General features: G+C 41.7%; 2 protein-coding genes and 3 long non-coding RNA genes across 20 annotated transcripts; 4 read left to right on the top strand and 1 right to left on the bottom strand.

Moving 5' to 3' along the window:
• Positions 1-37,942: 37,942 nt before the first annotated feature.
• arb2a (ARB2 cotranscriptional regulator A) lies at positions 37,943-559,598 on the top strand. 7 transcript variants are annotated; one of them, XR_011889469.1, is made up of 12 exons: positions 37,944-38,121; positions 39,956-40,090; positions 55,205-55,306; positions 61,369-61,469; positions 99,210-99,275; positions 100,127-100,318; positions 230,495-230,713; positions 285,706-285,825; positions 344,937-345,053; positions 384,413-384,497; positions 443,031-443,088; positions 556,862-556,930. XR_011889469.1 is itself a non-coding variant. In XM_072281219.1 (11 exons), the coding sequence occupies exons 2-11, from the start codon at positions 39,982-39,984 to the stop codon at positions 464,278-464,280; spliced, it is 1,188 nt and encodes a 395-aa protein (XP_072137320.1). In that variant the 5' UTR covers positions 37,943-38,121; positions 39,956-39,981; the 3' UTR covers positions 464,281-466,053. The 7 variants fall into 7 exon arrangements, 6 of the variants coding, with proteins under 6 accessions (XP_072137320.1, XP_072137321.1, XP_072137316.1 ...); XM_072281219.1 differs by lacking the exons at positions 443,031-443,088; positions 556,862-556,930 and adding an exon at positions 464,204-466,053 and having other exon boundaries at positions 37,943-38,121; XM_072281215.1 differs by lacking the exon at positions 443,031-443,088 and having other exon boundaries at positions 37,947-38,121; positions 556,862-559,598.
• Positions 559,599-587,727: 28,129 nt separating this feature from the next.
• Positions 587,728-597,868, bottom strand: nr2f1a (nuclear receptor subfamily 2, group F, member 1a). Of its 3 annotated transcripts, none has more exons than XM_072281223.1 (5): positions 597,729-597,868; positions 596,431-596,555; positions 592,156-592,659; positions 590,921-591,448; positions 587,728-589,181 (listed from the first exon to the last, which is right to left on the bottom strand). In XM_072281223.1, exons 3-5 carry the CDS (start codon positions 592,598-592,600, stop codon positions 588,907-588,909), a joined length of 1,248 nt encoding a protein of 415 aa, XP_072137324.1. In that variant the 5' UTR covers positions 592,601-592,659; positions 596,431-596,555; positions 597,729-597,868; the 3' UTR covers positions 587,728-588,906. The 3 variants fall into 3 exon arrangements, with proteins under 3 accessions (XP_072137324.1, XP_072137325.1, XP_072137326.1); XM_072281224.1 differs by lacking the exon at positions 597,729-597,868 and adding an exon at positions 596,792-596,808; XM_072281225.1 differs by lacking the exons at positions 596,431-596,555; positions 597,729-597,868 and adding an exon at positions 593,302-593,688.
• Positions 593,759-602,155, top strand: LOC140211481 (uncharacterized). 6 transcript variants are annotated; one of them, XR_011889472.1, is made up of 3 exons: positions 593,759-594,000; positions 595,201-595,308; positions 601,180-601,412. It is a non-coding gene; the product is annotated as an uncharacterized lncRNA (long non-coding RNA). The 6 variants fall into 6 exon arrangements; XR_011889474.1 differs by having other exon boundaries at positions 593,782-593,864; XR_011889473.1 differs by lacking the exon at positions 593,759-594,000 and adding an exon at positions 594,245-594,344.
• Positions 602,156-619,547: 17,392 nt separating this feature from the next.
• Positions 619,548-655,863, top strand: LOC140211482 (uncharacterized). 2 transcript variants are annotated; one of them, XR_011889477.1, is made up of 3 exons: positions 619,548-619,634; positions 653,684-653,883; positions 654,203-655,863. It is a non-coding gene; the product is annotated as an uncharacterized lncRNA (long non-coding RNA). The 2 variants fall into 2 exon arrangements; XR_011889478.1 differs by lacking the exon at positions 619,548-619,634 and adding an exon at positions 645,921-646,044.
• Positions 655,864-840,026: 184,163 nt separating this feature from the next.
• On the top strand, positions 840,027-911,325 carry LOC140211361 (uncharacterized). 2 transcript variants are annotated; one of them, XR_011889431.1, is made up of 3 exons: positions 840,027-840,149; positions 856,038-856,243; positions 911,254-911,325. It is a non-coding gene; the product is annotated as an uncharacterized lncRNA (long non-coding RNA). The 2 variants fall into 2 exon arrangements; XR_011889432.1 differs by lacking the exon at positions 911,254-911,325 and adding an exon at positions 856,580-857,059.
• Positions 911,326-1,153,433: the final 242,108 nt, after the last annotated feature.

Consider the following 1,153,433-nt stretch of genomic DNA (forward strand, 5'->3'; position numbering starts at 1 on the left):
GACAAGATCTCCTTGAGGTATGTAACACCTCCCTCCAAAAAAAAAATTGTCTCTTAAAGAGCAAAATTTTAACAATTAACAATTTACACAAAAAAAGGTATAAAATTTACAACATACACAATATATACAGTCTTATCTTTCAGCACTTTACAAACTAATATACAGTAGGACTGTTACAAATGTTAAAATACCACTCCATAAAAACAAATCTTCATTGTACATTTAACATCTAGATAGACAATCAGCGATCACATTATCTTTACCCTTAATATGAATGATCAAAATATTGTACTCCTCTAACATTAAACTGTGTTACTAAATTGGAGTTTAATTTCCTTAACCCTTTTCCTTAATGGTCACAGTGGCATGACCAAATTCACTTTTAGCTAAGTTAATAGTTAAGTTAGCTTTTGAAAGTCTCTCAAATAGTTTCTCCACCACAGTAATATATGCTTTCCACGTATTATTTCCTGTAACTAAATCATCAATATAGGCATCTATATCTTTTAATCCCTGAATCATGCTATTAATCATCCTCTGAAAAATACCTGGTGCATTCTTCATCCGGAATGGAAGAACATTATATTCATGTAACCCAGATGGGGTTACAAATGCAGAAATCTCTCTACCTCTATCCGTCAATGGAACACATCAATAACCTTTTAACAAATCAATTTTTGTAAGGAATTTGGCTTGTCCAACTTTATCCATACAATCATTACCCTAGGGATTGGATATGCATTAGTCTTTGTCACAGCATTCACCTTCCTGTAATCTGTACAAAACCTAATACTGTTGTCTGGCTTAACACCATAACACACGGTGAACTCCAATTCGAATTAGAATGTCTAATAATATCATTCTCTAACATATACTTAATTTCTTGTTCAGCAAGTTCATATTTTTCCCTGTTCATTCGATATGGATGTTGTTTTATGGGTTTTGCATCTCCAACATCTACATCATGTATAGCTACGGTGGCTCTTCTAGGAACGTCTGGAAATAAATCTCTATATTTAAAGATTAACTGTTTCATCTGCTCTCTCTGCTCTGGCTGTAAATGAGCTAATATTTCATCAATATTTTCTAGAATTTTTGAATTTGGTAACCTGGCTGAAATAATGTTGGGTTTAAAATGACTTTCAGATGAATCATCCATTAAGTTTTTATAATGATCAGACTCATTATTGATCACAACAGTCATAGTAGCAGCTTCTCTCTCATAATATGGTTTTATCATATTTATATGACACAGCTGTGTTGACTTTCTTCGATCTGGGGTTTTTATCACATAATCCACATCATTTACCTTGGATTTAATCTCATAAGGACCATGAAATTTAGCTTGTAATGGGTTCGTTTGCATTGGAAAAAGAACCAACACCTTATCTCCAGGCTTAAATTACCTCATCCTAGCTTCCTTATCATGCCAAGTCTTCATCTTCTCTTGAGCCAATTTAAAATTTTCCTTGGCCAAGCTACAAGCTTTATATAATCTTTTTCTAAATTTTAAAACATAATCTAGCAATTTAATGTGTACCTCTTTATTAATCCACTGTTCCTTCAACAAAGCTAAAGGTCCTCAAACTCTATGCCCAAACACAAGTTCAAAAGGACTAAAACCTAATGATTCCTGTACTGCCTCCCTTACTGCAAAAAGTAGTAAATGTATACCTTCATCCCAGTCCTTTTCATTTTCCACACAGTATGTCCTAATCATAGTTTTTAATGTAGAATGAAATCTCTCCAAGGCTCCTTGTGATTCTGGATGATAGGCTGATGAAATAATCTGTTTTGCTCCCAGTTTATAAACTATCTGCTGAAACAATCCTGACATAAAATTACTACCTTGATCCGATTGTATTTCCTTAGGCAACTCAAAATAAGTAAAGAATTTTATAAGAGCCTTTTGTCACAGTTTTGGCTGTTATATTCCTCAGAGGTACTGCCTCTGGAAACCTAGATGCTGTGCACATAATAGTTAACAAATATTTATGTCCAGTTTTAGTTTTTGGCAAAGGACCTACATAGTCTACAATGATTTTTGAGAAAGGCTCACCAAATGCTGGAATTGGTTGCAGTGGAGCCACTGGAGTAACCTGATTAGGTTTACCCACAATTTGACACATATGATACGTTCTACAAAATGTGACCACATCCTGTCTTAAACTAGGCCAATAAAAATGTTTAGAAACTTTGTTCATTGTTTTCTTTACACCTAAATGACCACCCAAAGGAATACTATGAGCCATAGTTAAAATCTCATTTTGATAAATTTTAGGAACTACAACCTGATGATTAACCTCCCAATTCCTCACTGCAGGAATTGTAGGGGATCTCCACTTTCTCATTAATACTCCCTTTTCAAAATAATATCCCACTGGTACTTCTTCAATTTCACTATTTGGAAGAGCTTGTTCTTTTAATTTAACTATCTCAAGATCTCTACCTTGCTCTGCTATCATCTCCTTCCATGATAAAGACACATCTTCCTGATCAGACTTACCACCAAAATCCTGATCAAATAATGTAGGTAAGAAAGTTTCTGATAAATCCTCAAAATTCGGATCTTGATTTGAACTGTAATGGGTAACAACCTCATCCTGTACAATAGTCTTTTTAGCCATAGCTCTTGTTACAAAACAGGAGGAAACAAAACAGGAAGAATCTGTGTTAGAATCCCTCTGTGGTTCCTCAGAATTTGAATTTATTGTCAAATGCACTTCAGGAAAACCTTGTCCACCTGCTAAATCATTCCCTAACAAAAAAGAAACATCATTCACAGGTAAACTGGATTGTAGTCCTACTTTAACAACCCCTGTAACTAATCCTGTCCTTAAATTCACTCTATGTAAACGTACTGGCATAAGGGCACTCCCAAGTCCTCTTATTTAATTTACCTCACCAATGTTGGACTCATCACTAAACTTTAGCACACTGTCTAATATTAGTTATTGAGAAGCTCCAGTATCTCTAAGTATTCTTATTGGTACTGATTTGGATCCTTCTTTCAAGGATACAAATCCTTCTGTTATAAAAGTCTCATATCCCTTCTTAAGTTGGTCAGACTTTGACACATTTTCATTAGTATTTTCTAAACCCTGTGAATTTACAGGTGTTTCAATATGCTGCACACAAACATCTGGGATGGCTTATTTCTCTTTTTTTTCAATTGAAAGCAATTAGCTACCACATGTTTAGGTTTCTTACAATAATTACAAATAATACCGAAATGTCTTTCCTTCACATGTCTCCCTTCATTCTTACTTTTTTTTACTAACTTCAGGTTTAATTTCTGGTTTATCTTGACTCTCTGTGCTATTTTTCCTTTTAAAAATTCTACCTGGAGAAAATTTATTCTTATGAATTAAAGCATACTCATCAGCTAATTTAGCAGTCTCCTGCAATGTAGCAGTGTCCCTTTCATTTAAGTATGTTCTCACTTCAACAGGAATGCTTCTTTTAAATTCCTCCAGTAAAATCAACTCTTTTAATTTATTATACTCCCCATTCACATTTTTAGAGGAAACCCATTTCTCAAAACACACAGATTTCTCATAGGCAAATTCCACTTTTTGCCACTGATTTCTTCAAATTTCTTAATCTTTCTCTATACGCTTCCGTAATCAGCTCTCATGCCTTTAATATATGCTGTTTAACAATATCATAATCCAGTGCTTGCTCAGCATTTAAAGCTGTATAAACTTGTTGTGCCTTGCCCTTAATTACACTTTGTAACATCACTGGCCATTGCTCTTTCGGCCACCCTAAATTCAGAGCAATAGCTTCAAAATGCTGGAAATATTTGTCCACTTCAGCTTCATTAAATGGAGGAGCCAAAATAACCTCACGACTAGCGATAAACTGTTTCTTAGAACCAGAAGTCTGATTTCCCATCCTTAATTTCTCCATCTCTAACTCAAATTTCCTCTGGTTTTCAGCTTCTCTTTCTTTAAATTCCCCTATTTTATTTTGCTCTCTTTCTTCAAATTCCCTTTTTTTATGGGCCTCTCTAGCCTCGAATTCCTTCTGTTTATTTTCAGCTTCTAACCGATTTCTTTCCAAATCAGCTTCTAATTGCTTTAACTTTATTTGTTCAAGATGTAACTGCATTTCCAGATTACTCATTGGAAAGCTATCTAACAACTCATCATCAAACATTTTCAAAGTAATATAATGCTCAGCAATTTTTCTTTGTATTAAAGCCTTTGTGGTATTCTTCATAATTCCTTTAATATCCAACCTCCTAGCAATCTCCAATACCTCAGGTTTTCTCGCATTTACTAAAGACACTGGGTAGGAGTGTCCATAAACTCATCAATATTCATCATTGCCGAATACCACCCACACACCAATCAAACTAAAAAAAAACGGGTATTTCCCTTTTCCAAATCAGAATGGCAATTACCAGCACTTAAACTCAAAATCGGAACATATCCTGGCCGAGCCCCCACAAATTATGTAACATAACCGGCAACAATGAATATCAACCAAGGCTGGTTATATAAAAACAACCAAATATTTATTAAACATGGATAAATTAACAAAAAAACAAATGAAAACCTTAACTGGATGTTAACCACTATGCAGCCATTCAACAAATCGTCACTCGGCACTGGTTCTTAAAGCGTTAAATGCGAAAACAGTTCTTAAAGTGGTAAAGTCAAATACAGTTCTTAAAATGGTAAATTCGAAAATCCAGCAGATTTATACGTTCAATTGGGAGAGACTTCTCTGGAGAAGGATTTCTTCATAGGCGTGACTTTCCTGTTGCTTCTGTCCAAAGGATTCACAATGCAGGAAATATACGGCTTAAGACAACTGACCTTAGTTTCTAGAGAGCAAACCCCGCATGAACTTCCTTGCTCTTTTGGCAAGAGTTATCTTCGACGCAGGTTGCTACTTCTTCAACGAAGACTCAATAAGGTCGATCCTTTATTAAATGGCCGAACGATACCAACTTCTCTTAATCCTTCGGGTCCTGTACTTCGATAAAGTCTTCACTCTCCAGTACTGCTGGAAAAAGATACATCAACACATCTAGCAAAAATTGCTGTCCAGCACTATTGTACCTTGCAACAGAACATAACACTCCATTTTAAAAATGAAACTGCATCATAAAAACAAATACGCAACAGAAATGGAGACACAGACACACGTTCTAGCTAGAAAAGTAAAAACTAAAAACTAACTGCGTCATCTGAGGTCATCCCTTAAATACCCGTGGTGAACATATCATCACGTGACCTCACATCGGTGGGAAAATTAAATCAGGTGACCTCCAAAAGACTATTACATCATCCTCACAAGATCTTCTTGAGGTATGTAACAGTAGTTGGCAGCTGATCTAGGAGAAGGAAAACTTATGTCAAACTTCCGCTGCCTTGTAGCCATACCCACTCATGGGAAAGGCTTCAGGAGTAAATCCCGAGGAAAACTCCAGAACTGGAGTCCCTATATTGAATTCAATGCTGACTGACAACTTCCTGCACTGCTGCTGGTGTCAAACTATATCAGTCTCAGCCATTCCTTTGGATTCATCAGCTGAATGGAAGGGGAGCCTGCTGCATGGGCAACAGCTTGTTCCCCAGATTGTACTGGACTGGCTTGCATATCACGTAGACAGCTAGGATGCAATATCCACGGTCGACTGCGTCCAATAGTGGGCCTCCTGCCCTGTGAATGTACTCTCCTTCCTGGAACCCAAATTTTTTCCTCTTTGCTCCACATGTTTATCTCTGATCACGTGGATTTAAGTAAATGTTGTTCTCATCCTTTCTCTGTTGCAGCTTGTACTAACGTTATTGGTCCATAAGATCAGAAGATAAAACGTAGGAGCAGAATCAGGCCATTCAGCCCATCGAGTGCTCTGCCATTCCATCGTGGCTGCTTTATTTTCCCTCTCAACGCTATTCCTCTGCCTACTCTAATCTGCTATTTAATTTAATCACCTGATACTGCCTGTTAAGATCATTTTGAACAAAAAACAAGGACTTACTTCCTTTGATATTCTTCAGACATTAGCAGATTGTCAAATTGTATGATGTTGCAACACTTTCTATTTTTAGAATTTAGTTTTTAATGGATGGCCCCACTGAGCAATTTCCCTGCCCAAAGCACTGATTAATAAAACTTGATAAATGTTGTCTCCTGCAACTGTAAATAGACAGTGGAATACAGTAGTGGGGTTTTTGACACACCAGGGCATGGTCCATGTTTGTAGCTTGGAGTCCATTTTCTTTCCAAGCACTTACTGAAGGTTAATTGCACCCAAATGAGAATGTTTGATTGTTTATCCATCCTAAGGATTATTCTTCAGTAAATATATACAGATCTTTCTGGGATAATTACCAAAGACCCAGTAATGAATTTTAGCTTGGAATACTTATGGCTTAATTAGCTTAGAATTTTTGTGGTTACAATGAAAGCAAAGCTGTTAGTGCACTCTGTCACTTGTGCATAAAAATGACAGTAATTTCCAGTGACTGTGAATACATAATTAAATATGCAAATCTGCATGTTGCTGTTAGTGTTACCCTTTTCCTCCATAGAGTTGCAGTTTTTTTTAGTCGAATCAATGTAATATTTGTGAATTAATATAGATTTCCAAACTTTACACACTGTTTTATCACCCAGTACCACTGATATCTACAAAGAAGAAGTGCTTTCAGAGGTTTAACTTGACTGGAATTAATACCTGCCTGAGCAAGGACCTGGACTTTCTGCACTTTGCCTACCACCACAACAGGTCTACAGTGGACACAATCTCACTGTCTCTCCACGGGGTTTTGGACTTCACAGACAACAGCAATACATTCATCAGACTGCAGTTTATCGATGACAGCTCGACATTCAACACCATCATCCCCACAGTACAACTCAAAGAGCTTCAGAACTTGGGCCTTGGTACCTCCTTCTGCATCTGGATACTTAACTTTCTCATTGGGAGACTACAGACGGAGAAGAAGGATGCTTAAGTGAGAACACTGTTTTTGGACTACAGTTCTGCATTCAACACCATAATTCCCTCCAGGCTTGACAAGAAGCTCAGGGACCTTAGCCTTCACCCTGTCTTGTGTAGCTGGATACTGGACTTCCTGTCAGTTCACTGGCAGGTGGTAAAAGTGGGCTCCCTCATCTCTCACCCTCAGACCCTCAACACAGGAGCCCCTCAGGGTGGTGTCCTAAGCCCCCTCCTTTACTCTCTGTATACCCACGAGGGTGTCACCACCCACAGCTCCAATCTGCTAAATAAATTTGCTGACAACACTACACTGATTGGCCTAATCTCAAATAATAATGAGACAGCCTACAGAGGTCATCACCCTGACACAGTGGTGACAAGGAAACAACCTCTCCCTCAATGTCACAAAAGCAAAGGAGCTGGTTGTGGACTACAGGAGGAATAGAGACAGGTTAACTCCTATAGATATCAATGGATCTGGGGTTGAGTGGGTGAGCAGCTTTAAGTTCCTTGGCATACATATCACCAAGGATCTCACATGGTCTGTACATACTGGCTGTGTAGTGAAAAAAGCACAACAGTGTCTCTTTCACCTCAGACGGTCGAAGAAGTTTGGTATGGGCCCCCAAACCCTTAGAGCTTTCTACAGGGGCACAATTGAGAGCATCCTGACTGGCTGCATCACTGCCTGGTATGTGAACTGTACTTCCCTCAATCGCAGGACTCTGCAGAGAGTGGTGCGGACAGCACAGCGCATCTGTAGATGTGAACTTCCCACTATTCAGGACATTTACAAAGACAGGTGTGTAAAAAGGGCCCTAAGAGTCATTGGAGACCTGAATCGCTCCAAGCACAAACTGTTCCAGCTGCCACCATCTGGGAAATGGTACTGCAGCATAACAGCCAGGACCAACAGGCTCTGTGACAGCTTCTTCCACCAGGCCACCTGACTGATTAATTCATGCTGATACAATTGTATTTCTATGTTATATTGACTGTCCTGTTGTACATACTATTTATTATAAATTATGATAAATTACACATTTAGATAGAGACATAACCAAAAGATTTTTACTCCTCATGTATATGAAGGATGTAAGTAATAATGTCAATTCAATTCAATTCAGATGGTATGGATTGGTGTTAATATTTCCTCCTCACTGACAAACAACACATGCACACTTGAAGAACGTGTACTTCACCCATTGCTCTGCATTCATGGCTGGGTGGCTAGGCACAGCTCAAACACAATCTATGTCATTGGCAGAATTTCAGATGGTGACGAGGAGGTGAAAAGGTCAGCTGATCTAGAGGTGTCACAACAACAACCTTGCACTCAGTGTTAGAAAGACCAAGGAACTGATTGCATATTTCATGAAGGAGAAGTCAAGAGAACATACACTCTCATAGAAAGGATGAGCCTTTTCAAGCGCCTGGGCAACAACATCTCAGAGGATCTCTTCTGGGCTCAGCATATACTGCTGGTTGTACTTCATTAGAAGTTTGGGGAGATTTGGAATGTCACTAAAGATTCCAGCAAATACAGGATATAGAGGTGTACCATGGAGGGCATCCTTGCTTTTGCATCACCATCTGGTTTGGAGGCGGCAAACACAGGACTGTACTGCTAGATCCAGCTCCAACTGAATCCTCAAGTTCGCTGACGACAGAACAGTGGTTTGCCTCATTAGCAACAACTATGAGACAGTGTACAAAGAGGAGGTGCAGTGGCTGTTAAAATGGTGTGAGCACAACTTGAGTCTCAATGTGAACAATGCTGAAGAGATAAGACTATAAAACATAGGAGTTTAATTCGGCCATCTGGCCCATCAAGTCTGCTCCACCATTCATTCATGGCTGACTCTTTTTTTCTATCTCCTCCTCAACCCTAGTTCCCGGCTTTCTCTCTGTAACCTTTGATGCCGTGTCCAATCAAGAACCTGTCAATCTCTGCCTTAAATACACCCAACGACCTGGCCTCCACAGCTGCATGTGGCAACAAATTCACCATCCTTTGGCTAAAGAAATTTCTCCGCATCTCTGTTTTGAAAGGGCACCCCTCTATCCTGAGGCTGTGCCTTCTTGACCTAAATTCTCCCACCATGGGAATCATCCTTTCCACATTTACTTGGTCTAGGCCTTTCAACATTCAAAAGGTTTCAATGAGATCCCCCCTCACCCTTCTGAATTCCAGCAAGTACAGACCCAAAGGAATTGATGATTGTGAACTTCAAGAAAGTACAGGTTGACCACTCCTCACTGTACAGAAATAATTCCCCCATAGAGAGAGTTAGGAGTACCAAGTCTCTGGAAGTGCACATAACAGATGACCTTACCAAGTCCCTCAACACCACTTTTTTAGTCAAGAAATCACAGCATGTCTATTATAAACCAACTGACTCTCACAACTATCTGGATTATACCTTTTCCAACCCTGTTATTTGTAAAAAATGCCATCCCCTTCTCTCAATTCCTTCCTCTCCGCCACATCTGCTCTCAGGATGAGGCTTTTCATTCCAGAATGAAGGAGGTGCCCCCCTTCTTCAAAGAAAGGGGCTTCCCTTCCTCCACCATCAACGCTGCCCTTAACTGCATTTCTTCCATTTCGTGCACATCTGCTCTTACCCCATCCTCTCACTACTCTGCCGAGGATAGGGTTCCTCTTGTCCCCACCTACAACCTCACTAGCCTCCACATCTAATACATAATTCCCCTGTAAGTCTGGTGCTCCCGGTGTGGCCTCCTGTATATCAGTGAGACCCGATGTAGATTGGGAGACTGCTTAGCTGAGCACCTACGCTCCATCCGCCAGCAAAAGCAGGATTTCCCAGTGGCCACCCATTTTAATTCCACTTCCCATTCCTATTCCAACATGTCAATCCACGGCCTCCTCTACTGTTTTGATAAGGCCACACTCAGGTTGTATTCAGTCTGGGTAGCCTCCAACCTGATGGCATGAACATTAATTTCTCAATCTTCTAGTAATGCTTCCCTCTTCACCATTCTCCATACCCATTTCCCTCTCTCACTCTATCTCCTTACTTGCCCATAACCTCCCTCGGGTGCTCCTCCCCCTTTTCTTTCTTCCATGGCCTTCTGCCCTCTTCTATCAGATTCCTATTACATTTTGGTAGGACTAATCAAAATAGAACATGCATAGTAAATGGTAGGGCATTGAAGAATGCTGTTGAACAGAGGGATCTAGGAATAATGGTGTATAGTTCCCTGAAGGTGGAATCTCATGTGGATAGGGTGGTGAAGAAAGCTTTTGGTATGATGGCCTTTATAAATCAGAGCATTAAGTATAGGAGTTGGGATGTAATGTTGAAATTGTACAAGGCATTGGTAAGGCCAAATTTGGAGTATTGTGTACAGTTCTGGTCACCAATTTATAGGAAACATGTCAACAAGATAGAGAGAGTACAGAGAAGATTTACTAGAATGTTACCTAGGTCTCATCACCTAAGTTACAGAGAAAGGTTGAACAAATACCTGGAAATATGATGTTGTAGCTTATTAGTGAAACATGGTTGCATGAGAGGTGTGATTGGCAACTAAATATTCCTGGATTTCATTGCTTCAAGTGTGATAGAATCGGAGGGGCAATAGGGGGAGGTGTTGCATTGCTTGTCAGAGAAAATATAACAGCAGTGCTTCGGCAGGATAGATTAGAGGGCTCGTCTAGGGAGGCTATTTGGGTGGAATTGAGGAATGGGAAAGGTGTAGTGACACTTATAGGGGTGTATTATTAACCACCTAATGGGGAGCGAGAATTAGAGGAGCAGATTTGTAAAGAGATAGCAGATATTTGTAGTAAGCACGAGGTTGTGATTGTGGGAGATTTTAATTTTCCACACATAGACTGGGAAGCCCATTCTGTAAAAGGGCTGGATGGTTTCGAGTTTGTAAAATGGGTGCAAGATACTTTTTTGCAGCAATACATTGAGTTACCAACTAGAGAAGGGGCAGTGTTGGATCTCCTGTTAGGGAATGAGATAGGTCAGGTGATGGAGGTAGGTGTTGGGGAGTACTTCGGGTCCAGTGATCACAATACCATTAGTTTCAATATAATTATGGAGAAGGATAGGACTGGACCCAGGGTTGAGATTTTTGATTGGAGAAAGGCTACCTTTGAGGAGATGCGAAAGGATTTAGAAGGAGTGGATTGGGACAATTTGCTTTATGGGAAGGATGTAATAGAGAAATAAAGGTCATTTAAAGGTGAATTTTTGAGGGTACAGGATCTTTAAGTTCCTGTTAGATTGAAAGGAAAGGTTAAACGTTTGAGAGAGCCATGCTTTTCAGGGGATATTAGAAACTTGGATTGGGAAAAGAGAGGGATCTACAATAAATATAGGCAGCTTGGAGTAAATGAGGTGCTCGAGGAATATAAAGAATGTAAAAAGAATCTTAAGAAAGAAATTAGTAAAGGTAAATGAAGATATGAGGCTGCTTTGGCAAGTGAGGTGAAAATAAATCCAATGGGTTTCTATAGTTATATTAATAGCAAAAGGATAGTGAGGGATAAAATTGGTCCCTTAGAGAATCAGAGTGGACAGCTATGTGCGGAGCCAAAATAGATGGTGGAGATTTTGTACAATTTCTTTTCTTTGGTATTCACTAAGGAGAAGGATATGGAATTGAGTAAGGTAAGGGAAACAAGAAGGGTAGTTATGGAAAGTATGATGATTAAAGAAGAGGAAGTACCGGTGCTTTTAAGGAATATAAAAGTGGATAAGTCTCTGGGTCCGGACAGCATATTCCCTAGGACATTAAGGGAAGTTGGTGTGGAAATAGCAGGGGCTCTAACAGAAATATTTCAAATTTCATTAGAAATGGGGATGGTGCCGGAGGATTGGCGTATTGCTCATGTTGTTCCATTGTTTAAAAAAGCTTCTAAGAGTAAACCTAGCAATTATCGGCCTGTGAGTTTGACGTTAATGGTGGGTAAATTGATGGAAAGTATGCTTAGAGATGGTATATATAATTATCTGGATAGACAGGGTCTGATTAGGAACAGTCAACATGGATTTGTATGTGGAAGGTCATGTTTGACAAATCTTATTGAATTTTTTGATGAGATTACTAGGAACGTTGACGAGAGTAAAGCAGTGGATGTTGTCTATATGGACTTCAGTAAGGCCTTTGACAATATTCCACACGGAAGGTTAGTTAGGAAGGTTCAATCGTTAGGTATTAGTATCGAAGTAGTAAAATGGATTCAGCAGTGGCTAGATGGGAGACACCAGAGTGTAGTGGTGGATAACTGTGTGTCAGATTGGAGGACAGTGTCTTGTGGTGTGCCTCAGGGATCTGTACTGGATCCAATGTTGTTTGTCATATATATTAATGATCTGGATGATGGGGAGGTAAATTGGATGAGTAAGTATGCAGATGATACTAAGATAGCTGGAGTTGTGGATAATGAAGTAGGTTTTCAAAGCTTGCAAAGAGATTTAGACCACGTAGAAGAGTGGGCTGAAAGATGGCAGATGGAGTTTAATGCTGATAAATGTGAGGTGCTACATTTTGGTAGGACTAATCAAAATAGGACATACATGGTAAATGGTAGGGCATTGAGGAATGCAGTAGAACGAAGGGATCTAGGAATAATGGTGCATAGTTCCCTGAAGGTGGAATCTCATGTGGATAGGGTGGTGAAGAAAGCTTTTGGTATGCTGGCCTTTATAAATCAGAGCATTGAGTATAGGAGTTGGGATGTAATGTTAAAATTGTACAAGGCATTGGTGAGGCCGAATTTGGAGTATCGTGTATAGTTCTGGTCACCGAATTATAGGAAAGATGTCAATAACATTGAGAGAGTTGTGATGAGAATACACATAAATTAAGATGTTTGCTGGCCTGGGCTAGCATCAGTGGCATCAGCAGTTGGTCTGCCACCTGTCCTCAGGAGAAAGAGAGATAAGGAACAATGAAGCAGCATCTGAAGATGTGTAATGAAGGGACGGGGGAGAGAGATGTCTAGAGCGGCTCCCCCTTTGAACCCTGAACTGTTTGAAGTGATGGACAGGCGATACCCCAGCAGGGGGATAAAAAGGGACAGGTTCGTTAAGGCAGGACACACACGACACTCGAGATAACGAGACCCTGGAAGCGGTGCGCTTCTCACGAGTTGGTGGGAAGTACCGGGCCACAAACGCACAGGGTGGAAAGGTACGATCAGCGGGAACCCAGTGCGTGTCCACCCTCGCTTGGGTGCCGGGTTCACTGCAGAGGATCGACCGCATCTGGAGGAGGGGTCACAGTCGGTGACCCCAGGTGACATCACGAAGGACCCGCCCGAAAACTGCTTGTGAGCAATATCGCCGGACTGTGAGTGGAAGCCGTTCTGAATGATCAGTCGTTCTAGTTCTCTCTCTCCCTCCCCCTACGTTGTCCATTGCCTAGGCAACGATTACTGCAAACTGAACTAAATTGGACTGAACTTCGTGTCATTTTGAAATTGGTCATTTACCCCTAGACAACGATAGAGCTTGATTGATGCTGTTATCTTAATTCTGTGCACATCTGTGGTTATCATTGCTGAACTGTTGCATTTATTATCCTTTCGATTACTGTGTTGCTTGTTTCTTTAATAAAACTTTCTTAGTTCTAGTAATCCAGACTCCAACTGAGTGATCCATTTCTGCTGGTTTGGCAACTCAGTTACGGGGTACGTAACATAGTACAGAAGAGATTTACTAGAATGTTGCCTGGGTTTCATCTCCTAAGTTACAGAGAAAGGATGAACAAGTTGGGTCTTTATTCTTTGGAGCATAAAAGGTTGAGGGGGGGACTTCATAGAGGTATATAAAATTATGTGGGGGATGGATAGAGTTGATGTGGATAAGCTTTTTCCATTGAGGGTAGGGGAGATTCAAACAAGAGTTGAGAGTTAAAGGGCAAAAGTTTAGGGGTAACATGAGAGGGAACTTCTTTACTCAGAGAGTGGTAACTGTGTTGTCCTCACCGTCATCAAGTTCCTTCTCATTGGTAAATACCGAAGAGTACTATTTATTGAGGACCTCGCTCACTACTTCCACAGCCTCCAGGCACATCTTCCCACCTTTATCTCTAAACGGACCTACCTTCACTCCTGTCATCCTTTTGTTCTTCATATAATTGAAGAATGCCTTGGGGTTTTCCGTTACCCTATTCACCAAGACCTTCTCATGCCCCCTTCTTGCTCTTCTCAGCCCCTTCTTTAGCTCCTTTCTTGCTACCTTATATTCCTCATGTTACATACCTCAAGAGATCTTGTGACTTTCTTGTGAGAATGATGTAATGGTCTTTTGGAGGTCACCCAGTGTAATTTTCCCACCGATGTGAGATCACGTGATGACATGTTCACCACGGGTATAAAAGGGAAGACCCCGGTGATGCAGTTAGTTTTCCAGCTAGAATGTTAGTCAGTGTCTCCGTTCCATTGCGTATTTGTTTTATGACGCAGTTTCATTTTTTAAATGGAGTGTTACATTCTATTGTAAGGTACAATACTGCTGGATTGGCAGTTTACCCATTTCTGCCAGATTTGTCAATGTACCTTTTCAGTAGTATTGGAGAGTGAAGACTTTATCGAAGTACAGGATATGAAGGATTAAGAGAAGTTGGTATCGTTCGGCAGTTTAACAAAGGATCCACCTTATTGAGTCTTCGTTAAAAAAGTAGCAACCTGCATCGAAGATAACTCCTGCCAAAAGAGAAAGGTAGTTCATGCAGGATTGGCTCGCCAGAAGAAAGGTCAGTTGCTTTAAGCTGTTTATTTCCTTCATCATGAACCCTTTTGGACAGAACCAACAGGAAAGTCGCGTCTATGAAGAAGTCCTTCTCCAGAGAAGTCTCTCCCAATTGAATGTATAAATCTGTTGGACTTTCGAATTTACCATTTTAAGAACTGTATTTGACTTTACTGCTTTAAGAACTGTTTTCGCATTTATCGCTTTAAGAACCAGTACCGAGTGGCAATTTGTTGAATGGCCGCATAGCGGTTAACTTTCAGTTAAGGTTTTCGGGTTTTTTTTTATTGATTATCCGTGTTTAATAAATGTTCGGTTGTTTTTATATAACCTGACTCGATTGATATTCATTGTTGCCGGTTACGTAACATAAATTGTGGGGGCTCGTCCAGATTTTGTTCCAAATTTTTGAGCTTACGTGCTTGTTTAATTCCCATTCTGATTTGGAATGAATTCGGCTACAATGAATATTGATGACTTTATGGATTTGCCTGATCTGGAGTTTTTAGCAAATGCGAGAAAACCTGTTCTATCGGAGATCGCTAGGAGGTTGGATATTAAGGGAATTATGAATAGTACCACAAAGACCTTAATTCAAAGAAAGATCGCTGAGCATTATATAAGTTTGAAAACGTTTGAGGATGAGGTGTTAGATAGGTTTCCAATGAGTAATCTGGAAATGCAGTTACATCTTGAACAAATAAAGTTAAAGCAATTAGAAGCTGATTTGGAAAGAAGTCGGTTCGAAGCTGAAAATAAACAGAAGGAATTCGAGGCTAGAGAAGCCCATTAAATAGGGGAATTTAAAGAAAGCAAAGCTGAAAACCAGAGGAAATTTGAGCTAGAGATGGAGAAATTAAAGTCCGGCAATCAGACTTCTGGTTCTAAGAAACAGTTTATTGCTAGTCGTGAGGATATTTTGGCTCCTCCATTTAATGAAGCTGAAGTGGACAAATATTTCCAGCATTTTGAAGCTATTGCTCTGAATTTAGGGTGGCCGAAAGAGCAATGGCCAGTGATGTTACAAAGTGTAATTAAGGGCAAGGCACAACAAGTTTATACAGCTTTAAATGCTGAGCAAGCACTGGATTATGATATTGTTAAACAGCATATATTAAAGGCATATGAGCTGGTTCCGGAAGTGTATAGAGAAAGGTTCAGAAATTTGAAGAAATCTGTGGAAAAAACTTAAGTGGAATTTGCCTATGAGAAATCTGTGTGTTTTGAGAGATGAGTTTCCTCTAAAAATGTGAATGGGGAGTATAATAAATTAAAAGAGTTGATTTTACTGGAGGAATTTAAAAGAAGCATTCCTGTTGAAGTGAGAACATACTTAAATGAAAGGGACACTGCTATGTTGCGGGAGTCTGCTAAATTAGCTGATGAGTATGCTTTAATTCAAAAGAATAAATTTTATCCAGGTAGAACTTTTAAAAGGAAAAATAGCACAGAGAGTCAAAGTAAAGCAGAAATTAAATCTGAAGTTAGTGAGAATAGTAAGGATGAAGGGAGACATGTGAAGGAAAGACATTTTGGTCCTATTTGTAATTATTGTAAGAAACCTGAACATGTAATAGCTACTTGTTTTCGATTGAAGAAAGAGAAGGAAGCAGTCCCAGATGCTTGTGTGCAGCATATTGAAACACCTGTAAATGCACAGAGTTTAATAAACATTAATGAAGATTTGTCACAGTCTGATCAGGTTAAGAGGGGATATGAATCTTTTATAAAGAAGGATTTGTATCCTTGAAAGAAGGATCCAAATCAGTACCAATAAGAATACTTAGAGATACCGGAGCTTCTCAATCACTAACATTAGACAGTGTGCTAAAGTTTAGTGATTAGTCTGACATTGGTGAGGTAAACTATATAAGAGGAGTTGGGAGTGCCCTTATGCCAGTAAATTTGCATAGAGTAAATTTAAGGTCAGGATTAGTTACAGGGGTTGTTAAAGTAGGACTACAATCCAGATTACCTGTGAATGATGTTTCTCTTTTGTTAGGGAATGACTTAGCAGGTGAACAAGTTTTTCCTGAAGTGCATTTAACAATAAATCCTAATTCTGAGGAACCACAGACGGATTCTAACAGAGATTCTTCCTGTGTTGTAACCCGAGCTATAGCTAAGAAGACTAAGGTACAGGATGAGGTTGTTACCCATGACTGTTCAACTCGGGGTGTGAATCTTGAGGATGTGTCAGAAACTTTCTTACCTTCATTATTTGATCAGGATTTTGGTAGTAAGACTGACTATGAAGATTTGTCTTTACCTCGGAAGGAGATGATAGCAGAGCAGGGTAGAAATCCTGAGATAGTTAAATTAAAGGAACAAGCTCTTCCAGATAGTGAAATTAAGAAGGTGGCAGTAGGATATTATTTTGAAAAGGGAGTATTAATGAGAAAGTGGAGATCGTCTATAATTCCTGCTAGTGAGGAATGGGAAGTTAATCATCAGGTAGTAGTTCCTAAAGTTTATCGAAGTGAGCTTTTAACTATGACTCATAGTATACCTTTGGGTGGTTATTTAGGGGTAAAGAAAACTATGAACAAGGTTTTTAAACATTTTTATTGGCCTAGTTTAAGAAAGGATGTGGTGACATTTTGCAGAACGTGTCATATGTGTCAAATTGTGGGTAAACCTAACTGGGTTACTCCAGTTGCCCCACTGCAACCAATTCCAGCATTTGGTGAGCCGTTTTCCAAAATTATTGTAGATTGTGTAGGCCCATTGCCAAAAACTAAAACTGGACATCAATATTTGTTAACTATTATGTGCACAGCATCTAGGTTTCCAGACGTAGTACCTCCATGGAATATAACAGCCAAAACTGTGACAAAGCCTCTTATAAAATTCTTTACTTATTTTGGGTTGCCTAAGGAAATACAATCGGATCAAGGTAGCAATTTTATGTCAGGATTGTTTCAGCAGATACTTTATAAACTGGGAGCAAAACAGATTATCTCACCAGCCTATCATCCAGAATTGCAAGGAGCCTTGGAGAGATTCCATTCTACAGTAAAAACTATGATTGGGACATATTGTGTGAAAAATGAAAAGGACTAGGATGAAGGTATACATTTACTACTTTTTGCAGTAAGTGAGGCAGTACAGGAATCATTAGGTTTTAGTCCTTTTGAACTTGCGTTTGGGCATAGAGTTTGAGAACCTTTGGCCTTGTTGATGGAACAGTGGATTAATAAAGAAGCACACACTAATTTGTTAGATTATGTTTTAAAATTTAAAGAAAGATTATATAAAGCTTGTAGCTTGGCAAAGGAAAATTTAAAATTGGCTCAAGAGAAGAGGAAGACTTGGTTTGATAAGGAAGCTAGAATGAGGTTATTTAAGCCTGGAGATAAGGTGTTGGTTGTTTTCCCAGTGCAAATGAACCCATTACAAGCTAAATTTCATGGTCCTTAAGAGATTAAGTCTAAGGTAAATGATGTGGATTACGTGATAAAAACCCCAGATCGAAGAAAGCCAACACAGCTGTGTCATATAAATATGATAAAACCGTATTATGAGAGAGAAGCTGCTACTATGACTGTTGTGATCAATAATGAGTCTGATCTTTATAAAAACTTAATGGATGATTCATCTGAAACTCATTTTAAACCCAACATTATTTCAGCCAGGTTACCAAATTCAAAAATTCTAGAAAATATTGATGAGAAATTAGCTCATTTACAGCCAGAGCAGAGAGAGCAGATGAAACAGTTCATCTTTAAATATAGAGATTTATTTCCAGACGTTCCTAGAAGAACCACCGTAGCTTCACATGATGTAGAAGTTGGAGATGCAAAACCCATAAAACAACATCCGTATCCAATGAACAGGGAAAAATGTGAACTTGTCGAACAAGAAATTCAGTATATGTTAGAGAATGATATTATTAGACATTCTAATCTAAATTGGAGTTCACCGTGTGTTATGGTGCTAAGCCAGACAATAGTATTAGGTTTTGTACAGATTACAGGAAGGTGAATGCTGTGACAAAAACTGATGCATATCTAACCCCTAGGGTAGATGATTGTGTGGATAAAGTTGGACAAGCCAAATTCCTTACAAAGATTGAGTTGTTAAAAGGTTATTGGTGTGTTCCATTGACAGATAGAGGTAGAGAGATATCTGCATTTGTAACCTCATCTGGGTTATATGAATATAATGTTCTTCCATTCCGGATGAAGAATGCACCAGGTACTTTTCAGAGGATGATTAATAGTGTGATTCAGGGATTAAAAGATACAGATGCCTATATTGATGATTTAGTTACAGGAAATAATATGTGGAAAGCACATATTACTGTGGTGGAGAAACTATTTGAGAGACTTTCAAAAGCTAACTTAACTATTAACTTAGCTAAAAGTGAATTTGGCTATGCCACAGTGACTTACCTTGGTTATGTTGTGGGTCAAGAAAAATTAGCTCCTGTTCAAGCAAAAATTCAGGCAATTTTAGAAGTACCCACTCCAACTCGTAAGAAAACTCTCAGAAGATTCTTGGGTATGGTAGGATATTACCAAAAATTTTGTAAGAATTTTGCGAGTATTGCTCTTCCATTGTCTAATCTCTTGAAGAAAAATGAAAAGTTTGATTGGACAGAGTCTTGTCAGGAAGCATTTGATAAATTGAAAACTATAATATGTAGTAAACCTCTACTCAAATCTCCTGACTTTGAAAAACCATTTTTGTTAGCTGTAGATGCTAGTGATAAAGCTGCAAGAGCAGTGTTACTTCAAATAGATGATGGTGATGAAGTTGATCGTCCGGTAGCTTATTTTTCTAAGAAATTTCATGCCCATCAAAGAAATTATTCAACAATAGAAAAGTAATTACTATCTCTTGTTTTGGCTTTACAACATTTTGAAGTGTATGTTAGTACTACTCATAAACCACTCACAGTTTATACCGATCATAATCCGTTAGTGTTTTTGAGTAAGATGAAAAACAGAAATAGAAGATGATTAAATTGGACCTTAATGTTACAGGACTATAATATTTTGATCACTCATATTAAAGGTAAAGATAATGTGATTGCTGGTTGTCTATCTAGATATTAAATCTACAATGAGAATTTTTTATGGAGTGGTATTTTAACATTTGTAACAGTCCTACTGTATATTAGTTTGTAAGGTGCTGAAAGGTAATACTGTGTATATTGTGTATGTTGTAAATTTTATACCTTTGTTTTATTTGTGTAAATCGTTAATTGTTAAAATTTTGTTCCTTAAGAGACCAATTTTTTTTTTGGCAGGAGGTGTTACATACCTCAAGGAGATCTTGTGACTCTCTTGTGAGAATGATGTAATGGTCTCTTGGAGGTCACCCAATGAATTTTCCCACCGATGTGAGGTCACGTGATGACATGTTCACCACGGGTATAAAAGGGAAGACCCCTGGTGACATAGTTTTCCAGCTAGAATGTTTGTCAGTGTCTCCGTTCCGTTTGCGTATTTGTTTCATGATGCAGTTTCATTTTTAAAACAGAATGTTACATTCAATTGTAAGGGACAATACTGCTGAATTGGCAGTTTACCCATTTCTGCCAGATTCGTTGATGTACCTTTTCAGTAGTATTGGAGAGTGAAGACTTTATCGAAGTACAGGATATGAAGGATTAAGAGAAGTTGGTATCGTTTGGCAGTTTAACAAAGGATCCACCTTATTGAATCTTCATTGAAGAAGTAGTGACCTGCATCGAAGATAACTCCAGCCAAAAGAGCAAGGTAGTTCATGCAGGATTTGTTCACCAGAAGAAAGGTCAGTTGCTTTTAAGCCATTTATTTCCTTTGTCTTGAATCCTTTTGGACAGAACCAGCAGGAAAGTCACGTCTATGAAGAAATCCTTCTCCAGAGAAGTCTCTCCCAATTGAATGTATAAATCTGTTGGACTTTCGATTTTACCATTTTAAGAACTGTATTTGACTGTACCGCTTTAAGAACTGTTTTCGCATTTATCACTTTAAGAACCAGTACTGAGTGGCGATTTGTTGAATGGTCGCATAGCGGTTAACTTCCAGTTAAGGTTTTCGTTTGTCTTTTTTATTGTTTATCCGTGTTTAATAAATGTCTGGTTGTTTTTATATAACCTGACTTGATTGATATTCATTGTTGCCAGTTACGTAACACTCAATAGACCCATTTGATCCTTGCTTCCTAAACCTCATGTATGCTGCTTTCTTCCAACTGACTAGATTTTCCACCTCACTTGTCACCCATGGTTCCTTCACCCTACCATTCTTTATCTTTCTCACCGGGACAAATTTATCCTTAACATCCTGCAAGAGATCTCTAAACATCAACCACATGTCCATAGTACATTACCCTGCAATAACGTCATCCCAATTCACACCCGCAAGTTCTAGCCTTATAGCCTCATAATTTGTCCTTCCCCAATTAAAAATTTTCCTGTCCTCTCTGATTCTATCCTTTTCCATGATAATGCTGAAGGCCAGGGAGTGGTGGTCATTCTCCCCCAGATGCTCACCCACTGAGAGATCTGTGACCTGACCCGGTTCATTACCTAATACTAGATCTAGTATGGCATTCCCCCTAGTCAGCCTGTCAACATACTGTGACAGGAATCCATCCTGGACACACTTAACAAACTCTGCCCCGTCTAAACCATCGGAACTAATCAGGTGCCAATCAATATTAGGGAAGTTAAAGTCAGCCATGATAACAACCCTGCTATTTTTGCACCTTTTCAAAATCTGCCTCCCAATCTGCTCCTCAGTATCTCTGCTGCTACCAGAGGGCCTATAGAATACCCTCAATAGAGTAACTGTTCCCTTCCTGTTCCTGACTGTTTCTGCAATGGCCACTACATCATAATTCCATGTATGTATCCAAGCTCTCAGTTCATCACCTTTGCTCCTGATGCTTCTTGCATTGAAGTACACGCACTTTGGCCCTTCTACCTTCTTACCTTTACACCCTTTATTCTGCTTCTCTTTCCTCAAAGCCTCTCTGTATGTTAGATCTGGCTTTACTCCATGCACTTCTTTCACTGCTCTATCACTCTGGATCCCATCCCCCTTGCAAATTAGTTTAAACCCTCCCGAACCATGCTAGCAAACCTACCTGCAAGGATATTGCTCTCCCTCGAGTTCAGGTGCAACCCATCCAATCTGTACAGGTCCCACCTTCCCCAGAAGAGATCCCAATCATCCAAAAATCTAAAACCCTGCTCCCTGCACCAACCCCTCAGCCACGCATTCAACTGACATCTCCTCCAATTCTTACCATCACTATCATGTAGCACTGGCAGCAATTCTGAGAACGCCACCCTTGAGGTCCTGTTGTTCAGCCTTCTGTCTAGTTCCCGAAACTAACCCTTCAGGACCTCATCCCTCTTCCTGTCTATGTCGTCGGTGCCAACATTTATCACGACTTCTGGTTGCTTTCCCTCTCACACCAAGGTGTCGTGCACCCTTGTACATGAGGGAAAGGGAAAGAGAGTAAGCTTAAACTTGAACTTGAAAATGCACAGGATCGTACGAGGGTTGTAAACTCAGCCAGCTCCATTATGGGCACAACCCTCCCACCACCAAGGGCAACTTCAAGAGTTAGTGCCTGAAGAAGATGACATCTATCGTTAACACGAGAAAGTTTACAGATGCTGGAAATCCAAAGCAACCCACACAAATTGCTGGAAAACTCAACAGGTCAGGCAGCATTTATGTAATTAATAAACAGTCAACATTTCGGACCAAAGTGTCGACCGTTTATTCATTTCCATAGATGCTGCCTGACCTGCTGAGTTCTTCTAGCATTTTGTGTGTGTTCCTTTGCCATCTATCATTAAGTCCTCTTCTGATTACTACCATCAGGAAGGAGGTACAGCAGCCTGAAGTCCCGCACTCAAATTTTAAGAAACAGCTTCTTTCCCACTGCCATGAGGTTTGTGAATGGTTCATGAACACTACCTCACTATTCTTCCTTTGCACTATTTATTTGCCTATTATATGTTGGACCCGGAGGCTGGTGGGGTGGTAGGCGACGACCAGGGGAACCCTGTTCCTAGTGGGGTGGTGGGAGGATGGGGTGAGAGCAGATGCGCGTGAAATGTGAGGAATGCGTTAGAGAGCAGAGTTGATGGTGGAGGAAGGGAAGCCCCTTTCTTTAAAAAAGGAGGACATCTCCTTCATCCTGAAATGAAAAGCCTCATCCTGAGAGCAGATGCAGCAGAGACAGAGGAATTGTGAGAAGGGGATGGCATTTTTGCAGGAGACAGGGTGAGAAGAGGAATAGTCCAGATAGCTGTGAGAGTCCGTAGGCTTATAGTAGACATCAGTAGATAAGCTGTCTCCAGAGATAGAGACAGAAAGATCTAGAAAGGGGAGGGAGGTGTCGGAAATGGACCAGGTAAACTTGAGGGCAGGGTGAAAGTTGGAGGCAAAGCTAATGAAGTCAACGAGCTTGGCATGCAGGAAGCAGCACCAATGCAGTCGTCGATGTAGTGAAGGAAAAGTGGGGGACAGATACCAGTATAGGTTTGGAACATGGATTGTTCCACAAAGCCAACAAAAAGGCAGGCATAGCTGGGACCCATACGGGTGCCCATGGATACACCTTTAGTTTGGAGGAAGTGGGAGGAGCCAAAGGAGAAATTATTAAGAGTAAGGACTAATTCCACTAGACAGAGCAGAGTGGTGGTAGAGGGGAACTGGTTAGGTCTAGAATCCAAAAAAGAAGCGGAGAGCTTTGAGACCTTCCTGGTGGGACATGGAAGTATATGGGGACTGAACATCCATGGTGAAAATCAAGCGGTGGGGGCCAGGGAACTTAAAATCATTGAAAAATTTCAAAGCGTGAGAAGTGTCATGAACGTAGGTAGGAAGGGATTGAACAAGGGGGGATAAAACAGTGTCGAGGTATGCAGAAATGAGTTTGGTGGGGCAGGAGCAAGCTGAGACAATGGGTCTACCTGGACAGGCAGGTTTGTGGATCTTGAGTAGGAGGTAGAAACGGGAAGTGCGGGGTGTGGGAATTATAAGATTGGTAGAAGTGGATGGGAGATCCCCTGAGTGGATAAAGCTGGTGATGGTGTGGGAGACAATGGCCTGCTGCTCCTTGGTGGGGTCATGATCAAGGGGTAAATAAGAGGAGGTATCCGCGAGTTGTTGCTGTGCCTCGGCAAGGTAGAGGTCAGTACGCCAGACAACAATGGCACCCCCCTTACTGGCGGGTTTTATAGTAAGGTTAGGATTGGTGCGGAGGGAGTGGAGAGCAGAGCGTTTGGAAGGAGTGAGGTTGTAATTGGAACAAGGTGTGGTGAAGTTGAGACGGTTGATATCCCGTCGGCAGTTAGCAATAAAGAGATCCAGAGCAAGCAGAAAACCAGAGCGGGGTGTCCGTGAAGAGGAGGAGGGTTGAAGATGGGTGACAGGGTCACCAGTGGGGATGGGAGAGTCCTTGCTGAAGAAGTAGGCTTGAAGACGGAGACGGAGCCGGAGCCTCAGCAGACCACTCACCATTGTTTCGAAAGAAAGTCAAAGCTGGTATACTCCAATGCTGAATGTTGCACTCAAAATTACATGGTATGCATGTTAGAAAGTTCCACTTAGCAATTAAAAGACCATTAGTAAGTGGTTAGAAGTGATATATTGTGTAACCACCTTCTTTTAATGTGGAACTACCATAATGTAAGACTTGTTTTTATAATTTTTGTGTTACCTGAATGGAGAAGGTACTCATCAGCTTGTGTCCCCAAATGCAGTTGATGTTTGTATTATAACCAACATCTAAATGAATGCCAATATTCAAGGTTATTTCATGACATTTCCAGTTCTCAAAGGAGAATGAAATAATTGCTACTCCCGATCTGATGCAGCACAAAAAAACACAATAAGATAAAGAACACACTAATAAAAAAACACTAAATATAAAGCACAATACATCAAATAACTTATATACATCAATTGATTGCATGTTCATAAAGTAACACTAGGCTGCACATAAGGTGACTGACAGGAAATGATAAAGTAGTGGTGGATTTAGTGGGTGGAGGCATTGATCAGTTTACTGCTTGGGAAAAGTACGTGTTTTTGAGCCAGTGGTCCTGGTGTGGATGCTACGTAGCCTGCTCCCTGATGAGAGCAAGACAAACAGTCCATGAATAGGGTGGATGGGATATTTCATGATGTTACTGGCCCTACTGAATAAGAAAGAAAACCCCACTTGTCCATATCTCTACTATTTACTGATCATTGAAGGAAATCAGCTGAGAACACCAGTTGATGAAGATGTCCTAGAAACATAGAAACAATGGAAACCTACAGCACAATACAAGCCCTTCAGCCCACAATGCTGTGCCAAACATGTACTTACTTTAGAAATTACTTCGGGTTACCCAGAGTCCTCTATTTTTCTAAGCTCCATGTACTGATCTAAGAGGCTCTTAAAAGACCCTACCGTAACCACTTCCACCACTATCGCTGGAAGTACATTCCACACACCCACCACCTCTGTGTGAAAAACATACCCCTGACATCCCCTCGGTACCTATTTCCAAACACCTTAAAATGATGGCCCATCATATTAGCCACTTCACCCCTGGGAAAAAGCCTCTGGCTATCCACAAAATCAATGCCTCTCATCATCTTCACCTCTATCAGGTCACCTCTCATCCTCCATCGCTCCAAGCAGAAAAGGCCAAGTTCACTCAACCTGTTCTCATAAGGTACGCTTTCTAATCCAGGCGACGTCCTTGTAAATCTCCTCTGCACCCCTTCTATAGTTTCCACACCTTCCTGTAGCGAGATGACCAGAACTGAGCACACTACTCCAAGTGGGGTCTGACCTGAGTCCTATATAGCTGTAACATTACCTCTCAGCTGTTAACTCAATCCCAAGGTTGATGAAGGCCAATACACTGTATGCCTTCATAACCACACAGTCACAAAGAGAAGGAGTGCCAGAACAGATCCCTGAGGCACCAACCTCCATGCAGAATATGACCTGTCTACAACCACTCTTTGCCTTCTGTGGCCAAGCCAGTTCTGGATCCACAAAGCAAGGTCCCCTTGGATCCCATGTCTCCTTACTTTCTCAATAAGTGTTGCATGGGGTACCTTATCAAATGCCTTGCTGAAATACATATACACTACATCTACAGCTCTAACTTCATTAATGTATTTCGTCACATCCTCAAAAAATTCAATCAGGCTCGTAAGGCACGACCTGCCTTTGACAAAGCCATGCTGACTATTTCTAATCATATTATGCCTCTTCAAATGTTCATAAATCCTGCCTCTCAGGATCCTCTCCATCAACTTACCAACCACTGAAGTAAGACTCACTGGTCTATAATTTCCAGGGCTATCTCTACTGCCTTTCTTGAATAAGGAAACAACATCTGCAACCCTTTAATCCTCCGGAACCTCTCCCATTCCAACTGATGTGGCAAAGATCATTGCCAGAGGCTCAGCAATCTCCCTCACCTCCCACAGTAGCCTGGGGTATATCTTGTCCGGTCCTGGTGACTTATCCAACTTGATGCTTTCCAAAAGCTCCAGCACATCCTCTTTCTTAATATCAACATGCTCAAGCTTTTCAGTCTGCTGTAAGTTATCCCTGCAATCGCTAAGTCCTTTTCCGTAGTGAATACTGAAGCAAAATATTCATGAGGTACTTCCGTTACCTGCTCCGGTTCAATGCACACTTTTCCACTGTCACATTTGATTGGTCCTATTCTCTGATGTCTTATCCTCTTGCTTTTCACATACTTGTAGAATGCCTTAGGATTTTCCCTAATCCTGCTCGCAAGGCCCTCTCATGGCCCCTTCTGGCTCTCCTAATTTCATTCTTAAGCTCCCTCCTGCTAGCCTTGTATTTTTCTAGATCTCTATCATTACTTAGTTTTTTGAGCTTTCATAATCTTTTCTTGTCTTCTTAACTAGCTTTTCAACAGCGGAGGCAAGGTAAGTAGGTAAGTAGTTCATTTCTTATTTCTTATTTTGAATTAACACTAGAGAGAATAGGAGGTATGGCTACAGAGCCAATGTTCTGTTCTGGGTGTCTGACGTGGGATTTCCAGGAGACTTCCTGCCTCTCTGATGATTACATTTGCACCAGGTGCATTGAGATGCTGCTCTTTAGAGACCATGTTAAGGAATTGGAACTGCAGCTTGATGTCCATTGGCTTGCTAGGGAAAGTGAAGAGGTGATAGACAGGAGCTACAGGGAGGTAGTCACCCCAAGGCTGCAGGAGACAGATAAATGGGTAACTGTCAGGAGAGGGAAGGGAGAACATCAGATAGTGAAGAGCACCCCTGAGGCTGCCCCTCTCAACATTAAGTACTCCATTTTGAGTACTGTTAGGGATGGGGGTGGACCTACCTGGGGGAAGCAACAGCAGCTGTGCCTCAGGCACAGAGTCTGGCCCTGAGGCTCCGAAGGCTAGGGAACAGAAGAGGATGGCAGCAGTAATAGGGGACTCCATAGTCAGGGGACAGACAGGCGATTATATGGACACAAAAAGGAAACACGGATGGTAGTTTGCTTCATGGGTGCCAGGGTCCGTGATGTTTCTGAACATGTCCACAATATCCTGAAAAAGGAGGGTGGGCAGCCAGAAGTCATAGTACATATTGGTACCAATGACATAGGTAGAAAAAGAGACGAGGTCCTGAAAAAAAGAATACAGGGAGTTAGGAAGGAAACTGAGAAGTAGGACCTGAAGGCTAGTAATCTCTGGATTGCTGACTGTACCAGTCGACAGGGAGGATAGGAATAGAATGAGATGGCCATTTATGTGTGGGGGGGGAGCTGGGGAGGACTTTGGGGTTCGCATGTTTAACTGTCATTCACTCTTTGGGGCACTTCTCTGTTTTCGTGGATGTTTTGCAAAGAAAAAGCATTTCAGGATGTATATTGTATACACTTCTCTGACATTAAACTTGGCCTTTGAACAGATAAAAGTGTCGCTGAAAAATTGGAGCAGAGGGTTGGAATTCAGATTTCTGAATAATTGAGACCTCTTCTGGGGCAGTTGGGACCTGAACAAAAGGAACAGGCTGCATTTGAATCCAAGAGGGACCAATATTCTTGTGGGCAGGCTTAGAGCCATCGGGAGTGGTTTAAATTAATATGGAAGTGGGCTGGGAACCAGTATGATAGAGCTGAGGATGAGTCAACAGGTTTACAAGTAGATGATGGATATAGCATGAATGTAAGGAAGGACAAGTCAATAACTGGGTACAACTGCAGACAGAGCAAAGTGTTAGATTGTACCACAAAAGCAAAATTCAGAAGGGTGAAGAATGCAGAACTGAAGGTGCTGTATTTAAACGCACATAGCATTCGGAATAAGGTGGATAAACATGTGGCACAATTAGAGATTGGTCGGTATGACATTGTGGGCATCACTGAGTTGTGGCTGAAAGAAAGCCATAGTTGGCTCAGGGAATGTTGAATCCTTGTTGGAGGAGTTAAGAAAATGCAATGGTAAAGAACACATCATCGGGATCAAATATAGCCCTCCAAATAGTAGTCAAGATGTTGGGTTGAGATTGCAAAAGGAGCTTGAAAAGGCATGTAATAAGGATAATGACACAATTGTAATGGGGGACTTCAATATGCAAGGGGATTAGGAAAATCAGGTTGATGTCAGATCGCAAGAGAGGCAATTTGTTGAATGCTACAAGATGGCTTTTTAGAGCAGATTGTGCTTGAACCTACTTGGCAAAAGGCTATCTTAGATTCGGTGTTGTTTAATAACCCTGACCTTATTAGGGAGCTTAATGTAAAGGAATCCTTAGGAGGCAGTAATCATAATATGATTGAATTCATACTGTAATTTGAGAGGGAGAGGCACAAGTCACATGTATCAGTATCACAATAGAATAAAGGGCATTACAGAGGCATGAGAGAGGAGCTTGCCCAGGTGGATTGGAAGAGGATGAGGGATCATGGCGGAGCAGAGATGACTGAAGTTTCTGGGAATAGTTCATAAGGCACAGGATAGATATGTCCAACAGAAGAAGAAGTTCTCAAATTGCAGGGGTAGGCAACCATGGCTGACAGGGGAAATTGAGGACTGCATAAAAGCCAAGGAAATGGCATGTAAGGTAGCAAAAGTGAGTGGAAAATTGGATGATTGGGAAGCTTTTAAAATCCAACAAAAGGCAACTAAAAGAACTGTAGGAAGATAAAGTATGAGGGCAAACTAGCCAATAATATAAAGCAGGATACTGAAAGTTTCTTCAGTTATATGAAGAGTAAAAGAGAGATGAGAGTTGATATTGAAGCAGTGGGAAATGATGCTGGTGAAGTAGTAATGGGAGACTAAGCAATGGCAGATGAACTTAATAGGTACTTTGCATCAGTCTTCACTGTGGAAGACACTAGCAGTGTGCTAGAGGTCCGTGAGTGTCAGGGAGCAGGACTGAAATGCCGTTGCTGTTACAAAGGAAAGAATGCTAAGCAAACCCAAAGGTCTTAAGGTGGATAAGTCACCTGGACCAGATGGACTACATCCCAGAGTCCTGAGAGGTTGCTGAAGAGATAATAGATGCATTATTTGTGATCTTTCAAGAATCACTTGATTCTGGCATGGTCCTGAGCGAATGGAAGATTTCAAATGTCACTCAACTCTTTAAGAAGGGAGTAAGGCAAAAGAAAGGAAATTACAGGCCAGTTAGCCTAACTTCAGTGGTTGGGAAGTGTTTGAGTCTATTATTAAGGATGAGATTTCGGGGTACTTGGAAACTAATGATAAAGTAAGTCAAAGTCAGCATGGCTTCTGTGAAGGGAAATCTTGCCTTACAAATCTGTTGGAGTTCTTCGAGGATATAACAAGGTGTTAACACCCCTGGAGTGTTTGGCAGCTTTGGGCCTGTACTCACTGGAATTTAGAAGAATGTGGGGGGGGGGGATCTCATTGAAATCTACCAAATGTTGAAAGCAACACACACAAAATGCTGGAGGAACTCTGCAGGCCAGGCAGCATCTATGGAAAAGAGTACAGTTGACACTTCTGGCTGAGAACCTTCGGCAGGACTGGGAAAAAAAAGCTGAGGAGTAGATTTAAAAGGTGGGTGGAGGTGAGAGAGAAACACAAGGTGATAAGTGAAACCTGAAGGGGGTGGAATGAAGTAATGAGCTTGGAAGTTGAAGACACTAGATAGGGTGGATGTGGAGATAGTTTCCTATGGTGGCAGTATCCAGAACTAGAGAGCACAGTTTCAAAATTGAGGGGCGACCTTTTAAAACAGAGGTAAAGAGGATGTTTTCTAGCCAGAGAGTAGTGAATCTGTGGAATGCTCTGCCACAGACTGCGGTGGAGGCCAAGCCTGTGGGTATATTTAAGGCAGAAGTTGATCGTTTCCTGATCAGTCAGGATATTAAAGGATATGGCTAGAAGGCAAGTGTCTGGAGTTGAGTGGGATCCAGGATCAGCCACGATGGAATGGCAGGACAGACTCAATGGGCTGAAAGGCCTAATTCTGCTCCTATGTTTCATGGTCTTATGGAATGTAGTAGACAGAGTAGATGTGGAAAGGATGTTTTTCATGGTGGGGGCATCCAGGACAAGAGGCCACACCCTCAGCATGAGGGGCATCCATTTAAAACAGAGATGCAGAGAAATGTCTTTAGCCAGAGGGTGGTTAATTTGTGGAATTTATTACCACAGGCAGCTGTGGGGGCCAGGACGTTGGTGTATTTAAGGCAGAGCTTGATAGGTTCTTGATTGGACATGGCATCCAAGGTTACGGGGAGAAGGCCAGGGAGTGGGGCTGAGGAGGGGAGAAAAAGATCAGCCATGATTGAATGGTGGAGCAGACTCGATGGGCCAAATATCCAAATTTTCCTACTATGTCTTATGGATAGGTCCATGGAGGGGCAGAGATTGGAGGGATAAGGCTGAAAATAAGAAATTGGGATTAGCTGGATTAGACCATAAAATAATAAGATATTGAATACTCCATGTCCATAACATCATAAGATAGAGCGGCAGAATTAGACTCTTTGGCCCTCCCATCAAGTCTGCTGTGCAATTACATGTCTGGTTTATTATCTCTCTCAACCCCATTCTGCTGTCTTCACCCTGTAACCTCTGACGCCTTTAATAATCAAGAATCTATCCACCTCTGCTTTAAATGTACAGAATGACTTGGGCTCCACAGCCAGCTGTTAGCATTGACTACCCTCTGACTCAAGAAATTCCTCATCTCTGTTCTAAATGGATATCACGTTGTTCTGAGGCTATCTCCTCTGGCCCTAGACTCCCCCATTATATGAAACATCCTGTCCACATCCACTCTATCTAAGCCTTTCAATATTCGATAGGTTCTGATGAGATCCCATTATTAAACTTAGCACTGTGGTCGGTATGGAATGGTTGAGCCAAAGGGCCTATAACTGTGTTTTATTGCTTTATGACTCTACATACATATATCAGAGCGAATCTCAGCAGCAATATCCTTCAGGCACTACTGTTGACCAACTTGTCCACATTCTTTAAAGCCCTTTTTGCATTCTTCCTCCCATCATTTCAGCATCAAGCAGCATTACTCTCCAAATGCTGGAAGGGTTATTTAGTGTGCTTCTTTCCCTTTAAGAGTTGACCTTCAAGGTTGCAGCTGTAAAACTCTGTCAGCAGCTACAAGATCTTGCAAAACATGAATAAAATAATGCACACTGAAACTAACACAATGTAGCATGATAGTGCTGATCTGGAAATCCTACAACAGATTTTTGAAAATACTGTCGGTTTGCTTCAGAAGAGAGAGAAATTAAAATACAAAGACTTTGTGTTACTGTCTGAGATGCAGAAATAAACTCTCATTCAGTTTGTGAAATCAGCATGTTGGCTCCTTCACCAATGAAAGAATTGATTGGATAGAAGTTGATTTTATTTATATAAATATATTTATATATATTTATATAATTTGCCACAGAAAGTTAATATTTATTATATTAAGTCCAAAAATCCTATTATTCATGTAGCTAATAACAAATATCCATCAAATTCCCTAACACTGAATGTTAACCATTAAAAGCCCAGAGTCATATTTCATAAAAGTTCAGAAATACCAAATTTAATTTATAAGCTTCAAATAAAGTATTTTCCCCCAATTTCCTATTGCTATCCTATCTTATATTAAATTCATCCAGTTTACCCTTCTTTTCCCTGCTTAGCCAAGAATGTTATGGAAGAGGTTGCTCGGCAATGATGGTGGTGTCGTTGATACACCGGACCAGAACTGCACACAGTAAGTCCTTCACAAACATGAGAAAGTCTGCAGATGCTGGAAATCCAAAGGAATATACACAAAATGCTGGAGGAGCTCAACAGGTCAGGCAGCATCTATGGAAAAGAGTAAACAGCTGACTTTTCAGGCCGAGACCCTTCTTAAGTCCTAGTGTGATAAAGACAGTGAACCTATGGACTGTAATGCATGAGGGATCAGCAGTGGAAAGGGTAAGCAGTTTAAAGTTCATGTGTGCCAACATCGCTAAAGATCTGTTCAGGACTCAACATACAGACGAAATTACGAAGGGAGTATAACTGCGCTTAAACTTCATAAGGAGCTTGAGGAGATCTGGTACGCCACCATAGACACTCGCAAATTTCTATAGACAGCATTCTAACTAGTTGCGTCAACGTCTAGTATGGAGGGGTCACTGCACAGGATCGGAAAAAGCTGCAGAAAGTTATAAACTTAGCTAGCTCCATAATGGACACTAGCCTCCCCGGCATTGAGGAATCCTTCAAAAGGCAACACCTCACCAAGGTAGCATCCATCATTAAGGCCCTATCACCCAGGACATGCCCTCTTCTCATTGCTACCATTAAGGAGGTACGGGAGTCGAAAGACACACACTCAATATTCATTTCTGGACCAGCATTTTTTACCTCCTCATCGGATTTCTGAACGGACAATGAACCCATGAACACTACCTCTCTTTTTACACTATTTAAAGAAATTATTGTAATTTATAGTTCCTCATTATTATGTATTGCAATGTACTGCTACAACAAAACAATAAATTTCATGGCATATGCCAGTGACATTAAACCTGATTCTGATTCTAACTCCATGCGAAGAGTTGATGGATGCCAAGTAACATCAATGTTGACTATCATAAACAATATTGGGATTAATGAGAGGACTTAAGTGAAAAATGTAGATAGTGAATTTATGACACTGATGCTCAGATGGTCACTGAGGTTTCGTCACTAGGACAGCAATCAGTTTACTGTTTACCTTTGTTGCACACTACATACATTTTGAATTGTATTTTATTCATTTATTTATGGTATTATTTTGTTTTATATGCTGTGTGTGATATATGTTGTGTAGGTACACCGTGGTACGGTGGAATGTTGTTCATTTGATTGTCAGACGATAGTAAACTTGAACTAGATGACAACTACTGAAATTAAAACGGATTTGCTGGATGCAGATTGTCTATTAGCAGCCTAAGAGAACCATAGAACATAGAATAGTACAGCACAGTACAAGCCCTTCGGCCCACAATGTTGTGCCGACCCTTAAATCCTGCCTCCCATATAACCCCTCACCTTAAATTCCTCCATATACCTGTATAGTAGTCTCTTAAACTTCACTAGTGTATCTGTCTCTATCACTGACTCAGGCAGTGCATTCCACGCACCAACCACTCTCTGAGTGAAAAACCGTCCTTTAATATCCCCCTTGAACTTCCCACCCCTTACCTTAAAGCCATGTCCTCTTGTATTGAGCAGTGGTGCTCTGGGAAAGAGGCGCTGGCTATCCACTCTATCTATTCCTCTTAATATCTTGTATACCTCTATCATGTCTCCTCTCATCCTCCTTCTCTCCAAAGAGTAAAGCCCTAGCTCCCTTAATCTCTGATCATAATGTATACTCTCTAAACCAGGCAGCATTCTGGTAAATCTCCTCTGTACCCTTTCCAATGCTTCCACATCCTTCCTATAGTGAGGCAACCAAAACTGGACACAATACTCCAAGTGTGGCCTAACCAGAGTTTTACAGAGCTGCATCATTACCTCGGGACTCTTAGACCCTATCCCTGAACTTATGAAAGCTAACACCCCATAAGCTTTCTTAACTACCCTATCTACCTGTGAGGCAACTTTTAGGGATCTGTGGACATGTACCCCCAGATCCCTCTGCTCCTCCACACTACCAAGTATCTTGCCATTTACTTTGTACTCTGCCTTGGAGTTTGTCCTTCCAAACTGTACCACCTCACACTTCTCCGGGTTGAACTCCATCTGCTACATCTCAGCCCACTCCTGCATCCTATCAATGTCCCTCTGCAATCTTCAACAATCCTCTACACTATCCACAACAACACCAACCTTTATGTTGTCTGCAAACTTGTCAACCCACCCATCTACTCCCACATCCAGGTCGTTAATAAAAATCATGAAAAGTAGAGGTCCCAGAACCAATCCTTGTGGGACACCTCTAGTCACAACCCTCCAATCCGAATGTACTCCCTCCACCACGACCCTTTGCTTTCTGCAGGCAAACCAATTCTGAATCCACCTGGCCAAACTTCTCTGGATCCCATGCCTTCTGACTTTCTGAATAAGCCTACCGTGTGGAACCTTGTCAAATACCTTACTAAAATCCATGTAGATCACATCCTATGCACTACCCTCATTTATATGCCTAGTCACCTCCTCAAAGAACTCTATCAGGCTTGTTAGACATGATCTGCCCTTCACAAAGGCCATGCTGACTGTCCCTGATCAGACCATGATTCTCTAAATGCCCATAGATCCTATCTCTAAGAATCTTTTCCAACAGCTCTCTCACCACAGACATAAGGCTCACTGGTCTATAATTACCTGGACTATTCCTACTACCTTTTTTGAACAAGGGGACAACATTCGCCTCCCTCCGATACCATTCCCATGGACAACGAGGACATAAAGATCCTAGCCAGAGGCTCAGCAATCTCTTCCCTTGCCTCGTGGAGCAGCCTGGGGAATATTCCGTCCCATGGACTTATCCATCCTAATGCATTTTAACAACTCCAACACCTCCTCTCCTTAATATCAACATGCTCCAGAACATCAACCTCACTCATATTGTACTCACCGTTATCAAGTTCCCTCTCATTGGTGAATACCAAGGAGAAGTATTCATTGAGGACCTCGCTCACTACTTCCACAGCCTCCAGGCACATCTTCCCACCTTTATCTCTAATCAGTCCTACCTTCACTCCTGTCATCCTTTTGTTCTTCACATAATTGAAGAATGCCTTGGGGTTTTCCTTTACCCTACTCGCCAAGGCCTTCTCATGCCCCCTTCTTGCTCTTCTCAGCCCCTTCTTAAGCTCCTTTCCTGCTACCCAGTTATTCCTCAATAGACCCATCTGATCCTTGCTTCCTAAACCTCATGTATGCTGCCTTCTTCCACCTGACTAGATTTTCCACCTCATTAGTCACCCATGGTTCCTTCACCCTACCATTCTTTATCTTCCTCAATGGGACTAATTTATCCCTAACATCCAGCAAGAGATCTCTAAACATTGACCACATGTCCATAGTACATTTCCCTGTAAAAACATCATCCCGATTCACACCCGCAAGTTCTAGCCTTATAGCCTCATAATTTGCCCTTCTCCAATTAAAAATTGTCCTGTCCTTTTCCATGATAATGCTAAAGGCCAGGGAGCGGTGGTCACTGTCCCCCAGATGCTCACCCACTGAGACATCTGTGACCTGACCTGGTTCGTTACCTAATACTAAATCTAGTATGGCATTCCCCCTAGTCAGCCTGTCAACATACTGCGACAGGAATCCATCCTGGACACACTTAACAAACTCTGCCCCGTCTAAACCATTGGAACTAATCAGGTGCCAATCAATATTAGGGAAGTTAAAGTCACTCATGAAAACAACCCTTTCCAAAATCTGCCTCCCAATATGCCCCTTGGTATCACTGCTGCTATCGGGGGCCTATAGAATACTTCCAATTGAGTAACTGCTCCCTTCCTGTTCCTGACTTCCACCCATGCTGACTCAAAAGAGGATCCTGCTACATTACCCACCCTTTCTGTAACTGTAATAGTATCCCTGACCAGTAATGCCACCCCTCCTCCCCTTTTCCCCCCCTCTCTATCCCTTTTAAAGAACTGAAATCCAGGAATATTGAGAATCCATTCCTGCCCTGGTGCCAGCCAAGTCTCTGTAATGGCCACTACATCATAATTCCATAGAACCATAGAACATTACAGCACAGAAACAGGCCTTTTGGCCCTTCTTGGCTGTGCTGAACCATTTTTCTGCCTAGCCCCACTGAGTTGCACATGGACCATATCCCTCCATACACCTCTCATCCATGTACCTGTCCAAGTTTTTTTAAATGTTAAAAGTGAGCCCGCATTTACCAGTTCACCTGGCAGCTCATTCCACACTCCCACCAATCTCTGTGTGAAGACACCCCCACCAATGTTCCCTTTAAACTCCCCCCACCCTCACCCTTAACCCATGTCCTCTGGTTTTTTTCTCCCCTAGCCTCAGTGGAAAAAGCCTGCTTACATTCACTCTATCTATGCCCATCATAATTTTATATACCTCTATCAAATCTCCCCTCATTCTTCTACACTCCAGGGAATAAAGTCCTAACCTATTCAACCTTTCTCTGTAACTGAGTTTCTCAAGTCCCGGCAACATCCTTGTAAACCTTCTCTGCACTCTTTCTACCTTATTAATATCCTTCCTGTAATTTGGTGACCAAAACTGCACACAATACTCCAAATTCGGCCTCACCAATGCCTTATAGAACCTCACCATAACATTCCAACTCTTATACTCAATATATTGATTTCTAAAGGCCAATGTACCAAAAGTTCTCTTTACGACGCTATCTACCTGTAACTTCTTTCCCTTTCCTGTACACCAATACCCCCTCTCTGTCCCAGCCACCGGCCCATGTATGTATCCAAGCTCTCAGTTCATCACCTTTGTTCCTGACGGTTCTTGCATTGAAGTACACGCACTTTAGCCTTTCTACCTTACTACATTTACACACTTTATTCTGCTTCTCTTTCCTCAAAGCCTCTTTATATGTTAGATCTGGCTTTACTCCATGCACTTCTTCCACTGCTCTATCGCTCTGGGTCGCACCCCCCTTGCAAATTAGTTTAAACCATATAACATTAACGTCTTGGGTCAGTCTCTTTATATTTTAGCTGTCAAAATTCTGTTGAAATCCTGTTCTGAATGCAGTGAAAGATGAGTGGGTAAACAGAAACGGAGAATCCGAGGGGTCTTGACACGGTGAATGCGAAGAGGTTGTTTCCTCTTGTGACAATTTTACGGTCGCTAAATATACTTCCAATTGGTATAACGTTCGTAATCTTTCAAGCAAATTGCAGGCTTCCTTAAAAGTTGATTTCAGATTCTCATTTTCCACTTGCTGTGAAACTATCAGCAAACATTTATTAAAACGGAAACCACTGTTAGAGGACCAACAGTTGTATAACAGGTGCAGAACCGTTCCTGTCTGCAGAAGTGGTTAAAACTCGGACTTGTACATGGAGAGCTTGACCGGAGATCCAAGAGGATATCTGTCCGAGCAAGGTGAGAATGTGGCAGTACAGTCTTAGGAAAGACAACACACATCTTAACAAAGTGCAAGGTGTGTTATATTGTGCGTCCAACCTCAAGCTTCAAGATTGTTTAATGTCATTTCCCGCACACAAGTGTGAAGGATAAGTATTATTCCGGAACCAACGCAGCACAAAAATACAAAAGGTAAAGAACACAATAACAATAAAAACACAACAAATATAAATATATAAAATTACGGGGGCCGGGGGTGAAGAATCAGCGTGTGGGAGGGAGATCGAAAATCTAGCTGAATAACGATCTCTTACTCAATGTCAGCAAAGCCAACAACTGATTCTCGACTACGAGATCCATGAATCTCAAGGTACCATATGGTAGCGTACTGGATACGTACTTCAATATGTTTTTACTTTCACTCTGTTCTCCAACATTTCTCCTGGACCTTCAGGGGTCTTCGGACCGGCTTAGGAGCTTCGCAGGGGTGAAGGAATGTCTTTCTCCGGCCATGTACTGGATTTTTTTTTGGGGGGGTGGAATAGATCGAATCTTCCGTCCGCAGAGAAATTGGGGACGAGTCCTCCCGGCTCCCTGATCACTGACAAGGCCACTTCCGCGTTCCCGGCCCTGCCAACGGTTGCCATGGTGACGCCGCAGTTTCCGGTTCCGCTGTGGGCCGTTCCTGCTGCCTGTCCGTCTCCTGTCAGCTCTCGGCGTGGCCCTCAGTGTTTTCCCCCTCTCTCGTTTGGCTGAGGATCGGGGGAAGGGAAGGGAAGGGAAGGGAGGGGAGCAGAAGTGGGTGGTCGGGATACTCTTGCGTTACGGTCCGAGCGAGCGAGAGAGCGAGAAAGAGAAGCGGCGGCAAGGTGTAGTGTGTCGGCGCGGTACGTGGCTCCTTTCCCCTCCCCGTGGTGGGTGCTGTGCCGGGAGTCCGTGTGCGGCAGGGGGATCGCGGGCGGCGGCAGGTCCGAGCGTGCTCGGGACGCCCGTTCACCGGGCGCTCGGAGCAGTTACACCGCGACCCCGAGGCCTCAGCTCTGAGCTCCCACACCGGCGCAACTTCCTTTCGTCCGTAAAGCATACGACAAAATTGGGAGGGAAGAAAACACACATATTTGAAATACAGGCTCCCGTGCACTCTTCTGTTATATTTCAATGCCCTATTTTGGACAATACAGACTACGTCCCATTTAATTTGTCAATATGAAGAGAGTAATGAAGAATTATTGTAGAGTAACAACTTCCCGTACTAGATGTCATCATTACATGAGAATCTTAGAAGATGGAAGCGAAAATATTTTAAATATGCAACACGGGCAATATTTTCAGTTCCAAATCAAACTTCGAAGTAAATAAACACATATTGCAGTTGAGGAATCCATACAAAGCCACCAAAATTGATAATTATTGTGAGAAATGTAGGAAAAGGATTCAAGAACATTAAATTAAGGATAAAATTGCTTTTAGTGTCAAATGCAATAGAGTTGCCACAGGAATGAATATATGTATGTAAAATTATATAGGAGAGTTCCATTTAGAGACCTAAATCGTCAATAATTAATGGAAATGAAATCCAGTCATCATAATTGGTGATGGCTTTATTAAAAATTCGATAATATTCTGCCACATATAGTTGTAATGATACTTACTATCACGCTTATTCCAAAGTAGTTTTATATTTCAGTTGTCTATAAGACTGCTTCTTTCATGTGATTTAATACTTGATAGAAGTTTAGTAATATGAAATCTTTTTTTTTCCTTTTGGGTGGTATCTGAGCATTGAAGCATTACTGCTCATTCACAGTTCCTTTGAGAAAGTGCTGGGTGGACCACTTAGATTTTCCAGTATAGATACTCAAAGAGTGTTGTTAGTTAAGGAGTTCCAGAATTTAGATAGTGTAGGAACAGAGTATATTTCAGGTTAGGGTGGACTTGAAGGAGAATCTTTAGGTGGAGGTATTCCCATGTACTTGAAAGCCTTGCCTGCAGGGGTAGAAAGGTGCTGTCAAAGTTGCAGATGGCATGTATTGAAGCCACTATGCATTGGTGTTGAAGTCAGTGCATAATTATGGAGGTGGATGGAGTAACTATCAAACAATCTTCTCTGTCCAGCTTATGTATTGATGGAGCTGTACCTCTTTGCATCCACCAAAGGAGGTGGAGAAATTTGATCATACTCTTGTACCGTGTAGATGGTGGAGAGCTTTTGAAGTGTTCTGGGTTTGCCACAGGATTGATTTCCAGTCTCTTAATTGCTCTTGTTTATGTGGCTGGTCCGGTTGATTTCTGAGTGAACAGTTCTTCCCCAGGATGTTGTGTTAGGGATCTTGGGGTCATTAATGTCACAATCAAGAGTATTTCCAACTATAGTTGAATGATTGGATTCTAACATTTATGGACTCAGCCAGCAACATTAACATCTTTTACGTTACCCTAGCTGTGGGCTATATTGTAGAGAAGTGTCTTACTGATGAATTTCAGGCCTGGTCCCTGTGAGGTGCACTTGGTCATCAAAATTGCTTTAACTTGACTCAGAGCTAATTTAATTGTTCCATATTTCAAAAAATTTACAAACGCTACACCTTGTTCATCACAAGTCAGTCCAAGCAACCCCCATCTATTGTTTTTTTAAACAAAGTAACTACATTGTTGAATGTTTTCTAACTACAAATTTTGTCATTCAAAATAGTAATAGTCTTCTGTAACATTTCATTTCAGTACCTTGATCAGACAATACTAATTGGATGCTCGTTTACCAGGTGGTTTTCATCCTTTCACCTGTGTGGATTATCATGGCACAGAACCAACCAGATGGACCAGAAGAAAAGGACAGAACTTCTACTGCATTAAAAGGTAGGCTGCCTGCAGGTTTTGGTTGTTACATTTAAAAGTGATGAATCTGATTTTGAAGTCTCTCCCACTCTTATGACTTGTACTGTAATTGTTGAATTTATTTATTTATCAAGATACAATGCAAAATAGGCCCTTCCGACCCATTGAACCGCACTGTCCAGCAAGCCCTGATTAATTGTTGGCTAATCACTGAACAATTTACATTAATCAATTAACCTACTAATTGGTATGTCTTTGGACTGTGGAAGGAAACCAGAGCACCCAGAGAAAACCCATGCATTCCACAAGGAACATGTATCGACTCCTTATGGATGATGTCGGAATTAAACTCCAAACGCCAACACCCCGAGCTGTGATAGCGTCCAGAATTCAGATGTTTCGGTTCTTGCTTTATACAATGTCTTCAATATTACAAAAGTGTACCAAGATATTCTACTGGAATGTCTTTAAACAAATGAATTCTGAGCCACAAAAGTGTGCTTTCTCATGAATTTTTAAAGTACTGTCCTTGACAACCAAAAGAGCAGGCACCAATGATGCCGTGATTAAATATGGTTGGTGATGATAAAAGTTTCCAGAGTTCATGTGGTAAAGGTTACAGGGATGTGAAATGTAAGGCAATGAAAGCTTTTCAACTTGTTTTCACCTTAAGGAGTTGATGAATTGAATCAGAATCAGGAAAAAGTTTACTATCACTGGCATATGGCATGAAATGTCAGTAGCAGTACATTACAGTACATTATAATAAAAACTAAATTCCATTAGGTATATTAAAAAAAAACTTTAAATTAAATAAGTAGTGCAAAAAGAGAGCAAAAAGTACTGAGGTAGTGTTCATGGGTTCGATGTTTATTCAAAAATCTGATGGCGGAGAGGAAGAAGCAGTCCTGAAGTGTTGACTGTATTAAATTGCTCTTTTCATGTATTGATTGGCATTTGAAAGAGTCTATGAGCAGCTTTGAAGTACCTGGCAAACTTCCTTTACTTAATAGTACCTTTATCATCACTCCAAAATGTTTCTATCTTCTAAGCCAACTCCTTACACAACATCTGTGTTCTGAAAGTTAATTATGTTTCTTGTACAAACTCCCTTGCTCACATCCCCGATCATTTTCACAACTTACCTTTTATTTACTTAATGACCGGATGGTCTTAAGTCATTTTATTGATTGAGATACTGTGCAGAATACACTCTTTTGCCCCTTTGAGCTGCATCCACCAGCATTCCCCAATTTAATCCAAGCCTAATAATGGGAAAATTTATAATAACCAATGAAAATGATACATCTTTGGACTGTGGGAGGAAACCGGAGCACTCAAAGGAAATCCACGCGGTCACATGAAGGACGTACAAACTCCTTAAAGACAGCAGTAGGAATTGAATCAAGGTCGTCTGTATGGTAAAACATTGAGCTAACCACAATGCTACCATGCTGCCAAAGCAAAAATTCTTTTTTTGTTTCTTCTTGCCACCCGTTCTACCTGACCTCTGTTCCCCCTTGCCACTCAGTCTACCTGACCTCTGTTCCCCCTTGCCACCCAGTCTACCTGACCACTGTTCCACCTTGCCACCCAGTCTACCTGACCACTGTTCCACCTTGCCACCCAGTCTGCCTGACCACTGTTCCCCCTTGCCACCCATTCTCCGTAACCACTGTTCCCTCTTGCCACCCAGTCTACCTGACCTCTGTTCCCCCTTGCCACCCAGTCTACCTGACCTCTGTTCCCCCTTGCCACCCAGTCTACCTGACCACTGTTCCACCTTGCCACCCAGTCTACCTGACCACTGTTCCACCTTGCCACCCAGTCTGCCTGACCACTGTTCCCCCTTGCCACTCATTCTCCGTAACCACTGTTCCCTCTTGCCACCCAGTCTACCTGACCACTGTTCCCTCTTGCCACCCAGTCTACCTGACCTCTGTTCCCCCTTGCCACCCAGTCTACCTGACCTCTGTTCCCCCTTGCCACCCATTCTCCGTAACCACTGTTCCCTCTTGCCACCCAGTCTACCTGACCTCTGTTCCACCTTGCCACCCAGTCTACCTGACCACTGTTCCACCTTGCCACCCAGTCTGCCTGACCACTGTTCCCCCTTGCCACCCATTCTCCGTAACCACTGTTCCCTCTTGCCACCCAGTCTACCTGACCACTGTTCCCTCTTGCCACCCAGTCTACCTGACCTCTGTTCCCCCTTGCCACCCAGTCTACCTGACCTCTGTTCCCCCTTGCCACCCATTCTCCGTAACCACTGTTCCCTCTTGCCACCCAGTCTACCTGACCACTGTTCCACCTTGCCACCCAGTCTACCTGACCACTGTTCCACCTTGCCACCCAGTCTGCCTGACCACTGTTCCCCCTTGCCACTCATTCTCCGTAACCGCTGTTCCCTCTTGCCACCCAGTCTACCTGACCACTGTTCCCTCTTGCCACCCAGTCTACCTGACCTCTGTTCCCCCTTGCCACCCAGTCTACCTGACCTCTGTTCCCCCTTGCCACCCATTCTCCGTAACCACTGTTCCCTCTTGCCACCCAGTCTACCTGACCTCTGTTCCACCTTGCCACCCAGTCTACCTGACCACTGTTCCACCTTGCCACCCAGTCTACCTGACCACTGTTCCACCTTGCCACCCAGTCTGCCTGACCACTGTTCCCCCTTGCCACCCATTCTCCGTAACCACTGTTCCCTCTTGCCACCCAGTCTACCTGACCACTGTTCCCTCTTGCCACCCAGTCTACCTGACCTCTGTTCCCCCTTGCCACCCAGTCTACCTGACCTCTGTTCCCCCTTGCCACCCATTCTCCGTAACCACTGTTCCCTCTTGCCACCCAGTCTACCTGACCTCTGTTCCACCTTGCCACCCAGTCTACCTGACCACTGTTCCACCTTGCCACCCAGTCTACCTGACCACTGTTCCACCTTGCCACCCAGTCTACCTGACCACTGTTCCCTCTTGCCACCCAGTCTACCTGACCACTGTTCCCCCTTGCCACCCAGTCTACCTGACCACTGTTCCCTCTTGCCACCCAGTCTCCATAACTACTGTTCCCTCTTGCCACCCATTCTCTGTAACCACTGTTCTTTCTTGTCATCCATTCTACCTGACCATTCTACACTCACCCCAGTTTAGAAACATGACTTAAAGAAAATCTGAGTTGTGCTATTTTCTGAATTATCCATGTGACCCATCAAGGAAGCCCATACTCTGACTTGATGTGACTTTGGTCTGAACCACAGTTTAGGATTCTTAAACTGCATTACAATAAATTTGATTGACATTTTTTTAAACATTTGAACAAATTATATTGCAGATTGCTCCCCAGCTTGTGTTTAAGCATCCTTAATACCTGTGAGATTATCAAGCAGCTTTGATTATGCAAAATTATTTGTTGTCCCATCCCAGTTGTTTCCTATGTTATTAAATACAAGGCTAATTGGAAGGGGCATAAATGTGGTGGGTGTGCGGGCATGCTGCTCGGGGTGGTAGTAGAGGCAGGCAGATACATTTAAGACACTAATATAGGCACACGGATAAAAGAAAAATAGAGGGGTATGGGAGAGGGAAGGGTTAAATTGATCTTGGAGTAGGTTAAAATGCCGGCACAATGTATTGGGCCAAAAGGCCTGTGCTGTGCTGTAGTGTTCGATGTTAATTGCACACTTAGAATTCACATACTTGAAAAATTTACAAGGTTCAAAAGTTTATTTATTATCAAAGTAAGTCCCCATAGACAACTCTGAAATTTGTCTTCTCCAGATAGCCACAAAACAAAAAAAGAGCATGAAAGTGCTTCAGAGAGAAACATCAACCCACCCCCACCATACAAAGAAGAATGACATCCTGATCATCAACCTCCAAACCCTTCCTGCAAAAAACAGAACAAGAACATCAATGCCAAACAACCCCTCTCCAACACAAATAACTAACAAAGCAGAACATCGACCCCCAAACCCCCTCCCTCGCATAACAAAGTGGAAAAATAAAGGGCATTTAAAAAAACACAATATAAAAAACATGAGTCTAAAAATGTCCTCAGTCCACAAACACAATAGTTTTGTACTTAAACATGGAACCGTGATACCATCCTCTGATATCACCAACATTCAACAAAAGGGAGGAACGCCACACGAGTGCAGAGGCCTACCCGTCTGCTACAGCGAGCCAAACTGTGGTAGGCAGCTCACAGAGTCCTCCAATCGCAATCAAAAGGAAGGCAGTTGGTACTGAACTCTCACTCGCCATTCGCATTTGGCTTGATGTCTCAATCTTCCTCGACACTTTAACCAGCGAAATGAACTTGTTATACACATTTATTCCAGTTTTTATTCACTAGGAGGTAGCTTATCACGTTTGAGCACAATCCAGAATAAGTTCACTTAATTTTACTGTGGGAGGGAAAGAGCAAAATAGTTCCCTTTTTAACGACTAAATGCCTGTATAATTTCCCCTTCTGTCTCAATTATTAAATGGGATCTCCTAATTCTGCCTCTTAATTGATTTGATTTCTGCAACCATATTTACTTATTTATTTATAGATACAGTATGGAACAGGTCCTCACGGTCCTATGAGCTGCGCTGCCCAGCAACCCACCTGTTTAACCCTGGCCTAATCCCAGGACAGTTTACAATGTCCAATTAACCTACTAACTGATGCACCTTTGAAATGTGAAAGGAAACTGGAGAGAACCCAGGCAGTTCATGGGGAGAACATACAAACTCTTTACAGATGGCGCCAGGATTGAACTCCGAACTCCGGACACCCTGGGCTGTAATGGCGTCATGCTAACTGCTGCTCTTTCTTATTCACTACAACCAAGCAATCCCAGTTGCCCTTCCACTACCTTTGAAACTCACTTCCACCTTCAAGTTCATCTCACCTACAAAATTCATTTTATGTTTCCTTGTTCCACTGCCTACTCTAATCCATTGTTTATCCAGAAGATTAAATCTGTCACATTTCAAAACAGTTTCAAGAGCAGTGTATGTGAGGATATTTCTGGAAATGTAGCACTTGCTGCAGTTCTGTCTGACCTTTGCAGGGATAATTTAGATTAGTTGTTGTTGATGTTAGCTTGAAACAAAATACAGTGCAACTGGCATGAAAAATATAGTTGGTACTCTGTCTAATTTCAATAGGAAAGAAAATAAGTGATTGATTCATTACTGCCATCTTTCTGATGCCACCCGAAAACAGTTTCCTTACCAGAGTTTTTTTTGGCAGTTTTTATTATTGAGCACAACATATCGTCTTTCTGTATTTAGGGATGCAATTTTATAATCTACATGAATTGCACAACTTAGAAAGAAGTACAGTTGTTGTCCAGCTTTTGGGTTGGATCTGATTATGTAATTGCTAGTCTCATCTCTCCCAAAATTCATTGAGCAGCCCTTAAGTGAAATAGTTCTTCTTAAGCCATTACCACTACTGGGGCATAGGCTGCCTACAGTAGCTCGCCAGAGTCATCTGTCTCGGGCCAGTCTTTCACGTTCTCTCTTCGTGTAGCTCATCTTCTTGGTGTATCTTTCCCCTCCTGGGGACGTGATCTTTGGAGCTTCTGTTGGTGTTTCTTTAACTCTGGGTTTTTACAGGATTGCATTGTTAGCCCCCTGTCCAACCCTCCCTTCACAGCCGGGCTCGGGACTGTCCTTGGTCAAGTTGACTCAGATGTAACAAGCTATTATGTAGTCAACTTCAGTACAGGCTTGTATGCAGGGGAGATCAGAAGGAATAATCTAAGTCTCAAGATGCATTGAATTTGATCCCTTTTATTATCTACAACACATAAAAGATGATTGTCACATTATCATGTATAACTATGGGTAGTTTGATAAAACTAGGTAGCTAAGTAATTATTAATAAATATTAAATATTAATTATTTAATACAAAATTCAAAGTAAAATTTATTATCAGAGTACATGCATGTCACCACATACAACCCTGAGATTCTTTTCCTGTGGGGATACTTAGCAAATCTACAGAACAGTAACTGTAAACAGGATCAACGAACATCAAACTGTACAAATAGAAATATAAATAAATAGCAATAACTAACAAAAGCATGGAATCCAAGATAAAGAGTTCTTAAAGTGAGACCGTCAGTTGTGGGAACACCAGACATAGAATGAGTGTGGTTATCCCCTTTTGTTCAAGATCTTGATAGTTGAGGGGAAGTAACTGCTCTTGAACCTAGTGGTGCGAGTCCTGCGGAACTTGTACCGTCTACCAATGGCAGCAGCAAGAAAAGAGCATACCGGGTTGTGACACAGCCAGTCAATACACTTTCCACCACACACATCTCAAAGTTTGTCAAGGTCTTTGATGACATGCCAAATCTCCACAGATTCCTGAGGAAGCAGAGGCGCTGCCGTGTTTTCTTTGCAATTATATTTATATTAGATTAGATTCAACTTTATTGTCATTGTGCCAAGTATAGATACAAAGCCAATGAAATGCAGTTAGCATCTGACCAGAAATGCAAAGAATAGTGTTATTTACAAATTAACTGCGAATAAAAAGTAAGTGCTACGGCATACAAATATAAAAGTACTGAGACAGTACAATACGGATGCAATACTGCTTAGCGCTGTGATGTGAGGTTCAGCAGGGTCACAGCCTCAGGGAAGAAGCTCTTCCTGTGCCTGCTGGTGCAGGAGTGGAGGCTCCTGTAGTGCCTACTGGATGGGAGGAGAGTAAAAAGTCCATGGTTAGGGTGAGATGCATCCTTGATAATGCTTTTCGCCCTACCCAGGCAGTGTTTCTGGTAGATGTTCTCAATGATGGGCAATTGGGTGCCGATAATCCGCTGGGCAGTTTTCACCACATGCTGGAGTGCTTTGCGGTCCGATACGGGACAATTGCCATACCACACTGAGATGCAGTTGGTGAGTATGCTCTCAGTGGTACAATGGTAAAAGCCCGTCAGTATCTTGGGATAGAAGTGAGCTTTCTTGATGCTTCGCAGGAAATAAAGGTGCTGTTGCGCCTTTTTGATCAGGATGGAGGAGTTCAGGGACCAGGTGAGATCCTTGGAAATGTGGACACCAAGGAATTTGAAGCTTGATACATGCTCCACTACAGCTCAGTTGATGTAGATGGGGACGTGAGTGTGGCTCCTAGCATGCCTGAAGTCCACAATGATCTCCTTGGTCTTCTGGGTGTTAAGGGCCAGGTTGTTGTCGGCACACCATGTGGCCAGGTGCTGGACTTCGTCCCTGTAGGCCGTCTTGTCATCCCCTCTGATCAGGCCAACCACCGTGGTGTCGTCTGTGAACTTGATTATGGAGTTAGAACCATGTACAAGAACGCAGTCATAGGTGAAAAGGGAGTATAGAAGAGGGCTCAGCACATAGCCTTGAGGCACACCGATGTTCAGGGTGAGAGTGGAGGAGGAGAAGTTGTCTAATTTAACTGATTAGAGTCTGTTAGTCTGAAAGTCCAAGGTCCAACTGCAGAGGTATGAGCTGATACCAAGCAGGCGAAGTTTGGCGATCAGCTTGGAGGGGATCACAGTATTGAATGCTGAACTAAAGTCAATGAACAGCATTCTGACGTAATAGTTCGGGCTGTCCAGGTAGGTCAGGGCAGAGTGAAGTGCCATGGAGATGGCGTCCCCTGTTGATCTGTTGGTGATATGTCCAGGACAGGTTCTCTGAGATAGTGACACCCAGGAATTTATTGACCGTCTCCACCTCTGACTCTCCGATAATTACTGGCTCACGGACCTCTAGTTTCACTCTCCTGAAGTCTACAATCTGTTAATCGCAATTTGATTAAAGACTAGCTTTATTTGCCACATGTACTGTACGGTATATTGAAACAGAGTGAAATGCATTGTTTACATCAAATCAAATCAGCAAGTGTTGTGTTGAGGACAGCCTGCAAGTGTTGCCACAGTTCCTGCACCTGAATAGCCTGCCCACGACTCACTAATCCTAACCATATGTCTTTGGAATGTGAAAGGAAACTGGAGCACCTGGAGATATCCTATCTAGTCACGGGGAGAAGTTACAGTCACTGGCATGTAAAACGTTGCACTAATGTTTTCCATGCCAACTGTCTGTAAGGTGATTCTTATGTTCTACCCACTCCACTACTGTGCTGCCCATGAGTTCGAGCTTAGTACGTTAATTCTGAAATATATTGTGACTTGGTCTATTCATTTATTGGCTCTGTTCTATAGATGGTTGCCATCTTTGGAAATACTTGGCAGCTACCAGTAGAAGAGAATGTGGTCTTTGTTTACACTGCATTTAATACCAACTACAGCTTGTAAGTATTAATAAAAGGTACCTGTTTCTACAAGGCAATGCAGACATTCAATGGAAGTAAAAGCATAAATATTGTGAAAAAAAGTTAGTAAGTCAGGCAGCATCTGTGGATAGAGAAACAATTTGATGTTTTGGCTCTGTGGTCCTTGATCAGATAGATAGTCTTGAGTGGGAACACTTGTGTCTGGTTATCCTTGCCTTTCATTGAAGAGATTGTGTATTTTGTCTAAACAACCTTCCAGGTGAGGTGACACTTCACCTGTGAATCTGTTGTGGTTATAAACTGTGTCTGATGCTCCCAGTGTGGCCTCTTGTATATTGATGAGATCCGACATGGATTGGGAGACCACTTTGCTGAGTACCTACTAGTGCTCTGTTGGTGCTGGAAGGAAGTGTCGCCACACTTGCAGCACAATCCTCGCTGATTTGATTTGACGCAAATGACACATTTTACTTCATGTTTTGATGTACATGTGGCGAATAAGGCTATTCTCTCTCTGCTTAAAAGCTAAACTGCCCCAATATTACTCTTACTGAGTATTGTTGGAGCTGTACTCAGCTAAACAAAGAGATTCTTCATATTCTTTGTAGTTTGTGCAAAGGCTGTATGGATTTGGAAGACAGGACACTTGCTATATGATGAAGTATACTTGTAGCAGTGATCTTCATGCGGGTGGTTTGTTTCAGCTTTTGCTCCCCGATGGCCATCCCCAGCCCACGAGGTTGATTTTTTGAATTTGGTAATGACAATGCTATTGGATTTTAAGAAAGGGTGTTTATCTTTTTTGGCACAGTTGGTTTACGTGACTTCTATATGATATAAATGTTACTGAGTTACTGCTATACACAAGAACACACAAGAACACACAAGAACACAAGAAATAGGAGCAGGAATAGCCTAAATATTGTTCAAATCACACCATCTGTATGCAGACTGTGCCTCAGTTTCTGAGTTGAGAATTAGACTTAATACTGCAGACTTCAGGAAACATCCCCACTTCTAAAACTGTGGGGCAGGGATTGATAAAATAGTCAAAAATTAATACCTCTAGAATAGTAAACAACAGGAATTCTGCAGATGCTGGAAATTCAAGCAACACACATCAAAGTTGGTGGTGAACGCAGCAGGCCAGGCAGCATCTCTAGGACGAAGGGTCCTGATAAAGAGTCTCGGCCCGAAACGTCGACTGTACCTCTTCCTAGAGATGCTGCCTGGCCTGCAGCGTTCACCAGCAACTTTGATGTGTGTTACCTCTACAATAGTGCCAGGAGGAATTCCTACAGCAATAACTTAGCCATAATTGACCACCAACCACTGCAAGTTTCTTTTATAGCAGAATGTTTCTTTCTGCAAGGAACAATTCCAGATTTCTACAAATTCCCATATGCCCCACACTTGGTTGAATGTTATGTTAATACCAAGGACTGTCCCTCTTCATTCACACTGGCATTCAGCTATTTTGTTCTTATTTGGATGGAAATGCAAATGACAAATTGCAGGACAACAGGAATTCTGCAGATGCTGGAAATTCAAGCAACACACATAAAAGTTGCTGGTGAACGCAGCAGGCCAGGCAGCATCCGTAGAAAGAGGTGCAGTCGACGTTTCAGGCCGAGACCCTTCGTCAGGACTAGCTGAAGGAAGAGTGAGTAAGGGATTTGAAAGTTGGAGGGGGAGGAGGAGATCCAAAATGATAGGAGAAGACAGGAGGGGGAGGGATAGAGCCAAGAGCTGGACAGGTGATAGGCAAAAGGGGATACGAGAGAATCATGGGACAGGAGGTCCGGGAAGAAAGACGGGGGGGGGGGGGGACCCAGAGGATGGGCAAGAGGTATATTCAGAGGGACAGAGGGAGAAAAAGGAGAGTGAGAGAAAGAATGTGTGCATAAAAATAAATGACAGATGGGGTACGAGGGGGAGGTGGGGCCTTAGCGGAAGTTAGAGAAGTCGATGTTCATGCCATCAGGTTGGAGGCTACCCAGACGGAATATAAGGTGTTGTTCCTCAACCTGAGTGTGGCTTCATCTTTACAGTAGAGGAGGCCGTGGATAGACATGTCAGAATGGGAATGGGATGTGGAATTAAAATGTGTGGCCACTGGGAGATCCTGCTTTCTCCGGTGGACAGAGCGTAGATGTTCAGCAAAGCGGTCTCCCAGTCTGCGTTGGGTCTCGCCAATGTATAAAAGGCCACATCGGGAGCACCGGACGCAGTATATCACCCCAGTCGACTCACAGGTGAAGTGTTGCCTCACCTGGAAGGACTGTTTGGGGCCCTGAATGGTGGTAAGGGAGGAAGTGTAAGGGCATGTGTAGCACTTGTTCTGCTTACACGGATAAGTGCCAGGAGGGAGATCAGTGGGGAGGGATGGGGGGGACGAATGGACAAGGGAGTTGCGTAGGGGGCGATCCCTGCGGAATGCAGGGGGGGGGAGGGAAAGATGTGCTTAGTGGTGGGATCCCGTTGGGGGTGGCGGAAGTTATGGAGAATAATATGTTGGACCCAGAGGCTGGTGGGGTGGTAGGTGAGGACCAGGGGAACCCTATTCCTAGTGGGGTGGCGGGAGGATGGAGTGAGAGCAGATGTACGTGAAATGGGGGAGATGTGTTTAAGAGCAGAGTTGATAGTGGAGGAAGGGAAGCCCCTTTCTTTAAAAAAGGAAGACATCTTCCTTGTCCTAGAATGAAAAGCCTCATCCTGAGAGCAGATGCGGCGGAGACGGAGGAATTGCGAGAAGGGGATGGCGTTTTTGCAAGAGACAGGGTGAGAAGAGGAATAGTCCAGATAGCTGTGAGAGTCAGTAGGCTTATAGTAGACATCAGTGGATAAGCTGTCTCCAGTGACAGAGACAGAAAGATCTAGAAAGGGGAGGGAGGTGTCGGAGATGGACCAGGTAAACGTGAAGGGCAGGGTGAAAGTTGGAGGCAAAGTTAATAAAGTCAACGAGTTCTGCATGCATGCAGGAAGCAGCGCCAATGCAGTCATCGATGTAGCAAAGGAAAAGTGGGGGACAGATACCAGAATAGGCACGGAACATAGATTGTTCCACAAAGCCAACAAAGAGGCAGGCATAGCTAGGACCCATACGGGTGCCCATAGCTTCACCTTTAGTTTGGAGGAAGTGGGAGGAGCCAAAGGAGAAATTATTAAGAGTAAGGACTAATTCCGCTAGACGGAGCAGAGTGGTGGTAGAGGGGAACTGATTAGGTCTGGAATCCAAAAAGAAGCGTAGAGCTTTGAGACCATCCTGATGGGGGATGGAAGTATATAAGGACTGGACATCCATGGTGAAAATAAAGTGGTGGGGGCCAGGGAACTTAAAATCATTGAAAAGTTTAAGAGCGTGAGAAGTGTCACGAACATAGGTCGGAAGGGATTGAACAAGGGGTGATAAAACCGTGTCGAGGTATGCAGAAACGAGTTTGGTGGGGCAGGAGCAAGCTGAGACAATAGGTTGGCCAGGACAGGCAGGTTTGTAGATCTTGGGTAGGAGGTAGAAACGGGAAGTGTGGGGTGTGGGAACTATAAGGTTGGTAGCAGTGGATGGGAGATCCCCTGAGTGGATAAAGTCGGTGATGGTGTGGGAGACAATGGCCTGGTGCTCCTTAGTGGGGTCACGATCGAGGGGTAAATAAGAGGAGGATCTGCGAGTTGTCGCTGTGCCTCGGCAAAGTAGAGGTCAGTACGCCAGGCTACAACAGCACCCCCCTTATGGGCGGGTTTAATAATAAGGTTAGGATTAGTGCAGAGGGAGTGGAGAGCAGAGCGTGCCGAAGGAGTGAGGTTGGAATGGGGACAAGGTGCGGTGAAGTCGAGACGGTTGATGTCCTGTCGGCAATTAGCGATAAAGAGATCCAGAGCAGACAGAAGACCAGAGCAGGGTGTCCATGAAGAAGAGGAGAGTTGAAGACGGGAGAAGGGTCATCGGTGGGGGTGGAAGAGTCCTTGCCGAAGAAGTAGGCTCGGAGACGGAGACGGCTTAAGAAAAGTTCTGCATCACGGCGAACACGGAACTCGCTGAGGTGTGGGCGAAGGGGGACAAACGTGAGGCCCTTACTGAGAACAGAGCGTTCTGCCTCCGACAGTTGAAGGTCAGAGGGGATGGTAAAGACCCGGCATGGATGAGAGCTGGGATCAGAGGGGGGATGGGGGAGGCTGGGGGTGTCAATGGAGAGGGGAGGGTTGGGGTGAGAGGAAGATGGAGCCTCTGGGGGCCCAGGAGTTGATGGTGGGATCTGAGGAAGACGGGGCTGCGGAGTAGTGGTGGGGGAAGGGGAGACGGGAGTCACAACAGCAGCACATAAGGACCCGGCCTGGAGTTCAAGGCTGGAGTTGCAGTTGGTGGTTGCGCAATCGCTGTGAAGGTGTCCATGGTCGTTGCTGGAGTCTGGGTTTTGAATATGCCCTGAGGTGTTGGAGCCGGCGAGATCAATGACAGGGGCCGCAATCTGACGTTCATGCCTGCTAGTTTCAGGGCCAGCAGGCTCTGGAGTCCGTAGATGTAGGATCTTGCGAACTTTGCCTAACATGACAAAGTCAAAAAAACGGCGATTGCAGGCGTGAATCCGACGGAGGATGAAATAACGGGTAGGACCATTACAGACAGCGAAGAAAGTGTCCTGAAGGTGTGGAAGGGTCTGGGATAGGGACACCAAGTACCTCCTCATGGCGGAGAGAGTCGCCTTCAGAGCTTGACGGGAGAAGCGGCGAGAGGCAGAGTCAATAAAATGTGAGTACCTGGGATCCTCAGGAGGTCCAAATTGAGAGGCTTGGAAACGAATGCTGAAGCCAACTGGAGTAAGTTGGTGACGGAGGCACGTTCCAAGAAAGGATATATGGCTGTGATAGCGAGTCTGAGTCAAAGTGTGGTCGAAAAGTTGAAGAGCCGAAGAAATTACAGATGGGGAGCAGTGAGAGATGGTTTCACTGAACTCCCGTCGAAGAGAGGATCTAAACTTCTTCGGTGTAGGCAAATTGCAGGATTTCTTCTCTGGATCCTGAACAAAGCAGTGAGTAGGTTATTGAAAATTAGTATGGTAGTATAGATGGATTCATTGATGACAGTTTCATCAATTTGGTGATTATTGAGGATGATGTATTGATTTCAAACCCATTTAAAATATGGCATTATTTATTATCAGGAGTGATAGACTTCAAACTGGTAGACTTTTTAACTGATAGAGTGACACCTGGTGGGCCTGCAAAACTTACAGCTGCCATGTCTTGATTAAGTTTGCAATCTCTTGTCTTTTTGATCTTTGGGATGGTAAGTGAAATTTCTTATGACCATGGATTTCTGTCAATAAAGAGATTGAAATTCTTGGAGGTGTTTTTATTCTGTAGTTCCAGAAAATAGTACTGGGGTCCACCTCACCTTACATCCCACTATCTACTTTTTTTCCACATTGAGGATGCTGAACCTGTTTTTGCTTTACCCTTTATCACATAGAAAGTTAAAGCTCAGTGTTGGTAATCTTGTAGTCTGTAAAACTGAAAATACAATAAAGATCTTTATCACGAAAAGGGAATCAGAATCGTGTTTATTATCACTGACATACGTCATGAAATTTGTTTTCTGGCAGCAGTACAGTGCAGTACATAAAATATACTATAGATTACAATAAGAAATATATAATAATATAAAAAAGTAAGTAGTGCAACATGAGAGAAAAAATAGTGTGGTAGTGTTCATGGGTCATTCTGAAATCTAATGACCAACGGCAAGCAACTGTTCCTAAAATGTTGAGTGTGCCTTCAGGCTCCTGTAGGTCTTCTCTGATGGTAGCAATGAGAAGAGACCATGTCATAGGTGTTGGCATCCTTAATGATGGATGCCACCTTTTTGAGGCATTGGCTTTTGAAAATGCCCTGGGTAAGTTAAATCTACTGTTTTATTTCTGCATGTAGTTGTTAGACAGTTTAAATAATTCAAAACTTCTTAAATTTTTGATGCAGTTTTTCTACCCCAGTCTTTGGTTTCTCTGTATATAATTGAACTCTAATACATCTTGGATGATTTATCATCTCTTTTTGTTGTTTTTCTGGTTCATTCTCAGTGTTTAAAATAATTCATACTTTAGTGAGGAATCAAGATTTTCTTTTGCAGAAAATCTCTGCAAATTATATTCAAGTTGAATAGTGCTAGACAAATGTGTACATTATAAGATATCTATTTTGTGCGCTTTTGAAACTGCTTTGTATTGAAACTGCATATTCATAGAGTTGTTGGCTGTGTTAATTCATGTTTAATATACAGTACTGTGCAAAAGTCTCAGGCATATATGTACAGCTAGGGTACCTAAAACCTTTGCACGGTACTGTATTTGTCAAGGTGGAGTGGAGAGCGAGTTTGTAAATCTGGCAGCAGCAAAGGATATTGAGAATGTCGAGGGTAGAGCACTATGGGAGAGTTGTAGGACAGGTGGCAGAGAAGTGCTAGGGTCAAGGGGTGGTGCAGGTGCAGAAAAACTCAGTCCTGAGACACCAGGCAAGGTATTTTGATTCTAAGCAATTAGTTTATTGATCATTACAGAATGTCTCTCTGATGCTTCTCAATCCCTCCCCTCTCCAATTCCCTTTTCCCAACCTCTCCCTGTTCTGTTTCCTCTCTCAGTCCACAATAGAGACACATAACAGAATCAGATTTAACATCACTCATGTACAGAATGTCGTGAAATTTTTTTTGCTGCAACGGTATAGTGCAATACATAAAATTACTACAGTACTGTGCAAAAGTCTTAGGCATCCTAGTTATATATACAGATATGTGCCTTAGGCTTTTGTATAGTACTGTATCAGATGGCAAAAGGATGCAAACGTGAGTAAATTCACTGTTTTGTTTTCAGATTTACTATCTAGAATTGACCTAGAAGAACTAATGAAGAAGGATGAACCACCTCTTAAATTTCCCAAAACACTTGAGGAGTTTGAATATTATTTTAATGAAAGTAAGTGTGTGTCTCCAGATTAAAGGACATTATATTTTAAAATTGTTTTTATTATATAATTTGTTTTAAAAATGTACTTCATTATGTGGCTGGAACAGAATGTAGGTGATATTCTGGTAGCAATCTGTTAAAATTGAATCAAGAGTTAGGAGTTTTCCCTATTGACAGAGAAAATACTAAACTACTGATAGGTGTTGCTGTAGCTGGATAAAAGATAGAGTTATTGATTATACCTTGCATGTAAATGTACAACACAGAATCAGGTCTTATAAGCCCACCTTGCCCTTGCTGATATGATGCCTATCCATTTGCATGCATTAGGCCAATATTCGTCAATGCCATTCCTATCTAAAAATCGGTCCAACTGTTTTTAAATGTTGCAGTTAAGTGTGCCTCTCCCACCTCCTCTGGCAGCTTGTTCTGGATATCCACCACTGTGTACCTGAGATCTTTAACTTTTACCCTTCTCCCTTTATATCTTTTGCTTCTAGGTTTGGACTCCCTTGTCCTGACAAAAAGGTTATCCATTCTATCTATGCCCTTTGTAATTCAGGTTCAGATGTACTTATCACATGTACAACGAAATTTACAGTGAAGTGTGTCGTTTGTGTTGACAACCAACACACCTGATGATGTGTTGGGGGCAGACTGCAATGTGGCAGAACAACAGAGAACACAACAAAACAGAACATGCCAAGCAACAACAGTGCAACAAGCTCTTTTCCTCCCTTCCTCCCTCCCGCATATCAACCCACACACATACACAGTCCTCTAATCCCAGGACAGGCTGTCTTCAGCTACAGCTTCCAGCTGACTCATGGAGCATTCAGAAATCTGATGGTGAAGTTGAAGAGCCTATTTCTAAAGTGTTGAGTGTGGGTCTTCAGTGCCCTTTACCTCCTCTGTGATGGTATTAATGAGAAGACGGCCTATCCTGGATGGTGAGTGTCCTTCATGATGGATGCTGCTGTCTTCATGCATCACCTTTTGAAGATGTCCTTGATGGAGACGTTGGTGCCCATGATGGAGCTGGCTACAACCCTCTGCATCTTTTTTTTTAATCCTCTACATTGGAGTCTCTATACCAGATGGTGATACAACCAGTTATAATGATCTCCATGGTACATCTGTAGAAATTTACTAGAGCATTTGCTGGTATACCAAAACTCCTCAAACTCTTAATGAAGTGTTGCCATTGATGTGTTTTCTTCCTAATTGCATCAATATGCCAAGGTTTGATCGGGCAGTTAGAGACGGTATGAAGAATTACTAATGATCTGCTTTGTGAATGTGCTGTTTATACATCTGACATACTACACCCTTTGGCATGACTACTCACACAACAAATCGCTGTTGTCCAACCCCTGCTTCTCCTCTTATTTTTGCTATTTAGTTATAGTCAAAATGTTACCTACTTTGGAATTTTTCCCACTACAGGATTGTTAATTTCCAACACTTAAAGATCTATTCTTGGGTGAAAATAAAAAACAATACAGATGCTGAAACTCTATCCATGTCCCTTTATTTCCCACCATCTTAAAAACATACCAGGGTGGCTGACAACATGAGCCCAACCCCAAGAATGTCTTTGATTCGTCATACTGTTTATTCACTATCCAGCATTGGGTGCAGATGACTGGGCAGTGAGGAAGACTGAAGTCATTGTCTCCGGCCCATGTTGTGGACTTTTCTTCCTTACCCTTTAGCTGATATTTGACTATATCAGATCGGGCCTCTTGGTTCTTCTGTTTATCTGTTAAAGTCCATGTTTCATTTATCATTCTAAATTTAACTAATTTTTCATTGTATATTTTCATGATTATATTGTCTACTGTGAACGCTTGCAATACAGTGAATCTCAGGATAGTATGTGGTGACATATACGTACTTTGATGATAAATTTACGAATTTTGAACTTTCCTTGATGCTTTTAGATTGCCTGTCATCTTTTGCCCTGAGATAATTTAACAGTTGCTGACGAAAGGTAAACTCACACAAAAATTCCATTTCCCACTTATCCCTGTGATCTGCTTTGGCTTCTCCTTATCTTTGTTTTCAATTCTATCAGTGTGTTTATCCTACCTGTATTTGTAGTGTCCTCCAACTCATTAGCACTTAAAGATAACACTCCTCTAAATATGGCTTTTTCGTCATCCCCAATTTCAGTTGGTTTTCTTTTAATGGCCATGCTTTCAACCATTAAGGTAGTAAATTTTGGAATTTCTAACAATCTCATCCTAAACCCGTCCATTTAACTATCTGGCCTCTTTTAAGGACATTCTGTAAAAAACGGCATGTTTGTTGATGCTCTCAGTGGCAAATTTTGTTTGTTAAGATTCCTCAGCTGTTTTATTCTTGTATAAATAAAAGCAATTTATGTTGAACTGTGACTAATTACATGAGAATTTAATGATACTTGCATTAGAACAGAGGTGAACCATCATTTGTTTATTCCCCTGCATAGATGCTACCTGACTTGCTAAGTTCCTCCAGCTTTTACCTGCGTTGCTCAAGATATCCAGCATCTGCTGAATCTTGAGTCCAAAATGTACTTTTGTTGTTACAATACTGAGGGATGCAACTAGCCAGAATATTAAATGACAAAATAGACCTGTCCTGAACTCTGCATTAAGTAGCAAGGATATTCATTTAGCAATATGTTAATACAGGAAATGGCCACTAAGTGTCTTCCCTGATTTCATCCTGAAGTTTTCAATAACCATCAATCAACATTCATATATTGCAGGAGTTTCCAACCTGTTTTATACCATGGACCAATGTAATTGAGCAAAGGATCTGTGGACCCCAGATCTATTGTCTTCTCCTGCATATTTTTTAATGATAGAGAATCAGAATGTACCAAAATCAATATTTGGTTTCTGTGTTGGTTATTAGATTTTAGATTACGAGGACACTCAGTCCTCGTTTATTGTCATTTAGAAATGCATGCATTAAAAAATGATACAATGTTCCTCCGGTATGATATCACTGAAACACAAGACAGACCAAGACTAAAACTGACAAAAGTCACATAATTATAACATATAGTTACAACAGTGCAAAGCAATACCGTAATTTGATAAGAGCAGACCATGGGCACGGTTAAAAAAAAGTCTCAAAGTCCCGATAGCCCATCATCTCACACAGACGGTAGAAGGAAGAAACTCTCCCTGCCATGAACCTCCAAGCGCCACAAACTTGCTGGTGCAGCATCCTGGAAGCACCCGACCACAGTCCGACTCTGAGTCCGTCTGAAAACTTCAAGCCTCCGACCAGCTCTCTGACACCGAGCACCATCTCTGCCGAGCGCTTTGACCCTGACCCCGGCCGCCAAGCAACAGGCAAAGCCGAGGATTCGGGGCCTTCCCCTCTGGAGATTTCGGATCACACAGTAACAGTAGCAGCGAAGCAAGCATTTCAGAAGTTTCACCGGATGTTCCTCTGCGCTGTCACGTATGCCTCCATCAAATCAGAATTGTGCACGGCAGCCTACTTGACAAATAACAGATATTTATCACTGGAGAGGCTGCGCGTGCTGCGTCGCGCTGCCGTCTTTTCCTCCTCCTATTCTCCTATTATTGTGTGATATAGAAAGAAATTTAAAATTTTGGTGGAATGTGACAGCATAGATATAAGCAGTTGGTTTCCAGTGAGGTTTCAAGAATCTGATCCAGATTTTGGAAAGGGAACAAAAGACCCTTCCTGCTGAAGGGTCTTTTGTTCCCTTTCCAAAATCTGGATCAGATTCTTCCTGCTGAAGGGTCTTGGCCGGAAATGTTGACTGTACTCTTTTCCATAGATGCTGCCTGGCCTGCTGAGTTCCTCCAGCATTTTGTATGTGGTTTCGATTTCCAGCCTCTGTAGATTTTCTCGTTTGTGAAACGAATATTGTTGTTTGCAAGAAGAGTTTTTTCCTCAGGAATTGGCCAATGCTGTGAAGGTCAATCGAAATGCAGTCAGCTGAAAGAATTACTTTAATGCGAGAAGTATTAAGAATAAAGGTGGTGAATTTAAAGCATGGCATTACCACGTAGCCATTACAGAGACTCGGCTATTGCAAAGACGGGATTGGTTGCTTGATGTTCTGGGATCTGGATGTTTCAAAAGGGACAGGGAGGGAGGTAAAAAGGCATGGGGCTGGGGAGTGACACAGCTAATCTGGGATAGTATTTCAGATGCAGATAGGGGGCACATCATGGGGGGATGAAGTTAGAAACTGGAGGAAGCAATCATTCTCTTTGGACTATTCGGTAGGTCCCTGGACACAGGACATGGAAAGCAGATTTTGGAAAGGTGCAAAATTAACAGAGTTGTGATTATGGGTGATTTCAACTTAGAAGAGTTGTAGAAAAGTGCATCATAGAACAGGCCCTTCAGCCCATCTAGTTCATGCCAAACCATTTAAACTGCCTCTTCCCATCAACTTCCCTAATATTGATAGGTACCTTTTTGGTACCAAAAGGTTTAGGTGGGGCAGAACTTGTTAGGTGCGTCCAGGAAGGATGCTTGCCACAGTATGTAAACAGGCCAACCAGAGGAAAGGCCATTACGGAATCTAGCATTAGCACAATAAATCTGGTCAGGTGACAGAACTTTCCAGGGGCGAGCATTTTGAAGACAGTGGCTGCAACTCTCTGACCTTTACCATAACCTTGGAAAGGGAAAGGAGCAGACTGTAGAGAAAAATATTTAATTGGGGGAGGGCAAATAACAATGGTCTTGGATAGGAACTTGGAAACAGATATACTTTGAGAAATGCACATTAGAAATGTGGAGGTTGTTTAGGGGCCACTCGCATGGGGTTCTGGAGAGGCTGATACAATAGGAACATTTAAAGGACTATTAAATAGGCATGCACATGATGAAAGAAAAATGGAAGGTTATGGACTGTGGAGGAGAGTTTGATTGTGGAGTGGGTTTATATAATTTGGCATAATATTGTGGGCTGAAGGGCTCATACTGTGCTGTACTGTTCTATGTTATATATTGTCCATCTTGAATTGTGTTTGAGAAGAGGGCAGCTCGCTGCTGCCTTGAACCGGCAAAAGACTCCCATGCTGCGTTGGGAAAAGATCTGCGAAACAATGGTATGTTTCCCAGTCAGGATGTGTGACTTGCAGGGGAACCTGCAGGTAGTATCGAATCCATGTGTCTGCTACCCTTGCCCTTCTGGAGCTGGTGGCGTTTAAGATGCTGTCACAATGGCCACGTAGAGTAACTTTGTGCATTGTAATTGTGCACTGGTGATGAAGGGATTGGTGTTTATTGTGATGGATTTGAAGTCAAGACATGTCATTCACCACAGAATAAAAAGCATCTGAGCATCACCCACAGCCTCAAAGACTTCTACATAATTGATGGTGGGAGATATTGGCGACAGTTATGCTACTGAATTATCAATGGTATGTGTTGCACGGTGCTTTTTCTGTTCAAATGTTACTTACCAAGACAGAGTGTTTCTGAGGCCTTCCTGTATGCTGATGTGCACTAGTGCAGTTGGTTGCTATATTTTGTTATAACCAATACCCAAATGTTGAGTATTGATATTATTGTGATTCTGAGTAGAAGCCTTTTCAAGTCTGTCAATGATACTTTGTTAAGAAAATAAAGGAAACTGTGGGGGCGGTGATCTTTTCTTTATTGATCTATAAACAATACTGTACATTTAAAGGACTATTAAATAGGCAGGCACATGATGAAAGAAAAATGGAAGGTTATGGATTACAGAAGAAAGTTTGATTGTAGAGTAGGTTTATATAATTTGGCATAATATCATGGGCTGAAGGGCTCAAATTGTGCTCTACTGTTCTGTGTTATATATTGTCCTTTTATGCAGTGACTGATATGATGAATTGACTGAGATCTACAACTTTGTGTCTTGGACCTAATGTAACTTTTGAACTTCCTCCATGTGGAGAAAAAGTTCAAAGTATTAAAATGCATGATTATTTCTATTGAATTTTAGAGCATGTTGAATTTTTTCTGTTTATCTATTTGACTTAAAAATGAAATCCTGTGGAGTTACATTATTGGTGAATAAAATGTATTTTCTTTGTGTCTAGAGGGACAGTTAAGACATACGAAAACTGGGGAACCTTATGTATTTAATTACCATGAAGATATGCAAAGATGGAATCAGAAACGTTATGAGGCCCTTGGAGAAGTAAGTTCCTGCATCTTGACGTGGGTTGTGCTTGGATTGTTTGAAATTGTTCTCCTTGTCTTAAGCATGCCTGACCTGGAACAAATATTGGGAGAGTGAGCACACATGTGCTCTTGTTTTTTTCTGTCTATTATTGAGAGTGAATCAAGAATTGTTTTCATTTTCAAACTGATCTCTGCATTCGACCACTGATTTGGAGAATTAGCTCTTCAGAGTAATTTAAAAATATGTCCAGCATGTCCAGTCAGATAAGCTGAGAATTCCAAAGAACTCAAAGTTAGAAATAGCAAAACTTGCAACAGTGAGTGATCTGTTTGAGCGTCATGTGAAATTCTGTGTGTACTGCTTGTTGCATCCTTGTTTGTCTGTGTAAATCCCAGAACAGCCTGCTTTAACTTTGTTGTCAGCGACGATATTACAAAATAACAGCAAACAGTATATTGCAAATATCCTGCACTGTGCAGTTACCAATATTATTTTCATATGTTTGTTTCAATATAAAAATTATGATTTAAAGGCTACTTTTGACAGAAGTAGAGTGAAAAATAATTGCAAATAATGTAAAAAATTCAAAGCAAAGTTCACACACAGGTAAATTTTACCAAGTGTTATTTTGCTATTTAGGTAACTAAATGATTCGGGAATTAAAACCTGTTATTAGTAATGGTGACCACGGAATGGTTTCGAAGGTTTCAAAGGTACATTTAATGTCAGAGAAATGTATACAATATACATCCTGAAATGCTTTTTCTTCACAACCATCCAAGAAAACAGAGAAGTGCCCCAAAGAATGAATGACAGTTAAACGTGAAAACCTCAAATTCCCCTCCAGCTCCCCTCCCTCCTGTGCATAAGTGGCAGCAAGCAACAATCCCCTCCTCCCCCCCCCCCGCACCAGCAAAAAAAAGCATTGGCACCTGCCACCGAGCACTCAAGCGTGAGCAAAGCAACAGCAAGGACACAGACTTACAGTTACCTCAAAGACTACTTGTTCACCTGGTATTCGACATACCACAGGTTCTCTCTCTCCCTAATGAAGGAAAAAGAGGTGTCTGTGTTTCACAGCGAGAGGGGGGACATAACAAACAACTCGCTGGTTTATGATGTTAAGAATCCATTGTGTTGCTTTTTCTGAGCTCTGTGCCCAAAGATCTCAGGTCTCTGGGCACAGAGCCGTAGATCTTGCGACTCCTCCGACAACACAACGATCTCCTGCTGTGACAGCGACCTTCAATCCGTCCGTCTCCAGAGCCACGAGATCTCAGCCCTCCGAAGGGGAGCAAAGCTCTTAGGCTGAGCCCTTGGCGTGCCGAACAATGGCCATTTACGAAACCCCGTTAGTGGGTCCAGTTCCTGCAAAGAACCGTAGTTGGCGTGTAGCTCCTGGTCAGGGTCTTCAAAAGAACCCTGAAAGGGAAAAATAGAGGTATTAAAGATGGAAATAGAGCTGTTTCCGAAGATGCAAGCAAAGGAATCCTCGTAAGCTCCTTAATGGATTATTGTAATATCCCAATATCTTGCAGAGAAGAAGGAATGTACTTGAGCAGGGGTTCCAACCATTTTTATTGCCATGGACCCCTACTATTAACTGAGGGTTCAGTGGACCCCAGGTTGGGAACCTCTGTGCTGGAGGAATAACAAATCTCAAGAGAATCAGGAGCTCCAAGAAATTGTCATCAGTAAGATATTAATGGGACCGAGAGGTGATAAACCTCCAGAACCTGATGATCTATATTAACCTGATTTTGAATTTGTCTTTGGTGATGCCTGATGCACTGGTTGTCATCTTTCAAGAATAATATAAATTTGAAAACCAGTTCCTACAGATTGGAAGTTAGCAAGCTCAAGTCAGTGAAAAACAGAATAGCATCATCACAATGGCATTTTGTCAAATCTGGTCACCTAGGTATTTGTATATTCAAAGAGCTAATCTTCACAATACTGTTGTTAAATAGAGGTTCCTTGGAAATGAGGATCAAAACATAGAAACATAGAAAATAGGTGTAGGAGTAGGCCATTTGGCCCTTCGAGCCTGCACCGCCATTTATTATGATCATGGCTGATCATCCAACTCAGAACCCTGTACCTGCCTTCTCTCCATACCCCCTGATCCCCTTAGCCACAAGGGCCATATCTAACTCCCTCTTAAATATAGCCAATGAACTGGCCTCAACTGTTTCCTGTGGCAGAGAATTCCACAGATTCACCACTCTCTATGTGAAGAAGTTTTTCCTAATCTCGGTCCTAAAAGGCTTCCCCTCTATCCTCAAACTGTGACCCCTCGTTCTGGACTTCCCCAACATCGGGAACAATCTTCACAAAGCATTCACTTGAACTAGCTTGCTTCAGTAAAGATGTTTGAAATGTCAGTGCAATCTCATTTAAAGTATGCTACATTAACGATCTGGAAGAGGGGACTGAGTATAATGTATTTAAATTTGCTGGTGATACTAAATTGAGTGGAAAAGCAAATTGTGCAGAAGATACGGAGAGTCTGCGGAGAGATATAGATCGGTTAAGTGTGTGGGCAAGGGTCTGGCAGATGGAGTACTGTGTTGGTAAATGCCAGATCATCCACTTTGGAAGGAAAAATGAAAGAGCAGATTATTATTTAAATGGTAAAAAATTGCAGCATGCTGCTGTGCAGAGGGATTTGGGAGTGCTTGTGCATGAATTACAAAAGGTTGGTTTGCAGGTGCAGCAAGCTATCAAGAAAGGAAATGGAATGTTGGCCTTCATTGCTAGAGGGATTGAATTTAAGAGCAGGGAGGTTATGCTGCAACTGTACAGGGTACTGGTAAGGCTGTTCCTTGCTTGAGGAAGGATATAATGGCTTTGGAGGTGGTGCAGAGGAGGTTCACCAGGTTGATTCCAAAGATGAGGGGTTTAGACTTTGAGGAGAAATTGAGTCACCTGGGACGATACTTGCTGGAATTCAGAAGAATGAGGTGGGGGGGGGATCTTATAGAAGCATATAAAATTATGAAAAGGATAGATAAGATAGAGGCAGGAAAGTTGCTTCCACTGGTAGGAGAGCCTAGAACTAGAGGGCATAGCTTCAAGATTCAGGAGAGTAGATTTAGGGTGGAGATGAGGAGGAACTGCTTTTCCCAGAGAGTGGGTGAATCTGTGGAATTGTCTGCTCAATGAAGCAGTGGAAGCTACCTCAGTAAATATATTTAAGACAAGGTTGGATAGATTTTTGCATTGTAGGGGAATTAGGGTTATAGGGGAAAGGCAGAAAGGTAGAGATGAGTCCATGGCCAGATAGCCATGATCTTATTGAATGGCGGAGCAGACTCGATGGGCCAGATGGTCTACTGCTTCTATTTATTATGTCCTTATGTTCATTTATAAATGTCCAGTTCTGTGGAACCGTTCTGTCACTCCTAAAGCATTAAGTTTCAGTTTCCTCCCATAGTGCCAAGATGTACTAGTTGGTAGGTTCCTTGTAAATTGTCCCGTGATTAGGCTAGGGTTAAATCAGGAGTTGCTGGGTGGCATGGCTTGAAGGGTTGGTAGGACCTGTTCTGTGATGTACCTCAATAAATAAGTAGATATAAATATTGAAATTGCATAGCTCGATTTGATCACCTGGCATTGTAACATGAAAATTGTAATAACGACTGAAACAGGAAAGGGTGAGAGAAGACTTAAGGGTGTTACCCTTAGCCAACAATACTTTTGTTAGCTAAGGTTAGAGGTTGAGGGATGGTGTGAAAACAGTTCTAGATTAATGGGAAAAGTACACATACTATTGTTTGTGACAGTAGGACCTCTTAACCACCAAACCACTATGGCCAAGGAAAGTCGAAACCATTTCACCCCAAAGGCAGTCGGAGATAAATATCCATTCATAGAAGTAGTTGCTCATGAGATTGCTGGTACCTGGGCAATGACACAGAATGTGCTGCAGATCTTGTGAGTAATACGCGGTTTATCTTGCTGAGCTGTACAGAGTCAGCACAAGTCTTCTAGTCGTCTGTTACTCTTAAATTACTATATATTTTCAACTTCAGATGTATGCATTTCATGACAGAGAATGAAATTATGGGTTTGATTTCTGGAATGGCATGTTTGTTATATAAGACAAGATTTAATTATACTAGGCCTACACTTTCTAGACTTCAGTAGTATAAGAAGCGATCTGGCTGGACTGTACAAACTTCTCACAGGGCTTGGCAGGGTAAATGTATGGTTGATGATTCCCTTGGCGGGGTTGTCAGTTCCCAAAATATTAGGTTGATTTTTCACGATAGATATGAAAAGACATGTTTTAATCCAGGGAATAGTGAATTTTAGAATTTTCTATCCGAGGGCAATGGAGGCTAAGTTGCTGAGTATATTCAAAGGAGATCAATGGATTTATTTTAAACGAAGTGGATTCCGGTTAGAGTCATGGAGTCGTAGAAAAATGCAGCACAGAAAAAAGGCCCTTTGGCTCATCTAGTCTGTGCTGAGCCATTTAACCTGCCTTCTCCCATCAACCTGCACTGAGTCTATAGCCCTCCATATCCCTGCTGTCCATGTACCTATCCATTTGCGCCGGCAGATTGTTCCACACTGTTGTGACTCACCGAGTAAAGAAGTTTCCCCTCATGTTCCCCTTAAACTTTTCAGCTTTCACTTTTAACCCAAGACCTCTAGTTGTAGTCACACCCAACTTCAGTGGAAAAAAGCCTGCTTGTACTTACCTCTCATGATGATATTTCGCCCTACTTCCAGGCAAAATGGTGCCTGTGTACAATGCTCCCATAGTCAACATCTTCTGGATAGACTGTGAAACCATATTTTATTTTATGTCTTTTACATTCGTTTTTTGTTTTAAATGTGATTCTGAAACTGTTGGAGAATGCGATTTGCAGTCTAGGGATCATTTGGGTGTTCCAGTGCTCTGCAGTCTTGAGAGGATTCTAGGAGACAGAGGCAGCATGTGCGAACCTCGTGGTGAGAAGGCTGTGGGATAAGATGCGACCAGATGTTTGACTCCATTTCGCTGGTTAAAGCTTCCATTGTTCACTTATTAAAGTGATGAGAGAGACTGAAACATTGAGACAAATGCAGAAGATGAGCGCCGGTTGCCTACCTTTTGTCTACTGGTGGGATTACTGTACTGCCAGAGAGGGGAGACTGCCTTTTGATCACTAGTGGGATTGCTGTACTGCCAGAGAGGGGAGACTGCCTTTTGATCACTAGTGGGATTGCTCTGCTACCAGAGAGGGGAGATTGCCTTTTGATCCCTGGTGGAACAGCTCTGCTACTCGAGAAGGGAGATTGCCTTTTGATCGCAGCTGCCAGAGAGGGTTATGGATATGGACTTGAACTATGGACTTTTTTTTCCAGTCTTCTAGTTCTTTTATATTCTTTTTATTTTTGCCCAATTTTTTTTTGTGCGTGGGGGAGGGATCAATGTGTCTAATTCTATTTTTGTTCGTTTTTGTGTGGGACGGGAGGATCGGGTGGGGGGTTGATGATAGTGCTGCTATTGTTTTCTTTCTTGGTTTTGTGGCAATCTGGAGAAGAATTTCAGAATTGTTTACTTTGATTATACTTTGATAATAAATTAGCCTTTGAACCGTTGAACCTTTTTTTTCTTAATTTTCTATACCTCTGTCAAATCTCCTCTCAATCTTCTACGTTCCAAGTAGTAAAGTCGGAACCCATTCAGTCTTTCCATATAACTTGGGTACTTCAGACCCAATAACATTCTTGTAAATTTTCTCTGTACTGTTTCAACCTTATTTACATTTTACCTGTAAGAAAGTGAACAAAACTGCACGCCGAGCGACTGAATCTTGTTGACCAATCTCCCATGTGGGACCTTATCAAATGCCTTAATAAAGTCCATGTAGACGACATCCATTGCCTTGCCTTCACCAATGTTATTGGTAACTTCCTTGAAAAACTATAAGATTGGTTAGAGACTACCTACCATGCACGAAGTCATGCTGACTATCCTTAATCCATTTCTATCCAAATACTCATATCCGGTCCCTTAGAATACCTTCCAGTAACATTCCCACTACTGATCTCAGGCTCAGCGACTTATGGTTCCCTGGCTTATTTTCAAAGCCTTTCTTACACAGTGGAACAACAATGGCTATCCTCCAATCCTCTGGCATCTTATCTGTTGCTAAGAATGATTTAAGTATCTCTGCTTGGGCCCCAGCAATTTCTGCACTTGCCTCCTGCGGGGTCCGGAGGGAATACCTTGTCAAGCCCTGTGGATTTATCCATTGTAATTTGTCTCAAGCCAGCAAACACCTCCTCCTCTGTATAGAGTCCATGAAGTTGATGCCATTTTGCTTTATTTCTGTAGACTCTGTATCCATTTCCTGGGTGAACACAAATGCAAAAAATACGTTTAAGATCTCCCCATCTCTTTTGACCTTATCCTTCTGCTCTTAACATATCTGTAGAATCCGTTAGGATTCTCCTTCACCTTGTCTGCTAAATGTTCATCGGGCCATCAGTTAATTGGGGCAGCTGCTGAAGAAGAATAATAATTAATCAAGAAAATAGTTGGGATTCCCTTCGTTTATGTGGGACACAATGCTACTTAATTGAGAAAGGATAATGTTGCTGAACTGTTTCTACTAGTGTCAGACACATGCATTTGTGTGGCTGTTAGACATTACACCGTGCTTAGAATAAACAGTTTTTAAATAGCGCCAGTTGCATGTGTTTGTATTCATAAAGCAGTGATTTTTGTCACTGATAGTTGGTGAGAAATAAGCAGTAAGACAATTCGGAATTGTTTTGCTCACTGTGGTTTCAAGCATTCAAGCTTGGAGATGCCAGAAATGACCAGGAGTGAAAATGATACTATTTCACAACTTCAACAAGTTAGGAACTACATAGAATCAACAATCATCTTGAATGTTACAATTAAGTTGAATATCTGTAGGATGCAATAATTGAAAGCATTGTATGAAGGTAATCCACTATCTACATGAGGTGTCTGCGCTGATTTTGTTCATTTACAGAAATCAAAATAACATGGCAGCTGGTGCTAAATTCCTCCATAGATAACTATGAGGAACTCATACATAATTTTGTAGTACTGTAGTAATATTGACAATGTTCTAATTTGTTCTGTATTTCATTTAAATACACAATTATTATTCAGTTAAAGGGTAGTTTGTCTTTTTTAATACCTTTTTAACTATTCCCATGAAGCTTTGGCTAATTGAGGCAACTGCTTAATTGAGCCAAAATGTATTGGTCCCGATGTGTCCCAATTAACCAGAATCCACTGTATTAAAGAAATGAAGAGATAGGGAGTTAGTGCAGGAATGCGGTCCCCAGGTGTAAGGTTTTATTGAATAATGGAGCAGACCCACAGGACTGAATGACCTATTCATGATCTTACTGATGTGCATTTTGCACTTTCTTCTGCTTCCCTTTTGGTTTTGCATTTTTTTCAAATACAAGATCCACCCTATCCTCATTATATGCGGGGGATACGTTCCTCGAAGTTGACGCATAATGTGAAATTGCATAATGTGAATAATTATTTAAATGGAGAAAATAGGGATGCATTCCAGAGGGCTTCCTAAGTATGTTTTACCTGTAATTTATTCACATTTTCATACCAATACAACACAAAAGCAGTACTACAAGACAACATTTGTATTATATTTCATCAATTTAAGGTAATATTCGATGTAATAAATCATAGAAAGTTAACATCCGAGGGTGTACAGTACTCACCAACAGTGGCAGGTGTGTTCGCTCTGGGAGATGAGTGGTTGTTGTGGTGTCGGGCAGCTTTACACGGATAAGGTGGATGGTTGTGGTCGTCAGGATCATATCAAGCACAGCAAGGGTTGAAGGAAGACTCACAGAACTCTTAGAACTGCCGGCAGCAGTAGGTGTTACCGATTTGAATAAAGTGGTGAGGGTTGTTTGCCTGGCAGCATTTTGTTTTAAATTTGCTTGTGGGGAAGAAGGGTTGACGGCAGGGAGGACTGAAATGCTGACTCCGTTCTAAGCGTGGGTTCACGTCCATCGCCATTTGTGCCAAGTGTTCCGACTTCCACCATTCTCTCACTGTTGGTAAACTCCCGAGATTTTCAAAATCGCCTGTTGCTTTCAGCATCTGAGAGATAGTTCGTGATAAAAAAAATATGTATGCCTTGAATGTGGATTACACCTTGGTCGAGTGGTTGAATCAGCGATGTTTTGTTAAGCGGCAGGAAACGCACTGTTATGTTAGGATGAATGCTGTCCAAATGTTTAGGATGAGGCTGGTGCAACAAAATAACTTTAAAGGCAAGATTCTGTTCCCAGCAATAGCGTCCCAGAGCTGTGTTACCTTCAGCTGATGCCACGCTGTTTATAATTTCCAACTTTTTTCAAGTATTAAAGCGGTTCTCTGCTGCTCGGCTGACGGCCCAGGACATGACATCGGACGCTTAGGAGGCATAGTTAAATATTTCAAGCACAAAATCACTGCACCCTAGGTAAAACCAACAGAAGTTTAAGATCGCGCATCCACACCTTGCCATAACCAATGCGAGAGTGGCGGGAGAGAGATTGTGAGGCGTGCGCACGTGACTTGTATTGGCGGGGAAGCGGTGCTTCTCATCCCAATGGTGAGACCGTGAGGTGTGCGCACGTGTGGAGAGATTAGAACGGTGGGCTAAGCGTATACCCTTGAGGTATGTCAGTGTTGATTGTCAGGAGGAGATATTATCACTGATCCTCACTACCTGTGGTTTCCCAGAGAGGAAATCAGAGATCCAGAGGCCCAGGTGATTAATACTGAGGGGAGGATGATCTTAATCTCTAAGCTGTGATCGATTAATAACAGCTTGACATATGTTTTGATGACAAACTGGCGGATTAGTGTAACTCCAAAATATTTAAAAATTTCAACATCAAATCAAATGCATCAGACTGCTTGACTGATTCCTTACCCTTTACCTTCAGCATTAAGACTTTTAACTACCCACCAATACCCTGGGTAGATGTAGTATGCCATTTACCAGATGCTTAAGATGATCAACTCACAAAAGTCTTCTTTTCTATGCCACATCTCTCAAACCTGAAGCAGGTACAAGGACAAGGACAAGCGCAAGATTGCCAGCATCGCAAACGTGTCATTAAGTCATCCGCTTTGCTGACTTTGAATTACTTCCAGTTCTTCATTACAGTGCAGTTTCTAATACTGTGAGATTGAAATGATTCAAGTTGGCAGCCTACCTTCATCTTCTCAAGGGCATTTGGCAAGATTATGTTGGTTTTACTACTGATGCTCAAATTCCATGAATGAATGTTGTGCAAACTGCTGTAATGGTAATCAAAGAAATCAGAATCAAGTTTATTATCACTGACGTGTGTTGTGATATTTATTCTGCAGTAGCAGTGAAGGTTCAAATGTACAATGCAATACATAAAAATATTGTAAGTTACATTAAGAAATATAAATAGTGCAGGAAGAGAGCGAAATAGTGAGGCAGTGTTAATGGGTTCACTGAGTATTTAAAAATCTAATGGCGGAGGAGTAGAAGCTTCGAAGCTGCCCCTAAAATGTTGAGTGCGTTCTTTCAATGTGTACTTCCACCCTGATGGAAGTAATGAGAAGAGGGTGTATCCTGGGTGGTAGTGATTATATTTGAACATTGTTATTCTACTGCCCTTGCAGTACATCGTGTATAAAGCTAGGCAGAAAGTTAAATGCCTTTTAAAAAATCACGCAAGCTGGAAGCTTTCTTCAGGGTTTTTAATGCGATAACTTTGTGAAACTGCAGAAAGTTAAGAAAACATGTATTAAGTTCAACACAGGATTGTCATATGCTTGAAAATACCAATATTGTTGATTATTCTCACAATCAGCATTAAGCAAAGTAATACACGCAGTATTCTGTAGCTATGCCGTGGACTAGAGCAAACTCTTGGTGTGACGATAGCTTAATAGCGATGAACAATAAACATAATGCTTCCTTCAAAATACATCTGCTAACTACTTACTAAGATTAAGAAAGCTTAAGATTCACAGATATTGCTGTTTCAAGTGTAAACCTGATTCTGATTCTGAAATAAAGAGTGGATGGAAATGGATGTCTTTCTACTGTGTTTGCTCCAAGTCAAAATCCAAATTAATGCATGCAGGAACAGCTTATAAATAGGCAGTAATGTTTGTACATACAAAGCGAACAGCGGCTCTAGAGACAGAACCGTTATTTTCTGGCATAGTTGCTCCTATCATTTAGAAGTAATATGTTAAATACCAGAAGTACTCAGAAGGGTAGATGGTATTTGTGGAGAGAAGCAAAAAACAGCCAATATTTCAGATCAATGATTAGGGAAATACTGGTAGGCATTGGATAAGTTAGAACTGATAAACCAGTGTGAGTGCAGATGTCAGGAAGGCAGATTTTGTTTGACAAGCTGGATTGATTTGTCTGATCAAGTTAGGGAAGAGGTTGATGGAGGGGAGTACAATAGACATCATGTATTTTTAGAATGCATTTCATTCAAGTCCCATGAAGAAGTCTTGTTAGCAAAACTGAGATGCATGAAATTTAAGAGTCACAGCTCCCTGGAATAGAAATTGCCTTAAAAACCAAAAGCAGCAAATATTGTTAAATGTTTGTTTTTCATATTCAAAGGTGTTTGCCAAGGATGCGTGCTGATGTTTAGGCTAATATTGTCAAATTTACAAATTACGAAAGGTTTAGAACTGTAAACACTTGAGGACGAACGTAATTAACTGCAGAAAGAGACACTGAGTAAGTCATTCAGTGGCATATGAAATATTTGATTAACACCAAGTTGAAAGGTGTAGCAAAGAACAAGGTCAGTAATAGAAATAGTCTTCCTAAGCTCAGAAATAGTAATATAGTCTGCCTAAGGTCCGAAATAGTAATAGTCCGCATAAGGTCAGTAATAGTAATAGTCTGACTAAGGTCAGAAATTGTAGTAGTTTGCTTAAGGTTAGAAATAGTAAAAGTCAGCCTAAGGTCAGTAGCAGTAATAGCTTGCCCAAGCTCAGTAATAGTCATCGTCTGACTAAGGCCAGTAATAGTCATAGTCTGACTTTTCTTCTTCTTCGTGTGCCTTGCGCATTACACGCTTGGGCGATCATGGCACTCCACATCGAACGATCCCTCGCAGCGTCAATGATATCTCGCACGCTTAGATCTGTTAGTTCTTTCACAGTGTCCACATATTTTCTTCTTTGCCTTCTTCTTCCACGTTTCCAAGGCATACGGCCTTGTAATGTAAGGCATTCTATTTCTCCCTTTCTGCTGACATGGCCCAGGAATTTGAGTTTCCTCTCATTTAATGTTCTCATTAAAGATCTTTTTGTATGGGCACGTTGGAGTACGGTCTCATTAGTTAAGGCTAATTTATACTTGTGTGTCAAATCGACACCGTAGCTGCATACCCTACACCGTACCCTATACCGTAGCCTGACGTGCACCTCCCCAAAGATGTAACTACGCGTCGCGGCGACGCAGATCGCAACAACTGTGATTCGTCCGCTTGGTAGCATCGCACTTCCTCCTACGCTTCACTAGCTTCCCATTGGGCAACTGAAGGGCAGGGAAGGAAATCTGGCTGCAATGCTTTCCATAAAGCTTTACAGACCTCCTAAGTTATGGAGGACCCTGTGCTTGACGCCAGTTTGTAGCTAGCTGCTACAGCCTGTTGACTTCCACCTGAAGCTAAAACTCGAATGGTGATTGCCACTCTCTGAGTATACTGTGCATACACTGTTGCGAAATAAATGGTTGGAGGCGATGAACCAAATCATCAAATCTACCTGCCGACATCTGAAAATATTTGAAATGCATTTCCTCGTCCATGTCTCTCAGTGGTTGGACAAGCACAGAAAATTCACCTATGATATTTTCAGTGTTCTTCTAAGAAACCACCTTTCTGTTGCTTCTAAGTTTCTTTGGAGTTCTGGTGTTATAGTCCATGTTTCGGAAGCATACAGCAAGATTGACCAGATGTAACATTTTAGTAGCCTAAGCCTTGTTATAGAAATGTGTCTCTTGGTAAAAATGGGTTTCATTTTTTGGAAATTGGTTTTGACAATGGCAATTCTTTTTATTTCTACTTCTAGCATCTTGTGATATAAAACTACCAAGGCAATTAAAACTGGTTTTTAGTTCAATCTCTTGGTTACCGATGTACAATTGGCAGTTAGGAGTATCCTGCTGTTTTGATATTACCATACATTTGGTTTTTTTTTACAGTTGATGGTTAGACCAAAATCTGCACTTGTTTGTACTACCTTGTCTAGGAGGATTTGTAGGTTTTCTGCAGCACTTGCTTTTAGGGTGGTGTCGTCTGCGTATCTTATATTGTTGATGTTAACACTTCCAATTTTTATCCCATCTTGGACTTCTATTTCTCTGGGAATCATTTCACTATAGATATTAAATAATTCCGGTGAATTATGTCAAAAATAAGTTTTGAAGCAGTTGTTGGTCCTTTCCGTCAATGTTTAGTTTAGCGGGAATTTGAAATAATTTTTCATGTTGCACTTTGTTGAATGCTTTAATGAAATCAATAAAACATAAGAAGACATCATTTTGATATTCAATTGCCCTTTCTGAAAGCATTCGTAGTATGAAAATTGCATTCCTAGTTCCTCTATCCTCAATAAACCCATATTGCAGTTTAGAAGTTTTTGGCCTCAACTTGTTTTTATTTGACTCAGAACAATTCTCAACAAAACCTTTATTATGTGACTCATAAGACTGATTGTTCTATAATTTTTGCAGTCAATAGTTCCACGAATTTTTGGCAGAGTTATAAATGCTGATTTCAAGAGATCCTCAGGCAATACGCCAGACTCGTATATGCCATTAAACAGTTCAAAAAGAATATCTATGCCCAGATCTTCTAGGGCTTGTATCACTTCCACTGACATTTCATCAGGTCCAGTGGCTTTACCATGTTTCATGCTTTTCATTGCTTTAGTTATTTCTTCTTTTGTAACAGGTAGGCCAGAATTAGAGTGTTTAATATCTGGGGATTCCCCTCTATTATCTTCAAACAGCTGCTCTATATACTGAATCCACCTCTCACATACTTTGTCTGGATCTGTTAGTATGGATCCGTCTGCTGATCTTATGCATCCTGTAGAGGAGGTTTTCTTAATTCCAGTAATTTCCTTAATTTTCTCGTGCATTTCTTTGCTGCTGTTAATATGGCCTTCTACCTCATTGCGTTTTTGATTCAGTCATTCTTCCTTTGTAATACAGTGTTGCACAATTGTCTGATCTGTCTGTCTAGCCCTCTGTATTGTACTTCATTATTCTTCACTAACCTTCTTTGTTCCATTGATCTACAATTTCTTGGGTTATCCACTCCTTGTTGGTGTGTTGGATTTCTTGTACTGGGATTATCTCCTCTGCTGATTGCTGTATAGCATATTTAAATCTGTCCCAAATAGGTATTGTTTCGTTATTCTTTAGGTGTTCTTCGACAGCTGTTTTGAATTGTTGCTTAAGTATGCTATTATTTTTAAGTTCTCCCAACATATACTTCTTTCTCTTTTTTCCACGTTTCAGTTTCTTTAATTTTGTTTTGATAGTAGCTATTACTGGATGGTGATCTGAACCACAGTCTGCTCCTGGGTAGGCTTTAGAATTTGTGATATTATTTCTAAAGCGTTCATTGATGGTGATAAAATCTATTTGATTCCTTGTTCTATCTCCAGGGCTAATCCAAGTACACAATCTACGTGGATGGTTTTTATACCAAGTGCTGGTGATCACTTGGTTGTTTCTGACACACCAATCAGTAAACCTTTCTCCATTTTCATTTATCTGCCCTGATCCAAAAGGTCCTATGATGTTATCAACCCTTTCCTGTCCAACTTTGGAGTTAAAATCTCCCATGACTAGTTTTATATTCTGAGATTTACATTGCTCATAAGCACTGTCGAGATCTTCATAAAACTTGTTGATATCTTCTTCATCCGCATCATTTGTTGGCGCATAGGCTAGGATTATGCTAATATTAAAAGGGTTACCCCTTAATATAACTAAAAGCAACCGGTTGGGTATCGCCCAGTATCCTATAAGACATTTTGATACTAGTTTGTTTAAAATAATTCCAACTCCATACATATGCTGTTGACCTCCAGAATACATTATCAGAGAACTATTCTTAGTAAATTTGCCACTGTTGGTCCATCTAATTTCTGACAGGCCTAAGAGATCAACTTCCAACCTTTTCATTTCATTTAATGTGTTGTCCAACTTTCTGGTAAAGTGTACAGGTGTTCCATGTTGCTACCCTTAGCCTTTCCCTATTGCTTACAGTCTCTGGATGACGATCTGGTGTCACCTGCAGCACATGACTACCCCTACCGAGCGAGGTGTTGTTCTGTTGATTAGACTCAACCCCATTCATGCTGTTGTCTGGTTTCCTTCTTTTGTTTCTTTCCATGATTGACTAGGCAGAAATTTCAACAGTGGTTTGCCGTTGCCTTCTGTTGCTGCAGTGCTCATCTAACTAGAGCATTTGACCTCCACTGGTGTTCCCAATTGGGAATCATACACTAGACGTCGCCCAACCTTTGCTGTTGTTGTACAAAGGCAATCCTCCACCAAAGCTTGGAATCCATCTCCCTGCTGCCGGAGACTTTAGTGATTTTAGCTGACACCACCACCATTGGTCTGGTTATTTTTCTGGCGCCAAACACTCGCCATAGATAGAGCTCCTTCAGCGAGACAGGGTGCACCCAGACCGAAGTCCTACGTGAAGGCAGAGTTGCTTTGGGTGGGAGAAGTTATATAATCGCTATTGGCATTTCCTGATATTTAGTCTGACTAAGGTCTGTAATAGTAATAGTCTGTCCAAGGTCAGTAATAACTATAGCCTGCCTAAAGTGAGTCATAATAATACTGACTAAGGTTATTAATAGTCTGCCTAAGGTCAGAGAGCAGCAAAAGGAACAGAGACATGCCAAGCCCTATTAACCTTTTGTATTTCCCTGTAGCCCTCAAACCTATTCACTCTCGCATGTCCACCAACACCTCTTTGATTCTTTTTACCACTGATCTGTACTAAGGGATATTACAGTTGTTAGTGTCAGATTCTGATGTCTTAATCCAAGATTCTTTCTTAAGTCAGGAAAGAGGCATAAAACTTGTTGCTTCATGATAGTTTCATTAAGTGTTGATAGAAGGAACAGAAATTCAAAAAGATAGTGATATTGGTCGACTAAGTGAGAGAGAGACAGAAAGCTGAAGTCTAAGGTGGCGCTGACTTTTGATGCAGCTCTTTTATACCCATAGGTAAGAAAAATTCCATTCAAATTTGAAAATAAGAGTTAACCAATGAGAAAACACTTAACAAGATGCACTAACAAGAGAAACTTTCTGAACTTTGTAAAATTGTATTACAAAACACTAGGGGAAGCATTGAACAACTGTATATACCCACTATAACCACTAGTGTGCATATTGAACTCTTACATGCATTTAAGAACTGTATAAACGCTAACTGACAATTGTTAAACTGCGGAGAAAATAACAATTAAATAGTCTAATCTAAGAATTAAACAGTCGGATGCAGTAGTAGTTAACTGTCTTTGTGGAGTGGATGGAAATTAGACCAAACAGTGGAAACCCACGTGGTCACAGGAAGAACATGCATACTCCACACAGACAGCATTGGTCAGTGGATTTAAGCTAGGGCACCTGGAGCTGTGCACTGGCATTGCTAACAGCTGCATTATTGTGCCATCCAGTTGGAGCCTCTTGAGTGGTTTACATAGGATAAATGGCTTTCCTCATTAGTGGATGGTCCCAGAACCAGAGGACACAGATCTAATATTTTTGACAAATAAATGCAAGAATCATAGAGTTGTACAGCACAAAGAAATGTGACTTTTGGCTCACAATATTCCTGCCAACCTTTTTGCCCATCTAAACTAATATCATTCATCCATATTAAGTTGGTGTCCTAGGGCCCAGTGCTAGTGTAACTTCGAGGCTGATGGTCCTGAGTTTGAATCTGGCCAGGTCACAACCTGGGCAGTAGCAGTTCTGCACAGAAGAAAGGCCTGGCAATCTACTTCCATATCTTGCCAAGAAAACCCTATGGACAACTACATGAGTGATGCCACTCAGCAACAACAACCTGACGAAGTGTCTCGGCCTGAAACGTCGACTGTACCTCTTCCTAGAGATGCTGCCTGGCCTGCTGCGTTCACCAGCAACTTTGATGTGTGTTGCTATCTGCTTTATCACTGCCTTTTATAATATTACATACCTCACTTAGGCTAACCCTCAGTCTTCTTTGCTCCTGGGTAAACAGGCCTGTCCAATTTTTTTTTCAGAGAACTAATGTCTTCCAGACCAGGCAATCTCCTCTGCATTCTTCCCAGTGCAGCCACATCCTTCAGTGAGTTCTTTCAATCAAGAGGGATGTGGGGCAACACTTTTTTTCCCACTCAGAGTAATTAGAATCTGAAATTCACTGCATATAAGAATAGTAGAAAGAGAATGCCTTTTAAAGATAATTGGAAGAGAGGATAATTAGCAGCATTGTAGGGAAAGAACAGGAGAATGGGAAGCAAATTAATTCTTCTGGGAGCCCAGCATAGATTCAATTGAGAGTGACCTTCTCTTGTGTCCTAACAACCTTTTTGTTTTTATTTTGTACAATTACCCTGCTCTTTCTTACTATCCCTATAGATGACTTTCTTCAAATATCTATCCAAACTCCTTTTGAAAGCTCTGATTGTCTGTTTCTTGTCACTCTTATAGGCAATATGTTTCAGATCATTACCATTTCTGTGTTTTTCAAAGCATGTTTTACTCAGATTCCCCCCTAGTATTTTTAGCTTAGTGGTGTAATTTTTTGTTGCCTGACCCTCAAACCATCAGATAATAACAACCTTGTCTAAGCCGGTCATGATTTTTTTTTTTTACCTTTATGAAGTATCATCTCAACCTTCTTAATTCAGAGTAGAACTACTCAAGCTTTTTCAATCTAAACCCAAAGGTAAAAATATGTCCTCCAGGGATCTATTCTAATACATCTCTTCATTCTGTCTAGGATCCTCACATGGTTTATAAATTCTGGTGACCACGACTTGAATACAGTACCCTAGTTGTGACTCAGACAAGGTTTTGCTAAGAATCAATATCACTTCCTTGTTTTTTATTTCATTCTCTGTCTTTATAAATCCAATTTTCAGATAAATTTCACTAATCATTCTTTCAATATCGCGTGATGCTTTCCTAAATACTTTGACAGGTACACCTAAAACCCTTGGTTCTTACACATAATTTAGAACCATGCTATTAAACTTGTATTGGCAATAGTTGTTTATTCTTCAAAATGTATCATTTTGCCCTTTCTATTAAATTTCATCTGCCACTTGTCTACTCGGTTTGCTCCCTAATGGCCAGTTATATTTCCAATTCTATTTGCCACATCCTCAATGTTGGTACTAAATTCTCCTACTCCAATTTGACTACTGAAGCAATAAGTCCACAGTAGATGCCATCTCATTGGCTCTTACACAACCCTGGAACGTCTGGACAGCAAAGATGCATACATCAGGATGCTCTTTATTGATTACAGCTCAACATTTAATACATCATCTCAAAACTAATCAGTAAACTCCCAAGACCTGGGAGTTTGGATCCTTGATTTCCTCACTTGTAGACCACAGTCAGTTCAGATTGGCAAAAACATCTCCTCCACAATCTCAATCAGTGCAAGAGTACTACAGGGATGTGTGCTTAGCCACTTGCTCTACTCACTTTACGCCTATGACTGTGTGGCTAAGTACAGCTCCAATACCATATAAAAGTTTGCTGATGACACCACTGTTGTGAGGCGAATCAAAGGTGGTGATGAATCAGCATACAGGAGGGAGATTGAAAATTTGGCTGAGTGATATAATAACAACAATCTCTCACTGAATGTCAGTAAGTCCGATGAACTGATTGCGGACTTAAGAGGAGGGGAACCAGAGGTCCATGAGCCAGTAATCATCGGAGGATCAGAGGTGGACAGAGTCAAAAACTTTAAATTCCTGGGTGTCACTACTTCAGAGGACCTATCCTGGATCCATCATATAAATATAATTGCAAGGTAAGCATAAAAGGGCCTCTGCTTCCTCAGGAGTCTGCGGAGTTTGGCCTGTCATCAAAAACCTTGGAAAACTTCTGTAGATGTGTGGTGGAAAGTGTGCTGACTGGCTGAATTATGGCCTGGTATGGGAACACCAATGCCCTAAAGCAGAAGTTAGTGGAATCAGCACAGTACATCACAGGTAAAACCCTCCCAACTACTGAGCACATCTACATGAAACGTTGCTGTAGAAAAGCAGCATCCATTGGCAAAGATCCTCACCACTCAGGCCATGCTGTTTTCTCACTGCTGCCATCAGGTAGAAGGTTCAGGTGCCTCAGGACTCACACCACCAGGTTCAAGAGCAGTAATACCTCTCAACCATCAGGCTCTTGAACAAAAGGGGATAACTACATTTATTCTATTTCTAGTGTTCCCACAACTGATGTCTCACTTTAAGGACTCTTTATCTTGTTATTTTATGCTCATTATTTATTGCTATTTATTTATATTTGCATTTTCACAGTCTGTTGTCCGTCGATCCTGTCGAAGGGTTTTGGACCGAAATGTCGACAATGCTCTTTTCCATAGATGCTGCCTGGCCTGCTGAGTTCCTCCAGCATTTATACTTTACTTTACACTTTATTGTCGCCAAACAATTGATACTAGAGCGTACAATCATCACAGCGATATTTGATTCTGCTCTATGTGCTCCCTGGAGTACAAATCGATAGTAAATATTAAGAATTTAAATTATAAATCATAAATAGAAAATAGAAAAGGGAAAGTAAGGTAGTGCAAAAAAACTGAGAGACAGGTCCGGATATTTGGAGGGTATGGCCCAGATCTGGGTCAGGATCCGTTCAGCAGTCTTATCACAGTTGGAAAGAAGCTGTTCCCAAATCTGGCCGTACGAGTCTTCAAGCTCCTGAACCTTCTCCCGGAGGGAAGAGGGACGAAAAATGTGTTGGCTGGGTGGGTCGTGTCCTTGATTATCCTGGCAGCACTGCTCCGACAGCATGCGGTATAAAGTGAGTCCAAGGATGGAAGATTGGTTTCTGTGATGTGCTGGGCTGCGCTCACGATCTTCTGCAGCTTCTTCCGGTCTTGGACAGGACAACTTCCATACCAGGTTGTGATGCACCCCAGAAGAATGCTTTCTACAGTGCATCTATAAAAATTAGTGAGGGTTTTAGGGAACAGGCCAAATTTCTTTAGTTTTCTCAGGAAGTAAAGGCGCTGGTGGGCCTTCTTGACAGTGGACTGTGCTTGGTTGGACCAGTTCTGGTCGCCTCACTATAGGAAGGATGTGGAAGCATTGGAAAGGGTACAGAGGAGATTTACCAGGATGCTGCCTGGTTTAGAGAGTATGCATTATGATCAGAGATTAAGGGAGCTAGGGCTTTACTCTTTGGAGAGAAGGAGGATGAGAGGAGACATGATAGAGGTGTACAAGATAATAAGAGGAATAGATAGAGTGGATAGCCAGCACCTCTTCCCCAGGGCACCACTGCTCAATACAAGAGGACATGGCTTTAAGGTAAGGGGTGGGAAGTTCAAGGGGGATATTAGAGGAAGGTTTTTTACTCAGAGAGTGGTTGGTGCGTGGAATGCACTGCCTGAGTAGGTGGTGGAGGCAGATACACTAGTGAAGTTTAAGAGATTACTAGACAGGTATATGGAGGAATTTAAGGTGGGGGATTATATGGCAGGCAGGGTCTGAGGGTCGGCACAACATTATGGGCTGAAGGGCCTGTACTGTGCTGTACTATTCTATGTTCTATGTTTAAGTCAGGTCATTTGTGATATTGACCCTGAGGAACTTAAAGCTTTTGACCTGTTCCACTTGCGCACCACCGATGTAAATGGGGTTGTGCGGTCCGCTACTCCTTCTGAAGTCAACAACCAATTCCTTCGTCTTGCTGACATTGAGGGATAGGTTATTGTCTTTGCACCATGCCACCAGGTTCTTAATTTCCTCTCTGTACTCAAACTCATCATTACCCAAGATACGGCCTACAATTGTGGTGTCATCAGCAAACTTATATATACTGAGTTTGATGGAAACTTGGCTACATAATCATGGGTGTACAGTGAGTACAGCAGGGGGCTGAGTACACAGCCATTTTATGTGTGTTGCCTGTTTACAGTTACTGTTTCATAGATTTGTTAAGTAGGCCCGCAGCAAAGAATCTCAGGGTTGTATATGGTGACATGTAGTATATATACTCTGATAATAAATTTTACTTTGAACTTTGTACTCCTACCTTGTGCATACATAAATAAGTATGAGGATATGCATAGGCACATATCACTGACCCCTGGAAACAACGCTGTTCCATCTTCCAGTCTGAGTAACAGCATTTCATTATGGATGTCTGTCTTTTTCCTTCAGGCCATGTTATTTTTTAATCATCTTTCCATTGATGCTTTTATTCCATGGCCTCACTTTTGTGAAGCAGTGATTTTTAGGGTTTGAGCCACAATGAGCCTTTAACAAATCCACATCGGCTTCTTTTTATTCATACAAATTATCTAGTGATTAGTAATCCCTGATTTTTGTCTCTGTCAATAAAGATGGTGCTGGCGAGACACTGTGACACCTTGCTGGCAGCAAACAAAACTACTAAGTATTCTATTAATTACACCTTTTCTGGACTATGATCACTGCAGTCTGCAAGTGTTATTTCCATTTGAGAGTTGTGCTTTTGAACCGGCTGAATGTTCTGGCATTTTTTGCGGTTTCCTGAAGGATTCGTTAAACTGGACTCTATAGGGGATGGAAGTACCACAGTGGCCGTTGTTGGAATGAATTTGGGGCTGGATCAAAGCTGCAGGGCCCAGACCTGAGAGTGAGAAACGAATTGACGTTTGGCCGATTTAATTGCCGAGCCGGATTTAAAAAGGTCAAGGCCGAGTGTGAAGGACATTACCAATGTTCACTACTCCATGAGGTTTACTCACCTAAGTGTTGAACTAGCTCTGCAGCTGTGGCCTGCAACCATCAGTGCTGAACTGACTTTGGCCCGCACTCATTTTTGAGGACTCTGCGATTGATGTTCTGAGCGTTATTTGTTTACTTTATTATTGTTTGCACAGGAGAAATTCATTCAAGATTGTTTAATGACATTTCCAGTACACAAATGTAAAGGAGAATGAAGTAATTGTTACTCTGGATCATTCGTTCTTTTCTTTCACACATTGGATGCTTGACAGTCTTTGTTGTGTGAAGTTTTTAATGGATTCTTTTGTGTTTCTTTGTTTTGTGGTTGCCTTCAAGAAATTGCATCTCAGCGTTATATATAGTATGCAAATTTTGATAATAAATGTACTTGAACTTAGAACTTTACAAGCTTCTGTCACCAACAAGGTTAAACTGATCAACATGCATTTGCTGGGCATGTCCTTGTATCTCATTTCGGAGAAGGGTACATTTGCCAATCTAGGTCTGTCACACCTCTCCTCTTTATCAATAAAGGATTGGAATATCATGATTAACGCTACTGCAATCTCTACCTGTACTTACACCAACAACCTAGAATGTATTTCATCCTAACCTGGTAATAGTACAAATGTCTGTACCACCTCTGCTTCTCCTGAGATACTGGAGACATTTATTGTCTTCTTTGATGAAGATTGGCAGAAGATGTTCAGAATATTCTAGCTCCATGGTTCACCTCTGCACATAGGTTACTTCTCAGTTCTTAAGGGCCTTTACTTGTCCTGTAACTACCCAGTTGCACTTTATGTTAATTGTTGTTCTGTTCTCATATTTGGACTTTTCTGTCTTATTTTCCTTTTCTTCTCCCCTCTCAATATATTATATTCATCATGTTTCCACGGAAACTCACTTTTAATTGTAAATACTCTCTTACCTTCTAGGAAGCTCTGACTTTGGTTCATCTCTCATGTGAATGTATCTAATATGCATGTAAGGATTGTCTATTATTTCAATTTAGTTTTACTCTGGACAGGTACCCGCTTTCCCATAGAAGTCAGGTGATCTTGCACTGACTTTTGGCCCATTTCATCCCTTCCATTCCCCAGAACCAGATCCAGCAATGCTTCCTATCCTGTTGGCCAAAAGTGTACTTATTAAGAAAGTTCTTTCAAATAAATAAATAGTTCCAGTGATTTCACTTCCTTTGTTCTTTAACACAATCTCAGACAATTTTAGAGTAATTGAGGTTCCCATTATTTTCACTCTACAGTTCTTGACTATGCTTAATATTTTTTCTGCGGATATGTTCTTTCATAACCCTTTCACAGCCTATAGAATAACTCAAATACTGTTGTAGCACCCTTCTTATTTCTTATTTCCAACTAAGTGAATTTTGATATTGTTCTTTTTTCTTCAGCACCATAGTACTTAGCTTAACTAGGTCCTTATTTTCTAAGCACTTTCTATCCCAGTTTGCTGAGTGCTCAGTCTTGCCCCTTTTCTGATCAATGTTGTAACTAGTGTCACTGCGTAATATTCTCACAGAGTTATTCATGCCTCCAGTTTATTAGACCTATTAATTAACCATAGTACATTTATATATACACACTCTATGAATTTATCTGTTTCTTTCTTTTGGTCTTCCTACTCCATTTTTCCATTGTCCTGCTGCGACATGCTAGTATCTATTCCATTGCCTGTTTGGTGTAACCCCAACTCAGACATTGGTCTGAGTCCTGTTGAGATATAATCATTATGTCTTGAATAAGCATCTTACAGTACATAAATCATCTTACTCCAACAATAATATGAATCCCCATATCCTGCACTAAGTATTTACTTAATAATCTGTTTTATCCATTGGGTAAAGGTTTAATATCTACTATTCGCGATAAGTTAGTGACCTTGGTAAAATTAGAACTGCCTGGGAGCATGATTTAAATATTTCTCTGTCCGATGAGGTTTGGGATTCAATTCTTAAGTTAGTTAACTCAACCTCTTTACATGCTCACCGCTACCTTTTGCAGTTCAAGGTTGTACATAGGGCTCATATGTCTAAAACTAAATTATCGCGGTTCTACCCTGATATTAGACCCTTTTGTGACAAGTGTAAAGGGGGCGAGGCTTCTCTTATCCATATGTATTGGGCTTGTCCTAGTTTGGAGAAATTTTGGAGAGAAGTCTTCTTAACTTTATCCCATATTCTTAATTGCCACTTAGAACCTAACCCTTTGATTTCTTTTTTTGGCACCTCGGGTGAAGTTGTCAAGTATTTGAGTCCGACTAAACGTCAAACATTATCTTTTGCCTCACTTTCGGCTAGACGTTTAGTTCTTCGTAGGTGGAGAGATGTTGCCCCACCCACTCATGCTCAATGGCTTAGAGACATTATGTCCTGCTTAGACCTTGAAAAGATTCATTATTCACTTAATTTGGACATAAAGTTCCATAAGGTTTGGGGACCTTTTGAGTATTTTCATAATTCCTCTCTAGATTAAAGGTTTATCCTCCTTTTTTTGTATTCTATTCATTACTTTCAGCTTTTTTTTCTGGTTAAGTTTTATGGTTTTTTTCATATGAAATATATTATGGTTTTGGTAGTAGGCAATATACTTTTTTTATATTTACAGTTCTGTGATGACAAAAGCTCTGTTTAACTTTTCTTTACATCGAAATAATTGGCTTGGAGTTGCGTAGTGGGAGGGTGGGGAGGATGCTAACTATATATGATTTTATTTTGGGTGCTTTTTCTTTACTGTTATGAATTGTATATTAGACATATTTTGCACTGTATAAATCTCTTTTTTGCTGGTGGTATATTTTGTTGTATTGTAGAAACTCAAAAAATTAATAAAAAAATCTGTTTTGTCTTTCTATTTATGCTGTGATTAAAATCATAGAAAATATATGATACAGAGACATAAATTGGTAATTTGGTTTATTTTGGCATATATACCAACATATTTGTTTTGGATGTCATCCGTACATATCATTTCAACGGTTTATCTTCTCAGTACCTTGGTAAAAATGTTGCCCAATCTAATCCGATCCTTTGGGACCAGGCCTGTAACCATTGCACAGTTGGAGTGAACCAGAAGTCATGTTACACATTGGTGCCAGCAGTCCGTGTGGATAGGGCAGGGTTCGTAATCCTACAAGGTAAACTTTCCAAAGCGAGAGATAAATTTGAAATATAGGTCTTTGAAATCAGTGATGCCTATTCTTTCCTGTTTCTCATCATTTTTAAAGAAGAGGAAGGCTGATGAGCATGACAATGAACTGCTTGCTGACCTGCAGAGGTTTGAAATATCTTTGTGCATTGTCATGGAGCGTGAAGGATTATACATGGAGACCCTTGTACATTTACAGAGCTGGTTGCTGCTGTTTGTCAATGGAGAATAATATATCATCATCTCTTTCAGAACAGTGACCATCGTTCATCTGCCATATGCAAAGAGAGAAACAAGCTGCAAGCTCTTGCTCCACTCCTTTTCCTCACCTTTTTTATAAGATATAGGAGCAGAATTAGGCCATTTGGCTCATCGAGTCTTCTCTGCCATTCCGTCACGGCTGATTTATTATCCCTCTCAACCCCATTCTCCTGCTTTCTCCTCACAACCTTTAACGTCCTGACTAGTCAGGAATCTATCACTCAATGACCTGTCTATGGTACACAGCTGTCTATGGTAACAAATTCCACAGATTCATCACCCCGTGGCTAAAGAAATTCCTCCTCATCTCTGTTCTAAAGTGAAGTCCTTCTATTCTGAGACTCTGGTGCTAGACTCTCCCTCTGTAAGGAACATCCTCTGTATAGGCTTTAATCATTTAGCAATCCAAAAGAATCACATCCACTGTTTCCTGATTATCTATTTTACTAGTCGCCTCCTCAAAGAAATGCAGTGTCAGTGCTACTGATTCTGCTTTTAAATTCTTTCTTGCGGTTCTTTACCATTTCATGTCCTTTCTCTGCTCAGTTGCAAACTGTTCCCAGTCTCAGGCCTACTGCTGGCAACTTTGTAGTTCTTTTCCTTCTTTTTTGTGCCTTAGAAGGATAAATTTTTGCAGCATGTGTTATTGTTTTAAATGTTATTTATTGCTTGCCAACTTCTAAAGCTTTCAATGTATTCTCCCAGTCAGTCAGAGCCAGCTCTTCACAATTTCCTTTGTTTAGAGTGGGTGTAGGCATGTGGGTAGTTTACTGGCTTGCTGCATTTACTTTGGAACTATTGCACCACTGAAATCAACTTCAGATTTATTATTTATTTATCACATGTACATAGAAACATACAGTGAAATGCATCAACCTTTCAAAAGGCCTTTGACAAGGTACCACAAATGAGGCTGCTAAACAAGAAAAGAGCCTATGGTATTACAGGAAAGGTACTAGCATGGATAGAAAATCAGCTGACTGGCAGAAGGCAAAGAGTAAGCGGGGCCTTTTCTGTTTGGCTGTTGGTGACTAGTAGTGTTCCACAGGGGACAGTATTGGGGCTACTTCTTTTCGTGTTATATCCCAGTGATTTGGATGGTAGAATTGATAGCTTTGTGGGAAAGTTTGTGAACAATATGAAGATAGGTGGAGAGCAGGTAACGTTGAGGAAGCAGGGACTTGACAGATTAGGAGAATGGATACAGAAATGGCGGATGGAATACAGTGCAGGGAAGTCTATGGTCATGCATTCTGGTAGAAGGAATAAGGTATAGCCTATTTTCTAAATGGGGAGAAAATTCAAAAATTAGAGGTGCAAGGTGGCTTAGGCGTCCTCATAGATTCCCAGAAGGTTAACTTGCAGGTTGTGTTGGTAGTAAGGAAAGCAAATGCAATTTTAGCATTAATTTTGAGAGGGCTAGAAAAGCGAGAATGTGATGTTCATAGTCATAGTCGTACTTTATTGACCCCGGGAGAAATTGGTTTTCATTACAGTTGCACCACAAATAATAAATAGTAATAAAACCATAAATACTTAAATAGTAATATGTAAATTATGCCAGGAAATAAGTCCAGGACCAGCCTATTGGCTCAGGGTGCCTGACCCTCCAAGGGAGGAGTTGTAAAGTTTGATGACCGCAGGCAGAAATGACTTACTATGACGCTCTGTGTTGCATCTCGATGGAATGAGTCTCTGGCTGAATGTACTCCTGTGCCCAACCAGTACATTATGTAGTGGATGGGAGACATTGTCCAAGATGGAATGCAACTTGGACAGCATCCTCTTTTCAGACACCACCGTGAGAGAGTCTAGTTCTATCCCCACAACATCACTGGCCTTACGAATGTTGAGGCTTTGTAACACATTGTTAAGACTGCACTTGAAGTATTGTGAGCAGTTTTAAGCCCCTTATCTAAGAAATGATATGTTGGCATTGGAAAGGGTCCAGGGAAGGTTCATAAGAATAATCCTGGGAATGAAAGTGTTAATGTATGTGGGGTATTTGATTGCTCTGGGCTGTTCTCGCTATTTTTTCTATTATTATGTATTGCACTATACTGCTGCCGTAAAGACAACAGATTTCATGACAAATGCTGGTGATATTGAGCTTGATTCTGATTCTGGAGTTTAGAAGAATGTGGGGGGATCTCAAAGAAACCTGGCGAATATTGAAAGGTCAAGATAGAGTGGATGTGGAGAGGGTGTTTCCTATTGTGTGGAGTATAAGATCAGTGGACATAGTCTCAAAATAGAGAGATATCACTTTAGAACAGAGATGAGGAGGAATTTCTAGAGGATGGTGAATATATGGAACTTATTGCTATTACGGCTGACGAGGCTAAATCATTGAGTACATTTAAAGTGAAGGTTGATAGGTTCTTAAATGGTAAGAGCATCTGTTATGGGGAGAACTGAGGAGAATAGGGTTGAGAGGGATAATGAATCAACCATGATGGAATGATGGAGCAGATTCGATTGGCTAAATGGCCTAATTCTGTTCCTACGTGTATAGTCTTATGGTTTTATTTTCTGTTAACAACCAATGCAACCTTGCATCTTTGCTTAGTACAGAGTGTCTTTAAGGGTTGGATCTTGGTTATTAATCAGCACGGGAGAGTAGTGTGTTGTTGATATCACTGCACCTTGAGCCATTGCCAAGGTGGCACTGGATGAATTGTCTCAGTCATCAATTCTCTTGAGAAAGCAAACCCTTATGCCCTATGTTTTATGGCTTCAGTAAAGCAAACTTTGGGAAGGGATTCCCCAAACATTAGTAACATGCCTCCCGCCCCATATGGGTTGCAATACTCTACCATGAGTGGCTAACCTAAGGTACAAGTAAATATTTTGTTGACACATATTATGCCCTGCTGCACTTTGATTCATTAACCCCACCCAAAATGAAAAGATATGTAATGATTACATTCACTCTCAAATGGACCAGTGAATGAATTTTTTTTTTACAACCTGAGAGCAGCAAGGCGTTTTCACAGGAAATTTTCCTGCTGGCTTGTTGCCAGCTAGACAGTTGCAAGAACATGTAACATTGGATATATTTTGAAATCCTTACAGACCTATTTTTCACTTTAGTATATGGACAGTAAACATTTACAGGAACAATACTTTTTAAAATTGTTATTTTTGAATTGTCTTTTTAAAACTTTAACATGAATAATTTTGAACAAATTTTCTAAATGTCTTCATTTACTTCAATCTTCGTCCACTTGACAATAAGTTAACCTAATCTAATGTACACATTTATGTCCATTTGATCCCTAACAGTATCTTCTTTTACCATTCCAATACCATCACTCCCAAATGCTGCCTGACTTACCGAGTTCCTGTAGCATTTTGTGTGTGTTGCTCAAGCTTTCTAGCACTCAGGATTTCCTGTGTCTTGGTGAAACAGTTTTTTTTAACAATGTAAAATCTATGAGTCGGGAACAAGGCGCAATATTTGAATTATGCCCCCTATCAGATTGATTATTGTTATTTTATTATTCCAATCATTTTTGCAATGCATTTATATGAATTCCACATCACCAAAAATGTTTCATTGTTTTTTCTGTAAAGTTAAATAGTAATTGGTTTGACATGGAAAGAAAAATATAAATTTTGTGTAACTTAAAGATACAATGAATTACATGTGATCAGTGAATATTTGTCCTTTGTTCAGGTGACAACAATGGAATGGAGTAATGTTGTTATCTCCACCCTCTGAAGCTTTCTACAGATCTTTTAGTCCTTGATGTGACAGAATAGTGAGATTCGAATGGTCAATTAGTGAAAAATGAAAAATAAATACTCAAAAGAAATGTGATTGAAAGGTTATGTGGATCTATACTGCATAGTTGGATGAATCTTGAAATTATGCCCATTAAAAAAACCTATTTCTTAAGCAGGGATTTCATATGTTTGCCTACAGTCTAATGTATTATAAATCAAACAATTAAACAGCCTGTTCAGAAATCAATGCGCGAATAACCAAACCAGCGGCAAAACTATGAAGTTGTTAATGGTCTTGAACCACAATATTTTGCCCAGAGGGAAAATTTACATTGTGTCTGCATTTCTAATGGAATGCTTTGGGGCTGAACTTCCCCTGCATAAATACTGCTCGCAGCTATGATTTGCATTCACTTAGCAAAATGTAAACAATTCCCTTGCAGTTAGTTTTGCAGTTATGACCGCAATAAGTGAGTTTTTTTCACCCACAGCTAATAATTGATTGTTTTTGGTAGTTATTAACCACTTTGGAACTTGCAAAAGTTGAAAAAACATGTTGTTTTATATCTTATTGCCTTACTGTGCCAAACTATTCATTATTTAGTTTGGTTCAGTATAATACTATTTTCTCTTGGTTGGATTGAATTCCATTGAGTTTTATCTTGTGTTCATAATTTACAAACCTGTATAACTGTAAACCATACTTCCTTTTCAAAGTGAAACACGCTTTGAAACTGAGGCATGATAAAATAATAAAGATGCAAAAAAGGCTGCAGATGCTGGAATCTGGTGCAAAAAAAATGTTGGAGAAACTCAGCAGATCAAACATCATCTGTGGAGACCAAGGGATAATTGGTGTTTCTTGTCGAGACTTTACACCGGGACTGAGAGTGCAGAGGGAAAGCCAGCATAACTACTGAAGAGTACTGCAAGTCTGATTAACCGGTTCATTGGTGAGACCGACAGCCGAGGAGCTGCATTGCGTCAGTTTTGTGTGGAGAAGACCCTCATGCCTCAGAGTCGCCTGTTTCAGCCGTGAAGGAGACACTGGAGCTGGCAGTGTGCCACTGTATTCCATACTGGGTTGGAGACTGGTCCTTCCCATCGGTGCTGCTCTCCAGTGTTTGCTCAGTGGGAGACAAACTGGATATGTTTGTCTCAACCTGCACTGCACAATATGAGAAACTGTTGCGGGTTGTTCTTGCAGAAATATGACTCAGGGACAACATCCGTGCACCATCAATCTACAGGCCATGACACTCAGGGACCCGGGCTATATTATTTTTAAAATTTTTATTGTTAACTATATGTTTTTCTGCATAGTTGTATCTTGCCATGTGTGCTGTGCATGACTGTTGGTTCTGGATTTTGCGCATTGGCACCAGAGGAATTCTGTTTTGTTTGGCTGTATTCCTCTGTATGGTTGAATGAGTTATACCTGAACTTGAAGTTGATAAGGAGTTGAGAGGGAGACATGAGGCATATGTGGGCAAGCAACAAGTGAAATCAGGTGAGGTGGGAGATGGTGGGAAATTGGAGCTAGGAGGGGTGAGGGTTGGATTTGGGAAACAGCAGCTGGTAGGTAATCAGTAGACAAACTAATACTTCTCCTTTGGCAATTCCTCAAGATCTAGGATGGCCTGCTTGTACTCTGGTTCTGAGTGTTTGAAGATCCTTGCATTCATTTTTAAATCTAAATGATGTGGCTGTTGCACACTCACTATGGCATGGATGTGACAGAGTGAAATATGAGTTCATTGGAAGCCGTAGCAAGATGATTGGAATTCTTTGCACTGTCTTAATGCCCACATAGAGCATGTAGAGATACCTTCCAATTGTACACTCATGCGCATGGAAATAAACGCACCAGCCTGACCCTATCCCAGATGACTCTGATTGTATTCCTCTTCCTTAAGTCTCTTTAGCTTGTTACACTGTAAGACCATAAGACATAGGAGCAGAATTAGGCCATCTGGCCCATCGAGTCTACTCCGCCATTCAATCATGGCTGATCCTTTTTTTCTACCTCCACCTCAACCTCAATTCCTGACCTTCATCCCGTAACCTTTTATGCCATGTCCAATCAAGAACTTATCAATCTCTGCCAAAAATACACCCAGTGACCTGGCCTCCACAGCTGCATGTGGCAACAAATTCCACAACTTCACCGCCCTTTGGCTAAAGAAATTTCTCTGCATCTCTGTTTTGAAAGGGCACCCCTTATTCCTGAGGCTGTGCCCTCTTGTCCTACACTCTCCCACCATGGGAAACATCCTTTCCACATTTACTCTGTCTTGGCCTTTCAACATTCTGAATTCCAGCAACTACAGACCCAGAGCCATCAAACTTTCCTCGTATGATAACTCTTTAATTCCTGGAATCATCCTTGTGAACCTTCTCTAGACCCTCTCCCATACCAGCACATCTTTTCTTATATGAGGGGCCCAAAACTGTTCACAATACTCAAAGTGGGGCATCACCAGTGCCTTATAAAGCCTCAGCATCACATCGTTGCTCTTGTATTCTAGACCTCTTGAAATGAATGCTAACATGGCATTTGCCTTCCCCACCACCGACTCAACCTGCAAGTTAACCTTCAGGGTGTTCTGCACAAAGACTCCCAAGTCCTTCTGCATCTCATATTCCTGTATTTTCTTCCTGTTTAGAAAATAGTCCTCATATTTATTTCTACTACCCAAGTGCATGACCAAGCATTTCCCAACATTGTATTTCATTTGCCATTTTCTTGCCCATTTTCCTAATCTGTCTAAGTCCTTTTGCAGCCTACCTGATTCCTCAACACCACCTGCTCCTCTACCAATCTTTGTATCATCTGAAAATTTGGCAACAAAGCCATACATTCCATCATCTAAATCATTTATATAAAGCATAAAAAGAAATGGTCCCAACACCGACCCCTGTGGAACACCACTAGTCATGGGCAGCCAACCAGAAAAGGATCCTTTTATTCCCACTCTCTGCCTCCTACCAATCAGCCAATGCTCTAACTATGTTAGTAACTTTCCTGTAATACCATGGGCTCTTAACTTGGTAAGCAGCCTCATGTTTGGCACCTTGTCAAAGGCCTTCTGAAAGTCCAAATATGCAACATCCACTGCATCCCTTTTATCTATCCTACTTGTAATCTCCTCAAAAAATTCCAACAGGTTCGTGAGGCAGGATTTTCCCTGAAGGAAACCATGCCGATTTGTACTATCGTATCCTGTGTCACCAAGTACTCCATCACATCATCCTTAACAATTAACTCTAACATCTTCCCAACCACTGAGATCAGGCTAACTGGTGTATAATTTCCTTTCTGCTGCCTTTCTCCTTTCCTAAAGAGTGGAGTAACGTTTGCAATTTTCCAGTCCTCTGGCACCATGCCAGAGTTTAATGATTTTTGAAAGATCATTACTAATGCCTCCACAATCTCTAACACTACCTCTTTCAGAACCCTAGGGTGCAGTTCCTCTGGTCCGGGTGACTTATGTGTGTTTAGGTCTTTCAGCTTTTTGATCACCTTCTCTCTATTAACTGCACTCACTTTTCTTCCTTTACACACTACAAGTTTGTCTTCCACAGTGAAGAATGACGCAAAATACTCATTTAGTTTATCAGCGGGAGGAGAAGATGGCGGCGCGACGCTGCTCGCAGCGGCCACTCTGGTGGTGATGTCTGTTATTTGTCAAGTAGGGTGCCGTGCGCAATCCTGATTTGATGGAGACGGTTTGAGAGGACGGAGGAACATCTGGTGAAACTTCTGAAATGCCTGCTTCGCCGCTGCTGCTACTGTGTGGTCTAGAATCTGCGGAGGAGAAGGCCCTGAGTCCTCGGCTTTGCTTGTTGCTCGGCGGCCGGGGTGGGGTCAAAGCGCTCGGCAGAGGATGGTGCTCGGAGAGGCAGTGTCGGAGGGGCTGGTCGGAGGCTCGAAGTTTTTGGACAGACTCAGAGTTCGCTGTGGTCAGGTGCTTCCAATGGTGCTGCATTGGCAAGTTGGCGGCGCTTGGAGGTTCATGGCAGGGAGAATTTCTCCCTTCTGCCGCCTGCGTGAGATGATGAGTCTATCGAGACTTGAGACTTTTTTTTTACCATGCCCATGATCTGCTCTTTATCAAATTGTGGTACTGCTTTGCACTGTTGTAACTATATGTTATAATTATGTGGTTTTGTCAGTTTTAGTCTTGGTTTGTCCCGTGATTTCTTGTGATATCATTCTGGAGGAACGTTGTATCATTTTTTAATGCATGCATTTCTAAATGACAGTAAACGAGGACTGAGTGTCCTCATAATCTAATCTAATCTAAACATCTCCTTGTGCTTGTTATTATTTCTCCTGCCTCATTTTCGAGTAGTCCTATATCCACTCTTATTTCTCTTTTTTTTTAACATACTTGGTAAAACTTTTACTATCCACTTTGATATTATTTGCTAGCTTGATTTCATATTTCATCTTTTCCCTTCTAATGATTTTTTAGTTGCTTTCTGTAGTTTTTCAAAATCTTCCCAGTCCTCTATCTTCCCACTAATTTTTGCCTTGTTGTATGCCCTTTCTTTTGCTTTTACAATAGCTTTGACTTCCCTTGTCAGCCACGGTTGTACTATTTTACCATATGAGTATTTCTTCATCTTTGGAATACACATGTCCCGCACCTTCCTCATTTTCCCCAGATACGTATGCCATTGCTGCTCTGCTGACATCCCTGCCAGCAGCTCCTTCTAATTTACTTTGGCCAACTCCTCTCTCAACACTAATTTCCCTTACTCCACTGAAGTACTGCTACGTTAGACTTTACTTTCTGCCTATCAAATTTCAAGTTGAATACAATCATACTGTGATCACTGGTTCCTGAGGGTTCTTTTACCTTAAGCTCTCTAATTGCCTTCAGTTCATTACTTAACACCCAATCCAGTATAGCTGATTCCCTAGTAGGCTCAATGACAAACTGCTCTAAAAAGCTTTCTCTTAGGCATTCAACAAACTCACTCTCTTGAGATCCATTACCAACCTGATTTTCCCCAATTGACCTTCATGTCAAAATCTCCCATGACTGCCATAACATTGCTCTTTTGACTCGCCTTTTCTATTTCCTGCTGTAACCTGTGGTCCACTTCCCAGCCACTGTTGGGAGGCCTGTATATAACTGCCATCAGGGTCCTTTTACCCTTACATTTTCTTAACTCAACCCACAAGGATTCAACGTCTTCTGATTCTATGTCACATCTTTCTACTGATTTGATGTTATTCTTTACCAGTAGAGCCACACCACCCTCTCTGCCTACCTTCCTATCCCTCCAATATAATGCATAACCTTGGACATTCAGCTCCCAACTACAACCATCCTTCAGCCACGATTCAGTGATGGCACAGCATCATACCTGGCAGTCTGTAATATTGCAACAAGATCATCCACCTTATCTCTTGTACTATGTGCACTTAGATACAATACCTTGAGTGCCATATTTACTATCCTTTCTGACTCTGCATCCCTGATGATTTGATACTCAGCCTGTTGGCTGCAACTAAGTCCCATTATCTGTCTCAGTCTTTACTGTGCAAGACACCAGCTGTATGCAGAGGTCCGCGATTGTCAGGGAACAGGAGTGAGTGCCATTGCTGTTACAAAAGAAAACGTGTTAGGCAAACTTAAAAGTCTTAAGGTGGATAGGTCAACTGGACCAGATGGACACCATCACAGAGTCCTGAGATGGTTGCTGAAGAGATAATGGATGCATTGGTCATGATCTTTCAAGAGTCACTTGAGTTTGGCATGGTCCTGGAGGACTGGAAAATTTCAAATGTTACTCCGCTCTTTAAGAAGAGAGTAAAACAAAAGAAAATAAATTATAGGCCTGTTAGCCTTATCTTAGTGGTTGAGAAAGTGTTGGAATCCACTATCAAGGATGAGGTTTTGGGATACTTGGAGACAAATGATAAAATAAGTCAAAGTTAGCATGGTTTCCAGAAGGCGAAAACTCTTGCCTGACAAATATGCAGAAATTCTTCGAGGAAGTAACAAGCAGGGCAGACAGAGGAGAAGCAGTGGATGTCATTTACTTGGATTTTCAGAAGGCATTTGATAAGGTGCCACCCATGAGGCTGCTTAACAAGATAAAATCTGATGGTGTTACAGGAAAGATACTGGCATGGATAGAGGAATGGCTGACAGGCAGCAGGCAGCAAGTGGGAATAAAAGGGTTTTTTTCTGGTTCGCTGCAAATATCTAGTGGTGTTCCTCAGGGGTCAGTGTAGGGACCGCTACTTTTCATATTGTTTGTCAATGTTTGTCTTAAATTGCCTGAGTCTGAGAGCAAGGACGATTTAAGTGCTGGGCCAGATTGAAAAGGTCAGGTTGTCAGGTCCGGGGTGGAGGGATGGGCCAGTTCAGCCCACTGTTCCGCAAGGTTTACTTGTCTCTCTGTTGAACTGAGGCTGTGGTCTACAACTAATAGGCTCGTGAGTCGGTTGCAGTGATGACTGGCTTGGTGTCTGTAGGCTCACTGTTGTGAACTTCAGTTCTGAATGCTATTTGCTTACTTCTACTGTTTTGCACCTTTTTTTAATGGGTTTTATTGGGTTTCTTTGTTATATGGCTGCCTGTATGGAGACAAATCTCAATGTATGTAGTATACATACTTGGATAATAAATGTACTTTGAACTCTGAATAAATAAAAAGTAGCAGTAGAATGGATATCGCAAGAAGGATCTCCCCTTGGACTATGGAATTGTGAAATGGATTAGATTGTTAGTCTCGATGTCAGTGATCTTAACATATTTGCAGAAATATGTTAACAAGCCTTTTACAGTCCTTATTACTGCACCAGAATCTGAGATTTTATCCTTTTTAGAAGGATCTTATGTAGTTTTAATGTTCAAAAAGATAATGATAAACTACCAGAGACTAATGCATTGGAAAATAGAAAAAAACCCTCTCATTAGGATTAGGTTATAAAACCCTCTGACATAGGAGCAGATTTAGGGCATTCAGCCCATTGGATTTGCTCCACATTATAGCTTAGACTTTGTAAAGGGGTGGTTGTGGAGCTGGTGGTACTCGAGTAATTATTTTCTGAAATCCTGAAATTCTAAAGATTCTGCAATGGACCTTGCAGATTGTTGGGTAGCATGCATGACACCGCTATTTGAAAAAAGTGGGTAAAAGAAAGCAGGGGATCACAGGCAGTCCTGGTATGATGCAGTACTAAGACACGAGGAGTTTAATTCCACAGCTGGGAGAAATTTTCAGGGGCAATTATTGGTCAACTATATTGTGTTCATAATACATCTGCTAACTGTAACCTAGGCCTGTTAGTGACAGGCTGGGATAGAGCAGATGAAATTATTCTCACTATAACTTCACAGCATACAGTACCTTGAAAAAGTATTCAGCCCTCCCACAACTATTTTCAAATTTTACTGTCTCATTTTGTAACTTTATAATATATTGAAGTAAGATTTTTTGGAGCTAATATACAAAACGTTGTGCATCATGTCAAATTAAATGAAAAATTCCAAAATCTATCAACCATTTACTAAAAATTAAAAACCAAAACTGTGATGCTGAAAAAGTATTCTTCCCCTTTGTAATTACTATGACTACCATTCCTCAGGTGCAATACTGTATATCATCTTACCAATTCAGTCACTTTGTTGATGTTGAAAATTGGAGGATCACCTGTTTTCAATGAATTTAGAAGAATGAATTCATTCTCTCTCCCCCTCCCTCTCTCTATCTCTGTATCTCCCTCTCTCTCTCGTTCAACAGTATGGTAAACTTGCAAAAGACCAAGCCAAAATGAGGGTACAAGAACACCCAAGACAAGTCAGGGAAATGATAACAGAGGAGCACAGATCTGGGGAAGGGTACAAGACCACACAAACGCACTAAACATACATGGGAGGTCAGTGCAGTGCATTGTGTAAAAGTGGACCACAGCCACACTGCCTAGGTCAGGCTGCCCTCTAAATGTAGTCACCGGAGAAGAATGACACTTGTAAGAGAGGCTTCTGTGATGCCAACAGTCACACTGAATGAACTGCAGAAGACAGTGGCTGCAACTGGAGATGAAGTTCGTGGCTCCACAATATCTAAGGTCTTGCACAATAATGGTATTTATGAAAGAGCAGCAAGGAAGAAGCCCTTGCTTAAAAAAAAACATGTCCTTGCCTCTTAAGACTTTGCAAAGCATTATTTAGAAGGTACTGTAAAGATGTGGAAGAAAGTCTTGTGGTTGGTTGAGACTAAAACGGAATTATTTGGCTTCAACACGAAGCGGTACATGTAACATAAATGTAATACTGCCTGTCAGTCAAGTAATACCATCCCAATTATAAAGTACGGTGGAGGTAGCATCATGCTATGGGGATGCTTTTCAGCACCAGAGACTGGATATCTGGCCAGAATGGGAAGATGAATGCTGCTAAATAGAGAGAGGTCATGGATAAAAACCAGTTAGCCTCTGCTAGAAAGCTTAAACTCGGGAGGAAGCTCGTTTTTCAGCAGGGCAATGAGCCAAAGCACACTGCCAGAGCAATCATGAAGTGGCTTCAAATGAAGACATTGATGTCCATGAGTGGCCCATTCAGAGCCTTGATTAAACCAATTGAACATCTCCTGCAAGACCTCAAGATTGCTGTCCACCATAGCTCCCTAACTAACCTGGCACAGTGTGAACAATTTTGCAAGGAGGAATGGGAAAATCTTGCTGCATCACATTGTGTAAAGCTAATAGAGACTCATCCAAAAAGACTATTGGCTGTAACAGCTGCGAGAGGTGGGTCAACTAAGTACTGAACAAAGGAGGATGAATACTTTTGAACTGGTTACATTTCAGTTTTTGAATTTTTAGTTTTTCATGCTTTACTATTCTCCCTTTTTTTGGGGGGGGCTCTACTGTAAAAATGAGTAGTCAGGTGGAGATTCATCTCTACCAAAGGAGGTGTAAGGCACTCCCCTCCACTAGCCTGCAGGTCACCCTTGGGCAAGGTGTAGCACTTGCTTAGCCCCCGATCAGGGTCACATGAAGCCATGGGAGCAGGTGGTGGATGGTCGTATGAGTAGCTGGTGCTTATCACAAGTCCTTGCTATGCGACCATTGACACCAGGCAGACAATCTCTGAAGAGTATTGATAATGGTTAAAGTCATGCATCTTGAAAAGACTTCCCAGAAGAAGGCAATGGTAAACCACCTCTAGAAAAATCTGCCAAGAACAATCATGGTCATGAAAAGAACGAATACACTGTGAAAAAAGTAGTATGTGATTCATAAATAAAAACTCTCAGTTAAATTAATCAAATTCCCTGGTTGTAATACTCAATTATGGGAACAAATGGTTCGGGGCTGAATACTTTTACAAGGCACTGTATGTCAGCGATACTAAATCTAATTCTGATTCTGATCTTTCTAACAGGAGCTAAACACTGAAAATGACCACTAACCTGACAATAAAAATACTGCACATTTTCACAAGTGCCAATGGTGTAGAGACATAGATCATTTAGACTTATTATTAAATAGGATATTTTGAGTACAAACAGTGCTTTTGTAATTTTTGCATTTTTTTCCATTTACAGATTATCACTCACTATGTTTATGACCTTTTAGAACAAGAATGCCATCTAAAGAAGGCTTATCTCCCAGTAAGTTAAACTTGTACATTGCTTATTCATACTTCTGACAAATACAAATATTTTATCATCATGGATGAGGCATTCACACAGAAATGTTATATTTTGAGATATTTATATTATTAAAATTATTTTGTTGGGATGATCAGTCTAGTCATTGCATATGACTTCATTCTGAACAGGGCATTGTGCTTCCCGATGTAAATAATCTTAATTCTTGACTATAAACACAAGAATCTACACCTTGTAAATCAATGCTCTAATGGGGAGCATACTCAGGAATCATATATAAGTAACAGCAAATCTATCAGTCTTGGTCTTGAATATTCCAGTTGAACTTCTAAACATTTCAGTTCATGTTGGTATGAATTCATGATATCCCTACGAAAAATTGTTAGCCGATTTAACTCCTTAATGGCCAAGCATTTATTTTAAGATTACACCCTCTTGCTCTGGATATTTTCCATGAAAAGACCTCCATTGAATTATTAACTCATTTTAAAATTTGGGTTGGAGTCTAATTGATACTTCTAAATTCAAAGGAATACAGAGACAAGTACATGAAGCTTGTCCTCCAATTTAAATCTTTGACTTAATCTAGTCCTTGTGACTCATTATTGCACTATTTCCAAGGCTTGAGATTCCTGCTTGAGATTCAAAAATTCAACATTTGAAATTCATGTTTTGCAATTGGTGTTTTTTTTTGTTACTGACAGACTATGTTAATGATAATGACATTTCCATGGACTTTTTTTGCACCAGAAAGATGTAACAATAATTAGGGTATTTTGTAGTTATCTTACTTTCAAAATTTTTAGAAATTTTCAAAAATACTCCTACTTTGTCACTTATTTTAAACCCAGGTGGATGCTGCAGAAGATGAACCAAAAAGCTTCATCTTTATGAGTGAAGATGCCATGACAAATCCTGACAAGTTGATGGTTCTGATACATGGCAATGGTGTTGTTCGGGTTGGCCAGTGGGCCAGAAGACTTATAATCAATGAAGACCTTGACAGTGGCACTCAAATACCTTTCATTAAAAGGGCTATGGACGTAAGACTAATTTTCAGAAACTTATTTTTGACTTTTATAAACTATTTAATAATTTTTTGCTTTCATTTATTATGATTCTTGGAAACTGTGAAAAGCAATTTAAGATTGAGCATAGGAATTTCTAAAATCAGAAGAGATTATTTTACTGTATGAACAGCAAAGTACATTTTAGTCTATACGTCTAGTTGTAGAGTTCAAAAGCAGTTCAGAATGTGTGACAGTATTGAACATTACCATATAACCATATAACAATTACAGCACAGAAACAGGCCATCTCGGCCCTTCTAGTCCATGCCGAAATCTTACTCTCACCTAGTCTCACTGACCTGCACTCAGCCCATAACCCTCCATTCCTTTCCTGTCCATATATCTATCCAATTTAACTTTAAATGACAACATCGAACCTGCCTCAACCACTTCTGCTGGAAGCTCGTTACACACAGCTACCACTCTCTGAGTAAAGAATTTCCTCTCATGTTACCTCTAAACTTTAATATTACTTACATTGTCTTTCAATTGTTAAAGATTCAAGCATAAATTTCCAAGAAGAGAACTCTGAAGTTTTGATGGATAATGCCACATCCATAACAATAACTGGTTTGGTACGTTCAGTGTAGGTGACTAAATTACATGCAACAGTGAATGGCTGGCTAGATTGTGCCCCAAATGTTACTTTTCACCGCTTTATAGTGGTACTTCACCTGTCCCCCATTTGTTTCCTTACCATAATATTAAATCTTATATCCCACACCATAAGATCAATATCAAACTTCTATCAAATTTTAATGTTCATGTTCAAGTTCAGTTATTGTCATTCATCTGTGCACATGAATACACAGGCACAGTTGAATGACTATAAACAAAAAATGCCAAACAAAACTACATTCCTTCAGACTAACGTACACATTACAGTACATATAACTCACCCACTTAACCCATAAAGTAATATTGTCACAAATAAATTAGCAAATAATACGGAGCATATACAATACAAGTTTTAAAAGTAAACAATATAATGCTACTGGAGCTTCATACATGGTGAGTTCTGGGTAGTGCCAGAGAGTTCAGTAGTTTTATAGCCTGGGGGAATGTGTTTCCCATCCTAACAGTACTTGTCCTAATTCTACAGTACCTCCTGCATAGTAGACTGTCAAAGGAATTTTTGGATGGATGGGAGAGATCATTGACAATACAAAGGGTCCTGAGCACACAGCGCTTCTGATAACTATCTGTAATGGGTAGAAGAGAGACCCTGATGGTCAGCACTCCTTGGAATCCGTTGTAGGAACTTGCAGTCAGATACCTTGCAATTCCCGTACCAGACGGTGACATCCAGCATATTGTTAATTAAATAAATTTTAATATTTCCCCCCATTTTTGATATCTGCATCTCATGCGATATTATCATTTTCAGAATTGTTGGAAACAGCTTTGCTATGGTTAGCATGTCAATATAGCTAAGAATCATGAATACCACATAAAGATCTTGTGCCAGATTGTGCTTCATTCTAGACACTGGTGCTGCAGGAAAATTAGTCCCCTACCCATCTAACTTCCCCCTAACAAGTTAATAGTATTTAAATGTACCATCAACTGTTGCATCTATGCACTGCATCAGAAAATTATGAAAAAATGCTTGTGGTGTATACACAAAACATATTCTGCTGAGAAGTTGGATGTACTTCACATCCAGTTGTCCACATCATCATCATCATCATTGTTATCATCGTTAAGTGCCATGCCATATGGTGTGGGTGATCAAGGTCTTTTGACCATGATTTTTCTTGGCAAACTTTTCTACAGAAATGGTTTGCCATTGCCTTTTTCTGGGCAGTGTCTTTATAAGACAGGTGACCCCAGCCATTATCAATAATCTTCAGAGACTGTCTGCCTGGCGTCAGTGGTCACATTTCCAAGACTTGTGATATGCACCAGCTGCTCATACGACCACCAACCACCTGCTCCCATGGCTTCACATGACCCTGATCGGGGCAGGAGGGGAGAGGGGGGGAAGCGGGTGCTGCACCTTGCCCAAGGTGACCTGCGAGCTAGTCAGGGAAGGAATGCCTTACATCTCTTTTGGTAGAGACATATCTCCACATGTTACTGGTCTTCTTTAAAACATGTTAGCAATTTTTAAATATTTTTCTCTAGTTTTCTATTTATTTGTTTATAATTACTTAACAATTGTATGGTATGTTTTAATTAAATGTATTTTTTGATATTTAGTCAATCTTATCTGTTCTTCTATATCAGATATCAAAGATGTCTTTGGTAGTAGCCAAGTTGTTATGGCATTGCTGGGTTCTGCTATCTGAGGCTTGCTGAATGGGGATGGATCATGAAGTGGTTCTCCCCCTAACCTCCATCAGGACTCATTCCATTAGTGTTCATCTCACCTTATTTTCTAAATGGAAACAAGTTAAAGTGTTTTAGCTTTCTGTAGAACAGACTTGTCATGTGATGGCTTTTAATAATGTGGCTAACAGAATGGTGTATTTTACTCTAGATTAGGACCAGGTCTGGTGACTTTATAAACCACCTGGTTGATCTTGTAAAATAGGTTTCATACACACTATGTGCTATATAACAAGAATGACTGATTTTACTGCCGTATGCTGTGGTCCACCAAAATTCCCGAATACCTTTCATCTACGTGCATTGCTTCTATGTTTAATGTCTTTGTCTTATCTCAGTTTGACACTTACCAACATTAGAATGTGTTCATTATTTCCTAATCTTGAAATATTTAGGTGTTCCCCATCTGCGCCAAGATTTACATGCCTTTAATTGATTACAATTCCTCTCCAGCTTAGAGTCCATTGAACTCCAAAGCTGGCATATACATTATGGATTGCAGTTTCTCTAGTATTTTTTCCAGTAGATAAGTGTAACCTAAAGGATAGGTAAACGGAAAAGAGAGATCCTTTCTTTATACCTTGTTTACATGTTATTTTCAAAAGTGATCATATTTGGCAAATAAGGGTCTGATCACTACTTATGACCTGCCTTGCTTTGTGTAGGGACCAGAGTGTGGAGGCTTTCATGAGTGCTGGACATAAGCTGGCTCCTTTAGCTTGCCGTTATCTTCTAAATGCAAACTAATCAAATTGACTACAATTTCCTTGTTTATCTTTTCATGAAATGTTCTTTGAATATTATGAGTAAATTTGCAAATGCTGGAAATTCAAGCAACCCACACAAAATGCTGGAGGAACTCAGCAGGCCAGGCAGCATTTATGGAAAAAAGTAAACAATTGACGTTTCGGGTTGAGACATCGACTGTTTACTTTTTTCCATAGAAGCTGCCTGGCCTGCTGAGTTCCTCCAGCATTTTTTGTTTGAATATTATGTGTTAATTTCCAAGAATAATAAATCAGTTCTGGGAATCAGTGCTGGGGTGTGCCAGATCAACTCATAATGATGTATGTGTAATTATATACCAGTCTGTACTATCTTAAATCAAAACTTCAAAATGTTAATATTTCTAACCATTTTTCTGGCAGCAAAGCAGTGCTTTATTCTATGTCATGTAAAATTTCACATAGAATTAATTATTTTGAAGGTTAGTCATTATTATGTATTATTGGTACAACAGCCATTCTATGCACAAGATCCCACAAATGTAAGTGGGGATCAATAACTGAACATTTATATTAAATATTATGCACTTCTGAGTGCTTCAGTTTCACATGCAGGTTGTCAACTTTAATTTTTGATGGCATTTACTGAGCTAGGATTGTTGGTCAGGTAAGGTGAGAACAGTTGGCGCGTGGCCAAGTGGTTAAGGCATTGGTCTAGTGATCTGAAGGTCGTGAGTTTGAGCCTTGGCTAAGGTAGCGTGTTGTGTCCTTGAGCAAGGCACTTAACCACACATTGCTCTGCGACGACACCGATGCCAAGCTGTATGAGCCCTAATGCCCTTCCCTTGGACAATGTCGGTGGCGTGGAGAGGAGAGACTTGCAGCATGGGCAACTGCGGGTCTTCCATACAACCTTGCCCAGCCCTGCGCCCTGGAAACCTTCCAAGGCGCAAATCCATGGTCTCATGAGACCAACGGATGCCTATATATAAAGGTATATATCCTTACTTTTCTTTGTTTCAGAAAGACAGATATGGTCTCAGTTTCAAATGTTGTCCTTCAGGATTGGAGAACTAGCTGCAATACTGTGCTGGGTGAAGTTTGCACTTAGAACATCTGGTTCAGACATAAGACCACTTATACAACTTATTTTTTTTTTAGCTTATAAACAGCAAGATTAACCCTGAGGCTGAGATTTTTAATTTCCATAAACTCAACATCTTAATCTGCAGGTTAGTAGCTGGATGCCATTTTGTGGACAGAACGATCGGGGGGGTTTCTCCATTGCTGTGTGTGTACCAGTGTGGTAAATTTTCCAGAACCACTTGACTAGAAACTCAAGAAGCTTTGAAGTCCAAATCTTCAGCATCGTAGCCAGACAGTATTTGGTCCATTACCTTTGCTGTATCCATTTCTTTCAGCTATACAGAGAGGTGGTGCAAACTTGGACAGTTTTCTCTGGAGCATTGTAGGCTGAGGGCCAACCTGACAGACAGAAATAAAATTATGCAAGGCATAAATATTGTTGATAGGTTCTTTTTTTTCAGGATAGAAATGTCAAGTACTAGAGGGCATAGCTTGAATGTGAGAGGGAAAATAAGAGATTTATGAGGCAAGCTTTTTACAAAGAGAATGGTCGACACTTGAAATGTGCTGCCAGAGGAAATGATACAAGTAGATATGACAGCAATGTTTGAAGCATTTAGACAGGGACATGAGCAGGCATGGAATGGAGAGGTGTAAACTATATGCAGGCAGATGCACAGTTTAAATTGGCAGCATGGCCAACACAGATATTGTGGGTTGCAGGGCCTGTTCCATGTTTATTGATGTCACATGGAGTGAATTTGGCTTCTGTGATTATCGGAACCTGAAGCCATACTCAATCCATATTTCAACTCAATCCAGAATGATTTTTAAATCAATATAGCTCCTGGTAGCAACTTTCCTTTCATATATAATATGAACAGAAAATGTTTTTTGTGATTGGAAGCCTGTGGCCAATTTTATATGGTAGGAGTCTTCAATGGTTTCAGTATAGATTAAGTTCACTTCAGTTTATTGTCACTCAACTGTACACATGTATATACCACAGCCCTTTGTTATCTGCACAACTACCCTCCCCACCACCTCTTAAACTGGCTATCTCTCTCCCACAATTTTAGTTCTGATGTAGTCTTCACCTGAAATGTTGCTCTTCCTCCACCTGCTGAATTTCTTCAGCAGTTTCCTTTTTGCTTCAGATTCCAGCATGCTCTGTCTCCTGCTTACTGAGAGCATAATGTCAGTGGGGAGAAGTGGGAGGGAATGTAGTGTTAACATATGAGTGGAGTTTGATGGCACTGAGCCAGTATGTGCTGGAGTTCAGAAGAATAAGAGGGGATCATATTGGATATCTATTAAAGATTGAAAGGCCTAGACAGAGTGGATGTGGAGAGGATGCTTCCAAAAGTGGATTTCCCAGGACACAATATGCATTTAGAAGGATGGTCATGGGAGGTCGATTGGGAAAATCAAGTTGGTAATGGATCTCAAGAAAGTGAGTTTGTCAAATGCCAATGAGATGCCATTTTGTCATTGAGCTTGCTAGGGAATCAACTATTCTGCATTTGGTGTTATGTATTTAACTGGAGGCGATTAGGGAGCTTAAGGTAAAAGACCCCTTGGGAGCCAGTGATCACAATATGATTGAGTTCAACTTGAAATATTATAGGGAGAAAGTAAAGTGTGACATAGCAGTATTTCAGTGCAGTAAAGGAAATTACAGTGGTATGAGAGAGGAGTTGGCCAAAGTAAATTAGAAGGAGCCGCTGGCAGGGATGACAGCAGGGCAGTACTGGCGTGAGTTCCTGGGAAAAATGAGGAAGGTGCAGGACAGATGTATTCCAAAAATGAAGAAATATTCAAATGGCGAAATAGTATACTGTAACCATGGCCGACAAGGGTAGTCAAAGTTAATGTAAAAACAAAAGAGAGGGTGTCCAACAACGCAAAAATTAGCGGAAAGATAGAGGATTGGAAGCTTTTAAAAACCTACAGAGAGCAAGTAAAAGAATCATTAGAAGGGAAAAGATGAAATATGAAATCAAGCTAGCAAACAATATCAAAGTGGGTAGCAAAAGCTTTCTCAAGTATGTAAAAAAAAATAAAAGAAAGATGAAAGTGGATATAGGACTGCTAGAACATGAGGCCAGAGAAAAAGTAACAGGAGACAGGAGATAGGAGGTGAGCTAAATGAGTATTTTGCATAAGTCTTTACTGTAGAGGACACTAGCAGTGTGCCAGATGTTGTAGTGTGTGAAGGAAGAGAAGTGGGTGCAGTTACAATTGCAAGGGAGAACGCGCTCAAAAAGCTGAAAGTCCTAAGGGTACATAAGTCACCCGGACCAGATGTACTGCACCCTAGGGTTCTGGTAGTGGTAGAGATAGTGGAGGCATTAGTAATTATCTTTCAAAAGTCATTGGACTCTGGCATGGTGCCAGAGGACTGGAACATTGCAAATGTTACTCCACTCTTTAAGAAAGGAGGAAGGCAGCAGAAATGACATTATAGACCAGTTAGCCTGACCTCAGTGGTTGGGAAGCTGCTAGAGTCAATTGTTAAGGATGAGGTGATGGAGTACTTGGTGACACAGGACAAGATAGTACAAAGCCAGCATGGTTTCCTTCAGGGAAAATCCTGCCTCACGAAGCAGTTGGAATTCTTTGAGGAGATTACAAGTAGGATAGATAAAGGGGATGCAGTGGATGTTGCATATTTGGACTTTCAGAAGGCCTTTGACAAGGTGCCACACATGAGGCTGCTTACCATGTTAGGAGCCGATGGTGTTACAGGAAAGTTACTAACATGGTTAGAGCATTGGCTGATCAGTGGGAGGCAGTGAGTGGGAATAAAATGTTCCTTTCTGGTTGGCTGCCAGTGACTAGTGGTGTTCAGCAGGGGTGGGTGTTGGCAGCGCTTCTTCATATGCTGTATATCAGTGATTTTGATGATGGAATAGATGGCTTTGTTGCCAAGTTTGTAGATGATACGAAGATTGGTGGAGGAGCAGGTAGTGTTGAGGAAACAGGTAGGCTGTAGAAGGACTTAGACAGATTAGGAGAATGGGCAAGAGAGTAGCAAATGAAATACAATGTTGGAAAATGCATTGTCATGCACTTTGGTAGTAGAAATAAATGTATAGAATATTTTCTAAATGGGGAGAAAATCCAAAAATCTGAGATACAAAGGGACTTGGGAGTCCTTGTGCAGGACACCCTAAAAGTTAACTTGCGGGTTGAGTTGGTGTTGAGGAAAGCAAATACAATGTTGGCATTCATTTCAAGAGGTCTTGAATACAAGAACAGGGATGTGATCCTGAGGCTTTATAAGGCACTGTTGAGGCTGCATCTTAAGAACTGTGAACAGTTTTGGGCGCCTAATCTGACGAAAGATGTGCTGGCATTGGAGAGGGTCCAGAGGCAGTTTGTAAGGATGATTCTGGTAATGAAAGGGTTATCATATGAGGAACGTTTGATAGCTTTGGGTCTGTACTCACTGGAATTTAGAAGGAATAGGGGGGATCTCATTGAAACCTTTCGAATATTAAAAGGCCTAGACAGAGTAGATGTGGAAAGGATGTTTCCCATGGGTGGGGAGTCTAGGACAGGAGTGTACAGCCTCAGGATAGATGGGCACCCATTTAAAACAGAGATGCAGAGAAATTTCTTTAGCCAGAGGGTGCTGAACTTGTAGAATTTGTTACCACATACAGCTGTGGAGGCCAGATTTTTGGGTGTCTTTAAGGCAGAGAGTGATAGGTTCTTCATTGGACACGGCATTAAAGGTTATGGGGAAAAGGCTGGGGAACGTAGTTGAGGAGGGGGAGAAAGGATCAGCCATGATTGAATGGCAGAGCAGACTCGATGGGCTAAATGGCTTAATTCTGCTCCTGTGTCTTATTGGTCTATTGTCTTATAGGACAGAGGTGAGGAAGAATTTCTTTAACCAGAGGATGGTGAATCTGTGGAGGTCACGTCTTTGTCTGTATTTAAAATAGAGTTTACTAGGTGCTTGTTTAATAAGGGCATCAAAGGTTATGAGGAATAGGCAGTAGAATAAGGGTGAGAGGATAATAAGTCAGTCACGATAGAATGGTGAAGACTCGATGAATTGAATGACCTGATTCTGCTCCTATGTCTTATGGTCTCTTATGGTCTTATACCGCCAAATGAAACACTGTTCCTCTGGACCAAGGTGCACAACACAGCATGTATAACTCATACACATAAAACATAAAATAATATTACCACTAGTAAAATAACAAATACAAATTAATTATTTGGATCGGAACATTGTAGGTATAATTAGTCAGTCTGAAGACGACAAGAATATTGGTGGTGCTGTTTAATAGTAAGGAGAACTTTCAGAGGCTACAAGATGATACTACTTAATTGTTAAGACTACTGAAGCAATAGCAACTGGAAGTGATAAGTATGTAGTGATTTTCTTTGAGAGGATGAATAAGTGGAAGACATACAATGAATGGTCAGGCCCTTGGGTGGGTTGAGGAACAAAGGGAATTAGATATACAAATCAAGGAATCCCTGAAGGTGGATGCATAGGTAAATATGGTGGTAAAGAAAATATAGGGATACTTGTTTTCATTAGCAAAGACACCAAGTGTAAGAAGCAGGTCAATCTTAGTATAACTTCATAAAGCATTGCTTAGCCCACATCTGGAGATATAGTAGGCTGAGTGGCCTCTTGGTAAACCATGTCTCTTTGACTCTATGTAACTACAAGTAAATCACATTGGGATTTAAAATTTGGATGCCATTGCCAAAGAAGGGTGAGCCAAAAGACTTAAGTGACTTCAGGGTGAGTGCATGTCCGAAAGGAATGTAAAGGCAAGCAAAAAGCGTGAGCTGCATTGAATAGAATCAGAAGAGACTTGTGGGAAGTACAAACAAACAATGTAGACTCATTGAAAGATTTGTTTGGTTCCATAGCTCCATAAATTATGTCAATCTGGTGCTATATTACATTTGTTATTTTCTGTGACAAGAACAGAGTTCTTTTTACTAGGGTAGCTTAGTAGTGTAGTGATTAGCAACCAGGGTTCAATTCTGCTGCTGTCTGTAAAAAAAAGTTGTGCCTTCTTTCCTGTAACTGTGTGGGGTTCCTCCAGGTGAATTTCCTCCAACATTTCAAGGATGTGCAGGTTAGTAGGTTTATTGGTTACATAAGTGTAATTGGGCAGGGCAGGCTCATTGGAGCCTGTTACTGTACTGGATCTCTAAATAAAAATATAATTTATCTCTAAATAATATTTTAGAGTTCTTCAAAAAAACACAATTACACAACCAATAATCTCTCACCCACTTATCGCTCTGAATCCTTGTTGATAAAAGAGCTTGTCAGGACTAACTGAAAGGGTTTTGGCCCGGAACGTCGACTGTACCTCTTCCTAGAGATGCTGCCTGGCCTGCTGCGTTCACCAGCAACTTTGATGTGTGTTGCTTGAATTTCCAGCATCTGCAGAATTCCTCGTGTTGACATTGGTGATAACAAAGCTTTGCTCCTAGATGAGTGTAATGCCTTTTGTATTTACTTTGACCATCAAAACATGGAGGCACCTTTACAAACTTCCATAACCCTGTGATTTCAGTCTCTGTGAAAGTGAAAGTGAGAGGTCATCATGAAGGTGAACCCACAGAAATCATGTGAACCCACAGAACAAGTGCTACACATGCCCTTACACCTTCTCCCTTACCACCATTCAGGGCCCCAAACAGTCCTTCCAGGTGAGGCAACACTTCACCCGTGAGTCGACTGGGGTGATATACTGCGTCCGGTGCTCCCGATGTGGCCTTTTATATATTGGCGAGACCCGACGCAGACTGGGAGACCGCTTTGCTGAACATCTACGCTCTGTCCGCCAGAGAAAGCAGGATCTCCCAGTGGCCACACATTTTAATTCCACATCCCATTCCCATTCTGACATGTCTATCCACGGCCTCCTCTACTGTAAAGATGAAGCCACACTCAGGTTGGAGGAACAACACCTTATATTCCGTCTGGGTAGCCTCCAACCTGATGGCATGAACATTGACTTCTCTAACTTCCGCTAAGGCCCCACCTCCCCCTCGTACCCCATCTGTTACTTATTTTTATGCACACATTCTTTCTCTCACTCTCCTTTTTCTTCCTCTGTCCCTCTGAATATACCTCTTGCCCATCCTCTGGATCCCCCCCCCTTGTCTTTCTTCCTGGACCTCCTGTCCCATGATCCTCTCGTATCCCCTTTTGCCTATCACCTGTCCAGCTCTTGGCTCTATCCCTCCCCCTCCTGTCTTCTCCTATCATTTTGGATCTCCCCCTCCCCCTCCAACTTTCAAATCCCTTACTCACTCTTCCTTCAGTTAGTCCTGACGAAGGATCTCGGCCTGAAACGTCGACTGTACCTCTTCCTACAGATGCTGCCTGGCCTGCTGCGTTCACCAGCAACTTTGATGTATGTTGCTTGAATTTCCAGCATCTGTAGAATTCCTGTTGTTTCCACAGAAATCATGGGGCCCAGATGGGTTACCTGACTGAGTACTAAAGACCTGTGCTGATGAACTGGCTGGAGTTTTCACCAGTATCTTTAACCTCTCGGTTTGGCAGTCTATTGTACCTGCCTGCTTCAAGCAGGTTTGAATTATACTGGTGCCTAAGAAGAATGTGGTAACTTGCCTCAATACCTATCATCCAGAGGCACTTACATCCACAGTGATGAAGTGCTTTGAGAGTTTGGTGATGAAATATATCAACTTCTGCCTGAGAAGTTACTTGGTTCCTCTCCAATTTGCGAACCTTCACAACAGGTCAACAGCAGGTGCCATTTCATTGGCTATTTTCTCAACCTGGAACATCCCGACAGCAAAAGTGCATACATCAGGATGCTCTACATTAACTACAGCTCAACATTCAATACTATCATCACCTCAAAACTAATCAATAAGCTTCAAGACATTGTGAATCCTCGATTTTCTCACTTGCAGACCCCTGCAGTTTGGATTAACAATATCTGCACAATCTCCATCAGCATAGGTGCACCACAAGGCTCTGTGCTTAGCCCCCTGCTCTACTGTGAGGCTAAGTGCAACACCAATGGCATATTTAAATTTGCTGATGGCGCCGCTTGCCGAACCAAAGGAGGTAACGAATCAGCATAGAGAAGGGAGACTGAGAATCTGTCTGAGTGCTGCCATGACAAGAACCTCTCACTCAATGTCAGAAGACAAGGAGATGATTATTGACTTCAGGAGGAAGAGACCGAAGGTCAATGAGCCAGTTCCTATTGGGGGATCAGAGCTGGAAAGGATCAGCAACTTTAAATTCCTTGATGTTACCATTTCAGTAGAGCTGTCCTGGGTTCAGCACGAAAGTGCCATTACAAAGAAAGGATGCCAGCACCTCTATTTTCTTAGATGTTTGTGAAGATTTGGCATGATATCTAAAACTTTGACAAGCTTCTACAGATGTGGTGGGGAGTATATTGACCGGTTGCATTGTGGCCTGGTGTGGAAACACCAATGCGCCTATGAAAACTAGTGGATACGGCCCATTCCATCACAAGTAATGCCCTCCCCATTTAACACATTGAGCACATCTACATGAGGCACTGTCGCAGGAAAGCAGCATCCCTCATCAAGGACTACCACCATATATCCATACCCTCTTCTCGCTGCTGCCTTCAGGAGCCACACCACTGTGTTCAGGAACAGTTATTACCTTTCAGCCATCAGGCTCTTGAACCTGAGGGGATAACTTCACTTGCCCCATCACTGAACTGTTCCCACTGACTCTAGCCTCACTTTCCAGGACTCTTCATCTCATTTTCTTGATATTTATTGCTTATTTATTTGTTATTATTGTTATTATTTATTTTCTTTTTGTATTTGCCATTTCTTGTCTTTTGCACATTGATTGTCTATCCTGTTGGGGATGATCTTTCACTGATTTTATTGTATTTGTTTTATTTCTTGTGAATGCCTGCAAGAAAATGAATCTCAGGGTTAGGTATAATGACCTATATGTATTTTGATAATGAATTAACTTTCAAATTTGAGCTTTGAATTTGAAGGTATTGACAATCATCTTGAATTTTACTATTAAAATGAAGATTTGGAGGATGCAGTCTTTGAATGCACTGATTGATGGCAGTCCACTACCTACACTCAATGTCCATGTTGATTTTATTCATTTACAGTCAAATGAAAGAAAAATCAGTGAACACTGAATGGATTCCTCTCTCAATAACTATTAGACCATAAGACGTCAGAGCAGAATTAGGCCATTTGGTCTAGAGTCAGGTCCACCATTTTATCATGGCTCATCCTATCCTTTTTTCCTCTCCTTGACCTTTTCCCCGTAATCTTTGACGTCGTGTCCAATCAAGAACCTGTCAAGCTCTACCTTAAATACACCCAATGATCTGGCCTCCACAGCTGCCTGTGTTAATAAATTCCACAAATTCACAACCCTCTGGCTAAAGAAATTTCTCCGCATCTCTGTTTTAAGTGGACATGCCTCTATCCGGAGGCTGTGCCCTCTTGTCCTAGACTCCTCCACCTTTCCACATCTACCCTGTCTAGGCCTTACAACATTCGAAAGGTTTCAATGAGATCTACCCTCATCCTTCCAAATTTCAGTAAGTATGGACCCAGAGCTATCAAAACTGCCCCTTGTATGATAACCCTTTCATTCCCAGAATTATCCTTGTAAACCTCCTCTGAACCCTCTCCAATGCCAGCACATCTATTCCTAGATGAGGAGCCCAAAACTGTTCACAATACTCAAGGTGGGGCTTCACCAATGCTTTATAAAGCTTCAGCATCACATCCCCGCTCTTGTATTCTAGACCTCTTGAAATGAATACTAACATTACATTTGCATTCCTAGCCACCGACTCTACCTGCAAGTTAACCTTGAGGGTGTTCTTACAAGGACTCTCAAGTCCTTTGCATCTCATACTTTTGGATTTTCTCCCCATTTAGAAAATAGTCTGCACATTTATTTCTACTACCAAAGTGCATGACCATGCATTTTCCGACGTTATTTTTCATTTGCCACTCTCTTGCCCATTCTCTCAATCTGCCTAAGTCCTTCTGAAGCCTACCTGTTTCTTCAACACTACCTGCCCCTCCACCAATTTACGTATGATCTGCAAACTTGGCAACAAAGCCATCTATTCCATCATCTAAATCATTGGTATACAGCATCAAAATAAGCAGTCCCAACACTGACCCTTGCGGAACACCACAAGTCACTGGCAGACAACCAGAAAAGGAACCTTTTATTCCCCCTTGCTTCCTCCTACCAATCAGCCAATGCCCTAGGCATGTTAGTAACTTTCCTGTAATACCATGGGCTCTTAACTTGGTAAGTAGCCTCATGTGTGGCCCGTTGTCAAAGGCTTTCTGAAAGTCCAAATATACAACATCCGCTGCATCCTCCTTATCTACCCTATGTGTAATCTCCTCAAAGAATTCCAACAGGTTAATCAGGCAAGATTTTCCCTTCCATGTTGACTTTGTCCTATCTTGTCCTGTGTCACCAAATAACTCCAAAACTTCATACTTAAGCTATTAACTAATACACGGTTGTATAGTACTGTAATAAATTTAGTAGTGTTCTAACTTATTCTGTATTTCATTTAAATTCATAATTTGTTACTCAGTTTTTCTTTTTTATATCTTTTTAACTATTTCAATGAAACTTTAACTAATTGGGGCAGCTGTTTACTTGGGCTAAAGTGTACTGGACCCAGTGTGTCCCAATTAACTGGAATTCACTGTCTTTAAAGCAGAGATTGATTGGTGCTTGATTAATTAGGGTGTCAAAGGTTATCAGAAGAAGGCAGTAGAATGGGGTTGAGAGCAATAATATATCAGCCATGATGGAATGGTGGAGCAGACTCTATGGACTAAATGGCCTAAATCTGCTCCTTTGTCTTATAGTTTTTTAGCTTGTAGATCTGTATTGAACTTGGTGCCATGATGGTCCTTTTAATTGCTCAGTGCGTAAACCTGGTCTACTGTTCTGGAATCCTTGTAACAGAAGCGAGTTATCAGAAGTTGCAAAGTTAGTTGGTGTGTTGACACAAAAAAAATAATCAGGACTGTGCTAGTATACTTTTAGAAATTTCCATTAGTTTTTCGGCCTAATTAAGAGATATTTGTAGAAGTCAGAAATTCTAATTTTAAAGGTGATTATTCCATACTAGCTGAAATCCTGTGTTTTTTTTTTAATTTTGCTTATAACTGAAGTTATTAGATTAGTAATACCCCCTAAGGTGATATTGACAAACTGTTTGATAACATTTAATCACGGAAATTTAGAAATGTGGAGTACGGCATGGTTGACAAGCTGTTTGAGCCCAGACCAACCCCTGTGCTAGTGAAGGGAAGCAATGAGATGACAGCTCTAGTGTTTGGAGAGAGGTTGTTAACGACAGCTTATTCCTTTATGATTTCAACCCTTGACAGAAGACAGGTCTGCTTGTTGCATCATGGCAGCTGTATCATTACCTTCTGGCCCTGTCAGAAATGAATATATATTGAAAAAAATCAAAGTTGCTCTACTGGAAATCCAATTACCTTGAGGAATTTTAGCTATCATTTTATTCTTAGAAGTTTATAATCCATTACCTCATAGTTGATTGTGCTGAAGTGTATCTGTTTCGTAAGAAAAAATTGTGAATCAATAATGAGCTAATTAAGTGCTCACTTAGATTTTTTCCCTTCTTGAATTGATTGCTATCATGCTACATCTTGCTTTAGCTTGCTGCTATTTTGACATTGACCCAACCAAAATATACCAGAGCAGCTGCTGTGTACGTGAGCAGAAAGGATGAGAATTGCAGCATTTTCAGATCTCTTTTTCCCAGTGCTGTCAGGGAAGTATGAGCGAAAATGAGTATTTGTTTGATAGTAGAAAAATTTACAGCAACTCTACTTTTTTGCAATTTTTAGTAACAAAATTTCCCATAACCCATGTAAAATACTGAAGTCAGCATTTAATGCTTAAAAAACCCTTTTTTTAATGTTGATGAAATAATGAATTAAAGATTATAGTTGGAACAGACTCGGTTCAGGTACTACATGCTGGGTAGTTAGCAGCAGCTCTGGAGATTTGGTAGAAAAAAGGAGGGGGTGTGGGTTTCTGAAAGTGTGTCAAAAGCCTTGGGGTTTCTAGCTGACCAGAATTCCAATGCTGGTTAAAACTGGATTAGATGCATACAAGAGAAATAAAGGTTTTTCATTTAATTGTTGTCAGTTTTTTTCAGTCAAGGTGATGGCTCTTTTTAAACCAACATCCCTCCATTGCTTCATGCCATTAGTAGTGATCTTTCCTTTATTATTTGGTTGTTGACTGGTGCTCCTATTCTCGATATGTCACCGTTGTCTTTAAGATTGGCTGAAGTGGTCTGAATCACTGAATCAAAACCAAAAGGGGGATAAAAACACCAGGTTAGAATGTTCAGTGTGAGATGCTCTGAGTAGAAGATAGCACTTTATGCAGTCATAATCAATGCACTTGACACTTTCAAAGGCAAGAGAAGCCATGACTTGCTTAGGGGTTAAACTTTTTAAATGACTTCCCATGGGATTACTGCTGTCAATAAAATACAATAATTAGTGAAGCATTCTGGAGTGTGTATTGCAATAAAAAGAGCATTGTCAGATTTTTCAGAGTTAGTGCTCCATTTTTATATTTCCTCCATTATAATATTTATGAAAATAGAATGTATAGCAGTTTACCAAATGTTGGCTGTAGTATTTTCAGGATTATAAAACACGAAATGATTTAGTTTAATAATTTTTTGGTGATTTCTATCATTTTGCTCATTTTCTTGCCAAAACTGAACAGATATATATTTTAATTAAGGTGTTAGTTTTTATATTATTACATAAAATATAAGAACCCTAATTTCTATAATTATTTCAACAATTGATTATTTTCTTTTAATTTATTCTTTGTAAAAGAAATATTATTGGATGCCTTTGAAGAAAAATGATTTTGAAGTTTTCTTTTCAAATACTTCTGTTTGGTAAAATGTATTTTAATTGTAGAGAAATAAGATATGCTCTCATACAATGCCAAAATGCAAATAAAAACATGACCTATTTAATTATGCATTCTCTGCAATGCAAAATAAGGAAATGGTGTTTGTGCTGTCTTTTACTTAAAAGATTGCACAGAAACAAATAATAAAATGATTTTACTGGGTTTAACAAATTACAACGTCAAAAATAATGACTGAGAGGTTTCTAGTAGGTCATTTGGTGCTTGAGGCAGTTTCTCCTCCTTCGGGAAGCACTTATTTGGTTTCTCTTGTATTCTGCCTGTGGCACTGTGTGGTGAAAGCTAGGCTTGTTCTTCTCTTTGGAGAAATGTCTGAGGCTATGGATAACCTATACAAAATTAATAAACGGTGTTTCTTTTTCATTATTACCCATCTTTTGCAGTTTATTTGAGGTCCCCTTTTGGGAATGTGTAAAGTACTGCATAAAATATTTTACACAATTGTATAATTTGACTACTGTTGTCTTATATGGGATTGTATTCATGTGTTATAGCTTTAATTTATATAATGTTTGTTAATGGATCAAATGTAATGTGGTAGTTTAATTTTTATATCTCATTGAATTTTGTATTTTTGTAGGACTTTTTAAGTGATCTAAATTAGTTTACGGCACTTTTTTTGCAGAATTGCCAATATTTCTCCACAGCTCAGGAATAATTATTCTTCATCACAATGGTCCAGTTTTTCCATTACTTTGTGATAGAATATTATGGAAATCCAGTTACTAAATGTAACTGCTTTTCCATAAATTTCACAAAATTAGCTTAACAACTTTTCCAGGTAAATGATGCACTGAGCCACTAATATGTTCAGAATGTATCAACACTGCACATTTATGTGCCATTTCCAGGGGACCAGTTACACACTTAGTGGCCTCTTTATTAGGTACCTCCTGGCCAGTGAGTGTACTGTATGCTCTGTAGTCTTCTGCTGCTGTGGCCCATCCACTTCAAGATTCCACATGTTCATTCAGAGATGTTTTTCTGCCCACCACTGTGGTAATGTGCAGTTATTCCAGTTACTGTCACCTTCCTGTTAGCTGAACCAGTCTGACCATTCTCCTCTGATTTCTCATATTAACAAAGCATTTTTGATCACAGAAATGTAGCTCACTGGATTTTTTTTTGTTTTCACACCATTCTCTGTAAGCTCTAGATACTGCTATGCATGAAAATCCCAGAAGATCAGTAGATTCTGAGATACTCAAACCATCCATTCCACGGTGAAAGTCACTTAGATCACATTTCTTCCCCATGTGTGATCTGAAGGACAACTGAATTTCTCGACGTTGTCGGCTTACTTTTATGCATTGAGTTTTTGTCATGTGATTGGCTGATTAGATATTTATTAACAAGCAGGTGCACCTAATAATGTGGACACTGAGTGCATGCGCATAATTCTCCACAAGTAGCATGGCACAAGCTGTTTACTGGTAACTAATCCTGCTTTGATGATACTTTGAGGGGATGTCTTTGAACAAGTTTCAGGCTATGGAGTCTAATGCTTGGACAAACAAATATGAACTTTAAGTTATGAACTTACCACCAACTGACACTCTGCCTTGGTCCTGTACCATTACTCTTAAGTCTAACCATGACTCCAGAACCATCTTCCTGCCACTGCAGCGGAAATTCGGCTAACCTAAGCCTGGGCTTTCCAACCTTTTTTATGCAGTGAACCCTTACTGAGGGATCTGTGGACCCAGGTTGGGAACTCCTGGAATTGTGCCCTTGGCAGCTAATCAAGATCCCTTCTCTCCCACCTCCCTCCTACAGCAAGTTCAAATTTAAGTTCATGTTCAGTTTATTGTTATCCAGCCGTACAAATGTATAACGCCAAATGAAACAACATTCCTCCTGACCAAGGTAAACAACACAGTACATATAGCTCTCACACATAACACATCAAATAATATTACCTCAAATAAATAATAAGGTGCACGTTTGACACAAATTAAAAAGTAAACAATATAATGCTACTGCTGCTTCATGCATGATAAGACTATATGATGAGATTCATATGAAGTGGCAGGGAGTTCAATAGTTTCACAGACTAGGAGAAGAAACTACTTTCCATCCTAACACCACCCACTTTCACTAATGCCTCATTTTCTTAGCTCTGCTTCACTCTTTTTGAAGAGGGAATTTACAGAAAAAGAGCTGAGGATTCATCCAGTAAAAAATCCTGTGTGTATTGACAGGTCTATTAGTAAACCAGGGTGCAGTGTTATTGAGCATGGGTCTAGAACCAACTGAGTACAGGGCTAGAATTCATTCTTTCCAGCATAGAAATGGTGAAGAACCCTTCTCAAGTGAAGCACATCTTCCCATAGCCAATGTTTCAGCTTGGTCTTCAGTGGGATCAGCCTTCACCTCATTTCCAGATGTATTGGAAGTCCAGATGACTGTCAGCTTGGTGCTATTATATTGAGCTCAAATAAACTTTCAGGATCTCACAGTTTCCAGCAATCTGCCTACCTTTAGGTTACTGCAGTAGCTGAAACTGCTCCTAATGCTGAGGAGTTAAATCTTCAATCGGTCTTTCCAGGCTTAGAACTGCTCAAGATTGTGTTCTGAGATTACTTGCAGACTCCTTACCATTATTCTTGGTGGAATGTGAGCACGAAGAAGATGTACATAGATGAACAGATGAATTTTCTATAGAATTTGTGTGCTTTAATTTTTAAGCTTGGTTTTGAATGTTGATTTTTGCATTGGGTTTTTACTTTGGTCAAGTAGACTGAATGATAGTCAGAGAAGATAATTGTGGAATTGTTGCTAAATGGGAATCCTGCTGAAAGATTTCGGCCTGAAACATCAACTGTGCTTTTTTTACATAGATGCTGCCTGGTCTGCTGAGTTCCTCCAGCATTTTGTGTATGTTGCTTGGATTTCCAGCAGCTGCAGATTTTCTCTTGTTTGTGATCTGAAGTTAGCATGGTTTCTTTATGGGAAAATCTTGCCTGACAAATCTGTTGGAATTCTTTGAAGAGATAATAAGCAGGACAGACAAAGGAGAATTGGTTGATGTTGTGTACTTGGATTTTCAGAAGGCCTTTGACAAGGTGCCACACATGAGGCTGCTTAACAAGTTAGAAGCCCATTTACAGGAAAGATACTAACATAGATAGAACGTAGGCTGATTGGTAGGAGGCAAAGAGTAGGAATAAAGGGAGCCGTTTTCTGCTTGGCTGGCAGTGACTAGTGCTGTTCCACAGAGGTCTGTGTTGGGTCCGCTTTTTTTAATGTTATATGTCAATGATTTGGATGATAGAATTGATGGCTTTATGGCCAAGTTTTCTCTTGTTTGCTAAATGGGAATATTGGGATGCATGAAGAATTGCATTCAAGTGAATCCATGGAAAGCTTTTCTTCCCCATCCCCCACTATGCTCAGCATTTTGCAGTGACAAGAAAGTGAGTCCTCTTGCTATCAATGTCAGAATCAAAATCAGGTTTAATATCACTGACATATGTTGTAAAATGTGTTGCTTTATGGCAACAGTACATTGTAATTCATAATAATAAAAATTATAAATTACAATAATAAGTATATATTAAAAATAATTAAATAAGTAGGACAAAAGGAGAGAAAAATTATTGAAGTAGTGTTCATGGATTCATTGTCCATTTAGAAATCTGATGCCAGAGGGGAAGAAGCTGTTCCTGAAAAGTTGGGTATGTGTCCTCAGGCTCCGGTACCACCTCCTTGATGGCAGCAATGAGAAGTGGGCACGTCCTGGGTGGTGGGGGTCCTTCATGACGAATGCTGCCTTTTTGAGACATTGACTTTTGAAGGTGTCCTGGATGCTGAGAGGCTAATGCCTCTGATGGAACTGACTGAATTTGCAACTTTCTGTAGCTTTTTCCGATCCTGCCCAATGGCTCCTCCATGCCAGACAGCAACCAAATAGCTGTGCCATGGATGACTGATCATCACAAAACTAGAATTATGCTCTGCCAAGTATTACGTGCTACAGTTAAGGAGGAGGCCATCTGGCAAAATGGCTCCAAAGAGAGGCCACGTGGCACAACTGTTCAGTCTTCTGGTAGTGTAATCTCATCAGTCCCATTCATCCTGTGCTTATATTCCTGGAATCCCACTTAATTCAGTCTCTGATGTGTACCCACCAGAACAGATTATTTTTGCTACTCGTATGCATTAAGAGGTCGTTTACTACCAATGTGACTTCGCAACTGAGGAGGAACAAGAGCGCTGAAAAAACACTGGAGTACCAGGTGGAATTCCTGTTACGGGGGATCCTCAAACACCATACAATCAGGGGGATTCCCTGTGACGGAGAATCTGCAAACCCCACACAATCAGCCTGTGATGTCAGCATCAAACCTAGGCCCTGGGAATAGTGGTACAGACAAACTGTGCACTACTGTGGCACCCACCATAACAGGGCTTTTCCAGACTGCACATATAAAATGCTGGAGGAACTCAGCACGTCAGTCCTGGCAGTGTAATTGTCTGATTGTGTTACTGGTCTGCCACATCATATTTCATCATGTAACATGATGTCTAAGTGTTTTCAGCATTAAGCACCTTGTCATATGTCTTGCATCATTGAAAGCACATGATATAACTGATTGCCACAGACTGCTATGAAGAGCTGAGAATTCATTCAGCTGTAAACATGTATACGACTAATTGAAATGGTTTACTTCCGGATCAAGATGTTCACATGGTGCGGGGGGTGGGGGGGTGGTATTCGACTTGTTTGCTAGCTGAAAGCTGCAAGCACTGTGTCGGTCGTTGATTGACCCTTGGGAGTAAAAGAACAGCACATGCGGGAGTCTTGGCCTTTCTTTCCTCTGTCCCCAGGGCACACTTCACAAAACCGTTGGGAAGGTATGCTCCAGACTTTGGAGGCGCACACGTTCTTAGCTAAGTATCTGCTTGTTGAATATGTAGTTTTGTAGTTTGTGAACTTGGGGGACTTAAATGTTTGGTTGAATCTTTTACTGTTTGTAAATGAATAACTAATATGCTGACTCATAGTCAGTGTTTTCTGTCTCATTCACCAAATCCGTGAACCTCCTTTCACATTATACATGATGTACAACACATACATATAACTCACACACATAATACATAAAGCAGGGGTGACCAACCTTTTACATTCCATGCGTCAATTTTTTCACGCACGAGTTCTATATTAACATATTTTTACAAGAATTATCGGGGTACAAGAATTATATGGCACATCTGAACTCATGCATGAAAAAATTGACACATGGAATGTAAAAGGTTGGCCACCCTGACATAAAGTAATATTCCACTAGTAAATTAACAAATAATAAGGTGCTTATACAAACAAGTTAAAAGGTAATCAATATAATTATGTGATGAATCTTGGATGCTGGCTAGGATTATGGCCTGGGGGAAGAAGCTGTTTCTCACCCTAACACTTCTTGTCCTAATGCTATGGTACCTCTTGCCTGATGGTAGAGAGTCAAAGATTTGTTGGCCGGATGAGAGGGATCACTGACAATGCTAAGGGTACTGCGTATGCTGTGCTTCTGATAAGTATCTCTCATGGGTAGAAGAGAGGTCTTAATGATCCGCTCAGCAGTTTGATGTGCTGTACATGGTCACACAACAGCTGCAGAAATTATGACTACAAGGTAATGGCTATTTTCCCTATTACTGAGAAGCCAACTAGCTTTATGTCACTACCTGCTCAAATCAGAGTGAAAAGTAGACAAAACTCTTGAAATCAAGTGAATCCACCTAACCTGGGTGCGAAGTTGGATCACTTCAAGCGCTGAGCCAATATAGTGAGATTGAGAACTACTTAGACTGGGTGGCCGAAGTGCATCGCTATGCTGGGGTCCAGATTCTAGAGCAAGGAACCACCTGGTGTTTGGACAATTTAAACACCAGTCCAGATAGACTGGAAAGTACGAGTGTCAGGACCAGAGGCAATGGTCAAGCTGATTTCACTCACTGTCCGCAACGTTCGTTCATCTCTCAGCGGTGAACTGCTCTGGCTGCTGTGCTACTGAGACCAATGCTTGGGCTTACTCTGGCTGTGTCAGGGAGTGGATCTAAGGACTTAATCTGGTTTGGAATGCTGTCACTTGCTCCTATTGGTTGTCTAGTGATGTCTTTTTTCTCTTTCTCATTCTCTGTGCTGTGGTTTCCGTCTTTATTTTGTTAAATTGGATTATTCAGGTTTCTTGATTTGTGGCTACCTGTAAGTAAATGAATCTCAACATATATAATTTATACAGTCTTTGATGATAAATATACTTTGAATCTTTGAATCAGCGATATCTCTCAAGCAACAATACAGACAAATATTGAGATAAGACAAATATTTCACCTTGGGAGACCATAACACATTGATGTATTCATGTAAAAGACACAGTAGTGGCCATTATTTGTTAGGCGTTTGAGGAGATTAGGTATGTCACCAAAAACTGTTGCACATTTCTGTAGCTATATGATGGAGAGCATTTTGACTGGTTGCATCTCAGCCTGGCTTGGAGGCTACAATACAAAGGATCACAAAAGGTTGCAGAGAGTTAGAGATTTGCTGTTGTTACTTTGTTGTTCTGCCAAGCATGATGGGCAAGCTATGTTGGTGCTGGAATGTGTGGTGACACCTAGCACAGCCTTGGGTGTGTTGGTTGTTAAAGCATTTGTTAAAACAATGCATTTGACTGTATCACACACAAAATGCTGGAGGAGCTCAGCAGATCAGGCAGCATCTATGGAAATTAACAAAAAATCAACGTCTCTAGCCGAGGCCCTTCCTTCATCAGAACTGGAAAATAAAGGGGAAGATGTCAGAATAAAACAGTGGGGGTATGTGAAGGAAGCTAGCTAGAAAGTGATAGGCGAAGCTGAGTGGGTGGGAAAGGTAAAGAACTGGAGAGGAAGGAATCTGATAGAGGAGACAAATCATGGGAGAAAGGGCACTGTGTGTTTTGGTGTACGCATGATACATAAATCTGAATCTGAGATGTTGCTTTCCTGAGGCAGTGTCTCATATATGTACAGGTGGTGGTGGGGAAAGATGAGCCAACATGTACTGGACTGAGTCCAGTACACATCGTAGCTTCTTATATTCCCGCTGCTTGGAATTGTCATAACAGACTATGATGTGAGCAGTCAGGGCACTTTCGACTGGAGATTGAAGCATCTTAAGGATACTAAATGGTTACAAAAAGAACATTTAAAAAATCACCTTTGACTGACCTTGGGTTGCTGAAGCTGTCAGCATTGCTTACGCACACTGACAATCCTGCACACTGTAATACTTTCCACTTATTTACCTGTTTGTACTATGCTGCAAGTGAAATGTCCGCTAATAGACTCAAGATTGGGAGCTATGGACTTTTACCTTTCAATTTCTGGTCCCCCCCATTGACTCCAGCAAGGTTAAAGAATTCTAGAAAGCTCTGTATACTTTTTGAATCTTTGCTACAGCCATTCCTTTTTCAGGCCGTTCCATGGGGCTGTGAACAACTTGCTTTCACCCCAGTACAAAGAAAAGTAATGGATACGGCCCAGTCCATCACAGGTAAACCCCTCTCCACTATTGAGCACATCTACATAGAGTGTTGTTACCGGAAAGCAGCATCTATCATCAGGGATCCCCACCACCCAGGACATGGTCTCTTCTCCCTGCTGCCATCAGGAAGAAGGTACAAGAGTCTCAGTACTCACACTACGAGATTTGGAAATAGTTATTACCCCTTGACCATCAGGATTTTGAACCAAAGGGTTATCTCAACTTAATTTCCTTTGTGTCAACATTGAAATGTTCCCACAACCCATGGATTCACTTTCAAGGGCTCTTCATCTCATGTTCTCAATATTTATTGCTTATTTATGTATTATTATTATTTCCTTCTTTTTGTACTTGTACAGTTTGTCTTTTGCACACTGGTTGAAGGCCCAAGTTGGTGCAGTCTTTCGTCGATTCTATTTTGATTATTATTCTATTACGGATTTATTGGTGGAATGTATTGGTGGATAGGGGTTTGTCACTAGAGATCTATGACGTGTGAACAACAGTGATTAGTGCTGAGATCTTTGTTGTTTATAATTTGTATTAATAACTTGAATGTGAGTTTAGGGGATATGATCAGTAAGCTTTGTAGATTACATTAACATTGGCAGAATCAACAACTATGATAAAGGATTTTTAAAGATACAGCAAGATGTAGATCAATTGGAAAATTGGGCAGAGTGGTCACAGATGGAACTTAATCCAGGCAAGTGTGAAGTGATGCATTTTGGAAGATCAAATTCTGTTAGAACATGTAGTGTAAGTGGCAGGAGCCATAGGAGCATTGATATACAGAGAGACCTTGGCATGCAAGCCTCTTAGGCTGGAGTACTCCATCCATTTGCTTGGTGCCAGAAATGGATAAAATAATAAAAAATGCTATTTGGTATACTTCCCTTCATTGGCTGTGGTATCGAATATAATAGGTCGTATGCCATGCTGCAGTTGTATGAAACATTGGTTAGACCAGAGTTCCAGGACTAAATACAGTTTTGGTTGTCTTATTAATGGGAAGGGTATGGTAAAGGAGGAGAGAGTGCATGGTAGTGTAGCGATTAGTGCAATCACTTTGCAGTGCCAGTGATCACTGATTGGGGTTTGATTCCAACTGCTGTCTGTAATGTATTTTCTTCCTGTGATCATATAGGTTTCTTCTGGGTGCTCCACTTTTTCTTCCACTTTCCAAAGACATACAGTTCAGGTTAAGGTTAGTAAGTTGTGGGCTTGCTGTGTTGGTACCAGAAGCATGACAAGGCATGCTGCCCCCAGATTTGATTTGACACCAGCAGTGTATTTCACTGTATGTTTCAATATACATGTGACATATAAAGCTAATCTAATCTTTAAGTAAGAGATTCATTGGAGGTTCGCCTGGAATGGTGGTCTGTAAATATAGGGAGATATTGGATAGGCTGGGTTTATTATCACTGGAATGTAGGAGGCTGAGAGGTGATAGTATAGAAATTCATAATATTATGAGAGGCAGAGATAGGAAAGCTCATCAGATTCTTTTTCTCATAGGAAGGGAGTGGCATGGATTGAAGGTGAGAGGGGAGAAATTTAGATAAGGTAGTGGAAGCAGATACAGTTCTAATGTTTAAGTCACATTTTGTGTGCTGTATGAAAAGGAGAGGGACACGGGCCAAATCTGGACAAATGAAATTAGCATTGATGGGCAACACACACAAAATGCTGAGGAAAAAAGTACACTCGATGTTTCGGGTTTGGATTTGCAGCATCTGCAGATTTTCTCTTGTGTAGCATTGATGGGCATTACAATTGGCATAGATGAGGTGTGTGTTAAAGGCTCATTTCTGTGCTGCATGTTTCTATGATTCCAGCATTCTAATTTACGTGACTTATTTTTCCTTCTACCTGGATCTTACACATTATGTGTATTCACTGTCACTTGGTGCTTATCCATCCTGTCCACCCAACTGAAACAGTAGGCCTACTAATATACAGCTTGAGAAAGGAATTTTATATCTTCTTCCATGAATTGCACTTGTTTTCTAAAATTTTTGTTTTTCTTTTCCAATTGATAAATGGATAATTCAAATCTTCACAGGAGATCCTGCGAAAATTTATTTTTGCGTATATGTTACTTGACTACATATTCTTTTTCTTGCTACTTCCACATCCTGTCATCATTTATTTTAAATAGTGAGTTCTAAATGTATTTATTAACTCTTTTAATGCCCTTCATTGTGTAATGTTAACCTTTCTACCAGGTTGTTTCATTGTTCATTGCTACCATCAGGTAGGAGATACAAGAGGCTGAAGACACACTTGACGTTTCAAGAACAGCTTCTTCCCCTCTACTGACAGATTTCAGAATGAACAATGAACCCATGTATACCACCTCACTATTTTGTTTTCCTTGTTTTTGCTCTGTTGTTGCAGTACTTACTTAATTTATTTCGAGTAAATATTTCTTATTGTCATTTATAGTTTTTTTATTATTCTATATTACAATGTACTGCTGCTACAAAACAACAAATTTCACAACATATGGCCAGTGATATTAAGCCTGACTTTGATTCTGATTTGTACTTACATTTCCATTTTAGATAGTCTGCTGTAATACTGTATATAAATGTTTTACTGCAAAATCACCTGCTCTGCATTCAGAGTAACACAGACAAAATGCTGGATTCAGCTTGAATCCCATTGAAAATGCACCCAATTCACTTTAACTTATAGGCAACTTTGAGGCATGTGGTGGCTCTTCAAATACCTTGCAACAGGATATTTCAAAGCCACAATGCAAACTAAACCACCTTGCTGTTGCAAAATGAAGCAAAGTAAGTGTAGAGACACATTAAAGTATTTTTAACCTCGGAAACTAGGAGGGTAGAAAGAAGTCTTGAAGTATCCTTGCCAAGGATATTTCATGTCCCCTTTTTGTCCTCCCATTTTCTTAAACACCCTTTCAGTGGTCAAAGGCCACTTGAACAGTTATACAATGGTATCCCTTCTCATTCATGTATGCAGTACTATTGATGGGTAGTTCTGAGACTGCAACATCAGTTGCATTTTTAATGATCTGAACAAAGGAGAATGCTGCCATATGTAAGGAATTGTGCCCTCTCCACTGATATATGCATTCCATGGGGAAAGGAATCAAGGGACTAGAAAGAATGGTTGATTTGAGCTCATCCTATCTGAGACACTATCAGAAGTTAAAATTATTATCAGTGTTTCCATATTTGTTTTGGAACTGCAAGATGGCTTCTTTGATTTTGTGGCATTGAATCATCCAGTTACGATATTGATGAAGATCCACTACAGATGTAGCAGATATCTCTGCCAAACTAAATGTGGTATAGTTCAAACTCGAGAATATCTGCAGATGCTGGAAATTCAAGCAACACACGCAAAATGCTGGTGGAATGCAGCAGGCCAGGCAGCATCTATAGGAAGAAGTATAGTCGACGTTTCGGGCCGAGATCCTTCGTCAGGATCAGTCCTGACGAAAGGTCTCGGCCTGAAACGTCGACTGCAACTCTTCCTAGAGATGCTGCCTGGCCTGCTGCGTTCACCAGCAACTTTGATGTGTGTCACAAGTAGATAGGGTTGTTATGAAATGTTTTGGCACATTGGCACTTATAAATCAATGTACTGAGTACAGGACTTGGGATGTTATATTGAAATTCTATAAGCATTGGTGAGGTCTAATATGGAGTATTGTGTGCAGTTTTGGTCACCTATCTACAGGAAAGATGTAAGTAAGATTGAGCGTACAGAGAAAATTTACAAGGATGTTGCTGGGACTTGAGGACTTGAGTTATAGGGAAAGGTTAAGACTTTAATTTTTAGAATGTAAGAGATTGAGGGGAGATTTGATAGAGGTATACAAAATTATGAGGGCTGCACACACAACACACACAAAATCTTACCCTCCTCCCCACTTTCTGCTTTTCACAGGGATCGTTCCCTATGCAACTCTTTTGTCCATTTCTCCTTCCCCACTCATCTTCCTCCTGGCACTTATCCTTGCAAGCAGAACAAGTACTGCACCTGCCCCTACACCTCCTTCACTACCATTCAGGGCCCTAAACAGTCCTTCCAGGTGAGGCAACACTTCACCTGTGAGTCTGTTGGGGTCATATACTGTGTCCAGTGCTCCTGGTGTGGCCTCCTGTATATTGGTGAGACCCAACATAGATTGGGAGACCACTTCGCTGAAAAACACAGGATCTCCTAGTGGCCACCCATTTTAATTCCATTTCCCATTCCCATTCTGATACGTCTGTCCTCCTCCACTGTCGTGATGAGGCCACAATTAGGTTGGAGGAACAATACCTTATATTCCGTTTGGGTAGCCTCCAACCTGATGGTATGAACATCAATTTCTCGAATTTCTGATAATGCCTCCCACCCCACTCTCCTTCACCATTGCCCATTCCCTTTTCCCTCCCTCACCTCTTATCTCCTTGCCTGCCCATCGCCTCCTTCTGGTACTCCTACCCCCTTTTCTTTCTTCAATGGCCCTCTGTCTCTTTCACAAATCAACTTACTTCAGCTCCTTACTTCATCCCTTCCCCTTCAGGTTTCACCTGTCAGCTTGTGTGTCTCTCTTCCATCCTCCACCTTTTGAATCTACTCCTCAGCTTTTTTTAAAATCCAGTCCTGCCAAAGGGTTCCAGCCTGAAACATCGACTGTACTCTTTTCCATAGATGCTGACTGACCTGAGTTCCTCCAGCATTTTGTGAGTGTTGCTTGGATTTCCAACATCTACAGATTTTCTCTTGTTTGTGATAAAATTATGAGATGTGTGGATAGGGTAAGTGCAAGCAGACTTTTTCCACTGAGATTAGGTGAGACTAAAGATAGAGGTCATAGGCCAAGGGTGAAAAGCTGAAATGTTTAAGGGGAACATGAAGGGGGTTGAGGGTGTGGAACAAGCTGCCAGCGTAAGTGGTGGATGTGGGGTCAATTTTAACATTTAAAGAAATGTGGAAAGGTACGTGGATGAGAAGGGTATGGAGGGCTAAGGTCCAGGTGCAGGTCAATGGGACTCGGCGGAATAACGGTTCAGCAAGGACTAGGTGGGCCAAAGGACCTGTCTACGTGCTATAGTGTTCTATGATTCTATGACTGTAATTCTATGTATATTTTACAGTAGGATATTGAAACTCAAAATGCTATGCAAAGTCACATATGCATGACTATGATAGCATGGTGGTTAGCGTAATGATTTACTCTAAGTTCAGTGTTCTATTCCTGCCAATGATCGTAAGGAGTTTGTATGTTATCACAATGACTACATGTGCTTCCTCTGGGTGCTCCAATTTCCTCCAGAATCCAAGGTACAGTTTGGATGGGTTGTCGGCATATTATGTTAGTGTTGGAAGCATGGCAACACTTGTGGGCTGCCCAGTACAATACTCAGTTTTGTTTAGATGCAAGCAATGTATTTCACTGCATGTTTCGATTTGCATGTGACAAATAAAGATATCTTCTTCTTCTTTAAGAATAACCCAGAACAAAGGTTGACATTACACAATAAAGGATGTTCAGAGAGTCACATACAAAAAGTGCTGGAGAAACTCAAGAGTCAATACATTTGGAGGTCATTGTTTAAGTCAGTCATGAAACTGAAGCAGATGTGGAAATAGCAAGAAATAAACCTGCAGTTGGGTAACAGATGTATCAAAATAAAATTTCTTAAAGATTAAGAAGAATCCCAACACATTCTATAAGTATACCCAGAGAAAGAGGATGTCCAGGGAGACAGTGTGTCCCTTTACTGGCCAGAAGGGTAATTATATTTGGATGCGAGTGTACTCCCAAATGAAAACCCATCTGTATTCACGATCAATCTACAGTCATGCCACTCAGAGGCTTGGGCTATATTGTTATTTTTTTCCTTTGTGAGTGTATGTTTTTCTGAAATTGGAACTATATATGCTATTTATGCTCTATGGAGTTTGCAGTTGGTAACGTTTTGCACTTTGGCCCTGTTTCATTTGACTATATTCATGTATGGTTGAATAATAATTAAACTTGAACCAGAATTTGAAATTGAAGGAGAAGGATTTGGGAGATAGAGGTAAGGGAGATGTATGTGAATAATATAAAGCAGATTAGATTCAAGATGGAGGAGATGTTAGATACCATCTGATGCTTAAGGGTTGATAAATCCCCAGACTCTCTGTGATCGATCACAGGATGCTATCTCCTCCTTACTATGGAAAGCAAGGGAGGCGATAGCAGGTGTCTTGATAGAGATTTTTGCATCTTTGTTATCCACAGGTGAGGTGTTAGAAAACTGGACGACCAACGTTGTTCCATTATTTAAGAAGGGCAGCGGGGATAAGCCAGACATCTACTGATTGCCTGTTATTTTTAACATTCTCAGTACACACTGCATCTACTTGAAAACCAACTGCCTCACCCTCAGCCCAATCATTCCAGCTCCCATCCCCTGACAAATTAGTTTAAACCCTCCCCGGCATTTTTAGCAAAACTGCCTGTAAGGATATTGGTCTCCTTCGGATTCAGGTGTAACTTGTCCTTTTTGTACAGGTCAAACCAGGAATCCGGAAATATGAAAGCGTGCCCCTGCACCAATTCTTCAGCCACACATTCATCTGCCAAATCATCGTATTCTTACCTCACTAGTGTGAGAGATTATTCTCCTGAAGGTCTTGCTTTTCAGTTTTCAACCTACCTCCTGATATTCGTTGTTTAGGACCTCAACCTTTTTCCTACCTATGTCGTTGGTTCCAATGTGTACCATTACTTCCGCCTGCTCACCCGGCCTCTTCAGAATACTGTGGACCAGATCTGAGACATCCCTGACCCAGGCACCTGGCAGGCAACACTTTATCCAGGTGTCTATTTCACATCCACTGAACTCTTACCTGCTTCTCTAACTGCAGAATTCCTTATCACCAGTAAACTCCTCTTCCGCCTCCTTCATTTCTGAGCCACAGAGCCAAAGGCCTGTTTGCTCCAGTTTTCCCATGGTCAGTCCCCCCCCAACACAACAACATCCAGAACAGAATATTTATTTGTGAGGGGAATGGCTAGAGGGGTGCTCTGCACTGGCTGCCTATTCCCTTTCCCTCCCCTGGTAGTAACCGAGCTATTTAAGGGTGGCTACTGTCCTGTTGCTCTGATCTATCACCTCCTCATTCTCCTGTATGAGTCGAAGGTCATCAAACTGCAGCTCCAGTTCTTTACCAACGTCTCAAAGGAACTGCAACTTGGTGCACTTAGTGCAGATGTAGCTATCAGAGAGACTGGAGGTATCGCAAAGTTCCCTGCCAGAGTTGGAGCCTGACCACTCTAACACTGTCTACTCCAACAATGGCCACTCCTGCAATGGCTGCTCTGCCAACACCTAGATTCTTTTTATTGGCCTTTTCTGAGTGCCTAATAGATTGATATGCTTGAGCTCTTTTTAAATCTTGCGCCACCTCAGCCAAACAAGTGACAACTCGCGATGATTATAGCCCGCTGACTAATAAACAACTTGGTTAGTCGTTACCTTTGAATTCACAACATAATCTCAGTCAGTTAAACTCTTCTTTGCAAATGAAATACAATTAAATTGGCACCATTCTTGTATTGTGCGACAGTACAATGTTAATGTTATGTAGAGTTTTGAGGATGCTAAGTAAAACAGTTACTTACCCATTTCACCCTTTTTATGACACAATAATTGGAGAAACAAACAGCTAAAACATCAGTAAGAGAAATAGATATATAGTTTTGATAACTTATTGAGAGAAATTTCCCTATTATAACTTATTAACATTTCTTTTTTGAGCACGAGTCGTTATCAACAACTAACTAACTTGATTGAAAGGAAGTTCAATAGCTCAAGTAATAAACTAGATTTAGTTCAATCAAGTTAATGTGGATCAAGTCAAATACCAATAAATTTCACTTTTAAATTTTATTTAGTTTTGACTTCACTCTGCTGGTTATCTATAATTTGCATAATTATAAAAACAAAGAAAGAATTAGAAAAACATGTTAATGTGATAAATTGTCTCCATCACATCACTCATAAAATAATTGCTTCAAGTCCCTGGCACATAAACTAACTTTCACAAATGCAGCTTGTCTGATAACAGTTTTTAACAAATTAAGTATTTTAAAGAGTTGTTGCTGTGTTTTGTTGGAAATGTGTCTATCATTTTAATGTATGGGAGGCTAGAACAAACTACATAGTGATGATAATAGACAAATGATTGACTGATAGAATGTAAGATTGTGTCACAAATTGATTTTTTCCTACTTTGAAGAATGGACAATGATCCTGGGAATGAAAGGGTTAACATATGAGGAGTTTTTGGCTCTGGGCCTATGCTCACTGAAGTTTAGAAAAATAATGATAGGTTTCATCGTTGAAACCTATCAAATTTGAAAGGCCAAGATAGAGTGGATGTGAAGAGGATGTTTCTTACAGTGGGAGAGTCTAGCTTGGCACCAGCTCAGAATGCAAAATGCCCTTGAGAACAGAGATGAGGATGGCTTTCTTTTGCCAGAAGATGGTGAATCTGTGTAATTCATTGCCATAGAAAGCTGTGGAGGCCAAGTTATTGGGCATATTTGAAGTGGTGGTTTCCAGCATTTGGACAGAAAGCTTTCTTGGTGCATCGATAAATGTGATGAGAATCAAAGGGTTCATGAAAATGTTTCCAGGATTGAATGGCTTGTGATATGAAGAGCATTTGATGACTCTAGGCCTGTACTCTCCGGAATTTAGAAGAATTAGGGGTGACCAAATTGAAACCTATTGAATGGTTAAAGGCCTTGATAGAGTGGATGTGGGAGAGTCTAAGACCAGAGGACACAGCCTCAGAATAGAGGGATGTCCTTTTAGAACAGAGATGAGGAGAAATTTCTTTAGCCAGAGAGTGGTGAATCTGTGTAATTCTTTACTATAGGCAGCCGTGGAGGCCAAGTCATTATGTATAATTAAGCAAGAGGTTGATAGATTCTTGACTGGTCAGGGCATGAAGGGATATGGGGAGCAGTCAGGAGATTGGGGTTGAGAAGAAATTTGGACCACCTATGATGAAATGGTGGAGGAGACTCGATGGACCAAATATCATAATTCTACTCCTGTGTCTTATGGTCTTATGACATGCCAAATTTCTTTAGCCTCCTAAAGGTGTGGAGGGGCTGATGAGCTTTCTTGACTGGGGTGTCAATGTAATCAGAATCAGATTTATTATCACTGATATATTTTGTGAATTTTTTGCTATATGGCTGCAGTACTGCAATACATAATAATGATAAGGTCCAATAAGAAATATATAAAAAAAAGTTCAAAATTCAAAGTAAATTTATTATTAAAGTACATATATGTCACAATATACAACCCTCAGCAAGGACCTAGACCCATTGCAATTTGCCTCTTGCCACAATAGGTCAACGGCAGATGCAATCTCAATGGCTCTTCACATGGCTTTAGAACACCTAGACGACACACATGTCAGGGTGCTGTTCATTAACTATAGCTCAGTATTTAATACCATCATTCCCACAATCCTGATTGAAAAGTTACAGCACCTGGGCCTCTGTACCTCCCTCTATAATTGGATCCTCGAGTTCCAAACCGGAAGACCACAATCTGTGCGGATTGGTGATAACATCTCCTCCTCCCTGACGATCAGCACTGGTGCACCTCAGGGGTGTGTGCTTAGCCCACTGTTCTACTCTCTCTATAGCCCATTGCTGTACTCTCTTTAATGGTGTTGCAGCAACAACCTGGCACTCAACGTCAGTAAAATGAAGAGTTGATTGCGGACTTCTGGAAGGGTAAGATGAAGGGACATATACCACTCCTCATAGAGGGATCAGAAGTGGAGAGAGTGAGCAGTTTCAGTTTTCTAGATGTCAAGATCTCTCAGGATCTAACCTGATCCCAACATATCAATGCAGTTATAAAGAAGGCAAGACAGTGACAATACTTCATTAGGAGTTTGAAAAGATTTGGTATGTCAACAAATACACTCAAAACCCTCTATAGATGTACCGTGGAGAGCATTCTGACAGGCTGCATCATTGTCTAGTATCGGGGAGAAGGAATCTACTGCACAGCACTGAAAGAAGCTGCAGAGAGTTGTAAATTTAGTCGACTCCGTCTTGGGTACTAGCCTACAAAGTACCCAGGACATCTTCAAGGGACGGTATCTCAGAAAGGCAGCATTCATTATTAAGGACCTCCAGCACCCAGGGCATGCCCTTTTCTCTCTGTTACCATCAGGTAGGAGGTACAGAAGCTTGAAGGCACACAATCGGAGATTCAGGAACAGCTTCTTCCCTTCTGCCATCAGATTCCTAAATGGGCATTGAACCCTTGGACGCTACCTCACTTTTTTAATATATAATTCGGTTCTTGCACGATTTTTAATCTAGTGAATATACGTACTGTATACTGTAATTTATTTATTTATTCTTATTTTATTTTGTTTTTTTTTCCTCAATATTATGTATTGCATTGAACTGCTGCTGCTAAGTTAACAAATTTCACGACACATGCCAGTGATAATAAACTTGATTTTGATTTGGATTCATTTTCTTGTGGGCATAAGTAGTGTAAAAAGAGAACAGATTGGTGAGTTCATGGGTTCATGGATCATTCAGAAGTCTGATGGCAGAGGGGAAGAAGCTGTTCCTAAAATGATGAGTGTGCATCTTCAGGCCCCTTCATTTCCCTGATGGTAGTGATGCAAAGAACACATAGTGATGGTAAGGGTCCTTATGATGGATGGTGAAAGTGAAAGGCCTTGGTAGTGTGGATGTGGAGAGGATATTACCGGAAGACACAGTCTCAAATTAGTGGGGCATTCTTTTAGAACAGAGATGAAGAGGAATTTCTTTAGCCAGAGAGTGGTCAATCTATGGAATTTGTTGCCCCACAACTGTGGAGGCCAAGTCTTTATATACATTTATGGTAGAGGTTGATAGATTTTTGATTGGTTAAGGCTTGAAGCGATACGGGGAGAAGGCAGGGGATTGGGACTGAGAGGAAAAATTGGATCAGCCATGATGAAATGGCAGAGCAGACATGATGGGCCAAATGGCCTAATTCTGTTCTTATATCTTATGATCTTATATCTTAAGGCTTGAAGCGATACGGGGAGAAGGCAGGGGATTGGGACTGAGAGGAAAAATTGGATCAGCCATGATGAAATGGCAGAGCAGACATGATGGGCCAAATGGCCTAATTCTGTTCTTATATCTTATGATCTTATGGCATGTTGTTGAGGCCTTGCCCTTTGAAGATTTCTTCGATGGTGGGGAGGCTAGTGGTCATGATGGAAATGGCTGTGTTTACAACCCTGTGCAGCTTTTTCCAATCCTTTGCATCATTGCCTCCATACCAGGCATTTGTGTAACCAATCATAATGCTCTCCATCTACATCTGTAGGAATTTTGCTGGAATTTGTTGACATGACAAATCTCCTCAAGCTCTTAATGAAGTATAACAAGAGTCCATTAATTACCAGACTCTTAATGAGACGACAAGACAGCTGAGAACTTCATGATTGTGGACAAACTTGAGGTTCCTTTAAGTCTTTCCTACAGGACACAGATATGATGTAGTTCTCAACATTTACCTAGATAATCAATAGTCAAGTTCTAACTTAATTGTACACCAGTCAGAACTGCTGGCTGAATTTTTGGTGATCTGCATATGATTCTGAGCTCTGATACTTCCTCTGTGAATTGCATTTTCCTGCATTTTCTTCTTATAACTTTATGCACTGTTTTCCTCCCACATCCCAAAGACATACTGTTTAGTAGGAGAATTAGCTCCTGTAAATTACCTATGGTGTCAATGGCGGGGTGGGGGGTTGTTAAGGGGCAAAGGTGAGAAAATAGTTTATGAGTGAATCACTGGGGGAATTTGCTGAGGGCCAGATCAGTGACATTCGTGCCTAGTGACAAAGTAAAATGTAAGAGGTCCATTTACGACCTCCGGAAACCTATCTGACATGCGCGCAGGCAATTCCGGACCAAACTAGAATCACAGTATGGTATTTGACAGCTGTAGCAGGGCTTGAAGCTATCATTTCCTACAAAGTAAAACCAACCAACAAGGTTTCCCTCCCAGATGAGCTCAATGTCTTTTATACTTGCTTTGACCAACAAAACATGGAGGCACTTTCACAAAATCTCACAGCTTGTGACAACCCTGTGATTTCAGTGTCTGGAGGCTGATATGTAGGAGGCTGAACCCACAAGAAGCATTTGTCTCAGATGGGTTACTGATAACGTGTGCTGATCAGCTGGTGTTCACTGATATCCTTAACCTCTCACCTTGGCAGTCTGAGGTACCTACCTGCTTCAAGCAGGCTCCAATTATTCGGGTGCTCAAAAAGAACATGGTAACCTGCATGAATGACTATCATCCAATAGCACTTATATTTACTGTGATGAATCTGCTGTGACAAGTTGGCTCCATCTTGGGTATTAGCCTACAAAGTACTCAGGACATCTTCAAGGAGCGGTGTTTCAAAAAGGCAGCATCCATTAGATACCTCCTGTACCTAATAAAGTGGCCACTGAGTCTATGTTTTTTTGGTCTTCTGCTGCTGTAGCACACTTACTTCAAGATTCCACATCTTGTGTGTTCGGAGATGCTCTTCTGCACACCAGTGTTGTAACACACGGATATTTGGGTTACTGTCGCCTTCCTGTCAGCTTAAACCAATCTCACCATTCTCCTGTGACCTTTCTCATTAACGAAGCATTTTGACCCACAGAACAGCCACTCAGTGGATGTCTTTTTTTTTGTTTTTCATACCATTCTCAAATCTAGAGACTGTTGTGCATGAATATCCCAGGAGATCATCAGTTGCTGAGATACTCAATCTACCCCTTGACCATGTCTTCATGCTTTTATGCATTGAGGTGCTGCCACATGATTGGCTGATTAAATATTTGCATTAATGAGCAGATGTACAGGTGTGCCTAATAAAGTGGCCGCTAAGTGTATGTCATTTTCTTCAGGGTATATTAGCATTTATGTAATAAAGAATAATTAAGTGTTTAGTATTTTGTTCCAACCTTCATTACTGAGCTTAAATGTAGCTTGCAAATAGACACTGTCATAACATACACAACTTTTATTTTGGTTTTAGACATTTAATATAATATTTCAACAAATAGATTATGATAAACTATTATGAGTGAAAATTGAGAAGGATACTGTTTGAATTCAGAGAAAATGTTGCGAAGATTGAAGGGATGATATTAGAATTCTTCTCACTCTCTACCTTAGTGCCTATTCCACCTGACTCATCAAATGAAAAATTCATCAATTAATCCTCTGACAATAAAGATATATACACAAAAATCAATTCTGAATTGATTTTCTGAGCCTGTACATGAAATCCTAGCTCTGACTTACATGTAATGTGAATTTTCTCTTCATTTGGACCTTATTACAGAGAATAACAGCTGAAGTATTTATATAATTGTTCTGAGTCAGCCAGAGTAGAGCTGTTTGAGAACAGCATATATGAAGTGGTGAAGCATAGAAATTCTCTCCGAGTGAGCTAATGAAGTTGTCAGATGTATGTAAGAACACAGCTAATGTGAATCCCTGCAAGGCAACCAATAGAAAGACTGTGATTACTGAATCCTGATGGGAGACCACCCAGAATAGTTAGCAGAGAACTGAACGCAGAGGCAGATCGGAGACAATATAGAGTAATGTTCAATTAAATACAGCCATTTCTGAAGATCCATGTGTAAACTAAAACCGTAATTAAATTTAAAATAAATTTGTGAATACTTAATTTTTTTTGATTGCTGACCTAATTTGTGCTTCTGATTTTTGGAACAGTGCTTTATTAAGCTGAATTATTTTTGATGATGTTATAGAGATCCCAGTAGACTTGGGTGCAAATGGTTGCCTTACCGTCTCTGTGGAGCAGAAGCTAATGGCAGCACACTACTTGGTGACTTGCATTAACTGCTTTAATATCATTGCTATAAATGTATCTCTCAGCCTGAGATAACGAGGTAGGGAAAGAAGGCATCCTTTTCAGAAATTATTAATTTCTTCAGATTTCTTTGCTAGTTGTATTTCTTAAAATTGCTGAATAATTTTGCTACTATTATTACTTGTCAGTGAATGACTTATTTCTGAGGAAAATTTAAAAAAATGTTTATGATTTTGACAGTTTATCCAAGATATTACCAACTGGTGTAAGTCGAGATATTGGTTAGTTATTGGGCATATTTAAAGAGGAGGTTGATCAGTTCTTGATTAGTGTTGGCATCAGAGGTTACAGGGAGAAGGTAGGAGAATATGGTTGAGAGGGATAATAAATCAGCCATGATAGAATGGCAGAGCAGACTCGATAGGCTACATGGCCTTATTCTGCTCCTGTGCTTATGGTCTTATGGTCATACAGCTGTAAACCCCTAAAATAGGACTTCCAGCCCAACTCACCCGTGCTCACTGTGATCCTGATCTAGACTAATGCAATTTGCCTGTAATGTGTTTGTATTCCTGTATTCTTTTCCTGTCTAAGTGACTGTCAAAATGCATTTCAAACATTGCAACTGTATCCTGTGTCTACCATCACTTCTGTAACATGTTCCATATAACTCCACTGACAGGGAAAAATCCTACCCCCCCCCCCCCCCCAGATCACCTTTAGATGTCTCTCCTCTGCACTCTAAATCTGTGCCCTCTGGTTTTTGACTTCCTGCCCTAGGAAAAAGAATCTGACTTATCTATGCCTCTCATTATTTAATATATCCTTAGAAATCTATTTTTGAGAATTCTGCAGGAAATTTAGTCAAAAATAGGAATCATGGTAAGATAAAATTCACCAACGATTCATTACAATGGCAATCTGTTTCCAAAGGATCCATAACTAGTTGCAAAATTATTGTTGGTTTCCTCTCCACAGCTATCTTTGACCCAGACATTTTTATTTGAGCCAAGGGATCAGTGGAGAAATTTTAATATAAATGAGATGGCAGTGTGAGCAAGGAGGAGGCTGTAAGGAGGCTAAAGGGGGATATAGACAATCACAGTGAATGGGTGAGGACATGGCAAATAGAATATATTGAAGTAAAATATGAGGGTACTCACTTCAGCACAGAAAAGCAGATAATTTTTTAAACAATTAATATTTGAGAATGTTGATTTTTAAAGGGACATTGTGCCCTTGTACATAAATGATCGAAAGCTAACACACTGGTACAGCAGGCAATTAGGAAGATAAATAGTATGTTAGCCTAAATTGCAAACAGGTTTGAGTCCAATAGTAAAGATGTTATGTGGAACCTTTTTAGACCACACTAGGAGCATTGTATACAATTAACATCTCCATAAATAAAGAAAATGTTGACAGTGCTACAAAGATTTATCAGAGAGTTTCCTGCAACGGTAGATTTGTCAGGTGAGAAGAGAATTAGTTAGTCAGGGTTTTATTGTGTAGAACGTAGAAAAAAAATGTGGGAAGTGTTCTTTGGAGCGTTTGACAGCTCAGGTATGAAGATGTTTTCCCTATTTAAGGAATCTAAAACTGTGGAGTTAGAGATTGGCTAATGTTTGAAATTCTCCTCCTAAGGCGAATTCTTTGTTTGCTTGCTTGCTTGCTTATTTATCTATCTCTCTTATCTATTTAGAGATACAGTGTAGAAGAGGCCATTCTGGTCCTTTGAGCCATGCCATCCAGCAACCCCAAATTTAATCCTAGCCTAATCACAGGACAATTGACAATGACCAGTTGACCTACTAACCAGTATGTCTTTGGTCTGTTGGAGGGAACGGAGCGCCCGGATTAAACCCACACATTCACGGGGAGAATATACAAACTTATTAAAGACAGTGCCAGAACTGAATTTTGAACTCCATAATTCCCTGAGCTGTAATACTGTCACACTAACTGCTAAACTATCGTGGAGCATGGTTTTTCATTAAAAATAAGGAATGGGGATAGGGCAAAAAATCTATGTTTGAGGTAGGTCAGTTATAATCTTGTTGAATGGTACAGCAGGCTTGAGTTGAATGGCCTTCTATTGCAAGTCGTTCTTATGTTCTTGCATCCCTTTGTTAGCTGATGTTATTACAGATTCCTATTTCTTGGTTTATCAACCTTTCCTTTTAACCCATTCTCTTAAGACGTAAAAAAAAATTGTCTTGGTTCCACACAATAAATTGGTTTATGCAGTTTGCATTTCAGTTCCATTGAAGTCAATATAACTGAATTTAGAAATGGAGAAGATTGCAATAGGTTATAACATTTCATGTTTAATGTGATAAATTTATTGGGTATAGTTAAAGCAGAGGTTAATAGGTACTTAATCAGTAAGAGTGTCAACAGTTATTAGGAAAAGGCAGAAGAATGAAGTTGAGAGGGAAAATACGTGGTTGACCATTCCGTTGATGAGTGTTTCAGTAGCAGTGAGGTTAAGATAAGTAATCCACATGAGGGAGTGGATATGGTCTCAGAAGCTCAGTGTAAAATTAAAATAGAAAGCTTTGGTTGGCAATGATTTAGTGACCAGGAAGAGGATGAAATTGGTGGTGAGGGAGCAGTCTGCGGCAAGAGCCAAAGATAGTGGTTCCAGTCTTTGATGTTTAACTAGAGCAAGCAAATAGACAACCAAACATTCCAACATCACGGAGGCAGGAAGTGATTGAAATAAATGTTGAAGTTTCAAACATGATGATAAAAGAAAAGAAAATTAGTGATTATTTAATGACAGTTTCAAAGCTGACAACCTCCTCTTGTACCACCCATTTTAGGTAACTCCAAACACCAATGAAAAGCAACACGCACTCAGTGGCCACATTATTAGTTACCTCCTCTACCTAATAAAGTGGCCAGTCTGTATGTTCGTAGTCTTCTGCTGCGATAGCCTGCTGCTCACTGGATGTTATTTAGTTTGCACACAATTCTCTGTCAACTCTTGAGATTGTTATACATGAAGATCCCAGGAAATCAGCAGTTTCTAAGTTACTTGAATCAACTACTCTATCTGACACTCCATGGCCAAAGTCACTTAGATCACATTTCTTCCCCATTCTGATGTTGGTCTGAACAACAACTGAACCTCTTGACAATATCTGTATGCTTTTATGTGTTGAGTTGCTGCAACATGATTGGCTGATTAGGTATTTGCATTAACGAGCAGGTGTACAAGTGCACCTCATAAAGGGGTTACTAGGTGTATGTTAGAAATTTGAAGTAAAAAGGAAAATGCTGAAAATGATGGTGCTGGCGGGACATGTCGATGCTTTGCAGGCAGCTAACAACATTACTAGCAATTCTATTAAATTAATTTTTTTGGGACTACAGTTACTGCAATACGCAGCTTGTAATTCCTTGCTGGGAAATGTGCTTTTGTATTGTTGGTATGACCTGGCATTATTATGTATCCTGAAATATTCGGTGAACTGGACTCGAGTGCGCAGGTATGGCTGCGGTGGCCATTGCTGCAGCAGACTTGGGGCCAGGCTCAAACTTCATGCCAGACTGAAATAGCAGAGCAGGGGCCAAAGAGGGGACAACAAACTGATATATGTTCAATATAAAGATTAAGGTGTCGAGGCCAAGGGTGGAGGATGAACTGGTGGTCAGCTCATAACTCCGTGACTCTTTACTCGCCTCAGCACTGAACTGATTCTGCAGAAATGGCCTGCAGCCATAGGAACTCATCTCTGCACAAACATCGGGCTGCTTGACTGGCTAAGGTACTGAATTGGGTCTACGGTTGTGGACTTACTTTCGGGGACTCTGTGTTTCATGTTCTATGGACTGTTTGTTTGCTTTCCTATTGTTTGCATGATTTGTTCTTTCGTTTTCGCATATCAGATATATGACTGTCCTTCCAGTGTGAGTTTTTTCATGGAGTCTATTGTGTTTCTTTGTTTTGTGACTGCCTGCAAGCAGATGAATCTCAAGGATGTATATGGTTTACGTACTTTGATAATAAATGTATTTTGAACTTTGAGCTTTAAATTTCTCTCCATGCTTGTTTTGTTCTTCCACCACAGTCAAACTGTCTAACTTGCTGAATATTTTAAATGTTTGTCAAAGCAGGACAAAAATGCCTAATAACACTTGAATTGTCCAATAACACTTGCATTCATGTTCATCATTTTGGTTTAATTACACTGACTGTTGATAGTTGTTGTGTAAAGTCTTATGGCATCCATCCATTTCCACGTAAGTAAGCTTCGCACCTATGCAGATCTACCTTAAGTCCGAAATATGCTAAATGACAAATTCTGTTGCATCTGACAGCTAATTCAACACAGTGTGAACTAGCAGATCCCAGCTGTGATTTCCTTGCAATTTGCTGAGATTTGCACCTCTCTAATCCTACACTAGATGTGGCATAAATTTGGAGAGAAAGTTCAAAGTAAATTTATTATCAATGTAAATATATGTCACCATATACAACCCTGAGATTCATTTTATTGTGGACATTCACAGTAGGTACAGTGATACACAATAGAATCAATGAAAGACCGACCGCCCTCAAGAGTACGAACAATCAATTTGCCAAGACAACCAACTGTGCAAATACGAAAAAGAACTAATAAAAAATAAATAAACAATAAATACATAGACAATAAATATCAAGAACATGAGATAATAAGTCCTTGAAATTAAGTCCATAAGTTGTGGGAATAGTTCTGTGATGGGGCAAGTGAAGTTGCGTGAAGTTATCCCCTTTGGTTCAGGAGCCTGATGCTTGAGCGGTAATACTGTTCCTGAAGCTGGTGGTGTGAGTCCTGAGGCTCCTGCACCTTCTTCCCAATGGCAGCAGCAAGAAGAGAGCATGGCCTGGATGGTGGGGGTCCTTGATGATGGATGCTGCTTTTCTGTGACAGCACATTATGCAGATGCAGTCCTTGGTGGGGAGGGCTTTACCTGTGATGGACTGGGCCATACCTACTACTTTTTGTAGGCCCTTCTGGTCAAGATCATTGGTGTTTACATTCCAGGCCATGATGCAATCAGTCAATGTATTCTCCACCACACATCTATAGAAGTATAGTAGCACAGTAGTATAGTGGTTAGTGCATTCATTTTACAGCGCCTGCAATCACTGATCAGAATTTGATTCCTACCATTGTCTATAGGGAGTTTATACATTCCCCAATGGCTGCATAGGTTTCCTCTGGGTGCTGCAGTTTCCTCACGTATTTCAGAGATATATGTCTTAGAGCTAGTTAGTGGCTTGTGTGCATTCTGTAATGCTACCAGAAGGATGGCAACACTTGCAAACTGCCCAAGCACATTCTCGGACTGTGTTGGCTATTGATACAGACCGACGCATTTCACTGTACAGTACTGTGCAAAAGTCTTAGGCACAAGTAAAACAATTATGTAAAGCAAAGATACTTTCAAAGTAATGAAATGAAACGTTTCTAAATTTCAAAAAAATTACTATAAAGAGCAGTAAAGAGTAAAAAACTAAATCAAATCAATATTTGCTGTGAACATCCTTTGCCTTTAAAACTGCAATGATTCTCTTGGGTACACTGTCATGCAGTTTTATAAGAAAAACAGTTGGTAGGTTGTTCCAAGCATCTTGGAGAACTTGCCGCAGTTCTTCTGCAGACATTGGCTGCTTTACTTGCTTCTGTCTCTCCAGATAATCCAAACAGTTTTGATGATATGCAGATCAGGGCTCTGTGGATACCATTCTACCTGAAACCATGTAAAAAAATCTCGGGTGTCCAGGACTATTGCACGGTTTGAATGTTAACGTGGAACAAATAAAGCTAATCTTTGAGACCCAATTTATTTTAAGTGTCAGCAATTAAGAATGCAAAAGTGTTTTCTCTTGATTATTTGACTTTAGTTTAATATTTTTGATTATTTAACTCCTTTTATTTTTAATGACTTTTTATTGTTTCAGTTAATTCCATAACTGTTAATAAGACTTTAACTGTCTCTCAGCATTGGAGTTATTGGATATCTTACAGGCTGTGACACACACAGAGCTTTGGCTCCAACCTAATCTGTTTAAGAATTGCTGTTAGGACTAAGCCATCTGGGGTTTTACTGTGCTTCGTCAACTAATTACTAGATGCAGTGAGTTAGAGAGATTGCTGTCTGCATTCACGCCTAGTAATTCTGCAGAGGTGAGGACCCATATCTGGTGATTCTGGGAGATGGGTTGGGTTCAATATAACCTTTCTCAAAACCTGCAGTTACACGTCCACAGTTAAAATTCAAGGAAAAAGTGTTGCATATATAAGGGGAATTTCTGAGCATTTGGGACTAGAAGGCTGAAATACAGTGACAATTGAATAAGACCAGAAGACCATAAGGCAGAGGAATAGAACTAAGCCATTTGGCCAATTGAGTCTGCTCCGAATTCCATCATGGCTGATTTATTATTCCTCTCAATCACATTCTCCTGCCTTCTCCCCATAACCTTTGACATCCTTCCTAATCAAGAACCTGTCAACCTCTACTTTAAATATTCCCAATGACTTGGCCTTCATAGCCATCTATGGCAATGAATTCCACAGATTCATTACCCTCTGACTAATTAAATTCCTCCTCATCTCTGTTCTGAATGGACTTCCCACTATTCTGAAGCTGTGCCCCCTGGTCCTAGATTCTCTTACAAGGAGAAGGGTGAATGATACACGAGAACCAGAATACAAATTATGGAGGAGATTTTTAGTCTCTGGAAGTTCAGTTGTTGGTGAGGTGCAGCACCTGTGAGTAGTCTAGTACAGGTGAGATAAAGTCAGGGAGCAGAAATGGAATTGACATCAGGGGAATGGGATTTGTGAGGCCTTGGACTGAGGCTGTTTCTAGCAACAGACTCCCTGCTTTATGTAGAAGTGGAACATTTTTGCAGCTGATAAAAATCAGTTGGCTTCTGTTTTATGTTTGGAATAATGGGTTTCCATTTATACAAAATGAAATGCATTTCTGCTGATTTTCCTTCCAGCACTGAGCATGTTTTTATTTTAATCCAGAATTTTACAATAAGTGGATTGCTGGTTCATTTTAAATGTTTTAGTACATTCAATTATGTATTAAATGAATTGAATTATTGGCATTTTACCAACATATTTGTGTCTCAAGAATTTATATTCATATGTATAATTTATGAAGCCTTTGTACATTTTGATTACATGGTGCCTGTGGGAGGATTACATTGATACATTAAGGTTCCTTAGTGGGATTGGGATACTGCCTACACTAGGAACAATGCAGATTCAAGTGCTGAAGCTATTTATTTGTTCTTGTTCCCTTGAATCGAATTGAGTGAAGGAACATTGGTGCCTTGCCTATTTATGTTCTGATCTTTGACTGTGGCTAGGACACTGTCAGTATTTGCTACTGCCTGGTGGTCAGCTTTCTCCTCAGATGAGGCAGATGTAAGCATTCAGGTGAATGAAGCACCCAAGTATATTTCTGAACTGTACTCAGCTACATTCTGCAACTAAAGAATTCCTCACGTGTTTGAAATTTCCTTTTTATTGCATTTGATTATTGGCTTATTATTTTATTTAAAAAGGAAAGGTTATGATTTTTTTGTATTTAAGGAACAAAATCATAACTTCTAATTTAAAATTTATTTGCTATCAATTTATTTATTTTTATTTATTTGGAGATTCAGCATGCAACAGGCCCTTCTGGCCCTTTGAGCCATGCTGCCAGCAACCCACCGATTTAACCCTAGCCTAATTACAGGACAATTTACAATGCTCAATTAGCCTACTAACCGTTACAGCTTCGAACTGTTGGAGAAAAACAGGAGCACCTGGAGGAAACCCACACATTCCATAGAGAGAACATACAGACTCCTTACAGATGACGCCAGGATTGAACTGCGAACTCTGATTACCTGAGCAGCAATAACATTGTGCTAGCAGCTACGCCACTGTGCCAGTGTTCACCAGAAACTGCTGTAGATTTGCTATTTAGAGGATTTCTCAATTAACATTAGCTGAAAATTCTGCTATCTGGTATTGTATAAAATGCATACGTTCTTTCCTGATACATCCGTATAATTATGATAGTGAAAGTTAGAAACCTGATAACTGTGGAAGTAAGACCATTTAGAGACTATAGCACCATGTCATTTCTCAAAAATGTTTGAGAAAAAAGTAATTACTTTTAGCAAACCTTGTGATTTTTCAATTCACATAGCAAAGGTAAAACACAATTAATAAAATTGGTTTCTTCTAAAGATTTTTCCGAAAGCATTTATAGTGCTTCTTCAGACTGAACTTTGAAATTGTTAACACCACTGATATGGACTAAGCAGTTCTGAGAAGTAAAATACATCTTTTATACATACATGATCAAAAATAACTGCCTCATCGCCTAAAGGGTAGAATAATTATCTTTGGTGGCAGTGCAGATCACAATGTCAGAACTGAAAACCACAGGGCAGCGAAATTAAAGAAGAGAAAAATGGCAAGAGCACAGACAACTGCTTCAGGTTTTGTATCACTGTTTGATATGGTGGCCTTTGTTGAAAATCATGTTTTCTTGGTGAGAGAGGACCTGTGTCTAATCTTAAATTTGCCTTTATCATCAATTCAGTCTCTCTGATTTTGCAAAACTACATGAATTAAGTCAAGATATTGTAGTTGTCCTTTCTGCAGATAGATGGCAGCCCTTGTACAGACTGATGCAGCTGAGCTGCTCCACGTTCACACTATCCCTTTCTGTAAATTAACCTGTCACTTCATCATTTGACAAGATCTTCATTTTTATTCATCAGGACTCAGGCTAGGATGGCGCATCTTACACCCGTTTGCTTTGTATTGCTCTCAGCTCAGTTTGTAGGTATTGTAAGTGAGATCTATTATCCATGTTACAAGTACACACAATGCAGATGCTGATCTGAGTTGATTATGAGAATTCGAAGACTCTAAAGACCACATAAGCCGACCTTGATGAAAAGATAAATGAATGCATAAATAACACTGTGCTCTGCCATGTTTGCCAAGATCAAGGAAAGATTTTGAGGGCTGCAGAGAACACAGAACATACAGAGCCAGTGGAAATATGTCTGTGCCTACTTGGTATTCAATCAGCAGTTCAACCTTAACAGAATAACTGAAAGCATATTGTAATGAAGTCCTTGAAAATGGTGCAGTTCAGTTAGGACTCACATAATGTAATAATTTGACATTGCAAGTGGCATTGTGTGGTTAGGGGAATACCATTTCCCATTTCATGATCACCTGTGATAGCCTTTGTGTAAGTAATACATAAGATCAAATTGTCACTGGCTAATTTATACAATACTCATTAGGATAATATATTGAAATTATGTTTGCATTTAGAGTCATAACAACAAATCCACAATATTTCTCTATTTAGCTGTTTATTAAGCTGAATGTACTATAAACAACTTGTGAATTTTGATTTTAATGTTTTAATTTAAAATTAGGCTACAATAGTAGTACTTAATATACCAAAAATATAGAATAAAACCATAAAAAATGCTTTCAGAATAGCAGTACTTTTTGTGAGCAACTAGGAAGAAAATAGATGGCATGCATTGTTTCCCTTGTAATGTAAAACAAATGGATAATATACAGCATTAATTTAAACATTACTGGACACCTGGTGGTTGGCTGTATTTTCCAACTAAAGACTGTTTGCAGTTAATGTTAGCAAACCCACCAAAGTCTGCCTGTGTAAGCAGATTATCAGTAATTGTATGTGTGTGCTTTCTGGGGGAGGGAAGAGGCAATATTTTCTTCAAGTCTTAATAAGATATAGATTCCTGCTGGCTGTTTTGTATTCCGTCATAAAGCCGATGAGAAGGCCACAACTGACTGAGTGGCTGTGGCCCATGAAGTTGCAGGCATGCTGTGCTGTGTTTTGATCTCAGCAGTGGTGGCTATGTTCTTGATAAATTTGTAACCTCCAGGAACATCTGCAAATCAGTCTGAATTTAAATTAAAATTAGGTTTCTCTGGACTTTTTAATCAGACAGAAGGTGGTGATAAAAAGAAATATGTATATGGGAGGTGAGAGTCAAACCATACTTCAATTTAATCAAAAACATTGTGCCAATAATGGAAACCAGATTGATTTGTGTCAAATGATGCACAGATCAAATCCATGTTTTAACTCTGTGAACTTCATCGAAAGAGCCTGTACAACTTAGGTTAAACCACAGATGGTAGACAAATAGCTCTTATGTGAGAAAGGATGACCATACTTATTATATTCAAGGAATAATTATGTAACTACAATTGATTTAACAGCAGTAGCTATTTTTTGGGAGTGTACGTAGTTATGTAATTTATACATCTGTGTCCATCATGTAACTATCTGTAACTGATACATTAGCACATTTAGTTTTTTTAGGGGAAGAGGGTGAGGGTTAGGGTTGGGAGGGGGTGTAGGCACTGATAGATTGGGCTAATTGGTCCATATTTTCTAGTTGCCAGCTGTCAACTTTGGACCATAATAGTATGTCAGACTTGTACATGAAGTACCAGTTACAAATTATAAATGCAGATAACGAACTGAAAAAATAATCAGGATATTGGCAGTCATTTATTGTGTTGTGATTTTAAGTATTTTTATAATCTGCATTTCAAAATGTATTAAACATATCATTCTAATATACTCTGCTTGATTAGGGAATGTGTTTAAATTTGTGCATATTCATTTAGGAACAATTTCAGAATATTAATTTAGAACTCATTCATGGATAATATGCTTTTGAAGATGTTTTTGCTTTGTTAATATCAAAAGTTAGTCCAGGATTTTATTTGAAATAGTACTGTATCCAGTGGGTTAACTTAGCATTATTTCAAAATAGTAAGAACAATAAAATGTAAAATTTTGTTTAATTACATTTTGGATAAAATGGTTTAAGCTTGTGCTCTTCTGATGGGGTTAGCATTTTAATTAATGAAAATTGGGACCTTTAAACAGTTTTTAATCAGGACAGTGCCTCATCAATATCTTCATTTTGCTGTATTCTCTTTAATATAAATTGTAATTTAGCCATTTCATATTGAAATTCAATTATTATTCCAAACAGAATCCCTATTACTATAGATCTAAAGCATTTCTGTGTTGCGTTTGATTCGAAGCTGTTCGCTGTGTATAATTGCACCATGAGTCTATGCTCGTCTTTGCCTGAAAACCAAGCTTATTGCAGCTCAGAGAATTTCACACAAAAAATCCAAGTTGTCCTTGTGAATAAAAGCAGATTCTGCACTTCAACACCTTTTCAAATTAATATTTGTAATGGGTCTATTCTCTGCCTCTGAGTTTCTGTTCTCTTTCTTTGTTCCTGTGTTTGATGTAATGGAAGCAAGGACAAAAAGGAGAGCTGAGAGAGTGTGTGAAAATGGTAGTTAAGTGGGCTTAAGGGGTGCTTCAGCACTTTCTGAAAGGATTCATGTGTGAATAGGCCTTCAGAGTGCTTAGCTGTAAATAGACAGGTCCAGGACAAAGCTGCAGATGAAATGAGCGCATGCATATCACCCTTTGTGACATCTGGCCATTCCTGTAATATAATTTAACCACTACAGCCACAGTTCCAAAACGCCCCATCAGTTAAAAATCCTTTGTATGATTAATTGCAATGAGTATAACATAAGCCTGTAGAAGGACCAATAAAGACAAATGGACAATTGAAAGATTAATTTTTGCTCATTATTCATATTGTAAAACTGTTTTGCTCGTTGTGCGTGAGCTACAAATGCAAACATTTTTTCTTTCTTTCATGTTAATATCAAACGTTATTGATCTAGAATAAAATATGTATCATAAAATGTAATTTAAATCTGGTATGTAGTGAAAATCAGAAACAACGGCATTGTTTTGAATCCATTAGCTCAAACGAGATTCCTTGCTTTAACTGTGAAAAATACTTATCAAACTTATATCAATTGAATCACTTTTATTGAGTTGATCCATTAAACAAACATTACATTATAAAGTCAAACTTGCTCACAATCAAGCAGAAAGTTATTTTAATTATTATGTGAGCAAGCAATTTCAGTAAGACTATGTTATAAATGTAATCAGCTGCCTTAGTCAAACCTAGTCTAAGCTTTGTAGCTTTATAGTTTAGTTCTTTGTTGTTTGGTGAAAAATATGCATTCTTCCAATCCAATTGATAACGCAGAAGCCTAGAACTATTATTACTGCACGACTGTAGAAAAAAAGAGGAAATGAGTAGGGAACAAGGGTGGCTACAGTTTGACATGGGACAATTAATCTTCCCATATGCGTTGTCAGGCAGAAATGAACACAAATGGATCACACACATTAACTAGAGAAGTGTAGGTTGAGATTCTAACAAGCATTTACAAGAGTCCATTTTCTTACTAATGAAGGGGTGAAAAATGAAACAGCTTAGGCTGGCATTATATACTTAAAGTTGCATCTTTTCTTCTAAAGCTGCCTCTTCAGATTCTTGACATTTCTAGTGGATTTTTTACAATCTATCCTGACATGCTATGAGAGTTGGGAGGTTTCAAGTCCATGTGAGAAGAATGTAACATTTATTTTGGGGCTTTGCTATTGTAAATACTGGTGTAAACTTTGCCTCAATTAGTTTACAGATTGCTTTCTGTGTGATAACAGAGCTGTAATCTGCTAGACAGAACAAATAATATTAAGTATGAAAATGAGAGGGAAGTTTAATCATTCAAGAATTTTTATTCATTATTTGAAATTTTTTACTATTGAAGTACAACAATCACATTGGAACAGTGTACCACATAACTTATGCAGTGTGCTGCATAACTTTGCACCCTTGCTTAATGGTATTGGTCCATGGCATAAAAAAGGCTGGGAACACCTTCTCTCTATAGATGCTGCCTGACCTGCTGAGTTCCTCAAGCATTTTTTTTTGTATTGCTCCAGATTTCCAGCATTTGCTGAATCTTTTGTGTTTCAGGTTATTTTAATACATATTCTGTGTGTGTAAGGTAACTTTAGTCATGGAAACAACTTCCATTTTGTCTGTTACCTGACTGAATTCACTCTCAGTATATACATAGGATTAGGGTTAGCTTCAATTCCTCTTGCTTGTTTAAAGTACTGTTCTGAACTATTTGTACCTGCAACATCCAAAAGGCTAGTAAAATATTAAAACAATTAATGCAAATCTATAGCATGCCATTCCAGGTCCATTATTTTAATTCAGTTCTACCTCTTCATGAGTATTTTATAGATTATGTTATTATCTTAGTGGTTAAAATAACAAAAGAAACGGATAAGTGTGAATGGTCTTACACAATTTGTATTCTCTTGGAGTTATGGCTATACCAAAATATGTTTCATCACTTTTGCTCTGTTATAGTTGATATTTATGCTTAAGTTGAGAATTCACCTCAGCCAGCTATCTTTGAAACTTCAATTGGTCTGAGAGGCATTCGCAGCATCAAAGTTCAGGATTCCAGTGCAGACTATTTTATAGGTTTTAGGGAGCCTTTTAAGGAGAGAGAGATGGTGAGCTGGACATTTTGGGCTGGATTTCAGAGCTTCAGTTTTGAATAATCAAAGCCAGGCTACCTATCCAGAGTGAAAATTAGCAAAAGATTACTTTAACTGGAAAACCTGGATAAAGCAAATTCAGGATCACTGAATTTTAAATTGAAGATGTCAGAAACAGATTCATTCAGATGAGGCAATGCTGGCAGTTGCAAGACGTCATTAGATAGTAAGTATTCTCAGATAAAAAATTCCGTTAGTTTCCTATAAACATTCCATTGCCCTAGATATCACGCCTCACAGCCTTTTCCCTGTTTAGAAGATACCTTCATACCAATAGGGAGAAAAGGGGAAGGAAAGGTTTCTCTGGTTTGTCCCTTTTCACCAAGTGTTTGTTGTTACTATGGTTAATCTTTAGAAAACTGTCAATATATAAGAACAGGAAAGCATTATTTTTTTATTTTGAACACAAGAAAGAAAAGGAATGAAAGCTGATGGCCATGAGATATGTCAAACTACAACCAGGATGATAGTGTAGCTGCTCAGCTCCTAACGTGATGCTGTCAGCTTTGCAGTCTGCACTATACTGCATTGTACTGTACAATGTTTGGCATGAGAATTTCAAGATAGTAATGTCCCTTTTGATGGCTTGCTATTCACAGCATATACAATAATTATTGTATATTAGGCTTTCTGAGGCATTGGTCAGACCGCACTTGGAGTATTGTGAGCAGTTTTGGGCTCCTTATCTAAGAAAGGATGTATGGTATTGGGGAGAATGCAGAGGCGATCGATCCCAGGAATCAAAGGGTTAATGATGAGTGTTTTGAAGGCTCTGAGCCTTTATTCACTGGAGTTTAGAAGAATGAGGGGGAGACCTCTTTGAAACCTTTCAACTGAATATTGAAAAACTTGAATAGAGTGGACATGGAGGCTGTTTCCTAGAGTGTGGGAGTCTAGAACCATATGGCACAGCCTCAGAATACAAGGGTGTACCTTAGAACAGAGATAAGGAGGAACTTCTTTAGCCAGCAACATCCTTGTAAATTTTCTTTATGGTCTTTGACAGCAAATGGCCTAAATCTGCTCCTATGCCTTATGGTTTCATCTGAGTTATTTCTTCAGATGGCAAAGTAAGCAAAATGTCCTTATTGAACAAGAAAACCAAAGTGTGTTGCTTTGGTAACACTGGTTGGCTCTTTGCAGTCATTGCAGCACTATTCCATAGTCTTGAAAAGAATAAGTATTCCAGTCCAAATTCCTCCTGTATTCAATCTCTTTGATTGCTGCTTACTTTTCCATAGTACAAAATTTTGTGTCCTTTTTTTAGATTGAAGCCATGACCTGCTTTCCTGTAGGGAAGCTAGCACTTGAGCAGTCAGAATTTTGTTCAAATAAAATAAAAATAACAAGATGTTCTCACAGTTTTCTTGCTTATATTCCCAGCACTTTAGCTAAAGAGTTGCAAAGAAGTAGTTACAGATTTGACAGCTTGCATCTTCTGTTCATAGTTTAATTGGGATATATATGTTATTGTATAATATGGACCCCCTTACCTAGTTGGGCACCATTATCGCGTAGCTGTTAGCACAACGCTATTATAGTTCAGGGTGTTGGAGTTCAGTGTCAGTCCCAGTGTCTTCTGTAAGGAGTCTGCCTGCCCTTCCCGTGAGCGCATGGGTTTCCCTTGGGTGCTTCGATTTCCTCCCACAGGTTAATTGGTCATTGTAAATTATCCTTTGATTAGGTGAGGGCTAATGTGGTGGTTGCTGGCTGGTGCGGCTTGAAGGGCCTCTCTGAATGAATAGATAAATAAATAAATTTTTCTGGTGTGGTTTAAAAGATATTCTCAAAACGTAATCTTGATTTGGCTGCAATTTTTAATACTGTCCATTTTTTTTCTTGTAGTTTATATCACTTGTGACTGTAACTGCTGTAACTATAACTGCAAAAGAAAAATTATCCAAACTCAATGTAACTCCAGTCCTGGATTTAGCATAAAGATTTATCAATGTATTAATTACAGGAATTGGGATGATATGTTGAAATTGTATAAAATGTTGGCAAGGCCTAATTTGAAGCATTGTGTCCAGATTTGGTCACCTACTTACCCTAAGATGGTAAGGTATAGGAATTCCATTTGGCCCATCGAGTCTGCTCTGCCATTTCATCATATAATATATAACAATTACAGCATGGAAACAGGCCATCTCGGCCCTTCATGGCTGATCCATTTCCCTCTCAGCCCCCAGTCTCCTGCCTTCTCCCCGTATCCCTCATGCCCTGACTAATCAAGAATCTATCAACCTCTGCCTTAAATATACCCAATGACTTGGCCTTTACAGCCACTGTGGTAATGAACTTCACAGATTCACCACTCTCTGTCGAAAGAAATGCCTCCTCATCTCCGTTCTAAATGGACGTCCGTCTATTGTCTATTCTGAGGCTGTGTCCTCAGGTTGCCGACTTCCCACCATAGGGAATATCATCTCCACATTCACTGCATGGAGGCCGTTCAACATTCGATAGCTTTCAATGAGATCCCTCCTCATTCTTCTGAATTCCAGTGAGTATAAGCCCAGACCATCAAGTGCAAAGATGTAATAAGCCTATCAATTGCTGAATCATTTTTGTGAACCTCCTTTGAACTCTCTCCAATATCAGCACATCTTTTCATAGATTAGGGGCCCAAAACTATTCACAATACTCCAAGTGACGCCTCACCAGTGCCTCAACATTACATCCTTGATTTTATATTCTAGTCATCTTAAAATGAATGCTAACATTCTACTTGCCTGACTCAACTTGCAAGCTAATCTTTAGGGAATGCTGCCTGAGGACTCCCAATTCCCTTTGCACCTCAGATTTTTAAATTTTCTCTCCGTTTAGAAAATAGTTAACCTTTTCACATCTGCTACCAAAGTGCATGACCGTACACTTCCTGACACTGTGTTTCTTCTGCCATTTCTTTGCCCATTCTCCGAATTTGTCTGTCCTACTGTAGCCTCTCTACTTCTTCAACACTACCTACCCTTCCACCTATCTTCGTATTGTCCGCAAACTTGACCACAAAGCCATCAATTCCATCATCCAAATCATTGACACATTAACGTAAAAAAAAGCGGACCCAACACAGACCCTTGTGGAACAGCACTAGTCACTGCCAGACAACCAGAAAACGGCTCCCTTTATTCCCCCTCTTTGCCTCCTGCCAATCAGCGAATGCTCTATCTATGTTAGTATCTTTCCTGTAATACCATGGACTTTTAACTAGTTCAGCAGCCTCATGTGTGACACCTTGTCAAAGGCCTTCTGAAAATCCAAGTACGCAACATCCACCGATTCTCTATTGTCTGTCCTGCTTATTATTGTTACACAGAACTCCAACAGATTTGTTAGGCAAAGAATTTCCCTTAAAGAAAACAATGCTGACTTCGTAATACAAATAAGAAAAACTCTGCATTTGCTGGAAATCCGAGCAACACACACAGATTGCTGGAAGAACTCAGCAGGCCAGGCAGCATCTATGGAAAAGAGTACAGTCAACGTTTCGGGCCGAAGCCCTTCGGCAGGACTGGAGGAAAAAAGCTTAGGAGTAGATTTAAAAGATGACAGAGGGGAGAGAGAAACATGAGGTGATAGGTGAACCCTAAAGGGGAGGGATGAAGTAAAGAGTTGGGAAGTTGATTGGTGAAAGAGACAGAAGACCATAGAAGAAAGAAAAGAGTGGAGGAGCACTACAGGGAGGTGATGGATAGGCAAGGACATTAGATGAGAGAGGGAAAGGGGGATGGGAAATGGTGAAGGAGAGAGGGAGGTAGGGGGTATTACCAGAAGTTTGAGAAATTGATGTTCATGCCATCAGGCTGGAGGCTACCCAAACGGAATGTAAGGTGTTGTTCCTCCAACCAAAGTGTGGCCTCATCACAACAGTGGCCATTTCTAATGGGATCACCCACCAACCACATCTTTCCTTTCCCCCACTTTCTGCTTTTCACAGGGGTTGCTCCCCATGGACTCGCTACTCCATTCATCCCTTCCCACTGATCTCCCTCCTGGCACTTATCCTTGCAAGAGGAACAAGTGGCTACATCTCCTCCTCAATACCATTCAGGGTCCTAAACAGTCCTTCTAGGTGGGGTGTCACTTCACCTGTGAGTCCAGTAGCCACCCATTTTAATTCCACTTCCTATTCCCATTCCGATATGTCTCTCTATGGCCTCCTCCACTGTCGTGATGTCATGCTGACTTCATTCTCCAAGTATCCCAAAAAAACATCCTTAACAATCGACTCCAACATCTTCCCTATCGCTGAGGCTAGACTAACTGGCCTATAGTTTCCTTTCTTCTGCCTTTCTCCCCTCCTGGAGTGACATCTGCATTTTTCCAGTCCTCTGGAACCATGCCAGAATCTATTGATTCTCGAAAGATCCTTACTAATGCATCCACAGTCTCTTCAGCCTAGCAAAAATATAAATAAGATTGAAAGACCATAGAGAAAGTTTATAAGGATGTTGCTGGAATTAAGGTTTGATAGAGATATACAAAACTATGGGGAATATAAACAGGGTAAATGCAAGAAGGCCTTTTCCACAGATTGGATGAGACTACAACTAGAGGGTGAAAGCTGAAATATTTAAGGAGAATATGAAGGGGGACTCAGAGTGGGGAGAGTGTGGAACAAGCCGTCAGCACAATTGGTGGGTATGGTGCCAATTTCAACATTTAAGACAAATTGGGATTGATACATGAATGAGGGGTTATAGAGGACTATGCTCTGGGTATAGGTTGATGGAACTATGCAGATTAATGGTTCATCACAGGTTAGATGGACCAAAGGGCCTGTTTCTGTGCTGTAGAGTTTTATATTTATGTCAGATGATCTTGGAAAGCCCTATGGGAGAACTGAGCTGGTAGTATTGATTACAGAGGTCTGCACAATTTTTGTCATGAGGATGAAGCTGTTTCCTCAATCTATCAGAGCAGCTAAACCATTTTGCAGGGTTGTAGTGGTTTTCTGCAATGTCCTTGAACAAGTCTTATTGCTTACAGTATGTATGAGTATGTGCTGCTAATAAATTGTTAAAGTGACCAACTCTATCAGGTTTTCTGCTCCATGGTCATTCCATAGTTCCACTGGAAGCATCTGCAGAAATCTATGGTTAACTTAAAATCTGCAGTTTTAAGTTAACAGATGACTTGACTATGAGTCTAGATGTACTGTGTGCACACAAGAAGGCAGCCAAAATGAAAAGCTGCTCGGATGTTTGCTCTGGCTTGATTGCAGCAAACTGGGAGAGGGTGCTCACAGGACAATCAGAATAACCATCAGACTGACCCTGAGGTATCCATCAATACGAAAGGATTCTATTCCTAAGGCATTGCACGTTGTGGAGTGAGATTGCAAACATAAGGAGATTGTTCTCCAACAATATAATACTTATGCTGCTCCAGACCAGTTCAGAAGCAGGTGAAAACCTGGCCAGCAGGAGCCATCTCTGCTCTCCAAGACTGCTTTGAGCACACTGACTAGCACATGTTCAGGGAGACTGCAACCGATGGCGACTCTACCAACTTAGAGGAGTACACAGCATCAGTGACTAGCTACATCAGCAAGTGCATCGATGACGTCACTGTGGCCAAGACCATCACTACACACGCTAACCAGATGCCATGGATGACCACGGAGGTGCGTGCACTGCTGAGGACCCGTGACTCCACTTTCAGAGCAAGTGACAAGGCAGCCCTAACAACAGCGAGGGCCAAACTGTCCCGGGTCATCAGAGAGGCAAAGCGTGCACACACCCAGCGAATCCACAGCCACTTCCAGGACAGCGGCGACACGCGGCGCATGTGGAAGGGCATTCAAGACATCACCAACTACAGGACATCATCACCTGACTGTGCGGATGATGCCTCCCTCCCAGATGCGCTGAACAACTTCTACGCTTGGTTTGAGGTGGATAATGACGTGCCGGCAAGGAAGACCACCCCTCCTCCAAATGACCAGGTGCTATGTCTTACCGTGGCCAATGTGAGGAGAATCCTGTGCAGGGTCAACCCACGGAAGGCTGCTGGAGCAGACAATACTCCTGGCAGAGTGCTTAGAGGATGTGCAGACCAGCTAACAGATATTCTCACTGACACCTTCAACATCTCCCTGAGCAGCGCCATCATTCCTGCGTCCTTCAAGGCCGCCACCATCGTCCCCGTGCCAAAGAAGTCTTCAGTGTCCTGCCTCAATGATTACCGTCCCGTTGCACTCACATACATCGTCATGAAGTGTTTCGAGAGGCTTGTCATGAGGCACATCAAGTCCCTGCTGCCCCCTCACTGGACTCCCTGCAGTTCGCGTACAGTCCCAATCGTTCAACAGACAATGCCATTGCCATCACCCTCTACCTGGCCTTAATCCACCTGGACAAAAAAGACACGTACGTTCGAATGCTGTTCAGCATTCAACACAATCATTCCTCAGAAACTGATTGGAAAGCTGAGCCTACTGGGTCTGAACACCTCCCCCTGTAACTGGATCCTAGACTTCCTGACTGGAAGACCTCAGTCAGTCTGGATCGGAAGCAGCATCTCCAACACTATCACACTGGGCACAGGGGCCCCCCAGGGCTGTGTGCTCAGTCCACTGTTGTTCACTCTGTCGACCCACGACTGTGCTGCAACACAGAGCTCGAACCACATCATCAAGTTCGCTGATGGCACGACCGTGGTGGGTCTCATCAGCAAGAATGATGAGTCAGCATACAGAGAGGAGGTGCAGCAGCTAACGGACTGGTGCAGAACCAACAACCTGTCTCTGAATGTGAACAAAACAAAAGAGATGGTTGTTGACTTTAGGAGGACACGGAGTGACCGTTATCCACTGAACATCGACAACTCCTCCATAGAGCTCGTGAAGAGCACCAAATTTCTTGGTGTACACCTGGCCGAGAAGAATCTCATCTGGTCCCTCAACACCAGCTCCATAGCAAAGAAAGACCAGCAGCGTCTCTACTTTCTGTGAAGGCTGAGAAAAGTCCATTTCCCACCCCCCATCCTCACCACATTCTACAGAGGTTGTATTGAGAGCATCCTGAGCAGCTGCATCACGGCCCGGTTCGGAAATTGTACCATCTCGGATTGCAAGACCCTGCAGCGGATAGCGAGGTCAGCTGAAAAGATCATCGGGGTCTTTCTCCCCGTCATCACAGACATTTACACCACATGCTGCATCCGCAAAGCAAACAGCATTATGAAGGACCCCACACACCCCTCATATAAACTCTTACAACACGCTTCAACTCTGCTTCCCATTCCCATTCAGATATGTCCGTACATGGCCTCCTCTACTGCCATGGTGAGGCTAAACTCAGGTTGGAGGAGCAACACCTCATATACCGTCTAGGTAGTCTCCAGCCCCTTGGTATGAACATAGAATTCTCCAAGTTCAGGTATTTGATGGTTGAGGAGTAATAACTGTTCCTGAACCTGGTAGTGTGAGTCTTGAGGCTCCTGTACCTCCTCCCTGATGGCAGCAGTGAGAAGAGAGCATGACGTGTGAAGAATGCGGCTTTCCTGCAACAGTGTTCCATGTTAGTTAGTGTGTTTAATTGATAGATATAGGATTTCAATGTGAATGAAAATTTTGTCAGTAAGTACCTGCTCAAAGTAAACCCATAATGAAGCTCAGATCACAGCTTATGCAGGTCTAAGATGGCTTGGGATTCAGGACGGCTGGTGTTTACAGGATTCCCTGTGAATGTGGAGCTGCTTATATTGGCCAGACAGGATACACAGTGCAAACCCACATCAAGGAGCACAGGAGGTGTATCTGTTTGGGTAACCTGGAGTAATTGGCGGTAGGAGAAAAGGGCATTTGCAATGGCCATAGGATTAACTTTTAACGGCACAAAACTACTGTGCCATGCCGCTGGCCTTTGGGACTGTCTGGTAAGGGAAGCCATTGAAGTAAAACTAGAGGAAAATAATTTTAGCAAAGCCGATTGTATTGCTCCAAGTAAGAACAGTAATTCGATTGTAAACAAGGTGGGAGAGTGAAACTGATTTGGATGAGGACTAACCAATTAGAAAGGGCAGATGACGGGGGTATTAATACCACCAGACTAGACATGCCTAGGCATCTTCCCTGATGAAGATGGCAGAGTCTGTCATCGAATCGTTGGTTGTAATTGATACCTATACCCAGCTGGAAACCAGAGAAGAATTTATTTGAGTACCTGTAAGTTTCAAGATAATTGAAATGCCATATTACTGTGTTGGTTATTTCCAAAGGTAACTTGGCTGCCATGTTTATTGGTTTATCTCTGGAGGACCGCCTTCATTTCTGCCTTACCTAATGATCTACGCTCTCTTCCTTCAAGAGAAAAAAAAGAGAAAAATGAGTAATATTTGGGTGCCACAGAAGTGTATCGGTTAACATGATGCTATTACAGCTCAGTACATCAGAGTTTGGAGTTAATTTCTGTTGCCATCTGTAAGAAGTCCGTACATCCCTCCCATTAATGCGTGGGTTTCCTCTCAACTTCCAAAGATGTACCGGTTAGTAGATTAATTGGTCATTGTAAATTGTCGTGTGCTTAGGCTAGTGTTAAATAGGTGGGTACCTGGGCAGTGTTGCTCATTGGGCCGGAAAGTCTGTTCCACATTGCATCTCTAAATCGATTAATTAAATAATTAATGTCATGTGATAATAATGACAGAGAGGTATGACATTCCATAAAGATGAGGTTGAATATCAGAGGTCCCCTGCAAATGTGGTGTGACAGAAACATATGTGCACCTGGAAACTCAGTAAGAAATAGAGTTAAGATGATAATTTGAGTGGGTTGAAGTATTATGTGTACAAAGTGCCACAAAATTCCCAATCTACTGAGCTCATTCAACTGTTTATGGTTTGGTTAACAGGAGTGGAGAACCACATATTTTCCACTGATTCATGCAATCACTTCTAGCTGCACTTCAGAGTTAGAATCAATTTTAGCATTACTGACATACACTAAGTATCTTCCGTACCTGATAAATTGGCCACTGAGTGTATGCAGGTGACGGTCTGCTGCTGTACTCCCTCCACTTCAAGGTTTGACATGTGGTACGCTTAGAGAAGCTTTTCCTACACACCACTGTTAAAATGTGCAGCTATTTGAATTAATGCTGACTTCCTGTCAGCTTGAGCCAGTCTAACCATTCTTCTCTAACTCTGTCATTTTCCCCACAAAATTCCCACTCACTTGATAGCTTTTGTTTTCGCACCATTCTCTGTAAACTCTGGAGAATGTTGTGCATGAAAATCCAAGGAGATCAGCAGCTTCTGAGATATTTAAACCACCTTGTCTGACACCAACAATCAAAGTCACAAAGTCACTCAGATCACATTTCTTCCCCATTCTGATGTTTGGTCTAAACATCAACTAAACGTCTCGACTGTGTCTGCGTGCTTTTATGCATTGAGTTGCTGCCACATGATTGGCTGATTAGATATTGGCATTAATGAGCAGGTATACGGGTGTATATAATATGTCATGAAATTTGTTGTTTTAAGGCAGCAGTACAGTGCAATACATAAAAGTTGCTATCAATTACAAGAAGAAGATAGGGAAATAAATAGAAAGTGCAAAGAAAGCAAAAAAGAATGGTTTTGTTTATGGGTTGATGGATCATTCAGAAATTTGATAGCAGGGGTGAAGAAGCTGCTCCTAAAACGCTGAGTGTATATCTTCTGCCTCCTGATGGTAGCAATGAGAAGATGCCATGTCTTGGATGATGAGCGTCGTTGATGATGGGTGCTGCCTTCTTTTGCAGATAGGCTGGGAAGGCTATTGTACCTGACTCTACAATCCTATGCAGTTCCTTTCTGTTCCTGTGCATTGATGCCTCCATACAGCTGGAGATGCAATTGGTCAGAATACTTCCCATGGTGCACCCGTAAAAATCTGCTAGAGTATTTGGTGACATATCAAAGCTCCTCAAACTCCAAAGGAAATATAGCTGCTGGCACTCGTTCTTTGTAATTGCATCAATATGTTGGGCCCAGGATAGATTTTCATAGATGTTGACACCCAATGCTATTTCTTCTCTTCTACTAAGAATGATGATTCATTTCCACCAAAGAGGGAGTCCTCATTGCCACCAACATTATATCGAGGGAAATACACCCCAATGTAACAATGTTACAATGGCACCCCAAATATAAATTTTCCTCTTCCTCTAACAAGTTGCAGTGGTTCAAGGAAATAAGCAGAGAGTGAATTGGGAATGAGTAACTAACATTTGGAAGTAGAAGCACAGTGTGAACCAAATGGCCTCCTTTTGAAAAATAGTAAAGTAGAGCTCCAGAAGCCCGCAAACGAAAAATATTCCAAAATTCTTTCAGATAAGAATTGATGCACGTTAACATTACAATTGTTGGCTCTTTTTCACATGGAAACCCAGAGTAAATTTGTTTCTGTAACCCCTGAAGTAAGTCTATTCAGGTAAATGTTTGGCAGAAAAAAGGTCTGCAAGGTTGTTGAGCTCCAGTAAGAGCTCAACCCCCATGCGCAGCTCCAACTACATTGTGAAGTTAAAATTTACTTGCAAGAACCTGTATCTCAAGTTTCAAATAAATGTTCTTAAGTAATGTTATATCATTTAAAAGTTAGCATATGAGTAAGCAGGTACAACAAATAATTAGGAAGTTGATTAGGCTTGGATTATCAACACGGGAAAGTCTTATTACTATCGTACAGGGCATTGTGAGCTTGTCAAGGTGGAAGGTCCCACTGGAATACCTGGTCAGGCTCTGAAAACTTTTACCAAACAACTGGCGGGACTATTCAAGGACATTTTTAACCTCTCACTGCTACGGGTGGAAGTTCCTACTTGCTTCAAAAAGGCAACAATTATACCAGTGCCTCAGAAGAATAAAGTGAGCTGCCTTAATGACTATCACCCAGTAGCACTCACATCGACAAAGGTGAAATGCTTTTGAGAGATTGATCATAACTAGACTGAACTCCTGCCTCAGCAATCACCTGGACCCACAGCAATTTGCCGATCGCCAGAACAGGTCAACAGCAGATGCAATCTCAGTGGCTCATCACACGGCCTTAGTCCACCTGGACAATGCAAACACCTGTGTCAGGATACTGTTCATTGACTATAGCTCAGCATTCAATACCATCATTCCCACAATCCTGACTGAGAAGTTATAGAACCTGGGCCTCTGTACCTCCCTCTGCAATTGGATCCTCGACTTCCTAACTGGAGGACAGCAATCTGTGTGGATTGGTTATAATATCTCCTCCTTGCTGACAATCAACACTGGTGCACTTCAGGAGTATGTGCTTAGCCCGCTGTTCTACTCTCCATAAAGCCATGACTGTGTGGCTAGGCAGAGCTCAAATACCATCAATAATAGAGTCTCCACAGCACATTCCTGCTCTTATATTTTATACCTCTAGAAATGAATGCTGGCTCGGCTGCTGGCACAATGATATCAGCGCCGGACCTGGGAGTGGAGGTTCCCGGGTTCGAAACCAGTCGGGTCCGCTCCTGAGTACGCTTTCCATCCGTGCCAGGTTGAGTGTCGAGATCGCAACTCGACCTTGTAAAATAAAGGGAAAATACTGCGAAAATGTCTCTGTGGGGAGTGGCGCGCCACACAGTCTCTCTCTCTTTCTCATTCTGCGCCTTGTAAAAAGCCATGAAAAAGGCATCATCCAACGGATGCACGCATGCACACGCAGACGCACAGGCACGCATGCGCAAGCAGATTCACACACACAGACTCGCATGCACGCACGCATGCAGGCACACACCAAAAAAAAAGAAATGAATGCCAACATTGCATTCACCTTCTTCACAACTGACTCAACCTGGAGGTTAACCTTTAAGGTATCTTGCACAAGGACTCCCAAGTCCCTTTGCATCTCTGCATTTTGAATTCTCCTCCCATCTAAATAATAGTCTGCCTGTTTATTTCTTCCACCAAAGTGCATGACCATATACTTTCCAGCATTGTATTTCATTTGCCACTACGTTGCCCATTCCCCTAAACTATCTAAGTCTCTTTGCAGGCTTTCTGTTTCCTCAACACTACCTGCTTCTCCACCTATCTTTGTATCATTGGCAAATTTAGCCACAAAACCATTAATACCATAGTCCAAATCATTGACATATATTGTAAAAAGCAGCAGTTCCAACACCGATCTCTGGGGAACTCCACCGGTAACCGGCAGTCAGCCAGAGTAGAATCCCTTTATTCCCACTCTCTGTTTTCTGCCGATCAGCCAAAGCTCCACTCATGCTAGTAACTTCCCTGTAATTCCACGGGTTCTTATCATGCTAAGAAGCCTCATGTGCGGCACCTTGTCAAAGGCCTTCTGAAAATCCAAGTACACCACGTCTACTGCATCTCCTTTGTCTACTCTGCTTGTAATTTCCTCAAAGAATTGCAGTAGGTTTGTCAGGCAGGATTTTCCTTTCAGGAAGCCATGCTGGCTTTGGCCTATCTTGTCATGTGCCTCCAGGTTCACCGTAATCTCATTCCTAAAAATCGATTCCAACAACTTCCCAACCACTGATGTCTGGCTAACAGGTCTATAGTTTCTTTTCTGCTGCCTCCTACCCTTCTTAAATAGTGGAGTAACATTTGCAATATTTCAGTCATCCGGTACATTGCCAGAATCTATCGATTCTTGAAAGATCATCGTTAATGCCTCTGCAATCTCTCCAGCTCCTTCCTTCAGAACCTGAGGGTACATTTTATCAGGTCCAGGAGATTTATCCACCCTGAGACCATTAAGCTTCCGGAGCACCTTCTCAGTCGTAATTTTCACTGCACATACTTCACTTGCCTGTCACTTTTGAATGTCCGGTATACTGCAGACGCCTCCCACTCTTCCTCTGCCATCTCTGCATCTCTCATTACAATATCTCCAGCGTCACTTTGTATTGGTCCTTTATCTACCCTGGACTCTCTTTTACCTATTATGTTCTTAAAAAAGCTTTTAGTATCTTTGATATTAGTCGCCAACTCCTCTCATAATTCATCATTTCCTTCCAAGTGACCTTCTTAGTTTCCTTCTGTAAGTTTTTAAAAGCTCCCCAATCCTCTATCTTCCCACTAGCTCTGGCTTCCTTGCATGCCCTCTCTTTTGCTTTTACTTTGGCTCTGACTTCACTTGTCAGCCACAGTAGTGTCCTTCTTCCCTTTGAAAATTTCTTCTTATTTGGATTATATCTGTCTTGTACTTCCCTCATTTTTCGCAGAAACTCCAGCCATTGCTGCTCTGTTGTCTTTCCTGCAATTGTCTTTTTCCAGTCAACTTCAGCCAGTTCCCCTCTCATGCCATTGTAATTTCCTTTATTCCACTGAAATACCGACACATTGGATTTTATTTTTTCCCTCTCAAGTTTCAATGTGAACGCGATCATATTGTGATCACTGTTCCCTAAGGGCCTACTAAGCTATCTTCCTGATATAGCATAGATCCTTGGACGTTCAGCTCCCAATGGCAGCCGTCCTTTAGCCAAGTTTCAGAGATGGCCAGTATCATATTTGCCAATCCATAGCTGATTTTCAAGATTGTCCATTTTATTCCTTATGCTGTGTGCATTCAAATACAACATTCTCAGTCCTGTATTTGTTGCTTTCTGTTTTAACTGCTCCACGCCTCTATTGCCCTGTAACTCATGCCACTGGCTTTGATTTAGCATCATCTTCTGCCTGTTCTTTCTGTAATCTCTGTTGCACGCTATCTTTGATTTATTTCTGTTTCTAACCTGGTCCCAACATATTGATGTAGCCATAAAGAAGGCAAGGCAGCGGCTATGCTTCAGTAGGAGTTTGAAGAAATTTGATATGTCAACAAGTACACTCAAAAACTTCTATAGATGTACCGTGGAGAGCATTCTGACAGGCTACATCACTGTCTGGTATGGGGGGGGGGGGCGGGGTGGCGTCTACTGCACAGGACTGAAAGAAACTGCAGAGGGTTGTAGATTTAGTTGGCTCTATCTTGGGTAGTAGCCTACAAAGTACCCAGGACATCTTCAAGGAGCGGTGTCTCAGAAAGGTAGCGTCCATTATTAAGGACCTTCAGCACCCAGAGCTGACCTTTTCTCACTGTTACCATCAGATAAGAGGTACAGAAGCCTGAAGGCACACACTCAGTGATTCAGGAACAGCTTCTTCCCCTCTGCCATCCGATTCCCAAATGGACATTGAACCCATGAACACTACCTCGCTTTTTAAATATATATTATTTCTGTTTTTTTGCACAATTTTTACTCTATTCAATATGTGTACTGTAATTTATTTATATTATTATTATTATTTCATTTTTTTCTTCTATATTATGTATTGCATTGAACTGCTGCTGCTGAGTTAACAAATTTCACAACACATGCCGGTGATAATAAACCTGATTCTGATTCTGTGAGACCACTGAGGAAGTCCTAATAAAAGGTCTCTGCCCAAAATGTTGACTATTTGCTCATTTCCATAGATGCTGCCTGGCCTGCTAAAATCTTCCAGCATTTGTGTGTTGCATTGTGGGAACACATCTGGAACTCTGTGCATCAGAAAGGAGAAGGATCTCAGGGAGTATTCAAAACTCAGGAGCTGTTGAAATTTGTGATCTTTGATATGTGAAATAAGGAGAGAAGGGTATATGTCAAGCCGCCTAACGTGGCAAAGAATGAAGTGGAAATGTGTCGAGCACAATTTTGAGAATTATTAAGGGTGGTTGGCCAGGAAAGATTAAAAGCAAGTATATGATGATAGATCTCAAAATATGATGAAAGCTAAGACTCTAGAAGCACAATGTAACTTAAACATTCCTGTAATCAAGCTTGGTTCAATTGGAATTCACATGGAATATATTGGAACTGGAGATGCTTATTATGGGGAGAGATAGAACTGTGGAAGTGAGTTTTAATCAGTGCCTTCGCAAAAACCAGAAGGGAAACAGTCTGTTCAGATTAAACAGGGAAAACAGAAATACTCTCACAGAGAGCAGCAAAGTATTTTGAAGGTGGACTCTTCTAGGAGAACTCAACAGCAATCTAAAAGCAAAACACTGCTCATGTTAGAAATCTGAAATTAAAAAATACAGAAAATACTACAAATGTTCAGTGGAGAAAATCAAAGTCTTTACAAATGTAGGATTCACCCTATAGGATTCTATTAGGGGACAGGGTAGATGCTGAAAGGATCTCCCTAAGTGGGGAATATAGAATTAGGCATAGTTTCATTACAAAGGATCGCCGTTTAAGATAACACCAAAGAGAACGTTATTTTGTTTGAAGGCTGTGCAAGATTGTCATTGTCAACCCCAAAATTGTGAAGACGAAGTTAATGAATAAATTCAATACCAGGATAAATATTTCTGGTCTAGTGATGAGTCTAGCACTATGGCGGAATGGGAGTTGAGGTAAAGACTGGATTAAGTGTGATCTCACTGAATGATGGAGCAGGTTTATAGGATCATATGGCCTATTTTTACTCTTATTTATTCTTGAGATATTCTAAAGAAAGAACCTTTTACTTTATAAAATAAACACAAAGACAAGCCAAAAACACCCAGCAGATCAGGCAAAATCCACGGAAACAACTAATTATATATAATCTCTTACAGCTTTTCTCATTTGTGAAAAGTACAAGGTGAAGCACTTGCCACAGTTTTTGTTATGGTGGTGTATGTTTAGGCACAATTATATCAAGGTATTCTGCTAAATTAATTTAATTGAATCTGTTTGATATTGGTAAACTCTTTCGATGACTAATTTTTGTGGAGACATAGTTCAGGGAAACTAATTGATCAACAATTTCGATGACACTTGTATGGTGCAAAATAACATTGGCCATGAAACTTCTTTCATAACTGAGGTTCCCAATTGAGTTTACCAGTTATTGCATACTTTACTCCTCAAAAACACATTGAAGCTGCCAAGCCATATTTTGTTGTTTTAAGTGGCCTTTTACTTGATTCTAAACAACCAGTATCAGCTCATTTTTTTCATTCTCTCCTTTCTTAAATAATGGAATTACATTTCTTCTCCTGACTCCTCCTTTAGGAACCTGGGATATGGGCTATTGGTTTTGGGAGACGTGCCAGAGTTTAATTAATTTAATTTCTATGTTACTGCTCTTCAGGTGAAGTTGTTCACATTATGTTCCATACTGCCTGTGGAACCGAGGTTCCCATTTATTTTCACAATATCTGTTGTCTGTTCTACAATTATGGCAGATATGCAAAGTATCTGTAAAACTTCGATGTTTTAAAAAAAAACCTCCGTTGTCATTGCCCCTCAATGGAGCCTACATTTTTATTTTGTTGTCACTTTTACATTCTATGAAAGCTAACGATCGATGTTTTTCTTGGCAGTTTTTTCTCAGTCTGTCTTCTCTGACTTCACAATTTTTTGTGATAATTTATTAATGCTTTCTGGAACATTCCTGGTCTACATACTTACTATTTTTTAATTTAAAATTATCCTTAGCTCTCTTTGCTATGGTGAGATCTAGTTCATAGTGTTTTAGCTTTCTCTGTGTAGAAAAAATGGTGATTTCATACTTCATTTAATTTTAATGTATCCAAATTCAAAATTGCTAGCTAGATTACAGTAATTATTCTTGTTTTTGTTTCATCTAATTGTGTGTAAACAATATTAACAGAGGCAGCAGTACTTCTTTGTGTGTTCTGAATGGCTGCACTTGCAGTCCATCAGTGAGAGAAAATCAGAGAGTTAGAGGTAGCAGGAGTATAACAAGACATTCCATGTTCAGTCCTGATGGATGGTCTTGGCCTGAAACGTTGTTTCTGTAGATGTTGCCTGACCTGCTGAGTTCCTCCAATATTTTGTGCATGGGTCATGATGAGGTGTCTCAGCCTGAAACGTCGACTGTTTATTCATTTCCATAGATGCTGTCTGACCTGCTGAGTTCCTCAAGTGTTTTGTGTTAGTTGCTTTCCATGCTGATACTCATTTTTTTTCAAACAATTAGATCAGTAACCCCAAAGATTTCACAACTCAAGCTTTTAAGAGTAGCATATTCCTTTAATGGAAAGTACGTGGACCTGTTGACATTGAAAGTCTATCGTGGAAATATTTCATCATTTATTCTTGAATTTCAAGGACATTTCTGGTGAAATGGCCACACTATTATTTCAGTATTCTCACTTGATAGGGAGCTGAGGATGATTTTGGAACTGCAGGTTCATTCACAGAAGTGAGTAAATCATGGAGCAGATAGACTTCGTGCACACCTGCCACTTACACAGGTTACAGTTCAAAGTAAATTTATTAACACAGTAGATGCATGTCACCATATAAAACCCTGAGATTTGTATTCTTGTGGGCATTCACAGTAAATACAAAGAAACACAATAGAATCAACACAAGATCTCATCTATTGTGCAAAAGACAACAAACTGTGTTAATACAAAAGAAAAAAAATGAAATAATAATAATAAATAAATAAGCAGTGTCAAGTACATGAGATGAAGAGTCCTTGAAAGTGAGTCCATAGGTTCTGGGGAACAATTCAGTGATGGGGCAAGTGAACTGATGTTTAATAGGTACTAACTGTTCCCAAACCTGGTGGTGTGAGTTGTGAAGCTCCTGTACCTCTTTTCTGAGGACAGCTGCAAGAAGAGAGTATGGCTTGGATGGTCTTCTGTTTGCTTCTAACAAATGGTATTGAGGTTCCCAATACCATCCCTAATAACAAACCTAATCTCTTCTCCACTTTGAGAATCATGATTTGTAAGTTCCCACGAGTCAGTGGAGATAATGCGTTTCTTCAAAGCAGCTTTGAGCATTCTCGTAAATCTTTCTTTCCCCTGCCTGCCTTAGTAGCCTTACAGTTCAAGGGCTGGAATAAGGTAACTTCAGGCAAGTGAACAATATGGTTGTCCCAAAGGAGTTCACTGAGAGTAACTAGGGCCTCAAATGGCCTTGGGGAGTATGCTGTCTTTGTTCCCATATCTCTCCAGCACTACTGGGATATTTTCAATGTATAAGATGCTTGCTGTAGGCAGTCCAGGTTTCAAAAGTATACAGAGGGCTTGAGTCACTACTAACCAGTATACCTTGTATCAGAAATTTTCCCTGAAGTCTGATGTCTCAATTATCAAATAGCTTTTATTCAATCCATCATAAGCTGTGCTAGTGCATTGAAAGTATTGTTGGACTTTTTTACTGAGCCATGAAGACCTGCGAAGATGTGCCTTGGAGAACATATTGAGCCTTCCCAAACTAGAAGCTGTGCTGAACTAGGAGATTCACAGTCTGCTTAGGGCTGGTGTTCAGTACAAGCAATCCAGAACCCTACAAGAGTTTAAAAGACTGAGGGGAGATCTCAATGAAACCTACTAAATATTGAAAGGCTTAAGTAGAGTGAACATGGAGAGGATGTTTTCCAAAGTGAGTGAATCTAGGACCAGAAGGCACAGACTCAGAATAGAAAGATGTCCATTAGAACAGAGATGAGGAGGAATTTCTTTAGCCAGTGGGAGTTACATCTGTGGAAAGCATAGCCAAGATAATTTTGGAGGTCAACTCATTAGGTATATTTTAAAGCAGAGATTGATCGGTCCTTGATTAATAAATGTGTCAAAGGTTATGGGGAGAAGGCAAGAGAATGGGATTGAGGTGGAAAATAGATGGATCAAATGGCTTAATTCTCTCCTGTGTCTATGGTTTAAGAAGTTCAGGTACACCCTATGGAAGGTCATCGTGAGAGCAACATGCAATTCTGTGTGAGTTAGAGACACAATTGGATGCAGAACAGTTGTGCAGGGATTCTGTGGCAATATTTCCTATAAGGAAACACCTAACAGCTTAAAGCCATAGACAATCCTCTATAACTTTCCACTTTTTTTTGCTGTATTAACAGTCCTCTCTTTGGCTTTTATGTTGGCTTAGACTTTTCTTGTTAGCCATGGTTGTGCCATCTTTCCTTTAGAATACTTCTTCGAAGCTTTTTGGGATGTATATATCCTGTGCTTTCTGAACTGCTTCTAGAAATTCCGGCCGTTGTTGTTCTGCCATCATCCATGACCCATGTTCTTTTCCAATCATTTCTGGCTAACTCCTCTCTCTTGCCTCTGTAATTCCCATTACTCCACTGTAATACTGATACATCTGATAGCTTCTCCTTCACAAATTTCAGGATGAATTTGATCATATCATGATCACTTGCCCCTAGGCTTCTTTTACCTTGAGCTCTCCAATCAAGTCTGGTTCATTGCACAACACCCAATCCACCATGAGCTGCTCTAAAAATTCAGGGAATGTGTGGGCTTTCTTCAGGTCTCCGGTTTCCTCCCACAGTCCAAAGATATATTGGGTAGGTTAACTGGTCATTGTAAATTGTCCCGTGATTAGGGTGGGTTAAATCAGGGTTGCCGGGGTATACTGGGCAGTGCGGCTTGAAGGGCTGGAAAAACCTATTCTGTGCTATATCTTTAAATAAATAAATACTGTCCTACTCCAAAGAGCATTATATGAGGTCATTCTTACCCTCAGCTGTAAGGCTCTATAATGAACCCCTTCTGTTAGACTGTAATATATTTTTTATTTATTCTTCTTACTTCTGTTCTAATATTGTATATGTGTGCACTTGTATTGCTACCGTGACACTGCAATTTCCTTTGGGATCAATAAAGTATCTATCTTCCTATCTATCTGGGCAGATAAAGGACATTCCATTGATAAGAGGAGGTCTATGAAATAGTCAGGTTCAGTGGTGTGATACAGGCTGCGGAGAGTCTGCCAGGAAAATACTGAAGCAGTTCACTGAACAATATAAGACTAAGATAAGACAGAGGTGCAGAATTAAGTCATTCAGCCTATTGAGTCTGCACTGCCATTTGATCATGGGCTGATTTATTATCCCACTCAATGCCTTTCTCCTGGCTTCTTCCTGTAAAATATCACAGATAAGTGACTATATAAAAATTACAAGCAAGCATAGGCACTTTTCTGATTATTTCTTGCCAATAAGAACTTGCAAGATTGTTTTGTCCCATCTCACCTTGACATCAGGGGATCAAGTTTGTCTTCCTTTGGGAACTGAAAAATGATTTTTATCAAGGTCTTGCTTGACCTCATCTGAATTCCATAGTGAAGAAAGACAAATTAGCAATCAAAATTATAGTCAAACCACCCCAAATATTTTTATTGCATAGGACTTCTCTTTATAGACTTTGCTGACTCTCTGACTTTCCATCTGTACTGCGGAGACCTATACTGTACTGTGGGATAGTGGAAAGCTAGAGGCAGGACTCGTGTTTCAGTCATGTGAGTCTGAGTCCACAACTGTGGCTACAGGGAAATTAAAATGTGGTGAATTTAATAAATCTAGAATAAAATGATGAATATTAAACCACTGGACTTTTGTTATTTTAGTAGTGTCTCTCAAGAAAGAAAATCTGCAATCTTGTCCCCGTCTATCACGTATACCTCTAAACCCACAGCAACGTGTTGATTTTAAACAGTCTTTTGAAATGGGGTGGAGATTGCTTGGTAAAAGCATAAGAACAAAAAACTAAGGCAACATGGCCTTTGGACCTTGTTCCAACATTCATCAGAATCATGGATGATCTGCCTTGACTCCATTTACCTGCATTATACCCATGTTGAACAGCACAGTAGTGTAGTAGCTAGTGTAACATTTCACAGCATCAATTACCACTTCTGTTTGTAAGGGGTTAGTGCATTCTCCCCATTACCACATGGGTTTCCTCCCACCTTCCAAACACATATGGGTTAGTAAAGGTTAGTAAGTTGTGGCGTGCTTTGTTGGTGCCAAAGCATGGCGACACTTGCGTTACTGATACGTTACTTGCGTTACGTTGGTCATTGATATAAACAACACATTTCACTGTACGTATCCATGTTTTGATGTTTATGTGATAAATAGAGCTGATCTTTAATATCCCATGATTCCCTTAATGTACAGAATCTATTGATCTTTAATTTAAGCAAACCCAATGATTGAGTCTTCACTGCTCTTTAATGCAGAAGATTCATCTCCTCATCTAATCGAACTGGCCTACCCTTTATTCTGAGACTGTGACTGCTGGTCATAGATGCTTAACCATCCCATCTGCATCATCCAGAAACATCATGAAGGATCCCACCCACCCTGTTCGTGGATTGTCTATCCCCCTCCCATCAGGGCTACATAACGTCCACTCCAGGGCCACCAGACTCAAAAGCAGTTATTTTCCCCAAGCAGTAAGGCAGATCAACATCTCCACAAACTAACTCCATCATGACTTTATTATTTCCCTTCAATCACCTTATGTACATCCTCATGTCACTTTATGGACATACTGTCAATCTATGTATATTAGCTACTGTTATGTAACTGGCAATAATGAATATTAATTGAGACAGGTTTTATGAAAACAACGAAACATTTATTAAACACATATAAACGATAAGGGAAAAAAAAAACAAAGGAAAACTTTAACCGGAGATTAAACAGGTACGCAGCCGTTCATCAACTCCACTCGGCTCTGGTTCTTAAAGCGTTAAATGCGAAAACAGTTCTTAAAGCGATAACTTCGAAAGTCCAGCAGTTTTACACATTCAATTGGGAGAGACTTCTCTGGAGAAAGATTTCTTCACCGACGCACCTTTACTGCTGGTTCCGTCCACAGGATTCCCGATGCCGAAAATAAACAGTTTAAAACAACTGACCTTAAATTCCTTCAGAGAGAGAGAGCCTTTTTGCATGAACTCATTTCGCTATTGCAGGAGTTATCTCAATGCAGGTTCTCTTCAACGAAGACTCAATAAGGTCGATCCTTTATTAAACTGCCAAACGATGCCAACTTCTCTCAATCCTTCACTTCGATGAATTCTTCACTCTCCCTTCAAAACTGTCGGAATTGAGTAAATTGGCACTTCCAGCCACAAATTTCCAGTCCAAATACAATATCTTGTAAGAGAACGCACCTTCCATTTTAAAAATGAAACTGCATCACAAAAACAAACACGCAACAGAAACGGAAGCACAACATGTTCCACCTGGAAACCTACAAACTCAAAAACCTACTGCGTCACCTGAGTTGACCCTTATATAGTCACGGGGCATGTCATCACGTGATCTCACATCGGCGGGAAAATCACATCAGGTGACCTCCAAAAGACCATTACATCATTCTCACAAAAAAAACCAGATCTCTTTGAGCAGGTAACACTACTGAAATCATGCAAACAGTTGAAGCAAACAACTACATTCCAAACCATTTTGAGTCCTCAGACCCAAACCCTGGAGCAGCTCGTAATAGGCCAAAGCCTCACTTGTCAGTTCATCATACTAACGGGCACAGAGCACAGCAGCTAGGGCAGTCTTCATAGCCTCAGTGCCATTAGAGAGTAATGACCATTGCGGAGAACAAGTGAAATCGGCTCTTGCCTTGGATCCTGATACCCTGTCTTTTCAGTCTATCTGGGCCGGCATTTAAGTTGACCAAACAATGGAACAGCGAATGGCTCCATCCCTGGAGAGAGGATTGAACTTCCTGGAGAGTGAGCAAAATCAGCTCTTGCCTTCAATCAGGGCTGATGTTTAAATTGTCTAAACAGTATTTTTGTTGTAGCCTCACTATAGCAAGCATTTACAACTATGCACAATATGTTACTTCTATTTTTATTTATTTGGAGACGCAGTGTGGAACAGGCTTTTCCAGTACAACAAGCCACACTGCCCAGCAACCCACCTATTTATAGGCATCCTTTAGTCTCGTGAGACCATGGATTTGAGCCTTGGAGGTTTTCCAGGACGCAGGCCTGGGCAAGGTTGTATGGAAGACCAGCAGTTGCCCATGCTGCAAATCTCCCCTCTTCATGCCACCGATGTTGTCCAAGGGAAGGGCACTAGGGCCAATACAGCTTGGCACCGGTGTCGTCGCAGAGCATTGTGTGGTTAAGTGCCTTGCTCAAGGACACAACACGCTGCTTCAGCTGAGGATCAAACTAGCGACCTTCAGATCACTAGACCGACGCCTTAACCACGGCCACGCCCAGCAACCCACCTATTGAACCATAACCTAATGACAGGACAATTTATGATGACCAATTAACCTAATAACTGGTACATCTTTGGTCTGTGGGAGGAAACTGGAGCACCTGGAGGGAAACACACGCATTTCCCAGGAAGGACATAGAAACTCCTTCCAGAGAATGCTGCAGCTGAACCCCAAACTCTGACGCCCCAAGTTGTAATAGTGTCGTGCTAACCGAGGTGCCCTGCCTAATGCTGTCTGATCTAGGATTTAGGTAGTCACTGTAGTATTCTTGTACTCAAGTCCTCTTAGAGTTAGGACCAACATACCATTTTCCTTGTCATCATAGAGAGATACCACATGGAAAAGGCCCTTTAGCCCATGAATTTAGCTGCCCATCAAGCACCCATATATACTATTACGTTTGTCTTACCAGTGACCTTCTCCCATCCACCTAGGCAACAGGGATGATTTACACTGGCAAATTAACCTTTCAACCCACACATTTTTGTAATATAAATGAAAGCTAGTCAATGGAAAGCAATACACTCAAAGGGAGAATGTACAAACTCCACAACACCACAGACAAAATGCTGGAGGAACTCAGAAGGTTAGGCAGTATCTGTAGTAAAGAATAACCACTCGATATTTCGGGCGGAGATCCTTCATCAGGACTGGAACCCCTAACTTAACCCTTGCCTAATCACAGGGCAATTTATAATGATCAGTTAACCTACTAACTGGTATGTCTTTAGTCTGTGGGAGGAAACTGGAACACCCTTGCGCACATAGGAAGACCGAACAAACTTTCTTACAGGGGATGCCAGAATTTAACTTTTGAAATCTGCCATCTGGAACTTTAATAGTGCTGCACCTTTTTATGGTGGGTGTTGCTAGTCTTTTGAGTTAGCAGAAACACAATGCCAGCAGAGGTTAGATGCATCAGGGATTGTTGTGTTAGCGTGTGGTGTAGAATGAAGTGGTGGAAATAGGAAACCACAGGTGATATGGGTTGCTGTGGGTGCCTGTATGGGGCTAGTCAGCTACCTAATGGATTCAGGTCTGGAATGGTAGCATTGGACATGCTGCTGGGGCCCTGCATACGTTAGAATAGATTTGAGGCAGGTAATAAATAAACTACAGAAAAGTGCATTTGCTTGCAAGATAGTACAAGTGAGCTATATCTGCTCAAGATAAGTTTGTGGTAAAGCTATCCACAAAATTTTACAAAAATTTTATGCCATGTGACAGAAATTCTTGGTTAAAATCTCATCTTGTCATCTGATTAATGTCAATTTAATGGCAGAATCTCAAACGGTCTGCTATCTAATATGAATATTCTATTTACTGACACCTTGAGACTGAAATAAAGATAGAATATGAAACGAGAGATGTGCACATGCAGAGTACTTCATCCTAATTTGAATTATTTTTTTCCATCAAAATCATTGAAAGCAAGTTGAAATCCTCTATTTTTCACTGTTACCCAGGTTTGCAGAAAAATCCCACAAAACTTCTTATTGATGCCTTCTGAGGAACTGAAAGATATAGACAACGAGTGTTTTATATTGAAATCTCAACATTTTCTGCATTATTTTTGCAGGATCCACACAATGTCTGTCAAAATACCATCTTGCTCATTTGCTATTTCTTTCACATGTGGTAATTTGATCTGCTGTCTTTTCCCAGCAGTTACTTTCATTAAGGAAATTTTCTTCCTTCATTAGGGAAATAAGGAGTTACTCTAATCCACTGCACTCAGTAAGTAGTAGTCCTTATTGAGTGTAACTCTCTACTTAGAATCTCGGATCATGAAACTGCTCTTTTTTGAGAAATGCTGTCTGAATTAATGAGAAATTTGATTGAAAGTAATGCCAACATATATATTGTACATGAAACCAATATTTATTAAGGACTAAAGTTTGCACATTTCAAAAATAATATACAACTATATGTATTGGATCCTCCACAAACTATGATTAAAAAATCTTTGACAAGAAATTGATTTGCCTGTGTTTTGAGTGTTGTGAATGCTGTTAGAGCTACTGTTTATTCTCCTCCATAGATGCAGCCTGACTTGCTGAGTTCCTCCAGCATTTTGTGTGTGCTTCTTAAGATTTTCAGTATCTGGAGACTTGTAAATAAGAGCCGAATCATTTGTGTTAATTATAAACACTTTTGTTTTTACTTGGGACTTTGTTAAATGCTGTCTGAAAACCCTTGTAGACAATAACAATTTTTGTGGTTGCAAGAATAATTCTGTCAGATAGCATGGTCACAGGAAAGGACAGAACTGAAATATCAGCAACAGTTCGATACTGTGGGAAGGAAGCTTTACTCGTCTGTGAATTGAGTCAAAGCAACTCCTTCAAGGTGAATCACTGCTAGAGTGGCAGGGATGGATTCAATAAGAGGATTCAAGGAATTCAAGCTAAAGATACTCCTTCAAAGAAAATTGGTCAGAATACACCTTACATTACACTTAGAGACTGAATAGGAAGTTTTGCTAGCCAGTCACCCAAACTGTGTTTGGTTTTAAATTGGAGAGGGAACCACACTGAGAACACTGAAATGGAAGAGGTCAATGCGAATTGCTGTTTCAACTGGGAGCAGGATTTGGGTCCCTGGATAGTGGGAAGGAAATGATTAAAAGGTCAGGTTTTCCTGTGTTTCCTGTGCCGCTGTCATTAGCGGGATGAGATATAGGGATAATCCTGGGAATCATGGGGGGAACATTTCTTTTTGTGATCTGAAAGGAGAAGGCAGGGAAGATGTGGCTGATGGTCGAATCTCATTGAGTCATAGAAAACTACTGTGCAGAAATAGGTCTTTTGGCCCTTCTAAATGATGCTGAACCACTTAAACTACCTACTTCCATCAACTTGCACCTGGGCCATAGCCCTCCATACCCCTACCATCCACGTCTCATTCAAACGTCTCTTAAACATTGAATTTGAGCTCACATGCATCACTTGTGCTAGCAGCTTGTTCCACATCTCAATGAAGGTGACAGAAATAATGGAGGACATTTTACTGAACATGAAGGGTAGTAGAGAGGAGGGTGAGGACGGGATGAATCCATCTGTAGCTCTAATCAAAAGATGAAGAGTGAAGCTGCTAAACCCAGAAAAGGCATAAGGGAGCTTAACAAAGGTCAAAATGGGAAGCTTATGTCAGACATCAAGAGTTGAATAATGCAGAAAACTAAATGAATAACAAACATTAGTGCAAAATTCAAAGGAAACTAGAAATTCAAAGATATGAAAAATGTTTGTAAGCAAAATTTAATAGCATACAAATATGTTTTATAATTGCATGCAGAGCAAAAAGGTAACTAAGGAAAGAGTAGAAATTGTAAGAATCAGAATCAGTCTTATCGCTTATTATTTCATGTCATGAAATTTTGTTTTATGGCAGTAGTACACAACAATACATAATTCTACAGTTCTAGAAGCTACAATAAGAAATATAAAAAATAAATAATTAATGAGAAGAGGGCATGTACTAGATAGTGAGGGTCCTTATTGATGGATGCTGCATTCTTGAGGCGTTCCCTTTTGAAGATGCCCTCAGTGCCGGTGAGGTGAGTGCCCATGATGGAGACAGTTGAGTTTACAACTTTTTCTAATGCTGTGCAGTGGCACCTCTATCCCAGCCATCATGTAACTAGTCAGAATGCTCACTGTGGTAGAAATATTCTCAATGGTTGAATATTCTCCATATTCTGTAGAAACTTACTGGGGTTTTTGGTGATATACCAAATCTTCTCAGACTCCTAAAGGAATATAGCCACTGGCATAACTAACAAGAGTAGCAATTAATCTATTTTTGGAGTTAAAGTATGTGGTTAAGAATCTTACTGAATGCGCTCCACCTTTCTTCACACAATAAAGGGAGAGTGCTGTTGTTGTTAGGAAGAGTGTGGATTACTGAATGAGCCAAACAAGAGAAGATGCATTTAGCAACTTTGAAAATAGATAAGTTAGCCAGGTGCAATGTAATACGTCCAAGGCAGAGAAAAGAAAAATCGTGCCAGCAATTTAAGTATGCAAATAGCATTCAGAAAGTGAGTACACAGCCAGGCATCACTGCAGAAGCCTGTTAGTTGCAGGCCACAGCCTCAGTTCAGTGCAGAGATGAGAAAACTTCATGGAGCAGTGAGTAGAACTGGCCTATCCCGCACCTCTGGTCCCAACATCCAGACCTTTTTAATCTGCCCAGCACTTAAATTGTCCAAACCTCGGGTCACTCCTCGCCCTGCCGCTTCAGTATGATGAGATATTAAAAATTCTTATAGGGACCAAGGATCATGGTTTCAGATAAGGGTTTAACCATTAGGATTGAAATGAAAAGAAATTTCTTTTGCACAGTGGATGGGGAATTTTTACCCAAGAGTGCATAGAAGGCTTAGTACCTGATTATTTGCAAGACCACTGTTCCCTCTAATCTGTGTGGGTGCATGGCCGCACAGTAACTGAAAAGCTCCCAAACGTGTAGCCTTTGTTGCCATGCAGTTGGATTTTTTTATATAACGTTAATATAACCTTTTTTGAAATTTGTATTAAATGCCCTGTAATTAATTATGTGTTAATGAACAAAATCCATTCATGTTCTAAATAATAAACATATCATCTTTACTTTGAAACATTTTAGAGCTTCAATATATTTTAATTGTCAGTGTTTCAAGTTATAACCCTGATACAAATTGCAACAATAAATACAGAACGGAAGTTGGTAGCTCATTCTTAATAAACAACTGGCACTCTCTAGTCAAACATTATATTTTTGCCATTTTCCCTGTCAGTTCATTTGATGGCCCAACATCATTTACTTGTGAATTGTGGTTTGTGTTTGTTTGATGAGCACATTACAAAAAAAAATCATTTAATGTGCTATGCAGTTTTCAGGCCATGTAAAAATTGCCTGCTCAGAGCAATGATTGGTCCGCGGAGCTGTAAAAAAAAATAAGAAGGCCATTGTTCAAGACAAAGGTAGATCTATAGATATTAAGACAGATGTTATGAAGGGTTGTAGAGCTGAAGTGAAATACAAACAAGTTTTCATTAAATAACAGAGCAGTCACAGATCGACTTGATTATATTTCTTATGTTCTGTGGTTGTATATACTCTTATATCCACCACCATAAGTTTCTATTGCATTTCCACTGTAGACCTTTAGGGCCTTCTGACCTCCTGTGGATCCAGACAGTCCACACTTGTTTCCACCTGTTAACTAAGAGCTATGTTGCTCTATCTTGGAAGAAGAGAAGAGACTGTTCATTAGACAGAAATGCATGACCACATAACCCCACTGTCTGCATTACTCGGAGGGGCACGGTTTAATTATAGAATGTGATTTTTGTGTCTGTTTTTAAGGGGTTCCTGATTTAGCCATCCAATCCTGTCTCCACCTCCTACCCCTGCCAATTTATGTTTGTTCCTTCATTGCCACATCAACATCATGTCACACTCTATGATTTCAATTATAATGAGATAACTTCTGATATGTTGACTGAAGAGAAAATAGAATGACAGACGTGGATTATGTGAAGACAACTGGAGATGGATTGGTTTCAGTGACATTTTATTCCTGTTCTTTGATAATAGCACAAATTCTTTGAGGTCAGAAGCCACACTCTTGAGGGTATAATAGATACAGTAAATGATCTTCTATTGTTCTTTGGTTGTTCTTATGTGAGTACTCAGGGAACCTGATGTGATTTCATCCTGTACTACTATGATTTTGATTTTCCCCCACTTGGCTATATATCAAATTTCAGCTTAACATTTAAGATCTTAAAATAAACTGAATCTTAAAGTAAAATATTGCTAACTTGTGTGTGATGAAATACTTTTGAAGATAGATGTAATTGTAACAGATAGTTTGTAGTTATTTCTTTGAACTGGAAGATAAAATTGAAAGAAACTGAACTAGTATTAAAGAAATTTGAAATCTTAGTTTGGCATTTGATATAATGTTATACATGTAATGTTACTTGGAGCAAGACGGCTGCAGATGAACGGCTAAGGGTTTCCGGAGCGAAGGCATTTTACTACTCGGGGTAAAAGAGAGGCAAGACTGCGCAGGCACGTGATGTCAGCCAGTAGAGCGGGAAAAGTTTAAAAAGAAGACCGCCATATCCAGTAGGCAGCGGAGTGAGAGGGTAGCAGGGTGATAGGGCTTTGGCTCAGCGGGCTTAGGTGGTAATGATGCGAGGTAGGTCTACCTGTGTTAATTCCAGAAAGGAAGTAATATGTCTGTGAGGCCAGTTTTCTGTGCTCGGTGTCAGATGTGGGAGGTCCTGGAGTCTCCCAGCCTCCCGGATCTGCACCCGGTGTGTCGAGCTGCAGCTCTTACTGGACCGAGTTAGGGAACTGGAGATGCAGCTCGATGACCTTCGTCTGGTCAGGGAGAGCGGGGAGGTGATAGAAAGGAGTTATGGGCAGCTGGTCACTCCGGGGCCACAGGAGACAGACAAGTGGGTCACAGTCAGGAGAGAAAAGGGAAAGAGTCAGGTACTAGAGAGTACCCCTGTGGCTGTACCCCTTGACAATAAGTACTCCTGTTTGAGTAATGTTGGGGGGGGGGGGGGACAGCCTACCTGGGGGAAGCAACAGTGGCCGTGCCTTTGGCACAGAGTCCAACCCTGTGGCTCAGAAGGGTAGGGAAAGGAAGAGGAAGGCAGTAGTGAGAGGGGACTCTATAGTTAGGGGGCCAGACAGGCGATTCTGTGGATGCAGGAAAGAAACATGGATGGTAGTTTGTCTTCCAGGTGCCAGGGTCTGGGATGTTTCAGATCGCGTCCTAGATATCCTGCAGTGGGAGGGAGAACAGCCAGAGGTCGTGGTACATATTGGTACCAATTACATAGGTAGGAAAAGGGAAGAGGTCCTGAAAAAAGACTACAGGGAGTTAGGAAAGAAGTTGAGAAGCAGGACCGCAAAGGTAGTAATCTTGGGATTACTGCCTGTGCCACACAACAGTGAGTATAAGAATAGAATGAGGTGGAGGATAAATGCGTGGCTGAGGGATTGGAGCAGGGTGCAGGGATTCAGATTTCTGAATCATTGGGACTTTGGGGCAGGTGTGACCTGTACAAAAAGAACGGGTTGCACTTGAATCCCAGGGGGACCAATATCCTGGCGGGGAGGTTTGCTAAGGCTACTGGGGAGAGTTTAAACTAGAATTGTTGGGGGGGTGGGAACTGAACTGAAGAGACTGGGGAAGAGGTGGTTGGCTCACAAATCGAGAAAGCTTGTAGACAGTGTGAGAGGGAGGATAGGCAGGTGGTAGAGAAGGGACGCGCTCAGACCGACGGTTTGAGATGTCTCTAATTTAACGCAAGGAGTATTGTGAACAAAGCGGATGAGCTTAGAGTGTGGATCAGTACTGGGAGCTATGATGTGGTGGCCATTACAGAGACTTAGATGGCTCAGGGACAGGAATGGTTATTTCAAGTGCCGGGTTTTAGATGTTTTAAAAAGGACAGGGAGAGAGGCAAAAGACATGGGGGCGTGGCACTGTTGATCAGAGATAGTGTTACGGCTGCAGAAAAGGTGGATGCCATGGAGGGATTGTCTACGGAGTCTCTGTGAGTGCAGTTTCGGAACAGGAAGGGGTCAGTAACTTTACTGGGTGTTTTTTATAGGCTGCTCAATCATAACAGAGATTTCGAGGAGCAGCGAGGGAAACAGATCCTGAAAAGGTGTAATAACAGAGTTGTCATGATGGGAGATTTTAATTTCCCAAATATCGATTGGCATCTCCATAGAGCAAGAGGTTTAGATGGGGTAGAGTTTGGTAGGTGTGTTCAGGAAGGTTTCTTGACACAATATGTAGATAAGCCTACAAGAGGAGAGATTGTACTTGATTTGGTATTGGGAAATGAACCTGGTCAGGTGTCAGATCTCTCAGTGGGAGAGCATTTTGGAGATAGTGATCATAATTTTACCTCCTTTACAATAGCATTGGAGAGAGATAGGAACAGACAAGTTAGAAAGGCATTAAATTGGAATAAGGGGAATTATGAGGCTATCAGGCAGGAAATTGGAAGCTTAAATTGGGAACAGATGTTCTCAGGGAAAGGTACGGAAGAAATGTGGCAAATGTTCAGGGGATATTTGTGTGGGGTTCTGCATAGGTACGTTCCAATAAGACAGGGAAGTTATGGTGGAGTACAGGAACGGTGGTGTACAAAGGCTGTAATAAATCTAGTCAAGAAGAAAAGAAAAGCTTACAAAAGGTTCAGAGAGCTAGGTAATGTTAGAGGTCTAGAAGATTATAAAGCTAACAGGAAGGAGCTTAAGAAGGAAATTAGGGGAGCCAGAAGGGGCCATGAGAAGGCATTGGCGGGCAGGATTAAGGAAAACCGCAAGGCATTCTACAACTATATAAAGAGCAAGAGGATAAGACATGAAAGAATAGGACCTATCAATTTTGACAGTGGGAAAGTGTGTATGGAACCGTAGGAAATAGCAGAGGTAATTAATGAATACCTTACTTCAGTATTCACTATGGAAAGGATCTTGGTGATTGTAATGCTGACTTGCAACACACTGAAAAGCGTAAGGGTGTAGATATTAAGAAAGAGGATGTGCTGGAGCTTTTGAAAAGCATCGAGTTGGGTAAGTTGCCGGGACCGGATGAGATGTACCCCAGACTACTGTGGGAGGTGAGGGAGGAGATTGCTGAGCCTCTGACGATGATCTTTGCATCATCAATGGGGACAGGAGATGTTCCGGAGGATTGGAGGGTTGTGGATGTTATTCCTTTATTCAAGAAAGGGAGTCGAGATAGCACATGAAATTATAGACCAATGAGTCTTACTTCAGTGGTTGGTAAGTTGGAGAAGATCCTGAGAGGCAGGATTTATGAACATGTGGAGAGGTATAATATGATAAGGAATAGTCAGCATGGCTTTGTAAAAGGCAGATCGTGCCTTACGAGCCTGTTTGAATTTTTTGAGGATGTGACTAAACATATTGATGAAGAAAGAGCAGTAGATATAGTGTATATGGATTTCAGCAAGGCATTTGATAAGGTACCCCATGCAAGGCTTATTGAGAAAGTAAGGAGGGATGGAATCCAAGGGAATATTGCTTTGTGGATCCAGAACTGGCTTGCCCACAGAAGGCAAAGAGTGGTTGTAGATGGGTCATTTTCTGCATGGAGGTCGGTGACCAGTGATGTGCCTCAGGGATCTGTTCTGAGACCCTTACTCTTCGTGATTTTTATAAATGACCTGGATGAGGAAGTGGAGGGATAGGTTAGTAAGTTTGCTGATGACTCAAAGGTTGGAGGTGTTGTGGATAGTGTGAAGGGCTGTCAGAGTTTACAGCGGGACATCGATAAGATGCAAAACTGGGCTGAGAAGTGGCAGATGGAGTTCGCCCCAGATAAGTTTGAAGTGGTTCATTTTGGTAGGTCAAATTTGATGGCAGAATATAGTATTAATGGTAAGACTCTTGGCAGTGTGGAGGATCAGAGAGATCTTGGGGTCCGAGTCCATAGGATGCTCAAAACAGCTACGCAGGTTGACTCTGTGGTTAAGAAGGCATGCGGTGTATTGGACTTCATTAATCGTGGAATTGAATTTAGGAGCCGAGAGGTAATGTTGCAGCTATATAAGACCCTGGTCAGACCCCACTTGGAGTACTGTGCTCGGTTCTGGTCACCTCACTACAGGAAGGGTTCTGGTCACCTCACTACAGGAAGGATGTGGAAGCCATAGAAAGGGTGCAGAGGAGATTTACAAGGATGCTGCCTGGATTGGGGAGCATGCCTTATGAAAACAGGCTGAGTGATCTCGGCTTTTTCTCCTTGGAGCGACGGAGGATGAGGGGTGACCTGATAGAGGTGTATAAGATGATGAGAGGCACTGATCGTGTGGATAGTCAGAGGCTTTTTCCCAGGGCTGAAATGGTTGCCACAAGAGGACACAGGTTTAAGGTGCTGAGGAGTAGGAACAGAGGAGATGTCAGGGGTAAGTTTTTTACTCAGAGAGTGGTGAGTCCGTGGAACGGGCTGCCAGCAATGGTGGTGGAGGCGGATACAATATGGTCTTTTAAGAGACTTTTGGATAAGTACATGGAGCTTAGAAAAATAGAGGGCTATGGGTAAGCCTAGTATTTTCTCAGGTAAGGACACGTTCAGCACAACTTTTTGGGCTGAAGGGCCTGTATTGTGCTGTAGGTTTTCTGTGTTTCTATGTGAATGGATTTTTCATATTAGAATATTTACTTGAAGGCTAAAGCAAATTTCTACAGATGTACTCTGGAGAGCATTCTACCTGGTTACATTAACATCTGGTATGGAGGAGCCACTGCATATAATCAGAAAAAACTGCAGAAATTTGTAAACTCAGCCAACTCAATCATCAGAATCAGAATCAGGTTTATTATCATTGGCATGTGACGTAAAAATTGTTAACTTAGCAGTAGCAGTTCAATGCAATACATAATCTAGCAGAGAAAAATAATAATAAAAATAAAATAAGAGAAATAATAAATAAACAAGTAAATCAATTACATATATTGAATAGATTTTAAAAAGGTGCAAAAACAAAAATACTGTATATTAATAAAGTGAGGTAGTGTCCAAAGATTCAATGTCCCTTTAGGAATTGGATGGCAGAGGGAAAGAAGCTGTTCCTGAATTGCTGAGTGTGTGTCTTCAGGCTTCTGTACCTCCTACCTGATGGTAACAGTGATAAAAGGGCATGGTGTGGGTGCTGGGGGTCCTTCATAATGGACGCTGCCTTTCTGAGACACTGCTCCCTCAAAATGTCCTGGGTACTTTGTAGGCAAGTACCCAAGATGGAGCTGACTAGATTTACAACCTTCTGCAGCCTCTTTTGGTCCTGTGCAGTAGTCCCTCCATACCAGACAGTGATGCACCCTGTCAGAATGCCCTCCACGGTACAACTAGAGAAGTTTTTGAGTGTATTTCTTCACATACCAAATCTCTTCAAACTCCTAATAAAGTATAGCTGCTGTCTTGCCTTCTTTATAACTACATCGATATGTTGGGACCAGGTTAGATCCTCAGAGATTTTGACACCCAGGAACTTGAAGCTGCTCACTCTCTCCACTTCTGATCCCTCTATGAGGGTCATAGGCACTATCTCCCCAGCATTGAGGCATCTTCAAAAGATGTTGCTCAAAAAGGTGGCATCCACCATTAAGGGCCCCCATCACTCAGGACATGCTCTTTTCTCATTGCCACCTTCAAGGGGGAGGTACAGGAGCCTGAAGACACACCCTCAATGTTTCCAAAGCAGCTACTTCCCCTCTGCCATCATACTTTGAATGGATAATCCACCCATAAATACAACTCACTATTTTTTTCTTCTCTTTTGTGCACTACTTATTTAATTTCTTTTTTATATATGCTTATAGTAATTCATCATAGGCATCCGTTAGTCTCATGAGACCATGGATTTGCGCCTTGGAAGGTTTCCAGGGCACAGGCCTGGGCAGGGTTGAATGGAAGACCAGCAGTTGCCCGTGCTGCAAGTCTCTCCTCTCCACACCACCAATGTTGTCCAAGGGAAGGGCATTAGGACCCATACAGCTTGGCACCGGTGTCGTTGCAGAGCAATGTGTGGTTAAGTGCCTTGCTCAAGGACACACACGCTGCCTCAGCCAAGGCTCGAACTAGCGACCTTCAGATGATCACTAGACGAACGCCTTAACTACTTGGTCACACGCCAACATAATTGTAATTATAGGTATTTTATTATGCTTTGCATTGTACTGCTGTTGCACAACAACAAATTTCGCGGCATATGCCAGTATATTAAACCTGATTCAGATTCATGAATAGGCACAGTGCCTATAAAAAGTATTCAGCCTTCCTTGGAAATATTCGTGTTTTATTGTTTGACAACATTGAATCACAGTGCACTTAATATGACTTTTTCAACACTGATCAACAGAAAAAGACTCTGTTGTGTCAAAGTAAAACATATCTACAAAGTGGTCTAAATTAATTACAAATATAAAACATAAAATAATTTATTACATAAGTATTAACCCCTTTCAAGTCAGTATTTAATAGATGCACCTTTGGCAGCAATTACAGCCTTGAGTCTGTGTGGATAGGTCTCTATATCAGTTTTGCAACTGATACAGACACTGCAATTTTTCCCCATTCTTCTTTGCAGTACTGCCCAAGCTCTGTCAGTTTGCATGGGGATCTTGAGTGAAAAGCCCTTTTCAAGTCTTGCCACAAATTCTCAATTGGATTGAGGTCTGAACTCTGAAGGCCACTCCAGGACACTAACTTTGTTGTTTTTACGCCATTCCTGTGTAGCTTCGGCTTTATGCTTGGGGTTATTGTCTTGCTGGAAAACAAATCTTCTCCCAAGTCGCAGCTTTCTTGCAGACTGCATCAGGTTTTCCTCGAGGATTTCCCAGTATTTTGCTGCATTCATTTTACCCTCGACCTTCACAGGCCTTCCAGGGCCTGCTGCAGTGAAGCATCCCCACAGCATGATGCAGCCAGCACCATGCTTCACGGTAGGGATGGAGTGTTTTTGATGATGTGTAGTGTTCGGCTTACGTCAAACATAGCGTTTAGTCTGATGGCCAAAAAGCTCAATTTTGCTTTCATCAAACCATAGAACCTTCTTTCAGCTGACTTCCACGTTCCCACGTTCCTTCTGGCAAACTCTAGCTGAGACTTCATGTGAGTTTTTTTCAACAGGAGCTTTCTCTTTGCCACTCTCCCATAAAGCTGTGACCGGTAAAGCACCCAGGTAACAGTTGTTATATGCCCAGTCTCTCCCATTCAGCCACTGAAGCTTGTAACTCCTCCAGAGTTGTCATAGGTGTCTTAGTGGCCTCCCTCACTAGTCCCCTTCTTGCACGGTCACTCAGTTTTTGAGGATGGCCTGCTCTGGGCAGATTTACAGCTGTGCCATATTCTTTCCATTTCTTGATGATTGACTTAACTGTACACCAGGGGATATTCAGTGACTTGGGAATGTTCTTGTATCCATCTCCTGACTTGTGCTTTTCAATAACCTGGTCATGGAGTTGCTTGGAGTGTTCTTTAGTCTTCACGGTATGGTTTTTGCCAGGATACCGACTCATCAGCAATTAGACCTTCCAGATACAGCTGTATTTTTACCACAATCAATTGAAACACCTTGACTGCACACTGGTCTTCAAAACAGATCTCCATTTAACTATGTGACTTCTAAAACTAATTGGCTGCAACAGTGGTGATTTGGTGTGTTATATTCGGGGGGCAGGTGAGTATGCAATCACTTATTTTATATTTGTAATTAATTTAGATCACTATCTAAAGATTTTTTAACTTTGACATGAAAGAGCCTTTTTCTGTTGATCAGTTTCAAACAAGCCAAATTAAATTCACTGTGATTCAATGTTGTAAAACAATAAAGCATGAAAACTTCTGAGCCGGTGAATACTCTTTATAGGCAGTATAATATGATGACAGCAATGACTAGCAATTGCTAGCAGTAGTCTACTGTCTTTTAACATGGAATCAGTGATTGGGGAGAGATAATTGATGGCTAAATACTTATGATAGTGGATGGCACAAGGAAAGTGAGAAAATGTTAGAAAGAAAAAGAGAGGATTGCTTACATGCAGCCTTTCTCTATCTCAAACTGTTCTATTCTACTTTACAGTGATTCACTTGAGATTATCTTTATTATACATGGAATATATCGTATTACACATGATAATGTGATGTTAACCATATCATTGAATTTATGCTGTTTGGATAAATGTGTAGATAGTCTGTTTACCAAATAGTGCCAGAAGATCTTTTACATTCTTTTGATAGGAAAGAGGAAATGCTAGATCGCCAGAGAATCTCTTGTGCATAATAAGCATCCACCATATTGGATGTGTTTTGAGTCTGAAAATTTGTTAGCGAACATCGAAGTTCAGTGATTTGCATTATTATCTTGCCAGTTCTTTAAAATTGTTTTGTAAAAACTCCAAGTTTAAGACTCAATCCTACAGTACTGTGCAAAAATCTTGGGCACATATATAGAGCTAGGGTGCCCAAGACTTTTGCACAGGACTGTAGTAGTTTTATGTATTGCACTGTACTGCTGCTGCAAAATAAAAACAAATTGCATGACATATGAGAGTGATGATAAACGTGGTTCTGATCTGTGTCTCTATTGTGGATGTAGAGTGGGAAGGGGGCAGGGAGAGGGGAATCATGGTTGGGAAAGGGGGAAGGAAGAGGGGAGGGAGTGAGAAGTACCAGAGAGACATTCTGTAATGATCAATAAACCAATTGTTTAGAATCAAATGACCTTGCCTGGTGTCGCTGGGCTTCATTTGTCTGCACCCGCAGCACTCCTGCCCCTAGTACTCCTTCTCTGCCACCTGTCCCACACCCCTCCCATGGCACTCCACCCTTGCTATTTCCAATATTTGCTCCTGCCAGATTCACAAACTGGCTGTCTGCTCCATGCTGACAAATACAGAACTGTGCAAAGGTTTTAGGCGCCCAAGCTATACTTTATTTATTTATTGTTTGTGCATGATTAAACTGTACATGCTATGATGCTAGCAATGCCATCAGAGATTTACTTTAGACGTAGTGCCAACCCTGAGGGAGATATGCATTACAGAAGAGAGAATTGCAGATTCTGTATCCCCTTTTACAATTCTTTGCTCATTATCACTTTTAAAAAAGAGAAATAAGTTCAACAGTTTTTCTATTGTTGAATTTGTTCAGAGCAAACAATATAAAACTGGTAGATTGTCATTTTGAGGAGAGTATAATATTAAAGTAGGTATATACTCATTATGTAAGGTGCGTAAGCACAAGAGACAAAGAAGAAGAACTCCAATGGAGAACATTCCAACTTCAAACATTATAAGAGTGAATGATGTAAACAAAAGTCCGATAGGACAATGATTATTATTTTAAAATGCATCGTTGGATATGATTTTAATAAAAAGATGCTCAAAAATGTCTGAAAAAAGCCATCATTATGACTGTGACACAAATTCTTGAATGACTGTTGTGCATTAATTTAGATTAATTTGTAGAAATACATTTAAAGTTTGGGGCATCAGCAGGTGATGGTATAAGTAACTACAAAGTCATTAAATAAAGACCAGTTATCTGAACCAAGATGTCAGGGCTGTAGACAAGGGTTTTGTTTGTCATTACATGGTACATGTTTTACTGAAACCTCAGGGGAACAAGAGGAGACAAAAAAATCACCTTTTCTGTGCCAAAACATTTTAATTATATCTTCTTTCAAGTACAGCAGTTCAGTTACCAAGGAGCTGACATTGATTCATGTGTTGATAAAGCTGCAAACACTGGAAATGAGATTAACAAAGATTTTGAGGAAAGGGTGACAGCTAATTTTGCACAGTAGTCTGCATCTAATTCAGTGTGGTGTAATGATAGAATTTTAGAGTGATCATGTTTGAGTTATGTTTTGTCTGGCACGGGCGATACCATTTCTATTTTTGAACTGAAAACTAGAAAGTTCTTAACTAACATTATAGAAAATGCTGTTTTGTTTTTTATACATTTCTTTTTAAAAATAAATTATTCAAATAGGCCATGTCATTTAAACTTGGATTTGTGATCTAATACCAGTATCAATACACGTCATATGGTGATAGAAATACGATAGATAATTCCTCTGATTTTTGTTAATTTTTGTTATTATGCTTATGTTATACATTGTCTGTTTAGTGTATTGTCTTTCTAAATAGGGGTAAATAAATTATTGGAATTGAACAGAGAGCAAGTTATACTTTATGGTGCCGTGGCAACAGCAACATTCTATTGGTGTAAGAATCCAAACTATTTTCAAAGTTAGTTGTGGATTTAACTGTGACTCAAATCCAAAACCAGTGCTGACATATTTCTGTTGCTAAGGACAGACATTCAACATTTCATTCAATTTGTTCAGGTTTCCTTTGTTTCCTTCATAAGCATCATTTGCAGCAAGGGGTCCTGAATTTTCTCTGGATTTCGTTCCCCATCTTCATTTGCACGCAGCTGACAGTTTCTTTTGCTTTTCTTTGTTAAATTTTCTTTTTATCCTCCCTCGCCTCCATCTGCTTTCTCTTTTGTTTGCTTGAGCCTTCTCTCATCCCAACTTGATAATGAGGAATGCAGTGTGACCCTGACCTCTATCAGCCCAGGCCTGACCCAGTGACCCCACTACATAGCCTTTGACCCTCTGTTTGACAGCTTGATTAATTACCCTATGTTATGATTTATGAGTAACCGGTATGTTAAAATAATGGACAACAGGTGGTCTACTAGAAACTTTTGCAGGCATGTTTTTTTTCTTTTTCTTCCCAACTTGATGAGATAGTCAAAATGAGAATCCTGCAAATATATTGGAGCAATGTGAATTTGACAGCAAGATGCATTTGTACACACTTTGACATAACATTGGTATTTGGATGTCCAGAGCCAGGGTATAGCCTCAGAAATTTCACAATGTGTTGGCAGGGTGCATTTGCCAAAATGCATACTGGGGATAAATACAAAAGGGAGACAACTAACACTGCAGACTTTTCAAGTCTCTGGTCACGTCTTGAGAAAATTGCTGAAATAAAGGAGAGGGAATTCTTCAAGCTGAGCTACATCCCCAACAGCTATGTTTACTTTAATATTGCACCAGTGAGTTTTGATTGGTTTCCATGCTCTCATCCAACTACTGCACCTGGGATGTCACAATGCTTTTATATGGAAGTGGGAGTGTGCACATACTCAGGAGCCTAGCCAGATAACTCTCTGCATCTCTAACATTTGAATGCTCCCTTCCCCAGGGATTCATACTGATTTCATAGGAAGCAATCTAAGTAGAGTGCTGAACTTGAGAAATTGGATTGATAAGGCTCCCAAAATGGTATGTTGCTAATACCTATTCACAGGTCAAAAAAAAGGTAAAAAGGTCAAGGGATTTTACTTTAGCCTTTGACCTTTTGGTCACATGGGGTATTGCATACTGGTAGATTAATACGCGAGGCTAAATGGTTTCTGCTCGTTATTCATTCATATGACCATGAGAGATTTTAAAGGCTAGATTATTGCAGCAAATATTTTAAACCATTAGTGACCTTATGTATACTGACTATATCCAAGATTAACTTACAAATAAAAGTAAGTCACAACATATTTTCAAAATCCTTTCTTACAATTAGAAGTGCTGTGCTATAAAATAATGCACCTATTTTATCTGTCCATGTATTCCATTTTAAATGCAAGTTATACTGATGATGTTTTGTGTGAGACCTATTCCTAATACTTAGTGGAAGTACACTTTAAGTTGCAAGAATTATGAAGTCCTATGTAGGTTGCTATTTCTGCAGCTCTAACTATAGTTTATTAACAAAAAGTAGTGTACCCAAATGTCACAGGAAAAAGCAGAACACATTCTTTTAAATCTGTGTTGTAACAGTAAGTTTTGGAAATAGAATATATTCTATAAAATCTCCATACTTGTATAGTAGTTATGCTGACTACCCAATGATCTTTAATATTATATCACTAGCTTGATGATTTAAAATTGATAAGGTGACTTTTCCTGTAAATCCTTGATTTCTTCTACTTCAAAGGGTTGTTACCACCTGATCATCTTCCTTCTTTGTGAATATGATACACAAATTATACCCAAATCCAAGATTAATAATTGTTGATCCCAAAGCATGGCTATCGTACAATAGCAACAGCAGTCTTGAAGAAGGGTCTCGGCCCGAACCATGGACTGTTTATTCATTTACACACATGCTGCCTGACTTGCTGAGTTCCTTCAGTGTTTTGTGTGTGTTGCTAATGTACAATACGATTTCTTGTCCCAGTCTGCTGTGAGAGCTTGTTTTCTGACCTGTGAAGTCCTTGCTGATTTTCTCGTTTTTATATGTTCATGTTTTGAGCTTACTTTTGGATCAGTTTCAATTCCTTTAATATTTTAGTTTCTATATTCAGATCAATTAGGAAACAGTGCTTCTCAGTTTTATATTTCTTGTTAGATTTAGAATTGAGGCAAAAGCTCTCTAATTCCATCCTCTGGAGCTGTTTGGGAAAGTTAATAGTTACCACTTGCCATATGCTTCTCCGTTGAAGTTCATTTTTAATTATCATTCAACCATACATGAATATGCATGGATCAGACATGATGAAATCGCAGAGCAAATGGCCAAATTCTGTTCCCGTATCTTATGATCTAGTATAGCCAAATGAAATAGTGTTCCTCCGGAAGCCAACGTGCAAAACACATTACCAACAGCACACAACACATAGCACAAATAGACGTATGGTTATGATTTCTGAAAAAAAAACATAGTCATAAAGAGAGAAAAACAATATAACCCAAGTCGCTGAGTTGTCCTAATACAGCTTGTATCTTTTACCAAGCAAACACTGGAGGGCAGCACCAGCTGTCTGTGCGTTCTCCCCATGAACGTGCGGGCTTTGGGTGATCTGGTTTTCCCCCCACATTCCGAAGACATATGGGTTAGGGTTAATAAGTTGAGGGCATTCTATATTGGCACCAGAAGGAATGAGACTCTTGTAGGCTGCTCCCCAGCACATCGCGGAATGTGTTGGCCATGGATACAAACAATGCATTTCACTGTATGACTTGATGTACATGTGACAAATAATTTATTCCAGAATTTTGACTTGTTTGACTTGGACATGCAGGGTTCAGAAGGAGGAGGACAATGGATAAATTGTTGCAACAATTGAGGATCATCCTTTGAGCCTCAACCAAAGAAAACTGAGCATTACCAATGGCAGGAGCTCTCTAAATGTTGGCTCTCATTTCACACTTGTTCTTTCAATGCCAATCAAGCAACAGAATGTATTACTGATGTGTGCTTATATTTTGGTAATGGTACCATTGTTTTGTATCTTCAATGAGTTAAAAACCAGTAAAAACAAAATAGTTTTTTCAATTTCAATTCCATTCCCATTCAACCATTTCAATTCCTGTTCTAACATGTCAGTCCATTGCCTCCTGTTCTGCCACAATAAGGCCACTCTCAGGTTGGAGGCACAACACCACATATTATATCTAGGTAGCCTTCAACCGGATGGCATGAACATTATTTTCTCCAATTTACAGTAGCTTTTAGTCCTCTTCTTCCAACTGGGGCTCTTACTTCTTCTCCTCACTTGCCAATCACCTCCCTGGTCCCCCTCAAGCCCTTTGCCTTTTCCACCTGTCATCTTCCAGTTTCTAACTGAAACCCCCGTCCCACCTGTTTGTCTTCACCTATCACCTTTTAGCTTTTACTTCTTCCCCTCCCCCATTTCGAATTTTGGCATCTTCCCCCTTCATTTCCAGTCCTGATGAATGGTCTCGGCCTGAAACGTTGACTTTTAATTCACTTCTGTAGATGCTTCTGACCTGCCGACTTTCTCCAGCATTTTGTGTGTGTTGCTCTGGACGTCCAGCATCTGCAGGATACCCTGTGTTTAAAAAAATATAGTCCAGTGAACCAGAGGGATGGACATACCATTAAAAAATCTGCCAAATTGTAAAATATCACAATGTGTGCTATTGATCCAAAGCAGCAAATGTAAAGGTATGAAGATTAAGCTTCTGTCAACCAATCAGGACCTGTGACCCACATCAATCCATGATGTCAATTCCTCACAAATACAGTGCACATGATAATATTCCCTGCCAGGCCAGTTCCAAGTTCTTTATGGGAGGGATAAAAGCTATAGCCCAGAATTCAAGAGAATAGGAGTCCGACAATCATATTTATCATTATCCTGGAGCATATCTGTGATCACATTCTGCAGTTTGATGCAGAAATGCTGTAGTTGCAGAATGATGCTCCCCTCTGTAATCAGTGTAATCGGCAAAAAAAACCTGACATCTGATGGAAACTTCAACAGTTTACTCGCAATCTTCATTGAAGAAATATTACACCATGCCAACTGAGATGTAACAGGATTTTAATGCATACTAAGAATTAATTAAAAGACACTTCTATCCTTGACAAACTGAATTTATGTAATTAGAATAATTATTGGAGTATATTAAGTTTCCATTTTACTTTCTATAAGATGATAAGAAAATATTGAAGTAGGAATATTTTACTTCCTAATTTCAGTATATTTGGAATATCAGCCAGTTTATAATATTGCTGTTGATCAATATCCCATATACCCACAAAGAAATCTAATTGCATATCATCCCAGATTAGGAGAAAATCATGCAGCACAGTCTGCAAGTTCATTATGATAGATTTCTTGCGGGTCTGACGCAACAATCTTTCTCTTAAAATAGCTCTGGAAATATTCTGAAACTGTAAAATTCCTGACCATGTGTCTGTGTTCATCGCTGGAATTCAGCGATCAGTCTAATGCACTCCAAATCAAGTGTAAAATAACACCCTACAGAAATTCTGAAAGCAGTTTATATTACTTTCCACACTCATGTCTCAGCATTAATGGACAACATCTGTAGATGCCAATCAGTGGAAATGGATGGGAGCATTTGAGAATTTTGTTCAATGTTTTGGCAAAAATTGATTTATCAAGACCATCAATGTTCGAGGAAGGGAAATATTATGTGCTCTAATACAGGCACCACGTGACGCTATCATTGTGGGTGCCGTGCCATACCATAGTAACATTCAATAACAGGCTTATTTTGAGTGGCCCTGGAATTCAGTCACCAACTTGAATTTACTGTTAACGATTCCTGGATAATCTGATGTGGCATCGGAATATCGGAAAAGGTTGCAAACTTGTAATATATTATTCATGTTCCTGAGAAAAATCACATTCTAATTGTTAGAACCTAAGACATGGGGTACTTGCAATTTTCATGCATAGTAAGATCATGCATTTGTGTGGTTTGAGTGGTTTACTCATTCAGCTGCTTACGCAGGGTTTCTGTATGATTCTGATTTATAATTCCTAGGTTCTCAGAACCATTCCCTGTGCACCTTCTGCAATATGAATGGTCACACACCAGAGATTCCCAAGAGTCTATTGGGATATTTCACTTCTTTAAGAAGGCTTTGTGCACTTCTTTGAATCTTCTTCCTCATCCGCCTTAATATCTCTTCCCAGCTCGAACAGGTTAAACTAGATGGCCTGTTTCAGGGGTCTGGTACCAGGAATGTGAATCCACTCTTCTAAACTCCAACGGGTATGAGCATGGCCCAATTAATCTTTCCTCATCTGACTACCTCTGTTCCTATAATTGCAAGCATTTGTCTCGTAAGCCTTCTTTGAACTTTTTCCAATGTATTAGCATTCATCTCTAAATAACAGTACTCCAAATGGGATCTAATCTCCCTCTCACTGACAATCAACACTGATGCTCCTCAGCAATGTGTGCTTAGCCCACTGCTCTACTGTCTCTACCCCCATGACTGTGTGCCTAGGCAGAGCTCAAATGCTATCTATAAATTTGCTGATGATAAAGCCATTGTTGGCAAAATCTCAGATGGTGATGAGATGTACAGGAGAGAAATATACCAGTTAGTTGAGTGGTGTTACAACAACAACCTTATACTTGACGTCAGCAAGACCAAAGAACCGATTGTGGACTTCAGAAAGGATAAGACGAAGAAATGTATACCAGTCCTCATAGTGGGATCAGAAGTGGAAAGAGTGAGCAGTTTCAAGTTCACGAGTTACAATATCTCTGAGGATCTATCCTGAGCCCAACGTCGATGCGGCTATGAAGAAGGCATGACCGCAGCTACATTTCATTAGGAGCTTGAGGAGATTCGGTGTCACCAATGACACTCACAATTTCTACAGATGTACTGTGGAGAGCATTCTAACTGGTTGATTCACTGTCTGGCATGGGGTTGGGCAACCACACAGGATAGAAATAAGCTGCAGAGAATTATAAAATTAGTCAGCTCCATCTAGGGCACTAGCCTCCGTAGTATACAGGACATCTTCAAGGAGCGATGCCTCAAAAAGATTGCATCCATCATTAAGGACTCCTATCATCCAGGACATGCCCTGTTCTCACTGCTGCCATCAGAAAGGAGGTACTAAAGCTTGAAGGCACATACTCAATGATTCAGGAAAAGCTTCTTTCCCTCTGCCATCCAATTTCTGAATGGATATAGAACTTATGAACACTGCCTCACTACATTTTTATTTTTATTTTTGCACTACATATTTAACTACTTAAGATATATACTTACTATAATTTACGTATTTTTCTCTATTATTACATATTGCATTGTACTGCGTCAAAACAACAAATTTCTTGGTATATGCGGATGATATTAAACCTGATTTTGCAACAGTGCCTTACATCACTGAAGGTAATGCTAAGGCATAATTGAGATGCCATTTGGTAAGAGGCAAGAGGACAGTCAGCTCCCTTTTCCCAGGGTGACAATGGTACATTAGGAACATTTAAGGAACTCATAGATAAACATATGGATGAAAGAAAAATGGAGGTCTATGTGGGAGAGAAGGGTTAGATTGATTTTGGAGTAGGCTTAAAGGTTAGGAAAACATTGTGGGCCAAAGGGCATGTACTGTGCTGTAATGTTCCATGTTCTATGCTTTATGTAAGCTTCTACTTTTGTATTTTAACCTTCTGCTAATGGGAAGTTTCCCTTTTATCAGTTCATTCATACCCTACATAACTTGTATTTTAACTGTTTGTCAATGGGAAAAGTTTCCCATTCTTCAATTCATCTATACCCAACATTATTTTGAACATCTATTAATCACTAATTAGCCTTCACTACTGTAAATCAACTCTTCTAGTATAATCTTGAATCCAAAGTCTTTGGAAACTTTTTAATTTTTTTGCATACTTTCTCAATTCTTCCTCTCCATGTTATGGTGCAGTAACTATTATTCAGTCAATACTTTTTTGGCAGCCAAATCAGTTTTTTTAAAGCCATCTTACTTGTGTACTTCATACTTCTGTTTACAAAGCTGATAAACCTATTTGTTTTTCTTTACTCTTTTATGAATCTACATTATATAGCTACCTCAAAAAATTTGTTTGTCTATTCATACCTCCATAACTCTTTATCCCCGTGTCTCCTGAAGAATTGTCCTCTTTATATTATATTGCCAAAATGCATCTCTTTAAACCTTTATAGACAACATTTTATTTACTGTGTTATCTATTTTACTAGCCTGTCGTACTAAAGTTTGTTCTTCCTTTCATCAGTTATCTAATATTGAAGTTCTGTATCATATATGGATTTTGTAATCGTGCATTGTGCACCCAAATACAATTTTTTATTGTTGAACATTGATGTGTTCAGTTATCATCCAGTAAATTTCATCTTTATATCCATTGGCCAGTGTAGGGAAACATCCTTGACACTGTGCCCTTTTGTTACAAGTGCGAATTACAACTTTAGGAATTCAGTGTGCTTTATTCATATTGCTTCATATTTTCTGAGAATTAAGTCTCAGAATAAGAATCCGGTTTATTTTTACTAGGTATGTTATGAAATGTGTTCTTTCGCGGCAGTAGTACAGGGTTGTACATAAAAATATACTGTAAGTTGCAATAAACAATATTGAAAAAATAAGTAGTGCAAAAGAACCAAATGGTCAGTGTTTATTGTTCATGGATCATCCAGAAATCAGATGACAGAGGAGAAGAAGCGGTTCCTAAAAGACTGAGTGTGTCCTTAGGTTCCTGCACCTCCTCATAAAACTTGGAAAGGTCTTTTTGTACTGACTTTGAATTTAAGTTTTTAATATAAACAATGTGTTTGTGTGTTTCGGGAATGATTTGTCTCATGGTGCCACTTGATCGAGCCATATATCTATCTATCTATCTCTTCTCTCTTCTTTCTCTCTCTCACTCTCTCTCTCTCTCTCTCTCTCTCTCTCTCTCTCTCTCTCTCTCTCTCTCTTGTTTTTCAGGCAACTTTAATGTTGGAATATCTGTTGATTTCTGTTGTACCTTGGGAGCGTCAGTGAAACTGTCCCCACCTATGACTCACAACAGAACCTTGAGCTTAAAGAGAGATTAGATTTGTGTATGATTGATGAGAAGTTAATATTAGGCATGCTGACCTGAATACTGAAACTATGTATTAAATTCCTCTCCATCATGTTAAAGGAAGGTTCAGTGTCTTATTTTAAACTTTAATGCATAAAGTTTGCGGAATAGATAGCCACTTCATCTGTCGGGTCTGTATCAACTAAAAATGAACTAAACCACCTTCAGTGCCTTTCTGATGACCATTCTTCAAATGCATATCCCCTAATATTTTATATCCTGCTCTTTATCCCATTCAATACTTCACACCCCTCCCTTTACAGTGTCTTTTCTGAAAACACAAAGTACAAACTATCACCTTTCCCTGCATGAGCAGACTACGTTTTTGAAATCTAATGCCTCTCACTCTAATGAATTAACCACTTAACTATATAATTACCAAGCATCTTTAGAATGTCATTGATCTCATCTCCCTGAAATGTCTTCATGTCTTTGTATTGGTAATTTAATTTTATATTATGCTCTTCTCCTTAAAGCCTCAGTGTCTCTAAGCTCTCAGCACTTGTTATAATTTTCCCTTTGTTTTATCATCCATTCTGGTGCCACGAAGAGATCTCTGGAAATTGCCCCATCTCCTTTCTGGGAGCGTACTTTTTCGGAACACTTATAATTTCCTCTTGGAATGTCATTACTGCCCAGCCACTTATTGACTCAGCTGCTTTTTTCCGGTCCACTACTACTAAATCCCATCTCAGGTGGTAAAACTGACCTATTCTCAATTGACAGTATCTATGCCTGATCTGTCTTTGTCTTTTTTCATGCCACGCTAAATCCAACAGAGTTACCATCATCAGCACAAAAGAACTCTCTCACTGAGCTTACTGCCAGCTTTCGTTCCTGAAAATTAAGTCCTGATGTATTTCACCCTTCATTGAATTGCTGTATCCTAGTTAAAGAAGTTCTCACATGATTATCACGACACAGGATCTGGTTTAATATCACTGACATGTTGTCAACTTTGTTGTTTTGTGGCAGCGGTGCATTGCAATATAGTACGGGGCCCCTTATTTAAGAAAAGATGTGGTAGCATTGGAGAGGGTCTTATGGCAATTCAGGAGAATGATCCCAGGAATGAAAAGGTTAAGATATGAGGAGGGTTTGCTGACTCTGGACCTTTACTCGTTGGAGTTTAGAAGAATGAGGGGAGATCTCATTGAAACCTATCAAATATTGAGAGGCCTAGATACAGTGGATGTAGACAGGATGTTTCCTATAGTGGGTGAGCCTAGCATGGGAGGGCACAGCTTTGGAATAGAGAGACGTCCATTTAGAATAGAGATTAGGAGTAATTTCTTTAACCAGAGGATGGTGAATCTGTGGAATCCATTGCCACAGAATGCGGTTTATGCTAGGTCATTGGGTATATTTAAAGCAGAGGTTGATACTTCCTGATTAATCAAGGTGTCAAAGGTTACGGGGAGAAAGGAGAATGGGGTTGAGAGGAATACTAAATCAGCCATGATGGAATGGCTGTGTGGACTCGATGGGCCAAATGGCCTAACTCTGCTCCTGTGTCTTATGGTCAATACATAGAAAATGACTATACATTACAATAGGAGAAAGAAAGAATAGAAGGAAAGGAGGAAGAAAGCAAACTGGCAGAACTCACTTTCATTATTCTTCTGATTACAAATATTTACACATTAAGAAAGATGGAAATCATATTTTTTTCAGTTTTCCTTTTGCAACTGAAATGCAATTTCTATTGAAAAATAATTTTTTTACATCAATGCACTAAATATAAAAAAATAGAACTTTAGAGCATTTCAGTTTAATCATTTTTGTCCCTTGTTCAGCTAGTCATGAAGCCAACAAGTTTGTTTGCATATAGCTTTGCCCTTCTTGCTTGCAGTCCCACCTAAAGGTCAACACAGGTACTTGCATAGGTGCAGGTATGTAAGATATTGAATAGAAGTCTTTCTGGCCACTGTGCCTGCCCTGCCCTGCTCTACCATTCAAAACAATTATGGATCAATCCCTTACTATGATATCACTTTGCTGCACTAACCCCTGTGTCCATTGATTCTCATAATATCCCATGCCCATCACTCTGTTCAGTATATGCCCAGCGACTGAACCTCCACCACCCATTTCAATAGAGAAATCCAAACATGTCCTACCCTCCAGTGCAGTGATGGTGATCTTTCTTGAGAGCATGTGCCCAAACTAGTAATATTTCAGGTGCCATGGCAGTGTAGTGGTTAGCGTAACTCTATTACATCCCAGGGTGTCAGAGTTCAGAGTTCAATTCCAGCGTAATCTGTAAGGAATCTGTATGACCCCCTGTGGAATGTGTGTGTTTTCTCTGGGTGCTCCGGTTTCCTCCCTCAAACCAAATATGTACTGGGTAGTTGGTTAATTAATCACTGTAAATTGTCCCGTGATCCTGTGATTAGGCAAGGGTTAATTTGGAGGCTGGGGGGGGGTTGCTTGGCAGCGTGGCTGAAAGGGCCAGAAGGACCTGTTCCCCTTTGTATCTCCAAATAAATAATAGATAAAATAAATAAATAAAGGCTCAAAGGTCAAATTTTATGTCAGAGAAATGTATACAATATACATCCTGAAATGTTTTTTTCTTTGCAAACATCCGCGAAAACGGAGAAGTGCCCCAAAGAATGAACGACAGTTAAACGTGAGAACCCCAAAGTCTGCCTCCCGCGCGTAAGCGGCAGCAAGCAATAATCCCCCCTTCCCCCACTGGCAAAACAAAATCGTGTATTGGTACCATCACCGAGCCCAAGCATGTGCTAAGCAATAGCAAAGATACAGACCAAAGCTACCCCAAAAATTTCACATTTCATCTGAAATTCGACAAACCACAGGTTCTCTCTCTCTCGGCAAGGGAGAGGGAGGTGTCCCCCATTTTCACAGTGAGCGGGAGACATAACAATAACCCACCGGTTTACAATCTTAAAAGTCCGTATCATTGCTTTTTTGGAGCTCTGTGTCAGAAGATCGCAAAGACCTCGGGTCTTCGGACCCACAGCGAAAGATTTTCCGGCCTCCCCAATGACGCGTGAGTCTCTTGCCACGACACCAACCCTCGATCCACCCGTCTCCAGAGTCCCGAGATCTTAGGCTTCCGAACACAATGGAGGTTCTCAGGCCAAACTCTTGGCATGTCGAATAGTGGCCAGTTGTGGAACCCTGAGAACGGGTCCCATTCCCGCAAAGAACTGAAGCCTACGTGTAACTCCAGGTCAGGGACTTCAAAAGAACCCTGAAAGGGAAAATTAAAGATATTAAAGGTAGGAAGGTAGAAAGTCCCCTTTTGAGATTATTATTGACTGTTTAATTACTTATGGGCTTTTTTTGGATCAAGGGTGAGTTATGTTGCTTATTTATGTATATTCATTGTTTTACGATTAATAAGTCTATGGCAGAGACAGACTGAAATAAATGAATCATTTTAGAAAACCTATTCAAAAATTGTTAAAATTTATCATTTAAAAAGTTATTTGAATAAAGTGTCATTTCTAAATATTAGTCTTTTTGTGTCTCATATGTAACATAAGAAATAGGAAAGTGAAATTATAAGCTTCATTAAAGATCAAGGAAAGGAAAATAAACAGTTTACTCACAGTGAGACTCAGTTTGAATCTTTGAAACATCAAAACTAGCGGCAACTAAACTGAGACGACCTGAACTATTAAACGCTCCTCACATGTTAGGCCTTTCATTTCTGAAATCATTCTTGTAAACCTCCTCTGGATCCTCTTCAATGCCAGCACATCCTTTTTTAGATGCGAGGCCCAAAGCTGCTCACAATACTCCAAATGTGGTCTTAACTAATGCCTTATAAAGCCTCAGCATTATATTCTTGGCTTTTAACTTCTAGTCCTCTAAACAGACAAAAACTTTTGGCACCATTCGTGTGAACTTATCCATGCCGAACAGCATGTCTACCTATACTAATCCTATTTACCTGACCTTAAGCACTTCCTCTGACAGCTTGCTCCATAAACCAACACCTTCTCTGTGAAAAGCCTGCTTTATGATCTCCTTTTAAGTTTCTCCCCTTTCACTTTAAACCTGTGCCTGTTAGTTTTAAACTCCCTGAACCTACGGAAAAAATTGTGACTATTTTCCCAATCTATGCCCATCACGATTTTATAAATCTCTATAAGGTCAGCCCCCTTCATTCCCAGAAATCAGACTCAACCTATCCAGTCTCTCTGTATAAATCAATTCTTGGAATATCTTCCCTGCATGCTGTCAGGCTTATCGTATTCTTAATGTTGCACGATGACCAGAAATGAACATGATACTCCAAGTGCAGTGTCAACTATGTCTTGTACAGCTGTAACCTGTCAACTGTACTCCTGTATTCAGTGCCCAGATTGATGAAGGCTTCCAGTATCTCACCCATAGCTAACAAAGACACAAAAATCTCTCTCAGAGCCCTAGTAATGTCTTCCCTTGTGTCCCATCACATCTTAGGATAGATCTGATCAGGGCCCATGAATTTATCATCATTATGTGCCTCAAAAATGCTAGCACCTTTTTTGTAAAGTCAAAATGTTAAATGCTGAAATATTTGAATGTGAATCTCTGTGTTCAAGCCAGTGATTTTAGGGAAGAAATGCTTTCTTCCCTGAATTCACTAGCAAACTTGTCTGCTGCTGATGACTTCAGCTCAATCACTCTGCAAGGTTGTGCCACCTTCATCTTCATCACATGGGTTGATTTTTTGGCTGTGTAATTTTCCCATCAAAATATTGCTTTTAACACTTCTGACAGTATGCTTCACACCTTTTACATCTCATTGAAAGACACTTTTAAGTTCGGAAATATAGGGTTGAGGGCTGTAGCTGCCCTTGGAAATCTCGTATTGCTACCTTAGTTGCACTTCAGTAAACCTGCAGTGAAAGTATTATTTAATTCTTGTAACTTATCATTTGAGGTTTCTATAAAATAATTATATGACAAAATGCACATAAAACCAAGAAGAAGAGGCATACAGCTCTCCCTTCAGAGAGCCCCATCACAAAACTGAGGAGCTTTGGATGTGTTTCTCGCTTTAGTAATCTTTCAAAGTCTTTGCCAGCCGTGAAACAAAATGCTTTTGAAGTGTGAACAATCCTGTGATGGCTGCTAAGAAGGTTCTGAAACAGTCACTGCTGGATTCTGATGTTTTAATCCAAGGCTGTTTCAGAAGTCAGGAAAGAGTCATACAACTTGTTGCTTCACAATTGTTTTATTAAGCTTTCATAGAACAAATGAAACAAGGGCAGAAGCTCGTAGCAGAAGTCACGAAGACAAAGAGACAAAGATGCTAAGATGCTCAGTGTGAAGCAGCTCTTGTATACCCATAGATAAGGGAAATTCCATTGAAATATGTAGATAAGAGTCAACCAAAGAGAAAGTACTCATTTAAATAATAGAAAACAAAAAAGCTAGAATCATACTTTGTATGACCGCTAATGACATACTAAACTGTTACAAGTGTAAAAGAACTACTTACAGTACAAGCAGATAATTAATGATGTCTATATGATGAACTGAATACTGAGGCTTTGGGCCTACTCCAGGTTGCTCCGGGGATTTGGATCTAAGGACTCACTTTGGTTTGGAATCCTGTTGTTGTTGCTTGCTTCTATTGTTTATACAATTTGTTTTGTGTTTTATTTTCTTTTTCTCTGTGGGCACTGGGCCGTCGATCCTATTTTTTAATTGAGTTCTTTTGAGTTCCTTGCTTTGTGGCTGCCTGTAAGCAAATAAATCTCAAGGTTGTATAATATATACATTCTTTGATAATAAGTGCGCTTTGGAACTTTGAATTGTTAAACTGCAAAGAAAATATCAAATAACACTCTAAACTAAGAATTAAACAGTCAGATCAAACATCACCAATATCATTCTTTTATTAACAGAACTGTTCAGAAGGCTTCAAGAAATAAACTTTCTATTCAAAAGACTTAAATTTTTGCTGCCTAAAGTGCATTACCTTTTTTGATGGGAATGTAGTAGATGTGTGTCCATAAGACCATAAGACATCGGAGCAGAATTGGCTCTGACCGATCAGGAAACAATCAACTTCCGCCATAAATATACCCATGGACTTGGCCTCCACCGCAGTCTGTGATGGAGCATTCTACAGATTTATTATCTCTGGCTAAAAAAATTTCTGCTTACCTCTGTTCTAAATGGTCGCCCCTCAATTTTGAGGCTGTGGCCTCTAGTTCTCAATACCCCCAGTATAGGAAACATCCTCTCCACATCCACCCTATCTAGTCCTTTCAACATTTGCTAAACTTCAATGAGATCCCTATGCATGCTTCTAAATTCTAGTGAGTACAGACCCGAAGCTGCCAAATGCTCCTCATTTGTTAACCCTTTCATTCCTGGAATCATCCTCGTGAACCTCCTCTGGACTCTGTCCAATGACAACACATCCTTCCTGAGATTTGGAGTCCAAAACTGTTGAAATACTCCAAGTGCAGTCTGACTAGCATTTTGTAAAGCCTTAGCATTATCTCCTTGCTTTTATATTCTATTCCACTTGAGATAAATGGCAACCTTGCATTTGACTTCTTTACCACAGACTCAACCTGTAAATTAAACTTCTGGGAGTCTTGCACGAGGACTCCTAAGTCCGTCTGCATTTCTGATGTTTGAATCTTCTCCCTACTTAGATACTCATCCACACAATTGTTCCTTTTACCAAAATGCATTATCATACATTTCCCAATACTGTATTCCATCTGCCACTTTTTGTTCATTTTTCCAATTTGTTTAAGTCCTTCTGCAATCGCATTGCTTCCTCAGCACTAGCTATCCCTCCACTTATCTTCCTATCATCTGCAAACTTTGCCACACGGCCATCAATTCCATTATCCAAATCATTGACAAACAATGTGAAAAGTAGTGGTCTCAATACTGACCCTTGAGGAATGCTACTAGTCACTGGCAGCCAACCACAAAAGGCTCCCTTTATTTCCACTCGCTGCGTCCTGCATGTCAGCCATTCCTCTATCCATGCCAGTATCTTTCCAGTAACACTAAAGGATTTAATCTTGTTGAGCAGCCTCATGTATAGCACCTTCGAAAAATCCAAGTAAATATCAACCATTGCCTTACCTTCGTCCACCCTGCTTGTTACTTCCTCGAAGAACTCTTAACCAATTTGTCAGGCAAGGATTTCCCTTTACAGAAACAATGCTGACTTTGACTTATTTAATCATTAGTCTCCAAGTACCCTGAAACCTCATCCTTAATAATAGACTTCAACACTTTCCTAACCACTGAGGTTAGGCTAACTGACCTATAATTTCCTTTCTTTTGCCTTCCTCCCTTCTCAAAGAGTTGCAATCTTCCTGTCATCTGGGACTGTGCCAGAATCAAGTGATTCTTGAAAGATCATGACCAATGCATCTGTAATCTCTTCAGCAATCTTTTGCAGGACTCTGGGATGTAGCCCATCTGGTCCAGGTGACTTATCCACCTGAAGACATTTGAGTTTGCCTCGCACTTTTTCCTTTGTAATGGCAATGGCACTCACTCCTGCTGCTGACACTCACGGACCTCTGGGACACTGATAGTATCTTCCACAGTGAAGACAGATGCAAAGTACCCATTCAGATCATCTGCCCTTTCTTCGTCCCCCATCACAGTCCTACCAGCATCATTTTCCAGTGGTCCTATATCAACTCCTGCTTTCCTTTTACTCTTTATATAACTAAAAAAAGCCTTTGGTGTCCTGTTTTATATTATTGGCTAGTTTGCTCTCATATTTCATCTTTTCCCTTCTGATAGCTTTTTTAGTTGCCTTTTGTTGCATTCTAAAAGCTTCCCAATCATCGAATTTCCCACTTACTTTTGCTACCTTATATGCCCTTTCCTTGGGTTTTATGAAGTCCTTAACTTCCCTTGTCAGCCACAGTTGCCTATCCCTGCCATTTGAGAACAACTTCTTCTGTGGGTCATATCTATCCTGCGTATTGTGAACTATTCCCAGAAACTTCAGCCATCTCTGCTCTGTCGTCATCCCTGCCAGTATCCTCCTCCAATCCACCTGTGCAAACTCCTCTCTCATGCCTCTGTAATTCCCTTTATTCCATTGTGATACTGTTACATGTGACTTATGCTTCTCCCTCTCAAATTGCAGTATGAATTCAATCATATTACGATCACTGCTTCTTAAGGCTTCCTTTACATTAAGCTCCCTCATAAGATCTGGGTTATTACACAACACACAAGCTAAGATAGCCTTTCCCCAAGTAGATTCAAGCACAGGTTGCTCTAAAAAGCCATCTTGTAGGCATTCAACAAATCCTTCTCTAGCGATCCAACACCAACCTGATTTTCTCAATCCCCTTGCATATTGGAGTCCCCCATTACAATTGTGTCATTACCCTTATTACATGCCTTTTCCAGCTCCTTTTGCCATATCAACCCCATACTTTGGCTACTCTTTGGAGGCCTATATATGATCCACTTAATGTTTTTTTTTACCCTTGCAGTTTATTAATTCCACCCACAAAGATTCAACATTCTCTGACCCTATATCGCCTCCTTCAAAAGATGTAATTCCATCTCTTACCAATAGAGCCACACCACCGCCTGTGCCTTCCTGCCTGTCCTTTCACTTCAAAGTATGCCCTTTGATATCAAGCTTCCAACTTTGGCCTTCTTTCAGCCATGACTCAGTGATGCCCAGAATGTCATACCGACCAATCTCCACCTCCGACCAACGTGTTCGTCCACCTTATTTCCAATGCTACGTGCATTTAAATTCAGCACCTTCAGTCCTGAATTCTTCGCCCTTTTGAATTTTGCCTCTGTGGTACAATTTAACACTTGCTCTGTCTGCATTTGTCTTCAATTATTGGCTTGTCCTTCCTTACATTCATATTATCTCCATCATCTACTTGTAAACCTGCTGGCTTATCCTCAGCTCTATCATACTGGTTCCCATCCCCCTGTCATATTAGTTTAAACCATTCCTAACAGCTCTAGTAAACCTGCCCCCTTGGATTCAAGTACAACTTGTCCCTTTTGTACAGGTCCACCTGCCCCAGAATATGTCCTAGTTCTCCAGAAATCTGAGTCCTGCTCTAATTCTTCAGCCACGCTTTTATCTGGCATCTCATTCTATTCCTATCCTCGCTGTCACGTGGCACAGGCAGCATTCCTGAGATTACTACCCTTGAGGTCCTGCTTCTCAGCTTCCTTCCGAACTCCCTTTTTTTTCAGGACCACCCTCCCCCCCCCCCCCCTTTTTCTGCCTATGTTTTTGGTGCCAACATTTACTGCAACTTCTGACTGCTCACCCTCCCTTTTCAGGGTATTGTGGATGCATTCAGAAACATCACAGACCCTTGCACCTAGGAGGCATACTACCATCCATGTTTCCTTTTCGGGTCCACATAATCACTATCTATCCCCCGACTATGGAGTCCCCTATTACTGCTGCTATCCACTTCAGTTCCCTCCCCTTCTGAGCCAGTACTTAAAATGGAGTACGTATTGTTGAGGGGGATGGCCACAGGGTTGCTCACCACTATCTGATGTTCTCCCTTCCCCCTCCTGACAGTCATCCATTTATCTGTCTCCTGTAGCCTTGGGGTGTCTACCTCCCTGTAACTCCTGTCTACCACTGCTTCACTTTTCCTAAAAAGCCAAAGGTCATTGAAGTGCAACTCCAGTTCCCTAATGTGGTCTCTAAGGAACTGTCAATTTCTGGCAACCAATAAAAGTTTATCTTCACAGGACAGGGACGTTGCTAAACAGCCAGGATTCACAGTCCATCTCCAATTGCTGTTGGAATAGTAATGCTTGGGTACCTTCTTAAACTGCTGCTGTCTCTGTGATAATATTCAAAGATGAAAAAACTCAAAGTACATAAGTTACTTTTACACCCCTGAGGTTCTTGCAGGAATTCACGGTCAATATAAGAAACACAAAACAATCAATGAAAGACCATGCCAATATCCGAGAAACCCAACTCGACCTCCTCAGGAGGCACTTAAGAAAGAACCAGATGGGGTGGGTCTATAGGCATAAGAGTGTAGATGATGGAATCTGGAGCACCAAATACTGTGCTGGAGAAACTCAGCAGGTAAAGCATTATCTGTGGGTGAAAGAAATTGCTGACTTCTCAGGTCGAAACTCTCGGTTTATCGTCACACGTAAGCCTAACTGGGTAAGGATGGCAGGTTTCATTCCGCAAAGCACATTTAGATCATACTAAATAAGGATGATGTTTTCCTTCAATGAAGAACATTAGTGAATAAAATACATTTTTTATGACTGTACTTTAATGGTTATTTTTATTGAAGAAGGGCTTGTTTGCAAGGCTGTCCCAGTACGTCCTAAGGTTGTGTTGGCTTTTAATGCAAACAACACATTTCACTGCACGTGTGACAATAAGTGAATCTGAACCTTTTTATACCAGTCAACACACATAAAAGTTGCTGGTGAATGCAGCAGGCCAGGCAGCATCTCTAGGAAAAGGTACAGTCGACTTTTCGGGCTCTGTTCACCAGCAACTTTTATGTGTGTTGCTTGAAATTCCAGCATCTGCAGATTTCCTCGTGTTTGCCTTTTTATACCAATGTTTTGAATTTAAATTTTCCTGCTATTTTCATGAGTCTATGTGATTATCTTAACCCCAGTGCTACCATTTTCATCAGTCATAAAGAGAGAGATTAAGCAGGTTCAGGGTATCTTGAGTTAGAAGAAAGGTAACCTCATTGAAATATTCAAAATTCTTTAAGCAGTTGAAACCATGGACGCTGAGATGATGTTTTCCCTTCTTGGGTCACAGTCTCAAACTACGGAGATGACAATTCAGTACAGATATGGGAAGACATTTCTTTACCCTAACAATATCTTGTCTGGTACTACCTAATTTTTGCTTCTTAAGTTCTGACTAAGGGCTATTGGCCTACAGCAGTTTTAGAAAGTATGTAAACCTTGTAGGATTTTCTCTATTTCTGCATAAATATGACCTAAAATCTGATCAGATCTTCACGTAGGTCCTAAAACTTAATAAAGAATAGCCAATTAAATAAATAACACAAAAACATTATACTTGTTCATTTATTTATTAAGAAAAATGATCCAATATCATGTGTATTTGTTGGAAATGTATGTGAACCTCTGGGGCAATGCCTTCTACAAAAGCTATTTGGAGTCAGGTGTTCCAGTCAATGAGATGAGATTGGAGGTGTGGGTTGTAGAGGTGAGGTGGCCTGCCCTATAAAAAGGACACACAAAATCAGGTTACTGATAGAGCCTGCTCTTCTCAAGAAGGATCTGTTTACGCGCACCATGCCTCGATCAAAATAACTTACAGAAGACGTTAGAGGAAGAATTGTAGAGAGGCGTGAAGCTGGAAAAGGCTACAAAAGCATTGTTTATGACCTAAATGTTCATTAGTCCACAGTAAAAGAAATTGTGTAGAAATGGAGGAAACTCAGTACTGTTGCTACTTTCCCTCGGAATGGGCATCCTGCAAAGATCACACCAAGAGCACAATGTGCAATCCTGACGGAGGTGTAAAGGAACCCAGGGGTAACAGCAAAAGATCTTCAGGAATCTCTAGAAATTGCTAAAGTCTCTGTTCATCTGTCCGTTATAAGAAAAATTCTGAATAAGAATGGTGTTCATGGAAGGACAGCAAGGAGGAAACCACCGCTGTCCAAAAAAAAAAATTGCTGCATGTCTCAAGTTTGCAAAAGACCACCTGGATGTTCTACAATGTTTCTGGGATAATATTCTGTGGACAGATGAGACAAAAGTTGAAATTTTTGGCAGAAATACGCATTGCTGTGTTTGGAGGAAAAAGGGCACTGCACACCAACACCAAAACCTCGTCCCAACTGTGAAGCATGGTGGAAGGAGCATCATGGTTTGGAACTGCTTTGCTGCCTCAGGGCCTGGGCACCTTGCAATCGTTGAGGGAACAATGAATTCAAAACTGCATCAAGAAATTATACAGGAGAAGGTCAAGGTAGCAGTCCATCATTTGAAGTTTAATAGAAGTTGGATAATGCAACAAGAAAATGATCCAAAAGACAAGAGAAAATCAACAACAGAATAGTTTAAATGTTCCTATAGAAGTGTTGTGGAAAGACCTGAAGCAAGTAGTTCATGCAAGGAAGCCCACCAACATCCCAGAGTGAAGCAGTTTTGTAAGGAGGAATGGTCTAAAATTCCTCCAAGCCGATGTGCAGAACTGATCAACAGTTACTGGAAACGTTTGGTTGAAGTTATTGCTGTAGAAGGGGGTCACACCAGTTACTGAAAGCAAAGGTTCACATACTTTTTCCACAAATGCATGTAATATTGAATCATTTTTCTTAATAAATAAAGGAATAAGTATAATATTTTTTGTGTTATTTATTTCATTTTATCTAGGGCTTATGTGAAGATCTGATCTTTACATCACAATCTAACCAATTTCCCCCGGGATCAATAAAGTATGACTATGACTATGACTATCACATTTTAGGTCATATTTATACAGAAATAAAGAAAATTGTATAGGGTTCACAAACTTTCTAGCATCACTGTAAAACATTATCTCCGTTTTTCTGTGCATTGATATGCCTGACCCGCTGTGTTTCCAGCATCTTTTTTAATTATGTTACCATGTCAATCTTGATTTATTTTATCTTTCCGTTAGCTCTGTTGTTCAGTTTTAAACTTTTCCCTTCACTTAGGTGTCTTCTGAATTAGATTTGTTGAGTAAGGATTGAGGGTATAGTTATATTGTTGACAATTTCAGCCATTAAGGCATTTTTTAAAACCTACTGGAGTACTTAAGTGCAGAACATACATTCAGTGGCTACTTTATTAGGTACAGCTGTACATCTGTTCGTTAATGCAAATATCTAATCAGCCAATCACATGGCAGCAGCTCAATGCATTTTGGTCAAAAGGTTCAGATGTTGTTCAGACCAAACATCAAAATGGAATCATTGTTGGTGCCAGATGGGGTGGTTTGAGTATCTCAGAAACTGATGATCTCCTGGGATTTTCACACACTACAATTGCTAGAGTTTACAGAGAATGGTGCAAGAAACAAAAAAAAAATCTAGTAAGTGGCAGTTCTATGGGTGAAAACACTTGTTAATGAGAGAGGTTAAAGGAGAATGACCAGGCTGGTTCAAACTGATATGAAGGCGACACAAACTCAGTAATCACATGTTACAACACCAGTGTACAGAAGAGCATCTCTGAATGCACAACATGTTGAACCTTGAAGTGGATGGGCTACAGCAGCAGAAGACCATGAACATACACTCAGTGGCCACTTTATTACATAAAGGTGCATGCATTTTGAATGAAATTATTGGCTTGTACATTCCATTTCAACAATAAGCAAGTACTTCTATTTTAGTTAATCATTCCTTTTTGCAAAGTGATGATTTCTTTGATTATCTAACTCAAATCACTTGAATGATAAAGCTTCAAGTTTGACATTTATTTCAAGAGGGAAAGTAATTAACTGCAAGTTATGTTACAAAGCTGTCAATTTTCTCTAATGATTCATTGTCTCTTTCTCACTGCATTGCTGGAGTCTAGCTACCTTGAATCAGAGGTACAGTAACAGACTCTAATTTTTAAATGTGTCACTTATTTCTCTGCCACTTTACAGGCCCCTTATTTTGCAAGTGTGAAAGTGGAAATAAATGGCGCATATGATGATGTTAGGACATTAAACACATCACCATGACAAGCAAGATAGAGAAAAATAGTTATTTGGAAGTATCAGGGGTTATATAAACTGACAGAAGTTGTGAGAATGTAACTGTATTTTGGGAGCTGGGGATAAATTTCTTTAAAGCTATAAAATTTCCTTGACTGATGATGTACACTGGCAAATAGATAAACAACTGGTCTGTTTCTCAGTCACTGTCAATATTGCTTTTATGTTGGTCATCAGGTGTTGAGACGTAACTAATTTAACAACTGGGTGAGGAAATGCTTAAGCTAACCTTGTATTAATAGGGTGATCACTTGAGTAGAGTAAGATGTCCTCCTCAGAGGTTTTCTGTTGGTGGGTGCTCGGATGGTTGTACAGGCTGATTTGGGATCCACATATTCTGGCACAGTGTGGGCACAAGAAAGTGTTAGCTATGTTTAGTGGTTGGGTCTTTTGGATGTTCAGTATCTCCTTTGCATAACCTTGCCCTGATAACCAGTTCATTTGGTTTGTCTCATGAGAAGGGATTGCCTTGAATTTAGAGTCATATAGCACTACAGCACAGAAACAGGCCCTTCAGCCCATCTAGCCCATCCCAAACTGTTATTTTGTTTAGTCCCATCAACCCGCTCCTGGACTGCAGCCCTCCATAATGTAGCCCTTTGTGAACTTTAATGCAAACGAATACTTTTGAAATTGGTTGGTCATAATTTTGCAAAATCCTGCCTGTTTACTCTGCAGTAATCTGGAAGCTTTAGGTTTTTTTCGATAAACTTTTACGAGCCAGTAGATAGTTTGCTACAACACAAAAGAGTTTACGGAGACATGAGAGACTGCAGATACTGGTATCTAGAGCAACATACAATGAGCTGGAGGATTTCAGCGACTCAGGCTGATTCCGTGAGCTGGAGGATTTCAGCGACTCAGGCCGATTCGATGGAAAGAAATGGAAACAGATGAAGGGTCTCGACCTGAAATGTTGACTGCTGTCCCAGGCACTCTGCTCAGCAAAGATCAGAAATCAAATCAATATATAAGCATGATTTTTCACGTGTCATTAAAGTTGTTTTCAAGGTGTTGTAACATGATATCTGAGACAGATTTTGTGTGTCATTTGTTGATGTAAGATATCCATTGGTTCGTTTCGATTACTTCTTACCATTGCCATGGAAGCCTTACTAGCTGATTTTGGGTACACTTTGTTGGAAGTTGAAAGATCTCTTATAAAATTGAATATCGTCCAGAATATTGGTGAAAAATACTGGCAGCCTAAATGCAGAAAACACTTGGGATTTCTTTATGAGCGAAGAAGTCTTAAATTCATAGGCAGAGTTCTGCTTCTGGAATCTCAACTGAGTGTATGACAGACCTGGATCTTGCTGTGGTTCTCCAGTGTTGGGGAATCTGCACTTGGAACCAGTATCGGGTTAGGCACGGCTCAGGATCTCTTAGTCTATTGGTTTCAATAGCACATAGAATATAGAACACAACAGCATAGGTACTGGGCCTTTTTTCATAACAATGTTTTTGTGATTGTAGAGCTGCAGGAAGAACTATATGGAAGAGGAGAAATACTGTCTGTTCATAATTTATCTGTTCATCATCAGAGACCCCCACCATCCAGGCCAAGCTTCTCACTGCTGTCATTAGGAAGGAGGTACAGGAGCCTCATGATCAGGTTCAGGAACAGTTGTTAACCCTCAGCCATCAGGCTCCTGAACTGGGGGGATAACTTCACCCACCCCAACACTGAACCCATAACCTATGGACTCACTTCCAAGGACTCTTCAGCTCATGTTCTTGATATTAATTTGTTACATTTATTTATTATTATTATTTTTTCTTTTTGTATTTGCACAGTTCGTTGTCTTTTTCACATTGGTTGTTTGCCCATCTTTGTTGTGTGCAGTTTTTCATTGATTCTTGGGTATTTCTTTCTATTTACTGTCAATGCTCACAAGAAAATGAATCTCAGGATTGTTTATGATGAGATGTATGTAATTCGATTATAAATTTATTTTGAATGCCATAGTTTATGTGATTTATTTTTAATTCTTTATAGGTGTGATTAAATAATTTAGTTGTCTTTTTAATTTTTTTTAGAGAGTGTACAGAGGAGATTTACCTTAATGTTGCCTTGATTAGAGAGCATGTCTCATGTGGATAAGTTGACTGAGCTGGGGCTTTTCTCTTTCGAGCAGGGGTTCCCAACCTTCATTATGCCATAGACAAATACTGTATCATTAAGCAAGGAGTCCATGGAGCCCAGGTTGGGAACCCCTGCTTTGGAGCGAAGGAGGATGTGGGTGACAAGATAAAGGTGTACAAAATGTTAAGAGGGATAGATCAAGTGGACAGCCAGTTACTTTTTTCCAGGGCAGAAATGGGGAATACAAATGGGCATAATTTTAAGGAAAGTATAGGGGTAAGTTTGTAAGATTTTTTTGTAATACACAGAGTGCTAGATGACTGGAACAGCCTGAATGGACTGGTGATAAACGCAGATACTTAAAGGACATTTAAGTAACTCTGGATAGGCACATGGAAGGCAGAAAAATGGACAGTTATTTGGGAGGGAAGAGTTATATTGATCTCAGAGTAGATTAAAAGATACAAGCGCAACATCATGGGTAGAAGGTTCTTTACTGTGCTGTAATATTCTATGTTCTATGTTAAATTGTTCTTTCACTTTCAATAGTTTTAAAATGTTTTTGAATGCCATAAATATTCAAAACATTAAAAGTATCCTGACAATGAATCAATTTAATTGAAGAGGATCGTTCTAGCTTGTGGTGGCTCAGACCACAAGAACAATTAGTGGACATGTGCCAGAGGTACCAAGTCATAATTGCAGATTGATTCATCTGCAAAACAGCTTCCATGTTAATTGATTTCTGTTCAGTCTGTATTGTAGAATAGTAGCAATGTGAATAACTCTGATATTTGGGCACATTTAGGACATTGATAATGGTGAATTAGTATATTTTCTGGACTATTCATTAACATCTCAAAACTTTCTTTATTTCACATTTGTTACTCAGTTATATAATAAATTGTTCAGTGAACTGACTGAATGGAAGTGGTCACGTGAATCAGGGCCAGGGAATGTGGAAGGGCACTGCAGCAACCAGGGCAGGAGTAGAAAAAGAGAGCAGGAAGCAGTACTGTGATATGTGGAAAGCGAGCAAGGGACAGCAATAAGGAGTGAGTGGGAAGTGAGAAGGGAAGGTGGGACTCCCATTGACAAAGGAAAGAACAACAACAGGGGACTGTGTGAACAAGGGATTCAGCTTGTTAGAGGGAGCAGAGGAAATGCGTACCTGGTCAGTTGAAATGGAGTGTGGCAAATACTACCATATGCTAAACCTGCTGGATTTCCAAATATTCATATAGCGGCTTGTCAGAGTTTGGTCAGATGATCAGTTAATACATACCATAAATTCAGTATGCATGCAACAGCTGGGTACATGTTGAAATTAATTTTGCAATTATTTTAGACTTCTTTTCTTTCATCTGCAACCATTGAGATATGTTGGGTAGTATTGGCAGTTCTCTAATAATTTAGGTGACCCCTGATTATTTCTGAGTCCCTACAGTGAGGAGGCTTTTTGACCCATAATTTTTTTTTCCTGATGTCTATATACTTTCGAAGAACAATCATAGTTTAACAAGTTACCTGGCCCCAATCATCTTATTTTCACTATGGATGTCCAGTCTGTATACACCTCTATTCCCACCAGGATGGCCTCAAAGCTCTCCGCTTCTTTCTGGACACCAGACCCAACCAGTTCTGCTGTCTCCTCCATCTGGAGGAACTGGTCCTCACTCTCAATAATATCTCCTTCAGCTCCTCCCACTTCCATCATGGGCACTTGCATGTGTCCCAGCTATGCTTGCTTTTTTGTCAGCGACGTGGAACAGTCCGTGTTTCACTTCCCAACTTCTCTTACGCTACACCAACGACTCCATTGGTGCTGCTTACTGCATTCATACGGAGCTCATCGACTTCATTAAATTTGCCTCCAACTTCCACTCTGCCCTCAAATTTATCTGGTCCATTTCTGACACCTCCCTTGCCTTTCTGGATCTCTCTGTCTCTATCTCTGGAGACAGCTTATCCACTGATATCCTTTATAAACCCACTGACACTCACAGCTAGCTGGACTATATCTCTTCCCACCTTGTTACTTGTGAAAATGCCATCCCCTTCTCTCAATTCCTCCATCTGTACTCCATCTGCTCTCAGAATGAGGCTTTTCATTCCTGAATGAAGGAAATGTCCTCCTTTTTCAAAAAAAGGGGCTTCCCATTCTGCGCCATCAACGCTACCCTCAACCGCATCTCTTCTATTTCACGCATGACTGCTCTTACCCTGTCCACCCGCCACCTGACAAGTGATTGGGTTCCTCTTGTCCTCACCCAGCACTTCACCAGCCTCTGCGTCCAGCATATAATTCTCTGTAACTTCCACCATCTCCAACAGGATCCCACCACCAAGCACATATTTCTCCCCAACCCGCTCCCCCCACTTTCTGCTTTCCACAGGGACCGCTCCCTATGCGACTCCCTTGTCCATTTGTTCCTCCCCACTGATCTCGTTCCTGGCACTTATCCTTGCAAGTGGAACAAATGCTATACCTACCCCTACACCTCCTCCCTTACTACCATTCAGGGCTCAAACAGTCCCTCCAGGTGAGGCAACACTTCACCTGTGAGTCTGCTGGGGTCATCTACTGTATCTGGTGCAGCCTCCTGTATATTGGTGAGACCCGATGTAGATTGGGAAATCTCTTTTGTCTGTCAAAAAAAGTGGGATCTCCCAGTGGCCACCCATTTCAATTCTACTTCCCATTCCCATTCCAACATGTCAGTCCATGTCTTCCTCTACCGTAGCAGTGAGGCCACACTCATGCTGGAAGAGCACAACAAACTTCCGGTAACGCCCTCTTCCCCCCTCTCCTTTCACCATTCCCCATTCCCATTCCCCTCTCTCACCTTAACTGCCCATCACCTCCCTCTGGTGCTCCTCCCCCTTCCCTTTGTTGGAAGGCCTTCTGTCCTGAATGATCAGAATCCCTTTCTCAAGCCCTGTATCTTTTTCACCAATCAACTTCCCAATTCTTTACTTCTTCCCTCCCCTGTCCCGGTTTCACCCATCAGCTACATCCTTGTATTTCTTTCTCCCCTCCCCCCACCTTCGTACTCTGACATCTCAAATTTTTTCTCTCCTGTCCTGATAAGTAGTCTCAGTCTGAAACGTCGACTTTTTACTCTTTTCCAAAGATGCTGCCTGGCCTCCAGCAATTTGTGTGTGTTGCATAGTTTAACCTTTAGCTGATTCTCCTGCCTCCATGATAAAAGTACAGAGTCCTGGTATTGTGGAGGCTAAGATTAATTAATTCAATGCAGAAAGACTGTTGATCCTGCAGACTTCTTGGTAAGTATCATTCAAAACCACAGTAATTAGAATTGCTTTCTAAACAGTTTGGAAAGCCTTTGTACAATCTGATTCTCACTAATTTTCTACATATTAAGAAACTCAAGGTTGTGGTAACCTTAAACTGTAACCTTAGTTTATTTTAGATCTAGTCCCAAATGATGAATTCTAATCTGGTTGTTCTTGGACTACCACCAGGAGATAGCCAGGAGAGCTGGGTTATTGTAAACATTGGGCTTCTGTGGTATTTCCCCAAATTTGGCCCATGTGCTGAAGATAAGCCAATGCTGTCCGCATCCATGGCACTTTATAGCTAACTCATGTTTATATTCACTCCTTTCATTCATTTCTTTTTTCTCTGAAGAATGCAATCTCACTTGACAGCTTTCCTAAAATTAAGATCTCACTATGACAGGAATCAACCTTTCACCCACCACATCAATGTGTCTAAATTCTTGTCTTTAGCCAAGCCTAGAATTGCATGAATAATCGCAGTGTAAGCGGATTGCTTTGTTAAATTTTTCAATTTTAAGCATAAATGCTGAGAATGGTAATTGCCAACTGCGTAATTTTCAATATTATTTTGATCAAGTGATTATGATTTGTTTTTGCCTGAATGTTTTTCTGTTTCCACAAATCGTTTTTGCATAATTTCCATCCTAAAATCCTTGTTCAATCTACTATAGATCCTGAACAAAATTGTCTTTGTTGGGACCCCCCCCCACCAACAGCTCCAATTTACTCTTCTTCTTATTGAGCCCCCACCCCCACCCGGTGGCCAATACCCCAAGCGGTGTTACTAGTGGCTGTAGCACAAACCGATGAATGTCTACGTCAGATATGAATATGCAACAGCATTAAGCTGCAAATACATGATTGCAATACAGGCAGATATATTCTTAAATGATAAATTTAATGTTTTCCAGTAACATATAACGCCGTTTAATAGCCATTGGTTTGAAATATGGTTTGTGTCACGGTGACATCTGAATTATACAGGCAGAAAGGTACTGAATGAAGGAATGAAGGTACTGATAAATGATTGTAGATATTTAGAATTGGATCTGCTATTAAATTATCCTCGCGTGTTTCTCTTGTGCAGGGATGATAGAATGTGCCGGCCACATTTCAGAACACATCGTTAAAACTACTCGGATTTGCTTGCGGGGTGGGTGAATGCAAGACATGCTGACAAAAGAGCACTTACCCATGGCAGAACACTTTGTATCAAGATAATTTTCTTCTTGGCCTGTCGTGACCTTTCTGACCGCTTTCTTATACAAAGAGCAGTGGACTGAAAGCTGCCATTTCAGACCGTGCAATAGACTTCAACTTAGTCTTTTTACTGTGTTTTGGTGGGAGGAGAGGGTATAACGGAATTCTGAAAGCCTTCTTGCAAGATTGTGAAAAGTTGCAAAGGGCCCTGGGGAGAATGTTGGATCATGTTGTAACTAACATTGCTAGTCAATTGGATCCAAAGAGCAGGCAAATCTTTTTTTCATTCTGAAGTGGAATGTTATAGAAGCATTTTGCTGTCTGTGTGAGTAAAAGGGTAGTTTCAAAGTGGAAAATTAGCTAATTAATGAAATTTACTAAAAGATTGTTGGAAATTGAGCTAGTTTTGAATTAAGGTTTTCTGATTATCATTGCAATATAAAGCAGGCAGTAATTCTGTGCAACATTGATGTTTTAATTAGTAATAGAAATAAAATTTAAATTTGTATATGGTTATTAAGTATATAATAGAAATGAAAAATTTAATTCGGAACTAATTGTATCTTAAAGCTGGTTTCCGGAAGTTTCTTTATCTCCTGATACTAGGTGATCTTTTGTAGCCACCAGAAAAAGCAGATGTGCTGCTCTATAATATCTGGAAAACTTGACTTTTTTTAAAGCAGATGTGACGAGTAAATATTTGTCACCACATTTAACTTCTTATTAATTTGGGCTATTATGGATTTATTATGCGAGCCTAGATACAACAAAAAAAAACAAAGATTTAATTGCTAAATTACTATTCTACTGTACACATGGCATTGCAAACCTTACTAGAAAGCCTCTTTCAGATTGAGATACTTTTAGAAATGTTGCTTTGTATAGGTTTGCCGTGTGATATTTATATGTGTCTATAGTATTGCAAAGGTGTAGATCTTAGAATTTTGAAATGTTTGCATTATAATTACAGATATTAGTTATTTGGCTGGACTTCAGTCTTAATCACTGGAATATTGATTTATATCAATGGCAGCTGCATTAAGATTGTTTTTCCCAATGATCTAAATGGAAAAGCTGCCTTAATTTGCATGCCATGATAGTGTAGCAGCTAGCGCAACACTATTACAGCTTGGGCAGTCGAAATTTAGAGTTTAATCCCATGCGAGGAATACATCTTCCCCATTTACTCCTCTTCAGGAGTTGAGTTACAGGGAAAGATTTAACAGGTTAGGACTTTATTCCTTGGAGCATAGAAGAATAAGGAGGGATTTGATATAGGTTTACAAAATTATGAGGGGGATAGACAGAGTAAGTGTGAATAGGCTGTTTCCACTTAGATTAGGAGAGATAAATACGAGAGGACATGGCTTTAGGGTGAAATGGGAAAGGTTTAGGGGGAACTTCTTCACTCAGAGAGTGGTGGGAGTGTGGAACGAGTTGCTATCTGACGTGGTAAATGCGGGCTCACTCTTAAGTTTTAAGAATAAATTGGATAGGTACATGGATGGGAGAGGTCTGGAAGGTTATGGACTGGATACAGGTCAATGGGACTAGTAGAATAATGTTTTGGCGCAGACTAGAAGGGCTAAATGGCCTGTTTCCTGTGCTGTAGTGTTCTATGGCTCTATGTAATGCGTGGGTTTCCTCCGAGTGTTCTGGTTTTCATCTTACTGTCCAAAGATGTACTGAGTAGGTTAATTGGCCATTGTAAATTGTCCCGTTAGGGTTAAATCAGACTGTCAGGGGTTATTGTGTGGCACAGCTTGAAGGGCTGGAAGGTCTATTCTGCGCTGTATCTCTAAACAAAGTAATTTTTTTATAAATCATACAGAAAATTTTCAGAAAATCCAGTTAAGACTGGTCCAGTTGTCTGTGTGACTGGGGTGCAGAGATGAGGGATGATCAGTTTTAAAGGGTCATTGTATGTGGACAGAGCTGAGCAGAAATGGAATCTATATTACTGGAGTGTCGAATCTTTCATTTTTGGGTGCAAATGATTGCAGTTCTGTGATGCAGAGAGATCTATATGCAATAGTGCCTGATTTACAGGGGGAAAATGTGCACACAGTGCCTATAAAAAGCATTCACCCCCCCCCCGAAAGTTTTCATGTTTTATTGTTTTGCAACATTGATTCACAGTGGACTTAATCTGGCTTTTTTGACACTGATCAATAGAAAAAGACTCTTTATTGTCAAAGTGAAAACAGACCTCTAGAAAGTGATCTAAATTAATTACAATTATAAAACACAAAATAATTGATTACATAAGTATTAACCCCCTTCAAGTCAGTATTTAGTAGATGCACCTTTTGCAGCAATTACAGCCTTGTGTCTGTGTGGATAGGTCTCTATCAGCTTTGCACATCTGGACAACTGCAATTTTTCCCCATTCTTTACAAAACTGCTCAAGCTCCGTCAAAATGCATGGAGATCGTGAGTGAAAAGCCCTTTTCAAGACCTGCCACAAGTTCTCAATTGGATTGAGGTTTGAACTCTGACGGCCACTCCAGGACATTAACTTTGTTGTTTTTAAGCCATTCCTGTGTAGCTTTGGCTTTATGCTTGGAGTCATTGTCTTGCTGCAGGGCAAATCTTCTCCCAAGTCACAGCTTTCTTGCAGACTGCATCAGGTTTCCCTCGAGGAGGGGTGGTATTACTGGTCAGGGATACTATTACAGCTGCAGAAAGGGTGAGTAATGTAGTAGGATCCTCTTTTGAGTCAGTATGGGTGGAAGTCAGGAACAGGAAGGGAGCAGTTACTCTATTGGGAGTATTCTATAGGCCCTGTGGTAGCAGCAGAGATACTGAGGAGCAGATTGGGAGACAGATTTTGGAAAGGTGCAAAAATAACAGGGTTGTTATCATGGGTGATTTGAACTTCCCTAATATTGATTGGCACCTGATTAGTTCCAATGGTTTAGATGGGGCAGAGTTTGTTAAGTGTGTCCGGGACGGATTCCTGTCACAGTATGTGGACAGGCCGACTAGGGGGAATGCCATACTATATCTAGTACTAGGTAACGAACTGGGTCAGGTCACAGATCTCTCAGTGGGTGTGTATCTGGGGGACAGTGATCACCACTCCCTGGCCTTTAACATTATCATGGAAAAGGATAGAATCAGAGAGGACAGTAAAATTTTTAATTGGGGAAAGGCAAATCATGAGGCTATAAGGCTAGAACTTGCAGGTGTGAAATGGGATGATGTTTTTGCAGGGAAATGTACTATGGACATATGGTCGATGTTTAGGGATCTCTTGCTGGATGTTAAGGATAAATTTGTCCCGGTGAGGAAGATAAAGAATGGTAGGGTGAAGGAACCATGGGTGACTAATGAGGTGGAAAATCTAGTCAGGTGGAAGAAGGCAGCATACATGAGGTTTAGGAAGCAAAGATCAGATGGGTCTATTGAGGAATATAGGGTAGCAGGAAAGGAGCTTAAGAAGGGGCTGAGGAGATCAAGAAGGGGGCATGAGAAGGCCTTGGCGAGTAGGGTAAAGGAAAACCCCAAGGCATTCTTCAATTATGTGAAGAACAAAAGGATGACAGGAGTGAAGGTAGGACCGATTAGAGATAAAGGCGGTTGAGACGATTGCGTCGTCTGTGATCTGGGCTGACAGTTACGTGCCGGGCGGCACCTAACTAATTAGCTTGTTTATTTCGGCTTTTTTCTTAAAGATGTGCTAGGTGCGCTCGGGCCACCACTGCATTCATCGCGGATCGGTATCTGTCCGCGGCCCGGGAGTTGAGGTGGTGGGACACTGGGGTGTCATCTTGACGTCTGTTTCCATCACGGCAGGCAGGTCATCTTCTCCTATGTCTGCCTACCTCGATGTCGAAGGTCGAGGTTCGTCATCTGCTGTGGCTGATGTGGAAGGCTTGCTTGACTGCTTAGCCTCGCGCATTTTTAGATCATACAGTTCTTTGTAAGCACTCAAACCATCCTGCAAATATGCCCTAAACTGACGTACCCTTTCAAAATTAAAGCCGTACTTTATCATTGCAGCAAAAATCTCATGCAGTTGCTTCACGTTCAGTTCCTGGACGACTTCACTTTCGGTCCGTTCGCTACTACATTCGGTTTCGATTGTTATCCTTTCCTCTTCCAATTGCATCAGCTCTTCATCTATCAGTTATTGGTCATGGGATGCCAAAACCACTTCAACATCATCTTCGTCAACTTCCACAAGCCAAACTCACTTTGTCTTTACTTCGTTCACCACGATCAATACGCTTAATTATGTCTAGCTTTACGCTAAGTGTAACACCCTTACGAACTCTTTCAGGCTTTTCCGTTACCTTAGAATTCATCTTGCTAACAGCTGCTCACAGGCACGTGTTTAAGCAATGCCGGCTAGAATGCCGTTCCGAATCCGGGGGAGAGCGGCTGCTCGGGGCGCAAGCTGTCTTTTATCGCACGCTGTTTTTTTTCTTAACAGTGAAAACACCTTCTGTTAGCGAAAACAGGTAAGTAATGTAGGTCTTTCGTAATAATGAGGTTTCGTGAAGCAAACGTTTGAAAAGCGGGGCACACCTGTACTCAATTTTTGGTTTCGATTGTTGTTCATTTCAATTGTTTGTATGATTTGTGGGTTTTTTTTGCGTATCTGGTGTAGGTCTTTTATTTTTATTTTATTCTTTAAGGGTTCTTTTGGGTTTCTTGCTTTGTGGCTACCTGTGAGCAAACAAATCTCAAGGTTGTATAATTTATATGTTCTTAGATAACAAATGTACTTTGAACTTTGAAATGACATTGAGTAAGAGGTTGGTGTTATGGTACCACTCAGCCAGACTTTCAATCTCCCTCATATGTGCTAATTCGTCACCACCTTTGTTTGGGCCCATGACAGTGGGCAAATTTAAATATTGCTTTGGTACTATGCTTAACCACCAAGTCAGATGTGTAAAGTGCGCAGAGCAGAGGGCTAAGCACACAGTCCTGTGGTGCACCTGTGCTTATAAAGTCCGTGGAGGAGATGTTTTAGTAAATTTGAACTGACTTAGAGTCTGGAAGTGAGGAAAGTGGGGATCCAATTGCACAAGGAGGTATTGAGGCCAAGGTTTTGAAGCTAATTGATTAGTTTTGAGGAGATATAATTAGATTATGAGGACACTCAGTCCTTGTTTATTGTCATTTAGAAATGCATGCATTAAAAAATGATACAACATTCCTCCAGAATGATATCACAAGAAAACACAGTACAAACCAAGACTAAAACTGACAAAACCACATAATTATAACATATAGTTACAACAGTGCAAAGCAATACCATAAATTGATAAAGAGCAGATCATGGGCACGGTAAAAAAAAAGTCTCAAGTCCCTATAGACTCATCATCTCACGCAGGCGGCAGAAGGGAGGAACTTTCCCTGCCATGAACCTCCAAGCGCTGCCAACTGCCGATGCTGCACCATTGGAAGCACCCGACTGCAGCGGACTCTGAGTCCGTCCGAAAACTTCGAGCCTCTGACCAGCCCCTCCGACACAGCCTCTCCGAGCACCATCCTCTGCCGAGCGCTTTGATCCTGCCCCGGCCACCGAGCAACAAGCAAAGCTGAGGACTCGGGGCCTTCTCTTCCGGAGATTCTGGACCACACAGTAGCAGTAGCAGCGAAGCAGGCATTTCAGATGTTTCCCCAGATGTTCCTCCATGCTCTCACATCTGTCTCCATCAAATCAGGATTGTGCACGGCACCCTACTTGACAATTAACAGACATCACCACTGGAGTGGCCGCTGCGAGCTGCCTCGTGCCGCCATCTTCCCTTCTCCTTTATTGAATGGATCAATATTGAATGTTGAGCTGTAATAGATAAAGAGCATCCTGATGTATGCATCCTTGCTGTCCAGATTTTTCAAGCTTTAGTGAACAGCCAGTAAAATGGTGACTGATGTGGACCTGTTGTGCCGGTCGGCAAATTTCAGTGGATCCAAGTTGCTTCTCAGGCAGGAGCTGATATGTTTCATCACCACCAGCCTCTTAAAACACTTCATCACTGTGGATGTAACTGCTACTGGATGACACAGGAGTTAGGATGTCACATTGCAAGTGTAGAAGACTTTGACAAAGCAACTTGTGAAAGTATTTATTGTGTGTAGTTCTGGTTACCCAACTATGGGAAGGATGTCAATGCAGCAACAAGAATATTTACCAAAAAGCTAAAATCTGAGCACATATCACCAGTTATTGCATCATTATGCTGGCTGCCTGTTTTCTTTAGGATCAATTTTAAAGTACTTGTAATTCTGTATAACGCTCTGAACAATCTAGCTCCTCAGTATATTTTGGAGTGTCCATCCTCTTACATCCCTAATTGTAATCTTAGATCTGTGAATACTGTTTCACTTGGTGGTCCCAGAGCCAAGTATATAAGAACTGGTGATGTGGCTTTTTGCTTTTATGCACCAAAAATCTGGAATACTTTACTGACTGAGATACGCCAGGCTCGTACTGTTGAATGTTTCAAATCACCTCTGACAACCTAATTTCTTAATTTGCTCTACTTAGAGGATTACTTAATGCCTGCTAATGATGTTTACATTTTTAAAATTTGGTATATTTGATTACTTTGCATTCAATAAAATATTTGTCTTTATGATTTTTTATTCTGTCTCGAATCTTTATGTCTATATTGATTTATCTTTACAATCTCTGTAGAGCACTTTGAGCCTATGAATGGTGCTTTATAAAAATAATATTACTATTAATGACAATATTTGGACAGATCCGTGGGTTGGAAAGGTTTTGAGGGATATGAACCAAATTCAGGAAAGCAGGACTAGTTTCAGTAGACATCGTTGCATTAATGAGCTGAAAGCCCTGTTTCCTTGCTCCATAACTCTGTTACTCAGTTAGTGTGATCGCATTTCTACTGCAACGTCCAACATTCTGTAATGAAGTGCATATCTCCCGATGATCCTTTGGTCTCAGTATCTGAAGATGGCGTGCGGGCTTCCTTCTAGTGAGTGAATCCAAGGAAAGTATCCGGTCCAGGCGGAGTACTGAAGACCTGTGCGATCAACCTCTCGCTCCGGCAGTGTGTGGTATCCACCTGCTTCAAGCAGGCTTCAATTGTCTAACATAGAAGATAGAAATTTACAGCACATTACAGGCCCTTCAGCCCATAATGTTGTGCCGACCATGTAACCTACTCCAGAAACTGCCTACAATTTCCCTGGCACATAGCCCTCTATTTTTCTAAGCATCATGTACCTATCTAAGAAGCTCTTAAAAGATCCTATTGTATCTGCTTCCTCCACCGCCGCCAGCAATGTATTCCACCACTCTTTGTGTGAAAAACTTACGCCTGATATCCCCTTAGTACCTATTTCCAAGCACCTTAAAACTATGCACCCTCATGTTAGCCATTTCAGCCCTGGGAAAAAAGTCTCTGGCTATCCACAAGCTCAATGTCCCTCATCATCTTATACACCTCTATCAGGTCACCTCTCATCCTCCATCGCTCCAAAGAGAAAAGGCCAAGTACACTCAACCTATTCTCATAAGGTATGCCCTCCAATTCAGGCAACATCCTTGTAAATCTTCTCTGCACTCTCTCTACAGTATCCACATCCTTCCTGTAGTGAGGTGACCAGAACTGAACACAGTACTCCATGGGGTCTGACCAAGGTCTGATATAGCTGTACCATTACCTCACAGCTCTTGAACTCAATCCATGAAAATGAAAGTGAACATAAACAAATTTGCAACGTCTAAACAGCAAAAAATTATGTTACTGGTCTCCCTGTTAAAGAAATTGTGTTACTGTTGAGGCAGAGGCTCAAATACAGCAGACCACTGCAGGTTTAAAGGTGAAACTTGCAGAAAATGCAATAAAGAAGGGCATCTACAGGCATTACAGGCAGACAAAATAAATGGACTGCACAGGGAAGAAAAAAAGTTAAGAAATCATGTTCCAGTTTTAAAAAGAGCACTAATCTGCATGCTGTTGATGAAAAATCTGATACTGATGAGAGGACATAGTACTGGGTAGCCTTGAAATTTACAAAATGAAAACCAGCAATAGACATGCAATATGGTTTACACCAGAGGTGAATGGCAAATTAATTAAAGTAGAATTGAATACTGACTGGGCTGTTTGAGTCAACCCAGAATGAGGTTGAGCGGCACTTGAAAGACACTGAACTGAAGCCTGCAGATATTCAACTAAAAACTTATACCAGAAAAAATCCTGCAGGAATGACATTCATAACAGTGAAATACAACAAACAACAAGTCACATTGGGCTCTTAGTTGTTAGAAACAAGAAGGCCAGCTTTGGGGGGATGTAATAGACTGAAATAACTATGTCTTTATTGGAAATCCATCCAACATGTGCATGTCACATGGCCTGTCATAGAGTCAACTGAAAGTGAATTAAGAAAGGTACTGGATGATGCCACAGCAGTGTTTAAGGATGACATTGAAAAACTCAAATATATCTAGGGTAAAATAATGTTGAATGAAAATGCCACACCCAAGTTTTGCAAAGCCCGTCCAGTTCCTTATACCATCCGTGATAAAGTACCAGTGAGCTAGATCGCATGAAGGAATTCTTTCCAAGGTTGAGTGGAGCCCATGGGCAATGCCAGTGGTTTCCAGTAGCCAAGAAGAATGGGTCTGTCAGGATCTGTGGTGATTTTAAGATCATCATCAACCCAGTACTGTAAGTAGATCAATACCCTCTACCCATGAGAGAGGATATCTTTGCAAACCTTTCTGGAGGGAATCACTTTAACAAAGTGGACTGAACCAAGTCTTATCTACAGATGGAGATGGAAGAAGAGTCCAAAGTGTTTCTGGCTATAAACACTCACAAAGGGCTTTATCACTGTAATAGGCTTATTTTTGGAATATTTCTGCACCTGCACTCTTGCAGAAAGCTATGGATCAGGTGCTGCAAAGCTGTCCAGGCACTCAGTGTTACCAAGATGACATCTTTGTTACCGTTATGGACAAGAAGCATCTCCAAAATCTCAAGACAGTATTAAAAAGATTAGAAGATTACAAGCTCAGAGTTTGCTGCAACAAGTATGAATTCTTTAAACCGAGCATCATTTACTGTGGTCACACCATCCCCTCAATCGCAGGACTCTGCAGAGAGTGATGCAGACAGCCCAATGTATCTTCCCACTGTTCAGGATATTTACAAAGACAGGTGTGTAAAAAGGGCCCAAAGGATCATTGGGGATCCAAGTCACCCCAGCCACAAATTGTTCCAGCTGCTACAATCCAGGAAACGGTATCACAGCATTATAGCTGGGACCAACAGACTCCGGGACAGCTTCTTCCACCAGGCCATCAGACTGATTAATTCACACTGATAGAATTATATTGCTATGCTATATTGACTGTCTTGCTGTACATACTATTTATTACAAATTACTATAAATTGCACATTGCATATTCAGGTGGAGACAGAACATAGTGATTTTTATTCCCCATGTATGTGAATAATGTAAGAAATAAAGTCAAAAAATCAATTCAATTCAATTCAATTTATTTACTACGACCAATTTGAGAACAGGAGTAAAGTGCCTTGACATAATTCTAAGGGGCCTTAATGAAACTACACATGGAAAATAATTTATTTATTTATTTATTTATTTATTTGACAACCCAACGAGGTGCACTGTCCAGCAACCCATCTATTTAGCACTAGCCTAATCACAGGACAATTGGCAATGACCAATTAACTACCAACTGGTATGCCTTTGGACTGTGGGAGGAAACCAGACACCCAGAGGAAACACACATGATTCATGGGGAGAACCATATAAACTCCTTACAGACGGTGCTGGAATTGAACTCCAAAACTCCCTGAGCTGCAAATGCATCACACTAACCACTTTGCTACTGTGGCACTGTGCTACTGTGTAAGGAGATCAAAATTATTCCTACCCAAGAAAGGAAAGGAATAAATGCCACAGAGAGAGTGTAGTAAAGACTCAGTGGATTGTTACAGATGGAGCATTTGCCTTGCATAGATGTCAGTATATTCCACCTGACTCTGTGATCTAAGCATGCAAGGGACTTTCTCAAAAGACTTTCTCTCTAGATTTTAGAAGGGTAAGTCTTTTCAAACAACATCAAAACCTCTTACAGGGCTTCACAGGCTGGTTGTAGGGAGGATATTTTCGCTGGCTGAGGTAGTCAGATCACTCAGAATAAAAAGTCTCAGAATAAAGAGTAGCTTATTTAGCGTTGAGTTGAAAAGAAATTTATTCATGCAGATGTTGGTGAATGTTTGGAATTCCCTCTCCTGGAAGGGCTGTGGAGGTTCAAGAATTGAGTTAATTCTAGATTCAAGATTCAAGTATATTTATCATGAATTTTAACCAATGTTTAAAGACTTCAAAGGGGATTCATTTTTCAACCCTCAATAAAACTAAATATTCAAAAGTCAAGTTTATTGATCACGTCTTCATCGAAATATGCAGTGAAATGTATCTTTTGTGTTAATAACGAACACACCTGCGGGTGCTCTGGGAGCAGCCCATAAGTGTCGCCACACATTCCAGCACCAACATTGCATGCCCACAGTGCTCGGCAGAGCAGCACAGAATACAAGAAGCAACAAAACAACAGCAAAACAAGCCCCATTCCTTCTTGGTAGATTTCTGGATTTTCAGTGATATGGGACCCGTGCAGAACACTAGCATTGAGGTAGAATTTATTTATTTATTTAGTGTTACAGCATGATATCAAGGCCTTCCAGCCCAATTACACACATGTGATCAATTAACTTACTCACCCATTTGTCTTTGGAATGTGGGAGAAAACCCACGTGGTCATGGGGAGAATGTCCGAACTCCTAACAGACAGCAGAGAGAATTGAACCTACGTTGCTGGTGCTGTAGTAACTGCTACAGTACTATGCTTCCTACACTATGTCAGCCATGGTCTTGATAAATTGCAGGTCAGGCTTGAAAGTCCAAGTGTCCAGTGACTATTCCTACAACGCACACAACATGCTGGGAAACTCAGCTGGCCAGACTGCATCCGAAGTTGATGTTCGGACCAAGACCTTTTTATCAGAACTGGAGAAAAGAAGATGTGACGTCAGAGTGAGAAGATGGGGGTGAGGGGAGCCTCTACCCCCACCTTGTTAGTCTGACTCCTTCCCACTTTCTGTCCAGTCCTGATGAAAGGCCTCGACCCAAAGCATTGACTGTTTACTCTTTTCCATAGATGCTGCCTGACCTGCTGAGTTCCTTCAGCATTTTGTGTGTGTTGCTTTGGATTTCCAGCATCTGCAGATTTTCTCTTGTTTGTGGAGTGACTGCTCCTATGTATTCTTTTATAAGCTCTAAATGTTAACACAACTATACTATATGTTTCATTTTGTAACTCCGTCCAGTTTATATAACTAATTGAAAGAAAAACACAGAGCCAGGAGATGTGTGTCTTAGTTTCGTTTGACTTTAAGTGAGACGCGTATTTATGATGTGGTGGCATGAGGATAAATGCCATTTACGTATTTTTACATATAACTAGTAATAAATTATGTAAACAACAAACAATGCTTCGTCAGACAATATATCTACAATATTACTCAAATATTACTGAAATACACAACACTATAAATTTAACCAAAATTTTGACAAATTAAAGGAGTCATAAGCTAAATCAGATTCTAATGACTTTATTATTTCACTTGTAAGCACAATTTTGTAAAGTGTAACAGTTTTTTTTTTCTTTTTTCACTCAGGAAGGATATGGACTAATAGTTCTAAATACCAATGAAAACTACATAGAAGTGGAGGAGCCTCAAAAACCTGAGCAGTCCTCTGCAAATGACACGGATGAGCCAGTGGAAAAGAAAGAAAAGAAAGATGACAGTCAGAAGGAGACGAAGAAGCAGCGAAATATTTATGAGAAGTATCGGAATCCTCAAAAGGAAAAAGAAACAAAGCACATCCCTATCAGGGTTAGTTTTTTTTTTACTTTTCATCAATAATAGATTTTTTCATCAATTTGCTTATGCTAACTTGTACGACAAACAAGAATATTTCATCAAGTCTCTTTACAAATTTAAAAACAAACTTCTCACAAAAGTACTTAAAATATTTTACAAAAAACTTGTGTTTAATTAATGTTTTAAGTACCATAATAACACAATAATCTAACATACTACATTTTTTTTATCTTTCTGGAGGTACACAAAAATCAAAGATCGTTTATAGATTTTTTTATGTAATTGAAAGCTAAGCATTATCTACGAAATGTCATAAATAATCTACTTTATAGGCATGGCTTTGCTAAATCCAAGGAACGTAATGTGCAGCAATTCTAAAAGATGTATGGGAGTGAAGCTGTAACACAACAGAAAAAAATTATTAACATCATGATAAATATTTATGGTTGAATGCTAATGGTGTGTTATAATGAGCAAGTGCTTTCCTTGCTCTACCCTATCACTTATTCAGTGCACCCTTACACTTTGTAATGTTAGCAGCATGAGATCGTTATAACAGTCCTGTCCACAGTTCCCCATTTCTGCAGGGGGCAGAGACAATATTATTCATTCTTTGACATTAGCTGGTGCCTTGCATCTATACTATGCATTATACATTGCTTCCACGTTGATATAACAGCAAAAGGTGGTTAATAGAATCCAGAGTTCACATTGCACTTGAGAAATTTTCCACCTTAAAAGTTGACGGAAGAGTTCATAATAAGTCCATAGTTGTTGCAAGTTATAACTTCAAAATATCAGTCAGTGATATTATATGTTTAGGTAACTCTAGAAATCAAGATTATCTTGCATAGTGAATCAGAAAGTTACTAAGAGTGGAATATGCTTATTTGACAAAAAGCTGTGAGTTATGCTAATTGTTGCACTATTCTCACCATGCACCTTCATTTTGAAAGCTGACATCCAAAAGAGAATCCTGGATATAAAATCAAATGCAATTTTGCATGGCCAAGATACTGTGAACTTCCAAAATGCAAGTACATTACTGATCATGGCACCAACCTGAAGTTTTGTGTAATGGTTCTAACTTGAAATTTCATGCATCATTACAATAATTTTGTATGCTGACTGTAGTATTATGTCTTTGAATACTGTTAGCTTTGTTTGTGCTATTACTTGGCAAAATGGATCCAGCAGATGATATTATCTTTGATTCTGTTTGTGAAGGAACCCCTGCCATGTCTTCTTTGCAGAGGCTTTTGCCAGCGGTTATCAGAAAGATGGGAACTGTGCAGCACTATAGACTCAGTGGCCACTTTAATAAGTACCTGCTGTACCTAATAAAGTGTCCACTGAGTGTATGTTCATGGTCTTCTGTTGATGTAGCCCATCCATTTAAGTGTTTGACGTGTTGTGCATTCAGAGATGGTCTTCTGCACGCCATTGCTGTAACATGTGGTTATTTGAGTTACTGTCGCCCTCCTGTCAGCTTGAACCAGTCTGGCCATTCTCCTCTGACCTCTCTCATTAACAAGGCCTTTTCACCCACAGAACTGCCACTCACTGGATGTTTTTTTGTTTCTAGCAGCATTCACTGTAAACTCTAGAGACTGTTGTGCATGAAAATCCCAGGAGATTAGCAGGTTCCGAGACATTCAAGCCTCATTGTCTGGCACCAACAATCATTCCATAGTCAAAGTCACTTAGATCACATTTCTTCACCTTTAATATGTTTGGTCTGAACAGCTGTATCTCTTGGCTATGTCTGCATGCTTTTATGCATAGAGTTGCTGCCACATGATTGGCTGATTAGATATTTGCATTAGCATAAGGTGTATCCAATAAAGTGGCTAGTTAGTGTATGTACCAGCATTCTTTGCTGAAGGAGGTGCTGATCATGGTTGCTATCAGAAACTAGGCAAACCATACATCATGTCAACATATTCCACCTCTAGTTTGGTCTGTTCTTATTCTCTATGATTGTTGCGGAGGATAAAATGCGGCACTACATAACATTATCTATACCTAATGTTAACTTTCCAAACAGATTGTCAGCTACCCTTTTTTAACTTTCATTCAGACGTAGCAAGCATGAGGTTATTTCCTGACATGTTACATTTTGACTTGGCTTTACTCAATCCTTGGTACTTTCTTTTTCATATGAAGAATTAGAATTATGACCTAAAGGCTGATTGCATTGAAAAGTTCACAGCAGATCGGGGTGCATTTGTTCTCTCCAAAGAGCAAGTTCCTCAGGTTATTTTTCTTGGATGATTGAGACTGATTTCTGTATGTGTTATTTGAACATCAAATAATGAGTAAATATACTGAAGATTACATTTGTTACAGTTTGTTCATTTATAAGTTTCTCTCACTTGGGAAAATGTTTTGACTTCAACAGCATCAACAATGATCTACAAATTGCTTCCTGTTTTAGAAAATAGTTGTAAAGTGTCTTTCTGTTACTGATCCATCAAAGCCTAATCTTCTGAAATCTTTGGCTTCTACTGTGGGAACAAGTACTTGTTTGAAGTGTTCTTCACCAACATAAAAACAGAATCCTCTAAATTTATGGGAAAAAACAATTTCAAGTGAACATCAGAAGTTAATATTTGTGCAGCGATATTTTCTGTTTGTTTCTATTATTGTGGTGAATATAACTTCCTGTGTTGACTAAAAGTAGAAAAATGTATAAACCAAGACTATAATTTAAAATTTACAATCTAAAATAATCTTCTACTAACAAGATACAAACACTGTATTTGATACACCAGTTTAAGTACTCATATATCTGAAACTGGATTTGGTTTATAATTGTCACACATAATGAGATACAGTGGAAAACAAACCATCCATACAGATCCAACATGTCAGTCCATAGGTCTCCTCTTCTGACATGATGAGGCCACTCTCGTTGGAGGAGCAACACCTCATATTCCGTCAAGGCGGACTCCAACCTGACAGCATGAACATCAATTTCTCCTTCCCGTAATTTTTTCCTGTTTTTTTTTTTCATTTCCCTTTTTCTTTTCCCCTCCCCTTTCTTTTTCTTTTATTCCCCAGTCTGACTCTTACCTTTTTACCTCACCTATCTACCACCTCCCCTTGGTGCCCTTTCTTTTTTCCTTTCTCCCATGGTCCACTCTCCTCCCCTTTCCTTCCTTCCCAGTCCTTTACCTTTTCCATCCACCTGGCTTCACCAATAACCTTCTAGTTTCCCCTCTCCCCACCTTCTTATTCTGGGTGTCTTCCTTCTTCCTTTCCAGTCCTGATGAAGGGTCTTGACCCGAAACATCAACTGTTTATTCATTTCCAGAGATGCTGCCTGACCTGCTGAGTTCCTCCGGCATTTTGTGTGTTTCATCCTTGCAGATCATTTTAAAATGTAAGTACACTGAGGTAGTATAAGGGAAAATAAATAAGAGAATGGAGGATATAATGCTACACACAAAAAATGTAGTAGGAACTCAGAAGGTCAGGCAGTATCTATAGTGAGGAATACAAAAGGAATACTGAGGACATCTACACAAAACGTTGTTGTAGAAAAGCAGCATCCATTGTCAGAGATCTCCGCCACCAAAGCCATGCTCTTTTCTTGCTGCTACCATCAGATAGCAGGTACAAGATCCTCAGGACTCGCATCACCAGGTTCAGGAACAGTTACCACCCCACAACCATCAGGCTCCTGAACAAAAGGGGATGACTGCACACACTTACCCATCCATTGAGATGTTCCCACATCCAATGTTCTCATTTTAAGGACTCTTTACCTTGTTATCTCATGTTCTCATTATTTATTGCTATTTATTTATATTTACATAGAACCATAGAACCATAGAAACTACAGCACAGGAACAGGCCTTTTGGCCCTTCTTGGCTGTGCTGAACCATTTTCTGCCTAGTCCTACTGACCTGCACACGAACCATATCCCTCCCATTTGCAGATTTTGTTGTCTTCTGCACTCTGGTTGATCTTTCATTGATCCTGATATAGTTTCTATTCTATAGATTTGCTGAATATGCCTGCAGAAAAATGAATCTTATGGTTGTATATACAGTTATATATATGAACTTTGATCATAAAATTTACTTTGATCTTTGAACTTAAAGAGTTGACATTTCAGGCCGAGACCCTTCATAATGTAGTTGTTTTCCCTTTACAAAGAAAGTGCAATGCAGGCAGACAATAAGGTGCAAAGTCATAGTGAAATAGATTATGAAGTCAAGAGATCATCCTTAACCTACAAGAGGTCTGTTCAAGAGTCTTAAAACAGTGGTATAGAAGCTGTCCTTGGTGCTTAAAGGTGGTCATATACAGTGCTGTTTGAAAAATTCACACATGTATAAATTTTCTTTCTATTTTTGTTTACTTATTTCTTAATTATCAAGGTTGTGATTTTCTCCATGTATTTACAAATACTTCAAATGTACCTTCTATATTCTCTTACTATTCAGATTTATATTATTACATATAAGAAAGCCGTAGGTTTGCCAAAAATTCCAATTATATTGTAGATATAGATGCAGCACAGAGCCCATGCAAAATGATGCAGGAGAACTTTGAAAATATCTATTGAATGATTGATCTTAGATTAGATTAAAGGATTGTCATAACTTCATGGTCATAGGGCCTGTACTGTACTGTAGTGTTCTTTGAGTGATCTTACTGATATGTATGTGATGGGGAGTTGTTTTATTTTGGGGAAACTTGTAATTTATGTTAACTACTCACTTTAACATTCTTTTTTTCTCTTGCTTCTAATTGTGAGCATCCTGTTACTTTTTTTTGCAGTCATCTGAATTTTTTGGTGCGCAGGTGTTATAATTTTCCTCAAAGTCATCCCTTTCCCTGTATTTTATTTAAAAAATATTAACTGTTATATTCAAGATTCAAGATTGTCTAATGTCATTTCCTGTATACAAGTGTAAGGAGAACAAAATAATTGTTACCTCAGATTCGATGCAGCACAAAAAAACACAAGAGATAAAAAACAGAATAATAATACTAAAAAAACTCACAATAAATGTAAATACGTAAGATAGCTTATAAACATTTATGTCCATAAATTGATGTTAGGCGAGCTCTTCCACCTCCTCTCTGTAGGCCGTCTCATCATCGTTAGTGATGAGCCCAGCTAGTCTCATGTCATCAGCGCACTTGACAATGTGATGGCTCAGGTATTTGACTGTCCAGTCATGTGTGCGCAGAGTGTACAGCAATGGGCTCAGCACACAGTCCTGAGAGGCACCCATGTTGAGGATGAAGGAAAAGGAGGAGTGGTTGTGCATCCTGAGCACCTGACGTCTGTTGGTTAGGAAGTCCAGCACCCAGTTGCACAGTGGTTATTTCCACCGCTAACACTTGCAATGAGTTTTCCTAAAGTACTCAAAGTTATTTTAAAACCTTCTTACTTGTATAGCAATGTGCCTTAAAGATTCTGGTCTTTAGGGATATTAATTTCAGCATGAGAAATCATATAAACAAAGTAATCATCTTCAATGTACAAAAATGTAACTAACATTCAAGACTGAAAATTGTTTAATGGCATTTCCTGTCAACAAGTTAAAAATAAAATTCATTTGATTAATACAGTTCTTTTTACACATTAATAAGCTCTTAACTACTTCAACCATTCACTTTTTTTTTCAGAACTGCAGCTTTGATGGGCTTCTGCAGTGTGCCTATTCTCTTATCCTTGCCAAATCTCAATTAAAGTAGTTTTTTTAAATAAATTACAGGCTTTAGTTCAAAGAGTAGCAGAGAGTCCCTTGTCACAGGAATCTGAGAACTGAAATTTTCCTAAAATTTTAACACTAATCCATTTACCTAGGTTCTTTTAACTAAATGACAAAATATAATAAAGACTTTAATGACTGTTGAACCAGAATAAAATGTGCATACATGGTATTAACTGGAATAGTTGAGAGAGTGCTTTAAAGAATGAGGATTAGCAGTCGAGTTTGAAGTTTATGCTCGAAAATTTTACTTCAGCTTTGTTACATATCTTAATATTTATCAAGTTTAAAGCCCAGTGGCAAACAAGTCATTGTAAGCACTTGCTCCTTTATTACAGTTACAGTGCTCTGTGGTTAATTGAGACACATTGGAACCAATGCATTTTGGCCCAATTAAGTGTCTGCTCCGTAGTCATACTTTATTGATCCCGGGGGAAATTGGTTTTCATTACAGTTGCACCATAAATAATAAATAGTAATAAAACCATAAAGAGTTAAACAGTAATATGTAAAATATGCCAGTAAATTATGAAATAAGTCCAGGACCAGCCTATCGGCTCAGGGTGTCTGACCCTCCAAGGGAGGAGTTGGAAAGTTTGATGGCCACATGCAGGAATGACTTCCTATGACGCTCTATACTGCATCTCGGAGGAATGAGTCTCTGGCTGAATGTACTCCTGTGCCCACCCAGTACATTATGTAGTGGATGGGAGAAATTGACCAAGATGGCATGCAACTTAGACAGCACCCTCTTTTCAGACACCACCGTGAGAGAGTCCAGTTCCATCCCTACAACGTCACTGGCCTTATGAATGAGTTTGTTGATTCTGTTGGTGTCTGCTACCCTCAGCCTGCTGCCCCAGCACACAACAGCAAACATGATGGCAGTGGCCACCACAGACTCGTAGAACATCCTCAGCATCGTCCGGCAGATGTTAAAGGACCTCAGTCTCCTCAGAAATAGGGACGGCTCTGACCCTTCTTGTAGACAGCCTCAGTGTTCTTAGACCAGTTCAGTTTATTGTCAATTCGTATCCCCAGGTGTTTGTAATCCTCCACCATGTCCACACTGACCCCCTGGATGGAAACAGAGGTCACCGGTACCTTAGCTCTCCTCAGGTCTACCACCAGCTCCTTAGTCTTTTTCACATTAAGCTGCAGATAATTCTGCTCACACCATGTGACAAAGTTTCCTACCGTAGCCCTGTACTCAACCTCATCTCCCTTGCTGATATATCCAACTAGCTGAAGTTTCATGCAAATAGTTAAAAAGGTATATAAAACAAACTACCTTTTAATTGAGTAAAATATGATATATTTAAATGAAATACAGAACAAGATAGAACATTACCATTACTACTACAGTACTATAAAACTGTGTATTGGTTCCTAATAGTTATTGATAGAAGAATTCATTCAATGTATGGTGCCATGTTGTTTTGATTGATTGTAAATGAACAAAATCAGTGCAGCCACCTATTGCAGATAATAGTCTACCTTCATGCAATGGTGGTGACAATTGCATCCTCTAAATCTTCATTTTCATTCTAATGTTCAAGATTAAGGTTAATACCTTAAAATTCTTCATAGTTTCTAACTTGTTAAAGTAATGAAATTGTTTCATATTCACTCCTGACTATATCTGGCAACTCCAAGCTCGAATGCTTGAAACAACAGTGAGCAAAACAGTTCTGAATTTTCTTATTGCTTATTTCTCACCAACTACCAGTGACAAAAGTCACTGTTTTTGAAAGTAAACACATGCAACTGACGCTATTTGAAAACTTTTTGCTATAAACACTGTGTTTAATGGCCACACAAGTACACACAACTGATGCTAGTTAGAAATTGTTTGGCAACAGTCTGTCCCAATTAAATGGCTTAGTGTCCCAAATATATGTAGGGATTCCCAATTATTTTCTCGATTAGTTTTTGTTCTAAAAGAGTTGTCCAAAATAGGGCCTGTATTGTGCTGTAGGTTTGCTATGTTTCCAATTAACCGGAATCCACTGATGAAGTGGAAATGCTGATGTTTTTAGACTTACGTTATTGGGATATGGAATACCATTTTAACCTCATCCTTTGTGATTACTTACCATGCAATATCTAATGCTCAAAAAGCCTTCTGAGACAAGATCTCTGAAGTTCATGACAGAGGTTTCCTCTTAATCTTCTGATCAGGTCAACCAAAAAAAATAAGATATGAGGTCAGAAGACATTCATATCACAATTTACCACAATGTCATTATGACAACCTTCTGTAACAGTCTTGACTCTGCTTTAACTTCTGTCAATTATTGCTAAAAAGTAATTTAATCTGACAGTGGCACAGTGTTGAAAGGCTTGCGGAGATGTCAAGAAGACGACCTTTCTGCTCCTGTTCAGCCAAAAGCCATTTTTAACAAGGAATCTAAGAACCATTGCAACTTCTATTGTACTTTGTTAATTAGTTATTGATTAGAAATAATGCACTACCAAATTTTCTGAGATTAGCTTAACGCCAGAAGGTTGTGCACTGACAGCTTGTTTCAGATAATCTTTATAATATATACACTTCTTTAATGAGATGTTACTTTTAAAGTTTTTTTATTCTGAAAACCGAATTGCAAGATGGAGTTTTGAATCTCTTTAAAAATAATACTGGTAACTCTTCCTGTTTAAAAGGCTGACTTATTTTGCCGTTTTGGCCATAATACAGGGCCAATAAAAAAAACAATTTCTCAGGGTATCTCAACTTGAATGATATTCCTGATATTCCTTAGATGATTTACCTATGAGCTAACTAACCCCTGGTCCTGGTCATGGTCTTGGGTTTAGTTAAACCTTCAAGCCACCTCAGGATGCACGTTTGATATCTGCACCTTGCTAGATGTAAGCTGATTCAACTCAACGCAAAATGTCATGTGAGTTTTGAGCTTCTAGGTCTTATTTTATTCTCCAAGAATACAGGTGAAACTTGACTTAAACTAATCTTTAGTCCACTGGGCACTAATTTCATTTTAAAATTTTGAAGCTGGTTTTATATGTGAAGGCCATTTGGCATTGGGATAATCCATAATCCTGGTAGTGATCTTTTGGGGTCAGTAGGGCAGAGGTCAATCAGATCTGACCCAAACCAATTGTGGTAAGTTATTAGCGACATTTATCTATAATTGTACAGGTGATGGTCAGCCTCTAATTCTTCACTTGTCTGCAGCAAATAGTGACAGGGATTAGTTCAGGGAGCTCTGTGGCTGGAAGTTTTGGGATTAAAGTAACACTTACTTGTTGGTGGTTCTCTGTGAAAATGAAGGCAATAGATGACAATACATTCTACACATTGCTGAAATTGCCCTTCATTGGAAATGGTGAGAACCTGAGTGTGGGCCAATCTCATAGAGTCATAGATCAATGCAACACAGATTCCAACCCTCCACCCCAATGAGACCAAATGTCCAAATTTCCACCCCTCTGATCCAAATTTCCTGTGTTTGGCTCCACCAGTGCATGTACTTATTCAAGTACATTGTAAATGATTATTGTATCTGCCTCAAGCAAATCTGGCAGCTCACCCCACATACTCGCCACCCCCTGCGTGAAGAAGTTGTCCCTTGAGTCCCTTTTAAGTCTTTCCTTCTCTCTCTAAATCTATGTCCCATAGTTTTGGACTCCCCTACCCTAAGGGAAAGACTGCTACCATCCACCTTACCTATGTCCTTTATAATCTTATGTAAGGTCACCAGTCATTCTCCTGTTCAACAAGGAACGAAGACATAACCTGGCCAGCCTCTCCCCGTAACTCAAGTCCTCTAATCCTGGCAACATTCTCAATATCTTTCTATTTTAACCATTTTTTTCCTATAACAGTGTGACCAAAGCTGTACACAGTACTGCCAAGCGTGGCCTCACCAAACACTCACAGAATTGAAACATAATGTCCCTATTCCTGTACTCAGTGCCCTGATGGTTGAAGACCAGCAAGCTAAGTGCATTTTTCCACCACTGTGTCTACCTCTGAACCGGCTTTCAATGGACCATGCACATGTTCTCGTAGGTCCCTCTGTTCCATTACACTCCCCTGTGCCCTATCATTCAAAGCATGTCCATAAGACATAGGAGCAGATCAGGCCTTTTGGCCCATCGAGTCTGCTCCACCATTTCATCATGGCTGGATCCATTACTCCTTTCAGCCCAGTCTCCTGCCTTCTCCCCTTATCCTTTTGTGCCCTGACCAATCAAGAATCTATCAACCTCTGTCTTAAATATAAATACAGACTTGGCCTCCACAGATTCACCATTCTCTGGCTGAAGAAATCCCTCTTCATCTCCGTTCTGAAAGGACACTGCAGTATTCTGAGGCGGTGTCCTCTGGACTTAGACTCTCCCATCATAGGAAATATCCTCGCCACATCAACTCTATCAGGGCCTTTCACTATTCGATAGGTTTCAATGAAGTCACCACTCATTGTTCAGAATTCAAGTAAATACAGGCCCAGAACCATCAAATGCTCTTCTTATGACAAGCCATTCAATCCTGGAATCATTTCGTGAACCTCCTTTGAACCCTTTCCAGTTTCAGCAAATCCTTTCTAAGATAAGGGGCCCAAAACTGCTCACAATACTCCAAGTGAGACCTCACCAGTGCTTTATAAAGTCTCAACATTATACTGCTCCCTGTTGCTATTGATGGTGAGGACTTACAAGTACCTGGGAGTGCACCTGGATGACAGACTTGAGTGGAGCACCAACACAGAAGCTGTGTCCGAAGGACCAGAGTCGCCTCTACTTCCTGAGGAGACTGAGGTCCTTTGGAGTATGCAGGCCTCTCCTTCACATGTTCTACCTGTCTGTTGTCACCAGTGTAATCTATGCAGTGGTGTGCTGGGGCAATAGCAACATTGCCAATAGGCTGAATAAACTGATTAGAAAGGCTGGCTCTGTTATAGGAGTCAAACTGGACACACTGGAGGCTGAGTTGAACAAAGGAACCTACGGAAAATCCTGGCATTTCTGGAAATTGTTTCTCACTGTCTGCATGCCACCGTAGCTAAACAGAGGGGCACTTTTAGTAGAAGTCTAAGACAACTATGCTGTTCCAAAGAGCACTATTTGAGGTTATTCTTACCCTCAGCCATTAGGCTCTATAATGAGTCAACCTATAGCTGGGGAAGTGATGAGCTCCTCCTGTTAGACTATTTGAGGTAACTTATTTTTTAATTCTTTTTTACTTCTGTTCTAATATTTGTATATCTTTGCACTTGTAATGCTACTGTGACTACAATTTCCTTTGGGATCAATAATGTATCTATCTATCTTTCATTTCTTCTACCAAGTGCATGACCATACACTTCCTGACACTGTATTCCATCTGCCACTTCTTTGCCCAATCTCCTAATCTGTCTAAATCCTTCTGTAGTCTTTACTTCCTTAAAGCTACCTGCCACTCCACCAATCTTCATATCGTCTGCAAGCTTTGCAACATAGCCATCAATTCCATCATCCAAATCATTGACGTATAATGTAAGAAGTCCTATACTGATTTGACTTTCAGAGTGTATCACCTCAAAATTGTCTGTACTGAAATCCATTTGCCTCTCCTGAGCCCAGTTTCATTGATCAAGGTCTTTCTGTAATCTTAAATAATCTTCTTCACTATGAACAACACCTGCTAATTTCATGTCATCTGCAACTTACTCATCAAGCATTGTGTATTTGCATCCATATCATTTGTATAAATAATGAATAACAAGGACTCCAACACCAACAATGCAGTCATTGACCTTTACTTAGAAAAACTAACTTCAGCTGCAGTACCACCTTCTGCTTATGTACGAGCTAATTTTGAATTGGCCTGCAGTAACTAGCTCACTCAGGATTCCATGGAACCTAAGCTTCTAGACCATCCTACCATACAGGATGTTGCTGAAGTCCAAACAAACAACATCCATAGTCTGATCTACTATTTTGGTTACCTCTTCAAAAACTCGAAATCTTTGTCAAGCATGATTTTCCATGCACAAAACCACTCAGACTCCTCCTAATCAGACTTTGTCCAAATGCTGGTAGATCCTGTCCCTCAGAATCCCCCTTCATTACCTTCCCATTACTGATGTCAGGCTGACCAGCCTGCAGTTCCCTGGCTTGTATTTGCTAACCTTCTGAATGAGCAGAATAACATTAGCCATCTTCTATTCTTTGAAACTTCATCAGTGGCTAACAATGAAGAAAAGAACTCTGCAATTGTCTTTGCAATTTCTTCACTACCCTCCCAAAAAACTCTGAGGAGGCACCCAGTCAGGTGCTGAGGATTTATTCACCTTAATGTGTTGAAAGGCTGCAGATACCTCCACTTGATAATATGAACGTTCTCCAAAACATCTCCACTTGTTTCCATAATCATTTGAGCTACCATGATTTTCTCCTCAGTAGCAATGGGGAGGAATGTTTGTTAAAAACCACACCCATCACCTGTAGCCTGAGACACAGGCAGCTGTGATGATCTCTAAGAGGGCCTACTTGCTCCCTGGCCACCCTTTTACTCTTAATATAGTCATAGAGCTTCTTAAGATTTTCCCTAACATTACCTGCCAAATCCATCTCATAACCCCTTTATCTTCCTGATATCCCCCTTGGAAATAGAATTAGAATTGGATTTAGTGTATTATTGGGGCAGCAAGTCACGTGGAATTGGGGTTTGATTCCCACTGCTGTCTGTTAGAAGTTTATACATTCCTCTGTGACTGCGTGGGTTTCCTCTGGGTGTTCTAATTTCCACCCACATTCCAAAAGTGTATGGTTAGGGTTAGTGAGTTGTGCATGCAGTTTTGGGGGTAGAAGCGTGGGACCAACTGCAGGCTGCTCAGCACAATCTTCACTGATTTGATTTGACACGAACTATGCATTTCACTTTTCAAGTTCCAGTGTATATACATGTGACAAATAAAAATAATCTTTTTCTTCTTTTGTCCATGTATCAAGATACAGTGAAAAGATTGTTTTGCATACTGTTACATATAGAAAAAAGGAGCTAGGGCTTTACTCTTTGGAGAGAAGGAGGATGAGAGGAGACATGATAGAGGTATACAAGATAATAAGAGGAATAGGTAGAGTGGATAGCCAGTGCCTCTTCCCCAGGGCACCACTGCGCAATACAAGAGGACATGGCTTTAAGGTAAGGGGTGGGAAGTTCAAGGGGGATATGAGAGGAATGTTTTTTACTCAGAGAGTGGTTGGTGCATGGAATGCACTGCCTGAGTCAGTGGTGGAGGCAGATACACTAGTGAAGTTCAAGAGACTACTAGACAGGTATATGGAGGAATTTAAGGTAGAGGGTTATATGGGAGGCAGGGTTTGAGAGTTGGCACAACATTGTGGGCCGAAGGGCCTGTAATATGCTGTACTATTCTATGTTCTATGTTCTAAAATAATATCACAGTGCATTGACGTAGAACAAGGTAGAAAAAAATAACAATGCAGAATAAAATGTAACAGTTACTGAGAAAGTGCATAGTGCAGGTAAACAATAAGACGCAAAATCATAATGGATTAGATTGTGAGGCGAAAAGTCCATCTTATTGTACTAAGGAATCATTTAATAGTCTGATAACACCAGGGTAGGATCTGCCCTTCAGTCTGTTGGTACTACCCTTAATCTTTCTATAGTAATGCTTCTCCTGTACACTGTGAACCAATACCCAGATCATATTGTTTTTACTGACTAATTGGAAGGGCATATTCATTTTTGCCCTTTCCCTTACCACACATTTATTGGCCAAAATCATGGGAGTCAACTGTTAACCATTTGCTTTGAAGTGGTCTGTTGAAGACACATACAAAACATTTCAGGAACAGCTTCCCCTCCACCAATAGGTTTCTAAATGGACAATGAATCATGAACACTACTTCATGATCGTTTTCTCCTCTCTTTTTGCACTACTTAAAGTTGATTTTTTTATATTTGTAATTTATTGCAATGTACTGCTGCTGCAAAATAGCAAATTTCATGACATACCCCAGTGATCTTGAACCTAATTCTGAAACCATTTAGATAACTAGTGGAGCATTTTAAGAACCACTATCCAAAGGAAAATAATGATGTAATGCTAATAAAGGAATGTGGAATAAAGGTGTTTCGTAGTGAGGGACAGCACTTTCACTACATCTATATCTGAAGTGCATTGGTTAGGAATCGGTAATTGCTAAACTTACTGGCTGCTGAGCCTATATATCCTGGGACAAACACTCCTGAGTTTGCAGCTTTCTGGAGCTTTAATCAAACAAGAAGGTGATCTCACTGGAGCAAGCAGGATTTTTCTGAAATAATTTAAATATTGTTCCAACACAATTTAATCTATTTTTTGGGTGTATTGCCAAAGCATCATATGCTAATTAGATAGCAAAATTGTTTGGGTACCGCTTATCTCCCTAGTATCAAAGTCAAAAATCAAATTTATTATCATATGCATAAGTACATCACTGCACTGGTGCAATGGAAAACTTACTACCAGCAGCAACACAGGTGCATAATGTTCACAGGGAAGGAGAAATTAACCATGTTATACACAATTTTTACAACATTGTTTCAGAAAAGCTGGCAAAGAACTGCCTTCTTAAACCACTGTATTCCTTATGATGAGGGTAACTGCGTAGTTAAAATGAAGCAAAAAATAGGAAGTGAATCAGAATCGAGTTTATTATCACTAACATATGTTGTGGAATATGTTGTTTTGCACAAGTAGGACAGTGCAAGACATAAAAATCATCATAAGTTACAAAAATACATAAATAGTACAAACAGGAATAACAAGGTAATGTTTATGGCTTCATGGACCATTAAGGAATGGGATAGAGGAAAGGAAGAACCTGTTTCTTAGACATTGAGTATGGGTCTTCAGGCTCCTGTACCCCCTCCCCGATGACAGTAATGCAAAGAGGTCATGTCCCAGATAGTGAGGATTTTCAATGACGTATACTTCCTTCTTGACTCTCGAAGATTTCCTCAAAGCCTGATTCTGCAATCTTCTGTAACTTCTTTCAGTTCTGCACTTTGGAGTACCAGTCTTTGATGTAACCAGCCAGAATGCTGTTTACTGGTTATCTGTAGAAATTTAAAAGGGTCTTTGGTGACATACCAAATCTCCTCAAACTCCTATTGAAGTAGACCCTTTGGTGTGCTTCTTCGTAATTGCATCAGTGTGTGGGTCCAAGATATATCATTCAGGATGCTGACACCCAGAAACTTGAAACTACTCACTCTTTCCACCACAGACCCCTCAGAATTAGAAAGGCATGTGGCTTAGAGAAAATTTTAAATAATAATGTCTCTATGTGCCTGCTGTGATAGGAATTTTTCTAATATTTGAGGGAAGATGCTGAAGTGTTTATGATCTGCTGCAGCAGGTATATTGTGCAGCTGTGGTGCTTTGGATGTGGAGTGAGTGAATGATTGCTTGGTGGAATGTTTGCAAGTCAGGCTGCTTCATCCCAATTGGTGCAAAGCATATCAAGTGTTTTTGAAGCAGCAGTCATCCAGACAAATGGAGGGTGTTGCACCACACTCCTGAATCATGCCTTACCGACGCTGAAAAGGCTTGAAGATTCAAAGATGAGTCATTTCCTGTAAGATACTCGGCCTTACATCTTTCCCTACAACCACTGTATTGCACTGGATAATCTAGTTCCCATTCTGGTTACTGGATGTTGATGTTGATGAAGATCAGTAAGAGTAATGTTGACTAAAGTCAAGGCAGTGTGATTAATTGCTTGTTTGGCCACAGAAAGACAGTCACTTTGCTAGATTCATCACTGAACATGCAACTTATGACCTTTTGATAGAGGAGCCAGATGAAGATGACTGGAGGCCTGGCTGGCTGATGCCAATTGGAGCCTGAGAGTGATTGCAAAAATAAACGGATTGGACTGACAGATGAAATTATCTTTTGATTCTGACATTGGGTCAGAGAAAGTTGAATCTTTGTGGGTGGAGTTAAGAAACTGCAAGGGTTAAAATTACCATTATGAGAATAATATATAGGCCTCCAAATAGTAGACAAGATGTGGGGTTGAGATTGCAAAGGGAGCTGGAAAAAGCATGTAATAAGGGTAAAGACACAATTGTAATGGTGGACTTCAATATGCCAGGGGATTAGGAAAATCAGGTTGATGTCAGATCGCAAGAGAGGCAATTTGTTGAATGCCTACGAGATGGCTTTTTAGAGCAGCTTGTGCTTGAACCTACTTGGCAAAAGGCTATCTTAGATTTGGTGTTGTGTAATAACCCAGATCTTATGAGGAAGCTTAATGTAAAGGAAGCCTTAGGAGGCAGTGATCATAATACGATTGAATTCATAATGCAATTTGAGAGGGAGAAGCATAGTCACATGTATCAGTATTGCAATGGGATAAAGGGAATTACAGAGGCATGAGAGAGGAGCTTGCCCAGGTGGATTGGAGGAGGATACTGGCAGGGATGACCACAGAGCAGAAATGACTGAAGTTTCTGGAAATAGTTTACAAGTTCCACAGAACTGATTTCAAAAGACATGAAGTTATGTTGCAGTTTTATAAAACTCTTGTTAGGCTGCATCTGGAGTATTGCATTAATTTCTATTTGCCCTCCTTTATATGAAGGATGTCAAGGCTTTGGAGAGGGTGCAGAAGAGGTTTACCAGGATGCTGCCTGGATTAGAGAATGTGCGCTATAACAAGGGTTTGGACAAACTTGGGTTGTTTTTTCCGGAGCGGGGAAGACTGACATGAGATCTGCGAGAGTTTTATACGATTATGAGAGGCACAGATACATTAGATTGACAGTATATTTTTTCTAGGTTTGAAGTGTTTAATACTAGAAGGCATGTGTGTAAGATGAGAGGGACAAATTCATAGCAGAATTGTGGGGCAAGCATTTACACAAAGAGATGTGGGTGCCTAGGATGCATGCCTGGGGGTCGTTGTGGAGGCAGAAATGATTGAGGCATTCAAGAGGCTCTTAGATAGACACATGACTATGCAGAGAATGGATGGATGTGGACATTGTGGAGCAGAAGGGATTGGACATTTTGTTATGAGTTCAGTTTGGTGTAACATTATGGATTGAAGGGTCTGTTCCTGTGCTGTGTTGTTCTGTATTTTATTATGAAACTGAAATGTTACCACTTTCCAGATGCTGCCTGAGCTGCTGCTAATTTCCTCTTGTTCTAATTCATCCAATTCAAATGAGTTGTTGGTGCTGCAATGCACTGCTTCCTGCTGTGGGCACCAGATGGCTCTATATAGCTACTTTTTCCCCCCTAACTTTGTCACCATTTTGTGAATCTTTGTATATGTGTGTGTGTCAGGTGGTGGTGGTGGGGGGGGGGGTGTATTCATTGACTAATTGTACCAAATGCCTCAACCAATTCACTGACCATGTAGAGAATGCAGGTGGTGTCAGTGAATGATAACAGTTATAGGATTTATTTCTTCCGGTTTCAGATGGTGCTGGTGAAACACAGCAACACCTTACAGGCAGCACACTTTTAATCACACTTTTTCTGCCTGTAACTTCCCTTCCGCAGTTGAGCTGAACCTCCTGTACAACCTGGCTTTTTTGCAATGTGAACCAAAGTCTCGAAGCTGCAGAATGGTTGTGGCGTGGCGTGTACGGGCTGAATGAAGACAGCGAGGCTCAGGCCCAAGAGCGAAGAACGAGCCACTGTTTGGCCATTGCTGGAGCTGATTTGAAGTGGCAGATCTGAGACGAGGCAAGGCAGAGCTGAGGCGATGGGGCCTGGCCTGAACAAGGAACAAGTCGAGGTTTGACTGATTAAAGCACCAAGTCAAATAGGAACGATCGGGTATTGGCCAAATCGAGCTGACGGGGCCCAAATCCGAGAGCATATCGAAGAGGCAGGTCCAGGGACTGAGAGTGAGGAAGGAACCGATGCTTGGCCAGTTTAAATGCTGGGTCAAATTATAAAGGTCAGGGTGTCGAGGCTGGAGGCAAGGGATGGGCCAGAGTTCAGCTTGCTGCTCTGCTGCTGCATGGAGCTGAGGCTGTGGTCTACCAGTCAGCTGCAGCGATGACTGGATTCGTGGCTGTGAACTCACTTTCGTGAACTTTAGTCCTGAATGTTGTTTGCTTACGTTGTACTGTTTGCATCATTTGTTCTTTTTTCACATTGTGTGTTTGACAGTCTTCTTTTTTTAAAGTGTTCTATTGGGTTTCTTTGTTTTATAGCTGCTTGGAAGGTGACGAATCTGAAGGTTGTATATAGTATACTGTACATACTTGGATAATAAATGCTTTTAAAATTTAATTTAAACTGCACTGTATTTTTTTGTGGGGTGAATCTGGAGAAGTGGGCAGTGAAAATTTCTTGAATGTACTGGCATTTCACATTTACCTACTTTTAACCTGCTCAGTAGACTGCGTTAAGGACACGTTCTGTAGGGTTGGATTTTACAGTCAAAGAACTTCAAGTTCAAGTTTACATTTAGTTGTCATTCAACCATATACATGTATACAGTCAAAGGAAGCAGCCTCCTCTGGGGACAAGGTGTAAAACACATTACCAACAACTGCACACGGCACACAGCACAAATAGTTACCATAGCAGTAAAATATGCAGTCACAAAAATGGTCTATCGCAAAAGTCCCTTAGTAGCAGGGCCTGAAGATTGATGTTGCATGAGATGTTGTCTTGGAGCAACGTATCTGCAACAACAAGCTGCAGCAGTCCTCATCACACACCAGTGTAGCTTGTCTTTCCCTGAGCGAACACTGGAGAGCAGCACTGACAGGAAGGGCCAGCATGGATTCCAGCATGCCTCTGCACCTCAACGCTCTCCCCCACCACCTCTGGCATCTCTCCAGGGCGGTTGCAAAAGGCAATATTGGGGCATGAGAGCCTGGGCTGTGCAACAGCTGAGGTCATGCAGCTCCACTGCCGCAGGTCTCGTCTATGAACAAGTCAACTAGATTTGCAGTATTCTACATTACCAATGTCCAACATGGTCTTAATCACAAGAAAAATGTCCAATATAGTCATTTGCACCATTTGTTGGATCGCGTATGACCTTTGACACCTTCTCTGTGTAGCGCCAGCAGGCGATGACATGATGCTCCACCATTATCCAGCATCTCGCTCATGCAGTAGACCTACAGAATTTGCTGTTACTAATATCCAGCAGCAAAGGACAGAGAATTATACATTCGGGTAGACCCGGAACAAGCACACTGCCATCTAACTGTAGTAAGAAATAAATTGTTTTTTATTTGTATTTTCTGTTAGCCCATTGGGAATAAGATGTCCTAAAAGCTAACTCTACACTAACTGAGGAACAAAGTTTCTGTGACTCAGTGAAAAACATTTCAGACAATCTTGCCATACAATGCAACAACAAACCCTTTGAGGATAATAGAACATAGAACATAGAAAACCTACAGCACAATACAGGCCCTTCGGCACACAAAACTGTGCCGAACATGACCTTATCTTAGAAATTACCTAGGGTTACCCATAGCCCTCTATTCTTTTGAACTCCATGTACCTGGCCAGGAGTCTCTTAAAAGACCATGTCATATCTGCCTCCACCACTGTCGCTGGCAGCCCATTCCACGCACTCACCACTCTCTGCGTAAAAAACTTACCCCTGGCATCTCTTCTGTACATATAATGAAGCAGATGGTCACATTTTCTTTCTTTCTTCTGGCTTTGTTGCCAAAATATATGAAAAATTGGCTGGCCAGGTTGAGGTGAGGACTCTAATTTTATTGGGCTCCTCCCTGAAGTTTGTTACTCATAGCAGCCCTCATCTACCCGAAGTTAAAATCATTTGATATTTTTTAGTCTGCCATTCTTTGGGTTAACATTAAATTGTTATTTGAGTACAAAGCAATCTTAGGATTTATTTTTGAGAAGGCTATAAACCTCTTTGGTATCAATTAAGTAGATACTATTGTAATGCTGTAGAGAGAGTAAATTGGGGATTCATTGGGGTCACCACTTAAAGGAAGAGTTCAAGTTCAAGTTTAATTATCATTATGGTATTGGGAAATGGAACAGTATTCCTCCAGGCCCAAGGTGCAAAGCACATTACCAACAGCACACTGCACAGATAGCACATACAGTTACAATTTTAGGAAAACATACAGTCATAAAGAAAAAAAATCTCACTTCTACTGGAGCAAGGAAAACAGGACTGAGTTAACTAACATTTTTGAAGAAAAAGCTTTTATAGAGAAAATAAAGAAATACTGTTTCCATTGGCTGTAGACACAGTAAAGACTCAAAGTACCTTTATTGTCAAAGAATGTATAAATTATACAACCTTGCGATTTGTTTGCTCACAGGTAGCTGCAAAGCAAGAAACATGAAAAAAATTCAATTAAAAAAATACAAAAGAAGACCAATACCCGATACACAAAAGAAAGGGAAAAAAACACAAAAGGTGCAGCCAATTAAAGTCAACAACAACAATCTGAACCAAAAATTAAGTCCTCAGATCCTAACCTCAGAGTAGGCCCAAAGCCTCGCTTATCAGTTCATCATATTAGCGGGCACGGAGCACAACAACCGGGGCAGTCTTCATAGCCTCTGCGCCATGAAGAAAGGAGAGACCATTACAGAGAGTGAGTGAAATTGGTCTTCGCTCCGATCAGGGCTGGTGTTTAAATTGTCTGAACATCAAATTGTACTTCACAGTAGGAACCGGCTGCAGAGAAAGGCTCCGGGCCTGGATCATGCTGCCCAGCAACTCACTCCAGGCCCAGATTTCGCTGCCCAGCCCAAAGCCACTCTGAAGATCTTCATATCAGCTTGGCGCTCAGAGTGATCCAACCTTGCACCCAGGCGAGTTGTATGGGTGTTGGAACTCCATCTGCAACGATTCTACAAAACAGCATGTTGGCTCATACCCCACACTTGACCCTTGCACCATCACCGTTTGCGGTGATAAATTGACACAATTTACCTCAGAAAAAGTATTTTTAGTGATTTTTTAAGGCGGATTTCTTAACTTTTCGACTACCAGAAAGCTATCGCACTTGTTCGGTAGCACCATCTCAACCAGAAGTTAAATTGAAAACAAAAACGTTAGTGTGACACTATTACAACACCCATTCCTCTGTCTGTAAGGAGTTTGTATGTTCTTCTCATGACCACGTGGCTTTCTTCCGGGTGCTCCAGTTTCCTCCCACAGTCCAAAAGCATAGGGTTTTGCAGGTTAATTGGTCACAAGATTGTTATTGGGTAAAGTGGGTTTATTGGGCCAGAAGGGCCTGTTACCGCGCTGAATCTCGAAATAAAATAAATAAATATAAAAACATACTGAAGATCTGCAAATCCTCAATAAAAGTTTCTGGGATAGATCAGGCCAGTCAGTATTTGTGGAGATTGAAACAGAGCTGATGCTTCAATTTAAATTGCCTCTAATTGCAAAAACTCTCTGTGATATAATAAACCTAAGTTGCCAGAAAGTGATAAGCATCGAAAAACAGAAGAGGAAGGTTGTGACAGAATGGAAGATAGGAAGATTACATGACAGAAGAGAACAAGGTACAAGACAGAGTCAGATGTAAAGGGACAATTAGAGGAACGTTTGTATCCTTGCAACTCCTACTTCATTAATGTCAACCTGGAACACTGAGCTCAAGCCTTCAGACAACGATAGCAAGTTGATTATTCAGTGAACCATGGCCATAAAACTTCTGAGCAGTCAATGAACCCGTGGATTCTGCCTTTCTCGTTCTCCCTCCTTTCACTATTTATTTATTTTTTCATTGTATATCCTAAGGCTGTGCCCTCTCGTCCTAGACTGTCCTACCATGGGAAACATCCTTTCCACATCACCTCTGTCTAGGTCTTTCAACATTCAAAAGGTTTTGATGGGATCCTCCCTCATTCCAGCGAGTACAGACCTAGAGCCATCAGATATTCCTCATATGATAACCCTTTCATTCCTGAAATCATTCTTCTGAACTTCCTCTGGACTCTCTCCAATGCCAGCACATCTTTTCTAAGGTGAGGGGCCCAAAACTGTTCACGATACTCAAGGTGAGGCCTCCCCAAGCCTTATAAAGCCTCAGCATAGCTTCCCCTCCCCCCCCCGTACTCGGTTTTTTAAGAATTTGATAAAGCTCGTCTTCTTCCCTCCACAGGTAGAGTTTTCCAACATTACACCTTTATCTTTAGTTAACCTGGGTTACACCAAGGAAAGGGCATATAAAGTAGAAAAAAAACTGAGTGGGAAATTGGATGATTGAGAAGCTTTTAACATCTGACAAAAGCTAACTAAAAGAGTTATGAGAAGGGAAAAAATGAAATATGAGGGAAAACTAGCCAATAATATAAAGCAGGATATCAGAAGTTTTTTTTCAGTTATATAAAGATTAAAAGGGAGGTGAGAGTTGATATTGAACCTCTGGAAAATAATGCTGGTGAGGTAGTAATGGAGGACAAAGGAATGGCATGAAAAACTTAATGAGTACTTTATATCAGTATTTACTGTGGAAGACACTAGCATTGTGCCAGAGATCTGTGAATGTCATTGCTATTACAAGAGAAAATGTGCTGGTAAGCTCAAAGGTCTTAAGGTGGATAAGTCACCTGGAATACTCACAACAAGCTAGAGGAACTCAGCAGGTCGGGCAGCATCCGTGGAAATGATCAGTCAACGTTTCGGGCCGGAACCCTCATTAGCTTGTTGCAATGTTGCTTTGACCCCAGCATCTGCAGAATATTTTGTGCTTACGATAAGTCACTTGGACCAGATGGACTACATCCCAGCGTCCTCAGAGAGGTTGCTGAAGAGATAATAGTTGCATTGGTCATGATCTTTCAAGAATCACTTGATTCTGGCACAGTCCCAGAGGACTCGAAAGTTGCAAATGTCACTCCACTCTTTAAAAAGGAAGGAAGGCAAAAAAAAGGAAATTATAAGCTAGTTAGTCTAACAGTGGTTGGGAAAGTGTTGGAGTTCATTATTAAGGATGAGGTTTTGGGGTACTTGGAGCCGAGTGATAAAATAAGTGAAAGTCAGCATGGTTTCTATGAAGGGAAATCTTGCTTGACAACCTGTTAGAATTCTTTGAGGAAGTAACAAGCTGGGTTGACAAAGGAGAGGCAGTGGATGTCACTTTCTTGGATTTTCAGAGGGCATTTGATAAAGTACCACACATGAGGCTGCATGACAAGATAAAATCCTATGGCATAAAGATATTGGCATGGATAGAGGAATGGCTGACAGGCAGGAGTCAGTGAGTGGGAATAAAAGGGGACTTTTCTTGTTGAATGCCAGTGACTAGTGATGTTCCTCAAGAGGACTGCTACCTTTCACATTGTCAGTGATTTGGATAATGGAATTGATGGCTTTGTGACAAATTTGTGGATAATACGAAGATAGGTGGAGGGGTCGGTAGTGCTGAGGAATCAAAGCGATCGTAGCAGGACTTAGACATATTGGAATACAGTGTTAGGAAATGTATGATAATGCATTTTGGTAAAAGGAACAATAGTGTGGACTATTATCTAAATGGAGAGAAGGTTCAAACATCAGAGGTACAGAGGGACTTAGGAGTCCTCGTGAAAGACTCCCAGAAGGTGAATTTACAGGTTGGTTCTGTGGTAATGAAGGTAAATGCAATGTTGGCATTTATTTCAAGGGGAATAGAATATAAAAGCAAGGAGACAATGCTGAGGCTTTATAAGACACTAGTCATGCCACAGAATGATGGTTCCGTGAATGAAGGGGTTAACATATGAGGAGCAGTGGGCAGTTTTGGGCCTGTATTCACTTGAATTTTTAAAAATATGTGAGGATCTCATTGAAACCTTCTGAAAGTTCAAAAGACCAGATAGGGTGGGTGTGAAGAGGTTATTTCCTATAGTAGGGTATCCAGAACTAGAGGGCACATCCTCAGACTTGAGTTGTGTCCTTTTAGAACAGAGGTAAGGAGGATTTTTTTTAGCCAGAGAGTAGTGAATCTGTGGAATGCTCTGCCACAGACTGTGGTGGAGGTCAAGTCTGTGAGTATATTTAAAGCAGAAGCTGATAGTTTCCTGATCAGTCAGGACATCAGAGTATATGGTGAGAAGATAAGTGTATGGGGTTGAGTGGGATTCGGGATCAGCCATGATGGAATGGCAGAGCAGACTCGATGGGTAAATGGTGTAAATCTGCTCCTATGTCTTATGGTCTTATGGTCTATCAATCTATGTATATGTTATCTTAAGTATTTAAATGTATTGTGGAGTTTTTATTATTATATTCTTTATCTTATTTTGTATATTTTGTGCTGCTCTGAATCTAGAGAAACAATTATTTTGTCTCCATACACTTGTGTACTGGAGATGACATTAAACAATCTGGATTCTTGAATCTTGACTATGGTGGAGCAGAGAGTTATGGGAAGTGGAGTTAGGACCAAGATCAGAAAAGCTATAATTATACTGAATTATAGAGCAGGCTCAAAATTCTATAAGTCGTATTTCTGCAGAGATCTCTTTGTTGCCATTACAAACCTTCCTTCCTTTTCTCTATTCCCCCTCTCCCTTTTCATCTAAAAATTTGATTATATGTGATTTTCTTTCTCTTAAAGTGTTAACTTAATGCACCAGAACCTGCTGAGGAAAGCCATTATTTCCCAATAAGTTACTATATTTACATTGATAAGATGTAGCAATTCCTTTACAAATACTGTAATGCTGAATTTACTGGATGGGCTCTGGCATTTTCCCAGCTGTATTCCCATGCTGAACATCACATAGGTCTGAATATGAACTTTCTGAATTCCCCCAGCATGTACACTGCGAAATTAGTCTCTTCATCCAGCCAGTTGTTGGAACGAGGAATATTTTGCTATTGGGAGCAATCGAGTTAAGGGCGATTAATTTCATCTCCATGGGAATGCAAAGCTTATGGAGAGTACAAGAAAATAAAAAGTTTTGAATTGTTTAAGAAAATACAGTACTTTGAAATCATAAAGTCAGGAGCAAGATTATGATCTCGAGCTTGGTGACTGCACAATAAATCAGTGGTAGATTCCCGTGATTTGAATCCCATTCTGTTCATATTCTGATTCCCTTTCACAGGAATTCAGAAGGAGTACAAACAACAAAGAAATTGCTGGATTAACTCAGTGGGTCTGATATAGGGTTTCAACCTGAAATGTTGACCATCGCTGTTCCCTCACAGTTGCTGCCTGACCTGCTGAGTTCCTCCACTGCTCCACGGATCTGAAATCCCTTGAGTATCCAAAGCAGGAGCAAGAGTAGGCCACTGGGCCCTTCGAGCTTGACCTGCCTTTCAAACATTGTTCTGTTGTTGTTGTTACTTGTATTGTTCTTTTGAAGACTGTTGGCATTCTCTGTTAGTGCTGGAATATTTGGCAACAATTGCGAGCATGCTGCACTGGTGCCGGAAACTTACCTTCAGCCCAGTCCTTGGACTGTGTTGGCCATTGATACAAACACCGCTTTTCACTGCAGGGTTCTATGTTTCAATGTACACGTGATAAATAAAGTTAATCTTTCTTTATCTTTAATCTGACATCTATGAGGCCCCTTCAGGGTCGACCATGGATATTACGTCCTAGAGGTCTACGTGATACATAAGCTGGTATGGAAGCCAGAGCACTATGATATGGAGAGTAAGCTGTTGCCCGTGCAGCAGACTTCCCCTCTTCACACAGTTGATGAATTCAAAGGAATGGCGGAGACCCATACAGTTTAGCACCAGTGGCATCACAGGACTTCAAACTTTGGACTGCCTAATGCAATCCAGTTCAGGATTTTTCCTTGGGTTTTATTCCCGAAGCCTTCCCCATGAGTGGGTGTAGCCAAAAGGCAGTGGAGGTTTAAGATTAGAGTTTTCCTACTTCTAGATGAGCTGCCAACTGTGGCTGACGAGCCCCATCTGCCTAAAGCAGCTGGTTTTAAGGCACCAGTAACCCACCTTTGCCTTTCTCCTGTCAGTAGAAACAGTAGAAATGGTTCCTCTGTGCTTAGTAGTTGACCCACACATGAAGGCCAGGAGCTGGACTTGGTTGTCAGAGGCTAATTGAGACACTCGCTATTGGGAACATTTAGTAGGTCGTGAGAGCTTATCCCCATTACCTCCTCTGGCTATGACAACCTTAATGAATCTGACATCATGAACATTGAATTCTCCAATTTCAGGTAACCTGCTTTCCCTCACTGCCTTTCCTCTGTCTTTCTGATCTACTCAGTTCGTCCTGTACTCACCTCAGCCACCATCACTCTGTTCCTTTTTCCTCCTCCAGCCACTCCATCTGCTCATCACCCACAAACTCCTTCCACATTTCCCATCAACTCCCCCCAGATTACGCCATTCATCTGCATGATATACAGTGGAGCGGCGATTAACATATTCATCTGCATGATATACAGTGGAGCGGCAATTAACATTCATCTGCATGATATACAGTGGAGTGGCGATTAACATATTCATCTGCATGATATACTGGAGTGGCAATTAACATATTCATCTGCATGATATACAGTGGAGCGGCGATTAACATATTCATCTGCATGATATACAGTGGAGCGGCGATTAACATTTATCTACATGATATACAGTGGAGCAGCAATTAACAAATTTATCTACATGATATACAGTGGTGGCAATTAACATATTCATCTGCATGATATACAGTGGAGCGGCAATTAACATATTTATCTACATGATATACAGGGAGTGGCGATTAACATATTCATCTGCATGATTGTAGAATGTGGAAGGAAATTGGAGTGTTTTTTGGATATGTTCAGAGATTATTTACTATTTAACAAGGAAAAATTAAATTTAAAATTAAATTAGATAACATGGCATAAAGTGACCCATACACTTAGTGGCCACTTTATTAGGTACCTCCTGTAATACAGTGGCCAGTGAATATATATTCATGGCCTCCTGCTGCTGTAGCCCATCCACCTCAAGGTTCGACATGTGTGTTCAGAGATGCCCTTCTGTACACCACTGTTTTAATTAGAAACATAGAAAATAGGTGCAGGAGTAGGCCATTCGGCCCTTCGAGCCTGCACCGCCATTCAGTATGATCATGGCTGATCATCCAACTCAGAACCCTGCACCAGCCTTCCCTCCATACCCACTGATCCCCGTAGCCACAAGGGCCATATCTAACTCCCTCTTAAATATAGCCAATGAACTGGCCTCAACTGTTTCCTGTGGCAGAGAATTCCACAGATTCACCACTCTCTGTGTGAAGAAGTTTTTCCTAATCTCGGTCCTAAAAGGCTTCCCCTTTATCCTCAAACTGTGACCCCTCGTTCTGGACTTCCCCAACATCGGGAACAATCTTCCTGCATATAGCCTGTCCAATCCCTTTAGGATTTTATACGTTTCAATCAGATCCCCCCTCAATCTTCTAAATTCCAACGAGTATAAGCCTAGTTGATGCAGTCTTTCATCATATGAAAGTCCTGCCATCCCAGGAATCAATCTGGTGAACCTTCTTTATACTCCCTCTATGGCAAGGATGTCTTTCCTCAGATTAGGGGACCAAAACTGCACACAATACTCCAGGTGTGGTCTCACCAAGGCCTTGTACAACTGTAGTAGTACCTCTCTGCTCCTGTACTCAAATCCTCTTGCTATAAATGCAAGCATACCATTCACCTTTTTCACCACCTGCTGTACTTGCATGCCCACTTTCAATGACTGGTGTATAATGACACCCAGGTTCGTTGCACCTCTTTTCCTAATCGGCCACCATTCAGATAATAATCTGTTTTCCTGTTTTTGCCACTTCACATTTATCCACATTAAATTGCATCTGCCATGAATTTGCCCACTCACCTAACCTATCCAAGTCACCCTGCATCCTCTTAGCATCCTCCTCACAGCTAACACTGCCGCCCAGCTTCGTGTCATCCGCAAACTTGGAGATGCTGCATTTAATTCCCTCATCCAAGTCATTAATATATATTGTAAACAACTGGGGTCCCAGCACTGAGCCTTGCGGTACCCCACTAGTCACTGCCTGCCATTCTGAAAAGGTCCCGTTTATTCCCACTCTTTGCTTCCTGTCTGCCAACCAATTCTCTATCCACATCAATACCTTACCCCCAATACAGTGTGCTTTAAGTTTGCACACTAATCTCCTGTGTGGGACCTTGTCAAAAGCCTTTTGAAAATCCAAATATACCACATCCACTTGTTCTCCCCTATCCACTCTACTAGTTACATCCTCAAAAAATTCTGTGAGATTTGTCAGACATGATTTTCCTTTCACAAATCCATGCTGACTTTGTCCGATGATTTCACCGCTTTCCAAATGTGCTGTTATCACATCTTTGATAACTGACTCTAGCAGTTCCCCACCACCGATGTTAGGCTAACCGGTCTATAATTCCCTGGTTTCTGTCTCCCTCCTTTTTTAAAAAGTGGGGTTACATTAGCCACCCTCCAATCCTCAGGAACTAGTCCAGAATCTAAAGAGTTTTGAAAAGTTATCACTAATGCATCCACTATTTCTTGGGCTACTTCCTTAAGCACTCTGGGATGACCATCTGGCCCTGGGGATTTATCTGCCTTTAATCCCTTCAATTTACCTAACACCATTTCCCTACTAACATGTATTTCCCTCAGTTCCTCCATCTTACTGGACCCTCTGTCCCCTACTATTTCCGGAAGATTATTTGTGTCCTCCTTAGTGAAGACAGAAGCAAAGTAATTATTCAATTGGTCTGCCATGTCCTTGCTCCCCATAATCAATTCACCTGTTTCTGTCTGTAGGGAACCTACGTTTGTCTTAACCGATCTTTTTCTTTTCACATATCTATAAAAGCATGGCTATTTCAGTTACTGTCGCCTTCCTGTCAGCTGGAACCGTTCTGCTGGAACCGTTCTGCTCTGACCTCTCTCATTAACAAGGCATTTTCACTGGATTTTTTATTCTGTTTTTCACACTATTCTCTGTTAACTCCAGAGACTGTTGTATGTCAAAATCAGCAGTTTCTGAGATACTCAAACCACCCCCTCTGACACCAACAATCATTCCACAGTCAAACTCAATTAGATCACATTTCTGAACAACAACTGAACCGCTCGACCTTGTTTTTATGCACTAAGTTGTTACCACGTGATTGGCTGATTAGATATTTGCATTAATAAGGAAGTATACAAGTGTACCAAATAAACTGGCCCCTGTGTGTAAGTAAATCAGTTAGTTCACTAGATTTATTCCAATCATGGATTTAAGTGATAGTAATACCTTCAATTTTATATAGAGAAGGGTCCAATGTACAAGTCATTATGAACCTGAATCAGGGAGCAATTGTAAACACGAGGAATTCTGCAGATGTTGGAAGTTCAAGCAACACACATCAAAGTTGCTGGTGAACGCAGCAGGCCAGGCAGCATCTCTAGAAAGAGGTACGGTTGACGTTTCAGGCCGAGACCCTTTGTCAGGACTAACTGAAGAAAGAGCTAGTAAGAGATTTAAAAGTGGGAGGGGGAGGGGGAGATCCAAAATGATAGGAGAAGACAGGAAGGGGAGGGATAGAGCCAAGAGTTGGACAGGTGATTGGCAAAAGGCGTATGAGAGGATCATGGGACAGGAGGCCCAGGGAGAAGGAAAAGGGGGGGGAGCCCAGAGGATGGGCAAGGGGTATAGTCAGAAGGACAGAGGGAGAAAAAGGAGAGAGAGAGAGAGAAAGAATGTGTGTATATAAATAACGGATGGGGTACGAGGGGGAGTTGGGGCATTAGCGGAAGTTAGAGAAGTCAATGTTCATGCCATCAGGTTGGAGGCTACCCAGACAGAATATAAGGTGTTGTTCCTCCAATCTGAGTGTGGCTTCATCTTTACAGTAGAGGAAGCCATGGATAGACATGTCAGAATGGAAATGGTATGTGGAATTAAAATGTGTGGCCACTGGGAGATCCTGCTTTCTCTGGCGGACAGAAATTAGGTGTTCAGCAAAACGATCTCCCAGTCTGCGTCGGGTCTCGCTAATATATAGAAGGCAATTGGTTTGTTCACGTGTGGTGGTTCATAATTAATTTTATATCAACTAGTTTAATCACTTGATAGTACTTATTCAAAGTGAAAGTTTAAAGGGAAACCATCACAGTTTGCTTTGTTAACTGAAGAATTATTACATAAATCTTGATATGATTTTCCTTCTGTTTTCATGTTTTCTGAATTTTCTTTTGTATCTGGTGTGCAACAGAAAGGTATGCTTTATTGTGAAAACTGTGAAGGGTTAACAGTCGGGGGTCTATCAGAGTTGGCATCAATACAAGAAATATGCAAACTTGCCACTCGAAGCATTCTCAAAGGATTAGTTGCTTGGCAGGAGCTAATTAACCCAAAGGAAATAATTATACAAGTATGCAAATTTTATTTAGATGTTTTCATTTATAGTCAAAAATAGTCAATCACAGAAGTAAACACCACATTTGCTGAGGTGCTAATCAATGCACAATTTAAAAGGTTTTTATACCAGACAGTCATCTATTTTTGGCTATTAGCAAATGCCTCCAAGTTTAGGAAAATTAAAGCTGGACCTCCTATTGAAATATAGCATTTAACATCATAATGAACATTTCATTGGCTGAGAATTCTTAGTTCAACTTCAGTTTATTGTCATTCAGCTGCATGCACACCACCAAATGAAATAACATTCCTCCAGACCAAGGTGTACAACACAGAACATATAACTCATACACATAACATATTGAGTAATATTACCACAAATAAATTAACAAATAATAAGGTGCATTTATGATACAAGTTTAAAAAGTAAATAGTAAAATGCTACTGACTTCATCTGGGGAAAGACACTGGTTTCCACCCTAACTGTTCTCTTCCTAATGCTGCGGTACCTCTCCCTGAGATTGTTGGGTGGGTGGGAGAGATCATTGACAATGCTGAGAACTTCTATCTGAGTATTATCGGGTGACTTCAACCAGGTTACCATGGCTAGAACACTGCCCAACTTCACGCAGTATGTGAGCTGTACAACCAAAGGGGAGAGGGCTCTGGATTTGATGTACGCTAACGTTAAGGATGCATACAGCTCCTCTCCTCTCCCCCCACTGGGAATGTCAGATCACAACCTGGTGCATCTAAAACCCTGCTACGTGCCTCTGGTGAAGAGTAAACCTGCAACCTCGAGGACAGTGAGAAAATGGTCGGAGGAGGCTTATGAGGTGCTCCAGGGTTGTTTTGAGGTGACAGACTGGCAGGCACTCTGTGAGCCACATGGAGAGGATATTGATGGGTTCACAGAGTGCATCACTGATTACACCAACTTCTGTGTGGACTGCAATGTTCCAACAAGAACTGTCCTTTGTTATTCAAATAACAAGCCATGGGTAACAAAGGACATTAAGGACATCCTGAACGCTAAAAAGAGGGCGTTTAGAGATGGAAATAGGGAGGAGCTGAGGGCAATACAGAGGGACCTGAAAGCCAGGATCAGGGAGGCTAAAGACAGGTACAGGAGGAAGCTTGAGTGGAAACTCCAGCAGAACAACATGAGACAGGTCTGGAGGGGGATGTGGACCATCACTGAGTTCCGGCAAACTAGCAACAGAGGAGCTGAAGGCAGTGTGGACAGGGCCAATGAACTTAACCTGTTCTTTAACAGATTTGACATTGTGGCCCCTGCCCATCCCCCACATGAGCCATCTGTTGTCGGCCCCCAACCAGCACATATTCCACTCTCCCCTCCTACCCCTCCTCACAGTCCCTCACCCTGCTCTCATGACTATACCCCTTCCCCACACGAAACCACCACGGTGGGCTTCACAGCTGAACAGGTGAGAAGACAGCTGAAACGTCTCAACCCAAGCAAGGCTGCAGGACCAGATGGTGTCAGTACCAGGGTGCACAAAGTCTGTGCCCCTCAGCTATGTGGAGTACTTCGCCATGTATTCAACCTGAGCCTGAGGCTCCGGAGTGTTCCTGTACTGCGAAAGACGTCCTGCCTCGTCCCTGTGCCGAAGACGCCGCGCTCCAGCAGCCTCAATGACTACAGACTGGTGGCATTGACCTCCCACATCATGAAGACCCTGGAGAGACTTGTTCTGGAGCTGCTCCAGCCTATGGTGAGGTCACGCTTAGATTCCCTCCAGTTCGCCTACCAGCCACAACTAGGAGTTGAGGATGCCATCGTCTACCTGCTGAACCGTGTCTACGCTCACCTGGACTTCTCCAGTACATTCAACACCATCCACCCTGCTCTGCTGGGGGAGAAGCTGACAGCGATGCAGGTGGATGCTTCCCTGGTATCCTGGATTCTTGATTACCTGACTGGCAGACCATAGTACGTGTGCTTGCAACACTGTGTGTCCAACAGAGTGATCAGCAGCACTGGGGCTCCACAGGGGACTGTCTTGTCTCCCTTTCTCTTCACCATTTACACCTCGGACTTCAACTACTGCACAGAGTCTTGTCATCTTCAGAAGTTTTCTGATGACCCTGCCATAGTTGGATGCATCAGCAAGGGAGATGAGGCTGAGTACAGGGCTACGGTAGGAAACTTTGTCACATGGTGTGAGCAGAATTATCTGCAGCTTAATGTGAAAAAGACTAAGGAGCTGGTGGTAGACCTGAGGAGAGCTAAGGTACTGGTGACCCCTGTTTCCATCCAGGGGGTCAGTGCGGACATGGTGGAGGATTACAAATACCTGAGGATATGAATTGACAATAAACTGGACTGGTCAAAGAACACTGGGGCTGTCTACGAGAAGGGTCAGAGCCGTCTCTTATTTCCTGAGGAGACTGAGGTCCTTTAACATCTGCCGGACGATGCTGAGGATGTTCTACGAGTCTGTGGTGGCCAGTGCTATCATGTTTGCTGTTGTGTGCTGGGGCAGCAGGCTGAGGGTAGCAGACATCAACAGAATCAACAAACTCATTCGTAAGGCCAGTGATGTTGTGGGGATGGAACTGGACTCTCTCACGGTGGTGTCTGAAAAGAGGAATCTGTCTAAGTTGCATGCCATCTTGGTCAATGTCTCCTATCCACTACATAGTGTACTGGGTGGGCACAGGAGTACATTCAGCCAGAGGCTCATTCCACCGAGATGCAACACAGAGCGTCATACAAAGTCATTCCTGCCTGTGGCCATCAAACTTTACAACTCCTCCCTTGGAAGGTCAGACACCCTGAACCAATAGGCTGGTCCTGGACTTATTTCATAATTTACTGGCATAATTTACATATTAACTATTTATGGTTCTATTACTATTTATTATCTATAGTGCAACTGTAACGAAAACCAATTTCCCCTGGGATCAATAAAGTATGACTATGACTATTAGACAGTGTTATTTTCAAGCTAGGTGATATTAGGTGTACAGTACCATTTCTACTGTTGCAAAGAGAGCTTTGCATAGTTTTACACCACAAATTTAACTTTTCATTAAGTCCCCACAATTCGTCATTTCCGTAAAGAATCAAGAAGATAGGTTAGACTAGATCTTCTCTTTCAGGATTAGAATCAGGGTGAAGATCACTGACATACTGTATATCATAATATTTGTTGTTTTGTGGCAGCAGTACAGTGCAATATATAAAATACTACTGTAAATGATAATTTTAGGCATCCGTTAGTCTCGTGAGACCATGGATTTGCGCCTTGGGAGGTTTCCAGGGTGCAGGCCTGGGCAAGGTTGTATGGAAGACCGGCAGTTGGCCATGCTACAAGTCTCCCCTCTCCACGCCACCGATGTTGTCCAAGGGAAGGGCACTAGGGCCGATACAGCTTGGCACCTGTGTCGTCGCAGAGCAATGTGTGGTTAAGTGCCTTGCTCAAGGACACAACACGCTGCCTCAGCTGAGGCTCGAACTAGCAACCTTCAGATCACTAGACCAGTGCTTTAACCATTTGGCCATGCGCCAACACAAATAATAATAGAAAAATATATATAAAAATAAATAAGTAGTGCAAAAAGAGTACAAAAATAGTGAGGTAGTATTCATGGGTTGGTTCATTGTCCATTCAGAAATTTGATGGCAGAGAGGAAGAAGCTGGTCCTGAAACGTTAAGTGTGCCTTCAAGCACTTCATCTGGTCTATAACCCAGGTTTTAAACAGGCCCTACGTACCATCTGAAGAAGTCTGTTTGTTCATTTCCATGATGCTGCCTGCAGCATTTTGTGTGTGTCCCTACAGACCACTGCTAACCATCTTGCCTGTTTACACTAATCACACTTGCCTGCATCAATTCCTCCATGCCCTGCTTATTCAAGAACCATTGCCTCTTAAATGTAAGCACTGTTACTGTCTCCATCACCTCCTTTGGTAGCTTGTTCCGGATACCAACTCCTCTTTGTATGGAAAATGTATCCCCTGTCTCCTCCCTCTAACCCTTGATCTGTGCCCTCTAGTTTTAGACACCCCAGCCATGGGAAATAGACTGTAGTTATCTACCTCATCTATTTGTTTATTTTATTTTGCAATGCATCACGGACCAAAACCCCTTTCAGCCCAACGAGCCCACACTGCCTAATTTTATTCGTGTAACCAAATAACCTCCTAACCCATATGTCTTTGGAACGTGAGAGGAAGCTGGAGAACCTGAATGAAACCCACATGTAAAGGGAAGAACACACAAATTCCTGACAGTCAGCAGTGTTAATTGAACTCAGATCGCTGTGCCTTTCATAACTTTTCATAACAGACCATCCTATCCAATCTCCATTCAAGTATGAACAAGAGAAAGTCTGCAGATGCTGGAAATCCAAGCAACACACACAGAATGCTGGAGGAACACAGCAGGTCAGGCAGCATCTATGGAAAAGAGTAAACAGTTGATGCTTCAGGCCAAGGTCCTTCAGCAGACTGGAGAGAAAAAAAGAAGAGGAATAGATTTGAAAGGTGGGGAGGGAAGGGAGAAACACAGGGGACAGGTGAAACCGAGAGGGGGAGGGGTGAAGTAAAGAGCTGGAAAGTTGATTGTTGAAAGAGAAACAGGACTGGAGAAGGGGGAATCTAATAAGAGAGGACAGAAGGCTAAGGAGGGAAAAAAGCAGGGAGGAGCACCAGAGGGAGCTGGTGGGCAGGCAAGGAGATAAGGTGAAAGAGGGAAAAGGAGATGGGGAATGTTGAAGGAGAAGGCGGGGGGGTGGAATTACCGGTCAATTACTGGAAGTTTTAAAAATCGATGTTCATGCCATCTGGTTGGAGGCTACCCAGGCGGAATATAAGGTGTTGTCATGCCATCAGGTTGGAGGCCAATGGTCTCCTCCACTGTCGCGATGAGGCCACACTCAGGTTGGAGGAACAACAGTTTTTTTCTGTCGGGGTGGCCTCCAACTTGATGGCATGAACATCGATTTCTCGAACTTCTGGTAATGCCCCCCCCCCACTTCCTTCACTGCTCTCCATCCCCTTTTCCCTCTCTCACCTTATCTCCTTACCTAACCACAGATATCCCATCTCTCCCGGAAGATCCAGGAGTCTCCCGCATATCGATAGTGGCTCCCTAACGCCCGGAAATTATATACAATATCCCGGAAATAGATTTTTTTGAGAGGGAGAGGGAGAGCGAGCATCCTGATTGGTCTCTCTTCGTGCTAAGAGTGGTCCCCAACCACCGGGCCGTGAGGAAACAATATGATTTGGCGATATGAAATGATATGAGTCATTTGCACCTTTCCTCATTCCCTGTCACGCACTGTTGAACTTGAACGCACTCGAGGTCATTACCCGCGCGTCATCCGTGTCAGCGCGGGAAGGAGATCAACTCCCCGAGCTTGTAAATGACGGCGGGCTGAAAAGTTTGTTTGAATAACATCTCTGCCGGATCAAAGTCAAGGCTAAATATCCTGAGGTAGCCACGAAAGCACTAAAAACATTGCTTCCATTTCCAACATCATATCGCTGCGAAGCGGAGTTTTCTGCAATGAATGCAACAAAAACTAAGTTGCGGGATAGACCGGACATAAGGAACCCCCTTTGAGTATCGCTGTCTCCAGTCACCCCTCGATGGGACTGTCTTGTTGCAGGGAAACAAGCCCAGGGCTCCCACTGATTCAGCGATATTGGTGTGTTGCAATGATTTTATATGTTCATACGGGGAAAATATGCGCTGTGTGTTTAATATCCGAACGTTACTTAAAATGTTATGATGCTATTGACTTATCATCTATATTCTGGTTGTGATTAACCCCCCCCCCCCCCCCCCCCCCAGTCGGCCAGTCCGCAAGAATATTGTCAATATTAAACTGGTCTGCGGTGCAAAAAATGTTGGGGACCCCGCTAAGTAGACCTATCAGTTTTCTCTATGGGTGGGCTTTACAGTCGACCTCAAAAATAATGACAGTGTTGCTCACTGCACTGTTTGCAACAGTGACCTTTCTATTGCCCATGGTGGGTTAAAATGTAAAAGATATGTTGAGGTGAGTTTAACAGGTGTCATTACAGCATAGCTAACGTTATTTAAACTAGCTGGCTAGCTGCTAAGGAGCTACGCTATTGATGTCCTACATGATGAGGCCAAAGTCTCTGTAGACTTGCTTAAAGTTGTAATAGAATAAACATGTTAATATAATATAATATAAGCACGTATTTTAATGTCACATTTGCTGCATATACCCAACTTGGTTTACAGATTAGACAAAATCACTAAACAAAGTATTACATACACCCTTGGAGGTCGACGGGTGGGGGGTGCTACCTCCCTGAAATGAGTTTTTTCAGGGTGGGATGTCTGTAACCATCACCTCCCTCTGGTTCTCCTCCCCCCTTTTCTTTCTTCCATGGCTTTCTGTCCTCTCCTATTAGATTCCCCCTTCTCCAGCCCTGGATCTCTTTCACTAATCAAATTCCAAGCTGGTTTCAGCACCCCTCCCCTTCTTGGTTTCACCTATCACCTTGTGTTTCTCCTTCATCTTCCCTCCACCCCCATCTTTAAAAATCTACATGTCATCTTTTTTTCTCTAGTCCTGCTTGAAGGGTCTCATCGCAAAACTTCGACTGTACTCTTTTGCTTTGATGCTGCCTGGCCTGCTGAGTTCCTCCAGCATTCTGTGTGTGTGGCTTCCATTCAAGTATGGATAACTCAAGCCCTCCAATACAAGCAATATCCTTGTTAAGGTTTTTCTACACCCATTCCATCTTAATTATGTCTTCCTAAGGTGTGGTAATCATAAATGCACACAGTACTCCAGGTACGACCTAACATGACATCCCAACTTTTACACTCTGTGCCTCAGAAAATGAAGGCAAGCATGCCACAACACCCCACAGATGGGCAGCAGAACAATGCAATACATAATAATAAAACAATAAATTCCAATAAGAAATAGATATAAATAAAGAAAATTAAATTAAATAATTATTGCCAATGAGAGAAGAAAAGATAGTGTTCATGGATTCATTATCCAATCAGAAATTTGATGGTGGAGGGGAAGAAGCTTATCCTGAAAGGATGAGTGCGTGCCTTCAGGCTCCTGTGCCTCCTCCCTGATGGTAGCAATGTCCTGGGTGATAAGGGTCCTTAATGCTGATTTTTTGAGGCATCGCCTTTTGAAATTGTCATTGATGCTGGGGAGGCTAGGCTAATGGAGTTGGTTGAGTTTACAATTTACTACAGCTTTTTGCGATCCTGTGCAGTGGCCCCTCCGTACCAGACCATGTTGCAACCAGTTACAGTGCTCTCCATGGTACATCTGTAGAAATTTGAGTGTCTTTGGTGACATACCAATTCTCCTCAAACTCCTAATGAAGTATAGTTGCTGACATACACACACAAAATGCTGAAGGAACTCAGCAGGCCAGGCAGCATCTAGGAAAAGAGTACAGTCGACGTTTCAGGCCAAAATGTCAACTGTACTCTTTTCCATAGATTCTGCTTGGCCTGCTGAGTTCCTCCAGCATTTTGTGTGTGTTGCTCGGATTAAAAGCATCTGCAGACTTTCTCTTGTTTGGAGCTGCTGACGTGCCTTTTTTGTAATTGCTTCAATATGTTGGGCCCAGGATAGATCCTCAGAGATGTTAACACCCAGGAGCTTAGAACTGCTCACCCCTTCCACTTCTGATCCCTCCATGAGGACTGGTATGTGTTCCCCTGAGTTCCCCTTCCTGAAATCCACAATCAAAGGTCTCGAGGGACTTTTCATTTGGCGGTATGGTTGAATGACAATAATCTTGAACTTCAACTAAATGTTCGGTAGCGCCATCTTAACTGGAAATTAAGTTGAAAACAAAGTCAATGAAAACTAAAACATTAGCGTAACACTATTACAACCCCCATGCTGCTGTCTGTGAGGAGTCTGTATGTCCTTTTTGTGACCACGTGGCTTTCTTCTGGCTGCTGCAGTTTCCTGCCACAGTCCAAAAGCGTAGGGGTTTGCGGGTTAGCTGGTCACAAGGGTGGAATTGAGCCGCACGGGCTCATTGGGCCGGCAGGGCCTGTTACAGTGCTGAATCTCAAAATAAAATAACCTGTCAGTTTCGAGCATATCAAATGCACTCAGCTCCAAGGTATAAAAGGATTTCTCTGCCAGGAACCCTTCTACTGTTATTGCTGGAACACCACTCAACCAGTTCATCTATTTCACTCTGTACGCCTCCTCGTCACCATCTGAAATTCTGGCAACAACACTTACATGTTGCAATTTTCAGGAAACTGCACTTATGCCCAAAGATGTCTCACTCAGAAACAATACCCAGGGGCCTGCCATTCAGTAAAGAATTGCCGGCCTAGCCCAACATTATGAATAACATTACACTTGTAAGATTTAAGCTCACCTGTCATTTACTTGCTCTCTTACCCAATTGATCTATATTTAGTTGTAACCATAGACAACATTCTTCACTGTCCACTATATCACCAATTTTAATGTCACATGCAAACTAATTATGCTACGCACATTCTCATCTAAATCATGAGTATGTGTTCCAGTTCCAATTCCAGCAGCAGACACTGACCACATGCCTCCAAACTGAAAAGCAGCTTTCCACTTCAATCACAAAGTCAATTTCCTATACAGTTGCATAATAGCATGAACATTGATTCTCCTGGTAATTTCCCCCCCCCCCACCCTTTCTCTTCTCCTCCCCACTCTGGCCTCTTGCCTCTTCTCATCACTTGCCTAACACCTTCCTTGGTGTCCCTCCTTCTTCCCTTTCAATCATGGTCCACTCTACTGTCAGATTCCTTCTCCAGCCTTCTAGCTTGTACTCCTTCTTCTTCCCTCACCTTCTTATTCTGTTGTCTTCCCCTTTCCTTTCCAGCCTTGATTCAGGGTCTCAGCCCAAAACATCGACTGTTTATTCATTTTCATAGATGCTGCTGTCCTGCTGAGTCCTTCCAGCATTTTATGTACACTCCCATACAATTTCCTAATTCAACCTGGACCCCATATATTTGAATGTTTTTACCCTACTCTTGAGATTAACCTAGCACGTTCCTCCCACATAGCCCTCCATTTTTCTAGCTTAGAATGTTCCTAATGTATCTGCCTCTACCACCACACCTGGTAGGGCATTTCATGCACCTCCCATTCGCAGAGTGAAAATTTACCTCTGACATTCCCCCCCTCCCCCATACTTTTTTCCAGTCAGCTTAAAATTATACCTCTCGTTTTAGCCATTTCCACCCTGGGGAAAAGTCTCTGGGTATCCATCCCTGGCAGCACGGTCCATATAGCCACTGCTCCCAATGTAAAAAAACTTGTTCCTTGTACAATATCTCATATTCACTTCCTTCTACCTCTTTCACAGTCTTGTGTATACCTATTAGACCATCGCTCAGGTTCTTTATTTCAAAGCAGAAACATAGACTGCTCCAGTCTCTCCTCATTACTCACATCAGTGACACTGCAGATCAACATCATGACTTTTCCATGTTGCCCCCACTACTGAAATGTTCATTCACAATCAGAAGTGGAAGCAATCTTCAAGAATCTGTCTAGCCGAAGTGCAATAATGTTTGATAACTGTTAACTTTACTGATTTATATTCCACTGGTATGGCGATGTTGTTCAACATTCTGCTGTTTTATTGATTGCGGCTGTAAATTGGTTGGACTTGTTTAGTGTTGATCCTCTTAATACTCTTAGATTTCTTTCAGCAGCCTGCTTAGTTATTTCAAAATCATATATAAAGTATACGTAACATTAATGTGTGCTTCCAGTATTAGAAACAGAGGCACTTTGTTTGGGATATTGTTTCTAATTTAGATAAATTGTAAGAGTTAACACACTGAACAGGACAAATTATATGAGTCAGCAAACAATGGCAAAAGTAGTCTACCTTGATATGCTTTACCTAATGCATGGTTATCAATTCCTACTGTCTCATCTTTTTCTTCTTTAGTCACAGGGTTATTTTTCTACACTTCATCATTGTATTGAATTATATTAATAGTCTATTGTGTTAACCTCGACTAAAAGCTTCATAGAAGCCATGATCTTAATATTCTAAGGCTGACTTCAGTCTCCCGAACCTGTCACTTCCTTAATGGAATCACGGAGGTCAGTTAGACAAGGATAAACAAGACTCTTATTGTTTATAAAATATACTAGTTTACTTGTAGATACAATGTGCTGTGGTTCAGAGTTTAATTTTTTTTACTTTTTAGCTACTTGCCTATCTACTATTATCTCTATATAATTTCTTATATTATTGTCTATGTTATTCTACATTATTATCACTATATTATATCCTACCCTTGTGAATACTTGTCAAAATAGTTGTTTGGAATATTTTGTACACTTTTGGACTCATCCTAACTTTCAATTTTGTTGCATACTTTATGTATTTTTTTTGTTGCCTCAAATTGGAGTCTTACAAATTTGATACTGAAAGACTAGTATTGTTTTTGCCTCTCAAGTCCCCCCAAAATGTACCATACTCTTCTGTTTCTGATAACTTACTTACTTACTTAAGCCCACCACCTCTAGTGACAGTAGCTCACCAGAGTCCTCGATCCTGGGACAATTTTTCAAGTTGTCCCTAGGTGTAACCCATCTTCAAAGACCCAAAAATCACTCTAACAAACATTATACAAAATTCATGATGTCAGATCCCACATGAACATTGACAATATCTCACTCATCACCATCTTTCCAATTTCAATTGACTTTATTACTTACCTCCTTCATATACGTGAGGAGTAAAAATCTTTACGCTACGTCTCCTTCTAAATGTGCAATGTGCAATTTATAGTAATTTGTAATAAATAGTAAGTACAACAAGACAGTCAATATAACATAAAAATACAATTGTATCAGCGTGAATTTATCAATCTGATGGCCCCGTGGAAGAAGCTGTCCCAGACCCTGTTGATCCTGGCTTTTATTCTATGGTACCGTTTCCCAGATGGCAGCAACTGGAACAGTTGTGGTTGGTGTGACTCAGGTCCCCAATGATCCGTCAGGCCCCTTTAGTACACCGTGTCATTGTAAATGTCTTGAATAGTGGGAAGTTCATATCTACACATGAGCTGGGCTGTCCGCACCACTCTTGCAGAGTCCTGTGATTGAGGTAAGTATAGTTCCCAGGCCAGGCAGTGATGCAGCCAGTCAGGATGCTCTCAGTTGTGCCCCTGTTGAAAGTTCTTAGGATTTGGGGATCCATACCAAACTTCTTCAACCGTCTGAGGTGAAAGAGGTGCTGTTGTGCTTTTTTCACCACACAGCCAATATGTACTGTGAGATCCTCAGTGATGTGTATGCCGAAGAACTCAAAGCTGCTCACCCACTCAACCCCAGATCCATTGACGTATATAGGGGTTAGCCTGTCTCCATTCCTCCTGTAGTCCACAACTAGCTCCTTTGTTTTTGTGACATTGAGGGGGAGGTTGTTTTCTTGACACCACTGTGTCAGGGTGATGACTCCTTTCCTGTAGGCTGCCTCATTATTATTTGAGATAAGGCCAATCAATGTAGTTTCGTCAGTAAATTTAATTACTGGGTGGTGACACAGCCATGGGTATACAGAGAGTAAAGGAGGGGGCTTAGGACACAGCTCTGAGAGACACCTTTGTTGAAGGTCAGAAGGGCAAAGGTGAGGGAGCCTACTCTTACCACCTGCCGGTGATCTGACAGGAAGTCCAGGATCCAGCTGCACAAGGCAGGGTGAAGGCCGAGGTCTCTGAGCTTCTTGTCGAGCCTGGAGGGAATTATGGTGTTGAATGCTGAATTGTAGTCCAAGAATAGCATTCTGACATAAGCATCCTTCTTCTCAGATGTGTAAGGTCATTGTACAGAGCTGTGGCTATTGTGTTATTTGTGGATTGGTTATATCAATAGGCGAATTGTAGGGGTCCAGTTTGGGTGATTGCAGATGTAGTCCTTGACCAGCCTCTCAGAGCATTTGCTTATTATTGTGGTGAGTGCAACAAAATGCCAGTTGTTCAGACATGTTACCTTGGTCTTTTTAGCTACAGAGACAATGATGGATGTTTTGAAGCAGGAGGGCACTCCACACTGGGAGAGGGAGAGATTAAAACTATCTGTAAACACAACTGCCAGTTGTGCCGTGCATATCCTGATTTCCCGCCCTGGGATGCCGTACTGTCCCGCAGCCTTGTGACTGTCCACTTATTGGAAACCCCTGTGTACTTCAGCCACAGAGATGACTAAGGTGCAGGTCACTTCAGCGGCTCTCCTCAGGGGCTCAGTGTTGGCAATATCGAACCGAGCGTAGGAACGATTTAGCTCATCTGGGAGAGAGGCACCGATGTTGGAAACAACACTGTGTTTAGCTTTGAGGTCTACTGTCTCTGAGTTGTTCATCCAATATCCAACACCTGTGGGGAGAAATTTATTCCGGATAAAAACTGGAAAGACTAAGTCATTATCTTCGTTATCGCCAATCCTATCATAACATCGACTCTGACAAGTGTCTGAGGCTGAATCAGACTATTCAGAACGTGGATAAAATCAAAAATGCTTGAAATACTCAGCAGGTCAGACCATGTCTCAGGGAAATGTTACAGAGTCAAAGACCTTTTCAGGTCAAAGAACATGTCAGGACAAAGACCTTTTATCACTGTTATGACACGTACCCATCTGTGCCAGCTTCCAAGGTTTAGGTGCTCTAACTCCCCGGAGTATGGATTGCTAGCGCAGCTCCTTTAAAGATTCAGGACCGTCCCGCTAATTGACAATCATGTTTTGAGCACCAAGGATTGAGCATTTAAGGAGCACCGGAACTGAAGTTCAGTGCTCAATTGTAAGTCTACTGATGATTTTGTCTAGTGTTTGTTTTGTGGTCAGATTCTCGATCCAGTTTGAAACCGATTCAATCCTTGCCATAGGTACTCCGGCATTTGGGTCCAAGTCATTCTCATCAAGGACGCTTGTCACAGTCAGCACTAGAAAAGAGAGAAAAGAAGCTGTTAATCTTCAAGGAGGGTGGGGGAGATATAGATAAGGTAAAACTGGGCTGACAACAGGGATAAGCTGAACACAGGGTTATGGGGTCAATGTGACTGTGAAGAGTTAGAGTGTGAAAACATACACAAAAGAACATAAATGAGAAGTGCTGGAAAAATAATTTTAAAGACTATTTACAGATGGACTACAGTAATTCAAAAAGGCAACTCATTACTAACATTTTAACCTCATTAGTCAAGGAAGCATAGCTGCGCCTCCGCTTCCTGAGGAGATTGGCAAGTCTTGCTGACCCCACTCTAACCACATTCTACCAGAGCACATCGAGAGTGTCCTGACCAGCTGCACCACCGCCTGGTATGGGAATTACAAGGTACCTCACCATATGACTGTGCAAAATATTGTGATAGATGCTGAAAGAATCATCTGGTTCCCTCTCGCCCCCATCCAGGCCCTGTAGCAGAAGCACTATGTTCACAGAGCCGTCAGCATTGTCAAGGACCCCTCCTATCCATCCCACAATCTAAATAATCTCCTACCATCAGGCAGAAATTACTATAGTATAAGAACAAGGACTATCAGGCTGGGTAACAGCTTTTTCCTCCAAGTTGTGACACTTAGAGTGAAACACAGAAAACCTACAGCACAATACAGGCCCTTTGGCCCACAATGCTGTGCTGAACATATACTTACTTTAGAAATTACCTAGGGTTACCCATAGCCCACTATCTTTCTAAGCTCCATGTACCTTTCCAGAAGCCTCTTAAAAGACCCTATTGTATCCGCCTCCACCACTGTCACTGGCAGCCCATTCCACGCACACACCACTCTCTGCGTAAAAAACCTACCCCTGACATCTCCTCTGTACCTACTTTCAAGTACTTTAAAACTGTGACCTCTCGTGTTAGCCATATCAGCCCTGGGGAAAAAGCCTCTGACTATCCACATGATCAATGCCTCTCGTCATCTTATACACTTCTATCAGGTCGCCTCTCATCCTCTGTCACTCCAAGGAGAAAATGCCGAGTTCACTCAACCTATTCTCATAAGGCATGCTCGCCAATCCAGGCAACATTCTTCTACCTCTTCCTAGAGATGCTGCCTGGCATGCTGCGTTCACCAGCAACTTTGATGTGTGTTGCTTGAATTTCCAGCATCTGCAGAATTCCTCGTGTTTACATTTTTAAAAACATCCTTGTAAATCTCCTCTGCACTCTTTCCATAGTTTCCACATCATTCCTGTACTAAAGTGACCAGAACTGAGCTCAGTACTCCAAGAACACATTATTTATAAACAGCACCAGAAGCAGTATTGCTGTTGTACATTTAACTATATGTCATCTATGCAATTTATGCCAATTTGTACATCCACAGAAAGCATTTTTTATCTGCTAATATTATTGTGTTAATATTATTTTATGTGCAGTGTGTGATATATGTACTGTTTTGCACCTTGGTCGCTGAGGAACATTGCTTCATTTAGCTGTTTTCATGTGTATGGTTGAATGACAATAAACTTGAACTTAACTTTTGTGGAGTCCAGAAATGGAAGAAATGCCAATTTTAATTGTTATGGACACGTTTCAAGATTTTTAAAAAAATGCTCAATGGATCTCATTTGGAAACCAAATCACTTGAGAACTGGCTTGTTAGCATCAGAGTATGTGGTGACACTTGTGGGCAGCCCCATCACATCCTTAGGTTGTGTTGGTTGTCAGTGCAAACAACAGATGTGATAAATAAATGAATCAGAATCTGAATCTGTCCCTTTGAGCCTTTCTTAAGTTCCCCACCTTTTACTGGAGTTTGATAAGTGATTGCAGTAGATGGTTCCAGGGTGAACTCAGTTTTTATTCTGATCCTATGTATTGTTCCGATGTAATTTGTTAACATCCTCCACCAGTTCCACGGTGGGATGACTGCTCGGGTAACCATAGGAGGACAAGAGTCCGAGCCCTTCCTTGTATGCACAGGGGTGAGGCAGGGGTGTGTACTAGCACCAGTGCTCTTTAACATCTTCCTCTTGTGTGTTACCAAGCTTCTCCACAACGAGATTGAAGACAGCAGCTGTGTGGCAGTGGACGCCAGATTAGATGGCAACCTCTTTGACATCAGGAGGCTCCACGCAACCACCAAACTCTGTAGAGAGCGTGTCCTGGAGCTGCAGTATGCAGACGACTGTGCTCTTGTGGCCCATCCTCCGGAGGATCTTCAGACTGTCCTTGCTGTGGCGGTGAGAGCGTACAGCAGGATGGGGCTGACTGTCATTACCACCAAGATAGAGGTGTTTTGCCAATGGAGTACCAGTGTCCCACCCACTCTACCTGCCTTTACTGTTGGTGATGAAAAGCTGGCAGTAGTGCCATCTTTCAAATATCTGGGGAGCATTCTCTCTGAGGATAGCGGCATTGACAACGACATCCAGAGCCGCATTAAACAGGCATCAGCTGCCTTTGGGAGAATATACCAAGCAGTCTGTGTCACCACCCTCCTTTGTATCTGTGAAGCTTGGGTAACCTATAGCTGTCACATCAAGTCCTTGGAGCGTTTCCACATAAGCTGCCTCCAGCGCATCCTGGGAATTACCTGGCGTGAGCAGGTGCCTCACACTGAAATACTTGTAAAGACCAACTGCACAAGTATTGAGGCCATGATCACCCAGCGTCAGCTGCAGTGGCTGGGGCATGTGATAAAGATGCCCCCATGTCGGCTACCCTGCAGATTGTTGTACGGCCAGCTACATAATGGTCGACGCTCAGCTGGAAGGCTGAAGAAGCGCTATGAGGATCAGATGAAGAATGTTTTAAGGAAGTGCAAGATCAGGCCCGAGGACCTGGAGAAGGTTGCTGCTGACCGTACCACCTGGTGACAGCTGTGTAGGGCCGGGGTTCATATTCTGGAGATGGAAAGAACAACCAGAAGACAGCAGAAGAGAGCCAGGAGAAATGCAGCCATGATTGTCACCACTACTACATATACATGTCCCACCTGCAGTAGAGCTTATGGGTCCAGGATAGGACTGTATAGCCATCAAAGATCTCACCATTAAAGGAGTGGACGTCATCATCGGATTTCGATGGGCAACTGAAGATGAAGAAGATGTAAAACTCTAGCGGTCTTTAGTATTTAATGCTGATTTGATTTGATGCCAGAGCATAAAGTTTTGGACCTCAGCACTCCAGCCAACTCTTTTCCTCAACTTCTTACAACGAAGCTCACGACCATTGGCAAAAAGGACTCAACACTAATGCCATGAACAATGTACAGCATGTTGGTCCATGGCCTCCTCTTGTGCCATGGTGAGGCTTCTCTCAGGGCAGATAGCCTCCAACCTGATGACATGAGCATTCATTTCTCATTCTGATATTTATTATTCATTTTTCTTTTCCTCTTCCCCCTTTCTTCTTTTTCTGTTACACACTATGGCCTCTTACCTCTTTTCTTCACCTGCCTATCATCTCTTCCTAGTGTCCCTACTCCTTCCCTTTTTCCTATGGTCCACTCTCCTCTCTTACCAGATTCCTTCTTCTCCAGCCCTTTACCTTTCCCACCCACCTGGCTTCATCTATCACCTTCTAGCGAGTCTTCCTTCCCCCGCGCCACCTTTTTATTCTGGCATCTTCCCCCTTCCTTTCCAGTCCTGATGAAGGATCTCGGCCCGAAGAGTCAACTGTTTATTCATTTTTACTGATACCGCCTGACCTGCTGAGATCCTCCAGCATTTTGTGTGCATTGTCTGCAGAATATCTTGTGTTTATAACACCTTACACTTCAGTTATTGGTTGATTTCTTGTGGCTATTAAATGACATAAATGCTGTGACTTCAATTTGCACATGCCTACCAGAGGCAGTGTGGCAGGTGTTGAAGGAACTTTTAGCACCTTGGAGGTTTCAGAAAAAAGCAATTGCTTCCAGTATGTTACATTTTTCGGTGTGCCTCTCTACAATGGGACTGAGGAATGAAGATGGTTAGGTAACCAGCAGAAGAGGGGAAGGAGTAACATCTCTAGGGAAGACAGAGAGAAATTCTCCAACCTGAAACTTAGCTGGGATCAATGTGAAATTTTAAAAAAAACAACCTGCAGACACTGTAAATCTAAAACAGGAGCAGAAAATGCTGGAAACACTCAGTAGATCAGTCCTCATCTGTGCTCTCAACTCATTAATCCTAACTGTATCTAGAGGAAACCCATGCAGTCACTGGGGGAAACGTACAAACTATTTACAGGCAGCGGTGGCAATTGAATTCCAGTGGGTGATTGCTGGCACCGTAAAGCACTAACTACAATGCTACTATGCTACCCTTTACAGTAAAAACATCTTTATTGTGATCTGCAGCTAGAACTGCAAACTGCTGTCAAAGCAAGAAAATGATATATTGCTCTTGGTTGACATTTATAATGACAGTAAAAATTGGGTCCATCAGGGCTGGAACAGGAGGTATTTATAAATCCTGCAGCTAGTCACCCATTGTTTCAAAAAAGAAGCTACTGGGGTCTTTCAAAAGACCATCAAACAGAAAGCCGATGGTTACTCCAGTGTTTTGGGGTTTCTTTAAACAGTAGTATCATTGGTTGCAAACATGTCAGAAGCTCCATTGAGAGTGTCCTGTTAAGCTGCATCACCGTCCGGTACAGGAACTGCACGGCACCTGACCACAAGTTCCTACAAAGGATTGCGAGGATTGTTGAAAGTGTTATCAGGGTCTCTCTTCCACCCATTACAGCAAGGGTTCCCAACCTGGGGTCCATAGATCCCTTGCTTAATAGTATTGGTCTATGGCATAAAAAAGTTGGGAACCCCTGCTTTCGGGATAGTTATCAGGAGTGCTGTGCATGCAAGGTCCTCTGCATTATCACTGATCCCTTCCATCCACCAATCAATCCCTTTGACCCCACCCCCCACCATCAGGCAGGAGGTGCCATAGCATTAGGACCAGAACTGTTAGGATGGGAAACAGCTTCTTCCCCCAAGCCACGAGGCTGCTGAACTCCCTATCACCATCACGTATGAAATGCCAGAAGTGTTTCACTGTTTACTTTTTAATTTGTATTGTATGTGCACCTTATTATTTGTTAATTTATTTGTGGTGAGATTACATTATGTGTTATGTGTGTGGGTTATATGTACTGTGTTGGTACCGTGGTCTGGAGGAACTTTGCTTCATTTGGCAGTATGGTTGAATGACAATAATCTTGAATTTCAACTAGATGTTCGGTAGCGCCACCTTAACTGGAAGTTAAGTTGAAAACAAAGTCAATGAAAGCAAAAACGTTAGCGTAACACTGTTACAACACCCATGCCACTGTCTGTAAGGAGTTTGTTTGTTCTTCTTGTGACCATATGGGTTTCTTCTGGCTGTTCCAGTCTCCTCCCACAGTCCAAAAGCGTAGGGGTTTGCGGGTTAGTTGGTCACAAGGGTGGAATTGAGCCGCACGGGCTCATTGGGCCGGCAGGGCCTGTTACCGTGCTGAATCTCAAAATTAAATAACCTGTCAGTTTCGAGCATATCAAATGCACTCAGCTCCAAGGTATAAAAGGATTTCTCTGCCATGAACCCATCTGCTGTGAGACCATCGACAGTAAACATGCAGACCAATGCCTGATTTCCAGGCAGAAGTAATGCGGGCTTTATTTACACCAGAAGATCAACTGAATGAATAGCCACTGAGCAGCCGAAGCTCCACAATCAGAGAAGAGCAGGGCTTTTGTGGTAAGATGGCGGCGCCCTTGGATGCAGTGGCCACTCCAGGTCCAATCAAAGGTATAATTCTTCACCCTTTATGTCTTTTGTACTATCGCAAGCCACTGCACATACTAAGAACATCAGGTACTGCAGGTCTGCCCTATCAAAGTGTTGTTCAGTAGTGATGGAGCTGGATTTATTGTGTACTGCTGTTTTTTTGTTTCCTGTTTCGTTCTGCTAAGGTGGTGCATGATGTGAGTGATTGCCTTAGAAGTTCTTATTGTAATTGTGAGACCCTGTGGGGCATTGGTAGTGTAGAGTAGTGCATTTGGTTGTCTGTTTGTTGGTGAGACGGTAGGTGAGCTGCATTGCATCAGTTGTGGTGAGGAATAGAGGCTCTTGCATGAGGTCAGTTGTTGCAGATGCCCAAAGGAGATGCTAGAGGTGGTGTGGAAGAGAGGGGAGGCCTTTGTGGACATGCTGGAATCTATACTGGGTTGAGGGCTGGCCACTCCTGTCAGTGCTGCTCTCCAGTGTTTGCTCGGTGCTGCTCTCCACTGTTTACTCTGTGGAAGAACAAGCTAGACCAGGCCAACTTACTGTTCAACTACTGGCCATGCCTCGCAGGGACTTGGGCTATATTATTTTCTTTTCTTTGCAATTGTATGTTTTCCGGCTATCATAACTATATGTGCTATGTGCAGTCTGTTGTGTACTGTTGGTAATGCCATTTGCAATTTGATCCCAGAGGAACACTTTTGTTTGGTTATATTCATATATGATTGAATGATAATTAAACTTAAAACTTGAACTTGACTCCAGTGTGCCAACATGCATGCAAAGGAAGTTATGCTGGCAAAAGAAAATGTATTGAAATCATTGTGTGGATCTCTTTGGATAAACTTACAGGACAAATTTCAGCGTTTTGTGGCAGTTGGATGCATGAATCACTGTCCTACCATCAATGTTATATAGTGTTTATGCCACTGGAATTGTAGCTCAGTGTTCTGGCTGAATTTTGGAAACATCAGTCAAAATCTCAGAGCGACAACTGGAGAATTAAATTCAGATCATTCTAGCTCCCATTGGATTTACTTCAGTGCTCTTTGTGGAACCCTGTTGCACACAAATTACTTACTTAATCCTCAAACATACATCCTGAGATCATGGACAAATACAACCATTTCTTGACTCCTTCCTGACAGTTATTAGCCACCTTTTACCCATCTTATCAACTTCTACTTAATTACTATGCCTGTTGGTACTCTCTATAAATTAATGCTCTATCTAACCCTCTCTATTCACAGTCTTTCACAATTCAACATAAACTTATTATCAAAGTAGTTTGTGGTACCATATACTATCGTGAGATTCATTTTCTTGCAGGCAATTACAGGAAAAATATTTACAACAGAATCTAGAAAATACATACAAGAACAAAAACTGACAGGCACAGAAGACAAACTGTGCAAATAAAAAAATATACTTATACCAAAAACATGAGTTGTAAAGAGTCCCTGAAAGTGAGTTTGTAGGCCATGATTGTGGTCAGAGAAGTTATCCACACTGGTTCATGAACCGGATATGCAGTGAACAAAAGTGGTTGCAGAACAGAACCTTATGAAAAACTGCCAGGCAAATAAAGTTAAGTATACAGTAAATTACTTACAGTATCTAATATACTTGATTAGAGACACGGCTGCGCCCTCCACCAAATACTTATTGTCATAGCTTTTGTCTAATCAAAAATTGCTGAAAGGAACAATATATGAAAAAGAATTGCCAAGGCATATTTGAATGCTGGTTTCAATATACATTCAGTGGCCACTTTATTAGGTACACCTGTGCACCTGCATATTAATGCAAATTTCTAATCATCCAATCATGTGGCAGTAACTCAATGCATTAAAACATGTAGAAAGATCAAGAGGCTCAGTTGTTGTTCAGACCAAACATTAGAATAGGAAAAAAATGTGATCAAAATAACTTTGAGAGTGGAATGATTGTTGGTGCCAGATGGGGTAGTTTGAATATCTCAGAAACAGCTGATCTCCTGGGATTTTCATTTACACAGTCTCTAGAGTTTACAAAGAATGGCGTGAAAAACAAAAACAAAAAAAGCATACAGGGAGCAGCAGTTCTGAGGATGAAAATGGCTTGTTAATGATACTGGTCAATGGAGAACGGCCGGGCTGGTTCAAGCTGACAGGAAGGTGACAGTAACTCCAGATTATCACGTTACACCAGTGGTGTGCAGAATAGCATATCTGAAGGTACAACACGGTGAAGCTTCAAGTTGATGGGCTACAGCAGCAGAAGACCACAAACATACACTCGTTGGCCACTTAATTAGGTATAGAAGATACCTAATAAAATGGCCACTGTGTAGTTTTTGATTAAGGATACGTTCTGAACTTGTAGCCAAAATACATTAACAAACTTTATATTGATCAATTGTGCTGAAATCAAGGAATTCACCATTGGCTCCAGCAGGATAAATAAATGAAGTTCATCATTTTTTGTATATCTTTATTGCCATCAACAATTGATTGGAAATCATCTCGATATGTGTGGTGGACTTCTCCCAGAATAGCAGTGGAGATCATTCCTGAACTAGGGGTATATCTGGAAGTGTCACTTTGATTTATGCAACAAATTTGCTCTTTGATTAATCAAAGGAGATTTTTCTCACAGGCATTATATGGGCATGCAATATTGATGTTTCACCCTCCTTTAACAATTAATATCTGGTCTTCTTTATAGATCTAACTTAGTGAACCTATACTCCAACAAACCACAAAATTGACTTGGTGGGTGGAGAATGAATGGCTAATACTGGATTTTCTATATATTATGTAGAAATGTCCTGCTGTGAAAAATGCTTTCTTCGGTGTTCATGCATTGTATGTGAACTTCAGTTTTCTTCTAGGTAGTGGAAGTTAATGTCAGCAAAGTTTTGAACTAAACACAGGTTATCTGAAGTTCATAACTTATCAATCTATTAATTGATTTAAAGAAAATAAAAGTAAGAGTGACCGACTGCAAAAATCAGAAATTTGAGGAACTTACCAGGAATGCTAGAAGGAAGTAAGGTCCAAAATAATAAATAGATCTGTATTTTGAATTGTTAAATATAATATGAAAAGATGATGAATTAAAAAATATAAAAATTGACATGTAATTTAATACATACTTTGCCACAAGGAGGTGAATTCTAAATGGTTAAGCATAATGACCAAGGAACTGATTGTGGATATCAGAAAGGGAAGTCAAGGGAACACTTAGCAGTCCTCAATGAGGGATCAATAGTGGAAAGCGGTGAACAGCTTCAAGTTCCTAGATGTCAACATCTCTGAGGATCTCTCCTGGGGACAACATATTGATGCAATTACAAGGAAGGCATGACAGCAGCTATATTACATTAGGAATTTGAGGAGATTTGGTATGTCACCAAAGATTCCACAAATTCCAACAGATGTACTGTAGAGAGCTGGTTGCATCACCTTCTGTTATGGAGGGGCTATTGCACAGGATTGGAAAATGTGGTAAGGGGTTGCAAACTCAGCCCACTCCATGATTGCGCTAGCCACCCCATCATCAAGGTCATCTGCAATGTTGCTTTTCAAGATGGTGGCATCCATCGTTAAAGACACTCACCATCTCATCATATTACTACCATTGGTTAGAAGGTACAGGAATCTGAAGATTCAGACTCCTTTTTTTCAGGACCAGCTTCCTCCCCTCCTCTATCATCACATTTCTGAATCCAAGAAGAGTAACTCACTATTCTACTTTTGCACTATCTATCTATCTATCTATCTATTTATTTATTTATTTATACATACATACATACATACTGTTACTTATAATAGTTTGCTATGCCTGCACTGTATTGCTCATGTCAGTGATGATAAGACTGATTCTGATTCTGACTCTGACTCTATGAGCAAGTCAGATCCCTTGAGAGATGGCGTAGTGATGTACACTTGGGAGGGAGGATTTCTTGCAACCTCCAGTGCTGAAACTGAAGAGGGTTCAAAGAAAGTTCACAAAAATGATTCCAGGATTGAATAGCTGTCATATGAAGAGCATTTGATGGCTCTTGGCCTGTATTCACTAGATTTCAATAGATTTAGGGGTGACCTAATTGAAACCTATCGAATGGTGAAAATCCTTGATGGAGTGAGTGTGGAGAGGATGTTTCCTGTGGTGGGAGAGTCTCAGACCAGAGGACACAGCCTCCAAATTGAGGGGTGTCCTTTTAGAATGGAGAAGAGGGGGGATTTCTTCAGCCAGAGAGTTCATTGCCACAGGCAGCTATGGAGGCCAAGTTTGTATTTATATTTAAGGCAGAGGTTGATAGATTCTTGATTGGTCAGGGCATGAAGGGATACAGGGTGAAAGCAGGAGACTGGGACTGAGAGGAAAAAAAATGGATCGGCCATGATGAAATGGAGGAGCAGACTCGATGGGCAAAATTACCTAATTCTACCCTTATGTCTTATGGTCTTGATGTCAGTGCCACAGCATCAGATTGGTATATCTTCCACCGATTGAACATATTTATCAGGAATGCTGCATACATAGGGCCCTTAGCATTGTCAGTGAATCCTTCCATTCGTCCAGCAATTTCTTTGACCCCCTAACATCAGACGGGAGGTTTGATAGCATTAGGACAATAGCGGTTAGGATGGGAAGCAGCTTTTTCCACCACACCATAAGCCTGACACCACCTAGGTCTCATCACGTATGATACCTTAGTAGCATTATACTGTTTACTTTTTAACTTGTGTAGTATATGCTCCTTACTATTTGTTAATTTATTTGTAGTAGTATTACTTTATATGTTATATATGTGAATTATATATACTGTGTTGTGCACCTTCGTGCAGAGGAACATTGTCTTATTTGGTGGTATACGTGTGTATGGTTAAATAACAATAAACTGAACTTGAGATTGAGATTGAGCAGTAGTAACAAAACTGCTTGCTGATTATTTTTGCTGCCTTGGCTGCTGAGTCAGAACTGCTGCTGTCCTGTTGAACCTGTACTAAGGATGTTCTTCAGAAGAATTTCTAGTAATAAGTTGCTGTAATGTTGAAGGACTGTTATTTCTTTCCAAGACAAGGATGTGGGCAAGAATGGAACTTTTTGAAGCATTTGTTAAGTTCTGTTACATACTTCCAGTCTGTGTTGGTTGTTAATGCAAGCGACACATTTCACTGTATATTTTGATAAATAAATGAATCTGGCCACATCAAGTTTCAAAACCAATTTCAACAGGATAGATCCTAGCTGACAAGAGCTACTCTGTACTTCCCTGGATCCTCACGCCAGTTCACCACAGCAGCTTGGGCCTGATAAAATGAGAGTCGTGCAAGTACCAGAAATGATATGGAGTATTCAAACCAAGTGACCTTCTATGCTTTGCAATCCAAATACCAACAGAAGACATCAATATTGGGTCTGAGATCCCAGATGACACATAAAATTCATTTTTGTCCTGTAGTGCAAGTCCACATGCACTGAATATCCCACACTTCTTTCTATTATGCTTCAAAGTTCTGACGAGAGATGGTATGTGAGCTGTTCTATTTGAAGTAGTGGTGAAAATAAAACAGTAAATTGAAAGACTTCTTAAAGAATTGGAATTTTTTTTTGTTATTGTAACATGTACCAAGATACAGTGAAGAGCTTGTCTTGCAAATTCTTCATACAGATCAGATCATTACACGGTGCATTGAGGTAGAACAAGGTAAAACAATAACCATGCAGAATAAAAAGTAACAGCTACAGAGAAATTGCAATGCTGGTAAACAATAAGGTGCAAGATCAAAGGTAGATTGTGTCAAGAGTTCAATTTATCATATTCAGGAACTGTAATGGTGGAATAGAAGGTGTCCTTGAACCTGCTGGTATGTGCTTTCAGACTTTTGCATCTTCTATCCAATGAAAGAGGGGAGAAGAAGGAACGTTCAGGGCGGGTAGTTGGGGTCTTCAATTATGCTGGCAGCTTTACAGAGTCAGCGAGAAGAATTGATAGAATTTGCTGTCAGGATGCCATGATACTAAACAGTGTAAAAATGGGAGAATGGACCTGAATATTTTAAACAATTGGAACACTGGCAGAATTGCTTTAATATGAATAACTACAGTTAACTAGGTTCTGTCTCAATTACTTTGCATTCAATGTTTTGTTTTCCTGAATCATACTCTCACCAGTTCCTCATATTGTTCATTTTCATTCCTGAGCTTTCCTCTTTGTAATCTTGCTCTTTGTAGGATAACAGTACACCAGAGGAGCATGCATTCTATGTCTGGGATCACTTCATTTCTCGATCTTCTGCCAAGAATGTGGTATTTGTGGCCCACAGTTACGGTGGCCTGGTGTTTTTGGAATTAGTAAGTACATTTTTTCAAATTCCAAGATTAATTTTGTTCATTTCGTATTTCAGATATCATATGCAAAATTACCTTCTAGTAGATTTAAACTGTGTAAAGCTGACCTAAGTTTTCATGATATCCATGTACTGCTACCTCTTTCTAAATCTTTATTCATTTTTGTTCTTAATCACCAAAATACTCCAAGTGGAAAATAGGTATTTATTTGAATTCATTGGTGGTTGTCTATTGTGTCCAACAATAACAGGAAACCTGTGCGGGAGAGTTTTTAAAATGGAAAAGCCTTTGCACTGGGACAGTTCCATTTCTCACTCAGAAGTCCGGGTCCAGTGGCACGAAAAGTGTCACAAACTGGGGTCTTCCTTGGTTGCAGTGGATTGCCATGACCATGACATCTTCTGTGCCTTGTCATGCCCTTTGTGCTCCATGTGACGTTGCAGAACCGCCTTCCTGGCCATTGGATCTCATTGTAGATCTTATCTCAATTTGAATTCATTACAGTGATAGTAAATGTCGTAATTTCATGCATCGTATGAAATCAGGTTTAGTGAGTAAACATGACTTCAGCATTCCTTACCTTATGTTTTCAGTCCGTTTAGGAAACACATTTCAAGTACTTAATTGAAATCGTGACTCCTTTGAACAATTACTGACAGTTTAATATAAATTTTCAAACATTTGTTCTTCTGACATGGATGATAAACTATTATAATGATTGCTGTCTCAGCGTAACGTGAAAAATGTGACAGGAATAAAACCAATAAGAAAAATGCCATATACCTTTCCTCAATGAAAAATATTGTCATTTTGAAGATGGTATGTTCATAGAAAACTCTTTATTTGCCACATGCCACATGTGCATGGTTTCAGGAAAAAAAAGATTCCTTTATAATTTGGAGAAGTATTCTTGGTTGTCCTTGTTTGTTTCTTAATCCTGCCAAGCTTTTTGTCAGCAGGTTGCATAATCATCAAATATATTGCAGTACAGATAGGGGCGAGATGTTGCATTTTGGTAGTAAGAACAGAGAGGTTACACTTTGCTTGCATAAAGAAGAGTCTTATTATCTGACTTTGAGAAGCAATGGAGCCAGGGCAGTATCAAACAAATCACTAAAAGTAATGCACTTTGTTAATAGTCTTAAGAAACTAATCAAAGCATTGTGGATAATTTCTTGTGGAAGTTTGTTTAGACGGTATCACATCTTAGAATACTTTGGCATGTTGTGCACAGCTCTGTTTAAATATAGAAACAATAGAGAAGATACAGAAAGCATTTACAGGAATAACGCCAGAATAGTGAAGATGTATGTGTCAGAATAGAGTGAACAGGAATTGTACTCTAGAAAAAGGGAAGATGACATTTGATCAGATATTTGCAGTTTGTCTTTTGTATGTTGATTGTTTGTCATTTTTGTGTGTAGTTTTTCATGGTATTTCTTTGTTCTACTGTGAATGCCTGCAAGATAATTAATCTCAGGGTAGCATATGGTGACATATTCTGCATCTACTTTGATAATTAATTTACTTTGAACTTTGAGATAGTGATTTTAAGATTATGAACACACAGATAGCAAATATATATACTTACGGAATGGTCCAATATGAGGGGTCTTACTTAGGGGAAGAATCTGTTCTTGAATCGTTGAGTGTGTGCCTTCAGGCTTCTGTACCTCCTACCTGATGGTAACAGTAAACAAAGAGCATGCCCTGGGTGCTGGAGATCCTTAATAATGGACACTGCCTTTCTGAGACACCGCTCTCTAAAGATGTCCTGCGTACTTTGTAGGCTAGTACCCAAGATAGAGCTGACTAGATTTACAACCTTCTGCAGCTTCTTTCAATCCTGTGCAGTAGCCCCCCCACCCCCGCCCCATACCAGACAGTGATGCAGCCCGTCAGAATGCTCTCCATGGTACATCTGTAGAAGTTTTTGAGTGTATTTGTTGACATGCCAAATCTCTTCAAACTCCTAATAAAGTATAGCCATTGTCTTGCCTTCTTTATAACTACATTGATATGTTGGGACCAGTTTAGATCCTCAGAGATCTTGACACCCAGGAACTTGAAGCTGCTCACTCTCTCTACTTCTGATCCCTCTATGAGGATTGGTCTGTGTTCCTTCGTTTTACCCTTCCTGAAGTCCACAATCAGCTCTTTCGTCTTACTGACGTTGAATGCCAGGTTCTTGTTGCAGCACCACTCCACTAGTTGGCATATCTCACTCCTGTACGCCCTCTTGTCTCTACCTAAGGTTCTACCAACAATGGTTGTATCATCAGCAAATATATAGATGTTATTTGAGCTATACCTAGCCACACAGTCGTGTATACAGAGAGTAGAGCAGTGGGCTAAGCACACACCCCTGAGGTGCACCAGTGTTGAACGTCAGCGAGCAAGAGGTGTTATCACCAATCCGCACAGACTGTGGTCTTCCGGTTAGGAAGTCGAGGATCCAATTGCAGAGGGAGGTACAGAGGCCCAGGTTCTGCACCTTCTCAATCAGGATTGTGGGAATGATGGTATTAAATGCTGAGTTATAGTCAATGAACAGCATCCTGACATAGGTGTTTGTGTTGTCCACGTGGTTTAAAGCCGTGTGGAGAGCCATTGAGATTGCGTCTGCTGTTGACCTATTGTGGCGATAGGCAAATTGCATCAACTCCAAGTCCTTGCTGAGACAGGAGTTCAGTCTAGTCATGAGGTTGAAAATGTCCTTGAATACTCCCGCTAGTTGGTTGGTGCAAGTTTACAGAGCCTTACCAGGTACTCCATCGGGACCTTCTGCCTTGCGATGGTTCACTCTCTTTAAAGACAGCCTAACATCGGCCTCTGAGACAGAGATCACAGGGTCATCAGGTGCAGCAGGGATCTTCACAGCTGTAGTTGTGTTCTCGCTTTCAAAGCGTGCATAGAAGGCATTGAGTTCATCTGGTAGTGAAGCATCGCTGCCATTCATGCTATTGGGTTTCACTTTGTAGGAAGTAATGTCTTGCAGACCCTGTCAGAGTTGCTGTGCATCCGATGTCGCTTCCAACCTCATTCGAAATTGTTTCTTCGCTCTTGAAATAGCCCTCTGCAAATCATACCTGGTTTTCTGGTACAGGCCTGGGTTGCCAGACTTGAATGCCACAGATCTCGCCTTCAGCAGACAGTGTACCTCCTGGTTCATCCATGACTTTTGGCGTGGGAATGTACAGTAAGTCTTTGTAGGCACACACTCATCCACACAGGTTTTAATGAAGTCAGCAACAACTGCAGCATACTCATCCAGGTTCGAAGATGAATCCCTGAAGAGAGTCCAGTCCACCGATTCAAAGCAGTCCTGTAGGCGCTCCTGTGCTTCCCTTGTCCATACCTTCTTGGTCCTCACTACTGGTGCTGCAGTCTTCAGTCTCTGCCTATACTCAGGTAGTAGTTAAGTACAGCCAGGTGACCAGACTTCCCGAAGTGAGGGCGTGGAATAGCCCGGTAGGCATTCTTGATGATGGTGCAGCATTGGTCCAGTGTGTTGTTTCCTCTGGTATTGCAAGTGATCTGTTGATGGTAACTGCTTAGTAATTTTTTCAGACTGGCCTGGTTAAAATCTCCCAAAATGATGGTGAAAGCGTTAGGGTGCGCTGTTTCGTGCATGTTGATCCCATTACTCTGATCATCTGAATCCATTACTCAGATCATCTGAAGCCTGCTTGACGTTGGCCTGAGATGGAATGTAAACTGCTCACCAAAATGACCCCAGAGAACCTCCGTGGTAGATAAGAAGGACAGCACTTTATTGCTAGATATTCCAGGTCTGGTGAGAAGAATTGGGATAGCAAATATGTAACAGACTAAGAAAAATTAATTAAGATTCTCTTTTTTTTGTTCAACAAGTGACTAGAACAAGTTTGCTTCCAAAAGGATTAGCTGGATTTCCCAAATATGTTGAAAATGTCCGTTTGGATCATTCAGTGCCTACAGTTCCCCTGTGATACCAACAGCTTTTGAACTTCAGCAGTTATGAATTGTTCATAAATAATTGCACCAGAGGGCAGAAAGAATCTTATATTAGCCAAGTAATTGGGTTCTTTATTACCACTTTGCATAACATTCTGAAAACAATTAGCTGTCACTAAATTGCAGTACTCATTTTTAGGAGACTCACTGTGTCACCAGTTTTGATCATTAGATCCATACAGCACAAAGAGGGGTCCTTATGGAACACCTTGTCCACATTGAGAGAGAGTTCATCAACAACGAGCAACGGCGCGGCACGGCAGCTGCGACCTTTCGGATCTGGTGCTACTTTCATTTAGTTTTTTAATTTAATTTTAAGGCATAATTAGGGTTTAAGGCAATGGATAACAGAACAACTATCTACCATTGCCAGATACTGCTACAATACAGAGATTGCCCAAAAACAAACCTTCATGAAGATCTGCTGGTTAAATTGCGCGACCTTGGCTTGCTGAGAGAATCAGGCCTGCAGTCCTCAGAGTTGCCTGATGCTGGTGGCCGGAGATGGGGACATCGTAAGCAGTGTGCGAGGTAGCGGAAGCGAGGCAAGCGGGCAGGAGTCCATGCCAGGAAAAAAGCAAGCCCTAGCCGGCCGGCTCTCCCGTCCATTCTGCTCTTCAATGGACATTAAATTGGACAACATCCAACTCCAACGAAATACTCGGCAGGAGTACAGAAACGTACGTGATTCCGGATGCCACAATTCAGCTGTTTATTTATGTAATAGTTTCTCCCCCAAGCCATCGGACTACCAACCTACTGCCCTCCACTGTGCCTATTGTCATGTTAATTATTTATTGTAATGCCTGCACTGTTCGGTGTACTGTATGCAGTCCTGGGTAGGTCTGTAGTCTAGTGTAGTTTTTGTGTTGTTTTACGTAGTTCAGTGTGGTTTTTGTATTGTTTCATGTACCACCATGGTCCTGAAAAACGTTGTCTCGTTTTTACTGTGTACTGTACCAGCAGTTATGGTCAAAATGACAATAAAAAGTAACTTGACTTGACTTGAGACCTTATGGAGCACCGTGTTCACACTGAGAGAGGAGACCTTATGGAACACCGTGTCCACACTGAGAGAGGAGACCTTATGAGACACCTTGTCTACACTGAGAGAGGAGCCTTAATGGAACAACTTGTCCACATTGAGAGAAGAGACCTTATGGGACACCTTGTCCATCCTGAGAGATGAGCCCTTATGGAACGCCTTGTCCATCCTGAGAGAGGAGACCTTAAGGCACAACTTGTCCATGCTGAGTGTGTTGGCTATCTGTGCTAATCTTTGCTCCTTCTGTATGTACATCAATGTTCCCAATATTCCTGTCATTTATTCCTGCCAATCATGTCCCACCAAACTTTGACTTCCCAAAGTTTATTACTACACTGATAGTGCGTTAGTATGCAGGGAGCAATATTGTGTGCATTTGCAAAGATGATATCAAGGCTCATTGAATTGGGCTCTGTCCAAATCATAGATAGGCTTCTCATGCAATAATCAAGATTCAAGATTCAAGATCAGGATTGTTTAATGTCATTTGCTGTACACAAGTGTAAGGAAAACTAAGTAATTGATCTCATTGAAACCTATTGAATGATAAAAGGCTTTGATAGAGTGGATTTGGAGAGGATGTTTCCTTTGGTGGGAGAGTTTAAGACCAGAGTTCACAGCCTCAGAATAGAGGGGTGTCCTTTTAGAATGGAGGTGAGGAGGAATTTCTTTAGCCAGAGAGTGGTGAATCTGTAGGATTCTTTGCCACAGGCAGCTGTGGAGACACATCTCTTAGAGGAAGGGGTCTGTATCTTTAAGGAAGGGGTTGATAAATACTTGATTGGAGAGGGAATAAAGGCGAGGGTGGGTGTAGGAAGGCAGGAGGTTTGGTCTGAGAAAAATATTGAATTAGCCATGATGAAATGGTGGTGCAGACTTCTGCTCCTATATCTTATGTATTACAGTCTCTAAATGCCTTTTAAACTTTGTAATTATATCTGCCTCTATCAGTTCCTCTGGCACGTTGTTCAATATAGTCACCACCCTCTCGGTAAAAAAACTTGCCCCCTGGTTTCCTTTCAATTTCTCTCCTCTCATCTCATCGTAAACCTGTGCCCTCTAGTTTTAAGCTCCCCCACCCTAGAAAAATAAATTCTGACAGGTTTATTCTGTCTGTGCCTCTCATAATTTTATGAAATTCAATAAGGTAACTCCTCCCAGTACTCCAGGCGAGGACTGACCAATGTTTTGGGGTCAGCACAGTAATGGTAATGATTTGCATAATTCTATTACAGCATCAGCTGTGAAGTTGAGATTCAATTCCTGCTGCTGTCTGTAAGAAGTTTGTGCATTTTCCCAATGGTCTCCTGGGTTTCCTCTGGCACTCCAGTTTCCTCCTGCTTTCCAAAGGCATGATGTTAGGAGTTCATGAGTTGTGGATATACTACATTGGCACCAGAGGTGTAGCAACACTTGCAAGCTGCCCAGCACAATTTTCACTGTATTTCACTGTATGTTTCTATGTACATGTGACCAATTAAGGTAATCTGCATTTATTTGCTTATTTAGTTACAGCACAGAATAGGCCCTTACAGCCCTTTAAGCAATCCCCTGGTTTAATCCTAGCCTAATGACAGGACAATTTATAATGACCAATCAACCTACCAACTGGTACATCTTTAGACTGTGGGAGGAAACTGTAGCACCCGGAAGAAACCCACGTGGCCACAGGGAGAACATAGAAAGACTTTACAGGCAGTGGCAGGAATTGATCTTTATTTACAATATGATATCCCAATTCTTATATGTCTTACACTCCCATTTATACTCATTGCCTCAGCATATGAAGGCAAGCATGTTGAATGCCTTCTTTGTTATCCCATCCACCTGTGGCACCAGTTTTTGGACGCATTGAACTTTCAGTCAAAGTCCTTATGTACATCAACACTCCTGAGTTCCCTTTACGTTCCTTGGGTTCGTAAGGATGTTTAAGTGGATAATGCAAAGTGTTAGGGGTCAGGTTAGAGCTTAGATACAGGGATGAGGGAGAATGAAGAGCCAGGTTGGAACACTCCGCGAACAAATGTAAGTGATCCTGAGGTCAGGTCCAACTTGTAGAGGCAGATATGATGTACATGTGATAAATAAATCTTAATCTACCTTTTATGAATAAGGGAACAACTGTAGGTTTCCTGCTGTCTGCTGGTAGCTCACCCGTGGCTAATGAAGATGGAGACATCTCTGTTAGAACCCCAGCAATATTCTCCCTTGCTCCAGGTACACTTAGGATAGATCCTGACAAGCCTTGGAGATTTATCCATTCTTGCTCATGATAAAATTTTAAAAAATCCAGAAATTAGTGTACCTCATCAATCTGTAAACTTTGTGAAACACATTCTAAAGATAGTAATATCAATATAGCAGGCAGATGAAATAAAGTTTTATTTTATGCTAAACATACCGCATCTCAGTACTGCACTGTCAACTACAAGGAAAGAAATTCAAAGGGAAAATCATGAAAATTTGTTAACGTGGTTGTCCCTTGTACACACAGAAGACAGGAAAGAAAGACAGATTTGACATGTGTTTATATTTAATTTTAATGCCAAGCTGTGTTTCATAAAGTTTCAAATTAAATATTTATTCACTGGTGTGTATGTATATATATATATATATATATATATATATATATATATTACTTCATATGATAAGGAACAAATTGGATGTTTAACAAGAAGCTAAATTTATATTGTTTGGAATTAACAATATTTTTAAAAAGCATTACCAGGAGGTGAATTGGAAAAGCATATTGTGGTTTTGATACGGAGGCGAGGATGATTGACCTTTAGTCAGTGAAGTATTGGTGTTGCCTATGGATATGGTAAATGATGTTAGTCCTGAAACTAAACAATTACCATGACTTGCCATGTAAAGACTGAACTGAAGGGCAGTGGATGACCAGTATGACATCCCTTGTGTCCGTGTTTCTTGTCACACTGGTGGATATTTTCCTCACCTTTGTTCTTCACTATAATGCATCCAGATGTCTGAAAGCAAAGCTTGACATCTGACCTTGGGGCTATAAGGTGAAAATCCCCTGAGCTTGTGAATTTATCCCAAAGTAGAGCTAAAGTCTTCCACACCACATCTTGGTGTTGGGTTAAAAAGTAGCCAGTAAATACAAAGTTATAAGATTTTTTTGAGGAAAGGAGGATGGTAGGAGGAATGAGTTCTCAAGACTTCTATCACTGCAGGAACTGAATGCATGAATGGCATGATATAATGCATCCACAGGCACATCTAATATCTGTCACAAAGCAACTTAAAAAACAACTGACATTGATGTATTATTATGACTTCACATCAATGGGCTCCACAATTAATCATTTTAGAATAGTATATCTCTTTCTCTTCAATACATGCTCTGTAAATTAGAGGGATTCTTTCAGTATACTTTTGTTTTCCATCTGTTACATCAGTTACAAGTTTTCCATACCTTCAGAATAAACTTTTTGTATTCCATATTTAGCTAAAAAACAAATAATTTAAAATATATTGTCAAATGTTGGAAATAATTATACGTATTTGTATTTTCTTTTAATTGCCTGTAACATTTTAATCTTTGATTTGATGCATACTTACATTTGCACTGTATAGATCTGCAGAACTCTGCAATTTGTATCATGTAATCTGGAGCATAAATCAATGACATTGTAGTGAGGAATATCTTCTGATCTATTTGAGGTGTAAACTTGGAGTTTATTCTGGAAAATTGCCTTCCTGTCCTGTTTGCAATAACACACTGATAATTCATTTCGAGAGGAATAGAATATAAGCGCAGTGAGTGTTTATAAGGCATTGCTCAGACAACTCTTGGAGTATTGTGAGCAGTTTTGGGCCATATGGCTAAGAAAAGATGTGCTGGCATTGGAGAGGCTCCAGAGGAGTTTCATGAGAAGGATCCCAGGAATGAGGAACATACCTTCTACTCAATGGTAGTAGTGAGAAGAGGACATAGCCTGAATAGTAGGGGTGTTGCTGTGCACCATTCAGCCAGATTTTCAATCTTGAAAGTTGTCAGAACTTAAGAAATAATATTTTATAGTTAAACATACTGTATAAGAAATGTGGAAAAACTTGAAACATTTTGAATAAGCAGCATTACTGCTGTTTTCCATTATGGCTAATGGCAAACTGACAGTTAATCAGAACCAGTCACAATCGTTGATATTTTGAAGTCTTTAGCAAAGAGTGGAATTTAATGTTCATCACGCTTATGTTTGTTCCTGAGCTCTTGAGTAGCAATTTGTGATGATTAGAAATGGTTCCTCAAAGAGGCGATAATATTGCTGAACAAGTCTGTTCATCCAGTAGGATTTAAGAGTCACCACTAAGGCAATCAGTTGGTTGGAAGGGGGGAGGATGTAGGTTTGATGTTAAAAGTAAATGTGTGTGGTGTACTATGCACTTGTAGTGTCCAGCCTTTCTTTGCCTGAATACATCATCATAGAACATTGCGTAAAAAACTTACCTTTGACATCACCCCCCCATAACTTCCTCCTATCATCTTAAAATTATGACCCCCTCAGAAAGACCAATATTTTAAATGGTTTGTTCAACTTACATTTAGTAAACAATAATGAAAATCAGCTCGTTGGTGGTGGATGCTAAGTGGAAATAATGGCATAGTTTACCAATAAAACAGAATTAACCTAATGAAACAAAGGTAAAATGTTCCAAATATTTTAAAAGCTTTAAAAATTTAAATTTGCTTCCATGCAAGAAATTTCACTTATTTCATTGGTTTGCTACATTCAACAATGTCAGACAGGCTCAAGTGTCTAGCTGGAGGTCCTAGAAACATTAAACGATTTATTTCCAAGTCAGGCTGTTGTATAAATAAAAAGAATGATTACAAGAATGTTAAGCTGAGGCTTTATAAAGCATTGGTCAGACCACATACCACGTTTGGAGTTTTGTGACCCACAGTTTTGGATCCCGTATCTAAGAAAGAATGTACCGACATTGGAGTGGGTCCAGAGGAGATCCACTAGGCAGACAAAAGTAGAAATGAGAAAAGTAGGAGGACTGACCTATAGTCATAGAGAAGTACAGCACAGAAACAGGCTCTTTAAACTGCCTACTCCTATCGACCTGCACTGGCACCAGAGCCCTCCATACCCCTACTATCCATGTACCTATCTTAAACATTGAAATCAAGCGCACGTGCACCAGTTGTGCTAGCAGCTCTTTCCAGACTCTCACAACTCTGTGACTGAAGAAGTTTCCCTTCATATTCCCCTGAAGTTTCTCACCTTTCACCCTTAACCTATGACCTCTGGTTGTAGTGGGGAAAGCCTGCTTGCCATTGTCCTTATCTATATCCCTCAAAATTTTGTAAACCTCTATCAAATCTCTTCTGAATCTTCTATATCATAAAGAATACAGTCCTAACCTATTCAGTCTTTCTTCATAACTCAGGTCCTCCAGACCCAGCAACATCCTTGTAAATTTTCTTAGTACTTTTTCAACCTTCTTTACATCTTTCCTCTAAGTAGGTGACCAAAGCTGCACACAGTGCTCCAAATTAGACCTCACTGTCATCTTATACAATTTCAACATAGCATCCCATCTCCTGTACTGAGTACATTGATTTTTGAAGGCCAATGTGCCAAAAGCTTTCTTCACACCCCTATCTATTATTGATGCCACCTTCAACGATTTATGGACCTGTATTCCCAGATCCCTTTGCCCTACCACACTCCTCAGTGCCCTACTGTTCACTGTGTAAGACCTACCCTGGTTGGTCCTATCGAAGTGCAAAGTCTCTCATTTGTCTGCATTAAATTTCATCTGTCATTTTCATCTGTCATTTTCAGCTCAGTTTTTCAACTGATGCAGATCTTAATAACCTTTCTCGCTGTTCACTACACCCCAACCTTGGTGTCATCTACAAATTTGTTGATCCTGTTAATCGTTTATCATTCAGATCATTGATATAGTTGATAAACAACAAAGGACCCAGCACCGATCCCTGCAGCACCCCACTAGTCACAGGCCTCCAGTCAGAGAGGCAACCATCTACTTCCACTCTCAGACTTCTCCCACATAGCCAATGTCTAATCCAATTTACTGCCTCATCCTGAATGCCTCCTATGCAGAACCATGTCAAATGCCTTACAGAAGTCCATGTAGACAACATCGACTGCCTCGTCTTCATCCACTGTCTTGGTAATTTCCTCAAAAAACTCTATGAGATTGGTTAGACATAAATTACCACGCATGAAGCCACGCTGACTATCTTTAATCAGTCCATATCTATCCAAATACTTATATTTCCACTCCCTTAGAATATAGAAACATAGAAAATAGGTGCAAGAGTAGGCCATTCAGCCCTTCGAGCCTGCACCGCCATTCAGTATGATCATGGCTGATCATCCAACTCAGAACCCTGTACCAGCCTTCCCTCCATACCCCCTGATCCCTTTAGCCACAAGGGCCATATCTAAATCTCTATCATCCAATAAGTTTCCTGCAACTAATGTCAGATTCGCTGGCCTATACGTAATTTCCTAGTTTATGTTGGGGTTTATTCTGGGGTTAAGTGGGTTCCCAGATCAGCCATGATGGAATGGCGGAGCAAACTCGATGGTATGCTTCTTGATCGGATGGCCTAATGCTTCTCCTATGTCTTATGGTCTTATGTTTAAAGCCTTTTTTAAACAGTGGAACAACATTGGCTATTCTCCATGCCTCTGGTACCTGTCCTAAGGATGAATTAAATATCTCTGCTAGGGCCACAACAGTTTCTGCACTTTACTTCTGCTGTGTCTGGGGGGGATGCTTGTTAGGCCCTGGGGATTTATCCACCTCAGGATAGCAAACACCTCTTTCTCAGTAATCTGTACCGGATCCATGAAGTTAATGCTGTTTAGCCTCACTTCTAATGACTGTGTGTCTATCTCCTGAGTAAATACAGATGCAAAGAATTCGTTTAAGCCCTCCTGATTTCTTTCTATGCGTTCTCTTGCAATTCTTATGCTCCATTAACACCTCATTTGTTCCTACTTGTCTATACCTGCAATGCACCTCTATTTTTCGCTTAACCAGGGTCTCAATATCTCTTGAAAACCAAAGTTCCGTATATTTGTTATTTTCACCTTTTATTCTGACAGGTACATGGCAAGCTTTCAAAATTTTGAAATACTCTCAAAATTTTGTTTTCTGAGGCCTCCCACTTACCAAGTGCACCTTTGCCAGAAAACAGCCTGTCCCAACAGCCTTGCCAGCTCATTTCCCATACCACCAAAACTGGCCTTTCTCCAATTTAGAATCTCAACCCACAGACCAGACCTATGTTTTTGCAGATTTACTTTGAAATTAATGGCACTATGGTCACTGGATGCAAGATGTTCCTACACAAACTTCTGTTGCCAGCCATGTCTCATTCCCTAATAGCAGGTTAAGTATTGCACGCCCTCTCGGAACGTCTACATACTGATGAAGGAGATTCTCCTGAACACATTTGACAAACTATCCCTTCTAATGCTTTTATAGTATGGGATTCCCATTCAATATGTGGGAAGTTAAAATCACCTACTATAACAACCTTATGTTTCTTGCAACAATCTGCAATCTTTTCAAATTTGTTTCTCTAAACCCCTAGCACTGTTAGGTGGTCTGTAATATAGCCCCGTTAATGTGGACATACCTTTCTTATTTCTCAGTTCCACCCATAACACCTCACTAGTCAAGTTCTCCAGTCTATCCTGATGGAGCACTGCTGTGATATTTTCCCTGACTGGTAATGCCACCCCTCCTCCTTTAACCTTCCCACTCTGTCACATTTAAAACACCCGGACCCCAGACTATTGGTCAGGACTAACTGAAAGAAGAGATAGTAAGAGATTTGAAAGTGGGAGGGGGAGGGGGGAGATCCGAAATGATAGGAGAAGACAGGAAGGGGAGGGATGAAGCTAAGAGCTGGAAAGTTGATTGGCAAAAGGGATACAAGGCTGGAGAAGGGAGGGGATCATGGGATGGGAGGCCTAGGGAGAAAGAAAGGGGGAGGGGAGCCCAGAGGAAGATATAGTGAGAGGGACAGAAGGAGAAAAAGAGAAAGAAAGGGAAAAAAATATAAACTAATAAATAAGTAAATAAGGGATGAGGTAAGAAGGGGAGGAGGGGCATTAACGGAAATTAGAGAAGTCAATGTTCATGCCATCAGGTTGGAGGCTACCCAGATGGAATATAAGGTGTTGTTCCTCCAACCTGAGTGTGGCTTCATCTTGACAGTAGAGGAGGCTGTGGATAGACATATCAGAATGGGAATGGGACGTGGAATTAAAATGTGTGGGCACTGGGAGATCCTGCTTTCTCTGGCAGACAGAGCATAGGTGTTCAGCGAAACAGTCTCCCAGTTTGCATCGGGTCTCGCCAATGTATAGAAGGTCACACCGGGAGCACCAGACGCAGTATATCACCCCAGCCAACTCACAGGTGAAGTGTCACCTCAGCTGGAAGGACTGTCTGGGGCCCTGAATGGTGGTAAGGGAGGAAGTGGAAGGGCATGTGTAGCACTTGTTCTGCTTGCAAGGATAAGTGCCAGGAGGGAGATCCATAGGAAGGGATGGAGGAGATGAATGGACAAAGGAGTTGCGTAGGGAGCGATCCCTGCAGAAGGCAGAAAGGGGGGGAGGGAAAGATGTGCTTGGTGCTGGGATCCCGTTGGAGGTGGCGGAAGTTATGGAGAATTATATGTTGGACCCAGAGGCTGGTGTGGTGGTAGGTGAGGACAAGGGCTCTTAGCTTCATCCCTCCCACTCCTGTCTTCTATCATTTTGGATCTCCCCTCCCCCTTTCAAATTTCGTACTATCTCTTCTTTCAGTTAGTCCTGACGAAGGGTCTCGGCCCGAAACATCGACTGTACTTCTTCCTATAGATGCTGCCTGCCCTGCTGCGTTCCACCAGCATTTTGTGTGTGTTGCTTGAATTTCCAGCATCTGCAGATTTCCTCGTGTGTGCCCCAGACTATTGAGCTGCTAGTCCTGCCCCTCCTGCAACCAAGTCTCACTGCTGCTATAACGTCATAATTCCAGGTGTTGATCCACGCCCTGAGCTCATCTGCAATATTTCTTGCATTGAAATATATGCAGCTCTGGAGACTAGTCGCACCAAACTCAACCTTTTGATTCCTGACTGTTGCTGAATTCTTACCAACAAATGTCTCTACAACTTCTGCACTAACTGTTTTGGCACTCTGATTCCCATCCCCCTGCAAGTCTAGTTTAAACCCCAACGTGCAGGAATAATGATCCTTCATGCTAGGATATTAGTCCCCCTCCAGTTCAGGTGCAAATTGTCTCTTCTGTACAGGTCTCACCCTCCCTGGAAGAGAGCCCAATGATCCAAAAATCTTACGCCCTCTCTCCTACACCAACTGCTTAGCCACTGTTAAACTGTATAATTTTCCCAGTTCCAGCCTCAGTAGCATGCGAGCATGTGGCATGGTTAGCAATCCTGAGACCACAACCCTGGAGGCCCTGCCCTTTAACTTAGCACCCAACTCCCTGAACTCCCTTTGCAGAACCTCATCACTCGTCCTACCCATGTCATTGGTACCTACATGGACCACGGCCTCTGGCTGTTCTCCCTCCCACTTAAGAATACTGAGGACTCAATCCAAGATGTCCTGGACCCTGGCACCTGGGAGGCAACATAACATCCAGGAGTCTCGTTCTCACCCACAGAACCTCCTGTCTGTTCCCTAACTAATGAATCGCCGATCACCTATTACATTTTTCCCTCCCCCTACCTTCTTATTTGTCTTCTTCACCCTTCTTTTCCAGTCCTGATGAAAGGTTTCAACCTGAAAGATCAGTTTATCTGTAGATGCTGCCTGACCTGTGGAGTTCCTCCAGCATTTTGTGTATGTTGCTCTGGATTTCCAGCAACTGCAAAATCTCAAATGTTTTTGTATTTTCTCTATAGGCAGTCAGGTTTCGTTCAAAGCTCTGTTGTAAAAAGTTGAATGATGGGAACAGAAAAACTGAAAGGGAAAATGTACTTGCAATTGGAAATAGAAAGTTAATATCTTGGTAGCAAGGGGATAGTACAGTTTATTCACTATAGCTTGTGGATTGGGGATGTAGGAAATATTATAGAGAGCATTTCCTTTGCCAAGTCTTGCATCTTATTATCTGCCTCCACTGCACTTCCTCTGTAAATATAACACTTTATTCTGCACTCTGTCATTATTTTTGCTCGTGGTACCTCTATGCACTGTTGAACACCCAAGTTGGTGCAGACTTCCATTGATTCTATTCTGGTTACTATTCTATTTTGGATTTATTAATTAGGCCCACAAGAAAATGAATCTCAGGGTTGTATATAGTGATGTATATGCACTTTGATAATAAATTTACTTTGAACTTTAATCGTCATCATAGCTTGTCACACCAGACGGCCAGCCACTCTAGTGTTGTTTGGTTGATGTTGAGCAGGTCACTGTCAACTAAGTCAGGTGAGAGTGGGCAGTTGCGCAGAATGTGTTCAATGTTCTACACCCTTTCGCCACACTCACAGGATTCGCTGGTCTTTAAACCCCACTTCACCATATTGTCTCCCGTCCTACAAACTCCCGCTCTCGCTCTGTTAAGAGTGCACCACTTCCGTCTGTCAAGCAGTGCCCCGTCTGGTAACATTTCTGTGGGGTCTTGCACTGTATTGTTTGGTGGGATTTGGTGGGATTTTGGCTTCTGTTTGTTGCCAGAGGTCAATCCTGAATGTTTGGTGGGGGGGATGTTCCGTGCAGTAGTTCCTCCACTGTAGTAAAGCTTTTCCTCGATTTTAGGCGGTTGGAAATTGGCACATGATGATGTAGTGGGTGCCGTGGATCCGAGTTCTGTTTACCTTTTTCAATTTTTGTTGTAGTGTGTCTTTGGATCTCTTGGGGAGCAATGCCTGCAAGTCTGTAAATGATGTTAGTGGGTGTGGGACACAGTGTGCCCGTGATTATTCGGCGGGCTTCGTTAAGCAACGGGTCTATTTTCTTCACATGGACTGATCTGCCCCACACAGGGGCAAAGTATTCTGCAGGTGCATAGCAGAGTGCTAGAGCAGTTGATCTAAGTGTGTGAGCATTAGCTCCCCATTTCATGCCTGCTAATTTTTTCAAGAGAGAATTGCGAGAGCCAACTTTCCCTCGGAGTTTTTGGATTGGGTGGCAAATGAGAGCGTCCTATCCAGTGTCACGCCCAGGTAAAGTGGAGTCGGATGGTGTTTGAGCTCCTTCCCACACCAGAAGATCTTGAGTTTTCAAGCTGCTTCTCGATTCCTCAGGTGGAATGCACACACTTGAGTTTTTGATGGATTTGGGTTCAGAGACCATTTTTCATAATACTGCTTCATTGCTTCGAGGGCTGCTGTAAGTCGTACTTCAACTTCTTGGAAGGAGTTAGCTTGTGTTGCTATGCATAGCTCGTCTGCATAGATAAACCTGCATGTGTTAGGAAAGGTTGGTTGGTCATTGGTGTAGACGTTAAATAGTAGAGGTGCTAGGACTGATCCCTGTGGTAGTCCGCTCTTTTGTAGATGCCACCTGCTCTTAATTCTATTCATTTCTACTTAAAACCTACGATTTTCTAGGAGGCTTCTTATTACTTTGACTGTTGTTTCATTCTTTAATATTTTAGATAATTTCACTAGAAGGCCTCTGTGATTCACAGTGTCGTATGCTGCTGTTAAGTCAATGAATACTGCCCCTGTAATTTGTCGCATTTCAAAGCCATCCTCAATATACTGGGTTAAGTTCAGGACTTGACCGCAGCAAGAGCGGCCTGGCCTGAACCCAGCTTGGTCTGGTGTTAGAAGATCTTCGACTAAGGGGGATATTCTTTTTAGTATGAGTCTCTTGTGGAGTTTATAGAGGGTGCAGAGCAAGGAAATCGGTCTGTAGTTTTTAGGAATGTTGGGGTCTTTATTGGGTTTTAGGAGAGCAACAACTTTGGCTCTTCTCTACTTTTTAGGTATCTTTAATGATCTTAGGCAACAGTTAAAAAGGGACATTCACAACACGCTGGAGGAACTCAGCAGGTCAGGCAGCATCCGTGGAAACGATCAGTCGACGTTTCGGGCCGGAACCCTTCGTCGGGGGTTCCAGCCCAAAACGTCGACTGATCGTTTCCACGGATGCTGCCCGACCTGCTGAGTTCCTCCAGCATGTTGTGAGTGTTGCTTTGATGCCAGCATCTGCAGATTATTTTGTGTTTAGTTAAAAAGGGACAGAAGCCAGTGGAGTGCTTTAGGTCCAAGATGTTTAAGGAATTCATTCAGAATCAGATCTATGCCAGCAGCTTTGTTGGATTTTAGCTGGATACTTCATCCTTTAATTCTTCTAGGGTGAGAGGTGGGAAGTTGTTACTCCTGTTTGAGAGAGCTGACTCTATCTCCTGAGGTTGTTTTTTCTTTTTCCTCCTTTCCTTTTTATTTGGTTGACCACCTAGTATCAGTTGGTGGTGTTGCACGGGGCGACTGAGGAGAACCCAAGTGCAGGACACTGGCACGTCGACTAAGTTGGGGATGCTGGTGTATACGTGAATGTAGAACAGCAAACCGGAGGAATCTTGACAAGGAGACAGGATCTACAGGGACTATCTTGAAACTAGAGCAACCTGATTGGGTGTTACGGCAACAATTCTCTGTGGTGGTCTATTGTCTGAGTTGAGTTTCCGAACAGTTGCCCATGCCTTCTTACTGTTCTTGGTCATGTTCTATCAGTTCCTGCCAATGTTGTTGTCTCTCTTGGCTCAGTAGGGACAGAACTGACTTTCCCATTTCAATTGTGTCTTGACCAAATGGGTCTTGGTTGTATAAATTGACATACTCATCATAACTTTGCTTGATATCAGTAATCATCCCTGAATAAATTTGGTTCTGCAGCCTCTAGGTATGTTCTTCTGCGCTACTTTCCAGATTAGTGGGACAAATTCATCATAATGATCAGGTTCTGGTGGTATGGTATCGATAAGCTGATCAAGGGATTCTGCGAAAGATGTCCAATTCGCTTTTCTCGGGTTAAATCTTGGTAGCTACTTTGATAGTACAGGTTTCAGAACCGGAAGGGATTCTACCTGGACTGGACAATGTTGGGATTTGGGTATAATGTTGGAGGACTGTTCATGTGAAAAGGTTGGAGCTTGCCGAGGTAACAAAGGCAAGGTCTGCGTTGTATCCTTTTCTCCATCTGGCACTTGTGAAGGTAGGGGTGTCCTTTGATTCGTGTAGCCCTCGTATGAACTTTAATGAAATAATCTGTATGGATGGTATGCAATGCAAGTTTTTCACTGTACGTTGGTACACTTGATAATAATAAATCAAATTAGCAACAAGAGAAAATCTGCAGATTCTGGAAATCCAAGCAACCCACACAAAATGCTGGGGGGAACTCAGCAGGCCAGGCAGCATCTATAGAAAAGAGTACAGTCGATGTTTCAGGCTGAGACCTTTCATCAGGACTGGAGAAAAAAAAGATGAGGAGTCAGAGTTAGAAGGTGAGAGTTGATTGGTGAAAGAGATACAGGGCTGGAGAAGGGGGAATCTGTTTGGAGAGGACAGAAATCCATGAAAGAAAAAAAAGGGGGAGGAGCACCAGAGGGAAGTGATGTTTAGGTAAGGAGATAAGGTGAGAGAAGGAAAAGAGAATGGGGAATGTTGAAGTGGGGGGGGGGCATTAACTGAAGTTTGAGGAACCGATGTTCATGCCATCAGGTTGGATGCTACCCAGACGGAATATAAGGTGTTGCTCCTCCAAACTGAGTGTGGCCTCATCACAATGGTTGAGGAGGCCATGGACTGACACATCGGAATGTCATTGGGAAGTGGAATTAAAATCGGTGGCCACTGGGAGATCTGACTTTTCTGGCAGGCAGAGCATTGATGCTTGCTTAAGCAGTCTCCCGATCTGTGTTGGGTCTCACCGATATATAGGAGGCCACACCGGAGCAACAGTACTGTAGATGACCCCAACAAACTCACAGGTGAAGTGTCGCCTCACCTGGAAGGACTGCAGCCCTGAATGGTAGTGAGGGAGGAGGAGTCGGGATAGGCATAGCATTTGTTCTGCTTGCAAAGATAAGTGCCAGGAGGGAGATAGTGGGGAGAGACGAATGGACAAGGAAGTTGCTTAGGGAGCGATCCCTGCGGAAAACAGAAAGTAGGGGGGAGTGAAAGATGTGCTTGGTGGTGCGATCCCGTTGGAGATGGCGGAAGTTTCAGAGAATTATGTGCTGGACGCAGAGGCTGGTGTGGTGGTAGGTGAGGACAAATGGAACTCTATCCCTGGTAGGCTGGTGGGATGTTGAGGTGAGAGCAGACTTGCATGAAACGGAAGAGATGCTGTTGAGGGCAGCATTGTTCGTGAAGAAAGAGGACACCTCCTTCGTTCTGGAATGAAAAGCTTCCAAAAAAAATGAGAGCAGATGCCAATTTATCGAGTAAAAGGAAGGGTTAACAATGTGAATACAAGAAGGTAACAGATTTAAAACTTTCTTGAAGTCTTTTAATTTAATTTTTTGTGTCCTTCTTTCCTAAGTTCACAATTTTCAGTACACTTAGGTTCTTTAACTCTAGTCTCTCACATATACCCTGAATTTAATTGCTTTGTCAGTTGTGTCCTGATTATCAACTGTCACTTTTGAATATTTGTATTCTTCTCCCGAATCCCTCAACTCCTCTTTCTTCACCCAGGAAGCTCCATTTTCCACAAGTTCCATTCTTGAAAGCACCACAGGGCTAGTAAAACAAAATCTTCCTGCCATCATAAATGTTTCCTCCCCCAGGCAGTTAATCTGATCTGCCACTCTAGTTAACCCCCACTCATCTCTATCCATTACCTCAGTCACTGCACTGCACTGTAAACACTATAAATGCTGTTCCCATTGTAAATACATACTGGTATTTATGTGTTTATGCACATTGTGTTCCATATCCGTACTTTAACCTTGAACATTACTTTTATATAATTCATTATTCTTTTTATTTGTTGAATATTGTTTTTGTTGTATGTTGCACCCTGATCAACACACTATAACAAATTCCTAATTCATGTAATTGTACAGTATATGGTGAGTAAAGTTGATCCTTCATTTAGAACACTCATTAAAATCTATTTCTTTGATCAAGCATTGGCCACTGGACCTGATACCTCCTTAAGCGATTCAAAATTAACTTTATGATCTCAGATGAGTGAAGAATGTCAGGAGGATTTTGCTTCATTAATGTTGTTAGTAAATGAAAATTCCTCCTTTTTTCTGATGCTGTTGTCACTCTCCACCATGGGCAGCTTATTACATGATCTTGGAGCAGGATTTCATCCTGGGCACAGATGGATATCTGTAGAATATCAGTAGAACAGAATTAACAGACTCATTCGTAAGGCCAGTGATGTTGTGGGGATGGAACTGGACTCTCTTACGGTGGTGTCTGAAAAGAGGATGCTGTCCAAGTTGCATGCCATCTTGGACAATGTCTCCCATCCACTACATAATGTACTGATTGGGCACAGGAGTACATTCAGCCAGAGACTCATTCCACTGAGATGCAACACAGAGCGTCATAGGAAGTCATTCCTGCCTGTGGCTGTCAAACTTTACAACTCCTCCCTTGGAGGGTCAGACACCCTGAGCCAATAGGCTGGTCCTGGACTTATTTCCTGGTATAATTTACATATTACTATTTAATTATTTATGGTTTTATTACTATTTAATTATTTATGGTGCAACTGTAACGAAAACCAATTTCCCCCAGGATCAATAAAGTATGACTATGGCTATGAATTTAGACAGGCCATTTATATATTTATTTTATTCAAAGAATTTAAAAAAACTAGACGATTTGGCCCGTCCAGTCTGCTCTGCCATTTCATCATAGCTGATCCATTTCCCTCTGAACCCATTCTCCTGCTTTCTCCCCAGAACTTTTGAAGCTCTGACTAATTGAGAGCCTATGAACTTCCACTTTCACACTCAATGACTTGGCCTCCACAGCCATCCATTTTGAATAAAAACAAAAAAGTTCCAAATTCCCAATAGATCAAGCTGTGTCTGTGGAGAATAAAACGGAGTCAACATTTGAAGTGGATGACATTTCATCAGATTTTACAAAACTTTGATGTCGATCATGATTTAAGTTGCAGTGAAGGAAGAAAAGGTGAAGAGAACTCTTCTGTGTAGTGTGACCATTTTCTCTCCACAGACATTCTGTGAATATCTCCAGCATTCTCTTTTGTTACTGATTTTCATCAACTACTCTTCCCCTCAGTTCCAGCACTGTCAATATTTTCCGTCTTTCTGTTTCCCTCATTTATCTCTTTCAATTTAGATCTTCCAGACCAGCGGATCTCAACCTGTGGTCCATGACCTTTCGCTTAATAGCATTGGTCCATGGCATAATTCAGGAACAGTTTCTTCCCTTCTGCCATACAATTCCTAAATGGACATTGAATCCATGAACACTACCTCACATTTTTTAATATACATTATTTCTGTTTTTGCACAATTTTAATCTATTCAATATACATACATGTAATTTATTTTTTTCTTCTTGTATATTATATATTTCATTGAACTGCTTCTACTAAGTTTACAAATTTCACGACACATGCTGGTGATAATAAAATTGGTTCTGATTCTGAGGTTGGGAACCCCTGATGCAAGGAGATCTGCTACAGCACAGCGGCACGGTAGCATCTGGAACATTTGGACAGCAAAGATAAATACAGCATGGCATTCATTATTATCATCCCCTTAAAACTAATCAATAAGCTTCAAGACCTTGGCCTCAATTCCTCCTGGTGCAATTGGATTCTCAATTTCCTCAACTGCAGATCCCAGTCAGTTCGGATTGGCAACGGTATTGCCTCCATGGTCTCTTATCAGCACAGGTGCATAACAAGGCTATGTTGCTTAACCACCTGCTCTACTCGCTTTACACTTAATAATGTGTGGCTAAGCACAGTTCCCATGACATATTCAAGTTGCTAATGACACCTCTGTCACAGGCTGACTCAAAGGTGGTGATGAATCAGCTTATAGGAGGGAGATTGAGAATCTGGCTGAGTGGTGCCACAACAACAACCTCTCACTCAATGTCAGCAAGACCAAGGAGCTGATTATTAAGTTTAGGAGGAGAGAACCAGAGGTCCATGAGCCATCCTCATCAGGGAATCAGAGGTGCTGACCTCTGAATCAGACTATGCTGCCCTAAGTTGATACAGCATGTCCTCCTGTGCACCTCCAGGTTGGTTTAAGTACTGGAAGCAGTAGTATTATGGTCTAACCAGTGGTAAGGCCACAAGACATAGGAGGAAACTTAGGCCATTTGGCCCCTCGAGTCTAATCCTTTTTCTGCACACTTATTTCTACTACTAAAGTACATGACCATGCAATTTCCAACATTGTGTTTCATTTGCCACTTTCTTGCCCATTCTCCTAATCCGTCCCAGTACTTCTGCAGCCTACCCGTTTCCTCAGCAGTACCTGCCCCTCCACCAGTCTTTGTATCATTTGCAAACTTGGCAACAAAGCCATCTATTCCATCATCTACATCATTGGTATACAGCATAAAAAGAAGCGCCGCCAACACTGACCCCCTGTGGAACACCACTAGTCACTGGCAGCCAACCAGAAAAGAATCCTTTTATTCCCACTCGCTGCCTCCTACCAATCAGCCAATGCTCTTACCATGTTTGTAACTTTCCTGTAATACCATGGGCTCTTAATTTGATAAGCAGCCTCATGTATGGCATCTTGTCAAACGCCTTCTGAAAGTCCAAATATACAACATCCACTGCATCACCTTTATCTATCCTACTCGTAATCTCCTCAAAGAATTCCAACAGGTTTGTCAGGCAAAATTTTTGCTAAGGAAATTGTGCTGACTTTGTCCTATCTTGTCCTTTGTTCTTCAGCAACACACACAAAATGTCAGAGGAACTGACATGTCAGGCAGCATCTATGAAAAGAGTAAACAGTTGATGATTCAGGCCAAGACCCATCACTGATGTAGTTTCTCCAGCATTTCTTGTGTGTTGCTTGGATTTCCAGCATCTGCAGATTTTCTCTTGTTTGTGATATTCTTTAGAATCTCCAGGTGACTTTGTACCTCTTATTATCCCAACTGTTTATCTATAGTTGATAAAACCCTGACGGAAGCAAGGAGCCAAAAATTCAGGTGTTGTCTTAAAAAATTCGAAGTTCAAAATAGCCTGTTGGAAATTACTTGAGACCAAGTTTTCAATTTCTGAGTAGCACAATTTGCACTACAAATCAGCAGCTTTGATTTACAATGAATATTGTAAACAAATTTGTACTTATGCAACATGTAGAGGATGCACCTCTCAGCCATAATGTAGTTACAGAGTCCTTGGATTCCCAGATTGTAATATTCCAGTTGACAGTAAGAAAACCCAAGTGATTGTTGTAAGCATTATCCCATAAAAGTTTAAAGTGGTCCTCAGCTTTATACCCTGAAGAGATCAATGATGCGGTTCATGCTTTGAATGTTCTGAAGTAGATTTTTGTACCATTGGTGACAGTCACCTCATTTTACCTTTGGTGAAGTGTACAATCTCCAAAATGTTGAATTGTTTGTCAGTAAAAATCTCCTTGTGATTTCTCACTAAAGAGCATAGTTTTGTGAAATCTAAACATGAGATTCTGCAGACGCTGGAAATTCAGAGCAACACACACAAAGTACTGGAAGAACTCAACAGATAAGCTGACTCAAAAAATCATAGAAGAAAGAACTTTTCATGAACCCAAAAATACCAGCTGCCTATCCTTGCTTATTTATTTCAAGACCCCAGCTTTGTATTCCAGCAGGAGACTGGCTGTCAGCATTTCAATATGGCTCAGCCAAGCACAGGTGGTTTGAGCTCCCACAGCTAGCTGGATTCTTCTGATGAGACTTCTATTTGCATTGTCACCCCTTCTATTAGTTAATAATCTGTAATCTAAGGAAATCAGTGAAAAACAGCTAGTCCTATTTAAAATGACAATGATGTTTCTGGATTGACGTAAGAATCCATCTGGTTTGTTAACGTCCCTCAGGGAAAACTTCTGTTAAAATATGTCAGGATTTCCTTCCTCAATGTGAGACAATCTTGCTTATATCTTTTGTTACAATTGATACTGAAGTTGCTAAGAAAACCACTGAGTTTGAGGCATGAGACTGCAGATTCCAGAATCTGGAGTAATAGCCAAATGCTGAAGGAACTCTGTGGGTCAGGCAGATGAAGAGTCTCGACCCGAAACGTCAATTATCCATTTCCCTCCCTTGAGGCTGTCTGCCATGCTGAGTTCCTCCTGTGATTTCAAAGTTCAAAATAAATATATTACTTAAAGTATATATACAGTATGTCACCATATACAACCCCAAGATTTGTTTTCATGTGGGTATCATCATCATCAGTTGCCATGCCCAGTTTGAGTTTTACTGCCATTGCCCACACACTCCTGTTTTGGGTCAAGTGGATCAATTCATTGGTATTCATTTCCAGTTCTCTGGCTGCTGTCTCCATCATCATTTGTCTTTGCCTTCCTTTTGCTTTCTCCCCTTCAATCTTTCCCATAATTACCGTGCATTCGAACTCCTCTTTCCTAATAAGATGTCCAAGGAAGTTATGTTGCCTTTTCATGATCTCATACATTATTTCTCTTTTGTGCTTGCTCTGTTCATGACATCCTCATTAGTATTCATTTCATCCATGATATTCTTTGCATCCTCCTCAAAAACCACATCTCTGCTGCTTCAATTCGTTTCCACATGTTACTAGATATTGTCCCAACATTCTGATCCATATAACATAACTGGATAAACGTAACATTTCAGTACTCTGAGGCAGGTTGTCATGCCTAGTTTAGTGTTGGTCAGTATACTCTTCATTCTTGTATAGGTGTTTTTATCATCCCTATTCTTCTTTTGATGTCCATGTCGCACCTGCCATTAGATGTCACCCAGCTTCCTAAGTAGCAAAAGTTCAGTACTTGTTTTATGTCTTCCCCATTTATTTTCAGCCTGCAGATAGGATTTTCCTTCTTTTTGGATAGTACCATATATTCTGTCTTTTTGCAATTAATAGATAGACCCATTTTTGCACTTTCTTCAGCAACTATATCAATAAAGTTTTGTAGCTCTTCCTCTGTACTTGCAATTAACACAGTGTCATCCGCATATCTGAAATTATTGATGTTTTCACCGCCAACTTTGATTCCCAAGATGTCTCTTATTTTTTGTAATATTGTTTCACTGTACACATTAAACAAATCAAGGGAGAAAACACACCCTTGTCTAATGCCTCTATTGATTTCTGTAAACTGACTCACTTTTCCATCTATTCTTACAGTGGCAGTTTGTTCCCAGTACAGATTTCTGATTCGGCGGAGGTCTTTCAAATCTAGATCTAGAGTTTCCTGTAATATTTCAAATAACTTATTGTGATTCACTTTATCAAATGCTTTTGTGTAGTCGGTAAAACAAACAAACATATCTTTTTGCACTTAAATAGCTTGTTCTGATAGTATGCTGAACATCAATATCGCGTTTCTTGTACCTTTGTCTTTCACAAAACCACATTGTTCTTTACCTATTACAGCTCATATCTTACTTTTAGCTCTTGTCATTAAAATTCTTAGAAGTATCTTGGTGATATGACTCATTAAACTTATGGTCCTAAGTAATTCACGTTGTATTGCTCCAGATTTCTTAGGAAGAGTGATAAATACTGATTTTTTCATCTCTTCTGGTATTATTCCAGTCTCATAAATGTCATTGATTAAATCAGTAGGTTTTTCAATTCCGTAATCTTCAAGGGCAATAATTTGTTCTATTACTAATTCATCAGGACCTGCTGCCTTTCCTTTCTTCATCTTATTTATTGCATTACGAACTTCAGATTTTACAATACTTGGACCTTCAATGTTCTTCTTAATTTCTGGTTTTTCGTCTCGATCATCTTCAAACAATTCCTGAATATTCTCATTCCATTTGTTCATAATCTCATCTTTTTCCAAGATAATGGTACCGTCCTTTGCTTTCAAACATCCACCTGAAGAACAGGGGGGCTTTTTACCAGTGATATTCTTGATTTGTTGATGTAACCTTTCTGGTTCAATAATAGGGATTCTTTCTAGTTGTTCACTTATATTCCATAGGATTTGCTTTCTTCAGTCTCCTTTCTTCCATTAGATTTTTGATTTCATCTGTCATCCATTTATTCTTTGTGATTTTTTCTTTTTTAGGAATCACTGACTTTACTGATTCTACCAAGGCATCCTTGAGAGAGTTAAACTTCATTTCTACAAGATTGCTATCATCTTCAACAGATTCTATTTCTAGACTTTGAAATCTATTCCTTACCTCAATTGTGAATTATTGTCTTAAGTTTTCTTCTTTAATTAATTGCGAGTAGTGAAGGGATTATTCAGGTTTTTGCTTTAGTTTTTTTAGTTCTACTTTTACATGACATTTTACTGGGTTATGGTCACTATTACAGTCTGCACCTGGATATGTTTTGCATTGAGTCACTGAGTTTCTAAATCTTTGGTTTATAGTAATAAAGTCAATTTGATTTCTAGTGTTGTCAACTGGACTTTTCCAGGTCCACAAGTGTCTTGGATGGTTTTTAAAGTAGGTGTTCATAATGACCTGATTATTCATCTTGACCCATTCTACCCATTTTTCACCTCTTTCATTTCTTTCCCCTAGTCCAAATTTTCCTATGGCATTTCCATCAGCACCTTGACCTACTTTAGCATTTAGATGTCCCATGACAATAACAACATCTTGAGATTTTCATCCATTCTTTGCTTGTTCAAGCTCTTCATAGAATTTATCTATATCCTCATTTGTTCCATCTGTTGGTGCATATACCTATATAATTGCTAAATCAAATGGTTGTCCTCTGCATCAATGGCGAGGAATAAACTTAGCCCTTCATCAGAAGCAGCATTTTGTATGCATTACTCTGAATTTCCAGCAACTACAGAATCTCTTATGTTCATAGCCAAAGATTTATACCGCTGCATTGTGACTTCCCAACTTTCAAAGCAAGATTGCCTCGTTATAATCAAATTGATTCTGATTTATTTCCTCAAACATAAAGCTAAGTGATTTAGAATGTTACTTTATGGGCATATTACAATCATCTTTCATGTTTTCTTGCACTAATTCAATGGAACTAATAATGTGGTGATTTTTTGTCATAATAGATTTCAATGGATATATTTCAAAAACATTTCAATTGCTTTGTTAATATCCATGACATAGGAAGAATTACCATTTGTAAGTGATGAAAACATTGAACCCTACCTTTCAAAGGTTTCAAAGGTACAATTTAATGTCAGAGAAATGTATACAATATACATACTGAAAATGCTTTTTCTTCGCAACCATAATAAAAATTTGGTACACATAATAAAAATTTATATTGCCTATTAATATTATTATATAGGAAATCACTTTTATAGCATCGAGGTGCTGGAAAAGGACCAGTAACATCATGAAGGATGCCACCTACCCTGCTCATGGACTATTTGTCCTGCTCATAGACCATGGAGGACAGTACACAACACAGGACCACCAGATTCAAAAAACAGTTACTTTCCCCAAGCAGTAAGGCTGATCAACACCTCCACCCACTAACTCCACCACTACTTTATTATTTCCTGTCAATCACCTCATCAACGGTCTAGCGTCACTTTATGGACATACAATAAATTTGCCTATATAAGCTACCTTGTGTATTTATAAGGTTTTGTACAAAAATCTTAGGCATATACTTTATACTTTATTGTCGCCAAACAATTGATACTAGAACATATAATCATCACAGCGATATTTGATTCTGCGCTTCCCACTCCCTGGATTACAAATATTAAATATTAAAAATAGTAAAAATGAGTAAATATTAAAAATTTAAATTATGAATCATAAATAGAAAATAGAAAAACAGAAAGTAAGGTAGTGCAAAAAAACCGAGAGGCAGGTCCGGATATTTGGAGGGTACGGCCCGGATCCGGGTCAGGATCTGTTCAGCAGTCTTATCACAGTTGGAAAGAAGCTGTTCCCAAATCTGGCCGTACGAGTCTTCAAGCTCCTGAGCCTTCTCCCGGAGGGAAGAGGGACGAAAAGTGTGTTGGCTGGGTGGGTTGTGTCCTTAATCATCCTGGCAGCACTGCTCCGACAGTGTGCAGTGTAAAGTGAGTCCACGGACGGAAGATTGGTTTGTGTGATGTGCTGCACTGTGTTCACGATCTTCTGCAGCTTCTTTCGGTCTTGGACAGGACAACTTCCATACCAGGTTGTGATGCACCCTAGAAGAATGCTTTCTACAGTGCATCTATAAAAATTAGTGAGAGTTTTAGGGGACAGGCCAAATTTCTTTAGTTTTCTCAGGAAGTAAAGGCGCTGGTGGGCCTTCTTGGCAGTGAACTCTGCTTGGTTGGACCAAGTCAGGTCATTTGTGATATTGACCCCAAGGAACTTAAAGCTTTTGACCTGTTCCACTTGCGCATCATGGATGTAACTTGGGTCATGCCATCCGCTACTCCTTCTGAAGTGAACAACCAATTCCTTCGTCTTGCTGACGTTGAGGGATAGGTTATTGTCTTTGCACCATGCCACCAGATTCTTAATTTCCTCTCTGTACTCAAGCTCATCATTACCCGAGATACAGCCTACAATTGTGGTGTCATCAGCAAACTTATATATTGTGTTCGATGGAAGCTTGGCTACACGATCATGGGTGTACAGTGAGTACAGCAGGGGACTGAGTACACAGCCTTGTGGGGCACCGGTGCTCAGAGTGATATAGCGTATAGTGAATGTACCGCAGACTTTTGCGCAGTACAGTACTGTATCCATCAACATGAAGTTTGTAAATCTGGCGGGAGCAAAGGATGTTGGGAATGGTGAGGGTGGAACGCTGCTGGAAAGGTGGTGCAGGTGCAGGCAGGTGAAGCCACGAGACACTAGGCAAGATCATTTGACTCCAAACAATTGATGTATGGATCATTACAGAATATCTCTCTGGTGCTTCCCCATTCCCTTCCCCTTTTCCCAACCATGACTCGTCTCTCCCTGCCTCCTTCCCACACTCAGTCCACAATAGAGACCCAGATCAGCAGCAGTAGAATGCAATACATAAAATTACTGCAGTACTCTGCAAAAGTCTTGTGGTTTTTTACAGTACTGTATTTATGTTTTTTTTGTTATCGTGTTCTTTATCTCAGTGTGTGTTTTTTTACATGCTGCATTGGATCTGGAGTACCAATTATTTTGTTCTCCCTGCACTTGTGTACTGGAAATGACATTAAACAATCTTGAATCTTGCATCTTGAGGAGCAGCATGTCTCCCATGGTCATTTCGAGCTTGACCACCAGGTCTGCATTTATTTGTGACCCAACTCAAGTTAAGACATTTTTAAGAACTTCAAACTTGAAAGCACTGAAAGACCCTTAATCAGCCCGCTTATGTGTTGAGTTTATTTTAATTCAGATCATTAAAGATCGAAATTATTCATAACCTACATGTTACCTACATAATCGATCCACGCTCTTGAAGTGAATACACATTTTGTGCATTGGTTGGTTGTTAGTCTTTGTGTGTCATTGATTCAGTTGTATTTCTTTGTTCTACTGTAAGTGTCCACAAGAAAATGAATCTCAGGGTAATATATGGTGACATATACAGTACGTACTTTGATAATAAATTCACTTTGAACTTTGAATGGAGTTTTCAAATTTCTGCAATGCCTAACTTGCATAGGTTAAGCAGGCCGATTTCTGTGGATGACTATTATAAACTGCAGGGGTTTACCATACCTCCACCAATAAATCTAACATTATTGTGCAGGCAGATTGACAGCACTGAGACCTCGTGAGAAGACAGCTGTGCATTTGTCTGTCTGTACGTTTACATAGAATTCCTGACCTTACAGATGGTCAGATGAGGAGTTATCTATTGTTTCAGGTCAACTGTCACAATGGCAAGGAAAATCCGGGGCCATTAATGTCTAAAGTTTATAAAGTTCAGTAATCTTTGGAAATCTGTTTTTTACACTTCTAGTTTGGTCCTTCTCATTACACCACATCCTTCTTCACAAAATAAAAGCTTCTAAACATTAGAACTGGATACTTTAAGAGAATGTTATTGAAATTGTGATACGCATTTTAAGAATAACCCATAGTATTGTGGATGGAGGACTGTATATGTGTGTGGGTAGGAGGGAGGAATCGGACTTGTTTTGTTCCTTGTGGTCTTTGTTGTGTTCTGTGGTGTTCTCCTGAGTATTGTGGACATGGTATGTTGATGCTGGAATGTGTGATGACGCTTCAGGATACCCCCAGTCCATCCTTTGGTGTGTTGGTTGTTAACACAAATAATGCATTTGACTGTATATTTCAATGTACACATGATAATCAAACTTGAATCTTTAATATCTAGTTTCACTGAATGTGGAAAAATGAATCCCTGTTGAAATCTTAAAATTTTAGTTAAAATTCTAAAGCTACACCTGAATAAGTTCATAAATATATTTCTCATCAGCAGGTTGACCCTGCTACCGCCATGAATTAGTACAGTAACAGAATTCACATGAAAAAGTTGAAGTGATTGTCTAGTGCTGTAACACTGCTCCCACCAGCAATGCTGGCATTTTAAGTCTTGGCAAACTGAGCAAGCTGGATCTACCGGAATAACACTATGTTACAATGGGCATGGATGGCTGCCATAGAATCACTATTTGTCCTACCATCCTGGAGTTAGGTGGAATTAGCTATGTTTGAAATTTGCCAGTTAGCTGTGTAAAGTGTCTTTTTTTTTAAATGTCCTGAGGAGGATTGATGACACAATTAAACTAAAGGCTTGTTGCCTTTTAAAAGACAATGAAGTTCATCTATATATCTTAGTTGTGATCGGCTTCTTTCCCCCAGTAAAAGCTAATTAAACCGGTCTGATATCTCTTGCTCCAGAATAAACTTCTTCCATTATTAGTCATTAGTATTAGTAACAGCTGTAATTACCACACTCTGGAGAATAAACTGTTCCTTTTCCTGTGTTAAACTAGTATTTGAGGAAATTTTATCTGCTGTTATTAATAATACTTATGAGTTAAAATTATTTGAAATATTTTAATATTCTGATTGCATATTATTGATGAGCAACACATTTTCTATGTTTATCGTTGAGTTAATTTACAGTTGTTTAGAAAATCTTCCAAGCTGGGCCGTGATTAGCAACTGTTGATATGGTGATGCATGTTACATTCTTCTGCTCCACCCCACCCCCACCATCACTGAGGCAACATTGCGCACAGTGTATATTTAGTTCAAACCTATCAAGGACGTGAGCAGATCAATTGCACACTCACAATTTCTTAACCAACAGCAAAGAATGTTGATTTAAAGTATCTGCAAAATCTGAAATCTGCCGCTAAAGTGAGCAATTAATTTGAAGTAATGAAAAGTTCTAACAGTGAAGAATGGGGTATGGGGTCAGTCTCGATTTCCTGTGGCAGTTTCAGCCATCAGTAAGAAAATTAATGCTTCACAGATGACTTTTGGGGCCCCAAGGGTTTAGGAAATGTGTGATGGTACATCCGTGAGTTAGAAACCAGGACCAACTTTAAAAGAAATTGTAGTAACAGTTTACCATCTGTCACATGGATCTATAAAAGAAAGAGCACATTTGTAATGGAATTGTGCAATTTTTATCTACTAAGGATCTTGGAATGTTTTATTTATACGCACTCTAGAAATCAAATTTATAGGTATCATCATTTTCTTAATATTGAATAGCATTTATATTGTTTTTGATGTGATTGTTTTAGGTTTGGGCTATATATGTATTTATATATTTATGCTTTGTGCCGTGTATGACTGTTGTTACTCTGTTTTGCACCTTGGCCCCAAAGAAACTCTGTTTCATGTAGCTGTATTCATGGTTATTCATATGTGATTGAATGACAAATAAATATGAACTTGAACTATTATTGTATTATGAAAGACTTTTGTCTATATAGGGATCCATTCTAAAGAACTTAATGAAGAATTATTATCATTTATTATTTGAAATTGTTTTGCAGTAGGATTAAAGGCGCCACAGTAGCATCACAGTTAACATGATACAGTTGCAGCTCAGGGCATTCTGGAGTTTGAAGTTCAGTTGCAACACCATCTGTAAGGTTCTCCTCATGAACCACGTGGGTTTCCTCCAGGTGCTTCGGTGTCCCCCCACCGTCCAAAGACTTATTGGTTAGGATATTAATTGCTAATTGTAAATTGTCCTGTGAGTTAAATTGGCGGGTTGCCAGGCAGTGTGTCCCAAAGGGCTGGAAGGTCCTGTTTCACACCGTATCTTAAATAAATAAAAAATAAAATAAAGTAATTCCATTAAGTTGCAACACAGTTTTTCTTGCAGTTTTAAATTTTACATGGGACCATTAGGGGACAGCAGTGAGCAAAGATAGGAATTTTCCATAGTGAAAATTGAGTGTGCTAACCTTGGCATTTCTCCTGTAAGTTCCAAATAGATGATTACATAAAAATTGTATAAATTTTGCATGTAAATCAAACAAGCTCTAGCGGGAGTTAGAGAATAAAATATAAACATGGATAATGAAAATAAGAAAGGAAGGATAAGTAAGTCACATTATTAGAATTGCCATCCCACTTCTGAAAAAGCCTTTTTTTTTGTTCAAATTAATAGATAAAAACAATGTAATTAAAAATACAACAACATATATTTGGACATATTTGCCATGGCACCTTTAATCCCACTGCAAAACAATTTCAAATAATAAATGAAGATGATGCTTGATGAAACTCTTTAGAGTGTATTCCTATATAGTCAAAAGTCTTTTCTGATACCACAATAGTGCACTTGCAAAAAGAAAAGTAGCTGTATGGAATATTAAGCCTCTTGTAAAGACGTTGTGAGGAAATTAGCACCAGCCTTACGTAACAGACAATCAGGATGATAATCAGAATCAGGTTAAATATCGCTGGCATATGTCGTGAAACTTTTTGTTCTGCAGAAATAGTACTTTGCAATACATAACAAAAAAAAGCTATAAGAAATATATACAATGCCTGTAAAAAATATTCACTCTCTTGGAAGTTTTCATTTTTATTTACAAAATTGAGTAACAGTAGATTAAATTTGGCTTTTTTTTGACACTGATCAACAGAAAAAGACTCTTTCGTGTTAAAGTGAAAACAGATCTCTATAAGTCTTGCCAAAAGTAAAAACAAAGTGTGCAAAACATAACATTACAGACTGTGGCATGTGTTCCTTCGGCTTACCCTTACTGAAATCCATAGTCATTTCCTTGATCTTACTGATGTTGAGTGCAAGGTTGTTGCTCCAATAGGTTAACCAGCTGGTATATCTCACTCTTGTACACCACCTCATTATCATCTAAAATCTATCAACAATAGAGGTGCCTTCGGCAAATTTATAGATGACGTTTGAGCTGTGCCAAATCACACATTTGTGGGTGTAGAGACAGTAGAGTAGTGGGCTAAACACGCATCCTTGAGGTGCGCCAGTGTTGATTGTCAGTGAGGGGGAGATATTATTTCTGAGCAGAATCACTAGACTAGTTATTTGTCTATTGAAATTGAACATGAGATAATAAATGTAAACTTTCATGACATATTTGTACTGTATACATAAAAACTCCAGTGTATTTTCAAACTATCGTAAGACATATGCTGCGGTGTATTAGTGATAAAAGGTAGTACTCAGTACCACTACTGAGAAAGTAGCTGATCTACTGAAATAAACAACCAACGTTTCAGGCGAAGACCCTTCATCAGTCCTGATGGAAGGGTCTCGGCTAAAACGTCAAATGTTTATTCTTTTCTTTTCATGCTGCCTGACCTTCTGAGTTCCTCTGGCATTTTATGTGTGTTGATCTGGATTTTTAGCATCTGTAGAATCTCTTGTCTTTATGATCTACTGAAATACTCTACCTGGCATATTGGAATTAGGAGATTGGTAAAGGATTGCTAACTCATGATTTGCTGACCTTTTGTTGATCATGCACACAACTAATGATTTTTAGTCAGGTACATATGTCAATGGAAAAGATTGTCACAAAACCTTAGAGTTATATTACTAATTGAAATACTTATTAAGTGGTGGCATTCTTCAGAACTGAGCCCTGAGAAAGGGCCTTGGCCTGAACCATTGACTGTTTATTTCTTTCCATTGTTGCTGCCTGGTCTGCTGAATTCCTCCAGCATTTTGTGTGTGTCATTCTTACGAATTTATTCACACTTCAATACAAACTGAACTTTTTGTATGACACTTCTGGTATCGGAAAAAGCTGCATAAAATTATAAAGTCACCCAAGTCCTTCATGGCACTAGCCTCCCCAGCCTTGAGGCCATCATCAAAAGGCGATGCTTCAAGAAGGTGGCATCCATCATTAAGGACCTATATAATCTTAGACATGCTTAAGGAGGAGGTACAGGAGCCTTCAGAAAAGCACTCAACATTTCAGGAACAACTTCTTCCCCTCTACCAACAAATTTCTGAATGGCAATGAACCAACTCACATCCAAACTTTAAACAAGAGAAAATCTGCAGATGCTGGAAATCCAAGTAGCACGCACAAAATGCTGGAGGAACTCAGCAGGCCAGGCAGTATCTATTGAAAAAAGTACAATTGATATTTTGAGCCACCACCCTTCATCAGGACTGGAACCTTACTCTTTTTGCACTAACTTAATTTATTTTTATTATATATTTCTTATTGCAATTTTAAGTAGTCTGTTGCCACTAACCAATAAACTACATGATACAAACACGAGGAAATATGCAGACGCTGGGAATTCAAGCAACACACATAAAAAATACCGGTGAACACAGCAGGCTAGACAGCATCTATAGGAAGAAGTACAGTCGGCATTTCGGGCTGAGACCCTTCTATATGACATATGTCTGATATTCTGGTTCTGATCCGGATCCTCTAACTGCACTGAAGAGAGAGTGTGGACTGATAAGTCAAGTGTATAAATTATTTAAAAAATTAGCTGCTACTAAAACTAAGCTTGTAGATTTCAATGAGTATGATTGAAGTCACCAGATTAAAAATTACATTCCCAGAACTTATATAGAAACATAGAAAACCTACAGCACAATACAACCCCTTCAGCCCACAATGCTGTGCCGAACATGTACTTTAGAAATTACCTAGGGTTACCCATAGCCCCCTATTTTTCTAAGCTCCATGTACCTGTCCAGGAGCCTCTTAAAAGACCCTATCGTATTTGCCAATATTATATCTTATAACACAACCAAGTTTAAAGCATAGTTGGATTACTTTCTCTATTCAGAATTTTTTTTTTGCTCAGTGCAGAATTGTTCACCACTCTTGTGTGGTGTAAAACAGTAGATTTTTGCACAAAATAATTATTGGATCTTTTCAGTGCTGTTATTAAACAGAATTCTTGAAGACATTTGGTTGCTAGTATATTTAAGTCTATGTGAGCCGACATCAAGTTATTTTAAATGATCAGCAGAGAATCACATAAAATGTGGAGAAACCTTTTCTTATTCTCTGTAATCCCCATCTACTCTTCTACCTTCAAATTATCTCGTTTGATTGATTCCCAGGCTGGGTCAGTTCACTTCAACCAACATTAATATTAGCATTAAGTTATTTTTAACAAAAGTACATTTTATTTAATTTTAACTAATTGCCTTTTCCAATATGTATAATTCAGCCATAATTTGCTAGAAAAACTATGAAATTTTGAGTGATCAGCTATTAATTCAGAAAAAGCATGTGACAGTGCCTCTCACTCATTGTATGGGTAAGAATTCCCACTATTAGTTCACATTATAAACCATTAACAGTGAAATCATGGAGAATTTTAAATGAAACAAAAGCAAAATGAAGATTATTTTCCTTGTACTTCTATCTGAGACTTTTCTATTGAATCAAGTTCCTGCAGTTTGGCAGCCATTCATCATATATAATTATCCACTTCGCTAGCAATTTAAATGACAAGCCTACAAGACCATAAAAACCTGAATGACATCCTGTTCAAATAGAATGATATTCTTGCATGTTTCCAATGTATTTGTACTTTGGTCTTGATTAAGAAAAAGTTCTTTTTGATTTTTTAATGCTGTTGGCTTTTATGACATACATCAGGATTACCCTCAGTGACCACTTGATTAGATATCTCCTGATGAAGGGTCTCGGCCGAAACATCGACTATTTACTCTTGTCAATAGATGCTGCCTGATCTGCTGAGTTCTTCTCACATTTTGTGTGTATTGCTTTGGATTTCCAGCATCTGCAGAATTTCTCATGAACATACTGTCAGGAGTAGATCTTTTTGGTGTTCGCACCACTCTCTGTTCTCTTTTGAGACTATTATGCATAAAAATCCCAGGAGATCAGCAGTTTCTGAGGTGCACTAACCACCCCATCTAGCATCAACTATCATTCTAATGGTCAAAGTCACTTAGGGTGCATTCCTTCCGCATTCTGATGTTTGGTCTGAACAACAACTGAACCTCTAAAGCATGTCTGCGTACTTTAATGCATTGAGTTGCTGCCACATGATTGACTGGTTAGATATTTGCATTAACAAGCAGACATACAGGCGTACCTAATAAAGTATCCACAAAGTGTAAAAGACCACCTTTGCGGTCTTGCTCTTAGGCTGTGTATTAGGGGACGTGGCAGGTCTGGGAAATAGCAGACTTGCCAGGTGGGAGAAGAGGTGGATGCATAGTAAGGAAAGGGTGATTAGTAGAACACATCAGCAGTGGCTGGATCTTTTTTTTTGCTGAGTTTGTGTCAGGATGAACAGTTATGAAGAGTCTCAACCTGAAACCGCAACCTTTAACTTCTCTCCACAGATACCAATAGACCTGCTGTATTCCTGCAGCATCTTGTTTTTGCTCCAGATTCCAGCATCTGCAGTACCTTATGTCTCTCTATTTTCATACGGAGGTCTTAAGTAGATGAGGTATTAAGTCCATTAGATCACATCATGGACTGCAGACACCCATGCCATTTCTAGGTGCTTGTGAGCTGAATTGCTGCTCTGTTGCTTATTTTTAATGAGGTATTAATTTTAGTGATGGTGTTGCAGCTCTGGTGGGAATCATCAAATATTCCTGTTTAGTACTGCTATAGCTGAAATCCACAGTTACTGCCACAGATGCTTCAGTAAGTAGTATTTTTTTTAGGGCACTACTTATTTAATTAAATTTTTGATATTTAATTCTTACTGTAATTTATAGCTTTTTATTATTATGCATTGCAATTGAATTGCTGCTGCAAAACAACAGATTTCACAAGATATGACAGTGATATTAAACTTGATCTGATTCTGATTCTAATTCTAAATTATTCAATTGCATCAGTTTCTCATTATTCATTTCGCGTTTTCTATTAGAAGACTTACTGCTTACTGCTTGTTACTCCTTGCAGGCATTTTGGGCAGCAGTGAAGGTCCTCCATCTCTGAGGTCCTTCATCATGTCAGTAGCTTCATCTTAGTTTTCACTATTGTCAGCGGAGACTCGGGAATACCAATGCATATAGATGTAGAAGGATTCTTCATTGCTATTTCCATAAGAGTTTTTATTCAGCAATAAGCATTGTTTCCCTGAGCTGAACCTCCGAACCTGGAGGACCAGTGCACCACTCTTAGACAGGTCTCTATCCTTTGACCTGTTTGGCATGGGTGACCCTAACAAGAGCCAAAGCGTAAAGCCCTGACTCCCTCCAGCATAACTCTGGGTCACTGAAGCACATAAACCGCCAAACCACACACAAAATGCTGGAGGATCTCAGCAGGCCAGGCAGCATCTATGGAAAAAAGTACTCAAACGGAATATAAGGTGTTGTTCGCCCAACCTAATTGTGACCTTGTCCTGGGAGATCCCTCTTGTTCTGGTAGATGGAGCAAAGCGGTCTCCCAGTCTACATCAGGTCTCACCAATATGCAAGAGGCCACACTGGCTGCACTAGACACAGTAAATGACCCCAACAGACTCACAGGTGAAGGACTGTTTGGGGCCCTGAATGGTAGTGAGGGAGGAGGTGTAGGGGCAGGTGAAAGACTTGTTCCGCTTGCAAGGATAAGTGCCAGGAGGGCGATCAGTGCGGAGAGACGAATGGACAAGAGAGTTGGGTTGGGAGTGATCCCTGCGGAAAGTAGAAAATGGGGGTGGGAGGGAAAGATGTTTTTGGTGGTGAGATCCAGTTGGAGGTGGTGGAAGTTTCGGATTTCCTGGTGGCCACCCATTTTAATTCCTTTTCCCATTCCCATACGTCCATCCATGGCCTTCTCTACTGTCGGCATAAACCACACTTAGGTTAGACGAACAATACCTTATATTCCTCTAACCTGATGGTATGAACATTGATTTCTCAAATTTCCAGTAATGACTCCACCCACCCTCCCCCTTCACCATTTCCTATCCCCTTGTCCATCTCTCTTGTTCTCTCCTTGCCCGCCCATTGCCTCCCTCTGGTGCTCCTTCCCCCTTTTTCTTTCTTCCATGCCCTCTGTCTCTTGCACGAATCAACTTCCTAGATCTTTGCTTCAACCTTCCCCCTCTATGATTCACCTATCCCCTGGCGTTTCTCTCTCCCCTTCCCCCTGCACCTTTTTTCTCCAGTCCTGCTGAAGGGTTTTGGCCCGAAATGTCAACTGTACTTTTTCCATAGATGCAGCCTGGCCTGCTGAACTCCTCCAGCATTTTGTGTGTGTTGGTTAGATTTCCAGCATCTGCAGATTTTCTCTAGTTTGTGAGCCTGCAAACCACGGCAAGGTTATGGTCCTCTTGGATCACTTGAAGACTTAAAAGTGAATAATTTTCCTGCACACTATGACATACTCTGTCATTCATTGCCTTTAATTCCAATCTGAATTTATTTAAAGTTGCCTGAAACATTAAAATCATTGTCGAAATACTTTTCTGCTTTCCTGTACAAGGCCTAAATGTGCTTTTGATTCTTGTGTTTTGGGGAAACTACAACTGATTTCTTTAACTCTGATCTCATTAATAATAGAATTCCTACTAAGAATGCCAATTAAAGCACTTGTTATTTTGTTTGTGACCCAATGTCAACATTCAGTACCTATCTAATGAAAGGAGCCATTTACACTGTGACGATCAAATGCAAACACGACACTGTTTTGCTGCGTTGGCTGGTATTGTTATTATTCTAGCTGTTCCTGGCAGAGATGACTAGGCTTAGGGCAACCTATCAGGAGGTTCAGTTTCCTTGCCAGTGATGCTTTTAGTCAGAGAACATGAAGCACCATGGGACTGCAAAGTCCTTTTGAACATAGGTAAAAAGTACATGATGAAAAATGAGAAGTATAATAAAATCTAATTGAAAAATGTTTACATTTCTGCAATAATTGTCAAAACATTATATTGCTATGATGAATTTAATACTACATTGCTCTTAATTTATGGCTTAAGGTTCAAATGTAATGAAGAAATTATAAATGTGAGAAGAAACATTTGAAGTTTGTAAGCATTACTAAAATCAGATGAGCCTAGACTAATTTATCCTAAATGTGATCTGTTAATAATGAAAAATTAAAACACAGCTGTTTTTTTTCTATTTTAAACTCAAGAGATTTTGTAGATGCTGGAAATCCAAGCAACACACACAAAATGCTGGAAAAACTCAGCAGGTCAGGCAGCATCAATGGAGGGGAATAAAGGTCTTGTTCTCAAACAGCAACTGTTTATACATTTCTGTAGATGTTGCCTGACCTGCTGAGTTCCTCCAGCATTTAGTGTGTTACTCTGGATTTCCAGTATGATTTCCAAGTCCTGAAGAAGGGTGCATATTTTAAATATTTCAATCTATTCTTATTGTATCCTTTTTTTTCCAAACATGAGAAATTCTGCAGGTGCTGGAAATCCAAAGCAAAACCATTTTTGTTTATTAATTATAAAAAAGCTCCTTTTCTTCATTTCTTTTGGCAATGCAGTATCCTTGTTTGAGACAGCTGAACATGCAAGTGGTAGATGCTGCTTTGGTGTCTTCACTTACAGTAATATATCCAGAAATCAAGAAGCTTGTGTGAAGGCTAACCTTCAGTCCCAACATCATGTCATATTTTCCAGAGGGATAAGTCAGTGTCTCTCTGTGTGTGTCTGTCTCTCTCGCTCTCTCTCAACTTAACTGAATCGTTTGAGCTGTACAGGCATATTAATACAGTTTTTTTTAAATCACACTTCATCTTGATCAGATTTTAAATATTTGTGAAGAGTATGCAGAAAGTAAGCAAAATGGAAGAGGTACTGGGGAAATTCATAAAATTGAGAGAGAATCAGAAAAATAATATACAAATTAAGGGTTTACATTCGTGAAAATATCGGTCTGTCTGTGGGTTCCCTTTTCATTTTACAGACTCAGAATCCGGTTTATTATCACCGGCATGTGACGTGAAATTTGTTAACTAGCAGCAGCAGTTCAATGCAATACATAATATAGAAGAGAAATAATAATAATAAATAAACAACTGAATCAATTAAAGTATATGTATATTGAATAGATTAAAAACATACAAAAAACAGAAATACTGTATATTAAAAAAAGTGAGGTATTGTCCAAGGGTTCAATGTCCATTCAGGAATCAGATGGCAGAGGGGAAGATGCTGCTCCTGAATCACTGAGTGTGTGCCTTCAGGCTTCTGTACCTCCTGCCTGATGGTAACAGTGAGAAAAGGGCATGTCCTGGGTGCTGGAGGTCCTTAATAATGGATGCTGCGTTTCTGAGACACCGCTCCCTGAAGATGTCCTGGGTACTTTGTAGGCTAGTACCCAAGATGGAGCTGACTAGATTTACAACCCTCTGCAGCTTCCTTCGGTCCTGTGCAGCAGCCCCTCCATACCAGAGAGTGATGCAGCCTATCAAAATGCTCTCCACGGTACAACTATAGAAATTTTTGAGTGTATTTTTTGACATGACAAATCTCTTCAAACTCCTAATGAAGTGAAGCTGCTGTCTTGTCTTCTTTATGACTACATCAATATGTTGGGACCAGGTTAGATCCTCAGAGGTCTAGACACCCAAGAACTTGAAACTGCTCACTCTCTCCACTTCTGATCCCTCTATGAGGATTGGTATGTGTTCCTTCGTCTTACCCTTCCTGAAATCCACAATCAGCTCTTTTGTCTTACTGATGCTGAGTGCCAGGTTGTGGCTGCGACACCATTCCACTAGTTGGCATATCTCCCTCCTGTACGCCCTCTCGTCACCACCTGAGATTCTACCAACAACGGTTGTATCATCAGCAAATTTGTAGATGGTATTTGAGCTATGCCTAGCCACACAGTCATGGGTATATAGAGAGTTGAGCAGTGGGCTAAGCACACACCCCTGAGTTGCGCCAGTGATGAGCGTCTGCGAGGAGGAGATGTTATCACCAATCCACACAGATTGTGGTCTTCTGGTTAGGAAGTCAAGGATCCAATTACAAAGGGAGGTACAGAGGCCCAGGTTCTGCAACTTCTCAATCAGGATTGTGGGAATGATGGTATTAAATGCTGAGCTGTAGTCGATCAACAGCATCCTGACGTAGGTGTTTGTGTTGTCCAGGTGGTCTGAAGCTGTGTGGAGAGCCATTGAGATTGCATCTGCTGTTGACCTATTGTGGCGATAGGCCAGTTGCAATGGGTCCAGGTCCTTGCTGAGGCAGGAGTTCAGTCTAGTCATGACCAAACTCTCAAAGCATTTTATCACTGTAGATGTGAGTGCTACCGGGCGATAGTCATTAAGGCGTCTCATATTAATTTTCTTAGGCACCAGTATAATAGTTGCCTTTTTGAAGCAAGTGGGGACTTCCACCCGTAGCAGTGAGAGGTTGAAAATGATTATGAAAATACATGAAAATGATTTATGAAAATACACACACACACCCCCCCCCAAGTTTTAAGCTTGTCTCAATTTTCTACTCAACTTTCAGATTTTCCATGTTTTCTAGCTTTAGAGGCTTTAGAGTCAATGAAAACTATAGCACAGAAACAAGCTCATCAGACCATTCAGTCTGATTTGAACTCTCTCTCTCTGGCTAACCATCCCATAGGATGATGATGGTACCTTTCAGTCAGTTAGTGGGGTTTGATATGTGCATCCTGGAGTGGTTGTACTGGCCGATCCTTGACAGGCACTGCTTGCCACATACTTGGCAGGTGAGGCCTGGAGGGGCAGCAGGGGCAGAAGCTCTATTGTGGCGCGCTTCCTGTGCCTTTCCTCTGTTGCCTTGTTGAGCTTGTTCTCAGCAGCGTCCACACCGTTTCTGATGGCGTCCCTCCACTGTGAACGATCTTGAGCCAGATCCTCCCATGTTAATGGGGCAATGTCAGCTTTCTTAAGGCTCCTGTGCAGAACATCCTTGTACCGTAGTTGCTGGCCTCCTCGTTTTCGGGTACCACGGGACAGTTGGCCGTACAAGATGTCCTTGGGCAGTCTTCCATCAGGCATTCTGACAACATGTCCTGCCCAGCGCAGTTGGGCTGACATCACCAAGGTTGAAACTGCTGGCATTCCAGCTCAAGAGAGGACCTTGGTATTGGAGATGTTGTCTCGCCAGGTGATGTTCATCAGAGAATGTAGGTGACGCTGCTGCAGTTGGTCAAGCTGGCGTAAGTGTCTCTGATATGGGCACCATGTCTCACATCCGTATAACAAGGTTGGTATGACAATGCCCTGTATACCTTGCACTTGGTAGCCTACCTGATGTTCTGTAACCAAACTCGATCTTTCAGCTGGCCAAAGACAAAGCAGGCTTTTCTGGTTTTTGATTCAATCTCTACATCCAGAGAAGCTGAGGATGTTATTATGCTTCCCAGGTAGTAAAACATGTTGACAGTATTGAGACGAGTGTCATCAAAGAGGACAGCTGGTTCTTCGTAGCTTGAGCCAGGAGCCGGTTGGTACAAAACTTCTGTCTTTTTCAGGCTGATTGTCAGTCCGAAGCTTTTGGCTGCACTGGCAAAGCAACTGGTGATCTCCTCTAAGTCTTCAAGAGAGTGGGCAACCAGTGCACAGTCATCAGCAAACTGTAGCTTATGCACCACAATGTCCCTGACTTTTGTTTTTGCTCTCAATCTTGAGAGGTTGAGGAGCCCGCCATCAGCCCTCGTTTGTAGGAAGACCCCTAACTTCAGATCTGATGTGGCACCCTGAAGAACAGCAGCGAAGAATAGTCCAAACAGAGTAGGAGCCAGAACACAATCCTGTTTTACGCCGTTGCTGATGGGAAATGGGTCTGACAACTCACCACACATGTTGATACGGCCTTCCATGCCTTCGTGGAACTGACAGATGATGTTGGTCAGTCATGGAGGGGCAACCGAATTTTGGTCGGAGCTTCCACAGGCCATCTCTACCAACAGTGTCAAACGCTTTGGTTAGATCAGCAAATGTGACATAGAGACTTCTCTGCTGCTCAACACATTTCTCTTGGAGCTGCCTCAGTGAAAAGATCATATCCACTGTACTACGGCCTGTTGGAAAACCACTCCGGCTTTCTGGAAGGATATTGTCACTGATGTTTAACACCAAGCGTCTAAGGATGATCTTTCCCGCAACTGACAGAGGAGAGGTGCCACGGTAACTATTGCAGTCTCTCTTGTCTCCCTTGTTCCTGTAGATGGTCACTATTGATGTGTCTTTGAAGTCTTGTGGTAGTTCTGCAGCTCCCCACAACTTTCTGAACAGCTGGTGCAGGCATGGTCAGTGTGTGACCACCATACTGGTAGATCTCAGCTGCGATACCGTCAGGCCCTGGTGCTTAGAAACATAGAAAACATAGAAAATAGGTGCAGGAGTAGGCCATTCGGCCCGTCGAGCCTGCACCGCCATTCAGCATGATCATGGCTGATCATCCAACTCAGAACCCTGTACCAGCCTTCCCTCCATACCCCCGATCCCTTTAACCACAAGGGCCATATCTAACTTAAATATAGCTAATGAACTGGCTTCAACTGTTTCCTGTGGCAGAGAATTCCGCAGATTCACCACTCTCTGTGTGAAGAAGTTTTTCCTAATCTCGGTCCTAAAAGGCTTCCCCTTTATCCTCAAATTGTGACCCCTCGTTCTGGACTTCTCCAACATCGGGAACAATCTTCCTGCATCTAGCCTGTCCAATCCCTTTAGGATTTTGTATGTTTCAATAAGATCCCCCCTCAATCTTCTAAATTCCAACGAGTATACGCCTAGTTGATCCAGTCTTTCATCATATGAAAGTCCTGCCATCCCGGGAATCAATCTGGTGAACCTTCTTTGTACTCCTTCTATGGCAAGGATGTCTTTCCTCAGATTAGGGGACCAAAACTGCATACAATACTCCAGGTGTAGTCTCACCAAGGTTTGTACAACTGCAGTAGTACCTCCCTGCTCCTGTACTCGAATCCTCTTGCTATGAATGCCAGCATACCATTCGCCTTTTTCACCGCCTGCTGTACCTGCATGCCCAGGTTGGGTTTTAGCTGTTTGATGGCTTTGATGACCTTATGAAGAGTAAGGGGAGCATCTAGCTCAAACAGTATGGGTCGAGGGTGTACTCTGCCCAGTGCTTCATCGGTGGTGGTTCCTGGTCTGTTCAGCAGCTCGTGGAAGTGTTCTTGCCATCTTTTCATGTGCTCTGACTTCTCAGTGAAGATGGATGTACTGTCCTTGCTCAGGAGTTGTGAGGTGCCTTGTTTTGATGGACCATACACAAACTTGATGCTTCATAGAAGCTTCTTGAGTCATTACAGTCAGAGAAGGCTTGTAACTCCTTGGCCCTGTTCGCCCACCACTGAACTACGTAGCTGCCTAATCCCATCATCTTGCACCGGGACCATAGCCATGTATACCCCTACTATCCATGTACCTATCCAAACTTCTGTTGTACGTTGAAATCAAAATAAATTACAAAAAAAGAAATCGAAATCACATCCACCAGTTGCACTGACAGCTCATTCCTTAGTTCTCACCACTCTGAGTGAAGAAGTTGGTTCATGTTCCCATTAAACATTTCACCTTTCACAATTAACACATGACCTCTAGTTGTAGTCCCACCCAAGCTCAGTGGAAAAAGCCTGCTTGCATTTACCCTATCTATGCCCCTCATAATTATTTTTACCTCTCTCAAATCAACCCCTAGTCATCTACATACTAGGGAATAATGTTCTAACATATTCAATCTTTACTTATAACTCGGGTTCTCCATTCCCAGCAACATCGTTATAAATTTTCTCTAATCTTTCAATCTTGGCTACATCTTTCCTCTCATCTTGATCTTCCTCATGTTCCCTACTCTATTTATCTGGCATCTAGTTCAAAATTCCTCTTGGTTTTCTGTTTCTCAACTCTTTTTTTTATTCTAATGAAGGACATGAGACCATTAAGATACAGGAGCAGAATAAGGCCATTCGGACCATCGAGTCTGCTCCACCATTTCATCATAGCTGATTTATTATCCCTCTCAACTCCATTCTCCTGCCTTCTCCCCATAACCTTTGATGCACTATGAATCAAGAACCTATCAATGTCTGCTTTAAGTATACCCAATGATTTGGCTTCCGCAGCCATCTGTGGCAATGAATTCCACAGATGCACTACACTCTAGCAAAAGAAATTCCTTCTCATCTCTGTTATAAAGGGATGTCCCAATCTGAAACGGTGCCCTTTGGTCCTAGACTCCCCCACTGTAGGAAACATCTTCTCCACATCTACTCTTTCCCAGTCTTTCAATATTCAATAGGTTTCCATGAGATCCCCTCCCCCCATTCTTCTAAACTCTCCTGATACGTTAACCCTTTCATTCCCTGAATCGTTTTCATTAACCTCCTCTGGGCCCTCTCCAATGTCAGCATATCTTCTCTTAGATAAGGGGCCTAAAACTTCTCATAATACTCCAGGTGAGACCTTACAAAGCCTCACATTACAACCTTGCTTTTATATTCTAGTCCTCTCGAAATGAACGTTAACATTGCACTTGCCTTCCTCACCAACAACTTACGCTGCAAATTAGCTTTTAGGGAATCCTGCATGACGAGTCCCAAGTCCCTTTGCACCTCATATTTTTGAATTTTCTCTCCATTTAGAAAATAATCTCCAAGATTATTTTAAGCAAGGAGGAAACATTATTAATGTAAATATCCCTATGCACCATTGTGACTAGTAAAATCTCCCTGAAGGTTTGGAAATAAAGAGGTTAAGAGCTTCCTTTGTTTCAGTTCCAATGAACCCTGACAGATAAATTTCACCAAATGGAGAAGTAATTCTGTAATAATACAGTTTGAGAAGCATCATTCAATACTAAAATAGTTACTACATGCCCTTGTACTAAGCAGTAGTTTTAAATTAAATAACTTGTTCAAGAGTACCTTTGAAGTTAAAAAACGATGGTCATTTCCTTTCTATGTAACCAGTTTCCTGGACCATAACTTTAACTAAGCTAGTGGTGGAGTTGCTACTAAAATATAATAAAATATCTTTTGAATCACCAAACCCCTTACATTAAATACATAGCATATCAGAAGGATAACAGAATATTTTCTGAGCCTATCCAGGAGCCAGGAAAATGCTGAAATGGACATCCGTCTAGTACTCATTGTAACCATGTACTGTTGCTGCAGTCACTCATCTAAGCATCTCCTTCTTGGCACCTCAACCTGTAACATTAGTTCAGCTTCTCTCTACGTTGATGCTGCTCAACCTGCTGAGTATTGCTATTATTATCTGATTTATTTCAGATCTCAGCATATTGCAAGAGGTGACTAATGGAGGAAATGTGTTCATCTTTCCCAAACAAGCAATAACATTGAATATTTTAGACCATAAGACATAGGAAGAGAATTAGGCCACTTGGCCCATCAAGTCTGTTCCGCCATTAAATCATGGCTGATTTATTATTCCTCACAACTTCACTTTTCTGTATTCTCCCCATAACCTTTGATGCCCTGAGTAACCAAGAACCTATCACCGTCCATGTTAAATACACACAATGACTTGGCCTCCACAACCGTCTGTAGCAATGAATTCTACAGAGTCACCACCCACTGGCTAAAGAAATTGCTCCCCGTTTCTGTTCTAAATGGACGATCTTCTATCCTGAGGCTGTGCCCTCTGGTTTCTCCCCCGCCCCCACGAATGGAAACATCATCTCCATGCTTACTCTATCTGGTCTCTCAGTATTCGATAGGTTTCAGTCAGATCCCCTCTCATTATTCTAAACTCGAGCGCAGTTTGGATTAGACTGATGTTTGTGTTTGTAAAAATTGGTTCAGAATCAGAATCAGGTTTATTATCACCGGCATGTGACGTGAAATTTGTTAACTTAGCAGCAGCAGATCAATGCAATACATAATCTAGCAGAGAGAAAAAAATAATAATGTGGCCAAGATAGAATAACTAAGTAAAGTGGATTTCAGTTAACTGGGCCATCAGTTAATCGGTCAGCCACTTGTTTGGGACAACTTTTAAAGAACAAAAACATTGAGAAAATAGCCAGGATTCCTTTTGTTTATTTGGGACACTATGCCACTTAAGTAGGGCAGGAGACTTTTGCTGAACAGTTTCTAACTAATGTCAATCGTGTGCACTTGTGTGGCCGTTAGACAGTATTTAAAATGAACAATTTTTAAATATCATCAGTTATGTGTGTCTGTGTTCAAAGCGCAGTGATATTTGTCTTTGATAGTTAGCGAGAAATAAGCAGTAAGACAATTCAGAATTCTTTTGGTCACCACTGTTTCAAGCATTCAGGCTTGGAGATGCCTGAAAAGGCTGAGAGTTAAAATGAAATGATTTCACTACTTCAACAAGTTAGGAATGATGAAGAATTTGAAGATATTGCAGTAATCTTGTATGTTACGATGAAAATAAAGATTTAGAAGATACAAGATGGCATTGTATGGCGACAGTTCATTATCTGCACTAGGTGTCTATGCTGATTGTGTTTATTTGCAGCCAATCAAACGAACACAACAGCAACAAGATTAATTCTTCTGTCGATAGCAATTAAGAACTAATATATAGTTTTATAGTGTTGTAGAGGTATTGGTAGTGTTCTAATTTATTCTGTATTTCATTTAAATAAATTGTTACTCATATAAATGGTACACCTTTGTAACTATTTCCATGAAATTTTGTTTAATTAGGGCAAATATTTAATTGGATGAAAAGCTACTGATCCTAATTTGTCCCAATTAACCAGAATATGTGTTTCAATTGCATGTACTTTATGAAACCACACACAATATCCATAGTCGCATTCATCTGTTGTACACTATAATGATTGTTTAAGATATTGTTGTTTATATTTTAATCATCATATCTATCTCTTTGTGTTTGTAGGTATGTTAAGTGCCTGCATATTAATATGTCACCTTCGCATGGATGTTCAGATATGTAGAACAACAGACTGTTAGGGTTTACCCATAATTTTCAATGTGGTGATTTTCTTAGTTTGACCATGCTGTCAGTGAAAAATGTTGATCAAGGCCAAACAATACTCTTTAATGAGACTGATATGCAGAACTGCATGTGTGCACCTGCCCCGTCAGGCAGAGCAGAGTCTGCTTAAGTAATTGTCCTTAGCCAATGTCATTAATCAAATTGAAATATAAATGCAATAACATCAGGACTATCATCTATAGATGCTTCTTATAGCAGGGTGCCGAATGTATTGTAATTTCCAGCAGAGTGCTTTTCATCTGCTTAAAATTAAAATTTCAATTCTCAAAATATCTATATTGAAAAATGTTTAAATTTTCTGGTGAAGGCTTTAAACTGAAGGATTATTTTTATGGATGTCTTCCCTAAAATGGAGTTATCCCAATGGGAGTACAGAACGAGAGAACAGGTATGCTTCCCATGACTTTTTCCTTCTGTTAAGTGAATAATAGAAAAATACGTGGGGAGTGTGCCAAACTTTTCCAAATGTGCCCTTTAGTTGACTAAGGTATTGCATCGGCAGCAGTATTTGTAAAATTTACCTTTCCAAATGTCTTTTCCTCGAGTAGCTGGTCTTTTACTTCTGGTAATTTTCTGATATTATCCCCAGATAAATCTTTTTCCTGTAATTTATTCCTTTTGCACCGCATCATGTGTCATCAATTAGATGAGTTAGACCATCAAACATAAGAGCAGAATAAGACCATTGTCTGCTCCACCATAGCTGATTTATTATACTGCTCAACCCTATCCTCCTACCTTCCACCCATAAACTTTTGCACCTGACTAATCAGCAACCTATCAACCTCCACCTAAATATACCCAATGACTTGCCCTCCACAGCTGTCCATAGCAGTGAATTCCACGGATTTACCACTCTCTGGCTAAAGAAATTCATTATCTCTTTTCTAAAGGGATGCCCCTCTATTCTGAGGCCTTTTGTCCTTGATTCCCCAATAATATGAAATGTCTCCATGTTCGCTCTATCTCAGCCTTTCAATATTCAGTATGTTTCAGTGAGAATCTCCCACCCCACTCCATTTTTCTAACTTCTGTGAGTACAGGCCCAGAGCCATCAGATGCTCCTAATATATTAACCCTTTCATTCCTGGAATCATTCTTGTGAACATCTTCTAACCCTCTCCAATGCCAGCACATGCTTATGCAGGGGGGTGGGAACCAGTATGATAGAGCTGAGGATGAGCCAGCAGAATTACAAATACACAAATGCGTGTAATATGAATGTAAGGAAGGACAAGCCAATGATTGGATACAAATGCAGACAGTGCAAAGAATTAAATTGTACCACAGAAGCAAAATTCAAAAGGGTGAAGAATGCAGGACTGAAGGTGCTGTATTTAAAAACACGTAGCATTCGGAATAAGCTGGATGAACTCGGGGCGCAATTGGAAACTGGTTGATATGATGTTGTGAGCATCTCTGAAAGTGGCTGAAAGAAGGTCATAGTTGGAGGTTAATATCAAAGGATATCCAAGGTTACACATTGTATCAGAGGGATAGGAAGGTAGGCAGAGGGGCTGGCATGGCTCTGCTGGTAAAGAATGCCATCAAATCAGTAGAAAGATGTGACATAGAATCAGAAGATGTTGAATCCTTGTGGGTTCAGTTAAGAACCCTGATGGCAGTTATATGCAGGGCTCCCAACAGTAGCTGGGATATGGACCACAGATTACACAGGAAATAGAAAAGGTATGTCAAAGGGGCAATGTTATAATAGTCAGGAGGGATTTCAATATGCAGGTGGAATGGGAAAATCAGGTTGGGAGTGGCTCTCAAGAAACTGAGTTTGTTGTATGCCTATGAGATGGCTTTTTAGAGTAATTTGTCATTGAGCTGACTGGAGGATCAGCTATACTGGATTAGGTGTTACGTAATGAACTAGAGGTGATTAGGGAGCTTAAGGTAAAAGAACTCTTAGGAGACAGTGATCACAATATGATTGGGTTCAACTTGAAACTTGAGAGGGAGAAGGTAAAGTCTGATGTAGCAGTATTACAGTAGAGTAAAGGAAATTATAGTGGTATGAAAGAGGATTTGGCCAAAGTAAATTGGAAGGAGATGCTGGCAGAGATGACAGCAAAGCATAAATGGTGTGAGTTTTTGAGAAAAATGAGGAAGGTGGAGGATAGCTGTATTCCAAAAACAAAGAAAAACTCAAATGGCAAAATAGTACAACTGTGGCTGACAAGGGAAGTCAAAGCTAATGTAAAAGCAAAAGAGAGGACGTACAACAAAGCAAAAGTTTGTGGTAAGATTGGGAAGATTTTAAAAACCTAGAGAGCAACTAAAAGACTCATTAGGAAGGAAAAGAGGAAATATGAAAGCAAGCTAGCAAACAATATCAAAGTGGTAGTAAAAATTTTTACAAGAATGTAAAGAATAAAAGAGAGGTGAGAGTGGATATAGTACTGCTAAAAAATGATGCCAGAGAAATAATAACAGGGATAAGAGATGGCGGATAAACTAAATGAGTATTTTGCATCAGTCTTCACTTTGGAAGACACTAGCAATGTGCGTGATGTTGGATGGTGTGAGGGAAGAGAAATGAGTGCAGTTACTATTACAAGGGAGAAGCTGCTTAAAAAGCTGAAAGACTTAAGAGAACATAAGTCAACTGGAGTCAAATGCACACGTCTCTGAAAGAGGTATGGTTTGAGATTGTGGAGGCATTAATAATTATCTTTCAAAAATCATTGGACTCTAGCATGGTGCCAGAGGACTAGAAAATTGCAAATGTCACTCCACTCTTTAAGAAAGGAGGAAGGCAGCAGAAAGGAAATTATAGACAGTTAGCCTGACCTCAGTGGTTAGGAAGATGTTGGAGACAATTAGTAAGGATGAGGTTATTGAGAACTTGGTGACACAGGACAATATAGGACAAAGTCAGCATGGTTTCCTAAGGGAAAATTTTGTCTGATGAACCTGTTGAAATTCTTTGAGGAGATTGCAAGTAGGATAGATAAAGAGGATGCAGTAGATGTTGTATATTGGGACTTTCAAAAGACCTTTGACAAGATACCACACATGAGGCTTCTTTCCAAGTTAAGAGCCCATGGTTTTACAGCAAAGTTACTGGCATGGTTTGAGCACTCGCTGATTAGTAGGAGGTAGTGAGTGGGAATATAAGGATCCTTTTCTGGTTGGCTGCCAGTGACTAGTGGTGTTCTGCAGGGGTCGGTGTTGGGACCGCTTCTTTTTATATTGTATATCAATGAATTAGATGATGGAATAGATGGCTTTCCTGCCATGTTTGCAGATGATACGAAGATTGGTGGAGAAGCAGGTAGTGTTGACGAAACAAGTAGGCTGTAGAAGGACTAAGGCAGATTAGGAGAATGGGCAAGAAAGTGACAAATTAAATAAAATGTTGGAAAATACATGGTCATGCACTTTGGTAGTAGAAATAAATGTGCAAATTATTTTCTAAATGGAGAGAAAGTCTAAAAATCTGAGATGCAAAGGGACTTGAGAGTACTTGTGCAGAACACCCTGCAGGCAGAATTAGTGGTGAGGAAGGCAAATGCAATGTTAGCATTAATTTCAAGAGGTCGAGAATACAAGAGCAAGGATGTGATGATGAGGCTTTATAAGGCACTGGTGAGGCCTCATCTTGGGTATTGTGAACAGTTTTCAGTTCCTTGTCTGAGAAAGGACATGCTGGCATTGGGGAGGGTTCTGAGGATGTTCAGTAATGAAAGGGTTATCATACAAGGAACATTTGATAGCTCTGGGTCTATACTCACTGAAATTTAGAATGATGAGGGGAGATCTCATTGAAACATTTCAAATGTTGAAAGGCATGGACAGAATAGATGTGGAAGGATGGGTCCCATGGTGGGCGAGTCTAGGACAAGAGAGCACAGTCTCAGGATAGAGGGGCATCCATTTAAAACATGTGGAAAAATGTTTTTAGCCAGAGGGTAGTGAATTTGTGGAATTTATTACCACAGGCAGCTGTGGAGGCCAGGTTGTTGGGTGCAGGTAAGGCAGAGCTTGATAGGATCTTGATTGGACATGGCATCAAAGGGTACGGGGAGAAGATCAATGAATGGGGTTGAGGAGGGAGAGAAAAGGATGAGCCATAATTGAATGGCGGAGCAGTCTCGATGGGCCAAATGGCCGAATTCTCGTATGTGTTATGGTCTTATGATATACCTTGTATCAAAATGACAGGCAGGAAGGTATAGGTGGTGGGGTATCTCTGTTGGTAAGAGATGATTACATCTTTAGAAAGAGGTGACATAGGGTCAGAGAATGTCTAATCTTTGTGGGTGGAATTTAGATTAGATTAGATTAGATTATGAGGACACGCGGTCCTCTTTTATTGTCATTTGTAATGCATGCATTAAGGAATGATACAATGTTCCTCCAGTGTGGTATCACAGAAACACAAGACAGACCAAGACTGAAAAACTGACAAAAACCACATAATTATAACATTTAGTTACAACAGTGCAAGCAATACTGTAATTTGATAGAAGAACAGACCATGGGCATGGTAAAAAAAAAAAGTCTCAAAGTCTCTCGAAAGTCCCAACATCTCACGCAGATGGTAGAAGGAAGAAAACTCTCCCTGCCATGAGCTTCCAGTGCCGCAAACTTGCTGATGCAGCATCCTGGAACCACCCGACCACAGCCGACTCTCAGTCCGTCCGAAAACTTCGAGCCTCCGACCAGCCCTCCAACACCAAGCACCATCTCTGCCGAGCACTTCGACCCCAGCCCCGGCCGCCAGCAACAGGCAAAGCTGAGGATTTGGGGCCTTCCCTCTGGAGATTCTCGATCGCACAGTAGCAGTGGCAGCAAACCGGACATTTCAGAAGTTTCTCCAGATGTTCCTCCGTGCTTCTCACATCCATCTCCATCAAATCAGGATTGTGCACGGCCCCTATTTAACAAATACGATATTATTTCACTGGAGAGGCCATGCGCGCTGCATCGCGCCGCCATCTTCTCCTCTCTCATTACAAAGAAACAGCAAGGGTAAAAAAAAACATTATGGGAATCATATATAGGCCTCCAAATAGTAGCCAAGATGTGGGGCTGTGAATGCATTGGGAGCTGGAGAAATCATGTAATAAGGATGATGTCACAATTGTAATGGTGGAATTGGGAAAATCAGATCGGTGTTGGATAGCAAAAGAGGGAATTTGTTGAATGCCTTTGAGGTGGCTTTTTAGAGCTGCTTGTGCTTGAGCCTACTTGGAGAAAGGCTATCTTAGATTGGGTGTTGTGTAATAATCCAGATTTTATTAGGGAGCTTAAGGTAAAGGAACCCGTAGGAGTTAGTGATCATAATATGACAGAATTCATACTGCATTCTGGGGGGGAGAAGCATAAGTCAGGTATATAGTCATAGTCATAGTCATACTTTATTGATCCCAGGGGGAAATTGGTTTTCATTACAGTAGCACCATAAATAATAAATAGTAATAGAACCATAAATAGTTAAATAGTAATATGTAAATTATGCCAGTAAATTATGAAATAAGTCCAGGACCAGCCTATCGGCACAGGGTGTCTGATCCTCCAAGGGAGGAGTTGTAAAGTTTGATGGCCACAGGCAGGAATGACTTCCTATGACGCTCTGTGCTGCATCTTAGAGGATAGAGTCTCTGGCTGAATGTACTCCTGTGCCCACCCAGTACATTATGTAGTGGATGGGAGACATTGACCAAGATAGCATGCAACTTAGACAGCATCCTCTTTTCAGACACCACCATCAGAGAGTCCAGTTCCATCCCCACAACATCACTGGCCTTACGAATGAGTTTATTGATTCTGTTGGTGTCTGCTACCCTCAGCCTGCTGCCCCAGCACACAACAGCAAACATGATCGCACTGGCCACCACAGACTTGTAGAACATCCTCAGCATCATCCGGCAGATGTTAAAGGACCTCAGTCTCCTCAGGAAATAGAGACGGCTCTGACCCTTCTTGTAGACAGCCTCAGTGTTCTTTGATCAGTCCAGTTTATTGTCAATACGTATCCCTAGGTATTTGTAATCCTCCACCATGTCCACACTGACCCCCTAGATGGAAATGGGTCACCGGTACCTTAGCTCTCCTCAGGTCTACCACCAGCTGCTTAGTCTTTTTCACGTTAAGCTGCAGATAATTCTGCTCACACCATGTGACAAAGTTTCCTACAGTAGCCCTGTACTCAATCTCATCTCCCTTGCTGATGCATCCAACTATGGCAGAGTCATCAGAAAACTTCTGAAGATGACAAGACTCTGTGCAGTAGTTGAAGTCCGAGGTGTAAGTGGTGAAGAGAAAGGGAGACAAGATGGTGCCCTGTGGAGCCCCAGTGCTGCTGATCACTCTGTCGGACACACAGTGTTGCAAGCACACGTACTGTGGTCTGCCAGTCAGGTAATCAAGAATCCAGTATTGTAATGGCATAACGGGAATTACAGAGGAATAAAAACCAAGGAAATTATATAATGTAATAATAAGTCAAAGTCTGCATGTTTTCAGGAAAGAAAAAGTCTTACTGGACAAATCTGTTAGAGTTTCTGAGGAGTAACAAGCAGGGTGGACAAAGAAGAGGCAGTGAATGTCATTTACTTGGATTTTCAGATGGTATTTGATAAGGTGCCACACATGAGGCTGCATAACAAGATAAAATCCCATGACATTATAGGAAAGATACTGGCATAGACAGAGGAATGGCTGATAGGCAGGAAGCAGCGAATGGGAAGAAAAGGGCTCTTTTCTGGTTGGCTGACAGTGACTAGTGGTGTCCTGTCATTGATTCTACTGTGTTTTTTGTATTTACTGTGAATGTCTGCACGAAAATGAATCTCCGGGTTGTATATGGTGAAATATGTGTACTTTGTAAATAAATTTACTTTGAACTTTAATCTCTGAAATGTTGCTGACACTCAGTAGAATGCTGACCTTTAGTTCAAAGCTTGAGAACATTGTCTTATCCTGTTGCTGTGCTGTACGAATGGCCCTAGTAGAATAATTGAAGAAGCCTTCTAACTCTAATGGGCAATGAAGATCAATTTCCATTTAGCTTCCAAATGCAGATGTTAGATATATAAAATAGAATAATGGAAAAATGAGGTTTATTCTGTGTACCATAGATTTTCATAAAATAATATTTACTCTGTCTCCATAAAAAAAGTATTCAGCTACAGGAATTTATATCCTAATGCATTATTTTCTTGTAGCAGTAATAGAAAATAAATATTCAACCATTTATAATACTTATATCTTTATGTTCAAAGTTCAAAGCAAACTTATTATTGAAGTATGTATACGTCACAATCTACAACCTTGAGATTCCATTTCTTGTAGGATTTCACATTAGAACAAAAATACAATAGGATCAATGAAAAACAATGCACAAAGACTAACAGCCACTGTGCAGAAGACAACCTGTGCTAACACATATAGACATAAGTAAATAAATACATGCACACATACATAAATAAATAAAGCAAACTGAGAACATGAGTTGTAGAATCCTTGAAAGTGATTCCATCGGTTGTGTTCAGTGAGGAGTTCAGAGTTGAGATGAGTGAAATTATCCACTCTTGTTCAGGACCCTGATGGTTGAAGGTGATAACTGTTCTTGAACCTGATGGTGTGGGACCTAAAGCTCCTATACCTTCTTCCTGATGGTAGCAGTGAGAAGAGAACATGGCCAGGATGATGGGGGTCCTCCATGATGGAGGCTGCTTTCTTGTGGCGGTGCTCCTTGTACGTGTACTCACTATGTTGGGGGTTGGGGGAGAGATGGACTGTAATGGACTGGGCCATATCCACAAGTCATTAGCAATCAAATTCCAGTAAATGTTTTAGAGTATGGTTTATAAATGTTGAGAATAACAGGTAATTAAGTTTATAACCTAATCGGAGTTTTAGAATACAACAAAGAGAACAGTTTATGCCCATCAACCAAAATAGGAGGTTAAATTATAAGGTTGAACTCACAGCAGTATATTCATAACTTTTGTAATACCACAAAATGCTGGAGGAACTCAGCAGGCCAGGCAGCATCAATGGAAATGAATAGTCAGTGTTTCAGGCCGAGACCCTTCATCAGGACTGGAAAAAAAAGATTAGAAGTCAGAGTAAGAAGGTGGAGAGAGGAGAGAAAGAAGTACAAGGTGTTAGGTAATAGGTGAAACCAGGAGAGAGGGAGGTGTGAAGTAAAGAGTTGGGAAGTCATAAAGAGATAAAGGGCTGGAGAAGGAGGAGAAGCACTAGAGGGAAGTGATGGGCAGCTAAGGAGATAAGGTGAGAGAGAGAGAGATGGGTATGGGGAATGTCAAGATGCCATCCCTTTCTCTCAATTCCTCTGTCTCTGCTGCATCTGCTCTCAGGATGAGGCTTTTCATTCCAGAACTAATGAGGTGTCCTACTTCTTCAAAGAAAGTGGCTTTCCTTCCTCCACCATCAATGCTGCCCTCACCTGCATCTCTTCCATTTCATGCATATCTGCCCTCACACCATCGTCCTGCCACCCTAACAGGGATACGGTTCCTCTTGTCCTCACCTACCACCTCATCAGCCTCCAGGTCCAGCACAAAATTCTCTGTAACTTCCTCCATCTTCAAGGGGATCCTACCACCAAGCATATCTTTTCCTCCCCCCAATTTCTGCTTTCCACAGGGATTATTCCCTATGCATCTCCCTTGTCCATTTGTCCATCCCCATTGCTCTACTCCCTGACACTTATCCTTGCAAGCAGAACAAGAGCTACACCTGCCCCTATGCCTGCACCCTCACTACCATTCAGGGCCCCAAACAGCCCTTCTAGGTGAAGCGACACTTCAGCTGTGAGACTGTTGGAGTCATCTACTGTATCCAGTGCACCCGGAGTGCCCTCCTGTATATTGGTTAGACCCAACGTAGATTGGGAGACAGCTTCGCCGAGTTCCTCTGTCCACCAGAAAAAGCGGGATCTCCTGGTGGCCACCCATTTCAATTCTAGTTCCCATTCCCATTCCGACATGTCAGTCCATGGAATCCTCTCATGCCGTGATGAGGCCACACTCAAGTTGATAAATTGATCAGCAGTATATCATGAAGTAAAATAGAAATAAGTTAAAATCTATGGAAGCTCTAATGCTGCTTTGACACAACCAGATACGATGTTACAGAGGCCTTACTATCACCCAGAATTGTTCAAAGTTCAAAGGACATATATGTCTCCATAAACAACCTTGAGATTCATTTTTTTCACGTATTCACAGTAAATACAAGAAACACAATAGAATTAAAAAATTACGCCCAACAGGATGAACAAACAACCAATGTGCAAAAGACAACACACTGCAAATACAAAAGAAAATAAATAATAATTTTAATAAATAAGTAAGCAATAAGTATCGAGAATTTGAGATGAAGAGTCCTTCAAAGGGAGTCCATAGATTGTGGGAACAGTTCAGTTATGGGGCAAGGGAACTTGAATGGAATTATCCCCTCTGGTTCAAGAGCCCGAGAGCTGATGCTGTTCCTGAACCTGGTGGTGTGAGTCCTGAGGCTCTTGTTCCTCCTTCCTGAAGGCAGCAGCAAGAAGAGAGCTTGTCCTGGATGGTGTGGGTCCTTGATGATTGTTAACTATTTTATATTGTTTCTTGAGTTATTTACAATATAACTGTAAATAAAATTGAATTCACTCTTTAAAGAGATTATTTTCAATGTTGCGTAAGTTTTAAATTTTGATTTTAATACCATCCTTCATCTGAAATTTCAGCTTATAACAGCATTCTTAGACAATGCAAGACCATGTTAATTCTGAGGGAAGCATCCCATTAGCTTAATGATAATTTTGTTTTAAAAATTTATTTATTGAGATATAGCACAGAATAGGTCCTTTTGGCTTTTCAAGCCACGCAACATAGCAATACCTCAACTTAACCCTAGCCTCATCACAGGACAATTTACAATGACCAATTAACCTAGTAACTGTTACGCCTTTGTACTGTGAGAGGAAACTGGAGCACCCGGAGAAAATCAATGCATTCCACGGGGAGAACGTGCGAACTCCTTACAGACAATCAATGCCTGAACTTATTTTCGTTCACACATCAACTTCCCTTTCATACACAAAGGATTAATTTACAGTGGCTAATTAAACTATAATCAAATTTTGTAATATAGAAGGACACTGGGACAACCAAAAGAAAGACATGGGATTGATGGGGGAGGAAGGGGAAGCCCATTAATTCTGCACAGACTGATTCAGAATCAGGATCAAAGCTGGGACCCTATAACTGAGAGACAGCACTGCAGCACTGTGCTGTCACCAGTCAACTCACGTGTCTTTAGAAAAAGGGGAAAAGACCTGAACCTCTGGAGGAAACCCATGAAGTCACACAGAGAGCATCTACAATACATCAGACACTAACAACAAGCACTTAAAAAGCAATAATTTGATCAGAAATTCACTAGATTGTGAATATTTTAAGTTGCTATTTTTGGGTATTCAACAGTACTTTGTTCAATTGCTTATCTTTGCATAGTAGGTGTTCTTTCAAACTAAAAGAGGTTTTCCAGGCTGCGTAGCTGTTCAACCAATACTGAGGGTGAGAAGTCATTGCTGGTGCACTCAGAATAATTTAAATAACTTTATTTACTCTAGATGATTCAGCGAGAAGCAGAAGTGAAGAGCAAAGTGATTTCGGTGGCATTGACAGATTCTGTCCACAATGTATGGCACCAAGAAGCTGGGAAGTCTGTACTGGATTGGATGCAGGAGGTAAGACGCAACCATGGCAGACTTGAATGAGAAGTTAATGGAGAGGAAACTGTAAAAGAGATGCTCTGGTCAAGAAATCTATTTCTATAATGTAGTATAATCTATTTTCATAAAAGAAGTATTTATGAGACAATTCCATGAACATGATAAATGACCTATGGTGTTGTTGGTAATCAGGGTACCACAGTAGTATCACAGCTAGCGCAATGCTATATCAGTTCGGGGCATTGGAGCTCATTTCCAATCTCATCTGTAAGGAGTCTGTACATTCTCCCCATGGAATGCATAAGTTTCCTCCGGGTACTCTGGTTTCCTCCCACAATTCAAAGTCATACTGGTTAGTAGGTTTATTGGTCATTGTAAATTGTTCTGAGATTAGGTGGGTTGCTGGGTGGCGCAGTTCGCTGGGCCGAAAGGACCTACTCTGCACAGTATCTCAATAAAATAAACAAATCATCAATTTCTTCATCTAAGAATTGCCTTTTTGGTAGTCAGCAATTATGGAGTCAAGGTAACTGCAAATCAGCCACGAATGACAGCAAAGTCTGTACAAATGTGCAGTGTAGAAATGGAGACAGATTCATTCCCAAAAGATTTGCATTTTAATAGATATAAGTTGCATAATGAAATCATGGATAATTCAAAATATAAATGATAGGCAAATTTAAGGGCATCAATTTAATTTACATCTTAAAGCGTGGGGCAGGTGGGCATGTAGGACATGGTGCCAGATGGGAAAAGAAAGACATGTTTTATGGAATAAGGTTATCTTTACCCAGTATCCAAAGTGCCAGTGAATTATTTCATGGCTGTGATCCAGGGATAGATCTCCCTCTTTGTTACACAAGATGCTTAACTAAAAAAAAAAATCCCATCTCAAGTATTGCACTGGCCATTGGGTGCCCAGCTTTCTTGGATTGACTAGATATGAGTCTGTAGGGACAGCCTCAAGCGGCCCAATGATTCTTTATACATTTGGTGTGTTCTTATTTAAAGAGTGAAAATAGTAATCAAAAAACTACAGATCTTTAGCATTAATCAAAATTAGCAGGGTTGCAAATGCTCAACAGGTTAGCTAGCATCTGTGGAGAGAGCAGCACTGTGCTTCAGGTTGACAACCTTTTATCAATTCCGTTAAAACTGATCATTTGTTCTGTTCAATCCAGTTCTTACCCATCTCCTTTCCTCATGTCACCCAGAATCTACGGTACCTACCTCCCAGTCTACTGAAAGGCCTGGACAGAGTGGACATGGAAAGCATGTTTCCTAGGGGGAGTCTCAACCAGAGGACACAGTCTCAGAAGGGAAAGATGTCCCTTTAGAACAGGGATGATGAGGAATTTCTTTAGGTAGAGGGTGGTGAATCTGGAATTTATTGCCAGGGATGGCTGTGGAGGGCAGCTCATTGAGTATATTTAAAGTAGAGGTTGGTAGGTTCTTGATTTGTAAGGGCAAGAAAGGTTACAGGGGGAATGGGATTGACAGGGATTACAGATCAGCCATGATTGAAGGCAATGTAGACTTAGTGGGCTGTATAGTCTAATTCTGCTCCAATGTTTTGTGATCTTATGTCCTTCTGGTGTGTCCATTATATCATTTCACCCATTGAAACAGATTGAGCAATGTCAGGCGAGTCAGTGTTAACATTCATGAGATGTTGTGAGGCAGGTTAAGGGCATTTCCCAGAAGTAGACGTTGGCTCTGATAAAGCTATTCCTTAACTGATACCTCTTGGCATTAGTTATGCTATGAAAGTGGATCTCAGCTTTTTCCTGAGGGTGTAGTATCTTTGAAAATTGAAAATAAAAGTTTTAACCAGAGAACTTGGAGCAAGATGGAGCTTGGGAAATAGTGTCTGAAGAGACCAAGAAAAGAGAAGAGCTCAACAGAGAGCAGAAGTTACTGAGAGTCAGCAGATTGGTACTCAAAGATAATGAGTTCGATCAATGATAAGTCTGCCATCATTATTTGCAGAGTTGAGATTGGTATTCATTGTGGTGGATCAGTGATAAGGCTACCATCGTTATTTGCAGTGTTAAGAACAGCATCAGCAAAATGGAATGAAAACAGTACTAATGCAGGAGAAATACACACAACATGCTGAAAAAACACTACCGGTCAGGCAGTATATTTGGAGGGAAATAAAGTCTCGAATCTTGGGGCCAAGACACTTCATCAGGGAACATCGACTATTTATTTCCCTCCATAGATGCTGCCTGATCTGACAAGTTCCTCCAGTATATTGTATGTGCTGCTCAAGATTTCCAGCAACTGCAAGATATCTTCTGTTGAAAGGAGGAGTAGCCAGTAAAACAGAGGAGTCAAAGGAGAAAGAAGATGAAAGATTCATCATTGTACATGACCATTGACTTGAAGAAATATATAATATGAAGGGGAAAGGAATAAATATCTGAATGGGAGGAATGTAAAAAGATTTAAGGATTGCTGAAGAGACTTGTGGAGTTAGGGGTTTTTCACTGTATGCTTCCCAAAGAGCGCTGGTCTTCTGGCTATTGGGACTTTATACAGAGCAGTTCCTGGTGAAAAAATAGAAACACGGATGAAATTTTAGGGGATCTAACTCTTTAAAAGCAAAGTGTTAACTTTCTTTTTGATTAGATTAAATTTTACATGATTGCAAATTGGATTTTCAGAAAGCCTTTGACAAGGTGCCACACAAGGCTGCTTAACAAGCTATGAACCAATAGTATTAAAGGAAAAATTCTAGCGGGGATAAAGCAGTGGCTGATTGGCAGGAAGCAAAAAGTGGGAATAAAAGGAACCTTTTCTGACTGGTTGCCAGTGACTAGTGGTATTTCCACAGGGGTCTATGTTAGGACCGATTCTTTTTATGTTATATGTCAATGGTTTGAATGATAGAATTGATGGCTTTGTTGCTAAGTTTGCAGATGATATGAAGATAGATGGAGGGGCAGGTAGTTCTGAGGAAATAGAGGACTTCGACAGATTAGAAGAATGGGCAAAGAAGTGGCAGATCAAATACAATGTATGGTTATGCACTTTGGTAGAAGAAATGAAACCATTGATGAAGGTAGAGCAGTAGATGTAGTGTATATGGATTTCAGTAAGGCATTTGATAAGGTACCCCATGCAAGGCTCCTTCAGAAAGTAAGGAGGCATGGGATCCAGGAGACCTTGCTTTGTGGATCCAGAATTGGCTTGCCAACAGAAGGCAAAGGGTAGTTGTAGATGGTTCGTATGTAGATGATGCATGGAGATTGGTGAACAGTGGTTTTCCACAGGGATCTGTTCTGGGACCCCTCCTCTTTGTGATTATTATAAATGACCTTGATGAAGAAGTAGAAGGGTGGGTTAGTAAATTTGCTGATGACACAAAGGTTGAGGATGTTGTGGATAGTCTGGAGGGTTGTCAGAGGTTACAATGGGACATCATTAGGACGCAGAACTGGTCTCAGAAGTGGCAGATGGATTTTAACCCAGATAAGTGTGAAGTAGTTCATTTTGGTAGGTCCAATTTGAAGACAGAATATAATATAAATGGTAAGACCCTAGGCAGTGTGGAAGATCTGAGATATCTTGGAATCCATGTCAATAGGGCACTCAAAGCTGCTGTGCAGGTTGACAGTGTTGTTAAGAAAGTGTATGGTCTGTTGGCATTTATCAACCATAGGATTGAGTTCAAGAGCCGTGAGATAATGTTACAGCTATATAAGACCTTGGTCAGACCCCACTTGGAGTACTGTGTTCAGTTCTGGTCACCTCACTAGAGGAAGGATGTGGAAACTATAGAAAGGGTGCAGAGGAGATTTACAAGGATGTTGTTTGGATTAGAAGGAGTACCTTATGAGAATAGGTTGAGTGTACTTGGCCTTTTCTCCTTGGAGTGATGGAGGATGAGAGATGACCTGATAGAGGTGTCTAAGATGATGAGAAGCATTGATCGTGTGGATAGTCAGGGCTGGAATGGCTAACACGAGGGAGCATTGTCTTAAGGTGCTTGGAAATAAGTACCGAGGGGATATCAGGGGTAAGTTTTTCACACAGAGGGAGGTAGGTGCGTGGAATGGGCTGCTGGTGACGGTGGTGGAAACAGATACAATAGGGTCTTTTAAGAGCCTCTTAGATAGGTTCATGGAGCTTAGAAAAATACAGGGCTATGCACTAGGGAAATTCTAGGCAGTCTCTAGAGTAGGCTTTATGGTTGGCACAACATTGTGGGCCAAAGGGCCTGTGAAGTGCTGTAACTTTCTACGTTCTATGTAAATGGAGAGAAAATACGAAAAACTAAGGTGCAAGGGGACTTGGGAGTCCTTCTGCAGGATTCCCTAAAGGTTAATTTGCAGGTTGAGTCTGTGGTGAGGAAGGCAAATGCAATGTTAGCATTCATTTCAAGAGGACCAGAATATAAAAGCAAGAATGTGATGTTGAGACTTTATAAAGCACTGGTGAAGCTTCACTTGGAGTATTGTGTGTGGTTTTGAGCCTCTTATCTTAAAAAGGATTTGCTGCAACTGGAGAAAGTTCAAAGGAGATTCACAGAAATGATTCCAGGATTGAATAGCTTGTCATATGAAGAGCATTTGATTACACTGGGCCTGTGTTCACTAGAATTCAGAAGAATGAGGGGTGACCTTTCAAATGTGAAAGGCCTTGGTAGAATGAATGTGGGGAGGATGGTACCTATGGTGGGAGATTCTCAGGCTAGAGGGCACAGCCTCAGAGTAGGAGTGTTCCTTTAGAATGGAGATGAAGAGGGATTTCTTTAGCCAGAGAGTGATGAATCTGTGGAATTCTTTGCCACAGGTGGCTGTGGAGGCCAAGTCTATGTATATTTAAGGTAAAGGTTGATAGATTCTTGCTTGGTCAGAGCATGAAGAAATACGGGAAGAAGGCAGGAGATTGGGCTGGAAGGAAAATTGGATCAGCCATGATGAAATGGCGGAACCAGATGGCCTAAATTCTGCTCCTATATCTTATGGTCTTACAGTCTTGTTGCATGGTCAGATGCCATGAATGTAAAATGTCATCGGATCAAAAATCCAACAGTGCCTACAAACAAAACTAACTGAGCAGTCTTTCAAACCAAGGTCAGACTATTGCACAACACCAATTCAACATCTGATATGAAACCCATTCTTTGTTTGCACATGCATTTATAAACAAGTGTAGGACTTCCAGGTGTAAGAAATCATCGAAGAAAAGATGTGCTGGTACTGGAGACGGTCCGGAGGGGGTTTACGAGAATGGTTCTGGGAATGAAAGAGTTAAAACATGAGGAGTGTTACATGGCTGCTGGACTGTACGCACTGGTGTTTAGAAGAATGGCGAGGTGGAAATTGGGGGGGGCGGTGGGAGAGGGATCTAATTGAAATCGATTGGAAACTGAAGGGCCTGGGTAGAGTGGTGGTGAATCTGTGGAATTTATTCCCACTGACAGCTGTGGGGTCAATTCATTAAGTATATTTAAGGCAGAGGTTGATAGTTTCTTGATTAGTCAGGGTGTCAAAGGTTATGGGGAGAAAACAGAAGAATGGGATTGAGAGGGATAATAAATCAGCCATGATGGAATAGTGGAGCAGCTTTGACAGGCCAAATGGCCTAATTCTACTCTTATGTCTTATGCTTTTATGTATGTAGAGAATGAAAGACATAGATGAGAAAAGCATCAGTTAACTGAGGCCATAATTGTGACTCTCTTGAACAGGAGAACAGAAGCAACCTTTGGCAGAACACATATCTCCCCACAAGCAAGTAGTCCACTGACACCTGGTTAATATCAGTGCCAGCGACCCAGGTTCAATTCCAGACATTGTCTGTAAGGAGTTCGTACATTCTCCCAATGACCATGTAGGTTTTCTCCCAATGACCATGTAGGTTTTCTCCCAATGACCGTGTAGGTTTTCTCCTGCCGTTCCGGTTTCCTCCCACAGTCGAAAGATGTTAATTGGTCATTATAAATTGTCCCATGATTAGGGTACAGTTGTTGCGTGGCGTGGCTCAAAAGGCCAGAAGGGCCTACTCCATGCTGTATCTTAATAAATTAATAAAGAACACTAGGATTCAAGATTGTTTAATGTAATTTCCTGTACAAAAGTGTAAGGGAAAACGAAATAATTGTTAGTCTGGATTTGATTCAGCACAAGAATAACACAAAAGTTAAAGAACACAATAATAATTGAAAAACACAATAAATATAAATAAATGAGATAGCTTATACATATAGATTGATTGTATGCCCATAATGTTTCCCGAGGCTGTACATAGGGTGACTGACAGGAAATAGTACAGTAATGGTGTATTACTGGGTGGAGGTGTTGATCAGTATTACTGCTTGGGGAAAGTCACTGTTTTTGAGTCTGGTCATCCTGGCATGGATGCTACATAGTGAATGGGATGACAATAAACTAAGAACCCCAAGAAATCAAGATAGGACCAATATCATATCCTGCCAGCTTACTGAAACAGGATATGCAATTCTCCTAAATATGAAATATCTTATTAATTGTATCAGTAAATCCCTTTCACATTATACGTGATCAATTGCTTTTAATATGTTGTATTCATTTATCCGAGGTGGTGATTGTTAACTGATTAGATCAGTCTGCAACACCACCTACTGGCCGGGGTGTATAAATCCATAATTACAGGGATCTGTTTACATACAGAATTTTCATTCTAAATGCTTGTTTCTGTGTTAAACATCAAGATAAAATGTGCCCCGATATTGCGCTAACAGAAAGTCTCAGCACACACAAGAATTTTAATACTATTTATTCAGGTTTACTTTTATACATATTTTGTTTACTGAATTACAGTAACATCGATTTTTTAATCATTTTTGCATAAAGGATGAACTTAGTCTTGGCATACATATTGAGAATGCTTTTTGATTACAGCCAAATTGTGTCTTATGCAGAGAAAGAACAGTTGTAAACCTATGACATATTCCAACAAAGCTAGTGTTTGGACTGTGCAGAATTTGTAAGAGAATTTCCACCATGGATTGTATAGTGTGGTTACTTGGAACACTAATTTTACCTCTGGGATCTGATCTCAAATCCATTCCAAAGAAAAGAAATTAAAGTCTATCCCCTCTTATAGCTTTTAAGGTTTCCAAGCAAAATATACTTGAACAGTCTCAATTTAGTTCCCAGTTGATGCAAGTACATGGCATAAGAGAGTGCACATAATTCATATTGGCATCAAGAATACATATTGAATATTCTGCTGGAATTATGAGAAACCAGATCTCTCTCAAGAATGGGAAGCATCCATTAAGGTCTGCAATGAATTTTATGAACACAATAAACCAAAGAATGTTTTGCTGGCAATATGGCATTGTTTTCATTATCCATCTTTAACTGTTTAAATATGTTAAAGTTGGAAAAATACTTTGATGTGAAATCATATAAAATCTTATTAAACATTTTGTGTTCAAAGTTGCTTTGATGATTAAGTGCAAGAATTTATATTTTATTAGTTAATAAGTTTGTATAATGTCAGACTGCTGAAAGTCTATTCCAAATTGTATGTAGATTTCAACTAGAATCATAAATCACTGCAGCCCTTCAGCCCATCTTGTCTGTGTCAAACTATTATACTCTCTGGTCCCATAGCCCTCCATTCCCCTCCCATCCCCCTCCCATCCATGTAACTTGTTTCAACTGCATATCAACAGTTAATCATAAGACCATAAGACATACGAGAACAATTAGGCCACTCACCCATCGAGTCTGCTCTGCCATTCCATCACGGCTGATTTATTATCCCTCTCGTACCTTCTCATAAAAATGTTCTCTTGTATAGTGGCTCTTTCCATAAGGACATCTTACTCTGCACCTGTGTTGATTCTGGCTCACTGTGCTTCATACTTTTGAAATATTTATTTCCTGCTAAAAGTAAAGTCGATTTCATTAACCTTTTACCATATGTATATTTCTCAAACCAAAGGACCAGGCTGGTTAACCCAAGTACTGTAGAAGCCATTCTGTTTGGTATAATGATTCAAGACCCTTACACTATTGTAAATGTCCCAAGCTGTTGCAGAAATTGCTTACCAAGTCTTGTTACCAACAATATACTGTTGCTTTGATTTTTCTGTTGTATGTTTCTGTGTTATGGTAATAATAACATTAGTGCCTGTGGTTTCATGTCTGCTCATGCAGCTGTGCACCCATCTGTTTACAAATGAATTTGTATCTCCAGATGTTCATTTCCAGTGCTAACTGAATACTCCACACTTCAACATCTACGATCCAGCAAATTTCAAATATATTTTCCATCCACTCCTTGCTTCGTGCCCCCCCCCCCGTTTTTTCCTCCTAACCCTTTCTGTTGTTACTGAACACCCTTTCCAGTTAAGAACTTCACAGATCCTTGTCTTTCCTGTTCTCTTGCTGGGGTTCCAGATGTGACATATATATGATGACAGTTTTCCTCTGTGCTTCTGCTGGGTGCATTGTTATACAGAACAATCCCAATTTGCCCATGCTGTTCACTTGATGACCAGAGGGAAATCTTACTAATCCACACCACTCCCATACTGACTCTGAATCACCAACTAACCCATCTTCCACAATTTCTTCCTCTGCAGTGCTGTTACAGCTGTGATCACCAGTCGACATCTTGTTCCATCCCTTATTCCTCTGGCACCTTCTTGGTAGCCTGCCTATGCCTTCAACTGTTTACTGTCCATTCTATCCCTGTCAGTAGAAAGTTTAGCAACCAGATCTTAGATGCCTTTGTCCAGTCAGTTTCATAAATGGTTAAAAGTTAAAGCCCCAGCAACACACACACAATGCTGGTGGAACGCAGCAGGCCAGGTAGCATCTGTAGAAAGAGGTACAGTCGACGTTTCAGGCCGAGACCCTTCGTTAAAGTCCTTCATGTTAAGTGTTTCTTAATATGTAATAAAGTTTAATCAAATATTCTAAGTGCCAAGAAATGCAATGCTTGATGTTTGTAAATTTTTATCACAATTTAAATCTTGGGAGTCCTGATAAAATTGGATATTTTATCTGTAATTGGATATTTAATCAACTCGTGTTAATCTGATTAACACGATTTGATTGCACAATGTGATCACTAGGTGGCAACTTGGAGTACATCTGGAACTTCCTCTTTCAGAACTCTTCTTCCATCTTGATTTTTTTCTTTTGGATAGTTATTATTTCCAAATCTCCAGCAAGTGAGAGGATGTTTTACACACTGTGTTACACTAAATCTTGTCAAGTATAATAAAGTGAATTAATTTCTCTTTCAATATCTCTGTGGCAAGTTCTACGCGACATTTATTGAGGATTCCCTTCCTTCACCTTTGTCACTTTGCACACCATACTGATGGCTTTTATATGTTAATCAGTAAGTTGGCTTTTACCCCAGACATCTGATTACTTTATGGATGAAGCTTGTCTTTGCAGATTTTCCAACTATTTGAAGGATTCCTTGTGTTCTTCATTAGTTTTACGCCTTGCCAGGTTTCTCTTCTAAGCTAAGAGAGCTGTGGCAAATTGCAGATCAACCTTGCATTTAATATCCCATTCAGCAGCTGCCATTTTTTCAAGATCTTGCCACTCAGTTATTCAAGATCTCCATAGTCCTCGGGGTTTTGGAATGCACCCAACCATCGATTGCAACCGTGTTTTTTCTTTGTCTTCTTATAAGATGAGGGCTATTTTCTTATTTCAATATGCACTGAAAGTCAAGCAACATGTCAGCTTTAATACTTATATCCAGTGCAACAAAATTGCACCATGCACTTGTTTCAACCCCACTCTCATTGTTGAAATAATTAATCATTTTCTCAGGTTGGAGGAATAACAGCTCATATTCTGTTTGATAATCTCCAACCCAACGGCATGAACATCAATTTCTCCAACTTACGGTAATTTCTCCCCACCCCTTTCTTTTTCCATTTCCCATCTTGTTCCCCTCTTCTGTTTTCATCACCTATCCCTGGTGACGCTCCTCCTTCCCTTTCTCATCTGGAACACTCTGCTATCCTATCAGAATTCTTTTTCTCCAGCCCTTCACCTCTTCCACCTATCATCTTCTTCACTTCATCCCCCCTTCCCCCATCCCTCAATCCACTCATCCACCTCCATCACCTCCCTCTCCTCCTCCTTATTCTGGCTTCTTCCTTCTTTTCCTGATGAAGGGTCTCAGCCTGAAATGTCAATTGTTTGTTCCTATCCATAGATGCAGCCTGACCTCCTATCTTCTAAGAGCATTTTCAGTGTGTTACTTAACTTAGCCTTTAGTTTTCATTACTTTTTTGCTCTCGTTGCTGGTGCCTCATTTTATAGATTGCAACTCCTCCAAACAATTTTCCGATCCCTGTCCCAGAATCATCTTCAAACAATCTCCTGACCCCTTGTCCCAGAACCGTCCCAATCTCCCAGCACCCTGTCCCAGAACCATCCCAATCTCCCAGCACCCTGTCCCAGAGCCATCCCCAAACAATCTCCCAGCACCCTGTCCCAGAACCATCCCCAAACAATCTCCTGGCACCCTGTCCCAGAGCCATCCCCAAACAATCTCCTGTCACCCTGTCCCAGAACCATCCCCAATCTCCCAGCACCCTGCCCCAGAACCATCCCCAATCTCCCAGCACCCTGTGCCAGAATCATCCCCAACCGGCTCTCTATTCCTCTCTGTGGATGCTGCCTGACTTGCTGAGTTCCAGCAGCATTTTGTCTGTATTATGTGTTTTGTATACAGTTCAATTCAATAGAGCTTTGATCAAACTTTGTATTCAGTTGTGACCCAAAGGTTTGACAAGGATAAACAAGTTCTGGGAAAGAGGATGCACAAATGCACTAGAATAATCTCAAATCTTGAGAAATAAGATACCTATACTCAGTGACTACTTCATTAGGTAAATCTGTACTCAGGTTCGTTAAAGCATTTATCTAATCAGCCAATCATGTGGCAGTGACTCAATGCATAAAAGCATGCAGATATGGCCAAGAGGTCAGTTGTTGTTCAGATCAGACATCAGAATGGGGAAGAAATGTGATCTCAGTGACCTTGATCATGGAATGATTGTTGGTGGCAGAATGAGTGGTTTGAATATCTCAGAAACTGCTGACCTCCTGGGGTTTTCACACGTAACAGTCTCTAGTGTTTGCAGAGAGTGGTGTGAAAAATAAACGATATCCAGTGAGTGGCAGTGCTGTGGGCGAAAATGGTGAGAGGTCAGAGGAGAATGACCTGACTGGTTCAAGCTGAAAGAAAGGTGACATAACTCAAATTGCCATGAGCTATATGCATTGGTGTGCAGAAGAGCATCTCTGAACGCACAATATGTCGAACCTTGGAGTGGATGGGCTACAGCAACAGAAGATCACTGCGGGTTCCACTCCTGTACCTAATAAAGTAGCCACTGAGGAGGTATTCAACGTGTATTCCCTTTGGGTTTCGAAATTTGAAGGAGACCTAAGGAAGGTCCTTCAAATACAAATAGATTTATTTGGACCGGAAACTATATCTTGATAACATGGCAGCACCATCTTCACCAAATATCCTTGCAGCAGTGTTTGAAAACAACTTATCAGCTGCTTCCTTAAGCTCAGTTTTACCGGTAAAAATACCAGCCTTGCATATATATTGGGAATTTAATTTTAAAAATTCATTTGTTGTTAAGGCAAATAAGGTCCTTGGGTACAAATCAAAATAATTGGATCATAAATGTAAACCAATTATTTTAGTTCATTATAGTAAACTTATTAAACAGAAGTTGGAATATTAGATAACCTTGCTTATATTGAGGAATATTCTTTGCAAAATATGTGACATATTTATGAGAAGTATTGCATCTAAAAGCCATGCTGAGGGAAAAACAGAACCATGTCAACAATCATTCTACAATAGATTCACACCTCGTGAAGTGATTAAAGACAAACTATTGAAGAGTTTCTGTGTTCTTGCCTAATGAATGTGAGGAATCAATTAAAGAGAATATACTCAAGAAATTAAGCAGAATACAACAAATCCCCAAGAGTTCTGATGGAGGGTCTGTGACCTGAAACATTACCACTAATTATTTTTGTAATTTTCTGTTTTTATTTTCTATTTTCAGTCACTGTGGTTTTGTGATTTTCAAATCTCTGGAGCTAATTCCCAGTGTCCTGGGGCTCAAAAAGAAGCGACTGCAGAAAAAGTGAATGCACAAAATTCCCTAGAGACTTGAACTATTTTAGTTGATTGGGAAGTAACAAATATAACACAGCTATCAAAATAGGAGAGGGAGCAGAAAGGAGAACAAGGAACCACAGACCAGTATGTTTCATGACTGTCATCCGAAAAGCACAGGAATCATTTACAAGGGCACCTCGGGAATAACAGTTTTATTGGGCAGAAAATATCGTGTATGATATATCAACTGGCATTTTAGGATGGCTAAGCATGATCTAATAGATGTTGTACATCCATATTTTTAAAAGGTATGAGACTGTGATCTCCTACATGGCACATAATTAACATGGTGTGAATAATATATTAATGTAGATACAAGGCCAGAAAAGGAATAGGAATAAAGAAGTTAGTTTCATTTTGGCAGACAGCAACTGTAGACAGTGAGATGCCACAAGGGTCATTTATGCCCCTCTATTGATGACCTGCTTTAATAACATGGCGTGAGTGCAGAATATTTAACTTTGTTGATGATGTAAAGATAGGAAGATGTGTATCAAACAACAAGCAGAGTCTGCAAAAGAATATGGAAAAGACGTTTTGGGTTGAGACCTTTCATTAGGACTATCCTGTCTGCCCATATTGTCCTCTTGAAGGGTCACAGCCCGAAATGTCAACTGTTCTCCTCCATAGATGGTACCTTACCTGATGAGTTTCACCAGCATTTTGTGTGTGTTACTCTGCAACTGTACAAAGCTATGAAGACTCCATATGCGGAGTGGTGTGGTTCTCTGTCCCTAACAAAATATACTTACCTTAGATTAGCCACAGTGCAGATCCACCAGATTGATTCCTTGTGTGATGGAGTTGTCCAATGGGAAGAGAAAGGTTTCTGTTGATAATATTGCCAATTAAAGCGGCAAGATAACCTGTTATTCAAAGCATGCAGCACCATTTTATAAAGAATTAAAAATTGACAATCTTATTTCCTATACTGATTTTAAGTTGGCTGTATTTCTTGTTATGTTTTTCACAATGTTATTAAAATATATTTTTTTCTGAAACAAGCCAAAGGAGCTACTCTTTACTTTAGGACAACTGGTTGGTCATTGTTCAGCACCAGGTTCTATATCCTGCTCGAAATCAGCTCCTCTGCATTCTGTGTGAAGTAGTCATATCCTTCTAATCTGTGACAAAGTTCTGAAGAGTACAAATGAAAGACTAATTAATCTGCATCTTTAATGTTGCAAATCATTTTATTTTGCAATGCAGTCAAAACTTTGTTTACCTGTAGATTTGGAATTAAGTGTTAGTCTATCATCCACCCATCTTTCAATCAATCAGTATGGGAAAATTGGATGGGAAAGTGTACAAGTCTGTAACGAGCTCACTTGATCATCTGTCCTTTTGAATTACTGAGAGGAAAATCAAGTGTCCTCCCTTAAAGGTTAGCAGTTCCTCCTGCCTGATTTCCCTTCTTTCACCACACTGGGCAATGCAGTTTATCCAGACATGGGATCAGAGCTGTCCACCCCGATGCTTCTTATTGTACAATTATTGATCAGTTTACAATATTAATTACTGTCACTTTTTAAAATTTAAAATTTGATTTTTAAAAGTTGTCAAATTGATGGCATACATTCATGATTATTTTCACTGTTTATTAAATATCAGTCCATAAGCGTAATCATTTAATTTCACATTTTAAAATAATTTTAAAAATCATTGTGTTTGATGATAAAGCAATAAGGGGAAATATTTGTTGTGGTTGGAAAATATGATCAGTAGAAGAGGTGAATTAAATGTCTATTAAAGTTGTAATAGGATTGTATGCAAAAGATTTTGCATATTTCATGTCTAAAAAATCTAGGCATAAATTGCTGTTGGTGCTCGTTACTGCTGCTATTGTCCTGGGACCTGTTCATTTAATATATATTGTTATATCTTGGTTGAATAATACATTTCATTTACAAAAAGCAGCTTATTCTTAGAAGCATAAGAAGGCATCCTTTTATTTTTGCATATGCCAGCTATAATGAAGGACAAGACATTAAGTCACCCATTTCCAAGCCTTGACACCATCTTCATGAATGTATATAACTTGTAGACAATTAAGCTGTTTTAAGGGGAGAGACTTTCTAAATGTAAAGTAATCTTAACAAAACCTTTTAGCATCTGTGATAGCATGTTCAATGACTTCTGAAAATAATTACTGCTTTTATTTCAAAAGGAAGCTATATCTAATAACGTTTTAAGCATTCATTCCAAGCGTTGCTATCTTCATTTAAAGCACTTCACTTTTCTAAATCCATCTGTCAATAAAGCTTTGCATTGGTAATTCCTGAATATAAGGGAGGGATAAAAGCCCAGCATTGAAGATAACATATCATTTGTAAATGTCTCTAAATGACGTGAAGGTTGTAAAATATGCAGAAATAAGTATTAACCTTCTAATTATTATACAAAAATTACTGACATTCAGAACACTGCAGGGTAGCCTGTTTGTTTTCACATTATTGCACACAGTTGAATAGTTTCGTTGATCTACTGTTTCAGACTAAAATCTGCCTTGCTTTGTGAACTTCACTTTCTAATCCCATACAGCCACCCTGGCTTTGTGTTCTATTGCTCGTCTTAGTCCCAGAACAGTAGGGTTGCCTTGACAAATCTATTCAAAAGCCTTTCCCCAGCCTTTATTGGTGGGGACTGGAGCCTTTGAAATTTTTGTACTTACTGCACCACAACTGACATCTTCTTCTAGACAGAATGAATTAAGGAAATACAATAAGACACTTGATCTACCAGTAAAAGATCTTTCCACAGTGCGGATGGACTCCAAGGTGTATAGCGAAGGCAATATGGATCTACAAACAAAAACATGAGCTTTTCATGAAAAGGACAGGAATTAAATTTCCCAAAATGCCCAGATACATTCTTTTACTTAAAAGATGAAGGCACAAGTAAAATATAACAATTGTAATTCTATTCCAAAATATTGACTTAATGCTATCACTATTAGTTGAAGAGTAACAGATTACATGTCATTTTAACATTGAAAAGCATGGAGAGATTCAGCTGATGTGCAACATGGGGATTAGGAATGCAGATTATACTGAATATGACTGGAATTTGTAAAACAACACATTAGCTTGCAGGGTATCCTTTAATGTGTCAATCCTTGAATACCCAAACAACCATGTACAATATGAAATATACGTTCTTAAAGCACTGGGATGCAGTATGTTTTAAACAGATGTGAAGACTTGAATTAATAACTAGTTTCCCTAAAATGCAGGCATAGAGCTTGAATTTCCTGGATTGTATTCATGCCAAAACTCAGTCCTGATTTATGTATCAATCCTGCCAGTCAAAATTAAACTCAAGCCTTCAAAAGGGCTCATTTTTCTACACTTGAATCGAAAATGAAGCCAAAATCAGCCATAAATTTGTTGATATTAAATAGCAATCTAATGATTAAGAGATTTAAATTGTTGTTTCAGTTATGACACAATTAAAATGACATTTTTGTGTATTTTTTTAAAATAGTCAACTATATTAATAAATGAAACTTTTCTCTTCAGTGTACTTAGGGCATGATGTGAGTAATTAATGCAGGTAGCTTAACTGTGAACCCACAATTTTAGAAAAACATTTTTTTAACAAAGCCACAATTGGATCACATTTCATTCATGCAGTTTTATAATTGTGTCACTGAATTACACCAGTGCTTATTTGTTGTGAAACGTAATTTTGAATCTCTCCTTCCCAGTGAGTACATTGGTCTCAATTTCAGAAAGTCATATAATAATAATGAATTAAGTTCTAAGAAACTTGCATTGTGATAAGTTATTTGTGAAACTTAAGTAGGTGGTATGAAACTTGATGACCATAATTCTTTGAAAATTACACATATGCACTAATACCATTCTGTGGTGAATGCTCTCGATCTTGTAATTTATGTATCCAGGTTAAATGTTCATTTAAATAAATTGATGGTGCACTGGAGCGGAACTTAGAAAAGTATTTGAATCTCTTGGGCAGACATCAATTTCTATAACTGTTAAAATTATTTCTATAGCATGAAATAAAAATAGTACTTAAATATGTCAATTATTATAAAAGTTTCCCATTTCCTCACCTCAACAAAAAAATTGATCATTTCCAATCTGAGAAAGGCAAATTTATAAAAATAAAAGAAAAGAAAATAATCTGTAGGTTCATTTTAGCTGCAGTTGCGTGACCTTTGTTCATGAAAATAGGAGCCTATTTGGTAACATGTTATCTCCCCAGCAGTTGAAAAAACAATAAGAGCACAGGTTAATTTGAGAAAATAGAAGTGAAGTATTCCTCTCTGAATTCAGTAAGTCATACAAGAACACTATGACCTCTATTTACATTTTAGATTATTTTACATGGTGATATCTGTCCCAGTATGAAATTGGTCCAACTCTCAGCTGAAAAAAAACAGTTAAGTAAAAAGTTCAAAAGTAAATCTATAGTCAAAATACTGTACGTACATACATGTCACCATATACATTATCTTGTAGGCATTCACAGAAAATACAACGAAATACAATAGAATCAATGAAAAACTACACAAAAAGACTGACAGCCAATGTGCAAAAGAAGACAAACTGCAAATAAAAAAGCAAATAATAATAATAAATAAGTAGAGTTGTAGAGTCCTTGAAGGTGAGTCCTTAGGTTGCGGGACCAGCTCAGTGTCCAGGTGTGGGGTCTAAGCTCCTGTACCGATGGGAATCGCGAGAAGAGAGCATGGCCTAGATAGTGGGAGCCCTTGATAATGGAGTGTATCAGCACCCATGGAATAAGCTGGCAAGCTATTCCACAGGTCCACTGTTCTCTGAAAAAAGAAGAAACATTTAATATTCAATCTAAGTAACCCACATAAAATGCTGGAGCAACTCAGCAGGCCAGGCAGCACCTATGGAAAAGAGTACAGTCGACGTTTCAGGCTGAGACCTGAAGGTCTGGTCTGCTGAGTTCCTCCAGCATTTTGTGCGTGTTGCTTAGATTTCCAGCATATGCAGATTTTCTCATGTTTAATATCCAATCTAATTCTCACTTTACATATTTTATGAGCTGAGGCTGTCTGGGTAACCAAGGTGTTACCCAGATTGGGAATTTCCTCAACTAGAAGGAGGTGAATCTGTGGAATTCATTGCCACAGGTGGCTGTGGAGGCCAGGTCTTTGAGTATATTTAAAGTGGATGTTGATAGGTTGTTGATTAGTCAGGGCATCAGAGGTTACAGGGAGAAGGTGAGAGAATGGAGCTGAGAGAGTTAATAAATCAGCCATGATAGGATGGCAGAGCATACTCAATGGGCTGAATGGCCTAATTCTGCTCCTATGTTTTACTTTCTTATGGAATTTATTATTTTAGCATCCCTTTGCACCATTTTTAAAGGTTCACTATCTTTCACCATATGAAAAGGCCAACTAAGGTTCTCTAGTCCAGTCTTTGACTTTTTAAGGTATTCCTACAGGCACTTTCCAGTGCTTGGACTCCTTTGAAGTTAACATTCACTTTTCCAGGATCAGGAGCATTTCAGGTGATCACATTTTTGTGCTAACTGTAGAAATCAAAAAAGTGAGCTCTTTATGGGCAGTGATCTCATTAAAAATGTCTCCTTGCAATGACTATATAGTATAGTCATAGTCATACTTTATTGATCCCAGGGGAAATTGGTTTTCGTTACAGTTGCACCATAAATAATAAATAGTAATAAAACCATAAATAGTTTAATAGTAATATGTAAATTATGCCAGGAAATATCCCCTTTGATTTGATCTGCATTAAATACCCTCATTTCCTTCCATTCTGGCACAGTCTACATGAACAAGTAACTTCTGTTTTGTCCTTGCCTGACAGGAAGAATCAGAAAACCAGCCCTCTGGAGGCTGTGTTCCCTTCCCAGTGATCATCCTGTCACTCATTTCCCACTGGTAATAGTGTCATTTGGTGCGTAGGCATAGATAGAAGCCTCACCAAGTCTGTTTGCTTGCATGCAGCCAGCCTTAACTTTTTTCACATAGAGTTCCATTTTCTGCCACATTGAGAGTGTTTGAAACTCATTGAGAAAAATTACACGTCAGCAGGAAATAGCCTGATGTCCTTATAAACTAAGGTGCCACTTAAAATACAGATTTCTGACATCATTCAACTGAGAAATATGACAATTGGTCTTAGGGTGGAGCTTGAAGTGACATCGTTTGGTGTGTACTAGACCTCAGAAAAAGAAATCAGTCACATGCCAAATGTGGCTCCTGTGTGTAGTACACCAAAAGGCGTGGAAAAGTCCTGATATTTTCATTGGCAACTATCTACATCCTGATCTGGGTAAAAATAATATTCGATAAAAAGTAAAGATAAAGATTAGGGACACTCACAAAATGCTGGAGGAACTCAGCAGGCCAGGCAGCATATATGGAAAAGAGTACAGTCGACATTTCAGGCTGAGATGTTGACTGTACTCTTTTCCATAGGTGCTGCCTGACCTGCTGAGTTCCTCCAACATTTTGTGTGTGTTAGTTGGATTTCCAGCATCAGCAGATTTTCTCTTGTTTGTGGAAAGATTAAGATTAGCTTTATTTGTCACATGTACACCAAAACATACAGCAAAATGTGTTGTTTGTATCAATGACTAACACAGTCTGAGGATGTGCTGGGGGCAGCCCGCAAGTGTCACTATGCTTTGGCATCACCACAGCATGCCCACAATTTACTCATCCTAACCTGTAAATCTTTGGAATGTGGGAAGAAACCAGAGCACCCAGAGGAAACATACATAGCCAGGAAGAGAATGTACGATTTCCTTACAGACAGTGGTTGCTGGTGGTATGATGTATTATCATAAGACACAGGAGCAGAATTATGCCTCTCAGACCATCACGTCTGCTCCACCATTCCATCATGGCTGATTTACATGCTATCTCTCTCAACTACATTCTCCTGCCTTTTCCCCACAACTTTTGATGTCCAGTATAATCCTGAACCTGTCAACCTCTGCTTTAAATGTACCCAATGACTTGGCCTCCACCTCCACAACCATCTGTGGCAATGAATTCAACAGATTCACCACCCTCTGACTAAAGAAATTCCTTGTCATCTCTGTTCTAAAGAGACATCCTCTATTCTGACGCTGTGCCCTCTAGTCCTAGACACTCCCATTATAGGAAACATCCTCCCCGCACCCACTGTATCGAGGCCTTTCGGTTTTCAATAGGTTTCAATGAGATTGCCCCTCACTCTTCTAAACTCCAGTGAATATAGGCCCAGAGGCATCAAAGACTCCTCATACATTAACCCTTTCATTCTTGGGATCATTCTTGTGAACTCCTCTGGACCCTTTCCAATGCCAGCAGATTTTTTTTTTAGATAAGGGGCTTAAAACTGCTCACAATACTCCAAATGCAGTTTGACCAATGCCTTATAAAGCCTCAGCATTACATGCTTGCTTTTATATTGAAGTACTTTCGAAGTGAATGCTAACATTGTATCTGCCTTCCTCACCACTGACTCAACCTGTAAGTTAACCTTTAGGGAACCTTTACACTAACAGCTACGCTACGGTGCCTCCCACACTGATCACAGTGCACATAAAAGACATGATCCAATTCAAGTCTAATGTCTCTGCATGTGGTCCTAACTGCACAAAGGCATTGCCTGTGATTTGCATATCATGGCTTTGTCACATTACCAAATATGCTGGATGAATTGACAGTGATATCATAACATAATGAGGTGCAATTATCATTACTCTGGGAAAAAACTACTAGATAGTGATTTGTCCCATGTTTAGATTTAACTTTTTATTCATCCATGGTTGTTTCAGCTGTAGTAACTTTTTAAAGTTGAGGTACCTTTTCCTTCTGTAAATAACCGGATAATGACTGTTCACTTCTTCGTTTACCACCCAGCCCCTCCTTACCAGTCTGTGTTTCAGGGTCAGCTTGAAGTTTAATCACTGTTCACCTTCTTACAAAATTTCATGAGGCTCTTAATGGTAATTTTCAAGGTTATGTTTTAGTTTTTTTTAACAAAGTTATGACAATAGATTCAAAATGCCTGCAGAAATTAAGGCCATAGTGGTTAGTGTAACAGTTTAGAGTGTTGGAGTTAGGAGCTCAGTTCCAACATCCTCTGTAAGGAGTTTGTACATTCTTCCTGTGACCATGTGGGTTTGCTCTGGGTGCGCTGGTTTCCTGCCACAGTCCAAAAAAGATGTACTGTTTGGTAGGTTAATTGGTCATTCTAAATTGTCCCATGATTAGGCTAGGGCTAGATCAGGGGTTGCTGTGTGGTGTGGAACAAAGGGGTGGAAGGGCCTATTCGGCGCTGAATCTTAATAAATAAATGATACACTTCGACTGGTTTGATAGCAAGTAAAAGTATGATGTTACTTTGCATATTGGAAAAGAAAATCCTGAACCAGGAATGATTGATTGTGCAATAGTGGTCATAAAAATATCATATTTAATGTTGCAGTCCTTGCTACAAATGAGTACAAATTCTTCAAGTAATTGGTACAAATTAGTGCTAATCCTAAACGGTAGAGGCATTTTTCAAGTTTCTTAGGTGCTATTTTACATTTGTTTTTGTTATCAGAAATCCTAAAATACGCTAATTTCTTAGTCTCTATCCAAAAATTAGATTTTAACTTTTTTGATTTGCTTAAGTATTGAGCATAGTGTTTCCATCAAATGTAGTCCTCAGTAAGGATTATGAAATTCGCTATAAAAAAGTTTCACCAAAAGAAGATCGATTAAATTGTGATCTGGAAAGGCCCAACAGTTCGTTTTAACACAGCTACCACCACTTTGCTGCTTAGCAATCAGAGAAAGGCTTTAGACCTTAAAGGCATGTTCTCTTTCTAGCAGCAGTCTGTCTCCCACCGAGGAGAAATAGACTGGAGAGGGCCCGGAGTGAGAATCAACGTTCTCGGCGAGAGGCATTGAAGTGCTGCTGAATGAGAAACATGCTGTGGGAGGGGGAGGGGGGAGGAATTTGTGTACAATGGAGCAGTGCTAGAAAATAGATGGTAGCACTAGCTATTATAAACACACACACACACATACACAATTCTTCCACAACACTATCACCCACCCCCACCCATTGCACAATTTCCTATGCATAAATCAAAGTACTTTCTGCATATCTATTATTAAGACAGAAGCTAGCCGAAATAGGAAGAGTCCACTTGGGTTTGTTCAAAGTTCAAAAGTAAATTTATTATCAAAGTACACACATCACCATATACAACCCTGAGATTCATTTTCTTGTAGGCATACTCAATAAATTCATAGAATAATAACCATAACAGAATCAATGAAAGATCTCACCAACTTGGGCATTCAACCAGAGACAACAAAAGACAACAAACTACAAGTACAAAAATAAAATAACAATAATAATAAATAAACAATAAATAATGAGAACATGAGATGAGAAGTCCTTGAAAGTGAGTTCATTGGTTGTGGGAACGTTTCAGTGATGGGGCAGTGAAGTTGAATGAAGTTATCCTCTCTGGTTCATAAGCCCGATGGCTGAGGAGTAATAACTGCACCTGAACCTCGTTGTGAAGTCTTGAGTTGTCGGTATCTTCTTCCCAGTGGGAGCAGCAAGAAGAGGACATGGTTAGCTGGGTCTTTGTGGCCTAAGGAATGTCAAGTGGGGTTTCGTTCACATTAATGCAGAGCGTATGTATTTCAGGAAGACAAATCAGGACAGGACACAATGAATGGTCGAACCTTGGGGTGTGTTGTAGAACAGGGAGACTGAGAGGAGTAGCTACATGGTTCCTTGAAAGTAGTGTTACAGAGTGACGAAGAATGCAATTGACATACTTGCCTTCAGGAGTACTGCATACGGTTCTGGTTGCCTTGCTATAGGACGGACATCATTAAACCGGTAGAGATGCTAACGTGATTTATGAGGATCTTGCCAGTACTGGATGAGTTGAGTTGTAAGGAGACGCTTAATGGGCTCAGATGTTCCTGAAGCTTCAGAGGCTGAATGGTGACCTTATAGAGGTTTACAATATCATGAGTGGAGTAGATAAGGTGAATAGTCACAATCTTTTCCCCAGGGAGGTGGAGTCCAAAAATAGAGAGTATAGGTTTAAAGTGAGAGAAAGAAGATTTAAAAGAGACAGGACAACTTTGTCACACAAAGTGGTAGAGATGATATAATTATGCCATTTGAACAGGTACATGGATAGGAATTTTTTTAGAAGGATAAGGGTCATTTACACGTCATCATGAAACAAACACAAGATGGAGACAAATATCTGGGGCTGGTCAGATTTAAGAACTTCCAAAGTTCCTTCTGAGACTGTTGACAAAGATCATATGTTTATGGACCTGCATGCTCCAATTTATGTTCCAAATCCTTCAAATGTGACTTGTACAACTCTCCAAATCAGAAGGTGCTTATCTTCTGGAAATGGTAGAATAAATTGGAAACACCTGTGTATTCATTATTAACACAATTTTTCCAGCAAATGTTTACTAACACAGTTCATTCTAGAACTCCTTGATTACAAGTCACATTGCACAGATTAAAAAAAATACTTTGTCATCCAATTTCTAAACCTCTTAATTACCAATCACTATCCTTTCCATTTACATCCACTTAGCTTTTCTCCTGACACACACAGTACAACATAGTACAAATGGAGCTTCAACTTTGATCCACTCACTGCAGGATATCCAGACTCTGACCTGGTCTTGTAGTCACAGTGTTTACCTGGTTCGTCCAGCTGAGTCTTTGTTCAGTGTTAACCACCAAAATGGGTGTTTGTCATGCTGTTGAATATTAAGAGTAAGTAGTTAAACTCTGCTTTGTTGGAGTTGGTCAGTGCCTGGCCCTTGTGTATTTTAAGTGTTACGTACTACCCATCAAGCCAAGCCTGTCAACAGGTTTCATTTACTGAGGAGTTATCAAAGTATTCAAATATTGTTTATCCATAAGACCATAAGCTATAGGAGCAGAATTAGGCTTTGGCCCATTGAGTCTGCTCCTTGATTTCATCATGGCTGATCCATTTTCCTCTCAGAAGTAATTTCCTGCCTTCTCCTCATATCCACTCATGCCCTGAACAATCAAGAATCTAACAACCTCTGTGTTAAATATACACAAAGACTTGGCCTCCACAGGTGCCTGTGGCAAAGAATTCCACAGATTCACCAACACTCTGGTGAAAGAAATTCCTCCTAATCTCCGTTCTAAAAGGACTCCCCTTTATTCTGAGGCTATGTTCTCTGGTCCTAGACTTCCCCACCATAGGAAACATCTCTCCTCTATCGAGGCCTTTCACCATTCAATAGATTTCAAATAGGTCACCCCTTATTCTTCTGAATTCAAGTGAATACAGGCCCTCTCCAGTTTCAGCACATCCTTTCTGAGTTAAAGGGCTCAAAACTGCTCACAATACTCCAAGTGAGGCCTCACCAGTGCTTTATAAAGTCTCAACATTACATCCTTGGTTTTATATTCCAGTCCTCTTGAAACAATTGTCAACATTGCATTTGCCTACCTCACCACAAACTCAACCTGCAAATTAATGCAAACACGAGGAAATCTGTAGATGCTGGAATTTCAAGCAACACACATAAAAATTGCTGGTTAACGCAGCAGGCCAGGCAGCATCTATAGGAAGAGGTACAGTTGACTGTACCTCTTCCTATAGATGCTGCCTGGCCTGCTGCATTCACCAGCAATTTTTATGTGTGTTGCTGCAAATTAACCTTTAGGGGATCCTACGCAAGGACTACCAAATCCCTTTGCACCTCAGGTTTTTGTATTTTCTCTCGATTTAGAAAAAAGTTGGCCCTTTCATTTCTTCTACCAAAGTGTATCACCCGACACTATATTCAATCTGCTACTTCTTTGCCGTTCTCCTAATTTGTCTTAAGTCCTTCTGTAGCCACTATTTCCTCAGAACTACCTCCCCCTCCATCTATCTTCATGTCATCTGAAAACTTTGCAACAAAGTCATCAATTCTATCATCCAAATCATTGACATACAATATAAAAAGAATTGGTCCCAACCCTGTGGAACATCACTAATCACTGGCAGCCAACCAGGAAAGGCTCCCTTTATTCCCACTCTGCCTCCTGCCAATCAGCCACTGCTTTATCCATGCTAGAATCTTTCCTGTAATGCCATGGGCTCATATCTTGATAAGCAGTCTCATGTGTGGCAACTTATCAAAGGTCTTTTGAAAATCCTTTTACAACATCAACCAATTCTCCTTTATCTGTCCTGCTTATTATTTCATCCAAGAATTCCAACAGATTTGTCAGGCAAGATTTTCCTTTGAGGAAACCATGCTGACTGCAGCCTATTTCATCATGTGCTTCCAAGTATCCCAAAACCATATTCTTAATAATCGACTCCAACACCTTCCCAGCCACTGAGGTCAGACTATCTGTCCTATAATTTCCTTTCTTCTGCCCCTCTCCCTTCTCGGAGTAGATTGACATTTGCAATTTTCTGGTCTTCTGGAACTATTCCAGAATCTAGTGATTCTTGAAAGATCATTATTAATGCCTTCATAATCTCTTCATTCACCTCCTTCAGAACCCTGGGGTGTAGACAATATAGTCCAAGTGAACTTGCAGTTTTCCAAGAACCTTCTCCAGAGTAACGGTAACTTCACATACTTTATGACCCCTGAAAACTGAAGACTAATGAAAATGCTTATTCAGTTTGTTCACTATTCCTTGTGCCCTATTACTACCTCTCCAGAATTATTTTCCAGCAGTTGAATATCCACTCTCTTCTCTCTTGTACACTTTATGTATCTGAAAAAATTTTTGGTATCCTCTTTAATATTATTGGCTAGTTTACTTTCATTATATAGATGAACTGAACACACTGATGAGGGAGAGGGAGAAGTGGAGAGTCCGTCATCGTGCCCGACGCCAGCCCCATAGGCCTGAGTCGACGTAGCAGTATTAGTAGTAGTAGATACTTTTGCATTCCATTTTTGCCTTCTTAATGACTTCTTTTGTTTTCTTCTGTTGGTAGTTAAAAGCTTTCCAATCCTCTAACTGCCTACTATTACTTAGCTCTATTTTATGCCATCACCTTGGCTTTTATGTTGGCTTTGCGTTCTCTTGTTAGCCACAGTTGTGTCTATCATCATCCTCTCTGTGCTAGGAGTCTCACTACACATTGCCTCTGTTGGTAAACCAACTACTTCACTTTCTGCACTATCATTCATGTTCCCATCCTCCTGCCAAATTAGTTTAAACCCATCCTAACAACTCTAGCCAACCTGCCTGCAAGGATATTGGGTCCCCTTGGGTTCAGGTGTAACCTGTCCCTTTTGTACAGGTCATATTTTCCCCAGAAGAGATCCCAATGATCCATAAATCTGAACCCCTGCCCCCTGCACCAGTTCCTCCGTCACACATTCACCTGTCAAGTCACCCTACTCTTACCCTCACTGGCATGTGACACAGGCAGCAATCAAGAGATTACTACCCTGGACATCCAGCTTCTCAGCTTTCCACCCAGCTTCCTAAAATCTCTCTTCAGGACCTCTTCATTTTGTCCACCTGTATCATTGGTACCAATATGCACCAAGACTACTGGCTGCTTCCCCTCACCCTTGAGAATGCCATGGATAAGGTCCGAGACATCCCTGATCCCGGCACTACGGAGGCAACATACCATCCAGGTGTCTCTACCTTGCGCACAGAACCTCATTGCTGTTCCTCTGACTGAAGAATCTCCTATCAACACTGCAGTCCTCTTCACCTCTCTGCTCTTCTGAGCCACCGCACCAGACTCAGTGACCGAGACACGGTCACTGTTGCTCCCTCCGGTAGGCCATTCCCCTCAATTGCATCTAAAATTTTATACTTATTATAGAGGGGAATGGCCACAGGTGTACTCTGCACTGGCTGTGTGTTTCCCTGCCTTCTCTTGACAGTCACCCTGTTACCTGTCTCCTGCAGCCTAGGTGTGATAGCTTTTGTCTATCACCTCCTTATTCTCCCTATGAGTTGAAGGTCATCGAGCTGCAGCTCCGGTTCCTTAATACGCTCTCTCAGTAGCTGCACCTCGGTACAGCTGACGCAGATGTGTTTATCTGGGAGACTAGAGGTCTCCCAACTTCCCACATCCCACACACAGTACAAGACAATGCTCCTGGAGTCATTCTCACTAATCTACTATGTCCTAATAGATGAGGAAAGAACAAATAAGAACAGTAGCCCGGACATCAAAGGGTATGGGGAGAAGGCAGGGGAGTGGGGATGACTGGAAGAATTGGATCAACCCATGATTGAATGGCAGAACACACTGGATGGGCCAAATTGCCTACTTCTGATCCTTATGGTCTATAGAAAGAGAGTAACTTACAAAATACTTTACCTCACCCAAGCCTGATGAGCCAAAGCCACTCTAAAGTCTGGCACACTGCAAGTACCTGAATTACTTGTGTTCCCCCTTTCTAATGAATCCTTCTTGGTGACTGGTTACTCCTCAACTTCGAGAAATTGCCACGAAACTGTGCCTTTAAAATCTCGATCGCTGTCCTGATTTAAAGGTAGCTCTTTTTACGCAGCCCAGACATGGATTGGCCAACTTAGAGAAAACTGGCTCAAAGCTCTGCTGACCTGACTGAAAGGTAACTCTTTTTACACGCTGCCTCTTGCCCCTCAACTCCTGTCATCAGCAAATATTCCAAACTTTGACCTTGTGATAAAAAGGTCAGCAGTGAAGCAGCTGGAGATGATTGAGCTCAGAACATGGCCCTGAGGAATTCCTGCATTGATGTCCTATAGTCTCAATGGTTGGCCTCCAACAACTACAACCATTTTCCTTTGTGCTACATATGATTGTAACCGTCTGTTTTCCCTCACTAACTTCTGCCCAAGCTCGTTAAGACCACACTCATTCAAAATTGTTTATCAAAACTATTGTTTCCAATAGTAGAGGAGTCTAGGACCAGAGGGCATGGCCTCAGGATAATGGGACATCCCTTTAGAACAGAGATGCGGAGGAATTTCTTGGCCAGATGTGGTGAATCTGTGGAATTCATTGCCATAGACGGTTGTGGAGGCCACTGGTTTTTATTTAACGTGGAGGTTAATAGGTTCTTGATTGGTCAGGGAGTCAAAGGTTACAGGGACAAGGCAGGAGAATGGGGCTGAGAGGAATAATAAATCAGCCACGATGGAATGGCAGAGCAGACTCAATAGGCCTAATGGTCTAATTCTGCTCCTTTCTCATCTTGTCTAATACCACAGCTCTTTGTCCAATAAGTGGGATATGGCTGTATGATATCTAGAACCAAGTGGTCCTGTCACAGCCTAAATTGAGTATCAGAGATCAGGCTGTCAGAGAGTAGGTGCCACTTTGTAGCCTCATAAGGCAACAGTGAGACTTTCTGAGTTGTCTTGCTTTTTGTGGATAATACAAGGAGTGGCATGATAGCAAGCAGTTAGCGTAACACTATTACAGCACCAGCGACTTGGGTTCAATTCCACAGCTCACGCTAAGGAGGTTGTACGTTCTCTCTGTGACTGCATGGGTTTGTTCGGGTGCTCCAGTTTCCTTCCACATTCCAAAGGTATGCAGGTTCAAAGTTCAAAGTAAATTTTATTGTCAGAGTACATACATGTCACCCTGAGATTCTTTTTCTCTTTTTCTGCGAGGATACTTGGCAAATCTATAGAACAGTATATATATATATAGGCATCCGTTAGTCTCATGAGACCATGGATTTGCGCCTTGGAAGGTTTCCAGGGTGCAGGCCTGGGCAAAATTGTATGGAAAACCAGCAGTTGCCCATGCTGCTAGTCTCCCCTCTCCACACCACCAATGTTGTCCAAGGGAAGGGCACTAGGACCCATATAGCTTTGCACCGGTGTTGTCGCAATGCAATGTGTGGTTAAGTGCCTTGCTCAAGGACACACATGCTACCTCAGCCAAGGCTCGAACTAGCGACCTTCAAATCACTAGACGAAGGCCTTAGCCACTTGGCCACATGCCAACATAGAACAGTAACTGTAAACTATAAACATCAGGAACAGTAAACTGTAAACAAACTGCAAATGCAGATATAAATAAATAGCAATAAATAACAAGCATGAAATAACAATATAACAGCCATCAATATAACAGAGCCCTTAAATGAGTGTGACAATCCTTTTTTGTTCAAGAGCCTGATGGTTAAGGGGTAGTAACTGTTCTTGAATCTGGTGGTGTGAATCCTGAGGCACCTGGACCTTCTACCTGATGGCAGCAGTGAGAAAAGAGCATGGCCTGGGTGGTGAGAATCTTTGATAATGGATGTTGCTTTTCTATGGCAATGATTCATGTCGATGTGCTGAATAGTTGGGAGGGTTTTACCTGTGATGTACTGGGCCAAATCCACTACCTTTTGTAGGATTTTCTGTTCAAAGACATTGGTGTTCCCATACCACGCCGTAATGCAGTCACATCTATAGAAGTTTGCCAAGGATTTCAATGACTTGCCAAACCACCGCAAAGTCCTGAGGAAGTAAAGGCACTGCTGTGCTTTCTTCGCAAAAAAAATTATATGATGCGACCAGTTAGTGGGTTAATTGGTCACATGGGTGTAAATGAGCAGTGTGGACATGTTGGACTGGAAGGGCTTGTTACCGTGCTATATTCGAAATAAGATAAATACAAGTAAACTTACCTGGATAACTTTGCATGTTATTGGGTAGATGCCAGTATTGTAGCTGTACTGGGACAAATTGGCTAGAAATGCAGCTGATTTCAGAGCACATGTCCTCAGTATTACACTTAGGATGTTTTTTGCTCCTTTCATCTTTGCTGCACGTGATGCTTTCAGTCTGCGCAGAATACTACATGAAGTGAATTAAGTGAATTGAGTACCACAGCAGCGTAGCAGTTAGCACAACGCTATTACTACTCGGGGATCGGGGATCGGAGTTCGGAGTTCAATTCTCATGTTCTCTGTAAGGACTTTGTACATCCTCCCTGTAGAATGCATGGGTTTTCTCTGGGGGCTTTGTTTTCATCCCATGGTCCAAAGATATACCGGTTAATAGGATAATTGATCATTGTAAATTGTCCCATGATTAGGCTAGGGATAAATCAAAGGATTCTGGCAACACAGCTTGATGGGCCTATTACGGGGTGTATCGCAATAAAGTATAAATAAATAAGTTGACTGAAGATTATCCTATGCAGAAGCTGAGATGAAGCTTATCCTATGCAGAAGCATGTTCAACTGAAAGAGACTGCCAAAACAGTTAGGAGAAAACTTACAAAGATCAGTAATAATCTGCAACGTTCAACATTGTAGTGGCACCAAAATGGAATTGGACTGTGCATTGTGGAAAGGAAGCACAATGGGACACTGAATGGGCTGCTCCACAGGGAGATGACTTGGACTAAATGGCCACTTTCTGTGTTGCAATCAATCCTGTGACTTTTTGATCACCATTATATTGTAGCATGAGCTGAGACTATTTCATCCAATTCTATCCCATGTGGAGGGCCAGTTCTGCTTGTAAATTATCCCACTTCATTTATTTTATGTCATACGCTGAATGTAGTCGTTACCAGGAAAAAAAGAAGATAATGATAATATCCCACTAGAATGTTAACCCTTGCACTACCATACTCCTACAACGTAATTAATGCCTTTCATATCGCCAGAATATTCCAAAGCACTTCATAGTCAATGGCATATATTTCATGTATAATGTAAAAAAGTTCAAATGTTTTCAGAATCACAATCAGAATTCATCAATTTATATGGCGTGAATTTGTTGTTTTGCGCCAGCAGTAAGTGCAAAGACATAAAATTACTATAAATTGCAAAAATAAATAAATACTGTAAAAAATGAATAATGAGGTAGTGTTCGAAGGTTTATGAGCTCTTCAGAAATCTAATGGGAGAGGAGAAAGTGTTTCTGAATTATTGTGAGTCTTCAAGCTCCTGTACTTCATCCTCAATGGGAGTAACAGAAGAGGGCATGTCCCAGATAGTGAACTTTGATGACTCTGATTTTTGTATTTTCACATGCCACAGAAATTTTTAAATATTGCTTATCAGAATATACACTGCTAGTATCAATTTTTCTGCTCTGTAGATATAAACCCTATCTAACTTGTTCAATGAGTTACTATTCAAAGAGGAATAAGTGACTTAATGCTTTCAATCACTATGTTAACTGTTGCCAAAGAACAAATGTCACGACATATGCCAGTGATATTAAACCTGATCAAATTCTGTTAAAATATTAGAAAGTGTGTTCAAAAGCTTTGGAGAACCTGGAGTAACTCCAGAAATCCAGTAAGGTGGACAACCAAGTGCTTTAGAACGAAGCACGCTGTAATGTGTTTTTAGTCACCAGTTATTTATATAGAGAGATAGAATTGTTGAGCATGCAAATAGGCCATTCAATATAATGAGTCCATACAGACTATCAAGAGTTTTGAAACCATTTACTCTCTGAATGAGAAAATTGTTTTGTCAAGTTCCACTCCAGCAACACAGCACTTGAACGGAAGCACTGCCGAAGTGTCATCTTTTGGATGAGATGTTGATACAAGACCCTATCTTACTCGTTCTAAGAGGTACTATACAAAGAGGAATAAATAATTTCTTGCATTCAATCAGCATCAGTGTTAAAGAAATGTAACCTGATTATTGTTTGTTCAGTGAAGCTGGCTAACGGTACAGTAGTAGCTGTGTTTCAAAGGTATTTCATTGACTGTTAAACATTTTGAGTGATCCTGAATATACACTCAGTGGCCACTTTGTTAGGTACACCTGTACACCTGCTCATTAATGCAAATATCTAATCAGCCGATCATGTAGCAGCAACTCAATACATAAAAGCGTGCAGTCATGGTCAACAGGTTCAGATGTTGTTCAAACCAAGCATCAGAATGGGGAAGAAATATGATCAAAGTGACTTGGACTGTGAAATGATTGTTTGTGCCAGGTGGCATTGTTTGAATATCTCAGAAACTGCTGGTCTCCTGGGATTTTCATGCACAACAATATGTAGAGTTTACAAGTATTGATGTGAAAATCAGAAAGCAGCCGGTGAGCATCAGGTCTATAAGTTCTTGATTGGTAAGGGAGTTAGCGTTATGGGGAGAGGCAAGAGAATGGGGTTGAAAAGGAAACAGCCATGTGTGAACAATGAAGCAGACAATGGGCCAATTGTCCAAATTCTGCAATTATGTACATGGTTTTGTAATGTAGAGATCAGTGGTCCCCAACCACCAGGCCGCGGACCTGTACTGGGCCGCAAATATGTGCGACCGGGTGGCGAGGAAATGATATGATTTGGCGATATGAAACGATATGAGTCAGCGGCACCTTTCCTCATTCCCTGTCATGCACTGTTGAACTTGAACAAACCCCCCTCTCCGCCCGTCTGCCAGTCCGCAAGAATATCATCAATATTAAACCGGTCCATGGTGTGCAAAAGGTTGGGGACCCCTGGTAAAGATCTCAGGGACTGCTGTGTACTTTGTTTCATGGAAACATGGCAAACCTCTGCCATTTTGGACACAACTCTGCAGGCTGATGGCTTCATCATTCTCCACAAAGACAGGACAGCTCAATCTTTTATAGGTAGACGAGATGGAGTATGCCTTATGATTAACTCATCATGGTGCATGGATGTGGTAGTTCTGTCTCAATCCTGCACAACCATCCTGGAACATCTAGTGGTCAAACCTCATCCATCTTATCTGCAGAGAGAGTTTTCCACCATCATACTGGTAGCAATGTTCATTCAACCTCCGGCCAACATCACGCAGGCACTGGAGGAGCTGAACACCGTCATCAGCAGTCACCAAACAGCACACCCAATGCCTTCTGTATCATTAAGGGCGATATCAACCAGGCCAACTTGAACAAGTTTCTGAACAGCTACCACCAACATATCACCCGTGGAACCTATGGAGCTAACGCACTTGACCACTGAATATCATCATCAGGAAAGCTTACCATGCCATCCCACGTCCACACTTTAGAAAGTCCAATCACCTGGCTGTACTTCTACTCCTGGTACACAGACAGAGATGAAAGACAGCACACCATTGGTGAGGAACAAGAAAGTATGGTCAAGGGAGGATGGGGGGCCCTTACATGACTACTTTGAGCCAGCAGACTGGACTAGATTCAGGGATTCATCTTCAAATCCGAATCAATACACCACCGTTGTCACCAGCTTCATCAGGACCTGTGTGGATGAGGGTGTGCCTTTGAGAACATACCGGAAATATCCAAACCAAAAGCTGTGGATGAACCAGGAAATGCTGTGGCATTCAAGACCAGTGATGCAGAACTATACAAGAAGTTCAGATACAAGCTCAGAAGGTTGTTTTAAGAGCAAAAAAATTAATTCTTATTGAGTTAGAAACTGAATCAGATGCATGTCAGCTGTGGCAGGGTTTGCCAGGCTATCACTTCCTACAAAGCAAAACCTAATGTAAGGGAGTTTCATCTTTTATGTTACTGCATAGGCTAATTAAAATGGCTTCTTTGTATGTTATACTTGGGAATGCTTCTTTGTTATGTTAAACGCTGAGAAAGTTCTTGCACTAGCAGCTTGTTTTGGGTTAGAGTGTGATAAAAAGATGTTACAAACCAATTGGGATAGTTGTTATGTTTTTGATGTATTTGAAGATACTGTATGCGCGGGGTTTGGGGGGAGAAGGCGGGAGAGAGAGACAGAGGATGGACCAGGTGCTGTGATGTCCGCTAACGGGGTCGGACCCCGAGCAGGACGTTCGGCGAGGAGAGGAGATGGAGACGGATCCGTGTGGAGCATCTGGTCGACCACCGTTGTTGGTCCCAGGCGGCCGGTCGAGGTGGTCCGAGGGGTTGCAGGGTGAAGAAGAAGGGTCCTGAGCTCCAACTGTTTGTGCACGAAGAGATTGAACTTTGATAAGTGTGGCGCCTTTTATTTTCCTTTTATATTTTATAGTTTTATAATTTAGAACTTTATAATTATATAGTTCCAGTAATATCTATAAACTGTAAGTCATTTAATCGTATCTGGAGTATTGTCTGTTATTTGGGCGGGGTGGGGTACATCACACAGCATCCACACAAACTAATTACCCAGTTTGGCGGGGCCGAGGGCTGTTTCCCTTGACGACAGCAAACCGAGTGACCCTGAGGCTGGCCAGGGGGGCTACACTAACATCTTGAATGGCTGTGATGCTTCGCTCCCAGATGAGCTTAATGCCTTTTATGCACACTTTGGTGCCATTTATCACAACGTCTGGTGACCCTGTGATCTCTGTCTCTGAGGCTGATGTTAGAACCTCTTTCAAGAGGGTGAACACTTGCAAGGCATCAGACACTGATGGTATATCTGTAGGGCACTGAAAGCCATTGCCAACCAACTGGCAGGTGTGTTCAAGGGCATCTTCAATCTCTCACTGCTGTAGCTAAAGATTCTCATCTGCTTCAAAAGGGTGACAATCAAACCAATGCCCAAGAAGAACAGGTGGAGTGGAGGTGCTCAGTAAAGCAGTCCCCCTATTTATAGTGGGTCTCACCAATGTAGAAAAGTCCACATCAGGAGCACCAGCAAAGTCACAGGTGAAGTGTTTCCTCACCTGGAAGAACTGTTTGGGGCCCTGAATGGAGATGAGGGAGGAGGTGCAAGGACAGATGTAGTCTTTTGTCAACTTGCAGGGTTCAGTGATTAGTGGGGAGGCCAAATGGACAAGAGAATCAGAGAGGGAGCGATCCTTGTGGAAACAGAGGGAGGAAGGGAAAAAAATATTTGATGGTAGGATCCCTTTGGAGCTGGCGGAAGTAGTGGAGAATAATGTGTTGAATGCAGAGGCTCATAGAGTGGTAAAGAAGAACAAGATGAACTCTATCATTGTTAAAGTGGCAGGGGTTTGGTTCACATAGTTTACTGGACTGCATTCACAACTTGCTACAACTTATTGAAGTCCAGTGCAGAGTATTTGGCTAAGTTGAATGTGATGACAGTTGAATGAAGTTGTCCAGCTGTCATTCATCGGCTGATGATTATACTCCACAATATATGAGGATTTAACAAACATCATGGCAGTTCACTAAGTTCATTTGCAAGAATGAATTGTAATAAATCAAATATCTGAATCTGTTGTTAATTTGAGAGTAAAATACTGAAGGTCAAATGTTTCACATTTAATTCTTTGGAATGTGATACATTTATTAATCTTGTAAGATTTTTAAAATATAAAACTTCTAAGTTTTTTGAGTGTGAGAATTAACACACTGTACAGAACTTTTATTTGAATGACATTTTCCATTTTCTAGTCTCTTTTTCCACAATCAATAACATGGATGTAATTGGCAGTTGTCATCTCCCAAGCACTTAACAGTTATTGCCTAGCACAGTCATTCCTTTGGGATCAGCAATTCATAAATAAATACAGATTTCCATTGTATCCAGCTCAGTTTTAGCAATTACCAAGAAAAATAATCCTTACATGTGGTTATGTTAAAAAATGATCAAGTCTGTATTTCAGGGGATTATTTCTGTGAACTTAACAGGTTTCAAAGTGATATGAAACCCATTTCTTTAGCCATGCTACATAAATAGCTGTTTTCTTCAACTGAACCAACCAACAAAAATGTGGTTCAATATTTCATTTTGAAGTGATGCAGTATATTAGGCACACCTCCGAAAATCACTTATCCTGGTCCTGAGCAATGTTCATATCATAATACTTCTGTATTCATATGAGGTATATTAAAATATTTTTGTTCTACATCCACAAGATATTTCTCCATTTCTGTAGCATTTTAATCTGCAATAGTCATTTCATAACAATGACTACTTTGTGCATAATCACTAACTTTGTTGTTTATCAAGATCAAAATGTTTGAATGTAGGTTCACAAACTGGAGCAAAATTATTTATCATTAATTGCTTTTATTGATAAGTAAATAGTCTCAATTGTAATATTTTTATCAGCATTAACGTTGAGAAATCATTCAAAATGATGAACCTTCCTCAGATATTTTTAGATATTAGGTATAATGAGAAGAGGTCATGATGTCTTCTCATTATTAACAACAATGAGAAGGTACAGAAGCCTAAAACACACACTCAGCAGATTAGGAACAGCTTCTTCCCCTCTGCCATCAGATTTCTGAACAATCCCTGGACCCACGAATACTAGCTCGCTATTTTGCTTTCTTTTTGCTCTGTTTATGTTTTAAACATTCTTATTGTATTTCATCGTAATTTTTATATATTGCACTGTACTGCAGCCATGAAATGACAAAACAAATTTCATGACATCTATCAATGATAATAAGTCTGATTCTGATAGTCTTTCAATACATTGTTCACATTACATAACTGAGATTTGCCACTCTATTTGTAGTTTGTTGTGAATGTGTTGTGTTATCAGATGAAGATGCTTACAAATAAGTTGAATGAACAACTAGTTTATCAGATGCTGATTGCAAAAAAGCAAGTCCTGTGTAAATTGTGCTGTGTCTATTATTTCCCTTCCATGATCTCAAGACATCTGACATACTAAAGCACAGAGAAGCCTAGGGGCACACATTATGTCTAATGGTATGCAGCACAAGCTTGGATGGGACATACAGGATTTATTTCTTTTATTCTACTTAGAGATACAGCACAGAACAGACCCTTCCTGCCCAATCAGCTGCACCACCTAGCAACCCACCTATTTAACCTTAGCCTAATCTCGGGACAATCTACAATGACCAATTAACCTACTAACCAGTACCTCTTTGGACTGTGAGAGGAAACCAGAGCACTTGAGGGAAACCCATACGGTCACAGGGGTGAGGGGCTGGTGAGGGAAGCATATATCCATGAGTTGTAGAGCATGATCCTTTGGCCGATCAAGTTTGTGCTAAATAAGTGAAACTGAATCTGATGATTCAGATTCAGATTAATGGTTCGTTGGCCATGATGGAACTGACTCTCCCATTTCAATTGTGTCTTGACCAAACGGGTCTTGGTCGTATAAGTTGACATACTCATCATAACTTTGCTTGATATCACTGTCAATCCATGAATATATTTGGTTCTGCAGCCTCTAGGTATGTCCTGCTGTGCTACTTTCCAGATTAGTCGGACAAATTCATCATAATGATCAGGCTCTGGTGGTATGGTATTGATAAGTTGATCAAGGGATTCTGTGAAAGGTAGCCAGTTCGCTTTTCTCAGGTTAAATCTTGGTAGGTACTTTGATGGTACAGGTCTTAGAACTGGAAGGGATTCTGCCTGGACTGGACGGTGTTGGAATTTGGGTATATGTTGGAGGACTGTTTGTGTGAAGAGGTTGGAGCTTGCCAAGGTAACAAAGGCAAGGTCTGTGTTGTATCATTTTCTCCATCAGGCACTTGTGAAGGTAGGGGTGTCTTTTGACTCGTATAGTAGCTCAAGGCTGTTATTTCGAGCCCATGATACAACTTCTTCTTCATTTGCATCGTCATTTTCGTATCCCCAGTTGGTGCTGTGGCTACTAAAATCACCAATAATGAGGTATATTTTGTCCTGAAGATCTAGGTTAGGTGGACCCATGAATGGTTCATTAGGGGGTTTGTAGACCAAGATGATATTTATGTGTTCTGTTTCAACTTTCAGAAGTTCCTTTGAGCCAGCTTGGATGTTTGCTATGCTCATTACTATAGATTTACCTTTAACAAAGATTGCACTTCCATAAGTTTGGCTAGGGATGTCAATAGCCAAATGCATTCCTGGCACATAGGGTTGGTTGTTCAGCCTATGAGTTTTTTGTATGCACAAGATGTCCGGTTTTAAGTTTGCCAGGATTTCTGCTTTGCTGTGGCTGAAGCCTTCGTTGTTGTGGCTAACGATTTTCATGATTTCCAGTGGGCCGAGGGTTTATCCTTTTTACACCCACTAGATCACTTGGTCTGGCGCCTAATGTCAGGATTGGTCTCCTTTCGGATTAACAGGGTCACGGTGTGAACGTTGCTGACTCGACCACTACTGAGCCAAGAGAGTCAACGGCGTTGGCAGGACCTGATAGAAAACACAGACATGACCAAGAACAGTAAGAAGGCATGGGCAACTATTCGGAAACTCAACTCAGACAATAGACCACCACAGAGAATTGCTGCCATAACACCCAATCAGGTTGCCCACCAACTGATACTAAATGGTTGACCAAATAACAAGGAATGGAGGCAAAAGAAAAAGCAACATCAGGAGATGGAGTCAGCTCTCTCAAACGGGAATAACAACTTCCCACCTCTCACCCTAGAAGAATTAAAGGATGAAGTATCATAGCTACAATCCAACAAAGCTGCTGGCATAGATGGGATTGTGAATGAATTCCTTAAACATCTTGGACCTAAAGCACTCCACTGACTTCTGTCCCTTTTTAACTGTTGCCTAAGATCATTAAAAATACCTAAAAAGTGGAGAACAGTCAAAGTTGTTGCTCTCCTAAAACCCAATAAAGACCCCAACATTCCTAAAAATTACAGACCCATTTCCTTGCTCTGCACCCTCTATAAACTCCACAAGAGACTCATACTGAAAAGAATATCTCCCTTAGTCAAAGATTTTCTAACACCAGACCAAGCTGGGTTCAGGCCAGGCCGTTTTTGCTGCGGTCAAGTCCTGAACTTAACCCAGTATGTTGAGGATGGCTTTGAAATGCGACAAATTACAGGGGCAGTATTCATTGACTTAACAGCAGCATACGACACTATGAATCACAGAGGCCTTCTACTGAAATTATCTAAAATGTTAAAGAACGAAACCACAGTCAAAGTAATAAGAAGCCTCCTAGAAAATCATAGATTTTATGTAGAAATGAATGGAATTAAGAGTAGGTGACGTCCACAAAAGAATGGAATACCACAGAATTCAGTCCTGGCACCTCTACTATTTAATGTCTACACAAATGACCAACCAACCTTTCCTAACACATGCAGGTTTATCTATGCAGACGAGCTATGCATAGCAACACAAGCTAACTCCTTCCAAGAAGTTGAAGTACGACTTACAGCAGCCCTCGAAGCAATGAAGCAGTATTATGAAAAATGGTCTCTGAACCCAAATCCATCAAAAACTCAAGTGTGTGCACTCCACCTGAGGAATCGAGAAGCAGCTTGGAAACTTAAGATCTTCTGGTGTGGGAAGGAGCTCGAACATCATCCGACTCCAATTTACCTGGGCGTGACACTGGATAGGATGCTCTCATTTGCCACCCACATCCAAAAACTCCGAGGGAAAGTTGGCTCTCGCAATTCTCTCTTGAAAAAATTAGCAGGCACGAAATGGGGAGCTAATGCTCACGCACTTAGATCAACTGCTCTAGCACTCTGCTATGCACCTGCAGAATACTTTGCCCCTGTGTGGGGCAGATCAGTCCATGTGAAGAAAATAGACCCATTGCTTAATGAAGCCTGCCGAATAATCACGGGCACACTGCGTCCCACACCCACTAACATCATTTACAGACTTGCAGGCATTGCTCCCCCAGAGATCCAAAGACACACTATAACAAAAATTGAAAAAGGTAAACAGAACTCGGATCTTCGACACCCACTACATCATCATGTGCCAGTTTCCAACCGCCTAAAATCGAGGAAAAGCTTTACTACAGTGGAGGAACTATCACACGGAACATCCCCCCCCAAACGTACGGGATTGACCTCTGGCAACAAACAGAAGCCAAAACCCCACCAAACAATACAGTGCAAGACCCCACAGAAATGTTGCCAAATGGGGCACTGCTTGACAGACGGGAGTGGTGCACTCGCAACAGAGCCAGAACGGGAGTTTGTGGGACGGGAGACAATATGGTGAAGTAGGGTTTAAAGACCAGCGAATCCTGTGAGTGTGGCAAAAGGGTACAGAACATTGAACACGTTCTGCGCAACTGCCCACTCTCACCTGATTTAGCTGACACTGACCTGCTCAACATCAACCAAACAACACTAGAGTGTCTGGTGTGACAAGCTATGATGATGAGTTAATGTTAAATGTGCATTGTGGTGTGACAAGCTATGATGATAGCCAATGGACCATTGGCCTTGGGTGGCTATTGGATCGTGGTCATTGGACCAGTGGCTGACCAAGTCCTTGCTAAGTATATGAATCTGATTCTGATGTTATCCAAAATAATGTTGAAAACGAGATGGAAAGTAACAGTTCGTACATGATATTGGAATTCAAGCACTGAATATTTCCCCATATTTTGTGTTTCAGCATTGCCGTAACTGGGTATCAAGTTCTGAACCATTGGACACACCAGTGGAGTTTATGCTTCCAGACTGCCCACGAGTCTCTGCAGGTATTTCAGTTAGCCTTTTCCAAAAGACTGGACATATTTAAGGTTTCCCTGAGAGAAGATGCATGTAAGGTTGTATAAGGAATTAACTTCAAATGTTTGAAGAGGGATGTTTCAGTCGTTGTTCCTACAGGGATTTTTTTATGAACTGAAACTACTCATTTTATGCCGATGCTGTGGTTAGTTACTAGGTGTTGTTCAGAGTCCTGGACAGGCAATTAAGAGACAAGAGCTCAAATCCCACCACTGCAGGTAGGGATTTTAAACTCAGTTAATTAAAAAAGATAGTGTCAGTAAAGGTTGTTATGAAACTGCTGTGTATTCTAATAAAAAAAACATCAGGTTTACCATGTACGGTGGAAAAATATGTGGCACCCTCACCCTCCTGAACAACGAATATTGAAAATCTGGCATGGCCACCTACCGACAGTATATTGAGTCCATGCTCAGACCAGTTGTTGACCCTGTACCATTCTAGGAAATTGTTTAGACATATCACAACATACTGTAACATGATAACAATAAAAATTGATGTGCTTTTCTGCTGTACCCCCAGTCCTAGATTCACACATGGAAAAGCTGATTTATAAGGCACCCCTCACAGACATCTAAAAATGAGAATTCCTGCAGATTAGCCATATACTCGGAATTGGACATTGAGATTCACATCCCAAAATATTTCATCAAAATCCTTGTGTTCATCTCATCCTTAAGGCTGGAAAATCACATCAATTCCAGTGGAGGTTGGAGGCTGGAGGTGGTCTGTGCTTGGTTGGAGGCCTGTCTGTGTTTGTGAGTGGGTATTAGGGAGGAAACACCCACTGTTTTGCTGCTGTTGTCTCATTGCTGTTCTTGTTTTGCTGTTGTCTCATTGCTGTTCTTGTTTTGCTGTTGTTATTTTGCTCTTGTTCTGCTAGACATTGTCGACATGCTATGTTGGTGCCAGAACGTGTGGTGACACTTGTGGGCTGCTCCTAGTATATTCTTAGGTTGTGTTGGTTGTTAATGCAAATGACACATTTCACTGTATATTTCGATGTACATGCGATAAAATAAAATAAATCTGAATCAAATAGGGTGACACACATGAGGGAACACTATGTCTATTCCTTCATTGTTGAATGCTGTGGAAATGCTTTCTGAAATAGGACTGCAGTAATTGTTGCTTTTGGCTCACTTCCTGTGTGCTCGAACAATAAATGTATGTTAGGGTGGATTCCCTTAATGGAGAATGTCTGTGCATGACTTTGTTTAACATGGGGAAGCTGATGTACAGGCAGCCACCACAGGGTCCATGGCAGATCGAGGTCAGGGTCCAGTGGCATTGAGTGCAAGACAACTGGTGACCGTTCATTCACTGCTGCAGCCTTCCTCCATCTTCACTGCCATTGTGATGTGTCACCATCTTGATATCTTGGTTGAATTGCCTTTATCTGGAACCGCCCCCTTGACCTTAGCACCATGGATGGCCCTAGCAGGAGCAAAACTGCAGACAGAATCACTCTCAGGTCTCAGTAACTCACAAGCCCCTGCACAATGACAAGGTGACAATCCTTAGAGAGCAGTAAATACGTACCGCAAATTTACACATTAGAAAAATTATGTACTAGAAAGTAGCACATTAGGAAAAAGAGTTACTGTGTGACTACATTCTAGATATCCTTCAGTCTGTAACAACGGTGCCAGTTAAGGCCCACCATTATTCATGAAATAGACAAGAAAATGCAGAGTCAGGAAATGAGTTGTTTGCTACAGAATACCCTATCCCTGAACGGCTTTTATAAAATTTGAATTTCTGTGGCTGGTTCAGTGAAGATTCTGGTCAAAGGTAGTGATGATATGCAGTGAACATGGCATATATGTCAGTGAGCTGGAATTGTATGTGAGAGTGTATCCATTTGTTATATAAATGACAAGGATGAAAAAGTGGCACTACAAAGGATCCCATACAAAATGGTGGAGGAACTCAGCAGGCCAGGCAGCATCTACGGAAAAGTATACAGCTGACATTTTGGGCCAAGTCCCTTTATCAGGACTGGAGAAAAAAAGATGACGAGTAGGAGTTGGAAGGTGGGAGGGAGGGGAGGAAAAAGCACAAGGTGATAGATAAAACCTAGAGGGAAGGGAGGGCTGAAATAAAGAGCTAGGAAAAGATTGGTGAAAGAGATACAGGGCTGGAGAACGAGGAATATGATAGGAGAGGACAGAAGGCCATGGAAGAAAGAAAAGGAGAAGGAGCATTAGAGGGAGGTGATGGGCAGGTAAGGAGATAAGCTGAGAGAGGGAAAAGGGGATGGGGAATGGTGAATTGGAGGGGGGCATACCAGAAGTTTGAGAAAATGATGTTCATGCCATCAGGTTGGTGGCAGGATCCTTCCGCCAAGCACAGATTCCCCTCCCCTCACTTTCTGCTTTCCGCAGGGATTGCTCCCTATGTGGCTCCTTTGTCCATTTGTCCCTCCCCACTGATCTCTGTCCTAGCACTTACCCTTACAAGCAGAACAAGTGTTACACCTCCTCCCTCACTACCATTCAGGGCCCCAAACAGACTTCAGGTGAGGTGACACTTCACCTGTGAGTTTGTTGGGGTCATCTACTTGTACCCGGTGCTCCCAGTGTGACCTCCTGTGTATCGGTGAGACTCAGCATAGATTGGGAGACCACTACTCTGAGCACCTATGCTGTCTCTGCCTGAAAAAGTGGGATCTCCCTGTGACCACCCATTTTCATTCCACTTCCCATTCCCATTCTGACATGACAATCCATGGCCTCCTCTACTGCTGCTATGAGGCCACACTCAGGTTGGAGGAACAACATCTTGTATTCCTCCTGGGTAGCCTCCAACCTGATGGCATGAACGTACATTTCTCAAATACCCCCAGTAATAGCCCCCCTTCACCATTCCCCATCCCCTTTTCCCTCTCTTACCTTATCTCCTTACCTGCATATCACCTTCCTCTAGTGTTCCCTCCTTTTCTTTTTTCTTTCTTCCATGGCCTTCTGTCCTTCTCCAGCCCTGTATCTCTTTCACCAATCTACTTCCCACCTCTTTACTTCACCCCTCCTCTCCCTTCCTTCCAGTTTCGCCTATCACCTTGGGTTTCTTCTTCTTTCCCCCCACCTTCTAACTCAGCCTCCTCATCTTTTTTTTTTCCTCCAGCCCTGATGAAGGGTCTCCAACTGAAACATTGACTATACTGTTTTCCATAGATGCTGCCTGGCCTGATGAGTTCCTCCAGCATTTTGTGTGTGTTGCTTGGATTTCCAACATCTGCAGATTTTCTCTTGACTGTAAAGGATCCTTGTGAGGAAAAGTTGAACAAGTCCTTTCTGGAGATCAAAAGAATGTGAGGCAATCTTATTAATGTGCTTAAGGTTCTTAAGGTGTTTCACAGAATGGCTGCTCGGAGCGCGTTCCCTTCATGAGCTAGTCCAGAACAAGAACACATGGTCTCGGAGTCAGAGGACTGTTCTCAAAGTCAGAGGCAGCCATTTATGACTGAGATGAGGAGGAATTATGCGTTTTTGGAACTCCTTGATCCAGAATTCACTTTCAACGACTCTACAATGCATGTTCTTAGTGTTACTTATTTATGTTTTTACACTTTCTTTGTGTGTAACTTTTCATTGAATCTGTTGTATTTCTTTGTTCTACTGTGAACGCCTGGAAGAAAGGAATCTCATTTTAGTAGATGGTGACATGTATGTACTTTGATAATAAATTGACTTTCAACTTTGAAATCTGATTTGGATAGGCTGGTAATCAATATGGAATCAAGAGTTCTGGGGTCAGGAAATGGATGAATAAATTTGAATCAGCCAAGATCTTAATGAATAGAAGAGAATTCAAGATCCCAGACGGCCAAATTGGGGCAGCACAGTTTTCCACCTGCCTGACAGCTCCAGCAGTGTGGCTTCATTCCTGAGCTACTACTGTCTCTCTGTCTCTCTGTGTTTGTTTCCTTTTATTTCCTCCCATGTCTGACAGATATGCAGTAGATTTGTTGATTGGTTCCTGTAAATTGTCCCTTGTGGATGGAGGCGAGTAGTAGAATATGAGGTGTTGGCTGAATCTTAGGCTGAAGAAGAAAGCTCCATCAATACCTTCTGATATTCAAGTTCTATATGAGAGAAATCATGTTATTTTCAAATAATTGGGTCATTGGTGCAACCACTTATTTGGGACAACTCTTAAAGAACAAAAACCAGTCAAGAAAAGAGCCGTGATTCCCTTTGTTTATTTGCTGCTTAATTGGGACCGGAGACTGGCTTTGAACAGTTTCTACAAGTGTTAGTTGCGTGCACTTGTATGGTCTTTAGACACTACACCATGCTTAGAGCGAACAATTTTTAAATAGCATCAGTGGTGTGTGTTTGTTGTCAAAAAGCAGTGATTTTTGTCACTGGTAGTTGGTGAGATTCCCAGAGTGCTTAAGGAAATAGCCCAAGAAATAGTGGATGCATTAGTGATAATTTTTCAAAACTCGTTAGATTCTGGACTAGTTCCTGAGGATTAGAGGGTGGCTAATGTAACCCCACTTTTTAAAAAAGGAGGGAGAGAGAAACCGGGGAATTATAGACCGGTTAGCCTAACATTGCTGGTGGGGAAACTGCTAGAGTCAGTTATCAAAGATGTGATAACAGCACATTTGGAAAGCGGTGAAATCATCAGACAAAGTCAGCATGGATTTGTGAAAGGAAAATCATGTCTGACGAATCTCATAGAATTTTTTGAGGATGTAACTGGTAGAGTGGATAGGGGAGAACCAGTGGATGTGGTATATTTGGATTTTCAAAAGGCTTTTGACAAGGTCCCACACAGGAGATTAGTGTGCAAACTTAAAGCACACGGTATTGGGGGTAAGGTGTTGATGTGGATAGAGAATTGGTTAGCAGACAGGAAGCAAAGAGTGGGAATAAACGGGACCTTTTCAGAATGGCAGGCAGTGACTAGTGGGGTACCGCAAGGCTCAGTGCTGGGACCCCAGTTGTTTACAATATATATTAATGACTTGGATGAGGGAATTAAATGCAGCACCTCCAAGTTGCGGATGACACGAAGCTGGGCGGCAGTGTTAGCTGTGAGGAGGATGCTAAGAGGATGCAGGGTGACTTGGATAGGTTAGGTGAGTGGGCAAATTCATGGCAGATGCAATTTAATGTGGATAAATGTGAAGTGGCAAAAACAGGAAAACAGATTATTATCTGAATGGTGGCCGATTAGGAAAAGGGGAGGTGCAACGAGACCTGGGTGTCATTATACACCAGTCATTGAAAGTGGGCATGCAGGTACAGCAGGCGGTGAAAAAGGCGAATGGTATGCTGGCATTTATAGCAAGAGGATTCGAGTCCAGGAGCAGGGAGGTACTACTGCAGTTGTACAAAGCCTTGGTGAGACTACACCTGGAGTATTGTGTGCAGTTTTGGTCCCCTAATCTGAGGAAAGATATCCTTGCCATAGAGGGAGTACAAAGAAGGTTCACCAGATTGATTCCTGGGATGGCAGGACTTTCATATGATAAAAGACTGGATGAACTAGGCTTATACTCGTTGGAATTTAGAAGATTGAGGGGGGATCTGATTGAAATGTATAAAATCCTAAAGGGATTGGACAGGCTAAATGCAGGAAGATTGTTCCCGATGTTGGGGAAGTCCAGAATGAGGGGTCACAGTTTGAGGATAAAGGGAAAGCCTTTTAGGACCGAGATTAGGAAAAACTTCTTCACACAGAGAGTGGTGAATCTGTGGAATTCTCTGCCACAGAAAACAGTTGAGGCCAGTTCATTGGCTATATTTAAGAAGAAGTTAGATATGGCCCTTGTGGCTAAAGGGATCAGGGGGTATGGAGGGAAAGCTGGTGCAGGGTTCTGAGTTGGATGATCATCCATGATCATACTGAATGGCGGTGCAGGCTTGAAGGGCCGAATGCCCTACTCCTGCACCTATTTTCTATGTTTCGATGAGATATAAGCAGTAAGTCAATTCAGAACTGTTTTGCTCACTGAGGTTTGAAACATTTGGGCTTGGAGATGCTAGAAACAGCCAGGAGTAAAAGTGAAATGATTTCACTATTTCAGCACGTTAAGAACTACAAAGAATTTAAAGGTATTGACAATCAACTTGAATGTTACAATGAAGATAAAGATTTTGAGAATGCAATCATTGATACCATTGTATGGAGGCAGTTCATTATCTGCACTGGGTGTCTGTGCTGATTTGGTTCATTGCATACACTATATGAATTCCTCTGTCAAAAATTATTAGGAACTAATACAGTTTTATAATACTGCAGTAATATTGGTAGTGTTCTAATTAGTTCTGTATTTCACTTAAGTACAGTTTCTTACTCAGATTTTCTCTTTTTATACCCTTTTAACTATTTCCATGAAACTTGGGTTGATTGGAGCGGCTGCTTAATTGGGTCAAAATATAAAGTCCTGATGTGTCTCAATTAATCAGAATCCAATGTATAGTAAGTAGGTTTGGATTGTAGTTTTAAACTGAAGGCGAGAGTTTGTTGTGTTTTGCAGTTCAACAATTATATAGCTGTATTTCTGAAAGCCTTTCTGTTATTTTTCCCCATTGCAGTTTGTACCAGGTGCATAGAATACTTAGCTTTATTTTCCCGTGTTTAAATATGAAAGCACATAGCAAAGAAGTCCTCATTCATGTCTTTATATTTCAAATCTAGTGTGGCCATCTGATAATGAAGATACAACTTACCATGTCATTAAATTTCCCTACAACTAATTAGCTGATCGTCAAAATATCTGTGAGATGTTGACAGATGCACACAAGTTCATATTTCAATTATGTGCACAATTCTATTATGTCAGCTAATGCAGAATGAAATACCTAGAGAGCTAAAAGTACCAGATTGGAAACGCATTAAAGATGTTGTGCACTTCATCCATTGGTGAAATGTAGTAGACTTTTATTTGGTAAAAATAGCTGGATTATTTTGAAATTCGTTTTTTTTTAATCATGTTTGCCAAGCTGTAAAAATAGTTTATAATTATCTGACATCATGAGCATATCAAACCAATTACTTTGTTTTATTTCTTTGAATTTCCAATGCCAACGCCATGCATCCCAATCAATGGTCTCACCCCAAAACTCAGCTAGGAATTCCCTATCAGACAAATGAATGACCCAGCTCCAATGAAAAACATTTCTCTCCAACTACCCTATTCATTCGTTGCAAAATCTTTAATGCCTCAACCGAATCACAACTTAAGCTTAAATAAATTTCTACTGATGTAATCCCTCCATATAACTCTTGGATGATCTGTGGCTTCACTCTTTCCAGGGACCAAGGTATCCTTAATAATACACAGTACCCAGAGATTTCCAAAGAAGCTCTGGTGTGGTTTAATTGCCTGTTATGATTCAGCTTACTGATGTACTTCACTGAATTGTGTCTGTAGAGTCCAGAATCATAGAGCCCATCCACTGCTTTTTTTTGCTTTGTAGCATTTATGATAGGATTTTGTTTTTAAAAGAGTTACTGTTCCACAATTATTTCTACTGGCTAGTTTATTGTCCTGGTCAGCTTTGAATATAGAACCTAGACCAGTAAAGCACAGGAACAGGCCTTCGGCCGAACCAGTTAAAAAATAAATTAAAAACCCCCAAAACTAATCCCTCCTATCTACATAATGTCCATACCCTTCCTTCTTCCCCATATTCATGTGCCTATCTAAACGTCTCTGAAAAGCCTCTAATGTATTCCCTTTGAAATACCCCTTCTCACCTTCAATGCATGCCCTCTGGTATTAGACATTTCTACCCTGGGAAGGCAGAGATTCTAACCTTTAAACAATTACTATGCTTTAAACATAATGTTTATTGAAGACAGAAAATTGGATTTGCAACATACTGCATATATGTGCAATCAAAAATACGTATTTGTTTAAACAATATAGCTAAAAAAACTATGATAGTCTTATATTTAATTTGTCACATTATGCAACTGTAGGATGGTTTAGTGCAGTAATAATTATTGCACTGAAGAATTAGCATGCTATCGTTCTGTTCCTTGAAATCCCCATCTTGTCTCTTTGACGCAATCTAATTTACTGAATGCTGTGTCTTGTGAGATTGCTGCTTTATTTACTACCGTCCCAGATGCTACTTCATTGGTGTCATATTCACAGGATTTCTACTGCTGGTTACAGTAATTAATATTCTGTACTCCACTTGCTACTGTGCCAGTGACTAACGCAGTTGGAACTGCTTTCTTGGATGTAATTTTGCACTCTATGGTTAAAAGTTAATTTTCAATCACATGTTGCCTATTCCATTAATAGAGCCAGATTCTGTGCCCCAGAGGCTCAGTGCAACACGAATAGTGAGTTTTGTACGAGGTCTGAGTTTCTACCCAGCTGTCTTCTCCAGATCTCAGGTCCTGCAGCTTCATAAGCAGAATAGACTGAAAACACAAGAGATTCAGCAGATGCTGGAAATCCAGCTCAACGCACACTAAATGCTGAAGGAACTCAGCAGGTCAGGCAGCATCTATGAAGGGGACTGATGACTGTTTATTCCCCTACATAGATGCTGCCTCACCTGCTGAGTTCCTCCAGCATTTTTGTGTGTGTTACTCTTCATAAGCAGAAATAATCTCCAGGTGTTTGACATGAATACGGTTCTGTTGGTGAGTAAATTTTATGCACCAATGTTACAGCATTTTGAAGGCCATGTGCATTCTTTATTGATGAATTGTGTGGTGTCTGTATTTCTTCTTCCTAACTTTAAATACACAACTTTTCATGCATCATGCAAGCAGGATTACTATAATTGTTGTTTTATCTGAATATGCATGAAAGCTGTCTGGTCCTATTTCAGCATGGCACAATAATTAATGTCGCTACCATCGCATATGAAACAGTACTTTGTACAGCTCAGTTATTGTGAGATTTCAGGGTATTAATAGATTGAGATTGGAGGGCACTCTCTCTCCTGGTTTAATCTGATGCAGTGTCTGCGGAGATTTGCCAAAATCTTCAGTAATGTTTAACTTTAAGGTGTTATCCCCTATATGTTTATTCCATCTATGGGTATGAGTCTGTGTGTACAACAGCTTTATTGTAGAGTTCATGTAAAACTTTGTACAGCTGAACAACTTTTTATTACAGATGGTAGATTACAAGTTAAACCACTTTAACATTCTTGTCTTGCATCAGGAAACTAACATTATGTCAAGCAGCCATTGCATTTGGTCCTGTTTATACATTGGGCATGTTGGTGTCAGTTTAACCAAAATTATCTTCTTTCATGCAAAAATACTGAAATAAAATATCCATAGTTTTTGACATGATTACGGTTCTATTGGCAAATAGATTTTATACACAATTGTAGCAGCATTTTGAAGTTCAAGGTTTATTCATTATTAACAAATTCTGTGATCCTTAGTAAACTGCTGGATTCGATGCCATGGTATTAGATTAGATTAGATTGGGTACCACAGTAGCGTCATGGTTAGTACGATGCTTGGGCTGTCAGAGTTCACAGTGCAGTCCCAAAGTCCTCTGTAAGAAGTTTTTTCATCCTCCCCATGAAATGCATGTGTTTCCTCTGGGTGCTCCTGTTTCCTTCCACAGTCCAGTACTGTCCTGGTTAGTAGGTTAATTGGCCATTGTAAATAGTTCTGTGGTTAGTCTAGGATTAAGTTGGGGTTGTCTTGGGTTGATGGGTGACGTAGAAAACATAGAAACATAGAAAACCTACAGCACAATATGGGCCCTTCGGCGCACAATGCTGTGCCAAGCATGTACGTACTTTAGAAATTACCTGTGGTTACCCATAGCCCTCTATTTTTCTCAGCTCTAAGCTTCATGTTCGCAGCTCAAAGGGCAGGAGGACTTACTCTGCGCTGTACTTCTAGAAAATAGATAGATAAATAAATCAATACTTTCACGAGCTATAATATCAAACAAATTTAACATTTTGAATTTGTTTTTCTTTTCTTTATTAATGTCTTTATAAGTTACAGTTTCTTTGGTATCAATACAAATGAAAGATCTTTATAAAGTTCTGGCTTTCAATTTTATGAAGTAGAGCACTTTTTAATTTACCATGTTCTGTAGGTAGGTCAGTGAAGGCACCATTGATATTACATGTTCAATACACTTATTTCCCAATGCTCAGCTGCTAATTCTGCTACATTAAATTTGGGTAGTCTTGCTGTGATTACATCATATTACTTAATCCTTTTTGAATCTCAAGGAAATGCAAATCAAGTTTGTGCAACCTGTTTGTATAACCTAATTCTTTAACCTCTGATAGCATTCAGGTATGTCTGCACTTTACCCTTAAAAACCCCATGTATCTTTCTTGATAGAAAAGGTAATGTGGTACTATATATCATACAATCATAGCTCATGGCAACTGCAGCATTGTCTGCCCTCAGTGGTCACTTTATTAGGTACCTCTTGCATCTAATAAAGTCGGCTCCTGCGTGTATGTTTGTGGTTTTCTGCTGCCATAGCCCATCTCCTTCAAGGCTCAATATGCTGTGTGTTGGAGGTGGGCTTCTGCACACCACTGTTGTTATGGTGGCTATTTCAGTTACTGTCACCTTCCTGTGTCAGCTTGAACCAGTCTGATCTTTCTCCTTGACAAGACATTTCCACCCACAGAATGTTCACACCATTCTCTGTAAACTCTAGAAACTATTGTTCGTGAAAATCCCAGTGTATCTGCATTCTCTGAGATACTCAATCCACCCCATATGGCACCAACAATCCCTCCATGGTCAAAGTCACTTAGATCACGTTTCTGATTAATTCTGATGTTTGGTCTGAATAACAACTGAATCTCTTGACCATGTCTGCATGCTTTTATGCATTGAGTTGCTGCCACATGATTGGCTGATTAGATATTTGCATTAATAAACAGGTGTACCTAATAAAGTGGTCACTGTGTGTATTTACTTTCATATTCCAGACTTTTTGAGATAAGGATGAATGCTCCTTTCAACTTCCTGAACAGATTTTATGCTGTGCACCTGTTTTATTGGTATACATATCTATATGTGTGCTTCAGCCCCATGCCACTCCATTAGGCCTGTACTTGCAACAACAATTTGTTCCTGTAGTTTATTTCTTTCCAGACTGGACAATGACCAGAATAAATTTTCCCATTTTCTTAAATGCAAAAGAATTTGCAGATGCTGAAGATCCAGAGCAGTACACAGAAAAGTGCAGGAGGAACTCAGCAGGTCAGGCAGCATCTGTGAAAAGGCATAAATGTGTTTCAGCTGAGGCACAAGAGGAAGGAGGAAGAAACCAGAATAAGAAGGTGAGGGGAGGGGGAAGGAGTACATCGGGCAAGTGTTCAGTGAAACCAGGTAAGGGGGAAGGTCAGTGGATGGGGGAAGAAAGGAATGGAGTGAGAAGCTGGGAGGTGATAGATGGAAGGGGTAAAGGGCTGAAAAAGAAGGAATCTGATAGGAGAGGAGAGAGGACCATGAGGGAAAGAGAGAGGTGATGGCAGGTAAGGAGGTGATGGCTGGTGAGGAGAAGAGAAAGGGTAAGAGCGACTGCCTTTTTGAGCAGACTCATTCAGCTCCACTATCACAGGATCGATACAGAAAATCTTTCCTACCAAATGCAACAAGCACATATAATAGTTCATCTCTGTGTGACAGGAAAATACACATCATAGTAATATAGTCTCCGTTTTATTTTTTTGTTCATCATTATTACATGTTACTGCACATTGGTGAATAATTATTGTGTATATTATTATTCTGTATCTTATTATTAGTTAAGTCTGCACACTGCTAAGTGTGCTTTTAAATGTTGCTGCTGTAACGAAAAAATTTCCCACTCAGGATCAGTAAAGTACTTATTATTATTGTTGTTGTTATTATTATTATTATGTCCTCCCTATGGGTTTCCCACAATCCAAAGATGTACTGGTTAATAGGCTAATTAGTCATTGTAAGATGTCCTCTGATTAGTGTTAAATCAGAGGTTTTGGGGTTGCTGGGTGGTGCGGTGTGAAGGGCTGGAAAGGCCTATTCTGGACTGTATCATGAAATCAGATTTTAAAAAATAAAATGGCTCTTAGCCCATCAACTACCCCCAAGTTCCGTTACTCATCTGAACAGTAAGGGTAATTTAGAATGGCTGGTTAACCCTTGATATTCTGTTACTCCTCTGAACAGTAAGGGTATTTTAGAGTGGCCAAATAACCCACAATATCCTTCTTGCCTTAGTTTCACTGATAGAGCTGCAGGAAAAGAACACAAGGTTAATATTGTTAGATTGGCATCTAAAGGGATTGTCAAACAGTGAAAGGTCAAGGTTTTTTTTTGCCAGTGTAATGGTTTAAAGTGCTGTAGCAAGTAAATATCAAGGTTTGCACCAGCTAACCTGAACCTTCCACAGACTCATTGATTTCACCAACTCCCACAGCGAGAGCTAAGTGTCTCACCGGGTGTTTGATTGCCTGCTTCTTGTATGGGATTAGCTCTTTTATATCTGCCATGCCACTCTAGGTCACCTGACCTGCACAGACATTACGAATCAGTTTCCTGAAACAAGCCTGCTTTCATTAAGTGGAGACTAACGGATATGCTCTATTTTAAGTAAGAAAATATGCAAGTCAATTTCATAAGGGATGAGAGTCACACAAGTTGCAAACTGAAGTGTAAAAAGCCAAGGGTTGATCAGATTCTGAATGGACAATGAACTAACCCATGAACACTACCTGATTACTACAAACGTTTGTAGTATTTTTCTTGTATTGCAACGTACTGCTGTCACCAAACAACAAATTTCGCAACCTATGCCAGTGATATTAAACCTGATTCTGATTCAATGTGGCCAGGAAAGCAAAGGTACGGGAACAGGTCTCTTTATTATGTCATTGATTATGGTTTTCTTTACACTAGCATGAGTCTTTAAAGTGAGGCCATCAGTTGTGGAACACCACAAATAGAATAAATGTAGTTATCCTCTTTTGTTCAAGGGCCTGATGGCTGAGGGGTAATAACTGTTCTTGAAGCTGATGGTGTGAGTCCTGAGGCACCTGAATCTTCTACCTGATGGCAGCATCGAGAAAAGAGCATGGCCTGGGTGATGAGGATCTTTGATGATGGATGCTGCTTTTCTATGGCAACATACGTATCATGTAGATGTGCTCAATGGCTGGGAGGGCTTAACCTGTGATGTACTGGCTGAATCCACTACCTTTAGTAGGATTTTCTGCTCAAAGACATTGGTGTTCCCATACCAGGCCATAAAACAGTCAGTCATCACACTTTCCACAATACATCTACAGAAGTTTCCCAAGGTTTTTGATGACATGCTGAATTTCTGCAGTCTCCCGAAGAAGTAGAGGTGCTGTTGTGCTTTCTTTTCAATTGTATTTATATGATGGGTCCAGGTCAGGTCCTCTGAGATAGTGACTCTCAGGAATTTAAAGTTACTGACCTTCTCCACCTCTGATCCTCTGATGAGGACTGACTCATGGACCTCTGGTTTCCCTCTCCTGAAGTCCACAGTCAGTCTTACTGACACTGAATGAGAGGTTGTTGTTATTACACCACAGGGCCAAGTTTTCAATCTCCCTCTTGTATGCTGATTCATCACCACCTTTGATACAGCCCACAACAGTGGTGTCATCAGCAAACTAGTGTATGGTGTTGGAGATGTACTTAGCCGCACAGTCATAGGTGTAAAGCGAGAAGAGCAAGGGGTAAGTACACATCCCTGCTGTGCTGATGGAGATTGTGGAGGAGATGTTTTTGCAGATCCGAACTGACTGTGGTCTACAAGTGAGGAAATCCAGGATCCACTTGCACAAGGGGGTATTGAAGCCCAGGTCTTGGAGTTCACTGATCAGTTTTGAGTAGATTAATTGGTCACTGAGGTGTAATTGTACAGTGCAGCCTTTTTGGGCCAGAAGGACCTGGTATCATGATATATCTCTAACTAAAAAAAAGTTAGATTTCTACCCTGATGTGCAAGTGAAAATACTCCCTGCCCTTCCATTTCGCACTTAGAATATTTCCAGTTGGCTAACTGTATGTTTATATTTCCCAAATTAAGGGTACTAATTCATCTTATGAAATGGAGAGAATTGAGGCAAAAACAGAATAAGTAAATACAAAAAGTAACAAATCAGTTCTTTCAATCAATGCAGATGAGTTTTTTACAGTATGCTGTTGTTATGGTGACAGTATGGTAATACACAAAGATGGACAAAGATTGTTGAAACGCACAAAAAATGCAATCACAAAGGGTATTTTCATGAAATGGGGAATTCATTGTGTTGGATTACAGACCTGTCAGCAATACATGCGATCTTCCAGAGATCCTTTTGATTATAATATGCTAATGAAGGAAATGATACTTTGTACTGCTGTCCATCCACTGAGGATGTCCCTTTGCTTTCTCACTGAAATGGATATAAAAGGAAGCTTTGATGTGAGAAGAAGCATTTCAATCATAATAATAAACTTATTGTCTTTTCTGAGTGTATAAAAAGTGTTCATGTTGAAACAAGTACAACTAAATGTTGTTTGCATTAATGACCAAATTATGGAAAAGCTAGCCATAAGTGAATCATTTACCTGAGTGCAATAGAACATCACACAGAGAGGAGAATTGTGAAGGAAGTTGTGGAAGTCTGTAGGCTAATAGTTGAAATTATAAAATCTAAACAATAATTGTATGCACCATTATGGCGCCAATGATATTTGTGTTATTCTCACCTAACAATGGGGCAATTGAAGAGTTTTTCCGTCTTCTATAACCTGTCCTTAAGATGTCAAAAACAATTAAATTTTACTAATCTCTTTCTACAATCTTACTCCTAAGAGTCCTCCTAGCATTAGGCTCGCCTGCAGAATCAACCAAGTGGTATACAAAATTATGAAGGGTACAGATAGGGAAAAGGGTGTTTCTACTGAAGTTGAGTGAGACTACAACCAGAGGTCATGGGTTAAAGGTGAAAGGTAAAATAATTAAGGGGAACATGAGGGCAGACTTTTTAACTCAGAGGCTAGTGAGAATGTGGAGTGAGCTGCCAGCACAAGTGGTGGATACAGGGTTGATTTCAACACTTAAGAAAAGTTTGGATAGGAACATGGATGGTAGAGGTATGGAGGGCTACGGTCTGTGTGCAGGTCAATGAGACTAGGCAGATTAATGGTTCAGCATGGACTAGGTGGGTAGAAGGGTCTGTTTCTGTGCTGTAGTACTCTATAACTCTAAGTGCAGCTCGTAAGTGAATCAAGGAACTAACCACGTCACTGAATGATAATGTTTGTTTTTTTATCCCCTCTAAATCATGCACGCAATGTTACTGGTTCACTGCATTTTACATTCTACGTTAGTTGTAGTCATCTGTGCAACCATTCAGGTGTTGAATACCTTCACTCTGTCCACTGCAGTGGGTTGGGATTTCCCGGTGCTCACACATTTCGTTTCAACTTCTCATTCCCATTCTAACCTATCTAGGACCTCTATTGTCGTGATGAGGTCACACACACGTTGAATGAGCATCACTTCATATTTTGCATGGGTACCCTTCAACCTGATGGCATGAACATCAATTTCTTCCCCCTCCTCCATCTCTTTTCCCATTTCTCCTGGTTTCTGTCTCACAACTTTTCTTCTCACCCGTCAATCACGTCCCACCGGTACACCTCTTCCTTCCCTTTCGCGCCTGTTTCACCCACCTCTCTTATCAGGTTCTTCCTTCTTCATTTCTTTACTGCTTCCACCTGTCACCTCCCAGCATCTCACTTCTCCCCCACCCCCCACCACCCATCTATCATGTCTCTCACCTGGTTTCACCCATCACTTGCCAGCTTGTGTTGATTCTCCTCCTCCCACCTTCTTATTCTGGCTTCTTCCCCCTTCCTTTCCAGTCCTGGTGAGGGGTCTTGGCCCAAATCATCAACCGTTCATTCCTCTCTGTAGGTGCTGCCTAACTTGCTGAGTTTCTCCATCACTTTGTGTGTGTGTTGATTCAGTTGATATACTTTTATTCATTCTGATCTCTACACTACGTCTCATTCCTCTTTCCTTGAAGAAGTGGGTGGTTTTGCAGGTGTTTGCAAAGAGTGAAGTGAAGGTTTTGGGAGTCTCGGTCACCTTACGTGCCACTGGCAGTGCTTTCAGACCAATCATGTTTCAGGGATCTAGATACAGTTGCACAGTCTACTATCCATCCTGTGTTTTAGTAATTGGTCATAGATCACATAATTAATTGTGTTATACGGAGTATGGGCATTCAGCCGAAAATCAGTAGGCATACAAAATATCTCTTTCATTACCAAAAAGGCTCGGCAGAGGATGTGTAGTACTGTGCAAAAGTCTTCATCAGACATATAAGACCATAAGACAAAGGAGCAGAAGTCAGCCAATCGGCCCATCGAGTCTGCCCCGCCACTTTATCATGAGCTGATCCATTGTCCCATTTAGTCCCACTCCTCTGCCTTCTCACCATAACCTCAGATACCTATCGATCGCTGCCTTAAATACACCCAATGACTTGACCTCCACCACCACCCATGGCAACAAATTCCACAGATTCACCACCCTCTGGCTAAAAAAATTTCTTCGCATCTCTGTTCTGAATGGGTGCCCTTCAGTCCTTAAGTCATGCCCTCTCGTACTAGACTCCCCCACCATGGGAAACAACTTTGTCACATCCACTCTGTCCATGCCTTTCAACATTTGAAATGTTTCTATGAGGTCCCCCCTTATTCTTCTAAATTCCAAGGAGTACAGTCCAGGAGCGGTCAAACGTTCCTCATATGTTAACCCTCTCATTCCCGGAATCATTCTAGTGAACCTTCTCTACGGACCGGTACTGGGCCGCAAAGCATGTGCTACCGGGCCGCAAGGAAACGATATGAATTGGTGATATGAAATGATACGAGTCAGCTGCACCTTTCCTCATTCCCTGTCATGCACTGTTGAACTTGAACACACGCGAGGTCATTACGCACGCGTCATCCATGTCAGTGCGGGAAGATCAACTCTTCGAGCTTGCAAATGACAGTGGGCTGAAAAGTATGTTTGACATAACATCTCTGCCGGCATTCTGTATTAAATTCAAGGCTGAATATCCTGAGATAGCCACGAAAGCACTGAAAACGTTGCTTACATTTCCAACATATCTCTGCGAAGTGGGGTTTTCTGCAATGAATGCAACAGCCCCTTCGAGTATTGCTGTCTCCCATCACCCCTCGATGGGACCATCTTGTTGCAGGGAAACAAGCCCAGGGCTCCCACTGATTCAGCGATATTAGTGTGTTGCAATGATTTTATATGTTCATACGAGGAAAATATGTGTTGTGTGTTTAATATCCAAACGTTACTTAAAATGTTATGATGCTATTGACTTATAATTGACTTATCACTATATTCATGTGAGGAAAATATGCACTGTGTGTTTAATATTAAATTCATTAGCTAAACCCTTTTAGAAACGAAATTGAGTGTATTAGCCACTTATAAGTGACTTATAGTTGACTTATCACCTATATTCCGGTCGTGATTAACATTCCCCCCCACCCCACTAGGGTTGCCGTATTTGCCGGGACATCCCATATATTGGGCTAATTTGGTTTGTCCCATACAGGACCGCCCTTGTCCCGTATTTCCCCCGCTAAGGTAGAGCATTGCTATGAAACCATTTGTGCCGAAATGGCATAAAGCGAAGAAGCAATTACCATTAATTTATATGGGAAAAATTTTTGAATGTTCTCAGACCCAAAAAATAACCTACCAAATAACACATAAAACCTAAAGTAACACTAACATATAGTAAAAGCAGGAATGATATGATAAATACACAGCCTATATAAAGTAGAAATAATGTATGTACAGTGTAGTTTCACTGAACAGAATCGCCAAAACCAATTTGTAGAAAAAAATCGGCACATACACGCATGTGCACACAGGTGCCCACGCAAGGCTTCATGGTCATGGTAGTCTTTCTCGGGGTAAACACAAGTGTCCCAAATTTGACTGCTACTCTTGTCCATTGGCAACCCTACCACCCCCCCCCCCATCCTGGTCAGCCGGTCCAGAAGAATATTGTCAATATTAAACTGGTCCGCGGTACAAAAAAGGTTGGGGACCCCTGATTTAAATAATAGTCTGCCCGTTTATTTCTTCTACCAAAGTGCATAACCATACACTTTCCAACATTGTATTTCATTTGCCACTTCTTTGCCCATTCTCCCAATCTGTACAAATCTCTCTGCAGATTCTCTTGTTTCCTCAGCAGTACCAGCCTCTCCACCTATCTTTGTATCATCAGCAAACTTAGCCACAAAGCCATGTATTCCATAATCCAAATCGTTGATGTACAACGTAAAAAGGAGCGGCCCCAACACGGACCGCTGTGGAACACCACTGGTAACTGGCAGCCAACCAGAATGGGGTCCCTGTTTCCTGCCAATCAGCCAACGCTCTATCCACGTATGTATATAGCTAAGTCGCCTAAGGCTTTTGCACAGTGCTGTATTGGTCAATGTGGAGCAGAGAGCAAACTTTAAAATCTGGAAGGAACAAAGGATGTTGGGAATGGTGAAGGTAGAGTGCCACAGGAGGGATGTGGGACAGCTGGCAGTGAAGGAGTGCTAGGGGCAGGGGGTGACGTGAGTTCAGACGCACCCAGCTGCAAGGCACCAGGCAAGTCATTTGATTCCAAACAACTGACATAGTGATCACTACAGAATGTTTCTCTGGTGCTTCCTGCTCTCTCCCCTCTACCATCCCCTTTTCCCAACCATGATTATGCCATCTCCCTGTCCCCTTCCCACTCTCAGTCCACAATAGAAACCGGTATCAAAATCAGTTTTATCATCACTCACATATGTCTTGAAATTTGTTTGTTTTTGCAGTAGCAATACATAAAATTACGATGGGACTGTGCAAAAATCTTAGGCACCTGAACTATACATATGTACATGAGACCTTTGCACGATACTGTACCTCTTGCGGTAGTTAGTCAAATTCCATCTCCCCCAGAACATACAGTGCAATTCTACACTGCCATCATAGTGAGCATCCTCACATCAACCATTACTGCCTGGTCTGGTGCAGCATCCTCTCACAATATATAAACAAATACAACAAACTGTCAAGTTAGCAGAAAAGGTCTTTGACTGCATCACTGTAGGACTTGTATGTGTTCAAGACAAAGAAGTAAATGGGAAAATCATTGTGGACACTACCCACCAGCAACCTGCCTTTTCAAAAAATGCCCTTCTGGAAAGTGGTATAAGGCTATTAGAACCAGAATTTCACACCATCTTAAAAGTTTCTTCCCCCATGCAATTAATGTGATCAACCATTCTAGTTATCTCCTATCCCTCACTATTTTTTACCTCAGTCGTTGCAGTGTGAACACTTTAAATCACTTTTTATAATGTTGTTTACATTGTAAGTACATGCTAGTATTTACAGTATGTAGTTTTGCACATTTTATTTCATATCTGTACTTTAACCTCCAACTTTAATTTTATTCTTTAGAATTGATGAGTGTTGTTTTTGGTTGCTTGTTGCACCAACACACCACAGCAAATTCCTAATCCGTGTAACTATATATTGGTGAATAAATTTGATCGTTGTTCCTTGATCATTGAAATACTTATCTAAAATCAAGATCCTGCCTCCTGAGGACCATAACTGCTGTTCTCTTTGTGAATAATCGCTTTCCTTAATATGTTAGTGCCAGGACAATGCCATCGCACCTGCATGCTGCTGTCAGGGTCAGAACTTAAAGTCAGTCGTTTGGTCAGTTCCTTTCAAACTTCAGCATAAAAGCTGGCTTTACACTTGTTGTGGTTAAACTGTAGCTAATGCTGAAAAATTATCCAAGGATCCTTAAACGTACTGCCACATCCCGAGAATATTTCAAATTGCAGTGTATCGTATAGTTTATGCATCTATTGCATATAGCTTAGAAACATACACAAAATGCTGGAGAAATTCAGCAGGTCAGGCAGCATCTGTAGAAATGAATATACAGTCAACATTTTGGGCCAAGGCCCTTCATCAGGATTGGAAAGGAACAGGTAGATGCCAGAATGAAAAGATTAAGGGGAGGGGAAGGAGGACAATCTAGAAGGTGATAAGTGAAGCCAAGTGGGTGGGAAAGGTAAAGGGTTGGAGAGGAGAGTGGACCACAGGAGAGAGGAAGGAAGGAGGTTAACCAGGGGAAGGTCATAGGCAGGTGTGGAGAAGGGGTAAGAGGCCAGAAATTTTAGAGCTTTGAAATTTTGTTTCCCAACTTAAAAATATTCCCATGCATTGCTGACCTAGTAATTGGCTCTTCCTCTCCCCTCCCCAACCCCCAGCCTCTCTGTAAGTTATTCAATTTACTCATTTCCATTCAAAAGTCACATCATATCCATACCCTTCTAAACGTATAATTGTTATAGATGGGAAGTGCCTAGTTAATGACATGTATGGTAGTGCTTAATTCATGGCATGAAACTGGATTTCCCAGAGTAAAACCCAATTACAATGTCACTGAGTTGTTTCATGTCACTATAGAAGTTCAACTGGAGACATACCGTTGTGAATCGCTTTTGCGTGCCTGACATACTTTCTGCTTCAGATGCACACATAACTATGACAATCCTCATGCAAGGTGAAGGGGCAAAGGTGGGTTACTGGCATCTTAAAACTAGTCGCTTTGGGTAGATAGTGCTCATCAGCCATGGTTGGCAGCTCATTTAGGAGAAGAAAACCTCTGATCTCAAACCCCCGCTGCATTGCATCTATACCCACTCATCAGGAAACCTTGATGGAAAATACAGAGCTGGAGTCCCTATGGCAGTCCTATGTTGAGTTCAGCACTGACTGGCAACCTCGTGACACTGCTGCTGCCAAACTGTATCAGTCTCTGTCATTCCTTTGGATTCATCAGCTGCGTGGAGAGGGGCAACCTGCTGCGTGGGCTACAACTTGCTCTCTATTCTGTACGGCCCTGGCTTGCATATCACACAGCCAGCTAGGAGCTAACATCCATGATCAACCCCAACCAACACATTATTAATTGATTTTTTTTTTGTATTGCATAGTTTGTCTTCTTTTGCACGTTGGTTGTTTGTCAGTCTTTGGTTTTTCATTGATTCTACTGTATTACTTTATTCTACTGTGAGCACCTGCAATAAAATAAATCTCAGGATATGGTGACAGATACACCACTGTGCAAAAGTCTTGGGCGCCCGAGCTATATATATGTGCCTAACACTTTAAACTTATTGAACTGTCGAACTGAAGCTATCCAAACAGCTGCTAAGGGGTGTGTTTCCTTCCCACCACCACCACTCTAAATGCCACAGTACTGTGTTCCGTGTCCCTTTAAGGGTTGGATGCTGAATACTAGTTATGCACTGTATACCAGTTATAGTGCAAACCTGATTGGTAAAAATCACACTTTTGTTGTGGTTTTGGTGTAGGACTAACAGCGAGTGTTCAGGACTTCTAATACGGATGCATGAGTTTAAATCACACCATGGCAGATGGAGAACTTAAATTCAAATAATTGAATAAAATCTGAAATTGCTTTAAAAAAAAGTAGTCTCAGAGTATAGTGATACTGATTTTACTGGTTTCTTCTGAAAACTTAACCGGTATGCTAAGTCAAGCAAATATGTGATTCCAAGCCACCAAATTCTTTTTCTCCTCATCTTTCCCTCGTCTTCTATTCCCCACCCTGGTCTCTTACCTCTTCTCCTCACCAGCCTTTCACTTTCCCCCTAGTGTCCCTCCTCCTCCCCTTTCTCCTGTTGTCCACTTTTCCTCCTTTCAGATTCCTTCTTCTCCAGCCCTTTTACCTTTTCCGCCTATCACCCCCCAACTTCTTATTTCAATCCCCTCCCCCACCTACCTGTCTTTACCTATCACTTAGCTTGTACTCCTTCCACTCCCCCACGTTCTTATTCTGGCATTTTCCTACTTCCTTTCCAGTCTTGATGAAGGGTTTCTGCCGAAAACATCGACTTTGTATGAATTTCCATAGATGCTGCCTGATCTGTTGAGTTCCTCCAGTATTTTGTATGTGTCACCAATATCATTGACATCTATCTGGAGGAAATTAGAGTTGGGCTGTAAATACTACTTTTAATAGCAGTGTCCACATATCATTAACAAGTACTTTATAGTACTTGTGGCATTCATTCCACTTATTGTACTTATGGCATTCATTTACTGGGCAGCATGGTAGTGTTAGTGCAATCACTTTACAGTGCTAACAATCACTGATTGGGGTTTGATTCCCACCATTGTTTGTAAGGAGTTTGTATGTCCTCTCCTTGACCGCATGGTTTTTCACCAGGTGCTCTGGTTTCCTCCCACATCCCAAAGCTGTGCCAGTTGGGGCTAGGAGGGTGTGGGCATGCTATGTTGGTGCTAACACTTGTGGGCTACCCACAGCACAATACCTAGACTGTGTTGGTCGTTGATGCAAACAATGCACTTCACTGAATCTTTTGATGTATGTGACAAATAAAGCTGGTCTTTCAATTTTAAAAGGTGTTGCTTCCCTTAGGAGAAAGCAATTCCAATCAGATGATGCTTGGCTTGTTACATTGTGAATGGTGTGGAAAACTGCACATCTAACGGTACTGCGTGAATTGGAGTATATGAACTACATGGTGCTGTTTTCATGCTTGCAGTCAGTGAAGGAAGGAATTTCTGAGCAAAATTCATGTTACTTAATTCCAGTCAATAAACAAGTAACACAGATGCTTATCCATGCAAACATAATCTAGATGTAATTTTCTCTGGGTAATGCTATGTTGGATGAACTTCACTCTGAAAACAAAATTGGCATTAAGCATATGGCCTTTGACTACTTTTGGAAAATGAATTCAAGCTTTAACGCAAAGTCATATTTTAAAGCGTTTTACTCATTTGAGAGTTCAAAATTAGATGAATGAAGAGAGAATAGTTGTTCAGATGATTTCTTTATATGGATGTACTTTTCAAATGTAGTTAGCTATAAGGTTAGTATGGTAGTGTAATGGTTAGCAGATTGCTTTACAGTGTCATTGATCACCAATCAGGGTTCAATTCCCACCGCTTGTCTGTAAGGAGTTTGAATGTTCTCCTTGTGACTACATGGGTCTTCTCTGGGTGCTGTGGTTTGCTCCCACGTTCTTAGGATTAGTAAATTGCGGGTATGCTTTGGTGGCACTGAAAACATAGGGACACTTTGCAGGCTGCCCCCAACATAATCTTCAGACAGTGTTGGTCATTGGCACAAAACAGTGCATTTCTCTGTTTTGATGTACTTATGACAAATAAAGTTAATCTAATTTAGTTTTATATGAACATAGTTTTATATGGACTGGGACCATTTCTCTACTCTTCATTTATTAACTAAGTTTTAAGTTTGAAGTCAGTTGGTGTAGAAGCCATTAAAAAATAAAATGACAAATCTTTGAAACTTTTGATACTTGGTTACATTCAGTCTGTTTTTAGTCTATAGTATTGCAAAAGTAATTTCCTGCCTCAGGCACTGAAACTAAAATTATTATAAACTGAAGTAGAAAAGTTTAAAAGATAAAATCATGCTGTCATGTTTAACACAATATTAATAACATCTTGATTCCTTGAATTAGAATGCAGAAGTCTTCACTTAAAAGGCAATTGGTATTATTTTAGATCACATTAAAATCTTTACATCTTCTGGTCTTGGCAAGATAATTATCTGTGAAACGGAAATTAATTATACTTTATTGTCAAGGATATTTTGCTTTTTGTTCTGTCTTAGAGATAAATACAGTGTCTTTGAGTACCAGTCATACCTGTTCTGATGTGGTTGATATTAGTGTCACTCTGCAGAAAGTCGTGATAAAATTAGTATTAAGAATCAAACTGTTAAAAAGTATTTGTTGCAATACACAGAACAAATAAGTTTTTATGTGAATTTACAGTAATTTACTTCTATAAAATGTAATTATTTTGTATAATTATAATAACTAAATTCTAAAATCATATTAATTTTAACATACCTGAGGGAATGAAGCAGAGCAGGCTTCAGCAGCCGCAAAATGAAGGTGCATATCTTTCCAATGCTAGGTCTCTGGTGAAAGCTTTGCATATGGCTGTATTCATGATTATAACATTCACAACTCACATCCATCATCAGCTAAGCAGGTTTCAGGAACGCAAGTCATAATTTTTGTAAACTGGTATTGGCTTGTGAAAATGTAGTTTTTAATTTAATCATTACATGGTATGATGGTTAATGCAACGCTCTTACAGCATGGGTGTGTTAGAGTTCGGAGTTCAATCCAGGCATCCTCTGTTAGGAGTCTGTACATCCTCCCCATGGAACGTGTGGGTTTTCCCTGGGTGCTCTGGTTTCCTCCCACTGTCCAAAGACATACTGGTAAGTTAATTGGTCATTCTAAATTGTCCCATAAATTTGGTTATTGTTAAATATCAGGGTTGTTAGGGATTGCTGGGTGGTGTGCCTCAAAGGGCTGGAAGCTGTATCTCTAAAATAAATAAAATATAAAGAAAGAAATAAAGAAAGAACTTTTATATTGTAATTCAAATTTTTACCGTTGGCTTTGCCAATGCATGTCATTCATTACTGTGGAAAAGTCTTAGGCATGTATATTTGGCTAGAGGGCCTAAGACTTTTGCACTGTAATGTATATCGGTTAAAATAGGAAGGTGGTTGGTAACAAAAATAAGAGTATTTAGCTTTGTATTAGCTCAGTCGTAGTAAGTGTCCTTTGTTAACCGGAAATACATAATATACAGTACTGTGCAAAAGTCTTAGGCACATATATATAGCTAGGGTGCCTAGAACCTTTGCACAGTACTGTAAATCCACCCAGTTGATGGTCAACAGTTAAAATTGTCTCAACCATTTCTCACCTCCCTTCCTCAAATTCTTTGCATGACCCTGCACTTCTGAGCAGACAGTGAGGACATCATTCAGCATCTGATGGGCTCCTCAGTTAACTATACAAATACAAATATTATTTTGAACCTTTCACCCTGACTTATATTTTCAATTTGTGCATAAATGAGGTGAAGCAACAGAAAAAGGTGCAAAAGTAATAAATATTAACTTTTGACTTTGCCTGAGAGAGCTAAGAGATGCTAAATTATTCTGCACCTTTGCTAACAGAAAACTGGCTCTGAAACCCACAGATCCAGACCAACAGGAATGGCAGACATCACCTTTCTGTCATGGCAGGCTGTTTCTTGCTGCTTAATATTCCATAACGGTATATGTCAGGCTGTCAAAGCAAAGATAGTTTGGCATTTAGTTCAGCCTTTCCACCTAATTCCCAGCCTGAGCTAAAATCGAAAATCTGATTCCAGGCTCACAGTCACACACAAAATGCTGGAGGAGCTCAGCAAGTGAGGCAGCATCTATGGAAATAAATTCACAGGCGATGTTTTGGGTTGAGACCATTCATCAGAACTACAAAGAATGAGGGGAAAAGCCAAAATATGAAGGTGGGGGCAATGGAAAGGAGTACAAGCTGGCAGGTTATAGGTGAAACCAGATGAGGGGGAAGGTGGATGGGTAGGGAAGGGGGAGTGAAGAAGTTGTGAGGTGATAGGTGGAAGAGATAAAGAAGAAGAGAAAGAAATCTGATAGGAGATGACAGTGTATTATGGAAGAAAGGGAAGGTGGAGGGGAATCAGAGGGAGTTGATGAGGAGAAGAGAAGGGTTATCCAGAATGAGGAAGGGAAAAAGAGAGCAGTAGAGAGGAAGAAAAATTGATCAGAGGTTAGAAAAACATCAGTGTTCATGCTATTAGTTTGGACCCTACCCCAACTGGAATATGAGGTGTTGCTCCTTCAACATGAGTTTGGCCTCATCATGGAAGTGGAGGAGGCCATGGACAGGCATGGAAGTCAAAATGTGTGATACCGGTAGATCACACCTTTTATGGTAGACAATGCAGAGGTGCTCATCGACTGGTTCTTCCTCTCCATGGATACTGTCTGACTACAGCATTCCCCCAGTATTTTGTGTGTTGTTTAAGATTTGGGCACCACAGCGCTTTACAGTGCAAGTGAACTGGCTTCAATTCCCAATGTTGCCTGTAAGTTCTCCCTGTGCCTGTGTGTGTTTGCTCCAGGTGCTCCAAATTCCTCCCACAGTCCAAAACAGATATACTAGTTTGGAGGTTAATTGGTCATTGTAAATTGTCCCGTGATTAGGCTGGGGCTAAATTGAGTGATTGCTGGGAGGTGCAGCTCGAAGGGCCAGAAGGGCCTGTTCAGCACTGTATCTGAAGAAATATAAATCAGAAAAAGATTTCCAGCATCTCAAGTTCAAGTTTGTCATTCAACCAAAACAAAGCAGCATACCTCTGGGGATGAGGCACAAGACACAGTACCAACACTCATACACAACGCAAGGCACATACAACAGTTATAAGATAACAGTAAGCATACAATCACAGAAACATGGACATGGTTGGCACAAACAAGCCCACAGCAGTCCACAGATGAACACAATCCAGTTTGCAGATTCTACAGAATCTCTTGTGTCTAGACTCTCAAATCAGCCACAAAAAATGCGGTTGATTCCATGTGCACAAGGGCCCTTTGGTCACACTTTCTTCTTCCTTCCTTTGTAGTGCACCTTTTTCATCCTCATCAGAATGAAAATTTTGCTTTGAAATTTGTTCCTGCTCTATTAAAGATAGAATTATAAAGATAAAATTAGCTTTATTACTCATACGTACAATGAAGCATGCAGTGAAGTATGTCATTTGTGTCAAATCAAATCAGCAAGGATTGTGCTGGGCAGCCCACCAGTGTGGTCGCACTTCCAGTGTCCATGTAATGTGGCCACGAACAGCCATACCGTAAGTAGAGTCCTGGACGATTAGAGCTCACCTTCCCAGTGGTTGAAAGCTGAGTAATGAGGCAACGTTAGCGTGTTCAGCAATACTGGCACTTAGATAATAATCAGCAAGAGCTCTGTTGGACCAGACTCTCTATATAATGACCGGACTTCAACCGTGCAACAGATTTATGTTCCTAGCCCAGTCACAGCAACGCAGCTCATGGCATCCACATGCAGCACCTTAAAAGCATAAAAAAGATCTGGATCAAGAAAACAATAGACAACGAGGTGCCAATAGCTGACCACACCCAATCGCAACGTTTTGGTGTGCCACTATAATTCAGATTTCAAAGTAAATTTATTATCACAGTATATATACGTCACCATATTCAACCCTCAGATACATTTTCTATCAGGAATTCATAATAGACACAAAGAAACACAATAGAATCAGTGAAAAACAGCACTCAAGATGGACAAACAACCCATTTGCAAAAGACAATGAACTGTGCAAATGGAAAAAACAATAGCAATAAATAGATATGCAATAAATATCAAGAGTATGAGATGGAGAGTCCTTTGAAGTGAGTCCATAGGTTGTGTGAACAACTCAGTGAAAGGGCAAGTGAAGTTGAGTGAAGTTATCAGTGGTTCACTCATTCAAGGGCCTAGTGGTGTGAGTCCTGAGGCTCCTGTACCTTTTTCCTGATGCAGCAGTGAGAAGAGAGCATGACCTAGAAGATGTGGGTCCTTGATGATAGATACTGCTTTCTTACAACAGTGCTCCTTGTAGATGTGCTCAATGGTGGGGAGGGCTTTGGCCTTTAAATATAGATGAAAAGTCTTTATTGTTTTGTAGCCAATCTGAAATAAAGGGAAGTGAGATTGATAGTTGGTCGTGGCCTGTCGTAGTATTACACATACTGATATTGTCCATTTCTTTGGAAAAACAACTTCATAATGCTAAATGTAAATTACAGATGGTAGATCCTGGAATCTGGAACAACACATAAGGCATTGGAGGAGCATATTAGGTGAAGCAGCATTAATGGAGGGAGCTACATAGGGTGAGAGCTTTCTCAAACATCAACTGTCCATTTCCCCCTTATAAACGCTGCCAGACCTGCTGAGCTCATCCAGAGCAACAAACACAAAATGCTGGAGTAACAGAGCAGGTCTGGCTGCATCTATGAAAATGTATAGACATTTGATGTTTTTGGACCGGACCATTCTCCAGGACTGGAAAGGAAAGGAGGAAGATGCCAGAATAAAAAGGTGGAGGGAGGGGAAGGAGGATAGCTATAAGGTGATAGGTGAAGTCAGATGGGTAGGAAAGCTAAAGGGCTGGAGAGGAAGGAATTTGCCAGAAGAAGAAAGTGAACCATAGCAGAAACGTAAGGATCAGGGGCACCAGGGGAGGTGATAGGCAGGTGAGCTGAGGTAAGAGGCCAGAGTGGGGAATCAAAGAAGAGGGGGCGAGGAGGGAAAATTTCTTCCAATGCCTTGTGTGTTGTTTCATAAAGCCGGATTTGATCCTATATCTTAAAGTGTGTGTGCCCCCTTCTAATTTAGTTGAATTTCATTAGCAACGTGTTACTATAATAATAAATAATACAACAAAGCAGTTTCCCATTATATCAGATTTTTTTAAAGTAAAGATTTAGTGGCAATTCAAGAGACTGCAGATGCTAGAATCTACAGTAATCAATCATTACAGTGAGGCGTCATGACCCTGAACATCAATTGCCCATTTCCCCTCCACAAATGCTACCTGGCGTGCTGAGTTCCTCCAGCAGCTTGCTTGTCAGTAACGTTTTAATATTGCTTATGCTATTGTATGTCTCATGAAAAAAATAAATTATATGCTGGTACTTATTCATGGAAATAGTATATTGGTATTGTTTAGGTTTTTGGGTTAACAAGGTTGGTAATCTGTGTAACTATCATAAATTGGTAAACCCTAAATCATATTTCTGAGATAATCCATTTGAAAAAGCATTCACTTCATAGATCTTACCAATACTAAATTAACTGTGCAAAACATGCCTTCAAACTAAGCCTGCTGAATAAATATTTTTCCTACATACAACAAAGATTTGATTTTTGCATCACGGTTGTACTAATCACTGTTCATAATTTTGCAATGTATATTTGATGTTTTCGAAGGACACTCCCTCTACATGCAAGAGCATACATGGGCTTTTCTGAATGCTGTCAATCTCCCTCAGTAACCCAAGACAAATCATCGATCACGAAGTGAACCATGTTCAATGATGGTGGATAAATACCATTAATCTATATCAATAAAAAAAGGCCACAGTACCACACCAAAGAGTCGTCTACAGCTGGATGACAACCTGTGCCTTTGTCTTATTTGGGGATAACTAAAATCCATTGAGGGGATGAAGTCAAAACTGACATCAGATTGTCCACGAAAAATTCCAAATTGCAAATAGAATAGTAGTATAAACTGAATCTTTGAAGAGAGTATAGTTACATTAATAACAACTTTTAAGGCATTGAAGTTACGTGAATGGACTTCAGGGATTAATAAAAAGCCTTCTTAAATAAATAATCCATTTGTCTCTGTGTCAGGTGGCATTCTGGCCTGCTTGACTAATATGATTAGGATATAACCCACCACAGCCCTAGGCAGATCTAATTTTAGCTTTAATCTACTTCTTAACCTTCAGAGAACTAATGTAAACAGTGCCTACCAGTGGTTAATTACATTAGAGTTTCTATTTTACTGAAGTGCAAGAGCAGTGGTACTGAATTAGCATGTAGAAGAAAAAGTTAACATGATTACTGTGAATAATCAAGCCATCTACTTCTTCATTTGGGCCTCCTTCACACATCACTCCCAGTTTCTAACTGTGCAGTCAAACTGTTAATTACTTAACAGGAAAATATAGCATGAAAACATATCTGATGTGTATCCTAAATGGGCATCACCATAACATAGCGGTTAGCGCGACGTAATTACAGCTCAGGGCATCAATGTTCAGAGTTCATTCCCAGAGTCAACTAATAGGATTTTGTATATCCTCCCCATGAATGCATGGGTTTTCTTTGGGTGCTTCGCTTTTCTCCCACAATCCAAGGATATTCTACCGGTTAGTATGTTATCCTGTGATTATGCTAAAGTTATATCGAGAGTTGCTAGCAGCCTGCTTGAAGGGCCAGAAGGGCCTTTTCCATGTTGTATCGCTAAATAAATAAATAAATAAATAAAGGTACTTTTTATTATTGGGGTATGAGTGTTATGGGCAGCTAGCATTTATTGTCTATGCTATTATGCCCTTGTGAAGGGGTGATGAATTGACTTGAATATTTCTGGTCCTGAAATATTCTGGTCCTTCAGCACCTACAATGCTGAAGAGGAGGGAGATCCAAGATTTAGATTTGGTGATAATTAAAAAATAGTGACATTTTTTTAAACCAGGATGATATGAAGTGAATCTGCAGGACCTGGTTTTTTCTGAGACCTTCCTAATCTTGACCTTTGTGCTGGTAGAAATGATGGGTTAGCTTTCAATAACTGCAGCACATTTTGTAGAAGCCACATACTGTAGCCATAATGCAAATGTGCACAAAGATCCCCCTTGATTGTTGGGATGTTTCTCATCAGTACTGCTATAGATCTATTACAATGTCCTGTTCCGTCCTGTCCATACTGGACCAACTGCCGCTGCTGGACTATAAACATGCAGGAGCAATGTGTGGTTAAGTGCCTTGCTCATGGACACAAGATGCTGCCTCGGCTGAGGCTCGAACTCACGACCTTCAGATCACTTGTCCAACGCCTTAACCACTTGGCCATGCGCCAATGTACTCACTAGTGTTTCCAGATCTCCTCTGTGCTGCATTCATGGATTGGAATCTTCTAACCTACACAATATCAATACAATATTGTAATAAAAACAATAACTTTCAAAAATTGTTGCATAAATCTAAGCATTTAAATTATTGATTTAAGTGATAGTTTCTAATTACTATACTCAGTGTCTATTTTATTAGGTACACCTGTACACCTGCTCATTAATGCAAATATCTAATCAGCCAATCATGTGGCAGCTAGTCAATACATAAAAGCATGCAAACATGGTCATGAGGTTCAGTAGTTATTCAGATCAAACATCAGAATGGGGAAGAAATGTAATCTAAGTGACTTTGACGGTGGAACGATTATTGGTGCCCAATGGGGTGATTTGAGCTGAGAAACTACTGATTCGGAGGAATGGAGGAATTTAAAGTGGGAGGTTATATGGGAGGCAGGGTTTGAGGGTCGGCACAACATTGTGGGCCGAAGGGCCTGAAATGTGCTGTACTATTCTATGTTCTATGTTCTGTCTGGAATTTTCATGCACAACAGTCTCTAGATTTTACAGAGAACAAAAAGAACATCCAGTGAGTTGCAGTTCTGAGGGCAAAATGCCTTGTTAACGAGAGTGATCAGAAGAGAATGGCTAGACTGGTTCCAGCTGACAGGAAGGCAACAGTAACTCAATAACCACATGTTACAACAGTGATGTGTAAAAGAGCATCTCTGGATGCACCAAATGTCAAACCTTGAAGTGGATGGCCTGCAGCAGCAGAAGACCATAAAGGTTCACTTATTGGCCACTTTATTAGGTACAGAAGATCGCCACTGAATTTATATTTATGATACTGTATGGAGGAAAAGAATTAAATAGGATAGATGGGCAACATTTTCACTCAGAGGGTGGTTGGTATATGCAACAAGCTGCAGAGCTGGGTACAATTACTATGCTTCAGAGACATTCGGACAGGTACAAAAATAGAAAAAGCTTAGAGGGATATGGCCAAATGTAAGCAAATGGGAGTTGTTCATTTGGATGTTGTTTGGCGTAGATGAGTTGGGTCAAATGGCCTGTTTTCCATGCCATAGAACTCTATGACCTTTGCTTATACTTCTTCGAATATTATGTTTTATATTCACCTTTATAGTATATTCAGCAGGAAGCAGATGGACAATTATGAAAACAATTTGCAGGAGTGTACAAAAACAATTTGTTTTTCTACTAGCAGGAGATATTAACTTGACTGTGATTGCCTTAGTACAAGGTTAGATGGGGCTGAATTCGTTAAATGCATTCAAGATATCCCTGATGAAGATGGCGGAAATGGAGTTTATCATCGAAATGTCAGTTATAATCAACACTTGTACCCAGCTGGAAGCCTGAGTAGAGTTTATTTGTCATATATGCTGGGAAAGCACTAGATCCTTTTTGCATTCAAGATAGTCTATTGAGGCAAATGTAAAAAATCTACCAGAGAGACAAGGCTCTGACTTGACCTTAGCAAATAAAACCTTACAGGTGGTGGACATGTCATTTGGGAGCACTTTTTGAATAGTAACCATATTACTTTAGAATTCAAGGTAGTGATAGAAAGGGATAGAGCTGGCTCTTAAATTGTATGAATGCTGATTTTAATAGCACAAGAGAAGACCTAGCAAAAGTAGGTTGTGTGTCTCTCTGGCTATCCACCCTATAGGATGATGATGGTTCCTTTCAGCAGAAAGGAACAGCATGTGCGTGAATAGATTTTAGATGAGTAGGGGGTTGCACAGGTCCAGACCCACCCTCTCCACATCCCCTCCCAGATCCAGCGGCATGGTGGGATCCAAGATGGCTGGGGGAAGGTCTGTTGCAGTGAATGGCCAGACCAAGCTTCGATGCAAGGGATGCCCTTTCTGCGTTTCGCGGCACGTGTTTGCTAGGTGGCTGTTCATCCTACGAGAGGGTTCATCAGCCCTTTGACAGGTCTTGTTTTTTGTCCTGCAGGGTGTCTAGCCGCCCTCCTCACCAGGCAAGCCTGGTGGGGGAGCCAGTTTAGTCGGTGACCATCCGACCATGCGGCAAGTAGTACTGGGTTACGTGGTACCAGTAGCACTTAGACGAGTGACCTGAGGTTGTGTGTAGTTACCAATAGATAAAATTACATTGAACAAGTAGGAATCCTTTAAAAGAGAGTTAGCAAGAGTTCAAGGCCAGCATATCCTGGTAATGGTGAAAGGCTAATATACCAAGATTAGGGAAACTTGGATGAGAAAGTTCATCGAACGTTTGATTCATAAAAAGAAACATGATAGCTATCAGCAACTTCATTTAGGGTAGTCTTTTGAGGAATATGGAGGGCCTTGGATGTTATATAGGAAAGAAATTAGGAGGACATAATGAGGCCATGAAATATCCTTGGCAGGCAAGATTAAGGAGAATTCAAGGTCATTTTATATGCATATTAGGAATTAGTGTCAAGGCAAAGTGGGTCCCCTTTGGTTTATCGTCACTGTATCAAAAAACTCTCCTGGACATCCAGAAAAGTTCCACCTCCTCCATGTCTTTTAACAACAAGTCTAATGCTAATACACTTGTGCCATATAAATCAGCTCTCTTCCAATTGAAGATATTAAACTTGAGAACCATTTATTTAAGGACAGCATGGATAATCCATCTTGAATATCCACCTCTTCAACAAAGGTTTCCAGTGCATCATTGAAAACTTGGATGGCCACACTGTCCCATGGTCAGGATTTGCACAACACAGTATTTTCAATACTGTCAGCACCGAGAACTCTTCACCATTGTGCTCTGTGAGCTGTAACCACTGATTAGCTATCATGATATTCAACGTTTACTAATGCATTGTACAGTGTGCTGCATGCACAAAGAAAACACTGCAATCCTTAAGCAGCATGAAGTTGTCATCCACTTCAAACGTCCGTTAAAGGTTTCTGTTTATGACTAATTATTAGATGCTGATGAATATAAACAAGATGCTATATTGTGAAATTTTTAAAGATTTTTAAACATTTTAAAAGGCCACTTTAATTTGTCACATGTACATGAAAACATGCAGTGAAGTACTTCACTTTACATCAAATCAAATCAGCGAGGATTGTGTAGTCTTGCAACACTGCCAGTGCCCACACAGCATGCCCACAATTCATTAACCCTAACCCATACATCTTTGGACTGTGGGAGGAAACCAAAGAACCTGGAAGAAACCCAGGTGGTTATAGGGTGAGCGTACAAACTCCTTACAGACAGCAGCGGTCATTGAACCCCAATCTTATAGCTGGAGCTAACCGCTATGCTGCCGTGCTACCCCAGTCATTATGGAATTTAATAATTCATCAAACAGTAAAAATTGGAAAAACCTTTTTCAAATCCATGTATGTAATTCCATCAATGCATTGAAGAATTCGGAAGAAATACCAAGTAGGTTTAATTTCTTTGGCTTGATAAACAAATAGGAGAAATAAGACAAAGACAACCTTCTCACATACTGTTGGAGTATATCCTTATATCAATTTTGGAACATATAATACATATGAAAGCAAGGAGCATTTTACCCAAAAGTAAAATTTTATCATTTCTAATGATATTTATTGTGGTCTGTTTATGACTGGATTGGGAAGTAATGTCTGCTATCTGTGGGAGGATTGCCAAGAAATACTTGCAAAATAGGAATTTTGGGCAATGGAATGTGTTTATAGTCCATTGTTTTAATTGATTTCATTTACATAACTAGATTACATTCAATTAGCATAATTTATACATGGAAATTTAAGAACATCAGAACAGAAGTAGGCCATTTCGCCCCCTCGAGCCTGTTGCACTATTCAATGAGATTGTGATTGATCTGTGACCTGACTCCACATTCCTATTATTTTCCCACATTTGTTAAGATCTTTTCTATTATCAAATTTATATTGCTCTTGCATTTAAAATTGATAATATACAGCTGCATATGTCATTTTTGTAAACGACTTTCAAATACCTTCTGTACAATGCATGTAGAACTGCTTCCTAAGTTCAAGATTGTTTAATGTGATTTCCTGTACACAAGTGTAAAGGAGAATAAAATAATTGTTACTCCAGATCCAATGCAGCACAAAAAAAACCACAAAAGATGACACAATAGTTGTTTTTACATCACAATAAATATGAATACATACTATAGCTTATAGACATAGATTGATTATATGTCCATGAAATGATGCTAGGATGTACATAAGATGATTGACAGGAAATTATAAAGTATCAGATCAGAATCAGGTTTATTATTACTGGCCATGTGTCGTGAAATTTGTTAATCTTGCAACAACAGTCCAATGCAATACATGAAAAATACAGAAAACTAAAAATATAAATCAATTATAGTAAGTACATATATGTATATTAAATAGTTAACAATAGTGCAGAAACAGAAATACTATGTATTTAAAAAAGTGAGGTAGTGTTCATGGGTTCAATGTCCATTTAGGAATCGTACAGCAGTGGAGAAAAAGCTGTTCCTGAATCACTGAGTGTATGCCTTCAGGCTTCTGTATCTCCTACCTGATGGTAACAGTGAGAAGAGGGCATGCCCTGGGTGCTGGGCATCCGTAATGATGGACACCACCTTTCTGAGGCACCACTCCTTGAGGATGTCTTGGATACTACAGAGGCTAGTACCCGTGATGGAGTCGACTAATCTTACAACTTTCTTTTGGTCCTGTGCAGTATTCCCCCCCCCCCCCAGAATGCTCTCCACAATACATCTACAGCAGGTTTTGAGTGTTTTAGTTGATAAACCAAATCCCTTCAAACTCCTAATGAAATATAGCCAGTATCTTGCATTCTTTATAGATGCATTGATATGTTAGGTATCAGGTTAGATCCTCGGAAAACTTGACAGCCAGGAGCTTGAAACTGATCACCCTCTCCACTTCTGATCCCTCTATGAATATTGGTTCGTGTTCCCTCATCTTACCCTTCCTGAAGTCCACAACCAGCTCTTTTGTCTTACTGACGTTGAGTGCCGGATTGTTGCTGTGACACCACTCAACTATCTGGTTCAATCTCACCCCTGTACACCATCTCATCTCCATCTGAGATTCTACCAACAATGGTTGTATCATCAGCAAATTTATAGATGGTATTTGAGCTATGTCTAGCCACACAGTCATGGGTATAGAGGGAGTAGAACAGTGGGCTAAGCACACACCCTGAGATGCACCAGTGTTGATTGTCAGCAAGGAGAAAATATTATCACCAATCTGCACATATTGTGGTCTTCCAGTTAGGAGGTTGGGGATCTGTTGCAAAGGGAGGTACAGAGGCCTAGGTTCTGCAACTTCTCAATCAGGATTGTGGGAACGATGGTATTAAATGCTGAGCTATAGTCAATGAACAGCGTCCTGACGTAGGTGTTTGTGTTGTCCAGGTGGTCTAGAGCCATTGAGATTGCGTCTGCCGTTGACCTATTGCGACGATTGGCAAATTGTAGTGGGTCTAGATCCTTGCTGGGGCAGGAATTCATTCTAGCTGTGACCAACCTCTCAAAGCATTTCATTACTGTAGATGTGAGTGCTACTGGGCGATAGTCATTAAAGCAGCTCACACTGCTCTTCTTAGTCACTGGTATAATTGTTGCCTTTTTAAAGCAGGTGGGAACTTCCAACCATACTGGTGGAATTAGTGGGTGCAAGGTGTTGAACAGCCTTACTGTTTGGGGAAAGTAACTGTTTTTGTGTCTGGTGATCCTGGTGTGGATGCTACGTAGCCTGCTCCCTGATGGGATTGAAAGAAACAGTCCATGAGCAGGGTGGGTGGGATCCTTCATGATGTTACTGCCCTTTTCCAGCACCTTTCTGTGAAAATGCCCTTGATTGTCAGTGATACACTGGGCAGTTTTGACTACCCATTGTAGAGCCTCCCTGTCTGCTGCAGTGCAGTTTCAGTACAAATCAGTGATGCAGCTTGTCAGTACACTCTGTACTGTAGAATGAGTATGAATGTCGTGAGTGTGAATTCACTTCTAAAGTGGGAACCCATTGCTTACAGTCTTCTAGAGACCAAAATTTCCATTGACTTTAACCTTATTTTCCACGACAAAGCTACTTTTTAATCCAATCTGGTTAAGTGTCTTGATCACAGCCAATGTTAAATGCAAAGTAGTTACTTTGGATTTGATACCACAAGTGAAGAGGAGTCCAGGACCCAAAGAGAGGAATGTCTTGTTTTATGATTTTACCACATTCACACTCTCCACTTGCTCCAGGTGTCACTGACATTGCCAGGTTAAGGTAACCCAGTTATTATCAGGGAATGTGACTGAAGTGAGTTAACACTGAATCAAATGTTGAAAAAAACACACACCAAAATGCAAGCAGTTTCCTTAAATCCGGATACTGAAAGAGTTGTCCTCCATGTGAAGCTGCTCCAAGCCATTGTCAAATGTATCAACTCCACAGTTGAATCTTGGCATTGTGCACAGAAGAAGATAGGGTTTCACTGGAGTTTTCCTCTGAGGTCTTTCACCTTCCTTCTCTGTTTCTTCCCATTCCCATTTCTATTGCTATCTACCACGTTTTCTGTCCCATCTCTTGAATCCCTCTCCCTCTCATTCTGTTCATTATTTGTCCACTTCTTGACCCTCATCCCCCTCCTATCCCTTTCCCATTCACCCAAGTCATCAATGTTTTCATCAACCTCTCTTTGTCTGCTCAACTGATGTTTTCCCTATCTCCTTCCCCCACACCTTTCTTTACCTTTCTCCTCACTAGTGTCTCCCAAAGGTTACATGCCATTCCACTCTTGCCATTCCTCTCCCAATTGTCCCCTTGCACTTTTTGTTCCCATGCCCATCTCCTCCTCTCTCCCATTTCTCTCAAGCACCTTCTTAATTTCATATCCTTTCCAACTCACATCCATCTATCACTTTCCCATTTCTGTCTTCCCCTCATTCCTACCCTAACCTTTCTCTTCCCCTCCTCTCTATCTTTCCTCTTCTTTCTCCATTCTCCATTCTCTCTCTTTCTCCTTTTCTCCCTCTCTCAGGGGTTCTTGAACCTGGAGGATGGAAAGTGTGTAAAGATTCCCAATTTGGTGATGGGGACGCTGTGATAAGATACAAAGAGATATAGATAGATTGAATGAATGAGCAAAAGACTATGAATACAATTAAAGTTTAAAGTGGGGAGGTATGAAGTAAGAGAAATCAAAATGAGCTTATTATCTAAAGGGAGAGGGTCAGAAAGTGACTGACATAAGACATGTTACTCAAAATTGAAGAATCCAATGCAGTACTTTCCCCGCTAATTTGAAATTCCATTCTTTAGGCACTTTCGAAGCAGCTGAATTAACAGTGCTAGTTTCCGTATCTAAAGCATTCATTCATTATGTGCCGTGTTGTATGATGTGGACAATCAAGGTCTTTGACCATGATTGTTCCACAGAAGTTTTGTACAGATGTGGTTTGCCATTGTCTTCTTCTGAGCAGTGTCTTTACAACTTTGTGACCCCAGCCATTATTAATAACCTTCAGAGATTGTCTGCTTGATGTCAGTGGTCACATAACCAGGACTTGTAATAAGCACCAGCTGCTCATACAACCGTCCACCACCTGCTCCCATAACTTCATGTAACCCTGATCGGTGGCTAAACAGGTGTTACACCTTGTCCACATGTGACCTGCAGGCTAATGCAGAGAAGGAGCACTTTACGCCTCCTTTGTTAGAGATGTACCTTCACTCTGCCACCATATCTAAAGCATTAATTCTCTTAATATTCAGAGAAATTCCAGAGAATACACTTATAGACTATGCAATCTGTACATAATTTAAACCTTAGCGGGCTAATGTCATTCTGGTAAATCTTCCTATGGTAGGGTGCACATCATTCTCGGTGTTCTCAGGACTCCAAATGAGAATCCAATATTTTTATGTTTTGTTTCATTTTTAAGTTTGGCACCTCATCAGTGCTGTCGTGTTTAAGAATTACATATTCAGTATTCTCAGTAAAGTTGTACAAATTATGACAAAGTTAGCATTTCTACTATATTAGTTATATTCAGCAGTTTATATCATATTATATTCTGTCACTATCATTGTATATTATAAGTTTTACATTTGGAATGTTTTATATACTTATTATCAAAAGCTGTTTGAATTCTACTGCTCTTGCTTATAAACAGAGAAGTCAGTGAATATGCTAGTGGTGGAACCAATCAATATTTTTAATAAATTTGTGGAGTGAAGCTGCATTGTTTTGGTTAATAGATCACACATGTATTGATTTCAATGGAAATGCTTGCAAGATATTGTAATAATTAAAAAGTCATAGAACATTGGTTTAGACTTTGGAGGGGTGTAGAAAAATTGGTTATTGACTGAAATTTTGGGGGTGAGTGAACCTGGAGGCTTTGCAATAAACGTCTTGCACATAGTCATTATAAAATAATGCCGTAAAACATGGACTTGATAGCCTGTCAATAACCCATTAAAGCAATGCAAATTTTGTCCAAAAAGAGTGTATGTGGATTTTTTGCAAATGTATTATGGCAAGAACCAGATGTTACTGACTTAATACATTGAAATTGTGTTTCAGTGAGATTCAGATGATTTGCCTTTTGTCAAAGGTTCTTTCATCTGCTGAGTTCATATTATTTTCTCCCCTTTCTAAATCCTTAACCTATAAGATCGTAAGACTTAAGAGCAGAAATAGGCCACTGAACCCATCAGATCTACTCAGCTATTCCATCATGGCTGATTTATTAACCCTTCAACCCTATTCCACGGGTAGGCCATTCAAACTCCTTACAGAAGATACCAGGATTGAACCCCAAACTCCAACTCCCCAAGCTGTAATAACATCACACTAACCACTGTGCTACCGTGGTGCCCAATTTATGTAAATATATTCAAGGAAAAATTGGATATATTTTTGCATAGTGGGGGAATCAAGAGTTATAGGGAAAAGACAGGTAGGTGGAGGTGAGTTCAGATCAGTCATGATCTTATTGAATGGTGGAGCAGGCTCAATGGCCTACTTCTACTCCTATTTCTTATGTAATGGGCTTCTATTCCATGTACACCTATGCAGATTAGCCTCTGTCAACCTGATCATATTGGAAAGTGGGTAGGGAGCTCTCTATACATTCCCAGGTCATTGTTCCTTTTATCCCTAATAGCTTGAGCTTAACCTGATATAATTAGACAGTATAAATCATGTTCCTCCTTTTTGTTTAAGGATTAAATATTTTGTAGCAAAGTCAGGCTTTGTCAAACTATTTCCTTTTTCCACTTTTGGGCGGCATGGTAGCTTAGTGGTTAGCATAATGCCTTACAGCGCCAGCGACCTGGGTTCAATGCCTATAAGGAGTTCGTATGTTCTCCTCGAGACTGAGCCAGGTGCTCTGTTTTCTGCCGCATCCAAAGATGTACAGGTGAAGTTCAAGTTAAGTTTATTTTCATTCAACCGTACACATGTATACCACCAAATGAAACAATGATCCTCCAGACCAAGGGGCACAGCACAGCACAGTACATATAACTCACTCACATCCGCAAAAAGTAATACTGTATTGTGCATTTTGGTCTGACGTACGACAGTATACATGTACAGCTGAATGACAATAAACAATTTGAACTTGAATTCCTCTGCAATTGCAAGTGCTACACTTACAATATAGTAGCTGATATCTGTTGCATTTTGCCCTAAATCCAAAGCTGGCTTCCATTAATTTAATATTAGAAGAAATTTTCAGAATCAAAAATTACACACCTATTCAGCTCAAGAACAAGTTTCTATCCTTGCTCCTCTTGGGTAAATATGTAGCATAGGCACCATGCTTTTCCAAAGGCCAATGGGCCAATGGGCTATTTGTACTGTATGTGCACATGGGGTTGGATTATGGTATCTCAAGGCTACCTCCCTACAGAAAATGTACAGATTAAGACTGATAGATCTGGATAGAGACAACTATCAAGAGGCAATTGTTCTCAGTAGTGTTCTTGAAGCTTACCCACCCTTACTACTTGACAGGTGCTCATGTGAAAAAATGATCTTTAATTAAAGATGTAACAAGACTTTAACTTCTGGGGGAAGCCATCTTGTAGATTCCTGGCTCTCTCCAGGTGTGCTGAAGCCTATGTACAGAAACATGAGAAACCATGCTCTAATTTTCCAAAGCATAAGTCTGCCAGTGCTCAAGTTTCAGATTAAGGGCATTCAACACAACATAGTTATGGTTTTGATCTTTCCCATGTTGAACTAAAGGAATCAACAGCTCATCCAACATTGGATGTCAGACAAGTAGCTTGGTCAAACCTCTGCAGCAGAGATGTGAAGAAAGTTATTTAAGGGATAGAACTGGGTTCAACTACTATATCACTAAAAGCTGATACCATGATCCAGGAATGAATGACAAAGTGAGGAAATAAGAAGGTACTCTAAAAGTTGTCATGTCCTGATTTAGAGGGAACTTAGATGATTTTTTTTCTCCTATCTTGGTTGACATCTGGAATATGCTTAAATGAGAAAGTGGTGGAGGCAAGAATTTTTACCACTTTTCAGAATTGCTTAAATAAATATTTGAAATGCCTTGGTGATGAAAAGTGCTGGAAAATGTGATTAGTATTGTTAAGCAGTTGATAGCTGGTACAGACAAAGTGACCTGAAGAGGCTATTTTCATGCTCTGTCTACTCTATGAGTGGAAAGTGGACCCATGTTTTGATTCTGATAGGACGTAACAGAACAAAGAAAGGTTGGTCTCATCACTGAACAATGGAGACAGACCATTGGAGATGATAAAATAATCAACTATATAACAGAGAGTTCAAGAAGTAATAATGAGCCTGTACATTCTCCTAGTGACCAAGTGAGTTTCCTTTAGGTGCTTTGATATCCTCCCACTTTTCAAAGATGTACAAGTTAGGGCAAGTAATTTGTGGGCATACTGTGTTGGCGACGAAAGCATGGCAACATTTGCGGGTTGTTGGTGGTAAATGCATATAACGCGTTTCATTCTATGTTTCAATGTAACATCAATTCAATTCAATTCAACGGCAAATTAAAGTAGCTTAATGCCATTTCCAGTATACAAATGTAAAGGAGATAATTGTTAGTACAGTTCCATGCAGCACAAAAAACACAATACAATAAAGAACATGATAATAAAAAAACACAATAAATATAAATACATAAGATAGGTTATTTACAAAGATTGATTGTATGTCCATAAAGTTTCACTAGGTATAGCAGTGTCTGTACATTAGGCAGCCGACAGGAAATAATAAAGTAGTGGTGGTTGGGGTATGGAAGGCTGGATTAGTGGGTGGAGGTATTGATTAGCCTTACTGCTTCGGGAAAGTAACTGTTTTTGAGTCTGGTGGTCCTGACATAGATGCTGCATAACCTCCTCCTTGGTGGGAGTGGGTGGCATCTTTCATGATGTTACTGGCCCTTTTCCAACACCTTTCTGTATATATATACTTGATGGCGGGTAGGATTGTGATGGTTATACATCAGGATGCTTTATACATGGGACAAATAAAGTTAATTGTTTTTAATCTAATCTTTTAAAGTTAATCTTTAAAAATCTTTAATCTGTTTAGCAAGGTAGTGAATTTAATTAAGGCCTTTAGGGACTCTTGAAGCATAAACCTGATGGGAATTTTACAGAAATGGTAGCAGAAGTTTCAAAGAAAGACTATAAGTCATGCAGAAGGAAAAAGGCAAGAGGCATTCCACTGATGCTTTATGAAACACCAGCTCAGAAGACAGCCTGATAATTTAAAACAAAGTATATTATACAGGGTGCAAGCCTCTGAAGTAAGTAGCTACAGTCAGAGATAGTAGTCCTTCTTTGTGTCAGATGCAAACGATGTAAGGCTTACAGCAGTTCTGTTGGGTAGTCATCCTTGCTGAGGGCGAACAGGAAGTAGTAGATTTCAGAAATAGACTGGAAGATTCGATTTACTACACATTAACAATTGAGAATGTTGGGTGAATTTTTGTTGTTGCACATCAGTCTGGTAATGGCCAGATGAGCATTGGAAACACCTAATTCTTTCAATAAAGCACTTAAGCAGGAGGGGACTGTCTACATCATGAAGGAGATGAACTGTTGAGTCAACTGTGGAGGTACATAGGACCAGCTGCCCATTGTGTTAGGAAACTGAAGCTGTTGTTATGTGACACTGGGCAGAGACTTGCAGGTTTGGGCGGTGAGGAGATCAAGCAGCCACCTAGGTTGTGGAGTGCACTAACTGCACCCGGGTAGACCACAAGTGATGTCAATCAGACAGAGGGTGATGGTAGGAAGTGAGGAATGAGTGGCTCCTGTTGCTTAGGAGAGAGCGGAGAAGCCAGCCGGTTCTGCCCATGGAATCAACTATGAGTGGATAGTCCGTGATTAGGTACAGAGGAGATGTCAGGGGTAAGTTTTTTACACAGAGAGTGGTGAGTGCGTGGAATGGGTTGCCGGTAGCGGTGGTGGAGGTGGAAACGATAGGGTCTTTTAAGCAACTCCTGGATGGAAAAATAGAGGGCTGTGTGTAAGCCTAGGTAATTCTAAGGTAGGGACATGTTCGGCATTGCTTTGTGGGCCGAAGGACCTGTATTATGCTGTAGGTTTTCTATGTTTCTATGTCCGCTTAAAGAGAAATTTGACGCCTGGCCTTCGCAGCCAAGTGCATGACCTCTCAAAATTAAGTAAATCCTGAGCCAATGCATTCAATATTTTCAGGTCAAAGAGACTCAATGTTTCAGGAGCAGTTTCTTCCCCTCCACCATCAGATGTCCGAATGGTTAATGAATCCACTACCTCACTATTTTTCCCTTTTTCTGCACAACTTACTTACTCTATCTATCTACATTCCCCTGGACCAAGGTGCATAACCTCTACGTATGACTCACATAACATATAAATTTATTAACAGTTTTTGTTATTATGTATCACAGTGTCTGCTGCTGCAAAACAAGAAATAGATAGCTGATATCCCCAGAACTGATACTGTAATAGGAATTGCAAAAAGCAATGAAGAACACATCTTTCAGAGCATAATGTTTTTCCCAGTTCCAAGAATTTACAATGTTGACTGTTCAGGTGTCAGCAGGGAAGAACTGTACATCTGCTCCTTCTCCATGGGGCAGGAAATCAAGCAAACACTGAAACACAATGGAAGTGAAATAATTGGGCAGGATGTATCCATGAGAGAAACGTGTGCAGAACCAACATGGAGTAGACTATTAGGTAAGCAACAGAGTTGGATAAGGGTATGGTGCCCTGGACTGACGGTTGTAGTTGGAGTCAGTGATCTTTCTTTACCTGAGCAATGGAAATATTCCCTGTCCGCAAAAAAACAGTTTGGAAGAAGAACTGGTAATTTCTTTATATGATAAGAGAAAACAAGTTTACTTCAAGTTCAAATTCAAGTTTATTGTCATTAAACTGTACACATGTATACTGCCAAACAAGACAACATTCCCCCGGACCAAGGTACAAAACACAGTACGTATGACTCACACATAACACATAAAGTCCAATTACCACAAATAAATTTACAAATAATAAGATGCATTTACGATAAAACTTATGAACAGTAAACAGTATAATGCTACTGGCACTCTATACATGATGAGACCTGGGTGATGGCAGGGAGTTCAGTAGTCATATGGCCTGGGGGGAAAAGCTGTTTCCTATCCTAACAGATCTTGTCTTAATGCTACAGTACCTCCTGCCTGATGGTAACGGATCAGAGGGATCATTGACAATGCTAAGGGCACTGTGTATGCAGCACTCTTGATAAAGATGATATTTGAGTGTTATGATTATGGCTATACCAATGCAAATATGTACTGATACACTGGGAGATAGATGATAGGTTCATCTCTGGGTGATGTATGTTCATTTCAGTCATGTTGAATGATATTGTTCAAAGTTCAACTTAAATTTATTATCACCAAATACAACCCTGAGATTCATTTTCTTGTGGACGTACTGAATACATCCATAACAGAATCAGTGAAAGACCACGCTAACTGGGCATACAACGAAAGTGCAAAATGTGCAAATACAAAAAGAAAGAAATAATCAATCAATCAATCAATACGCAGTAAGTACTGAGAACATGAGATGAAGAGCCCTTGAAAGTGAGTCTATAAGTTGTAGGAACAGTTCAGCGTTGGGGTGAGTGAAGTTATCCACTCTGGTTCAAGAGCCTGATGGTTGAGGGGTAATAACCATTCCTGAGCCTGGTGGTGTGAATCCTGAGGCTCCTATACTTTCTTCCTGATGGCAGCAGCAAGAAGAAAGCATGATCTGGGTAGTGGGGGTCCCTGATGATGGTTGCTGCTTTCCTGCAACAGCATTCAGAATCAGAATCAAGTTTATTATCACCGGCCTGTGTCGTGAAATTTGTTACCTTAGCAGCAGCAGTTCAATGAATATATAATATAGAAGAAAAAAAACAAAATATAATAATAATAATAAATAAACAAATCAATTACAATATACATATATTGAATAGATTAAAAATTGTGCAAAAAACAGAAATAATACAGATTTTAAAAGTGAGGGTTCAAGGTTTCAATGTCCATTTAGTAATCGGATGGCAGAGGGGAAGAAGCTGTTCCTGAATCGCTGAGTGTGTGCCTTCAGGCTTCTGTATCTCCTACCTGATGGTAACAGTGAGAAAAGTGCATGCCCCGGGTGATGCAGGTCCTTAATAATGGACGCTGCCTTCCTGAGACAACACTCATTGAAGATGTCCTGGGTACCTTGTAGGCTGGTACCCAAGATGGAGCTGACTAAATTTACAACCCTCTGCACCTTCTTTTGGTCCTGTGCAGTAGCCCCTCCATACTAGAGAGTGATTCAGCCTGTCAGAATGCTCTCCATGGTACATCTATAGAAGTTTTTGAGTGTATTTGTTGACATACTAAATCTCTTCAAACTCGTAATGAAGTATAGCCGCTGTCATGCCTTCTTTATAACTGCATTGATATGTTGAGACCAGGTTAGATCCTCAGTGATCTTGATACCCGGGAACTTGAAATTGCTCACTCTCTCCACTTCTGATCCCTCTATGAGGATTGGTATGTGTTCCTTTGTCTTATCCTTCCTGAAGTCCACAATCAGCTCTTTTAACTTACTGACGTTGAGTGCCAGGTTGTTGCTGCGACACCACTCCACTAGTTGGCATACCTCACTCCTGTACACTCTCTTGTCACCATCTGAGTTTCTACCAACAATGGTTGTATCGTCAGCAAATTTATTTGAGCATTCTTTGTAGATATACTCAATGGTAGGGAAGGCTTTACCCATAATGGTGGCCATATCCACTGCTTTTTGTAGGATTTTCTATTCAAGGGCATTGGTGTTTCCAGACCAGGTTGTGATGCAGGTAGTCAGTATACTCTCCACTATACATCTATAGAAGTTGTCAGAGTTTTAGAAGAATGCCAAGTCTTCACAAACTCGTACGGAAGTAGAGGTGCTACAGTCCTTTCTTCATAATTGCACTTATGTGCTGGGCTCACGACAGGTCCTCTGAAATGATAACACCGAGGAATTTAAAGTTGCTGACCCTCTCCCCATCTGATGCTCCGACAAGGACTGACTCATGGACTTCCGGTTTCCTCCTCCTCAAGTCAATAATCAGCTCCTTGGTCTTGCTGACATCGAGTAAGAGGTTGTAGTTATGGCACTGAATACCATTGTGGTAGTCTTGAGAAAGAGCGTACCATTTATCAAGCATCCGATGGTCACTGAATCAGAACTGGGTTTATTATCGGCGTCTTAGATGATGTGAAGTTTGTAGTTTTGTGACAGTGGCAGAATGCAAAGTCATATAATTACAATAAGGTTCTAGATTCCAGATTGTTTAATGTCATCTGCTGTACACAATTGTAAAGGAGAACAAAATAATTGTTACTCCAAGTAAAAAGCAGCACAAAATAACAAAGATAAGGAACACAATAATAATAAGAAAACACAGAATAAATATAAAGGCTTGACAGTTAAAATATATTGACTGAGTGTATGTCTATAAAGTGATGCTAGATTTTAGAAAAGGTGACTGACGGGAAATATACAGTTGTGGTAGAGTTAGTGAGTGGAGGTGTTGATCAGCCTTACTGCTTGGGGAAAGAACTGTTTATGAATCTGGTGGTCCTGGTGTGGATGCCACGTAGGCTTCTCCTGATGGGAGAAGGATCAGATTCTTCATGATGGTACTGGTCCTTTCCTGGCACCTTTCTGTATGTATGTCCTTGATAGCAGGTATACTATCATGTGTTGGGCAATATTGACAAACCATTTTCGGGCCTCCCTGACCACCGTAGTGCAGTTTCCGTACCAATCAATTATATAGCTCGTCAGGATGTTCTCTACTGCACATCCATAGAATGACCTGAGTATAGATGTGCAAAGTCCAGCTTTCTTCAGTATATTACAAAATAAGTAATGCAAGTTGTTCATGGATTCAAGAACCACTCAGAATTCTATTAATGGAGGGTAAGAAGTTGTTCCTGAATCGTTGAGTGTGGATCTTCAGGCTCCTGTACTTCCTAGCTGATGGGGGGGAGGCACTGGAGCTATCTGTCTATCTGGAACTTCGTTGCTACTTCTGTGGAGGCAATGTGCCAGTTTTCTTTTGACCTCATGTATCCCATCGTGATTATATTTATTTATTCCAGATGCAGATCTGGATCTGTACTACTTCTGATTTTAAGTCTGACTTACTGCTTACCACAATGAAATGCAATCATAACTTTCTCGATTCTTTGGGTTCATGCTTCCGGAGAACATCCACAGCTGATTTCAATCTGCTCTTGTGGCTTATCCTTAGCACATGACTCTTTGGTTTTAATTGAACCACCTCAATTTTACTGGTTTTCCTTGCACCAATGTGCTGGTGTTGATATGTCCACTAGGTGTTCCTTCATGGTTTTCATCTGAGAGCTGAATATGAGCTTGTCTTATCTGCTCCATGGAGTTTCGGGTCAAGATGGTCTCCAAATTTGAGGAAGGACATTCTTGCTATTGAGGGAGTGCAGCGTAGGTTCACAAGGTTAATTCCCAGGATGGCGGGACTGTCATATGTTGAAAGATTGGAGCGACTGGGCTTGTATACTCTGGAATTTAGGAGGCTGAGAGGGGATCTTATTGAAACATATAAGATTATTAAGGGATTGGACACTCTGCAGGCAGGAAGCATGTTTCCACTGATGGGTGAGTCCAGAACCAGAGGCCACAGTTTAAGAATTAGGGGTAGGCCATTTAGAACGGAGTTGAGGAAAAACTTTTTCACCCAGAGAGTGGTGGATATATGGAATGCTCTGCCCCAGAAGGCTGCGGAGGCCAAGTCTCTGGATGCTTTCAAAAGAGAGATGGATAGAGCTCTTAAAGATAGTGGAATCAAAGGATATGGGGATAAGGCAGGAACTGGATACTGATAGTGGATGATCAGCCATGATCACAGTGAATGGCGGTGCTGGCTCAAAGGGCCGAATGGCCTACTCCTGCACCTATTGTCTGTTGTCTAGAGCTGCAGTCTCTGGCAAGGTCATGGCATAGACTTGGTTTTTTTTTTGGGTTTGAGGTCAGTGAGAGAAGTTAGGGATCAGATTAGGGTTTAGGGGCAGGTCACTGTATGTTTCAATGTACATGTGATAAATAAATGAATCTGAATATGATGTCCATTTTTCTGTGCACTATTTGTAGAAATGATTCTCCAGTCCACGTGTTTTCCACACATGGAGCATCACAGCTTCAGCTGCATATCTGCAGCCCTCTGTTTGCCACAAATGCAATAGTCACTTGTTTGGTAGTGCTAGCCTGGCTACTTGATGGAGAATTTCTGAAGTTCAAAGTAATTTACTATCAAAGTACATAGATATCACCATATACAATCCTGAGATTAATTTTCTTGTGGGCATTCTCTGTAAATACAACAAACACAATAGAATCAGTGAAAGACCATACCCAATAGGATGGACAAGCAACCAATGTGCAAAAGACAACAAATTGTACAAATACAAATAGAAAAAAAATGAAAGAAAGAAATATCAAGAACATGAGATGAAACGTCCTTGAAAGTGAGCCCACAGGTTGTGGGAACAGTTCAGTAATCATTTGACTGAAGTTGAGGGAAGTTATCCCCTCTGGTTCAAAAGCTTGATGGTTGAGGGGTAGTAACTTTCCTGAACCTGGTGTTATGAGTCCTGAGGCTCCTGAACCTTCATCCTGACTGCAGTAGGGGAAAGAGAGCTTGGCCTAGATGGTGGCGGATTGGTGAGAACATGGAATTCAGTGTCACATGGAGTGGTAATGTCTTTCACCACTATCCCACATGGAGTGGTAATGTCTTTCACCACTATCCCAAACTTTTCCTTCACCATTCTAGTGTATATTCTGCAGCAGTCAAAAGAGAGCTTTGAACCTAGGGCTGATAAAGTCATAGAGGGACGCAGAGAAAACAAGCCATTCAGCCCACCGAGTTGAGCTGGTAATTAAGCAATTATTTTTACATTAACTCTACCCTGACCTATTTTATACTTCCCACATTACCATCATGCCTCCTCATTTCTATCAGCAACCACTCATTTACATTGGGAGCAAGTTAAAGTCATCAATTCACCTCCCAACACACATATCTTTGAGATGAGTACACTGGGTCAACAAAAGCAGTATTCCAGTTCAACTCTGAAGACATATGCTCTACGATCATAAATACAAGTGATTCTGCAGATGCTGGAAAACCAGAGTAGGACATGCAAAGTGCTGGAGGAGCTCAGCATATCAGGCAGCATCTGTGGAGAGGAATAAAGAGCCAATGTTTGCGCCAAGGTTCTTCATCAGGCCTGGGAAGGAAGGAGGTAGAAGCCAGAAGAAGAAGAAGAAGGGTGGGGGGAGGACAAGGAGTACAAGGTGGCAGGTGATAGGTGAGGCCAGGTGAGGGGGAAGGTAGCTGGGTGCCAGGAGGGGGGATGAAAAGAAAAGCTGAGGTGACAAATATGAAGAGGTAAAGAGTTGATGAAGAAGGAATCTTTTAGGGGAGGAGAGTGGACCTTGGGAGAAAAGGAGAAGGAGGGGTACCAGTACGAGGTGATAGGCAGGCGAGGTGAAGAGAATGGGGTCAGAGGGAAGCTAGAAAAGGAAATGGGAAAAGAGAGGAGGGGTAGGGTGGAGAAATTGCAAGAAGTTAGAGGAAGCGATGTTTGTCAAATAACTGTGTCTTTAAACAGTTTTCCTTAGTACAGCTACATTAATTCTGTTTACCTGACAGAGTGGAAAATCCATCCCCCCCCACCACCACCACCACCACCTCTAAATATGTCATGCCAACTAAAAGCAGTATAGATGTCAACGTTGCTTTCAAGCAACACTTAGTCTCCAATAATCTGCTCACTGATCCATTGTTTGAGTTCTTCCTGAACCTCCAGGCTCCAGACTTCATTACAGCCTTGCCAAACAGTGACAAACGAACAAAAGTGAGAGTAACTGTCCTTAACATCAGGACCCCATGAGACCAAAAGCATTAAGGAGCTTGAGAAAAATGAAAGTCTTTGGGAATCAGCAGGAATACCTTTCAGGGACCGGAGTCATACTTAGCAAAAAGGAAATTGCTTGTTAGAAACTAATCATCTAGGCTTTAGAATCTCCCAGGAGGAGCTGCTCACAATCATGTCCTACGCTGGTCGTCAGTATTAATGACATTTTTTATACCAGCAGACCAAAAGTTCTGATGTTCTTGTTCACTTCCATTAGCACTGTTCAAAAAATAAAACAGCCAGCCTACAGAAAAACCAGGACAAGGGTTGGGCTGTTAAACATTACGGTAGCATAGCTGTTAGTGCAATGCTTTAAAGAACCAGATTCGGGTTCAGTTCCCACCGCTGTGTGTAAAGAGTTTGTACATTCACCCCGTGACCATGTGGGTTCGTCCCACATTCCAAAGATGTATGGGTGAGGGTTTGTTCGTGTGGACGTGCTATGTTGGTGCCAGAAGCGTAAGAGCCTGGTGGCACTGGTGGGTTACCCTCTCCCACAGTATGTCTCAGACTGTGTTGGTTGTTAATACAAACAATGCATTTCAATGTATGTTTTGATATTTCGATGTACTGTACAGGTGACAAATAAAGCTAATCTTTATCTTTAATCTTTAAAATAATACTCATTGCCGCAAAAGTGCTAGAAAATGAACTTATTCAATAACAGGGTATGTAACCATTCCCACAGGCATTCAGTTACAGTACCTTTGTTGATATCCTGAGGTGTCATTGACCAGACACAAAGACAAGGCAGCTGTGTGAGCAAATTGGAGCAAACTTGATGGGCTGAATGGCCCATTTCTGCTCCTACGTCTCACGGTCTTCGCAATCAGAATCAGAAGCAGATTTAATATCACTGGCATACGCTGTGATATTTGTTGTTTTGCAGCAGCAGCGCATTCTTTCGTTCATTATGTGTCATGTCGTATGACATGGGCAATCATGATATTTGACCATGACTGTTATTGGCAAGTTTTTCTACAGAACTAGTTTGCCATTACCTTCCTCTGGGCTGTGACTTTACAAGATGGGTGACCCCAGCCATTATCAATACTTTTCAGAGATTGCCTGCCTGCAATCAGAGGTCACATAACCAGGACTTATGATATGCACCAGCTGCTCATATGACCATCCACCACCTGCTCTCATGGCTTCACGTGACCCTGATCGGGGCAGTGGGGGGTGGGGGGGGAGGTTGCTAAGCAGATCCTACACCTTGCCCAAAGGTGACCACAGGTAGCGGAGGGCAGAAGCGCCTTACACCACCTTTGGCAAAGACGTATCTCCACCCCACCACCCTAGCAGTATATAAAAAATAATAAATTAAGCAGTGCAAAAAGAGTCAGGAAAGAATCCTGAGGTCGTGCTCATGGGTTCAGTGTCCATTCAGAAATCTGATAGCAAAGGGGAAGAAGCTGTTCCTGAAACATTAGTATGTGTCTTCAGGCTCCTTACCTCCTCCCTGATGGTAGCAATGAGAAGAGGGCATGCCCTGAGTGATGGGGTTGATGTTCTGGTCTTACAGTCTAAGTCAGGATATTTTGCATCCAATGATAGTGAAAGCTTGACAACATCCAAGAGAAAGCAGTCTCTTGATACAAGCCAGCACAGTAGTATATGGGTGAGGCAGCACTTTACAGCGCCAGCAATCAGTGATCAGGCTTCCAATTCTTGCACTGTCTGAAAAGAGGCACTGTATTCTCCCTATGACCTATGTCAGAGATAAGTTCTTGGCACAGAGAGGGGTCGACATGTGGAACACATTCCCCGGGTGGTGGTAGAGGCAGATTCATTAGGAACTTTCAAAAGACTCTTAAATAGGCAAATGGATGAAAGAAAAATGGAGGACTATGTAGGTGGGAAGGGTTAGATTGATCGTGGAGTAGGTTAAAGGATCAGAACAACATTGTGGGCCGAAGGGCCTGTACTGTTCTATGTTCTAACTAAAGGTTTTGGAACAACTTCACTACTTGGTTCAACATCTACCTGCCACCTTTTCACGATCGCTCGAGGAAATACAACAGATGTCATCCTTGGCAGTAACAACTGTGAATGTAATTATGTAGGTGGCACTGATGTGTCTTAGGCAAGTCTTAATGCATATATGCGGGTGTAGAGAATCGATGGAGATCGAGGCCTGCTAGAGAAGAAACAATTAGAGATGAAAAACATTGAAACAAAACCTGCAGATGCTGAAAACCTAAAACTGAAACAAAAACAAAGAAATGTTTCGGAGATCAGTGACTTTTTATCAGAACAGTTTGGTGAAGGGCCATTCACCTGAAATAGTGACTCTGACTCTCTCTCCACAGAGGCTACCTGATCTGATGGATGTTTTTGATATTTTCAGTTTTTGTGTTGCAGGTGAAACTCTTTTCAGTTTATGTGAAGTACAGTATAAACACCAGTCTGAAAGAAATGGGCCATATAGCTTGTTTCAGAATATTACATTTAATTCTCTGAACATTGGGGAAAGTAATCAAAATGAAAAAGGAAGGCAGGAAGGAATGTTGTGCCAGTACATGTAGCAAGGAGAGTGTCCTGGAGCTCTATGGTAATAAACTAATTCTAAGGAAGAGCAGCTAATCCCACCAGTGTGCTGTTGTAGTCTGGCGTACTGACCTCTACCTTGCCGAGGCACAGCGACAACTCGCGGATACCTCTTCTTATTTACCCCTCGATCGTGACCCCACTAAGGAGCACCAGGCCATTGTCTCCCACACCATCACCGACTTTATCCGCTCAGGGGATCTCCCATCCACTGCTACCAACCTTATAGTTCCCACACCCCGCACTTCCCGTTTCTACCTCCTACTCAAGATCCACAAACCTGCCTGTCCTGGCCGACCTATTGTCTCAGCTTGCTCCTGCCCCACCGAACTCGTTTCTGCATACCTCGACACGGTTTTATCCCCCCTTGTTCAATCCCTTCCGACCTATGTTCATAACACTTCTCACGCTCTTAAACTTTTCGGTGATTTTAAATTCCCTGGCCCCCACCGCTTTATTTTCACCATGGATGTCCAGTCCCTATATACTTCCATCCCCCATCAGGAAGGTCTCAAAGCTCTACGCTTCTTTTTGGATTCCAGACCTAATCAGTTCCCCTCTACCACCACTCTGCTCCGTCTAGCGGAATTAGTCCTTACTCTTAATAATTTCTCCTTCGGCTCCTCCCACTTCCTCCAAACTAAAGGTGTAGCTATGGGCACCCGTATGGGTCCTAGCTATGCCTGCCTTTTTGTTGGCTTTGTGGAACAATCTATGTTCCGTGCCTATTCTGGTATCTGTCCCCCACTTTTCCTTCGCTACATCGACAACTACATTGGCGCTGCTTCCTGCACGCATGCAGAACTCGTTGACTTTATTAACTTTGCCTCCAACTTTCACCCTGCCCTCAAGTTTACCTGGTCCATTTCCGACACCTCCCTCCCCTTTCTAGATCTTTCTGTCTCTGTCTCTGGAGACAGCTTATCCAATGATGTCTACTATAAGCCTACTGACTCTCACAGCTATCTGGACTATTCCTCTTCTCACCCTGTCTCTTGCAAAAACGACATCCCCTTCTCGCAATTCCTCTCAGGATGAGGCTTTTCATTCTAGGACGAAGGAGATGTCTTCCTTTTTTAAAGAAAGGGGCTTCCCTTCCTCCACTATCAACTCTGCTCTTAAACACATCTCCCCCATTTCACGTACATCTGCTCTCACTCCATCCTCCTGCCACCCCACTAGGAATAGGGTTCCCCTGGTCCTCACCTACCACCCCACCAGCCTCCGGGTCCAACATATTATTCTCTGTAACTTCCGCCACCTCCAACGGGATCCCACCACTAAGCACATCTTTCCCTCCCCCCCTCTCTCTGCATTCCGCAGGGATCGCTCCCTACGCAACTCTCTTGTCCATTCGTCCCCCCCATCCCTCCCCACTGATCTCCCTCCTGGCACTTATCCATGTAAGCGGAACAAGTGCTACACATGCCCTTACACTTCCTCCCTTACCACCATTCAGGGCCCCAAACAGTCCTTCCAGGTGAGGCAACACTTCACCTGTGAGTCGACTGGGGTGATATACTGCGTCCAGTGCTCCCGATGTGGCCTTTTATATATTGGCGAGACCCGATGCAGACTGGGAGACCGCTTTGCTGAACATCTACGCTCTGTCCGCCAGAGAAAGCAGAATCTCCCAGTGGCCACACATTTTAATTCCACATCCCATTCCCATTCTGACATGTCTATCCACGGCCTCCTCTGCTGTAAAGATGAAGCCACACTCAGGTTAGAGGAGCAACACCTTATATTCCATCTGGGTAGCCTCCAACCTGATGGTATGAACATAGACTTCTCTAACTTCCGCTAAGGCCCCACCTCCCCCTCGTACCCCATCTGTTACTTATTTTTATGCACACATTCTTTCTCTCACTCTCCTTTTTCTCCCTCTGTCCCTCTGAATATACCCCTTGCCCATCCTCTGGGTTCCCCCCCACCTCCTTGTCATTCTTCCCGGACCTGCTGTCCCATGATCCTCTCGTATCCCTTTTGCCTATCACCTGTCCAGCTCTTGGCTCCATCCCTCCCCCTCCTGTCTTCTCCTATCATTTTGGATCTCCCCCTCCCCCTCCCCCTCCAACTTTCAAATCCCTTACTCACTCTTCCTTCAGTTAGTCCTGACGAAGGGTCTCGGCCTGAAACGTCGACTGTACCTCTTCCTAGAGATGCTGCCTGGCCTGCTGCGTTCACCAGCAACTTTTATGTGTGTTGCTTGAATTTCCAGCATCTGCAGAATTCCTGTTGTTTGAGTCATCCTTCATTGCCACATTATCTTCCATGTAGTGGAGACCCCACAGATTTCATTTTACGTTTACACATTTTGACCTGTCTGATTGCCAAGGATAGCCACTACTCATTGCATTTTCACCTTCCTCCAAATAAGTTAAATCACGAAGAACACTGAAAATTTAATAACGTGTTCATGTGACTCTTCCATATCCACTTCCTGTAATTATTACACCAGGAGCTCTCCCCAGGGCGATTGCACGATGTTCTGAAATACCAAAATGCTGGGGAGAAAACGCCATGTCAACAGCAGTGGCCAAAGTAACATGTTAAAGATAAAAGTGCCAAGATTTAAAACAGTACAGCGCATAAATAAAGTAGAATTATCAAACCTGAGCAGTCTAATAATGATCCATATAATTTAATGAACACAACAGCCAGTATCACTGTATAAATATGAAATTGTACTTTTGGATGTGCTGATTTTTGTTATTCATTATGATTAATTGAATTATATAAATAGTTTATGATGCAATCATATTAATAATCAATAAAATATTAAAAACGATGTCAGCTGTAGTATTGCAGCACCATGGAGCCACTAGATGGCATTGAGAGTCTCGTGTAATGTGACCCATTAAGTATAGTTGGGCTGGCCTAATAAAACATGACATCTCCCTGTACTCTTGTGGTCTCCCCATTAGCTGGTAGTTAGGCTCAGATTCTAATCCGCAAAGACACTTGATTTGAAGTGCACTGATACATTGCAACATACAAACTGACAAGAAAGTGTCAAAATAATAAGCGTTTTCATATCCACGCGGGCAGGCAGGTTAGGGAACAGGGGTGGATCTTCACCTACCTGAAGGGTCTATAATTTAGCAAAGCATTATTAATGCTGCCTGATTTTTGTTCTGGGATGGAATGGAAGTCAAATGTTTCCATGACAGGTGATGCTGGATTCTACCTGATTACCCTTTATGTGATTAAGCTGAAAAGTTTCCCTGTGAAACTTTGTTACTTTGTAACCTATGTTGCTTTCAATTTTGAACTGTGAAAGCTTGATACAGGCCTACACACACAGAAAAAAACAGAGGAACTCAGCAGGTCAAGCAGCATCTATCTAGAAGAATAATCAGTCAACTTTTCAGTGTTCTTTTTCAGCCTTTACCTCTTCTATTTATCCCCTCCCAGCTTCTTGTTGTATCCCCCTCTGCCATCTTGCATTTCTTCCCCTCTCCCCACCTCCACTTTCTTATTCTGCCTTCTGCCCTCTTCCTTTCCATTCCTGATGAAGGGCCTCAGCCCAAAATGTCATATGTTTATTCATTTCCATAGATGCTGCCTGACCTGCTGAGTTCCTCCAGCATTTTGGGTGTGTTACTTCAGATTTCCAGCATCTACAGAATCCCTTGTGTTACTGATACAGACCTAACTGTTTGAATTCAAAGTTTGCTTCCCTTGATGTAGCCCAGTTTTAACCTTCAAGTGAACATCAACCTTCAGGCATTCATGTACAGGTATTTCATCTTTTGGCGAAGTATGAATCTGTGATAATACTCTTCTGTACTTGCCCTGAAACAAATCCCTCACAGCCTACGGGTTGTTCTGTCTCTGTTCAAGAACAGTTTCTCCTTCACCAAGTAAAATCTCATTAGCATCTTCTACTTACATGCTAACGCAACTACTACACTCAGAAGCAGTACAGGCACTCTCTGAGCAACATGAAGAAATAACTCCTCTTCCAGATTTCACCCCTCCTCACCACTAGAAGCCTATTTGATTCACACTCCACTTGGAAGAGTCTTGCATATCCTTAACTGCCGCTATCCCAGTCAAAATTCCCCACCAGCACAAGGAAAATTTCTGGGAGAGGCTCTTTGCCCTCTTTCCATGTTGAGAAGAAAGCTGGGTCATAATCTCATCTCTGTCAAACTCCTGAGAAATAGGTGTGTACTGTCCTTTGCACAAAGAAGTATTATGGAACCCCGTTATACACCGAGCACCATGGTAACGGTTAGTGCAACACTATTACAGCTCTGGGTACTGGAGTTCAGAGTTCAGTCTCAGCATCCTCTGTAAGGAGTTTCTACATCCTCCTCGTGGAACGCATGGGTTTTCTCTGGGTGCTCTGGTTTCCTCCCACATTCCAGAGACATACTAGTCATTAGGTTAATTGGTCATTGTAAATTGTCCTGTGATTAAGCTAGAGTTAAAATTGGCGGTTTCTGGGCGGTTTGGCTCGAAGGGCCAGAGGGGCCAATTCCGCTCTGTATCTCTAAAGAAATAAATAAAATGCAATCCACTAGACTGACTTGTATTAGTAAATATAGTCAAACCCATTTGGAGAAGATTTCTTTCTTGCATTAGTAAGAAGCATTAGCTTCTGATGGGGTGGAGACTGGCAGGTATATTATTCAAATACTAGCAAGGCCATATGGAGATATGTGTTAAACAATGATTTGCTACATTTTTATCACATATACATCGAAACATATGGTGAAATACTGTATGTCATTTGCATCAACGACCAACACAGTCCGAAGATATGGGCAGAGAGATGACAGATGGAAATCATATTACAGCTATATAAGACTTTGAGATAGTACTTGGCATATTGCATTCATTTCTGGTCACCCAGTAACAAGAAGAATGTGAATGTTTTGGAAAAGTTGTAGAAGAGCTTTATCAGGTTTCTGCCTGGATTAGAGCTGGAAGGACGGGTTGGAAACACTTGGGTTGTTTACTCCAGGCTATTGGAGGCTGGGGGTACACCTGATAAAAGTTTATAAAATTATGAGAATCATAGGTACGGTAAGTGGTCAAAATCATTTTCCCAGGATAGAAATAGCATTACTTTTTTCCCCAGTGCCGATGAAGGGTCTCAGTCCGAAACATCAACTGTTCAATTTTTTTCATAGATGCTGCCTGACCTGCAGCATTTCTCCAGCATTTTGTATGTGTTACTTTGGATTTCTAGCAATTGCATATTTTCTCATGTTTGTCCTTCATTGATTCTATTGTGTTTCTTGTACTTACTGTTATTGTCTGCAAGAAAATGAATCTCAGGATAGTATATGGTGACATAAATGTACTTTGAACTTTGTATAAGAGGACATGCATTTAAGGTGAGAGGGTCACCTCAGTGTGCGCCTTAATATTTAAAGGAGGTATACATAGCAAGTTGTTATTACCACAGAGTGGTAGGGGCCTGCAATGGACTACTAGGTATAGCAGTGGAAAACACACAATAGTAGTGTTTCAACATGGAGGGAATGGATAGGGATCAATTTAGCATCATGTTCGGCACAAACATGGTGGGGTAAAGGGCCGGTACCAGTGTTATACTGTTCTGCGTTCTATGTTTAATGTTCTACAGACAAGTATCTAGCAACTGATATCAGAATCAGAATCAAGATTACTATCACTGATATATGTCACAAAATTTGTTGTTTTGCAGCAGCAGTACAGTCAATACATTAAAATGTACTATAAATTACAGTACAAAACACAGATATAAATTAAATAAGTAGTGCAAAAAGAGAGCAAAATATAATGAAATAGTGTTCATGTGTTCATTGTCCAATCAGAAACCTGATGGCGAAGGGGAAGAAGCAGTTCCTAAATTGTTTGAAGATGCATTGGCTGGTAGGTATGTTCCATGTTGCTGGAATCACTTAGTTGATAGAAGTAAAACTACCTCTCAGAGAATTCCAGAATTCAAAAAAAAGCGATTTAATCCTTGGCTTTAATTTTACAGTTCATTTTTTTTGCTATGGACTTTACTTTCTTTCAATATTATTGATGCTTGGAACAAAATTCAATTGTAAATTATAAACAGCACACACAAAATGCTGGAGGAACTCAGCAGGTTAGGCAGCATCCATGAAAATTAATGAACAGTAGACGTTTTGGGCTGAGACGCTTCATCAGGATTTATGCAAATCCTCAAGAAATTTGACATTTCTACCCTGGGAAAATGATTCTGACCATCACCCTATCTATGACTCTCGTAATGTTATAAACTTTCTATAAGATCGCCCCTCAGACTTCAGGACTTCACGATAAATTATAATGTCTTTTTCTCTTTACTTCTTGTATTGTCGAAACCATCGCATTGCAGTTAATGGCTCTAAATAACTTAGATCTATGAATAAAAATGCCTAACAGATCACGAAACAAGTTTTTATATGAATAATGTCAAAAAGGATTTGAGTGTTAGATCCATTTCTTCGAGAGGTGCTTTCAGACTGCAGGATTTTGCTTGAATAATGACAAAAGATCTTTACAGTAACGTTATTTCTGTATCATTAACACAAGAGTGGAGCAGACAAAGTGTAAATAGGATTGGCACAGCACATAGCAAACCAGGTTTGATTTGCTAAGCTTACATTCTAAAGTACACAAATTTGTTCCACCAAGCTTTTTGACGGTTTGCAGATGGGCAATGATTAATCAGAAAGCTAACTGTGAAGTAGTTTGCTATTAAATTGGAAAGCTCTGGAGCATATTAATTGAATAAGAAAATTAGAGACTCTGAATGGTAATTGGCTATTTTTCATGAAGCAGGTGCCAAGCTACTCATATGTGGAACAAAGTATTTTAAGCATATTAGTAATAGTGAAGATACTCGTGATATGAAATGAGAAGGTTTTAGGGATTGCTAATCGCTGCTTAAGAAAACGAAACAAAAATTCAATTCAATGTGCATAAATTTTATAAATAGGACCACACACCCATCAAGAGGTGTGGAAACAGGCTCAAGTAAGAATTCGTTCATTAATGATGTCATTAAAATAATTTAATAATTCAGGTATTCTTAGAACTTTATCTTGCAGACAAGGAAGAAGGCTATGTTAGAAATAAAAGTATGTAGGAAACATAAGTAATAAGAAAAATTAGTTGTTCATCGTCGGAGTGGTCTTACTAGAATAAACATTAATAACACGATCACAACTGAGAGAAGGAACATAGAAATAAGCAATTATTTTTTGTTGTGGATGGAAAATCAAAGTCAGATTTTTTTAATGTGGGGAATACTGTCTCTCTGGGTCCAGCTCCTGACTAGCCCAGCTCTGATGAAAGCCTGACTATACTCCTGAAGTCCAGAGGCACATTTCTATATATTACCAGTCAATAAAGGAGAAGGTACAAAGTGGCGATAAATAATACCTTTTAGAATTATCTTGGCCTTAACTTAATCATGGGTAACATTATTTACCATACACAAACTTACCTGACTTTTGTTCTGTTACCCTTGTAAGTCATTTTATTCCTGTCTCTGTAATCATAGAGCTTTTGTAGTTGACTTCTGTAATGTAATGGACTATCGATGAATTCTTCTGAAAAGTCAACATTAACTGAAGCTAATAACTAGAGTAAAGATTTTCATCCGATAGAGTATTTATTTTGCTTGGCTAGATAAAGAAAAGATACATATTTATATACTTAGGAAGTTCCAAAGTGTTTGACAGCTGATGAAAGGTATTTGAAGTGCAGAAATGTCATAACATAGAAAGACACACAATCTCTCGTAAATATCAGTGTGATAAGACCAGATAGTCACATCCTTCAAATGATGTTTGAGTGATGACTATTTTCCAGGACGCTTTAGTTTGCTTCCTTACTGCTCCAACATAGGACCCTGGGATCTTTTACTCCCATCTGAAAGAGAAGATGGATTCTCAATTTAACATTACACCCGGTAGAAAACCCTTAAAAATGTAGTGTACACCCAGTGGCCACTTTATTAGGTGCACCTATACACCTGCTCATTAATGCGAACATCTAATCAACCAGTCTTGTGGTAGCAACTCAGTGCATGAAAGCAGACAGGCTTGGTCAAGAGTTTCAGTTGTTGTTCAGACCAAACATCAGAATGGGGAAAGAATGTGATCTAAGTGACTTTGACCGTAGAATGATTGTTGGTGCCAGACAGGGCAGTTTGAGCATCTCAGAAACTGCTGCACTCCCGGGATTTTCACATACAGTAGTCTCTAGAGTTTACAGAGAATGGTGCGAGAAACAAAAATCAAAAACATAATGAGCAGCAGTTCTGCGGGAGAAAATGCTTTGTTAATGAGAGAAGTGAGAGGAAAATGGTCAGACTGGTTCAAGCTGACAGGAAGGTGACAGTAACTGAAGTAACTACACATTATAACAGTGCTGTGCAGAAGAGCATCTCTGAATGCAATGGGAACATCTGAGCACCATGTTAAACCTTGAAGTGGATGGGCTACAACAGCAGAAGACCGCACCAGGCTCCATTCCTGTACCTAATAAAGTGGCCACTAAGTATATTCAGTAATACATCGGAATCATATCCTAGATATCCAATTCAAACTCATTGCTCCTTTACTGAGAGGTGTGAGTGCTACTCTCTGAACCACAGCTGACATCGCTAACTTTTTTATGCTGACAATATTATTAATTAAACAACATGAACAGGAAGATAGGAAGAATAGCTTGGCAGTGTGTTTGTTTATATGAGGGGAAGAAAGATTTTTTAAAGATTGACTGAGAAACATACAGTGAAATGCATCTTCGCACCAAATCAAATCAGTGAGGACTGTGCTGGATAGCTTGCAACTGTTGGCATGGTTCTGAGGCTAACAGCATGCCCACAATGTATTGACCCTAATCCACGGGTCTGTGGAACACAGGAGGAAACCCACGTGGTCACAAGAAGAATGTATAGATCCCTTACAGACAACAATGGCAATTAAACCCAAAGCTTACAGCTGGCACTGTAAAGTGTTGTGCTAACCACTACTCTACCGATCATTACACCCTGATCTGGGTGTCCTAGTAAATAAAGTAACAAAGCCGAATTAAAACTTTACTTTGATTACAAGGGGAGTGGTGGTGGTAGAAGCAGATGCCTTTGGAAACTTTTCGATGACAGAAAGATGGAGGGGTATGTAGGAGGGAAGTGAAAGATCGAGTTGGCATGAAGTTACATACTCAAAATTCTGGAAGAACTCAGCAGGTCAGGTAGCATCTGTAGAAATGGATAAGCAGTTGCATTTTGGGCCAAGACCCTTCTTCAGGTCTGGAAAGGAAGGGGGAAGATGCCTGAAAGAGAAGTTAGAGGGAGTGGGAGGAGGATAGCTGGAAGGTGATAGGTGAAGCCAAGTGGGTAGGAAAGGTAAAGGGCTGAAGAGGAAGGAATTTTATAGGAGAGGAGAGTGGACCTTTTTATAAGAGAAAGGGAAGGAGGAGGGGACCAAGGGGGGAGGTGATAGGCAGGTGAGAAGAGATAAGAGACCAGAGTGGGGATAGAAGAATAGGGGAGGGAGAGAGAAAATTTTTGTTACTGGAAGGAGAAATCAATATTCATGCCATCAGGTTGGAGGCTACCTACATGGAATATATGATGTTGTTCCTCCACCCTGGGGTGGCCTCATCGTAGCACAAGAGGAGGCCATGGACCAACATATCAGAACAGGAATGGGAATCAGAATGAAAATGTTTGGTGGATTGTGCGGAAGTGCTCTACAAAGCTGTCCCCCAATGTACAACAGGTCTCACTAATGTAGAGGAGACCGCATTGGGAACACTGGACACAATAGATGTTCCTAGCAGGTTAAGCGTTGCCTCACCTGGAAGGACTGTTTGGGGCCCTGAGTGGAGGTGAGGGAAGAAGTGTATGGCTAGTGCAGCACTTTGGCAGCTTACAGAGACAAGCGGCAAGAGGGAGATTAGTGGGGAGGGATGAATGGACAAGGAATCACGGAGGGAGCGATCCCTGAAGAAAGCAAAGAGAGGGGAGAGGTAAGGATATGTTTAGTGGTAAGATCCCTTTGGAGATGGCGGAAGTTGTGGCGGCTGGTGTGTTGGATGCGAACACTCATGGGGTGGTAGGTAAGGACAAGAGGAACTCTATCACTTTTAAGATGGGAATTTGGGGTGAGTGCAGATGTTCTTGAAATTGAGGAGCTGTGGGTGAGAGCGATATCGATGGTGGAGGAAGGGAAACCCCATTCTTTGAAGGAGGACATTGCTGATGTCCTGGAAACGAAAGCTGCATCCTGAGAACACATGCAGTAGAGGTGAAGGAACTGAGAAAAGGGATTGGCATTCTTACAGACGATATAACCATGTGAATCAGTAGGTTTATAAAAATGTCACTTGACAGTTTATCTCCAGAGGTGGAGACAGAGAGATTCAGAAAGAGAAGGGTGGTGTCTGAAATGGGCCAAGTGAATTTGAGGGCAGGGTGGAAGTTGGAGGTAAGGTTGACAAAATTGACATGGGTACATAAAGCAGCATTAGGGTTGAGAGGAAGAGCATTAGCAGAGGAAGAGTTGGGGAGAATTAAGAACATTGGGAAGGCTTGGAACATGGACTGTTCCACAGAGCCATTGAAGATGCAGCCACAGCTGAGGCACTTGACAGGAAGTTGCTGACAGTAATTTTTCCCCTCACACAGGAGTCTAGAAATTGGGGAGGGTATATAGTTTCAGAGAAAGAGTTTCCCCATTTGAAATGGAGAAGAGGAGGAACTCCCAACAGTAGGTCATGATTCTTTGAAGTAGTCACCTTCAGGAAAGATGTAAATAAGATTGAAAGAGTACAGAAAAAGTTTACAGGGATGTTGCCAGGACTTGAGAACCAGAGTTATTGGGAAAAGTTGAATAAGGTTAGGACTTCATTTGCTGGAGCGGAGGAGAATGAGGGAAAATTTGATAGAGGTATACAAAATTATGAGGGGTTTCGACAGGGTAAATACAAGCAAGCTTTTTCCTCTGAGGTTAGGTGAGACTACAACTGGAGGTCATGAGTTGAGGGTGAAAGCTGAAATGTTTAAGGGGAACATGAGGTGGAACTTCTTTACTCAGAGGTTGGTGAGAGTGTGGAACAAGCTGCCAGCGCATGTAGTAGATTCAAAGTTGATTTCAACATTTAAGAGAAATTTGGATAGGTACATGGATGGGAAGGGTATGGAGGGCTATGTTCTGGTTGCAAGTTGATGGGACAGACTAGGTGGGCTGAAGGGCCTGTTTCTGTGCTGTGGTGTTCTATGACTCTGACTCTAATGCACAGTGCAGATTAAGGCATTGAAAATATCCAGGGTTGAGATGGACAGATTTTTGGTTCAAGGCAGAAAGTGTTTTTGAAATCAAGGTCAATCAAGACTCAGCTTAAAGAATTGTGGACTAAATTCTGGGAACTGTAGTCTACTGCTGCTCCTATTTTGTGTGTTATTACATAACACAATATTAATGATGACACACATAAAAAATGCTGGTGAACACACAACTTTTATCTAAATTTACTGTAACTTTTGAAAATAATGTGCCATTTCAGATGCTTTAAATGCATATAATTTCTGCCATGCACTGTATCTTATGCAGTTTTCAACCACAGTGCATATCTATTTGTATATATAGCTTTAGGTGACGTATAGCAATGTGCACTGGAGTGCATACCTGCAGTACTTCTATTCATTGTTCTTGCTGCCACTCAAGCCCTTTCATGTCTGATACAGTGTCTCACTCAGAGCCACCAGCTGCCTGTTCTGCACAGAAGGAAACTAGAAAATGAACAGGGACAAGAAGGCCCTGAAGATATTCTACACAAGATGCCAAAGATAGATAAGTTCCCTATTGGAAATACATTAGGGCTTTAACAGCTCAATTTTGAGAAAAAAAAGGATTCTGAACCGTTTCCAAAGGCTGAATATCTACCTGTATCTTGCAGACTTAAAAGATTGACATGGGAATTTTTTTTATCTATTAGATACACCTTTGAAGTTTAGTGAAAACTTTTACCTGTGTTTATAAGGCTCTTTAAAAAGAATCCCCATAGAAAAACTCGGCTTAGTTGATATTGAGAGAAATAAAGTCTTATCGAAGATACAACTGCAATATAGATTTTTAGCATAAGAGAAAAATGTTCTTCTTCATAAATGAAATAAAAATCTATGTAAGAGTCTTTCATCCATGATTATATTTACTATTGTGAAGGCATTTGCTTTAAAGATGGAAGTTTCTTTTTATCATATATCTCATTTGGCAAAGCAGTTACCACCTACTTGTTAATATTTTGTCCAAGAAAAGAATATTTAAGATATTTTCAAGTATATACCTGTATATCACATCAATGGCATCGCAGTTATAAACCGCTATTTCAGTTGTCTATGGCCCATTACAGCAAGAATTGCCAGGTATTTTTAGTTATAATGTGTTCATTCATGAATGAATGGAAGACACTGGGTTAATGAAATATTCTATACCTGGCATGGCTGTTAACTTTTAAATCCTCTCAGATCGGATCATTAACTCATAATTCAATGTAATAATCTGTCATGTTTAATTTTACTGTGGTGAAATATGCTTATGTTCAAAAACATAAATATTAAAAATAAACAATATAAATGTCCCTTGCAATAACAGTACCATTTACTGACAAAGGTACAATATTGACATCCCAATTTATAGTGCTCTTTTTTATGCATCGTGCATATAAGGAATATGACCTAGAAATTCAATCATGCAGGTTATCTTCTTTAAGTACTATGCAATTAAATTTGAATGTAAAATAGATGGAAGCGCAACGTGTAGCTTAGAGCATCATAGCACAAAAAATTATCTTTGATCAATCTCCTCTGTGAAGGTGACTTGCCTACACACAGATCTCATCCAATGGCCAGTTTGTGGCTCCCCTGTGATGTTGAACCATGATTATGTGATTAGCACTCATGTGGTGTGCTCATAGGGAAACAACTCTCAATAACAGGGGCATGCACCCTGTGTTACATGAGAAATCAAATCTTCTGATCAATAATGAAACTTGCAAATTTACAAGGATGTTGCTGGGAGTCAAGGACCTGATATGTTAGGAAAGGTTGAATAGGCTAGGACTTTATTCTTTGGAGTGTAGGAGAATGAGGGGAGATTTGATAAAGGTATACAAAGTTATGATGAGTATCACTAGGGTTAATGCAAGCAGGCTTTTTTCACTGTGGTTGTATGAAACTACAACTAGAGGTCATGGTTAAGGCTGAAAGGTGAAATATTTAAGGGGAACAATTGCACTCAAAGAGAAGTTTTTTCCATTGAGAGTGGGGGAGATTCAAACAAGAGGACATAAGTTGAGAGTTAAAGGGCAAAAGTTTAGGGGTAACATGAGGGGGAACTTCTTTACTCAGACTGCTAGCTGTGTGGAATGAGCTTCCAGCAGAAGTGGTAGAGGCAGGTTCGATGTTGTCGTTTAAAGTTAAATTGGATAGCTATATGGACAGGAAAGGAATGGAGGGTTATCGGCTGAGTGCAGGTCGGTGGGACTACGTGAGAATAAGAGTTCGGCACGGACTAGAAGGGCCGAGATGGCCTGTTTCCGTGCTGTAATTGTTATATGGTTATGAGTGGAATGATATGCCAGCTCAAGTAGTGGATGTGGATTTGATTTCAACATTTGAGAAATTTGGATAGGTACATGGCTCGGAGGCTATGATCGAGGTGTGAGTCAATGGGACTAGACAGAATAACAGTTTGGCATGGACCAGATGGGCTAAAGGGCCCATTTGTGTACTGTGTGTTCCAGGTCTCTAGGAGTCTAATTGCAGGAGGACATAGGACAGTTACAGGTTGTATGTGGCAGCTGACCTCAAAGCTGTTTATCATCTCTTCATGTGCGATTTTGTAACTTGACAACTAGTGAAAAGTACCTTACCCATTAAAAGGAGAAAAATGACCTACAGTATTTCATTTGGAAAGATGCAGGCTGCTGGTGTTCAGGTATGTATCAAGTTAAGCAACATCGACAAATGGTAGTATATCTCCCCTTTGCAGGTTGCTTGGACATTGAACCTGCTCCTGTTTTGACAATGTTGGAATCTCTCAGAATATGAGTTGCCATGGATCAGGAAGACGGTCGCTCAGTGTTTTCAATCCCAGTTAGGAATGAGTAAAAAGTTCTGATGGCTCAGCAATACCCAGATAATGGTAGCAATGTGAAAAATTATGGCGCAGTTCAAGATCACTTGATACATCAGCTAATCCCATAGGAAATAGTTTTCAATAGTTTTTAATCTTTTTGGTATCCACATGGAACAAATAATGAAAGAAGTAGCCAAACTATTCAAATTGTAAACTCAAGAGATTCAAAGGTTCATTTTATCATGGAGTATGTATGCAGAATACAACTCTGAGATTTCTCTTCTCCAGCTAGCCATAAGATACTGAAAACCATAGAAGTAGTTGAAAGAAAACAGCCATCAATTCCCCACACGAAAAGAAAAAGAAGCAAAAACTCGTAAACCCCAGCCCCTCCCTTGCACAAAAACTAACAGATCACCCACATGGAGAAACAACAACAACAACAACATCAAACTCCCAACCCCCAGCCTGCCAATCGGTAATTTAAAAAAAACATAGAACTGAAAGAGGCTGGTGTGAACTGTTTGAACTGCATTCCAATCCATAAATCTCAGAATAATAACTCCAAGAGCACTGGGACTCAGAGGCCCCTCCAAGGGCAGCAACTCAAACCAGCCGCCCCTCCAAGGCCAGCAACTTGAACTAGCAACCCCTCTGAGAGCAGCGATGTGAACCAGCAGCCCATCCAATGGCGGTGACTTTGAACCAGCAGCCCTTCCAAGGGAAGCAACTCGAACAGGCAGCCTCTCCGAGGGAAGCAACTCGAACCAGCAGCCCCTCCGAGGGAAGCGACATGAACCAGCAGCCTCTCCGAGGGAAGCAACTCAAACCAGCAGCCCCTCCGAGGGAAGTGAATCGAACCAGCAGCCCCTCCGAGGGAAGCGACATGAACCAGCAGCCTCTCCGAGGGAAGCAACTCGAACCAGCAGCCTCTCCAAGGGAAGTGAATCGAACCAGCAGCCTCTCTGAGGGAAGTGACATGAACCAGCAGCCTCTCCAAGGGAAGTGAATCGAACCAGCAGCCTCTCCGAGGGAAGTGACATGAACCAGCAGCCTCTCCAAGGGAAGCAACTCAAACCAGTAGCCTCTCCGAGGGAAGCAACTCAAACCAGCAGCCTCTCCGAGGGAAGCAACTCGAACCAGCAGCCTCTCCGGGGGAAGTGAATCGAACCAGCAGCCTCTCCGAGGGAAGCAACTCGAACCAGCAGCCTCTCCGGGGGAAGTGAATCGAACCAGCAGCCTCTCTGGGGGAAGCGACATGAACCAGCAGCCTTTCCAAGGGAAGCAACTCGAACCAGCAGCCTCTCCGGGGGAAGTAAATCGAACCAGCAGCCTCTCCGAGGGAAGCGACATGAACCAGCAGCCTCTCCGAGGGAAGCAACTCAAACCAGCAGCCTCTCTGAGGGAAGTGACATGAACCAGCAGCCTCTCTGGGGAAGTGAATCGAACCAGCAGCCTCTCTGAGGGAAGTGACATGAACCAGCAGCCTCTCTGGGGGAAGCGACATGAACCAGCAGCCTCTCCAAGGGAAGTGACATGAACCAGCAGCCTCTCCAGGGGAAGTGAATCGAACCAGCAACCTCTCCAAGGGAAGCCACTCGAACCAGCAGCCTCTCCGGGGGAAGTGAATTGAACCAGCAGCCTCTCTGAGGGAAGCGACATGAACCAGCAGCCTCTCTGAGGGAAGCAACTCAAATCAGCAGCGTCTCCGGGGGAAGCGACATGAACCAGCAGCCTCTCCGAGGGAAGCAACTCAGACCAGCAGCCTCTCCGAGGGAAGCAACTCAAACCAGCAGCCTCTGAGGGAAGTGACATGAACCAGCAGCCTCTCTGGGGGAAGCGACATGAACCAGCAGACTCTCTGAGGGAAGCAACTCAAACCAGCAGTCTCCGGGGGAAGCGACATGAACCAGCAGCCTCTCTGGGGGAAGTGAATCGAACCAGCAGCCTCTCCAAGGGAAGCGACGTGAACCAGCAGCCTCTCCAAGAGAAGCAACTCAAACCAGCAGCCTCTCCGAGGGAAGCAACTCAAACCAGCAGCCTCTCTGAGGGAAGCGTCATGAACCAGCAGCCTCACCGAGGGAAGCAACTCGAACCAGCAGCCCCTCCGAGGGAAGCGACATGAACCAGCAGCCTCTCCGAGGGAAGCAACTCGAACCAGCAGCCTCTCCAAGGGAAGTGTATCGAACCAGCAGCCTCTCTGAGGGAAGTGACATGAACCAGCAGCCTCTCCAAGGGAAGTGAATCGAACCAGCAGCCTCTCCGAGGGAAGTGACATGAACCAGCAGCCTCTCCAAGGGAAGCAACTCAAACCAGTAGCCTCTCCGAGGGAAGCAACTCAAACCAGCAGCCTCTCCGAGGGAAGCAACTCGAACCAGCAGCCTCTCCGGGGGAAGTGAATCGAACCAGCAGCCTCTCCGAGGGAAGCAACTCGAACCAGCAGCCTCTCCGGGGGAAGTGAATCGAACCAGCAGCCTCTCTGGGGGAAGCGACATGAACCAGCATCCTTTCCAAGGGAAGCAACTCGAACCAGCAGCCTCTCCAGGGGAAGTAAATCGAACCAGCAGCCTCTCCGAGGGAAGCGACATGAACCAGCAGCCTCTCCGAGGGAAGCAACTCAAACCAGCAGCCTCTCTGAGGGAAGTGACATGAACCAGCAGCCTCTCTGGGGAAGTGAATCGAACCAGCAGCCTCTCTGAGGGAAGTGACATGAACCAGCAGCCTCTCTGAGGGAAGCAACTCGAACCAGCAGCCTCTCCGAGGGAAGTGACATGAACCAGCAGCCTCTCTGGGGGAAGCGACATGAACCAGCAGCCTCTCCAAGGGAAGTGACATGAACCAGCAGCCTCTCCAGGGGAAGTGAATCGAACCAGCAACCTCTCCAAGGGAAGCCACTCGAACCAGCAGCCTCTCCGGGGGAAGTGAATCGAACCAGCAGCCTCTCTGAGGGAAGCGACATGAACCAGCAGCCTCTCTGAGGGAAGCAACTCAAATCAGCAGCCTCTCCGGGGGAAGCGACATGAACCAGCAGCCTCTCCAAGGGAAGTGAATCGAACCAGCAGCCTCTCTGAGGGAAGTGACATGAACCAGCAGCCTCTCCAAGGGAAGTGAATCGAACCAGCAGCCTCTCCGAGGGAAGTGACATGAACCAGCAGCCTCTCCAAGGGAAGCAACTCAAACCAGTAGCCTCTCCGAGGGAAGCAACTCAAACCAGCAGCCTCTCCGAGGGAAGCAACTCGAACCAGCAGCCTCTCCGGGGGAAGTGAATCGAACCAGCAGCCTCTCCGAGGGAAGCAACTCGAACCAGCAGCCTCTCCGGGGGAAGTGAATCGAACCAGCAGCCTCTCTGGGGGAAGCGACATGAACCAGCAGCCTTTCCAAGGGAAGCAACTCGAACCAGCAGCCTCTCCGGGGGAAGTAAATCGAACCAGCAGCCTCTCCGAGGGAAGCGACATGAACCAGCAGCCTCTCCGAGGGAAGCAACTCAAACCAGCAGCCTCTCTGAGGGAAGTGACATGAACCAGCAGCCTCTCTGGGCAAGTGAATCGAACCAGCAACCTCTCTGAGGGAAGTGACATGAACCAGCAGCCTCTCTGAGGGAAGCAACTCGAACCAGCAGCCTCTCCGAGGGAAGTGACATGAACCAGCAGCCTCTCTGGGGGAAGCGACATGAACCAGCAGCCTCTCCAAGGGAAGTGACATGAACCAGCAGCCTCTCCGGGGGAAGTGAATCGAACCAGCAGCCTCTCTGAGGGAAGCGACATGAACCAGCAGCCTCTCTGAGGGAAGCAACTCAAATCAGCAGCCTCTCCGGGGGAAGCGACATGAACCAGCAGCCTCTCCGAGGGAAGCAACTCAAACCAGCAGCCTCTGAGGGAAGTGACATGAACCAGCAGCCTCTCTGGGGGAAGCGACATGAACCAGCAGCCTCTCTGAGGGAAGCAACTCAAACCAGCAGTCTCCGGGGGAAGCGACATGAACCAGCAGCCTCTCTGGGGGAAGTGAATCGAACCAGCAGCCTCTCCAAAGGAAGCGACATGAACCAGCAGCCTCTCCAAGAGAAGCAACTCAAACCAGCAGCCTCTCCGAGGGAAGCAACTCAAACCAGCAGCCTCTCTGAGGGAAGTGACATGAACCAGTAGCCTCTCTGGGGGAAGTGAATCGAACCAGCAGCCTCTCTGGGGGAAGTGAATCGAACCAGCAGCCTCTCTGAGGAAAGCAACTTGAACCAGCAGCCTCTCCGAGGGTAGTGACATGAACCAGCAGCCTCTCTGGGGGAAGCGACATGAACAAGCAGCCTCTCCAAGGGAAGTGACATGAACCAGCAGCCTCTCCAGGGGAAGTGAATCGAACCAGCAGCCTCTCCAAGGGAAGCAACTCGAACCAGCAGCCTCTCCGGGGGAAGTGAATCGAACCAGCAGCCTCTCTGAGGGAAGCGACATGAACCAGCAGCCTCTCTGGGGGAAGTGACATGAACCAGCAGCCTCTCTGAGGGAAGCAACTCAAACCAGCAGCCTCTCCGGGGGAAGTGACATGAACCAGCAGCCTCTCTGGGGGAAGTGAATCGAACCAGCAGCCTCTCTGGGGGAAGTGACATGAACCAGCAGCCTCTCCGAGGGAAGCAACTCAAACCAGCAGCCTCTCTGGGGGAATTGAATCGAACCAGCAGCCTCTCCGAGGGAAGCGACATGAACCAGCAGCCTCTCCGAGGGAAGCAACTTGAACCAGCAGCCTCTCCGGGGGAAGCAACTCAAACCAGCAGCCTTTCTGAGGGAAGTGAATCGAACCAGCAGCCTCTCTGGGGGAAGTGAGTCGAACCAGCAGCCTCTCCGAGGGAAGCAATCTGAACCAGCAGCCTCTCCGGGGAAGTGAATCGAACCAGCAGCCTCTCTGAGGGAAGCGACATGAACTAGCAGCCTCTCTGGGGGAAGTGAATCAAACCAGCAGCCTCTCTGGGGGAAGTGAATCGAACCAGCAGCCTCTCTGAGGGAAGCGACATGAACCAGCAGCCTCTCCGAGGGAAGCGACATGAACCAGCAGCCTCTCCAGGGGAAGCAACTCAAACCAGCAGCCTTTCTGAGGGAAGTGAGTCGAACCAGCAGCCTCTCCTGGGGAAGTGAATCGAACCAGCAGCCTCTCCGGGGGAAGCAACTCAAACCAGCAGCCTCTCCAGGGGAAGTGAGTCGAACCAGCAGCCTCTCTGAGGGAAGCAACATGAACCAGCATCCTCTCTGGGGAAAGTGAATTGAACCAGCAGCCTCTCTGAGGGAAGCAACATGAACCAGCAGCCTCTCTGGGGGAAGTGAATCGAACCAGCAGCCTCTCTGAGGGAAGCAACATGAACCAGCAGCCTCCCTGGGGGAAGTGAATCGAACCAGCAGCCTCTCCAGGGGAAGTGAATCGAACCAGCAGCCTCTCCGAGGGAAGCAACTCAAACCAACAGCCTCTCCAAGCTCCTCCTTGTGGTAGCTCGTGCCTGCATTTCTCTCCTGGAGTTTTCTTGGAGACAGCAGAGTGCTAGCCCACTCGATCAAATTATGGACTGTAAGTCACAGGCTCCAACAGTATCAAAGTCAAAATTAAGATAGAAAGAATAGGTAGAAGACGTAGAAAAACGGAAATGATTGACTATCTGGAAGACGTCGCCCGAGGAATCGTTGCTTGCTGGCATCATCTTAACTGCAAATATGCTTCTGCAGATGCTAGACTTCTTGAGCAAAACACACAAAAGTGCTGGAGAAAGAAGGCATCTAATAGGAGAGGATAGAGGACCATGGAAGAAAGAGAAGGAGGAGGGGATGGACAGGGTAGGAAAAAGAAGATCTGAGAGCATAATCAAAATGGAGAATGGAAAAAGAGAGAAGGAGGCATGGACGATAAATTACCGGATGTTAGACAAAATTGAAGTTCATGCCATTAAGCTAGAGACTACTAAGACAGAATATGAGATGTTGCTCCTCCAAACTGAGTTTGACCTCATCAAGGCAGTAGAGGAGGGTATGGACAGACAAGTCAGAATTGCTCTGTATAATAATTTGAACTGCATGATCACTATGCAGGTAAAGCTTTTCATTATATCTCGGTATATGTGATAATTATAAGCAAACTTCAATTCCAATTCCAAACACTGACAGCCATTAAATAATCATCTCTTAAGTATGGCACACACACCCCTCTACATCAGCAGCACCGCAGTGGGAATTGCAAGCAGTTTCAAACTTTTGGGACTGACATCACACACAACCTCTCATGGTCTCAGCACTCATCCTATACAAACAGGAAAGCTCAACAAAGTCTCTACTTTCTGAGGAGGCCGCAGAGAGCTGGACTTTGCATGTCTATACTCACGTCATTCTACAGATGCACAGTAGCGAGCATTCCGACAAGTGGCATCGATGCTTGGTCTGGAACTTGCACTGCAGTGGACAGAAAGGCCCTCCAATGGGTCATCAAAACCAACACATACAGCACCGGCATCAGCCTATCTGCCATCAAGGACATAAATATAGAAAGGTGCCAGGAAAGGGCCAGTAACAGCATGAAGGATCCCACCCACCCTGCTCATGGATTGTTGTCCCACTCCCATCAGGGAGGAGGCTACGTAGCATCCACGCCAGGATCACCAGACTCAAAAGCAGTTACGTTCCCCTAGCACAAAATCCACCACTACTTTATTATTTCCTGTTGAAGGAAGATTTGATAGAGGTATACAAAATCATGAGGGCTATAAATAGGGTAAATGCAAATAGGCTTTTTCCACTGAGGTTGGGTGGGACTACAACTAGACATCATGGGTTAAGGGTGAAAGGTGAAAGGTTTAAGGGGAACATGAGGGGAAGCTTCTTTACTCAGAGGGTCTTGAGAGTATGGAACAAGCTGCCAGCGCAAATGGTGCTTACAAGCTTGATTTCAACCTTCAAGAGAACTTTAGATAGGTGCATAGATGGTACGCTTATGGAGGGCTATGGTCTGGGTGCAGATCGATGGGAGTAGGCAGTTTAAATGGTCCGGCACTAGATAGGCCAAGGAGCCTGTTCCTGTCTGTATTTTGCATGTCTGTATTCAAAAAGCTGTGATTTTTGTCACTGATTGTTAGTAAGTAATAAACAAGACAATTCTGAACTGTTTTGCTCGCTGTGGTTTCAAGCAATTCGGGCTTGGAAATGCTAGGAAATGAATCAATATCAGTACTTCACCAAGACAGGAACTATGAAGAATTTGAAGGTATCGACATTTGTTTTGAATGATACAGTGAAAGTGAAGATTTGGAGGATGCAATCATCGGAAGGATTCTTTGAAGGCAGTCCTGCACTGGGTTCTGCATTGATTTTGGTCATTTACAGTCAATCCAAAGAACACTCCAGCGTACACTGAATGAATTGCTCCATCAATAACTATTAGGAACGGAAACAGTTTTATGGTACTGTAGTTGTTTTGGTAGTGTTCTAATTTGATCTGTATTTCATTTAAATACATAATTTGTACTCAGTTAAATGGTAGTTTGGCATTTTTCTACCTTTTTAACTATTTCCATGAAACTTTGGCTAATTGGGGCGGCATTTAATTGGGCCAAGATGTACTGATCCCGATGTGCCCCAATTAACTGGGATCCACTGTACATGAAACCAAGTTCAGCGATCTCAGAGAATCTGATATAGTTAAATTGAACACAGACACCACTAACCTCTTTCATTAGGCATTGTTTATAAATTCTAACATTATCTTGAACAGTTTTGAGTTCTCTTCACTCAATCCGCACTCCTTCCCTCAATCAGAATCAACTGTATTATCATTGAAATATGCTGTGAAATTGTTCTTTTAAAGCAGCAGTTGTGCAAGCCGTAAAAATTTTCTATATGAAATAAATAGTGTGTAAGAGGAAGAATACAATAGTGTTGATAGATTCATGGGTAGTTCAGAAATCTGATGGGGGAGGGGAAGGAGCTGTTCCTAAGATATTGAGTATGGGTCTCTAGGCTCCGTACCTCCTCCCCGATGGTAGTAATGAGAAGAGGGCACGTGAGGTTCTTTAATAATGATCAACCTTATTAAATCAGAAATTTTCTGTAGTTGTACAGCATTGCTATTTCTCATTTACTTATTACTTCTTAAGATTTTAGCTCGTGTTTGCAATCAATGGAGAAGTTGTATTAGTATGGGTTTGTCCAACTAATACTAATTCAAACTTTACAAAAAGCATCAATGAGGTGTTATTTTTGCAAGGAATTTTACTGTTAATCAAAAGTTAAATGATTTGTGCTTTGTATGGTCCTCTCTACATATCAAAACCACAGACAATGAATGAAATACTCCAGAAGGAAGACAATGAAGCTTGAAGTAATATTTAGTTTCCTGAAGCTCAATATAATCGTAATGGGAAAGCTGAAGGATTTTAGCATTTCTGTGGAGAATGACCTGCTTGTCACCCTGAGCTGTCAGGCTGTCAGTTGTTGGTCACTCACAATGTCAGTCATTTGCACTTTGATAACACGTTCATCAAATCATTCGAAATGTGGTAGGCTGATGTTTTAATCCTTATGTCACGGTTTCAGAAGCATACAACAAATGGTCAGTTGATGACACAAGAATCAAGTATAGAATGTTCTATACTGTACATCTGTGACAGCACACTTAGTAATCATTCTCACTGTCAGCTGAATGCCTGAGAGTGCACAAATCATTCTTTCAACTCAGGCAGTATGTTACTTACACACCAGTGGCAGCATGGTGTTATACTTCCCGTTTAGCTAATACTGAATGTTGAGGCATAAGGAGAAACACAAGCGATTCTACAAATGCTGGAAATCCTGAGTAACACAGAGAAAATGCTGGAGAAACTCAGCAGGTCAGGCAGCATCCATGGACATGAATAAACAGTCGATATTTCAGGCCGAGATCCTTCATCACGATGAGGCCACTAACTTATAAACTGGCCAGTCATTCAGGATAAATCTAGTACAAGATGCGTTCAAGGTTCAAAGTAAATTTATCATCAAGATACTTACTGTATATGTCAGCATACATTTCTTTGAGATTCATTTTCTTGCGGGCATTCTCAGTAAGAAAAAGAATTAGGGTAGAATCAATGAGAAGTACACATAAAGAAAGACTGACAAGCAATCAATGTGCAAAAGAAGACAATCTGAAAATCCAAAAAATAATAAATAGTGAATGACTGAATGCTGAGAACATGAGTAGTAGAGTCTTTGAAAGTGAGGCCATAGCTGAGGTGACTACAGTTCGCCCCACTGGTTTGGGGGCCTGGTGGTTGAAGAGTAATGAGTGATAAAACTAATCTCATAATTAACAGGGTTATTGTAGAAAACAGCTAAATACTTTACTTCTAGCTTGTAAACTGGCCAGTCTTTCAGGATAAATTCAGTGCCAACCGTGAGGTGGCAGATAAAACAGACTTACTACAACCATTTCAAAGGTAAACGTAATGATTATCTGAAGTGACTTGAAAGGCAGTAATCAAATATAAACTAAAAGAGTGAGACTCGGTTTAATGCTATCGTTTGAGCTCTTAGATAGCAACCAAAGTTAAATTGTTGAAAGTGTGTTTTATTATTAATAATGTTGGTCATGGAGTTCCTGTGTCATTCCTGAATCAGCTTGGGTCTGAAGCACATCTGTTGCTGCTGCCACCAGGCAGGGTGTAATAAGCTCTTCGGCCTTGTGTGGGGAGCTGGTGAGCATTGGACTCTGAGGTTTTAGAGCACCTGAATTGGTTAATTGTTGCTTAACAAGAGTTTTTAATCATTGAGGGTTCCTTGTGTTTTTCTTTTCAAGTGACTCGCTCCTTGTAACGAAGTCTCCTGGTGTTTTCTGTTTAAGTTTATTCTGTTAGGTTCAGGCATTCTGTGTTACTTGTATTATTTAAGCAGATGCCCGATTAGTGCTAGTTGTGAGGTCCTACTTTTGAGAATGTTACGTTTGGCAGTGTCATTGGCCGAGCTACCAATGTTCTGTTGGAATTCTGAATAAACTCTGTCACTCTATTGGAAGCTTTCTTTCCTCCGCTCTTGAGTTCCAACATTGCCAGTGCACAATGTGCTACAGGAACTACAAGAGCCTCAGCACTCACACCACCAGGTTTTGGAATAGTTATTACCCCTGGTTGTGTTTGTGCACGACTACATGTCAATTAAATAAAAGCACACACATGGGTGGTGGCTTTAAATCGTGTATTCACATTGCAGTGAGAGAGAGAGAGCAATGCACATGCATAGACAAACAGCGTATGCGCAGACAACAGATCAGTACATAGTGCTAAAGGGGAAGTGGTCATTGCTCTAAAAGAAATAGATCTATACATTATACTTCCCTCCCCTTTAGATTAATGCAGCATAAAACTGTATATGTACAAAATATTAAATTTCCCTTTCATAAACCCATATTCCAAATAAACGTGCTTTCACAATAATCGCTAACTTCACAGTTCTAAAGATTCAGCCTTTTGGGTGGTGCTCGATTTCTTTCAGTATAGTGCCTCTGGACCTGTGCAGTGGCATCAGGTTTGGCAGGTGTCTTGTCAACAATAACATTCTCGTTGCAATTTGTTCTGGTAAGCCATTTCTAGCGAAGATAGTCCTCAGAGCAGAGACAGTCTTGGCTGAGGCAGTTGACTTCATTGGTATAACCTCCTGCCACTTCAAATGAGCATCCACAGCAATCAGAAATATGGTGTCTATTAATGGCCCCGCACAGTCAATATGTACTCTTTGCCATGGTGATGATGGTGACTCCTATGGTTTTAATGGTGCCTGTGGGGGGTACATTTTGAACTCTTTGGTATCCTGAATAGCTTTTGGCCGAGTCTTCAATCTGCTTATCTTTTCTCAGCCACCACACATAGCGTCGGGTGAGACTCTTCATCTTGACTGTACCCAGATGTCTTTTCTGCAGATTCTTTGTGCAGTTTAGAGGGAACCACAACAGGAGATCCACACATCAGCATTCTTTGACATATCGACAGTTGGTCTCATCTTGCTGAGAACTCTGAAAACATAGGATTACGACGAGCTGGCCATCCTTGCATGGTGATAACATCCCCTACCCGCTGATGATCAACACTGGTGCACCTCAGGAGTGTGTGCTTAGCCTACTGCTCTACTCTCTATATACCCATGACTGTGTGGCTAGGCACTGCTCAAATACCATCTATAAATTTGCTGATGATACAACCATTGTTGGTAGACTCTCAGATGGTGATGAGAGGGTTTACAGGAGTGAGATATGCCAACTAGTGGAGTGGTGCCACAGCAACAACCTGGCACTCAACATCGGAAAGATTAAAGAGCTGATTGTGAATTTCAAGAAGGGTAAGATGAAGGAACACATACCAATCCTCATAGAGGGTTCAGAAGTAGAGAAAGTGAGCAGTTTTAAGTTCTTGGGTTTCAAGATCTCTGAGGATATAACCTGGTCCCAACATACTGATGCAGTTATAAAAAAAGCAAGACAGCGACTATACTTCATTAGGAGTTTGAAGAGATTTGGAATGTCAAGAAATACACTCAAGGACTGTTATAGATGTACCATGGAGAGCATTCTGACAGGCTATATCACTGTCTGGTATGGGGGACTACTGCACAGGACCGAAAGAAGATGCAGAGGGTTGTAATTTTAGTCAGCTCCATCTTGAATACTAGCCTACAAAGTACCCAGGACATCTTCAAGGAGCATTATCTTAGAAAGGCAGCAGCATTATTGAGGACCTCCAGCACCCAGGGCATGCCCTTTTCTCGCTGTTACCATCAGGTAGGAGATACAGAAGCCTGAAGGCACATACTCAGCAATTCAGGAACATCTTCTTCCCCTCTACCATCCAATTCCTAAATGGACATTGAACCTTTGGACGCTACCTCACTTTTTAAATATATATTATTTCTGTTTTTTGCACAATTTTTAATCTATTCAATATATGTATACTGTAATTGATTTACTTATTTTTTTATTATGATATTTTGGGTTTTTTTCTTCTATATTATATATTGCGTTGAACTGCTGCTGCTAAGATAACAAATTTCATGACACATGCTGGTGATAATAAACAGGATTCTGATTCTGATTTGATAAACTTCTGACAATGTTGGGTCATTCCTTGTTTCCCTTTGTAGCTGGCCCACCGGTGTGGAACACTTCTGCTAGGCCACAGTATGAAGACTTTTCTTCTTCAGTTGACAATAGTGGAAGACATGACAAGCCATGGGCATTGCTGTGTTGTTTGGTACCCTTGGACTCTATGTCATAAGAGTGGGCTTCCAGGAATAGTGCCCAACATAGCAATCATCACTGGCACTTCCTTCCTGGAATTGAAAATGGACAGGAGAAGCTGGTGATCTGTCACTAGCGTAAGCTTTTGTCCGTAGAGGTAGTGGTGGAACTTCTTTATTCCCCATACTAGATTAAACATCTCTCAGCCAACCTTTGCATAGTTGCATTCTGAGCTTATCAGTGATCTTGAAGCAAAAGCAGTTGGGCATTGAAATCCATCTTTCATAATGTGTGACAAAGCAGCTCCAATTCCATAAGGGGATGCATCACATGCCAGTCTGATGGGCAGTGATGGGTCATAATGGGTGAGCAGTTCATCAGATGTTATGAGTCTCTTTGTTTCCTTGAATGCTTTTTCACATCTTTCTAACCATTCCCACTTTACTCCTGTCTGTAACAGTATGATCAATGGTGCAGCACTGTAGCAATGTTTGGGAGAAACCAGTGGTAGGAGTTTACAAGGCCCAAGTATGACCTGAGTTGTGACACATTTTCCAGTTTGGGTGCCTGTAGCACTGCTTCAGTCTTCTCTTGTCAATGACATGTCCACAATATGCGATTTCACTCTTGAAAAACTCATATTTCTCTCTCTTTCCACACAGACCATACTCACTCAGCCTGGTCAGCACTTTACCAAGGCTGTGGAGGTGCTCGTCATCATTCTTGCCAGTCTCAATGATGTCATCAAATTAATATTGTACTTCTGGGATATCTTCGAGTACTTGGTCCATTGCTCTTTACCAAATTGCTGAAGCTGATGTGACGCCAAAGACAAGACAATTATACTGAAACGGTCCCTTGTGAGTAATGATTGTGAGGAGGTTCCTGCATGACTCCTCAATCTTCATTTGCAGATGGGCTTGTGACAAGTCAATCATTGAAATCCTCTCCCCGCCTGCCAAAGATGCAAAAATGTCTTCTATTTGTGCCGGGAGATACTGCATAGTACGCAGCGCAGGATTCATGCTCACTTTGAAATCCCTACATATGCGAACAGCTCCGGCCGTCCTGTTCTTGATCATCAGGACAATGAGTATGGCCAAATTGTTGTACTCAACTTTGGAGAGAATTCCAGACGCCTCTAAGCTCTGCAGTTCAGCATCCACTTTAGAATGTTGTGCGAAAGGCACTGGGTGAGCTGTATGGAATCTTGGTGTTGCTGTTTCATCCGGTTCAATTCTGGCCTTTGACAATGAGGATGGGATGGCTTTAACTGGAGTATTCACGTTGCAGCGAGAGAGAGGGAGAGAGAGTAATGCGCATGAGGAGGCATCAGCACATGTACAGGCAGCAGATCACTACATAGGTATGGGGAGAGGTCATTGCTCGAAAAGAAATAGGTCTATACATTACACCCCTCAACCATCAGGCTCTTAAACCAGAGGGGATAGCTTCACTAAACTTTTCGTATTTTCAAGGACTCGACCTCATGTTCTTGATGTTGTCGCAGGAAAATAGCATCCATCATCAGGGACCCATACTACTCAGGTCATGCTTCCTTCTCTCTTCCGCCATCAGGCAAGAGGCATTGGAGCCTTAGGATCCACACCACCAAGTTCAGGAACAGTTATTACCCCTCAACCATCAGGCTATTGAACCCAAGCAGATAACTTCGCTCAACTTCACTTGCCCCATCACTGAATTGTTCCTACCATCTGTGGACATGCTTTCAAGGACTCTTCATCTCATGTTCTCCATATTTATTGCTTATTTATTTGTTAGTATTTCTGTTTTTCTTTTTATATTTGCACAGTTTGTTGTTTTTTGCACATTGGTTGTTTGTCCATCCTGTTGTGTGAGGTCTTTCATTGATTGTATTGTGTTTCTTGTATTTACTGTAAATGCCTGCAAGACAATGAATCTCAGGGTTGGATGTGGTGACATATATGTAATTTGATAATAAGTTTACTTTGAACTTTTAACTTTGAGTTCAGTGCTCCTAAAAAAAGGCTGAAGTGTTGCTTCAGTTATCACTTTGTTTATTCAACTATTATCACCCGCGTTCATTTATCAAAAGTCTTAATTCTGAATTTAAAAATTCCACTATGCTCTATGTGAAATGAAAATAATATTCAAATGCAGTATACAAGTATATAATAAGAAAAACAAAGTCAATGTTTCAGGTCTTTGACATAAATATTCCCAGGACTTTACATTTTATTTGTGATTTTTCAACCGTCTGCAAATTTATTTCATTTTAAGTGAATATATAATGTAGGCTGCCAGTCAAGTTCCAGATTGAGTTTGTTGGAAGTACTATCATCTGAAAGAGGCAATAAATGAAGAACACATTCACCCATCCTGGTCATTCAAAGAGATGTTAAAGAATTCATAGTACTATTGAAATAGAGGAGATAGTTTCTGAGATTGTGTATGTTAACTGGCTGTTGTGTTTCCAAGTATAACAATAATGACTGCACCACTATAATTCACCTTCCATGAAGTGCTTTGATATGGTTTTGAAATATCTGGTAAGTCTCTATATAAATGCAAACTCTCTGTTTGAATGACTTATCTGTCATTTTGATTATTGAAAAGGGTGAAATTTTTCTTAAGTTAATGAAATATTTGTCACTGATTTGTCACATTCTGACATGAAGAAATTCATTAATACAACTACAGGCCAGATGTCCTCATGACATGTTGTCAGCTATGTTGTCACAGTACATTTATAGAGCAGTTATGAGTTCTCTTTGTTCCTAACAAGGTACAAAGCAGAAATATGGTATTATCCTATCAATTACCCTAAGCATTCATTCTCTGCACAACCAGTGTTTGACAATGAAGGGAAACCTATGCTTGACCCTACTAGGAGAAAGGCTATCTTAGATTGGGTGTTGTGTTATAACCAGATCTTATTAGGGACCTAAACGTAAAGGAACCTTGAGGAGGCAGTGATCATAATATGTTTGAACTCATACTACAATTTGAGAGGGAGAAACATAAGTCACATGTATCATTATTGCAGTGGAACAAAGGGAATTACAGAGGCATGATAGAGGAGCTTGCCCAGGTGGATTGGAGGAAGATACTGGCAGGGATGAAGCCAGAGCAGAGATAGCTGAAGTTTCTGGAGGTAGTTCACATGGCGCTGGATAAATATGTCCCACAGAAGAAGTCTTCAAATGGCAGTGGTAGGCAACCGCAACTGACAAGTGAAGTTGAGGACTATGTAAGAACTAAGGAAAGGCCATAAAAGGTAGCAAAAGTGAGTGGGAAGTTTGATGATTAGGAAGATTTTAAAATCCAACAAAAGGCAAATAAAAAAAGCTATAAGAAGGGAAAAACTGAAATATTAGGATAAACCAGCCAATGATATAACACAAGATACTGAAAGATTTTTCAGTTATATAAAGAGTAAAAGTGGGTTGAGTTGATATGGGACCACTGAAAATGATGCTGGTTAGGTAGTAATGGGGAACAAAGAAATGGCAGGTGAATTTATGAGTACTTTCAATCAGACTTCACTGTGAATTGAATTGATTTTATTATTTACATCCTTCACATACATAAGGAGTAAAAATCTTTACGTTACGTCTCCGTCTAAATGTGCAAAGTACAATTTATAGTAATTTGTAATAAATAGTATATACAACAGAACAGTCAATATAGCATAGAAATACGATTGTATCAGTGTGAATTAATCGGTCAGATGGCCTGGTGGAAGAAGCTGTCCCAGGGCATGTTGGTCCTGCCTGGCTTTTATTCTGCAGTAACGTTTTCCGGGTGGTAACAGCTGGAACAGTTTGTGGCTGGGGTGACTTGGGTCCCCAATGATCCTTTGGGCCCGATTTACACACATGTCTCTGTCAATGTCCTGAATAGTAAGGTTCACATCTACAGATGCGCTGGGCTGTACGCACCACTCTCTGCAGATCCTGTGATTGAGCGAAGTACCATCCCCATGCCAAGCAATGATGCAGCCAGTCAGGATGCTCTCAATTGTGCCCCTGTAGAAAGTTCTTAGGATTTGGGGACCCATACCAAACTACTTCAACGGTCTGAGGTGAAAGAGGCACTATTGTGCTTTTTTTCACCACACAGTCAGTATGCACAGACCATATAGGATCCTCGGTGATGTGTATGCCAAAGAACTTAAAGCTGTTTACCTTCTTGACCCCAGATCCATTGATGTCAATAGGGGTTAGCCTGTCTCCATTCCTCCTGTAGTCCACAACCAGCTCCTTTGTTTTTGTGACATTGAGGGAGAGGTTGTTTTCTTGACACCACTGTGTCAGAGTGATTGCTTCTTCTTTTTAGGTTGCCTCATTATTATTTGACCTAAGGCCAATCAATGTAGTATCATCAGCAAATTTAGTTAGCAGATTGGAGATGTTGGTGGCAACACAGTGATGGGTATACAGGGAGTAACGGAGGGAGCTTAGGACACAGCTCTGAGGGACACCTGTGTTGAAGGGCAGAGGGGCAGAGGTGAGGGAGCCCACTCTTACCACCTGCTGGCGATCTGACAGGAAGTCCAGGATCCAGCTGCATAAGGCAGGTTGAAGGCCGAGGTCTCTGAGCTTTTCGAGTCTGGATGGAACTATGGTGTTGAATGCTGAACTGTAGTCCAAGAACAGCATTCTCACATAAACATTCTTCTCCTCCAGATGTGCAAGGACGGTGTGTAGGGCTATGGTGGTTGCGTCATCTGTTGATCGGTTGTGTCGGTAAGTGAATTGTAGGGGTGCAGTGTGGGTGTTAGCATGCTGCAGATGTAATCCTTGACCAGCCTTTCAAAGCATTTGCTTATTATTGAGGTGAGTGTGACAGGATGCCAGTCATTCAGACATGTTACCTTGGTCTTTTTAGATACAGGGACAATGGTGGATGTTTTGAAGAAAGAGGGCATTCTATGCTGGGAGAGGGGAAAGATTAAAAATGTCTATAAGCACACCTGCCAGTTGTGCTGAGCACACCCTGAGTACTTGCCCTGGGATGACTTCTGGTCCTGCAGCCTTGCGACTGTCCACTCGTTGGAAACCCCTATGTACTTCAGCCTCTGAGATGACTAAGGTGCAGGTCACTTCAGCAGCTCTCCTTGGAGGCTCAGTGTTCGTGATATTGAACCGAGTGTAAGAAAGATTTAACTCATCTGGGAGAGAGGGAGTGATGTTGGCAATACCACTACGCTTAGCTTTGCAGTCTGCGATGGTGTGCAGACCTTGTCATAAGCTGCATGGGTTGTTGTGGAAGACACTAGCAGCATGCCAGAAGTCCATGAGGGTCAGGGAGCAGGAGTGAGTGCCATTGATGTTACAAAGGAAAAATTGTGAGGCAAACTGAAAGATCTTAAGATGGTAATGTCACCTGGGCCAGATGGATGACATCCCAGAGTCCTGAGAGAGATTGCTGAAGACATATGGTTGCATTGGTCATGATCTTTCAAGAATCACTTGATTCTGGGATGGTCCTGGAAGACTATAAATTTCAAATTTCACTCCACTCTTTAAGAAGGGAGGAGGGCAAAAGAAAGGAAATTATAAGCCAGTTAGCCTAACCTCTGGTTGGGAAAGTGTTGGAGTCCATTATTAAGAATGAGGTAAACATGAGGAAATCTGCAGATGCTGGAAATTCAAGCAACACACACAAAAAACGCTGGTGAACGCAGCAGGCCAGGCAGCATCTATAGGAAGAAGTACATTCGACGTTTCGGGCCGAGACCCTTCGTCCTGCGGGAAGTGCATCAACTTCAGCTCCTGAAAGACCGCATTAAGGAGCTGGAGCTGGAGTTGGTTGAACTAAGGATCATTGGGAAGGCAGAGCAGTTGATAGACAAGACTTTTGAGCAGGTGTTTACACCCAGAGTGCAGGATTCAGGGAGGAGATGGGTGAAGACCGAGAGAGGAAAAGGGAGAAAGAAGTCAATGCAGGGCCCCCCTGTAGCTATTCCCTTTGGGTACTGCTGAAGGGAATGATCTACTGGGCAAGGAAGCAGCAGCTGGACCAATAGTACCGTGGTCGGCTCTGAGCCTCAGGGTGAAGTCAGGCAGAGCAATAGTCATGGGGGACTCGATAGTTCAGGGGACAGATAGGAGATTCTGTGGCAGCAAAAGAGATGCCATGATAGTCTATTGCATCCCGGGTGCTAGGGTCCAGGATGTCTCTGAGCAGTTGCAGAATATTGTTGAAGGGGAGGATGAGCAGCCAGAGGTCGTGGTACATGTTGGTAGCAATGACAAGGCAGGAGAGGGGTAGAGGTCCAATGCAGTAAGCTTAGGGAGTTCAGAATGAGGCTGAAAGGCAGATCCTCCAAGGTGGTAGTCTCCGGATTACTCCCGGTGCCACGAGCTGGGGAAGATCAGAACAGGAAGATAGCACAGATGAATGAGTGGCTGAGGAGGTGGCAGGGGGCAAGGTTTTAAGTTCTTGGATCATTGGAATCTTTTCTGGGGAAGTTGTGACTTGTACAAGTGGGACAGGTTGCACCTGAATTGGAGGGGAACCAATATCCTGGGATGAAGGTTTGTTAATGCTATTGGGGAGGGTTTAAACTTGATTTGCAGGTGGGTGGGAACCAAAATGAAGAGGCAGAGGATGGGGAAGTTGGCGCATAAGTAGAGACAGCATGTAGGGAGCTTGTGAGGAAGGATTGGCAGATGATAGAACAAAGATGCACTCAGTCAGATGGTTTGAGATGTGTCTATTTTAATGCAAAGAGTATCATAAACAAGGTGGATAAAACAATTGTGGGCATGACTTACAGTGGACTGAAACGCTTGAGCATATACATTAAGAAAGAGGATGTGCTGGAGCTTATGAAAAGCATTGTTACAAAAGTCACTGGGTCTGGTCGAGAAACACCCCAGGCAAGGGAGGAGACTGCTGAGCTTCTGGCAGTGATCTTTGCATCATCAATAGGGACGGGAGAAGTATCAAAGGATTGGAGTGTTGCAAATGTTGTTCCCTTGTTCACGAAAAGGAGTAGAGATGGCCCAGGAAATTATCGACCAGTGAGTCTTCTTCAGTGGTGGGCAAGTTGTTGGAGAAGATCCTGAGAGGCAGAATGTACGAGCATTTGGATAGACAGAATCATTTTGGTAAATCAACTTTGAAGACAGAATAGAATATTAATAGTAAGACTCTTGACAGTGTGGAGAATCAGAGAGATCTTGGGGTCTGTGTCCAGAGGACACCCAAAGCTGCTGCAATGTTGTTAAGAAGGCATACGGTGTGTTGGCCTTCATCAACCATGGGATTGGTTTCAAGACCTTAGTTAGATCCCACTTGGAGAACTGTGTTCAATTCTGGTCACCTCACTACAGGAAAGATGTGGATACAATAGAGAGAGTACAGAAGAGGTTTACAAGGATGTTGCCTGGATTGGAGATCGTGCCTTATGAGAATAGGTTGAGTGAAGTTGGTCTTTTCTCCTTGGAGTGACAGAGGATGGGAAGTGACATGACAGAGGTGTATAAGGTGATAAGAGACATTAATCATGTGGATAGGCAGAGGCATTTTCCCAGGGCTGAAATGGCAATCATGAGGGGGCATAGTTTTAAGGTGCTTGGAAGTAAGTACAGGAGGATGTCAGATGTACGTTCTTCACACAGAGAGTGGTAGGTGCTTGGAATGCACTGCCAGCAATGGTGGTGGAGGTGGATACAATAGGGTCTTTGAAGAAACTCTTAGATAGATACATGGAGCTTAGAAAAGTAGAGGACTATGCACTAGGGAAATTCTTGGCAGTTTCTAAAGTAGGTTACATGGCCGGTCCAACATTGTGGGCCAAAGGGGCTGTAATGTGCTGTAGATTTCTATGTTATGTGTTCTATATTATCTTAACGCAGAGAAAATTCAAATATCAGAGGTGCAGAGGGACTTAGGTGTCTTCATGCAAGACTCCCAGAAGATTAATTCACAGGTTGAGTCTGCAGTAAAGAAGGCAAAAGCAGTGTTGGTTTTTGTTTCAAGGGGAATAGAAAATAAAAGTAAGGAGATAATTCTGAGGCTTTATATGAAACTAGTCTGGCTGCACTTGGAGTATTGTCAACAATTTTGGGCCCTTTATCTTTGTCAAATCTTTACTCCTTGTTTGATTTGTAAAGCCAGATGGTCAATTTTATGTCTAAGATTCACACTTTCAATACAGTTGTGTGTCGCCTGCATAGCTGTGGTAAAGGTCGTGTGTTTTGAAGTAATCTGTCATAATGGGAGCATGTAGAGTGAGAATAACGGGCCAAGAATTGATCCTTGCAGCACACTAATCACAATTATCATGGATTTTGGATGCACCATCACCACCTCTAACAAAGAATTTTCTTCCTATTATATGTTTGAAACCAGCTTAAGACGGTATCAGAAAGACCTACCCATTGACTTTGGCAGTTTATGGGAATGCTGTGATCTCTGGTATCAAATGCTGCGCTCAAATGTAAGAGAACGAGAACTGATTATGTTACCTGCATCGGCATTAAGCCGTAAGTCATTATCTACTGAAAGCAATGCCATTTCTGTACTATGATTTAATCTAAAACCTGATTAATACTTGTCAAGAATAGAATTTTTATTCAAGTAATCATTTAATTACTTTTTTACAAAAAACTACTTTTTCTAAAATTTTACTTAGAAAGGGTAGGTTGGAAATAGATCTAAAATTGTCCAAAAGAGAGCAGTCTAGATTGTTTTTTTCAGCAGGAGTTTAACTCCTGCAGTTTCTAAGGAATCTGGAAAAATGCCAGAAACTAGTAAGCGATTAACTATGTCGAATACACTGTCGATTAGCGCATCAGAGATTTCTTTTAAAAAGCCTGTGGGAATAAGATCAAAGACGCAAGTGGGCGGTTTTAGCTGAGTAATTATTTCTCAAAGTTCAGGTAAACTTATTTAAATTTAAAAGATCTCTCTACCAGCCTAAATGTCTACCCCCACCACTCCCCCCCCCCCGCCTCTATCAGTTGCATTTCATGATATTTGCCTTGCAGAAATTCCCAAGGTAATACATGCAAAGTGCTGGAGAAATTCAGCAGGTTAGGCAGCATCTAGGGAGAGGAATGAACAGCTGAAGTTTCAGGCGGAGATCTTTCATCAGAAATTGTCAAGGTGTCTTTTACAGCTCCTTGTAACGCATATCTCCACTATGTATGGGAGGCGGAATGCCATCACTACCAAAACTAAATTCGTTCCAGAGTGCAGCTAAATTGCCTGTCCTTTCTTATCTCTTAGTCAGGTTTCTGAAATCGCTGCATGGTAAATTTTTAGATTACGGGGGATTTGAGGGTTTTGAAGTCAGACAGGAAAGGAGATCAGATGAAATATTAATTTAGTAAATGACAAAGCAAGCTCAAATGACCATTCTTATGTCACTGATGATAGTAGAAAACAAAAGCCACAAGCTAATGTGATTACACTCCATAGTAAGCAGAAAATGAGACGTGACTTCCAGATTTATTGCGATATTTCTCAAGGTGATTCTTTTATTGAATTATTCACTGTGTAAAGTGGCAGAATATAATTTCTTGGTTGCATCAAGATCTAAATCTTTATTTACGTTAAAGAAGGGCAGCATGATAGCATAATGCTTTACAGTGTCGGCGATCAGCAATCAGGGGTTCAATTCCCACTGCTGTCTGGAAGAAATTTGTGCATTCTTTCTGTACCTGCGTGGGTTTCCTTCTACATTCCAAAGATATATGGTTTGGGTTAATGAGTTGTGGGGATACCAGAAGCATGGTAGTACTTGCAGGCTGCTTCCAGTACATTTTCCGATTACTTTGGTTGTTGACGCAAATGACAAATTTTTACTGTAAGTTTTGATGTATAGCACATATGGCAAATAAAGTTCATCCTTAGTCTTTATCTTTAAAAAGAAATTAGGTTTACAGTTACATTACAAAAAAGTATCATGAGTTGAAATTTTAGTGTATTCCTTTTGTTATCCTCCTATAAATCACTGGGGACCACTGGGGACCCGAGTCATCCCAGCCACAATCTATTCCAGCTGCTACTATCCGGGAAATGGTACTGCAGCAAAAAAGCCAGGACCAACAGGCTCCAGAACAGCTTCTTCCACCAGGCCATCAGACTGATGAACTCATGCTGATTTGAGTATGGTCTATATTACGTTGACTGTTCTATTTATTATAAATTACTATGATTGCACATTGCACATTTAGATGGAGACAGAACGTAAAGATTTTCACTCTCATGTATGTGAAGGATGTAAGAAATAAAATCAATTAAATTCAATTCAATTCATAACGTGGTAGCACATCGAGAGACCGGCCATGAACTTTCTGACCTCTGTTACTTAACACTGTGCTCATGACTAAGTTGCACTGATTTTATATACCTTTGAGACATACCAGAAAAAAAAGATAGTTCCAAATTTTTAAATATATTCTGAAATGTAGGGAAAATTACACTGGTTCTCAGTTTGCATTTGGATATCTACTCTTGTTAACTCACCTGTATTACACTGATTACACTGGTTCTCAGTTTGCGTTTGGATATCTACTCCTGGCGTGTGGGCACGTGGCCAAGTGGTTAAGGCATTGGACAGCGACCTGAAGGTTGTGAGTTCGAGCCCCAGCCGAGGCAACGTGTTGTGTCCTTGAGCAAGGCACTTAATCACACATTGTTCTGCGACGACACTGGTGCCAAGCTGTATGGGTCCTAATGCCCTTCCCTTGGACAACATTGGTGTCGTGGAGAAGGGAGACTTGCAGCATAGGCAACTGCTGGTCTTCCATTCAACCTTGCCCAGGCCTGCGCCCTGGAGAGTGAAGACTTTCCAGGCGCAGATCCATGGTCTCGCGAGACTAACAGATGCCTTTAAATCTACTCATGTTAACTCACCTGCATTACACTGGTTCTCAGTTTGCGTTTGGATATCTACTCATGTTAACTCACCTGCATTAGCTTTTCAAAGTCCTTGATTATGCACACCCTCATTATAATCACATTTCATTGAATTAGAAACATAGAAAACCTACAGCACAATACAGGCTCTTCGGCCCACAGAGTTGTGTCGAACATGTCCTTACCTTAGAAATTACTAGGCTTACCCATAGCCCTCTATTTTTCTAAGCTCCATGTACCTATCCAAAAGTCTCTTAAAAGACCCTATCGTATCCACCTCCACCACCGTTGCTGGCAGCCCATTCCACACACTTACCACTCTCTGAGTAAAACACTTACCCCTGACATCTCCTCTGTACCTACTCCTCAGCACCTTAAACCTGTGTCCTCCTGTGGCAGCCATTTCAGCCCTGGGAAAAAGCCTCTGACTATCCACACGTCAATGCCTCTCATCATCTTATACACCTCTATCAGGTCACCTCTCATCCTCCGTCGCTCCAAGGAGAAAAGGCCGAGTTCATTCAGCCTATTCTCATAAGGCATGCTCCCCAATCCAGACAACATCCTTGTAAATCTCCTCTGCACCCTTTTTATGGCTCCCACATCCTTCCTGTAGTAAGGCGACCAGAACTAAGCACAGTACTCCAAGTGGGGTCTGACCAGGGTCCTATATAGCTGCAACATTACCTCTCAGCTCCGAAATTCAGTTCCATGGTTAATGAAGGCCAATACACCATATGCCTTCTTAACCACAGAGTCAACCTGCGCAGCTGCTTTGAGTGTCCTATGGACTCGGACCCAAAGATCCCTCTGATCCTCCACACTGCCAAGAGTCTTAACATTAATACAATGTTCTGCCATCATGTTTGACGTACCAAAATGAACCACTTCACACTTACCTAGGTTGAATCCCATCTGCCACTTCTCAGCCCAGTTTTGCATCCTATCAATGTCCTGCTGTAACCTCTGACAGCCCTCCACACTATCCACAACACCTCCAACCTTTATGTCATCAGCAAACTTACCAACCCACTTCGTCATCCAGGTCATTTATAAAAATCACGAAGAGTAAGGATTCCCAGAACAGATCTCTGAGGCACACCACTGGTGACCGACCTCCATGCAGAATATGACCCGTCTACAACCAGTCTTTCCCTTCTGTGGGCAAGCCAGTTCTGGATCCATAAAGCAAGGTCCCCTTGGATCAAATGCCTCCGTACTTTCTCAATAAGCCTTGCATAGGGTACCTTATCAAATGCCTTGCTGAAATCCATATACACTACATCTACTGCTCTTCCTTCATCAATGTGTTTAGTCACATCCTCAAAAAATTCAATCAGGCTCGTAAGGCCCTTGACAAAGCCATGCTGACTGTTCCTAATCATATTATGCCTCTCCAAATGTTCATAAATCCAGCCTCTCAGGATCATCTCCATCAACTTACCAACCACTGAAGTAAGACTCACTGGTCTATAATTTCCTGAAGTAAGACTCACTATGTTTATATAATTGTTATATACATGCCACTTTAAAACAAAGGTATTTTGAAGCACATCAATATTACTCTCTTTTTACAGGACTTACCTAATTTTATTTTTATATATGTTTCCTGTTGTAATTTATGGTGTCTTTTACGTATTGTACTGTATTGTACTTCTGCTGCAGAACAGTAAATTTTGTGACATACACTCTGTGGCCACTTTATTAGGTACATCTGTGCACCTGCTCGTTAATACAGACATATAATCAGCCAATCGTGTGGTAGCAGTCAATGCATAAAAGGGTAAGAGGTTCAGTTGTTGTTCAGACCAGACATCAGTGTGAGGAAGAAATGCAATCTTAATGATTTTGACCATGGAATGATGGTGCCATAGGGGGTAGTTTGAGTATCTCAGAAACTGCTGGGATTTTAACACACAACACAACAGAATCGATTCTAGAGTTTACAGAGAATAGTATGAAAATGACTTGTAAATGAGAGAGGTCAGAGGAGAATAGGCAGACTGATTGAAGCTGACAGGAGGGCAACAGTATCTCATATAATCATGTGTTACCACAGTGGTGTGCAGAAAAGCATCTCTGAACGCACAGAATGTTGAACCTTGAAGTGGATGGGCTACCGCAGCAGAAGTCTACGATGGGTTCCACTCACCTACCTAATAAAGTGGTCACTGAGTGCAGATTTCTTATTGTAATTTATAATATAGTATATTTTATGTATTGCTGCAGCAAAACAACAAATTTCACAGCATGTGTCAGTGATATTAAATCTGATTTTGATTGTGATTTGGAGTATTTAGGTCAGGGAGCAATTCAGACATAGAAATTGGAGAGATCTCCTTTGCAGAATTATACAAATACATTTTCTCAGCACCAAGGCTTCACTCTTTCACTTTTATCACAGTTCTTATAGTGAAACAGCACCCCTCTACTGATGTTATGCTTATAAACAGAAGATAACACTAAAATGTTACCTAATCAATGTGAGTTGCTTTGGGGTTAAAGTTTGCATTTTCCCACTGACAAGTGAAAACATATTGATCGTTTTATTCTATTTGCAATGTGTGTTAGTTCAATACACCTTGCCAGTCAATGAGCAAGTTCCAGAATGTAACCCTTTTTGTCTGCCTGCTGTATTTCATCCTCCAGATCCAAGATACTATTTTTGATTAATCACAAATGCTGCAGGGTCACAACTAGTGAATCTGTTTGTAGAGTGTCAGCTGATGTTGTCAGATAAATGTCTTAAGCTTAGCCAGGGATCATGCCCTTCCTTTAGGCTGTGCCAAATGTCTCCCTTTGTTGAAGAAGATAACAGCTACACCAGAAGCGACTGTAGTGTTTATCCACAGGAAGGGCTGACCCTTCCAGATGGAGGCTTGCCTTAGTGAAAGAATTACTGCGCATCTCTTTTTTGAAACCTTAGAAATAAACTGCGGGATGTTTTTTCCATAATTGAGCACTTCTTTTAATCTCTTGGAGGCCTTTACCATTATCTATATGCTGGTGCCATTTAATATGAACAAATTAAGTTAATTATAGTCAGAAATAATATCTTTAAAATCCATTCCACTGATATTATATTCAATGTTAAAGATCTTTCTTTTATCATCACTAAAATAGGAATGTGTATTTGAAGGACTAATGCTGTATCACTGTCCTTTCCAGCTTTAAAGACAATAAGTCTTACGAGCAGAATTAGGCCATTTGGCCCATCGAGTCTACTCTGCCATTTCATCATGGCTGATCCATTTCCCTGTCAACCCTATTCTCCTGCCTTTTCCCCATAACCTTTCATATCCTGACAAATCAGGAACTTCTCAAACCCTACCTTAACTGCACCCAGTGACTTGGCCTCCACAGCCACCCCTGGTAACAAACTCCACAGATTCACCACCTTGTGACTAAAGAAATTCCTCTTCATCTCCATTCTAAATGGATGTCCCTTTAAAGCTACCTAAGCTTTTAAAGCTATTTGTTCTGATGCTGATGGCTCAACAAAGAAAATGCTATGAAGAATTTCACCTGGGAAATAAATGAAACAAAATGCAGGAGGAACTGGGCAGGTCTGGACCTGATGAAGGGTCTCAGCTTGAAACGTCATCTGTTTATTCCTTTCCATAAATGCTTCCAGACCTGCTGAGTTACTCCAGCATTTCGTTGTATTGCTCTGGATTTCCAGCATCTTCAGAATCTCAAGTTTAAAATCAATAAAAGTGGCTCTTTAATAGGTCAGTTTGTTGGTAAAAACCCAACCTAAAGTCCATTAAGAATGGAAATTACCCTAATCCTATATCAACATGAATGAAAACAGAATGCTGGCAGAACACAGCAGGCTAAGCACTAGAGGCAGTAGGTGTAAATTAATCCTGTACTGAGAAAGAAGAGGAAAGATTTGCTAGGCCTAGCAATATGAGAGGATGGGTGAATATGGGTCAGTAGGAGAGAGACAGAACCGGGGGAGAGCTTGGGAAAGGTAAGTAGTGGGAGGAGAAAACCAGGGGATATGGGTTCCCTGAGACTGGAAACTTCAATGTTCAATAACCATTGCAGATAAGAGTATAGGTGCTTTGCCAAGCAGCCACTGACTCTGTGATTGGTTTCACCAGTGTCGCAATGCAGGTCAGTCTTTGCCTCGTTTAGAGGGGTTGTTTAGGTTTCTGGATGGTGGTGAGCGAGGGAGTGCTGTTACGTCTCCCACCACAATGTGCCAACCCGTTAACCTACTCAAAGATCAATCCAACCTTTCCTTCCCACACAGCCCTACAGTTTTTATTTCATCCATCTGCCTATCTTAGAGTTCCTGACATACCTGCTTCAAAACATACATCAAGATATTGAAACATAGGAGGGGTGATTGATAAATTCGTGGCCTAAGGCAGAAGGAGTCAATTTTAGAAAACCTAGCACATGTATTTTTACAACATTTACACACTTAGTCCAGCAGTCGTAGAGCATACGGATCCCTTCCTCGTAGAAGTCGGCATCTTGGACCTCCAGAAAGTGATCCACACCAGGGGTGATTGATAAGTTCATGACCTAAAGTAGAAGGAGATGTTGAACTGCACGTTCATGTAATGAGAGCTGTATAACTCATCTCCTTCTACCTTAGGCCACGAACTTATCAATCACCCCTGCTGTGGACCACCTGGAGGTCCAAGACGCTCTTGTTACATGCACGTGCCGTTCAACTCTTTGAGTGATAATGCAGAAAGTTTGAAGTTAATAATTCATCTCCTTCTACCTTAGGCCACAAACTTATTAATCATCCCTGCTGTGGACCACTTCTACAAAGAAGGGATCCGTATGCTCCACGACCACTGGACTAAGTGTGTACATGTAGGAGGGGACTATATTGAAAAATAAATGTGCTAGGTTTTCTAAAATTGACTCCTTCTACCTTAGGCCACAAATTTATCAATCACCCCTTGTACAATGAAATGGATTGTTGCCATTAATAATGTGATGGAGGCAGCCCACAAGTGCCGTCATGCTTTGACACTAACATAGCATACCCACAACTTACTAACTTTAACTCGTATGTACATCTAACTGTGGGAGGTAACCAATACGTTACCATGCTGCCTAGACTCTAATATTCCAGTACCCTTTACACAGAATGTCGCCAACTGCTAAAGGCAGCGCAGTATCATTGCTGATAGCGTGCAATCACTTTACCGTGCCAACAATCACTGATCGGAGTTCAATTCCTGCCACTGTCTGTAAGGAGTTTGTATGTTTTTCCATGGCCGTGTGGGTTTCCTCCCACATTCCAAGATGTATGGGTCAGGGTTAGTGAGTCGTGGGCATGCTATATCATGCCGGGAGCATGGTGCCACTTAAACGCTCTGCCCAGCATATCCTCGCTGATTTGATTTGATGCAAATGATGCATTTCACTGCATGTTTTGATGTTTTAATGTACATGTGACAGGTAAGGCTAATTTCTCTAATAATGACACAGGGGTCTTCATAATACAATTGAAACATTCGCGCTTATTTACTATATGAACTGAAGCCAAAGAGCTGCAAATTGTCTATTGATCATTATTCTTTGAACTCTTCCTTTGCAGCAAAGTTAACAAAATGGAAATTAGTTAAAAATTGTATAAATTAAAGTCAAAGGATAGTATTGATTCTATAAATGTCAATACATAGGCTCCAAACTAACAGATCTATTGAGCTGAAAATAATTCAGCCAAGTTTCAAAGGAACTGTGCAAGTCTTAGGCACATACTATATATTTATAGCTAGAGTATAGCTACCGTGCTGTAGTAATTTTATGTATTGCACTGTACTGCTGCAAAGAGAAACACATTTCACAATATGTGTGAGTGATGATAAACCTTATTCTGATCTGGGTCACTATTGTGGACTGAGAGCGGGAAGGGGGCAGGGAGTAGAGAATCATGGTTGGGAAAAGGGGAAGTGAGTGGGCAGGGAGTGGGAAACCTGAGAGAGATATTCTGTAATGATCAATAAACCAATTGTTTGGAATGAAATGACCTTACCATGTGTCTCATGCCAGGTGTGTCTACACCTGCACCACTCCCACCCATGGCACTCCTTCTCTGCCACCTGCCCCACACCCCTCCCGTGGTGCTCCTCTCTCACTATTCCCAACATGCTTTGCTCCCGCCAGATTTACAAACTCACTTTCCACTCCATGTTGACAAATACAATACTGCTTAAAAGTCTTAGGACCCTAATACATATATGCCTAAGACTTTTGCACAACACTGTAAATGAGTTTTTTTCAACTTCATACCATTACTTACAGTGTTTGAGTTAATGTTAGTAAGAGTACAATAGTTCAGTTAATCATGCTGATTATTTGCAATGGAAGTGTTTGGGTATGCTGCACAGTTTTAGTTATTGTAGATTGGTTTTTATTGAAACCAAGGATGTACAGAATTGATTCAGTATTGCGAAGTAAGGAAATTCCGGGCAACCTGGCATCCTTTTTGTATCAGATTATTCTAACGATATTGTCAGAAAATTGATATATTTCACACCACCAGAATCATTTAACCTTGATATAACCCAGTACCAGAACCCCACTGTGTAAAATGGATAAATATTGTGCAAACAGTTTGCTCTACCTCAAGCTTTGTTCCTCCAACAATGACACAGATTTGGAAAATAATAGAAGAAATAGAACCAAATCTCTGAAGGTCTTCATGTCAAACTTTTTCTGCTATGCACACAGACATTCACCACAAATCCTTTTTTCATTAATAAAAAGCAAGGGGCAAAATGCCGTGTAGTCAGTCCAGTGAAACTGCAAGGCACAAAGTTTGCTTTCCTGTCTCTTTTACGGTTCTTAGTTGATATATAATTTAAGAACTATATTAATGTACTTATTTATTTTATTTATTGAGATACAGCACAGAATTGGCCCTTCGAGCTGCACAGATCAGCATCCTCTGATTTAACAATAACGGGGCAATTCACAATGACCAATTAACCCACTTACCAGTACGTCTTTGAACTGTGGGAGGTAACCGGAGCACCTGGAGAGAACCCACACATTCCACAGGGAGCACGTGCAGACTCATTGCAGATGATGTTGGAATTGAATTCTGAACTCTGATTCCCCCCCCCACACCCCTCTCCAGAGGGGGCCGAGCTGTAATAGTATTGCACTAATCAGTACACTACAGTACTCTATGCTGATTTAATTAATTTCTCATGGAGTCAATGAAGGAAGTTACTCCATGTTGGTCATTTGTTAAACCACTGAATTACAAACTGTAATCTTTATTGTTGGCCCCTATTTCAGTACAGTTAAGCCTGATTTTTGTGGGTGACACAGTAACTTACTGGTTACTACAATGTTTTACAGCACCAGCAATCAGCAATCGGGGTTCAATTCCTGGTGCTGCCTGTAAGGAGTTTGTACGTTTTTCCCGTGACTGTGTAAGTTTCATTCAGGTGCTCCAGTTTTCTCCTAAATCCCAAAAGGAGTGAAACAAAAGGTTTGCATTGAGTCCTGATGAAGGGTCTCAGTCTGAATCATTGACTGCTAATTCCCCTCCATAGATGCTGTCTGACCTACTGAGTTCGTCCAGCGTTTTGTGTTTGTTGGTTTGCATAGAGTACTTGTCTTATCTGAAAAGCTGACATTTTTTGCAAGGCATGAGATGTAGATCTAAGGCTCAGAGATCTAACAGCTGTGCAAAAGCATAGTGGTGCAGAGGAAGAGTGGCCTCAGATCTAACTGATTAAATTGATGATGGTTGAGTAATGGCATTGTGATTCAATGACTTCTATTCATGGGGATCTTGACAGGAAATAACAGTTGGAGATGATTTTGCCGAATGTGGCTTGCACTTTCTGGCTAATTTCATTCTGAATTAGAATCAGGTTTATTATCACTGACGTGTGCCATGAAATTTGTTGTTTTACAGCAGCAGTATAGTGCAATACACAAAAGAATTATGTTCCAATGAGAACTATAAAGAAAAATAAGTTGTGCAAAAAGAGAGCAATACGTGAGGTATTGTTCTTGGGTTCATGGAGCTCCTTTCCAGTTAAGATGGTGCTACCAAATGTATGCGGCAGCTTCCTGGTAGTCAAAAATTGAAGAAGTCTGACTAAAACTATCACTAAAAATAACTTTGCTAAGGTAAATTCTGTTAAATTATTGCCACAAATAGTGAAGAGGCGAGAAATGGTGAGGTGAATTCAGGGAATGAATTAATACAGATGGAATTCCGATGCTCATACAGCAGGCCCGGCAGTGAGGTTTAGATTGCTCTGGGAGCCATTAGGAGAAGTTGGCATCCAGGCAGAAGAGATTCAATTTTAATGCTCTTATAACTGGTCTATGTGCGAGGTTGGATCACTCTGGAGCCAAGCTGATTTGAAAAGCTTGAGAGCAGCTTCAGGCTGAGTGATGAAATCTGGGCTCAGAGCGAGTTGCTGGGCAGTGTGACCTAGGCCTGGGCCCTTTCGCAGCAGCGGTGGTACTTGACAGTTTAAACAATGGCCGGAGTCAGAGGCTAGAGCCCATTTCACTCGCTGACCGCAATGTTCTCTCCTCTCTCTAGGGCACCAGGCCTTTTGTTGTTCCATCGTTGGGTTAATTTAACTGCCAGCAAGACTGAGCTAACAGACAGGGTGTCAGGCAGGATGAGAGCCGATTTCACTCATCCTCCACGATGGTCATCTGAGGCTATGAAAAGTGCCTCAGCTGTGGTGCCCTGTGTCTGCAAATATCATGAGCTTTGGGTTTGCTCCGTGTTGCTGTGAGGTTCGGAGCTGATCCTCAGTTTGGTTCAGAATGCTGTTGTTCGCTTCAATTGTTTGCATGACTTGCATTTTTTTTCTTTCTCTTGCGCATCAAGTGTTGGTCTTTTTTTAATTTACATTGGGTTCTTTTTGGGTTTCCTGCCTTTGTGACTACCTGTGAGCAAGCAAACCTCAAGGTTATATAATTTATGCATTCTTTGATAATAAATGTACTTGAATTCAAAAATCTGATGGCAGAGGGGAAGAAGCTGTTCCTAAAACATTGAGTGTGTGTCTACAAGCTCCTGCACCTCCTCCCTGATGGTAGCAATAAGAAGAGTAGGCATGTCCTGAATGATGAGGGTCCTTTATGATGGATGCCGTCTTCTGGATGCATTGTCTATTGAAGGTGTGCTGGATGCTGGGGAGGCTAGTGCCCGTGATGGAGCTGGCTGAGTTTACAACTTTCGGCAGCTTTTTACGATCATGTGTATTGGCCCCTCCATACCAATTAGTCAAAATACTATCAACATCATTCAAACACTCTTTTATTCAATTGATCAAAGGATGTAGTGGGAGATTGAAAATTATGGTGTATTTCATTGCCAAAGTCTATTTTTGCAGAGGGATGCACCCTAAGATGTGGGAGATGGTTCATGTTTGCCAGGGCTTGTGTTGCGGTGGGGAGGATTTTTAGAGAAAGGCCTTTGTCTTGAAGATTTTGAAGGTAAGGCCTGCCTTTCTGTGCATTGTAATAAACAAGTCAGCAAAGTTAGTCTCCAAAGCACACAGGCAAAATGCTGGAGGAACTCCGCAGGTCAGGCAGCATCCTTATCAGGACAGGGAAGAAAGGGGGAAGGTACCAGAATAAAAGGACAGGGGGAGGGGAAAGAGGATAACTAGAGGGTAATAGGTGAAGCTAGGTAGCTGGGAAGGTAAAAGAGTGGAGAGGAAGGAATCTGATAGAAGAGGAGAGTGGGCCATAGGAGAAAGGGAAAAAGGAGGGGATAGGCAGGCGAGAAGAGGTAAGAGGCAAGAGTGGGGAATAGAAGAAAAGGGGAAGGGGAGGATTTTTTTTGTCGGAAGGAGAAATCGATATTCATGCCATCAGTTTGGAGGCAGCCCAGACAGAATGTAAGGTGTTGTCCCTCCATCCTGAGAGTGGCCTTGTCGCAGCACAAAAATAAAGTTAAATAATGAGTAAAAGGGAGGCAAGAATTGATATTGAACTACTGGAAAATGATGCTGGTGAGGTAGTAATGGGGGACAAAGAAAGGGCAGGTGAACATAATGGATACTATACATCTGTCTTCACTGTGGAAGACACTAGCAGTGTGCCAGAGGTCTGTGAGTGTCAGGGAGCTATTACAAGAGAAAAAGTGCAAGGCAAACTCAAAGGTCTTAGGGTAGATAAGTCACCTGGACCAGATGGACTACATCCCAGAGTCCTGAGACAGGTTACTGAAGAGATAACGGATGCATTGGTCATGATCTTTCAAGAACCACTTGATTCTGGCATGGTCCAGGAGGACTGGAAGATTGCACATATCACTCCACTCTTTAAGAAGGGAGGAAGGAAAAAGAAAGGAAATTATAGGCCTGTTAGCCTAACCTCAGTGGTTGGGACAGTGTTGGAGTCTATTATTAAGATTTCAGGGTACTTGGAGACTGATGATAAAATAAGTCAAAGTCAACATGGTTTCTGTAAAGGGAAATCTTGCCTGACGAATCTGTTAGAGTTCTTTGAGGAAGTAACAAGCAGGGTGGACAAAGGAGAGGCAGTGGATGTCATTTACTTGGATTTTCAGCAGGCATTTGATACGGTGCCACACGAGGCTGCGTAACAAGATAAAATCCTATGGTGTTACAGGAAAGATACTGGCATGGATAGAGGAATGACTGACAGGCAGGAGCGATTGGGAATAAAAGGGGTCTTTTCTGATTGGCTACCAGTGACAAGTGGTGTTCCTCAGCTGTCAGTATTGGGACTGCTACTTTTCACATTGTTTGTCAATGATTTGGATGACGGAATTGATGGCTTTCTGGCAAAGTTTGTGGATGATATGAAGATAGGTGCAGGGGTAGGTAGTGCTGAGGAAGCAATGTGATTGCAGCAGGACTTAGACAAATTGGAAGAATGGGCAAAAAAGTGGCAGATGGAATACAGTCTTGGGAAATATATGATAATGGATTTTTGTAAAAGGAACAATCGTGCAGACTATTGTCTAAATGGGGAGAAGTTTCAAACATCAGAGGTGCAGAAGGACTTAGGAGTCCTCGTGCAAGATCTCCAGAAGGTTAATTTACAAGTTGAGTCTGTGGCATTCATTTCAAGGGGAATAGAATGTAAAAGCAAGGAGATAATGCTGAGGCTTTATAAGACACTGATCAGGCCACACTTGGAGTATTGTCAATAGTTTTGGGCCCCATATCTCAGAAAGGACATATTGTCATCGGAGACAGTCCAGAGGAGGTTCATGAGGACGATTCCGGGAATGATGGGGTTAACATATGAGGAGCGTTTGGCAGCTTTGGGCCTGTACTTACTGGAATTTAGAAGAACGTGGGAGGATCTCATTGAAACCTACTGAATGTTGAAAGGACTAGATAGGGTGGATGTGGAAAGGATGTTTCCAATGGTGGAGGTATCCAGAACTTGAGGGTGCAGCCTCAAAATTGAGGGGCAACCTTTTAGAACAGAGGTAAGGAGAATATTTTTAGGCAGAGAGTAGTGAATCTGGAATGCTCTGCCACAGGCTACGGCGGAGTTCAAGTCCATGGGTATACTTAAGGCAGAAGTTGATCATTTCCTGATCGGTCAAGGCATAAAAGGATATGGCGAGATGGTCAGTGTATTGGGTTGAGCGGTATCTAGGATCAGCCATGGTGGAATGGTGGAGCAGACTTGATGGGCTGAATAGCCTAATTCTGCTCCTACGTCTTATGGTCTTATTGTCTTAGAGGAGGGCACGGACTGGCATGTCAGAATGGAAATAAGAAAGTGAATTAAAATGTTTGGCCATCCGTAAGTTCCACCTTAGGTAGATGGAGGAGAATTGCTCGACAAAGTGGTCCCTCAATTTATAATGGGTCTCATCAATGTCGAGGAGGCTGCATCAGGAGCACCAGATACAATCGATGATCACTGCAGATTTGTAGGTGAAGTGTTGCCTCACATGGGAGGATTGTTTGGGGCTTTGAATGAAGGTGAATGAGGAAGTGGGTGGGCAGGAGTAGCAATTTGGCCACTTGTGGAGATTAGTGGGGATGAATGGACAAGGAAATCACAGAGGGTGAGATTCCTGCAGAAAGTGGGGGCAGGAGGGAAGGTAAGAAATATATTTGGTGTTAGGATCTCTTTGGAGATGACGGATGTTGCGGAGTATGGCATGTTGAATGTGAAGGCTCACAGAGTGGTAGGGAAGGACAAGAGGAACTCTATCACTGTTAAGTCGGTGGGAAGATGGGGTGAGTGCGGATGTCTGGGAAATGATGGAGAGGCTGATGAGGCCAGCATCAATGGTGGAAGAAGGGAAACTGTTCTGTAAAGAAGAAGGACATCTCTGAAGTCCTGGGAAGGATTGGCTCATTCCAGGAACAGCTGTGGCGGAGACAAAGGAACTGAGAAAAGGGAGTAACATTTTTACAGGAGACAGGATGGGAAGATATCCATGGGAATCAGTAGATTTATAAATGATGCCAATCGACAATTTGTCTCCAGTGATGGAGACAGAGAGATCAAGAAAATGGGAGCAGCCAAAGGAGAAATTATTGAGGGTGAGGACCAGTTCTGCCAGATAGAGGAGGGTGGTGGTAGAGGGGAACTGGTTTTATTGAGAAAGAAGCAGAGAGCTTTAAGGCCTTCTTAATGGGAAATAGAAGTGTATAGGGACTGGATATCCATGGTAAAAATGAGGCAGTCAGAGCCACAGATCTGAAAGTTAGTGAGGAGTTCGGAAGTATGAGAAGTGGCGTGGATGTAGGTGGGAAGGGCTGAACCAAGAGGGATAGAATGGAGTCCAGGTATGAGGACATGAGTTCAGTGGGGCAGGAGCAAGCAGAGAATCTCCATATACACACAAATACAGACATCATCTGTGTACTCCCACTGCTCTGCTGAGGTTTGGTTGTAGCCCTGGACTGTGTCACCACATGCTGACAATTTCTCATCAGTTCTCATGATTTCTGGGAAAGTTTATCAGCGGCGAGATGCAGCACTGAAGAGAGGAAGATTATCTCAAATTGCTATTCACATCTTGCATTAATACTGTACCGAGAACAATATTTTATTTTGTTTTAACTATCCAATTGTGCAACAAAGTTACTTTGAAAACTATTTTCATCATGCACTTGTGCAGACCAATTAGGCAAAAGAAAAATAATGGAGAAAGGAAGCTGCATTTTAGAAAGGGGGCAGACATCAGAGGGTGAATCAAACTTCAGGAAGCAGGCAACATCAAAAGGATGGAAATGAAAAAAAAAAGCTACTGATGCAGTAACTCTTAAATAAAACTGAAAATGCTTGAAACACTCAGGAGGTAAGACCACCTGAGGAGAAAAACAAGTGTTAACAATTAATATCTAAGGCCTTTTGTCAGAACTGATGAGTTGAGATGAAAGAACTTCCAACTGAAGCATTAACTCTGTTTCTCTTGCCACAGATACTGTCTGGCCCACTGAGTGTTTCCAGCATTTTCTGTTTTTTTTTTACCTCAGGAAAGGGTAAACAACAGAGGTTAATTTTTGGGTGTATTATGGACATTAATGAAGTCCAGTCGCGGGAGTTTTGGAGGATAGTCAACCTATTAGCCTTCCAGGCGACTTTTCAAAGTTCAAAGTACATTTATTGTTGAAGTATGATTCATTTTTGTGGGCGTTCACAGTAGATTCAAAGAAATACAATAGAATCAATTCCAATTCTATTCTATTTCTTTGGAAATAAAGAATTTCTCTTATTTCCTGGCTACAAATCTGAGCATGTTTGAGAAAAGCATGCTAGCCTGTGCAAAATTTATAGCAAAAGTTAAAATTAATTCAAATAATTTTACTGAAATATTTGGAGAATAGTCCCAACTCAAAAGAGTAGTATACTCTGCCATCCCTTATTGTGCTTTCATTAAAGCCAGATGGTGCAGCAGTGGCAATTTTCCAACTTTTTCACTTAATCTCCCATCTATTTTATTTATTTAGTGATGCAGAGCAGAGTAGACTCTCCCAGCCCTTCAAGCCACACCACCTGACAAACCCAATTAACCCTAACCTAATCACGGAACAATTTACAACGGGCAGCTACTCTATCCGGTCTATGAGCGGAAGCTGGAGCACCCGGGGAAAACCCATGCATTCCACGGGGAGGACGTAGGAACTCCTTATGGCTGGCACCAGAACTGAACCTTGAACTTTGACACCCGAGCTGTTGAAGCATTGTACTAAACACTGTGCTGCACTTTACTTGTTGCTTTTCATCCACCCCGCCAAATATTTGTGCTTAAAAAATTCTGTTTGTTTTATCCCTTAAGACTGATTTTATGGCACCATCTTCTGCGTTAATAAAAGTTATTCCACAATTTAAATCAATCAATGCAGTCTTGGAAAATAAATCTATCCTTTCCTGGCAGCATTTCATGAAATGCTCCTTTCATATTGTCCTATAATATATACTTCCTATTGCATGTAGAGGGAGTAGTTCAATACATGATGGTTATAAATCTTGTAAGATTTTCTAAAGGCTAAGTGAAAAACTAATCTTACATTAAACATGGGTAATTTATACTCACAGGAATACAGAGAATGAAAGATTTTGAAGATTCTATTATGGTTTTTAAGTCATTGAATCAAATACATTTTGTAGACAATCTCTTCACGTTGCTGTCAATTTTATTTTTCAAGCCCATATAATTATCCCTTTTCTTTTCCAAATCTTCATTAATGTACAGATAGAAGACAGGCAACAATTGTTAAAATATCTTTTTAATAAAGTGGATGATTGTACTTAATACAGCACTATTGCCATGTGCTTTGGATTGGAGAGAGCTCATCAAATTAACATCATTAATTTCCACATAGCTGCTTTCAGAGTCCAGAGTACATAAAAGAAGATAATGTTCCAATGACTTTATTATTATCTTTTAATCTTGGGTAACTGGTTACATCTTAATGAAGAAATGTTACCAACAAGATATTTTAATTATATATTCTATTCCTTATTTATTCAGAGAACAAGCCTTCTCATATGAGAACAATTCATTGTAGGCGGTTTAGCAGGATCTATAAATGACCAACAGAGATGGTTTCACTGCGATTGATAGAAAAATGGGAAGGGCCAGTAATTTCAAATCAAACATGAAAGAAAACAATTATTAAAAAATGCTCTGTTCAATCAATGCCTCCCAAAGAGATTTTGCAATTGAAGGTCACATCCTTGCATGGTTAACATTTATATCCCGATGTTGAAATGCTACTTGGCTACAACTTCATGTCAACAGAAAGAAGCCTTTCTGGCTTCTTCCCCTTTTCTTTCCAGTCTTGATGAAGCATTTTAGCACAAAATATTTACTGTTTATTCCACTCCATAGATGCTGCCTAAATTACTGAGTTCCCCCAGCATTTTATGTGTGTTGCTTGGGACTTCCAGCATCTGCAGAATCTCGCGTATTTAACTTTATATCGCATCAGCTTTGGCAGGTGTTTTTTTTGATGGCATGATTTGCAGTCATTTTCTGGAAATATAACAAAATGGAGTCAGAAACAAGCTTTTTCAAATTTCAATTTCAATTCTGGGCACTAATTCTGGTAGCGTATTGAGTGCGATGCTATACAGCTTGGGGCATTCAGGAGTTTAGAATTCAATTCTGACACACCTGTAAAGAGTTTGTACATTTCCCCCCTGAACTTCTTGGGTTTCCTGTGGGTGCTGCAGTTACCTCCCACAATCCAATGACTGTTAACATGTTAATTGTTAATTGTAAATTGTCCTGTGATTTGGCTAGTGTTAAACTGGTGGGTGACTGGGTGGTGCGGCTTTTTGGGCCGGAAGGGCCTGTTCCACACCGTATCTCTAACTAACTAACTTAATTAATTAATTAAGAAGAATAAAGCAAGATTAAACATCTGTACTGCTTCCTTAGCAGATAATACATTTCCCTCCTCCTGCCCGTATTTCATCTCTTTAAGATGAGGGTTTACCTAAAATTAAATTCTTAATAATAGTACTATTCAATGTCACACAAACCCACATTTATGAGACTTATGCCAGATTACCAATATTTCGAAAGGATGCCATGTTTAAATTGTCCGAAATGCTCTTATGATAGTAAGGAAGATTTAGAAAATTAGCTTTATTTGTCCTTGCATATCAAAATATTCAGTGAAATGCATCCTTTGCATTCACTGGTTTGATATTCTGCTGGTTTGATGTTCCTGTTATTTTATTAGAGGACCATTTTACCAGGTTCATCTCAAAGTTCAAAGTACATGTATTATCAAAGTATGTATATAGTATATAGCCTTGAGATTCATAATCAGAATCAGGTTTAATATATCTGTCATATGTCATGAAATTTGTTCTTATGCACAACAGTACATCGTAATACATAATAATAAAAGATTGTAAATAAATAAATAAATGGTGCAAAAAGGAGAAACAAAAAGAAGTGAAGTAGTGTTCGTGGATCCATCTTCTTGCAGGTAGACACAAAACAAAGAAACACAATAAAACCGACTTTAAAAAACCAACATAACAAAGAACGCCAATCACCCAATGTGCAAAAAATCATAGAATAACTAAATTTAAAAAGATGTAGAATTATACTGAATGCAGAAGTGGCTTTTTCATAGTTTTTGTCTGCCAGTCAAATTCATTGTTAAAATATTAATATTTCAATAACAAATTCCATTGGCAGATGAAAACTACAATTTAATGCATTATTGAGAATGAATGTATTTCCTGTTTTCAAATTTCCTGTCAAATAATATGCTGCAAGGTGTCTTTGTGTGTTGCAAAGCATCTGCAGCATTCATTGTATTAAGCATACAGCCAGTGGCCATTTTATTAGGTACACCAGTACACCTGCTCGATAATGCAACTATCTAATCAGCCAATCATGTTGCAGCAACTCAATGCACAAAAGGATGCAGATGTGGTCAAGAGGTTCAGTTGTTATTCAGACCAAACATCAGAATGGTGAAGAAATGTCATCTAAGTGACTTTGAATGTGGAATAATTGTTAGTGTCAGACGGGATGGTTTGAGTATCTCTGAAACTGCTGATCTCGTGGAATTTTCACAGACTACATGCTCTAGCGTTTACAGAGAATGGTGCAGAAGACAAAAACAAAAAAAAAACAATGAGTGGCAGTTCTGTGGGTGAAAGTGTCTTGTTAATGAGAGAAGTTAGAGGAGAATGGCCTGACTGGTTCAAGCTGCCAGGAAGGCAACAGTAACTCAAGTATCACATGTTACCACAGTGGTGTGCAGAAGAGCATCTCTGAATGCACAACATGTCAAACCTTGAAGTAGATGGGCTACAGCAGCAGAAGGCGAAAAGTGAAGACTCAGTGGCCACTTTATTAGGTACAGAAGGTACTCACCTTATTATAAGTATAGACCTAGACTCATATAGCGCAGAATCAAATATCGCTGTGATGATTGTACGCTCTAGTATCAATTGTTTGGCGACAATAAAGTATAAGGTATATAGATGTCTATGTAGACATCTATATGAGTCTATATCTGTACTCACATTGATACTGACTATACTCATATAGTCAACATCTATATGAGTATTCAGCAGTCAACAGAAGATTTTACAGTTGTCCTGTTTTCCATGAGAGGAATAAGCAGTACATTTATGTAAAGAGAAGAATGAAGCAAATTTTATGAGTTTCAAATAATGAATAAATACCATTTTTTAAATTTGAAGCTCATGCCACCTCACATAAAATCAGAGATTTCGACGTTAAATAGGATGCATATGTTAATTAGCTGAAGAATTGTGGTAATGACTTAAATTTTTGAACTGATCCTGAAATGGAATTTTATTAACTATGATACATTTGGGGAATCCTATAATTAGACTGCTTCAAAAAAAAGCTTGCTTTTTAGGTACCAGTATCAGAATTCATAAGCATTAGAACTTTAATATATTTTACTCACAGAATGAATATATATTAACAAAGAATCAACTAAGTAAAGATAAGAGTAGAAAATCGGTTCTACGATTATTTATGTAGAGATACAGCTGGTAGCAGGCCCTTCTTGACCAATGAGCCTGTGTTGCCCAATTACACCATGTGACCAGTTAACCTACTAACCTGTACGTCTTTGGAATGTGGGAGGTAACTGGAGATTGGAGGAAACCCATGCAGTAACAGGAATAACATGCAAACTCCTGATTGACAGTGGCAGGATTTGAATCCCTGTCATTGGCACTGTAATACAATGTACTAACCACAGCAACCACGATAAACATTATCCAGATTATTTGTAATGACCTCTTCAGGCCTGTGCAGGGAGTCGGAGACTGTGGGGCTCTGAGGTTTTTAAGAGCCCCTGCTTGTTTAACAAGAGCCGTTAATTGTTTAGAGTTCCCCATGTTTTTTTTCTCAAGTGACTCACTCTTTGCAATGAAGTCTCCTGGTGCTTTCTGTTTAAACTTGCTTAGTTTATTTTGATAAGTTCAGAGATTGCGGGTTACTTGTATTATATAAGCGGACACCCGATTAGCGCTAATCGCAGGGTCCGAATTTTAAGAATATTACATTTCATGTTGTCATCTCTACATCGGAGTCCGTCTTTCCTCTGGTCTTGGGTTCTGACATTACCAGCATGTATCCTGCCATTTTTCCTTCTCAGGATTACTGTAAACAGCAAGAAAGTGTACTAAAATGTGATAAGAAATTGTCTAAGGTAAAGCGTTCATGTTTATATTTTCTAATTTGGTAAAACTGGATGCATGTTTAACATGTGAGGATATAAAAGAATACATATATTAGGGGGCCTTATAATGTCATAATTTATCGTTCCGTTAGTATTGGGTAGATGGTAAGATTCAAGTTCTCCCTCTCAGCTCCTATTTGTGTGTTCTTGCTCTCAGTCAGGCCATCTGGAGAGAGAAGGATCAGAAGAGGCTGTTTTTGCGCAGTATGTAGCTGTCATGATGGATTAGGCAAGGTCATCTTGTTTTAGTCTTTTACTGGTGCTCTAGGCATGTCACTTGCAACGTGCTTGGAGCAGGACCACAGTGTCAGATGCCAGCAGAATTTTTAGATGGGGCTGGAGGATTATAGGACAAAAATGGCAAGGGGCAGTTGAGCCAGATGGAAGAAGAGATGGCAAAGGTGGCTGGGGTATCAAGCAGAGTTTTTCTTTTAATTTGCATTGTGGCCATTGTGGCTTCAACACCAATTCTAAACGGGAATTTTGGCTACTCTGCTGTTCAGGTACTCTCACTTGGTCTTATTGGGGCTTCGATGAACATTACGTTCAGTGTCCCTGGACTCCTTTGGCTGGCTACAGTGAGAAATCAAAGCTCAAATTTAGTCACCATATACATTTACATTTACATGTATTAGAATTTGCTGTGCTGTGTTGGTTCTACATGTAAACAAAATCAACAACATTCAACAATTATACTGAGAAAATAATTACTGTATACAGAAATAAAGTTAGAAGTACTGATATCGAGTAAAATGTGCAAAAATATTTAAATACCAGCTTTGTTTTGTGACTGCTGCCTGCAAAAAGACAAATCACAAGGTTGAATAGTTTTCATACCTTGATAAATGTACTTTGAACTTTGACAAAGATAATAGATAGAAGGGGTTGGGGAGCTAATTGGAATGGTTGATCAGATTAACTGCCTGGATGAAGGAACTTTTAAGACAGCATAAAGATTTTTTTCTCTGTGTACATACATCTACTGATGCCTCTGGACACATCTTCAGTGATGTTCCTGGAATCAACTTCATACAACCTCCTCCAGGTGACCCAGCCGGGGCTGATCAGACCCCAACTTCTGTCCAGATGGCTAGCTACTTAAGACTCCATGGCTCCCCTCTTTTGAGCCAAGCCATCTTGAGGCCCTCTCTGCTGCATCGGTGGTACTGCAGATGGCTCTCCTCTTCCTCTCTCCGTCGATGCCCAAATTGCTGAAGGTTCTAGCTAAGGAACAGGCTGCAAATCCCCTACAACCAACCTCCACTGGGAGACACCTTGCTCTCCATGCAGATATTGGCTGCTCCCCAGCTCTGACAATGGTCTGCTTGGAGGGTCGGGACCGCTTCGCCCACTCAACTCCTGCGCTGATGGCTTCAGTGATGGTCTTCAGGACCTGATTCTTAATAGTTGTGTAGCACGTTCCAGAAGGGAGCTTTTGGAGAAGTTTGTTTTGTGGGTGGGTAGTGTCCGCAATGATTTTTCTTGCCCACTTCCTTGTCCTGGACACATACAAGTCCTGCAGTGATGGCAAACTGCAGCCAGTGACCTTTTCTGCTGACCTGACTGTTTGCTGTAGATTTCATTTACTATAGGAGGATGTTGCACTGAACCAGATTATAATGGCTGATGTGATGATATGTAATGGCAGTATAGAATCATATCAGTATGTTCTGGGGAAGTTGATACAGCCCAGTCCATCACAGGTAAAGCTCTGCATACCACAGAGCACATCTACATGAAAGGCTGTCGCAGGAAAGCAGCATCCATCATCAAGAACCATCCAGGCCATGCTCTCTTCTCACTGCTGCCATCGGTAAGAAGGTACAGGAGCCTCAGGACTCACAACACCAGGTTCAGGAACAGTTATTGCCCCTCAGTATTCAGTCTCTTGAACCAAACTTCACTCAACTTCACTTGCCCCATCCTTAAAATGTTCCTATAAACAATGGACTCACTTTCAAGGATTCTTCATCTCTTGCTCTTGATATATTTTGCTTACTTACTTACTTATTTATTATTTGTCTTACACTGTTTGTTGAACACTGGTTGAATGCCAGTTGATAATAAATTTACTTAGAACTTTGAGTTTTGGACTGAAGCAAAGTTACTAACAAAAGAGGGAGCCAGCCTTGAGATTATTGAATTATTCTGAGAGAAGCACACAAATATTTCAGCATAATCCAAACTTTCCTCAGTGTCTGATTAATTACTTGAAAGGGAATCGCTAAATTAATTAGTGGAACACTGTAACCATCCTGCTTTTTGAAACAACTGAGTTTAACTGTGAGGAAATAAAACAAAATATTTTAAATACCTTAATCTTGAAATATAATATCCAAGAATTAAATATAATGAAATAGGCTGTATAGATGGGTTAGGTGAGTGAGACAGAAAACACTGACTGCGAATAAGCATATCAATTGTTTATTTACAGACAGTAAAATCTAAGTCCCCCCAAGTTACACAACTACAAAACTAAATATTCAACAAATAGATATTTAGCTAACAGTGTGTGTCTGGAGCATATTTCCACTATGGTTTGTGAAGCATGTCCAGTGGACAAAGGAAAGAGAGAGAGAGAGCCTCCCCCACATGCTATTCTTATACCCGGGGTGTTTGAAACTGGACATCAGAGCTGACGTACATAAGACAACCACTTTGAAAAAGTTGCTACAGATTTCAATCAGGCCAATCAACGACCAATACGGTAGAAGCAGCTTTCGGCTGGCAAATAAGCCAAACTTCCACCCCAACCTTCCCCCCACCCCCCCGCTGCACCAATAATGTCCTTGATGTCTCCATGAACTAAAATTGTAAAATTCATAAGCCATATTTGCCAAAGATTAGCTTTATTTGTAACATGTATATCAAAACATCAAAACATGCAGTGAAATGCCTTCTTTCCATCAATGGCCAACATGGTCCGAGATGTGCGGGAGGCAGCCTGCAAGTGTCAGCATGCTTCCTGTGCCACCATAAAATCCCTTCAGCTTACTAACTCTAACCCTAACCTGGAGGAAACCGGAGCATCCAAAGGAAATATTTGTGATCGTGGGGAGAACATACAAAATCCTTACGGACAGTGATGACTTATATATTCAGCTATATAAATAGTAAAAGGAGATGAGAATTGATGTTAGACCACTGGAAAATGATGCTGGTGAGGTAGTAATAGGGGAGAAAGAAATGGCAGATTAATTTAATGAGTAATTTGCATTCACCGTGGAAGATACCAACAGTGTGCCAGAGGTCCGTGAATGTCAGGAAGCAGGAGTGAGTGCCATTACCAAAGGAAAAGTGCTAGGCAAACTGAAAGGTCTTAAGGTGGATAAGTCACCTGGACCAGGTAGGCTACAGCCTAGAGTTCTGAGAGGGATTGCTGAAGAGATAAGGGATGCATTGTTTATGATCTTTGAAGAATCACTTTATTCTGGCATGGTCACAGAGGATTGGAAGATTGCAAATGTCACTCCACTTTTTAAGAAGGGAGGAAGGCAAAAGAAAGGAAATTATAGGCCGTTTAAGTGTTTGGGAAAGTGTTGGAGTCTATTATTAAGGCTGAAGTTTTGAGGTACTTTGACACTAATGATAAAATAAGACCATAAGACATAGGAGCAGAATTAGGTCATTCAGCCCATTGAGTCTGCTCCACCTTATCCACCTTAAGACCTTCGAGTTTGCCTAGCACTTTTTCCTTTTTAATAGCAATGGCACACACTCCTTCTCCAGAATTATCCTTGTGAACCTCCGACCCTGATCTATCAAATATTCCTCCTATGATAACCCTTTCATTCCCAGAATCATCCATGTGAACCTCCTCTGAACCTTGTTCAATGCCAACACATCTTTTCTAAGATGAGGAACCCAAAACTGTTCACAATACTCAAGATGAGGCCTCACCAGTGCCTTATAAAGCCTCAGCATCACATCCTTGCTCTTGTATTCTAGATCTCTTGAAATAAATGCTAACATTGCATTTGCCTTCCTCATTACCAACTCAATCTGCAAAGTAACCTTTAGGGCGTTCTGCACGACGACTCCCAAGTGCCTTTGCATCTCAGATTTTTCAATTTTCTCCCTGTTTAGAAAATAGTCCGCACATTTATTTCTACTACCAAAGTGCATGACCATGCATTTTCCAACATTGTATTTCTTCTATTACTTTCTTGCCCATTCTCCTAATCTGTCAAACTCCTTCTGCATCCTATCTGTTTCGTCAACACTAACTGCCCCTCCACCAGTCTTCGTATCATCTGCAAACTTGGCAACAAAGCCATCTATTCTATTATCTAAATCATTGATATACAGCATAAAAAGAAGTGGTCCCAACACCGACCCCTATGGAACACCACTAGTCACTGACAGCCAACCAGAATTGGATCCTTTTATTCCCACTCACTGCCACCTACCGATCAACCAATGTTCAACCAATGCCAGTAACTTTCCTGTAATACCATGTGCTCTTAACTTTGTAAACTGCCTCATGTGTGGCACCTTGTCAAAAGCCTTCTGAAAGTCCAAATATACAACATCCACTACATCCCCTTCAACCATCCTATTTGTATTCTCCTCAAAGAATTCCAACAGGTTCAACAGGCAAGATTTTTCCCTAAGGAAACCATGCTGACTTTGCTCGATCATGTCCTGTGTCACCAAGTACTCATGCTTAGCAATTGTCTCCAACATCTCCCCAACCACTGCGGTCAGGCTAACTGGTCTATAATCTCCTTTCTGCTGCCTTTCTCCTTTCTTAAAGAGTGGAGTGACATTTGCAATTGTCCAGTCCTCTGGCACCATGCCTGAGTCCAATGATTTTTGAAAGATCATTACTAATCCCTCCACAAACTCTACCGCTACCTCTTTCAGAACCCTATTGTGCAGTTCAGCTGGTCTGGGTGACCTATGTACTCTTAGGTCTTTCAGGTTTTTGAGCCCCTTCTCCCTTGTCATAGAAACTGCACTCACTTCTCTTCCCTCACACTCTTTGTCATCTGGCACACTACTAGTGTCTTCCACAGTGAAAACTGATAAGAAATACTCATTTAGTTCATCTGAAATCCTCGCTATTATTTCTCTGCCCTCAATTTTTCACGGTCCTATATCCACTTTCAACTCTCTTTTATTTTTTACATTCTTGAAAAAGATTTTACCATCCACTTTGATATTGTTTGCTAACTTGCTTTCATATTTCATCTCTTCCCTCCTAATGATTCTTTTATTTGCTCTCTTTAGGTTTTTAAAAGCTTCCCAATCCTCGATCTTTCCACTAATTTTTGCTTTGCTGTACTCCCTCTCTTTTGCTTTTATATTAACGTTGACTTCCCTTGTCAGCCACGATTTGTACTATTTTTGCCATTTGAGTATTTCTTTGGTTTTGAAAGACATCTATCCTGCAGCTTTCACATTTTTCCCAGAAACTCACAACATTGTTGCTCTGCTGTCATCCCTGCCAGCTTCTCCTTCCAATTTACTGTGGCCAACTCCTCTGTCATACCACTGTAATTTCCTTTACTTCACTGAAGTATGGCTGCATCAGACTTTACGTTCTTCCTATCAAATTTCAAGTTGAACTCGATCATATTGTGATTACTGACTCCTAAGAGTTCTTTTACCTTAAGCACCCTAAGCACCTCTGGTTCATTACATAACACTCAATCCAATATAGCTGATCCTCTAGTAGGGTCGACAACAAACTGGCTCAAGCCATCTCGCAGGCATTCAGGAAACTCACTCTCTTAAGATCCATTACCAACCTGATTTTCCCAATCAAAGTGCATGTTGAAATCTCCCATGACTATCATAACATTGCCCTTTTGACTCGCCTTTTCTATTTCCCATTGTAATCTGTGGTTCACATCCCAGCTACTGTTGGGAGGCCTGTATATAACTGCCATCAGAGTCCTTTTACCCTTGCATTTTCTTAACTCAACCCACAGGGATTCAACATCTTCTGATCCTATGTCACATCTTTCTGCTGATTTGATACCATTCTTTACCAGTAGAGTCACACCACCCTCTCTGCCTACCTTCCTATTCCTCTGTTACAATGTGTAACCTTGTACATTCAGCTCCCAACTACAACCATCCTTCAGCCACAATTCAGTGATGGTCACAACATCATATCTGACAATCTGTAATTGGTGCAACAAGATCATCCACCTTATTTCTTACACTCCATGCATTGAGATATAACACTTTGAGTTTTGTATTTCCTATCCTTTTTGATTCTGCATCCCTAATGCATTGATACTCACCCTGCTGGCTGCAGCTATGTCTTATCATCTGCCTGCCCTTCTTGACAAACCGACTGCATCTAGCTTTGCTTTTTTTTTTACCATCTGTCCTATCCTCAGTCACTCCGGTTCCCACCCCACTGCCAAATTAGTTTAAACCCTCCCCAACAGCTCTAACAAACCTGCCTGTGAGAGTACTGGTTCTCCCTCGGATCAGGTGCAACCCGTCCCTTCTGTACAGGTTATACCTTCCCCCAGAAGAGATCCCAATGATCCAAGAACCTGAAGCCCTGCCCCCTGCACCAGCTTCTCAGCCACGCATTTATCTGCCAAATCACAGACAAGAGAACATCTGTAGATGCTGGAAATTCAAGCAACTCACACAAAAATGTTGAAGGAACTCAGCAGGCCAGGAGTCCTGCTGAAGGGTTTCGAACAGAAATGTCAACTGTACTCTTTTCCATAGATGCTGGCTGGCCTCCTGAGTTCCTCCAGCATTTTGTGTGTGTTAATGTGTCAGATCATCCTGTCTCTACACTCTCTGGCAGCAATCCAGAAATTACTACCCTGGAGGTCCTGCTTCTCAGCTTCCTGCCTAGCTCTCTAAATTCTCTTTTCAGGATCTCTTTGCTTTTCCTTCCTCAGTCTTTGGTACTAATATGTACTAAGATATCTGGCTGCTCTCCCTCCCCTTCCAAAATGCTAACGTACCTGCCTCTACATCCACCCCCAGTAATGCGGTCCATGCACCCACCACTCTCTGTGTAAAAAACCTACATCTAACATTCTCCCTATTTTTCCTGTAATACCTTAAACTTATATCTTCATTTATTAGCCAATTACACCCTGGGTTCAAAAGCACTGGCTACCCACATTGAGGGAATCTATGAATGTGAACCCCAAGATCCATCTGTTCCTCCATACTGCTAAAAATCTTACCACTAACCTTGTGTTGTGCCTTCAACTTCAATCTTACAAAGTGAATCACTTTACATTTTTCCAGATTGAACTCCATCTGCCACTTGTCAGCCCAGCTCTGCATCCTGTTGATGTCCCTTTGTATTCGGCAACAATAGCAGATAAATCCAGATGTAAAACACGTGTGTCAGTACCAAGGTTGTAGTATTAAGATGCCTTTGGAGCCCTGAATATGAAACTTCGTTGACTACGTCAGAACATGAATGTCTTAAGGTACAAACTGGGAATAGTGGAAAGTTTATTGCTATATACTGCTTTCTACACCAATTTGAGAGGCAGGCTGAAGCAGGTGAGGGCAGTCGGAGGGTCTCATACCCAGTGAAATGGGGACCTGCCTGTACCAGCATGCACAGCCAGCTCCAGTGAACTGGGCAGCTGAGGCCCAACAGACAGAATCACATTTCAGCAATGCTCTGTGGAGAGTGAAGGGCATGATGAAACACAGGAGTCACGGTCATCTACTGCAACCAAGGAAGACTTCAATTTGTGACAACTTCTCCCACCACTGGACCCAGACTTCTAAGGTTGAGCAAGTGGAACTGCCCCAATGCAACAGCTTTTCCAGTTTAAAAACTCTTTTGCACAGGTCTCCTGTCATTGTCGAACATGACACACAACCAACACTCAAACATATCAATCAAAGGAGTACGAGGATCAGATGCCCTGAAGGCCATGAGACTGTGTCAGAGAATTGGTTACTAATGGGTAAATAGCATTAGCAGAGCAACAGGCAGAACTAGAAATGATGTCCGTACTCAGAATCGATTGTCTCATCTCTTAGTTAAACATAGAAGGTGGACACTGGTCATATAGGCTATCAGTCAGGTCAAGTCAAGTCACTTTTTATTGTCATTTCGGCCATAACTGCTGGGACAGTACACAGTAAAAATGAGACAACGTTTTTCAGGACCATGGTGCTACATGAACAATACAAAAACTACACTGAACTATGTAAAACAACACAAAAACTACACTAGACTACAGACCTACCCAGGACTGCATAAAGTGCACAAAACAGGCAGGCATTACAATAAATAATAAACAAGACAATATGTACAGTAGAGGGCAGTAGGTTGGTGTCAGTCCAGGCTCTGGCTATCGAGGAGTCTGATAGCTTGGGGGAAGAAACTGTTACATAGTCTGGTTGTGAGAGCCCAAATACTTCGGTGCCTTTTGCCAGATGGCAGGAGGGAGAAGAGTTTGTATGAGGGGTGCGTGGGGTCCTTCATAATGGTGTTTGCTTTACGGATGCAGCATGTGGTGTAAATGTCTGTAATGGCAGGAAGAGAGATCCTGATGATCTTCTCAGCTATCCACTATCCACTGCAGGGTTTTGCGATCCGAGATGGTGCAATTTCCGAACAAGGCAGTGATGCAGCTGCTCAGGATGCTCTCAATACAACCTCTGTAAAATGTGGTGAGGATGGGGGTGGGAGACAGACTTTTCTCAGCCTTCGCAGAAAGTAGAGACGCTGCTGGGCTTTCTTTGCTATGGAGCTGGTGGTGAGGGACCAGGTGAGATTCTCCGCCAGGTGAACACCAAGAAATTTGGTGCTCTTAATGATCTCTATGGGGAGTCGTCGAATTCAGCGGAGAGTGGTTATTCCGTGTCCTCCTGAAGTCAACAACCATCCCTTTTGTTTTGTTCACATTCAGAGACAGGTTGTTGGCTCTGCACCAGTCCGTTAGCCGCTGCACCTCCTCTCTGTATGCTGACTCGTCGTTCTTCCTGATGAGACCCACCACAGTCGTGTCGTCAGCAAACTTGATAATGTGGTTCGAGCTATCAGGGTTTCCTGGATAGAAAGCTGATTTTTTTTCAGGGATACAGCACGGTACCAGGCCCTTCCCGTCCTACAAGCCGGGGCAACTCAATTACAGCAAGTGTTCAATTAACCTACTTACCCATACATCTTTGGAAGGTGGGAGGAAATCAGAGCACCAGGAAGAAACCTATGCAGTCGAAGGGTGAACATACAAACTCCAGAATTTAATCTTGGTTACTGACACTGTAATAGTGTTACACTAACAACTATTCCTAAGCCACCAAAATAAAATACCCCAATGCATACCAAGTAATTCTCTCTATATCACATTTCTTAATATGGGACTAGAGGGCACAGCCTCAGAATATAGGGACGTCCATTTGTAACAGAGATTAGGGGGAATTTCTTCAGCCAGAGGGTGGTGAATCTGTGGAATTCAGTGCCACAGATAGCTGTGCAAGAAAGTCATTGAGAATATTTAAAGCGGAGCTTGATAGGTTCTTAATTAGTCAAGGCAGCAAAGGTCATGGAGAGAAGACAAGAGAATTGAGTTGAGAGGGATAGTAAATCAGCCGTGATTGAATGGCAGTGCAGACTCAATGGGCTGAATAGCCTAATTTTACACCCATGTCTTTGGATCTTAGGGTCTTAGTACCAATATATAACCATAATCTCCCCTCACTTCCTGTTGCAGAGGTCCACCAGCTCATACAAAAGACATGAAAAATGAATCACTGATCCACTTACTTTAATGGCTTGCTACAACATTCCTGATGAGTGGCAGCTCACTTAGAGAACTCAGATCTCCACATAAACTACATTTTCTGTGAAGATCTCTGCTCTGCAGGTGGAAGCGATACTGTGCAGATCATGTTGACATATCCTGAGTGATTGTGAAATTTCTTTCAGCAGTACTCCATTGTGTGAGAATTCTCAGCCACGGGGGAAACCACTGGAGCCTGCTCCTGCCAAATGTTTATGATAGACCCGCAAATTCCTGGTGCCCTTTTGGATGAACCACATTGTCCAAGTTGTGCAATTCAGTTTAAGTAAATATCTGAGCCTCCTCCTCTCCTGCAACGTGCCTTCTCCAGAACTCCAGTAATGTGTTGTAGCATGGGAAGTATGCTTTAAAACATTATGCCTTTCTTTGAATGCTGCAGAGCAAATTGGAGGAAGAGACACAAAAATAGATGAAAGAATAATTCAGACCCCATTTTAGCTGTTTATTTCTGGATTTGTTCATTCATTAACTGCTGTGTCATATGATATATGTGATCATGGTCTTTCCATGACCATGATATTTCTTGGCAAATTTTCCTCCAGAAGTGGTTTGCCATTGCCTTCTTCTGTGCAGTGTCTTTACAAGACCAGTGACCACTGCCATTATCAATACTCTTCAGAGATTATCTGCATAATCTCAGAGTGGTCGCATAACTAGGGCTTGTGATATGCACCAGCTGCTCATATGACCATCCACCACCTGCTCCCATGGCTTCACATGATCCTGATCAGGGGAGCTAAAGAGATGCTACACCTTGCCCAAGGGTGACCTGCAAGCTGGTGAAGGAACACAGTGCGTTCCACCTCCTTTGGTAGAATCGTAGAATCAGTTCAGGATTGTGCTGAGCAAACTTTTTCATGCTGGTTCATAACTGAACCTGATGACGTGGGACCTTGGGCTTTTGTACCTTTGCAATCTATGTACGAGGCAAATGCACTTAACTTTGTACATACTCCCAAAGGGAAAGTGGGAAGTAGCATCACACACAAGATGCTGGAGGAATTCAGCAGGCCAGACAGCATCTGTGGAAAAGAGTAAACAGTTAACATTTTGGGCCAAGACCCTTCATTAGGAATAGACCCTTCCAGCCCTTGGAGCCCAGTCACGAGTCAATTTACAACAGCAATTAACGTACTAATTGATGCATTTTTGGACTGTGGCAGGTAACTGGACTACCCACATTCCATGGGAAGAAAGTACAAACCCCTTATAGAACGGTGCCACAATTGAACTAAAGAAGGGTCTCGGCCCGAAACGTCAAATGTTTGTTCTTTTCCATATACACTGCTGACCTGCTGAGTTCCTCCAACATTTTGTGTGTGTTGCTTGGATTTTCAACAATTTGCAGATTTTCTCTTGTTTGTGGTGGGAAGTAGCATTTTCACTTTCAGCCAGGAACAAGACCTTCAGATTCATGATTCAAGGCTGTTTAATATCATTTCCTGTACACCACTGTAAAGAAGAATGAAATAAATATTACTCTGGATCCGAAGCAGCACAAAAGATAAAGAACACAACCATAATAATAATAAACACACAATAAATATAAATACATAAGATAGCTTATATACATAGACATGTTCATAAAGTGACTCTAGGCTACACATAGTTGACCAACAGGAAATAATAAAGTAGCGGCGGAGTTAATGGGTGGAGATGTTGGACTGTCTTGCTGATTGGCGAAAACAACTGTTTTTGAGTCTGGTGGTCCTGGAGTGGGTGCTATGTAGCCTCCTCCCTGATGGGAGTGGAACAAACAGTCCATGAGCAGATTGGGTGGGATCTTTCATGATTTTACTCATTGTTTTTGAGCATCTTTCTGTATATAGGTCTTTGATTGTGGATAGGCTGGTGCCAGAGCTGCGTTAGGCAGTTTTTGACTTGCGTCGAGCCTACCTGTCCGCCGCAGTGCAGTTTCCGTACCAAGCAGTGATACAGCTTATTAGGGTGCTCTCTACTGTGCATCTGTAGAATGGCGTGAGTATGGATGTGCAAATCCCAGCTCTCTTCAGCCTTGGTCTCAGTTCAGAATAGGCCATGTGCATAATAGCACTGCAAGATGCTTTAAAACTCTTGAGATTTGTTTTCTTGCGGACATACTCATTAAATCCAAGAAACACAATAGAATCAATGAAAGACTACACCCAACAGGACAGACAGATAACAAATTGTGCAAATACAAAAGAAAAAAAATAATAATAATAATTAATAAATATGCACTAAGTGTCGAGAACATGAGATGAAGAGTCCTTGAAAGTGAGTCCATAGATTGTGGGAACAGTTCAGTGATGGGGCGAGTGAAGCTGAGTAAAGTTCTCCCGACTACTTCAAGAACCTGATGGTCGAGGGGCTAAAATAACTGTTCCTGATCCTGGTGGTGTGAGTCCTGAGGCTCCTGTACCTTCTTCCTGATGGTAGCAGCGAGAAGAGAGCATGGCCTGGGTGGTGGGGTCCTTGATGATGGATGCTTCTCTCCTGCGACGGTGCTCCATGTAGGTGTGCTCAGTAGTGAGGAGATACCCACCATAATATCCAAGGATAGATGGGAAAGCAAATTATGAGGAACAGACCGAATCTGCAGAAAGGTAAATTGTATTTAGTGATGTATATTGTGTGGGCACAATATATGTAATTGATTTACTTGTTTATTTATTATTTTTAAAAAATTTTTTCTCTGCTAGATTATGTATTGCATTGAACTGTTGCTGCTAAGTTAACAAATTTCACGTCACATGCCAGTGATAATAAACCTGATTCTGATCACCTATATCATACGACACAGCACTTGGTGATGATGATGATGTATGATACAAGTTAAAAATTAAACAATATAAGACTGCTAGTACTTCATACATAATGAGACCTGTGTGGTGGTGATTTATCCAGTAAAGATACTGTATACATCATGGCAAATGTATTTGTCTATATCACAGTGCTTCATTAAGCTGTCCTTTCTGCACTTAGATGTGGCATATAAACTCAACAGTTGTTATTGAGGTGTCCCAATGTAAGAAGTAAAAGCATATGTTGGCTCCTTTTGTCTACTTTTTCATTCAGTCAGGTCATAATTGTTATGTTTACCTCATTACTCTCCTACACTAACACCTCGTCCCTCAACATCAAAAAATCTACAGTCTGATGGTCTTGTTGACACATACTGTACATATTTTGCAGACAAGTTTATTGCCATTAAATGATGACAAATTGTGTGGCCCAGTTGTATTTGAATAACTTTTTGTGCTGTGTTTTCAGTTATATAATACTGTAATTATCTTGAATGTATGTGCTAAATGTGGGAATACATGGGTATGAAGGTTTGTGTGAGGGATTGGCAGGAAAAAGCAGTTACTGTAAGTTATATTCACTGGCAACACTTTGTGGCATGTAGTCTTGAAGCTTCCAATCAATACATAGTGCTCCAGGGTTTTCTACCTTGTCAGACTTCTGAAAGTGTGCTATCACTTAATGCACCTGGTTCAAGGTCCTGAAATTATAATTGAGTCTGTTCATCGTTTGCTGACAAGAATTATTCAGTGCTGTATTCCAGGGCATATACCCTGTATTACCAAAGGTAATAACCTTCTACACACTTCCTTCATGTAGCAGCACATCCATTTTGCTAAGTAACAAATTGAGCGGAGAGATGCCTACATCCTGTCCACAGGATCAATTGTGCATCATGTTCTTCACTGTTAACTGGTTATTCCTTTTCTTTTCATTGACCATAAACTCCAGAGACATAGAACACCGCAGCACAGAAACAGGCCCTTTGCCCATCTAGTCTGTGCCAAACTATTAATCTGCCTAGTTCCATCGACCTGCACCTGAACCATAGTCCAACATATCTATCCCATCCATATACCTATCCTGATGTCTTAAATGTTGAAATCAACCCTACATCTACCACTTGCACTGGCAGCTCGTTCTACACTCTCACCGCCATCTGAGTGAAGAAGCTCCCCCTCATGTGCCCCTTAAACATTTCACCTTTCACTGTTAACCTGTGACCTCAAGTTAGCATAAATTAGCATAATTAGCAGAGGCAGCTACATCTTAACCTTTGCAGGTTTGTCTTGAGTTGAGAAACCCACAACTGGCAGGCTGGGTGATAATTGTAGAGTCTAAAATACAGGGCAGTTTGCCATGATTTTATTTGCACTTTGGATTAAATGTCTCTGGGCAGCATTTTCAATGGTTCAGGAAACCTAGCAGGTGAAAGGACATGCAATATTTAGGTCTTGCAGGCTTGAGGCCTGCGCCCCCGCCCCCCCCCCCCCCGACAAGAGCATTCTAACTGGTTGCATCACGTTTTGAAATGGAGGGGCCAAAGTACAGGATCAAAACAAGCTGCAGAACGTTTAAAACTCAGCCAGCTCCATCATGGGGACTAACCTTCCCAGCATCGAGGACTTCTTCAAATGGCGATACCTCAAAAAAGGTGGTATCCATCATTGAGGACATGTTCCCGTTTCACTGCTACCATCAGATACACACTCAACGATTCAGGAACAGCTTCTTCCCCTCTGCCATCAGATTTATAAATGGGCAATGAACCCATGAACACTACCTCACTATTTATTTTCTCTTTTCGCACTACTTAATTTTTTCACTGTGTATATTTATTGTAATGTATGGATTTTTGTTATTATGTACTGCTGCCACGTAACAACAAATTTCATGGCATATGCCAGTGATATTAAAACTGATTCTGCTTCTGATCTGAAGCAAACATGCTGTGATCTTTCTTTTCCCCCGTGATTGTCAGAACACATTGCCAAATTCCAGTTTGGTGATCCTTGATGATCTCCACACACTCTTACTCTCTATAATCATTTAGATCTCTAGCAATTAAGAGAATCCATGGAGATATGGTTGTATCACTGCCTGTTATGGAGGCTCCAATACACGGGATCAAATTAGAGTGTACGCTTAGCCATCTTCACCAGGAGCACAGCCATCCCCATCACTGAGGACATCTTCAAGAGGAAGTACCTCAAGAGGGCAGTATTCATCATCAAGGGCACTGACCATCTGCGACATGCCCCCTTCGCACTACTGCTACAGGAGCCTGACGACACACACTCAATGATTCAGGAATAGACCCTTCCCCTCCACCATCAGACATCTGAATGGTCTATGAACCCATTGACCCTATTTCATTATTCCTTTTTTTGCATGATTTATTTATTTATTGTAGTAATTTTATCTCCTTGTACCGTACTGCTGATGCAAAACAACAAATTTCACATTATTAAGTCAAAGACAGTAAATTTGAATAATTCTGAGCCGTCTTTCTGCTTAATAACCTCTAACCTTGTTAATCAGATGTGATTCCTTATTAAAGGCCCTCTGAAAATGTAACTGCAGCACATCTGCTGTTTTCTATCCATTGAAGAACTCCAGAAAACCTGCTCCTTCGTGCTTTCCATATTTCATAAAGATCGACAAAATGCAATTAATTACTCTGCCATTTCCTTACTCCCCTTTATAAATGCATCTATTTCTGTAAGGGAGTCATATTTGTCATAAGACAATAAGGCATTGGATCAGAATTAGTTTACTTGGCCCATTGAGTCTGCTCCGCCTTTCAATCATGGCTGACCTACTTACCCTCTCAACCTCATTCTCCTGTCTTCTCCCCATAGCCTTTGAAGCCCTGTCTAATCAAGAACCTACCAACCTCTGCTTTACCTAGCCTCCACAGCCTTCTATAGCAATGAATCCCACAGACTTACCATCCTCTTGTTTAAGAAATTCCTCCTCATCTCTGTTCTGTTCTGAGGCTGTACCCTCTGGTCCTAGACTCTCCTACTGCCATTAAGTTCTATGTGTTGTCAGCGAGTCAGGGCTTTTTACCACTGTCAACCTTGATCCTCCCAAGATGCAGATAACGTACCCCCTACCACTCTCAGGCACCCCTCACTCTCACTTCCTCCCCCCACCCAGTAAATATCTGGGCTATTGTGCTCCTTTTACTAAAGTAAACAAGGAGAAATGGGATTTTTTTATATCCTTGCTTGTGTTAACACGTCCAGAACTTACAACTAGCTATCAAAGATGAAAGCAAAGGTAGTGAACTCAAAATGATAGTTACTAAGCACCCTTCATTGTTGAAAGGAGATTTTACATAAAAAGAATGTTGTATATTAGCTGAGCCAACTCCACTTACTGGTTGCTAGGAAATGCTTTACAAAGGGTGATGGTCTTAGTTTAGTATGCTGTCATGTTCTGTGATTACTGATACCTCAAAAAAACCTTGCATGCTGAAAGAAAAATCAAATCACAAGGATTTTTCTCCCAATATAAATACACACAATAAACGAAGTACGAGAAAGGGAGTAATAACCATCTGTGATATATTTTTGAAGCTGAGATGATTCTTTATGTTTCTGTGTGAAGGCTTCACTGTAGAGTGGAAATATAAAGGCTCAGTGTAAATCCATCAGTGCCACATGCAATGATTCTCTAGAAAGAGAGAGAAGCACCAGAACTTGGACACACAAAGATCACAAACAGATCCTTCTTATGCTGGCTTCTTCCCCCCTCCTTTCCAGTCCTGAGGAAGGGTCTCAACCTAAAACATCTGTTATTTTTCCCTCTCCATAGATGCTGCCTGATCTGCTGAGTGTCAGGAAATGTAGAGGAGTGGAGACGATTTAGCGGTCAGAGATCATTTTAATATTAAACTATAAAATAACAAGCCATTGGGGGGGCCCACAAAAAAAGAGAGAACAGATATTTAACGTGACAAGGCAGCAAGGTAACTGAAGGCTAGGAGCAACTGGTTAAGGCTGGCTGGTTCAATGAGTGACCAAGTTCTGTGGCTGAGAGCTGGGTTTAAATGTGTTGCAGGTAATCAAATCAAGTCGTTTAATTACCATTCAAACTATAGATACAGCTGAATGAGACACCGTTCCTCTGGGACCAGAGTGCAAAACATTCAAAATAGCAAGCAAACATTCAAAAATAGTGAGTGACATAATTCAAAATATTGAGCAAAGAAGCACATTCACTTAAAAAAAACATATATCGTCCAAAACCCTGAGCGATAATGTCCAGTAACCAATGGTACAGTCTACCAACAGTGTACAGATGCATGCAATCTAGCCTGTCATTCCACCACCCAATCACAGGAGGGTAGCACCAACAGGCAAGGCCAGGCCCCAGCCAAGCTCAACCACGCTGTAGCACTTCCATGTCTCACACCTGGTCTACGATGGCAGGCAAGCCCAAGGCTTGAGGCCTAGTTCTTGCTACAACTGAGGCTACACAGCTCCCATGTCGACTGTCCCTCCATCAGACAAGGGTAACAGGCCCGCAGCAACTTATGTTATCACTGTCCAACAGAGTCTTGCGATCGCAAGTGAAATGTCTGAGATAACCTTCCACAGTTATACAGCACCAATTCTGATGCTTCCAAGTAGCGGGCAGCAACATGGTCTGGAGCCTGTTCAGAACTTCCGAACTTAAACTGGCTCCTCCGACTCATCATCGGACTCCTCTGACATTCCAATGGATCCTCCGATGTCCCAACAGACTACTCTGATATTCCAATGTACTCCTTTGACACTTCAGCCAACTCCTTCAACACTTTGACCAGCTCCACCATTGACACCAATCCAGCTACTACGATCAACAAGCAGTTCACTGATGGAGTCGCCCTGCATTACTCAATGTTCATGGAGTAGAATTGTCTTTGGATCATTAAAAAAAACAAATTTTACAAAGAAAAAAGCAACTTTGTTTGGCCCTTGAGAGGCCAATGTGTTCACACCTGCCACCATCTTACGGGAAGGTGATAAGTTGGAAATGAATGGCAGGTGATTCCTGTTAGCTGGGTGGAGGTTGAGAGGTGCCTGACTGTGCAGGCCTGACATTGAGTTCCTATTTATTTATTTATTGTGATTCAGCACAGAACAGGCCTTTCCAGCCCAACAAGCCATGGCACCCAGCAACCCCGATTTAGCCCTAGCCTAATCGCAGGACAATTTACAATGACCAATTAACTAGTATGCCTTTGGAATATGGGAGGAAACCCATGCTTTCCACGGGGAGGATGGATAGTGACTCCTTACAGAGGATGCCAAGATTGAACCCCAAACTCTGACCTTTGTTTTGTGCTAACCACTAATGTAACATGCCACCCCATGTTCTTGTGTTTGTTCCTACTGTATGGTTTCTTTAGTTCAAAAACACATGTTTCTACATATTTATAAAATGATCTTATGCCTTGGAATAAATTTGCAGAGGTTAACCCGCTCCCCCATATTCGCAAAGTAGATTTAGTTATTACCAAACAACAGAGCTCCCAATATGGTGAAGAGACACACAACAATCAAATAATAAGATGGATTTCCCCCGGGATCGATAAAGTATGACTATGACTATGAGAGTTGTAAGGGATGGGTTTGGTCATGTGGAAATCAAAAATGCTTGTACACTTTTGAAAATACAATCCAACTTGCCTAGACTCCAGTCAGTTCCGATATGGAGTGCAAATTGAGTGACTAATTCACTCTGGGGTATGACTCTTCACAGCCTGAGTGTGAGTTTATTTTAGAAAAAGCCAAATCTCGTTCTCAGGTTGGAGGAGCAACACCTCATATTCCTTCTGGGTAATCTTCAACTTGACAACAAGAATATCAATTTCTCCAGTTTCCAGTAATTTCTCTCCCACCCGAACTCCCACTCCTATTCCCCATTCTGGTCCTTCTTACCCCTTGTCTTCGCCTCACTTGCCCATTACCTCCCCGGTTCTCCTCCTCCTTCCCTTTCTCCCATAGACCACTGTGTTTTCCAGTCATATTCCTTCTTCAGTCCATTATCTCTTTCACCTATCACCTCCCAGCTTCTCACTCCATCCGCTCCCCTACACACCAACCTTTGCCCTCACCTATCACCTCCCAGCTTCTCACTTCATCCCCTCCCCCCCACCGACCTTCCCCCTCACCTATCACCTCCCAGTGTCTCGCTTCATCCCCTCCCCTACCCACCAACCTTTGCCCTCACCTATCACCTCCCAGCTTCTCACTCCATCCCCTCCCCTACCCCCTGACCTTGCCCCTCACCTATCACCTCATAGCTTCTCACTCCACCCCCTCCCCTACCCACCGACCTTCCCCCGCACCTATCACCTCCCAGTGTCTCACTTCATCCCCTCCCCTACCCACCGACCTTCCCCCTCACCTATCACCTCCCAGTGTCTCGCTTCATCCCCTCCCCTACCCACCAACCTTTGCCCTCACCTATCACCTCCCAGCTTCTCACTCCATCCCCTCCCCTACCCTCTGACCTTCCCCCTCACCTATCACCTCATAGCTTCTCACTCCACCCCCTCCCCTACCCACCGACCTTCGCCCTCACCTATCACCTCCCAGTGTCTCTCTTTATCCCCTCCTCTACCCACCGACCTTCCCCCTCACCTATCACCTCCCAGTGTCTCACTTTATCCCCTCCCCCACCCACTGACCTTCCCGCTCACCTATCACCTCATAGCTTCTCACTTCATCACCTCCCCCACCTTCTTATTTTGGCTTCTTCCCCTTCCTTTCCAGCCCTGATGAAGGCTCTCAGCCCAAAACCTCGACTGTTTTCCCTCTCCATAGATGTTGCCTGACCTGCTAAGTTCCTCCAGCATTTGTGTGTGTTACAAAAAAATACCAAGTGGTCTTTGAGGTCTTTCTAGGTAAAATAATTGTTTATCAACTGTGTTCTGCATAGCAGCTCTTTTGTTTTAAGACTGCTATCTCTTGTTCTAGACACGTTAATCAATGCAAGTATCAAGTCTACATCTATTCTGTCAAACCTCAGTTTTGTATGCTTCAATGAGATCACCTCTCATTCCTCTAGACCTAATTTGCTTATTCTCTGCTCATAATACAGTTTCTTCCATCACAGGATCAAACTTCCTTGCACTATCTCTATTGTGAATATATCTGGCCTTAAGTAGACACATACATTATTTTAGGTACCAATAAATGGAGCCAGATCTAGCCAATAAGGCCTTACTCAAGCCACACCCTTCCATTTTCATATAGCCACAGAAATTTACACTGTTCATTTTGATCTTACATGCAAGATTTTCCTTAAAATCATTTCTGTCTTCTGCCCACTTTCTTTCCAGTCCTGATGAAGGGTCTTTCAACTGTGTATTCATTTCCATAGATGCTGCCTGACCTGCTGAGTTCCTCAAGCATAAGCATTTGGTGTGTGTTGCTCTGGATTTCTAGCATCTGCAGAATCTTGTGTGTTTACCTATCACCTGCCAGTTTGTATTCCTTCCCCTCCCCCACCTTTTTCTGGCTTCTTCCCCCTTCCTTTCTAGTCCTGATGAAGGGTCTCAGCCCAAAATGTTGACTATTTATTTCTCTCCATAGATGCTAGCTGACCTGCTGAGTTCCTCCAGCATTTTGTGTGTGTTACTCCAGGATTTCCAGTATCTGCACAATCTCTTCTGTCTCCTTCACTGTTGCTTCCTGAAAAATTTCCAGTCCTCTGGTCGACCACTAGTTCCTTTACCACTTTGTATGCCCTAGTTTTCATAAAAATCTTAAAGGAAAAAATAAGCTTTTCTTGATTTGTCACTATTTTTAAGACTTTGACACATAATTGGTTGAAGTTGAAATTTGCTAAGTTCCATATGATCTTTCTTTCAAATGAATCTTTCTATAGTATTTAACAATGATTAGTTGGATCAGCTTCGCTAATGAACTAAAAGTCCTGGAGAATTGTAAGAGATGGAAATGTGAATAGAGTTTAAAAGGGGAAAGAAAGGGTAGTGTGGATGTTGAGGAAGGAGTGCACGTATGAGCAATTTGCTAACAATGCTCTGTTGACTGAAATGGAAAACTCAAGATGATTGCATGGCAGAAGTGGTGCCAATAACTGCTTTTTTTAGAAAGGTCTATGTCACACATGCTAGCTGCATCAGCTGTATTCTGAGTCCCTTTACCCTGACAGGTGTTCAAGGGGCACAAAAAGTTATTTATTTTGATATGAGTCTGACAAACCAAAAGTTATGATGCTGAAGTTGAGGGATGCATAAATGACATTGAAAAGTGCTGAATTGTTTTTATAAATACCCCAGAAGGTTCACTCGTGTCCTTCAAAATGTTTGACACCCTTATCAAGTCTATTCTTGAGTTGCTCTGTGTTACTCTTGGGTTGATTTGTCAATGCCACCCAGATCCCAGGAACAAATGAATGACTGTTCAGTAGCCGTGCTAGATTAGTGATCCTTCATTTTCAGCTGCCAGCTAAAACAACTGTAATTTACCGTGCCAGCTGTATCATTTTAACTAGGTAACTATACCGTAAGCAGCTCTTTCAATTAGCTTGTGTCAATGCCAGAATATTCTGTAGATTGAATTAAATCATAAAATTGAAAACTGCACTATTATAAATATTAATACAATAGATTCTGTAGATGCAGGAAATCCAAAACAAATACACGAAATGCTGGAGGAGCTCAGCGAGTTAGGCAACATTTATGTAAATCAATAAACAATCATTTCAGGACATTTTGGGCCAAATCCTGAGTTGTCCCAAGTCTTTATTCCTCTTCATAGATGTTGCCTGACCTATGGAATTTCTCCAGCGTTTTGTGTGTGTTACTCTATTATAAACACTGTTGTCCAAGGACCAGGGCTTTCACTTTGCTTTCCATATTAGAACACTTCAGAAGGAGGTTCGGCAAAAGCATCATGTGGGATATACTGTTCGGTCCCTTGTAAAGTGAACAGGCCAACAGAACTGAGTTGAATTTGTTAAATGAAGGAATCAAAATGCCCTTCTCAGTCCTGAAGAAGCATCTCGGCCCAAAACATCAGCTGGTTACTCTTTTTAATAGATGTTGCTTGACCTGCTGAGTTCCTCCAGAATTTTGTGTGTATTGCTTTGGATTTCCTGCATCTGCAGATTTTCTCTTGTTTGTGAATCAAAATAGCAATTTGACTTAGACCTACTGTAGGTATCAGAATTGAATACCACTGACTTAAAATTAACCTTTCTCCAATGAGGGTGGAGACTAGAAGAAATTTCCACAGCAAATAATGGATTTATAAAGATTGTAAGTTAGTATCCTACAACCATCAGGCTCCTACTCTGGGCACCACAGTAGCATAGCAGTTTGTGCAACGCTATTACAGCTTGGGACATTCCAGGCTTTGGAGTTCAGTGTAAGGAGTTTGTACATTCTTTATGTGAACCACATGGGTTTCCTCCGGGTGCTCCAATTTTCTTCCACAGTCCAAAGACATACCAGTTGGTAGGTTAATTACTCATTGTAAATTACCCTGTGATTAAGCTAGGGTTAAGTAGGTGGGTTGCTGGGTGGTGCCGCTTGTTGGTCTGGAAGGGCCTGTTCTGCACTGCATCTCCAAACAAACAAACAAACAAATAAATAAATAAGTAGGACAGGTGTGGATAACTACACTTACCACAACTCGGTTCTACAACCTACAGACTTACTTTAAAAGACTACAACTTATATTCTCAGTATTATTTTTTTATTAGTCTTCTTTTGGGAGTTGGAGCTCCTTGAAAGTGAGTCCATAGGTTGTGGGAACAGTTCAGTCTTGGTCTGAGTGAAGTCACAGTTTCCCCTCTGGTTGAAGAGCCTGATGGCTGAGGAGTAATAACTGTCCCTGAACCTGGTGGTGTGGCTCCTGAGGCTCCTGTACCTCCTTCCTGATGGTATCAGCGAAAAACGGAGCATGGTCTAGATGGTGTCTTTTCCAACACATTGATTAGCTCGGGTGGAATAAGTGTGTGTTTGTGTGTTGTTTGCTTGTGTATATGTGATTGTGAAGGGATGGATAGGCATCAAACAACGTTGAACTCAGCAGCTCAGGCAATATTTATGGAAATAAATTGGGCCTTCATCAAGACTGGACAGGAAGGGAGAACGTGACAGAATAAAAAGGTGGGCCGAAGGGAAGGAAGAACAAGCCGATGTCCCTAACCAAAATGTGTTGTGTCAGTGTGCTTTCTTATCACATTATGCTAGGTGACACTAACTCTTGTAATGTCAAATTTAGGATGCTGATGTAGAAGCCACTCTAAAGAAATTCACTTCTAGATATCTATAAATATATACTAAAGAAATTTATCAAAAAGTTGTGCCTTCGTTTGCTGAAGATATTTTCATCTAAATAATTGAAATTTATGTAACAGAAGAAAAGCAGTTTGCTATTATAACTTTGTAGCTTATCCACTTCGGTTTTGATGAAAGATTACATAATTAAAAGGTACATTTCCAACTCTTCACAAGTAGCATTTTGGTGTTAGAGGAAACATCTGATAATCTTGGCCAATACAACGAGCATTTTCTGACATCCACCAATTGCAAGTATTCTCCCTTTAGTTTGCTTTGTCTGTCGCAATATATGAGCACTACATGATTTTTTATTTATTTATTGAGACACAGCACAGAGTAATCCTTTCACCTATTTTCAAGCCCACCACCTAATTTAACCCTTGCCTAATCACGGGACAATTTAACCTATTAACCAATATATGTTTGGACTGTGGAAGGAAACTGGAGCACCCAGGGGAAACCTACACATTCCACAGGGATGATGTACAAACTTCCTACAAATGACCATTCGAATTGAACTCCAAATTGAACGACTGGGGCTGTAATAACATCACGTTAACCAGTATGTTACCGTAGATCCAAGATTCAAGATTGTTTATTGTCATTCTTCAGTACATGAGTGTAAAGGAGAATGAAATGATTTACTGCAGATCCAGTGCAACATTAACAAAATACAATAAAGATAAAGAGCACATTAACAAAAGAAAAAAAACAGTGAGCATAAAAAGGCAGTGGGGGCCAGGCCCCAGAGCGTACTGAAGCAACTCAATCCAATGCTTGGAGGACAATTTAGGCACTGGGCCAGAATGAAAAGGTCAGTGTGTTGGGGCCAAAGGCGAGGGATGGGCTGGTTCTGTTCCCTGCTTGACTCTGCACTGAACTAAGGTTATATGGATGAACTCTCTTTGTGGATTTCAGTTCAGAATGCTATTTACTTGTGTTTATTGTTTGCATGATTTGTTTTTTTCTCTCTCTGCACATTGGGTGCTTGACGGTCTTTTTTCAATTAGTTCATTTGGGTTTCTTTGTTTAATGGCTACCTGTTAGGAGATAAATCTCGAGGTTGTATAATGTATACGTACACAGATAATAAATGTATTTTGCAATTTTGAACTTTATATACATAAAATGACTGTAGGTACAGGAGTAATTGGGCATAAGGTGACTCTGATAGGAAATGATAAAGTGACAAAGTGACTCCTGACAAGAGGAACTCTTCCAGGTAGCAGCAGGGCAGATGGAAACACAGTAGGACAGTGACTGTGTCCGTTTCTGCTCATTTATTTGTTGTTTGTTTTATATTAAATGACTGAGTCCCCTAGCTTTTCTTTGCCCTTAAGTTCAGAGGATCTCATTGTTATAAATCTAACTCTCCATGTGGTCGGCATTCATCTGATCCTTTGATACTGTCATTTTTATCTTTCTCACCACACTGCCTCCCTTAGCTGATCTGCCATTTTCTAATGTATTCCTGTTCTACTTGTATGATTGCTGCTGAGACAATCTTAGACCTGGCTGCCATTCTTTCACTTACAGAGAAAAGGACTGTCTCTGGTGCCTGCTCTTCAGAAAAACTTGATTCATGTGTAAATTATCAGTTAGTCTTTATTTGTTCGGCCTGTGGAGAGTACACACACAGATAAAAGGCTCAGAGGGTCAGAGCTTAGTAGATGCATGTTTCTCTCGTGGCCAGAATGACAGTGTTAGCATTGTTGTCAAAGATTATCACAGAGACTGGAAGGCCCTATCATTATGTATTTGCAGTTAGATTGTTTTTCCTAGACAATATCTTTGCAGAAAAAATGGAACAAATGACACCACATATTTGATACCCTAACAATAAAGAGGAATTTTATTATTAATTTGAACTGTTTTACACATTTTTCCCTTTGGCATATAAACAGAGTACTACATAGGAGTTTCCATTCCATTCATTACTTCCCTTATTTAAAGAAGTTTCACTGGTTCTTCCTCCCACAATGCCATGGCCTTCGTTTAGCATACCAGGAGAATACTTTTGCTGTCTGGTTATTGACCATTAGAGGTGAAACCCCAAATTACAGGAGTAGTCTATCAGTTTTTCTATATCTAATATCTCCAAATTGCATAGAGTTCTTTAGTTAAAAACAAGAAAGCTGCCTGTATGATAAGTCAAAATTTCCCTCTTTATCCTAAGAATGCATCAACAAATAAAAATGTGCTTAATTAAGGCTATAAAACATCTAGTGTAGATCTCAGGTACAGAACAGTAGCGAGTAAAATCGCTGCGTGGATATTTTAGCAATCCACCAGCACCAGGACAATTTGAAGGAAGTATGATTCTCCCTTAAAAACACGAGATTCTGCAGATACTGGAAATCCAGAGCATTGTGTATTTGATATTTCACTAATATTTGAGTAATCTGGTTTGTTTGATTTCTTGCTAGGTTAAATAATTAATTATGGGTTATATGTAAAAATATGTTAAGTGCTTATGTCATCATGCAAGGTGTGCATGATCCGTGCACACCTTGCTAAAAAGTCAAACTGCATCTATATTTTCAGAGCACTTGAAATGAATGTAATGTTTTGAAGTTATGAAACATAACACAGAGCAACACACATAAAATGCTGGAGGAACTCAGTAGTTCAGGCAGCATCTATGGAAAGGAATTAACTGTTGCCGTTTCAGGCCGAGACACTTCATTGCTAATCTATATTGCTATAAACATACTGTCCACTGCTTTTTGCTTTATTTTACAAATGCTTCCTGTCTCCTGTTGAACATTGCCAGAACATTATACTGAAAATCGTTTTCCTGTTCTGAAATATCAGCTCATGGCCGCCTCTTCTGCCACAATGGGGCCACTCTTAGGATGGAGGAGCAACACCTCATATTCCTCCAACCTCATCGCATAAACATCGATTTCTCCAACTTCCAGTAATTTTACCCCATCTCCCTCCACTCTCCTTCATTTCACCATTCTGGCCTCTTACCTCTTCTCTTCACCTGCCTATCACCTCCCCCTTGTGACCCTTTTCCTTCACTTTCTCCTATGATCCACTGTCCTCACCTATCAGATTCCTTCTTCTCAAGCACTCTGCCTTTTCCACTTATCACCTCCCAGCTTCTTACTTCATCCCCCTTCCCCACCCTCCTGGCTTCACTTATCACCTTCTAGTTAGTCCCCCGCCTCCCCCAGCCTTTTTATTCTGGCTTCTTTCCCCTTCTTTTCCAGTCCCGAACATCGATGGTTTATTCATTTCCATAGATGTCTCCTGACCTGCTGAGTTTCACTAATATTTTGTGTGAATTACTACAACAGTAGTATTCACTGATATTCAGACCATAAGACATAGGAGTGGAATTAGGCCATTCAGCCCATTGAGTCTCTCTGCCATTCCATCATGGCTGATCCGGATCGCACTCAACCCCATACACCTGCCTTCTCGCTGTATCCTTTGATGCCCTGACCAATCAGGAAACTATGAATTTTTGCTTTAAATGTACCTAAGGACTGCAGTCTGTGGCAGAGCATTCCACCAGATTGTCTACTCTTTGGCTAAAAAGAATGTTCTAAGGGGTCACCCCTCAAGTTTGAAGCTGTGCCCTCTAGTTCTGGATACCCTGCCAGAGGAAACATCCTCTCCTCGTCCACCTTATCCAGTCCTTTCAACATTCGGTAGGTTTCAATGAGATCCCCCCCCCCTCCCACATTCTTCTAAATGCCAGTGAGTACAGGCCTAAAGCTGCCAAATGCTGCCAATATGTTAACCCCTTCATTCCTGTAATCATCCTCATGAACCTTCTCTAGATTCTGTCCAATGACAACACATGCTTTCTGAGATATGGAGCCCAAAACTGTTGGCAATACTCTAAGTGTGGCCTGACTAGTGTCTTATAAAGCCTCCGCATTATCTCCTTGTTTTTATATTCTATTTCCCTTGAAATAAATATCAACATTGAATTTGCCTTCTTTACCACAAACTCAATCTTCTAGGAGCTTTCCACAAGGCCTCTTTCATTCCTTTGCAGTGTAATGCTCATCACTGTTTAGAGAAGTCCGCACTATTGTTCCTTTTACCAAGATGCATTTCCCAACACTGTATTCCATCTGCCACTTGTTTGCCCATTCTTCCGACTTGTCTAAATCCTGCTGCAATCACATTGCTTCCTCAACACTAGCTACCCCTCCACCTATCTTCCTGTCATCTACAAACTTTGCCACAAAGCCATCAATTCCATTATCTAACTCATTGGCAAACAATGTGAAAATTAATGGTTCCAATACTGACCCCTGAGGAACACCACTGGTCACCAGCAGCCAACCAGAAAAGGCCTCCTTTATTCCCAGTCGCTGCCTCCTGCCTGTCAGGCATTCCTCTATCCATGCTGGTATTTTTCCTGTAACACCGTGGGATTTTATCTTGTTAAACAGCCTCATGTGTAGCACCTTATCAAATGCCTGCTGAAAATCCAAGTAAATGTCATCCACTGCCTCTCCTTTGTCCACACTGCTTGTTACTTCCTTGAAGAACTTTAACAAATTTGTCAGGCAAGATTTCCCATTACACAAGCCATGCTGACTTATTGTATCATTACTCTCCGAGTACCCTGAAACCTCATCCTTAATAATAGACTCCAACAGTTTCCCAACCACTGAGGTTAGGCTAACTGGCCTAAAACTTCCTTTCTTTTGCCATCCTCCCTTCTTAAAGAGTGGAGTGACATTTTGCAATCTTCTATTCGTCCAGGATCATGAGAGAATCAAGTGATTCTTGAAAGAGCATGACCAATGCATCTGTTATCTCATCAGCAACCTCTCTTAGGATTCAGGGATGTAGTCCATCTGGTCCAGGTGACTTATCCACCTTAAGACTTTTGTGTTTGCCTTGCACTTTTTCCTTTGTAATAGCAATGGCACACTCACTTCTGCTTCCTGACATTCATGGACCTCTGGCACGCTGCTAGTGTCTTTCAAAGTGAAGACTGATGCAAAATACTTATTAAGTTCATCCATCATTTCTTTGTCCCCCATACTACCTCACCAGCATCATTTTCCAGTGGTCCAATATCAACCCTCACGTCCCTTTCAACACACACAAAATGCTCGAAGGACTCAGCAGGGCAGGCAACATCTATGGAAAAAAAGTACAGTCTATGTTTCAGGCCGAAACCCTTTGGCAGGACTGGCTTTCAACTCCCTTTTGCTCTTTATATAACTGAAAAACTTTAGTATCCTGCTTTATATTATTGGCTAGTTTGCCCTCATGTTTCATATTTTCCCTTCCTTTGGCTTTTTTAGATACCTTTGGTTGGATTTTAAAAACTTCCCAATCATCTAATTTCCCACTCACTTTTGCTCCATTATATGCCCTTTACTTGGCTTTTATGCAGTCTTTAACTTCCCTTGTCAGCCATGGTTGTCTACCCCTGCCATTTGAGAATGTCTTAGTGGGACATATCTATCCTGCGCCTTATGAACTAGTCCTTGAAACTTAGCCATCTCTGCTCTGCCATCATCTCTGCCAGTATGCCCCTCCAATCTAGCTGGGCAAGCTCCTCTCCCATGCCTCTGTAATTCCCTTTATTCCATTGTGATACTGATACATTTGATTTGTGCTTCTCCCTCTCAAATTGCAATATGAATTCAATTATTTTATGATCACTGCCTCCTAAGGGTTCCTTTACCTTAAGCTCCCTAATAAAATCTGGATTATTACACAACACCCAATCTAAGATAGTCTTTCCCCGAATAGGCTCAAGCACAAGCTCCTCTAAAAACCCATCTCATAGGCATTCAACAAATTCCTTTTCTTGCAATCCAGCACCAACCTGATTTTCCCAATCCCAAACATATTGAAGTCCCTCATTACAATTGTGACATTACCCTTATTACATGCCCTTTCCAGTTCCCTTTGCAATCTCAACCCCCCACATCTTGGCAACTATTTGGAGGCCTATATACAATTCCCATAATGTTTTTTTCACCCTTGCAGTTTTTTATCTCCACCCACAAATAATCGGCATTCTTTAACCCTATGTCGCCTCTTTCTGAAGGTGTATTCCATCTCTTACCAACAAAGTCACACCTCCTCCCATACCTTCCTGTCTGGATCTTTCAATACAAAGTACTGTAGGCAGCAGTCCCGAGATTACTACCCTTGAGACCCTGCTTTTCAACTTCCTTCCTAACTCCCTGAATTCTGTTTTCAGGACCTCCTCCCTTTTTCTACCTATGTTGTTGGTACCAATATGTTCCACGACTTCTGGCAGCTCACCCTCCCTTTTCAGGATATTGTGGACATGTTCAGAAACATTGTGGACCCTGGAACCTGGGAGGCAGACTAGCATCCATGTTTCTTTTCTGCGTCCACAGAATCACCTATCTATCCCCCTGACTATAGAGTCACCTGTTACTGGTGCCATTCTCTTCAGTTCCCTACACTTCTGAGCCACAGGGCCAGAGGCACAGTCACAGTTGCTTCCCACAGGTAGGTTATTCCACACCCAACAGTACTCAAGATGGAGTACTTCTTGTTGACGGGGGTGGCCACAGGAGTTCTCTCCACCAGCTGATGTTTTCCCTTTCCTCTCCTGACAGTCACCCATTTTTTCTGTCTCCTGTAACCTTGGGGTGACTACTGACATGTAGCTGTTGTCTCTCACTGCTTCACTTTCCCTAACAAGCCAAAGGTCATCGAGCTGCAGCTCCAGTTTGCTAGCGGGGTCTCTAAGGAGCTACATCTCAATGCACCTGGTGCAGATGTAGCCACTGGAGACTGCAATCCTCCTGGAAGTCCAGACACAACAACATGGGCAGCTTACAGCAAAGTCTGCATACCATCGCAGACATCAAAGCTAAACGCAATGGTACTGCCAACATCGCTACCTCCCTCCCAGAAGAGCTAAATCTTTTTTACCTTGGGTTGATGTCACCATCACTGAGCCGCCGATGCGACCTACACATCGGTCATCCCTGAGGCTGCAGTACGCAGGTGTTTCCAACGAGTCTGCAGGACTGGATGGCATCCCAGAGCGGGTACTCAGAGTGTGCGTGGCACAACTGGCTGGTCTGTTTGCAGACATTTTTAATCTCTCCCTCTCCCAGTGTAGAGTGCCCTCCTGCTTCAAAACATCCACCATTGTCCCTGTACCTAAAAAGACCAAGGTAACATGTCTGAATAACTGGATTCCTGTCACACTCACTTAAATAATAAGCAAATGCTTTGAGAAGCTGGTCAAGGACTACATCTAAAGCATACGACCATCCAAACTGGACCCCCTACAATTCACCTACCAACACAACCAATCGACAGATGACGCAATAGCCACAGCTCTTCACACCATCCTTAAACACCTAGAGAAGACAGGTGCTTATGTGAGAATTCTGTTCTAGACTACAGTTCAGCATTCAACACCATAATTCCCTCCAAGCTTGACAAGAAGCTCGGAGACCTCGGCCTTCACCCTGCCTTGTGCAACCGGATCCTGGACTTCCTGGACTTCCGATCGCCAGCAGGTGGTAAGAGTGGGCTCCCTCATCTCTGACCCTTAACACAGGAGCTCCCCAGGGCTGAGTTCTAAGCCCCCTCCTTTACTCTCTATACAGGCATCACTGTGTTGCTACCCACAGCTCCAATCTGCTAATTAAATTTGCAGATGATTGGCCTTATCTCAAATAATAACGAAGCAGCCTATGGAGAAGAAGTCATCAGGCTGACACAGTGGTGTCAAGGAAATGACCTCTCCTTCAATGTCACAAAAACAAAGGAGCTGGTTGTGGACTACAGGAGGAACGGAAACAGGTTCACCCCTATTGACATCAATGGAGCTGGGGTTGAGAGGGTAAACAGCTTTAAGTTCCTCAGTATACACATTACCAAGGATCTCATTTAGTCTGTATGGTGAAAAAAGCACAACGGCGCCTCAGATGTTTGAAGAAGTTCAGCATAGGACTTTCTACAGCAGCAGAATTGAGAGCATCCTGATTGGCAGTATCACCACCTGGTATGAGAACCTCCCTCAATCTACCTCCCTCAATCACAGGACTCTGCAGAGAATGGTGCAGAAGTCCAACTATTCAGGACTTTTACAGCAACAGGTGCTTAAAAAGGGCCCGAAGGATCACTGGGGACCTGAGTCACCCCAACCACAAACTGTTCCAACTGCTACCATCCGAGAAATGATACCACTGCATAACAGCCAGGACCAACAAGCTGCGGGACAGCTTCTTCCACCAGGCCTTCAGACAGATTAATTTATGCTGATAGAATTGTATTTCTATGCTATATTGACTGTTCTGTTGTATAGCTTACTGTACATACTTCTTACTACAAATTACTATAATTTGCACATTGCACATTCAGATGGAATCATAATATAAAGATTTTTTCACCTCATGTATGTTAAGGATGTAAGAAATAAAATCAATTCAATACCTCTTTGGAACTGATAATTAAATTTTACATCTTCGGGGCGATATTTCTGGGGGCAGCACATTGCAATTGCAGTTAGCATAACAGCAGCTCTATTTGATTAGGAGCGTGAGGGACGATTAGGTTTGCCACGTAAAACACTCGAAAACTTCTACAGGTGTACCGTGGTGAGCATTCTGACAGGCTGCATCATCGTCTGGTATGGGGGGGCTGAGGAGGACTACTGTACTGGACTGAAAGAAGCTATGCAATGTTGTAAAATTAGTCAATTCCATCAAGGCTACTAGCCTCTGTAGTACCCAAGACATCTCCAAGGAGCAGTGCCTCAGAAAGGTAACGTCCATTATTAAGGAGCCCCAACTCCCAGAACATGCTGTCTTCTCATTGTTACAGTCAGGAAGGAGGTACAGATGCCTTAAGGCACACACTCAATGATTCTTCCATTCTGCCGTCCAATTTCTAAATGGACATTGAACCCATGAACACTACCTCACTTTTTTAATTATTTCTGTTTTCGCACTCCTATTTTAAATTTAACTATTTACTTATTGTAATTCTTTTTTTCTATATTTATCATGTATTGCATTGTACTGCTGCTGCTAAATTAATAAATTTCACGACATATGCCGGCGATATTAAACTTCATTCTGATTCTGAGTACTACAGCGCCAGTGACCCTGAATTCAATTCCATCACTGTCTGTAATGAGTTCGTACGTTCTCCCTTTGACGACACGTGTTTTCTCCATGTACTCTGGTTTCCTCCTACACTCTAAGGACACGCAGGTTAGCAGGTTAATTGATCACATGGGTGTACTAGGCCAGCACAGGCTCATGGGCCAAAAGGGCCTGCCCCCATGCTGTATCTCGAAATAGATTGATAGATAGATAACATGCTTTGAAAAGGAGAATAAAACTACACCTGTGTGAATCTGTGCAGCATCCGGTGACCCTGTGATCTCTGCCTCAGAACATCTTCGAAGAGGGCAGACCCTCATAAGCCATCAGACCCTGATGGTGTAACTGGTGAGGCTCTGAAAACCTGTGTCAACCAACTGGTGGGAGTATTTAAGAACATCTTCAATCTGTCACTGCTGCAGTCAGAGGTTCCCACCTGCTTCAAAAGGGCAACAATCATAGGACCTAAAGACCATAAGACAAAGGAGCAGAGTTAGGCCATTCGGAACACTGACAAATTTCACGACATATACCAGTGCCATTAAACCTGATTCTGATTCTAATTCAATTGATTAATAGATAGAGAGATAGATATAAGAATAAATGTTTCCTTGTGTTGGCGCGTGGCCAAGTGGTTAAGGTGTTGGTCTAGTTCGAACCTCAGCTGAGGCAGTGTGTTGTTTCCTTGAGCAAGGCACTTAACCACACATTTCTCTGCGACGACACTGATGCCAAGCTGTATCGGCCCTAGTGCCCTTCCCTTGGACAACATCGGTAGCGTGGAGAGGGGAGACTTGTAGCATGGGCAACTGCCAGCCTTCCATACAACCTTGCCCAGGCTTGCGCCCTGGAAACCTTCCAAGGCGCAAGTCCATGGTCTCACGAGACTTGATGTTTCAATCCCTATGGTAAGTTGGCAGTCTCGATGTTGGCAGTGGGTTTGGAGTGGTGACAAGGAGGGAGGGTAGGTAGATCATCGGGGTCATCAGGTGGGCACCCTCCTTTGACGTTTCGTTGATAAGCCCACAACGTTTCCGAAGGGCTCAATGGTGCTACCTGGCGTCCCAGATACACCCCCCTCAGTTCCATACCCTCCTGTCTTCATCTTGCAGCCCAGTTGTTGTCTTCCCTTTTAATCCAAATCCAATTGCTGCTTTCTTCTGCTACATTTGACAAGGATTTGATTGCTTGTTGGAGGGAGTGACCCCTCACCCCCATCTTCTTCAATAGATTGGTCATAGATATAGCAACGAATCCCCTGCATCCCACTTCTACAGGGAAAATCTTGGTCTTCCAGCCATTCTGGGCAGCTTCAGTTGCCAGTTCAGAGTACTTGGTCCTTTTCCTCTCATAGGCTTCTTCGACACCATCTTCCCATGGTACTGTCAATTCCATAAAAAATGTTTCCTTATTGTTCAACATTTACAAAAAATTTTATTTAACTTTATTTTCCCCCTTTCTTTTTTACCTTTTCTCTCATAGTTCCATCTTACTTTCGCATTAAATTTATTGTTTCATATCAAATTAAATATTCTGCAATTCTGGTTCAGAGTGTGCAAAACTAAATAGCAAGCCTTCAAGCTAATTGGCTAAGGAAGCACACAGTTTTTTGCCCTGTTCACACAAGTCCCAGATCCAGTGTAGAGAATACTGGGTTAAATGACTTTCTAATTCAATAAATTTCAGTGCTGAATCCTATAAAGTTGTCATGAACAGGTGCAAACATCGATCATCATTGAGACTAAAATGTGGTTCAATGTGATGTGAAATCGTTTCTTTGAATGCTTTCAGATGGAGAATATGTACAAGAAATTTATACATTTTAAAGATTATCCTAGCAACCCTGTTGAAATATTTTATTTTATAAAAAGATACAACATAAAATAGGCCCTTCCTGCACTTCAGTCACGCTGCCCAGCAACCCCCGATTTAACTGTAGCCTAATCACAGGACAATGTACAACGACCAATTAACCTACTAACCGGCATGTTACCGAAGGGAGGAAACCGAAGCACCTGAAGAAAACCCCCACACACACAAGAAGGAACGTGCGAACTTCCTTACAGAGGATGCTGGAATTGAACTCCGAACTCTGACGCCCCAAGCTGTACTAACCACTATGCTACTGTGGTGCCCATGTATAATGTGCCACTGTAATGTGTATCGCAAGGTCATTGACCAAAACTTGCCAAGAAAAATGCTTTATATTTTGAATGTGAATTTGAAATGTTTTTAACGATAGAACAATTCTTAGGAATTATTAACACACTAGCATAGCTGTTAGTGCAACGCCATTACAGCTCAGGTGTCAGAGTTCGGCATTCAATTCCAGCATCCTCTGTAAACAGGTTTGTACATTCCTTCCCATGACCGCGTGGGTTTCCTCCCACAGTCCAACGCTGTACCGGTTAGTAGGTTAGTTGGTCATCGTAAATTGTCCCCAGATTAAGCTAGGGGTAAATTGGTGGGTTGCTGGGTGGAGCATTTCTTTTGGTCGGAAGAGCCTTTGTGATTCTCTAAATGAAAAATAAAATAAGGTTTTGTTTGAAAACTATTTTAGAAATAATAGCTTGATAAAAATCATCATAAAAATAAACTGCATCAAGATGTTTTTTCAAGGATCACAAGTGCTGACAGTCTGATATCTGCAAATGATTAATAGTTAATCCAATGAAGAGCATGCACTTCATTAAACATTATGCAAATTTGACATACTGATCCAGTAGTTTTGTCTTTGCAACAGTACTTGCTAATGAACTTGAATTATTTATCCACTTTGGTGTTTGCCAACATTGCGGTTTGACTTATCAGATTCCTAATTGAATTTTAACATGAAAATTCTATTTCACATACTGTGAGTGACCAGCCACTGACCAACCAGTAAATTGAGTTTTGATCAGTTTCATCTTGAGAGCTGTGATATTTCCTCAGCAACTCAAAGCTATTGTTAACATAATGAGTTGACAGTCCTTGACGGATCAGCTGACCTTCCTAACCAAAAATGTGAACGACTTATTCTTAACATGACAAGACGACAAAATAAAGCCAGATTTATTTATTTATTGATACAGCGTGGAATAGGCCCTAACTGTTCAGCAACCCTGGACAACCCCAATTTGACCCTAATCTAATCACAGGACTACTTACAATGACCAATTAACTACTAACTGGTACATCTTTGAATCTTTGACTGTGGGAAGAAAGTGGAACGCCTGGGGAAACCCCATGTATTCCACAAGGAGGACGTACAGACTCCTTACAGTGAATCGAACTGAATTGACTTTATTACTTACATCCTTCATATACATGAGGAGTAAAAATCTTTACGTTACGTCTCCATCTAAATGTGCAATGTGCAATTTATAATGATTTGTAATAAATAGTATGTACCACAGGACAGTCAATATAACATAGAAATACTGTTGTATCAGCACGAATTAATCAGTCTGATGGTCTGGTGGAAGAAGCTGTCCCAGAGCCTGTTGGTCCTGGCTTTTATGCTGTAGTACCGTTTCCCAGATGGTAGCAGCCGGAATAGTTTGGGTTGGGGTGACTCGGGTCCCCGGTGATCCTCTGGGGCCAGAATTGAACTCCAAACTCCAACGCCTCAAGCTGTCATAGTGCTGTGCTACCTGCTACGCTACTAAGGCACCCAAGTTTAAGCATAGCCACAGTCTTCCATTTATTAAATCGACCTTCAATTGGGACCCATTAAATCTTGAAATGTTTAGTTACTTCTAAAATGGCTATACTTACATAGTTCAATTTTTCCTGACCTAGATCTTGTCAAAAAGAGTTATGATTCTGTTTAATAATCATGCTCTCTGCGCATTTGGGATTCCTAGGTTTTACGCAGGCACTTGGGGAATTTGCTTAAAAATGAAATATTTTGATACCTTGACATCCATTGCCTCTTCCTATGGAAGATAAGTCCAACAGATGAATCTTTTTCTTCCCCTTTCTATAAAAGCACAAGTTAACTCATTCACTTTTATGGAGTATTCAATGTTGTTAAAGTGAACACTGTTCTCTCTAACACAAACACGAGGAAATCTGCAGATGCTAGAATTTCAAGCAACACACATAAAAATTGCTGGTGAACGCAGCAGGCCAGGCAGCATCTATAGGACGAGGTACAGTCGACGTTTCGGGCCGAGACCCTTCATCAGGACTAAGTCAGAAGTCAGGACTTCGTCAGTTAGTCCTGACGAAGGGTCTCGGCCCGAAACATCATCTGTACCTCTTCCTATAGATGCTGGCAATTTTTATAACTGTTCTCTCTAGTCTGCTTTAGAGACCAATTCAATGCAATAAATAAAGTGATACATGTTATCTCAACTAAAGAGATGGTTTTAATCTTTTGCAGTTTCCATTCGCAGTAATCAAAATTGCAAGTAGAATCTTTGATGGAAATAGATGATCTTTGTGTAGACAATTTACGCAAGGTTCATCAACAACTTTCATGGTTATACTAATCCCATGAGTTAAGATGAAAAGATTTCTCATACAGATATCTTCAAAAAAAGGTCTCTTTATGCAGCATCCTTATCAAAGCAAAGATATTACAGTGTTCTTGATAGAAGTATTATCAAACAAATTAAACTATTTCCAAGCCACACAGTGGATATTAGGGCAGATGGCCACTGACTTAGTAAAAAAGATAGACAATATCAGAACTTAAAATCTTGGAAACTGAAACTATGACCACCAGTGGTCTAAAATCCTCTCTGCGAAGAGTAAAGGAGGTGGGGAATGCTTCATGGTCAATAATGCTTGGTGCGACTCCCAGAATGTGCATGCCTTCAAATCCTTTTGTTCCCCGGATGTGGAGTACCTTGTGCTGCTGTGTAGACCTTTCTGGCTGCCTAGGAAGTTCACGGCTGTTATTATCTCAGTTGTGTATATTCCACCGTAGGCTGATACTGATCTGGCTCTCAAGGAACTGTACAAGACCATCAGCACCTTGGAGACTGCACACTCGGAGGCTGCTTTCATTGTCAGCAAGACTTTAATCTAGTATCGCTGACTAAAGTCTCTCCGAAGTTTTGTCAACACATCCAGGTGAGCACATGGGGAGATAGCATACTCGACCACTGCTACTCTCCCTTCCACAACCCTTACAAAGCACTTCTCCATCTACCGCTTGGGAAGACTGATCACTCCTCCATCCTTCTTCTGCCTGTCTACAGGCAGAGGCTGAAACAAGAAATAGCCATAGTTAAAGCCGTCCACTGTTGGTCCAACCAATCGGTCTCCATGCTACTGGACTGCTTTGATGATATCAACTGGAATGTCTTTTATATGAGGATGCCTCCGAGTTCATGGAAGGGGTCATGAGTTTCATCCGGAAGCGCATCAAGGACGTTGTCCCCGAAAAATCGGTCAGGATCTATCCAAACCAGAAGTCCTGGATCAACAGTTCCGTGCATGCTGCATTTGCCGTGCGAGTCAGAGCTTTCGCCACCGGTAACCACCAGGAACTCAAGAAATGCAGCTATGATCCACGCAAAGTCATCAAGGCAGCGAAACGACAATACAGACACAACTCTCCGTCAACAACACATGCAGCTGGTGGCAAGGTCTGCCATAAGACTTCAAAACTAAATGCAGTGTTGCTGACAACATCACTGCCTCTCTCCCAGAAGAGCGAAATCTTTTTTATACTCGGTTCAATGTCGTCAAAACTGAGCCCCCGAGGAGAGCCACCAATGTGACCTGCACCTAGGTCATCGCTGAGGCTGAGGTATGCAGGTGTTTCCAACGAGGCTGCAGCACCAGACAGTATCCCAGGGCAGGTACTCAGAGTGTGCGTGGCACAACTGGCCGGTGTGTTTGCAAATATTTTTAATCTCTCCCTTTCCAAGTGTAGAGTAGCGTTCTGCTTCAAAACATCCACCATTATCCCTGTATCTAAAAAGACCAAGGTAACATGTCTGAACGACTGGCGTCCTGTCTCACTCACCTCAATAATAAGCAAATGCTATGAGAGGCTGGTCAAGGACTGCATCTGCAGCTTGCTACCACCCACACTGGACCCCTTACAGTTCGCCTATTGACACAACCAATCAACTGATGGGCGCAATAACCACAGCTGTACACACCATCCTTACACACCTGGAGAGGATGGATGTTTATGTGAGAATGCTGTTCTTGGCCTACAGTTCAGCATTCAACACCACAAGAAGCTCAGAGACCTGACCTGAGCCTTCATCCTTCCTTGTGTAGCTGGAACCTGGAGTACCGCCATCAGGTGGTAAGATTGGGCTCCCTCACCTTTGCCCCTCTGACCCTCAACACAGGAGCCTCCCCAGGGCTGTGTCCTAAGCCACCTCCTTTACTCACTGTACACCCATGACTGTGTCGCCACCCACAGCTCCGATTTGCTAATTAAGTTTGCATATGATACTATATTGATTGGCGTTTTGTTGTTCAGTTGTTTAGTCGAGTCCAACTCTTCATGACCTCATGGACCATAGGGTCCATAGGGTTTTCATGGCAAGGTACGGAAGCAGCCTACAGGGAAGAAGTCATCACTCTGACACAGTGGCGTCAAGAAAACAACCTCTCCCTCAATGTCACAAGAACAAAGGAGCTGGTTGTGGACTACAGGAGGAATGGAGACAGGCTCACCCCTATTGATATCAATGGATCTGCAGTTGAGAGAGTGGACAGACTCAACTGATCTGTACATACCAGCTGTGTGGTGAAAAAAGCACAACAGCGCCTCTTTCACCTCAGATGGTTGAAGAAGTTTGATGTGGGTCCCCAAATCCTAAGGACTTCTACAAGGGCACAACTGAGGGTATGACTGGCTGCATCACTGCCTGGTATGGGAACTGTACTTCCCTCAATCGCAGGACTCTGCAGAGAGTGGTGTGGACAGCCCAGTGCATCTGTAGATGTGAACTTCCCACTATTCAGGACATTTACAGTGACAAATACTTAAAAAGGGCCCAAAGGATCGTTGGGGACCTGAGCCACCCCAACCACAAACTGTTCCAGTTGTTACCATTCAGGAAACTGTACGACAGCATTAAAGCCAGGACTAACAGGTTCCAGGACAGCTTCTTCCACCAGACCATCAGATTGATTAATTCACGCTGACACCATTATATTTCTAAGCTATATTGACTATTCTGTTGTATATCTTACTGTGCATACTATTTATTACAAATTACTATAATTTGTACATTGTACATTCAGACGGAGGCGTAATGTAAAGATTTTTACTCCTCAAATGTGTGAATGATGTAAGTAAGAAAGTCAATTCAATTCAATTCAATGGTGATGCAATTCAAATTCAGAATCAGATTAAATATTAGTAAGTCATGAAATCTGTTGTTTTTACAGAAGCAGGACATTGCAATACATAATAAAAACAGTGAATTACAATAATGTATATGTAGCCTGGGGAAAAGTACTGTCTCCCTTAAAGGCACAGAAAACTATTCTAGCATTACCCGGATGGCTGCCTAAGTACACATTTAACGATGCTGAATAAGATCTGACGGTCACCTGGTTACATATATATACATTATACTTAATTAAATAGGTAATGCAAAAAAAAATAGTGAGGTAGTCCTGAATCACTGAGAATGTCCCTTTGGGCACCTGTACCTCCTTCCTGATGGTAGCAATGAGAAGAGGGCATGACCTGGATGATGGGGGTCCTTAATGATGGATGCTGCCTTTTTTGATGCATCACTCCTTGAAGATATCCTAGATGCTATAAATGCTAGTGCCTATGAGGGAGCTGACTGAGTTCACAACTTTCTGCAGCTTCTTTTAATCTTGTGTAGAAGCTCCCCCCACCCCCAACCTCGTATCAGATGATGATACAGCCAGTTAGAATGCTTTCGATGGTACATCTGTAGAAATTTGTGAGGGTCTTTGGTGACATACCAAATCTCCTCAAACTCCTAATGAGAAATAGGCACTGTCGCGCATCAGTATGTTGGGTCCAGGTTAGATGCTTAGAGGTGTTGACACCTACTTGAACTTGAAATAAGACCGTAAGACATAGGAGCAGTATTAGGCCATTTGGCCCATCAAGATTGCTCAGCCATTTCATCATATCTGATCCATTTTCCCCTCAGCTCCAATCTCCTCCCTTCACCACATATTCCTTCATGCAATGACCAGTCAAGAATCTATCAACCTCTACCTTAAAGATGGCCTCCACAGCTGCCTGTGGTAACAAATTCCACAGCTTCAGCACTCCGGCTAAAGCAATTCCTTCTCATTTCAGTTCTAAAAAGATGCTCCTATCTGAGATTGTGTCCTCTGGTCTTAGATTCTCCCACCATAGGAAATATCCCCTCCACTCTATCTAGGCCTTCCACCATTCAATAGGTTTCAATGAGGTCACCCCTGGTTCTTCTGAATTCTAGTGAATACAGGCCCAGAGCCATCAAATGCTCTTCATATGACAAGCCATGCAATCTGAGAATCATTTTTGTGAACCTCCTTTGAACCCTCTCCAATTTCAGGACATCCTTTCTAAGATAAGGGCCCAAAACTGCTCACAATACTCCAAGTGAGGCCTTACCAGTGCTTTATGAAGTCTCAACATTACATCTTTGCTTTTATGTTCCAGTCCTCTTGAAATGAATATTAGCGTTGCATTTGCCTTCCTCACCACAGACTCAACCTGCAAACTAACCTTCAGGGAATCCTGCACAGAACTCCCAAGTCCCTTTGTCCCTCAGGTTTTTGTGCTTTCTCTCCATTTAGAAAATAGTTAATCCTTTCATTTCTTCTACCAAAGTAAATGACAGTACACTTCCTGACACTGTATTCCATCTGCAGTTTCTTTGCCTATTCACCTAATCTGTCTAAGTCTTCTGTAGACTCTCTACTTCCTCAAAACTACCTGCCCCTCCACCCATCTTCATATCATCTGCATATTTTACAACAAAGCCATCAATTCTATCATCCAAGTAATTAACATATAACTTAAAAAGAATTGATCCCAACACTCAGCCCTGTGGAACACCACTAGTCATTGGTAGCCAACCAGAAAAGGCTCCCTTTATTCCTACGCTTTGCCTCCTTCCAGTTAGCCTGTCTATGCTAGAATCTTTCCTGTAATACCATGGGCTCATACTTGTTAAGCAGCCTCATTTGTGGCACCTTGTCAAAAACCTTTGTGAAAACCCAAATACACAGCTTCAACTGATTCTCTTTTGTCTAACCTGCTTGTTACTTCTTCAAAGAATTCCAACAGATTTGTCAGGCAATATTTTCCCTTGAAGAAACCATGCTGACTATGGCCTCCAAGTACCCTGAAACCATATCCTTATTAGAATCAGAATCAGGTTTATTATCACCAGCAAGTTACGTAAAATTTATTAACTTAGCAGTTCAATGCAATACATAATATAGAAGAGGATAGATAAATAAATAAATAAATAGATCGATAGGTAGATAGCTATATACGTATGTTGAATAGATTTTAAAATGTGCAAAAAACAGAAATACTATATATTAAAAAAGGTGAGGTGGTGTCCAAGGGTTCAATGCCCATTTAGGAATCGGATGGCAGAGGGGAAGAAGCTGTTCCTGAATCACTGAGTGTGTGCCTTCAGGCTTCTGTATCTCCTTCCTGATGGTAACAGTGAGAAAAGGGCATGCCCTGGGTGCTGGGGGTCCTTAATAATGGACGCTGCCTTTTTGAGATACCGCTCCCTGAAGATGTCCTGGGTACTTTGTAGGCTGGTACCCAAGATGGAGCTGACTAGATTTACAACCTTCTGCAGCTTCCTTCGGTCCTGTGCAGTAGCCCCTCCGTACCAGACAGTGATGCAGCCTGTCAGAATGCTCTCCACGGTACATCCATAGAAGTTTTGAGTGTATTTGTTGACATGCCAAATCTCTCCAAACTCCTAATAAAGTATCGCCATTGTCTTTATAACTTTATAGATGGTATTTGAGCTGTGCCTAGCCACACAGTCATGTGTATACAGAGAGTAGAGCAGTGGGCAAAGAACACACCCCTGAGGTGCTCCAGTGTTGATCGTCAGCGAGGAGGATATGTTATCACCAATCTGCACAGATTGTGGTCTTCTGGTTTGGAAGTCGAGGATCCTATTGCAGAGGGCCAGGTTCTGCAACTTCTCAATCAGGATTGTGGGAATGATGGTATTAAATGCTGAGCTATAGTCAATGAACAGCATCCTGACATAGGTGTTTGTGTTGTCCAGGTGGTCTAAAGCCGTGTAGAGAGCCATTGGGATTGCAGCTGCCATTGACCTATTGTGGCGATAGGCAAATTGCAATGGGTCCAGGTCCTTGCTAAGGCAGGAGTTCAGTCTAGTCATGACCAACCTCTCAAAGCATTTCATTACTGTAGATGTGAGTGCTACCGGGTGATAGTCATTAAGGCAGCTCATGTTATTCTTCTTATTGCCTCCATCTTCCTAACCACTAAGGTCAGACTAACTGGCCTATAATTTCATTTCTTCTGCAACTCTCCCTTCTTGAAGTGGCATTTGCAATTTTCTAGTCTTCTAGAACCATTCCAGAATCAAGTGATTCTTGAAATATCATTACTAATGCCTCCACAATCTCTTCAGCCACCTCTTTCAGAATCCTAGAGTATGTACCATCTAGTCCCGGTGACCTATCTACCCTAGACCTTTCAGTTTCCCAAGACTTCATGACCCCTGACCCTTGGAACTTTCATCATACTGCTAGTGTCTTCCACAGTGAAGACTGATGTGAAATACTAATTCAGTTCATTCATCATTTCCTTGTCCCCCATTACAGCCTCTCCAGCATCGTTTTCCAGTGGTCTGACATCCACTTTTGGCTCCCTTTACACTATATGTATCTGAAGAAACTTATGATATCTTCTTTAATATTTTTGGCTGCTTACTTTTATATTCCATCTTTACCTTCTTAATGACTTTTTAGTTGCTTTCTGTTGGTATTTGAAAGCTCCCCAATCCTCTAACTTCCCACTAATTTTTGTTCTATTATATGCCCTCTCTTTGGCTTTTATGTTGGCTTTAACTTCTCTTGTTTATTCTGGTTGTGGCATCTTGCCTTTAGAATATTCCTTAGTATATATCATTGCTCACCCTTTCCACTTATGGTCCCTCTATGTCAGTTCTTTGTTCCAACTCTGGATTTTGAACAACCAGTCAGACAATTTAGAGACCAAGGAGGGTTTGGGGTACTAGTGGGAAGCTAAAACTGGCTGTCAATAGCATAGGTGTAAAAATCTAATACTAATAGAAACCAGTGTTTGCCAGAGGGGAATGAATCAGTGAGAAACAGGACGATACATTGAGGAATACTGGAGGCAAAAGTGCACGTGTATCAAGAGAAGCCATTGCGCTGCACAAACAGAAGAGATAGGACCAGAGTTGGACATTCATTCTGATGGGTGCCCTGGTAGCTTAATGGTTAGTGTGACACTATTGCAGCTAGGGCTGTTGGAGTTTGGAGTTCAATCCCCATGTCCTCTGTAAGGATTCTGTATGTTCATCCAGGGTTTTCTCCAAGTGCTCTAGTTCTGTCCCACAGTCCAAAGGTGTACCAGTTAGTAGGTAATTTGTCATTGTAAATTGTCCTCTGATTAGGCGAAGGTTAAATTGGGTACTGCTGGGTGGTGCAACGCAAAGGACTGGAGGGGCCTGTTCCGCACTGTATCTATAAATAAATAGATAGATGGATAGATAGATATTGAGAGAGTTGAGGGAGAGTTGGTGGAAGGAGAAAATACGATTAATATAGGATTAACGCAATTCTGTAGTTGATGATTGGCGGGATGGATGGCCTGTTTCCATGCAGTATGACTCACTGATACAGTAAAATCTGATTGGAGGGATTTGAGCAAGAAGTTCAACATAAGCAGGATGTAAATTTGGAAAGCTGCAATAAATTCAGAAGTGGAGAGGGTCCAGAGGAGTTTCATGAGAATAATCAGGGGATGAAAAGGTTAATGTATGAGGAATGTTTAATGGCTCTGGGTCTGTTCTGGCTGGAGATTAGAAGAATGAGTGGGAATCTCATTGAAACCAATGGAATATTCAAAGGCCTAGATAGAGTTGGATGTTGAGAAGATGTCTCCTATAGTAGGTGAGTCTAGGACTGGAGGGCACAGCCTCAGAATAGAACAAAGATGAGGAGGGATTTCTTTAGCCAATGGGTGGTGAATCTGTGGAATTCGTTGCCACAGCTGGAGACCAAGTCATTTAGGTATATTTAAATTGGAGGTTGATAGGTTCTGATTAGTAAGTATGTTAAAGATTACAGAAAGAAGACAGGAGAATGGGGTTAAGAGGGATACTAAATCGGCCATGATGGAATGGCGAAGCAGACTAGATGGGCCGAATGGCCTAATACTGCTCGCATGTCTAATGGAATAATTTTTACATTTAATTTAGCATATTGTTTCTAAAATATTTAATATACTAGAGTTTCTCTAATTGTTTAGTGATTGAGTTATGCCATTCAGTCCAATAAGGCTTTCAGCTTGATCTCAAGTCTGAACTGAGGTACTTAATTTGAGTTAGGTGGGCCCAGTGCCACCGTTGATCTAAATGCCCTTTGTAGATGGGTGAAGTCAATTAGGATTCTCACTTTTAATCATCGAGCAGCAACCATTGCTGGAAGAGCATATGTGAATAGGTCAGGCTTGACAAGACAGTCTCTTGTAATCAAATAGTAGGTCAATTTTCATTATAAAACCTTTCATGTGAAGAATAAGGAAATGAGTACACCACTGAAGGAGTATCTTTTCTTATAAAAGTGAACCTCTGTAAAGGTTCAGCAATTTTAACTGAGATAAAGAGAGGAGAAAGTTAATGACAAGTAATATATTTACTGAAAGTACAGTGGATTCTGGTTAACTGGTCCACACTTTAATCAAAGCAGCCGCTTATTTGACACAACTCTGAAAGTATAAACAATAATCAAAAACAATCCAGGATTCCCTTCATTTATTTGGGACACTACACCCCTTAATTCAGTTATGGGACTGTTGCCAAATAGTTTCTAACTAATGTTTGTGCATTAAAAAGACAGTGGTTTTTGTGACTGATAGTTAGCAAGAGTAATAAACAGAAAGACAATTTAGAATTATTATGCTCACTGCAGTTTCAAGCATTCAGGCTTGGAGATGCCAGAGATGCTGGGAGTGAAAATAAAACGATTTCACTACTTCAAGAAGTCAGGTACTACAAAGAACGTGAAGATGTTGGCAGTCATCTTAGATGTTGCAATAAAAATGAATACTTGGATGACAGCATTGTATGAAGGCAGTCCATTATCTGCACTCGGTGATTGCGCTGATTTTGTTCATTTGCAGTCAATAAAAAGAACAGGGCAGTGTACACTGAATAAATTCCTCCATCAATAACTACTAGAAACTAATACACAGATAAAAGATCTAGTGCTTTCCCAGTGTATATGATGAATATACTGTGTCCATCATTCCTGGTTGGTTCCTCCTCATCCAATCAGCTTTCTGTTTTCCTACCTTGCATACAATCAAATACCAGTTCTTACTTGGAGCGAGACCTTGTTAAAATTCTTTTCCCAACACACATCAAAGTTGCTGGTGTTCGCAACAGGCCAGGCAGCATCTCTAGGAAGAGGTACAGTCGACGTTTCAGGCCGAGACCCTTCGTCAGGACTCCTTTGATGTGTGTTGCTTGAATTTCCAGCATCTGCAGAATTCCTGTTGTTTGCGTTTTTAAAATTCTTTTCCTCTAGTTTTATTTCAATGGCTTCCTTTACCAGACAGTCCCAATAGCCATTGGCATGGCCAACCTTGTTTTGGTGGCTTCTAACAAACCAAAACTCTGTCTTTGGGGTTCAGCTGCCAAATCCAAGGGCTTTTACACGTAGCTACAATTTGCCTGATGTTTCAAAGAAGGATCACATGTATTAACAAACACATTTTGTTCACTATTATTGACTTTCCTCTGGAACAGCGAAGGCTTAGGGGACATCTGAGAGAGGTTTATAAGATTATGAGAGGTACAGATAGAGTTAACAGACAGTATCTTTTTCCCAGGGTTGAAATGTCTAATACCAGGGGACATGTATTTAAGGTGAGGGGGTAATTTTAAAATAGATGTTAGAGGTAGTAGATGGCAGGGTGGAGATATATCTCTACCAAAGGAGGTGTAAAGTGCACCTTTCCTCTGCTAACCTGCAGTTCACCCTTGGGCTTAGGGTGCTAAGCACCGTATCAGGGTCATGTGAAGCCATGGGAGCAGGTGGCGGATAGTTGTATCAGCAGCTGGTGTATGTCACAATTCCTCATTATGCAACCATGGAACCCAGGTGGGTGGGTGGTCTCTGGTGAGTATTGATAATGGCTGGGGTCATCCATCTTCTAAAGACGCTGCCCGGAAGAAGGCACTGGCAAACCACTTCTGTAGAAAAAATTTCCAGGAACAATCATGGTCATTGAAAGACCACGGTCGTCCACATCATATGACACGGCACGAAATGAACAAACACGAAACACCTCCATGGAAGTTTAACGCTGTTGTTTATAAGCTAGTCCTATTTTTGGCACTGTAAAAGTAAACTGTCATTTCTCTTAAAGTAATACGACAGGCACTATATAGTTACAGTAAAACACATCAAAGTTGCTGGTGAACGCAGCAGGCCAGGCAGCATCTCTAGGAAGAGGTACAGTTGGCGTTTCAGGCCGAGACCCTTCGTCAGGACTAACTGAAGGAAGAGTTAGTAAGAGATTTGAAAGTGGGAGGGGGAGGGGGAGATCCAAAATGATAGGAGAAGACAGGAGGGGGAGGGATGGAGCCAAGAGCTGGACAGGTGATTGGCAAAGGGGATATGAGAGGATCATGGGACAGGAGGCCCGGGGAGAAAGACAAGGGGGGGGAGGGAACCCAGAGGATGGGCAAGGGGTATAGTCAGAGGGACAGAGGGAGAAAAAGGAGAGAGAGAAAAAGAATGTGTGTATATAAATAAATAACGGATGGGGTACGAGGGGGAGGTGGGCCATTAGCGGACGTTAGAGAAGTCAATGTTCATGCCATCAGGTTGGAGGCTACCCAGACGGAATATAAGGTGTTGTTCCTCCAGCCTGAGTGTGGCTTCATCTTTACAGTAGAGGAGGCCGTGGATATAATTGCTTAATTATTGTTTGTATTAGTTTTGTAGATTTGGATAGAATTACAGCATTTAAAAGAAATTTGGATCAATACATGGCAGTTTTGGGCCCTAAATCTAGGAAAAGATCTGCTTGTATTGGAGAGGTTCCAGAGAGGTTTGCAAGAATTATCATGGGCATGAAAGGGTTAATGTATAGGAGTGTTTGATAGCTGTGGGCCTTTACACACTGTAGTTTATAAGAATGAGAGGAGATCTCATTGAAACCTACTGAGTATTAAAAGGCCAAGATCTGGTGGCTGTGGACACTAGATTTGCAATAGTGGGAGAGTTTAGAACCCTTTGGCACAGCCTCAGAATAGAAGGCAGTCACCAGGAAGAAGGCAGGACAATTGGGATAAGAGGGAAAATAAATCAGCCATGATTGAATGGTGGAGCCAATTCGATAGGCCAAATGGCCTAATTTTGCTTCTATGTCTTATGGTCTTATAGGGAGGTATAGTGGAGGGCTCTGATTGGGGTGCAGGTAAATGGGACTAGGCAGAAGATCAGGTCAGCACAGACTAGATGGGCTGAAGAGCCTAAAATAAACAAGAGAAAATCTGTAGATGCTGGAAATCCAAGCAACACACACAAAATGTTGGAGGAATTCAGCATGCCAGGCAGCATCAATGCAGAAGAGTACTTGGCATTTTGTGTGGGCCAAAGAACCTGTTTCTGTGCCGTACTGCAGTATGACTCTGAAAAGTCCTTCTAAATAAGTATTTCCAGAGAATCAGCTTTTAGATTCTTATTTTCAATATTATTCACTACAGGGTATATGTACAGAATGAGGGGAAAAATGTCAGTAAGGACCTGGATGTATGTCTTTGGGCTGCTTCTCACAGCCAAGGGAAGCACCTGAGTTCACAGATATACAGTATACATTCTCTTCGACCAACAGATTGTAAACTATCTGCCTTTGCTAAGCTGTTTGATAAATTCAAAACTCCCTGAGGAACTGAATGACATTTTTTACCTTTGGTAATGTCTTCCCTCAATCACCAACGTTACCTTCTGTTGATATATACTGATGTCAGTTTTTGAGAAAAGTTTTGCAATTTCAGACACCCAGCAGCAACTCTGTTAAAAAATGTTTAAAAAGCAAACTGAAATCCAAAGGATGTATAAAGCATTTCAAAGTATAAATAAGAATTGCATCGAGCTAACCCACTACATTACACAGTATCGTAGCGGTTAGCTCAATGTTATTACAGCTCGGAGCATTGGAGTTCGGAGTTCGGAGTTCAATTCCAGCGTCCTCCTTCCTTCCCGTGTGTGAATGGGTTTCCTTGGCGTGCTCCAGTCTCCTCCCACAGTCCGGAAACACACCGGTTAGTAGGTTAATTGGTGATTGTAAATTGTCCTGTGATTAGGCCAGTGTTAAGTCGGTGGGTTGCTGGACGGTGCGCTCGAGGGGCCAGTAGGGCCTGTTCCACACTGTATCTCTAAATAAATAACGAGCTTCAGTTCCACCTGGCATGACTTCCTCACAAAGACTAAATCAAGGTTGTTTTACATAATTCTTTCTTATAAAAGAGCAGTGTAATTTACTTGGAATGGAAATTGTACCAGAGCAATGACTTTATTATTATCTGGAACTAGCAGGAAGCCTCACCCTGCAGCTCTGCATATCAAGCGCATTATATCAGCATTGAAATCAAACAATGCAAATTGATGGATACCAGACCACCCTCACTGTTCTGGTGTCTAGCCACCAAGTAAAACTCCCCATAACATTATTCAAATTTGCAAAATTGTCCCGGAGGAGATTTACCTTCCTGTCTTATTAATTCCTCACTGATTTGCTAAGTTGTAATTCCATGCAAGTTGGCTTCCAACATCAAAGGTGGTGTAAATACTGCGTGTATCTGCTGTCCAAGTACTTAAATATGCACTCAGTAGCCTCTTTATTTGGCACCTCCTACACCCAATAAAGTGGCCACTGTATGTGTGTTTGAGGCCTTCTGCTGCTGTAGCCCACCCACCTCACGGTCTGATGTGTTGTGCGTTCAGAGATGCTGCTGCACTCCACTGTTGTAACGTGTGCTTATCTGAGTTACTGTCCGCTTCTTGTCAGCTTGAACCAGCCTGTCCTTTCTCCTCTGACATCTCTCATTAGCAAGGCATTTTCACCCACAGAACTGCACTCATTGGATGTTTTTGTTTTTCATAACATTATCTGTAAATTCTAGAGACTGTTGTGTGTAGAAATCCCAAGAGATCAGCAGTTTCTGAGATACTCAAACCATCCCATCTGGCACCAACAATCTTTCCACTGTTAAAGTCATTTAGATCACATTTCTTCCCCTTTCTGATATTTGGTCTGAACAACAACTGACCATATCTGCATGTATTTATGCTTTGAGATGCTGCCACATGGTTGGCTGTTGAGATATTTGCATTGATGAGCAGGTGTATCGGTGTACCTAATAAAGTGCCCACTGAGAGTATATCCAGTTTTAGCATCCCGATGAAGGGTCTGAGCCTGAAATGTCAACTGCTTATCGCTCTCCATAGATGTTTCTGGCTGCTGAGTTCCTCCAGCATTTTGTGTTGATCTTAGTGAGTTTACCTACGTCTGACAATATTATAAATACATTATTAATTATCCCATCAATAGGACAATATTGTATGTCTCTGTCATACCTGTAGTATTTTGATGTTCAGATATTTTGAGTATATAACTATAAGCCTCTGAATTTAAAAGTCTACAAGTAGTTTCTTAGATGAGCCAAATGTTAAAGCAATCATGAAATTATATACAGTTAAATTGGAAGAAGCTGTTGAAATGGTCACATGATAGTTGTGATATTTAGTGCTTTTCTTTGATTTCTCAGTATTTTTGTACAAATCAATATTACTTACTAAATTGGAGAGTCTAGACTACCTTAGTAAATTATTAATCGTTTGGAAATTCTTGCAGCACTACTGCTGTGATAACAGACAAATATAGTCAGAAATTATTTTGGTTAGTGGACAAGAGTAAATGCGTTTCTATGGTATTTCTCTGCACATCATTAGAATACCCACGTTAATAATTTATGCCATTGAAGTACAGGGCTAAATAAAATACAAATACATTAACTGTTTACCAGAAAAACATCAGTGACTGTAATTTCTGCACGTGTTTACTGTGAATAAATTATTTTCAATCAACTGTAATGATTAGAATAATACAGTAAGTTATTTTGCACACAATGTTTATTACATTCTGTGTACGCTGTAATCCTTAAGATAATCATTACTTGTATGTAAGTAAACGAAGTTTAACTTCAAGTCAAGTTCAGATTATTTTCACTCAATCCTATACATGTATACCGCCAAACAAAACAACGTTCCTCTGGACTAAGTGCACAACACAGTGCATATAACTGATACATAACACATAAAGTAATATTGCCACAAACAAATTAGCAAATGATAAGATACCTATACGATACATGTTAAAAAGTAAACAGTATAATGCTACTGGCAGTTCATGCATGATGACACCCGGATGGTGGCAGTGAGTTGAGTAGTCTTACAGCCTGGGGGAAGAAGCTGTTTCCATCCTAAAAGTCTTTGTCCTAATGCTACGGTACCTCCTGCCTGACAGTAGAAGGTCAAAGAGATTGTTGGACAGATGGGGGGGGGGTGGAAATCATGGACATGCTAAGGGCCCTGTATATGCAGCACACCCGATAAATATCTCCATTGGATCAGAAGAAGGAGAGTTAATTCATGTCTGTTTCCCACAAGATTACAGTGTATAAACTTTAAAGAATCATATTCGTTATGCTTCTGATAATTGGAATCAGAAGACATTTGTGCACATGTGGCCGGATCATTAAATATAAATATGTTAATAAATGATATGAATCAAACAGGATAGTAGACATTGTCTATATGGACTTTAGTAAAACATTTGACATGGTTCCACATGACTTATGGCACAGGGAATCCAATGCAGCCTGGTTAATTGGAGTCAACACTAGCATGGTGATACAAGGCTGAGGCTAGTGCTAGAAGTGTTTGTAACCCTCCAGTTCCCTCGGCTGCGTCAGTCCAGGGAAGACAATCTCTGGCCCTGCCAAACGGGTAAAATTGAGGTGTAAAATCTCCAGTTTGTGTGGATGCTGTGTGATTTGTTACCGTTTCAAATCAATACCGCGAAATAACAGACAGTACACCACATGCAATTAGACGACGTAGCTTTATCATTCTTAATTTGACCAAAGGGTTAGTAAAGAAAAACAAAAAGGAAGGGCCCATTTTAATGAAACGGTCTAATATGCACAAGCTGGAGCTCACGGTTTCCCCTTTCGCCGATCCTCCATCGATTTCCCCAGGCTTCGTCGACTCCCGGCGCCACTCCAAATCCATTCCTTTCTGTGTCTACAACTTCTCCTTTCTGGCGCCATCTCTCGCCGAACAAAGGACACAGCTGACCCCGGTGTCAGGCACACAGCATGAAAACACACTTCCCTCGTCGGACGGCTCACATTCCAAAGTACCCGTTATCTCTAACCATAACCCAAACATTGCTTCTAAGGAAAGACCATCACATTAGCAATGAAACTTTTCCCAGGGTATGTATGTTCATGGTCTTCTGCTGCTGCAGCCTGTTCACTTCAAGGTTGCATGTTTTGTGCATTCAAAGGTGCTCTGCTGCAAACTACCGCTGTAACAAGTGTTCATTTGATTTACTCTCGCATTCCTGTCAGCTTCAACCAAGCTGCCATTCTTCTCTGACCTCTCCCATTAGGAAGGCGTTTTCACCAACGCTCACTGGATGTTTTTTGTACTAATGTAATCTCTCAAGTCTGTCGTGCGTGAAAATCCCAGAAGATCAGCAGTTTCTGAGACACTCAAACTAAGTCCGCTGGCACCAACAATAATTCCACAGTTAAAGTTGCTTAGACATTCCTGACAGGGACAATGGAGATGGAACAGGACAGCAGAGGGCAAGTCCTTCCCACTATGTTCTCTAAACTAATTGACCCAGTGACTCATAACCTTTCCAGTCGCTCTTCCCTGCTCACTGACCACGTCCCTCCCTTTTTTTCATATTCATATGCCTATTTGAGTCTCCTAAGCACTCCTATCCTATCAGCTTCTACTACCACCCCGGTATTGCATTTCAGACACCAACTACTCCCTTTGTAAAAAAAAACTTGCCTTGCACATCTCCTTTGCATTTCCCGAGCTCACCTTAAATATATGCCCCTCTGCATTCCAGTCCTGAGAAAAAGATATTGGCTGTCTATCGATGGCTTGCATAATTTTATAAACTTCTAATAAACCTTCCCTCATCCTCCACTGCTCTAGGGAAAACATACCTGCTTATCTCTTCATAGAGTATGTCCTCCAGACCAGGCAGCATCCTGGTCAACCTTTTCTGCACCCACTCCACAGCCTTCCTATAATGAGGTGACCAGAATTGAACACAATACTATAAATGTGGCCAACCAGAGTTTTATAAAGCTGTAATATAACTTACTAGCTCTTGAACTCAGCGCCTGTGACCAGTTGTGGTCTCTATTAACAACTTGAATGTGAAGGTAGGAGGTGTGATTAGTAAGATTGCAGTTGACAGAATTTGGATGGCATTGTGGCAGCTTAACACTACAGTAAGGTATAGATCAGAGAAAATGTTGGTGTTGCAATATAATTCCAATACAGGTCAACTAAGTGTTAGACATTGGTATTAAATGGCGAAGCAATGAATAACGTTGATGGACAGAGGGATCTTGGAGTTCAAGTCCACAGATTCAGTCTCTTCTCACAATCTCTCATGATCCCAGAACACGTCTGACACGATCAAGAAAACTGACCAACACATCTCTCTTCTGAGAAAGCTGAAGGGAACTGGACTCTGCACATCAATACTCACAACCTTCTACAGACGTGCAGTAGAGAGCATCCTAACAAGCTGCATCACTGCTTGGTATGGAAGTCAGCACTGTGGCTGACAGGAAGGCTCCACAATGGGTAGTCAAAATTGCCCGTGGCATCTCTGGCACCAGCTTACCCACCATCAACGATATATATACAGAAAGGTACCGGAAAAAGGCCAGCAATAACAGGAAAGATCCCACCCACCCTGCTCATGAACTGTTTGTCCCCCTCCTATCAAAGAGGAGGCTACGTCGCATCCACACCAAGATCACCAAACTCCAAACAGTCACTTTCCCCAAACAATAAGACTGATCAACACCTCCACATGCTAACTCCACCACAATTTTATTGTTTCTTGTGTAGCCCAGTGTATCTTTATGAACAGACAATTGATCTATGTATTATGTATTTATAGAAACACAGAAAACCTACAGCACAATACAGGCCCTTAGGCCAACAATGCTGTGCCGAACATGTATTTACTTTAGAAATTACCTAGGGTACCCATAGCCCTCTATTTTTCTAAGCTCCATGTACCTATCTACGAGTCTCTTAAAAGACCCTATTGTATTAGGTTTATTGCATTTTTATTAGTGATCTTTATCATTCTTTTGTGCTTCATCGGATCTGGGGTACCAATTATTTCATTCTCCCTTACCCTTGTGTACAGGGAATGACATTAAACGATCTTGAATCTTAAATCTCGAATCTCTGAAACAGCAACCTAGATAAATAGGATGGTGAAGAATGCATATGGTATGCTGGCCATCATGAATCAGGGTATGGAATATAACAGTTCAAAGTTCTAAGTAAATTTATTATCAAAGTACATATTTGTCACCATATGTCACCCTGAAATTCAGTTTCTTGCAGGTAATCACAGATAATACAAGAAACACAATAGAATCAATGAAAGACCACACAACAGGGTGGACAGTCAACCAATGTGCAAAAAAACAACAAACTGTCCAACTACAAAAATAAAAAACAGAAATAATATTAATAATAAATAAATAAGCACTAAATATCGAGAACATGAAATGAAGAGTCCTTGAAATTGAGTTCATAGGTTGTGGGAACAGTTCAGTCTTGAGCTGAGTGAAGTTACAGTTTCCCCTCTGGTTGAAGAGCCTGATGGCTGAGGATTAATAACTGTTCTTGAACCTGGTGTTGGGACATTATATTGAATCTTTACTATATGTGCATTTCTGCATAGGAAAGATATATCAGTGCTGGACTTCACTTATGAGGAGAGAATGGATAGGCTGGGCTTGTTTTCCCTTGAATGAAGGAGACAGAGAGGTGACCAGATAGAGGTGTATTAATTAGAAGAGGTATAGATAGGCGAGATAGAAAGGATCTTTTTCCCCAAAGAAAGCTTATCAAAATTAAGAGGACATAGGTTTAAGATGGGAGATTGGATATGAAAGAAACGTTTATAAGTAGAATGTAATTTATATGTGGTCCTCACTGCCAGAGGAGGCCATGGAATCAGATGCAGTCACTACATTAAAAAGATATTTAGAGAATTGAGTAGGCTAGGCAAAGAAGGACATGGACCTTACACAGACAGATAGGATTAGTATAGATGGACAGAAAGGTCCCCATGGACATAGTGTCCATGAGTCAAATTCTATAGTGTACAACTCTATGATGCCGTGGTAGCGTACCAGTTAGCACAACACTATTACAGCTTGGAGCATCAGAGTTTGGTGTTCAATCCCAGCATCTTCTGTAAGGAACACACATCAAAGTCGCTGGTGAATGCAGCAGGCCAGGCAGCATCTGTAGGAAGAGGTGCAGTCGACATTTCAGGCCGAGACCCTTCGTCAGGACTAACTGAAGGAAGAGTGAGTAAGGGATTTGAAAGTTGGAGGGGGAGGGGGAGATCCAAAATGATAGGAGAAGACAGGAGGGGGAGGGATAGAGCCAAGAGCTGGACAGGTGATAGGCAAAAGGGATACGAGAGGATCATGGGACAGGAGGTCTGGGAAGAAAGACAAGGGGGGGGGACCCAGAGGATCTCCCAGTGGCCACACATTTTATTTCCGCATCACATTGAAAGCAGGATCTCCCAGTAGCCACACATTTTAATTCCACATCCCATTCCCATTCTGACATGTCTATCCACGGCCTCCTCTACTGTAAAGATGAAGCCACACTCAGGTTGGAGGAACAACACCTTATATTCCGTCTGGGTAGCCTCCAACCTGATGGTATGAACATCGACTTCTCTAACTTCCGCTAAGGCCCCACCTCCCCCTCGTACCCCATCTGTTACTTATTTTTATGCACACATTCTTTCTCTCACTCTCCTTTTTCTCCCTCTGTCCCTCTGAATATACCTCTTGCCCATCCTCTGGGTCCCCCCCCCCTTGTCTTTCTTCCCGGACCTCCTGTCCCATGATCCTCTGGTATCCCTTTTGCCTATCACCTGTCCAGCTCTTGGCTCTATCCCTCCCCCTCCTGTCTTCTCCTATCATTTTGGATCTCCCCCTCCCCCTCCAACTTTCAAATCCCTTACTCACTCTTCCTTCAGTTAGTCCTGACGAAGGGTCTCGGCCTGAAATGTCGACTGCACCTCTTCCTACAGATGCTGCCTGGCCTGCTGCGTTCACCAGCAACTTTGATGTGTGTTGCTTGAATTTCCAGCATCTGCAGAATTCCTGTTGTTTGCGTTTAAAATCTTCTGTAAGGAGTTGGTATGTCCTCTCATGGACCGTGTGGGTTTCCTCCAGATACTGGAGTTTCCTTCCACAGTTCAAAGATGTACCGGTTAGTAGGTTAATTGGTCACTGTAAGTTGTCCCATGTTTATGCTAGGGTTTTATCAGGGATTGCTGGGTGGCGTGGTTTGAAGGGCCTATTCCACACTTTATCTCTAAAGAAGTAAATAGCTCTCTAAACCATCTTTTTCATTAAAGTGTAAATTTGGTCAAAGAAATATACTGCTAGCTTTTTAATAGTTATTGACATAATATGGATAAACCCATCAACAAAATAAATTCATATAGTTTCCTTAAATCATAAACAGAAAGTACACTTTTCCTGAGAACATTTTAAATTCTTTAAAGTAGTGCATAATGACGAGTCAAAAGTGACCATCTTCAATTTAGTGACCATTCTGTCTCCGTGACTGCACTTCCTGCACCCCAAACTTGTGGAAATTCAACTGGAGTGTTCATGACTGGTTCCATTAGAAACCGTCAGTATGATGCTTTACAATGTCAACTCACCTCAGAGCTGTGAAGACTAGAGATGTTTAAATGTTCTTCCCTGCAGAGAGGAAGCTAAGGAATTTCAAATTGGATATAAATTATAAGTGATTTGAATTAACTATATAAGTTAAAGAATGATCACACTTGTAAAACTAGCAGAAATTAAATATGTAACCCTGGGTTGATCAACTAAGATAATCAGATACTCAGATAAATCACGTAGGGGCAGCCTGGTAGAATAGCAGTTAATGCAATCACTTTACAGCACCAGTGATTACCAATCAGGGTTCAATTCCCATCACTGTCAGTAAGGAGTTTGTACATTCTCCCCATGACTGTGTGGACATGCTGTGCTGGCACTGATTTGATTTGATGCAAAACGATGCATCAATGTTTTGGTGTATATGTGACAAGCAAAGCTAACCTGTAAATCTTTAATCTCTATAGTATCAAGATTGACCAAAGACAGTGTCCAATAGTCTCCACAAAATCCTAAGTGTTTGGACTAATCCTCCTCTTTCCCTTTTTCAGTATGGCCCATTAATTGGCAAGAGTCAATTTAATAAACAAAAAGTCAAGACATGCGCCATCGATGTATGGATGTTTGTAGAACAGTAAAGTAGTAAAATAATGTTACCCTGAATGGTTAACATATAGCATGCAAAGGTTTCTTTCTGAACCTGATTGCACACAAAGTGCTTAACTTAAAATCCATCTTTATGCAAATAACCATATAACAATTACAGCACGGAAACAGGCTATCTCGGCCCTTCTAGAACTGATGAAGTTCCTGCAACATGATGCCTCAGTGTTAGATTTTAGAGTGAAAGTCCACCTGATATAAATAACTCACACAAAATGCTGGAGAAACAGGCCCTGAAGAAGAGTCTCACCCAAAACGTCGACTGTTTACTCATTTCCATAGATGCTGCCTGGCCTGCTGAGTTTCTCCAGCATTTTGTGTGTGTTGCTTGGATTTCCAGTATCTGTAGATTTTCTCTCTGGCATTTAGGGCACCAGTGAAGGTCCTCCCATGCCATTTGTCCATACCATCGCCCACAGATATAGGAGGACTCTGTATCACTATTTCCATAACTATTTTTTTGACCAGTCAGAGTTGTTTGCCCTGAGCTGAACCCTTGAACCTGGAGGACCACTCTTAGTCTGCCCTCTGCCCTCTACCCTTTGACCTGTTTGGCATGTGTGGCCCTACCACTGAGGCCCTGACTGAGCCAACATAGTTCTCTGGGTCATTGAGGCATGCAAACCTCCAAACCCTATGATAAGATTGTGGTCCTATTGGAGGATAATTTGTTTTTTACAGTCAGATAATTTCTGTACCACAGAAATCTTCAAACGCAGTGAGTGCGTAATGGCTAAAAAGTACAAAAGTCCTGTTGCAATAATAAAAACAAGAGATCCTGCAGATGCGTAGAGTGGAATTTTGCAATCAACCATTTTAATTCCATTCCCCATTCCCATTGCAACCATTTTAATTCTTATCCCAATTCCCGTTCCAGTATGTCAGTCTATGGCGTCTTCTTCTGCCATGATGAGGCCACTCTCAGGCTGGAAGAACAACACCTCATATTCCATCTAGGTAACCTCCAACCTGATGGCGTGAACATTAATTTCTCCAACTTCTGGTAATTTCTTCCCAACTCCTTCTCCCTTCTTCGTTTCACCACTCTGGCCTCTTACCGCTTCTCCTCACCTGCCCCTGGTGCCCCTTCTCCTCCTCCTTCCCAACTCAGGTGGGTTGGGGGGGATGAAGTAAGAAGCTAGGAGGTGATAGGTGGAAAAAGCAAAGAGCTGGAGATGAAGGAATCTCCAGGAGGATAGGAGAGGAGAATGGACCATGTCTCCCCATTACCCAGCCCACCGAGCTTCCCCTATCACATTCTATCTTGTCCTCCTTCCCCTTCCCCCCAGCTTCTTCCTCTAGCTTCTTCCCCCTTCTGTTCCAGACCTGAAAAAGTGTCTCAGCCTGAAACGTTGACTGTTTATTCATTTCCATAGATGCTGCCTGACCCACTGTGTTCCTCCAGCATTTTGTGTGTATTGCTCTGGGTTTCCAGCATCAGCAGAATCTCTTGAGTTTATTGTTCATCTTATGCAATGGTTTTGTTCCATTTTAGATTTTGACCAGAAATTGTCAATAACTTTCATCCAGCTCTTCTATATTCTGTATTTTCTCTGAATAGTTATTGTGTTATTGTTACTGTTAGCCAATTGCGTGAGAAAACGCATTTTTTAAAAAAGATGTCTTATTTGTACCCAATGTATTACAAATATCTGCTAGAGTAAACCAACACTTTGAAACGAATGAGACTCTGGTATTGTACTTACCACTCTACACATAATAATGTTGTGTGTAACTTTAACACTGGTATGTTAAATGTTTCTTTCTTGCAGCTTAATTAGCAAGTAATTATCACCACCCTTTAGTTTGACACTACATATATTCTATTTTAATATCTGAATAATTCTCAGGCCAATATTTTGATCTGACCACACGTGTTGAAGGTCAGTATGTGTTTCTACAATCTTTTTGTCTGATTGTAAAATTAAATTGAGGTTTTTTAATAGCTCTTTTACTAGTTTCTGGAGTCAAAAATCAGCAGCAGGAAAGAGGACATCAACCTGTCACAAGATCAATTGTCCACATATTCAATTAGTGTGTGGGAATGGCTCTTCTGATTTTCTGAACACAAGAGATTCTGCAGATGCTGGAAATCTAGACTTACACACAAAATCCTGGAGGAACTCAGCAGGTCGGCCAGCGTCTATAGAGGGAAATACGCAGTGGATGTTTCACGCTGACACCCTGCATCAGAACTGGAAAGGAAGGGGGATGAAACCAGAATAAGAAGGTGGGGAGGGGATATTTTCAAATAATTACTGTAACTTTGGTAACAAATGTGATCAGGGAAATAACTAACACATGAAGTGCTACCTGAGAGATGGACTGATGAGGAAGGTTCAAAAAAACTTCCATCAGGGTCAGCTCCAACATTTAATTCTCTAGTTTTTGATAATATATCCCCCCTTCTCCTTCTCTCTTTTTTGATTTCCCATTGTGGATGCCGTCTTATCCCTTCTCTTCTTCTCACCTGCCCATCACCTCCCTCTAGTTCCCCTCCTTCTTACCTATCTCTCATGGTCCACTCTCCTCTCTATCAGATTCCTTCTTCTTCAGCCCTTTACTTTTTCCACCTATCACCTCCCAGCTTTTTACTTCATCCCCCTTCCTCACCCACCCACCTTCCCCATCACCTAGCTTCATCTATCACCTTCCAGCTCGTACTCTTCCCCTTCGCTGACTCCTTATTCTGGCTTCTTCCCCCTTGCTTTCCAGTCCTGATGAAGGGTCTCTGCCCGAAATGTTGGCCGCTTATTGTTGTACTTTCCACAGATGCTGCCTGACATGCTGAGTTCCTCCAGAACTCTGTGTGTTATTCTGCCATTCTATAGTCCACCCTTTTCCAGTCCTGAGTGGGAATTATATAACCTTGTGATTCTTTCTGTTAGTAATTTTGTCTGTTAAAATTACTACTTGACAACATTTGATAACATTTAAGAGCTATACAGATTCACAGCAATTTGTTTTGCTGGCTTATTGACTTGTTTTTTCTTTCAATCCATTACTTCTGCCCTAGTAACTTCATTCACTCATTGTGCAAATTCTTTTTGATTCATATTTCTGTAATTCAGTATCAATAGATTTATAAAGTGTTATGTACCTGTCAGTTTTATTCAACACCTTTACTGATGTGCCGAGCAGTTTTTTTGTTTCATAATTACCAGTGACATGTGGTGTGTGTTTGGTTCAACAAACTATTGAATAGACGTTGGTCTGATTAGTGAATTGATCATGCAGATGAATCACTGGGAAAAGCTGCCTTGATTTTCCGAGCACTGAGTCCCTGACATGTATGTCCTGTATCACACCTGTAAGTGATAGACAGAACCACTTGACTAGCATTTTGCCAAGCCAGACCTCCTTTAGTCCAGCATCTGTTCACAGGAACTGACTGACCCACATCACATCGCCTTGCTTTCGTTTTTATCACAACTTTAATTGATTGGGCAACTTGATTTGTCACTCACCAAAGCTAGCATGACAGACATTATTTCAGCCTACTTTCAGCTCGAGGACTGTGTTTTAACCAGAATGGACAATCTGAGCAGTATTAACAATGAGAAATGTTCCAATGAAACTGGATGTTATCATAGAACATAGAATTTAGGAATCTACAGCACATTACAGGCCCTTCGGCCATCAATGCTGTGCTGACCATTTAACCTGCTCTAGAAACTGCCTAGGATTACCCTACTGCATAACCCTTTATTTTTGTAAGCTCCATGTACCTATCTAAAAATCTCTTAAAAGACCCTATTGTATCCGCCTCCACCACCATTGCCAGCAGTGCATTCCACGCACTCACCACCCTCTGTGTGAAAAACGTACCCCTGGAAGTATCTGCTTCCAAGCACCTTAAAAATTTGCCCCCTCATGTTAGCCATATCAGCCCTGGAGAAAAGCCTCTGCCCATCCACACAATCAGAATCCGAAGCCATAAGACCATAAGACATGGGTGCAGAATTGGGCCATTCAGCCCATTCAGTCTGCTGCATCATTCTGTCATGGCTGATTTATTATCCCTCTCCATCTCTTTCTCCTACCTTATCTCCATAGCCTTTGACGCCCTGGCTAATCAGGAACGGATCAACCTCCACTTTAAGTATACCCAATGACTTGGCCTCCACAGCTGTCAGTGGTAATGAAGTCTACAGATTCACCCTCTGGTTAAGGAAATTCCCCCTCATCTCTGTTCTCAAGGGGTGTCCTGCTATTCTGAGGGACATTGATACATGGTCCTTTAGTGTGTGAATTGTTTTACACTTGACTTCACATACATTATCTAAGCAAAAGTGCAGACCAAATACAGAACTAAAATAGAACAAACCATTTCCTTTTCATCCTCATATTCATTGTCCATGAATAACCGTGAAATACAAAATCCTGATCCAAGCATAAAATGCCTTGTAATTATAAGCTTTTAATGTTTATACATGATATTTGGCCATTACACAGCCTAGTTTCATCTAGAGACAGAAGCGTATTCACAAAGTGTAATTACTTTTGTGTAAAACAAAGGATTTTCATAACTGTTTTCTATTTTGTTTATTACAAATTGCCAAATGAATGATTAAATGGGCTGTGACACAAAGATTAGCAAATTGACTATTTTTATCTGTAGTTTACAGAAATCCTGGTCCAAGTGTAATCCTGATGAAACATCAACATTTGTAGGAAAGATCCTGCTGCATGTATTAGCATTTCAATATTTTTAAATAATAATGTCACTTGTTTATTTATTTATTTTATTATTGAGATACAGGGCAGAACGGGCTGTTCCAGCCCTTCAAGCCACACAACCAACCAACCCATTGATTTAACCCTAGTCTAATAATAGGACAATTTACAATGATCAGTTAACCTACCAACCAGTAAGTGTATGGACTGTGGGACAAAATCAACATGTCCATGGGATAGGGGGATGTACAGACTCCTTTCAGATGGTGCCAGAACTGAACTCCACACTCCGATGCCCCATGCTGCAATAGGGTTGTGCTAACTGCTACACAACCATGGCTCCTCTCAGTGCCTTATTTCTTTGATGACCCGGGCCACATGTATTAATTCATTATGGCACCACAGTAGCGTAGCAGTTAATGTGACACTATTAACCAATTTCCCCCGGGATCAATAAAGTATGACTATGATTATTACAACTTGGGGTGTTCAGAGTTCAACACTGGTGCCACTGTGTACAACCACCCTGTGGAATGTGTGGGTTTTCCCTGAGTGCTCTGCTTTCCTCCCACAGTCCAAAGATGTACCAATTAGTAGGCTTATTAGCCATTGTATATTGTCCAGCGATTAGGTTAATTGGGGTTGTGGGATTGCTGGGACAGCGAGCTTGAAGAGCCAGAAGGGTCTGCTGTATCACTAAATAAATCATAACGTAAAAGTTGATATTTAAAGGAAAAAAGTTTTGATTTTAGAGATCATAAGAGACAGCCAAAGGTTAAGAGTCATAGGTGAGACCAGAAAGTGCTTTCTCCTCTGATAATAGGTGAGCACTGATTCTTTTATGAAATAAAATTGGCATCTATGCTGCTATAGACAGGAACTGTCATCAACTCTACGCATCCTTTAGTATTGTTTGAAAGATGGAGGGTTTTGGTACTTTTTATGCATTTGGAAATACTATCAGTGGCCACTTTACTAGGTACAGGAGTGGAACCCAGTGTGGTCTTCTGCTGCTGTAGACTGGAGGGGTAGAGTAGAGTCAATGGGCCATATGGCCTAACTCTCCTCCTGTGTCTTATGGTCTAATGGAGCTATGTGGTCTTGTGAAATAGGCAGGCTCCTCTGATACCTCCCTCCAGCATTGACTCGGTAAGTCATTTCAAATCCAAGAATTCATCAAGGTCACATGGTAATATTCATTCATAAAGCACGTTGATTTGGAATCTCGTGTTGAGTACTGGTACAAAATATGGCTCCCTTTTGAGTTTCAAAGTTGGCTTCATGCGCTAATATCTTTCACTGCCCTTTAAATTTTCAGACTAGGCTAGCATACTGCTAAATTAGGAATAGAATATTCACATCAGATATGTTCTGTAGTGTAAGATACAACATCTAGTTGTCTGTGAAGGATGCTCTAAGTCAGGGGTTCCCAACCAGGAAACTAAATCAAGGGTCCAGGGACCCATCGGTTAATAGTAAGGCTCTATGGTATAAAAAAGTTTAGGAACCCCTGCTCTAAATGGAACTGCAAACTTTTAGATTGCATGTACGTATTTTATGCAGAATAGTTATTTCTAGATGGATCCCAATTAATCGACCACTTTTGTAAAACCTGAAACTCTGCTAGTACATCATTTAATTCTGTTTTTTGAATATCAGATCCTTATATACTCAGTGGCCAGATTATTACATACCTCCATTACTACTGAGCATATATCTGCTGCTGTAGCCCATCCACTTCAAGGTTTGACGTGTTGTGCGTTCAGAGGGTCTCTTCTGCACACCACTGTTGTAAACATGGTTATTTGGGTCACTGTCACTTTTATGTCAGCTTGAACCAGTCTGGCCATTTTCCTGTGACCTCTGTCATTATTAAGCCACTTTCAGCCACAGGGCTGCAGCTCACTGATTATTTTTTGTTTTTTTGCACTACTCTCTGTAAATTCTAGAGACTGTTGTGGGTGAATATCCCAGGAGATACTCAAACCACCTACAATCAGTCAATGGTCAAAATCACTTAGATCACATTTCTTCCCCATTCTAATGTTTGATCTGAACAGCAGCTGAACCTCTTGACCACGTCTGCATGTTTTTATGCATTGAGTTGCTGCCACATGATTGATTGATTAGATATTTGTGGTATCAAGCAGGTGTACAGGTGTACCTAATAAAGTGGCCACTGAGTGTTTGATTCTTACCCATAATATAACAGGATTACCTGCATGTAACCATATTGCATAAACCATGGGTATGGATATTAATTGTATTCCTTTTTCACTCATTTCTAGGTACAGAACGGCATGAACTAACCTCCTGGAAGAGTTTTAATTCTATTTTCAAGTATTTTTCTCAAGCTTTAGAGGCACAGAACACTGAAACAAAACCTAAGTCAACAGTGATAACGAGGAGCTACAACCGAAAGAAAAGTGAAGAATTATGAAGCAATGTACTATTTCCCGCATTTATTTTTGCTCTAGCAACCCCTCAATCTCTCATTAGATTGTTTTCTTTTTGGAGCAAAGGGTCATGGTGTACACATCTAAATAGCATTTTGCATTATTTCTAGATGAGCGCAACTGTCAAAGCAATATGGGTCTGCTGGTCGTGTTTCCTGTGGTCCCCATCTCAGATTTGGTGCCACCAATCGGTGCACAGATTAAGAGTGACAGCAGTTCTGCTCAGCGCAGCACAGAGCAGCTCTAATTGCCCTGACACAGGCCTGCACTGAGCTAATGCCATGGGGCTATTGGCTTCCCCCACGTCCTAATGCCTGCCAACTATTCTTCATTAAGGAGACAGCTTCTCTTTTGTCAGCCTATGTACAGCAGCCTTTAAAATAGCCAGAAATCACAGCTCCTCAACATTTTCCTTTCACGTACTCAAGCCTTGTCATAATTTTCAAGGGATTTCAAATGCATTTAAGTTGCTAAAGATGACAGTTGTTTTTGGTGATGCCAGCTGTCACTTTCTGCGTCCGCTTAAAAGTAACTTGATATTACTGAAGCTGCATGTTTGCTTTCCAGAATAAATCCAATGTACTTCTTAAAGTGCAAAGATGTTTAAGGATATGTTGGGTAAAGTGAAATCACTGTGAATTTTTGTCACTCGGCCAACAGAAGCCAAAGCTATTTTTCTCATGCAAAACACAGTAATTAGATCAAATCTAAATCCAGAGGTCTGTACCCACCGTGTGATCTGATTAATATCTACTTATACATTATGTTATACCTTTTAAGTGACCAGTTGAATTTTTAAAGCTACGGTGAAGACTGGACAGTAGAAACAAAGCAGCGACAATAGCCTATTTTCTCAAAGCATACAAATAAATGATGATTGAATAATGATATATGATTCAAATGCTTTTGCTCTCTGCTTGTTATAACATTTATAGTTATTTGCTTTTAACTAGCTGTGTACTTTGTTTTAAAATTAAACTTTTAAACCCTTTACTGCAAAAAAATATATTCATACTTTGTCAAATGAAATGTGCACTCTCATTCTTGCTTTACATAATATTTAATTGTCCTTTTCAATTAACTGCAGCTTATAACAGAATTAAAAACGATACGGTAACAACCCAAATGGTTCAGCAAAACTGGAATTGCTTCCTAAGGAAGTAATGTTACAAGTTGCAAGAACACAATAAATAGCACATTGATGCAAGTTTAGCTCCTGCTCCATCATCTGGAACTGAAGTTCATTTCTCAGTTTTACACTTTGCTAGTTTTGCTTGCAGAGCGGGGATTCATTGGCTGCAGAGTAGCTTGGGGATTCTGCGAAAATCTAGGACACACCAAATAGTAAAATTTGAGTAATGTAAAGTGTGTTTTAGGACCAGCTTATGAAAATCCTTGGAGTAATTACTCATTACCTTATTTGATCGTTTGAAAATTGGAGCTTTTTACAGCTCTTTAGAACATGATCTAATACAAAAGAGGGAATAGATTATTTAGAATATTCAAATTCCTGTTATGGATGCAAGGCAGAAGTCAGCACAAAATGCTGGATGAAAATTAATATGCATTCTTTTCATTAAATATTTAGCAATACAAAGATTGGGAAATATGGAATAGGTGCAAAGTCATTAATTCAAGTGATTTGTTCAGGTTTATAATGTTACCAGTGTTCTGAATGGCTGAAGAGCTTCATCAGGCTATGTGAATAGGAAAGAGGGCCCAGGGGAAGCCTTTGGGAGCTGCCTTGGTGCATGCGTAACTCACTCCCATAGGGACAGGTTAGGAGGCTTGCTGCTGGAGCTTTGATTGAAGTTTACAGTCATTTGACATTTCCAGCTCTCTCTGCCAATTGACACTAGTCCCTACAGAATGCATGGGCCTATTACCTGACCACCCACCCCCACAACTGACTAGGTATACTTGGATTTCAAACGTGGAAATTGGAAAATGAACTACATTAACCTCAAACTCAAGCATTTTAATTGATGATGTTTACTCTATCGTCATCAAAATCAAAATTGTTTCTACAATCAATAAAATGGGGAAATGGATAATGAAGTATTAGTGACTTCAATTTCATAGTTGTCAAGACAAGCATAACGGAAAAATTGGAATCTATAAGAATCCTTCAGTTACCGATTTACACAATTTTCTACATTACAATAGTCCTTTACATTTTGAGCTTAGATTCTCATATTGGTAATTAGAAATGTAACTACTTGGATTTTAAAATATTTCAGGTTTACTTTTGAAAACTATCATAAAGGAAAGAGATCACCTCGACAAGATGAAAGCTCGGGTATGAGTGACAGCTTGAAGTGAATAGGAGCCTTCCATGCGATTGTGAATGGGGGCGGTAGGGGGAAAATCTAAAGGAAAATGGATTTTCAAACTAGAAACCTTTAATGCAGAACTGTGATTTTTATTTTCGATAGTTTTCAAATCCACTTATGAAACTGGAGCACTGAAATGAGAAGTTCCATTCTGCAGTACATAAATCAACTCATCCTTTTTATCTATGTGATTACTCTGATTTTAAGTGTTTTAAATGGCAATATTACAATAAACATCTGAATCAAATAAGCATTTTTGTTACCGTTAGTTTCAGTATCCTGTTGTCAGTGATGTTCATTAATTAAAAATTTTCAAATTGAAAGCATTTTGCTGACAAGAGATGTAACAATCTTTGAATAGATCAGATTATTATAATTGGAATGTGGAGGATACATGTGAATAGTATCACTTCAGAATGACCATTTACCTCCATTTCTAAACTAGAAATGTCTTGGGGTTGATCTTGCTCTTGAAATTGCAGTTTGTTCCATAAAACTCTATATATTTTTACTTAATTTCCCAGTTGAATTAACTGCAAAGTTGATTTTTGAAGTGGAATACATGAAAGAAAGTTACAAGCTGCCAAATTTGCCAGGTTTTGCTGTTGCAAGTCAGTTGGTGGAATTCATATCATCAGATTTATCCTTGCATTTGAAACAAGTTGCTCATGTTCATTAGGAAGTATGCAGGTGGGACACTATGTATTCAGCACCAGATTTCAAAACAGCTATTTCTTAATTATACTTTCAACATCAGTTCAAGTATTTAAAGTATCCAAAAGAAAAATGCCTTTCTACTTCTTGTTTAATCCAAGTTCACTATCTCTGGGTGCAGTGAAATGTAGTGTGGGAGATGCAGGCCCTGAGAGTGAGGTCACCTGATGATTCAAATATCTGGATTGAAAATGAAAATGCGTTGGTACTTGCAGACAGTGTTATCAGTTGGGATTATTGAAATGAAAGTTCATTTAACTCAATTATTTCTTAACCTCAGCGCTAGGATTGCTTTCAAACCCAGTAATCCCTCTCGGTTGTGTGGTGCAGTGGGAAACAAAGCCTTTGAGTTCTTTCTTCCTTTTATCCTAGTAAGGTATCTGGAAAAGAGGGAGAATACAGTTTAAATTCAGAGGATGATTTACTGGGAAAGATATACTTCCATCACATAAATGCTAAAATCCCTAATATGTGAAAATGAATAAACATACTTCCAAAAGGATTTGTCATTGCATTTGATGCAATTGAAAGTTGCAATCTATCACTTTGGATATCTATATATTTCTTTGAAGAAATATAATGTGATTAAAGAAATGTAATGTGGTCTAAAGTGCTATATTTATACCACATAAAAATGATGAAAATACTATCCCACATTCAATTGAAAGTGAATTGCGTTTATAAATTTTCATTTTAATCATAATTCCTGACTGAATTAAAACACAGAGGGCATTCTAATTCTGTTTGATTTTCTTTACGTGCAAGACTAAGCCCAGGTAGTTTTGATTTGGAAATACAACATTATATGTATGCAGGTATATTATTCATCTCTCACCTGTCTGCAAGGATCAGATCAGCCTTCTGCTCTCCCTTCCCTTACCAGTGGAAAACTAATGAATTCCGTTATGAAATCTGTACTGGCAATAATAGGCAGTCTTCCAGATTTAATAAAGCCGGCTTGTTTCTTAACGGTTTTTTTTGTGTAAATAAAATTTTGGTAAAAGTAGAAGGGCAAAAAGAGCATCGGAACGTTAAATAGTTTGAGGTTTAAGTTGGAAAAAGAATTGCGCCTGGAAAAGGCGATTACACCCACGTAAACTTAAGTTTCTACATTATAACGCCCGTTGTTTACTGCAATTGTTCGTATTGCTGGGAGAATAAAAATAAGAATGTATTCTATCGTCCAAAAATTCCAAACAGTTCGATATACCAAAAGTAGGAGAAACTTGCAACTCAAAACAGTAGGGCCTAGCGCAAAAAGCCACAACGCAATCATTTCACCAGTATGAATATCCATGCCCAGCTAAATGGTACATATAACGCAGCGTATATAATGTAGAAATGTTCAGGCCTGCAAAACTACTTTTTTCTCCGAACAATATATCTCCGATCAGTATCATTATTACATTCTGCCAAAGTGCAATAATTTTAACTCGTCCTATAATACGCAAGACGGTTAACCCAAGTCGGGTCACCGCGTTAATAGTAAATTTGGTGTCAATAACTGAAGATATGGATTTATTAAAAGAAGAATATGATTGCACATTACAATGAAAGAAAACAATCTCCGAGCCTACAAAGATGCGTCACGGGCATTTTTAATGTTTTCTTACAGCTTTTTAAAAACTCATTCAGGTGTTTGATAATTAGAGAAAAAAGGACGGGATGGAAACCAGATAATCGGAAACACTAACACAAATTAAGCAAAGGTGCTCACTTCCTACGAAAATTTACCCAGAAATTCGTAAAATGGGGAGAATTATTTTGCGCGTACGTAATTTATACTTTGTATTATGATGTACCGCTGCCGCAAAACTGCAAATTTCACGACATATGCCTGTGATATTTAACCTGATTCTGATTCAACAAAATAAAATGCACAACTATCTCCTATTTAACCGGTCTTCTTGTATAATTGCAGATTAGATTGAGAGGTAACGCCGAAGTCTAGTGATATTCATACTTAACGGTGTGACTTTCTGACTGTTTCGATGGAACGGTTATGACAGTATGATCACGATTCACCACATAGAGGTGTCACGTTTATCACTTGTTGGAAATGGTCAGATACATTCACAAGAATCGGTATTTTATAGGTGATACTTAAAGACCATTTAAAACGTATAAAAACGTGACACCGCCATTAAGAATGTAAAAGATAATGGACACTGCCATTCATCCGTTATGCAAAAAAACACACTCCTCGGCCTGCGAATGATTGAGATGACGAATTCCATAGGTGGAAATAAGTGTCCGACTGCAACGAACTGTTCTTTGTAGCGATCGATAATGAAATCTCTTGGATTAGAGAAAAATCTAAACAATTTAAAATGCGAAATTAAAAAAAAAGTTGAAGGTACCTCTGATTGATTGACAGATATTACTGAGGAACACGATAAATGTCCCAGAAGATATTCCAGTAGCAATTATCCAAAATCCATATAAGCTGTCAACATTAAAGTTGGTGTTTTAACATATATTTTTATAGGAGATAGATTCACCTTTTAGAATCAACCTTTTTAGTGCGAGCACTCTTCGTGTTTGAGTTTATTCACCAGATCAGTGACAGCTCTTTATTTGCATAATTATATGCTATAGTCTGTACTGAAAACTAACCTCCAAATTTCACGGGTCACCAACCTGCAACAATGAATGTTTTATCACGTATGCTAAGGAAAATCTAAGAATCTATATAAAGTTTCTTAGGGATCTGTTTTTCTGTCTCTCGGAGAGAGAGGAAAAAAAGAATATTTGTGTCTCTTCAAGAGATGTAGAAATCTTTACATCGCTTCTTAGTAACTGAAATCTATTAGTCAGTAATAATAGAGATTAAAATGTACGTGGGGATTTCAGTCTTTCTAGTTTCACTTCAAAGTAGTTCCATAAAATACCATCCATGTACAACAGCTAACGCTTTAAACTGGATCCACTCGGGTTATGCAAATTTCTTCGTTAAATCTTAATTTGATTAATGATTTTAACAACAGATATGCTCTGTTACAAATACTTTTATTTTCTATATGTTGCACGCGGTTCCAATTTATTTTCAATAAAAATTATATATGTTAACTTAATACAGCTAAACTCCGCCCTTTTGTCACTATTATTTAGATGTTGGGGAAATGGCAAAATATTAATTCATATTGACCAACTATGCCTTCATATTATATTCAATAAATAGTTCATCGGAAAGTTTCGTTTAACTGTTTCTATCAGCCCACAAAGGTTGAATTCAGGAACTGTGATTTTAGATTTTGGACCCGTTTTATTTTTTTAGAGAAACGTTTAATACATCGTTTCCTCCTCACGGAAAAGCGCGCAGGGTTTGCCTTTGTAACAAAAGAAAACATTAATATTACAACCGATAAACAGCAAAGTGTAATATCAAACACTGGAGTAAGCGTGACTTTTACTTCCTACCATTAACTATTATTACTATTGTCTGCAGAAAATAAAACATTTATTAATACACTTTAACTTCAGAAGAGATCATAACGATTACATTTCGCGCACGTTAGTGTATTTTCATATTCTAGTTTTCAATGTCATTTTAATAGCACCGCTTTCTTTTTCATGTCCATGCAGCGCGCTCTCGCTCTCTCTCACTCACTCACTCTCTTTCTCTCTCTTCCCCCCTCTCTGTCTCTGTCTGTATGTCTGTCTGTCTCTATCACTCTCTCTCACACACCCACACAGACACACACTGAAACTCCACTACTCCACATACACTGAACCCCACTACCCCACATACACTGAAACACACTACTCCCCCAGACACTGAACCCCACTACTCCCATACACACACACACTGAACCCCACTACTCCCCAGACACTGAACCCACTAGTCCCCCACGTACACTGAACCCCATTAGTCCCGCACACACACTGAACCCCACTACTCCCCAGACACTGAACCCCACCACTCCCCAGACACTGCACCCCACTACTCCCCAGACACTGAACCCCACTACTCCCCACACACACACTGAACCCCACTACTCCCCCACACACACACTGAACCCCACTACTCCCACACACACTGAACCCCACTACTCCCCCACACACACTGAACCCTACTACTCCCCCCACACACTGAACCCACTAGTCCCCCACGTACACTGAACCCCATTTGTCCCCCCACACACTGAACCCCACTACTCCCCCCACACACTGAACCCCACTACTCCCCAGACACTGAACCCCACTAGTCCCCCAGACACTGAACCCCACCACTCCCACACACACACTGAACCCCACTACTCCCCCACACACACTGAACCCCACCACTCCCCAGACACTCAACCCCACTAGTCCCCCACGTGCACTGAACCCCACTACTCCCACACACACTGAACCCCACTACTCCCCCAGACACTGAAACCCACTACTCCCCCACGCACTGTACCCCACTACTCCCACACACACACTGAACCCCACTACTCCCCAGACACTGAACCCCACTAGTCCCCCAGACACTGAACCCCACTACTCCCCCACACACACTGAACCCCACCACTCCCCCACACACACTGAAACCCACCACTCCCCAGACACTGAACCCCACTAGTCCCCAACACACACTGAACCCCACTACTCACCCACACACACTGAACCCCACTACTCCCCAGACACTGAACCCCACCACTCCCCAGACACTGAACCCTACTAGTCCCCCAGACACTGCACCCCACTACTCCCCAGACACTGAACCCTACTACTCCCCACACACACACTGAACCCCACTACTCCCACACACACTGAACCCCACTACTCCCCCACACACTGAACCCCACCACTCCCCAGACACTCAACCCCACTAGTCCCCCACGTACACTGAACCCCACTACTCCCACACACACTGAACCCCACTACTCCCCCAGACACTGAAACCCACTACTCCCCCACGCACTGTACCTCACTACTCCCACACACACACTGAACCCCACTACTCCCCCACACCCACTGAACCCCACTACTCCCCAGACACTGAACCCCACTAGTCCCCCAGACACTGAACCCCACTACTCCCCCACACACACTGAACCCCACCACTCCCCCACACACACTGAACCCCACCACTCCCCAGACACTGAACCCCACTAGTCCCCCACGCATACTGAACCCCACTACTCACCCACACACACTGAACCCCACTACTCCCCAGACACTGAACCCCACTACTCTCCCACGCACACTGAACCCCACTACTCATCCACACACACTGAACCCCACTACTCCTCCACACACAATGAACCCCACTACTCTCCCACACACACTGAACCCCGCTACTCACCCACACATATTTAACCCCACTACTCCCTCCCACACACACACTGAACCCCACTACTACCCCTATACACACTGAACCCCAGTAGTCCCCCACACACACTGAACCCCACCACTCTCCGACACTGAACCCCACCACTCCCCCACACACACTGAAGCCCACCACTCACCCACACACACTGAACCCCACTACTCACCCACGCACACTGAACCCCACTACTTCCCACACACACTGAACCCCACTACTTTCCAGACACTGGACCCCACTACTACACCCCCACACACACACACTGAACCCCACTACTCCCCACACATGCTGAACCCCACCACTCCCCCACACAAACTGAACCCCACTACTCCCCCACACATACTGAACCCCACTACTCCCCCCACACACTGAACCTCACTACTCCCCCACACACACTGAACCCCACTACTTTCCAGACACTGGACCCCACTACTACACCCCCACACACACACACACTGAACCCCACTACTCCCCACACATACTGAACCCCACCACTCCCCCACTCAAACTGAACCCCACTACTCCCCCACACATACTGAACCCCACTACTCCCCCCACACACTGAACCCCACTACTCCCCCACACACACTAAACCCCACTACTCACCCACACACACTGAACCCCACTACTCCCCCCACACACACTGAACCCCACTACTCCCCCCACACACACTGAACCCCACTACTCCCCCCACACACTGAACCTCACTACTCCCCCACAAACACTGAACCCCACTACTCCCCCACACACACTGAACCCCACTACTCCCCCCACACACTGAACCCCACTACTCCCCCCACACACTGAGCCCCTCTACTCCCCCACACACACTGAACCTCACTACTCCCCCCACACACTGAACCCCACTACTCCCCCCACACACTGAACCCCACTACTGCCCCACACACTAACACTCAACCCCACTACTCCCCCACACACACTTAACCCCACTACTCTCCCCACACACACTGAAACCCACTAGTCCCCCAGACACTGAACCGCACTAGTCCTCCACACACAGACTGAACCCCACTACTCCCCCACACAGACTGAACCCCACTACTCCCCCCACACACATTGAACCCCACTACTCCCCCGACACACACTGAACCCCACTACTCACCACACACACATTTAACCCCACTACTCCCCATACACACACTTAACCCCACTACTCCTCCACACACACACTGAACCCCACTACTCCCCCACACAGACTGAACCCCACTACTACCCCCCAACGCACACACTGAACCCCACTACTCCTCCCCACACACTGAACCCCACTACTCCCCACACAGACCGAACCCCACTACTCCCCCACACAGACTGAACCCCACTACTACCCCCAACGCACACACTGAACCCCACTACTCTCCACACACACTGAACCCCACTACTCACCCCCACACTCTGAATCCCAGTACTCCCTTCCACACACTGAACCCCACTACTCACCCCCACACACTGAACCCCACTACTCCTCCCCACACACACTGAACCCCACTACTCCCCCCCCCACACACACACACACTGAACCCCACTACTCCCACACACACACGGTTCTCGGTTGTCGCTTAACTTCGTATTTTTTCATCGATGTCAATTTTAATTGGGATAGGTGTGCGAACTTTAACGCCTTGGTGATTACAAAAAAACAGCTCTGGATAGTAACTTGTGTCAAGTTTCCTTTCTGAACAGCTTTATTCCAGTTCATTAGTGGATCTTCTTACCAGAAAGATTTATCCACACGAGCTCAGTTTAGGGAATTTTTAAAAGTGCCATTCGGGTTCCGTCTGTGGCACCATTTAATCAGTGTGTAGATTCATAGGAAAAACAAAATTCCCGAACTGTAAAACATTTTATAAAGTTTGTACATGACCAACTTAATAGAATACTTTTTTCCATTTAATATCTGGATTGTGTTATGATCTCAAATGAGTGAAAGGTAACTTTAACAGAATTAAATGCAGAGGACATGGACAGTGCTGGCCCTTTTACTGGTTGGTTATAGTACTGATTTTGAGAAACATGAATTGAGAATGTGACAACATCTTTGACCTAAGGGCATTTGTTGTTTACAAGATGTTTCTGTACAGATACACTAATAATGCGCTGGAAGGTTATTTGTTTTTCAAACATCTGGGATGGTTATTCCTGTCGCTCTTACCTCCTCTCCAAACAGCACCCTTCCCCTCCATCTCACCCATTTTCCGCCCCACTCAGCTCTTGATGAAACTCGGGTGTTTGGGCTTCATCACGCAGCCCCGCTTCAGCGTTATCACTCTCTTCCATCTCCCGTAGATCTGCTCTCACCTGAGAGGCAAAGTTTTCGGCTCAGTACCTGTACTATGATCTGTCCACACAGCTTCTATCTCGTTGCTGTTCGTTAATAGTATTTCAGGTCGGTTTTATCTCATGCTGAATACAAAGAAAAAAGTCATCAATATTTTGATGCTTGCTGAAGAAACTTTCTTTTCACTCAACAGAACTGAAACATCAACTACGTACTATTAAAACCTTACTTCAAGTATCAAATATAAAAGATAATTTGGTGATTAATAACCAAACCTAATAACCTCACTAAATAAATTCCATTCAATCATATCTGTACAGAATTTCAAATGGAGCGTTTGGTTAATATTAAAATAATTTCATCGCGTCCTGTTCAGAGTTTGTGATATTAACACAACAAATGTGACCCAAATAGTTTTTTTCTGTTATCTACGAATCTATTTTCTCGGACCTGAACTTTCGAAACGGAATTTAAGAAATTGGCATATTGTTTAACTGACATAGTTGTCCGAATAAAACATAAGCTGAATTGTCCATCAGTCTATCACATTTGATGACTAGGTGCTCTTGTCTTCCGAGTACTCAATTTAAAACTAAAGTTTAGCCGCCATCGGACTCTTTTATTTTAGAAACAAGCAGTATATACAGAAATATTACTCAGCTTTCTTTTGTGCTCGTGTCAGGGAAGGAAATTTCACGAGAAAACATAGAAGTCAAAGGAGATGGGAGCTGGACTGCTCAGCAAGCTTCATTTCCCGACCTCGTTCCACCTGCCATATTATCAATAAATTCAATACATCGAACTCCAACCAAAGTGTAGCGGCTACCATTTATACTAAATAACTAAGCATTATTATTCAACCCCAACTTCCTTTGGTTCTCTCTTCTATTCATCAATGTGTATTTGCCAAGTATTTTAAACCCATAGTTTACTGCCAGAAAATGTGATAAGTTTCGTCACATCCAGTGGGCTTGTTGTAATACCTGGATTGATTACTCATTAACTCCTATTGATAGTTTTCTAATTTACTCATATGTCACACCGTACTCTTTGCAAAAGATGTTGATGGTAAACTTGAATTCTAGGCATCTTTCTCTCCCCCCGCCACCCCCCCCCCCTCTCTCTCTCTCTCTCTCTCTCTCTCTCTCTATATATATATATATATAAACACACATATATATGTATGTATGTATGTGTGTATATATATAGTAAGCTCTATAAAAGAGAAGTTTTAAGCGTGCTCATTTTCCAGAATAAGCGATGAACACATTAAATGTACATTTTATAATTCATTCCATATATGAAATATTATTCACTATTATATAGTTTGGATATTTTGCACGGAAAATACATTAAAACATTTTTTCAAAGATGTCTAATATTGAATTGCCAGTTTTAGATAGAGTCACTGCCTCGAGCTTAACTATACTCTATAACTTAATGCGATAATAAAGAGTACTCAGTGAAAATTGAAGGCAGAGTTTTCTCAGAAAGGAGTATTAAATATAAGATTATAAAACATATAGGAGGACACCGTTTTCGCATGGTAGAGGAGAATAAAATGCGTTACGTCGTAACCGGATAGCTTTCAGGCAAAAAATATATATCTATTCCACGGGAAAAAATATTGACTGTGCTATCAGCTTTCGGAAAGAGAAAACTTCAGGGGTATTTGCAAGTAGAACCAATAAGAAGTGAAGATGTGTGTGCTATTCACTGAAGTATAATGGGGTGGTAGTCCCTTAAACCCGACTTAAAAGTGAGAAAAATGAGTCAGACATAAAATTTCCAGCCATGTTAACGGCCACAAAGACGCAGTGATTAGCACCATGGACAGCGCATTGCAACATAGTCATAAATTAGTCAAGTTTCCACAAAGATAGGTAAGATGTAATTATAAAATATACTTAAAGAGTAAACATACTCTTGTAGTACTCTTGTGAAATATTTTTGTTTGATTTATTTTATTTCAGCGGTTTAATTCCAATTTTAAAAAATCTTAACATGAAATTTTCCCCACTATTCTCTATCTATTAGTGTTTTGCAGCCTATTATATTTTAAAATTTAAGGCTTTGTTGATAATAACATCGATGTGACGTAAATTATCCCCTTTTCCTGATATTACTGGTCTTTGTGGGATATCTAATCTTCCCTACATTTTCCAAAAACATTTATGCTGATTGTAATTTAATGCTGTTCAAATGTGAGCAGTCTTTAATAAGAATTTTAATTCTAAAAAATTATTAGAGTTTATTAGTAGATTTTTAATAGTTTCAGAAGAAAACTTAAACGTCAGTAAGTTTCTTTGGTCCAGTAATGGAATATCTTTTGAATTACAGCTGGAATTTGTGAGAGTATTTGCTTTTGGGAAGGAGCTGTTTGATGGGAGTTGCGGCTTTCCGACAGCTTGTTAATTAAAGTCCCCTGGAGATGAGGCTCTGGAGCCACCGTCCGTATCAAGACAGTGCTAAATATCTCGATTCTGACAGTAACTCAGCAAGATTCAATATTAAAACAAGCATAAACTTTAAGGGGAAAAAAGGCTTTATCTATTTCTCCTTTTACCCTTCTCTTCCTGAATCACAATTCCGCCCAACTGAACTGCTGGAAATTTGTTTAACGCTTGTTCAAAATGACAACAGCAAATTTTAGATTTTTCACGTCTTGCCTTTTCAAGTAAAACATACATAAGCATGCTTTATTCAGAGTTTTCGTTCAACTTGTGAATGCATATTACTTCCCTGAAATTCAAAATATTCATCAATATCCGTTTGATAATGTTCAAACAATAGAAAATTAAGTTTTTGATACATTGAACAACACTATATTTACACAATATTTAACTATATATCGACCTGTTGAATTTCATGAGTTAGTCATTTCAAACAAATCTTCAGCTAGGTTTATTACTTATTTTGGAGAATGTCCGCCCAGTCTTCCGAAATTCTGTAACTTCTACATTTCTCGGACCAGTTTGTTTTTTTACTGCCGCCCCATAGAAAACAATATGTGGTAGAAAAACCATTGGTTTTAGTAATGTGAACATCTGTTTATTTATCTTTTTGTTATTTATCTTTTCACAATCAATTTCTTTAATTTCGCGATGAATAAAAACATTTTCTCTGTTATCTCAGCGATAGCCAGCCATTTTCAAATGACAATCTTTCCTCATTTTATTAGCTTCGTATCTTCCTTCAGAAGCTCAAGCTGGAGACAACCTTGTCATGTGCCCAGTGAACCTGGTTAAGCCCTTTTCACCTGGGCCCGTTTTGCTTTGCAAACCCTCAAAGTCATCCGTAAATGGTTTTTGTTCTGTGTAGATAATTTGTCAACGTGAAAGATGGACTTACTTCTATTTATTGGAAGCAAACTGTGATTTTTTTTAATGGGGCAAAAACCTTCCGTGACGCTTTCACGGAACTCAATATCATATCCAAAATATTTACCAAGTATATGATCCGCTTTCAGAAGTACTGAAAGTATGGAAGCAATACGACTTTCATCGATTGCACTTGGAAGGACTGAAAGTTTCACCACACCATCTATGTCAGAATAACCTCCAAATAAACTAGTCGATTCGAATTGTTCTTTAAAAAGTAGAAGAAAGATACATGTTCTTCATGTGTCAAAAGTATCCGTTCGGTTAAATGCACATCAAATAGGACAAGATAGGTTGAAACAGGGACGGCATGTTATCGCCTGATAATCCCGTTGCGTAACATTTACTTCCATTCTTTGACGCGAGTAATGACAACGGAACAAGCTCAGGTCTAATAATTGATAACATCAATCTTAAGACGTTAGCATCTGATCTCAGACGGAAAATTCACGCACAAATTCGAAATAAAATTACCCTCATTTAAAAAAAAGAAACACTGATATTAGAGCTCTGAAACGTTTAATTTTACTCTAAACATTATAAACTTCAAAACCGATAAATAATGTTATAACTAGAAATGAATATAAATAGCGTTTTGCGGACGATTGTATAGAATGGAACGATAAACATTCGTTAACAGAATATTTTTTCTACAATTTAATTTCGTACTTCGATTTTGTGACTATAACATCAATTAAAAATAAGTTCTTCAACTTTATCTCAAAACCATTTCAGATCAAATTCTTTCTAAACCCTCTGATATGTGCACATAATCGATATGTTTCTCTTTGAACTGATCATGCCACTAAGTCATACCTCTAAATTCGCTGTTGATTACGCACTGCAGCTGATAAAATTTCAAATAAACTTGGTCAAGGTAACCACTGTTACACTTTCTATGTTGCGTTTCTTAAAAAAAAAATAATGTGGATAATAACAGGGCTGACGCCGTTAGAACTCTGGCAAGATAAATAACGAAAAACGTCATTCAGTCTCACATTGGATTAAACACCTATATTGAATTAATAAACCTCAAATATTTTATGCTAATATTGATTAAACTATTTGAAATATAACTTTTTATAGCTGATAATAATTTTTAACCCTTGACGTTTTAACGTAATATTTAATTATCCGATAAATCGAATTAACATTGTCTATACTTTCCTGCCCTACTGTTGATAGGAAGGAGGCCCCGTGTGCAGGTGCAGAGGCGGCCGTACTCCAGCCTAACGCCCCGGCGCGACTACATTACTAATACCGCCCTGTCTGCAATCAGCTGTGGCTTTCAACGCAGTTGCCGCCGGTTTCTCTTCCATTTCCCTTTTCAAGCCAACTAACACAATCTAAATATAAGATTTGGAATGACATATAAAATGGCGATTAAAGAAGATTAAAACCGAAGTACCTGAATATGTTTCGGCCCATTGAAAGGGAGTTGGACACGAATTGCTAAAATAACTAGCCATGCCTTTTGGATTTAAACAACATTTGACAAATTGATGCACAAAATGCTTATCTCTGTTATCAAGCTCATTGGAACAAACTGAGTAAATAGTTTGAAACTTAGACTGATTGTAAATTCCTTGAAAAAGTTTAAAATACGTTTTATATCGCGGCCAATTTGTTTAAAGTGTATGAAATTGTAGTTGATTTATAACTAATATTCATATAAAATGTGTTATTAGTTTTTATTAATTTCGAATTATGATTACATTCTGCGTAAGAACTGTGATCAGATAGTTGTTCGTTAGTTAAATCACTCGACACTAGTGTGAATGAACGTTACTTGCCCGCCATGGAAATGCTTTGCATTTACTTCGAACCGAAACTCATTGCTGTTAATTCGCTTGTTCTTCTTATACAGGGTTCAAAGGGACATCTGACATGGAAAGACTAATTCTGCGATCTTTAGTCAAAGCTTCATTTGATATTGCAAATCGAATTTTTCTGTCTGATCGATAAATACAATTAGTTCTTTCACCCCCCCCCCCGGCATTTTTGTATCAAAATCTGATGCATTTCTGCATGAAAACAACTCCCATGTTTATTAAATGCAAGGGAGGGGGAGTATTTCGCACTTACTCGGGGAAGTTCCAGTATTAATCAAAAATTATACAAAGCTCGCCACTAAACTCAATAATTGACCTTCTCGGTTTCAAACGGGACATAGCTGCAGAGCTTTGGTTGAATAAGTCGCAAGTTGTTTGAGATTTTAAGTGTAAAATTGCAAGACAAATATTTTGGGCGATTAATACAATTTATTTGAAGCACTTACAAATTTCCATTCCTATTGCATTTTATGTTCATGGATATAAAATTTACCATAAACAAGTACATTTATTGTTCAGGATATTTTGGCTGTGGTAAATCTGATATGCCAATAAAGTCTGTAGTGCCTACAGCTACAGCTTCTTTTTTTTAGTGTGAAATCTAATATAACGTAATAATTATTGAGCAATATTGGCTGCGATCTGTGTATTTGGTAGTGACTGCGGTAAAAAGGGGCGGAGGGTAATCAAACGGAATATAGCGGACCGGGATGTGTGATTGCATCAAAGTCAAAAACACCTGGACGGCTGTGTATGTGTGTGAATGTGTTTAAAATAAATCTTACAGTGAAACAGTATAAAACAATGTTTACACCTTCTCCTGCCGTTGATACTCGGTTCTCGAAATCTAGCGCCACCTAGCCCACAAAATATGCAATGACAGATCAGCGCCGGGCAGGATGTCTTCAAACTGTTGAGAATTAAGACCTCGAAGATTACAGTACAGCAGAGTTGGACAGTGGGCTAACTATGTAAAAGATGCATGAAAATTAATTAATACGATGAGTATGTAAAAATATCAAACTGCTGAAAATTATTTAAAATAAATTATTTGGAAAAGTCGATCTGACATTTGAAGTCGATCTTCAAGCTGCGTACGAAATACGCATTTATGCAAGGTGCTGAGCTTATGTTAAAATCTATCCTTCTCTCTACAGGGTTACCTTGTATCATGGATATATTTAGTAAATGCCAAACTATTCACAACTATCCAAATTACTGTGCGGTCATTTCTCCGATTTCATTTCGAACCTTCGATTCTAAAACACAAGATGACCTTATTTGAAATTAATACATATAATAACAAAACCCGCAACAAAAAAGCTGAAAGCTGAACTACCGTTTAATCAACCTTCGTGAATTCACTTTATAAAAATATAGATCGTGCAAATATAATATTACATAGACGACATGTCGATTTTAACGTCTGTACCACGGAAATTGCCTGGTGACTAATTCATCAGGCAAAAGAATAACATTTGTCATATTACAATATTAATTCAGTTAGCTTGTTCACTTTGCTCACAACAGTGGTGGAAGAAAAGATAAGATGCAGCGGAGGTAACAGCAAAGCGATTCGATGCTGATTTCATTGAAACCACTTAAAGAAAGACTAAAATTGCTCCATTGTTGACCATTTCGGTAAAAAGGGACTCACGGTCTCAATAAAAACAACACTTAAGTATTCATTTGTTATCTAAAACACTTAAATTAAGTAGATTGTTTTTAAGAGTCATAATTATTAGTCAATTCTATAAAGTACAACGCATGTTCCATAACTTATTATATTACTTGGTGGGATAAGTTAGAACCTCGGGAGTTTCGGTTTTGTGACACGAAAAAAATACTTTATTGAAAGCAAAGAAAAAATATAAAATTATAGACCTCCCATTTGTCGTTAATGTAATAGAACTCTTCTACGCATAAACCCTTCTAATATTAAAATAATGCCAGACGCTTAGATTTCCATAATTACCATACAAGAAAGAGTCACCTAACACACAACGATTGCAGAGAACAACAAATAGCTCATCCCTTTCTAAAGCATTGGTAAACGAGATTTGGACATTCTCTCCAAATAGTTATGGTGATTTCATCTTGAAGTTGCCGGTAGCAAAGTGTTATAACTCCTGTAAAATATTTGCTCTCAACAGGGGAAGTATCTATTCTGTTTTTGTACTGGCCTGCGATGGAATGGTTTAATATAATTACTTTGTTGTTTTTTTTAAAGTAGTTATAATATTACGCCACCGGAACGACGAAGTTTCATGTGAGCTTATTGGGTAGCTCTTCTATTTAACCTAGTAGAAATAATATTCCCATGAACATTAAACAGAAAAAAATATGATATGTTGTTTATTAGTTTATATGAAATAAATTGATTACCAGGCAACGCAAGAAAAGCCAACGCCGACTAGCAGATATGAAAGAGAATTGGAGCGACAGGACAAAGGAACGAAAAGGAAAATATAAGTTCACAAAAGCAAACTTCAAAAAAGCTCCCAAGAAAACTAATAGTCACAGTTGCTATATTGCAACTGCGGTTATTCTTATTTAACCAAGGGAAAGACACGTTCATTTTGTGTTATTATTTGGCTGGATACCGACATCAAATCCCATGTGTGAATCCAATGCATGTAAACGCTATCTTTTTTTTCTGAATTTTTAGAGTGAGTCATTACATTCTCCCTATTTCAAAAGTCAGAAGGCAGAGGGGAAGATAGCCAAGGTTTATACCAGACAGAATATTGATCAAATTGCTCTATTTTTGTGGCGTCACTGACGGTATCTTTCATCACGAGGAATAGCTCACTAAATTAAAATGTCTTGCTTTAAAATTGTGAAGAATCAGATTTCAAAATCGGTTAACGGTTTACGTGAGATACGATATCGATGTCGCTGTACCCTCGATGTCTTTTTTTAAGACAACGGTGAATGCATTTTTTTTATATACAACGGTGAATGCAGGGTGAGGATTATCATCGATTTACAGCATTAAGAAGTGAGGAGCATAAATGCCAGCGGCGTTCAGCTCCGGTTCATGAGGACGTCAGCAAATATTCTTCTAATGATTAGTTGGTAGTACAGCTCCCATTATTTTTCCACAACTGAGCATAAATTGTTCGATTCTCCCCTTAGTTTATTGGTGTTTGGAATATTGTTGGTAAGTGAGCGAAGAATGACACCGAAAAAAAGGCGAAACAAAAAGTGAGATCAATTACAAACAATATAAAGAGACTGCTTAACGCCTGTCGGAATGTTTCTTTTTAGTAAGTGGCGATAATTCCACGCTGCCGGCGCTCTAATATTTGCAGTTCCATATTAGGCAATCTGTAAATTAAATATTCAGCAGGAGATGAATAAAAATATTGTTTAAATTGAGGGTACAAGCATCAACTGTACAGTCTTGCGGTGTATAATTGCAGACGGCTAGGGAGAATGCATTGTGACACTACGTCTTACCTTAATACTGTCTATACATCAAACATCCCCACTTACCACATCTACGTGGTGCTGAACGCAGGGGATTTCAAACTTACTTTCATGTGCTTCGTAAAACTGAACTTCACCTGAGTGATTAAATCCCCCTCCTCCTCGTGTTTCTTATTAAAGCCACCTCATCCCCTCTGTTCAGTGATAGCTTATTAAACTGTCCTTTGTACCGTGTGCTGTCTTTATAATGTTATGGAAAGCGTGAGTTAAATTTTCACACAGAAATCACGTGCAGCGTTCGAGGGACGTTAATGTATAATCCGAAGAGCAACAATTTGTAAGCCGAGTTCAACCGCCTGGGTGAATAGAAAAGAATAATCACCGAAACGTCAGATTTTTTTCCTTTTTTATCTTTTTCCGCGGAAAGGGTATTTGAGATATGTGAACCGTAATCAAACCAAAGTAGGCTACGCGGAAGTATAGCTCTGAAGTTAAATAACCGCGATAACATAAAGGCTGGTTAAACTGTGAAAGAAACTTTCCTATAAACTTTAGTTTGAGAGAATTTTGGTAGCTCCCTTTGCCTTTGTACTTAGGCTTCCCTTTTCAGAAAGTGAGTATTCACAAAGACTTGTCCAAATAGTGCCTTGAAAGGTGTTCACATAAGGACAGTGTCTCATGAAGATCTGACAGGTTTTGTTGTCAGTACTATAGTGGCAGCTTTGTAAGATATTCGTTTTTCTTTCTTTAAATGCTCCAACTTAATAAAGACCCCCTGTCTTAAAGCGTGCATACCCCTGCTGTCTCTGTCCACCCTGTGTCCAGCCTATCTGCTCAAACCCCACGTGATGTCTGCTAACATAATTTTAATGATTTTGTCAACGTACACAGAATTAATTTTCATAAAAATGCAAAACGAACTGACGTCCATGTTCCTAATCCTCCTCCCCAAATGCCCCGATGTTGAGTAAGAAAGATCGCTTTTTGACTCGAAATTTATCCTATTTCAAAAGAAAGGATTTCAAACCTGCGAAAAAAATGCCCCATTCAGATTAGGAGCGTTTATTTCTTGCTTGGCCTTTGAACAGAGAGGTCGTGTCACTCAGGAAAGGGCTAGTCCTACTCTCTCTCTCTCTCTCTCTCTCTCTCTCTCTCTCTCTCTCTCTCTGTGTCTCTGTCTGTCTGTTTCTCTCTGTCTGTCTCTCCTCTGTCTGTCTGTCTGTCTGTCTTTCCTCACTCTCCTCTATCTGTCTCAACCTCTCTCCCCCTCTTCCCCCTCTCTCTTCCTCTCTCTCTCTCTCTGTTTCTCTCTGTCTGTCTCTGTCTGTCTGTCTGTCTGTCTTTCCTCACTCTCTTCTATCTGTCTCAACCTCTCTCCCCCTCTTCCCCCTCTCGCTTCCCTCTCTCTCTGTTTCTCTCTGTCTGTCTCTCCTCTGTCTGTCTGTCTGTCTGTCTGTCTCTCTGTCTTTCCTCACTCTCCTCTATCTGTCTCAACCTCTCTCCCCCCCTCTCTCTCTCTCTCTTTCTCTCTCACTCCGTTTGTCTGTCTATCTCTCCCCCCCCCCCCCACCCCGCGCCACAACGACAGCATTCGCTCGCACTTACTCCAAACACACCTCGGCCGGGGCTGGTTTTAAGGCAACATGCCACAAAGATTAAAGATTTGGCATTTTACAAGAGGACGAGGTGATCCTGTATTCATAGCAACGGTATGTAGGCCACAAAGTGCTAGCAAACAGCCAGTGATGTCCTCCCCGGAGCGCTCGAGTCTCGGGCGTGTAGGATTTTTATCGACTGTTGCTGCTACGGTCCATACCAAGTCTTTCCATGAATTAAAATTAAATATGGCTGACGCAATTTCAGCAATCAGCCAAATCTATTAAAAACAGCAATGTGGCCGGTAACGAGTCGTTACCTGGCGCATCTATATTAAAAAGCGCTTCGCTTACACTATGCTATTGAAGTCATTATCTGTTAGTTTCTCGATGTTTTTTTTACGGACTTGCTTGGTTATACAGGAAAATGTATGTTGACGGGAACGTTTAGTAGCGGATTATTTACGAGGGAATCAAGGGGTCAAGTTCTGGTCTAAGTGTCACATCTGCGAAACATTGAAGCTACTAATTCACCAAAGGCTGCATGCCTTTTATTGTAGACATATTGGGGAATTAGTAAGAGTCCGCGTCTCCCCTTCACAAGGGGGAGGGAGCCTGATTATATCATGATGTATTGCTGGCTCCACGTTCAATCTGTAACACCGCAGCTAAAACGTGAAGACGGGAAAAAAATCCAACAAAACACTCCAGCCATCCATTATGAAGAAAAATAGGAGTCGTGCTGAGAAATTAGGTAAATAAATTCTAAATTAGAAGAATATTAACCACAACATCATTCACACAGCTCCACGCCTGTCTGTCCTGATGTGCAATTAAATTAAAGTAAATTCACATTAGAACGTTTCCAGGTTGTGGTGCAGTTTATACTTTAAACAAATCTCTCTTTATCTCTGTTGTGGATCCAATGCTGGTGTTTATTTGGGGGGTGGGGGGCTGAGGCGCCGTGTTTATGCTATATTAATTCTTTAAAAAGGACCATATGAATGGTTTCAGCTTTATCTCATAAAACTGTCCCGAATATTCAAAGCAAATGCGTACCAGTTCATCAATTTCTCCTTCTCTTTACAGCGATTCAGCATTTACAACAGACCTACCTCGCACATGTCACCGCAAGAAGGCAGATGCGATGCTTTTTCATACATTTCATTCAGTGACTTAGATACATGAATTACGCTGAAAATGTTCCAGTCCGCTCATGTTGTTTGCTAAATGATTGTTACTTAGATTTATTAAACCGAAGAGAAAAAGGAGTGTCATTGAGACGAGTCAAAGAAGCGTGTATGAATTTTATATTTACCTCTGGGAAAAGGATTAAAAGGTTCAGAAGTTTATTTTTTAAAAAGTCCTTTCGCCCTAATCAAAAACGTACGTGGAAAATTATTTCTAAACGCAATCCTCTACTGGTTAGCTTAGGTATATAATGCAATCTAAGATTATGTACGCAGTTAAACATGTTGTATTTTAATTCGATTGCTGTAGTGACAGGCTAGTGTTCGGGTTACTTGTGTGTATATAATAATCTATAGAGGGAGCGAGAGACCGTTATTAGATGCGAGCGCCAGCGACTTCTCAATACGTCTGCGTTAAAACAAGCCACTGATAAAATTGGTCTCAGCATGGTGTATAATTGCGACAGAATGTTTCAAAATAACATTTAAAGACATAGTTGATCATATCGTCAAAATCGCGGACTTGCTGCTGTGTACTCAAATCGTCCCGACACTTCTGAAACAAGACCAGGTGTTAGCAGAACCTGCAACCTTCCGCACTCATTTCACATGTGAGTGCAGTAAAAGGAAGGGAATGTGCCCCATCGTTGTATCATGGAACAATGCCAACCTTCTCCGAGGAAAATCTCCTGCGCTCACGGGTGTTGTGGCCTACATGGGTTGGAGGGCTTTTTACACATTTAGCGAAGAAAGTATGTCCATATATACGGTTTGTGCACTGCAGAGGATGTCTTTAAAATGTATTGACGTCACTGAGATCAGAGTGTGTATCAGAAGGAATCTCCTGACGTCCCTACTCACTGTTGAAGGTTTCACTGCTTCACCACACTACTGAGGCTGCAGTGACATTGCAACCGAAAGCATCTCATGTGTCTGTTTGAACTTCAAGTCAAGACTCTCCACTCTTCCTTCGCCTATCATCTCTATGTTTCTACTTGCTGCGCCAATTCCGTCAACCCTAGGACCACAACGAGTCATTTTGCCCCCACTAATCACCCCCTCCCTCTCCCTCTCTCTCTGCCACCTACCCGACCTCACATCTTCTTCTCTTCTCATCTTAATTTCCATTTTTAATTGGCACCCTTCTCGAACTCTTACTTGTAGCGACTCACGCTGTTCAAAAAATGTTTCCTGTTGTTTTCGAGAGCCTTATTCCACAACCGTGCCTGTTGTAAATTCTTGCTCACTTTGCTTCCAACTTCGTCTGTGTTTCTTTGCCGCGCGTACACACAAACACACAAACACACACACACACACACACACACACACACACACACACACACACACACACCCGCAAGCGCGCGCGCGCGCGCACACACACACACATGCACGCACATAAATATTACTGTACTGAGATGTACGCGCCACGTGTTGATAAACTTACACTTAATGACAACCTAAGTCCAATCTCAATAGAAATGAAGGTCTTACTTTTTGTTGTCATCCCCCTCTGGCCGCTGCCTTCTTTAATTAAGTGTGCTAGATTTCTTCCCTGTGGAAAAGAAAGCCTGGTGTTTTGGATGGAATCTCGGTGCAGTGTTTTTTTTTGAGAAGGGACTTAGGGCTCCAAACCCAAAGGCTCCGAGTTAAGTGCAGATTGAGACATATCGAGATCCTTATAAAAGGATCATTTCATGTGGGAGGTTGGACACGAAGTTTGGGACTCGTGACTTGCATTCCTGAGCGACATGCATATTTTAATAGAACAAAGCAAGCGAGGAACAAGGCTTAGAGCAAAAACCAAAACTTGGGAGGCTGAGAGATGAGAGGCACTGTTTTAAACGTATTATCCAATAATAGCCGCCTTTTCACAACACGCTGCAAAATGTGTATTGGAAAGCTACAAGAATCTTGCTTCAATTATTTGTTGATTGGTTTATCGCTCCAAGTTTATTTTGAAAGGACATGCAACAGTTAAAATGGATTAGGGCATTACAAAGCATGCGGTGATACCGATTGTGCGCAACAGTAAAATATGGAATGCTTTCCCAGACTCGGCACATCGCTGCTGACTTGGCGAGTAATGACTTCGTTCTTATGTAATGAGTGCGGTTATTAATAGGAAATCAAATGCGGGGAAACTCAGACGAAATGATGACAGCTGAAGAAGTGGACAGCGTCACACGGCGTGTGAAACCACAATTTAATGCTTGATGCCAAAGAAAAGTGTCTGATTGCTTTATCCATTTCTATTCACTTAACGTGTGATCATTAAGGTAGAAACTGCAAAAGGACAAATCCGGGTGAAATATCATGTAAGGCTCACGGAACGTGTGCCCTGAGCGGCTCAACGACGCCGCTGCGCTCTTCGCCAAACCGGATCGATTGCTGTTTCTACCATAAAACGCTGTTTGCAACACGTGTGGAAATCTGAGCTGCAGCACAGAGAGAGAGAGAGAATGAGAGAGGGAGAGAGAGGGGGAGAGGGAGAGGGGGGAGAGAGAGTTAGAGAGAGTTAGAAAGAGGATGGAGAGAGAGAGTAAGAGAGAGGAAGGAGAGAGAGGGGAGAGAGAGTGAGTGAGTGAGAGCTAGAGGGAGGAGAGATAGAGTGAGGGGGAGAGAGAGTAAGAGAGATAAAAGAAGAGAGAGGGATAGAGGTAGATAGATAGATAGATGGAGAGAGAGAGGAGAGAGAGAGAGAGAGAGAGAGAGAGGGAGGGAGAAAGAAGATAATAAAGACAAACTGCGAGAGCAAATAGCCAGGACGTAGATATATAACTCTGTTAGTTGTCAATGAACGTTAACGTGGCTTTGCCATGTAAACTGAGTGTATGTGTATGTTGGGGGAGGCTGGGGGGGGGGGGGAATCGATACCTGACTCAATGGTTTGGGCAATGTTTTATCCCGCCAAGCAATGATATTATCACCCTTGAACGTTATACGCTGCAGAAGTCTTCCTAAATCAAAACAAACAGCTCCCTTACAGAACGTACTTCTCTATTTTAAAAAATCACTCCTTTGCGAATGGGCTGCTTAATAGCGGCATAACATCCCGATTTTTAATCCACCGCCGCGGCTCGATCTGAGATTCGAGGCATGTACATTGACAATTATGCAGCCGTCATCTCGCCGGGTAACTATCTTGAGCTTGATACCTGACCTGTATTTGGTCTTTTGAGGGAACAGAGTGGATATGTGCGGGTGGAGGGGCCGTGAAGTGTCTTGATCGTGGCGGCTGGGCTAGGAGAGCTGGGGCAGACGAGTGTATGTGTGTGTGTGAGTGTGTGTGTGTGTGTGTGTGTGTGTGTGTGTGTGTGTGTGTGTGTGTGTGTGTGTGTGTGTGTGTGTGTGTGTGTGTGTGTGTGTGTGAGAGAGAGAGAGAGAGAAAGTCACAATATTTTGTTTTATTTTACTCCAAACCCTTTCTTTTAAAAATTAGACCCACTCGTCACGTACAGAACGATTATATGAACCTGTTTTATGAATCGATAAATGAAGAAAATATGTCTGTAATCCAGCAATATTGTTGACAAAGCAAATTAACAAGTGTTACTCCAACTTTATCGTATCCTACCCTTTACATCACCCTCCTCAACAGGCAAACAGACACACAGACTTTTATTTGCAAGATAAACGTTTCTAGAGTGTAACCTTTAGTCTTATTAGAACATAGAACAAGAACAGGCCCTTCGGCCCACAATGTGATGCCAGTTAAAGTAAATCAGTAATCAAGCAGGCAACCTAATTAATCTCCTCTGCCTACAGAATACCCATATCCTTCCATTTACCTCACATTCATTCTAAGAGTCTCGTAAATATACAAAAGGTTCAACTCCTCCACCACCCTGGGGAGAGTACCCGCCACTCTCTCTTTGTAAAATCTTTGCCCCTCACATGTCCTTTGAAATTACCCTCTTCTCGCCTGAGATGCATGCCCTATTGGTATGATGCCATGCCATATGTGTGTACTTCTGAAGAATGTGATCAAATGGATTAATGATTATTAACGCAGAAGTATTGAGGGTTATTAATCTAACACGAGTCGTCGGCTATTAATAATCCACAATTTCACTGTTTTTTTGTACTGAGTACTAACTTTTCACTATTTGCAAAGTAAGCGGCCTTCCTTCCCACGGACAACAATTTTGTTATTTTTTTCAGTTAAATAAGTAGCTATTCTCTCTCCCTTTATTGAGAGAACAGGCCGCTAATGGTGTAATAGAGTTCCTCATGGTTGACACGGCAGGAATCTGGGTTGTGCTCTCCCTTATGAAGATAGTGAAGTGCGTGATGTGAACTTTTTGAGGGTGATTTTTTTTTCTTCGTTTATAGAGAGGGTGAACACTGGAGCTCGGATTCCTCGATGTGGAGTTTGAAACGTTTTCCTGACAAGTGGCTGTAATAAATGAGAGTCGCTTTCAGATGGATATCTCAGACGTGAAATTGCGCCCAGCTGGTTATATACGCAAACAAATAGTTTCATGTAAGACTCTCGACTTGCCGGTTGATGAATAGAACACGACATCGGTAAATGGGTCTTTAACTCATTTAGGAATAAAACTATTGGCTCTCTAAGTGGAAGACACGGAGACGCCATGTATCCAGAACAAGCCGCTATTTAAAAAAAAAAGCAGGTTTATTAGTTTCCACACCCTCGCCCACATTTTTGCCATTAATTCCAAATGTCACTCAATTACAATGGACACCAGATAATCAGTGCAAGAACTGAACGAGCTCTAGCTTCGTGTGTGGAGGTAACTAGATTTGCTTTAGGGAAATACTTGGTTCGAAAGTGCGAGAACTTGGAAGGTAAACGTAGTTTTCCAATTTGCCTGTAAAATTAAACCACATTCTTTTCGACAACCACGATGGAGGCGGGGGACGCCCAATTGAGTGTTTTAAAAACAAACTACTTTTCAGGATTAGTCCCATACCCTTGTTTTCTCTAAAATCATATTGAATATAACACCATGGGATTCGCTCTATAGATTAAAATCAGGCCGATCAAATATCGTTTTAATTTGTTATTTCTTAAAAGCGTGCTGGGACGGCATAAGAGAAGTGGAAAAGTTAGGCAGTGAAAGTGGGCAGGTGGACTGGAAATAAATTAATTTCGCTCATCTGGAAGTATAATAAAGATATATTTAAGAGAAATGGGCCACACAACAGGCAATCTCTACATAGTTAACTCCCTTGGGGACATAAGTTTTTTTTTGTTTTTTTAAACAAACTCCAACTAAGAGTACACCTGAAAACACTGGATAATCCATTTGAGAGACCGAAATCAGTCCAAAATAAAAATGCGGTTGTGGAATGGAGGGGAAGCGACGGATGATGTACTGATATTAATTTTAAAGTTTCAAAGCAAAACCTCGGAAAAAATCAAAAACGTAAGTGGTTAAAGGACGCTTAAATAGTGGAGAAGAGAAGACAATTGAGTCTTCAAGATAAATTCGGTGTGAAAGTCCAGGCAAAGTGGGGAAAGAGGGGAAAGAGATGTTTTCGGAATGCTTCAGGAGCCTATGCTTAAGAATTCGGAGACGATGGGCTCTTTTGGAAAGTATTGTCCTAATAGTGGGAAAGATAAGACGAGGTATTTAAAAAGAGAATTCGGATAAACTGAGATTAGGAATTAATAGTTATGATAATTAAGTGGGAAAGGATGGGATGGGATAACGATAGAAACCCAGTGACTACTTCGTCCAACAGCTCTATAATTTGACAGAATGTACTTTCCGAATTTTAAATAATAACAAGTGAAACGTTTCTTCTGAAAGAATAAACCGTATTTGCAAAATGAACATCATTTATTATAAGAACAATACACGGCTGGTTTAATATTTTATTAAAAGTACACTAACATAGTTGAATACATAAGCTCATCCTGTATTTAATAGTTATACTCATTTCCAGGTTACTTTATGCATTGATAGTGAAATCACCTCCTTCGTCTACCACCAGATTCCCTCCCCCAACACAGTTACACCCCCACCCAAATAAAAATAAAGACCAGCTTTTCAATTTCACTTGCTGTGCTCGGGATATCTTATTGCTCCAGCCGCTGCCCCATCCCACTTCCAAACCACCCTTTAAAATGAGTAGACTTTTGGATTAATTTGTGAAACATCCCTCCTTCATTCAGGCCTTAGAATTCATTCCTAACGCATGATACCAACCCATTCTCTCATGTTAACCGTGCTGCGGAGGCAATGGTTAAAAGTCACGATGTCACAGCATGTTAAATCCTTCTCAGTGAAATGATTTGAAATTAAAAATTAAATCACTTGCAAAAAAAGGATATATTTCAATAGGAAAGGACCAAGGGGGTATTTAAATATGGAAATTGTAGTGTGTGGGAAAAGTGTTTACGTCCAAAATTTTCAGAATTTTGATAGAAAGGAGACGTCGTGGTACTTAAGGTCAGCTAACTATCACCAAGATAAGTAGTTAAAGGACAACTTCCAAGATATGAGAGTACAATCTAGGTACCAGGCCATATTCCGTAAAAATCACAGTTTTTAAAAAAATCTTGACTACAGAAATTAAAGTACGGATTTGTCTCCAAGATGATTCAATTTTGTTTTTTTTTGCTTCACGTATAAATACCGAAATTGGTCAGAAGAAAATATTGTTTTCAGATGCATCTAAAATCCTTTCAAGGCCGCCATGTTTGCTATCCTCTGGTACAGAGCCTGGCTTCACGTGGTGTTAAAATATTTGATTGGACTACGACTTTTTCCAAGAAATGGACTATCTTTAAAGTAAATATGTTCGTCAATCTTCCCCCCCCCCCCGCCCACTCCCCCCCAATACAGCTGGTGTTTGACTCAGCCTGAATCAGAAATACATCGTCAAACGCATCAAGTAAATGTCGGATGTAGATATCTAGAGTTTGAAATTAACCTTCCGTACCAGTTTAAATGTTGATATTTTGTAATTATGATCTGGACTTTGCTTTTGAAAGGACTATTAATATTTGAATATTCAAATTCAATTGCAATGGTGGGAAAATCTATCAAAGCGATTCAGCCGCATTTCTTAAATAGAAAATGCAATTAAACTAACAAGGGAACATTTTGAGAATAGAACCGGTTTGGGTTTAGATTCTGACATCTTCTTAGTTTCGCAAAATGTCTGCACAGATTTAAAGTGGTCGGTGGTGAAATTAAACACTGTCAGTTATTAAACGGTAATATGCTGAATGTACAAATATGATTTAAGTATAAAGATAGATGGACTGGCGTATTTACATAGTGACAGATCGGCTAGCTCAATGGTCAACAGCAAGCCTGTGAGTGTCTGTAGGATGGAAAAGCGCGGTATGAAAAGGATGGCTTTACCACACATACTGGGATCAACTCTTACACCTCACAATCAGAGCCATGAATTAGAAGAGAATTGTTTATAAACGTGAACTCAAACAAATAATTAGAAACAGATTAAAAATAGAATTAAAATATATTTTGGAACACAACTACTACTCCACGGTTCCTGACAAGAATTACCACGGGACGCCCTGCCTACTCTGTACTAACAAGTTTTAAAAGTGTCTTAATTGGATTTAACGGTGAAACAATGAAAAATCATTTTCTATTAGGGCTTTGATGTCGATAGGCGGCCGTACAAGGGTTATGTAAAAGTCGGGTTTGGAGGAACTAGGGGCCTTAAGAGCGACGCTCGCAGCGATGACAGACAATAAAAAAGGTGTAGTCAGGACACTGAAACTACCCTGCATAATGTTAAGTGTAACAAGGTTGCGTGGTGTTTCAGTGTCTTTTTTATATAGTACCTCATCTTGATTGCGAAGGCATGTATATAAAGTGTTATTGCATACGTTGTCTTTTACTGCCGATAAACAAGGGCAGGGAAATGTACAGAGACAATCCATTTATACGTTAATTATTCCATCTAAAAGAGTCTATGGCCATCGCCTTGTGCATCACGCGGCTTTGCGACTAGAATGTTAAAAACCCCAAGCGGCCAGAGAGCAGGTTCTCGTTAAATGTAAATAGAAATAGAGAGCTTGGAGAGGAAGCAGAAAGTGAACACACACACACACACACACACACACAGACACACGCACGCACACACACACACACGCACGCACACACACGTATACATGTATATATACTTTCACTTCCACTAGCACACAGTCACTCTCTCTCTCGGCTTCTCCATGCGCCCAGTGCAGCTTCACCCTGACTTGGCTGTTACGTTTAATTTCGATGCAGAGTTGTTAAAAGAAAGCTCTCCCATGACAGTGTGTGCGAGAGCTCTGACCCGGGTTATAAAACATTAATGCGTGCAGCTACTGGATTCTACAACAGCCTTCTCTAAGCAAAGCACAACAGTCTTTACATCTACACTGTTTGGAAGTGATAGTGTTTTCTAACCTTCTTCCGAATATTATTTTATCCTGATATTACCAGCATATGACTTTAATGGTCTTATTGAGAGCATGAGGAGGCGAACAAGAAATTTATATGATCATTAAGGCCCTGCGTATTATTTTCCATTATCCTCTGGGGTGGGGGGTCTTCTACAATATATACTGTCGATCGTCGAACTGAGAACGACACCGCCAGTGAACAGATAAATAACACAGACACATCTACAATAGATCTCTTTTATATCACTTTTGTAACTGTTCCAACATAACAACCATGTTTTTACAAGAATATTCCGTCATACCCATGGAACAACGCCACAGTACAGCATTTGCAAGATTATAGCGCCTGTACCTTTTTGCTAGACGTTGTTTTTTTTTTCTTTTAAAGTCTACAGGTAAACAGCCTTGGTGGTAATGATAGGAAGATTTGGTTACATGATTAGAAAGCAGGGGAGGAAATGGTGATTTAAACACTTCGGGGGTTTCAAAGGGGAAATATAGTTTTTATTTCACGTGGAATGTCGGATACAATGCGGAGGTGGGATGGGGCAGTTCTGATAAGCAAACTTAAACTTTAATCAATGTATATCAGCAACTTCAGCCAAACTAATTCCAGAGCTCATGGAGACTTTTGTGAAATCAAAGACAGAAGTGCCTTGGACACTCGGAACAAACCACAGGGACAATAGCAATCCGCATAGAATGCAAATACTCTTTAGAGGGCCCACTGGTGAGAGTTTAAAAACACGTTTCTCTATTAGCATTTTGGAGTGCTCTCTTTAATACCCGATCACTTTTTTAAAACGTCAGCTTCGCCAATACTGCAGGCTAATTGGTACGCTTAAAGCGACAAAGTTTCTCTTTTAAAAAAATGTTGTACTAATTTTATATTTACTTGTTTAATTCTGATTTCAATTTTAATTCTTGGAGAACATAGTTTTGACGACATGAATCGCAATCGTTATATGAAGCAAAAGGTCATATAAAAATTAGTATAGAATCACAGAAAACCTGGTTTGGAACCAGAAAAAAAATACAAAACAGATATAGATACACAGACACAGGACAAATTTTATAATTATTTGGAAAATGTTATTTTCCCCTAATTTCTGATTTGTTTTAAAATGCGCATACGATGTCTTTTTAATTTTACAAAAAGAAAATAAAGACTAATATCTTACAAAATGATAAACAATGCTTGCGGTAAGTGTGGTTCTACATATGATGCAGTCCAGTTTCTTTTCACAGAGTAAATCCCACAGTCAACAGCTTGGCCTCTTGGAAGGTCCGTTTATTTTCACAGATAACATCCTATAGGAACTTTCAAGTCCTTGAATAGAGAGGGAGTCTCGCCTAAAATGCTTTTGTTTTTTTTTGTTTGGGGAGGGATATCCTTCCCTCATCATTGGATGGACATATAAGGCCAGTTGAAGCTGCTGCCCGACAGTAACATATCTCTGATGAGGGTTTCAATCGGTGTTTTACCTACCAAGCGAACGAAGAAGAGCTGTTCGATGACCGAGGAGGAGACGGTACGAAGAGAAGGCAGTCGCAGTAAGAGCTTGCCGAAGCGGCTCGGCTGGTTGGGGTACTGGCTCCTCACGTACTCCTCTAAAGCACACTGAGATTTCTCCTGTAGGCTCTCTATGTGGGCAGCATCCGACAGGCCACAGGCATCTTGACAGCCGAAGAAAAACAGAATTAGTGCCGCTATCAGCTCATCTTTTGTTTTATTTTAATCCTAGTTTATTGTTTTGATATCAATCCACACACTCACCTCCCTCTCTCGCTCTCTCTCTCTCTCTCTCGCTCTCTCTCTCTCTCTCTCTCACACACACACACACACACACACACACACACATTAGGCTGCTGCTGATGGACTAGATATATGATAACACGGATCTTTTTGTTGTAAATATTTCGGTCTGATGGCAAAAAAAAGGCAGCAGAAACATTGGATTAAACGTAACAAAGGCACTCTTAAATAATAAGTACAGATGCACGCCATTTCCCGCAGAGAACCGAGACAGGGACACCAGTGTCCGGAAACATGGTGTGATAGATACTAATGTGTGTTATTGTTTACACCACACGTTAACACATACTTTCTGTGCATTCCACTGCATTGCAGTGTTTTTCCTTAATTGTATAGAATGCACTGTATAATCGAGTACCGAAATATGTTTAAAAACTGAAATAAACAAGACGTGGTGTCCATAAAGGCAGCCCTCACGTAAAAAGAACAATCAGAATATGCTTTGAAAGCTCTCCTTTATATCGGCACTTTGGTGCGGCTGCTGTGCTAACGCAAGAGGTTATATTCTCTTCAGCACTTTCCAATGAATATAGAAATACAGCTAACGAAGACCAGGCCAGTCCCAGTGACAGTAGGCCGGGATTGTGCGTGAATGTTCTGCAAAATGACATTTGGTGGATGAAAATAATCCAGTGTAGTAGAGCCTGATATTTGCTGGAGCCTGCATTATTTGAAATATTTTGTGGAATAAAAGGGGCAATCATACTTGATTTCAAGATAAGGTACAGGGCCATTTGAAAACATTTTAATTTATCTGCTGGGAAACCATATTTTAGCATATAAATTAGTGCCAAAGCAAAAAAAAATAGGAAGTTTAGGTCACGACCCAGCACTTGGAGAGCATCCAGTTGGAGAGGTTGAAAAATACTATCCAGAAAGCTAAGACAACCCCATAGCAGTCCTCCCGTAGGCTTCAGTAACTTCAAGCGGCCCTCCCTAGCAGGCCAACGAGTGTAGAGGAGAGAGAGAGAGGGAGAGAGAGAGAGAGAAAGAGACAGAGAGACAGTGTGTGTGTGTGTGTGTGTGTGTGTGTGTGTGTGTGTGTGAGAGAGAGAGAGAGAGAGACAGAGAGAGAAACGCACCCTCTCGATTGTCTGAAAGCTCTTCGCTTTGGAGAACTTGGACAGCTTTGAGAAAGGCTTCCCATGAATTCCCCTCTGGCTAAAAATCAAAACAAGTTCGGTCAAAACTAGTCGCAGTGGTGGGGAGGCGAATGGAAGTAATGGTGGTATTGCAGATCTAAAGCATTGGAACAGATCTATGTCATTAATTTTAAGTCATATTCAATCAGTTCCCTCTTGTTTTACACTTCAGTTACTAAGTTTTGATTTACCAACAGATCAGGAGGGAATAATATGTGAACATGTTGGGACTGTGAAAAGACGACTAATTTGTGATATTTACTAATCACTTTCCTGTTTATATTAGATTAAGTTATTTAATAAAATATGCTTGATAATATACATTATTGGTATAATGCTCAACTTTAGCATTCTATACATAAAACTGTAACCTATACTGTGAAAAGCATTATTGATTTAGATCCAATTTATTGAACTTTCTGTCCCCTTCACCCTGTCTTTCATTTCGGACTACTTACCTGATGTGAACAGCACAATAGCTTTAAGACAGCTGTATTCTGCCGAGTCGACGTGGAGCGCTTTCAGTTTTTCCACTTGTTCCTGAAAGATCCTTATGTGATCCATAAACGCAACGACTCTATCCGCGGACATCGGCGACGCATGGAGGCCGGCAGCGGCCAGCAGAGGAGCCACATGCAGTGGCATCGAGCACTGGGCAGCGTTCAGCACAAACAGTTCACTCCAAGTCAGCCTTAGCAGTGCCACCTGATCTGTGATCTGCAGATCTGGGAAGAAAGGGATATTCCTGGCCCATTCTACAGCGCTGAACAGCAACCGTGCAGCTAGCTCGCAAATGTTCTCGATGCCCATGATGTTGTTGGGTTGCATACACTGACTTCCATACCGAGAGGTTGGGTAAGGCTCGGCCCGCAGTAGTAAGGAGATGTATCCAGATAGATAGCAATGGCCGTTCAAAGGATCCCCATTCGTCAACGCGTACTGGCCCGGGTTTGGCTGAGTTGGGGGCATTCTTCCTCGCTGAACCGCTGACAGAAAGGAAAAAAGGAGAGGAAATGTACATCCACAGAGCGCAGTGCAACACACCCGAAGCTTCCGAAACGCAGTTTTAATTACATTTATAAATTACATTTTTAAAACTCCGCAAATAATCAGTGTAATTTCTCCATGCAAAATTTCAGTACGCAACATGATACAAATTAAACGTATAAAAATCAGTAAATACTAAATATAGCTTTACCCGTTGAAGCAGACCACATTATGTCTGTTAAACTAATCCGAAGCACAGAACATTGCCTAAAGAATCGCTGGATTGCAAAAAAAAAACTCCCCCAAACTGTACCACCCACCCACGGTTACAATTGGAAAATTCTCCAAACATCTAATGCATGAATGCAAACGATTAACTTACAATTACAGGGGGGGAAAAGACCGATATATTAACCATTTGAATCCACAAAAATCTGCAGCCATGCTTGCAATTGTTAAACTCTGTCAACTTTGAAGCTGGGAGTTGTAGAATATTTTTTAACTGAAGCTGCAATATACGTTTTAAGGATCTCCACTGGCCACCAGCATCTTTTTCAGAATTAATTGTATTTTGCAATAAACTGGTTAGATTACTCTGCTATAGAACATGTAAACGCCAAAGCATTTGATAAGACTGAACCATAACCACGCAGTAAGAGATTTCTGAATTCACATTTACAGCAATGATTAGCAAATAAATATTCACCTTCCCGTCTCATTCCAACTTTCAGGCATTTCTTCAGGCGACAGTATTGACACTGATTACGGTGGTGCTGGTCTATAGGACAATTCCGGTTGGCACGACAAGTGTACGTTAAGTTTCGCCGAACACTTCTCTTAAAGAAACTTTTACAGCCCTCGCATGTGAACTGGCCGTAATGTTTGCCGCTGGATTTATCCCCGCACACCACACACTCAATGTGCTGCTGCTGTTGGCTCGGCTGCTGTTTCTCTCCGCCTGGCTGGACGCTCTGACTGCTGCCTCCGAGCGGGGTGGATGGCGGACCCGGCTGGCCCGGGGTCTGCGGCGTGTGAGGGGCTCCCGACGTCGCCTGCTGCTGCTGGCCTGGCTGCGCTTGTGCAGACTGGCCGCTCTGAGCTCCGGCCACGTCGTCCTGAGGATCTCGCCAAGTACTAACTACCATTGCCATATCTCGGCCCCAAAAAGTGCGGGAAAACAAGTTGATCGCACGGGGTTTTTTTTTGTGTCCTGTTGGTAGGGAGCAGAATTGGACGGTGGTAACAGAAACGAAGAGAGAGAGAGAGGGAGGGAGGGAAAGAGAGAGAAAGAGAGAGAGGAAGAGAGAAAAAAGGAATACAACTGCGATCAAAGCAACTCACCCAGACACACACACTCGCACACACACACATACACACAGACAGACACACACACACACACTCACACACACACACACATACACACACACACACACACACACTCACACACACACACACACACACACACACACACACTCACACACACACACACACACACACACACACACAAGGAACAGTGAATGAATGGGTGAGTGTTGATCAACAGTAGCTTAAACAAATGAGCACCAAAAATAAAGAATAAAAAAAGATCCCGATCAGGGTGCGCAAGTGTCGGGAGGCCAGATCCAGGGCAACACGCAGTCAGCCATTCAGGAAAGCAATATAGGAGGGAACGAGGGGTTAAAGATTATGGGAGTTGGGGGTGGGTGGTGGGGGGGGGGGAGAAAAGAGACGGTCACAATTCGAAGGGACACACACAGCAAAAAAAAATAACCACGCGATCCGAAGTAAAGTATGGCGAGTGTTAAATCCCTTCTTCTCCGAAGATCTGAATTGTCAGAGAAAAAAAACTCACCAAGACAAAAAAAAGGACGGCCGACGCTAAAACGCCCTATTTTCACCTCTCATGCGGAGTGGAGAGAGAAAGGGAGGAAAGAAAAAACAACTAATAGAATATGCAAGGGGGAGAGAAAATGAATGCGTTTAAACGGGAAGACTAGCGGAGCAATTTTTCCGAAAGGGGGATCTGCGCGAATGTCTGTATATAGTGAACTTTGACACTACTATTGAAACTGACACGTTTCTATGGAGATCGCTGCCTTATATGGAGTTCATGTCAAGGAGCCAAGAGAGGGGCTGTTGGCAACTGATAATCAAAGGCGACTGGTCATAGCCCTGAATTGGGGCTGGGGAGGCTAAGGTTAGCCAGCCTCCTGCTCACTATTGGTTAGCAGTCTTATTTATTACCTACGACGCTCTGACAAGCAAAATTTACATTAGATCTCCTGCGCTGGTATTTACTTTAAGACCTTATTAGTATGGGTCGCTTGTGGTCACCACAAAAAAGCAACACGAGGACCCGGTGCTCGTAATAAAACAAGGCGGCTAGCGGCCTCGAAATTTCAAATGATCAGAAAAGTTAGTTAACAATCAAACTTTCTCTCTGTATTTTAGAGGACCATTGTTTGAAATAAATAAATAAAACGGGCACCTCCTGGCTTTTGTGTCAAAGGGAGAAAAATCACTCTTTTCTCTCTCTTGCAATATTAATTCGGTGAGCAACATTTTTATATGCTTCATTTTTATTCTGCTTTGGATTATGCTTTGAGGCCTCGCTCCAATGCCGGTGAGATTTCAGTTATGATTTGCAGAAGACGAAAAGTTACCATTGTCTTACAGACTGGGGTGCTGTGCTTCTAACTGTAGGATAAGTCCAGCGGAAAGTGTTAACGTGCCTTGTATTTGACGTAAATTAAATCTCGGAACAGCTGTATCCGGCTGCCATCTAGCGTACAGTAGACAATTATCAAATATAATACACACACCCAGCCGGATAATCCACCAGATGGGCTTTTATTGAGGGATTTGTTTAATGCGAATAATTTATTGAATTTTAAAGTAAGTATTTTAAACTTTTAATCCAAATGTTATTAACCCTAAAATTTCAGAATTAATCATTATATGAGCGGGAAAAGCGAACCCTCTATTCAAATAGCACATATTATTATTTCTTATTGTTCCACTTGTTCTGCATAAAAGAAACTGCGAATTATTTCAAGATGCATCATCACCATCTATTTTCTACAACTTTGACATAACAATACATCTTTTCCCTACGAGAAGCAATCAGACCATCAGTGACAAACAGCGATCAGACGCACAATCCTTATGTTTGATAAATGTGCCCCTTCCTTACTCGTAATATTTAGTTTGTGCACAGGGCACAATATCCTAAAATCCAAGCATTTAGAGACCTTAAAAGATATTTTAGCAAGGTTTTTTTTGCATAGCTTAACGTGGACACACGCAAACGAATTTGCCAATTGGTTTAATTTGAATGAAATAAGTTCAGTTCTTGCATATTGCCCTGATTAAATACTATATACAGTCGTATTGCATCCCCAGCCGCCGCTTTTGTATATGCATTGATGAAACGCTATTATTGACTATGCAACAGTGAACTTCGTCTTGTTCCCTCCCTTCCTCTCATTCTCTCTCCCCCTCTCTCTTTCCCTTTCCCTCCCGCTCTCTCACTCTATCTCTCTTTCCTTCTCCCTCTCCCTTTCCCACTCTCTCCCTCTCTCTCTCAATCTCTCTCTCTCTCTCTCTCGCTCTTCCCTCCCCCTCCCCTCTCTCTTTCTCTAAATAAATTCTTAGCCATGGCTTATGTTTAGTGAAAAGGTGAAACGAATAAGATTAGAGAGGACAAAGGGGAAAATCTGTAAGTGTATCATCGGGGTTTCTCCCTCCTCAGAGTGGGACGGAGCGGACACTGGAAGGGAGGCGGCCTCTCTTCTTGCAACTTGCTTGAAGTAGGCACCTGTAACCGGCACGATCGAGAATCGTCAAAGAACGCCAGCAGGCAAGTTACAATTTCACTTTCATTGTCCTCTCTCCCACTTTGATTTTTGGCAATGCCGTTTAAAAGTAGCGCGTGGCTGACAAATCTTTCCAAATGAATCTTAAAAAAGGCTACTTATGTATTGTTTTGCTTATTGATCCGGACAAATTATTATTACTGTGTATCGCACAAGACGTTAAGCGTGAAAGCGACGGAATAGTCCCTCGCGATCGCAACATCGTTCTTCAAGGCCATTCTGGTGCGTATTTGCAAAATGAAGAGAAGTGAGGCGAATTAACGTTGAACATGTGTTCGGACTTTTACCGGTGTTGGTTTTAATGTGTAGACATTCGAGCTATGTACTTCTAGCGTAACGAAGCTGAATTCAGTCTCCCTGTGTCAGTTAGTGTGAACTTGCAAGGATAAACTCGAGGGCGGCATGAAAAGCAAGTTGCGAGCCTCAGAAAGTAGCTCCTCACCTGCTCTAGTTGCCGTGTGATCACCTAATGAAAAGATCGATCGGCCAATGTTTGGCTAAGTGATAGTGTCAACAGATAAAGGAATACCAAGATGATCGACTGGCCCCGGTATACAGAGACACAATACATACACTGCTACCAACAGCCCGAGACCGCAGTCGTCTCTCAGTGCTCTCTCTCTCTCTCTCTCCCTCTCTCTCTCTCTCTCTCTCTCTCTCTCTCTCTCTCTCTCTCTCTCTCTCACTCTCACTCTCTCTCTCTCTCACTCACTCTCTCTCTCTCTCTTTCTTTCTCTCTCCCTCTCTTTCCGCACTGTTCCACCTTAATTAACACAGCAGCGTGCTGTCAGAGGGCAGTGCAAAAGTACTCAGAAGAAAATGAAAATCCAGCGCCGTAAGTTAAAGAGAAATACCGGGTTCATTTCTCGGTTCGTATCGGAGAAAGAGTGGGGTTGCTGAGGCGTGGGGGGGGGGGGGGGTTGCAGGTTCTGGAGGGTGTGTTGGGGGGGTGCAGGGGAAACTCTTCATCGGGACATGGAATCACTTCAGGCTGGGGAAGAGGTGGGATGAGCCGGTAACTGAGCGCCGTGCAGTCGGTACCTTTCAGGCGTTCTAACTGCAGATATTTCGGTATTCGTGGCCGTACCTAGACTGTTAATCTGTACCTGTCAGCGGACGTTCAGTTGTGTGACTTTCTTATTCTTGTACTTTTTAAAGATTCTGAGGTTAAGAGCCGCTTTTCAAGGTGCAATCAGAACCATAAAGATTCTATCCATATTCGGTTCCCGTCCTGAAAAACAGAAACAAGCACATTTCTTGTTATATTTCACATTCGTAAATTGTATATTTTTTGTGATTACAAATATTTTAAACCACAGGCCATTGCGTCGTCCTACAAATTCATTCCCTTAGCTAAAATAATTGGTATCGTCTCCTGCAGGTTTCAGATGTTACTTGAATAACCTTGAATTCAGCTCACTGAGATATTTCCAAACGCAATCTTCGAAATGTCAAATAAACACTAACTGTGATAGTAATGGATATACTGCATCCAGGGAGAAGAATTTTCAATGCAAAATTAATGCTTTTTTCCCTTCTTTTTCACCATACCCACCCACCAAGCATCTGGTTTGTAGACGTTTGTAAATCTTAAGAGAAAAAAAAAGGCTGGTCTTTTAGTTAGATCTCCTCCCCCCAGTTCGGGCCGCTGACCTGTCGCATTACCCAAGGTTTTTTTTTGCCGAGCTCCCGAGGGCAAAAAAAAGGAAAGAAAGAGAATTTTAACTTTTCCAGCTGTATCGAGTCAGCTACGGTGCAAAACTTTTTTCAAATGTCAACATTTCTCCTGTTTACTCATTCAAATACAAGCACGAAATGTGCGTTATTTCAAAGAAATCTGTGAATTCAGCATCTGATTTTTCACTTGCGTTGCACAGTCTAAAGGCAGCTAAAAAGCAATGGCATCAAAAACAGTCATGATATACACAGGGAGACAACTCGTAACGTCTTTCTAATTTGTGCTGTATTTTATCTGTGTCGTTCTCAGAGTATTTCGGCTTCAAAGTTGTTCGCATGAACGATGGCCCAGTTATACCGAGACTGATTTTGCCTCCAATATGCGTTGGGGCGGTTACTTTAGGCAAAATCTAAGTACAAATACGTTATGGTTCCTTGACTGTTCACTTAATATGTTTTGTTTTGGGGTCCTGCAGCTGAACGCCACTGAATTTACTCTGCATTAGGCATGGTGAACCAGTGATTAAAATCATCCCATTCTGAGGTTAATTTCATTGGCGAGCTGAATCCTACATAATTCGCTGTTTCTTTCTTGCGCCCCGTTCTTGCCTAGAAAGTTTTTTTTTAAAAAACCACAGCACCGGAATTGAAGTTTAGCGGCGACAGATTCCGAAAGGTTTAGATGTTTATAGAGGTAATGCTGAGTTTCTGGATATTTTTACTTAACTGTAAACAGGCACGGAGAACTTTTGGGTCACATCGTACGTGCGATAATAACAGCCAGATGTTTAAAACACATAAAATATACACGAAGCTTCTTTTTTGCTTTTAAAAAAGCTAACTCTCCTTCTTTACGTCTCTTGAAGCGTCAAAGAGAAGAGGAGGGTCCTTTGTCCACATTCATCTCTGGCCATTCTAGGGGTGAATTTGGTGTGAAAGGGACGAGAAGGTCACTTGACATCGCCTTTTATCTACTGGCGTTTTCTCTGTGGATCATCGGATCTGAATAGACACATCTAATCGCACTTAATGGAAACTTGGCGAGAGAGCGAAAACCCGCCTTCACCTGCATTCACCGTTAGAATCAGCACAGCTAATTGCCTCACCCTCTGCTTTAATATAATCTCAAAACAAATCGAAAGCCTTAGGAATTGGAGGGTTTCTAATTGGCTCGTAATAAACCCAAATTTTAACTCAATCCTCATTCATTGACATGTCTGGTGCTCCAAGTGAGCAAGTTTTTTTTTAATGAATGCGTTAGATTTATAGGATAATACCGGTCCGGATGACAAAACAGTTCAGTGTTCCAAACTTTCTGCAAATACTTTGCCACCACGAACTTCTTCGTTGGTGTCATATATACCGGTTTCTATCGGTAACCGATTTAATTCAATTAATCTTTAAAATCTGAATGAATAAAGCTTTCAGTCTTCTATTTTGCTTTCATCTTGAAGCGAGTTTATGAGAATATTTATGCGAATAAAATAGTAACATATTGCAAAACAAAAAGAGACATATTGTAGGCGGGAATGTTTACAGACATTATTATCTGTACTTTGCAGGAACAACGTTAACACACTATATTTCAGTCTCTAGGTGTGTAAGTTGATCAGCACATTTAATGGCTCATTCTTATACTGAAGAAGTCGAAAACATCCAGTTCGCTACAATTTAATGCCAACATAAAGGCAAAAACCAAAACTGCTTTTAGCAAAGCAACGCCTTTTAAATTTGGGGTACGTGTGATGCAACTGAAACACTAAATAGATGTTAGTTGTTTTAAGAACATAAACACACAAAAATCCAGCTCAACCTCGAACAGCAGCAGAAGACGCTTGTACATTAAAGTGATGCCGTTCTGCATTCGCAATATAGCTCCTGGAGATGAATTTAAGGTCCACACCAGAAGAAATAAAATAGATTAACTTGGCTCGGTACAATAATAAGGCTTTAAACTTCCACGAATTACCGGCGTGAAAGTTTTTTTTTCGGATGCTTGGGTATTGAAAATGCCTTCAGAACAGAAGTAGTTTGGGAGTATGACATACAAATTGCTGGAGGAACTCAGCAGATCAGGCAGCATCTATGGAAATGAATACACAGTCGACGTTTCGGACCGAGACTGGAAAGGAAGGGGGAAGGTAGTCTGGAAGCTGATTACTAATTGCAAACAATGATGCTTGGACTACTTTTACAATTAGACGGTGGTTGGGTTTTGTTGGTAGGACTGTCAGATACAGCAACGGGTAATTGCTTTATTGCTCACAAAACCGCCACCTATGTGCTAATTACGGTGGATGGGCGTATAAATAGACACCATAAATCTATTAGGGCCAAAAAAACGCTATTGACTGTTTAAGTTAAACCCTCTATTGTATTGCACATACTATTCGTAAACAATGCTCTATCATCCCACACCACGAGGTAAATCTATGCTCCGTGGAAGTGTGATCGCTTCCCAGATGGGGAAAAAACTTCAAGAAATACACATATTCAAACTTTCTCTCCATTCTTTACCCGCAAATATTCACTGAACTCCGAGAGTGAGCGAAACTGTTTTCAGTTAAGTGAGTTCTGATGATAGATAATGTCAATTGTTCAAGTGAAAGTTTACAAACGTTCACCTTAACACATTAATGGTAATCTCAGCCCTTCAATCGACATTCTTCTCAGGTGTTATTTACTTTGGAGGAAGTAGTCTGTATTTCTGGTAGTGACCAGGACTTGGTTCTATAGTCGGATACAATAACAACTCAATTCCCTTTTCTGAACGTTCATTATATTAGACGTTATTCTATATAATCTGCATTTTTACAGGATCTTAGTTTACTTTACCAATCTTAGGGAGTTAAAGAAAATACCGTATTGTTAAAGCCATCTTTGCGCGGAGAGTCAGCCTGTTTGATTCAATTGTTTAGTGAGGATTAAATTGTTTATTAATGCAGGGGCACGTGTAAGAAGTTGCTTAAAATTGTTTAGATTGTATACCCAAAAAGCATCGTGTACAAATGGAACTTCTAGACATGGAGCTGACGAGCGTGATTTGTGGGAATCAAACGCCGAACAGACTCCTATTACATAGGAATGTCCGGAGGGGAGCTTGTGGAACCAGAACTTAAGTGCTTCGTTTTTAAGCGTGGCTCGGTTTGTTAGGAGAAGGTTTTTCTGTTTAAGCCGCACTTCAGTTGTTTCACACTGACGTACCCGCTCAGTGCCCAGAAAGTGCTGCATTTTGGAGGCGTTGTTTCGGAATGGACTTTGAACTGAAGTCGTGCGTGCTCTCTCAGGTAGACTTGAACATTCCAATGTTCCACTTCGGCGAAGAAGAGCCGGGAAGTATACCTGCCACCTGTTTACTCTTAATTCCTTAGCCCCCTGTCAAAACCTGATCATAATCCCACCGTTGTTGGTGGGAGCTTGCAATACGTATATTGGCCTTTTCCGTCGTGGCAATAGTAATCAGGCTTCATAAACTATTTCACTGGCGGGAAAACACTTCCGGACGTCCTGAAACAAGTGAAATGCAAGCCCTTTTAAAAATTAACTTCCCCATCTAATGGGGTGATGATCGGTCATAGCGCAGCGTATCTGTCCGAGGAGGTGACAGTTCTCCCCAGTTCAGCAGAAAGCGAACGCATTCCCAAAGTGTACAACAAAGTGAGACCCAGGTACTAAATGCTCCCTCTCCAACCCAGCCTCTTTGCCCTCCCAATGCACTGTTAGAAATCACAAAGGGCAAAATCCTTTTCTAAACTGCAAGTTATTAGGATAACAGGAGATTTATTGACATAGTATTAATTCTTTTCTTTCCCAACTTAAATAATGGAAAAATATCTTGTAAAACGGGAGCCGAAGTTAATCATAAAACCTAATAATTCTTTACAAGTTACATTTTGGCCATTTCTTCATTTTTAAAGTCCAATTTATTGGTGAATAAATACAATTAAACCAATTCCCTTAAAATGTAAGCAGGCATATAATAATCAGTATTAAATCTATTCTAGTCTGCTTCTCAAAAATATATTGAACTTTACGTGCATGGACTTGTAGCTACTGTCATTAGTAAAGTTCCTAATGCCCAGTTTAGACAGAGCTGAAAGAGTGAGCAAAAAGAAACAAGACTGAACGTAATATTTAATCTATAATTCTATTACTGTAATTTTGTTTTATTCCAATAGATACGTCGCTGCAGAATTTTATCACGTGACCTGTAACATGCTGAAGAATGGGCAACATTTGAATCAATATCAATCCCCCCCCCCAAGAAACCATCGAATCTCATATAACATTTTTAATATGATAGGTACAGATTGTTGACGAATAGTGACTAGATCTGTTACTTAAAGAGATTATAAAACCAAGGTGGTCATGTGATATTGCTGATCAAATGAATGGACAGATTGTTCAATAATTTAAAATGTTTGTTTTTGTATGAAAGGCGCCAAACACATACGGCCTCCTCTGTGTGTGCATGGGATGGGGGAAGGGAAAATGTGGGAGATAGATAGCACTATCTCTAGAACAGTTAGAAATCAGAAACTAATAGTTCTATGTGTGTCATTGCAGCAGAGCTAAATGATTCCTTGTTTTGAGCCCAATGCGAAAAGTCAGATCTTTTCGTGGCAACGATAGAATGGAAAAAATTCACCAGGATTCGATTTAAACATCGCCGCCCCTGTTTGAAAAATTGCTGGTTATAGCAAAGAGCCACAGTTGTTGCATAACTATCCAAATAAAGAAAACAACCTCACTGAATATTAACGACGTCAATAATATTCCTTATTAATTTGTCTCAACGTAATACATTAAGAAAGGAGACGGGCAGAAGTTAAAACATCGAAAACTTGTACACCTTGCGTGGAGGATGAGCGTTGTAGGGAGGGATGGACGGTGGTCTCAGTATATTTTGAGCTCCCTCTGGAAGCAGGGAGTAAAATTATTCCATTAGCAGGTCTTCATTGCCTTCCCACCTCATATCTCAGGTGTTTGTACAGTTCCTCCTCTGAGGTTCTCCCACACAAATGACAGGAGAGAGAGTGAGTGAGACAGAGAGAGAGAGAGAGAGAGAGAGAGAGAGAGAGAGAGAGAGAGAAGAGAGAGGGAGAGAGAGAAGAGAAAATGTGCTTTCATGCTTTAGGTGAAACTGTAGGAATGTCGACAATGTCTTATTGAATTATGAAGGTGGCGGGGGAGTGTGAGGAGGTGGGCTTGGCTGGTGGGGCGGGGGTGGTGATGCCAGAAGTGGGTGGGTTGAAAAATCTCATTATTATAGGCAGAAAATTCACAATGAGAAGAAAGACGTTGCGCGCCGCCAGCAACTCACGTTTGCATTTTAGTTTTCAGAGCTTCACATTGCATTTTCACATACCTCACGATCGGGACTAATAACCTGCAATAAAGCAAAGTTTTTAAAAATAACTCGACTAAATATTGTTTAGAAATATTTTTCATTTAAGAATTTTGCACTTTCTACAGAAGGAAAAACAGTATTTATGGAAACACGGCGGTAATTTGAGTTATATTTGATTGAACTATTTTATTTTGCTAACTATTACAATGGTTTAAAATTTAAACTTTTTTTCTGTCACAATATGTCTGAGAACACATAATTCACATGAGATCCTCTGACAACTTTACTATAATATTATTTTACAATCCATCCTTTTGCAAATTTAGTTGAGCGAAGAATGCAAAATGTTAAAACCTTTAAATCCCACTAGACACAATAAGGGGCAGGAGTGATGTGCAGTCTCTAGCATCCAATCGCGGCAACTTCGACATTCACGAAGAAATGAGCAGTATGCAGTCTCCTAATACTAGTCTGTCAGCATACCTGGTGAAAACAGAAGTGGCCACACAGTTTCTTTTAGTAATATAGATGGTAAATAATTTGTCCGTTTTATTTCGAAGTCAGAGATAAAACGAGACAATGCGAATATCGTTTAGAAACCTAACATGTATGAATTTATTAACACATCTCCATCAATATCCAATTTCCCGACTGAAATGGCATTTATGTCGCTAGCTATACCTTCAATGATTTCAGTCGTCGGCTTCCACCAGGATTCCGTGATACGCAACCGGCGCCATCATATCCAATAATGTATAGTGCATAATACTGATTTTTATATTATAAGCAGCAAATTCTTACTTTACATACATAATTATTATGCCCACTTTGAGCGAAGCGTCTTCCACTGTTATATACTACCAGGACAAAATACACGTACACGTTCAAAACCAAATGTCACTGATTATGCAGCGGGGCTCTGTTATTAATGGTAATTGGCCATTTATGAATTATCTGCATTTCTGTCTTTACAAAGTAACTACGGTGTGACACAGACCCCTCACGAGCGCGTACTTTTCCTTGCATTGAGATTATTGTTTCATTACGGAACTTATTTTAACGTGAGACTTCTGTACTGATTTGTGACGATCTCATACAGCGTCCATGGTTTTTACATTCCTAATGGCTTGTGGTAAACTGACCAGATGCAGCTACAGGGAATATGCATAGAACGGTTCATTTCATTCAGATTATTGTTCCACTTCCAGTATCTTATTAAAACAGAATTACCTATCTATCCATCTTTCTGATTGATAAGCAATATATGGCAAAAAGCTGAAATTAGGCTGCAGGGAGACAGACCACGTATAAGATCGATATTTAATCCGTATCTACAACAGAATATGATTCCTTTTCACCCCGTGACACATTTTCATAAGTTAAATCCAAAGTCATAAAGATAGCTTGCACGTTTTATACGCTCGTTCCAAAGTATCTGCATTTGTAGAACGAGGATGGACGAGTCTTTGGGGAGTCCCGGAAGGGCACTCTGGCGCATGCGCACCTACAACTACCATATTAAAAATAATCAATATTTTACAGTGTAAATCTGCCTGACGGTTGGGTCACATTAAACTTCTATAGACCCGGCGTTATAATCGTTAGCTCACGTTTAGTATTTTTTTTGGCTCAGTTGTATTTATGAAGGCAAATGGTTGCTCAAACTATTCTTAATTATTTACCTTGTGAAGTGGCCCATATTCGTTAGATCACGCCAGGGTCAAGTTCTACTCACGTGTCCATCTAATTAAGTGAAATACTCAGTCATTTCGGACCGAGTAATAAAAGTCCATTTTAGCCTTGGGTGCCTACTTTTGGGATTAGTGTTTAACCCAATAAAATTATTAGCACTTGGGCAAGCAACTCGGAAGGTAACCCAGCCAAATGAAATGATTCCCGGGTATATTCTTTTCTGTTATATTGTGAGTGCCTATGGTATCCCCCAGGGCTGCTTCTCCCTGCCTGCACTCTGATTTCATGTAGAAAAGCAGCCCTGAATGATGGATTACTGTGTCATTGCGGCCTGCGAAGGATTAATTTGTTTTATTGATTTCTCTTTAGGCAGAATGCCAGGATTCGCTGCTTCCCACCTTTACAGGATACTTCCAACAGTAATAGATGGTAATAGTCTAAGACAAATCAGCCCATTCTTGTAAAAATAGAACCACAAAGTCCAAATCCCCCAGTTGGCTGCAAGGATGCACCTATTCCATTGCATTCCAAGGACATTAATAAATAAGCTCCCCTTTTTTTAACGTTATTACACGTCTTTTGTTTCTCCAAAGTTAATGAAATGAGAAGCTTGCAAGGTGCAATCTCTGCAGGCATTCTTAGTTCTGTAAGAAAATTGGAAAGTTAGAATCTTTGAAACAAGTTAATAGTTTTGAATAAACACAAGAGATTTTGCAGATGCTGGAAATCCAGAGTAACACAAACACACACAAAATGCTGGAGGAACTCAGCAGATCAGGCAGCATCTTTGAAGAGGAATAAAGAGTAGATGTTTTGAGGGGAGGGCCGAGATGAAGGTCTTTATTCCTCTCCATTGATGCTGCCAGACCTGTTGAGTTCCTCCAGCATTTTGAATGTGTTACTAACCTTGAAAAGTTTTGCCCAGATTTTCCACACAAGAAAAACATTGGCTAGGAATACATCAATAAGGAATGGCACTTGAATATTAAAGTAAATACACATCCAGAAAAGTACTTTGTGAAAACCATTACAGCTAAAAACAAAACAATATATGCAAAATGACAATTAATGTAATCGTTTTGTTGCACTGTGCGTGTAAAAATAGAAAGCTTTGCAATACCTGTTCTCTTTTTCTGTACATAATTACTGCAAAGGCATCAACTTTGATAACTCAACATTAAAATAGTTTAAGAACATTTTATATAACTTACAAAATCATATTTGTTTTTATTTAAAGTACCCTCTTAACTATTTAATAAAATAATTTGTGAAGAAATTAGTTTTAAACATACTTTATTAATGAAGTGAATCCCCGGTGTGAATTTTCACTTGAAATGTATTGTAAAAGTTAAAAGTGAAGAACAATAGCTTATAAAATCTGAATTAGTCAGTGCACAATATTCGTTGATGTAACCATGTATGAAGCAGTTAAGGCACTAAGACCATAAGGCCATTCAGCCCATTGAGCCTCCTCCACCATTCCATCATGGCTGATTTATTTTCCCTCTCAACTCCATTCTCCTGTCTTCTCCCCGTAACCTTTGACATCCTGACCAATCAAGAACCTATCAACCTCTGCTTTAAATATACCCAATAACTTGGCCTCCACAAGGTTCTGTGGTAATGAATTTCACAGATCTGCCACTTTGTGGCTAAAGAAATTCCTCCTCATCTCTGTTCTAAATGGACATCACCCTATTCCAAGACTGTGTCCTCTGGTCCCAGACCCTCCCACTATAGGAACCTTCCTCTCCACATCCACTCTATCTCGGCCATTGAATATTCAATGGGTTTCAATGAGATCTCCCCTCATTCTTCTAAACTTCAATGAGTGCAGGGTCAGAACCATCATCGTGCATTAACCCTTTCATTCCATAATCATTCTCATGAATCTCCTCTGGACCCTTTCCAATGCCAGTACATTTTTTTTAGATAAGGGGCCAAAACTGTCCACAATATTCCAAGTGTGACCTGACCAATGCCTCTTAAAACTTCAGCATTATATAAGACCATAAGACCATACGGTATAGGAGCAGAATTGGGTCATTTGGCCCATCGAGTCTGCACCGCCATTTCAACATGTCTGATCTATTTTTCCTCTCAGCCCCAATCTCCTGCCTTCTCCCCGTATCCCTTTGTGCCCTGACCAATTAAGAATCTATCAACCTCTGCCTTAAATATACATAAAGACTTGGTCTCCACAGCTGCCTATGGTAATGAATTCCACAGATTAACCACTCTCCCACTAAAGAAATTCCTCCTCATTTCCATTCCAAAAGGATGCCCCTCTATTCTGCGGCTGTGTCCTCTGGTCTTAGATTCTCCCACCGTAGGAGACATCCTTTCCACATAAAGTCTATCAAGGCATTTCACCATTTGATAGGTTTCAATTAGGTCACCTCTCATTCTTCTGAATTCTAGTGAATACAGGCCCACAGCCATTAAACACTCTTCATATGAAAAAGCTGTTCAATCCTGGAATCATTTTTGTGAACCTCCTTTCAACCCTCTCCAGTTTCAGCACATCCTTTCTAAGACAAGGCGTCCAAAACAGCTCACAGTACTCCAAGTGAGGCCTCATCAGTGCTTTATAAATCTCAACATTACATCTTTGCTTTATATTCAAAATGAATGCTAAAATTGCATTTCCCTTCTTTACCACTGACTCAATCTGCAAGTTATCCTCAGGCACACATTCATCCGCCAAACCATCCTACACGTAACCTTGCTGGCAAGTGGCACAGGCAGCAGTCCAGAGATTGCTACACTGGAGGGCCAGCTTTTCAGCTTTCTGTCTAACTCCATTTATTCCCTCTTCAGGACCTCTTTCCTTTTCCTACCTATGTTGTTGGTACTGATATGTACCACAACTTCTGGCTGTTCACCTTTCCCTTTTAGAATGCTATAGATCTGATCTGAGACATCTATGACCCTGGAACCTGGGAGGCAACATAACATCCAGGTGACTCTTATCACATCCACAGAATCTCGTGTCTACTCCTCTGTGGAATCCCCTATCACTACTGCAGTCTTCTTCTCCCCACTTCCCTTCTGAGCCACAGAGCCATACTCAGTCCCAGAGGCTCAACTGCTGTGGCTTTCCCCTGGTAGCTTGTCCTCCTCAACAGTGTTCATAGCAGTATGCTTATCACTGACAGTAACAGACACAGGAGTAATCTGCACTGATTGCCTATTCCCTTTCCCTCTCCTGACAACCACCCAACTGCCTGCCTCCTGCAATTTAGGAGTGACTGCCTCCCTGTAGCTCCTATTTATCACCTCCTCATTCTCTCGTATGAGCCAGAGATCATGTAGCTGCAGCCCCAGTTCCTTAAAGTGGTCTCTAATGAGCTGCAGCTCAAAGCACTTTGTGCGTGTGTAGCTATCAGTCAGTCTGGAGGTCTCCCAAGTTTCCCTCATTGCACACAAAGTACATACCACTAACTCTGGACCCACTCTCACTGCAAAGGCATTGCATGTACGGGGCACTATGGTCATATTGAAATTAACACATCGCTATTACAACTCAGGCTGCTGGAATTGGAAAGTCCTCTGTAAGGAGTTTGTATGTCCTCCCTGTGAAAGCATGGATTTTCTCCGTGTGCTCCAGTTCCTCCCTCAGTCCAAAGATACACCAGTTAGTCGGTTAATTAGTCACTGTAAATTGTCCTGTGGATTAGGCCAATGTTAAGTAGATGGGGTGCTGGGCGATGAGGCATGTTGGGCCGGTAGGGCTGTTCCACACTCTATCTCTAAATAAACGAAAATATATTAAAATACTGATATGTCAAAGTGCTTTCTTCAGAATTCTGCTAATGCAAAAATAAAGCTGGAATACTGTACATATATTTTGGCAGCAAATCAAAGCAAACTGCCAAGTTCCCCAAGAATTTTTAGTTTAAATATTTCAGCTCCTGACAGTTTTTAGTATAGTAAGTATATTAAGTTTAAAGACGGAATACAAAACATTAATTACACAAGAATATATTTATATTGTACTGGTTCAGTCATATTTTAAAGTTAATGGGATTATTAATAGTTAATAATAATGGTGGTGTGGTGGTTAGCACAACGCTTTACATTACCAGCAAGCTGGCTTCAATTCCTGCTGCTGCCTGCAGAGAGTTTGTACGTTTTCCTCAGGATCACGAGGATTTCCTCCGGGTGCTCCGGTTTCCTCCCCCAGTCCAAAGATGTACGAGTTGGTAGGTTAATTGGTAAGTTGTCCTGTGATTAAACTAGGGCTAAATCTGGATTTGCTGGCTGTTGTGGCTCAATTGCTGAGCTGAAGGGTCTATTCTGTGCTGTATCTCTATATATAAATAAAATAATTAATTACATGTCAAACTTCACAGATATTAGTTGGTCCATCTGTTTTGACTAAACTAATCTTTTAAAATGCTCTAAAAAAGTTCAACTGCCAACAGGGAACCTAAATAAACAATCACAAATTTTCAGTTACTTTGATCTAAAAGAAGATTCAGCGCTTTCTCAGTATAGACAGATGAAAACAGATGCCATAAGACATCTTATTTTCATTTGGTCACCTACCTACAGGAAAGATGTAAATGAGATTGAAAGAGTGCAGAGAAAATTTACAAGGATGTTTCCGGGACTTGAGGACCTGAGTTATAAGGAAGGTTGAATAGGTTAGGGCTCATTCCCTGGAGCAGGGGTTCCTAACTTGGGAACAACAGACCCCTTGCTTCATGTCCACGTACATAAAAAAGGTTGGGAACCCTGCACTGGAGCGTAGAAGACTGTATGAGAATGAGTGGAGATCTGATAGAGGTATACAAAATTATGAGTGGTATAGACAGGGTAAATACAAGCAGGCTTTTTCCATGGAGGTTGGGGGGGACAACAACTGGAGGTCATGGGTTATGGGTGAAAGGTGAAATGTCAAAGGGGAACGTGAGGGGGAACTACTTCACTCAGAGGGCAGCAAGAGAGTCGAATGAGCTGCCAGTGCAAGTAGGTGCAGGGTGAGTTTCAAAATTTACTACAAATTTGGATGGGTACATGGTTGGTGTTTTGTGGAGGATTATAGTCTGGGTGCAGGTCATTGGAAGTAGGCAGATTAAATGGTTTGGCACAGATTAGATGGGCTGAAGAGCCTGTTTCTGTACTGAAGTGTTCTATCGCTCAATGATTCTAAGGTCACTAATAGCTTGCAAAGAAATCGGACAAATCTATTATACATTCTCTCTCTCTCTCTGGCTATCCATCCCATAGGATGATGATGGTTCCTTTCAGTCTGTTAGTGGGGTGATACCTCACTCCTCAGAAAGGAGCAATGTGTGTGTGAGTGGATTTTAGGTGAATAGGGGGTTGCGCAGGTCCAGACCCGCCCTCTCGACATCCCCTCCCGGATCCAGCGGCACGGTGGGGTCCAAGATGGCTGGAGGAAGTTCTGTTGCAGTGAATGGCCAGACCAAACTTTGATGCAGGGGATGCTCTTTCTGCGCTTCACGGCACGTGTTTGCTAGACCCTACGAGAGGGTTCATCCGCCCTTTGACAGGTCTTGTTTTTCATCCTGCAGGGTGTCTAGCCACCCTCCTCACCAGGCAAGCCAGTAGCAGTACCAGTAGCACTCAGATGAGTGACCTGACCAGAATTACACATTATATTATCTACAAAACATCAGTTCCTAAAATCTTAAAACCAATTGTTTTGTTTCAAGTTTGCCACATTTCTGAGTTACTGTAAGCAGTACAACTAAATGCGCTAAATAAATTTTGAGTTCTGTTCGGGGTGAGGCCCTCCGCTGGATGGGGTTGATCATGGATGTTGTGCCTCAGCAGTCTATATGATGCACAAATGGGTACACAAGACAGGGCAGTATGATATGGAGAGCAAGCTGTTGCCCATATAACAGGCTCCCCCTCTCCATGCTGCCAATGAATCCAAAGGAATAGCAGAGCTTCATATAGTTTGGCACCAGTGGCGTTGCAGGAGTTGCCTGTTAGTGCTGAATTCAATGTAGGTCCACCTCAGGTACTCAAGTTCCAGATTTTTCCTGAGGATTCATTCCCAATCCTCATGAATACTCACTCATGAGGATTCAAGCCTTCCTCATGAGTGAGTATAGCCTCAAGGCAGGGAAGGCTTAAGATCAGAGATTTTCTTCTTCTGGATGAGCTGCCAACCATGGACGGTGAGCCCTACCTGCCTAAAGCGACTGGTTTTCAGACGCCAGTAACCTACCTTTGCCCCTTCTTCTGACAGTAGAAACAGTTCAGTTGGGTTTAGTAGCTAAGCCACACATGAAGGTCAGGAGCTGAATTTGTTTGTCAGAGGCTGTTCAAGACACACACACACAATTGAGAGCATTTAGTAGGTAGTGGGAGTTTATCCCTATTAACTCCCCTGGCTGCGACAACCTTAAGGAACTGCTGTTTTATGATTTGTGGGCAATATACAATACAGAGCCAAAACCAAGTGTAATATTAAAAAAATTACTGTATTTGTAATACTTTTTACTTTATAGTCGCCAAACAATTGGTACTAGAACGTACAATCACCACAGCAATATTTGATTCTGCGCTTCACAGTCCCTGGATTACAAATATTAAATATTAAAAATATTAAAAATAGTTAAAATTAGTAAATATTAAAAATTTAAATTATAAATCATAAATAGAAAATAGAAAAATGGGAAGCAAGATAGTGCAAAAAAACTGAGAGGCAGGTCCAGATATTTGGAGGGTACGGCCCAAATCCGGGTCAGGATCCGTTCAGCAGTCTTATCACTGTTGGAAAGAAGCTGTTCCCAAATCTGGCTGTACAAGTCTTCAAGCTCCTGAGCCTTCTCCCGGAGGGAAGAGGGACGAAAAGTGTGTTGGCTGGGTGGGTCGTGTCCTTGATTATCCCGGCAGCACTGGTCCGACAGCGTGCGGTGTAAAGTGAGTCCAAGGACGGAAGATTGGTTTGTGTGATGTGCTGCACCGTGTTCACGATCTTCTGCAGCTTCTTCCGGTCTTGCATAGGACAACTTCCATACCAGGTTGTGATGCACCCTAGGAGAACGCTTTCTACGGTGCATCTATAAAAATTAGTGAGGGTTTTAGGGGACAGGCCAAATTTCTTTAGTTTTCTCAAGAAGTAAAGGCGCTGGTGGGCCTTCTTGGCAGTGAACTCTGCTTGGTTGGACCAAGTCAGGTCATTTGTGATATTGACAGGTCTTTCAATTTGTTCAATGGTTTCCTTCGACCTTCCTCCTTTTTGGCATCAAGTGAAAAGGCAGAGTCTCAGAGGCTCTATTTGTCTATGCTGTGAAGTGGCCACTTTATTAGGTACACCTGTACACCTCCTCATTGATGCAAATATCTATTGAACCAACATATGGAAGCAACTCAATGCATGCAGACATGGTGTGTTTTTGTTCACACCAAACATCAGAATGAGAAGAAATGTGATCTAAGTGACTTTGACCATGGAATGATTGTTGATGCCAGACAGGGTGGTTTGAGTATCTCAGAAACTGCTGATCTCCCGGATTTTCAAGCTTATCAGTCTCTAGTGTTTACAGTAAATGGTGAGAAAAGCAAAAAAAAAACATCCAGTGGGTAGCAGTTCTGTGGGCAAAAATGCCTTGTTAATAGGAGAGGTCAGAGGAGAATGGCCTGACTGGTTCAAGCTGACAGGAAGGCAACAGTAACTCGAATAACCTCACGCTACAACAATGGTGTGCAGAACAGCATCTTTGAATGCGCAGCCTTGAAGTGGACGGGCTACAGCAGCAGAAGACCATGAACATACACAGTGACCACTTTATTAGGTACAATGAGGCAACTAATAAAACGCTACTGCATGTAGATATATATTATTTCATCAATATATTGATCATTACTGTAGGTTTAATCATGCATTAAAAATAAATATTATATTAACTCATATCAACAAACCTGATATAGAGTAAAATCAGAAACTATAAAACTCTTAGAATTTTGAGAAGAAACTGTTGTTTACATCAAACAGAGAATAATAAAAGAGAATTGGAAATGAAGTTGGACATAATTATTGATTTTGATTAGTATTTGATTGCCAATACTTGTATTGTGTTTTAATTCCAGTAATCACATCTAAACCACAAATTATTGTATAGATAATTAGAGTCATAGTTATAGCATGGTCCAGCACAGAAACAGGCCCTTGTGTATAGATAATTACTTAAATTAGGAGCCTGGAATCTGATTGAACAGTAATATTAAAATTGATTGGTTTGCAGTTGGTCAAACTGGATTTCAATTGTATCTTCTTATAACTTCACTTGACCCATCACTGAACTGTTCCCACAACCTATGGACTCAATTTCAAAGACTCTTCATCACAAGCTCTTGATATTTTTGCTTATTTATTCATTATTATTATTAGTATTTCTTTCTTTCATTCTTTCTTTTCCTTGTATTTGCAGAGTTTGTTGAATTTTGCACATTGGTTGTTTGTCTGTCCTGTGGGGTGTGGTCATACACTGATTTTTTATTGATTGGGATTGAACATGGAATAGGCCCTTCCAAACCCACATTCCATGATTTAACCCTGGTCTAATCACAGGACAATCTACAACGATCAATTAGCCTACTAACTGATTCTATTGTGTCTCTTGTATTTACTGTGAATGCCCACAAGAAGATGAATCTCAGGGTTGTATATGGTGACATATATGTACTTTGAACTTTTCTATTCTTTCTTTCTTATGATTAAGTGATGATTAGTTTTTCATAGTACTAAGTACTAATTCTTCGTCATGGGGTATTGTACAAAACACCCAAAATACTGGTCTGCGACATTCAGATATATTTGTTAGATACTTGCTGTTGGTCTATTGAAGAGTTAGTTTACTGTACCAAACCATTTTCTCTTTCCACTTAAATAGCTTGTAAGCTTGAGTCATTGCTGGACATGAAGAGTGCAATATTCAGATTTATGAAAGTGTAAGGACATTGATCCAAGAATATGCTGACCGATCTTAGACCATAAGACATAGGAGCAGAATGAGGCCATTCAGCCCATTGAGTCTGCTCCACCATTCTATCATGGCTAATCCCGGATCCCACCCAACCCTATAACATCTGCCTTCTTGCCATATCCTTTGATGGCCTGACCATCAGGAAACAATCAACCTCTGCCTTAAATATACGCACCGACTTCGCCTCCACCACAGTCTGTGGCAGAGCATTCCACAGATTCACTACTCTTTAGCAAAAAAAATTTCTCCTTACCTCTGTTCTAAAGTGTCACCTCTCATTTTTGAGGCTGTGCCCTCTAGTTCTGGATACCTCCACTACAGGAAACATCTTCTCCGCATCCACCTTATTTAGTCCTTTCAACATTCGGTAGGTTTCAACGAGATTCCGCCCCACACGCCCAGCCCCCCCCCCCCCGTTTTTCTAAATTCCAGTGAGTACAGACCCAAAGCTGCCAAAACACTCCTCATATGTTAACCCCTTCATTCTCGGAATCATCATCTTGATTTAATGTCAATGGAAATACGTTTTGTTATCTTTGGAAGATGATTTGGCATCAAAATTTTTATTTTTCTATTTTACTTATGAAGTTTTCTATGGACACTTGACAGGTATTTTATCTGTTTCATTTCTAAGAATGTTAGTGATTAATGACTCGGCAGTGGACAGTTCTAAGCCTGACTGTGAGGGGAGGAGAGTTGGCGTGGGGCTCACAACCTCATCCTGTAAAATCCCAGAGCTACAGAAATGCCAACAAAGGCTCCAAAGTCCTCGTCCCTGGGAGAGGAAAGACACCACCAACAAGAGGGAACACAACTGGAGACAGTGTAAAAGAGTGGCCGGGACAGAGCACTCTGGTGAGCTGCTGTTGGAGACCTATGCCCCTGTAGGGGTGACGGGTTTAAGAAGAAGAAGATGGGATTAAAAACAGCTGTGACTGGATAATACTTTCCCTACTATATTTTACTTCATATCGTACTTACTTTCCTAACAGAGAAGTTCTAACCTTTATGATCACCTTGCAGTATTTCATATTTGATCAGTAAAAGGGCAAGCACTCAACCTGTTTCGAAGACCCTTGTAATGATTAAACCCTGGGAGATTGGCATCAGGTTCCAAGGTCACTTGTTCTCAGAATCTCCCTCTCTCTCTCACTATGAATGGACACTGCAGCAGGGTACTGCCTTACCTGCACAGATACATTTTCAAATCACAAACAAGGGAGAATCTGCAGGCGCTGGAAATCCAAGCAACACACACAAAATGCTGGAGGAACTCAGCAGGACAGGCAGCATCTCTGGGAAAAAAAGTACAGATGATGTTTCAGGCTGAGACCCTTTGGCTTTAATTTTCAAATCATCTTCTTTATTGCATTTACCAAGGGCATTGTAATATTTTGGTTCCTTGAGGTTGTTATGGCCATGGGAGGTAGTGGGGGGATAAGCTCCCACTACCGATTAAATGCTCCCAATGGCGTGCATCTCAAATAACCTCTGACGACCAAGACTAGCTCTTGGCCTTCACGTGTGGCTTAGCTACTAAGCCCGGTGGAACTAGTTCTACTGTCAGGAGAAGGGGCAAGGGCAGGTTACTGGTACCTTAACACCAGTCACTTCGAGCAGATGGAGGTTGTCAGCCATGGTTGGCAGCTCATCTATGAGAAGGCAAAACTTTGATTTCACCTTCTGCTGTCTTGTGGCTAATAACTGCTCATGGGGAAGGTTTCAGGAGTAAATCCCAAGGAAAAGTAAGGAGCTGGAGTCCGTAAAGCAGTCCTACATTGAGTGAATGATGACCGGCAACTCCTGCGATTCCACTGGTGCCAAACTATATCAGTCTCTGCCGTTCCTTTGGATTCATCAGCTGCGTGGAGAGGGGGTGCTTGCTACATGGGCAACAGCTTGCTCTGCATATCAGCATGCCCTGGCTTGCATGCAACGTAGACAGTCAGGGTGCAATACCCATGGTCAACCCCGATCGGCGGAGGGCCCTCCTAATATTTCTCAGATTGACACTGAATTTGAGAAATTATAAGTATTAACTTCATTTACGAGACTACATTCTACTAGGAGGTATTTTAGAACAGTTATATCCACGCATTAGTAATCATGATGGCACTCAGACCAAATGTTCTGCAGGAAGCAGCAGCGATCGCATCCCTTGCTGGTGAAAAAAAGTGTTATAAACCGAGTTGCTTAACAGCATAAGATTCAGGAAACTTGACAGAATATTTTGCTTCTGAATAAAGAATGAGATGTGTATCTTGGCTGTAAAATGGGGGCAGTTCCTATAATACGTACAGTACTGTGCAATGGTCTTAGGCACATATATATAACTAGGGAGCCTTAGACCTTTGCACTGTACTGTAGTAATCCTCTGCACTGCACTGTACTGCTGCCGTGAAAATAACAAATTGTATGACGTGTGAGTGACGATAAACCTGATTCTCATATGGGTCTCTACTGTGGACTGAGAGTGGCAAGGGGGAAGGGAGAGGGGAATCATGGTTGGCAATAGGGGTAAGGGACAGAGGAGGGAGCGGGAAGCACCAGAGAGATATGCTGTAATAATTAATAACCAATTGTTTGGAATCAAACGACCTTGTCTGGTGTCTCAGAGCTGGTTGTGTCTGCACCCGTGCCATGCCCCCACCCCAGCATGCCTTCTCTGCCACCTGTCCCACACCCCCCTCCCGCAGCGCTCTGCCCTTGCCATTCCCATCATCCTTTACTCTCGCCAGATTTACAAACTTGTTCTCTGATCCACGTCGACAAGTACTCTGCAAAGGTCTTGGGTACTCTCACTATATATATGACCCTAAGAATTTTGCACAGTACTGTATGTTATACACCAGGCTGGTTTACTCATAAGCAGAATATTTTAATTCATTGAATACTAGCTTTCACCACTAACTCTTTTATGAATTTAAAATAATTGACCACCTTTGTTCAGAAATATCAACTTAACTCAGATTACATGTATTTACAGGGCATGACTATGCTTTAGTCTTTACTGAACAATTGACAAAAAACAACTCCTTTCTCATAACAATCAAGAACAAATCACTCAGAGATGCACAATGACAACATCTTTAACGTGACAAGGTTCTTCTTCACAACATTTTTATGCTCCCATTTTCCAGTAGTGCTTTTCCCACCATTACTATGATGACAGCTGCTAAAGATTCCTTAAGCAGTGTGGCATTCTCCCATCATCTATTGTTTCTCACTTTAGTTTATTTAGATATACAACATGGCAACAGGATCATTGAGTCCACGCTGCCCAATCACACCCATGTGACCAATTAACCTAATAACTCGTATGTCTTTTAGAATATGGGAGGAAACCAGAGGACCCAAAGGAAACCCACGTGGTCACAGGGAAAATGTGCAAACCCTGTACAGACAGTGGTGGGAACTGAACTCACATCACTGGTGCTGTAGTAGCAGTACACTAACTGTTGCGATAACATGCTGTCCCGATTTTTTTCCATTTTTTATCGTCCCTTTTATTAGTCTCTCTTCTTGTAATGGATTGTATAAATCTCAAGTTCTTAACTGCTATACAGAGTGCAGCGTAGGTTCACGAGGTTAATTTCCGGGATGGCGGGACTGTCATATGTTGAAAGATTGGAGTGACTGGGCTTGTATACACTGGAATTTAGAAGGATGAGAGGGGATCTGATTGAAATATGTAAGATTATTAAGGGATTGGCCACGCTAGAGGCAGGAAACATGTTCCTGATGTTGGTGGAGTCCAGAACCAGAGGTCACAGTTTAAGAATAAGGGGTAGACCATTTAGAATGGAGTTGAGGAAAAACTTTTTCACACAGAGGGTTGTGGTTCTGTGGAATGCTCTGTCTCAGAAGGCAGTGGAGGCCAATTCGCTAGATTCTTTCAAGAAAGAGTTAGATAGAGCTCTTAAAGATAGTGGAGTCAAGGGATATGGGGGGAAGGCAGGAACAGGGTACTGATTGTGGATGATCAGCCATGATCACAGTGAATGGCGGTGCTGGCTCGAAGGGCTGAATGGCCTACTCCTGCACCTATTGTCTATTGTCTACATCTCATTATTTTTACATTTTTCTGTTTAATACTTTACTTATTTTTTTCCTTTCTGTAGGTCTCTAAGACCACTGGATTTCCACTTTTACACATTCATGCAAGTTTTTTGTTTTAGTCTTAATTGTTGACCATGGTTCTTTGTTTTACAGTCACGTGGCTGCCTCTGTCCTTTACTTGTAATTCTGTATAAGGCTCTGAATGATCTAGCTCCTCTGTATAGCTTGGAGTGCCAATCCCCTTACATCCCTAAACGTAATCTTAGATTCCTGAATACTGGTTTGCTTGGTGTTCCGAGACCCAAGCATGTAAGCACTGATGATACAGCCTCTTGCTCTAAAGCACCAAAAATCTGGAATATTCTCCCGACTGTGGAACATTTCAAAACATTTCTAGAAGCCTACTTTTTAATTTTGTCTAATTATAGGATTACTGTTGATTATGTTTATATAATTAGCTAATGTTACTTATTGATTGATTTATTGAGAAACAGTGCAGAGTAGGCCCTTCCAACCTTTGAAACCGCGCCACCCAGCAACCCCTGATGTAACCCCCGCTTAATCACGGGACAATTTACAGTGACCAATTAACCTGATAACCGGTATGTCTTTGGACTGTGGGAGGAAACCGGAGCACCCAGAGGAAACCCACATGGTGACAGGGAGGACGTGCGAGCTCCTTACAGACGGCAGAGGGAATTGAACCCTGATTGTCCGTAATATAAAGCATTGTGCTAACCACTACACTACTGTACCACCCTAAATATTTGATTATATTTTATTCTATATAATGTTTGTCTTTACTTATGATTTTAAAGTTTGTTTAATCATTTTATGACTATATTAATTTATATTTACAATCTATGTAAAGCACTTTGATGCTACAACTTAATGTATGACAGGTGCTATATAAATAAAGTTATTATTATTATTATTATTATTATTATTATCCAGCAACACAACAGTGATATGAGTTCTTCAGGGTATGCTGTGCCTGTTCCAGCTTGTGCCAATTTCCTACATTTGGCCCAGATCTCCTTAAGCTCCACCCCCACCCCCCCATGTATCTATCCAAGCTCTTCTTAATGACCCACCTCAACCACTTCCACTGGCATCTCATTCCATGCACTCACCACTGTCTGTGCAAAAAAACAAAACTTCCCCTAAGGTCCCTTTTAAATCTCTTCCCCTCTCACCTTAAATTTATGACCCTTAGATTTGGACCAAGTGAGCATGTGGCCAAGTGGTTAAGGCATTGGACTAGCTACCCGAAGGTCGCGAGTTCGAACCCCAGCCGAGGGAATGTGTTGTGTCCTTGAGCAAGGCACTTAATCACACATTGCTCTGCGACGACACTGGTGCCAAGCTGTATGCCCTTCCCTTGGACAACATTAGTGTCATGGAGAGGGGAGACTTGCAGCATGGGCAACTGCTGGTCTTCCATACAACCTTGCCCAGGTTGTGAGTGAAGAATTTCCAGGTGCAGATCCATGGTCTCGCAAGACTAACGGATGCCTTTTAGATTTGGACCCCTTGTCTTTGGGGAAAAGACTGTTAGCATCCACCTTATCACAACTTTAAATACTTAATAAGGTCACCCTGCATTCTCCTACATCCCATGAAATAAAGGCCTAGCCTATGATAAAGTGAATGGTAACAGTCTTCTCACCAATGTTTAAAATTGACTCTCTATAACTTGGGCCCTCTTGTCATGGCAACATCCTCATAAATCTTACCTGCGCTTTTCCCAGTTTAATCACCTCTTCCCTGTAACAGAGCAATCAAAATTATCACAGTAGTTAAAAAGGCAACAGCCTCTCCTCACTTATCAGTACCTCCGGCATGCCTGTAGCATGCCATATCGTGAAATTTTGAACTTTTACCAGTTTACTGTTGTACAAGTGATTCATTAACCTGTTTAAAAAGTAAGGAAGTGAAATTGCTGCACTTTAACCACTCTCCTTAATTAATTTATCATCCCTTGATTGGACATGGCATCAAAGGCCGGGAACTGGGGTTGACGAGGAGAAAAAAAAGAACCAGCCATGATTGAATGGTGGAGCACACTTGATGGGCTAAATAGCCTAATTCTGCTCCTACGACTTCTGGTCTTAACAATTTGCCCCAAATCAAAAACAACACACGCTCACAATGCTGGAGGAATTCACCAGGCCACCCATTATTTATGGAAATGCAGAAACAGTTGGTGTTTTGGGCCAAGACCCTTCATCAGGACCTGATGAAAGCCTTGAAACATCGACCATTTATTTGTGTAGATGCTACTGGACCTGCTGAGTTCTTGCAGCAGTTTGTGTATATTACTCTGGATTACCAGCATCTCTTGTGTTCCAAATCAAAAATGTTTTTAGGTATTTACTGAGATACAGTGTGGAACAAGTCCTTCTGGCCCTTTGAGCCATGCTGCCCAGCAATCCCCTGATCTAATCCTATTTGTCCCTAATCACAGGACAATTCAGAATGACCAATTAACCTCCAAACCAGCATGTCTATGGAATGTTGGAGGAAACTGGAGCACCCAGAGGAAACCTACATAGTCACGGTGAGACTGTACTAATTCTTTACAGGCAGCAGCAAGAATTGAAACCGGGTCGCTGTGCCAACCTCTACACTACCATGCCGCCCTAAATTTTGAGGCCAGTGACAAGAATTAGTGAGTGATAAGAATTTTGTTATATGTAAATTTGGTCATGGACTTTCTTTCATTTTTCTATTCATCAACTACTTTAAATGTCTTCCACAGGAGCTTGGGACCTATTTGAACAGGGAAATCAATTACTTCCTGCCTTAACCAATCAAATTCATAAATTGTTAATTGGCAGTGAATAATTAATAAAGCATATGAAACAGGAAGAGTGAACAAAAGTGTTAAATTTAATGTTGCATGAAGTACAGAGATCAGAATCAAGCTTATTATCACTGGCATGTGTCGTGAAATTTGTTAACTTAGCAGCAGCAGTTCAATGCAATACATAATCTAGAAGAAAAAAATAGTAACAATAAATAAATATGTAAATCAATTATAGTATACATATATTGAATAGATTAAAAATCATGCAAAAACAGAAATAATATATAATAAAGTGAGGTAGTGTTCAAGGGTTCAAACAGAGTAAAGAAGTGACTGAAACAAATTTAATGAAGGATATTAATTTTTTCCATATTTTCAAGAATTAATATGTGACAAAATAAGATTCCATTGCAATTTAAAGAGGTAGAAAGATATTTTAGCATTAACCAGGTCATGTCAACCTATACTAAAATGATAATACAAGTTGAATGGCCAGGCAGTAAAACTTCCCTGCCAAGTTTTGGTCTCTTCCGTAATTGAAGTACTGTACCAATGCTTCACACCACTTTAATGTTCCTGATTGAGAATTTAACAAATTCAGTCTCTGGAAGTTACCGGCCAGTTTACACTGTAATAGCACTGAGCGACATCAGTCTCCCAACACCCTAGTGTTTAATTAAGCACAGAATAAACATGGCATCTTGCAATTCACTTCCTTTATCTTGTATAAACTGGCAGCTTATTTGTTTTAATAGATAATAGAAGTACTCAACAGATCAAGCAGCATCTGTGATGAAAACAGATTCAGATGTAGATTTCTTTTTCCCGTGTAATTCAACCAGGGTCAATGATCAGGACAGCAACCTCCCATCAGAACTCTCCTGAAGTTTAATTATTTTAAAGGCACCAAATAATTTGTGAAATATATTGTGGGTATTTCTTAACAGAGACTGGTATCTCGGTACTTTGGAGCTTCAGGTAGTTTACTGGTAAAGTCACATGTGGAATGGCTATCACCTTTCAGTCAAATTGATTTGTTTTATTTCACTTTTTCATGCTGTTCCACTGATGATCATCGACTTTCATTTGGTCTTTCTGTGAGATCACTGAACTACTGATGCTTTATTTATTCATTTAGAGATACCACATGGAATGGGCCCTTCTGGCCCTTTGACCAGGAGCCCCCCGACTCAACTCTAGCAATTTACAATGACCAATTAACCCAATAACTGGTCTATGGGCTGTGGGAAGAAACCAGAGCACTCGGAAGAAACCCACGTGTTCCACAGGGAGGACATACGGACTCCTTACAGACAATGCTAGGATTGAACTCCATACCCCAAAAACCCGAATGGTAATTGCACCACACTAACCACTACACTACCATGGTGCCACGCTCACTTTGTTCGAAAGGACTGAACTCTGAATGCAAAGTGCACAGAATACAAAACAGTAATTGTTTCCTTGAATTAGAACTCTTTGTGGATGTTGCTTTGTTTGTGACTGTTCCTTTGAAGTGATAAGTTCTTGGCAGCTTTTTAATTTTCCTGTTGAAAGTTATAGACATGCAAAAGTATCTTTCTTCCCTGCTTTGTTTTTTCTCACCTAATCCGCGACACTGCACAACTCCTCTGCCATACCGATTGTTTCCAATTTCCTGGCACTAACTGACTCACCTTCTCCAAGTATGTCTAATCCCTCTGTACAAAGAATATTTATGTTACAGTCTACTCAGGTTTTCTTCCAACACTTTTCCTTGTATATATTATGGTAGTGTAACGGTTAGTGTAATGCTATTCCAGCTCTGGGTGTTAGAGTTTGGAGTTCAATTCCAGCGTCCTCTGTAAAGAGCCTGTAGTCCTCTCCATGAAATACTTCGGTTTCCTCTGGGTGCTCTGGTTTCCTCCCACAGTCCAAAGTCATACCGGTTAGTAAATAAATTGATCATTGTAAATTGCTCTATGATTAGATTACAGTTAATCAGGGTTGTGGGATTGCTGAAGGGGTGTGGCTCAAAAGACTTTCTTCACACTGTATTACTAAATAAAATAGACAATAGACAGTAGACAATAGAAAATAGACAATAGGAGCAGGAGTAGGCCATTCAGCCCTTCGAGCCAGCCTGCCATTCACTGTGATCATGGCTGATCATCCACTATCAGTATCCAGTTCCTGCCTTATCCCCGTAACCTTTGATTCCGCTAACTTTAAGAGCTCTATACACCTCTTTCTTGAAAGCATCCAGAGACTTGGCCTCCACAGCCTTCTGGGGCAGAGCATTCCATATATCCACCACTCTCTGGGTGAAAAAGTTTTTCCTCAACTTCATTCTAAATGGCCTACCCCTTATTCTTAAACTGTGGCCTCTGGTTCTGGAATCACCCATCAGCGGGAACATGCTTCCTGCCTCCAGCGTGTCCAATCCCTTAATAATCTTATGTGTTTCAATAAGATCCCCTCTCAGCCTTCTAAATTCCAGAGTATACAAGCCCAATTGCTCCAATCTTTCGACATATGACAGTCCTGCCATCCCGGGAATTAACCTTGTGAACCTACGCTGCACTCCCTCAATAGCAAGAATGTCCTTCCTCAAACTTGGAGACCAAAACTGCACACAGTACTCCAGGTGTGGTCTCACCAGGGCCCTGTACAGCTGCAGAAGGACCTCTTTGCTCTTGTACTCAATTGCCCTTGTTATGAAGGCCAGCATGCCATTAGCTTTCTTCATTGCCTGCTGTACTTGCATGCTTGCTTTCAGTGACTGATGTACAAGAACACCTAGATCTCGTTGTACTTCCCCTTGTCCTAACTTGACTCTATTTAGATAATAATCTGCCTTCTTGTTCGATAAATCGATAAATATTCAAATGAATTGCTGCTGCTCCCTTGATCTTTATAGAACTTGACAAAACTATTTAATTTTGCTGCCAATTGGAACTTGCTGTCACTTTCATATGGGTCATCTTTAACTCACCCCTTTCTTTTCCTGTTTATCTCCATCTCAGAGGAAAAGTCTGTGACCAATATCCGTACAAAGCCTACAGATTTTTTCCAGCTATCCTGATTGTACCTTCATCCAGATAACCCTACTTCCTGTAAAGACTCCAATCATTTCTTCTAATTACCCTATCTTTGCTCTGATGTTAGAGTGAATGATCTCAGGAATGCAAGAGTTAATGTATGAGGAGCTTTTCATGGCTCTGGGCCTGTACTCGCTGGAATTTAGAAGAATGAGAGGGAATCTCATTGAAACTTTTGCACTTTGAATTTTGAAACCTATCGAATATTCAAAGGTCTGGATAGATTTGAACATAGAAAGGAGGTTTCCTATAGTGGATGAGTCTAGGACCAGAGGTCACAGCCTCAGAATAGAGGAATGTCCATTTATAACAGAGATGACAAGGAATTTATTTAGCTACAAGGGGTTCCATCTGTGGAATTCAATGCCACAGACGGCTGTGGAGGCCAAGTTATTGGGTATATTTAAAGCAGAGGTTGATACGTTCTTGATTAGTCAGGGCATCAAAGGTTATGGGGAGAAGGCAGGAGAAAGGGGTTGAGAGGGGTTCTATGGTCTTTTCACACCAGTATCTATGGGACGTCTCACTGGGATTCCCTGGTTTGCTCTTCATCCACCATTCACACCTCTCTTCATGGCTTTCAGCCATGCAACCCCAGCAGATGCAATATGCCGTCTTTCACATAGCCACTTCTGCAACCATTGCCCTTCATCATCGTTATATGCCGTGTCTTTTAACATGGGCGACGATCGTCTTTGACCATGATTATTCTTGGCAAATTTTTCTACAGAAGTGATTTGCCATTGCCTTCTTCAGTACAGTATCTTTACAGAACAAGTGGTCCCATCCATTATCAATACTCTTCAGAGATTGTCTGCCTGGCGTAAATGGTCACGTAACCGGGACTTGTGATATGTACCAGCTGCTCATACGACTATCCACTACCTGCTCTCATGGCTTCATGTGACCCTGCTCGGGGGGAGGGGGGAGAGCAATGCAGGTGCTACACCTTGCTCATGGGTGACCTGCAGGCTAGTGGAGAGAAGAAGCACCTTACACCTCCTTTGGTAGAGATGAGTCTCCACCCTGCCACCCTCTTTGTCCTTATCCAACTTTATCCAGTACCTTACTCAAGATCTCACTGAGATTTATTTGATCTGAATTGGCTACTGCTGCTATTTTCCTGTATATATTGATGTTTTGATTTACTTTGAACTCTAACACATTGGAAAAAATGTCCCCACTGACACACTTAAATTTCCCTCCTTTTGGTGACCGACCCAAAGAGTTTCTCTAGCAGTTTGTTTCTCCTTGCTCCAGGTACCAGTATCTGTCGTCTCTCATGTCCCCTATCTCCATTTCAAATTCAGATTTATCACATGTACATTGAAACATACCAAGAGATGTGTCAACAACCAAAAATAAAAACTGCGAGGGTGTGCTGGGGGAAGCACGCAAATATCACCACACATTCCAGTGTCAACATCGCATGCCCACAATGCTTGGCAGAACAACACAGAACACAACATGCAACAAAACAACAACAGCAAAACAAGTCCCGTTCCTCCCTCCCATTCACCCACACTTAAGGAAATTCCTCCAACTCCAGAACAGGGCACTGGGCATCTAATCTCTAGTCTACAGGTCTACATTTATTGCCTTCCAGTCTAACTGATGATAGGAGCCTGAATTCCAGGCTTGAACACTGACTGGCTTGTGTACCTCTTTGTGCTTTCTGCTTACCGAACATCTGATCTCAGGAATGGACTGACATCCACAGATGTCCTTCATCACGTGTCCACATCGCTGATCTTCGAGGGCCAAGCAGAGGCCTCATCTGCAGATATCTCCTGTCTCCATGTCCATATCACTAGCCTTGCCTCTGGATGTCCTTAGTCACTTGTCCACATTGCTGGCCTTCGAAGGCCAATCAGAGAGCTTGTCTCTGGATGTCCACATTGCTGGCCTTCAAGGGCCAATCAGAGGGCTCATCTTCACCTGTCCACATCTCTATCCGTATTATTTTAGATTATCTCATTGTTCTCTCATGTCCAACTCTAACTGTAAGAACTAATAATGACTGCAAGAAATAGGAAAGGAGGTAGGTCATATGGCTCAATGAATCTGCTTTCCACTCAGTGAGAACATGAAGACTACTTCTAGATAAACAGTTTCCTTGCCTGCTGATTTATACCATAATAATTCATTTCCTGGCTTGCTTTCGTGGCAAGAAATCTAATAATCAAAACCTTGAAAATAACCCCGAGACTACTTAAGACCATAAACCCATGAGACCATAAGACTTAAGAGCAGAATGAGGTCATTCAGTCCATTGAATGTACTCTGCCTTTCCAATATGGCTGATTTATTGTTCCTTGCTACCTTATTTAGGTAGAAACAGATTGCTTAATATTTAGCCTGTCCTTCCTTCAAAAATAAAAAATAAATATGATTGATGAAATAATCTCTCATTCTTCTCAGTGCAGATAATATAACCTTTTCTACTGGATACCCACACATAAGACAATACCCTGAGCCCCGGAATCAACCTAATGAATCTTTACTGCACTCACTATCAGAAATGTACACTCAGTTGTCACTTCAGTAGTTACCCCCTGTATCTAATCAAATGGCTTCTTTAGCATGTTTGTGATCTTCTGCTGCTGTAGCCCATCCACTTCAAGGTTCAACGTGTTGTGCATTCAGAGATGCTCTTCTGCACACACTGTTGTAACGCTTGGTTATTTGAGTTACTGTTGCCTTCCTGTCAGCTTGAACCATTCTGGCCATTCTCCTCTGTCCTCTCTCATTAACAAGGTGTTTTCATCCATAGAAGTCCTGCTCACTGAATGTTTTCTATTTTGTTTTTCTCACCATTCTCTGTAAACTCTTGAGACTGTTGTGCGTGGAAGTCCCAGGAGATCTGCAGTTCCTGAGATACTCAAACCACCCTGTTTGACACCAACAATCATTCCATGGTCAAAGTCACTTAGAGCACATTTCTTTCCCATTCTGATGTTTGGTTTGAGCAACAACTGAACCTCTTGACCATGTCTGCATGCTTTTATACCTTGAGACATTGCCACATGATTGATTGATTAGATATTTGCATGAACGAGCTGGAGCACTGGTGTACCTAATAAAGTGGGCACTGAGTGTATATCTTTTGGGTAAGGAGACTAAAGTTGCATGCAGTATCCAGGCATGCCCTCACTTAGCCAAATATAATTGCAATAAGATTTCATTTTGCTGACAGTACTTATTCTCAGGTATCTCATTTCACAGCTTCTCCCCAATTGACCAAGTCCTCATGATCAGGTTCCTCTAACCAGCTCTATCATTGCCCTCACAATCAATTTCTTAACCATAACTTTCCTTGGTCTAGATCCTCTGAAACTTTTATTGGCAATCTTCCTTTTCCATTGGCATGCCTCCTCTTTCATAGGCACTCTTCCTCTTCCATGACCGAAAGGAAAGTCGTCTGAAGTCACAAACTTTGCCCTGATATGTCTAGTTGGTGCCCTCTATTTGCACAGGAGTTTAGAAGGAACTCTGTCTTCAAAAACCGAAATCACTATTTTGACATTTCTCAGTGAAATTTATGACTTTAGATAATCTTCCTTTCTAAACTATAACTGTAACATCTGTGCATAATTTGACATATGCATCCAAAAGTGCATGGAAATTATTTTGGTAGCAGTGAATTATAAGACCTCTGTGAGGATTCCCTGTGGAATTGTGGGTTTCCTTCAGGTTCTCTGGTTTCCACAAAGACGTACTGGTTGGTAGATTAATTGGTCATTGTAAGTTGTCCCATGATTAGGGCTAGGGTTAAATCGGGGTTTGCTGGGAAGGGCATATTCTGTGCTGTATCCCAATAAATAAATAAATAAATACATACATACAAACTTCAGTGTGCCTAGGTAAAAAAGCAAACACAGATTTTCATTATTTTGTGCCAAACATCATCTCCACATCAACTCTATCTAGGCCTTTCAATATTTGATATGTTTCGGTGAGAACCCCCTAATACTTCTAAGTTCCAGCAAGTACATGCACAGAGCCATCAAAACACTGCTCATATGTTAACCCTTTCATTCCTGGAACCATTCTTGTGAACTCCCGCTGGCCTGCAAAATCTAAAGGGGCACAAAACTGCTCACAATAGTCCAAATGTAGTCTGACCAATGCCTTTTCAAATCTCAGCATTACATTCTTGCTTTTATGTGCTACTTGTCTGGCTGGGCGGTTTGATTTTTGTTGCTGCCATAAGCATGTTCTCCCAGCAAGATGATGAGACATAGCGGGCCTGTGTTGTTCACCTCAACAGTACTTTGTTTGTGAAGAAGACACTGGCTTAGACAGGACCAATGTAATTTGGATGCTATCACTGACCCCTTGCCTTGAGACAGGTGATTTAAATAAGGCCTCATTTTCAGAAAGGGGAAGAAAAGCATCTGGAGCATGTCACCCAGTTGGTATATACCAGAGAGAAGTTGTCATTGTTTCTGTCAGTTTGTTATAGATTGAAATAGTATTTCCACATTAACTCTTCGAGAACTACAGTAGCATTGGCATCGCATCTTAAATATTACAAGATAGTATTTCTTCACTTTCTTCTTCTGTTCCTTACTCTGGCCTCTTACCTCTTCTCATCACCTGCCCATCACCTTTCTTTGTGCCCCTTGGATTTCCCTTTCTCCCATGGTCCAGTCTCTCTCCTATCACATCTCTTCCTCTCCAGCCCTTTACTTCTCACACCCACCTGGTCTCACTTATCACCTACTTCCCCTCCTCCTACTCCTAACTTCTTATTCTGGTGTCTTCCCCCTTCCTTTCCAGTCCCGAAGAAGGGTCTCAGCCCAAAGTGTTGACTGTTTATTCATTTCCATAGATGCTACCTGACCTGCTGTGTTACCCCAGCATCTTGTGTGTGTTGCTTTGGATTTCCAGCTCCGCAGAATCTCTTGTGTCTATAGTATTTTAGGCAATATCCGGTGATATCATGGTAGTTCCAGGAAAAAGAAATGTTGGGATATTATCAGGTGGTGTGAGGTGGGACCATAAAGTGTGTGACCATTGCACAGAAATGAGGTTTAGAACTCTTTGAATTGCTAAATTGATAAACTATTTTGTTATTGTCACAGGTATCAAGGGACTTTGGTAACGGGGTGGAGACATGTTCCTACCAAAGGAGTTAAAAGGCATTCCTTCCATTTGCTAGCCTGAAAGTCACCCTTAGGCAAGGTGTAACACCTGCTTAGCCCCACCACCCCCGCCCCAATCAGGGCCACGTGAATCCATGGGAGCAGGTGGTGGATGGACGTACGAACTGTCAGTGCATAGCACAAGTCCTGGTTATGTGACCACTAACGCCAGACAGACAGTCTCTGAAGAGTATTGATAATGGAGTCACTCTTCTTGTAAAAACACTGCCCGGAAGAAGGCAATGGCAAACCACTTCTGTAGAAAAATTTGCCAAGAGCAATCATGGTCAAAGACCATGATCGCCCATGTCATATGACATGGCATATAACAAATAATCAAACCAAGGTACAGTGAAAAACTATTTTGTATGCCATCCACAGAGATCGTTTCATCACATTATTGCATTGCAGTACTAAGACCAGAAGTAGAATTAGGCCATTTGGCCCATCAGGTCTGCTCCACCATTTTATCATGTCTAATCCATTTTCCCTCTCACACCCAATTTCCTGCCTTCTCCCTTCCTACCCTGACTAATCAAGAATCTAGTCATACTTTATTGATCCCGAGGGAAACCTCTGTCTTAAACCTATCAACCTCTGTCTTAAAATTCCCAGTGACTTGGCCTCCATAGTTGCCTGTGGCAATGAATTCCACAGATTCACAAGTCTCTGGCTAAAGAAATTCCTCCTCTTCTCCATTCTGAAAGGATATCCCTCTATTCTGAGGCTGTGTCCTCTGGTCTTAGACTCCCTCACCACAGGAAACATCCTCTCCACATCCACTCTACTGAGGCCTTTCAACATTCAATAGATTTCAATGAGGTCATCCCTCATTCTTCTGAATTCCAGTGAGCAGAGGCCCAGAACGCTCATATGACCAGCCTTTCAAACCCAGAATTATTTTTGTGAACCCCCTTTGAACCCTCTCCAGCTTGAACACATCACAATACTCCAAGTTAGGCCTTAACGTTCCCTCATAAAGTCTCAACATTACAACTTTGCTTTTATATTCTAGTCCCCTTGAAGAACTTTAGGAGGCATGGGATCCAAGGGGACATTGCTTTGTGTATCCAGAACTGGCTTGCCCACAGAAGGCAAAGAGTGGTTGTAGACGGGTCATATTCTGCATGGAGGTTGGTGACCAGTGGTGTGCTTCAGGGATCTGTTCTGGGACCCCTACTTTAAGGATTGCATGGATGAACTACAACAATTGTTCATCCCAGTTTGGCAAAAGAATAAATCAAGGAAGGTAGTGCACCCGTGGCTGACAAGAGAAATTAGGGATAGTATCAATTCCAAAGAAGAAGCATACAAATTAGCCAGAAAATGTGGCTCACCTGAAGACTGGGAGAAATTCAAAGTTCAGCAGAGGAGGGCAAAGGGCTTAATTAGGAAGGGGAAAAAAGATTATGAGAGAAAACTGGCAGGGAACATAAAAACTGACTGTAAAAGCTTTTATAGATATGTAAAAAGGAAAAGACTGGTAAAGACAAATGTAGGTCCCCTACAGACAGAAACAGGTGAATTGATTATGGGGAGCAAGGACATGGCAGACCAATTGAATAATTACTTTGGTTCTGTCTTCACTAAGGAGGACATAAATAATCTTCCAGAAATAGTAGGGGACAGAGGGTCCAGTGAGATGGAGGAACTGAGCGAAATACATGTTAGTAGGGAAGTGGTGTTGGGTAAATTGAAGGGATTAAAGGCAGGTAAATCCCCAGGGCCAGATGGTCTGCCTCCCAGAGTGCTTAAGGAAGTAGCCCAAGAAATAGTGGATGCATTAGTGATAATTTTTCAAAATTCGTTAGATTCTAGACTAGTTCCTGAGGATTGGAGGGTGACTAATGTAATCTCACTTTTTAAAAAAGGAGGGAGAGAGAAACCGGGGAATTATAGACCGGTTAGCCTAACTTTGGTGGTGGGGAAACTGCTGGAGTCAGTTATCAAAGATGTGATAATAGCACATTTGGAAAGTGGTGAAATGATCGGACAAAGTCAGCATGGATTTGTGAAAGGAAAATCATGTCTGACGAATCTCATAGAATTTTTTGAGGATGTAACTAGTAGAGTGGATAGGGGAGAACCAGTGGATGTGGTATATTTGGATTTTCAAAAGGCTTTTGACAAGGTCCCACACAGGAGATTAGTGTGCAAACTTAAAGCACACGGTATTGGGGGTAAGGTATTGATGTGGATAGAGAATTGGTTAGCAGACAGGAAGCAAAGAGTGGGAATAAACGGGACCTTTTCAGAATGGCAGGCAATGACTAGTGGGGTACTGCAAGGCTCAGTGCTGGGACCCCAGTTGTTTACAATATATATTAATGACTTGGATGAGGGAATTAAATGCAGCATCTCCAAGTTTGCGGATGACACGAAGCTGGGCGGCAGTGTTAGCTGTGAGGAGGATGCTAAGAGGATGCAGGGTGACTTGGATAGGTTGGGTGAGTGGGCAAATTCATGGCAGATGCAATTTAATGTGGATAAATGTGAAGTTATCCACTTTGGTGGCAAAAATAGGAAAACAGATTATTATCTGAATGGTGGCCGATTAGGAAAAGGGGAGGTGCAACGAGACCTGGGTGTCATTATACACCAGTCATTGAAAGTGGGCATGCAGGTACAGCAGGCAGTGAAAAAGGCGAATGGTATGCTGGCATTTATAGCGAGAGGATTCGAGTACAGGAGCAGGGAGGTACTACTGCAGTTGTACAAGGCCTTGGTGAGACCACACCTGGAGTATTGTGTGCAGTTTTGGTCCCCTAATCTGAGGAAAGACATCCTTGCCATAGAGGGAGTACAAAGAAGGTTCGCCAGATTGATTCCTGGGATGGCAGGACTTTCATATGAAGAAAGACTGGATCAACTGGGCTTGTACTCATTGGAATTTAGAAGATTGAGGGGGGATCTGATTGAAACATATAAAATCCTAAAGGGATTGGACAGGCTAGATGCAGGAAGATTGTTCCCGATGTTGGAGAAGTCCAGAACGAGGGGTCACAGTTTGAGGATAAAGGGGAAGACTTTTAGGACCGAGATTAGGAAAAACTTCTTCACACAGAGAGTGATGAATCTGTGGAATTCTCTGCCACAGGAAACAGTTGAGGCCAGTTCATTGGCTATATTTAAGAGGGAGTTAGATATGGCCCTTGTGGCTACGGGGATCAGGGGGTATGGAGGGAAGGCTGGTGCAGGGTTCTGAGTTGGATGATCAGCCATGATCATAATAAATGGTGGTGCAGGCTCGAAGGGCCGAATGGCCTACTCCTGTACCTATTTTCTATGTTTCTATGTTTCTATGTTACTGTTTGTGATTTTTATAAATGACCTGGATGAAGAAGTGGAGGATGGGTTAGTAAATTTTCTGGTGACACAAAGGTTGGGGGTGTTGTGGATAGTGTGGAGGGCTGTCAGAGGTTACAACTGGACATTGATAGGATGCAAAACTGGGCTGAGAAGTGGCAGATGGAGTTCAACCCAGATAAGTGTGAGGTGGTTAATTCTGGTAGGTCAAATATGATGGCAGAATATAGCATTAATAGTAAGACTCTTCGCAGTGTGGAGGATCAGAGGGATCTTGGGGTCCTAGTCCATAGGACATTCAAAGCTGCTACGCAGGTTGACTCTGTGGTTAAGAAGGAATATGGTGCATTGGCCTTCATCAATCGTGGGATTGAGTTTAAGAGCCAAGAGGTAATGTTGCAGCTATAGGACCCAGGTCAGACCCCACTTGTCCAATTCTGGTCGCCTCACTACAGGAAGGATGTGGAAACCATAGAAAGAGTGCAGAGGAGATTTGCAAGGATGTTGTCTGGATTGGGGAGCCTGCCTTATGAAAACAGGTTGAGTGAACTTGGCCTTTTCTCCTTGGAGCGACGGAGGATGAGAGGTGTACAAGGTAATGAGAGACATTGATCGTGTGGATAGTTAGAGGCTTTTTCCCAGGGCTGAAATGGCTAGCATGAGAAGGCATAGTCTGAAGGTGCTTGGAAGTAGGTACAGAGGGGATGTCAGGGGTATGTTTTTTACGTAGAGAGTGGTGAGTGCGTGGAATGGGCTGCCAGTGGTGGTGGTGGAGGCGGAAATGATAGGGCCTTTTAAGAGACTGCTGGATGGCTATATGGAGCTTAGCCAAATAGCAGGCTATGGGTAAACCTAGGTAGTTCTAAGGTAGAGACATGTCCGGCACAGCTTTGTGGGCTGTATGTTTTCTACGTTCTATGTTCTAAGAATTCACAAAAGGTATGAATGGCTGGTTAAGAGAAGAGAAAATATGTCATGATCATGATTGCTGAAAATAGCTCAAATTCTATCTCAATAATTTGTTGTGCACCACATTGCAGCCTGCTTCCGCCAGCCAGGTGGTGCATGAGCCAACAAATGGTGGAACTGTTTGGCTTGGACATTTTCCTCGTGATCACAAGACCCTGTTGGACATTGGTAATGTCGAATACTGCGAGTTCAGTTCACTGGTTCATTGGTGAGACTGATAGCGTGACCATGGTTGTTGTATGGACAAGACCACCATGCCTCGGAGATGCCTGTTGTGGTTGCCGTTGAAGAAAACTCCGAAGCTAGCTGTGTGCCGCTGGATTCCGTACTGGGTTGGGGGCTGCCCCTCCTGTTGGTGCTGCTCTTCAGTGTTCGCTCAGTGGGTTATGTTTGTTTGTTCTTATTGTTGCCGAAGCGTGTCTCTAGGGCTACAGGGGAATTTGGAATGGTGGGGAGGAAGGGGGGTCTTATTGAAACCTATCGAATATTGAAAGGCCTAGATAGAGAGGATGTTTCCTATAGTGGGAGAGTCGAGGTCCAGAGCACACAGCCTTAGAATATAAAGGTGTCTCTTTAGAACAGAGGTGAGGAGGAATTTCTTTAGCCAGAGGATGGTGAATTTGTGGAATTCCTTGCCACAGATGGCAGTGAAGGTCAATTCATTGGGTGCATTCAGGGTAGAGGTTGATAGGTTCTTGATTAGTAAGGGCGTCAAAGGTTATGAGAAAGCGGCAGTAGAATGGGGTTAAGAGGAAAAGTAGATCAGTCATGATGGAATGGTGGAGCAGACTTGATGAGCTGAATGGCCAGATTTTGCTCCTACGCCTAGGAATAGTTATGAAGGTCTTTTGCAGCATGACTGTTTTGCAGCAGGATGGTCTGTGACAGGGCTTTAGACGCTGTAGCCTGTGTGCTGTCACCAGTCCATCTTTATGGGAATTGACATGATAGTAAGACCCAGAGCATGAGTAGATCTGTGAGGCCACGACTGCTTAGCGTGGAGATCATGTACAGTGTGACATGAGGTTAACGCTGTTCGAGCAATTACTCACCTTAAATAATACTGCAAATTAGCATTAATAGTTGCTTGCATATATTAATTGTAGTTTGAATTTTCTCCAGTCCCAGATGTTATAAAAGAGGACCTTGTTGACCAGGCCACACCTACACTACTATATCTGTAAAAATGACCAGTTAACACATCAATTTTAAAAACAGTGTAAGTGCAGTGTCTTAGACATCCATTCTGTCATTATTCATTGTATGACACGTATACACACACACTCATACATGTGTGCACACACTCACACACATGCATGTACACACACATACACACACACACCACACACACACACACACACACAGACACAGACACACACACACACACAGACACACACACAGACACACACACGCAGACACACACAGACACACACAGAGAGACACACACACACACAGACACACACACACAGACACACACAGACACACACAGGGAGACACACACACACACACACACACACAGACACAGACACACACACACACACACACACACACACACACACACAGACACACACAGACACACACAGGGAGACACACACACACACACACACACAGCATTTCTATGAAAGCTCAGTTAAAACTAACATTAGTTTGAGCACAGCAAGTAGAGAGAACAGAATGAGGAATATTGTGGGTGCTACGGAAGGGTAGCAGTTAGCCTGACGCTAGTATAGCTTGGGACAGTGGAACTCAGAGTTCAATCCCGACATCCTCTGTAAGGCAACACGCACAAAATGCTGGAGAAACTCAGCAGGTCAGGCAGCATCTATGAAAGTGAATGAACAGTTGCTGTAGAAGGCCGAGACCTTTCATCAGCACTAGAAAGGAAGGGCGAAGCTGCCAGAAGAAATAGGTGGAGGGGAGGGGAAGGAGGACGTTAGAAGATAATAGGTGAAGCCAGGTGGGTGGAAAAGGTGGGGGGTTGGAGAAGAAGGAATCTGATAGGAGAAGAGAGTGGACTATAGGAGAAAGGGAGAGAGGAGGGGACCCAGGGCGAGGTGAGAGGCAGGCAAGGAGAGGTAAAAGAGCAGCATGGGGAACAGAGGAAGAGGAAAGGGGGAGGGAACACTTTTTTAACCAAAGGGAGAATTTGATATTTATGCCATCAGGTTGGGGCTAACCAGACTGAATAGAAGGTGTTGCTCCTCCACCCTGAAGGTAGCGTCATCTTGGCACAACTCCTCTGTAAAGAGTTTGTATGCCTTCCCCGTGGAATGCTTGGGTTTTCTCAGTTTCCTCCCACAGTCCAGAAATGCACTGGCTAATGGGTAACAGGTAATTGTGAATTGCCCAGTGATGAGGCTAGGATTACATCAAGGGTTGCTGTGCTGCACGGTTTGAAGGGATAGAAGGGTCCATTCCATGCTGTATCTTAAATAAATAAAAAAATAAACTCTCAGCTACCACTCTGCCAATTGTGACAGATTTGCTGTTCTTGCACAAAACATTTAGCGATAATTTTCTACTCTCTGGCCACTGATAATTTTATTGGGATTGTTGGGAATAACCAGTAACACTGCCTTAAGCTCTTTTTAAATCCTGTTTCACGCTGCCCTAGATTTCTCTTTCACATGATGCTAAGCCCAAGTGCAGTGAGGCAGTAGCCCCAGGGGAATCTCAGATCATCCTCAGCCACAACAGGACCCTGTTCTGAAGCTATGCTGCTACGTTGTCACAAATACAAACTAAAACTGCTGCAAAATCTATACGCCAGCATATCCTGAATAAACATATCATCCATTTGGTGACCTCTGTCAGCAAAGCACACACAAAATGCTCGGGAACTCAGCAGACCAGGCAGCATCTATGGAAATGAATAGACAGTTGATGTTTCGGGCTGAGACACTTCATCGGACTGGAAAGGAAGTGGGAAGATGCCAGAATAAGAAGATGGGGGGGGGAGGGGGAGGAGGACAAGTTAGTTTCCAACCTGGGGTCCACGGACTCTTTGCTTAATCACACTGGCCCCTGGCACAAAACCGGCTGGGAGCCCCTGAGCTAGAAGGCCAGTTGTGTGGGGGGGGGGGTGGTGGAGGATGAAGTAAGAAGCTGGGAGGTGATAGGTGGAAAAGAGAAAGAGCTGAAGAAGAAGGCATTTGATAGGAGAGCTGGACAATGTGTGAAAAGGGAAGGAAGACAGGCACCAGAGGGAGGAGATAGCAGATGAGGAGGAGAGGTAGAGAACAGCATGGGGAATTGAAGATTCATCGTCACCGAGGAGGACGTTAGAAGGGCCTTCCTGAAGATAAATCCAAGGAAGGCGACGGGCCCAGATGGCGTCCCAGGGCGGGTTCTCTGGGCTTGTGCAAGCAAGCTAGCTGGAGTGTTTGCTAACATCTTCAACTGCTCCTTGCTTCAGTCTAAGATCCCCTCGTGTTTTAAGAAGGCAACGATAACCCCAGTGCCGAAGAAGAGCAAAGTGGCATGCCTGAATGACTATCGGCTGTGGCTCTGACATCAATTGCTATGAAGTGCTTTGAGCGATTGGTTATGGCACACATCAACCACAGCCTACTGGTCAACCTCGACGCTTTGCAATTCGCCTACCAGAGCAACAGGTCAACAGCAGATGCCATCTCTCTGGCCCTACATTCCTCCTTAGAACACCTGGAGAATAAAGACGCATACGTAAGGCTTCTTTTCATTGACTACAGCTTTGTCTTTAATACCATTGTTCCAAATAAACTGATTCCTAAGCCAAGGAACCTGGGCCTTAGCACTCAGATCTGCAGCTGGATCTTCAGCTTCCTCACAGACAGGACCCAGGCTGTAAAAATAGGGGACAAACTCTCGTCTACAATCACTCTGAGCACTGGTGCCCCACAAGGCTGTGTACTCAGCCCCCTGCTGTACTCACTGTACACCCATGACTGTGTAGCCAAGTTTCCATCGAACTCAATGTATAAGTTTGCTGATGACACAACAATTGTAGGCCGTATCTCGGGTAATGATGAGTTTGAGTACAGAGAGGAAATTAAGAACCTGGTGGCATGGTGCGAAGACAATAATCTATCGCTCAACGTCAGCAAGATGAAGGAATTGGTTGTTGACTTCAGAAGGAGTAGTGGACCGCACGAACCCATTTACATCGGTGGCGCGCAAGTGGAACAGGTCAAAAGATTTAAGTTCCTCGGGGTCAATATCACAAATGATCTGACTTGGTCCAACCAAGCAGAGTTCACTGCCAAGAAGGCCCACCAGTGCCTTTACTTCCTGAGAAAACTAAAGAAATTTGGCCTGTCCCCTAAAACCCTCAGTAATTTTTATAGATGCACCGTAGAAAGCATTCTTCTAGGATGCATCACAACCTGGTATGGAAGTTGTCCTGTCCAAGACCAAAAGAAGCTGCAGAAGATCATGAACACAGCGCAGCACATCACACAAACCAATCTTCCGTCTGTGGACTCACTTTACACCGCACGCTGTCGGAGCAGTGCTGCCAGGATAGTCAAGGACATGACCCACCCAGCCAACACACTTTTCGTCCCTCTTCCCTCCGGGAGAAGGCTCAGGAGCTTGAAGACTCGTACGGCCAGATTTGGGAACAGCTTCTTTCCAACTGTGATAAGACTGCTGAACGGATCCTGACCCAGATCTGGGCCGTACCCTCCAAATATCCGGACCAGCCTCTTGGTTTTTTTGCACTACCTTACTTCCCACTTTTTTCTATTTTCTATTTATGATTTATAATTTACATTTTTAATGTTTACCAATTTTAACTACTTTTAATATTTTTAATATTTAATATTTGTAATCCAGGGAGTGTGAAGCGCAGAATCAAATATCGCTGTGATGATTGTACGTTCTAGTACCAATTGTTTGGCGACTATAAAGTAAAAAGTAAAAGAAGAGGGATGGGAGGAGGGAAAAGTTACTGGTTGGTGAAATTGATATTCATGCTAGTGCTGCTTTGTGTCTCAACAGATTTATAATATTGATAATTTACTATTGACATCATCTGAACTATATAATTTAATCATTATTAACTTCCATCATCTGCAATATTATATCTCTGCATTTTCAATTGTGTACTTCTAAACATTCAAATCTATGAAATAGTTTCACAGCGTATTTCCAAATATTCCTCATCCTTTAGGTCTTAAAAGCCTGCCTCAATGATATACTACTCTGAATATGAACACGTTTGCAAGGGCAATCAATTAGCTTAACCGTTACCAAAATGTTTGACCCGTTTTGATAGGATTCACTATGTTTAAAGCAAACACCTCTTATTCTATGATTTTAGGATCGCTTGTATCAAACGGTTTAGGTTTGATGTTTCATAGAATGACAATGCTACTGAAGATGCAGTATTTTCTTCACTACAAAAAAATCAGCTTAGAATTTTATGTTCAAATATTCCGAATGATGAACTCAGAACTTTCTGATAGTGTGGCAACCTTTTTTATATTTAATTCACTCCAGTGTGGTGTCTCTTCCCCCCACTTCCCCAACATCTCTATCATTCTATCGAAAGTGTTATATAAGTTTATTTGTAGCTGTATTTTTTTTCCCAGGGTTGAAATGTCTAATACTAGACGGCATGCATTTAAGGTGAGAGGGAGTAATTTCAAATGACATGTGAGAGGCAAGTTTTTTTTTACACTGAGAGTCGTGGATACCTGGAATGCTCTGCCTGTGTGGTGGTAGAAACAGATACATTAGAGAATTTTAAGAGATATTTAGATAGACACATAAATGTGAGTAAATGAAAGGATATAGACATTGACTAAGGTCAAAATCAAAGTACAATGTATTATCAAAGTAAGTAGATGTTATCATATTCATTCTCTTGCAGGCATTTACAGGAAAATAAAGAAATTACAACACATAAACGAAGACTGACAAATAATCAATATTCAAAAGAAGACAATTTAGATACTAATACTGAAAGCTGAGTTGTAAAGGGAATCCAGCAGGTCAAGCAGTATCTGAGGAGGGAATGAAAGCTGACATGACCCGGATGGTGGGGATATTTGATGATGAATATTGCCTTCTTGAGGTAGATAATGCTAATGGTGGGGAGGGATATGGACAAAGTCCACTGCCCTCTGCAGCTTCTTACATTCCTATGCAATTAAATTACCGTACTAGACCACCTCTTAGTGGCGATACTCAATAAGTCTATAGAATAATGACCATAAGAAAATCAATGAAAGATCACACTAACGAGGGTGTTCAAGCAAAATGCTGAAGACAACAAACTGTGCAAATACAAAAGAAAGGAATATTAATAATAAATAAATAAACAATAAATGTTGAGAATATGAGATGAAGAGTCCTTGAAAGTGATCAAAAGTGAGAAGGTTAGGCAGAAGGGATGAGTTTAGCTGGCCATTTAACTATTAATTCAGTTGGTTTGGCACAAAGAGCCTGTTCTATTCCATATGCTATGTTCTATTCCACAATTGTTTAGCATGTTGCGTACTGGATGAAATTTTTATCTTGGTTGCTGCTACTGCAAGTTTTTATTTTGCTGTTGGAAAACAGTTTAACATTTTAACCAAAGCAACCCCACTGCAGTTTATTTAATTGCATTCAACATGATCTAATCCACCTTTCAAGTCACACAGACACACACACACACACACACACACACACACACACACACACACACAATAAACTGTCGATGTTTTGGACTGAGAATCTTCATCAGGACTTCATCACTTTCAAGTGAGAGTTTGATTTTGCAGATATATTTGGTAAGTAACTACAGTCTCCAATTTTGGATCCCATATCTAGGGCAAGATATACTGCAGAGGGTCCAAAGGAAATTCACAAGAATGATCCCAGGAATGAAAGGTTTAACCTGTAGGAGCAGTTGAAGCCTGTGGGTCTGTTCTCAGTGGAACTCAGAATGATGACGTGAGATCTCAGTAAGATACGGAAAGGCCTGTTTGAATGGATACGGAGGATGTTCCCAGTAGTTGCAAATTATGATCTGAAGGCACTTCCTCCGAATCAAGGGACACCCCTTTAAAACCAAAATGAGATGGAACTTCGTCATCCAGAGTGTGGTAAATTTGTGGAATTGAAAGCTGAGGAGGCCAAGCCGTTTGGTATACTTAAGGCAAAATTAAAAGTTTAAAGTTTAATTGAATAAGTATACCTATTTAATTTACTGTTTATATATAAATACTATTTATATTAGGTATTGCAATGTATTGTTGTCACATAACAACAAATTTCATGACATATGCCAGCGATATTAAACCTGATTCTGACTCTGACTCAGATTCAGAGATGGCTGACTCATGGGTTCTTGGCTGATAAAGGGGTGAAGGGTCACAGGGACAATGGAGTTGAAAAAAGGCAGCCATGACTTTTGACGGGCTAAATGGTTTAATTCAGCTCCCATCTCTCATGGTCTTTAGGCCTTCCAAGTAACATGACTTTAGCCCTATACAGTTTCAATAGCCACATCCTCCTGGAGGGTTGCAAAATCTCTTACAGATCTTTCTAAAAATTGGTATCAATTCCGTTTGAGAGACCAAACAAAACAAAGCTGAAACTAAGCTCCTGACTCAGTTTAAGGTAAAGTTGCTCTAATTTGTGCGGCACTGCTATGCCATGGTGGCATAGCGGTTGCTGTGACGCTATTAATCCTTGGAGCATTGGAGTTTGAGGTTCAATTCCAACGTTATCTGTAAGGAGTCTCTACATCCTCCCCATGGAAAACGTGAGTTTTTCTGGGTGCTCTGGTTTCCTCCCACAGTCCAAAGACGTACTGGTTAGTAGGTTAATTGGTCATTGAAAATTGTCCTGTGATTAGGTTAGGGTTAAATCGAAGGCTGCTGAGTGGCGTGGCTCAAAGAGCTGGAAGAATCAGAATCAGGTTTATTATCACCGGCATGTGACCTGAAATTTGTTCACTTAATAGCAGCAGTTCAATGCAATCCATAATCTAGCAGAGAAAAAAAATAAATAAAATTTAAAAAAATAATAATAAATAAACAAGTAAATCAATTATGTATATTGAATAGATTAAAACAATGTGCAAAAAGAGAAATACTGCATATTAAAAAAAAAGTGAGGTAGTGTCCAAGGGTTCAAAGTCCATTCAGCAATCAGATGGCAGAGGGGAAGAAGCTGTTCCTGAATCACTGAGTGTGTGCCTTCAGGCTTCTGTATCTCCTACCTGATGGTAACAGTGAGAAAAGGGCATGCCCTGGGTGCTGGAGGTCCTTAATAATGGACTCTGCCTTTCTGAGACATTGCTCCCTAAAGATGTCCTGGGTACTTTGTCGGCTAGTACCCAAGATGGAGCTGACTAGATTTACAACCCTCTGCAGCTTCTTTTGGTCCTGTGCAGTAGCCCCTCCATACCAGTCAGTGATGCAGCCTGTCAGAATGTTCTCCACGGTACAACAATAGAAATTTTTCAGTGTATTTTTTGACATGACTAATCTCTTCAAACTCCTAATAAAGTGTAGCTGCTGTCTTGTCTTCTTTATAACTACATCAATATGTTGGGACCAGGTTAGATCCTCAGAGGTCTAGACACCCAGGAACTTGAAACTGCTCACTCTCTCCACTTCTGATCCCTCTATGAGGATTGGTATGTGTTCCTTCGTCTTACCCTTCCTGAAGTTCACAATCAGCTCTTTTGTCTTACTGATGTTGAGTGCCAGGTTGTTGCTGCAACAAAACTCCACTAGTTGGCATATCTCACTCCTGTACGCCCTCTCGTCACCACCTGAGATTCTACCAACAACGGTTGTATCATCAGCAAATTTATAGATGGCATTTTAGCTATGCCTAGCCACACAGCCATGGGTATATAGAGAGTAGAGCAGTGGGCTAAGCACACACCCCTGAGGTGCGCCAGTGTTGATCATCAGCAAGGAGGATATGTTATCACCAATCCACACAGATTGTGGTCAACTGGTTAGGAAGTCGAGGATCCAATTGCAGAGGGAGGTACAGAGGCCCAGGTTCTGTAACTTCTCAATCAGGATTGTGGGAATGATGGTATTAAATGCTGAGCTATAGTCTATCAACAGCATCCTGACGTGGGTGTTTGTGTTGTCCAGTTGTACTAAAGCCGTGTGAAGAGCCATTGAGATTGAGTCTGCCGTTGACCTATTCTGGTGATAGGCAAATTGCAGTGGGACCAGGTCCTTGCTGAGGCAGGAGTTCAGTCTAGTCATGACCAACCTCTCAAAGCATTTCATCACTGCAATCTGAGTGCTACTAGGCGAGTCATTAAGACAGCCCACATTATTCTTCTTAGGCTTATTCCGCACTGTAACTAAATACATAAGTAAGTAAGTAAGTTAGTGAGTAAATAAATAACTAAGTCGATTTTCACTCCACACACCAAATGGGTAATAAACACTTACACTAAATTGTCAGGTGAGTGTGCACCATTCCTAATCAAAAGGATATTAGGTATTGTAGATTCTGATCAATATATTCAATTTCACTTCCTGACATTCAAGTTGTCACTTATACATTTTTACTGACAATAGGTGAAATAATGATCTAGACCTGTGACAGCCAATGGTGAAAGGATGCATTTTCCTCGGCAACAAACTGAAAACTATGTAAGAAATGTAAGAAATTATCTGCTGGCATTGGAGAGGATTCAGAGGAGGTTCACAAGAATGATACCGAGATGAAAAGGTTAATGCATGAGGAGTGTTTGATGGCCCTGGGCCTGTACTTGTAGGAGTTTAGAAAAATGAGGTGGGGTTTCATTTAATTCTATCAAATATTGAAAGGTCTAGATGGAGTGGATATGTAAAGAATGTTTCTGGCATTGGAAGGCATTTAGGACCAGCTTCAGAATGCAAGGATATCCCCTTAGTACAAAGGTTGCCAGCCTAGGGTCCACAGACCCATTGGTTAATGATAGGGTTCCTTGGCATAAAATAGGTAGGAACCCCTGCTTTAGCACAAAGAGAAGGAATTTCTTTAGCCAAAGAGTGGCCCATCCGTGGAATTCATGCCATGGATGCATAGAGGCGGAGTCATTGGGTATACCTAAAGTGGAGTTTGATGGGTGCTTTATTAGTCAGGGCGTCAAAGGTTACGGGGAGAAGGCAGGAGGATGGGGCCGAGAGGGATTATAAATCAGCCATGATGGAATGGCAGAACAGAAACGATGGGCTGAGTAGTCTGGTTCTGCTCCTAAGTCTTATGGTTTTATGCTCAAGTTATAAGACTGAAGGGGAATTTATGGCCACAAGGAGCATTAATTTGCTCTGATTTATACTTTCAATTGAGTTACTAACAGCTTGTCTTCCATCAGTTCTCTGAGAACCTTCCAGGTAGAAGAAAGCATAATAAAAATATATTTAACTGCTAAAGTGCTTACTCTCTGGCTGGGAGAAACAAGGTGATCAGTCCCATTTGGAATCAATTACCTCTGTCTGAAGAGCCATTTCAGCTGGTGGGAGTTTGTAAGGACATTCGGACCTGGTGAAAGATCCCAGTAACATTGAAATCCTCTCTCTTTGCTGTTCTCACTTTGGGACCTGCCACATTTTCACCTTGGCCACAATTAGAACTTGGGTACTTTGTTATTGTGCATTTTCTGTTTATGCCCCTTGTTTTGACCGAGAGGGATACCAAGTGAATTGTCTTGGTTTTATAGAATAAATATCACAAATATCGTTGTCTTTAGCAGTGTATTGAAAATGTTATGAGATGACTTACAAAAGGAAAATATTAATGGAAAGTAGCAGAATCATACTTTCTAACTAAAATAAGGAAAATACTTCATTTTACCCCAGGAAGACCTTAAGACAGAGGTTCCCAACCTTTTTTATGCCGTGGAACCCTACCATTAACTGAAGGGTCCTTGGTCCCCAGGTTGGGAACCTGTCATAAGACCAAAGACACAGAAGCAAAATTAGGCCATTCAGCCCACCTAGTCTGCTCCACCATTTATTATCCCTCTCAACTACAATTCCCTGCCTTCTATAATATTTAGAGATACAGTATGGTAGCAGTCCATTCTGGCCCAACTAGCCGGCGTAACCTGATTACACCCATGTGACTGAATAACCTTCTAATCCGTATGTCTTTGGAATGTGGGAGGAAACTGGAGCCCCCAGAGGAAACCCACATGGCCATTATGAGAACGTACAACCTCTTTACAGAGAGTTGGGGCGGGGGTTGAAATTGAACCTGCGCTGTTGGTGTTGTAATAGTGTTGCACAAACCACTACACTACCGTGCCATCCCTTAACCAATATAACTTCCCTTTTTAAAAGTTATTTTTTATCTGCATTGTAGGAATCAGCCTGAGTGATTCATGTGATTTTATCTGAAGAGCAGCTAAACTATGCCAAAAAAAATTTATAATGTCTGTCTGAAAAAAGGCTACACCTGATGTGCAAATTGTGATTTTATGAGAAAAACCGTAACAAGTCTGCCATGGCATTTGAGTTTCCTTTTTTTACTTTTTCTTCAACCCATCACCCCTACTGGGACATAGGCCACCAACAGCAACTCACCGGAGTCCCCTGTCCTGGGTCAGTCTTTCAAATTGTCCCCAAATGTAGCCTATCTTCAATGAGTCTTCCTCTCCCAGGGATGAGGTCTTTGGAGCTTCTGTTGGCATTTCCCCAGCTCTGGTTTGTCCCATGCCCAACCCTACTCCTTGGGCAACCAGGCTTGGTGGAGTTGAGTTTCCTGCTTTGACATTTGTAAAATCACATCCCTTTCCATCACTGACAAAAGTGAATGGTGGAGACCGAAGAGCAGAACGAAGGATTGTGAAGAGAAGATTCCTTTCAAAATTCTGAACTTAGAGTGGAAGGAAGATGAGTCCGGTGATGGAAATTTATAGTAGGTGGAAATTGAGATGATCTGTTGAACGTGGAGTAGTGGGTGTTAATATGTGAGACTATAGAGTGAAACAAAAAAATCCAGGAGGAGATTAGCAGGTCGGGCAGTATCTATAGAAATGAATAAACAGTTGATGTTTTGGGTTGAGACCCTTCATCAGGACTGGAAAGGAAGGGGGAAGATGTCACATAAAAAAATGGGGGCTGGGAAGCTAGAAGGTGATAGGTGAAGCCAGGTGGGTAGGGAAGGTAAAGGGCTGGAGAAGAAAAAATCTGATAGGAGAGGAGAGTGAACCATGGGAGAAAGGGAAGAGGGAGGGGCACCAGGGGGAGTTGCCAAGCAGGAGGGAAGTAAGAGGCCAGATTGGGGAATAGAAGAAGAGGGAAGGTGGGGGGGGGAAATTACAGAAGGAGGAATTAATGTTCATGCCATCAGATTGGAGGCTACCTGATGGAATATGACGTGTTGCTCATCCACTCTGAGAGTGGCCTCATCGTGGCAAAAAAGGAGGCCATGACTGTGCTATGAGACTCCACCCTTGCTACTCTTTGTAATTGGTGCAATTACGAAGAAGGCACGGCAGCAGTTATACTTCATTAGGAGTTTGAGGAGACCTGGTATGTATGTCATCAAAGTCTCCTGCAAATTTCTAAAGTTGTACTGTGGAGAGTATTCTAACCGGACACATCAGCATCTGGTATAGAGCGGCCATTCACAGGATCAGGAAGAGCTGCAGCAAGTTGCAAACTCGGCCGGCTCCATCGTGGGCGCGAGCCTCACTAGCCTCCAGGACACCTTCACAAGGTGATGTCTCAAAATGGCAGCATCCATCATTAAGGACCCCCATCACCCTGAACTTGCCTTCTTCTCGTTGCTGCCATCAAGGAGGAGGTACAGGAGCCTGAAGATGCACACTCAATGATTCAGGAACAGCCCTTCCTGCCATCAGGTTTCTGAATGGACAATGAACTCACAATACTAGCTCACTATTTCTTTTGCTTTTTTCTTGCACGAGATTATTAAAAATATAATTTAATTTTATATATTTCTTCTTCTATTATTATGTAATGCAATGTACAACAAAATCAAAACAACAAATTTCACAGCATATACCAATGATTCTAAACCTGCTTCTGATTCAGCTCAGTCCGGGACGAGTGTGGATGAGAGCAGGAGTGTGGGATGTAGACAAAGGCTCTCTGACTACAGTGGACAAGAACCCACAGTTCAAAACGAAGGAAGAAACATCAGAGCCAACTATGTAGAAGGTTTTGCCATTGTATAAAAACAGAGATGTGGAAATCTGGCAAGTGAAGTCCTTGCAGGAGGTGGGACATGATGAAGTGTTGTTGAGTCAGCTGTGGGACTGTGTAGGCTTGTAATGGATGCTTGCTATCATTTGAAAATGTACTTAGCCACTTCATTGGGCTGCTGTGTTTGGTGAGATGTTTAGATATTAAGTGTTTGGTTTGTTTCACAGTAATGACACAGTAGTGTAATGGTTAGCACAGTGCAGGTGACCCGGATTCAATCCCCATCGCTGAATTTGCTCCTTTTCTCTGGAAGCATTTATTGGATAGGAAAATGTTGGCCAGCTACTTGATTATCATTCTCTATGCTTATATCTGAGGTGTTGGTATCTTTCTCCCATTGTATGGACTGGATAGCTATATGATGAACGACAGCAGGTTTTGTGAAGTTCCGGCAGGCTGCCCTTCATCAGTTACCCATCTTGTTTTGGAGATCAGCTATCAATGAGGATGATGGCTTTCCTCGTGCCAGCTCAATCTGCTGATGAAGTCAATGGTGAGGTCAAAGTCCAAGTCAAAGTAAATTTACTATCAAAGTACAGATATGTCACCATATGCTACCTTGAAGTTTGTTTCCTTGCAGGTATCTACAGGAAAATAAAGAAATATAATAGAATTTTTGAAGAACTATAAATAAACAAAGACCGACAAATAATCAATACACAAAAAAAGACAAATTATGCAAGTAAAGATATATTAATAATTCTGAGACCATGAGTTGTAAAGAGTCCTTGAAAGTGAGACCGCAGGTTGTGGAATCAGTTCAGTGATGAGTGAAGTTATCCAGTCAGGTTCAAGAGCCTGATGGTTGAAGGGTAATAACTGTTCCTGAACCTGGTGATGTCGGACCTCCTTCCTGATGGCCTGGATGGTGGGGGTCTCTGATGATGGATGCTGCTTTCCTGCAACAGTAAACGTGCTCAATGATGGAAAGGCTTTGCCTGTGATGGACAGGTCTGTGTCCACCACTGCTTGTAGATTGCTCTGGGGTGGGAAAGGTTTAATCTAATAACAAAGAGAATTAATTTGGGAGACAAAGTGGCTTCACTTTCAAAAATTGCAAACTACAGATTGAACAGTTGCACACATAAAATGCTGGAGGAACTCAACAGGTTAGGTAGCATCTATGGAAATTAATAAATGGTTGACATTTTGGGCCAACACCTGGACTGGAAATGAAGGGGAAAGATGCCAAAATGAAAAGGTGGGGAGAGGGGAAGGAGGACAAGCCTGAAGCTGATGGGTGAAGCCAGGTGGGTAGGAAAGGTAAAGGGCTGGAGAGGAAGGAATCTGATAGGAGAGGAGAGTAGACCATGACAGAAAAGGAAGAAAGAGGGGACCTAGTTGGAGGTGATAGGCAAATGAGAAGAGGTAAAAGGCCAGAGTGGGGAATAGAAGAAGAGGGCAGGGGGAGGGAAAATAATTTTTACTGTAAGGAGAAATCAATATTCATTGAAAAGTTGATTCTGTCTGTAACTGTAGGAACATGGTGACAGTCATACTCTGATTGTAATATCTCCAGCGATAGTTAATAACACCTAGTATTACTTCTTAGTATAGATTCATCTCTACAACTGGGGTAGAGATGGGCTGTATCATTATACAATAAATGTCATATTAGATTTTGAAATCATATGGAGTCAATAGGGCATAATGAAATGAACTGAAGGATTACCATCCCAGAATTCTCCAGGCTGGGCCTACATTATATTTATTTAAAGATGCAATATAGAAAAAGACCCCCCCGGACCCTTCAAGCCATGCTACCCAGCAACCTCTGACTTAACCCTAGCCTAATCACAGGACAGTGTTGGTGCGTGGTCAAGTGGTTAAGGCATCGGTCTAGAGATCCGAAGGTCGCTAGTTTGAGCCTCAGCTGAGGCAACGTGTTGTATCCTTGAGCAAGGCACTTAACCACACATTGCTCTGCGACGACACCGGTGCCAAGCTGTATCAGCCCTAGTGCCCCTCCCTTGGACAACATCGGTGGTGTGGAGAGGGGAGACTTGCAGCATGGGCAACTGCCAGTCTTCCATACAACCTTGCCCAGGCCTGCGCCCTGGAAACCTTCCAAGGTGCAAATCCATGGTCTCACGAGACTAACGGATGCCTATTAATCACAGGACAATTCATAATGACCAATTAACCTATTCTAACCAATATAGCCTTGGACTGTGGGAGGACACGAGATCACAAGGAGAAAACCCACACATTCCATGGGAAGGATGTACAGACTCCTTACAGAGGACGCTGGGATTGAACTCTGAACTTTGCCTCCCTGAGCTGTAAAACATTGTGCTAACCACTAAGCTGATGTGGCGCCTTATAGATTGTACATTGATCAAAGTGCTTAGGAGAGAAATTTATGAAGTGACATATTATAAACTTTGCCATTGAAGATTCATTCAGAATGACAGAAACTTGGAAGGCTTAGGATTCAAGAAAGAACTATGGTCTTAAAAATAAACAAACTTGGCCCCTCAATCACGAGCTGGTAAAATAATAAAAAGGAAGTGTAGAAGTTGAATGGCAGAGAGTTTAGAGCAAATCCAAATAAAACAGCAAGAGCTGTTTCTCGTGCAAGCTCCTGTTTAAAAAACCTTCTCAACTTCTCTGAAGAAGTGACAAGCAAAGTAGAGAAGGAGCTCACGATGATGTGATTTATTTGTGTCAGTAAGGTTCTATCGGAGTCCCATGTAAAAGATGAGTAATAAAACTCAAAAACGTTGGCATCATCAACATGGATTGGATTTGTTGCCAGTCCTTTGACTGCAGTCAGTCTGGTGTATATATCAGATTGGAAAAAGCTGCAGCTCCGTAAAGACAGTGCCCATTATTAAAGACTCCACCCAACCCCCATCACCCAGGACATGACCTCTTTTCATTGCTACCATCAAGGAGGAGGTAAATGAGCCTGAAGATAGACACTCAGGATTTTGGGAAAACTTCTTCCCCTCTGCCATCAGATTTCTGAATAGGCAATGAACACATGAGCACTACCTAAGTATTTTTACTTTCTTTTTATATTACTCATTTAGTTTATATATACATCATTTTGTAAGTTAAAATATATTTTATGTTTTGCACTGTACAACAAATTTCATGATGTTTTAGAATCAGAATAAACTAGATTCTGATATAGAACATAAAATTACATCACAGGAATAGGCCATTCAGCTCATCATGACTGTGTGATGTCATGGGGCCTAACTACACATAAGCCTGAGTATCTTGCCTTCCGTTTATTTTCTTTCTGACTGAAGAGAGATCTTCACTGCTTAGCATGCCTGAGATTCAGAACTCGCTGAAACACTGATGTGTTTTTTTTTGGGCAGAATAAATAATTAAATAACAATGTTTATGATACTCGAGAGACCAGAGACCAAATAAAATCAATTAAGAGTGAAAAATCATTCCTCTGTTTTATTCCAGGGATGTATGCTATAAAAAGTACATAAAAGTAATTGATGCCTGATGCATATTTCATTTTTAAAGAGAGATTAAAGGGAAGCTAACTTTACTGTCACATGTACATCAAACCATCGGAACATACAGTGAACTGCATTGTCTGCGTTGACGACCAACAGTTCTGAGAATGTGATGGGGGCTGCCGGCAAGAGTTGCCATGCCACTGGTGCCAACATAGCATGCCCGCAGCTTATAAATCCTAACCCGTCTGCTTTGGGACTGCGTGAGGAAACTGCGTACTCAGAGGAAGACCCATGTGTTCATGGGGAGAGTGTACACCCTCCTTTCAGACAGATTGCAACATTGCTGTTTAATATCAGTTCATGAAGTTGCTATATCTTCATGCCCTACATGACGAATTGCATGGACATCCATTTGTGTCCAGAGCCCCACATGTAAGCCCTCAAGTATACTTAAAGTGGAGGTTCAGAGGCTCTTGATTAGTAAGGGTGTCAAAGGTTATGGGGAGAAGGCAGGAGAAGGGGGTTGGGAGGAGTGGTAAATCAGCCATGATCAAATAGCAGAACAGACTTGATGGGCCAAATAACTTAATTCTGCTTCTGTGTACAGTATTATGGTCTTAGCTGAACCACTGAAAGATTAGCCCGCTACAGAGGACTTTGGTGAACTGCTGTCAGCAGTTTACGCCTATTAGGGGTGATGGGTTTACGAAGAAGGAGAAATCATGCTTAACTGGAGAGAATAACTTTTCATGGTTAAAAAAAGGATCTAGTGCTTTCCTGGCATATATGAGGAACAAACCCTTCTCTGGCTTCTAGCCGGGTACAGATTTCGATTATAACTGACATTTCAATGACAAACTCTGCCATCTTCATCAGGATGATGCCTGAGCATGTCTAGTCGGTGGTACTTATACCACCCTGGTATGAAGACGGTGGAACTTGTCATCAAAACATCAGTTATTATCGATACCTGTACCTGGCTGGAAGCCCAAGAAGAGTTTATTCAACTTTTCATCGTGTTCATTTTTAAAGAATTTTCAAATGGAATTGCATATATGAGAAATATTTTGGAAAGTAAACTCAGAACATTAGACGTGAAATATATGTTATCTGAGTAAGTCATAATTTCATATCAACCTTTCCTTTTAAATGTCAAGGCAAATAAAAATATGTCTTTAACATTTTTGGATAGATGTCTTTATTAGTTTCATATGAAAACTTTTGGAGAGTGCATACAGTATAAGAATTTATTGCACATCTGTTCTGTATTTTACTTTTTTTATTAGGAAAGGGGTGAAACAAATCAATTGCCCCTCCCCGACAGCACAGCCAGCAACCACCCCCACTCCTCTCTGCCTATCATTCCTATCATTCCTTTTCTTTGTACAGATCCATCAAGGATTACGAGAGGTGGGGCTTACCTGCAAAGGATTTATTGATTATTCCATAAGTCATACTTGAATGACTTGGACTGAGGAAATGAGTTAAGCTAAAGGTCCAAAGGTGTAAGGGAAAGTATGAAAAGTCACTGCCGGTATTGAAGTAATGCTTGGCAATTTGCAATAAGCAAAGGACAGAGCACGCATCTTTAATTCAGTGCTGTTGAGTAAATAAGAGGAAGGAAAATCGGACTGCTGTAGTTTATTGGTATATATGTGAGGAATTGTAGATCAGCTGGATTTTATCTACCAAGTTTGGGTTAGCTTCCCGACTGGAAATGTCTTTCTAACTCTGCTCTCTCCTCCCTGGAAAATTGTATTTATTTATTTGTTTTATCTATTGGGATAGAGTATGGAATAGTCCCTTCTGGCCCTCCAAGCCACTCTGCCCAGCAATCCCCCAATTCAATCCTAGCCTAATCATGGGACAAGTTATAATGACCAATTACCCTCCCAACTAGTACGTCTTTAGACTGTGCAGCACCTCAACTGCAGCACCTAGAGAATACCCACACATCCCACTGGGAGAACATAGAAACTCCTTACAGAGGAGACCAGGACTGAACTGTGAACTCCATCACCTTGAGCTGTAATAGCATTGTCCTAAGGGCTAGGCAACTGTGGCACCCTCATATATGAACATTATTACCAGACCTGGAGTCAGCCTATAGTGTCTAGATCAGAGATCCTTTTTCTCCCATGGATGAGGTCTTTGGAGCCTCTGCTGGGGTGTTTGTAGCTCTGGATTTTTACGGGATGGGGTTGGTAACCCTCTGCCCACCCTTCTCCTTCTGCAGCCAGGCTTGGAACCGTCCATGATGGAGTTTTAAACATGACTGTCACACGTTAACAGTGATGAACAAATTAAAACAACAATTATATTAATTTAGCAGGCAACACATCAATATTTTTATTAAAACACCTAATGACAAATGCATTGGTAATATTACAAATCAAGACTGCATCCTCTCTGCTTTTCTCTGTTGTGCATTTCTATACCTCAATATAATATAACATTCTTGTATGTAAATGATTAATCAGGGAACCAATTGTTATGGAGAGAAGACAGGAGAATGGGGATGAGAGGGATAATAAATCAGCCATGATGGAATGACAGGGCAGACTTGATGGGCCGAATGGTTTAATACTGCTTCTATGTCTTTTGGCCTTATCAAATACTGAAAAGCCTAGATAGGGTGAATGTGGAGAGGATGTTTCCTATAGTGTGGGATTCTAGGACCGGTAGGCACAGCCTCAGAATAGAAGGATGTCCATTTAGACCAGAGATGAGGAGGAATTTCTTCAGCTGGAAGGTGGTGAATCTGTGGAATTTATTCCCACAGATGGCTGTGGTGGCCAAATCATTAGGTATATTTAAAGAGGAGGTTGATGTATTGTTAATAAGTCAGGGTGTCAAAAGTTACAGTGAAAAGGCAGGAGAATAGAGTTGAGAGAGTTAATAAATCAGTCATGCTGCTATGGCAGAGCAGACTTGATGGGCCGAATGGCTTTATTCTGCTCCTATGGTCTTATGGCCTCATTTATCACATAGCCTGTGGAAGTGTTCAATTCTGTCACTTGCAGGAGGATAAGGTTGTGAGATCGATGGCAGATACATAGGATGCACTTCTGGTATTTTAAAATTATTATTATTTTGTTTTTCATTGTTTTCTGTTGTACTTGACCTGGTAATGGACTAGCATACTATGACACCCTTTGCTATGGGTCCGTATGTTCATGGAGGTTACTGCTCTCCTCTGATCCACTGTTAGTCAGGGAAAATCAAATCTGCATCAGACTGCAGAATCTTGCAGTCTCTCGTGCCTTCCTTCTCTTGCAGCATTTCTGGAATGGTGAGTAGTTTACACATCGTTTCTAAATTTGTGAAAACTGAAGTTGACAAAAATATACTCTAGACTCATTTTAAAATCGACCTCAAATGTTTAGAAGCAAAGGCTCCATATGTTTGATCTTCAGACTTAACTGCAGAATGCTTGGAATATATGGAGGTCAGGAAAGATAAAAATAGAATTCATGCTGAATCAGGATAGAAATGTATTAGTTTCTAAACAGAATATTTTAATGTGAATTAATTCATATTTCAATTGATAAAAAGTTAGCATATTATGTTTATGACGGCAAGCCCTTTGGAAGCTGCCATATATGGCATTAACATACACAAATGTTGTCAACGGTTTGGTAGAGGCGTACATAAACCATTGTCTACAAGTAAGAGGAGGATTTGATTAGCCACTCGGTAACATCAAGCATGTTCTGTTAAATCTTGGGCAAGCAGATAAGCGGTGAAGGTCGATGATGGGCAGATCTCAGCACTCACGCCACATTCCTTCCATGCATCATGGATGTCTTTGGGTGAAGTATGTTTGTGTACTGCTCATCATCTAAGCAGTCGCAAGCCAGCGAAACTTGCCCAGTGGAGTGCAGTCAATGCTAGTGATTAACGACTCTGTGGTTTAAAATCACAACATTTTTTTTGCATTGCTTTTTGAAGAACCTGAACTGTAGGACAATTACGCAGAGTGCACTCCAGTAACATTTTCGTGAAATTCGGTCTTGCTTCATTGAAACTTTTGGAGTTGGTTTTTGCTTTTGCCACATGGGTAACAATGTGGTAGGGCAGATCATAGCACTGTCATATTGCACATTGTGTTTTTATTCCAGTACTTTTTCAGCTTAATGTCCGTGTGGCAAAAAGTAGAATTTATCCCTTTGTATTGTTTCAAAAGCATCAGGCTCCTGAACCAGGTTGAATACGTTTCCTCAACACTGAACTGATCTCAGAACTTATGGACTCACTTTCAGGGATAATGTAACTTATGTTCTCAGTATTAGCCATCTATATATAATTTATTTATTATTTGTTTTTGACAATATTTAATTATTTATCTGTCTATCAATCAGTCTATTTATCTTTCTATTTATCTATCTATATTTATTTATCAATTGATCTATCTGTTATTTATTTATACATTTGTTCATTTGTTTATTTATTTATTATTTTTACTTTTTTGTATTTGCAGTTTGTCTTCTTTTGCACATTGGTTGTTCGTCTTTTTGTGTGGTTTTTCAATGGTTCTGTTGTATTTTTCTGTTCTATTGTCAATGCCTGCAAGTAAATGAATGTCAGGGTAGTATGTGGTATACTTTGAAAATAAATTTAACTTTTGAAAAGCTATAATTTTTGTGTTGGCTTCATTTAGTTGAGTCAATCCTCATTTATAAGATCTCCTGTCCTTGTGTGCAGATTCGCTGGATGAGGAGACAAGGACGTGGTTTAACTTCCCTGCTCGAATAAAGAGCAAAGCCAACAGGAGCTGACAATTACAGATGGCAATCACCACATGGAAGAAGCACACCAGGAAATGCCACCATTTTATCACAGCCCATTATTCACTCATTTTCTGACAGGGCTTGGCTTGTGATTGACAACCAGACATCTGCAGAGTGAGTTACACAACACGTTTCATTCATCTCACAATTACGTTGTAATTCTTCACAATACTCGTTTGCTAAAACCCTATTTATAGTGGAACAAAATATAATTAAGGTCCTAGTTTTTGCAAAATACATTCTTAAAACATTATTTACTCTACTACGGAGGATTTCTTCTTTGAAATGTAAGTAACCTCAGTTGCATTATTTCTAGAATTCCACTTTATCTGCCTTAGTTTGTGTCAGTTTGGATTCTTGCACTAATACGTTTTGAACCATGCATGATGGGTAATGGTGAACTAATACGCTGCCCACTTATTTACTTTTTTAGCGATACAACGGCCCTTTGAGCCGCGCCACCCAGCAAATCACTTATTTAACACTACCCCAATCACAGGACAACTTACAATGACTAGTCAACCTACTAAGTGGTACGTCTTTGGATTGTGGGAGGAAACCAGAGCACCCAGAGGAAACCCACGTGGCCATGGGGAGAATGTGCGAACTCCTTACAGACTGTGCCAGAATTGAAATCCAAACTTTGATGTTCTGAGCTGTAATAGCGTTGTGCTATCTGCTACGCCTCCGTGATGCCCTTTTACAAGATAAAGAGCCGTATTCCTACCAGTCATTGCCACAGGCAGCTGTGGAGGCCAAGTCATTGGGTATACTTAAAGTGGAGATTGATAGGTTCTTGATTAGTCAGGGCATGAGAGTTTATGGGGAGAAAGCAGAGAATGGCATTTGAGAGGGATAATAAAGGCCATGATGAAACTGGCCTAGTTCTGCTTCTATATCTTAGGGTCTAATGATGATGACTTACCTGGATTACCGTGATTTGCATAATATTAGCTTAAATGGTTAACTTTGTCTCATAAGATGAAATTTGGTGTCACTAATGGGTTCTGAAGGAACTGTGCAGATTGCCAAGATTATTGTGTATTCAAATTCAAATATAAATTGAGAAATTAATGAAACATGAAAGTTTTATTTTACCTCCATAACTCATGAGAAATCCAAACATCTCCATTGTTTTTTACTGCTACTGCTCCTTCTCTGCAAAGGTACAAAGCTCAGTTGCTTGACCCTCTGCAGTTCAGGCACCTGATTATAAAGCCATTGCAAGTAAAACCCAGTTTTGAAGTTCTGTTGAAATTCTCCCCTTGAAGCCTCCTCCTTCTACTTGGGATTTTCCAAAATGAGATTACAGATGGCATTTTGTACTTATAAACACATATGGATGTTTTTACCAATTACATCCATGGTACTGTAATTATTTGAATGCCTGTGTGCTCTACTAGTTAACTAAGAGCAATCCACCTTGAAAGCAACAAGGCCAAATATTCAAAGAACATGTTACATTTCTATGGGCATTAATATGAAATACCAATTTATTTGAGAAAGGTGCTACTGTGAATAATTAAAGGTAATTGTATTATGAATCTTAAGTTTTTTGCATATTAAACTTAAAGCTGCATAAGACTTGATATTTGTTATTAAAACGCTAAAAGAAAATGGTTATTTATTCTCTAGAAGTATTGCAAAACTTATAAGAAATGATAGTTGCAACCTGTTTTGGAAAGAACGCAGACACTGATATCAGACGTACAAAATCGAAGGTAATATATGGTCTGTTACTGGCATTAAGATGAGTTTGTGTTCTGATGTTTCTCAGACAATGAAGGATCAGGTGAACTCTATACATCTTTTCTCACCGTTCCTGAGGAATAAATTGGCTGTTTGTGTACAGAATGCCTGGCTATCCCTTCTGCTGATTTCCATCCCTAAAACAAATTGGGTGACAGAGTCATAGATCAGAGGTTAGAGGTGAGGGGTTATCCTGAGCATTCCTGAGGCACACTTACAAGCTCTACTCCGTACGTGGACTGTGAATTGCCAAGAAAATTACAAGGAAAAACGGAGTTGTTTGAAGTTGTTTTGAAACAATGCTTTTCTTTATTATATCTTTCGGAAAAGAAAATTAAAATAATGTTGACAATATGTCAGTTTACTGTTTTGTTTTAAATGTGAACATGTTGCGACCTAAACAGAAACACTTGTTTGCTTTGCAGTTAAAAGAAAGCTGGTCATGAAATTCCAGTCTGTGTTGCTGGCAGGCAAGACTTCCTGCTGGCAGTGCGCACTTGTAAAACTACCCCTACAGAGTAATGGACACCATACAGTGATGTTGCAATGATATAATCAAGACCACTAGTTTACAGTACATGATAAAGCTTTATCACATGGGAGTTGGGGATTTTTTTAAATTAATGGTTTGGGGATTACATACTGTGAATCTCCATTATTAATTAGGACCATTGGCTTATGATGACTGAACAAGTTAATTTTCACTTTACTACAAGGTTTTCAAGATTTTGTTTTGCCGGAAAACATATCTCATGATTGTAGCCATAGTTGTGATCTTAGCTATGATCTAATTGAGCCATTTTACTGACACCATAAATCACTGCAACTGATTCACACAGTAAATGATTGGAGTTAATTCATTCCTCATGGACCATGAGATTTTGTCCCCATTGATTGTAAATGTGTTTACTTTTTGTTGCAAATTAAAATGGAATTATTTTATGATATTTCAGAATTTATTATTTAGAGATACAGCGTGGAACAGGCCATTCCAGCCCTTCGAACCACGCCGCCCAGTAACCCCCAATTTAACCCTAGCATAACCACAGGGCAATTTACAATGACCAATTAATCTACTAACCAGTAAGTCTTTGGACTGTAGGAGGAAACCAGATCATCTAGAAGAATGCCACACATTTCACAGGGAGGATGTACAGACTCCTTACAGAGGATGCCAGGACCGAACACCAAACTCCGACACCCCAAACTTTAATAGTGTTGCACTAACTACTAACGAATTTCAGACTCTTATGCACAGAAAATGGATTAGATAAAAAATGCAGCTTTTTAATACATAAATTAGGCAACATTGAGGTTAGTGGATATTTTGAAATGTCTGCATTTATTTCCAGTTGAAGTTTTGCTCATTTGGAAATTAGATTGGCAAATCATTGTCATGCATCATGTCCTTATCTAACTTACCGTTGGAAAGTGAACAAAATATTCAGGACGTACAACTTTTATTGTTGACTACACAGTTAAACAAGAAGTTTATCATATAGAAAGTTTGGAACCATATTTGAAGTAAAGGTACAATATTACGGCATCTCAAACTCCAAAGTTCAAAGTACGGTTATTATTGAAGTATGTATATGTCATCATACTCAACCCTGAGATTCATTTTCTTGCAGGCATTCACAGTGGAACAAAGAAGTACAACAGAATCAATGAGAAGCCACACATGAAGACTGACAAATGACCAACGACTCCAATCCCGATGCTATGATTTGTGTGATCGATATGGAATGATTTCATCATAGTACAGGATCATTAAATGGTGCTCGAAACCACACCCCCCTGCCACATTTTTCTTCTCCAACATTTCCTTTGCCTCCACTTCCCCCTTCCCTCACAATTCTTTCTCTCTTTTCCATTCTCAAACTGAACTGTCGCTTCACTCTCTATTTCATTCCATAGCACTTAGTGTGGGTGTGACAGAGAGACCACTTTCAGAATCAGAGTCAGCTTTAATATCACTGGTATACATTGCGAAATTTGTTGTTTTGTGTCAGCGGTACATTGTAATACATAATAATAACATTAATTCATGATAAGAAGTATATATACAAATACAGTACTGAACAATAGTTTTAGGTACATATTTATATATATACTGCTGCCACAAAACCCCACAAATTTCATGACATATGTGAGTGATGATAAACCTGATTCAGATATGGGTCTCTATACGGACTGAGAGTGGGAAAGGGACAAGGAGAGGGGAATCATGGTTTGGAAAAGGGGAAGGGAGAGGGCAGAGAGTGGGAAGGGGACAAGGAGAGGGGAATCATGGTTTGGAAAAGGGGAAGGGAGAGGGCGGAGAGTGGGAAGGGGACAAGGAGAGGGGAATCATGGTTTGGAAAAGGGGAAGGGAGAGGGCTGAGAGTGGGAAGCACCACAAAGACAATCTGTGATGATCAATAAACCAGTTGTTTGGAATCAAATGACCTTTCCTGGTGTCTCAGGACTGGATGTGTCTCCACCCACACCAGCTCCCATCCCTTGTCATTCCTCCTCTACCACCTGTCCTGCACCCCTCCCATGGCACTCCACCCTCACCATTTCCAGCAACCTTTGCTCCCGCCACATTTACAAATTCGCTTGCTGCTCCACATTGACAAATACAGTACTGTGCAAAAGTCTTAAGCACGCTAGCTGTATGTGTGGAAATTTGCCAGGCATCTATGAGAGAGCTAGTTGGCTCCTATTGCTCTTGGGGGCGGGTGGGGGGGGGGGGTGGAGGCAGGGAGAATCACAACAACAATTTCTAAAAAAGACAAGATCCCAATTCATTGAATTTTTTTTCAGGTGACATCCAATATGGCTATGGGGCAAGTTATGTGTCAACCAAAAGTAATCATCAACATTAGACAGGCAATTACAGTGAAATGACTGACAAACATGCCTCAGGGTAAGATTTCAAACAATTATTTTGTATTAATATTGAAGATTTGTATTAATATAGAAATTTCCATTTTACAGCAACAGATATTTCAATGGCATGTACATACACGAACGATCGTTGTTCTTTATGACAGAATTAAAGCTACTTTCATGGGGACAGTTTATTCTCAGCTGGTAATATTTTGTGAGGGTGGCAGGATGGAGATACAGTACGTTTCTACCAAAGAAGGTGTAAGATGCTCCTTCCCTCCACTGGCCTGCTGGTCACCTTTGGGCAAGATGTAACACCTGCTTAGCTCCTGATCAGGGTCACGTGAAGCCATAGGAGCAGGTGGTGGATGGTTGTATGAGCAGCTGGTGCATATCACAAGTCCTGGTTATGCGACCACTGACGCCAAGCAGACAATCTCTGAAGAGTATTGATAATGGTTAGAATCACCCATCATGTAAAGACACTGCCCAGAAGAAGACAATGGGCAAACTACTTCTGCAGAAAACTTTGCCAAGAACAATCACGGTCATGGAAAAACTATGATCGCCCATGTCCTGTGACATGGCATATAATAAACAAACAAATTATTTTGGGAAAGGTGCCACAACCGTGGCTATCATGAGAAGTCAAAGCCAACATAATAGCCAAAGTGAGGGCATATAATAGAGCAAAAATTAGTGGGAAGTTAGAGGATTGGAAAACTTTTAAAAACCAAAAGAAGGCAACTGGAAAACTCATAAAGAAAGTAAAGATGGAATATGGTTGTAAGCTAGCCAATAATACTGAAGAGGATGCCATAAGTTTCTTTAGATACATAAAGTGTAAAAGAGAAGCATGAGTGGATATCAGATGGCTGGAAAATGATGCTCAAAGGTAGTAATGGGGGAAATTGAAATAGCAGACGAACTGAATAAATACATTGCATCAGTCTTCACTGTGGAAGAGACTAGCGATACGGTGGAATTTCCAAGCGTCAGAGGCCATGAAGTGTGTGAAGTTACCATTATTAGAGCGAAGGTTCTTGGGAAAATGAAAGGTCTGAAGGTAGATAAGTCACCTGGACCAGATAGTGTACTCCCCAGAGTTCTGGAAGAGATGGCTGAAGAGATCATGGAGACAGTAGAAATGATCTTTCAAGAATCACTGGATTCTGGGATGGTTTTGGAAGACTGGAAGATTGTGAATGTCACTCCACTCTTCAAGAAGGGAGAGAGGTAGAAGAAAGAAAACTCTAGGCCTGTTAGTCTGACCTCAGTGGTTGAGAAGATGTTGGATTCGATTATTAAGAATGAGGTCTCAGGGAGGCACATGATAAAATAGGCTGTAGTTGTAATGTATGGCTTTGTTTCTTTTAGAACAATGTCTCTCCATAACACTACGTATGATCTGTTGGCTACATATGCATTTTGATCTGTTATCTGTGCATGCACATTGCTCTCTCCCTTTCCATCTCTCTGCAATGTGAGTACATCAGTTAAAGCCATCTCCCGCATGCATGCTTTATTTAATTGATATATAGTTGTGCACAGACACAACAATAGTCAGCATGGTTTCCTCAAGGGAAAGTCTTGCCTCACAAATCTGTTAGAATTCTTTGAAGAAGTAACAAACAGAAAAAATAAAGGAGAATCAGTAAATGTTGTATACTTGGATTTTCAGAAGGCCTTTGACAAGGTGCCACACATCATGCTGCTTAACAATCTATAAGCCCATGGTATTCCAGGAAAGATTCTAGCATGGATAAAACAGAGGCAAAGAGTGGGAGTAAAGGGAGCCTTTTTTGAGTGGCTGCTGGTGATGAGTGATATTACACAGGGGCCTGGGTTGGGACTGATTCTTTTTACATCATATGTCAAAAATTTGAATGATGGAATTGATGGCTTTGTTGCAAAGTTTGCAGATGATATGAAGATAGGTGGTGGGGCAGGTAGTTTTGAGGAAGTAGAGAGGCTGTAGAAGGACAGACAGATTAGGAGAATGGGTAAAGAAATGGCAGATGGAATATAGTGTAGGGAAGTGTATGGCCATGCACATTGGTAGAAGAAATGAAAGGGTTGACTATTTTCTAAATGGAGAGAAAATATAAAAAACTGAGATGCAAAGGGACTTGGGAGTCCTTGTGCAGGATTCCCTGAAGGTTAATTTGCTGGTTGAGTCTGTGGTGAGGAAGGCAAATGCAATGTTAGCATTCATTTCAAGAGGACTAGAATACAAAAACAAAGATGTAATGTCGAGACTTTATAAAGCACTACTGAGGCCTCATTTGGAGCATTGTGAGCAGGTTAAGAACTTGTTGCAATTCTTTGAGGAGATTACAAGTAAAGAAGATAAAGGGGATGCAGTGGATGTTGTGTATATGGACTTTCAGAAGGCCTTTGACAAGGTGCCACACATGAGGCTGCTTACCAAGTTAAGAGCCTATGATATTACTGGAAAGTTACTAAGATGGTTAGAGCAATGGCTGATTGGAAGAAGGCAATGAGTAGAAATAAAAGGATCCTTGTCTGGTTGGCTGCCAGTAACTAGTGGTGTTCAGCAGGGGTTGGTGATGGGACTACTTTTTATGCTGTATATAAATGATTTAGATGATGGAAGAGATGGTTTTGTTGCCAAGTTTGCAGATGATACAAAGATTGCTGGAGGGGGAGATGGTGTTGAGGAAACAGGTAGGATGCAGAAGAACCTAGACAGATTAGGAGAATGGGCAAGAAAGTGGAAAATGAAATATAATGTTAGAAATGCATGGCCATGCACTTTGGTAGTAGAAATAAATGTGCAGACTATTTTCTAAATGGGGAGAAAATCCAAAAATCTGAGATGCAAAAGGACTTGAGATCCCTTGTGTAGAACACTCTGAAGGTTAACTTGCAGGTTGAGTCAGTGGTGAGGAAGGCAAATGCCATGTTAGCATTCATTTCAAGAGGTCTAGAATACAAGAGCAAGGATGTGATGCTGAGGCTTTATAAGGCACTGGTGAGGCCTCACCTTGAGAATTGTGAACAGTTTTGGGCTCCTCATCTTAGAAGACGTGCTGGCATTGGAGAGGGTCCAGAGCAGGTTCACAAGAATGATCCTGGGAATTCAGGGTTATCATATGAGGAACGTTTGATGGCTCTGGGTCTATAGCTGCTGGAATTCAGAAGGATGAGGGGGGATCTCATTGAAACCTTTCGAATGTTGAAAGGCCTAGACAGAGTAGATGTGGAAAGGATGTTTCCCATGGTGGGAGAGCCTAGGACAAGAGGGCACAGCCTCAGGATAGAGGGGTGCCTTTCAAAACAGAGATGCAGAGAAATTTCTTTGGCCAGAGGGTGGTGAATTTGTGGGATTTGTTGCCACATGCAGCAGTGGAGGGCATGTCGGGTGATTTTAAGGCAGAGATTGATAGGTTCTTGATTGGACAGTACATCAAAGGTTATGGGGAGAAGGCCGGGAAATGGGGTTGAGGAGGAGTGAAGAAAGGATCAGCCGTGACTGACTGGTGGAGCAGACATGCTAGGCCAAATGCCCTAATTCTGCTCCTATGTCCTATGGTCTAATGGTCTTATTTTAGAAAGGATGTGCTGAAACTGGAGGGGGTTCAAAGGACTTTCATGAAACTTATTCCTGAATTGAATGGCTTTCATATGAAGAGCGTTTGATGGTTCTGGGCTAGAATTCAGAAGAATGAGGGGTGACCTAATTGAAACCTATCGAATGGTGAAAGGTCCTGATAGAGTGGATGTGGAGAGAATGTTTCCTATGGTGGGAGAGTCTAAGACCAGAGGACACATCCTCAGAATAGAGTGACATCCTTTTAGAATGGAGATGAGGAAGAATTTCTTTAGCCAGGGAGTGGTGAATCTGTGGAATTCTTTGCCAAAGGCAGGTGTGGAGGTAAAGCCTTTATGTATATTTAAGGCAGAGGTTGATAAATTCCTGATTGATCAGGTCACGAAGGGATTTGGGCCAGGTGGGTTGGGGGGGGGCGCGGAAAGCAGTAGAATGGGACTGAGAGGAAAATTGGATCAGCCAGGATGAAATGGCGGAGCAGACTCGATGGGCCAAATGGACTAATTCTGCTCCTATACCTTATGGCATCAAGCAAGTTGCATGCACCAAAACGCCTGTTACCGCACCATGAGATACAGGAGCAGGGTTAGGCCATTTCATATACACTTCATCTTTGAAAGTCCTAGATAGACTGGATGTGGAGTAGATGTTTCCTGTAGTGGAGGAGTCTAGGACCAGAGGGTACAGCCTCAGAATAGAGGGATCATCATTTAAAATAGACAATAGACAGTAGACAATAGACAATAGACAATAGGAGCAGGAGTAGGCCATTTGGCCCTTCGAGCCAGCACCGCCATTCACTGTGATCATGGCTGATCATCCACTATCAGTATCCAGTTCCTGCCTTATCCCCATAACCTTTGATTCCACTATCTTTAAGAGCTCTATCCATCTCTTTTTTGAAAGCATCCAGAGACTTGGCCTCCACAGCCTTCTGGGGCAGAGCATTCTGTATATCCACCACTCTCTGGGTGAAAAAGTTTTTCCTTAACTCCGTTCTAAATGGCCTACTCCTAATTCTTAAACTGTGGCCTCTGGTTCTGGACTCACCCAACAGCGGGAACATGCTTCCTGCCTCCAGTGTGTCCAATCCCTTAATAATCTTATATAAGATCCCCTCTCAGCCTTCTAAGTTCCAGAGTATACAAGCCCAGTTGCTCCAATCTTTCAACATATGTCAGTCCCGCCATCCTGGGAAATAACTTTGTGAACCTATGCTGTACTCCCTCAATAGCAAGAATGTCCTTCCTCAAATTTGGAGACCAAAACTGCACACAGTACTCCAGATGTGGTCCCACCAGGGCCCTGTACAGCTGCAGAAGGACCTCTTTGCTCTTATACTCAATTCCCCTTGTTATGAAGGCCAGCATGCCATTAGCTTTCATCACTGCCTGCTGTACTTGCATGCTTGCTTTCAGTGACTGATGTACAAGAACACCTAGATCTCGTTGTGCTTCCCCTTTTCCTAACTTGACTCCATTTAGATAATAATCTGCCTTCCCATTCTTACCACGAAAGTGGATGACCTCACATTTATCCACATTAAACTGCATCTGCCATGCATCTGCCTTCTCACCCAGCCTGTCCAAGTCACCCTGCATTCTCATAACATCCTCCTCACATTTCACACTGCCACCCAGCTTTGTGTCATCGGCAAATTTGCTAATGTTACTTTCAATTCCCTCATCTAAATCATTAATATATATTGTAAACAGCTGCGGTCCCAGCACTGAACCCTACGGAACCCCACTGGTCACCGGCTGCCATTTGGAAAGGGAATAGAGATGAGGAGGAATATTTTTAGCCAGAGGGTGGTGAATCTGTGAAATTTGTTGTCTCAAATGGCTATGGAGACCAAGTCATTGAGTATGTTTAAGGCAGAAGGTAGTAGGTTCTTGATTTACTTATTTAGCTATACAGCTCGGAATAAGCTCTTCCAGCCCGGAGAGCCAGGCTGCTCCAGGATCTCCCAACAAATGTGATTAACCCCAACATGATCATGGGACAGTTTACAATGACCAATTAACCTACCACGTACGTCTTTGGACTGTGGGAGGAAACTGGCCCACACAGGAAGTCGCATCCCAAGAAAATTGGCATGCCATCTTGGTCAATGTCTCCCATCCAGAATGGCAGGCAGTGACTAGTGGGGTACCGCAAGGCTCAGTGCTGGGACCCCAGTTGTTTACAATATATATTAATGACTTGGATGAGGGAATTAAATGCAGCATCTCCAAGTTTGCAGATGACACGAAGCTGGGTGGCAGTGTTAGCTGTGAGGAGGATGCTAAGAGGGCAGAGTGACTTGGATAGGTTGGGTGAGTGGGCAAATTCATGGCAGATGCAATTTAATGTGGATAAATGTGAAGTTATCCACTTTGGTGGCAAAAATAGGTAAAGAGATTATTATCTGAATGGTGGCTGATTAGGGAAAGGGGAGGTGAAATGAGACCTGGGTGTCATTATACACCAGTCATTGAAAGTGGGCATGCAGGTACAGCAGGCAGTGAAAAAGGCGAATGGTATGCTGGCATTTATAGTGAGAGGATTCGAGTACAGGAGCAGGGAGGTACTACTGCAGTTGTACAAGGCCTTGGTGAGACCACACCTGGAGTATTGTGTGCAGTTTTGGTCCCCTAATCTGAGGAAAGACATCCTTGCCATAGAGGGAGTACAAAGAAGGTTCACCAGATTGATTCCTGGGATGGCAGGACTTTCATATGAAGAAAGACTGGATGAACTGGGCTTGTACTCGTTGGAATTTAGAAGATTGAGGGGGGATCTGATTGAAACGTATAAAATCCTAAAGGGATTGGACAGGTTAGATGCAGGAAGATTGTTCCCGATGTTGGGGAAGTCCAGAACGAGGGGTCACAGTTTGAGGATAAAGGGGAAGCCTTTTAGGACCGAGATTAGGAAAAACTTCTTCACACAGAGAGTGGTGAATCTGTGGAATTCTCTGCCACAGGAAACAGTTGAGGCCAGTTCATTGGCTATATTTAAGAGGGAGTTAGATATGGCCCTTGTGGCTACGGGGATCAGGGGGTATGGAGGGAAGGCTGGTGCAGGGTTCTGAGTTGGATGATCAGCCATGATCATAATAAATGGCGGTGCAGGCTCGAAGGGCCGAATGGTCTACTCCTGCACCTATTTTCTATGTTTCTATGTTTCTATCCACTACATAATGTACGGGGTGGGCACAGGAGTACATTCAGCCAGAGACTCATTCCTCCGAGATGCAGCACAGAGCGTCATAGGAAGTCATTCCTGCCTGTGGCCATCAAACTTTACAACTCCTCCCTTGGAGGGTCAGACACCCTGAGCCAATAGGCTGGTCCTGGATTTATTTCATAATTTACTGGCGTAATTTACATATTACTATTTAACTATTTATGGTTCTATTACTATTTATTATTTATGGTGCAACTGTAACGAAAACAAATTTCCCCCGGGATCAATAAAGTATGACTATGACTAAAACTCACGTGTTGCACAGAAAGAGTGTAGAGCCTCCTCACCGAATGGTGGTGGAATCAAACTCTGAACTCTGGAATGCCTCAAGCTGCAATTGCATCATGCTAACCACTACCCTTAATTAGGGCATCAAAGGTTATGGAGAGAAAGGCAGGAGACTGGGGTTGTGAGAGAAAATACATCAGCCATGATGGAATGTCGGAAGAGACTTGATGGGCCGAATGGCCCAATTCTGCTCCTATGTCTTATGGTCTTATGGAGTTTGCATTTAGCATTTGGAGCTAAAGCCAAATGAGGTGAATCTCCATTTCAGCAAAGTGTGGGAAGCAAATGAATGAATACACACTCTAAGCTTTGAGAACAATATTTGCTCAAGTGTCGCTTCCCAGATCCACTCGTAGAGTAAGTGTTGCCTCTGAAACCAAAACTTTCTTTACAGGTTTACAAAACTTTAGACTAGGATTATATTGTACGAAACAAAATTGTGCGCCACGGTAGTGCAGTGGTTAGCACGACACTGTTACATCTCGGGGTGCCGGAGTTTACAGTTCATTTTCTGTGTCCTCTGAAAGGAGTCTGTACGTCCTCCCCATGGAATGCTTGGGTTTTCCCCGAGTGCTCTGGTTTCCTCCCACAGTCCAAAGACGGACAGGTTAGTATGTTACTTGGTCATTTGTGCTTTGGCTAGAGTTAAATTGGGGCAGGGGCGTGGTGGCTTGAAGAGTCGGAAGGACTGATTCCGCACTGTCTGTAAATAAATAAATACATAAATAAAATATTTGAAACAACTCAGGAAGAATTGCTAAAACTGAAAGTAATAATTCAAAACAATTTATTGTTCTTTTATTTGTTTGTAGCATAGAGAAAATGCACTCACTTCAGAACACAAAATTTTACTAAAAATAATCATTGTTACATGATGTGACTTGTTGGAGTGGCAATTGGATTGCAAGATCAGAGTCGCATCAGATTAGTTTCTGACATCAACTCTACTGCCTGGGATAGGAAGTGATGGCGAGGGGATTCCTCACAGGGAGAAAGGAATCTCAGCCCAGATCCTATTGGGACAGAAATGGGAGTCTTTCACTCTCTTTTGTTCACATCAAGGCCGTCTGAGGAAAGCCCAATAGTATTGGGAGGAAACAAAAATAAATTTAAAAAAAATATTGGCAAGATTCAAGCTTTGTTGAAAGATTTTATCGACCTTTGAAATACCATTCGAACTCTAGCTAAGCAGTTCCAAGCGCTTACATGTGCACAGTTGTGATTTTCAGGGTATTGACAGTATTTAGCTCTCCCGAGATGCTCCAGGCTCTTATTTAAATTTAATGCTGGGGGGATTAAAGTTTCCTGGAATGATCAAGAGAAAATTTATGATTGAAACTCAGCTGCAGAAGTATATTAATGAGCGAATCAAGATTCACTTCTTTATCATATGTACATCAAAACATACAGTGAAATGCGTCATCAGTGTTAACAACTAACAAAACCAAAAGATGTGCTGGAAGGCTGCCCGCAAGTGTCACCACACGTTCGATGCCAACATCGCATGCCCGCGATGTTCAGCAGAACAACACAAGCAACAGCAACATAACAACAACCACGAGCCAATTAAACTGAGTTGTTAACCCCCTTCTGGATTGATGGGTATTGATATAGTGGGTTTTCTGCCTTCCTGACCATTGAAAATTGCGTATGTTCATTTGTTTGTTCATTACGTGTATGTCTTTTGATGTCAGGGGGCTAAGCAGGTGCTACACATTGCCCAAGGGTGATCTGCAGGCGAGCAGAGGCAAGGAGTGCTTTACGTCTTCTTTCATAGAGATGCATCTTCACCCCACATATGAGTGAGGAGATGAAATAGTAGAGAGTAAAATTTGTCGCATTACCAGAATGTAGCAGATTTAATGTGAATGGACTGCATGTTTTATGCAAGATATGAATTTAAAACTTGGAACATTGTTGTAAACCAATTTCATATCCAAGGTTCATAAATTTTAAAGAAAATTAAGGCTAATGTGCTTTTCTGGATAATAAAAGTTAAACATTTTAAATAATTAACTAATACTTTGAAGGTTGCTGCTTCAAGATTGAAGATTCGTTTATCATGTGTACATTTCAACATACAGAGAAATGTGTCATTTGCATTAATAACCAAAACACCCGACATGTGTTGGGAGGCAGCCCGCAAGTGTCGCCATATCATATGTACCAACATAGTGCCAACATAGCATGCCCACAGTGTTCAGCAGAGCACAGAGCACAACACAACTGCAAGGAGGGGATATTTTCCAGAATATAAGACTTAATCTGAAACTCAGATACAGTAGATTCTGGATTATTGGGAAACACTAGGACCAGTGCATTTTGACCCAATTAAGCGGCTGTCCCAATTAACTGAAGTTACAAGGAAAGCAATTATGGACAATCAGGCACATCCTCTCCATGACCTACTGAATAAGCAGCGGAGCACCCTTTCAAACAGACTCATTCAGCTCCACTGTCACAAGGATTGTTACAGAAAATCTTTCCTACCAAATGCAATAAGCATATACAACAGTTCATCTCTGTGCGACAGGAGAACACACATCATAGTACAATAGTCTCATTTTATACATTATAATTGCACAGTATTGCACATTGGCAAATTATTATTGTGTCAGACATCCCAACTCTCCCGGAAATTCTGGGAGCCTCCCGCATATGAATAGTGGCTCCCTGATGCCCGCAAATTATATACAATATCACAGAAATCAATTTTTTTGAGAGCGAGCGAGAGAAAGCAAGCGAGAGAGCACGTGAACAAGCAAGCGAGAGCGCGAGAGAGAAAGCAAGCCAAAGAGCGCGAGAGCAAACAAGCGAGAGAGCGCGAGAGCAAGCAAGCGAGGGAGCGAGAGAGCGCGAGAGCAAGCAAGCGAGAGAGCGAGAGAGAAAGCAAGCGAGAGTGCGAGAGACCATGAGACAGAGAGCGTGAGAAAGAGAGCAAGAGTGCGCCATGGCAGAGTGTTCCAAAAAAAGAGGAAAATATAAAATGTATGTCACCCCAGACTATACTAAAGTGTACCCCTACCTAATAGGGGTCAAAATAATGACAGCGTTGCTCGCTGCACTGTTTGCAACAGTGACTTTTCTATTGCCCATGGTGGGTTAAGACTGTAAAAGACATGTTGAGGTGAGTTTAACAGATGTCATTCGTTCATTAGCATAGCTAACGTTATTTAAAGTAGCTGGCTAGCTGCTAAGGAGCTACTCTATTGCAGACATCCCACCTCTCCTGGAAATCTCCCGCAAATTGATGGTGCTACCTCCCTGAAATCAGTTTTTGCAGGGTGGGATGTCTGTTGTGTATATTATTATTCTGTACTTTATTATTAGTTAATATCATTATGTATTATTATTGCTAAGTGTGTTTTAAAATGATGCTGCTGTAACCAAATAATTTCCCACTTGGGATCAATAACTTATTATAATTATTATCAAATAGGTAAAAATGTATAAAAAAGACAAACTATGGTTTAACTGAGTAACAAATTTGAATATGGCACTGGATCTGTGCTTATCCACACAGTCATAAGGGTAAAACGAGTAGAGCAGAGGGCAAAGCACACAGCTTTGTGGTGCACCTGTGCTGATGGAGGTTGTGGAGGAGATGCTGTTGCCAATCTGAACTGACTGGAGTCTGTAAGTGAAGAAATTGAGAATCCAATTGCACAAGGAGGTATTGAGGCCAAGGTCTAGAAGCTTATTGATTAGCTTTGAGGGGATGTTGGTATTGATTCCCAAACTTTAGTCAATGAAGAGCACTCTGATATATGCATCTTTACTGTCCAGATTTTCCGAGGTTGAGTGAAGAGACAATGAGTTGGCATCTGCTGTGGACCTGGTGCTCAGGTAGGCAAATTGGAGTGGATGTAAGTTGCTTCTCAGGTGATTGTTGATATGTTTCATCACCAACTTCTCAAAGCACTTCATCACTGTAGATGTAAATGCTACTGGGTGATAGTCATTGTGGCAAGTTCCACATTCATCTTAGGCATCTGTACTAGTGATACTTGCTTGAAGCAGGTGGGTATCTCAAACTGCTGAAGTGAGAGGTTAAAGATATTAGTGAACACTCCAACCAGTTGATCAGTGCAGTTCCTTAGTAGTTGGCCAGACACCCATCTGGCTGGATGCTTTTCGTGGCTTTACTCCATAAGACCATAAGAGATAGGAGTGGAATTAGACCATTAGGCCTTTCAGTTAAGGCTGATCCTTTTTCTCCCCTCCTCAGCCCCACTCCCTGGCCTTCTCCCCATAACCTTTGATGTTGTGGCCAATCAAGAACCTATCAACCTCCGTTTAAATACACCCACTGACAGCTGCCCTTTGGTAACAAATTCCACAAAGTCACCATTCACAGGGTAAAGAAATCTTTCCACAACTCTGTTTTAAGTGGATGCCCCTCTATACTGCAGCTGTGGCCTCTTGTTCTAGACCCCACCCCACCATGGGAAACATCCTTTCCACATCTACTCTGTCTAGGCTATTCAACATTCGAAAGGTTTCAATGAGATCTCCCCTCATCCTTCTGAATTCCAGTGAGTATAGGGCCAGAGCCATCAAACATTCCTCATATGATCACCCTTTCATTCCCGGAATCATCCATGTGAACTTCCTCTGAACCTGCTCCAATGCCAACACATCTTTTCTTTGATGAGTAGCCCAACATTCTACACAGTACTCAAGGTGAGGCCTCACCAGTGCTTAATAGAGCCTCAGCATCACATCCCTGCTCTTGTATTCTAGACATCTTGAAATGAATGTTAACATTGCATTTACCTTCCTCACCACCAACCCAACCTGCAAGTTAATCTTCAGGGTGTTCTGCACAAGGACTCCCAAGTCCCTTTGCATTTCAGATTTTTGGATTTTCTCCCTGTTTAGAAAATAGTCTGCACATTTGTTTCTTCTACCAAAGTGCAACCATGCATTTTCCAACATTGTATTTCATTTGCCACTCTCTTGCCCATTCTCCTAATCCATCTAAGTCCTTCTGTAGCCTCCCTGTTTCCTCAACACTACCTTCCCCTCCACTAATTTTCACATCATCTTCAAACTTGGCAACAAAGCCATCTATTCCATCATCTAAATCATTGATGTATAGCATAAAAAGGTGGTCCCAGCACCAACCCCTGCAGAACACCACTACTCACTGGCAGCCAACCAGACAAAGGTCCTTTCATTTTTACTCGTTGCCTTCTTCCAATCAGCCAATGTTCTAACCATTTTAGTAACTTTCCTGTAATACCACAGGCTCTTAACTTGCTAAGCAGCCTCATGTGTGGCACTTTGTCAAAGGCCTTCTGAAACTCCAAATATACAACATCCACTGCATCCCCTTTATCTGTCCTGCATGTAATCTCCTCAAACAATTCCAGCAAGTTTGTCAGGCAAGGTTTTCCCTGGAGGAAACCATGCTGACTTTGTCCTATCTTGTCCTGTATCACAAAGTACTCCAAACCTCATCCTTAACAATTGACTCCAACCTCTTCCCGACCACTCATGGGCGAACTGGTCTGTAATTTCCTTTCTGCTACCTCCCTCTCCTAAAGGCTGCTCACACGTCGGCTTCAAGGGACTAAAATCACAGGGTGAAGGAGCTGTGGGAGTTTATGATAGCTGCTCCATGTTTTGACAGTCAAATTGAGTACAGAAAGCATTGAGTTCATCTGGAAGCAATGCCCTGTTGTTGCCAGTGTTGCTTGATTTTTAACTTTATAAGAGGTGATAGTATTCAAGCCCTGCCACAACTGTCTAGCATCCCTCATTGATTCAAGTTTAGTCCAGAATTGCCAATTCACCCATGAGATGGCTCTGCGGAGATCATACCTGAACCTCTTGAACTTTCTCAGTCAAGAATGTGTCTGTGAGTTGGGGACTTGTGGTGGCGTGTGGCAGGATACTCAGACAGTATGCACATGTGTGCCGGGTGGCTGCAGGCTGCTAAGCAGATTTCCAAAGATTTCCAACACCTGCAGAAACTTCTGTGTTTATAATTGTTCAACTTGTTCTGATTTCTTTGAGGAGTCACACGGCTTTGGGCAATGTTTATAAAATAGCAAATGTAACTGAAGAGGGAAATTTATGGGAAACATTTCAAGGCAGAATTTTCTCAAAATCTCTCATGTGTGCTGGCAATATCCACAGAACAGAGTCCTGATAAGACTCGGCTTCATGTATTCTCAAAGTTCCACTGCAACACACACAAAATGCTGGAGGAACTCAATAGGTCACACAACATCTACAGAGAGGAATTTTGGGCTGAGACCCTTCAATTGGCCTGGAAAGGAATGGGGAAGATGCCAGAATAAAATTGTGGAGGGAGGACAAGGAGAGCAAGATGGCAAGTGACGGGTGAGGCCACCGATTCCCCTCTCCTTTTGGCCTTTTTCAGTTCTGATGAAGGGTCTTGGTTCAAAACGTCGACTCTTTATTCTTCTCCATGAATCATGTTTGACTTGCTGAGTTCTTCCAGCATTGTGTGCATGTTGCTCTAGATTTTCTGCATCTGCAGACTATCTTGTGTTTAATATTCACAGAAGTGTTTATCCATTACTATTCTGATTGTAGGCAAAGAAGTCCCAAGAAATTTTACACTTATTTTCACTTCTGGTGATTTACCCATTTCAGAAGTATTTTGTAACCGTAAGAGGGAAGAGTCCTCCATCAGGGATATATATAAAGGTACCAGAAAAAGGCCAGTAACATCATGAAGGATCCCACCTGCCTTGCTCATGGACTGTTTGTCCCATTCCCATTGGGGAGGAGGCTACATAACATCTACGCCAGGACCAGCAGACTCAAAAACAGTTACTTTCCCCAAGCAGTAAGGCTGATCAACACCTCCACCCACTAACTCCACCACTACGTTATTATTTCCTGTCAGTCACCTTACATACAGCCTAGCCTCACTTTATCGACATGCAATTAATCTATAGTTATAAACTATCTTATATATTTATATTTATTGTGTTTTTATTATCATTATTATGTTCTTTATCTTTGTGATTTTTATTTGGTGCTGCATTGGATCGGGGGTGACAATTATTTCATTCTATACTTGTGTGCAGGAAATGACATTAGATCATCAATTTAATGTGATTTAGATAAAAAAGCATTGCCCAATTTTATTTCAGATTTCTAATATCCATATTTTTTATTGCTTGCTCACCGAATTATCTACGTCCATCTGTTAGGATTTACAGACTTTGCTTATATTGACCACTGTTCATTAACATTAAATAGCAAGACATGAAACAATCTTAAATTTTTGGGAGAGTGCATTGAATGCTAAACAAGTTGAGGTGTCCAATCACAGGTAGGGTTCCCTCTTGTCATGTCCTGTCCCATTTCGTGGCTGTAATAGACTGGATCAAGATGACCCTCAGACACGTTTGGACTGCTTTCTGCAAGTCCAGGAAATACCTCTAGAATGGTACTGTATGGGGTTTAAGGGCTGCTTCTCTTTTTGTTTTTTCTTACTCTTCATGCAGAGCACCAACAGATGGCTGGTATTTCTCAGTGACTCTCAAATGATGTGAAGATTGAATGCTGACGTTCACATACATGTCATTCTTTTCAGTTCCTTCCATGCAATTGGAACACTTCAACAGGATTGCATACTGACGTGAACCTTCTTGCCCAGGCTGAAAGGCTAATTACAAAAAATGGTGACCTTTCCAGGTTTTCTTTGTTTTTTTTTGTTCTGTTCTTTTAATCTGAAAATTTCTACATACATTGAAAGATAAGATATGAGCTTCCAGTAGAAGTGGTAGAGGCAGGTTCGATTTTGTCATTTAAAAAAAATTGGATAGGTATATGGACAGGAAAGGAATGGAGGGTTATGGACTGAGTGCAGGTAGATGGGACTAGGTGAGAGTAAGCGTTCGACACGTACTAGAAGGGCCGAGATGGCCTGTTTCCGTGCTATAATTGTTATATGGTAATATGGTTATAAATTGTATTTGTTAAAAAAAATGAATGGTCCTTTATTGACCTTCTTCTCAATCAGGGAGATTATTCTGAGCTTTGTAGCAAGTAACAAGCACCACTTCCTTCAAATTTTAATACAATTTAATTAGAATGTTTTACTTGACTTCTAAGGTCCAGACTGGAAACAGAAGTATATAATGTACAATACAATACAGGTAGTGTATTGGCATCTGCACCCGACTTCAAGGTGAGTGGTCCTGGGTTTGAATCCAGCCGGCTCCTTGCACGCTTTCCATCTGTGCTGGTTTGAGCATCGAGCTAGCAACTCGGCCTCGTAAAAAACAGACACACGTTAAAGAAACGGCAAGATTGTTGCCTGATGCAATACAAGGTGCTAAAGGTATAACAACCATGTACAATTCAACACAAATATAAAATACATGTATATGACAAGCACATATTTAAAAAATTATGGTTACATATCAAGGTAAATGCAAAAAAAATCCACCTGTAAGTTAATGTGTTCTATTATCAATTTCTAGATCATTATTTAAAACGTAAATTGGCTATGTAAACTTATCACATTGCAGTTACACCCACCTATTGCTGGGGGCACTGTGGCAGTTTGGCAGATCCCAATTTTTCTCCTGAACAAATTATCAATGAATATGTTAACTCAGATTTAATTTCATTATTTATTTTACTTAGAGATGCAGTGTGGAATAGGTCCTTTTGACTTTTTGAGCTACATTGCTCAGCCACACCTGACAACCCCAATTTAGCCCTAACGTAATCATGGGACAATTTACAATAACCAATTAACCTACCTGATATGAACTTGAACTGTGGGAGATAACTGGAGCACCTGGAGAAAATGGGGAGGATATACAGTGAGTCCTTACTGAGAACATTTGAATTGAACTCTGAACTCTAATGCACTGAGCTGTAATAATGTTGTGTAACCCACTCAGCTTCTGTGGTGACCTAATTTCTTCCACTTGAATATTTGCTGTTTCTCCTAGAAAATTTGGTATAGAAACATAGAAACATAGAAAATAGGTGCAGGAGTAGGCCATTTGGCCCTTCGAGCCTGCACCGCCATTTATTATGATCATAGCTGATCATCCAACTCAGAACACCGCCCCAGCCTTCCCTCCATACCCCCTGACCCCCGTAGCCACAAGGGCCATATCTAACTCCCTCTTAAATATAGCCAATGAACTGGCCTCAACTGTTTCCTGTGGCAGAGAATTCCACAGATTCACCACTCTCTGTGTGAAGAAGTTTTTCCTAATCTCGGTCCTAAAAGGCTTCCCCTCTATCCTCAAACTGTGACCCCTCGTTCTGGACTTCCCCAACATCGGGAACAATCTTCCTGCATCTAGCCTGTCCAATCTCTTTAGGATCTTATACGTTTCAATCAGATCCCCCCTCAATCTTCTAAATTCCAATGAGTACAAGCCCAGTTCATCCAGTCTTTCTTCATATGAAAGTCCTGCCATCCCAGGAATCAATCTGGTGAACCTTCTTTGTACTCCCTCTATGGCAAGGATGTCTTTCCTCAGATTAGGGGACCAAAACTGCACACAATACTCCAGGTGTGGTCTCACCAAGGCCTTGTACAACTGCAGTAGTACCTCCCTGCTCCTGTACTCAAATCCTCTCGCTATAAATGCCAGCATACCATTCGCCTTTTTCACCGCCTGCTGTATCTGCATGCCCACTTTCAATGACTGGTGTATAATGACACCCAGGTCACGTTGCACCTCCCCTTTTCCTAATCGGCCACCATTCAGATAATAATCTGTTTTCCTATTTTTGCCACCAAAGTGGATAACTTCACATTTATCCACATTAAATTGCATCTGCCATGAATTTGCCCACTCACCCAACCTATCCAAGTCACCCTGCATCCTCTTAGCATCCTCCTCACAGCTAACACTGCCACCCAGCTTCGTGTCATCCGCAAACTTGGAGATGCTGCATTTAATTCCCTCATCCAAGTCATTAATATATATTGTAAACAACTGGGGTCCCAGCACTGAGCCTTGCGGTACCCCACTAATCACCGCCTGCCATTCTGAAAAGGTTCCGTTTATTCCCACTCTTTGCTTCCTGTCTGCTAACCAACTCTCCACCCACACCAATACCTTACCCCCAATACCGTGTGCTTTAAGTTTGCACACTAATCTCCTGTGTGGGACCTTGTCAAAAGCCTTCTGAAAATCCAAATATACCACATCCACTGGTTCTCCCCTATCCACTCTACTAGTTACATCCTCAAAAAATTCTATGAGATTCATCAGACATGATTTTCCTTTCACAAATCCATGCTGACTTTGTCCGATCATTTCACCGCTTTCCAAATGTGCTGTTATCACATCCTTGATAACTGACTCCAGCAGTTTCCCCACCACCGACGTTAGGCTAACCGGTCTATAATTCCCCGGTTTCTCTCTCCCTCCTTTTTTAAAAAGTGGAGTTACATTAGCCACCCTCCAATCCTCAGGAACTAGTCCAGAATCTAATGAGTTTTGAAAAATTATCACTAATGCATCCATTATTTCTTGGGCTACTTCCTTAAGCACCCTGGGATGCAGACCATCTGGCCCTGGGGATTTATCTGCCTTCAATCCCTTCAATTTACCTAACACCACTTCCCTACTAACATGTATTTCGCTCAGTTCCTCCATCTCACTGGACCCTCTGTCCCCTACTATTTCTGGAAGATTATTTATGTCCTCCTTAGTGAAGACAGAACCAAAGTAATTATTCAATTGGTCTGCCATGTCCTTGCTCCCCATAATCTGAAATGATATCCAGCAAGTTTCTTAATGACAACAGTAAGAAAATGAGGTTAAAATGTATTTTGTTTACCTAACTTAAAAAAAATCTTAAAACTCCCATGGCCCATTCTCCACTCCTATCAGAGGGAAGAGTTAACACTTAAAAAATGTGAAGACCAGTTCATTTTGCTAATGTTCCAGCAACCATTGCAGGCTAACAGTGGAGACAATATTATAAGACTGACATTAGATTAATATCTATTGTCTAAGCAGAAACTTGGTTGATTGGATCATGATGTACCGTTTGTGACGATTGCTGTGCTCGAAGATGGGAGCAGGAAAAACATTTTTCGGGGGTTTGCGGGAAAGAAGAAAGAAATCTGAGAAGAATGGAATGGATAAATTTGAAGGCTTGACAGCTTTCTGTGAGATAATCCTCCATTTCAGACAGTAGGAATGTTAGAATAGATTATACAGTGAATTAAAAATATTGATAGTGAGACAGAGCTGTTAGCACAGAAGAATCAGGCTCATCCCCAGAAATGAAGATGCGAAAGCTGAAGAAAGAAAGGTAAGGTTTGGAGATGGGCTGTTTGGTCAAGTTTGGGATCAGCTGATACAAGAGTCAATGGATATTCTGGTTCACGAAGAGAGCAGGAAAAATCACTGACGCATTAATCTATGTTCTGGAAAACAAAGCAGTTGAGTGGATCTGAGTTAAAATGGAAGAAAGAATCTTCCACGTAGAGTGCAAGGAGATAGGCATAGCCTGGCCTGGCCTCATCTGCATTCCCATAGCAACACCCTCCATCCAGAGGAAGTAAGCAGACAGAAGAAATTTGGCCAATGTGAAACCATGTTCAGCCAGCAGGAAAAGGGGAGTGGACAAGAACATAAGGCCATCGGACATAGGAGCAGAGTTGGGCCATTCAGCCCATTGAGTCTGATCTGTCTTTCCATCATGGCTGATTTACTATCCCTCTCAACCCCATTCTTCTGCCTTCTCCCCATGACATTTGACACCTGACCAATCAAGACCTTATAAACCTCAGCTTTAAATATACCCAAATGATGGCCTCCACAAGCATCGGTGGCAATGAATTCCACAGATTCAGCACCTTCTGGATGAAGAAATTCCTCCTCATCTCTGTTCTAAAGGGGCATACCTCTATTCTGAGGCTGTGCCCTCTGGTCCTAGGCTCATCTACACAAAACATCTTCTCCACATCTACTCTATCTTCCGTCTGGGGCCACTCTCAGGGTGGAGGAACAACACCTTATATATTATCTGGAGCCATGCTCAAAGTCGAGGAGCAACACTTGTATTCCATCTGGGTAGTCTCCAACCTGATGGCATGAATCACTTACCTGATGGCAAGTGGAGGGCATCCACTTCCCCTCTTCTTTTATTCCCCACTCAGGCCTCCTACCCCCTCTCACGTCTCTATCACCTCCCCCTGGTGCCCTCCTCCTACCTTTTCTCCCATGGCCCATTCTCCACTCCTATCAGAGGGAAGAGTTAGATTGATCTTAGAGTAGGTTAAAAGTTTGATGCAGCATCTTGAGCTGAAGGACCTGCACGGTGCTGGAATGTTCTATGTTCCACGTAAGTTGCAGCTAAAAGAAGTAAGAAATGAAGAAAATCAGTTTTAGGGGCAACAAGTAGCAGGTTTGGAAGATTATCAGTTCAGGAACCATGAAGGGAAGGTGCAGGGGCATCGTGGGTTATTGAGATGAGGTTTTAGCGGCATGGTGTTCCACCTTCATAGGATGAAAATTTTCATGAAAGAAGAACAGGCTGGCAGGTTTAAGGATAATGTTACAGTTTAAAGATTAATTTTACAGAAGCCAACAGATTAATTTTTCAAAACTCAGTCAAGTACAAACTAATGATGAAGACATTTTAAAGTCTCATTAAAGTCATGACATTAAATAAATTGTAGTTATAATTTTAAAAGGATTAATTCAAGATGAATCTTAGCAGAAGCATTTTATGCTGAGTCAGACAATTGTGGATTTCTGTGTTTCATGCCAAACTAGAATGAAACTTCACCCAACAGTACAACTTTTTATTTAGAGCAGGTTAAAAGGTCGGCACAACACTATGGGCCAAAGGGCCTGTATTTTGTTGTGCTCTATGTTCTATGACAAAATATTTTTTCTGGTTACAGCCTCCTGTATTAGCAAAGTTTTCATCATACATTCAGTTTTTAACTGTTATTTTAATGAGTGGGTTTTATCCATTGCCCAATATTGACTCAGTCACATAAGGTTTTTATCCTTTCTAGAATCCACTTCATTTCGGCTCAAACAATAGTCAGCGATCTCTAGTGGCTGTGTGAACCAGTTCTTCTGTAAAATGCATGTATACAGTGTATGTATGTATAATATGTCTAATGTATGTATGTGTAATGAGGAACCTCACATTCACTTCAAGTTGCTATAAAAATATTAGTCAGCATTGAATAAACATTCTCATGGTCACACCTCTGAGGACTGTTTCCTTGCTGTGGCCTGAAAAGCAGTCAGAAAGGACCACAACAGTGAGGTCAATCTCTTCCTTTCAACTTTTAACTGGCTGATACAGCAGCATAATAGCAACCCAGGTTCAATTTTGCTGCTAAATATAAGGAGCTTATAAGTTCTCCCCTTGACCCATGTGTTTCCTTCGGATGCCTGATTTACCTCGCACATTCCAAAGATGTACCGGTTGATAGGTTAATTGGTCACGTGGGTGTGATTGGACAGTGGGGGCTCATTGGGCTGGAAGGGCCTATTACCATGCTGTATCTCTAAACTAAAAAAATTAATTAATATAGGATCTGAAAAAAAAGCATTTCTTTCTATTTAGCTCACTCACATTGACAATCCAGATGTAGCTGCCCTAGAGATCTTTGTGCTTGGAAGACAATTTTCAGTCTGGAGCAGACAACAATTATTTCTGCAGTATTCATCGCAAAAGATCCACAGTGCTGTTTATAGAGAGTTTTGGGGCTTTGGTTCTGAATGAGAATTCATGCTAAGTTCCTTATCTTCTTCTGACCTTTGCAAAAAATTCTCCAGTCTGTCACTGGTTAAATGCCATAAAGTGCCTGAGCCCCAAGTCCCAATTACAGAGGAGTCTCTGGTTACTAATTCAGTTCCAGTCCCTTTAGTGATCTACTGAACTGAGGTTTTCCTCCACTATTTCATGTTCCTAGTCTAAGGGACATCAGCAATATCTGACAATTTCCAGCAGGATGTTGGTGGCTGGCATAAATTGAATTTACACCCTTTGAGTATATTGATAAGGAATCTAACACTTATTTCAGGGGAATTCGTGAGACACCAAGGGCAGAATTCATCTTATTCTCCCCATGTGAAGTTGTTAGGAAGGCGGACTTCCCTAAAGTTTAGGGACACCGCACAGCATCCCGTACAGATGACTGCTGGACTTCTCAATAGCTCTGAGATGGCAGGAGATGTCATGCTTGTGAGCCTTCTCGTCCTGGGGAGGTGCTTGTCGAGACCTAAAGTCTGAGAAATTGCGTCCAAGTTCAAATCCACTGGAGGCAGGATGCCGAGCATGGCAGTCTTGCCTGGGGTTGGATGACTGTGTATGCATGTAGGTGGGAAGGAGGAATGGGGCTGCCTTTGCTAGTTGTATGCTATGTTGTTCAGTCAGGCATGGTGGACATGCTCTGTTACTGCTGGAATATCTGGTGATAATTGCAGGCGGCTGCCAATATGCCCTCGGGTGTGTTGGTTGTTAACACAAATGACACATTTCACTGTGTTTCGATGCACACATGATAAATAAACTTGAATCTTGAACTTCCTCTTCTGTCTTGTGTACAGATTGCACACAGAAACCAAGTGTTGAGAGAATAGCACATGTTCCCGACTTCTAATGAAAAGCTACTGATCTGAAATGTTAATTCAATTTTTTTCCACAGATGCTTCCTGTCCAGGTGGGAATTCTTCATATACTCTGTCGTTTGATTTTGTAAAATGTTGTGTGCTGTCGTCTCTTTTCCACAGGCACCAGTGTGGAGCAATTTATATCCCTTTCCATTAGGGATACTCAGACTTTTGCGCTTGCAGGGGCGGTCCCTGTATGCAGTGAAAGATAACGGGACAAAATTGCTGCCATCGCGATTGGTGGTTAGATGCCACAGAGTATATGCAGTAATGTCAAAGGTTGTATAAGGCCCATTCCTCAACATGTTCCAGCAAGACCTACGAACAGCCTGGGCCTTGATCATTTTAACAGGTCTTAATCACCTCCGTCACTGATTCTAAGGAATGATATTAACCTACCTGAGCTGAGTGGTTTGAGAAACCTGAAGTACCTTGCGGAACCTCAGTCACTGGGAGAATGTACAAACTCCCCACAAACAGAATCAAACTGCTGTACATGCAGCTCTCCATTCTTCTATAAAAAGGTAAAAGCTCTTCAATTTGATGAGATGATATATATTCACCGCCATTTCTAGGCAGCAACTACTCTCCATGTAAAACTAAAATAAATCCTCAAAATTTAGTTGGAATCCATGTCCTAATTTTTGCCCTCTTTGCATGGTGAATACTCACAAGTTATTTCACCCTTCCCATTTTGTGGTGAGCTGAACAACATGACGTCTGAGCTCTTTTATTCCTAGACTCTATAGCAGAGAATCCTTTCGGCCCATCTAGTCCATGCAGAACTACTAATGTGCCTAGTCCCATGGACCACATGCCTCTCTCATCAATGTACCTATGCAAATTTCTCTAAGTGTTGAAATTGAACCTACATCCACCACTCCCACCGGCAGCTCATTCCACACTTGCACCACCATCAGAGTGAATGGTATCAACTCCAGACTCTGGAGCGAAGGCTCCCGAGTTTGAATCCCAGTCGGGCCAACCCCCGAGCACACTTTCCATCTGTGCCGTGTTGAGCGTTGAGCTAGCCACTCGGCCTCATAAAAAATAATGGTCGAGTCAGGAACATTCATATCGTGACCCAGTTAATCTGAAAGGAGACCAATCTTGACACCACGCTCCAGACAAGCATGGCTCACTGTCTGGTGCGACACGCTAAAAAAAATCAGAGTGAAGATGTCCCTCCTCAGGTTTCCCTTAAATCTTTTACCCTTCACCCTTAACTTAATTCAGTGCTCTGTCACAAATCTTATCACAGCAGGAGACCTTGCCTTCACAGCCTCCTACCTGATAGCGTCCCGACCTCATATTTGTCACTCCTCTTACAGTCCAATCCGCCAAAAGATACTGCTTGACCCTCTGAGTTCCACTGTGAAGTGGAGGCATGAGATATTTGTTGTATTTATCTATTTATTCTTTATTGATATACAGTGTGGAACAGACCCTTTTGGCCTTCTGACCCACACCGCCCAGCAACCCCCTACTTAACCCCAGCCTAATCATAGAACAGTTTACAATGACCAGTTAACAAAGAACTGGAATGTCTTTGGACTGTGGGAGGAAACCAGAACTCCCAGAGTAAACCAACACATTCTGCTGGGAGGACATTGGAATTGAAATCCAATCTCCGATGCCCTGAGTTGTAATATCATTGTGCAGGCCGCTGTGTTACTGTGGCATTGTTTTTAATGCCTCTGCAGGTAAAGACAAATTGCCTCAAGTATCCTCTTAATTTAGCTCCATGTCCAGCTAACTTCAGAGATCTGTGAAAATGCACTTACAGATCTCTCTGTCCCTCTGTGCCTTCACACTGCTTTCCAGGGTCTTGGCCTGAAATGTCAGAATTGGAATCAGAATCAGGTTTAATGTCACTCGCATATGTCATGAATTTTGTTTTGTGGCAACAGTAGATTGCAATGCATAATTACAGAAAAACTATAAATTACAATAAGAATATATACAAACATTAAATTAAGTAAGTAGTGCAAAAAGAGAGGGAAAAAAGTGAGAGATTGAGTCCATTCAGATGCAGAGGGTATGAAGCTGTCCCTGAAACGTTGAGTCTTCAGGCTCCAATTTGATATTAATGAGACCAATGACCGTATTTCCCTCCACAGATGCTGCCTGACTTGCTGAGTTTCTGCATCATTTTGTGGGACTGGCTCATACACTTGTGCCTGTCTGAAGTTTAACGTGAAACGCATAGATCTGCCTTGTGGGAACTGACTGTACATCGTCCTCCTATGATTATCCTTTTGGTTTCGGCCATAGATCTAATTTTTAATTGAACTTTCTATTTTTCCCTTTGACCTCATGAACTTTTCAAGTTCAAGTTCAGTTTATTTGTCATTCAACCATATGCATGTTTACCACCAGGTGAAACTGTGTTTCTCCGGACCAAGGTGCACAACACAGTACATAGAACTCACATGCATAACACAAAGTAATATTATCACAAATAAATTAACAAATAATAAGGTGCATTTACAACACAAATTAAAAAATGAACAGTATAACATTACTGCTGCTTCATAAATGGTGAGACCTGGGTGGAGGCTGGGTGTTTGGTAGTCTTATGGCCTGGGAGAAGAAGCTGTTTCGCACCCTAACAGTTCTTATCCTAATGCTACGAAGGCTCCTGCTTGATGGAAGGGGGTGAAGGACATTGTTGGACGGATAGGAGGGATCATTGACGATACTAATAGTCCTGCATATGCAGTGCTCCTGAGATATATCTCTGATTGGTGGATTTGATTTCTAGATCAATGTTTAGTTTTGATCTTTGTCACACTTTGTTGAAATCATTGTTTTACATCCTATGAACCACTGTCATTAACAATTGAGAGTTAATAAAGAAACCATGATTATTGACCCACTATAATTTATGTCAGATTTCTGCATGATAAGACATAAGAGCAGAATCAGGTCATTTGGCCCATTAAGTCTGCTTTGCCATTCCATCATGGCTGATCCTTTTTTCCCTCCTCAGCCTCACTGCGTGGCCTTCTCTCCATAACCTTTGATGCTGTGTCCAATCAAGAACCTATCAATCTCCACCTTAAATACGCCCAATGACCTGGCCTATAAGGCAAAGCAAATTTCCTTTCTTCAGCTGGTCGAGAATCTTTGATTCCCTTTCTCCGATCGTGGTGGGTGCCCAATGATTGAATGTTTTTCGGAGGTTCGCAAGGACTGTCCCAGGAGTGAACGGCTTAACGTATGAGGAGCGTTTGATGTCTCTGTGCCTGTACTTGATGGAGCTCAGAAGTGTGAAAGAAGATTTCTGTGAAACTAAATATATACTGAAAAGCCTGAGTAGAGTGGATGTGGAGAGGATGCTTCCATAAGTATGAGAATCTAGGTTCCCAGGGTATAGCCTCGGAATAAAGAAATGTTCCTTTAAAACTGAGATGAGATGCAATTTCTTCAGTCAAAGGGTGGTAAATCTGTGGAATTTGTGCCACAAAAAGCAGTGCAGGCTAAGTCATTCTTGATGGTTAAGGGGTTAAGGGTTACAGGGAATGAAGCTGAAAAAAAATTATTTACAGATACAGCACGGAATAGGCCCTTCCTGAACAATGAGCTACACCACTCAGCAAACAACCTTTTTAACACCGGACTAAACACAGGACAATTTACGATGACCAAATAACCTACTGACCATCGCGTCTTTCGACTGTGGAAGGAAACTGGAGCATCTGAAGGAAAGCCATGCACTCACGGGGAGAATGTAGAAACTCCTTCCAGATGGCACTGGAAGTCAGCTCCTAATTCCAGAATGCCCGAGCAGTTATAATGTCATGCTGACCACTACGCTACCATCATGGTCAGCAATGGTGGTGCAGACTTGTTGGGCTGAATGGCCAAATTCTGCTCCTATATCTTATTATGGTACTATTATAGTCTTATACTATTGTAGACTTCAGGCTGAAATCATAGCTCTCCTGCCTGCTGGAGGCGACCCAACCCTACTGGTGTCACAATGACAACTGTTGTAGAAGGTGTTCAATGTGGGAGATGAAGATGAACAGTTTGTTTATGTATTTAAAGCATACTTACACGTCTCATTAGCGGGACAGAAGCATGGTCGCATTGTTTATGCCAGGGACCAGCTGTTTGCGCTAATGCCAGCCAATTTAGCGAGCAGAGCGGTGGACACCCCTGCTGAAATCTGGAGGAAAACACACAGAGGATGCAGAGGGGGATCACAAAGGCGAGGAAAGAGGACCGGGTAGAGACAACAGAGACTTATGGAGAAGAGGAGTTCATGGGTAATAAAATGGACGAGTTCACGGCGCTAGCCAGGCGTCAGAGAACATTTCGGGAGTGCAGTGTTATGTGTTTCACTGGAACGGGGCTGCACGAGGACATATCCAATCAAAACTTCTCCATGGACGGCTTCCAGACCATTCTGGCTGACTGGAAGTGCACTGAGAGCAGTAGGTGTAAAGGAGTTGGGTGCTTACTGTTCTGGTTAACAACAGATGGTGCAATCCGGGTCATATTACGATCGAGGAACGGGTTTGTAGACCAGATATTGAACTTTTTACTGTTGGACTTTGGTCATATTCCACCGAGATACAACACTGGACGGCACAGGAAGTTGTTCCTGCCTGTGGCCATCGAACTTGCAGCTACTCCTGTGGAGGGTCAGACACCCTGAGCCAATAGGCTGGTCCTGGACTTATTTTCCATCTGGCATAGTTTGCATATTGTTGTTTGATTGTTTGTGGTTTTCGTATTGCTATATTTATGCTCTATTCTTGGTTGGTGCGGCTGTAACGAAACCCAATTTCCCTTGGGATCAATAAAGTATATCTATCTATCTATCTAAGTTGTTTGGTATAAACGAGAGTAGGGCATGTGTAACACCATAAGACATAGGACCAGAATCAGGCCATCATTCAGAGGTGATTTATTACCCCTCTCAACCCCATTCTCCTCTTTTCTCCCCATAACCTTTGACCTTCTTACTAATCAAGAACCTGTCATCCTCTACTTTAAACATATTCAATGACTTGACCTCCACAGCCATCCTTGGCAGTGAATTCCACAGATTCACCACCCTCTGGCTAAAGAAATTCCTCCTCATCTCTGTTCTAAATGGACGTCCCTCTATCCTGAGCTTGTGACCTTTGGTCCTGGACTCCACCACTGTACGAAGCCTCCTCTTCACATTCTGTCGGTATCAACCTGAGTTCACTCTTTATAATTATGCTAATAGTGTGTGTGGACAGGGAGAGGTGACTTCAGTTCAAATGGCTTACGATTCAAAATCTAACTTGATTTGATCAAATTATCCCAATGTCAACATCTCAAACTGCATGCAAAATGTTGGACTATTCAAAAAATAACAGCAATTATGCACTCTGATGTTCCTGTGTAATGTTTTCTGGTGAAAATAATTAGAAAAATTATTTTCATATATTTACTTTGAGTGCCAATTTCATTACCTCGATGCTGCAGCAAGATGTTGACACTCAGCAATTTGCTCTCTATTGGTTAAAATGCAAAACGGGGACTCTGTATGAGACCAATTAAAAATATTTAGTCAGTAGCAGACTGAATGATAATACTGCCAGCACGCTATAAAGTGCTTTTCCTCATCTGAGCTCTGGCAAGCCAGTCTAAAATGGATTCGGATTGTATGGGGGTGGACGCCCAGCTTGCAGTAAATAAGCTCTTGAGCTTCAACACAAGTAGTCACATGGTTTCTTGATATACTGGTAACCTCTCAGACCTGACATAAACAAGGGGAGGGATGGATAGTTATTATACATCGCGTGGGGGTGTCAATGATACAACAGTGGGTTTTTTTTACAGCAATGGATGCACTTGAGCATTCAAAGGCAGATTCCATCTAATTATTATTAGTTCTTTCTTTGTGAATTTGCGCAGTTTGTTGTCTTTCGCACACTGGTTGTTTGTCTATCTTGTTGGTGTAGTCTTTCATTGATTCTATTGTGGTTCTTGTATTTACTGTGAATTTCCGTGTTATATATGGTGACATACATGTACTTTGATAATAAATTTTCTTTGAACTTCGATTAGAATTAAGCAGAATGGACGGGCTTTATTTGGGGGAGTTTATTGTACTGGCCACCAAACAGACCCGCTGGCAAGATGATAGTAGACTGACTATTGTAAACAAGAGAAATTCCGCAGATGCTGGAAATCCAAAGCAAAACATACACAAAATGCTGGAGGAGCTCAGCAGGTCAGGCAGCATCTATGGAAATGAATAAACAGTCGATGTTTCAGGCCGAGACTATTAGACCACAAGTCCATAAGACATAGGAACAGAATTAGGTCAGTTGGTCCATCGAGTCTGCTCCACCATTTCATCATGGCTGATCCATTTTCCAACTCAGCCCCAATCTATAAGAACACAAGATAATAGACAATAGACAATAGGTGCAGGAGTAGGCCATTCGGCCCCTTGAGCCAGCACCGCCATTCATTGTGATCATGGCTGATCATCCACAATCAATATCCAGTTCCTGCCTTATCCCCATAACCTTTGATTCCACTATCTCTTCCATCTCTTTTTTGAAAGCATCCAGAGACTTGGCCTCCACAGCCTTCTGGGGCAGAGTATTCCATATATCCACCACTCTCTGGGTGAAAAAGTTTTTCCTCAAGATATAGGAGCAAGATCAATATAGAGACCCTTCTTCAGGACTGGAAAGGAAGAAGGAAGCGATTAGAATAAAAAGGTGTGGGGAGGTGAAGGAGGACTAGCTAGAAGGTGATAGGTGAAGCCAGGTGGTGGAAAAGGTCAAGGGCTGGAGAAGAAGGAATCTGATAGGAGAGGTGAGTGGACCATAAGAGAAAGGGAAGGAGGAGGGGACCCAGGGGGAGGTGATAGATCAGGAAATAAGAGAATCCAAAATTAGAGCTTGCCAAATAATTAAAGATACAGGGAATAAAATTTAACAAAGGAAATTTAACAGAGGATCAACAAGGTCAAAAGTACAGCCAGTTTGAACAAAGGAAACTGTAAAAGTGAACAACAAGAAGAATGTCTAATAGATTAGCTGGTAACATAAATATCAGACCTGCACAGGCAGGCATCTCCCAGTCTCATCCCAGCTAACAGAATTCACATTCCACAAACAAGCACACACAAAGTGCTGGAGGAACTCAGCAGCATCTATGGAAAAAGTACAGTTGACGCTTCGAGAAAAAAAGGTGAGGAATAGATCTAAAAGCCGGGGTAGGGAAAGAGAAACACAAGGTGATAGGTGAAACCTGGAGGGGGAGAGGTGAAGTAAAGAGCTGGGGAGTTGATTGGTGAAAGAAATACAGAGCTGGAGAAGGGGTGTCCGAAAGGAGAGAACAGAAGGCCAATGAAGAAAGAAAAGGGGGGAGCTCAACCACTTGTTTCCAACTAATTACCTGCAGCCTATTTAAACCCAGGTCTCACCCACAGCCTTTTGTTCACCCATCAAACCAGCCAGCCTCAACCAGTTGCTCCTAGCATCCAGTTATCGAGTTGCCTTGTCGTGTTTAGTATCTGTTCTTTCTTGTTCTAATGCCTCTTGTGGCTTTTTACTTTGCAGTTTATTAGTAAATATCGTTTACTGCTAAATCGACTGTGCTGCACTGCTTTGGGTCAACCCTCCTCACAATAAAAGCACTTTAACAGTCTGGTAAAATCTATAAATAATAAAAGAGCTGCGTGCTGGTAAAATATATAAATAATAAGAGCTGCGTGCTGGTGATGGAAGGGTGATATCAGAAGACAGAACACTGTTCAAGAACATGAGCAGTTAGAGAACTTCTGTGCAAGTTCTGAAGTCAATCACTGTGCTTTAGAATGGAGAAAAAATATGGTGAGATACCAAAAATGAAAACCTTCAATTCTGTGGAGAGACTGGAAGAACTGGACTGTTCTCATGCAAGCAGAGCAGGTTGAGGGGAAATGAGATTGAAGTGTCCAGTCAAATAAGATGGAATTACTTCCTGTGGTGGATGGGTCAGAAGTGGAATGAAGTAACTTTTAAAATTTAAGGAAAAATTACTTAGTATATTGCTGAAATCCTTCTCCAACAACGCACAAAATGCTAGAGGAACTCAATAGGTCAGCCAGCATCTATGGTAATGAATAAACAGTTGATATTTTGGGCAGAGATCCTTCAGCAGGACTGGAAAAGAGTGAAGATGCTAGAATAAGAAACTGGGGGAGGGGAAGGAGAAGAACAACAGCAAGCTAAAAGGTGAAGCCAGATGGGTAGGGGAAAGGGGATAAAGTAAGATGGTGGGGATAAAATGAGAAGTTGGAGAAGGAAACGAGCTGGATAAGAAGAAATCTGAAAGGAGAGGAGAGTGGACCATGAGAGAAAGGGAAGCAGGAGGGTCACCAGGGGTTGGTGATAGGCAGGGGAGGAGAAGTGGTAAAAGGCCAGATTGGGGGAACAGAAGAAGAGGGAAGGGGAAGGAGAAAAATTACTGGAAGTAGAAGAAATCAACGCTCATGCCATCAGGTTGGAGGCCTTCTATGGTTCACATTCCACCCACCATCCCGGGCCTCTGTGCACTACTAGTCACCAGCCTCCTGGTATTGTGGCATGCTACGCACGTGAAAGGCCATTTCTGATCAAACACACTCCACCAATCAGTTGCCAGCCTATCATGTTAAGACAGTTCATCCAGTCCTTGCTGGTACTAATACATTCCAGGCCCGTATATGTCAGGAAATGTAGTGGAGGCTTGACCCTAACACAGAGCAGTGGAGGCGATTTAATGGTGGGAGATCACTTTACTAATAAACTGCAAAGTAACAAACCACGAGGGGCCACAAAACAAGAGAGAACAGAAGCTAAACGCACAAAGTAACAAGGGAACAGCAACTGGCTGATGATGGCTGGTTTCAATGGGCAAACAAGGACTGTGCTTGAGAGCTGTGTCTAAATAGGCTGCAGGTGATGCGTTGGAAACGAGTGGCAGGTGATCTTGGTTAGCTGGGTGGAGACTGAGAGGTGTGCAGGCCTGAAAATATACTTAACCCTGCCTTTTATCTGTGTATTAATACTAAAAAGTTAGACTATTTCTATCCACCTAAAATTAACTCTCTAAGTTGAATCATGAAGTGAACTGAAACTAGATTAAAAGTGCTTATTTTGAAACTCTGTGTCTAAAATACCTCTTGAATGAAGATTTAAATTGGAAAGGGTTACTTAGGCAGAGAGTGAGACAGTGCTGTGCACATCTTTACTGCATCCCTTTTTCCTTCCTGTGGAGGGTCCATCAGTTTGGAATAGCTCTTGTCCTCTTTGAAGATCTCTCCAATTTCACTGAAATCAGATTCCTTATTCCCATGGCGCTGTTCTGCAATGCCAGCATAAACAACTATCAACAGCTGTAGAGAACTTTGAAGAGTTTGGGAAAACAATGCCGAACTGTGTGTGTATGAATCAACTTCCTCTTAAAGTAGCATTTCAGCACCTCAGTGCTAAATATGTCATTTAGATATTGTTTAGTAAAATAGGTCAACCATGACACTCCCAAATTCCAAAGGCAGATGTTTATGTTCTCTTAACACACAATCATGATGATAAATAACCGGTCTAATTGCTGACAGCAGAACCAAAGAAAATGAATAATAAACATAACTATCCACACTTGCAATGCTCACTCCTCTAATTTAAGTGCAGCGGAATCTTGGAACAAAATGTGAAAGTTCATTAAAGTTTTTGCTTCACTAGAACACAGTTGTTCCCAAATCAGTTTTTCAGCGTGACATCCTGAATACTTTCAACTAGCTTTGCGGAAAGCATTATACATTGCAGACGATGATCTGTCCACATCGTTTAATCGATATATTTTGGAGACCAAAATCTCTCTGTATTCCCGGTTACTCACCAGAATTTTGCTTGTAAAATATCAACTCTTTCCCACAGTGCACTAAAACTAATTTATCTGAGAGTTACATAGCTAAGACCACAAGACACAGGAGCAGAATCAGGCCTTCCAGCCAACTGAGTTGCTCCACCGTTCCATCAAGGCTGATTTATTTTTATTCTTACCCCTCATTCTCCTGCTTTCTCCCTGTAACCTTTGACATCCTAACTAATCAACCTCTTGCTTTAAATATAACCAGTGACTTGGCTTCCACAGCTGCCTGTGGCAACAAATTCCACAGATTCACCACCCTCTGGATAAAGAAATTCCTGCTCATCTCTGTTCTAAAGGGGCACCCTTGTATTCTGAGGCTGTGCCCTCTGGTCATAGACTTTCCTCTGCACGTCCACTCTATCTAGCCCTTTCAATCTACCATAGAGCAGTTAAAAATAAGGGCTAATATCTTGTTATCAAATATTTTATCAGTCAAAAAATTAAAAAAATCTTATATTTGTATTATTCATGTTTTTGTTCAGTGTCTGCATTTTAAGCCAAAATCTTGGAGGCTAGTATTTCACCTTCACTTGCCAATGATTGATATTCTGTTCCGTTTTTATCAATGGAATTTTGGAAATCAGTACAATGCACAGAATCACGTTTATTGTCACTGGCATATGTAAGACCATAAGACATAGGAGTAGAACTTGGACATCTGGTCCATTGAATCTCTTCAGCCATTCAATCATGGCTGGTCCTTTTTTTGTATCTCCTCCTCAACCCCAGTTCCCGGCCTTCTCCTTGTAATCTTTGATGCCAAGTCTAATCAAGAACCTGTCAATCTCTGCCTTAAATACACCCAACAACCTGGCCTCCACAACTGCATGTGGCAAAAATTTCCACAAATTCACCACCCTTTGGCTAAAGAAATTTTTCCACATCTCTGTTTTGAAAGGGCCCTCCTCTGTCCTGAGGCTGTACCCTCTTGTTCTAGACTCCCTCACCATAGGAAACATCCTTTCCACATCTACTCTGTCTAGGCCTTTCAACATTCGAAAGGTTTCAATCAGATCCCCCCTCATCCTTCTGAATTCCAGCAGGTATAGACCCAGAGCCATCAAACGTTCCTGTATAATAACCCTTTCATTCCTGGAATCATCCTTGTGAACCACCTCTGGACCCTCTCCAATGCCAGCACATCTTTTCTAAGATGAGGGGCCCAACACTGTTCACAGTACTCAAGGTGAGGTCTCAGCACAGCCTTATAAAGCCTCAGCATCACATCCCTGCTCTTGTATTCTTGACCTCTTGAAATGAAAGCTAACATAGTTTTTGCCTTCCTCACCACCAACTCAACCTGCAAGTTAATCTTCAGGGTGTTCTGCACAAGGACTCCCAAGTCTCTTTGCATCTCAGATTTTTGGATTTTCTCCCTGTTTAGGAAATAGTCTGCACATTTATTTCTACTACCAAAGTGAATGACCATGCATTTCCAAAGTTGTATTTCATTTACCACTTCCTTGCCCATTCTCCTAATCTGTCTAAGTCCTTCTGCAGCCTACCTGTTTCCTCAACACTACCTGCCCCTCCACCAACCTTTGTATCATCTGCATCATATGTTATGAAATTTGTTGTTTTGCAGCAGCAGTACAGTGCAATACATAAAAATCCTATAAATTACAATAAGTATACACATATATATAAAATACACAAATTAAATAATTTGTGCAAAAAGAGAAGAAAAATAGTGAGATAATGTTCATGATTCATTATCCTTTCAGAAATCTGATGGCAAAGGGGAAGAAGCTGATCCTGAAACATTGAGTGTGTGTCCTCATGCTCCTGTTCCTCATCCCTGATGGTAACAATGAGAAGAGGACATGTCCTGGGTGATGGGGGTCCTCAATGATGGATGTATCTTTTTAAGGTGGATGCTGGAGAAGCCAGTGCACAACTTTCTGCAGCTTTCTCTGATTCTGTGCAGTGGACAGCCACTGCTGTACTGTGCAATTATTGCAAATAGCTGTGGAGGGATTTACACCTTTGTGGGATCTCCTATCTAACAATATCATTTATCATGAAGCACTTTGACACAGGTAACTTTCTCAGGTTAATATTATTTTAATGGATGCAGCACTGTAGGTCATCTCCCGTTGTGATACAGTGTGACTGGGAACAACAGTAGAAGGCATGGATTACAGGGTAAACTGTTAAAATAATGACATTCTTTTATATATTTATTCTTTGTTTGTTTGCCTGCTTGTTTATTTATTTACTTATTTAGAAATACAACGGAACCTTCTAGCCCAATGACCTGCACCGCCCAGCAAAGCACGTACTTAACAGCCTAATCACAGGATAATTTACAATGACTAATTAACCTACTAGATAGAGGAAGGTCCTTCGTTATTTTCTGGTCAGGAGAGATCTTCAACCATGTCCTATTCCTTCAATGTCATCAAGAGGACATGGCCACAATCACCATGAGGAAACATTGGAGATGGATTGGGCACATGATGAGAAGAGAAACCAACTCTATCATTAAGACAGCATCTTATTGGTACACATTTTTGTACCTCATAGCCCCCTACTTTTCTAAGCTCCATGTACGTATCTAAGAGTCTCCTAAAAGAACTCTATTGTATCCGCCACCCGCAGAGCATTCCACGCACCCACCACTCTCTATGTGAAAAGAGTACCCCTGACATCCCCGCTGTACCTACTTCCAAGCACCTTATAATTATGCCCCCTTGTGTTAGCCATTTCGACCCTGGGAAAAAGCCTCTGACTATCCACATGATCAGTGCCTCTCATCATCTTATACACCTCTATTACATCACCTCTCATCCTCTGTCGCTCCAAGGAGAAAAGGCCAAATTCACTCAACCTATTCTCATAAGGCACACTCTACAATCCAGGAAACATCCTTGTAAATCTCCTCTGCACTCTTTCTATAGTATCCACATCCTTCCTGTAGTGAGATGACCAGAACCAAAGACAGTACTCCAAGTGTGGTCTAACTAAGGCTTTATATTGCTGTAACATTACCTCACGGCTCTTGAACTCAAACCCACAGTTGATGAAGGCCAACACACCATACACCTTCTTAACAACACTGTCAACCTGAGCAGCACTTTGAGTGTCCTATGGACAGGGACATCAAGATCTCTCTGATCCTCCACACTGCTAAGAGTCTTACCATTAATATTATATTCGCTCTTCAAATTGAACTGACTAAAATTAACCACTTCACACATCTGGGTTGAACTCCAACTGCCACTACTCAGCCCAGATCTACATCTAATTAATGTCCTGCTGTAACCTCTGACAACCCTCCAGACATTCCAAAACACAACCAACTTTTTTGTCATTAACAAAACTTACTAACATACCCTTCTACTTCCTCATCCAGGTCATTTATAAAAATCACAAAGAAGAGGGGGTACCAGAACAGATCGCTGTGGAACACCACTGGTCACCGTCTTCCATGCAGAATACGACCCGTCTACAACCACTCTTTGCCTTCTGTGGGAAGTCAATTCTGGATCCACAAAGCAAGGTCTCCTTGGATCTCATGCCTCCTTACTTTCTGAATGAGCCTTGCATGGGGATCCTTATCTGAAATCCATATACATGACATCTACTGCTCTACCTTCATCAATGTGTTATGTTACATTCTCAAAGAATTCAATCAGGCTCATAAGACATGACCAGCTCTTGACAAATCTATACTGAGTATCCTTAATCAGATTATGTTTCTCCAAATGCTCATAAATCCTGCCTCTCAGGATCTTTTCCAACAACCTGCCCACTACTGTAGTAAGACTTACTGGTCTATAATTTCCTGGGTTATCTCGACTCACTTTCTTGAACAAGGGAACAACATTTGCAACCCTCCAATCTTCTGGTACTCTTCCTGTCCCTACTGATGATGCAAAGATCATTGCCAGAGGCTCAGCAATCTCCTTCCTCACTCCCCACAGTATCTTGGGGTACATCTTGTTCTGTTCCAATGACTTATCCAACTTGATCCTTTCCAAAAGCTCCAGCACATCCTCTTTCTTAATGTCTATATGCTCAAGTGTTTTAGTCTGCTGTAGGTCATCCCACAATTGCCAAGGTCCTTTTCCCTGGTGAATACTGAAGCAAAGTATTTATTAAGTACCTCCGCTACCTCCTCCAATACCATGCACATGTCTCTACTCTCACTCCTGATTGGTCCTATTCTCACACGGCTCATCCTCTTGCTCTTCACATATTTGTAGAATGCCTTAATGGAATTTTCCTTCATCCTACTCGCCAAGGTCTTCTCATGGCCTCTTCTAGCTCTCCTAATTTCATTCTTACGCTCCTTCCTGGCAACCTTGTAATTTTCTAGAGTTCTAACAGTACCTAGTTTGTTGAACCTTTTGTAAGCTTTTCTTTTCTTCTTAACTAGATTTTCTACATCCTGTGTACACCATGGTTCTTTAACCCTACCATCCTTTCCCTGCCTCAAAGGAACATACCTTTGCAGAACTCCATGCAAATGTTCCCTGAAGATTTGACATATCTCTGCCATGCATTTCCCTGAGAATAATCAGCTCCCAATTTATGCTCCCAAGTTCCTGCTTAATAGCATAATATTTCCCCGTACCCCAATTAAATGTTTTCCCAAATTGTCTGTTCCTATCCCTCTCCAGTGCTATGATGAAGGAGATAGAGTTGTGATTACTATCTCCAAAATGCTCTCCCACCGAGAGACCTGACACCTGACCAGGTTCATTTCCAAATACCAGATCAAGTACAGCCTCTCTTCTAGTTGGCTTATCTACATATTGTGTCAGGAAACCTTCCTGAACTCACTTAACAAACTCCACCCCATCCAAACCCCTTGCTCTAAGGAGATGCCAATTAATATTAGGAAAGTTAATATCACCTATCACAACTACCCTATTATTACTGCACCATTCCAGAATCTGCCTCCCTATCTGCTCCTTGATGTCCCTGTTACTATTGGGGGACGGGTGGGGGATGTCTATAAAAACACCAAGAAGAATTATTGCTCCCTTCCTGTTTCTGACTTCCACCCACAGTGACTCAGTAGACAGTCCCTCCATGACTTTCTCCTTCTCTGCAACTGTGATACTATCCCTGATTAGCAGTGTCATGCCCCTCCTCTTTTGCCTCCCTCCCTGTCTTTTTTGAAACATCTGAAGCCCAGCATACTCAGGAGCCATTCATGCCTCTGAGACTTCCAAGTCTCTTAAACCATCTGGTTGATTACAACTTTACTCTATCATCTGCCTATCCTTCCTCACAATCTCCCTACAAACTGTCTCCACTTGTGCACAAACCACCCCATCCTCTGTCTCTTCACTTCGGTTCCCAACCCCCTGCAAATCTAGTTTAAACTCTCCCCAATAGCATTAGTAAACCTCCCTCCCAGGATATTGGCTCCCCTCCATTTCAGGTACGACCTGTCCCACTTGTACAGGTCACCCCTTCCCTAGAAAAGTTTCCAATGATCCAAGAACTTAAAACCCTGCCCCCTGCACCATCTCCTCAGCCACTCATTCGTCTGTGCTATCTTCCTGTTCTGACTATCTTTAGCTCGTGGCACCGGGAGTAAACCGGAGAGTACCACTTTGGAGGTCTTGCTTTTCAGCCTCCTTGGACCTCAGAATGGTGGTGAAAACATGAGAAATCAAAGACAACTTGGTGCTGTATCACAGAGGCAGAAATATGGACCCTGAACCACAATAGGAAATATGGCCAAGGACAGACAGAGACGGAAAACCTTCATTGCTCCCCTCCATGTAAGTCACTAACCTTCTAACTGGTTCGAGTGTGGGAGGGAATCGGAGTTCCCGCAGGAATCCCAGCACCGGAATTAAATTCCAAACTCCAGAATGCCCCGATTTGTAACAGCACCATACTAACTGTTACACTACTGTAACACGACTGTAACAGCACCGTACTAACTGTTACACTACTGTAGCACAACTGTAACAGCACCGTACTAACTGTTACACTACTGTAACATGACTGTAACAGCATCATACTGTTACACTACTGTGACACGACTGTAACAGCACCGTACTAACTGTTACACTACTGGCAGACTGTGGTTCTTACCTTGGAACCAATACACTGACACTGAAATTGTTTGATATTAATCACAAACTTACCTTGAAGAAAATGAACTTGAGCCAAAATGTACTTATTTTTGTAAAGATTTAAAAATAAACAGCAGCTTTGTTTCAGTGACAATTCTGTTGATGTCAGAAGTGTAATAATAGGTTCAAGATTCAAGTATCACGTTTACATCGAAACAAACAGAGAAATGCGTCATTTGCATTAACAAGCAACACACCTGAAGATGTACTAGAGGTAGCCCTCATGTGGTGCCACACATTCCAGTGTCAACGTCATACTGCCAACCATGGATAGAAAATTACCTTCTTCATTGGGCAAGCCTTTTATGAGGCGCGACAGTATGTTGTTGAACAGACTTTGGGTGTGATTGGTTACTGTTTTCCAATAGAGCTTGATGTGCCTTTGGAACCATCAAAATGGTTTCCATGATGTGTTATTACTGTAGGGTGGACATCATATTTGTGAATGCAAAGTGAAAGTTTGCATCCAGGTGAGATCATAAATTCAAAGAATATGTCGTATTGATTGGATGCTACTGGTGCATCCAATTTTTATTTTATTGATTTATTTTTTGTTTAGAGATACAGCATAGAATAAACCCTTCTGGCCCTTCAAGCTGTGCTGCCCAGCAACCCGTGACAACCCCGATTTAACCCTAACATAATCACGGGATAATTTACAATGACCAAGTAACCCACAAATTGCTACTCAGCACTCAGAGGAAATCCATGCATTCCACAGGGAGGACATAAAGACTCCTTGAACAGGACACCGGGACTGAACTCTGAACTTCGATGCCCAAAGCTGTAATGGCTTTAGAGTTGAATATTGGCTTTTCCTTTTATTTATCGAATATTGAGAACATAAGAAATGGGAGCAGGAGGAGGACAGCTGGCTGGTCAAGCCTGCTCCGCTATTCTGGCCATGGACTCATCTCCACCCATCTGCCTTTTCCCCAAACCCTTAATTCCCCTACTATGCAAAAGTTTATCCTACCTTGTTTTAACTTTATTTACTGAGGTTGCCTCCACTGCTTCATTGGGCAGAGAATTCCACAGATTCACCACTGTTAGGGAAAAGCAGTTACTCATCTCCGTCCTAAGTCTACTCCCCTGAATCTTGAGGCTATGTCCTCTAGTTCCAGTCTCACCTACCAGTAGAAGCAACTTTCCTGCCTCTATCTTATCGATCAGTTTCATAATTCTATATGTAGCCCCCTGGTAAGCCTCAGGCTCACTCAGCTCGCTTTCATTTAGGGGGAGCAGCCTTCGGCCCTGCCAAACTGGGTAATTAGTTTGTGTGGATGCTGTGTGATGTACCCCACCCCACCAAATAACAGACAATACACCAGATTCAATTAAATGATTACACTTTATCGATCTTACTGGAACTATGTAATTAATAGAGATAAACTGTAAAGGGAAAATAAAAGGCACCAAACTTATCAAAGTCCAACCACTTCGTGCACAACAGTTGGAGCTCAATTAACAGAGCCTTCTTTCCACCATTCGATCCCGTCCGACCCCCTCGACCCGCCGCCTGGGACTAACCCAGGTGGCCGACCAGATGCTCCACACGAGTCTGTCTTCGTCTCCTCTCCTCGCTGAAGACTCTGTGCCTCGGACTCCCGCTCAGGGTCTGTCCTGCCGCCCAGGATCACAGCATCGCATCTCCTCTCTCTGTGCCCATCGCGCCTTCTCCTTCAAAGCCTGCGAACAATAGCTTACAGACACACAAGAAAGAATAACATCTATCCCAATTCATCCCAAATGAATACAATTCTCTTTATAACCCAAACAAGCTGCTAGAGAGAGAATTTTCTCAGCAGTTATCATTACAGAAAAGCCATCTTAATTATAACATAACAAAGAAGCCATTCTGTTAGCCTTCGCAGTAACATAAAAGAAGAAACCCCTTACTTGTAAGTTTCTATAAGATCTCTCATTCTTCTGAATTCCAGTGAGTATAGTCCCAGGAAACTCAATCCCTCCTCATAGTCTAATCCCCTCATCCCTGGAATTGACCTGGTGAACCCATTGAAAGGCCTAGATAGAGTAAATATGGAGAGGATGTTTCCAATAGTGCGGGAGTCTAGGACCGTGGGCACAGCTTCAGAATAGAGGGATGCCCATTTGAAACAGAGATGAAGAGAAATTTCTTTAGCCAAATGGTGGTGGTTCTGTTGACTTCATTACCATTGATAGCTGTGGAGGCCAAGTCATTGACTAAATTAAAAGTGGAACCTGAAAGGTTCTTGATTAATAAGGGCTTCAGTGGTCTTATGGTTTTAATCTTGCATAGGTTCAGGGGTTACAATTATCCCTCCCTTCTACTGCCTTCATGACCTGCTAACAAGAATAATCAACTGCTTACAGATGGTTTCTTTTGGATACACTTCCACAGGTGCTGGGTACTTTCTATAGATGCTTCTCTTGCTGGTCTGGCAGATGTTGAGGACTTTTTATTTATTTCAAGGTATCTGCACCAAGCAGTTGGTCTCAGATATGCTTACGTTTTCAGCCAAAACATCTTTGAATGAAGTAACAAACACAAGAGGGACTCAGCAGGTCAGGCAACATCCATAGAAATAAAGAGTTTACGTTTCAGGCCAAGGTCTCCTTCCCTTTCTCCCAGGTCCACTTCCCTCTTCTTTCTGATTCCTTTTACTTCAGCCCGTTATCTTTTCCACCTACTACCTCTCAGTTTCTTATTTCATCCTCTTCCCCCCACCCACCTGGCTTGACCTATTACCTCTAGCTCATCCCCCCTCTCCCACCCTGCACCTTCTTGTTCTGCATCTTCCCCCTTCATTTTGAGTCTTGATGAAGGATCTCAGCCCAAAAAGTCAACTCTTTCCATAGATGCTGTCCAGCCTGTGGAGTTCCTCCAGCATTTGTGTGTCTTGCTTTGGATTTCCAGCATCTGTAGAATCTCTTGTTTTTGAATAAGGACGGACAGACTGTGAGAAGTGGGGGCCATGGGGGGGGGGGTGAAAGGACGTTCTCATTGGAAGAACAAATCCACAGAGCATGTTCATCTCATATTTCTCCCATCTGAATAACAATGAGGAACAATGCTTAAGATACCAGTTCCTAGAACTGTAAAGTTTCATATTTTATCATTCACGTTGTCTGAAGGGAGACTAAGCTGCAGTAAGTGGGTGGTTGGCTTATAGGATTACAAATGCACCATGGTGCAGGATGCCACTCTTAAAGTTAATCATGTTTAGTTTTTAACCATTTTCAAAAAAGCCTTCCACCTACTTATCACTCAGCTGATGCAGCCAAGTATCAACAGTCAGGATGCCTGCTTTCTGCTGGCATGTGCTGCCAGCTGCACGCCATGAATCAAATCAAATCAAAGTATGATCATAAAGTCATCTTCTGGGGTGCACCACAACCTGGTATGGAAGTTGTCCTGTCCAAGACCAGAAGAAGCCGCAGAGGATCGTGAACACAGCACAGAACATCACACAAACCAATCTTCTGTCCTTGGACTCACTTTACACCGCACGCTGTCGGAGCAGTGCTGCCAGGATAATCAAGGACACGACCCACCCAGCCAACACACTTTTCATCCCTCTTCCCTCCAGGAGAAGGCTCGGGAGCTTGAAGACTCGTACGGCCAGATTTAGGAACAGCTTCTTTCCAACTGTGATAAGACTGCTGAACAGAACCTGACCTGTATCTGGGCCATACCCTCCAAATATCCGGACCTGCCTCTCGTTTTTTCACACTACCTTACTTTCCCTTTTCTATTTCTATTTATGATTTATAATTTAAATTTTTAACATTTACTATCAATTTGTAATCCAGGAAGTGCGAAGTGCATAATCAAATATCGCTGTGATGATTGTACGCTCTAGTATCAATTGTTTGGCGACAATAAAGTAAAGTAAAGTAAAGTATAAAGTGTGATGGATTATCTTCTGATGAACTAGCTGATGATTTATGACCAGAGGACACAGCATCAGAATAGAATGGCAATGAGGAGGAATTTCTTTAGCCAGAGACTGGTGAATCAATGGAATTTGTTGCCACAGGTGGTTGTGGGAGTCGAGTCATTGGGTATATTCAAGGCAGAGGCTGATAGATTCTTGATTGGTCAGGTCATGAAGGGATACGGGGAGAAGGGAGGAGATTGGAGCTGAGACGGAAAATGAATGCAGCTCCCCGTATGCTTTCCATCGGTGCTGGGTTGAGCATCGAGCTAACAACTCTGTTCCATAAATCAGATAAGTGCAAGGTTGTCGTCCAACGTGCCAAACAGGTGTAGGGAAGAACATGATGAAATGGCAGAACAGACTTGATGGGCCAGATGGATATAATTCTGCTCCTGTATCCTTTGGTCTTATGATCTAATTCTACTCCTATGTCTTATGTCTTATGGTCTTATGACACAAGGCACTCTTGAATAGCAATAAGCATAATATAAAATCCATTCTGTCAAAGAAAATCTGATAGATTAGACCATGGCATAGTGCATAAAGTTTCTAGGCTAGCACTGGTATTGGTATCGGTTTATTAGTGTTTGTATCATGTATCAAGATACAGTGAAATGTCTGTCTTGCATAACCTTCCAACCTGATGTCTATGGACCCCACGGTAAATGGTAAGGTCCATGTCATAAAAAAGGTTGGCGACCCCTGATATAGATCAAAACATTACACAGTGTATTGAGTTGGAATAAGCTAAAACAAAATCAATACAGAATAAAGTGTCATAATGAGGTCAATTGTGAGGTCAAGAGTATACTATACCATACAAGAGGTTCATCAGGTGTCTGATAACAGTGAGATAGAAGGTGAAAAGTTCAAGTCAAGTTTGAGTTTACTCATCATTCAACCATTGATGAATGTAGCCAAATGAAACAGCATTCCTCTGGGGCCAGGGTGCAAAGCACATTACCAACAGCACACAGCACAAATAGCAGATATGGTCCGTGATATGGTGGTATGTGTTTTCAAGCTTTTGTATCTTCTACCTGATGGGAGAGGGGATAGAAGAGATTGTCCAGTTGCCTGGAGTGGGTGGCTGGGCTTTTTGAGTAGCAGGCTGCTTAGCTGAGGCAGTGAGATACTTCTTTCTGGGTTCTAAAACACTGAGCATAATGATCCTCTAATGTGTTTCATGTTGAGTAGAACACTCTGATTAAGTATTCTATATCTATATAGAAAGGACTGACATAAATTGATCAAATTGTTGTCACCTAAAGCTTCTTTTTTATAGGTTCTTCTTCAAAACCTGCAGATGATATGGAGAAGCAAGAAGGATGAGGAGCTCAAAGTTCAAGGTTTCAAGTAAGCTTATTATCAAAGTACATATATGTCACCATATACAACCCTGAGATTCAATTTCTTGGAGGCATACTTATAATGACAAGAAGCACAATAGAATCAGTGAAAGACCACACTCGACAGGATGGCCAATGTGCAAAAGGCAACAAACTGTGCAAATATAAAAAAAGAAATAATAATAGTAATAATAAATAAATAAATAAATAAGCAATAAATATTGAGAACATGAGTCATAGAGCCTTGAAAGTGAGTACATAGGTGTGGGAATAGTTCAATGATGGGGTGGATGAAGTTATCTCCTTTGGTTCAAGAGCTTGGTGGTTGAAGGGTGGTGTGGGAACTGAGGCTCCTGTACCTTCTTCCCAATGCAGCAGCAGGAAGAGAGCATGGCCTGGATGGTGGGGTCCTGAGGCTCCTGTACCTTCTTCCTGATGGTAGTAGTGAAAAAACAGCATTCCGAGGATGGTGAAGTCCTGAGGCTCCTGGGCCTTCTTCCCGGTGGCAGCTGAGTGAGGATCAGAACGAGGAACAAGAGCAAAACGGAAGTCAACATTAAAACAACCCCTGGAACAACACAGAACAGTACAACACAGGAACAGGCCACTCGGCCTACAGTGTTGTGCTGAACCAAATGAATTAGTAATCAAGTTACTAATTTACCATGCTACTATGGGTGTCACAGTAGCATAGCAACAGTATGATGCTATCACAGCTCAGAGCATCGGAGTTCAGAGTTCAATCCCAGAGTCTTCTGTAAGAAGTTTGTACGCTTTCCCCGTGTCATGTTCCAATCTCCCCCCCACTGTCCAAAAACATATCGGATAGGTTAATTGGTCATTGTAAATTGTCCTGTGATTCGGTTAGGGTTAAATTGGGGTTATCAGAGGTTGCTGGGGTGGTGTAACTTGAAGGGACAGAGGTGCCTACGCTGCACTATAGCACTAAATAAATAAGCAGCCAATGAAACTAACCTCTTCTGCCAACACACTGTGTGTAACCTTCCATTTTCTTTACATTCATATGGCTCCTATTTGCCAGGCTTGTTGTCAACAATGTATTGATTGTGTCCCTTGCAAACACCGGCAAATTCCCCCTTCACCAGTAAATATTGCCTCCCTCTAACATTCATTTTTACACAGCCATACACACCAAATGCTGGAGGAACTCAGCAGGTCAGGCAGCACCCATGGAAGTAAATAAACAGTTGATGTTTTGGGCTGAGACCCTTCATTGGGACCTCTACTTGTTTAATTTGCTTACAAATGGAAAGATACAAACCTCTGCAATTGCTGCTGGAAGACCAATTATTTTCAATGAGGTATTGTAGAAGATGGGTGAGAGCTGAAGGTGTGGTGTTGGAAGTTGTGGCATCTGTCATCTGTTAATGGTGCGTGGTTTGGTTCAGAAATGTGTTAATGTAGATAATGTCCACTTTCATGTTAGAAGATATGGGTTACAGGTCCAATTATGGGCCAGATTGGTGCTGGATTTTGTAATATGTATCAACAAGATTGAATTTTAAAATTTTATCTATTTATTTAGAGATGCAACATGGAGCAGGTCCTTCTGGTCCAACGAGTCACACCGCCCAGCAACCCACCTATTTAACACTCGCCTAATCACAGACCAATTAACCTACTAACTGATATGTCTCCGTACTGTGGGAGGAAATCCTGGCACCTGGAGGAAACCCATGCAGTCACAGGGAGAACGTAAAATCATTTTAAAGACAGTGCGGGAATTGAACTCTGGTCGTCGATTCCCCGAGCTGTAACAAATACGTTACCAAGTCGTTAGCAGTGAGTAATATGAAGGATTGATAAGACAATGACTGTCTGTGATGAGTAATGCACTTTCTAGGATATAGTGATCATGTTGCATCTATTGGCAGCCATCATTCTTGCATGGTTACATAAACATATAGGTGGCATAGCAGCCCAGTGGTTGGCACAACGCTTTACAGTACCAGTGACCCTGGTTTGTACGTTCTCCCTGTGACCTCATGAGTTTTCTCTGAGTGCTCCAGTTTCTTTCCACAGTCCAAAGACATATCGGTTGGTAAGTTAATTCATCATTGTAAATTGTCCTGTGATTAGGCTGTGATTAAATTGGGGGAATTGCTGGGCAGCGTGGCTTGGAGAGCCATACTGTGTCTCAATAAATAAATTTAAAAAACCGGCAAACAAACAAACATAGAATATTACAGCATACTATCACCTCCACATCAAAACGTACAGTGAAATGCGTCATTTGCATTAATAACCTAAGTATGTGCTGGGGGCAGCCCACAAGCGTCACCACATATTTTGCGCCAACATAGCATTCCCACAATGCTCGGCAGAACAACACGGAACACAAAAGCAACAAAACAACTACAGCAAAACACACACACACACACACACACACTCCTCTAACTCGAGGATAGCCTGTTTTACCACTCTCTGTGTAAAACCTACCTCTGACATCCCTCCTATACTTACCTACAATCACCTTCAAATGATGGCCCCTTGCTTTAACCATTACCACCTTGGGAAAAAGGCATTTCTGCCCATTCTGTCTTATCTTATACACCTCTATCAATCCCCTTCACTCCAAAGTGAAAAGCTCTAGCTCTCTGAACCTTTCCTTACAAAACCCATTTAATTTGGGCTATTCACAATGCTGTCCCCGTGTTGACACAAGTATAAACCATAAACAGGTTATTTGGCCAGTCTCAGAAGCCTACCCAGGAACAGGCTACTTTAGATCTGACCACGTGTAGTGAGATAGGATTAATAAGTAATCTTAATAAGAATTCTCCAGGGATTAATGATTACAACATGGCAGCATTCCAGATACAATTTCTATGACTCTATGGCAGTTTTAATGGTTTAGCATGTTCCAGTTGGGCCGAAGGGCCTGTTTCTGTGCTGTACTTTTCTATTTCTAATTTGACGATGATTACTGTGGATCCAAAGCCCACTGGCCTCAACTTAAAGAAAGGCCATTACACAGGAATGAGTAAACAGTTTGGATGGACTGGTGAAAAGAGTCTAAAGGAAAGGGAATTAAATGGGCAGTGACATAAATATTAAGCAGGCATTTCTTATTTCTGAGCAGAAATTAATCCTAATCATGAAAGAGGGAAAATTAGAAATATGAGCCATTTGCAGTTAACAAAGGAGGTCGAGGAAAGTAATAAAATCAAAACAAAAGCACTCAAGTTGCCAAAAACTCGTGGTAGACTAATTCTGGCATCTTCCCCCTTTCTTTTCAGTCCTGAAAAAGGATCTCAGCTCGAAACAGTGACTGTTTATTCATTTCTGTGGATGCTGCCTACCTGCTGAATTCTTCCAGCATTTTGTGTGTGTTGCCGTGGTAGATTCGAGGACTTAAAAAAATATATCAGAAGTTAGCAGTAGCAAACCTTCATGCTGACAAGGAGAGGAAAACAGACTATGAGAATAATGGAACATTAGAACAGTATAGCACACTATAGGCCCTTCAGCAAAGGATATTGTGCCAACCTACAGGATATAAACATACTCCAAAATCAATCTAACCCTTCCCTCCTTCAGAGCCCATAACTCTCCAAAATGAGAATCAACTTTAATATCAGTTATGAAATTTGTTGCTTTGTGGCAACAGTGTATTCCAAGATATAAAAATGCTATAAATTACAAAAAGAATAAAATATATATAAATGAAGCAAGCAGAGCAAGAAGAGAACAAAATAGTGTGGTAGTGTTCATCGGTTGGTTCATTCTACTCCCGTCCATGTGCCTGTCCAAGAGTTTCAAAGTTCAATGTTCAAAGTAAATTTATTATCAAAGTACATACAGTACAGTGTTGCCAGAAAGTTTGTGAATCCTGCAAAATTTTCTCTATTTCTGCATAAATATGACTTAAAATGTGATCAGATCTTCACGTAATCCTAAAACTAGATGAAGAAAGCCCAATTAAATAAATAACACCAAAACATTATATTTGTTCATTTATTTATTGAGAAAAATGATTCAATATTACATGTATATATTGAAAAAAGTATGTGAACCTTTGGGCAATACCTTCTACAAAAGCTATTTGAGTCATTGAGATGAGGTTGGAGGTGTGGGTTGTAGAAGTGGCCTGCCCTATAAAAAAGACACACAAAGTCAGGTTACTGTCAGAGCCTGCTCTTCTCTAGAAAGATCTGTTTATGTGCATCATGCCTTGATCAAAACAACTTTCAGAGGACCTTAGAAGAAGAATTGTAACATAGAAAATCTACAGCTAGAGATTCATGAAGCTGGAAAAGGCTACAAAAGCATTTCTAAAGATCTGAGTGTTCATCTGTCCACAGTAAGAGAAATTGTCTATAAATGGGGGAAATTCAGTACTGTTGCTACTCTCATTAGGAACGGGCATCCTTCAAAGATCACACCAAGAGCACATCATTCAATGCTGAAGGAGGTGAAAAAGAAATCAAGGGTATCAGCAAAAGATCTTCAGAAATCTCTAGAATTTGCTAAGTTTCACACTTTTGCACACTTTTCATCCCTCTTCCCTCTGGGAGAGGGCTCAGGAGCTTGAAGACTCATTCAGCCAGATTTGGGAACAGCTTCTTTCCAACTGTGATAAGACTGCTGGACGGATCCTGACCCGGATCTGGGCTGTACCTTCCAAATATCCAGACCTGCCTCTCGGTTTTTTTGCACTACTTTACTTTCCATTTTTTAAATTTTCTATTTATGATTTATGATTTAAATTTTTAATATTTACTAATATTTACTATTTTTAATATTTAATATTTGTAATCCAGGGAGTGGGAAGTGCAGAATCAAATATTGCTGTGATGATTGTATGCTCCAGTATCAATCGTTTGGTGACAATAAAGTATGAAGTATATATTTCTAACCCAGATGACCTGCAGAGATCTCTAGAACTTGCTAAGTTCTCTGTTCATGTGTTCACCATAAGAAAAACACTGAACTAGAAAGGTGCTCATAGAAGGACACCACAGAGGAAACCTCTGTTCTCCCAAAAAAAACATTGCTCCATGTCTCAAATTTGTAAAAGACCACCTGGGTGTTCTATAATGCTTCTGGGACAATGTTCTGTGGACAGAAAAGCCAAAAGTTGAATTTTTTGGAAGAAATGCACACTGCTAATTTTGAAGAAAAAAGAGCATTGCACACCAACACCAAAACCTCATCCCAACTGTGAAACATGGTGGAAGGAGTATCGGGTTTAGGGCTGCTTTGCTGCCTCAGGGCTTGGGCACCTTGCACTTGTTGAGGGAACAATGAATTCAAAGTTGTATCAAGACATTTTACAGGAGAATGTCAGGGTAGCAGTCCATCACCTGAAGTTTAATAGCTGGATAATGCAACAAGACAAAAATCCAAGAGACAAGAGTAAATCAACAACAGAATGGCTTAAAGGGAAGAAAATTGTGTTTTGGAATGGCCGAGCCAAAGTCTTCACCTCATTTTTATCGAAGTATTATGGAAGGACCTGAAACAACAGTTCATGCAAGGAAGCCGACCAACATCTCAGAGTTGAAGCAGTTCTGTAAGGAGGGATGGCCTAAAATTCCTCCAAACTGATGTGCAGGACTGAGCCACAGTTCCCAGAAACATGTGGTTGAAGTTATTGCTGTACAAGGGGGGGGGGGTCACACTAGTTACTGAAAGCAAAGGTTCACATACTTTTTTCAACAAATACATATAACATTGAATCATTTTTCTCAATAAATAAATGAACAAGTACAATGTATTTGTGTTATTTATTTAATTGGGTTTTTGTTACCTAGTTTTAGGACAAGTGAAGATCTGATCACATTTTGGGTCATATTTATGCAGAAATAGAGAAGATTGTACAGGGTTCACAAACTTTCTAGCACCACTGTACACCTCACCATATACAGCCCTGAGATTCATTTTCTTATGGGCATACGCAATAAATCCAGAATAGATTACTAACCCTAATAGAACCAATGAGAGGCCTTACCAACTTGGGTATTCTACAACAATCTGTGCCAATACAAAAAGAAAGAAGTAATAATAATATATAAATAAGCAATAATTATCAAGAACATGAGATGAGGAGTCCTTGAAAGTGAGTCCATAGGTTGTAGGAATATTTCAATGACAGGGCAAGTGAAGTTGAGTGAAATTATGGCTGAGAACATAGAAATCTACAGCACATTACAGGCCCTTCAGCCCACAATGTTGTGCCCACAATGTAACCTACTCTAGAATTACTCTACATTGCCCTCTATTTTTTTAAGCTCCAGGTAGCTATCGATGAGTATCTTAAAAAACCCTATTGTATCCGCCTCCATCACTGTTGCCAGCAGTGCATTCCATGCACCCACCACTCTATGTGTGAAAAACTTACCCCTGACAGCCCCTTTGTACATACTTTCAAGCACCTTAAAACTGTGCCCCCTCATGTTAGCCATTTCAGCCCTCAGGCTATCCCCACGATCAATGCCTCACGTGATCTTACACCCCCTCATCGGGTCACCACTGTCGCTCCAAGGAGAAAAGGCCAAGTTCGCTCAATCTATTCTCATAAGGCACGCTCTCCAATCCAGGCAACATCCTTGTAAATATTTTCTGCACTCTTTCTTGAGGGGTAGTAACTGCTCCTGAACCTTCCCATACCTTCTTCCTGAAGGCAGTAGAGACAAGGGAGCATTGTGTGGGTAGTGGTGGTGGAGTGGGGGGAGGCTCTGATAATGGATGCTGCTTTCCTGTGACAATACTCCATGTAGATATGCTGAATAGAGGGATGTCAGACCATTGTAAATATTTAATCTATATGTTATATTACAGGAAGGGTGTGGAAGCTTTAGAGAGGGTGAAGAGATTTACCAGGATGCTGCTAGGATTTGACAGCATGTCTTATGAGGATAGGGCGGGCGAGTAAAGAACGATAAGAGGTGATTTGACAGAGTTGTACAAGATCACAAACACGAGAAAATTTGTTGATGTTGGAAATCCGAATCAACACACACAAAATGCTTGAAGACCTCAGCAGGCTAGGCAGCATCTAGGGAAAAGAGTAAATAGTCGACATTTTGGCCCGAGACCCCTCATCAGGACTGGAAAAAAAGAAGTCAGAGTAAGAAGGTGGGGGGAGGAGAGGAAGAAGTACAATGACTGGTGATAGGTGAAACTGGGAGGGGTTGATGTAAAGAGCTGGGAAGTTGACTGGTGAAAGATATAAAGGGCTGGAGAAGGGGAATCAGATAGGAGAGGGTGAAAGACCGTGGAAGAAAGGGAAGGAGGAGGAGGAGCAGAGGGAGGTGTTGGGCACCTAAGGAGATAAGGTAAGCGAAGGAAACAGGAATGGGAAATGGTGAAGGCGGGGCAATTACCAGAAGTTTGAGAAATCAATGTTCATGCCATCAGGTTGGAGGCTACCTGGGTAGAATATAAGGTGTTGCTCCTCCAACCTGAGTGTGAGCTCATCATGGTAGTAGAGGAGGCCTTGGACTGACATGTCGGAATAGAAATGGGAATGGGAAGTAGAACTGCAGTGGGTGATTACCAAGAGAACCCGGTTTTTCTAGCGGGCAGAGCATTAGGTTTTCACTGGAGGGAGTTCTTAACAAGAGGACATGCTTGCTGGTTAAGGGGACAGTCATGTACAACTGAAGTGTGTTGGAATTCCTTCTCACAGAGGGTGATGAGAAACTGTTTAAAATTCTCCATGCCAGATATATTGGATGCTAGATCAGTGAAGGTTGTTAAGGAGGAGGAAGACACACTTTTTTTAGGAAGACAGGGTAATTGAGGGCCACGGGAAACCTACGCAGAAGAAATTGATGCCTGGGGCAGACCAGCCATGATCATGTTGGGTCGGGGCAGGCTTGAGGGGTCAACAAAAGCACTCCAGCTCTTATCTTTGTGTGTACATCAACACAAAACAGGGGCCGAGGCTGCACTCTAATCAACCCATGTGGGACTTTCACTGACTATCTCTCCAGTTTGAGTATGTTACTTCCCATACTCTGTAGAGGGACCCTTGGGGTGACTCTGAGGGAAAGGAAAATCTAAAGGCACTGTAATGTCATTTTCACTCTGTGGCCACTTTATTAGGTACATCTGTGCACCTGCTCATTAATGCAAATATCTAATCAGCCAGTCAGGTGGTGCCAAGTCAGTAAATGCAGACATGGTCAAGAGGTTCAGTTGTTGTTCAGACCAAACATCAGAATGGGGAAGAAATGTGATCTCATTGACTTTGACGGTAGAATGAGTGCTGGTGCCAAATAGGGTGCATTGAGTATCTCCGAAACTGCTGACTTCCTAGGATTTTCATGCACAACAGCTTCTAGAGTTTACAGAGAATTTGTACTGAAAAACAAAGGACATTCAGTCAGCAGCGGTTCTGTGGGTGAAAATGTCGTGTTAATGAGAGAGGTCAGAGGAGAATGGCCAGACTGGTTCAAGCTGACAGGAAGGCGACAGTAACTCAAATACCCACACGTTACAACAGTGTGTGCAGAAGAGCATCTCTGAATGCACAACACATTGAACCTTGAAGTGGATGGGCTACAGCAGCAGAAGACCACGGACATACACTCTGTGGCCACTTCATTCTGTACCTCCCATATCTAATAAAGTGGCCACTGAGTGTATGAGCCCAAGATCAAAGTTCAAAATTCAAAGTAAATTTATTGTCGAAGTACATATATGTCACCCTAGAGATTTATTTTCTTCTGGGCAATTCACAGTAAATTCAAAGAGACACAATAGAATCAATTAAAACCACAAACAAGATGGACAAACAACTACGATGCAAGAGACAACAAACTGTGCAAATACAAAAAGGTAATAAATAACTAATCAATAAATATCACAGATGTGAGATGAAGAGTCATAGAGTGACAGAGAAATACAGCACAGAAACAGGCCCTTTGGCCCATCTAGTCCATGCCAAAACTATTTAAACTGCCTACTCCCAATGCCCTGCACTGGGACCATAGCCCTCCATATCGCTATTATCCATGTACCTGTCCAAACTTCTCTTAAACATTGAAATTGAGCTCACATAGACCACTTGTGCTGACAGCTCACTCCACACTCTCATGACCCTCTGAGTGAAGAAGTTTTCCCTAATGTTCCCTCTAAAATTTTCGCCTTTCACCCTTAAGCCATGACCTCTGGTTGTAATCCCACCCAACCTCAGTGGAAAAAGCCTGCTTGCATTTACCCTATCTACACCCCTCATTGAGTCATTGAAAGCGAGTCAGTAGGTTGTGGGGGGCAGTTCAGTGTTGGGGTGAGTGAAGTTGAGTGAAGTTATGCCCTTTTGTTCTGGACAAAAATCATTTTCAGGATGCTATGATCTGTACTAAAGTCTACCCCTGTGATTGGAGAATGAAACAACCTTTCAGGTGGTGTTGGAAATAGAACAAACTGAAAGACAGAGGAAAAATCTAAGTGCTTCTGAAGCTTTTGAACTCCAGCATTAAAAATGCAACAAGAAGCCTAATGCGAACTGGCACAGGGTGCAGAGTCATTTTTAATTATAGCCTGACTGTTTAGACTGCTTCAATAGTTCAGAAAGAGATTGTGAAGTGGTTCTGAAGCCTCCATTTAGGACTGTGTTGAAACCAATATCCCCCAAGGAACAGAGTGGAGAGAGATATCACTGCTCTCCAACAGCTTATTTACAAAATAACCCAAACAGTGTACCAGTTCCCAAGATCTATAACTATCAGTGGATTCTCACAACCCACATTCAATCAATAGCCATTATTGTGAGAAATGTCCTGTTTGGGGAGTCTGGATTTCAAGATTGAAGATTCAAGATTGTTTATTGTCTTTCCTCAGCACACAAATATAAAGGAGAACAAAATGATTGTAACTCTGGATCTGATGTGGCATAAAAAACACAATATGTATAAAGAATCCAATAAAGAAAAATACAATAGAAATACAAATGCAAATTCCTGCGAGGGGTGATTGATAAGTTCGTGGCCTGAGGTAGAAGGAGTCAATTTCAAAAAACCTAGCACATTTTTTTTTCAACCTAGTCCCCTCCTACATGTACACACTTAGTCCAGCGCTCGTGGAGCATACGGATGTTGAACCTCCAGAAAGTGTCCACAGCAGGGGTGATTGATAGGTTCGTGGCCTGAGGTAGAAGGAGATGAGTTATTAACTTCAAACTTTCTGAATAATCACTCAAAGAGTTGAACTGCATGTACATTTAATGAGAGCTGTATAGCTCATCTCCTTCTACCTTAGGCCACGAACTTATCAATCACCCCTGCTGCGGACACTTTCTGGAGGTCCAAGATCCGTATGGTCCACGACTGCTGGACTAAGTGTGTAAATGTAGGAGGGGACTATGTTGAAAAATAAAAGTGCTAGGTTTTCTAAAATTGTCTCCTACTATCTTAGGCCACGAACTTATCAATCACCCCTCGTATGAAACACAACGTATAGGTAATTGTTATATACAGAGACTGATTGTATGTACATAAAGTGATGCTGGGGGTGTAGTGGTGGTTGGTGGTGAGGTGGGTTGGGTTAACAGGTGGAGTTGTTGATCAGCCTTACTGCTTGAGGAAAGTAACTGTTTTTGAGTCTGGTGGTCCTGGCGTGGATGCCATGTTGTCTCCTCCCTGATGCGAGTGGGACACACAGTCCTTGAGCAGGGTGGGTGGGATCCTTCATGAGATTGCTAGCCTGTTTTTGACATCTTTCTGAAAAAAAATATTTTTTTGCAGGCACCCACAAAACAAAGAAGCACAATAGAATCAACGAAAAACCTTACACATCAAAGACCTACATGCATCCAATGTGCGAAAAAAAGGACAGATCATGAAAATAAACTCTAGAGACTGTTGTGTGTGAAGGTTCCAGGAGATTAGCAGTTTCTAATTATTCAGATCAACCCGTCTGGCATCAACAATCAATCTACAGTCAAAGTCACTTGGGTCATATTTCTGCCTCATTCTGATATTTGGTCTGAGCAACAAATGAACCTCTTATGATTTGACAAGCAATATGCAGATGCTGGAAATCTGAGCAACACACACAAAATGCTGGAGAGAGAGGGATGAAATAAAGAGCTGGGAAGTGGATTGGTGAAAGTGACAGAAGGCCATGGAAGAAAGGAAAAGGGGGAAGGAGCACCCGAGGGTGGGCAAGGAGACGAGGTGAGAGAGGGAAAAGGAGTTGGGAAATGGAGAGGATGGGGGGGGTAGAGGGCATTACCAGAAGCTTGAGAAATCAATGTTCATGCCATCAGGGAAGTGCCATCAACCGTACCTCCCATTTCTACCCAAGATCCACAAGCCCACTTGTCCAGGCCGACCCATTGTTTCAGCTTGTTCCTGCACAACTGAATTCCTATCGGCATACTGCGACTCTATTATATCCCTGCTAGTCCATTCCCTTCCTACCTACATCCATGGCCCCTCACACGCTCTGGATCTTTTCAAGGATTTCAAATTCCCTGGCCCCCACCATCTCATTTTTACTATGAATGTCCAGTCCCTATACACCTCCATCCCTCACCAGGAAGGCCTCAGAGCTCTCCGTCTTTTTCTGGACACCAGACCCAACCAGTTCCCCTCCACCACCACTCTCTTTCACCTGGTGGAACTATGTTCTCACTCTTAATCATTTCTTCTTTGGCTCCTCCCACTTCCTTCAAACAAAAGGGGTAGCCATATTGACAACTGCATTGGTGCTGCTTCTTGCAGCCATGCTGAACTCATCGACTTCTTCCACTTTGCCTCCAACTTTCACCCCGCCCCTAAATTTACCTGGTCCATTTCCGACACTTCCCTGCCCTTTCTTGATCTCACTGTCTCTATTGCCGGAGACAGTTCATTCACCGATGTCTATTACAAACCCACGGACTCCCACAGCTACCCAGATTACATCTCACCCCACCCTGCTACCTGTAAAAAACGCCATCCCCTTCCCTCAGTTCCTCTGTCTCCACTGCATCTGCTCTCTGGATGAGGCTTTTCATTCTAGAATGAAGGAGATGTCCTCCTTTTTCAAAGAAAGGGGCTTCCCTTCCTCCACCATCAACGCTGCCCTTAACCGCATCTCTTCCATTTCACGCACGTCTGCTCTTACCCCACCTTCCTGCCACCCTAGCAGGAATAGGGTTCCTCTTGTCCTCACCTATCACCCAACCAGCCTTTGCATCCAGCACATGATTCTCCAACACTTCCGCTACCTCCAATGGAATCCCTCCACCAAGCACATCTTTCCTCCCCCCCACTTTCTGCTTTCCGCAGGGATCGTTCTCTACGTGACTCCCCTGTCCCGACTGACCTTGCTTCTGGCACTTATCCTTGCAAGCGGAACTAGTACGACACCTGCCCCTGCACCCCCTCCCTCACTACAATCCAGGGTCCTAAACATTTCTTCCAGGTGAGGCGACACTTCACCTGTGAGTCTGTCGGGGTCATTTACTGTACTCGGTGCTCCCAGTGTGGCCTATTGTACATTAGTGAGACCCGATGTAGATTGGGAGACTGCTTCACTGAGCATCTTCGCTCCGTCCGCCAGAACAAATGGGATCTCCCAGTGGCCCCCCATTTTAATTCCACTTCACATTCTGATATGTCCATTCATGGCATCCTCTGCTGTTGTAATGAAGCCACACCTAGGTTGGAGGAACGACACCTTATATTCTATTTGGATAGCCTCCAACCTGATGGCATGAACATTGATTTCTCAAACTTTTGGTAACGCCCCCAACACTCCCACCGCCTTCTCCATTTCTCATCCCCTTTTCCCTCTCTCACCTCATCTCCTTGCCCACCCATCGCCTCCCTCTGATGCTCCTCCCTCCTTTCACTTTCTTCCATGGCCTTCTGTTTCTTTCACCAATCACCTTCCCAGCTCTTTGCTTCATCCCTCCCCCTCCAGGTTTCACCTCTCACCTGGTGTTCTCTCTCCCCTCCCCCACACCTTTTAAATCTACTCCTCAGCCTTTTTTCCCCAGTCCTGCTGAACGGTTTCGGCCCGAAACATCGACTGTACTTTTTTCCATAGACGCTGCCTGGCCTGCTGAGTTCTTCCAGCATTTTGTGTGTGTTGCACTTATGAATTGAGTTGCTGCCTCATGATTGACTGATTAGATATTTGCATGAACGAGCTGGTGTGCAGATGTACCTACTATATACAACCCTGAGATTCAGTTTCTTGTGGATATTCACAGTAAATCCAAGAAACAGAATAGAATCAATGAAAGATCAAACCAGGATGGACAAACAGCCAATGTGCAAAAGACAATTTGCAAAATAATAATAATAAATAAATAAATAGCAATAAATATTGAGAACATGAGATGAAGAGTCCTTGAAAGTGAGTCTGTAGGTTGTGGGAACAGTTCTGTGATGGAATGAGTGAAGGTGAGTGATATGATCCTCTCTGTTCAGGAGCCTGATGGTTGAGGGGTAATAACAGTTCCTGAACCTGCTGGTGTGAGTACTGAGGCTTCTGTACTGTCTTCCTGATGGCAGCAGTGAGAAGAGAGCATGTTCTGGGTGGTTGGGGTCCCTGCTAATGAATGTTGCTTTCCTGTGATATTGTTCCTTGTAGATATGCTCAGTGGAGGGGTGGGGGGAGGACTTTACCTGTGATGGACCAGACTGTTCACCTATTTATGGGCTACACATACACACACACACACACACACCCATACATATGAAACCATGAATAGAAATAACTATGCCTGGCACCATTCAGCTGAAAGACAGTATTTCGTGAGCAGTTCCACAATACTAATTTGCAACTTGTTGAACATTGACCTCTTTTATCTAAAGTAGGAAGGCTGGGTTTGATTTTCCATTAAAATCTTATTTACTGAGCCGTGTTGCTTTTGCCGCGTCCACCTTATCACTGGGCCGAACTAAATAGTTCATGTTTCCTCTTCCATCCTTGAACGGCCAGGGTGCTGAGGGATTGACAGATAAGTGGAGTGTGTACATCTCACACACAGGGACTTCAAGTACCGGACCTGCAAGGGTTTTAATCACTCGAGTGCTGATGTTAGGCCTGGGAAGGCTCACCTTTCACATACTTATTCAAACAAACAGTAAACATTGCCTCCAGTGCTATCCGAGACATTTCCTGCTCTCTTTTCCATTACTGAAGGCATTTGCTGTGTGATACTGGGTTTCTCTTTTTACAAAAGTCAAGATGGATAATTAACTGTAACCAAAAATAGCTGGCAATAGGGAATAGGGTGCCACAGTAGTGTAATGGTTAGCACAATGGTATTGCAGCTTGGGGCATCAAAGTTCCAACGCCGTCTCTGAGTAGTTTGTACTTGCTTCCCATGAATGTGTGTTTCCTGCGCGTGCTCCCGTTTCCTCCCATAGTCTTAAGATGTACCGGTTAGTAAGTTAATTGGTCATTCAAAGATTCAAATATTTCAAATAGATTTATTATCAAAATATGTCTGCAGTGTACAACCTGAGATTCATCTTTCTGCAGATAGTCATGTAACAAAGAAACACTATGGAACCTGTTCAAAGAAAATATTAAATCCCCATCGCAAAAAAAAGAACAAATTGTGCAAACGGCAAAATATGAGTGAATAACACACAGCTTAAATTTACAAAAGGCAAATTGTCCTGTGATTAAGCTGGGGATAAATCGGGGGTTGCTGGGCTGGAAGGCCTGGTTCCACACTGTATCTCTAAATAAGAAAGCAAGCCAAGCATGTCCCATGGAAGCAACATGTAGAGTGCACGATAACTAACAGAATTCGCTGATTCAACTTTTTATTCAACTTTATATTTAATTCATAATGTGTGGAACTTTTATTTATCAAAAGGCAATAAATGATGATAAACTCTGTCAATCAATGTGCACTATCACTCAGTTCCTTGGCATTTGCTTAGCTACATGACTATAAGCACTGCTGTTTCATTACAGCTGTCACATCTCTACACTTCCCTGCTGCTTTAAGATTGTTCAATTTCCTTTCAGACCTCTAAATATTTAGTTGAGGTTATGTCACTGTGAAAACATCTGGAGCATCTTGGATTTTTTTTTCATTAGGATATGAGACTCGATGAAACGCCATTGGTAAAACCAATAATGTTTTTATATTAACACACACAAAATGCTGGAGGAACTCTGCAGGTCAGTCAACATGTATGGTGAAGGGCTGAGACCCTTCATCAGGACAAGAAAGGAAGGAGGAAGAAGCCACTATAAGAAGGTGTGGAGTATGGAAGGAGTACAAGCTGGCAGGTGACAGGTGAACAGATGATTCTGCAGACACCGAAAATCCAGAGCAACACACACCAGATGCTGGAGGAACTCAGCAGGCCAGGCAGCATCTATGGAAATGAATAAACAGTCGATGTTTCTGGCCTAGACCCTTCATCAGGACTAGAAAGGAAGGGATATGACATATGAAGGCGGGGGTGGGTAGGGAATGAGGGCAATCTAGAAGGTGGTAGGTGAAGCCAGGTGGACGGAGGAGGTGGGGATGAAGGAAGAAGCTGGGAGGTGACAGGTAGGAAAAGCAAAGGTCTAGAGAAGAAGGAATAGGATAGTAGAGAGAGTGGACTATGGGAGATAGGGTAGGAGGAGGGGCAAAAGGTGAGGAGGAGGTAAGTAACCAGGGTGGGGAAATGAAGAAGAGGAAGAAGGAAGGAAGGATGACTGGAAATTGGAGAAGCCAGGTGAAGGGGAAGGCAGGTGGAATAATAGATAAGCGCAACTCCAATTTCATATTTAAGTTTGCTGAAGACACCACTGTCATTGGCAGAATCAAAGGTCGCGAAAAATCAGCATATAGAAGGGAGAATGAAAATATGACTAGTGGTGCCACGATAATAACCTCTCACTCAATCTCAGCGAGGTCAGAGAGCTGATTATTGATTACAGGAAGAGGAAACTGGAGGTCCATCAGCTAGTACTCATTGGGAAATCAATGGTGGAGAGAGAAGGCAACTTTAAATTCCTCGGTCTTATTATATCAGATTATCTGTCCTGGGCCCAGCGTGTAAGTGCAGTTATGAAGAAAGCATGGCAATGCTTCTACTTCCTTAGAAACTTGTGAAGATTCGGCATGACATCCAAACCTTTGACAAACTTCTATAGTGTAGTGGAGAGCATATTGACTGGCTACATCACAGCCTGGTATGGAAACACCAATGCCCTTGAATGGAAAATCCTACAAAATGTAGTGCATACAGCCCAGCCCATCACGGGTAAAGCCCTCCCCACTATTGAGCACATCTACACAAAGCTCTGTTGCAGGAAAGCAACACCCATCATCAGGGACCCCCACCACCCAGGATACGCTCTCTTCTCACTACAGCCATCAGGGAAGAGGTAAAGGAGCTTCAGGACTCACAGCATTTGGACCAGGAACAGTTATTATCCCTCAACCTTCAGGCTCTTGACCAGAGGAGATAACTTCACTCGCCTACCACTGAACTGTTCCCACAACCTATGGACTCTCTTTCAATGATTCTTCATCTCATGTTCTTAATATTTATTGCTTTCTTATTGTTTCTTTCTATTATTGTTAATGCCTGCAAGAAATCAATCTCAGGGTTGTATATGATGACATATATGTACTTTGATAATAAATTTACTTTGAGATTTGAACTTTGAACTTTGAGTGGGGGGAATGAAATGAGAAGCATGGAGGTTATAGGTGGAAAAGGAGAAGGGCAGAAGATGAAGGAAACTGATAGGAGAGGAGAAATTGGAGACCATGGGAGAAAGGGAAGGAGAAGGGGCACCAGCGAGGGTTGATGGGCAGGTGAGGAGAAGAGGAGCAAGAGGTTAGCCAGAATGGGGAATGGAAAAAGAGAAATGGGGGAATGGGGGAGAACCTACCAGAAGTTGGAGAAAATGATGTTCATGCCATCAGGTTGGACATTACCCAAATGGAACTTGAGATATTGGTCCTCGAACCTAAGAGTGGCCTCATCATGGCAGTACAAGAGGCCATGGACCGGTATGTTGGAATGGGAATGGGGATTGGAATTAAAATACATGGTCACCGGGAAATCCTCCCTGTTGTGGATGGAGCAAAGGTATTTCACAAAGAAGTCCCCCGAGTTATGTCGAGTCTGTATAATTATTTTTATACTATCTATATTTCATCACCGATGTTGTAATCAGATTTACCTATTAGTATTATGGCCACTCACAGATGTTGCACATTTCTGATGTCATAATTCAGATTTAGCTATTAGTATTGTGGTCATGCAGATTTGAAATATGAAAGTATATTTATTTACTTTATTGTCTATTTAAAGTCTGAAACAATGACCATTGTCAATTTAGCAAAAACAAAAATTGCTTTGTGATCTGGAGATGAGATATGAGCAATATTCAACCAGTTGAATTCTGGTATCCTCTCTAGAATCTTATTTGAATCATCATGAATATTCATAAATACCATAACTGGTCACATTATACTTGAATGTGTAATTTCTTGGACTGAAATGAAATGTTCAACTTTTGAAATGGATGGAACTTCAGTAATCTTATTGTTCTTTTCCATTAATGGTAAGTTGATCAAAAGTTTCAGAACTATCTTCGCCAGAAACAAGTTTTCAGTTTTCCAAGATAAGTTGCTTGGCACATGCCTGGTGAGAGGTGATCATTACGGGAGGAGAGAAATACTGAACCACCATTTAGACACCATGGAAGGTTGATCACCCATTATGCTGGAACATGTTGACATTCTGAAAGGGGATAGTTTATTTATTTATTTATTTATTTATTGAGACACAGGATGGAACAGATCCATCAGGTTGTTTGAACTGCAACAAATCAGCTTGACTCTAACCTAATCATGAGACAATTTAGAATGACCAATTAACCAATTACCCAAAAGATGTACTGGTTAGTCAGTTAATTAGTCATTGTAAACTGTCCATGATTAGGTTAGGGTTAAGTTGTTTTGTTGCTGGTGGTATAGCTCAAACAACCTGAGTGGCTTGTTCCTTACTGTATCTTTAAATAAAATACATTACCTACTAACTGATAGCAACCTGACGGCATGAACATTGACTTCTTGAGCTTTTGGTAATGCACCCCTTGACTCCTTCGGCATCCGCATTCGCATTTTCCTCTCTCACTTTATCTCCTTACCTGCCCATCACCTCCCCCAGGTGCTCCTCCCTCTTTTCTCCCTTCCAAGGGCTTCTGTCCTCTTCTATCAGACTCCCCCTTCTTCAGCTCTGTATCTCTTTCACCAATTAACTTCCCAGGTCTTTACTTCACCCCTCCCGGTTTCACTTGTCACCTTGTGTTTCTCCCTCCCCTGCCCCCACTCCTCACTTATTTTTCTCCAGTCCCGCTGAAGGGTCTTGGCCCGAAATGTTGACTGTACTCTTTTCCATAGGTAATGCCTGGCCTGCTGAGTTCTTCCAGTATTTTGTGAGTGTTGCTCGGATTTCCAGCATCTGCAGATTTTCTCTTGTTTGAGATTTACCTCTTAACTGGTATGTCTTTAGACTGTGTGAGAAAACACATGTATTCCACAGGGAGGATGTACAAACTCCTTATAGGGGAGGCCCTGGGATTTAACTTGGAACTGCTATGCTACTGTGGCGTGATGTGCTGGAACTGTTTGAAAAACATTGGGATAGGTAAGTCCCTGGGGCCAGATGGGATATACCCCAGGTTACTACAGGAAGTGAGGGAAGAAATTGCTGTGCCTTTGGCAATGAACTTTGCATCTGCACAGGCCATAGAAGTTTGGGCAGAGCTTTGGAGCTAGCAAATGTTATTCCTTCGTTTAAGTGTTAGATAGATCTTGGAGTAGTTTGAAATGTCAGTACAACATCGTGGACCAAAAGGTTTGTACTGTTCTGTGCTCGATGTTCTATATCCATGCCATTAGTAAAAGAGCTCTCCAGTCTAGTCATGCATTCCTACACAAGATCCCTTCAGCTGAAGACCAGATAAAGTACTGTTTAAATTGATTTAAAGTGCAAGGGGAAGTAGATCTGAGGGGAATCCTTTACAAACGGAGAGTCGTAGGTGAAACCAGCTGCCAGAGGAAGCTCTAGAGACAGGTATAATGATGCTTAAAAGACATTTGGACAAGTATTAGTATTGTTACAAGAATCACCCCTTTTAATAATGATCAGAGAGGCACAGAGAGATCTGTATTTACCGACAAGTACCTTTATTGCTCGAACTATCATATGTGAATTCATACACTAAATACATTGTGTGCACACCCACTAGGTTTTCCTGACTCTCTTGAATAGTTAAAGAATAGCAAAGCTATTACCCAGGCAAAGGAGTCTACGCTGGCCAGGCGTTCCAATTCACTCACTGCGTGTTCCACACAGGGTCACTCACACTTGTATCTGCAATGGTTATTCTTCAAAGTTACCACTGCCAGCATACACGTAGCATCCACTTTTATAACCATGTTATCAATTCAAATGTTGCATTCCAGTCTCATTGGCCACAGGTCACGTGTCTGAATTTTAACACCTTGTTATTGGTTCTGCTCTGAGCCAGTATTCATTTATTGCCCTTTTTCCAGCAAGTGATATTCAATAATTTATACAATACACATAAAATGCTGGAAGAACTCAGCAGGCCAGACAGCATCTAGAAAAAGAGTATAGTTGACGTTTCAGCCCGAAACATCGACTGTACTCTTCTCCTAGATGCTGCCTGGCCTGCTGAGTTCCTCCAGCATTTTGTGTGTGTTGCTTAGATTTCCAGCATCTGGAGATTTTCTCTTGTTTTTGATAATTTATGGCTCTTTGTTCTCAATCAGCAACCAGCTTCAATCAGTCCACGCAGCCACTTATCTTAACATTCATAACCCTCATGTTATATCCAACCAAAGAACATTTCACAGATAACTTCTTATTTGGAAATGATCTCTAGTCCAGCAGATTACTTCGAGTATCATTGTGGCTTCTTTAAAACATTGATCAAATCAGGCACTTCAAGCTCACAAAATGGAGAACAGAGTGTTTTCACAAAATGGCAGCCTCCATCCCCAAGCACACATCAAGAACCAAGACAATTAATCTGTCTGGTTCCACTGTCCTTGATTCATTCAAATTTACTGATTTTTTCTCACAAATTTCTACAGAATCACTAAGTGAGCAATAAAGAAAGAGAAGATAGATTCTGAAAATAAACTAGCACAAAATGTAAAAATGGATCGTAAAAGTTTTTATAATTATACAAAGCAGAAAAGGGTGGCCAAATTGAATGTAGGTCCCTTGGAGGACAAAAAGGGGGAACTGATATTGGGTAATGAGGAAATACCCGAGGGTTTGAATGACTACTCTGTGTCGGTCTTCATGGTGGAGGACACATCTAACATGACAAAGAGAGATGTTATGGATGCAATGGGGGGTGAGGACCTCAATACAATGTGCTGGTGGAACGCGCTCCACCAGCATTTTGTGTGTGTTGCTTGAGTTTCCAGCATCTGCAGATTTTCTCGTGTTTACCTCGATACAATAGCTATCAGTAAACAGGTAGTGCTGAGCAAACTTGTGGGCCCAAAGATAGACAAGTTCCCTGGTCTGATGGAATGCATCCCAGCATACTGAAATAAATGATAGAAGTTATAGTAGAGGCTTTGGTGAAAATTTACCAAAATTCTCAGGACTTTGGGCAGGTCCCAGTAGATTGGAAGAAGGTGAATGTCCCACCACTGTTCAAAAAAGGATGTAGGCAAAAGGCAGGTAACTATAGGCCAGTTAGTTTAACATCTGCAGCTGGGAAATGCTTGAAGCTATCATTAAAGAAGAAATTGCGAGGAATGTGGAAAGAAGTGGACCCATCAGACAGATGCAGCATGGGTTCAGCAAAGGCAGGTCCTGTTTGACAAACTTACTGGAGCTCTTTGAGGATATAACAAGCACAGTGGATAGAGGGGAACAGATGGACATATTTACTTAGATTTCCAGAAGGCGATCGATAAGGTGCCACATAAAAGACTTATCCATAAGATAAGGATGCATAGAGTTGGGGGTGATGTATTAGCATGGATAGAGAAATGGTTAACCAATAGAAGGCAGAGAGTTGGGATACATCTGTATCTCTCTGGTTGTCAATCTGTGGTGCCACAGGGGTTGGTGTTGGTTCTACAATTGTTCACAATATACATTAAAGATCTGGAAGAGGAGCCGAGTGTAGTCTATCTAAGTTTGCTGATGATACTAAATGGAGTGGAAAAGCAAATTGTGCAGAAGATACGGAGAGTCTGCAGAGAGATATAGATGGGTTAAGTGAGGGAGCAAGGGCCTCGCAGATGGAGTACAATGTTGGTAAATGAAAGGTTATCCACTTTGGAAGGAAAAATGGAAGATCAGATTATTATTTAAATGGTAAAAGATTACAGCATGCTGCTGTACAGAAGGACTTGGGAGTGCTCATGCATGAGTCACAAAAGTTTGGTTTGCAGGAGCAGCAGGTTATCAAGGAGGCAAATGGAATGTTGGCTTTCATTGCCAGAGGGAGTGAATTTAAGAGCAGAGAGGTTATGCTGCAACTGTACAGGGTACTGGCGAGACCACACCTGGAGTACTGCGTGCAGTTCTGGTCTCCTTACTTGAGGAATCATATACTGGCTTTGGAGGCGGTGCAAAGGAGGTTCACCAGGCTGATTCCAGACTATGAGGAGAGATTGATTCACCTGGCACAGCATTTGCTAGAATTCAGAAGGATGAGATGAGATCATATAGAAACTTATAAGATTATGAAAGGGATAGATAAGATAGAGGCAGGAAAATTGGTTCCACTCGTAGGTGAGACTAGAACTAGGGGATATAGCCTCAAGATTTGGGGGAGTAAATTCAGGATGGAAATGAGGAGGAACTGTTTTTCCCAAAGAGTGGTGAATCTATGAAATTCTCTGCCCAATGAAGCAGTGGAGGCTACCTCAGTCAATATATTTAAGACAAGGTTGGATAGAATTTTGCATAGTAAGGAAATTAAGGATTATGGGGAAAAGGCAGATGGGCGGAGATGAGTCCATGATCAGATTAGCCATGAACTCATTGAATAGCAGAACAGGCTCGATGGGCCAAGTGACCTACTCCAGCTCCTATTTCTTATGTTCTTGTGTACCATTGATAGCATTCTAACTGGTGGCATCACCATCTGGTGTGGAGGGCCCAATACGTAGGATCAGAAAATGCTGCAGAATGAGTCAGCTCCATCATGGGCAGCACCCCCACCTCCCCAGTACCCAGGACACCTTCAAAAGGCAATGCCTCAGAATGGTGGCATCCATCAGTAAGGACCCCCATCATCCAGTGCATGCCCTCTTTTCATTGCTACCATCAAGGAGGAGGTAGAGGAGCCTGAAGACACACACTCAGAGGTGATAGGGGTATGGAGGGCTATGGTCCCAGAGCGAGCAGATGGGAGTAGGCAATTCAAATGGCTCAGCATGGACTAGATGGACCAAAGGGCTGCTTCTCTCCTGTACTTAGCTGTGGCTCTATGATTCAATGTGTCAGGAACAGCTTCTTCCCCTCTGCCATCTGATTTCTGAATGGTCTATAAAACTATAAATTACAGTAAGAAATGTGTGTATATATACACTCCTTACTGTAATTTATAGCTTTTTATTATTATGTATTGCAATGTACTGCTGTTGCAAAACAACCTATGCCAGCAATATTAAACCCGATTCGGATCCTCACTCTGAAGCACAGGATTAGAAAAGGCTTGGAGCAGGCAGGGGTTCCTCACCTTTTTTATGCTAAGGACCCCAGGTTGGGAACCCCTGGTTTAGAGAGAGATGGCCAAACACAGGCAATTGGGACTAATTTGGCATGGATTTGTTGGGCCCGAGGGACTGTTTCTAGAACTCTATGACTCTAAATGTGATAGAGTTTTTACTTCTATGATCCTTTCAGGAAGTAAATGACAGATCCTCAATGCCCTCTGTGTGGAAAACCTTTCCCTGAGCTCTCCTCTAATCATTCTACCTGTGGTTTGGAAGCCATTTCCCCTTATTTATGACTCCTCTGCTCCAGAGGACTACAATATAAAAGCAAGAATGTGATGCTGAAACTTTTGTAAGGCATTTGTTAGATTTCACTTAGAGTATTGTGAACAGTTTTGGGCCCCATATTTACAAAAGGATGTGCTGGCACTAGAGTGGGTCCAGAGGAGGTTAACAAAAATCATCCCAGGAATGAAAGGGTTAACATGTGAGGAGCATTTGATGGAGTTTAGAAGAATGAGGGGGGATTTCATTGAAACCCTTTGAATATTGAAAGATCTATGATGGAATGGATGTGGAGAGGGTGTTTCTTATAGTGGGGGAGTCCAGCATCAGAGGGCACAGCTTCAGAATAGAAGGACCTCCATTTAGAACAGAGATGAGGAGGGATTTCTTCATCTAGAGGATGGTGTGGAATTCATTGCCTCAGAAGGCTGTGGAGTTCAAGTCATTGAGTATATTTAAAGCAGAGGTTGGTAGGATCTTGATTAGTCAGGGCACAAAGGTTATGGGGAGAAAGCGGGAGGATCGAATTGAGAGCGATAATAAATCAGCCATGATGGAATAGTGGAGCAGACTCGATGGGCTGAATGGCCTAATTCTGCTCCTAGTCTTATGGTCAAAACTTTGCAAGTATTCAAGCTAGATTTGGCTTCGTAAAAGGTGAACCTAAGGAATAGGGTTTCAAACTTTTTTTGTTTGAATCTGTGTTGAGACGTGAATTACCGAACAGATTCTTGGCAAGACAAAGGGATATCCTAGAGAATGTTCACTCTGCCTAGTTATTGTCAAGGGGTTCCAGCTCATCGCTGATCAACAGAGCTCTGTTCTTAATTTTAGTCAATTATTATTCAGTATTGTAATTTTTTTAAAAATGCGGCCTAAAAACAAAGCTGGGAGAAGTAGCTAATGATTAAATTAGTCTGTCCAGTCATGTGGAAATAGTCCACTAACTTTCTCAATTTATAATGCTATTACTATTCAGTACCTGAATTAGACAGTTGCTATAAGACCAGAATAGGGGCAGAATTAGGCCACTTGGCCCATTGAGTCTGCTCCAACATTCCATCATGGCTGATTTATTATCCCTCTCAACTCCATTCTCCTGTCTTCTCTCTGTAAACTTTGACATCCTTAATAATCAAAAACCCATCGACCTAAGTGTTAGACATACCCAATGACTTGGCCTCCACAGCCATCTGTGGTAATGAGTTCTAAAGATTCACCACCCTCTAGCCGAAGAATTTCATCCTCATCTCTGTTCTAAATGGACTTCTGTCTAAATGGAGGCTGTGCCCTCTGGTCCTAGACTTACTCAATACGGGATATGGGACTCTTTTGAAGAAGATTGTAATATTAATAATTTATGAAAATGTTTAGGAGTAAAGGAACTCTTAAGTTACAATGCAAAGCAGTCAGGGCACACACATTAGTATTAAAGTGTCTCTTTAAGTAGAATCAGTGATAGAACCATAGTGATAATGCGAACATTATGTTTCCGAAAGCTAGTTTTTGAGATCACGCATTACAAATTGACTAAAAGTATAAAAGACAATTGTACAACTACAGACAAGAGAAAATCTGCCGATGCTGGAAATCTGAAGGGCTTCAACCCGAATCGCGGACTGTGCTTTTTCCTGGATGCTGCCTGGCCTGCTGAGTTCCTCCAGCATTTTGTGTGTGTTGTCCAACTACAGATATCATTATATATTAGCTAAACATATTTACAAATGAACTCTGCAGGGTTGGTAAGAATTGTTTATTTAGAAATTGCCCAACAAGAGTTAGTAGTGCAGCATAGGAGTTAAGGGCGTAGGAGTTCAGAGTTCAATTCTGACGTCATCTATAAGGAGTCTGTACGTCTTCTCTGTGGCACACATGGGTTTTCTCCGGGTGCTTCAGTTTCCTCCCACAGTCCCAAGACATACTAGTTGGTAGGTTAATTGGTCATTGTAGATTTTCCCATGATTCGGCCAGGGTTAAATCGAGGGTTGCTGGGCAGTGTGGCTTGAAGGGTCAGAGGAGCCTATTCTGCACTGTATCTCCAAATAACTAAATAAAATAAAATAAGTAAATCTTAGATTTCTAAATATCATATAAGTCTGGCGGTAAAGGAAATGAAATAGCTCTTTATTCCTTCAGCCCTGCTGTGAAAAGGAATTTCTGGGTCCTGAAAGATTTGTCCTACATTCCTAAAGGTACAATGGCATGACTGCATCTGGAATCTGAATAACTTGTCAACAGCATTTGTTTACATTAAGGGCAAGTGCGGACTATAATAAATTCACTCAGTAACCAGCACAAGATTCCCTGGAAGGCCAAGAGGTGGGATTGCACAACAGATAGTTTTTTGGAATGGGTTTGGAGTTTCTTCGGAGAACAAATTACTTCCCATTTCTTTTGGTTAAATTATAAAGCTGGGAGGGCAAACATGAGCAAAAGCTGAAAGTTTTCAAAAATAATCTGGAAGTGATTGTCCAGGACACATTTGCTTCATTACTTCCTGCAGACCATGTAACTTCCACAGGAAACAGATGAAATATATTTTATTTTCTGTGTTTTCATTTAAATCGTGAAGTCTTTGCTAGCTGAAAAAAATTACTGACAAACACAGGTGCCACAGTAGCATAGCAGTTAATGCGACACGGATACAGCTCGGGGCACTGGAGTTTGGAGTTCAATCCTGCTGACCTCTGTAAGGAATCTGTACATCCTCGTCGTGGAATGTACGGGTATCTCTGGGCGCTCCAGTTTCCTCTCACAGTCCAAAGGTGTACCCATTGGCAGGTTAATTAGTCATTGTAATTTGTCTTCTGATTACGCTAGGGTTAAATTGGGGGGGGGGTGTTACTAGACAGTGCAGTCTGGAAGGGCCTGTTCCATACTGTATTTCTAAATAAATACAAAAGAATAAAAGATTGGTGATGTTTCCATGAGACTCAGGACCACATCAAACACTATGAAGAGAACATGAACGGCTTAATCTCATTTCTGGGCTCCAATAGTCATAAATCAACCAATAACTTCTTCATTTGAGCCAATAAATTTACAAGGATGTTGCCAGGACTTGAGGATCTGAGGTATCGGGAAAGGTTGAATAGGTTAGGATTTTACTCCCTGGAGTGTAGGAGAATGAGTACAGATTTGATAGAGGAATACAAAATGCAAGCAGGCTTTTTCCACTGAGGTTGAGTGGGACAACAACTAGAGGTCATGGGCTAAGGGTGAAAGGTGAAATGTTTAAGAGGACCATGAAGAGGCAACCCTCCACTCAGACAGTGGTAAGCATATGGAACGAGCTGCCAGTGGAAGTGCTGGATGTGGGGTCAATTTTAACATTTAAGAGAAATTTGGATACAAATTTGGATGAATGGGGTATTGAGGGCTGTGGTCTGGGTGCAGGTCGATGGGACTAGGCAGATCAATAGTTTGGCATGGTCCAGATAGTTGAAGCGTCTGTTTCTGTACTGTCGTGTTCAATGACTCTTTGACTCTGTAATACCGGGCCATCCTCTTTCAGAAAGGATGTATTTTTAAGTTGTAAATTACTGTTGAGAAAATAAAAATATTCTCTGATGTTTCTTCTGTTGTCTATAATATCTCATCAAGAATTAGGTTTCTGTGCATAAACAGGGAGCAGTATAGCCAGGTTTATGTTTTTCTTTAGAGATACAGCATGTAACAGACCCTTCTGGCTCACCGTGCCCAAGCCACCCAACTACACCCCTGTGACTAAGGAATGTGCTGACCCGTACATTTTAGGATGACACAAGGAAACGCATGCGGTCACAGGGAGAATGTAGAAAGTCCTTACAGACAGCAGTGGAAATGGACCTGGGTCTCTGGTGGTGTATTAACGTTACGCCAATCGCTACACTAGCATGCTGCCCCTTGTTCTATCTGTTACAATGTGGATACTTTGCTGGGTTGTAATGAATAATTCTGCTTATATTTTCCTAATATCTAAATATGGACCTCATTCAGCCTGGTTGGAAGCAGAAAGAATCAGGTTTTGTATTCTATTAACATAACAAAAAAGTCAATTAAGGAACAGAAACACAGAAATATAGAAAACCTTCAGCACAGTACAGGTCCTTCGGCCCACAATGCTGTGCTGAACAAGTACTTAGTTTAGAAATTACCTCGGGTTACTCATAGCTCTTTATTTTTTTAAGCTCCATGTACCTATCCAGGAGTCTCTTAAAAGACCCTATCGTATCTGCCTCCACCATTGTTGCTGGCAGCCCATTCCACACACTCACTACTCTCTGCATAAAAAATTTACCCCTGACATCTCCTCTGTACCTACTTCCAAGCACCTTAAAAGTATGCCCTCTCGTGCTAGCCATTTCACCCCTGGGAAAAAAGCCTCTGACTATCCACACTATCGATGCCTCTCATAACCTTATACACCTCTATCAGGTCACCTCTCATTCTTCGTCGCTCCAAGGAGAAAAGGACGAGTTCACTCAACGTATTCTCATAAGGCATGCTCCTCAATCCAGGCAACATCCTTGTAAATCTCCTTTGCACCCTTTCTATAGTTTCCACATCCTTCCTGTACTTAGGTGACCAAAATTGAGCACAGTACTCCAAATGGTGTCTGACCAGGGTCCTATAAAGCTGTAACATTACCTCTTGGCTCTTGAACTCAACACCACGGTTGATGAAGGCCAATGCACCGTATGCCTTCTTAACCACAGAGTCAACCTGTGCAGCAGCTTTGAGTGTCTTATGGGCTCAGATCCCAAAATCCCTCTGATCCTCCACACTGCCAAGAGTCTTACCATTAATACTATATTCCATCATCATATTTGACCTACCAAAATGAACCACCTCACACTTTTCTGGTTGAACTCCATCTGCCACTTCTCAGCCCAGTTTTGCATCAATGTCCCACTGTAAACTCTGACAGCCCTCCACACTATCCACAATACCTCCAACCTTTGTGTCATCAGCAAACTTACTAACCCATCCCTCACTTCCTCATCCAGGTCATTTATAAAAATCACGAAGAGTAAGGGTCTCAGCACAGATTCCTGAGGCACATCACTGGTCACCGACCTCCATGCAGAAAATGACCCATCTACAACCACTCTTTGCCTTCTGTGGGCAAGCCAGTTCTGGATTCACAAAGCAATGTTCCCTTGGATTCCATCCCTCCTTACTTTCTCAATAAGCCTTGCATAGCGAACCTTATCAAATGCCTTGCTGAAAACCATAAACACTACATCTACTGCTCTTCCTTCATCAATGTGTTTAATCACATCCTCAAAAAATTCAATCAGGCTCATAAGGCACGACCTGCCCTTGCCAAAGCCATGCTGACTATTCCTAATCATATTATACCTCTCCAAATGTTCACAAATCCTGCCTCTCAGGATCTTCTCCAACTTACCAACTACTGAAGTAAGACTCACTGGTCTACAATTTCCATGGCTATCTCTACTCCCTTTCTTGAATTAAAGGAAAAACAACCGCAACCCTGCAATCCTCCGGAACTCTCCCGTCCCCATTGATGATGCAAAGATCATTGCCAGAGGCTCAGTAATCTCCTCCCTCACCTTCCATAGTAGTCTGGGGTACATCTCATACAGTCCCGGAGACTTATCCAACTTGATGCTTTCCAAAAGCTTCAGCACATCCTCTTTCTTAATGTCTATATGCTCAAGCTTTTCAATCCGCTGCAAGTCATCCCTACAATCGCCAAGATCCTTTTCTGTAGTGAATACTGAAGTAAAGTATTCATTAACTATCTCTGCTATCTCCTCCGGTTCCATACACACTTTTCCACTGTCGCACTTGATTGGATCTATTCTCTCACGTCTTATCCTCACGTCTTACCTGTCGAATGCCTTGGGGTTTTCCTTAATCCTGCTCACCAAGGCTTTCTCATGGCCCCTTCTGACTCTCCTAATTTCATTCTTAAACTCCTTCCTGCGAGCCTTATAATCTTCTAGATCTCTATCATTACCTAGTTTTTTGAACCCTTTGTAAGCTTTTCTTTTCTTCTTGACTAGATTTTCAACAGTCTTTGTACACCACGGTTCCTGACCCATACCATCCTTTCCCTGTCTCATTGGAATGTATCTATGAAGAACGTCACGCAAATATCCCCTGAACATTTGCCACATTTCTGCTGTTCATTTCCCTGAGAATATCTGTTCTCAATTTATGCTTCCAAGTTCCTGCCTGATTGCTTCATATTTCACCGTACTCCAATTAAAAGCTTTCCTAACTTGTCTGTTCCTATCACTCTCCAATGCTATGGTAAAGGAGATAGAATTGTGATCACTATCTCCAAAATGCTCTCCCACTGAGAGATCAGACACCTGTCTAGGTTCATTTCCAAATACCAGATCAAGTACAGCCTCTCTTCTTGTAGGCTTATCTACATATTGTGTCAGGAAACCTTCCTGAGCACACCTAACAAACTCAACCCCATCTAAACCCCTTGCTCAAGGGGGATGCCAATCAATATTTGGGAAATTAAAATCTCCCACCATGACAACCCTATTATTATTACTGCTTTCCAGAATCTGTCTCCCTATCTGCTCCGCTATGTCCCTGTTACTATTGGGTGGTCTATAAAAAACACCCAGTGGAGTTATTGACCCCTTCCTGTTCCTAACTTCCACCCACAGAGACTCAGTAGACAGTCCCTCCATGAATTCTTCCCATTCTGCAGCCGTGACACTATCTCTGATCAGCAGTGCCACGTCCCTTCCTCTTTTGCCTCCCTCCCTGTCTTTTCTGAAACATCTGAAGTCTGGCACTCTAAGTAACCATTCCTGCCCCTGAGCCATCTAAGTCTCAGTAATGGCCTCAACATCATAACTCCAAGTACTGATTCACGCTCTAAGCTCATCCGCTTTGTTCATGATGCTTCTTGCATTAAAATAGACACATCTTAAACCATCAGTCTGAGCGTATCCCTTCTCTATCACCTGCCTATCCTCTCTCTCGCACTGTCTACAAGCTTTCTCTATTTGTGAGCCAACTGCTCCTTCCTCCGTCTCTTCAGTTCGGTTCCCACCCCCCAGCAATTCTAGTTTAAACTCTCCCCAATAGCCTTAGCAAACCTCCCTGCCAGGATATTGGTCCCCCTGGGATTCAAGTGCAACCCATCCTTATTGTACAGGTCACGCCTGTTCCAAAAGAGGTCCCAATGACCCAGAAATCTGAATCCCTGCCCCCTGCTCCAATCCCTCAGACACGCATTTATCCTCCACCTCATTCTACTTCTATACTCACTGTCACGTGGCACGGGCAGTAATCTCGTGATTACCACCTTTGAGGTCCTGCTTCTCAACTTCCTTCCTAACTCCCTGTAGTCTGTTTTCAGGACCTCCTCCCTTTTCCTACCTATGTCATTGGTACCAATATGTACCATGACCTCCGGCTGTTCTCCTTCCCACTTCAGTATATGGTGGATGCTATCAGAAACATCCCGGATCCTGGCACCTACCTGGGAGGCAAACTACCATCTAAGTTTCTTTCCTGCGTCCACAGAATCGCCTGTCTGACCCCCTAACTATAGAGACCCCTATCACTGCTGCCTTCTTCCTTTCCCCACCCTTCTGAGCCACGGGGCCAGACTCTGTGCCAGAGGTGCGGCCACTGTTGCTTCCCCCAGGTAGGCTGTCCCCCCAACAGTACTCAAACAGGAGTACTTAGTGTTAAGGGGTACAGCCACAGGGGTACTCTCTAGTATCTGACTCTTGCCCTTCCCTCTCCTGACTGTTATTCACTTACCTGTCTCCCGAGGCCTGAATAAATAAAAGGAATAAAATAATAAGATATGATTGAATAATATACTGTCTTTGTTTGCCTAACTTTCTTTCCTTTCCCTCATGTGACTTAATATTTGGATAGTTGTTTCCCTTTTGCTACTATCTGCTGTCAAATCTGATGTCAACAACAAATACCGCATAAAAGGACTTCCTAGCACATTCAATCTGTTGCCCATTTCTTGTCCCCTTTGTCTCCAAACACACATAGATATGTATCCACTTTTGTCATTTGCATGTTTCACGTCAGATACCTGTCCCTGCCACAGTATTATAATATTTATAGAAATTAATACTGACCTATGTGAGCGTGACAAAGAAAATCCTCCCTTACCCCCACTTGTTGATGTGTTGTAATCATAAACTAGCTGACTGTACCATCTTCTTCCAAATGCACCTCACCATCACCTTATGGTGGGCCACACTCAGCTGGTCCCTTTACTGATTCAGTTATAACTGAAGAATTGCTTGCATTTCCAGGTCGTTGCCTTTGGTGTTTCCCAGAGATCTATTCCACATTTCCTTTTATTTCTCATCCACAGACAGTTCCTTTTCCTTGTAGCATTATCTGAAATAATGGTATGAGAACTCAGAGATAAAAACCCAGATTTACCCAATATCAATTTCTCATTACTACTCCATCATTTCTAACTTGTCAGATTACTTGGTTGATATCTAATATTGGATATGGAAAAAAAATTGGAGAAATAAATTCTATTCCCTAGCCACAGTCTCTGACCCTCTCCCTAGCAACTATCTAAAATTGAACTGTACTGCTCAAAACTTTCATTTCACATTTGAACCTGCAATGAGTTTGGATCAGATACATATCTAACAATGCTGGAAAGGGAATTGTTGGAATTTACAGTGAAGTGTATAATGACAAGGGTGGTGGGGGTGGGGGGGATTAGTTTGCCAAATGGGACAATGGAAATTCTCTAATGATATGAAGCTAGGATGCCCAGGGGAGGGGGGAGCGTGATGAGACGTGAAGGAGGTCACTAGGTTATTGGGCTCAGACAGGGCCTGCACTTGAGGTATCATGTCATGTTTAATCTCCTCACCTTAAAGAAAGACACATGCAGGTTCCTTACCTGTTTTCATAAAATTGATTGCATTTATGCACTACTTCTCAATTTCTTTATTTTCCTGTAGGTGCCTGCAAGAAAATGAATTCAATGCAGTATATTGTGACAGAACCATAAGCCCATAAAGTACAGAAGCCATTTGGCCCATCAAGTCTGCTGCACCATTTCATCATGGCTGATCCATTTTCCCTCGCAGGCCCAATCTCCTGCCTTCTTTCCGTATTCCTTCCAGCTCTGACAAATCAAGAATCTACCAACCTCTGCCTTAAGTATTCCCGATGACTTGGCCTCCACAGCTACCTTTTTTCAACGAATTCCACAGACTCACAGACTCACCACTCTCTGGCTAAAGAAATTTCTCCTTATTTCCATTCCAGTCCCTCTCTTCTGAGACTGTTCTCTGGTCTTAGACTGCTCCACTATAGGAAACACACTCTTCATATCCACTCGAAATCGAGGCCTTTCAACATTCTTCTGAATTCCCATGAATACATGCCCAGAGCCATCAAATGCTCTTCATATGAGAAGCCTGGACGTATATGTACTTTGACAATAAATTTACTTTGACTTTGACTTACCTTGAAAAGGTCCTGATGTGGGGACTTGACTAAAGTGGTCAACTACCCTTTTGCCTTAACAGATACCCCTTGAACCTTTGAGTTCTTTTAGCTCTAGGTTTCAACATCTGCAGTCTCTTGTCTCTCTGAAGGGTTGCGGTTGCCGTGCCTACTTCAGTATTCAATAAAGTCCTGGTGGATCTGACAGCAATCTCATCTCTGCATTCCCAACAACACGCAGGAGCCTTGCCCTCCATTTTATCACCAAGAATCTATCTAATTGAGTCTTAAAAATAGGCAAAGAATGCTTACAACAGGAATTCTGCAGATGCTGGAAATTCAAGCAACACACATCAAAGTTGCTGGTGAACGCAACAGGCCAGGCAGCATCTCTAGGAAGAGGTACAGTCCACGTTTCGGGCCGAGACCCTTCGTCAGGACTAACTGAAGGAAGAGTGAGTAAGAGATTTGAAAGTGGGAGGGGGAGGGGGAGATCCAAAATGATAGGAGAAGACAGGAGGGGGAGGGATGGAGCCAGGTGCTGGACGGGTGATTGGCAAAGGGGATATGAGAGGATCATGGGACAGGAGGTCCGGGAAGAAAGACAAGGTGGAGGGGGAACCCAGAGGATGGGCAAGGGGTATAGTCAGAGGGACAGAGGGTGAAAAAGGAGACAGAGAGAAAGAATGTGTATATATAAATAAATAACGGATGGGGTACGAGGGGGAGGTGGGGCATTAGCGGAAGTTAGAGAAGTCAATGTTCATGCCATCAGGTTGGAGGCTGCCCAGACAGAATATAAGGTGTTGTTCCTTCAACCTGAGTGTGGCTTCATCTTTACAGTAGAGGAGGCTGTGGATGGACATGTCAGAATGGGAATGGGACGTGGAATTAAAACGTATGGCCACTGGGAGATCCTGCTTTCTCTGGCGGACAGAGCGTAGGTGTTCAGCAAAGCGGTCTCCCAGTCTGCGTCGGGTCTCGCCAATGTATAGAAGGTCACACTGGGAGCACCAGACGCAGTATATCGCTCCAGCCGACTCAGGTGTGAAGTGTCGCCTCACCTGGAAGGACTGTCTGGGGCCCTGAATGGTGGTGAGGGAGGAAGTGTAAGGGCATGTGTAGCACTTGTTCCGCTTACAAGGATAAGTGCCAGGAGGGAGATCAGTGGGGAGGGATGGGAGGGACGAATGGACAAGGGAGTTGAGTAGGGAGTGATCCCTGCGGAAAGCAGAGAGAGCGGGGGAGGGAAAGATATGCTTAGTGGTGGAATCCCATTGGAGGTGGCGGAAATTACAGAGAATAATATGTTGGACCTCGTGTGGTGGTAGGTGAGGACCAGGGGAACCCTATTCCTAGTGGGGTGGCGGGAGGATGGAGTGAGAGCAGATGTGCGTGAAATGGGGGAGATGCGTTTGAGAGCAGAGTTGATGGTGGAGGAAGAGAAGCCCCTTTCTTTAAAAAAGGAGGACATCTCCCTCATCCTGGAATGAAAAGCCTCATCCTGAGAGCAGATGCGGCAGAGATGGAGGAATTGCGAGAAGGGGATGGCATTTTTGCAAGAGACAGGGTGAGAAGAGGAATAGTCCAGATAGCTGTGAGAGTCAGTAGGCTTATAGCAGACATCAGTGGATAAGCTGTCTCCAGAGATAGAGACAGAAAGATCTAGAAAGGGGAGGGAGGTGTCGGAAATGGACCAGGTAAACTTGAGGGCAGGGTGAAAGTTGGAGGCAAAGTTAATAAAGTCAACGAGCTCAGCATGCGTGCAGGAAGCAGTGCCAATGCAGTCGTCGATGTAGCAAAGAAAAAGTGGGGGACAGATACCAGAATAGGTTTGGAACGTAGATTGTTCCACAAAGCCAACAAAAAGGCAGGCATAGCTAGGACCCATATGGGTGCCCATAGCTACACCTTTAGTTTGGAGGAAGTGGGAGGAGCCAAAGGAGAAATTATTAAGAGTAAGGACTAATTCTGCTGGACGGAGCAGAGTGGTGGTAGAGGGGAACTGAATGCTTCCTCCTCTCTTTAAGAAAGAATGTTCCAGGGACTCTTGATTATTTGAGAAATATAAACACCCAATATCAGTCTAAATCAGGGGTTCCCAACCTAGGGTTCACGGACCCCTTGCTTAATGGTATTGGTCCATGGCATTAAGAAGGTTGGAAATCCCTGGTCTGAATGGATAATCCCTTATTTTTAAACTATCAACTAGAATCTTCCATAGGAGGAAACATACCCTCGATATCTAGCCTGGTAGGACCCCTCAGAATCCCATGTTTCAAATAAGCTGCCAGCCACTCTAAATGCGATCAATAAATTGAAATCAAGTTTGTGCACTCTTTTCAATTCCTCTGGACCTACGCCTTTCGTGACCCACCTTTCCTCAAGGGACAGTCCATTCTGAGGTATTTATCTGGTGAACCTTCCCTGAACTCTGCCCCCAAGCATTTATATCCCATTTTCTTTACATATAATACATCACCAGCATTCCAGATGACATTTTATGTTAACGGTTAAAAACATTTTAAGTTTTAGGCATTCATATCAGTATTCTTAACCCAGAAGGGAAATAAATTAACAAGTTACAAGGGGGGGGGGGGTGACAGATTATCACAAGTTTTTCCATCCTTTTGGGATTGCTTCTGGTCAGGAAAGTAGCATTTCCAAATGGTTCATTGGATCATTTCGCCAGAGCTGTGTAATCTCCACCGTTGGTTAAATATTATATTTGAGTAGTTTGAGGGGATTTGGTTTGTCACCAAAAATAGTTGCAAATTTCTACAGATGTACCGTGGAGAGCATTCTAACTGGTTGTATCACCATCTGGTATGGGGGGAGGGGGCACTGCATAGGAACAAAATAAGCTGCAGAGAGTTATAAATTTGGTCAGCTCCATCATGGGCACGAGCCACTGCAGTATCAAGGACATCTTCAAGGAGTGATGCCTCGAAAAACCGGCATCCATCATTAAGGACCCCATTACCCAGGGCATGCCTTGTTCTCATTATTACCACACAAAGGAGGTATAGAAGCCTGAAGACGCACACTCTGTGATTCAGGAACAGCTTCTTCGCCTCTGCCAACAGATTTCTGAACAGGCATTGAACCCATGAACACTACCTCACTATATTATTATTTCAATTTTTGCACTATTTATTTAATTTAACTATTTAATGTATATACTCACTGTAATTCACAGTTTTCTACATTTTGCATTGTACTGTTGCCGCAGACAACATAGTTCATGGCATATGCTAGTGATATTAAACTTGATTATGATTTTATATTTACTATTTAAGTTTGACGTATGCCAAATTAACATCAAAGACCTACAAAATCAGTAATGCTGTAAAAATGCCGTGATTATCAGTTTTGAATAAAACTTGGCCAAACATAAAACTTGTGAACAATTGGTGTTTTGATTAACAAGAACTAACATGACCAAGAAAGAATGAATTACACTGGACAACAATATTTTTCAAAAGTGTTGCTTCCTCAGAATTTTTTTTTGCTTATGATACACTACTTGAAGCTGAACACAAATATAATTTCAGATTACTGGCATCACGTAGGAATTTGGAGAAACAAGAAATTAACTTCTATTGACTATAATGCATTTAATTCCATAACAGTGTTGACACTTTAAAACCATATGAACGTAAGACATAGAAGTGGAATTAGGCCATTCAACCCAGCGAGTCTGCTCCGCCATTCTACCCTAGCTGATCCAGATCCCACTCAACCACATACATCTGTCTTCTCACCATAACCTTTGATGCCCTGACTGATCAGGAAACTATCAATTTTCGCTGTAAATATACCCACAGACTTGGCCTTCTCAGCTGTCTGTGGCAGAGCATTTCACAGATTCATTACTTTTTGGCTAAAAAAAATCCTCCTTACCTCTGTTCTAAAGAGTCACCCCTCAATTTTGAAGCTGTGCCCTCCGGATTTGGATACCCCCACAATAGAGAATATCCTTTATAACAGTTCAACTAAGCTAAAAATGTTTTGTCGATGACTTTCATATGTACTCAGTGTCTGAAACTTCTCACTTAAGTCCAACGATAATCACCCAGCATTGATGGATTTCAGTTGCCTTGGTACTGCTTCTCCATGACTACAATGTCCTGCTGAAATCTCACCACGCTCATCATTGGCAGCACCCAAGATTTGCAGGGAAGAAGTCTAAATGGGAAATCAGAAAATGAATTTTTAGCGACATGCGGCACTTCATGATTTTGTATGCCTGAAGCATATTGTCAACCAACTGCATGTAATTTGGTGCTCTGTAATTGCCGAGAAAATTTTCAACAACATCCTTGACTACCTTCTATGCAATTTTCTCCAGTCCCACTAGAAGTCCTTTGAATTGCCTGTCACTGATACCTGTTTGATCTGTGGACCAATAAAAAATGCCTTCCTTAATCTTGGTGTAAGTTATTCTGACTTGAATTATGATTTGAAATACCAAATATAGGCAATTTCAAAAAATGATGTGTGATGGGGAAATTTCATGGTGATTTTTCTGATCAGCAGCCCAAATCTATAAGATACACCCAAAAGTACTCAGGAAGCAAGATCTTTGTGGTCCAGTGTTATAAGGAGACGATTCCCAAGGATTGGATAAGAGTGACTAAATGCTGCAATACGGTCTATAAAGCTATAACTAAGCTGTTGAATGTTGAAAGACAGACTGGATGTGGAAAGGATGTTTCCCATGGTGGGGGAGTCTAGGACAAGAGGACACAGCCTCTGGATAGAGGGACATCCATTTAAAACAGAAATGTGGGGAAATTTCTTTAGCCAGGGGATGGTGAATTTGTGGAATTTATTACCCCAGGGCAGCTGTGGAGGCCAGATCATTGGGTGTATTTAAGGCAGAGCTTGATATGTTCTTGATAGGCCATGGTATCAAAGGTTATGGAGAGAAGGCTGGGAAGGATTGGTGAGAGGAAGGGAAAAAGAAAGCATTAGCCATGATTGAATGGCGGAGCAGACTCGATGGGCCAAATGGCCTAATTCTGCTTCTATGTCTTATGGTGTTATGGTCTAAACTAAATAAAATCTTGGCCCAAGATTTATTTGCAGATAGCTACTTATTTACTGTACACATGCTGTCTCCATTCAGAGCAGCAGTATAAATGTTCCATCTCTGTCTGTCCTTGGCCGCACACAGATGTAGCCAATTCCTCATTGCTGTTTTCCTCACAGTTTTGTTTCACCAGTCAGGGTTGTAAGTCTTGAGATGAACACCCGAAACTGGACCACTCTAAGTTTGGCCTCTACCCTTTGACCTGTTTGGCATGAATGACCCTACCAAGAGCCAAAGTGTAAATCCCTGACTCTAGCCGTTTAGGACTCAAAGATTTGAAAAAGTGCTACTTAATAAGGTACACAGTCTTGAATGAATATGGTTCCTCATGTAGTCAAATTGCCACCAACCGAGACGTATGAATAAAGCAGAGCTTTAGAGGTAAGCTGCATTCATGAAATAGGTCTAGGTGAGGGAGTTAAAATTTCTTCAGGAAAATATGGAAAAGAGAAAATGATTGTGCAAAACATTATAAATTTATTATCGAAAATCAAAGTAAATTTATTATCAGAGTGCATATATGTAATCATATACAACTCTGACATTAATTTTTATGCAGGCATACCCAATAAAATAAAATTCCCTCAGCTGTCTGCAAGGAGTTTGTACGTTCTCCCCACGGATACGTGGGTTTCCTCCAGGTGCAATGATTTCCTCCCATATTCCAAAGATATACTGGTTGGTATGTTAATCAGTCATTGTAAATTGTCCTGTGATTAGTCTAGGGTTCCTCCATCCTGGTCAAAAAGGCGCAACAGAGCAGTAAGAAAGCTCACCTTTGTCCCAGGATACTGACAGACTTTTACCGCTGTACCATTGAGAGCATACTCACCAACTGCATCTCAGTGTGGTATGGCAATTGTCCCATATCGGACCACAAGGCACTCCAGCTTGTGGTGAAAATTGCCCAGCAGATTATCGGCACCCAATTGCCCACCATTGAGAACATCTACCATAAACGCTGCCTGGGCAGGTCGAAAAGCATTATCAAGGATGCATCTCACCCTAACCATGGACTTTTTACTCTCCTCTCTCCCATCCGGTAGGCGCTACAGGAGCCTCCGCTCCCGCACCAGCAGGCACAGGAAGAGCTTCTTCCCTGAGGCTGTGACCCTGCTGAACCTCACATCACAGTGCTAAGCAGTATTGCACCCATATTGTTCTGTCTCAGTACTTTTATATTCGTGTGCTGTAGCACTTTGTTTTTATTCGCAGTTATTTTGTACATAACACTATTCTCTGCATTTCTAGTCAGATGCTAACTGCATTTCATTGGCTTTGTATCTGTACTCGGCACAATGACAATAAAGTTGAATCTAATCTAAATTGGGCGGTGCGGGTCAAAGGATCAGAAGTGCCTATTCCATGCTGTATCTCAATGAACAAACAAATAAATAAATCCACAATAGAATAATAGCCATAATAGAAACAATGAAAGACTGCACTAACAGGGGGTTCAACCAGTGTGAAAAAAGAAACAATAATAATAATAAATAACTAAGCAATAAATATTGAGAACATGGTGCGAAGGATTTTTAATGTAAGCGAATAGCATAAAAAACATAAACGCAGGAGATGCAGAGGAATTTACACAAAACGCTGGTGGAACTGACTGGTTCAGGCAGCATCTGTGGCGAGGAATAAACAGTCGACGTTCGGGCTGAGACCCTTTGTCAGCACTGGAAAGGAAGGGAGAAGATGCCAGTAGAAGAAAGTAGGTGAAGGGGAGGGAGCACAGACTGTTTGGTTACAGGTGTGACCAGATGAGGAGGATGTGGGTCGGGGAGGGGGGTGACGTAAGAAGCTGGGAAATGGTAGGTAGATAGGTAGGTAGGTAAATGAGCTAAAGGGCTGAAGAAGAAGGAATCTGATAGGAATTCTTATCTTTATTCCCACCTTCTTATTTGGGCTTTTGCCCCCTTCCTTTCCAGTCCTGATGAAGGGTCTTGGCTCAGTTCTTCCAACACTTTGCGTGTGTTCCTCAGGATTTCCAGCACCTGCAGAATCTCTTGTGTTGGACGGACTTTGAATAGTTCCTCTGGAGTGTTAGAGGCTGAGGGGCAACTCCACAGAAGTATGTAAAAGTATGAAAGTCATAAACAAAGTAGACAGAGCCCTTTTCCTAGGGTGAAAACATGAAATTCTTGAGGACAGTTTCAAGGTGAGAGGTGGAATATATAAAGGAAACTTATAAAGCAAGTGTTTTGTTACAGAGAGTGTTAAGCGCCTGGAACCCAGGAGGGGTGCTGGACGTCAATACAATATACCACATGTTGGTACCACACTTGGAATATTGTGTCAGTTTGTCTCTTTAAAGGAAGGACGTGGAAGCTTTAGAGAGGATGCAGAAGAAATTCAGAAGGATGCCATCTAGATTTACAAACAGGTCGCATGATTGCAAGAGCTAGTGCACTTCTGTTTGGAGTGATGACTTGATAGAATTGTGTAAAAGATTATGAGAGGCATTGATAGTGTGGATAGCCTGCACCTTTCTCCCAGGGCAATACTGTACCAGAAGACATCTCTTTGGGGCGAGAGCTAGAAATTTTAGGAGTGATGTCAAAGATAGCTTTTCTATGCGGAGTGGTTGTTGAACTTCTGGGAGCTGATACAATAGGAACATTTAAAAGACTCTCAAATAGATGGGCATGTGAATGTCAGAAAAATGGAGGGTCATGGGCTGTGGGTTACAGGATGGCGGGGTGGAGATACGTCTCTACCATGGTGCTCCTTCCCTCCACTAGCCTGCAGGTCACCCTTGGGCAAGGTGTAGCACCTGCTTATCCGCCACCCCTCCAGTCAGTGTCACGTGAAGCCATGGAAGCAGCTGGTGCATATCAAAAGTCCTGGTTATGTGACCACTGACACCAGGCAGACAGTGTCTAAAATGTATTGATAATGGATGGGGTCACACTCTCCAGAAGAAGGCAGTGGCAAACCACTTCTGTAGAAAAGTTTGCCCAAAACAATCATGGCCATGAGACCATGCTGAAACATGTTGTATGACATGGCACGTAATGATGATGAGAATGAGCTGTGTAGGAGGGAAGGGTGGGATTGATTGTGAAGCAGGTTTTTATAGGTTGGCCGCAGGGTCTGTACTGTTCTATGTGCCATGTTCCCAACAGCAACATTTATGAGGCGGTTAGACAAGCATATGAAAAGACAGGGAATGGAGAGATAGAGATCATGTGCTATGGCAATTGTCCCATATTGGACCGCAAAGCACTCCATCATTTGGTGAAAACTGCCCAGCAGATTATTGGCACCCAATTGCCCACCATTGAGAATATCTACCATAAACGCTGCCTGGGCAGGGTGAAAAGCATTATCAGGGATGCATCTCACCCCAACCATGGACTTTTTACTCTCCTCCCATCTGGTAGGCGCTACAGGAGCCTCTGCTCCCGCACCAGCAGGCACAGGAAGAGCTTCTTCTCTGAGGCTGTGACACTGCTGAACCTCACATCACAGCGCTAAGCAGTATTGCATCTGTATTGTACTGTCTCAGTACTTTTATATTTGTGTGCTGTAGCACTTTTTTATGCGCAGTTATTTTGTAAATAACACTATTCTTTGCATTTCTGGTCGGATACTTTATACTTTATACTTTATTGTTGCCAAACTATTGATACTAGAGCGTACAATCATCACAGCGATATTTGATTCTGCTCTTCGTGCTCCTTGGAGTACAAATCGATAGTAAATATTAAAAATTTAAATTATAAATCATAAATAGAAAATAGAAAAGGGAAAGTAAGGTAGTGCAAAAAAAAACCTAAAGGCAGGTCCGGATATTTGGAGGGTACGGCTCAGATCCGGGTCAGGATCCGTTCAGCAGTCTTATCACAGTTGGAAAGAAGCTGTTCCCAAATCTGGCCATAGGAGTCTTCAAGCTCCTGAGCCTTCTCCCGGAGGGAAGAGGGACGAAAAGTGGTTGGCTGGGTGGGTTGTGCCCTTGATGCTAAATGCATTTCACTGGCTTTGTATCTGTACTTGGCACAATGACAATAAAGTTGAATCTAATCTATCTAGTCTAATGTGCAGGCAGATAGGATTAGCTGAAATTGGTGAAGGGTCAATACAGTTGTGACGGGCTGAAAGGCTTATTCTGTACTCTACTGCTCTATATTTTATTTCTCACAATCAAGATGCAGGGTCAGCAGAATCGCAGAGACCAGCTGGTGAAAAATTGCAGTGTGCTAACGCCTTGCCCTTTCACCCCAGAACAAACGCAAAATCAGCCCCGAGATAAATGAAAAGTCTCTTTTCTCTATTAGATGCAGATGTTTCAAGTGGAAGCTGTTTCAAATGAATTCCTAATACATGCAAGTCCAGAAAACAAATCTAGACACACTCTCAGGGGCCACTTTATTAGGTACCTCCTGTATCTAACAAAGTGGCCACTGAGTGTGTTTCTGTATGTCTGTGGACTTCTGCTGCTGTAGCCCGTCCACTTCAAGGTTCGCCATGCTGTGCATTCAGACATACTCTTCTGAACACCACTGTTGTAATGCATGGTTATTTGAGTTACTGTCACCTTCCTGTCAGCTTGAACCAGTCTGACCATTCCCCCCTGACCTTTCTCATTAACAAAGTGTTTTCACCCACAGAACTGCCACTCACTGGATTTTTTTTTGTTTTTCACACCATTCTCTGTAAAATCTAGAGACTATTGTGTGTGAAAGTCCCAGGAGATCAGCAGTTTCTGAGATACTCAAACCACCCTGTCTGACACCAACAATCATCAGATCTCTAATTAGATATTTGCATTAACAAGCAGGTGAAAAGAGGCCACTGAGTGTAAATCTGAATGATTTTAAGATTGAATGATGTTAAAATCTGAATGAAATTAAGACTCATGCTAAATGAGTTTGTGTGTGCTGCAGTGGAATAGTGGGAATAGAATGGAATCTTCACAGGTAGCAGGATGGAAGGAAAAATAATCTATGTACTTGTGGGAGTCCTTGGGCCTGTTGGTGGCTTGCTTATCCCTGCAGTGATGATGAAGAGATCCAGGGAGTGACAGAAAGAGTCAGAGATGGGCCATGTGAAGATGAGAGCTTTGTGGAAATTGGCAGTAAAAGTGACGTCATTTTCATGTTCTTTACTAGCTCTCCAATATAGTCATCAGTCGAGGCCGCTGTTGATTAGAGCTGACCAAGGATATTGCATCCTAGCTGTCTAGTTATGCAGTATGATACTGTTAAGGATCCACCCTGAACACTGGGTCGAAGGGCCTCTGCAGGTAGCTCTGGATCACGACAGTCTTTAATTTCTGTTTTCTTTCACCTGGCCATGTGGGTTCTGGCCCAGCCCCTCTCCCTTTTTGGATTCCCTCCAATTACCTGCTAGTCTCCTCATTTACACCCACTGGTTTCTAATTTTCACTCATTACCCTGTCTATTTAAACCCTGCCTTGACTAGCATTCTCTGCCAGTTTGTCCCAGTTCTGACCTGTGCCGTTCTAGCCTGTCATTGTGACTTCTGCCAACCGATTTTGCCTGTTCCTGGACCTGATTTTTGCCTGTGTGCTCTGGATTGTCTGCCCTCGCCTGACTGCCTTTCCTGGTAAGACCTCTGCCTGCCATTTTGGATTCATGCCTGCCTTCTGTTTTTGAAAGACTGTTGCCGTTGTGCTCCCTAATAAACTGTGGTGAAAAAGTATTTGTTGGTCTGCACTTGAGTCCCACCGAAACCCGACAGCCCGACAGATACAGAGAGCAATCTCCCCATCTCCAGGTATCTAATGAATCCAAAGGAGCGGCAGAGACCAATACAGTTTGGTACCTGCAGTCAGTCAGCATTGAGCTCATCATAGGACTGCCTTAGAGACTCCAGCTCTAGATTTTCCTTTGGGATTTACACCAAAGTCTTCCCCAAGAGAGGGTATAGCTGCAAGGCAGCAGAGGTTTGAGATCAGAGTTTTTCTTCTCCAAGATGAGCTGCCAGCCATGGCTGACAAGCTCCACTGGCCCAAATATATAGTCGTCAATGTTCAGCAGAAAGAATGGGCGGGTGGCGGGAATCAGAGTGAGACACAGATTCTTCCAAAGTACAAAATTCAAAGTAAATTTATTGTCAAAGTACTTATTAAAATACTTCAGAAGTTGCAGCTGGATTGTCCCTTTGAAATGATATGACATTATAAACCAGCGACATCATAAAAATAAAATTTTGCTCATTTATTAGTTCTGAGTATAGAAATGTCACACTTTGTATTTAGCACTTCCACATATGTCTGCATTGCAATGAAACACCAGCCGTCGTGAAAAGGCTGAGGCAATTTTGATGACTGCACGGGTTTTATTGCATGGCATAGATATTGCTGCAGTGAAAATCACAATAGCAATCAAAAGGAATATTCAATATAAAAGTTTGCACATTACAGAGTTGGTTCTCAAATCCAACTTCAGTTTAACTTTTGTTCCATTTAACAACTGTTATATTTCCCTGGAGTAGTTTTTTTTGTTTAAAACTCCATATATAAAATTTTGAAACTATATTTGTGGCAAACTGTAACTCTAGTTATTTCAAAGAAAAAAAAACCTAGAATTTCAATCACTAAGTACAATTTTTGTGTGTAGTGAAAATAAGTTGTTGTATAAAATAGGTTGTGAATGCTACCTTGGCCTAACTGCATCCATCACACACAATGTGCCTTTGATCACAGCCTCCCCTATAACAGTGACTCACCCCAGTGCAATTGGGACTCAGTGTGGGCCAAGCAAAGGAAAAGAGATCTGAAAAGCAGTTACCAGCACTATTTGAAACTTGAACCTTGATATCAAAAGAAAAGGTTCATTTCAGGCTTTCTGCTGCTGCATTTTTGCTTTCGCGGAGTAATACTCAGAATTTGTTTAAGATTCAAGATAGTCTAATGCCATTTCTCGTACACAAGTGTAAGGGAGAGTGAAATAATTGTGATTCTGGATCTGATGCAGTACAAGAAAACATACAATAGTTAAGAGCACAATAATAATAAAAACACAATAAATATAAATACTTTAGATAGCTTATCTACATAGATTGATTGTACTGTCTGTCCACAAAGGGACTTAAGCTGACTGACGGGAAATAATAAAGTAGTGGTGGAGTGAGTGGGTGGAGGTGTTGATCAGACTTACTGCTTGGGGAAAATAACTGTATTTGAGCAACACATACACTTTGGTGGTGATGTCTGTTATCTGTCAAGTAGGGGACCTTGCACAATTCTGATTTGATGGAGGCGGACGTGAGAATACGGAGGAACATCTGGAAAAACTTCTGAAATGCCCGCTTCGCTGCCGCTGCTACTGTGTGGTAACCGGAATCTCCAGAGCAGAAGGCCCCGAAATCCTCGGCTTTGCGTGTTTCAGCGGCCGGGGAGAGGTTGAAGGTGCTCGGCAGAGGATGGTGCTCGGGAGGCTGTATCGGAGGGGCTGGTCGGAGGCTCGAAGTTTTCGGACGGACGGACTCAGTGTCGGCTGGGGTCGGCTGCTTCCAAGGCATCGGCAAGTTGACGGTGCCTGGAGGTTTATGGCAGGGAGTTTCTCCCTTTTGCTGCCTGCTATTGAGGAGTTGATCGACTCAGGGACTTTTGAGACTTTATTTACCGTGCCCATGGTTTGTTCGTCATCAAATTAACTATTTTTTATAATTATGTGATTCTGTCAGTGTTAGTTTTTGGTTTGTCCTGTTTTCCGTGATACCACTCCGGAGAAACATTGTATCATTTCTTAATGCATGTATGCATTTCTAAATGACAATAAAAGAGGACTGAGTGTTCTTATCTAATCTAAATGCTGGAGGAGCTTAGCAGGCCCGGCAGCATCTATGGAAAAAAGTACAGTTGACCATTTAAAAAAAAAAAAAAAATTATTATTTGTATTTATTTATTTATATATGTTTGAGTCTGGTGGATGCTATGTAGCTCCTTCACTGATGGCAGTGGGACAGGCAGACCGTGCGCAGGGTGGGTGGGAACCTTTATCACGTGACTGGCCCTTCTCTGGTACCTTTCTGTATCTACTATGTTTTTAATGGCGCGTGGTCTGGTGCTGGTGATGGGCTGGGCAGCTTTGGAGAGCTTCCTTTCTGCTACAGGCAGTGATGCAGCTTGGCAGGATGCTGTCTGCTGCACGTCGATAGAACGACATGAGTAATTACATAACCATATAGTAGTAACTGTAACAGTCTCCAGCACCTACTACTGAACACACCTGTGGAATTGATGACTAGACACACAGCCCAGAATACAGGTTAATGGAGGGATTTTTAGCAGAGTGGAAGAGACAGGGATCCTTGTGTTCACGTCCATAGATCTCAGACTTGTCACTCAGTCTCATAGGGTGGTTTAAAAAGGCCTGTGGAGTGTTGGCCTTCATTAGTCAGGGGACTGAATTCAAAGCCACAAGGTTATGTTACAGCTCCATCAAACCCTGGTTAGACCACGTTCAGAACATTGCCCTGCTGGCTGCCCTCACCTGGTTTAGCCTGCCTGTCAAAGTAGTGTATGGGGCTGTGGCCGCTGTCCAGTGCAGACAGTTACTTGGAGCCACAGGTGAGAACTGAGTGTCCAGTGGGAACCAAAGGTGAGTGACCTTCCCTGGAATGGAATGGACATAACAAGTCCCTTCATCTTCCTACCTCTCCCTGGATCTCCATACATCCATCAACTGCTATAGCAGCTGCTCAATAAAATAGAGATGAGTTCAAGTTCGTCACTGAATATCTGAAGGCAAATCATAATCATCTGGTTTATACTGATGTGCAGATTTATGTGAATGAGTTTGCAGTGATGCATTTTATAGCCAGCATAGAAGTAGAAATAATATTGTTATTGCACAAACTGTTTCAGTGTTGAACAATTAAAGCTATTGAACATTGCACCTACACAGACATGGGTAGGAGTTAAGTTTGTTGCTGGTTAAATCAAAACCATTGGCAAATTGCCTGACTTCCACTGAAATGATTGTCAGGCAGGGAGAAATAAATTTCACTAACCACCAAACCGTCATTGTTTTCAACCTTTCTACTTCAATAAAGCTGATGTAGCTGAAAATATAATGTCACAACAGTTAATAATCTACCAGAAATTGAAGTAACCATAATAAATAATCCGAATATATAGGATTCCTACTTCAACCTACTTAGACTTCCCATAATATCTGGAAACATTTCGAATGTGAATAGGTGTAATGTCACAGGCATACTGTATGTTGTGACATTTGTTGTTCCATATACTGCAATACATTATAATGAAGAGAGTAAAAAGTATATATAAGCGAGAAAAGAGCATCGCCTGGGTGGCAGGTTTCCCTGATGAAGCATATCGCAGGGAAAGCAGCATCCATCATCAGGGACGCCAACAACCCAGGACATGTCTCTTCTCGCTGCTGCCATCAAGAAGAAAGTACAGGAGCCTTGGGACTTACACCACTAGGTTCAGGAACAGTTACTACCCCTCAAACATTAGCCTCTTGAACCAAAGGGGATAACTTCATTCAACTTCACCTGCCCCATTATTGAAATGTTTCCACAACCAACGGACTCATTTTCAAGTACTCTTCATCTCATGTTGACTTTTGCACACTGATAGAACGCTCAAGTTGGTGTGGTCTTTCATTTATTCTCTTATGTTTCTTGGATTTACTGAGAATGCAGACAAGAAAAAAACTTATTTTTCTATTATAGATTTATTCAGTATGCCTGCAATAAAATAAATCTCAGAGCTGTATATGGTGACATACACAGTATTTTCATAATAAATTTACTTAGAATTTTGAACGTTGAATATAAAGAAAATTAATTTAAAAAGTAGCATAGAAAGAGAAAAATATTGAAGTAGTATTCATGGGTCCATTCAGAAATCTGATGATGGAGGGGAAGAAGCTGTTCCTGAAACTCTGAGTGTGGCTTCAGGTTCCTGTACTTATATTAAAAAGTACAGTCAACATTTCGGGCCAAAATCCTTTCCTGCCGAAGGGCTTTGACCTGAAATACCGACTGTACTCTTTTCCTAGATGCTGCCTGGCCTGCTGCGTTCCTCCAGCATTTTGTGTGTGCAGATAGAAGGGATGTGGAAGGTTAAAGTCAGAGTAATCCCGGTGGTGATAGGAGCACTTGGAGCTGTGATACCTGGACTGGGCGAGTAGCTCCAATAAATCCTGGGAACAACATCAGAGATCTCGGTCGACAAGACAGAACTACTAGGAATAACAAGGATACTGCACTGCACTGCACCCCCAAGTCCCAGGCCTCTAGTAGAGCACCTGAGATTGAGGGAAAAATACACATGCATCAGCCACCTATAAGAGGAGAGGAAAAAAATGTGCACAGACTTTTGCACAGTACCGTACAGCCCTGATATTTGCTTTCTTGTGGGCATACTCAGTTAATCCAAGAAACATAATAGAATCAATGAATAATCACACCCAACAGGACAGAGAAACGACTAATGTGCAAAAGACAGCAAACTGCAAACACAAAAGAGAAGTAAGTAAGTAAATGAATGAATAAATAGATAAGCAATAAATATTGAGAACATGAGATGAAGAGTCCTTGAAAGTGAGTCCATAGGTTGTGGGAACAGTTCAATGATGGGGTAAGTGAAGTTGAGTGAGGTTTTCCCCTCTGGTTCAAGACCCTGATGGTTGAGAGGTAATAACTGTTCCGGAGTGTGAGTCCTGAGACTCCTGTACCTTCTCCTCTCCTGATATGACCAAGGAAAAAAATATATAAAATTCTCTTAAAAACGCAAACTTGAGGAATTCTGCAGATGCTGGAAATTCAAGCAACACACATCAAAGTTGCTGGTGAACGCAGCAGGCCAGGCAGCATCTCTAGGAAGAGGTACAGTCGATGTTTCAGGCCGAGATTCTTAGTCCTGACAAAGGGTCTCGGCCTGAAACGTCGACTGTACCGCTTCCTAGAGATGCTGCCTGGCCTGCTGCGTTCACCAGCAACTTTGATGTGTGTTGTATAAAATTCTCTTCCTGTGTTTTTACCTCCCTTTGCCTACCTACCTTCTTTCTTTTCTTGTGAGATTCTCTTAACCATTTCAGGACTACAAGTTTCAAGATTAGTGTTGCAGTTAGTTTGACATTATTGCAGCTTGGGGCGTTGGAGTTTGGAGTTCAGTCCCAGCGTTCTCTACAAGGAGTTTGTACGTTCTCTCCATGGAACGTGTGTGGGTTTTCCCCCATGTGCTCCAGTTTACTCCCACAGGCCTGAAGGTGTACCGGTTAGTAGATTAACTGGTCATTGTAAATTGTTGTGTGATGAGGATAGGGTTAAATTGGGATTATTGGGGGTTGCCATGGCAGCACTGCTTGAAGGGCTGGAAGGGCTGTATTGTTAAATAAATAAGATTCAAGATTGTTTAATGTCATCTCCTGTACACACGTGTAAAGGAGAATGAAATCCAGACCCGATACAGAACAAAAAAAATCGCAATAAGATAAAGAACACAGTAATAATAAAAACCCACAATAAATACAAATACGTAAGATAGCTTATCTGCATAGATTGACTGTATATCCATCGAGTGATGCTGGGCTGCACATAAAGTGACTGATGGGAAATAATAAAGTAGTGATGGAGTTAGTGGGTGGAGGTGTTGATCAGCCTTACTGCTTGGGGAAAGTCACTGATTTTGAGTCTGGTGGTGCTGGTGTGGATGCTATGCAGCCTCCTCCCTGCTGTTAATGGGTCAAACAGTCCATGAGCAGGGATCCTTCATGATGATACTGGCCCTTTTCAGGCACCTTTCCGTATATGGTGGATAGGCTGATGCGCAGGGCAGTTTTGACTACCCGTTGTAGAACCTTCCTGTCCATCGCAGTGCAGTTTCCATAGCGTGTAGTGATGCAGATCGATATGTCACTGGAGACAATATATAAAATTGTGTTGGCGCGTGGCCAAGGCATAGGTCTAGTGATCTGAAGATCGCTAGTTCGAGCCTCAGCTGAGGCAGCATATTGTGTCCTTGAGCAAGGCACTTAACCACACATTGCTCTGCGACGACACTGGTGCCAAGCTGTATCGGCCCTAGTGCCCTTCCCTTGGACAATGTTGGTGGCATGGAGAGGGGGGACTTGCAACATGGGCAACTGCTGATCTTCCATACAACCTTGCCCAGGCCTGTCCCCTGGAAACCTTCCAAGGCACAAATCCATGGTCTCACAAGACTAACAGATGCCTCTATAAAAACAAAAAATATAAAATTAAGCATGCATTTGTCTAATCCAGCACTTGATGGGTTAACTTAAATTTGCTATTTAAGTGTCTGTGTAGTTTCTCTTCTGTATTTTTAAACCATTCAGTCAAGCCTGCAAGAGGAGAACAGCCCTGTGCTACAAATTCTATTAGCCATTGGGAATGCATCGATGTGATGGCCAATTGTAATCCACACTGTGCTAATCTGAGTCAGTGAGTATTGATCTACATTAACTTATACATCAAGAGCATGTGTTCACATGCTGAGGAAGACGGCCATAAACTCCGATTCCTTGTCGAGGCTCATTAACCCTATTTCGGAAGAAATGCTAAAACCATTATAAATGTCAGGCCAGCCAGTCTCTGTGACGAGAACAGACAAGAACTGTCAACATTTATTAGTAAGACCTTCCAGACTTAACTAAGAGTCCACACACCTGAAATGTTGAATTGTAACTTCTCCCCAAAGCCTCTAAGAGATCTTTCTAAATGTTCTCTAGCATCTGCTGAGTTTGCTTCTGGCTCCTGGCATCAGCTGCAGTTTCACAGTCAAAGTCAAAATAAATTAATTATCAAAGTACCTATATGTCACCATATACAACCTTGAAATTCATCTTCTTGCAGGCATTCACAGTACATGAAAGAAATACAATAGAGTCAATGAAAAACTACGCACAAAGACTAGCAAACTATCACAGAATGTAGAGGGGTCTTGACTCAAGCTCAGAGCAGCAGAGATTATAGAGTGATGAACAATAACTTTAATAATAAACTCCAAAATAACAAGCCATGAGGGGCCACAAAACAATAGAATACAGATACTAAACATTCAGTCAACAAGGTAACTGAAGGCTATGAGCTACTGATTCAGGTTGGCTGGTTGACAGGTGAGCAAGGACTGTGTGTGAATGCTGGGTTTAAAAAGGCTGCAGGTGATGAGTTGAAAATAAGTGGCAGGTGATTCGTGTTAGCTGGGTGGAGACTGGGAGGTGGTTGCCTTTGGAGACCCAACACAGATAACCAATATGCAGAAGAAGATAATCTGTGCAAATGAAAAGTAGTAATAGTCATACTTTATTGATCCCGGGGGAAATTGATTTTTGTTATAGTTGCACCATAAATAATTAAATAGTAATAAAACCATAAATAGTTAGATAGTAATATGTAAATTATGCCAGGAAATAAGTCCAGGACCAGCCTATTGGCTCAGGGTGTCTGACTCTTCAAGGGAGGAGTTGTAAAGTTTGATAGCCACAGGCAGGAATGACTTCCTATGACGCTCTGTGCTGCATCTCGGTGGAATGAGTCTCTGGCTGAATGTACTCCTGTGCCCACCCAGTACATTATGTAGTGGATGGGAGACATTGTCCAAGATGGCATGCAAGTTGGACAGCATTAATAATTGATAGTATTAATAATAATAAATAAATAAATAATTAAGTAAATAATCCTAAGAACAAGATTTGTAGAGTCCAGCGGTTGTGGAATCAATTCAGAGTTGAGGTGAGTGAGGTATCCACATTGTTTCAGAGGTAGTAACTGTTCCTTAACCTACGGTTCTTGTGCCTAATTCTAGTGTTGGAAGAAGATACAGTTTAATATTTTTAGTGTGAGACTTTCTCATTATCCTGGTTATTTTTTTCTTTGCCGTGTAGAGTTATTTTTAAGGAAAAGGAAAATGATTTTGGAGCATAATTCATTGAACAACCCTCTGCTAAAATGATATTGAAGGAGTAGAAGACACTGATAATTTAAAACAGGCTGAATAGCTCCTAATGCTGTTTCCCACCCCATATGGTGGAACTGTGCCAAACCACAACCACTGTGAAAGGAGGAATACTACATTCTGACATTGTTAACGGAAGTTATGTATCTTAGGGCATTGTTTTTTTTACTCAGAACCAAGTTGTAATGAATAGAATTATGTCTAAGTCTCAACAGTTTAGCTACCTTTGAATTTGTGATTTTTGGTTTCTAGTTGTTTTAGATTAGTACAAATAAAATATAGCCTCAGTGTAGTACCATAGTCTTACAGGCCAACTCCTGCAGTTACAAACACATTACCTTCTCTGGATGTGGAGGGCTGAATGAGCTGACCCTTTGCCCCCAAGGGACATCCTATGAGGTAGGTCAGGCCCTAAGAGATGAGTAAACCTTAGGCAGTGCTTCTTTCAGGCCCCACCCTATGTGTACTTGAAGACTTTGACAGTGTTTCTTGAACTGTAATTAACATCTCAAAATTTAAAGTAAGTTTATTATTGGACCGTGTACTGTATATGTCACCATATACTACCTAGAGATTTAGTTTCTTGTGGGCACTTACAGGAAAATAAAGAAATTTAATGGAGTTTATGAAGAACTTTACATAGGCTGTGGAGCCAGTACAGCATTGAGGTAAGTGAAGATATCCTTGATTGTTCAGGAACCTAATGATTATTGTGGGGTAATAACTGTTACTGAAGCTGGTCGGGACAGGAAAAGAAGGAGGAAGAACCCAGGGGAAGGAGGACAAGCTAGAAGGTGATTGGTGAATAAAAGAGATTCTATAGATGCTGGAAACCTAGAGCAAAACACAGCACCGCAGATCCTGACTGACCCATTCCACTTGGCTACTGGGACCACTGGCATTGTTCATGTGCTCCATTCAACCCTGGAAAGAATTCCTTCAGCTTCCATGTAATCTAGCTCACTGGCTACTTTGTCATGGATGGTATAAAGTACTGGTCAGGCTTTGTAAAACTAAGGTGTGGCATTTTCATTTCATACTATTTTTGTCCCTGATATGTTTGAGTTTTCCAGTTCCATCCTTGAACGCTGCTGTGGCATCATCCAGTAACTTCCTTAGTTCATTTTCAGTGAACTCTGTTGCAGGGGATGTGGCAATGGATCTCCAATCAAGTTGTAGTTGTCTCAGATGATCACGTCCCATAACGCTGGCCATCACATACAAACTCAATAGTGCTTGTGAGTTGTTGTATTTCACTGTTACAAATGTCATTCCCACAGGAATTATCTTTTCTCCAGTATGAGCTCTTAGTTGGATATCTTCCTGCTTCAGTTTAGTATCTTTGAAATGCTGCTCTAACTCATTTTGTGGAATGACTGAAACAGTGGAGCCAGTGTCCAATTCCATTTTAATTCATTTGCTGTTCACTCTGGTGTAAGCCATATTGCTTGTCTATTGTAATACACACAAAATGCTGGAGGAACTCAGCAGGTCAGGTAGCCTCTATGGAAGGGTAATAGCAGTCCATATTTTAGGTTGAGATGAAGTGTCTTGGCCCAAAATATTGACTGTTTATTCCCCTCAATAGATGCTGCTTGACTCACAGAGTTCCTCCAGCATTTTGTGTGATCTACTGTTTTAACACATCAGGACCATGGTAAGGTGGGGGAAATGAGAAATTGAATTCCTACATCTCCGGTAAATTTTCTCCTGAAAGCACTAAATTTGCCTGAGTAATGCCAACGTAACATGAGTAGTGCCAATGTAGCATGCCTGCAACTGGATGTAAGGGGTACATCTTTGGGATGTGGGAGGGAACTATAGTACTTGGAGGAAATGCACGTGGTCACAGGGAGAATTTATAAATTCCTTACATTCGTTAAAGTGGTGAGAACTGAATCCAGATCACCAGCACTGTCGTATGCTAACCACTACACTACCATGCTGCCACCAATACTTAGTAATATTCTTCCTTTTTTTTAAACCACAAACAAGCAGGAAGGGAATGTCAAACCATCACTGCAATTGGAAGGTTCTGGGTGAAACGCCGGTTGTTATGAATGTGAGCCTGGGTGAGATTCTACTGGGCCTTGCTGGCTCTGAAAATGTATCCAATCTTCACTATCCATCTTCCAGGTCAAGAGCTGGCTAAGTCATCAGGAAAGTCTGTGACTGTGCTTGACAACAGCTCTGGCCTTCATGCTGGAGCAGGACTGAAGTCCCTCATTGAACTGAACTCTGGTGGGTGGGACGGCTCTACAGCAGGTGGTCAAAACTGCTCAACACATTGCCGGTGCTAGCTCACCCACCATAACGAACATGCAGAAAGGTGCTGGAAAAGAGAGCCAGGATCATCATGAAGGCTCCCACATACCCTGGGCATCACACACAAAACTGCTGGAGGAACTCAACAGGTTCGGTAGCATCTACAGAAAAGAGTAAACAGTCAACATTTCAGGCCGACTCAAAAATGGTTGCTTTCACCAAGCAGTAAGGCTAATCAACACCTCCACCCACTAACCCACCCCTCCACATCTCCAACTACCACTACTTTATCATTTCCTGTCAGTCACCTTATGTACAGACACTCCTGTGCATAGCGTCATTTTATGGACATGCTGTACACTCAATCTGTGTATATAGCTATCTTACGTATTTATAATTTTTGTGTGTTATTTTTATTATGATTGTTTTCTTTACCTTTGTATTTTTTTTGTGCTGCATCAGATCCAGAGTAACAATTATTTTGTTCTCCTTTATACCCGTGCGCAGGAAATGTCATTAAACAGACTTGAATCTTGAATCTTGAACCAGACGATCCAAAGGTGCAGAATTTCTGCCTGTGGCAATAGCCGAGGCATAAGCAAATCCATTGGTGAGTGAGCTCAGTGATAAGGGACAAGTACAAGCCTGAGGGAGGATCGCATCCGTATGCATTCTCTATCAAGGGATTTGCGGTTTTGGTAAATCCAGGCCAGAACAGTGGAGAAGAGCGATACCTTAGCTTTCCTACGCATATTGCATGTTGAAAAAAAACAGTGAGTCTTCCCACTGTGCACTGCAGGCATGTAAAATCACACCATCCCGTTATTTAAAATTGCAGGATTCTAATTTAATGGAGATTTTATAGACGTATATTCTCCAAGTGCCATACGTGATACTTTTTATTGGACCAAATTTAATGGGTATGTAGTACAAATGCTTCAGAGAGCACATGATATCATTCATCTAGTGAGAGACAGCAAAGCCAAGAGCAAATGAATGGATTTTAGGTGTCCACTGAAATCTGCAAGCAGCCACTTTCGTTACTGAGCTTTCAGTTATGTTGGTGATATTATTCAAACATTTTGCCTCGCTGCTTTAATTATTAACAAGGTTGTTTTGTTGCCAAATCCATTGGAGAAAAAAAGACTGTTATCCTGCACGCAGGCCATCCGTTGGGCAGTGGGGTGGGGGTGGGGTGGGGTGGTGGAATTACGCAGCTTTATATCCTGTTGTTTTGTACACTGTTGCCCCTAATCTTTCGCTGCTTGGATGCACAGCTGCTTAAGGGATGAGGTGGATTCACATTTAAAACCGCCCTGTACCTTCTTTCTTCACCTAATCGTACTGAGAACTCCACCTCATGGGATGACACAGGAGTTCTGTGAGGCTGCTGGAAGAATCAAAGTCTCAGCCAGTCCACAAAGCTGAAGAGTGGATGTGGAGAGGATGTTTCCTATGGTCGGGGAGTTTAAGACCAGAGCAGGAGGGGCATCCATAGGCGGGGCTTCCATTTAGAATGGAGATGGGGAGGAATTTCTTTAGCCAGAGAGAGGTGAATCTGAGGAATTCATTGCCACAGGAGGGCATGTCATTGGGTATATTTAAGGCAGCGGTTGATGGATTCTTGATTAGTCAGCAGATGAAGGGCTATGGGGAGGACAGGAGAATGGGGTTGAGAGGGAAATGGATCAGCCATGATGAAATGGCAGAGCAGACTCGATGGGCCAAATGGCCTAATTCTGCTCCTATATCTTAGGTGAACCCCCGTCTTTTTTACTGGGTGTCTCTAGAGATGCGGCTCATTAGCCCCTTGCTATAAGCTGCCAGACTCAGCGGTGAGAAAACCACCTTTCGTAGACTCTGCACGCCTCGGGTCCCACCAAACCCGGGAAGTTGGATGTGTTGCCCAAGCGAACCCCGGCCTGTGTGAACACTGTGTAACTACTGCCCCATGCAATTGCCCATCGGCAAGAAATAAAAGATCATACACTGCATACAGTTATAAAGAAAGTATATTTACAAATGGCAGCTTTATCGACCAGTTAGTAGGAAAAAGAAAAGGAAAAAAAAATAAAAAGGGCTGATTTCAGTTAACCCAGTCCAAGTGTGCACGTAAGTTGGAGCTCATCTTGAAGTTGCCTTTAACTCGTTCCCTGGACCCACGGTTTGTGTAAGAGCCACTCACCACTTTCCAAATGTCACTTGAAATTCACCTCAAATAAATGGATTTCCCCCGTAGGGAGTATTGGTCCTTCCTCCTTGAACCCATTCATCTGCACCAAGCGCCTTGTGCAACAGGGGCGGTATCCTCAGCCATCTTCCCACCTGTCTTCTTCCATCTCCTGCCAAAAAGAGCTCGACCCACACCAGTGTCCATTAACAAAACTTCTCCGCCCAGCATTCTCTGGAACCTTCTCCCAATTCCACCATCCTGATGGGCTGACACAACATTCTAAATTTGAACAACATAGTCTTCAGCTCAAACCCAAACATGCTGAAAGCAGAACAGACTGCTCTCACAGAGCTGCTAAAATGCAATACCTACAGTACAGCAGTAAAAATTTTAACCAGGGTGTTCCACCTTACGGTTTTATGGTCTGCCATGGGGTTGGAGGATGGTGTGTGTATGTGTGGGTAGGTGGGTAGGAAGGAGGAATGGGGTTTGTTTTGCTGTTGTTGTTTTGACGTTTGGTATGGTCTGTGGTCTACCGAGCATTGTGGGCATGCTAAGTCGTCACCAGAATGTATGACGAGATTTGCAGGCTGCTCTCAGCACATCTTGGGTTGTGTTGGTTGTTAACGCATCAACACATTTCACCGTATGTTTTGGTGCGCAGGTTATAAGTAAATCTGAATCCCTCGGCTCTCCATCAGCACCACAATCAAGTGATAGGGCAACTCTTGGTTTGGCTTTCCATCAATATTAGGGCTGCCTATTTCATCACCCACTCTGCCAAGGATGTTCCCAAGCCTGACTGCGAAAGGAGAAGGGCTGGGCATGGTGCTAGCAACCCCATCTCATAAAAACTCAGAGTACAGAAACTCCAAAGACCTCATCCCTGGGAGGGGAATGATCTCCATCTAGAAGGTGTACTATATGAAGATGTGTGGTGAAAGTGGAAGCCACAGAGCCGATCAGTCTTTGGCCCAGGACAGAGAACTCTGCTGAGCTGCTGTTGGTGGGCTATGATCTAGTAAGTTGATGTGCTTAAGTAGAGGAGAAAGAATTTCATCGTCGTGGCAGGATTATTAAAAAGAGCTCAGTCCAAAATGAGGCAATGTTGCACAGAAATATTTGGAGTTATTTTGTCTAATTCTAGTTGCATTTTCTATCTTTATTTATTAGAATCTAGTAATACTGTGGGAGTAAGCCCTTTCAGCCCTTTGAGCTGTGCCTCCTAGCAACCTCCAACAACCCTGATTTAACTCTAACCCAATCATGGGGCAACTAACGGTGACCAATTAACCTACCCGGTACGTCTTGGGACTGTGGGAGGAAGCTGGAGCACTCTGGGAAAGATCAGACATTCCATGGGGAGGATGTACAGACTCCTTATGGAGGACATCATGATTGAACTCCATATTCGAATGCCCTGAGCTGTAACAGTGTTATACCGTGGTGACCCTTGGAACAGGTTTCTTTAATATTGACATATTGCCTAGCTTTTGCTGAAACATTATGATTGGTTAGTTTTAGTAGTTTATTGCAAGAATACTTTGTTTTCCTCGGTTTGAAAACCTCACACATCTCATCATTTATTTAATTATTTGGAGAGATAGCATGGAATAGGCCGTTCTAGCACTTCGAGCCAAGTTGCCCAGGAGTCCCCAATTTAACACGAGCCTAATCACAGGACAATTTATATTGACCGGTTAACCTACCAACTGGTACAGCTTTGGACCGTAGAAGGAAACCAGAGCACCTGGATAAAAGCCACGCATTCCATGGGGAGTACATGAAGACACCTTACAGAGGATGCTGGGATTGAACTCCAAGCTCTGACACTCCGAGCTGTAATAGTGTTGTGTTAAGTGCTACGCTGCTGTGGCACTCCTCAGAGGAAAACAAAACTTCATATCTCCAATACAAAATTGGAAAAGGATGGTTGAGGGATTGGTGAAAGACATAGGGAGAGGGTTAGAGCTGAACGTTCCAAAGAGGCAGTCTGGTGAGGAAAGGCCAGACAGAACCTGGGCAAGAATCCAGATTCCACTTTGAGAAATGGACAGAGGCTGTGAAAACTCTATTCTATTCCACCATTACGTAACAACAGAAACATCAACTCTTTGGCAACCCTTTTGAAAAGAGATGAGGAAGAATTTCTTCAGACAGTGGTGAATTTGTGGAATTCATTGCCACAGACAGCTGTGGAGGCCGAATCTTTGGGTATACTTAAAATAGAGGTAGATAGTTTCTTGAATAGTCAGGGCATCACATGTAAGGGGGAAGAAGGCAGGAGAATGGTGTTAAAAGGGATAATAAATCAACCAAGATGGAATGATGGAGCATATTCGATGGGCTGAATGGCCTAATCCTGTTATATCTTAAGATCTTATGATCACTACTGTGCATAAGTGGGATGTTGATTATATTATGGGACGTCTTTTGGAATGTGAGAGGAAACCTGGGCGCTCGGAGAAAATCCACACTGTCATGGGGAAAGTGTGCAGGCAGAGATGGGATTTGAACTGGAGTCGCTGGTGCTGGAAATTGTTATGCTAACCTCTATGCTAACATGCTGCCTTTAGGCTGAAGAAGATGAGCCTATGGCAGTCTATGTTCTGGGGCACAGGAATAAAATGAAGATTAGAAAGGACAGGGTGATTGCTTTCTGAGGGTGCTGGGGTGGAGATGTAGTACATTTCTACCAAAGGAGGTGTAAAGTGCTCCTTCCCTCCGCTAGCCTGCAGGTCACCCTTGGACAAGCTGTAGCACCAGTTTAGTGCCCCCCCCCCCCGCCACCGATCAGGGTCACGTGAAACCATGTGAGCAGGTGGTGGATGGTCGTATGAGCAGCTGGTGCATATCACAAGACTTTGTTATGTGTCCATTGACGCCAGTCAGATAATCTCCAAAGAGTATTGATAATGGCTGGGGTCACCTGTCATGTAAAGACACTGCCCAGGAGAAGGCAATGGTAATCCACTTCTGTGGAAAAATTTGCCAAGAACAATCATAGTCATGTAAGGACACCTTACACCTCCCTTGATATAGACATACCTCCACCCCATCACACCAACAATGGATGAAAAACCCCTTTACTGCATTGTTCAGTATGAATTGTATAGAAATAAACTTCACAGGAGTAGTACTGTATTTATCTGTGGGAAAATTTCCAGCTAGCATCACATAATCCAGTTTGATTGTAGAGAGGGCACCATGGTAGCATAGCACTGAGCATAATGCTATTACAGCTCAATGTGTCGGAGTTCAGAGTTCAATCCCAAGGTCCTCTCTATGTCCTCCTCATGGAATGCATGGGTTTCCTCCAGGTGCTCCTGTTTTCTCCCACAATCCAAAGATGTACCCATTAGTAGATTAATTGGTCATTGTAAATTATCTCATGAGTATTGACTTCAGGACAAGGAAAGCAGGGGTCCATGAACTTGTCCTCATTGTGGGATTAGAGGTAGAGAAGGTCATCAACTTTAAATTCCTCAGTGTTATCATTTCAGGGGACCTGTTCTGGGTCTGGCGTACAAGTCCAATTATGAAGAAAGCACAGCAGCACCTCTACTTCCTTAGAAGTTTTTGAAAATTTGGCAAGACATCTAAAACTTTGACAAGCTTCTAAACATGTGTAGTGGAGAATATATTGACTGGCTGCCTGACAGCCTGGTATGGAAACACCAAGGCCCTTGAACAGAAAATCCTACAAAAAGTAGTGGCTATGACCTAGTCCATCATGGGTAAACCCTCTCCACCATTGAGAGCATCTACACAGAGTGTTGTCACAGGAAAACATCATCTGTCATCAAAGCTAACCACTACCCAGTTCCTGCTGTCTTCTTGCTGCTGCCATCAGGAAGAAGGACAGGATCCTCAGGCTATACGCCACAATGTTCAGAACAGAATCAGACTCAGGTTTAATATCACTGGCATATGTTATGACATTTATTTTATGTTAAATTTAATAAGTAGTGCAAAAATGTAGTGAGGTAGTGTTCATGGATTCAATGTCTATTCACAAATCTGATAGCAGAAGGGAAGAAGCTGTTCCTGGATCACTGAGTGAGCACCTTCAGGCTCCTGTACCTCCCCCCCGATGGTAGAAATGAGAAGAGGGCATGTCCTGAATGACGAGTTCCTTCATTATGGATGCAGCCTTTTTTTTTTTTTGAGGCATCACCTTTTGAAGATGTCTTGGATGTTGGGGAGGCTAGTGACCATGATGGAGCTGGCTGAGATTAAAACTTTCTGCAGTCTATTTCGATCCTGTGCAACGTCTCTCTCCCCCTGCGCCCCCCCCCGTCCATACCAAATGGTGATGCAGCCAGTTGGAATGCTCTGGAGGGGATGCACTCACTCACCTTCACTTGCACCATCACTGAAATGTTCCCACAGCCTATGAAGTCACTTTCAAAGACTCTGCATCTCATGTTCTCAATTTAGTCTTCTTATTTATTTATTTATTTATTTGTTCTTCTTTTGCATTTGCACAGTTTGCGTCTTTTGCACATTGGTTGTGTGCCCTGCTGGTGTGGTCTTTCATTGTTTCGATTATGGTTATTGGATTTATTGAGTATGCCTGCAGGAAAGTGAATCTCAGGTTTAATATGTGTACTTTGATAATAAGTTCACTTTGAATTTGGAATTGGACTAGGGTTAAATTGGTGGGTTACTGGCAGCATGACTAGTTGGACCAGAAGGGCTTATTCCACTCTGTATCACTAAGTAAATAGATAACTAATCAACATATGATAAAGTACTCAACCAAGGATGGATGTAAATGAAATAATAGTACTGTAATACATACAAAATGCTAGAGGAACTCAGCAGGCTGGCAGCATCTGTGGAAATGAATAAAGAGCCAACATTTTGGGCAGAGACCCTTCATAGCGTCATAGGAAGTCATTCCTGCCTGTGGCCATCAAACTTTACAACTCCTCCCTTGGAGGGTCAGACACCCTGAGCCAATAGGCTGGTCCTGGACTTATTTCTTGGCATAATTTACATATTATAATTTAATTATTTATGGTTTTATATTGCTATATTTATACTCTATTCTTGGTTAGGGCAACTGTAACAAAAATCAATTTCCCTCGGGATCAACGAAGTATGACTATGACTATCAGGACTGGGGAAAAAAGATGAGGAGTCAGAGTAAGAAGGTAGGGGAGGAAAGGTAGGTGAATCCGGGAGACGGGGAGGGGTGATGGAAAGAGCCGGGAAGTTGATTGGTGAAAGAGATAAAATGCTGGAGAAGGAGATATCTGACAGCAGAGGTTAGAAGACCATGGAAGAAAGGGAAGGGGCAGGAATACCAGAGGGAGGTGATGGGCAGGTCAGGAGATATAGAGAGGGAGGGAAACAGGAATGGAAAATGGTGAAGGTGGGGGCAGTTACTGGAAGTTCAAGAAATCATTGTTCTTGCCACCAGGTTGGAGTCTACCCAAATGGAATATAAGGTGTTGCTCCTCCAACCTGAGTGTGGCCTCATCGCGACAGTAGAGGAGGAGGTAATGGATTGACATATCGGAATGGGAATGGGAAATAGAATTGAAATGGATGGCCACCAGGAGATCCCACTTTTTCTGGTGGACAGAGCATACAGGAAGCCATACCAGGAGCACAGAATACAGTAGGCAACCCCAACAGACTCATAGGTGAAGTGTCACCTCACCTGGAAGGACTGTTTGAGGCCCTGAATAGAAGTGAGGGAGGAGGTGTAAGCACGAGGGATGAAGGCTCTTGTCCTGAAATGTCGACTGGTTGCTCTTTTCCATCGATGCTGCCTGACCTGCTGAGTTTCTTCAGTATGTTTGTGTGTTGCTTTGGATTTCCAACAACTGCAGATTGTCTTGTGTTTGTAAACAGTAATGCTTCATGTGTGACAAAACCTGGGTGGTGGCAGCCCAGTCTCATGGCCTGGGGAAGAAGCTGTTTCCCATCCTAACAGTCGTTGTCTAATGCTATGGCACCTCCTGCCTGTTGGTAGGAGGTCAAAGAGATCGTTGGACAAATAGGAGGGATCATTGACAGTGCTGAGGGTCCTGTGTATGCAGTGCTCCTGAAGATAGAGTATAGAATGAATAGAACTGTGACATACAGTTGGGTTATTTGGAGGAAGGGGACACACGCAAATTCTGTTCTGGAGAAAACAGATGAGAAGCTCTTGGGGACAGTCACTGAATAAGACAGATGCACAGTCACAACCATGCAGATTGGTATCTTCAGAAAAACTATATTCAAATTTAAGGAAGTGAGACTAGTCAGGTATCAGCTTGTCACAAGGCTCTGGGTCCATCTACTAAAGTGGAAGTAATTATCACCACCAAATAGGCAGATGCATCAGCTTTCAAGTTGAGCTTTACTTGCCACACACACATCGAAACATCAAAATGTATAATGAAATATGTCCTTTTGTGTGAATGACCATAACAGTCTGAATGATCAACACAGCCGGAGGTCCAGGTATGACTTACGGAAAGCTATTTTAAGAATAGAAAAACAATACTGAATTAAGTTAGAAACGGAATTGGATGCATGTTATTCCTGCAAGAGGAAACCTAACTCAACATCATGAATGGCTGTGGTGCATCACTCCCAGATGAGCTCAACGCCTTTTATGCACACCTTGAAAGGGAGAATAAAACTACACCTGTGCAGATCTCTGCAGCGTCCTGTGACCTTGTGTCCCCTGTCTTAGAGGCTGGCATCAGAACACCTTTCAAGAGGGTGAACCCTCGCATGGCTTCAGGACCTGACAGTGTACCTGGTAGGACACTGAAACCCCGGGAAGGAGTGTTGAAGGATATCTTCAATCCCTCATTGTTGCAGTCAAAGGTTCCCACCTGTTTCAAAAGGGTGACAATCACACCAGTGTTCAAGAAGAGCAGGGTGGGATGCCTCAATGACTATCGCCCAGTTGCACTCATACCTACTGTGATGAAGTGCTCTGAGAGGTTGGTCGTAGCCAGAATCAGCATCTGCCTGAGCAAGAACATGGATCTGCTGCCATTTACCTGTCACTACAGTGGCTCTCCACTCAACCCTGGATCACCGGGGAAATAGGAATACCTAAACTAGACTGCTGTTTATTGATTACAGCTCAGCGTTCAACACAATCATGCCCTCAGTTTTAATCAACTAGCATCAAAACCTGGGCCTCTGTACCTCCCTCTGCAAATGGATTCTCCACTTCCTCACTGGGAGACCACAGACAGTGCAGGTTAGAAATAACACCACCTTCCCACTGACAATTAACACTGGTTTACTACAAGGATGTGTGCTTAGCCCACTGCTCTACTCTTCCTGTACCCACGAATATGTGGTCAGGCACAGCTCAGACGCCATCTATAAATCTGCTGATGACACAACTATTGTTGGCAGAATCTCAGACAGTAATGAGGAGGTGTAGAGGAGCAAGATAAATCAGCTGGTTGAGCGGTGCAACAATGACAACCTTGCACTCAATGTCAGTAAGACCAAGCAATTGATTGCGGACTTCAGGAAGGGGAAGTTGAGGGAACACACACCAGTCCTCACTGAGGGATCAGAAAGGGTGAGCAGTTTCAAGTTCCTGGATGTCAATATCTCTGAGGATTTATCCTGGGCTCAACGTATTAATGCAATTACAAGGAAAGCATGACAGTGGCTATATTTCATTAGAAGTTTAAGGAGAATATGTGTATCACCAAAGACACATGCAAGTTTCTACAGATGTACAGTGGAGTGCACTCTGACTGGCTGCATCACCGTCTGATGTGGGGAGACCACAGGATCGGGAAAAGCTACAGAAATTTGTAAACTCAGCCAGCTCGATCATGGGCACTAGCATCCCCAGTATCGAGGATAACTTCAAAAGGGGATGCCTCAAAAAGGCGGCATGCATCATTAAAGACCCCATCACCCAGGACATGCCCTCTTCTCATTGCTACCATCAATGAGGAGGTATAGGAGCTTGAAGACACACACTCAATATTTCAGGAACAGCTTCTTTCCCTCCACAGTCAGATTTCTGAATGCACAATGAACCCACTTCACTTTTTTCCCTTCTTCTTTCGCTCTTTCTGCACTACTTACGTAACTTAAATATATTTTGTATTTTATTTTCTAGTTTTTTACTGTTAAGTATTGCATTGTATTCCTGCCGCGAAACAACAAATTTGATGACATGTGCCAGTAACATTAAACCTGCTTCTGGTTTAACATAGTGGGCACAGCCTGCGAGTGTCACTCACACATTCTGCAGCAGCATACCTGTCCTAACTGTACATCCTCGGAATGTGGGAGGAAACCGGAGCATCCGCACAAACCCCACATGGTCGAGAGTGACCATACAAAGTTCTTAAAGGCAGTGGCAGGAATTGAACCCTGATTGCTGATTGCTTGTGCTGTGAAGCGCAACACTAACCATTATGCTATGGTGCTGCCTCAAGTATAGCCCGAGTAGCAACAGCCGAAAAATCTGGCTGCAGCACCACTGGTAAATGCATGTGTGGACAAATCTTGAAGGTCCCTGGGCGCACATTCTAGGAATCCGTTCATAAATACAGGAGACTCTGCAGATGCTGAAAATGCACAATAACAGAAAACAGATTGTTGGGCGAACTCTACAGGCCAGGCAGTGTCTGTGGAGAGGAATAAAGAGTAGATGTTTTGGGCCAAAACCCCTCATCAGGGTTCAAAAAAGGCAGCATCCATCATTAAGGACCCCCATCACCCAGGACACGTCCTCTACTCACTGCTACCATCAGGGAGGAGGTACAGGAGCCTGAAGGCACACACTCAATGGTTCAGAAACAGCTTCTTCCTCTCTACCATCAGATTTCTGAATAGACATTGAAACCTTGAACACTACCTTTTTCCTTTTTTATTTTCTTTTTGCACTACTTATTTAATTTAACTTTTAAAAATATATACTTTAATTTACAGTTTTTATTGTTATGTATTGCAATATACTGCTGCTACATAACAACAAATTTCACAACTCGTGCCAGTGATATTAAACCTGATTCTGATTTGGATTCCACTGCAAAAGCTCTTTCTCATCATGGGTAGTGATAATTAAGACCTCTAGAATATCTTTATCTATTTAATAGTAATAATATTAGCAAATTTTCTGTCAAAATACTCAAAGGTCTGCAAGTTAATACCCAGTGAAATCCATTGGTAAAAGAGACACATCTTCCTTCTTGAAGGTACGATTAGCCAAGCTAGCTTGACAATAAAGTTTGCAGTACTGCTCGAACCTAATAACCCTTGGCATTGTGTGAAGAAGTCTCACCTTATTTTTTAGGCATTGTTTTACCTTATCAAAGAGATATATTTCTTTTCTTTTTTTTTGTCTCTCTCTTTTTGATTATATGGCGACTCTTAATCAAACTAAGCCCGGCTTCCGTATCCCTGGGGCGGCATCTCTTAGTTCCCTGTCAAACTGCGCTGAAACACAATCAATCTTGCTCTGGTGCTTGGATGGCGGAAGTGCCAGAACACGAACAGTGTGCTGCTATGCTCACGCCGTGAAGCTTGGGTGACAAAAGTTTTTACAAGAAGCTGACTGTACTTAGGGTCATGAATATGCAATGATTCTCATTAGCATTGAGGCGCTGGAGCGGGGGCTGACACCCTGAGCCACTTTTGGTTGCTGCTGAATTGTATAATGAATTGTCTCTCTTTCAATCAAAATCTTTTCTGTCATGACTCCCCTTCCAAAGGAGGTAGCCGGTCCAAGAATGCCAGTCTGCGGCAGAAATTAATTGCAAGTGCCCCAGTTGTTTTTGTTAAACAACATTGCGATAGTGCTCCAAATGTCAAAATAAAAAGATATATTAACATTTTTGTAAGCCGGGGTGGAGGCAAATAAAACCACATGAAGGCGGTTAATGTGACGAGAGACACAAAGCATCCACCGGCTCAGCTGTCCGCTTATTGTTGTTTTGTTGAATAGGAGTGATTCCAGCAAGGTTACTCAAAACTAACTCTCAATATCTCCTTGTTTGTTCTATTCTCCTCCGACAAAACACCCTCCTTTCCATCTCCCCAACTCAAACGAGGGCTAATTTGCAGTGATTTCATGCATACATTATAAACCTATTCTGTAACATAAAAGATAACATTCTTTTCCTTTCAGAAAACTGTGGCTGATTCTCTTTCCTCAAATGTGCTAGCTACTGAGCTCTGCTTACCTCTCGACCTGCACCCCAACAGTACAGATTTCCAAAGGGCTGAAGAAGAAAGATAATAAAAACAGAAACAACATATACAAGTTGAAGTTAAATATCAAACGCGGGTCTGGTGTAAAATAAATGCAGTTCTGACAAAAGTATCTCAAGTATCATACATCAAACACTTGTTACCTCGACTGGCCTTTGTGATTCCACATGACTCGGAACAAGTCAGTGATAAAATGTGAAGAGAGATGAAACCAATCCAGCCCTTTTTAAAGATCATCAATCACTCGACGCAACCATGATATTATTAGTTCAAGTAAAGCCCTGCTCTTCCATTTTATGGACATCATAAAAAGCCCAGCTCTTCAGCTACCATGGGAATTCATTTTTATGAGAAACATCTTAGAAAGAACCAATCAGGTCTGGGGCATAACAAGCTACTGAATAATTCAGAATCCTTCACCATCCTGTATTTTCAGCACATCCAGTGAGGCAACATTTAATTAGTATACGTTTGTGTTTTTGAAACAGATTACCACAGAACTACCAAGAAAGCATAACAAATTAATGTTCTGTTATTCACCCTGTAATCTGTGTTATACTTACATTAAAACAGGTAACACAATAAAACTGTCCAGGAATTGATTTGCATGATGCAGTTTCATTCACCATTGAGACTTAAAAAAATTTTTTTTGGGAATGAAACACAAATGTGATTATTTCCAGATTGTTTCGTGGCATTTTGGAAAACTGACCAAGTCCTTACGGGTGTGACTCACTCTTTGATGAGAAGAAAAAATAGAACGTATTAATTTAATGCGGGTAAAATGAGTATTTTTAAATAAGTAGCATCAAGGAAGTTAGAAATTGGATTGGATACAAAGTTATAAAAGGGGAAGCTCATTTTTGAGAAAACTGAGCAAGATTTTTGAAGTTGTTATTTGCATAATAGGTAAGGGCAAACCAATAAATGTGGTGTATTTGTGCTTTTAGAGGGCCTTTGAAAAGCGTCACACAGAAGGTGTTAGATGAAATTTTCAATTGGGGGAAAGTTATTTATTTATTTATTTATTCATTCATTCATTTATCTATTTAGAGATAGGCCCTTCCAGCGTTTAGAGCCATGCCTCCCAGCAACCCTGGGCTTAACCCTAGCCTAATTACAGGACACAGACAGCAGTGGACATCAAACTTGGGTCACTGGTACTGTTAAGCATTGTGCTAACCACTACACTACTGTGCTGCCCAAATAATATTTGGTGTGTACCAGGAACTGGTGAATGAAAAAAAAAGAGAGAAAGAAATGGGTCATTTTTAGGTTATGAAAAAGTGACTAATTAGGTGATCATAGATTGATTTTACCTCACAGCCCATTTGGATGAAGGAATCAAGATTCATATATCCAAGTTTTCCATGGCTATAATGTTGGGTTGCTATGAGGGCAGTCAGAGAGATGCCAAGAAACTGCTAGAGAACTTATATAGATTAAGTGAAAGGGTAAGGATATAGCAATGTAGAATGTATGAAATCATTCCCATCAATGGAAAAAAATAGATCAGGAAGCAGAGCAATTTTTAAATGGTAAGATATTAAAAGGTGTTGAGCTTTAAAGGGGATTGGATGCACATGATTCACTCAAAGTTAACATACAGCACAGCAGAATTAGGAAAATAATTCACAGTTTGCAATGGGTTTATAAATGAGAGTTAAAATGTCCCTGCTTCAAATATATATAGGCATCTGGTGACCAATGTACACAGGTCTGGTCTCCATACCCAAACAAAGATTTTAATGCGAAGGGGGAATGCTGCCATTTTGACTGTAGGGATGTAGGTTTTTCATATGAAGAGAGATTGTGGAGTTTGTGCTGATAGTCACATGTTTAGAATAATGAGAAGAGATCCCCATTGAAACATATAACATTCCAAAGGGCTAGAGGGAGGGTAGACGGAGGTGTGGTGTTTCTCTCACTTGAGATGTTTAGTACTGTATGTCTGGTTCATGGGTTTATGGTGAGACTGATTGGCAGGGCAGCTGTGTGTCCTTGGTTGTAGCGCAGACGAGGACTGATGCCGTGAGGTTACCTGATGCAGCTGCCCAGGAGAGGAGATGTCGGAGGCAGTGTGGCACAGCGTCCATGCTGAGTTGGAGGCTGGCCCCTCCCATCAGTGATACCCCCCCAGCTTTTGCTTAGTGGAAGACAAGCTGCACTGCATTCTTCTGCAGACTTTTGTTGGCTTGTTCTTGTAGAAAACATTCATGCACCATCAATCTGCAGGACACGACACTCAGGAATGGGCCATATTATATTTTTTGTGTGACTGTATGTTTACTGCTAATATATGTGCTACGTATGCCTTGTGCTGTATGACTGTTGGTACTCTGTTTTGTACCTTGGCCCTGGAGTAACACAATTTTGTTTGGGTGTTCATGTATGGTTGAATGACACTTAAACTTAAACTTGAACTACTTGAGAGTCACATAAGGGATTCAAATAAGGGACTTTCTGTTTTGTACAGAAATGAGAGGTCAATTTTTCACTCCAGTGATAAAAAATCTTTGAATATTCTACTGAAGAGGGCTGCAGAGTCAGAATGAAGGAGTATATGTAAGACAGAGATCTTTGCACATCCATACTCATTTCATTCTACGGATGTGCAGTAGGGATTTATCCTGACAAACTGTATCACTGTTTGATACTGTGGTGGACGGGAAAGCTCTACAATGGGTAGTCAAAACTATTCAATACATCCCTGGCATGTCTACCTGCCATCAAAGGCATATAGATAGAAAGGTGCTGGATGAGGCCAGCAATATCATGAAGGATCTCACCTATCCTGCTAATGGACTGTTTGTCTCACTCCCACCAGGGAGGAAGCTACGTAGCATCCAGGACCACCAGACTCTAAAACAGTAACTTTCCCCAAGCATTAAGGCTGATCAATGCCTCCACCCACTAACCCCACCACGACTTTATTATTTCCCATCGGTCATCTTATGTACAGCTTAATGTGACTTTATGGACATACTACTACTACTACGTTGACTCAGGCCTAGGGAGCTGGTGTCAGGCATGATGACGGACTCTCCACTTCTCCCTCTCCCTCATCAGTGTGTTCAGTTCATTTACATTAGCCGCGCCGCTGTCTTCTAGGAGCGTGTTGACCATAGTCTTGGGAGGGCGCCCAGGGTTCATCCTCCCGTGCTTGGGCTCCCATAGGATGACTAGGCTGGCAGGTAGCTCGGGGTGGCATAGACAGTGCCCTGCTAGTTGCAGTCTTCTCGCCTCGATTTTAGTGGTGACCATCGGTAGGTTGTTATAGAGCTCAACATTCGTCATGTGCTGTTGCCAACTCATGTCAAGAGCCATCCGGAGCATTTGTGTATAGCAACCATCTAGAGACTTTTGCATCATCCTGGTGAGTGTCCACGTCTTGCTTCCATACGTGAGAATGGACTCTATGACTGCTATGAAAATCCTCTTTTTAAGCCGTCTGGTCAGCTTTGACTTCCAGATTTCCTTCATGTTGTTCATAACCCTCCACGCCAGCGCCTTCCGTATCTTTATGTCCTTCTCCGAACTCATCATTCTTGACCCAAGGTACTTGTAGTCAAAGACTTTCTTAATGGTATCATTCTTTACGTTCTTGAGAGTACCTTTGGCACAGTTAAACGCCATGTACTCTGTCCTTTTAGCGTTTAGGTGAAGTCCAACTTTATTGCACTCAATTTCCACTTTTGTCAGTAGCTGCTGTGCTTCCTCCATCTGGTCAGAGAGCAGGACGATGTCATCTGCAAAATCGAGATCTGTGAGCGTAACTGGTCTGACCCTTTTGGTTTGCCATGGTTTTATGGTAAAACCAAGCTTGTCATGATCTTTGGTAGCTTGACGTAGAGTGTAATTAAGGATGATTATAAAGATGTAGGGTGCCAGAGTGTCTTCTTGTATTATGGACATACAATCAATCTACTATGTATATAAAGAAACACAATTAAATATAAATACAGAAGGTATTATCTATTTGTATTGAATCATGTTTTTTTATTATTGTGTTCTGATCTTTTGTGTTTTTTTTATGCTGCATTGGATCTGGAGTAACAATTATTTTCCTCACCTTTACACCTGTGTACAAAATATGACATTAAAGAGTCTTGAAGAGAATTTTTTGTTAATAAATGAATCAAGGGATTTGGTGCAGCAGAGTGAAGCTGGAATTGGAATTGGTGTATTATTGTCACATATACAGTGAAAAGCTTGTCTTGCATACTCTTCATACTGATCAAATGATCACACATTGAGGAAAGAGGTCAGCCACGATTTTATTGACCAGCGGAGTTGAAACGGCCGTCGGGGGGGTTGGGGGGTGGGAAGGGGTGCTAAATGATCTGCACTTATTGGTTGCCTCATGCTTTTATGCTCCTGCAACTAGACAATTTCTTTTTGCAGCATAATGGCTGAACTTGACCGTGCTGTCCAAATTCCAACTGTCAGTGAACGCTTTTGGAACAATAAACATGAGAAATTCTGCAGATTCTGAAAATCCAAAGCAAAACACACAAAATGCTGGAGGAACTTTGCAGGTCAGGCAGCATCTGCTTATCTGTCAACTGCATCTATTGACTGATTATTTATTTCCATAGATGCTGCCCGACCTGCTGAGTTCCTCCAGCATTTTGTGTGTATTGCATTAGAAAAGTAATATGGCTTACACCAGAGTGAACAGCAAATGAATTAAAATGGAATTGGACACTGGTTCTGCTGTTTCAGTCATTCCACAAAATGAGTTAGAGCAGCATTTCAAAGATACTAAACTGAAGCAGGAAGATATCCAACTAAGAGCTTATACTGGAGAAAAGATAATTCCTGTGGGAATGACATTTGTAACAGTGAAATACAACAACTCACAAGCACCATTGAGTTTGTATGTGATGGCCAGCGTTATGGGACATGATCATCTGAGACAACTACAACTTGATTGGAGATCCATTGCCACATCTCCTGCAACAGAGTTCACTGAAAATGAACTAAGGAAGTTACTGGATGATGCCACAGCAGCGTTCAAGGATGGAACTGGAAAACTCAAACATATCAGGGACAAAAATAGTATGAAATTGAAATGCCACACCCTAGTTTTACAAAGCCTGACCAGTACCTTATACCATCCATGACAAAGTAGCCAGTGAGCTAGATTACATGGAAGCTGAAGGAACTCTTTCCAGGGTTGAATGGAGCACATGAACAATGCCAGTGGTCCCAGTAGCCAAGTGGAATGGGTCAATCAGGATCTGTGGCGATTTTAAGCTTACCATCAACCCAGTACTGCAAGTAGATCAATACCTTCTGCTCAGGATAGAGAATATCTTTGCAAACTTTTTTGGAGGGAAACACTTCAGCAAATTAGACTTAGCAGAGGACTACCTACAGATGGAGATGGATGAAGAGGCCTAAGCGTTTCTCACCGTAAATACTCACAAGTGGCTTTATCACTATAATAGGCTTGCTTTTGGAGCAGCATCTTCACTTGCATTCTGGTTAAAAAGCTATGGACCAGGTGTACAAGACTGACCAGGCACTCAGTGTAACCTGGATGACAAGGACATCTCCAAAATCTCAAGACTGTTAAAAAGATTAGAAGATTATGGGCTCAGAGCAAGATGTGACAAGTGTGAATTCTTTAACCTTCGCTGTGTTTACACCATTGACACACAGGTATTACACAAGTATGCTGAGAAAATTCAAGCAGTGGCGGATGCCCCAAGGCTAAAGGCTGTGTCTCAGTTGTGGTCCTTTTTAGGATTTGTCAATTACTATAACAGATTCCTGCCAAACCTGAACTCATTACTACCGATCTCAAAGAAAGGCAATGGACAGAATAGAGGCTTTCAAAACGGTGGAAGAGATGATGATGTCAGACACTGTATTCACACGTTACCATCTACACCATCCAGTGAGGCTTGCCTGTGACAAACACCTCGCTTTATTTGTAGGTGCAGTCATGTCACATGTTATGAGTGATGGAAGAGAATTCCCCATAGACTTTGCATCACATTCCCTTACACTACAAAGACAAATTGCACACAGATTGACAGAGAGGCCTTGAGACCGGTTTGGGGTGTAATATGTTTCAACCAGTACTCATTTGGGAGAGAGTTTACTCCCATTACTGATCATCAACCACTCGTGTTCATTTTCAGTCCACAGCAGAGTGTTCCACTAAGAGCAGCAGGGTGAATGCAGAGATGGGCTGTTTCTTGGAGGACACAGTTACAAGATCAAATTCACGAGAACAGCTTAACATGGAGATGCTGATGGATTGTCCTGTTTACTCTTGGGAAAGGAAATATCTGAAAAATTGCCAAAAGAGGACATTTCTCTTGACATATTCTCCCTATTACAAATCGAAATTCCCTCTGTAACAGCAGAGATGACCCAAAGGGAAACCAGAAAAGACCCCACACTGTCTCAGGTCTACATGGCAACTCAAAATGGCTGGAATGTGCAGCAGAATTTCCAGCTGCCCCATTTTTACCAGAGCTGAGGTGAACTTGCCCTTGTCAGGGGTTGCCTTATATGGGGATTGAGCGTTAATGCACCACCCAAGCTGAGAGCTAAAGTGCTTGAGGAGTTACATGCCAGTCACCTAGGCATGGTCAACATGAAAGCATGGATTGAACCTGGGATAGATCAGCACATCAAGCTCCTTGCCATGCACTATTCAGATCCGTCATGTCCGAAAGATGCCAAGAGCAACGCCTCGCCATCCCTGGGAATGACCTGCATTACTCTGGCAGAATGATCCCTGTTTTCAGGAAGTATGTTATCCCAGAAGAGTAAGGAATTCCCAATGGGACAATTTATAACTTACTATGCTGCAGATGTCTATATAGTAGTTGTATAATATAGTATACTGTGTACATAAGAGCAATATGTTACATATTTCAGTTGAGATGCATTCTATATTGAGTTGAAGTTTAGCTAAGCAGGGAGAGGTGTTATGTAGTTAATATTTGAGTAATATTGTAAATATATTGTTTGATTAAGCATTTTTTGTTGTCTCCATAATCCATTACGGGTTATATGTACGAAGTACGTCAATGACCCACATCATTACACCCACCATGTCATTATTGAGTGCCTGACTGAAAGTAAAAACCAAGTACACACGTTTGTCCCCGGGATCCCGGGTTTTTCTATTAATTAGTTTTATGTTTTGGAGTTACAAAGTATAACAGGCATGTGCTATAGCAAGAAGTTGGACAAACTTGGGTCTTTTTTCTCTGGCGTGGTGGTGGCTGAGGGGAGATCTGATAGAGGTTTACAAGATTATGAGAGGCTGAGATAGAGCAGGCAGACAGGATCTTTTTCCCAGGGCTGAAATGTCTAATACCAGACGGCAAGCATTTAAGGTGTGAGAGGGTAATTTCAAAGGAGGTGTGAGGATCAAATATTTTTACACAGAGTGCAGTGGATGCATGGAATGTGCTGACTAGGGTGCTGGTAAAGGTAGAACCATGAGAGACTTTTAAGAGTTATTTAGATAGGCACATGAATGTGAGGAAAATGGACGTTGAGTAGGAAGAAGAGATTAGTTTAGGTAGCCATTTGATTACTAATTTAATTGGTTTGGCATAGTATTGTTGCTGAGGGGCCGGTTCCTGTGCTGTATTGTTCTGTGTTCTTCGTTCTAATTCACTGACTTCATTACAAAGTTGGAAAAAGTCTTCAAAACATTGCTTCTATTTCATTCTTTCTATGGAGATTTTCAGCTAACAGGATTTACCTGGGGATATGCAGCCTGGTGTCAGATTTCACTTAATGACACTGCTTTGAGTTGCCATGGGCTACTTGATTGGGGCAAATCTCCTGCTTGGGAGAGAGCGCTTTTATCAACTTTTGTCTACTTTCCTCTGTGGAGCAGCAAATCATAAACACAAAAGATCCAGAAGATGCTGGGAATCCAGATCATCTCACACAACATGCTGGAAAAACTCAGTGGGTCAGACAGCATCTATGGAAATGAATAAACTGTCGATGTTTTAGGCCAAGGCCTTTCATCTGGACTGGAAAGGAAGTTGAAGATGCTATAATAAGAAGGTGGGAAGAGGAGAAGGAGGACAAGCTAGAAGGTGATAGATGAAGCCAGATGGGTGGGAAAAGTAAAGGGCTAGAGAGGAAGGAATCTGATAGGAGAGGAGAGTAGACCATTGGAGGAAGGGAGGAAGGAGGGGCTGCAAAGGGAAAGACACCCTGCAGGGCCAGATGGATTAAGAAGGCAGGGTGCAGGGCATTGGACCAAGAGGTGAGGGTCTGGTCAGTCCTGTTCACTTCTCCACACTTATTCGGCTCTGCACTGAACTGAGGCTGAGGCTGTGACCTGCTCCGGGATTTGTATCGATGGACTCACTTTTGTTCTGAACGCTGTGCTTGCTTTTATTGTTTGCACAATTTGTTTTTTTTCTCTGTCCACATTGGGTATTTGACAGTATATATGGGTTCTTTCGGTTTTCTTTGTTTTGTGACTGCCTGTAAGGAGATGAATCTCGACGTTCCTCTCTGTGCCTTGTGGCACAATGGACAGCAACCTTGCCGTTTCATTAGCATTTTTTTTTCATGAGGCCAAGTTTCTCGCTCAACACTCAACCCATCATGGATGGAAAGCATGCAAGGATTCTACAGATGCTGGAAATCCAGTGCAACACATACAAAATACTAGAGCAACTCAGCAAGTCAGGCAGCATCCATGGAGGGGAGTAAACATTCAATGCTTCATATTGAGACCTTTCATCAGGACTAGAAAGGAAGTGGGAAGATGCCAGAATAAGTAGGTGTGGATATAGGAAGGAGGACAAGCTAGAAGGTGATAGGTGAAGCCAGGTGGGTGAGGGAGGGGGATGAACTAAGAAGCTGGGATGTGAGAAGAGAAAAAGGCGAAGGGCTGAAGAAGAAGGAATCTGATAGGAGAAGAGAGTAGATCATGGGAGAAAGAGAAGGACGAGGGACACTAGGGTGAGATGATAGGCAGGTGAGTAGAAGAGGTATGAGGCTAGAGTGGGGAAATGATGAAGAGGGAAATGGAGGAGAAAATAATTACTGGAAGTTGGGGAAATCAATGTTCATACTGTCAGGTTGCAGGCTACCTGAATGGAATATGAGATGTTGCTCCTCCAAAAAGTGATTATAGAAGTAATCAACTACATTTACTGACAGTAATCTCTGTTGTACATTGGCTGTTGGTTGTTTTTTTTTAAAATGGGTCTCAAAGTTGTATAATGCATACATTCTTTTTTGAACTTTTGAACTTCGAACAAATTACAAATGTATATGCAAGTTCAAGTTCAGTTTGTCATTCAACTGTATAGATACACACTGTCAAACAAAACAATGTTCCTCTGGACCAAGGAGCAAAATACAGTACATATATCTCACACACATAACACGTAAAGTAATATTACCACAAATAAATTAACAAAGAATAAGGTGCATTTATGACACAAGTTAAAAAGTAAACAGTATAAAGCTACTGGCACTTCATCGTGATGAAACCTGGGTGATGGCAGGAAGTTCAGTAGTCTTACGATCTGAGGGAAGAATTATAATCCTGAAAGATATTTTAAAGATATTGTTGGTTTTGATATTTTACTTTCCCTCTTAATCATCTAGTTGTTTTCCAACTTCTATTTAGCTTCCAGTAAAGTGTCTTAAGTGTTGATTAAAAATGGTGCTGTTTTTTCTGGTTAAGGCTTCAGTGCTATGGTTTGCTCAAACGTCTTGTTGACCTCACTGTCACTGATGAGGGATCCCATTGGCTTGACTCCTGAGTGCAAATAACATGAAAAACGTTTCCACTGGGTTTACTGGCAAACCTCACTGAATCTGACGGAAAAATCTGGGCCACTCATTTATTCCAAGATGCTTAAATGCAGATTTTGGTTTAGAATCAGAATCAGGTTGATTATCCCTGACATATGTTGTGAAATTTGTTGTTTTGCGGTAGCAGTACATTGCAATCAAAGTTAGCTCTGGCAGACTGGGGAAGTGAGATCTACAGTGAGACTCAATGGCCAAGAAGATGGCTCTGCAACATTCTGTGGAGAGTGAAGGGCACGATGAGCACAGAAGACATCATGGTCATCCACTAAAACCAAGGAAGACCCCAGTGTGACACTTGTTTTGTATCACTGGACCCAAATCTTCGAGGCTGAGGGAATGGAACTGCCCAGGGCAATGGCTTTTCTGCTTTGAGAGCTCTCCTGTACAGGTTTGCTGTCATTGTCAGACATGCTGGACAACTAACACAGTGCAACACATAAAGTATACCATAAATTACAATGAATTTATAAATCTTTATGTGAAGACTAAACATTGTATTTGTGTCATGATCCTTTGCATGCTGTGAAATGTATCATTGCTCTGAATCATTTTCTTCAGAAATCAGACTCAACCCCCATGTGGTGTATTATTATTAATTTCTGCAAAAACTGTAAAGAACAGAGTGGGGCAGGGAATGTGGTTTCAAGTGCAGTATATAATGTATAACCATGTGCCTGCTTCCGGCTCTGTGATGCACCAGATGGTATTTCAACAGTGAAACTGATGCACAACACTGCAAGGCAAAGATTCGCTCCCATTCAGCAATGAGATACCGAGAGCCAGCGTCAGCACTTCCAGTAGTGCAGCTATTTCGCAATCCTCCTCCACAAAACCAACATTCCAGAGACTCGAAAACAGAATCCAGGCTCATCGGTACTGAATAACTTCTCTAGACATGTAAACAGAAATCAGAGAGTGGATTTAAAGCAACCATCAGGTTTCAGTATAAAATTCATTCTATGTGGACAATTTAATTATTCAACAGATTTTTACTGATATGGAACATAGAACTTTACAGCGCAGTATACAAAGTTGTTCTGACTCTTTAAACTACTCAATGATCAATCTAATCCTCCGCTCCAAGATAGTCTTCCAGTTTTCTTTCATCTATATGCCTATTTAAAAACCTCTTAAATGCCCATAGTGTACCTGCCTCTATCATCTCCTCTGGCAGCATGTTTCACACACCCACAAAATACCTACCTCTGGCATTCCCCTGAAACCTTCCTCCAATCTCCTTAAAGCTACATCCCCATTTCTGTCCTGGGACAAGACTCTGGCTGTCTACTCTATCTATGCCTGTATACCTCTATCGAGTTACCTTTCAATCTCCTTCACTCCAAAGAGAAAAGCCCGAGCTCACTCAACCTATCCTCAGAAAGCATATTCTGTAATCTAGGCAACATCCTGGTAAATCTCCTCTCCTTCCTCGTTAAAGCTTCCACAAACATATAAACACAAGAGGTTCTACAGATGCTGGAAATCCAGAGCAACACACACACAAAATGCTGGAGGAACTCAGCAGGTCAGGCGTCATCGATAGAAATGAATAAACGGTCAACATTTTGGGCTGAGACTCCTCTTCAGGACTTGCTGACTTCCTCCAGAATTTTGTGTGTGTTCCACAAACATATGTTTGTAAGTGAAGGGAAACAGTAATCATGCAGCACACACAAAATGCTGGAGGAGCTTTGCAGGTCAGGCAGCATCTACGGAAAAGAGTAAAGAGTCAGCGTTTCAGGCCGAGACCCTTCATCAGGACTGGAAAGGCTTTTCCCCTCCCTTTCCCGTCCTGAAGGAGGGTCTCGGCCCAAAACATTGACTGTTCACACTTTTCTATAGATGTTGCCTGACCTGTTGAGCTCTTCCAGCGTTTTGTGTGTGCTGCTTTGGATTTCCAGCATCCACAGATTTTCTCGTGTCAGTAATCATTCATTCTCTTTAAACGTTACAAAATTCATAATAATTATAATGCTGTCTGTGATTAATTTGAATCAATATTATATTTTTAGATGTGGGTTCAGAAGGAGCTTTCAGACAAGTAGCAATTTTTGAGTATTCTGCAAACAAGGCAGTTAATGAAAGAATTCTTCATGGGTGATGGACTGGATGTTTTATTGTCTGACACCTGTCATGATATGATAGAGCAGAGGAATGAGAAAACCCTAAAATACTAAAATCAATAATTTACTAGCAAGAATGCAGGCTATTTGGTACTCCTTGTATGATGTCTTTATACCGAGACTTATTTAACCCTGGCCTGACTTAGAAAGAGCGTTATAAATTGAGTGTGAGTTCAATACTTAAGCAAGTAGATGGAGTCTGTCCTAGTTTATCTTCTCTTAATGATCTCTTACTTTAAAATGATTGGAGGAAAGTGTCCAGCGGGGCGGAGGTAGTGAGGGAGGTTTTTTTTACCCAGAGTGGTGGGTGCATGGAACATGCTGCCAGAGGTGGTGGCAGAGACAGATACACCAGTGGCACTTAGGCACATCATTATCAGCACCACCACTGTGTGCCATGTCATATGACATAAGCGATCATGGTCTTGGCCAAGATCATGATTGTTCTCGGCAAATTATTCTACAGAAGTGGTTTGCTATTGCCTTTTTCTGGGCAGTGTCTTTACAAGACAAGTGATCCCAGCCATTATCAATGCTCTTCAGAGATTGTCTGCCTGGCGTCAGTGGTCGCATAACCAGGACTTGTGATAGACATTAGTCGCTCATACGACCACCCACCACCAGCTCCCATGGTTTCAGGTGACCCTGATCAAGAAGCTAATCAGCTGCTACACCTTGCCCAAGGATGCCCTGCAGGCTAGTGGAGGTAATGGAATGAATGCCTTACATCTCCTTCACCACCCTGACACCCGAGATAGGCAAATGGATGATAGAAAAATGGAGGGCTATGTGGGACGGAAATGTGCTAACTTGTCAGCTTCTGCGTTTTTGTTAGACTCAGAACATTACACAATGTATTCTAAATGCAATCTCATGCCTTTCCTGCTCTTTAAATAGTGCTTGGGGTGTCTATTATGAAGCGAAAGGAATGGATTTTAAAATAGAAATGAAGATCATAAACATGAGAGATTCTGCAGATGCTGGAAATCCAGAGCAACACACACAGAAGATCAGGCAGCGTCTATGGAATGAACATACAGTCGACAAGGCCAAGACCCTTCTTCAGGACTGAAAGGACAATTGTACTTTGTGAACATCTGTGCAACCTTTGCTCAGCACATCACTGGGTCTCAGCTACCGGACCTGCAGACAATCTACATCTCTAGATGCCTACAGTATGTTCGTAACATCATTAAAGTCTCAGCCCAACCCAGGCACTGTCTCTGGTCGGAGATACAGAAACGTTTTAGCCAAGACAATAAGACTGAAAAACAGCTTTTTCCCGAGGGCTGTTGTGCAGTTGAATAATGCTACACCCCGGGCTTGCCAATGGCCTTTGAGTGTTATTGATTATCAAAGTCACTCGTTGCATGTAATTACATGATTTTAAACAATTAAGCTGCACCACATGCATTGTAAATATCTGTTTTGCACGGACTGGAGTAGCACCACAATCTCGTTGTTTTGAGCAATGACAATAAAGCACTAATCTGTTTTTGTCCTTACATTGGAAGTTAATGCTTTTTTAATAAAAGTTAGGTAAAATAATGTGTTATTCTGAACCTCAGTGAGATTTTGACATCAATTACTTTGAATAGTAGTTCTGATAGAATGGCCATCTTGTTGTGGTGGAGAGGATTCTGAGTGACTGAGATCCCAAGAGTGATGCTGTCTGGATCTTAGCACCTGGTTGGGTTATCCATGGTGTTAAGGTCAAGGGGGAGGTTCCGTGCAATGGGCAATCCAACCAAGACCTCGACGATGGAGCTGGCAGAAGATGATGGCGTATTACAATGGCAGTGAAGATGGAGGAAGATTGCGGCATCCCCAGACAGCTTGCATCCCATGCGACTGAACCCTGACCCTGATCTGGCAAGGACTGCATGGCGGATACCTCTGCATCAGTGTCCTTACATTAAACTGAATCACACACAGGCATTCCCCATTGGGGAAACCACCCGTTTGTACTCATAATGGACTATTGAGTGTTATAGATTTCAAAGTCACTTGATGCATGTAAATATGGGGAAAAAACCCTTATGAAATAAAACCTTAAGTCTGCTTCTCTTCAGGTGCTGCCTGACTTTCAGAATATATTCAATAATTTCTTATTTTTAATTTTTATTTATTGAGAGATACAGTACATTAACAGGCCTTTCCAGCCCAATGAATCCACACCGCTGAATTACACGCCACTAACCAGTACACCTTTGGACTGTGGGAGGAAACTGTGGCACCTGGAGGAAACCCACGTGGTTATAGAGAGAACCTACACACTCCTCATAGACAGTGGCAGGAATTCAACCCGGGTCACTGGCAATGTAGAGTGTTACATCAGCCTTTACGCTATTGTGCCACCCAACTTCTGTTTTCATATTACTTTTGAAAAGTATTGAATTTTTTTCAGCAAAGCAGATGGATGCTCACACTCTCAAATAGAACAGCCACTAATTCATGTATTAAGCTATCCATTCAGAAATAGAATCTGACCCCACAGCAGATGTTGAACGATACTTTGAAATGAAGTGCTCAGATATTTAAAGAAGTATCAAGGATGGTCTTTCAAAAAATTGTCTTTGCCAAACAAGCACACCGTTCCCAAAGCTACCCCCCTCCCAATCCTTACGCCTATCAAATTCTGGCATTCTGACAAATTGCTTGCTTCTGATGAGTATATGCAGACTTTTTAAAAATCTAGTGTTGCTTTACCAGACCAATCAGCACAGCCTTGAAAATTACTTAACATCTGGCATAATCAAATCACATGAAAGTTAATGGCAGATCCTGCCCCTAACATCAATAACATTCAAAATTAGCCTCCCTGCAGGTGAAAAGGTCAGCTTGCCTGTTCCACAAAAGTACACTTCTTTGTCATTATTTTACATTGAACAGATTTTCTCCACAATGCACAGAGTAAGTTGAGAATGACAAAAATAACTTGCAGCAAAGTAACAATTTCCACACTTTGGGAGAATAATCCCATTGCTCGGTTTGCAGATGACTCCTCACTGAAACAGAGAACAGACATGCAAAGTTTACCAGAGCTGGTGAGCATTTTTACATGCTTAAACATGCAGACGTCATCTACGATGTCTTGAAAATTCTATGGATACAGTCTCCTGTGAAAAAAATACTGTGAATTATTTGCATAGATAAAAAAAATTGCAGTGTCTCAGCACAAGGGTTGGTTTTAATGTGCTTTGTCACAAGCTATCATCGAGAGAGTACAGATTAAATTACTGCAATAACTAGCCACGTTAAACTGCTTGTGCCCTACACTAAAAGTAGCCAGGTGTGTTTGTTGGCAACTGCTTTCTAATGAAAACCTGATGTTTAGCTGTAAGCTGTAATACATGGTTCTCTGAGGATTAAACTGCCTGGAAAGGCAATCTAGAGCAACTAAAAGCCGAGACCTAAGACACAGCTTAAATGTATAAAAACAAAGTAAAAATCTGCTCCAGCTCTTAAATGAACACGTAGTTTCAAATGCCTCAGGGAAAGGAATATGAACAGCACTTCATGAACAAGATCTCCGAGATTATGGCCCTGTTAAATTCACAAAGCTGTCACAGAGCTAATTTCTAAAATGATACTTCATGTAAATTAGTTTTTCCACCCTTAAATGCTATTTTCTTCTTTAAATTATATTAAATAGGAGTTTGCAATTGATACAGTGGAAAGTTAGGTTGTATATTTGCTCACACACACAAACACACACACATACACACACACGCTCACACACACACACACGCACACACAAGCGTGCGTGTGCTCATAAACATGCATGCACGTGTGTGTGCACGCACTCATGCACACACAAGTGTGCGTGTGCTCATACACATGCATGCGTGCACACACGCACATGTGTGCAGTCACATAAACACACATGCACGCACACATGCACATGTGAACACAAAGACACACACACCTGTGCAGTTACATAAACACACATGCACGCGCGCACACAAAGACTCACACACACGTGTGCAGTCACATAAACACACATGCATGTGCACACACATACACACTCTGTACATCAGTACAAAGGAAACAGCGAGCAGTTTCAAACACGCGAAAGTGCACATCTTGCACAACCTCTCATGGTCCCAGAACACACCTTACACAATCAGGAAAACTCACCCATGCCTCTGCTTTCTGAGGAGGCTGAAGAGAGCTGCACATTGTGTATTTATACTCAGGTCTTTCCACAGATACACAACAGAGAGCATCACTGCAAGGTATGGAAACTGCGCTGCGGTGGACAGGAAAACTCCACAAAGGGGAGTCAAAACTGCCAAAGCATCACCAGTGCCAGCAAACCCCCCCATCGAGGACATATGTATATATAGAAAGGTGCCAGAAAAGGGTCAGTAACTTCAGAAACTATCCCACCCACCCTGCTCATGGACTGTTTGTCCCACTCCCATCAGGGAGCAGGCTACGTAGAATCCGTACCAGGATCACCAGACTCGAAAACAGTTACTTTCTCCAAGCAGTAAGGTTGATCAACATCTCCACCCATGAACCCACCCCTTCACACCCCCAACCACCACCAATGTTTTATTTCCTGTCTGTCACCTGATGTACAGACACTCCTGTGACTGGCATCACTTTATGGACATACAACCAGTCTATGAAAATAAGCTATCTTATGTATTTACTGTACATTTATGGTATTATTTATTGTTGTGTTCTTTGTCTTATTGTGCTTTTTTGTGCTGCATCAGATTCAGAGTAACAATTGTTTCATTCTCATTTACACTTGTATACAGGAATTGACATTAAACAATCTTGAACCTTGAATAACTTTCCCTCTATTTTTTTCACAGCTGTATGGACCAACCATTGCTCTGAGCAGGAAATTTTTACATGGCCTGAAAACTGCATGACACTTAAAGTGTTTTTTTTTGTAATATGCATACTATGAAAATTTAGAATGAAAACTAAAAAATCATATTTTTTCAACAAACACAAATCACAACTCACAACACAAGTAAACAATGACAGGCAGTCAAAATGATTGACAGACACAATGGCAAAAGTAAAATGTTTTGGCTAGACAGTGTCAGCATTCAGTGGGCTAACAGTTTATTAACAATGAGCTTCAGATTTCCATTCTGTGTTTATTGTTACAATTTGTAAGTGCTGTAAATTGAAACACTGACAATGTAAATACATTGAAGCTTTAAAATGTTTCAAAGTAAAGGCTGAGGTATGTTTATATTTAGAAAACATATGGATTATGTTTATTAACATATAATTAATTAAGGTTATTTCACAATTATATTAACATAGATTGCCAAATTATATTTGCATAATTTCAAACATATTAACATTATAGAAAAGAAAATTCCAGCTACGCAGCCACAAAGGCCATGTGCACAGGGGCATTTCAGTTACTGCATGGCTGCACACCCTCACAGCTTAGAGGGAACAGTGATCTTGAATATACAGTAAATATACTATATAGTCATTGAAAGTGAGCCTGTAGGTTGTGGAATCAGTTCAGTGTTGAGCAAAGTTAAGTTATCCACGTTTGTCCAGGAGCCTGATGGTTGAGGGGTAAGAACTTTTCCTGAACCTGGTGGTGAGGGACCTAAAGTTTCTGTATCTGTTACATTATAGCAGACACCAAGAGAACTTTAGCCTATTGAGTACGTTAATAAGGACATACGTAAAGAACTTAGCACTGGAAAATAATGAATAGAAATGGATCTTTCAGACAATATCTGTCAGGTTTAATGCCTGTGAATCCATGCTATGGGCGAGGGCACCTCTTGATGACAGGGCATGAAGCACTGGTGTTTAGTTTGGACATCAATCCTGGCATATATCTATTACCCAAGATGAGGTTTGCATTTCAAATTGGCAGTTACCAAATTTTACAACCACTTTCATCAAGAGAAATTATTTGACATAAGTGACTGTCCAGGAGATAAAATCCATTGGAAGAACATTATTCAAGCAGAATAGGAAAATGGTTCACTACACTTGAAGAGGAAGACAAAAGGCCAATCAGACCCTGTTCAGTAATCCTTGGCTGAAAGGACTCTTGAGAGCACTTGTAGGAATTATCAGAATAATAATTATAGAAAATAAATGTATTACAAATTGTTCAAAATCATCCAGTGTAGAACTAAATTACAGTAATGCTTTTATCACCCTGAATTAACAAGGAATATGTTCCAATCATCAATGCCACGGTAACGTATTATTTGACTATTAGTTTATAAATTCTTGTGAAAATAGACTGTTTTCTGCACGGCAAAGCTAAGAAATAACATCCATTTTGTGAAGAGGCTGTGATTATGGCTTTGTTGCTAGTCCTTTCAGCTTCCATTGCTACATTTGCATGCAGATTTGGCATGGCCATTCAATTTCTCCCCTTTACATTTCACTCACAGGTTTTACGTCCGACATATTGAATGTATTCAAATTTTGTTTTGTTCATAACATTTCTGGTTCCATATCGGGAAAGTGGTTTGGAGTACTTAGGTTGAAACAAATTAGATTAGCTTTACGCTCAGCGGTCACTTTATTAGATACACCTGCACACTTTCTTGGTAATGCAAGTATCTAATCAGCCAATTGCGTGGCAGCAACTCAAAGCATAAAAGCATTCTGATGCGGTCATGAAGTTCAGTTGTTGTTCAGATCAGAATGGGGAAGAAATGTGACCTAAGTGCCTTACACCATGGAATGATTGTTGGTGTCAGATGGGGTGGCTTGAGTATCTCAGAAAATGCTAATCTGCTGGTATTTTCATGCACTGCAGTCTCTAGAATTTACAGAGAATGATGCAAAAAACAAAAAAAAATCCAGTGAATGGCAGTTCTGTGGATAAAAACACTTTGTTAATGATAGAGAAGAATGGCCAGACTGGTTTATACTGACAAGAATGTAACGGTAACTAAAATAACAATGCCTTATAGCATTGGTGTGCAGAAGAGCATCTCTGAATACCCAACATGTCGAACTTTGAAGCAGATGGCTACAGCAGAAGAAAACCACGAACATACAATCAGTGGATACTTTATTAGTTGCCATTGAGTGTATTTGTCGCAAGTATATTGAAACTTGCAGTGAGATGTGTATTTTGCATCAACAACCAACACAGTCCAAAGATGTGCAGGGGCAGCCCGTAAGTTCAAAGGTTCAATTTAATGTCAGAGAAATGTATATAATATACATCCTGAAAGAGTGTTGCCATTCTTCTGGTGCCAACATAGCATGCCCACAACTCACTAACCTTAACCCTGACTTGTATTCCTTTGGAGTGGAGCAGGAAACCAGAGTACCTGGAGGAAACCCACACGGTCACGGGGCGAACGTACAAACTCCTTTAATACAGTGTCAGGAATTGAACCCCATTTGGTGATCACTGGGGCTGCAAAGAGTTTCACTAACTGCTACTTGACAGTGCTGCCCTTGACTTGAACGCTAAGTTAAACTGACCGGATTGACACCTAATATTGGAGGAACTTCAAGAATGACTTTAATGTTTTGGTACACTCCAACAGGTAGGTGATGTAGTTTCCCAGTAGCTTATATTTTTCAAATGCTTCTGATTGAATTGCATGATCACTCTGGCTGGTATGGCTGTTCCAGACAGTCATGTCAGCTGAGGACAAGGAAAGTTCACATACGTCACATCCACGATGAACTCTGAAATTACTCAAATTGATAAGGTGAGAAGTAAAATGTACTTTGGATGCCCTTGGTGTCTCACTGACATCTCACAAGATGTCATATTGGGAGTTGAAATGACAACAACTTCTCTGCTGTCACCCACATTCCCATAAACGTGCCCCAGATTAAACCATTCTTAGAACATAGAATAGAACAGCAAGTACAGGGCCTTCACTCCGACTCCTTAGCCTACTCTAAAATCCGTCTAATCCTTCCATCCTACATAACCATCCATCTTTTGAAGAAATAACAAGCCAGACAGGCAAAGGAGAACCAGTGGATGCTGTGCACTTGGATTTTCAGAAAGCCTCTGCCAGGCTGCTTAACAAGTTAAGAGCCGATGGTATTTCAGGAAAGAACCTAGTATGGATAAAGCATTGGCTGCTTGGCAGGAGGTAAAGTTTGGGAATAAAGGGAGCCCTTTCTGGTTGGCTGCTAGTGGCGAGTGGTGTTCCACAGGAGCCTGTGTTGGGATCGCTTTTTGTTACGTTATATGTCAATGATTAGAATGCTGTAATTGATGGCTTTGTAGCCAGGTTTGCAGACAATATAAAGATAGATAGAGGGGCAGGTAGTTCTGAGGAGGTAGAGACACTACAGAAGGCCATAGACAGATTAAGAGAATGGGCAAAGAAGTGGCAGATGGAGTACATCTGAGTTGTAAAGGGGCTTGGGAATCCTTGTGCAGGATTCCCTAATGATTAATTTACAGATTGAGTCTGTGGTGAGGAAGGCAGATGTGATGTTAGCATTCATTTCAAGAGGACTGGAATAGAAAAGCAAGGATGAGATGTTGAGGTTTTATGAAGCACTGGTGAGACCTCACTTGGACCATTGTGAGCAGTTTTGGGCCCCTTATTGAAAAAAGAATATGCTAACATTGTAGAAGGTTCAAAGGAGGTTTACAAAAATGATTCTAGGATTGAAAGGTTTCTCATATGGGGAGTGTTTTCTGGCTCTGGGCCAGTACTCACTGGAATTCAGAAGAATGAGGGGTGACGTCATTGAAACCTATTGATTGTTGAAAGACCTCAATAGAGTTTATGTGGAGAGGATGTTTCCTATGGTGGGAGAGTCTATGACCAGAGGACACAACCTCAGAATAGAGAGGCGTCCTTTTAGAACGGGGATGAGGAGGAATTTCTTTGCCCAGAGAGTGGTGAGCCTGTGGAATTCTTTGCCACAAGCAAGTGTAGTAGCTAAGTTATTGGGTATATTTAAAGCAGAAGATAGATTCTTGATTGGTCAGGGATACGTGGAGAAGGCAGGAGATTGGGCCTGAGAGGGAAAATGGATCAACCATGATGAAATGACGGAGCAGTCTAGATGGGCCAAGTGGCCATATTCACCTCCTATATCTTATAGTCTTGTGGTCTTATTTTTCTATCATCCATATGGCTATCTAAGAGTCTCTAATATATCTGACTCCGCTATCACACCTGGCAGTGTGTTTCACACATGCTACACTCTCTGTGTACAGAACTGACCTCTGACATCCCCCTTATACTTTCCTCCAATCACCATAAAATTATGCCCCCTGTATTAGCCATTTCTGCCCCTGGGGAAAAGACTTTGGGTGTCCACCCTATCTATGTCTCTTATCATCTTGTACAGCTCTATCAATTCACCTCTTAGCCTCCTTCAATTCAAAGAGAAAAGCCCTAGCTCTCTCAACCTACCCCTCATAAGATATGCTGTCTAACCCAGGTAGCATCCTGTTAAATGTCCTCTGCACCTTCTCTAATGCTTCCACATCCTTCCTATCGTGAGGTGACCAGAACACTCATTTATGGATGAGGGGCAATTTTTAGAGGCCAATTAGTATACCAACCTCTACATCTTGGGACATAAGGGGAAAGCAAAATACCTAGGGACATCCAATCTGTCAGAGGCAGAATGTGAAAGCTCTACACAGAGGGCATTGGACATCAGAATTGAACTGAGGTGGTGCATTGTGAGTCAGTGCCTGAATGAGCTGCCTCACCTATGTCCCCAGTTTGTTCACAAGATCAGAAGTGGGAATGTTTACTGATAAGTGTACATTGCCCAATTCCATTTGCAACTATTCAACAAGCTGATTAGTTTAGGCCTGCCTTCAAGTAGATAGCCAGCTGACATGGCTTGATAAGTGACAAGTTAAACTGGCGCTATAAAGATGCCAGGCAAAGACTAACTCAGAGAAAACAGAGCCTAACCATTTACATTTAATAATCAGTGGCAGGCTTAATAACATTGGTATATGTTGTGAAATTTGTTGCAATACATAGCAAAAACAACTATAAATTACAATAAGAAGAATATAAGGGGATCACAAAGGCGAGGAAAGAGGACTGGGTCAAGACAACAGAGACTTATGGAGAAGAGGAGTTCGGTGGGTAATAAAATGGATGAGTTCACGGTGCTAGCCAGGCGTCAGAGAACATTTCGGGAGTGCAGTGTTATGTGTTTCACTGGAACAGGGCTGCACGAGGACATATCCAATCAAATCTTTTCCATGGACGGCTTCCAGACCATTCTGGCTGACCGGAAGTGCACTGAGAGCGATAAGCATAAAGGAGTTGGGGGCTTACTGTTCTGGTTAACAACGGATGATGCAATCCAGGTCATATTACCATCGAGGAACGTGTTTGTAGACCGGTATTGAACTTTTTGCTGTTGGACTCCGGCCATATTCCACCAAGATACAAAACTGGGCGTCACGGGAGGTTGTTCCTGCCTGTGGCCATCAAACTTTGCAGCTCCTCCCGTGGAGGGTCAGACACTCTGAGCCAATAGGGTGGTCCTGGACTTATTTTCCATCTGGCATAGTTTGCATATTGTTGTTTGATTGTTTGTGGTTTTTGTATTGCTATATTTATGCTCTATTCTTGGTTGGTGCTTCTGTAACGAAACCCAATTTCCCTCGGGATCAATAAAGTATATCTATCTATCTATATATAAAAATAAATTAAATAAGTAGTGCAAAGAGAGAGGGAAAAATACTGAGGAAGTTTTTATGTGTTCATTGTCCATTCAGAAATCTGATGGCAGAGGGGAAGAAGCTGTTCCTGAAACACTGAGTGCGTGTCTTCAGGCTCCTGTACCTCCTCCTTGATGGCAGCAAGGAGAACAAGGCATGTCCTGGGTGATAGGGTCCTAAAAGATGGATGCAGCCTTTTTTGAGGACATTAACATCATTGTCACTGAATGCCTCAGCATCAAAATTCTAAAGATCACACTGAACAGAAACTAACTGGGCAAGCCATGTGGGTGGTAACGTAGCGTAGTGGTGAGAATAACGCTATTACAGTGCCAGCGACTGGCTTCAACTCCTCTTTTGTCTGTCAGGAGTTTGTATGTTCTCCCTATGACCACGTGGGTTTCATCCGGGTGCTCCGCTTTCCCCCACATTCCAAAGACGTGTGGATCTTTGGAATGTGGGTTAGTTGGTCACATGGATGTAATGGGGCACCATTGAGTCAGAAGGGCTTGTTACCGTGTTGTATCTCTACATAAAATGTTAGAGAAATAAACAAAAGTGTAAATATCTGTAAAATTAAAAAAACTACTGCAGCCAGAAGATTGAGTTAGAGATTGAGTGATTGTCTCACATGCTGACACCCAAGGATGTTCTATCATCAGGAATGTGATGGACGTTTTTCCCTCTAAGCTGCACGGTGCGTGGCTGCGCAGCAACTGAAATGCTCTGGTGCACATAGCCTTTGGTGCTACGCAGCTGGAACTGAACATAACTAGAAAAGGTTTAAGAAATGTGGAAGGTTTCCTTTGCTGTACTATATTTCATTATACCCTTCAGTCAATAAGTAAAATCAAAACTATATGATTTTAAAATTTTCGTTATAAATGTTCATGGAATGCATATTACAAAAAAAGAACATTTAAAGAGCCATGCAGTTTTCAGGCCATGTGAAGGTTTCCTGCTCAAGCATGCCTGGTTTGCGCAGCTGTAAAATAAATGAGAGGGAACATTGGTGATGGAATGCTCTCCAAATACCTGGCTGAGTGTAGCACTAAGAAATTTCAGAAATATCACCCATCTAGGACAATTGGTAGCCCACCAGCAATGCCCAGTGGGTGCAGTGCATACTGTCCATGAAGAACCCTACAGTTACTTGCTCAAGCTACACCTAGAGCATTCCTAAACTTGAGTCCTTTATCACCAAGGCTAGCAAGACATGGTAACACCACTAACTGCCGATTCCTCATTAGGTCACACATGAAGTCATGGAGTAATACAGTGCAGAAACAGGCAACTATTGTGCCCATCAAGCTAGTCCCATTTACCTGTTTTTGACCCATTACTCAAGCTCCATCATTCAGGACATGCTTTTTTCTCATTACTACCATCAAATTGTAAACTCAGCCAGCTCCATCATGGGCACTAGCCTCTCCAGTATCCAGGTCAACTTCAAAAGGCAATACCTCATAAAGACAGCATCCATCATCAGTCAGGACATGCCCTCTTCTCATTGTTACCATCAGGGAGGAGCTATAGGAGCCTGAAGCCACACACTCAACATTTCAGAAACAGCTTTTCACCCTCTGCTATCAGATTTCTGATTAGACAGTGAACCATGAGTGCTACTTCACTGTCTTTTCTCTTGCTCTCTTATTGCACATACTGTATACTTTATTGTCGCCAAACAATTGGTACTAGAACGTACAATCATCACAGCGATATTTGATTCTGTGCTTCCCACTCCCTATTTAATATTAAATATTAAAAATATTAAAAATTAGTAAATATTAAAAATTTAAATTATAAATCACAATAGAAAATAGAAAAATGGGAGGTAAGGTAGTGCAAAAAAAACCGAGAGGCAGGTCCGGATATTTGGAGGGTGCGGCCCAGATCCGGGTCAGGATCCGTTCAGCAGTCTTATCACAGTTGGAAAGAAGCTGTTCCCAAATCTGGCCACACTAGTCTTCAAGCTCCTGAGCCTTCTCCCGGAGGGAAGAGGGACGAAAAGTGTGTTGACTGGGTGGGTCGTGTCCTTGATTATCCTGGCAGCACTGCTCCGACAGTGTGCGGTGTAAAGTGAGTCCAAGGACGGAAGATTGGTTTGTGTGATGTGCTGCACCGTGTTCACGATCTTCTGCAGCTTCTTCTGGTCTTGCACAGGACAATTTCCATACCAGGTTGTGATGCACCCTAGAAGAATGCTTTCTACGGTGCATCTATAAAAATTAATAAAGGTTATTTAATTTAAATTTTTATACATAATATTATTATTTATAATTTATTATTATTATTATGTATTGCACTGTATTGCTGCCATAGAACAACAAATTTCATGACAAGTTCTATGCCAGTGATACTAAACCTGATTCTGATTCTGAAAGAAAAGATATCCAGGTTTGGTAAGGAAAGAATCAGCACAACTAATGCGAAGGAAAGACTTGACTCAGAGAGCAGATATTTATTGTGGACTCTAACCAGTGCCAGCCTGCTCTGCCAGTCTCATTCTTAAGTTTCAGAGTCCACGGAAGCCCATACTCCCTGAGCCGTCATACACTGCAATAAGTTCAAAAGTTCAAATTTCAGAGTACATTTATTATCAAAGTATGTGTACATTATTCAATCTTGAGATTCGTCTCCTTACAGGCAGCCACAAAATGTGTACGTGGCCTACCAGCGGCGGCAACAGAGGCTACCCAGACGGATTATAAGGTGTTGTTCCTCCAATGCCATCAGGTTGGAGGCTACCCAGATGGAATATAAGGTGTTGTTCCTCCATCTACCATCTGGGTAGCCTCCAACCTGATGGCATGAACATCGACTTCTCCAACTTCCGCTAAGGCCCCACCTCCCCCTCGTACCCCATCTGTTACTTATTTTTATACACGCATTCTTTCTCTCACTCTCCTTTTTCTCCCTCTGTCCCTCTGAATATACCCCTTGCCCATCCTCTGAGTCCCCGCCCCCCCTTATCTTTCTTCCCGGACCTCCTGTCCCATGATCCTCTCGTATCCCCTTTTGCCTATCACCTGTCCAGCTCTTGGCTCCATCCCTCCCCCTCCTGTCTTCTCCTATCATTTTGGATCTCCCCCTCCCTCTCCAACTTTCAAATCCCTTACTCACTCTTCCTTCAGTTAGTCCTGACGAAGGGTCTCGGGCTGAAACATCGGCTGCACCTCTTCCTAGAGATGCTGCCTGGCCTGCTGCATTCACCAGCAACTTTGACGTGTGTTGCTTTACCGAGAGGGATGTCTCGCAGGTCAGTGGCGGTTATTTAAAAACGGAGCTTTGAAAGCATTTGTCCATTGTACGTAGCCTATCAGCTGCAAGGTAAGTTACCTGCGAGGAATAGAAACAGGAAGTATGTCAGTGAGGCTGGCATTCTGTGCTGGGTGCCAGATGTGGGAAGTACAGGAGACTCCCAGCCTCCCGTATGGCCACATCCACACCAGGTGCGTCGAGCTGCAGTTCCTTAGGGACTGCGTTAGGGAACTGGAGATTCAGCTCGATGACTTTGTCTGGTCAGGGAAAATGAGGAGGTGATAGAGAGGAGCTATAGGCAAGCAGTCACACCGGGTCCTTGAGAGACAGGTAAGTGGGTAACAGCCAGGAGAGGGAAAGGTAAAGGTCGGATACTAGAGAGTACCCCTGTGGCTGTACCCCTTAACAATAAGTACTCACTCCTGTTTGAGTACTGCTGGGGGGGGGCGAATGGCCTACCTGGGGGAAGCACCAGTGCCCGTACCTCTGGCACAGGGTCTGGCCCTGTGGCTCAGAAGGGTAGGGAAAGGAAGAAGGCAGCAGTAATAGGGGACCCTATAATTAGGGGGTCAGACAGGTGATTCTGTGGATGCAGGAAAGAAACACGGATTGCCTCCCAGGTGCCAGGGTCCAGGATGTTTCTGATCACGTCCACAATATCTTGAAGTGGGAAGGGGAACAGCCAGAGGTCGTGGTACATATTGGTATCAATGACATAGGTAGGAAAAGGGAGGAGGTCCTGAAAACAGACTACAGGGAGTTAGGAAGGAAGTTGAGAAGCAGGACCTCAAAGGTAGTAATCTCGAGATTATTGCCTGTGCCGCACGACAGTGAGTATAAGAATAGAATGAGGTGGAGGATAAATGCGTGGCTGAGGGATTGGAGCAGGGGGCAGGGATTCAGATTTCAAGATCATTGGGGCATGTGTGATCTGTACAAAAAGGATGGGTTGCACTTGAATCTGAGGGGGACCAATATCCTGGCAGGGAGGTTTGCTAAGGCTATTGGGGAGAATTGCTGGGGGTTGGGAACTGAACTGAAGAGACAGAGAAAAGATTGGTTGGCTCACAAATAGAGAAAGCTTGAAGACAGTGCGAGAGGGAGGATAAGCAGGTGACAGAGAAGGGACGCGCTCAGACTGATGGTTTGAGATGTGTCTATTTTAATGCAAGAAGCATCATGAACAAAGTGGATGAGCTTAGAGAGTGGATCAGTACCTGGAGTTATGATGTTGTGGCCATTACTGAGACTTAGATGGCTCAGGGGCAGGCATGGTTACTTAGAGTGCCAGGCTTCAGATGTTTCAAAAAGGACAGGGATGGAGGCAAAAGAGGTGGGGCCGTGGGACTGCTGAGCAGAGATAGTGTCACGGCTGCAGAAAAGGAGGAACTCATGGAGGGATCGTCTACTGAGTCTCTGTGGATGGAAGTTAGGAACAGCAAAGGGTCAATAACACTACTGGGTGTTTTTTATAGACCACCAGTAGTAACAGGGACATCGAGGAACAGATAGGGAGACAGATTCTGGAAAGGTGTAATAATAACAGGGTTCACACATCAAAGTTGCTGGTGAACGCAGCAGGCCAGGCAGCATCTGTAGGAAGAGGTGCAGTCGACGTTTCAGGCCGAGACCCTTCGTCAGGACTAACTGAAGGAAGAGTGAGTAAGGGATTTGAAAGTTGGAGGGGGAGGGTCTCGGCCTGAAACGTCGACTGCACCTCTTCCTAGAGATGCTGCCTGGCCTGCTGCGTTCACCAGCAACTTTGATGTGTGTTGCTTGAATTTCCAGCATCTGCAGAATTCCTGTTGTTTGCGTTGATAATAACAGGGTTGTCGTGTTGGGAGATTTTAATTTCCCAAATATTGATTGCCATCTCCCTGATCAAAGGGTTTAGATGGGGTAGAGTTTGTTAGGTGTGTTCAGGAAGGTTTCCTGACACAATATGTAGATAAGCCTATAAGAGGAGAGGCTGTACTTAGATTATGAGAACACTCAGTCCTCTTTTATTGTCATTTAGAAATGCATACATGCAGTAAGAAATGATACAATGTTTCTCCGGCGTGATATCACAGAAAACAAGAGAGACCAAAGACTAACACTGACAAAACCACATAATTATAACATATAGTTACAGCAGTGCAAAGCAATATCATAATTTGATGAAGAACACTCCATAGGCACAGTAAAAAAAAAGTGTCGAAGTCCTCGAGTCCCTGATAGCAGGCGGCAAAAGGGAGAAACTCCCTGCCACAAACCTCCAGACACCGTCAACTTGCTGATGCCTTGGAAGCAGCCGACCACAGCCGACCCTGAGTCCATCCGTCCGAAAACTCTGAGCTTCCGAACAGCCTTTCTGATACAGCCTCCCGAGTGCCATACTCTGCCGAGCGCCTTCGACCTCTCCCCGGCTGCTGAAACACGCAAAGCCGAGGATCTCGAGGCCTTCAGCTCCAGAGATTCCGGTTACCACACAGTAGCAGCGGTAACAAAGCAGTCATTTCAGAAGTTTTCCAGATGTTCTGCTATGCTCTCACACCTGTCTCCATCAAATCAGGATTTTGCACAGTCCCCTACTTGACAGATAACAGACATTCATCACCGGAGAGGCCATGCGCGCTGTCATCGTGCCGCCATCCTCTCCCGTACTTGAACTGGTATTGGGAAATGAACCTGGTCCGGTGCCAGGTCTCTCAGTGGGAGAGCATTTTGGCGATAGTGATCACAATTCTATTTCTTTTCCCATGGCATTGGAGAGAGAAAGGAACAGACAAGTTAGAAAAGCGTTTAATTGGAGTAAGGGCAAGTATGAAGCTATCAGGTAGGAACTTGGAAGCATAAATTGGGAACAGATGTTCTCAGGGAAATGTACGGCAGAAATGTGGCAAATGTTCAGGGAATATTTGAGTGACGTTCTGAGTAGGTACGTTCCAATGAGACAGGGAAAGGATGGTAGGGTACAAGATCCATGGTGTACAAAGGCTGTTGAAAATCTAGTCAAGAAGAAAAGAATAGCTTATAAAAAAGGTTCAGAAAACCAGGTAATGATAGGGATCTAGAAGATTATAAGGCTAGGAGGAAGGAATTTAAGAATGAAATTAGGAGAGCCAGAAAGTGCCATGAGGGCTTTGTTGAGCAGGATTAAAAAAAACCCCAAGGCATTCTACAAGTATGTGAAGAGCAAAAGGATAAGATGTGAGAGAATAGGACCATTCAAGTATGACAGTGGTAAAGTGTGTATGGAACCGGAGGAGATAGCAGAGGTACTTAATGAATACTTTGCTTCAATATTCACAACAGAAAAGGACCTTGGTGATTGTAGGGATGACTTACAGTGGATTGAAAAGCTTGAGCATATAGACATTAAGAAAGAGGATGTTCTGGAGCTTTTGGAAAGCATCAAGTTGGATAGGTCTCTGGGACCGGATGACCAGGCTACTGTGGGAGGTAAGGGAGGAGATTGCTGAGCCTCTGGCAATGATCTTTGCATCATCAATGGGGACAGCAGAGGTTCCAGTGGATTGGCGGGTTGCAGATGTTGTTTCCTTATTCAGGAAAGGGAGTATAGATAGCTCAGGAAATTATGGACCAGTGAGTCTTACTTCAGTGGTTGGTAAGTTGATGGAAAAGATCTTGAGAGCCAGGATTTATGAGCGTTTGGAGAGGCATAATATGATTAGGAATAGTCAGTATGGCTTTGTCAAATGCAGGTTGTGCCTTACAAGCCTGATTAAATGTTTTGAGGATGTGACTAAGCATGTTGCTGAAGGTAGAGCAATAGATGTAGTGTATATGGATTTCAGCAAGACATTTGATAAAGTACTCCATGCAAGGCTTATTGAGAAAGTAAGGAGGCATGGGATCCAAGGGGACATTGCTTTGTGGATCCAGAACTGGCTTACCCACAGAAGGCAAAGAGTGGTTGTAGACGTGTCATATTCTGCATGGAAGTCGGTGACCAGTGGTGTGCCTCAGGGATCTGTTCTGGGACCCTTACTCTATGTGATTTTTATAAATGACCTGGATGAGGAAGTAGAGGGATGGGTTAGTAAGTTTGCTGATGACACAAAGATTGGGGGTGTTGTGGATAGTGTGGAGAGCTGTCAAAGGTTACAGCGGGACATTGATAGGATACAAAACTGGGCTGTGAAGTGGCGGATGGAGTTCAACCCAGATAAGTGTGAAGTGATTCATTTTGGTATGTTAAATATGATGGCAGAATATAGTATTAATGATAAGACTCTTGGCAGTGTGGAGGATCAGAGGGATCTTGGGGTCCAAGTCTATAGGACACTCAAAGCTGCTGTGCAGGTTGACTGTGTGGTTAAGAAGGCATACGATGCATTGGCCTTCATCAACTGTGGGATTGAGTTAAAGAGCCGAGAGGTAATGTTATAGCTATATAGGACCCCGGTCAGACCCCACTTGGAGTACTGTGCTCACTTCTGGTCACCTCACTACAGGGAGGATGTGGAAACTATAGAAAGGGTGCAGAGGAGATTTACAAGGATGTTGCCTGGATTGGGGAGGATGGCTTAAATGAGAATAGGTTGAGTGAACTTGGCCTTTTCTCCTCGGAGCGATGTAGGATGAGAGGTGACCTGATAGAGATGTGTAAGATGATGAGAGGCATTGATCATGTGGATAATCAGAGGCTTTTTCCCAGGGTTGAAATGGCTTGCACGAGAGGGCACACGTTTTAAGGTAGTTGGAAATAGGTACAGAAGTGATGTCAGGGGTAAGTTTTTTACGCAGAGAGAGGTGAGTGCGTGAAATAGGCTGCCAGCAACGGTGGTGGAGGTGGATACGATAGGGCCTTTTAAGAGACTCTTGTGTAGGTACATGGAGCTTAGAAAAATAGAGGGATATGGGTAACCCTAGGTAATTTCTGAAGTAAGTACATGTTCGGCACAGCATTATGGGCCGAAGGGCCTGTATTGTGCTGTAGGTTTTCTCTGTTTCTATATTTCGAAAACAAGAAACCCAAAAGAACCCATTGGAAAAAAAAATCAAACAGCCAATATGCAATAGAGATTACTCTATTGCACATTGGAGGGGAGGAGAAGATGGCGACGCGACACAGCGCGCACGGCCGCTCCAAAATGATATCGTACTTGTTAACTAGGGGCCGTGCACAATCCTGATTTGATGGAGACAGACGTGAGAAGCACGGAGGAACATCTGGAGAAACTTCTGAAATGCTAGCTTCACTGCCGCTGCTACTGTGCGATCGAGAATCTCCAGGGGGAAGACCCCAAATCCTTGGCTTTGCCTGTTGCCTGTTGCCAGGGCCGGGGTCGAAGCGCTCGACAGAGATGGTGCTCGGTTCTCGGTGCTCGGTGTCGGAGGGCTGATCGGAGGCTTGAAGTTTTTGGACGGACTGAAGAGACGGCTGTGGTCGGGTGCTTCCAGGGTGCTGCATCGGCAAGTTAGCGGCGCTGGAGGTTCATGGCAGAGAGAGTTTCTCCCCTCTACCGTCTGTGTGAGATGATGGGACTTTCAAGAGACTTAGAGACTTTTTTTTTACCGTGCCCATGGTCTGTTCTTCATCAAATTACAGTATTGCTTTGCACTGTTGTAACTATATGTTATAATTATGTGGTTTTTGTCAGTTTTTCAGTCTTGGTTTGTCTTGTGTTTCTGTGATATCATTCTGGAGGAACATTGTATCATTTCTTAATGCATGCATTACTAAATGACAATAAAAGAGGACTGCGTGTCCTCATAATCTAAACATAATCTAAATCTAAACTCTCAGTAAATGTAGTTGATCACTTCTTATAATCACTTTTTGAAGGAGCAACACCTCATATTCCATTCAGGTAGCCTGCAACCTGACAGCATGAACATTGATTTCCCCAACTTCCAGTAATTATTTTCTCCTCCACTTCCCTCTTCTTCATTTCCCCACTCTAGCCTCATACCTCTTCTACTCACCTGCCTATCACCTCTCATCATAAGAATCTTCAGAATTAAGTTTTACGTGTCCTCTTTTTTGAGTGAAGGTGTGATGTGGTGAACAGGATTGATAGGGCTAGTCCATATGCTACCATTAACTCAATGGACTCAGTGGCCTCCTTCTATGTCACAACCACAGACCCTGACACAAGTTCTGTGCACCCTGCGGCTGGGTTTGGTGGTCATGCATATTCCAGCCAATTGTTGTTTCACTGGGGTGGTACTTACTCCTTTTCTCTCGTTTCAGTCTTGTCAAGACAGTGATCTCAATGGTCCTTGCCTATCGTTGTCCTAGTTCCAGGAAAGGACACTACTATTTAGACTTACACTGTCAAGGAGTGGTATTTATTTAGTACTAACTAACTATTGCTGATCTGCTGTATCAGCGTTGGCATTTCGGCCAAAACCACACAAATTATGTTATTCTACATTTCAAGGGAATACGTAATTATGTCCTGCTGAAGGGTCTGGACCTGAAACGTGACTCTACTCTTTTCCATAGATGCTGCCTGGCCTGCTGAATTCCTCCAGCATTTTGTGTGTGCTGCATGTAACAATGTAATATTATTTTTATTGTGTGTTGTGTCGTATGACATGGGCGATCATACTCTTTCCACGAACATGATTGTTCTTGGCAAACTTTTCTACAGAAGTGGCTTAGAATTGCCACATTCTGGGCAGTGTCTATACAAGATGGATGACACCAGCCATCATCAATACTCTTCAGAGATCATCTGCCTGACATCAGTGGGGTCGCATAACCAGGACTTGTGATATGCACCAACAGCTCACACGACCTTCAACCACCTACTCCCATGGCTTCACGTGTCCCTGATCGGTTGGGGGGGGGGGGTTTCTAAGCAGGTGCTACATCCTGCCCAAGGGTGATCTGCAGGCTAGTGGAGGCAAGGAGCACCTCACACCTCCTTTGGTAGAGATGTATCTCCATCTATCGACTTGAACATGCTTTCTCTACATTCCCATTCCGATTTCAATTTATTTATTTTGTTACTTAGTAGGTTAGAACAGGATGCCACACAAATTAGGATGTAGAATCAATATCACTAATAGATTGTTGAGACACATCAAGAATAGTGCAGTGGGGAACCTAGAAGGACATAATGAAATGAATCAAAGAATTTGAGCTTGAAAGAGTAAAAATCCAAGTATCAGTATTACTGAGAATGTATGAAGGAACTGTCTGGAAAATTGACCAATTTGATGATCGGGTTTAAAGTTGAATTGAAGGATAGAGAGAAAACTGGATTGGGAACTTTTGGATGACACATGATTTAGGTAGTGTAAGTGACTTCAATGTTTCTCTAAACAGAGGAATCTGAAATACAATCTCCGTATCTCTTTTCAATGCCTCCCACTGGAAAGTTGCTGTCCATGTCTTGAAGATATATTTGTGCTCAGTTTCCATGTTGCCTCTCCTGAACCCCACCACACCAGTTACTAATGATCAGTACGGGGATGTGGCTAAGTTATCCCTCTCGGATTGCTCTCTGAGAAGTAAGTACAGCAGAATTTCAGACTCCCTTTGCTTTTCCAGAATTTAGAAGCTCAATGCATTTAAATATAGCTGTCATTTTCAAATTTGTCCAATCATGATAGCTACTTTAAAACCAGACTTCATAATTAAAACAATACATTGTCCAGTTTAGTTGGTCCATTAAATATTTGATGTACTGATTTGAAAAGCTTGTGCAAATTCACAATTACTACAATAATTACATAAGTAAACAGTTTCGATTTCTACAGCCTGCTCAAAGGCAGGATGGATGATTTATACGTCTAACAGAAATGACATTATCTTTCTATGCTGTGCGTAATCTCAACTTTTTAATGACTGCCACAATTCAAGTCACTTAATTACTTAACTGCCTTATGAGCACAAATAATTATACTGTGCAATGATTACCAGATGTGCTATGATTATTCAATATTTAACATATTTTTCAATTAGAAGCTCCTTTGCTCGTGCATTGTTAAGTTCACAGTATGATATGTGTGAACATCAGAAGCCTGTGATGCTAGTGCTGGGAGTAAGAGGAGAAGCAGAAATCTGAGGATATACTCTGTATCGCTTCTGGATTTAACAGCTGCCAACATACCAATAACTAATAAAATAACAATTTGCTTGTTGCCATAAGTTGTCCGGGATATCTTCAAAAACAATACCTCAAAAAGGCAGTATCCAACATTAAGGACCCTCATCACCCAGGACATGCCCTCTTCTCATTGCTACCACAGGTATACTGGTCTATTACACATTTATTAATAATCAGTTATCCTGAAACCAATAATGCACCAATTTAGCTTAGGTACTTACTGCCCATTATGCTACTGGCATTTAGGGCAGCAACGAAAGTCCTCCATCAGGACTTCCTTCACCACGTTAGTAGCCTTCTCTTGGTTTTCCTACGGTCAGCCTTGCAAGTCCTGGGTGGAGACTCAGGAACACTGTTGCACTCAGGTGTAGAAGGATTCTTCATTGGTCTTTGTGTAACAGCTTTGTTTTACCAGTCAGGGTGGTTAACCCTGAGCTGCACCCCCAAACCTGGAGGACTAGTGGACCACTCTTAGTCTGGCCTCTACCCTTTGACCTGAAGCCATGGGTGACCCTACCAAATGCCAAAGGATAATGCCCTGACTCCAGTCAGCAGAGCTCTCCAGATCACTGAGGCACACAGGACTCCAAACCCAACGACAAGGTTGTGGTCCTCTTGGAGACTAGCTTCAAGTGCAGTAACTCTAAGCAGGTATTGCTAATCTTGAAGTCTCTGAAGTGTACCTGCACTTACAGGTGTGGTAACAGCATACACATAGGTAAGAGTGAGGTATTAAATATTCGCACTGATAACATTTCAATAATCCATACCGAGTTATGGTTAAGGTTAGAATTAAGGGTAAAACTCCTTACTTGATGGATGACAAGAATATTGAACTCATTCACAACCAGTAGTTGTTAGGCTAAGATGCATTTAAGAAGAAGGAAAACACCTGGAGCATCTTGGAACAGAAAAAAGACTAAAACCATATGCTGATGGAAGAACAGATAGTGAAGTAGAAGAGGGGCTTACCCACACAAAATGCTGGAGAACTCAACAGGTCAGGCAGTATCTATGAAGAAGAATATGCAGTTGACATTTCTATTGCCTGAAACATTGACTGTTATTCTGCTGGCCAGAAAGAACTACAATCTATAAATCAGTGAACAGTAATGAGGCAAGGGCAGTGGAAACAGATGAAGCAAAGTCTTTGTTCATGCCATGTGATGGCAGGGGTAGCAGTGGCCATCTAGTGAGACTGGCCTTATAGCTACCATTTTGTGAACTATGTGATGAATTGATTCCCGCTCTCAGATAACTTAATCAGAGCAGCTGAATGTGAACACAAGGAGTTTCTGCTAATAATCTGCTAAAAATAAACCTGAAAGCATTCTCAGATAAGAAACTGGTGATTCTGGAAAATGGTAGGTTTGCAGAAGGAACAGCCTGTGATCTGGTCGTCTCTGCCCAGTGTTCAGGTGACCAGATTAGATTGGTTTGAGCCAGTCTGAGTTGGACAGAACAACAAAAAAATCACCTCAGGGACAAGGCTGAAGGGAGAGCCATAAAACAATATGGCTTGTAGCCCTGGTTACACCCAATGAGAAGCTGACACAGGCAGTCAGAGGACCTTGAGCCAAAGAAACTGAAACATCAGAGATTGATTTGATAAGTTAAGGCATAAGGATGGAAGATTGTTGGAGATCAGTCAGCGACAACTCTCTGGAGATCAACCATCGTGGATGTTGGGAACCCCATGTCAGGCATGTGAAGATTGCACTGAGACCATGAGGAATACCTGGTCAGTGAAGACTTTTCCCCAGGTATTACCTTTGCTAATCTTTGACTGTTCATAGACAGCCAGGGAGACTCAAGAAGTGTGTACACAGGTACTCCATTGTGTAAATTCACATACTTCTGAACTGAGCCGATAAGCGTACCTATCAGCAAAAACAGATTCTCTCTGTGTCTAACTCATCATTCTTGTGGGTTAATTCTTGAAGAGCAATCATAGTAAGAATTCCTCTCCATAGGTGCTGCCTAACCTGCTGAGTTCCTCCAGCAATTTGTGTGAATCTTCTGTGTTTAGAAGGGGCTAATGTGGAACATATATTTTGGCATAGATGCATTAATTTGAATGATCTCTTTCATTCAAAGTTCAAAGTAAATTTATTATCAGAGTACATATATGTCACCATGTACAATCCTGAGATTCAAATTCATGTGGGCATACTCAATAAATCTAGAGAGAAATAACCATAACAGAATCAATGAAAGACTGCATGAACTTGGGCCTTCAGCCAATGTGCAAAAGACAACAAACTATGCAAACACAAAATTAAAAAAAATAGCAGATAAATGGGCAATAAATATCAAAAACATTAGATGAAGGGTCCTTGAAAGTGAGTCCATTGATTGTGGGAGCATTTTAATGGTGAGGAAGTTGAGTGAAGATATCCCCATTGGTTCAAAAGCCTGATGGCTGAGGGGTAATAACTGTTCTTGAACCTGGTGGTGCCAGTCGTCAGGCTCCTATACCTTCTTCCTAATTGCAGTGGCGAGAAGAGAGCTTGTCCTGGGTGGTGGGGATCCTGGATGATGGATGCTGCTTCCCTGCAACAGCGTTTTGTGTAGAAGTGCTCAATGGTGGGGAAGGCTGCAGGCATTTCATTCTCTTGTTTCAAAGGAAAGGCCATTGCCAAAAGAGGGTAAGAGGGGAACTCTGCAACTTTGAAACATTCAAGTCTTCATGAAAGAATCAGAAAGTACAGACCGGAAGAGCTTGTGGTGGACTGTCAAGATAATGGTATGATGAGAGGCAGTGGCAGATATGTGGGGAACAGGGGGTGGGGGAGTAGGGATGGACTTGGGGCATTTTCAGAGCTGTGAGAATGACCAATTATAGCAAAAGGCATGACTTTTTGAACAGTCATTCAGCAGCTAAACCTTTAGAAAATTTAGTGGATAACTTGAAATTAGTGGAAGAACAAAACAAGATTCATTGGGACTCACAATCATCAAAAGGTAATGTGCCTGACCTCATGAATACACAACTTCATTACTTTTTGAATGTTATATTTTCAAACATGGCCTGGTACCAATTTCACTTCCACAGTAGTGTTGTGGAAGCACCTTTGAAAATGAAAGGCTATGAATAGAAAGTAAAAATGTCATCTCTGTGTAGACACTGGGAGGCGATAGGTGGAAGAGGTAAGGGGCTGATGAAGAAGGAATCTGATAGAAGACTAACAATGGAGTATAGGAAAGGAGCTGGGAAGCCAGACGTAGGCAACGGGCAGCTCATGGGAGGAGAAGATAATGTTTGACATCATTAGCACATGCAGGGCCAAACAACCTGTTCCTGTGTTGTACCATTCTACTTTCTACGCTCCTTCAAGCTGAATGATGATTGAAATATATTAGTCATTTTTGCAGAGCAGCGCCTGTCCCGAAGCAACAATTACCTTCATTTGTCAACTTGAATGGATGAGGATGTAAATGTTAAATCAGGGACAAAGTGGACAAACCAGTGTGTGTGAAGCCAATTCCACACAAGGGAAGGCAAGCCCTGGGATAAAGCTTGCAGTCTGGATTTACTGAGAAATAACTGGCACAGCTTTGGGGCAATAAACCATAAGACATAGGAGCAGAATTGGGCCATTTGGCCCATAATCTGCTCCACCATTCTATCATGGCAGATTTATTTTCGCTCTCAACCCCATTCTCCTGCTTTCTCCCTGTAACCTTTGACACCCTGATGAACCAAGAGCCTATCATCCTCTTGCTGTAAGTATACTCAATAACTTGGCCTTCACAGCAGCACATGGTAATTCAATCTCCAGTTGAGAAATTCCTCATCATTCTAAGTAGATGTCCCTCTACTCGGAAGCTGTGTCTTCTGGTTTTAGACTCCTCTACTATAGGAAACATCCTCTCCACATCCACTCTATCTAGGCCTTTCAATATTCGATAGGTTCAATGTAATCCTCCTTGCTCTTCAGAACTCCAGCGTGTACAGGTCCAGAGGAAGTGAATGCTCCTCATATTGCGATGTTGGCGATAATGTGACACTTGTTTTTTAACCAATTTTTGGCAATAAGAATATTTTTGTTTCCTTGTACATGAATTGTTTATGTCACTGCCAAGGGAAACTTTCTTTTTGTCGTTGTTGCTTCTCCCTAATTGTAATGAGAAGGCGATGAACAAATTTCCTGAAACGTTTCACTTCAAGTAGTGAAGGCGGCATGCGGTGTGACCCAGCGATGACATAAGAGCACAATGAATATTCAAGACAGGATGGTATGTGACTTTGCAGAGAAACAAGCTTGTGGGTCTAGGAGGTCTTGTGAGCATAGTCCTGGCAGCAGCTAGTGTATTTGGTGACTAAGTAGACACAGCGTGTCGGTTGTAAGGAGGTAAATATCTAATAACAAAGTGGAGGGAGGGGGACACTGCCAATCAGCAGGCTGCTCTGTTCAGAATGCCGCTAACCTTCTTGTGTGTTGCTCGAGCTCTATTTATCCTGGCAAGAGGAGAGAAAGGTCAGGTGATGTTAAACTAAAATTAATTTTGAACTCTTTCCACCTGCAGAGATTTGTTCTCCAGAACCAAATCTAGAATTGGAAACCCTCTTAGAATAAATCATGGTTAGCCTTATTTATTCTAAGAGCAGACGTGTCACAAGGACAATGTTATGATAGTCATGGGAGATTTTAACGTGCAGATCGATCGGGAAAATCAGGTTGGTAATGGATCTCAAGAGAGTGAGTTCGTTGAAAGCCTACGAGATGGCTTTTTAGAGCAGTTCAGCCTTCTTGGGGATCAACTATACTGGTTTGGGTGTTATATAATGAACCGGAGGTGATTAGGGAGCTTAAGGTAAAAGAGCCCTTAGGAGGCAGTGATCACAATATGATTGAGTTCAACTTGAAATTTGATAAGAAGCAAGTAAAGTCCGACGTAGCAGTATTTCAGTGGATTAAGAGGAACTGCAGTGGCATGAGAGGGGAGTTGGTCAAAGTAAACTGGAAGGAGATGCTGATAGGGGTGACAGCAGAGCAGTAATGGGGGAGTTTAGGACAAGGGGGCGCAGCCTCAGGATAGAGGGGCATCCATTTAAAACAGAGATTTGTTAACGAAAAGAAGCTGTGGAGGTTAGGTCACTGGGTGTATTTAAGGCAGAGATTGGACATGGCATGAAATGTTATGGGGAGAAGGCCGGAGAATGGAGTTGAGGGGGGGGGGAAATAAGGATCAGCCTGATTAAATATCAGAGCAGATTTGATGGGCCAAATGGCCTAATTCTGCTCCTAGGTCTTAAGGACTTACTTATCACATGTACATTGAAAAATCCCAATGGAGAAGTGGAGATATGTCTTTACCAAAGGACATGTGAGGTGCTCCTTCTCTCCACTAGCCTGAAGGTCACCCTTGGGCAAGGTGTAGCACCTACTTAGCCCCTCAGCACCCCCTCCCCACAATCAGGATCATGTGAAGCCATGGGAGCAGGTGGTGGATGGTCGTATGAGCAGCTGGTGCAGATCACAAGTCCAGGTTATGCGACCATTGATGCCAGGCAGACAATCTCTGAGAGTATTGATAATGGCTGGTGTCACCTGTCTTGTAGAGACAATGCCCAGAAGAAGGAAATTGTAAACAACTTCTGAAGAAAAATTTGCTAGGACCAATCAGGGTCAAAGACCATGATCGCTTATGTCATTGACACGGCAGATAATGATGATGACATTGAAACATACGGTGAAATGTGTCGTTTTGAGTCAATGACCAATACAGTCTGAGGATGTGCTGGGCGCAGTCCGCAAGTGGCGCCAATATAGCGTGCTCTCATCTTACTGACTCTTAGTAACCCATATGTCTTTGGAATGTGGGACAAAACCCATGCGGTCATGGGGCAAATGTACAAACTCTTTACCAGCAGTTGTGCTGGAATTGAACCCAGGTTGCTGGCTCTCTAATAGTGTAATGCTAACCCTTGTGCTATCCTAGCACCCCTTTCAAATGAAAGCAGCTCCGTTAATAGAATTAAACACAGGCCAGAGAGGAGGATGCTTGAGGGGTTCCTGGATTACATGCCTTTTCGTCTGTCTGGACGTCACCGACTACCCACCCTGCAGCTGTGTACAGCTCCTGAATCACCCTGTCCATGAAATACTCAGCCTGCTCGGTGGGTTGAGGTAATGCCGGCTGCTGATCGAACTCCAAAACCTAGCAGTTAAAGCTCCTCTCCCTGATAACTCTTCCTATACCTGTAGCTGCCTGGGATATAGGAAACATCCTACACTTCATCGGTGCCTCAGGAGATGCATTCCACCCACCTGAGCTGACTTGTAATCTTATTAAATTAACTCATTCAAGGTTCAAGATTGTTTAATGTCATTTCCTATATACAAGTGTCAGGAAAATGAACTAATTGCTACTCTATATGCAGCAGAAAAAACCCCACAAAAGATGAAAAACATGATGATAATAATATACACACAATAAATATAAATGCAAAAGATAGCTTCTATACATTGATTGTAAGATGACTGATGGGAAATAATAAAGTAGTGGTGGAGTTAGTGGGTGGAGGTGTTGATCAGCCTCACTGCTTGGGGAAAGTAACTGTTTTGAGTCTGGTGGTCCTGGAGTGGATACTACATAGCCTCCTCCTTGATGGGAGTGGGACATACAGTCTACATGAGCAGGGTGGGTGGGATCCTTCCTGATCTTACTGGCCTTTTTCTGGATATAGGCCCTTGATGGCTGTTCAGGCTGACACATAATGATTAAAAGATTAAGAAATGATTAAGTGATGGTTAATAGATGAGAGTAGATTTTGGTAATTTGGGAATGAAGAGTCCCTCTGCATCTTGTTTCCCAATTTACCAGTATCTGGAGATTTGTACCTCATGTAGTTGAGCTCTAATGCAATTAGACTGCAGGCCACTTGTCCAAAAACACCACGTAAACTCTGATGACAACATCAAAATGGGCTGAAGAAAGGCAGATGACATTTAATGGAATTAAATTTTAATTCTGTATGGTAGTTAATGACTTATTCAGCTCTGAGTTAACAATTCTTTCACAGATCAGGTGAAATATTATCCCAATATCAGTATGCCAGCCTCCAAGAGGACCACAGCCTTATCGTGGTTTGGAGGCTTGTGAGCCTCACTGACCGGAGAGCTGTGCTGGCTGGAGTCTGGGCTTTGTGCTTTGCCTCTTGGTAGGGTTACCCATGCCAAACAGACTAAAGAGTAAAGGCCAGATTAAGAGTGGTCCACCGGTCCTCCAAGTTCAGGGGTTTGACTGGTTAAACAAAACTGTTATGGAAATAGCAATGAAGAATCTTTCTACATTCAAGTATGATGATATTCCTGAGTCTCCACCTGGGACTTGTATGACTGACAGTAGTGAAAACCAATGGAATGCATGGGATTCCTCTGGGTGCCCTGGTTTCCTCCCATGATCCAAAGACATAGCAGTTAGTAGGTTAATTGGTCATTGTAAATTGTCCCGCGATTATGCCAGGGCTAAATGGGGAGGAGGTGTTGCTGGCGGCATGGGTTGAAGTGACTATCCGCGCTGTACCTCTAAATAAATAAAGCATAGAGGAACGGAACATTCAGGGAAAAAACACTTGTGGGTTAGTATTCTCTATTTATCTTCACCTCCATAAAGATAGTATGTGTTTAAATAGAAAGTGCTGTAGAACATATTCAGAGCAAATGGAATGTAGTTCTGACCCTTGTGCATCCACTGTGAACTGTGAACCAAATGAAAATAAAGGTATCCTTGGTAAAAATCTTAAAAACCGGGGTTTTGTAGTTTTGGAAGTGAAGAACTACAGTGAACTGAACACTCTTTCTTCCTCTTAAGACCATCGCCTCTAATGAGGCATAGGTTGCCGACAGCAACTCACCGAAGTCCTCTGTCCTGGGACAGTCTTTCAAATTGTCTCCAGGTGTAGCCCATCTTCAAAGATCCTTCCTCTCCCAGGGATGAGGTCTTTGGAGCTTCTGTTAGAGTTTCTTTAGGTCTGTTGTTTTACAGGATGGGGTTACCAGCTGTATGCCCAACCTGCCTCCTTTCACAGCCAGGCTAGGAACTGTCCACGGCGAAGTTAACAATTCTAATTTAAAGCAATCATTTCTTCTGCAGATTCTGCAGATATTCATAAATCAGTCAAGATTTTTATGACATCATCCAATCATTTGATTGATTTATGGTCTTATAACTTACTATAAGTCATTGGTTATTCTGCATTAATTTAATTGCAGTGGCAAATCAAGTCACTTGCTGGGGAAATGAGGAGATACACTTATAAAGTAATTAAATCTTTCAGAATTGTAGTTGTTTCCATGATGGTTTTCCAGATATGGTTAATGATATGAGGATACGAGGACGGAAGGAAAGAGAAAAAAAGGTGAAATGCCAAATAGCTGCCTTATTAATGAATCAATCCTCACCAGTAAGTGAGTAATATATAAAAACAGCTGTGAACACCTGTATAATCAACCCACATTTGAACAACTAGTGTAGTTGATAACTACAGTAATGATGATCTCAAATAATACAAATAAAATGAAAATTGATTCACAGTGGTAACAAATTTGATCAGTTTTCTCCAAATTTTGACTTTGATTCTTGGAATATATTCTGTAAAAGTGCTTCAATTGCTTTTAATGTTTCATATTAAGACTAAAATTGAATTACTACATTATATTTTTCTAATAAATAAATTATGATTTGAAACCAAATGAAATACTATTTAGGTTTGTTGTTGGGATTTGAGCACCTGAGTTCCAGGGGAAGGTCGATGAGGTTAGAACTTTATTCCCTGCACCGTAGGAGAATGAGGGCAGATTTGATACAGACATGAAGGGTATAGACAGGGTAAATGTAAGCAGGGTTTATCTACTAAGGTAGGGTGAGACTAGAGCTAGAGGTCATGAGTTACGAGTGAAAGATGAAATGTTCATTGGGACATGAGGGTGAATATCTTCACTCAAAGGCTGGTGTGGGTGGGGAACGAACTGCCAGTGGGAGTGATGGATGTAGGACTGATTTCAACATTTAAGAGAAATTTAACTATGTATATGAATGTGAGAGATATGGAGAGCTATGGTCTGGGTGCAGGTTGATGGGACTAGGAAAATTAATAGCTTGGCACAGACTAGCTAAGCCAAAGGGCCTATTTCTGTTCTTTAGTGCTCTATGACTCTATATGGTTAAATGTTATTTTTGTGCTCAAAGAGTAATTTTATTTGATTTATTTTGAGATTCAGAGCAAAATAGTCCTTTCTGTCCCTTCGAGTTAATCGGACAATCTGGATTAACACCAAATTAACCACAGGACAGTTTACAATGGCTAATTAACCTACGCCTTTGGACTGTGGGAAGAAACAAAGCATCTGGAGAAAACCAACGCATCCCACGGGAGGACATACGGGATCTCCCTACAGAGGATGCAGAGACTGAACACTGAACTCTGAACTCCCATACCCTGAACTCCCATACCCTGAACTGTAATAGCATCACGCAAACTACGACACTACCACGGTGCCAAAATAATGTTCCCTATTAAACACAAAATAATCTGCAGGTGCTGGGGTCAAAGCAATACTCACAACACGCTGGAGGAGCTCAGCAGGTCGGGCAGCATCCGTGGAAAAGATCGGTCGACGTTTCGGGCTGGAACCCTTTGTCAGGACTGTAGGGGGAAGGGGCAGAGACCCTACAAAGAAGGTGGGGGGAGGGTGGGAAGGAGAGGGCTGGTAGGGTCCAGGTGAAAAACCAGTAAGGGGAAAGATAAAGGGGTGGGGGAAGGGAGGCAGGGAGGTGATAGGCAGGAAAGGTGAAGAAGGAATAGGGGAAAACACAATGGGTAGTAGAAGGAGGCGGAACCAAGAGGGAGGTGATAGGCAGCTGGAGGAGGGGGCAGAGTGACATAGGGATAGGGGAAGGGTCTATAAGCGCAAGTGCTACACCTGTCCCTACATCTCCTCTCTTGCCACCATTCAGGGCCCCAAACAGTACTTCCAAGTAAGGCAACACTTCACTTGTGAGTCTGTTGGGGTCACCTATTGCATCCGGTGCTCCCAGTGTGGCCTCCTCTACATCGGTGAAACCCGATACAGATTGGGGGACCGCTTCATCGAGCACCTCCGCTCCGTCTGCCACAACAGACAGGATCTCCCAGTAACACACATCAAAGTTCCTGGTGAACGCAGCAGGCCAGGCAGCATCTGCAGGAAGAGGTGCAATCGATGTTTCAGGCCGAGACCCTTCGTCAGGACTAACTGAAGGAAGAGTGAGTAAGGGATTTGAAAGTTGGAGGGGGAGGGGGAGATCCAAAATGATAGGAGAAGACAGGAGGGGGAGGGATAGAGCCAAGAGCTGGACAGGTGATTGGCAAAAGGGGATACGAGAGGATCATGGGACAGGAGGTCTGGGAAGAAAGACAAGGGGGGGGGACCCAGAGGATGGGCAAGAGGTATATTCAGAGGGACAGAGGGAGAAAAAGGAGAGTGAGAGAAAGAATGTGTGCATAAAAATAAGTAACAGATGGGGTACGAGGGGGAGGTGGGGCCTTAGCGGAAGTTAGAGAAGTCGATGTTCATACCATCAGGTTGGAGGCTACCCAGACGGAATATAAGGTGTTGCTCCTCCAACCTGAGTGTGGCTTCATCTTTACAGTAGAGGAGGCCGTGGATAGACATGTCAGAATGGGAATGGGATGTGGAATTAAAATGTGTGGCCACTGGGAGATCCTGCTTTCTCTGGCGGACAGAGCGTAGATGTTCAGCAAAGCGGTCTCCCAGTCTGCGTCGGGTCTCGCCAATATATAAAAGGCCACATTGGGAGCACTGGACGCAGTATATCACCCCAGTCGACTCACAGGTGAAGTGTTGCCTCACCTGGAAGGACTGTTTGGAGCCCTGAATAGTGGTAAGGGAGGAAGTGTAAGGGCATGTGTAGCACTTGTTCCGCTTACACGGATAAGTGCCAGGAGGGAGATCAGTGGGGAGGGATGGGGAGGACGAATGGACAAGGGAGTTGCGTAGGGAGCGATCCCTGCAGAATGCAGAGGGGGGGGAGGGAAAGATGTGCTTAGTGGTGGGATCCCGTTGGAGGTGGCGGAAGTTACAGAGAATAATATGTTGGACCCGGAGGCTGGTGGGGTGGTAGGTGAGGACCAGGGGAACCCTATTCCAAGTGGGGTGGTGGGAGGATGGAGTGAGAGCAGATGTACGTGAAATGGGGGAGATGTGTTTAAGAGCAGAGTTGATAGCGGAGGAAGGGAAGCCCCTTTCTTTAAAAAAGGAAGACATCTCCCTCGTCCTAGAATGAAAAGCCTCATCCTGAGAGCAGATGCGGCGGCGACGGAGGAATTGCGAGAAGGGGATGGCGTTTTTGCAAGAAACAGGGTGAGAAGAGGAATAGTCCAGATAGCTGTGAGAGTCAGTAGGCTTATAGTAGACATCAGTGGATAAACTGTCTCCAGAGACAGAGACAGAAAGATCTAGAAAGGGGAGGGAGGTGTCGGAAATGGACCAGGTAAACTTGAGGGCAGGGTGAAAGTTGGAGGCAAAGTTAATAAAGTCAACGAGTTCTGCATGCGTGCAGGAAGCAGCGTCAATGCAGTCGTCGATGTAGCAAAGGAAAAGTGGGGGACAGATACCAGAATAGGCACGGAACATAGATTGTTCCACAAACCCAACAAAAAGGCAGGCATAGCTAGGACCCATATGGGTGCCCATAGCTACACCTTTAGTTTGGAGGAAGTGGGAGGAGCCGAAGGAGAAATTATTAAGAGTAAGGACTAATTCCGCTAGACGGAGCAGAGTGGTGGTAGAGGGGAACTGATTAGGTCTGGAATCCAAAAAGAAGCGTAGAGCTTTGAGACCTTCCTGATAGGGGATGGAAGTATATAAGGACTGGACATCCATGGTGAAAATAAAGCGGTGGGGGCCAGGGAACTTTAAATCATCGAAAAGTTTAAGAGCATGAGAAGTGTCACGAACATAGGTCGGAAAGGATTGAACAAGGGGTGATAAAACCGTGTCGAGGTATGCAGAAACGAGTTCGGTGGGGCAGGAGCAAGCTGAGACAATAGGTCGGCCAGGACAGGCAGGTTTGTGGATCTTGGGTAGGAGGTAGAAACGGGAAGTGCGGGGTGTGGGAACTATAAGGTTGGTAGCAGTGGATGGGAGATCCCCTGAGCAGATAAAGTCGGTGATGGTGTGGGAGACAATGGCCTGGTGCTCCTTAGTGGGGTCACGATCGAGGGGTAAATAAGAGGAGGTATCCGCGAGTTGTCGCTGTGCCTCGGCAAGGTAGAGGTCAGTACGCCAGACTACAACAGCACCCCCCTTATCGGCGGGTTTAATAGTAAGGTTAGGATTAGTGCAGAGGGAGTGGAGAGCAGAGCATTCCGAAGGAGTGAGGTTGGAATGGGGACAAGGTGCGGTGAAGTCGAGACGGTTGATGTCCCGTCGGCAGTTAGCGATAAAGAGATCCAGAGCAGGCATAAGACCAGAGTGGGGTGTCCATGAAGAAGAGGAGGGTTGAAGATGGGAGAAGGGGTCATCGGTGGGGGTGGAAGAGTCCTTGCCGAAGAAGTAGGCTCAGAGACGGAGACGGCGGAAGAAGAGTTCCGCATTATGGCGAACACGGAACTCGCTGAGGTGTGGGCGAACGGGGACAAAGGTGAGGCCCTTACTGAGAACAGAGCGTTCTGCCTCCGACAGTTGAAGGTCGGAGGGGATGGTAAAGACCCGGCACGGATGAGAGCTGGGATCAAAGGGGGGAGGGGGGAGGCTGGGGTTGTCAGTGGAGAGGGGAGTCTCCCAGTAGCCATCCACATCAATTCTGCTTCACATTCCCATTTGGATATGTCCATACATGGCCTCCTCTACTGCCATGATGAGGCTAAACTCAGGTTGGAGGAGCAACACCTCATTTACCGTCTGGGTAGTCTCCAGCCCCTTGGTATGAACATAGAATTCTCCAACTTCCGGTAATTCCCTCCCCCTCCCTTCCCCAATCCCTATGTCACTCTGCCCCCTCCCCCAGCTGCCTATCACCTCCCTCATGGTTCCACCTCCTTCTACTAACCATTGTGTTTTCCCCTATTCCTTCTTCACCTTTCCTGCCTATCCCCTCCCTGTTTCCCCTCCCCTACCCCTTTATCTTTCCCCTTACTGGTTTTTCACCTGGAACCTACCAGCCTTCTCCTTCCCACCCTCCCCCCACCTTCTTTATAGGGCCTCTGCCCCTTCCCCCTACAGTCCTGACGAAGGGTTCCGGCCCGAAACGTCGACAGATCTTTTCCACAGATACTGCCCAACCTGCTGAGCTCCTCCAGCGTGTTGTGAGTATTGCGATGTTCCCTATTAAGTGTTGTATGTCACAGATATACTGAACCTGACGCAAATTCATGTTCAGCTGAGTTAAAATTGTCTATCCCATAATTGAATAAAACACATGTTTAAGACGTGCAACACTTCCCCGGGTCTGAGTTGTAAATATGACTGAAGCAGCCTGGGCCTTTGAAATAGCTCATTTACATGTTGTTGATTAAGCTGAGGCTGAGCATTTGGTTCAACAGCTCAATTCAAACTGTTTTAAATGCCAGTGTTGTCAGCACATTAACAGAATTTGACATTCAAAAATTAACCAGTAATAGGAGGCAATGTGACTGTGCTGGGTTTCTCAAGTGGGAGAACGTTGCGTGTGCGGATGGAGTGTCAGAATGAAACAGTGACCCATGTTGTGCATGTTCATTACAGTAAGCTAATTGGAGGGCCAAGTGATGGGAGCAGCTTTCAAAATTGTCCTATTAGAAATAGAGTCTCAGAGCCGGAATGATGATGAAGATAGCATATCAACACAGCAGAATTCTTACATGATTTCCAACCTGTAATTTTGCACATTTGAATACTTGTTCACAGCTAAGATATCATAGAGAGGCGATAAATGGAACTAAGAACTACTCCAGCAACTCACAGGGATTTCTGTTTTAGCTTGCTGATCTTAATGATTTCCAGAACCTCTGCTATGAATTTGAAGGCGCCTACAAGGAGACCCATACAATAGAAGCCGATGCCATAAATGGATGTCAAAGTACTGTAATAGCAGCAAAGTGTAGCATAGATATTTACAGATACCTGGGCGCCACAGTAGCATGATGTTACTACAGCTTGGGATGCAAAGTTCACAGTTAAATTCCAGTGCTGCCTGTAAGAACTGTGCATGTCCTTCCTGTGAATATGTGGGTTTCCTCCGGGTGCTCCGGATCCCTCCTACAGTCCAAAGTTGTACTGGTTACTAGGTTAAATGGTCATTGTAATTTCAGAATGAATTTATTATCGAAGTACATATATGTCACTATATACAACCTTAAGATTCATTTTCTTGCAGGCATTCACAGTAACTACAAGAAACACAATAGAATCAACGAAAAATCATATCCAACAGGATGGACAAACAACTGACTTGCAGAAAATAACAAACTGCAAGTACAAAAAGACAGAAAAAACAGAAATAATAAAATGAATAAATAAGCAATAAATATCGAGAACATGAGGTGAAGAGTCCTTGAAAGTGAGTCCATCGGTAAATTGACTGTGATCAGGCGAGGGTTAAATAAGTGGGTTGCTGGAAAGTGCGTTTCATTGGACTGGAAGGGCCTGTTCTGCGCAGTATCTCTAAATAAAATAAAATAAAGGGAAAAGGGAAGGAGAATTGCTGACTGGATATAAATTTTTGTGTAACCATGGTTTATGAGATATTGCATGAGCTTCTTACTCCAGCAATCAACAATAAAGCAATGTAGGTCTCCAATTAGCAATTTAAATTCTTTATTTTAAAGCAATATTTTAAATAATTACAGGAAGTTCCAGAGAAGGTTGGCAAAATTGGGGAACTTTGCTACATTCTACACAAAACTGCTATAGTTAAAGACAGCACCATAGATCTGAGGAATATGGATGGATTGAGGACACAGAAGAGAAGGAAATGTAATCAAAAAGACAGGTGATTTCGCTTAATTTTCTGATGAGATCTGCAGTGGCACACAGCTAGCTTGGTCAATGCAGACCTATTCCCAAAGGTGTTTATGTGATCTCCCCGTGACTGTGCGGGTTTCCTCAGGGTACTCTGGTTTTCTCCCACATTCCAAAGAGGGTTAGAAGGTTAATCGTGTGTAATTGGGTGGCGCAGGCTTGTTGGGCCAAAAAGGCCTGTTACCATACTGTATATCTAAATAAATATATGAATAAATGACCAAGAAACTTCTATTTACTTTAGTTCTCATCTTAGGTGACTATATTTAATTTGCTATACTTTAGTAAAATTGATTGTTTTGCTTCTGTGCAGTTATTAAAAGGAATATATTCAAAGTAATATCTCTTTTTCCCTTTAATTTGGGTGTTTATGGCCTTTGCATTCAATATACTTGTTCTTTTTTTGAGCTTCTGTTTGCAATCCACGATACTTTGCACATGCTCTGTGTACGTGTCCTGTTTCTAAGAATCCTTTATGCTGAATGAATAACAATAGTAGAGGGCTGTTCAGCCAATTAGTGAAATGCACAGAACTGATCAACTGTGTCCCTAATGAACCTTAATATACAGGATTCCATAACACATTTTACTTTCCTGGGGCCATTATAATCTTCTTATCTTTAAAATCAGAGTTTCTTGCAAAGTTTTCACCAAGTCTTCTTGATAGGAAAGAATTGAGTCTGGCATAGACGGTAACCTCTGCTTCTCAATATCTGTCACTGCTGATGAGCTTGTCCTCGCAAGGCCACTGATCTGTGTGAGCACAGAATGTTGCCGTCAATCCTTCCTTCATGGTTGTCATTCTCCGTGGAAATTGAAGCCAACCAAGACTTTGTGGTCATGGACATTGCCATAGCTTAACCTGCCAGAGCAGAGGTCAGCCCTTCTCTAAAGGCATTCTAGATGGCTGTCCACAGTGTGGTCACTAGAGAGAGAAAAAAACAGTGCATCTACTCAGTCTTTTTGAATTTGTCTCCAGGGCTTAACTGAAAAGTTTTGCAGACTCCGCAGTTGGAAGAATGAATATTTTGATGCCTAAGCCACTTAAGTATTCCGTTAGCTATTAAGAAGTATGAAAAGAATATTTTTCCAAGCATGCCAAGATTTGTGGGATTTCAGTTGTGTGACAAAACCATTCTAACCCATTGTTATGATTGGCAGTTGTTAAAATGACAAAGAATAGCATTATGAAATTGCTGTTCATATGGAGGAAATATTGTCCCGAGAGAGGAAACAAAGGGGAGCCCAGTAGTAGTCCCTCTGCACACCTCATAACGTCGGGATAGAAAGAACCATTGACAAAGCCAAAGGGGTTTTGAGGGATGCTGTGAACTGAGATGTGGAACTGAGAGGGACATCCTAATGAAAGAAAAATAAAACGTAGTTCTAAAATCAAACATCACCCTGTTTGGCACTGCACCTTTCCCCGTGAATGAGCATGCAAAGTTACTGTGATTCTACCTTCTCGTAGAACATAATTAAATATTTAGCATAATGTTGTATTCAATTGCATATGCAATGAATTTTGGAAAAAAATCAGGATTAATCTGAATTAGAATCAGGTTTAATATCACTGACATAAGTCATGAAATTTGCTGTTTTGTGGCAGCATTACAGAGCAAGATATAAAAATATAATTACAATAAGAAATATAAATGAGAAAAATATTTAAATAAGTAGTGAGCAATAATAGTACTTTTTACAGCAAATCACAGGGCTGATATGAACCTTGCATGAAAAAAATAGAAAAATCTAAAGAATATATTTTGCCTGATTGGGGGGGGGGGGGAAGGAACAACATTTGCATCTCATATAATTAGCAGCATGAAAACCAAATTGCTTCCAAGGGCTTCTGAAGACAACTACATTGCTTGCTATTACTGGTTAATTGTTGAACGTCAAAGACTGCACATCTTAATTTCAGGAGAATAAGCTGAATTGAACCTGCTCCACAGTTATGCAAAACTGCTCGGAAAACGAATGGACACTACAGTAATGAATGCAGTTATTAAATTGTTTCAATTGAAAGAACTCTATTCTTACAGCACTATAATGGGAACAATTTATCCCCACTGATCGGCCTGTCTCTTTTTTCAGTGCAGACTTTGATCTTGCAGCGTATTGCAGTGATGTGTTCTATTGAATAGTGAATCTGGGGCAATTCTAATGCTTTTGTACCTCACCAGTGCTCCATTTTTCGCTGTTTAAAAATAGCTGTTAATTATATCTGCAGTTTAAATGTCTCCAGTGACCCAGAAATGCAGGTTGGAATGAAACAGATTGTGCAATCTCATAGAAAACCAAGCCACGTTTCTTTACAATAAGAAAGGAGAAACATATATTCATTCAACCAATTGAAATAAGGCATATCTGATAATTTAAAAATATTAATTCTTGAAATGTGCATTATAAAAAAAACTCTTTTTCATAAACTTAATGCAATTAATGCAGCTTTCAAGATATCGGCCAAAATTTTAAACCAAATATAATAACGACATTAATTATTTTGCTGTAATGCTTCATTTGAAAAATATTTTAGGAGAATAATATTAAAGCTCTTTATTCGTACTTTTTTCTGCCTTCTAAATGTTATGGAAATAGCTCATAGCTTTTATGCAACATTGTTATTAGCGACATAACAATCACTGAGAACTTCATTGGTTCTTAGCCAATGAATTGCTTGTCAACTTCACGTTAGTTTCAGTAATCCAAAACTGAAATTATTAGTGCACCGTAGAGTGGGGCTCTTATATATTTCTTGGCTATCTACAGTCTACAGGAGAACAAGGCATTTTTGATTAATTTGGTAGGAAGGGTAGAAGGAAGAACTGAAACAAAAGATTTGGACCATTACACACCTAATGAAATGTTGTTCAAATGAGCATCCATCTGGCTACACCCCAAACGTCAGTAAGACAGTTGATGTCTTTAGCTTAACGCTCCAAATATTAATAACTGATTCAGAGGTGACTTCAAATTTACATAAATGTCTAGAGCAGGGATCCATGGGCCCCTTGGTTAATGGTAGGAACCCATAGTATGAAAAAGGTTGGAAACCCCTGGTCTGGAGACTGTTATGCAAATATTGACACATTGAGGATAGGTGGATTTGTTTTTTTCAGCAAACTACATCTGAATTAGATACGTTGTTTAATATCAACATTATAGAAATAGCATTAATATTTTAGTTCCCTTATAGAACTGCGAAGCAAAACAAGTTTGTTCAAGTTTATTGTCATCCAACCATACACATGTAAACTGCCAAACGAAACTGCCTCCAGACCAAGGTGCACTACACAGTACATATAACTCACACACATAACTCATGAAGTAATATTACCACAAATAAGTGAACAAATAATAAGGTGAATATATGACACAAGTTAAAAAGTAAACAGTATAACGCTACTGGCACTTCATACGTGATGAGACCTGGGTGGTGGCAGTGTGTTCAGCATTCTTACGGTCTGGAGGAAGAAGCTGTTCCCCATCCTAACAGTTCTTGTCCTAATGCTATGGAACCTCCTGCCTGACGGTAAACGATCAAAGAGATTGTTGAACAGATTGTTGGGCCAAACAGAAAAAATATTTTACCCATAAATTGTTAATCAAAGGCAGATTTATTTTTTGAAAAAAACATCGTTAGGCTCAGAACTATGAATTATTTGATGAAGATATATTGGGTAAGAAATAGTTTACAAATCCGCTCCCTAAACTGCCATAATGTGAAAGGCAGTTTTGTGTGAGGCTCTGATTTTCTCCAAGAAGCCCAAGGTATTAAGCACAGAAGGAAGGGCCTTCCGTGTTTGGATGGATGTCCATAACTATCAGCCATTTTGGAGACTGGGTCTACAGAAGTGTGTAGGAAAAGGAATGATATGAGGAGGTAGGTAGTGGAGTGCATGGGCAAGACCGACCTACAGCAAGGATGTCAATAAGATTGAAAGAGTACAGAGAAACTTTACACGGATGTTGCTGGTACCTGAGGGACTGAGTTATAAGGAAGGGTTGAGTAGGCTTGGACTTCATTCCCTGGAGTGCAGGAGAATGAGGAATTATCTTAAAGAGATACACACTAGCATGAGGGGTATAGATAGGGTGCATCCATGCAGGCTTCCCCCCCTGCCCCTTAGGTTGGGGGAGACTAGAACTAAATGTCAAAGGTTAAGGGTGAAAGGTGAAATATTGAAAGGGAAGCTGAGGGGAAACTTCTTCACTCAGAAGGTGCCAGCAGAAGTGGGTTCAATTGTAACACTTAGGAGAAGTCTGGATAGGTACATGGATGTAGAGGTATGGAGAGCTATGTTTTGAGTGTAGGTCGATGGGATGAGACAGAAAACCAGGCCAGCAGGGACTAGATGGGTCAAAGGTCTTCTTTCTGTACTATCATCATCATTATGTGTGTTGTCATATGATATGGGCGATCATAGTATTTCCATACCGTGATTGCTTTTGGCAAATTTTTCTACAGAGATAGTTTTCTCCTGGGCAGTCTCTTTATAAGACATGTGGCCCCAGCCATTATCAATACTCTTCAGAGATTGTCTGCTTGGCGTCAGTGGTCACATAACAAGGTCTTGTGATATGCGCTGCTGCTAATATGACCATCCACCACCTGCTCCCACAGTTCCATGTGATCGAGGGGGCGGGGTGCGCGGGGAGGGCTAAGCAGGTGCTAGACCTTGCCCAAGGGTGACCTACAGGCTATGGAGGGAAGGAGTACCTTACACCTCCTTTGGTAGAGATGTCCCCCCCCCCCCCCCCCCCACTCCACCCAGTTTTGTGCTATTGTGCACCAGGAGGCTATGATTCTTGGCCAGAGGGTTGGAGAAAGGCTGACATGGACATATGGGACCATAGACTCAAAAAACTATAAAGCATAGAAACAAGACTCTTTGACCAAACTCACCCTTGCTAACCAAGTTGCAATGATCTAGTCCTAGTTGCTTATGTTATGTGGAATGTGGGGAGGGAACATAGACCCTAACAGAAGGGATAATCAGAAGATGGTGTTGCTATGAAAATCACCAGTACAGGGGTGAGGTCAGCTAGTTAAGGAGATAACTTGGGAAAAGAAATCCTTTGGGGAATGATGGAGGAGGTGGGCTTGGGAGTATGATTGGGGTGGTATGGTTTGGAAAACATCACAGGAGTTGGCGCTGAACTATTGACAAAGATAAAGGTGTATGGGAGCTTGTCACAATCAATGAAAAGTTTCAGAACTAATTTTCCTAAAAAAACATTCATGTTTCAAACAGTTCAGCAAAAACCCAAAGAGGGATGGCACTAAAACTACTGTGGAAGCAGGTCTCATCCCTCCATTTCAGAATTGTTTGAGTTCTGCACCCGTCACAATTTTCACAAGTATAGTAAAATTTCGAAGTTCAGGTTCAAAGTAAATTTATTATCGAAGTATATCTGTCACCATATACAACCCTGAGATTTGTTTTCTTACACAACAAATGCAAGAAAAACAATAGAATCAATAAAAGACTGCACCCAACATGGCAGACAAAAAAAATGTGCAAAAGACAACAAACTGCGCAAATACAAAAGAAAAATAAATAAATATCAATAACATGAGATGAAGTGCCCTCGAAAGTACATCCATAGGTTGTGGAACATTTTAATGATGGGGCAAGTGAAGTTGAGTGAAGTTATCCACCCTGGTTCAAGAGCCTGGTGGTTGACGGTAGTAACTGTTCCTGAATCTGGTGGTGTGGGTACCTTTTGCACACGTCAAGTCTTAAGGATCAACTCTTCACTATGCACTGCCAAGACTAATCACATTCAATAACTTAGATTTTCTTTTAACTTGATCATATGATTTGTTACAACATTGATGGGTTTTTAAGCCACTGGACAGTGACTATCTGTTTGTTAAGCTAACTGTTCTAGGGTTTAAACTTTTGAAGTATTAATTAACTTATCATAATGATAAAACCAGACAAAACCTATTGCTAGTGTTAGCAAACCACAGCAACAATGTTTAAGTAGCTTTAAACAGAATAAAGTGACCCCCTGTGTTTTACACAAGGTACACCTTCACAAAATTGATAGTGTGGAACATCAAGAAGGCTATAATCTTATCTGATCTTGTGGTTTAGATAACAGTTATAAATTACTGTAGATTCTGTTCCCTTGCCATGGACCCCATCTTTTCTTGGAAAATGTCTCACACTTTGCAAGACAATTCAACACTTTGAAATGGGCTTCACATCACACGTACATCAACATAAAGGTTGAAGCAACACTCACAACACGCTGGAAGAACTCAGCAGGTCGGGAAGCATCCGTGGAAACGATCAGTCAACGTTTCGGGCCGGAACCCTTCATCAGGACTGAAGAGGGAAGGGGCAGAGGCCCTATAAAGAAGGTGGGGGGAGGGTGGGAAGGAGAACGCTGGTAGGGTCCAGGTTGCTTAGTCTCACCTGCGTTGCAGTCTCTGTCTCCAGCTTTGCTGTAAAACTTTACTAAATCCAAACTTTACTCGTTCAACACATTCCAGTCCATCTTCCTGCAAGCTGGAGCCATAGAACACTACAACAGAAAAACAGGCCGTTCAACACAGTCCGTTGATTCCATACTGAACTACTTTTTTGCTTACTCCCATCCACCTTCACCTGGACCATAGCCCTTGATACCTCTCTCATCCATATGCCTATCCAAATTTCTCTTAAATGTTGAAATCAAGCCTATGCCCACCACTTCCAGTGGCAAAAACATGAGAAAATCTTCAGATGTTGGAAATTCAAAGTAACACATACAAAATGCTGGAGGAACTCAACAGGTCAGGCAGTATCTATGGAAAAGAGTAAACAGTTGACGTTTTGGGCCGAGACCCTTCATCAGGATTCCACTTGTAGCTCATTCCACACTCTCACCACCTTGTGAGAAATTCCCCCTCATGTTCCCCTTAAACATTTAACCTTTCACCTTTAATCCTTGACATCTATTTCTAGTCTCACCCAACCTCAGTAGAAAAAACCTGCTTGCAATTACCCCATCTATACCCCTCATAATTTTGTATACCTCTATAAATCTCCACTTACTCTCCTACACTCCAGGGAATAAAATCTTAACCTTTTCAACCTTCCCCTATAATTCAGGTCCTCAAATCCTGACAATATCCTTGTAAATTGAGAATCTAGCCTGGACCTAACTTATTGATGCATCTACAAAGAAGGCAAGGCAGCAACTACATTTCTTTAGGAGTTTGAGGAGGTTTGGTTTGTCACCCAAAACAGTCAAAACCTCTACAGATGCTTTCCGCCATGGAAAGCATTCTGACAGGCTGTCAGGTATGGTGAGGGGGGGTGGGGTGGGGGTGCGCTACTGCACAAGATCGAAAGAAGCTACAAAATGTTGTAAATCTGTCAGCTCCATCATGGGAACTAGCTTCCATAGTATCCAAGACATCTTCAAAGAGCAGTGTCTCAGAAAGTTGGCTTCCACTATTAAGGACGCCCACCGCCGATTCAGAACATGCCTTCTTCTAATTCTTACCATCTGAAAGGAGGTACGGAAGCCTGCAGGCACACACTCAATGATACAGGAACAGCTTCCTCCCCTCTGCGATCTGAATTCTAAATGGACATTGAACCCATGAAACAACACACACAAAATGCTGGAGGAACTCAGAAGGCCAGGCAGCATTCATGGAAAAAAGTACGCTTGATGTTTCGGGCCGAGACCCTTTGGCAGGACCATTCTGGTCTCGGCCTGAAATGTTAATTGTACTTTTTTCCATTGATGCTGCCTGGGCTGCTGTGTCCCTTCAGCATTTTGTGTGTGTGGCTTGGATTTCTAGCATCTGCAGATCCGCTCTTGTTTGTGATTGAACGCGTGAGCACCACCTCACTAATTTTTGCACTATTTTAAATTTAACAGTTTAATATACATATAAATACTCACTGTGATCAATTTACTTAGTTACTTACCATGTATTGCAACATACTGTTGCTGCTAAGTTAACAAATTTCACAACATATGCCAATGATGTTAAACCTGATACTGATTCTGAAATTTTCTCTCTACTCTTTCAATCTTATTAATATCTTTCCTGTAGGTACGTGATCAGATCTGCACAGAATACTCCAAATTGGGCATCACAAATGCCTCTTACAACAACTGTACGTACACTTGAGGTAATTAAATACTCTGCTGGCTGTGTACTAATTCACACTATCCAAATTTGCACTGATGATGAGATATTAAACCAAGACTCTTTCTGTTGTCTTAGCCACAAATGATTCTATGATGCTATTTTATCACATACCAGAGGGTTTTGACTATTATCTAAAACTCGGTCTTTGCAAAAAACTTTGACAAACCTCTATGGTTGCACAATGGAGAGCATCTTAACTGGTTGCGTCATGGCCTGATATGGAAACATCAAAGCCCAAGAATGAAAAAGTCCACAGAAAGTGGTGGATACAGCTTTGTCCGTCACAAGCAAAGCCCCCATCATTGAGCACACTTACATGGAGCGCTAACACAAGAATGTAGTATCCGTCATCAAGGACACCCACCATCTAGGCCATGTTCTCTTCTTGCTGTTACAAACAGGAGCCTAGGTACCATATCACCAAGTTTAGGAAAAGTTATTAGCCTTCAACCATCAGGTTCCTGAATCAGCGTAGATAACTTCACTCACAACTCCGAACTGTTTCAATAATCTACTTTTAAGGACTCTACAACTCACGTTCTCAGTATTATTTTATTTGCACAATTTTTCTTCATTTGCAATTTGTTGCTTGTTAGTATTTGTTTATGTATATATTTTCACAAGTTCTGCTGTATTTCTTTATTTCCCTGTAAATGTTTGCAAGAAAATGAATGATAGGTGATATATGGTAACGTATGTGCACTTTGACGTTATCTCTTGACCATTATTTATCCCTTACCTAACATCACAAAAACAGTTTAACTGGCTCTGGTTGTCTATTTGCGGAGCGGACTAGATGGGCCAAACAGCCTAATTCTGCACCTATGTCTATGATTTTGTTGCAGCTTGCAGTAAACACATTTCCTTAACTATAATACCTCCATTTTTGAAAGGCATGTCACTGGCTCTAAAGAGCTTTACGTTATCCTGAGGTTCTGAAAAGGCAAAAACGTATCTTATACATCATCAATTGAAGTGGTATTGAAGACATGGGAAATACACCCCCCCCCCCACTGCTTTTCAATCATGTGACGTTTTATGCCAATTGGGAAAGCTGACAGCACCAGAGAGACGGCAGATGCTGTAAATCTGGATCAAATTCTGGAGGAACTCAGCAGGACAGGTGGCATCTATGAAGTGAAATGAGCAGCCAATGTTACATCAGGATTAATTGACGTTTCATCAGAAAGACAGCACTTTTAACTTTAGATTAAACTCCAAAATTAAAATAAAAATTGTGGCGTCATGAAATCTTGTAAATATTATTAACTCAAGTTGACAAGTCCATGTATTTTGAAGTTATTTCTTGTGATCAACTATGCTGCAACAGTATCACACCTTTAACGAATTGCTCTCTGCAAGTCTAGTGTTTGCGGTTATGTTCCTGAGGAAATGGCGGTTTATTGTTGCAAAGCATCCGATGAATGAGACTGGAAGAAGGCATGGTCCACTAAATAGTACACAGGAGATTCTACAGATGCTGGAAATCCAAAGCAACACACACAAAATACTGGAAGAATTCAGCAAGTCAGGCAGCATCTATGGAGGGGGACAAATGGTCAATGTTTCAGGCTGCGACCCTTCATCAGGACTGGAAAGGATGGGTAAGAAATCGGAACGAGAAGGAAGGGGGAGAGGAAGGAATATAAGATGGAAGGTGATAGGTGAAACCAGGTGGCTGGGGGAATGGGGAAATGAGAAGCTGGGAGATGACTGTGGATAAGGTAAAGGGCTCAAGAAGAAGGAATCCGACAATGCATGAGTGATTACAATCTTAAGACTGAAACATTATAAATATGTAAAAGACTTATTCAAGCGGCAACATTTTGGTTTACTGATGCATTTAGAGTTTTGGCACCTGCAATCCTTTTCAAAAGGATCATGTGGCGCAGCAGTAATTGTTTCATCTCTGGAATTTCTATGATTAATTTGTCAAACAATTGTTTTGGCACATGCTGTTGAGCATTGTAGTATTTCACCTAAAGAAATGTTTTCATTTGCCAAAGTGTGTCTGAATTTTAAATAAACAATTAAATTATTGGTTGTAAAAGCAATAAATGCAGAAATCAGATATGTACCCATAAATGTGATTTATTTTCAACATTCTAAAGCATCTTAAAAGGTTTTCCATCAACATAAAAGCATAGCAATGTGAGAACATCACATAAATAATTAGAGAATTAAAAGATTTGGAAATAATTATGTGTGCTATAATTATTTACTTTCCAAAGGTTTGAAAGCTACTGTGCTGTCTTTGTTGGTAGTGTGATGCTATTCAAAGTACAAAGTAAATTTATTTACTCCAGTGGTGGAGGCAGATACACTAGTGAAGTTTAAGAGACTACTAGACAGGTATATGGAGGAATTTAAGGCGGGGGGGTTATATGGGAGGCAGGGTTTGAGGGTCAGCACAACATTGTGGGCCGAAGGGCCTGTAATGTGCTGTACTATTCTATGATTCTATGATTCTATTATCAAAGTACAAATACCTCACCATGTACAACCTGAGATTCATTTTCTCGCATGCAATCACAGTAAATACAAGAAACACAACAGGACGGACAATCAACCAATGTGCAACAAAAAAACATATCAAACTGCAAATACAAAAAGAAATAGAAAAAAGAAACAACAACAATAATAATAATAATAAATAAATAAGCACTAAATATTGAGAACATGAGATGAAGAGTCCTTGAAGGTGAGTCCAGTTCAGTGATGTGCCGAGTGAGGTAGTGTGAAGTTAAATTCTCCCCTCTGGTTGAAGAGCCTGATGGTTGAGGGATAGTAACTGTTCCTGAGCCTGGTGGTGCAGATTCTGAGGCTCCTGTACCTTCTTCCTGATGGCAGAGAGTATGGCCAGGATGGTGGGGGTCCTTGACGGTGGATGCTGCTTTCCTGCGACAGTGCTCCAGGTAGATGTGCTTAATGGTGGGGAGGGTTTTACCCTTGATGGACTGGGCTGTATTCACTACTTTTCAAGGCCTAATTATTATTACTAATTATGAGATCCCAAGGCTCGCCTTTGTTTGCATTGACCATGGACATTGTGACCTAGTTACTTATGTGGTATGTACGCGAGGGCATTACGATATGGAGAACAAGCTCTTGCTCATACAGGAGGTACTCCCTCTCCACGCTGTTGATGAATCCAATGGACTGGCAGTGACGGATGCAGTTTGGCACCAGTGGCATCGTCAGAGCTGCCAGTCGGCATTGGACTCAACAGAGAATTGCCTTAATGATTCCAGCTCTGGATTTTTTCCTGGGGTCTACACCTGAGGCCTTCCCCATGAGTGGGTATAGCCACAAGGCAACTGTGGTTTGAGATCAGAGTTTTCCTAATAAATTTATCTTACTTCCTGTTAGAAGTTAAACACAATTTGAAATGTTACTGCAACAAATGAGTGTATTATGATTCAGGACTACATCAGATTCTGACAGTATGTTGTAATAATGACCATTTCTACAGGATTCAAAATTCAAGATTGTTTAATGTCATTTCCTGTACACAAGTGGAAAGGAGAACAAAATAATTGTTTCTCCGGATCTGATACAGCACAAAAAACACAAAAGATAAAGAACACAATAATCATAAAAAACACAATAAATATAAATACATAAGATAGCTTATAAACATTGATTGATTATATGGCCAAATAGTGAGTCTAGGCTGTGCATAAGGAGACTGACAAGAAGTAATAAAATAGTGGGGGGTTAGTGGGTGGAGGTGTTGATCAGCCTTACTGCTTGGGGAAAGTGACTGTTTTTGAGTCTGGTGGTCCGGGGTGGATGCCACGTAGCCTCCTCCCTGATGGGAGTGAGACAAACAGCCCATGAGCAGGGTGGGTGGGATCCTTCATATTACTACTGACCCTTTCTGTATATATGCCCTTGATGGTGGGTAACAAGCCAATTTATCACATGGGTGAACTGTCATGTAATCTAACACACATTGGAACCATTTGAACAACTGATATATAAATGTAAACACTAATTCCATTTAATTATTGTACCTGTACTGAACACCAGGTTCAGATTCATTTATCACATGTACATCAAAACATATGATGAATTGTGCCAATTACATTAACAAACAAAACTGCTAAGGGTGTGCTGAGACTAGCCTGCAATTGTTGCCACACATTCAGATGCCAAGATATCATGCCCATAATGCTCAGCAGAAAAACACAGAACATTTCAAGTATCAAAATAAGACCAACCAGCTTCCTTCCTCTCTGAAGGAGTGCTGATGAAAGGCCTCAACCTGAAACATTGACTATTCATTTCCATAGCTGCTGCTTGATCCGCTAAGTTCCTCCAGCATTTTGTGTGTTTCTCCTTTCTTGCTCCCACCTTCCACCTCATACACACACACGGACAGTCCCCCACCTCCAGGACAGGCCTCTGGGCGTCCAGGCTTTGGCTGTCAGACTATGACCTCCGGTCTTCCAATGACCCTCTGGACTTTAAGCTTCAGGATCAACCTTCAGACCAGCTGACGACAAGATCTCGTGGTTCAAACTCTAAGCATGCTGACTGACCTCTGCCTCGCATGGACGTGCACCAACCTGAGACAGCCGACAAGCAACTCCAAACCTTTCTATTGACGGACAAAGCATCAGAGAATGAATCTTGGGATTACAGATCACAAATCCAGTTTATTAAAAACTAAACCAAACGTGAAAGCAACAAAGAAATACCCCCTAATTTTCTCTTTTTGTCTTAGACCGGGGTTTTCATCCTGGGGTCCACGCATCCCTCAATTAATGCTAGGCGTCCTTGGTATAAAAATGGTTGGGAACCCCTGATTTAGATAAATGACAATATATAAAAATGCTAGATTGGAGGATGTTTGGCGGATGGTATGAGGGAAGTAAGAGATGAGTGTATAGTGTAAGGGAGAAATGAGCAGTTGAGGGTAGAGGTTGATGTAGATAATTGTGTTGACCAGAAGCAGCCATGCTCAGAATGCAGTCAAGAGAGGCACTTGCTATGTTCCTGGCTTTATGTTAAGGCAAATATTCTTTGTTGGCTCTGACCTATCAGATGTCCCTTTGATAGATAACAAAGCCTTGTTTTCTTGAATTTTCAGGGCAAACAAATACTTCACTGTGGACCTCAGACCAATGTCAGACCTGTGATTGATGAATCAGGGGGCTCAAAACTGTTTCAGTGTGAGAGCTGGAAGCCATTTTTTGGGCCTTCTCTCACAGAGGTGGGCAGTGCACTCGCAGCTCCTAGAGCTGTTTGGTTTCTGCCTGCCTGGTTGGAGGCTGTTTAATGGCCAAAAAATGACTGCTCGACAGCCAATTTTGTGGCCAGTAACTCTCAAACAGGTTAACACTCTGAAGGTGTTGAGCAGACTAAGATTAAGATAAAGATCAGCTTTATTTGTCACACGTACATCAAAAGATCGAAACATAGCATGAAGTGCACCATTTACATCATTGTTTGCATGTCATCAATGCTGTCTGCCTTGCTGAATTCCTCCACAATTTTGTGGGATTAACTGAAAGAGCTCATTCTTGGCGGCATGGACTCAGTGGCCATATGCGATATTATTGATGATAAAGTTAGCACGTGGCCAAGTGGTTAAGGTGTCAGTCTAGTGATCTGAAGGTCGCTAGTTTGAGCCTCAGCTGAGGCAGCGTGTGTGTCCTTGAGCAAGGCACTTAACCACACATTGCTCTGCGACGACACAGGTGCCAAGCTGTATCGACCCTAGTGCCCTTCCCTTGGACAACATCAGTGGCGTGGAGAAGGGAGACTTGCAGCATGGGCAACTGCTGGTCTTCCATAAACCTTGCCCAGGCCTGCGCCCTGGAAACCTTCTTAGGCACAAATCCGTGGTCTCATGAGACTAACGGGTGTCACAAGACTAATGGATGCCTATAAACAACGTTCCATAACGTAAGTTTTGATCTAGGTACTAGATGGAGATCTAGGTACAGAGCCTGGAGATTGGAGGTCTGGCCTGGAGCTGGGACGCTGTGTATGTGTGTGGTTGAGAGGGAGGAAGGATAGTCTGCTGTTGTTGTTTAGTTGCTTATTGGTTTCTGTGTTGTTCTGCCGAACATTGAGAGCATGGTTCAGTATGTTGGCGCTGAAATGTGGGGTGCCACTTCAAGATTCAAAGTTTTTCAAAGCCATTTCCTGTGCTCAAGTGTAAAGGAGAATGAAATAATTGTTACTCTGGATTTGACGAAGCACAAAAGAACACAATAATAAAAATATTGATAATAAAACACACAATAAATATGAATACATAAGATAGTTATCTACACAGATTGATTGTATGTCCCTAAAGTGACGCTAGGCTGTAGATAAGGTGACTGACAGGAAATAATAAAATATCGGTGGAATTGGTGGGTAGAGGTGTTGATTGGCCTTACTGCTTGGGGAAAGTAGCAGTTTTTGAGTCTGGTAGTCCTGGCATGGATGCTATGTAGCCTCCTCTTTTGTGGGTGCCTCCAACACATCCCTAGGTATGTTAGTTTTTAATGCAAATGGTGCATTTCACTATATATTTTCATGCACATGTGATAAATGATTCTGAACTTGAAGATAAGTCTGGTGTGGGACATGACAATTTCAGTCTGTTTACAAAAATCCTCTCCTACTAACACTAAGGGACATCATATCATCCTGGATGAAGCAGCCTGCTTACTTGGCACCCTTCCAATGCCCATGACATCCACACCCTCTGGCAGCAGAGTACTGCAGCTGCAGCGTGCGCTGCCTGAGTTTGCAGTCTTGCCTGGCAGCACCTCCTGAACCTGCAACCTCTATTGTCCAGAAGAATAAGGACGCCAGCTGCAAATTCTCCCTGGAGTCACACTGCATTCTGGCTTGCACATACATCACCGATTCCTCTCGTCACCGGGTCAGAACCCGGAAGCTCTCCATTGAATAATGCCGCAGGAATACCTTCACCACCACACTCTCAAGGGCAGGCAGTGATATGCACTCAGCCTCACTTAGGAAGATTAGATGATGCAAAGTTATTAGCAAATGCTTGTTATTAGCATTCTACAGATGTACTGTGGAGAGCATTCTAACTGGCTGCATCACTGTCTGGTATGGAGGGGCCACTGCACAGGATTGGAAAAAACTGCAGAGAGTTGTAAACTTAGCCAGCTCCATCATGGGCACTAGCCTCCCCGGCATCGAGGACACTTGCAAAAGGCGATGCTTCGAAAAGGCAGCATCCATCATTAAGTACCCCCATCACTCAGAACATGTCCTCTTCTCAGAATCAGGTTTAATATCACCGGCATATGTTGTGAAATTTGTTAACTTTATGGCAGCAGTATAGTATAATACATGATAATATAGAAAGTTGATTACAGTAAGTATGTATATGTGTGCAAAAACAGAAATAATAAAATTAAGGCAGTGTTTATGGGTTCAATGTCCATTTAGGAATTGGATGGCAGAGTGGAAGAAGCTGTTCCTGAATCACTGAGTGTGTACCTTCAGGCTTCTATCCCTTCTTCCTGATGCTAACAAAGAGAAGAGGGCGTATCTTGGGTGGAGGGGGTCCTTAACGATGGACGCCACCTTTCTGAGGCACCGCTTCTTGAAGATGTCTTGGATACTACGGAGGCTAGTGCCCATGATGGAACTGACTTATTTTACAACTTTCTGTAGCTACCATTGCGATTATCAAGGAGAAGGTACGGAAGCATGAAGACATTCACTCAACAATTTAGGAACAGCTTCTACCTCTCTGCCAAGAGATTTCTGAATACACACTGGAACCATGAACACTACGTCATTATATTTTCACTCTTTTTGCACTGGTTACTTAATTTAATTTTTATAAATACTTCATATTGTAATTTACAGATTTTACTTTTAGGTATTGCAATTTACTGTTGCCATAAAACAACAGATTTCATGACATATGCCAGTGATATTAAACCTGATTCTGATTCTAAATGATAATAATTTTATAGATGATTCTCACGCTAAAGTGCAAACAGGAAAACTTGTGAGGCATCCAAGTCAGAGAAGGAACAGGTTAGAATGCCGTGACCAGATTCAAATTCAGGTTCAGGTCCAGATACGGATTTATTTATTTGTCACATGTACATCAAAACATACCGTGTAATGCACCATTTGTGTTAACAACCAGCACAGCCTAAGGATGTGCTAGGGCAGGCCGCAAGTTTCGCTGCATTTCTGGCATGAGCATAGCATGCCCGCAGTGTTCACCAGAACAACAAACAGAAAGGCGGGAGGAGAAGATGGCAGCACGACGCAGCGCCCGCAGCTCTCCGGTGAAATGATATCGTCTCTGTTAAATAGGGGCCGTGGACAATTCTGATTTGATGGAGACAGATATGAAAGCACAGAGGGACATCTGGAGAAATTTTTGAAATGCCAGTTCGCTGCTGCTGCTACTATGCAATCGAGAATCTCAGAGGGAAGGCCCCAAAATCCCCAGCTTTGCCTGCTGCTGGCGACCGAGGTTGAGATTGAAGTGTTCGGATAGAGATGGTGCTTGGTACTTGGTGCCGGAGGGCTGATCGGAGCTCGAAGTTTTCGGACGTATGTGGTTTTTGTTAGTTTTTCAGTCTTGATCTGTCCTGTGTTTCTGTGATATCACACCAGAGGAATATTGCATCATCTTAATGCATGCATTACTAAGTGACAATAAAAGAGGACTGCGTGTCCTCATAATCTAATACATCAACAACTCAGACTCCGCACTCACTAAACTGGGGTGTGTGGTGAGTGCCTCCTGTCTCTAGGGAACTCTGATCCCAAGATCCCCTGATCTGGGGAGGCATGCGGAGTTCAGGGTCACGCTGGTCTTCATTCACAGCATTTGCTGAATTGACATCCGTTGAGGGATGTCCATCATTGCCGGCCTGCGAATGCGGAATGTGGAACAGAGGCCTAGATTACAGCCTGACATTTAACACCTCTACATCTCTGTCCCTAAACAATAACCTGTCCCCTAACTCCCCTCCCAGACCCCAAAACTATCCTTATGAACCCAAGAAACAGGTTAGTCTGGGCCACAACCTGGACAAGGCCGCCTGAACTGAAAATGCTATCAGCATTCAGAATGCAAATGACTAGGTAATTCTCCTGGCAAGTGCAGCTTACACCAGACATCCCACCTCTCCTGGAAGTTCCAGGAGTCTCCCGCATATTGACAGTGGCTCCCTGATGCCCGGAAATTATATACAATATCCCAGAAATCCATTTTTTTGAGAAAGAGGGGGAGAGGGAGAGCGAGCATCCTGATTGGTCCCTCTTTGTGCTAAGAGTGGTCCCCAACCATGATAATATAATATAATATAAGTACATATTTTATTGTCACATTTCCTACATATACCCAACTTGGTTTACAGATTAGACAAAATCACTAAACAAAGTATTACATACATCCTTGGAAGTCATCGAGGGGTAGGATATGGGGTTGCGGGAGGCAGGGGTGCTACCTTCCTGAAATGAGTTTTTGCAGGGTGGGATGTCTGGCTTAGACCTATAGATAGCTATGAGTAACCTCATTTTACAATGAGCACAAGAGATTCTCTAGATGCCAGAAATCCAGAGTAGCACACACAACATGTTAGAGAAACTCAGCAAGTCAAGCAGCATCTATGGAGGGAAATAAACAGCTGAAGTTTTGGTGCCAGATTTTTGAAACATTGATTGTTTATTCCACTTCCGTAGATGCTGAACGGCCTGCTGTTCCTTCAGTTTTAGAATGAACTTTGACATTGCTGAAAGAACACTCTCCTGAATCTAAATGCAATCATTCTAATCCAAAATGAGAGCTTCACCAACTTTAAGAGGACCATTGTATTTTAGTTACTTGCTAATTATCACGCATATAATAAGCACATGAAGTCTGATTCCTTTAATTAGAATCCATAATGAATATTCTCAGTTTACTTCTGGGAAATGAAAACAGAAAATGCTGTAAACATTTGGAGGGCCAATAGCAATTTGAGAGGGAGAAGCATAGTCACATGTATCAGTATCACAATGGAATAAAGGAACTACAGAGGCATGAGAGAGGAACTTGTCCAAGTGGATTGGAAAGCGATACTGGTGGAGATGAGGGCAAAGCAGAGGTAGCTGAGGTTTCTGGGAATTGTTCATAAGATGCAGGATAGGTATGAACCACAGAAGCAGAAGTTCTCAAATGGCAGAGGTAGGCAACTGTGGCTGACAAGGGAAGTTAAAGACGGCATAAAAACCAAAGAAATGGCGTATAAGATAACAAAAGTCAATGGGACGTTGGATGATTGGGAAGCTTCTAAAATCAAATAAAAGGCAACTAAAAAGCTATAAGAAGGGAAAATATGAACTATGATGTAAACTAGCCAATAATATAAAGCAGGATATCAAATGCTTTTTCAGTTATATAAAGAGTAAAAGGAAGTTGACAGTTGATATTGGACCACTGGAAAATGATGCTGGTGAGGTAGTAATGAGGGACAAAGAAATAGCCAATGAACTTAATGGGTACTTTGCATCTGTCTTCACTGTGTCAGAGGTCTGCGAGTGTCAGGGAACAGGAGTGAGTGCCATTGCTATTACAAAGGAAAAAGTGCTTGGCAAACTGAAAGGTCTTAAAATGGATAAGTCACCTGGACCAGATAGACTACATCCCAGAGCCCTGAGAGAATTTACTGGAGAGATAATGGGTGCATTGGTCATGATCTTTCAAGAATCATTTGATTCAGATGACTGGAAGATTGCACATGTCACTCCACTCTTTAAGAAGGGAAGAAGAAAAAAGTAAGGAAATTATAGGCCAGTTAACTTAACCTCAGTGGTTGGGAAAGTGTTGGAGTCTGCCTTTGGTGTGCGTCAGGGATTTGTTCTGGGACCCCTTCTCTTCGTGATTTTTATAAATGACCTGGATGAGGAAGTGGAGGGATGGGTTAGTAAATTTGCTGATGACACAAAGGTTGGGGGTGTTGTGAATAGTGTGGCAGGCTGTCAAAGGTCACAGCGGGACACTGATAGGATGAAAAACTGGGCTGAGAAGTGGCAGATGGAGTTCAACTCAGATAAGTGTGAAGTGGTTCATTTTGGTAGGTCAAATATGATTGCAGAATATAGTATTAATGGTAAGACTCTTGGCAGTGTGGAGGATCAGAGGGATCTTGGGGTCCCAGTCCATAGGACGCTCAAAGCTGCTGCGCAGGTTGACTCTGTGGTTAAGAAGGCATACGGTGCATTGGCCTTCATCAATCATGGAATTGAATTTAGGAGCTGAGAGGTAATGTTGCAGCTGTATAGGACCCAGGTCAGACCCCACTTGGAGTACTGTGCTCAGTTCTGGTCGCCTCACTACAGGAAGGATGTGGAAGCCATAGAAAGGGTGCAGAGGAGATTTACAAGGATGTTGCCTGGATTGGGGAGCATGCTTTATGAAAACAGATTGAGTGAGCTCGGCCTTTTCTCCTTGGAGTGACGGAGGATGAGAGGTGACCTGATAGAGGTGTATAAGATGATGAGAGGCATTGATCATGTGGATAGTCAGAGGCTTTTTCCCAGGGCTGAAATGGCTGCCATAAGAGGACACAGGTTTAAGGTGCTTGGGAGTAGGTACAGAGGAGATGTCAGGAGTAAGTTTTTTACGCAGAAAGTGGTGAGTGCGTGGAATGGGCTGCCGGCAATGGTGGTGGAGGCGGATAAGACAGGGTCTTTTACGAGACTTTTGGATAGGGACATGGAGCTTAGAAAAATAGAGGGCTATGGGTAAGCCTAGTAATTTCTAAGGTAGGGACATGTTCAGCACAACTTTGTGGGACGAAGGGCCTGTATTGTGCTGTAGATTTTCTATGTTTCTATGTTTCTATTACTAAGGATGACGTTTTGAGGTACTTGGAGACTAATGATGAAATGACTCAAATTTAGCATGGCTTCTGTAAAGGGAAGTCTTGCCTGACAAATCTGTTAGATTAGAGTTCTTCGAGGAAGTATCAAGCAAAGTGGACAAAGGAGAGGCAGTGGAAGTCATTTACTTGGATTTTCTGAAGGCATTTGATAAGGTGCCACAGATGAGATTGCCTAACAAGATGAAATCCTTTAGCATTACAGGAAAGATACTGGCATGGATAGCGGAATGGCTGACAGACAGGAGGCAGCGAGTGGGAATAAAAGGGGCCTTTTCTAGTTGGCTGCTGGTTACTATTGGTGTTTCTCAGGGGTTAGTATTGGGACTACTGCTTTTCACATTGTTTGCCATTTCACCCCTGGGAAAAAGCCTCTGGCTATCCACACGATCAATGCCTCTCATCATCTTATACACCTCTGTCAGGTCTATTCTCACCCTCCTTTGTTCCAAGGAGAAAGGGCCAAGTTCATATATTCTCACAAAGCTTGCTCTCCAATCCAGGCAACATCCTTGTAAATTTCCTCTGCACACTGGAACTTAGAAGAGCGTGGGGGTTCTCATTGAAACCTACTGGATGTTGAAAGGACTAGATAAGGTGCCTATGATGGGGGAAATCCAGAACTAGGGGGCATAGCCTCAGAACTGAGGGGCGACTCTTTAGAACAGAAATAAGGAAGAATTTTTTTTTAGCCAGAGTGTGGGAAATCCGTGGAATACTCTGCCGCAGACTGTGGTGGAGGCCATGTCCATGGGTATATTTAAGGCAGAAATTGATTGTTTCCTAATCAGTCAGGACATCAAAGGATATGGCGAGAAGGCAGGTGTATGGGGTTGATGGAATGGCGGAGCAGACTCAATGGGCTGAATGGCCTAATTCTGCTCCAATGATTTATGGTCTTATAGTGGAGAGGACAATAGAGTTAAATTTTCATCAAGAGAGAACCTAGATATTTTCTCTTCTGTAGGTTTTTCCTATAAATCATATAAAGTTGATTCTGGTTAATTGGGATGCATTGGGACCAGTATATTTTGGGCCAATTAGCCGATGTTTCATGGAAGTTGTTATAAATGTTTAAAAAAGACAAATTACCATTTAATTGAGTAACAAATAATGTATTTAAATGAAATACAGAACAATTTAGAACAACATCAATACCTGAGGTGCTTAAGGAGATCAGCCTCAAAAATTGCTGGCCAACGTTTATCGATGTGTGATGAAGAGCATATACAGAATGACAGTGTGGTACTCTAGCTGCAGTAAGATAGATCACAAAGCACTCCAACAGGTGATTAGGATGACTCAGCACATCACTGGGACTCAACTACTGGTCTTGGAATCTACAACTCTCAATGTCCTCAGCACACTTGTTTTATCATTAAAGACCTATCCCAGCCTGGACACTGTCTGTTCAATGTCCTGCCATCTGGTAGGAGATACAGAAGCATCTTAGCCAAGACAATAAGACTGAAAAACAGCTTCTTCCCGAGGGCTGATGTGCAGCTGAATAATGCTACACCCTGGCTAGCCAGTGGCCTTTGAGTGTGTGGACCATCGAAGTCATTTGATGAACATAAATATGGGATAGTAAGCCAGACCACATGCATTTTTAAAAAGCTGTTTTGCATGGACCAGAGCAGCACCGCAAGCTTGTTGCTTTGAGCAATGAGAATAAAGTTCTGTTCTAATTCTACAATACTACAACCTGTGTATTAGTTCCTAATAGTTTTTGACAGAGGAATTAATCTAGTGTAGGCTGCCATATTCTTTTGAAATTTGTCCCAATAGATGAGAATCCACTGTATATATTTCTATCATCCGACAGAAAGCCAGAATAGAAGTGTGGAGTTGGGGATCTGAGAATACAAAGTGTGGAGCATAGAGAAGTGAGATGTCTGATAGAATGGAGAGCAGTAGTGATTAAATGGTATCTGTGAGTGTGAGGGAGACAGAGAGAGGAAGGGAGAGAGAAAAAGATATTGATTATTCAGTGTTAGATCAGTATTTGATCTGATATGAGATAATTGAATGGATGCATTAAATGTGTCTCTACATTCAGTGTACAGTGCTTTCAGGACTTTTTATCTTTAGCTCACGTTTCTCCAGACTCTTGTGTATTCATGTATGTTCATTTTGTTCAGCCATAAGATATTGTCAGATTCAGAATTACTAACAGCTTGATAAAGTATTGCGGCCATTTTTGGGAAAAATTTCACAAACTGTATAAGAGAATGGGGCAGTTTATTTCATTCACGTTTATTGAATCATTCTCCGACTCAGTGCCAAGGTCACGTTAGGCTGACTGCTTACTGTAACTGGACTTGAACTCTTTGTTTTCATTATTTCATCCAAGTGCCAGTAAGACAAATGCACTGAGCTATTCCGGTCACAATAAAATCTCTCACATCCTGCTGCTGACTGTAAGGAATTTGTATGTTCTCTAATTTCATGTCACAGGCCGGTGATAATAAACCTGATTCCGATTCTGACTGTGTTGATTTCCTCCAGCTACTTGTAATTCCTCCCCCACTTCTAAGACATATGGATTACTACAGGGGTTCCCAACCCTTTTTATGCTATGAAGCAGTACCACTAATTAAACGATCCATGGACTATAGGTTAATTGAGTGCGATTGGGTGGCACGGGCTCATGGGACAGTGTTGTGAGCTCCTGAGATCCCAAGAGCTGAGCTCCTGGTAGAGTCACCCATGACGGGAAGGGCAAGGGGGAGCTTCCAGACAAAGATCTCAACAGTGGAGCTGGAGGAAGATGAAGACACAGCACAATGGCATTGAAGGTGGAGGAAGGCTGCAGCAGTGAAGTGTCCCCAGTCGTCCTGCATTCCATGCTACTGTACCCTGACCCCGATCTGTCAAGGACCACGCGGTGGCGGTCCGTGTTAAATAAAGTCAGGTGTTCTCCATTAATGAATAACTCCTTAGGACAGGGGTTCCCAATCTGGGGTCCACGGAATCCTCAGGTAATGGTAGGGGTCCATGATGTAAAAAACGTTGGGAACCCCTGCCTTAGGAGAATATCACATCCAACCGATTTCCTCCCACGGTGCAAAGATGCGCTGGTTGGTAGGTTAATTGGTCATTGTAAATTGTCCTGTGATTAGGCTAGGGTTAATTCAGGGGATTGCTGGGTAGCAAGGCTTGAAGGCCCAGAAGGGCCCGCTGTGTACTGTATCTCTAAACAAAAAAATAAATAAGCTCGCGATCACACTATCTCTAAATAAAAATAAAAACAATGCTGTCAGCTGCAGCAAGTAATATTGCAATAACTTGTTTTCTGAGGACTGACAGCATCATGATACTAAAGTGTTTACAATTACAGTTTTAACAATAGTTTGATCAAAATCTGCAAAATATTATATTTGTTTTCTATTTAAAATAAAAAAGGTAGTGAATCCAACAGGACTTCCTCAGCTGCCAAATCAGAAGAGATGAAAGAAAACCTTGCTGAGAGCAGCAGCAATGGTAACAGGGTGAGCATTACTTTAGTAACAAAATTCAGTGCCTCAAAAGGGCTGGAAAGTGTGACCTTGCTGGGAAAATGCCTGCTGAGTCAGCAGCGCATTCCTCCCAACACCGCAGCTCTTCCATTTGTAATCTACGGGAAGTCCAGAGCTTCAGATCAGAGTGCTGTGGCCTACCACAACATGTTTGAAAACATGAAGCACAGAACTGTCGCCACAGGAGACAAGCACCACCAACTATGTCACAACTGGCTTGGCCCGCAATGAATGTTACGTGAGTAATGAACATAATTTACAAAGCTAACCTTACTCCTCCAGTGCAGGCAGAAAGGCCCGATTGATGAAACGCAGATGGCCCCATGCCCAGTAGGAACTCAGTGCAAGCAGAATTTAACGCTAGAACTGTTTCAGGACATTGTCCAAAAATGTCTCTTGAGAAGAGAAAGAGCGAGAAAATAGCTTGCTGCTGTGAAAGGAAAGACTAGTAGCGAGCTATGAAGGTGAGGATATTGCTAACGGGACAGAGTGCACAGAATCATTGAAGGATAGAGGGTATTGAACTGGAAATGCCAACAATCCAGCAAAGTGAAGTGGGAAGCAAAGACCGCTTGAAACATAAACACATCTTAATGGGAAACAAGACCACAGCCAAGGAAAATAATGTACAAATAATTAAAGGATAAAGCTGCGGAAATGGGAGAAAGTGGAGTTGAACTTAAGTATTGCAGAGGGATTTAAAATGATTTAAATTGAAAAATAAATATGTTCTGTTGGCACAGTAAGGAGGAAAAAGAAAAAAATAATAATTAAAATTGCAGCACTGAGGACTCTGTCACACTGGAGTAACTATAAAATATTTACATTATTCAGACTATTACTATGAAAGTTCATTGGGATCTGTGCATTTTTGAATTATGAGATATGAAATCACAAGCTAGGAGAAAATTTCGTATTGCGTATCTTCCTGGGGCTGTGTGTGGTACATACTCTTTACATCCTCCCTCCATTAGATAGAACTGGAAACAATTTCCCAATTATAAGCACAAGAGATTCTCAGATGCTGGAAATCCAGAGTTACACATGCAAAATGCTGGGCAAACCCAGCAGATTGGGCAGCGTTGATGGAGAGGAATAAACAGTCAACATTTCAGGCCGAGGCCCTTCCTCAAGACTGAAAGGTAATTTACCAATCATTTTTTCCATAGCATCCATCCAGGATTCTGTTTTCAGAATTAAATGCAGTGGAGTATAATTAAAATCCTTCTGGCCACCAGTGCAATTGGTGAAAACTTGGGTTTGAGGAACAATTTATAATCCAGTTTGATTGATAATTATTAACTAATTGATAGCAAATGAACAGTTTATGATTTATAGGGATAACCTACAGGACAGAGCAATACAAAGTTTAAGCTGTGTGTTCCAAATATAATTCTGAACTGCACTTAACCCCTCAGTAAAGGCTGACAATACATTTAACCATTTTCTCTTGAACTGATCTATTTTTCCTTCACAACTGAGGCCAGGGTGCCTTTGTGGAATCGATTATTTTCCCATCCTTTTTTTGTTATTAACTTATAGAACTTATGATTTGCCAAAAACGCAACAAACCAACCTGCTTGAACTACTGTGTAAACTAAATTTTGTTTAACCAAGAGAGCAAAAGCAAAATCAGTTTATTCAGCAGAAACAGATTCCTGATAAAGATACATTAACTCACTGCAAACATGAACTAAGGAGTTGATTTCACACACTGTTGAAGGTCAAAAAGTACATCAACAAAGGAGAAAAAAATTCTGGCCTCATATCTTTTGCTCTTTTACCACACGCAATAGTGGATGACACACAATAGTGGACGACACACAATAGTGGATGACATGCAACAGTGGACGACAGACACCTGCTGCTTCTTGACTCTGGGTCAACACAAGAACAAAAACTCTGCCTATATTTTCATGTAAAATTTCTCCAAAGGATGACAAACCTAATTTATGGGACATAATGTATTTCTATGAGAGATGAATGTTTATTTAAACTCAAACCAATTGTCAAATAAATATTTTCGGATAAAGTGTATGATACAGAATCAAAATGAAAATCCGAATCAGAATCCGGTTTAATATCACTGGCATATGCTGTGAAATGTGTTGTTTTGTGGCAGCAGTACATTGTAATACATAATAATAAAAAACTGTAAATTACAGTAAATAAACATATATACACACACATATACATATATATATACACGCTTATACATATACATATACACACATACAGTATGTATATGTAAGTGTGGAGATATAACTAGATGTCAAGCTGCTGAGTATAGCAGTTTAAGATACTATGTTGCAGTTATTTAACTCTTTGCTGAGGGCATACTTGAAGTACTGTGTGAGTTTTGGTCACCTTGTTATAGGAAAGATGTAGTTAATCTGAAGTGTGCAGTGATGATTTATGACAACGTTGCCAAGATTAAAAAGCTTGAGTTGAACCAACATCGATAACTTCACTCATCTCAACTCTGAACTGATTCAACCATTTATGGGCTCACTTTCAAAGACTCCACAACTCCTGTTTTCAGTATGTATGTATGTATGTATGTATGAATGAATGTAATTATTTATTTATTTATTTATCTATCTATCTATTTATGTATTTATTATTAATTTATTTATTCAGTTTGTCTGCTTTTGCACATTGTTAGATTATCAGTCTTTGTGTGTAATTTTTCATTGATTCGATTGTTTATCTTTGTTCTACCGCGAATGCCTGCAAGAAAATGAATCTCAAGGTAGTATATGGTGAGAGATACATAATAAATTTACTTTGAACTTTGAGTTACAGGGAGAGGTTGGTCAGAGTAGATCTTAATTCCTGAAATGTGGGAGAATGAGTGGTGATCCCAGAGGTGTTTAAAATTGAGACACATAGATAAGGTGGACAGTAAAAGTCTTTTCTCCAGGGTCGAGTAGTCCAAACCTTGTGGGCACTGGTTTTGGGTGAAAGGATCCTGAGGGGCAACATTTTAACACAGATGGTGGTGAATATGTAGAATGAGCTGCCAGAAGTAGTGGTTGAGGCAGCTATTACTGTACTTTTTATGAAGCACTTGTTGAGGCAAGTGGAGGGGCAGAGCTCAGAGGAATATGGGTGAAATGCATGAAATTGTGACGAGCTGGGCGGGTACCATAATTGGGATAAACTGGTTGGTAGGAAGGGCTTATGCTCCATCTCCATGATCCTATAACCCTCAGCTCTGCTTCCAAGTTCAAGATTCAAACTTCAAACCATTCCAGAATCAATGAAAGACCACCCAACTAAGGCATTCAACTGGAGAGCAGAAGACAACAAACTGCAAATAGAAAAAGAACTAATAATAATAATAATAATACTGTAATAATAATAATAAATAAATAAGCAATACATATCAAGAACATGAAATGAAATATACTTGAAAGTGAGTCCATAGATTATTGCAACATTTCACTGATGGGGCAAGTGAAGTTGGGTGAAGTTATCTCCTGTGGTTCAGGAACCTGATGGCTGAGGGGTAATAACTGTTCCTGAACCTGGTGTTGTAAGTCCTGAAGCTCCTGTACCTTCTTTCTGATGGCAGCAGTGAGGAGAGAGCGTGGCCTGGGTGGTGGGGGTCCCTGATGAAGGATGTGCTCAATGGGAGGGCTTTACCCTTGATGGGCTGGGCTGTATCCACTTCTTGTAGGATTTTCCATTCAAGGACATGAGTGTTTCCATACCAGGCTGTGATGTAGCCAGTCAATATACTCTCCACTCCACATCTATAGAAGTTTGTCAATGTTTACACTGGTTATAGGCTTCCTACCTGAATATCTCTTTGATCCAACTCACTGCTTCTTGCTAGTTGGTCATTGTTTTGTCCATAGTAATATAATGCTTCCTATGTCATGAGCACCAAACTTGTGAGTAATGTCTTGCATGTCACATAGACAAAGTTCAAGTTCAGTTTATTGTCATTCATCCGTATACATGTATACTGCCCAACGAAACAACGTTCTCTCAGACCAAGGTGCACAACGCAGTACACATAACTCACACACATAACACATCAAGTAATATTACCACAAATAAATTAACAAATAAAAAGGTGCATTTACAATACAAGTTGCAAGCAAACAGAATCACTCTACTGGTGCCTCATACTTGATGAGACCTGGGTGGTGGCAGGGAGTTCAGTAGTTTTATGGTCTGGGGAAGAAGCTGTTTCCCATCCTAACAGTTCTCCTCCTAATGCTAGGATACCTCCTTCCTGGGGACAAAGAGGTTGTTGGGCAGATGGGAGGGATCATTGATAATGCTCAGGTGCTATGTATGCAGCGCTCCTGATAAATACCTCTGATGGGTGGAAGAAATGACGGAAAAGAACATTCAAATAAAATTTGAATATTCTTTTGAATATTTGCATTTTATGCGTCATACACTCTTCTCTGCCTGCTCAGGCTGATACTCAGAGAGCTCGATGAACTTTGACAAACATAATGGTTTTTCCTTCGTGAAGCTACAGAGATTAGAATCAGAATCATGTTTAATATCACTGGTATTACTGTGGGCACGTGGCCAAGTGGTTAAAGTGTTCGACTAGCGACCTGAAGGTCGTGAGTTCGAGCCCCAGCCGAGGGAACGTGTTGTGTCCTTGAGCAAGGCACTTAACCACACATTGCTCTGCGACGACACTGGTGCCAAGCTGTATTGGTCCTAATGCCCTTCCCTTGGACAACATTGGTGGCGTGGAGAGGGGAGACTTGCAGCACGGGCAACTGCCAGTCTTCCATACAACCTTGCGCAGGCCTGCACCCTGGAAACCTTCTAAGGCGCAAATCCATGGTCTCGCAAGTCTAACGAATGCTTTTATCTTATCACTGGTATATGTTGTGAAATTTGTTGCTTTGTAGCAGCAGTGCATTAAGATTCAGATTCATTTGCTTATTACATATACTTCAAAACACACAGTTTGTGTTAACAACCAACACAACTTAAGGATGTACTGGGGGCAGCCCACAAATGCCATCATATATTCAGACGCCAACATAGCATATCCATAATGCTCGGCAAAACAACACAGAACACAACAAATAACGAAACAAAACTGCAAAAAACATCCCTTTTCTTCCCTCCCACTCATCCACATGCACAAATAGCCCTCCAACCCCAGGACTGACTGCTGGGTCTCCAGCCTCCAGTCTTGCTTCTTCAGCCATTTGCCTTTGATTTCCAGAATTCTGATCGTCCTTTGGGCTTTGATCTTTGGCATTGACCCCTGGTCTAGGTGTTAGCAGTACTCCAAAATCCAGGTGACTCTCATTGACGAGATTAAACTTATTTGCCTCCAAATAGACCAAGACGAGATTAGCTTTAAGAGAGGCCAAAAATAACAACTAGAAAATAAATCCAGTGGCAGGAATGAAATGGCATTGATTTAAAATAATTGCCAAAAGTGCCCAAAGTAAGATGTGGAGAAATATTCTGCAGTGTCAATTGTTATGATCTGGACTGCATAGCCCAGAAGGTAGTGGATAGATTCCAAAGCAATTTTCAAAAGGGAATTGGGTTCGGGCTGTCGAGCAATTAAAAAAATTAATTGCAAGTTAATCACAATTTTAATTGCACTTTTAAACAAAAATAGAATAAAAATAATACACAGATTTTTTGAATGAATTTAGCTTAGCTAAATATATTTGTTGTTAAGTGTTTGGTGCCTTGATTACTTTCGGAAAAGAAAATTAAATTGTTTTGTTAATTTTTTTTACAGTTTTGGAGTATTTTTGAAAGTTTGAGTTTTTTTTTAATGTCATTCAGCAAATCCAAGATGTAAGGCATGGTCACCTGTCAAATTCTTTATTCAGCAGTGTGTCCTCAGGGCTGTTTCTTGTTTCCTGCTTCCCGCACCATGCTCGGATGATCAAAACAAATTATGGCAATGATGCCAAGTGGAGCTCGATGCTAAGCACTTGGGATGCCTTCAGGGAGGAAATTCCCATTGGAGTATCCCACAATATAAGCAAGGACAGTGCCTAGGTGGCTTAATACAGACCAGGAAATTTAGTTCAATTTTCTTTTCGCTTTTGTGCTGGTGTTTCCTTTTGTCCCATCAACCGTCGCTTTTGTTTTACACCTTAGGCCAGTTTTAATTTAATTTCTCGAACCATTTTCTCTTTTACAGATGTTTCCCTTTGTTTTTTCTTCCCTAGACTTGTTCCCTGCCTCCTTAAAATGTGTTTAACTTCTAACATTTTCATTTTCTGATGAAAAACAAAAAAAAACACTCTTTATTGGGTACCCTTGTACACCTGCTCATTAATGCAAATATCTAATCAGCAAATCATGTGGCAGCAACTCAGTGCATAAAAATATGCAGACATGGTCAAGAAGTTCAGTTGTTGTTCAGATCAAGCATCAGAATAGGGAAGAAATGTGATCTGAGTGACATTTACCATGGAATAATTGTTGGTGCCAGATGGGATGGTTTGAGTATCTCAGAAACTGCTGATCTCCCGGGATTTTCACACACAACAGTCTCTAGAGGTTTCAGAGAATGGTGCGAGAAAACGTAAAACATCCAGTGGGTGACAGTTCTGTGGGTGAAAATGCCTTGTTAATGAGAGAAGTCAGAGGAGAATGGCCAGACTGGTTCAATGTGACAGAAAGGTGTCAATAACTCAAATAACCACATGCACAACAGTGGTGTGCAGTAGAGCATCTGTGAACACACAACACATCAAACCCTGAGGTGAATGGGCTAATATTCCAACAAGTTAGGAACCACGAAGAATTTGAAGTTATTGGCAATCATCTTGAATGAAAATGAAGATTTGGAGGAGGCCATCATCGAAAGGATGTTTGAAGGTAGTCCATTAACTGCTCTAGGTGTCTGCGCTGATTGTATTCCTTTAGTGTTGTAAGGGGGTTTCGACTTTTATGTTACTGCAGAGGCTAATTAAAATGACGTTTTTGTTATGTTAATCTGGGGAATGCGGCTTTGTTGTGCTTTAACGCTGAGAAAGTTTGCGCTAGCAGCTTATTGTGGTTTAGAGGGTGATAAGAGAGTGCTATAAACCAATTGGGATAGTTGTTATGGTTTTGGTGTATTTGAAGATACTGTTTGCGAGGGGGTTTGGGAGCAGAAGGCGGGAGAGCGAGACAGAGGATGGACCAGGTGCTCTGAGTCCGCTAACGGGGTCGGACCCCAAGCGGGACGTTCGGCAAGGAGACAGAGACGGACTCGTATGGAGCGCCTGGTCGACCACCGTTGTTGGTCGAGGTGGTCCGAGGGGGTCGCAGGGTGAAGAAGAAGGTCCTTGAGCTCCAACGGTTTTTGTGCACGAAGAGATTGAACTTTGATAAGTGTTGGCGCCTTTTTTTCCCCATTACTCTCCTCTCTGTATCAAATGCATATTAACGTCATAGAATTAGTAATATCTATAAACTGTAAATCATTTAATTGCATCTGGTGTATTGTCTGTTATTTGGGCGGGGTGGGGTACCTCACACAGCATCCACACAAACGAATTACCCAGTTTGGCGGGGCCGAGGCTGTTTCCCCAGACGACAGCGAGCCGAGCGACCCTGAGGGTGGCCAGGGGGGCTACAGTGTCAATCAAAAGAACACGCCAGCGCACACTGAATTAATTTCTTTGTTGATAACTATTAGGAATGAATACACATTTTTTTAGTACTGTAGTAGGTATTGATAGTGTTCTAACTTGTTATGTTTTTCATCTAAATACATCATTTGCTGCTTGATTAAAGCCTTTTTATATATTGTTTTAACTATTTCCATGAAACCGGCTAATTGAGGCAACTGCTTAATCAGGACAAAATGTACTGGTCTCTGTCGTGACCCAATTAACCGGAATCCACTGTACTTTGATAATATATTTACTTTGGACTTTGAACTTTGACAATACAACAACAAGTTGACCAATCAGACAAATGGGAAGCTGTTGTGTTATACAATGGTGTCAGCTAATGGATTATGTTGGCTTGAACATCAGGAAGAGCGTCTGCTTGGGAGTAATCTCCACATTTCTGAAAGGGGCCTTGTTTTAACATCCATCTGAATAATTGTTCTAAAACCACAACACCTCCGTGCTCCAACTGATCAGGCTAAATTCCTGTAACCAGGTGACCGTCGAATCTTATTCAGTATTGTTAAAAGTGTACCTTGGCATCCATCAGGGTAATGCTAGAATAGTTGTCTGTGCCTTTATGTGGAGATGGTGATGTCATGACGCACGCACTAGATAGTGGGGAAACCATTTTGTTTTCTGCTGAAGACGCTGGTGGGCCGTTGGAATTGAGTTCCTCCCAGAGATACTGGGCATGGTGAGGAAAGATGAGAATTAATTTACAATATCGATATGAATTCATTTATGCTTGTTGGTGAATCAAGAATATCGGTGACTTGACATGTTCTACATGTGGATGCTTTAGATTTTCACGAGTGAAAGCATCGATGCTGGATAGCGTGGCTTGTGCAAAGTTCCTTACCAGCCAAGTAGGTCAGTCTTCCTGTAATTTAATTACCAGGCAATATCTTGTAAAAGTTGTGCCAAAGTGTACCTTTTGTCTAACTTTATTGTATCATGACTGATTGTGCATGTAACAGCGTAACGTGAATGGTTAGTCTCTGTTCGGAAGTTCAGCACGTGTGTACTAAAAAGTAGTAGACGTCTTAGACGAGATGTAGTCACTTACACTTTTCGCTGCTATGTATAAGATACAGGGTTGGGGGGATTCTAATGTTGTTTGTATTATGTTCCTTCAGGATTGCCATTACTGTATTAGTTCTGTATTAGTTTTGTGCAGTTTGCTTTATGTATTTTTATACTGTATACGCAATTTGCCACTACATAGGGGTGTGGATCAAAAATTAAGCTGAGATTGTAATGGCAAGAACTGGTTGTAATTTTGTTCGTTTTGTTTTGCGACCCTCTTCTGGCACTTAAACATCTAAAACAGATAAAGGAATTAAAACCCGAAAAAATATTTGTTGTCCTGAGTGTGTACCTTTCCCCAGGCTACATTCCTTATATTTCGTTTGGGTAGCTGCCAACCTGTTGGCATGAATGTTGGTTTCTCCACCTGGTAAAAATAAACTTTTCTTTCCCCTGCCCTCCCCTCTTCTATTCCCCACTCTGGTTTCTTACTTATTCTCACCTGTCTATCACCTCTTCCCCCGGATCCCCTTCTCCTTCCCTGTCTTCTATGGTCCCCTTTTCTCTCCAATCAGATTTATTCTTCTCCAGCCCGTTAACTTCTTACCCACTTGGCTTTATCTATCACTTTTTAGCTTGTCCTCTTTCCCCTCCCCCCCACTCTTTTAATCCAGCGATTTCCCCCTTCCTTTTCAGTCCTGAAGACGGGTCTCGGCCCCAAACATTGACTGCTTATTCATTTCCATAGATGCTGCCTGACCTGCTGAATTAGTTCCTCCTGTACTTTGTGTGTTAATTAACCTATTTGTTTAAATCACCAGAATGGGGTTCAAACCCAAATATGGAAAAGCTGGTTTGACACTGAAAGCTGACAAAGCTGGACCTGCCAGGAGGAAATATAACCTTGAGCTGTTTTAAAGTGTTTCACAAAATTAATTAGCTTAGCAATTCGATGACTAATGTGCTGTCATCCATGGCCTATAAACAATATTTTATATATATATATTTTCAAGGTCCTTTATTTGTGTGATTTCCATCCATAAGCTCCTAATTCTACTTCTATCAAGTAATCATAAGTAAATTTAAAAACATTGAGTCTAAAAGCGTACCATATTCATTATTATTGGATCCTATGTTAAATGCAGAGAGAGGCCATTTCCTCCAAGTATGATCTATGCTTGATTTTCACAGTATTAAACACATAATTCCCTTTCCCTGCCCTCCCCTCCTCCCTATTTTCCCATCTGCTTTTATACAGTATATTCTTTCAGATTTTGCTTCATATTATGCTTTATGCCAACTCTCATGAAGGGTTTTGGACTTGAAGCATTGACCTGTTGAGAGTTTCTTGTCAGGAAATATAGAGGAGTCTTGACAGAAGTAAAGCAGCAGAGACGATTTAGCAGTAAATGATATCTTATTATTAATTTGCAAAATAACAAGCCATGAGGGGCCACAAAGCAAGAGAGAACAGATACTAAACACAACAAGGCAACTGAAGGCTAGGAGCAACTGGTTGAAGCTGGCTGGTTCGACGGGTGAACAAAGGACTGTGGATGAGGGTTGGGTTTAAATAGGCTGCAGGTGCTGAGTTAGCAATGGGTGTAAGGTGACTCCTGTTAGCTTGGTGGGGACTGGGAGGTGCCTGTGTGTGTAGGCTTGACATTTCCAGCATCTTTGTTTTTTCATGTAACATCCTGGGGAAGGTTTCTCTGCTAACGTAATGGTCTTTCTATTGAAGTAGTGTTTGGGTTATGGTTAGAGATAATGGGTTCTTTGAAATGTGAGCTAGATATTTTGTTTGGCGGGAGATGAAGAGTGAAGATGTTGGAGAGAACTGGTCGTAGGATTCGACATGGTGGGGACCAAGCATGATTCAGTAGAGCAAGGTGCTGCAGTCGATTGTGGATCGGTGAGTATGACTTTGGAAGAGTTGAGCTCCAACTTGTGCACATTTGACTGTTTAATTATAATAGACTCTCTTTGTTTCTTTCTTTATTTTCTTTACCAACCCTTTAGTTATGTTAAGAGTCATAAATATAATTACTTTAGTCGTATGTAGTGTGCTGTCTGTTATTTCTTGGCACTGAGTTGTAACAGGGTAGCAAATTACACAGCATCCACACTAGGGCTAGGGCTTTGCTGTCTGGAGACAAGGAGGATGAGAGGAGACATGATAGAGGTGTACAAGATAATAAGAGGAATAGATAGAGTGGATAGCCAGTGCCTCTTCCCCAGTGCACCGCTGCTCAATACAAGAGGACATGGCTTTAAGGTAAAGGGTGGGAAGTTCAAGGGGGATATTAGAGGAAGGTTTTTTTACTCAGAGAGTGGTTGGTGCGTGGAATGCACTGCCTGAGTCAGTGGTGGAGACAGATACACTAGTGAAATTTAAAAGACTACTAGACAGGTATATGGAGGAATTTAAGGTGGGGGTTTATATGGGAGGCAGGGTTTGAGGGTCGGCACAACATTGTGGGCCGAAGGGCCTGTACTGTGCTGTACTATTCCATGTTCTATGTTCTACGTTCACACAAATCGGGGTTTGGAGTGGGCGGGCCGGCTCAACCTCACGGGTTTGGCGGGACCAGAGTGTGTCTTCCCGAGACTTACGCAGCCAAGGAAACCAGGCAGGGTTTCACTTAAATTAAACTTAATCTATTAATTCTAAATGTCAGAGTAACTATTAAAGGAATGGAACCAGAAACTTCATCATAACTGGCTGGTGACTGGAAGTTGGAGGCCCCATGTCTGTGAGTTTGAGATACTGGGGCTGAAGGCTGGAGGCCTGGAGGTGGCCTTTCATTGACGTTGGAGGTCCATGTGTGTGAGGAGGAGGTGGGAGGGTGGGGTGGGAAAGGGGCTTGTTTTGCTGTTGTTGTCTTGTTTTGTTCTGTATTGTTGATGCTGGTGTTCTCTGTTGTATATTATGTTGAACATTGTAGAACATGCTATGTTGTTGCAGGCCACACCTGCGGGTTTCCCCCAGCACACTCTTGCATACTTTTTTTGTTAATACAAATGAATCATTTCACAGTGTTTGGATCTACTGTACCTGTGATAAATTAATCTGAATTTGAATCTAATCAGATACAATGTTCTGAGTATTCATTTCAGATAAATATTAGAAGACATAATTATAAGACGCTGCTGTTCACTTTCAGAAGCAAGTCTTAAACTATTCCTGCTTATTTATTTATTTATAGATAGATAGATAGATACAGCACGGAATTGGCCATTCCAGCCCTTCGAGCTGCATCATCAAGCAAACCGCCAATTTAACCCCTACTTGATTATGGGGCAGTTTGCAATGACCAATTAACCAAATCTTGGAATGTTGAGGTTAACTCAGGTACTTAGAGGAAACCCATGCATTCCACAGGAAAGGCTTACAAGATCCTTAAAGAGTTCACCAGGATTGAACTCCGAACCCTGACATCGCAGGCTTTATTAGCGTTGTGCTAACTACTACACTACTGTGGTGCCCTCTTCAGAATCAGAATCAGAATCGGGTCTATTATCACCGTATGTGTTGTGAAATTTGTTAACTTAGCAGCAGCAGTCCAATGCAATACATAATATAGAAGAAAAAAACAAAATAAAATAATAATAAATAAAAAAGTAAATCAATTACGGTATACGTATATTGAATAGTTTAAAAATCATGCAAAAAACAGAATTAATATATACTAAAAAGTGAGGTAGTGTTCAAGGGTTCAATGTTCATTTAGGAATCAGATGGCAGAAGGGAAGAAGCTGTTCCTGAATCACTGAGTGTGTGTCTTCAGGCTTCTGTACCCCCTCCCTGATGGTAAGAGTGAGAAAAGGGTATACCCTGGGTGTTGGAGGTTCTTAATAATGGACGCTGCCTTTCTGAGACACCGCTCCCTGAAGACGTCCTGGGTACTTTGTAGGCTAGTACCCAAGATGGAGCTGACTAGATTTACAACCTCCCGCAGCTTCTTTCAGTCCTGTGCAGTAGCACCCCCCATATCAGACAGTGATGCAGCCTGTCAGAATGCTCTCCATGGTACAACTATAGAAGTTTTTAAGTGTATTTGTTGACCTGCCAAATCTCTTCAAACTCCTAATGAAGTATAGCTGCTGTCTTGCCTTTTTAATAACTGTATTGATATGTTGGGATCAGGTTAGATCCTCAGAGATCTTGACACCCAGGAATTTAAAACTGCTCACTTTCTCCACTTCTGATCCCTCTATGAGGATTGGTATGTGTTCCTTCATCCTACCCTTCCTGAAGTCCACAATCAGCTCTTTCGTTTTAACGACATTGAGTGCCAGGTTGTTGCTGTGGTACCACTCCACTAGTTGGATTCACACCTGGATTCGAAATTGGCGGTGTGGGAGAAGACAGAGAGTGATAGTGGATGATTGTTTATCAGACTAGAGGCCTGTGACTAGTGGTGTGCCTCAAGGATCTGTGCTGGGACCATTGCTTTTTGTTGTCTACATCAATGATCTAGATAATAATGTGGTAAATTGGATCAGCAAGTTTGCTGATGACACTAAGATTGGAGGTGTTGTGGACAGCGAGGAAGGCTTTCAAAGCTTGTAGAGGGATCTGGACCAACTGGAAAAATGGGCCTGAAAATGGCAGATGGAATTCAATGCAGACAAGTATGAGGTGTTGTATTTTGGAAGGACATATCAAGGTAGGACATACACAGTAAATGGTAGGGCATAGAGGAGTGCGGAGGAACAAAGGGATCTGGGAGTTCAGATACATAATTCCCTGAAAGTGGCGTCACAGGTAGACAGGGTTGTAAAGAAGGCTTTTGGCATCCTGACATTCATAAATCAAAGTATTGAGTATAGGAGTTGGGATGTTATGGGGAGGTTGTATAAGGCTTTGGTGAGGCCAGATTTGGAGCATTGTGTACAGTTTTGGTCATGTAACTATAGGAAGGATGTCAGTAAAGTTGAAAGAGTGTAGAGAAGATTTACTAGGATGTTGCTGGGTCTTCAGGAGTTGAGTTACAGGGAAAGATTGAACAGGTTAGGATTTTATTCTTTGGAGCGTGGAAGAATGAGGGGAGATTTGATAGAGGTTTACAAAATTATGTGGGGTCTAGACAGAGTAAATGCAAGTGGGCTCTTTTCACTTAGATTAGGAGAGATAAATAAGAGAGGACATGGCTTTAGGGTGAAAGGGGAAAGGTTTAGGGGGAATATTAGGGGAACTTCTTCACTCAGAGAGTGGTGGGAGTGTGGAACAAGCTGCCATCTGATGTGGTAAATGTGGGCTCACTCTTAAGTTTTAAGAATAAATTGGATATGTACATGGATGGGGGATATCTGGAAGGTTATGGACTGGATGCAGGTCAATAGGACTAGCGGAATAATGTTTCGGCACAGACTAGAAGAGCTGAATGGCCTGTTTTCTGTGCTGTAGTGTTCTATGGTTCTGTACGCCCTCCCATCACCACCTGAGATTCTACCAACAATCGTTGTATCATCAGCAAATTTGTAGATGGTATTTGAGCAATGTCTAGCCACACAGTCATGGGTATATAGTGAGTAGAGCAGTGGGCTAAACACTCACCCCTGAGATGCACTCACCCTCACCTCATGGTGGACCACACTCAGCTGGTCTCTCACTCTTAGCCATTTATGGAAATACAGCATGGACTAGGCCCTCCTGGTCTTTCTAGGTACGCTGCCAGCAATCTCCCAGTTTTTAATCCTAGCCTAATCTCTGGTCAATTTATAATGAACAATTAACCTACAGTACAAACCAATACAGAGCACCCGGAGAAAACCTGCACAGTCACGAAGAGAACATACAAACTCCTTACTGGCTGTGTCGGAATTGAACCCAGGTCACTTGTAGTGTAAGGCAATGTGTGAACCACTACACTACCGTCACCATGTACCGAGACCTGGTGATTATATTTATTTATTGAGACACAGCAAGGAACTGGTGCTTCCAGCCCTTCCAGCCACTCCGGCCAACACTCCTGATTTAACACGAGCCTAATACTGGGATAATTTACAATCCCCATCCTTTAAAACAACTTGGAACATTTTCGCAATAGAGTGATACATTAGACAACCTCACAGAAGAAAATGATCCATTTATCAATATATACCAGGAAAGAGATTTTATGACCACACAGGATATTAGCGAATGCTGAGAGTGGAGATCTTCTGGACGTTTTGGTGAATAGTTAATTTTCACAATAGTTTATTATAAACTCTGAATACAGGATCCAGCATTGATTGGTAAGCTACATGCTTGTTACATTGAGATAACTGGAGCAAAGTATTCATGAAAATAAATATTTCTGTTTCTCATGTTCTCATTCATTGACTTCGAAATTGATTCAGGATTCAAGATTCAAGATCGTTTAATGTCATTTCCAGTACACAAGTGTGAAGGGGAACAAAATAGTTGTTACCCCAGATCTGATGCAGTGCAAAAAAACAGAATAAATAGCAATACATAAGACAGTTTATATACAAAGATATATTGTACGTCCATAAAGTGACACTAGAATGTACATAAGGTGACTGACAGGAAATAATAAAGTAGAGCTGAAGTTAACGGGTGGAGGTGTTGATCAGCCTTACTGCTTGGAGAAAGTGACTGTTTTTGAGTCTGGTGCTCCTGGTGTGGATGCTACATAGCCTCCGCTCTGATGGGAGTGGGATAAACAGTCCATGAGCAGGGTAGGTGCAGTATTCTTCATGAAGTTACTGCCCCTTTTCTGGCACCCTTCTTTATATATATCCTTGATGGCAGGTTGGCTGGTGCCGGTGATCTATAGGGCAGTTTTGGCTACCCGTGCAATTTCAAGTAGTGATGCAGCTTGTTAGGATGCTCTCTACTGCACGTCTGTGATTGTACAAATATATTGTACATATTTGTGTGTGTCTATTTTAACAATAATGAAAGTGTAATTCTATTAATATCCATAATTAGAGCACACACACACACACATATATAAAGACAAAAATATTTTGAATCTGAATTTATTAACAACTCATAGTGATGCATTAGAGAATGATACCATTCTCCTGACGTGGAAACTTCCAAGACAAATTTACTGACACAGGAGATTCTCCAGATGTTGGAAATCCAGAGCCTCACACACAAAATGCTGGAGAAACTCTGCAGGTCAGGCAGCATCTGTGGAGAGGAATAAAGAGCCAATATTTCAGGCCATGACCCTTCATCATGTCTGGAAAGGAAGGGGGAAGAAGCTAGAATATAAAGGTAAGAAGCTGGGGGGAGGGGAAGGAGTACAAACTCGTATGGGAGGGGTCATTGGTGGGAGAAGGGGAATACAGTAAGAAACTGGAGATTATAGTTGGGAAAAGTAAAGGGCTGAAGAAGAAGGAATCTGATAGGAATTCTTCTTATTCCAATTCCCATTTTCTTCTTCTGATTTATTCTCCCCCTTCTTTTCCAGTCCTGATCTCAACCCAAAATGTTGACAGTTTATTTCTCTCCACAGGTGCTGCCTGACTTGCTAAGTTCCTCCAGAATTTTGTGTGTATTCCTCAAGATTTTCAACATCTGCAGCATCTCTTAGATTGGACAAAGTCGGAATATTTTCTCTGGAGTTTCGGATACTGAGGCTTGAGCATGAAACGCCCACTCTTTCTTCCTTTCCATAGATGTTGCCTGGCAGAATAACTCTACGTGTTTGGCAAAATGAGTGTAAGTGGCAATTGATCTTTTATAAGATTTCATGATTCGTTTCAACTTTTATCTCACTTTTCTTGACCGTTGCTGCATTGGAATAAAGTTTAAATTGATTGAATATATTTCTCATAGATCCAATAAGTTCAGAACTTGTATTTTATTTCCAATTGTTTTCAATGTTTGGTTTTGAAGTTGGGTTGTCTAAAGTTATTGGCATTAAATATGAGTGCTCAAGTCGATTTGCCATTAAAGTTATACGTTTTGAATGATAAAACATTCACACGTTCAATGGTTCCTTTTAATATCAGAAAATGTGTACAGTGCACGACCTGAAATTCTTACTCTCTGCAGAAATCTACAAAACAGAAGAAAAACTCCAAAGAATGAATGACAGAAAAAAACGTTAGAACCCCCAAGCTCCCCTCGCATGCACAAGCAACAACGCATCCAACCTCCCTTCGCCTCCCCTCCCCTCAAATGCCTCAGCGAGAGGGGAGGCCAACAGCTGGCTGTTTCGATGTTACAGTCTGCCGTGTCCTTTATTTCGACAGCAGCGTACATCGCTGGTTCGATGTTCTGAACTCCCGCGATGCTTCAGTCCGTGATACTGCAGAGGAATCGGGTCATCTACAGGGTCACAGGGTCACAGGGTCACACCCTGAAGGTGCACGTCTTCCAGGTTGCTTGTGCAGATATCAAAAACATTGTTTAATATTTGATTAATCTTATTATTCCTGGCTTCACTTTACCTGGATTATTGGTGTTAATTTGACACTCATCCCCTTTGTTATTTTGCTCACTGGCTCCTTGCAAAATTATTCAATGCACTGAAACCCTTTATTGTTAAACCACAGCATCAATTTCTTTGGAAATCTTGCTTGTGCCATTATTAGATAACTGTGGACCACTTAAACTTCTATTTTCCATAAATATGTATGTCAATTAATGTCCACAAGCCTCCAAAATAGGCTCCTCTTCATTATGCGCCATGTCGTATATAACGTGGGTGATCATGGTCTCCCATCTGTCTTTAATTTACTTATTCTTTTTTCCATCTATGATCATGATTGCTCTTGGCAAATTTTTCTCCAGAAGTGGTTTGCCATTGTCCTTTTCTGGGCAGGTGACCCCAACCATTATCAATATTCTTCAAAGATTGTCTGCCTGACGTCAATGGTCACATAACCACTTGTGATTTGCACCAACTGCTCATACACCCATCCACCACCTGCTCCCATGGCTCCATGTGACCCTGATCAAGAGATGGGGCTAAGCAGCTGTCACACCTTGCCCAAGGTTGACCTATAGGCCAGCAGAGGGAAAGAGCACCTTACACATTCACTGGTAGGGACATATCTCCACTCTGCCACACATCTAAATAGTGTAGCACTATGTAAATCAGCAGAGGATAAGTATCACTTGGAAGATGTACTGTGTGGTAGGAGACCTACAGAGAATGGAGGATAATTGTGTGTTGCAATGTATCAGTATGGCACATGATAGTTCAGAAATAGTACGATAATACTTGTGTGTTGCAGCTGCAAAAATATTCAAGAGAATTTTTGCCCAGCAAAGTTTAGAAGTTGCACCACATGACATGCTAAACAATGTTTCTCTTAGCAGAATTCAAATGTTTTGAAATATTGACAAATATAAAACCATAAGATAGAGGAGCAGAATTAGGTCATTCGGCCCATCGAGTCTGCTCCGCCATATCATCATGGCTGATCCATTTCCCTTTCATCCCCAGTCTCCTGCCTTCTCCCTGACTCATCTAGAACCTATCAACCACTGCCTTAAATATACCCAATGACTTGGCATGCATAGCTGCCTTGGCAATGAATTTCACAGATTCATCACTTGCTGGCTAAAGAAATTCCACCTCATTTCCATTCTAAATGGATGTCCCTCTATTTTGAGGCTGGCCCTAGACTCCTCTACCATAGGAAACTTCCTCTCCACATCCACTCTATCGAGGCCTTTCACCATTCGATAGCTTTTCCCGTCATTCTGTTGAACTCTGGTGAGTATAGGCCCAAAGCCATCAAACACTCCTGATATGATAAGCCTTTCAATTCTGGAATCATTTTTGTAAATCTCATCTGATCCTTCATTATGATATGAACTTGCTTTTGTGGACATATAATCCTGTAACTCCTTGATCATTGATGGTGGATATATTACACTGGAAACTTAGAGGGAGGATAGAATAATAAATCCTGTATATCTCTGATGTTTAAATGGAAAGATCAATGGAATAGTATGGATATCATTGTTAGTCAGGACCACAAACAATTCCAGATGGTAATTAGTGAGCCAATGAGCTTGAAGACAGATAATAATAATGATTGAAGGGAAGAAACAAGACATCATTTAAAGATCCCACAGTTGGAGGGAGTCCTGGAATTTCACCAGAGGTGCTCCCACTCCCTGGATAGGAGGGGAAGGATTTACAAAGAGTAAAGTGGGAGATAGGTCACCCTGGAAGAGTTTATACCATTGCAGGAGGTTATTGACAGCAATATAGGAAGTGGTAATATCAATTAGGAACTAATATTAGGACAAGAGCTTTAATTTAGAGAAATTGGGTGTGTTAATGGTGGAAGAAATGAATGGTAAATGAGAAGCAGGATTGAACACGATGCTATTACAGCTCAGGGCATTGCAGCTGGAGATTCCAGTGGCCTCATTAGGGATTTGTCTGTCCTCCCCATGGAATGCGCGTGTTTTCTCTGGGTTCCCCAGTTTCCTCCCACAGTGTGAAGACTTACTGGGTATTTGGTTAATTGGTCATTGTGAATAGCCCTGTGGTTAGGTTGGTGTTGAATTGAGGGTTGCTGGGTGGTGGGGCTCGAAAGGCCGGAAGGGCCTATTCCTTGCTGTAAATAAATCAATAGAATATACACAAGACAAGATATACAGGACCAGAAGATGTACAAAGTGAGATATTCAATAAGTGTAAGTTTGAAAAGAGCAGGAAGCTAACCTCCTCATTAGATTTTTAACTTCATCCAATCTAATCGATAGGTAAGGGCTTAAGTAGCAGGCAGTAAGGTTGAGTAGATTGAAACAGGCTTTACCACTGCTGAACAGAATATGTGCTTGGGACATTAATTGCAAATCAGAAGTGCCAAAGTTGTGAGCAGCCTGGTTTGATCTGAAGGATGGTTTGGAGGCCGATAGAAACTTCGTCGATGATCCAGATTTGTGCTGGAGGTTGGGGATAATTGCATTGGTTTTATCATCACTTAAACTGTGTGCCTGAGCTGCATGTTGGAAAAACAATGAGACAATTAACCCAGTAAGTGAGACTATGGGGAGAAGAATTGTTTTGTCACCACATGGAAGTTGACTGCGTACAACCAGCTATTGCCATTCTGGGAAAGCCAGTGGATGTGCGTACAAGAGGAGAGGGTTAGGAATAGATTATTAATAGTGTTCTGCACTTGTGGGGGTAGGAAAAGGAGCTGTTGTTGATGTCTGGCTACAAAGTGACTAGATGGCAATAGGATGAAGTGAGGTCAAATTATCTGAGATGGACTATGAAGTAGATACATTGGAATTAGTTGTGATTGGTCACATCAAGTGCCCAAAAAGATTAAGAAAGTAGAGTAACACACACAAAGTGCTGGAGGAACTCAGCAGTCCAGCAGCATTTATGGAAAGTGTCAACATTTCAGGCTGAGACCCTTCATCGTGACTCATCGGGAGTCCTGATGGTGTGTCTCAGCCCGAAATACCTACTCTTTATTCTTCTCCATAGACGATGCCTAACCTGCTGAATTCCTCCAGCATTTTGTAAGTGTAAATCTGGACTTCCAGCATCTACAGAATCTCTCGTGTTTAAGAAAGGTACAGGAGCCTTGGGACTCATACCAGCAAGTTCAGGAACGGCTATTACCCCTGAACCATCAGGCTTTTGAACCAAAAAGAATAGCTTCACTCAACTTCACTTGCCTCATCATTGAAATGTTCCCACAACCTATGGACTCTATTTTGAGGATTTTCATCTCATATTCTTAATATTTATTGTTTATTTATTATTATTATTTCTTTCTTTTTGTATTTGCACAGTGTTGTCTTCTACACTCTGGTTGAACACCTAAGTTGAGCAGTCTTTCATTGATTCTGTTATAGTTATTGTTCTATAGATTTATTGTATGCCTATAGGAAAATAAATCACAGGGTTATATGTGGTGACATATATGTACTTCGACAATAAATTCATTTTGAACTTTGAACTTTGAAAGTGGACTGCCATTTTGATGCTGTAAGTAAGGATAAGAATCAAAGCATCTTTTAAACTGATAGTGTGATTTGGAAAACAAAGCTTTTTCTGCTTCCTAATAGATTGTCAGGCCACAGTAGGGTTGATATTAATTTCCTACATGCACTGGGTGACTGACAATCATGGCAAATGCCAGTGATAAAGCAGCCAAACTCGATATATTTTATGGTTAGTTCTCATTTCAACTCAAACTCACATTGTTAATCCTAATAGGCATCACATCATTTGAAGTGAGTGGGGGTGAAATTAAGTTTATGCATGGTCTGTAGACTCACTTCAACAAGTTAACAATGTCGGATTGATAATATTTGTGCGGAGGAGTTTACTGATGTGGGAATGAAGGATCAGATGCAAAAAAATTGAGGACCTCCATTGGGTGGGATGGACCCATGGATGTTATGTCCTAGCTAATATGCAAACCAGGGCAGTACGATATGGAGAGCAAGCTGTTGCCCATGCAGCAGGGTCCCCCTCTCCACACAGCTGATGAATCCAAAGGAATGGCAGAGACTGATACAGTTTGGCACCAGTGGCGTCACAGGAGTTGCCAGTCAGGATTCAGCCCAATATAGAACTGTCTCAGGGGCTCCAGCTCTGGATTTTTCCTCCAGGGTTTACTCCTGAAGCCTTCCACATAAAAGGGTATAGCCTCAATGCAGAAGAGGTTTGAGTTCAGAGATTACAGTCTCCGAGAGGAGCTGCTATCTATGGCTAACGAGCCCTACCTGCTTGAACACACTGATTTTAAGGCATCAACCTGTCTTTGCCCCTTCTGCCATTAGTAGAAATGGTTCGGCTAGGCTTAGGAGCTAAGACACACGTGATGGCCAGGAGCTGGACTTGGTTGTCAGAGGCTATTTGAGACGCACACCATTGGGAGCATTTAATAGGTAGCGGGAGCTTCTCCCCACTACTACCCCTGGCTGCGACAACCTTATGGATTCTTCAATTAGCAAGGAGTTTAACCCAACAAACTTCATAAGGTTCAAAAATCAAAGGAAAAACAAAAAAAAATCTGTATTTATGTGGCACCTTCATGACTTCAAAGACCACCCAGAGTGTGCAGAGCTACTGAACTATAGTAACTGCAATTTAATGGGATATGGAGCAGCCAATCTTTGCACAGCAAGCAGCCTAAAATGACAACAGGATGAAAATGATCACGTGGTTGGAGAACACCTCTAGTTCTCTTTGAATCATACTTTACAATATTTTACATCCACTTAAGAGGTCAAGTACATGCAATGTTTCATCTGAATGGCAGCATTCTGAGTAGGAAGTTCCCCGTAAACTTCACCACAGTACCAGCCAAGATTATGCACTCCAGCCTCTGGCATTTGAACCCTTGCCCTTTTTACTTCGAGGCAAAAAGATTATTGCCGATTCAAAGTTAAAATTGTACACCAAACAAAATGAAAATATAATTTCCAACCTCACATCACTTTCCTGACTCCAGCTCCTTCCCCAGAATTGATCACATCTACATGAAACACTGTTGCAGGAAAGCAGCTTCCATTGTCAGGGACCCCCACCACACAGGCCATGCTCTCTTCTCACCACTGCCACAGGAAGCAGGTACAGGGCCTCAGGACTCACACCACCAGGTTCAAGAACAATTATTACCCCTCAGCCAGAGGGGACAACTTCACTCAAATTTGTTATTGTCATTATTCTATAGTATGCCCACAAGAAAATGAATCTCAAGGTTATATATGGTGACATACATGGACTTTTATAATAAAGTTACTTTAATCCAGAGTAAAAATGGCTGCCCATAATTCACAGGTAAATTAAAGTAATTCTGATTGATATGAAAATGCCTGAATAATGTCATGTGACACTTAATAGACATATAACTTATTCACACATTTGATTCAGGCAGTTTCTGAACATCGAAGTTGAAAGATCCAAAGCCATAAATAGTGAGGTTGATAGTACTTCAACATATTTTTGTGATTGGCAGTTTGCTGCATCCCTATTTACCCTGGAAACTCAAGCATGAGGAACATGAAAATTGTCAAATTATTCTCCTGTCATCATCAAGTTATATCCCTGACTTTATTTCTTTTGTTTTTTTTACTTAGAGGTACAGTGTGGAATAGGCCCTTCTGGCCCTTTGAGACATGCTGCCCAGCAACCCCAATTTAATCCTAGCCGAATCACAGGACAGTTTACAGTGACCAATTATCTACCAACTGGTATATCTTTGTAATGTGGGAGGAAACCACAGCACCCAGAGAAAACCCAAACAACAGAAATTCTGCAGATGCTGGAAATTTAAGCAACACACATCAAAGTTGCTGGTGAACGCAGCAGGCCAGGCAGCATCTCTAGGAAGAGGTGCAGTCGACGTTTCAGGCCGAGACCCTTCGTCAGCACTAACTGAAGGAAGAGTGAGTAAGAGATTTGAAAGTGCGAGGGGGAGGGGGAGATCCAAAATGTTAGGAGAAGACAGGAGGGGGAGGGATGGAGCCAAGAGCTGGACAGGTGATAGGCAAAAGGGGATATGAGAGGATCATGGGACAGGAGGTCCGGGAAGAAAGACAAGGGGGGGGGGACCCAGAGGATGGGCAAGAGGTATATTCAGAGGGACAGAGGGAGAAAAAGGAGAGTGAGAGAAAGAATGTGTGTATAAAAATAAGTAACAGATGGGGTACAAGGGGGAGGTGGGCCTTAGCGGAAGTTTGAGAAGTCAATGTTCATGCCATCAGCTTGGACGCTACCCAGACAGTATATAAGGTGTTGTTCCTCCAACCTGAGTGTGGCTTCACCTTTACAGTAGAGGAGGCCGTGGATAGACATGTCAGAATGGGAATGGGATGTGGAACTAAAATGTGTGGCCACTGGGAGATCCTGCTTTCTCTGGCGTACAGAGCGTAGGTGTTCAGCAAAGCGGTCTCCCAGTCTGCGTCGGGTCTCGCCAATATATAAAAGGCCACATCGGGAGCGCCGGACGCAGTATATCACCCCAGCCGGCTCACAGGTGAAGTGTTGCCTCACCTGGAAGGACTGTTTGGGCCCTGAATGGTGGTAAGGGAGGAAGTGTAAGGGCATGTGTAGCACTTGTTCCGCTTACACGGATAAGTGCCAGGAGGGAGATCAGTGGGGAGGGATGGGGGGGATGAATGGACAAGGCAGTCGCATAGGGAGTGATCCCTGCGGAATGCAGAGGGGGAGGGAGGGAAAGATGTGCTTAGTGGTGGGATCCCGATGGAGGTGGCGGAAGTTACTGAGAATAATATGTTGGATCCGGAGGCTGGTGGGGTGGTAGGTGAGGACCAGGGGAACCCTATTCCTAGTGGGGTGGCGGGAGGATGGAGTGAGAGCTGATGTACGTGAAATGAGGGAGATGCGTTTAAGAGCAGAGTTGATAGTGGAGGAAGGGTAGCCCCTTTCTTTAAAAAAGGAAGACATCTCCCTCGTCCTAGAATGAAAAGCCTCATCCTGAGAGCAGATGCGGCGGAGACGGAGGAATTGCGAGAAGGGGATGGTGTTTTTGCAAGAGACAGGGTGAGAAGAGGAATAGTCCAGATAGCTGTGAGAGTCAGTAGGTTTATAGTAGACATCAGTGGATAAGCTGTCTCCAGAGACAGAGACAGAAAGATCTAGAAAGGGGAGGGAGGTGTCGGAAATGGACCAGGTAAACTTGAGGGTAGGGTGAAAGTTGGAGGCAAAGTTAATAAAGTCAACGAGCTCTGCGTGCGTGCAGGAAGCAGCGCCAATGCAGTCGTCGATGTAGTGAAGGAAAAGTAGGGGACAGATACCAGAATAGGCACGGAACATAGATTGTTCCACAAAGCCAACAAAAAGGCAGGCATAGCTAGGACCCATACAGGTGCCCATAGCTACACCTTTAGTTTGGAGGAAGTGGGAGGAGCCAAAGGAGAAATTATTAAGAGTAAGGACTAATTCCGCTAGACGGAGCAGAGTGGTGGTAGAGGGGAACTGATTAGATCTGGAATCCGAAAAGAAGCGCAGAGCTTTGAGACCTTCCTGATGGGGGATGGAAGTATATAGGGACTGGACATCCATGGTGAAAATAAAGTGGTGGGGGCCAGGGAACTTAAAAACATCGAAAAGTTTAAGAACGTGAGAAGTGTCACGAACATAGGTAGGAAGGGATTGAACAAGGGGGGATAAAACTGTGTCGAGGTATGCAGAAACGAGTTCGGTGGGGCAGGAGCAAGCTGAGACAATAGGTCGGCCAGGACAGGCAGGTTTGTGGATCTTGGGTAGGAGGTAGAAACGGGAAGTGAGAGGTGTGGGAACTATAAGGTTGGTAGCAGTGGATGGGAGATCCCCTGAGCAGATAAAGTCGGTGATGGTGTGGGAGACAATGGCCTGGTGCTCCTTAGTGGGGTCACGATCGAGGGGTAAATAAGAGGAGGTATCTGCAAGTCCCATGCATTTCATGGAGAGGACGTACAAACTCCTTACAGAGGACGTCGGGATTAAATTCCATACTCCGACTTCCTGAGCTATTGTGATAACTGGTACGCTACTAATCTTGATGATTATCCCTTTGTGTTTCCTGTGGCAGAACTATGAGTGACTAGTGGGCAGAGAGAGGATGCTCGTACATTGGAACTAAATGTAATTTAATTTGGGGAATAAAATTTAATTTGGGAAAGTTGTTATTTAAAATAAAATCTAACATCTTTATGATTCTGAAACAAATACTGAGTTACATTTCAATCTTTTGGAAGATATTGCTGCAGATCTTTTGTAGTTCAGTATACTCCACAGAGTGCTTTGGTTAGCTACCTGTTAGCCAAGTAATAATTGATATTGTAGAAGTGGTGACGTATCAGTAAATAAGAGGGAGATGAATGGTGCCACAAGAACAGTCTCTCATTAACGTCAGCAAAACCAAAGAGCTGGTGATTAACTACAGCAGGAAGACTGGAGGTCCATGAGCCAGCCCTCATTTGGGGATCGGAGGTGGGCAAGGTTAGCAACTTTAAATTCCCTGATGTTATCATTTCATAGGATCTCCCTGGGACTTGGATATAAATTCCATTACAAAGTAAACGAGGCGATGCCTCTGCTTTCTTGGAAGCATGCCCAATATTTCATGTCATCCAACACGGTGACAAAATTCAGCAGAAGCGTAATGGAGAGCATCCTGACCGGCTGCACCACAGCCTGGTGTGGAAACACCAATGCCCAAGAATGGAAATATCTGCAAAAAGTGCTGAAAACAGCTAAGTCCATCAGAGGAAAATCTCACCCACCACTGAGCACATCCGTAAGGAGTGCTGTCACAGGAAAGCAGCATCCATCGTCGAGGACCCTGTGCAGTCCGTGCTCTCTTCTGATTGCTGCTATCAGGAAAAAGATCCCAGGCCACCAGGTTCAGGGACAGTTATTACCCTTCAACTATTAGGCTCTTAAAGCATGTGGTCGATGTTTAGGGATCTCTTGCAGGGTATTAGGGATAAATTTGTCCCGGTGAGGAAGATAAAGAACGGTAGGGTGAAGGAACCATGGATGACAAGTGAGGTGGAAAATCTAGTCAGGTGGAAGAAGGCAGCATACATGAGATTTAGGAAGCAAGGATCAGATGAGTCTATTGAGGAATATAGAGAAGCAAGAAAGGAGCTGAAGAAGGGGCTGAGAAGAGCAAGAAGGGGGCATGAGAAGGCCTTGGTGAGTAGGGTAAAGGAAAATCCCAAGGCATTCTTCAATTATGTGAAGAAAAAAAGGATGGCAGGAGTCAATGTAGGACCGATTAGAGATAAAGGAGGGAAGATGTGCCTAGAGGCTGTGAAAGTGAGCGAGGCACTCAATGAATACTTCTCTTCGGTATTCACCAATGAGAAGGAACTTGATGATGGTGAGGACAATATGAGTGAGGTTGAATTTCTGGAGCATGTTGATATTAAGGGAGAGGAGGTGTTGGAATTGTTAAAATACATTAGGACAGATAAGTCCCCGGGGCCTGACGGAATATTCCCCAGGCTGCTCCACGAGGCGAGAGAAGAGATTGCTGAGCATCTGGCTAGAATCTTTATGTCCTCGTTGTCCATGGGAATGGTACTGGAGGATTGGAGGGAGGCGAATGTTGTCCCTTTGTTCAAAAAAGGTAGTAGGGATAGTCCAGGCAATTATAGACCAGTGAGCCTTACATCTGTGGTGGGAAAACTGTTGGAAAAGATTCTTAGAGATAGGATCTATAGGCATTTAGAGAATCATGGTCTGATCAGGGACAGTCAGCATGGCTTTGTGAAGGGCAGATCGTGTCTAACAAGTCTGATAGAGTTCTTTGAGGAGGTGACTAGGCATATAGATGAGGGCAGTGCAGTGGATGTGATCTACATGGATTTTAGTAAGACATTTGACAAGTTTCCACACAGTAGGCTTATTCAGAAAGTCAGAAGGCATGGGATCCAGGGAAGTTTGGCCAGGTGGATTCAGAATTGGCTTGCCTGCAGAAGGCAGAGGGTGGTGGTGGAGGGAGTACATTCAGATTGGAGGATTGTGACTAGTGGTGTCCCACAAGGATCTGTTCTGGGACCTCTACTTTTCGTGATTTTTATTAACGACCTGAATGTGGGGGTAGAAAGATGGGTTGGCAAGTTTGCAGACTACACAAAGGTTGGTGGTGTTGTAGATAGTGTAGAGGATTGTCAAAGATTGCAGAGAGACATTGATAGGATGCAGGAGTGGGCTGAGAAGTGGCAGATGGAGTTCAACCCTGAGAAGTGTGAGGTGGTACACTTTGGAAGGACAAACTCCAAGGCAGAGTACAAAGTAAATGGCAGGATACTTGGTAGTGTGGAGGAGCAGAGGGATCTGGGGGTACATGTCCACAGATCCCTGAAAGTTGCCTCACAGGTAGATATGGTAGTTAAGAAAGCTTATGGAGTGTTAGCTTTCATAAGTCAAGGGATAGAGTTTAAGAGTCGCGAGGTAATGTTGCAGCTCTATAAAACTCTGGCTAGGCCACACATGGAGTACCGTGTCCAGTTCTAGTCACCTCACTATAAGAAGGATGTGGAAGCATTGGAAAGGGTACAGAGGAGATTTACCAGGATGCTGCCTGGTTTAGAGAGTATGGATTATGATCAGAGATTAAGGGAGCTAGGGCTTTACTCTTTGGAGAGAAGGAGGATGAGAGGAGACATGATAGAGATATACAAGATATTAAGAGGAATAGATAGAGTGGATAGCCAGCGCCTCTTCCTCAGGGCACCACTGCTCAAAACAAGAGGACATGGCTTTAAGGTAAGGATTGGGAAGTTCAAGGGGGATATTAGAGGAAAGTTTTTTACTCAGAGCGTGGTTGGTGCATGGAATGCACTGCCTGAGTCATTGGTGGAGGCAGATACACTAGTGAAGTTTAAGAGACTACTAGACAGGTATATGGAGGAATTTAAGGTGGGGGGTTATATGGGAGGCAGAGTTTGAGGGTCGGCACAACATTGTGGGCCGAAGGGCCTGTACTGTGCTGTACTATTCTATGTTCTATGTTCTATAACTTCATTCACCTCAGTACTGACCTGATTCCATAACCTTTGTTTGTGTGAGTTTTGTTTTTATCAATTTTATTATATTTCCTTGTCCTACTGTGAATGCCTGCAAGAAAGTGAATCTCTGGGTAGTGTATGGTGATATATTTGTACATTGATAATAATTGACTTTGAATTTTGAACTTTGAGAAGTATATAAGATATAAATTTTCATGCCAACATGTGATATTGGACAAAAATGTGCTCCAGATTTGAACAGCTTTTGTTCATTGCTGTTCTCTGATCCAGATCGTCAGTATCTCTGAACAGAGAGTAAGGCTGAAGTAACTCTGATGTTAAACTGACTTAAAGCAAAAGGCCTCAAATGAAGTAATAACCTTGGATCAGCTATGACAAAAACAGGCATGCAACTTACAATGGATTCTGGGAATTCAAATCAACAGTGGGTGCCATTCATAATCCCTTCCCTCATCAAGTCAGTGAGGGCAAATAAAGGAAAAATTAAGCCCATAAGATGTAGGAGCAGAATTAGGCCATTTGGCCCATTAAGTCTGCTCTGCCATTCCACCATGGCTGATCTATCCCTCTCAATCCCTATTGCTCTCAACTCCATTTGACTCCCTGTAACCTTTGACACTCTTACTAATCATTATCCTATCAACCTCCACTTTAAATATACCCAATGACTTGGCCTCCACAGCCACTTGTAGCAATGAATTCCACAGATTCATCATCTGATAGAAACTCCTCTTTATCTCTGTTCTAAAGAAATGTCCTTGTATTCTGAGACTGTGCCATCTGGTCATAGACTCCCCCACTATTGCAAAATCCTCTCCCTGTCCACTCTGTCCGGGTTTTTCAATATTTGATAGGATTCAATGAGATCTGTTGAATGTTGTAGAATCATGTAGCTCTTTACAGGCCGTTTGACCATCATGCCCAGCCATTTTAATAGACAAAGATGAGAAAAAGATTGATAATCATGCATCAGCGTTTCGAAATGGAACTCTTCCAAGAGACCATAAGGTTCTCATTAAAAATCATCTCACGTTCTTCAACGAATTGCACACTATGTCAACCCTTTTTATGTTGAAATAGTTAAATAACACAATTATATTTAAAAAAAACTTGAGAGCTAACAAAAAATAACCCCTTTCAATAAGAACCAATAAACAGGTCCAAACTCCTTGCTAAACAACAACCAACCCCCGATTAAGCTGATAAAATATATAACATCTATTTAAATTTGAATTCTTTCCTGATTTAAAGCTGAGCAGCTGGGAGACATCAATATGAATAAGTTGTCATGTCTTTAAATGTGGATGTAAATCTCAAATTCAGTTTGCTGGAGGCACTTCTCTTTCTCTTTCTGTCTTTGGTAAAGTGGCTTGCTTAGGTATTGAGGATAAAATGCACTGAAGAAATATCTTTGCATCTGCAAGGAAGACATATGTATCTTTTTTAACTTAATGAAGACCCCAAGTGTTGCTGAGTATGTAATCTACCTTTAACCTTTTCCTCAAGAGCATTGTTTAACCTGGTTAAATTCTCTGAAGAAATGCAATTGTTGAGGAGGAAGATACGGAAGGAAATAAGGCAGTATTTCATAGTCGGGGGATTTTTCTCCTTGCTTCATTTTAAGAAATAAAAACAGTGCATCATTAAACCATGGGTATTTCAGCAAAATTATGAGCTGATGAAATACTAGATGTTGACCCAGAGGCCAAAGGTGAACCGTTATGTTTTGTAACTCCAAAGCATAAAACTAATTGAAAGAAAAAGACAGGGCCCAGGAGAAAATGTACATTTCATTTTTATTTTTAGTGAGGAGCGTGCATTTATAATGTGGTTGTGTAATGACGTAAACCACTCACATACTTTTCCATATAACCCACGACGCATTACGTAAACAACAAAGAATGCTTAATCAAACAATTATATTTACAATATTACTCAATTATTACTGAAATATTAAATACATGAATTTCTCTCTGCTTAGCTATAAGCTCCAACTGAATATAGAATGCATCTCAGTTTATATACACATACACATACACATATACATTATGTATATATTTATTTACAATTTAATAATGCCCAGGGAGAGGTAGCACCTCTGGTAAAGAGGGTTGTCGTGTCCATTCTGGGGAAGTTCACTCACCTTTTGTCCCCACCAGACACTCGTCTCTCACCTGTGTCGCCAATTAGCTGTTTGCACGTGACAGTGGCCACAGCCGGTACACCGCTTCGACAGGTGAGAGTAGCCAGTGGGTCTGATACCCCGGTGAGGCAGAGACAGGCATATTCTAGCATGCGTGGTCAGCTCTGGCCGACTGGGTGGATGAGGTCAACAGTGAGATCCAATGGCCAGGAAGGTAGCTGTAGAGAGCGAATGGCATGACAAGGCACAGAGGAAGTCATGGTTATACACTGCAACCGAGGAAGAGTCCAGTTTTGATGACTACTTGTACCACGAGACACGGGTCTCCGAGGACCTGAGTGTGGAACTGCTGCAGTGCAGTGGCGTTCCCACTTTAAAAACTCCCCTGCACAGGTCTCCTGTCATTGTTGGGTTTGACGGACAATCACCACTTTCCTCCAATTCAGAATGAGTAATTTAATTCTGTATCTTGTTTTACCTTTCCGATAACCTGAGAAATGCAGGTCTTGTCGACATATTTGGAGACTGTGACTTATTTAGTGTAGAAATTGATTTCCATTTCTATGACTTGTACACACACATCTCTCTTGTTTCAACATTATGCCCAGAGATATTGTATGAAAACATAGCCCATAAATACTTTGGATGTCAGACTGATTGGTAGGTTGACAAAACAATCAATATATCACATTTAGCATAATTTCAGTCCTACAAAAGGTAGTGGATTCAGCCCAGTACGTCATGGGTGAAATCCTCCTGATCATTGAGCACGTCTACATGAAATGCTGCTGTAGAAAAGGAGCATCCATCATCAAAGGTCCTCACCACCCAGGCCATGCTCTTTTCTGACTGCTGCCAGGTCCAGACGCCTCAGGACTCGCACCACCAGGTTCAGGAACAGTTGCTACCCCTCAACCATCAGGCCCTTGAACAAAAGGAGATAGCCACACTCATTCTACTTCTGGCATTCACACAACAGATGGCCTCACCTTAAGGACTCATTATCTTGTTATTTCATGCTCATTATTTATTGCTATTTATTTATATTAGCATTTTCACAGTTTGTTGTCCATTGATCCTGTTCACAGTTCTATAGACTTAAGTATCCCCACAGAAGAAGAATCTCAGGGTTGTATGTAGATACATGTATATACTCTGATAATAAATTTTACTTTGAACTTTAAAAATAAAACACAGTATGTTTTAAAAAATTCAAACTTCAAACTAAATTTATTATCAAATTAGATATACGTAGCCATATATAACCGGAGATTCATTTTCTCATGGGTATACTAAATGAATCCATAAGCCCATAAGACATAGGAGCCAAGTTAGGCCATTTGACCCATTGAGTCTGCTTCACCATTTCATCGTGTCTGATCCATTTTCCCTCTCAGTCCCAATCTCCTGCCTTCTCCCGGTATCCCTTCATCCCCGATCAATTAAAAATCGTTGAATCTCTACTTTAAATATACATAAGGACTTGGCTTCCACAGCAAACAGTGGCAATGAATTCCACAGATTCATCACTCTCTGGCTAAAGAAATTCCTGCTTAACTCCATTCTAAAAGGATGCCGCTGTATTCCGAGGCTGTCTCCTCAGTTCGTAGATTCACCCACCAGAGGAAGCATCCTCTCCATATCCACTCTATCAAGTCCTTCTGCCATTCGATAGGTTTCAATGAAGTCACCCTTCATTCTTCTGAATTCCAGTGAATACAAGCCCTGAGGCGTCAAGCACTCTTCACATGACAAACTGTTCAATCTTGCAATTATTTTCGTGAAACTCCTTTGAATCATCCCCAGCTTCAATATGTCCTTTCTCAGATACGGGCCCAAAAACTGCTCACAATACTCCAGGTGAGGCCTCACCAGTGCTTTATAAAGTCTCAATATTGCATCCTTACTTTTATAGACTAGTCCTCTTGAAATTAATGCTAACATCTCTAAGGTAGAGATTCTATCATCTAAATCATTGGCATATAATGTAAAAAGAATCAGTCCCATCACAGAGCTATGTGGAACACTATTAGAAACAGGCAGCCAACCAGAAAAGGCTTCCTTTATTCTCACTCATTGCCTCCTGCCAATCAGCCACTGCTTTATCCATGCTAGAATCTTGCCTGTAATAACATGGTCTTGTAACTTGTTAAGGAGCCCCATGTATAATACCTTGTCAAAGGCCTTCTGAAAATCCAAGTACACAACATCAACTGATTCTCCTTTGTCTGTCCTGCTTGTTATTTCTTTATAATAACCCAATACCCATGATAGAATCAATGAAAGACCGCACCAACAGGGTGGACAACAATTGTGTGAAAGACAACAAGCTGTGCAAATTCAAAAAGAAAGAAAGTAACAATAATAATAAATAAATAAGCAATAAATATTGAGAACATGAGATGAATAGTTCGTGAAAGTGAGCCCGTGGGTTGTGCAAATAGTTCAGTGATAGGGCAAGTGAAAATGGATGAAGTTATCTCCACTGGTTCAAGAGCCTAATGCTTGACAGGTAATGACTGTTCCTGAACTTGGTGGTGTGAGATCTGAGGCTCCTTTATCTTCTTCCTGATGGCGACAGTGAGAAGAGAGCATGACCTCTCTTTCACAGTTTGCAGAATAAAAGTAACAATTACCTTCAACATATTGTTTTTAATCAATTATTGATTATAATTCCGTTAGTCTGCAGTGAATTTGTGTAAAACAATAAATACTGTATGGGTGTTTATTATTTCACACATAGATCATAGATTGTCTCTGGCGTGGATGGTCCCAAGCCCACTGTGAAAGGAGGCGGTTTGGACAGGGGGCTAACAATGCCAACCCATAAAAATCCAGAGCCACAGAAATGCCAACAGAAGCTCTAAAGATCTCATCCTTGTGAAAGGAAGGATCTTCAACATCAAGGAGATGGGCTACACCTGGAAAAAACCAGAAAGACTGTCCCAGCGCAGCGGACCCTGGCGAGCTGCTGTTGGCAGCCTCTGCCCCAGAAGGCATGATGGGTTTATCTAAATGTCAATCTATAACACCATAAGACCATAAGATATAGGAACAGAAATAGGCCATTCAGCCCATCGAGTCTGCTCCACCATTCAATCATGGGCTGATCCAATTCTTCCTGTCGTCCCCACTCCCCTGCCTTCTCCCCAGACCCTTTGGTGCCCAGGCTAATCAAGAACCTGTCTATCTCTGCCTTAAATGCACCCAATGACTTGGCCTCCACAGCCACTTGTGGCAACAAATTCCATAGATTTACCATCCTCTGACTAAAGTAATTTCTCTGCATCAATTCTAAACGGACATCCTTCAATCCTGAGGTCGTGCCCTCTCATCCTAGACTCCCCTATCATAGGAGATAACTTTGTCATATCAAATCTGTTCAGCCCTTTTAACATTCAGAATGTTTCAATGCGATCCCCCCTCATTCTCCTGAACTCTAGGGAATTCAGCCCAAGAAGTGCCAGATGTTCCTCATATGGTAACCCTTTCATTCCTGGAATCATTCTCGTGAATCTTCTCTGAACCCTCTCCAATGTCAGTATATCCTTTCTAAAATAAGGAGCCCGAAACTGCACACAATACTCCAAGTGTAGTCTCATGAATGCCTTATGGAGCCTCAACATCACATCCCTGCTCTTATATTCTATTCTTCTAGAAATGAATGTCAACATTACATTCGCCTTCTTCACCACCGACTCAACGTGGAGGTTAACCTTTAGGGTATCCTGCACAAGGACTCCCAAGTCCCTTTGCATCTCTGCATTTTGAAACCTCTCCTCATCTAAACAACAGTCTGTCTGTTTATTTCTTCCATCAAAGTGCATGACCATATACTTTCCAACATTGTATTTCATTTGCCACTTCTTTGCTCATTCCCCTAAACTATCTAAGTCTCTCTGCAGGCTCTCTTTTTCCTGAACACTACCCGCTCCTCCACCTATCTTTGTATCATCAGCAAATTTAGCCACAAATCCATTAATCCCATAGTCCAAACCATTGACATACATTGTAAAAAGCAACGGTCCCAACACCGGCCCCTGTGGAATTCCACTGGTAACCGGAGGCCAGCCAGCCAGAATAGGATCCTTTTATTCCCACTCTCTGTTTTCTGCCAACCAGCCAATGCTCCACCCATGCTAGTACAATCTATGTAAGGAAAATCATGTCTGACGAATCTCATAGAATTTTTTGAGGATGTAACCAGTAGAGTGGATAGGGGAGAACCAGTGGATGTGGTATATTTGGATTTTCAGAAGGCGTTTGACAAGGTCCCACACAGGAGATTAGTGTGCAAACTTAAAGCACATGGTATTGCGGGTAAGGTATTGGTGTGGGTGGAGAGTTGGTTAGCAGACAGGAAGCAAAGAGTGGGAATAAACGGGACCTTTTCAGAATGGCAGGCGGTGACTAGTGGGGTACCGCAAGGCTCAGTGCTGGGACCTCAGTTGTTTACAATATATATTAATGACTTGGATGAGGGAATTAAATGCAGCATCTCCAAGTTTGCGGATGACACGAAACTGGGTGGCAGTGTTAGCTGTGAGGAGGATGCTAAGAGGATGCAGGGTGACTTGGATAGGTTGGGTGAGTGGGCAAATTCATGGCAGATGCAATTTAATGTGGATAAATGTGAAGTTATCCACTTTGGTGGCAAAAATAGGAAAACAGATTATTATCTGAATGGTGGCCGATTAGGAAAAGGGGAGGTGCAACGAGACCTGGGTGTCATTATACACCAGTCATTGAAAGTGGGCATGCAGGTACAGCAGGCGGTGAAAAAGGCGAATGGTATGCTGGCATTTATAACGAGAGGATTCGAGTACAGAAGCAGGGAGGTACTACTGCAGTTGTACAAGGCCTTGGTGAGACCACACCTGGAGTATTGTGTGCAGTTTTGGTCCCCTAATCTGAGGAAAGACATCCTTGCCATAGAGGGAGTACAAAGAAGGTTCACCAGATTGATTCCTGGGATGGCAGGACTTTCATATGAAGAAAGACTGGATGAACTGGGCTTGTACTCGTTGGAATTTAGAAGATTGAGGGGGGATCTGATTGAAACGTATAAGATCCTAAAGGGATTGGACAGGCTAGATGCAGAAAGATTGTTCCCGATGTTGGGGAAGTCCAGAATGAGGGGCCACAGTTCGAGGATAGAGGGGAAGCCTTTTAGGACCGAGATTAGGAAAAACTTCTTCACACAGAGAGTGGTGAATCTGTGGAATTCTCTGCCACAGGAAACAGTTGAGGCCAGTTCATTGGCTATATTTAAGAGGGAGTTAGATATGACCCTTGTGGCTACGGGGGTCAGGGGGTATGGAGGGAAGGCTGGGGCGGGGTTCTGAGTTGGATGATCAGCCATGATCATAATAAATGGTGGTGCAGGCTCGAAGGGCCGAATGGCCTACTCCTGCACCTATTTTCTATGTATGTTTCTATGTATTTTTACAGTACAGTACAGACCCCCTAGGCCTGAGCTGACGTAGTAGTACTGTAATGGTAATTTTGTACTTCTTTTGATGTTGACCATGCACATGACAGAAAAGCATGCAGACATGGTCAAGAGGTTCAGTTATTGTACAGACCAAAGATCAGAATGGGGAAGAAATGTGATCTTAGTGACTTGGACTGTGGAATGCCACATGGTGGCAGACAGGGTGGTTTGAGTATCTCAGAAATTGCTGATCTCCTAGGATTTTCACACACAACAGAGTTTACCCAGAATGAAGCAAACATCAAAAAAGAAATCCAGAAAGTGGAAGTTCTGTTGGCGAAAATGCCTTTATAATGAGAGAGGTCAGAGGGGAATGGCCAGACTGGTTTAAGCTAACAGGAAGGTGATAATAACTCAAATAATCAGAGTTACAACATTGGTATGTAGAAAAGCATCTCTGAAAGCAGAACATGTGAACCTTGAAGTGGATGGATTACAGCAGCAGAAGACCACAAACATACACTCAGTGGCCACTTTACTCTGTACAGGAGGTATTAATAAAGTGGCCCCTGAGGGCAGAGGTGAAAAGTCAGTTCTCTGTGTTACATTGGCTGAAATAGTTTTCTCTTGGTGCCATGATTTCTTAATACTTTGACAAAATTCTAATCATGCTTTATCAATCGGCGGCCAGATGATTGTACTTTCTGTATGCACTGTTTTAGAGTGTGTTGAATGGAACTCCTGTTTGTCACATCATCTCCTTGTGCCACCTTCCAGTTCATCTAGGTGTTTACTACCTTCAGAAAAGAGGTAGTGTGCTTAACACTAAACCCCAACGCAGAGGACACCTCCAAAAGTCAATGTCTCAAAAAGGCGGCATCCGTCATTAAGGACCCCCATCACCCAGGACATGCCCTCTTCTCATTGCTACGTCAGGGAGGAGATACAGGAGCCTGAAGGCACATACTCAATGTTCCAGGAACAGCTTCTTCCCCTCTGCCAGCAGATTTCTGAATGGACAATGAGCCCATGTACACTACCTCACTATTGTTTGCTCTCTTTTTGCATTACTTAATTTAATTTTTATATGTATTTCTTAATGTAATTCATAATTTTTATTATTATGTATTGCAATATACTGTGTATGCAAAACAACAATTTTCATGATATATGGCAATGATATTAAACCTGATTCTGATTCTGAAATCTTCAATTTATGGTTTCAATCAACATTCTTCCATATTCTGTCTCCTAGATCTGTTTCTTCCAGTCAAAATTTACCCGAGTCTCTTAATATTACCTTATTTATCTTTTTTCTAGCTTTTCTTACTTTTAATTTTTGCTACTGCTAAATAACTTTGAAATGAAATTTGAACATAGCACTGCATTCCACAGGAACAGGCCTTTCAGCCCACAATATTGCGCTGAATGAATTAAATTAGTGATCAAATCACCAACTAACATCCAGATCTTTCCATTTCCTGAACACTCACGTTTCTGCCTAACTCTTGAACACTCTTATTGTATCTGGCTCCAGACAGCTCATTCCAGGGATTTGGTACTCTCTCTGTGGGGAAAAGATAACAGCTGTCTCTACCTCTCAATTCTTATACACTTCGATCAAGTTTCCTCTCAGTCTTCGCCATTCCAGAGAAAACAACACGTTTGTCTGAATTCTCCTTTAACTCGTGCCCTCTAATCTAGGTGGCATCCTTGTAAAGGGTTCTGGACACTCTCAATATCCTCCCTGTAATGGGGCGACCAGGAGGGAGGAAAGAGGCTTGTTATGCTGTTGTTATTTTGTTGCTTGCATCCTGTGTTGTTCCGCTGAACATTGTGGGCATGCTATGTTGGTGCCGGAATGTGTGGTGACATTTGCGGCTGCCCCCAGCACATTGTTAGTTTGTGTCAGCTGTTAATGTAAACACCACATTTCACTGTATGTTTCAATGTACATGTGATTAATAAATCTAAATCTGAATCTGAATCTCATATGGATGTGAGAAAAATTCACAATTAGAGCAATATAGTGCTAAATACAAAGTGTAATAATGCTTTAGCATTTATACGCACACAGTATGGTGCAAAAGTCTTAGATACACACACTTGGCTACGGAGCTTAAGCCCTTTTGCACAGCACTGTATTTGTCAACATAAAGCAGAGAGTGAGGTTGTAAATCTGGCGGGAGAGAGGGTTGTTGGGAATGGCAAGGGTGGAGTGCCATGGGAGGGGTGTGGGACAGGTGGCAGAGAAGGAATGACGGGGCGGGGGGTGGTGTGGGTGCAGACACACCCAGCCCTGAGACACCGGGCAAGGTAATTTGATTCTAAGCAATTGGATTATTGATTATCACAGCAAATCTTTCTGGTGCTTCTCATTCCCTCCCCTCTCCCTTCCCCTTTTCCCAACCATGATCCCCTTCTCCCTGCTCCCTTCCCACTCTCAGTCCACCATAGAGACTCAGATCAGAATCGGGTTTATCATCACTCACATGAAATTTATTTTTTTTTGTGGCAGCAGTACAGTGCAATACATAAAATTACTACAGTACTGTGCAAAAGTCTTAGGCTCCCAAGATATATGTATATATGTACATATATGAGCCTAAGGCTTTTGCATAGTACTTTAGATTCATTCTAATCTAGATATTTTATGGCTTTAGGGAGGTGTAGTTAGCATGATGCTATTACAACTCGGGGTGTTGGAGTTCGGAGTTCAATTCTGATGCTGCCTGTAAGAAGTTTGTACGTTTCGTCCTGGGAGCAGGTGGGTTTTCTCTGGGAGCTCCGGTTTCCTTCCACGGCCCAAAGGCAAACTGGTTAATAGGTTAATTGGTCAATGTAACATGGTCCTGTAATTGAGCTGGAGTTAAATATGTGGGTTGCTGCATGGTGGGCTCGTTAGGCTGGAAGGGCCTGTTCCACCTTGCATATCTAAATAAATACAAATGAATTAACTAGCCCTTCTCTGATACCTTTCATAAATAGGAGGAAGCTGGCTTCCTACTCTCTGCAATTGCTTCCTGCGGAATCCGACAATCACGACTCACTTCATCATACCTTTCAATCCCGAGCTCTGTTTTGATTCTAATTACACACACCTTACCTACATTGAACAGACTGCAAAATGTCCACCATTTGAATCTACCCTCCTGGAGGGCTGCAGTTTAAATTAGTATCTTATAGACAACACACATGCCTCTCTTGTAGCAGGCTTGTTTAAAAGGAATGCAGAGTATGAAATCCAACAGGTTCAACCAATTTAATGTCAGAGGAATGTATACAATATACACCTTGAAATTCTTTTTCTTCGCAAACACCCACAAAACAGAGGAGCACCCCAAAGAATAAATGACAGCTAAAACGTTAGAACTTCAAAGGCACCCCAATGCCACCCCACCCCCAGCAGCAAGGCAACAAATTCCATCATTTCCTGAAAAAGAGTCCCACTTTAATGACAACTCACTCTTTCACAGATGGTCGAGAAACTCTTTCTGACAATTACCACAGTTCATTGATAAGCAGCATTGTGAGCAACACAATTCATCTAGTCTTTGGTTCGGACAGAGAATCACGATTAGGTTTAATATCACTGACGTATGTCATAAAATTTGTTTTTTGATTGCAACAGTACAGTGCATCACATAAAAAACTATAGATTACAATATGAAATATGTATTAAAAATTAACTCAAACAGGCAGTGCAAAATGAGAGCAAAAATAGTGAGGTTGTGTTCATTGTCCATTCAGAAAGTCCTGAAAGCAATTCCAGGTACGTGGTGAGGATCTTGTCAAAATTTAAGATGTATTTGTAATTTTTATCTTAACTATTTAGTTTTAAGTGAGTACTTGGGATTGTTGTAAGAATATCATCCAAATAAAGAAATCCTTAGGAAGTACGAGATAGACCAAACTGCTTGTAATTTTACTCCCTGGTTGCCCCAGGCAGTTCACAGCTCTCCTCAAAAGCCAAGCAGGATATTATTCACCAGGTTCGTTCACAAAGCTATTTGTCTTGCTGCAAGGACACCAATAGGCCTTCTCACACTTTAGCTAGTATAGAATTAGAAACATAGAAACATAGAGAACCTACAGCAGAATACAGGCCCTTCAGCCCACAAAGCTGTGCTGAACATGTCCTTACCATAGAAATTACCGAGGTTACCCATAGCCCTCTATTTTTCTGAGCTCCATGTACCTATCCAGAAGTCTCTTAAAAGACCCTATCGTATCCACCTCCACCACCATCGCTGGCAGCTCATTCCACGCACTCACCACCCTCTGCATAAAAACTTACCCCTGACATCTCCTCTGTACCTACTTCCAAGCACCTTAAACCTGTGCCCTCTTGTGGCAGCCATTTCAGCCCTGGAAAAAAGCCTCTGACTATCCACACGATCAAAGCCTCTCATCATCTTATACACCTCTATCAGGTCACCTCTCATCCTCCATTGCTCCAAGGAAAAAAGGCTGAGTTCACTCAACCATTTATAATCAGAATCGGGTTTAATATCACTGGCATATGTTGCATAATTTGTTGTTTTGCTGCAGCAGGACATTAATTAGAAACTTTAAATTACAGTAGGTATGTATAGAATTTAAATTAGTTAAATGAAATAAGTCCTGCAAAAAAGTGAAAGAAAAAATAGTGAGTTTGTGTCCATAAGTTCAAAGTCCTTTCAGAAATCTGACGGCAGAGGGGACGGAGCTGTTGTGAATGTTGAGTGTGTGTCTTCAGGCTTCTGTACTTCTTTCCCTGATGGTAGCAATGAAAAGAGGGCATGTCCTGGGTGACGAGGATCCTTAATGATGGATGCTGCCTTTTTTGAGACATTGCTCACTGAAGGTGCCCGTGAGGAGCCGGCTGAGTTTACAGCTTTCTGAAGCTTTTTCAGATCCTCCGTACCAGATGGCGAGGTAACCAGTTAGAATGCTCTCCACGGTACACCGGTAGAAATATGCCATTGAGTTTATGTCTCAACCTTAAAATCTTGGCAAGAAGTTTAACTCTATTTATGCCAGAATCCTCCAAAATCTGATGACCTTGAAAAGAAATACAATAGAAATCTCCAAAAAAGCTGTTCATAAACATATGAAGAATGACAAATAGTCCATGTGTAAAAGAGGACAAACTGTGTAAGTAAAAATAACATTGAGAACAGGAGTTGTAGAGGAGTCTTTGTAAGGACTCTGTAGGTTGTAGAATCAGTTCAGAGTTGAGGTGACTGAAGTTATCCACACTGTTTCAGGAGCCTGATGCTTATAGTGTAATAACTGTTCCTGAACCTGGTGGTGTGGAACCAAAGGCTTCTGTACCTTCTGCACCCTTGTGGGTGGGGGGGGGGGGTGGTTTGGAGACATGTGTCTACCAAAGGGGGTGTAAGGTGCTTCTTCCCTCCACTAGCCCGCAGGTCACCCTTGGGCAAGGTGTAGCACCAGCTCAGACTACCAATCAAGGTTAAATGAAGCTATGGGAGCAAGTGGTGGATATCCTTATGAGCAGCCGGTGCATATCACAAATGCTGGTGATGCGACCACTGACGCCAGGCAGACAATCTCTGAAGAGTATTGATAGTGGCTGGGGTCACCTGTCATGTAAAGACACTGCCCAGAAGAAGGCAATGGCAAATCACTTGTGTAGAAAAATTTGCCATGATCACCTACGTCATGCGACATGGCACAAAACGATCAAACCCCTGCCCAATGGCTGTAGCGAGAAAAGGGAATTGCCAAAATGGTCAGGGGGGTGGGGTGGCGTGGGGTGGTTCCTTGATGATGGACGCTACTGTCTTGTGGCAGTGCTCAATGTAGATGTGCCCAATGATGGGGAGGGCTTTTCCTGTGATGGACTGGGCTGTATCCATCACTTTCTGTAGCCTTTTCCATACCAGGCTGTAGGGCAATCAGTTGATCATGAGCTCATGACAATGAACTTTAGGTCTCTATTCCAATTTTCTTTAAACAATGCATGGTAACAAATTTCATGAGATATGCCGGTGACACTAAATCTGATTCTGATTCTAAGGCTGACATTGCGAAGGTTGCCTATAGTTGTGTATAAACCCATTGAGAAATCTTCATTAACTCGGTGCTTGCTTTCTACTGTAAAGTAGCAATGATTATCCTCATTTGGCCAATTTCATTTGCAAAATTCCAGGAGTTTGACTGACTTTTTATCCCACTCAATGAACAGGACAGTGTACCAGAAGGTAATAGCTTTGCCTTTGGGTGCCATTGGATTTTCGTCAAACAACTTAAGCTGCCAAGCTGAGTGTTAAACACCCCGTACCCTTTCCTAGTAGCCCTCATTGTATGCATTGGCCACCCATTACTCGTGCTGGTTGTCAGCACCAAGCATTAATTATTATGTAGAGAGTACCTCTTCAGAGAGTAAAGAAATCAAGGAATATATTCAGAAGACCAAATGAAACACAAAAAACAATGAAAGAATATCGAAAATAGATTGCAAGGATATAAGGTATGAAGAAGCTTGGGCACGTATTTTGCCGAGATATAATCATGTTGTCAAGGCTACCCTGATCCTGATGACTAATATCCCTCAAAAGTAACTCCACTTTTTAAAAAAGAAGGGAGAGAGAAACCGGGGAATTATAGACCGGTACAGGAGCAGGGAGGTACTACTGCAGTTGTACAAGGCCTTGGTGAGACCACACCTGGAGTATTGTGTGCAGTTTTGGTCCCCTAATCTGAGGAAAGACATCCTTGCCATAGAGGGAGTACAAAGAAGGTTCATCAGATTGATTCCTGGGATGGCAGGACTTTCATATGTAAAAAGACTGGATGAACTGGGCTTGTACTCGTTAGAATTCAGAAGATTGAGGGGGGATCTGATTGAAACGTATAAGATCCTAAAGGGATTGGACAGGCTAGATGCAGGAAGATTGTTCCCGATGTTGGGGAAGTGCAGAATGAAGGGCCACAGTTTGAGGATAGAGGACCGAGATTAGGAAAAACTTCTTCACACAGAGAGTGGTGAATCTGTGGAATTCTCTGCCACAGGAAACAGTTGAGGCCAGTTCATTGGCTATATTTAAAAGGGAGTTAGATATGGCCCTTGTGGCTACGGGGGTCAGGGGGTATGGAGGGAAGGCGGGGACGGGGTTCTGAGTTGGATGATCAGCCATGATCATAATGAATGGCGGTGCAGGCTCGAAGGGCCGAATGGCCTACTCCTGCACCTATTTTCTATGTTTCTATGTTTCTATGTTTCATTAAGAAGCAGAGGTGAAAGGCCAAGGTGTATGGTGTAGTATCATTGAGACTAAAGAGAGAAGAGGGGAATTGGAGAGAAACCTGGAAGATGAGATTAAGTGATGGTGATCTGGGTGTTTATTGCCTGGAGAGTGTGAAACACTGGCAGAGATAAGACTTTTCATAGTTTACATTCTCCAAGAAATAAGAAATTAAGGCAGGGGAACAGATTTTGACTGTCTGGAAGCAAGGGAGGAAGAGGAATGCAGAAAGAAATTATAACCTAAAAGCAGTAAGAACAGAAAACATAGATTAATAAATACCATTTTGAACCAATATAGTAAAGGAAAGAATCATCAACTTTAGAAAAACTGGTGTTCTCTCATATATAAACACAAGAGATTCAGCAGGTGCTAGAAATCCAGAGCAACACACATAAAATGCTGGAGGAACTCAACAGGTCAGGCAGCATCTGTAGAGAGGAATAAGCAGTTAACGATTCGGGCTGAGATCCTTCATTAAGGCTAGAAAGGAAGGGGGAAGAGGCCAAGATAAAAGGGTGTGGGGAGGGGAAAGAGGACACCAGCCTGGTCTCACTAATCACCTTCTGGCTTGTCCTCCTTCCTCTCCCCCCATCTTTTTGTTCTGGCTTCTTCTCCCTTCATTTTCAGTCCTGAAGAAGGGTCTTGGCTGAAACATCGACTGTTTTCTCTTTTCCATAGATGCTGCCTGACCTGTTGAATATTTTGTGTATGATTCTCTCATACATGGAAGTTTTTTCGTGGTTGTAAGTCAATTGTCATGAAAATTCCAGAACCTCTTACACCATCATCTTCTCAAGTTCATACTTCAATTTCAGGGCATTTTTTAGATTGATAGCTGATTAGAAAATCAGTCAGATGTTGAATGGGACTATGGAATGTGAGAGGGAACATGAAGTATGGGTCCAGGAGGCACCATTTGAGGTACCGTTACTTGTGTTAGTCTCACTTAGATAAACAAACTATGCTGTGTATGTTTCTGCAGTTTAATGCAAATCAAATTTCAAAGTTCAAAACTTTGAATTTCAGAGTAACTTTATCATCAGAGTACATATACTTTATGTTACCATATGCTACCTTGACATTTTCACCCACAGAACTGCCACTCACTGGATGTTTGTATTGTTTTTTGCATCATTCTTTGTAAACTCTAGAGACTACTGCGCATGAATATCCCAGGAGATCAGCAAATTCGGAGAAGCTCAAACCAACCCATCTGGCACCAACAATCATTCCAGGGTCAAAGTCTCTTAGATCACATTTCTTCCGCATTCTGATGTTTGGTTTGAACAACTACTGAACCTCTTGACCATGTCTGCATGCTTTTATACAATGAGTTGCTGCCACATGATTGGCTGATTAGATATTTGCATTAATGAGTAGACGTACAGGTGTACCTAAAACTTAATTGATATAATTGTTGAAGAAAGTGCAAAAATGGGTTTATCTATCATTTGCAAAAAGGCAGAATGTATGGTGATATCCAAAAAGAAGGAGAATCCTATCTGCAGGCTGAGAATAAATGGGGAAGACATAAAACAAGTACAAAACTTTTGCTACTTAGGAAGCTGGGTGACATCAGATGGCAGGTGCGACATGGACATTGAAAGAAGAATAGGGATGGCGAAAGACACCTTTACGAGAATGAAGAGTATACTGACCAATACTAAACTAGGCATGACAACCCGCCTCAAAGTACTGAAATGTTACGTTTATCCAGTTATGTTATATGGCTCAGAATGTTGGACAATATCTAGTAACATGAGGGAACGAATTGAAGAAGCAGAGATGTGGTTTTTGAGGAGGATGCAAAGAATATCATAAACAAAACGAATATCTAATGCGGATGTCATGAACAGAGCAAACACAAAAAGAGAAATAATGTATGAGATCATGAAAAGGCAACATAACTTCATTGGACATGTGATTAGGAAAGTGGAGTTGGAATGCATGGTAATTATGGGAAAGATTGAAGGGGAGAAAGCAAGAGGAAGACAAAGACAAATGATGATGGAGACAGCAACCAGAGAACTGGAAATGAATACCAATGAATTGATCCACTTGACCCAAAACAGGAGTGTGTGGGCCATGGCAGTCAAAGCTCAAACTGGGCACGGCACCCGATGATGATGATGTCAGGTGTACCTAATAAAGTGGCCACTGAGTGTATGAAGGGAGATTAGGTGTGAACACTCTAGTGTAATAATTCATTTCTAAATGGTCAATGAATGGTTGAGGCAACAGCTTGTCAAGCCACATGAAGAAATCAGGGTAAAGTGTCATCTTTCCATGGGGATGTTTTCATTCACTCTGAATGAATTATTCAACAAAATTCACGATGTTAAACAATTTAGAACTATACATTAAAAAGTTGTTCAGCATAAAATATTGATAAATATTAAAGATTCACTTTAGTGATATAACATTTTCAAACCCCACTTTGACAGGATTTTAAGATCTGCTTTTGCAATATTAATGGGCGCCACAATAGTGTGACACTATTACAGCTCAAGGTATTGGTGTGTGGAGTTCAATCCCAGTATCCTTTGTAAGGAACTTGTACATCTTCCCTGTGGAGTATGTGGGTTTCCTCCAGGCGTTCTGGTTTTCTTCCATAGTCCAAAGACATACCAGGTAGTAGGTTATTTGGTCATTGTAAATTTTCCTGGGATTAGGCTAGGGTTAAATTGGAAGTTACCGGTGTGAAGGGCTGGAAGACCATAAGACTATAAGATAGAGGAGCAGAATTAAGCCTTTTGAGTCTGCTCCCCTGTTTCATCATGGCTGATCCATTTTTCCTCTCAGCCCCAATCTCCTGCCTTCTTCCCAAATCTCAACATGAATCTATCAACCTCTGCCTTAAATATACATAAAGACTTGACCCCCACCACTGCCTGTGGAAACTAAGTCCACCGATTGGCTAAAGAAATTCCTCTTCAACTCCGTTCTGGAAGGATGCCCCTCTATTCTGAGGCTGTCTCCTCAGGACTTAGACTCTCACACCAGCAGAAACATCCTCTCCACATCCACTCTATCAAGTTCTTTTTTCCAGTGAATAAAGTCCCAGAGCCACCAAACACTCTTCATATGACAAGCCGTACAGTCCTCGAATCATTTTCGTGGAACCTCTTTTGAACCCTTTCTAAGATAGGGGGCTCAAAACTGCTCACAATGTTCCAAGTGAGGCCTCATCAATGCTTTATAAAGCTTTAACATTACATCCTTATTCCTTACATCCATATTCTAGTCCTCTTGAAATGAATACTGATGTTGTATTTGCCTTCCCCACCACTGACTCAACCTGCATATTAACTTTAGTGACAAGGTTGCTCCCAAGGCTGCACAAGGACTCCCAAGTCCCTTAGCAGCACAGTTTTTTGTATTTTCTCTCCATTTACAAAATATTCAATCCTTTCATTTCTTCTATTAAAGTGCATGCCATACACTTCCCGGCACTGTATTCTAATCTGTCTAAGTTCCTCTGTAGCCTCTCTACTTCCTCAAAACTACCTGCCCCTATCTTTGTATCATCTGTCAACTTTGCTACAAAGCCATAAGTTCTGTTATCCAAGTCATTGACATATAACGTAAAAAGAATTGGCCCTAACACAAACCCCTGTGGAACGCCACTTGCCACGGGCAGCCAACTAGAAGAGGCTCCCTTTATTCCCACTCTTTGCCTCCTGCCAATCAGCTACTGCTTTATCCGTGCTAGAATCTTTCCTGTAATACCATTGGCTCATAGGTTGTTAAGCAACGGCATGTGTGGAACCTTGTTAAAGGCCTTCTGAAGATCCAAGAACACAAGATCAACCCATTCTTGCCTATCCTGCTTGGTATTTCTTTAAAGAATTCCAATAGATTTGTCAGGCAATATTTTCCCTTGAGGAAACCATGCTGACTATGACCTATTTTATCATGTGCCTCCAAGTACCCTGAGAGCTCATCCTTGATAATCAACTTCAACATCTTCCCAACCACTGAGGTCAGACTAACTGGCCTATAACTTTCTCTCTTCTGCCTCTCTCCCTTCTTGAAGAGTGGAGTGACATTTGCAATTTTCCAGTCTTCTGGAACCATTCCAGAACCAAGTGATTCTTGAAAGATCATTACAAATGTCTCCACAGTCTTTTGAGCTACCTCTTTCAGAACTTTGAGGAGTACACCATCTGGTCCAGGTGTCTTATCTACCTTCAGATCCTTCAATTTCCCAAGAACCTTATCCCTAGTACTGGTAACTTCACACACTTCATGGCTCCTGATGTCTGTAACTTCCACCATACTGCTAGTGTCTTCCACAATGAAAACGCTTTAATATTATTGGCTAATTTACTTTCATATTCCATCTTTACCTTCTTAATGACTCTTCTAGTAGTCTGTTCTAAAAGCTTCACAATCCTCTAACTTCCCACTAATTTGTTCTTTATTAAATGCCCTCTCTTTGGCTTTTATATTGGCTTTGACTTCGCTGGCTATGCTTGTGTTATCTTTCCTTTCGAATACTTCTTCCTCTTTGGGATGTGTATATCTTGTGCTTTCTGAATTGCTTCCAGAAATTCCAGTCATTGCTGCTCTGCTGTCATCCCTGCCAGAGATCTTTTCCAATCAACTCTGGCCAACTCCTGTCTCATACCTGTATAATTCACTATAATGCTGATACATTTGACTTTAGCTTCTCCTACTCAATTTTCAGTGTGAATTTGATCGTATTATGATTACTTGCCCCTCAGGGTTCTTTTACCTTAAGCTTTCTAATCAATTCTGGTTCAGTGCACAACACTCCATCCAAAATAGCTGATCTCCTAGTGGGCTCAATCATGAGCTGCTCTAAAAAGCCATCTCGCAGGCATTCTAGGAAAAGCATTCTCCGGTTGCTGTGTGTCAACATCTCTGAAGATCTATCCTGGCTCAACATATTAAGGAAACTACAAAGAAGGCAAGACAACAGCTGTATTTTTGTTAGCGTTTTGAGTAGATTTGCTATGACACCAAAGACACTTGCAAATTTCTACAGATGTAACATGGAGAGCATTCTAACTGTGCACATTACTGTCTGGTATGGAGGGGGAACTACATAAGTTCGGAAAAAGCTACAGGAAGTTGCAGAATATTTTTGGTCACTTTATGCATTATTTATTTGAAGTTAAATTTAAAAAAATTCTTCTTGTAATCTATAGTTTCTTTCTTATTATGTATTAAAATGTACTGCTGCTGCAAAACATCAAATTTCATGACATATGACAGTGATATTAAGCCGGATCCTGAGTCAGATTCTTCTGAGGCCTCACTCTTTGAATATCAGATCTGTCACTTCCTGTCACCGTTCACATGACTCTGGATGTCATTTCCTGTCAGATTTACATGTTCGATAACTCCATCAATATGTGATATTCTCATTAATTACTGACTGACAGGAATTGGACAAGGAGGTTGCAACCTGACCTTTGTTTTAACTCTCAATAAAACAAGCGCAGTACATCACTCTGAGAGCAGTGAATCAAATGTGTGATTTAAAGTGTTGCTGCTGGGACATCATTTATAAATTTTATAAATCCCCTCCAGTCAGTCTCCTGGATTAAAAAGCTCATGCCAGCAATGCTGCTTTCAGATCAAAGGATCTGTATAATGATATCTTCAGCTCACGCATGTCCCAGTCTGTGGTCTCCACAGATTTTGCTGCCTGTGGTAGCTGGGGACCACCCTGGATAGAGGGAGCAGTTGCTCTGGTCTATATGCATGAACTTGTTCACTTGGAGGTGTGGACAGCATTAATTTTTTGTCTTCTGTTTCTCCTCCCACCCATGCCCCTTGATTCCTCTCATCCCGCCACAGTGGCTAAAATCCATCCCCCCTCTCCTGGTTTCCCTCATCTCTATGCACACAGACAGTGGATGATTATAGTGCTGACTTGTTTCTCGTGATGAGATAGCTCCCTGCATAATCAGGCAGGTCCACTTTTAATCCTCTGAGAACATCAAATAAGTTTTTTAAAACAAGGAAATCCCTATTTCATGATTCTTTTGGTGAAAATCATTTTGACATATGAGTAGAATGTAGATGACATTTGCTCAGGTTGTTACGAAGGAATATGGTGGTTGGCCTTCATTAGAACCATAGATCCATAGAACACTACAGCACAGAAAACAGGCCATTCGGCCCTCCTAGTCTGTGCTGAAACTTTATTCCGCTAGTCCCATTGACCTGCACCCAGTCTGTAACCTCCAGACCTCTCCCATCCATGTATCTATCCAATTTATTCTTAAAACTTAAGAGTGAGCCCACATTTACCACGTCAGATGGCAGCTCGTTCCACACTCCCACCACTCTCTGAGTGAAGAAGTTCCCCCAATGTTCCCCCTAAACCTTTCTCCTTTCACCCTAAAGCCATGTCCTCTCGTATTTATCTCTCCTTATCAAAGTGGCAAGAGCCTACTCGCATTTACACTGTATATACCCCTCATAATTTTGTAAACCTCTATCAAATCCCCCCTCATTCTTCTACGCTCCAAAGAATAAAGTCCTAACCTGTTCAATCTTTCCCTGTAACTCAACTTCTGAAGACCCAGCAACATCCTAGTAAATCTTCTCTACACTCTTTCAATCTTACTGATATCCTTCCTATAGTTAGGTGACCAGAACTGCACACAATACTCCAAATTTGGCCTCACCAATGTCTTGTACAACCTCTCCATAACATCCCAACTCCTGTACTCAATACTTTGATTTATGAATGCCAGGATGCCAAAAGCCCTCTTTACAACCCTGTCTACCTGTGACACCACTTTCAGGGAATTATGTATCTGAACTCCCAGATCCCTTTGTTCCTCCGCACTCCTCAGTGCCCTACCATTTACTGTGTATGTCCTACCTTGATTTGTCCTTCCAAAATGCAACACCTCACACTTGTCTGCATTAAATTCCATCTGCCATTTCCTGGCCCATTTTTCCAGTTGGTCTAGATCCCTCTGCAAGCTTTGAAAGCCTTCCTCGCTGTCCACAATGCCTCCAATCTTAGTGTCATCAGCAAACCTGCTGATCCAAATTATCACATTATCATCTAGATGACAACAAACAGTAATGGTCCCAGCACAGATCCCTGAGGCACACCACTAGTCACAGGCCTCCAGTCTGAGAAACAATTATCCACTGCCACTCTCTATCTTCTCCCACACAGCCAATTTCGAATCCATTTAGTCAGGGGATTGAACTGAAGAGCCGTGAGGTAATGTTGCAGCTCTATAAAACCCTGGTTAGGCCACACTTAGGATATTGTGTTCATTTCTGGTCACCTCATTATAGGAAGTATGTGGAAGCTGTAGAGAAGGTGCAGAGCAGATGTACCAGGATACAGCCTGGATTAGAGAGCATGTCTTAGGAAGGTAGGTTGAGCAAGCTGGAGCTTTTCTCTTTGGAGGATAGGAGGATGAGAGGTGACTTAGTACAGATTTCATTTTTATTTTTATGGAGATACAAGGCAGAATAGGTCCTTCCAGCCCTTAGGGCCACGTGCCTCCAGCAATCCCTGACAACCTTGATTTCATCATCATCATTATGTGCCCTGTTGTATGATAAGACCATAAGACATACGAGCAGAATTGGGCCATTCAGCCCATCAAGTCTGCTCTGCCATTCCATCATGGGCGATCCCGGATCCCACTCAACCCCATACACCTGCCCTCTCGCCATATACTTTGGTTCCCTGACTGATCAGGAAACGATCAGTTTCCACCTTAAATATACCCAGTCTTGGCCTCCACTGGAGTCTGTGGCAGAGATTCCATATATTCACTACTCTTTGGTTAAAAACATTCCTCCTTACCCCTATTCTAAGGGGTCACCTCTCAATTTTGAGGCTGTGCCCTCTAGTTGTGGATACCCCCACCACAGGAAGCATCCTCTCCACATCCACCTTATCTAGTCCTTTCAGCTGTTGGTGGGTATGATATGGGTGATCATGGTCTATGTGAACATGATTGTTCCCTTGGCAAATTTTTCTGCAAAAGTGGTTTGCCATTGCCTTCTTCTGAGCACTGTCTTTACAAGATGGGTGACCCCTGACATTATCAATACTCTTCTGAGATTGGCTTCCTGCCATCAGTGCTTGCATAACCAGGTCTTGTGATATTTATCGGCTGCTCATACAATCATCCACCAACTGCTCCCATGGTTTCATGTGACCCTGATCAGGGGGCTAAGCAGGTGCTACACCTTACCCAAGGGTGACATGCAGGCTAGTGGAGGGAAGGAGCATCTTTAGTAGGGACATATCTCCACCCCGCCACCTATCTCGATATCACACCTAACCTAATCACGGGACAATTTACAATGACCAGTTAGCCTTCTCGGTACACCTTTGGACTGTGGGAGGAAACCAGAGCACCAGGAGTAAACCCATGAGTTCCATGGAGAGGGCATAAACAAACTCCTTACAGAAGATGTTGGAATTGAACTCTGAACTCTGATGGCCTGAGCTGTAAACGCTATGTTACCGTGACGACCTGATGATAAGATGTTAGGAGGACTGAATAGACTGCCTGAGACTTTTCTCCAGGAAATGGCTAATACAAGGGGGCATAATTCTGAGATGACTGGAGCAAATTATAGGGAGATGTCAGTGGTAATTTTTTTTTACTCTGAGATTGATGGATGCATGGAATGCTCTGCCAGGATTAGTAACCTGGGCACATATATTTTGGAAAGGTAGGAACGTCTTCGATGGGCAAATGGATGATAGAAAAGTGGAGGGCTATGTATGAGGAAAGAGTTAGATTGATCTGAGAGTAGGTTAAAAGTCAGCACTTCATCCTGGGCTGAAGGGATTGTACTGTGCTGGAGTTTTGTATGTTGTATCTAATATGCTCCATGTTCATTTTGCTTAATAAATATGGGTGAAATACAGTTTCTAGAAATAAAATTTTCACTGTTAAGAAATCCATTATTAGATTCTAGTACTGTATATTCTAAGCTGAAATAAATAGTCAGAATAATTGTTGAATATAGTCATGATGGTTTTTAATCCTTGTTAGATATATTTGCCATTGAACGATACTGCCACTAGGAATGGGGAGTGTTAAAATATTAAAATCAAAGCTGAAGGATTCAATTAATTTCCATGCACTTTTTCAACAGCATTCAAGCGCACATGATTGTTTATTGGATGTAATACCCATTCAGATTGCAGACTAGTTTACTTAAATTGAAACAACACTGCAAAATGAAGATCACTGTTCAAGTCTTTTCCAGAGTGTCTTTATTGTGTTGGAATGTAGGATTTCAAGGGCTTTGCAGCTGCTCTGCTGGCTTTGTCCTATCTGTTCATATTGAAGAGACCGTATCCATAAGACATAGGAGCAGAATTAGGCCATTTGGATAAATGAATGCGGGCCTTTTCCACTCAGGTTGGGTGGGACTACAACTAGAGGTGAAAGTAGAAATCCTTCAGGGGAATCTCCTCACTCTGAGAGTAGTGTAAGTGTGGAATGAGGAACTGGTGGATACAGGTTTGATTGCAACATCTTAGAGAAGTTTGGGTAGGCACATGGATGGGAGTGGCATGGAACGTTATGGTCCTGGTGCAGATCGATGCGACGAGGCAGAATAACAGTTCCCAATGGACTCACTTTCACGGTCTCTTCATCACATGTTCTCAATATTTATTTCTTATTTATTTCTATTATTGTTTCTTCTTTTTGCATTTGCACAGTCTGTTGTCTTCTGCACTCTAGTTGAACACCCTAGCTGGGTGGGATTTCATTGATTCTGTTATAGTTACTGTTCTATAGATTTGTTAAGTATGCCCACAAGAAAATGAATCTCATTGTTGTGTACAGTGACATATAAAATTTACTTTGAACTTTGATTTCAGTATGGACAAGATGGGCCGAAGAGCCTGTTTCTCAGCTGTAGGCTTGTATGACTCTATGACTCTATGTTTGCTATGGCGGTGCATTGGTGCCTGTGATGGTTCTATAGAAACACAGAAAACCTACAGCACAATACAGGCGCTTCAGCCCACAATGCTGTGCCGAACATGTACTTACTTTAGAAATTACCTAGGGTTGCCCATAGCCCTCTATTTTTCTAAGCTCCATGCACCTATCCAGGAGTCTCTTAAAAGACCATATCATATCCGCATCCACCACCATCGTCGGCAGCCCATTCCATGCACTCACCACCCTCTGCGTGAAAAACTTGCCTCTGACAACTGTTTGCAAACCCGGGTCAGTGGCACTGTAATAACGTTACACTACCGTGTTGCCCCAGTGTTTGCTTAGAGACATCAGTATTATTTAAAGCTGGTTCAGTGAGCAACGGGTGCCAATCGCAGATAAAAAAAAATCTGGTTGAAAATCCCAGTAGAGATGAACCCTAAGCATTTCATAACACTGTAAGATATGGGAGTAGAATTAGGCCACTCAGCCCATCGAGACTGCTCCACCATTCCATCATGGCTGTTTTATTTTCCTTCTCAACTCCGTTCTCCCGTCTTCTCCCCGCAACCTTTAATGCCCTGTCTAATCAAGAACCTCTGCTTTAAATATCCCCGCTGCCATCCATGGCAATGAATTCCACAGACTCACCATTCTCTTGCTAAAGAAATTCCTCCTCATTTGTGTGACGTTCTTCTATTCTGAGGATGTGTCCTCTGGTACATCCTCTCTGCATACACTCTAACCTTGGCCTTTCGATATTGGATATGTTTCAAACACGGAGCTAAGGTAGTGCAGCAGTTAGAATGACACTATTATATCTCTGGGTGTTCTGGAGTTTGGAGTTCAATTGCAGTGTGCTCCGTGAGGAATTCGCACTTCCTGCCTGTGACCGCAGGAGTTTGCTCCGGTATTCCTGCTTCTTTCCACAGTCCCAGTCATTATTCGGGTAATTGGTCATTATAAATTGTCCTGTGATTAGAGGAGTGTTAAATAGGTGGTTTGTTGGGCAGTGTGGTTTGTGGGGCCAGATGGGACTGATCCATGCTGCATCTCTAAGTATTAAAGTAACTGAGAAGCCCCACCCCCACCTCACTTTTCTAAACTGCAGTGAGTACAGACCCACAGCTCCTCAAACGTTAACCCTGTCACAATTGTAGATGTTCTTCGGGTAAACTGGAGGCTGGATAAACAGCACCAAGCTAATAAGATTTAAGAACCACATAGTACCACCCATTTAACAATTTGCTCAGAAATATGTGTGAAATTGATGATTGCTACTTTAATATTTTCATTATGGCAATCTTGGTTTCCAGCAGGATGGGCACCATAGACACAATCTTGGTCTCTGGGGTATGGACACCACAGACACAATCTTGGTCCCTGGGAGAATGGGCACCACAGACACAATCTTGGTCTCTGGGGGATGGACACCACAGACACAATCTTGGTCTCTGGGAGGATGGTCATCATAGACACAATCTTGCTCTCTGGAGGGATGGGCACCACAGACAAAATCTTGGTCTCTGGGGGATGGACACCATAGACACAATCTTGGTCTCTGGGGGATGGGCACCACAGACACAATCTTGGTCTCTGGGGGATGGGCACCAAAGACACAATCTTGGTCTCTGGGAGGATGGGCACCATAGACACAATCCTTGTTTCCAGGGGGATGGACGCCCCAGACACAATCTTGGTTTCCAGCAAATTGGGCACCACAGACACCATCTTGGTCTCTGGGTGGGATGGAGACCACAAACACAATCTTGGTCCCTGGGAGAATGGGCACCACAGACACAATCTTGGTTTCTGGGGGGATGGGCACCACAGACACAATCTTGGTTTCTGGGAGATATGCGGCAAATTACCAATTCATAGCCTGTTGAACTTCATTAAAATAACACATTTTCTTTGTCAATATTTGTTTGAGGTATAACTTCACAAGTTAGCTGACTGAAATGCATCTTGGTCATAGGTAATACATAACTCTCCCTGTAGATGTGTGGAAGAACATATAATTGACACTTCCGAAAGAATAGGTTACAGGGATACACCCATGAGGCGGGAATGTGATTGATAGGATTGCCCTGAATGCTTGCATTGAATTGATGGGCCAAATGGCCTCTTACATTGGAGCTCGTTGACTAGTAATTTTAAAGTACATATACAGTAAACAACCCTGTGATTTGTCCTCCTGAAATAAAGAAAAACTATGAAACCCATTTAACAAAGCATCAAACATTCAGCGTGTGAAAAAAGAACAAATCGCACAAATAACAAAAAGTGAGCAAATTACACACAGAATATAAAACAACAAACAGTAGTGTCCATGAAACGGTCCATTGACTCAATCTGAAACATTTATTCAACTGGTTAACAGCACGTTAGCGTAACTTTTATTTCCCTCTGTTTCGAGTTAGGGCCATAAGACCGTAAGAAAGAGGAGCAGAATTAGACCCTTTGGCCCATTCCATCAAGGCTGATTTATTATTCCTCTCAACCCTATTCTCCTGCCTGCTCCCAATAACCTTTGATGCACCTATCAGTCTCCGCTTGACTATGAAACTCTTGAAGAAAAGATTTGTGCAGGGAAATAATTGGGCAGAATCAATCAAAATGGGTAGCGGCAGAAAATGAGTGACAAAGCATTGACGACCCATTTTGCACTTTGTCTAATTGTATTTCCATTGTAAATAAGGAATGACATTGTGAGGCAGAAGGGAAAACAGGCTGCCAATATTGTATTGGCTGTTCACATTACTCTCCAAGTCAGTATCCAGGACAGTGAAAAGTTGCCATTTACAAATTGTTACTCCCTGCACTAAGAATTCCAAACTCTGGTGCGAGTTTAGTAAGGGACAAAGTAAGTTTTAAAAATGCAAAGTAAGGAGCTAAAGAACAATCTTCCTTTTATTTTCTATCTAACATAAGAATAATTGTCAGAGGGACACCTATAATTTGTCTTGATAGAAAGATGACACATTGGCGCATGTGAGAGGAAGGTAGAGTATAAATAGATTGAAGGCATTTAGATTAAAAGGAAAATAAACACAGATGTGGCTTTGCTGTGGCAGAATCTCTTTTACTGTTCATTTGGTTCCCAACTCAACAGTACAGGCTAAGGCTAACTTTTGGAAATAATATCACTTCCATTTCCAAAGTGTGAAAGCTGCAATGAGCCCGTCATGTACAACAGCAGGGCACAAGGAAAGATATATAAAAAGGCCTGAAAAGAATGTAGTAACCACACATTCACTTTTAAATGCTCTCCACACTTCAATGCACAGACCTAATTACTTGCTGCATTCCTAAATCCACTTTGCCTAGTGCAATCAGAAACCTGGCGTTAAAATATTTTCGACTCCAAGGATCAAGGCTAATTATGGACCTAAGCTGCACCTTTTGGTTTTCTTTTCTGGTTGCTTTTAAACACGCTCTGCTGGAAGAATGGCTGCTTCGACCACTCAGGGGTGAAGGGAAGACAAAAAAAAAACAAAAAGCGATTGGACTCAATTCAGTAAACGTTAAAAAAAGGAGAACGAGAGTGGGAGAAGAGAAAGCCAATGCAGTAAGTGAGCTTGGCTTACACTACTGAATTGTGGCAGAATACAATATTCACAAGACAAAGACGTGTTTAATGTTGGTAAGGCCCCTTAATGCTGTTGTTGGTGTTTAAGTACTGCAGTGAGGTATTTAACAGAGATGGTTTCTAAACATTCAAGCTGAGAATGAAGCCAGGCCTTAGGCTACTTGAGAGTTGGGGAGGATTCCATACAGCTGGCCTTCCCTCATCTAACAATTCCACAGGAGAAGCACTGTGCCCTCTCTTAACAACTGACTCCAGTGATATGATGTCATTCAAATAATTATTGCATACTTATGATGGAGATAAGTCCTATAAAAGTAAGTTTCACAATAATGATCTGCCCACCCAGGCAGATAAGCTTTCCGTAATTGAGCCACCTGTCTTTCTGGTGGGTAGGAGCTGCCGTAAAAGGCTTATAACCTGAACACTGTGCACTGAACACACAAGGTGAGAAGCTGCAGAATGCATGTATGAAGTACACAGAAAGTTTATTAGTGTTTTTGCTTCATGGTTAGTGCTCTCTAGACTTTAAGCTCCAGACCTCAGAAAAACAGACTCAAACTGTTAATTTAAATTTTACTTTGTTGCAGCCTCCACAAAATCCAAAGGAGAAAGTTCACACTTGAAGGGCTTTTGGCTTCAATAAAGTAAAGCACAGTCTTTTTCTCTGATTTGTAAATTTACATGATGTGAATCAGACCAACGTGCACCATCATTTCATTTCAACGTGATGGGAATGATGCACAACTTTCCTCAATGATCAGATAAAAATAGTTTACCAAGCATATTTTGATGTAGAAGGTGCATTTTTCTGTTTGGAAACAATCTGGTGCACAAGAAATTAGCTTTCCACTCGACCAGGCAGACTGCCTGACTGTCGTTGATATTTGCCAGGAGTGGACTGACATCCATTTTATGTTTTTTTAACAGAATGCTCAGAGCAAAAGAAAAGTTGACTTTAGATTTGTTTTTGAACTATGCTTTCAACATACTGCAAGAAAGAATGTGATGAAATTTCCTGAGATTACTGGCTTGGATTGTACTATGAATTTTGTGTTGTCTATTTTGATGGCCAGTTCTTGGTGAGACATCAGTGGAAAGAATAGGGAGTTTTCGCACCTCTGCCCTCAGATATTACCCTTTGACCTCACCCCCTCTGTTGTACCTCTGGGAATCAAATCTTCAGCCCTCGCATCTTGCTGTCTAGAATATCCCCTATAAAACATTCGGTATAATTTTTTTGTTAAAAACTGTGCTTTGCTGCTCACCAAACTGTTCCATTATCTTCACCTCGCCTGTCTTTTATCCAAAGGAAATTTCTGAAAGATATTTTTTCATTTCAGCTAGGATCAGTTCGCGTTTTGTTCACTTATCCAACAGAACAAAATATGTTAAAGATGGAGAAGAGAACAAATGGTGCTTTAGTTTGGCCACTGCCCATTTGCTGTTCAATTTGAAACCAGACCAGACCTACTGTGAATCATGCTTGATCAGTTCTCAACCCACTTCTTAATGAGGAAAGCCCATAACACAAATTTATTAACAACTCCACAATCTTATTTATTTAGTTATTTAGAGATACAGTGTAGATTAAACCCTTTGGCCCTTTGAGCCAGCTTAAGCCTAGCCTAATCACGGTACAATTTACAGTAAGTAGTTAACCTACTAACCAGTATGTCTTTGGACTGTGGGAGGCAACTGGAGCACCTGGAGGAAACCTACACATTCCCCAGGGAGGATGTACTAACCCCTTATAGAGGTCGTCAGAACTGAACTCTGAACTCCAACACCCTGAGCTGCAATAGCATTGAACTAACTGATATGCTCCTCCAAGAGAGCCACAACCTTGTCATGGCTTGGTGGGTTGTGTACCTCAATGACCTGGACTGCTATGTTGGCTGGAGTCAGAGCTTCAGACTTTGGCTTTTGGGAGGGTCACCTGTCCCAAAATTTGCTTGTTCTAGATTTTTCTTGGAGAATAATGGAATACAAAGGTATATTTTCATATAACGCTGCTTTACAAGTTCAGCATTTGTGACATGCATCATATTGAACAAGTTGTGGAACTGAGCATATCAAATACTGGGATATTTCCTCACAGGTTATTGAAGTTCAAGTTCAGTTGAATTTTCATTCAACAAAAAGATGAATACAGCCAAATGAAACAGCTTCCCACCAGGGTCAATGTGCAAACCACCTCACCAACAGTCATACACAACACACAGCGCATAGAATTACCATAGAAGAACAATATACAGTTACAAAAAAAACTAGAAAGAGGCTTCCGTCGGTTAGGATTGACCATGGATGTAGTATCTCAGCTGACTCGATATGTAAGCCTGGGCAGTATGATATGGAGAGCAAGCTGTTGCCCACGTAGCAAGCTCCCCCAGTCCTTGCAGCCTATTAGCCCTAAGGAACGGCGGAGACCAGTACACTTTGGCACCAACAGCATTGCAGGAGTTGCCAGTCTGCATTGAACTCAATATTGGACTGCCTTGGGGACTCCATCTCTGTACTTTTCCTTGGGGTTTACTTCTGAAGCCTTCCCCATGACTGGGTATAGCCGTAAGACAGCGGAGGTTTGAGATCAGAGTTTTCCTTCTCCTAGATGAGCTGCTAACCACAGCTGATGAGCCTCATGAGCCTGAAGTGACTGGTTTTAAGGTGCCTGTAAATGCATCTTTGTCCCTTCTCCTGTCAGTAGAAACGGTTCCATTGGATTTAGTTGCCAAGCCACACGTGAAGGCCAGGAGCTAGACTTGGTTATCAGAGGCTATTTGAGGTGAGCACCATTGGGAACATTTAATAGGTAATGGGAGTTTATCCCCACTACCCACCGCCTATGCCAACCTTAGGGAACCACACAAAAAAAAAATAATATAACCCAAGTCCCTGAGTGTCACGGCTTGTAAATTGATAGTGCATGTTGAACTGGAGCCATTTTTGAGCAAGAACAGCATAGAGCAGTTTCTGATCCCGTGCAGGTGCAGTCCAATACAATTCATTGGATAGAAGCCATTGCCAGCTGAGAAAGATGAAAGCTTATGCAGGGAGATTGGCAAAAAATGAATAGCTTTCTATCAGATCTGTTCCTCAATAGGTAAAGCTAGTTGCAATGAAACGTTTCTCTTCAAGACAGACAGAGGAACCACAGGACTTTCAGATTTGCGGAGTGATGAGTATTTGGGCGTAGCAACAAGAGTGCGGTTTAATCGTAGGAAGTTCTCCGGTGACTTTTCCAGTTAAAATCTAGCAGGGGGCAAGACACATTTGCCACATTTCTTCATGCTTTGGAAAATGAAAGTTAAAAATATCTAACTTTATGATTGGTTTATATGGAAAGCAAATGCTGAACAATTGGAAAGGGGTTGTGTTGCCACATCTTTAAACTTACAAAGGTTAACATGCAGAGAACTTAGCATCTCTAGAGAGGATCAGAATCAGGTTTAATATCACTGAATATATCAAGAAATTTTTTCTTATGGCAGCAGTACATAATAACAAAAACCATAAATTACAAGTATACATAAAAACAATAAATTAAATAAGTCGTGCAAAAAGAGAGCAAAAATAGTGAGGTTGTGTTGATGGGTTCATTGTCCGTTCTGATATCTGACGGAGGGATAAAGTGTCGACGTCTTGGGCAAGACCCTTCATCAGGACTCAATATAGTTTTAACCTATGAAGGTTTCTCTATGAATTTCATCATAGCAAACAGATAAGATACCACTTTGTAGTCAGCGTTCTCAAACTCTGGTTCTTTCATGTTTGGATGGCATATCAACAGTTGAAATTAGGCATTTTCGATACTGAACTTTGATAACCAGAAGATGTCACAATCAGCATCAGAATCAAGTTTAATATCATGGGAATATATCATGAAATTTGTTGTTTTGTGGCAGCAGTACATTGCAATATATAATAATAAAACTATAAATTACAATATGAAGTATACATAAAAAAGTAATTTTTAAAAATTTATTTATTTACAGGATGTGGGTGTCACCAGCATTTATTGTCCATCCCTAGCTGCCCTTGAGAAGGTGGTGATGAGCTGCCTTCTTGAACCGCTGCAGTCCCTGAGATGTAGGTATACCCACAGTGCTGTTAGGGAGGGAATTCCATGATTTTGATCCAGTGACAATGAAGGAACGGTGATATGTTTCCAAGTCAGGATGGTGAGTGACTTGGAGGGGGATTTCCTAGTGGTGGTATTCCCAGATATCTGCTATTCTCGTCCTTCTAGATGGTAGTGGTTGTGGGTCTGGAAGGTGCTGCCTTAGGAACTTTGGTGTGCTGTTGCAGTGCATCTTGTAGATAATACACACTGCTGCAACTGTTCATCGATGGTGGAGGGATTGGATGCTTGCGGAAGGGATACCAATCAAGTGGGCTGCTTTGTACTGGATGGTGTCAAGCATCTTGAGTGTTGATGGAGCTGCACTCTTTCAGGTGAGTGGTGAGTATTCCAATACACTCCTGACCTGAGCCTTGTAGATGATGGACAGGCTTTGGGGAGTCAGGAGGTGAGTTACACGCCACAGGATTACTAGCCTTTGACCTGCTGTGGTAGCCACAGTGTTTGTATGGCTGGACCAGTTCAGTTTCATGTCAATGGTAACCTCCTGGATGTTGATACTAGGGGATTCAGTGATGGTGATGCCACTGAATGTCGAGGGACAATGGTTAGAGCCTCTCTTGTCAGAGTTGTGATGGTCATTGCCTGGCACTGGCGTGGCTCAGATGTTATTTGCCACTTGTTGGTACACGCCTGGATATTGTCCAGGTTCTGCTGCATTTGGGTATGAACTGCTTCACTATCTGAGGAGTCACGAATGGTGCAGACATTGTACAGTTATCTGCAAACATTCCCACTTCTGACCTTATGAAGGGAGGAAGGTCATTGATGAAGCAGCTGAAGATGGTTGGTCCTAGGACACTTCCCTGAAGAACTCCTGCAGTGATGTCCTGAGGATGAGATGATTGACCTTCAACCACCACAACCATCTTCTTTTGAGTCAGCTATGATTCCAACCAGTGGAGGGTTTTCCCCTTAATTTCCAATTTTAGCTAGAGCATCTTGGTGCCATACTCTGTCAAATGCTGCCTTGACATTGAAGGCGATCACTCACTTCACCTCTGGTATTTAGCTCTACGTTCCATGTTTGGACCAAGGAGGTGATGAGGTCAGGAACTGAGTGGCCTTGACGGAACCCAAACTGGGCATCCGTAAGCAGGTAATTGCCAAGTAGGTGCTGCATGATAGCACTGTAGATCCCCTTCCATTACCTTGCTGATGATTGAGAGTAGGCTGATAGGGCAGTAATTGGCCTTGTCTCTTCTGTACAGAACGTACCCGGGCAATTTTCCACGTTGCCGGGTAGATGTCGGTGTTGTATCTGTACTGGAACAGTTTGGCTAGTGGCGTGGCAATTTCTGGAGCACAAGTCTTCAGGACTATTGCCGGGATTTTGTCTGGGCCCATAGCCTGTACAGTATCCAGTGCTTTCGGCCATTTCTTGATATCATGTGGAGTGGATCAGATTGATGCGTACTGACATCTGGGACACTGGGGACTTCTGGAGGAGGTTGAGCTGGATCATCTACTTGGTGTTTCTGACTGAAGATTGTTGCAAAATGCCTCAGCCTTATCTTTGGCACAGGAGTGCTGGGTTCCTCTGTCATTGAGGGTGGGGATAGTTGTGGAGCCTCCTCTTCCAGTGAGTTGTTTGATTGTCCACCACTATTCACGGCTGGATGTTGCAGGACTACAGAGCTGAGATCTGCTCCTTTGGTTGTGGGACCACTTAACTCTGAGTATTACTTGCTGCTTATGGTGTTTGGTATGTACGTAGTCCTGCATTGTGGCTTCACCAGGGTATGCCTGGTGTTGTTCTCGGCATGCCCTCCTGCACACTTCATTGAACCAGGGTTGATCCCCCGGCCTGGCGGTAACGTTAGAGTGAGGTTACAGATTATAGTTGAGTACAATTTTGTTGCTGCTGATGGCCCACAGCACCTCATAGATGCCCAGTCTTGGGCTGCGAGATCTGTTCAAAGTCTATCCCATTTAGCAAGGTGGTAGAGCCAAACAACATTGTGGAATGTTTCTTCAATGTGGAAATGGGATTTAGTCTCCACAAAGACTGTGCGGCAGTCACTTCTACCAAGGCTGTCATGGACAGATGCTTCCGCGGCAGGTAGGTTAGTGAGAATGAGGTCAAGTGTGTTTTTCCCTCTTCAGAATCAGAATCAGAATCAGGTTCATTATCACCAGCACGTGACGTGAAATTTGTTAACTTAGCAACAGCAGTTCAATGCAATACATAATCTAGCAGAGAGAAAAAAACCCCCATAATAATAAATAAATAAATAAACAAGTAAATCAATTACATATATTGAATAGATTTAAAAGAATGTGCAAAAACAGAAATATTGTATATTAAAAAAAGTGACGTAGTGTCCAAAGCTTCAATGTCCATTTAGGAATCAGGTGGTAGAGGGGAAGAAGCTGTTCCTGAATCGCTGAGTGTGAGCCTTCAGGCTTCTGTACCTCCTACCTGATGGTAACAGTGAGAAAAGGGCATGCCCTGGGTGCTGGAGGTCCTTAATAATGGACACTGCCTTTCTGAGACACCGCTCCCTATAGGTGTCCTGGGTACTTTGTAGGCTAGTACCAAGATGGTGCTGACTAGATTTACAACCTTCTGCAGCTTCTTTTGGTCCTGTGCAGTAGCCCCTCCATACCAGACAGTGATGCAGCCTGTCAGAATGCTCTCCACAGTGTAACTTTAGAGGTTTTTGAGTGCATTTTTTGACATAATAAATCTCTTCAAACTCCTAATAAAGTATAGCTGCTGTCTTGTATTCTTAATAACTACATCGATATGTTAGGACCAGGTTAGATTCTCAGAGGTCTAGACACCCAGGAACTTGAAATTTCTCACTCTCTCCACTTCTGATCCCTCTATGAGGATTGGTATGAGTTTCTTCGTCTTACCCTTCCTGAAGTCCACAATCAGCTCTTTTGTCTTACTGACATTGAGTGCCAGGTTGTTGCTGTGACACCATTCCACCAATTGGCATATCTCACTCCTGTACACTTTCTCGTCACCACCTGAGATTCTACCAACAATGGTTGTATCGTCAGCAAATTTATAGATGGTATTTGAGCTATGCCTAGTCACACAGTCATGGGTATGTAGAGAGTAGAACAGTGGGCTAAGCACACACCCCTGAGGTGTGCCAATGTTGATCATCAGCGAAGAGGATATGTTATCACCAATCCACACAGACTCTGGTCTTTCAGTTAGGAAGTTGAGGATCCAATTACAAAGGGAGGTACAGAGGCCCAGGTTCTGCAACTTCTCAATCAGGATTGTGGGAATGATGGTATTAAATGCTGAGCTATAGTCGATGAACAGCATCCTGATGTAGGTGTTTGTGTTGTCCAGGTCTAAAGCCGTGTGGAGAGCCAATGAGATCTTGTTGGTTCCCTCACCACCTGCTGTAGTTCCAGTCTAGTAGCTATGTCCAGTAGGATCCGACCAGGTCAAATCAAGTCAAGTCGCTTTTATTGTCATTTCAACCGTAACTGCTGGAACAGCACACAGTAAAAACGAAACAATGTTCCTCCAGGACCATGGTCTATATGATCCTGCCAGCTCTGTCTGTGGTGGTACTACCGAACTACCGACATCGAAGTCCTCCCATCCGGAGTATATTCTGTGCCCTTGTCACCCTCAATACCTCCCCCAAGTGCTGCTCAACATGGAGAAGTGCTGATTCATCAGCTGAGGGAGGATGGGACGTGGTAATCAGCAGGAGGTTTAAACTGTAGTGCAAAAAGCGAGGAGGAAATAGTGTGGCGTTCATGGGTCCATTGTCCATTTAGAAATCTGATGGCAGAAGGGAGAAAGCTGTTCCTAAAATCATTGAGTGTGCATCTTCAGGCTCCTGTACCTCCTCCTTGATGTTAGCAATGAGACAGGGCATGTCCTGGGTGATGGGGGTTGTCAATGTTGATTACTGAGTTGATAGTTTTTTGGGACATTATATATAGCGTTTGAATAGTATATTCAAATATATTGTACCTAAACTTGACTGAATCAATTAGATTTCTTCACTTTAAAATAATGTGAGGGGGAACTCATTAAAACCTATCAAATATTGAAAGGTCTTGAAACAGTGGACATGGGAGAAGATGCTTCCTGCAGTCGGGGAGTCTAGGGCCAGAAAACACAGCCTCAGAATAGAAGAATGTCTCTTCAAAACAGAGATAAGGAGAAATTTCTTTAACTAGAGGGTGGTGAATCTGTGGAATCCATTTCCATGGATGGTGGTGATGGACAAGTCATTGAGTAAATTTAAAACAGAAATTGATAGGCTCTTGATTAGTCGGGGTGTCAGAGGTTATGGAGAGAAGTTCAGAGAATGGAGTTGAATTAGAATCAGAATCAGATTTAATATTACAGGCATATGCCGTGAAATTTGTTAACTTTAGGGCAGCAGTACAATGAAATATGTGATAAATAAATAACAAAAGAACTGAGTTACATTAAGTGTATATATATATATCTACTAAATAGTTAAAATAGTGCAAAAATAACAGCAATAACTCAATAGTGAGGTAGTATTCACTGGCTCAATGACCATTCAGAAATTGGATGGCAGAGAGGAAGAAGCTGTTCCTGAATCACTGAATGTGTGTCTTCAGGCTTCTGTACCTCCTTCCTGATGGTGATAGTGTGAAGAGGGCTTGTCCTGGGTGGTGGGGATCCTTAATGATGGAGGGGGAAAATAAATCAGCTATGATGGAACAGACTTGATGGGCTGAATAGCCTAATTATGCAACATCTCAAATTATCGAAAGTGACAATATCCTGTTAAGGAATAGTATTTCTCGTAGTAATTCATCTCATTCTATTTGTTGCTTTAGTGCGTTGTCCTTGCCATTTGGGGATGAATTTCTCTTTTTGAGTATTGTTGCTCATTCTTTTGTGTATCCTTTTTGACAGCTTGCCATCATTATTTCATACCTAATTCAAACTGAAAATATATCAAGATGTTTGTTTATTATTTATACATTAACCTCATCCATGTCTGGACCACCAGGCTCAAAACAATCATTTTCCCCAACAGTAAGGTTGATCAACACCTCCACCTACTAACCTACCCCTCCTCACCCTCCCTCCAGCACTACTTTATCATTTCCTTCCAGAGTCACCTTATGTACAGACACTCCTGTACCTAGTGTCACTTAATGTGCATACAATCAATCTATGTATATAAGCTGTCTTATGTATTTATATTCATTGTGTTTTTTAAAAATTATTATTATTGTGTTCTTTATCTTTTGTGTTTTTTGTGCTGCATTGGATCTGGAGTGGCAATTATTTTGTTCTTCTTTATACTGGTATATAGGAAATGAGATTAAATAACCTTGAAATTATTGTTACTGTACCTCCCTCATTCACTTCCTCTGGTAGCTCATTCCAGATATGGACTATTGTGTATTTAATATAAGTAATATTTGAGTAATATTGTAAATATATTGTTTGATTAAGCATTCTTTGTTGTTTACATAATACATTGAGGGTTATACGTAAAATTATGTAAATGACATCCATCATCATGGCACCATGTCACAGCTGCGTGCCTTGCTCAAAGTAAAATCTAAGTTAGACTCACATTTCAGAATCTCTGTCTTTCCTTAAAATTAGTTTTATGTTTTGGAGTTACAAAACATAACAGTGGCAATGAGGAAGATATGTGTTTTTTTATTATTTTGCTCTTTATCTTTTGTGTTTTTTAGTGTCACATCGGATGTGGAGTAACAATTAATTAATTCTCTTTTACTCTTGTGTACAAGAAATGACATTAAACAATCTTGAATCTTGAACCTTCAGTTCCTTTGTGCAGACTACATTGTTTGAATGCCTAAAATCAGACTTCTCAAACAGACACTCTATTCCATGTCTGTCATGCTTTCATGACCTGACTTTTTAACTATATTTTCTTTTGTCACTCGCTGTCAAAATTTGCTCGATAAAGTTGCAAAATACATTGAAGCATCAGACCGGAATAAAGGTTCTACATACAATAAGACCGTAAGATACAGGAGCAGAACTCGGCTATTTGGCCCATCGAGTCTGCTCCACCATTTCATCATGGCTGATCCATTTCTCTTTCAGCCCCAAACTCCTGTCTTCTTCCCATATCCCTTCATGCCTCGACTAATCAAGAATCTATCAACCTCTGCCTTAAATATACTCAATAACTTGGCTTCCACAGCTGCCTGTGGCAACAAATCCCACAGATTCGCCACTGTCTGGCTAAAATTTTTTTTCCTCATCTCCGTTCTAAATGGACGTCCCTCTATTCTGAGGCTGTGTCCTCTGGTCCAGGACTCCCCCAGCAGAAGAAGCATCCTCTCCACATCCACTGCATCGCGGCCTTTCAACATTTGATAGATTTCAATGAGATCCATCCCCTCATACATCTGAATTCCCAGAGCCATCAAATCCTCCTCATATGAAAGGCCTTTCAATCCAAAGATCATGCAAGATGTTGTTAGAACAACTATTCAAACCCCAAGGTTTGACAGTTCAGGTGAATAAGAACTTTTTTTTCACCAGATGGATATTCCTACATCCAGACTGTAATAAGATCTGGGACTTGTCTTCAATCCTTAGACTTCAAAGTGAAAAAGTGTGAACAAATAGCAATTGCAATAATCAAGGGTTTAAATTTTCTGCACAAAAAGCACACAGAAAGCAGGGCAGAGATCAAACAGTCAGGCTTTACTCTGTGACAAAAGCCCTGAGCCATGCTAGTAATGAATAGTCTTACTGACAAAGGGCAGGATAAATCTTATAGTCCTCACCACAATAATGTCACACCTGAAGTGTCCTTGTTCACTGATGAGAGGAACATTCCTACAATAATTACTCTACAAACTATTATTTGGTGAAAAATGAAGTGAGAAATCTTAGAGCCATTGGGATAATGATTTTGGCTTTTGCTGCTAATACACAAGGTATTTTGATATTGAATATTATAGTAAGGTGACTTTGAATTTCTCACCAATCTAATGAGGCTGACAGTGAAGCAATAAGGTCAGGTGCTCTTTGTCAGTCCAGTCTAGGAGAGAAAGTAAAGATGATATGACCCAAATAGCAGTATGTTCAGGCCTACAGATTAGGTCTTACTGGCTGTCAGTTGATGGATTTCATCAGTTTCTGTGTAATTGTAAGGTTAACTCAAGTATTCATGGAGATAGAAAAAAAAGAAATTGATAATGCACTTTCAACATAGTTTTTAGTCAATTTATAATGTTTTTCCAAGGCTTAAATCCTATTTTTGCAATCACTGGTGGATTCAATGGAGAAACCACCGCTCATATCTTCAGAGTAACACACACAAATGTTGGAGGATCTCAGCAGTATCGATGGGAATGAATAAAAGGTCAATGTTTTGGGCTGAGGTTCTGCATCAGGACTGGAAAAGAAGGGGCCAGAAGCCAGAACAAGGAGGTGGAGGGAGGGGAAGTAGTACAAGCCTTGGTGACGGGTAGACCAGACGAGGGGGAAGCTGGGTTAGTGGGAGAGGGGGAAATGAAGTAAGAAGCTGGGAGATGACACATGGAAAAGGTAGAGGGCTGAGAAAGATAGAATCTGAGAGGAGAGGAGAGTGAGCCATGGGAAGAAGGGAAGGAGGAGGAGAAACAGAGGGAGATGATGGATGGGTGAGAAGAAGACATTGTGTAAGAGGGGAGCCAGAATAAGAAATTAAAAATAGAGAGGGAGTTATTTTCACTACAGCAATGGTATATATTTGCATCTGCAGAAATGATTCCATAGTGATTGTGCATTTTACAAGCATTGTAACACATTGGTTTGGAATGGTTATATTGCTAAACTAAGCAACCTGACCCTGACACCAAAATAGTGGCACTTTGAAGATGGAAAATATCAGATACTCTCATCACAATAAGAACATTAAAATAATGTGAACACATCATTAGTTCAGCAACAGTAAGTCTTCGCACATGGTCACATGTTACTGTTTTTTTATTACAGCTATGCCTCCCTGACCACAACAAGAATATTGCATTGGTTATGTCGAAATGGTATTAAAAGAAAATTATTTTTGCTGAATCTAACAGTTTTATTAAGGCATTTTTATTTAAAAAATATTTGGTAAGCTTTTCTCAGAGCCAGCTGAAATACGGTGCACAATGACAAAATTTGTATCACAATATGCTGGTCAGAATGTACTGGCTGTACATTCTGACCAGCATATTGTGATACAAATATGGGGTGCCATGGTACGCTGTGGTGTGCGAGACACCACTACAGATCGGTGCGCTGTGGTCAGCGTAACGCTATTACAGATCGAGGCATACTGGTTAATGTGATGCCATTACAAATCGAGGCACAGTGGCTAGAGTGATGCCATTACAAATCGAGGCACAGTGGCTAACGTGATGCTATTACAAATCGAGGCACAGTGGCTAGCGTGATGCTATTACAAATCGAGGCACAGTGGCTAGCGTGATGCTATTACAAATCGAGGCACAGTGGCTAGCGTGATGCTATTACAAATCGAGGCACAGTGGCTAGCGTGATGCTATTACAAATGGAGGCACAGTGGCTAGCGTGATGCTATTACAAATGGAGGCACAGTGGCTAGCGTGATGCTATTACAAATCGAGGCACAGTGGCTAGCGTGATTCTATTACAAATCGAGGCACAGTGGCTAGCGTGATGCTATTACAAATCGAGGCATACTATTTAGTGTGACGCTATTACAGATCGGGACGCTGTGGTTAGCATGACACCATTACAGATTGAGGCACAGTGGTTAGCGAGACGATATTACAGATTGAGGTGCTGTAATTAGCATGATGCTATTACAGATCGGTAACAGTGGATAGCGTGATGCTATTACAGATTGGGGCGTCAGAGTTCAGAGTTCAATTTTGGTGCCATTTGTAAGGTGATTGTATGTTCTCTCCAAGTCTCTAGGTATACTTAAAGCAGAGTTCGATAGGTTCTTGATTAGTCAAGGCATCTAATGTTACGGGGCGAAGGCGGGAGACTGGGGCTGAGACTGTAAGTAAGCAGGTGTGATCGAATAGCAGACCAAATTTCACGGTCTAAGTGGCCAAATTCTTCTCCTTTGACAGTCCTGAACTTTCCTAGTTTGTGTAGATTCAGTATATCACCTAAAACTTTGACCATCTTCTACTGGTGCCAGTGGAGAATATCCTGATTGGATGCATCGTGGTCTGGTACGGAAACACAAGTTCCAGTAAAGGAAAAACTTACAAAATTAGTGAAAATGCCCAATCTATCATAGGTAAATTCCTCCCCATCACTGAGCACATCTACACGGAGTGCCGTCATAGGAAAGCAGCATCCATCAGCAGGGACCCATCACCCAGGCCATGCTCTTTTCTTGCTGATGCCATCAAGAAGCAGATACAAGAGCCTCAGGACTCACATCACCAAGTTCAGGAACCATTATTACTCCTCAACCACTTAAACATCAAATTCCTGAACCGGTGTGGATAACATCATTCACCTCAACACTGAACTGATTCCACAACCTGTGGACTCACTCACTCTACAACTCATGTTCTCAGTATTATTTACTTACTTACTTGTTTGTTCGTTCTCTTGCCTATTTATCTATTCTTTTATTCTTTAACGATTGCTTGATTGATCACACAGTGTGTCTTCTTTTGCACACTGATTATTTGTCAGTCTTTGTTTCTGTATAGTTCTTTAATTCTATTGTATTTCTTTGTTTTACTATGAATGCCTGCAAGAAAATGAATAATTCTCAATGTGGAATATGGTGAACATTCTGAGTAAGTACTTCAATAAGAAACTTTCTTTCAACTTGGATCTTTTTATGGTCTTATGATCTAGGACGAACGAAGAGAATATCTTTGGCCAGAAGGTACTGAATCAGTGGGGTTCATTGCCATAGATACCTTTGGAGATCAAGTCTTTGAGAATATTTAAAGCAGATGTTTATAGGTTCTTGATTAGTCAGGGAATCAAAGGTTATGGGTAGAAGGCAGGAGAATGAGATTGAGAGGGAAATTAAATCAGCCATGATGGAATGGCAGAACAGACTTGCTGGGCTGAATGGCTTAATTATGCTCCTATATTTTATGGTCTTATGATCTAAAATTTTTACTGATCCTGTGATTGGGTGTTAACTGAGACAATTATCATCAGAATCCATCCTACTGTCTTGTTCACCCATGGGTCAGTATACAATATTGCAATTTAATTTAATAAAAACAATTAAATCCAAGGGGTTTAGAGGGATATGGTCCTAACACTGACACAAGGACTATCTTGTTGGGCACCAAGGTCAGCATGGATGAATTGAGCTGAAGGGCCTGTATTCTGACCTTAACCCAACTGAGTATCTCTGTCAGGACCTCAAGATTGCTGTCCACCACTGGCACTACTGCTCCCCAACTAACCTGGCACAGCTCGAGCAGTTTTGCAAGGAGTAATGGGCAAATCTTGCTCCTTCATACTGTGCAAAGCTAACAGAGGCTCATCCAAAAAGACTACTGGCTGTAATAACTGCAAGAGGTGGTTCAACTAACTACTGAACAAAGAGGAATGAGTAGCTTTGAACCACTGATATTTCACTTCCTGAACTTTTAGTTTTTCATGCTTCACAATTTTCCCTGTTTTTTTGGGCTCTACTGTGAGAAAAGGAGATTTGATTCACAAATAAATATTCTCAGTTAAATTGATCCCAGATGTAATACTCATATGTGAACAAAGAGTTGGGGACTGAATAGAACACATAATGCAAAAAGAGTAGGGAAAATCACTGAGGTAGTGTTTATGTGTCATTTCAGAAATCTGATGGTAGAGGGGAAGAAGATGTTCCTGAAATGTTGAGTGTGTGTCTTCAGGCACCTGTTCCTCCTTCTTGATGTGAGCAATCAGAAGACAGCATATCCAAGGTAATGGGGGTTCTTAATGATGGATGCCGCCTTTTTGAGGCAGCACCTTTCGAATGTGTCCTCGGTGCTGGGGAGGCCAGTGCCCATGATGGAGCTGGCTGAGTTTACAACTTTGTGATGCTCTTTCCAATTTTGTGCAGTGATCTCTTTATACTAGACAGTGATGCAACCAGTTAGAATGCTCTCCATGGTACATCTGTAGAGACTTACAAGAGTCTTTGGTGACATCCCAAGTCTCTTCAAGCTCCTAATAAAATATAGCTGCTGTCATGTCTTCTTTGCAATTGCATCAGTATGTTGGGCCCAGGATAGATCAGCAGAGATGTTGACACCCAGGATCTTGAAGCTGCCTGCCCTTTCCACTTCTGATCTTTCAATGAGGATTGGTGTTTTTCCTTGACTTCCCCTTCCCGAAGTCCACCATCAATTCCTTGGTCTTACTGACATGGAGTGCAAGGTTGTTGCAGCGACACCACTCAACCAGCTGATCAACTCACTCCTGTGCACTGGAATTTATAAAGGTATTTCACGCTGTATTTTGCATTTTCTGAATTGTTAATGCCCGTTTCTGTTGTAGCACTCTGACCATTGAGCGTCACGGAAAACTGGTCTCTTCAACTTCAGTCTATTGGCGAGCAATTTGGTTATTTCATTCTCAGGGCTTTAAGTAATCACCTCTTGTCAATTAGAATCCATAACCACCTCTTTCAGTGTAGACTGAGACTTTCTTTTCTCCTGGTATTTTTAAAAATTCATCATTCCCTCTTCTTCTATTCCCCACTCTGGCCTCTTACCCCTTATCACCTCCCCCTGGTGCCCTCCTCCTTCTCTTTCTCTTATGGTCCACTCTCCTCTCTTATTATATTTTTTCTTCTGCAGCTTATTACCTTTTTCACCCACCTGGCTTCACCTATCACCTTCCAGCTATCTTCCTTCTCCTCCCCCCTTAACTTTTTATTTTGGTTTCTTCCTCCTTCCTTCCCAGTCCAGAAGAAGAGTCTTGGCCCAAAAACACTGACTACTTTTTTCATTTCTATAGATGCTGCCTGATCTGTTGAGTTTCTGAAGCATTTTGTGTGTGTGTTGCTCTAGAATTTCCAACATCTGCAGAATCTCTTGCGTTTATGACTTTCTTCCCTAGCAGTAAATCAAATTACACATCGATGCAGTATTCTGTAGCTGAAACGTGCAATTTGGAGTTGCAATGTGTCATCTCAGTATTATAGTGGAACTGAATGGCATAACTTCAGAATGAGTGTGACACCTATTGGAATGTTGACTCAATCATTTGTCCCTCAAATCCCTTATGTTTATTTATCTATTCAGAAGTGAGTGTTGGTGTAAAGCACAATAATCTCATTTGCACATTGCCTGGTTTCAAGTTTCCAAAATATTCTGTTCAGCAAGAAATTCTGTCTTTGATTTACAGAATTCTATAGCAGTTCTCGGTTATGAACTGAGTGCATCACGGAACAAGACTGAATGCGAACCGATTCAGTGAGTGACTCTCTAAACTGAATGGGAAACTATTTTAGGTTTGTTGGAGAGCAGTACGTTGTAAGCAATACACACAAAATGCATCAGTTCTGCTGAAGGGTCTTGCCCCAAAACGTTAACTGTAGACTCTTTTCCATAGGTGCTGCCTGGCCTTCTGAGTTCCTCCAGCATTTTGTGTGTATTACTTTGATTTCCAGTTTCTGCAGATTTTCTCTTCTTGTTTGGAATTCACCGTAAGCTCATTTTGGTTGTCTGTATTTGCTTATACATGCTCAGTAGTATATAAAGAAAATGAAAAAAGAAAGATTAGTTTTATTTGTCACGTGTATATCAAAACATACAGTGAATTGCATGGGCAGCCCACAAGGGTCAGTGGCCTTCCAGCGTCAACATAACGTGCCCATAACTTGCAAACTCTAACCCGTATGTCTTTAGACTGTGGGAGGAAACTGGAGCACCTGGAGGAAACCCACATGGTCACAGGGAGAACGTACAAACTCCTTACAGATACAATAGGAATTGAACTCTGATGTTACAGCTGGTACTGGAAAGCACTGTACTAACCTTTACACTGCTGTGTTGCTCCCAAGGGGAGAAGAATTTCAACAAGATAGTAACCACAGAAATAGCTAAACTAACCTTACTTAGATGTTTACTTCAGACCAGAACTATTGTTCCCTTTTCTTTCCGGTCCTGATGAAGGGTCTTGGCTGAAACATTGATTATTTATTTCCCTCCATAGATGCTGCCTGACTTGCTGAGTTCCTCCAGCATTCTGTGTGTACGTACATATAATTGGGTTTTTCAAGAAGTCAGTATAAGTTGCTGCTGACCGTGCCACCTGGCGACAGCTGTGTAGGGCCGGGGTTCGTATTCTGGAGATGGAAAGAACAACCAGAAGACAGCAGAAGAGAGCCAGGAGAAATGCAGCCAGGGTTGTCACCACTACCACATATACATGTCCCACCTGCAGTAGAGCTTGTGGGTCCAGGATAGGACTGTATAGTCATCAAAGATCTCACTGTTAAAGGAGTGGACGTTGTCATCAGATTTCGATGGACAAACGAAGAAGAAGACAATGAAGTATAGGGGAATTCCCTAATTGCCTGAGCCTTCATGTGATGGCTTGCATGATGGAATGTAGAATTAATTGGTACTGAATGCAGCGCATTCAGGATATGTGAATGGAAGCTGGAAACTGTGAAGAGAAGTAAACAGATTTGCAAGAAAAAGAGAAAATCTGCAGATGCTGGAATTCCAAGCAACACACACAGAATGCTGTAGGAACTCAGCAGGCCAGGCAGCATCAATGGAAAAGAGTACAGTTGATGTTTCGGGCTGAGCCCCTTCATCAGGTTGGCAGAGATCTCAGAGGGGGAGCAGTGAGAAAGGGTTTCACTGAACTCCTGGCGAGGGGAAGATAGAAACTTCTTCAGGGTAGGCATCCCTGGAAGAGACTTTGCGGAGCAGTAATCCAATCACAAACAAGAGAAAATCTGCAGATGCTGCAATTCCAAGCAACATAGAAAAAATGCTGGAGGAACTCAGCAGTCCAGGCAGCATCTATGGAAAAAAGCACAGTTGATGTTTTTGGAAAAGAGTACGGTCAATGTTATGGGCTGAGACCCTTCATCAGGACTTATGCTAGAAAAATTTTTAAATTATTATTTATTATTTAGAGGTACAGTGCAGAATAAGCTCTTCTGACCCTTCAAGCCGTGCTACCCACCAACTCACGATTTAACCCTAATCTAATGATGGGATGATTTACAATGACCAATTAACCTACTAACCATTACATCTTTGGACTGTGGGAACGCCTGGCGAAAACCCATGCATTCCATGGGGACGACATACAAACACCTTATAGAGGGCATCAGGATTGATCGCTGAACTCCGACGGCCCAAGCTGTAATAGCATTGTGCAAACTGCTACGCTCCCATGGCACCCCAAATTTCAAATTACCATTGCTTAATGCGGCTTCTAATGGTCATTACAACTTTCCATGGATGCAGTAATGACCATTTCTGTATCAGTCGGCATCACTCAGGACAATTGACTGGATACTTCAGTAAATAACTAATGATCGAAAGTCATTATGTCCACTGTGGCTCCTACGTATCGCTCCACTTACGGTCCACTAGGACCTCAAGGAAACTAAGTGAGAAGTCAAGGTCAGCACAGATGGAAGATATAAAATTAATGGCAACCAATCTTACAACAAACGCTGAGCCACTTGGAAAGAAAGAAAGAAAGATTCACTTTATTTGTCACAAGTAGATGAAGACATCAAAACACACAGTGAAATACGTCTTTCGTATCAAATTAAATCAACAAAGATTTTACAGGGAGCAGTCTAGGGCAAGTATCGTCACACTTCTGGTGCTAACACTGCATAAACACAAAATAATATTCCTAACCATACATGTTTTTGGAGTGTGGGAGGAAATCGGTGTACCAGGAGGAAAACCACGCCATCACCGAGACAGCGTACAAACTCCTCACAGAGAGCGCCAGGAAATGACCCCGATCAAAAGCAATTGTGCTAACTGCTTCACTACTCTGCCACTGTCAAGAAAAATATCAATTAAGTATTTTTCACATTAAGCAAAAGAAAATATGTAATTCTTTCCCCCCCCAAAAAAGAAAGGAATATTGGGTGAATTTAAAATTTCAAAATTGAAATTGATGGATTCTTCTGAATAAGTCTATCATATGATATGGAATAAAGGCAAGAAAAATGGAAGTGAGGTGTTTCTCTGTTAAGATCCAGTTGTAGGTCAGGCAATATTCGGCTTCACAGCTGCACAATGCTCTTGCAGTTCAGAGTTCAATAGTCATAGTCATAGTCATACTTTATTGATCCCAGGGGAAATTGGTTTTTGTTACAGTTGCACCATAAATAATAAATAGTAATAGAATCATAAATAGTTAAATAGTAATATGTAAATTATGCCAGTAAATGATGAAATAAGTCCAGGAGCAGCCTATTGGCTCAGGGTGTCTGACCCTCCAAGGGAAGAGATGTAAAGTTTGATGGCCACAGGCAGGAATGACTTCCTATGACGCTCTGTGTTGCATCTCGGTGGAATGAGTCTCTGGTTGAATGTACTCCTGTGCCCAACCAGTACATTATGTAGTGGATGGGAGACATTGTCCAAGATGGCATGCAACTTAGACAGCATCCTCTTTTCAGACACCACCGTCAGAGAGTCCAGTTCCATCCCCACAACATCACTGGCCTTATGAATGAGTTTGTTGATTCTGTTGGTATCTGCTACCCTCAGCCTGCTGCCCCAGCACACAACAGCAAACATGATAGCACTGGCCATCACAGACTCATAGAACATTGTCAGCATTGTCCGGCAGATGTTAAAGGACCTCAGTCTCCTCAGGAAATAGAGACGGCTCTGTCCCTTCTTGTAGACAGCCTCAGTATTCTTTGACCAGTCCAGTTTATTGTCAATTCGTATCCCCAGGTATTTGTAATCCTCCACCATGTCCACACTGACCCCCTGGATGGAAACAGGGGTCACCGGTGCCTTAGCTCTCCTCAAGTCCACCACCAGCTCCTTAGTCTTTTTCACATTCTGCAGATAATTCTGCTCACACCATGTGACAAAGTTTCTTACCGTAGCCCTGTACTCAGCCTCATCTCCCTTGCTGATGCATCCAACTATGGCAGAGTCATCCGAAAACTTCTGAAGATGACAAGACTTTGTGCAGTAGTTGAAGTCCGAGGTGTAAATGGTGAAGAGAAAGGGAGACAAGACAGTCCCCTGTGGAGCCCCAGTGCTGCTGATCACTCTGACGGACACACAGTGTAGCAAGCACACGTACTGTGGTCTGCCAGTCAGGTAATCAAGAATCCATGATACCAGGAAAGCATCCACCTGCATCGCTGTCAGCTTCTCCCCCAGCAGAGCAGGGCGGATGGTGTTGAATGCACTGGAGAAGTCAAAAAACATGACCCTCACAGTGCTCGCTGGCTTGTCCAGGTGAGCGTAGACACGGTTCAGCAGGTAGACGATGGCATCCTCAACTTCTAGTCGGGGCTGGTAGGCGAACTGGAGGGGATCTAAGTGTGGCTTGACCATAGGCCGGAGCAGCTCCAGAACAAGTCTCTCCAGGGTCTTCATGATGTGGGAGGTCAATTCCACTGGTCTGTAGTCATTGAGGCCGCTGGGGCGCGGCGTCTTCGGCACAGGGACGAGGCAGGACGTCTTCTTTCTTTCTTTTTAAATCTTTTTATTGAATTAGTACACAAAAGGTAAACCATGTAGACACTAATACACTGTTGCAATATAAATTTATAAAACTACCTTCAGCGTGTATATATATAAGCTGTACATGTAATATAAATGAATTTCATGTTTAGACTTGGGTCCCATCCCCAAGCTATCTCATTATATAGATGCAAATATTGCAAACTCTGAAAAAATTCCAAAATCTAAAACACTTCAGGCACCAAGCATTTCAGATAAGGGGTGCTCAAACTTTAATACACAGTTTTATAGTACTGCAGTAGTGTTATTAGTGTTCTAATTTATTCTGTATTTCATTAGGATACATAATATTTTACTGTTAAACTGTAGTTTGCTTTTGATACTTTTTTAATTTTTTCCATGAAACCTCAGTTAAATGGGACAGCCAAAACGTACTGATCTGGATGTGCCCCAATTAACCGGAATCCATTGTATTTGTGATCAGTCTTTAAAGTTTAATAACTTTATCTAAATATGATATGAAGCATGCACATCAAAGTTGTTGGTAAACGCAGCAGGCCAGGCAGCATCTCTTGGAAGAGGTGCAGTCAACGTTTCAGGCCGAGATCCTTCGTCAGGACTAACTGAAGTAAGAGATTTGAAAGTTGGAGGGGGAGGGGGAGATCCAAAATGATAGGAGAAGACAGGAGGGGGAGGGATGGAGCCAAGAGCTGGACAGGTGATAGGCAAAAGGGGATACGAGAGGATCATGGGACAGGAGGCTGAGGGAGAAAGACAAGGGGGGCGGGGAACCCAGAGGATAGGCAAGGGGTATAGTCAGAGGGACAGAGAGAGAAAAAGGAGAGTGAGAGAAAGAATGTGTGTATATAAATAAATAACGGATGGGGTACGAGGGGGATGTGGGGCATTAGCGGAAGTTTGAGAAGTCAATGTTCATGCCATCAGGTTGGAGGCTACTCAAACAGAATATAAAGTGTTGTTCCTCCAACCTGAGTGTGGCTTCATCTTGACAGTAGAGGAGGCTGTGGATAGACATATCAGAATGGAAATGGGATGTGGAATTAAAACGTGTGGCCACTGGGAGATCCTGCTTTCTCTGGCGGACAGAAAGTAGGTGTTCAGCGAAATGGTCTCCCAGCCTGCGTCGGGTCTCGCCAATATATAGAAGGCCGCACTGGGAGAACCGGACACAGTATATCACACCAGCCAACTCACAGGTGAAATGTCGCCTCACCTGGAAGGACTGTTTGGGGCCCTGAATGGTGGTAAGGGAAGAAGTGTAAGGGCATGTGTAGCACTTGTTCCGCTTACAAGGATAAATGCCAGGAGGGAGATCGGTGGGAAGGGATGAGGGGGACGAATGGACAAGGGAGTTGCGTAGGGAGCGATCCCTGCGGAAGGCAGAAGGGGGGCGGAGGGAAAGATGTGCTTGGTGGTGGGATCCTGTTGGAGGTGGCGAAAGTTACAGAGAATTATATTTTGGACCCGGAGGCTAGTGGGGTGGTAGGTGAGGACCAGGGGAACCATATTCCTAGTGGGGTGGCGGGAGGATGGAGTGAGAGCAGATGTGCGTGAAATGGGGGAGATGCGTTTGAGAGCAGAGTTGATGGTGGAGGAAGGGAAGCCCCTTTCTTTAAAAAAGGAGGACATCTTCCTCGTCCTGGAGTGAAAAGTCTCATCCTGAGAGCAGATGCGGCAGAGACGGAGGAATTGCGAGAAGGGGATGGCGTTTTTGCAAGAGACAGGGTGAGAAGAGGAATAGTCCAGATAGCTGTGAGAGTCAGTAGGCTTATAGAGACAGCGACAGAAAGATCAAGAAAGGGGAGGGAGATGTCGGAAATGGACCAGGTAAATTTGAGGGCAGGGTGAAAGTTGGAGGCAAAGTTAATGAAGTCAATGAAATCAGCGTGCGTGCAGGAAGCAGCGCCAATGCCACCTCCAAAGGGATCCCACCACCAAGCACATCTTTCCCTCCCCCCCACCGCTTTCCGCAGGGATCACTCCCTACATGACTCCCTTGTCCATTCGTTCCCCCCCACCATCCCTTCCCACCGATCTCTCTCTCGATACTTATCCTTGTAAGTGGAACAAGTGCTACACCTGCCCTTACACTTCCTCCCTCACCACCATTCAGGGCCCCAGACAGTCCTTCCAGGTGAGACGACATTTCACCTGTGAGTCGGCTGGGGTGATATACTGCGTCCGGTGCTCCCAGTGCGGCCTTCTATATATTGGCAAGATCTGACACAGGCTGGGAGACCATTTCGCTGAACACCTATGCTCTATCCGCCAGAGAAAGCAGGATCTCCCAGTGGCCACACATTTTAATTCCACATCCCATTCCCATTCTGACATGTCTATTCATGGCCTCCTCTACTGTAAAGATGAAGCCACACTCAGGATGGAGGAACAACACCTTATATTCCATCTGGGTAGTCTCCAACCTGATGGCATGAACATTGACTTCTTTAACTTCCGTTAATGCCCTTCCTCCCCTTCTTACCCCATCCCTTATTTATTTATTTATTTATTTATTTGTTTGTTTGTTTGCTTATTGTTTTTTTTCCTTCTGTTTTCTTTCTCTGTCCTTCTCACAATAACTCTTTGCCTGCTCTCCATCTTCCTCTGGCGCTCCCCTTCCCCTTTCTTTCTCCCTCGGCCTCCCGTCCCATGATCCTCTCCCTTCTCCAGCCTTGTATCCCTTTTGCCAATCAACTTTCCAGCTCTTAGCTCCATCCCTCCCCCTCCTGTCTTCTCCTATCATTTCAGATCTCCCCCTCCTCCTCACATTTTCAAATCTCTTACTATCTTTTCTTTCAGTTAGTCCTGACAAAGGGTCTTAGCCCGAAACGTCGACTGTACCTCTTCCTATGGATGCTGTCTGGCCTGCTGCGTTCACCAGCATTTTGTGTGTATTGACTGTGAGTCTTCAGGCTCCTGTACCACTTTCCTGATGGTAGCAATGAGAGGAGGGCTTGTCCTGGGTGATTAGATCCTTAATGATGGATCCTTTTTAAAGTGTCCTTGATGCTTGGGAGGCTAGTGTCCATGATGGAACTGGCAGAGTTTACAACTTTCTGCAACCTTTTTCTGATCCTGTGCAGTGGTCATAGATTGTGCAGACTATGTTGTATGTTCTGTGGAAAATAATTAATCAATCAAAGTGCATTTATTATCATAGAATGTATTAATTAAACAGCTTGAGATTTGTTTGCTTAAAGGCAGCCACAAAGCAAGAAACCCGAAAAACCCAATTAAAAAAAAGAAAGACCACATCCACTGTGCAGAGAAAGAGAAAAGACACAACTGCATTCCAAACCAGATTGAGTCCGTAGATCCGTTACCTGGAGCAGCGAAAGTAGTAGGCCCACACCCTCGGTCTCAAGTTCATCGTATTAGATTTTATCATCGATTAGCTTTTCCGGTCAGTGGACCTATCAGGTTAACAGTAAAGGGCATATAAAAGGACATTTCTGTGTTCAAGTGGATTGTTTACGGCTCCCTAAAATGTCACTTCACTTGCACATGGCGTTGCTATTGACCCTATTCGCTCATTCATTTTGTGCCGTGTCATATGATGTAGGCAATCATGGTCTTTCCATGACCATTATTGTTCTCGGCAAATTTTTCTACAGAAGTTGTTTGCCATTGTCTTCTTCTGGGCACTGTTTTCACAAGATGGGTGACCCCAACCATTATCAACACTCTTCAGCGATTGCCTGCCTGACGTCAGTGGCTACATAACCAATACTTGACATATGCACCATCTGTTCATATGACCATCCACCGCCCATCTTTACGGCTTCACGTGACCCTGACCAGGGGGCTAAGCAGGTGCTGCATCTTGCCCAAGGGTGACCTGCCTTAAACCTCCTTTGGTTGAGATGTATTTCCACCCTGTCACCCAATTGACTTATACTAAAGCTGTCAAGCAGTTTTCTTCCTTTCTGCCGGTAATAACGAATAATGAGAGAAGAGCAGGTGAATACTTGTTATCACAGCCGTCAAATTCCTCCTGACCAACCCTCCCCTTCACTAACATACCCCACCCCACTAACATACCATATACACACACACACAAATTAGACCACATACTAGTTCGACTTTTTCATTATGACTTATGCTCCTTGACTTTTACCAAATGGTGACGTTAATTTAACTTTCAAAAAAAGCAATATATGGGGTGTCCAGGGAGGGGTTGCACCTCTGGTGAAGGGGCTTGTTGTGTCCATTCTGGGCAGCTCACTCATGTTTGGTTCCCACCAGACACTCAGCTCTCACCTCTGGCTCCAAATAGACGTTTGTACAGAAGAGTGCCCGCATCTCGGTACACTGCTTCGACAGGTAGGCTAAACCGGGTGAGGGCAGCCAGCAGCCTCATACCCTGGTGAGATCGGGACATGCTTTTCGTAGCGCATGAAGGCAGCTCCGCTGTGAGATCCAATGGCCAGGAAGGCGGTACTGCAACGCTCCGTGGAGAGTGAAGTGCATACAGGGCATAGAAGACGTTATGGTCGTCCACTGCAACCGAGTGAAACCCCAGTTTATGATTCATGTTGGTACCACTGGACATGGACTTCTGATGTTGAGCGTGGAAATGACCTAGTGCAACAGATTTTCTCTTTGAAAACTCTTCTTCACAGGTTTCCTGTCATTGTTGGACATGACGGACACCACCACATGGACAAAAATGCCAGATCTTAATTTGTAGCCATAATATTATTCACAAAGCTAGGATAAGAATACAGGCCATTGTCAGAATTAACTTTCCTTACGGTTTTGAACACTTCAGTACTTTTAACAGTTGACCACTAAATTGCATGAGTTGATCTGCTCATTATCTACAGTTAGATGTTAACTACTTATTGACTAACTCATGCATAAAGATGTTTGCACGTTGGGTCTGAAAAAGCGGCAGGATTTTCAATGGGAGTTGTTGATCGGAGTACTGCACAGACACAAAAGAGGCATTCCTGCGCAGATCTGATAAAGATTTTCTACAGGAAACCCAGTCTCTATAAGAGAGCTGACTGGAGCGGTCATCATGGGAGTGGTCGCCGTTGGAGTAGTCTGCGGCTATGTCCGCACTAGACCAGAAAAATCTGTAACCGAAGCTTTTTCTCTTCGTTTTGACCCTCTGTCCACACTGAAACGGCGTTTTCCTCCCCCGAAAACAGAGCTTTTCTGAAACACTCTCCAGAGTGCTTAAATCTGAAAAAACCATTTGGCAGTTGTAATGTGTACAGGGTAACCGGCTAATTTTAAAAACGCTGTCATGACGTGCCGGAACAATTGGTGGCGGCAGCGCGGCATTTCATTGTTTTCTTGAACGCGGCCTCCACAACAACAATATCTGACAATAGATGTGTAACAGCCTAATGAAACATTGTATGGAAGTACAAGATGACATTGATGCAGACATGTTTCATACATTCAACAAGGTGCTTTATTAATGTATTGCTTGTGCAAACATTCAATAGATGCAATTATCACTTTTGCCCAGTAACTGGTTTTATTGCACACGTTAAATACAGCAAAGTAATACACAAAGACATGGCAAAATAAAGACAAACAAATGAGGTAACAGCAAATTTCACTTTTGCCCAGTAACGAGCCTCATTTAGCTGTAGCTGTTGTACCTTTCATCCGTGAAGAGACTACGGTTGTAGGAAATGTTTCTGGACAAACGCACACCAAGTCTTTTGTTTGGCAATTTCCTTTTAAGTTTCTCTAGTCTGTAAACACAAGGAATTCTGCAGATGCTGGAAATTCAAGCAACAACAAGTGTGTTGCTTCTCTAGTCTGTAACTGGCCAAACGTACATCAAATCTTTCGTTTGGCAATTTCCTTTTAAGTTTTTCTAGTCTGTAACTGGACAAATGCACACCAAGTATACCGTTTCCTCTTTGCTTGTTTTCTGTGTGCCCTGCGTGTGCCCAGCAGGAGGAGATTCACCCAAATATCCAATCTAATGTGGACAGAGGTATTTTCAAAAACGCCTGGTGTGGATGCCTATCGTTTTCACGTGAAACCGGCGTTTTCAAAATTATCCAGTCTAGTGTGGACGTAGCCTGAGGCAGAGTAGTAAGGCTTTGCCTCAAAGACGGCTTCGAAGAGAACAGGCAGAGGCAAGGTAAGTAGGTAAGTTCATTCCTTATTTCTTATTTAAATCTTGAGAGAATAGGGGTATGTCTTCAGGGCAGTATTCTGTTCTGGGTGTCAGATGTGGGATTTTCAGTAGACTCCCAGCCTTTCCATTGGCAACATCTGCACCAGGTGCATCGAGATGCAGCTCCTTAGTTACCATGTTAGGGAACTGGAGCTGCAGCTTGATGATCTTTGGCTTGTTAGGGAAAGTGAAACAATGATAGACAGGAGCAACAGGGAGGTAGTACCCCAAGGCTACAGGGGACAGATAAATGAGTGACTGTCAGGAGAGGGAAGGGGAACGTCAGATAATGGAGAGCACAACTGTGACCATCCTTCTCAACAATAAGTACTCCAATTTGAGCACTGTTGGGGGGGATGACCTACCTGGGAGAGACAACAGAGGCTGTGCCTCTGGCACTGAGTCTGGCCCTGTGGCTCAGAAGGGTAGGGAAAGGAAGAGGATTGCAGCAGTAATAGGGGACTCCATAGTCAGGAGCACAGATGGGCAATCCTGTGGATGAAAAAGGAAACACAGATGATAGTTTGCCTCCCAGGTGCCAAGATCCGTGATGTTTCTGAACACATCCACAATATTCTGAAAAGGGAGGATGAGCAGCCAGAAGTCATGGTCCATACTGGTATCAACAACATATGAAGAAAAATGAGGAGGTCCTGAAAAAAAAAGAATTCAGGGAGTTAGGAAGGAAACTGAGAACCAGATCCTCAAGGATAGTAATTTCGGGATTGCTGTCTGTGCCATGCACAGGGAGGAGAGGAATAGAATGAGGAGGCAGATAGATGTGTGGCTGAAGAATTAGAGCAGGGGACAGGGATTCAGATTTTTGAATAATTGAGATCTCTTTTGGGGCAGGTGGGACCTGTACAAAAGGGGTGGGTCGCACTTGAATCCGAGAGGAACATATATTCTTGCGAGCAGATTTACTAAAGCTGCTGGGAGTGTTTTAAACTAATATAGCAGGGGAATGGGAACCAGTATGATAGAGCTGAGGGTGAGCCAGCACGTTCACAAGAAGATGATGGGTATAACAAGTCTATGATTAGGTACAAGTGCAGACAGAGCAAAGAGTTAAATTATACCACAGAGGCAAAATTCAAAAGGGCGAAGAATAGAGGACTGAAGGTGCTGTATTTAAGTGCACGTAGCATTCAGAATAAGGTGGACGAATTTGTGGTGCAATTAGAGATTGGTCAGTATGATGTTGTGGGCATCACTGAGTCGTGGCTGAAAGAGAGCCATAGTTGGAAGCTTAACATCAAAAGATATCCTTTATATCGAAAGTTCAGGCAAGAAGGCATAGATGGTGGTGAGGCTCTGTTGTTAAGAGAAAGAATTACTTCTTTAGGAAGAGGTGACATAGGGTCAGAGAATGTTGAACTTTTGTGGATGGAGTTAAGGAACTGCAAGAGTGAAAAAACCATCATGGGGCTCATATATAGGCCTCCAAATAGTAACCAAGATGTGGGCTTGGGATTGCAAAGGGAGGTGGAAAAGGCATGTATGAAGGGTAATGACACAATTGTAATGGGGGACTTCAATATGCAAGGGGATTGAGAATATTAGGTTGGCGTTGGATCGTAAGAGAGGGAATTTGTTGAATGTCTACGAGATGGCTTTTTAGAGCAGCTTGTTCCTCAGCCTATTCTGGGAAAGTTTATCTTAGATTGGGTGTTATGTAATAACCCAGATCTTATTAGGGAGCTTAAAGGAAGCCTAAGGAAACAGTGATCATAATATGATTGAATTCATACGGCAATTTGAGAGGGAGAAGTGTAAGTCACATGTATCAGTATCACAGTGGAATAAAGGGAATTACAGAGGCATGAGAGAGGAGCTTGCCCAGGTGGATTGGAGGAGGATACTGGTGAGGATGATGGCAGAACAGAGGTGGCTGAAGTTTCTGTGAATTGTTCACAAGACACAGGATAGGCATGTCCCAAAGAGGAAGAAGTTCTCAAACTGCAGGAGTAGGCAACCATGGCTGACAAGGGAAGTTAATAACTGCAGAGAAACCAAAGAAAGGACATATAAGATAGCAAAAGTGAGTGGGAAGTTGGATGATCGGGGAGCTTTTAAAATCGACAAAAGGTAACTAAAAAAGCTATAAGAAGGGAAAAGATGAAATATGAGGGCAAACTAGCTGATTATATAAAGCAGGATACCGAAAGTTTTTTCAGTTATATAAAGAGTAAAAGGGAGGTGAGAGTTGATCTTGGACCACTGGAAAATGATGCTGGTGAGTTAGTAATGGGGGACAAAGAAATCGCAGATGAACTTAATGGGTACTTTGCATCAGTCTTCACTGTGGAAGAAACTAGCAGTGTCCCAGAGGTCCGTGAGTATCAGGGAGCAGGTGTGAGTGCCATTGCTATTACAAAGAGGGAAAAGTGCTGGGCAAACTGAAAAGTCTTCAGGTGGATAAGTCACACACACAAAACGCTGGAGGAATTCAGCAGGCCAGGCAGCATCTATGGAAAAGAGTAAAGTCAGTGTCATGGCCTAAAACATCGATTGTACTCTTTTCCACGGATGTTTCCTGGCCTGCTGAATTCCTCCAGCATTTTGTGTGTGTTGCTTGGATTTCTAGCATCTGCAGATTTTCTTGTGTTATTGAAGATAGATAAGTCACCTGGACCAGATGGACTACATCTCAGAGACCTGAGAGAGGTTGCTAAAGAGATAATGGATGCATTAATCATGATCTTTCAAGAATCACTTGATTTTGGCATGGTCCTTGAGGAATGGAAGATTACAAATGTCACTTCACTCTTTAAGAAGTAAGGAAGGCAAAATAAAAGAAATTATAGGCCAGTTAGCCTAAACTCAGTGGAAGTTAGCAAAGTGTTGGAGTCCATTATTAAGGATGAGGTTTCGAGGTACTTGGAGACTAATGATAAAATACAGGCCGGTAAGTTTAACATCGGTAGTAGGTAAGTTATTGGAGGGAGTTCTAAGAGACAGAATCTACAAGCATTTGGATAGACAGGGACTTATTAGGGAGAGTCAACATGGCTTTGTGCGTGGTAGGTCATGTTTGCCCAATCTATTGGAGTTTTTTGAGGAGGTTACCAGGAAAGTGGATGAAGGGAAGGCAGTGGATATTGTCTACATGGATTTCAGTAAGGCCTTTGACAAGGTCCCGCATGGGAGGTTAGTTAGGAAAATTCAGTCGCTAGGTATACATGGAGAGGTGGTAAATTGGATTAGACATTGGCTCGATGGAAGAAGCCAGAGAGTGGTAGTAGAGAATTGCTTCTCTGAGTGGAGGCCTGTGACTAGTGATGTGCTACAGGGATCAGTGCTAGGTCCATTGTTATTTGTCATCTATATCAATGATCTGGATGATAATGTGGTAAATTGGATCAGCAAATTTGCTGATGATACAAAGATTGGAGGTGTAGTAGACAGTGAGGAAGGTTTTCAGAACTTGTAGAGGGACTTGTACCAGCTGGAAAAATGGGCTGAAAAGTGGCAGATGGAGTTTAATACAGACAAGTGTGAGGTATTGCACGTTGGAAGGACAAACCAAGGTAGAACATACAGAGTTAATAGTAAGGCACTGAGGAGTGCAGTAGAACAGAGGGATCTGGGAATACAGATACAAAATTCTCTAAAAGTGGCGTCACAAGTAGATAGGGTCGTAAAGAGAGCTTTTGGTACATTGGCCTTTATTAATCAAGGTATTGAGTATAAGAGCTGGAATGTTATGATGAGGTTGTATAAGGCATTGGTGAGGCTGAATCTGGAGTATTGTGTTCAGTTTTGGTCACCAAATTACAGGAAGGATATAAATAAGGTTGAAAGAGTGCAGAGAAGGTTTACAAGGATGTTGCCGGGACTTGAGAAACTCAGTTACAGAGAAAGGTTGAATAGGTTAGGACTTTATTCCCTGGAGCATAGAAGAATGACGGGAGATTTGATAGAGGTATATAAAATTATGATGGGTATAGATAGAATGAATGCAAGCAGGCTTTTTCCACTGAGGCAAGGGGAGAAAAAAACCAGAGGACATGGGTTAAGGGTGAGGGGGGAAAAGTTTAAAGGGAACATTAGGGGGAGCTTCTTCACACAGAGAGTGGTGGGAGTATGGAATGAGCTGCCAGATGAGGTGGTAAATGCGGGTTCTTTTTTAACATTTAAGAATAAATTGGACAGATACATGGATGGGAGGTGTATGGAGGGATATGGTCTGCGTGCAGGTCAGTGGAACTAGGCAGAAAATGGTTCGGCACAGCCAAGAAGGGCCAAAAGGCCAGTTTCTGTGCTGTAGTTTGTATGGTTCTATGGTTCTATATATCAAAGTCAGCTTGGGTTCCGTTAAGGGAAATCTTGCCTGACAAATCTGTTAGAGTTCTTCAAGGAAATAACAAGCAGGGTGGACAAAGGAGAGGCAGTGGATGTAACTTACTTATATTTTCAGAAGGCATTTGATAAGGTGCCACACATGAGGCTGCTTAACAAGATAAAATTGAATGGTGTTACAGGAGAGATACTGGCGTGGATAGCAGAATGGTTGACAGGCAGGAGGTAGTGAGTGGGAATAAAAGGGGCTTTTCCTGTTTGACTGCCGGTGGTTAGTGGTTTTCCTCAGGGGTCAGTACTGGGACAGCTATTTTTCACATTGTTTGTCAATGATTTAGATAATAGAATTGATGGCTTTGTGACAAAGTTTGTGGATGATACAAAGACAGGTAAGGGGTAGGTAGTGCTGAGGAAGCAATGCAATTGCGGTGGGACTTAGACAAATTGGAAGAATGGGCAGAAAGTAGCAGATGGATACAATGTTGTGAAATGTATGATGATACATTTTGGTAAAAAGAACAATAGTGCGGACTATTATCTAAATAGGGGGAAGGTTCAAACATCAGAATGCAGAGGGATTAGGGGTCCTCATGCAAGACTTTCAGAAGGTTAATTTACAGGCTGAGTCTGTAGTAAAGGCAGCAAAAACAATGTTGGCATTTATTTCAAGGGGAATAGAATATATAAGCAAAGAGATAATGCTGAGCCTTTATAAGATGCTAGTCAGGCTGCACTTGGAGTATTGTCAACAGCTTTGGGCCCCATGTCTCATAAGGATGTGTTGTCATTGGACAGAGTCGAGAGGAGCTTCACAAGGAAGATTCTGGTAATGAAGGGGTTAACATATGAGGAGCGTTTGGCAACTTTGGGCCCGTACTCACCGGAATTTAGAAGAGTCCGGTGGGGGTGGGGGGGATCTCATTGAAACCTACTCAAAGTCGAAAGGATTAGATAGGGTGGATATAGAGACAATGCTTCCTACGGAGGGGGTATCCAGAACTAGAGGGCCCAGCCCCTTTATAACAGAGGTAAGGAGAATTTTTTTTAGCCAGAGAGTAGTGTATCTATGGAATACTCTGCCACAGACTGTGATGGTGGCTGTCCATGCATATATTTCAGGCAGACGTTGATAGTTTCCTGATCAGTCAGGGCATCAAAGGATATGGTGAGAAGGCAATTATATGGGGCTGAATGGGATCTGGGATCAGCATGATAGAATGGTGGAGCAGACACGATGGGCTGAATGGCTTAATTCTTCTCCTATGTCTTATGGGTCAGACTTTACTATGCATTGGGGGGTATTGTAACTGCACAAAACACCATACGCAGTGCTGTGTCTTCCAAGGGCAAAATTCCAGATGATGATGATGCAATCAAGTCATGTGATCTTGTACATGTTACAAACTGAGGCCACCTGATTAAAATACAGAACCCGTTACAGCGTGCTCTCACAGCCTGTTTTTTTAAAGGGGTCCACAAATCTTTGGATAGACAGCTGAAAAAAGTGATATTTAAACAACATTGGCAAAACGTAGTTTTGTCCAAACTGATTGAAGTGGTCAAACTCAGGATGCATTGTCTTCTGGCCCGTATCCATGTTACCACTTGAAGAGAAAGCAGCTTGTTTATTCCGCAACTGGCAATGCATATCACAGAATGCATGGATTTTGACAGCGCTCTCTCCAAACTACTCTGCATTGGCTTTCTGTGTCTCTTAGAATTGCTTTTAAAGTTCTTTTCCTTGTTTTTAAGGATCTCAATTGTCTGGGACCCGAGTACATCACAGAATCCCTCTTGTTTATATAAAACTGCACAAACTCTCAAGTCTTCTTCTGCTGGTCTTTTCAATTTAAACAATCTCTCTCAAAAGATAATTGGTAGGTCAACTTCTTTGAACTACTCTCCTAAACTGTGGAATTCAATATCTAAAACTATAAAGCATGCAGACTCAGTTGATACTTATAAACACCAGCTCAAAACCTACTTATATAACCTTGCTTTTAACTGATTTCATTGTGTTTTTTTTATTTTTATATTTCCACTTTATTTCACTGTACTTTGAACTAATCATCTACGGGAAAAGTGCTCTATAAATGAGTTATTTTTATTAATGCAATAATTTCTGATCTTTTGAAGTAACATAATCTTTGAACTGATTCTTTGGAATACAACACTGGAGGAAGAAGATGCATTCTTTTGACCTACATGAACTCGGGTGCCATGGTTGCCTAGCGATGGTATTACAGCTTGAGGAATTCCAGAGCTTGGAGTTCAGTTCTGGTGCCATCTGTTAGGAGTTTGCACATCTTCCCCATGGAATATGTCAGTTTTCTCCAGGTGCTCTGGTTTCCTCTCACAGTTCAAAGGTGTACTGGGTAGTAGGTTGATTGGTCATTGTGATTAGGTTGGCGTTAATGGGGTTTGTCGGGGTTTGGGGGACCAGCGTGGCTTAAAGGGCCAGAAGGGTCAACTCTGCACTATATTGTGAAACAAATAAATAAACAAACAATTATGCAATACAAATGAGTGATAATTGCATTGTTCTAAATTAATCCATAAGCTCTACTAATTGTAACATGACCTAAAGTGAGAGCTGCAAAGGGACACATGTCTTTCATCAGATTTAATACACGCAAAACATAATGCAACCTACTCACAACTAATTCTCTCCAAACTCTCTTTGGAGAAACAGTAATAGAGCATGAATAGTAGATTTAAGACTTAACTCTTTGCATGGTCCAAACATTTCAACAGAATAGGGTATCATTTGCTAATTTGCTAAAAAAAATTAAATACCCATGTGTTTTCAAATGTTGTAATGTTTTCCTTTTTCATATTTTACATTATAATTTTGTTTGGAATATAATTTTCCTTAAGTGTTCACTTGATGGAAGACAAGCTGTATTGTGTTTGACTGCAGACTGCTGCAACGTTCATAAACTCAGTGACCTGGACTGTATATTTTTTTATGTGCTGCTGTCTTCCATGTGCCTTGTGCTGTGTATAACTGTCGGTACTGTGTTTGCACTTGGCCCGAGAGGAACACTCTTTCGTTTGGCTGTATTTGTAGGCATTTACGTATGGTTGGATGACAATTAAACTTATACTTGAAACTTGAACTACAATTAAAATCTAACTGAAACCAAAGGCTTCAAGAGTTGTTTCCCCATTTCTTGTGTGCCATGTGGGTGGGGTAGGGTAACGCTTGCTGAAAACATGTGGTAAAGGCAAAAGGGAGATATTTAAATAGTTAACACTTATGAAATTGTTTGATATTGAGAAGTGATATTTGGCATTGAAACAACATCTATTTCACACTCATGATCAAAGCTTGACCAAATATTATAGTTACCTGTAATTCTGCTGCCATCTATGGACTTGAAAATTTTGTCCATATCACTTAAACTATCAAAGGACAAGTTGTGCTCTCAGGAGACTTAACTTGTTTGAAGACAGCAGCCACACAAGCCGCAGTGTCTGCATTGCGTTGAGTCTTTATTTGTATTAAATAGAATGTGGCTGTTTAAAATAATGCAAGTAAAGAAATAATCTGTATTCAAAACACAATGTTGTAACTAATTCACGCAATTTAATAATCACATAATTTCTCAAGTGCTTGATAGAAATCAGTAACAACAGGCAATATTGAGTGAGGGACCTTTATTAACCAGGGGCAGGCAGTACTTCTTACTGACCTCAAAAAGGTTCTAAAGCAGATGGAAAAAAGGAAACTTCGGACAAAGGTGTAATATGCTCCATCCAACAGTGCTGAACTTCAACACCCCAAAACTAGATTTATTTTTAATCTTATAAGATTAATTGAACTTGATGTTTCATATCAATACTGACATCAGATATTTGTTTGTACTTCAATATTGTAAAGAAGCTGGTAAATAAATATATACACTATATAATTTTACACATTTTCAAGATTCTGCACAACAAAAATTGTAATGTAAGTTGTGAAATTAATTGAATTCAAATGTTTAGATTGATATAAAATATACAGTAATTGAAACAAAACCATCATAATGGCAACTGTTTTCATGTTGTAATAAATTTGAATTGTTTACAAGTTTCTATTCTTTGGAATGTGGTTAAAAAACAATTCACGAATTACTGTAGATGATGATCTGTGGCTAATGTGTTTGTTTGACTTTTCTTTGCTTACCCTCTTAGCAAACGCATGTCAACTCATTTAAATTAAATGGCCTAACACTTGTATTAAAATAATAATCAGGGAAATTAATAACATGAAGTGTTAATTCACAGATTTTATCATGAGTAATTTATAGATCGATTTATGAAGCTTTCATGGCTATTGCAGCACTGCAGAATAAAATGTACCTCATTTGTTAAAAAGAATGATGCAATGTATAAATTCTGTTAAAACAAAAGACTCATTTCTGGCTCTGGTAATTTTTAATTTGGCTTGAAATGATCAAAATGAAAAAAAGCGGATCATTTTCATATACTCTACAGAAAGGAAGTACGGTTAGGAATCCTAAAATCATGAAATTAGGGGAGTACATTTAGGGGAAAGACAAATCCAATCAATTGTGTGGTAAAATAGGAATAAAAATTAATTAAATGTTGGTGTATTGGACAGTTCCTAAACTGAAAGAGGAGATCTCGTCACTCACAGTAAAAAGCTGCTGAGATATATTCTGGCTTTGGTCCCTGAACTTCAATAATTCTGCCAGATATTTGAACAAAGAAGCCAAATTTGTTATACAGAAAACATTTTGCTGTGAGAACCAACATCAGTTGAAGCCAAATATATAGAACAAAACAGTTTTAGTTGTAAAAATGCACAAATTATAATAATTACTGATAAACTAATGAAATAGATAAATACTATATTTAAGCCTAAACTAAAGTTCTTTAAATTTATTGGTACTTCATGTAGAATTCTTGAGATTGTGCTGGTCATAATTTGAAAATAATCTGACGAGTTAATTGTCTTTGCACTTACTGCCTCAATAAGTGCCAGAAGTTAATTTTTATTTAAATGTTTAAGGCTGATAAACTTTGTAACACTCAGCAAAGAGACAGTGAAAATAATATTAAAAACAGATTTTTTTGATGTGGTGCAAATCGTCTCAGGTAATCCCTTGAGGATTAATGTGCCAGGGCACTTAAGTATTTCTTTCGTAAAACCTGCATAAGATGGCTGGAATGGCAGCTTCCCTCCGCAGTTTGACAGAACATTATATTTTTGTTGTAATAAAATGGACCATTTAGATTTCATCTACATATTTTAAAAAATTACTAAGGGGTTTAAAAAAAACCATAAGAATCCTACTTCAAAGATAGCATAAATTTCAGCATTAATGATGGAATTGTTTCATTAAAGTAATATGGAAAATAATTCTCATACCTTATAATATGAATTATTCCCCTGAATCTTAGTTAAAATGATGCAGAACGCAGATGAGAAAAGATAAAGATTTCTCTCACATCTACAGTTTCCCTGTCTGTTTTTAAAAAAATCACAGAAGAATTGCTGTTAACATGGCATTAGCAGCCCAAATCAGAACACTGATTATTTCTAGGGGTACTTTGTCAGTTTTGAGTTGGAAAATATGATTATATTACAGACTCCATTTTCAGGAATGGGTTGCCTGGTTCAGCGGGATTGGTGCTATCTGATATGTAACCTTCAGGCCTTCCTGTAAGGTAATTATCATGCTGAGATGAGCTAATCTCACGCTGAATACTACACCTGCCTCATTCAACTAATAAATAGGCCTTCACCATCCGTAGACCGCCTGACCTGACTTATTATACTTTACCCATCAGCAAAGAGACTCATATCATCTGTAGGCCAAAGGTGAATTGCCTGCAGACAAAGTTGAAATGAATTTTTTGCAGTCCCATTTCACAAGGCAGTCAAACCACATAATTCTGAAGAGCACGGCTCCTTAAAGACTTTGCACTTTTAGCTCTGTCACAGTTATATATGTTTATAAGTACTGTTGGTGGCTCCTTCTGAGGGTTTGGAGTGGCTGACTCAAAGATTGGCGTGGCGTGATTCTTTAAATGCCAATCTTTGATAGACCAATAAAATTCAGAGACTAGCCACTGACAGTACTTATGTATTATAAATCTTAGCTCAACAATTTCCTTACTAAATTCGAAAGCCAAAGCAATTTTCTCAAACTGATAAAGAATTTGTCTGTTATGTTTACAGTCACAACTACCCATATTCAATCTGCCAAATGGTGGAATTTGTTTCAGAAGCAAACATGCTGTGAATGGTGCCTAATATTTATCTGTTCTGATCTCTCCAATGTAAAAAGAAATTATTTTTCTCTTTGGACAAAGTACAATCTTTTTCATTCCTTGTCCAAATATCAATTTTGGAGATAAATATAAGTTAATTAATATGTAAAAACTGTTAATAGAAACTTCCAAAAATTTTAAGTGCAGAGTAGCATAGTACTTGGGATGTTCTGGAATTTGGAGTTCAATTCCAGCGCTGTCTGTAAGGAGTTTGTACGTTTTCTCTGTGACCCAAAAGGGTTTCTTCCAGGTGCTCCAGTTTCTACTGAAAGTCCAAAATGTACAGGTTAGTAGGTTAATTGGTCATTGTAAATTGTTCTGTGATTAGGCGAGTGATAAATAGATGGGTTGCTTGCATGTTGCGGCTCGTTGGGGCGGAAGGGTCTGTTCTACGCTCTGTCTCTAATATAGAATGACATCTGGCTGCAGATGTAAATATCACAAATTCTCAGACTGAGGGTTTTCTCAATGAAATAGAAAAAAACAGGTATTTATTTTTGTAATTTCAAAACACAAATGCTTTCATTGACAAAATGTTGTTCATAAATGTAGTCCAATCACAGGAAAAGAAGAAATATAGAGATATAATTATACAAAATTATTTTGTGTCTTGAGCCTTTACTAAACAGATCCTACATGTTACAGACAGATATTTGTAGAAAGAGTTGGAAATGATGTGAGAGATTGTGGTATTTTGAAACATTCTCACTTCCTTGCAGTTAATTGTAAAATTTCTCATTGACCTATACTCACAGGGATTGTAACTTACCTGCAGGACTTATTAAAACATGTCGGTGTAAGTGTCCTCTAATATGCAGGCTGGAACAAGAGCATGTATTATCTGGTTGCCAGTTCACTGTCAGCACTGCCATTAGCAAAAACACAGACTGCAGCAAGCTAAGCCATTTAATTTCTAAATTCTCTCACTGCTTCATACAGGCTTGGAATGTCACCTCTTGCTGATTATCATCTAGTTGCAGCTATTCACAAAATAACAAAGTGAACTATTTGAAAAGTGGACAAAGTGCACAACATTCCTCAGTGGCAGTCTATTTGTGAAACTATTGGCTCTGGTGCTAAAATACTAACACAAATCACAGACAGATTGACATTAGCCCGTAACCCAACACCTTCAACTCATTATCAACCATGGTATCTAATTGATGAATGCTAACAAAGTCACAATAGTCTTAAAAATCAAGGTACAGCCAATTACATATAATTGCTGTTTTGTAAAGCACCTCAGAACAAAGCTAAGATTTGAGTTTGCCTTTAATTTTAGGGCTAAGGCCCAATGATGCAACTGTTTTCAAAATGGTTGAAGGATTGAACCTGATGACTTTAGACTATTCAGTTTGACCACAGTAATGAGTTCTAGAAGGAATAATCAGGGACAGCATTATAAACACCAGGACATCTGCAGATGCTGGAAATCCAAAGCAAGACACACAAAATGTTGGAGAAACTCAGCAGGTCAGGTAGTATCTATGGAAATGAATAAACAGTTGACTTTTTGGGCTGAGACCCTTCTTCAGTGCAGGAAGGGAAGGGAAAAGTTGCCTGAATAAAAAGGAGGGGAGAGGGGAAGGGGGACAAGTTAGAAGGTGATAGGTGAAGCCAGGAGAGTAGGAAAGAGAGGAAGGAATTTGATAGGAGAGGAGAATGGACCATAGGAGAAAAGGAAGGAGAAGGGGATCCAGGGGGAGGTGAGAAGAGGTAAGAGGCCAGGGTGGGGAATAGAAGAAAAGGGAAAGGGGAGGGAACAATTTTTTTACTGAACGGAGAAATCGATGCACATGCCATCGAGTTGGAGGCTACCCAGTTGGAATATAAGGTATTGCTCCTCTACCCTGAGGGTGGCCTTATCTTGGCAGAAGAGGAGTTATTTGCGACTCAGAGAAGCATGGCTTAATTAGTAAAAGCCAAAATAGATTTTTAAATTTAAATAGTGTCCAAAGGTAGAGTACTTTGATGAAGTGTCTAAAATAGTCAACAAAAGAAAAGCAGTTGATGTAGTATAAATGGATTTCCTAAAATCTAACTATAAAATTAGTTTATCATTGAAACTGAAAATTACATAATAATGGGGAGTCACACACCTTGGAGAGATAATCAGCATTGCAAGAGAAACACGGCAGCGGTAAAGGAGTATTTCTCAGACCAAAATCAGAATCAGGTTTATTGCGAAATTTCAGGTTTAGAAGCAGTACAATGTAATAGATAAAAAAATTTTAAAAAATTTAAAAAATTGTGCAAAGAAACAAGAAACGAGTTAGTTTTTAAGGGACCATGGACAACTTCAGAAATATAATGCAGAGGGACTGTTTTTAAAACATTGAGTGCAGGTCTTCAGGCTCCCGTACCTTCTCGCTAATGGCAATATTTAATCATATCCATTGAGCTGTGCTGCTTTGAGCTTACTCTTAAAGACACCTCAGAGATATGGGACATACCCAGGACATACCCTCTTGTCACTGTTACCATCAGGAGGGAGGCACAGAATCATAAAGACACGCACACAGTGATTTAGGAATAGCTTCTTCCCCTCTCCCAGGGAAAAGTTTTCTGAAACACCTCAACACTTCATACTTGGACTTTTTTTTCTACTATAATGTGTATTTAATGACTTTATTTGGGAATCATAGGGAAACACAGCACAAAAACAGACCCTTCGGCCCATCTAGTTCATGCCAAAACCATTTTTAAACTGCCTACTCCCTACGACCTGCACCAGGACCGCAGCCCTTCATATCCACACTCTCTATGTACCTATTCGAACTTCTCTTAAATGTTGAAATCGATCTTGCATGCACTACTTGTGCTGGCAGCACATTCCACACTCTCACAACCTTCTGAGTGAAGAAGTTCCCCCTCATGTTCCCCTTAAACTTCTCACCTTTCACTTTTAACCCATGACCTCTGGTTGTAGTGCCACCCAAACTCTATGGAAAAACCCTTCTTGCATTTACCCTTTCTATACCCCTCATAATTTTGTATACCTCGATCAAATTTCCTCTCCATCTTCTACGTTCTAATGAATACAGTCCTAACTTATTCATCCTTTTCTTATAACTCAGCTCCTCCAGACCCAGAAACATTCTTGTAAATTTTTTCTGCACTCTTTCCACCTTGTTTACATTTTCTTGTAGGTAGCTGACCAAAACTGCACCCAACAAAATGTGGGTTTGTACCCACAGTTTCCAAACTTGCAAATGCACAAAACCTGGAGGTGTAGTGAAGTGTGTGAAAGATTGCAGAAGATTTTAAGGTGAAATCTGGACAAAGGGCAAATAGGGAGGAGGCAGATGAAGGTTAATGCTGAGAAATGGCAGGTATTTCTATTTAGTTATTTAGAGATACAGTGGTGCCAAGCAACCTTCCATTTCACCCCAGCCTAATTACAGGACAATTTACAATCACAAACGGAAGAAAATCTGCCAATGCTGGAAATCCAAGCAACACACACAAGATGCCGGAGGAACTCAGCAGGCCAGGCAGCATCTATGGAAAAGAACATAGAACATAGAAAATAGAAATTTACAGCACATTACAGGCCCTTCGGCCCACAAAGTTGTGCTGACCATGTAACCTACTCTAGAAACTGCCTAGAATTTCCCTAATGCATAGTACTCTATTTTTCTAAGAGTACAATTTACAATGATCAATTAACCTACTAACCAGTATGCCCTTGGAACGTGTGAGGAAACCGAAGCACCCAGAGAAAGCCACTCATTCACGGGGAGGAACATACTAACTCCTAACGGATGATGTCAGAACTGAACTCTGATGCCCTGAGCTGTAATAGCATCACGCTAACTGCAACACTAGTGTGGTGCCCACAATGGGGGACATTTGGGGAGGAATAAAGTTAGAGAAGGAAATATAGACTATAAGGACAATTCTAACAGAGTTGCAAGACAGAAAGATTGGGTGGGGGGGTAATCTGTTCATGGTTTGCTGAAAGTTGTGAAGTAAGTCCCATTAATAGAGACAGAATATAAATACAAGAAAGAACTCCTAGTGCCAGTCCTGAGGAGAGCTCCCAGCCTGAAACGTTGATTCTTTATTCCTTTCCATAGATGCTTCCTGACCTGCTGAGTTTCTCCAGCATTTTGAGTATGTTACTGCAAAAGCAGTATACACTGTTTTAAAGTGGGTGGCACGGCAACATGATGGTTAGCACAACGCTTCACAGTACAGACAACCCGGGTTCAACTCCCGGCACTGCCAGTAAAGAGTTTGTACATTCTCCCCGTTCTCCAGGTGCTCCTGTTTCTTCCCATAGTCCAAAGATGTACCAGTTGGTAGGTTTATTGTCTTTGTAAATTGTCCCGTGATTAGACTAGGTTTAAATTGGAGGATTGCTGGGCGGAGTGGCTCAAAGGGCTAGAAGGACCTATTTAATGCTGTATCTCAATAAATAAAAAAGCCATTATATATTGCTCTTCTATTGCCTTATATGTCCAGAAGCTTTGACAGAGTAGGATATTGTTCAGAGATTCACTGTTGAAAAGTGCCTATAGTTAGGGTTATTACTTATTGTTGCATTAATGTGATAGGTATCAGAGAACACAGAACAGTACAGGCCCTTTGCAGACATCCCACCTCTCCCGGAAGTTCTGGGAGTCTTCCGCATATTAATAGTGGCTCCCTGATGCCCGCAAGTTATATACAATGTCCCGGAAATGAAAGAGAGAAAGAGCGAGAGAGAGAAAGAGCGAGAGAGAGAAAGAGCGAGAGAGAGACCACGAGAGCGAGCGAGCATGCGCGCGAGAGAGAGAGAGAGCACCATGGGAGAGTGTTCCAAAAAAAGAAAATATAAAACGTACGTTACCCCAGACTACACTAAAGTGTACCCCTGCCTAATAGGGGACAAAAATAATGACAGTGTTGCTCGCTGCACTGTTTGCAACAGTGACTTTTCTATTGCCCATGGTGGGTTAAGACTGTAAAAGACATGTTGAGGTGAGTTTAACAGGTGTCATTCGTTCATTAGCATAGCTAATGTTATTTAAACTAGCTGGCTAGCTGCTAAGGAGTTATCTATTGCAGACATCCCACCTCTCCTGGAAGTTCCAGGAGTCACCCACAAATTGATGGTGCTACCTCCCTGAAATGAGTTTTTGCAGGATGGGATGTCTGCCTTTGGCCCACGATGTTGTGCCGACCTTTTAACCTACTCTCAAATCTTCCAAACTGATGAAAGGTCTCAGCCTGAACTGTTGACTGTTTGTTACTCTCAATAGATGCTGCCCGACCTGCTGATTTCCTCTGGCAGTTTGTGTGTTACTCTGAATTTCCAACCTCTGCGGAATCTCTTGTGTTGCTAATTCTAAGCAACTCATGATAAATGTGCATTAAGCAGTTGTTTGGCTACAGCTGGGGCATTTGGTTTTATTTTGTGTGCCATACTTTAAGAATGGAGGGAAATGTTTTCGAGGGTGTGCAGAAGAGATTTCCAAAGTATAAGCCTTCAGCTTTGCAGAGATTGCCGATGCTGGAATCTGTAGTACAATGCACATTGCTGGAGGTACACAGCAGGTCAAGCAGCATCTATGGATGACTAATGTTTCAGTCAACACTTTACATCACAACACACACAAAACGTTGGAGGAACTCAGCGGGCCACCTGGCATTTATGGAGAGGAATAAACAGTTGATGTTTCAGGCCGAGACACTTCATCGGGGAAGAAGCCAGAATAGGAAGTTGTTGGAAGGGCAATTGATAGGTGTGACCAGGTGAGCGGGAAGGTAGGTGGATGGTGGAGTGGTGTGAAGTAAGAAACTGAGAGGTGATAAGTGGAAAAGTTAAAGGCCTGAAGAAGACGGAATCTGAAAGGAGAGGAGAGCGGACTATGGGAGAAAGGGAAGGAGCAACACCAGACAGAGGTGGTAAGCAGGTGAAGAAAAGAGAGAGGGTAAGAGGGGAGACAGAATAGGGAACTGAAGAGAGAAAGGGAGAAAATTACCCGAAGTTAGAAAAGTTAATGTTCATGCTGTCAGGCTGGAGGTTACCCAGACAGAATATGCAATGTTGCTCCTCCAACCGGAGATTGGCTTCATCGTGGCAGTCGAGGAGGCCATGGATCGACATGTTGGAATGAGAATATCAAGTAAAATTCCAAGGAGCAGCTGGATACAGGTTGTTCTTCCTGGAACAAAGGAGACTGCAAGAAGATCTTATTATTTAAAATAATGAGGAGTACAGACAGAGGAAACAGAGAGAAACTCTTCCTGTTGGCAGAAAGTCAAGAAATAAAGAACAGAAAATGAAAGGGAGTTCAACAAAGCCAAAAGAATTTTCTTTATACAACTTATGGTTCTGGAAATGCAAAATTAGATTTAAATAGTAGGTTTATTTGTCACATGCTCATTGAAACATCAAAACATACAGTGAAATCTGTCATTTGTGTCAACAACCAACACAATCCGAAGATATGCTGGGAGGAGCCGCAAGTGTCGCCATGCTGCCAAGGTCAACATAGTATGCCTATAATTTACTAACCCTAACCTGTATGCGAGAGGAAGCTCCTTACTGACAGTTGTGGGAATTGACCTCCTGATCACCAGTGCTGCTATGCATTACACTAATTGCTATGCTACTGTGTCCTGCCATTTAATTATCATCTGAAAGAAATAATTCACCAGGCATAGGAGAGAATACAGGAGAGTAGGTCTAGTGAGATTTAAGTTCTTTGTTTTGCTATTTCTACATTAAATTTGTAGCCACACAAAAATATTATGGGTTAGAGCCTTTATATTTTGGGAATATTAAGGCAACATTAAGTATTTCTTTTATAGATCAGCCATGATGAAATGGTGGTGTAGACTCAGTGGGCCAAATGCCCCAATGTCTTATGGTGTTGTGGTCTTAATGGAAATACAGCTTGTGATTTTTTTTGGTTCAATAAAAATTAAGAATTTCCCTTAAGGAACTACTGACTGTATTTAACTTCTGTTGTTTCACACAAGCAGTAATAATCTGTATAAGAATTTAGCTTGCTTTTTGAGCTGCTTCCTCCCACTACTTGTCCACTAACATTCACCCCTGGATATAACAGGTCAGGGTGTCAGAGATGAGATCTGATCTATTACTAATCTCTGCCTACTGCACACAATGCTTAGCTTGCTTGAGCCTGTGTTTTTGCTCGTCTGTATTAGAATGAAAATTTAGAATATCAATAATAGATTTTGCTTTATGAAAGTATCATTCAAAATGTGGATATTGTGCATGGTTATTGATCAATCACTCAAATTTGAATGCTGGGAAACCCCAGGTTGGGTGCTGGGAAGCCCAATGAAGTAAGTCTGACAATGAATATAGCTAATGTTTAATGTCAACTGCAGTTTATTGCAGTAACTGGAAGTTCAAAGTAAATTTACTAACAAAGTATGTATACCATATAAACCTAGAGATTCATTTTCTTGTATGACACACACAGGGAAACAAAAACATACAATAGAATCTATGTCAAACCACACACCACAAAGACCAACAAACATCCAAAGGGCAAAAAGAGGAAATCATACAAATAATAAAAAAATAAATAAATAATACCAGGACGGTTAGATCCAGGTCTATTAACATAGTCATCTAAAGTTTTCTCCCAGGTAACCACAGATAATAATAAGAGGAATAGATAGAGTGGATAGCCAGCGCCTCTTCCCCAGGGCACCACTGCTCAATACAAGAGGACATGGCTTTAAGGTAAGGGGTGGGAAGTTCAAGGGGGATATTAGAGGAAGGTTTTTTACTCAGAGAGTGGTTGGTGCGTGGAATGCACTGCCTGAGTCAGTGGTGGAGGTAGATACACTAGTGAAGAGACTACCAGACAGGTATATGGAGGAATCTAAGGTGGGGGCTTATATGGGAGGCAGGGTTTGAGGGTCGGCACAACATTGTGGGCCGAAGGGCCTGTACTGTGCTGTACTATTCTATGTTCTATAACAAATTAAGGATGGTAAGTGTGGAGGGGAAAATCCAAAGAGAAGAAGAAATGAAAGAAGAAATGGTACAGGAGACTGAAGACCCACACTGAATGAATTCACTTCTTCCTCTCCACCATCAGAATTTTCCACCGAGATGCAACACTGAGCATCATAGGAAGTCATTCCTGCCTGTGGCCATCAAACTTTGCAACTCCTCCCTTGGAGGGTCAGACACCCTGAGCCAATAGGCTGGTACTGGACTTATTTCCTGGCATAATTTACATATTACTATTTAACTATTTATGGTTTTATTACTATTTATTATATATGGTGCAACTGTAATGAAAACCAATTTCCCCCGGGATCAATAAAGTATGACTATGACTATTCTGAATGGACAATGAACCAATGGACACTAGGTCACTATTCTTTTTTCTTTTTCCACTACTTATTTAATTTAACATATTAAAAAATATATATATGTACACTCTTACTGTAATTCAGTTTTATTATTATGGATTGCAATGTACCACTGCTGCATAACAACAAACTTCATGACAAACTTCACCTGTGCCGGTGATATTAAACCTGACTCTAATTCTCATTCTGAAAAATGACAGACTGAGAAACTATATTGGAGCAAAGAGACGAAGACATAGTCTTAAAAACAATTAGGCTATTTACAAGAACCTGACAGCAAAAATGGCAGGTTAATTCTGAAGTAACATCATGACCCGAAAAGTTAACTGTACTTAAGTTGCCCAGGATGATGAAGGTTACTCTGATGCATTAACTGCAGTAATCAGACCTTCATTTCATTCTTCCTCATGATAAGAGCTGAACAAAGTGCCCCACCAGCTTTTCATGAGTTATCACTTTGAACAAATTTAAATCTAGTATTTAAATCTAGACTTTTAAAGTTCAAAGTAGATTTATTATCATAAAGGCATCAGTTAGTTTTGCGAGACCATGGATCTGCACCTGGAAAGTCTTCACTCTCCAGGGCAAAGGCCTGGGCAAGGTTGTATGGAAGATCAGCAGTTGCCCATGCTGCAAGTCTCCCCTCTCCACGACACCAATGTTGTCCAAGGGAAGGGCATTAGGACCCACACAGCTTGGCACCAATGTCGTTGCAGAGCACTGTGTGATTAAGTGCACAACACGTTGCCTTGGCTGGGGCTCGAACTCACGACCTTCAGGTCGCTAGTCCAATGCCTTAAACACTTGGCCACTTGCCCACAGATTTATTATCCAAGTACATATATACAACCCTGACATACATTTTCTTGTGGGCATGCTCAATATATTTTATGGTCTTACACCATCAGACCATAAGACATAGGAGCAGAATTAAGCCACTCCATCCATTAAGTCTGCTCTTGCCATTCCATCATGGCTGATTTATTATCCCTCTCAGCCCCAGTTTCCTGCCTTCTCCCTGTATCTTTTGACACCCTAAATAATCAAGAACCTAACATCCTCCACTTCAAACATACTCAATGACTAGGCCTCCATAGCTTTCATGGCAATGAATTCCACAGATTCATCACAGTCAGGATAAAGTAATCCCTCCTCATCTCTGTTCTAAAGGGACAGCCTTGTAATCTGAGGCTGTGTGCTTTGGTCTTAAACGTCCTCTCCATATCCACTCTATCTAGAAAATAATTAGTAGATTATTTCTCAGAAGTCTAAAATAACATTTTAATTATTAATATTTTGACTGTTAAGGAGTAACTTTGAAGCATGTTTTCAATCTTAAGTAGAATTATGTGATTTGCATAATATTAAGGAATAATTAGATTATTCTAAACAGTTCCCAGCTCTCGCATAAAAGCACTGGAAAAGCCTGAAGATGCTGGGAATGTGAAAAAAAATCTAAAAATACGGATTTTCCCTGAATCTGAACAAGAATAGGTTTGCAGGGTGTAGAAGTGACATATCACACACTCAGTACACCATTTATAATGCATTTTCAACTGCAAAATCCTATATTTTATAAAATATAACAAATCTCCAGCCCACAGTGGGAAATAATACGTTATTACTAAATTGTGAAATCACATTTAAATATAATAACCATAACAGTATTTTTCAAAATAATGCCAACCTCAGTGGCTTGCTAAATAACAAATAGCTGTTTTACATGACAGAAACATAATTTTATTATCACAGGCAATAAACAAATCATTAAAAATTGCACTGCAATGGACTGTAGTTAATGTCTGAAGTTCCAGATATTGGGAGCAATCTATGGAGGTAATTATATGCAGTGGAGTGATATCTATTACCTGTATAATTTGGATAAATTATGGTTGGTCTATATATATGCCTATTTCAACTACAGTAAATTGGACACGATTCATACTTGGATAAGAACGTTTCAGATATACACTGAAAAGCCCCAGACCTGAAGTAAATTATTTTCTTCCAATATAACCACTCCTGTCATAAAGAATTACATTTCAGATTTAGTGATGTTAGATGTCAATTGTAATTTGGTGACGGGCAGTTTATTGGTGGCATGTAACGCTCTGCTTGGGACCTACTACTTAGGTCGGAGGCTGCCATATCATTAAAAACCAGTGATCCTTCACTGATGACATAATTTGACTGGCAGAAAAAAAGAGTAGAAGGCTGCTTGCTTCCACCTGCACATCGGCTCCTGCGTGTCAGAGATGAATTTGGCTTAAAATTAGAACTGCTTAGTGGAGTGTCAGCAATGATTTCACCGTTTTCCACTTCAAATCTGAGAAGAAATTTCTCTCTCGTAATTTCACCTCATTTCACACCTATTTGACATTTTTCATGGGCTGCACTGCTTGACTTGCAAACTCTTAACATTTTCGTTTGTCCAACATAAGTGGCCTTACTCCATGTTGCTGCATTTTTGGTGGAGCTGTTTCTGTTGTTATGCATTCAGTATTACATTTTGATCTTGATAGAGATGCCCAAAGTGACTTAGAAGGCAGGAAAATGCAAACACTATGCTGTTTCTCCCTAAGCACAAGAGATTCTGCAGATCAAAGTTCAAAGTATATTTATTACCCAGTATGTATACTTCATACAATCTTGGGATTTGTTTCCTTACAGTTAGCTATGAAACAAAGAAACCCAATAGAACCCATTTAAAACAAAAGACTATCATATACCCAGTGTGCGGAGAGAGGAGAAAAAAATCAGATAATGCAAACAAGAAAAGCGAGAAAACAGCATTCAGAATTGAAGTTCACAGAGCCAGACTTGACTGCAGCCGATCCAGAAGTCCACCAGTTGCAGATGCTGGAAATCCAAAGCAACATACACAAAATACTCAGCAGGTCAGGTAGCATCTATGGAAATGAATAAGCAATCAATGATTCAGGCTGAGACCCTTCTTCAGGACAGAATCTTTCACCAGGAAGGGGACAGAAGTCAGAATAAGAAGATGGAGAGGGGGTTAGGAGTGATAGATGAGACCAGGTGAGGGGAGGGGTGATGAAGTAAGAAGCTGGGAGATAATGGTTGGAAGAGGTAAAGGACAGGAGAAGGAGGAATCTCATCAGAGACGATAGTGGAGTGTGGAAGAAGGGGCAGGAGGTGGGACACCAGAGGGAGGTGATTGGCAGGCAAGGTGACTTACCTTCACCTGTCACTTGCTAGCTTTTATCCCTTCCCTTCTCCCCATATTCCTATTCTGGCTTCTTCTTCCTGCCTTTCCAGACCTGATGAAGGGTCTCAGCCTGAAACATTGATTGCTCATTCCCTTCATAGTTGTTGACTTAATTACTGAATCCCTGCAGCATTGAGTGTGTTTTGCATTAGTTGTAAATTCCAGTCTGGGTTATCGTTGGAGTTTGGATTACAATCAGGTGCCAGCTCTCAGTAACATCTGTACAACGACATCTCGTTCCTCTGCTTTTCCATGCCTTTTCTTTAATTACTATAAGGAAATCATTTTTAAACACAAACAAGGAATAATTTCTAAACACAGACAAGACAGACCACAAAGAAGAAGAAACAAAGTAAGTATTCCTCCTTCTGAGTATATTATTTTGAATTGTTTTTCTCTGAACTGGAGAGGTTAACTTCACAAATTTCCACGCGGAAGCCCATCTGTCAGGCATTGATTATGATCTGTTGTACCATTATCTTTACCAGACTCTGAAATGGGCTCCTCATCTTCAGCTGGTTCCTACGCAAATTGCACAAAACAACAACATGCTCATACTGCAGATTGTTCAGCTCAGGATGACCTTTCCAACTCCTTGTAAAGCCATCATTCAGTCCACGTCTATTAGATATAGGAGCAGAGTTCGGCCCATTAGCCCATTGAGTCTAGCTGATTCATTTTCCCTCTTGGGCCCAATCTTCTGCCTTCTCCCCGTAACTCTTCATACCCTGACTAATCAGGAATCTATCAGACTCTGCCTTTGCCTCATGAGGGTGTGCTCAGGACTGCAGACCTTCACCAGTTCACCAGCCTCTGATGGTGAGTGCCATACTTACGAGGCAGAATGTAAAAAACATGAATACTTTCCATGTTTCCTGAGCCTGAAATCTTTCTGGCTGCTGCATGAGCACTTACTGGAGCAGATAACTCAACAAGTGCTCGTTTAACTCTGCATGTTATCATGACTCCAGATGGTTACAGTACTGGAGCAGCAGCCAGAGATCAGTGCCACTGATGCAGATTCATGCCAAATGCTGTTAGGAGTAAAGCCCGCCCTATCATTATGCAGTGCTGCAGAAATGCAGAATTCAACATCAGCAATTCCACCAGCCAGGACATGCTCTCGTCTCGCTGCTACCACCAGGAAGAGGGTACGGGAGCCTCAGGACTCACACCACCAGGTTCAGGAAGTTATAACCACTGAACCATCAGGCTCCTGAACTGGAGGGCATAACTTCACTCAGCTTCACTCATCCCATCACTGAAATGTTCTCCCAACCTATGGATTCACTTTCAAGGACTCTTCATCTCATGTTCTTGATATTTATTGCTTATCTACTTATTATTATTATTTCTTTTTTTTCTATTTGCACAGTTTGTTGAATTTTGCACTCTAATTGAACGCCCTAGTTGGATGGTCTTTCGTTGATTATGTTATGGTTATTATTCTACAGATTTAGATTAGATTAGATTTAGATTAGATTATGAGGACACGCAGTCCTCTTTTATTGTCATTTAATAATGCATGCATTAAGAAATGATACAATTTGTTCCTCCAGAATGATATCACAGAAACACAAGACAAACCAAGACTAAAAAAACTGACAAAAGCCGCATAATTATAACATTTAGTTACAACAGTGCAAGCAATACCGAAATTTGATAGAAGAACAGACCATAGGCACGGTAAAAATATCTCAAAGTCTCTCGAAAGTCTCATCATCTCACGCAGACGGTTGAAGGAAGAAAACTCTTCCTGCCATGAGCTTCCAGTGCCTCAAACTTGCCGATGTAGCATCCTGGAAGCACCTGACCACAGTCCGACTCTCAGTCCGTCCGAAAACTTCGAACCTCTGACCAGCTCTCCGACACCGAGCACCGAGCACTACCTCTGCCGAGCGCTTCAACCCTGGCCCCGGCAACAGGCAATAGGCAAAGCCGAGCATTTGGGACCTTCCCCTCCAGAGATTCTCAATTGCACAGTAGCAGCAGCAGCGAAGCAGGCATTTCAGAAGTTTCTTCAGATGTTCCTCCGTGCTTCTCACTGCTGTCTCCATCAAATCAGGATTGTACATGGCATCCTACTTCACTAATATGATATAAATTCGGAGCGGCCGCGCGTGCTGCGTCGCGCTGCCATCTTCTCCTCCCTCCTTTTGCATGCCTACAAGAAAATAAATCTCAGGGTTGTATATGGTGATATATTTGTACTTTGATAATAAAATTTACTTTGAACTTTGGTAAACAGGTTTATTGTAATAAATGCAAATCAGTAACACAGTAAATATCGCAACATAATTTTTGTTATTGATTAAAGATAAGCTGGATGTATGGGACGTCTGGTGAAGGGGCTTGTCGTGTATTCCAGCGCAGCTCACTCATCTTTGGGCCCCTCCAGACACTCAGCCCTCACCTGAATCAGAACAAAGTCAGAAACAGGTTTAATATCACTAGCATATGTTGGGAAATTTGTTGTTTTCTGGCAATAGTACATTAATAGTTATAAAAATTATAAATTACAATAAGTAGCATATATAAAAAATTAAATTAAATTAAATAAGTAGTTCAAGAAGACTGCTGAGGTGGTGTTCATGTGTTCATTGTCCATTCAGAAATCTGATGGGGAAGGAGGGGAAAAAGTTGTTGCTGAAACATTGAATGTTGTGTCTTTAGGCTCCTGTACCTCTTCCTTGATGGTAGCAATAAAAAGAGGTCATATCCTGGGTGATGGTGGTACTTAATGGTGGATGCCATTCTTTTTGAGGCTTATCTAGCCCGTGGATCCAACCAGCACACTCTGGTACACTGCTTCAACAGATGGGCTAAACCAGGAGCAAATAGCCGGCACGCCTCATATCCCAGTGAAATTGAATTGACTTTATTACTTACATACTTCATGTACATGAGGAGTAAGAATCTTTACATTATGTTCAAATGGTGACTTGCCTGCCCCAGCATGTGAAGTCAACTCCGGCAGACTGGGCGGATGAGATCAACAGTGAGATCCAATGTTCGGGAAGTCAGTTCTGCTATGCTTCGTAGAGAGCAAAGAGCATGATAAAGCACTGACAAAGCCATGGTCATCCATTGAAACTAAGGACGTCTCCAGTTTGGGATGACTATTTGTACCACTGGACCCAGACCTCCAAGGTGGACTGCCTAGTGGAATGGCTTTTCCACTTTCAAACCTCCCTCACACAGGTCTCCTGTCACCATTGGAGACGATGGACCACCAAGACAAATACTTTATACTTTATTGTCACCAAACAATTGATACTAGAACGTAAATCATCACAGCGATATTTGATTCTGTGCTTCTCACTCCCTGGATTACAAATATTAAATATTAATAACATTAAAAATAGTAAAAATTAGTAAATATTAAACATTTACATTATAAATCATAAATAGAAAACAGAAAAATGGGAAGGAAGGTAGTGCAAAAAAATCCGAGAGGCAGGTCCGGATATTTGGAGGGTACGGCCCAGATCCGGTTCAGGATCCGTTCAGCAGTTTTATCACAGTTGGAAAGAAGCTGTTCCCAAATCTGGCCATACGAGTCTTCAAGCTCCTGAGCCTTCTCCCGGAGGGAAGAGGGATGAAAAGTGTGTTGGCTGGGTGGGTCGTATCCTTGATTATCCTGGCAGCACTGCTCCGACAGTGTGCGGTGTAAATTGAGTCCACGGATGGAAGATTGGTTTGTGTGACGTGCTGGGCTGTGCTCATAATCTTCTGCAGCTACTTTTGGTCTTGGACAGGACAGCTTCCATACCAGGTTGTGATGCACCCTAGAAGAATGCTTTCTACGGTGCATCTATAAAAATCAGTGAGGGTTTTAGGGGACAGGGCAAATTTCTTTAGCTTTCTCAGGAAGTAAAGGCGCTGGTGGGCCTTCTTGGAAGTGAACTCTGCTTGGTTGGACCAAGTCAGATCATTTGTGATACTGATCCTGAGGAACTTAAAGCTTTTGACCTGTTCCACTTGTGCACCACCGATGTAAATGGGGCCGTGCGGTCCGCTACTCCTTCTGAAGTCAACAACCAATTACCTTCATCTTGCTGACGTTGAGGGATAGGTTATTGTCTTCGCACCATGCCACCAGGTTCTTAATTTCCTCTCTGTACTCAATCTCATCATTACACTCTTCAGTTAATAAACTGATGGGTAACAATTGGCTAGACTGGGGTCAACCTGAAGACTTTGTGGATAGGGTATACCTGGAGAAATTGGGACATTGAAGAAAGATGCCAGTGCTGTAAACACACAGGAACAACTTGGCTCAAGGGTCATCCGATCCTGGAGCATAGCTCATCAGCATCAGAATCAGAATGTAGTCAGGATCTATTGCCTCTCCATAAAGACTCAATACAGAATACAACTCTCAGAGACAGCCATGAAACAAAGAAACACCATGGAACCGGCTCAAGAAAGCATCAAGCACCCAACATGTGAAAACAGAACAAATTGTGCAAACGGCAAAAAGCAAGTGACAACACATAGAATATTAGACATCAAAAAGGAGCCCAGTAGTACACCGTTTAGTTCAGTTCAGCAGCACGCCACTAGCAGAGGGTTAAGAAGTCAGGATGTTAGGCTGAATTAGTGAGAGCTCTTCAGCCATTCCTTGGGTAAGGTCTGGAAATTGTAGGGCATGGTGATGTTCAAAGTATATTGTCCCTACTTCTTCTAGTTGTTCCGTTGCCCACCATGACCCCCAAGTGGGTATGGGTATGACTGCTCTACACTGATCTGACCCGGTTGTTGTATATTTCCCCTCCCATTCCTTCTTCATTTCCCCACCCTGGCACCTCCCTGACCTCTTCTTTACCTCTTCTCTTTACTTGCTTATTACCTCTCCCATTGCCTCTCCACCTTCCCTTTCTCCCATGGTTCACTTTTCTCTCCGATTTGATTCCTTCTACTCCAGCACATTGTCTTTTCCCACCGATCACCCCCTAGCTTCTTACTTCTTCCCCATCCCCTACTCACCTGGCTTCACCTATCACCTTCTAACTTGACCTCCTCCCCTCCCCCCCCCACCCCCCGGTCTTCTCATTCTGGCATCTTCTCAATTCCTTTCCAGTCCTGATGAAGGGTCTCAGCCTGAACTGTCGACTATTTATTCACTTCCATCGTCGTTGGCTGATCCAGTGAGCTCCCCCAGCATTGGATGAGTGTTGCTCTGGATTTCCAGCATCTGTAGAATCTCTTGTGTTTATGTGTACAATCACTTACCTCCATTTCTCCTCTCAATTAGAGTGCATTCAATGTTGTGCTGTAGCTATGTCTGAACGGACCAAGTGTCTCACCTGGAAATGTCAACTGTCCATCTCTCTTGACAGATTCTGACTGACTCTTAGGGTTCTCCAGCATCTTGTGCATTTCTCCTGTACAGTCCTCATCACATCAGTATTAGTCCCTCTTTTAGTGATAATGACACTGAAAATACATATCTAGACACAAAGTTACAGGCTGTGACGACTGTTTGTCCTTTGTGAACACCCAGACCAGAGGTGGTACAGACTAGGTGACCCTTTGTGCTTTGTGAACACCCATCAGAGATGGTAAATCTGTTCAGAATTTATTCCCTTGGCTATCTCCAGAAAGTTGGATTCTTCTGTGTGAAGTTAGATCATAATTTCTCTGGTCAGTAGAAAGGAGAAAGTGATCTGTGGCAAAATGAAGAATGAGAACAAGCTCAAGGGGCTTCTTTACTTATGTTTGTTCACTATATCTACAAAAGAACTGTTCTAGATTAGAATTTAAAACATTGATAACGTTTCTATTTTCCCATGGCTGCACTCTGATTTTCTGCTGTTCTTCATATCATTATCCCTTCTTGAATGTGTTGCTCCTTTAATTCTGGGAGCCACAGTAACATACCAGTTAACACGACACCATTATGGCTTGGCCGTTATAGTTCAGATTTCAATTCTAGCGTACTCTCTAAGCAAGCTTGATCATTCCTTCTCGAGTGTGCGTGTTTCCTCCAGGTGCCCCAGTTTCCTCCCACAGTCCAAAGACGTTCCGGTTAGTAGGTTAATTGGTCATTGTAAATTGTCCCGTGATTAGGCTAGGGGCATTTTTCAATCTTCTGTAGTCGTTTGTCTTAACATTTCTATTCTGATTTGGTGTTAATATTTGTTCTGGTAAATTTGCAAGAAGCATTTTTACATACTTTGTCTTTTTAAATGGGTGGCAGGGTGGAGACACATCTCTACCAAAAGAGGTATAAGGTGCTTCTTCCCTCCACGTGCCCACAACCCATCCTTGGGAAGGTGTAGCGCCTGCTTAGCCCCTGATCAGTGTCATGTGAAGCCATGGGATCAGGTGATGGATGGTCGTGTGAGCAGCTGGTGCTTATCACAAGTTCTGGTTATGCGACCACTGACGCCAGGCGGACAATCTCTGAAGAGTATTGATAATGGCCGGGGTAACCAGTCTTGTAAGGACGCTGTCCAGAAAAAGGCAATGGCAAACCACTTCTGTAGAAAGATCTGCCAAGAACAATCATGGTCCTAGAAAGACCATGATTGCGCATGTCTCACAAAATGGCACATAACGAATGAGCGGACTTTTTTTAAAAGCACCATCACAGTAAGTTATAAACTCAAGAGATTCTACAGGTGCTGGAAATTCAGAGCAACACACACAGAATGGTAGAGGAACTCAGCAAGTCAGGCAGCATCTATGGAGAAGATTCCTGAAGAAGGGTTTTGGCCCAAACCATTGATTATTTATTCCCCTCCATAGATGCTGACTGACCTGCTGAGTTCCTCCAGTATTTTATGTGTGTGATAATCAAAGAAAATTGCTGTTGTTGAAATGCTGCACCAGAGGCATGAACACATAATCGATACAGACACTTCAGTGGCAATTTTGTATAATTTGTTAAACGATTCCCTTTTAGATCAATGTAAAGGATTTCCTGGTGCTGAAAAATTGACCAGATCTATTCCAGGCTCCAGTGCCTTGGTCATTAATCGAAATAGATAATCTTATTAGATCTCAGATTATGCACGTTGGAAACCATGTTTACCTACATACAACATTTTAAAATATAAACACAAGAGATTCAGCAGATGCTGAAAATCCAGAGCAACACACACAAAATGCTGGAGGAACTCTGTAGGCCAGGCAGCGTCTATGGAGAGGAATACACGGTTAACTGTTTGGGCCAAGACTCTTCAACCGGACACATGAATTCTCAGCCTGGAGCATCAACCGCTCCATAGATGCTGCATGACCTGTTAAGTTTCTCTAGCATTTTCTGTGTGTAATTTTAAAATAAATATCTGATTGTCTGCAAAGCCCTTAGAGTCTACCAGGGGTCAGGTATTGCGTTGAATAAGTGTGAGTCCTTTCCCAGTGTCTCATTTGCAAAGTTGTTAATATAAATCCCTATTACTTGGCGGAAAATTTGAGGAAGGACATTCTTGCTATAGAGGGAGTGCAGCGTAGGTTCACAAGGTTAATTCCCGGAATGGCGGGACTGTCATATGTCGAAAGATTGGAGCGACTGGGCTTGTATACTCTGGAATTTAGAAGGCTGAGAGGGGATCTTATTGAAACATATAAGATTATTAAGGGATTGGACACGCTGCAGGCAGGAAGCATGTGCCCGCTGATGGGTGAGTCCAGAACCAGAGGCCACAGTTTAAGAATTAGGGGTAGGCCATTTAGAACAGAGTTGAGGAAAAACTTTTTCACCCAGAGAGTGGAGGATATATGGAATGCTCTGCCCCAGAAGACTGTGGAGGCCAAGTCTCTGGACGCTTTCAAGAAAGAGATGGATAGAGCTCTTAAAGATAGTGGAATCAAAGGATATGGGGATAAGGCAGGAACTGGATACTGATAGTGGATGATTAGCCATGATCACAGTGAATGGCGGTGCTGGCTCGAAGGGCCGAATAGCCTACTCCTGCACCTATTGTCTATTGTCTATAACTCTAGTTCCATATGTTGAAAATGTAAGGCCACAGATTAGGTCCCTCGTGAATAGAGGATAGTGTAACATCATTACAGCCCAATGACCAGGGTTCTATTCTCACCACTGTCTGTAAGGAGTTTGTACATTTTCCCCATGAACATGTGGGTTTCCTCCGGTGCTGCGGTTTCCTCTCACATTCCAAACATGTACAAATTAGGGTTAGTGAGTTGTTGTTACGATGTGTGATGGAAGTATCAAAACTAAAATGTGGAGGAAAGACAGACTCCAATGTAGAGATGGCGACCAGAGCTTGTTCATAATAATTCCAACAGAACTTCGGTGACTCAGCTGAGTGACACCGCGAGACATAACATTCTTAAAGCTAGGACCCCGTGATTGGTGCTAATCAGGTACCCACTTAAATAAGAGAAGTGACAGAATCCCTGAGCCTATCAAGATAACCTTATCAAGTTTAAACAGAAAGCACCAGGAGAACGCATTCCAAAGAGTGAGTCGCTTAAAAAAAACACAAAGAACTCTAAATGATTAATGACTCTTTTTAAACAACAGTGAACCAATTCAGGAGCTCTAAAAACTCTGGAGACCAATGCTTTCCTGTGCCTCACTCTACCCCGAAGCGCGTGGGGTGGACGGTTGCATAGTAGTTAGCACAACACTTTACCGATGCAGTGACCTGGGTTCAAATCACGCCGCTGCTCGTAAGGAGTTTGTACGCTTTCCCTGTGACCGTATGGGTTTCCTCCAGGTGCTTCAGTTTCCTCTCACGCACCAGTTAGTAGGTTAATTGGTCTGTAAATTGTCCTGTGATTAGGCTAGGATTAGATTGAGGGTTATTAGGCGGTGTGGCTCGAAGGGCTGGAAGGGGCTGTTCCATGCCGTATGTCAATAAACAAATTACAGTCATGGGCATGTTATATTGGCACTGGAAACATGGCAACACTTGCGGGCAGCCCCTCGTACACTTGGTCCATGTTGGACATTGACATAAATGATGCATTTCACTGCATGTTCCAATGTACATGTGACAAATAAAACTAATTTTAATCTTTAAAATCAAGAGGAAAGGGCAAGCTACTTTCAGACTTAACTCACACAGAATTATAGGTATGAATTAGTTAAACAAGGTATTTTGTGTTAACTGTGGCCAAGTGAAAAGTCAGTACTGAATAGCAACTTACCAACAATGAGTTTTATTCTTGAGTCTGTGTGGAAATGCAGAAATTGCTGTTCCTTGTACAGGATGATTCTTGAAACAGAGGTGAATGTTTACCTTTCTCCCCACCCCTTTTTTGACCCCCCCCCCCATTCTGGTGACCCTCTTAGCCTTTCTCTTCTCCTCCTCTACCCTCATGACCTGTCCATCACCTCCCTGTGATTCCACTTCTCCTTCCCTTTCTTGCATGGTCCACTGTCCTATCAGATTCCTTCTTGTTCAACCCTTTTCCTCATCCTCCTATCACCTCCCAGCTTCTCACATTACTAATCTGGGGTGTGGGGTGTGATGTGTGGTGCAGACACACCCAGCCCTGAGACACCAGGCAAGGTCATTTGATTCCAAACAATTGGTTTACTGATAATTACAGAATGCCTATCCAGTGCTTCCAGTCCTCCCCTCTCATAGAACATAGAACATAGAACATAGAATACTACAGCACAATACAGGCCCCTCGGCCCACAATGTTGTGCCGACCCTCAAACCATGCCTCCCATATGAGCCCCCACCTTAGATTCCTCCATATACTTGTCTAGTAGTCTCTTAAACTTCACTAGTGTATCTGCCTCCACCACTGACTCAGGCAGTGCATTCCACGCACCAACCACTCTCTGAGTGAAAAACCTTCCTCTAATATCCCCCTTGAACTTCCCACCCCTTACCTTAAAGCCATGTCCTCTTGTATTAAGCAGTGGTGCCCTGGGGAAGAGGCGCTGGCTATCCAGTCTATCTATTCCTCTTATTATCTTGTACACCTCTATCATGTCTCCTCTCATCCTCCTTCTCTCCAAAGAGTAAAACCCTAGCTCCCTTAATCTCTGATCGTAATGCATACTTTTTAAACCAAGCAGCATCCTGGTAAATCTCCTCTGTACCCTTTCCAATGCTTCCACATCCTTCCTATAGTGAGGTGACCAGAACTGGACACGGTATTCCAAGTGTGGCCTAACCAGAGTTTTATAGAGCTGCATCATTACATCGCGACTGTTAAACTCTATCCCTCGACTTATGAAAGCTAACACCCCATAAGCTTTCTTAACTACCCTATCCAACTGTGAGGCAACTTTCAGGGATCTGTGGACATGTATCCCAAGATCCCTCTGCTCCTCCACACTACCAACTATCCTCCCATTTACTTTGTACTCTGCCTTGGAGTTTGTCCTTCCAAAGTGTACCACCTCACACTTCTCAGGGTTGAACTCCATCTGCCACTTCTCAGCCCACTTCTGCATCCTATCAATGTCTCTCTGCAATCTTTGACAATCCCCTACACTATCTACAACACCACCAACCTTTGTGTCGTCTGCATACTTGCCAACCCACCCTTCTACCCCCACAACCAGGTCGTTAATAAAAATCCCGAAAAGTAGAGGTCCCAGAACAGATCCTTGTGGGACACCACTAATCACAATCCTCCAATCTGAATGTATTCCCTCCACCACCACCCTCTGCCTTCTGCAGACAAGCCAATTCTGAATCCACCTGGCCAAACTTCCCTGGATCCCATGCCTTCTAACTTTCTGAATAAGCCTACCGTGTGGAACCTTGTCAAATACCTTACTAAAATCCATATAGATCACATCCACTGCACTACCCTCATCTATATGCCTGGTCACCTCCTCAAGGAACTCTATCAGGCTTGTTAGACACGATCTGCCCTTCACAAAGCCATGCTGACTGTCCCTGATCAGACCATGATTCTCTAAATGCCTATAGATCCTATCTCTAAGAATCTTTTCCAATAGCTTTCCCACCACAGACGTAAGGCTCACTGGTCTATAATTACCCGAACTATCTCTACTACCTTTTTTGAACAAGGGAACAACATTTGCCTCCCTCCAATCCTCCGGTACCATTCCCGTCCGGTACCATTCCCGTGGACAACGAGGACATAAAGATCCTAGCCAGAGGCTCAGCAATCTCTTCCCTCGCCTAATGGAGCAGCCTGGGGAATATTCTGTCAGGCCCCGGGGACTTATCTGTCCTAATGTATTTTAACAACTCCAACACCTCTTCTCCCTTAATATCAACATGCTCCAGAACATCAATCTCACTCATATTGTCCTCACCATCATCAAGTTCCCTCTCATTGGTGAATACCGAAGAGAAGTATTCATTGAGGACCTCGCTCACTTCCACAGCCTCCAGGCACATCTTTCCACCTTTATCTCTCATCAGTCCTACCTTCACTCCTGTCATCCTTTTTTTCTTCACATAATTGAAGAATGCCTTGGGGTTTTCCTTTACCCTGCTCGCCAAGGCCTTCTCATGCCCCCTTCTTGCTCTTCTCAGCTCCTTCATAAGCTTCTTTCTTGCTTCCCTATATTCCTCAATAGACCCATCTGATCCTTGCTTCCTAAACCTCATGTATGCTGCCTTCTTCCACCTGACTAGATTTTCCACCTCACTTGTCACCCATGGTTCCTTCGCACTACCATTCTTTATCTTCCTCACTGGGACAAATTTATCCCTTACATCCCGCAAGAGATCTCTAAACATCGACCACATGTCCATAGTACATTTCCCTGCAAAAACATCATCCCAATTCACACCTGCAAGTTCTAGCCTTATAGCCTCATAATTTGCCTTTCCCCAATTAAAAATTTTCCTGTCCTCTTTGATTCTATCCTTTTCCATGATAATTATAAAGGCCAGGGAGCGGTGGTCACTGTCCCCCAAATGCTCCCTTCCCCTTTTCCCAACCGTGATTCCCCTCTCCCTGCCCCCTTCCCACTCTCAGTCCACAATAGAGACCCATATCAGAATCAGGTTTATCATCACTCACATATGTCATAAAATTTGTTTTTTTTTGGCAGTACAGTGCAATATATAAAATTACTACAGTACTGTGCAAAACTCTAGCCATATATATGTGCCTAGTACTATAACCTGAGTCAAATTTTAAAGTTCAAAGTAAATTTATTTTCAAAGTTCACATATGTCACCACGAACAACCCTAGGATTCATTTTCTTGTGGGCAGTCAAAGAAATACAAGAAACACAATAGAATCAATGAATAGATAGATAGATATATTTTATTAATCCCGAGGGAAATTTGGTTTCGTTACAGCCGCACCAACCAAGAATAGAGCATAAATATAGCAATACAAAAAAACCCCAACAATCAAACAACAAAATGCAAACTATGCCAGATGGAAAATAAGTCCAGGACCAGTCTATTGGCTCAGGGTGTCTGACCCTCCACGGGAGGAGCTGCACGTTCGATGGCCACAGGCAGGAATGACCTCCCGTGCCGCCAAGTGTTGTATCTTGGTGGAATGTGGCCGAAGTCCAACAGTAAAAAGTTCAATATCCGGTCTATAAACACGTTCCTCAATCGTAATATACCCCGGATTGCACCATCTGTTGTTAACCAGAACAGTAAGCACCCAACTCCTTTACGCTTACCGCTCTCAGTGCACTTCCTGAAAGACTGCACACAATGGGGTGAACAGCAACCAATGTGCAAAATAAAAGAACTGTGCTAATACAAAAAGAAAGAGGAAACAGGAAATAATAATAAACAAATAAGCAATAAATGCTGAGGACATGAGGTGGAGAGGCCTTGAAAGTGAGCCCTGTAGGTTGTGGGGACAGTTCGGTAATGCAGTGAGTGAAACTGGGTGAAGTTATTGCCTCTGGTTCAGAGGTCTGATGGTTGAGGGGTAATAACTTTTTCTAACCATGGTAATATGGGTCCTGAGGCTCCTGTATCTTCTTCCTGATGGTAGCAAAGAGAAGACAGCATGAGCTGGATGGTGGGAATCCTTGATGCTTAATGCTGCTTTCCTGTGATACTGCTCTGTGTAGATGTGCTCAGTGGAGGGGAAGGGCCTTCCCCGTGATAGATTGGGCAGTATACACTACTTTCTATAGGATTTTTCCGTTAGATGGCATTGATGTTTCCATACCAGGCTGCCATGCAAACAGTAATATGCTCAGTAGAAATTTCCATTTTTATTCCATTTTTTCAGAATCCCTTCCAGTTCTGAGTTTGAGTACTTGACGTGCTTGCCGGAAGCAATAAAGCTTTCATTAATATGCACAAGTGTTTGCACCTAAGGTCTGTTTTTAGCCTCAGATATATACCACCAATGAAACGTGGTAGCCAGGGTACAAGGAGTGAAGGAGGTGGAAGCCTTTCAGGGGAAAGTTCTTGTGTAATTTGGTTTACAGCTGGCACTTCAGTTACCTCGAGATTTACAGCCAGTCATAATTATTTATTAGTTTGACCCAAGTTCCACTCATTGTCACATTTTTAGCCAGGAATTGTCTGAACTTGCAAATACAGAGGCTAAAGAGACAAGCTGAAAGAGGCTGGACATCTTCGACTGGACATGCATTGCTTTGGGCTTCCTCATCTACACCTCAACATCTGTACAGAACTGTGGCAGATCTCTGTTGTTGGCCAATGCTCTTTCTCCCAGTGACAGCTGTGTCAGTAGACCTCAAGTGGAATGCCACAAATGTTAAAAGTTTACATAACTCTCAAGCTGAATGTTCTTTAGAAGCTTCCCAGATACATCATATGACATGATATTGAATGAATAAGGGCCAATATATCAATAAGATTGAAAGAGTACAGAGACAATTTACAATGATTGTGTTGGGACTTGAGGGCCTACGTTATAGGGAAAGGTTGAATAAGTTAGGATTTTATTCGCTGGAGCATAGGAGAATGAAGGGAGACTTGATAGAGATATGCAAAATTATGAGGATAATAGATAGGGTAAATTCAAGCAGCTTTTTCCACTGAGGATGGGTGAGACTTGAGCTACAAGTCATAGGTTAAAGGTGAAAGGAGAACTGTTTAAGGGGAGCATGAGAGGGTAATTCTTTTCTCTGAGGGTGGTGAGCATGTGGAGTGAGCTGCCAGCAGAATTGGTGGATTTGCAACGCATGGATGGAAGTGGTATGGAGGGCTATCGTCTGGGTGTAGGTCAATGGGACAAGGCAGGGTAATAGTTTGGCGTGGACTATTTGGACCAAAGGGCCTGTTTCTGTCTGGTAGTGCTCAATAACTCTATGACTCTATCAAGAATTAACTTTATTCACCATATACATTTACTGTATATGTATCAGGAATTTGCTGTGATGTGTTGATCAAGGAACAACATGCAACAGAAAAAACAACATTCACAATTATGAAGTATAAAGAGTTCTATAAGAAATAAAGTTAAAGGTTAAGGTATGGATATGGAAGAAAATGTGCATAAATATGTAAATACCAGCATGTATTTGCAATGTAAGCAGGGCGTGGCCAAGTGGTTAAGGTGTCGGTCTAGTGATCTGAAGGTCGCTAGTTTGAGCCTCAGCTGAAGCAGCGTATTGTGTCCTTGAGCAAGGCACTTAATCACACATTGCTCTGCGACGACACAGGTGCCAAGCTGTATCGGCCCTAGTGCCCTTCCCTTGGACAACATCGGTGTCGTGGAAAGGGGAGACTTGCAGCATGGGCAACTGCTGGTCTTCCATACAACCTTGTCCAGGCCTGCGCCCTGAAAACCTTCTAAGGCGCAAGTCTATGGTCTCTCGAGACTGACGGATGCCTGTAAAACAGCATTATAACCAGTGGTTTAAAGCATTTACAGTATAATGTAATGATGGGGTTAATACATACAGGGACAGAAGAAATAAAGGCAAAGCAGAACTGTCTGTATGACATATTATTTTGCATCATTTACTCTTCTCATTGTCCTGTAAAGTAAGGAGAGAAAAAGTCAGAATTCTATTGTGCTGGGGATTTGCATTATTGAACAGGAGCAAGCCCTGTGGCCCACAATGTTGTGCCAAACCAATTAAGTTAGTAATCAAACGGCCAATGCAACTAATCTTCTCTGCCTACACGATGTCTATATCCTTCCATTTTCCTCACATTATGAGTTTCTACAGAAACTGTATAAAGTGTTTTTCCACGTTATTACTCGAGCTGCTTCTATCTTTCATTTGGGCATTGGAGTCCATTGTAACAAAGCTTCCAAGAGGATCTGGAGGCATTCTTATTTCTTCATAGCTCACTACTTGTGCAACATTAATAATGTCATATATTTGCAAATAACTAGCATCAATTAGTGGAATTAAAAGATGGCAGACAGATTGTCATCCAGGTTTCGGGGGGGGGGGTGGTGTCAGTTGTTTACTTTAGTCTTTACATCTTCACAAATACCTTTATGAAAAAAACTGCTCCTCACCTTATTTACTATACCAGTAGACATATCAGTAATGTGCAGATGCCAATAACAGGAGAACTTTATTTCATTAATGTTTGCAGGAAATGGATGTGACGAACAACAGCAGAATTTACTGTTCATTTCCAAGTGGTCTGAATGGAAAGACTATTTCACATCAGCTCTGCAGAGTCACTTTCCCAAGATGACCACAACCTTGTCATAGATTGGAGACTTGTGTCCTCAATGACCTGGACAGCTAGGTTGGCTGAAATCTGGGCTTTATGCTTTGGCTCTTGGTAGGGTCACCCATGCCAAACAGATCAAAGTGTAGAGGCCAGACTAAGTGTGGTCCACCGGTCCTTGAGGTTTGGAGTTCAGCTCAGGGCCAACAACCTTGACTTGAAAACAAAACTGCTACTGAAACTGCAATGAAGAATTCTTCTATATCTGAGTGCAATGGTATTTGAGTCTCCACCTGGGACTTGCATGACCGACAGTAGTGAAAACCGAGAGGAAGCTACTGACACAATGAAGGAAGCCCTGAACTCCGCCAAGACCAAGCACGTGATGAGAAGAGAGGCTAATTCAGTCATCAAGACAGCAGTTCACTGGACCCCTGAAGGGCAGAGGAAACATGCCAAACCATAGAGACAAAAGCGAGGTCCTGAGCCACACTCGGACACAATAGAGAAGATGGCCAAGGATAGACAGAGATCAAGGATCGTCATTGCAGCCCTGAATATCAGCAGCGTAATGATCAGTAAGTAAGTAAGCAAAAGATTTAAAGATGGCTGACAGTTTGCTATCCAGGGCCATGTAATAATTGTTAGTCATGGCAAGTCCACCGGCCAATCAGAATCACAGATATTGATCTGAGTTCGAGTCAGAAGCCAAATCAGCATCAGAATTTGGTTTCATATCACTGGCATGTCTTGTGAAATTTGTTATTTTGCGGCAGCAGTGCATTGTAACACGTAATAATAAAGAAGCTATCAATTATGGTAAGAAGTACTATATAAAAAATTAAATTAAGTAAGTAGTGCAAAAAGAAAGGAAATCAATAGTGAGGTAGTGTTCATGAGTTCATTGTACATTGAGAAGTTTGATGGCGGAGGGGAAGAAGCTGTTCCTGAAATATTGAGTATGTCTTCAGGCTCCTGTATCTCCTCCTTGAGAAGAGGGGATGTCCTGCATGATGGGGCTCCTTAATGATAGATACCACCTTTTTCAGGCATCAGCATTTGAAGGTGTCCTCAGCGCTGGGGAGGCTAGTGCCCATGACGAAGATAGCTGAGCTCACAGCTTTCTGTAGCTTTTTCCGATCCTGTGCAATTTCCCCTCCATACCAGACGGTGATGCAACCAGTCAGAATGCTCTCCGTGGTACATCTGTAGAAATTTCAGTCTTCGGTGATGTACCAAGTCTCCTCAAAGACTCTTGCAGATGTCTATTTTATAGAGCCATAGAGTTATAGAGAAAGACAGCACAGACAAAGGCTCTAGTCCATGCCAAAATCATTTAAACTGCCTCCTTCCATCGACCTGCTCTGGGACCATTGCCCTCTATATCTCTACAATCCATGTACCTATCCAAACGTCTCTTAAATGTTGAAATCGAGCTCACATGCACCACTTGTGTTGGTGGCTCATTCCACACTCTCATAACCCTCTGAGTGAAGAAGTTTCCCCTCATGTTCCCCTTAAACTTCTCACCTTTCACTCTTAACCTATTACTTCAAGTTGTAGTCCCACACAACCTCAGTGGAAAAAGCCTGCTTGCTTTTACCCCTCATGATTTTGTATACCTCTATTAAATCTCATCTCAATATTATACATTCTGAAGAATGAAGTCCTAACCTATTCAATATTTCCTTATAACTCAAGTCCTCCAGACATGGGAACATCCTTGTACATTTTCTCTGTACTCTTTCAACCTTGCTTACATCTCTCCTGTAGGTAGGTGACGAAACTGCACACAGCACTCCAGATTAGGCCTCACCGACGTTTTATACAACTTCGACGTAACATCCCATCTCCTGTACTTAATATATTGATTTATGAAGGCCAATGTGCCAAAAACTTTCTTTGCGACCCTATCTACTGCGACACTACTTCCAATGAACTATGGACCTGTATTCCCGGATCCCTTTGTTCTACCACACTCCTCAGTGCCCTATCATTCACTGTGTAAGATCTACCCTGGTTGGTCCCACTAAAGTGCAAAACCTCGCACCTGTCTGCATTAAATTCCATCTGCAATTAATTAATATTTAGTCAGTGCATAACAGCCTGTTTAATGTATTCTCAGCAAGAGACTGCTTGGTTCTGGTGACAAATTTCAATTCCTTGCAGAATATTTTTCTGGAATGGTTCCCAGAAGTAATGTCTGTGTATCGTTAGACTAAGTTGTAATAATATATATTTTAAGTTGTAAGAAGTACTGTCACAATTATTTAGACTGAAGTATTTAATATAGAATATATTATTAATGTAAGAGGTTCTGCAGACGCTGGAAATCCAGAACAACACTCACAAAATGCTGGAAGAACTCAGCAGGTCAGGCAATCTGCATACAAGAGTAAACAGTTGACCTTTTGGGCTGAGACCCCTCATCAGGAATGGAAAGGAGGGAGTGAAGGGAAGAAGGGTGGCTAGAAGGTGATAGACGAATGCAGGTGGGTAGAAAAGGCAAAGTGCTGGAGAGGAAGGAATCTGACAGGAGAAGAGAGTGGACTATGGGAGAATGGGAAGGAGAAGAGGCACCGGTGGGAGGTGATAGGGAAGTGAGGAGAAGAGGAAAGAGGTCAGAGTGGGGAATAGATTGTTACATACCTCATAGATATCTTGTGGCTGTCTTATGAGGATGATGTAATGGTCTTGCGGAGGTCACATGATGTAAATTTTCCCGCCGATGTGAGGTCACGTGATGACCTGTTCTCAACAGGTATATATAAGGGTAGACCCCTGGTGACGCAAACACGAGGAAGTCTGCAGATGCTGGAATTTCAAGCAACACACATAAAAGTTGCTGGTGAACGCAGCAGGCCAGGCAGCCTGACGAAGGGTCTCGACCCGAAACACCGATTGTACCTCTTCCTAGAGAGGCTGGCTGGCCTGCTGCGTTCACCAGCAACTTTTATATGTGTTCCCTGGTGACGCAGTTAGTTTTTCCAGTTGAGTTTTAAGTTTAGTTTGTCAGTTACTCCGTTTTGCTGTGTATATTTTTTATGATGCAGTTTCGTTTTAAAACTGAGTTTTACTTTCTATTGTGAGGTACAGAAGTGTTGGGCCGGTAGTTTCACCAACAGCTGCCAGGTTTGTTGATGTATCTTTTCAGTAGTATTGGAGAGTGAAGATGGGAACCTGAAGGAGTCGTTCGGCGGTTTTGGAGAGGATCGACCATTATTGAATTCGTTCAAGTAAGAATGATCTGCATGAGATAACCTCTGCTAAAAGAAGCAGAAAAGGTTGTGCAGTACCTAGTCTACGGAGGAAAAAGGTCAGTGCCTTTAAACCGTTTTATTTCCGTTGTCGTGAGTCCTGCGGACAAGGCAGGTTCCAGTGGGATTGGCAGTAACATCGAGTCTTCGAGGAATTCTTTACTTCAGGAAAGTCTATCCTAATTGACCGTATAAATCTCTTGGACTTTCAAATTTACCATTCTAAGAACTGTGTTCCAATTTATCACTTTAATACTGTGTTTGAGTTTACTGCTTTAAGAACTAGTACTGAGTTGGGTGGTTTGTTAACTGGCCTCATAGCAGTTTACTTCCGGTTAAGGTTTTCGTTTGTTTATCTTTTTACGAATTTTGAGCAGAGTTTAATAAATGTTTATTTGTTTATAAAACCTGACTCATTTCTATATTCATTGTTGCTGGTCACATGACAAGATAAAGAAGGAAGGGGAAGGGGGAAAAAAAAGGAAAACAAAAGGAGAGAAAAATATATTACCAGAAGGAAAAATCGATGTTCATGCAATCAGTTTGGAGCTACATAGACAGAATATGAGGTGTTAACATATTATTAATGGCTCATTTAAAAATCAAAGCTTCAGGTTTCTTTCTTCAGATAAACAATGAACAAATCATAGACGTGTGGAGCTGTTAAATAAAATACTGTTTGGTGTTGAGTTATCCTTAGCACACAAGGGTCAGGTGAATCACAGTGATTATACTGGTTATCAAAATCTGCAGATGTCAGAAAACTGAACTAAAAACAAAAAAGGTGCTGAAAATACTTTGCATATCAGGCAGCCTCCGTGAAAACAGAAACATGGTTAATGACTCAGTTTGAAGACCCTTTGATAAAATTGTGAAGAAGAGAGAACAGATAGTTTCAAGTTGCAGAGGACATGGAGGAGGGATGGGACTCTCTCCAATAGGGTTGCCATGGGAATAAATAGTAGTGGACTTGCAGTTAATGGGAACGGTTAGAAGAGGAATAAAAGTTATGAAATACCATATGGTCTATTTTTGATATATGCTATGTGCAGTGTGCTGTGTGCTGTGGGAAATGTGTTTTACGTCTTGGCCCTGGAGAAACAGATTCTCATTTGGCTATGTTCAGGTATGGTTGAATGATAATTAAACTTGAACTGAGGCCAGTTAGAGAGTGAACACTTAAATAAAGGATCATATATTTGCAAACTGGAGGAGTTCAGAACAATCTCAGCCAGTTGCCCTGTGCAAATGCAGATAGATGACTTACAACAGAAATGACCAAAGAAATTGAAGTCCCTGAAATTGTTGAAGTCAATACTGAGTCTGGACATTGTACCATGCCCAGAAAGAAGATGAAGATTCCTCAAGCCTCATTATATCAGTGTAGGAGGCCTTGGGTAGAAGGCCAAAGTGGAATATTGAAAGGCTGAGGTAGAGTGAATGTGGAGAGAATGTTTCCTCTAGTGGGGGAGTCTCAAACCAGACGGCACAGATAGAGTGGATGTGGAGAGAATGTTTCCTGTAGTGGGGGATCTAGGACCAGAGGGCACAGCCTCGGAATAGAGGGATGTCCTTTTAGAACAGAGATGAGGAATTTCTTTAGCCAGAGGGTGATGAATCTATGAAATTGATTGTCATAGGAGACTGTGGAGTCCAAGTCATTGGGTATATTTAAATCAGAGGTTGACAGGTTCTTTAATAATCAGGGCATCAAAGTTTACAAGGAGAAGACAGGAGAATGGGGTTGAAAGGGATAATAAGTCGACTATGACGGAATGACAGAGCAGACTTGATGGGCCGAGTGGCCTGATTCTGATCCTATGTCTTATGGTCTTGATTCAAGTGCTATTTATGTGTCTATGATAACTGAGCATGGGGACGATTTTTATTTAAATCATATATTCCAAATCAGGTGACGGGATGGAGATATGCCTCTACCAAAGGAAGTGTATGTTCCTCCTTCCCTCCACCAGCCCGCAAGTCATGCTCGGGCAAGGTGTAACATCTACTTAGCCCCCGAGCAGGGTCATATGAAACCATGGGAGCAGGTGGCGAGTGGTCATATGAGCAGCTGGTACATATCACAAGTCTTGTTATGCCAGGCAGACCAGAAGAAGTCAACGTAAACCACTTCTATAGAAAGGAATTGCCAAGAACAATCATGATTGTGGAAAGACCTTGATCACCTAGATCATACGATATAGCACGTAGTGATGATGTTCCAAATATATTTGCAAATATCAAAAGGCATTGTGGAGCGTAAATTGTGGATCTATATATTATCTTGGACACATGAGGATCTGTACTAAGGGCGTGATATTGTTAAACTGCTTCCAAAATTTCAGACTTACAACAAGTCTGCATTTTTATCCAGATGGATTGTCAAGGTTGGGAGGTCATCAGGAACCATTTTCTGCTGCTTGAGTTCCAAGACTCAGCCCTGCTGTAAGATGGATGATGTGGAACCAAGCACATAGCAAAAATGCACCAAAACCTGTCAATAAGGGAAATAAGGACAAAGGGAGGCCTGACATATCCTGTCATCCATATTTGCTGAAACACTGAGTAATAATCTATGTAAATTTAGGGTTGCTTTTTTCCGTTGGAACACGGCGGAATGAAAGAAACTCAATGGATCAGCTTGTTTTCATGTATCTGCTTTTTCCGGATGTTTGAAAAAGCTGAAAACAGCTGCGCAAAAAAATTGGGAATATCTCAAGACGTTCCAGTAACATGTTGGCCCAGATTTTTCAGTGGCAATGACAGTGAAACTACAGGCATTTGTCATCATTACTTTATGAAACTGACAGGAACCTCACAGTTTCTGTGCAAAATGGAAAAGGAAAATCCCAGAGTCGCTCTCAGTGACTGGGTGCTTCTCCACGCACTGTGTACTTTACCACTTTCGCTTTCGCAATAAAATGAAGTCACTTGAACTGACACAAGTTTATTTATTTACTTGGAGATACCGTGTCGAACAGGCCCTTCAAGCCTTTCTGGCCACACTGCACAGTAAACCCCAATTTAACCCTAACTTAATCATGGGACAATTTTCAATGACAGTTAACCTACTAACTGTGCATTAGGGTTAGGGTTAGGGTTCAAGTGGAGGTTGCTGTGCAGTACGACTAACCCTAACACTAATGCTTTTGGACTGTGGGAGGAAACTGAAGCACTTGGAGAAAACCAACACATTCCATGGAGAGGACACACAAATTCCTTACAGAAGATGCTCACCACGATACTACTGAGGCACAATTTATGTAGTTGTCCTGCTTTAAACCCCTGTAAATCTCATGCTGAAAACGGCTCAGCCCTAAAATTGCATATTGTGTTGGAACATGGTCTTGTTTCTATTTTTAGTTACTCCTATGATTTGTTTCCATTTTAACAGGTCTGAGAGAAATACAGTCTCAGATTCAGATTTATTTATCACACACACGTTGAAACGTGCAGCGAAATGTATCATTTGCGTTAACAACCAACACAATTCAAGGATGTGCTGGGGGCAGCCCGCAAGTTTCACCACACATTCTGGCACCCCATGTTCAGCAGAACAACACAAGCAACAACAACAGCAATGATCCAACAACGCAAGACAACAGCAGCAAAATGAGCCACTCTGACTCGCAGACATTGGGCTTGCAACCTCCAGTTCCTGATCTGGTCTTGCACGTCTCAGCTTTAGGCCTCTACCTCCAGACTTGCCAACTCTGGGATTTCTACTTCCGGACTCACAGCGTTCAGGTAAAATCAGCCTTGATCTGAAGGTAAGGAGGCACAGAGGGTCAAATGGCTGATCTTCTCTTCAGCAATGACATTAAAATTCTATTCTGTTCTTTTCTAAATGGCCCACTCCTGCATTGATTTAAGTTCAATTAAATCATCCAATAATATCCAAGTTTTAAGGATGCAAACTTGTCCTCGTATTTTAACCGCAAACAAGAGAAAATCTGCAGTTGTTGGAAATCCAAGCAACATCACATAAAATGCTGGAGGAACTCAGTAGGCCAGGCAGCATCTATGGAAAAAAGCACAGTTGACATTTCGGCCCAAAACCTTGACTGTGCTTTTTTTCCATAGATGCTGCCTGACCTGCTGAGTTCCTCTAGCATTTTGTACGTGTTGCTTGGATTTCCAGCATCTGCAGATTTTCTCTTGTTTGTCTTTTCCATAGATGCTGCCTGGCCTGCTGAGTTTCTCCAACATTTTGTGTGTTAGTATTTTAACTCCGCATCGTCCTGATGAATCTTCGGTGAACTCCTCTACAGCCCACCAACTTTTCCAAAGGCACACCACCCAGAAAAAGAATGAGCAGATCAAGGAGCAATTATGAAGAGGAATAACAGTTGATATTTCAGGCCAAGACCTTTCCAAAAGACATTAGCACATGTGAAATGGAAATTTAGCAACCCTTCATCACATGACAATGAACTTGATGAAGTGAGAAATGAAGAAAACCCCTCATCACTGCTTGGGACCATGACCCTTGACCAAGTAACTGCTCTAAACCTTATCCTAAATATATGAATGAGCTGTAGTGTCATTCTGCTTACTGGGGGTTTGGGGTTTGAAGTCCTTGTTGCTGTTTAGTGTGATTTGTTAGTTTTTTTGTGCAAGAGAGAGGGTTGGAGTTTGGGGTTTGATGGTCTTGTTACTGTTTGGCATGATTTGTTAGCATTTTTGTGCAAGGGAGGGGGCTGAGGGTTTGCGGTTTGATGTCCTTGTTGCCATTTGGTGCAATTTTTTTTCATGGGCTGGGATTTTGCAGAACGTGTTGCCATTTGCAAGATTTGTTTTTTTGTGCAGGGGGGTTTTGATGTTTTTCTTTCAACGGAATCTAAGGTTTTCTTTGTTTCATGGCTATCTGGAAAAGACAAATCTCAGAGATGTATACTGTATATATACTTTGATGATAAATGAACCTTTGAAACTTTTGCTTTGAGCCTTTGAGTACCTTTGCAATTTGACAATTCCGACTTTTAGCACTACAGGGCACCCACCACATATTATGGACACTTCCTTGTTAGGTTTAGAAGTATAATTCATTGTAACTTGATAAATGAACCATCGGCAAGTAACACCTAAGCAATTTCAGCTACTTCTACAGCAAAGCCAGATGAATAGTATGCTGGCAACAGATTCCACAGCAAATCCAAGGGCAGGCATTAACCTTGGAAGGTCTAGTGGAGCATTTATGCACCACATTGATACAATGACAAGCCAAGCATATTTTAAAGGTATTTAGAGAGTGCCATCAATCCAAAGGAGTCCATTGTAACCCATTCTTCTTTAACGTCTTTCTAACACTTTCACATCAAATTCGTTATATCATTTTTGGAAAGCACAATTTATGTTAGCAAGTGGAAATATATCTTGCTGCCATTCAAAGAGGCGATATTGAGCATAATAGCAACATTAAACGAGCTAAAACCAAAGTCAATTTAAAATAAAACTGCCTAATTTTATTTTTGCTCTGAAGCTGATTTACACAAAGACCATTTTGGTTCCAGCAAATCTGTACAGCTGAATTAAATCTGTATTTATATTTATATCCTTGGTAAATAATCTCAACATAATTGTCAAAAATGTAGCCATCTGACACCATATGCACTTACTCTGCAAAGAAAAAAGCAGCTTGATTTATGATCATCCGTGACCTGAATTTCCAGTGCGATGAGCTAAAACACAGCTGCAAGTTGGCTGGAGGGTTGCATTATGTTCAAAACACCAGTTTCACAATCAGAAGGCATCCACCCCTTCGCAAGAAAATCTTTGGAGTTATTTCTGCATTGCTTGGTCATTATCTGATAACTTGTGTCACAAATGTTAAATATCAATTGCCACACCATGTTTACATGTTGTCCAAGTTTTGCTGAAGACCGCTACGGACATCTTCATTATCAGATATAGAAATATTGTAGACGTTTTTATCTGAGAAATAAATTCCTAGGGTTGCAATAACAGGCCATGGAAAGTTCTGGTCATATTCTAGAGCATCAAATTTGAATTTAGTGATTTAAATAACTTCCTTTTGAACCAGATTTATTAATAAAATACAGTATTGTGCAAAAGTCTTAGGCACCCTAGCTATATACATATATGTGTGTGTGTGTGTGTGTATATATATGTGTGTGTGTGTGTGTATGTATATATATATATATATATATATATATATATGTGTGTGTGTGTGTGTCTAAGACTTTTGCACAGCACTGTAGATAGTCAAAAATCTTATTCAGGCACTTTTATGGTATTTCTTCTTCTTAAGCCCATCATTTCTACTGGGGCATAGGCTGCTGACAGTGGATCGCCAGACTCCTCTACCTGGGCTGAAGGTTGATCAGCCCTGTGGCTACAGTTTCACCACACAACTTCAACTTCATACATCATAGGTGAATGTCCTTCCTCTCCCAGGGATGAGGTCTTCAGAGCTTCTGCTGGCATTTCTGTACTCTGGGTTTTTGCAGGATGGGGTTGCTATCACCATGCCCAACCCTCCTCCATTCACATACAACCCTGAGATTTATTTTCTTGCGGGCATTCATAGTAAATACAATGAGACAGACAAACGACCAGTGAGCAAAAGGCAACAAAATGTGCAAATACAAAAAGAAAAAAAAATAATAATCATAAACAGATAAGCAATAAATATGGAGAACATGGGATGAAAAGTCTTTGAAAGTGAGACTATAGGTTGTGGGAACTTTTCAACAATGGGGCAAGTGAAGTGAGTGAAGTTATCCCCTCTAGTTCAGGAGTCTGTTGATTGAGTAGTAACTCTTCCTGAACATACTGGTGTGAGTCCTGAGGCTCCTGTACCTCTTCCTGACGGCAGCAGTGAGAAGAGAGCATGGTCTGGATGGTGGGGGTCCTTGATGATGGATGCTGCTTTCCAGCAACAACGCTCCTTGTAGGTGTGCTCAGCGGTGGAAGGGCTTTACCCGTGATGGACTGGACTGTATCCATTACTTTTTGTAGGCTTTTCACTTTAACTCAGTAAACTCTCCACTGCACTTCTGTAGAAGTTTGTCGAAGTTTTAGATGACAAGCTGAATCTTTGCAAATTCTAAGAAAGCAGAGGTATTGCCATGCTTTCTTTCGTTCTGTGCTGGTCCCAGGACAGATCCTCTGAAACATCGAGGAATTTAAAGTTGCTGACCCTCTCCACCTCTGATTCCCTGATGAAGACTGGCTCATGGACTTCTGCTTTCCTCCTCCTCAAGTCAATAATCAGCTCCTTGGTCTTGCTGACATTGAGTGAGAGGTTGTTGTTATGGCACCACTCAGCCAGATTTTCAGTCTCCCTTCTAAATGCTGATTTGGCCAAAGATACTGGTACCAACAGCAAACTTAAATATGACATTGGAGCTATGTTTCCACCGAGTCGTAAGTGTAAAGCGAGTAGAGTGGGGTGTAAGCACACAGCCTTGTGGTGCATCTGTGCTGACGGAGATCATGGAGGCAACGTTGCCAATCTGAACTGACAAGAGTTCTGTAAGTGAGGAAATTGATAATGCGGTTACACGAGGACTTTTTGAGGTTTAGGACTTGGAGCTTATTGATTAGTTTTGAGGGAAAATAGTATTGAATGCCAAGCTGTAGTCAATGAAGAGCATCCTGATGTAGGCATCTTCACTGTCCAGGTGTTTCAGGGTTGAGTGCAGGGCCAATGAAATGGCTTCTACTTTTGACCTTCATGGTGGAAGGCAAATTGGAGGGCATGCTTTCAGGCAGGAATTGATATGTTTCATCACCAAACTCTCAAAGTACTTCATTACAGCTGATTTAATGCTCCTTGATGATAGTCATTGAGGCAGGTTACACGTAGAACATAGAACAGTACAGAAAAATACAGACTCTTTGGCCTACAATGTTGTGTTGACTTTTTAACCTTCTCTATGCTCAATCTAATGCTTCTCTCCCACATAGTCCTCCATTTTTCTATCATCCATGTGCCTATCTAAGAGTTTCTCAAATGCCTCATTTATCTGCCAATCCAGGAAGTGTGCTCAAGTAAGACCATAAGATATAGACTGATGGGGACCCCCAAATTTCCCGGAGTGCCTGAGGGCGAAGTCCTCTTAGCGGATGCTCCAGACGACCACGAGGGGGAGTGGGGGTTTCCTGCTGGGGTACTGGTGAGGCCCGAATTGTAGAAGCCCTGGGTTGTACAGGTGATTTATTTTCATTATTAACCCTATATTAAAATTAAGATTCATAAAGTTCAATCATATAATTGCATATGGTGCACTGTCTGATATTTTGCGTTATGGGTTTGTAACTGGGGATAAATTACACAGCATCCACACAAACACAATTTCCCAGTTGGGCGGGGCCGAAGGCTGCTTCCCTGAGGTGAACGCTAGCTGGGCAAGCCTGGGGGTCACATATGGACTTGACGTTCACTGCAGTCTGTGGTAGGCAGAGCATTCCACAGATGCACCACTCTTCAGCCAAAAACTATTCCTCCTTCTGTTCTAAAGGATCACCCCTCAAATCTGAGGCTGTGTCCTCTTGTTCTGGATACTCCTACCAAAGGTAACATCCTCTCCACATTAGCCTTATCTAGTCCTCTCAACATTCAGTAGGTTTCAATGAGATTCAGAATCAGACTTATTATCACCGGCATGTGACGTGTTAACTTAGCAGCAGCAGTTCAATGCAATACATAATCTAGCAGAGAGAGAAAAAAAAAAATAAAACCTAATAATAATAAAAAAAACAAGTAAATCAATTATGTAAATTGAATAGATTTAAAAAAAATGCAAAACCAGAAATAAAAAGTGAGGTAGTGTCCGAAGCTTCAGTGTCCATTTAGGAAGTGGATGGTAGAGGGAGAGAAGCTCTTCCTGAATCGCTGAGTGTGTGTCTTAAGACTTCTGTACCTCCTACCTGATGGTAACAGTGAGAAAAGGGCATGCCCTGGGCGCTGGAGATTCTTAATAATGGATGCTGCCTTTCTGAGACACCACTCCCTAAACATGTTCTGGGTACTTTGTAGGCTAGAGCTCAAGACAGAGCTGACTAGATTTACAACATTCTGCAGCTTCTTTCGGTCCTGTGCAGTAGCCCCTCCATACCAGACAGTGATGCAGCCTGTCAGAATGCTCTCCACAGTACAACTATAGAAGTTTTTGAGTGCATTTGTTGACATGCCAAATCTCTCCAAACTCCGAATAAAGTATAGCCATTGTCTTGCCTTCTTTATAACTACATTGATATGTTGGGACCAGGTTAGATCCTCAGAGATCTTGACACCCAGGAACTTGAAGCTGCTCACTCTCTCCACTTATGATCCCCCTATGAGAATTGGTTTGTGTTCCTTCCTCTTACCCTTCCTGATGTCCACAATCAGCTCTTTTGTCTTACTGGCGTTGAGTGTCAGTTTGTTGCTGTGGCACCATTTCACTAGTTGGTATATCTCACTCCTGTACACCCTCTCATCACCACCTGAGATTCTCCCAACAGTGGTTGTATCATCAGCAAATTTATAGATGGTATTCCCATGAATTTTTCTAAATTCCAGTAAGTGCAGGCCCAAAGCTGCCAAATGCTCCTCATATGTTAACTCTTTCATTCCTGGAATCATCCTCCTGAAGTACTCCTTTGACCCCGTAGTACCCTTACTCCACAGTTTCCATTTCTTCCTCCTACTCAAGATCCATTTGCTTGCCTGTCCAGGTAGACCCATTGTTTCTCTTTGTTCCTGCCCCACCTAACATATATCTGCATACATTAATTCTGTTTTATCCCCTCGGTTCAGCCCCTTTGTACCTGCATCCATAAGACCATAAGATATAGGAGCAGAATTAGGCCATTTGGCCCATCGAGTCTGCTCCACCATTTCATCATGGCTGATTCAATTTTCCTCTCATCTCCATATCTTCTGCCTTCTCTCCATATCCCTTTATGACTTGACCCATGAAGAATCTATCAACCTCTGCCTTAAATATACAGAAAGAGTTGGCGTCTACAGCTGCCTGTAGCAAAGAATTCCACAGATTCACCACTCTATGGCTGGAGAAATTCCTCCTAATTTCCGTTCTGAAACGATGCCCCTCCGTTCTGAGGCTTTGTCGTCTGTTGTTAGACTCTCTTGCCATAGACGCTGTCTTCTCCACATCCACTCTATGAAGACATTTCACCATTTGATAGGTTTCAATTAGGTTACGCCTTTTTCTTCTGAATTTTAGTGAATACAGGGCCAGATCCATCAAACACTTTTCCTATGACAAGCCATTCAATCGTGAAATAATTTTTGTGAACCTCCTTTGAACCCTCCCCACTTTCAGCACATCCTTTTCAAGGGGTCCAAACTGCTCACAATGCTCCAAGTGAAGCCTCACCAGTGCTTTATAAAGTCTCAACATTACATCCTTGCTTTCATATTCTCGTCCTCTTTAAATGAATGCTAAAATCACATTTACCTTCTTCACCACAGACTCAACCTGCAAATCAACCTTTAAAGAATCCTGCATGAGGATTCCCAAGTCCCTTAGCATCTCAGACTTTTGTATTTTCTCTTCCTTTAAAAAATAGTCAACCCTTTCATTTCTTCTACCAAAGTGCATGACCATACATTTCCTGACACTGTATGCTATCTGTCACTTCTTTGCCCATTCTCCTAATTTATCTAAATCCTTCTGTAGCCTTTCTAATTCCTCACAACTATCTGACCCTCCACATATCTTTGTATTATCTACAAACTTTCAATAAAGACAATTCCATCATCCAAATCATTGACATATTGCATAAAAAAGAATTGGTCCCAACACAGAGCCCTGTGAAACATTACTAGTCACTGGCAGCCAACCAGAAAAGGCTCACTTTATTCCCACTCTTTGTCTCCTGCCAGTCATCCGCTGCTTTATCCATGCTAGAATCTTTTCTGTAATACCATGGGTTCGTAGCTTGTTAAGCAGCCTCATATGTGGCACCTTGACAAAAGCCTTCTGAAAATTCAAGTACACAACATCAACCAATTCTCCTTTGTCTAATCTTTCAAATCTCTTACTAACTCTTCCTTCAGTTAGTCCTGACGAAGGGTCTCGGCCTGAAACGTCAACTGTACCTCTTCCTAGAGATGCTGCCTGGCCTGTTGCGTTCACCAGCAACTTTGATGTGTGTTGCTTGAATTTCCAGCTTCTGCAGAATTCCTGTTGTTTTCTCCTTTGTCTATCATGCTTAGTTTTTCTTCAAAAAATTCCAACAGATTTGTCATGCAAGAGGAAACCATATTGAGTACAGCCTATTGTATCATGTGTCTCCAAGTACCCTGAGACCACATTCTTAATAATTTTCCCAACCACTGAGGTAAGATTAACTGACCTATAGTTTCCTTTCTTCTGCCTCTTTCCTTTCTTGAAGAGTGGAGTGACACTTCCAATTTTGCAGTCTTCCAGAACCATTCAAGAATCTAGTGATTCTTGAAAGATCATTACTAATGCCTCCACAATCTCTTCAGCCACCTCTTTCAGAACTCTGGGGTGTACACCACCTGATCCAGGTGACTTATCTACCTTCAGACCTTTCAGTTTCCCAAGAACCTTCTCCCTAGAAATAATAACTTCACACATGTCATGACCACTGAGGCTTGGAACTTCCACCATGTTAGTGGTGTCTTCCATAGTGAAAACTGATGTAAAATATTTATTCAGTTTGTCTGCCTTTTCCTTGTTCCCATTTACTACCTTTCCAGCATCATTTTCCAGCTGTCCAATATCCACTCTCGCCTCTCTTTTAACTTCATGTATCTGAAGAAACTTCCCTGACACTTCACACTCTCCTGACCTTTTCAATGTCTTCAGTTCCCTGGCCCGATACCTCCATCCTCATTGGGAAAGCCTAAAAATTCTCTGCTTCTTTCTGGATAACAGACCCAACCAGTTTCCCCCCACCACTATTTTCCTCCATCTGTAGGAACTGGTCCTCACTCTCAATCAATTCTCCTTTGGCTCCTCCCACTTCCTTCGAACAAAAACTGTAGCCACGTGCACTTACGTGGGTCCCAGCTATGTCTGCCTTTTTGTCAAATGTATAGAATACTCCATACTCCAAGCCAATACTGGTGTTGCTTCCCAACTCTTCTTACACTATGTTGATAACTGCATTGGTACTGCTTCCTTCACCATGCTGAGCTGGTCAACTTAATCAACATTGCCTCCAACTTCCACTCTGCCCTCAAATTTACTAGGTTCATTTCTGACACCTATCCCCTATCTCATTTTCTCTGTCTCTAGCTCTGGAGATAGAGAAATCTACTGATTTCCACTAACACCTGGACTATACCTCTTCCCACTCTGTCTCTTGTAAAGGTGCCATCTCCTTCTCTCAGTTGCTCTGTCTCTGTCACATTTGCTCTCAGGATGAGGCTTTTCATTCCAGACCTAATGAAATGTCTTCCTTCTTCAAAGAAAGGGGCTTCCCTTCTTCAGCCATCAATGCTGCCCTCATCCATTTTGCGCATGTCTGCCATCACCCTATCCTCCTGATTGGGATAGGGTTCCTCTTTCCTCACATAACACCCCACTAGACTCCACATTCAGCACATAATTCTCTGGAATATCCGCCATTTTGAATGGAATCCCGCCACCTAGCACACCTTTCCCTCCCCCTTTCTGCTCCCTTGTCCACTCATCCCTCCGCACTGATCTCCCTCCTGGCACTTACCTTTGCAAGCAGAACAAGTGTCAAACCTGCCCCTACATCTTCTCCATTCATGGCCGCAAAGAGTTCTTCCAGGTGAGGTGACACTTTACCTGTGAGTCTGTTGGGATCACTTACTGTGTTTGGTGCTCCCAGTGCGGCCTCCTGTATATCAGTGAGACCTGACGTAGACTGGGAGACTGCTTCATTGCGCACCTACATTTCACCCGCCAGAACAAGCGGGATCTCTCAGCAGCACCCATTTTAATTGCACTTTTATTCCCATTCTGATATGTCAGTCAATGGCCTCCTCCTCTGCCATGATGAGGCCACACTCAGGTTGGAGGAACAACACCTTATATTCTGTCTGGTTAGCCTCCAACCTGATGGCATGAACATCAATTTCTCGAACTTCTGGTAGTTGCCCCCCTTCACCATTCGGCATTCCTTTGTCCTCTCTCTTCTATTTCCTTATCTACCTATCGCCTCCTGCAAATGCTCCTCCCCCTTCATTTCTTCCATGAACTTCTATCCTTGCCCATCAGATTCCCTCTCCTCCAACCCTCTACTCTTTCACCAATCAACTTCCCAGCTCTTGACTTCACCCCTTCTGCTGATTTCACCACTCGCCTAGCACCTTGTACGTCTTCCTCTACTCTCCCTGCCCTCTTGCTCTGAGTTCTCATCTTTTTTTTTGCAGACCTGATGTGCGGTCTCAGTCCAAAATGTTAACTGTTTATTCATTTCCATAGTTGCTGCCTGACCTGCTGAGTTCCTCCAGCATTTTGTGTGTGGTATACTGGATTGTAGTTTAATTGGCCATTGTAAATTGTCCCGTGAATAGGCTAGAGTTAAATTGGGGCTTGAAGGCTGCACACACACATATACACACACATACGTATACATATATATCTTTATATCTATTTATATCTATATGTAAGTGACAATGAATGTCATTTACTTGTATTTTCAGAAGGCTTTGATAAGGTGCCACTCATGGGACTGCTTAAGATAAGATGCTGTGGCATTTCAGGAAAGATACTGGCATGGATAGAGGAATGGCTAACAGGCAGGAGGCAGCAAGTGGGAATAAAGGGGGACTTCTTCTGGTTGGCTGCCAGGGACTAGTGGAGTTCCTCAGGGGTCAATATTGGGACAGCTATTTTTCACATTGTTTGTCAATGATTTGGATAATGGAGTTGATGGTTTTGAGGCAAAGTTTACAGATGATACAAAGGTAGGTAAAGGGGTAGGTAGTGCTGAGGAAGCAATGCAATTGCAGTAGGACTTTAACAAATTGGCAGAATGGGCAAAGGTGGCAGGTGGAATACAGTGTTGTGAAATGTGTGATAATGCATTTTGGTAAAAGGAACAATAGTGCGGACTATTATTTAAATTGGGAGAAGGTTCAAACATCAGAATGCAGAGGGACTTAGGACTCCTTGTGCAAGACTCCCAGAAGGTTAATTTACAGGCTGAGTCTGTGGTAAAGAAGGTAAATGCAATGCTGGGATTGATTTCAAGGGAAATAGAATATAAAAGCAAAGAGATAATGCTGAGCCTTTATAAGACTCTAGTCAGGCCGCACTTGGAGTATTGTCAACAGTTCTGGGCCCCATTTCTCAGAAAAGGTGTGCTGTCATTGGACAGAGTCCAGAGGAGGTTCATGAGGACAATTCCATTCATGAAGGGGTTAACATATGAGGAGCGTTTGGCAGCTTGGGGCCTGTACTCACTGGAATTTAGAAGAATGCGGGGGGATATCATTGAATGGATGTGGGGAGGATAGTTCCTATGGTGGGGGTATCCAGAACTAGAGGGCACAGCTTCAAAATTGAGGAGGGCGACCCTTTAGAACAGAGGTAAGGAGGAATTTTTTTAGCCAGAGTGTAGTAAATCTTTGGAATGCTCTGCCACAGACTATGATGGATGTGAAGTCCGTGAGTATATTGGGTATATTTAAGGCGGAATTTGATTGTTTCCTGATTGGTCACGGCATCAAAGGATGTGGTGAGAAGGCAGGTATATGGGGTGAGTGGGATCCAGGATCAGCCATGGTGGAAAGGCGGAGCGGACTCGATGGGCTGAATGGCCTATTTCTGCTCCTGAGTCTTATGGTCTATCTGTATTTTTTACATATTGTTTTGTACTGCTGCTGGAAAACACCCGATTTATTTATTTATTAACACAACACAGTGTAGGTCCATCTGGTCCTTTGAGCTATATTGCCCCAGAAAACCATAACAATCCCAATTTAACATTAACGTAATCCCAAGACAATTGATAATAACCAATTAACCTACTTACCAGTATGTCTTCAGACGTTGGGAAGATACCAGAGTACCCGGGGAAAACCAACCCATTCCACGTGGAGGACACAGACACCTTACAGAATGGTGTGGATTTGAACTCCCAACTCCAGAGCACCCAAGCTGTAAATATGCTTTGCTAACCGCTACGCTACCACGGTACCCAAATTTCATGAGAAAATTTGTGATAATAAACTTGATTCTGATTGTTAATTGGTTCAGTTAATGATCCTTGGGTGCTCCCATGCTTTGTAATCTAGTGCAGAATATGTCTTCAGTCTGGGATAAAATGGAAAAACATTCATTGTCAGTCAGCTTAAGTAAAAAGCGTACTGTTTTTTTTTTCACATTGACGGTAAAATCATGCATTATTACTGAAACCTCAAAGAAAAATCAGAGTTGATGACTTTAATAAGAAAACAATAACAAAAGAAAACCACTAAACATGGTAATGGCCAGGACGAAATCCTTTGTTTGAACGCTGGAGGAGTATTCTACAGGTGAGACAGATGAGGCAGCCTCTGTCACATTTCACTGTGGCTCAGTTCAAACCTACCATTAATAATAGTTTACCAAGACTTACATGAGACACAACAGTAAGTATTTATCTTTCTGTAGCTTAATACCCGATTCTAATGCATCCACTATTATAGTGGTTGCCTGAATAAACATTAAGATCATCGGCTCGTAATTAGCCATGTAATTTAATGTCACTTTAAACCTTAATGTATTCACAGGCATGATATTTATTTAGATCTTGAGGGTCTGTTACTTGCAACATGCAGCTTGCAAAGATGAAAATTTAGGACTTAATTCAAAAAATTCCTCATATGCCACTGGATTTTGTCCCAAAATATATCTATAAGTTTTCATTTTAATTTGTTTCTGGTAATTGATTTTGTTCTCAGGAAAAGCACAATCTGAGAAAGATAGGTTACAGGATAAAGAAAAATAATGTCTCTTTGGCATCGCTGCTTGTCCTGGTTAAAATGATTTGCAGTGAAGATGAGGTGAACCCAAAGAAATTGTGTGAAATAGCTGAAGAAAAGAAACCTTTACTTTAAGAAAACCATCAATGGGTCTACTTACAAGAATGGACCTGTACCCTGCAAAGGATGTTTTCATCCCCTGATGGCCATTATTAACGGTTACGTTCTTTTTTACACATTGCAGTAAACATTTCCGTAAAACAAACGTTTACAGATTTTCTAGTACAGTAAAAAATCATTTAATAATGAACTTAATCAACATATGTAAATTCCCATTAGGGTGTCCTAATTTACAGGCATCAATTGTATACAAAATTTAATTTGGAATATTTAATTCATTATTCTTCCTTTTATCTGAATAAATATAGCATCTATATTTCATAAAAATAAAAGACAAGTTCTTTGACTTCAGGGGAAAAGCTATTCAAGGACTAACCTACTTTACATACATAAATGAGATTTAATTGTCCTAATTTGCTTCTTATGTTATCCATATTAACACAAAGAACCACCTATATTCCATAAGTTAAGGGAGCCATTTAGCGAGCTAATAATCCCAAGCAGAAATATTTATATCAATGTTACTGATATCAATTATATGCCTTCTTCATATTAGCCTTTCAACAAGCCAAGCCTATAAGAACATTTTTTCTTAACCCAAACAATTTATTTTTCAATATATATCTGCCCTTTTTGGGTAAATCGTTGCAAAATGAAATTATTTTGACAACATTTCTAATTTAATCCTCACAGCTCAGTATTGCAGGTCGGGCAGTGTCTATGGAGGAGAATAAAGAGTCAACGTTTTGGGCCAAGACCATTTTCAGGACTGGAAAGGATAGGAGAATAAGCCAGAATAAGAGTGTGGGGGTGAGAAATGAGTACCACTGAGAGAGGGGAAAGGTAGGTGGGAGAGGAAGAGGGGAATAAACTCAGAAGCTGGGAAGTGATAGGTGGAAAAGGTAAAGGGGTGGAGAAGGAGGAATCTGATAGGAGAGGAAAGTGGATGATGGGAGGAAGGGAAGAAGGAGCAGAACCATGGGGTTATGATTGGCAAGTGAGAAGAAATGAAGGTGTAAGACAGAAGCAAGAATGGGGAATGGAAAATGAGAGGAGGAGGAGGCGGGAGAAATTGTTGGAAGTATAATGAATGGATCTGTTCCCTGGATGCGTTTTCCTTTCCAGGAGATCACAGATGTCATCCTTCTTCAAAGAGTGGGGTTTTCTTTCCAGCATCATTGATGCTGCCCTCACCTGCATCTCCTCCACTTCCCGGATATCTGTGTTCGCCCCATTGTCCGACCGCCTTAGAGTTCCTTGTGTCCTTAACTATCACCCCAAGAGCATTCTCTACAACTTCCACCATCTCCAAAAGGATCCTACCACCAAACATACCTTTATCTCCTCTCTTATCCACTTCCACAGGGATTGCTTTTCCATAACTCCCTTGTCCATTCATTTCTCTCCACTAATCTCATCCCTGCAAGTGACCATTCACTTCCTCCCTCACCTCTATTCAGGGCCCTAAACACTCCTTCCAGGTGAGGCAATAACTTACCTACAAATCTGCTGGGGTCATCTATTGTGTCAATGTAGATGCAGCCTCCTCTATATTGGTGTCCCATCATAAACTGGAGGACCACTTCGTCGAGTACCTCCTCTCCTTCTGCCTAAAGTGAAACTTCCCGGTGCCCAAATATTTAAATTCTGATTCTCATTCACATTCCAACTTATTGATCCATGGCCTCCTTTTGTGCCACGATGAGGCCGCACTCAGAGTAGAGGAGCAACACCTTATATTCTGTCTGGGTAGGCTCCAACCTGATGGCATGAATATCGATTTCTCCAATTTATGGTAAAAAAAATTCCCTCCCCCCCCCCCCACCCCTCTTCTTCTTCTGTTCTCTATTCAGACCTCTTACCTCTTCTCATCTGCCTATCACCTACCCCTGGGTCCCCTCCTCCTTCCCTTTCTCCTATGGTCTACTCTCCTCTCCTATCAGATTCTTTCTTCTCCAGCCCTTTACCTTTCTAACCCACCTGTCCTCACTTATCACCTTCTAGCGATCCTTCTCCCTAGCACCCCAAGCTTTTTATTCTGGCCTCTTCCCCCTTCTTCTCCAGTCCTGAAGAAGATTCTCAACCCGAAACATTGATTATTTATTTATTTCCATAGATGCTGCCTGACCTGCTGAGTTTCTCTAGTCTAACATTTTGTGTTTGTCTTACTGTTGATGTTCATGCTGTCAGGTTGGAGGTCACCCAGGTGGAATATGAGGTGTTGCTCCTCCAACCTGAGAGTGGCCTCATCGATTTCCAGCAGCTGCAGAATTATATACAGCTAAACTAAACATTGTCCCTCTGGGGCAGGGAACAAAACACAGTGCATACAGTCACACACAGCACATGTAGCTACGTTGTTCCTCTGGGGCCAGAGTACAAAACACAGTACATACAGTCACACACAGCACATGTAGCTACATTGTCCCTCTGGGGCAGGGAACAAAACACAGTGCATACAGTCACACACAGCACATGTAGCTACATTGTTCCTCTGGGGCCAGAGTACAAAACACAGTACATACAGTCACAGACAACACACATAGCTACATTGTTCCTCTGGGGCCAGAGTACAAAACATAGTACATACAGTCACAGACAACACACATAGCTACATTGTCCCTCTGGGGCCAGAGTTCAAAACAGAGTACATACAGTCACACACAGCACATGTAGCTACAATCCTGTTTATGCAGTCACAAAAATGATATTAGCACAAGTCCCTGGGTGGCTGATTATTATTATTTTTTCTCAGTTCAAGCTGGTAAAGCCTCAGGTACGGGCATAGCTAAGCACACTCATTTCTCAATTGCTTGGAACTTGCAGACAATTCTAGTGATGTTAGAATTGTGGCTTTCTGGAGATTTACATAAATATTGCTGTGTAGACCTAATTGTTTAATGCTATTGTGTAGTGACTTTGGGATGATACCAGTTGTAGATATTACTATTGGGACAATGTATACCTTTTCATGTTCCATAGTCTTTCAATTTCATCTATTAATTCAGCCTATTTCTGGTGTTTTTTCAATTTTTGATTTCTGTATGTTGTGTGTGTTTGGAATGCCATGATGAAATAGCAGAGTAGACTCAATGGGCCAGATGACCTATTTCTACTCCTAAGTCTTATGGCCTTATCTTATTTATTAAGTAAGTTGTTCTTACTTATCATTATTATTATTATTATTAATGTTGATAAAATCTTAAACTATTAATATAGTCTTCCATCTATGTTTCTTAATTTGATAATTGGGCCAGAAAAGATATATGTTCACTCTGTAAGTTTAATACAGAAATGAATGTAATTCTGGAAGAAAAATAAATCTGATTAGTATTTCAGGAGCTAATTGGTTAAAGGATTGAGACAAAATGCTAACAAGGCATTTCAAGTGGAAGGTAGATAGGGCCAGAAGTTTTTGGCTATTAATTAGCCTATCATGCTCTCAAATTCATGAATATAATTATTTTTGTGCATATTAAATTCTATTAGATTTATTATGAACACTAATGAGTGTGAATGCTAGTTTTCCTTGATGCAGATAAACATTAGAACTTCAAAAGTAATTTGATTTGTTATTCATGAACAATAATTAATTGACATAATTGCAACATTTCCCAAAAGTACTATGCTACCACAATTCATCTAACTTATACTGGTTTTCTTTGTGTCAGTTCTATAAAACTAGCAGATGGAATAACAAGCAATAATTTATTGAACAAGGTAATGAAGATACTGCATTGATTATATTATAAATTGTAGCATTTTGAAATACCTTACTTATTTTGGCCTTGAATGTCCTGAGTGGAGTTCCGTGATCACAATTGCATATGTGTTCCACAATCCAGTACAGTAATACATTGGACTGATGAGCAAGACCAACGCTCTTGTTGACAACAGGGACTACACCAATCACCATGTGACGCTGCTCAGATTACAAAGTGGCATTCTGATTGGTTACATCACCATCTGGTGCAGAGGCATCAGTGCAGAGCATCCTAGTGACTTTAGAGGATTGTAGATTCAGCTGGCTCCATCGCGGGCACAAGCCTCCTCACCATTGGAGATATCTTTGAGAGGATGTGTCCATCATTAAGGACCCTCATTATCCAGGTCATGCCCTCTTTTCATTACTACCCTCAGGGAGGAAATACAGAAGCCTGTAGATCCACACTCAAAATTTTAGAAATAGCTTCTTCACCTCTGCCAAAAGATGTCTGAACGATCCATGAAACCATGAACACCGTCTCACTATTTCTCTTTTGTACTATTAATTTTTATTATTAGTCATAGTCATAGTCATACTTTATTGATCCTGGGGGAAATCGGTTTTTGTTACAGTTGCACCATAAATAATAAATAGTAATAGAGCCATAAATAGTTAAATAGTAATATGTAATTATGCCAGTAAATTAGGAAATAAGTCCAGGACCAGCCTATTGGCTCAGGGTGCCTGACCCTCCAAGGGAGGAGTTGTAAAGTTTGATGGCCACAGGCAGGAATGACTTCCTATGACGCTCTGTGCTGCATCTCGGTGGAATGAGTCTCTGGCTGAATGTACTCCTGTGCCCACCCAGTACATTATGTAGTGGATGGGAGACATTGACCAAGATGGCATGCAACTTAGACAGCATCCTCTTTTCAGACACCACCGTGAGAGAGTCCAGTTCCATCCATACATTATTATTGTAACATTTTGTAATTTGCCATGCCTGCACTGTACTGCCACCACAAAACAACAAATTCTACGACTAATATGACCATAAGACGATCACACAGAAGAGCAGTATTAGGCCATTCAGCTCTTTGAGTCTGTTCCCTCATTCCATCATAGCTGATTTATTATCCATTTCAACCCTGTTCTCCTGTCTTCTCCCTGTAACCTCTGACACCCTGGTTGATCATGAACCTATCAAACTCCACTTTAAAGATACCCAATAACTTGGTGTCCACAGCAGCCTGTGGCAATGAATTCCATGGATTCATCACTCTCTGACTAAAGATATTCCTCCTCATCTCTGTTCTAAAGTGATGTCCTTCTATTCTGAGGATGTGCCCTCTGGTCCTAGACTCTCCCACTATAGGAAGCATCTTCTCCACCTTCACTCAATCTATACCTTTCAATATTCAATAGGTTTCAGTGAGATCCCCTTCATTCTTCTAAAGTCCAGCAAGAACAGCCTAGAGATATCAAACACTCCTCCTATGTTAACCCTTTCATTGCCTGTCAGTGACAATAAACCATATAGAGATTCTGTTATAAGAACTTACAGCGAACTGTCCTTTTCACTTCAGCCCACCAAACTTCTAGTCTTATCAAAATGTTATCTTGTGGAACATGTTTGAGTTCTATCAGGGTTCCACGTAGTGTGGTGGTTAGAGCAATGGTTTTACATCTTGGCGTGTCAGACTTCAGAGTTAACTGTGATGCTGTCTATAAGGGGTCTGTATGTTCCCCCTGTGACTGCATAGGGAATTTCTCTGGGTGCTCTGGTTTCCATTACAGTCCACAGACATACCAGTTGGTCGGTTAATTGGTCATTGTAAATTGTCCTCAATCAGGATAGGGTTGTATCAGAGGTTGATGTTTCAGGGTAAGACCCTTCCTCAGGACTGGAGAGGAAGGGTCAGAAACTAGAATGAGAAGGTAGAGGGAGGGAAAGGTGTGCTAGCTAGCAGGTGACAGGTGAGACCAGGTGAGGGGAAAGGTAGCTGGGTGCTGGGAAGGGAGATGAAGTAAGAAGTGGGTGGTGATGAATGGAAGAGGTAAAGAGTGTAAAAAAGAAGGTATCTGGGCTCAATAGTAGTACCCACATCTCTTAAACAGAGAGTAAGACCATAAGACATAGGAGCAGAATTAGGCCATTCAGCCCATTGAGTCTGCTCCACCAGTCCATCATGGCTGATCTCAGATCCCACTCAGCCCCATACACCTGCTTTCTCACTATATCCTTCGATGACCTGAACAATCAGGAAACTAACAACTTCCGCTTTAAATATATCCACGGACTTGGCCTCCACCGCAGTCCACAGATTCATTATCTGTGGAGGGGAGGACTATAGCTGGAATTTAGAAGGATGAGGGGGGATCTCATTAAAATTTTCTGATAGTTGAAAGGTCTAGACAGAGTAGATGTGGCAAGGATGTTTCCCATGGTGGGGGAGTCTAGGATAAAAGGTCACAGTCTCGGGATAGAGGGCATCTATTTAAAACAGAGATACAGAGAAATTTCTTTAGCCAGAAGACGATGAATTTGTGGAATTCGTTACCACAGGCAGCAGTGGAGTGTGGGTTGTTGGGTGTATTTAAGGCAGAGATTGATAGGTTCTTGATTGGACGTGTCATACAAGGTTATGGGAAGAAGGCCGGGGAATGGTAAACACAAAATACTCTGCAGATGCTGGGGTCAAAGCAACAATCACAACACGCTGGAGGAACTCAGAGGATCGGGATGCTGCCTGACCTGGTAATTCCTCCAGTGTGTTGTGAGTGTGGCCGGGAAATGGGGTTGAGGAGTGGAAAAAGGATCAGACATGACTGAATGGCAGAGCAGGCTCAATGGTCCAAATGGCCTAATTCTACTCCTGTGTCTTATGGTCTTATGGTAACAAATGAACAAACATCTCATTGTACCCCTGCCACCCCCACTATAACTTGCAGACCTCTGGTACACCGGATAAACTTTGACAACACCTGCAAAGAGAAATATTTGGCTGGCAGATGGCAAAAGGAAATAAAAAATAAAACTGATAAAGGTTAAATGATTGAAAAATGCTTTGTTCTGCACAAATGTGAATAAATAATTTACTGAAATTAATTACAAGACGGATGGATTATCCCCTGATTGTAGACTTTGATGAAATGTAAATTTACTAAACAGCACTCACTGATAATAATATTATATGGAATATTAGTTCATTGATATCCTGCTAACTCTTGAGCAAATAACGGGGTTACTTTTCACCAAGGGGATGGGGAAACGTGACTGATTAATCACAGAATAGTTGCAGTGTGGAAAGAGTCCAGCTGGTCCACAGCAGCTCTCTGTAAATGTGTCTCAGCTGCAACCAATCCCCCCTCCCTCCACCTTACCTGTAAATTCTTTCCTTTCAGAAAGTATTCAATTTCCTTTCAGAATGCCGCAGTTGAATCTGCCTTTCCTACTACCCTAATAGTACTTAACAGATTAGCTTTATTTGTCAGATAGACATCGAAACAGAGTGAAGTGTGAATTTGTGTCAAGTCAAATCAGCAAGGTTTGCTCTGGGCAGCTGACAAGTGTCGCTACTCTTCTGGCACCTACACCACGGACCCAGGTCATGCCTTATTCCCATTGCTACCATCAGGGAGTGGGTAAAGTAGCCTGAAACCACTCACTCAACGATTCAGGAACAGATTTATCAGCTGATTTCTGAATGGAGATTGAAGTCATGAACACTACAATTTTTCTTTTTCTTTTTGTATAACTTATTTAATTTATCCATTTTATATATATATCAATTTATTGTAATTCATGTTTTTTTCTTTTATTATGTATTTCAAAGTACTGCTGCCACAAAGACAGCAAACTTCATGACATTTTTGCCAATGACATTGACCTGATTCTAATTTTGATTTACGGCTCACTAATGTTAACCACACATCTTTGGAATGTGGGAGGAAACCAGAGCACCCGGAGGAAACCCATTTACTTTAAACTTTGGATGACTCCACTTATAGAACCCAAGATCCAGTCTACTTTTTATAACCATGTGTTCAACATGCCCGCTAATTTCAACAGCAATGCATACACACCTTCTGGTCCTGAACCCCTTTTTATATTTCCTTTTGTTCAAAGCAAATTTATTATCAAAGTACGTATAATATATGTGACCATATGCAATCCTGAGATTCACTATCTTGTAGGCATTCATAGTAGAACAAAGAAATATAATAGAATTAATGAAAAACTACACACAAGACAGACAAACCATAAGACCACAAGACATAGGAGCAGAATTAAGCTATTCAGTCCATCGAGTCTGTTCTGCCATTCCATAATGGCTGATCCCGGATCCCACTCAACACCATACACCTGCCTTCTTGCCATATCCTTTGATGCCCTGACCAATCAGAAAAATATCAACTTCCGTGTTAAGTATACCCAAGGATTTGGCCTCCACTGCAGTCTGTGGCAGAGTATTCCACAGATTCATTATTCTCTGGCTAAAAAAAATTCCTCCTTACCTCTGTTCTAAAAGGTCACCCTTCAATTCTGAGGCTGTGCCCTCTAGTTCAGGATAACCCCACCATAGGAAACATCCTCTCCACATCCACCCTAACTTGCCCTTTCAACATTTGGTAGGTTTCAATGAGATCCTCCTGCCTTCTTCTAAATTCCAGTGAGTACAGGCCCAAAGCTGCCGAAGGCTCTTCATATGTTAACCTCTTCATTCCCGGAATCATCCTCTTGAACCTCCTCTGGACTCTCTGCAATGACAACACATCTTTTGAGGTATGGGGCCCAAAACTGTTGACAATACTCTAAGTGATGCCTGACTAGTGTCCTATAAAGCCTCAGCATCATCTCCTTGATTTTATATTCGATTCTCCTTGAAATGAATGCCAACATAGCATTTGCCTTCTTCTGCACTCCAACATTCTTCTGCATCTCTAATGTTTGAACCTTCTCTCCATTTAGATAATAGTCTGCACTATTGTCTGCCACTTTTTTGCCCATTTTTCCAATTTGTTGAGTCCTGCTGCTAATTGCATTGCTTGCTCAGCATTACCTACTCCACCACTTACCTTTGTGTCATCCACAAACTTTGTGTCATCCACAAACTTTGCCACAAAGCCATCAATTCCACTATCTAAATCATTGACAACAATGTGAAAAGTAGCAGTCCCAATACTGACCTCTGAGGAACACCACTAGTCACGGGCAGCAAACCAGAAAATAATATGTAAATTATGCCAGGAAATAAGTCTGGACCAGCGTATTGGCTCAGGGTGTCTGACCCTCCAAGGGAGGAGTTGTAAAGTTTGATGGCCACAGGCAGGAATGACTTCCTATGACGCTCTGTGTTGCATCTCGGTGGAATGAGTCTCTGGCTGAATGTACTCCTGTGCCCAACCAGTCCATTATGTAGTGGATGGGAGACATTGTCCAAGATGGCATGCAACTTGGACAGCATCTTCTTTTCAGACACTGCCGTGAGAGAGTCCAGTTCCATCCCCACAACATCACTGGCCTTATGAATGAGTTTGTTGATCCTGCTGGTGTCTGCTACCCTCAGAATCAACAAATTCATTCGTATAAATAAATAGATATGTAGATACATAAATAAATAAATAAACAAACAATACTGAGAGTGTGAATTGTAGAGTTCTTTAAAGTGAGTCCATAGGTTAAGGATTTATGCAGTCAGACGAGAGTGAATGAAGTTATCCATGCTGGTTCGGGAGCCTAACAGTTGAAGGGTAATAACTGTTCCTGTACCTTGTGTTATTCTTTCAAAACAAAAATTGATGTTTTACATTTTTCAGAATTAAGTTTAATTTTTCTATTTTTCACCTATTTCACTAGCTTGTCTGTACCTCCTTGAAGCGTGTTACTCTCCTCCTCGCTCTTCACTATGCTTGCAGGAAAATATAATATTCATAACGCACCTGAATAATTCCGTGACAAATTTCAAAACAAAGAGGCACCTACGTACCTGGAATGCACCTATCTACTTGGAGTGCATAGAAACATAGAAAATAGGTGCAGGAGCAGGCCTTTCAGCCCTTCGAGCCTGCATTGCCATTCATTACGATCATGGCTGACCATCCAACTCAGAACCCTATACCTGCCTTCCTTGCATACCCCCTGATCCCTTTAACCACTAACTCCCTCTTAAATATAGCCAATGAACTGGCCTCAACTGTTTCCTGTGGCAGAGAATTCCACAGATTCACCACTCTCTGTGTGAAGAAGTTTTTCCTAATCTCGGTCCTAAAAGGCTTCCCCTTTATCCTCAAACTGTGACCCCTCATTCTGGACTTCCCCAACATCGGGAACAATCTTCCTGTATCTAGCCTGTCCAATCCCTTTAGGATTTTATACGTTTCAATCAGATCCCCCCTCAATCTTCTAAATTCCAGACACTATAAGCCTAGTCGATCCAGTCTTTCATCATATGAAAGTCCTGCCATCCCAGGAATCAATCTGGTGAACCTTCTTGGAGTGCACCTACCTACCTGGAGTGTGTCTACCTACCTGGAGTGCATTTACTTACCTACCTACCTGGAGTGTACCTACCTACCTACCTGGAGTGCATGAACATGCACTAATGTCAGATTTGACTCATCTTTGTGAGGCTCTAGCCTTTGTAAGATGATATCAATAAATACAACAGATTCTGCTGTTGACGGAAATCCAGAGCAATACACACACGATGCTGAAGGAACTTATCAGGTCACACAGCATCTATGGAAAAGAATAAAGAGTTGATGTTTACAATCAGAATCAGGTTTAATATTACTGGCAGATATTGTAACATTTGTTGTTTTGTGGCAGCAGTACATTGTAATACATAATAATAGAACACTATAAATTAGAAATTACAAACAGTGAGCTGTTGATGATGGGGAGACTAGTGCCCACGATGGAGCTGGCTGAGTTTACAATTTTCCATGGTTTTTTCCGATCCTGTGCAGAGTCCGCTCTTTACCAGACAACGATGGAACCATTAGAATGGTCTCCATGGTACATCTGCAGAAAGATGCAAAAGTCTTTGGTGACATACCAATTCTCTTCAAGTTCCTAATGAAATATAGCCACTGTTGTGACTTCTTTGTATTTGTATTAGTATGTTCAGCCCAGGATAGATACTCAGAGCCAAGATCCTTCATCAGGACCAGAAAGGAAGGGGGGAAGAAGCCAGAACTAAAAGGTGCTGGGAGAGGCAGGTGTACAAGCTTGCAGGTGATAGGTGAAGACAGGTGAGGGGGAAGGTAGGTGGGTGGGGGATGGGAGATGAAGTAAGAAGCTGGGAGCAGATAGGAGGAAAATGTAAAGATGTGAAGAAGAAGGAATCTGATAGGAGAGGAGAGTGCATGATGGGAGAAAGGGATAGAGTGGTGGTATCAGGGGAAGGTGATGGGTAGCCAGGTATTAAATGACATTCAACAATTTATTTCAGCGGAATCATGGGAAACTCTTTCAAGCAGAAGCAGTGATGTATAGGAACATTAAAGTATTTTATTTCTTTTTTCTCAGTTTCTTTTTTGAATCATCACCAGAATTGTTTGCATCATTTTTCATTGTTAAATTGGAAAATAAATCAACGTTGTCAATATTTGTATGAGTGAAACACACAACGGATTCTCTGGTGCAACACACACAAAATGCTGGAGGAATTTAGCAGGTCAGGCAGTATCTATGGAGGGGAATAAACAGTCAATGTTTTGGGCCAAAACTCACCCTCTGTGCAAAACGTCAACTCTTTCTTCAGTTCCTCAGATGCTGCCTGCCTGACCTTCTAAGTTCCTCCAGCATTTTGTGTGTGTTGCACAAGATTTCCAGCATCTGCAGAATCTCTCGTGTTTAGCAGGCGTCTTCTGGTGGTTCATTTCAACAAGAAATTGAATTTCAAAGTGAGTAAAAGGTGCAGGGTGGAACTAGTGAGCTGTTCTGCCAGAGAACATAGGTATTTTCCAATGAGACAGGGAAAGGATGGTAGGGTACAGGAATCATGGTCTACAAAGGCTGTAGAAAATCTTGTCAAGAACAAGAGAAAAGCTTATGAAAGGTTCAAAAACTAGGTAATGATAGAGATCTAGAAAATTATAAGGCTAGCAGGAAGGAGCTTAAGAATGAAATTAGGAGAGCCAGAAGGGGCCATGAGAAGGCCTTGGCAAGCAGGATTAAGGAAAACCCCAAGGCATTCTACAAGAGTGTAAAGACCAAGAGGATAAGATGGGAGAGAATAGGACCAATCAAGTGTGACAGTGGAAAATTGTGTATGGAACTGGAGGAGGTAGTGAAGGTACTTAATGAGTACTTTGCTTCAGTATTCACTACGGGAAAGGACCTTGGTGATTGTAGGGATGACTTACAGCGGACTGAAAAGCTGGAGCATATGGACATTAAGAAAGAGGATGTGCTGGAGCTTTTGGAAAGCATCAAGTTGGATAAGTCACCGGGACCAGATGAGACATACCCCAGGATACTGTGGGAGATGAGGGAGGAGATTTCTGAGCCTCTGGTAATGATCTTTGCATCATCAAAGGGGATAGAAGAGGTTCCAGAGAATGTTCCATTATTCAAGAAAGGGTATAGAGATAGCCCAGGAAATTATAGACTAGTGAATCTTACTTCAGTGGTTGGTAATTTGACAGAAAAGATACTGAGAGGCAGGATTTATGAACATTTTGAGAGGAATAATATGATTAGGAATAGTCAGCATGGTTTTGTCAAGGGCAGGTTGTGCCTTATGGGCCTGATTGAATTTTCAGAGGATGTGACTAAACATATTGATGAAGGTAGAGCAGTAGATGTAGTGTATATGGATTTCAGCAAGGCATTTGATAAGGTACCCTATTCAACACTTACTGAGAAAGTAAAGAGGTATGGGATCCAAGGGGAGCTTGCTTTGTGTATCCAGAACTGGCTTGCTCACAGAAGGCAAAGAGTGGTTGTAGACGGGTCATATTCTGCATGGAGTTCGGTGACCAGTGGTGTGCCTCAGGGATCTGTCCTGGGACCCCTTCTCTTCGTGATTTTTATAAATGTCCTGGATGAGTAAGGGGAGGGATGGGTTTGTAGATTTTCTGATGACACAAATGTTGGGGATGTTGTGAATAGTGTGGAGGGCTGTCAGAGGTTACAGTGGGAAATTAATAGGATACAAAACTGGGCTGAGAAGTGGCAGATGAAGTTCAACCCAGATAAGTGTGAGGTGGTTCATTTTGGTAGGTAAAATATGATGACAGAATATTGTATTAATGGTAAGACTCTTGGCAGTGTGGAGGATCAGAGGGATCTTGGGGTCCGAGTCCATAGAACACTCAAAGCAGCTGCGCAGTTTGACTTTGTGGTTAAGAAGCAATGCGATGTATTGGCCTTCATCAACTGTGGGATTGAATTCAAGAGCCGAAAGGTAATGTTACAGATATATAGGACCCTGGTCAGACCCCACTTGGAGTACTGTGCTCAGTTCTGGTCACTTCACCTCGGGATGCATGTGAACACTATAGGAAGGGTGCAGAGGAGATTTACAAGGATATTGCCTGGATTGGGGAGCATGCCTTATGAGAATAGGTGAGTGAACTTGGCCTTTTCTCCTTAGAGTGGTGGAGGATGAGAGGTGACCTGATAGCAGTGTACAAGATGATGAGAGGCATTGATCGTGTGGATAGCTAGAGGCTTTTCCCCAGGGCTGAAATGGCTAACATGCGAGGGCACAGTTTTAAGGTGCTTGGAAGTAGGTACAGAGGAGATGTCAGGGGTAAGTTTTTTTTTACGCAGAGAGTGGTGAGTGCGTGGACGGGCTACGGCGATGGTGGTGGAGGCGGATACAATAGGGTCTTTTAAGAGACTCCTGGACAGGTATATAGAGCTTAGAAAAATAGAGGGTCATGGGTAAGCCCAGGTAATTTCTGAAGTACGTACATGTTTGGCACAACATTGTGGGCCAAAGGGCCTGTATTGTGCTGTAGGTTTTCTATGTTTCTAGAACTGGTGTGAACATGCAGGGCACAATAGCCTCTTTATGATGAGATAAATGAGAGGGAATTTCTTTATACAAAGGATGATGAATCTGTGGAATTTATTGCCACAGACATCTGTGATGGCCAAGTCATTGGGCATATTTACAGCAGAGGGTGATAGGTCTTGATTAGTCATGGTACAAAAGGTTATGGGGAGAAAACGGGAGAATGGAGTTGAGAAGGATAATAAATCAACTTATGGAATGGCGTAGAAGACCCATAGGGCCAAGTGGACTATTTTGTTCCTGTGTCTTATTCTCTTACTTGCTGTAATTATGATACAAATTATAAAATATGTCTTAGTCCAGAAATACATTCCTAGAATCCAGAGTGAAAGTCATTGTACCCTGCTGTAGGAAGATAGGAAGAACATCCGCTCTTGAGCCGGAGGAGATAACTTCACTCACCCCATCACTGAACTGTTCCCACACCCAGTGGTCTCACTTTCAAGGACTTGATCTCATGTTCTCGATATTTATTGCTTATTTATTTATTCTTACTTATTTTTTCATTTTGTGTTTGCAGTCTGTTGTTTTTTGCACATTTGTTGTCTTTCATTAATTCTATATGTTTCTTGGATCCTGGAAATGTACTGAGTATGTGTGCAAGGAAATGAATCTCAGGGTGGTGGATGGTGACTTTTGGTATGCTGGCCTTTATAAATCAGAGCATTGAGTATAGGAGTTGGGATGTAATGTTAAAATTGTACAAGGCCAAATTTGGAGTATTGTGTACAGTTCTGGTCACCGAAATATAGGAAAGATGTCAACAAAATACAGAGAAGATTTACTAGAATGTTACCTGGGTTTCAGCACCTAAGTTACAGAGAAAGGTTGAACAAGTTTATTCTTTGGAGTATAGAAGGTTGAGGGGGGACTTGATAGAGGTATTTAAAATTATGAGGGGGATAGATAGAGTTGACGTGGATAGGCTTTTTCCATTGAGAGTGGGGGAGATTCAAACAAGAGGACATGAGTTGAGAGTTGGGGGCAAAAGTTTAGGGGTAACACGAGGGGGAACTTCTTTACTCAGAGAGTGGTAGCTGTGTGGAATGAGCTTCCAGCAGAAGTGGTTGAGGCAGGTTCGATGTTGTCGTTTAAAGTTAAATTGGATAGGTATATGGACAGGAAAGGAATGGAGGGTTATGGGCTGAGTGCAGGTCGGTGGGACTAGGTGAGAGTAAGCATTCGGCATGGACTAGAAGGGCCGAGATGGCCTGTTTCCGTGTTGTAATTGTTATATGGTTATATGGTTACATGCACTTTGATAATAAATTTACTTTGAACTTTGAGCTTCATACCTGATTTTCTCTTCCTATGTCTGGACTAGTCATTCTTTTGGCTTGCTTATTGTTACCAACGTGCATGCACCTTGGTGCTGGGGACCATGCCTGCTAGGAATAGTCATTTGCTCAAACTAATATCATACAGGTTACCTACTTCCCACAGACAGTACCTTCTGCAGTTCAATGCTTCACACAAATCCAACTTCCAGGAGGGTAGCGATTGCGCAGGATGCAAAGAATTTTTTTCCCAATTCTGATCTCTTCAGTTTGACCCGTCACTTTTAATAAAACAATGGCCTCCATGCACGATAAATTCCTCACTGTCATAGTAGACTGTGACCAATCAGAGACTGTCTACTGATGGAACCACAGCAACAAAGGTGTTCTCTGCACTCGATTTTTTAATTTAATTCAATTAACTTCTTTTAATTAGCTCCTGGTCTAATGAGAAATCTAATCCCCGCAGTGTAACGCTAGGATATAAATCTATTTTTCACGTGGTGCACAGAAAATCTGTAAATCCTCTGTGCCTCTGCTAACAGTTGTTTGGGTTATGATTGGAAGTTTTTATTTTGGAAATATCCAGATTCGTTTGAGTCAAATAATAAGGTAGAGGGAAACTGAAGTAAAGAAAAATCCTGGTGCACTCTACATGTCCCTGTGAATTATGCTAAAAATATACGTTGTAGCTGAATACAGCAAATTTTCTGTATGACACATAATCTGTGAATGATTTTTAAACCAGTGTTTAAGCATCTGAAAATACGAACACTGGAAATGTACTTTAGGACCAAGCAGAACAATCTGACAAACCTCAGAGTCCTAAATGAAGATTAAAACCCAAATATCAACCTAGATACATCTTTTAGATGCTGATTAATCTGCTGTGCATTTTCAATATTTTCTGTTTTATTTTACACTTTCAACTTTCAAAGTCTTTCTTTTCATCTCCAACTCATGAGCTTCCCCTTTCTGACTTCAAGGGCATATGTTTGATTCAACTGCACTGACAAGCTCTGTCGAGCAGCCTTTTGACTTAATAATGATTCTTTGAAGTTTTCAAATTATTGAAGATAATTACAGTGAGATATTTAAGCCGGCTGGCATCTCTGTAATGTACCATTCAGACCTTGAGGTAACACCTCTGCACCCTCCTCTAAACATTTTTTACAACCATAATTCCAAACCCTACTGTGGCTGATTTATTTTCTTGTAAGCTTCAGAATAAATAAAGAATAAGGTAATGGATATGGCCCAGTAATGTCACAGGAAAGCAGCATCAACAACCAGGAACCTGCACCAACCAGGCCACGCTCTCTTCTCGCTGCTGCCATCAGGAAGGAGGTACAGGAGCCTCAGGACTCACACCACCAGGTTCAGGAACAGTTATTACCCCTCAACCTTCAGGCTCTTGAACCAGGGGGATAGTTTATGCAACATCATTTGCTCCATCACTGAACTGTTCCCACAACCTATGACCTCTTTTTCAGTCTACATGGTGACTGCAAACAAGGTGGAATCATTACTTCATCACCTCACTCTAGTTTCAAAGTAAGTTTATTATCGAAGTATGTATACAGTATATCATATACAGTGGATTCCATTAATTAGGCCATCAGTTAATCGGGGCAGCTTACTTGGGACAACTCTTAAAGAGCAAAACAGCAGTCTAGAGAAAAGCTGGGACTCCCTTCATATATTTAAGACACTATGCCACTTAAATTGGGACTGGAGGCTGTTGACAAACAGTTTCTAACTAGCACCAGTCACGTGCACATGTGTGGCTGATAGTCACTACACTGATAAATAAGTAGTAATATAATACAGAACTGTTTTATTACTCACTGCCATTTCAAGCATTTAGGTTTGGAGATGCCAAAAACGGCCAGCAGTGAAGAATTTGAAGGTATCTAAAATTATCTTGAATGTTATAATGCAAATCAAGATTTGGAGAATGCAATCATCATTAGCATTGTTTGAAGGCTTTCCTTATTTCACTGGTCACCTACACAAATTTTGTTTGTCTACAGTCAATTAAAAGAACCCAGTAGCATTGATTAAATGTATCCTCTGTCGATATGTATCAGGAACTAATAGACAGTTTTTGGTATTGTACTGGTCCGGAAATGGCCCAATTAACTGGAATCCATTGTACTACCCTTACCTATCACTTGAACAGGACCCCACAAAGGAGCACCAGGCCATTGTCACCCCCACCATCACTGACTTATTAGCTCTGGGGATCTCCCATCTACTGCCACCAAACTTATTGTTCCTGTATCCCACATATCCCATTTCTACCTTCTACCCATGATCTATAAACCTGTCTGTCCAGATATTCTCATCACTTCTGCTTGTTCCTGCTCCACGGAACTCATATCTGCATACCTTAACTCTGTTTTCTCCCCCTCCCCCTTGCTCAGTTCCTTCCTACCTACGTCTGTAACACTTCACGTTCTCTGGATATTTTCAATGACTTCTAGTTCCCTGGCTCCAAATGACACATTTTAACCTCGGACATCCAGTCCCTATATATCTGCATCATCCATCAGAAGGGCATTAAAGCTCTCCAGAATTTCTGGACACCAGATACAACCACTTTCCTTCCACCATCAATCTCCTCCATCTAGCAGACATGGTCCTCACTCTCAATAATTTCTCCTTTGGTTCTTCCCACTTCCTTCAAAGGAAAGTTGTAGCCATGGGCATTCACAATGGTCCCAGCTATGCCTGTCTTTTTGCTGGCCACATGAAACAGCCCATGTTCCAAGCCTAGACTGGTATCGCTCCCCAACTTTTCCTCTGCTACATCGATGACTGCATTGGTGCTGCTTCCTGCACCCACACTGATCTGGCTGACTTCATCAACTTTGCCTCCAACTTCCACCTTGCCCTCAAATTTACCTGGTCCACTTCTGACACCTCTCTCCCTTTTCTCAATCTCTCTCTCTCTCTCTCTGGAGTCAGACTATCTGCTCATCTCTTTTATATACCCACTGATTCTCTCACTTTCTGCTTCCCTTATCCATTCATGTACTGATCTCTGTCCTGGCACTTATCCTTGCAAGTGGAACAAATGCCACACCTGCCCCTACACTTCCTCCCTCACTACCACTCAGGGCCCCAAACAGTCCTTCCAGGAGAGGTGACACCACCTGTGAGTGTGTTAGGATCATATACTTTATTCCATGCTCCAGTGTGAGATCGATGTAGATTGCGAGACCGCTTCGCTGAGCATCTACACTCTGTCCAACAGAAAAAGCGGGATCTCCTGGTAGCCACCCATTTCAATTCTACTTCCCATTCTCATTCCGCTATGTCAGTCCATGGCCTCCTCTACTGCCACAATGGAGGAGCAACCCTTTATATTCCATCTGGGTAGCCTCCAACCTGATGACATGAGCATCAATTTCTTGAACTTCTGGTTATTGCCCCCCTCTTCACCATTCCCCATTCCTGTTTCCCTATCTCTCCTTACCTGCCCATCCTTCTTCCTTTTCTTCCAGAGTTTTCTAACTTCTCCTGTCAGATTCCACCTGCTCCAGCTCATTGTCTCTTTCACCATATCAACTTCGCAGCTCTTTACTTCCCCTCCCAGTTTCACCTATCACCTGCCACCTTGTACTTCTTTCTCCACTCCCCCATGTTCTTACTTAGACTTCTCTTTCTTTCCAGTCCTCATGAAGGTTCTCAGGCTAAAACATCAACTGTCTATACATTTCCATAGATACTGCCTGGCCTGCTGAGCATTTTGTGTGTGTTGCTTTGTATTTCCAGCATCTGCAGATTTTCTCAGGTTTATAAGTCTTTTCAGCACCAATAATCTAAGTTCAATTCCTACTGTATTCTCCAAGGAGTCTGCAAGTTCTTCTGCTGACTGCTTGAGTTTCCTCTGGGTGCTTTGGTTTCCTCCCACATTCCAAAGACATACGAGTTAGGATTATTGTGTTGTGTACGTTATATTGGTGCTGGATGAATGGTGACAATTGCAGGCTGCCCCAGCACATATCAGACTGTGTTGTTCATTGACACATTCACTGTATGTTACGATGTTTCAATGTACATTTGACAAGTAAAGCTTATCCTTAGATCTTTAAGTTCCTGTGCAATCTTTGCAGCAGCAGGTGATAATCTATCAGCCAGTAATGTGCAATTGTTGATGATATCTTCAAGGAGTGCTGGTGGGTGTCCTGCCCCACTAAACACCAATTCATCAGGAGGGTTCTTGTAATGATGCAAATGGGTCTGAGCACAATTGCAAAGAGAAACAGCAACAGTGTTGATCAAGTGACTTCAAACTTTACTTCAACAGTCAGAAGCACCCAGTACAACTGTCTTTCTACATTCACTTGTTCAGATTTCAAACTAAAATACACAGAGCAACTTAAGGGTTCACAGAGAATATTACAAGAAGGCTTCAGATAAGCTGTCTCACAAGATCCAAGACTTCAGGAGAAAAATCAGGCAGTCAGTCCACAAAACAAAGGGGGTGATCCTACAGGGCTAGATCCCAGCAAGTCTTTTCTCAGTACCAACACAGGTAAGTAATTCCACAGAGAATGACTAACCTTAGCAGTTGATTTTAATGAGCAAAAATCAAGTCTGAGTAACTGATAGATGCAGCCACCAGCCTCAAATACCTCCCAGTCAGTCTCAGGTGTGTCTTGTAATCCAATTGAGGTTCCTTCCAGTGATTAGGGATGAGGATCTCCACCCAGACAGCTGCCACCATTGCTCTTGGCGGTGTCACTGCCACCTGCTGGGCTCCTCAGGTGTTACAGCACTCACTGCCTCTTCAACTGACTCCAGGGGCTGAGGTCGGTCTGGGTGTCCCCAGTGGAAATCTCTCATGAGGGACAGGTCTCTGGTGTGATGAGACAGTACCCAGGAGCTTTCCTCAGGACTGTAGCCTTCCCAATCCACAAGATATTTCATACTCCCACCTACCTGGCATGAGTTAAGCAGCCTCCGAACTGTATAAATTGAACCATCTGCAACAAAACAGGAGTGAGAGGAGAGGTAAAAACCGGTTTAAATAGGGAGACATGAAAAACGGAGCTGGTCTGGAGGGACCTGAGCAGGGCCAGCTGATGAGCCACTGGGTTAATCCATCTCACTATCTTTAAAGGTTGAACATCACGGGCTGAGAACTTCTGAGAGTCTATGTGGAGAGGCAGATGCCACGTAGACAACCACACCCACTGACCAAGTTGGAAGGAGGGAGCCGGTCTGTGCTTACGGTTAGCCTGGTGTTAGCCTGACTGAGTGCTGTGTGGGCCTTTCACCAGGCCCTTCTGCACCTTGACACTGCTGCCCCAGCAGAGTGAACAGCAACCTCTGGCTGTCATCTCAGGATAATAGCATCGAGCTCTGAGACCCCAGATTGTCTGAGGCAAAGAAACGCAGGCACTTCTCCAGCTCCTGACTGGCCCTCTCAGTATTCCCATTGGACTGAGGATGGATACGTGAGGACAAACTCACAGAGGTGTTAAACAAAACCTGCAGGCAAACTGGTTTGACGTGATGTCCTCCGGAATGCCATGACTCCACACCACCTCTGTCACCCCAAGCTTGCCTCTGCTTGCTGAGCGGAGCTGGGAGAGCAGAACAAAATGTGCACATTTGGGAAAACAGTCCTGATGGCAGATATATACAGGCCTCCAAAAAATAGCTGGGAAGTACAGGTTACAACAGGAGATAGAAATGGCATGTCAAAAGGACAAAATGTAATGATAATAATGGGAGATTTTAACATGTAGGTAGTTTGGAAAAGTCAGGTTGGTAGTGGATTTCAGGAGAGTGAATTGTTGAATGCCCATGAGGTGGCTTTATAGAACATTGTCATTGAGCCTACTAGGGTATCAGTTATACTGGGCTGGGTGTTATGTAATGCACCGGAGGTGATTGGGGAGCTTAAGGTAAAAGAGCACTCAGGAGCAGTGATCACAATATGACTGAGTTCAACTTGAAGTTTGATAGCGAGAAAGTGAAGTCTGATGTAACAGTATTTCAGTGGAGTAAATGAAATTACAGTGATATCAGAGAGGAGTTGGCCACAGTAAATTGGAAGGAGATGCCGGCAGGCATGACAACAGAGCAGTAAATTCTTGAGTTTCTAGGAAAAATGAGGAAGGTGAAGGTGAAGATTCCAAAAACAAAGAAATACTCAAATAGCAAAATAGTAGAATTGTGGCTGACAAGGGAAGCCAAAGCTAATGTAAAAGCAAAAGAAAAGGCATAAAACAAAACAAAAATTAGTGGGAAGGTAGAGGATTGGGAAGATTTTAAAACCCTACAGAGAACAACTAAAAGAATCATTAGGAGGGAAAAGATGAAACATGAGAGCAAGCTAGCAAACAATATCAAAGTGGATAGTAAAAGCTTTTTCAAGTTATGTAAGAAAAATAAAAGAGAGACGAGAGTGGGTATTGAACCGCTAGAAAATGTGGCTGGAGTAATAATAATGGGGGACAAGGAGATGGCAGATTAACTAAATGAGTATTTTGCATCAGTCTTCACTGTGCAAGACACTAGCAGTGTGCCAGATGTTGTAGTGTGTGAAGGAAAAGAAGTGGGTGCAGTTACTATTACAAGGGAGAAGGTTCTCAAAAAGCTGAAAGACCCAAGGGTACATAAGTCACCCAGGCCAGATGAACTGCACCTTAGGGTTCTGAAAGAAGTAGCATTAGAGATTGTGATGGCATTAGAAATGATCTTTCAAAAATCATTGGACTCTGGCATGGTGCCAGAGGACTGGAAAATTGCAAATGTCACTCCACTCTTTAAGAAAGGAAGGAGGCAGCAGAAAGGAAATTATAGACTAGTTAGCCTGACCTCAGTGGTTGGAAAGACATTGGAGTCAATTGTTAAGGATGAGGTTGTGGAGTACTTGGTGACACAGGACAAGACAATAGAAAGATGGCATAGTTTCCTTAAGGGAAAAATTTTGCCTGATGAACCTATTGGAATTACTTGAGGAGATTATAAGTAGGATAGGTAAGGAGAATGCAGTGGATGTTGTGTATTTGGACTTTCAGAAGGCCTTTAACAAGGTGCCACACATGAGGCTGCTTACCAAATTAAGAGCCCATGGCATTACAGGAGAGTTACTAACATGGTTAGAGCATTGGCTGATTGGTAGGAGACAGTGAGTGGGAATAAAAGAATAAAAGGCAGCCAGTGACTTGTGGTGTTCTGCAGGGGTTGGTGTTGGTGCTGCTTTTTTATGCTGTATATCAATGATTTAGATAATGGAGTAGATGGCTTTGTTGCCAAGTTTGAAGATGATATAGAGGTTTGTGGAGGGGAAGGTAGTGTTGATGAAATAGGAAGGCTTCAAAACGACTGGGCAAGAAAGTGGCAAATGAAATACAATGTTGGAAATGCATGATCATGCCCTTTAGTAGAAGAAATAAATGTGCAAACTATTTTCTGAATGGGGAGAAAGTCCAAAAATCTGAGATGCAAAGGGACTTGGGAGTCCTTGTGCAGGACATCCTAAAGTTTAACTTGCAGGAAAAAGAAGGAAAATGCAATGTTAGTACTCTTTTCAATAGGTCTAGAGTACAAGAGCAGAGATATGATGCTGAGGCTTTTTAAGGCACTGGTGAGAGTGCATCCACCTTCATATTCTTAGATCCTGGACAATAGGTAAGGACAAACACAAATCTGTTTAAAAAACAGCCCACCTGAAATGGTGTGGATTTCATCACTTGGCCTCCCTCAGGCAGTAGGTTCTTATGTTCTGTCAGGACCTGGAAGGGATGGGCTGCTCCTTCCAGACTGTGCCTCCACTCCTCCAGGGCAGGTTTTTGGGCCAACAGCTCTGCCATTAATACTGAAATTTTTTCTGTGGGTGAAAGCTTATGGGAGATAGGGACACAAGGGTGGGTCTTACTGTCTACTGCAGATCTTGGTGACAAATCTGCTCCCACTCCCACATCAGAGGCATCTACTTCCATGGTGAATGGTCGAGTGGAGTCCTTCTGTAGCCTCCCTCTAAACTACCTGCCCCTCCACCTATCTTCATTTAATCTGCAAACTTTGCAACAAAGCCATTAATTCCATCATCCGAATCAGTCATGTATAACCTAAAAGGAATCGACCCAAAGCCGACCCCTGCGGAACACCACTAGTCACTGGCAGCCAACCAGAAAAGGCTCCTTTTATTCCAACACTTTGCCTCCTGCTAATCAGCCACTCCTCATCCATGCTAGAAACTTTCCTGTAATACCATGGGTTCCTAGCCTCATGTGTGGCACCTTGTCAAAGGCCTTCTGAAAATCCAAGTACACAACATCAACTGATTCTCCTTTGTCTATCCTGCTTGTTATTTCCAGAAGATTTGTCAGGCAAGATTTGCAATGGAGGAAACCATGCTGACTATGGCCTATATTATCTTGTGCCTCCAAGTACCCTGAGACCTCATGCTTAATAATTGACTCCAACATCTTCCCAACCACTGAAGTCAGACTAACAGGCCTATAGTTTCCTTTCTTCTGCCTCTCTCCCATCTTGAAGAGTAGAGTGACATTTGTAAAAAGGGGGATGTCAGGTAGTTTTTTTACACAGAGAGTGTTGGGTGCAGGGACTGCCCCACCAGTGGTGGTAGAGAAGATACATTAGGAATATTTAAGAAGCTCTTAGATATGCGCATGGATGATAGAAAAGTGGAGGGCTAAATGGAAAGGAAGAGTTAGATTGATCTTAGATTAAAAGGTCGGCAAATGTCGTGGGCTGAAGAGTCTGTATTGTGCTATAGTGTTCTATGTTCAATGTTCTATGCCATCATGGGTTAGTATAGCAGTTGGCGTGATGTTATTACAGTTCAGGGTTTGGAGTTCAATTTCAATGTCACCGGTAAGGAGTCTGTAGGTCCTTCCCATGGAATGTGTGGGTTTTCTCCGGGTGCTTCGGTTTCCTCCCACAGTTCAAAGATGTAACAGTTTGTAGGTTCATTGGTCAGTATAAATTGCCCTGCAGTTAGGTTAGGGTTAAATCAGGGGTTGCTAGGTGACCCGGCTCGAAGGGCCAGAAGAACCTGTTCTGCACTGTATCTCAATAAATAAACGTAAACTACTTTCTGATAATTGTGCTGAAAGTGCTTTATAAGCGTGGGCTTGAGAACGTAGACATTTCTCTTGTAGAACACTGTAAAATAATGTCCTGAGAAATTTTCTAGGCTTTAAAAACTTTTGGCTGTTTCTCTGACTTTTAAACAATAGTGAGTGAATCTGGAAGCCTTTCTGATGACAATCTTTAGTTTGCCGTACACTCCTGGTGGGCAGGTGTCAGAGAACATGAGCTTGCAGATGCAATCATTATCTTTAACAGCTCAAGCGTGAATAAATAAGCTATGAAGGACACAAGCCAGGTAGTTTGATTCAGAATGCAGTCAGGTGCAGAATACTCTTTCTGGAACTAATCCCATTATGTCTCATCAAGGTACTAATTGGACATAGGAAGCCTAGACAATGTGCAAACCACAAATCAATCAAAGGCTGCCATATTCGATATGCAGCTGTACTTCTCAGTTAGATTGTAGTCTGCTATGCGTACCTCATGTCCTCTGCAGAACATACAGAGCTGGTGCTCAGTTCTTGGACCAGCTACTGCAGTTCTCTATAGCAAGACCACGAACATGAAGGTGCCTACTTGCATGAAAAGCTCTGTTGAGAACCTCAAAAGAAAATAAAAGGGGCTCTATTCAAAATGTTGATTGTTTATTCACTTCTATAGATGCTGCCTGACGTGCTGAATTCCTCCAACATTTTGTGTGTGACTCCTGACGAAGGGTCTTGGTCAGACATGTTGGTTCTTTATTCTTCTCCATAGATGCTACCTGACTTCCTGAGCTCCTCCAGCATTTTGTATGTGTTACTCTGCATTTCCAGCATCTGCAGAATCTCTTGTGCTTCTGATGTGCTGGGGGCAGCCTGAAAGTGTGCAAATCTGGCACCAGTACAGCATGCCCACAATGATCCTCAGAGCAACAGAAGCAACAGCTAAAACATAAGGAGCAGGTTCATGAGAATGATTCTGGAAGTGAAAGGGTCAACTTACGAGAAGCACTTAGTATCATAGAGTCATAAAAAAAAGCTCAGAAACAAGCCCTTCAGCCCATCTAGACTGTGCCAAACTTCTAATCTGCATAGTCAAATCGAGCTGCACCCGGACAATAGTCCTCAATACCCTTCCCACCTTATTCAAATTTTTCTTAAATGTTGAAATTGAAACTGCATCCACCTCTTCTGCAGGCATCTCATTCCACACTCTCACTACCCTCTGAATGAGGAAGTTTCCTCTCATATTCTCCCCTTAAATATATCACCTTTCACCCCAGCCCATTACCTGTAGTTGTAGCCCCATCTAACCTCAGCCCACTTGCATTTACTATGTATATCCTCATGATTTTGTGAACCTCTATCAAATCTCCCCTCATTCTCCTACATTCTGTGGAATGAAGTCATAGCCTATTCAACTTTTCCCCATAACTCAGGTCCTCAAGTCCTGGCAACATCTTTGTAAAATTTCTCTGTATACTCTCAATCTTATTTGCATCTTTCCCGTAGGTAGGTGACCAAAATTGCATACAATACTTCAAATTATGCTTCACCAATGCCTTAACAATTTCATCATAACATTCCATCTTCATTAGTACATTGATTAATGAGGGCCAATGTGTTAAAAGCTTTCTTTATGAGCCTATCTACCTGTGACATCACTTTCAAGGAATTATAGATCTCTATTCCCAGGTCTCTCTGTTCCACAGCACTCCTCAGTGCCCTTCTGCTCACTGCGTATGGCTAGCTCTGGTTGCCTCTTCTAAAATACAAAACCTCACCCTTGTCTGCATTAAAGTCCATCTGCCATTTTTCAGCCCTGTTTTCTAGCTGGTCCAGATCTTGCTGCAAGCTTTGCTAGTTGCTGTCCACTACAACGCCAATCTTAGAGTCATCTGCAAATTTGCTGATTCAGTTTACCACACTATCATCCAGATGAGAAACAATGGCCCCAGCACTGATCCGTGATGCATTCCTCTAGTCACAGGTCTCCAGTCAGTGAGACAACCATCTACTACTATTCTTTGGTTTCTCCCACAAAGGAAATGTCCAATCCAATTTACAACCTCACCTTGAATGCCAAGTAACCAAATCTTCTTGACCAAATTCCCATGCAGGATCTTGTCAAATGCCTTGCATGTAGACAACATCCACTGCCTTGCCTTCATTAACTTTCCAGGTAACTTTCTTGTGCAAGGCCACGGTGACTATCCCTAAACAGCCCCTCTCTATCCAAATATTTATATATCCAGTCCCTCAGAATGCCTTCCAATAACTTTCCCACCACTGATTACAGCCTCACCAGTCTCTAGTTTCCTAGCTTATTCTTAGAGACTTTCTTAAACAACAGAACAACGTTAATTATCCTCCAATACTCTGGTACTTCACCTATTGCTAAGGATGTTTTAAATATCTCTGCTAGGGCCCCTGCAATTTCTTCACTTGCCGACACAGTGTCAAAGAGAACACATTGTCAGGCCCTGGGGATTTATTCACCCTAATTTACATCAAGATAGCAAACACTTCCTCCTCTGTAATCTGTATAGGGTCTATGACCTCAATGCTGTCTTGCCTCACATCTATACACTCTGTGTTCATCTCCCAAGAAAATACAGATGCAAAAAAAAAATCCATTTAAGATCTCCCCTTTGATTGCCCTGGGCACGTACTCTGGGAATGAGAGAGGATCTCCTTGAATCTTATCAAATAATGAAAGGGCTAAATGGTGGCACCATCAAGTAGTAGCCAGAGTGATGCTCTTACAGTTCACAGTGTCAGAGTTCAGAGTTCAATTCTGGCATCATCTCCAAGCAGACTTTCCATTCTCCTTGTGACCACTTGGGTTTTCCACAGGTGCTCCAGATTCCTCCCAGTTAAAAGACATACTGGTTCGTCAGTTAATAAGTCCTTGTAAATTGGCCCATGATTAGGCTAGGGTTAGTGCTGGCACGTGGCCAAGTGGTTAAGGCATTGGTCTAGTGATCTGAAGGTCGCTAGTTTGAGTCGCAGCTGAGGCAGCGTGTTGTGTCCTTCAGCAAGGCACTTAACCACACATTGCTCTGCGACCACACCGGTGCCAAGCTCTATCAGCCCTAGTGCTCTTCCCTTGGACAACGCTGGTGGTGTGGAGAGGGGAGACTTGCAGCATGGGCAACTGCTGGTCTTCCATACAACCCTGCCCAGGCCTAAATAAAATGTCTTATCGTCAAAGTCGAAGTTCAAAGTACATATATGTCACCATTTACAAACCTGAGCTTCATTTTCTTGTGGGTATACTCAGTAAATCAAATAACTGTAATAGAATCAATGAAACACCACACCATCTGGGCATATAATCATTGTGCAAAAGATAACAAACGGCAAATACAAGAAAGAAGAAATAATAATAATTCACACAACAGTCAGATAAAACTTCTAAGGATATATTTTCATCAACGAAAACAGGAATCAGAACCCCACACAAGCATATGCATTTCAGATAAGAAGTATATACTACTAAACTTAAATGAGACCACAACCCAAAAAAATGGAGAAATTATCACTATTGAAGAAAAAGGTAACCAAATGGAAGAACCTGACCCTCCATGGAAGACATCCCCATGATCTGAGCAGACTAGATGTTGACAAGCATCGAACGTCTGGCTCAGAGTTGGAGACCTCTTCCCAGAAACAAAGGGGTTCCTTGTGGCGATATAGGACCAGGTGGTTAACAAAAAAAAAATGATCAAAAATACATAAAAAAAGACCAACAAATTGAAGATGATAAAATGCTGAGAAAAACAAAACAGAAACAATCCAACACATTGCAAAATCCTACAGCAGTTTAACTTAATCTGATCACTTGTACAGGCACACTCAAGTGACAAACATCATTCATCAAAGCTTGCTTTAAAATGTACCTCGTAAATGAAATCACACCTTACTATAAATACAAGTCTGATCCAGTTTTAGAGTCAGAACACCACAAAGTGTATTATGACTGATCGGTTATAACAGATAGGACAATCCATAATAACCGTCTGGATATACTATTACAGGATAAACAAACAAGAACAACTTATTTCATAGATATAGCCATTCCAAACACACATAACATACAGAAATCAATAAGTGAAAAACACCAGAAATATGCTGAATTTAAAGAGGAAATTGAAAAACCTTGGAACACGAACAGGGCATACGTTGTCCCAATAGTAATATCTACAACTGGTATCATCCCGAGGTCTATATACAGTGGCATTAAACCTTTAGGGCTATACAGTAATATTCATGTAAATCTCCAGAAAGTCAGAAAACCGAACACCAGTAGAACAGTCCGAAAGTTCCTAGTATTGACAAATGAGTGAGCTTGGCTATGCCCATGCCTCAGGCTTTACCAGCTTGAGCTGAGGAAAACATAAAGAAAATATTAATAATAAATAATTAAGCAATAAATATCAAGAATATGTGATGAGGAGTACCTGAAAGTGAGCCCATAGGTTGTTGGAAAAGTTAAGTGTTAGGGTGAGTGAAGTTATCTCCTCTGCTTCAAGAGCCTGATGGATGAGGAACAGGGGTGCAGAGCTAACCGGAGCGTGTCTGGCACATCTTTAAGAAAAAAGCCGAAATAAACAAGCTAATTGGCTAAAGGTGCCACCCAGGGTGATTGAGTATCTCAGAAACTGCTGATTTCCTGAGATTTTTACGCACAACAGACTCTGGCGTTTACAAAGAATGGTGACATAAACAAAAATACATCCAGCGAGTGGCTGTTCTGTGAGTGAAAACATCTTATTAAATCCACTCGCTGGATTTTTTTTTGTTTTTGGCACCATTCTTTGTAAACTCTAGACTCCGTTGTGCATAAAAATCTCGGGAGATCAGCAGTTTTTGAAAGACTCAAATCACCCTGGGCGGCACCTGATTAATTAGCTTGTTTATTTCGCCTTTTTTCTTAAAGATGTGCTGGATGCACTCTGGCTAGCACTGCACCCCTGATGAAGAGTAATAATTGCTTCTGAACCTGGTGGTGTGGGTCCTGAGGCTCCCATACCTTCTTTCCAATGAAGGTACAACAAAACAGCAACCACAAAAAAACAACAGCAAAACAAGCCTTATTCCTCCCATCCACTCACCAACCCACAGACAAGCTCCCCATCCCACAACAGGCTGCCTCCAGGCCTCCAACCTACAGTCCCTGGCCTGGACTAGCCGACTTTCAGGCATCAGGCCTCCAATTTCTGGATATGCCATCAGACCTAACATTCTTAAGACAATTGTATTTGTACTGGAGCCTGAAGAGCTAAATCATTTATTTCTACCTAATCTACTGAATTCCTCTTGCTTTTGTTTAAATTAATTTAGTAAAGATAAAATGAAAATCACAAGAGATTCTCCAGATGCTTGAAATCCAGAGCAACACACACAAAATGCTGAGGAACTCAGCAGGTCAGGCAACATTTATGGAATTGGATAAACAGTCATCGTTTTGGGCCAAGACCTTTCTTCAGGACTTAGAAAATGTAAACTTATATATTAAATTCACATTGTCATGTTATATAAATTTCTGTTTATTAAATAAAATGTAGATCTATATGATGTGACAACATGAATCACTGTTAATCAGAAAGCAGTTCTTTTGGAAGGTGTTCTATTGATATGTAGCTAAACATAACCATCTGCATGTGGCAGGGCAGGAGGAAACTGAATGTTGGACTGAGGACATGATAGAAAAGTAAAGGGGTGGGCTGCAGACACCCGAGAAACCAAGGCTCACAACGACAGATAACCTGGGACACAGGCCAGCGGAAATCACTTGGTTGGGACCCTGCGGAAGCTAGCGGCCAGCGCAACAACCAACCAATCAGAGCAATGAATTGGACCAATATGAATGTGATCACTTGAGAGAAACAATAGTCCATTGGGCAGTGATGATGTCACCTCGACCGGTGATGAAATGTTTGAGACCTAATCTCCAGGCTTGGTGAACAACCCACAACAAGCAGCCAAGCCGAGCTACCAGCCTTCTCTTTCACTTCACAACAATCTCTTCTGCACATCACAAGTCCCATAAATGGCATGATAATGTAATGGTTAGCGTAACAGTACTACATCAAAGAGATCTGAGGTTTGATTCCTGCCTCGTGACTGTGTGGGTTTCCTCCAGGTGCTCTGGTTTCCTCCCACATTCCAGAGGTATATGAGTTAGTAGGTGAATGATTACATGGATGTAATTAACTGGTGAGGGCTTTTTGGACCTGTTATTGTGCTGTATCTCCAAAATAAAACAGCAGTGAGTATTAAACTCATTTTACCAGTGTTGGTTGAGGCAATTATATTTAGCCACTTCTCCAAGAAAGAAGCTCTTGACCTTTTGAATCCTGAAGAAATGGGACAGTTTCTGTTTAACTTATTGTCTGCAAAGCAGACACTTTCCATATTGCAGTCATCCATCAGTGAAATATGTATTTAGAGATAGAGTGTGGAACAGGCCCTTCCAGCCGCACCACTCAGCAATCCATCAATTTAACCTCCAGCTTTTTACAATGCCCAATAAACCTACTAACTGGTACATCTCTGGACTGTGGGAGGAAACCAGAGCACCCAGAGGAAACACACACGCTCAGAGGAAGAATGTACAAACTTTCTCAGAGAGGACGCTGGAATTGTACTCTGAACTCCAAAAAAAAAGAATTACTGGAAGGAGAAATGGATGGATGTTCATGCTGACTAGATGGAGAAATCGATGGATATTCATGCTTACTAGATGGAGAAATCGATGGATGTTCATACTTAGCAGAAGGAGAAATCGATGGATGTTCATGCTTACTGGATGAAGAAATCGATGGATGTTCATGCTTACCAGAAGGAGAAATCGATGGATGTTCATACTTACCAGAAGGAGAAATCGATGGATGTTCATACTTACCAGAAGGAGAAATCGATGGATGTTCATGCTTACCAGAAGGAGAAATCGATGGATGTTCATACTTACCAGAAGGAGAAATCGATGGATGTTCATACTTACCAGAAGGAGAAATCGATGGATGTTCATACTTAACAGAAGGAGAAATCGATGGATGTTTATGCTTACCAGAAGGAGAAATCAATGTTCTTGTTGATGTTTTCCTGCTGGCATCTTTCCCTTCCTTTCTAGTCCTGATGAAGAGTCTCAGACCAAGATGTTGACTGTTTATTCATTTCTATAAATGCGTGTGTTGCTAACTTTACTGCCAGATGGGCAGCACAGTAGCATAATGATTAGCACAACACTTTACAGTATCAGTTCCCACCACTGTCTGTAAGGAGATTATACATTCTCCCTGTGACCACATTGGTTTCCTCCGGATGCTCTGGTTTTCTCCCACTGTCCAAAGACGGGTTAATTGGTAATTGTAAATTGTCCCATGATTAGATTAGGAATAAATCTGGGTTTGTTGGGCAGCACAGGTCGAAGGGCCAGAAGTACATGTTCTGCACTGTACCAGGAGCGTGTTCCATGTTCGATCGGCAGATTCAATTGCAGTTGTATGAACATAATCACCATGAATATCCGGGCATATACATTAGGGGCATTTACAAAACTCTTAGATAGGTGCATGGGTATAAGAAAATGGAGGGTGACGTGGGAGGGAAGGGTTAGATTAATCTTAGAGTAGACTTAAAGGCTAGTACAAAATTGTGGGCTGAAGGGCCTGTACTGTGCTGGAGTATTCTATGTTCACAGTATGTTCACATTCTATCCTAAGAAATAAGATGAAAATTGATTAATGAATAACCTTTGCTGGAAATACTTGTATCCAGAGAGTAGGAAACTCTAAGACTGGCCTCAAGTAATAACTTGCCCAGTGACATAGGCTTCTTGGCAAATTGCCAGGGCGCCCCTGCATCTGGTAGTACTGATTATTAACGCAAGTCATCTCAGCAGAGAGCCATTAAATAAAGAAAACTAAAAGAGAAGCTATAAATTTCATGCTACTCCAACAATCACTTATCCTAAATAATTGCAGGAAGTGTTATTGGGATTGCAGACATAGCATTTTACCTATGTTTCTGTGGAATCAGAAACTGGTTCACCAGAGTAAGGGCTAATTCACAGACATATTCATACTGCTCATTTTCATCTACCTTGAATCAAAGTGTGCTCTTGGTACAACATAGAGAGGAGACAGGAAACTCAGTTTGGAGAAATACAGCATCTACAATATTGTGCTTTTGGTTTATTCTCTGTGCAGAGTCACTTCTCAGACCATAAGACATAGGAGAAGAATTAGGCTATTTGGCCCATCAAGTCTGTTCCACCATCCCATCATGGCTGATTTATCTTGCCTTTCAACCCCATTCCCCTGCCTTCTCCCCGTAATCTTTGACACCTTGACTAATCAAGAATCTATCAACCTCCACTTTATATACACTCAAAGAATCAGCCTCCTCAGCCAAATGTGGCAAAAAAATTCCACAAATTCACCACCCTGTGGCTAAAGAAATTTCTCCTCATAATATCTAACAGGAATGTTCACCCTGAAGAATCTTTGCTCCACTCCCCACAGTTCCCAACAGGATTCCTGTTTCCCTCAGTGGTTCATCAAGGCAGGTAGGACACATTTCCAATTTATTTTGTCCTTTGAAACCTCTGCGTTTACAACTTTGGACGTGCTTGTATTTTCAGTCATCCCTGCTGGAAAATAAACTATGGACTCACTTTTAATGCCTCCATCTCATGTTCTTGATATTTATTGCTTATTTATTTATTATTATTTTTTATTTCTTTATGAATTTGTACAATTCTTTATGTATTTGTACAATGATAATGAGGCAGTCTACAGAGAAGTCATCACCCTGACATAGTGATGTCAAGAAAACAACCTCCCCCTCAATGTCACAAAAACAAAGGATCTGGTTGTGGACTACAGGAAGAATAGAGACAGGTTCACCCCTGTTGACAGCAGTGGATCTGGGGCTGAGAGGGTGAACAGCTTTAAGTTCTTTGGCATAAACATCAATGAGGATCTCACGTGCTCTGTACGTACCAGCTGTGTGGTGAAAAAGGCACAACAGCGCCTCTTTCACCTCAGACAGTTGAAAAAGTTTGGTATGGGCCCCGGATCCTAAAAACTTTCTACAGGGGCACAATTGAGAGCATCCTGACAGGCTGCATCACTGCCTGAATATGGGAACTGTACTTCCCTCAATCGTAGGACTCTGCAGAGAGTGGTGCGGACAGCCCAGCACATCTGTAGAAATGAATTTACCACTATTCAGGGTGTTTACAAAGACGGATGTGTACAAAGGGCCAGAAAGATCACTGGGGACCCGAATCACCCCAACCACAAACTGTTCTATCTGCTACCATCCGGGAAACGGTACCGCAGCATAAAAGCCAGGACCAACAGGCTCCAGGACAGCTTCTTCCACCAGGCCATCAGACTGATTAATTCATGCTGACACAACTGTAATTCTATGTTATATTGACTGTTCATATTTACTGTCTTACTATTTATTATGTAAATTACTATAAATTGCACATGGCACATTTAGATGGAGACGTAATGTAAAGATTTTTACTCCTCGTGTATGTGAAGGATGTAAGAAATAACGTTAATTCAATTCAATTCAGTTTGTTGTCTTTTGCACAGTGGTTGAACACCCAAGTTGAGCAGACTTTCATTGATTCTACTGTCGATTTATTGAGTATGCCCGCAAAAATGGATGTCAGGGTTGTATATGGTGACATATATGTACTTTGATAATAAATTTATGTTGAACTTTGAGCCTTGAAAATAGCAATTGCACAATAATCCTTCCATTTGCCACAAGTAGGACTAGAGTCTCTTTGCTAAATTGGTTCTTTTACTTGGGTTCTGACATTTTGGAAGCCGGTCAAAGCATTCTCTGGTTTGTAGCTTCTCTCGTATACTCCTCTTCTTGCCAACTGGTTGCGTCACCGTCTGGTATGGAGGGGCCATTGCACAGGACTGGAGAATGCTGCAGAAAGTTGTAAACTCAGCCATCTCCTTCATGAGCATTAGCCTCGCCAGCATCGATGACATCTTCAATAGACGATGCCTCAAAAAGGCAGTATTCCCCCCTCCCCACCCCTGCCATCACCCAGGACATGATCTCTTTTCATTGCTCTCAAGGAGGAGGCACAGGAGCTTGAAGACACACACTCAATGTTTTTAGGAACAACTTTTTCCTCTCTGTCATTAGGTTTCTGAATGGACATAGAACCCATGAACACTACCTCACTTTTTCACGACATATGCCAGTGATATTAAACCTGATTTTGATTCTTCCAAGGTTGCTGTTAGTGGATGTTTAGTACCGACACAGTTCAAAGGAAATAAGCCAGGTGCAGGCTAAGTTATCTCAGAAACATTTAGCTGTTTGCTTTACTGTGTAGATATTCCTCAGGCAACAAAAAGAACACATTGACCATCACTGATCATCACATTGGCACTGTTGTCATGTACGACTTTTAGTTTTTACCTTCACTTTTAATTTATTATCATTTAGAAGTAGCGCATGCATTATGAAATGCGGAGCTAAGAAGAACCTTTAATTTCATACTTCCCAAAATGAGGAAGCTTGCCAGACCTCTTCACATGAAGTATTCATCGCTGTTGCTTCCACAGGGTCCGTTTAGCCCAACCCTGGTCTCATTTGCATGGTTGGGGAAATAGAAGTTTAGAATATAGTCACGGCCTTCATTTTTAATCGAGTTATTCTGCCACTGTTGTGCAAGGAAATAGCAAAGACACCAAACACATTGCACACTGCAGAAGATCCTGTTTAAATATTTAAGACCATGGCTGCTACCTTTTGCCAATTCCAAAACTAAACATATGGCAGGGGATAGGATCAGAGTTTGATGTATTCTTCACTGTTAATTAAAATAAATAAATAATGCCTTCCCCATCGTAAGAGAGAAGAATGGAGAAAGCACTCGAATTTTTAAATTGAAATCAAGCTTGCATTGTAAAAAAAATTCAGGTACTAAAATTAGAAGATCTAATCCACATGCCCTTGAAAGCGAACAGAAACCTAGTCAAGTTCTAATCCTAAACACAGGAGATTCTGCAGATGCTGAAATTCTGGAGCAACACACATAAATGCTGGGGGAACTCAGCAGGCCAGGCAGCATCTATAGAGAGAAATAGACAGGTAACATTTTGGACTGAGACTCTTCACCAGGACTCCACAAAGTCTGATCCTATAGTGTTAAATAGAGTATATGGACTTCATGGAGCCTGTACAGCTTATAAATGTAATCTACTGTTAAGTCTCAAAATTATCGCTGCAGACCAGGCCAGACTGTATCAGTGCAAAACTGGATTATATCTGATTGGATATAATGCACAATATAAAAGTAAATGTCTTTTTACCTTCAGAATCAAAACTTTGTGGTCCAACAGGCCAGACATGTGTTTCGTGTTTCAGTTAATACAGGAACTCCTCCAATTCCACCATGGCATCCGACGTGCAGAAACATACATGAGGTGTTCGGGAGGGGGCATGGTGACCGAGCCATTAGCACGCACTATTACAGCTTGGACCTTGCAGTTCAATTCTGGCACCATCTGTATTTTCTCCCCATGACTGCGTGTGCTTCCTCTGGGTGCTCCGATTTCCTCCCACAGTCCAAAGACTCACTGGTTAGTAGGATAAGTAGTCTTTGTAAATTATTCTGTTATTAGGCCCGGTGGCTCGGCAGTGTGGCTCATTGGGCTGGAAGGGCCTGTTCAGTGCTTCATCTCTAAATAAGTAAACAAATAGGTTGTGTAAATGAGTTTTATTATTGGTGAGGATATTAGTGCATGTATGAGGAATCCAGAGAGGGGTAGCACCTCTGGTGAAGGGACTTATTGTGTCCATTCTGAGGCAGCTCACTCGAAGGGCTGGAAGGGTCTATTCTGAGCTATATCTCTAACTATGTAAATAAATAGATAGATAAATAGATAAGTAGATAGATAGATAGATAAATAGGTAGTGCTAGAGCAACTTAACAGGTCAGACGGCATCCAATGGAGAGGAATAAAGAGTCAATATTTTGAGCCAAGGCCCTTCATCAGGACTGGAAAAGAAGGTGGAAGAAGCCAGAATAAGAGGGGGAGTATTACAACTGCCCCCCGCCAAGCTTATGTTCAGTGACTATTCGATTGAACCTCTAGTGACACAAAACTTTGGTTTTGCATGTACGTTTCTCATTCTGCCGGATCTGTCTAAAATAACTGGTTCTAACAGCTGTGAATGAAAGCTTGCTCGCCACACCAGTGATTATGATTACTCCTGTTCCCGGTGTAAGCAGTAAGCCCTGAAGCATTCCCAAAGAGAAAGAAATATACCATTATCGTCCTAGCACATGATAACAGGTTGAGTTTTAATTTCTGTGACAGGGAAACCTAACGCCATAATTGGTTGAAATCTCAAACTTATTGAAAACTAAAATTTTTAGGTAACATCCTGCATTTAGTACAAACTGTTTTTGAATTGACATCTGCATGAATATTAATATTTTTGCAAGGACTAAATTCAATGACAGATCATTCATATAAATGATGTAATAAGCTTGGGGGAAAATAACAGGAGGAGTAGGTGAATTACAACTAATTAGAAAAAAAATCCCCCATTCTTGTTGAAGTAAAACACAGGTGATTTCAAAACAAATTCCATATTAGGTGCATCACAGAATTGACAAGAGCCATTGATAACAATGGTTCATGCCTCGTAATATGCATTGACATATGACTCCCGACAGAACATTGATCAATCAGGTAGGACTCTGGACGCTTGTCCACACAACATCCAGGGTAAGACATTTGTAGAACATTGTTATACCCATGACAGCCAGAGAGCAGGAAGAGACTCCTTCATGGGGAAGGAGTTTCTCCGTTTTCCCAGCGAGCAGGGAGACATAGCAAACAACTTGCTGGTTTACGATGTTAAAAGTCCGTTACATCACTTCTTTTGAGCTTTGTGCCCAAAGATTGCAAAGATCTCAGGTCTTCGGGCCCATAGCTGTAGACTTACCAACTCCCCCAAAGACACACGGGTTTCCTGCCATGACACCAACCCTTGAACCACCCACCTCCAGAGCCCTGAGATCTTAGGCTTCCAAATACGAGCCGGACCCTCAGGCCGAACCCTTGGCGCGCTGAACATCGGCCAGTCCTGAAACCCCGAGAACGGGTCCCGTTCCTGCAAGATCTGAGGTCAGCGTGTAAATCCAGGTCAGGGTCTTCAAAAGAACCCTGAAAGGGGAAAATAAATGTAAGGGGTTTCTTTTTTTATATGTCACTGCGTAGTGTAATTAAAATGGCTTCTTTGTTATGTTATAATTGAAAGGGCTTCTTTGTTATGTTAACTGCTGAGAAAGTCCTCTCGCTAGCAGTTTACTTGGATCATGCTACTGATAAGAAGGTGTTACGAACCAATTGGGATAGTTGTTATATTTTTGGTGTGTCTGTAAGATATTGTATGCATGGGGTTTTGGGCAGAAGGTGGGAGAGAGCGACAGAGGATGGACCAGGTGCTGTGAGTCCGCTAACGGGGTCGGACCCTGAACACAAGTCCAAGGTCCAGGGTATTCAGTGAGGAGAGGAGATGGAGACGGACCCATATGGAGTGTCTGGTTGACAACCGTTGTTGGTCCCAGGCGGCCAGTCGAGGTGGTCTGAGGGGTCGCAGGGTGAAGAAGAAGGGTCCTGAGCTCTGACTGTTTGTGCATGAAGAGATTGAACTTTGATAAGTGTGGTGCCTTTTATTTTCCTTTCATATTTTATTCTCTATTAATTATATAGTTCCAGTAATATCTATAAACTGTAAATCATTTAATCGTATCTGGTGTATTGTCTGTTATTTGGCTGGGGTGGGGTACATCACACAGCATCCACACAAACTAATTATCCAGTTTGGCGGGGCTGAGGGCTGTTTCCCTAGACGACAGCGAGCCGAGCGACCCTAAGGCTGGCCGGGGGCTACATAACGATATTAAAGATGGAAATAGAGCTGTTTCCGAAGATGCAAGCAAAGGAGTTGTCGTTTAGCGCCATCTTAACTCCGCCTCCGTCTCTGTTAATTTGATAGAAGCTGATAGATTCTTGATTGGTCAGGGCATGAAGGGATACGGGGAGAAGGCAGGAGACTGGGGCTGAGGGGAAAACTAGATCAGCCATGAAAAAATGGTGGAGCAGACTGGATAGGCCAATGGCCTGATCCTGCTCCTATATCTTATGGTCTTTTCAAGTTGTATGAGTCAATATATAGAGTATATCATCGTGAGAAGCAAACCTGACACTGAGAACAGGTCAGGTATAATCACATGATTCATGCACAAAAGGGCTTGATCCACTGTGTTGACAGAAACACATGCTGGCATGAGCTAATATTGCATTTTGTCCAACCAGTGCCTAAAAAAAACTACAGGCACCACGTGATACAATTTCTCATCAGAAGTGTTTACAGCAGAAAATAGGTCAACAGGCCCATTGGTCCCAGTGCTTATACATCACACTCATTTCCTATTCTCCTTCATTTCAAACCATCAGTACGGTCATTAGACCACCAGAACAGATATAGTCCACTCAGCCCAGACAGTCTGCTCCTCCACTCCATTATGGCTGATTCATTATCCCTCTCAACCCTGTTCTCCTGTCTTCTCCCCATAACCTCTGACACCCTTCCTAATCAGAAACCTATCAACCTCCGCTTTAAATATACTGACGGCCTCCACATCTGTCTGTGGCAATGAATTCTGAAGATTCAGCACATTCTGGCTGCAGAAATTGCTCCCCTTCTCTTTTCTAAAGGGATGTCTTTGTATTCTGAGATGTGCCCTCTGGTCCGAAACTCCCCTGCTATTGGAAACGTCCTCTCCACATCCATTCTATCCAGGCCTTTCAATATCTGATAGGTTTCAACGAGATCCCCTCTCATTCTTCTAAACTCCAGCAAGTTTAAGCATGAACCATGAAATGCTCCTCATATGTTAACCTTTTCCTTCCATCACAATCTATTCCTTCCTTGTGCCTGTCTAGACGCACGCTAAATGAGCACATGCTTTTTACCTCAATTGAACTTTGGAGAAATGAGTTATACCTTATAACCATTCTTTCCAAAGTGAGATTTTTCAGAATGTTCTACCAGAATCTTTATGTTTCTAATCTTAATTTTTGATCTTGCTTCTATACAGTAACCTCTATTTATTCCAACCAAATCCTTTCATGATTTTCAAGATCCATATGCAGATGTCATCATTCTTTACTATTCCAAGGAAAGGAATCCTAACCTATTTAATCAGGCTTGTTTGATCACAGGAGCCTAGAAGAATGAGGGACATCTCATTGAAATCTATTGAATATTGAATATTGAATAATAGATTCCTGTGGGGGTGGGGTGTCTAGAACCAGGGAGGACAGCCTCAGAATACAAGCCCAATAGTAACAGTGATATTGAGGAGCAGATAGGGACACAGATCCTGGAAAGGTGTAATAATAACAGCAGAGTTGTCGTGGTGGGAAATTTTAATTTCCCAAATATTGATAGGCATCTTCCTAGAGCAAGGGGTTTAGATGGGGTGGATTTTGTTAGGTGTGTTCAAGAAGGTTTCTTGACACAATATGTAGATACATCTACAAGAGGAGAAGCTGTACTTGATTTGGTATTGGGAAATGAACCTGGTCAGGTGTCAGATCTCTCAGTGGGATAGCATTTTGGAGATAGTGATCATAATTCTATCTCATTTACAATAGCGTTAGAGAGAGATAGGAACAGACAGGATAGAAATGCGTTTAATTGGAGTAAGGGGAATTATGAGGCTATCAGGAAGGAACTTGGAAGCCTAAATTGGGAACTGATGTTCTCAGGGAAAGGTATGGAAGAAATGTGGCAAATGTTCAGGGGATATTTGTGTGGAGTTCTGCATAGGTATGTTCCAATGAGACAGGGAAGTTATGGTAAGGTACAGGAACCTTGGTATACAAAGGCTATAGTAAATCTAGTCAAGAAGAAAAGAAAAGCTTACGAAAGGTTCAAAGAGCTAGGTAATGTTAGAGATCCAGAAGATTACAAGGCTAGCAGGAAGGAGTTTAAGAATGAAATTAGGAGAGCCAGAAGGGGCAATGGGAAGGCCTTGGTGGGCAGGATTAAGGAAAACTCCAAGGCATTCTACAAGTATGTGAAGAGCAAGAGCATAAGACGTGAAAGAATAGGACCAATCAATGTGACAGTGGGAAAGTGTGTATAGAACCGGAGGAAATAGCAGAGGCACTTAATGAATACTTTACTTCAGTATTCACCATGGAAAAGGATCTTGGTGATTGTTGTGATGACTTGCAGCGGACTGAAAAGCTTGAGCATGTAGATATTAAGAAAGAGGATGAGCTGGAGCTTTTGGAAAGTATCAAGTTGGATAAGTCACCGGGACTGGATGAGGCTACCGTGAGAAGAGAGGAAGGAGATTGCTGAGCCTTTGGCGATGATCTTTGCATCATCACTGGGGATGGGAGAGGTTCTAGAGGACTGGAGGGTTGCAGATGTTGTTTCCTTATTTAAGAAAGGGAGTAGAGATAGCCCAGGAAACTATGGACCAGTGAGTCTTACTTCAGTGGTTGGTAAGTTGATGGAGAAGATCCTGAGAGGCAGGATTTATGAACATTTGGAGAGGTATAATATGATTAGGAATAGTCAGCATGGTTTTGTCAAGGGCAGATCATGCCTTATGAGCCTGATTGAATTTTTTGAGGATGTGACCAAACACATTGATGAAGGAAGAGCAGTAGATGTAGTGTATATGGATTTCAGCAAGACATTTGATAAGGTACCCCATGCAAGGTTTATTGAGAAAGTAAGGAGGCATGGGATCCAAGGGGACATTGCTTTGTGGATCCAGAACTGGTTTGCCCACAGAAGGCAAAGAGTGGTTGTAGATGGGTCATATTCTGCATGGAGGTCAGTGACCAGTGGTGTACCTCAGGGATCTGTTCTGGGATCCTCACTCTTCGTGATTTTTATAAATGACCTGGATGAGGAAGTAGAGGGATGGGTTAGTAAGTTTGCTGATGACACAAAGGTTGGGGGTGTTGTGGATAGTGTGGAGGGCTGTTAGAGGTTACAGTGGGACATTGATAGGATGAAAAACTGGGCTGAGAAGTGGCAGATGGAGTTCAACCCAGATAGGTGTGAAGTGGTTCATTTTGGTAGGTCAAATATGATGGCAGAATATAGTATTAATGGTAAGACTCTTGGCAGTGTGGAGGATCAGAGGGATCTTGGGGTCCAAGTCCATAGGATGCTCAAAGCAGCTGCACAGGTTGACTCTGTGGTTAAGAAGGCATGCGGTGTATTGGCCTTCATCAATCGTGGAATTGAATTTAGGAGCCGAGAGGTTATGTTGCAGCTATATAGGACCCTGGTCAGACCCCACTTGGAGTACTGTGCTCGGTTCTGGTCACCTCACTACAGGATGGATGTGGAAGCCATAGAAAGGATGCAGAGGAGATTTACAAGGATGTTGCCTGGATTGGGGAGCATGCCTTATGAGAAAAGGTTGAGTGAACTCGGCCTTTTCTCCTTGGAGCGACGGAGGATGAGAGGTGACCTGACAGAGGTGTAAAAGGTGATGAGAGGCATTGATCGTGTGGATAGCCAGAAGCATTTTCCCAGGGCTGAAATGGTTGCCACAAGTGGACACAGGTTTAAGGTGCTTGGGAGTAGGTACAGACGAGATGTCAGGGGTAAGTTTTTTTTATGCAGAGTGGTGAGTGCGTGGAATGGGCTGCCGGCAACGGTGGTGGAGGTGGATACGATAGGGTCTTTTAAGAGACTTCTGCATAGGTACATGGAACTCAGAAGAATAGAGGGCTTGGGCAAGCCTAGTAATTTCTAAGGTAGGGACATATTCTGCGCAACTTTGTGGGCCAAAGGGCCTGTATTGTGCTGTAGGTTTTCTATGTTCATTTTCTATGTCCTTTTGGACTGAAATGAGGAGAGGTTTGTTTAGCCAGAGGGTGATGAATCTAAGCTACAGACAACTGTGGAGGCCAAAATCGTTGGGTTATTTAAAGTGGAGGATGATAAGTTCTTTATTAGTGAGGGCATCAATGGTTACGGGAACAAGGCAGGAGAATGGGATTAAGAGGGATAACAAATCAGCCATGATCAAGTGCCAGAATAGACTTGATGGGTCGAATGGCCTAATTCTTCTCCTATATCTTATAGCCATATGGTCTAATCTTAAATTTTGATCTTGCCTTCAAACAGTAACCTCCTTTTCCAACCAAATACTTCCATAATCATCAAGACCCTTACCCAGTTGCCGGTGTTCTTTTCTTTTCCAGAGAAAGAGGCCCTAACCTGATCTTTTTGAAATTCACTTTATGCTCCCTCCAAAATTCTTCACCCCACTTCCTGCAAAGGAGCTAGAAAACCACGGGGTACATTTGGCCATTGCTTTTATTTCAGTACCTCACAAGTGTTCATCAGAATGAACTTTGGCAGGCGTTTTGACCACAAGAGAATTACAGGCAAGCCCAATCCTGTTCTCCACTGACATCCGCATGCACGTAATTCCAGTAAGAGGAGTGCTGCCTGATTAGTTTTTATGTCGTTAGCCTGGGGCACTGAGACCAATTGTGGTTCCCTGACTGAGATTGCCTAACTTGAGACAGAGTACAACATGGAACTTTCCAGATTGGGCATTACTTCACTTCATGAACTCAAGCCGTTCAGCTGAAATGTCTCTTTAACACCACCACAATTATAAGATTATCGTTTCAGGGCTGTTTGTGACCTTTTATGTATAAAGGCCACAGCAGACAGCAGCTGTGACCTGGATTTTGTTTAGTTGTAGCCAGGAATTCTTCATCATTTGTCTTGTTCCTCCTGTAGAATGATGAAAAATTAAAATGTCATCAAAACAGTTTCCAGGCCACCATCTGCAGCAAACAGCAAATGTCAACTTAAGAAGTATCAAGTCACCTGTAATTACCATGACAGTGTGATCCTAGCACACACTTGCTCAGCCTCTAACACTAAGCTTCAATCCTTTGCTTATAAAGATCCTTCAAAAGGAATCAGATAATTACGAGCCCCTTCTTTTTCACCCTGATTAATGACCTGAACTCTCAGAGAGAGAGAAAAAAATCTTGTAAAAGAACAACTTGACCTTTCTATGCCCCTGGCAGGGACCCAATCAGTATTCTCAAATCCAAACACAGATGCTTGTAGCTAAACACACCACATACTACAGATCAAGAATTCACTTTACTGTCAAAATATGGTGCACTTTCTCAGTGACAGGGAAGCATAGGATTGCTGTAAAAATAACAACATGGCTGACCACCTACAGGTCATTTCAACAACAATTGAAAAGACGACAGAAGTTGCTGGAATAAGCCAGGGGGAGTTTGAAAATAATAAATGCATTTGCTCCTTTCGGGCTTTAACTTTTCTGCCGGTTATATTCGTTGAACACGGGCTGACACAACAATGCATTAATCTCTGAAGAACAGAATTTTCATCATTAAATTTTGAACATTCTTTTCTCTCTGCCTCCAAATATTCTTTGGAGACAAACTTGGACAATCCCCATAACAGAAGCGAGGATTGCAAAGCACAATTTCAGAGTTGGGCCTGTGCTAATTGGGACATCAACTGACTTATCAACATCCAGTCCAGTGCAGGGTGTGGCACTTAAAGCTAGGCTGCCACTCTTAAAGAAAGGCAGCATGAAGTTCATGAAGGGAGAATACATTCTAGGGGCCTCAATGTGCTTTCTGGAACTCACTAAGGGTTATGTCGGCTCTCTGAGATGTTTAAGATATCAGTTAGACTACAGTTAGATTATCATCATCCAGTGGAGGTCTTGGGAAAGGAGATGGAGTGGAAAAGAAGAATAGTTTTCTACTGGCAAGGAAGCTATTTAGGAGCATTCTCAAAGTTCAAAGTAAATTTATTATTGAAGTATGTACTGTATATGTCACCATATGCTACCCTGAGATTCAATATCTTGTGGACATTTACGGGAAAATAAAGAAATACAATAGAATTTATGAAAAACTACCCATAAACAAAAACTGAGAAACAATATGCAAAAGAAGGTGGTTGTGGTTGGCATCCGTCTGTCTCGAAGGACAATAGGTGATGCTGAGGATTATCACAAGCCTATGGAAGGTATGGAGATCCTGAGATGCCCAGTCATCAAGATCCCCCTCTCGGCCTCTCCAGTGTTGTCCAAAGGAAAGCTTATGAAGCAATACGTTTGGCACCAGCTTGGCTGCAGGAGCTGCTGGAAGGAAGTTCAATGATGTCCAGCTGCCTTGGGGGCTCCGCTCCGGATTTTCTGTCTGGATTTACTCCCGTAGCCTTCGTTTCTCCTGAGGCTGTCCACAAGGCAGAGGGACTATTTACCCCTAGCTGGGGATCTCGTTCACAAGTACCAGGGCGAGTCCACACACCGGTGGGTCTGTGTGCTACGTGTGCAGGGGCCAGACCTTCTCCCCGTCCTCTGTATTTCACCTCGAGTCTGATAGCAGTTCAGTTTCCACATGTCACCAGTGAGGAGGCACTACATGAGGCCTGCTGTTGGAGAGGCTGTGTACGGACAGAGAGAGCATTACGCATTCAGCTCTCCTTTTCGTGAGACCGCTAGCCAGCCGTGGAAACTGAAAGTGAGAGTGACAAACACTACCCACTACACTACCACACTAAATGTATCACAAAAGAAGGGAAATTGAGCAAATAATAACAAAAAAGTAAAGAAATACTACTGAGAACATGAGTTGTAGTCTTTGAAAGTGAGTCCATAGTTTCTGGAAAACATTCAGAGTTGAGGTTATCCAGGCTGGTTCACAAGCCTGATGTCTGAGGGTAATAACTGTTCCTGAATCTGATAGTATGGGACCTAAGGCTCCTGTACTTCCTGCCTGATTATAGTAGTGGGAAGGGAGCATGGTCTGGATGGTTAGTATCTTTGATGATGGGTGTTGCTTTCTTTGTGGTAGCCCTCTGTGTAAATCAGGAGTTGGTTGTAACAGATAAAACCTGACAACACCTGAAGACCTGAGTTCAGTGCTGTGACAACATCTTAAATCTCATGAGTTTATTAAATCCCGTATCCCATGCGCATGACTGGCTCCATGCTATACACCTCCAATGTTAATCTACCAACAGTTTTACATCATAGAACGTAGATGTGCAGCACAGTACAGGCCCTTTGGCCTACAGGGTTGTGCTAAACTTTTAACCTACTCCAAGATCAATAACCTACTCCCTTCCATCCCACAACGCTCTCTGTTTCTCTGTCATCCATTTTTAAGACTCTCAAAAATGTTCCTAATGCAGATTAGATTAGTTTCTTTGTGTCATGTATGCTTAAGAGCATACAGTGAAATATGTCACTTGCGTCAGTGACCAAAACAGTTCGAGGATGTGCTGGGGGCAGCCCACAAGCTTCGCCATGTTCCGGCACCAACAAAACATGCAAACAGATCACTACCCCTAACTCGCATGTCTTCTGAATGTGGGAGGAAACTGGAGCACCCGGAGGAAACCCACACAGTTACGGGGAAATGTACGAACTCCATACAGACAGGAGCAGGAAATGTACCTGGACTGCTGGCACTGTAAAGCTCTACGCTGGACACCATGATACAATGACACCGTATCTGTCCCTACCACCACCTCTGGCAGTGTGTTCCTCTTACCCCACTCTGTGTAGAAAACCTACCTCTGACTTCACCCCTCTACTTTCTTCCAGTCTGTTTAAAGTTATGCTCCCTTGTATTAGTCATTTCCACCCCGGGAGAAAGTCTCTGGCTGTCCACTCGATCCATACCTCTTATCATCTTGTACATTTCTATCAAGTCACCTCTCAACCTCCTTCGCTCCAAAGATAAAACTTTACTTCATAAATTAAAGGCATCCGTTGGTCTTGCGAGACCATGGATCTGCGCCTGGAAAGTCTTCACTCTCCAGGGTGCAGGCCTGGGCAAGGTTGTGTGGAAGACCAGCAGTTGCCCATGCTGCAAGTCTCCCCTCTCCATGACACCAATGTTGTCCAAGGGAAGTGCACCAGGACCCATACACCTTGGCACCGGTGTCGTCGCAGAGCAATGTGTGATTAAGTGCCTTGCTCAAGGACACAACACGTTGCCTCGGCTGGGGCTCGAACGCACGACCTTCAGGTAACTAGTCCAATGCCTTAACCACTTGGCCATGTGCCCACACTAAAATATGCTCTCTAATCCATCCAGCGTTCTGGTAAATCTCCTCTGCACCCTCTCTAAAGCTTCCACATCTGTTCCATAATGAGATAATCAGAACTGAGCAGTCTTTAGCAATCAGATCGAAGGTTGTGCATAGGCTTTACTGGACCATCAAAGATGCCAGCTGACGTCATTCCAAAGCTGTCACTCGTTCCACAGCTTTCACCGACTGCTAACTATTCACCATGGCTGGCTCACTTCCCAAAGACACAGTGAAACACTTCCCACACTCAGAATCAGGTTTCATATCACTAGCACATGTTGTGAAATTTGTCGTTATGCAGCAACAGTACCTTGCAATATATAGAAATAAAAATTGTTTCTACAGTGGACAGCGAGGAAGAATATCAGAGCTTGCAGCAGGCTCTGGACCAGCTGGAAAAAAGTGGGCTGAAAAATGGCAGATGGAATTTAATGCAGACAAGTGTGAGGTGTTGCACTTTGGTTGGACCAACCAGGGTAGGAATTACACAGTGAACGGTAGTGCACTGAGGGGTGTTGTGGAATAAAGGGATCTGGGAATACTGGTCCATAATTCATTAATAGTGGTGTCACAGGTAGATATGATTATAATGAAAACTTTTAGCACATTGGCCTTCATAAATCAAAGTAGTCAGTATAAAAGATGGAATGTTATGCTGAAGTATTATAAGACTTTTGGCAGGCCTAATTTGGAGTATTGTGTGCAGTCATCTACCTACAGGAAAGGTGTAAATAAGGTTGAAAGAGAACTGAGAAAATTTACAGGGATGTTGCCGGGGCTGGAGTTACAAGGAAAGATTGAATAGGTTAAGGCTTTATTACTTGTAACATAGAATATTAGGTGGAGATTTGACAGAATACAAAATTATGAGTGGTATAGATAGTGTAAATGCAAGTGGGCTTTTTCCACTTAAGTTGAGTGGGACTACAACTAGCAGTACACATCAAAGTTGCTGGTGAACGCAGCAGGCCAGGCAGCATCTCTAGGAAGAGGTGCAGTCGACGTTTCAGGCCGAGACCCTTCGTCAGGACTAACTGAAGGAAGAGTGAGTAAGGAATTTGAAAGTTGGAGGGGGAGGGGGAGATCCAAAATGATAGGAGAAGACAGGAGGGGGAGGGATGGAGCCAAGAGCTGGACAGGTGATTGGCAAAAGGGATACGAGAGGATCATGGGATAGGAGGTCCAGGAAGAAAGACAAGGAGAGGGGGACCCAGAGGATGGGCAAGAGGTATATTCAGAGGGACAGAGGAAGAAAAAGGAGAGTGAGAGAAAGAATGTGTGCATAAAAATAAGTAACAGATGGGGTACAAGGTCGATGTGGGGCCTTAGCAGAAGTTAGAGAAGTCGATGTTCATGCCATCAGGTTGGAGGCTACCCAGACGGAATATAAGGTGTTGTTCCTCCAACCTGAGTGTGGCTTCATCTTTACAGTAGAGGAGGCCGTGAATAGACATGTCAGAATGGGAATGGGATGTGGAATTAAAACAACTAGGAGTCATAGGTTAAGGGTGGAAGGTGAGAAGTTTAATGGGAACATGGGGGAAACTTCTTCACTCCGAGGTTATGAGAGTGAGGAAGGAACTGCCAGCACAAGTGGTGCATGCGAGCTTGATTTAAACATTTAAGGAAAATTCAACAGGTACATGGATTGTGGTGGTATGGAGGACTAGGATCCTGGTGCATGTAAATAGAGTATGTGGTTTAAATGGCTCAGCACGGTTTAGTTGGACTGAAGGGCTGGTTTCTGTGCTATACTTTTTTATAACTCTGACTCTACAGTGAGCAGAATACACAATATTAAAGAATTAAATTGGATAAGTAGTACAAAAAAACTAAGGTAGTGTTCATAGATTCGTTATCCATTCAGAAATCTGACGGCAGAGGGGAAAAAGCAACATTGAGTCTGTGTCTTAAGACTCCTATACCTTGTCCTTGTTGGGAAGAAGGCTTGAGAAGTGGGCATGTCATGGGTGATGGGGTCCTAAATGATGGATGCTACCTTTTTAAGGCATCATCTTTTAAAGCTGTCCTGAATGGTGGGGAGGCTCGTGCCCATGATGGAGCTGGCTGAGTTTACAACCTTCTGCAGCTTTTTCCAATCTTTTGCAGTGGCCACTCCATACTAGGTGGTGATGCAACCAGTTAGAATAGTCCCAGCAGTACATCTGTAGAAATTTGCGAGAATCTTTGGTGATGTACCAAGTCTCCTCAAACTCCCCATGAAATTTAGCTGCAGTTGTGCCTCATAAATTTTGCAATGCAGAGAACAATTTAGTAAAGGATTGGAAGCAGCAACTTCAGTAATTGTCAGAGGGCAACATGTTAACCCTGTAGAGAAGCCATAACAGGAGAAACTATCAATGTCATTGTACATGTCTCCGGGTTCCTAAGCCTTCGTACATCAGATACACAGCTATCCCAGAAGGAAATGAGAAAAAATCTGCAATTTTTATTTGATAAATTTAGGAAGGAATTTTGTATCAAAATCGTACAACATGATACAAAAAGACTCAAGATTATGCTGCCCAAGTCTCAGTATGGGGTATCAAGGGAGGGGTAGGATCTCTGGTGAAGGGATTGTTGTATCCATTCAGAGAAAGCTCACTCACCTTTGGTCTCCACTGGACACTCAGCTCTGAACTGTTTACCACTTTGACAGGCGGGCTAAGCCAAGTGAGAGTTTCTGGCAGCCTCACGCCCTGATGAGATTGGGGCATGCCTATACTAACATGTGAAGTTAGCTGCGGTGGACTCTGTGGATGAGATCCATTGGCCAGGAAGGTGGTTGTGCAATGCTCAATGGAAGGTGAAGGGCATGACGAGGCACAGAGGATGTCATGGTCATCCACTGCAATAAGGAAGTCCCCAGTTTGTGATGCTTGTTCGTACCACTGGAGCCAGACTTTTGAGCTCGAGAGAGTGGAAATTCCCCAGTGCAACGGCTTTTGTGTTTAATGAACTCTCCTGCACAGGTTTCCTGTCATCATCGAACATGTTGGATGACCACCAAACATTCACCAAATGTAATCCTCAAATCGTTGACAACAAAATCTGTTAAGATGCTACAGAATAACAAATGTCTAACACAATCAACATGAATATCAACAGCAAGTTTCTCCTTTAAAGAAAGTAACACCATATAGGCATTTCCTGTTAGTGTTGTTAAAACTTTAATATAGCAGATTAGTTGAGGACCCACTTTGTGACCATGGGCACTTCAGTACTGTAATGGTTAGTGCAACACTATTATAGCTTGGCCCGGATTCCAGGGTTCCATTCCAATGCCTTTTGAATGGAATCTGTACAGTATCCCCATAGAATGCTTGAGTTTTCTCCAGGTGCTGCAGTTCCTTCCTACAGTCTAAAGACATGCCATTTGGTTAGTTAATTGGTTGTTGTAAGTTGTCCTGTGATTACACTAGGGTTTAATAACCATATAACCATATAACAATTACAGCACGGAAACAGGCCATCTCGGCCCTTCTAGTCAGTGCCGAACTCTTACTCTCACCTAGTCCCACCGACCTGCACTCAGCCCATAACCCTCCATTCCTTTCCTGTCCATATAGCTATCCAATTTAACTTTAAACGACAACATCGAACCTGCCTCTACCACTTCTGCTGGAAGCTCATTCCACACAGCTACCACCCTCTGAGTAAAGAAGTTCCCCCTGATGTTACCCTTAAACCTTTGCCCTTTAACTCTCAACTCATGTGCTCTTGTTTGAATCTCCCCCACTCTCAATGGAAAAAACCTATCCATGTCAACTCTATCTATCCCCCTCATAATTTTAAAAAACTCTATCAAGTCCCCCCTCAACCTTCTACGCTCCAAAGAATAAAGACCTAACTTGTTCAACCTTTCTCTGTAACTTAGGAGATGAAACCCAGGCAACATTTTAGTAAACCTCCTCTGCACTCTCTCAATTTTATTGACATCTTTCCTGTAATTCGGTGACCAGAGGTTTGAAGAGCTGGAAGGACCTATTCAGCATTACATCTCTAAATAAATACAAAAAAAAAGAAAGCATTGAGGATTTGGATTCTTGTTCATGAAATATAGAGGCAATAAAGACATTAAAGGTGTATAAGAGAATAAAATATTGACATTGTGATGAGAGAAAGATAATTTGGTAATTTTTTACAAGCTAGCTTGGCTACACTGAGGATGTGCATGTACTTTCTGGGTTCACAAACACATAAACATGCTTTGGCTACAGAGACTGCAATGCAGATTCACCAGTGTGATGTGAGGGTAGACAAATATAATTAGAATATTGAAGTGTTTGGGGAAAAGGGTTTGTTGTCACCAGAACCAAGAAGACCAAGAAGCCTAGCTTTTGAGCCTCTGTTTCCAAAAGACCATCGGATTTTGGAGCAGAATTAGGCCATTCAGCTCACTGTCTGTTCTGCCATTCGATCAAAGCTGATCCCCCTCCCACTCAACTCCACATACCTACCTTCTCACCAGAACATTTGATACCCCGATCAATAGGGAAACTGTCAACTTTTGCTTGGTCTTGGCCTCCACAGCTGTATTTGGCAGAACATTCCACAGATTCACGACTCTCTGGCTAAAAAAAGTTCCTCCTTACCTCTGTTATAAAAGGTCATCCCTCAAGTTTGTGTCTGGGCCCTCTAGTTCTGGACAGTCCTACCATAGGAAAGATTCTCTCCACATCCACCGTATCTAGTCCTTTCAACATTGATAGGTTTCAATGACATCCCCACACATTCTTCTAAATTCCAGTGAGTGCAGGCCAAAGCAGTCAAATGCTGTTAACCCCTTCATTCCCAGAATCATCTTTGTGAACCTCCTCTGGCTCTCTCTAATGACAACACATCCTTTCTAAGATATGGAGCCCAAAACTGTTGATAATACTCTATGTGCTGCCTGACTAGAGCCTCAGCATTATCTCCTTGTATTTATTTCTATTCCCCTTGAAATAAATGCCAACATTGCATTTGCCTTCTTTACCACAGACTTGGCCTGTAAATTTATCTTTGGGAATTTTGCATAAAGGCTCCTAAGTCCCTCTGCATCTCTAATGTTTGAATTTTCCCCATTTAGATAATAGTCTGCACTTTTTGTTCCTTTTACCAAAATATATTATCATACATTATTATCCCATCTGCCATTGTTTTGCCCATACATCCAATTTGTCTAAGTCCTGCGGCAATCACATTGCTTCCTCAACACTATTAACCCCTCCACTTATATTCGTATCCTCTGCAAATTTTACCCAGACCCATCAATCTCATTATCTAAATCATTGACAAACAATGTGAAAAGTAGCGGTCCCAATACTGACCCCTGAGGAACACCACTTGTCAATGGCAGCCAACCAGAAAAGGCCCCCTTTATTCCCACTCGCTGCCTCCTGCCTGTCAGCCATTTCTCTATCCATGCCAGTGTCTTTCCTGTAAGGCCATGGGATTTTATCTTGTTAAACAGTCTCATGTGAGGCACCTAATCAAATACCTTCTGAAATCCAACAGATTGGCCAGGCAAGATTTCCCTTGACAAAAACCATGCTGACTTGGACTTATTTTATCATTAGCCTCCAAATACCCTGAAACCCCATTCTCAATAATAGACTCCAACACTTCTCAACCACTGAAGTTAGGCTAACTGGCCTAGAATTTCCTTTCTTTTGCCTTCCTCCTTTCTAAAAGAGTGGAGTGATATTTATAATTTCCCAGTACTCTGGAACAATGTGATTCTTGAAAGACCATAACTAATGCATCCGTTATTTCTTCAACAAGTTGAGAACTTCTTCCTTTGTGGGGCATATCTAACCCGTGCCTTGTGAACTATTCCCCAGAGACTTCAGCCACCTCTGCTCTGCCATCATCCCTGCCAGCATCCTCCTCCAATCCACCTGGGCAGGTTACACTTCCATGCCTCTGTAATTCCCCTCATTCCATTGCGATACTGATACATGTGACTTTTGCTTCTCCCTCTCAAACTGCAGTATGAATTCAATCATATTATGATCACTGTCTCCTAAGGATCCCTTTATCTCAAGCTCATTACCTAAGCTTGCCTTTCCCTGAGTAGGCTCAAGCACAAGCTGCTCTAAAGAGCCATCTCTTAAGCATTCAACAAATTCCCTCTCTTGTGATCTGACACCAAACTGATTTTCCCAATCCCCTTGCATATTGAAGTCCCCCATTACAATTGTCTCATTACCCTTATTACATGCCTTTTCCACCTCCCTTTCCACCTCAACCCCACATCTTGGCTACTATTTGGGGGCCTATATATGATCCTATAATGGTTTTTTACCCTTGCAGTTTCTTAACTCTATCCACAAGGATTCAACATTCCCTGACCCTATGCCACCTCTTTCTAAAGATGCAATTCCATCTCTTATCAATCATTGGCTTGTCCTTCCCAACATTCATATTACACCATCATCTACATTTAAACTTGCTGTCTCACCCTCAGCTCTATCATACTGGTTCCCATCCCCTGCCATATTAGTTTAAACCACTCCCAACAGCTCTAGTAAACCTACCCGCAAGAATATTGGTCCCCCTCAGATTCAAGTGCCACCCGTCCCTTTTAAACAAGTCATACCTGCCCCAGCAGAGGTCCCAATGATCCAGAAATCTGAATCCCTTTCCCCTACTCCAATTCTTCAACTATGTACAGTATTTATCTGCCACCTCATTCTATTCCTATCCTCACTATCACGTGGCACAGGCAGTAATCCTGAGATTACTACCCTTGAAGTTCTGCTTCCCAACTCCCTTCCTAACTCCCTGTGTTCTGTTTTCAGAACCTCCTCCCTTTTTCTACCTATGTACCTCAACTTTTGTCTGCTCATCCTCCCTTCTCAGGATATTGTGGATGCATTCAGAAACATCTCGGACCCTGGCACCTAGGAGGCAAACCGCCTTCTATGTTTCTTTTTCATGTCCACAGAATCCTCTATCTGTCCCCCTAACTATGGAGTCCTCTGTTATTGCTGCCATCCTCTTCAGTTTCCTGCCCTTCTGAGCCATAGGGCCAGACTCAGTGCCAGAGGCATGGTCACTTCCCTCAGTTAGCTTGTCCCTCACAACAGTACTCATGATGAAGTACTTATTGCTGAGGAGGGTTACCACAGGGTGCTCTCCATTATCTGACGTTCCCTCCTTCCCTCTCCTGACAGTCACCCATTTATTTGTCTCCTGTAGCCTTGGGGTGTCTACCTCCCTATAGTTCCTGTCTATCACTGCTTCACTTTCCCTAACAAGCCAAAGGTCATCGAGTTGCTGCTCCAGTTCCTTCATATGGTCTCTAAAGATCCGTTGCAGATGTGGCTACTGGGGAGGCTGGAAGTCTCCTCAAAATCCCACATCTGACACCCAGAACAGAACACTGGCCCTGCAGACATACCCCCTATTCTCTCAAGAGTTTAAAAAGAAAAAGAAATGAGACACAAACTTACCTACTTACCTCATCTCCGCCTATTCTTGCTGAAGCCTGTTGAGCCAAAGCCTTACCACTCTGACTCAGACCACTGTGGTCTTGACAGCTCTGCTAGATGGTACCTCTCTTTTATGGAGACTGGGTTATTCAAGCTCCGCTCCGGACCTGCGTGGGAACGTTTCTACTACGTCTGCATCGCTGTGACTCCCACTGAAACCTGGCTGCTTTTTCAAGCTCCACTCCAGACCTGCTTCTGTTTTAGTCCAGTGATGCAGAAATTAAAAAATAAAAATAATCAGGTCAAAATAGAGAGGAGGTGGAAATCAGGGCTGAAATTGTTTGTAGAAAACACATTTATCAATGAAAGCACTTAGGTCGTATTTGCAGACCCAACAAACTCACCTGCAGGAAAATGGCCAGTATTGATGGTTGACTCTACTTGCAGAAGCTGACGGTGACTTCTTCTGTGCCTCATCATGTCCTTTGCTCTCCTCGGAGTGCTGCAGATCCACCTTCCTGGCAATTGGATCTCACTGGTGATCGCATCCATCCAGTCCCCTGGAACTGACTGTGCAAGCAAGGACAAACATGTCCCCATCTCACTGGCTACCTTCACCTGGTTTTGCTCACTCTCTACCTTGTTGGCATGTAAAGTATATTTCATGAATGTAGATAATTACATTTTCTTTTCCGGTTTCTGATGTGGATGGTGTTGACAATGTGGAGTTTGTGATGATTTGTCTGAAGATTTTAGAACTGGCTTGTTTATAAGTTTTTTATTGAAGAAATTATTGATTTACTATATTGAATTCCAAAGAAGCAAAGGGTGTGAAATGTAAAAGAACTGCTAGTTCATTTAAATCGAATGGCTTAATGAAACAGCTCATGCGGTCAGGAACGTGCAGCTACAACAAATATTTATGTATAATACAGAAATTGGTGTTACCTGTGTGTATTGTTGCGTTGCAAAAGTTGTTGGAGACTGCAAGTGGAAAGAAGTGGAGTGATATTTGGCAACTTGAATTTTTAAAGCATCATTCGGTAAGCAAATCACATGTTGGATGGTGAGCAAAAACTCTGGCAAGAAAAATCTTCATTACCCGTTGCAGGCCAGCTACATATGTTTTGTAAGAATGCAGATGAATGAGAGTGAAATCGATCAAACCCCAAGGAGACCAAAGTTCTATTGACAGTGTTTTGCTGTCTGTTAAAATGAATACCTCTATATGCAAATTTTAGTGCATACATGTTGTTGTCACTGGGCAAAAAAATTGCACAGTACAAGATCCTTGTGAACACTGGTCATTACAAATTAGAGGGAACATTTGGTAGAAACTGTTTGGCAACAGTTTCCTGCCCCAGTTAAGTGACATAGTGTCCCAAATAGACCCGGCTATTTTTTCAACAAGATTTTATTCTTTAAGAGTTGTTGCAAATAAACGGCTGTTTCAATTAACCGATGGCCCAATTAGCGGAATTCACTGTAGTTGTGAATATGTAATCAAAATTCTTATTATGTCCCAATACTAACGATGCATGAAAAATTAAATACTTTAAATCTATTCATAGAATTTTGAAAACAACCCACACAAAATGCTGGAGGAGATCTGCAGGTTCAGCATGTTGTGTATGTTGCTTTGGATTTCCAGCATCTGCAGAGTTTCTTGTGTATAGGTTTTTAAAGGCTTGTAAAATTACCAGAAGTTCACAGTGACCCTTGATTCAAACCTACTTCATGTAGCAAAGGGAACCAATCCACAAAATCAGTCCTCCTTCAGTCAGTTTAACATGAGTGCCAAGCTGCTTCATACCATGGTCTAAAATTAGTATAAAATTGCATAATTTTATATAACATTTTAATTCCCATTCCCATTCCCATTTTGACGTGTAGACCATGGTCTCCTCTTGTGCCACAATGAGCCCACCCTCAAGGTGGAAGAGCAACACATTATAATCCATCCAACCTGATGGCATAAATATCAATTTCTGCTTCTGGTAAAAAAAATAATTCCCTCTTCCTCCCCTCTTCTTTTATTCCCCACTCTGGCCTCTTTCCCCTTCTCTCTCTGGCCTCTTTCCCCTTCTCACCTATCACTTCCCTCTGGGACCTCTCCTCCTTCCCTTTCTCCTATCTCCTCTCCTATCGGATTCCTTCCTCTCCAGCCCTTTACCTTTCTACTCCTCCTTCCCCTCCCCCCACCCTTTTATTTTGGCACCTTCCCCCTCCTTTCCACTCCTGAAGAAGGGTCTTGGCCTGAAACATCAACTGATGGTCAATTTCCACAGATACTGCCTGACTGACTGAGTTCGTGTCGTATAAAATTGCTTATTGCCCATTATGCCACTGGCATTTAGGGCAGCAATGACGGTCCTCCATTTCTGTCTGTCCTTGCCCATCTTCTCTAGTCTGCTCCAGATGTCGTTGAGGGACTTCATTTCTGCCTCTCTGATATGGCGCCAAGTTGTATTTAGTCTCCCACGTTTCTTCCACCCTTCACGTCTTATGATGAGAGTGAAGTATAAAATTAGTTTGTTGTTTTATTTTGAAGGGTATGAAATTCAGATTTTCTTCCCTTTTATAATGTGCTATGTTGCTTCCAGATTATTTCACTTGTGAAAGATATTGGAAAACATTTTTAATAACTGAAACTGTAATTCATAGAAACATAGAAAACCTACAGCAAAATACAGGCCCTTCGGCCCACAAAGCCATGCTGAACTGGTCCTTACTTTAGAACTACCTAGGCTTATCCATAGCCCTCTATTTTTCTAAGCTCCATGTAGCCATCCAGGAGTCTTTTAAAAGACCCTATCGTTTCCGCCTCCACCACCACCGCTGGCAGCCCATTCCACACACTCACCACTCTCTGCATAAAAAACTTACCTCTGACATCTCCTCTGTACCTGTATCATTTATCAGCTGGGTTTCTATATGTGGCACAAAATTTACTAATAAAATTATGACGGTCGTAGTCATAGAGCACTACAGTACAGAGACAGACCCTTCAGCCCATCCAGTCTGTGCTAATTATTAATCTGCTCAGTCCCATTGACCTGTACCCGGATCCTATCCTCCTATCCATGTACCCATCCAAATTCCTTTTAAGTGTTAAAATCAAACCCACATCCACCACTTCCACTGGTGGCTTGTCCACACTCGCATCATCTTCTGAGTGAAGATTCCCCTCAGTTTTTCCTCAAGTATTTCACCTTTGACCCTTGATACATGATCTCCAGTTGAAGATCTCTCCTCGTTCTCCTATAGGAATAAGATCCTACCCTGTTCATCCTCTCCCTATATCTCAGGTCCTCAAGTCCCAGCAACATCCTTGTGAATGTTCTCTGTGCTCTTCCAATCTTACTAATATCTTTCCTGTAGGTGGTGACCAGAACTGCACATCTGACTTTTATCTTCTGCTGCTGCGGTCCACCCACTTCACCGTTTAATGTATTGTGTGGTCAGAGATGTTCTTCTGCACACCACTGTTGTAATGTGTGGTTACTTGAGTTTCTGTTGCCTTCCTGTCTGCTTGAACCAGTCTGGCTATCCTCCTCTGACCTCTCTCATTAACAAGGTGTTTTCGCCCACAGAACTGCCACTCACGGGACATTTTTGTTTCTCACACCATTCTCTGTACACTCTAGAGACCGTTGTGCCTGTAAATCCTGGGAAATCAATTGAGTTTCTAAGATACTCAAACCAGCCCGTCTGGTTCAACATTCGTTCTGTGGTCAAAGTCACTTAGATCACATTTCTTCCCCAAGCAGATGTTTGATCTGAGCAACAACTGAACCTCTTGACCATGTCTACTTTACGGCATTGAGTTGCTGCCACACAACTGGCTGATTGGATATTTGCATGAATGATCCGCTGAACAGAGGTAGCTAATAATGGTCTGTACAGTGTGATAATATAACATAACATAGACCAAATAATAAGCATCAGAATATTCAGTTTCCTTTTGTCACAGACCGGACAGCTGATGAACAGTTTACATATGACTGTCCAATTTCCTTTTGTCACAGACCGGACAGCTGATGAACAATTTACTTATGACTGTTGTTAGGTTAGGGTAGCAATAATTGCTGGTGTGGTTGCAGACTGACAGGAAATTGCTCTGGACAGTTGTGGGTGGAAACCCCTGAGCAATGTTGACGTTTTCCTGAAAACAGATTCACATCTATTGCTGTTAACACAGCTGAGTTCCGCACTTACTGTCGGAAATTAGCTGTGAAAGTTGTTGGCATGCTGTGGGTTTTCCATGCACAGGGGCAAGCACTGCAACTTCAGAAAATAAACATGAATTAAAGGGTGGCCTCCTCATCTGCCCACGATGAGGCCACTCCCAGTGTGGAGGAGCAACACCTCATATTCTGTCTAGGAAGCAATCAACCTGACAGGATGAACATCGGTTTCTCCAACTTCCAGTAATTCTTTTCCCCTCCCCTTCTCTTTCTGTTCTGCACTCTGGTCTCTTACCTCTTCTCCACACCTGTCTCTCCTTGTTCCCTTTCTCCCATGGTCCACTCTCCTCTCCTATCAGATTCTTTCTTCTCCAGCCCCTTTCCTTTTCCACCTATCACCTCCCAGCTTCTTACTCATCCTCCCTCCCCCACTCACACGGCTTCAACTATCACCTTTTAGCTTGTCCTCCATCTCCTTCACCTACCTCCTTACTCTGGCATCTTTCCCCTTCCTTTCTAGTCCTGATGAAGTGTCTCAGCCCAAAACATCTACCATTTATTCATATCCATAGATGCTACCTGACTTGCTGAGTTCCTCCAGCATTTTGTGTGTGTTGCTCTGGATTTCTAGCATCTGTAGAATCTCTTGTGTTGAAGGATTGATGTTTTTCCAAAAACTTCCACCAGAATCACTTGTCTTTGCGCCAGTTTATACAGAAGAATGGTGGCATCTGTATTGTATATGGCTTAATGCAAGATGCAGCAATTGTTATATATATGCTGAGCAAGAACGGCAATGGAGAGTAGGATTCAACTGCCACATTCTTGCAATTGATCCAATATGGTTCAGTCAATGATCACCAGTCTTTCTGTGAGCTTAAATGACAGAGACTTTAGACCAGTCAGAGTCCTTGATCAGTACTTTATACATAGGACCCTACTCAAAGCAGTGCCAACCTCTCTTCTGGTTGGATTGAGTTGATCTCCGATCTTGGCAACAGCACAGTGATGATAGATGTCTCCTTGCATGGTGATGAAATGTTAGCAAGTAAATTGCCAAGATCAACTCAACCCAACCATCCATCAATCACCCGAGCTATACATGAACCAAATTATTCCCATTATCTCCTCTCTTTCCTTCACCTCCATGGCAGAATTAAATGCCACTGCACAGTAGTATGGAGGGAAACCTTCTTCAGTCCAACCAAGTTCCCAGCAGTTATCACATCAATAATACAGCAGCCATGCACTCTTCGAGCATGTGGGCATAGCTATTGTGCATGAATTAGGGTGAAAGTGGGCTTTATGTAATCACCTACCAGGAGTAATGGAAGAGGCACGTACGTTAGGGGCATTTAAGAAACTCTTAGATTGGCACACGGACGAAAGAAAAATGGAGGGCTATGAGGGAGAAAAGGGTTAGACTGACTTTCGTGTAGGTTACGAGGTTGGCACGACATTGTGAGCTGAAGGTCCTGTACTGTGCACCTATCTTTTCCCATTTAATCTTCTATTTGGAGATTCAGTGTGGAATAGGTCCTCCTGATCTTGGAGCCGCTCCACTAGCAACCCACTTATTTAACACTAACACAGTCATTAGGTTATTTAACACTAACCTAATCATGGGACAATTTACAATCAACAATTCACCTACTACCCAGTACGCCTTTGGAATATGGGGGGAAACTGGAGCACCCGGAAGAAACTCATGGATTCCACAGGAAGGATGTACAGACTCCTCAAAGTGCATGCCAGGGTAGAACTGTGATGACCCGAGCTGTAATAGCGTTTCACTAACCACTACGCTACCATGGTAATCCACAGGACCATAAGACATAAGAGTAGAATTAGGCCATTTGGACTGTCGAGTCTGCTCTGCCATTCAATCATGGCTGACCCTTTTTTTACCCTCCTCAGTCCACTCCACAGCCTTCTCCCTATGATCTTTGATGCCATGTCAAATAAAAAACCTGTCAAGCTCTGCTTTAAATACACTCAACAACCTACCCTCCAAAGCTGCCTGTGGTAATAAATTCCACAAATTCACCACCCACTGCCTAGAGAAATTTCTCCGCATCTCTGTTTTAAATGGATGCCCCTCTTATCTGTGGCTGTGCCCTCTTATCTTAGACTCTCCCATCATGGGAAACATCCTTTCCACATCTACTCTGGTAAGGTCTTTCAACATTCAATAGGTTTCAATGAAATCCCCCCACATCCTTCTGAATTCCAGCGAGTATAGACCCAGAGCCATCAAATGTGCCTCATATGATAACCCTTTCATTCCTGAGATCATCCTTGTGAACCTCCTCAGCACATTTTTTTTAACTAAGAGGCCCAAAACGTTTCACAATACTCAAGGTGAGGCCTCCCTAGTGCCTTATAAAGCCTCAGCATCACATCCCTGCTCTTGTATTCTAGACTTCTTGAAATGAATGCTAACATGGCATTTGCCTTCCTCACCACCAACTCAGCCTGCAAGTTAACCTTTAGGGTGTTCTGCACAAGGATTCCCAAGTCCCTTTGCATCTCAGGTTTTTGGATTTTCTCCCCATTTAGAAAATAGTTTGCACATTTATTCTACTACCAAAGTGCATGGCCATGCATTTTCCAAAATTGTATTTCATTTGCCACTCTCTTGCCCATTCTCCTAATTTTCTAAGTCCTTCTGCAGCCTTCCTGTTTCCTCAATCAGGCAATGCTCTAACATGCCAGTAACTTTCCTGTAATACCATGGGTTCTTAACTTAGTAAGCAGCCTCATGTGTGGCACCTTGTCAAAAGCCTTCTGAAAGTCCAAATATATACCATCCACCCCATCCCCTTTATCTAACCTACATGAAATCTCCTCAGAGAATTCCAACAGGTTCATTGGGCAAAATTTTCCCTTAAGGAAGCCATGCTGACATTGTCCTATCTTGTCCTGTATCACCAACTACTCCATAACCTCATTCCTAACAACTGATTCCAACATCTTCCCAACCACTGAGGTCAGGCTAACTGGTCTATATTTTATTTTCTGCTACCTTCCTCCTTTCTTAAAGAGTGGAGTGACATTTACAATTTTCTAGTCCTCTGGCACCATGCCAGAGTCCAATGATTTTTGAAAGATCATTACTAATGCCTCCACAATCTCTAACACTACCTCCTTCAGAACCCTAAGGTGCAGTTCATCTGGCCCGGCTGACTTATGTACCCTTGGGTCTTTCAGCTTTTTGAGCACCTTCTCCCTTGTAATAGTAACTGCACCCACTTCTCTTCCTTCACACACTACAACATCTGGCACGCTGCTAGTGTCTTTCACAGTGAGGACTGATGCAAAATACTCATTTAGTTCATCTACCATCTGCTTGGCCCCCATTATTATTACTCCAGCCTCATTTTCTAGCAGTCCTATATCCACTCTCATCTCTCTTTTATTTTTTACATATTTGAAAAAGCTTTTACCATCCACTTTGATATTGTTTGCTAGCTTGCTTTCATATTTCATCTTTTCCCTCCTAATGATTCTTTTAGTTACTCTCTGTAGGGTTTTAAAAGCTTCCCAATCCTTTGTTTTCCCACTAATTTTTACTTTTACATTTGCTTTGAACTCCCTTGTCAGCCACAGTTCTACTATTTTGCCATTTGAGTATTTCTTCATTTTTGGAATACATCTATCCTTCACCTTCTTCATTTTTCCCTGAAACTCAAGACTTTACGTCTCTGCTGTCATCTCCGCTAGCATCTCCTTCCAATTTACTTTGACAAACTCCTCTCTCATACCACTGTAATTTCTTTACTCCACTGAAATATTGCTACATCAGACTTTACTTTCTCTCTATCAAATTTCAAGTTGAACTCAATCATTTTGTGATCACTGCCTCCTAAGGGTTCTCTTACCTTAAGCTCCCTAATCATCTGCAGTTCATTACATGACACCCAATCCAGTATAGCTGATCCCCTAGTAGACTTAATGACAAACTGCTCTAAAATGCCATGTCGTAGGCATTCAACAAACTCACTCTCTTGATATCCATTTCCTACCTGATTTTCCCAATTGATCTTCATGTTGAAATCTCCCATGGCTATCATGACGTTGCCCTTTTAACATTCCTTTTCTATTTCCCATTGTAATTTGTGGTCTATGTCCAAGCCACTGTTGGGAGGCCTGTATATAACTGTCATCAGGGTCCATTTGCCCTTACGGTTTTTTAACACAACCCACAAGGATTCAACAACTTCTGATCCTAAGTCACATCTTTCTATTGATTTGATGCCATTATTTACCCAAGTCATCCCCTAGTCATCCATGGTCACTGTCTCCTTTCCCTGGTCACCCGTATGGATGACTGTGTAACACATCCCACCCCATTATCAACACCGAAAAATGCTCAAGTCCAGTGGGCTTGTGATAGTTATGATATTAATGTAATAGTTAATCTATCAGCTGTTTGAAGTTAAGGGGAAAGAATAAACCATTGTATTTGACCTGACACAGTAAACGTTCAGAGCCATAATGCTTAACACAGTATTTCTCTTCACTCTTACCCATGTTTCGTAGTGGTTGTCCATCATATCCAATGATAGCGGGAAACATGTGCAGGAGAGTTTTTAAAGTGGAAAATCTGTTGTAGTGGGGCAGTTTCACTCTCTCACCCTCTGCAGTACAAGTGGTTATCACATCTGGGGTCTTTCTTAGTTGTAGTGGCTGACCATGTCTTTGTCTATGCTTCATCATGCCCTTCGCACTCCACGAAGTGTTGCAGAGCTGCCTTCCTGGACGTCGGATTTTACTGTTGATGTCATTCAGTCAGTCCACCAGAGTAAACTTCTGATGCGAGGACAGGCATGTTCCTATCTCAGCAGATATGAGGCCTGTCAGTTACCCTCACCTGGTTTAGCCACAGGTGAGAGCTCAGTGTACAGTTGGGTCCAAACAAGAGCGAGCTGCCCCGGAATGGACAGGGCATACCCGTTCACCAGAGGTGCTACACCTCAATGGACTTCCCATAGACCCCACCTATACTTCCAGTAATTATTAATGACATTGGAATGTGCCAAGTGTAGCATCAGTTGACAACCACAATGACCACTACACAACCAAAAAGAAAACTGCCCAATTGTGCAACATATTGTGATTCCATTTGCCTCATTAATGACCGCACATGCATGAAGATGGTATGATTTTGTATAGAAACATTACTGATAGCTTAGTAGAATATTAAATATGATTAATGGTAGCATTCATTTTGAGAGGACTAGAATACACTCAGTGACCACATTATTCTCACTTGTACACCTGCTCATTAATACAATATCTCACCAACCAATCATGTGACAGCAATTCAAAGCATAAAAGCATGCAGGCATGGTCAAGAGGTTCAGTTGTCGTTCAGACCAAAGATCAGAATGTGGAAGAAATCTGATTGAAGTGACTTTGACCATGAAATGATTGTTGGTGCCAGATGGGTTGTTTTGAGTTTTGCAGAAACTGCTTATCTGCTGGGATTTTCACACACAACAGTCTCTAGAGTTTACAGAGAATGGTGTAAAACAAAAAAAATCCAGTGAGCAGCAGTTCTGTTCTTGAAAATTGTCTTGTTATTGCGAGAGGTAAGAGGAAAATTGTCAAGCAGCACACATCAAAGTTGCTGGTGAACACAGCAGGCCAGGCAGCATCTCTAGGAAGAGGTACAGTCGATGTTTCGGGCTGAGACCCTTCGTCAGGACTAACTGAAAGAAGAGCTAGTAAGAGATTTGAAAGTGGGAGGGGGAGGGGGAGATCTGAAATGATAGGAGAAGACAGGAGGGGGAGGGATGGAGCCAAGAGTTGGACAGTTGATTGGCAAGAGGGATATGAGAGGATCATGGGACAGGAGGCCCAGGGAGAAAGAAAAGGGAGAGGGGGGGAAACCCAGAGGATGGGCAAGGGATATAGTGAGAGGGACAGAGGGAGAAAAAGGAGAGAGAGGAAAAGAATGTGTGTATATAAATAAATAACAGATGGGGTATGAGGGGGAGGTGGGGCATTAGTGGAAGTTTGAGAAGTCAACGTTTATGCCATCAGGTTGGAGGCTACCCAGACGGAATATAAGGTGTTGTTCCTCCAACCTGAGTGTGGTTTCATCTTTACAGTAGAGGAGGCCGTGGATAGACATGTCAGAATGGGAATGGGATGTGGAATTAAAATGTGTGGCCACTGGGAGATCCTGCTTTCTCTGGCGGACAGAGCGTAGGTGTTCAGCGAAATGATCTCCCAGTCTGCGTCGGGTCTCGCCAATATATGGAAGGCTGCATAGGGAGCAACGGACGCAGTATCGCCAATAAATTGTCAGACTGGTTCAAGGTGACCGTAACCACATGTTACTACGGTGGTGCGCAGAAGAGCATCACCGAGTGCACAACACATTGAACCTTGAAGTGAACAGCAGCAGAAGACTGCGAACATACAGAAATACACTCTGTGGCCACTTTGTAAGGTACCTCCTGTATATAATAACGTGGCTACTCTGTGTATAAAAGTGAGGCTGCAATCCTGAGGCTTTATAAGGCATTGGTCAGACTGCATTTGGAGGATTGTGAGCAGTTCCGGGCCTCTTGTCTGAGAAAGGATGTGCTGGCACTAGAACAGATCCAGAGGAGGTTCACGAAAATGCACGTTCTTCCTTTGAACGTGTGGGTTTCCTCCAGGTGCTTCAGTTTTGTCCTGCATTCCAAAAAATCAGTAATCGTTTTGGTCAATTGCTGAGATTAGTGTAATTGGGCAACATGGTCTCATTGGGCTGGAAGGACTTTTTATCATGCTGTATCTCCAAATAAATAAAATAACCTTTGGCCCTCAGCAAAAATAAGTGAGAAACCTTAGACACTGAATTCAAAAGAAAATCGTTTTTCATCAACAAAACATATTTAGCTTAGTTGAACTATTGCAAAGTGTTAGAACCATTATGTAATTAAATGCATTATACCCAATAAAAGTTAATTTATTGTTTCTCCAAATTTCTATGTGATAGAAGTAGTATGAATTTACACTTGTATTCAGCTTCAAGCACTCTATCATAACCACAGACAATTTCTGAGGTACCAATACCTCCAAAAAAATTTGCTGTCCAGTGTAATTACTTCTAAAAATCTGCCTTTGTGATGAAAAGTAAGTCTCTTTGACGTTAAGGATTTACATATAACCAAGTTCTACAGATTTTACTTCAAATTGCAGATCTTTATTAAAGTGACAGCTGAACTGCATAATCGATGGCAACTTTCCACAATAAGATTGAGGTTACTTTGGAGAAATTTCTGATCTAGAATGAACAATTATGAATAGCAGCAGTACTAATTATATGTAAGTCACAATCAGCCCAGTGAACGTATGGTAAACAACAGAGTGTTTACAAAATCACTTGACTACTTGATTAGAAAATGCACCAAACAGAGTCCTCAGCAGAGCATGCATTATTTAAGTGGTTAGTGTCTAACGACAATCTGCAGCAGCAATGGTTGTTATTGCCTGCAGGAAAATTCACACTTTCAGAGTAAGATTCTTTCACCTTTCTTTGCCCACAGCGCATATCTCTCTTCATGCCAGCTGTACGATGAATAGGAACCCCATGACCTGGAAAATGTGGGACAACTGACACAAGGTGACCCTGAATGCTGGGGTAGACCCAATTAATTTAAAATTTTGCTTGGACTTGTCTCTTCCAATTTTCAAAATCCACTGGACATATGATTAATGTGTGCACTACCAATGTGGAAATATTTTGACCCTTTTAAACTAAACCAAGGGTAGGCTTGGTGCATTCTGGCATGCATTCAAAATTAGATTTATTAAATTCTGTATGAGAGTTTTAGGCTGACAACTGAAGACAGATAAAGGCATTATTCATTGTATGCTTTTTTTCTCTGTTGTTTCTGACACAGAAAATTTCTCTGCTTAAGTTTCAAGAATATTATCAATAAGGTTTTTATACATGGTCTGGTGAAGGAAGAACTTCTAATTACTTTCCAGTTTACTTAACACTGCATTTGGAGGGTTTTGAAGTACAAAGAATCATATCATAAAATGAATTGTGCATCTGTCATCTTATGCTGATCGCTCAAAATTAATATGGTGCATTTGTAGTGCGTGGAATACATTTAACCCTCAAGGATCTGCTGAAAGGAATATTTTCAAGGTTATAACTTCTACCCCGCTTTTTGTAAATTGTCTTCCTCATTTATTTAGGTCACTCCCTGCCACATAGCAACAGAGCAAGCAACTGGTTTTCAGGCCACTGCCCTTGCTTCTGCCATTCTTGAATGAACTGACTAAAAGTGGCAAGGCATTAGTCAGCTTGCTCCGTTTCCGTGGCCTCCATCTCCTTCCATTGCGGTCTCCGGCAGGACACTGCACCCTTTCTATGACCTCCTTCAATGGCCCAATAGAGATTGTCAACTCAGCATGTGGTTAATCACGGTGGGGGTGGGGGGGGTTACAATGTGTGTGATCACTCTCCACTGTAGTGGATCAGCGCACCAGCAGTTTATGCCAAGGGGTACCCTTTCAAGGTTACAGTTTTGTCAATTGTCCTCTGCAGATCTTGTTTCTTCCTGAAAGTGAATAGATAATAATTAATGTTTGTAGTTTTCTTTGCAACACTTCCTTCTTGAATTGAACAACATCGAAATATTTATCCTGTATTCGAGTAATCCTCCATTTGAAGGAAATATTCAATTCCTTGGAAACCAAGTCAAATTAAAAATAAGGGAAGTATCTGAATGTCCGTTATCAAACACCCCATTTCACATTTGCTTTTTTTGGTTTTGTTTGTAATTTCTCATTGATTCCATTGAATTTCTTCATTCTACTGTGAATGCCTGCAAGAAAATGACTCTGACGGTAATATATGATGACACACACACACACACACACACACACACACAGTATGTACAGTACCGTAACGTCTTCAGCATATGTGTATATATAGCTAGGATGCCTAAGACTTTTGCACAGTGCTGTATTTGTCAATGTGGAGTGGAGAGTGAGTTTGTAAATCTGGCAGGAGTAAAGGGCGTTGGGAGTGACAAGGGTGGACCGCTACGGGAGAAGTGGCAGAGAAGGAGTGCCAGGCTCAGGGAGTGGTGCAGGTGCAGACACACCCAATCCTGAGACACCAGGCAAGGTCATTTGATTGCAAACAATTGGTTTATTGATCATTACAGAATGTCTCTCCAGTGCTTCCCTGGTCCCTCTCTTCTCCCTTCCCCTTTTCCCAACTATGATTCCCCTCTCCCTGCCCCCTTCCCACTCTCAGTCCACAATAGCGACCCAGATCAGAATCATATTTATCATCACTTAAATATGTTATGAAATTTGTTTTGTGGCATTGCAATACATAAAATTGTACTGTGCAATATTTGTATGTGCCTAAAAATTTTGCATAGTACTGTACTTTGATAATAAATTTACATTGAAATTTGAAAAGGTGAAATATTGAAATATAATCTTATAATTTTAATGTAAAAATAATGTTTCCCCTTCAAGCACCAATATATTCCCTGACAAATTTTTCCATGCTTCTTTGAAGTATTTTTAGTCAACTCATACCAAAGAGAAAGACTACAAATAGAAGGCGTCATCGACCTATAATCTGTAGTGTATAACCTTGCACTGTGGCATGAATTTCACATCTCTGAGAACGCACTTAGAGCAGTGACTATGGCAATCGACCTTCAGAATCAGGTTTAATGTCACTGGCATACCTTATGAAATTTGTTGTTTTGCAGCAGTAGAACATTGCAATACATAATAATAAAATCTATTAGTTGCAATAAGAAATATAAATAAAAAATTAATTAGGTGGAGCAAAAAGAGAAAAAAAAATGGGTTCATTATCCATTAAGAAATCTGATAGCAGAGGAGAAAAAGCTGTTCTTGAAACGCTGAGTGTGTGTCTTCATGCTCCTGTATCTCCTCCCTGATGGTCGCAATGAGAAGGGGGCACGTTCTGTCCTGTATCTCCTCTTTGATGGTCGCAGTGAGAAGAGGGCACATTCTGTCCTGTATCTCCTCCTTGATGGTCGCAGTGAGAAGAGGGCACGTTCTGTCCTGTATCTCCTCTTTGATGGTCGCAGTGAGAAGAGGGCATGTTCTGTCCTGTATCTCCTCCTTGATGGTCGCAGTGAGAAGAGGGCACGTTCTGTCCTGTATCTCCTCCTTGATGGTCGCAGTGAGAAGAGGGCACGTTCTGGGTGAAGGCTGTCCTCAATGATGGATATGGCCATTTGGAGGCAACACCTTTTGAAGTGTCCTGGATACTGGGAAGGCTAGTGCTGGGATGGAGCTAGCCGACATTACAATTTTCTGCATTTTTTGTTCTGATTCTGTGCATTGGTCTCTCTACACCAGATCGTGATGCAACCAGTTAGAATGCTCCTCATGGTACATTTATAGAGATTTGTGAGCCCTTGCCTGGTCTGCTTACTGTCTGGCAATGTGTAAACTCATTTCTACTTTGTTAGGGAAGACAACATGCCTTGAATGCCTGTAAACAAAACAGATGGAATGAAGGACTCCCAACTACATTTTCTCCAGACATACTCTGACAAGGCTAGCTTGGAGAGAGAGAGAAAAAAAATCCTGAAGTAATCCAGAGGAGGCTCACAAAAGTGATTCCAGAAGTGAATGGGTTAGCGCATGAGCAGCATTTGTTGGCTGTGGGCTGTTCTTGTTGGAGTTTAGAAGAATGAGGGGGGATCTCATTGAAACCTATTGAATATTACAAAGGCCTAGATAGTGTGGATGTGGAGAGGATGTTTCCTATAGTGGGATAGTCTAGGATTAGAGAGCCCACTCTCAAAATAGAGGCATGTCCCTTTAGAACAATGATAAGGAGGAAGTTCTTCAGCTATAGAATGGCGAATCAATGGAATTCATTGCCATAGATGGCTGTGAAGGTCGCGCCATTGGGTATATTTAAAGCAGAGGTAGATAGCTTCTTGATTAGGGGTGTCAAAGGTTGTGAGGTGAAGGCATGAAAGTGGTGTTGAGAAGGTTAATAAATCAGCCATGATGGTCTCTATGGGCTGAAAGGCCTAATTGTGCTCCTATATCTTATGGTCTGATGGTACTCCTTAGTTGAGAAAGTGATGTTGGTTCAGCTGGACTTGAGTAGATATGAGGTTGCCACAAGCAGTAGTACTTCAGTGTTTTTGAATGAAGTGTCTGCAGCTGGTGTTTTGCATTTCATCAGTGCAACACAGACGCAGGCTGAATTATTTAAGCTGTGGTTCATTATCGTGGATTTCGTTCTTGAATAGCTAGCAAGCTGTAAAGTGCCACGAGCCCACTTTCAAAATGATAGGAATTTGACATTATCACGGAAACTAAAGCATTGAATCTTGAAGTACAGTTTCATGATTATTAAACAGTAATGTGTTTAATTTTTCTCTTGGTCAGCAAATATCCTGAGGACATTTACATGTCTTAAGAAGTGGACGCCAGTGGCGAGAAGTATTTATTTGTCTATTTTGTGGTATGATAAGATAATCAAAGTTTACATGTATGATATAGAACTGAGTCTTACTTTGCTCAGAATGGGTGGTAGGTTCAGGCTTTCTTTGCTGACCCTTTAGTCCACAAAAGGGTTTGGATAGCCAGTTTTTCTTTCATGCTCCACTTTACTTACTGGTTTTATTCAAATACAGCTTGATAACAGGACCTTCCAGCCCAACGAGCATGTGCCACCCAATTACACCAATTCCACCACTTAACCTGCTAACCCATATGTTTTTGGAATGTGGTGGGAAACGGGAGCACGCAGTGGAAACCCATGCAGTCACAGGGGGAACATACAAGCTGCGTAGCCATTGGCAAGAATTGAACCCGGGTTGCCTGCACTTTGATAGCATACAGGCTGATTTATACTTCTGCGTCAAATCGACGCCGTAGCGGCAAACCCTACGCAGAGCCTATGCGGATCCCTACGCCGTAGCCTGATGCACACCTCTCCCAAAATGTAACTACGCATCGCGGCAACGCAGACCAGAACAACTGTGATTGGTCCGCTCGGTAGCATTGTATTTCCTCCTACGCTGCAGTAGCTTCCCATTGGGCGACTGAAGGGCAGGGAAGGAACTCTGGCTGCAATGCTTTCCGTAAAGCTTGACAGACCTCTGAAATTATGGAGGACACATCTCGCTTTTACAAAAAAAGACGCTCGCTTTATACTTGTTTATCCCGAGAAAGACTACCACGACCATGAAGCCTTGCATGGGCAGGTGTGTGCACATGCGTGATGTGCCCAAATTGCAGAGCGACGTAGACAAACCAACGCATAGGTAAAAATGCTCACAATGCGCGTAGGCCACTTGTGTAGGTTATGGTGTCTATTTGACGCAGAAGTATAAACCAGCCTTTACTCTAACCACTAAGCTTGGCATAGTGGTTTGCACAATGGTATTACAGCTTGGGACATCTGACGTCTGGCATGATCTGTACATTTTCCCCATGGAATGCGTGAGTTTTCTCTGGGTGCTCTGGTTTCCTCCCACAGTCAAAAGATGTACCAATTGGCCGGTTAATTGGTCATTATAAATTGTCTCGTGATTAGGATAGAGTTAAATTGGGTGATGTCATGGGCTACGAAGCAGCGTGGCTTGAAGAGCCGAAAGGGCTTGTCCTATGGTGTATCTGTAAATTAAACAAAGTCAATTTGTATTGACACTTTCCAAATGTAAAGATTCATAGGACACACTGTTATATCATGTCATGGTGGGAGAAGGCCTGGTACACCATATCATAGTGGGAGAAGGCCTGGTACACCACGTCATGGCGGGAGAAGGCCTGGCACACCACGTCTGGGCGGGAGAAGACCTGGCACACCACGTCATGGCGGGAGAAGGCCTGGCACACCATGTCTGGGCGGGAGAAGACCTGGCACACCACGTCTGGGCGGGAGAAGGCCTGGTACAACATGTCATGGCGGGAGAAGACCTGGTACACCACGTCATGGCGGGAGAAGGCCTGGTACACCATGTCTGGGCGGGAGAAGACCTGGCACACCATGTCATGGCGGGAGAAGACCTGGTACACCATGTCATGGTGGGAGAAGACATGTTACACCATGTGAAGGTGGGAGAAGACCTGGTACACCATGTCATGGTGGGAGAAGACGTGTTACACCATGTCATGGCGGGAGAAGACCTGGTACACCACGTCATGGTGGGAGAAGACCTGGTACACCATGTCATGGTGGGAGAAGACGTGTTACACCATGTCATGGTGGGAGAAGACCTGGTACACCATGTCATGGTGGGAAAAGACCTAGTACACCATGTCATGGTGGGAGAAGACCATAATGATACAACTTCAACTTTAGAAAGACACATGTATGTATACGTGCAACAAAATTTGCAGAAAGCTGATTCATATTCTGCAGAAAATGCAATCTATGAATGAGTACAATCAAGACTTTGGCAGTGGTTACGTTATCAGACAAAGTTTGTTCTGTTCTAGCTTGGCCTGCATTAACATGGACAGCATTCCTGTGATAAATGCGGGCAGTGCAGGAGGTCTGTTAGCCCAGAGATCTGACAATGCCAAGTCCTTCCCTTATGACATGAGATGTTTCACTCCGACAGACGAGAGCTGCAGAATCTCATCTGAGCAGTGGCGGGCGATTGAAGTGACAGGCTGCCCTGTGGTTCAACCCTTCAACCTTCTGCTTGGAAAACAAATACTTTACCTCTTGTGCTACCAGGTCACCATTGATAACTGTTTATTATTCCTAACCAAGCTGATTAAATTGGATTGTCTTCATTATTTTATTACAAGACTTACAGTAGATAACATAAAATACTTCAATAATAAGAATGTTTTCCATAAAGAGAGGAGGCTATGTAGCATCCACAGCAGGACCACTAGAATCAGAAACATTTACTTCTCCCGAGCAGTAAGGCAGATTAACACCTCCACCCACTAGCCCACCCCATCACACTCCACAACCACCACTACTTTATCATTTCCTGTCAGTCACCTTATGTACAGACGCTACTGTACCTGTGTCACTTTATGGATGTACAACTACAGAGTCATAGAAAAGTACCCTTCAGCACACCTAGTCCAGGGTGAACTGCCTACTCCCATCGACCTGCACCCGACCATAGCTCTCCATAGCCCTGCCATCCATGTTCCTATCCAAACTTCTCTTAGATGTTGAAATTGAACTTGCATGTACCACTCGTGTTGGCAGCTCGTTCCACACTCTCACGACTCTCTGAGTGAAGAAGTTTTCCCCTCATGTTTCCCTTAAACTTTTCACCTTTCACCTTATCCTATAAACTCTAGTTATAGACCCACCTAACCTCAGTGGAAAAAGCCTGCTTGCACTTACACTATCTGTACCCCTCATAATTTTGTCTACTTTCATCAAATCTCCCCACAATCTTTTACGTTCCAAGGTATAAAGTCCTAATCTTTCCTTACAACTCAGGTCTTTCAGACCCAGCAACATCCTTGTAAGTTTTCTCTGCACTCTTTCCAATCAATGTATCATCTGTACTCTAATCAATCCATGTATATAAGCTATCTTATGTATTTCTACTTACTGCGCTTTTTTATTATTATTGTGTTCTTCACCTTATCGTGTGCTGCATTGGATCTGGAGTAACAATCATTTTGTTCTACTTTACACTCGTGTACTGGAAATGATGTTAAACAATCCTGAATCCGAATATTCTTCATTCTCATTGCAGAGATCCAGCAAGGAACAGGCCTTTCAGCCCTTCAAGCTGTACTGCCCAGTAATCCCTGGATTTAACCCTAGCCTAATCACGGGACAATTTACAATGACCAATTAATCTACTAACTGGTACATCTTTAGGCTCCAGGAGGAAACCTGAGCACCTGGAGGAAACCCACACGGTTATGGGGACAATGTACAAATTTCCTACGGACAGTGCTGGGAATTGAACCTGGGTCACTGGTACTGTAAAGTATTTTGCTAATCACTACAATACAGTGCCGCTTGCTGATGAAGATATTTTCACATTAAAATTGTTCTTCTGTTATGTTTATTGATCATATTACGATATTTCACTTTAGCAATGTATAATATCGATTATAATATGTCCGAAGGAGTTATCTTGTTTAAGCAAGGAAACAGAAATTAGCAATAAAATTTGGTTCGCATGAATTAATAGGGACAGAATTTCCCACTGATGTATCATAATTCCTTGGAGTAATAAAGAAAAATGTGAGCAGTCGTCAACAAAATAGGACAGGATAGAAGCATCTGAGTTTCTCAGGAGAACAGCAGGAATTAGAAGCCGTCTAACACATTATCATCTCCACTTGATATGTAACAATAAGCAGCCTGTATAAACGTCAAGAGACAGAAGACTATTTAAAAACTGAGTTTTTAAAATGTTCCATTTTTAATCACGATAGAACAATTTCTTGATTTCAAACCTTAACATAAGGAAAGGATTGAATTCTCATATCATAATCATACAAATGTATAGACAAGTAAAAAATGGTTTAAATTAGGCCCCAACTTACAAGAGGCATTATATGGAACTTAGCCAGATGTCATCTTGTTACATCTTGAGATATTTAGCTTTAGCAATTTATAAGACTGGTGGTAATATGTTAGACCTTGTTACTTTTAGATAAGTCAGTGAACTTCCAAATGCTAATAACTGTCCATTCCTCTGAATGTTGCAGCTTTGGTTATTCTCCATAATGTGTCAGTCATTACACAAACTTACTTTTTGATGTGTGCAGATCGTGTTTAACTGAGGTTCTCAAATAACCTATAATGTTCTCTGAGTATTTTGCTTGAGCGAAGTATTCTGTGTTCTGAATTGCCCATCGAGTCTGCCAACAAAAATAATCACTCATCGCACATTTGTCGGAGGTGGTAACTAATCCTTTAGGAGACAGTACGTAAGCAAACTCCTCTACATAATGTTTTCACTGAAAAAGTGTGAAAGTTTATAATGGTTGTAAACTTATTCAACTCTATACCTATCTTTCAGTAAAATATTTTGTTACTGCTTTAAAACTGATTTATAACTAATTTTAGTCAAGGATATTTTAATGTTTTTAAAGTTGTTTATTCTGCTTAACCAAAAAGGGTTTCTTGTCTTTAAAACAGACTTGAATGAAAACGGCACCTCATTGTAACCCCCTTCCCAATCATGCAATTAAAAGATTTGATTAAGAAACACATCCATTCCTGACAAAGTAAATTATTTGAAAGCAATGTTACAAAGTACAACTGAACGTTACGGCTCGTGAGCTTTTGACCTTACTGCTCCCCTACTGGGAGGGAAGTTCTGTACACACTATGAATTGTGTTTTATTAGTTTGTTATTACTTCACAATTTATATTTCAGCATTACAGCACAGCTTTATATTGGATTGAGTTCTATTAAAATTCTAAATGTGACTGAATCAAGTTAGAACTTTAACATGAATAGAGGTTTAAATAAAAACCATATTTGATTGACGGGACATTCCATTTCAGTGTTTCATACTAAAATTCCTTGAATAGTTTGAGAAGTCAAAGGGTAAATCATGAACAAACGAAAATAGGTCCCTCCTTTCCCTGCATTCCGCATTCAACATTCAGGACACAAAGGGCAAGTCATAGAGTTATCACACAGAAACAAGGTTTTGATCAAGGCACGAGTGCGCAGGCTCGTGGTTGTCAGCCGGTTAGAACAGCAAGAAGAGTTTAAAATGAGACAGTTATTTCTTCAGTGGATTGATCGAGGCATGACTGCGCAAGCGGTTAGAACAGCGAGAAGAGTCTAAAGAAAACAGCTTTATAGAGCGGCTATCTAAGGAGCGGGCAATGGAGTAGAGGGAGACAGAGTAGGATGGCTTTGGCGGTAATGGGTCGGGCGAGGTCAGTTATTTGTGAAGACTAGAACCAGGAAGTATATGTGCGAGGCCGGTGTTCTGTGTTGGGTGTCAGATGTGGGAAGTCCTGGAGACTCTCAGCCTCCCGGACAGCCACATCTGCGGAAGGTGAGTCGAGCTGCAGCTCCCCGGGGACCGGGTTAGGGAACTGGAGATGCAGCTTGATGACCTTCGTCTGGTCAGGGAGAGTGAGGAGGTGACAGAGAGGAGCTACAGGCAAGTAGTCACAACGGTGACTTGGGAGGCATATAAGTGGGTAACTGTCAGGCGAGGGAAGGGCAAGAGTCAGATACTAGAGAGTACTCCTGTGGCTGTCCCCCTTAACAATAAGTACCCCTGTTTGAGTACTATTGGGAGGGACGGCCTACCTGGGGGAAGCAACAGTGGCTGCACCTCTGGCACAGAATCTGGCCCTGTGGCTCAGAAGGGTGGGGAAAGGAAGAAGGCAGCAGTAATAGGGGACCCTATAGTTAGGGGGTCAGACAGGCAATTCTGTGGATGCAGGAAAGAAACGTGGATGGTAGTTTGCCTCCCAGCTGCCAGGGTCCGGGATGTTTCTGATTGCATCCACAATCTCTTAAAGTGGGAAGGAGAACAGCCGGAGGTCATGGTACGTATTGGTACCAATGACATAGGTAGGAAAAAGGAGGAGGTCCTGAAAACAGACTACAGGGAGTTAGGAAGGAAGTTGAGAAGCAGGACCGCAAAGGTTGTAATCTCGGGATTACTGCCTGTGCCACGTAACAGTGAGTATAGGAATAGAATGAGGTGGAGGATAAATGCATGGCTGAGGGATTAGAGTGGGGGCAGGGATTCAGATTTCTAGATCACTGGGACTTCTTTTGGGGCAGGCGTGACCTGTACAAAAAGGACAGGTTGCACTTGAATCCCAGAGGGACCAATATCCTGGCAGGGAGGTTTGCTAAGGCTGTTGGGGAGAGTTTAAACTAGAATTGCTGGGGGGTGGGAACCAAACTGAAGAGACGGAGGAAGGGGCGGTTGGCTCACAAAATAGAGAAAGCTTGGAGACAGTGTGAGATGGAGGATAGGCAGGTGATAGAGAAGGGATACGCTCAGACCGATGGGTTGAGATGTGTCTATTTTAATGCAAGGAGTATTATGATCAAAGCAGATGAGCTTAGAGCGTGGATCATTATGTGGAGCTATGATGTTGTGGCCATTACAGAGACTTGGATGGTTAAAGGGCAGGAATGGTTACTTAGAGCGACAGGCATTAGATGTTTCAGAAAGGATAGGGAGGGAGGCAAAAGAGGTGGGGTGTGGCACTGCTGATGATAGATAGTGTCACGGCTGCAGAAATGGAGAAGGTCATGGAGGGACTGTCTACTGAGTCTCTGTGGGTGGAAGTTAGGAATAAGAAGGGATCAATAACTCTACTGGGTGTTTTTTATAGACCACCCAATAATAACAGGGACAGATTCTGGAAAGGTGTAATAATAACAGGGTTGCCATGGTGGGAGATTTTAATTTCCCCAATATTGATTGGCATCTCCCTAGAGCAAAGGGTTTAGATAGGGTAGAGTTTGTTAGGAGGGTTCAGGAAGGTTTCCTGAAACAATATGTAGATACGCCTACAAGAGGAGAGGCTGTATTTGATCTGGTATTAGGAAATGAACCTGGTCAGGTGTCAGATCTCTCAGTGAGAGAGCATTTTGGAGATAGTGATCACAATTCTATCTCCTCTACCATAGCATTGGAGAGGGATAGGAACAGACAAGTTAGGAAAGCATTTGATTGGAGTAAGGGGAAATATGAGGCTATCAGGCAGGAACTTGGAAACATAAATTGGTAACAGATGTTCTCAGGGAAATGTATGGCAGAAATGTGGCAAATGTTCAGGGGATATTTGTGTGACGTTCTGCATAGGTACTTTCCAATGAGACAGGGAAAGGATGGTAGGGTACAGGAACTGTGCTGTACAAAGGCTGTTGTAAATCTAGTTAAGAAGAAAAGAAAGCTTATGAAAGGTTCAAAAAACTAGGTAATGATAGAGATCTAGAAGATTATAAGGCTAGCAGGAAGGAGTTTAAGAATGAAATTAGGAGAGCCAGAAGGGGCCATGAGAGGGCCTTGGCAAGCAGAATTAAAGAAAAGCCCAAGGCATTCTACAAGTATGTGAAAAGCAAGAGGATAAGACGTGAGAGAATAGGACCAATCAAATGTGATAGTGGAAAAGTTTGTATGGAACCAGAGGATATAGTAGAGGTACTTCATTAATACTTTGCTTCAGTATTCACTACAGAAAAGGATCTTCGTGATTGTAGGAATGACTTACAGATGACTGAAAAGCTTGAGCATATAGATATTAAGACACTGTGCTGGAGCTTTTGGAAAGCATCAAGTTGGATAAGTCACTAGGACTGGATGAGATGTACCCCAGGCTACTGTTGGAGATGAGGGAGGAGATTGCTGAGCCTCTGGCAATGATCTTTGAAACATCAGTGGGGACAGGAGATATTTGGGAACATTGGAGGGTTGCAGATATTGTTCCCTCATTCAAGAAATGGAGTAGAGATAGCCCAGGAAACTATAGACCAATGAGCTTACTTCAGTGGTTGCTAAGTTGATGGAGAAGATCCTGAGAGGCAGGACTTATAAACATTTGGAGAGGCATAATATGATTAGGAATAGTCAGCATGGCTTTGGCAAGGGCAGGTCGTGCCGTACGAGCCTGATTGAATTTTTTGAGGATGTGATTAAACACATTGATGAAGGTAGAGCAGTAGATGTAGTGTATATGGATTTCAGTAAGACCATTTGATAAGGTACCCCATGCAAGGCTTATTGAGAAAGCAAGGAGGCATGGGATCCAAGGGGACCTTGCTTTGTTGATCCAGAATTGGCTTGCCCACGGAAGGCAAAGAGTGGTTCTAGACAGGTCACATTTTGCATGGAAGTCGGTGACCTGTGGTGCACCTAAGGGATCTGTTCTGGGACCTCATTTTGGTAGGTCAAATATGATGGCAGAATATAGTATTAATAGTCAGGCTCTTGGCAGTGTGGAGGATCAGAGTGATCTTGGTGTCTGAGTCCATAGGACACTCAAAGCTGCTGTGCAGGTTGACTCTGTGGTTAAGAATGCATATGGTGTATTGGCCTTAATCAACCATGGGATTGAGTTCAAGAGCCAAGAGGTAATGTTACAGATATATAGGAGCCTGGTCAGACCCCACTTGGAGTACCGTGCTCAGTTCTGGTCGCCTCACTACAGGAAGGATGTGGAAACTATAGAAAGGGAGCAGAGGATATTTACAAGGATGTTGCCTGGATTGGGGAGCATGCCTTATGAGAATAGGTTGAGTGAACTCAGCCTTTTTTCCTTGGAGCGAAGGAGGATGAGAGGTGACCTGATAGAGGTGTACAAGATGATGAGAGGCATTGATCGTGTGGATAGCCAGAGGCTTTTTTCCAAGGCTGAAATGGCTAACACGAGGGGGCACAGTTTTAAGGTGCGTGGAAGTAGGTACAGAGGAGAAGTCAGGGATAAGTCTTTTACACAGAGAGTGAGTGCATGGAATGGGCTGCCAGCGACAGTGGTGGCGGCAGCTAAGATAGGGTCTTTTAAAAGTCTCCTGGATAGGTACATGGAGCTTTGAAAAATAGAGGGCTGTGGGTAACCCTAGGTAATTTCTAAAGTAAGTACATGTTCGGCACAGCATTGTGGGTTGAGGGGCCTGTATTGTGCTGTAGGTTTTCTATATTTCTATGTTTCTAAGCCCTTCAGTTCATCTCATCCATGACAAACTGTTACTCTGCATAGACCCATCGACCTGCATCTCTATATCCATGTAATTATCGAAACTTCCCTTAGATCAAACCCACATTCACCACTCTCGTTCCACACCCTCACCATCATCTGAGTGAAGAGGTTCCCCTCAGGTTTACCTTTATTTTGATAAGTGTTTGTCCTCAGCATTCCAACCACATGGGATTATGTTTTACATCATTCTCTGCTCCATCAAATGGTTTTCCATCCAGCTGGTTAACTGTGCAATGTTAATAGGATCAGATTAAATCCTGATGAATGGTCTCCACCCTAAGTGGTAACTTTTTATTGATTTGCACATATGCAGCCTGACATGCTGAGTTCCACCAGCATTTTGAGGGCCAACTTCTCTTTTGGCTCTTCCCACTTTCTTCAGACCAAGGGTGTAGCTATGGGCATTCGCATGGGCCACAGCTATGCCTGCCTCTGCCTTGGTTATGTGGAACAGTCTGTGCTCCAAACCTATACTGGTGCTGCTCCCCAACTTTTCCTTCGCTACATTGACGACTACATTGGTGCTGCTTCCTGCACCCATGCTGAGCTCGTCAATTTCATCGACTTTACTTCAAACTTCCAACCAGCCCTCAAGTTCACTTGGTCTATCTCGGACACTTCTCTTCCCTTTCTCGATCTCTCGGTCTCCATCTCTGGAGACAGACTGTCCACTGACATCTTTTATAAGCCCACTGACTCTCACAACTACCTCAACTATACCTCTTCCCAACCGGCCACATGCAAAAATGCCATTCCCTATTCCCAGTTCCTCCGTCTCCGCCGCATCTGCTCCCAGGATGAGGCTTTCCGTTCCAGGACATCCCTTCTGCTGTCATCAATGATGCCCTCGCCTGCATCTCTTTTATTTCCTGCACTCCGGCCCTCACCCCATCCTCCCGCCACCACAACAGGGACAGAGTTCCCCTTGTCTCACCTACCACCCCACCAGCTTCCGGATCCAGCACATTATCCTCCGCAACTTCCGCCACCTTCAACAGGACCCCACCACTAAGCACATCTTTCCCTCTCCACCCCTCTCCGCTTTCCGCAGGGATCGGTCCCTCTGCGACTCCCTGGTCCACACGTCCCTCCCCATGGATCTCCCATCCAGCACTTATCCCTGTAAGCACAAGTGCTACACCTGTCCCTACACCTTCTCTCTTGCCACCATTCAGGGCCCAAACAGTCCTTCCAGGTGAGGCAACACTTCACTTGTGAGTCTGTTGGGGTCATCTATTGCATCCGGTGCTCCTGGTGCGGCCTCCTCTACATCAGTGAAACCCAACGCAGATTGGGGGACCGCTTCATCGAGCACCTCCACTCCGTCCGCCACAACAGACAGGATCTCCCAGTAGCCACCCACTTCAACTCTGCTTCCCACTCCCATTCAGATATGGCCATACATGGCCTCCTCTAATGCCATGATGGGGCTAAACTCAGGTTGGAGGAGCAGCACCTCGTATACCGTCTGGGTAGTCTCCAGCCCCTTGGTATGAACATAGAATTCTCCAACTTCCGGTAATTCCCTCCCCCTCCCTTCCCTAATCCCCATGTCACTCTGCCCCCTCCCCCAGCTGCCTATCACCTCCCCCATGGTTCCGCCTCCTTCTACTACCCATTGTGTTTTCCCTTATTCCTTCTTCACCTTTCCTGCCTATCTCCTCCCTGCTTCCCCTCCCCCACCCCTTTATCTTTCCCCTTACTGGTTTTTCACCTGGACCCTACCAGCCTTCTTCTTCCCACCCTCCCCCCACCTTCTTTATAGGGCCTCTGCCCCTTCCCCCTACAGTCCTGACGAAGGGTTCCCGCCCGATACGTTGACCGATCGTTTCCACGGATGCTGCCTGACCTGCTGAGTTCCTCCAGCGTGTTGTGAGTGTTGCTATGACCCCAGCATCTGCAGAGTATTTTGTGTTTAGCATTTTGAGGGTGTTGCTTTGGATTTCCAGCATCTACCGAATTTCTTGGGCTTACCGGATATCTGCCAGCTTCTACTCCTTTTTCTCCCTGCACCTTCTTATTCTGGTAGCTTCCCCTTCCCTTTCCTGCTCTGAAGAAGGGTCTTGGGCTGAAACAACGACTGTTGCTTCTTTTCTTCACCTGCCGAGTTCCTCCAGTACTTTGTGTGTGTTCCTCTGGATTTCCAGCAGCTGCAGAATTTGTCTGTTTGAGTATTCTGTTCTTTCCTAGAAACAAATGAAATATTTACAAGATTTGGATAGGTCAATCATGAAATTGTCCTTACCGGCAAGGGGTGTGGAGAGGTTGATGGGTTTTCTCAGCGCCTGAATATTTTTACAAATAGACTGCAATCTATTCTGGCAGAAGTCAATATTAGTACTTCATTGAAGGCATCAATTCTGAGCGATACTTCCTATATGGACAGTACGTGGGTGCCCTGGTAGTATAGTGGCTAGTGAGGCATTATTACAGCTTGGGGCATCGGAGTTCTCAGATCAATCCCAGTGTAGGAGTCTCTGTACATCCTTCCCGTGGAATGTGTGGGTTTTGTCCTGATGCTCCAGTTTCCTCCCACAGTCTAAGGACATATCATGTTGATTAATTGGTCATTGTAAATTGCCCCATGATTAGGTTAGGGGTAATCGGTGTTGTTGGGATCGCTGGGCTGCACAGTTTGAAGGGTCAGAAAGGCCTACTTTGTGCTGTATCTTTAAATAAAAGGCCTGTTAGAGAAATGCTAAATGTGGTAAGTGCATGGATAACATATTATTGAAAGCTCCATTTTCACTCTACATTCCTAGAGGACACCAGCCAGAACGCACTCTGCACGTTCAGGAACATCAGCAGTGTTAAGTTTCACTAAAGGTAACCCGGTACCACACGAGTAATCTCAAAGCAAGGGGAAAACATTTCTAAACTAAATAAAATTGCCATACCAAGTTACTAAACCTAATTTAATAATTCCTGTAATTTTTGAGAGACTACGTGAAAAGAACCAGGGAGTGGGACTACTTGGATCACACTTGAAAGAGTCAGGAAAATAGACTCCATGTGTGGAGTCAGATTCTATTCAATTTGTGAATTGGTAACCACGGAACACATCTGGTTCAGTGATATCCTACAGAGAGAAAAATTGTCAACAGCATGCCTGTGATTAGAGTCTAAACCTTCTGCGGTTTCAGCTTACCATCTTCAAGACTAGAGAGCCAGATACCCAGTGGTAAACCTGAATGGACCAGCTGGATGAGTTGAGCAATTTAAGCATAATCAGCCTACAAATCCCTGTGCAATAAAGTACAAGGTATGAAGATTCAAGTAGACAGTCACAGAAAAAGCATATTTTATTTAGAGACACAGTGCGAACAGGCCCTTCTGGCACAACACAGCAATCCAACTGTTTAACCCTTGCCTAATTTCAGGACAAATTACAATGACCTATTGACCTACTAACTGCTATGCCTTTGGAATGTGGGAGGGAACTGGAGCACCCGGAAGAAGCCTATGGGTTCACGGGGCTCACGTGCAAACTCCTTACAGATGACGTTGGAACTGAACTCTGAACTCCGACATCCTGAGCTGTAAGGACATTGTGCTAATTGCTACGCGACCATAGCAACCCAATGTTGTTGACCAGCAAATATATGAATCACCACTTCGGGAAATGCCAATGATAAATCATTACGAATAAGCTAATTAACATTCCCTCGCGGAGCCAGAAGATTGGAGCTTTGGGCGGCTTTTCCCTTTCACACTGAGGATGTTTGGCTACCTGTCCTGATCTCATCACCACCACACAGTTGCAGTTATCACTCTTGTAACTTGACTTAGTTTTGGGCAGTGTTCTGCTTGAAATCATGCATGAGCAGCTGATCAATAACAGTTCGATATGCCTAGCATAGAGTCATTGAGAACATGGCGTAGAAACAGGTCCTTCGGCTAGAGCCAATTATTATTCCGCCTGGTCCCATTGACCTGCACTAGCACCTGGACCATAGCCCTGCATATGGCTCCCATCCACGTGCTTATCCCCCTCCTGTTTCTATTGCTACGTTGTGCGATTTTGACCGGGGCAGACTAGCTCTGTGGCCTGTAGTCAACAAATGACACGGTGTTCTAAATTGAACTGAACTGAACTGAACTGAATGTTCCTCGACATTTTGAATGACCTTGTGGTTTGGTATTTAATTTTCTGTGTTTTTTTTGCTTGTTTTTTGCCATTTGCATGATCTGTTCTTTTTCTTGTGCTGTTGTGTGCTTGATGTTTTTCTTTGAACGAGTTCCAAGGTATTTCTTTGTTTTGTGCCTGTCTGTGGAAATACGAATCTCAGGGTTGTGCATTGCATACATGCTTCAATAACAAATCTACTCCGAATCTTTGAAACTGCCATCTGCATCCACTACTTCCACTAGCAGGTCGTTCCACACTCTCGCCAGCTTCTGAGTGAAGAAGTTCCCCTTAATGTTCCCCTTAAACACTTTACTTTTAAACTAGGACCTTTAGTTCTAGTCTCACATAACCTCAGTAGTAATTATAATTTGCCTAAGCTATGAGTTGGAATACCATCTGCTCCCCCCAAATACCTACAATCAGGCTTTTCAGCTCTACACAGCAAGATGTAGTTTCCTCATGCCTTACGATAATTGAAATTCGTATTGCAGTTTTAAGATAATTTGATGAAAAAATAAATTAGGCTGACAATCACCATAATGTTCAAAGTGTTGTGTGACCTAACTGCCACCACCCGAGCCTTATGTATGATGCACCAATAGTGTTATACTTTTTACTTCCGTGTCGTGGGTGCACCTTATTATTTGTTAATATTACTTCATGTGTTACGTGTGTGAGTTATATGCACCATGTTGTACACCTTAGTCTGGAGGAATGCTGTTTCATTTGGTGGTGGACATAAGTTTGGGTTGTATAGGGTGTCCATGGAGGGGTAGCGCCTCTGGTGAAGGGGCTTGTCGTGTCCATTCCGGGGCAGTTCACTCAACTTTGGTCCCCACCAGGCACTCAGCTCTCACCTGTGGCTCCAAGTAGCTGTTTGAATGTGACCGCGGCCACACCCCGGTATACCCCTTCGACAGGCGGGCCAAACCAGGTGAGGGTAGCCGGTGAGATAGGGACATACCTATCTTCTCCGTAGAATGTCACCTTGACATGGTAGAGAAGCTTATGTGGTCCTGAGATCCCGAGAGCGATGCCGACTGGAGCTATGCTCCTGGTAGTGTCACCCATGGCGGTAAGGTCGAGGGTGAGGTCCCTGACAAAGAATAATCCAGCCAAGACCTCAACGGTGGAACAGGCGGACGAAGTTACTTCGAACTCAATGGCTGTGAAGGCGGATGAAGGCTACAACAAAACCATCAGCTCCAATCGTTGTGGTTTCCATGCCACTGGAATCAGTTGGTTGATTTGTGAAGTATCGTGTGCTTCTCGGACTGCAACATCAAGTACACGTTAAACAAATACACGCACAGGCGTCTTCGCTCTGTGGGTGTCTTCTTCAGAACGAAGACCATTCTCGACCTGGAGGGATAGCCACGACGACAACTGCAAAGTCAGCTCCGGCAGACTGGGCAGATGAAATCTACAGTGAGATCCAATGGACTACAATGCCCGGTGGAGTGAAAAGGGCAGACGAGGCACAGAAGGCAACATGGTCATTCACTGCAACCCAGTAAGGCCCAGTTTGTGACACTTGTGTGTACCACTGGACCCGAACGACTGAGGTCGACAGAATGGAAATGCCCCAGTGCAACGGCTTTGCCTCTTTATAAACTCCCCCGCGCACGTGTTATCATTGGACACGATGGACAAACACCACCATACATGTATATGGTTGAATAACAATAAACTTGAACTTCCATACTACATCATTCGGTTCCTGCTATAAACCAAAGAAGTAAATGATAATTCAAATCAGCAGGGTGGTGGGGTAGAGATACGTCTCTACCAATGAAGGTGTAAGATGCTCCTTCCTTCTGCTAGCCTGCAGGTCACCCTTGGACAAGCTGTAGCACCTGCTTATCCCCCCGATCAGGGTCACATGAAACCATGGGATCAGGTGGTGGATGGTCGTATGTGCAGCCGGTGCAGATCACAAGTCCTGGTTATGTGACCACTGACGCCAGGCAGACAATCTCTGAAGAGTATTGAAAGTGGCTGGGGCCACATGTCTTGTAAAGACACACCCAGAAGAAGGCAATAGCAAACCACTTGTATGAAAAAATTTGCCACCAACAGTCATGGCCATGGGACCACGATCACCACGTCATAATGATGATACACTCATTCGTTCCCCCCTATGCCTAATAAAGTGGCCACTAAGTTCATGATTTTCTGCTACTCTAGCCCGTCCACTTCAAGGTTCAACAACGTGTGCATTCAGAGATGCTCTTCTGCAAGCCACTGTTGTAACGTGTGGTTATTTGAGTTACTGTCGCCTTCCTGTCAGCTTGAACCAGTCTGGCCATTCTCCTCTGACTTCTCTCATTATCAAAGTGTTTTCACCCACAAAACTGCTGCTCACTGGATGTTCTTTGTTTTCTGCACCATTCTCTGTAAACTCCAGAGACTGTTGTGCATTATTTTCAAATTCTGTAACAACCATTACGTAATTGTTCAATTCCACATTTGTTTATGTTATATTCTTCTATTTTTGATGGGCATTAATTTTATTGCAGAAAACCCAAGCAATTGCAGAATTGCTGATTCTACAACCTTTTAATTAGATAAAGTACCAACTTCAGATGTTATCGCCAGCATGAATGTTGATTGCATTCTTTTCAACAGCCTAGTGCTTCTTCCTTCAAGCAACCTTTACTCAGCATTAACAGACGCCACACTATAATGGCAGAAGAGAGTAACAAACCTTCCCACACTGGGACTACTTCCACAATCAGAATCAGAATGAGGCTTATTGTCACTGACATACGTCATGAAATTTGCTGTTTTGTGGCAGCAGTGCATAAATGAACACTATTAATTACAATAAGAAATATTCTGTGTACATAAAGAATAAATAGTAGTGAAAAATAGTGAGGTAGTATTCATGGGTTCAGTGTCCATTCAGAAATCTGACGCTGGGTAGGAAGAAGCTGTTCTGAAATGTGTGTCTTCAGGCTCCTTGATGGTAGCAATGAGAAGAGGGCATGTCCTGGGTGGTGGGGTCCTTAATGATAGATGCCACCTTTCTCAGGCATCAGCTTTTGAAGATGTCCTGGATGCTGGGGAGGCCAGTGCCCATGATGGAGCTGGCTGAGTTTATGACTTTCTGCAGCTTTTTCCGATCTTGTGCAGTGGCCTCTCCATAACAGATGGTGGTGCAGCCAGTCAGAATGCTCTCCATGGTACATCTGTAGAAATTTGCTAGACCTGACCTGCTGAGCTCCTCCAGCATTTTGTATGCCTTAACTCGCAGTAGTCTTCTGTGACATACCAAATCTCCTCAAGTTCCTAATGAAATATAATTTTATGAACCTCTGTAAGTCACCTCTCATTAAGCTATACAATTTTTGTGATTGTTTGATTCCTTGAAAATTAAACATGGATATCCTAACCCATATCTTAGTTTGATTTTAACTCATTCTTTATCGAGGGTGTATGAGTTTATGGGGTGTCCAGGGAGAGTAACAACTTTGGTGAGGGGGCTTGTCGTGTTCACTCACCTTTGTTCCCCACCAGACACTCAGCTCTCAACTGTGGCTCGTAGTTGTTTTGCACACATCAGTGGCCACATCCTGGTAGACCACTTTGACAGGTGGGCTAAACCAGGTAAGAGTAGTCGGCGAGCCTCATACCCCAGTGAGGTAGGGACATGTCTGTCCTAGAATGTGAAGTCAGCTCCAGCTTCATGGAGATCGAAGGGCACGACATCATGGTCATCCTCTGCCACCAAGGAAGACTCCAGTTGTGCTGACCACTCATACTGTAGGTTTTCACAAACAAAACGGTGGAGGCATTTTATGCTTCAGAAAAGCCCTGGTGACTAACTTATTGAACAACCACCAAAAAAACTGAACACAAAACACGCTAAAAACCGTTTACGCGATTACGTCATCACGTCAGACCAGCCTTGTAAGTGAAAACGCAACTCTATGTCGGAGGTTATGAATTATGTACATTTCCATCAATTACGTTACCCTGCACAGGCTTCCCCAGGATTCACTAAAACCCGTACTGTGAGCTTGTCCAGAGCTCGGAGAAGCCACCAGGCTCGGGTCCCGTGTCCCATGGGTGGAGGAACATCAGGTGCCTCTGGCTTGTCCAGAAGTGCGTTGACAATCTCATGGTCATGTCGTGATGCCAAGGGCATGGGAGCGGAATCCTCCAAATCTTGGTGGGCTGGTTCAAGGTGATCTACCAAAGTACGTTCAGGTCTACCTCTCTTATCTATGATAAAAGTCTCTTCTCCCATTCCAAAACACAGAACAGGCCATTGTAAGGGGACCTAAGGGGATGTTTGTGTGCATCATGGTGGACGAAAACAAACGAAGCGGTGTGTAGGTCAACAGGAACCCAAGAGTGCTGTACACTGTGATGAGAGGAAGGAATAGATACGAAGGAATTGAATTTACTAAGGAGGGTGGAAAGCTCTTGAGAGGTTGTGGCACCAGAAATGAAATCGCGTGGCACTCATAATGGCTGTCTGTACACCAACTCAGCCGTGTATGACTGCAGGCCCTCTTTTGGAGCTGTTCTGAGCCCCAGCAGGACCCACGGGAGACGATCATGCCACAGTCAAGGAAGCCCTCAGAGCAGCCTTGAAGGAGTGGTGAAACTGCCCTCGTAGGCCATTGAACATACCGTGTGTGATGTAACACTGAGGTTCTGGGCCTTCACAGCCCAGAGGTTTGATACGAATTGGGGACCGCAGTCAGAGGAAATATCAGACAGCATGCCAAACAGAGCAACCCAGGTGCTGATGAATGCCTGAACCACATCTGCCGCCATCATCGATGCTAGAGGGATGACCGCTGGCCACATGGTGCTACAGTCCACCATGGTAAGAAGGTGGGTGAAACCATGAGGGGAGGAAAGAGGACCAAAATGTCCACATTGATATGGTCAAACTGTCGCTCAGGGACCTCAAAGGATGCCAACGGCACCTGGACATGACGGTTAATTTTTGTCTGCTGGCACTCCACACAGGCTGCAGTCGAATCATGGACATCCTTTCCATGGCCGTGCCACACTCACTTTAGTGCAACTAGTTTCTGTGAGGCCTTCCAGCCCAGATGCAAGAGGCCATGTATAGAGTCAAAAACAGTCTGCCTCCAGTTTGAGGGCACAATGGGGCAAGGGTATCCAGTTGAGATGTTGCACAGAAGAGAAATACTAACTTCCCCGAACCTAACGTCAGTCAACTGTAGGACTGTGACTGCAGTTTGGTAAGCCTGGACCTCTGGGTCAGTAGCTTGGTCTGCTACCATGCCAGCATTATCAACCCCGATGTGCTGGCCGTGAGAGGCAGTCAGCCACGGCATTATTTTTCCCCTTGATATGTTGTATATCAGTTGCGAACTCAGATACGTAGGCCAGGTGGTGTTGCTGCCATGCAGACCAAGGGTCTGATGTTTCGGCCATCGTGTGCAATGAGAAATTTGTGATTAATGAATGCTGTGAAATAGTGACCCTCTGGAAGAAAACGAAAATAGAGGACAGCTGGATAGAGATCGAGAAGCTCATGGTCAAATGCACTGTACTTTCTTTCAGGGGTGTGGGGGGAAACGGTGCCGGAAGCTTTATAAAGTGAGTGGCCACCATACCTCTCCAACCGAGTGTGGTAAAAACACAGGCCTGGCTGTTTTGTAGCTCAGGCATCCTTATGTTGGGGGCTTTGCTGACCGGGCTTATTGAGGTAGAGAAAGGAGGAGGAATGATGCACTGCTGCCTGGCTGAGTGTAGACTATCAGACATTTTAGCAAGCTTCTTGTAGTCCTTCATGGGTGCATTAGTGAGGGCTATGTGGACTTGATCAGGCATTTATTTTCTACATGAAGAATTCTTTAAAAACAAAACAAGGATGGTGATTTCCCAAGAGAGAGAACATGTGGTCCATTAGCTCCAATGGCTTAGCATCACTGAGACTGGGTAAGAAAAACAGTTGTTTGGCACGCTCAGACACCGAAAGCCCAAAAGACTGTAAAGAATGAGTTTGCAGCGACCAGTATCTGTTGTGTTCGGGAGGGTTTTCAAGCGGACTCACCACTCTCAATGTCGTGGAGTTGCTGAGTGACGCTACCACATAGAAATATTTCGTGTTGTTGGCAGAGATTCCTAAAAGCACAAATTGAGCCTCAACTCGTACGAACCATGCATTTTTCTCTCAAGACTCTGGCAGTTTCAAAGTGACTGTGTTGGCCGACATGTTCAATAACTCTGCAATTGTCCTAGAGTATCGGGGTCACCGATGTAGACTTTTGCAAATAAAACGGTGGAGGTGTTTTATGTTTCAGAAAACTATAGTGACTCATATAACACCAAAAAACTGAATGCAAAGCGCACTAAAAACCATTTACACAATTATGCCATCAAGTCAAACCAGCCTCTTAAAGTGAAACCCCAACTCAATGTTGGACGTTGTGGATTATGTACATTTCCACCAATTATACACAGTATCACTGGACCCGGACTTCCGAGGGTGATAGAGTGGAACTGTCCCGGGAACAGCTTTTCCACTTTAAACGCTCTACCACACAGGGCTCCTGTCATTGTTGAATGTGACAGACATCCACCATATCTAGGGTTTGCCTAGATCTCTTCAAATTAGGCTGTAATCTAGGCTGCATTCTATCTACTGTGACATATCTACATACAAATGGAGCCTATGTTAGTCATTATGTACCAATTAGCAATGATTACTTACTGATAGCTCTGTACCAGTTGGTTTCAGTCAGTTTTGACAGTCCTGCTCCTTTGTTTAACCTTTCAATTACTCTGGCCAATTGCACCAGTGACAGAATCGTGGAAGTAATCGGGAAAAGTTTTGCAGGAGTAATTTGCTTTAACTAAAATCACAGAAGCCATCTCTCAGAAGTCAACGCCAACTGTGCACGCAAAGAAATGTCAGACAAATATTTATTAATAACAATATCAAAAACAGCGCATTCAGAATCAGAATCAAGTTTATTATCTCCGGCATGTGACGTGAAATTTGTTAACTTAGCAGCAGCAGTTCAATACAATGCATAATATAGAAGACAAAAAAGAAGAGAAGATAATAATAAATAAATAAATAAATAAATCAATTACAGTATATGTATATTGGATAGATTAAAAATCGTGCACAAAACAGAAATAATATATATAAAAAAAGTGAGGTAGTGTCCAAGGGTTCATTGTCCATTCAGGAATTGGATGGCAGAAGGGAAGAAGCTGTTCCTGAATCACTGAGTGTGTGTCTTCAGGCTTCTGTATCTCCTACCTGATGATAACAGTGAGAAAAGGGCATGCCCTGGGTGCTGGAGGTTCTTAATAATGGACACTGCCTTTCTGAGACACCGCTCCCTGAAGATGTCCTGGGTACTTTGTAGGCTGGTACCCAAGATGGAGCTGACTAAATTTACAACCCTCTGCAGCTTCTCTCGGTCCTGTGCAGTAGCCCCTCTATACCAAACAATGATGCAGCCTGTCAGAATGCTCTCCACAGTACATCGATAGAAGTTTTTGAGTATTTTTGCTGACATACAAAACCTCTTCAAACTCCAAATGAAGTATAGCCGTTGTCTTGCCTTCTTTATAACTGCATTGATACATTGGGACCAGGTTAGATCCTCAGAGATCTAGACACCCAGAAACTTGAAACTGCTCACTCTCTCCACTTCTGACCCCTCTATGAGGATTGGTGTGTGTTCTTTCGTCTTACCCTTCCTGAAGTCCACAGTCAGCTCTTTCGTCTTTCTGACACTGAGTGCCAGGTTGTTGCTGTGACACCACTCCACTAGTTAACATATCTTGCTCCTGTACGCCCTCTCGTCACCATCTGCAATTCTACCAACAATGGTTGTATCATCAGCAAATTTATAGATGGCATTTGAGCTATACCTAGCCACACAGTCATGGGTATAGTGAGAGTAGAGCAGTGGGCTAAGCTCACACCCCTGAGGTGCGCCAGTGTTGATCGTCAGCGAGGAGGATATGTTATCACTAATCTGCACAGATTGTGGTGTTCTGGTTAGGAAGTTGGAGGGAGGTACAGAGGCCCACATTCTGCAACTTCTCAATCAGGATTGTGGGAATGATGGTATTAAATGTTGAGCTATAGTCGATGAACAGCATCCTGACGTAGGTGCTTGTGTTGTCCAGGTGGTCTAAAGCCGTGCGGAGCCATTGAGATTGCATCTGCTGTTGACCTATTGTGGCAATATGAAATTGCAATGGGTCCAGGTCCTTGCTGAGGCAGGAGTTCAGTCTAGTCATGACCAACCTCTCAAAGCATTTCATCACTGTAGATGTGAGTGCTACCGGGCGATAGTCATCAAAGCAGCTCACATTATTCTTCTTAGGCACTGGAATAACTGTTGCCTTTTTGAAGCAGTGAGAGGTTGAAAATGTCCTTGAATACTCCTGCCAGTTGGTTGGCGCAGGTTTTCAGAGCCTTACCAGGCACTCCATTGGGACCTTCCGCCTTGCGAGGGTTCACTCTCTTTAAAGACAGCCTAACATCGGCCTCTGAGACGGAGATCACAGGGTCATCAGGTGCAGCAGGGATCTTCACAGCTGTAGTTGTGTTCTCCCTTTCAAAGCGGGCATCGAAAACTCTCATTCTCTTTCCCTTCTTAATCTTTCCTTTGCAAGTGTTTGATTGTTTGAATCAGAATCAGAATTAATTTTAATAGCTCTGGCATATGTCATGAAATTTGTTGTTTTGCAGCAGCAGTACATTGCAATACATAGTAATAAAAACTATAAATTACAAAAAGCATATATACAGAAAGAAAATTAAATAAATAGTGCTAAAAAAGAAGGAAAATAGTGAAGTAGTGTTCATGGGTTCAATGTCTATTGAGAAATCTGATGGTAGAGGGGAAGAGGCTGTTCCTGAAACATTGAGTGTGTGCCTTCAGGCTCCTGTACCTCCTCCTTGATGGTGGCAATGAGAAGAGGGTATGCCCTAGGTGACTGGAGAGGTCTGAATGAAAAAAAGCCACTTGGGTAAAATACAGAATTGGAATTTTGTTACTAACAATCCATGGTTCGATTGCACTTGACAGTTTTGCTTTAATTGATTATTTTGTAAGTATGTTGTCAAAGTTCACTCACTGGCCACTTTATTAGGTACATCTTCTCATTAATGCAAATATCTAATCAGCCAGTCATGTGATGGTAACTCAATGCATAAAAGCATGCAAACATGGTCAAGAGATTCCATTGTTACTCAAACCAAACATCAGAATGGGGGAAGAAATGTAATCTAAATAATTTTGACCATGATGCCAGATGGGGTGGTTTGAGTATCTCAGAAACTTCTGATCTCGTGGGATTTTCACACCGAACAGTCTCTAGTGTTTCCAGAGAATGGTGCGAGAAACAGAAAAAAGCATCTAGTGAGCAGCAGTTCTGTTGGTGAAACCACCTTGTTAATGAGAGAGGTCAGAGGAGAATGACCAGACTAGTGCAAGCTGACAGGAAAGCAACAGTAACTCAAATAACCACGTTTCAGAAGAGCATCTCTGAATGCACAACATGCCGAAAGTTGAAGTGGACGGGCCACAGCAGCTGAAGACAAGGCACATATACTCAGCACAACACACACAAAATGGTGGAGGAACTCAGCAGACCAGGTAGCGTTAATGGAAAATAGTGCAGTCGACGTTTCGGGCCGAAACCCTTCAGCAGGACTGGAGAGAAAAAAACTGTGGAGTAGATTTAAAAGGTTGGGGAGGGGAGGCAACCACCAGGTGATGGGTGAAACCCTGAGAGGGAGGGATGAAGTACAGAGCTGGGAAGTTGATTGGTGAAAAAGACAGAAAGCCATGGAAGAAGGAAAAGGGGGAAGGAGCACCGGAGGGAGGTGATAGGTGAGAAAGGAGATGAGGTGAGAGTGGGAAAAGAAGAAGGGGGTGTTGGGGCATTACAAAAAAATCGATGTTCATGCCACCACGTTGGAAGCCACCCAAACGGAATATAAGGTGTTGTTCTCCAGTTCTAGTCTCACCCAACCTCAGTGGAAAAAGCCTGCTTGCATTTACCCTTTCTATACCCCTCATAATGTTGTATACCTCTATCAAATCTCCTCTCAATCTTCTACATTACAAGTAAAGAAGTCCTAATCTATTCAACCTTTCCCTATGACTTAGGTTCTCAAGCCCTTTCAACATTGTTGTAAATTTTCTTTGCACTCTTTCAATTGTATTTGCATCTTTCCTATAGGTTCCTTAAGGTTCTAATAGCTGGGGGTGGTAATGGGGTCAAACTCCCACTATCTATTAAATGCTCCCAAGTGCACCTCAAATAGCCTCTGACAACAAAGTCGAACTCCTGGACTTCACGTGTGGCTTAGCTACTAAGCCCAGTGGAACCACTTCTACTGACAAGAGGAGGGCAAAGGCGGGTTACTGGGGTCTTATAACCAGTCACTTTGGGCAGATGGGGCTCATATTTCGTGGTTGGCAGCTCATCTAGGAGAAAGAAAACTCTGATCTCAAATCTCTGCTGTCCTGTGGCTATACTTGTCTTGGGTAAGGTTTCAGGAGTAAACCCCAAGGGAAAAATCCGGAGCTGGAGTCCCTACGGCAGTCCTACATTGAGTTCAATGCTGTCTGGCAGCTCCTGCTATGCTGCTGGTACCAAACTGTTTTGGTCTCTGCCGTTCCTTTGGGTTCAGCAAATGCTTGGAGAGGGGGAGCCTGCTACATGAGCAGCCGCTTGCTCTCCATATTGTACTGCCCATGCTTGCGTGCCTAGGCAGCTGGGACACAACGTCCATGGTCGACTCTGACCGACGGAGGCCCTCACCTCACATAGGTGGGTGATCAACACTGCACTGATGCTCCAAATTCATTTCTGTCAGCGAGAGTGAAACTGAGATTCCAAATGGTTTCCGTGATGTGCTGAGTTGTGTCCGCAACTCGCTGCAATTTCTTGCGGAGATTTGCGGACACAGCTCATCATAGGAGCCAGATTTCCCTCTATGGAATCAGTATATACTTTTCACTGTCTCAGTAAAGCAGCCTCAATCAAAGATGCCAACGGCCCCAGGCATCCTCTCTTCTCCCCTCTTCCCTGCAGCAAAAGATACAGGAGTCCGAAAACCAGGCTCAGTGATAGCTTCTATCCCACTACCAGCAGACTTTTCAACAGACCTTTTGTATGTACGATGAACCCTTGACCTTCATCTACCTCGTTATGATCTTGCACTTTAATATTTACCTGCTCTGCAATTGCTCTGTAGCTGTTACACTTTATTCTGCATTGTTATTGTTTTACCAGATTTTAGCTCAAAGTGCCGTGAATTGATCTGATCAGTATGAACTGTATGCAGGACAAACTTTCACTGTAATTTGGTACATGTGACAATAATAAACAATATCAAGACTGCTGTAATGAGATTAATTACAGTTTATCTGTCAAACTGGCAACAGTTTCCAATAAGCAACAAACTTGTGAGGTTCACTTAACACTTCACAGGTCCTGGGATTCAGAAGTATGAGGGGAATCTCATTGAAACCTATCGAATGTTGAAAGCCCTCCATAGAGTGGATATGGAGAAGATGCTTACTATGGTGGGAGAGTCTAGGACCAGAGAACACAGCCTCATAATAGAGAGACATCATTTTACAGCAGAGACAAGGAGGAAATTCCTTAGCCAGAGGGTGGTGAATCTGTGGAATTCGTTGCCACAGACAGCTGTGGAGGCCAAGTCATTGGGTATATTTCAGACAGAGGTTAATAGATTCAGGGCATGAAGGGATACGGGTAGAAGCCAGGAGTTTGAAGCTGAGAGGAACGTGGATCGGTCATGATGAAATGGAGGACGGGCCAAGTGGCCTTATGGTCATGAATTTATAATGAATGAAACTAATGAATAATAATTATGTAGATTATGGAATGATACAGCACAGAAGAAATCTATTCAATCCATGACTTTCTGGTACAACTATCTAATTTACTTAACCACATTTCATTTGCTTTTGCAATTCTCTTTCAAATTACTATTATTATTGCATTTGTTTCTATCACCCTTACAGACAGTAACTTCATGATTACAGTTTTCAGTGCCTTTTCCCCCTGAAGTTGCAAGGGAACCATGGTAGCTTCGTTGTTAGCATGACGCTCTTACAGCTCAGGGTACTGGAGTCCCAGCATCATCTGTAAGGAGTCTGTATGTCCTTCTCACGCAGTGTACGCTATCTCCGGGCACCCGGGTTTCATTTCAGAGCCCAAAGACATACCTGGTAGCTTAACTGGTCATTGTAAATTGTATCATGGTTAGACGAGGGTTAAGTTGGCCCTTGGGCAGAGCAGCTTGAAGGGCTGGAATGTTCTGTCTAATTTGTAATGACCAGTGTGTGCAAAAATCTTGCGCTATGCAGTATTTTGCCCAGTGACTACAAAATGTGTGCACTGAATTTTATGCAGCATATAGAGGTATTCATTTTAACGGCTAGCAAAATGTTATCAATAAGAACTTTGATCTCCTCTGGAATTGATCATTTTCGCTCTCATTCATCAAAACACACGTGACAGGCTTTTGCACACTGTCCATACGTGATTTGCTTGCTACAGTAAATGATGCTTTAAAAGGTCAAGTTTCCAAATATCACTCCACTTCTTCCCACTTGCAAATACTCCAGCAATTTTTGCATTACGACGATGCGCACAGGTAACACCAGTTTCTGCACTGTACATAAATGCAGTATTTCACATAGCTGCACATTCCTGACCTCATGAACTTTCAGTGTGGCAGTTTCTACTGTTTCATTGAGCCATTCTGTTTTAAATTAACTAGCTGTTCTTTTACACTTCACACCTTTTGCTTCATTGGAATTCAACACAGTGTATTAATAATTTCTTCAATAAAAACAGTATAAGTAAGCCAATTCCAAAATCTGCAGACAAATCATTGCAAACACCACGCTGTCATCACCGTCCGCATCAGAAATCAGAAAAGGAAATGTGATTGTGTACGATCGTGAAATATATTTAACACACCAACGAGGTAGAGTGTGACAACATTCTGTGACCAGTTTAAATTCCTTTGTGCACTTGTAGCAAAAAAAGTGTGTGTGTGCACAGGCACACACCTTAGAGGGAACGTTGCTGGAGGAATCGGCTCCACACTGTATCTCTAAATAAATTAATAATTCCTAAACTAGAGAAATTTAAAAGAAGACAAAAAGGGAACATTTTAAGGTTTCTCATCTTACCCTTTCTTCGTTTAATCTTTTCTATAGATCTACATTCTAATCAGCCATTTTTAATTTTTTTTCTTTAATCAAAACTTTCCACCTTTTTGTCTTTGTGAAACAGACATTTCAAACTTTTTGCACTTTAATTTCTGGTGTCACTTGCCTCTCATTATACAACGTTCAGAGCAAATTTACTATCAAAGTACATTTATGTTACCATATACAACCCTGCAATTCATGTTCGTCAAAGTCAAAGTCAAAGTAGAATTTATTGTCAGAGTACATACATGTCACAACATACAACTCTGAGATTCTTTTCCTGCGTCATACTTAGCAGATCTATAGAGCAGTAACTGTAATCTGTAAATATCAGGAACTGTTAACTGTAAACAAACTGTGCAAGTACAGGAAAAAATAAACAGCAAAAAATAATGAGCATGAAATAACAATATACGGAGTCCTTCAATAAGTTCTTAAATGAGTGTAGCTATCACCTTTTGTTCAAGAGCCTGATGGTTGAGGGGTGGTAACTGTTCTTGAACCTGGTGGTGTGAGTCCTGAGGCTCTTGTGCCTCCTACCTGATGGCAGCCGTTAGAAAAGATCATGGCCTGGGTAGTGAGGATCTCTGATGATTGATGCTACTTTTCTGCAGTAACGTTTCATGTAGATGTGCTCAATGGTTGGGAGGGCTTTACCTGTGATGTACTGGACTGAACTCAATACCTTTTGTGGGACTTTCCGCTCAAAGGCATTGGTGTTTCCATACCAGGCTATGATGCAGCCAGTCAGCACACTTTCCACCACACAGCTATGGAAGTTTGCCAGGGTTTTCGATGACATGCTGAACCTCTGCAGACTCCTGAGGAAGTAGAGCTGCTGTCATGTACATAGAATCAATAAAGGCCACACGCAACAGGACAGACAAGCAACCAGTGTGCAAAAGATAGCAAACTGTGCAAATACAAAAAGAGAATAATAATAATAATAATAAATAACTATCGAGGACATGAGATAAAGTGAGTCCATAGGTTGCGGGAACAGTTCAGTGATGAGGCGAGTGAAGTTACTCCTCTGGTTCAAGAGCTTGATAGTTGAGGGGTAATAACTGCTCCTGAATTTGGTGGTGTGGGTCCTGAGACTCCTGTACCTTCTTCCTGCTGGCAGCAATGAGAACAGAGCGCGGCCTGGGTGGTGAGAGTCCTGATGTTGGATGCTGCTGTCCTGTGACAACACTCTGTGAGTATGTGCTCAATGGTGGGGAGGGCTTTACCTGTGATGGACTGGGCTGTGTCCACTGCATTTTGTAGAAATTTCCGTTCAAGGGCAGTGCTGTTCCCATACCAGGCCGTGATGTCTCTCACTATTCTTGCAAAGTAAAATACTTCTGATTGTTTACAGATCATCTCCAGGCTGGGGTCTTGATCAGATCATTCTGTGACATGTCATAACACAGGTCATTGCTGACTGTCAGCTGAAGGAACAGCTGATAAGAGTTCTCTGTTCAACAGTTAAACAGCAGTGCAAGCCAATGCTGGTATATTTTCTTCTTATTTAAAATGGCAAAAAGCCTTGTGTAACTGCTTGTTCCATGATGAAGACCCTGTAGGAAGTTTAATTTCAGTAATTTGGTGTTGTGACTGGTTTTGCATAGGAGATAAGAACAGATTTAAAACAGATATAAGGAACAGATCTTGCTTTGGGAACCAATGACGTTGTGATTTCTTGTGACCCTGGCATTTTTTTCCGGTTAAAAAAGGCAAGGTCTATAGCTTAGTGACAGCCTGTCAAATTATTCAAAGACAATATTTAAAAAATATTGTCAGAAAAAGTGGATAAAAATAAATTTAAGAGATTTGTCAGAAGCCAGCAATCTTGAACAACACACATACAAAATGCTGGAGGAATTCAATAGGTCAGGGTAGAGTAAACAGACAATGTTTCGGGCTGAGATCCGTCATCAGGACTGGAAAGCCAGAATAAGGAGGTGGGAGGAGGGGAAGGAGGACAGACTGGCAGGTGATAGGAGAGACCAGGTCTGGGGGAAGATATAGCAGGCGGGTGGGGGAATGGGGATAACTGAGAGGATGGGAGGTGATAGATGAGATCAGGTGAGTGTGTGGGGAAGGGGGTTTGAAGTGAGAAGCTGGGGGTGATAGGTGAGACCAGGTGAATGTGGGGGGAAGGCGGTTTGAAGTGAGAATCTGGGGGGGGGAGGTGATAGGTGAGACCAGGTGAGTGTGTGGGAAAGGGGGTTTGAAGTGAGAAACTGGGGCTGATAGGTGAGACCAGGTGAGTGTGTGGGGAAGGGGGTTTGAAGTGAGAAACTGGGGGTGATAGGTGAGACCAGGTGAGTGTGGGGGGAAGGCGGTTTGAAGTGAGAAACTGGGGGTGATAGGTGAGACCAGGTGAGTGTGGGGGGAAGGCGGTTTGAAGTGAGAAGCTGGGGGTGGGGGAGGTGATAGGTGAGACCAGGTGAGTGTCTGGGGAAGGGGGTTTGAAGTGAGAAACTGGGGGTGATAGGTGAGACCAGGTGAGTGTGTGGGGAAGGGGGTTTGAAGTGAGAAACTGGGGCTGATAGGTGAGACCAGGTGAGTGTGTGGGGAAGGGGGTTTGAAGTGAGAAGCTGGGGGGGGGTGGTGATAGGTGGAAGAGGTTGAGGGCTGAAGAAGTAAACTGCTCAGAGAGGAGAGTGAACCATGGGAGAAAGGGAAGAAGGGGAATCAGAGGGAGGTGGTGGTCAGGTGAGGAGAAGAGATGGGGTAAGAGGGGAGCCAGAATGGAGAACAGAAAAAGAGAGAAGGAGGAGGGTGGAGAAATTACCGGAAGTTAGCGAGATCAATGTTCATGCTGTAAGATTGTGCATGGATAGAAATGGATAAATTTACAGTTTAGTTCTCTGTAAAAGCTTAGTTTCTCAATGAGTGAACTAATCCCTCAGAGTTACAAATCCATCTAATAGCTGATAAAAATTTAAAATGGATTAGTTTCAGTGTTGTTCTTAGCACTTAAGCATTGATTAGAGAAGATGTATTAGGGTATATTTTACTTTTTACAGTCTGGGAACATGTATTTGTTTCATTAGCAATGTGATCAATGCTATCAAGTGGTATCTACTGAACAATAAACTACTTGCCAAGGATCAGTATGAGTTTCACCAGGGCCATTTGTCTCCAGACCTCAATATATACTCCAGAAGTAAGGGCAAGTTAACTAACATCAAGGCAGAATTTGACCAAGTGAGGTATCAAAAAGCTCTTGAAAGTCTAAATGGCACCAACAAGAAATTACTCCAGTGGTTGGTGAAGGAAGTCAGTGGTTTCTGGAGATCGATGATCTCAGAAATTGCCCAGGTCAGCGTCCCAATCATAAACCACTTCAGCTACTTCAATAATCACCCTCGCGCATTATTAAAGTCAGAAACGGAGATGTTCGCTGATGGATGCACAATACTCAGTTCACTTACAACTCATCTGCATATGAAACAGTCCAGCACATCTGAGAGATGTAATCATCTCAGCAGTAATCATCCTGGAACTCCTGTGAACTTGTTTCTGTCCAATGATATAAACAAGTTTTAGATTCTTCCTCCGAACTGCTTGCTAGATCACAGTTGTAGAGATTTAAAGAGGTTATAACTAGATGAGTACATGGAATTAGCTTGAGGAAGTGGTTAGCATGAACTGGTTGGGCCGAAGGGCCTGGATTCTTGCTGAATACACAAATACACAAATGGAATTTAAAAAGCTGAAAGGTTTTGTGGATGAAGACCATTACTGGTAGAGTCATATAGTCATAGAAAAGTACAGCAAATCAACTAGCCTCTCCGTCCATCTAGCCCATGCTGAGCCATTTAAATTGCGTACTCCCATCGACCTGCAGTGGGATCATAGCCCTTCATACCCCTACCGTCTTTGTGCCTATCCAAACTTCCCTTAGATGTTGAAATTGAGCTTGCATGCATCACTTGTGCTGGCAAGTTATTCCACACTCTCACCACTCTCAGAGTGAAGAAGCTTGCCCTCATGCTCCCCCCTAAACTTCTCACCTTTCACCCTTAACCCATCACCTCTGCTTGTCGTCCCACCCAATCGCAGTAGGAAAAGCCTGCTTGCATTTACCCTGTCTATACTCCTCACAATTTTATACACCTCTATTAAACCTTCTCTCAATCTTCTATGTTCCAAGGAATACAATTCTAATCTTTTCAATCTTTCCATATAACGCAGATCTTCCAGACCTGGGAACATCCTTGTAAATTTTCTCTGTATGCTTTCAACATCATTTTCATCTTTCCTGTAGGTAGGGGACCAAAACTGCAGACAAATGAAATGGACATAATATTGATCATGCATAGATATACAGTATAATATGGTCATATATGGAGTACATAAGACCATAAGACCATAAGACAAAGGAGCAGAAGTAGGCCATTCGGCCCATCGAGTCTGCTCCGCCATTTTATCATGAGCTGATCCATTTTCTCCTATTTAGTCCCACTCCCCTGCCTTCTCACCATAACCTTTGATGCCCTGGCTACTCAGATACCTATCAATCTCTGCCTTAAATACACCCAATGACTTGGCCTCCACTGCTGCCCGTGGCAACAAATTCCATAGATTCACCACCCTCTGACTAAAAAAATTTCTTCGCATTTCTGTTCTGAAAGGGCGCCCTTCAATCCTTAAGTCATCTCCTCTTGTACTAGACTCCCCCATCATGGGAAAAAACTTTGCCACATCCACTCTGTCCATGCCTTTTAACATTCAAAATGTTTCTATGAGGTCTCCCCTCATTCTTCTAAACATCATGCTGACGAAACAACCAAAAGACTGGACTAGTAGCCACTGCCACCACTTACACTGGCCCACCTTGCACCACGTTATATGGATTCAGATCAGCTTCCACAGCCACCACAATCATACTCGATTCGAGTAGTCATACTTTGGGGCCCACGGTAGCACAGTGGTTAGCACAACGGTATTACAACTCAGGGCGTCAGAGTTCAGTGTTCATTCCTGGTGTCCTCTGTAAGGAGCCTATACACCCTTCCTGTGGGATATATGGGCTTTCTCCGAGTGCTCCAGTTTCCTCCCACACTCCAAAGACATACTGGTTAGCAGGTTAATTGGTCATTGTAAATTGTCCTATGATTAGGCAAGGGTTAAATTGGGGGTTGCTGGGCAGTTTGGCTTGAAGGGCCAAATGTTACAAGGGCGTTGCGGGCGGACCCAAGTGCAGGACACAGGCACGGAGAGTGGGTTAGGATTCTTACGCAGACGAACGTTGATTTGGACTTGGACTTGACTTAGACACTGAACGACAAAACCAAACAATGATAGACAATTCATATCGCGGCTCGGAGTAGCGGCAAACGGCCAGCACTAGTCAGCCAGACACAAGACAACAAAACAAACAACGACAGACAATTCGTATCACAGCTTGGAGTAGCGACAAACGGCCTGCAGTACTCAGCTGGACACGAGACGTCAAAAACCAACAACAACAGTCCATTCATATCTCAACTCTGGGTAGCACGTGAAGTGGCAAACGCCCGGCAAAACACAGCTGGACGACAGGCTCTCAACTCGACCCAGAAACTGCGGACAGCAGGCACTCGACGGCCCGGAACATGCATAGCCACACTGCTGAGGTGACGAACCAGCCGAGAGTAGATGTAAGCTGGAGTTTTTATGCTGCCGGTTCGAATGACGATCTGGTGCCCTAATCAAGGAGCCCAGTAGAACACAGAGAAAAGGAAATTAACTGAAATCACGATTCAATGGACCGGACCGTGACACCAAAAGGGTCTTTTCCACACTATATCTCTAGATAAAATTAATAAAAGTAAAATATATGACGTAGTTACATATAATTTACATCATGTTGACTGAACAATCAAAAGGCCTAACTGCCAACCACAGCCGCCACTTACTTTTGCCCACACTGCACTAGAATATGTGAATCTTACATCTGCCTCTACAACCACCAATAGACGACCCCTTAGGAGAACATCTTACTCAACTCGAGTGATTGTACTACTATGACTATGTCACACTACACTACATGTATCTTCCATTGTCTTTCCTTATTTCTAAAATGAGGAGAAGTTCCCCTAACTTGTTCACCAATTTAGTTCTGTACATCATATTCCCTTCATTATTTCAATACTTCTTTCTTCAAAAATCAGCATACAAGTATATAGGACTGATTTTAATTTTTGTAACGATTTGTCACTGTTTACAATGCATTTCAAGGTGGATAATCCTTTAGTAGGTCTGCCTGGCCAGGTGTCCCACTGCAGGAGCACAACACACACAAACCGCTCTATTCCCCACTCTAACCTTTTATTTCTTCTCACCTATCTGTTACTTCCCCCACTTTCTCTTTATCCTATGATCCACTCTCCTCTCCTATCAGATTCCTTCTTCTGCTGTCCTTTGCCTTTTCCACCTATCACCTCCCAGCTTCTTACTTCTCCCCACTCCCCCACTTTTCTTCTCACCTGGCTTCACCTCTCACCTTTTAGCAAGCCTCTTTTCCCTTCCCCTGCTTTTTCATTCTGGTGCCTTCCCCCTTCCTCCTCAGTCCTGAAGAAGGGTCTCGGCGCAAAACGTCGACTGTTTATTCTTTTCCATAGATGCTGCCTGAGCTGCTGAGCTCCTCCAACATTTTGTGTGTGTTGTGAAGTAACTCAGCAGGTCAGGTACTGTCGAGCGAGGGGAATGGTCAGTTGATGTTTCAGGCTAAGAACCTCCATCAGGATTGGAAAGGATGGGGCAGCAGACAAAATAAAAAGGTGGGAGGAGGGGGAGGAGGGGGAGGAGGCAGAGCTGGCAGATGATAGATGCATCCAGGTGGGAAGGGAGGGACAGAAGTGGGAATGATGTGGGGAGCTGGGAGGTGACAGGTGGATAGGTGTGCTGGCATTGCAGGGGTTCCACAGGAGGTTCTCAGGAATAATCCCTGGATTAACATGTGAGGAGCATTTGATGGCTCTGGGCCTGTACTCGCTGGAGTTTAGAAGAATGGGGGGGTGGTGCGGGGTCTCATTAAAACCTATTGAATACTGAAAGACCTAGATAGAGTGGTTGTGGAGAGCCTAGTTTCTGTAGTGGAGCAGTCTAGAACCATAGGGCCACAGCTTCAGAATAACCGATTGTCCATTTAGAATGGAGATGAGGATTTCCTTTAGTCAGTGGGTAGTAAATTCATCGAAATTTGCGCAGATGGCTGTGGAGGCAAAGCCATTGAGTATATTTAAAGTGGAGGTTGATAGATTCTTGATGAATCAGTGTGTCAAAAGTTACAGGGAGAAGGCAGGAGAATAGGATTGAGAGGGATAATATATCAGGCATGCTGGAATGACAGAGCAGACTCGATGGGCAAAATGGACTAATTCTGCTCCTATGTCTTATGGTCTTATTGAGGAGGCAAAGGCTGAACAAGATGGAATCTGATAGAGGCCATGGAAGAACAGGAAAGAGGTGGAGAATCAGGGGGTAGCGGGGCAGGGGGAGTTGTGGGTGATGGCAGGTCACGATAACGGTGGAGGGCAAAGATAGGGTGAGGGAGTCAGAAAGATAAAAGATAATGGAAAGCAAGTGGGGGGGGGAAGGGGTGGAATACTGGGGAGTCATACCAGAAGTTAGGGAAATCAATGCCGATCAATTTCAATTTCAAGTTCAGTTTGTTGCCATTCCGCCATACACATGTGTTCCGTCAAATGAAGCAACGTCCCTCCAGACCACGGTACCAACACAGTACATATAACTCACACACATAACACGTGATGTAATATTACCACAAATAATTAGCAAACAATAAGTTACACTTACGACAGTTTAAAAAGTGAACTGTATAACGGTACTGGTTCTTTATGCCCTTTGTGGCATTTTGGGTGGTGGCGGTGAGTTCAGGATTCCTACAGCCTGGGAGGAGAAGCTGTTTCCCATTCTAACAGTTCCTGTCCTAATGCTACAGTACCTCCTGCCTGATGGTGGGGGGGTGGGGTCAAAGAGATTGTTAGGTGGATGTGAGGGGTACCGTCAGGTTGGAGACCACCAAAACAGAATATGACATGCTGTTCCTCCAATCCCACTAATAAATTAATTGTAATTTGAACATTTTCAAACTCTCTCTCTCTTAATCCAATCTGTTGCCCTCACTTCATTTTACTTTATGGACTTGATTTGGTTTGTACATGACATGGTTATGTTGTACTCATACACAGTTACACTGTTATCTCGAAATAATACTTCAGTTTGATTGATTAAGGAGATATGTAGTTGCCTGTCTCATTCCCACTGATGCCGGGGGCTGTGTGGATGAGAATGAATCACCGTGAGTTCTTTACAGCAAATTCCATTGTAACTAGTTATAGAACAAGGATGTTAATAATTTGCTCAGTCCTCAATAAACTCTGCTCTTGTGCTTCTTGCTTATGTAACTTTAAATTCTTTGACGTTACCATATCAGAGGATCTGTTCTGGGACCAGCATGCAAGTGCCGTCACAGGGGGTTACTCCCCACAATCCTTGCAATGAACATATCGTTTACATTACAATTTAAAAATGTATGATGCAGCTTTCGCCATTTTCCACTAAAAGGACTAGGAATTCTTTAAATATTATTCTGTTTATTAGAAAGAGAAAATTTAGTGGAACGTCTCAGTATGTGGGCACATTCACTTTATTAGGTGCACCTGTACACCTGCTCGTTATGCAAATATCCAATCAATCAATCACGTGACAGCAACTGAATGCATTAAAGCATGCAGACATGGTCAAGAGGTTCCGTTATTATTCAGACCAACCATCGGAATGGGGAAGAAGTGACTTTGGATGTGGAATGCTTGTTGGTCCCAGACAGGGTGATTTAATTCTCTCAGAAACTGGTGATCTGGGCTTTTCATGCACAACAGTCTCTACTTTACACTTTATACTTTATTGTCGCCAAACAATTGATACTAGAACATACAATCATCACAGCGATATTTGATTCTGCGCTTCCCACTCCCTGGATTACAAATATTAAATATTAAAAATAGTAAAAATTAGTAAATATTAAAAATTTAAGTTATAAATCATAAATAGAAAATAGAAAAATGGAAAGTAAGGTAGTGCAAAAAGATCGAGAGGCAGGTCTGGATACTTGGAGGGTACAGCCCAGATCCGGGTCAGGATCTGAGGGTTTACAGAGACTGGTGTGAGAAACAAAAATCATCCAGTGAGTGGCAGTTCTGTGGCTGAAAACACTTTGTTAATGAGAACGGTCAGAGGAGAATGGCCAGATTGGTTCAAGCTGACTGTGACTCAAATAACCATGTGTTACAACAGTGTGTGCAGAAGAGCATCTCCGAATGCACAACATGTCAAACAATGAAGGGGACGGGCTACAGCATCAGAAGACCACAGACATACAGAAACACACTCAGTGGTCAAATTATGAGGTACCTTCCGTTCCTAATAAAGTGTCCGCTGAGTTAATATGTCGAGGGAATGGATGACAGAAATATTTGGGCCCTTTTAGACAGCCCTTTTGTGTTGGGCACGTGGCCAAGTGGTTAAGGCGTTCGTCTAGTTACCTCAAGGTCACTAGTTCGAGCCTCAGCTGTGGCAGCGTGTTTGTGCCCTTGAGCAAGGCACTTAATCACACATTGCTCTGGTCTGTGCGAGGAGTGGTGCCCCACACAGACTTCCAATCTGCGCCTTGTAAGGCATGAAAATGCCCGACGCAGGCCTCTCATGGTCTGAGTCGATATCCCCCCTCCCCTTTAGACAGCAGATATTAAGAATGGAAAATCCAAGTCACGGGCTGCAGGTTCTTTATTTTTCAGTTGCCATGATAAAAAATCAAAGTCCTCAGCAAGGTTATTGTTGAAGTAAATGTATGTCACCATATACAATCCTGAGTTTCATTCTCTTACGAACATACTCAATAACTTCATAATAGATTAATAACCATAGCGGAATTAATGAAAGGCTGCACCAACAAGGGCATTCGGCTAATTAGCAAAAGACAACAATCTATTCAAATACAAAAAGAAATAAATAATAATATTAAATAATTATGTAATAGATATCGAGAACATGAGATGAAGAGTCCTTGAAAGTGAGTTGAGACAGGAACATGACAAAGTCAAAAAAACGGCGATTGCAGGCGTGAATCCGATGGAGGATGAAATAACGGGTAGGACCATTACAGACGGCGAAGAAAGTGTCCCGAAGGTGTGGACCTGACGAAGGATCTCGGCCCAAAACGTCGACTATGCCCCTTCCTGGAGATGCTGCCTGGCCTGCTGCATTCACCAGCAACTTTGATGTGTGTTGCTTGAAAGTGAGTCTTTTGGTTGTGGGAACATTCCAATGATGCGGCAAGTGAAGTTTTGTGATGTTATCCCTTTTTGTTGATGGTCCGGTGGTAATAATTGTTCCTGAACCTGGATATGTCAGTCCTGAGGCTTCTGTGCCTTCGTCGTGATGGCAGCAGTGAAAAAACAGAAATGTCCTGAGCATTAAAGATACCCGATGATGGTTGCTGCTTTCATGCGAGAATACTCTGTGTGGATGTGCTGAATGGTGAATGACCATAAGACCATAAAACATGAGTAGAATTGGGCAATTCTACCCGTTGAGTCTTTTCCACCATTCAATTATGGCAAACAACAGGAATTCTGCAGATGCTGGAAATTCCAGTAACACACATCAAAGTTGCTGGTGAACGCAGAAGGCCAGGCAGCATCTGTAGAAAGAGGTACAGTTGACGTTTCAGGCTGAGACCCTTCGTCAGGACTAACTGAAGGAAGAGTAAGTAAGGGATTTGAAAGTTGGAGGGGGAGGGGGAGATCCAAAATGATAGGAGAAGACAGGAGGGGGAGGGATGGAGCCAAGAGCTGGACAGGTGATTGGCAAAAGGGGATACGAGAGGATCATGGGACAGCAGGTCCGGGAAGAAAGACAAGGGGGGGGGGACCCAGAGGATGGGCAAGAGGTATATTCAGAGGGACAGAGGGAGAAAAAGGAGAGTGAGAGAAAGAATGTGTGCATAAAAATGAGTAACAGATGGGGTACGAGGGGGAGGTGGGACCTTAGCGGAAGTTAGAGAAGTCGATGTTCATGCCATCAGGTTGGAGGCTACCCAGACGGAATATAAGGTGTTGTTCCTCCAACCTGAGTGTGGCTTCATCTTTACAGTAGAGGAGGCCATGGATAGACATGTCAGAATGGGAATGGGATGCGGAATTAAAATGTGTGGCCACTGGGAGATCCTGCTTTCTCTGGCGGACAGAGCGTAGATGTTCAGTAAAGCGGTCTCCCAGTCTGCGTCGGGTCTCGCCAATATATAAAAGGCCACATCGGGAGCACTGGACGCAGTATATCGCCCCAGTCGACTCACAGGTGAAGTGTTGCCTCACCTGGAAGGACTGTTTGGGACCCTGAATGGTGGTAAGGGAGGAAGTGTAAGGGCATGTGTAGCACTTGTTCCGCTTACACGGATAAGTGCCAGGAGGGAGATCAGTGGGGAGGGATGGGGGGGGACGAATGGACAAGGGAGTTGTGTAGGGAGCGATCCCTGCGGAATGCAGAGAGAGGCGGGGAGGGAACGATGTGCTTAGTGGTGGAATCCCGTTGGAGGTGGCGGAAGTTACAGAGAATAATATGTTGGACCCAGAGGCTGGTGGGGTGGTAGGTGAGGACCAGGGGAACCCTATTCCTAGTGGGGTGGCAGGAGGATGGAGTGAGAGCAGATGTACGTGAAATGGGGGAGATGCGTTTAAGAGCAGAGTTGATAGTGGAGGAAGGGAAGCCCCTTTCTTTAAAAAAGAAAGGCATCTCCCTCATCCTAGAATGAAAAGCCTCATCCTGAGAGCAGATGCGGCGAAGACGGAGGAATTGCAAGAAGGGGATGGCGTTTTTGCAAGAGACAGGGTGAGAAGAGGAATAGTCCAGATAGCTGTGAGAGTCAGTAGGCTTATAGTAGACATCAGTGGATAAGCTGTCTCCAGAGATAGAGACAGAAAGATCTGGAAAGGGGAGGGAGGTGTCGGAAATGGACCAGGTAAATTTGAGGGCAGGGTGAAAGTTGGAGGCAAAGTTAATAAACTTTTATATTCTAGCCTGCTCGAAATAAATGCCTCTGGGTCCCCCCCCCCTTGTCTTTCTTCCCGGACCTCCTGTCCCATGATCCTCTCGTATCCCCTTTTGCCTATCACCTGTCCAGCTCTTGGCTCCATCCCTCCCCCTCCTGTCTTCTCCTATCATTTTGGATCTCCCCCTCCCCCTCCAACTTTCAAATCCCTTACTCACTCTTCCTTCAGTTAGTCCTGACGAAGGGTCTCGGCCTGAAACATCGACTGCACTTCTTCCTACAGATGCTGCTTGGCCTGCTGCGTTCACCAGCAACTTTGATGTGTGTTGCTTCAATTATGGCTGTTGGATTAATGCTCTCATGCCTTCTCCCTGTAATCTTTGATACCCTTACTAATAACAAAACTACCTACCTCTGCCATAAAACAAGATTGGGAAAGAAAACTGGACCTGCTGATTTGCTATTACTGCTTTTGCATTGCTGCTGACATTGTTTTCTACCCAATAAACTCATGTCCTCTATTTCTGAAGGGTTTGCTAATGTGAAGCCATAGTCCCTGCAATATCTGTGCTTGTTGAAATATTTAGTGACGAGCATCATTATGCAGCTTGTGCAATAGATCCCAGGCAAAGTGAAGTTTTGCAGGATAACCCGTAGGTTGAGTTGGTGCTGAGGAATGCAAATGCATTGTTAGCATTTATTTCGAGCAGGCTAGAATATAAAAGCAAGCATATAATGCTGAGACTTTGTAATCCATTGTTCAGACCGCACTTGGAGTATTGTGATCAGTTTTGGGGCTCTCATCAAAGAAAGGATGTTCTGGCAATGGAGAGGGTCCAGAGGAGCTTCATGAGAATGAAAGGTCTAACATATGGGGAGTGTTTGATGTCTCTGGGCCTGTTCACGCTAGAGTTTAGAAGAATAAAAGGGTATATTATTGAAATCTATTGAATATTGAAAGGCCTAGACAGAGTGGATGTGGAAAGGATGTTTCTTAATGAGGAGGAATCTAGCACTAGATTGCACAGTCTCAGAATTGACAGACATCCATATAGAACAAAGATGAGAAGGAATTTCTTCAGCCAAAGAATGGTGAATCTGTGGAATTCATTGCCATGGATGCTGTGGAGGTCAAGTCATTGAGTATATTTGAAGCGGTTGTCGATTCATCAGGGCATCAGGGCATGGGAGAAGGCAGGAGAATGGGTTGAGAGGGATAATAAATCAGCCATGATGGAATAGTGGAGCAGACTCAATGGGCCGAATGGACTAATTCTGCTCCTATGTCTGATGGTCTTATGGTCTTGTTATGGTTAGCCTACAAACACAAACCTCCTAACCTGTACATCGATGGAAGTAGTTTGAGCATATTGTAGCAATACTTATTTTTGGGCCGCTAACACTAATACTGCTACTAGAGACGTATGTATTAAGGGGTCTCACACATTGCAAGTGAAAAAGAGAGCAAATTGAAGAAAATGTGTTTGATTCTTTGGTCATTGAAGTAAAATTTGTTCTCCCAGAGGGACCTTGATATCTGATTGATATTTCAGATTGCTGACACCACATAGGTTTGTACAGGATTTATAGAAATAATACAGTTTCAAATGTAATAGCTACTGTAGAGGCAGTTTTTAATTTTATTTATTTATAGAAACAGCAGGAGAAACAGGCTCCTCTGGCCCAACAAGCTGCACTGCCCAGCGACTCACCTAGACTAATCACGGGACAATTTGCAATGACTAATTCGCCTACTAACTAGTACATTTTTGGACTGTGGGAGGAAGCCACAGCACCTGGGGAAATCCACACACTCATAGGAGCAATGTACAAACTTCTTACAGTCATTGTTGGGACTGGGCTCGGAACTCCAGCACCTCGAGCTGTTCTGCTAACTGTGATGGCACCTTGGCATCCCATTCTTAATATAAATAATTCTGTTCTCTCCCCTTTCCTTCTGAGTGAGTTTGACAAACAACCTGAACGTCCAAACTGTGAAAACCCTCACTGGTATAACACCAGTGCTGTCATCAGCTTCAAATGCATTTACTTGTCACACTATAAAATTGCTCTCTTTACCATCTAATAGTGATCTCAATGCTGCAGAAAAAAAGGAATGCAACTCTCAGACAAGGTAAGATAGATTGCACTTACAGATAATACTCATCTCTCTCTTGGAGTACTATTTTTCTCTCCCACAGGTAAAACATCTCTGCAGGCAGTCAAACAAATGGAACAAACACCAAATCATTCTGATATTGTCTACATCATTCAGTAGTTCCTAAGTGCACAATCACTGAGCCCCTCAGCTCTGGCTTCAACACTTTCATCCACAGCTTTACACAATTAACAGCAACTCCAGTATTGATAGATAGTTCAAGATTCAAGATTCAAGTCTGTTTAATATCCTTTCCTGTTACACAAGTGTAAGGAGAATAAAATAATTGTTACTCTAGATCTGATGCAGCACAAAAAAACACAAAAGATAAAGAACACAATAATATTAATAGTAAAAATGCATAGTGAATATGAGTATTTAAGATAGCTTATTTAGAGAGACTGTTTTTATTCCACAAGGCTGAATATTAGGTGACTGTTCAAAGTTCAAAGTAAAGTTATTATCAGAGTACACGTATTGCATCATATTCAACCCTGCCAACTAGGGCGTTCAACCAGAGTACAGAAGACAACAAACTGTGCAAATACAAAATGAAGAAATAATAATAGTAAGCAATAAATATCGAGAACATAGGATGAAAGTGGGTCTATTTTTTGGGTGAGGAAAGTGAAGCTGAGTGAAGTTATCCCCTTTTGGTTTATTATTTGGGAAATAATAAAGTCATGGTGGAGCTAGTGGGTGGAGATGCTCATCAGCCTTATTGCCTCGGGAAATTAATTCTTTTTGAGTCTGGTTGCCCTTGTATGGATGCTACGTAGCCCCCTCCCTGATGGGAGTGGGACAAACAGGGTGGGTAGGATCCTTCATGATGTTACTGGCCCTTTTCCGATACCTTTATATATATATATATATATATATATATATATATATATGCCCTTGATGGCGGTAGGCAGGGTAGTTACCCTCTCATGGGAAGAGTGGTCTGGGTGGTGCACTAGGCATCAAACTCTGATTGGAATAAGCCACAATGATAAGAGACTGTGAGTGAAGAGTTCCTTTTTTTTAGCCATTATTACCTTCCACAACAATAAATAGACTTTCAGTTATGCTATGATTTGCAAACCAGCCCTACACAGATTGCAGTTCATTTTATTAAAACTGTCAACCCTAATTGCTCTTTCATTTGCCATTTCATTTGATGCATTATTACAGCATTTTAATGTTTGCATTTCAAGTACCAGTATTTGTAAATCTTGTAATTATATTTCTGTTTTGGTTATTTAGATTTAGTGATTATATGAATAGTCTGAACTTAAATAAATTCAAAGGCTGTTAAATAAATAAATTGCAAAGGGTGCATAGTAGCGTAGTGGTCAGCACAACGCTTTATAGTATCAGCAATCCGGGTGCAATTCCTGGCATGGCAGCACAGGTTTTATTTATTTATTTATTCATTTACAGGATGTGGGCATCGTCAGCTAAGCCAGCATTTATTGCCCATCCCTAGTTGCCTTTGAGAAGGTGATGATGAGCTGCCTTCCTGAACTACTGCAATACCAAGATGTGGGTACACCCACAGTGCTGTTAGAGAGGAAATTCCATGATCTTGACCCAGTGACAATGAAGGAGCACTGATATGTTTCCAAGTCAAGGTGGTGAGTGACTTGGAGGGGGTTTCCCTAGTGGTGGGGGGGAAGGGAACGTCGACTCAGACCATGAGAGGCCTGCTTCGGGCATTTTCATGCCTTACAAGGTGCAGATTGGAAGTCTGTGTGGGGCGCCACTCCTCGCACAGACACTAGAGCAATGTGTGATTAAGTGCCTTGCTCAAGGGCACAAACATGCTGCCACAGCTGAGGCTCGAACCAGTGACCTTGAGATAACTAGACGAGCGCCTTAACCACTTGACCACGTGCCCAACACATGGTGGTGTTCCCAGGTATCTGCTGTTCTCGTCCTTCTACATGGTAGTGGTTGTGGGTCTGGAAGGTGCTGACTTTGGAGTTTCGGTGTGTTGTTGCAGAGCCTCTTGTAGATAGTACACACTGCTGCAACTGTTTGTCAAACTGTTCGGTTAGCACAATGCTTTACAGTGTCAGTAATCTAGGCTCAATTTTTGCCACACTCTGTGAGGAGTTTGTATGTTCTCCCTGTGACCGCATGGGTTTCCTCTGGGTGCTCCAGTTTCCTCCACATTCCAAAGCCATACTGGCTGGTAGCTTGCCTGGTCATTGTAAATTGTTCCGTGATTAGGCTCGGATTAAACTGGGGGTTGCTGGGCGGTGTGGCTGCAAGTACTGGAACAATCTATTCCATGCTGTAACTCAATAAATCGTTCAAAGTAAATTTATTATCAAAGTATGTATATACTGTCGTATACTACCTCAAAAATCATTTTCTTGAAGGTAGTTACAGGAAAAATAAAGAAATACTTTAGAATTTTATGGAAGACTACGTAAATAAAGACTGATGAGCAATCAATGTGTAAACAAAGACAAACTGTGCAAATTACAACAAATAATGCTGTAAATAGTGTTTGAAGGTGAGTCGTAGAATCGGTTCAGAGCTGAGGTGAGTGAAGCTATCTACACGGGCTCAGGTCAATAACTGTTCCTGGACTTGGTGGTTCAGGAGCTATGGCTTCAGTACCTCCTGCCCGATGACTGTAGCGACTTATGCTTGGGTGAATGGGGTTTTTGATCATGGAGGCTGCTCTCCTGTGGCTGTGCTCCATGTAAATATGCTCATTAGTGGGTAGGCTTTTGCCTGTGAAGGCCTGGGCTGTCTCCACCACCTTTTGAATTCTTCTCCATTCCTGGGCATTAATGTTCCCATGCCAGGCCATGATGCAACACATAGGAGAATTCTCCATTGAGCATCTATGGAAGTTTGAGGAAGTTTTTGGCGACAAGCCAGATCTACACAAGCTCCTAAGAGAGTAGTGCTGCTGTCAGGCTTTCTTGCTGTTGTCCAACTTTGCACAACTGAGTCAGAAAGAACAAGGAAAACAGACCAACAATCAAATTCCAAAACATCAAGCAAGTAAACAAGAGCTGGAAGTCCAGAGCAGCACTCACAAAATGCTGGAGGAACTTGGCAAGTCAGGAAGGGAATAAACAGATGACATTTCAGGCTGAGATCCTTTATCAGGACCAGAAAAGAAAGGGGCAACGTCACCATTTGGGTTTCAATTCCTGCCACTGTCTGTAAGGAATTTGTATGTTCTTTCCATGACTATATGGGGGATTATGAATTATGAGGGGGATTGATAGAGTTGACGTGGATAGGCTTTTTCCATTGAGAGTGGGGGAGATACAAACAAGAGGACATGAGTTGAGAGTTAAAGGGCAAAAGTTTACGGGTAACATGAGGGGGAACTTCTTTACTCAGAGAGTGGTGGCTGTGTGGAACGAGCTTCCAGCAGAAATGGTTGAAGCAGGTTCGATGTTGTCATTTAAAGTTAAATTGGATAGATATATGGACAGGAAAGGAATGGAGGGTTATGGGCTGAGGGCAGGTCGGTGGGACTAGGTGAGAGTAAGAGTTCGGCACGGACTAGAAGAGCCGCGATGGCCTGTTTCTGTGCTGTAATTGTTATATGGTTATATGGGTTTCAGAATCAGAAACTGAATTGGAATCAGAATCAGCTTTATTATCATCGGCATATATCGTGAAATTTGTTAACTTAGCAGCAGCAGTTCAATGCAATACTTAATATAGAAGAAAAAATAGTAAAATAATAAATATAAATAAATAAGTAAATCAATTACGGTATATGTATATTGAACAGATTAAAAATTGTGCAACATACAGAAATAATATATATTAAAAGAGTGAGGTAGTGTTCAAGGGTTCACTGTCCATTTAGGAATCGGATGGCAGAGGGGAAGAAGCTGTTCCTGAATCACTGAGTGTGTGCCTTCAGGCTTCTGTACCTCCTTCCTGATGGTAACAGTGAGAAAAGGGCATGCCCTGGGTGCTGGAGGTCCTTAATAATTTCTGAGACTCTGCTCCCTGAAGACGTCATGGGCACTTCGTAGGCTAGTATCCAAGATGGAGCCGACTAAATTCTTCCAGTTACCCGGGTTTCCTCCTGCATTTCAAAGGTGTATGGTTAGGGTTATGTTTAGTGAGCTGTGGGCATGCTATGGCAGTGCCAGTGACATGGCAACACTTGCAAGAATCCCCCAGCACAATCGTCAGACTGTGTTGGCTGCTGACACAAATGACACATTTTACTGTTGTATATTTTGATGTAAAGTGCATGTGACAGATAAAGCTAGAGGTTAGAGGAAGGGAAGGGGTGAAAGGAAGCATTATGTTCACTGCGGTTGTTTCACTTGTTTATTTTTCTCTCTCTTTGGGAGTGGGGGACGTTCCCGGACTCACAGAATTCTGAAGGAACTTAACTGGTCAGGCATCACCTGTGGAGGGGAATAAAGAGTCGTCGTTTCATGCTGAGACCCTGCATCAGGACTAAAAAAGAGTGGGGAAGATGCCAGAATAAGGAGGTGAGGGAAGGGTAGAAGGTCAAGTTAGAAGGTAATAGTTGAAGCCTGGTGGGTGATTTTTTTTGTTGTTTCAATAAAATCACTTGAGTGTAGGGCCAACTGAATCAACCATTCATCAATAGAATTAGGGAGTCACAGAGCTTTACAGCACAGAAACAGACCTTCGGCCCATCTAGTCCATGTCAAATTGATAACCTCCCTAGTTCCATTGACCTGCACCTGAAACATAGCCCTCCAAACTCCTCCTATCCATGTATCTACCCAAACTTCTCTTAAATGTTGAAGTAAGTCCTGAATCCTGGCAGCTTGATCCACACTCTCACTCCCTCTGAATGAAAAAGATCCCCTCAGGTTACACAAAATACTCTGCAGATGCTGGGGTCAAAGCAACACTCACAACATGCTGGAGGACTCCTGACGAAGGTTTCTGGCCCAAAACATTGACTGATCATTGACTGAAACGTTGACTGATCGTTTCCATGGATGCTGCCTGGCCTGCTGAGTTCCTCCAGCGTGTTGTGAGTGTTTCCTCTCAGATTATCTGCAAACATTTCACTTTTCACCCTTAACCTTTAGCTCTAGTCTCACTCAATCTCGGTGGAGAAAGTTTGCCTGCATTTACGTTATCTAAACCCTTCATAATCATGTTAACTTCTATCAAATCTCCCCTTTTTCTCCGATGGTCCATGGAATTCAGCCCTAACCTACTCAACCTTTAGATTAGATTAGATTAGATTATGAGGACACGTAGTCCTCTTTTATTGTCATTTAGTAATGCATGCATTAAGAAATGATACAATGTTTTTCCAGAATGATATCACAGAAACACAAGACAAACCGACTTAAAAACTGACAAAAACCACATAATTATAACATATAGTTACAACAGTGCAAAGCAATACTGCAATTTGATAAGAACAGACCATGGGCACAGTAAAAGTCTCAAAGTCTCAAAGTCTCTTGAAAGTCCCATCATCTCACGCAGACGGTGAAACCTCCAGCGCCGCAAACTTGCCAATGCAGCATCCCGATGCACGGTCCGACTCCGAGTCCGTCCGAAAACTCTGAGCCTCCGACCAGCTCTCCAACACCGAGCACTGAGCGCCATGTCTGCCGAGCGCTTTGACCCCGGCCCTGGCAACAGGCAATAGGCAAAGCCGAAGATTTGGAGCCTTCCCCTCTGGAGATTCTCAATCGCACAGTAGCAGCGGCAGCGAAGCAGGCATTTCAGAAGTTTCTCCAGATGTTCCTCCATGCTTCTTCACATCTGGTGCCATCAAATCAGGATTGTGCATGGCATCCTACTTCACAAATACGATATCATACGGAACAGCCGCGTGCACTGTGTCGCGCCGCCATCTTCTCCTACCTTTCCTTATAACTCAGCATCCTGGGTGAGGGATGTTGCTTTCCTGCGATAACACTGTGTATAGATGTAGTCGATAATGGGAGGTGCTTTACCCATTATGGACTAGGCTGTAGGCACTACGTTTTGTAGGATTTTCTGCTCAAGGGCATTAGTGTCCGATGAACACAGACTGCTGAATTATGTTGAGAACGTGCTGAATTGTGGAAAATCCACGTTCAAATGGATGTTAAAATGTTGATGATAAAGACCTGACACAATTATGTGAAGAAGGTTAGGAAGTTCCCTTAATCTTCTCACCAACATTCCCAACTTGTGGAAGAAACTAGCAACTGTGTTGTGTAGTCAGCAACTATCAATTTACTTAATTTTAATTTATTGCGTTTGAAGTAATTTAGCATGTTTGTTTATTTATTTAGTGATAGGGGCTAATCAGGTGTGACACCTTGCCCAATGGTGACCTGCAGGCTAGCAGAGGGAAGGAGCACCTTACACTGTTTTTGGTAGAGACTGTCTCCACCCCACCACCCAAGGGTTTAATATTAGAATAGAATAAACAGGTGGTTGATAATCAGCGCAGACTCAGTGGAAGGAGAAGCCTGTTTCTGTACTCCGTGAATCTTTGGAAATCTAATGATATGCATGAACATCATCACCAAAACCAAATATTGAAGAACCTGGATAGAGTGGACGTGGAGAGGATGTTTCCTATAGAGGGTGACTTTAGAACCACAGGAAATGGCAGAGGGATGTCAGGAGGGCAGGAGGGCAGAGGGATGTCCATTTAGAACAGAGATGAGGAAGAATTTATTTAGCCAGAGGGTGGTGGATCTGTGGAATTTATTGTGATGGATGGCTGTGGAGGCCAAGCGACTGAGTATATTTAAAGGTGAGGTTGATTTGGTATTCTCATAACAACTTGGAGCTAAATGCTATCAAGACAGTGAAAACAAGGATTGACTTACTGCGATAACTGTCTACTTGCACGCCCCCCCCCCCCCCCCCGGACACTAATGGTCAGGGTCTGTCTGTGGTCGTGTCATTCAAATTCCAGGGGATTATGGGTTACCATTACCAAAACATTGAGGTGGGACAAGCATGTTACACTCATCACTAGAAAAGATGAGAAGATATTGTTCTTCTATGCTAGCTTGGGAAGTATAACATCTCAGGGCATGTCCTGATGAATTTTTACTCAACTATAATTAAGAGTGTCATAAACACCTATATCACTGTTTGGTTTCCTGCTGCCTCCTCCCTTTCCAAGTCCAGGTTCCAGTGAATGGTCCACTCCGTGGAGAAGATCATTGGCTGTCATCCACCAACATTAAAAGACCTGTTCATCTCCAGAGCAAAGAAAAGAGATGGGAAAATGACTGCTGACTCCACCCACCCTAGTAGTCACCTATTCACCAAATTGCCATCAGGAAGACACTACATGTCTATCACCACCAGGACCTCACGTCATTTTCAAAGTTTCTTTCCTGTAGCTATCCAGTTTCTCAACAAAACTCACTCAGATGTAATACCCTAACAGTCCCTGCACAAAAGCCATTAAATGGTCTTTCCTGCGCTCCTTGTCTTTTGATAATTATTGAGTCTGTTCATATAATTACATTTATTTAAGTTTGATTATACACATATCCCGTTGACCCTTACTAATTTTATACAATGTATCATAGAGAGCATCAGATCCAGATCCACAATGGCTTGGTACAGCAGCTGGTCTGCATGTGACTATGAGAAACTGCAAAGAGTTGTGGACAGAGCTCAGCGAATCACAGAAGCAAAGCATCTCCCAGTGGACTCAGTCTATACTTAACTGCCTCAGTAAAGCAGCTAGCGTAATCAAATATCCGACCCAACCAGACATTCTCTCTTCTGCCCCTTCCAGCGGGCAGGAGATACTGAAGTCTGAAAGCACATACCACCAGGATCAAGGGCAGCTTCTAGCCTCGTTATAAGACTATTAAATGGTTCCCTGGTACCACAAGATGGGCTCTTGACCTCACAAACTGCCTTGTTATGATCTTGCAATTTACTGTTTGCCTGCCCTGCACTTTCTTGGTAGGTGTTGCTCTCTGCCTTGTTCTTGTTCTACCTCAATGCATTGTGTAGTGACTTCATCTGTATAAAAACTATATTAGACAAGCCTTTTACTGTATCTCAGTACATGTGACAGTAATAAACCAATTCCAATTAAAATTCCATTTCCAAAGATACTTGCTCAAGTATCATTGAAGTGAAAGAAATCCCTTTGTGTCCGGTGTACTGGGTCCGCTGACTGCACTAACAGCTTCCGCACATGGCAGAAACATGCAATGTTCCAAACAAATGCACTAGACAATGATGTAGTATCATTGGATTTATGGGATGTTCATTCCACAGTTAGGCAACAGAATTGGGCTGGAGCCAAACATTCATGCTGAGGTGCAGATGGCAAGGAATTGAAATTGTTATACTCCATACTTATGAAGAGAGATTTGTGCAAATTGGGAGACTAACTGTTTCCAGAAGTGCTGCAAATCCAAATGAATCTAAATGCTTATCTACAGTAACTATCTACACCTCAAAACAACTACTACTTGCATGGTTTTAACTTATTTTTCATAATTTCAGAGTTGAAGATAACTTGTTTTGCTAATTTCCAAAAACAATGCAAAGTTACATATTTTATTCTATACTTACTGCCCAGTACACCACTGGTGTTTAGGGCAGCAATGAAGTTTCTCTATCTCAGTCTGTCCTTGGTCACTTAGATATAGAAGGATTCTTCATAGCTGTTTCCGTAACAGTTTTGTTTGACCAGTCTGGTTTGTTAACCCTAAACTAAACCCTCAAACCTGGAGGACTAGTGGACCACTCTTAGTCTGGCCTCTATACTTTGACCTGTTTGGTGACCCTACCAAGAGCTAAAGCTTAAAGCCCTGACTCCAGCCAGCATAGATATCTGTGTCATTGAGGCACGCAAGCCTCCAAACCTTACAACAAGGTTGTGGTATTCCTGGAGGATTTTATTCCATTTCTGTACTTTCATATTTAATAATATTTTATGTAATTTGGTTCAGCATGAGAATCAAAATTTAGAGATTGTCTTGGACGATGAGATGAATATTTTGACTCTGTGTATGAGGAGGGGTATTCAGTCTGGAAAAGCAGCATGAATATAGTTATTGGGCTTGAGTAGGGAGGGTGGACGTGGAGGGCTGAGTCAGAGTACAGTTGTATTACTGCAGCATGGAGAGCCATAGAATGGAGATAAGTATCGAGAAGGTCCCCCAATTCAGTGGTATGGCTCTAAGTCCAGCTAGAACAGGTTTTTCTGGCAATACCCTTGACAAACATCCCGGAGCCAATATGATCACAGGTCACTGATGACAAATTACAGTAAAACAACGCAAAAATAGAAAGAGGCAATACGGTGGATTCTGGTTAATTGGGTCAGTCGCTTATTTGGGGCAAATCTTAAAGAACAAAACCTAATCAAAAAATTACTGGGATTCTCTTTATTTATTTGAGATGAAAATTGGGGCAAAAGACTTGCTGAACAGTTTTGTACTAGTGTCAGATGCTTGCCCTTGTGTAGCTGTTAGAGATTACACTGTGCTCAGAGAGAACCGTTTTTAAATAGTGTTAGTTGATATATTTGTGTTCACAAAACAGTGATTTTTCTCACATAGTTGGCAAGAGGTAAGAGGTAAACCATAAGGCAATTTAGAACTATTTTACTCACTGCCATTTTAAGCATTCAGACTTGGAAGATGCCGGAAATGGCTGGGAATGAAAATGAATCAATTTCACTGCTTCAACAAGTTAGGAACTATTAAGAATTGGAAGGTATTGACAATCATCTTGAATTCATCCCTGATGAAGATGGTGGAGTTTGTCATCGGAATGTTGTTTATAATTGATACCTGTACCTGGCTCGAAGCCCGAGAAGAGTTTATTAATTATCTTGAATGTTAGAATGAAAATGAAGATTTGGAGGATGCAATCTTTGATAGGATTGTTTGAGGGTCATCCATTATCTGCACTGATTTTGTTCATTTGTACTCAATCAAAAGAACATAGCAGTGTACACTGAACAAATTCCTCCATCAATAACTATTAGGAACTAATAGTTGTGTAGTATAATGGAGTTATAATTGTAGATATAGTATAATTAATAGTTATATGGTTTTATATTACTGTAGTAGTATTGATGGTGTTTTAATTTATTCTGCATTTCATTTACATGTAAATACATAATTTGTTACTCAATTAAATGGTAGTTTGTCATTTTTACACCTTTTTAACAATGTCTACGAAACTTCCGCTAATTGGAGCAGCCGCTTCATTGGGCCAAAATATGCTGGTCCTGATGTGTCCCAGTTAACTGCTGTCCACTGAATTATAATTTTAGAGTAAACTTTTTTTTTATTATCTCCAGCCACATATTGTGCCTCTTGCATAAGTTACCATAGGTCTCGGAGAAAAATATATAGATTAATCTAACAATTTATTCTGTTGACTTGTGCCTTGGGCATAATTAGATTTTCATCTAATATTTTCTTCCAAAATAGAAGGAACGCATATTTAAATTATATCTTATTGTTTTCTCAATTTAAAACACTTTATATCCAGAAAAGGAAATTGCTGTGTTGAGTCGCCTATAACTACTGATGAGACCTGAAGCCAGGAGAAAGGATAAAACCAAAAATCAAAATAATCCTTTATTCAGCAAAACCCCACAACGAAAAAAATCTCAAACTCAACAGTACATCCCAAAGCATGACTACTTAAACGGTTTATCGAAGAATATTGGAGCTGTCGATAGGACCAATGTTGAATCAGTGAAATTCAGCCTGGGATTGTTTGTCAACTGACCAACAGCAGTTGGCTGTTCCGGCTCGGCTTGCCATAACAGAAATTGTTATTATCTAAGCACAGTAGAGATACAATTTGCTTTCAACTGGTTACCGTGATTTGTTTTTTTGTAGTATTGTTAAGGGAAGTATACTGACCGGAATATCAGACAAACTTGTTACATGTTTTGAGTGAGACACAAGGGAGTCTGCAAATCTTGAGCAACACACACAAAATGGTGGAGGAACTCAGCAGATCCAGCAGCATCTATGGAGAGGAATTGACAGTCAACGTTTCAGGCTGAGACCCTTCATCAGGACTGGAAAGGAAGGAGGCAGAAGCCAGAATGATTTGACTGATGTCATCATGGAAAAAGAGGACCATGTTACTCAGAAATCACAGATTCTACTGACAAATGACGTCCTGTGGTAGAATTTTATAAAATGGAGTCATAGTACTGAAAACATAAATATTTTAGCTTTAGTAACACAATCATATCTAACTATGTAAAACATTTACCTCCATTTGCTTTAGAAGTTCAGAATCAGGTTTAATATCATACGCTGTGAAATTTGTTAATTCCATTGGTTAGCATTCAGAAAGTGAAAGAGCGAATTAACACAACCTAACCTTAGGCTCTCCATTGGTCAGGGTGCACCATGGATGTTATGTCCCAGCTTTCTATATGATACGCAAGCAGTATGCTTTCTATATGATACAAGTGGTATGCTTTCTATATGATACACAAGCGGTATGCTTTCTATATGATGCGCTAGCCAGGGCAGTACGATTTGGAGAGCAAGCTATTGCCCATGTAGTTGGCTCCTCCTCTCCAATCAGCTGATGAATCCAAGGAAACGACAGAAATCAGTACAAATCAATACACACGTGACATCAACGCAGGACTGCAGCTCTGGACTTTTCCTTGGGGTTTACTTCTGAAGCTTTCCCCATGAGTGGGTATAGCGGCAAGGTTTGAGATCAATGATGACCATCTCCTAGACGAGCTGCCAGCCATCGCTGACAATCCCCACCACTTTTGGCCCTTCTCCCGTCAGTAGAAATGGTTCTGTCAGGCTTAGCAGCTAAGCCACTAATGAAGGCCGGGTGCTGGACTTGGCTGTCAGAGGCAATTTGAGACGCATGCCACTGGGAGCACTTAATAGGTAGTGGGAGCTTGTCCCCACTACTCCCTCCCCCCCACCCCAATGACTTTGACAACCCCAGGAACCATGCAGTCTAATTAGATGCTCAAAACCTCCATTTTGCCCTAGAGCTAAGTGTGGCTGTGGACTGAAAGGCCCCTGCATTATGTCAAGCACTTTTAAGATGATCCACATCAAAAGGATGATAAGCAGATTAGGATCTGATTAAAATCCTATCAGTAGTATTCAAATGGGGAACAGAGAAGACAAGTGCACTCCTCTGTCATGCTTTCTCTACTTGTGTGTCTCTGGCACACAGCCAGAGACCATGGTGCCATCATTTCATCAGATACTTAACATGCCTTTGGATGCTTCTCCCTGTTCACAATTTAATTGCCATGCACTTGATCAATTAAATTTTGTTTATTTAGTCACCACACTTTCGGCATGTTAGTACTGTAAGATTAATTAAGTGGAACTTTAAGAGAAGAGTCTACAGGTGCTCAAAAAAGGGACTGCGCTTCCTTAACAATTAGTATTTGTGGACTGGGACATGGTCAATGATAATATGTGTCTGATACAATGTACTATATGTGTCTGATAGAACACAATAAACTAATTACTGGCACATTAACGAGTTCTGCTGTCTTGTTGCTGAGGAGGGAGTGAGGCCCACAGCTCTATGGTCTATAAATTAAATCCTGATTCTCAGGCAATCACCTATCTTGTGGGAATATGGAACACACAGTGAAAGACCTTGGGAAGGTTTACATTTAAATTGAGATCCCAGGACAGACAACAGACCCAGCAGGATATGGTTGACTGCTGTGAAACAATCTGTTGCATTTATTTTTTGGCCTTTATACAGTATAGATTTTGTATTAGTAAGTCTTTGCACTGACAATGTAACTGGTAGGTAAATTGCGAACAGGGCCAGGGAAGAAAACACCACAGGAGGAGATGGCTTCCACCCTTCAGAGGTCAGGCTACACAGACTATACACCAGAAGTTAAAAAAATATGAGTTAGAGTCCTTTGCTAGATGTTGTTTAATCCATCTTGCATTGTGACATTGACAGTGATGATGCTTATGTTGCAGGCTTTCAGGCTAAACACAAGAGATTGTGCAGATACTGGAAATGCAGGGTAACACACTCAAAATGCTGGAGGAACTCAGCAAATCAGGCAGCATCTATAGAAATGAATAGCTAGTTGAGGTTTTGGGCTGAGGCACGCCCTGAAGACAGGGAAGGAAGGGGGAAGATAACATAAAAGGCTAAGGGGGGAGGGGAAAGAGGAGAGATAGAAGATAGGTGAAGCCAGGTGGGTGGCTAAGGTAAAGGACTGGAGGAGAAGGGATGTGATAGGAGAGGAGAGGAGACCACAGGAGAAAGAGAAAGAGGAGGGGAACGAGGGGGAAGTAATAGGCAGGTGAGGAGAAGGGATGTGATAAGAGGGGAGAGTAGACCACAGGAGGAAAAGAAAGAGGAGGAGAACCGGGGGAAGTGATAGGCAGGTGAGGAGAAGTGGTAAGGGGTCTCAACAGTTTTTCCATTTGTCTTCAGGTTACCTGCTGCTTCAAATCATGGGTGGATCATGTCTTTTAAACATAGACTTGAGTTTTGATATCTTTGGAGCATTTTGTATTTGAACGGGCATACGGAATCTTGCTCCCTGTCCTGGGCCTGGAGGACAGTCCCTGGTGAGGGTGGGAAGGTGGAAGGGTGTGAAAAGGGCTTGTTTTGATGTTGTTGTTGCTGCCTGTATTGTTCCACTGAACATTGTGGACATAAGACCATAAGCAGTAGAAGCAGAATTAGGCCATTCAGCCCATCAAGTATGTTCCACCATTCTATCATTGCTGTGCTATTATCCCTCTCAACCCCATTCTTCTGATTCTCCCCATAATCTTTGATACCCTAATCAAGAACTTATCAAGGCCTGTTTTAAATATACCCGATGACTTGGTCTCTACAACGGTTTGTGGCAATGAATTCCACAGATTCATCACCGTTTGGCTAAAGAAATTCCTCCTCATTCCTGTTCTAAATGGACAGCCCTCTATTCTGAGGATGTGCCCTCTGGTCCTAGACTCCCTGACTAGAGGAAACATCCTCTCCACATCCAGTCCATCTCGGCCTTTCAACGTTCAATAGGTTTCAATGAGATTCCCTTTCATTCTTCTCAGCTCCAGCAAGTGTAGGACCAGAGCCATCAATCGCTCCTCATACGTCATCATTCTCATGAACCCCCTCTGGACCCTCTCCAATGCCAGCACATCCTATGTTGGCGGCACTTGTGGTCTGCCACCAATACATCCTCAGTTATATTTGTTGTTCACACAAATAATGCATTTCATGATACATTTCAATGTAAATTTGATCAATCAACCCGAACAAAGAGAATGAGAAGGTGAGAGCATCAAGGAAGAATTTACCATTTCTCCAATTTGTGTCTTAAATTTTTAAAGCTTAGATTCCTATGGTTAAAAGCTCCCAATGGCATGCATCTCAAATAGACTTTGACAACCAAGTCCAGCTCCTGGCCTTCACGTTTGGCTTAACTACTCAGCCTGGTGGAACCGTTTCTACTGACAGAAGATGGGAAAAAGCGGGTAACAGATTGCCTTAAAATCAGTTGCTTTGGGCAGATGGGGTTCATCATCCGTGGCTGGCAGCTCAGCTAGGAGAAGGAAAACTCTGATCTCAAACCTCCACTGCGTAGTGGCTACACCCACTCACGGGGAAGACCTCCGGAGTAAACCATGAGGAAAAATCCAGTGCTGCAATCCTACTTTTGTGTTCATTGCTGACTGCCAACTCCCGCGACACTGCTGGTGTCAAACTGTATCGGTCATTGCCGTTCCCTTGAATAGATCGGCTGTGTGGCGACGGGGAGCCTGCTGCATGGGCAACAGCTTGCTCTCCATATCGTACTGTCCTGGCCTGTGTACTGGCTCAGATGCAACATTCATGGTCGACCCGGCTAATAGAGGGCCTCTGATTTATCACAGCAATTTTAGCTGCTGCCTTTTTCAATAATGCTCTCGGTTCATGCTCGATTCAGTGCTCTGTTTGTTCATGGGAAGCTGAGTAACCAGCCTTCTTCCTCTGTGATGATATTTTGGAATTTTGAGTGCTCTGTTCATTCAGAATGATACACCAGTAGTGATATTCCATTCGCTCTACTAAATAGAGCAGGGCCTGTACGTTAAACTGCTCTAATGTACACTTTGAAGAATAATGCTAAATATCATCATGCTCTGTGTGTTAAACAGGATTGTATGGGTATGTTTGCAATCTGACAAGCAAACTGTGCAATTTGTCAGATTGATTATTGTTAATTCCATTGAGTAATGTAAAGCTTGATTCCGTAGATTCCAACCCACATCCATCGCTTCCAATGGCAGCTTGTTCCACACTCTCACCACCCTCTGAACGAAGACATTCCCCTCATGTTCCCTTTAAATATTTCACCTTTCACCCTTAACCCATGATCTCAAGTTCTAGTCCCACCCAACCTTAGTAGAGAAATATAAATTCAAGAGACTCTGCAGGTGCTGGAAATCCAGAGCGATGCACACAAAATGCTGGAGGAATTCAGCAGCATCTATGGAAATTAATAAACATTTGACGTTTTGGGCTAAGATTCTTTATCAAGACTGGGAAGGAAGGGGGAAAATGCCAGAATGAGAAGGTGAGAGAGGGGAAGGAGGTGAGGTCAGGTTGGTGGGAAAGTGAGAAAGGTCAAGGGCTGGAGAGGAAGGAATCATATAGGACAGGAGAGTGGACCATGGGAGAAAAGGAAGGAGGAGGGGACCCAGGGAGAGGCAGTAGGCAGGTGAGGAGAAGGGGTGGGAGGCTGGGGAGGGTGAAATAGAAGACTGAATGGGGAGATTTCTCCTCTTCTGGTATTTTTCTACCCTTCCCATTCTCCGTCCACATTAGAGACACATATCAGAATCGGGTTTATCATTACTCACATATGTCATGAAATTTGTCTTGGGTGGTGAGGGTCCTTCATGATCGATGACGCCTTTTTGAGGCATCATCTTTTGAAGATATACTCGAAGTGTCCATATAAAGCTGGTTGAGTTTAGAACTTTCTGCAGCTTTTACCAATCCTGCGCAGTGGCCCCTCCATACCAGATGGCAACACAACCAGCCAGAACGATCCCCACAGGTGACAGTGCAGCTGATCTCCTATGCCGTGTGAAAGCCTCCAAGTGTGTGTGAAGTCAGTGGAGCCGTCACTGCCCATGTCCATGTACCTCAATCGAATAGCAGGTCACAGAAACGAAAAGAACATTCTGGATGAGATCCAAGTATGAAATACTCAACATTTTCTAATTAAATTCTGCTGTGAATCAGATTTATTATCGCTGACATGTACGTCATGAAAATTGTTGTTTTGTGATGGCGATGCTGTACATAGATAAAAAAAAATTACTCTTCAATTTACAAGATTGTTCAGTGTCATTTCCTGTACACAGGTGTAAAGGAAAACAAAATAATTGTTACTCCTGATCCAACACAAAAAAACTCAGAAGATAAAGAACATAATAATTATAGTAAACAGTATAAATATAAATATATAAGATAGCTGAAATACTTAGATTGACTACATGTTCATGAAGTGATACTCGGCTGTACATAAGGAGACTGACAGGAAATAATAAAGTAGTGGTGGAGCCTTACTGCTTGGGGAAAGTAAGTGTTGTTGAGTCTGGTGGCCCTGGTGTGGATGTTATGTAGCCTCCTCCCTGATGGGAGTGGGAGAAACGATTCTTAAACAGTGTGGGTGGGATCCTTCATAATGTTACTGGCCCCTTTCTGTATATATGTCCTTGATGTTGGGTAGGCTGGTGCAGTGATGCATTGGACAGTTTTGATGTAGAGTCCTCCTGTTTGCCACAGTGCAGTTTCTGTCCCAAGAAATGATACAGCTTGTCAAGATGCTCTCTACTGTAGAATGATGTGAGTATGGATGTGCAAAGTGTAAATTGTAAAAAAAAGATAGTGCAAAGAAAAGGAACAATGATGTTGTGTCTAAGAGTTTCATGGACTATTCAGAAATCTGATGGCAGAGGGGAAAAAGCTGTTCCTGAATTACTGATGTGAGTCTTCATGCTCCTGTATCTCCACACTGATGGTAGTGATGAGAAAGGGACATCTCCTGGATGCTTGCAGCACTGCCACTTGACCATGTCTTCAGTGGTGGTTGGGCTGTGCCCATGGTGGAGTTGACTGACTCTTCAACCCTGGGCTACCTCCTGCGATCCTGAGCATTGGAGCCCCCATATCAGGTGGTGATCCAACCAACCAAAATGCTCTCCAACATACATCTGTAGAAATTTGTAAAAATCTTTGGTTACGTACCAAATGTCCTACCATTTCTAATGAAGTAGAGCTACTGCTATGCACTGTTTATGATGGCATTAATGTGTTGGGCCCAGGATAGATCCTCAGTGATGTTAACATCGAGGAACTTCAAGCTGCTCACCCTTTCTACCTCTGAAGACTGGTGCGCATTCTCCTGAAGTTTCTTTTTCAAGCTTGTTGTAGTTCTTGCTCATTGAGCCTCTTGAACCACAAGGTATAACTTCACTGAACTTTTCTCATCCCAACACAGGGCAGTTCCATCTTCTAAGGACCCTTCATCTCATGTTCGCGATATTTGTTATCTATTTTCTTTCTTTTTGTATTTGCACTGTCTGTTGTCTTTGCACATTTGTTGTTTGTCTGTCCTGTTGGGTGTGGTCTTTTGTTGATTCTATTGTTTTTTTTGTATTTACTGTGAATGCCTGCAAGAAAACGGATCTCGTTTTTATTTGGTGACATATATGTACTTAGATAATAAATTTATTTTGAACTTTGAATTTTGAAAATATGCATGAATAGGTTTGAAAGAATCATTGTTACCTTCCGGAAAACTGTCAGCATAAAATCACTGTAGTAGCCATTTTGACATCTTCCATTCACAAACAAGAGAAAATCTACAGATGCTGAAATACAAGTAACACACACAAATTGCTGGAGGAAATCAGCAGGCCAGGCAGCATCTACGGATAAAAGTACAGTCGACATTTCGAACCGAGTCCCTTTACCATTTTGTGTGTGTTGCTTTGACCACTTCCATATTTTGAATAAAAAAAAACTTTCCATGAGAACAAATTTTATTTCACATCCCAAATTTTGTCTATCTGTTCCTTCTCATATTTGATCCCTCTCCTGAACTTGATATATTCTCATTGTTCAGGAGGTTGATCACTGAACTAATCCTCCACTTCCTGCACAATTTCACTGACTGAATTGTCCTTGACTTTCTGTGGAACTGTTCGATAACCGTGTGATGTGTTTTAAAGTCAAAGATAGGCAGATCTAACCATGTCTTTGTATGACCACAGAAAGCTGTAAAATGTCATGAACTCTAGAACTGCAGAAAGATGTAAACTTAGCCAGCTCCATCATGAGCACAAACCTCCCCACCATCCAGGGCATCTTCAAAAGCTGATGCCACAAAAAGGCAGCATCCACCAATAAGGGCCCCCATCACCCAGGACATGTCCTGTTCTCATTGCTACCATCAGGCAGGAGGTACAGGAACCTGAAGACACACCACTCAATGTCTTAGGAACAGCTTCTTTCTCTCCAACACCAGATTTCTGTTGAAGATAAGAGATAGGAGAATTGTGTGCCACCTAATTGGATTTTCGGATCAAGGGGACGTTTTGCTGGTGAGGGACACTAAGGTTGGGCTTGGGGCTTTGGTTAGAGAGAGATGAAGAGAGAAGATGCCGGAGAGAAGAGGTCATAGGATTCGACCTGGAACGGGGCTACGATTCAACGAATCCTGGGGTGATCAAAGGAGGATCAGCGAAGGGGAACCTATGAGCTCCAGGTTGTGCACGTTAGACTGTTTCATTAAAATGGGCCCTTTCCATTTTGCTTTTTCTTTACTAACCCTTTAGTCAAATTAAGAATGATAAGACTAAATCTTTTAATTGTATGTGGTGTACTGTCCATTATTTCGTTGCACTCGTTTGTAGCAGGGTAACGAATCACACAGCATCCACACGAACACAGGGCTTTGGGGTAGGCTTGCGCCTCAATCTCGCATGTTTGGCGGAGCCAGAGATTGTCTTTCCTAAACTTACGCAGCCGAGGAAATTAGAGTGTTTCAGTGATATTAAACCTGATTCTTATTCTGATTCTGATTTTAACTCCGTTTTAAGCCTGCATGCATATTCAATACAATATTTCAAAATAAAATTACTTAGAGTAAAGAATTTCTCTAAACTATATTTAATTCATCTGTACTTTTTCTAGCTATTGACATCTATGTCTTGCAACCCTTACAGACTTCTGTCTCTTACAGACCACCGCTGCCAGTTTAACAATCCATGATTGAGTGCTGGACATTGATTTGCTGATCCACTCTGCACGCATGGTCATCGAAAATGGTGACATTCCAGTTACTTCTTTAAAAGTTTCAGCTTGCGTTCAGAACAACTAACTACTACCCTTCATTGGATGCTTCAAAGAGGCCCTTCAAACAAAAAAAAAACATGATTTCTTTTGTATCTCACCAGGTTTTACTCAACAATCTACATCAGAATGGAGATGGCATGTGAGCCACAGTTGTAAAGCTGATGACTGTGATGTCACATAAAATTCAGTGGATATCCAGAGCAATATATCAAACAGTTGGAGGAGCTCAGCAGTATCAAGAAATGTAGAGGAGGCTAAACCCAAACGCAAAGCAGTGGAGGTGGTTCAGCGATGAGAGATGACTTTAATAATACCCTGCAAAATAACAAGCCACAAGGGGTCACAAAACAAGAGAGAACAGATACTTAACAATTCGAGGCAACAAAGCTACTGAAGGCTAGGAGAAGCTGGTTGAGGCTGAGTCAACAATGATTGTGGATAAGAGACGGGTTTAAATAGGCTGCAGGTGATGAGTTGGAAATGGGTGACATGTGAATCCCGTTAGCTGAGTGGTAACTGGGAAGTACCGGTATAAACACAAGTAATTCTCCAACTGATGGAAATCCAAGCAGCACAAAGTAAATTCTGGAGGAACTCAACAGTTCAGGCAGCATCTATGGAGGGAAATAAAAAGTTAACATTTCAGGCTAAGACCTTTTCTCAGTACTGGAAAGGTCGGGGGGCGGGGGAGCCAGAATAAGAAGGTAGTGGAGGAGAACTAGTGAAAGTTAGCACGTGATAGGTGAAATCAGGGAAGGAAAAAGGTGAGTAGGTAGGGGAGGGGGTGAAGTAAGGAGCTGAGAGGTGATAGGTGTAAAAGGCAAAGGGCTAAAGAAGAGGGAACCTGATAGGAGAAGAGAGTGGGCCATGGCAGTAAGGGAAGGAGGATAGGCTTTGGAGGGAGGTGATGGACAGGTGAGGAGAAGAGAAAGGGTGAAGCCAGAATGGGGGATGGAAAAAGAGAGAAGGAGGAGGGTGTAGAAATTACCGGAGGTTGGAGAAATTGATGTCCTTGCCGTCAGGTTGGAGGCTGCCCTGATGTATAATCTTATGTATTTATATTTATTGTGTTTTTTATTATTATTGTGTTCTTTATAACTTGTGTGAAACTTTTGAACTCTAAATAATATTATTTTTTACACTTATCAGGCAACATGAAAGGAAATTGTAAGTCTGTTCCGCCTAAATAGTGTGGCGCGTGGCCAAGTGGTTAAGGTGTTGGACTAGCGATCTGAAGGTTGTGAGTTCAAGCCCCAGCTGAGGCAGTGTGTTGTGTCCTTGGGCAAGGCACTTAACCACACACTGCTCCAATCCACCCAGCTGAAAATGGGTACCGGCGAAATGCTGAAGGTTAACCTCGCGATAGACTGATGTCCTATCCGGGGGATAGTCTTGTACTCTCAGTTGCTTCACGCCACGGAGACCGACATAAGCACCAGCCTGATGAGCCTATAAGGCTTGGGACAGACTTTAACTTTTAACTCCGCCTAAATGAAATTCGGAGGGAGTTTTCCTTTCCAGAGGCGGAAATGTGCTCGAATAGTATCAATGGTTATGGTCTAATCTGTCTTAGATGTTCAATTCCCACCACTGTCTGTTAAGAGTTTGCACGTTCTCCCCATGACAGTGTGGGTTTCCTCTGAGTGCTACAGTTTTCTCCCTCATTCCAAAGGTGTAAAGATCAGGGTGGTGTCATCTATGTAACATCCACGCCTGGATCACCAGATTCAAAAGTTACTTTCCCCAAGCAGTGAGGCTGATCAACACCTCCACCCACTAACTCCACCACTACTTTATTATTTCCCATCAGTCACCTTATGAACAGCTTAATGTCACTTTATGGACATACAACCAATCTGTGTATATAAGCTATTTTATGCATTTATATTTATTGCGCTTTTTAATAACTATGTTCTTTATCTTGTGTTCATTTTGTGCTGCATCAGATCTTGAGTAACAATTATTTCATTCTGCTTTATACTTACGTTCTGCAAATTACATTAAACAGTCTTGAGTTTTGAATCTTGAATCTTAAATGAGGAGTTGCATGCTATGTTGGTGCCAGAAGTGTGGTGATACTTGTGAGCTGCTCCCCAGCACGATGCTGATTGTTGATGCAAGCAATGCATTTCGCTGTGGGTGACAAATAAAGCTAACCTTCCTTCTTTAATTGCTCTGTTGACATCACCGTAAGATCTGAGCAAGGTGCCGAGCCTGAGCAATGACCAAGGAGCCAACATCACATGGCCAACCCAGTGCAGTTTGCAGTTTGCGAGCTTTGACCGAGAGACTCCAGCTCCCCTAAATCTGAAACAGACGCAAAAAGATGTCCAGGTCCCAGATTGTGGAAGGACGTGCAGCTGAGATGGGAAAGCTCCCGTGATAGTGTTGAGGTTAGCACAACACTATTACAGCTTGTGGCATTGGAGTTTGGAGTTCAATTCCAATGTCATCTGTAAAGAGGCTGTACATCCCCCCTGTGGAATATGTGGGTTTTCTCTGGGTGCTCCGATTTCCTCCCACAGTCTAAAGACGTACCAGACCTGATGGCATCAAGATTCATCGTCACCGAGGAGGATGTTAGAAGGGCCTTCCCGAAGATAAATCCAAGGAAGGTGACGGGCCCAGATGGTGTCTTAGGACAGGTTCTCAGGGCCTGTGCAAGCGAGCTAGCTGGGGTGTTTGCTGACATCTTCAACTGCTCCTTGCTTCAGTCTAAGATCCCCTCGTGTTTTAAGAAGGCAACGATAATCCCAGTGCCGAAGAAGAGCAAGGTGGCATGCCTGAATGACTATCGACCTGTGGCTCTGACATCAATTGCTAACGAAGTGCTTCGAGAGATTGGTTATGGCACACATCAACAACAGCCTACCGGTCAACCTCAACGCTTTGCAATTTGCCTACTGGAGCAACAGGTCAATGGCAGACGCCATCTCTCTGGCCCTACATTCCTCCTTAGAACACCTGGAGAATAAAGACGCATATGTAAGGCTCCTTTTCATTGATTACAGCTCTGCCTTTAATACCATCGTTCCAAATAAACTGATTCCTAAGCTCCGGAATCTGGGCCTTAGAACTCAGATCTGCAGCTGGATCTTCAACTTCCTCACAGACAGGATCCAGGCTGTAAAAGTAGGGGACAAGCTCTCCTCTACAATCATTCTGAGCACCGGTGCCCCACAAGGTTGTGTACTCAGCCCCCTGCTGTACTCACTGTACACCCATGATTGTGAAGCCAAGTTTCCATCAAACTCAATATATAAGTTTGACACAACAATTGTAGGCCGTATCTCGGGTAATGATGAGTTTGAGTACAGAGAGGAAATTAAGAACCTGGTGGCATGGTGTGAAGACAATACCTATCCCTCAACATCAGCAAGACGAAGGAATTGGTTATTAACTTCAGAAGGATTAGCGGACCGCACGACCCAATTTACATCGGTGGTGCGCAAGTGGAACAGGTCAAAAGCTTTAAGTTCCTTGGGGTCAATATCACAAATGACCTGACTTGGTCCAACCAAGCAGAGTTCACTGCCAAGAAGGCCCACCAGCGCCTTTACTTCCTGAGAAAACTAAAGAAATTTGGCCTGTCCCCTAAAACCCTCACTAATTTTTATAGATTCACCGTAGAAAGCATTCTCCTAGGGTGCATCACAACCTGGTATGGAAGTTGTCCTGTCCAAGACCGGAAGAAGCTGCAGAAGATCGTGAACACGGCGCAGCACATCACACAAACCAATCTTCCGTCCTTCGACTCACTTTACACCGCACGCTGTCGGAGCAGTGCTGCCAGGATAATCAAGGACACGACCCACCCAGCCAACACACTTTTCATCCCCCTTCCCTCCGGGACAAGGCTCAGGAGCTTGAAGACTCGTACGGCCAGATTTGGGAACAGCTTCTTTCCAACTGTGATAAGATTGCTGAACGGATCCCGACCCGGATCCGGGCCGTACCCTCCAAATATCTGGACCTGCCTCTCCTTTTTTTGCACTACCTCACTTTCCGTTTTTCTATTTTCTACTTATGATTTACAATTTAAATTTTTAATATTTACTAATTTTACTATTTTTAATATTTAATATTTGTAATCCAGGGAGTGGGAAGCGCGGAATCAAATATCGCTGTGATGATTTACGTTCTAGTATCAATCGTTTGGCAACAATAAAGTATAAAGTATAGTAAGTTAATTGGTCATTGTAAATTGTCCTGTGATTGGAATAGGGTTAAATTGGGGGTGTGACTTGAAGAGCCAGAACGGCATATTCTGCACTGTATTTTTAAATAAATGAAGGTAAATAGATAGACAATATCTGCAAAGCCTGCAGTATCGTTCCCACTTTCTCTGGGTTCACAGAATGCAGATTTGAAAGAGCATTTTGTCCAAACTTTGAGCAGCTGATTCAAAGTTCAACGTAAATGTAGTACCATTCACAAAAAACACAAAGAAATTCAATGGAATCAATGAAAAGTACAAAGACTGACAAATAATGAAGACCATCTGTGCAAAGACAAAAAAACGGACAGAAAGAAAGAAAGAAAACTGAAAAAAAAATGAAGTTGGAGAGTCCTTGACAGTGAGTCAATAGCTTGTAGAATCAGCTCAGTGCTGAGGTGAGTGAAGTTATCTATCCTGGTGCCTGATTGATTGCTGTTCCTGAATCTGGTGCTGTGAGACCTACGGCTCCTTTACTTTCTTCCTGATGGCAGCAATGAGAGGAGAGCATGGCCTGGGTGGTGGAGGTCCCTGACGATGGACAGTGCTTTCCTGTGGCAGTGCCTCTTACAGATGTGCTCAATGGTGGGGAGGGTCCCTGCCTGTGATGGGCTGGACTGTTCCTGCTACTTTTTCCATCTGACAGTGAATCCTTGAAAAGTTACTGGTTAGGCCCACTAGGGACTGGAGTTAATAAATGAACATTTAGTAGCAATGGTGCCACTAGTTCAGTTCTGCACCGTAGTTGCATAGTCAGGTGGGACCCCCAATTCAAGCCTTTCAAGCAAGAATCTTCACTCCCTCAGGTCTGTGTAATATTACAGCACCAGCCACTTGGGGTTCAATTCTGTCACTCTCTGTAAGAAGCTTGTATGTTCTCCCCGTGACCATGTGGTTTCCTCCGGGGGCTCCTGTTTCCATGGCCACATGTGTGTAATTGGCATGTATCTCTAAATTAATTAAAAAAGCCTCAGCCAAGCCTTGGACGCCAGAGTAATAGTTATGGTCGTCCCCTCCTCTGTTTTCCACTCATAACACCCGTTATTCAGGCACAAGACCGCTGGCTGTGTGCTCACTTCCCTCCCACAGATTTTCGTTGTCACAACATGTTGGTCACCTATTTTATTATCTTATTGTTTGTTTCCAAAATGAATTCTTAACCTGATTTAGTTAAACAGGAGTTGTGTGCATGACCTTGTGAACTTTGGAGTGCAAAGGAAAGGTAAAGAGAAAGTTTGATTTCTTAAACATATATCTGCAAAATGTTGTGCACTGTTTTTTTCACTGCTTATCAGAGCAAACAATTCAAACACTTACACTTATCATCAGTGAACTGAGGGTTAATTAAACCTTGGGAAAACTTTAAAAAACACGCTGTCCTTGAAGCTTACATAAATAACTTTCCACTGTTGTTTTAACCTTTCCAAGCATGCCACCCGGCTGGCTTGTGTCCGTCTCTTTCTCTCAATGTCCGGTTTGGTATCTGGTTGAGTCATTAATTTCACTGACTTTCTGGCAAGGAATAGGAATGAAGGAACTCATTTGTTGCATTTGATGTGTGGGTGTTAGCATTCTCCAGAACCAACAATTTCCATCAGATAACTGCGCTTTACCTTCCATAAATCTTCCACATGACCCAGATGAACTCCGGGAACTTCCAGCTCACTGAAAACTGGTCAGACCTCTATATGGTTTAGTGGGGATTTTCTCACAAGAGAGGAGATTGGCAAATGCTTAACAAGGATAGGTATTAGCTGAAAAACTAATGGCTCTCAAAACTATGTTTGACAACTATTTAAACCTGTCTATAACCTCCCATTATGCTGGGGAACAGTTGATGGGCATAACCACAAGTTAATGGGACATGCACGGCTCCAAAGTTTGCTGCACACTGTGTATCTGTACCATCTGAAAAGAGTCATGAATCGGGTGTCAGGTGTAACATAAAGCCAAAAATCTGGCAGGTGCAAGAAAGAGTAATCCCTGCAGATTCATGCATTTTTTAAACTTTTAGGTCTGAATTAATATGATTCTGTAATTGCCCTCCGTGACCTGCAATTGACCGCTTGAACTTCGAAGTTAAGGTCAGGTGGGGCCCAGAAAAGGTCAAAATCTGGTCACTTCAGCCCCAGTCTGCTGAACAAGCGCACTTTATAGCTGTGATTTATGTAATTTGGACAGACATGTTAAGGAGACCTTAAAACATACCACAGTGCCCTGTTCTTTACTGGGTCATAATCTGTCCGGAAAATGAATTGCGTGTGTCCTTTCTGAAACCTCTTGTGGTTCTGACTTGCTCTGATTTACCACACAGATTTGGTGTACATATTCTCAGCGTCCAAATGTGACGAGTTCATTTGCAAGAGCAAACATATAAAACAATTTATCACAGTTTAAGTTCTGATCGTGGGGGGGGGTACGGAAATGCTCCCTCCATATAAATTAGACAAAATAATTTCACTAGAATAGATTATTTGTGATTAACAAATTAGCCCATGGAATCTTATAATGAGCTTAAACTTGGGTAATTCATTGTTACTGATCTGCTTAAAGCAAGTGATTATTTAACACTCTGGACAGTGCCAGTCTAATTCCTGCTGGAACGTTGATGTAACGTTGGGTGAGGAGTGGTTTGAACCGCCTCTCATTTTTCAATGGACCGCTGCTTCCAAGGAGTAGAGTTTCAAAGTTCAAAGTAAATTTATTATCAAAGTACATTCACGTCACCTATACTACCCTGAGATTCATTTCCTTGCAAGCATTCACAGTAGAACAAAGAAATACAACGGAATCAGCGAAAAACTACAGACAAAAAATAGAAACAAACAATATACAAAAGAAGGGAGACTGAGAAAGTATTTAAAAATAAATAAATAAATAGTACTGCAAACACGAGTTGTAGAGCCCTTGAAAGTGAGTCTGGAGGTTGTGGAATCAGTTCAGTGTTGAAGAGAGCGAAGTTATCCACGTTGGTTCAGAAGCCTGATGGTTGAGGGGTAAGAACTGATCCTGAACCTGGAGGTGAGAAGGTGGCAGTGCGAAGGGAGCATGGCCTGGGTGGTGTTGGTCCTTCATAATGGATTCTGCTTTCTCCTGGCAGCATTCCTTCTAGATGTGCTCGGTGGTGAGGAAGGCTTTTTCTGTGCTGGACTGGGCCGTATACACTACTTTTCCATTCTTGGTCTTTGGTGTTTCCATACCAGGCTGTGATGTAACCAGTCAGGGTACACTTCACTGTGCATCTGTAGAAGCATTTCAAATTTGTCAAAACTGCGCAATCTTTTAAAAAGAAGGGGCGCTACTGTGCCTTCTTTGTATTAGCACTTATCTGCTGGTCCCAGGACAAATCCTCTCATACGATAATGCCAGGGAATTTAAAGTTATCGGTTTTACCCACCCTTGACCCCCGAATGAGGACTGCCTCATGGACTCCTTGGCTCCTTCCTTCTGTAGTCAATGATCAGCGCTTCAACCTACCAGGAGGCTTCAGTCCTGGAGGAAGGAACTTCTGGAGTGAGGGGCAGCACGGAGGTGTGGCGGTTAGCGCAACACTTTACAGTGAGCTGTAATCATCACAAGCAGCCGCTTGTTCGACTGAGGCGGCATGAGGTTTAAAAAGAGCTTGGGTCCTTTTAGGATTTTTCAGCGGGCTATAATCACAGCGATCTATTCTATTCAGCAAATGGCATAGGCCAATAAAAAGAAGAACAGTGTAAGCAGAGTGGTCTTTGTTGGAATGGACAGTGTTGGAGTGGTAAGGCATTGGAACAGTTTCAGTGAGAATACGTGTAGGATCTAAGTAAGCTTGTTTTTCTCTGTTTGTCTATCAGTACATGGTTAGAGCAGTGAGAATGGAACAGCGTTAGCGGTATGTTCTTCGTGTAAGATGTAGGAATTCTGAGAGACCTTGAGTCTCCCTAATAACAACATCTGCATGACACGCATCGAGCTGTAGCTCCTTCAAGACTGTGTTAAGCAATTGGAACTGCAGCTGGGTGACCTTCAGCTCATGTGCGAGAATGAGGAGGTGATAGATAGGAGCTGCAGGGAGGTTGTCACCACCAAGGTGCAGGAGGCAGAAAGCCAAGGAACGGAACCTCCAGGGCAGTAATCTCTGAATTGTTGCTTGTGCCACATGCCAGAGTGGGTAAGAATAGGATGATTTGGGAGATGAATGTGTGACTGAGGAATTGGAGCAGGGGGCAGGATTTCAGATTTCTGGATCAATGAGACATTTTCTGGGAAAGGTACGACCTGTACAAAAAGGTTGGGTTACACTTGAACCCAGGAGGGGCCAATACCCTCGCAAGCTGGTTTGTTAGAGCTGTTGGGAAGGGTAGTGTTGAGGAAGAATTTTGCGTCCGTCTTCACTGTGGAAGACACTAGTAGAATGACAGAAATTCAGGAGTGTCAGGGGGCAGAATTGAATGCAGTTGCTGTTACTAAGGAGAAAGTGCTAAGAAATGGGAAGGGTCTGGAAGTAGATAAGTCACCTGGGCAAAATGGACTATGTACCCCAGGGTTCTGAAAGAGGTGGCTGAAGAGTTTATAGAGGCATTAGTAATGATCTTGTAAGAATCACTAGATCCTGGAATGGTTCCAGATGACTGGAAAATGGTAAATATCACCCCAACTCTTTAAGAAGGGAGGCAGAAGAAAGGAAATTATAGGTCAGTTAGCCTGACTTCAGTGGTTGTGAAAATGTTGGAGTTGATTATTAAGAATGTGATTTCAGGGTACTTGGAGACACATAATAAAATAGGCCAAAGTCAGCATGGTTTCCTTAAGGGGAAACCTTGCATGAAAAATCTGTTGGAATACTTTGAGGAAGTAACAGGCAGGATAGACAAAGAAGAGTCAGTAGATGTCCTGTACTTGGATTTTCAGAGACTTTTGACAAGTTTCGGCACATCAGGCTGCATAACAAGATAGGAGTCTATGGTACTGCAAGAAAGATACTAGAATGGATAGAAGATTGGCTGACTGCAAGGAGGCAAAGAGTGGGAATAAAAGGGCCTCTTCTGATTGCTTGCTGGTGTTCTGCAGGGATTTGCATGATGGAATGGATGGCTTTGTGGCCAAGTTTGCAGAATGTATGAAGATAGGTGGAGGGGCAGGTAGTGTTGAGGAAGCAGGGTGTCTGGAAAATTACTTAGTCACAGTGGGAGAATGGGCAAATAAGTAGCAGATGAAATGTGGTGTAGGTAGGTGTTGTGTAGGTAAATGTAGTGTAGGGAAGTGCATGGTCATGCACTTTGGTCCAAGGAATAAAGACACAGATCATTTTTTAAATGGAATGAATATTCAAAAATTAGATGTGCAAAGGGATTTGAGAGACCCTGTGCAGAATTCTCTGATGGTTAGTGGTAAGGAAGACAAATGCAATGTTAGCATTCATTTTGAGAGGATTACAATATGAAAGCAAGGATATAATTCTGAGGCTTTATAAGACACTGATGAGGAATCTCTTGGAGTATTGTGAGCATATTTGGGCCTCTTACTTAAGAAAGGATATACTGACATTGCAGAGGATCCAGAGAAGTTCCACAAGAATTTTTCTGAAAATGAAAAGGTTTATTCATAAGGTACTTTTGATGGCTCTGGGCTGGAGTTTAGAAGAATGAGGGGATCTCAATGAAATCTGTTGAATACTGAAAACCCCCTCTGTTTTATTCTGGCATTTTCCTCCTTGATTTCCAGTCTTGGGTTCAGGTCTTGGTTGACTGTTTGTTCATTTCCATAGATGCTGCCTGACCTGCTGAGTTCCTCCAGCATTTTGTGTGTGTTACTTTGGATTTTAAGTACAGTATCTGCAGAATATTGAAATGCCTGAACAGAATGGATGTGAAGAGGATGTCTCCTTTGGTGAGGGAGTCTAGGACCAAAGGCACACCCTCAGAGTAGAGGGACATCCATTTAGAACAGAGATGAGGAGGAATTTCTTTAACCAGAAGGTGGCGAATCTGTGGAGTTCTTTGCCATGGATAGCTACAGAGGGCAATTCATTGTGCAGATTTAAAGTGAAAGTTGATAGGTTCTTGATTAGCCAGGGTGTCAAAGGTTACCTGGAGAAGTCCGAGGAACATGGTTGAGAGGAATAATAAATCAGCCATGATGGAATGAAAGAGGGCTGATTGGCCTAATTCTGCTCCTATATCTTTTGGTCTTGTGGTCTTTAGAATGGGGTTTTATTCCCCCACAACTTGTAAGGAGTTTGACCATATCTGTAAAGAGTTTCCTTTGGCTGCTCCAGATCCCTCCCACATTCCATAGATGCACGGGTTTGGGCAAGTATGTAGGTGCTGGAGGTGTGGCAACACTTGTGGGCTGCCCCCAGCACATTCTTGGACAGTGTTGGCTGTAGACGCAAACGGCGCATTTCACTACATGTTTTGACGTACATATGACAAACAAAGCTGATTTTAATAAATCGTTGATACATTTTTGAAATGACATGGCTGCTTTTTTCATTCCACATTATAATGACAGTTTTGTGCCCTGACAGGCAATGAAAACTGTTCCATATCACTACAAGGAAAACCATCTCAATAAGGCACTTCTTCATAAGGTCACACCCCTACTGGGGCATAGGCTGCTGACAGTAGCTCACCAGCATACTCAGTCCTGGGCCAGTCTGTCATATTATCTCCAGGTGTAGCCCATCTTCTTGGTCTATCCTTCCCCTCTCGTGAATGAGGTCTTTAGACCTGCTGTTGGCATTTCTGCAGCACTGGGATTTTATAGGATTCTATTTCCCGCCCATGCCCAAACCCTCCCCCTTTCATAGCTGGGCTTGGGACCTGTAAGGTACTTGATGGCTCTTTACAAAACAGCAAGGCAGGTGGAGGAGCTATTTTCAATTAACATCACTACAGAGTCATAGAAAAGTACAGCACAGAAACAGGTCCTTCAGCCCATCTAGTCCATGCCGAACCATTTAAACTGCCTAGTCCCATTGACCTGCAGGTTATCTAGTCCTCAGTAAAATGCATTGCAATACATGGGACTTCTGTAATTTGTAACCATAAATGGGCTGTATTTATAACCACTGTTCTGTTTTATTGCCACAGAATGAAATGCTCCTTTAGCCTTTGAAGGATAAATGTAAACACCATCCAATGGTATACTTGCCAGGGAAAAATCTGAAGCTGTAATAATTAAGTTTAAAGTGGCCTCTGTTCTTCAGAAGGCAGACTATTGCCATACACCATGCACATGTCTAGGATATGTCAACTTTACTGTGAAGGTGATGCACAGGAACCCATTCAAAGGGAAACGCTATTGGTTGGCTGACAGAGGCAGACCCATCCAATCATTCATCTACCACATTTTGGCTAGTAAGATAGGGATTGGACATTTACTGTAAATTGTAAGCCACTAAGGAGTATTCGAGATTCAAGATTGCTAAATGTCATTTTCTGTACCCAAGTGTAAAAAGAACAAAACAATCATTACTCCAGATCCAATACAGCACAAAAAAACACAAAAAGTACAGAAAGAACACAATGATAATAAAAAAGACACAATAAATATAAATGCTAAGATAGTTTATATAAAAGGATTTATTGCATGTCTGTAAAGTGATGAAGGAAATCTGGAAGTCGAACCTGACCAGAGGGCTTAAAAAGAGGATTTTCACAGCAGTCATAGAGTCCATTCTCACGTACGGATGCGAGACGTGGACGCTCACCAGGACTATGTGAAAGTCTCTAGATGGTTGTTATACATGAATGCCCTGGATGGTTCTTGACGTGAGTAGGCAACAGCACATGACGAACATTGAGCTCTATAACAACCTACCGATGCTCACCACTAAAATCGAGGCGAGAAGACTGCAACTAGCGGGGCACTGTCTACGCCACCCCGAGCTACCTGCCAGCCTAGTCATCACATGGGAGCCCAAGCACGGGAGGATGAACCCTGGGCGCCCTCCCAAGACTATGGTCAACACACTCCTAGAAGACAGCAGTGCGGCTAATGTAGATGAACTGAACACACTGATGAGGGAGAGGAAGAAGTGGAGAGTCCATCATTGTGCCTGACGCCGGCCCCCTAGGCTTGAGTCAACGTAGTAGTAGTAGTAGTAGTAGTAAAGTGACGCTAGGCTGGATATAAGATGACTTACAGGAAATAATAACATCATGGTGTAGTTCATTGGTGGAGGAGTTGATCAGACTTACTGCTTGGGGAAAGTAACTGTTTTTGAGTCTGGTGGTCCTAGTGTGGATGCTGTGGATGTAGCCTCCTCCCTGATGGGAGTGGGACATATAGTCCGTGAGCAGGGTGGGTAGGATCCTTCATGATGTTACTGATCCTTTTCTTTTCTGTACAGAATCATAGAAACATAGAAAACCTACAACACAATACAGGCCCTTCGGCCCACAAAGCTGTGCCAAACATGTACTTAGTTAGAAATTACCCAGGGTTACCCATGGCCCTCTATTTTTCTAAGCTCCATGTACCTATCCAGGAGTCTCTTGAAAGACCCTATCGTATCCACCTCCACCACTGTCGCCGACAGCCCATTCCACACACTCACCACTCTCTGCGTAAAAAACTTACCCCTGACATCTCCTCTGTACCTACTTCCAAGCACCTTAAAACTGTGCCCTCTCATGTTAGCCATTGCAGCCCTGGGAAAAAGCCTCTGACTATCCACAGGGATACGTGTCTATGTATCCAAGCGTTTGATAGTGCGTAGACTGTTGGTGGTGAACGGGCAATACTGATTACTCATTGTAGAGCCTTCCTGTCTGCCACAATGCAGTTTTCGTACCAAGCAGTGATGCAACTTGTCAGGATGCTCTCTACTACGCATCTGTAGAATGACGTGCGTATGGATGTACAAAATCCATCCCTCTTCACCCTCCAGAAATTAAAGGCATTGGTGAGCTTTTTTGAAACTCATTAGTGCCAATATCAATATACATCAATAAATCGAGAGATCTGTGGGTCTTACTCCATAGCAACACAGGTAACTAAGGTGCTGACAAAGGCTTAAGGCATGCTTCACCTATCACCTCCTAGCTTTCAAACACGAGAAAATCTGCAGATGCTGGAAATCCAAAGCAACACAGAGGCCAGGCAGCATCTATAGAAAAGAGTAAGCAGTCGATATTTCATCTCCCTTCCCTTCCAGTCTTGATGAAGGATCTCAGCCCAAAACGTCAACTCTTTATTCCTCTCCATAGATGCTGCCTAACCTGCTGAGTTCCTCCAGCATTTTGTGTGTGTTGATCTGGATCTCCAGAAGCTGCAGATTTTCTCAATGTTTTACTTGTCTTCTTATGTTGGTGCACAGAATAGACGAGTTGAAATGTTAAATTTTATTTTATTTATAGATACAACATGGTAACCTGCCCTTCCGGACCAACAAGTTTGTGCTGTTCAATTACACCCATGTGACCAATTAAGCTACTAACCTGTACTATTTTGGATTGTGGGAGGAAACCAGAGCACCCAGAGGAAACCTCATGGAGAGAACCTACAAAGGTCTTACCAACCTTGGCAGAATTGAACCCAGGTCACTGGCACTGTAATCACATTACACTGAATGCTACCTTACTGTGCTGCCCCAAAATTACAACTGAACAAAGCATGGACTGAGCCACACTTGGAGTATTGTTTTGATTTCTGGCTTCTACTCCTTAGGGAGGATAAGATTACACTAGGGAGAGTGCAGAAGAGAGTTACCAGAATATTGCTGGTTTGGAGGTCTGTAGTTATGGGGAGAGGCTAGATAGGCTTTGCTTTTCCCTGGAATGAAGGAGACTGAGGGATAATGAGAGGTATAGATAGATAGCCAAATACTTTTCCCCATGGTCATCACCATTATTATGTGCCGTGTTGCATGACCTGGGTGATTATGGTCCATTGACCATTGCTATTCTTGGCAAATTTTACAGGGGTGGCTTGCCATTGCCTTCTTCTGGGCAGTGTCTTTACAAGATGGATGACCCCAGCCATTATCAATACCCTTCAGAGATTGTCTGCCTGGTGTCAGTGGTCGCATAACCAGGACTTGTGATCTGCACCGGCTGCTCCTATGACCATCCACCACCTGCTCCCGTCGCTCATGTGACCCTGATCGAGGGGCTAAGCAGGTGCCTCACCTTGCACAGGGGTGACCTGCAGGGTAGCGGAGGGAAGGAACGCCTTTCACCTCCTATGGTAGAGACACATCTCCACCCCGACACCCCATGGTAGTGGTGTCAAAAACAATACAGCATTGCCTTACGTTGAGAGGAGGGTATTGTAAAAGTTCACAAGCAAGAAAAAATCTGCAGATGCTGGAAATCTGAAAAACACAGACAAAATGTTGGAGGAACTCAGCAGGCCAGGCAGCATCTATGGAAAAAAGTACAGTCGACAATTCGGGCCGAAACCCTTTGGCAGGACTGGAGAAAAAAAGCTGAGGAATACATTTGAAAGGTGGGGGGAGAGGAGGGCAAAGCTTAATTATTTATTATTTATTTTTTAATTTATTGAGATGTAGCGTGGAACAGGCCCTTCTTGCTCTTCAAGCCACAATGCCCTGCAACACCCGATTCAACCCAAGCCTAATCACAGGACAATTAACCTACTAACCAGTAAGTCTCTAGACTGTGGGAGGAAACCGGAGCACCTGGTGAAAATCCATGCACTCGATGGGGAGGCTGGTCAAACTCCTAACAGATGATGTCAGAATTGAACTCTGAACTCTGACATCATGATCTGTAATAGCATGGCGATAACTACTACGTTGCCCTGGCACTCTTGGGGGGAGGGTTTTATTGCACAGAGGATGTTGATATCTGAAACTTATCACCAGAGGAGCAGGCGGAGTCAGATATAATCACTATGTTTAAGAAGTATTTAGACAATACTTATATAAGTGAAGAATAGCAGAATACAGTCCGTAGGGCTATATGGGGGAGGGAAGGGTTAGATTGATCCACCTTGGGTACCAGCCTACAAAGTACCCAGAACACCTTCAGGGAGTGGTGTCTCAGAAAGGCAGCGTCCATTATTAAGGACCTCCAGCACCCAGGACATGCCCTTTTCTCACTGTTACCATCAGGTAGGAGGTACAGAAGCCTGAAGGCACACACTCAGCGATTCAGGAACAGTTTCTTCCCTTCTGCCATCTGATACCTAAATGAACATTGAACCCTTGAACACTACCTCACTTTTTAAATATATGTTATTTCTGTTTTTTGCACTATTTTTAATCTATTCAATATACGTATACTGTAATTGACTTACTTATTATTTTATTTATTTATTTTTTCTCTTTCTGCTAGATTACGTATTGCATTGAACTGCTGCTGTTAAGTTAACAAAAGTCACGTCACATGCCGGTGATAGTAAACCGGATTCTGATTCTGATGTTAAAGTGGGTTAAATGGTTGGCACAACATTGTGGGCTGAAGGACCTTTACTCTGCTGTGCTGTTCTATGTCGCATGTTCTAATTTGGACAAGTGGGATCAGGATGCAGTGGTGCTAGAGAGTTTGTGAACCCTGTAGAATTTTCTCTATTTCTGCATAAATATGACCTAAAATATAATCAGATTTTCACTTTAAATCTTAAAACTAGATAAAGAGAACCCAATTAAATAAATAACATGAAAACATACCTGTTCATTTACTTATTGAAAAAATTATCCAATATTACATGTACCACACACAAAATGCTGGAAGACCTCAGCAGGCCAGGCAGCACTTATGGAAAAGATTACAGTCTATGTTTTGGGCTGAGACCCTTCAGCAGTTTTCACTTGTTTCCAATATTACTTGTATTTGTTGGAAAAAATATGTGAATCTTTGCTTTCAGTAACTGGTGTGGCCCCCTTGTACAGTAATAATTTCAATCAAACATTTCCAGTAACTGTTGATCAGTCCTGCACATTGGCTTGGAGGAATTTTAGACCATTCCTCCTTATAAAACTGCTTTAGCTCTGGGCTGTTGGTGGGCTTCCTTGCATTAACTGCTTGCTTCAGATCCTTCCAAAACATTTCCATAGAATTAAAGTCAGGACTTTGACTCGGCCATTCCAAGCCACAAATATTCTTCTTTTTAAACTATTCTGTTGTTGATTTACTCTTGTTTTTCAGATCATCGTCTTGTTGCATTATCCATCTTCTATTGAGCTTCAGGTAATGGACAGCTACCCTGACATTCTCCTGTAAAATGTCTTGATACAACTTTGAATTCATTGTTCCCTCAATGACTGCAAGCTGCCCAGGCCCTGAGACAGCAAAGCAGCCCCAAACCATGATGCTCCTTCCACGGTGCTTCACAGTTGGGACGAGGTTCTGGTGTTGGGGTGCAGTGCCCTTTTCTTCCAAACGTAGCAATGTGCATTTCTGCCAGAAAGTTCAACTTTTGTCTCATCTGTCCCCAGAATATTGTCCTGGAAGTGTTGTAGAACATCCAGGTGGTCTTCTGCAAATGTGAATGGCACAGCAATTTTTTTTCTGTACAGCCGTGGTTTCCTCCATGGTGTCCTTCCAGCAATGCTTTTCTTGTAGTGGACACATGAGCAGAGACTTCAGCAAGCTCTACAGATGCCTGCAGGTCTTTTGCTGTTACCCTTGGGTTCTTTTTCACCTTTTTCAGCATTGCATGTTGTGCTCTTGGTGTGATCTTTGCAGGATGCCCATTCTGAGGAAAAGTAGAAAGAGTACTGAGTTTCCTCCACTTGTAGACAATTTCTCTTACTATGGTCTGATGAACATTCAGGTCATTAGCCTTTTTCAGCTTCATGCGTCTCTACAATTCTTCTTCTGAGGTCTTCTAAAAGTCGTTTTGATCGAGGCATGGTGCACATAAACAGATCTTTCCTGAGAAGAGCAGGCTCTGTCAGTAACCTGCCTTTGTGTGTCTTTTTTATAGGGCAGGCCACCTCTACAACTCATACCTCCAATCTCGTTCTATGATTAGAACACCTGACTCTAAATAGCTTTTATAGAACGCATTGCCCCAGAGGTTTATATATCTTTCCAACAAATACATGTAATGTTGGACCATTTTTCTCAATAAATAAATGAGCAAGTATAATGTTTTGTGTTATTTTTAAAATTGGGTTCTCTTTAGTTTTAGCAATCACGTGAAGATCATATTTATGCAGAAATAGGAAAATTTTACAGGGTTCACAAACTTTCTATCACCCATTGTAGATGGGGAGGAAGTTCAACATTGGGTGCAGTGAGCTGAAGGATTTGCACGACTCTACAACATGTTAGAGCTTCACTGGTGTATGTTTACATGTTACATGAATGTGTCCAATTTGTTCCACTCCCATTGGGGAAGAAGTTACGTAGGATCCACACCAGGACCACCAGACTCAAAAACAGTTACCTTCCCCAGCAGTAAGGTTGATCAACACATCCACCCACTAATCCACCACTACTTTATCATTTCCTGTCGGTCACCTTATGTACAGCCGAGAGTCACTTTATGGACACTACATGGACACTACATACCCACCCATGGGAAAGGCTCCGGGTGTATAAACCCTGAGGAAGAATTCTGGAACTGGGGTCCCTAAGGCTGTTTGATGATGTTTACAACTTCACTTTGGCAACCTCTGCGATGACACTGGTGCCAAGCTGTGTCGATGCTTGCCCTTCCCTTGGACTACATCAGTGACACGGAGAGGGGGAGCCTGCTGCATGGGCAACAGCCGGTTCTTCAAATCTTCCCGCCTAGGCTTGCGCCCGGGGGAGGTCACAGTCCACCAGAGGCACAAACCCATGATCCCCTGGGACCAATGGTTGTCTACTATCTTATATATTTATATTTAGTGTGTTTTTTATCATTATTGCAACACTATAATTATCTTTATTATTACTTTTATATTTTATTATAATTTTTATTATTATTGTGTTCTTTATCTTTGTGTTCTTTTTGATGCTGTATCAGATTTAGAATAACAATAATCTCTTCTCCTTTACACTTGTATACAAGAAATGACATTAAGCAATCATGAGCCTCATATTTTGATTCTGATTCTGATCTTTGATCTCACCATCCAGCTTAATCTCATCTCCCCTGACTCTCTCTGATGCTCTCACAGTGCCGAAGGTGACGTGTGTATAGAACAAGGTGCCAGAGGGAGTGATTCAAGCAGGTATGATAACAGAGATAGTGGTTTGCATGATGCTATTACAGCTCTGGGCGTCGGAGTTCAGAGTTCAACTCCAGCACAGTAAGGAATCTGTACTGTGTATTCCCCCTGTGAACTTTGAACTTGTATCTCCAAAGTGTAAAGCATTTAAGTTTATTTAAAAGCTCAGTTGATTAGAATATCTGGACAGTAATCTAATTACATCCATAGTCACAGTGGTTTCTGAACTTGTTATCCAGTACATGGGTTCCTCTGGTTACAGAAGTCCTAGTTTATGCAAATTCTCTCATCACTTTTAAGGGATTTTTCAAGCTGTGAGTTGCAGAAGGGTGCAAACACCTTCATGCATGATGAATAGAGAGAGCACCAGTTAATTCAAAAGACAGCCAGACTCTTCAAAATAACTGTTTATATGAAACATCCTTGCTGCAAACAAAATGGCACCATTGTCTGTTAAGAGTGGCAAGCTGCCAGTGCACAACAGGAGACCAATTAAGAGATTTGCTTTGGAAACTGTCAAGGTAATTTCTTCTATTGACACTTGTAAAATACTTTATCTGCAATGTAATAGATATTGATGCATTGTATGTTGGATTTTCTGATTGTTCCCACAATATCTACACAAGGATAAATAATAGATAAACATCTACATTAACCAGCCCTCATTGAAATTGTATTTTTCTAATGTGATAAAATATCAGTCTATGTTGACTTCTCAGGATCAACATATTGATGCAATTGAAAGGAAGGCACAGCAGTGACTATATTTCATTAGGAGTTTGAGGAGAATTGGTATGTCACCAAAGGCGCTCACAAATTTCGACAGACATACGTTAGAGAGCATTCTGACTGGTTGCATTATTGTCTGGTATTGGGGGGGGCAGGGTGGGGTAGTACTTCACAGGATTGGAAAAAGCTGCAGAAAGTTGTAAATTCAGCCAGCTCCATCATTGGCACTTGCCTCCCCAGCATCGAGGACACCTCCAAAAGGCGATCCCTCAAAAATCTGCATCCATCATTAAGGACCCCCATCACCCAGCACATACCCTCTTCTCATTGCTACCATCAGGGAGGAGATACAGGAGCCTGAAGACACCCTCTCAATGTTTCAGGAAGAGCTTCTTCACATCCGACATCAGATTTTTGAGTGGACAATGAATCTATGTACGTTCCCTCACTATATTTTCCTTCCTTTTTGCACTATTAATTTAATTTAATTATATATAATTTAATTTAACTTAATGTAATTAATTATTATGTATTACAAAGTACTGCTGCAAAACAACAATTTTCATGGTATTTGCCAGTGATATTAAACCTGATTCTGATTCTGACAGAACCCAATGACTGTAAATGTTTGGACATACAAGTGCTGACTTTCTTCATTCCACTAGGATGATCCAGAACTCTGTTACTCCGGTTCTAACTTGCCCTGTCTTATTTTACCATTATCACTATCCTTTTCAACCTCAGGGTCAAGCTTACTGTGCACAAGTACGGAGATGTGTAGGTACAAGAGAGTGTCACAGGCAAGGGGGACACAGACAGCACATAGAATCCATGGCGTCTCAATTTCCAACTAAAGTTCTTATCCATCTTATAAACCTGAGTATAGCAATGTGCCTCCCTATCACTACAAACTGTTCCAATCCAATGATCTTCCAAAGGCTTCTTGATACAACCTTCACTTTAAATATACCCAATGACTTGGCTTCCATGGCGAGCTGTGGCTAAAGGATTCTGCAGATTCTCCACCCCCTGGCTAAAGAAATTCCTCCTCATCTCTGTTCTGAAAGGGTGTCCTTCTTTTCTGAGACTGCGCCTTCTGGTCCTAGACTCCTCCACTATTGGGAAATCCTCTTCATGGCCACTCTATCCAGGTCTTATATAATAGTGTTTTCTGGTTCTTTGTTCCATGGTTTTGAATTCATAACTATCATTTGAATTTGAACTCATAACATTCTTACAGAAACATCTGCATGATTTCAATGTTGCGTTCCGATCCTATGAGCCTGTGAATGGTTGATTAGGACAACATGTCTTTTAACATGTTTGTGGAAACTCATGCAACCACTGTTTATTGAAAGTGTTGCTAATTAATCATGTAATTTATTTTGCTAGACACAGTTTAAATTACCAGCAAAAGTTTGTTCCATAATCTACAAGATATGCTCATAAACAATTGTTATTTTAAAGTTTCTAAAGGATACTGGATCAGGTCTTTATAGAAGAGGTATTGTAGATATTGTAGGGCACTGATGAACGAATGGGTGAATAGAACTTGCCATGCTGCCCTTTAATGGTGATGGCATGGTCAATTGCCCTCCTGTCTTGTTACCATTCCATGAACCCATAATACACAGAGACATACCAATCAGGGTGTAGGTGTTCAAAAGTGAAATACTGTAGGTACATATATTCCATTGCCGAGAGGAAAGAGTGTTTTTTACAATATTTGAGCGATAATACAGTATATTACTGTTCTTATACTTTGCACAGGCCAACAGAAATGGAAAGGTAGCGATTAGCACAATCAGCCTTCACCACTTGGGGTTCTAATCCCACTACTGTCTGTGAGGAGTTTGTATGCTCTGCCTGTCATCTCCAGGTTCTCCGATTTCCTCGCATATTCCAAGATGCACAGCGAGGGATGGTGACTGTGAGTATGCAATGTTCGTGCCAGAAGTGTGGCGGCCCCTGCAGGCAGTCCAGCAAATCGTTGCTTTTTTGATTTGACTTGAACAATGCATTTCAGATGCAATCTCAATGGCTCTTCACATGGCTTTAGACTGTTGATTGGCAAAAGGGATATGAGAGGATCATGGGACAGGAGGCCTAGGGAGAAAGAAAAGGGGGAGGGGGAAGCCCAGAGGATGGGCAAGGGGTATAGTGAATTGTCCAGCTCTTGGCTCCATCCCTCCCCCTCCTGTCTTCTCCTATCATTTCAGATCTCCCCCTCCCCCTCCCATTTTCAAATCTCTTACTAGCTGTTCTTTCAGTTAGTCCTGATGAAGGGTCCCGACCCGAAACGTCGACTGTACCTCTTCCTAGAGATGCTGCCTGGCCTGCTGCGTTCACCTGCAACGTTTATATGTACCATGGAGAACATTCTGACAGGCTGCATCACTGTCTGGTATGAGGGGGCTACTGCACAGGACTGAAAGAAGCTGCAGAGGGTTGTAAATTTAGTCAATTCCATTTTGAGTACTAGCCTACAAGGTACCCAGGACATCTTCAAGGAGTGGTGTCTCATAAAGGCAGTGTCCGTTATTAAAGACCTCCAGCACCCAGGGCATGCCCTTTTCTCACTGTTGCCATCAGGTAGGAGGTACAGAAGTCTGAAAGCACTCACTCGGCGATTCAGGAACATCTTCTTCCCCTCTGCCATCTGATTCCTAAATGGACATTGAACCCTTGGACACTACCGCACTTTTTTAAAAAAATGCAGTATTTCTGATTTTTGCACATTTTTAATCTATTCAATATACATCTACTGTAATTGTTTTACTTATTTATTCATCATTATTATTATTGTACTTTTTCTTCTTTTCTTCTTCTATATTATATATTGCATTGAACTACTGTTGCTAAGTGAACAAATTTCATGACACATGCCAGTGATAATAAACCTGATTCTGATCCTGACTCTGTACATTTCGAGGTTTCAATATATACTGTACATGATAACTAAAGCTAAAGCTAACCCATTTTTTGTGGGAGTCATTACTAGTCAAGCCCCAAGGATCTACAGACTATCTCCCAGATGCCCCATAAATGATCAAAGACAGTGAATGTACTTTCAAGTAAAAATCCTTCCAACAGTGTCAGATGCTGGTCACTTGACGATTGTCCCACTACGCACTTGCTAGCAGTCTCATGTCCCGATGAAGGGTCTTGGCCTGAAACGTTGATTGTCCATTTCCCTGAATAGATGCTGCCTGACCTGCTGAGTTTCTCCAGCATTTTTGTGTGTGTTAGTCCGGATTTCAAACATCTGCAGCCTCTTGCTTGTCTCAGAAAATCAGAGCTTCTATTTAGTGTTCACTCACACACTTAGCACTGTCAGCCAAATCATAGAACAGGCACACTTCACGGACCACATTCAATCCTGACACCACATCACATCACCTTAACATGCCACACAACACACCATCCCTGTCTCTCAGGTGACACATTACTTCAAAGAGCAACAGCTAATAAAATTAAGACAGGCACATTACTGCTGTTGAAAAAAATGAGTGCTCACTTTCACTGGAGATTCAGGAAGCATTGCTGAGGAACTCTACCACCCACCCACAACCTCCCTGACCCACTACCATCAGGAAAGGGGTACAGAAGCATCAGGACTAGGACTGGCAGACTGGGTGACAGCGTCTTCCCTCAAGCCGTGAGAATAATGAATACCCTGCCACCACCAAGGACTCATCACTAGGACAGCAAGCTGTTTACTGTTAAATGTTTAACTGTGCTGCATACTACATGCATTTTGAATTATATTTTATTAATGTATCTGTTGATTTGACTTCATGATTGTGAAGAACAGTGCGGCTTTGTCGAAGGCAAGGGAACATCAAGTGCCGCTTATACTGTCAGGAATATTATCGAAAGGTCAACATAAGTACACAAGACCTAAACTTCTGTTTCATTGACTACACGAAAGCCTTTGACACAGTGAGACACCAACTCATCATAAAAATGCTTAAAGATATTAATATCGATGGAAAAGGTCTAAGAATAACCAGGAATCTCTACTGGCAACAAAGTGCAGCCATACGGATAGACAACGAGATTGGTGAATATCAGCCAATAAAGTGAGGAATCAGACAGGGCTGTGTTCTATCACCAGACCTGTTCTCCCTGTACAGGGAGAACAACATGAGACCAAACAAGACCTATCTGGAATAAGTATAGGAGGATACAATATCAACAACCTCCGCTAGGCAGATGATACAGTACTGACAGAAAACAGTGAAGTAAATTTACAGAAACTAGTATCTACCATCAACACAGAGAGCAAAAGACTGGGCCTTACCTTAAACAAAAAGAAAACTGAAGTAATGGTAATATCAAAGAAACCTGACATCCCAAACTGTAGGATCGTATTGGGAAATGAAATCCTGAAACAAGTTCACAACTTCTAGTACCTTGGATCATGGGTAACATCTGATGGCAAATGCGAAACAGACATAAAAGTAAGAATAGCAATGGCAAGAACAGCATTTACAGAAATGAGAAACATCCTAACGAACAAGAAAATAGCAATTGACATCCGCCTTAGAACTCTCAGCTGCTACATTCTTCCTATATTGATGTATGGCTGCAAGTCATGGACCATCACAAATGCAATGGGAAAAAGAATCAATGCTGCAGAAATGTGGTTCCTCAGAAGAATGCTCTGCATATCATATACGGACAGGATAGCCAACGAAGAAGTTCTACAGAGATCGAAAACAAAATGTACATTACATAAAAATCAGAAAACAGCAATCAAAATTCTTTGGACACATCATGCGAAGAGAGACATTCGAACGTTTAGTTACAACTGGAAAGCTGGAAGGAAAAAGAAGCAGAGGCAGACAGAGAATGGAAATGACAGATGGAATAACATCACGGTTAGAAACAGGGGAGGCAACAACTACAATTCGGAGGGTCAAGGACCGTGATGGATGGAGAGACACGATCACCCACGCCAAACGTCAAGGCACCTAAATGAATGAATAAATGTATTTGTGATACATGTTCTGTAGGTTCACCTTGGTTTGGAGGAGTGTTGTTTTAGTCTATTAGAACAAAGACCTCACACCATCTTAAAGGTTCTACCCCCTGGTAGTTAATCTGATCAACCATTCTGGTTAGCCACCCCCAGGCCCTCCATCTATTACATCAATCACTGCACTGTAAACATGTTGAACCACTGTTTAGAATGCTGTTTACACTGTAAATATATGATGGTATTTTCTGTACCTATACACATTTTAATTCATGTCTATACTTTACTGTCTATTTTATATGTATTTAGTTCACATAATTGTTGAATTTTGTTGTCTTTTTATTGCATTTTGCACCAAAACATCACAACAAAATCATAATACCTGTAAATGTATAGAGCGAATAAAGTTGATGCTTGATCCTTGAGCAGGGGTTGTTAACCTGGATTGGAAAAATTTTACATCTTTATTTTCACTAACCTCTAACTGAAATTTAGCATTTCCTTGAATTATGAATGTAGCCACCTTTTAAAAAATATTTTGATAACTCTATTTCAATATAATTGGTGTCTTTTGTAATCCTGAGTATTTTATTTTAAATAGATTATTCTGAGAAGGAACCATAGGCTTCAAAGGACTGCCAAAGGTGTCCATGGCACAAAAATGATCCTGTCCCAGAGCAACGTTTATATTGTCCATGTCTAGCCATCAGGCAAAAATCATTGGAAATGATTGTAGTCCTTTTATGTCTCTCAATATTTCGGCACGTTTTGTTCTACTGAAATACCAACATCACTTTCCCACAAGCAAATATATTAGATGATTTGAAATTCCTCGTCACAGTGGGAGAAATACCCGGCAGGCCAGACCATCATTTTGGCAAGAAGATGTCTGGATTAATGTCTTAGGTTGAACTTCTGCTCGAACCAGGCAAGCAGTTTCAGGATTTTCTGTTTTGACATCATACTTTCAAAATTTATCGTATTTTAGTTTTTACAAAATAGCACAGAACTGTTTATATAAATAGCAAACTGCCAAACATAACTTTGAAGAATATTATATTGTTTATATTTATTATATAAATGTATACAATTTAAGCCAAAACATGGAATTTAGCTCAGAATCTTTATGCTCCTTCGAAAATGTGAAATTATGCAAATTGCCCTAATCCTTTAAAGCTATACTCTGTAAATTGGAAGATAACAGTGTGCAAACGCTCATTAAAATACAGATTACATGACATCTGTAACACAGTTAAGCACCTCTATAATGTATTCTTTGAAGATTTAGAATGCCTTTTCCTCCCTGTTGCCCTTCATCCTATATAGTAACTACAATTACAAAGAGAAAACTGTGCAAATACAATATTTGTACTCTGAAAAGGCTGTCATAGCAGAATATTAACAGAATATTAACTGAACTTCTGATCATCTTATTCAGGTAGAATATGTTTTATTTATTGATTTTAAAATATTCAAAAAATTAGCACGGACATACTTTAATTTCTTTGACTTGCTTGTGGATATGGCTGGTAATTACACAGTATTTCCCTACTAATAGTTTGATGTGCAAATGAGCACTGACATGTCATCCTACCCTCCATTACAATTATTATTTGTCAGTCAAATCAGGACATCAAATCCAAATCAGGTTTAATATCACCAGAGTATGTCGTGAAATTTGTTAACTATGTGGAAGCAATAAATGATAATAAAGAGATAGAGAAAAGTGAATTACTGTAAGTATATATATAAAACAATTAAATTAAATAAGTAGCACAAAAATAGAAAGTTAAAAAACAGTGAGGTAGTGTTCATGGGTTCATTGTCCATTGAGAAATCAAATGGCAGAGGGGAAGAAGCTGTTCCTGAATCACTGAGTGTGTGTCTTCAGGCTTCTGTACCTCCTTCCTGAAAGTAGCAATTAGAAAAGGGCATGTCCTGCGTGGTGGAGGTCCTTAATGATGGACGTCGTCTTTCAGAGGCATCACTCCTTGAAGATGAGCTGGGTACTATGCAGCTAGTGCCCATCATTGAGCTGGCTAATTTTATAACTCTTTGCAGCTTACTTCAATCCTGTCCAATAGCACACCACCCCCATACCGGGCAGTGATGCAGTCAGTTAGAATACTTGCATACCCTTGAGAATATTTACAAACATCATTAAGGGCTTTGACATAATCTGACCAATGATAATATTTCTATTCCTGCATGGTTTATAAATAATATATCAACCAAACTCTTTACCTTTAGGGATATTGGTTAAATTCTGCAGCGATGTTTCATTTGATTAAACTACTTTGTACATAAAGATTAGAAACTAAACAATTAACAATAATAATTAAATGTAGTGAATACAACCCAGTCCTTCACAGGTAAAGCCCTCCCACTATTGAGCAGATGATCATGAAATGCTGTTGCAAGAAAGCAGCATCCATTATCAGGGACAACCATCATCCAGGCCATGCTCTCTTCTCACTGCTGCCATCAGGAAGAAAGTACAGGAGCCTCAGGACTCACACCACCAGGTTCAGGAACAGTTACTGCCCCTCAATCAACCAGCTGTTGAACCAAAAGGGATAATTTTGCTCAATTTCACTTGCCCCATCACTGAAATGTTCCCACAACCAATGGAGTCTCTTTCAAGGACTCTTCATCTCATGTTCTCAATAGCTATTGCTTATTTATTTATTTACTATTATTGTTTCTTCTTTTTCTATTTGCACAGTTTGTGGTCTTTTGCACTCACGTTGGATACCCTAGTTGGGTGGTCTTTTATTGATTTTGTTGTGGTTGTTATTCTATAGATTTGCTGAGTATGCGCACAAGAAAATGAATCTCAGGGTAGTATATGGTGACATATATGTACTTTAATAATAAAATCTATTTTGAACTTTGAACTTCTTCAATGTACAAACTAGTAACATCAAATATTATAAGATCATAACACCATAAGATATAGGAGCAGAATTAGACCATTTGGCCCATTGAGTCTGCACCACCATTCTATCATGGCAGATTTATTATCACTCTCAACCCCACTCTCCTGCCTTCTCTCTGTAACCTTTGAGTCCCTGATGAATTGAGAACCTATAAGGGAATAAATATATCTAATGACTTGGCTTGCACAGCCACCTGTGGCAATGAATTCCACAGATTCACCACCTTCAAGCTGAAGAAACGTTTCCTTATTTCTGTTCTAAATGGACATCCCTCTACTCTGAGGCTGTTCCCTCTGGTCCTTAACTCCCCCCCACATCCACTTTATCTATTCCTTTCAATATTTGTTAGGTCGCAATGAGATCTCCCTCATTCTTCTAAGTTCCAGTGAGTACTGGCCCAGAGCTATTAAACACTTACATTCTTGGGATCATTCTTGTGGACCTCCCCTGGACCCTCTGAAATGCTAGCACATCTTTCATTAGACAGAAATTAGAATGAATAATATGTTTGATTGCAATATCCACCTTCCACCAGGATATTTATTTTAATGGTCTTTGACCATGATTGTTCTTGGCAAATTTTTCTGCACAAGTGGTCTGCCATTGCCTTCTTCTGGACAGCATCTTTACAAGATGGGTGACCCCAGCCATTATCAATACTCTTCAGAGATTGTCTGCCTGGCATCAGTGGTCACATAACCAGTACTTGTGATGTGCACCGGCTGCTCATACGACCATCTACCTCTTGCTCCCATAGCTTCACATGACTCTGTTTAGGGAGGTTAAGTAGGTGCTATTACCTTGCCCAAGGTTAGTGAGGAGCACCTTCCACATCCTTTTGTAGAGACGTATCCCCACCCTGCCAAACCATGCAGGGCAATACTCAGTTACATCGATGGAAAGAAAAGATTTATTGACAAGCTGAGAGACATTGATGGGAACTGAGATTGAATGATAAAATCCAGCAGTGATATTGTAGGATAGAAACCGGAATGTCTAAACTTATTGCTAGTGACAGGAGATACGAGTCCCAATGATAAAGTCTAGCAGTGGCCATGGTGTATATAAAACACAGGGACAGGGATGGGGACACAGTGATTGGAGATAGAAACCTGAGTGGAGAATGAATTTGGTCAATGCCAGGAGCACAAACATGTCTCACAGTAAATTGGTGATACACCCAATTTAATGTTATATTGTCACTGTGAAAGAAAATCAAGACAGCTGTCAGTGCAACGTCACGACCACTGGTGTTGATCTCTTTCACTCCCCAAATGTCAATAATAAGTAAAAAGAATTCCAGACAACATTCTGTGACTATGCACGTATGAAACATGAAGAGGGAAAACAAGCCTATAAAATGATTCAGTTTATTCTGGCTACTAAGGCCCCCATACACTCAGTGGCCATGTTATCAGTTACCTCTTGTACCTAAACAAGTGGCTACTGAGTGCATGTCCATGGTCTTCTGCTGCTGTAGCCCATCCACTTCAGGGGTTTGACATGTTGTGCATTCAGAGATGTTCTTCTGCTCACCACTGTTGTAATGTGTGGTTATTTGAGTTACTGTTGCCTTCCTGTCAGCTTGAATCAATCTGGCCATCCTCCTCTGATCTCTTTCATTAAAAAGACATTTTCACCCATGGAACTGCCACTCGCCAGATGATTCTTTATTTTTTTGCACCATTCTCTGTAAACTTTGCATGAAAACCCCAGGAGATCAGCAGATTCTGAGATATTAAAACCAGCTTCTTTGGCACCAAAAATCATTCCATGGTCAAAATTACTTAAATCACATTTCTTCCCCATTCTGATGTTTGGTCTGAACAACTATTGAAACTCTTGTCTATTTCCGCATGCTTTTAGGCATTGAGTTGCTGCCAGATGATTGGCTGATTAGGTATATGCATTAATGAGCCGGTATACAGAAGTACCAAGTAAAGTAGACACTGAGTGTAGTTTGTGAGCATAGGTCACATGCCTAGAGGCCAGAGCCCTTGAAGCCTGCAATAAGTACCCCAGCCGGGGAGCCTAGTATGAGGCATTTCAAATTTCAAAGTATATTTTTTATTAAACTTAGAGAGAGAGAGAGAGAGAACTTGATGAACATTGATCAGACTCCAAGGGCTCATTGGTTTACTGCAGATCCTACTTCATATGTTCTGAAAGGACTTGAACATTTAATTTCAATGTGACAATGGGAAAAGCAGGACGTAAGTAATAAGCAGCAGAAATGGACCTGCATGTAGCACAGCAGTTATTTACTTACTGACTGTCCATTCCACTGCTGCCATTTAGGGCAGCAATGAAGGTCCTCCATCTCTGCCTATCCTTGGCCAAAGTCAATGTTGGTTTTGGTCTTGGTGGCATGCAGGTTTTCACTACTGTTAGCCGTGCAAGTCCCAGGTGGAGACTCAGGAATACCATTGCACTCAGATGTAGAAAGATTCTTCATTGCTTCATCGGTTTTATTTGACCAGTCATGGTTGTTAGCTCTGAGCTGAACCCCCAAAACGAGAAGACCGGTAGACCACCTTTGACCTGTTTGGTATGGGTGACCTTACAAAGAACCAAAGCATAAAGGCATGACACCAGCCAACATAGCTCTCTGGATCATTGAAGCACACAAACCTCCAAACCATGACAAGGTTGTGGTTCTCTTGGAGGTAGGGTAGCAGTTAGTGCCAGTGTTCAGAATGCTCTCCACGGTACAACTATAGAAGTTTTTGAGTGTATTTGTTGACATGCCAAATCTCTTCAAACTCCTAATAAAGTATAGTCGCTGTCTTGCCTTCTCTATGACTACATCAATGTGTTGGGACCAGGTTAGATTCTCAGAGATCTTGACACCGATGAACTAGATGCTGCTCACTCTCTCCACTTCTGATCCCTCTATGAGGATTGGTATGTGTTCCTTCGCCTTACCCTTCCTGAAGTCCACAATCAGCTCTTTCGTCTTACTGACGTTGAGTGCCAGGTTGTTGCTGTGGCACCATTCCACTAGTTGGCATATCTCACTCCTGTACGCCCTCTTGTCACCACCTGAGATTCTACCAATAAGAGTTGTATCGTCAGCAAATGTGTAGATGGTATTTGAGCAATGCCTAGCCACATGGTCATGTGTATACAGAGAGTAGAGCAGTGGGCTAAGCACACACCCCTGATATGCGCCAGTGTTGATTGTCAGTGAAGAGGATATGTTGTGGGCATTTGATGTTGCCACTGGAAACATGGTGACACTTGCAGGTTGCCCCCAGCACAATAGTTGATACAAACTTCACATTTCACGGTAAGTTTCAATGTTTTGATGCACGTGTGACAAATAAAACTAATTTCTTTTCAATCTATCTCACCTCAGTTATCATGGAGATATATAGGACAGAAACCAGCCCTTTGGATCAAGATGTCTATGCTGATTAATGAGAACCCATCCATCCTAATCCCACCTCCCAGCCCTTGACCCGTACCCTCCCCCCTTCAGCAGTTAAAGAGTTTATCTAGGTGGCTGTTGTCTGTGGTGTTTGACAGAGACAGGGAACCTGTGTGGGAGAGTGTTAAAGTGGAAAACACAATGCACTGAGGCAGTTCCACTCTCTGCACCTTGGAAGTCTGGGTCCAGTGGTACGAACAAATGTCACACTGGGCTTTTCCTTGGTTGCAGTGGATGACCATGACTTCTTCCGTGCCTCATCATGCCCTATGCTCTCCATGGAGTGTTGCAGAACCACCTTCCTAGCCGTTGGGTCTCACTGTAGGTCTCATCAGCACAGGCCACCACAGCTGACTTCGTTTGCTAGGTTAGGTGTGGTAAACCATATATATATATATATGTTGTAACTGGGTTACCTGTCTGGACACGCCCCTCTGCTGACTAGTCCTGTGGCTCCTCCCACAGACCCCTGAATAAAGACGATTGTGCCATGGCTCCTCCTCTCAGTCCAGGGCAGATACTCAGCATGCTGGAGGTCACATTTTACTGCGAATAAAAGCCTTTCAGTATTTACTCTACTTCCAGTCTCTTGGAGTTATTGATGGTGCATCATTAGGCGTGCCTCTTTCTCACTGGGGTATGATGCCCACGGGCTATCCTCAGCTGGTTCAGCCCAGCTGTCCAAGTGATGTACTGGGGTGTGGCTGTTGTTGCATGCATAACAGTTACTTCAGAGTAAAGTCAAAGTAAATTCTGTTATCAAAGTTCAAAGTACATGTATTAGCAAAGTATGTGTAAATTATTCAGTCTTGAGATTTGTCTGCTTACAGGCTGCCACAAAGCAACAAACCCAAAGGAACCCAATTTTTAAAAAGTTCAACACCCAATACGCAGAGACAGAGACAAAAGAAACAAATCATGCAAACAATAAAAGCAAGCAACATCATTCAGAGTGAAAACGAGTCCATAGACATGAAGCCCACAGCAACCGATGCAGGTCACAGCAACAAGAGCAGGCCCACAGCAACTGGAGCAGGCCCACAGCAACTGGAGCAGGCCCACAGCAACTGGAGCAGGCCCACAGCAACTAGAGCAGGCCCACAGCAACTGGAGCAGGCCCACAGCAACTGGAGCAGGCCCACAGCAACTGGAGCAGGCCCACAGCAACAAGAGCAGGCCCACAGCAACAAGAGCAGGCCCACAGCAACCGGAACAGGTCACAGCAACCAAAGCAGGCCCACAGCTTCAGCCTCAGTTCATCACACAGCAAATTTCACAGAAACGAAGTCCAGTGCAGGATTAAGCCTCGAGAGAGCTGAATAAATGTCACAGAGCAGTGAACTTTGCCTGACCTTTGTTTCCGATCCTTACACCTTGCCCAGCATTTTAATTGTCCAAACATGCGTCATTCCCTGCACTAGGACCTGGGCCCCACTGCTCAGGTTGGTTTTTATGGGTCGTTTTTCCTGCCATACACAGTGGAATATTCCAGTTCTTTAGTAATGGGGATGTAAAATGTGTATATGTTTTTGTATACTATTTAATGTAGATACTTCTATTTATTATGTAATATGATCGTAATTACATTGTCGGATGCATCATATTCTAATTCATGTGCAGCCTTTAGTTAACTTTGTTGGTAAGTAAAAATGTTATGTCCTAGTGAAAAGAGGGACTGATCACCCTCAGTAGGGGAGAGAGAGAAGGGCTGTCAGGTGCTCACGCTGGAAAAGAATATGTGAGTGAGTGAGTGAGGCCTCCGTTGGTTAGTGATGATCATGGATATTACTCCCCAGCTGTCTAGATATGCAAGTCAGGGCAGTATGATATGGAGAGTAGGCTGTTGCCCATGTAGCAAGCTCCCCCTCTCCACGCATCTGATGAACCCAAAGGAATAGCAGAGACTGGTACAGTTTGGTACCAACAGTGCTGCGGGAGTTACCTGTTGGCATTGAATTCAATATAGGACTGCCTTAGGGATTCCAGTTCTGGATTTTTCTTTCGCGGTTTACTCCCAAAGCCTTCCTAATGAGTGGGTATAGCCGCAAGGCAAAGAACATAAAATCATAAGAAACAGGAGCAGGAGTCGGTCATCTGGCCTGTCGAGTCTGCTCCACACTCAATAAGGTCATGGCTGGTCTGGCCATGGACTCATCTCCACCTACCTGCCTTTTCCCCATTACACTTAATTCTCCTACTATACAAAAATCTATCCAACCTTGTTTTAAATATATTTACTGAGGTAATCCCCAAGGCACAAAGGTTTGAGATTAGAGTTTTCCTCCTTCAAGATGAGCTGCCAACCGCACCTGACAAGCTTCATCTACCTGAAGTGATTGGTTTCAAGACATAACAATTTAAAAAAATAATTTAATAAATATAAGATGTTAGGCCTGCACATGCTAGATCCTTGTAGTCTCCATCCAGCAAACCAACTTCCAACGCATGGATTTCAGCAAGGCATTTGACAAAGTACCCTATGCAAGGCTTACTGAGAAAGTAAGGAGGCATGGGATCCGAGGGGACATTGCTTTGTGGATCCAGAACTGGCTTGCCCACAGAAGGCAAAGAGTGGTTATAGGCATGTCATATTCTGCATGGAGGTCGGTCACCAGTGGTGTGCCTCAGGGATCTGTTCTGCGTCCCCCTCTCTTTGTGATTTTTATTAATGACCTGGATGAGGAAGTGAAGGGATGGGTTAGTAAATTTGCTGATGACACAAAGGTTGAAGGTGTTGTGGATAGTGTGGAGGGCTGTCAGAGGTTAGAGCGGGACATCGATAGGATGCAAAACTGGGCTGAGGAGTGGCAGATGGAGTTCAACCCAGATAAGCGTGAGGTGGTTCATTTTGGTAGGTTAAATATGATATTAATGGTAAGACACTTGACAGTGTGGAGGATCAGAGGGATCTTGGGGTCCGAGTCCATAGGACACTCAAAGCTGCTGCGCAGGTTGACTCTGTGGTTAAGAAAGCATACGGTGCGTTGGCCTTCATCAGTCGTGGGATTGAGTTTAGGAGCTGGGAGGTAATGTTGCAGCTATATAGGACCCTGGTCAGGCCCCACTTGGAGTACTGTGCTCAGTTCTCATCGCCTCATTATAGGAAGGATGTGGTGTTACATGTCAACGTTGTTTTACCCCGTAAGCATCATTTTAGGCACCTGGAGGAGGCCAGTGGATGACGTCATTAACAAAATGTGGAGAGGTTGCTGGGATATTCAGCAGTTAAGGGACAGCGGACTGCGATTTACCAGCAGGAGAGCGAGCTGGGTGGAGTTAGTTGGAGAGTTCGCTACAGCAGTGGGCGAGTCTAATACTTCTCCATGTCCAGAAGATTGTGATGATTAGCGGCACACAGTGCATATTAGATACGTGACTGTCAATTTGTAGGATCCATACTTGGATTTCTGGCGTATCTTGCGGCGACCACTTTTTGTTAATTTGTACATGGATCCGAGTGTGTTACGTGGCGACCACTTGTGTTAAGGAATATTCCATGACTGCCGCCTTGTGATATCCCTACGGGGATTTTGGAACTTAGGCGTCACTTTATTACCCCTACATGGACTCAAGTATTTCAGTGACGACTACTCGACTTCTGGAATCTTCTGTGACTGTCACCTTGTGTCATCTTAAGGTGGATTTATGAGATCTCCCTCACAGACACCTGTACCTGTTCCTGTGGATTTCTGGAACCTTCTGGATTGCCATCCTAGGACTCTTTTTTGAGTAAGACGTGGGAAGAACTGGTCCTAGACCTCCACAGTTTGTGAGCTAGATGCGATAGCACTGTTAAATTTTGTTTAGGGGAGTAATTTGTTTAATTTTCTGTATTTTTTTTAGTGCGCACGCGCCAGTCGTGCATGCAGCCTGGTACAGCCGTTCCGATCAATTCTTACTTTCTTCTTCTTACTTTTTAATTTACGTTATTTTTTGTATTTTTTTTCTCTCACGGTAACACGTCGAAGCTGCACCCTCTCTAACATGCTGGTAGAGAGAGTTTTATTTGGGTTTTCTTTAGCGCTGGAAATGGTTACATCCCGACACGCGGGACAGAAGCAAGGTCGCATTGTGTATTCCATGGACCAGCAAAGACCGGCCGGCTTAGCGAACAGAGAGCGGTGGACACCCCTGCTGCAATCTGGAGGGAAACACACAGAGGGGGATCGCAAAGCTGAGGAAAGAGGACCGGGTCGAGACAACCGAGACTTTTGGAGCAGAGGAATTCGGTGGGTAATACTGTTCCGTCTGATTGGAAGTGCACTGAGAGCAGTAAGCATAAAGGAGTTGGGTGCTTACTGTTCTGGTTAACAACAGATGGTGCAATCCGGATCACATTACGATCGAGGAACGTGTTTATAGACCGGATATTGAACTTTTTACTGTTGGACTTCGGCCACATTCCACCGAGATACAACACTTGGCGGCATGGGAGGTCATTCCTGCCTGTGGCCATCGAACGTGCAGCTCCTCCCGTGGAGGGTCAGACACCCTGAGCCAATAGACTGGTCCTGGACTTATTTTCCATCTGGCATAGTTTGCATTTTGGTGTTTGATTGTTGGGGTTTTTTTGTATTGCTATATTTACGCTCTATTCTTGGTTGGTGCGGCTGTAACGAAACCAAATTTCCCTCGGGATTAATAAAGTATAACTATCTATCTATCTATCTATTTGGGTAGGTACCGAAAATATAACCGGTTAACATTAAAAATGGAGTCTGTGGTCTATTGCTGCTGGCACATAACAGTGGAAACCATAGAAAGGGTGCAGAGGAGATTTACACGGATGTTGCCTGGATTGGGGAGCATGCCTTATGAGAACAGGTTGAGTGAACTCGGCCTTTTCTCCTTGGAGCGACAGAGGATGAGAGGTGACCTGATAGAAGTGTATAAGATGGTGAGAGGCATTGATCGTGGATAGTCTGAGGTTTTTTCCCAGTGCTGAAATGACCAACATGAGAGGGCACAGTTTTAAGGTGCTTGGAAGTAGCTACGGAGGAGATGTCAAGGTTAAGTTTTTTATGCAGAGAGTGGTGAGTGCGTGGAATGGGCTGCCGATGACAGTGGTGGAAGTGAATACAATAAGGTCTTTTAAGAGACTGCTGGACAGGTACATGGAGCTCAGAAAAATAATGGGCTATAAGTAAGCCCGGGTAATCTCTAAGGTAAGGACATGTTCGACACAGCTTTGTGGGCCGAAGGGCCTGTATTGTGCTGTAGGTTTTCTATGTTCCTTTGTTTCTCTGTTTCATCTCCTTCAGCCTATTTAAACCCAGCTCTCTGCCAATGTCCTTGTTCACTCATTGAAGCAACCAACCTCAACCAGTTGTTTTGTTGTGTTAAGTGTCTGTTCTCTCTTGTTTTGTGGCACCTTGTGGCTTGTTATTATTAAAATGATCCCTCACAACTCTATTGTCTTGGCTGCTCTGCATTTGAGTCAAGCCTCTTCTACATTCCCTGACATAAGGGGAAAGTAAAGAGAAAATGTTTATTAAAAAAATCAGTCAAGATCTAATTGAATTGCAAACTGGATTTGTGCAACTGAGTGGACAATTAGGAATAAACAATGAATGCTGGAAATCCACAGTGGATGGTCCCAAACCTGGGTCTGAAAGAAGGAGGGTTGGGCATGGTGCTAGCAACCTCATCCCATAAAAACCCAGAGCTACAGAAGTCCCAACAGAAGCTCCAAAGACCTCATCCCTGGGAGAAGAAGGATCTTCAAAGGTGGGCTACGTGTATGGCTAACTTGACAAGTTGGACCTGGACAGAGGACTCTGGTGAGTGGATGTTGGTGCCTTTGCCTCAGCAAGGGTGATGGGATTAAGAACAAGGAACGAACGCTAGCCTTGCCAAGGTTGCTCACACCTCATTAATGAATAAGGTGACCTATTGCTGTTTCTATCAATCTGGTTAAGTGTATTATTCTATAATTTACCATTATATTTCAAAAGAAATTAATCCCGCATTACATATGTAAATGCTTTTTTTCATAAGTGGATCTTCCATTGTTCAACTGACCCACCTTCTTGGGCAAACAGATTCTAATTATGATTGATGTCTTGTTGACCTGCTATTCTCTTTGGATTTTTTCTTCAGCAGGAAAGAAGACAAACAGATTGTGGTAAGTGAATCTGCTGCCACCTGACAAGACCTGCTGTATTCAATAAACATCTGAAAAAAACAGGTTGCGTGTGGCAGTTGTCTGCTTTAATCTTACTCTAATTCATTTCCATTTCAATTGACTTTTACTGAGTACTAATAAACTCCGATTCAGTCATTATGCTATACTGAATTCTAGGGATAATTTGTCTACTCTCTCCTGTCCTACCTGAAATCTGGACCATTGCAAGACCACATACTTTTTTAATCTCCTGTTTTCAAAACTAGTTTGATTTTTGTCAAACCCATTTTAATTTTTTTAATTTTAAACTTCAAAATTGAGGTTCAGGTCCAACAGACAGGATTATTATTTAGATATTTAAGTAATAAAATTTATCAAGACCAAATGCTTGTTATAGGAGACAAAAAATACTTTGAAGAACACTCAGAAAGTCTTCTGGATTTAAAGGGCAGTTATGTAGAAATTCAAAATCAGAATCAGCTTTATTATCACTGACATATGTCATCGGGGGTAAGATGCACCTTCCCTTTGCTAGCTTGCAGCCCGGCCACACACGCCCCCCCCCCCTCCCACAATCAGGGTCTTATGAAGCCATGGAAGCAGATGGAGCATATCACAAGTCCTGGTTATGTGACCACTGACACCAGGCAGACAATCTCTGATGATGGTTGGAGTCACCCGTCTTGTAAAGACGCTGTCCAGAAGAAGGCAATGGCAAATCACTTGTGTAGAAAAATATGCCAAGAACAATCATGATCATGCATGAACCATGATTGCCCGTGTCACTGGACATGGCACATAATAAACAACCGAATGACATGTGTCATGAAATGTGTTGTTTTGCAGCAGCAGTACAATGCATAAAATAAAAATCACTATAAGTTACAAATTGAATAGTGCAAAGTAATTTGGAGGTCATGTTCACAAGTTCACTGACTGTTCAGAAATCTGATGGTGAAGAGGAAGATATGTTTTGAAAACATTGAGCACGGATCTCCAGGCTTCTGTACCTCCTTCCTGATGGTAGTAATAAGAAGCTGGCACACCCCATGTGGTCTGTAGTGATGGATACCCTGTTTCCGAGGCACTGTCCTTTCAAGATGTCCTCGATGATGGGGAAGGTTATGTCCGTGGTGGAGCTGCCTGAGACTACAACCCTCTGCAGTCTCTTTCAATTCTCCACATTTGGAGCCTCCATACCAGGCAGAGCCTCAGCCCAAAATGTCAACTGTTTGTTCCTCTCCACAGATGCTGCCAGAACTGGAGAGAACTGGAGAACTGGAGAGCCTCCATACCAGGCAGAGCCTCAGCCCAAAATGTCAACTGTTTATTCCTCTCCACAGATGCTGCCAGAGCTGCTGAGTTTCTCCGGCATTTTGTGCACGTTGCTCAAAATTTCCAGCACCTGCAGAAACTCGTGTTTATGAAGAATCCATGTTTCATATCACAGAAAAAGTCAGCATGTTTACATTGCGCACCCCTCACATCCAGCAAGGAGAGATTTACCAGCTACAAGGATTAGAATAATATGAAAGGATTGACAAGATTTCTGACAGATTTAATTTTTTTTCAAATGCTGAGGCTGTGACTTCATCCAGTGTCTGTAAATGAGCTGACCTGGTGTATTTGGTTTACCTCTCAAATTCAGATCCAGGCAATCAGCAATCAGGCTCCTTGGAGCAAAATATCAAAGTGATGATTGTGGGAAGATGGATCGTCCATGCTCATATGGAATCCTTGAATGGGATCTGCATATTCTTAACAATCTCTAAATGTATACCTGCACTATTTTTCAAAGAGCTAATATAATATTAGCTTTTGAAGAATAAATCTCAGGTAATTAATGAAATAATCTAAAATGGGTGTTATCAAATCAAAAACTTTGTGTTTACGTGTGTAAGTGCTTCTGCCTGCGTGCATGTGTGAGTGTGTATCTGTGTCTGTGTGTGATCAGACCATAAGACATAGGAACAGAATTAGGCCATCATGGCTGATGCTGGATCTCACTCAACCCCATACACCTGCCCTCACACCATATCTCTTGATGCCCCGATCAATTAGGTATCTATCAACTTCTACTTTGAGAATACCCATGTACTTTGCTCCACAGCAGTCTGTGGTAGAGCATTCCACAAATTCACTACTCTTTGGCTAAAAAAATTCCTCCTTACTTCTGTTCTAAAAGGTTGCCCCTCAATTTTGAGGCTGTGCTGGATACCACCACCATAGGAAACATCTTCTCCACATCCAATCTATCTAGTTCTTTCAACATTTGGTAAGTTTCAATGAGATTCCCAAGCATTCTTCCAAAATTAAGTGAGTACAGGCCCAAAGCTGCCATATGCTCCTCATTCCTCATGCCATGATCAGCCATGATCATACTGAATGGCGGTGCAGGCAGGCTCGAAGGGCTGAACGGCCTACTCCTGCACCTATTTTCTATGTTTCTATGTTTCCTGGAATCATCCTTGTGATCCTTCTCGGACTCTCTACAATGATAACACCTCCTTTCTGAGATAAGGGGCCCAAAACAGTTGACAATACTCCAAGTGTAGTCTGATTAGTGTCTTATAAAGCTTCAGCATTATCTCCATGTTTTTATATTCTATTCCGCTTGAAATAAATGCCAACATTGCATTTACTTTCTTTACCACAGACTCAATCTGTGAATTAACCTTCTGGGAATCTTGCATTCGGACTCATAAGTCCCTTTGCACCTCTGATGTTTGAATTTTCTCACCACTTAGATAATAGCCTGTACTATTGGAATGTCATACATCTGGTCCAGGTGACTTATCCACCTTCAGACCTTTCAGTTTGCTGAGCACATTTCCTTTGTATAGCAGCGACACTCATTTCTGCTCCCTGATTCTCACGGACTTCTGGCACACAGCTAGTGTCTTGCACAATAAAGACTGAAGCAAAGTACTTGTTAAGTTAATCTACCATTTATTTGTCCCCCATTACTACCTCACCAGCATCATTTTCCAGTGGTCCAATATCAGCTCTCACCTCCTTTTTACCCTTTATATAACTGAAAAAACTTTTAGTATCCTGCTTTATATTATTGGCTAATTTGTCCTCATATTTCATCTTTTCCCTTCTCTCAGCTTCTTTAGTTGCTTTTTGTTGGATTTTAAAAGCTTCCCAATCATCCAACTTCTCACTCACTTTTGCTATCTTATGTGCCCTTTCCTTGGCTTTTAGGCAGTCCTTAACTTCCCTTGTCAGACACAATTGTCCAGCCCTGCCATTTGAGAACACTCTCCATTTGTGGGACATATCTATCCTGCGCCTTATGACTGTGACACCCTGGGAAAGGTTCCACTGCTAACGTAGTGGTCTTTCTGTAGAAGCAGTGTTTGGGTTATGGTTCAAGATAACGGGTGCTTTGGAATGTGAGCCATCCAATGAGGGGAGTGTGTTTTCATGTTGTGTGCCTGACACCAGCGTGAGCTGAGTCTTTTGTTCGGCGGAAGATGAAAGGAGAAGAGGCCTGAGAGAAGAGGTTGTAGGACTCGAACCGGAGCGGGGCCATGATCCAGTGAAGCCCGGGGAGATCGAGGGAGGATCGGCAAAAGGGAAACTGTGAGCTCCAACTTAGACTGTTTCACTAAAATTGGACCTTTCTTTTTCTTTACGAACCTTTTAGTCAAATTAAGAATTTTAAAGCTAAATCTTTTAATTGTGTGTTGTGTACTGTCTGTTGTTTTGTGGTACTGATTTGTAACAGGGGAACAAATCATGCAGCATCCACAGAAACAGGGGGCTTCGGGGTGGGCGCACGTTGGTGTATCATGTTGTACCACAGAGGCAAAATTCAAAAGAGCTGTAGGTGCTCAATGTCGCACGTTGGTGGGGCCAGACATTGTCTCCCCTAGACTTACACAGCCGACGGAACCACAGTATTTCATGAACTATTCCCAGAAACTTCTGCCGCCACCTCTGTTCTGCTGTCATCCCCGCCAGCATCCTCCTCCAGTCCCCTGAGCAAGCTCCTCTCTCATGCCTCTGTAATGCCCTTTATTCCATTGTGATACTGACACATGTGACTTATGCTTCTCCCTCTCAAAGTGCAGTATGAATTCAATCATATGATCACTGCCTCCCAAGAGCTTCTTTCCACTAAGCTCCCAAAAAAGATCTGGGTTATTACACAACACCCAATCTAAGATAGCCTTGACCTGAGTAGGCTCAAGCACAAGCTGCTCTGAAAAGCAATCTTGTAGGCATTCACCAAATTCCCTCTCATGTGATTTGACACCAACCTGAGCTTCCCAATCCCCTTGCATATTGAAGTTCCCCGTTACAACTGTGACATTACCCTTATTACATGACCTTTCCAGCTCCTTTTGCAATCTCAACCCAACATCCTGGCTACTATGTGAGCCCTATATATGTATGATTCCCATAATGGTTTTATTACCTTTGCAGTTTCTTAACACCACCCACAAATCCTTTCACCTCTGATCCTTTCACCTCTTTCTAAAAATACAGTTCCACCTCTTACCAACAGAACCACAGCACCGCCTATGCCTTCCTGCATGTCCTTTGATGTTAAACTCCCAACTATCGCCTTCTTTCAGCCACGACTCAGTGATGCCTACCTCATCATACCGACCAATTTCTACTTACTCCACGAGATCGCCACCTTATTCTGAATGCCATGTGCATTCAAATTCAGCACCTACAGCCCTTTTGAATTTTGCCTCTGTGGTACAACTTAACTCTTTGCTCCGTCTGCAGTTGTACCTAATCCCAGGCTTGGCCTTCCTTACATTCATCTTACACCCATCATCTATTTGTAATCCTGCTGGCTCATCCTCAGCTCTATCATACTGCGTCCCATCCCCCTGCCATATTAGCTTAAACCACTCCCAACGGCTCTAGTAAATCTGCCCGTATGGATACGGGTCCCATTCATATCCAAGTGCAACCTGTCCCTTTTGTACAGGGCACACCTGCCCTGAAGAGGTCCCAATGATCCAGAAATCTGAATCCCTACCCCTGCTCCAGTACTTCAGCCACGCCTTTATCGGCCATCTTATTCTATTCCCATTTTCCCTGTCGCATGACACAGGCAGCAATCCTGAGATTACTACCTGTGAGGTCCTGCTTCTCAGCTTCCTTCCTAACTCCCTGTATTCTGTTTTCAGGACCTCCTCTCTTTTTCCACCTATGCTGTTGGTACCAATGCGTACCACAACTTCTGGTTGCTCACCACCTCCCTTTTCAGAGTACTGTGGACGTATTCAGAATCATGAACTCTGGCACTTGGGAGGAAAACGACCATCCACATCTCCTTTTTGCGTCCACATAATTGCCTATCTGTCCCTCGGACTATGGAGTTCCCTATTATGGCTGCCATCCTCTGCAGTTGCCTCCTCTTCTGAGCCACAGGGCCAGACTCATTGCCAGAGTTTTCTTCCCCAGGTAGGTCGTCCTCCCAACAGTACTCAAAATGGAGTACTTATTGTTGAGAGGGGCAGCCTCAGGGGTGCTCTTCACTATCTGATGTTCTCCCTTCCCTCTCCTGACAGACACCCATTTATCTGTCTCTTGTAGCCTTGGGGTGACTACCTCCCTGTAGCTCCTGTCTATCATCTCTTCACTTTCCCTAGCAAGCTGAAGGTCATCGAGCTGCAGTTCCAATTCCCTAACACGGTCTCTAAGGAGCTGCATCTTGATGCACCTGGTGCAGATGTGGCCATCAGGGAGGCTGGTGTTGCCTGGAAACCCCACATCTATGTGTGTGTGTGTGTGTGAGTATGTGTGTTTGTGAGTATCTGTATGTGTGTCTCAGTGTGTATGTGTGTATCTGTATGAATGTGTGTCTCAGTGTGTGTGTGTGTATCTGTCTGTATGTGTGTGTGTGAGTATGTGTGTATCTGTGTGTGTGTGTGTGTCAGTGTGTGTGTGTGTGAGTATCTGTATGTGTGTCTCAGTATGTGTGTCAGTGTGTATGCGTGTGTGTGTTTGTGAGTATGTGTGTCAGTGTATGTGTGTGTGTTTGTGAGTATGTCAGTGTGTATGTGTGTGAGTATGTGTGTCAGTGTGTGTGTGTGAGTACCTGTATGTGTGTCTCAGTATGTGTGTCAGTGTGTATGCGTGTGTGTGTTTGTGAGTATGTGTGTCAGTGTATATGCGTGTGTGTGTGTTTGTGAGTGTGTGTGTGTGTGTGTATCTGTCTGTATGTGTGTGTATGTGTGTCAGTGTGTGTATCTGTCTGTATGTGTGTGTATCTGTCTGTATGTGTGTGTGTGTGAGTATGCGTGTCAGTGTGTATGCGTGTGTGTGTGTGTGTGTGTATGCATGTATGTGTTTGTGAGTATGTGGCTGTATGTGTGTCTCAGTGTGTGTGTGTCAGTATGCGTATGTATATGTGTGAGTGTGAGTTTGTGAGTGTGTGTATATGTGTGTGTTTGTGAGTGTGTGTCAGTATGTGTGTGTGAGTATGTGTGAGTGTGTGTTTCTGTGAGTGTTTGTGTGTGTATGTGCTTGTGAGTATGTGTGTGAGTGTGTGTGTGTGTTTGTGACTGTGTGTGTGCATGTGAGTGCGTGTCTGTTTGTGACTGTGTGTGTCAGTGTGTGTGAGTGTGTGTTTGTGAGTGTGTGTATATGCATGTGTGTTTGTGAGTGTGTGTGTCAGTGTGTGTGTGTGTGAGTATGTGTGTGAGTATGTGTGAGTGTGTGTTTGTGTGTGTGTGCTTGTGAGTATGTGTGTGAGTGTGTGTGTGTGTTTGTGAGTATATGTGTGTGTTTGTCAGTATGTGTGTCAGTGTGTGTGCGTGTGAGTGTGTGTTTGTGAGTGTGTGTGTGTGTTTGTGAGTGTGTGAGTATGCGTGAGTGTGTGTTTGTGAGTGTGTGTGAGTATGTGTGAGTGTGTGTTTGTGTGTGTGAGTATGTGTGAGTGTGTGTTTGTCAGTGTGTGCGTGTGTGTGTTTGTGAGTGTGTGAGTATGCGTGAGTGTGTGTTTGTAAGTGTGTGTGAGTATGTGTGAGTGTTTGTGAGTGTGAGTGAGTATGTGTGAATGTGTGTTTGTCAGTGTGTGTGCATGTGAGTGTTTGTGAGTATGTGTGAGTATGTGTGAGTGTGTGTGAGTATGTGTTTGTGTTTGTCAGTGTGTGTGCATGTGAATGTTTGTGAGTGTGTGTGAGTATGTGTGAGTGTGTGTGAGTGTGTGTGAGTGTGTGTGTGTGTTTGTGAGTATGTGTGTGTGTGTGAGTATGTGTGTTTGTGAGTATGTGTGTG

Source organism: Mobula birostris, chromosome 17 (genome assembly GCF_030028105.1).
Source record: "Mobula birostris isolate sMobBir1 chromosome 17, sMobBir1.hap1, whole genome shotgun sequence".
Taxonomy (NCBI): domain Eukaryota; kingdom Metazoa; phylum Chordata; class Chondrichthyes; order Myliobatiformes; family Myliobatidae; genus Mobula; species Mobula birostris.

What these genes read in the sequence shown, in the direction of transcription:
- nr2f1a (XM_072281223.1), bottom strand. Translation starts at nt 592,600, where the DNA reads ATGGCAATGGTAGTTAGTACTTGGCGAGATCCTCAGGACGACGTGGCC. An exon ending in AGTTGGAATGAGACGGGAAG is followed by an intron (nt 591,449 to 592,155) that starts GTGAATATTTAT and finishes CCTTTCTGTCAG; the next exon opens with CGGTTCAGCGAGGAAGAATG. An exon ending in TATTGTGCTGTTCACATCAG is followed by an intron (nt 589,182 to 590,920) that starts GTAAGTAGTCCG and finishes TCGGCTGTCAAG; the next exon opens with ATGCCTGTGGCCTGTCGGAT.
- arb2a (XM_072281215.1), top strand. Translation starts at nt 39,982, where the DNA reads ATGCTCGTTTACCAGGTGGTTTTCATCCTTTCACCTGTGTGGATTATC. An exon ending in AACTTCTACTGCATTAAAAG is followed by an intron (nt 40,091 to 55,204) that starts GTAGGCTGCCTG and finishes TTTTGTTTTCAG; the next exon opens with ATTTACTATCTAGAATTGAC. An exon ending in GTTATGAGGCCCTTGGAGAA is followed by an intron (nt 61,470 to 99,209) that starts GTAAGTTCCTGC and finishes TTCCATTTACAG; the next exon opens with ATTATCACTCACTATGTTTA.